Raw genomic sequence first — 1,021,001 nt, forward strand, 5'->3', positions numbered from 1 at the left:
CTGGGCCAGAGTTGTGGTTCAGTGTCTCCCCTCAAAAGTGAGATAGTAATTCTCAGACAGTTTATATTCTGCTGTACTGCTAGTGTGTCGTATATCAGGCAGCCACTTTCTGCCACGTTCATAGTGTTGTGTTATACCACTGGGCCAGAGTTGTGGTTCAGTGTCTCCCCCCAAAAGTGAGATAGTAATTCTCACACAGTTTATATTCTGCTGTACTGCTAGTGTGTCGTATATCAGGCAGCCACTTTCTGCCACGTTCATAGTGTTGTATTATACCACTGGGCCAGAGTTGTGGTTCAGTGTCTCCCCCCAAAAGTGAGATAGTAATTCTCACACAGTTTATATTCTGCTGTACTGCTAGTGTGTCGTATATCAGGCAGCCACTTTCTGCCACGTTCATAGTGTTGTGTTATACCACTGGGACAGAGTAGTGGTTCAGTGTCTCCCCCCAAAAAATTAGGTAGTCTGGTGGAAGAGGCCATGGGAGGGGGTTGCCAGCTAGTACTGATGGTGGTGGTGGTGATGCATCTGGTGGTAGTGGCAAAAGCACAGTAGCACCTAAGGCTGGAGGTGTTGAGCCTGCATCATCATCTGGCTACACAAGGCCTCGAAGGCTCCCTTACCTGGGAGTAGGAAAACAGCTTTTAAAGCCGGAGCAGCAGGAAAAAGTTTTGTCTTTCCTTGCTGACTCAGCCTCTAGCTCTTTCGCCTCCTCTTCCCAAAGTTCAAAATCTAAGAGCAGCCAGTCGTCAGTGGATGCTTCCGGTCCGGAAAAAGACATTTCCTTGTGTCCTTCTCCCAAACCAAAAGTGAAGGATGTGTCAGGCGACACTACAGGTTACTCCATGGAGCTCTTTACCCATACCGTGCCAGGGTCAGAAAGGGAAATTGTACACTGCCCATTACAAGAAGAATCGGACATGGAGTGCACTGATGCACAGCCACAGCTAGATTATGATGCTGTTCCATTGACTCAGATCACTACATTGACCTCGCAGTTTCCTGAGCCAGAATCTGACCCTGATGAGACTATGGTGCCCTGTCCCGAACGCTATAGCACTGGCTTACACGGTGACACTGAGGAAGGTGCACATGACATTGTGGAGGAGGAGGTGATAGATGCCCCATTCTTGACCCAGATTTGCAGCCATTGGGGGAAGAGGGTGCCGCTGGTACTAGCTCACAAGCGGAGAAGGGTTATCCGCAGCAACACCAATCTACATCGCAACAGCTGTCATCAGCCAGGCCCGTATCAGGCCCAAAACGTGTGACAAAAACAGTTTTAGGACAGCGTGGCCAACCGCTGAAAGTTGCACAGCGTGCAATGCCTGAAAAGGAATTCCATAGTAGGAAGAGTGCAGTGTGGCATTTTTTTGACCAAGATCCCAATGATCAATCTAAAGTGATCTGTAAGAAATGCTCAAAGACCTTTAGCAGAGGGAAGAAACTTCTAAATTTAAATACAATGTGCATGCGTAGACATTTAACCAGCATGCACTTGCAAGCCTGGAATAATTACCAAACGTCCTGTACCGTTGGTGCACCTGGTCAGAATGAAGGTAGTCAGCAACGCTACATTGCTTCCCTCACTGTAAGCCCACCGGTTCGGACAACACCAGCAGCAAATGTGGAGGGATCGTCGCAAGGCCAAAGCAGGCAGGGAATCAGAAGGTTATTGGTAGGAAGCACTGTATGTAGGCCAACATCACCAACTGTCTCTCAATCCGCCATGTCCACCACCACCACCACTGCTAGTTCCACCATCTGCAGGTCTCCTTTCCAGCTCACCCTAGAAGAGACTCTCGTGAGGAAAAGAAAGTACTCATCCTCTCATCTGCGTACACAGGGTTTGAACGCCCACATTGCCAGATTAATCTCGTTAGAGATGATGCCCTACCGGTTGGTCGAAAGCAAAGCTTTCAAAGACCTGATGGCCTACGCAGTACCATGCTATGACATACCCAGTCACCACTTCTTTGCGAGAAAAGCCATCCCAGCCCTCCACCAGCATGTCAAAGACCGCAATGTCCATGCACTGAGGCAGTCTGTCAGTGGAAAGGTGCACCTCACCACAGATGCATGGACCAGTAGGCATGGCCAGGGACGTTACGTGTCCATCACGGCGCACTGGGTTAATCTGGTGGATGCAGGGTCCACAGGGGACAGCCATAGTGGGACAGTTCTGCCTAGCCCACGGTCTTGGAAACAGGTGGCAGTAGGCGTTCGACACCCCTCCTCCTCCTCCTCCAGAAGCGACAGCTCGTCCACAGAGCGCAGTCGCCTGGCAACTCCATCCGCAGCTGCCAGTGTTGCACACGAGGTGTCTCATTATGGAACAGCTAGTGGTAAGTGTCAGCAGGCTGTGTTGGAAATGAAGTGTTTGTGCGACTACAGACACACCGCGGAAGTACTGGCCGAGTTCTTGCAGCAAGAAAGTGAGTCATGGCTGGGCAGTGTACATCTTGAGGCAGGCAAGGTAGTCAGTGATAACGGAAGGAATTTTATGGCTGCCATAGCCCTTTCACAACTTAAACACATACCTTGCTTGGCTCACACTTTGAACCTGGTGGTGCAGTGCTTCCTGAAAAATTATCCGGAGTTACCAGCCCTGCTCCTGAAGGTGCGAAAACTTTGTTCGCACATCCGCCGGTCGTTTGTACACTCCAGCCGTATGCTGAACCATCAGCGATCGCTAAATCTTCCACAGCAATGCCTAATTATAGATGTTGCAACAAGGTGGAACTCCACACTGCACATGGTTCAGAGGCTGTGTGAACAGAGGCGTGCTGTCATTTATTTGTGGGAGGATACGCATACACGGGCAGGCAGTTGGATGGCAGACATGGAGTTGTCTGGTGTGCAGTGGTCGAAGCTACAAGACCTCTGTCAAGTCCTTCAGTGTTTTGAGGAATGCACACGGCTGGTAAGTGCAGACGACGCCATCATAAGCATGAGCATCCCACTTAGGCATCTGCTGATGCAAAGTTTGACGCACATTAAGGAGCAGGCGTCTGCAGATGAGGAGGAGGGAAGCCTTGATGACAGTCAGCCACTGTCTGTTCAGGGAACTGTCCAGGACGAGGTGGCGGATGAAGAGGATGAGGAGGAGGATGAAGGGGCTGAATATGTATGGGAGGAGGGAGCTTCTCAGGGGGCAATAGAAACTGGTGCCGTTGCAAGGTCTGGTACAGGTTTCTTGCGGGACACTTGTGATGTAGTTTTGCAAGAAAGTGCTCCTCAACCCAGCCGAAGCAGTGAATTGACACCTGGAACATTGGCCCACATGGCTGAGTATGCCTTGCGTATCCTAAAAAGGGATGACCGATGACGATTACTGGTTGGCCTGCCTACTGGATCCACGCTACAAAGGGAAATTGCAAAATATCATGGCACATGAGAACCTAGAGCAAATATTGGCTACCAAACAAGCAACTCTTGTAGACCGTTTGGTTCTGGCATTCCCAGCACACAGCGGCGGTGATGGTTCTCACACGAGCCGTAGGGGGCAACATGGCAGAGGTGCTTGCGGTGCAGAAATCCAAAGTGGCGTTGGACAGAGGGGTTTTATGACAAGGTTGTGGAGTGATTTTTCAATGACCGCTGACACGACAGGGACAGCTGCATCGATTCAAAGTGACAGGAGACAGCATTTGTCCAGTATGGTTACAAACTACTTTTCCTCCCTTATCGATGTTCTCTCTCACAGGTCATTCCCCTTTGATTACTGGGCATCTAAACTAGACACCTGGCCTGAATTGGCAGAATATGCATTACAGGAGCTCGCTTGCCCTGCTGCCAGGGTGCTATCAGAAAGACTCTTCAGTGCTGCTGGTTCAATACTGACCGAAAAAAGGACACGTCTGGCTACCCAAAATGTTGATGATCTAACCTTCATTAAAATGAACCAATCATGGATTTCAAATTCTTTTACCCCACCTTCCCCTGCTGACACGTAGCTTTCCTTTAAAAAGGTCTTGCTTTTGGACTCCTCTTACTGACTGCTCCAATTCCTCCATTTGCTGCTGCTGAATGTCCACCATAGGCCATTTTTAACACCTCCCTAAATGGGCTAACTCCACCCACGGGCCCTTGGTCACCACTTGGCGCAAGCACCTGTGCGAGTGCCGTTTGCCTGGACAGGTGGGTGTGCCCACTTTTGGCTGACGGCACTGGCACAGGGTCCCTCATAGTACAATTAAGTGTCTCTGGCGGTGGGGGTGCACACCCAACGTCAGACACACCGTCGTAATATGAGGGGCCCTGGGCCAGTACAACCGCCCACGAGAGAGTGTTCCCCCCCAGCTCAAACAGTGCTCCACCGCTGTTTAGTCGGTGCTGTTAAATCCTTCAATGGCCCTGCCAATACAAATTGAGAGATGATAGTAAATATATACAGGGACCATGCCCTCCATTTTGACCTGCGAATACTGTGCGCGAACTACCACTATCTGGTACTCAGCAGAGGAACCCACCCCTGTACGTTGCTTTGCCACCTGTTTATTTACGAACATTTTTTTTGCAGACATTTAGCCCGCTTTACTATTTAGGCCAACGTACTGTGTCAGCCACTTATTCCAGTTGTCCTCCACCGAACAAAGCAGTGCCACCAGTTTACTCCTGTTTCCAGTTTAGAACTGCATTGAGCCTACTTTTTATTTTAGGCCTAGTACGTCTGTCTGCGCCACTCCTAGCAATTGTCCTCCGCTGACCAAACCAGTGCTGCCTGTGTACCCCTGTTACCCATTTTAAACTGCATTGAGCCAACTTTTTTATTTTAGGCCTAGTAAGTCTGTCTGCGCCACTCCTAGCAATCGTCCTCCGCCTAACAAAACAATGCTGCCTGTGTACCCCTGTTACCCATTTTTAACTGCATTGTGCCTACTTTTTTATTTTAGGCCTACTAAGTCTGTCTGGGCCACTCCAGTCCTGACAATCGTCCTCCGCTTAGCAACGCTCTGCCGCCAGTGTACCCCTGTAACCAATTTTAAACTACATTGAGCCAACTTTTTTAATTTAGGCCTATTACCTGTGTCTGTCTGCGCCACTCAATACAGGTGTCCTTCACTGCACAAAGCAGAGCCTCAATTTGCAGCCGATATCACATATTAAAGTGCATTTGGCCTACTAGATGGTTGGGCCTACTAACGGTGTCTGCCGCTCCTTGGTATTCTACTGTGTTTTTCTCCTGAGCTTCAATCTTCAGGCTTTCGGCCTATAGGAATTTTAAAACTGCATTTGGCCTACTGGTTTGGTTGGGCCTACTAACGGTGTCTCCCGCTCCTTGCTGTTCTCCTCCACTGAACAAAGCAGTGCTACCTGTTTACTCCTGTTACCAATTTTGAACTGCATTTAGCCTACTTTATTCTTTGGGCCTATATCTGTGTTTTCTCCTCATCTTGCCCATTGCCCAGCCACTGCTAGATGAGTCTGCCGGTACATTGACCCAGACCACTACATTCCCCTTGCACTCTACATAGCCAGTATCTGGCCCTGCAGAAAGTCTGGTTCCCCTTCCCGCATACTATACCACCTTACACGGGGACAAAGAGGAAGGTGCAGATGAAAGTGCAGGTTCCTTCAACAGGTGGGGGGGGCATACTCGTTGGCGACGTCACTGGCACAGGGCCCCTCATAGTACGCAAGGTGTCTCTGCCGGTGGGAGGCGCCCCCGCCATCAATCACAATGCCGTACTTTGAGGGGCCCTGTGCCAGTGGCAATGCGAACGAGTGTGCCCCCCCTGCTTGCTCAGGATCACAGCACTTGCAAAGTTGAAATACTTACCTCTCCCTGCTCCACCGCCGTGACGTAGTCTGCGTTTCCTGGGCCCACGAAAAAATTGAGCCAGCCCTACTCCCCCACAACTGTTGCCAAATGACCCCCAAATTTTCAATGGATAACTATTATTATAAGGTAAATTAAGATTGACAAGCTTAAGTAACAAGAATTGATGTTTTTGGCATTAAAATGGGCTCTGTTGGTGTTTTCCGGTCCTCCACTCACTGCCGACTTTGATTCTCCATTGACTTGCATTGGGTTTCGTGTTTTGGTCGGATCCCCGACTTTTCGAAATAATCAGCCGATTTCACCCAACCCGACTTTTGACAAAGTCGGGTTTCGCGAAACCCGACTCGATCCTGAAAAAGTAAAAGTCGCTCAACCCTAACCGGCAAATCTTCTATCTATATCGCTATGCAATATAAAGATATATATATATGTCACTGACATATATATATATATATATATATATATATATATATATATATATACCTATTCCATGTGTATATATGTATTCTATCTGTTCTATTCTAACCTGTCAGTGTGATTTTACTGTAGCCGCATATGAATTGCCGGCTTTTCAAAGGACAGCGGTGCGTAAATGTCGGACAGCACTCGAATGGTGCAAGTACTGTGCTATTTTTTTCTCGCACCCATTGTCTTGCGTTGGACTCGTTACTCGTTATGAATACCCGAGTATTAGGACCTACTCATTACGAGTATAGCGAGTCCGAATATTTCACTACTCGCTCATCCCTAGTCTTCACACAACCACTCAAAGTGAGCAACCCTATTGTTTTATTTTTGGGATTAATATTTTCTTATTTTCTATTTATGCTCAGCATTTATTTAATAAGAGAAGCATACTGTGTTCCACCTAACGGATATCTGTGATCTGTAATAACAACAGTTGTATTCATGGAACATAACTCTATTGTCTTCTCCCGACTTTGCTCACTGGATGATTTCACAAACTTCCCTCTCCCGCTCTCTGACCACAACCTTCTTTCATTCTCTATCAAGAACTGCCATCCCACTCAGGTCATCCCCACTTTCCACACTTATAGAAACATACAGGCCATTAACACCCAGAAACTTATGAAGAACTTGCAGTCTTCATTGGCCGCAATCTCCTCCATCTCTTGTCCTGATTCTGCTCTGAAGCATTACAATGAAACCCTGCAAAGTGCCCTGGAAGAAGCTGCACCTCCTATACATAGAACAACTCGGCACAGACGGCGACAACCGTGGCACACGCTGCAAACACGTTTCCTGCAGCGGTGCTCCAGGTGCGCCGAACGTCTGTGGAGAAAATCTAATCTGCCCGAAGATTTCATCCATTATAAGTTCATGTTAAAAACATACAACTCTGCCCTTCACCTCTCCAAACAAACCTATTTCAACACCCTCATCACCTCGCTGTCCAATAACCCTAAACGTCTCTTTGACACTTTCCGGTCCCTACTCAACCCAAGAGAGCAGGCCCCAACCACAGATCTCCACGCTGACGATCTGGCCAATTACTTCAAAGAAAAAATTGACCACATTCGACAGGAAATCATTTCCCAATCTCTTCATACCAAGCACTGTCCTCCCTCCCCCACTGCATCTAGTTCACTCTCTGACTTTGAACCAGTTACAGAAGAAGAAGTAAGCAGGCTCCTTGCATCTTCTCGCCCGACCACTTGCACCAGCGACCCCATTCCGTCGCATCTCCTCCAGTCCCTTTCCCCGGCCGTCACCTCTCACCTAACAAAAATATTCAACCTTTCCCTCACTTCCGGTATTTTTCCCTCCTCATTTAAGCATGCCATCATACATCCACTACTTAAAAAGCCCTCCCTCGATCAAAATTGTGCCGCTAATTATAGACCTGTCTCTAATCTTCCCTTCATCTCTAAACTCCTGGAACGCCTGGTCCACTCCCGTCTTACCCGCTATCTCTCAGATAATTCTCTTCTCGACCCTCTTCAATCTGGTTTCCGCTCTTTACACTCTACTGAAACTGCCCTCACTAAAGTCTCTAATGACCTACTAACAGCTAAATCTAATGGTCACTATTCCATGCTAATTCTCTTGGATCTCTCCGCAGCATTCGACACTGTGGATCATCAGCTCCTCCTCACTATGCTCCGCTCCATCGGCCTCAAGGACACCGTTCTCTCTTGGTTCTCCTCCTATCTCTCTGGCCGATCCTTCACTGTTTGTTTTGCTGGTTCCTCCTCCTCTCACCTTCCCCTTACTGTTGGGGTTCCTCAAGGATCAGTCCTAGGCCCCCTCCTCTTCTCTTTGTATACTGCCCCTATTGGACAAACAATCAGTAGATTTGGTTTCCAGTACCATCTCTATGCTGACGACACCCAATTATATACCTCTTCTCCTGTTATCACGCCGACCTTTTTAGAAAACACCAGTGATTGTCTTACCGCTGTCTCTAACATCATGTCCTCCCTCTATCTGAGACTGAACCTGTCAAAAACTGAACTCCTCGTGTTCTCTCCCTCTACAAACCTACCTTTGCCCGACATTGCCATCTCTGTGTGCGGTTCCACCATTACTCCAAAGCAACATGCCCGCTGCCTTGGAGTCATCCTTGATTCCGAGCTTTCATTCACCCCCCACATCCGATCACTGGCTCGCTCTTCTTATCTGCATCTCAAAAACATTTCCAGAATTCGCCCTTTTCTTACTTTCGACTCTGCAAAAACTCTTACTGTCTCACTTATTCATTCTCGTCTGGACTATTGTAACTCTCTACTAATTGGCCTACCTTTTACCAGACTCTCCCCGCTCCAATCTGTCCTGAATGCTGCTGCCAGGATCATATTCCTCGCCAACCGTTACACCGATGCCTCTACCTTGTGCCAGTCATTACACTGGCTACCCATCCAATCCAGAATCCAGTACAAAACTACTACCCTCATCCACAAAGCACTCCATGGCTCAGCACCACCCTACATCTCCTCTCTGGTCTCAGTCTACCAACCTACCCGTGCCCTCCGCTCTGCTAATGACCTCAGGTTAGCATCCTCAATAATCAGAACCTCCCACTCCCGTCTCCAAGACTTTACACGTGCGGCGCCGATTCTTTGGAATGCACTACCTAGGTTAATACAATTAATCCCCAATCCCCACAGTTTTAAGCGTGCACTAAAAACTCATTTGTTCAGATTGGCCTACCGCCTCAACGCATTAACCTAATTATCCCTGTGTGGCCTATTAATAAAAAACAACAACATAATCACGTTCCTCCATCATGTTCTCATACACTTTATGCAGTTAATAGCCTCTGTGTCTGTACTGTTACATACTTAGGCAGTTAACTGGTTCATGCAGCTTTACATGAACACCCGAGCCTTACACTATGGCTGGTCCAAATAACTAAAGCAATTGTTACCATCCACCTCTTGTGTCTCCCCTTTTCCTCATAGATTGTAAGCTTGCGAGCAGCAGGGCCCTCATTCCTCCTGGTATCTGTTTTGAACTGTGATTTCTGTTATGCTGTAATGTCTGTTGTCTGTATAAGTCCCCTCTATAAGTTGTAAAGCGCTGCGGAATATGTTGGCGCTATATAAATAAAATTATTATTATTATTATTATTATTATTGTTAATCTGTTTCTTAGGGCTTGTTCACACGAGCGCATGCATCGAATGAATGCTATCTGCTGTTTCCCGGATAGCACTTAGACCAATATTATTCAATGGAGCAGTGCTGATGATTGATTTTTTCACTGGCAAAATCTGTCTGTGAAAAAAATTGCAGCATGCTGCCATTTCATTTCAAAATTGGAAGCCCAAAATTGGAATAATATCCATAATAGTCTATGGGCACGTAGAAAACATCGGAAAGCACGTGGATGTCATAAGAGTGAAGTCCGATTTCTGTTGACTCATAGAATGGAAAGAATGGATAAATTTTGTTCCCCATCTTCTCCTCATCCGATGTAATTGGATGGCAGTGTGCTCACAGTCTGTAACAATCCCATAGCCATAGTGCAATAATATGGCGATTATAAGCATATACCCACTGCAAAGGATAGACCCTCCTGGAACACGCCTCCGCCCCAACGCGCGTTTCGGTGAAAACAACCTTCGTCAGGGGGCATTAAACTCATACTGGAGTGTGTCTTAAAAAGGGTTGAACCCGGAAGTGCTTGGCATGTGTGTCTCAGAACTAAAGCAGCGCTGCCCTAGCAACCCGCGCGCGCCGAGATACTGCAGCTAGGAAGAGGCGTCTCGGGGGCCCCACAAGATCACCAACCACTCAGCCGAGACCCGGACCCGCGCTTGCGCAGAGGAACAGGGCAACTCCGAATAAAAAGACATAAGTATAGAGGCAGTAATGTGGTGATCCAATGCTGCTAGCCTAGTATGGCTCAGTGCGGCATAAAGATCAACAACCCCATCACATATAACAATGGACCCTGCCAGTCGCCGATCACAAAAGTAGGAATTCATTGAAGAGAACCGCCACCCAAAAAATCTTAATAACTACCAGGATACAACTTAGAATACCAAAAATTGTACATAACAGATGCAGCTCCTGAAACGTATATAAAGCTGTATATAACAATCCTAATACCATCACTCATTAACAATCCATACATTAATGGATCAAAGATAATACAATAATGGGGTAAAGAAAAAACTCCCTTATACATAAACAATGTACAACCCCATACCTCCCAACTTTTGAAGATGGGAAAGAGGGACAAAGTTAGCAGCGCGCTCCGCGCGCCGCGGTAAGCTTTAGGCCACACCTCTGACCACACCCATTCATAATTAGTCACACCCATATCCACGTCCCAACCACACCCATTTAGCACTGCTGATCACACTGTTTCATATACAATAATTATAAACAAAAAAATATGGCCACACAGTGCCCCATACTGTATAATGGCCACACATGATGCTCCATACTGTATGATGACCACACATGACGCTCCATACTGTATAATGAACACACATGATGCTCCATACTGTATAATGACCACACATGATGCTCCACACTGTATATTGGATGAACATGATGCTCCATACTGTATAATGAACACACATGATGCTCCATACTGTATAATGACCACACATGATGCTCCATACTGTATAATGAACACACATGATGCTCCATACTGTATAATGACCGCACATGATGCTGCATACTGTATAATGGCCACACATGATGCTCCATACTGTATAATGTCCGCACATGATGCTCCATACTATATAATGGCCACACAGTGCTCCATACTGTATAATGGCCACACAGTGCTCCATACTGTATAATGACCACACATGATGCTCCATACTGTATTGGCTCATCCTTAAAGGGGTTGTCGGATCTTATGCTACATGTCTACAGTCACTATGTGTGAATCCTCATATCGTGCGCACTGTGCACTGTGAAGATTCTGTGGTGCCGGCAACAGGTGGTCTTGTGACCACAAGCATGCAATATATATATTCCCAGCTCCATTTCGACTAGACTGTTTTGGGCCTTGTTCAATACATTTGCATTCGCCATGCCAGTCTAGTCGGCATGTGACTGCATGTATGCAAATCACAAACTTGCAGCCAGACACCCGCCAAATAACCACAGCTCTGCGAGCAATGTGAGATGCACAAGTCTGCAGTCACATAGAATGACACAGAGTGAATGCACCAATGACACACACACACACACATGCACAGCCCCACTGTATAATGACAGACACATGCACTGCCCCACTGCATAATTACACACACACGCACAGCCCCACTGTATAATGACAGGCACACACGCACAGCCCCACTGTATAATGACAGGCACACACGCACAGCCCCACTGTATAATGACAGGCACAAACGCACAGCCCCACTGTATAATGACAGGCACAAATGCACAGCCCCACTGTATAATGACAGGCACACACGCACAGCCCCACTGTATAGTGACACACACATGCACAGCCCCACTGTATAATGACAGACAAACACGCACAGACCCTGTTACCGCTCCTGTCACTGAGTGCCGCCGCCGCTCCTCCTCTAGGTTCCAGCGCACCAGCTTCTCTTCTGGTGCAATGTCCCATCCTGCCGCTGCGAGTCCCCGCCGCTCCTTTTCCAGGTCACAGTGCGCTCGTCCTCAGATCGTCTCTTCACTTCCGGTATCTTGCTCTGTTAGGGGCATCCGGTGTTTGCGCAGGCACTCTGGAATCATAAAAGGACGCATGCGTTCCTCTGCTATTCCTTCTTCCCCGGAGCTCTCTAGTGACAGCCAATCCGGGTAAGACTTCTCCTATAAGAGGCTGACCTTCCTGCTTTGCGATGCCTGATTGTCATATAGTCTCCGCTTGTGCATCTGGCCAGTTCGCTCTACCTGTGCTCTGTCTTTTGTGTACTGTGTAGTCTGAGCCTATTGTCCTTGTCCTGCCTGCTTCGCCCCTGTGTTTGTTGCTTTTTTTCAGTTACCCCGCCGTACTTATTTTGTTCATCTTTATTTCTTTTTCCCTGCGGCCTTCACCTGTCTCGGCTCCACAGCCTCTTCGGTCTGACGTCCGTCTTCCTAGTCCTGAGGTTCGGTCCTGCCTTCCCAATTTTCCTTTACTGTAGCACGAACGTGTAGGGAAGAGAGTGGACCCTCTGGACCGCGGAAAAGACCTACCCCTGGGCGAGCTGACCTTATGGACCCGACCCCTATACAGGGACCATCAGGGGCAAGCCCAGAGGAGCCAAAACCGCAGTAGCCGTACCAAGAGGGGTGGCTCTAGAGAGAGAGGAAACAAGAACAGAGGGGAAAATGCCAAAGGAGGGTGGAGAACAAAAAAGGAAAACCGGGAAGGCAGGACCGAACCTCAGGACCAGGAAGACGGACGTCAGACCGGAGAGGCTGGGGAGCCGAGACAGGTGAAGGCTGCAGGGAAAAAGAAATAAAGAAGAACTAAATAAGTACGGCGGGGTAACGCACGCACAGCCCCACTGAATAATGACACACACGCACAGCCCCGCTGTATAATGACATTCACACACGCACAGCCCCACTGTATAATACACACCCAGCCTCACTGTATAATGACAGGCACACGCTCAGCCCCACTGTATAATGACACATACACACAGCCGTACTGTATGACACACACACGCACAGCGCCACTGTATAATGACACACACGCTCAGCCCCACTGTATAATGACACATACGCACAGCCCTACTGTATGACACACACACGCACAGCGCCACTGTAAAATGACACACACGTACAGCCCCACTGTATAATGACATACAGGCACGAAGCTCACACACAGCTCACATACATGCAGCACACACACACAGCATCACAAACGCAGCTCACAAACACATGCAGCTTTGACACAAATGCATCACACACACAGCATCACACACACACGCAGCTCTGACACAAATGCATCACACACGCAGCCATCACAGACACACGCAGCCATCACACACACACGCAGCCATCACAGACACACACGCAGCCTTCACACACACATGCAGCCATCACACACACATGCAGCCATCACACACACACACGCAGCCATCACACAGACACGCAGCCATCACAGACACACACGCAGCCATCACAGACACACACGCAGCCATCACAGAGACAGATGCAGCCATCACACACACACGCAGCCATCACACAGACACGCAGCCATCACACAGACACACAGCCATCACACAGACACGCAGCCATCACAGACACACATGCAGCCATCACAGACACACATGCAGCCATCACATACACATGCAGCCATCACACACACACGCAGCCATCACACACACACGCTGCCATCACAGACACACGCAGCCATCACAGACACACGCAGCCATCAAACACACACGCAGCCATCACAGACACACGCAGCCATCACAGACACACGCAGCCATCACACACACACACAGCGATCACACACACATGCAGCCATCACACACACATGCAGCCATCAGACACACGCAGCCATCACAGACACACACAGCCATCACACACACACACGCAGCCATCACACACACACGCAGCCATCACATACACACCAGATACCTCATACACACACACACATGCAGCATCACACAGCTCACACACACACACATCACACAATCTCCTCTGTGGTGCAGGGGCGGCTGATGTCCATGTGCAGCTCTTCAGTTTCTCCTGCTCACAGCTCTGCACTGTCCCTGCACCTCCCCTGTTGTGAATTTGGATTCTGGGCTCCCCCGGTGGCTACTGGTCGAATTGAACTGGTGTCTTCATCTTCTCTGTTCACCTGTTCCCATCAAGATGTGGGAGTCGCTATATAACCTTGCTGCTCTGTTAGTTGCTTGCCGGTCAACAATGTTATCAGAAGCCTCTCTGTGCTTGTTCCTGCTCCTAGACAACTACTAGATAAGTTGGACTCTTGTCCATGTTTGTTTTTGCATTTTTGTTCCAGTTCACAGCTGTAGTTTCGTTGCTGTGTCTGGAAGGCTCTTGTGAACAGGAATTGCCACTCTGGTGTTATGAGTTAGTGCCAGAGTTTTAAAGTAATTTCTGGATGGTGTTTTGATGGGGTTTTTAGCTGACCATGAAAGTGTCCTTTCTGTCTTCTGCTATGTAGTAAGTGGACCTCAAATTTGCTAAACCTATTTTCATACTACGTTTGTTATTTCATCTTGATTCACCGCCAATACATGTGGGGGGCCTCTGTCTCCTTTCGGGGTATTTCTCTAGAGGTGAGCTAGGACTAATATTTTCCTCTGCTAGCTTTATTTAGTCCTCCGGCTGGTGCTGGGCATCTAGAATCAACGTAGGCATGCTACCCGGCCACTGCTAGTTGTGCGTTAGGTTTAGTTCATGGTCAGCTCGGTTTCCATCTTCCAAGAGCTAGTTCCTATATATGCTGATGCTATGATCTCTTGCCATTGAGATCATGACAGTTTGACCGGCCCACTAAAGGGTTAAAATCCTTGGCTGAGAAAGGAGAGAAATAAGTAGTCTGCTGAAATTTTTTTTTTTTTTTTTTTTTTCTCTCCTTTGAATGGCTCTGTGTTCACCTGTTTGCAATGGATCTTCAGAGTGTAACTGCAGGTTTGAATAATCTCGCCACGAAGGTACAAAATTTGCAAGATTTTGTTTGTCATGCACCTGTATCTGAGCCGAGAATTCCTTTGCCGGAATTTTTCTCGGGGAATAGATCTGGGTTTCAGAATTTTCGAAATAATTGCAAATTATTTTTGTCCCTGAAATCTCGCTCTGCCGGAGATCCTGCACAGCAGGTCAGGATTGTGATTTCCTTGCTCCGGGGCGACCCTCAAGACTGGGCTTTTTCATTGACACCAGGGGATCCTGCGTTGCTCAATGTGGATGCGTTTTTTCTGGCCTTGGGGTTGCTTTATGACGAACCTCATTTGGAGCTTCAGGCAGAAAAAACTTTGATGTCCCTATCTCAGGGGCAAGATGAAGCGGAAATTTACTGCCAAAGATTCCGTAAATGGTCTGTGCTTACTCAGTGGAATGAGTGCGCCCTGGCGGCGACTTTCAGAGAGGGTCTCTCTGATGCCATTAAGGATGTTATGGTGGGGTTCCCTGTGCCTGCGGGTCTGAATGAGTCCATGACAATGGCTATTCAGATCGATAAGCGTTTGCGGGAGCGCAAACCAGTGCACCATCTGGCGGTGTCCACTGAGAAATCGCCAGAGAGTATGCAGTGTGATAGAATTCTGTCCCGAAGCGAGCGGCAGAATTTTAGACGGAAAAATGGGTTGTGTTTCTATTGTGGTGATTCTACTCATGTTATATCAGCATGCTCTAAGCGCACTAAAAAGCTTGGTAAATCTGTTTCCATTTGCACCTTACCGTCTAAGTTTATTCTATCTGTGACCCTGATTTGCTCTTTGTCATCTATTACCACGGACGCCTATGTCGACTCTGGCGCCGCTTTGAGTCTTATGGATTGGTCCTTTGCCAAACGCTGTGGGTATGATTTAGAGCCTTTGGAGACTCCTATTCCTCTGAAGGGGATTGACTCCACCCCATTGGCTAATAATAAACCACAATACTGGACACAAGTAACTATGCATATTAATCCGGATCACCAGGAGATTATTCGCTTTCTGGTGCTGTATAATCTACATGATGATTTGGTGCTAGGATTGCCTTGGCTGCAATCTCACAACCCAGTCCTCGACTGGAAAGCTATGTCTGTGTTGAGCTGGGGATGTAAGGGGGCTCATGGGGATGTACCTGTGGTTTCCATTTCATCATCTATTCCCTCTGAAATTCCTGAGTTCCTGTCTGACTATCGTGACGTCTTTGAAGAGTCCAAGCTTGATTCGTTACCTCCGCACCGAGAGTGCGATTGTGCCATAGATTTAATCCCGGGTAGTAAATACCCAAAGGGTCGTTTATTTAATCTGTCTGTGCCTGAACATGCTGCTATGCGTGAATATATAAAGGAGTCCTTGGAAAAGGGACATATTCGTCCATCGTCATCTCCCTTAGGAGCCGGTTTTTTCTTCGTGTCAAAAAAAGACGGCTCTTTGAGACCATGTATTGATTATCGGCTTTTGAATAAAATCACTGTTAAATATCAATACCCATTGCCGTTGCTGACTGATTTGTTTGCTCGCATAAAGGGGGCCAAGTGGTTCTCTAAGATTGACCTTCGTGGGGCGTATAATTTGGTGCGAATCAGGCAGGGGGATGAGTGGAAAACCGCATTTAATACGCCCGAGGGCCACTTTGAGTATTTAGTGATGCCTTTTGGTCTTTCAAATGCTCCGTCAGTTTTCCAGTCCTTTATGCATGATATTTTTCGCGATTATTTGGATAAATTTATGATTGTGTATCTGGATGATATTCTGATTTTTTCGGATGACTGGGACTCTCATGTCCAGCAAGTCAGGAGGGTTTTTCAGGTTTTGCGGTCTAATTCTTTGTGTGTGAAGGGTTCTAAGTGTGTTTTTGGGGTACAGAGGATTTCCTTTTTGGGATATATTTTTTCCCCCTCTTCCATTGAAATGGATCCTGTCAAGGTTCAAGCTATTTGTGATTGGACGCAGCCCTCTTCTCTTAAGAGTCTTCAGAAATTTTTGGGCTTTGCTAACCTTTATCGTCGATTTATTGCTGGTTTTTCGGATATTGCTAAGCCATTGACCGATTTGACTAAGAAGGGTGCTGATGTTGCTGATTGGTCCCCTGATGCTGTGGAGGCCTTTCGGGAGCTTAAGCGCCGTTTTTCCTCTGCCCCTGTGTTGCGTCAGCCTGATGTTGCTCTACCTTTTCAGGTTGAGGTCGACGCTTCTGAGATCGGAGCTGGGGCAGTGTTGTCGCAGAAAAGTTCTGACTGCTCCGTGATGAGGCCTTGTGCCTTCTTTTCCCGTAAATTTTCGCCCGCTGAGCGGAATTATGATGTTGGGAATCGGGAGCTTTTGGCCATGAAGTGGGCTTTTGAGGAGTGGCGCCATTGGCTTGAGGGGGCCAGACATCAGGTGGTGGTATTGACTGACCACAAAAATTTGGTTTATCTTGAGACTGCCAGGCGCCTGAATCCTAGACAGGCGCGCTGGTCATTATTTTTCTCTCGGTTTAATTTTGTGGTGTCATACCTACCGGGTTCTAAGAATGTTAAGGCGGATGCCCTTTCTAGGAGTTTTGAGCCTGACTCGCCTGGTAACTCTGAGCCCACAGGTATCCTTAAGGATGGAGTGGTATTGTCAGCCGTTTCTCCAGACCTGCGGCGGGCCTTGCAGGAGTTTCAGGCGGATAGACCTGATCGTTGCCCACCTGATAAACTGTTTGTTCCTGATGATTGGACCAGTAGAGTCATCTCTGAGGTTCATTCTTCTGCGTTGGCAGGTCATCCTGGCATTTTTGGTACCAGGGATTTGGTGGCAAGGTCCTTCTGGTGGCCTTCCCTGTCACGAGATGTGCGAGGCTTTGTGCAGTCTTGTGACGTTTGTGCTCGGGCCAAGCCTTGTTGTTCTCGGGCTAGTGGATTGTTGTTGCCCTTGCCTATTCCTAAGAGGCCTTGGACGCACATCTCGATGGATTTTATTTCAGATCTGCCTGTTTCTCAGAAGATGTCTGTCATCTGGGTGGTGTGTGACCGTTTCTCTAAGATGGTCCATTTGGTTCCTCTGCCCAAGTTGCCTTCTTCTTCCGAGTTGGTTCCTCTGTTTTTTCAAAATGTTGTTCGTTTGCATGGTATTCCTGAGAATATCGTTTCTGACAGAGGGACCCAATTCGTGTCTAGATTTTGGCGGGCATTCTGTGCTAGGATGGGCATAGATTTATCTTTTTCGTCCGCTTTCCATCCTCAGACGAATGGCCAGACTGAGCGGATTAATCAGACCCTGGAGACATATCTGAGGTGTTTTGTGTCTGCTGACCAGGATGATTGGGTTGCTTTTTTGCCATTGGCGGAGTTCGCTCTCAATAATCGGGCCAGCTCTGCCACTTTGGTGTCCCCGTTTTTCTGTAATTCGGGGTTTCATCCTCGATTTTCCTCTGGTCATGTGGAATCTTCGGATTGTCCTGGAGTGGATGCTGTGGTGGAGAGATTGCATCAGATCTGGGGGCAGGTGGTGGACAATTTGAGGTTGTCCCAGGAGAAGACTCAGCTTTTTGCTAACCGCCGTCGTCGTGTTGGTCCTCGTCTTCATGTTGGGGACTTGGTGTGGTTGTCTTCTCGTTTTGTCCCTATGAGGGTCTCTTCTCCTAAGTTTAAGCCTCGGTTCATCGGCCCGTATAAGATATTGGAGATTCTTAACCCTGTTTCCTTCCGTTTGGACCTCCCTGCATCCTTTTCTATTCATAACGTTTTTCATCGGTCATTATTGCGCAGGTATGAGGTACCGGTTGTGCCTTCCGTTGAGCCGCCTGCTCCGGTGTTGGTTGAGGGTGAGTTGGAGTACGTTGTGGAGAAAATCTTAGACTCTCGTGTTTCCAGACGGAGACTCCAGTATCTGGTCAAGTGGAAGGGATACGGCCAGGAGGATAATTCTTGGGTGAATGCATCTGATGTTCATGCCTCTGATCTGGTTCGTGCCTTTCATAGGGCCCATCCTGATCGCCCTGGTGGTTCGGGTGAGGGTTCGGTGCCCCCTCCTTGAGGGGGGGGTACTGTTGTGAATTTGGATTCTGGGCTCCCCCGGTGGCTACTGGTGGAATTGAACTGGTGTCTTCATCTTCTCTGTTCACCTGTTCCCATCAAGATGTGGGAGTCGCTATATAACCTTGCTGCTCTGTTAGTTGCTTGCCGGTCAACAATGTTATCAGAAGCCTCTCTGTGCTTGTTCCTGCTCCTAGACAACTACTAGATAAGTTGGACTCTTGTCCATGTTTGTTTTTGCATTTTTGTTCCAGTTCACAGCTGTAGTTTCGTTGCTGTGTCTGGAAGGCTCTTGTGAACAGGAATTGCCACTCTGGTGTTATGAGTTAGTGCCAGAGTTTTAAAGTAATTTCTGGATGGTGTTTTGATGGGGTTTTTAGCTGACCATGAAAGTGTCCTTTCTGTCTTCTGCTATGTAGTAAGTGGACCTCAAATTTGCTAAACCTATTTTCATACTACGTTTGTTATTTCATCTTGATTCACCGCCAATACATGTGGGGGGCCTCTGTCTCCTTTCGGGGTATTTCTCTAGAGGTGAGCTAGGACTAATATTTTCCTCTGCTAGCTTTATTTAGTCCTCCGGCTGGTGCTGGGCATCTAGAATCAACGTAGGCATGCTACCCGGCCACTGCTAGTTGTGCGTTAGGTTTAGTTCATGGTCAGCTCGGTTTCCATCTTCCAAGAGCTAGTTCCTATATATGCTGATGCTATGATCTCTTGCCATTGAGATCATGACAGTTTGACCGGCCCACTAAAGGGTTAAAATCCTTGGCTGAGAAAGGAGAGAAATAAGTAGTCTGCTGAAATTTTTTTTTTTTTTTCTCTCCTTTGAATGGCTCTGTGTTCACCTGTTTGCAATGGATCTTCAGAGTGTAACTGCAGGTTTGAATAATCTCGCCACGAAGGTACAAAATTTGCAAGATTTTGTTTGTCATGCACCTGTATCTGAGCCGAGAATTCCTTTGCCGGAATTTTTCTCGGGGAATAGATCTGGGTTTCAGAATTTTCGAAATAATTGCAAATTATTTTTGTCCCTGAAATCTCGCTCTGCCGGAGATCCTGCACAGCAGGTCAGGATTGTGATTTCCTTGCTCCGGGGCGACCCTCAAGACTGGGCTTTTTCATTGACACCAGGGGATCCTGCGTTGCTCAATGTGGATGCGTTTTTTCTGGCCTTGGGGTTGCTTTATGACGAACCTCATTTGGAGCTTCAGGCAGAAAAAACTTTGATGTCCCTATCTCAGGGGCAAGATGAAGCGGAAATTTACTGCCAAAGATTCCGTAAATGGTCTGTGCTTACTCAGTGGAATGAGTGCGCCCTGGCGGCGACTTTCAGAGAGGGTCTCTCTGATGCCATTAAGGATGTTATGGTGGGGTTCCCTGTGCCTGCGGGTCTGAATGAGTCCATGACAATGGCTATTCAGATCGATAAGCGTTTGCGGGAGCGCAAACCAGTGCACCATCTGGCGGTGTCCACTGAGAAATCGCCAGAGAGTATGCAGTGTGATAGAATTCTGTCCCGAAGCGAGCGGCAGAATTTTAGACGGAAAAATGGGTTGTGTTTCTATTGTGGTGATTCTACTCATGTTATATCAGCATGCTCTAAGCGCACTAAAAAGCTTGGTAAATCTGTTTCCATTTGCACCTTACCGTCTAAGTTTATTCTATCTGTGACCCTGATTTGCTCTTTGTCATCTATTACCACGGACGCCTATGTCGACTCTGGCGCCGCTTTGAGTCTTATGGATTGGTCCTTTGCCAAACGCTGTGGGTATGATTTAGAGCCTTTGGAGACTCCTATTCCTCTGAAGGGGATTGACTCCACCCCATTGGCTAATAATAAACCACAATACTGGACACAAGTAACTATGCATATTAATCCGGATCACCAGGAGATTATTCGCTTTCTGGTGCTGTATAATCTACATGATGATTTGGTGCTAGGATTGCCTTGGCTGCAATCTCACAACCCAGTCCTCGACTGGAAAGCTATGTCTGTGTTGAGCTGGGGATGTAAGGGGGCTCATGGGGATGTACCTGTGGTTTCCATTTCATCATCTATTCCCTCTGAAATTCCTGAGTTCCTGTCTGACTATCGTGACGTCTTTGAAGAGTCCAAGCTTGATTCGTTACCTCCGCACCGAGAGTGCGATTGTGCCATAGATTTAATCCCGGGTAGTAAATACCCAAAGGGTCGTTTATTTAATCTGTCTGTGCCTGAACATGCTGCTATGCGTGAATATATAAAGGAGTCCTTGGAAAAGGGACATATTCGTCCATCGTCATCTCCCTTAGGAGCCGGTTTTTTCTTCGTGTCAAAAAAAGACGGCTCTTTGAGACCATGTATTGATTATCGGCTTTTGAATAAAATCACTGTTAAATATCAATACCCATTGCCGTTGCTGACTGATTTGTTTGCTCGCATAAAGGGGGCCAAGTGGTTCTCTAAGATTGACCTTCGTGGGGCGTATAATTTGGTGCGAATCAGGCAGGGGGATGAGTGGAAAACCGCATTTAATACGCCCGAGGGCCACTTTGAGTATTTAGTGATGCCTTTTGGTCTTTCAAATGCTCCGTCAGTTTTCCAGTCCTTTATGCATGATATTTTTCGCGATTATTTGGATAAATTTATGATTGTGTATCTGGATGATATTCTGATTTTTTCGGATGACTGGGACTCTCATGTCCAGCAAGTCAGGAGGGTTTTTCAGGTTTTGCGGTCTAATTCTTTGTGTGTGAAGGGTTCTAAGTGTGTTTTTGGGGTACAGAGGATTTCCTTTTTGGGATATATTTTTTCCCCCTCTTCCATTGAAATGGATCCTGTCAAGGTTCAAGCTATTTGTGATTGGACGCAGCCCTCTTCTCTTAAGAGTCTTCAGAAATTTTTGGGCTTTGCTAACTTTTATCGTCGATTTATTGCTGGTTTTTCGGATATTGCTAAGCCATTGACCGATTTGACTAAGAAGGGTGCTGATGTTGCTGATTGGTCCCCTGATGCTGTGGAGGCCTTTCGGGAGCTTAAGCGCCGTTTTTCCTCTGCCCCTGTGTTGCGTCAGCCTGATGTTGCTCTACCTTTTCAGGTTGAGGTCGACGCTTCTGAGATCGGAGCTGGGGCAGTGTTGTCGCAGAAAAGTTCTGACTGCTCCGTGATGAGGCCTTGTGCCTTCTTTTCCCGTAAATTTTCGCCCGCTGAGCGGAATTATGATGTTGGGAATCGGGAGCTTTTGGCCATGAAGTGGGCTTTTGAGGAGTGGCGCCATTGGCTTGAGGGGGCCAGACATCAGGTGGTGGTATTGACTGACCACAAAAATTTGGTTTATCTTGAGACTGCCAGGCGCCTGAATCCTAGACAGGCGCGCTGGTCATTATTTTTCTCTCGGTTTAATTTTGTGGTGTCATACCTACCGGGTTCTAAGAATGTTAAGGCGGATGCCCTTTCTAGGAGTTTTGAGCCTGACTCGCCTGGTAACTCTGAGCCCACAGGTATCCTTAAGGATGGAGTGGTATTGTCAGCCGTTTCTCCAGACCTGCGGCGGGCCTTGCAGGAGTTTCAGGCGGATAGACCTGATCGTTGCCCACCTGATAAACTGTTTGTTCCTGATGATTGGACCAGTAGAGTCATCTCTGAGGTTCATTCTTCTGCGTTGGCAGGTCATCCTGGCATTTTTGGTACCAGGGATTTGGTGGCAAGGTCCTTCTGGTGGCCTTCCCTGTCACGAGATGTGCGAGGCTTTGTGCAGTCTTGTGACGTTTGTGCTCGGGCCAAGCCTTGTTGTTCTCGGGCTAGTGGATTGTTGTTGCCCTTGCCTATTCCTAAGAGGCCTTGGACGCACATCTCGATGGATTTTATTTCAGATCTGCCTGTTTCTCAGAAGATGTCTGTCATCTGGGTGGTGTGTGACCGTTTCTCTAAGATGGTCCATTTGGTTCCTCTGCCCAAGTTGCCTTCTTCTTCCGAGTTGGTTCCTCTGTTTTTTCAAAATGTTGTTCGTTTGCATGGTATTCCTGAGAATATCGTTTCTGACAGAGGGACCCAATTCGTGTCTAGATTTTGGCGGGCATTCTGTGCTAGGATGGGCATAGATTTATCTTTTTCGTCCGCTTTCCATCCTCAGACGAATGGCCAGACTGAGCGGATTAATCAGACCCTGGAGACATATCTGAGGTGTTTTGTGTCTGCTGACCAGGATGATTGGGTTGCTTTTTTGCCATTGGCGGAGTTCGCTCTCAATAATCGGGCCAGCTCTGCCACTTTGGTGTCCCCGTTTTTCTGTAATTCGGGGTTTCATCCTCGATTTTCCTCTGGTCATGTGGAATCTTCGGATTGTCCTGGAGTGGATGCTGTGGTGGAGAGATTGCATCAGATCTGGGGGCAGGTGGTGGACAATTTGAGGTTGTCCCAGGAGAAGACTCAGCTTTTTGCTAACCGCCGTCGTCGTGTTGGTCCTCGTCTTCATGTTGGGGACTTGGTGTGGTTGTCTTCTCGTTTTGTCCCTATGAGGGTCTCTTCTCCTAAGTTTAAGCCTCGGTTCATCGGCCCGTATAAGATATTGGAGATTCTTAACCCTGTTTCCTTCCGTTTGGACCTCCCTGCATCCTTTTCTATTCATAACGTTTTTCATCGGTCATTATTGCGCAGGTATGAGGTACCGGTTGTGCCTTCCGTTGAGCCGCCTGCTCCGGTGTTGGTTGAGGGTGAGTTGGAGTACGTTGTGGAGAAAATCTTAGACTCTCGTGTTTCCAGACGGAGACTCCAGTATCTGGTCAAGTGGAAGGGATACGGCCAGGAGGATAATTCTTGGGTGAATGCATCTGATGTTCATGCCTCTGATCTGGTTCGTGCCTTTCATAGGGCCCATCCTGATCGCCCTGGTGGTTCGGGTGAGGGTTCGGTGCCCCCTCCTTGAGGGGGGGGTACTGTTGTGAATTTGGATTCTGGGCTCCCCCGGTGGCTACTGGTGGAATTGAACTGGTGTCTTCATCTTCTCTGTTCACCTGTTCCCATCAAGATGTGGGAGTCGCTATATAACCTTGCTGCTCTGTTAGTTGCTTGCCGGTCAACAATGTTATCAGAAGCCTCTCTGTGCTTGTTCCTGCTCCTAGACAACTACTAGATAAGTTGGACTCTTGTCCATGTTTGTTTTTGCATTTTTGTTCCAGTTCACAGCTGTAGTTTCGTTGCTGTGTCTGGAAGGCTCTTGTGAACAGGAATTGCCACTCTGGTGTTATGAGTTAGTGCCAGAGTTTTAAAGTAATTTCTGGATGGTGTTTTGATGGGGTTTTTAGCTGACCATGAAAGTGTCCTTTCTGTCTTCTGCTATGTAGTAAGTGGACCTCAAATTTGCTAAACCTATTTTCATACTACGTTTGTTATTTCATCTTGATTCACCGCCAATACATGTGGGGGGCCTCTGTCTCCTTTCGGGGTATTTCTCTAGAGGTGAGCTAGGACTAATATTTTCCTCTGCTAGCTTTATTTAGTCCTCCGGCTGGTGCTGGGCATCTAGAATCAACGTAGGCATGCTACCCGGCCACTGCTAGTTGTGCGTTAGGTTTAGTTCATGGTCAGCTCGGTTTCCATCTTCCAAGAGCTAGTTCCTATATATGCTGATGCTATGATCTCTTGCCATTGAGATCATGACACTCCCCCATCTCTCCTTCTCTGCCGGGATAGCAGATAAGAGCAGGAGAAGCCGGAGCTCCGTGCACAAGGAGGTATGCTGAGTCGCTGACCTTTCATCTTGATTGCTGCTGGCTCTCTCCCTCAGAGTGGCAGCGCCTCACAGGGGGCGGGGGGGCGGGGTCAGTTGGGAGGTGAGACCCAGCTTTTATATATAAAAAAAAAACAACAGCCACAAACCTTATTCAGGTGCCGCCCCCTGCTGCATTGTCCCCGCCCTAGGCACGTAGTGCGGTGCAACTAATGTCCCGTCCGGGATCCCGGGGCTGACTGTCAAAATCAGGACAGTCCCGCAGGATCCGGGACGGTTGGGAGGTATGCAATGCAGCCAAATATAGTCAGACTAATAAGACATTAATATCCAATAACAAAAAATCAAATACAGTTTTAATACAAGACTGGTCATACACATAATGTCCATCAGGTTCAGTATTATCAGTCCGTTGTTCATATGGGAGTCAAGATCTTCTATCACGGCACAGTCAGGATCCGACATCAGGCAGGTAGCTTCCATCACAACCCAGATCACAGAATAAAACCACAACCGAAACTAGGAGAAAAGTATATAAAGTTAAAAACACTAAAAACAACAATACAACAAAATACAACACTATCAGGACGACGCTCTGATGCGCTACAAGACCACAGTGACTACAAGAATGGGGCATAACTGATATTCTCATTTAGTCCTACTGGGTGGACTGTATTTAGGATCCTTTTTGGTTATTTAAACCAGCTTATCTAAATCTTTGAAAATTGTTGCTGTGTCCAGAATTATATCTTTATTGAGTGACCCCCCCCCTGCTTACATGCCTCCTGCTAGAACTTTTTTCTTACAGCACTGTTTTAGACTACATTCTTACATCATCTCTGTACACCGGATGTCAATTTTAATAATAAAGTATTGCTGTTTTATACCATATTTCTTGACCTAATATCATCTTTTGTTTGGGTATATGTTCTATATAGGATGATGGGTCTAATGATAGTCTCATCCATGGGTATTAATTCTTAAATATTAGTGATATACCATGTGGAATAATGCTATAAGTAGCTATTTATCTCAACACTGCAATGTGTATCCGATTTTTTTCTCTCTATTTATACAGGCCTATGGATACGGAGTGATATTCTTCCTAACGTCATGAATCATGATGTGAAAGTATTATTACTTTACTTTGCTCTTGTCATATATCTTTTCTCAGTTTCATCAATTCAAGATTTTGCATTATAATTCATACTAGTATATCATTTTATATATGTATATAATATCTACGAAACATATGTTGTGTGTGATGTGTGCATCTCTGGCTAGTATTTTGCATTTCCCTTGAGTTTCATTATTCTTTGTATCCTCATATCGAAAATGTAGTTGTACAGATTTATTCCAAACTGTTTCCAGCCTCTCCTTTCCTTGAACAGCCTGTCTGAGCTTCGCCTCCAGCAGCAGCTTCAGTTTCCCAATACGTTATGTGCTAAATCCTTATGACTACAGCGCTAGAAATAGAATGTGGCACTAGCATTTCTCACCAACCCTAATCCATGCTTACATTGAAATATTAGTCCTCGTAGAGTAACACTAGCTGAGATTTTTTGGCCTTCTTTGTAATCTTCTCCTGGAAACTTTAATTGTTAATAATTGTGGTACTTCAATTATTCTCTGTAATTACCTTCATTCATTACTGATATACCTCCATACCTTCCTATAGAGCTCATCAAGGACTAACCTTTTGTTGTTGAGTTATTACATCTTAAAGGGTTTCTGTGATTTTACCAAGGTTGGTCTGGAATAGGCAATAATGTTCTAAGATAAAAAAAATAAACATTATGCACACCTTAACTCCTCTGCTGCTTAAGCTTCACCAATTTGATGATCCTTACTGGTCCTGCTGGGATAACGCCTCATCCAGCATTCACTTTTCTCAAAGGTCACTTAGCATACACGCAAATATGACAGCTAAGGCCAATGATTGACTACAGCAGTCAAATAAATGATGCAAAGAGAAATCCTCACTGCGGGACCAATTGAGATTGCAGGAAAGGAGAACTGGAGTTATGCCATTTAAGGCAGACTGGTGGGTAAGGATACACAAAGGGGATATGCACACTGAGACTTTTTGCTGAGATTTTTTGTGAAAACTGAACAGTAAGGGTCTGTGCACATGTGTCGTTTTCAGGAGGATTGTGCTAGAAATCTGCCTAAAAAAAGGGCCTGTCGGTCTTATGAAAGGCTTTTTAACCGCTTCATTGTTTGGAAACCCTTAAGTAGTTTAAAGAAGTGACTGTCACAGGTTTCCACAACATAGCGGGACCAGAAGACCACAGCATCTGATTTCTCCTACTACTGCACTGATTAGAAGCACTTCACCTTCATTTTAAACTGTGTAAATTTCTTTTATCAGTGCAGGGGTTAATCAGCTCAGTTGAGTGCTCCTTGACGCTTTCCTGTGTTAAGGCTCTTATCTGTTCACTGTTAGCCATTCTCATCTCCTATATAAAGCGGGCACTAGCTAGCACTCATTGTCAGAGCCAGCTTATGCTACATGGCTGGAGGTTGTTGGCGGTTATTATTGGAGAAGGCATTTGGTGGATTTTTCTGTGACTGTTGCTAGGTTTTGAGTGTGTGATAGTTCCCTTTCTCCTCCTACTTTGGTTTAACCCCATCTTCCATTCCCTGGTGTTTAGCTCTGTTGTTTATGTGTGTATATTTGTATGATTGGTATTTTCTTTGATCCCTGTTTGTATTTTCTTGTTAGTCTGGTTGGTGTATTACGGTACACTACTACTCCCTTTTTCCCTGGGTGGGGGAAGTGTACAGACTGAGGAGCAGATTCAGGAGCTAAGGCAAGGTATATAGCCCTGGCATCTTCACCATCAGAAGTAATCCAGGGAACAGGGCGAGCTAGGGCTCCCCTAGCGTTAGGGACACAAAAAGAGCCCCTGGTCAAAAGACACCATAAAACAGAGTCGTGACAGTAACATATTCAATTTTCTAGCAAAAGCATAAAGTAAAATATGCTGGTGGAGGAGCCGCCCTAAAAATGATGGCAAATCCATTAACAAAGCCAATTTAGCCATACACTTCATGAAGTGGCTTCACCTGGGAAAACTCGGCAGGTGCGCCGTCATTGAATACCATTAAAAGCCCTAGGGTATGTGCACACAGAGTCTTTTTGCAGAGTTTTCAGAGCAGAAACTGAGTGGAAACTCAGTTTTTGAAGAGGATTTGGACAGTTTCTAGTTTCTGCTCCTAAAACACTTAAAAACAACTTAGTGTTAACATACACTTAGGCTATGTGCACACAGTGTTTTCAAGTGTTTTAATGCAGAAACTAGCTATATGCACATTGAGTCATTTTGCTGATTTTTTTTTAAGGGAAATTGTACAGAAACTAAATGTTTTTTAAGAGTTTTGCATTTTTGAGAAGGATGTTAAAGTTTCTTTTCACTTTATTTTTAGTTTCTGCTACAAAACCTCCTAAAAAATTCAATGTGCACGTCGTCATTGAGTGCAAACTGAGTGGAAAATCTCCAAATGCTCCTCCAATGCTCAAAACTCCGCAAAAGCAGTTTCTGCTAAGCATCTGTTTTGAAAACTTTGCAAAAAGACTCTCCCAGATCCTTTTCAAAAACTGAATCAAAAAGCTTGGAAACCTCTATCCAATCATTTCTGTAAAAAATATACTTAGCTTTTTATATAAGGAGCTTATTCAGGTTTTTTTTTTAATGCCCAGTGGGGAAAGAGTAAGTGCAGATCACATCTTCAAAATAGATCAAAAAGGAAACTTCTTCAAATCAAGCACTGTCAAATCAAAAGTCTGCAGAAAATGATTCAGAAAAAAAAACAACCAATACTGTTCAAAACCATTTCAGAAAACTCTTAAGAAAAACTCCTCCAAAAACAAGTGGGAGGTATATGCACATGGCATCTTTAACATGCCGGTGGACCCACTGAGGATTACCTGCACTAAGCTGCTTCAGGAAAAAGCTGGTGGTCTTTTTCCCTAAGGGGCTTTGCTGGCTGTGTTGCTCTTTTCTATAATTTAAGAAATTTTAAAAGTAAAATTTAAACTAAAGCTAGCCAGCAGCCCCATAGCAGTAGCCACCAGAAGAATTAATATGTTACTTCCTTTAAACGATGTCCGGTTCCCGAATCCTGAAGTGGTTAACAGATGTAACAAAATACTGAACATGGGCGCAGAAATGTCATTTTTACATTTTTATTCATTATGTTGACTTTTTAAGGTGGTTTTGCGCATTTTTTTCAGACGGGTTCCAGGCAGAATACATCGTGTGCACATACCTTTCAAGCGGTTTTGAAAAGTTTTTCAAGAGTTTTGGAACAACATTTTCCTATATTGTTTTTTGGAATCTTTTGATTGGACATTCCATCAGGTTCCACTTCAAACAAATAACAGTCATTTTCCTTTTCCCCACCAAGTTATTTTCAAAACATGAAGTTGAAAAAATGATCGAAACATCAAAGTGCTTTTACAATAGAAATAAATAGGAATGATAAAAAAAGTCTTTCATGCAGTTTTTAAGTGATTTTTCAGTAATTTTGGAGCGAACTAAAAAGCTGTTTACAAAACCTCTACATATTCCTATAGTCTTTTACAATCTAGCATGCAGCTTATATTTAGTGGCTTCCTTTAAATAACGTTTAACTATTTAAAGTCTTATGTTAGGTGCATAAAATGACCTCCATTCATCATTGCCTTTGCACCTGTTTTTTTGCCTAGTTTTGTACTTTTGTTTGTTTGCCGCAAATTCATTATTCTATTTAATTTTTTTAATGTCTATGTTATATGTACTCGCCTGTGGGTTTTCCAGCTTTATGTGTGGAGTCAAGAAATTCCAGATTTTTTGGCCTCATTCATTAATTTCGAATTTTTAAAAATGTGCAAAATTTTGTGCAGTTTCACACCAGTCACCTCACCCGCTAGTATATTTTTGAGTATGCTACATTGACTTTTACTGTCACAGCTCTCAAAATCAGTTCTAGACAGTTTTGCGCCAAATTCTTGGCCAAACTGCCAGACGCCAAAAATGCGTGTCATATTGATGAATTTGTTGTCAAAGACGGCAACTAAGGCTACTTTCACACTAGCGTCGTGCACTGCACGTCGCTATGCGTCGTTTTGTAGAAAAAACCGCATCGTTGCGTCGTGTTGCGTCGGTCCGTCGCCACCAAAAAACGTTGCATGTAACGTTTTTTGGTGCGTCGTGTCCAGCATTTCCAACAGCGCATGCGCGGCCGGAACTCCGCCCCCGCCTCCCCGCACCTCACAATGGGGCAGCGGATGCATTGAAAAACTGCATCCGCTGCCCTCGTTGTGCGGTGCTTGCACAGTATGCGTTGGTACGTCGCAACATCGCATTGCGACGTGCGTCGTACGACGCTAGTGTGAAAGTAGCCTAATACCACAAAAAAGGTAAGTGACTTTAAAAAACCTGTAAATGATGAACAGGGTCCGTTGTCTTTTTTAGTTGGATTCTGCCTGGAACCTATCTTAAGAATAGCTAAGATATCACAGCGATCATCGACAAGCGGAGGGGTATAAACCCCCCAGGGCAATGTTCAGGCATTTTAACCCTGTCACCATGCTACATATACAACACTTGGTGGGAATACAGCTCCCACAACGCTGAATATGTACAGCGTATGTGGGGAAGGGGTTAATAAGAAAGAAAGCAATAAAACATTCTTTTCTTATCTGATCAATGGAGTTATTCTCTGATATTGGTATTCAGTTCTGTTTCTATATTTATCATTTGCTTTCTAAAATATTACAAGAGACTTTACTGTTACTCTGTTGATTAGTACTGGATTTAATTAATCCCCTGGGTCAGTGATTGGTTTTACAATATACTTATTGTGCCACACAGTTCAAACTGTAAAAACGATTTCCTCATTACAATAATTCATTAGCAAAAGCACTTCCTGTTTATACAGCATGTGATTTTATGCATGGAGGCATATTGCCGACTTAGAAGATGGTTAACCCCTTCATGACCCAGCCTATTTTGGCCTTAATGACCTTGCCGTTTTTTGCAATTCTGACCAGTGTCCCTTTATGAGGTAATAACTCAGGAACGCTTCAACGGATCTTAGCAATTCTGAGATTGTTTTTTCGTGACATATTGGGCTTCATGTTAGTGGTAAATTTAGGTCGATAATTTTTGAGTTTATTTGTGAAAAAAACGGAAATGTGGCAAAAAATTTGAAAATTTCGCAATTTTCACATTTTGAATTTTTATTCTGTTAAACCAGAGAGTTATGTGACACAAAATAGTTAATAAATAACGTTTCCCACATGTCTACTTTACATCAGCACAATTTTGGAAACAATTTTTTTTTTTGCTAGGAAGTTATAAGGGTTAAAATTTGACCAGTGATTTCTCATTTTTACAACAAAATTTACAAAACCATTTTTTTTAGGGACCACCTCACATTTGAAGTCATTTTGAGGGTTCTATATGGCTGAAAATACCCAAAAGTGACACCATTCTAAAAACTGCACCCCTCAAGGTGCTCAAAACCACATTCAAGAAGTTTATTAACCCTTCAGGTGTTTCACAGCAGCAGAAGCAACATGGAAGTAAAAAATGAACATTTAACTTTTTAGTCACAAAAATGATATTTTAGCAACAATTTTTTTATTTTCCCAAGGGTAAAAGGAGAAACTGGACCAGGGACGTTGTTGTCCAATTTGTCCTGAGTACGCTGATACCTCATATGTGGGGGTAAACCACTGTTTGGGTGCACGGCAGGGCTCGGAAGGGAAGGAGCGCCATTTGACTTTTTTAATGAAAAATTGGCTCCAATCTTTAGCGGACACCATGTCGCGTTTGGAGAGCCCCCGTGTGCCTAAACATTGGAGCTCCCCCACAAGTGACCACATTTTGGAAACTAGACCCCCCAAGGAACTTATCTAGAAGCATAGTGAGCACTTTAAACCCCCAGGTGCTTCACAAATTGATCCGTAAAAATGAAAAAGTACTTTTTTTTCACAAAAAAATTATTTTAGCCTCAATTTTTTCATTTTCACATGGGCAACAGGATAAAATGGATCCTAAATTTTGTTGGGCAATTTCTCCTGAGTACAACAATACCTCACATGTGGGGGTAAACCACTGTTTGGGCACATGGTAAGGCTCGGAAGGGAAGGAGCGCCATTTGACTTTTTGAATGGAAAATTATCTCCATCGTTAGCGGACACCATGTCGCGTTTGGAAAGCTCCTGTGTGCCTAAACATTGGAGCTCCTCCACAAGTGACCCCATTTTGGAAACTAGACCCCCCAAGGAACTCATCCAGAGGCATAGTGAGCACTTTAAACCCCCAGGTGCTTCACAAATTGATCCGCAAAAATGAAAAAGTACTTTTTTTTCACACAAAATTTCTTTTAGCCTCAATTCTTTCATTTTCACATGGGCAACAGGATAAAATGGATCCTAAAATTTGTTGGGCAATTTCTCCTGAGTATGCCGATACCTCATATGTGGGGGTAAACCACTGTTTGGGTGCACGGCAAGGCTCGGAAGGGGAGGCGTGCCATTTGAGTTTTTGAATGGAAAATTAGCTCCAATCGTTAGCGGACACCATGTCGCGTTTGGAGAGCCCCTGTGTGCCTAAACATTGGAGCTCCCCTACAAGTGACCCCATTTTGGAAACTAGACCCCCCAAGAAACTTATCTAGATGCATAGTGAGCACTTATAACCCCCAGGTGCTTCACAGAAGTTTATAACGCAAAGCCGTGAAAATAAAAAAAATATTTTTCTTTCCTCAAAAATGATTTTTAGCCCAGAATTTTTTATTTTCCCAAGGGTAATAGGAGAAATTGGACCCCAAATGTTTTTGTCCAGTTTGTTCTGAGTACGATGATACCCCATATGTGGGGGTAAACCACTGTTTGGGCGCACGGCAGGGCTCGGAAGGGAAGGCACGCCATTTGGCTTTTTGAATGGAAAATTAGCTCCAATCATTAGCGGACACCATGTCGCGTTTGGAGAGCCCCTGTGTGCCTAAACATTGGAGCTCCCGCACAAGTGACCCCATTTTGGAAACTAGACCTCCCAAGGAACTAATCTAGATGTGTGGTGAGCACTTTGAACCCCCAAGTGCTTCACAGAAGTTTATAACGCAGAGCCGTGAAAATAAAAAATGTGTTTCCTTTCCTCAAAAATATTTTTTTAGCCCAGAATTTTTTTATTTTTGCAAGAGTAACAGGAGAAATTGGACCCCAAAAGTTGTTGTCCAGTTTCTCCTGAGTACGCTGATACCCCATATGTGGGGGTAAACCACTGTTTTGGCACACGTCGGGGTTCGGAAGGGAAGTAGTGACGTTTTGAAATGCAGACTTTGATGGAATGCTCTGCGGGCGTCAGGTTGCGTTTGCAGAGCCCCTGATATGCCTAAACAGTAGAAACCCCCCACAAGTGACCCCATTTTGGAAACTAGACCCCCCAAGGAACTTATCTAGATGTGTGGTGAGCACGTTCAACCCCCAAGTGCTTCACAGAAGTTTACAACGCAGAGCCGTGAAAATAAAAAATCATTTTTCTTTCCTCAAAAAAGATGTTTTAGCAAGCAATTTTTTATTTTCACAAGGGTAACAGGAGAATTTGGACCCCAATATTTGTTGCCCAGTTTGTTGTGAGTACGCTGATACCCCATATGTGGGGGTAAACCACTGTTTTGGCACACGTCGGGGTTCGGAAGGGAAGTAGTGACGTTTTGAAATGCAGACTTTGATGGAATGCTCTGCGGGCGTCAGGTTGCGTTTGCAGAGCCCCTGATATGCCTAAACAGTAGAAACCCCCCACAAGTGACCCCATTTTGGAAACTAGACCCCCCAAGGAACTTATCTAGATGTGTGGTGAGCACGTTCAACCCCCAAGTGCTTTACAGAAGTTTACAACGCAGAGCCGTGAAAATAAAAAATCATTTTTCTTTCCTCAAAAAAGATGTTTTAGCAAGCAATTTTTTATTTTCACAAGGGTAACAGGAGAATTTGGACCCCAATATTTGTTGCCCAGTTTGTTGTGAGTACGCTGATACCCCATATGTGGGGGTAAACCACTGTTTGGGCACACGTCAGGGCTCGGAAGGGAAGTAGTGACATTTGAAATGCAGACTTTGATGGAATGGTCTGCGGGCGTCACATTGCATTTGCAGAGCCCCTGATGTACCTAAACAGTAGAAACACCCCACAAGTGACCCCATTTTGGAAACTAGACCCCCGAAGGAACTTATCTAGATGTGTGGTGAGCACTTTCAACCCCCAAGTGCTTCACAGAAGTTTATAACGCAGAGCCGTGAAAATAAAAAATAATTGTTCTTTCCTCAAAAATTATGTTTTAGCAAGTAATTTTTTATTTTTGCAAGGGTAACAGGAGAAATTAGACCCCAACAGTTGTTGCCCAGTTTGTCCTGAGTACGCTGGTACCCCAAATGTGGGGGTAAACCACTGTTTGGGCGCACGTCGGGGCTTGGAAGGGCGGGAGCACCATTTGACTTTTTGAACGCAAGATTGGCTGGAATCAATGGTGGCGCCATGTTGCGTTTGGAGACCCCTGATGTGCCTAAACAGTGGAAACCCCTCAATTCTAACTTCAACACTAACCCCAACACACCCCTAATCCTAATCCCAACTGTAGCCATAACCCTAATCACAACCTTAACCCCAACACACCCCTAACCACAACCCTAACCGCAACACACCCGTAACCCTAATTCCAACCCTAATCCTAACCCTAATCCCAACCGTAACCCTAATCCCAACCCTAACCAGAACTGTAACCCCAACACACCCCTAACCCTATCCGTAACCCTAACCACAAGCCTAATCTTAACCCTATTTCAAACCCTAGCCCTAATTCCAACCCTAACTCTAATTCCAACCCTAACCCTAAGGCTATGTGCCCACGTTGCGGATTCGTGTGAGATTTTTCCGCATGATTTTTGAAAAATCTGCAGGTAAAAGGCACTGCGTTTTACCTGCGGATTTACAGCAGATTTCCAGTGTTTTTTTGTGCAGATTTCACCTGCGGATTCCTATTGAGGAACAGGTGTAAAACGCTGCGGAATCCGCACAAAGAATTGACATGCTGCGGAAAATACAACGCAGCGTTTCTGCACGGAATTTTCCGCACCATGGGCACAGCGGATTTGGTTTTCCTTAGGTGTACATGGTACTGTAAACCTGATGGAAAACTGCTTCGAATTCGCAGCGGCCAATCCGCTGCGGATCCGCTGCCGATCCGCGGCCGATCCGCTGCGGATCCGCTGCGGATCCGCGGCCGATCCGCGGCGGATCCGCGGCCGATCCGCTGCGGATCCGCTGCCGATCCGCTGCGGATCCGCTGCCGATCCGCTGCCGATCCGCTGCCGATCCGCTGCGGATCCGCGGCCGATCCGCTGCGGATCCGCTGCGGATCCGCGGCCGATCCGCGGCGGATCCGCGGCCGATCCGCTGCGGATCCGCTGCGGATTTGCTGCGGATCCGCTGCGGATCCGCTGCCGATCCGCTGCGGATCCGCGGCCGATCCGCTCTGTGTGCACATGCCATAACCCTACCCCTAACCCTAACCCTACCCGTAACCCTAACCCTACCCCTAACCCTACCCCTAGTTCTAACCCTAACCCTAGTGGAAAAAGAAAAAAAAATATTTTCTTTATTTTATTATTGTCCCTACCTATGGGGGTGATAAAGGGGGGGGTTTATTTATTATTTTTTTATTTTGATCGCTGTGATAGAACCTACCACAGCGATCAAAATGTACCTCTAATGAATCTGCCGGCCGGCGGGCGCACTGAGCATGCGCCCGCCATTTTGGAAGATGGCGGCGCCCATGATGGAGGCGGACGGGGACCGGGAGCCTCGGTAAGTATAAGGGGGGGGAGATCGGGGCACGGGGGGGGGCGTCGGAGCACGGGGGGGTGACATAGGAGCAGGGGGGGAGCGGGCAGGAGGACGGGGGAGCGGACAGCAGGACGGGGGAGCGGGCAGGCGGACGGAGGGGACCGGACCCTATAACGGAGCACTGGGGGGGCGATCGGTGGGGTGGGGGGGGGTCACATTAGTGTTTCCAGCCATGGCCGATGATATTGCAGCATCGGCCATGGCTGGATTGTAATATTTCACCATTTTTTTAGGTGAAATATTACAAATCGCTCTGATTGGCAGTTTCACTTTCAACAGCCAATCAGAGCGATCGTAGCCACGGGGGGGTGAAGCCACCCCCCCTGGGCTGAAGTACCACTCCCCCTCTCCCTGCAGATCGGGTAAAATAGGAGTTAACCCCTTCACCCGATCTGCAGGGACGCGATCATTCCATGACGCCACATAGGCGTCATGGGTCGGATTGGCACGGGTTTTCATGACGCCTATGTGGCGTCATGGGTCGGGAAGGGGTTAATGGCTGATATGCTCAAAAATTCAAATGACCCTGAAGATTGCTCTGAAGTTGCTAATATTTGATTCTATCCTATTATTTTCTACATTTGCTTGTAGAGTATTGTCTATTGTTTCAATAAAATCCCTGTATACAATACTTACATATTATTATTTATTTCATTTATGCTGCTTCTGTCACATCTTCACCAGCGCCTGCTCTTGTGACATCTGCTTCTCTCCCTCTGTGGGTTGCGCTGGTGATAGAGGAGATGTCAGAACCACAAGCTATGCACAGCAGGTTAGAGTGGCTGGGATCCGCAATGCTGTCCAGTCTGACAAAGTTATGTGTGTGTGTGTTCTGCTCCTGTTTGGTTTTAGTGTTTTCCTGTTTTGGCCTTGGCTTATGTTTCTGACTATTCTTACAGATCTAGATTTTGTCATTGATGTGAAGTCTCGGATCTGACTCTGCTTGATGACCAATCATCTGAAAGGCAGCTCTCCTATGGTAGCATTCCAGTGTATCCTGTTGTAACATCAGATCCTTGCACAAGGGTTAAAGGGTATCGGGATTTTTCTGGAATCGACCAAATGGAGTGGCTTTTGCCAAGTTTGTCTGAAGTATCTTTTTGAACCCGTGTCCCTTAGACAGGCATTACAACTTGTTATTCTTAGTTTCTGTAATTAAGCCACTGATTAGGTACCATGTAATATATGTATGTATATATATATATATATATATATATATATATATATATATATATATATATATATATATAGGTGCTTCTCACAAAATTAGAACATCATTAAAAAGTTAATTTATTTCAGTTCTTCAATACAAAAAGTGAAACTCAAATATTATAAACAGAGTGATCTATTTCAAGGGTCTATTTCTGTTAATGTTGATGATTATGGCTTACAGCCAATGAAAACCCAAAAATCATTACCTCAGTAAGTTAGAATATTTTATAACACTTATAATAATTTTATTTATATTTATTTATTTTATTTATATAGCGCCAACACTTGAAAAATTATTTTAAAATCTGAATTGTTGGCCTACTGATATGTTCAATAAATGAACTCAATACTTGGTCAGGGCTCCTTTTGCATGAATTACTGCATCAATGCGGCATGGCATGGAGGCGATCAGCCTGTGGCACTGCTGAGGTGTTATGGAAACCCAGGTTGCTTTGAAAGCAGTCTTCAGCTCATCTGCATTTTTGGGTCTGGTGTCTCTCATCTTCCTCTTTACAATACCCTTTAGATTCTTTATGGAGTTAAGGTCTGGCGAATTTGCTGGCCAATCAGGCACAGTGATACTGTTGTTTTTAAACCAGGTATTGGTACCTTTGGCAGTGTGAACAGGTGCCAAATCCTGTTGGAGAATGATATTTTCATCTCACAAAAGCTTGTCGGCAGAGGGAAGCATGAAGTGCTCTAAAATGAGTTTTGGGGTTTTATTGGCTGTAAGCCATAATCATGAACATCAACAGAAATAAACACTTGAAATAGATCACCCTGTTTCACTTTTTGTATAGAATAACTTAAATAAATTAACTTTTTGATGATATTCTAATTTTGTGAGAAGCACTTGAATAAGGCACTTTACCTCTTTTTATATTTAAATTTTTTTATATGTCCCTCTAATTGGTCATTGATGCATCTCTCCGTGTGGTCACTCTTTGGTATATCCATCATGGGAGCAAGAGTGACAGATCTGTCACTTCTGACAGCAGTCATCCTCAACAGACCTCTGATTTTTCATGGGGTCCCATACTGATGTTTGTTGCTTTACCAGGTACAAATAGCATTGCTTGCTTCATAAAAAATAATGTAGTCTTTTATCGAGCCTCCTACACAGATGTCAACAGAGCCTACTGTAAGGGGAGCACTTTTCCTATATGTCACGCCGGAGACTCACATGGTAAGTTGGCACCATCCGACTCACTGTGTTCACCACTCTGCTCCTCCCAGTATCAGGCCATCTAGCTTAACTGTCTCTTGCAGCATTCCCAGCACTGCTGCAACTTCCTGTTGATGGAGAGTCTCCACCTGGCTATAGGGTGGTGTGGCCAGACTCTGTAGAACGTTAACCCACTGTGTCATGCAAAGTTTTGCTTCCCTGTCTTATCCCCTGCTGGCAGTTCCTCACACACCTTGTCTGAACTTAAGTTCTTTTCTGCAGTTTATTCCTAGTACCTTGTCTAGGTATGTTATTGTTTTGCCTCTCCTGCTATCAACCCAGCTTGTTTACTCATGTTTTTTGACCTCTCCACTCTTGACACCGGCTTCATATTTTGATCCTGCCCACCTCTACCTCGGACTGTCTGACCATGTCTCTTTCTGTACCCTCTGTGCTTCGTGTTGCACCTCTGATCCTTCGGTCAGCTGCTGCAGGTCCAGGGACTGCCCTGGCATGGCACCTTGTGACTACGGCCCAAGCCTATCCTCACCATCAGAGTCTCTTGAAGATTAGGAAGCTACACTTAATTACATCCCTCCAGAATAAGCTCAGCCAGTGGCGTAGTGGGTCACACTATAATGACCAGACTAAGTTCACTTTTTAAAAGGTGTTTCTGGCTTGAACAATTACCTTTTTTGAGTACTGCCACTGAAATGGTGTCCAATAGTAGGATCCAACAATCTGTAGCTTGCCAAGGCAGCATAGCAGAAATCTTTAAATTCCTCTGCAGTGCCACTACTGGTGAAATTTAGTGTTACATTTTAGCCGTTGAAATTAATGAGTCCTTTAAAATAAAGTATTTGGTGTGAATAACTCTCAAATAGTGACTTTGTGATTTGTGAAAGATTCATCAAATGATTTACACCTTTTTTCAAGTTTTCTTTTGTGGTTTAGTTAGTTTTCTATTTTTTACATCAGTGTGGTGTGAGAGAGTCACTGGTGAAGTGATGGAGGGGATATACGTGTCACTGCGCATGATAGCGTCAGTGAAGTAAAGCCAGAATTGTTTCCTCCAGCACACTATGTGTTGGGTTGGTTAATTGAAAGTTATATTATGGGCTGGTTTTCGTGGACATTCATAAAGCAGGAGGGAGAATGTCCACATATCTCCACATGCAGTCTTGATAGGACCTATGTGATGTCAGGATTATGTGATCAGTCACATGATGGAGAGTCACATGGTATGGCTTTAAATAGCTGAACTCCAGGGTTAGTCTGGGCTGTTGAGGGACTGAAGAGGAAGACTCCAGGAGAGTGTTTGTGTACATAGTGCTTGTGGAAGGAAATTGTTAACCCTGAGTGGGCTGACACCAAAAAGTGCAAGGACTCCACAAAGTGCTACTGTTTAGTTCTGTTTTGCCCAGAGGGCTGTAATTTCTTTACCTCATCTTAGTTTATGCAGTCCAAATAAACCAAGTGCATCCTTAAAGGCTTAGTCCTCCATTGACTACCGCCGTGTGCAGTCGAATGAGCTGCTCTACCACAGTGGCTATTCCAAAAGTTTCAAACAGACTCATGAATTGCGACTTTTAAAAAGCTACAAAATTTGGCACAATTCTACTTGAGTCTCCACTCAGTGATTTTATACACCCTAGTTATTTTGGCTTTTTTTATTGACATATTGTGAAACGTGCCAAAAACTCACAAAACCATTTAGAGAAAAAAATTATAATTTTTTAGCTTTGTGAAATTTCATGAATTGTTTGCCTCATTTTGATGAATTTGACTCCAAAAAATGTCAGTGAAATCCACAAGACGAAAAAGAAAAGTGACTTTTAAAAAAACACAAATCATGCATTGGGTCCATAGTGTTGCACTTTAATTCTTTACGATGCAAACTAAAACTAAAATGGATAACTATTACTAAGGGCGCTTGTTTGCCAAAAATGCATCAGGTTTTTACATTTTTGGAATCCATGTTTTTATAGTTGTTTCTCTACATTTTTGACAGATTTATTGCACTGTTTTATTGATATGCTGATATTTTTCCTTTTCAAAATTCAACAACTAGGCTGAACTTTACAAGTGGGACCGGCACCCTCCATAAGGATTTCAACCCCCAGCATTGGACTGCATGGCATAGTGAGTTCAATATCCCCCTCTATAAGCTAAAACGATGTAAAATGAATGAAGCTATTTCTTTTCCAAGCTCAGTTCTACATAGCACATTAAATCGATTTATAGTGGTTCTTACTATTTAAGGACATGGCCTTCAAAACCGACTCTGCTATTAACAGGCATGTAGCCAACTCCATGTTTTGTTCATTTGACATAAGTCAACAATACATTTGTAAAGAAGAAGCTCCAAACACAAAAGCTATGATAAGCAAGCAACCACTGAGAAAAAGGGAAAATCATCTTTTTTTGCTGCATAATGGAGGCAATTATTTAAAAGAACGGCTTAGGTTTCCACTGAGATCATACACAGTAAACGGCAAAACACAATATCCAATTAGAAAGACGAATGAAAAGCACAAAATAAAATACAAGCAATACATTCAATTTTCTAATAATCTGAAGATAACATTACAATTATATAATAATGGAATACACTGGAATCCTATCTACATTGTCCCAATTTTTCATTCAAATTACTGTATTTCCATTATTTTTAGATGAAGCAAGAGAGATGACATACATTTTTTTCTCCTTTTGATGGGTTCACAAGCAGAAAGTTAAATGGCAACTGTACTTTCAACAAACTTTGCATAAATCAATGGAACAGGTGAATAAAATAACTTTGTAGTGTATATTATCGGAGAATGATGCTTCTTTTTCCTCTTATAAGCTACATCTTATGTTCTTCACTGCCTGAACTTATCATCCACTCTAAAAGAAGTAGCTCAAATCAGTCTTGCTCATACAAGATGTATTTCTAGATCACTTTGGTGTCAAGTTAGATCTCCTATCTATGGGGATGGGGGGAGAGGTAACATAGTAACATAGTTATCAAGGTTGAAGGAAGACTTTAAGTCCATCTAGTTCAACCCATAGCCTAACCTAACATGCCCTGTGAAGCAGTGTGAAGAAACAGGCAGAGGGAGACACAAAAAGATCATACTGAGCTTTCTGACAAGTCTTTTACTTCACATCAGAGCTGCATTCAATGTGCACAGCTTAGTATTGCCATTTATTGTCCTATGTGATGCTGCTACTTCAGAATAACTCCAGTGCTGTACTAGCAGCTAGTCTCCTCTTGCTAGCTCAGAGTCAATTACAAATTACAGGTAGAACCTGCCGAAATTGGTGAAAATGTCTTATAATGGACGGTAGAAATGAGCAGATCAGTCTGCAGAAGAACAAGTTAGAGTTTAATTTTCTGAAATTCGCAGTTTCATGTGAATTTGAACACTTCGAGATTCGATCCATCGTTCACAGAAAAAGTAAAAAAAATTGCTCAGTGCCATAACTCACACTACTGAAACATCAGAGAATGGACTAATGTTTAAATGGCAGTGCAGGCATCATTATGATGCCCTGCAACAATGTCAAGTAGTGGATTATCATATCTTGTAAAGTGGTATTAAAGTGCTGCAGCCAATCAGTGAGCACAGGGAGCCTGAGGGGCTCCTGCCATTTACTTAGGAAGAGCCATTGAGATCATTGGTGGACCAAGAGAAGGTGAGTAAAGGACAGTTGATTTTTCTTAAGTAAACTGTGCCTAGAAACAATGGTTTTCCGAAAACAGAATTCATCTTTATGCAAATTAGACAGACAGCTAAAACTAATTGGTGCTAATTAGCAGAGAAAAGTCATAGATTATTATAGTCTCCAAAAACTGATGGATTACAGCGTTCCGGAATCCGTGTAATGTGGATCAGCCTTTGCAATATACGTGAGACCTCAGCAACAGAGGTATAAGGCTCCGATTTCAACGTCAAGACCTGCAGAGGCAGAAAACCAACTAAAGTCTGTACATATGTTATACATTTTGCATGATGTGTGGAACAATTTCCCAGGCAATTTCTTTATTGATCACTGTAATAGTGTACCTTAGACAATAAATGCAGTTTTGATAGTTTTCAGATTACTTTTTATTTTTCACTGTTATTGTTTTTTAATTGGATTTGTTTTTCTTGTATTGTTTTATATTTGGAAATCTGTATGGTATTAATTCCGAAAATATTTTAAGTTTTTTATAACATGCAATGTACTGTATTGAATGTGTTATGTTTAAAACCCCAATTCCAAAAATGTGAGACACGGAGGAAAATGTAAAGATAATGTAATGATTTTAAAAACTGTTGTAGATATATATTATTCACAACAGAACATAGAACACATATCAGAAGTCAAAAGCTAGAAATTTTACTATTTCATTAGAAAAAAATATATATTAATTTAGAAATTGACCTCAGAAATTTTTTGATGGACCTGTAGAAGCGCATGAACATCTCTAAACGGTCGTAGTCCCATCAGGTTTTTTTCACCTGCCTACTCGCCTGCAACCTACACACCACACTTTGCACTTTATCAAGCTGTGGATGCCATTTTGATATGGATTAAAATAAATTTAATAGCAAGGACCAGGTGATTGCTCCATTTCTTTGCCTCTCGTTTGTGTATCAGATTGAATAATCAAGTAATGCTACTTGATCTCATCTCCATTCTTACCCTTTATGTAAAAACTGAATGAAGGACACTTCTTAATTATAAAAAGAGGTTATATTCCTCTGTTGTGTTATGACCACGTTAAAAGGAGAGCAGGTGGGATGATCCCTGGTCCATGTAGTTTAGGCTAGAGGACCAGTGTACCCGCCGATCCCCCTGTGTCTCCACATTATGGTGGCAGCGATGGGATACTACTCAGCCCGGCGCAGGCCAGGGAAGCATACACAGACCCAGACGACCATTGATGGGGCATACACAGCAGGTTTCAGACACCATTATGTCCAACCCCACCAAGTCAGCCTTGGGAAGAAGACCAACATGGATATATGACCTCAACAAGAAATGGAAACTACAGGAGCTGTGCCAGCTTCGACGGGTTGAATGAGATTTAATCCAGGAATTCACAGATTAGTAAATTGAGGTCACCGCTACTCTCTGAGACTGCACTCGCAGCAACTCATTCCTCAATGGTTCTCAGCGTGGACGGTCATATCTTGACACCATCCAGGTTGAAATTATTAATCCCCAGACACGGATTACAGCATGGGACAGAATGTTGGACAGATGAGGGATATTGCTTTTATTCTTGTTTTACTAGAGGAAATGCTGCCTGATTTCACTGTAATTAGCGGCAGCAGGCATAGGCTGATGGGAGCAGTAGTCCCATCAGCTGACGCCATTGACCAGAGGTAAACTTTTTACCTTTGATCACAGCTGCTGGCTCATGCTGTCATTTGATTTTACTGCTGATCAGAGGCAGTACTGTCCCCGCTGTCATGCACACGACAGTATGACATGATGTTTGGGCCCCCATTCAAGTGAATGGGGACAGGGTTCAGGTCCGGGTATTGTTATGGTACCCGAGCCTAAATTTTTATTAACTGTTCAGCCATACGTGAACATCCAGGAGTCCACCCATCTCTACTTAGCTTAGCTTAAAAATGTATCTCTCACATATTTTGATCCCAATTAATATTATATATGATATCTCACACTTGTTTAGTGTTCAGAGATTCCTGACCAATTATTTAAAAAAAAATGTAATATAATGTCCCAGGTATAGTTTTTTGCTTGTCCCCAAATGAAGACACAGGTACAATGTTTGTCATCTTTTTATTGTGGCTTCTATCCAAAAGGAGGAAGAATTACAATAGAAATGCTTCTTTTTAATGGATTGAATTCCAATTTTGACAAAAGCTTTATCAAAGGATTTTTGACCAATCACATTGACTGTTGCTCAACAGTGTGATCAAAGTCACATGACAGGCCTAATAACTAATGGAGAAATTTGTCAAATATCCACGAGCAGCCTTTTTTTAAATCTGTATACCTTTTAGTGTCTTGACAAGGCATTTTAAAAAATATAAAAATTGGAAGTGAATGCATATACAGTATGTGGTTTGTGAATGAGGTTAGGTTAGGACACATTCTCACATTCAGTATTTGGTCAGTACTTTATGTCAGTTTTTGTAAGCCAAAAATAAGTAGTGAAATAATCAGAGGAAAAGTGTAAAAGAAACACATGCATTCCCGCTGTTGCCATGCAAATATTGATGAGAAATACTGACCAAAATATTGTAAACATGATCTTAAAGTGTAGCCATCATTTATATAAAAGAAAAAAAAAAAACCTCATGACATGTCATGATGAACATGTCATAGACAAAAATTTGGATCTGAGGGAATCCAGGAGCCAAGACTTCCAAGAAAACTAAGAGACAGATGATCTCACCAGAGTGCCTATTTATTTCTATTTATCTGTACTTGAGGACTGTAATGTGTGGTTTAACAACTCATAGAAAGTGGATAAATAGCTAAGTGGTTCTACCTTGTTTTAGCGATCAGATCGGATCTTAGTTTTAGCATTTGGACCCTCACTATTGAAACTTATAACATATGAGAAGTAGTGTGCAGTGTATGATTTCATAGAAAGTACAATTGTAGAATTCGTACAAGGCTAGGTCCTCTCTCCAAGCAGCCTCGAGCACTATTGAACAGAAAGCAAATGGCACAGAACTCAACTGAGTAATTTTGCCCATTACTTTTAGGAATCAAAATGAGCTCCACCTCAGCATCCAGTTCCCGAGTTAACAAAAGTTATGACTTGCCTTAAGTCTTTAGCAGACAGGTTATTTTAAAACCAGGAGATTTGTTAAATATTTTGACCTATCAAATTCACTGATTCAGAGATGTGAATGTGGGGTCAGATAACAGACCATTCTCATGGGGCAGAGTTAGAACCCACTTTTGAATTGTAATAAGCAAGAAATGTTATTAGGATCTCATTCACGTCTGATTTTCACATACTAGTGTTTTCTGTGGTTTACACAGATAGTACTCATACCTGTGATAGTCTATTGGGCCATTGACATGTCTATCATTTTTCGAGGACTGCTTAGTCCGTGGAAAATTGTGAAGACATGTCCAATTTTTATCTAAGGGTTAGATCAAAATAGGCAATCTAAGTATATGAGTAGGTGAAAAAATAAGACTTGGATGACATCAAAATGTGGTCTGATTTTCATGGACTGTCAGAAAGGAGAAGGTGGAGAAACTTTTTTTCTCTACTTATGAGAAAAGCTGATGACGCTTGGATCACATTCTGATTAAAGTGTCATTAAAAAAAATTGGCCTGTTTTTCTCATAGTTGGAAAAATCAGATGTCTGAATGAGGACTAAAGCAGGTTTCACACATCTGAGAATGGAACTCAACATGCGGACTGGTAGCCATCATATATACCTATGAGGCTGTTGAGTTTGGGTCAGGAGACACATGATCACTTAATAAACTGAGTTTTGTTCTCGGACCGGGAAACACAGATGTGTGACACTGGCTTAAGATGAGAAGATGAGACATAATGTAATTGATTTAGAGAAAAGAAAAATCGCATACTACAAAAAGAGTTATAACATCACTCTGACATAGCAATATAGCAACCTGAGCATAGCATTTTAGCTACAGATGTTCCTTAAACCTGGACAATCCTAAATTATATGGCGGACAGGAGTTAATTAGCTCCCATAGTGGCACTTACAATTCCCAAACCCTTTAGTAATCTGTAAAAAAGTAACCTAATATTCCCTGATATGTCATAACAGTTTCGGACCCCCTCACGCTTCTACACTGTCAATTGTTTTCCTGGCTGTGTTTGTTTTTAGTCACAAGTGCTCTTCCCGCTGTGTTCGGCAATTAGTTAATGATGTTAAGATTGCTGTAACAGTTCTGTATACGGCTCTTCTTGGGTACATTCAGACTAATGACTTGTTTAATGCATCTGCTTTCTTATCCCTGATAATTTCCCGGCCGATCTTCTAATAGCAGAGATCTGCATTGCTCCGAGGCTCTCACCTCTAATTTGTCATTACCTATATATTTTCCTTTCATCCATGCACTCTATATAGTTTCCGTCTTCACGATTCTCATATAACACTCTTGTCCTTTCTGAATTAAACATTTGAAGTACTGGCTTTTTATTATCTTCCCTCCCTGATTACTAATCCTTGTTACTTTGCCTATAATCCATGTACCGTACATCTATCACAGGAGGATGTTCACAAACACAAGTGCTCATCCAATTATAATTGAAATAATGCCTATTAATCTCCTGTATGTTTTCCATATGAGAACTTCACCCTATTTCATCCTTTGTACAATTTTCATTAAAGACTGTCCTTCTTTTCCTGAAGTGCAGACGGCTTTCATCGCCCAGAATTTTATATTTGATGTTTCCTTTTTAATTGGATCTTGTAATAATTGCCTAAATGTACCTTCTTTTAAATATTTTATGCTTTGATATGCTGAAGCGTGGATTATGATGGAGGATTCAGGTAAAAGTGGAACTTCTGCATACAGTATTTCTCTACGCAAAGCCTATTTTATGCATTTTGATCTAAGGCATAAATTCTACCCTTCTTTTTGGGGGACGACCAAAGCAGAAAAATGGGTTATCGAAGATTAGATGAATTCCATTAACAATGCCACCAATATTCATGGGCTTTGTCTAATATTGCAGCTTAGTCTCAATCCCTTCAAGCAGATAAACTGCAATACCAGACACAACCTATGGACAAGTTTAGTGCTGTTGAAGGAAAGAAACAGTTTTTTATATATTAGCTGGAGCATATTTCAAACCTCAGCAAGGTGAAGACTTGGGATTCCTTAGGGCAGGTGCAAACGACAGTATGGTCTCCATTGGAGAAAATCAATCTGCTTATGCTAAACACACTCTGATCAGAGTTTAATCATAGTTTGACAGAGTGGGATCCAATTTTCTTGGCTGTGAATAATTAAACAAAATAAAGTTTGTCTATTATCTCCATTCAGTCTGTCCGTGCAAATTGACATCAGAGTGCGGTCCAGTGTTTTCCGCTGACCCATAGACAAGAATGGGCGAGTGCCATCCGATTATTGAAGGCAAATTATGTACACAGAAATGTTTTCCCTTGGACTACTCTGTATAAGGCAAAAGACGAGCATGTGACCTGCCTCATTGTATAACTTTGATCCGAGTGCGATCCTATGTCTCGAAACTCCACGAGGTCTTAGATTTGTCTGTTCAGCATTGTCAGCCAAAATAGCTTTTTGTCTTTTTGCAAACATTGCAGTAAATTTAAAGTTTTTTGCACCTAAGGAGAATACATCATCTCTAACCGCTTGATCCACTGCCAATTTTTGTTTTTGCATTAGTATTTTTCCCTCCATTTTTCCAAGAGCATTAACTTTTTTAATTTTTCTACTGTTATAACCATATGAGGTCTTTTTTTGCAAGGCGAGCTGCAGTTTTGAATTAACACATCAATTTTACTATTCAATTCAATAAAAATTTTGAAAAAAAAAATTGTACAAGTGATATAAAATGCTAAAAAAATACAATTCTGTCTTATTATTTTTTACTGTTTATTTGATGGTAAAAATGACTTATTAATAGTGTTGAGCGATACCGTCCGATACTTGAAAGTATCGGTATCGGAAAGTATCGGCCGATACCGGCAAAGTATCGGATCTAATCCGATACCGATACCCGATACCAATACAAGTCAATGGGACTCAAGTATCGGACGGTATCCCTGATGGTTCCCAGGGTCTGAAGGAGAGGAAACTCTCCTTCAGGCCCTGGGAACCATATTAATGTGTAAAATAAAGAATTAAAATAAAAAATATTGATATACTCACCTCTCCGACGCAGCCTGGACTTTACCGCCGTAACTGGGAGCCTTCTTTGCTTAAAATGCACGCATTTAATGGTTTCCGTGACATCACGGCTTCTGATTGGTCGCCTGCCGCCCATGTGACCGCGACGCGACCAATCACAACAAGCCGTGACGTAATTTTCAGGTCCTGAATGCCTAGAATTAGGCATCAGGACCTGAAAATTACGTCACGGCTTGTGATTGGTCGCGTCGCGGTCACATGGGCGACGCGACCAATCACAAGCCGTGACGTCACGGGAGGCAGTAAACGCGCGCATTTTAAAATTACTTCACGGCTTCTGATTGGTCGCGTGCCGCCCATGTGACCGCGACGCGACCAATCACAAGCTGTGACGTAATTTTCAAATCCTGAATGCCTAGAATTAGGCATCAGGACCTGAAAATTACGTCACGGCTTGTTGTGATTGGTCGCGTCGCGGTCACATGGGCGGCACGCGACCAATCAGAAGCCGTCACGTCACGGAAACCATTAAACGCGCGCATTTTAAGCAAAGAAGGCTCCCGGTTACGGCGGTAAAGTCCAGGGGCCTCCGGACAGGTGAGTATATCAATATTTTTTATTTTAATTCTTTATTTTACACATTTATATGGATCCCAGGACCTGAAGGAGAGTTTCCTCTCCTTCAGACCCTGGGAACCATACACTGGAAACTTCCGATTCCGATTCCCGATACCACGAAAGTATCGGATCTCGGTATCGGAATTCCGATACCCGCAAGTATCGGCAGATACCCGATACTTGCGGTATCGGAATGCTTAACACTACTTATTAATAGAAATGAGCAAATAAATTCAAGTCGAATTGAATATTGAATTCTACTCAACTTTTACAAAATCTCGCATTAACCAAAATAAAAGATTTTTTCTTATTTGTTGAGCAAAATTAACTATAAAAGGTCATCAAAATGTTAGGAAACGGAAGCAGGAAAGCCCCTCCGCTACTCACTGCCTCCCATTTAGGCCTCATCCCATCTTAGGATCGCTGTCGGTGGCTCTGAAATTCTGGGTCCTCGGTCACTAGGCCTAGGATTTCAGGTTTATTAGACCTGGGAGGGTTCTGCATATGTGCCTGGAAAGGTTGCGGCCCATGATGTCACAGCATACACTGACCTTTCCTTTGCGGACGCATTCGCAGTACACTACTGGGCCTAGCAAACTTGGAAGCCGCTGCCTAGCAATTGAGACCTTTATTGTGCAATTGTATACTAAGCAGTCACCCCCTCCATGAATGAGTACGCGATGAATGGCTGTTTATTTAGTATTTTGCACCTGTGTTGCCAACATCTTGCTATATGGGCTGGCTGCATCTTATGGTGCATTTGTTCGGAGACCTGGGCAGGTAAGTGGTGCTGCCTTTTTTCTGCTGTGTTTTTTTGAATTTTTGGAGGATTTTAGTCCTCTTTTGTGGCTTTGCTATTAGTTTAGTGATAGGACTCGCACAAGTGTGGGGATTCTTGACATGGATTGTGAGCTTGCATATTTTGGCCAAAATGTTGACCAATACCTCACTATTTTTATGTATTTTTATGCACTATATTTTTCAGGGTGCAGCCAAGCCCATCCCAGCACGTTTCCTCTTGTGTACAGGGGTGTTCACACTGGGATGTGTTGGGAGTATGCTGGCCAGCCCGCCTAATCGAATAGTAGGGGCGTGACTAATAGGCTGAGGAGCAGACACTATGCATTTCCTTTATGTGAACAGCATCCTATACAGGCCTTTATTGTGTAATTGGGCTGGCTGCATCCTGTGGTGCATTTGTTCAGAGACCTGGGCAGGTAAGCAGTGCTGCCTTTTTTCTGCTGGGTTTTTTTTGGGGGGGAGTTTAGTCCTCTTTTGTGGCTTTGCTATTAGTCTAGCAACTGAGGCCCCAGAGATTTTGATGTGGCCAACACTGATCCAAAGATGCGACAAAGACTAGACAAGTGGTGAAGAACAGAAGGGTGATTGGTGAGGTCACGGTGAATATAAATTCTTTTATTATTTTCTACAGATGCTCTGCTCTGGGGTCTAGAGAGTACAATAAGGGACATTACATTTGCAGAGAATAAGTTCCCCAGAAATTAAATGTCCAAGAAAGAAACATGTAAACAGGTAAATTTCAATTTTGCCTGTGTAGTATGTTAGGTGCACAGGATGCAGTGACACACAAGAGGCAGAGCAAGGGTTAACAGGTACTTTTATTTCAAACAGAGATATTACAAGCAGGGAGGTAAAGGGTGTGAACTTGCAGATGGGGAAAGTCAAATGCAGAAGGTAAAAGCAGGTTAACTTACACTGTTCAGCAAATTTCAGGGAAGTTCTTGTCCCCCGAGAAATGTTATTGTATCTTATAGATTTTGATATGCTGAACACGAATATGTGCTCCAAAAGTCTGTATCACTTAAGGTTTTTTTTTAACCCCTTCATGACCGGAGATTTTTTCGATTTTTCTTTTTCTTTTTCGCTCCCCTTCTTTTCAGAGCCGTAACTTTTTTATTTTTCAGTCAATATGGCCATTTGAAGGCTAATTTTTTGTGGGACGAGCTGACGTTTTTAAGGATACCACTTTTGTGCAGATACGTTCTTTTGATTGCCCATTATTGCATTTTAATGCAATGTCGCGGCGACCAAGAAAACATAATTCTGGTGTTTTTGATCTTTTTTATCGCTACGCCATTTGACGGTCATGTTAATTTTTTTTTTTATTGATAGATCAGGCGATTCTGAATGCAGTGATACCAAATATGTGTAGATTTGATTTTTTTTTATTATTATTGTTTTATTTTGATTTGAGCGAAAGGGGATGATTTGAACTTTTATGTTTTCTTATTTTTTTATATTTTTAAACACTTTTTTTTTACTTTTGGCATGCTTCAATAGCCTCCATAGGAGGCCAGAAGCTGCCATAGCGCGATAGCCTCTGCTACATAGAGGTGATACTCAAATAGGTATAGAAGGATAGATATTTCCATTGTGTAGTAAAACAACCTTCAGACTTAAAACTGACGAGTAGAAAATAGCGTGTGCACTACTGGTCAAATGGTGCTAAGGTAGGCTCCCACACCTTAATCCAAATAAAGAAAAAACCTAGCACTCAACTGATGCTTATGTGCAAATTTTATTGTAGTACCCAAAAACGTTTCGGTCCCTCAAGCGGACCTTCATCAGTACGTAACTGATGAAGGTCCGCTTGAGGGACCGAAACGTTTTTGGGTACTACAATAAAATTTGCACATAAGCATCAGTTGAGTGCTAGGTTTTTTCTTTATTTTATTAAAATTGACGAGGGCAGGCTTTGCAGCATTGAGAATCTCTCCCCCATGTGCTCACCCATCTTTCCCCATGTGCTGACTTTTCCTATCTGTGCTCTATTGAGATCACAGAGGATACATTTTATGAGGTAAAAAATTGTTTAAAAACAGTCATTGAAGCATTTTACTTCACAAAAGGAATCCTCGGTAATCCCCTGCTGTAATGTCAGTATTGTCTTTTGATTCCTCACCCTGCTCAGGAGATGTGGTATGCTCCGTACATAGTCAGCCGAATGATTCTCTGAGCCTGAGTGGAATTCGCATACTAAGTGCTTGCATATGTGTAGATCAGTAATTTATGTTATTTCAGTGGAAAATTCAGAATATACCATTTCAAAAAAGTTCATATATGAGTTTTTAGAATTATAACAGAATATTATAATGTTTCGTATCATTTCTCAAAAACCTTACGTGATAGGAAAAATCTGAATTAATTTCTGAAATCAGCATGAATAAAAGCTATCAGGAACAATCAAAATTGTTCGAGGGACAAAACCTTTGTAACACAGTGTTACCAGTGGAGGAAGATGGCAGGAAGATCCCTCGGCAGCACAACAGGTGGCGTGAGATGTCTCTAATCCGGTCCCACAGAAGGGCGATGCACTGTCTCCTTGAGATGACAAATCCTCCGGGTTCTTCGGCACCTGATCTCCTGATCCAGGCACACGATGGGGTAGAGATGATGGTCAGCGGCACAGTGAAAGAAGCAGAAAGTTCATTAGACAAGGCTACAGTAGAAGCACATAGTCAGGCAGACACAGCCACAGGCACGGGCCAGTCCTCAACAGGCACCGCAAGGATGGGACTAAGTGGTGCCTCCGCGATGGTGAGTGGAGCAAAGGTATGTGCTGTATCCTGGTCAATACCCAGTGCGGAAGTCTCTCTGGGCTGAGGGTAGGATGTGTCAGCAGTCTCGCTAGGGGGGAGTACAGGCGCAGCTAGCTGGCATAGGTCCGTCGAGAAGGAGTCAACCATCTCACTGCTCACAAGCACATTCCCCGCCAAGTGTCCCATCTTCCCGCTCTTCCTGCTCAGACAGCTATTTATACAGAAGTTGCAGTTTTAGTGGTGAACAGTTTTTCACTATTTTTTATGGTCTAACAGACAACTCTCTATACTCCTGCTCCAGACCTGTACTCTGCCTTTGACACAGTTGACCACTACTTCCTACTACAGATCCTCTCCTGTCCTATCCTGGATCTCCTCATACCTTACCAACCACACATTTAGTGTTTCCTACTCCCACACTGCCTCTTCATCTCGCCTTCTCTCTGTTGGTGTTCTTCAAAGCTTTGTCCTAGGTCCCCTTCTCTTCTCCATCTATACCTTTGGCCTGAGACAACTCATTAAGTCCTATCACTTCAGTACCATCTACATTAATGTACAAAAGCTTAGGGTCACTTAGAAATGTCCTTTTTTTTAGTAAGAAAAGCACAATTTTTTCCAATGAAGCTAACATTAAATGATTGAGAAATACACTCTATACATTGTTAATGTGCCTATATACAAGGCCAATATCCACATACACAAATAGAATATAAATGTGGAACCAAAGTAAGGATAGGATTCAGTGCAGCAAACACTAGAACTCCAACCAAAAATTACGCACCACCAGGAACCAAGAATTAAAAGTATACAATTTTATTACAATTAAATACATAAAAAGTACAAGGGATGTGACAGGGGAATAGCCAATGCGTGGGGAAACACAGGGAAGCCAGGCTTTAAGGTTAAAGGCATTGACCGCATTGTTTCGAACGCTCGTGGGGGTAATTTGGGCCGCCTATTGGCACAGAGGGAGGCTTTCTGGATTTGGAAATTGCGCACCGTACACCCTCATGGCCTTAATGAGATCTTAAGTTTTGCCCCTTTTTTATAAATGTCACCTCAGTCCGTGCTTTTTAACATTCTTGTGTGTTCTTCCAATTGTTATGTCTATTACTTATGCTTACTTTTTAATTTTAATTTATTGTATTTTATATATATACTTTAGGTCTATGTTGTTCAATTGTTTCGGGCTGGTCTCCTCTTCTACTTCAAGTGGGTCCTTTTTGGGACACCGTTTTGGACATGGAATTCCAACTCAGTTTGAAGAATTGCGTTTCTTTTGGATATGCTATTTTCCATAGTCACTTATCACGTTCATAATATATAGTTCTTGTATTCTTATTGCATTTTATATGTTAATAATTTATCTCTTGTCCTTTATTGTATAACCGGCAGTGAATGTGCCCATATATGTTATATCACATTGCACTTTAATATTGCATATATATATATATATATATATATATATATATATATATATATATATATATATATATATATTATTTGCACCTTATTGTCTATCTGATTGATAGGACTATTACCTTTTCTTGTACACTGTCACATTATTTTATTGTTATGGTACCCACTTTAGATGTGTTCCCGTCTGCTTGTGCGCATGCAGGCTGACTCCAGGCTGATCGGCGCCGCCGATGGAGTCTCTCTGGGCTGGGCTCTGTCCGGGACCGGGATCCCCGCTGACGAAATTACGTGGGCGGGGCCCCGTACTCGGTCCGCCCTGCCTGGTGACGCCCTCGGTGACGCTGACTCCTTGGTTACGTCGGCGCTTCATGCGCCGCCTAGAAGCAGTGTATTAGGGTATTTTTTTATTGGCTAGCCCACCTTTTTAAGATAGCTCCCTTCACTTGGAAGCCACTCCCCCGGAAGAAGGCTTGAGCGCCGAAACGCGCGTAGGGGACGGTGGGCTACACAGGGCTCCAGGCACATACAGGTAATTAATATGAACGATTGATTCTAATTTGATATCCTTTTGGCTGTGGGCTCAGAGGTGGTTCACAGCCCTTCTGTTGTTTGGTTGTTTGTTCCGAGGTGTGCGCCTATATTTTGGGTCTTTTATATATATCATTACTTGACACACTATGGAGCAATCTTACTAATCTGTATTATACATACCTGTTGGTGCCTGGCTTCCCTGTGTTTCCCCACACATTGGCTATTCCCCTGTCACATCCCTTGTACTTTTTATGTATTTAATTGTAATAAAATTGTATACTTTTAATTCTTGGTTTCTGGTGGTGCGTAATTTTTGGTTGGAGTTACATTGTTAATGTGGTAAATTACTATTCAAGCTGCAAACGTCTGGTTTGTAAAGCATTATCTTCATATCTTCATACGTGTATAGAGGCCCATTTCCAACAACCATCACTCCAGTGTTCTTATGGTACTTTGATTTTGCTAACTGTGTTAGAAGGCTAATGGATGGTTAGAATACCCTTGAAAAACCTTGTGCAAGTATGTTAGCACAGCTGAAAACAGTTTGGCTGATTAGAGGACCTATAAACCTGACCTTCCTTTGAGCTAGTTGAGAATCTGGAGCATTACATATGTTGGTTTTATTAAACTCTCAAAATGGCCAGAAAACAAGAATTTTCATGTGAAACTCGACAGTCTATTCTTGTTCTTAGAAATGAATGCTATTCCCTTCGAGAAATTGCAAAGAAACTGAAGATTTCCTACAACGGTGTGTACTACTCCCTTCAGAGGAGAGCACAAACAGGCTCTAACCAGAGTAGAAAGAGAAATGGGAGGCCCCGCTGCACAACTGAGCGACAAGACAAGTATATTAGAGTCTGTAGTTTGAGAAATTGACACCTCACAGGTCCTCAACTGGCAGCTTCATTAAATAGTACACGCAAAATGCCAGTGTCAATGTCTACAGTGAAGAGGGGACTCCGGAATGTGGGCCTTCAGGGCAGAGTGGCAAAGCAAAAGCCATATCTGAGACTGGCTAATAAAAGGAAAAGATTAATATGGGCAAAAGAACACAGACATTAGACAGAGGAAGATTGGAAAAAAGTGTTATGGACAGACAAATCCAAGTTTGAGGTGTTTGGATCACACAGAAGAACATTTGTGAGACGCAGAACAACTGAAAAGATGCTGGAAGAGTGTCTGACACCATCTGTCAAGCTTGGTGGAGGGAATTTGTTGGTCTGCGGTTGCTTTGGTGCTGGTAAAGAGAGATTTGTACAAGGTAAAAGGGATTTTGAATAAGGAAGGCTATCACTCCATTTTGCAGTGTCATGCCATACCCTGTGGACAGTGCTTGATTCGAGCCAATTTCATCCTACAACAGGACAATGACCCAAAGCACAACTCCAAATTATGCAATAACTATTTAGGGAAGAAGCAGGCAGCTGGTTTTCTATCTGTAATGGAGTGGCCAGCACAGTCACCAGATCTCAACCCTATTGAGCTGTTGTGGGAGCAGCTTGACCGTATGGTACGCAAAATGTGCCCATCAAGCCAAACCAACTTGTGGGAGGGGCTTCTGGAAGCATGCAGTGACATTTCTCCAGATTACCTCAGAAAATTAACTGCTAGAATGCAAAAGGTCTGCAATGCTGTAATTGTTGCAAAGGGAGCATTTTTTGACAAAAGCAAAGTTCGAAGGAGAAAATTATTATTTAAAACAAAAATCTTTTTTTCAAACCTTGTTAATGTCTGGACTAAATTTTAAATTCATTTGGCAACTCATTTGATTAATAAAAGTATGAGTTTTCATAGAAAACACAAAATTGTCTGGGTGACCCCACAATTTTGAATGGTAGTGTATATGCTGATGACACTCAGATCTACCGCTCTGGCCTAAATGTCACCTCTCTACTGTCCACAATCCCAGATTGTCTATCAGCCTTATCATCCTTCTTCTCCTCTCGCTTCCTCAAGCTCAATATGGACAAATCTGAACTAATTATCTTTCCTCCATCTCGCATATCTTCCCTACCTGATGTATCTATCACAATAAATGACATCACACTTTCCCATGTCCTGGGAATCCGCTGCCTTGGAGTAATCCTTGACTCTGCCCTGTCCTTCAAATCACTCATCCAAGCTCCCGTCCGCTCCTGTCACCTCCAGCTCAAAAATATTTCCAGAATCTGTCTTTTAATCACCCCTCACTCTACCAAAATGTGCATTCTCTAATCATCTCCCGCCTCAACTACTGCAAAATCCCCCTCTGTATCCTACCTTCTAACATTCTTACACCTCTAGAGTGCATCCTTAACTCTGCTTCCTGACTAATCTTTTTCCTCGCAATACTCCTGCTTCCCCTCTTTGCAAATTCCTACACTGGCTCCCAATTTCCCAGCATATCCAGTTTAAACTACTTGCAATGACCTTCAAAGCCATCTATAACCTTTCCTCTCCGTATATTTCCAAAGGAATCTCCCAATATCTTCCCTCACGTAATCTCTGGTCCTCCCAAGACCTCCTTCTCTCCTCCATACTTATTCGCTCCTCACTCAATCGCCTCCAAGACTCTTCCCGAATATCCCCCATCCTCTGGAATTCTGTGCCCTAACAAATCCGATAATCAATCACATTTGGATCCTTCAGATGGAACCTGAAAACCCGCCTCTTCAAGAAAGCTTGCAACCTGCAATAATCATGCTGCCACCTCAACACCATTGGAGCTACTGCAACCCCTGACCTACTGTCTCCTTCCCCATAATCCTGTACAATGTAAGCCAACAAGTGTAGGGTCCTCTTCCCTCTGTACCAGTCCATCATTGTTAGTTTGTTTACTGTAAGTGATATTTGTATTTTGATGTAACCCCCGTCTAATGTACAGCACCATGGAATCAATGGTGCTACACAAATAAATAATAATAATTTTCTTTTACATTTTTTCTTATTTCAGTGAACTTTTATTTAGATTTTTAATTAGACAATTATAAGATTTAAATATTCTTTCCTTTGTTGGTCTCAAACATGGTACTCTCACACTGGCACTTCCTGTTAGACTCTAACAGACCATCATACCCCAGGGCCATTTTTTGACCTTGAGGTCCCATGGAAATTACAATCATAAGCTCCCATTAGGGGTCAAATAGGGAGCCCTTTTATAACCATTTAGATACCACTATTGTGATTGACAATGTCATCCAGGGAGTTGATTGATCTTGATCAGTGCAAAAAATGATTGTGGATGATGCAGCAAGGTATATGACAGCTGACACCCATTGCTTTCTCACCCATTTTTTGATGCTATTCAGTCCTCAGCGCTATAAAAAAGTGGGACTGAGGATTAAGGACCCTAACCTATTCACTCCTTTCCTATTATTCTGCAGACAAGGGGTGCCCAACCTGCAGCACAAGGACCACATGCAGCCCACAATACCATTCTATGCAGCCTCAACCATCTGATCACAGACATGATTCTCCTAATCCCAAATGAGCATCTCTGGAGAGAGGTGAAAATGGCTGTCCACCAATGTTCACCATCCAACCTGACGGAACTGGGGAGGATCTGCAAGGAAGAATGGCAGAGGATCCCCAAATCCAGGTGTGAAAAACTAGTTGTATCATTCACAAGAAGACTTATGGCTGTACTTGCTCAAAAGGTGCTTCTACTCAATACTGAGCTAAGGGTCTGAATACTTATTGACCATGTGATATTTCAGGTTTTTTTCTTAATAAAATTTGCACAAATTTCTACATTTCTGCTTTTTTTCAGTCAAGATGGGGTGCAGAGTGTACATTAATGAGAAAAAAATGAACTTTTTTGAATTTACCAAGTGGCTGCAATGAGACAAAGAGTGAAAAATGTAAAGGGGTCTGAATACTTTCAGTACCCACTGTATATTTGTATTTTGTACGTAACCGCTATCACATGTTGAGCACCATGGAATCAATGTTATGCTAAAAATAGTAATAATAATGATCATCAATAAAAGTCATATCAGCGGAGCGATCATTCAGGGATTAATATGGAGTTATATTAAAAATAGTAAAAAAAAATCAATTGATTTACCGTAAGAACTTGATTCACACAATGTCATTTTATGATTATACTTTCCATTCAAAGCAAATATGTAAAGAAAAGTGAGCAAAACTTCCTCCACAGTGATGCAAAAGACTCATTGCAAGTTATCGTGTATATTTGACTGCAGGTTAAACTCTTCTGGGAAGGCTTTCCACAAGATTTTGAAACTTGTCTTTGAAATCTGCCACCAATTCATTCAGAAAAAAAATTGTGATGTGTCTTTCTTCTGCTGCACTGAGTTTCCTTTGCATCAATGGCCCTCAATGTTGCAAAACTCCATCTGGTTTTGAATCTTTTCCTGATAGAAATGTTGCCTATGCAATATAATTGCCTTGTGTCTTGTTGCTGTGATCAGTTTTGCCATGGTTTAAATTGTCTTCTACAACCTCTCCTTGACCCAACCCAAAGGCTGCAATGTTACTCTTCAGTAATGACATTTAAAGTTCAAATATTCAATGTTCATATATAGTGTACACAATTGCTGAATGCTTTGCTGTGTATATAATACAATCATAGCAGCTTACATCTGTTCATATTTGCTTCATTCTATAAGTAGGTGCTTTTTTTTATAGTATACAATTGGAGAGGTTTACCAGCTTGGTTTTTGGCTGAACATACCTTCCACCAGTCTAATGGCTCATGCAGATGACAGTATAAATCGGACAAGTTATTAATGTTATTCTATGTCACTGTGCATAGGTCTGTAAAAAAAAATCCCACCGCACTTGGATGACATCTTAGTGCGGTGCGTTTTTTACATACTGACATAATAGAGAAGATGGAGAAAATTCTTCTTTCTACTCACCTCTGAGAAAATTGATCACACTATGATAAAAATCTGATCAAACAAGTGTGACTAGCACAATTTTCTCAGATGGAAAGAAAATGGTTGTGTAGCCCTAGCCTAAAGTCTTGCTCACACTTGCGAATAAATCGGACACATTTTTATTATCGGCTTGCATTCAGACCAATTTTAATCTATTACATTGTGCTCATCTGCGGGTTTTTTCAGCTCTGATCAGATCAAGCATGACAGTGCAGCAAAAGCTGCTTCTGATCGGCAGTAAAATCATTACCGTCTGTCAGAGAGCTTACGGTTCCCATACTGTCAAACCACAGCATAAGCCTGCACTTGTGACTAGAGGTAAAAAGTTTACCTATGGTGTCAGTTGATGGGCCTACTAATCTCATCAGTCTATGCCTGCTGCTGCTAATAACAGCGTGAGCAGGTGGCGGCTGATGGGAGTGTTCATCAGATGGCACCTGAGCTCTAAATAAATAATATAAAAACAACCACCTGGGTTCCCCGGAATTTTATGATAACCAGCCAGGCAAAACTGACAGCTGTGGGCTGCAGCCCTCAGCTGTCAGTGTTAGCAAGGCTGGTTATCAAGATTAGAGGGGTCCCCATGTCATTTTTTTTAATTATTTAAATAATTTAAAAAAATGGCATGGGGTCCCGCCATTTTTGACAATCAGTCAAGCTAAAGCAGACAGCTGGGGGCTGGTATTCTCATGCTGATAAGGGGCCATGGATATTTCCCTCCCACCCAAAAATAACAGCCCACGGCTGCCCCAGAAAAGGCGCTTCTCCCAGCACTTCCTACTTGCCCTATGGTGGTTGCGACTGGGGTTCATATTTGTGAGGTTGTTGTCACCTTTACATTGTCCGTTGACATCAAGCCCACTGGTTAGTAATGGAGACGTCTATAAGACACCTATCCATTACTAATCCTAGAGTTATATGGTAAATAAACACACAGCCAGAATGAAGTCATTTAAAATAAAAAAAAACACATTTTTACTTTTGCATTTAAAAATAACAAACATAGTTGCTCAACTAAAGCCTATTCCACTGAAGCCATTGTTTTCTGTAAAAAAATAAATAAAAACAACCATATTCCTCACCTGTCCATCATTCTGTTCCATGCCGTAATCCATGTCTGGGATAATCAGTTTTCAACTTGGATGGTGCCAAGATGTGATCGTACAGGCTGAAAACCACTGATGAATGACCTGCTGCAAACTCAGCCTCAGTGACTTGCAGTAATGACATCGAGGTTACCGCCTGTCACTGAGTCTGCGTTCCCAGCCATGCCCCTGAACTGCGGTGACCTCGGTGAGATCACCGCTAACACAGTGAGAAATAGTCTCTCTGAGTGTGGAAAACATGGACATGTGAATAGACCCATAGATTATAATGGGTATGTGTAATCTATCCATGAAAACAACAGATGCAACATGGACATCTGAATGAGACCTTAGGCTGATGGAGAAATGCTCAGTCAAACAAACTGCATTCTTTCATTTGCAGTCAAACACCTTGCACCTGTTCGTGCTTTATTCTGTTCGTAGGTGCTAGACAGGTTTTTTATGGCATATCTAATTATATCTTTACATTACATATATAAGGGTTATCATCATGACATATTATAACTAGTGTTGAGCGATACCTTCCGATATTCGAAAGTATCGGTATCGGATTGGATCGGCCGATACCGGCAAAAATATCGGATCTCGACGATACCGATACCCAATACCAATACAAGTCAATGGGACACAAATATCGGAAGGTATCCTGGATGGTTCCCAGGGTCTGAAAGAGAGGAAACTCATATTCATGTAAAAAATAAAGAATAAAAATAAAAAATATGGAAATACTAACCCCTCCGGCGGACCCTGGACCTTAGCGATGTAACCGGCAGCCTCCGTTCCTAAGAATGCAGCGTGAAGGACCTTCGATGACGTCGCGGCTTGTGATTGGTCGCGTGACCGCTCATGTGACCGCTCACGCGACCAATCACAAGCCGCGACGTCATCGTAGGTCCTACACTCACTGCATTCTTAGGAACGGAGGCTGCCGGTTACATCGCTAAGGTCCAGGGTCCACCGGAGGGGTGAGTATATCCATATTTTTTATTTTTATTCTTTATTTTTTACATGAATATGGATCCCAGGGCCTGAAGGAGAGTCTCCTCTCCTCCAGACCCTGGGAACCATACACTGGGAACTTCCGATTTCCGATATCACAAAAATATCGGAACTCGGTATCGGAATTCCGATACAGCAAATATCGGCCGATACCCGATACTTGCGGTATCGGAATGCTCAACACTAATTATAACATATTAACACACCCATCTCTCTGAGATGATATTTGAGACATATTTTATGTCAAATTTACTTACAAAAGTGTATTTCAAGTGTATCTCTAGTTCTCCCAATCATTATTTCCCCGTGACAACTTCTAAATATTTGATTATTGCATTATAAATATTGTATTATTATGTCATTTGTTTATTTATTTACTTGTTTTTACATCTGTATAATTATCTAGCCTAAAAAAAAATCAAATTACCAATATTGTTCATTCCCAAAATTAGTAGCGTTGCATGGATTAATGACTTGTTTTCCATCCTTTTCATAACATTTTTATTATATTTCCTCCAATAAACTGCTACGTGTGTAGACTGCAGCGAAGCTAAGAAAAAGTGAATCCCAATTACAGCGTGATTACCCGAGATGTCAGGCAGCTGAGCACCGTATCCCACAGCATTGGCAGTAATCGAGAAAGTTGGACTTTGCTATTATTGATGATCTGACTCCGTTGGGTGATGCTGATGCCACAGACGGACTGGCGCCTTGTCACATGCCTTCCTATTTCACTAACAGCTTGAAAGTGTTGTCATTTTTTATATTTACGGCATTATTTCCTCACCTGTCAGTAACGTATCCTCCTGACAAACTCCTATAACTATGCTGGGAGAGTATAGGAAAGAGGGATGAGGAGAAATAATGGATACTTTTTTGCAATGCAATCACTTGGCATTGTGCGGGAAACTAGTTTTCTCTCCTGAGGCCTTTACATTAACATTGCCGCAAGGAAGCCTACTTCACACGTGCAGTTGTAAAGCTGTACTTGTTGTAAATCAAGAAATGAGGGACTGTACTGCTTCATAATCTCAGCTATTTTTAACCTCTGGATTTCATGTACTTGTAACTTTTCTTCTAATTTCTTCATGAATTAATCCCTTCCTGATATAGCATAAATATAGCCTTAAATCTGATCCACGAACTGTATATGGAACTGGCATCATACATGGCAGAAAGATATTGTTTATCCATGTAAATGCCACTGTCAATCTCTACTGTCATCCTCTGACATTGACATTTAGATGGACTGATTAACACTACATGTGTGCGCAGGCTCCTATTCTTCCCTTCTCGTGACTCATGCATCGGATGCCGAAGGATGTCAAGTGCGCATACTGCCCGGTCTCATAGTATGTGCATTCGACATCGTTCGTTAAATCTTGGACTTTGTAATTCCAATATATTTTGATTTATTTTTATTATTTTTGGATTTTTTTAAATATTTTTACAATTATTTTTAAAAAAGTTTTTACTTTTTTTTTACTTTCTTCTTTATCCCACGATGGGAGTATCATTTTTTGCAGGCTGATCACTTATATAGTATGGGGATGCAGCAGCTCTGTACTGACAGATAAAGTTGCTGATCTTGCTCTGAGCATGAGCATTAACTTTACTAGCTCTGGTGACACGGATGCCTGTGTGAGCGCACGATCACCTGGACGTATCCATCCGTCCCAGGTCAATAAGGCCCAGGTCACAGGAAAGTATGGGTACGTTCAAGGTGGGAAAGGAACATGATATACCAAAAAGAGACAAAAAACACAATAAAAAATGCCATGAAAAAAGCGCAAGTAACCTAATTTACTTAATAGGTACAGAAATGATGGAAAAAATCTGCAACATCAACAACTCATCAAAAACTCATTGTGGGAATGTATTAGCTTTTCTTATGACTGTATGGTGACCACACATTTTGATAATTTGGCCTAGAATCATATGCTAGTCTTTTATAAAAGGAGCAAAGATTATGTTAATACTTTGGGCATTTGATAGTTTTGTCCACAGAAGATTTAGATTCAGACAAAATGTTATGGGATAGCCATATATGATTTTTTTAGCCTTGCTGTAAAATGACTCACTGCTCCGATAGGCACTGTAGTAAATTGATTTTGATGGTCACCTGTGCAGCAGAAACCAATGGAGAATTCAATTTTAAAATGGTTATCCTATAGTATTTATCACATATTTACAGTATAGGTGATAAATGTATAATCAGTGATGATTAGATATGAGTGGAACTTTTGAAATTCGAATATGCTGATTTCAACAAATTTTCTCCAAAATTTGATTCTCAGTGAATAAAATTGCATGAATCTCAATACTAGAAAATACATGTGGAAGAGAGGAGAGAGAGAGAGTGAATCGAGCTGTCGATAAGAACTTACACTTTATAGGCAAAGATATAGAAATAGAACCCTGCTGACCATAAGAGCTTACACTCTACAGGAGAGAGGGAGGACCCCATTGAACATAAGAGCTTACTCTCTATAGGAGAGAGAGGACTCTGACCATAAGAGTATAAACCATACAAGAGAGAGAAAGGAGACAAAGGACCATTAGAGCTTACATTCTACAAGGGAGAGAAAAGGAGGACCCTGCTGGCCATGAAAACTCACACTCTACAGGAGACAGAGAGAGGACCTCGCTGTCCATAAGAGCTTACACTCTACAGGAGAGAAAAAGGACCCCGCTGACCTTAAGAGCTTATACTCTACGGGAAACAGAGAGAGGACCCCGCTGACCATAAGAGTTTAAACTGTACAGAAGACAGAGAGAGGACCCTGCTAACCATAAGAGCTTACACCTTTGAGAAGAGAGAGGACCCCACTGACCATAAGAGCTCACACTCTACAGAATACAGAGAGAGGACCCTGCTGACCATAAGAGCTTACACTGTACAGGTGAGAGAGGACCCCGCTGACAATAAGAGCTTACACTCTACAGGAAACAGAGAGAGGACCCTGCTGACCATAAGAGCTTATACTCTACAGGAGAGAGAGGACCCCGCTGACCATAAGAGCTTACATTCTACAGGTGAGAGAGGACCCTGCTGACCATAAGAACTTACACTGTACAGGTGAGAGAGGACCCCGCTGACAATAAGAGCTTACACTCTACAGGAAACAGAGAGAGGACCCTGCTGACCATAAGAGCTTATACTCTACAGGAGAGAGAGAGGACCCTGCTGACCATTACAGCTTACACTCTACAGGAGAGGAAGAGAGAAAGAGGACCCCGCTGACCATAAGAGATTACACTTTACAAGAGAGAGATTTAACCAGTGACTCTGGAGATGGAAATTGACTCCGCTGTACAAACTGCATTCTGTTGGGAACAAAGAAAAATAATCTCCCAAAGCTTTTCAGATAAGAAAAAATCCCCAAACTTTATTTCAAAATTATTCAAAAATAATAAAAATGAAAATCCTGGTACATCCAAGAAATGTTTGATTTTTTCTACTCATTTCAGACTAAATCTAAGTCCTTAATCATGGATTGGTGGTTTTGTTGGGAACCACTGATCTGTGAAGGCACAGGTACTGACCACCACAGTACAAGGTATGATAATCCGCTAGATGTCATAGCTGCAGGGCATTATGGGAAGAACAGTGTGGCAACAGAAAATTACATTAGTCCGCTCTCTGATGCTAAGCAGTGTGGGAAATAGTGCAGGGCAATTTTTTTTCTTACTTTTTTTGTGAATCACAAATCAAATCTGAAAATATTCACATTTGTGTGAAACTGGGAATTTTAGGATGTGGAATGTTGTGACTCAAACTTGATTCTCCATAGATCGATTCTCTCATTTCTGGTGGTGATACAACCACTGATATCCCAACCGATCATGGGAAATGCAGTTCTGTTCACCTGTGTGTGAATGGAGTGGTAGTTCACATGTATGATTATAACTCCACTATTAGAACCGTGTTTTGACATGGGAACTAACACTTCAATCACACAAGATATGGGGGCACAAATGTTAAGCAGATCCTATGATTTTACTTTTAGCACTGATCCTGCAGATAGATGATAATTGTTTGTTTGAAAAACCCCTTTAATTATTTTAAAAAGGAGGAGGAATTTAGAAATCATATTTGCATCCATATTTGAGGCTCCACCTGCCAACTGTGCTACTGGCACCATGATCCCTATGTCTGAATGGTGATGACGGTGATGCAGCCACGAGTCTTAGCTAGACGGTCTCAAAAAGTCATGATGACATATCCTATAGTAGAAAGATTCAAGTACAGATGTAGTATCAGGAACAGTGCACATGCTCTACCGCTGCTTAATTTGCTCTTATTGGAGATTTAAGACCCAGTGATCAGCCAATTATTGCTTGTCCTGTGGATTGTCAAATATCTAGATGTAGTCTTAAAACAAAATGTAGGAAATATGTACTTTATTTTTTATTCAGCATTAGAACTGGTAATTTTTCGCTCATTGTTTATTCTGGGGCCTGATGTTACCCATAGCCTTTAAAAAATGCAGGAAAAATTCCAGAAACAAAGGTTGAAAAACACAGTATCTCTTAAAAATGAAGTATGAAAGCACACAATGTACAATGCGTGTTGGTCTCCCCCAGTTCCACAATGGAATAACAGTGTTACCCATTGTGACTTTCATTGTTAAAGCACAATCATTTCTTTATCTTGGCTTCTAATAGAAGTTCTAGACCCTCAGGATAAAGTAAAGTTGGAAAAAGAATTGTTTTCAGTTCTATGTCCTGTAGTTCAGAAATTACTTGGAACATTTTTTTGTGAAATTAGTTGAAGAGGCGCAGGAGTGAGATATTAATTGGAAATCCACTTCCATGAATATAATTATATTAAAAATGCATAGAATCTCTCATCTATATTAGAGGGCCGTACTGCAATGCACAGCTGCATTCTTTCGAAAATTCCGATTCTCTTGCCAAGAACACAACATGGAATTTTAAGGAAACTCTTCAGCCGTGTCGTTTTTTGGTAAATGCACAATGGCCCTGTTTTAACACTCCGGATGGAAGCAGTCCTTACTGTTTTAAAAGCGTTTCTGTCTTTAACAACTTTACTACTGCAGTCTTTTTTTATAATGATCCTCGTAAATTTCACACCTCTTCCTACCGGTGATGACAAACTTGAAACTGCATCATATATTATGCAAGTCTGTCACAATAGCAAATATTACCGCTCCTTCCTCCATTCCTTCCCTTGCAATTAAAACCAAAGTCTGTGTCACAAGCCATTTTGTGAGCACCTCTACTATGTAACTTCATCATTTCTCTTGTTTATGTTGACATCAAACTAAATTGCAAAAACTTCACCATAGGAAAAAAGAATGAGGTTCATATAAATTAAAATATGACAATTTTCAGAATTAATTTAAAAACCAATTTCCCCACATTCATGTTCCTATGAAATGTAATAAAATCTATAATTGTAGGCCTATTTTACCATTTTTTTTCTGCCTGCTTTCCATCTTCTAGTTTGGGCATGCCCCACCTCACCATCTACCACAAAAGGTGCAGAAAAGAGGACAGCTCTCTGCTGGTCCATCCATAGAATTTCTATTGGGTTGAGGTCTGGACTTTGACTCAACCATTGTTACAATTTGATCCTTTTCTTTTTAGTTATTTTAATATAGATTTGCTTGAAGGCTTGGGTTCATTGTACTGTTGCATGAACCAGTTTCGGTTAAGCTTTTGCTTTAGCATAGAATCTTGTGACTTGTACAGGAGCCCATGGTCAACCAAATGACTGCAAGGTGCCCAAGTCTAGTGGCTTCAAAACCAAACCCAAATGTTCACCCTTTTACAACCAGGCTGTATTATGGGTACTCTGCACCTGGCTGTATTAGGTCACTGTGCACCAGGCTGTATTAGTGGTACTCTGCACCAGGCTGCATTGGGTCACTGTGCACCAGGCTTTATTACTGGTACTCTGAACCAGGCTACTGTAACTGGGTACTCTGCATCTGACTCTATTAGGTCACTATGCACCAGGGTCTGTTATGGTACTCTGCACTAGGTACCAGGCTCATAACAGAATGACGGCAATACCCGTGATCCCATATTGATACAGGCAGGGTCACGTGGTGCACCAGCAAATAACAGCCATGCCAATACTTGGCATTGCTGTGATGGCTCCAGAAGTGCCTCCAGCCTAAAAGCTTGATGATTGGCTGTGTTGCAGTCTTTCAACAATCTTTATTCTGCATCAGAATCCGAACTTGAACATTTCATATTCTGACTCAGGCCTTTAGCGTTTGAGCTGTAATTCTTGGATTTTTGCAATTACTCCTAAAATTGCATTGTCTGACCTTGGGGTAAATTGGCTAGAATGTCCACTCCTGGGAAGACTGTCAACTAACTAAAAGCTTGTTGTTTGGCTGTGTCGTAGCCATTCAAAAATCTTTATTCTGCATCAGAACCCTAACAGTATGACACACTTTCAGAAAAAAGTTTGTGCCCAGAGTTTCGCACCAGACACTAGATGTACGGACCGAACTCCGAACATTACAGTTCGGGTTCACTCATCTCTGTGCAAGACAGTTGATATGAGATGTTGGTGCTGATATACTGTTATTTTTTTGCCCAAAAAGGCACAGGGCTTTATGGTCAAACATCTTAACTTTAGTTTTGTCTGTGCAAAATACTTTGCTGCAGAAGTGTTATGGTTTGTTCATTCGCAACTTTGCAAGATTATTATTATTATTATAAACATTAGCCATACTGATATATTCCTTTTAGAAACAAGACGCTTTCTTCTGGCATCCCTTTCAAACAACCCATACATGTTTGGTCTTTTTCTATTTGCACTATTGCAAACTTGAACATTTAATATGCTGACTGAGGCCTTTAGCGATTGAGCTGTAGCTCTTGGATTTTTGCAATTCCTCCTAAAATTACATTGTCTGACCTTGGGGTAAATTGGCTAGAATTTCCACTCCTGGGAAGATTGTCAGCTATCTGGAATGTTCTCTTTTTGTGAACAACATTTTTCACTGCAGAACGATAGATTTCAAATTGTTTGGAAATAGCGTGATAACTTTATCCCAGATTGATGAGCAGCATCAATTGCTTAGAATTGTGTTAATGCTTTTAAATAGTCTTGATCAGCAAACTGTCAAAACTTCTGCTGTTGTAGAGGTGATCTTTTTGGCTGATGAACAATCAATCATGGGTATTTGATTAGTAAATGCTACTTACTCTCTTGATTCCAATGAATCCAGTTAAGGCGTACATAACTTTTCACATTCTGCGTCTGCATGATGGCCTATATTTTGTTAAATTTCTAAAAACGCAATGTAACTTTTCATGTAATGTTGTGCATCTGAGGATGCAAATAGCTGATTTTAACACCTTACAGGAACTAGATGACTATATATATATATATATATATATATATATATATATATATATATATATACAGTATATATGGAGAAAGAGATACTGTATACGTATGTGTGTGTAAATAAATATATATATATATATATATATATATATATATATATATATATATATATATATCTATCTATCGACAAGGTGTGACCCTCCAAGAATCCAGTGCATCACGTGACATGTTAAATGATCTCCTTTGATAGATCATGTGATAGGTTATGTGGGTAACAGACAGATTATCTGGTGCACATCTGTAGATGGAAAACAACAGAGATGGTGGTGAATAAATCTTTCCCTTTTCTACAGCACTATACAAAACATAGCATTATATAAAATAGAGTGGGGGTTGGAGATTAATTTTCCCAAGGGGCCACGTGAGAGACCATGACTCTTGTGAAGGTTGATTCAATAGGCTCAAATTGATTATTATAAGTATTAATATTAACACATTAATTTTAATTATTTGTTAGTTTATTTGCATGACTTAAAATTAACCAGAATTAAGTATGCTGACATCCCCCTATGTACAGTATGAACCCCCACATGGTCCTCTACATACAATATGAGCCCCCACACAGCCTCCCCATATACAGTATGAGGCCTCACATCCCACATAGCCTCCTACATAATGTAGGAGCCCACACAGCCCCTTCATAGTAGTATGAGCCTTCATATAGCCCCCAATATACAGTATGAGCCCCATATAGCTACTTAGATACAGTATGAGTGCTCACATAGCCCCCATCAATACAATTTGAGCTTCCACATAACTCCATATATCATAGAATCATAGAATCATAGAATGGTAGAGTTGGAAGGACCTCCTGGGTCATCTGGTCCAACCCCCTGCTTAAACTAGGATTCACTAAATCATCCCAGATGTCTGTCCAGCCTCTGTTTGAAGACTTCCATGGAAGGAGAACTCACCTCCTCTCAGAAAACATGAAGAAAAAGTACATGCATATAACAGGGATCACCCAAACGGATAAGAGTGTCAAAAAAGCTTTATTATAGAACAACAATAATAAAGCTTTTTTGACACTCTTATCGGTTTGGGTGATCCCTGTTATATGCATGTACTTTTTCTTCATGTTTTCTGGTTCGTGTTTCCTGACATGCATTATGTGATCCCCAGGATATATATTAGAACCATATTATTTAGTATTGTTAGTGGATGGTGCCCGCCTATTTGTATATTTTGAAACTCACCACCTCTTGTGGCAGCCTGTTCCACTCATTGATCACCCTAACAGTCAAAAGTTTTTTCTAACATCTAATCCGTGTCTCCTCCCATTCAGATTCATCCCATTGCTTCTAGTGCAAATGAGAATAAAGATGATCCTTCTAATATGTGAGCCCTTGAGATATTTGTAGACAGCTATTAAGTCTCCTCTCAGTTTTCTTTTTTGCAAGCTAAATGTTCCCAAATACTGTGAGGCTGTGTGCACATGTTGCGGATTTTTCGGCTATGAAAACAAGATAAAAATGCATAAAAAATGCATACATATGTATCCCATCATTTAGAATGCATTCCGCAATTTTTGTGCACATGTTTTTTCGCGGAAAAAAACGCATCGTGGTAAAAAACGCAGCATGTTCATTAATTTTGCGGATTTTTTGCGGATTTCCCACTATATTACTGCATTGGGAAATTTCCGGAAAAAAACGCAAAAAATCCGCAAAAAAAAGCGCAAAAAAACGCATGTGGATTTCTTGCAGAAAATGTCCGGTTTTGTTTAGGAAATTTCTGCAAGAAATCCTGACGTGTGCACATAGCCTAACCGTTCCTCAAAGTACATGGTTTGTAGACTGGTCACTATTCTGGTCACTTGTCTCTGGACTTGCTCGAGTTTGTTGATGTCTTTATTAAAATTTTGTGCCCAAAACTGGACACAGTATTCCAGAGGAGGTCTGACCAAAGAGGACTATAGGGCAATAATGATTTCACGTGATCTACACCATATTCTTCTGTTAATACATCCCAGAATTGCATTTGCTGTTGACTCATGTTCAGTTTATGATCTATTAATATACCCTTAGTGTTTTTCACATGTGCTGTTGCTTAGCCCTATTCCTCCCACTCTGGGATGTTTTTTTTTTTCATTTTTATTGCCCAGATGTTGTACTTTGCATTTTTCCCTGTTAAAAACCATTCTGTTAGTTGCTGCCCACTGCTCCAGTTTATTTATATCTTTTTGAATCCTCTCTCTTCTCTAGTATTAGCTATCCCTACTACCTTTATGTCATCAGCAAATTTAATCAGTGTACCCTCAATTCCTTCATGTAAATCATTGATAAAGATGTTGAACAATAAAGATGTTGAACAATACAGGGCCCAGGACAGAACCCTGTGGTACCACATTTGAGACATTCTTCCAAATGGATGTGCAGCCATTTACGACCACTCTTTGGGTCTGATCACTAAGCCTGTTATTAATGTACCTAACAATTGCCTTGTCCATTCCATACTTAGTCATTTTTTCAATAAGGATGGTGTGAGATACTTTGTCAAATGCTTTGCTGAAGTCAAGATATACTATATCTACAGCATGTTCCTGATCCACCCAGTCAGTGATTCTGTCATAGAAGGAAATTAAGTTAGTCTGACATGACTTATTAGTTACAAACCCCTGCTGACCCTGGTTAATCACTTCATTCTTATCCAGGTACTTGCATACATGTTGTTTAATAATTTGTTCAAAGATGTTTCCTGTTATATAAGTCATACTCACGGCCTATAGTTCCCTGCGTCCACCTTATTTCCCTTTTTGAAGATAGGAACAACATTTGCTCTTCTCCAGTCTTCTGGGACTTCTCCTGTTCTCTAAGAATTTTCAAAGATTATGGAGAGTGGATCAAAAATTTCTTCTGCTATCTCCTTCAGTACTCAGTGTTTCCTCACTATCTTTCTGTTTATAGATATCCTGGATTCTTCTATTCCTTTAATAGGACAGTGAAGATCAGTTGATGTTACATTTCCTTTCTGAGAGAAAACAGATGCAAAATAGGAATTAAAAGTTTGGCCTTTTCAACATCCTTTCTTACCATTTCAACATTTTCATCCTTTAAAAATCCTATAGCATCTTTGACTTTTCTTTTACTTTTGACATATCCCCAAAATCCTTTCTTATTGCTTTTGATGTGTCCTGCAAGCCTTAATTCATTGTCAGCTTTAACAGGTTCTACAGACAGTATTATATTCTTCTTTCGATATGCCTCCCTCTTTCCATTTGATAAACATTTTTTCTTCCTTTTTAGCATGTGTTTAAGTTCTGTGTTCATCCATACTGGTTTCCTTAAATGCTTCGTATTCTTCCATCTGTTTGGAATTGTTAATGATTGTCCTTTGAGAATCTCGTTTTTCAAGATTTCCCATCCTTCCTGGACATTTTTGTCCTTAAGGATATCCAGTAGTGTTGAGCGATACCGTCCGATACTTGAAAGTATCGGTATCGGAAAGTATCGGCGGATACCGGCAAAGTATCGGATCTAATCCGATACCGATACCCATACAAGTCAATGGGACTCAAGTATCGGACGGTATCCCTGATGGTTCCCAGGGTCTGAAGGAGAGGAAACTCTCCTTCAGGCCCTGGGATCCATATTAATGTGTAAAATAAAGAATTAAAATAAAAAATAATGATATACTCACCTCTCCGACGCAGCCTGGACTTTACCGCCGTAACCGGGAGCCTTCTTTGCTTAAAATGCGCGCATTTAATGGTTTCCGTGACGTCACGGCTTCTGATTGGTCGCGTCCCGCCCATGTGACCGCGACGCGACCAATCACAACAAGCCGTGATGTAATTTTCAGGTCCTGAATGCCTAGAATTAGGCATCAGGACCTGAAAATTACGTCACGGCTTGTGATTGGTCGCGTCGCGGTCACATGGGCGACGCGACCAATCACAAGCCGTGACGTCACGGGAGGCAGTAAACGCGCGCATTTTAAAATTACTTCACGGCTTCTGATTGGTTGCGTGCCGCCCATGTGACCGCGACGCGACCAATCACAAGCCGTGACGTAATTTTCAAATCCTGAATGCCTAGAATTAGGCATCAGGACCTGAAAATTACGTCACGGCTTGTTGTGATTGGTCGCGTCGCGGTCACATGGGCGGCACGCGACCAATCAGAAGCCGTGACGTCACGGAAACCATTAAACGCGCGCATTTTAAGCAAAGAAGGCTCCCGGTTACGGCGGTAAAGTCCAGGGGCCTACGGACAGGTGAGTATATCAATATTTTTTATTTTAATTCTTTATTTTACACATTTATATGGATCCCAGGGCCTGAAGGAGAGTTTCCTCTCCTTCAGACCCTGGGAACCATACACTGGAAACTTCCGATTCCAATTCCCGATACCACGAAAGTATCGGATCTCGGTATCGGAATTCCGATACCCGCAAGTATCGGCCGATACCCGATACTTGCGGTATCAGAATGCTCAACACTAATATCCAGCCATTGGATCCCCCCAATTCTCTTTCTGAGTCCCTTAAAATCTGCCTTTCTCAAATCTAACCTTGAAGTCTGAGTATTCAGAGTCTTCCTCCTCTAGTTATCCAAAATTCTAAAATAGAACCTAATTCCCATAGGGAAAAACTGATGTACCAGTCCATTGTGTAAAATTTATAACTTCTTTATTTAGAAACATTAAAATACAAACAAAACAAAAAAACATAACCAGGTGTATGGAAGGTTACAAAACTGAAACATTAATCACCAGGGGCCCCACCCCCCACCAGTTATCCCACCATATATTTAAAAAGTGAGCAGCTAAATATTATAACCTAGGGCTGTCTAGGTAACGGTGCATGTGCACCTTCCCCTATCATCAATGATGCAGGGTAAACAATATTGATCTATCTGATTTTATATAGGGCTTTAAAGAGCTTAATTATTTTAAATCTATTTATACAATAGCAAGGTATATATAGTAATGTGTAGCCACAGGTAGTTACCGTGGAAATATCCTCTTTATTATCATTATCAATACCGTGACCACAGTACTACATTCCTTTAAAGCCTAAGCGGCAGAGTGTAAATTAGCAGCCCATATGAGGGCATCCAGGATTATCCGACCACCACAGCCCCATTACAAGAGAAGCTGCTCAGTACTTACAATACGCTCACTATTACGGGGGAGACCAGGGGGGGTGAGTGCCCGCCCCAACGTGCGTTTCGGTCTGTCCTTCGTCAGGGGGAGTGCTGTTGTGAATTCCATTCTCAGGCTCCCTCCTGTGGTCGTGAATGGTACTTTGGTGAGTTCTGTCCTTGGACACCCTCTGGTGGCTTTGAGTGGAACTGCTGATCTTTGAGCTTGGCTTTCTCAGCTGTCCTCGTTTATTGCTGCTGCTGGCTTCCCTATTTAACTCTGCCCAGGTCGTTAGTCCATGCCAGCTGTCAATGTTTCAGTACTGGTTCAGATCTCTCTTGGATTTCTCTGATGACCTGTCTACTCCAGCAGAAGCTAAGTCCTTGCTAGTCATTTGCTGTTCATTGGTTTTGAATATATTTTTCAGTATATGCTATGTTTCAGTCCAGCCTGCTATTATGATATTTCCTTGCTAGCTGGAAGCTCTGGGGGTGCAGAGCTGCACCTCCACACCGTGAGTCGGTGTGGAGGTCTTTTTGCACACTCTGCGTGGTTTTTTGTAGTTTTTTATACTGACCGCATAGTTCCCTTTCCTATCCTCTGTCTTTCTAGAGAAGATTCGGCCTCCTTTGCTAAAATCTGTTTCATTCCTGTGTTTGTCACTTCCCTCTTAACTCACAGTTAATATTTGTGGGGGGCTACCTTTACTTTGGGGAATTTCTCTGAGGCAAGGTAGGCTTCTATTTCTATCTTTAGGGGTAGTTAGCCCTTAGGCGGTGAAGAGGCGTCTAGGGAGAGTTAGGTACGCTCCACGGCTATTTCTAGTGTGTGTGATAGGATTAGGGATTGCGGTCAGTAGAGTTACCACCTCCTCAGAGCTTGTCCCAGGTTTTATGTTCTAACCATCAGGTCACTTCGGGTGCTCCTAACCACAAGGTCATAACAGTACAGCTGGTCCATAAAGTGTTAATGCATCTCAAAAGAGGGAAAAGAGAAGTTCTGAGTAGTGTTGAGCATTCCGATACCGCAAGTATCGGGTATCGGCCGATATTTGCTGTATCGGAATTCCGATACCGAGATCCGATGCTTTTGTGGTATCGGGTATCGGTATCGAAACAACATTAAGGTGTAAAAGAAAGAATTAAAATAAAAAATATTGCTATACTCACCTCTCCGACGCAGCCTGGACCTCACCGAGGGAACCGGCAGCGTTGTTTGCTTAAAATGCGTGCTTTTCCTTCCTTCCATGACGTCACGGCTTCTGATTGGTCGCGTGCCGCCCATGTGGCCGCGACGCGACCAATCACAGCAAGCCGTGACGTAATTTTCAGGTCCTTCTAGGCATTCAGTATTTTAAAATTACGTCCCGGCTTTGTGATTGGTCGCGTCGCGGTCACATGGGCGACGCGACCAATCACAAGCCGTGACGTCACGGGAGGCAGGAGACGCGCGCATTTTAAAATGCGCACGTGTCCAGCCTCCCGTGACGTCACGGCTTGTGATTGGTCGCGTCGCCAATGTGACCGCGACGCGACCAATCACAAGCCAGAACGTAATTTTAAAATCCTGAAGGACCTGAAATTACGTCACGGCTTGCTGTGATTGGTTGCGTCGCGGCCACATGGGCGACGCGACCAATCACAAGCCGTGACGTCACGGGAGGCTGGACACGCACGCATTTTAAAATGCGCGCGTCTCCTGCCTCCCGTGACGTCACGGCTTGTGATTGGTCGCGTCGCCCATGTGACCGCGACGCGACCAATCACAAAGCCGGAACGTAATTTTAAAATACTGAATGCCTAGAAGGACCTGAAAATTACGTCACGGCTTGCTGTGATTGGTCGCGTCGCGGCCACATGGGCGGCACGCGACCAATCAGAAGCCGTGACGTCACGGAAGGAAGGAAAAGCGCGCATTTTAAGCAAACAACGCTGCCGGTTCCCTCGGTGAGGTGAGTATAGCAATATTTTTTATTTTAATTCTTTATTTTACACATTAATATGGTTCCCAGGGCCTGAAGGAGAGTTTCCTCTCCTTCAGACCCTGGGAACCATCAGGGATACCGTCCGATACTTGAGTCCCATTGACTTGTATTGGTATCGGGTATCGGTATCGGATTAGATCCGATACTTTGCCGGTATCGGCCGATACTTTCCGATACCGATACTTTCAAGTATCGGACGGTATCGCTCAACACTAGTTCTGAGTCAATTTTTTTTTTCTTTGCAGCTTGTTTTGTCTTTCTTTTCCCCTTAACCTCTGGGTGGTTCAGGACTCAGGTGTAGATATGGATATTCAAGGTTTGTCCTCTTGTGTAGATCAACTCGCTGTTAGGGTACAGAGTATTCAAGATTATGTAGTTCAGAATCCGATGTTAGAGCCTAGAATTCCAATTCCTGATTTGTTTTCTGGGGATAGATCTAAATTTTTGAATTTCAAAAATAATTGCAGACTGTTTCTTGCTCTGAAACACCGCTCCTCTGGTGATCCCATTCAGCAAGTAAAGATTATTATTTCTTTGTTGCGTGGTGACCCGCAAGACTGGGCATTCTCTCTTGAGCCAGGAAATCCTGCATTGCTTAATGTGGATGCATTTTTTCTAGCACTTGGATTGCTTTATGACAAACCTAATTCTGTGGATCAGGCAGAAAAGATCTTGCTGACTCTATGTCAGGGTCAGGATGAAGCAGAAGTGTATTGCCAGAAGTTTAGAAAGTGGTCAGTGCTTACCCAATGGAATGAGTGTGCCCTGGCAGCAATTTTCAGAAAGGGTCTTTCTGAAGCCCTTAAGGATGTTATGGTGGGGTTCCCCACGCCTGCTGGTCTGAATCAGTCAATGTCTGTGGCCATTCAGATTGATCGGCGTTTGCGCGAGCGCAAAGTTGTGCATCATTTGGCGGTGTCCTCTGAACGGAGGCCTGAGCCTATGCAATGTGATATGACTTTGACCAGAGCTGAACGGCAAGAACATAGACGTCAGAATGGGCTGTGTTTTTACTGTGGTGACTCCTCTCATGCTATCTCTGATTGTCCTAAGCGCACTAAGAGGTTCGCTAGGTCTGTCACCATTTGTACTTTGCAGCCTAAATTTCTTTTATCTGTTACTCTGATTTGCTCATTGTCGTCCTACTCTGTTATGGCATTTGTGGATTCGGGCGCTGCCCTGAACTTGATGGACTTGGAGTTTGCCAGGCGTTGGGGTTTTTCCTTGGAGCCTTTGCAGAGTCCTATTCCCTTAAGGGGGATTGATGCTACGCCATTGGCCAAGAATAAACCTCAGTACTGGACTCAGCTGACCATGTACATGGCTCCCGCACATCAGGAAAATATTTGCTTTTTGGTGTTGCATAATTTGCATGATGTTGTCGTGTTAGGTTTGCCATGGTTACAGATTCATAATCCAGTACTGGATTGGAAATCAATGTCTGTGTCTAGTTGGGCTTGTCAAGGGATACATGGTGATGTTCCTTTGATGTCAATTTCTTCATCCACTCCTTCTGAAGTCCCTGAGTTTTTGTCGGACTACCAGGATGTATTTGATGAGCCCAAGTCCAGTGCCCTACCTCCTCATAGGGACTGTGATTGCGCTATTAATTTGATTCCTGGTAGTAAGTTCCCTAAGGGCCGATTGTTCAATTTATCTGTGCCAGAACATGCCGCTATGCGGAGTTATGTAAAGGAATCCTTGAGGAAAGGGCATATTCGCCCGTCTTCGTCGCCGTTGGGACCAGGGTTCTTTTTTGTGGCCAAGAAGGATGGCTCTCTGAGACCCTGTATAGATTACCACCTTCTCAAAAAAATCACGGTCAAATTTCACTACCCTTTGCCTCTGTTGTCTGATTTGTTAGCTCGGATTAAGGGGGCTAGTTGGTTTACCAAGATTGACCTTCGAGGGGCGTATAATATTGTGCGTATTAAACAGGGCGATGAATGGAAAACAGCATTTAATACGCCCGAGGGCCATTTTGAGTACCTGGTGATGCCATTCGGGGTTTCTAATGCTCCATCTGTGTCTCAGTCCTTTATGCACGACATCTTCCGGAAGTATCTAGATAAGTTCATGATCGTATATTTGGATGATATTTTGGTCTTTTCGGATGATTGGGAGTCTCATGTAAGGCAGGTCAGGATGGTGTTCCAGGTACTTCGCGCTAATGCGTTGTTTGTGAAGGGCTCTAAATGCCTCTTTGGAGTTCAGAAGGTTTCCTTTTTGGGCTTCATTTTTTCCCCTTCTATTATCGAGATGGATCCTGTTAAAGTTCAGGCCATTTATGATTGGACTCAACCTACATCTGTGAAGAGTCTTCTCTTCAGAAGTTCTTGGGCTTTGCTAATTTTTACCGTCGCTTCATCACTAATTTTTCTAGTGTGGTTAAGCCTTTGACTGATTTGACGAAGAAAGGCGCTGATGTGGTGAATTGGTCCCCTGCGGCCATTGAGGCTTTTCAGGAGCTAAAACGTCGTTTTACTTCAGCCCCTGTGTTGCGTCAGCCAGATGTTTTGCTCCCTTTTCAGGTCGAGGTTGATGCTTCGGAGATTGGGGCAGGGGCTGTTTTGTCTCAGAGAAGTTCTGATGGCTCCTTGATGAAGCCGTGTGCTTTCTTTTCTAGAAAGTTTTCGCCTGCTGAGCGTAATTATGATGTGGGCAATTGGGAGTTGTTGGCTATGAAGTGGGCATTCAAGGAGTGGCGACATTGGCTTGAGGGAGCCAAACATCACGTGGTGGTCCTGACTGATCACAAGAATCTGACTTACCTCGAGTCCGCCAAGCGGTTGAACCCTAGACAGGCTCGATGGTCACTGTTTTTCTCCCGTTTCGATTTTGTGGTCTCATACCTTCCAGGATCTAAGAATGTGAAGGCTGATGCCCTTTCTAGGAGTTTTTTGCCTGATTCTCCGGGAGTCCCAGGGCCGGCTGGTATTCTTAAACAGGGAGTGATTCTGTCTGCCATCTCCCCTGATTTGCGGCGGGTGCTGCAGGAGTTTCAGGCTGATAAACCTGACCGCTGTCCAGTGGAGAAACTGTTTGTCCCTGATAGATGGACTAGTAGGGTTATTTCTGAGGTTCATTGTTCAGTGTTGGCTGGTCATCCTGGGATTTTTGGTACCAGAGATTTGGTTGCTAGGTCCTTTTGGTGGCCTTCCTTGTCACGGGATGTGCGTTCTTTTGTGCAGTCCTGTGGGACTTGTGCTCGGGCCAAATCTTGCTGTTCTCGTGCCAGTGGGTTGCTTTTGCCTTTGCCTGTCCCGAAGAGGCCCTGGACGCATATTTCCATGGATTTTATTTCTGATCTTCCTGTCTCTCAAAGGATGGCTGTCATCTGGGTGGTTTGTGATCGGTTTTCTAAGATGGTCCATTTGGTACCCTTGCCTAAATTGCCTTCCTCCTCTAATTTGGTTCCATTATTTTTTCAGCATGTGGTTCGTTTGCATGGCATTCTGGAGAACATTGTGTCGGACAGAGGTTCCCAGTTTGTTTCTAGGTTTTGGCGGTCCTTTTGTGCTAATATGGGCATTGATTTGTCTTTTTCTTCAGCATTCCATCCTCAGACAATTCTGGTTTTCATCCTCGTTTTTCTTCAGGGCAGGTTGAGCCTTCTGACTGTCCTGGTGTGGATTCTGTGGTGGACAGGTTGCAGCAAATTTGGACTCATGTGGTGGACAATTAGACGTTGTCTCAGGAGAAGGCGCAACGTTTTGCTAACCGCCGTCGCTGTGTTGGTCCCCGACTTCGTGTTGGGGAGTTGGTTTGGTTGTCTTCTCGTTATGTTCCTATGAAGGTTTCTTCTCCTAAGTTCAAACCCCGTTTCATTGGTCCTTATAAGATTTCTGAAATTATCAATCCTGTGTCGTTTCGTTTGGCCCTTCCAGCTTCTTTTGCCATCCATAATGTGTTCCATAGGTCGTTGTTGCGGAGATATGTGGCGCCTATGGTTCCTTCCATTGATCTTCCTGCTCCGGTATTGGTTGAGGGGGAGTTGGAGTATGTGGTGGAGAAGATTTTAGATTCTCGTATTTCGAGACGGAAGCTTCAGTACCTGGTTAAATGGAAGGGCTATGGTCAGGAGGATAATTCCTGGGTTGTGGCCTCCGATGTCCATGCTGCCGATTTGGTTCGTGCCTTTCATTTGGCTCATCCTGATCGGCCTGGGGGCTCTGGTGAGGGTTCGGTGACCCCTCCTCAAGGGGGGGTACTGTTGTGAATTCCTTTCTCGGGCTCCCTCCTGTGGTCGTGAATGGTACTTTGGTGAGTTCTGTCCTTGGACACCCTCTGGTGGCTTTGAGTGGAACTGCTGATCTTTGAGCTTGGCTTTCTCAGCTGTCCTCGTTTATTGCTGCTGCTGGCTTCCCTATTTAACTCTGCCCAGGTCGTTAGTCCATGCCAGCTGTCAATGTTTCAGTACTGGTTCAGATCTCTCTTGGATTTCTCTGATGACCTGTCTACTCCAGCAGAAGCTAAGTCCTTGCTAGTCATTTGCTGTTCATTGGTTTTGAATATATTTTTCAGTATATGCTATGTTTCAGTCCAGCCTGCTATTATGATATTTCCTTGCTAGCTGGAAGCTCTGGGGGTGCAGAGCTGCACCTCCACACCGTGAGTCGGTGTGGAGGTCTTTTTGCACACTTTGCGTGTTTTTTTGTAGTTTTTTATACTGACCGCATAGTTCCCTTTCCTATCCTCTGTCTTTCTAGAGAAGATTCGGCCTCCTTTGCTAAAATCTGTTTCATTCCTGTGTTTGTCACTTCCCTCTTAACTCACAGTTAATATTTGTGGGGGGCTACCTTTACTTTGGGGAATTTCTCTGAGGCAAGGTAGGCTTCTATTTCTATCTTTAGGGGTAGTTAGCCCTTAGGCGGTGAAGAGGCGTCTAGGGAGAGTTAGGTACGCTCCACAGCTATTTCTAGTGTGTGTGATAGGATTAGGGATTGCGGTCAGTAGAGTTACCACCTCCTCAGAGCTTGTCCCAGGTTTTCTGTTCTAACCATCAGGTCACTTCGGGTGCTCCTAACCACCAGGTCATAACAGAGTGCTCCCTGACAAAGGACGGACCGAAACGCGCGTTGGGACGGGCACTCACCCCCCCCTGGTCTCCCCCGTAATAGTGAGCGTATTGTAAGTACTGAGCAGCTTCTCTTGTAATGGGGCTGTGGTGGTCGGATAATCCTGGATGCCCTCATATGGGCTGCTAATTTACACTCTGCCGCTTAGGCTTTAAAGGAATGTAGTACTGTGGTCACGGTATTGATAATGATAATCAAGAGGATATTTCCACGGTAACTACCTGTGGCTACACATTACTATATATACCTTGCTATTGTATAAATAGATTTAAAATAATTAAGCTCTTTAAAGCCCTATATAAAATCAGATAGATCAATATTGTTTACCCTGCATCATTGATGATAGGGGAAGGTGCACAAGCACCGTTACCTAGACAGCCCTAGGTTATAATATTTAGCTGCTCACTTTTTATATATATGGTGGGATAACTGGTGGGGGGTGGGGCCCCTGGTGATTAATGTTTCAGTTTTGTAACCTTCCATACACCTGGTTATGTTTTTTTTTGTTTTGTTTGTATTTTAATGTTTCTAAATAAAGAAGTTATAAATTTTACACAATGGACTGGTACATCAATTTTTCCCTATGGGAATTAGGTTCTAAGTATAAGGATGTGTCCGCATTATAATGTCTCCACATGGGGTGTCCTGACTACAAGTATTATATATTTATAGATAAAATATTTCATTAATTTCCCCAAATATGTGGTATGGTTGTTTGTTGACAATTTATGAAAATTCTAAAATAGCATGGTTGCTACCTCCTAGAGTTCCAGCCACTCTTACCTCCTCAACCATTTCCTCCCTGTTTATAAGGATTAGATCCAAGGTAGCAGATCCCCTTGTTTTCTCTCCTACCTTTTGTTAGATAAAATTGTCAGCAAGAGAGGATAAGAATTTGCTTGACCTGTTAGTTTTGCCTGAGAGAGATTCCCAACAAATGTCTGGATAGTTGAAATCTCCAATGACCACTATGTCATATTTTTTGGAGAACTTGGCCATTTGATGCATAAAGAGTTCATCCATATCTTCAGCTTGCACAGGCGGCCTGTAGTAAATGCCTATAATGGTGCCCTTTCCGTTGTTCTCTCCTTATATTTTTACACAAACGGTTTCCAAAGAACTCTCAGTCTCTGAAGCTTCAATCTCTGTTCAGATACTGTATACGCTTTTCTAACATACAATGCAACATCTCCTCCTCATTTATCAAGTCTATTTCTTGCAAATAAGTTGTATCCATCTAGCCTTGTATTCCAATCATGTGTATTGTCCCATTCCAATGACATCATATTTCTTCTCCTGTGTTAGTAGTTCCAATTCTCCTAGTTTCTTGCCCATGCTTTGTGCATTTGTATAGAAACATTTTAGTTTGTGATTGGTTTCCCTTCCTCCAATATTTTTATTAGTTATATATTTTTTTGTCTTTGTTCTTCCTTTCCACTTCTAATAGCAAAGTTCTCAATATAGTATTTGTCAGGTGTATGGCTTTTTCTAGCCTTTTGCTTCCTTCCCACATTGCTCTAGTTTAAAGCTCTCCTGATGAGTGCAGCAAGGCGCCTTCCAAATACTTGTTTTCCAGTCTTTGTAAGGTGCACCCCATCCCTATCAAGCAGTCCATCGTATAGGTAATTCACTCGATGATCCACAAATCCAAATCCTACGTGACGGCACCAGCGACGTAGCCAGTTGTTCACCTGCAGAATCTTATTCCACCTCCTTTTTCCATGGCCATTCACTGGGAGGATGAAAGAGAAGAACACCTGCTCTCCCAGTTCCTTCACTTTCTTACCTAAGTTTTCAAAGTCACTGCATATGGTTTCCAGGTCCTTTCTTGTGGTGTCATTTGTCCCCACATGTATTAGCAGGAATGGGTGGTCATCTGTAGGTCTGAAGTGGCCCCAAAATAGGTCCCGTACAGAAAAGATTTTTCCACAAACACATCTTTGAAAACTCCATCTATGCTCACTTCACCCAATGCAAGTACTGAATTGACAGTTTCTGGAAATGGGCAATGAACCAGGGACTGGGAGCATTTGCAGGACACCCAGTCAGCCTGCACCATATATAGTACCTGCCTATGAGCTCTTCTTATTCAGAGCTATGAATTTTGTGCTTATCAACATTGGGTTAAACTATTCTGGCTGTCTGAAGCTCCCGCTAACGGAAGCTTACTGCATACAGATGTATACATCTACCACTGAGTTCAAAGGGGTAATAGGTCCATGACTCTAATTTCCCGTGGGCTTAGACAATTCTCAGTCCGCTCTGCTCCTGCATCTGGTTATTAAAAACATGGCTAATATGCTGAACAAGTCACATTTTATGTTTAATTTTTGTGTCGTATTCTCATGAATGAGTTCTACATTTCGTTTTTATTTATTCTAACCTGTCTGAAGTGTGTAATCGATCTATATAATATCTATATAAAAACCTATCGTCATTGTGATTATATAGAATGATATATTCGCCACCAGCTTGCAGTATTAACCAGTAGTCTACCATTGGTGATACTGCACCAACTCAAGTTCACCTTCTGCATTGTCTGCTTCCCACCTGTTCAGGTGCTGACCATTATATCAACCTGTTAGCACTTGCATAGTCATTTTTCTTAAATATGATTTTTTCCTTTTAGCTTCCTGAAAGAGGAGCAACTTGAAACTCCTGGATTCTGAACAAGACTTCCCACATAGCATGAATTATTTAAAATACTGGTCTCTATAAATCTCAGAGGGTCCTTTGGGCCACGTCGGCACTAGGGTCTAAATGCAATCAATAATGTTTCCGTCTCTATCACTACATCTCTGAGCAGCCAGTGTAAAATCATATAAGACTGCTGATGCAGTTTCTGTGCAATTTTCTAGTAGGCAGTATCCTAGTACTACCGAGTTTTTTTAACCTGACTCATGATCATGTAGCATTGCACACTCCTATTTGCTGCTTGTATGTGCAGGAACTATGCTCTGACACCTGAGACCACTTTCTACCTTTTAGACCAGACCCAGGCAAAGTTTGGCACGTGGGCCACATCTGGCCCTCTGGCTGTTTCAATCCAACCCTGTGACCAAGACAGTTGAGGAGCTTTAAAAAAGAGGCCCATGAGCTGCATCGTGCCACTCATCCGCTGTCTCCATCTGCGCTGACTTAATTGGTGGAGGAGGGCCTCCTTCCACTTTCTCCACCAATCAACGTGTAAAGCAGCTGATGAAACAACATTATTTCATCGTGTCAGCTGTGTAATGTGGAGAGTCAGCGCACCGGAGACACTGAGATAGGAGCAGAGTGCCAGGGAACGGGACTGAGGTGAGTATGTGATGTTCTTTTATTTTCATGTGTATGGGATGTTTGGGTGGGCATGGGGAGACTATGGGGGTGTCATGCGCACATGAGTAGGCTATGGGGGTGTCATGTTGCACATGTGAGGCTATGGGATTGTCATGCTGCACACGGGGAGGCTATGGGGGCCTCTTCCAAGACATGGTGAGGCTATGAGAGGGGTTACCCAGGACATAGGGAGCCTACAGGGTCTCATGCTCCACATGGGGAGGCTATTGGGGTGTCATGCTGCACATCGGGAGGCTATGGGGGTGTCATGCTGAACATGGCGCGCTATTGGAGTGTTATGCCGCACATGGGGAGGCTATGTGGGCCTCATCCTGGACATGGGGAGGCTATAGGGGTGTCATGCTGCACATGGTGAGGCTGTGTGGATCTCATGCTGTATATGGGGAGCCTGTGTGGGGCTCATTCTGTATATTAAGAGGCTGTGTGGGACTCATTCTGTATATTAAGAGGCTGTGTGGGTCTCTTGCTGTATATGAGGAGGCCGTGTGGGGTTTATGCTGTTTATGGGCAGGCTGTGTAGGTGTCATGCTGTATATAGGGAGGCCGTGTGGGGTTTATGCTGTTTATGGGGAGGCTGTGTAGGGCTCATGCTGTATATAGGGAGGCTGTGTGGAAGCTCTTACAGTATATAAGGGGCTGTGGGGACTCACACGATATACAGAAGGGGCTGCACTTGGGTTCAAACGATATATAGGTGGATGTCAGCATACTTACTTCTGCTCAATATTAAGTGATACAATTAATATTAATATATATTTAACACAAAGTAACTAATAGACCATTTAGCAACACAGAGCACTGACACATTTTTCATGCTTTTTTTAAATTAAAAGAAGGTCCATACATTTTCCCTCTTAGCCATTTGTGATCAGGCAGGCCATTCTGCACACGACAGTCACTCAAACTGATGGTGTCACTGTTAGAGGTAACATCATTCTCTTATGACTGTGGGACAAATGATATGCCACATATTTCATAACTACCTTTGTTCCCTTCCAACTAATCTGAATGCCAGAGGCAAAGATGGCTAATTGTAACCTGCATCTTGTAGTGCTGCTGCTTGGACAGCTGGTGCTAGTTATGGTGGAGCTTCTTCTGCAAATAGCAAATAACACATCAGATTTTTCATCCTTTACACTAACTTGCCCATTGCCATTTCCAATTTTTCTTCTCCCATACATTTTGATCAGCAATTATTAACTTTTGACACTCTTTTCAACCTCAATTCTTCAACCCATGCCAAAATGAATGTAACATGAAATGATTAGTGGGTAGGTACATGTTCAAAAAAGCAAATTGTGACAGAGGAATAGAAAACAGGATATGCAAAGGTAAATGTCCAATTCTTTTTTTTATTGTTTCTATTTGTTTAACAAAATTCCATTGCCTTCCTAAAAATGATGTAAGAATAAATGCTAAGGAGGTACACATCCAGAAAGCCAGCATCAAAAGCAAGGCATTGTTTTGGGGATCAATTTAACCCCTTTCTGACATTGGGCATAATATTATGCCGATGTCAGACTCCCTCCATTTGATGTGGGCTGCGGCGGTGAGCCCACATCTTTCCGGGGACATGTAAGCTGTGTGTTGGCATGACAACCTGAGGTCTCCTGGAGACCTCTATGGTAGTCAGTGCCGGCTTGCTGTGAGTGCCACCCAGTGGTTGGTGCTCATAGCAAGTGAGTAAATCGGCTATTTAGAGAGAATCTGAAGCATGCCAAATGTAAAAAAAAAAATATTTAAAAATATAAAAAAATAAAAGTTCAAATCACCCCCCTTTTGCCCCATTCAAAATAAAACAAAAAGTAAAAATAAAATCAAACATACACATATTTGGTAGCATCGCATTCAGAATCGCCCCATCTATCAATAAAAAAAGGATTACCCTGATTACTAAACAGCTTAGCAAAAAGAAAAGTCAAAACGACAGAATTACGCTTTTTTGGTTGCTGCGACATTGCATTAAAATGCAATAATGGGCGATTAAAAGATCGCATAAGCCCTCACCCAACCCGAGATCACGAAAAATGGAGACGCTACAGGTGTTGGAAAATGGCGCAAATTTTTTGTGGCAGGTCAGTTTTAGCATTTAGTGAATTTAGTGAACCTAGCAAAAAAGCCAAACAAACAAGTGTGGGATTGAACTTTTTTGCAAGTACACAGCATGGTAAAACAAATGGTGTCGTTCATAAGTACAACTCGTAGTGCAAAAAGAAGCCCTCAAGTGGCCATATTGATGGAAAAATAAAAAGTTTTGGCTCTGGGAAAAAAGGGAGTGAAAAACGAAAATGCAAAACCGAAAAAAGCTTTGGGGGTTAAGGAGTTAAAGATATAAAAGGTGACTATTAAAAGAGATGTGCAAATAAAATATTTTTTGCAACACTCACACTTTGCGAGGTAGGCCAGCACAGTTATATGTCTGAGTTTTGGGGGGAATTTTCTTTTGTATGTTTAAAAAAAAATATTCACCTTTCACAAAAAGAATTGAACAACAAATGAAAAGAATACGTACAGTCATTTGTGCTGGCACTTCTTCTATCTCTCTCCTGCTATTAATTGAATCACTATATTATTCACATACCACAACACTCATTTTCTTCAGTGCTACAACTAAGGGTATGTTTCAACTATCCGGATTGCCGGCGCTTTGGACGGAGCGGAAAACTTGCGCCGCCCCCTTCTATACACGCGGTGATTCCGGATGTGTTCATTGCACACTTCCGGAATCTCCGCACCCCACACATAGGGCCCTGCGATTTACCTAAAGGGCTCATTTCCACTTGCGAGGAAAATGGACGAGTGCAATCCGATAAAAGATCGGATTGCACTCGGACCAATGTTATTCAATAGGTGTCTTTTCATTTGCGATTTTTTTCTCAGCCGAAATCGGACTGAGAAAAAAATCGCAGCATGCTGTGTATTGCTGCGATTCTCAGATGAGACTCGCCAATGCAAGTCAATGGGTGCGAGAAAAAAATCGCACAGCACTCGCACCATGCGAGTTCTGTCCGATTTTTACGCACCGGTGTCCTTTGAAAAGCCGGTAATTCAGTGCGGTGTACAGTAAAATCACACTGACAGGTTAGAATAGTGTAGCTATATACACATAGAATGTGTATATATACATATATATAAGTCAGTGAGACACCTATATATGTATATTTATATGTAATGCAGCGCTAGATAGCATAAATGCCGCTACTTAAATTGCCGGCTTTTGCTCTCTCCTTCACAAACCCGACAGGATATGAGACATGGTTTACATACAGTAAACCATCTCATATCCCTTCTTTTATTACATATTCCTCTTCACTAATGTAAGAAGTGTCTGTGTGTCAAATTTGGGGGCTCTAGCTATTAAATTAAAGGGTTAAATCGCGGAAAAAATTGTCGTGGGCTCCAGCGCAATTTTCTCTGCCAGAGTTGTAAAGCCAGTGACTGAGGGCAGATATTAATAGCCTAGAGAGGGTCCATGGTTATTGGCCCCCCCTGGCTACAAACATCTGCCCCCAGCCACCCCAGAAAAGGCACATCTGGAAGATGCGCCTATTCTGGCACTTGGCCACTCTCTTCCCACTCCCATGTAGCGGTGGGACATGGGGTAATGAAGGGTTAATGTCACCTTGCTATTGTAAGGTGACATTAAGCCAGATTAATAATGGAGAGGCGTCAATTATGACACCTTGTTATGTTAGGGCTAGCGGAACGCACCTAATGAATGTATATATTTTATTAGGATAGATGCGTTCACAGCCCGGGGTCCACCGTGCAGGAGAACCTGCTGCTAGCGAATAGCGGAACTAAATGACGGTGTTAGCTAACTCTGTTACTTCACAGAGCAGCCGCGAACTCAAAGCACTGTGCCCTGTTAGACTCCACAGAGGCACAGGCTAACTGTCTAAATAAGAATAGCCAGTGGTCTTGCATGCACATGAAACTCCTCGCCGGAGGTGCCAGCATTCTAGGGGCTTATTTCGGCCAGGTCCCTGAACACACAAGCATACAAACTCCTCGCCGGAGGTGCCAGCATTCTAGGGGCTTATTTCAGCCGGGTCCCTGAACTCACTCATACAAGACCACACTGGCGCAAAGTACATAAATGAAAGCAATACTAGCACATGGCCGTGTGGCCATACGAGCCTTAAATAGTTGCAGCAAGTACAGGACCTTCCAAGAAGGACCAATGAGAGGCTGCCACAGAGCGGGAGTACCTACAGGACCTTAGCTGCAGTGACTGATCATGTGACCCTCGATCTCCACTGAGAGATCTTACTCTGGGCATGCTCAGAACGAGAAAAGCAGGACTTAGTCCCAGAAGCGTCCACTCTCTGCTGCCCAGCACTGACTTCAATGGCAGAAGCAGGAAAAGCAGCAGCAACTCTCTGTACAGAGTCAGACTGAGCGAGATGCTGGGACCGACGTGTCCGCTGAGCAGACTCCACTGCGGCAGGAGAAGAATGGGAGACTGCAGCGGAGATGGCCCGAGATTCCCCCTGTGCAGAGACGGGAACTCGACCCCTAACACACCTATCCATTATTAATCCAATAGTACGAAATGGTTAATAAAACACACACACATTATTACAAAGTACTTTAATTAAATAAAGACACGGGGCGTTGTAATATTTTATTATTCTCTTAATCCAGCTGAAGACCCTCGTTCTGTAAAAAAGTAAAAATAAAAAATCAACAATATCCCATACCTTCCGATGATCAGTCACGTCCCACGATGTAAATCCATCTGAAGGGGTTAAATCATTTTACAGCCAGGAGCTGTGCTAATGCAGTGCTCGTGGCTGTAAAACCCCGGGGAATGAATGGAGTGCAGGGGAATGTCCTGTATTTACCTTGAGTCGCGGTGATGCGCCCCCTGCTGGATGTCCTCATATGAACTCGAGTGTGGGAACTTTTCCCAGGTTCGAGTTCATATGAGGACATCCAGCAGGGGGCGCATCACCGCGATTCAAGGTAACTACAGGACATTCTCCTGCACTCCATTCATTCCCTGGGGTTTTACAACCACGAGCACAGCTGCATTAGCACAACTCCTGGCTGTAAAATGATTTAACCCCTTCAGATGGATTTACATCGTGGGACGTGACTGATCATTGGAAGGTATGGGATATTGTTGATTTTTTATTTTTACTTTTTTACAGAATGAGGGTCTTCAGCTGGATTAAGAGAATAATAAAATATTACAACACCCTATGTCTTTATTTCATTAAAGTACTTTGTAATTATGTGTGTGTGTTTTATTAACCATTTCGTACTATTGGATTAATAATGGATAGGTGTCATAATTGACGCCTGTCCATTATTAATCTGGCTTAATGTCACCTTACAATAGCAAGGTGACATTAACCCTTCATTACCCCATATCCCACCGCTACACGGGAGTGGGAAGAGAGTGGCCAAGTGCCAGAATAGGCGCATCTTCCAGATGTGTCTTTTCTGGGGTGGCTGGGGGCAGATGTTTGTAGCCAGGGGGGGCCAATAACCATGGACACTCTCTAGGCTATTAATACCTGCCCTCAGTCACTGGCTTTACCACTCTGGCGGAGAAAATTGCGCGGGAGCCCACGCCAATTTTTTCCGCGATTTTACCCTTTAATTTAAAAGCTAGAGCCCCCAAATTTGACACACAGACACTTCTTACATTAGTGAAGAGGAATATGTAATAAAATAAGGGATATGAAATGGTTTACTGTATGTAAACCATGTCTCATATCCTGTCGGGTTTGTGAAGGAGATAGCAAAAGCCGGCAATTGAATTAGCGGCTTTTATGCTATCTAGCGCTGCATTAAATATAAATATACATATATAGGTGTCTCACTAACATATATATATATATGTATATATACACATTCTATGTGTATATATCTATTCTATTCTAACCTGTCAGTGTGATTTTACTGTACACAGCACTGATTTGCTGGCTTTTCAAAGGACACCTGTGCGTAAAAATCGGACAGCAATACGGATGTCATACGGGTGTCATACGGATGTTGCGATAAAAAAATCGCATGACACTGGCATGACAATCGTATGATTTTACTCCGTTTTTTCAGTCCGTAAATCGGACCGTTTTGTCTCTCGCAAGTGGAAATGAGCCCTAAAGGGTAAACAGACATGCTGTGGTCTAAAAAGACGTGCCACATGTCCGGTAACGCAGGGCTGCCGGATGCGTGTTTGCACGCATAGTGGAGACGGAATTTCATCAAATCCCCTCCACTATGCTGTAACATCTGGACGCTGCGGATTGAATGCTGCAGCTCTATGCAGCGTTCAATCCGCAGCTATTCCGGAAGTAATCCGGCCTGTGGACACATACCCTAATACTGTCTCGAGTATGTGTCTGCTATTTTAGGGCTGTCTAATCCTATCTTTATTTCTGAGCTGTCTATATCCTAAATCACAAAAAATGGATCCAAAGACACAGTGAAATAGACAAAAAAATATTCTTAACCTTCATCAGAGTCCCCAAAAACCAAATAAACCAATAATTAACTGACCAAAGTACTATACTAAAAATAAAGCAATAAAAAAACTATATGAATAAATAATTGTATTAGTTACAATTAATTATAAACACACAAAAACTTGAAGAGAAAACATCTAAAAACACCTGAAAAAAGAAAGGCAGTCTGGTCAAAAGTATATCACTGCATGGCAAAAAAGAATGATGCATAATTTAGAACAATAAAAAAAAGAACAAAAAAAATAAAGGCTTTAAAGTGCTTGTACAAAAGAAATCAAATACAGTAAAAATCAGGGAACTGTGAACATACCGGTACTTATTTTTATAGTTAATATAAGAAAACAAAAATTCATACAAAGACCCTTAAATGAAACTCTGACAAGACTAACAAAATAAAATCTAAAGCAATTTATACACAGAAGAGATCTCTAGATCTCTAAGAGTTTCAAAGTAAAGTACAACAGTGCATTAGCACCAATACCCACAGGCAGTCAACATCATTGAAGCACTGTATAAAGAATAACAATGTCCAGTACCCCGACAATCGTTTCACGTATTAGCTTCATCAGGGAGTCAGGTTTAGGGTTCGCTCACACTTCCATATGAATCGGACGAGTGCAATCTGATAAAAAATTCAAATTGTACCCAGACCAATGTTGCTGCATATGGACCTTTTGGTTCTGTGATAGGACTGAAACGTCTCCACATGGGATAGTAAAGTCCACGCTTTTTGCCTTGTAATGGAGCATTGCCTCTTCTTCTCTTTAGATAGATGATAGATAGATAGATAGATAGATAGATAAGAGATAGATAGATAGATAGATAGATAGATAGATAGATAGATAGATAAATAATGTCACAACAACCCTACATATTTAAAATTGCTAATCTAAAAACTAAACAGATAATTTTAAAAAATGATGTGCGGTTCTCCCTATTTTATGAAACAGCAAAGGTAAAGCAGACAGCTGTAAGCTGATATTATCAGGTTGGGAAAGTCCCTGGTTATTGTTTCCTTCCCAGCCTAAAAAAAACAGCCACCAGAATCCCCAGAATTGGAGCATCAAGTGAGAAGCTTCAAGTCAGTCGCTTTGCCTTCACCTGGGGCTTAGTGTTGATGTTAACTGTGAATTGTCCAGCTGACACCAAAACCTGATGTTAGTAATTAGTAATGGGCAGTTGTCTATCAGACACCCAAATTACTAACCCAGTACTAAAAAGTAAACAACAGACACAATATAGTTTATTTTAAAAAGCACTCCCCAACTTATTCCCTGATGTACCAATTTATTTAAAAAAAAAAAAAAACTAATGCAGGTCAGATGTAGTCCTGGGAATCTGACGTAGTCTATAAGTGGAAGCCTGAAAAACACAAAAAGAGAGAAATAAAAACAAGACAGTGTTTATTGTTTGACACCAATTTAGTATAAAGAATGTTCCCACGCATCACTTCCCACAATATTCCCCAAAGTCCAAAGCCTATGGAGCCTCCTTCTGGGGGTATGATTGGACTGGAAAGCACAAGACCAGTTATCTTCTAGTGATAAACTCCTGCTGATAAAACACTGATTGTATGTAACAGCAAAACAAAGCCCAGTAAGTGACTCATCACTGGAATCAGGAGTTCTGCTCCTACATTATATTATATAGCATATAATACATATAGCATATATATACATTATAGCTTTATAGCATTTTTAAGTTTTAACCCCAACCTACAAAATTTTGGCGAAAAATAGCATTTCAGTCCCACAGTACATAACCTTGAAAACTAGTATGCAGTCATTAGAGCTAAATGCAAAACCTGTAAGAGCGACTACTAGAAATTCTCAACAAATCAGTCTTAATTAGTGCGTGCATAATTACAAATTAGTATAAAAACAATACAAAGCGGTACTCTCATCCTTAGTGAATACAGGTACATCCATAAAATTGACAAAATTACTCAGAGCTGTGTGTCCCATACTTCTAGTAAATATGAATATTTGTAAATAGTCACAAATTTGTGCACATATATAAGGTAGTAAGATAAAGTCAGTTATAGCTGCTATCTACCTTTGCTTTCGGCATGTAAAGCGTTAATAATGTCAAGGCAAACAAGGTATGAGTGGTATCAAGGTATAAGTGCAAGGATCCATTAGGTCCAATTTCCACATGGATTCACTTCGATGAAAAATATATATGCAGCTAAGACACTAAAATGTCCATATACACAGCTTAAGATGATAAATATATGTAAATAAAGTGCACAGTAAGTTAGGTCTATAAAGCGTTATTCAAGGCAAGCAAGGTGTTAATGGTAACAAAGTAAAAGTGCATAGACCTATTTCATATGTACTCATAAATCTGCCTAGATAAAAGCTATAGATGCAGCTCTAGCATTAAAATATTCATGTACACAACATCAGTGATAAATATATAGCCTTAGTCACACAGATATGTGAATGAAGTGCCTAGTGCTAGATAGTCATAAATAGATATGCCTGGGATTGCATAAACCTGTAGACATTATAGAGTAAGTGTATAGATAATGGATGATACCAACTAATGAGAGTTCTATTGGGGCTTCATAATCATTTCCAGAACTTCTTGATCTTCTTTGAACTTAAAGTAGTTCTTAATGACATTGGTTGTCAATTTTGTGGGACCTGATGCAGAATAAATTTGGAACCAAATGAACAACTCTGTGGTGGTATTGCATGAGGAATAAGAATCTGCCTGTATTTCTCACAGTTAAGGACACCATTAATCCTGATCAAACCCCCCCAACTCCATTTGCTGAACTTCCACCATGCTTCACTGTTGCTTGCAGACACTCATTATTATACCACTCTCCAGCTCTTTGACAAACTGCTTTTTGTTACAGCCAAATAATTCAATTTCTAACTTATTCATCAGTCCAGAGCACCTGCTGGCCACTTTGTCTACCCTAATTCATATGTTTTTGTAAGTAATTATGTTGCTTGTCCTTGTTTTCATGTTAAAAGTCTAGCAGCATGGGTGCTGTGGGGCAACAGGCCATTCGCCCTGCTGGTGCATGGCCGCTGCGGCGGTGGTCACCGCATGGTCACCGCACAGCTCCCCTCCGTTAGGGCGTTAGGACCCACTACGAGGTTTGCCGTGAAGTGGCAGTGGGCTTCATACAGTCTGATCAGAATTTTAAACTGAAAACCTCATGTTCAGTATATAAATTTTGCCGAGCGGCTTTAGATCAACGTGTGATTGTGAGATGTGCGGTTCATGCTCTTTTTTTTTTTTTTTTCTTGTTTTCATGTTAAAGATATGTATTTTTTATCCATAAATCTTTCATTAATACTATGGTTGAGCGAAACGGATCGGACAAATTAAAAAATTGCCGACTTTCGGCAAAGCCGGGTTTCATTAAACCCAACCCGATCCTAATGTGGGATCGGCCATGAGGTCGGCGATCTGCGCGCAAAAGTCGCGTTTCGTATGATGCTTTCAGCGCCATTTTTCAGCCAATGAAGGAGGACGCAGAGTGTGGGCAGCGTGATGACATAGGTCTCGGTCCCCACCATCTTAGAGAAGGGCATGACAGTGATTGGCTTGCTTTCTGAGGCGTCACAGGGGCTATAAAGGGGCGTGCACGCCGACCGCCATCTTACTTCTGCCGATCTTAGCATAGGGAGAGGTTGCTGCAGCTTCATCAGAAGAAGGGATACAGTTAGGGAGGGAAGATTAACCCCCAAACTGCTTGTGCTGTAGCGATTTCCACTGTCCAACACCACCTTTTTTTTGCAGGGACAGTGGAGGCTATATCTTTGTGCATCAGCTCTGTAGCTTATTAGCCTGCCTTATAAGGCTCCCTGATAGCTGCATTGCTGTTTGCACCGCTGCTGTGCAAACCAACTGCTTTTTTAAAAGCAAAAATCCTGTTGCTCCTTTCTGCACAGTTATCTTGTTTATTTGTCCACACTTTTGTGTGCAGCAGTCCTTTTTATTGCTGCCATACTTGTCCTGAGATCATTGTAGGGAGATTGAAATTGTACTACAGTCCTTGTATTTTTTCATATATCTTCCAGCCACTTTCTGCCACGTACATTATGTTGTTTTATACACTGGGCCTGAGTTTTGGTTCAGTCTCCAAAAAAAAAAAAGTGAGATTCAAATTCTCACAAAGTGGATATACTTCAGTCCTGTTAGTTTGTCGCATATCAGCCAGCCACTTTCTGCCACATACATTGTGTTTTTATACACTGGGCCTCAGTTTTGGTTCAGTGTCCCCCCAAAAAAAGTGAGATTCAAATTCTCACAAAGTGGATATACTTCAGTCCTGTTAGTTTGTCGTATGTCAGCCAGCCACTTTCTGCCATGTACATTGTGTTGTGTTATACACTGGGCCTGAGTTTTGGTTCAGTCTCCCGCCCAAAAAAGTGAGATTCAAATTCTCACAAAGTGGATATACTTCAGTCCTGTTAGTTTGTCGTATATCAGCCAGCCACTTTCTGCCACTTACATTGTGTTGTTTTATGCACAGGGCCTGAGTTTTGGTTCAGTCTCCCCCAAAAAAAGGGAGATTTAAATTCTCAACAAGTTTATATACACCTTCTACCTTGTTTTACAGTACCATATAACAGTTGTTATTTTGGTTAGATTTTCCAAAAAATTAGGGAGTCTGGTGGAAGAGCCCGTGGGCGGAGATTGCCTGCTGGTACTTATGGTGGTGGTCGTGGTGCATCTGGTGGGAGTGGCAAAAGCACAATAGCACCTAAGGCTGGAGTTGTTGAGCCAGCGTCATCATCTGGCTACACAAGGCTCCTTTATCTGGGAGTAGGAAAGCAGCTTTTAAAGCCGGAGCAGCAGGAACAAGTTTTGGCTTTCCTTGCTGACTCAGCCTCTAGCTCTTTCTCCTCCTCTTCAGAAAGTTCCAAATATAAAAGCAGCGAATCATCAGTGGATGCTCACGGTCAGGAACAAGACGTTTCCTTGTGTCCTTCCCCCAAACCAAAAGTAAAGGATGCGTCAGGCGCCACTACAGGTTACTCCATGGAGCTCTTTACACATACCGTGCCTGGGTTAGAAAGAGAAATTGTTAACAGCCCATTACAAGATGAATCGGACATGGAGTGCACTGATGCACAGCCACAGCTAGATTGTTATGCTGTTCCATTGACTCAGATCACTACATTGCCCTCGCAGTGTACTGAGCCAGAATCTGACCGTGATGAGACTATGGTGCCCTGTCCCGAACGCTATAGCACCTTACATGATGACACAGAGGAAGGTGCATATGACATTGAAGAGGAGGTGATAGAAGACCCAGTTGTTGACCCAGATTGCCAGCCATTGGAGGAAGAGGGTGCTGCTGCCAGTAGCTCAGAAGTGGAGGAGGATGATCCGCAGCAGCAATCTACATCGCAACAGCTGTCATCTGGCAGGCCCATATCAGGCCAAAATTGTGTGTCAAAAACAAAAACAGTTTTAGGAGAGCGTGGCCCTCTGGTGAAAGTAGCACAGCGTGTCATCCCTGAAAAAGTATTCCATAGTAGGAAGAGTGTAGTGTGGCAATTTTTTAACCAAGATCCGAATGATCAGTGCAAAGTTATCTGTAAGAAATGCCCAAAGACCTTTAGCAGAGGGAACAATCTTCAAAATGTAAATACAACGTGCATGCTTAGACATTTAACCAGCATGCACTTGCAACCCTGGACTAACTACCAAACATCACATACCGTTGGTGCATCTGCTCAGAATGAAGGTAGTCAGCAACGCTACATTGCTTCCCTTACTGTAAGCCCACCGGTTAGGACACCACCAACAGCAAATGTGGAGGTATCGTCGCAAGGCCAAAGCAGTCAGGGAATCACAAGTTTATTGGTAGGAAACACTGTATGTAGGTAGGCCAACATCAAGAATACCATCACCATCCTTCTCTCAATCCGCCATGTCCACCACCAACACCGCTAGTTCCACCATATGCAGCTCTCCAGTCCAGCTCACCCTACAAGAGACTCTCGTTAGGAAAATAAAGTACTCATCCTCTCATCCGCATACACAGGGTTTGAACGCCCACATTGCTTTACTAATCTCGTTAGAGATGATGCCCTACCGGTTGGTTGAAAGCAAAGCTTTCAAAGTCCTGATGGCCTACGCAGTACCACGCTATGACCTACCCAGTCGGCACTTCTTTGCAAGAAAAGCCATCCCAGCGCTCCACCAGCATGTCAAAGACCGCATTGTCCATGCACTGTGGCAATCAGTCAGTGGAAAGGTGCACCTCACAACAGATGCATGGACCAGTAGGCATGGCCAGGGACATTACGTGTCCATCAAGGCACACTGGGGTTAATGTGGTGGATGCAGGGTCCACAGGGGACAGCCATAGTGGGACAGTTCTGCCTAGCCCACGGTCTAGGAAACAGTTGGCTGTAGGCGATCGCCACCCCTCCTCCTCCTCCAGAAGCGAAAGATCGTCAACAGAGCGCAGTCGCACGACCACTCCATCTGCAACTGCCAGTGTTGCACATGAGGTGTCCTATTATGGAACAGCTAGTGGTAAGCGTCAGCAGGCTGTGTTACAAATGAAGTGTTTGGGCGACAACAGACACACCGCGGAAGTACTGTCCGAGTACTTGCAGCAACAAACTCAGTCATGGCTGGGCAGTGTACATCTTGAGGCAGGCAAGGTAGTCAGTGATAACGGAAGGAATTTTATGGCTGCCATAGCCCTTTCAGAACTGAAACACATACCTTGCCTGGCTCACACCTTGAACCTGGTGGTGCAGTGCTTCCTCAAAAATTATCCAGAGTTACCAGCTGTGCTCCTGAAGGTGTGAAGACTTTGCTCGCACATTCGCCGGTCACCCGAACACTCCAGCCGTATGCTGAACCATCAGCGATCGCTGAATCTTCCCCAGCACCGCCTAATAATCGATGTTGCAACAAGGTGGAACTCCACACTGCACATGGTTCAGAGGCTGTGCGAACAGAAGCGTGCTGTATTTAATTTGTGGGAGGATACACATACATGGGCAGGCAGTTCGATGGCAGACATTGAGTTATCTGGTGTGCAGTGGTTGAAGCTACAAGACCTCTGTCAAGTCCTTCAGTGTTATGAGGAATGCACATGGCTGGTAAGTGAAGACGACGCTGTCATAAGCATGAGCATCCCACTAATGCGTCTGCTGATGCAAAGTTTGACGCACATTAAGGAGCAGGCGTCTGCAGCCGAGGAGGAGGGAAGCCTTGATGACAGTCAGCCATTGTCTGCTCAGGGAACTCTCCTGGACGAGGTGGCGGATGAAGAGGAGGAGGAGGAGGATGATGGGGATGAATATTTATGGGAGGAGGATGCTTCTCAGGGGCAATAGAAACTGGTGGCATTGCAAGGTCAGGTACAGGGTTTTTGCGGGACACAAGTGATGTTGATTTGCAAGAAAGTTCTCCTCAACCCAGCACAAGCTGTCAATTGACACCTGGAACATTGGCCCACCTGGCTGAGTATTCCTTGCGTATCCTCAAAAGGGACCCACACATTATAAAAATGATGACCGATGACGATTACTGGTTGGCCTGCCTCCTGGATCCACGATATAAAGGAAAATTACAAAATATCATGCCACATGAGAACCTTGAGCAAATATTGGCTACCAAACAAGCAACTCTTGTAGACCGTTTGGTTCAGGCATTCCCAGCACACAGCGACGGTGATGGTTCTCACACGAGCCGTAGGGGGCAACATGGCAGAGGTGTTAGAGGTGCACAAATTCAAAGTGACGTTGGACAGAGGGGTTGTATGACCAGGTTGTGGAGTGATTTCGCAATGACCGCTGACACGACAGGTACTGCTGCATCGATTCAAAGTGACAGGAGACTGCATTTCTCCAGTATGGTTATGAACTACTTTTCCTCTCTTATCGATGTTCTCCCTCACAGGTCATTCCCCTTTGATTACTGGGCATCTAAAATAGACACCTGGCCTGAATTGGCAGAATATGCATTACAGGAGCTCGCTTGCCCTGCTGCTAGTGTGCTATCAGAAAGAGTCTTCAGTGCTGCTGGTTCAATACTGACCGAAAAAAGGACACGTCTGGCTACCCAAAATGTTGATGATCTAACCTTCATTAAAATGAACCAATCATGGATTTCAAATTATTTTGCCCCACCTTCCCCTGCTGACACGTAGGTTGCCTGAAAAATGTCTTACTTTTGGCCTCCTCTTACTGACTTCTCCAATTCCTCCATTTGCAGCTGCTGAATGTCCACCATAGGCCATTTTTATACCTCCCTAAATGGGCTGACTCCCCCCACAGTGCCGTGGTCACCACCTGGCGCAAGCACCCGTGCAAGTACCATTTGCCTGGACAGGTGGGTGGGCCTACTCTTGGGCGACGGCACTGGCACAGGGTCCTTCATAGTACAATGAAGTGTCTCTGACGGTGGTGGTGCACAACCAACGTCAGACACACCGTCGTAATATGAGGGGCCCTGTGCCAGTACCGCCGACCACGAGAGAGTGTTCCCCCCAGCTCGAACAGTGCTCTACCACTTGCAATACTTACCTCTCCCTGCTCCACCACTGTGTAGTATGTGCTGTTAAATCCTTCAATGGCACTGCCAATACAAATTTGTTGAAATGATAGATGATAGTTAAAATATACAGGGGCCCTGGCCTCCATTTAGACCAGTTAATACTTTGCGCCTACTACCACTGTCTGCTACTCAGCAGAGGAGCCCACCCCTGTACCTAGCTATGTCACCTGTAGTGTTGAGCATTCCGATACCGCAAGTATCGGGCATCGGCCGATACTTGCGGGTATCGGAATTCCGATACCGAGATCCGATACTTTTGTGGTATCGGGTATCGGTATCGAAACAACATTAATGTAATAATGTGTAAAAGAGAGAATTAAAATAAAAAATATTGCTATACTCACCTCTCCGACGCAGCCTGCACCTTACCGAGGGAACCGGGAGTGTTCTTTGCTTAAAATTCGCGCGTTTACTTCCTTACGTGAAGTCCCGGCTTGTGATTGGTCGCGTGCCGCCCATGTGGCCGCGACGCGACCAATCACAGCAAGCCGTGACGTAATTTCAGGTCCTTCAGGATTTTAAAATTACGTTCTGGCTTGTGATTGGTCGCGTCGCGGTCACATGGGCGACGCGACCAATCACAAGCCGTGACGTCACGAGAGGCTGGACACGCGCGCATTTTAAAGGCTTTATTTTTATTCTTTATTTTTATTCTTATCCTTTCATGTCTTGATGTTGTCAACTGTTATATGTATTCTTTTTGTTGTTAGGTCACTATGCACTGTCTTCACTGATCACTTTTTTGTCTTCTTTCTATATTTTTGGGTATCTTGGCTGATGACCCTGTGCCTGGTATTAGGTATGATTATGTTGTTGTTTTTTACCTTGGGCTAATACTACGGCCCAGTGGTATATGGTAGTCACTATGACTACTGTTTACGGGCGCACCGGATGTGACATTGGCATGCCATTCATTATATGCGCTGTGCTTTTGCCGTCCGGGTATGTATCTTTTTTGGTTGCCCGGGTTACGATGCTTGACGCGGCGGATATGGCGTTAGCGGTGGACTCGTATGGATGCTTGCTGTTTCCATGGTTACAGGAGGCGTCGCGCCGGATGTGAGGTCAGATGTGACTACTTCCTGGCTGCCCGGGTTACGATACATGATGCGGCGGATGTGGCATCAGCGGTGGACTCGCATGTATGTATGTTTGCTGTTTCCACGGTTACAGGAGGCGTCGCGCCGGATGTGAGGTCGATTGTGACTGCTTCCTGTTGTTTTTCCGGCGTTTCTCCGGTGCCTTTGTCCCGTAAAACACGTGCCATTGAGGATTCCCGCAACTACAGGTGTCTTGCCTTAAAACTTGTGAGTGAACTATTATACTAATGCAACTTTGGCCATTATGCGCATGCGAGCACAGCAGTTTCATGTCATCTAATTTCAAGCTGGCATCTTTCCATTGGTCCATTTATATATAAATACTTTTACTGGCCAGTGCCTAACCACCCCCAGACGAAGCATTTCAGTGCGAAACGCGTGGGTGTTGGTGGGCATCCAGCAGCGCTCTCTTTTGGTAACTATACCTTTACTCTTTATCTATATATTTCTATTGTGACAGTATGTATTGTTTGTTCATTTGCACATGACCATTAACACTTTGAATTATTACCACTTTAGCAGTGTATGTATTATGACTATTGTATTTACACGAGTGTTTGCTGGTTGTCCTCCATGTTTCTGTGTCTTAGGAGGCCACTTGGATATTGATTGATTTTTATCATTGTAATTCAATAAAGTTGTTTGTTTTATATTTTTGCCTCAAGTGAAGTTTGTCTTTGGTGTTGATTCAGGATTTGGATGCGGGCATGGATGTTCAGGGGTTGTTTTCTCGTGTGGATCAGCTTGCTGCAAGAGTACAGAGTATTCAAGATTATGTTGTTCAGACTCCGGCCTTAGAGCCTAGAATTCCTACTCCAGATTTGTTTTACGGGGATAGATCTAAGTTTTTGAACTTTAAAAATAACTGCAAATAGTTTTTTGCTCTGAAACCCCGTTCCTCTGGTGACCCCATTCAGCAAGTAAAAATAGTTATTTCTCTGCTGCGTGGTGAACCTCAGGACTGGGCATTCTCCCTTGAGTCAGGGGATCCGGCATTGCTTAATGTAGATGCATTTTTTCAATCGCTTGGATTATTGTATGACGAACCTAACTCTGTAGAGCATGCTGAGAAAACACTGTTGGCCCTGTGTCAGGGTCAGGAAGCGGCAGAATTATACTGCCAGAAATTTAGAAAATGGTCTGTGCTCACTAAATGGAATGAGGACGCTCTGGCAGCAATTTTCAGAAAGGGTCTTTCTGAAGCCCTTAAAGATGTTATGGTGGGGTTTCCCACGCCTGTTGGTTTGAGCAAATCTATGTCTCTGGCCATTCAGATTGATCGGCGCCTGCGCGAACGCAAAGTGGTGCACCATATGGCAGCGTCCTCGGAGCAGAGTCCTGAGCCCATGCAATGTGATAGGATTTTGACTAGAGTGGAAAAGAGGGGATACAGACATCAGAATGGGCTGTGTTTTTACTGTGGGGATTCTGCTCATGCTATTTCTGATTGCCCTTAGCGTATTAAGAGGGTCGCTAGATCTGTTACCATTAGTACTGTGCAGCCTAAGTTTCTCCTGTCTGTGACCCTGATTTGCTCATTGTCATCTTTTTCTGTCATGGCATTTGTGGATTCAGGCGCTGCTCTGAACTTAATGGACTTAGAATTTGCTAGGTGCTGTGGTTTTTCTTTGCAGCCTTTGCAGAGTCCCATACCCTTAAGGGGTATTGATGCTACACCGTTGGCCAAGAATAAACCTCAGTATTGGACTCAGCTGACTATGTGCATGGCTCCAGCACATCAGGAAGATTGCCGTTTTCTGGTGTTGCATAATTTACATGATGTTGTTGTACTGGGTTTTCCATGGTTACAAGTACACAATCCAGTGCTGGATTGGAAATCAATGTCTGTGACTAGTTGGGGTTGTCAAGGGGTACATAGTGATGTTCCTTTAATGTCAATTTCCTCTTCCCCCTCTTCTGATGTTCCTGAATTTTTGTCAGATTTCCAGGATGTATTTGATGAGCCCAAGTCCAGTTCCCTTCCTCCACATAGGGACTGTGATTGTGCTATTGGCTTGATTCCTGGCTGTAAGTTCCCTAAGGGCCGACTTTTCAACCTGTCTGTGCCTGAACATACCGCCATGCGGAGCTAAGTAAAGGAGTCTTTAGAGAAGGGGCATATTCGGCCGTCTTCGTCACCATTGAGAGCGGGATTCTTTTTTGTTGCCAAGAAGGATGCTTCCTTGAGACCCTGTATTGATTATCGCCTTCTTAATAAGATCACGGTCAAATTCCAATACCCTTTACCTTTGCTCTCTGATTTGTTTGCTCGGATTAAGGGGGCTAGTTGGTTTACCAAGATTGACCTTCGAGGGGCATATAATCTTGTTCGTATTAAACAGGGTGACGAATGGAAAACTGCATTTAATACGCCCGAAGGCTATTTTCAATACCTGGTGATGCCTTTCGGGCTTTCTAATGCTCATTCTGTATTTCAGTCCTTTATGCATGATATTTTCCGCAATTTTCTTGACAAATTCTTGATTGTGTATTTGGATGATATTTTGATTTTTTCCAATGATTGGGAGCCTCATGTGAAGCAGGTCAGGATGGTATTCCAGATCCTTCGTGATAATGCTCTATTTATGAAGGGGTCTAAGTGCCTATTTGGAGTTCAGAAGGTCTCTTTTTTGGGGTTTATTTTTTCTCCTTCGTCTATAGAAATAGATCCTGTTAAGGTCCAAGCCATTCATGACTGGATTCAACCCACATCTGTGAAGAGCCTTCAGAAATTTTTGGGCTTTTCTAATTTTTATCGCCGTTTCATTGCCAACTTCTCTAGTGTGGTTAAACCCCTGACCGATTTGATGAAGAAAGGCGCTGATGTGACTAATTGGTCCTCTGAGGCTGTTGAGGCCTTTCAGGAGCTTAAACGCTTTACTTCTGCCCCTGTCTTGCGTCAGCCGGATGTTTCTCTTCCTTTTCAGGTTGAGGTTGATGCTTCTCAGATTGGGGCAGGGGCCGTTTTGTCACAGAGGAATTCTGATGGTTCCTTGATGAAGCCATGTGCCTTCTTTTCACGAAAGTTTTCACCTGCGGAACGCAATTATGATTTCGGCAATTGGGAGTTGTTGGCTATGAAGTGGGCATTTGAGGAGTGGCGACATTGGCTTGAGGGAGCCAAGCACCGCTTTGTAGTCTTGACCGATCATAAGAATCTGATTTACCTCGAGTCGGCCAAGCGGCTGAACCCTAGACAGGCTCGGTGGTCCCTGTTTTTCTCCCGCTTTGATTTTGTGGTCTCATATCTTCCAGGATCTAAGAATGTTAAAGCGGATGCCCTCTCTAGGAGTTTTTTGCCTGATTCTCCTGGAGTCCTTGAGCCGGTTGGCATTCTTAGGGAAGGGGTGATTCTGTCTGCCATCTCCCCTGATTTGCGGCGGGCGCTTCAGGAATTTCAGGCTGATAAACCTGACCGCTGTCCTGTGGGGAAGCTGTTTGTTCCTGATAGATGGACAAGTAAGGTAATTTCTGAGGTCCATTGTTCTGTGTTGGCCGGTCATCCTGGGATTTTTGGTACCAGAGATTTGGTTGCTAGGTCCTTTTGGTGGCCTTCCTTGTCGCGGGATGTGCGTTCTTTTGTGCAGTCCTGTGGGACTTGTGCCCGGGCAAAGCCTTGCTGTTCCCGCGCTAGTGGGTTGCTTTTGCCTTTGCCTGTCCCAGAGAGGCCTTGGACGCATATTTCCATGGATTTTATTTCGGATCTACCTGTGTCCCAGAGGATGTCTGTTATCTGGGTGGTTTGTGACCGGTTCTCTAAAATGGTCCATTTGGTACCTTTGCCTAAATTGCCTTCCTCCTCTGATTTGGTTCCATTATTTTTTCAGCATGTGGTTCGTTTACATGGCATTCCAGAGAATATTGTGTCTGACAGAGGTTCCCAGTTTGTTTCCAGGTTTTGGCGGGCCTTTTGTGCTAAGATGGGCATTAATTTGTCTTTTTCTTCGGCGTTCCATCCTCAGACAAATGGCCAAACTGAGCGAACTAACCAAACCTTGGAAACCTATTTGAGATGCTTTGTGTCTGCTGATCAGGATGATTGGGTGGCTTTCTTGCCGTTGGCCGAGTTTGCCCTTAATAATCGGGCCAGTTCGGCTACTTTGGTTTCGCCTTTCTTTTGTAATTTTGGTTTCCATCCTCGTTTTTCTTCAGGGCAGGTTGAGCCTTCTGATTGTCCTGGTGTGGATTCTGTGATGGACAGGTTGCAGCAGATTTGGACTCATGTGGTAGACAATTTGACGTTGTCTCAGGAAAAGGCTCAGCGTTTTGCTAACCGCCGTCGGTGTGTTGGTCCTCGGCTTCCTGGTTATCCTCTCGTCATGTTCCTATGAAGGTTTCTTCCCCTAAGTTCAAGCCTCGGTTTATTGGTCCTTATAAGATTTCTGAGATTATCAATCCAGTGTCTTTTCGTTTGGCCCTTCCAGCCTCTTTTGCCATCCACAATGTTTTCCATAGATCTTTGTTGCGGAGATATGTGGTACCCGTTGTTCCATCTGTTGATCCTCCTGCCCCGGTGTTGGTTGAGGGGGAGTTGGAATATGTGGTTGAGAAAATTTTGGATTCTCGTTTTTCGAGGCGGAGGCTTCAGTATCTTGTCAAGTGGAAGGGTTATGGCCAGGAGGATAATTCTTGGGTGGTTGCCTCCGATGTCCATGCCGCCGATTTGGTTCGTGCTTTTCATTTGGCTCGTCCTCATCGGCCTGGGGGCTCTGGTGAGGGTTCGGTGACCCCTCCTCAAGGGGGGGTACTGTTGTGAATTCCGCTCTTGGGCTCCCTCCGGTGGTTATAAGTAGCATTTTTGTGAGTTCTGCTCTTGAGCTCCCTCCTGTGGTTTTCAGTGGTATGGCTGCTTCTTGGATTTAGCATCGGCAGCTGTTTTCACTGATCGTCTTTCTGGCTCTGCTATATTAGTCTGGCCTTTTCCCTAATTCAATGCCAGTTGTCAATTGTTGAGCTTGTAGTCATGGCTCTCTGAGAATTTCCCTGTCACTCTGACCATTTCAGCAAAGCTAAGTCCTTGCTTGTCTTTTTGCAGTTCACTTGTTGTGGACTTTGTTGTTTAGCACTTTCTATGTTTTGCTCATTTGTCCAGCTTATCAGTATGTATCTAGTCAGCTAAGCTGGAAGCTCTGGGCAGCAGAGTTTGCCCTCCACTCCTTTAGTCAGGTGTGGAGATTTTTGCATTTCTCTGCGGTGGACTTTTTCTAGTTTTTATTACTGACCGCACAGTGTTCTGTCCTGTACTAATTCTTTCTAGCTAGTAGTGGCCTCCTTTGCTAAATCTTGTTTCATACTACGTATGTCATTTCCTTCTCGTCTCACAGTCATTATTTGTGGGGGGCTGTCCTATCCTTTGGGGATTTTCTCTGAGGCAAGATAGCTTTCCTGCTTCTCCTTTAGGGGTAGTTAGATCTCCGGCTGTGACGAGGTGTCCAGGGAGTGACAGGAACATCCCATGGCTACTGCTAGTGTCTGTGTTAAGATCAGGAACTGCGGTCGGTATAGTTACCACCTGCCCAGAGCTAGTCGCATGTCGCTCCTTAATCACCAGACCATAACAGTCTGCCACTCATTACAGTTTTCCTCCACTGAACAAAGCAATGCCGCCTGTTTAGTCCTGTTACCACATTTGAACTGCATTTAGCCTACTTTATTATTTGGGCCTACTAACTGTGTCTGCCACTCATTACAGTTTTCCTCCACTGAACAAAGCAATGCCGCCTGTTTAGTCCTGTTACCACATTTGAACTGCATTTACCCTACTTTATTATTTGGGCCTACTAACTGTGTCTGCCACTCATTACAGTTTTCCTCCACTGAACAAAGCAATGCCGCCTGTTTAGTCCTGTTACCACATTTGAACTGCATTTAGCCTACCTTATTATTTGGGCCTATATCTGTGTTTCCTCCTCACCCTGCCCATTGCCCAGCCACTGCTAGATGAGTCTGCTGGTACATTGACCCAGACCACTACATTCCCCTTGCACTCTACGCAGCCAGAATCTGACCCTGCTGAAAGTCAGGTTCCCCTTCCCGCATACTATACCACCTTACACAGGGACAAAGAGGAAGGTGCAGATGAAAGTGCAGTTTCCTTCATCAGGTGGGGGGGCATACTCGTTGGTGACGTCACTGGCACAGGGCCCCTCATAGTACGCAAAAGTGTCTCTGCCAGTGGGAGGCGCCACTCACTATCAAACACACCGCTGTACTATGAGGGGCCCTGCATGAGTGCCAACGAGTGGGCCCCCCTGCTTGCTTGGATCACAGCACTTGCAAAGTTGAAATACTTACCTCTCCCTGCTCCACCGCCGTGACGTATTCCGCGCTTCCTGGGCCCACGAAAATCTTGAGCCAGCCCTACCCCCCCACAACTTTAGCCAAATGACCCCCAGTTTTCAATGCCTAACTATTATTATAAAGTAAATTAAGATTGACAAGCTTAAGTGATAATAATTAATGTTTTTGGCATTAAAATGGGCACTGTAGGTGTTTTCCTGTCCTCCACTCACTGCCGACTTTGATTCCTCATTGACTTGCATTGGGTTTTGTGTTTCAGTCAGGCCCCGACTTTTTGCAATAATCGGCCGATTTTACCCGACCCGACTTTTGACAAAGCAGGGTTTCACAAAACCCGACTCGATCTGAAAAAATTAAAAGTCACTCAACTATAACGATTACCCCTTACGGGTATACTTTTCTTCTATAAATACTAACTCTTTTAAATAAATGCAACAAAATCAACATTTTCTGGAAGAGGTGCATACAACATTCAAGTACTTCAACATCACATTAATAACAGTTTCATTCAGTGAATCGCGAGATCTCTCTCACCAAAAACAGCAGCATGGGAGACACATCCCAAACTTCCAACGTAGGTCTTGGGCGTGATGCAAGGCTTAAGTGGTCCCCCTCTCTGTACCGCTTCTTTGGCTATGCCAAATGGGTTTTTGTTCTCGGTCACTTTAACAACTTTTTTGTGCAAACAACAGACAATATCTTCAGTGATTATTTGTAAAACCCGTAGGAAGCACGTTAAGAAGTGCTAACTATGTACAATTGAAAGTTTGTGGATCATTCACTGTCCATGGCCTCCATGTCCCTTTAAACAAATTAACTTTTAAACAGAAACCTTGCCAGGTTAATTGAACTTTAAATGCTTACAGTCATACTCTTGTTTCTTTATGAATCCTGATGCTTCCAAGGATATACCTGGATATTGCAGTCTCCTTGCCGGGAGTTCAGTCTTATTCCAGGTAAGGCGAAAAGCTGATCGTAATACTCCTCCTTGCTAATAACCTCCAGATATTCTCCCTCGGCCTGGGCCTCCCTGGGGAACCCTATCAAGTCGGTGCCAGAGTGCTACCACCAGAATGTCACCCACTCTCCACTCACTTCCTGGAGCTCTCTTGTCGGCTGTAGTGTGGTTGAGGAGGTGTGTACAATACCCAAGGACTGCTCCCAATCAATGTGTCTGTATACCTGGCTGGGTGGTGGGGGTGTCGGAGCATAAAAGGGTCCTATGAGGGTGTCCTCGGCTACTGAGGCAGGGTCGGTCTCCTTACCTGCCGCCACTGGGATACTGGAAGCTTGCTGCACCACTGCTCCCATACTCTCTCTGCTGCACGGAACCAGGACTGCCGGAGCTGACAGTACAGCTCCTCCACCTCGGCTCCAAGAACCTCCGGTTCATTGCTGATGGCTGGTCTTATCTCTTCTCCCATTGGCTGGGGCATCTTCCTGCTTCCTCCCCATCCTCCGGGTAATCTCCACACACCATCTTGCCAGCTGGGTTCTGGGCCACACCTTCCTGCTGATCCCACGTACTCTTCCATGGGCGGTCCTTTCTTCTTTGCTTCCCACCATCCCAGACTAGGAGGCCGACTTCTCTTGTTGATGGGTAGATCTCTCGGACATAATAGTATCGGTGAGGGGTGGCCATAACTTTAGCACCATTTCTCCAAGCTCCACCCACGACAACACACCCTACTCTTCCTGTGCACAACATGGTGCTGTAATGCTGGTGGTAATGGTCGCAATTAGAAGATCAATGATCTCTCAATTAAGCACAGTCTCTTAGGCGCACAGGACCCGATTTTTCGTGTTGGTCCATCCTGTTTGTGATGCCAAGTTTGGAGCACCCCACTAAGACCCTGGGGTACTCGAGCCAGGTCCGGTGGTCATTAAAGGGGTGGTCACAGCGGCAGTGACCCAGTCCATGGCCCTGGGCATCCAAGTAAAAGGGAAGGTCTTTAAAGGGATTATTTGGAATAAAGAATATTCATGACGCCACCTGTGGCATTCAGTCAGGGATGATCTACGATGCTTAAAGGGGTCCACTGGGGAAGATGGTACTTCAGCAGAGATGGTATGGCTTCCCACAGATGAAGCTTGGTCCCCAGGTCTCCCGATGTAATAGGCAGAGATGGTGTGATGCCAGAAAGAATCAGAGGACACAAGGTTGCAGTCTCTTTACCTTTTACTGGTAGTTTTTGGCCACAGTCCAGAGTATGGATCACAGGTGATGGTGAGGTCTGGCCAGCTTAGAAGCGATTCGGAAATCCCTCTAGCCAGGTGGGGTTGGAAGCCTTCCTCACTGTGCTGTGTTGTAGTCCCTTGCTGCCTATGGCTTCCTACAAGGTCCTCACTTTCTCTCTGTCCCTTTTTGGTAGGACATTACCCGCATGGCAGGCAACTTGAGCCTTTTTAGAGGTGTTTCTAATTATGACTCCGGGCTTTATGTGCTGCTGTGCCTTCGGGTGTTAATGGTGGACAGGCGACTTGAAATCTCCTGTCAACCGGTTTATGCTGTGGGGCATAGAGTTGCCCCACAACATCGGACTTCTGGCCTCCGGTATTCTGCTCTTTAGCGTGGAGTGAGCTCGGTCGCAGCTCCCCTCCAGCTCTTTCCTGTCCTTCACTTCTTCTCCCCTATCATTCTCCTACAGACTGCTCTGTTTCTCTTTCCTCCTTCCAGGAGCTGCAGAACCACTTGTCTACACTGTCCCAGCTATCCATTCCTTAGACTCTCTCTCTGTCTGTCTCCTCTCTCCTCTGTCCTTCTGACAGACTATCTAACTCCTCCCCAGGCCAGAATATATAGGGAAGGTCCCCTGAATCCGTGTCTCGAGCTCCCCCTTCTGGTCTGGAGTCAGAACAGTGTTGCATGTACCTGTTACCTCTTAAAGGGATCCTTCCTCACTTCCAAGCAAGGCATCACCCGTCCGGACAGGAAAGCAATGCCACTGTAACAATCGGTTACCTGGGCTGTTACACCTGCTCTTTTTATAGAATATACTTTGATGAAAATGATTTTATCAATTTTGTAATAAACATTGTTGTTATCTAGCCACGTGCTGGATCCCCTACTACTCTTGTAACAATATATACTGTAACTACTAGGGTGATTACAAATATATGTAAACTGGTAAGGTGGATCTTCGAAGCCCTTTTCCGGATAAGCAGATTTTATGCAGCATGGACAGGTTACGATGGTGCAGCAGAGAGATTCAGATGGAATTGTGAGTTTTAATGAAGCACATTTCAGATTACTGTAAGAGGCATAGCAAAGTTGTAATGTAGAAAGAAGCAAAGGAGAATCAACAGCTAGGAACAGGGGATTAGTGCTGAACGGCACAATAATTGACTCAATGATCTAGCGGAGCTGAATTCCTTACAGAGTCCAAGGCTCCTACTCTAAGATATCCTAGCACTTCTACTATTATGTATAGACAAAAGAGTACTGCTATTTAATAGTTATTATTGTGCTGACATTATTTTGGCACTGTAATCGATGGGGCAGATTTACTACATTTTAGACAGTGTAAGCTTAGACTTGGAAGGTCACAAAATGTGACATATTTATCACAAAGGCTCATTCTGTTTTATACATTTAGTGCTTCTTTTTATTGTCTAGTCTGCACAACCTATTAGTTGACTTACTTCATACAAATAAATAGTTCCAAAATTTTGATTCAATTTTGAAGCATTTTGTTGCATTTCAGACTATGCTCCTCTTCCTACAAATAATGCCTTTACTTTTAGTTAATGCCCCTCATCCAGACAATTGGGAAAATGTGTAATGAACAAAGGTGAACAGTTTTTAACTCAAATTCAGCCATTAGTAAATCTCCAGACATTTGAATTTGGGACAAAACCTAAGAGAAAAACAAAATGAGCAAATACCCAGTAGTAAGTAGAAACATGCATACTAATAGTACATGCAAAAAATATAGGGGACTTTGTTAACACTATTTTGATTAAAAAAAAAGACATAGACTGCTTTCACACATCAGGTTTTGCCGTCATGCCGATTCCGGCATGACACTGGAGCGACTGATCTGGCGTAAATTGTGGCTATTTGACCAAGAAGGGGAGTGATGGGGTGCTACGCCAGATGACCTGGCCTCCACAGTCACCAGTCCTGAACCCAATCGAGATGGTTTGAGGTGAGCTGGACCGCAGAGTGAAGGCAAAAGGGCCAACAAGTGATAAGCATCTCTGGAAACTCCTTCAAGATTGTTGGAAGACCATTTCCAGTGACTACCTCTTGAAGCTTATCAACAGAATGCCAAGAGTGTGTAAAGCAATCATCAAAGCAAAAGGTGGCTACTTTGAAGAACCTAGAATATAAGGCATATTTTCAGTTGCTTCACACTTTTTTGTTAAGTATATAATTCCACATGTGTTAATTCATAGTTTTAATGCCTTCAGTGTGAATTTACAATTTTCATAGTCATGAAAATACAGAAAAATCTTTAAATGAGAAGGTGTGTCCAAACTTTTGCTCTGTACTGTATATATATATATATATATATATATATATATATATATATATATATGTAAATATCACCCCAAATAAAACCATTTGCTTACCTCACAGCACTGACGACACGGGGGGAGAGCTCCCAGTAGAAGACATGTCTGCCTACGGCTGGCTGTGGCTGGCTGCTGGCTGTGGCTGGAGCTGTCTGGCTGGTCTGCTGGCTGGGCTCTGACTCTGGTGGCAGGTTTCAGCTCAGGCTCTGGTGGCAGATTTAAGCTCTGGCTCTGGCAGCAGGTTTCAGCTCAGGCACTGGTGGCAGATTTCAGCTCTGGCTCTGGTGGCAGGTTTCAGCTCAGGCTCTGGTGGCAGGGTGTTCTTTATCTTGCTGGCTGGTAAATGGATGAGTGAAGGCCTCACTGGCATTGTTTATATCTGTCTCCTGGGGTCTGGTCAATTGTATCGGAGCATGCTTAGATTAAAAAGCCAGAATGCGGCACCGGATCCATCTTTTTCTGGATCCGGCGCATTCCGGTGCCCATAGACTTCCACTGTAGCAAAAAGCCGGAAGCCCCGGATCTGGCACTGTCCGGTTTTTCGCCACAGACAAAAAATATTACTGTAGACGTTTTTTCCAGACACCGGAATAACAATTTGAGCCTGATCCGGTGAAAATTGGAAGCAATGGGAGGCCATGCGGCACGATCCAGCGCTAATACAAGTCCATGAGAAAAAAAACGGATCCGGCGACAGATTTCGCCCGTTCCGGTTTTTAAAAAAATAGCCGGATTCAGCCTGACAGCAAAAACCTGATGTTTGAAAGTAGCCTTAGAAGCCATCCCACCATGACAAGCTGTACCCAATCAAGATGATTCTACCTCTAGTATTTAACCTCTCTGTGTGTCAACAGACCTCAATATATACCCGCATATGATCCCTCTAATTTTTTGGGTTTCGCTTTAATTTTTTATACCTTGTACGTACTGGGGTGTGACTCTTTTTTGGGGGGCTGGGCATTTTGTTTATATAGCTTTGCATGGGCAGGTGTCTGAACAGTCGGGTCTGGGTCTTGATTTGCCCCATCTATTTTAAGGACTGTTGACACTACTAAAGATAGGACCATCCAGCTTGGCTTCACCCTGTCAAGGTGGCATGGCTTTTACACTTTTTTAATTAAAATAATGTTATAGGGAATTTGTCACCCCTGGGATGTATATCACCTATTGATATGGGCATACAGGTAATAGAAAGGGTAAACTAGTCCTACCTGTATGCCTCATATTAATGGTCTTGTTGCTGTGAAATCATGTTTTATTTCCTCATGCGAATGATGTCTTCCAGGCTCCAGGGCGTGCAGTGCCTGGAAGAAATCCTTGCCTCCTGTCTTCATTATTGTATTACCCCCACATGCACGTCAGTTGCAGAGCCAGAATCCCATGCCTGCACTCCCTTAAAAATCCATATCTCTTCCTCCCTTCTATGGGCATTGCATTCTCTCCCCACTTCTATCCTGCATAGTCATCGTTATGTACACATGGTTCCTAGAGATGACTTTGCAGGGAGAAAATGGGAAGAGCACCTTATCACTAGGTCACAGTGACTCGCCGGGACCTGCACAGAAGATCCTTGAATGCAGTGTCCATAGAAGGAAGAGGTTGGATTTTTGAGGGAGTGCAGGTTTAAGGGGAATAACAAGATCATGTGTGATACTCCACTCCCTTTTCTCATGTTGGCATCCATGTACTGTATATATAATTTACCTGGTGCTGTTATATATGTATATGTTGGGTAGATAGGGAAAGTGCAGTTATAACGTTAGCCACTAGAGGGAGGACATTGTAGGATAGGAATAGAAGCTTAGTATAATAAATAGTTAACATAGGAAGGGCCATCTGTGAGTATGTTAGAGGATTTCCTGAATTGTAGTCAGAAGGACCAGGGAGCCCAGACAAGCCAGTAGGACCAGGGAACCCAGACAGCCCAGTAGAGCCAGAGAGCCCAGACAGGTCAGAGGGCCTTAGAGCCTGGGCAACACAGTGGGCCCCATAACATTTGAAGCTGGGAGCCCAGACGTCCATGGCTTGGGAACTGAAGAAGCAGCAACCATGGAATGCAGGGCATGACCAGGATGTGGCAGATTACTACATGAGCAGATGCCCTTATGTCTGGTGTGAAACGGACAGGGGACATCCAATGATAGTAAAGCTGGACAGAGGGAAAGTTGCAGTACCAGACAAAGCAGCATAACCAAGGAGCATTCTAGATGAAGTAGGGAAAAGCACAAGCACAGACAAGGATGTGTACTGTGATGTTCCCTGTGAAGTTTCTGTAACTGAGCTGGACATACTGTGAAAGAATTCAAGTAAAGTTGTCTGTTATAAGTTGAAACTGGACTCTGTCTCTCTTTGTGTGGAACCAGCAGGAGTGAACCCACAGCAGACCGAATAGGACCCTGATGGTGCAGAAGATGTTACAAAAGGTATTCTGCACATGGGACAGTGTACAGCATGTATGTGTTGAATGGCCAGGGTGCGCTCCAGCAGCTGTCTGTGTGGGCCATGACTACGGCCCTAGCTCCCCTCACACATGGCTTAGTGCGGCAGGATCCCACAGCCTTGCAACATGGGAATGCCAGTGATGTGATTAGAAAAGATGAAGATACTCTGGATGGTGACTGATAACATGGATGTGACTGATAACATGGATGTGATTGACACTTTAACTGTGGCAAAGATGACGACTCTGAAGATGGCGTAAATTGGCTCCAAAATGGAGAACGACAACTTTGTTCTTGCCCCTCATGGGTGTACTGACTTGATGGTGCAAAAATCTGTGTGGCAGCATCCCCTGGCCCACCCATGGTGGGCGTGTCTGAAAAGAAGAAGACTTCAGCCCCTCCCACAGATTACAGAGAAATGGGTGGAGCGGCCGGAAACGACACTACCTTGGAACGAGTGGGGCCTAGAAGAAAACCTTGTGTGCAGCTGCACATGTCGTCATGTACCAGAGGAGGTCGGCGATCCGGAAGAGACTGTTACGAAGGAAAAGACCGGATTCGGAAGGCTGAGGGGAGTCGCCGATGAATTTTGGACTGACCGATTCCCAGTACCTACTGAGCTGTCAGCTGCTGGAGTTGGAACATCGTCTGTTGTGAATTTGGATTCTGGGCTCCCCCGGTGGCTACTGGTGGAATTGAACTGTGTCTTCATCTTCTCTGTTCACCTGTTCCCATCAAGATGTGGGAGTCGCTATATAACCTTGCTGCTCTGTTAGTTGCTTGCCGGTCAACAATGTTATCAGAAGCCTCTCTGTGCTTGTTCCTGCTCCTAGACAACTACTAGATAAGTTGGACTCTTGTCCATGTTTGTTTTTGCATTTTTGTTCCAGTTCACAGCTGTAGTTTCGTTACTGTGTCTGGAAAGCTCTTGTGAACAGGAATTGCCACTCTGGTGTTATGAGTTAATGCCAGAGTTTTAAAGTAATTTCTGGATGGTGTTTTTGATAGGGTTTTCAGCTGACCATGAAAGTGTCCTTTCTGTCTTCTGCTATGTAGTAAGTGGACCTCAAATTTGCTAAACCTATTTTCATACTACGTTTGTTATTTCATCTCAACTCACCGCCAATACATGTGGGGGGCCTCTGTCTCCTTTCGGGGTATTTCTCTAGAGGTGAGCTAGGACTAATATTTTCCTCTGCTAGCTTTATTTAGTCCTCCGGCTGGTGCTGGGCATCTAGAATCAACGTAGGCATGCTACCCGGCCACTGCTAGTTGTGCGTTAGGTTTAGTTCATGGTCAGCTCAGTTCCCATCTTCCAAGAGCTAGTTCCTATATATGCTTATGCTATGTTCTCTTGCCATTGAGATCATGACAGTTTGACCGGCCCACAAAGTGTTAATTGTTTGGGCTGAAGCAGGAGAAAAAGAAGTGTTGAAGGGAAATTTTTTTTTTTTTTTTTTTTTTCCCTCAGAGTTTTGCTGCCTAGCCCTTAATTGCTGTCTAGCTGCTTCTTACCTCCTCTTAACCCTTGAATGGCTCTGTGTCCACCTGTTTGTAATGGATCTTCAGAGTGTAACTGCAGGTTTGAATAATCTCGCCACGAAGGTACAAAATTTGCAAGATTTTGTTTGTCATGCACCTGTATCTGAGCCGAGAATTCCTTTGCCGGAATTTTTCTCGGGGAATAGATCTGGGTTTCAGAATTTTCGAAATAATTGCAAATTATTTTTTTCCTTGAAATTTCGCTCTGCCGGAGACCCTGCACAGCAGGTCAGGATTGTGATTTCCTTGCTCCGGGGCGACCCTCAAGACTGGGCTTTTTCATTGACACCAGGGGATCCTGCGTTGCTCAATGTGGATGCGTTTTTTCTGGCCTTGGGGTTGCTTTATGACGAACCTCATTTGGAGCTTCAGGCAGAAAAAACTTTGATGTCCCTATCTCAGGGGCAAGATGAAGCGGAAATTTACTGCCAAAGATTCCGTAAATGGTCTGTGCTTACTCAGTGGAATGAGTGCGCCCTGGCGGCGACTTTCAGAGAGGGTCTCTCTGGTGCCATTAAGGATGTTATGGTGGGGTTCCCTGTGCCTGCGGGTCTGAATGAGTCCATGACAATGGCTATTCAGATCGATAGGCGTTTGCGGGAGCGCAAACCAGTGCACCATCTGGCGGTGGCCACTGAGAAGTCGCCAGAGAGTATGCACTGTGATAGAATTCTGTCCCGAAGCGAGCGGCAGAATTTTAGACGGAAAAATGGGTTGTGTTTCTATTGTGGTGATTCTACTCATGTTATATCAGCATGCTCTAAGCGCACTAAAAAGCTTGATAAATCTGTTTCCATTTGCACCTTACCGTCTAAGTTTATTCTATCTGTGACCCTGATTTGCTCTTTGTCATCTATTACCACGGACGCCTATGTCGACTCTGGCGCCGCTTTGAGTCTTATGGATTGGTCCTTTGCCAAACGCTGTGGGTATGATTTAGAGCCTTTGGAGACTTCTATTCCTCTGAAGGGGATTGACTCCACCCCATTGGCTAATAATAAACCACAATACTGGACACAAGTAACTATGCGTATTAATCCGGATCACCAGGAGATTATTCGCTTTCTGGTGTTGTATAAACTACATGATGATTTGGTGCTAGGATTGCCTTGGCTGCAATCTCACAACCCAGTCCTCGACTGGAGAGCTATGTCTGTGTTGAGCTGGGGATGTAAGGGGGCTCATGGGGATGTACCTGTGGTTTCCATTTCATCATCTATTCCCTCTGAAATTCCTGAGTTCCTGTCTGACTATTATGACGTCTTTGAAGAATCCAAGCTTGGTTCGTTACCTCCGCACCGAGAGTGCGTTTGTGCCATAGATTTAATTCCGGGTAGTAAATACCCAAAGGGTCGTTTATTTAATTTGTCTGTGCCTGAACATGCTGCTATGCGAGAATATATAAAGGAGTCCTTGGAAAAGGGACATATTCGTCCATCGTCATCTCCCTTAGGAGCCGGTTTTTTCTTTGTGTCAAAAAAAGACGGCTCTTTGAGACCATGTATTGATTATCGGCTTTTGAATAAGATCACTGTTAAATATCAATACCCATTGCCGTTGCTGACTGATTTGTTTGCTCGCATAAAGGGGGCCAAGTGGTTCTCTAAGATTGACCTTCGTGGGGCGTATAATTTGGTGCGAATCAGGCAGGGGGATGAGTGGAAAACCGCATTTAATACGCCCGAGGGCCACTTTGAGTATTTAGTGATGCCTTTTGGTCTTTCAAATGCTCCGTCAGTTTTCCAGTCCTTTATGCATGATATTTTTCGCGATTATTTGGATAAATTTATGATTGTGTATCTGGATGATATTCTGATTTTTTCGGATGACTGGGACTCTCATGTCCAGCAAGTCAGGAGGGTTTTTCAGGTTTTGCGGTCTAATTCTTTGTGTGTGAAGGGTTCTAAGTGTGTTTTTGGGGTACAGAGGATTTCCTTTTTGGGATATATTTTTTCCCCCTCTTCCATTGAAATGGATCCTGTCAAGGTTCAAGCCATTTGTGATTGGACGCAGCCCTCTTCTCTTAAGAGTCTTCAGAAATTTTTGGGCTTTACTAACTTTTATCGTCGATTTATTGCTGGTTTTTCGGATATTGCTAAGCCATTGACCGATTTGACTAAGAAGGGTGCTGATGTTGCTGATTGGTCCCCTGATGCTGTGGAGGCCTTTCGGGAGCTTAAGCGCCGTTTTTCCTCTGCCCCTGTGTTGCGTCAGCCTGATGTTGCTCTACCTTTTCAGGTTGAGGTCGACGCTTCTGAGATCGGAGCTGGGGCAGTGTTGTCGCAGAAAAGTTCTGACTGCTCCGTGATGAGGCCTTGTGCCTTCTTTTCCCGTAAATTTTCGCCCGCTGAGCGGAATTATGATGTTGGGAATCGGGAGCTTTTGGCCATGAAGTGGGCTTTTGAGGAGTGGCGCCATTGGCTTGAGGGGGCCAGACATCAGGTGGTGGTATTGACTGACCACAAAAATTTGATTTATCTTGAGACCGCCAGGCGCCTGAATCCTAGACAGGCGCGCTGGTCATTATTTTTCTCTCGGTTTAATTTTGTGGTGTCATACCTACCGGGTTCTAAGAATCTTAAGGCGGATGCCCTTTCTAGGAGTTTTGAGCCTGACTCGCCTGGTAACTCTGAGCCCACAGGTATCCTTAAGGATGGAGTGGTATTGTCAGCCGTTTCTCCAGACCTGCGGCGGGCCTTGCAGGAGTTTCAGGCGGATAGACCTGATCGTTGCCCACCTGATAAACTGTTTGTTCCTGATGATTGGACCAGTAGAGTCATCTCTGAGGTTCATTCTTCTGCGTTGGCAGGTCATCCTGGCATTTTTGGTACCAGGGATTTGGTGGCAAGGTCCTTCTGGTGGCCTTCCCTGTCACGAGATGTGCGAGGCTTTGTGCAGTCTTGTGACGTTTGTGCTCGGGCCAAGCCTTGTTGTTCTCGGGCTAGTGGATTATTGTTGCCCTTGCCTATTCCTAAGAGGCCTTGGACGCACATCTCGATGGATTTTATTTCAGATCTGCCTGTTTCTCAGAAGATGTCTGTCATCTGGGTGGTGTGTGACCGTTTTTCTAAGATGGTCCATTTGGTTCCTCTGCCCAAGTTGCCTTCTTCTTCCGAGTTGGTTCCTCTGTTTTTTCAAAATGTTGTTCGTTTGCATGGTATTCCTGAGAATATCGTTTCTGACAGAGGGACCCAATTCGTGTCTAGATTTTGGCGGGCATTCTGTGCTAGGATGGGCATAGATTTATCTTTTTCGTCCGCTTTCCATCCTCAGACTAATGGCCAGACCGAGCGGATTAATCAGACCCTGGAGACATATCTGAGGTGTTTTGTGTCTGCTGACCAGGATGATTGGGTTGCTTTTTTGCCATTGGCGGAGTTCGCTCTCAATAATCGGGCCAGCTCTGCCACTTTGGTGTCCCCGTTTTTCTGTAATTCGGGGTTTCATCCTCGATTTTCCTCTGGTCAGGTGGAATCTTCGGATTGTCCTGGAGTGGATGCTGTGGTGGAGAGATTGCATCAGATCTGGGGGCAGGTGGTGGACAATTTGAGGTTGTCCCAGGAGAAGACTCAGCTTTTTGCCAACCGCCACCGTCGTGTTGGTCCTCGGCTTTGTGTTGGGGATTTGGTGTGGTTGTCTTCTCGTTTTGTCCCTATGAGGGTCTCTTCTCCTAAGTTTAAGCCTCGGTTCATCGGCCCGTATAAGATATTGGAGATTCTTAACCCTGTTTCCTTCCGTTTGGACCTCCCTGCATCCTTTTCTATTCATAACGTTTTTCATCGGTCATTATTGCGCAGGTATGAGGTACCGGTTGTGCCTTCCGTTGAGCCTCCTGCTCCGGTGTTGGTTGAGGGTGAGTTGGAGTACGTTGTGGAGAAAATCTTAGACTCTCGTGTTTCCAGACGGAGACTCCAGTATCTGGTCAAGTGGAAGGGATACGGCCAGGAGGATAATTCTTGGGTGAATGCATCTGATGTTCATGCCTCTGATCTGGTTCGTGCCTTTCATAGGGCCCATCCTGATCGCCCTGGTGGTTCTGGTGAGGGTTCGGTGCCCCCTCCTTGAGGGGGGGGTACTGTTGTGAATTTGGATTCTGGGCTCCCCCGGTGGCTACTGGTGGAATTGAACTGTGTCTTCATCTTCTCTGTTCACCTGTTCCCATCAAGATGTGGGAGTCGCTATATAACCTTGCTGCTCTGTTAGTTGCTTGCCGGTCAACAATGTTATCAGAAGCCTCTCTGTGCTTGTTCCTGCTCCTAGACAACTACTAGATAAGTTGGACTCTTGTCCATGTTTGTTTTTGCATTTTTGTTCCAGTTCACAGCTGTAGTTTCGTTACTGTGTCTGGAAAGCTCTTGTGAACAGGAATTGCCACTCTGGTGTTATGAGTTAATGCCAGAGTTTTAAAGTAATTTCTGGATGGTGTTTTTGATAGGGTTTTCAGCTGACCATGAAAGTGTCCTTTCTGTCTTCTGCTATGTAGTAAGTGGACCTCAAATTTGCTAAACCTATTTTCATACTACGTTTGTTATTTCATCTCAACTCACCGCCAATACATGTGGGGGGCCTCTGTCTCCTTTCGGGGTATTTCTCTAGAGGTGAGCTAGGACTAATATTTTCCTCTGCTAGCTTTATTTAGTCCTCCGGCTGGTGCTGGGCATCTAGAATCAACGTAGGCATGCTACCCGGCCACTGCTAGTTGTGCGTTAGGTTTAGTTCATGGTCAGCTCAGTTCCCATCTTCCAAGAGCTAGTTCCTATATATGCTTATGCTATGTTCTCTTGCCATTGAGATCATGACAATCGTCATTGTGAACTGGAGAGGACTGATGAGCCGGAAGGGGAGCCTGCTTTGGAGTGCACAGCTGCTGTGGTGGAGAGATTTGGCGGTCGCGGAGCAGTCACGGCTGGGATGCTGGAGCGGCAGGAGCAGGATGATGGGCAGATGGTGGTGAGTGAACCTTAGCCCCAAGTCCTGGAATGCTGATCAGTGTTTGGCAACACCCCACCCCTCGGCCCATCACGTTATCACCTGGTGTTATATGCAGGCCCGGAACAGGTGCAATTGGCCCACTGTTCCCTGGTCACTGAACGACCAAGTTCTGCCCTCTCCTGTCACTGTCCAGGAGAACATGATACCTGCAGCTGCAGGCTCATCTACTGGAGCACAGGTGTGGAGCCAGATGTGCAGTGGAGTGGCATGGGACATGTGCCGCTGTCATGTGGATGCCATTTAAAAGATATTACTCCATTGCAACTTCTGTGCCTGTTGCACCATATCAATGAAAAAAATGGGACTGTTCCGCGTCCTTATGGGCAAAGGAGCCCCGAAGCATCAAAGTTGAGTGCAGTGTGGCAGGTATGGAGCATGGTTGAGAGTTGTTTTTCTCTCCATTGAACTGTCTATCTCTCCTACTGGATTGCAAGGGGGTACATGCCCGTGGACTGAGGTACGAACTGTGTGCACGGCTGCTATAAATGACTGTATTTTGAGATGATTAACTTGAACTTTATTCCAGGCTAGTGCACCACACACAGTTCTTAAAGGGGCCATACCTCACACAAAGGAAGGGGGAAACCCTCAAGGACTGGAGGCCAGATTAACAGGTCTAGTTTGTTTGTAATAAACTGTGTATGTGCTCAGGTCCTGTAGACGGATGGGACCAGGGCTCCATGGACTGAAGGTACTACTTGGAGGACTGAGGACTGAGTATGCCTGCGGCGTAGAAGGACTTTGTCTACCACCTTCGTATGTTTGCCTCTCTGCGTGGAGTACTTTGCTGTAACTTTTAGAGTTTTGAAGCATTACATGGTTGGGGATGACCATTATTAAAGGAGGGGGAATGTAACGGGAGTAACAAGATCACATGATGCTCCACTCCCTAACATTTGAAGCTAAGAGCCCAGACGTCCAGGGCTTGGGAACTGAAGAGGCAGCAACCATGGAATGCAGGGCAGCACCAGGATGTGGCAGCTTACTACATAGGCAGATTCCCATGTCTGTCTGGTGCAAAATGGACAGGGGAATCCTGAAGATAGTAAAGCTGGACAGGGGGAACACTGCGGTACCGGATGAAGCGGTACGACCCAGGGGCATTCTAAAAGAAGTAGGGAAAAGCACAGGAATAGACAAGGATGTGTATTGTGATGTTTCCTGTGAAGTTGCTGTAACTGAGCTGGCCATGCTGCAAAAGAAATCAAGTAAAGTTGTCAGTTATAAGTTGAAACTGGACTCTGTCTCTCTTTGTGTGGAACCAGCAGGAGTGATCCCACAGATGACCAGATGGGACTCTGATGGTGCAGAAAAACTTACAGAAGGTATGCTGCACATGGGACAGTGTATGTATGTGTCGGGTGGGCAGGGTGTTCTCCAGAAGCTATCATTGCAGGCCACGACTACGGCCCTGGCTCCCCTCACACAGGCATGCAGGCTTGGAATTCCGGCGCCACAACTGACGTGCATGGGAGGGGTGTAGTATCACAATGAAGATAGGAGGCAGGTATTTCTGCACACCCCAGAGCCTGGAAGAAATCATTAGCATGAAGACAGAATATAACATTTCTCAACACCAAGACCATTAATATGAGGCATACAGGTAGGACTAGTGTAACATTTCTATTACCCTGGAAGCCTGCCTCAGTTCTTTGGTCACGCTGGTGTGCCAGGGTTGCATGTTGATTTTGCGAGCTTTGGTATGTGTGAGAGGGGCTATCGATTTGAGAGCTACAGCTATTGTGGTGTTATATAAAGTGGCAGCAGCATATGCATTGTGTAAGGAAATTATGTCGGTAAGAGGGAGAAAGAATTCAGAGAGTGAGTTTGGATCGAGGTGTTTAACATTTCTGCAATGGTGTGTAAGTTTGTGGAGTGGGGATTGTGGTCATCTTTGTGAGAGGCTGCAGAAGACCATTGAGCGAGGCCAAATGAGGAAGTGAAAGATAGATGTTTACTGACAGCTGAGAGAGAAGTGTCAATGGGAATGTTGAAGTCGCCCATGATGATAGTGGGGAAGTCAGTTGAGATTAAATGGGGTAGCCAGGTGGTGGTTGTCAAAGAAGGTTGTGGTTGGCCCTGGGGGGGAATTACAGCCAATGGGAGGTTGGAGGGAGAGTAGATGGGCACAGAGTGCACCTCAAAGGAAGGGAGGGTAACAGAGGGTGGCAGTAGGATCTGGCTCAATGAACAGTTACAGTATCTGACAGGAGAAAACCAACTCCTCCGCCATGCTTGCTGCTGGGGCAGAGGGGTGAGGGTTGTTGAGATAGCCGGAATCAAACATGCGAAAGTGCAGCTGGAGAGACTATGTCAGAGGGGGTGAGCCGGGTTTCAGTGATTGTGAGGAAGGAAAGTATTCACTTTGGCTACGAGGCACTCACTTCTATTTGACTATTTAGTGGTGCAACACTATGAACTGCAAAAGTTAATTTCTCCATATAGAATAAAATCTAGGCAGCAATAAAGCTATTGGAAATGAAAGAATTCTAAAACATTGCACAGTATCTAATACCCAGATGACTTCACTATGTGATAAAATTCTTGTCATACAAGCGAGCACTCAAAATGACTACTAGAGCAGCGGCACAATTCCCAGTTGCAGTCTCCTATCACAGTATGTTTCCGATGCAGGCAGGGTAGGGGCGAACAGCAGAGCTGAGATCCTGTGACAACACTAATAATAACCCAGTGGATGTATTTGTAGCACATAAACCATAAGACCATCTTAATGCACATTTCAGTCCTTTTGCAAACTCCTTCCAGCAATAATGCTGTAATAAAAAAAATCAATCTCAATGACTTTTTTGGAGCATTGAAATAAATTCCTCTTTAACCCTTTTGTCGCTTGCGAGGTTCCTCGACGATGGGCTTACCGCAAGGTATTTAAGCAAATGAGTATTGGAGTCGTCTAATCACACCGGGGTAAGTGAATAAAAGTGGAATAAAGTGCGTATAAGCCAGCAGGTGGAGAGACATGTTACTAAATGACGGGGAACAGCAGCAGAGTGAGAGAAAGAGGCTGTGCTGTACTGGGAGGGATGGATGGAGGGAGGGGAGAGAGGGAAGCAGTGGGGAACTCTCTGGATGTGATAACGCTTTAGAGTCCCTGCTGCTGATACTGCTACCGGCTGCTGCTCCACACACACTCCTGTCCTGTGATGGATTAGTTAGCTTAGACACAAGGTGCTTCTATTCCGATAACTTGCCTCCTCTTCCCAGCTGCCTCTGAGCGCTTGGCATTTGGAATAAATGACTGATAGGAGATCACTTCATACAGGAATTCATCTGCATGGGAAATGAATGCTGCGGGGAAGCAGCTTCCACCCCAACTAGAGCGCCCGGTCAGCCTGTTCGTACCAACTTGGGCAAGTACTTTTTTTCCTCATTACCTAAAAATATTAATACATTTATTCATATTATTCTAACGCTGACAATTCAAGATTGACCCTATTAATAGTGTTTCTCCAAAATGTCCTGTCTTCTGGTCAGCCTTCATCACTCATCATCATCCTGCACTTTTTCCATTTAGTAAGTCAGGAGGATCAGAAGACTTGTTCTTCTTATCTATAATAGACATTCATGTGTCTCATCCCAAATCTTCCCGGCACGGCCATTACAGCTGCCAAAGTGATCAGTCTCAGGTTCTCCAACCTTTCTTTGATTGAGATTTATTTGCATATCTACTTTGTGGCGATAAGTACAGAGCTGCTAAGTGACTGCCATCCCTAGGATTAGCCGGCATCGTGAATCATCACTGGAGTCACCAGCATCATCAGTTCATCCACTTCCGTTTAGATTTTTTACATCTGTATTTAGAGGAGATGCGGTGTTATAGCTCTGGTGACCTTCTGGAAAGAGTGTGATTGTGTGTAGAGATAGACGGCTTACCCGATTAACCGGTGCTAATGTAAAAAGTATCCAACCATGCTTGTATCTGGACATGGAGACGGAGCACTAACATAAAGGGGATGCAAAGACCGTCACAACAGGCGTCCTATCCCATCATACACACACTGGCCTTAATTACCTACTGATATTAATGATAATTGAATAATACGGTATATTTGTATCTAGGAAACAAGAATTGTTTCTGTGAAAGAAAATGTTAATAAATATTTTACTAGTGAGTGAGGTGATGTAGCAGAGCCCAAAGAGTTGTCATTGTAAGTTGTATCTCTTATTTACAAGCAACACATTGTAGCAAGGAGTCACAGCTCATATATTCATCTTTCTATAAAAAATAAAAAGGCAGCACTCCAAAATATGCAAAGAAAAAGTGGACTTTTATTAGACCATGTAGTCACACCACATGGGCTAATACAAGTCCACCGATTTATTTGCATAATTTGGAGTGCTGCAACTTTTTTACATTTACCTTACAACTGCACATTTGTTTGGGAGGGAGGCTTTGCCCCATCATCTGTTTTTATTGTGCTGTTCCATTTTTTATCATCTATCTATCTATCTATCTATCTATCTATCTATCTATCTATCCAACTATCTATTATCTATCTATCTATCTATCTATCTATCTATCTATCTATCTATCTATCTATTATCTATATATCATCTATCAATTTATCTATCTATCTATATATATATCTATTATCTATCTATCTATCACCTATCTATCTATCTATCTATCTATTATCTATATATCATCTATCAATTTATCTATCTATCTATCTATCTATCTATCTATCTATCTATCTATATATCTATCTATTATCTATCTATCTATCTATCACCTATCTATCTATCTATCCAACTATCTATCTATCTATCTATCTATCTATCTATCTATCTATCTATCTATCCATTTATCTATCTATTATCTATCTATCATCTATCTATTATCTATCTATCTATCTATCTATCTATCTATCTATCTATCATCTGTCTATCTATCTATATATCTAGAAACAAAAAAAGGAACAGCCCAGTATAAATACTTATCTTCAGGTGCAAGGCCCCTAGACAGTCTGTCCAATGATTATCCAAACTTCATAGAATTCCAAGAAAGAGGCAGCACTCCATTGTTTCAGTGGAAAAATGTGCAGGATTTTAATCAACCCACATGTCTGGGCGACGTTTCGGCTACAAATGAGCCTTTCTCAAGCGGCTCATTTGTCTATCTAGCGGCTGATATCTATCTATCTATCTATCTATCTATCTATCTATCTATCTATCTATCTATCTATCTATCTATCTTATCTATCTATGTATCTATCTATGTATCTATCTATCTATCTATCTATCTATTATCTATCTATCTATCTATCTATCTATCTATCTATACCTTACCTATCATCTATCTATCTATCTATCTATCTATCTATCTATCTATCTATCTATGTATCTATCTATCTATCTATTATCTGTCTATTTATCTATCCCATATATATTTATTTATTTATCTATCTATTTATTACGGTATCTATCTATCTATCTATCTATCTATTATCTATCTATGTATCTATCTATCTATCTATCTATCTATCTATCTATCTATTATCTGTCTATTTATCTATCCCATATATATTTATTTATTTATCTATCTATTTATTACGGTATCTATCTATCTATCTATCTATCTATCTATCTATCTATCTATCTATCTATCTATCATCTGTCTATTTGTCACTATTTATATAATGTACATATAATATTTGTGTCACAACTTGTGCAGTTTTCATCTATAAACTCTATAAGCAAAAAGTATTTACCAGAAAATCACTTTTCACTTTGGCAGCTTACCAGTCAAGATAATGATCATTGCTATAACAATTTGATATAATTTAAAATATTAATGTTTTTTGTATTGCATCTGAAAACCCAGAAAATTATGAGTAAATAGAAGACACTGTTGAATAGCTATAGTTATCTGACAGTTACTAATTATCCTAAATAAGCAATGCAAAATATCTTTGGACAGGGAGATACATGCCAAGGGCAATATGGAGAGAAAACTTTCTATGAAAATTAAAATTCAAGTTCTCCTAGCACCAGTGATGGATAGGCTTTCCTTTTCTTGGGTTAATGAGAGTCAATGTTTATTTATGTTTCTCTTGCCAACACAAGGGACAGGATTCCTGGGAAAAATTAACACCATGTTCCTATTGGGTCACTGCTCCAATTCTAGTTAGATTGCAAGCTCTTATATGCAAAGAGTTAACTCACCAGCACATGCCCCACCGGCCACCTCCCAGCTTTTCCACTGATGCAAAGCACTTCAGATGAAAACTTTTTCAGTAAAGATCTAACTTTGAGAACAATAAAAAGATTGGTAAATACCAAGTACAAAAGATTGGTAAATAAGCGGCAATTGAATATCATATCGTCCTGTCTCCAGTGATATTCTTTTCATTTTATCTTCCATAAACAACAATATCCGTACCAATAAACAATGTATCTTGTCCCAAATTTAATCTCTCTCATTCCGCAACTCTGCATGAATCTGTGGACTCAATGTCACACGCTACAATAGAGCTATGTCAACGCATCAGACAAGGGATATAATGTGTTGGATGAGACGTAGAGATGTTTAGACACTGCTGCAAATAATATCTTATATGATACATGACTTTTAATGCTTCCCATGTTGTTTGACATTGATGTGTCTGACACCATCAGCTGCTGCAATTATAACGAATCCCTGTAAAATTAATTTTGCACAGAGATGGGTGAATTTTCCCTCACTTATTTCAATGGGCGATATCTCGGAACTTCTTTTAGTTCATGACTGAACCTACACACTGGTGCCATAATATGATCCTGTTATCTGTTAGTTGGAATAAGAGTGGACTATACCACCATGATACCATCCAAGTTAAAAGGGCAAGAGGATGGAAGAACTTCCAAATAATGTTAAAGTTTCAAAGGGTAAATGATGAATGAGTGACTTGTGGTGGCCTGACCACTGGGATTCCCAGTCAATTATGAAATTGTGGGTCTGGCATCATTTTGTGGGGTTTCTGGAGAAGGTTGAATGTGAATGGAGGAGTAGTTAGCTAGTTTGACCTCTCGTTCACTGTCTTCAGGAATGGTGGTTGCACAGAGGACTTTAAGCCTGTCCTTGGGATTATTGGCAGGCTCATCAGTATTTCCCACCAATTCTGTCTTCTCGATTTTAAGTTATATAGCACTCAGTTAACACTATGTAATCTATGGAAGCATTGGAAATAACATCATTGCTGGTGTCTTAAGTGGAAAGTAGAATTGTTCTACAAAATTGTAACCTCCAGGATGAGCTTCGATAGTCTAGTTCAGGATTAACTTCAAATGTCTTTGTCAATATGTCTTTGGGAAATTGTTAATAATTTTTCAACAGGAGAAAAGAGAACGTAAAGAAAAGTCAAAAAGCCATATTTACAACCATTTACAGCTCAGAGATGGAAATAGCAAGATTTGTATTTTACATATACATGAAGTTGTGACTGTTCGCTAAAAATGACTGAGCTGTTCGCATCCATTTGCATACAACAATTAAAAATTGCGTCTTGGTTGTAGTTTGGTAAATGTAATAAGATATAATAATGTAATCAATGGAAATCAATTTTTAACCTACTATTTTTTTTTCGTCAAGGAAAAACAAAATTCAAGTTGTAGAACTATTTTACTTACCATAAATCCACGTGTGAGCTACGAACATAATATTATACTGTAGATTACATATTAAAATAAGCGGTATATAAAAGTGACCATGATATCTTATAGGTTTATTCCCAAGATAGCAAGATATTCCCTACCCATAACTTAGGGGATAACTTGCTGATCACTGAGGGTAGAATTGCTGGAAACCGCAGCAATTCCAAGAATTGGGCTCTGGTGCCCCATCTTGAATGGAAGGGAGGTGGAAGAATCTGGGTAGGCAGCAAAATACACGTTGGTAAATTAGTATAGAAAGAGACTCACAAACTTGCCCGCTGAGATGCCGACACTGGTGCAGTATCTGCGCGTGGGCGATGGACAGTCAGCGGCTCTGTGCCAATGGCGGCACACTTAGTGACAGCCCCATGCTAGCATGTTGGTTGTCATTTAGGCTAATTGAAAGTTAGTGTCCATCTATGTGCAATTAATGGGATAGTCTATAATTTATAATAGACTGTAGTCTATATAGTGGGCAACATATGATAGCTAAAGTCTATAATTGGGCAATATATGATCTACCACACTGTGTACTGATAACTCGTCAATGACTGATCAGCTTAATATAAAACGTACAAACTGATTAGTGACCAACAAAGGCACAGTCTTTCTAAATCAGCATATACGTGCTTAACAAATTCTGTATCATACTGAGCCAATGACAGCGTGCTGTGAGATAACCGGTTAGATGGAATCTGGATGTTCACATAAAATCACTGTAGTCCTCTATAGACACAAAGACCCCGATTCATCAAGACTGGCCATTCTCTTGACGGTCTTGATGAGGGGGCATGTTGGACCAGATGCTCCTGATTCATGAAGAGGTGCATGCCTTAGTGAATCAGGTGAGGTACGTAGTTGGGATCAGTCCCTGCTGGAGTAAAATTTGTGGGGTAGCAAACACCGCTGCTCATCGTGGATTTGTCAAGCAGGGGTCTCCATGCCCCATCATGCCTCTGTCCTGCCCTAACTCTGCCCACTTTGTCAGAGCTGGTTTGCGAATCATGTGAAAATGCCGTAAGTCACAATTTTTAGCACAACTAATAATTTGTGATTTTTAAAAGTTTTTTTTCATCTGAAATTTGGCGAAAAAGCTTTGATAAATTGTCCCCACAGTGTCTTCATTTTACACAGATAATACAGCTAGTAAATAACATTTAATATAAGCCTATTACAGGGTCCTACGAGCATACAGTAAATCTCATGGTATAATTACTTCTAGCATTTATGCTTCCAATTATATCAGCAAATTTACAAACTAATCTTGTTATTCATCTAATCCTAACTCACAATCAGCTGATATATAATTATTGGCGGCAGCTACAATAACATCTTGCTGTTACCTAACTTTATATGATACAATTCTTTTCTGTCCCCTACTTTCATCATAATTGAGTCAATCTTAAATGGCGACTGTCTCGTACAGTTGACTGGGCAAATAATATAGTTGGGACCCCAGTATAGGATAGAATTATTTCTCTTCCCTTTCCAATAATTACATAGTACTTACTGTCAGGAAGAGATAATTTTTACAACTTTACCATATAATTTAATAGATATTAATAAAATATACTTTTTATAATATACACATTCACATTCTTTTCCCACCCTCACTCTTCCCTACAATATATCTACATGGAGTGGAGATGAACATGCTCAACCTCCACTATAATCAACATTCATGGGGCTGCCAGAGAAAGGGGAGTAGAGCACTTGGCTATTTCCAGTCGTCTCATAGACAATGAATGGAGCAAAGGTCGAGCATGCAAAACTCTGCTTCATTCAACACACAGGTCTGTAGGCCCAACTTTTGGGATCACCAAGGATCCAAGTGATGAGACCCACAATGATTATCAAATTGTACCCTATCCCTTGCTTTTATTGTTTTTACACCGAGATCTCTGACAGGGACAAAGGGCATCCTCTACATTTAGAAGAAAGAAGGTTTAATCATAATTAAAGAAAGCGGTTCTTTACTCTAAGAGGAGTGAAATTTAGAAATTCTCTGCTACCTGATTTTGTAATGGTTAATTCCCTACTAAAATTTAAGGCGGGCCTAGATGCCTTTCTTGAATAATATAATATTACAAGTCATGGGTGCTAGATTCAGTGATGGGAAGTTGATTCAGAGAACTAGTCTGATTGCCGTAAGTGGAGTCGGCAAGGAAATTTTGCCCAAAAATAGGGTAATGAGCATCTCCCTCATGGAATTTTTGCCTTCCTCTGGATCAACATGTTAGGTTATAAGTTGAACTCGATTGACTTAAGTCTACCTTCAACCTTAAAAAAATACTATGAATTACATTTTAAACCACAATTTATTAACATTTCATTTAAGGTCATATGGGATAGTGAAATGTTACTCACAGTGTCTTGACTGCACTGCAGAGCTCTGGAGCAATACATTGCAAACTTATGGTCCAGAGATAACAACACAACATATTGGTCATTTTCAGCTGCTCGTTGTCACCATCCAAAATCTAAAAGGCATGTGGATTTCATTAACTCTAGAATCAATGATCAGTGAAGAGTTTACTGCCGTGACCCCACTGACTGCAAGAATAAATGCGCAGAGCTGCTGCATCCACTATGCTCTTTTAGGTCTTTCCAGCTCCAGTTTCCTTTTTTTGGCAGACTGAATACTTAGCCTATTATAGTTAATGATTAACGTTTGCAAGAATTTCAAAACCCAATCTTTTTAATATAGTTTAATATCAACTTAAGCATAGTATACTTCTGATTAAAACTAAATAGATAATAATGATTAAATATAAAATGTATAAAATATTGTCATTTTACAATTGGAAGAATAATACTCATTAAGTCTTTTTCTTACGTTGTACGTTACATAGACACAGATCGTTCTATCCCGTTTCTGCATAGCAATATAATGCAAAAGAATGAGGTCTCATTGTACATGGTACTGCAATTACAAGCCACTCTCCAAAAATTAGATGTAGTTGTTGCTGCCGCTTTTCGTTGTGGGTAGCAAAGTCATCCCATTAACGTGCAATATGCTACGAAGTAGCAGCAGCATATAACAATCTTTGGCCATGCGACCTGTGTTGTGGTTTAGATCCAGCAAAATTCTCTTATTTTCATAGTATTTAATCCTTTGCATGAATTTTACTGCCTCAAAGTTTGTCGTATATCGCAGTAGAATACATTTCTATTCTGGACTTGTGCCACCAGACTTGGATATGTTGTACATTTTTAAAGGTACAATGACAAACTGTTGTGTTTAGTGCTGCAAGGGGCAGTGCACGACACACGAACTCTACCTTTGGTGTTCTTCTAATCTTTAGAACATTCACTAACCCCTACTGCCCTGAGCTAGTCAGGACACAATGTATATTTTTTCCCCAATATGTTCCTTCAGTATTTGAATTTTGTATCGCATGTCTAGATACTCAACAACATTAGAGTGAGGAGAGCGAAAATTGACCAAAAACAACCGCAATTCAAGCAATTTGAAACACAACGTTCAATAAAATTAAAAGAATTTTCACATTCCCTTGAAAATATTTACAGGACAAGGAAATAAATCCTAACTAGGAAAGTTGGTAAAGATGTTCAAATTGTTCATTTATGCCATTAGTTTGGTAGTATATGTTTAAAGTTATACTCTATGATCTATGCATTGCATCCCTGATTCATCAAGACCTGCAATTTTCTCACCAGTCTTGATGGAGTGGTAGGTTAGACACTAGATTCAAGAAGAGGTGCACGTCTCTTCATGAATCAGGAGAGTCTGATGAGTGGTATGCAACTGTATGCTGTACGCCAGAGATCTTACTCAAGTCACTAATTGGAGTAAAATTTCTAGCGCAGCTCGTCTAATTCATGATATGCACAGTTCCGCCCCAGCTCTGCCAATTTTAGCCAAACTGGGTGAAACTGGTGGGAAAATGCCAAAAGTCGCAACATTTTTAAGCAAATCTGAGTTGCACCAACATTTTGTGACTTTCCAGATCAATGTAATCAAAATTGCTTTAATAAATATGGGCCATAATATTTTCATTAGAAATTATTCATTTGAGTGGAATTGAACTCTCCACAAGTTTAACAACAATTTGGATTCTCCAGAATATTAATTTTCTTGCAAGGCTTGGTGTGAATTCAGCATAATATTCTGAACTCTATAGGGACGTCAAAAGGTTAAAAAAAGATTGATACCTCACCGCTCAAGTGTCTAGACTCCCTCAAAGTCCACAATCTCATCATTTTCACCGTGATGGAACAGCCCACATTGACATCGGAGGTTTCCTCAAAGCCAGGACCCCCAGCATAGAGCGAAACAGGACGAAGAAAAAAGTGCAATATGAGAAGGAGAAAAGAAGAGGTGTGGAGGACCAGACAGTGTGTATTCAATCTTTTTTTTTTCACGTCCTACATTTAATATGCTCTTGGGTTTGTAGAGATCCTATAAGATAATAGGGAACTCTCAATTTTTATAGAATAACTTTGATGCAATTCCATTTTCTACATTAAATTTGCCTAATTTGGCAAGATCAAATCTCAGCAAATAGATCTTCTCTAGTAGTCATGTATTAAACTTTGCCATATAATGTATTCATGTACAGCAAACAAAGACTTTACATATATAAAATAAATATCCCGGGCTGTGTGATCAATGTCCTTTGAATGTTCCCAGCACCTGTATTTTACATATGAATTGGGGAAAGCAACTGCTGAGAATTGCCTGGATTACTCCCATGTGTAAAGGAAGCTTTTACTAGTAATAGGGGTCTAGGGTATAATTTTCATTTTAAAGCTCCACAATTTGAATAGAAAAATTGCTGAACTGATTTAATATAACTTTCAATGATTTTCTAAAAAGTCTCACACCTACTGATGTATTAAGCTCTGATTTAGAAATGATTGTTCCCCTTTTACGTCTTTCTCTTGTTTAGTGCACTTTTTTCATCACAATTCTCAAATGACCTTTGAAAATTGTTTATTTCTAAGCAGCAAAGGCCGGTCATGGGTGATTTATGAAGCCCTTGGGATCCTATTGTATAATTTCTTCAGATGATTCACGGCCACCTCATCTTTACTCTTCGTCCCCACTTTCTAGTCTAAAATAGCTCTGTAAGCATCATTATAATTCATCATTGGTCAGTGACCCTCATTTGTCTAATGGCTGAGGAGCAGAAGTAGTCTCCTAATACTTCTGCAGAAAATAAACTAAAGATAAGTATTGATTTAATAAATGTGTGGTTTAATATGGAGCCATTATAGATACAAATGGAAACCAAAGTTCATGTTTCTGCCCACAATTTAAAGGGGTACGCTCATGTTGTGAAATTAGTATAGTTGATTCGACAGCGTGAAAATAATCAAATTTGCAATTGGCTTGCTTTTTCTATCTGCTGTCATTCTTCTGCAATGAGAGCTTTATTCTTACCTAGTGTACAGCTTGTTACCATGGAGACTAACTACTAGAACCTTGCTGAGTGTATTCAATTCAGGTTAAGGAGTGAACTCATGAGAATCTTAACTCATTGCTCTCAGTTCCTGACAGAGCTGCTGTTATCAGTCCTACAAAATCAACAGCTCTCAGCTTTTTCAATTTTGAGATCTCACTTTCATGGGCAATGAGCTTCTTCAAAAAGCCCTATTATCTGAATATCCAAATAGAAGGGCCTCTTGACAATAACTTTATCAAAGAATATACCACTGGTGAGCCCCCAAATCTAATCCATAGAAACATAAATTTGTTACATTTTTCTGCAGCTCCACCACAGGAGAAAGTAAAAAAAAATACACTTACTCAAATTAGTGGGTTATCTTTGTATTGCAGGAAAAGATCAATCTTTTAGAGGGAGAGACTTTTGCTTTAATTAATCTTCACTCAGGTGAAAAGATAAAGATCCTGAACATAGGACACCTTATTTAGCTAAAAATACCCCTCATAGAAGAATTTCTTAAAAAGAGTATTTGTCGTTTTAGGTAAGTTTTCAGAATAGTCTGTACATTATAGTATATACTTTAGCAATAACAATATTTCTATCCATTTTATGACTTGTATCCTGCATTTTCACCAACTTTCCCAACTTTAACTTTGAACGAAAAATTATATCTAGAAATGAGTTCATTTTCCAAGATTCTAATGCTGCAAATTTGTCTAAGTTATCTAGACACCAGAGCATAAAATATACATAGTTTAAAAAAACATTACTAGTCACTTTGCCACTCCCTTGTCCCATCATCCCAATTTGTCATCCAGTCCTCCATACCATCTGACCTTTTTTCCTCCATTTTGTCAAGGTGCTAGAGAAGAAACAGCGGTAGTGTCCGGGCACTGCCAAGGATATAGCAGTGGACCAGGTGTTAAAGAAAGCAATGTGTTTTCGGGTTGGATCAACTCCTTATCTGCGTATAATTTATACCTGGCATCCTTGACAGCGCACAGTCACCACTGCCATTTCTTCTCTATCACCTTGATCTTCCTCTCCTGTGAGTGTAGTAGGCAGAGCAGCAACCTTCCATTATTTGTTCCCACATGCATATCAGAGTTGTGCCGCACACAACTGGCCCAGGTGTGTGGGTCACATCCTATCACCTCCCCAGTCACCCTACAGTTTTACACAGAGAGCCTTCCCATTCTCTTTGGCCTCCTTCACTCTGAGCTGGTGCTTCTAGTGCGGAATCTAGTCAGCTCATCGGGTATTCTATTTATGCAACAGGTTGAATCAAAATAAAGGTATCTAACCAACAAAATAAATCCAAAAAATATTTTTATTAACCTAAAAATATGCCTAAAATTATTTCACCAAAAATTGGACATGGTTAAGGTTCAGTACAGAAACACGAAATCAGATTAGAAAAAAATGTACACAAGAACCAATCGGAAAAATACAACATTTTATTAACAAACGGCAAAAACAAAAAACATGGAAGATATTAAAAAAGTGGGAAACCAAAAAAATGGCAAAGGAGACCCACCATGCATTGTACAGAGGCACTACATAGAACTAAGCACACTATTATACTACACATGATTATACGGCAAACAAAGAAATGAAGACACTTAGGGTACCGTTACACTAAACGACTTACCAATGATCACGACCAGCGATACGACCTGGCCGTGATCGTTGGTAAGTCGTTGTGTGGTCGCTGGGGAGCTGTCACACAGACAGCTCTCTCCAGCGACCAACGATCAGGGGAACGACTTTGGCATCGTTGAAACTGTCTTCAATGATGCCGAAGTCCCCGGGTAACCAGGGTAAACATCGGGTTACTAAGTGCAGGGCCACACTTAGTAACCCAATATTTACCCTGGTTACCATTGTAAAAGTAAAACAAAACAAAAAACCACTACATACTCACATTCTGATGTCCGTCATGTCCCCCGCCGTCAGCTTCCCGCACTGACTGTGTCAGCGCCGGCCGCTATGCTCTAGTTTATGGCCAGTGCTGACAGTCAGTGCAGGGAAGCTGACTGCGGGGGACGTGACGGACATCGGAATGTGAGTATGTACTGTTTTTTTTTTTTTTACTTTTACAATGGAACCGGGGTAAATATCGGGTTACTAAGCGCGGCCCTGCGCTTAATAACCCGATGTTTACCCTGGTTACAAGTGAACACATCGCTGGATCGGTGTCACACACGCCGATCCAGCGATGACAGCGGGTGATCAGCGACCAAATAAAGGTCCTGATCATTCCCTATGACCAACGATCTCCCAGCAGGGGCCTGATCATTGGTCACTGTCACACATAACGAGATCGTTAAGCGGGATCGTTGCTACGTCACCAAAAGCGTGACGTTGCAATGATATCGTTAACTAAATCGTTATGTGTGAAGGTACCTTTAGTGCAAGGTTATTCTATTCACAGGCATAAAATAATCAACAGCAAACATGCATGATAGTAGTACAAATATTATCTCTGGTGGGTGCCAATGCCTGCCCCTACGTACGTTTCGGCTAAATGCCTTCTTCAGAAGATAAAATAATCTTATACTAAGTATCTTGATTTCTTTGTTTGACGTATAATCATGTGTAGTAAAATAGTGTGTTTAGTTCTATGTAGTGCCTCTGTGTAGCGCCCCCACTGCCGCAGGGCCAAGGGATACCCGGTACTGGGCCTCTGAGTCTCTGCTCTAGGGGTTGTCACGGTGGCTAGGCCCAGTCCATGACCCTGCTGAGGAGTGCCCAATGAAAGGTGTGGATGGTGATGATGTTACGGTGCGGTGCAGGTTGAAGTAAATAACGAGGACACCAGGTTGCAGTCTCTTTACCTCTTTACTGAAGGCTTCAGGAGGTGTCCAACCCAGGGCATTGTTAACCGGGCTGTCTGAGACCGGCCGGTCCGATGGCACATCCGGAGTCCCCTTAGCAGGTGGGAATCAGTGTCTACCTCCTAGCGCCTGTGTGTTGTAGTCCTTCCCTGCTGAGCACCCCGGGATAGTCCTCACAACTGCTGTGTCTGTCTCTGATGTTCGTTCTCTCTGTCCCCCAGATGATATGGTTAGGACGCACCCGTATTACGGGGTAGGCCTGGAGTTTTTCCGGGACCCTAGAGTCGCCCTTCTCCCACAGCTGCCTCCGTTGTCTGCTTAGGTGTTTAAGTGAGACAGCTAACCTATAATTGGCTGTCCTGCCGTGGTTTGCAGTAATGCTTAGAGTCTCTTACTTGCTCGGCGTTCCGGCCACCGATTGTTTGCGCCTCAGAAGGATGTTGCCTCGATCTTACAGCACGACTCCTTCTGGTTCTCTCGCCTCTTTGCTGTATTCCCGTTTTCTCACTCTTTGTCCTTTCTTAGGAATCTGTCAGGATCCCATCCCTGACAGGTCCTCTCTCTAGCTCTTCCCAGTTACTTCTCTCTGTCTTCCTGTCCAACCCCCAGTTTTACCAGAGTGTGAGGAGTGGCCTACTAGATAGAACCACTCCCCCTGGTGGCCGGAGTGTGAAGTGTAGTGTGTGTGTTACCTGGTCAGGTGAACTCCTTTAGTGCAATCAGACGTAACATCACCCCCCTTAGTGGCAGAGCGACGTTACTGCAACGACCAGGACTCTGGGGCGCTGCATCTGTACAATACATCTCCTTTGAATTATTTTTTTGTTTCCCACTTTTTTAATACCTTGCATATTTTTTGTTTTTGCCGTTTGTTAATAAAATTTTGTATTTTTTTATGATTGGTTCTTGTGTACATTTTTTCTAATCTGATTTTATGCAACAGGTTGTAGACACTGCTGTAGCCCAATCACATGTGATTGTGATCGTGGGTGACACTAACGCTAGTTAATAGAGACTATATTAGTCTGCATTGATGGTCTTAAATTAAATTTTGCGATAGATTGAAAATTAAAGATGAAAACATGATTGTAATTAATTAGAATGTGAGCTATAACTGCTGTTCTCAGAAGAGAAGTAGTCAATATTAATTTTTGCATTTCCTCCAATATTGAATGATAGGAAAGCAACTTGTATTCTCACTCAGAGATTTATCTCTTCCTGCCAGCTTGCATTAGGTCCTTCTGTACCATATTTAATTAAGTTTTATGCAATTAATGACAAAGCACGGCCTTAATGATTACTTATGGAATTATGCAAATAAAGAAATTATCTGCAGTGTTCTCAAACATATAAAACTGAGGACAGATGCAAATTATCACAAAGATATAATGTATGCCAAATTAGTACTTTTTTCTTGCTGCTTCTCTGTTATATAAACTTTACTCTTTAGTAGTGCGCAGAGCATCAACATTTAGATTTCAGTTTTATTATTGTTGTACCTACTGTATATATTGATTCCTTAAATGGTCACTGTGGTTGGAACATATTTTGAATTAATCAGTAGCACAAGCTAATATAAAAAAAATGTATTATGCATAGCAGAAATGTGATCATTTTTCCACTTATGAGCCACTTTTTTCTTCTTCCCCTACCTCCTCCTCCCCACTGCCACTCCGCCTTCTGAACTCATAATTTAGTTTTAAAAAAAGCTCAAATCAATTTTGGACAAAATAAACCTGACTGACAGTTTACTGAGAGGTCAGATTACAGAAGCCTATTAAAATCTGTGAAGAAGGTAGAGTGTTGAGGAAAAGTGAGATGCAGAATGGAGAGGGTGTAGGAGCAGTGAAAGGGTAAAGGTTGAGTGAGCCAGAAGAATAATAAATTAGAGGCAGAGACACAGACAGAAGGTACAGATAGTATTTTATCTCACTCTAGTGCTAGATTCACATATACCCTGCTCAGTACTGCAGTGTAATGTCAGCCATGCTGCTGCTGCTACTCCACATGTGCTACAGTGGGATTGGTAAATAATTATTTGATCCCTTGCTAATTTTGTAAGTTTGCCCACTGACAAAGACATGAATAGTCTATCATTTTAAGGGTAGGTTAATTTTAACATTGAGGGATAGAATATCAAAAATAAAATCCAGAAAATCACATTGTATAAATTAATTAAATTTATTTGCATTTTCCAGTGAGAAATAAGTATTTGATTCCTATGGCAAACAAAACTTAATACTTGGTTGCAAAACCCTTGTTGGCAAGCACAGCAGTCAGATGTTTTTTGTAGTTGATGATGAGGTTTGCGCACATGTCAGGAGAAATTTTGGTCCACTCCTCTTTGCAGATCAAGATAATCTCTAAATCATTAAGATTTTGAGGCTGTCGCTCAGCAACTCGGAGCTTCAACTCCCTCCATAAGTTTTCTATGGGATTAAGGTCTGGAGACTGGCTAGGCCACTGCATGACTGTTGTGAATTCCGTTCTTGGGCTCCATCCTGTGGTTACGAATGGTATTTTTGAGAGTTCTGCTCTTGGGCTCCCTCTGGTGGTTTCGAGTGGAACTTAGCAGCTGCTTTCGCTAATCGGTTCCCTGGCCTTGTTATTTAACTGGGCTTTAGGCTGTAGTTGATGCCAGCTGTCAATGTTTTTTTCCTGTGGATTCAGTCCTTTCCTGGAAGTTCTCTGTTGGCAAGTCCATTTCAGCTTAAGATAAGTTCTGCTAGTTTTTGGGTGTTTTCCTGCTTATGACCTTCTGTTCAGTTTAAGTTATGTCTCTTTTGTCCAGCTTGTCATTATAAAATATTCCGGATAGTTGGAAGCTCTGGGGTCGCAGATTTGCTCCTCCACACCGTGAGTCAGTGTGGAGGTTATTTTTTGTAAACTCTGCGTGGACATTTAGTTTTTTTATACTGACCGCACAGTAGCCTTTTCTATCTCTGTCTATTTAGATAGTATTGGCCTCCTTTGCTAAAATCTAGTTTCATTTCTGAGTTTGTCATTTCCCTCTCCACTCACCGTCAATATTTGTGGGGGGCTATCTTTCCTTTGGGGGTTTCTCTGAGGAGAGATAGTTTTCCATTTCCATCTTCAGGGGTAGCTAGTTCTTAGACTGTGAAGAGGCGTCTAGGCAGAGATAGGAACGCTCCACGGCTATTTCTAGTGTTGGTGTTAGGAGTAGGGATTGCGGTCAGTAAAGCTACCACCTCCTCAGAGCTAGTACATGATTGGTTTTACCCACCAGGTCATCTCAGTACTGCTCCGTACCCACCAGGTCATGACAGTACAGCTGGCCTACAATGTGTTAAATGCATCTCAAAAGAGGGAAGAGAAAGTTCTGAGTCATTGTTTTTTTTTCTTGTTGCCTGTTTCGTCTTTTTTTTCCCCTTGATTTTTGGATGGTGCAGGAGCTTGGTGCTGATATGGAGGTTCAGGGTCTGTCTGCGCGTGTTGATCATCTCGCTGCAAGGGTACAGAGTATCCAAGACTATGTTGTTCAAACTCCTGTTTCTGAGCCTAGAATTCCTATCCCTGATTTGTTTTCTGGGGATAGATCTAAGTTTTTGAACTTTAATAATAATTGCAGATTGTTTTTTGCTCTGAGACCCCATTCCTCTGGTGACCCCATTCAGCAGGTGAAGATTGGTATTTCTCTGCTGCGTGGCGACCCGCAGGACTGGGCATTCTCCCTTGAGCCAGGGAATCCTGCATTGCTCAATGTAGATTCATTTTTTCAAGCACTTGGACTGCTTTATGACAAACCCAATTCTGTGGATCAGGCAGAAAAAAATTTGCTGGCTCTGTGTCAGGATCAGGAAGCAGTAGAAATATATTGTCAGAAATTTAGAAAGTGGTCTGTGCTTACAAAGTGGAATGAGGATGCCCTGGTGGCTATTTTCAGAAAGGGTCTTTCTGAAGCCCTTAAAGATGTTATGGTGGGGTTTCCCATGCCTGCTGGTTTGAACGAATCAATGTCTCTGGCCATTCAGATTGATCGGCGCCTACGGGAACGTAAGGTGGTGCACCATATGGCGGTGTCCTCTGGGCAGAGTTCTGAGCCTATGCAATGTGATAGGATTTTGACGAGAGCAGAACGGCAGGAGTTCAGACGTCAAAATGGGCTGTGTTTTTACTGTGGTGACGCTACTCATGCTATCTCTGACTGCCCGAAGCGAACTAAGAGGGTTGCTAGGTCGGTTACCATCAGTACTGTACAGCCTAAATTTCTCTTGTCTATTACCCTGATTTGCTCATTGTCGTCCTTTTCTGTAATGGCATTTGTGGATTCTGGCACTGCCCTGAACTTAATGGACCTAGAATTTGCCAAGCGCTGTGGTTTTTCTTTGGAGCCTTTGCAGAGCCCTATTCCCTTGAGGGGGATTGATGCTACGCCATTGGCCAAGAATAAACCTCAGTACTGGACACAGTTAGCCATGAACATGGCTCCAGCACATCAGGAAAATATTCGCTTTTTGGTGTTGCATAATTTGCATGATGTGGTTGTGCTGGGGTTTCCATGGTTACAGGTACATAATCCAGTGCTGGATTGGAAATCTATGTCTGTGACTAGTTGGGGTTGTCAGGGGATACATAGTGACATTCCTCTGATGTCAATTTCCTCGTCCCCTTCTTCTGAAGTTCCTGAGTTTTTGTCGGATTTCCAGGATATATTTTAGGAGCCTAAATCAAGTCCTCTGACTCCTCATAGGGACTGTGATTGCGCTATTAATTTGATTCCTGGCTGTAAGTTCCCTAAGGGTCGACTTTTCAATCTGTCTGTGCCAGAGCATGCTGCTATGCGGAGTTATGTGAAGGAGTCCTTGGAGAAGGGGCATATTCGCCCATCTTTGTCACCGTTGGGAGCGGGGTTCTTTTTTGTTGCCAAGAAGGATGGCTCCTTGAGGCCCTGTATAGATTATCACCTTCTCAATAAGATCACTGTCAAATTCCAGTACCCTTTGCCTTTGCTCTCTGATTTGTTTGCTCGGATTAAAGGGGCTAGCTGGTTTACCAAGATTGACCTTCGAGGGGCGTATAATCTTGTCCGCATCAAACAGGGTGATGAATGGAAAACAGCATTTAATACGCCCAAAGGCCATTTTGAATATCTTGTGATTAGTGTTGAGCGATACCGTCCGATACTTGAAAGTATCGGTATCGGAAAGTATCGACCAATACCGGCAAAGTATCGGATCTAATCCGATACCGATACCCGATACCAATACAAGTCAACGGGACACCAAGTATCGGACGGTATCCTGTATGGTTCCCAGGGTCTGAAGGAGAGTAAACTTTCCTTCAGGCCCTGGGATCCATATCAATGTGTAAAAGAAAGAATTAAAATAAAAAATAGGGATATACTCACCCTCTGACGCGCCCTGGACTTTACCGCCGTAACCGGGAGCCGTTGTACCTAAGAATGCGCGCTTGAAGGGCCTTAGATGATGTCACGGCGCTCTGAATACGTCCGCAGCTTCTGATTGGTCGCGTAGCGAACGCGTGACCGCTACGCGACCAATCACAAAGCCGTGACGTCACCTAAGGTCTTTCAAGCGCTTGAAAGACCTTAGGTGACGTCATGGCTTTGTGATTGGTCACGTAGCGGTCACGCGACCGCTACGGACCAATCAGAGCGCCGTGATGTCATCTAAGGCCCATCAATCGCGCATTCTTAGGTACAACGGCTCCCGGTTACGGCGGTAAAGTCCAGGGGCCGCCGGAGAGGTGAGTATATCCCTATTTTTTTATTTTAATTCTTTCTTTTACACATTGATATTTATCCCGATACCGATTCCCGATACAACAAAAGTATCGGATCTCGGTATCGGAATTCCGATACCGCAAGTATCGGCCGATACCCGATACTTGCGGTATCGGAATGCTCAACACTACTTGTGATGCCTTTCGGGCTCTCTAATGCTCCATCTGTGTTTCAGTCCTTTATGCATGATATTTTCCGGGAGTATCTGGATAAATTCATGATTGTATATTTGGATGATATTTTGTTTTTTTCCGATGATTGGGAGTCTCATGTGAAGCAGGTCAGGATGGTATTTCAGATTCTTCGTGCTAATACACTGTTTGTGAAGGGGTCTAAGTGCCTTTTTGGAGTTCAGAAGGTTTCTTTTCTGGGGTTCATTTTTTCTCCCTCGGCTATTGAAATGGACCCTGTTAAGGTCCAGGCTATTTATGATTGGACTCAACCCACATCTGTGAAGAGCCTTCAGAAATTTTTGGGCTTTGCTAAATTTTATCTCCGCTTCATTGCTAATTTTTCTACTGTGATTAAACCTCTGACCGATTTGACCAAGAAAGGTGCTGATGTGGTGAATTGGTCCTCTGTGGCTGTGGAGGCCTTTCAGGAGCTTAAGCGTCGTTTTACGTCTGCCCCTGTGTTGCGTCAGCCAGATGTTTCTCTCCCTTTTCAGGTTGAGGTTGACGCTTCTGAGATTGGGGCAGGAGCTGTTCTGTCTCAGAGAGGTTCTGATGGCTCTGTGTTGAAACCGTGTGCTTTCTTTTTCAGAAAGTTTTTGCCTGATGAGCGTAATTATGATGTCGGCAATCGGGAGTTGTTGGCTATGAAGTGGGCATTTGAGGAGTGGCGACATTGGCTTGAGGGAGCCAAGCATCGTGTTGTGGTCTTGACCGATCATAAGAATCTGATTTAACTTGAGTCTGCCAAGCGGTTGAATCCTAGACAGGCTCGGTGTTCTTTGTTTTTCTCCCGTTTTGATTTTGTGGTCTCGTATCTTCCGGGATCTAAGAATGTGAAGGCTGATGCCCTGTCTAGGAGTTTTTTGCCTGATTTTCCAGGAGTCCGTGAGCCGGCTGGTATTCTCAAGGAGGGGGTGTGTTGTGAATTCCGTTTTCGGGCTCCCTCCTGTGGTCATGAGTGGTACTTTGTGAGTTCTGTTCTTGGGCTCCCTCTGGTGGCTTTGAGTGATACGGCTGGTCTGTAGCTGGGCTCCAGCTGCCTCGTTTTCTGCTATGCTGGCTGCCTATTTAACTCCACCTGGACCTTTACTTGTTGCCTGCTGCCGTTGTATTCAGTACTGTTCAGATCTCTCTGGGACTTCCCTTGTGACCTGTCTCCTCCTGGAGAAGCTAAGTTCATGCTAGTTCATTTTTGCTCATTGCTTTTTGAAAATGTTTCTCAGTATATGATGATTTCAGTCCAGCTTGCTTATATGCTATTTTCTTGCTAGCTGGAAGCTCTGGGGGTGCAGAGTTGCGCCTCTCACATCGTGAGTCGGTGTGGGGGTTTTTTGTATTCTCTGCACGGATAATTTTTGTAGTATTTTATACTGACCGCACAGATTCCTTGCTATCTTCTGACTAGTTATTAGCGGGCCTCATTTGATAAAACCTGTTTTCATTTCTATGTTTGTGTTTTCCCCTTATCTCACTGTTATTATTTGTGGGGGGCTGTCTATACTTTGGGGTAAATTTCTCTGAGGCAAGTGAGGCTTTGTTTCTCTCTAGGGATAGCTAGTTCTGAGGCTGTGAAGAGGCGTCTAGGCCGAGTCAGGAACGCTCCACGGCTGCCTATAGTGTGTGTTGATAGGATCAGGGTTGCGGTCAGTAAAGTTCCAACATTCCCAGAGCTTGTCCTTTATTTGTGGTTTACCTATCAGGTCATTTCATGTGTTCCTAACCACCAGGACCATAACAGGGGAGATTCTTAATGCTATCTCCCCTGATTTGCGGCGGGTGCTTCAGGAGTTTCAGGCTGATAGACCCGACCGCTGTCCTGTGGGGATATTGTTTGTTCCTGACAGATGGACTAGTAAGGTGATTTCTGAGATTCATTGTTCGGTGTTGGCCAGTCATCCTGGGATCTTTGGTACCAGAGATTTGGTTGCCAGGTCCTTTTGGTGGCCTTCTTTGTCACGGGATGTGCGTTCCTTCGTGCAGTCCTGTGGGATCTGTGCCCGGGCTAAGCCCTGCTGTTCTCGTGCTAGTTGGTTGCTTTTGCCTTTGCCTATCCCTGAGAGGCCCTGGACGCATATTTCCATGGATTTCATTTCTGATCTTCCTGTTTCTCAGAAGATGTCTGTCATCTGGGTAGTTTGTGACCGGTTTTCTAAAATGGTCCACTTGGTACCTTTGCCTAAGTTGCCTTCCTCCTCTGATTTGGTTCCTTTGTTTTTCCAGCATGTGGTTCGTTTGCATGGTATTCCGGAGAATATTGTGTCTGACAGAGGTACCCAGTTTATTTCTAGGTTTTGGCGGTCCTTTTGTGTTAGAATGGGCATTAATTTGTCTTTTTCTTCGGCATTTCACCCTCAGACAAATGGACAGACGGAGCGAACCAATCAGACCTTGGAAACCTATTTGAGATGCTTTGTGTCTGCTGATCAGGATGATTGGGTTACCTTCTTGCCGTTGGCCGAGTTTGGCCTTAATAAGTTAGTTCGGCTACTTTGGTTTTGCCTTTTTTTGTAACTTCAGTTTTCATCCTCGTTTTTCTTCGGGGCAGGTTGAGCCTTCGGACTGTCCTGGGGTAGATTCTGTGGTGGACAGGTTGCAGCGGATTTGGACTCATGTGGTGGACAATTTAACATTGTCTCAGGAAAAGGCTCAACGTTTTGCTAACCGCCGTCGGTGCGTTGGTCCCCGGCTTCGGGTTGGGGATTTGGTCTGGTTGTCTTCTCATCATGTTCCTATGAAGGTCTCTTCCCCTAAGTTCAAGCCTCGTTTCATTGGTCCTTATAGAATTTCGGAAATTATCAGTCCGGTGTCTTTTCGTTTGGCCCTTCCAGCTTCTTTTTCCATTCATAATGTGTTCCATAGATCTTTGTTGCGGAGATATGTGGTGCCCATGGTTCCCTCCGTTGACCCTCCTGCTCCGGTGTTGGTTGAGGGGGAGCTGGAATATGTGGTGGAGAAGATTTTGGATTCTCATCTTTCAAGGCGGAAACTTCAGTATCTGGTCAAGTGGAAGGGTTATGGCCAGGAGGATAACTCTTGGGTTTTTGCCTCCGATGTCCATGCTGCCGATTTGGTACGTGCTTTTCATTTGGCTCGTCCCGATCGGCCTGTGGGCTCTGGTGAGGGTTCGGTGACCCCTCCTCAAGGGGGGGGTACTGTTGTGAATTCCGTTCTTGGGCTCCATCCTGTATTTACGAATGGTATTTTTGGGAGTTCTGCTCTTGGGCTCCCTCTGGTGGTTTCGAGTGGAACTTAGCAGCTGCTTTCAATAATCAGTTCCCTGGCCTTGTTATTTAACTGGGCTTTAGGCTGTAGTTGATGCCAGCTGTCAATGTTTTTTCCTGTGGATTCAGTCCTTTCCTGGAAGTTCTCTGTTGGCCAGTCCATTTCAGCTTAAGATAAGTTCTGCTAGTTTTTGGGTGTTTTCCTGCTTATGACCTTCTGTTCAGTTTAAGTTATGTCTCTTTTGTCCAGCTTGTCATTATGAAATATTCCGGCTAGTTGGAAGCTCTGGGGTCGCAGATTTGCTCCTCCACACCGTGAGTCGGTGTGGAGGTTATTTTTTGTAAACTCTGCGTGGACATTTAGTTTTTTTATACTGACCGCACAGTAGCCTTTTCTATCTCTGTCTATTTAGATAGTATTGGCCTCCTTTGCTAAAATCTAGTTTCATTTCTGAGTTTGTCATTTCCCTCTCCACTCACCGTCAATATTTGTGGGGGGCTATCTTTCCTTTGGGGGTTTCTCTGAGGAGATATAGTATTCTGTTTCCATCTTCAGGGGTAGCTAGTTCTTAGACTGTGAAGAGGCGTCTAGGCAGAGATAGGAACGCTCCACGGCTATTTCTAGTGTTGGTGTTAGGAGTAGGGATTTGCGGTCAGTAAAGCTACCACCTCCTCAGAGCTAGTACATGATTGGTTTTACCCACCAGGTCATCTCAGTACTGCTCCGTACCCACCAGGTCATAACACATGACCATAATGTGCTTCTTTTTGAGCCACTCCTTTGTTGCCTTGGCTGTATGTTTTGGGTCATTGTCTTGCTGGAAGACCCAGCCACGACCCATTTTTAATGTCTTGTGAAGGAAAGGAGGTTGTAGCTCAGGATTTTACGGTACATGGCTCCATCCATTCTCCCATTGATGCAGTGAACTAGTCCTGTACTATTAGCAGAGAAAAACCCTCCAAACATAATGTTTCCACATCCATGGTTGACAGTGGGGACTGTGTTCTTTGATTCATAGGCAGCATTTCTCTTCCTTCAAAAACAGCGAGTTGAGTTAATGCCAATGACCTCAATTTTTGTCTCATCTGACCACAGCACCTTCTCCCAATCACTCACAGGATCATCCAGGTGTTCATTGGCAAACGTTAGATGAGCCTGCATGTGTGCCTTCCTGAGCAGGGGGACCTTGCGGGCACTGCAGGATTTCAAACCTTTAAGGCGTAGTGTGTTACCAATGGTTTTCTTGGTGACTGTGGTCCCAGCTGCTTTGAGATCATTAGCAAGTTCCCCACATATAGTTTTAGGCTGATCTCTCGCCTTCCTCATGATCAAGGATACCCCATGAGGTGAGATTTTGCATGGTGACCCAGATCGATGTCTATTGACAGTCATTTTGTATTTTTTCCATTTTTCTTACTATTGCACCAACAGTTGTCTCCTTCTCATCCAGTGTCTTACTTATGGTTTTGTAGCCCATTTCAGCTTTGCACAGGTCTAAGAACTTGTCCCTGACATCATTAGAAAGCTGTTTGGTCTTGCCCATGTTGTAGAGGTTAGAGTCTGACTAATTAATTGAGTCTGTGGACAGGAGTCTTTTATAAAAGTGACTATCTAAGACAGCTGTCTTTAAAGCAGGTAATGAGTTGATTAGGAGCGTCTAACTGGTCTGTAGGAGCCAGAACTCTTAATGGTTATTAGGGGATCAAATACTTATTTCTCACTGCAAAATGCAAATAAATTTATATAATTTATAGAATGTGATTTTCTGGATTTTAGTTTTGATATTCTCTCTCTCTCAATGTTAAAATTAACCTACCCTTAATATTATAGACTGCTCATGTCTTTGTCCATGGGCAAACTTGACAGTCGAGGAGCTGGAAAAAAAGTCCTAAGGCCCGCACCGTGCCTGACCACCCGCTGTTTCCATCTGCACTGCCTCTGGCCACTTCCTCCACCAATCAGCATGTAAAACAGCTGATGCGATGACATCATTTCATCATGTCAGCTGTGTACTGCAGAGTCAGTGCACCGGAGACACTGAGACAGGAGCAGAGCGCCAGGAAATGGGACTGAGGTAAATATGTGGTGTTCTTTTTTTTCATGTATATGTGATGTTTGGGTGGGCATGGGGAGGATATGAGGGTGTCATTCTGCACATGGGGAGGCTATGGGTGTGTTGTGCTGCACATGAGGAGACTATCTGGGTGTCATACTGCACATGGACAGGCTATGGAGGTGTCATGCTGCACATGAGGAGGCTATGGACAAAAACTTTGCATTTTTACAAAGGTGTTTTACACCAAATTTCTGGCGTAAAAACTTTGATGAATCGTGGCAGTTGTATTTTAGACTTCTGTAGCCATAACTTCCCCACCCTTATATACCAACGTATTTCAGAACATGCCACTTTTTGTTTCGAGGTTTAGCCAATCACAGGACATTACCCTTGATTTCACTTTTAGGAAGCATGGGGGACCAGAACTGTATCATTTTATTCGTATTAATTTGTGATGAATAAATGAGTATTTGGAAATATGTAACGGATTATAATTAGCATAGAGTTATGAAAAGCCTTAATCCATTTACTATTCTGGCTGTGCACAATAAAACTTGTGATACTGACCATTCAAAATTGTTTGTGTTGATGAAAGGAGGCACATTTCATGTGTTATTAGTCAAAACACTGTCAGTCCTTGACTCTCTGATTATTGGTAGGTTACTGTCTTCCACAGATGTTATGTTTTCTATTCCTTTTATTCTGTGAAGCTTGTAAGAATGCATGAAGCCCTGGCCTCATCTCTACACAGGAACAATGCTACCGAACTGACAGTAGACATATCAAGCTGTGATCTCTGTAGCTTAAACACTGTGAAAATAGCTATCATTGATCTCTGTGAATGACATGTCTGTACTCACTGCTGGGTCCCGAACATTTGACAGTTTATTAATGCACGGAGCAGCGTATATTCCTCTATCAAGTATTTGGAAAAATGCCAATGTGTACTGACCTGTCATTCACTACAGATGTCATTAGTCCCCAGTGTCTTGGATTGACCTAAGATAACTATCAACACAAATTTAGATCCAACGTATAAAGGTGTGAATATGCGGCCGAACTGAAAGGATGAACACTATTTACAGTATATTTAAAGGAGTTGCTTAGTTTTTAAAGCTACACACCATAGAGAAATTGTTAGTTTATAGATGGTAGTCTTTTCGGGAACCTGTAACCATGAAAATACAGCCAATCTACAGGCAGCATGATATAGAGCAGGGGGAGCGGAGTAGATCAATATATAGTTTTGTGAAAAAGATTCAGTGTAACCTGAGTTTTCCTCATTAAATCCTCTTTTTAGTGGATTTTTGGTCCAGTGGGTGGTACTATCAGTGACTGTCAGCTATCTCTCTATACATGTATAAAGAAAGCTGTCAGTCACTGATAGCACCACCCACTGGACCCAAAATCCCAGAAACAGAGGATTAAATGAAGAAAACACAGGTTGTGCTGAATCTTTCTCACAAAACTATATATCAATCTGCTCAGATACCCCTGCTCTATAACATAGTGGCTGCAGGTTAGGCCGGGGTCACACTTGCAAGTGCAATGTGAGAAACTCGTGCGAGTCTCTCGCATCAGTACCCGACACTGCCTCCGGCACTCGGGACCAGAGCGTTCAGCTGCATAGAAGTACATGCAGCGTGTGGCTCCAGTCCCGAGTGTCGGCGGCAGTGCCGGGTATTGATGTTAGAGACTTGCACGAGTCTCTCACATTGCACTCGCAAGTGTGACCCCGGCCTAACCTGCATATTAATAGTGACTAGTTTCCTTAAAGGATGAATTGAAATTTTTATTCATTTTTTTCTTCTGTTATAACTGTATGATTTTCCCTTTCACATAGCCATATAGCCTTCTCTTTTCCATTAGGTCTATGACATCCATGACGAGCTGAATCCGTCTAAGCTCTGTGTAGAAACAGGAGGTCAATTTTCTCTGCATGAGTCATCATTAAAACCACAATTCTGCATCACGTAAAGTCCTTACTATATTGCAATCATCATATTATACAGCACTGTGTACTTACAATTGCTCATTTTGCCTTTCTACCCAGTAAATTCTGCTCTTTTCTCTGCAGAAATGGGAACTCTGGTCTCTGCATTTATCATTCCCCCTTTTCCTCCTGAACCAGCTGCTCCCTCCTCCCTCCTGCCAGGGACTTTTGCAGCGACTCATGACTCATACATGGAAAATGAACCTCTACATTGCTTCTACATAGAGCTTACAACCATTCACCTATTCAATTTTTAATCACGTGATGTCATAAATGTGATGTTATATTGATAACTGATATTAAGAAGATAAACATTTTGATGGGACTGCTTCTTAAATATATGTCCAGATTTAGAGACCTGGGTTATTGGTTTCAATCCAACCAAGGGTAATATCTGCATGGAGTTTGTAAGTTCTCCCCATTTACCCTATGTATATGGCTTTCTCCATGTTTTTTGGTCATCTCCATATTGGCCCTAGTGTGCGTTTGGGGTCAATTAAATTTTGACTCTCACTAGAGGCAAGGAGTACTTAAGTGCTTTGAAATATCTTGGGTACATAAAATCAAAATTGGAACAATAACTTAAAAGTCCCTTTACATGGGCTGATAATTGTCCAAATAAGCGTTTGTAAGAAATCTCGTAATCAACAAAATGAGCAAAACTCTGGTCAGTTGGTTGATCTTTTATACGGCTTAAAAATAATTGTTGCATACTGCAAAACTCTTCGTCTTACAAGGGACAGGCCACCGATAATATGCAAATTGTGCTTATTAATCATTGCTTGTCCCCATACAGTGTTCATCGGCCCGTGTATAAGACCTCTAAATGAGCATCGATTGACTAGTCATATTTTTGATGGGTTCTCAAATCTGTTCAAGTAAGTTTGAATAAAGTCTAAAGAATTTCTCTGAATCTACCGAATACAATTCTCTGCCTTTCTCTTTACTGACAGCTTCTCCTTAAAGATTTTTAAAAAATCTTCACCATTTCATTATGTCACTTTGTTTTTCTTTTGTCTAGAAAAGATTGAATGACATTTTTTTGAAATGACTGAGCACTAATACCGAGCATGTCGTCCTCACATCATAGCAACACATTAACATCAGAGTAAAAGGCAAGAATGTTTCTAAACTTGTTAAACAGAATCCTGCGTGATTGAAATCCCCCTTTGGCGGATGTAGACTGAGCAGAAGTATCATTAATTAAAAGTGACAGCAGACAAAACGTGTCAATAAAAAAAAGTCGCGAAAGCTTTCTCTTCATTAAAGTCTTCTCCCTAGACCATCATCATTGGTATTTATTACCCAATGAGACAGATGTTAATGCAACCTTCGGGATCAGGGTATTAAAGAATTTAGGGAAAACAAATGTTTAAACAGTGTCAAGCGTTAGTGTCGGATATTACATGTCACTAAGAATCAATCAAGGTGGCATTCTAAAGAAAAATCTAAGAATCCTTTAAATAATACTTTTAAACTTTCTAGAATGTGTGACCCCATTACACATAAAATGATCTGCTACTCCACATGCTATGCTCTTGGTAAAGCAGCATTAAAGGGATTATGAGGCCTCAGGGTATGTGACTGCAGTCGTGTGCGTGACCAAAAGTATGTGGTCTTGTGCCAACTAGACTTGCGTGCACTCACCCAATACAAGTGGATTAAGCGAGACCGGACACGTCTTGTAGCAATGTCGCCAGAAGTATGCAAATTGTATTACGTCGGCACCGGGAAATCTTTACCGAGAGCAATGCGCGTGCTAGGAGGATTCACAAATCTTGCAGTAACATAGAGTGACTGTGAACTTGTATGCCTAGGTCATACAACCACTTTTATGGAGTTGTGCAGTTTGGAAATCAAATTTTCATTTATGCTGTTAGGAAATCTTAATGCACTTTTTGTTCAGGACCCTCATTTTACAATCAGGGTATCTTTAGTTTTCGAAGACCCTGTAATCCTGTAGAACTAAAAAAATTAATTGCTATATTCATTCCTCCCATGGTGGCACTGCATAGAAAATTGAACATTGATTGCAGGGGTGCAAGTGGGAAAATATTGTGATCACCATTTTAAAAAGCATTTCTCACAGCGAAAGGAATCTTGCATATGACTATTTTATGGTTTCTAGTTGTACAGTGGTGTGATACAGTGCCTATTGACATCCACAGTGCCCTACTATCACATTGTAAATCTCCCATTTCATACACAAGCAAGATAAAAACAAATTTGAATTTATTTAAATTAATAAAATTATAAAATTCACCCTTAGACCATTTTCATCTTTTACTAATATTGTTGATTTACATAATTTACATGAAAGACCCCCCAACTAAGTACCCAACTTGGGTATAGTACAGTGGCAAACCACGCACAAAATTGGTGTCACAATTTCATCACTCATTGTGTCTTTGACGAGTTATGTGACAGTTCAGCCATCCAATCTGGGGCAAGGGCATGCTGAGCTGTCAGTGTTGTGAGTGACAGTCCAGCTGTACAATCAGAGCCTCGGCATGCTGAGTTTTCTCCAGGTGTACCCCATGCTGGGGTTATTACCTATTGCCTATTTAGCTGGCTGTCTATATCTGATTATTGGCATTTATCGCTTAAGTCAATTGTGTCTGCTCTGTGCTCTGAGTTCTTATATTCTGATCTCTGCTGCTTGTCCTTGTATTTGCCTTTGACCATCCATATGCCTAGACCCTTTGTCTTGATCCCCTACCTTCCTGGAATTCTGACTTTTTTACTGTGACCTTACTATGATTGCGCCTTTCCCCTTAGACTATGACAAGTTCTCTTGGCATCTGACCTCAGACCTCTTGACGTTCCTGCCTTACGGCTTGTCCGTGAGTACTGGCTAGCATCACACTTGGCAGGTATCTTCCGGATTGATGCACTGAGCTCGACTATTACACATCACAGAGTTTGCGCTTGATGGTTACAGAACAGCAATAGGAACAGTCTCATGGCATAATTCACATTGTATAAATATAGACTGAAAATAATCTACAACCATTTTCAATATCCAGAATTAACTTTACTTACAGAGTGTCTACTCCAACAGGCCTATTAGTCACAGAAGTCTAGAGCAGGTCCACTGTGGAGGTGGCTGTCCAAAATTGCCCCTAATATCTCAGATTTGCTACTCTTCTTTTCAGGCCGCATCTAATTATGGATCATATTCACTACTACTAACTAAAAATAGGTGGGCCGTAGCTAAGTGACACAATCACGCTACATCCACTCAATGATCTGATCATTATTTGGCTATCTTACCACAAGGCATGCAAATTAGCGATGAGTGGATGTGACAAAATTTGAATTTGACAAATTGTGTGGATTTTCCAGGGAAGTTTGATTTTCAATAAAGTTATTCTCCTGAAATTGAATGACTCTTATTATTATCTTGGATCTATACAGACCCCAGAATATAATAAACGTATGATATAAAAAAAACAAAAGCTTATGCTCACTTTACAATGCACCTGTCCGGCCCCTTAAGCTGCCTCTTTTTTCCATTGTCGCTTTGCCCCAATTTTAGCCTGCTCACTCTACAATAGGCCTCAGAGGTCTGTGATGTCATAACGTGTTATACTCAGTGATCTCTGAGGCCTGGTCATGTTTGGAAATTCCAGCATAGTGTGAAAATGGGGAAAGAAGAGGTGATTCTGAGGACCAGATGATGGACATCTCTGCGAGTAGCAGAGAGGCCATACAGGTGAGAGGTGGAGTAAGTAAAAGCCACCATTTTGCTAAATGTGGGCAAAAATTATTCATAAAACTCTGTAAATAAATATTTTTTTAAAATTTTCAAGTAGAATTCAATTCCACTAAAATAAATTTCATTCATCTCTAATGCTAATCAAAATCACCCTGAATTTCACAAAAAAAATTGGATTTGTCAGAATCTGATAGTTTTGTGATTTGTTTGCTCAAATCAAATAAATTGGGAGATTGCTCAACCTCATTTTGCTTTCTTTTTTGGGTCCTGAAGGGGTTTAAAAATTGTACTCATCTTGCCTCTAAACTTTCCTGGTGCTGAAGCCCCACCTGGTCCTCCATTAGCTTGCTTCCTTTCTCTGGCTCTGTTCTTCTCTTATTTTTTCGTTCCCTTGGCACTTACAAGGTCTCAAGTGATGTCATGATTTCATGACATGATGCCCGTTATGACTCCACGTTAAGCCTTTTAAGTGCTGGAGGCACTGAAGAATGAAGAGTGAGGTAGACTGAAGATGAAAGAGAAGATTGGAGCCCAAGAGAGGAAGAATAGGCAGAGAGCTGTGACTCCAGGACAGATGAGGGGTGAGGTGAGTATAATATGTTTTTTTAACCACTCTGTTTATTCAGTTCTGGGAACAAAAAAATGCCCTAAATTATAAACATGGAGGACCGCGATACTAACAAACACCTATGCAGAGCAGAAAAAAGTCCTCCAAACGTAGTTTGCATATAAAGAAATAATTTTTATTGAAACATACAATTAAAATTTTTTTTAAAAAGTGTTTTGCGATGTAAACAGACCATACAGAAAAAAAGCAAGCAAAACACTGGAGCCAGAAATAGATGGATAGTACCCAAAAATGATTTTTCATCCATAATTATATGCGATTTGTAAACACATACACAGTAAACTCTAAATATAAAGTGTGCATACAGTATATAAAGTAATGAACAGTAGTCTTCTGAAAAAAATAATAAATAAAGTGCAGAATGCAGAGAATTAGAGTGCAGCAATAGGGTACAAACGAGTAAATAAATTAGTAACCCTGGACATGCTAGGGTTTTGTCTCTAGTAACCCAGGCTGAGGCACACAGAAGTTGTGTGATAAGTAAAGGTACCTTCACGCTAAGCGACTTTACAACGATAACGATAGCGATCCGTGACGTTGCAGAGTCCTGGATAGCGATATCATTGTGTTTGACACGCAGCAGCGATCTGGATCCCGCTGTGATATCGCTGGTCGGAGCTAGAAGGCCAGCACCTTATTTTGTCGCTGGATCACCCGCTGACATCGCTGGATCGGTGTGTGTGACACCGATCCAGCGATGTGTTCACTTGTAACCAGGGTAAATATCGGGTTACTAAGCGCAGGGCCGCGCTTAGTAACCCGATATTTACCCTGGTTACCATTGGAAAAGTAAAAAAAAAAACAGTACATACTCACCTTCTGATGTCTGTCACGTCCCCCGGCGTCCGCGCTGCTGCTCAGAGCTTCCTGCACTGACTGTGTCAGTGCCGGCCGGAAAGCAAAGCACAGCGGTGACGTCACTGCTCTGCTGTTAGGGCTGGTGCTTACACAGTGCAGGGAAGAGGATGCTGGGGGATGCGAATGTAAGTATGTAGTGTTTGTTTTACACTGGTAACCAGGATAAACATCAGGTTACTAAGCGTGGCCCTGCGCTTAGCAACCCGATGTTTACCCTGGTTACCCGGGGACTTCGGCATCATTGGTCGCTGGAGAGCTGTCTGTGTGACAGCTCTCCAGCGACCACACAATGACGAAACAGCGACGCTGCAGCGATCGACATCATTGTCGATATCGCTGCAGCGTCGCTTAAGGTACCTTCACACTAAACGACTTTGCAGCGATAACGATAGCGATCCGTGACGTTGCAGCGTCCTGGATAGCGATATCGTTGTGTTTGACATGCAGCAGCGATCTGGATCCTGCTGTGACATCGTTGGTCAGAGCTAGAAGGCCAGCACCTTATTTCGTCGCTGGATCTCCCGCAGACATCGCTGAATCGGTGTGTGTGAGACCGATCCAGCGATGTCTTCACTGGTAACCAGGGTAAACATCGGGTTACTAAGCGCAGGGCCGTGCTTAGTAACCCGATGTTTACCCTGGTTACCATTCTAAATGTAAAAAAAAAAAACACATACTCACATTCCGGTGCCCGGTGTCCGGTTCCCTGCACTCCTCCTGCATCCTGTGTAAGTGCCGGCCGTAAAGCAGAGCGGTGACATCACCGCTCTGCTCTGTGGGAGATGCCGGAGATGTTCGGCGCTGACACAGGATGCAGGAGGAGTGCAGGGAAGCGGACGCCGGGCACCGGAATGTGAGTATGTGTTTTTTTTTTACATTTACAATTGTAACCAGGGTAAACATCGGGTTACTAAGCGCGGCCCTATGCTTAGTAACCCGATGTTTACCCTGGTTACCCGGGGACTTCGGCATCGTTGGTCACTGGAGAGCCGTCTGTGTGACAGCTCTCCAGCGACCACACAGCGACGAAACAGCGACGCTGCAGTGATCGGCATCATTGTCGATATCACTGCAGCGTCGCTTAGTGTGAAGGTACCTTAAATGCAGTGAAAGAACACCTCATAGGGGAAACCAGAGACAAAGAGAAATTGCATACCATGGCTCAAGGTAAAGAGTTAATAGATCAATGATAAGCATACAAATGAGGAACCAGGAAGATAAATAAATACCCAGTGCCGGAGGTCCCAGTGTAACCCCTTGACCAGCGTTTCGATGTCTTTCTTCCTCAGAAGGGGTGCATCATCAGCAATTTAATTTGCATCAAATAAATTTGGAGTAAATGGAATTTCCCAGCCAGGTTGAAGGAAATCGGTAAAATGGAAGTTTGGCAGATTTGCTTATTTTTACCATTTTTAATATCAGCCTACAGAATTCACAGTACAGCTCTGGACTATAATTCAGGATCCATAAAGTAAAGGTAATAGGAAAATATAAAGATAATAGGAACATTTTCATTCAATTACAAGTATATGTAAAGTGTAAAAAGCTGTATTTATACCTATGTGTAAGTGAGCAATGCATAGTACCTGCGTCTGAACAACATGTTTTCTCAGCGATTTAAATATTTGCTTCAAATAGGAAACAAAACTTTAATCCTAACAATGAATAGAAGGACAACTGTCCGACTGTGTAATCCACAAAGTTAATGTATTTTCGGTTGCAGCATCTCAAGCTTTCAAATACATAAAGCTTGGATTTACAATTGTGATCGTATCTGATCTTAGGCTCTTATATTACATAGGCGTCATAAAAACGTCATAGATGCCCTTCAGTAGCCACTAACAAAGAATAGCTGGAATGTAAGAATAGCCAGCCAGCATCGTGATGAAAAACACACACATATATACAAAACATATATATATATATATATATATATATATATATATATATATATATATATATATATACTATTTTTTTCATGCTGTCAAAATTTATTATGCAATAAATAGAATATGAGTAAAACATGAATATAAACTGAAACAAAAGGAAACTTTCCGTTCGAAAGATTATTTTTTTTTCTCATAGTTCTTAGCACCAGAGCAGGTACTCTCACAAAAAATCTAATTATCAGACATTGCAAGACATAAGCTTCTTATCACAGAAGGGTTCAGGTTCATAGTACTATTTTACAATTGCGCAAAAATTAAAATATGACATATAATGCCTGATAGTTGTTTTGTCCCATTTTACCCTGGGGCTTTCACCATCCACCTTAGTGCTATCATGCTGCTACAAAGACCCCCCCACCACCACCAAAAAAGAATAGAAAAAAAAATGATTAAAAACTTGTATATACAAATCTATTTCAGTAAAATCTCCACCCTGCTGTTACTGAAAAATACAAGCTCTTAAACAGCTCAATTAATTAAAAAAGTGTAGAGCTCAGATCAGATTTATTTTAAAGCAATAAAACATGAAAAAAGTATATATACATTTGATGTTGACATAATTTACATTGACAAACTGAAACAAATGATTGTGTTATTTTTACAGCTCTTTGAAAGCTAGAAAATGAGAAAAATTAAATGAAGAAAGAATGGTATAACAAATTGTTCCGCCTTATTTACTGGAGCTAAAAAAGATTCAATCATAAATTTTCTATCCTTGAATCTATCTTACAACCTTCCAAAAGAGGAAATATGTAACTTTTAAGAACTAAGGAAATATATTAGGGGGAAATTCTCTCTCCCCATAACTCTTCCAAGAGTTATCATATCTCTTCTGAAAAATACTATTTGGAACCCGAAAAATCTGTACTGAGGTCTAAGGGGAAAGGTTTCTCCTTGTGGAGAGTGACATACCAGCTCTGGCTTGTCAAGGTAAGGAGTCTTATTCGCCGTGCAATGCTCCTCTGGGAAATTTAATATGCAAATTGCCTCTTCAGAGAAAGAGAGGACTCTATAGCACCACCTATTGGAAGTAGTGATAATACAAGTTACAATCAACCCTTTAACGAGTCGTGCAATATGACTTAGGATAAAAGCCAAATCAGTATCTCAATTTGCAGACATGATGTTTCGGGCTGTTGGCCCTCGTCAGTGCGAAGCATGAGAACTGATTTGGCTAGGTGAGAGGCTAAGTCATATTGCAAGACTTGTTAAAGGGTTGATTGTGATTTGTAGAATCGCTGCTTCTAATAGTTACATAGTTACATAGTTATTAAGGTTGAAGGAAGACTTTAAGTCCATCTAGTTCAACCCATAGCCTAACCTAACATGCCCTAACATGTTGATCCAGAGGAAGGCAAAAAAAAACCATGTGGCAAAGAGTAAGCTCCACATTGGGGGAAAAAAATTCCTTCCCGACTCCACATACGGCAATCAGACTAGTTCCCCGGATCAACGCCCTATCAAGGAATCTAGTGTATATACCCTGTAACATTATACTTTTCCAGAAAGGTATCCAGTCCCCTCTTAAATTTAAGTAATGAATCACTCATTACAACATCATACGGCAGAGAGTTCCACAGTCTCACTGCTCTTACAGTAAAGAATCCGCGTCTGTTATTATGCTTAAACCTTCTTTCCTCCAGACGTAGAGGATGCCCCCTTGTCCCTGTCTCAGGTCTATGATTAAAAAGATCATCAGAAAGGTCTTTGTACTGTCCCCTCATATATTTATACATTAAAATAAGATCACCCCTTAGCCTTCCTTTTTCCAAACTTAACAGCCCCAAGTGTAATAACCTATCTTGGTATTGCAGACCCCCCAGTCCTCTAATAACCTTGGTTGCTCTTCTCTGCACCCGCTCCAGTTCAGCTATGTCTTTCTTATACACTGGAGCCCAGAACTGTATTCTAAGTGGTCGCACTAGTGACTTGTATAGAGGTAAAATTGTGTTCTCCTCATGAGCATCTATGCTTCTTTTAATGCATCCCATTATTTTATTTGCCTTTGTAGCATATGTGTTTTTCATCTGAGTCATGGAAAGAAGCATTTGAAATAACATGCAAATCAAATGTAAATGCTAATACTCATGAAAATTATTTTAAAATCTTATCTCATTGGTTCTATACACCTGTCAGATTAAAGCAGATTTTTGAGGACGGATCGGACTTATGCTGGAGGAACTGTACTGAAAAAGCTAACATATTGCATATTTCCTGGTCATGTCCTAAAATAATCAACCTGTGAAAAGAAGTAGTTAATTTATTGAGCAATATTAACAGCTCTGTAGTTGAATTGTCTCCTCAACTAGTTTTGTTCTCGCTTGATTCAAATCGACTTCCCCCCAAAATTAAATATCTCGCGATTCATCTATTTGCTGTAACAAAAATACTTATAGAATCTAAGTGGAAATCAATAGATGTTCCCTTCATTTCAGAAATAATGAATGGAATGTCTACCCATAATTCTTTTCAACATTCTTAAGCTCTAAGAAACAATTCTTAAAAAAAAATACTATTCCATATGGTCATCTTGGAACCTATTTCTTTCCTCAAGTCGGAATGCCCCCTTTTAGGTTAAAAGCTTTATTATTTGCCAAGAAGTACAAGTACAATTGCATATTCAATTAAGCAAATTGAAAATTGTTTTATTATAAATATTATTTCAATAAGAATGATCTTTTCCCCTGTCCGTGCTCTCCACGTTTATCTATTCCAACCTTCTTCTACGCCCTTTTCTTTCCTTCCCCTTCCCCTTTTCCTTTCCTAACTTTTCCTTCCACATTCTTTTCCTCATGCATTAACTTTTTATTCTCTGTTGATTCTTCTTTGAATATATCTTCTTACTTACTAGTTTAATAGAACACAATTTACATCACTATGTTATGTTTTATTACTCATCTTATTGTCTATAACTATAATCCCCTTCCCATAAATTGTTAAAAAATTCCCCCAAATAAAAAGAATATTGTTGAAAATGAGCAAATTGTGGAATAAAAAAGCAAATGTGCAATAGAAATTATTTTTTTTCTCCATAAAAAAATGAAAATGAAAAATGGCAATAACAGAAAAAGCTTTGATGCAGTATGTCAATAATTAAGCAACTATCCCTTTTTTAAAAGCCGCCATCATATCTCACATTGTTAAGTCTTGGTGTAGAAAACTGAATAATAACATATTTGGCTGCAATGGATAGAATTCTGATGGAATGAGACCATGCACTTCTTGAGTGCTGGCCCATGTGCTGGGACTACAGAAGCATCTTGGTTGTTTGCTGTGCAATTTCCTTTTATCATTTTTGTCAAAACATAGTCACACAGTCACTCAATCACGGTAAACTGTTACACAATTTTCGTTTTTGGAGCTTATGTCGTGAAGGCACTTCATTTTTATAATTTTCTATTAGGGAATATGGATGTAATTGAATGAGGTGTTCCGACTGGGGACTATATTTTAGCCAAAGGAGAGATTTCATCAAAAAAGATCAAATCTCTCTCTGGAGGACCCAACCGATCCATATCCAATGCAAGTGAAATGAATGGCTGCCTACAGCTACAATGCCATCAATCACCAACATCTTTTCTCTTTAAATGAAGGAGATATTTTTAATTTTGATCGACCATCCACCCTCTGGATCATTGCCTTTGTATTGTCATGAAATTACAGTCCTGTTGTTTTGTTCTTCAAGATTTCTTCTAGTTTGTCTTGGATGTGGCCTCCCAGGTGCCGATTTTTTCATTCTGTATCAAATCAAAACCCTTTATTATTCTCTATTAGGAAAATCCCATGCATACACAGTCTTGCCTCCATATTATCAGTCCTTTAAAAGTACAGCATTCAGCATAAAAAGAAAAAAGTACTTCAGCTTAAACAAATAGCAAACACTTCTAAAGTAGACTTCCAATTATGGGCAGTGCATGGATAAAAGGCTTTATGGCTATAACAAGAAAGGAAAATCCATAGTCATGTAGAAAAAAATCAGGCAACATGTCCTTGAGCAAATTCATTTTAAAAACAACTTAATATTATATCAAGTTAATCCCTTAGTGACCGAGCCAATTTTGACCTTAATGACCAAGCCAATTTTTACAATTCTAAACACTGTCACTTTATGAGGTTATAGCTTTGGAACGCTTCTAACTATTCCACTGTTTCTGAGATCGTTTTTTTGTGTCAGTGGTAAAATTTATTAGATGTGACTAGAGTTAATTTATGATAAAAATGGAAATTTGGAAAAAATTTTGAAAATTTTGTAATTTTCAAACTTTTAATTTTTGTGCCCTTAAATAAGAGAGTCGAGTCACACAACATAGCTAATATATAACATTTCCCACATGACAACTTTACATCAGCACAATTTTGGAAACATAATTTGTTTTTTATTAGGACATTATAAGGGTTAAAAGTTCACCAGCGATTTCCCATTTTTCCAACAAAATTTACAAAACCATTTTTTAAGTGAGTTTGGGGGTTAATATGACAGAAAATACCCAAAAGTGACACCATTCTAAAAACTTCACAGCTCAAAACCACACTCAAGAAGTTTATTAAGGCTATGTGCACACCTTGCGGATTTTCTGCGGATCCGCAGCGTTTTTTGCGGTTCAGAAATGCTGCAGATCCGCAATTGATTTACAGCACAATGTAAATCAATGAGAAAAAAAAAAAGCTGTGCACATGTTGCGGAAAATCCGCTGCGGAAATGCTGCGATTTAAAAGAAGTAGCATGTCACTTCTTTTTTGAGAATCTGCAGCGTTTTTGTACCCATTCCATTATAGAAATCCGCAGGGGTAAAAAACGCAGCAAATCCGCAAAAAAAAACCGCAGCAAAAACGCACAAAAAACGTGACAAATCCGCACATGCGTTTTCTGCCAGGAGAGGCAGAATCCGCACCAGAAATTCCTAAGGCTAATCCGCAACGTGTGCACATAGCCTAACCCTTTAGATGCTTCACGAAAACTAAAGCAACGTGGAAGGAAAAGATGAACATTTTACTTTTTTCCCCAAAAAAGTTACTTTGGACCCAAACTTTTTTATTTTCATAAACGTATCAGGAGAAAATAGAACACAAAATTTGTTGTGCAATTTCTTCTGAGTACTCCGAAAACCCGTATGTGGGGGAAAGCCACTGTTTGGGCGCATGGCAGAGCTCAGAAGGGAGAGAGCACCGTTTGATATTTTTAATGCAAAATTGGCTGGAATCAATGGCACAATCAACCCCGAGGTGTACCTTAACAGTGGAAACCCCAATTCTAACTGCAACCCAAGCACAGACCTAACCACAACCCTAACCCCAACACACCCCTATCCCTAATCCCAACCCTAAATGCAACCATAACCCCAACACCACCCTAACCCCAATACCACTATAACCCCAACACAACCCTAACCCGAACACTTCAACCATAACCCCAACACAACCGTAACCCCAGCACAACCCTAACCCCAACGCAACCCTAACCCTAGCCCCAAACCTAACAATAACCACCACCCTAACTCTAATCCCAACCTTAACCCTAGCTGTAACCTCAAACATAACCTTAACTGTAGCCCCAACCCTAACCCTAACTGCAAAGAATGGAAAAAATAATAAAAAAAATATTATTTTTACCTAATCAAGGGGGGTGACAAAGGGGGTTTTATTTACTTTTTTTTAATCTATCACAGTGATCAAAATGAACCAATAGGAAAAATCTCCTATTGCTGTCAGGCACCGGCTGGCAGATCTTGGAGGGCACACTGTGCATGCGCCCGCCATTTTCTTCCAGGAAGCTGATGAAGAGAGCCAGGGGATGGAGCTGTAGGGTCAAGCAATGGCAGAGGTACTGGGGGGGGCTCAGGGGACCCAATTTCTCTCTCCTTTGGTATGCTAGATCAGATCAGAGCAAAGAGAAATTAATTGAAAATCTGACTTTTCTTTTTTTGCAATAGCTGTTATTCAGTGAGGATGGTAAAAACCCACCCGTATCATGTTCTCCGGGGTTTCAACTACCCTAGACCTTGGAGATTTTGCCACACTGGAGGCCTATACACTTATTTCTCAGCGCCGTTAAAAAGCGGCGCTGAGGAATAAGTACCCTTAACTGCCTCCATTAAAGATATATTGGCGGTAATTAAGGGGTTAAAAAGGTGCATACTTAAAAAAAAAATTCCACTGTTTCTGAGACCGTTTTTTCGTGTCAGTGGTAAAATTTATTAGATGTGACTAGAGTTAATTTATGATAAAAATGGAAATTTGGAAAAAATTTTGAAAATTTTGTAATTTTCAAACTTTTAATTTTTGTGCCCTTAAATAAGAGAGTCGAGTCACACAACATAGCTAATATATAACATTTCCCACATGACAACTTTACATCAGCACAATTTTGGAAACATAATTTGTTTTTTATTAGGACATTATAAGGGTTAAAAGTTCACCAGCGATTTCCCATTTTTCCAACAAAATTTACAAAACCATTTTTTAAGTGAGTTTGGGGGTTAATATGACAGAAAATACCCAAAAGTGACACCATTCTAAAAACTTCACAGCTCAAAACCACACTCAAGAAGTTTATTAAGGCTATGTGCACACCTTGCGGATTTTCTGCGGATCCGCAGCGTTTTTTGCGGTTCAGAAATGCTGCAGATCCGCAATTGATTTACAGCACAATGTAAATCAATGAGAAAAAAAAAAAGCTGTGCACATGTTGCGGAAAATCCGCTGCGGAAATGCTGCGGTTTAAAATAAGTAGCATGTCACTACTTTTTTGAGAATCTGCAGCGTTTTTGTACCCATTCCACTATAGAAATCCGCAGGGGTAAAAAACGCAGCAAATCCGCAAAAAAAAACCGCAGCAAAAATGCACAAAAATTCGACAAATCCGCAAATGCGTTTTCTGTCAGGAGAGGCAGAATCCGCACCAGAAATTCCTAAGGCTAATCCGCAAAGTGTGCACATAGCCTAACCCTTTAGATGCTTCACGAAAACTAAAGCAACGTGGAAGGAAAAGATGAACATTTTACTTTTTTCCCCAAAAAAGTTACTTTGGACCCAAACTTTTTTATTTTCATAAAAGTATCAGGAGAAAATAGAACACAAAATTTGTTGTGCAATTTCTTCTGAGTACTCCGAAAACCCGTATGTGGGGGAAAGCCACTGTTTGGGCGCATGGCAGAGCTCAGAAGGGAGGGAGCACCGTTTGACTTTTTTAATGCAAAATTGGCTGGAATTAATGGCACAATCAACCCCGAAGTGTACCTAAACAGTGGAAACCCCCCAATTCTAACTTCAACCAAAGCACAGACCTAACCACAACCCTAACCCCAACACACCCTATCCCTAATCCCAACCCTAAATGTAACCATAACCCCAACACCACCCTAACCCCAATACCACTATAACCCCAACACAACCCTAACCTGAACACTTCAACCATAACCCAAACACAACCGTAACCCCAGCACAACCTTAACCCCAACACAACTCTAACCGTAGCCCCAAACCTAACAATAACCACCACCCTAACTCTAATCCCAACCTTAACCCTAGCTCTAACCTCAACCATAACCCTAACCGTAGCCCCAACCCTAACCCTAACTGCAAAGAATGGAAAAAATAATAAAAAATATATTATTTTTACCTAATCAAGGGGGGTGACAAAGGGGGTTTTATTTACTATTTTTTTATTCTATCACAGTGATCAAAATGAACCAATAGGAAAAATCTCCTATTGCTGTCAGGCACACTGTGCATGCGCCCGCCATTTTCTTCCAGGAAGATGATGAAGAGAGCCAGGGGATGGAGCTGTAGGGTCAAGCAATGGCAGAGGTACTGGGGGGGGGCTCGGGGGACCCAATTTCTCTCTCCTTTGGTATGCTCGATCAGATCAGAGGATTGAGAAATTAATTGAAAATCTGACCTTTTCTTTTTTTGCAATAGCTGTTATTCAGTGAGGACGGTAAAAACCCACCCATATCATGTTCTCCGGGGTTTCAGATACCCTAGACCTTGGAGATTTTCCCACACTGGGGGCCCTATACACTTATTTCTCAGCGCCGTTAAAAAGCGGCGCTGAGGAATAAGTACCCTTGACTGCCACCATTAAAAGATATATTGGCGGTCATTAAGGAGTTAAAAAGGTGCATACTTAAAAAAAAAATTCTACTTTACTATGGACTTCACTACATTCAGTATTATTTATAAACCTTTAAAGAGTAAAATAAGAAACTTTGTAATATAAATCAGAGAAATCTGAATCCATATTGTACCACCATATAGTCCGTCATTACTTAGCAGCAGGTTCCATCTCTGCACGGTGGACCCCAGACTGCGAACGCACCTTACTCTATCTTTCTAATTATTTGGTGCGTTCTGCTAGCCCAAACAGTATGTAATAGGGAGGAAGGAGCTCAGCTATTAGCTTACCCTTTCTCGGCCCCTCTCATCTACATAGAATCTTATCAGTAGCAGCTGTCATCTCCTGTCTCAGAATTGTAAAAATCTGTCTTCACTGAATGTAGATTTTATATCTATCTAAATTGAGAATTTTATGAATGAAAGATCAGTCTAAGAGAAGAAAGAAGCAGATTTTTCTGATAAGATATATTATAAAGTTGCTTATTTTCACATGTACTATTGACTTATTGAACATAAAATAAACAATGGGTACTCTTTAATAATTACTTTTTTTCTATTACTGATCACATCTTGGCTTCATCAACTGGTGGCACTGTGCGTGAGAATAAGCTGGCTCCAGCATTTCTTCTAAATGGTCTGTCTCCTTATATATTCCTTAAAGTTCAGCTTGAGGGCAATCTGGTCTCCTGAGATAAATTAACTGTGGCAGTCTCTTTAAAAGTAAACATGTGAGTTTCCTAAAATAATCCTGTGCCAAACTTCTATTGCAGAATATTAACGAAATTTGTCATACAGGCACGTCAACAGTCCACAAAATCAATTAGAATGCTTCTGTCTTGCCAGATTTTCCTTGATTTGTGACTTTATATTCTTAAATATGACGTATATTTACTTGTATGTGATGTTAGCTGCAGAGATTAATACGGAAAAAATTCCAGTAGGTAAAGCAAAAAAAATACACAAAGTACTCTGGGCCAATAGTAAGAAAATGCTGCCCGCCATCCATAATAAACCTCTTTATTTTCTTGTCATTAAAAATAGGTTGAGGAAGATGAGCTGTGTACAGCGGCTGTTTCGAGTGATACAATGCCTCTATGGGTCCCACTTTTACACTTTTGATTAAGAACCAGATATGAATAAATTGATTTGTGATTAATCAAGTTAATCACAAATTTTAGAATTCAAATTTGCCAGAATCTAATTTTTTTGCAATTTGATGCCCACAAATTCCAGAAAATTGGCAGCCAGCCAGTGTTCTGCAGGATTATGAGAGCTGGGAAGGGAATTACAATTTTTTTTTTAAACCCACCTCTACTTAGCCCTCTTCTGCTGTCTTCTTCCCTCTTCTACCTACTATCTCCTATCTTTTTCTCTCTTTGAGGCTGTACTTCATCACTAGTATACTGTAGGTCCCCTTAACTGTCATCCAGGTGATGCATGTTGATCTATCTTCTTCTCTTTCTGGGACTGCCATTCTTCACTAGACCCCACACTGTCCCCCAGGTGACACTTCACTAGGCCCCATGAATTTAATGTGCATTATTGACATCAAGGAAGTGGTTTGCACATTTCTACTTCACAGCATAAGGCTTAATAAAGAGTGACAGCACCTGAGACCAAGAAAGAGAAGATAGGGGATACAGTTAAGACAAAAGACAGAAAAGTTGATAGAAGTACTGGCAGAAGCAGAAGAGATATAGGAATGTATGAGGAGTGATGATTTTTTTTGCCCTACTCGGCCAATTCAATTTTTGCCAAGTTTATTGAATTTGAGCAAATATGCTGAATATGAATTTCTAACAGAGAAAGTTGCCACTATGCATATTTTTCCTCTTTCTTATTAAAATCCACAAGGCTATTCACTGTGGCTCATGAATGATGGTCCAAAGAGGGGTACTCATTGGTATCACATGTAAGGTTCTTTGTGTGCATCTAGGAGTGCGAATCAAAGCACACATTAGGGTGATACCCGATGGAGGGAGAGTAGGAGAGAGCTGGTTACGCTTACCTGGTGGAGTTGTGACAGGCACAACTTCTTTGTAGGCATGAAGAAAAACAGCTGCTGCCCCATGGCTGGTGGATAAATCCTCCAGGAGATATTGGATCCAGTTGGATGAACACATAGGTGGGATGCTCTGCAGGAGTAAATTAATTCTTCAGAAAAGATGATGAAGAAGAGGCTTTTTATTCACAACGCGTTTCAATGCCGAAACAGCGTTGAAATGCATTGTTTATCCAATTGGATCCATCTATATTTCTTTATGTTACAGGACCACTGTGTCTATCCTACATGTAATTGCCATGTTTACGGTAAATTATACTGTCTGCACTCAGGTAGGCTTTGTAATCGATTCTAATCGCATTTTTATTCTCTTTTTATTTGTTGCTCTGCTTCATTGCTTGATATTTTAAAACCCATTTACTTTTATTACATTAAACACTCTGCCAATTTTTTCCTGTTCACCGGATGTCACACAATTGTTTTATATCACAACACAATTGTTAGAATGTATAATTGGTTAATTAGTTTAAACATGAACAAAAATAAATTCTAATTAAATTTTATAACAAGCGTAAAAGTCATGCAATATTTTATCCACAAACGAGATGGTTCTACTCGGAGGCAGTCATGATGAAATGGAGCGCATAATGTGCGGGAACTTATTGAGACTAACTATGACAATTTAAGGTAACAAGACTTTCTTGTTTGATATTAGATGGCAATTATATATTTCATCATGAATTTCACTTTATCTATTTTTACAGTTTCAAAGTTAAGTCAAAATATGTTTAATTAGAGAATATGGAAAATGCTAATATATTTGCAAAATTTCTTTGCTACTTTTTAAAGAAGTTTTCATGTACAGAATTAAAGTTTCATTCTTGTACTAAATATGAAAAATGCAAAAAAAACAACGAGTAGTATTCATACAATTATAATAATCAAAGGTATAGTTAGGAAATAAAACTGAGGTCCACGAATAGTACTTAGAAAGAACCTAACAGTTATTCATGTTGCCCAATCCATGGGCTGCATGTATCAGAAAAAAACATACTTTAAAACTCACCTTTCAAACTAATCTTCAGCCTTGGCTCAGGCCTGGTGCTGCCCGCTACCCTGGATTGAAAGGTCTTTCCCTACATGTATGTATAGGCATAGACATGTCAATCAAGCAGGCGAGGTGAAGCTGCTGGGGACCAACTTGCCCGACTAGTCTCCAGCATGGCTTGGTCCCCGGTGGCTATTAAAATATGTTCTTCTCTGAATCACCACAACGTTTCATAGTGAAACATACCTGACTGAGTTCATGCAGCTAGGGCTTGGTACATGCTGCCCGTGGATTGGGCACTAAGTATCAGCTGTGAGGTTCACTTTAAACTAGACATATGGCATTTGGCTTGAAAAGTGGTTTTTGGACGCTGCTGAGGGAGGAAAGAGAAAGAGGAGGGAGATGGAGGCAGGCATTGGGCATGTAACAGCAACACAGGAGGCTGGGCACAGATGCAAGAGCTGGATGATGGACGGCTGGGAGGCAGCTGAAACAGGGGGAGACACCATACCTCTGGGACTCAATACAGGTGTGGGGCACAATTTATAAAAGTTAATATTTTATTGTTACTAGGGATCAGAAACATAAGAGCCTCGTTCACAGAATGTAGCCTTCGTGCTGCTGAAGGTGGCTTTTTTACTTAAAAACACCCTGGGGGGTGACAAGTTCCCTTTAAGTTTAGTGCACCACAGTAGAATATGGAGGTAGTAGATCTATTGTTAGTGTTTCTCTGCAGCATGTACATTATAGACATGTAGCTTTGCAGCCTTCACATTGTGTACTCTCTGTTGCGCACGTTTGCACAACAGTGCTACAGACAAAGTACATGCATACTCTGATGTATATACACACACTGTTCAGCTAAGGCACTTGCACATACTCAGACCTACTACATGAACAGTTATGCTATACACACTGCTGAACTACACAGACATCTCTGCTACATGTGCACACACAGCTCTACATAAACACATATAGCATAGCTACATCAGCACATATAGCTCAGTTACATCATCACACATAGCTGAGCTACATGAGCATACACACAGCTGAGCTACATGAGCATACACACAGCTGAGCTACGTCGGCATACACACAGCTGAGCTACATCAGCATCACACATAAAACTCAGATTCCTTGGTCTCATTACTAGTGTTGAGCGATACCGTCCGATACTTGAAAGTATCGGTATCGGAAAGTATCGGCCGATACCGGCAAAGTATCGGATCCAATCCGATACCGATACCCGATACCAATACAAGTCAATGGGACTCAGGTATCGGACGGTATTCCTGATGGTTCCCAGGGTCTGAAGGAGAGGAAACTCTCCTTCAGGCCCTGGGAACCATATTAATGTGTAAAAGAAAGAATTAAAATAAAAAATATTGCTATACTCACCTGTCCGACGCAGCCGGGACCTCAGCGAGGGAACCGGCAGCGTTGTTTGTTTAAAATTCGCGCTTTTACTTGGTTACGTGAGGTCCCGGCTTGTGATTGGTCAGGGCGGCCATGTTGCCGGGACGCGGACCAATCACAGCAAGCCGTGACGAAATTACGTCACGGCTTGCTGTGATTGGTCCGCGTCCCGGCAACATGGCCACCATTAACCAATCACAAGCCGTGACGTCACGGGAGGCTGGACACGCGCGCTTTTCAAAATACGCGCATGTCCAGCCTCCCGTGACGTCCCGGCTTGTGATTGGTTAATGGCGGCCATGTTGCCGGGACGTCACTGGAGGCTGGACTCGCGCGCTTTTCAAAATACGCGCATGTCCAGCCTCCCGTGACGTCCCGGCTTGTGATTGGTTAATGGCGGCCATGTTGCCGGGACGTCACTGGAGGCTGGACACGCGCGCTTTTCAAAATACGCGCATGTCCAGCCTCCCGTGACGTCCCGGCTTGTGATTGGTTAATGGCGGCCATGTTGCCGGGACGTCACTGGAGGCTGGACACGCGCGCTTTTCAAAATACGCGCATGTCCAGCCTCCCGTGACGTCACGGCTTGTGATTGGTTAATGGCGGCCATGTTGCCGGGACGCGGACCAATCACAGCAAGCCGTGACGTAATTTCGTCACGGCTTGCTGTGATTGGTCCGCGTCCCGGCAACATGGCCGCCCTGACCAATCACAAGCCGGGACTTCACGTAACCAAGTAAAAGCGCGAAATTTAAACAAACAACGCTGCCGGTTCCCTCGCTGAGGTCCCGGCTGCGTCGGACAGGTGAGTATAGCGATATTTTTTATTTTAATTCTCTTTTTTACACATTATTACATTAATGTTGTTGCGATACCCGATACCCGATACCACAAAAGTATCGGATCTCGGTATCGGAAATTCCGATACAGCAAGTATCGGCCGATACCCGATACTTGCAGTATCGGAATGCTCAACACTACTCATTACTCATTAGACCATGAAATGTTTTCCCACATGCTTTTTGCATATATTATATAGATTTTGGCAAAACATATACCGGGGCTGGGATGATTTCCTTTATAAAAAAAATAAAGGCTTCCATCTTGCCTCCCCTACACCACAGGCCAAACATATGAATAATACAAGGATTGCTGTCCCATGCAGTACACAACTGCACTTGCCAGAAATTCCTGCATCTCCATCACCATTGCTGTGTGCCTTTTGGCAGCTTCCCAGACCAATTTTTTTCTTGCCTTTTCATCAATTTTTGAGTCATGCCCAGTTCCAGCCAAGACACTTCTTGATGACCGCTTCACAGTGTTCCATGTTATAGCTCATGCATTGAAGAAGTTATTCACAATTGTTTAGTATTTTTGACTAGCTTCATTCTAAATGAGAAGCTTGTGGCCATACACATTAGATAAAAGTAATTTGAATTTGCCTATTACTGTGGATTGCTGGATTGCAAGTCACCTTTCCACCTCAACACCCGAATACACAGTGGCACAGAGAGCCCAGGTCATCATAGAGATCCTGTAAAAAGGCACCTGTCATGCAGGTTAGTGTCCTACATGCAAGGAGGACAGTGAGAAAACGTGAGGACCTTGTGAGAGGCCAAAGGCAACAAGGGACTATACCACAGTGCTAGAGGGAAGGTTTTCAACCCCACCTTGTAAAAGGGGTTCCAGATTTGCTTCCAAGCCAGCTGAACCAAACCTGTACCTGTTATCCGGTACCCTGGACTGTGGCTGCCTGGATTAATCAGTAAACCAGGTAAAGAGACTGCAACCCTGTGTCCTCCGTTTCTTTCCACCCTGCCTACCACCTGTCCCAACTATACCGGGTGCCCTGGGGACCCAGCTTCATCTGTGGGAAGCCATACCATCCCTGCTGCCACAAGATCACCCCAGAGGACCCCTTTAAGCAGCATAGGTCATCCCTGACCGAATACCACAGGTGGCGTCAAGAGCACAAACTTTAATTTCCCATTTCAAACAACCTTTTACATGGGTGCCCAGAGCCACGGACCGGGTCGCCGCCGCCGTGACACATCCCTTTAAGTACCGGACCCGGTACTGAGTACCCCACGGCCTGGGTGGGCGTTCCATAAGCTCTTATGGTCAGCGGGGTCCTCTCTGTCTCTCTCCTGTAGAGTGTAAGCTCTTATGGTAAGTGGGGTGCTATAGCTCACTTCTGTAGAGTGTAAGCTCTTATGGTCAGTGTGGTCCTCTCTCTCTCGCCTGTAGAGTGTAAGCTCATATGATCAGCAGGGTCTTCACTCTCTTTCTTGTAGAGTGTAAGCTCATATGGTCAGCAGGGTCTTCTTTCTCTTTCTTGTAGAGTGTAAGCGCTTATTTTCAGTGGGGTTCTCTCTCTTTCCTGTAGAGTGTAAGCTCTCATAGTCAGGGGGTTCTCTCTCTCTTTCTTGTAGAGTGTAAGCTCTCATAGTCAGGGGGGTTCTCTCTCTTTCCTGTAGAGTATAAGCTCTCATAGTCAGGGGGTTCTCTCTCTTTCTTGTAGAGTGTAAGCTCTCATAGTCAGGGGGGTTCTCTCTCTTTCCTGTAGAGTGTAAGCTCTTATGGCTAGTGGGGTTCTCTCTCTTTCCTGTAGGGTGTAAGCTCTTATGGCTAGTGGGGTCCTCTCTCTCCTGTAGAGTGTAAGCTCTTATGGTCAGTGGGGTCCTCTCTCTCCAGTAGAGTGCAAGCTCATATGGTCAGTGGGGTTCTCTCTCATTCCTGTAGAATGTAGGCTCTTATGGTCAGTAGGGTTCTCTCTCCTCTCCCACGGGAGTATTTTCAGAGCCATTGCAAGATTTCCAGTATTAAAATTTGCGCAAATTTTATAGCCGCAATTCTAATTGTTGGGGAAAATGAGTTGAGGTCACAAATTAAAATTTTAAAAAATCTGCTTATCTCTATAGCACAGAATTTTTGGTGTTGAATCTGCAATAAAATGCAACAAAGTACAATTCAATTCAATTCACAAACACCCTTAGGAATCCGGCCATCCTGCCCACTTTCATATTCTTAATTGAGAATTTTCGCAGCACATTTTACCCATAGAAATCTGAAAGGAACTTGTAAAAACGTTACTTTATCAATATTTTTTTATTATTTATAATGTTTTTGTGACCTTGGACTAATTTGGATTGTTGAACATGTGTTTTCTAAACCAGACAAGCTCTTTCGATTGCTTATTCCTTCTATATTACATCTGGGACATAGTTACACCATGTTAGTGATGGATACATGCATCATATAATATTGAAAATAATTGTCACTTTGCCAGAGAAACTAACTGAGCTATTGATGTCATTAGGGAACCAGCGCATTGTATTTTTAGCTTGGCAATGCAGGATAACCTGCTGTGATGTGTGACTCTCTGCACAGCATTAATATACAGTACCTGGATAAAACCTAATCCTTTCTAAATCACTTTTAAAGAACAGAACCTGCATAATCTTTCCACAAAGAAGTCTTGTAAATGTTAATGATGATCTTTATCTTTTTATCCAAATACTAAAGGAGAATCCAGGATATAAGGAAATAAATCACATTTGGTGTAAGAAGCTTTCATTCTGTTGACATGTTAAACATAGGAAATTCAGAACTGAAAACGTGACTGCAGGGGAATGTAAACATTTTATTTCCAATGATCCTTATGAGCTGATATTAGTGGTAAAAGCAGGTTGTGTTATCTCTCATTTTCTCCCTGGTGTCTATTTTTCTGCATTTCTCGGTGACAAACTCGCTACTACATGCTGATTTCATAAACCGAGCATAACACTATTACTTTCCAACTAAACACATTTATTACAGTAAACATAACCAGTTATGACCTTTGGGATGTTCAAAGTTGATGGGGGAGATAGAGAAAACTTTAATATGTTATAATACTATAAACCATGTCAGTGAAGAATGATGGAGTTAAACATTTTTTGCCAAGTTTATATGTCCTAGTTGCCCCATCTAATTAGCACTTTTTAAGAATTGTTTCACTGTTGCTCTAAAGAATCATAAAGAAAAAAGAAAGAACCTCAAAATATATATAAAAAAATACATTGTATTTGATCTGCATAGTAGCTATAGAACAAGGGAGTTGTCATAGTTACAGACTACAAACACAAGCTGTGTAGTCAGATCCTGGACTCATGTTTTACTATTTTGCATCTGTCCAGGTTTTTTAATGTCTGTACTTTGTCCAGTAGAAGGACCGATGGAATGAAGTAAGACATTACTGGTGGATCAGACTAGATATGGTTTGTTTGTATCTTTTAAAGGGAACCTGTCACCCCCAAAATAGAAGGTGAGCTAAGCCCACCGGCATCAGGGGCTTATCTACAGCATTCTGGAATGCTGTAGATAAGCCCCCGATGTATCCTGAAAGATGAGAAAAAGAGGTTAGAATATACTCACTCAGGGGCGTTGCCGCTGCGGTCCGGTCCGATGGGCATTGTGGTCCGGTCCGGGGCCTCCCATCTTCATACAATGACGTCCTCTTCTTGTCTTCACGCTGCTGCTCTGGTGCAGGCGTACTTAGTCTGCCCTGTTGAGGTCAGACAAGGTCAGATAGTGCGCCTGCGCACTGCAGTATTTTGCACTGCCCTCAACAGGGCAGACAAAGTACGCCTGCGCCAGAGCAGCGGTGTGAAGACAAGAAGAGGACGTCATCCTATGAAGATGGGAGGCCCCGGACCGGACCGCGATGCCCATTGGATCGGACTGCCCGCCAGGTGAGTATAATCTAACCTCTTTTTCTCATCTTTCAGGATACATTGGGGGCTTATCTACAGCATTACAGAATGCTGTATATAAGCCCCTGATGCCGGTGGGCTTAGCTCACCTTCGATTTTGGGGGTGACAGATTCCCTTTAAACATGGAAATTCACATAAGTGCAGATAAACTGTATGCAAAAGACGTAAGAGATTTCTATAAGAGGCTATTTGAAAAGTAGATTTGTTGTTTTTAGCTGGGTTAGAGCAATATAAAAAATTTTTAAATCCCCCTTAAAGTAATGCGTTACCCTCCTAAGCCATCCATATTTGCATGTAGGACACAAAAAATTGAGTAAAACGATAAATTGATATCTGTAAACTGATGTTTTAGTTCAGAGAAATCCACATTTTTCTTAATATGTAAATTATCTGTTAAGATCTATGGGCTGAACACACATCGCCCCAACAAACTGCCTCCATAGCTTACCTTAAATGAAAGGGGCATTACCACTGTAAGACATGCAGATCAGAAAAGTAGACTGTCAGCCATTATATATCTCACACTGGTATAGCGACTTTTTATTTAATAATAATTTCTGGAGGCAAATTCTCAGGGAGATCTATGTCCGGCCCGTAAATCTTAACAGCTCATTTACATATTGAGAAAAGTATGGATGTCTCTTGGCTCCAAATTGTGACTACAGGAAAAGGTAGAGGAAAATCCCACTAACCATCCTTTAATGTTTTTTCTTTATTGTAAAATTAAAGCATAGGGTTTGCATGGGTGAATGGAATGCTTTCAGGACGACATAGGTTTCTCACCAACTGGTGCTTCAACAGGTCCTTGTGTATGGTGCCAGCACACATCGTTACTCCATACATCCAAATTGTGACCTTGGTGCAAAAAGTTGCAGAACCTTTACTCCAAGAGCCTGTTTTCACCTTCCTGACCAAGCAAAATTTTACAATTCAGACCAGTTTCAAATTTTGAGGTAATAACTCTACAACGCTTCAACACATCCCACTGATTAAGAGTAGTGATGACGAGCGAGTGTACTCGCTGCTCGGGTTTTCCTGAGAACGCTTGGGTGATCTCCGAGTATTTGTTAGTGTTCGGAGATTAAGTTTTCATATCCGCAGCTAAATGATTTACAGCTACTATCCAGGCTGAATACATGTGGGCGTTGCCTGGGTGCTAGGGAATCTGCACATGTGTTCAAGCTGTTTAGTAGCTGTAATTCATTCAGCTGCCGCGATGAAAACTTAGTCTCTGAACACTAACAAATACTCGGAGAACACCCAAACGTGCTCGGGAAAACCCGAGCAACGAGTATACTCGCTCATCGCTAATTAGGAGTCGTCTTTTTCATGACATATTGTACTTTCTGATAGTGCTAAAAAAAATTTAATATAACTTGCGTTTATTTGTGAGAAAATCGTAAATTCGGCAAAAATTTGGAAATTTTTCAAAGTTTTAATTTTTATGGTTTTAACTCCTTAACGACCAGAGGTATTTTTGATTTTGCATTTTAACTTTTTTCTCTCTTTCTTCCCAGAGCCATATCTTTTTTTTTTTTGGTCAAAATGGCCATGTGAGGGCTTGTTTTTTGAGGGATGAATTGTACTTTTGAATGACTCCATTAGTTTTATCATGTAGTGTACTTGAAAATGGGAAAAAATTCCAAGTGCTGTGAAATTGCAAACAAAGTGCAATCCCACAGTTGTTTTCTGGTTGTTTTTTTTTACTATGTTCACTAAATACTAAAACTGACCTGCCGTTATAAATCCTCCAGGTCATTACGAGTTCATAGACACCAAAAATGTCTAGGTTCTCTTTTAAAGGGAAACTGTTACGTCGTTTTGCCGCTCTAAGATGCAGTGACTGCCTTTCGGGGCTTATCTACAGCATTCTGTAGTGCTGTAGATAAACCCCCAGTCTGACCTGAAAGAGAAGAAAAACAAGTTTTATTATACTCACCCGGGGCGGTCCGGTCCAATGGGTGTCGCAGGTCCCGGATCCTGTGCCTCCCATTTTCATGCGATGTCGTCATCCTGCTTGCTTTGTGCCGCACTCATGCGCAGGCATACTGATCTGCCTTGTTGAGGGCAGAGCAAAGTACTGCAGTGTGCAGGAGCTGGGCCTCTCTGACCTCTCCCGGCGCCTGCGCACTGCAGTACTTTGCTCTGCCCTCAACAGGGTAGATCAGTATGCCTGCGCATGAGTGCGGCACGAAGCAAGCAGGATGACGACATCATATGAAGATGGGAGGCGCCGGACCTGAGACCTGCAACACCCATCAGACCGGACCGCCCCGGGTGAGTATAATAAAACTTGTTTTTCTTCTCTTTCAGGTCGGACTGGGGCTTATCTACAGCACTACAGAATGCTATAGATAAGCCCTGAAAGGGGGTCACCGCATCTTATAGTGGCAAAACAAGGTCACAGGTTCCCTTTAAGTGATAAAAAAAATTCCAACGTTTAAAAAAAATAATTGCGCCATTTTCTGATGCCCATAGTATCTTCATTTTTTGCGATCTCAGGTTGGGTGAGGGCTTATTTTTGGTCTGGCAAGCTGATGTTTTTAATGATATTATTTTGGTGCAGATACGATCTGTTGATTGCCCGTTATTGCATTTTAGTGCATTGTTGCGAGGAACAATAAAACGTAATTCTGCCGTTTTTACTTTTTTTCAAGCTGTAGATTATCATTTATCCAGTGCATAGGAGGTAACTTGTGTTTTGGGATTAACCCTTTAATAAAGTAGTTAGGGGTATGACAAAGTAAAGCAAAATTTTGCTGAACTTGATGGCGGGAATAATGTATATGGTCTGGTGAGGTTTGTGTGCCAGAGTTCTTTTTAACACCTGTCCAGACCTCACTACATATTATGTCGCTTATGTGAGAACCGAGGCCAGTCTCTGTCCTCAGTAGTGATGGAAGCATAGTCAGCAATTCTTCACTGCAGGGAAAATCAAAAAGACTTGTGGGACCACATAAGTAGTTGTGTGGAAAAGCCAAATTACTTATAAAATAAATATTAGTTCCCTACTTTTAAGCTCAGTTTTTTTTTCTAAACTTTTGCTATTACCAAAATTCAGACGTAACATCTTATTACATAATTGCTTTCTGATTTCCATTTTGAGAACCTGCATTTCTCTTATTCTTGATGAACATTTTCCTGCATTAGATCATGCGTGTCACTTTGTGAACTTTTAAGCTATTCATCCAATTGTTAAACCAGAATAAGGATCAACAAAACCAACTATATCATAATCACATTGTATTTCATAGAGTTATGGCTTAAAATACTGCAACCATTAATTTACCCGATCATTCTGCATGAAATAACAGCCTGCATTGTAATGATGTATTCACTCAAGCATTGCCTACCTCGTCTTCTGAAGTGTATTCACCACAAATATACCTTGCTCTTGCAGCAATTATATGACAATACGCATTGTTAAGGCACAATAACTAATAAATCGCGGTTCAAAGCCCACATCACATGGATTCAGAAGTGACGATTACTGATACAATGGATATGGCTGGAACAATGTAAAGTAATGTAAATGTATATGTCCACGGATATGTAACACTATAACACTTAATCACCACTTTACTAATAAGTAAAAGTAACAACACATTTCGGGGTAAAAATAAACAATTTAAGTGCATAGTAGTGTTGCTTTTGTTATAGGGACATACCTGTGAAGAGTCTAACAGAACTTTGCTATCTTATTTAACCCCTTAGTGACAGAGCCAATTTGGTACTTAATGACTGGGCCAATTTTTACAATTCTGAACACTGTCACTTATAACTCTGGAACGCTTCAACGGATCCCGCTGATTCTGAGATTGTTTTTTCGTGACATATTGTACTTCAAGTTAGTGGTAACATTTCTTCGATATTTCTTGCGATTATTTATGAAAAAAATGGAATTATGGCGAAAAATTTAAAAATTTTACAATTTTCAAACTTTGTATTTTTATGCCCTTAAATCAGAGAGATATGTCACACAAAATAGTTAATAAATAATATTTACCACATATCTACTTTACATCAGCACAATTTTGTAAACAAAATTTTTTTTGTTAGGGAGTTATAAGGGTTAAAAGTTGACCAGCAATTTCTCATTTTTACAACACCATTTTTTTTTAGGGACCACATCACATTTGAAGTCATTTTGAGGGGTCTATATGATAGAAAATAACCAAGTGTGACACCATTCTAAAAACTGCACCCCTCAAGGTGCTCAAAACCACATTCAAGAAGTTTATTAACCCTTTACGTGCTTCACAGGAACTGAAAAAATGTGGAAGGAAAAAATTAACATTTAACTTTTTTTGCAAACATTTTAATTCAGAACCATATTTTTTTATTTTCACAAGTGTAAAAACAGAAATTTAACCATACATTTTGTTGTGCAATTTCTCCTGAATATGCCGATACCCCATATGTGGGGATAAACCACTGTTTGGGTGCACCGCAGAGCTTGGAAGAGAAGGAACGCTGTTTGACTTTTTCAATGCAGAATTGGCTGGAATTGAGATCGGATGCCATGTCATGTTTAGAGAGCCCCTTATGTGCCTAAACAGTTGAAACACTCCACAAGTGACACCATTTTGGAAACTAGACCCCTTAAGGAACTTAACTAGATGTGTGGTGAGCACTTTAAACCCCCAAGTGCTTCACAGAAGTTTATAAAGTAGAGCCATGAAAATAAAAAATCGCATTTGTTTACACAAAAATGATCTTTTCGCCCACAAATTCTTATTTTCACAAGGGTAACAGGAGAAATTAGACCATAAAAGTTGTTGTGCAATTTCTCCTGAGTACGTCGATACCCCATATGTGGGGGTAAACCACTGTTTGGGCGCACCGCAGAACTTGGAAGAGAAGGAGTGCCGTTTTACTTTTTCAATGTAGAATTGGCTGGAATTGAGATCGGACACCATGTCGCGTTTGGAGAGCCCCTGATGTGCCTAAACAGTGGAAACCCCCAACAAGTGACACCATTTTGGAAACTAGACCCCATAAGGATCTTAACTAGATGTGTGGTGAGCACTTTAAACCCCCAGGTGCTTCACAGAAGTTTATAACGTAGAGCCGTGAAAATAAAAAATCACATTTTTTCTACAAAAATGATTTTTTGCCCCCAAATTTTTATTTTCACAAGGGTAACAGGAGAAATTAGACCACAAAAGTTGTTGTGCAATTTCTCCTGAGTATGTCGATACCCCATATGTGGGGGTAAACCACTGTTTGGGCGCACTGCCAAGCTTGGAAGAGAAGGAGTGCCGTTTTACTTTTTCAATGTAGAATTGGCTGGAATTGAGATCGGACGCCTTGTCGCGTTTGGAGAGCCCCTGATGTGCCTAAACAGTGGAAACTCCCCACAAATGACACCATATTGGAAACTAGACCCCTTAAGGAACTTTAGATGTGTGGTGAGCACTTTAAACCCCCAGGTGCTTCGCGGAAGTTTATAACGTAGAGCCGTGAAAATAAAAAATCGCATTTTTTCTACAAAAATGATCTTTTTGCCAAAAAATTTTAAATTTGACAAGGGTAACAGGAGAAATTAGACCACAAAAGTTGTTGTGCAATTTCTCCTGAGTACTTCGATACCCCACATGTGGGGGTAAACCACTGTTTGGGCACACCGCAGTGCTTGGAAGAGAAGGAGTGCCGTTTTACTTTTTCAATGTAGAATTGGCTGGAATTGAGATCGGACACCATGTCGCGTTTGGAGAGCCCCTGATGTGCCTAAACAGTAGAAACTCCCCACAAGTGACCTCATTTTGGAAACTAGACCCCTTAAGGAACTTATCTAGATGTGTGGTGAGCACTTTAAACCTCCAAGTGCTTCACAGAAATTTATAACGTAGAGCCGTGAAAATAAAAAATCCTTTTTTTTCCCTCAAAAATGATATTTTAGCCTGCAATTTTTTATTTTCTCAAGGGTAACAGGAGACATTGGACCCCAAAATCTGTTGACCAGTTTGTTCTGAGTACGCTGATACCCCATATGTGGGGGGGGCACTGTTTGGGTACCCATCAGGGCTCGGAAGGGAAGGAGCGCCACTTGGAATGCAGACTTTGATGGGATGGTCTGCGGGTGCCATGTTGCATTTGCAGAGCTCCTGATGTACCTAAACAATAGAAACCCCCCACAAGCGACCCCATTTTGGAAACTATACCCCCCAAAGAGCTTATCTAGATATGTGGTGAGCACTATGAACCCCCAACTGCTTCACAAAAGTTTATAATGTAGAGTCATGAAAATTAAAAAAATCATATTTTTTCCACAAAAATTATCTTTTCACCACCAAATTTTTACTTTCACAAGGGTAACAGGAGAAATTGAACCCCAAAAGTTGTCCAATTTATCCTGAGTACGCTGATACCCCATATGTGGGGGGACCACTGTTTGGGCGCATGGCTGAGCTCGGAAGGGAAGGAACGCCGTTTTGGAATGCAGACTTTGACAGAATGGTCTGCGGGTGTTATGTTGCATTTGCAGAGCCCCTGATGTACCTAAACAGTAGAAACCCCCCACAAGTGACCCCATTTTGGAAACTAGACCCCCCAAGGAACTTATCTAGATGTGTGGTGAGAACTTTGAATGCCCAAGTGCTTCACAGAAGTTTATAATGCAGAGTCGTGAAAATAAAAAATATTTTTTTTCCACAAAAAAGATTTTTAGCCCCCAAGTTTTTATTTTCACAAGGGTAACAGGAGAAATTGGACCCCAAAAGTTGTTGTCCAATTTATCCCGAGTATGCTGATGCCCCATATGTGGGGGTAAACTACTGTTTGGGCTCACGGCAGAGCTCAAAAGGGAGGGAGCATCATTTGACTTTTTGAGCGCAAAATTGGCTGTGGCGTTTAGAGACCCCCTGATGTACCTAAACAGTGGAAAACCCCCAATTCTAACTCCAACTCTAACCCCAACACACCCCTAACCCTAATCCCAACCCGATCCATAATCCTAATCACAACCCTAACCCCCAAAACACCCCTAACCCTAATCCCAAAGCTAACCATAACCCTAATCAAAACCCTAAACCGAACACACCCCTAATCCTAATCTCAACCCTAACCTCAAAACCTAACCCTAATCCCAATACACCCCTATCCCTAATCCCAACCCTAGCCTTAACCCTAATCCCAAACCTAACCCTAATCCCAAATGTAACCCTAATGCCAACCCTAATCCAAACCCTAATCCCAACTCTAACCCTAACTTTAGCCCCAACCCTAGCCCTAACCCTAACTTTAGCCCAAACCCTAACTTTAGCCCTAAACCTAGCCCCAACCCTAACCCTAACTTTAGCCCCAACCCTAACCCTAGCCCTAACCCTAGCTCTAACCCTAATCCTAGCTCTAACCCTAACCCTAGCCCTAACCCTAACCTAAGCCCTATCCCTAGCCCTAACCCTACGGCTATGTGCACACGTTGCGAATTTTGCTGCGGATCCGCAGCATTTCCGCAGCTGCAGGTCCGCAGCAGTTTTCCATGAGTTTACAGTACAATGTAAACCTTTGGGAAACATAAAACGCTGTGCCCATGCTGCGGAAAAAACCACGCGGAAACGCAGCGGTTTACATTCAGCAGCATGTCAATTCTTTCTGCGGATTCCGCAGCGGTTTTATGCCTGCTCCATAATAGAAAACCGCAGGTGTAAAACCGCAGGGGAATCCGCACAAAAACCGCGGTACATCCACGATGAATCCGCAGGAAAAATGCAGCGTTTTGGCCCTGCGGATTTATCAAATCCGCTGCGGAAAAATCCGCAGAGAACCATTCTACGTGTGCACATATCCTAACCCTACCCCTAACCCTACCCCTAACCCTAACCCTACCCCTAACCCCAACCGGAAAATAGAAATTCATACATTTTTTTAATTTTATTATTTTTTTCTTACTAAGGGGGTGATAAAGGGGGGGGGGTTATTTACTATTTTTTTTATTTTGATCACTGTGATAGGATCTCACAGTGACCAAAATAAAACAAGTGGAAGAATCTTTCTCTGCCAGCCGGCAGATCATGGCGGGCGCACTGCGCATGCGCCCGCCATTTTCTTACCGGAGCAAGAAGCCGGCGGCCAGCAGAAGAAGCAAGAGGACCCAGGGACACCGGTAAGTATAACAGGGTCCCTGAATCCCCCTATTTCTCTGTCCTCTGATGTGCGATCATATCAGAGGACAGAGAATGACATCGCTTTTTTTTTTTTTTTTTTGCGGTCGCCGGTAAACAGTTAATTACCGGCGATCGCAAAACAGGGGTCAGTAAAAACCAACCCCGATCATGTTCTTTGGGGTCTCGGCTACCCCCGGCAGCCGAGACCCCAAAGATCTTCCGGGTGCCGGGCGGTGGGCGCACTGCGCATGCGCCCGCCATTTTTTCCCCGGAAAAAGATGGCGGCGCCCATGGGGAGCCACGAGGAGCACCGGGGGAGATAGGTGAGTATTGGGGGGCTATCGGGGGCGATCGGGGACCCCATTTCTCTGTCCTCCGATGTGCGATCACATCGGAGGACAGGGAAATTAAATGGCAAATCGCGTTTTTTGTTGTTGCGACCACCGGTAAACGGTTAATTACCGGCGATCGCAACTCGGGGGTCAGTAAAACCCCCCCCCGAATCATGTTCTCTGGGGTCTCGGCTACCCTCGGCAACCGAGACCCCAGAGAAAATCCGACTCTGGGGGGGCGCTATTCACTTTTTCCACAGCGCCGTTAATTAACGGCGCTGTGGTTTAAGTACCCTTAGCGGCCGCCGTTAAAAGGCGTATCGGCGGTCGTTAAGGGGTTAAATCAATTTATTTCCAGTTAGAGCACCACTCCAGCATTTTTTTATTACACCTCTATAGTAGCGCTTTAAATGTAATTCCCCTGCCCCCCAGTCTGATACTTACCTGCTGCCTTCATCATTTTCGATACAATTAGCTATAGTGTGAAATGATCACCACTATTATTGTACCCTCAGGGTTAACAATGTAAACTAGCTTGGAGGATATCCCTATAATAAAACTTAACTTTTAATAAAACACATAAAATCTAAACAACTCAACTGACAAAAACCAAAAAAGTGCTCATGTGAACCAGTGCTCAAAAGATAAAAGTTGGCTGGATCTCACCAATGATAGCAGAGCGATATGCCTCTCCGATAATAGCAGACGTATGGTCACCATAGAATACCTCCCAGTATCCTTAACTGGAGGTCCGTGGTCCACGTGTAGGGATAGGGGCTGGGTGTGGGGTGATGTCTTTCTTCCCTGTTTCTTCCCTGTTATACCCGTTCGAACTCCTGTCCTAACAAGGACAGGCCCCAAGTGATCCCTAACTATGGACTCCACCAGAACATGGACAGTAGCAGATTCTCCCAGAAGGGATAAGTGTTAAGGGTTAAGGATACTGGGAGTAAAAAGCACATCTATAGATTAGCTAGATAGGCAGTGGTTTAGTGTGTTGTACAATAAAGCTAATTACAAAAGTGGTTAAGGTGTAATGGTAGATATTTACAAAGGTCATTTAGGTGCTGGACCACTTTTTTAATCCTTATCGGTATATTGGTGCTGCACTTTGACACTTTTTAAAGCATAACTCAAACTCCATTTGAGTTATTGGTACATTATTTTTCTTAGTTCATAGTGCAACCTTAATTCTCAATATAATTTTTAGTTAGGTTTAACACCGGATTTTATGTTATAAAAATCATAAGTTATTAAATAGTTTTCTTAAACCTGTTTAAACTGGTGTACTTATTTTGAAAATCCACACCAGAATGGCTGTATTATCTTTTTGGACTGGTTAAACTCAACTCAACCATTGGCCACATTTTTTGATTGCTCCTCAGTATTCTTCCTCCCTGCCGCTGTTGAATCTCACAGTGCCCAGTACAAGCTGTAGTCTTTCAGTCAGGTTGGCTGAGTGGAGATTTAAAACTTTTGGACTTGTGAACTCCCTAATGGCTAGCTGGCTTCATAAAATGCTCATTTTAATATCCAAATTATGCAGTCAAAGCCTCTTCAGGGCTATGAGATCTATTTAACCTTATATACAGCTTGGACTGTGAAATCTGCTGATACGCTTTTAAGGTTTTGTCTCCCTATCATATAGAAGGTTCCCATGAAACCTGTATGGCAGATTAAACACAAACCTTAGACCATCATGTGACATGCAATCACTTATCATGATCCACCTTCATACCCAAATTACAGTAATTTAGTGCTCGTTTATGCCTTAATTTTTGTCCAAAAATGGCAATATTAGGACAATCATTGAAATCTGTAATAATTCATGAGCCAGTGCCTGGCTACTGCTGGACAGGCATGTGAAGCAGACTTTAGTGCCGCATCTGCCTTACTTTTCTCACTGTCCCAAACTAGTTGCACGGATTGATTTCCTAATATTTGTTGAGAATAAAATCTGAAGGTTGTGACATATTCAGTGAAACGAGATAGTTACACCCCAGAATTTACAATCCTAGCGACTCCTGCTTTTCAAATGTCACAACTTACATGGGACAGGACATTAATTACACGCTGTTACGTGACTTTTAAGTTTTACTTTATAGACCCTATAAAAATGTAAGCGCTGACACTTAAATGTCAATAAATTGAGAGGTTTCTCCAGGACAGGGAAGATGAATACAGAAAAGGCAAGCCAGGGCAATTACAGTACCCACTGTGCCATTTTAATTTCCTTTTAAATCCTTGGCGTTTTTAATGGCACCACTTAAAATGTACCCACAGATTAATATACATGGAAGAAATGAACAGGGAATATGAAAATGATCATGTTACTTTGTTTCTTTACTACAAGACACTAATCCTGGGCTTTATTCCAAAATTATCGGAAACCTAAGGGTCATTTTTCATGACTAAAGGTTTGGTTTGGTATGCATGTGAATCTTAGAGTTTCTTTGTGCACTAGAAGGCCCAGTCCATAAGCATTATTAGACTTTATGCATATTACCATATTTCAGCTCCAGTCAGTTCTGTAAAATGGTGTACAAGGTGGTCCAGTAAGTCCTGATTTTATTTTATCAGGCCTTAATATTTTTTGCAGTAAGCTGCGTACTAGATCTTAACTGTCTTGGCACTAGAGATGGGCAGATCTGGTGAGATTCAAATTTGCCAAAATGTGTGGATTTTTTTGAGAAAGCATTTTTTTTTTCTCCGTGAATTGAATGTTCAGTATTATGCTTTAAGGTCAAAGGAGATCCCAGACCATAATAAACTTAGGGGGATTGAAGAAAAAACAAAAACTAATGCTAACCTCATTGCTCAACTTTCCAGCCACCCCCTGTTCCCGAGGCGTCGTTTTACTGCCATTGTGCACTTAAGCTTCAGACATTCTTCATGCTATGCCGAGTCTTCTGGCTGCGACCAGGCCTGGGACATCCTTGTGCAACCTTACAAAAAATCCTCATTCTGGAGAATACAGATATTTTTAAAGATTCAAATAGAATTATTTCAGTTCCATTTGATTAAATACACGCATCTCTATTCGGCACTCATTGTGGGACAACGAGCTGTTTTACTTGTCACACAAAGAAACCACTATCTTCATAAACACAACATTGAGAATTACAGAAAAAAAATACTGCTGTCTGCTTATTACAATCTGTTGATAGTATAAACCTGCCGCTGTACATTGAAACAAGCCCACGCCTTCATCTTTAAAAAGCCGCACAAAAATGTTGTATATTTTTAGAACGGTTATATACTACAAAAGTCCGATTTAATAGTGAGATTGTAGGTGTTTACTTGATCAGAATACAGCTCTGGCAAAAATTAAGAGACCACCACATTAAAACCTTGTCATGGGCAGCCCAATCTCCAGACCTGAACCCCATTGCAAACCTCTGGAATGTAATCAATAGGATGATGGATAGTCAAAAGCCATCAAACAAAGAAGAACTGCTTAAATTTTTGCACCAGAAGCAGTGTGAAAGACTGGTGGAAAGCATGCCAAGACGCATGAAAGCTGTGATTAAAAATCATGGTTATTCCACAAAATATTGATTTCTGAACACTTCCTGAGTTAAAACATTAGTATTGTTGGTTCTAAATGATTATGAATAGTGTTGAGCGATACCTTCCGATATTCAAAAGTATCGGTATCGGATTCGATCGGCCGGTATCCAAAAAATATCGGATATCGCCGATACCGATACCCGATACCAATACAAGTCAATGGGATACAAATATCGGAAGCGATCCTGGATGGTTCCCAGGGTCTGAAGGAGAGGAAACTCTCCTTCAGGCCCTGGGATCCATATTCATGTAAAAAATAAAGAATAAAAATAAAAAATATGGATATACTCACCCGTCCGACGAACCCTGGCTCTCAGCGGTGCAACCGGCAGCCTCCATTCCTAAGAATGCAGTGAGTGTAGGACCTGCGATGACGTCGCGGTCACGCGACCGGTCACGTGACCAATCACAAGACCGCGACGTCATCGCAGATCCTACACTCACTGCATTCTTAGGAACGGAGGCTGCCGGTTGCATCGCTGAGAGCCAGGGTCCGTCGGAGGGGTGAGTATATCCATATTTTTTATTTTTATTCTTTATTTTTTACATGAATATGGATCCCAGGGCCTGAAGGAGAGTCTCCTCTCCTCCAGACCCTGGGAACCATACGCACCGCACACGCCGAAGATGACTGGGAACTTATAGGAACTTCCGATTCCGATTTCCGATATCACAAAAATATCGGAACTCGGTATCGGAATTCCGATACAGCGAATATCGGCCGCTACCCGATATTTGCAGTATCGGAATGCTCAACACTAATTATGAACTTTTTTTGTTTGCATTATTTGAGGTCTGAAAGCACTGGGGGTTTTTTTTTTTTATTTTGGCCACTTCTTTTCAGAAAAAAAATACAAAATTCATTGCTTGGAAATTTGGAGACATGTTGTCAGAAGTTTATAGAATAAATGAACAATTTACATTTTACTCAAAAATATACCTATAAAGAGAGGAATCAGGCAAACTGAACATTTTTGCAGTGGTATCTTAATTTTTTCCCAGAGCTCTATACCACGCTGAACATTTAGAGGTTTATATTTTAATTACTTTGCCAAATGACTGTTTTTCGCTCATCTGAGAAAATCAGTCAGATCATGCTAATCACATTCTGATCAAACTCAAATCAGAGGTTGATCAGAGTGTGATCTGATTTTCTGTGAGGTATAGAAAAAAAAATCTCTGTCTTCTCCATTCTTTCAATCCATGAAAATCGAACCGATCTCAGATGTCATTTGAGTGCGATAAAAAAAATTTCCACTGACCCATAGACATGACTGAGTGAGGAGTGCAATCCGAAAAGAGGATGTAACCTGTGGATGCTGTAATTTTTTTCTCTCATATCAATCAGTCCATGTAAAGCAGACAGCACATGGATGGCATCCGAGTGCTGTCTGATTTTTTTCATGGACCCATAGACTTTCATTACTGAGTTTGATCCAACGCTTGAATCAATATCAAGTATGTCTCCATGATTTTGCATGAACTAATTGGTCCACAAAAAATCATGGACAAGATATTCCCATAGACTGTCATAGGTTCAACTTCTATCCATGAAAATCGCAAAAGCACTCATATGTAAAAATCTGATGTCTGCATGAGCCTTAAGGGCGCATGAACCACAGCCAATAACTTTTTATCCTTAAACACCAACAGATAATTTATTGTCAATTTGCCAAAAAATGACGGACAACCATGAAAGTTAATAAGCTTTATTCACAACATGATTCCTTAAAGCATGATTTAAACCACGCAAGAGCAAACACAAGACACAATGTCACTCAAAAGTATGATGTCATAAATATTATAAGTCAGAAAATACCCAAGACCCAAGTTATACAAATACCATTTAATAAGTCAAATAACATTTTCACAAAAATTGAAGATATTTATCAACATTATATAATGGTTTCCCCACCAAACTTGACTTGTGAAAATTCATTTAGTTTTTACAATTGTTCTGCACTTTTGTATGCTGGTGGCAATTTTTTTGTAACAAGTATGAATTATATAAATGTTAAGTTTTACGACAATGCATACAATGGTATTCAGTAAACATACAACGAGATGTTCACAGGTCAACAAATCCTATGAATCTGGCTTCCATTTTCCTATAGCAGAAATATAAATGTGCTTAATTTATTAGTAAACATAGAAAGATCAAAGATAAAGTCTTAGAAGCAAGACCAAGCTGTTTTTCACATTCATAGCTGTGTTATCAAATATATTCACTGAGCCAGAACTTAGACTGTGTGTATAGTTCGCATTGTGTGGTTTACAGCTCTTACCTTAATTATAATCGTAAAGATAAGACATAGAGAGCTCCTATCTCAGCAAGAAGCTTTTTCTTATAAAAGGTATACAAAGGAAATATATTAGGAGAGTATTCAGTATGCTATGCTGCTCATACATGGTGAGTAGGTAATGTTTTTCTCAAGGCTCCTATAATATACAATCAATTTAATATCAGTGGTGAAAATTCTAAACGATGATTTGTTGCACATACACTGTATTTCCATCTCATCTTCTTCCAAACTAGAGTTGTCCCATAAATAACATTCATCACCTATCCACAGTATGGATGATAAATGTATGATCATTGGTAGACCAGCTGCTAAGAACACAGTTGATCCAGACAAATGGGTCCAAGGTGCCTGGTGTAGAAAGGTAGCGAGCTTGTGCGATCTTCTCTCCCATAGGCAACGACTAGATCATATAAGACTTTCAGACAGATGACATTTTAGTGATTGGTGGAAATGCCCAGAAATCGGACACCCAGTGATCATACATTTATCATCTAACTTATGATTATGTACTAAATGCTAAGTAGGCTCCGTGTGACGGCCAAAAATTGTCATGTAACAGAACCTTCAGTTATACTTGCACGCATTTCCACTGGGAAAACTGAACCAGGTGTACCAAACAGACCTGCACAGTTATATTTTTTGTCTTAGCTTTTTGATAATTTAAAGTGGAAAATAATATTTTATGGACATAATCTGGGTTGAATTCCTCCAGTAATACCGTGCAAAATATTGAGCCTGCTTTTTTTTCCAAAGAAAAGTTTATCCACTTGCATGATATTAGGTGTCGGGATCTTCCCGCTGCGTGTGATAGATTGAGAGTCTTATCTGCCTCTGCGGTTTCCCTTTCGGACTCGGACGCTGCGGGTGCTGCTCAGCATAGACATCGGTCCCAGCGTCTTGCTCAGGCACAGAGTGTTAATTTGTTTACTGCTGGATCTCCAGCCAAGTCTATAGCAACCAGCAGTAGGCAGCTGAAACCTGAAACTCTGGAGTCTTAGTCCAGAAATCGCCTTACTGATCATATCCGTGAGGTGGCATCATCTCGTTTGTGGACAGATCTCAGCTGCTCTGGTGATGTGGCAGCTCTGGATTGTTCCACGGGCAAGGTCCTGTCTGGACATGAGTCTAGTGTATAAGAAGCTCTCAAAAAAAGTATCATTTATGTGTGGCTGTTGCCAGTGGATACTCTACCACTGTGTCTGCATGTGCTGTGTGTCTGTCTAGCCTTTACACGTAGGCAGGCAAGCTAGTGTCAGTGGGGGCAATTAGCCATTGGCTTAGCATCTGGTTCCTACATGTGTGTGGTTAGCACAGTAGAGTTCCAGTGCAAGCACAACCCTAGTCAGGGTATTATACAGAGCATCTGTTCCGTTTCTGTGTGCGAGTGACACAGCTCAGTTGCAGAGCATCTGTTTCATTTCTGTGTTCAGTTCATGTGCTGTTCACACTGAGTGGCGTTCAACCCAGTTTGTACGGGTAATCGCACGCCGTGTATTCTGTCATTATTCACTAACAGCAGTTTTCCATCTCTGCACAGTGGACCCCGGAATGCGATTTCACTTTATTATTTATTTTATTTAGCGCAATCCTCCAACCCTTACACATGAATTACATATTCAGTAAGTCTCCATCTCTTGATAATTTTTTATGAAATTATCTTTTTGGGTGGCTGCATTATATTCTACAGGTATAATCCAGCGAAGGGAAAAAAATGTTTAAAAAAATTGTTGGGTTTCTATGATTTTCAATTTTCTTTAATTTTCAGCTTCATTTGTTTTTCAAAAATAAGTTTTTCGTTTGACTCTCCTGGGAGGACCCTGCAATGATTGGGCTTCTATTCATAGTACAAAGAGAAAAAAATGTTGTAACTTAGCAAACAAAAATTCTTGGTGTTCTGTTAATGAAATATTTAAACAAAATTCTTACTTTTTTATGATTTCTTGGGACTGGGGAAGTACCTTGGAAGAACTCTGTGCAAAATTGGGCCACTGTTGAGGACTAGTAATATAATGGTCTGGTCCTGGTCCTTTAAAAGGGTGGTCCTGGACTTTTATTTTTTTACTATGGGCCTAAAAACTTACAGGCGGGTAGTTGCTAAAACTACCTGCCTGTTGTACCCTGTGCCAGCTCAGAGCAGTCACCGACTTCTCCTGTCGATGCTTCAGCTGTTCCATGTCAACAGAGCAGTTCTTCTTCGGGGCTGTTTTGTCAATGGGTCGGGATTCCTGCAGTTAGGCAGCGGCGAACTGACTATCCATCAACATGACATCAGCAGTCATGAGACAGCAACAGAGTACAATGGAAGATAAGTTGCTGCTCTGTAGATGTGACAACAGCAGAAACTCCTAAATCGCTGGCAGGAGCGGTCTGTGACCACTTTGACGCCATGCACCGGGAAGCAGTTAGCAATTACCTGCCTGTTAGCTCTAAGGCCCGTAGTTAGAAAAAAGTATATAGTCCTGGATAACCACTTTAATTACACTCTCTGTTTTCTCTATGAAATAAATATCAGGTAGCTTAGAATACAGTGGGATCCTGCTCAATGCTATCATATACATCTTCAAGAGATGGTGATATTAAACAAAGCAATTATATTGAGAAGTCATCACTCTTTCAAGTATTTCAGGTTCCACAGAAATTAATTTACATTAGTAACGGCTAATTCCACTAGTGATGAAGTATCTATTGCCAATTTTATAACTACAAAATCAGAATTCTCCCCAATTCTCTTCTTTCAACAGTGTCATTTGTTGTCATTAAGTACCATGGATGAATGGATGACAAAGAGGTCACTCAAGAATAGTGTTGAGCGATACCATCCGATACTTGAAAGTATCGGTATCGGAAAGTATCGGCCGATACCGGCAAAGTATCGGATCCAATCCGATACCGATACCCGATACCAATACAAGTCAATGGGACTCAAGTATCAGACGGTATCCCTGATGGTTCCCAGGGTCTGAAGGAGAGGAAACTCTCCTTCAGGCCCTGGGATCCATATTAATGTGTAAAAGAAAGAATTAAAATAAAAAATATTGCTATACTCACCTCTCCGACGCAGCCTGGACCTCACCGAGGGAACCGGCAGCGTTGTTTGCTTAAAATTCGCGGGTTTACTTCCTTACGTGAAGTCCCGGCTTGTGATTGGTCGCGTGCCGCCCATGTGGCCGCGACCCGACCAATCACAGCAAGCCGTGACATAATTTCAGGTCCTTCAGGATTTTAAAATTACGTTCCGGCTTTGTGATTGGTCGCGTCGCGGTCACATGGGTGACGCGACCAATCACAAGCCGTGACGTCACGGGAGGCTGGACACGCGCGCATTTTAAAATGCGCGCATGTCCTGCCTCCCGTGACGTCACAGCTTGTGATTGGTCGCGTCGCCCATGTGACCGCGACGCGACCAATCACAAGCCAGAACGTAATTTTAAAATCCTGAAGGACCTAAAATTACGTCACGGCTTGCTGTGATTGGTCGCGTCGCGGCCACATGGGCGACGCGACCAATCACAAGCCGGGACGTCACGGGAGGCAGGACATGTGCGCATTTTAAAATGCGCGCGTGTCCAGCCTCCCGTGACGTCACGGCTTGTGATTGGTCGCATCGCCCATGTGACCGCGCCGCGACCAATCACAAAGCCGGAACGTAATTTTAAAATCCAGAAGGACCTGAAATTACGTCACGGCTTGCTGTGATTGGTTGCGTCGCGGCCACATGGGCGGCACGCGACCAATCACAAGCCGGGACTTCACGTAAGGAAGTAAACCCGCAAATTTTAAGCAAACAACGCTGCCGGTTCCCTCGGTGAGGTCCAGGCTGCGTCGGAGAGGTGAGTATAGCAATATTTTTTATTTTAATTCTTTATTTTACACATTAATGTTGTTTCGATACCGATACCCGATACCACAAAAATATCGGATCTCGGTATCGGAATTCCGATACAGCAAATATCGGCCGATACCCGATACTTGCGGTATCGGAATGCTCAACACTACTCAAGAACTAAAACCATGATTCTTTGTTTCCGGTATCTAGACAACATGTTAGCCTTGGAAAATACCATCTAATGTTTATAGGACATGCACATTGTCGTGGACACAAGATCGAATTTCCTACGTCAAGTCCCTGTATGCATTTTTTTTAAAATACATGGTTAATTAGGTTTTGTGTAGACAACTTGCCTAAACTATGTAGTCTATTCAGAGTTGGCCTCCATTCTGGAAATATTACTCATTCGTCATTCCCATTAATTTACAGGCAACAACAGAACAATGTGCCTGATCACAAAAGACTAAAAAGGATAACTTTTGGGCAGATTATGATTTTAAAACACCTTGAAAGTCTGTCTAAATTTTATTTTATTACATTGGCTATTAGGGGTTACCACTGATTACACTCCATTAACCCACGGCCAGATATGTTGAGGTCAAGCTTGAAAGAGTTCCTTACAGTCCAAGGAAATCTGAGAGTGTTTCACATCTTTCATCTTTCAGTTAGATGCTTTACAATGTTGAGATTCAGGGCAAATCCAGTTTTTAACCCCTTCACCCCCAAGGGTGTTTTGCACGTTAATGACCAGGCCAATTTTTACAATTCTGACCACTGTCCCTTTATGAGGTTATAACTCTGGAACGCTTCAACGGATCTTGGCGATTCTGACAGAGTTTTCTCGTGACATATTGTACTTCATGATAGTGGTAAAATTTCTTCGATATAACTTGCGTTTATTTGTGAAAAAAATGGATATTTGGCGAAAATTTTGAAAATTTCGCAATTTTCCAACTTTGAATTTTTATGCCCTTAAATCACAGACATATGTCACGCAAAATACTTAATAAGTAACATGTCCCACATGTCTACTTTACATCAGCACAATTTTGGAACCAAATTTTTTTTTGTTAGGGAGTTATAAGGGTTAAAAGTTGACCACAAATTTCTCATTTTTACAACACCATTTTTTTTTAGGGACCACATCTCATTTGAAGTCATTTTGAGGGGTCTATATGACAGAAAATACCCAAGTGTGACACCATTCTAAAAACTGCACCCCTCAAGGTGCTCAAAACCACATTCAAGAAATTTATTAACCCTTCAGGTGTTTCACAGGAATTTTTGGAATGTTTAAATAAAATTGAACATTTAACTTTTTTTCACACAAAATTTATTTCAGCTCCAATTTGTTTTATTTTACCAAGGGTAACAGGAGAAAATGGACCCCAAAAGTTGTTGTACAATTTGTCCTGAGTACGCTGATACCACATATGTGGGGGTAAACCACTGTTTGGACGCATGGCAGAGCTCGGAAGGAAAGGAGCGCCATTTGACTTTTCAATGCAAAATTGACTGGAATTGACATGGGACGCCATGTTGCGTTTGGAGAGCCCCTGATGTGCCTAAACATTGAAACCCCCCACAAGTTACACCATTTTGGAAAGTAGACCCCCTAAGGAACTTATCTAGATGTGTGGTGAGCACTTTGACCCAACAAGTGCTTCACAGAAGTTTATAATGCAGAGCCGTAAAAATAAAAAATCATATTTTTTCACAAAAATTAACTTTTCGCCCCATTTTTTTATTTTCCCAAGGGTAAGAGAAGAAATTAGACCACAAAAGTTGTTGTGCAATTTGTCCTGAGTACGTCGATACCCCATATGTGGGTGTAAACCATTGTTTGGGCGCAGGGCAGAGCTCGGAAGGGAAGGAGCGCCATTTGACTTTTCAATGCAAAATTGACTGGAATTGAGATGGGACGCCATGTTGCGTTTGGAGAGCCCCTGATGTGCCTAAACATTGAAACCCCCCACAAGTGACAACATTTTGGAAAGTAGACCCCCTAAGGAACTTATCTAGATGCGTGGTGAGCACTTTGACCCAACAAGTGCTTCACAGAAGTTTATAATGCAGAGCCATAAAAAATAAAAAATCATATTTTTTCACAAAAATGATCTTTTCGCCCCCATTTTTTTATTTTCCCAAGGGTAAGAGAAGAAATTAGACCACAAAAGTTGTTGTGCAATTTGTCCTGAGTACGACGATACCCCATATGTGGGTGTAAACCATTGTTTGGGCGCAGGGCAGAGCTCGGAAGGGAAGGAGCGCCATTTGACTTTTCAATGCAAAATTGACTGGAATTGAGATGGGACGCCATGTTGCGTTTGGAGAGCCCCTGATGTGCCTAAACATTGAAACCCCCCACAAGTGACACCATTTTGGAAAGTAGACCACTTAAGGAACTTATCTAGATGTGTGTTGAGCACTTTGACCTAACAAGTGCTTCACAGAAGTTTATAATGCAGAGCCGTAAAAATAAAAAATCATATTTTTTCACAAAAATGATCTTTTTGCCCCCATTTTTTTATTTTCCCATGGGTAAGAAAAGACATTAGACCACAAAAGTTGTTGTGCAATTTGTCCTGAGTACGCCGATACCCCATATGTTGGGGTAAACCCCTGTTTGGGTACACGGGAGAGCTCTGAAGGGAAGGAGCACTGTTTTACTTTTTCAACGCAGAATTGTCTGGAATTGAGATCGGATGCCATGTCCTGTTTGGAGAGCCCCTGATGTGCCTAAACAGTGGAAACCCCCCAATTATATCTGAAACCCTAATCCAAACACACCCCTTACCCTAATCCCAACGGTAACCCTAACCACACCCCTAACCCTGACACACCCCTAACCCTAATCCCAATCCTATTCCCAACCGTAAATGTAATCCAAACCCTAACCCTAACTTTAGCCCCAGCCCTAACTGTAGCCTTAACCCTAGCCCCAACCCTAGCTCTAGCCCTAACCCTAGCCCTAACCCTAGCCCTAACCCTAGCAATAACCCTAGCCCTAACCCTAGCCCTAACCCTAACCCTAGCCCTAACCCTAGCAATTACCCTAGCCCTAACCCTAACCCTAGCAATAACCCTAACCCTAACCCTAGCAATAACCCTAGCCCTAACCCTAGCCCTAACCCTAACCCTAGCAATAACCCTAACCCTAACCCTAACCCTAGCAATAACCCTAGCCCTAACCCTAGCCCTAACCCTAACCCTAGCCCTAACCCTAACCCTAGCCCTAACCCTAGCCCTAATGGGAAAATGGAAATAAATACATTTTTTATTTTTTTAAATTTTTCCCTAACTAAAGGGGTGATGAAGGGGGGTTTGATTTACTTTTATAGCGGGTTATTTAGCGGATTTTTATGATAGGCAGCCGTCACACACTGAAAGGCGCTTTTTATTGCAAAAAATATTTTTTGCGTTACCATATTTTGAGAGCTATAATTTTTCCATATTTGAGTCCACAAAGTCATGTGAGGTATTGTTTTTTGCGGGACGAGTTGATGTTTTTATTGGTAACATTTTCGGGCACATGACCTTTTTTGATCGCTTTTTGTTCCGATTTTTGTGAGGCAGAATGATCAAAAACCAGCTATTCATGAATTTCTTTTGGGGGAGGCGTTTGGTAAAATTGATAAAGCAGTTTTATTCTTCGGGTCAGTACGATTACAGCGATACCTCATTTATATCTTTTTTTATGTTTTGGCGCTTTTATATGATAAAAGCTATTTTATAGAATAAATAGTTATTTTGGTATCGCTTTATTCTCAGGACTATAACTTTTTAATTTTTTTGCTGATGATGCTGTGTGGTGGCTCTTTTTTTGCGGGACAAGATGACGTTTTCAGCAGTACCATGGTTATTTATATTCGTCTTTTTGATCGCGTGTTATTCCACTTTTTGTTCGGCGGTATGGTAATAAAGCGTTGTTTTTTGCCTGTTTTTTTTTTTTTTTTCTCACGGTGTTTACTGAAGGGGTTAACTAGTAGGGCAGTTTTATAGGTTGGGTCGTTACGGACGCGGCGATACTAAATATGTGTACTTTTATTGTTTTTTTTTTATTTAGATAAAGAAATGTATTTATGGGAATAATATTTTTTTTTCTTTATTTAGGAATTTATTTTTTATTTATTTTTTTACACATGTGGAAATTTTTTTTTTTTTACTTTGTCCCAGGGGGGGACATTACAGATCAGTGATCTGACAGTGTGCACAGCACTCTGTCAGATCTGCGATCTGCTGTGCAGGGCTGCAGGCTTACCAAGCGCCTGCTCTGAGCAGGCACTCGGTAAGCCACATCCCTCCCTGCAGGACCCGGATGCCGCGGCCATCTTGGATCCGGGACCTGCGGCGAGGAGGGAGGTAGGAGACCCTCGGAGCAACGCGATCACATCGCGTTGCTCCGGGGGTCTCAGGGAAGCCCGCAGGGAGCCCCCTCCCTGCGCGATGCTTCCCTATACCGCCGGCACACCGCGATCATGTTTGATCGCGGTGTGCCGGGGGTTAATGTGCTGGGGGCGGTCTGTGACCGCTCGTGACACATAGTGCCGGATGTCAGCTGCGATATGCAGCTGACACCCGGCCGCGATCGGCCGCGCTCCCCCCGTGAGCGAGGCCGATCGCGTATGATGTACTATCCCGTCGGTGGTCATACGGGCCCACCCCACCTCGACGGGATAGTACGTCAGATGTCAGAAAGGGGTTAAGGAAAAAAAAATAAAACCTGGTGAGTTTGAATTTCAAAAGATTCAATCATCTCTAACATACAATTTAGGCTATCATGTAATAACCATTACTTGGAATAGTATACAGTAATTATTGACTGAAGGATATTTTGATAGTCACTTCGTAAATGAAATTTTGCATGCAACTATTTTAACCCAACAATAGTTAATAATTAAGATAGGAAAAAATTAAGAAAGAAATCAATAATTAAGATACAAATTTTGCCTCAAAGTGATGTGTCAGAACAATAGATTTCAAACTTTTACCCACTGTGGTTATTTCATCCTCCGTAGTTCTGTGTTCTCAGCGAGTGACCAGCCGAATATAGTCCACCATCATGCTGATCTACTAATATGTTGTAATTATGGAGAAAAGTAGAATTTTTCATCAAACTTACTGCCTGGAATTAGGGTTGCAATATAATTTATTTGATCAATGTTAACTTGACTTTTTTTTTTAAATAAATGACTAATACAAACAAAAGAATAATAGTAATATTTAAAACACACTCTGACTTCAATATTTAAAGTACAATAATCACAAAAAATTTTAACTATTGTGAGAGCTAAAATAATCCCATAGTCAAAGCTCGTCCATACAGGTGCATGATAATAAGCCCGAGATATTGCCTTACCCAAAATCACTGAATCAATAAAAGGACCGTGCACTAAAGGTTTAAAGGATGTTCTCCTCCGGCACCCTGATGCACGTTTTGCCCTCTGCTTCTTCCAGGGGCATGACTAAAGGGGTCCTCTTGGCGCAAGTCAGGAAGTGTCTTTTCGTTACAGAGTACTTTGATGGCCACATGCGCCGTGGAGCGCTCGCAGGACTTCCGCCCAGCGATCTTTGCTTCTTCACTGCCGGCACGGTCATTGGCTTCAGCCCCATATAAAGGAACCCTCCCTACCCCTTTAGTCACGACCCCGGAAGAAGCAGAGGGCGAAACGCGCATCGGGGCACCGGAGGAGAACATCCTTTACACCTGTTGTGCACAGTCCTTTTATTGATTCAGTGATTTTGGGTAAGGCAATATCTCGGGCTTATTATCATGCACCTGTATGGATGAGCTTTGACTATGTGATTATTTTTGGTCTCACACTAGTACGGATTAGTTCTATGGTTATTGGGATGCTAACCATTTTGCCCTCTCAATACTCCAGTACCCTTATGACTAGTGTTGAGCATTCCGATACCGCAAGTATCGGGTATCGGCCGATACTTAGCGGTATCGGAATTCCGATACCGAGATCCGATACTTTTGTGGTATCGGGTATCGGTATCGAAACAACATTAATGTGTAAAATTAAGAATTAAAATAAAAAATATTGCTATACTCACCTCTCCGACGCAGCCTGGACCTCACCGAGGGAACCGGCAGCGTTCTTTGCTTAAAATGCGCGCTTTTCCTTCCTTCCGTGACGTCACGGCTTGTGATTGGTCGCGTGCCGCCCATGTGGCCGTGACGCGACCAATCACAGCAAGCCGTGACGTAATTTTCAGGTCCTCAATGCCTAATTCTAGGCATTCAGGAATTTAAAATTACGTTCCGGCTTGTGATTGGTCGCGTCGCGGTCACATGGGCGACGCGACCAATCACAAGCCGTGACGTCACGGGAGGCAGGAGACGCGCGCATTTTTAAAATTACGTCACGGCTTGTGATTGGTTGCGTGCCGCCCATGTGACCGCGACGCGACCAATCACAGCAAGCCGTGACGTAATTTCAGGTCCTCAATGCAGAAATAGGCATCAGGACCTGAAATTACGTCACGGCTTGCTGTGATTGGTCGCGTCGCGGTCACATGGGCGGCACGCAACCAATCACAAGCCGTGACGTAATTTTAAAAATGTGCGCGTTTCCTGCCTCCCGTGACGTCACGGCTTGTGATTGGTCGCGTCGCCCATGTGACCGCGACGCGACCAATCACAAGCCGGAACGTAATTTTAAATTCCTGAATGCCTAGAATTAGGCATTGAGGACCTGAAAATTACGTCACGGCTTGCTGTGATTGGTCGCGTCGCGGCCACATGAGCGGCACGCGACCAATCACAAGCCGTGACGTCACGGAAGGAAGGAAAAGCGCGCATTTTAAGCAAAGAACGCTGCCGGTTCCCTCGGTGAGATCCAGGCTGCGTCGGAGAGGTGAGTATAGCAATATTTTTTATTTTAATTCTTTCTTTTACACATTAATATGGTTCCCAGGGCCTGAAGGAGAGTTTCCTCTCCTTCAGACCCTGGGAACCATCAGGAATACCGTCCGATACTTGAGTCCCATTGACTTGTATTGGTATCGGGTATCGGTATCGGATTAGATCCGATACTTTGCCGGTATTGGCCGATACTTTCCGATACCGATACTTTCAAGTATCGGACGGTATCGCTCAACACTACTTATGACCATAAACAAATAAAGAGCATTTACTGAAGGAGGGACAAATTTACTGTACACAATAAAGGCTTTTCGTAGTAGCCATAGGGAATCTGTCTCCAAGGTTTTGCTGCCGTATCTGATAGAAAAATGATGTAAGGGCAGAGCGACTCGGCTGACTGGTGAGTAATCAAAAAATCATCAAAAGCTGGAAGTAGCAAACACTATTTCGTATCTTGGTTACCTAATATTAGGACAGATACAGAAAACTTCAAGAATAACTAATATGTATCCCTTACTTATCCCAATCCATATGTCCTGCACCCACATGTCTCCTCCTCTACATTCTGGGGTCATCAGGAGACATTGGTTGAGTGAAGAATCATTATTCCATATGTAGTGATGATGTACAATGGTGCATGGATGGCGGGATACATGATGTCTGCTGAATGACCGTCCGGTCTACAGCTACAGTGTACTACAACAAGCGGTACAGAGACCACACACAGAGTATAATCCTTGCATAAATACTTTTATTAATAGAATAGCATGAAATATACAACTCAAGGAAACTAAATGGTAAAAGAACTACTGGATACCACATAACACAGGGAGTACTGTGACCAGCACTATCAATGCCATAGTGAATAGTAAATGCTCATGCCCTCAGTGCAAATCATATGTGACCAATAAATATAAGGTCAGTGCAAAAAAAGAATCAATTTAAAGCAGCAGAATTTACAGAAAGTGCAAAGTGCAACAATGTCCTAATGGACCTATTGAAAACGCATTGACTAAATACATACAACCTATAGGTATAGGTCTGTGCAAAAAGGGCTAAACCTCAAATAGCAGCATTAACAAAAGTGCATAGTGCAACAATGTCCTAGTGGACCTATTGAAAATGCATTAGAAAACCTAAGTAGGAGGTGAGCATAACTTACAACTGGATGAAACAGGCACACCGCTGGTAACAGGAACTCCCCGCCGCCCCAACGCACGTTTCGTGTCAACTTCTTCAGGAGGCGTGAAGAAGTTGACACGAAATGTGCGTTGGGGCGGCGGGGAGTTCCTGTTACCAGCGGTGTGCCTGTTTCATCCAGTTGTAAGTTATGCTCACCTCCTACTTAGGTTTTCTAATGCATTTTCAATAGGTCCACTAGGACATTGTTGCACTATGCACTTTTGTTAATGCTGCTATTTGAGGTTTAGCCCTTTTTGCACAGACCTATACCTATAGGTAGTATGTATTTAGTCTATGCGTTTTCAATAGGTCCATTAGGACATTGTTGCACTTTGCACTTTCTGTAAATTCTTCTGCTTTAAATTGATTATTTTTTTGCACTGACCTTATATTTATTGGTCACATATGATTTGCACTGAGGGCATGAGCATTTACTATTCACTATGGCATTGATAGTGCTGGTCACAGTACTCCCTGTGTTATGTGGTATCCAGTAGTTCTTTTACCATTTAGTTTCCTTGAGTTGTATATTTCATGCTATTCTATTAATAAAAGTATTTATGCAAGGATTATACTCTGTGTGTGGTCTCTGTACCGCTTGTTGTAGTATCATGTTCAGCTGAGTTTGTGTCCTATCTTACCCCCTGGGACATTTGTTTTGTTGTTATCAGTACAGCTACAGTGTCTCTTGTGTGTGGCCAGGTATAGAGAAGTGCTCCGCCACTTCACTGATTGAACATGCTGGAGGGGCGACATTTTTCCTAAGTGTCTTTGGCACCAGAACACTTTTACTTGCCCCCAAATAATCCCTCACATTAGAATCTCCCATGTACAGTACGGCTACTTTTAACTTTTTAGAAAAATTTTACACCAGTACAGTGAGGGCTGAACACAGCAGCATATTGGCTTTTCCACAGGAACTAGATAGTCATGTCAGTACCCAGGATGCCCGGCTGACTGATGAGGAATCAAAAACTGGAAGAAGCGAACACTACGTAGTATCTTGGTAAGCTAATAACGGCAACACCGTGGAAATAACTCTTTTAATTGTGGCTTTCCCTTTTTTATTCTAATGTTTTGAAAATTTGTTTAATAATAACAGATTTTTTTGATGGATTTATACCAATAGAAGGGGCTCCAATGCATCGTGGAGCTTCCCTGACAGCGGAGAGCTGGCTGTCCTGTCAGGAATCGATCTTGTCCATTCCCGGGTTCTCGCTTTCTTCTTTCTCTCCTTCGTCCTGTTTTGTATCCACCAGTCCATTTGATTATTTGTGAACTTCATAATAACACGAAGTGACTATTAACTAATGAGATAGGCACATATATATATCTATATCTATATATATATACATACATCTCTCTTTTTTAATATATTATGATTTTTTAATCAGAGATTAGTGTTATTATCTCCTTTATAAATAATACAAATAATTAAAGGGGTTGTCCACTACTTTCAATTATCCCCCCAATGTATCCCCCCGGGGCCCCTGATGAATTGTGTAAATACCTTGCGTTGCCTTTTTCCCCTGTGAGCGGCGCTATGCTGGTGGCTGAGTCCGGGTCACGTGACCCCCAGGCTGCAGCCACCGCTAATTTCCGCCGACGTCACATCAATTTCCAGACTCTGGAAATTGACGTGACGTCAGTAACAGGCGTGTCCCAGCCGCACAGTCAGCAGACACTCAAGAGTGACTGGGCTGTGGGCGGGACTGTGCTGTGCTGGGGGCGGGCGGGGCTTTGCTGGGGGCGGGCGGGGCTGTGCACTGTAGGTGTCTGGTGCTGGGATCTGCTTGCTGAGATGTGCTGCGGCGGCGGCTGATCCCGTGGCTGCGGCCGGTGCCGTGGCGGCGGCTGCGGCCGGTGCTGAAGGTGGCTGTGCGGTGGTGGTGGCGGCGGCGTTGTCTCTGTGTGCAGGCATGTCCGATGGGACTACAAGTCCCATCGGGCTCTGCCTGCTACAGTGACAGTGAGTGACACATTAGCCAATGATGGGACAGTAGTAGTCCCATCATCCGGCTAATGTGTTGAATGTAAAAAAAAAAAGAAAAAAAACACACATATACAGTACATACATACATAGAACACATACAGGACATGCGCCATGCGACGACATGCGCCATGCGACGACATGCGCCATGCGACGACATGCTGCATGCGATGACATGCGACGACATGCTGCATGCGACGACATGCTGCATGCGACGACATGCGCCATGCGACGACATGCGCCATGCGACGACATGCGACGACATGCAACGACATGCTGCATGGGACGACATGCGCCATGCGACGACATGCGACGGCATGCGACAACATGCGGCATGCGACGACATGCGCATACAGTACATACATACAGACATACAGTACATACATACATACATTACATACAATACATACATGTAGACATACAGTACATAAAACATAGAGTACATACTCACCATCACTTGTCACTTTGATCCTCGAAGCCATTGTCATCTGTAAAAAATATTAAAATAATAAACAAACACTATACTCCCTGATCCGCAGAAATCCAATTAAAACGAGTGTCCCACGACGATCTCCCGTGGAGAGCAGGAGCATCAGCTGACGCAACCACTCACCAGGGGCACCAGGAACACAATGAGGGGAGGAAGGTATCCTTCCACAATGTATTCCCCACAATGTATTCCTACGCCCCTGTGAGAAAATAGTCCATAGTCTCACTTTATGGCATGCTGTATGAGAAAGTTCCCATGCAGCTTTTTGCCATAAAGTGAGACCAGTGAACTTTAGTAACCTCAGTGATACACTGCAGGAGCCATTGCCTCCTGTCAGTGTGTCACTGAGGGTCCTATAGAGCGGTGACATCAACCCTAACCCTAGCCGTAAACGTGACAGAAATACGTGGCACTTTAAAACGTGACACTGAAATACGTGGCACTTACTTATGTGGCAATTAAATCCGTGGCACTGAAATATGTGGCACTTAAATACGTGGCACTGAAATATGTGGCACTTACATAGGTGGCACTTAAATCCGTGGCACTGAAATACGTGGCACGTGGCACTGAAATACGTGGCACTTAAATCCGTGGCACTGAAATACGTGTCACGTGTGTCATGGTTCCCAATGGCAGGGACATAGGCAAAAAACAGGACTAGCTCTAGGAAGATGGAATCTAAGCTGACCGCGATGCTGAACCTCACGCACAACTACCAGTGGCCGGGGAACGTACCTGCGTTTTATCCCTAGACGTCTCGCACCAGCCGGAGATCTAGCTACCCCTAATAGAGGAAACACAGACCTGGCTTGCCTCCAGAGAAAACCCCAAAGTGATAGTAGCCCCCAACATATAATGACGGTTAGTTAAGAGGAAAACACATACGCAGGATGAATACAGATTCAGCAAAGAGAGGCCCACTAACTAGATAGCAGAAAATACAAAAGTGGACTTCGCGGTCAACTCAAAACCCTACAAAATACCATCCTGAAATGACTTTAAACTCCGGTATCAACTCATGACACCGGAGTGGTCATTTCAGTTCACTAGAGCTTCCAGCAGCAAGATTCATATAAATGCACGCTGGACAAAAGGTACAACTGATCCAAATGGACCCTGGACAAAACTTTCACAAAAGGTACAGATGATCCACTTATCTGAATCAGCAGACTTGGAGCAGGTAGCAAGTAACAGAGGAGCTCTGGTAACATTGATAGCCGGCAAGTAAATGACTGAGAAGCCAGACTATATAGGAGACTCCCATTTCCTGATGGGAACAGGTGCACAGGAGATAAAAGACAGAAGTCAACCAGTACCACCAGTAGCCACCAGAGGGAGCCCACAAACAGAATTCACAACACACGTGGTACTTAAATACGTGGCACTTACATATGTGGCACTTACATACATGGCACTTACATACGTGGCACTTACATACGTGGCACTTACATACGTGGCACGTGGCACTTACATACGTGGCACTTATATACGTGGCACGTGGCACTTACATACGTGGCACTTATATACGTGGCACTTATATACGTGGCATAGAAATATGTGTCACTGAAATATCGTGGCACTATGACTGTCAGAAAATGTTTATTAAACGGTTAGGGTGAGGTTAGGGGTAGGGTTAGGGTTTGGATCCCTTTATCACCCTGATGGTGGTGGGTGGTGTTTCAGTGTTTTTTTCTGTTTTTTTCTATAAAAACGCATGCGTTTTTAACGCAAACGCATGTGCTTAAAAACGCATGCGATTACATAGACAGCAACGCCGCTAAAAATTACTACAGGTTGCATTTCTGCAAATGAACGCGCGCGTACAAAAACGCATGCGTTGCCGAAAATGCGTCAAAAAGCATGCGAAAAAACGCATGCGTATTTAATGTTAAGTATAGGAAAAAAAGCATGTGTTTTTTAGCGCTAAAACGCAGCGTCCAAAAACGCAAGTGTGAAACCAGCCTCAGTGCCGGAATTGACGCATCTTACAGATGCGCCATTTCTGGGGTGGCTGCGGACTGGTATTTGTAGCAGGGTGGGGACCAATATCCATGGCCCCTCTCTAGGCTATGAATATCAGCCCGCAGCTGTCTGCATAGCCTTTCTGGCTATAAAATATAGGGGGACCCCACGTCATTTTTTTTTGGGGGGTCCCCCTATTTTAATAGCCATTAAAGGCTACGCAGACAGCTGCGGGCTGATATTCATAGCAGGCTACAAATATTGGCCCCCGGCCGTCGGCTTTCCCCCTCTTGCGCAGAAAATTGCGCGGGAACCCATGCTGTTTTTTTCAGTTTTTTATTAAATTAAACGCTCATTAAGGCCTGTTTCACACTTGCGTCGGCACGGGTCCATCGCTATGCGTTGAGCCGACGTACCGACGCACGTTGTGAAATTTGTGCACGTCGTGGGCAGTGGATGCAGTTTTTCAACGCATCCGCTGCCCATTCTGAAGTCCGGGGTGGAGGGGGCGGAGTTTTGGCCGCGCATGCGCGGTAGAAAATGGCAGACGCGACGGACGTGCCAACGGTCCGCCAAAACACGACGCATCCGTTGCACGATGGACGCGACGTGTGGCCATCCGTCGCGATCCTTCACTAATACACGTCTATGGGTAAAAAACGCATCCTGCGAGCACATTTGCAGGATCCGTTTTTTTCCCAAAAAGACGGATTGCGGAAAACGCAAGTGTGAAAGTAGCCTTATAGAAACATCGGCCTTTCTATTATATATCTATGGATATATCTATCTATAGATATATTTATCTATAGATATATCTATAGATACATAGATGTATCTATCCATATATTTGGGTGCTTTCACACATCAGGTTTTTGCCGTGAGGCACAATCTGGCGAGTTTTGAAAAAACTGATCCATTTTTTTCCGTCGGATCCGTTTTTTTCTCATAGAGTTTCATCCGTTTTTTGCCGGATCTGCCAAAAAAGCTGTTTCCGCCGGATGGAAAACACATACAGAGGAACGTTTTTTCTGTCTGGCGAAAAAACGCACAGCGACGGATCCGGCAAAAAAACGTATGAAACTGAGCTGTGAAATGATGAATCCTGCCTTGGAATCCATTTTTTCATGCATGTTTCCATTCAAATCATGCACATTTTCCGTTTATTTACTTATTTCCAAAAACGGCATTAAAACAGCGCATAAACCGCACCAAAAAAAGCATCAAAACTGCACCAAAAACTGCATCAAAACTGCACCAAAAACTGCATCAAAACCTGGTGCAGTTTTGCAGTTTTGGTGCGGTTTTGATGCAGTTTTTGGTGCAGTTTTGATGCAGTTCTTGGTGTGGTTTTGGTGCGGCTTTTTCCGCAGCATGTGCACAACAAGTCTGTGGCTCCCATAGACTTACATTGGTTGTACACTACACTGCGGATTTGATGCAATTCAGTGCAGCAAAAACGCTGCAGATCTGCAATCAGATCCGCAACGGGTGCACACAGCCTTAGCATTTAGTGAACCTAGCCAAAAAGCCAAGCAAAAAACAAGTGTGGGATTGCACTTTTTTGCCATTTCATTGCACTTTGAATTTTTTTCACATTTTCTGTTACACGACATAGTAAAACCAATGGTGTCGTTCAAAAGTAGAACTTGTCACGCAAAAGATCACATGGCCATATTGACGGAAAAATTATGGCTCTGGAAAGAAGGGGAGCGATAAACGAAAACAAAGAAGCTCCAGGGGGTGAAGGGGTTTAGAAACATGGATATGGACATACCTATGGAAATAGACATAGATATATATCTGTATCTATCTATCTATCTATCTATCTATCTATCTATCTATCTATCTATCTATCTATCTATCTATCTATGTGTCTGTCTGTCTGTCTATCTATTCATCTATCTATCTATCTATCTATCTATCTATCTATCTATCTATCCCTCTGTCTGTGTGTAATGGAGTGTGGGTTGGACAAATGTAAAAGAGGAGGTTGGACAGAAATGACATCACAAATCTTTCTGAAGCTAGAGGAGGGAGAGGAGGGAGGGGTTTGAGTGTGTTTTGGAGTGGGTGTGGTAGGTTCGTGCTTAGTGGCAGTGCAATGCATCATGGAACTTGTAGTATTAGAGCACAGTAACTCAGGAGAAAGGAAGTTGTCGATTAACCCCATGAGAGCTGAATCCAGCACTAAAGATGTGCTGCTACAGCATGATAAAAGGTAATATTGCTAAAATAAACACAGTAGATGTTTTCAGTGGCCCGTAATAGCAAGACTTATGAATAAAAAAAATAAAGGTTATAGTAGTGGACAACTTCTTTAATGTGATCAGTTTGAAGCCAAAAGCTGGTTGTGAACGTGATTTATATGAGTTTGTGGTCCATATTGTTGCATGTGTTGTGTTCTCTCCTGGTGAACCTGTGCTGGTCCTGTATGATGTTAATGATTTTCCAACCTTTTTGCGTTATTAATAACTAGTGTTTTTTAAATGGGATAAGTATCAATTAACCAACGTACTACATGATTACGATGAAATATCTTCCTCGAATATTTAATTTCTGTTCGCTGATGGTTCCTATATAAATACTGTAAGATCTAGGAATTAACAGCACAATAATTGCTTACATTTACAGTGCCTTGCGAAAGTATTCGGCTCCCTGGAACTTTTCAACTTTTCCCACATATCATGCTGCAAACATAAAGATACCAAATGTAAATTTTGGGTGAAGAATCAACAGCAAGTGGAACAACATTTTTGTGGATATTCAAAAACTGAGAAGTGGGGCATGCAATATTATTCAGCCCCTTTAACTTAATAATTTGTTGCTCCACCTTTTGCCGAGATTACAGCTGCAAGTTGCTTGGGGTATGTCTCTATCAGTTTTGTACATCGAGAGACTGAAATTCTTGCCCATTCTTCCTTGGCAAACAGCTCGAGCTCAGTGAGGTTTGATGGAGATCGTTAGTGAACAGCAGTTTTCAGCTCTTTCCACAGATTCTCGATTGGATTGAGGTCTGGACTTTGACTTGGCCATTCTAACACCTGGATATGTTTATTTGTGAACCATTCCATTGTAGATTTTGCTTTATGTTTGGGATCATTGTCTTGTTGGAAGACAAATCTCCGTCCCAGTCTCAGGTCTTTTGCAGACTCAAACAGGTTTTCTTCAAGAATGGTCCTGTATTTGGCTCCATCCATCTTCCCATCAATTTTAACCATCTTCCCTGTCCCTGCTGAAGAAAAGCAGGCCCATGCCATGATGCTGCCACTACCATGCTTGACAGTGGGGATGGTGTGTTCAGGGTGATGAGCTGTGTTGCCTTTACGCCAAACATATCGTTTGGCATTGCTGCCAAAAAGTTCAATTTTGGTTTCATCTGACCAAAGCACCTTCTTCCACATGTTTGGTGTGTCCCCAGATGGCTTGTTGCAAACTGTAAACAACATTTTTTATGGATATCTTTGAGAAATGGCTTTCTTCTTGCCACTCTTCCATAAAGGCCAGATTTGTGCAGTGTACGACTAATTGTTGTCCTATGGACAGACTGTCCCACCTCAGCTGTAGATCTCTGCAGTTTATCCAGAGTGATCATGGGACTCTTAGCTGCATCTCTGATCAGTCTTCTCCTTGTTTGAGATGAAAGTTTAGAGGGATGGTCGGGTCTTGGTAGATTTGCATTGGTATGATACTCCTTCTATTTCAATATGATCGCTTGCACAGTGCTCCTTGGGATGTTTTAAGTTTTGGAAATCATTTTGTATCCAAATCTGGCTTTAAATTTCTCCACAACAGTATCATGGACCTGCCTGTTGTGTTCCTTGGTCTTCATGATGCTGTCCGTGCTTGAAACAGAACCCTGAGACTATCACAGAGCAGGTGCATTTATACGGAGACTTGATTACACCCAGGTGGATTCTATTTATCATCATTAGGCATTTATTACAACATTGGATCATTCAGAGATCCACAATGAACTTCTGGAGTGAGTTTGCTGCACTGAAAGTAAAGGGGCCGAATAATATTACACGCCCCACTTTTCAGTTTTTGAATTTCCACAAAAATGTAAAATACTCAATAAATTTCGTTCAACTTCACAATTGTGTTCCACTTGTTGTTGATTCTTCACCAAACATTTACATTTGGTATCTTTATGTTTGAAGCATGATATGTGGGAAAAGGTTGAAAAGTTCCAGGGAGCCGAATACTTTCGCAAGGCACTGTATTTCATATTTTTAATCAAATAATAAATGCATTTTTACACATTCATATGTTTTTAATAAATTAATAACAAAAATGTTTATTTATTTATGATTTTCTTCATCTGGAACTATAGCTAATCTCTTTGATGGGTCTGAGAAAGCCTTGTCTATACAAATCTTTTTGAACGAAGTTCGTGTCTGCAATTTTTCATTTTTCTGTTCTTCAGTTCTTTCTTTGTATAAATATACCTGTAAATAGGTAATAACAGTGTTACAAGTATATAGTAACAATTTTCCCTTCTTTTAACCAAATCACAAGTTCTATATTGAACTGTCATTTGTTGTATCATGTGCCGGCTCCCTGAACTTTGACATTGTTGGGCAGGTGATGCCTTTCGCGCCAGATTTGAATGTTGAAACTATTTAACCCCTTCGCGACATGCACCGTACTAGTACTGCGCTGCCGGCACTGCATTAGTGCCAGCCGCAGTACTAGTACGGCGGCTCGATCACCGCGGCGCTCAGCGCGAGACCGCGGTGATCGGGTGCGGTTGTCAGCTGTATATGACAGCTGACACCCCGCAGCAATGCCCATGATCGGCACTATCGCCGATCGTGGGCATTTAACCCCTCTGATGCCGCTGTCAATAGTGACAGCGGCATAGAGGGGGATCGCGCAGGGACGGGGGCTCCCTGCGCTCTCCCACCGGAGCAGCGCGACGAGATCGCGCTGCTCCGGTGACCTGGAAGGAGTCCCCGGATCCAAGATGACCGCGGGACTCCTTCCGGGTCATTTACTGACCTGGCTTGCCGACGCCTGCTGAGAGTTCCTAATAGCAGGCGCCGGCAAACCTCTGTAACGTGCCTCTCAGATCGTTGATCTGACAGAGTGCTATGCACACTGTCAGATCAACGATCTGATGTAAAACAGTGATGTCCCACCCTGGGACAATGGTAAAAAGTAAAAAAAAAAAAAAATACAATGTATAAAAATAAAATTAAAAAATCCCCAAATAAAGAAAAAAAAAACATTTCCCAATAAATCCATTTATTTATGTAAATAAAAAAAAAACAATAAAAGTACACATATTTGGTATCGCCGCGTCCGTAACGACCCGCTCTATAAAACTATCCCACTAGTTAACCCCTTCAGTGAACACCGCAAAAAATAAAAATAAAAAACAAGGCAAAAAACGCCGCTTTATTATCATACAGGTGAACAAAAAGTGGAATAACACGCGATCAAAAAGACGTTATAAATAACCATGGTACCGCTGAAAACGTCATCTTGTCCCGCAAAAAAAAAAGTTGGCATACAGCATCATCAGCAGAAAAATAAAAAAGTTATAGCTCTCAGAATAAAGCGATGCAAAAACAATTATTTTTTTAAATAAAATAGTTTTTATTGTGTAAAAGCGCCAAAACATAAAAAAATTACATAAATGAGGTATCGCTGTAATCGTAATGACCTGAAGAATAAAGCTGCTTTATTAATTTTACCACAGGTGGAACGGTATAAACGCCCCCCCCCAAAAGAATTTCAGGAATTGCTGGTTTTTGTTCATTCCGCCTCCCAAAAATCGGAATAAAAAGCGATCAAAAAATGTCATGTGCCCGAAAGTGGTACCAATAAAAATGTCAACTCATCCCGCAAAAAACAAGATCTCTCATGACTCTGTGGGCCAAAATATGGATAAATTATAGCTCTCAAAATGTGGTGATGCAAAAACTATTTTTTGTAATAAAAAGCGTCTTTTGGTGTGTGATGGCTGCCAATCATAAAAATCCGCCAAAAAAATGCTATAAAAGTAAATCAAACCCCCCTTCATCACCCCCTTAGTTAGGGAAAAATAACAAAAAAATTTAAAAAATGTATGTATTTCCATTTTCCCATTAGCGTTAGGGTTAGGGCTATGGTTAGGGTTAGGGTTAGGGTTGGGGTTGGGGTTGGGGCTAGGGTTAGGGCTGGGGTTAAGGTTGTGGTTACGATTTCAGTTAGAATTGGGGGTTTCCACTGTTTAGGCACATCAGGGGCTCTCCAAACGTGACATGGCGTCCGATCTCAATTCCAGCCAATTCTGCTTTGAAAAACTAAAGCAGTGCTCATTCCCTTCCAAGTTCTCCTGTGCGCCCAAACAGTGGTCCCCCCCAACATATGGGGTATCAGCGTTCTCAGGACAAGTTGGAGAACTTTTGGGGTCCAATTTGTCCTGTTACCCTTGGGAAAATAAAAACGTGGGGGCTAAAATATCATTTTCGTGGAAAAAAAAGATTTTTTATTTTCACGGCTCTGCGTTATAAACTGTAGTGAAACACTTGTTGGTTCAAAGTTCTCACAACACATCTAGATAAGTTCCACGGGGGGTCTAGTTTCCAATATGGGGTCACTTGTGGGGGGTTTCTACTGTTTAGGTACATCAGGGGCTCTGCAAATGCAACATGACGCCTGCAGACCAATCCATCTAAGTCTGCATTTCAAACGGCGCTCCTTCCCTTCCGAGCTCTGCCGTGCGCCCAAACGGTGGTTCCCCCCATATATGGGGTATCAGCGTACTCAGGACAAATTGGACAACAACGATTGTGGTCCAATTTCTCCTGATGCCCTTGGGAAAATAAAAACATGGGGGCTAAAATATAATTTTTGTGGAAAAAAAAATATTTTTTATTTTCACGGCTCTGCGTTATAAACTGTAGTGAAACACTTGTTGGTTCAAAGTTCTCACAACACATCTAGATAAGTTCCTCGGGGGGTCTAGTTTCCAATATGGGGTCACTTGTGGGGGGTTTCAATGTTTAGGTACATCAGGGGCTCTGCAAATGCAACATGACGCCTGCAGACCAATCCATCTAAGTCTGTATTTCAAACGGCGCTCCTTCCCTTCCAAGCTCTGCCGTGCGCCCAAACAGTGGTTCCCCCCCATGTATGGGATATCAGCGTACTCAGGACAAATTGGACAATAAAATTTGTACTCCAATTTCTCCTGTTACCCTTGGGAAAAAAGAAATTGTGGGCTGAAACATCATTTTGTGGAAAGAAAAAATGATTTTTTTAATTTTCTCAGCGCTACATTCTAAACTTTAGTGAAACAATTGGGGGTTAAAAGTGCTCACCACACATCTAGATAAGTTCCTTAGGGGGTCTTCTTTCCAAAATGGGGTCCATTGTGGGGGGTTTCCACTGTTTAGGCATGTCAGGGGCTCTCCAAAGGCGACACGGGTTCCGATCTCAATTCCAGCCAATTTTGCATTGAAAAGTCAAACGACGCTCCTTCCCTTCTGAGCTCTGCCATGTGCTCAAACAGTGGTTTATCCCCATATATGAAGCATCAGCGTACTCAGGACAAATTGCACAACAACTTTTGCGGTCCAATTTATCCTGTTACCCTTAGGAAAAGAAAAAATTTGGGGCAAAAAAATCATTTTTTGTGAAAATTAATATGAATTTTTTTTTACGGCTCTACATTATAAACTTCTGTGAAGCACTTGGAGGTTCAAAGTGCTCACCACTCATCTAGATTAGTTCCTTAGAGGGTCTACTTTCCAAAATAGTGTCACTTGTGGGGGTTTCCACTGTTTAGGCACGTCAGGGGCTCTCCAATCGAGCCATGGGTTCCGATCTCAATTCCAGCAAATCTTGCATTGAAAAGTCAAATGGCGCTCCTTCCCTTCCGAGCTCTGCCATGTGCCCAATCAATGGTTTACCCCAACATGTGGGGTATCAGCGTACTCAGGACAAATAGTACAACGACTTTTGTGGTCCAATTTCTCCTGTTACCCTTGGTAAAATAAAACAAATTGGATCTGAAGTAAAAATTTTGTGAAAAAAAGTTAAATGTTCAATTTTTTTTAAACATTCCAAAAATTCCTGTGAAGCACCTGAGGGGTTAATAAACTTTTGAATGTGGTTTTTAGTACCTTGAGGGGTGCAGTTTTTAGAATGGTGTCACTTTTGGGCATTTTCTGTCATATAGACCCCTCAAAGTCACTTCAAGTGTGAGGTGGTCCGTAAAAAAAATGGTTTTGCAAATTTTGTTGCAAAAATGAGAATCGCTGGTCAACTTTTAACCCTTATAACTCCCTAACAAAAAAAAAAATATGTTTCCAAAATTGTGCTGATGTAAAGCAGACATGTGGGAAATGTTGTTTATTAACTATATTATGTGATATAACTCTCTAATTTAAGGGCATAAAAACGAAAAATTTGAAAATTGCTAAATTTTCATAATTTTCGACAAATTTCTGTTTTTTTCACAAATAAATGCAAGTAATATCGAAGAAGTTTTACCACTATCATAAAGCACAATATGTCACGAGAAAACAATCTCAGAATCACCAGGATCCGTTGAAGCGTTTCAGAGTTATGACCTCATAAAGTGACAGTGGTCAGAATTGTAAAAATTGGCCGTGTCACTTAGGTGAAAACAGGCTTTGGGGTGAAGGGGTTAAACAGCATGTGGAGTTATTGTACACTTATTAGTGATGAGCGAATATACTCGTTACTCGAGATTTCTCGAGCATGCTCGGGGGTCCTCTGAGTATTTTTTAGTGCTCGGAGATTTAGTTTTTTTTGCCGCAGCTGAATGATTTACAACTGTTAGCCAGCTTGATTACATGTGGGGATTCCCTAGCAACCAGGCAACCCCCACATGTACTTATGCTGGCTAACAGATGTAAATCATCCAGCTGCGGCAAGAAAAACTAAATCTCCGAGCACTAAAAAATACTCTGATGACCTCCGGGCGTGCTCAAGAAATCTCGCGTGAAGAGTATATTCGCTCATCACTAACACTTATGCATCTCCTGAGGAAGAAGTCCGAGTGACTTCCAAATGCGTTGAGAAAATAAATATACCATTTTATGTATTTTATCTATTATACATCTGGACCATTATTTGTGCAGCAGCGCAGACAGTATCCACAAATTATCCTACTGCAATACTAAGCTAATATTAAAACAGATACAGAAAACTTCCAGAATAAATAACATGTATCCCTCAGTTATCCCAATCTATATGTCCTGCACCCACATGTCTCCCCCTCTACAGTCTGGGCTCATCAGGAGACATTGGTGAGGAATCATCATTTCATATGTAGCGATGATGTACAATGGTGCATGGATGGTGGGATACATGATGTCTGCTGAATGACCGTCCGGTCTTCAGCTACAGTGTGTCTTGTGTATGGCCAGCTATAGGGAAGTGCTCCGCCACTTCCCTGATTGAACACACTGGATGGGGCCATTTTGACACCAAAACACCTTGTCCTGCCCCAAATAATCTCTCACATTATAATCTCCCATGAACAATTTGGCTACTTTTAACAATAAGCTGAGTCCGAGGTAGTAATGGAGCCTGTTGTCATTTTTTGCTGAGTCTGTCTTTCCATAGCATCAGGCTCTCCTCAAAGTTCATCATTTTATCACAGCTTACTGAAAGGGGAAAAGCACATTTGATAATATGTATACATGAAATCTGATATATTTTACTTTATTTCTTTAAGTTATATCATCATCGCAATTATTATCCATTGTTGTAATTTAAGAGAAGATGACATTGATAAGGAAAAAGCATTGGAATGTATAAACTCCCTGCCTAACAAGTTCTCTATTACATTTGATATATAAACAGACCTTAAGAAAAGGTATTTCTAAAGTCCGTTTCTCTTATGCATATTCACCTTTTGATTAGGCCTCTTTCACACTTCAGTTGTTTGGCGTCAGTCTAAATCCGCCATTTTCCTCAAAAAACGGATCCGTTTTTTTTTTCGACGGATCCGTTTTTTTCCCCATAGACTTGCATTAGCGACGGATTGTGACGGATGGTCGTCCGTTCCATCCGTCATGCGACGGATCCGTCAAAATTTAGCGGACGTCATCTAGACATTGACGGTCATTGCAACGTTTTTTGTCTCTGTTGAAATGACGGATCGCGACGGATCCGTCGCGTCCGTCATTCCATAGAATGGCCACCTATGGGCGACGGATCCGTCGCAACCGTTATTTCGACGGATCCGTCGCCCCAATCCGTTTTTTCAATTTTTTTCAATTGCGCATGCTCCAAAAAGTATATACAACCCCCGAGTAACGGATCCGTCAAAAAAACGTATCCGTTACATCCGTTTTTTCAACAATTGTGACGGATCCGTCGATCCGTCACTTTGTCGGAAGTGACTGACGCCAAACGACTGAAGTGTGAAAGAAGCCTTAGTTGATGCGGCATTTTTTCCCCAGACTAGTCGCCCACTCAGCGTGTTATTACTAGAGATGAGTAAACTTGTTCGGAAAACGTTCGCCCATCTAAAATTCGGCACAAATGTAGTACATTCGGATTCGGGTTCGGACACCTGAGCATTTTTACTAAAAATCAGCAAAATTTGGTCAAAGTTCGTTACATGACCACTTTTCCATTAATGCTTTTGTTATTACTTTGGCTGGGATAGTGGTGCTGTATGATGAGTGGGGGGACAGGGGGACATGTTTGATGAGAGTCAGGGGAGGTTAGAGGAGCAGCAGACTGTTTTTATTTCTTTACATTATGTGTGGATATTTTGGCAGCCAATCAGGGCACAGAAACCATCTACAACATCCAGACACAACGGCTTGTGTCACTGGCTGCCAAAGTCACATGTTCTTCTCCATACAAAGAGCAGACATGTTGTTCTGGTGTCATTTTGTCAGTTTAACAGTGAAGAGAGGCCGCTCCTGCTACAGGAAAGTCAGTTAGTTAGGTAGGCAGTTGATTGTCAGTCAGCTACTTCAGATACATAGGATCCTGTGTGGCTGTGAAGTCGACCCTCCAGCACATCAATCGTTTTTGCTCATTGTTTGTGACACCAGGGCACATTTCAGCATATAACTCTTTTGTGCTGCTAATATTTGTGCTGCTATTTATCCAACTCGCTGATAATGTAATAAAATATGGCATCAGGATTGGGGGTGAATATGGGGGAGCAGAATGTCCTTATCGGGGGGTGTTGGATACTCACTTTTTTTCCTGATGTTTTGCAGCAGACCAAGGGGGAGAATCTAATAAAAAATACAAAAACATGTTCATGAGAGCACGGTCTACTTTGAGTCCCATGAAAAATGTGACAATTGTGTGGATTTGAGTATATAATCCCCCACTTCATCTCTGGAGTTTTATTCTTACGGAATAATGTTACAGCCCCTGGGTTTATGCCTTCACTGCAGACATTGGGCTGACACCTGGTACCGTACATCACACCGGGCCGTATTTCTACTATTCTGTAAGATAAAGCCGCCCCTTAGCTACAGGATGTTATGGAAAGATGTGAAGATCATCACTGACTCTTAGAATAACTAAAGGGCCTGTTACACGGGGTAATTACAGACATTCCTGCAATTTATTTACATTGATAGAGGCTTCTCCTTCCTCGTCCTTTTATTTCATAGTAACATAGTAACATAGTTAGTAAGGCCGAAAAAAGACATTTGTCCATCCAGTTCAGCCTATATTCCTATATTCCATCATAATAAATCCCCAGATCTACGTCCTTCTACAGAACCTAATAATTGTATGATACAATCAAATCCAGCAGCTAAATAGGAAAGGGTTCTTTACAGTTAGAGCACTCAGACGGCGGAATGCCCGACCACAAGAGGTAGCAATGGCAGACACTATAACAGATTTTACATAAGGGCTGGGTGATTTCCTCATTACACATTACAATGTGGATTATAGTTAAATTAGTGACAAAATGTACAGTGGGTACCGAAAGTATTCAGACCCCTTTACATTTTTCACTGTTTGTTTCATTGCATCCATTTGGTACATTCAAAAAATTTCATTTTTTTTCTCATTAGTTTTCACTCTGCACCTCATCTTGACTGAAAAAAACTGAAATGTAGACATTTTTGCAAATTTATTTAAAAAGAAAAACTGAAATACCACATGGTCATAAGTAATCAGACCCTTTGCTCAGACACTCTTTTAAGTCACATGCTGTCCATTTCCTTGTGATTTTCCTTGAGATGGTTCTACTCCTTCATTGGAGTTCAGCTGTGTTTAATTAAACTGATAGAACTTGATTTGGAAAGGCGCACACCTGTCTATATAAGACCTCACAGCTCACAGTGCATGTCAGACCAAATGAGAAACATGAGGTCAAAAGAACGGGCAAAGGAGCTCAGAGACAGAATTGTGGCAAGGTACACATCTGGCCAAGGTTACAAAAGTATTTGGGCAGTACTCAAGGTTCCAAAGAGCACAGTGGCCTCCATAATCCTTAAATGGAAGAAGTTTGGGACCACCAGAAGTCTTCCTAGACCTGGCCATCCAGCCAAACTGAGCAATTGTGGGAGAAGAGCCTTGGTGAGAGAGGTAAAGAAGAACCCCAAGATCACTGTGGCTGAGCTCCACAGATGCAGTAGGAAGATGGGAGAAAGTTCCACAAAGTCAACTATCACTGCATCCCTCCTCTAGTTGAGCATTTATGGGCAGAGTGGACTGACGGAAGCCTCTCCTCAGTGCATGACATATGAAAGCCCCATAGAGTTTGCTAAAAAAAAAAAACACACGAGGGACTCCCAGACTATGAGAAATAAGATTCTGTGGTCTGATGAGACAAAGATATAACTTTTTGGTGATCATTGTAAGCGGTATGTGTGGATAAAACCAGACACTGCTCATCACCTGCCCAATACAATCCCAAAAGTGAAACATGGTGGTGGCAGCATCATGCTATGGGGGTGTTTTTCAGCTGCAGGGACAGGATGACTGGTTGCAATTGAAGGAAACATGAATGCGGCCAAGTACAGAGATATCCTGGATGAAAACCTCTTCCAGAGTGCTCTGGACCTCAGACTTGGCTGAAGATTCACCTTCCAACAAGACAATAAACCTAAGCACACAGCTAAAATAACAAAGGAGTGGCTTCAGAACAACTCTGTGACCATTCTTGATTGGCCCAGCCAGAGCCCTGACCTAAACCCAATTGAGCATCTCTGGACAGACCTGGAAATGGCTGTCCACCAATGTTCACCATCCAATCTGATGGAACTGGAGAGGATCTGCAAGGAAGAATGGCAGAGGATCCCCAAATCCAGGTGTGAAAAACTTGTTGCATCATTCCCAAGAAGACTCATGGCTAGTGTTGAGCATTCCGATGCTGCAAGTATCGGGTATCGGCCGATACTTGCTGTATCGGAATTCCGATACCGGGATTCCGATACTCTTGTGGTATCGGGTATCGGGTATCGCAACAACATTAATGTTAAAATGTGTAAAAGAGAGAATTAAAATAAAAAATATCGCTATACTCACCTGTCCGACGCAGCCGGGACTTCAGCGAGGGAACCGGCAGCGTTGTTTGTTTAAAATTCGCGCTATTACTTGGTTACGTGAATTCCCGGCTTGTGATTGGTCAGGTCGGCCACGTTGCCGGGACGCGGACCAATCACAGCAAGCCGTGACGAAATTACGTCACGGCTTGCTGTGATTGGTCCGCGTCCCGGCAATATGGCCGCCCTGACCAATCACAAGCCGTGACGTCACGGGAGGCTGGACACGCGCCCATTTTAAAATGAGCGCGTCCAGCCTCCCGGCTTGTGATTGGTTGACCGCGGCGCAACCAATCACAAGCCGTGACGTCACGGGAGGCTGGACACGCGCCCATTTTAAAATGAGCGCGTCCAGCCTCCCGGCTTGTGATTGGTTGACCGCGGCGCAACCAATCACAAGCCGTGACGTCACGGGAGGCTGGACACGCGCCCATTTTAAAATGAGCGCGTCCAGCCTCCCGGCTTGTGATTGGTTGACCGCGGCGCAACCAATCACAAGCCGTGACGTCACGGGAGGCTGGACACGCGCCCATTTTAAAATGAGCGCGTGTCCAGCCTCCCGTGGCGTCACGGCTTGTGATTGGTCAGGGCGGCCATATTGCCGGGACGCGGACCAATCACAGCAAGCCGTGACGTAATTTGAGCAAAGGGTCTGAATATTTATGACCATGTGATATTTCAGTTTTCCTTTTTAATAAATTTGCAAACATTTCTACATTTCTGTTTTTTTCAGTGAAGATGGGGTGCAGAGTACATTAATGAGAAAAAAATGAACTTTTGTGAATTTACCAAATGGCTACAATGAAACAAAGAGAGAAAAATGTAAAAGGGTCTGAATACTTTCAGTACCCACTGTACAATTGGTGGAGAAAGGTTGAACTTGATTGACCTAGTTGTTTTTTCAACCTATGTAACTATGTAAAAATTTCAGCTGCAAAGAAATAAAACCAAGTAAATGATAGAGTCCAGATAATCACCAAAAAGAAAACGTTCTCTCACCCTGCAAAATTGTGTACTAAATTCTTGCCTATCACAGGAGATTTGCCTCAACATGAGATATCATAGAAGAAAGTCATATATCAGTAATAGAGAACAATGCTAAACAGCATGAACTATGCTCCCACACCTCAGTGACTGAAGGACAGAAAAATCAGGCTGACATCGGATATTTCAGTAACTGTAGCACAGAATTGAGAGGCTGACATCTGACACCTCCCTGATGGACAGAAGAGAGAGAGGCTAGCATCTGATACCTCAGTGACTGAAGGACAGAATAGAGAGGCTGACATATGACACCTCATTGAAGGACAGAATAGAGAGGCTGACATCTGACACCTCATTGAAGGACAGAATAGAGATGCTGACATCTGACACTTTAGTGATTGAAGGACACAACAGAGGGGCTGACATCTGATACTTCAGTGACTGAAGGACATAATAGAAGGGCTGACATCTGATATATCAGTGACTTTAGGACACAACAGAGAGGTTGAATGTTCCATGTATTAAGACATACACTCACCGGCCACTTTATTAGGTACACCTGTCCAACTTCTTGTTAACACTTAATTTCTAATCAGCCAATCACATGGCGGCAACTCAGTGCATTTAGGCATGTAGACATGGTCAAGACAATCTCCTGCAGTTCAAACCGAGCATCAGTATGGGGAAGAAAGGTGATTTGAGTGCCTTTGAACGTGGCATGGTTGTTGGTGCCAGAAGGGCTGGTCTTAGTATTTCAGAAACTGCTGATCTACTGGGATTTTCACGCACAACCATCTCTAGGGTTTACAGAGAATGGTCCGAAAAAGAAAAAAAATCCAGTGAGCGGCAGTTCTGTGGGCGGAAATGCCTTGTTGATGCCAGAGGTCAGAGGAGAATGGGCAGACTGGTTCGAGCTGATAGAAAGGCAACAGTGACTCAAATCACCACCCGTTACAACCAAGGTAGGCCTAAGAGCATCTCTGAACGCACAGTGCGTCGAACTTTGAGGCAGATGGGCTACAGCAGCAGAAGACCACACCGGGTACCACTCCTTTCAGCTAAGAACAGGAAACTGAGGCTACAATTTGTACAAGCTCATCGAAATTGGACAGTAGAAGATTGGAAAAACGTTGCTTGGTCTGATGAGTCTCGATTTCTGCTGCGACATTCGGATGGTAGGGTCAGAATTTGGCGTAAACAACATGAAAGCATGGATCCATCCTGCCTTGTATGGAGCATCTTTGGGATGTGCAGCCGACAAATCTGCGGCAACTGTGTGATGCCATCATGTCAATATGGACCAAAATCTCTGAGGAATGCTTCCAGCACCTTGTTGAATCTATGCCACGAAGAATTGAGGCAGTTCTGAAGGCAAAAGGGGGTCCAACCCGTTACTAGCATGGTGTACCTAATAAAGTGGCCGGTGAGTGTATATGTGCCCCATCTCCCCTCTAGATGCCGACCACCACTCAGAGTGTCATGGATAACATTTTGACGTCCATGTTTACTCGCTATGTGATTTGTAATAAATGATAATGAATAACAAAGATCAGCAGAAGGAGAATACTGAGCTGGAAATATATCATGTCCTTATATTACTTACATGTTTTTCATCCGTCTGATCCAGCCTCTCGGTTTTCTAGTTCAGAAAGAAAAAATAAGATATTATATGATCAGTCCCCAATAATTATAACTAGTCCGTTATATCCGAACGCCCGATGTACACATGTGAGGTCTCTGCTCCTTGTCTGATGTTCCCTCACTGTCTCAGCTTTAGGTTACATTCATACATACATTTTCTCTCCATTATTTTATAAGAAGTCTGTCACCCCCGAAATGCAAATTAAGCTACTTAGACATTTATATAGAGGACCCAGCCCCTGTAGAAATCATACTAGCATTATACATTCTACTGATGTAGTTGCAGAAAATGTCACTGTTACTCCATATGACCATGAGGATGCTTTCGTGCCCCCCCTGGCTCGCTCTCCGATCTGCATATCCAGCGCGGTCTCTGACCTTGATTGACGGCGCGTTCTCACAGCGAGAGTTCCCTAAACTCAAATCCCTGCTCGTGTGTGCGCACTGACACTGGAGGAGCCCAGCGGCGCTCACTGGGCAGAGCGGGCACACACTCAGTGTGTATGCGGGCACACTCTGATCTCCAGCGCCTCTCTGAAGCTGCTCGCTCGCTACACTCTATAGTCCCCTATATACAAGTTTCAGCACCTGAATTTGCATTTTGGGGGTGACAGACTCCCTTTAAGGAGGACATGGCGCCCACTTCCCATATCATTCTCTATGATCAGTGATAAAGATTCCTGTGTTATAGAAGCCATCAATGATTTCCTCCCTTCTATCAGGACAGGTGTGACATCCTGGGACAGTGATGGGCGGGCAGGGCTGTCTCACTGACTCCAGGACACGGGTCTGTCATGGACTTGGGGTCTTTCCACTTACACAATCTCCTCCTCACTCGCTGTCTGCTCTGTCTCCTCATTTTCTTGTTGTTCTTCAATTTCTTGTCTATTAGAAATAATAACATCATATAACAATTATATCAATGTTTCCCCTGACAGTAAATTCATCCATGATCAGGTCTTCTGTGATGATTTACACTGAGATTACTATGGACGTAATGTTAATCATTAGAAATAATGCATATGGCGGAGTTGTGTGTCCTAGGCCACTTTCACACATTCAACATTCATGATCTCTGTGTGGACTGCGATGTACAGACCGACCGAGGGTCTCCTGACCTAAACTCAAAAGCCTTATATGATGCCAAGTTTGGGTGAGGAAACCCGTGTCTGGTCTGGGCCTTGTGGTCTGTAAGCCGACTGAGAAACCCAGACGTCTGAATTCAGATTTATTGGGGAAATTATTGGTGTAATATGGCAGCATATCGAGCATACTTCTGTAGGCCTCTATGTAACAGAGAAGGAGTATAGCGGGAAAGTCTGGCCCCATATACTTCGATAGATCATAACCATTTCTCATATATTACATCATATGGAGTTGTGTACATGAGGCCTCAGTCAGAGAATGTTCTGTGGTTGAGGTGACTCTTAGGACAATAGAGTCTCGTCCCATGGATCATATCTCATCTTTATACAATGCTGTCACGTTAGACCACCACTACATCTCTGCTCTGATTACACACCCCATATCTATGTCCCCACATACTCCTTATGGAAATCCCATACAACAAAAAAATCCATATAATCCTCACATTATAGCTCCACTTACATGGGATCTCTTCAAGTTATATAGATATTTCTCCTGGTATTAATTTCATCCATGGTCAGATCTTTATTGTGATCATTAGTGGGCAGATCTGATGTAAAACTGCCACTAATAACCTCATTGTGATTAATATGGACACAGACGGCCTGCAATAGCGGAATCCTATCTATATCCTCAGAAATATTGTGTTCCTCTAAGGACTGGATTATCCATTGGGCTCAGTCTGTTCCTGTAGGCGGTGTGGTAGAAGAGGCCGCTCCTCAGAGGACAGGACGTAGATTGTAAATCACATTATGTTACATTCTCACTGGTTTACAGTCATGTTCTTAGTCTTTCCCTGAGTGTTGTGAACTGTGTTTCTGGGCTCCCTCTGGTGGTCCCTAATGGTATTGTGTTAGGCATGTCTTGTTGCAGGCCTGAGCTCCAGCTGTGTCGTTAAGCAGCGGGTGTTTCCTATTTGAGTCTCCTCTGGACTCAGTCTCTTGCCTGGCATCGTTGTATCCAGACCTATTTGGTCTCCTCCGGATTCCTTTCAGTCTGCCTCATGCAAGAAAAGCTAAGTCTGTTTTGTACAATTTTGATCGTTTGCATTATTCAGTGTTTTTGTCCAGCTTGCTTTACATTTGATTTTTGACTCGCTGGAAGCTCTAGGGGGCTGATATTCTCCCTCCACACCGTCAGTCGATGTGGGGGTTCTTGAATGTTCAGCGTGGATGTTTTGTAGGGTTTTCTGCTAACCGCATAGTCCACTATCTATTTTCTGCTATCTAGACTATTGGGCCTCACTTTGCTGAATCTAGTTCATCTCTACGTTTGTGTTTTCCTCTTGCCTCACCGTTATTATTTGTTGGGGGCTTTCTATATCTTTGGGGTTCAATTTCTCTGGAGGCAAGCGAGGTCTTATTTTTTCCCTCTAGGGGTAGTCAGTTCTCCGGCTGGTTCGAGACGTCTAGAACCAACGTAGGCACGTTCACCGGCTACTTTTAGTTGTTTGTGTCAGGATCAGGTATGCGGTTAGCCCAGTTTCCACCTCCCTAGAGCAGTATTTATATTTTTGCTATCTTGCCGGAATATCAGAGATCCTCTGCCATTGGGATCATAACACCTGAGATAGTCAGGATTGTGTCCAGGACTAGATCTATAATCTTCTCATGATTGTAACAAGACAAAACTCAGAATGATTTCTGGAATCTTCTGTGATTGTGGAATGTTCTGTGGAATGTTCTGTGATTGTGGAATAGGCTTCTCCTTTCCATTCTCTATACTTACAATATAGTGTCTGGTGTCCACTCCAAGATATTTTTGCTATAAAAGAAGAAAAAACTCCAGTTACAATGATTGATTGAAAAACGTGTAGAATATTTCAGCTATAACATTATAACAAGTGTCACCGGGAATATTCTTGCTGCTCCCTATTATAACAGATTATATTGTAAGACTAAAGGGATATCAGGGATCCTTGATAAACGCTGGCTCCGCTGTGATCACTAGTAAAATAACCAATCCCCCAATATTTAGGACCCCTTGTAATTCCCCTCCAAAACAGGTCAATTTCAGTATGTGGCATTGGAGTAGTGTTGGTTGCCAGTGCCCTGGGCAAAGCAGCATTTTGTGACCCATAACCCATGACTTGCTAACACTCCTTAGACCGGTATTGATCTTCTTGTTACCCAAACACGGGAATTGTATTTTCAGCCAAAAAAATATATAAAATTATAGTTTTTCCTTGGATTGTTCGGTGGAAAATTCTGTGGAATGTTCTGTGGATTGTTCTGTGGAATATTCTATGTAATGTTCTGTGGATTGTTCGGTGGAAAATTCTATGGAATGTTCTGTGGATTGTTTTGTGGAATGTTCTGTGGAAGGTTCTGTGGAAGGTTCTGTGAATTGTTCTGTGGAATGTTCTGTGGAAGGTTCTGTGGAATGTTATGTGGATTGTTCTGTGGAATGTTCTGTGGATTGTTCTGTGGCTGCGGAATAGGCATCTGCTTTCCATTGTCTATGCTTACTACAAGGTGTCCAGTGTTGTACAATCCGAGATGTTCGCACTATAAAAGAAGAAAAACACCAGTTACAATGATTGATTCAGAAATGTCTAGAATATTTCATCTATCTGTCACCGGGAATATTCTCACAAGCACATGTATTGTGTTTTGAGTTTAAAAAAAAAACAACAAAAACATGTCATTATACTTTGCTTTTTGACCTACTGTTTTTTTTTTGTGTTTTCAATTCAGATATTAAATATATATATATTTTATAATTTATTAGCATTTTTAAGCTTTTTTTTTATTCTACTTTTTATGTAACTAATTTATCACGTTGACCCTAAACTGAGCCATAACCCTGTAGTAGAAGAAGCTGCTCCTCAGAGGACTGGACAGATATTATATATCACATACATTACATTCTCACTGGTTTACAGTCATGTTTTTAGGTTTCTCAGATGGTAAAAATGTGTTCAGGGCTAGAACTAAATGCTTCTCTGTATAGTAACAACACAAAGCTTCTGAATGTTTGTGGAATATTCTGTGGATTGTTCTATGGAATGATCTGTGGAATCTTCTGTGGAATCTTCTGTAAAATGATCTGTGGAATATTGTAGATTGTGAGCCTTCGCGGGCAGGGTCTTCTCTCCTACTGTACCAGTTATGACTTGTATTGTTCAAGATTATTGTACTTGTTTTTATTATGTATACCCCTCCTCACTTGTAAAGCGCCATGGAATAAATGGCGCTATAACAATAAATAATAATAATAATAATAATAATAATAATAATAATAATGATCTGTGGAATGTTCTGTAGAATTATCTGTGGAATGTTCTGTAGAATGATCTGTGGAATATTCTGTGGAATGATCTGTGGAATGTTCTGTAGAATGATCTGTGGAATGATCTGTGGATTATTCTGTGGAATATTCTGTGAAATGTTCTGTGGAATGATCTGTGGAATATTCTGTGGAATATTCTGTGGAATGATCTGTGGAATGTTCTGTGGAATGATCTGTGGAATGTTCTGTGTAATATTCTGTGGAATGATCTGTGGAATGATCTGTGGAATGTTCTGTGGAATGATCTGTGGAATGTTCTGTGGAATATTCTGTGGAATGTTCTGTAGAATGATCTGTGGAATGTTCTGTGGAATGATCTGTGGAATGTTCTGTGGAATGATCTGTGGAATGTTCTGTGGAATGTTCTGTAGAACGTTCTGTAGAATGATCTGTGGAATGTTCTGTGGAATGATCTGTGGAATGTTCTGTGGAATGTTCTGTGGAATGTTCTGTAGAACGTTCTGTAGAATGATCTGTGAAATGATCTGTGAAATATTCTGTGGAATGATCTGTGGAATGATCTGTGGAATGTTCTGTGGAATGATCTGTGGAATGTTCTGTGTAATATTCTGTGGAATGATCTGTGGAATGATCTGTGGAATGTTCTGTGGAATGATCTGTGGAATGTTCTGTGGAATGTTCTGTGGAATGTTCTGTAGAATGATCTGTGGAATGTTCTGTGGAATGATCTGTGGAATGTTCTGTGGAATGATCTGTGGAATGTTCTGTGGAATGTTCTGTAGAACGTTCTGTAGAATGATCTGTGGAATGTTCTGTGGAATGATCTGTGGAATGTTCTGTGGAATGTTCTGTGGAATGTTCTGTAGAACGTTCTGTAGAATGATCTGTGAAATGATCTGTGAAATATTCTGTGGAATGATCAGTGGAATGATCTGTGGAATGTTCTGTGGAATGATCTGTGGAATGATCTGTGGAATGATCTGTGGAATGTTCTGTGGAATGTTCTGTGGAATGTTCTGTGGAATGATCTGTGGAATGTTCTGTGGAATGATCTGTGGAATGTTCCGTGGTTTGGAGGAGGCATCTCTTTGCTTTCTCTTTACTTACAATAAGGTGTCCAGTGCTGAAGAGTCCAACAAGTTTCTATAGGAGAAAATAAATCTGTAGTCAGAAAAGTCTAGAACATATCAGGGCGGATTCATCAAATAGTTTCTGGTGTTAAACAATTTAAAAAGTCACAAAATTTACAGGCAACTCGAAGTTACATAAAAATGTTGGGGCTTTTGGGGCTTTTTCACTCCAGGACATAAAAGTGAAAACATAAAAGCAGCTCTTAGTAGTGAATGAAGATAGAATAGTGCACAAGACTCAATACTGTCTTCAGTTATTGGCTGCTCACATGTTGTCATCTCTTTTGCTGCTTATGCAGAGCGCAGCAGTCAGACTCAGGATGGATTTCCATGGACAGAGACGATGATAAAACTCCCAGTATTATGAAATGAGCTTTGTCACTTGGATGGCTGCTTATACAACGTGTCGCAGTAGGTGACAAACTTATCTGGACTGCTGCACTCTGCATAGGCAGGAACTCATTGCATTACTGGAAGAGGAGGTTGCACTTGACGCTGCTCGTTTGACATTGAGTAAATGGGAAATTTGTGCCCCAATGACTTTGATGCTCAGAGTAACGGCTCCTGTAGTCCTCTCATGCCACCCCACTGGCATGCGTCATGGCTGGCACCACAAGGTGTAATCTCTGCAGCCGGGGACATGTGAGGCCATGCCGTATATCCTCATTACCTGTATAACCACATGTACATATAATATACACTATATATTGTCCAGACAATCATATTATTACATCTCTCTACATACACAACGTCTCCATCTTGCTCTTCTTGTTCTTGTTCTTTATCACTATAAGAAATAATGTGAACATATAGAGATAGAACGCGACATATATGGAATTATAGAGAGATTTCTCCTCCCATTAAACCCCTTAGTGACCACCACTATATATTGTCACTGAGCTGAGATATAGGAGAATGTCATCCCCGGATGGGTAAAGACGCAGTGGCGGTCAGCTGTCACTATAGCTGCCAACCTGCGGCATCAGCCACTATCAGTGCTGGCACCGACTATGGCCGTGTAAGGGGTCAATAGGGACTACAGCAGGTAGATGGTTAACAGAGTGTGGCGGCTTCCGCCTTAACCCAATCAGCACCTGGAGATCATCATTATGTGGTCCTGATGGTTGCCATGGCAATTTATGACAAAGTATCGGCCTAAGGGTCTGCCGGCTATAAGGGTCTGTCAAGATGTTAGTAACATTTAGGTGGTAAAAATGAACATTTTCATCCGTCTCATATCACTTAATAAATAAACTACCTGACAGCAGTTTGTAATATCTTTAGGGGCACTTTTCTTTAAATGGTATCACTTTAGTGGGTTTTCCAATATATAGGACCTCAAATTTCACCTAAAAAATTAATCGGTCCCTAAAAAACTAAGTTTTGTAAATTTCCTGGCAAGAAATGAAAAATTGCTTCTACATTTTAAACCTTCTGAAATCCTAACAAAATAAAAAGACATTTTACACATGGTGCTGATGTAAAGCAGACTTGGGGGAAATGTTATTTGTTGACTATTCTGTGTGGTGTGACTATCTGGATTAAAGTGAAAATCATTCAAAGTTTGAAAATTGCTAATTTTTTGAATATTTTGTCAAATTTCTGATGTTTTTATGAATAAACTCTAAACATATCGACCTAAATTTACCATTAACATAAAGTATAAAGTGTCACAAAATCTCAAAATCACTGGGAAATGTTGAAACATTCCAGAGTTATTGCCACATAAAGTGACACTGGTCAGATGTGAAAGAAGTGAATTTGGCCTGGTCACTGATGGGTTAAATGCATTCATGATCAGACCATGATTGTGATTATTGTGTACCCATCTTTTTTGGCTCCTTTGTATAGAATAGTTGTGGAGTTCCTTATGAAATGGTCTAATTAGTAATTTTACTCTGCACCCACTGGATTAGATTTTTCCCATTATTGGGATTACTACTTGGGATGTCTGATGTAAAATGTGATGTAACCCCTTAAATCAGGCCTATACTATCCTCTGTATTGTAAAAAGACAAAGCTTCGGAATATTCTATGGAATGTTCTGTGGAATGTTCTGTGGAAGGTTCTGTGGAAGGTTCTGTGGAATGTTCTGTGGGATGTTCTGTGGAAGGTTCTGTGGGATGTTCTATGGAATGTTCTGTGGAAGGTCCTGTGGAATGTTCTGTGGAATGTTCTGTGGAAGGTTCTGTGGAATGTTCTGTGGAAGGTTCTGTGGAATGTTCTGTGGAAGGTTCTGTGGAAGGTTCTGTGGAATGTTCTGTGGAATGATCTGTGGAATATTCTGTGGAATATTCTGTGGAATGATCTGTGGAATGTTCTGTGGAATGATCTGTGGAATGTTCTGTGGAACATTCTGTGGAATGATCTGTGGAATGATCTGTGGAATGATCTGTGGAATGTTCTGTGGAATGATCTGTGGAATATTCTGTGGAATATTCTGTGGAATGATCTGTGGAATGATCTGTGGAATGATCTGTGGAATGTTCTGTGGAATGATCTGTGGAATATTCTGTGGAATATTCTGTGGAATGTTCTGTGGAAGGTTCTGTGGAAGGTTCTATGGTTTTGGAGGAGGTATTTCCTTTTTTTTCTCTATACTTACTATAACATGTCCATCGTTAGCCACTTTGCTATGGTGGAGAGTTTATTTGTATCTGATCTATAAAAGAAAAAAAAGTCACAAGGTCAAAAAGTCACAAGTCCACTCACAATGGCTGATCCAGAAATGTCTAGAACGTATTATCAATAACATGTATCACCAGGAATATTCCTTCTACTCTTTACATAGAAATCCCTTATGTTGTGAGACTAGCGGAACATGAGTGATACCTGGTAAATATTGGCTGGGCATGCTCTAGTAACTAGTAAGATAACCCATCGCCCATATCCATGTTCCTCCAAAGACAACAATTGAATATGCAGCATTTGTGCAGTTTTGGTGCCAACACTCTGCGCCAGGCAGTATTCTGTGCCCTCTAACTCATGAATTGTTAGCACTCCCTCAGTCTCTTCCACCAGACCAGTAGTGATCCTGATGTCTCTCAAGCACATGTATTCTGTTTTGAGCAAAAAAATTAATGTAATTGTTTGCCCTTTGAATTTCTAGCTTTTTGTTAAAATAAGAAATTTAATTTAAAAACATCTGCTTTTTTAAATAACACATACAACCTAAAAAAATGTCACACATTGTTATTTGTTTTTTAATTTTTATTTTTTATCACCATTTTTCTTAAATGTAACCACTTTATTACAATGGTCCTAAACTTAGCCCTAACCCTATTCCTAGCCCTCTTCTTACAAGATACGGCCAAAGCTGGTATTCTTACCCCTTGCCAGCCTAAAAATACCAGCCCTGAGAAAAATTCTCACGGTGATCTGCTGTGAAGACACTGACCCTGAACTGCGGTGACCTCATCATTGACTTTTTCCCACGGTCCTGAGGTCACTGCAGTTCAGGCCGGCTGGGAACGCAGCCTCAGTGACGTCACAGCATCTAATTCCCCAGTGGTTCTCAGCCTGGACGGTCGCATCTTGGCACCGTCCATGTTGAGAACTAATTATTTATCCCCCAGAGATGAATTACGGCATGGGACAGAACAACGGACAGGTATGGTATATTGTTATTTTTTTATTTTATTTTTATTACAGGAGATCGAGGGCTTCAGAGGAATTAGGCGAATTATATCGACCTCTTGGCCAAATCCTGACTGACGAGAGCACATTCTTATCTAATAAACTTGATGCATTTGTCAATGAAACTTTATCTAAATAATTTTATGCCAAAAAATAACAAAATTATTTTATTATTAATACCTTTATGGGTTAACCAGATGAACTATGTTTGCAAACTAACTAATAATATACTTCTATCACTTCTGTTCTTAACTGTATTTACAGAGATTTTTCTGGCTGACTCGCTACCTCAATATAATGTTTTATTGTACATCTCAATAAAAGTTTGAAAACATAAAGTTCTGATAATTGTACTTCAGTAATGACATAAACATCCGACTAAAAGATCTAAAAACTCTGAGCAAAAAACTGTGTGAAAGCAAAATCTGTGTCAGTCTCAAACTTTATAGCCACAGCTTAATATCATCTATAAGAAGTATCACCAGGATTATTCCTGCTGCTCCTTATATACAAGACTCATATTGTAATAACAGAGGAATATGGGAGATTCTAGATAAATACCTGACTGCTGGCACGGCATTGATGACATTAGCCCTGAATCTGTTGAAGAAACAGAGGAGACATTTATGTGACATTATATTATTTATAATACTGGTATAATATTAATAGCGATATAATAGATTGTAGATTTACTTTTCAGTCTTATTCTTAAATATATATATAAATCTATAGACAATGCATTAAGCATATATAATACTATAGAGTGGATATATAATGCCGAGCACATGTAATACCATATATAGAGTGTATCTATAATGCCTGGCACATGTAATATATAGAATGGATATATAATGCCGGGCACAAGTAGTATATAGAGTGTATCTATAATACCTGACACATGTAATATATAGAGTGGATATATAATGCCGGGCACATGTAATACTATATATAGAGTGCATCTATAATGCCGAGCACATGTAATACTATATATAGAGTGCATCTATAATGCCGAGCACATATAATACTATATAAAGTGTATCTATAATGCCGAGCACATATAATACTATATAAAGTATATCTATAATGCCTGACACATATAATACTATATAAAGTGTATCTATAATACCTGGCACATATAAAACTATATATGTATAGTGTATCTATAATGCCTGACACATGTAAAATATAGAGTGGCTATATAATGCCTGGCACATATAATACTATATGTAGAGTGGATTTATTATTATACCTGACACCTATAATACTATATATAGAGTGTGTCTATAATGCCTGGGACATGTAACACTATATAGAGAGTGAATCTCTTATTATGCCTGGTACCTATAATACTTAATATAGAGTGTATCTATAATGCCTGACACCTGTAATATATAGAGTGGCTATATAATGCCTGACGCATATAATACTATATATAGAGTGGATCTATAATGTCTGGCACATATAATACTATACATAGAGCGGATCTATTATAATGCCTGGCACCTATAATATTATATATAGTGTGGATCTATAATGCCTGGCACCTTTAATACTACATATAGAGTGTATCTATAATGCCTGGGACATATAACACTATATAGAGAGTGGATCTATTATAATGCCTCGCACCTATAATACTTTATATGGAGTGGATCTATAATGTATGGGACATATAATACTATATATAGAGTGGATCTATTATAATGCCTGGCACCTGTAATACTATTTATAGAATGGATCTATAATGCCTGGCACCTATAATACTATATATAGAGTGTCTCTATAATGCCTGGGACATATAATACTATATATAGAAAGAGTGGATCTATTATAATGCCTGGGACATATAATACTATATATAGAGTGGATCTGTAATTCCTGGCACCTATGATACTATATATAGAGTGGATCTATAATTCCTGGCACATATAATATTGTATATAGAGAAAATCTATAATTCCAGACTTGTTTCTGGAATCATGTACTTCTTCCCCTGCATGAGGTTGACCAGGGAAGAAAAGAACACATCCTCCTCTATTCGCTGATCTCTGCAGCTTCTGTGTAGAGATACAGCAGAGCTGAATTATGTATCATTACAAACACTTCCAGATCTCATGCTACGACAGTCAGTTTGGGGGAAGGGTGACAGTTGACACATATAAGATGACATCTGAAAGTTAGTCGATAGCACTATCGACACTCTATAAACAGAGGAATGAATATGATTGTTTGAGCTAAACGCATCTGCTTGTATATTAAAATGGTTTTAAGATTGCGATTTGCATGTGTCATGGATTTATTATAAGATGGACATTTAAGTGAAGATTTTTTGGATGCTGAACTTCCTTTGATCCTACAAATATTATTGGTATGCACACGTATTATTACCATAAACACATTTTACTAGTATACACACATATTATTGGTATATATACATACATATTAGTATACACACATATTTCTCCAAATATATACATGCATCCAGACAGAATCATATAACTAATAATAGCTAATTACACTACCTAATTCTGGTCCAGTTGACAAAGTATAAAAAGAAAATTACCAAAACAACCAATGAAAAGGAAATAATAATTTATCCAGCAAAAATATATCATATCTATGCATACACTCATCATTATTTTAAAGGGGTTGTCCTGTTAAATAAGTTATCCAGAGAATAGTTGATAACTTGTTGACTGATGGGGGCCGGTTTAGGTCTGAACGTCTCTTAGATGCTATATAGACTAACACAGCCCGCTATATTATCCATTACAGAAAAGTTGTCATACTCCGGCATATGTCTGTATACAGCTGAGTATATACATCTCAGGGGAGTGCAGAGAGGATGGTGGCTCCATGGTAGAACTGGCAGAAGATATTATATCCACAGCCCGGTACATGTGCCGCCATACTTTATATCCTCTCTATAATGTATCATCGATAGTATCTGTGTATAATCATCTCATTATATCTCTCCACTTACACAATCATATCCTCTGTGTCTGGTGGGTTTCCCTCCTGATCTTCCTCCTCTGTGTCCTCCTCTTCATCCTCCTCTCTGTCCTCCTCTTCTTCCTCCTCTCTGTCCTCCTCTTCTTCCTCCTCTGTGTCCTCCTCTTCTTCCTCCTCTGTGGCCTCCTCTTCTTCCTCCTCTCTGTCCTCCTCTTCTTCCTCCTCTGTGTCCTCCTTTTCTTCCTCCTCTCTGTCCTCCTTTTCTTCCTCCTCTCTGTCCTCCTCTTCTTCCTCCTGTATGCCCTCCTTTTCTTCCTCCTGTATGTCCTCCTCTTCTTCCTCCTCACTATTAAAGATATAAAGCATCACATACAGAAATCCAGAGATATTTCTCGGGGCGATGGATTCATCCACAGACAGATGATTATTGTGGTCACTAGTGGGGATTTTTGATGTGACATAATATATTCCGTCCCTCATTCTATACACTTACATTATAGTGTCCAGTCTAGGTGGTGAAGATACTTTCGGATACTTTCCCTTGTTATGAATTCTCCAGTAAGGGTCATATTTCCTATGTGGATCCTGGGGTGGTGCGGGGCGAGGCCTCGTCATATACCACAAGTATACACAGCACTTGTATGGTCAGTACGATGGGACACGTGTATAAGACACGTCTATGTATCATCTACTATTTCTCCAGAAGGCAGGAAGAGGTTGTCTTGTCGTCTTTAGCATTTTTTATGCAAACTAAAAACTTCTTTTTACAATACCAGCAAAATCTCTGAGACTTCAGAATACTTGTGCATGATGGGGGAAAGGGGAAATTTTTGCCCCCACAGACTTTGGTGCCCAGAACCACTGCACCTGGGGTCCTCTCATGCTTCACCACTGATACGTGTCATGACTTGTACCACCAAAACCTACTATTTCTGCAGCCGGGTATAAGTGAGGCCGTGGTATATAAGGGAAGTATCCGTACTCTGTGAACTTTTCTCCTTTTTTTTACATTACACCCACAAACTTAAATATTGTTTATTGGGATTTTATGCGAACACAAAGTAGCAAGGTGCCGTATATATCACTGCCTCCATAATTACATTTCTATAACGTGTAATATAGAATGTCCATACAATTATCTCATTAACTCTCTCTACATACATGACGTCTGCAGCATCCTCATCTGGTTCTTCTTCCTCACTGTAAGATATAACATGGCATATATACATTTATACAGATATTTTTCCTGACATTGAGGTTATCCATGATGAGATGTTTATTGTGATCACTAATGGGGATGTCTGATGTAAAACTGTCATTAACCCGATAAACAAGACCTGATAAGCCGGAATGACCAGCCATCATTTTTTCTTTTTTCTTAGGGTACAAAGAAATTGCTACATAATTTAGCTAATTTCCCAATTGAACTGTCCTCCATCCTGGCACCTTCCTGTAATAATGTCCTTCATCTAGGGCCCGATCCAGGTATAATGCCCTCCATCCTGGGACTTTTCCTGGCATATTGTTCCCTATCCTGGGGCCTTTAAAGTAATAATGTTCGCCCTCCTGGTATATTGTCTCAATCCTGGGTCCCTTCCTTGTATAATGTTTCCCTTTGCTGGTATAATGTTCTCCACCTTGGGTCCCTTCCTAATATAATGTGTCCATTTCCTATCATAATCTGCTCCATCCTGGGCCCCTTCCTTGTATGTTTCCCTCTTCGGGTATAGTGTTCCACATCCTTGGCCCCACCTGGTATATCATCCCCCATCCTGGACCCTCTCCAGTAATATATTCTCCTCTTCCTGCTATTACACCCCCTATCCTGGACACTTTCCAGTAATATATGCCCCCATTCTGGTATAATACCCCCTATCTTGGACTCCTTCCAGTTTTATATGTAACCCATCCTGGTATAATGTCCTCCTCTAGTAATATACAGCTCTGGTAAAAATTAAGAAACCACTGCAAAATGTTCATTTTGTCTGATTTTATAGGTATATTTTTGAGTAAAATGTAAATTGTTCATTTATTCTATAAACTTGTGACAACATGTCTCTGAATTTCCAAGGAATTCATTTTGTATTTTTTTTTTCTGAAAAAGAAAAATGGTCAAAATAAAAAAAAACAACCCAGTGCATTCAGACTTCAAATAATGCAAAGAAAACAAGTTCATAATTATTTAGAAACAACAATACTAATGTTTTAACTCGGGAAGAGTTCAGAAATCAATATTTTGTGGAATAACCATGATTCTTAATCACAGCTTACATGCGTCTTGGCATGCTTTCCACCAGTCTTTCACACTGCTTTTGGCACAAAAATTTAAGAAGTTCTTCCTTGTTTGATGGCTTGTGACTAGTGTTGAGCGATACCGTCCGATACTTGAAAGTATCGGTATCGGAAAGTATCGGCCGATACCGGCAAAGTATCGGATCCAATCCGATACCGATACCCGATACCAATACAAGTCAATGGGACTCAAGTATCGGACGGTATTCCTGATGGTTCCCAGGGTCTGAAGGAGAGGAAACTCTCCTTCAGACCCTGGGATCCATATAAATGTGTAAAATAAAGAATTAAAATAAAAAATATTGCTATACTCACCTGTCCGACACAGCCTGGACCTCAGCGAGGGAACCGGCAGCGTTGTTTGTTTAAAATTCGCGCTTTTACTTGGTTACGTGAAGTCCCGGCTTGTGATTGGTCAGGGCGGCCATGTTGCCGGGACGCGGACCAATCACAGCAAGCCGTGACGAAATTACGTCACGGCTTGCTGTGATTGGTCCGCGTCCCGGCAACATGGCCGCCATTAACCAATCACAAGCCGTGACGTCACGGGAGGCTGGACACGCGCGCTTTTTAAAATACGCGCATGTCCAGCCTCCCGTGACGTCACGGCTTGTGATTGGTTAATGGCGGCCATGTTGCCGGGACGCGGACCAATCACAGCAAGCCGTGATGTAATTTCGTCACGGCTTGCTGTGATTGGTCCGCGTCCCGGCAACATGGCGCCGTGACCAATCATAAGCCGGGACGTCACTGGAGGCTGGACACGCGCGCTTTTTAAAATACGCGCATGTCCAGCCTCCCGTGACGTCACGGCTTGTGATTGGTTAATGGCGGCCATGTTGCCGGGACGCGGACCAATCACAGCAAGCCGTGACGTAATTTCGTCACGGCTTGCTGTGATTGGTCCGCGTCCCGGCAACATGGCGCCGTGACCAATCATAAGCCGGGACGTCACTGGAGGCTGGACACGCGCGCTTTTTAAAATACGCGCATGTCCAGCCTCCCGTGACGTCACGGCTTGTGATTGGTTAATGGCGGTCATGTTGCCGGGACGCGGACCAATCACAGCAAGCCGTGATGTAATTTCGTCACGGCTTGCTGTGATTGGTCCGCGTCCCGGCAACATGGCCGCCCTGACCAATCACAAGCCGGGACTTCACGTAACCAAGTAAAAGCGCGAAATTTAAACAAACAACGCTGCCGGTTCCCTCGCTGAGGTCCAGGCTGCGTCGGAGAGGTGAGCATAGCAATATTTTTTATTTTAATTCTCTCTTTTACACATTATTACATTAATGTTGTTGCGATACCCGATACCCGATACCACAAAAGTATCAGATCTCGGTATCGGAAATTCCGATACAGCAAATATCGGCCGATACCCGATACTTGCAGTATCGGAATGCTCAACACTACTTGTGACTATCCATGATCCTCTTGATTACATTCCAGAGGTTTCCAATGGGGTTCAGGTCTGGAGATTGGGCTGGCCATGACAGGGTTTTGATGTGGTGGTCCCTTAATTTTTTCCAGAGCTGTATGTGACCCATCCTGGGCCCCTTTAGTAATTTATGCTACCCATTATGATATAATGTTTTGCTTTTTAGGTATAATGTTCTTCAACATGTACTCCTGTCTGGTATAACATCACCTATATTGGGACCCTTCCAGTAATATATATACCAATCCTGGTAAAATGTTGACCATCCTTGGCCCCTTCCAGTAATATGTGTCCCCCATCCTGGTATAATGCCCTCCATCCTGACACTCTTCCAGTAATATATGTATCTCATCCTAGTGTAATATCCACCACCCTTGGCTCCTTCCAGTAATATGTGTCCCCATCCTGGTATAATGTCCTGGGGCCCTTCCAGTAATAATGTTCACCATCCTGGTATAATCCACCATTCCTGTCCCCTTCCAGTAATATGTGATCCCCAGCACGGTATAGTGTTCTCTTCTACAACAAATATAAAAACAAATAAACACTTCTACTCACCTTTTCCAGCTCCCATCTTGTGTGGCATCTTTTTCTATGGCCGGCTCCTGACTTCGGTGTGCAGGCGACAGGCAGCGTCACTAGTGACTTTCATGCCCCCCTGGTTGGCCAGCAGTGTGTATTGCAGTGCAAGGACATGGCGGCCCTCTGCGTCTTAATACATCTCAGCAGAATGTCTGTCTTCAGATGCTCCATCCAGCTGAAATAGATGCTGGTGATGGTGGTCCCCTCGTATTTATATCCACAGAACAACTGTGCTCCTCTCAGGATTGGTTTACCATTAGGCTCAGTCTGCTCTTATAGGCAGTGTGGTAGAAGACTTTGCTGCCCCACTACAGGATGTATATTATATATAACCAGGGGTGTACATAGAATAGAAATCACTCCACACTGTATAAAGTCCCCCACTAGCCCTCCAAACAGTATAATGCCCCCCCACACAGACCTCCAAACTATATAATGGCCACAACACAGCCCTACACACAGTATAACTGCCCCTCACACAGACCTGCACACAATATAACTGCCCCCAACACAGCACTCCAAATATTATAAATGGCCCACACAGTCCTGCAAATAATATAATGGACCCCAAGAGGTCCTCCAAGTAGCATGATGGCCCACCAAGTAGCCCTCTAATTATTATGATTGCTTCCTAAGTGGCCCTCCAATCAGTATGATGGCCTCCACAATATACTCATTAATTTATAAAAGAAAAATACTCACCTCTTCTTGTTCCCCCACTGCTCAGGTCTCTGCAGCATGTGGTCTGATCTTTGGTCGGCACAACAGGTGTAACGTAGTGACTTCATCGCACCCGCTGCGCTGGGACGTCAGACGCACAGAGAGAATGATGGAGGAGGGAGTGTCAGCGAACGGCTCCTCTTCCATCATTGCTTTCAAATGTATCGGCATTGAGGAATGAGGGTGCGCAGTGGTGGCACTAGCACCAGGCCTTACAGCGGCTGCCTGGTCTGCTTCTATTACCGGTACACCACTGAATATAGCTATATATTACATTCTTACTGGTTTATAGTCATGTTTTCAGAAGAAAAAAGGAAGTAAATCCCCAGCATGAAACTCAGATAAAAGTTCAATTTATTTAGACAAATCCATTAAAATCCTTATTTCATAGTGGTACAGCAAATAGTGGAGTACATGATACGACCAATGTGTTTCGACCTGTTGAGGTTTTAATCATGGTATGGTATATGGTCAAAGCAACTAAACATACCGTATATAGAAAAAATTAAGCACCCAACAGGGTCAACAATTAGAATCAGGTAAAAGGAAAAAAAGGGGCAAAAAACAGGTGCACTAATTAAAAGTCCCAACATTGGAACACATGCAATTGACCTACAATGATTCACAGGTTTTGTTCAGTCTTTTGTTCCTGGACAAGCTTGCACACAAGGACTTCTGCTTCCAACTGGTGAGCTGAATATTTCCCCTTCCTTTTTTCGTTGCTTATACATAGTCATGTTTTCAGGTTTTCCTGAGATACTAAGGATTGTTTTAAGACCTAGAACTATATTCTCCAATGTGGTATAACCAGAGAAATGTTCTGAATGTTCTGTGGAATGTTCTGTGGTTGCGGACGGCGATTCTTTTTATTTTTTTTTACACTTACATTATGGTGTCCAGATCTGGCAGTGAGGAGACCCAGGTTGGAAATCTGCCTGGTCTGTAAAATAAAGCTCCAGTTACAATGATTGATTCACAAATTTCTATAATTGAGTTTGTGACAAAACTTTTGAGACTGACACAAATTTTGGTTCTCACAAAGTTTTCTTCTTCAGTGTTTTTAAATCTTTTAAACAAATTCAATATTCACCGCACACTCTCTTAATGCGTTTCGGATAAAGTGTTCAATTTATTACAAAGAAATAAGTTTAATACACCGCACACTCTGAGGATATATATTGTGACAAACTTATAATTTATTAAAGTGCTACAAACATGGTATTCAACAGTGCAGTAGGCGACCAGAAGTCAAACTGACAACGTTTCGACTCTTCCCGAGTCTTTATCGTGTGGTCGCTGGAAAAAACAAAATATATATTAGCAACAATAAAATTAATATACATAGAAAATACTGTGCTCCATAATATAGCACACATGAACAAGGCCCGGAAGAAGGGAAGAAAAAACATATATGAACATTACATAGCATACACTAGACATTGTAATTAGTTTCCGGATAGAAGAAAAATAACAGTCAAGGACAAAGTCCAGTGCAGGGTAAAGTATATGATACAGTGAGAGAGCTAAAGAACTAGGGTCCCAAGAAAATGTAGAGTCCCAAGGTGAAAAAATGGTGGCTGGTGTATAACCATGGAGGTAATTTACCTTGCTGGAGAACAAGCGGCGTTTCCATATATGGGAAATCTATAGGATTTCTGTGGGGAATACATGGTAATAGCAGGGCTGTTAGTGAGTAGCCACACCTTTCAAGTCAATGTATATAGTTAAAATATATGCAGTCCCGGACATAAAGCAGCATGTGCATTGGTGGATCAGGGGATTACCTGGTGAGGCTCGAGTGTAAGCGGCGCTCCCACGCCTTGCTGAGTCAGGCACCTAGTGTACAGTGTCCTGGCCCCATATATGTGCGCGGCAGGACACGTGATACAGGAAGTACGTCACCCGGCACCGGAAGTCCCGCCGCGTAAGGTGTAATGCAGACTGCGCATGTGCGGGCACTGAATGAGGGAGGAAGCATTATGGCACTTGGATGTGATGGCGCCTGCGCTGTCTGACATAGCCTCTAATCTCCAATTGTGGCCTCCACCAACTCCATCTTCTCACCTCTGTCATGGTTCTCAATGGCAAGAGACCGTAGTAAAGCATACAAAAGGACTAGCTCTTGGAAGATGGGAACTCGAGCTGACTGTGAGCTAAACCTACCGCACAACTAACAGTGGCCGGGTAGCGTGCCTACGTTTTATCCCTAGACGCCCAGCGCCAGCCGGAGAACTGACTGACCCTAGCAGAGGAAAATACAGACCTGGCTTACCTCTAGAGAAATTTTCCCCAAAAGGCAGACAGTAGCCCCCACATATAATGTCGGTGATTTTAGAGGAAATTGACATACGAAGTATGAAGATAGGTTTAGCAAATTGAGGTCCGCTTACTAGATAGTAGGAAGACAGAAAAGGGAACTACACAGTCAGCTGAAAACCCTTTCAAAACACCATCCTGAAATTACTTTAAGACTCTAATATCAACTCATGACACCAGAGTGGCAATTTCAGCTCACAAGAGCTTCCAGCCTCAGAAATATTCAAACACAGAGAACTGGAACAAAAATGCAAAACAAACTTAGGACTACAAGTCCAACTTAGCTGATAGTAGTCTAGGAGCAGGAACATGCAACAGAAAGGCTTCTGGTAACATTGTTGGCCGGCATAGAAATGACTGAGGAGCAAGGCTAAATAGACAACTCCCACATCCTGATGGAAACAGGTGAACAGAGGTGATGAAGCACACAAGTTCAGTACCACAAGTGACCACCGGGGGAGCCCAGAAACCAAATTCACAACACACCTCTTTCAATTTTTCTGGAAAAAATCCTGACACCCCTCATCAAGGAGACAAGATCCTTCCTCCTGGATACGAGCCAATTCCTGGATATCATTAAGCATATCCAACAAGTGCCTGAATCCAGCCTATTGGTTACTTTAGATGTAAACAGCTTATATACGCCCATTTCTCATGAGAAGGGCATTCTAGCAACAAAGGACCTGCTCGATAAATCCGACATGTCTCGCAACTCCATCAAATTTTGCCTTGACCTACTAAAGATAGTACTCTATGAAAACTACTTCCTGTATGAGGATACGTATTACGTTCAGGCACGTGGGACCGCGATGGGCTCAAACGTAGCCCCGGCCTACGCTAATGCCTATATGCACTTTTTTGAGGAACAATACATCTATAACAATGAATCGTTCCTCCAATGCGCTATAGAGTATCATCGCTATATAGACGAGCCTCACCAGGTAATCCCCTGATCCACCAATGCACATGCTGCTTCATGTCCGGGACTGACCATATTTTAACTATATACATTGACTTGAAAGGTGTGGCTACTCACTAACAGCCCTGCTATTACCATGTATTCCCCACAGAAATCCTATAGATTTCCCATATATGGAAACGCCGCTTGTTCTCCAGCACTGCCAGGTAACACCCTGTTCCACCACTGAGTATGCCTTTCCACCTATACCTCTGATTACATACATTTTAACCCCATACCTCTAATACAGATTTCAATTGCGGTACATCAGGACTAGGCAACCCTTATACCATTGCCATATTATATAAGGTAAACTCCCCTTAGCCTCCTGGTACTAGATATGGCACTTTATTGGCAGTCCTATTAACACCTTTTATTCCCCACAGATATCCCGTATATTTCAAAAATACTATTTGTGCTAAACATACCTTTATTCACCTTGCTAAGGTAAATTACCTCCATGGTTATACACCAGCCACCATTTTTTCACCTTGGGACTCTACATTTTCTTGGGACCCTAGTTCTTTAGCTCTCTCACTGTATCATATACTTTACCCTGCACTGGACTTTGTCCTTGACTGTTATTTTTCTTCTATCCGGAAACTAATTACAATGTCTAGTGTATGCTATGTAATGTTCATATATGTTTTTTCTTCCATTCCTCCGGGCCTTGTTCATGTGTGCTATATTATGGAGCACAGTATTTTCTATGTATATTAATTTTATTGTTGCTTATATATATTTTGTTTTTTCCAGCGACCACACGATAAAGACTCGGGAAGAGTCGAAACGTTGTCAGTTTGACTTCTGGTTGCCTACTGCACTGTTGAATACCATGTTTGTAGCACTTTAATAAATTATAAGTTTGTCACAATATATATCCTCAGAGTGTGGGGTGTATTAAACTTATCTCTAGTATACAAGGACGACTCAGTCCTCTACACCAGCACCTCGCCATCCTAGAATTCCTAGTGCACACCATTTTTCTCTACAATTTATTACAAAAACAGAAATTGGGAGCACAAGGCACAAAAAATAGGAAACCCACAAACTTAATTGTGCTCTATTGGGATTTTATCTGATATACAGCAACACAAAGTAGGCAGTATTCGTGAAGTATTAGGCTGCCGTCACACTAGCAGTATTTGGTCAGTATTTTATATCAGTATTTATAAGCCAAAACCAGGAGTGGGTGATAAATGCAGAAGTGGTGCATATGTTTCTATTATACTTTTCCTCTAATTGTTCCACTCCTGGTTTTGGCTTACAAATACTGATGTAAAATACTGACCAAATACTGCTAGTGTGACGGCAGCTTAAAGGAAATGATACATGGTTTTATAATTATTTTAATCTACATAGACATACATGTACATAAAAAGTCGTAAAAAAAAGAGTAATGAAGCCTGATTGCTGCTACACGTGGAGTATGGCATGCCGCAGTGGCTAGGAGAGGACGCGGTGTCCACCGCTAGCTATCAGGCTTCATTACTCTTTTTTTCCAGGATGCACAGTCCCCTGGATCCAGTGATCTGCTACTGCACCTACTGGCATTATCAAACCAATAGGAACACTGTAACTTGTAAGTGAAGAAGGTCTGATGTTTGACTACTACAGTGAATCATATTAAATTACCAGATTGATCACTTCAAAGTTGAGTGCCGGGTTTCTTCTTATTACCTGTCACTACAGTGACGTGTTGCGGTTCTTATGTTTGGATAATTATCTAACACGTTGTTTTGCAGTTATGTCTTATTCCACTTGTGCCATCAATATACAGTATACACTCCCCGGCAGTGAGGCATAAACGTGTCGGAAAATGTTATTTTTGAGGACACGAGGTGCAGCTTTACACTTGGATACTGCCCTTGTGAGAGTGGGATCCATTACATGAGGTACAATAGGAAGAACTAGGGCCAATCGGGCATCATGTGGTCCCTCAAGTGGCTCCATGAATTACAACAATCTGTGTTCTGGATGGGAAGAGATTGCCACAATTACTCTTGACACGGGCATTAGCATTGCCCTTCATAGCATCTACTGGATGTTATGCTTTGGACACCTATGTATGTCCTGTGTCCTGTAAACAGGTGTTCTGCATAGGGACGTGGTCATTATTGTAGGTATATTCCTACTTTTCAACGTTACTGATAAAAGTTATAGTTTAACCACAGAACCTCTTAATGCTATTTACTGACTTTATTTTGAGAGACTCACATCCGATATTACGGTTGAGTATTTATTGTTGTGTAATATTCCTCTCACCAAAATACATTTCAGAGGGGATCTCTTATAAAAAAAAAAAATTCATAGCTTCTCCTATGTATTTTACAATAACATCTGAGTGTTAGCCATCATTTTTCCCAGGGAAATTGACTTGCATTGTTAAAATAGGACGTTTGTAGCTTTTGGGGTGGGTGGGGGTCCATGATTTATCCACAAAAATGGCGGGCAGCATACAGACCGAACAAAATAAAAACGATGTGTAAAAGAGCTGATAGGACTCGTACACTGGAGCGTAATATACAGTATACGCTGTACTTGTTCTGTCCGTGGTAAAATAGGATATAACACAGACAACACACAGACCAATGGTAATGAATTGAGTTTTTTAGATTACAGATTTCTCACCCAGACCATGCGGCCGTATGAAGAAAAAACAATCACAGAATAGATTATTTTATTCTGTATTTCTAATGAGGCTCGTCCATTTAAGTCTATGCATGCACAAAAAGAAATTGCCTCCCATAAGAGTTATCCACATTGCATCCGGATGTTCTGGACACATTGCTCTTCTTTATATAGAAAACTGTATTTGGTGCACACTTTTTTAAATGATGTAGAAAAATGCACGGGAGTAAAAAATTGACATTTGGATGACAATATGGTTAAAAATTATCTGTTTTTTTTTTCTAGATGAACATCAGACGACTTTTCACATGCATGTCTGAACCAGGCCTTAGTAGGAGCATCTGCTTTGTGTAGTCTCAGTTTTCAGGCTCATGCAGGAAATCTTAGATTTCGATCTAATCTCGGACCACAATGCAGAGACTGGCATAGAACTTGAACACGAACATTCTGCAAAAACGTACCCTTTCAGATGTTCAGGACAGGTTTCACGTAAAACTTTGATGTGTAACTTACTGGGTTTTTATAAAATCACTTTTTCATAGTCCTCCATATTCATGATCTGTGTATAATCTCGCCCCTGCCTATGACTGGCAGCTTTCTGTTTATACTGTGCATAGACAGAAAGGTGCCAATCACTGTGGGGTGAGGCGGGGTTATACAGAGCTGAACATTCAGAGAACTGGTAAATCTGCAGCAGATAAATCAAGGATTTTATCATTATGACAGCAAGCAGTTCAGTAAGTGATACATCTCTGGAATTGGGCTCTCTGTCTCTACAACTGCTGCTCTCAGATTTGGTAGAAAAACATGATGACAGATTCACTTTAAATTGTGTATTGGGAGTGACAGGCTATCTTAGAATATAAAGTCAAAAGATGCAATGACAACATTTACTTTGTACAAATGATCTCAATTTGTGGTGAGATATACATACTGCGAGCGTAGAAAGGACACCTTATTCTAGTAATTAAAACATGGATCTGAGTGTAGTTCTCTGACTTCTTTATTACTATATAGTGATCATTCCTGAGAGACAATCTTGGGGGGATCCAAGAGAGAAGCTGGAGAGGAGACAAAGCACAAATAGGGTCTTATCTGGGTAGCAATATGGAAGGCTATGCACGATTGTGCTCACCTGGATGGGCTGTGTGCACACAACCACTTATAAGGCTGGTGCACACCCACGAGGAGATAAATGCAGAGAACTGGAGAAACAAATGAGTTACTCTGCTCTGACGTGGAGAAAAAATGAAGGAAGTCAATACAATTTCAAGTGGTTTTATTTGTAAAGGCATTTTGAAATATAGAACCAGTGGTTTATCCTGATGAAAAAGTTGGAGACTTCGTATAAAACCACCTGAAATTGCAAATCAAGTGTCAAAGTGTTTGAAATTGCATGAAGCCATAAATTTCAGTAAATTTGACTCAATGCACCAATCCATTCATCTCTACAAAATAAAAGCAAGTAAGTTTGAAAAAAATAATAATTTTATAATTTTTTTTTAAATTACTGTTCACAACTGGTAAAATAAGAACAGGACGTGTCACCAGTTTTCTAAGCAAATATATTTCTATATTGGCCCAGCCAATCGCCTGAACTGAATTTAATAGAAGATTTATGGAACGAACTAAAGCTCAGCGTTCATAGAAGGAGCCCACAGGACCTTCAGGATGTGAAGAGTGTTTGTGTGGAAGAATGCTGAGCAATGCCTGCGACTAGTTTCTCCATACAGGAGGCAACTTGAAGTCTCATCCCCGAACAAAAACTTGTGTATGAACTATTACATACATTTCTGTATTATGTGTTCAGCACTTTTTCCCTGTTGTTATTTCTCATTATTACACATCATTTATGGACATCTATGGTTTGATTTCTTTGCCTGTATGGATTATGTGGGTTGTTACTGACATCTGGAGAGAATTTCATGTCAATAGCATCTTTAGAAATATATTTTTTTTTCAAAATTGGTGACGTGTTCAATAGGGTTGAGCGACTTTCATTTTTTTAAGATCGAGTAGGGTTTTGGGAAACCCGATTTTGTCCAGAGTCGAGTCGAGTGCAGTCGGCCGATTATCGCTAAAAGTCGGGGATCGACCGAAACACGAAACCCAATGCAAGTCAATGGGGAAGCATAGTCGGCAGTGAGTGGAGGCCAGGAAAACACCTACAGTGCCCATTTTAATGCCAAAAACATCCATTCTTGTTTCTGAAGCTTGCCAATCTTAATTAACTGTATAATAATAGTTGGGCATAGGGAATTGGTGGAAAGTTGTGGGGGGAGTAGGGCTGGCTCAAGTTTTTTGTGGGCCCAGGAAATGCGGACTACGTCACGGCGGTGTTGCAGGGAAAGGTAAGTATTTAAAAGTTGCAAGTGCTGTGATCCTGAGCAAGCAGGGGGGGGCCCACTCGTTCGCATTGCCACTGGCACAGGGCCCCTCAAAGTACGGCGGTGTGTTTGCATGGCGGGGGCGCCTCCCACCAGCAGCGACACTTTTGCGTACTCTGAGGGGCCCTGTGCCAGTGACGTCGCCAACGAGTATGCCCCCCTAACCACACTAGTAGGCCAAATGCAGTTTAATATCTGATAGTATAGGGCGAAAGCCAGAATGTGGAAGCTCAGCTTTGTTCAGTTGAGGACAACACCAGGGAGGGGCACACAGACAGACACCTTTAGTAGGCCGGAAAAGCCTATTGCATTTTTTAAAATGGTAATTTGGAGCAGAAGGTTGAAGCTCAGCTTTATTTAGTTGAGGGCAACACCAGGGAGGGGCAGAAGCCGTTAGTAGGCCCTAACCACCATTTTTTTTTTTTAAAACCACTTAATGAGAGCCGGAAGGTTGAAGCTCAGCTTTATTTAGTTGAGGACAACACCAGGCAGGGGCACACAGACAGACACCTTTAGTAGGCCGGAAAAGCCTATTGCATTTTTTAAAATGGTAATTTGGAGCAGAAGGTTGAAGCTCAGCTTTATTTAGTTGAGGGCAACACCAGGGAGGGGCAGAAGCCGTTAGTAGGCCCTAACCACCATTTTTTTTTTAAAAACCACTTAATGAGAGCCGGAAGGTTGAAGCTCAGCTTTATTTAGTTGAGGACAACACCAGGCAGGGGCACACAGACAGACACCTTTAGTAGGCCGGAAAAGCCTATTGCATTTTTTAAAATGGTAATTTGGAGCAGAAGGTTGAAGCTCAGCTTTATTTAGTTGAGGGCAACACCAGGCAGGGGCACACAGACAGACACCTTTAGTAGGCCGGAAAAGCCTATTGCATTTTTTAAAATGGTAATTTGGAGCAGAAGGTTGAAGCTCAGCTTTATTTAGTTGAGGGCAACACCAGGGAGGGGCAGAAGCCGTTAGTAGGCCCTAACCACCCTTTTTTTTTTTTAAAACCACTTAATGAGAGCCGGAAGGTTGAAGCTCAGCTTTATTTAGTTGAGGACAACACCAGGCAGGGGCACACAGACAGACACCTTTAGTAGGCCGGAAAAGCCTATTGCATTTTTTAAAATGGTAATTTGGAGCAGAAGGTTGAAGCTCAGCTTTATTTAGTTGAGGGCAACACCAGGGAGGGGCAGAAGCCGTTAGTAGGCCCTAACCACCCTTTTTTTTTTTTAAAACCACTTAATGAGAGCCGGAAGGTTGAAGCTCAGCTTTATTTAGTTGAGGACAACACCAGGCAGGGGCACACAGACAGACACCTTTAGTAGGCCGGAAAAGCCTATTGCATTTTTTAAAATGGTAATTTGGAGCAGAAGGTTGAAGCTCAGCTTTATTTAGTTGAGGGCAACACCAGGCAGGGGCACACAGACAGACACCTTTAGTAGGCCGGAAAAGCCTATTGCATTTTTTAAAATGGTAATTTGGAGCAGAAGGTTGAAGCTCAGCTTTATTTAGTTGAGGGCAACACCAGGGAGGGGCAGAAGCCGTTAGTAGGCCCTAACCACCCTTTTTTTTTTTTAAAACCACTTAATGAGAGCCGGAAGGTTGAAGCTCAGCTTTATTTAGTTGAGGACAACACCAGGCAGGGGCACACAGACAGACACCTTTAGTAGGCCGGAAAAGCCTATTGCATTTTTTAAAATGGTAATTTGGAGCAGAAGGTTGAAGCTCAGCTTTATTTAGTTGAGGGCAACACCAGGGAGGGGCAGAAGCCGTTAGTAGGCCCTAACCACCCTTTTTTTTTTTTAAAACCACTTAATGAGAGCCGGAAGGTTGAAGCTCAGCTTTATTTAGTTGAGGACAACACCAGGCAGGGGCACACAGACAGACACCTTTAGTAGGCCGGAAAAGCCTATTGCATTTTTTAAAATGGTAATTTGGAGCAGAAGGTTGAAGCTCAGCTTTATTTAGTTGAGGGCAACAACAGGGAGGGGCAGAAGCCGTTAGTAGGCCCTAACCACCATTTTTTTTTTTAAAAACCACTTAATGAGAGCCGGAAGGTTGAAGCTCAGCTTTATTTAGTTGAGGACAACACCAGGCAGGGGCACACAGACAGACACCTTTAGTAGGCCGGAAAAGCCTATTGCATTTTTTAAAATGGTAATTTGGAGCAGAAGGTTGAAGCTCAGCTTTATTTAGTTGAGGGCAACACCAGGCAGGGGCACACAGACAGACACCTTTAGTAGGCCGGAAAAGCCTATTGCATTTTTTAAAATGGTAATTTGGAGCAGAAGGTTGAAGCTCAGCTTTATTTAGTTGAGGGCAACACCAGGGAGGGGCAGAAGCCGTTAGTAGGCCCTAACCACCCTTTTTTTTTTTTAAAACCACTTAATGAGAGCCGGAAGGTTGAAGCTCAGCTTTATTTAGTTGAGGACAACACCAGGCAGGGGCACACAGACAGACACCTTTAGTAGGCCGGAAAAGCCTATTGCATTTTTTAAAATGGTAATTTGGAGCAGAAGGTTGAAGCTCAGCTTTATTTAGTTGAGGGCAACACCAGGGAGGGGCAGAAGCCGTTAGTAGGCCCTAACCACCATTTTTTTTTTTAAAAACCACTTAATGAGAGCCGGAAGGTTGAAGCTCAGCTTTATTTAGTTGAGGACAACACCAGGCAGGGGCACACAGACAGACACCTTTAGTAGGCCGGAAAAGCCTATTGCATTTTTTAAAATGGTAATTTGGAGCAGAAGGTTGAAGCTCAGCTTTATTTAGTTGAGGGCAACACCAGGGAGGGGCAGAAGCCGTTAGTAGGCCCTAACCACCATTTTTTTTTTTAAAAACCACTTAATAAGAGCCGGAAGGTTGAAGCTCAGCTTTATTTAGTTGAGGACAACACCAGGCAGGGGCACACAGACAGACACCTTTAGTAGGCCGGAAAAGCCTATTGCATTTTTTAAAATGGTAATTTGGAGCAGAAGGTTGAAGCTCAGCTTTATTTAGTTGAGGGCAACACCAGGCAGGGGCACACAGACAGACACCTTTAGTAGGCCGGAAAAGCCTATTGCATTTTTTAAAATGGTAATTTGGAGCAGAAGGTTGAAGCTCAGCTTTATTTAGTTGAGGGCAACACCAGGGAGGGGCAGAAGCCGTTAGTAGGCCCTAACCACCCTTTTTTTTTTTTAAAACCACTTAATGAGAGCCGGAAGGTTGAAGCTCAGCTTTATTTAGTTGAGGACAACACCAGGCAGGGGCACACAGACAGACACCTTTAGTAGGCCGGAAAAGCCTATTGCATTTTTTAAAATGGTAATTTGGAGCAGAAGGTTGAAGCTCAGCTTTATTTAGTTGAGGGCAACACCAGGGAGGGGCAGAAGCCGTTAGTAGGCCCTAACCACCATTTTTTTTTTTTAAAACCACTTAATGAGAGCCGGAAGGTTGAAGCTCAGCTTTATTTAGTTGAGGACAACACCAGGCAGGGGCACACAGACAGACACCTTTAGTAGGCCGGAAAAGCCTATTGCATTTTTTAAAATGGTAATTTGGAGCAGAAGGTTGAAGCTCAGCTTTATTTAGTTGAGGGCAACACCAGGGAGGGGCAGAAGCCGTTAGTAGGCCCTAACCACCATTTTTTTTTTTTAAAAACCACTTAATGAGAGCCGGAAGGTTGAAGCTCAGCTTTATTTAGTTGAGGACAACACCAGGCAGGGGCACACAGACAGACACCTTTAGTAGGCCGGAAAAGCCTATTGCATTTTTTAAAATGGTAATTTGGAGCAGAAGGTTGAAGCTCAGCTTTATTTAGTTGAGGGCAACACCAGGGAGGGGCAGAAGCCGTTAGTAGGCCCTAACCACCATTTTTTTTTTTAAAAACCACTTAATGAGAGCCGGAAGGTTGAAGCTCAGCTTTATTTAGTTGAGGACAACACCAGGCAGGGGCACACAGACAGACACCTTTAGTAGGCCGGAAAAGCCTATTGCATTTTTTAAAATGGTAATTTGGAGCAGAAGGTTGAAGCTCAGCTTTATTTAGTTGAGGGCAACACCAGGCAGGGGCACACAGACAGACACCTTTAGTAGGCCGGAAAAGCCTATTGCATTTTTTAAAATGGTAATTTGGAGCAGAAGGTTGAAGCTCAGCTTTATTTAGTTGAGGGCAACACCAGGGAGGGGCAGAAGCCGTTAGTAGGCCCTAACCACCCTTTTTTTTTTTTAAAACCACTTAATGAGAGCCGGAAGGTTGAAGCTCAGCTTTATTTAGTTGAGGACAACACCAGGCAGGGGCACACAGACAGACACCTTTAGTAGGCCGGAAAAGCCTATTGCATTTTTTAAAATGGTAATTTGGAGCAGAAGGTTGAAGCTCAGCTTTATTTAGTTGAGGGCAACACCAGGGAGGGGCAGAAGCCGTTAGTAGGCCCTAACCACCCTTTTTTTTTTTTAAAACCACTTAATGAGAGCCGGAAGGTTGAAGCTCAGCTTTATTTAGTTGAGGACAACACCAGGCAGGGGCACACAGACAGACACCTTTAGTAGGCCGGAAAAGCCTATTGCATTTTTTAAAATGGTAATTTGGAGCAGAAGGTTGAAGCTCAGCTTTATTTAGTTGAGGGCAACAACAGGGAGGGGCAGAAGCCGTTAGTAGGCCCTAACCACCATTTTTTTTTTAAAAACCACTTAATGAGAGCCGGAAGGTTGAAGCTCAGCTTTATTTAGTTGAGGACAACACCAGGCAGGGGCACACAGACAGACACCTTTAGTAGGCCGGAAAAGCCTATTGCATTTTTTAAAATGGTAATTTGGAGCAGAAGGTTGAAGCTCAGCTTTATTTAGTTGAGGGCAACACCAGGCAGGGGCACACAGACAGACACCTTTAGTAGGCCGGAAAAGCCTATTGCATTTTTTAAAATGGTAATTTGGAGCAGAAGGTTGAAGCTCAGCTTTATTTAGTTGAGGGCAACACCAGGGAGGGGCAGAAGCCGTTAGTAGGCCCTAACCACCCTTTTTTTTTTTTAAAACCACTTAATGAGAGCCGGAAGGTTGAAGCTCAGCTTTATTTAGTTGAGGACAACACCAGGCAGGGGCACACAGACAGACACCTTTAGTAGGCCGGAAAAGCCTATTGCATTTTTTAAAATGGTAATTTGGAGCAGAAGGTTGAAGCTCAGCTTTATTTAGTTGAGGGCAACACCAGGGAGGGGCAGAAGCCGTTAGTAGGCCCTAACCACCATTTTTTTTTTTAAAAACCACTTAATGAGAGCCGGAAGGTTGAAGCTCAGCTTTATTTAGTTGAGGACAACACCAGGCAGGGGCACACAGACAGACACCTTTAGTAGGCCGGAAAAGCCTATTGCATTTTTTAAAATGGTAATTTGGAGCAGAAGGTTGAAGCTCAGCTTTATTTAGTTGAGGGCAACACCAGGGAGGGGCAGAAGCCGTTAGTAGGCCCTAACCACCATTTTTTTTTTTAAAAACCACTTAATAAGAGCCGGAAGGTTGAAGCTCAGCTTTATTTAGTTGAGGACAACACCAGGCAGGGGCACACAGACAGACACCTTTAGTAGGCCGGAAAAGCCTATTGCATTTTTTAAAATGGTAATTTGGAGCAGAAGGTTGAAGCTCAGCTTTATTTAGTTGAGGGCAACACCAGGCAGGGGCACACAGACAGACACCTTTAGTAGGCCGGAAAAGCCTATTGCATTTTTTAAAATGGTAATTTGGAGCAGAAGGTTGAAGCTCAGCTTTATTTAGTTGAGGGCAACACCAGGGAGGGGCAGAAGCCGTTAGTAGGCCCTAACCACCCTTTTTTTTTTTTAAAACCACTTAATGAGAGCCGGAAGGTTGAAGCTCAGCTTTATTTAGTTGAGGACAACACCAGGCAGGGGCACACAGACAGACACCTTTAGTAGGCCGGAAAAGCCTATTGCATTTTTTAAAATGGTAATTTGGAGCAGAAGGTTGAAGCTCAGCTTTATTTAGTTGAGGGCAACACCAGGGAGGGGCAGAAGCCGTTAGTAGGCCCTAACCACCATTTTTTTTTTTAAAAAACCACTTAATGAGAGCCGGAAGGTTGAAGCTCAGCTTTATTTAGTTGAGGACAACACCAGGCAGGGGCACACAGACAGACACCTTTAGTAGGCCGGAAAAGCCTATTGCATTTTTTAAAATGGTAATTTGGAGCAGAAGGTTGAAGCTCAGCTTTATTTAGTTGAGGGCAACACCAGGCAGGGGCACACAGACAGACACCTTTAGTAGGCCGGAAAAGCCTATTGCATTTTTTAAAATGGTAATTTGGAGCAGAAGGTTGAAGCTCAGCTTTATTTAGTTGAGGGCAACACCAGGGAGGGGCAGAAGCCGTTAGTAGGCCCTAACCACCCTTTTTTTTTTTTAAAACCACTTAATGAGAGCCGGAAGGTTGAAGCTCAGCTTTATTTAGTTGAGGACAACACCAGGCAGGGGCACACAGACAGACACCTTTAGTAGGCCGGAAAAGCCTATTGCATTTTTTAAAATGGTAATTTGGAGCAGAAGGTTGAAGCTCAGCTTTATTTAGTTGAGGGCAACACCAGGGAGGGGCAGAAGCCGTTAGTAGGCCCTAACCACCATTTTTTTTTTTTAAAAACCACTTAATGAGAGCCGGAAGGTTGAAGCTCAGCTTTATTTAGTTGAGGACAACACCAGGCAGGGGCACACAGACAGACACCTTTAGTAGGCCGGAAAAGCCTATTGCATTTTTTAAAATGGTAATTTGGAGCAGAAGGTTGAAGCTCAGCTTTATTTAGTTGAGGGCAACACCAGGCAGGGGCACACAGACAGACACCTTTAGTAGGCCGGAAAAGCCTATTGCATTTTTTAAAATGGTAATTTGGAGCAGAAGGTTGAAGCTCAGCTTTATTTAGTTGAGGGCAACACCAGGGAGGGGCAGAAGCCGTTAGTAGGCCCTAACCACCCTTTTTTTTTTTTAAAACCACTTAATGAGAGCCGGAAGGTTGAAGCTCAGCTTTATTTAGTTGAGGACAACACCAGGCAGGGGCACACAGACAGACACCTTTAGTAGGCCAGAAAAGCCTATTGCATTTTTTAAAATGGTAATTTGGAGCAGAAGGTTGAAGCTCAGCTTTATTTAGTTGAGGGCAACACCAGGGAGGGGCAGAAGCCGTTAGTAGGCCCTAACCACCATTTTTTTTTTTAAAAACCACTTAATGAGAGCCGGAAGGTTGAAGCTCAGCTTTATTTAGTTGAGGACAACACCAGGCAGGGGCACACAGACAGACACCTTTAGTAGGCCGGAAAAGCCTATTGCATTTTTTAAAATGGTAATTTGGAGCAGAAGGTTGAAGCTCAGCTTTATTTAGTTGAGGGCAACACCAGGCAGGGGCACACAGACAGACACCTTTAGTAGGCCGGAAAAGCCTATTGCATTTTTTAAAATGGTAATTTGGAGCAGAAGGTTGAAGCTCAGCTTTATTTAGTTGAGGGCAACACCAGGGAGGGGCAGAAGCCGTTAGTAGGCCCTAACCACCCTTTTTTTTTTTTAAAACCACTTAATGAGAGCCGGAAGGTTGAAGCTCAGCTTTATTTAGTTGAGGACAACACCAGGCAGGGGCACACAGACAGACACCTTTAGTAGGCCGGAAAAGCCTATTGCATTTTTTAAAATGGTAATTTGGAGCAGAAGGTTGAAGCTCAGCTTTATTTAGTTGAGGGCAACACCAGGGAGGGGCAGAAGCCGTTAGTAGGCCCTAACCACCCTTTTTTTTTTTTAAAACCACTTAATGAGAGCCGGAAGGTTGAAGCTCAGCTTTATTTAGTTGAGGACAACACCAGGCAGGGGCACACAGACAGACACCTTTAGTAGGCCGGAAAAGCCTATTGCATTTTTTAAAATGGTAATTTGGAGCAGAAGGTTGAAGCTCAGCTTTATTTAGTTGAGGGCAACAACAGGGAGGGGCAGAAGCCGTTAGTAGGCCCTAACCACCATTTTTTTTTTAAAAAACCACTTAATGAGAGCCGGAAGGTTGAAGCTCAGCTTTATTTAGTTGAGGACAACACCAGGCAGGGGCACACAGACAGACACCTTTAGTAGGCCGGAAAAGCCTATTGCATTTTTTAAAATGGTAATTTGGAGCAGAAGGTTGAAGCTCAGCTTTATTTAGTTGAGGGCAACACCAGGCAGGGGCACACAGACAGACACCTTTAGTAGGCCGGAAAAGCCTATTGCATTTTTTAAAATGGTAATTTGGAGCAGAAGGTTGAAGCTCAGCTTTATTTAGTTGAGGGCAACACCAGGGAGGGGCAGAAGCCGTTAGTAGGCCCTAACCACCCTTTTTTTTTTTTAAAACCACTTAATGAGAGCCGGAAGGTTGAAGCTCAGCTTTATTTAGTTGAGGACAACACCAGGCAGGGGCACACAGACAGACACCTTTAGTAGGCCGGAAAAGCCTATTGCATTTTTTAAAATGGTAATTTGGAGCAGAAGGTTGAAGCTCAGCTTTATTTAGTTGAGGGCAACACCAGGGAGGGGCAGAAGCCGTTAGTAGGCCCTAACCACCATTTTTTTTTTTAAAAACCACTTAATGAGAGCCGGAAGGTTGAAGCTCAGCTTTATTTAGTTGAGGACAACACCAGGCAGGGGCACACAGACAGACACCTTTAGTAGGCCGGAAAAGCCTATTGCATTTTTTAAAATGGTAATTTGGAGCAGAAGGTTGAAGCTCAGCTTTATTTAGTTGAGGGCAACACCAGGGAGGGGCAGAAGCCGTTAGTAGGCCCTAACCACCATTTTTTTTTTTAAAAACCACTTAATGAGAGCCGGAAGGTTGAAGCTCAGCTTTATTTAGTTGAGGACAACACCAGGCAGGGGCACACAGACAGACACCTTTAGTAGGCCGGAAAAGCCTATTGCATTTTTTAAAATGGTAATTTGGAGCAGAAGGTTGAAGCTCAGCTTTATTTAGTTGAGGGCAACACCAGGCAGGGGCACACAGACAGACACCTTTAGTAGGCCGGAAAAGCCTATTGCATTTTTTAAAATGGTAATTTGGAGCAGAAGGTTGAAGCTCAGCTTTATTTAGTTGAGGGCAACACCAGGGAGGGGCAGAAGCCGTTAGTAGGCCCTAACCACCCTTTTTTTTTTTTAAAACCACTTAATGAGAGCCGGAAGGTTGAAGCTCAGCTTTATTTAGTTGAGGACAACACCAGGCAGGGGCACACAGACAGACACCTTTAGTAGGCCGGAAAAGCCTATTGCATTTTTTAAAATGGTAATTTGGAGCAGAAGGTTGAAGCTCAGCTTTATTTAGTTGAGGGCAACACCAGGGAGGGGCAGAAGCCGTTAGTAGGCCCTAACCACCATTTTTTTTTTTTAAAAACCACTTAATGAGAGCCGGAAGGTTGAAGCTCAGCTTTATTTAGTTGAGGACAACACCAGGCAGGGGCACACAGACAGACACCTTTAGTAGGCCGGAAAAGCCTATTGCATTTTTTAAAATGGTAATTTGGAGCAGAAGGTTGAAGCTCAGCTTTATTTAGTTGAGGGCAACACCAGGCAGGGGCACACAGACAGACACCTTTAGTAGGCCGGAAAAGCCTATTGCATTTTTTAAAATGGTAATTTGGAGCAGAAGGTTGAAGCTCAGCTTTATTTAGTTGAGGGCAACACCAGGGAGGGGCAGAAGCCGTTAGTAGGCCCTAACCACCATTTTTTTTTTTTAAAACCACTTAATGAGAGCCGGAAGGTTGAAGCTCAGCTTTATTTAGTTGAGGGCAACACCAGGGAGGGGCAGAAGCCGTTAGTAGGCCCTAACCAAAGTTGAAGGCCAAATGCAGTTTAATTTCTGATACTATAGGCCGAAAGCCAGAAGGTGGAAGCTCCGATTTAGACAGTGGAGGACAATTTGAATTAGGGACTGCAGACAGACTTAGTAGGCTGTCCCCTGTGGACCATGCATCCACCACATTAACCCATTGCGCCGTAATGGACACGTAATCTTCCGTGGCCATGCCTACAGGTCCATGCGTCTGTTGTCAGGTGCACCTTTGTACTCACAGATTGCCAGAGTGCATGGACAATGCGGTCTTCTACATGCTGGTGGAGGGTTGGGATGGCTTTTCTCGCAAAAGAAGTGTCGACTGGTTAGCTTGTAGCGTGGTACAGCGTAGTCCATCATGGCCTTATTAATAGTAAATAAAATATATAACTAGGCTCTATGAACTTTTAAATAGGTTCCAGGGGTACACGGGCAGCATTGGTGTGGTCAGTGGAGGAGTATTGCAAGTAGGGGCTGCAGACAGGCTATCAAAGGCCTAAAATAACAAACAGTAGGCAGTCATGGCAGTTTTACATCGGTTACATGGATACACAGGCAGGCACTCCAGGCAGCATTGTGGTCAGTGGAGGAGTATTGCAAGTAGGGGCCGCAGACAGGCTATCAAAGGCCTAAAATAACAAACAATAGGCTCATTGCAGTTTTACAGCGGTTACATGGATAGACGGGCAGGCAGCTTGGTGGTGAGTGGAGGAGTATTTAAAGTAGGGACCGCAGACAGGCTTCAAAGGCCTAACATAACAAACAATAGGCTCATGGCAGTTTTACAGCAGTTACATGGATACACGGGCAGGCAGCTTGGTGGTCAGTGGAGGAGTATTTAAAGTAGGGACCGCAGACAGGCTTCAAAGGCCTAACATAAGAAAATGGGCTGGCTGTAGGCACTTTATAATTGGTTCCAGGGGTACACGGGCAGCAGTGGTCTGGTCAGTGGAGGACTAGTGGAAGGAGGGACCGCAGACAGGCTTCAAAGGCCTAAAATAACAAACAATAGGCTCATGGCAGTTTTACAGCGGTTACATGGATACACGGGCAGGCAGCTTGGTGGTCAGTGGAGGAGTATTTAAAGTAGGGACCGCAGACAGGCTTCAAAGGCCTAACATAACAAACAATAGGCTCATGGCAGTTTTACAGCGGTTACATGGATACACGGGCAGGCAGCTTGGTGGTCAGTGGAGGAGTATTTAAAGTAGGGACCGCAGACAGGCTTCAAAGGCCTAACATAAGAAAATGGGCTGGCTGTAGGCACTTTATAATTGGTTCCAGGGGTACACGGGCAGCAGTGGTCTGGCCAGTGGAGGACTAGTGGAAGGAGGGACCGCAGACAGGCTTCAAAGGCCTAACATAAAAAAATGGGCTGGCTGTAGGCACTTTATAATTGGTTCCAGGGGTACACGGGCAGCAGTGGTCTGGTCAGTGGAGGACTAGTGGAAGGAGGGACCGCAGACAGGCTTCAAAGGCCTAAAATAACAAACAATAGGCTCATGGCAGTTTTACAGCGGTTACATGGATACACGGGCAGGCAGCTTGGTGGTCAGTGGAGGAGTATTTAAAGTAGGGACCGCAGACAGGCTTCAAAGGCCTAACATAAGAAAATGGGCTGGCTGTAGGCACTTTATAATTGGTTCCAGGGGTACACGGGCAGCAGTGGTCTGGTCAGTGGAGGACTAGTGGAAGGAGGGACCGCAGACAGGCTTCAAAGGCCTAAAATAACAAACAATAGGCTCATGGCAGTTTTACAGCGGTTACATGGATACACGGGCAGGCAGCTTGGTGGTCAGTGGAGGAGTATTTAAAGTAGGGACCGCAGACAGGCTTCAAAGGCCTAACATAACAAACAATAGGCTCATGGCAGTTTTACAGCGGTTACATGGATACACGGGCAGGCAGCTTGGTGGTCAGTGGAGGAGTATTTAAAGTAGGGACCGCAGACAGGCTTCAAAGGCCTAACATAAGAAAATGGGCTGGCTGTAGGCACTTTATAATTGGTTCCAGGGGTACACGGGCAGCAGTGGTCTGGCCAGTGGAGGACTAGTGGAAGGAGGGACCGCAGACAGGCTTCAAAGGCCTAACATAAAAAAATGGGCTGGCTGTAGGCACTTTATAATTGGTTCCAGGGGTACACGGGCAGCAGTGGTCTGGTCAGTGGAGGACTAGTGGAAGGAGGGACCGCAGACAGGCTTCAAAGGCCTAAAATAACAAACAATAGGCTCATGGCAGTTTTACAGCGGTTACATGGATACACGGGCAGGCAGCTTGGTGGTCAGTGGAGGAGTATTTAAAGTAGGGACCGCAGACAGGCTTCAAAGGCCTAACATAAGAAAATGGGCTGGCTGTAGGCACTTTATAATTGGTTCCAGGGGTACACGGGCAGCAGTGGTCTGGTCAGTGGAGGACTAGTGGAAGGAGGGACCGCAGACAGGCTTCAAAGGCCTAACATAAAAAAATGGGCTGGCTGTAGGCACTTTATAATTGGTTCCAGGGGTACACGGGCAGCAGTGGTCTGGCCAGTGGAGGACTAGTGGAAGGAGGGACCGCAGACAGGCTTCAAAGGCCTAAAATAACAAACAATAGGCTCATGGCAGTTTTACAGCGGTTACATGGATACACGGGCAGGCAGCTTGGTGGTCAGTGGAGGAGTATTTAAAGTAGGGACCGCAGACAGGCTTCAAAGGCCTAACATAAGAAAATGGGCTGGCTGTAGGCACTTTATAATTGGTTCCAGGGGTACACGGGCAGCAGTGGTCTGGTCAGTGGAGGACTAGTGGAAGGAGGGACCGCAGACAGGCTTCAAAGGCCTAAAATAACAAACAATAGGCTCATGGCAGTTTTACAGCGGTTACATGGATACACGGGCAGGCAGCTTGGTGGTCAGTGGAGGAGTATTTAAAGTAGGGACCGCAGACAGGCTTCAAAGGCCTAACATAACAAACAATAGGCTCATGGCAGTTTTACAGCGGTTACATGGATACACGGGCAGGCAGCTTGGTGGTCAGTGGAGGAGTATTTAAAGTAGGGACCGCAGACAGGCTTCAAAGGCCTAACATAAGAAAATGGGCTGGCTGTAGGCACTTTATAATTGGTTCCAGGGGTACACGGGCAGCAGTGGTCTGGCCAGTGGAGGACTAGTGGAAGGAGGGACCGCAGACAGGCTTCAAAGGCCTAACATAAGAAAATGGGCTGGCTGTAGGCACTTTATAATTGGTTCCAGGGGTACACGGGCAGCAGTGGTCTGGCCAGTGGAGGACTAGTGGAAGGAGGGACCGCAGACAGGCTTCAAAGGCCTAACATAAAAAAATGGGCTGGCTGTAGGCACTTTATAATTGGTTCCAGGGGTACACGGGCAGCAGTGGTCTGGTCAGTGGAGGACTAGTGGAAGGAGGGACCGCAGACAGGCTTCAAAGGCCTAAAATAACAAACAATAGGCTCATGGCAGTTTTACAGCGGTTACATGGATACACGGGCAGGCAGCTTGGTGGTCAGTGGAGGAGTATTTAAAGTAGGGACCGCAGACAGGCTTCAAAGGCCTAACATAAGAAAATGGGCTGGCTGTAGGCACTTTATAATTGGTTCCAGGGGTACACGGGCAGCAGTGGTCTGGTCAGTGGAGGACTAGTGGAAGGAGGGACCGCAGACAGGCTTCAAAGGCCTAAAATAACAAACAATAGGCTCATGGCAGTTTTACAGCGGTTACATGGATACACGGGCAGCTTGGTGGTGAGTGGAGGAGTAGTGCAAGGAGTGTCTGTCCCAGTACTCCCAAAATATAAATAGATGTTAATGTCTCGCAAAACAACCAAAACAAAAAAAAAGGTGGCATACTTAGGTACAGGGGTGGGCTCATCTGCTGAGTTTCTGACATAGTAATTTGGCAGTAACTATTTAATGGTGCCAATATAGGACACAGACACAGACTACTTTAAGTTGCATCGTAGATGTCTACAAATTTGTATTGTCAGTGCCAGACATTGAATGATGTCAGCGAATAGACTAAAGATTGGTGGAGCTGTGCGACATAATTTTGCATGTGGTAGAGCACATTTTGAGCTGGGGTAGGGGGGAACTCTCTAGAGGCCGGCGGGACCGCCCCAGGGCCCCTCATGTTACAACGGTGTGTCTGACGTTGGGTGCGCACCACCACCGCCAGAGACACTACATTGTACTATGAGGGACCCAGTAGCAATGCCGTCAACCAAAAGCGAGCACACCCACCTCTTCAGACAAACAGCAGTCTCACGGGTGCTTGCGCCAAGTCGCGATACCACGGCCCCGTGTGGGGAGTTTGGCCATTTAGGGAGGTGTAAACATGTCGTATGCTGTACAATCAGCTGCAGCAAATTAGACATTAGAAAAGTAATTCACAGGCAAGAGCCTTTCATAGGAAAGCTAGGTGTCGGCCGGGCAAGGTGGGGCAAAAGATTTCGAAATCCAGTTGTGGTTCATTTTAATGAATGTTAGATCGTCAACATTTTGGGTAGCCAGACGAGTCCTTTTTTCGGTTAATATTGAACCTGCAGCACTGAATACTCTTTCTGATAGGACACTTGCTGCCGGGCAAGCAAGCTCCTGCAATGCATATTCTGCTAATTCTGGCCAGGTGTCTAATTTGGAGGCCCAGTAATCAAATGGGAATGACGGTTGAGGGAGAACATCGATAAGGGATGAAAAATAGTTAGTAACCATACTGGACAAATGTTGTCTCCTGTCACTTTCAATTGATGCAGCAGTACCTGTCCTGTCTGCGGTCATAGCAAAATCACTCCACAACCTGGTCAGAAAACCCCTCTGTCCAACGCCACTTCTGATGTGTGCACCCCTAACACTCCTAGTCTGCTGCCCCCTGGAGCTCGTGTGAGAACGATCACGTGCGCTGTGTGCTGGGAATGCCTGAAGCAAACGGTCAACAAGAGTTGATTGTTTGGTTGCTAATATTAGTTCCAAGTTCTCATGTGGCATAATATTTTGCAATTTGCCTTTATAGCGTGGATCAAGGAGGCAGGCCAACCAGTAATCGTCATCGTTCATCATTTTCGTAATGCGTGTGTCCCTTTTTAGGATACGTAAGGCATAATCCGCCATGTGGGCCAAAGTTCCAGTTGTAAAATCTCCGGTTGTGATTGGTTGAGGGGCAGTTGCAGGCAAATCTACGTCACTTGTGTCCCTCAAAAAACCAGAACCCGGCCGTGACACGCAACCAATTTCCTGTGCCCCCGGGAAAGGTTCGGCATTAAAAATATACTCATCCCCATCATCCTCCTCGTCCTCCACCTCCTCTTCGCCCGCTACCTCGTCCTGTACACTGCCCTGACCAGACAATGGCTGACTGTCATCAAGGCTTTCCTCTTCCTCTGGTGCAGACGCCTGCTCCTTTATGTGCGTCAAACTTTGCATCAGCAGACGCATTAGGGGGATGCTCATGCTTATTACGGCGTTGTCTGCACTAACCAGCCGTGTGCATTCCTCAAAACACTGAAGGACTTGACACATGTCTTGTATCTTAGACCACTGCACACCTGACAACTCCATGTCTGCCATCCTACTGCCTGCCCGTGTATCCTCCCACAAATAAATAACAGCACGCCTCTGTTCGCACAGTCTCTGAAGCATGTGCAGTGTTGAGTTCCACCTTGTTGCAACGTCTATGATTAGGCGATGCTGGGGAATGTTCAAAGACCGCTGATAGGTCTGCATACGGCTGGCGTGTACAGGCGAACGTCGGATATGTGAGCAAAGTGCACGCACTTTGAGGAGCAGGTCGGAGAACCCAGGATAAGTTTTCAATAAGCACTGCACCACCAGGTTTAAGGTGTGAGCCAGGCAAGGAATGTGTTTCAGTTGGGAAAGGGAGATGGCAGCCATGAAATTCCTTCCGTTATCACTCACTACCTTGCCTGCCTCAAGATCTACTGTGCCCAGCCACGACTGCGTTTCTTGTTGCAAGAACTCGGACAGAACTTCCGCGGTGTGTCTGTTGTCGCCCAAGCACTTCATAGCCAATACAGCCTGCTGACGCTTGGCAGTAGCTGGCCCATAATGGGACAACTGGTGTGCAACAGTGTCATCTGCCGATGGAGTGGTTGGCAGACTGCGTTCTGTGGAAGAGCTGTAGCTTCTGCAGGAGGACGAGGAGGAGGAGGAGGAGGGGGTGCGAACGCCTACAGCCAACTGTTTCCTAGACCGTGGGCTAGGCACAACTGTCCCTAAATTGATGTCGCCTGTGGACCCTGCATCCACCACATTCACCCAGTGTGCCGTGATGGACACATAACGTCCCTGGCCATGCCTACTGGTCCATGCATCTGTAGTCAGGTGCACCTTTGTACTCACAGATTGCCTGAGTGCATGGACGATGCGCTGTTTAACATGCTGGTGCAGGGCTGGGATGGCTTTTCTGGAAAAAAAGTGTCGACTGGGTAGCTCGTATCGTGGTTCAGCGTACTCCATCAGGGCTTTGAAAGCTTCGCTTTCAACTAACCGGTAGGGCATCATCTCTAACGAGATTAGTCTAGCTATGTGGGCGTTAAAACACTGTGTACGCGGATGCGAGGATAAGTACTTCCTTTTTCTAACCAGAGTCTCATGTAGGGTGAGCTGGACTGGAGAGCTGGAGATCGTGGAACTTTCGGGTGTGCCGGTGTACATGGCAGACTGAGAGACGGTTGGAGACGGTATTGTTTCCGCCGGTGCCCTAGATGCAATATTTCCTCCTACAAAACTGGTGATTCCCTGACCCTGACTGCTTTTGGCTGGCAAAGAAACCTGCACAGATACTGCCGGTGGTGCGGAAAATGGTGGCCTTACAGTGACGGAAGGGATGTTGCGTTGCTGACTAGCTTCATTGGCCGAGGGTGCTACAACCTTGAGGGACGTTTGGTAGTTAGTCCAGGCTTGAAAATGCATGGTGGTTAAGTGTCTATGCATGCAACTAGTATTTAGACTTTTCAGATTCTGACCTCTGCTTAAGCTAGTTGAACATTTTTGACAGATGACTTTGCGCTGATCAGTTGGATGTTGTTTAAAAAAATGCCAGACTGCACTCTTCCTAGACTCGGATCCCTTTTCAGGGATTGCAGACTGAGCTTTAACCGGATGGCAACGCTGTGCTCCAACAGGTTTTGGCTTTGACACGCGTTTTGGGCCAGATACGGGCCCGGCAGATGGAACCTGTTGCGATGTTGATGCCTGCTGCGGCCCCTCCTCCACCTCCGCTTCTGAACTACTGCCGCCTGCACCCTGTTCCCCCAATGGCTGCCAATCGGGGTCAATAACTGGGTCATCTATTACCTCCTCTTCGAGCTCGTGTGCAACTTCGTCTGTGTCACTGTGTCGGTCGGTGGTATAGCGTTCGTGGCGGGGCAACATAGTCTCATCAGGGTCTGATTGTGGATCTGTACCCTGAGAGGGCAATGTGGTGGTCTGAGTCAAAGGAGCAGCATAGTACTCTGGCTGTGGCTGTGCATCAGTGCACTCCATGTCAGAATATACTTGTAATGGGCATGGCCTGTTAAATGTTTCACTTTCTAAGCCAGGGACGGTATGTGTAAAGAGCTCCATGGAGTGACCCGTTGTGTCGCCTGCTGCATCCTTCTCTCTTGTTGTAGTTTTTGCTGAGGAGGACAAGGAAGCGACTTGTCCCTGACCGTGAACATCCACAAGCGACGCGCTGCTTTTACATTTACCAGTTTCGGAAGAGGAGGCAAAAGAGCTAGAGGCTGAGTCTGCAATGTAAGCCAAAACTTGCTGTTGCTGCTCCGCCTTTAACCCCTTCATGACCTTGCCGTTTTTTGCAATTCTGACCAGTGTCCCTTTATGAGGTAATAACTCAGGAACGCTTCAACGGATCCTAGCGATTCTGAGATTGTTTTTTCGTGACATATTGGGCTTCATGTTAGTGGTAAATTTAGGTCGATAATTTCTGAGTTTATTTGTGAAAAAAACGGAAATTTGGCAAAAATTTTGAAAATTTCGCAATTTTCACATTTTGAATTTTTATTCTGTTAAACCAGAGAGTTATGTGACACAAAATAGTTAATAAATAACATTTCCCACATGTCTACTTTACATCAGCACAATTTTGGAAACAAATTTTTTTTTTGCTAGGAAGTTATAAGGGTTAAAATTTGACCAGTGATTTCTCATTTTTACAACAAAATTTACAAAACCATTTTTTTTAGGGACCACCTCACATTTGAAGTCAGTTTGAGGGTTCTATATGGCTGAAAATACCCAAAAGTGACACCATTCTAAAAACTGCACCCCTCAAGGTGCTCAAAACCACATTCAAGAAGTTTATTAACCCTTCAGGTGTTTCACAGCAGCAGAAGCAACATGGAAGTAAAAAATGAACATTTAACTTTTTAGTCACAAAAATGATATTTTAGCGAAAAATTTTTTATTTTCCCAAGGGTAAAAGGAGAAACTGGACCACGGACGTTGTTGTCCAATTTGTCCTGAGTATGCTGATACCTCATATGTGGGGGTAAACCACTGTTTGGGCGCACGGCAGGGCTCGGAAGGGAAGGAGCGCCATTTGACTTTTTCAATGAAAAATTGGCTCCAATCTTTAGCGGACACCATGTCGCGTTTGGAGAGGCCCCGTGTGCCTAAACATTGGAGCTCCCCCACAAGTGACCCCATTTTGGAAACTAGACCCCCCAAGGAACTTATCTAGAAGCATAGTGAGCACTTTAAACCCCCAGGTGCTTCACAAATTGATCCGTAAAAATGAAAAAGTACTTTTTTTTTCACAAAAAAATTATTTTAGCCTCAATTTTTTCATTTTCACATGGGCAACAGGATAAAATGGATCCTAAATTTTGTTGGGCGATTTCTCCTGAGTACACCAATACCTCACAGGTGGGGGTAAACCACTGTTTGGGCACATGGTAAGGCTCGGAAGGGAAGGAGCGCCATTTGACTTTTTGAATGAAAAATTATCTCCATCGTTAGCGGACACCATGTCGCGTTTGGAAAGCCCCTGTGTGCCTAAACATTGGAGCTCCTCCACAAGTGACCCCATTTTGGAAACTAGACCCCCCAAGGAACTCATCTAGAGGCATAGTGAGCACTTTAAACCCCCAGGTGCTTCACAAATTGATCCGCAAAAATGAAAAAGTACTTTTTTTTCACACAAAATTTCTTTTAGCCTCAATTCTTTCATTTTCACATGGGCAACAGGATAAAATGGATCCTAAAATTTGTTGGGCAATTTCTCCTGAGTATGCCGATACCTCATATGTGGGGGTAAACCACTGTTTGGGTGCACGGCAAGGCTCGGAAGGGGAGGCGTGCCATTTGACTTTTTGAATGGAAAATTAGCTCCAATCGTTAGCGGACACCATGTCGCGTTTGGAGAGCCCCTGTGTGCCTAAACATTGGAGCTCCCCTACAAGTGACCCCATTTTGGAAACTAGACCCCCCAAGGAACTTATCTAGATGCATAGTGAGCACTTATAACCCCCAGGTGCTTCACAGAAGTTTATAACGCAGAGCCATGAAAATAAAAAAATAATTTTTCTTTCCTCAAAAATGATTTTTAGCCCAGAATTTTTTATTTTCCCAAGGGTAATAGGAGAAATTGGACCCCAAATGTTGTTGTCCAGTTTGTCCTGAGTACGATGATACCCCATATGTGGGGGTAAACCACTGTTTGGGCGCACGGCAGGGCTCGGAAGGGAAGGCACGCCATTTGGCTTTTTGAATGGAAAATTAGCTCCAATCATTAGCGGACACCATGTCGCGTTTGGAGAGCCCCTGTGTGCCTAAACATTGGAGCTCCCGCACAAGTGACTCCATTTTGGAAACTAGACCTCCCAAGGAAATAATCTAGATGTGTGGTGAGCACTTTGAACCCCCAAGTGCTTCACAGAAGTTTATAACGCAGAGCCATGAAAATAAAAAATAATTTTTCTTTTCTCAAAAATGATTTTTTAGCCCACAATTTTTTATTTTCCCAAGGGTAATAGGAGAAATTGGACCCCAAAAGTTGTTTTCCAGTTTCTCCTGAGTACGATGATACCCCATATGTGGGGGTAAACCACTGTTTTGGCACACGTCGGGGTTCGGAAGGGAAGTAGTGACGTTTTGAAATGCAGACTTTGATGGAATGCTCTGCGGGCGTCAGGTTGCGTTTGCAGAGCCCCTGATGTGCCTAAACAGTAGGAACTCCCCACAATTGACTCCATTTTGGAAACTAGACCCCCAAGGGAACTTATCTAGATGTGTAGTGAGCACTTTGAACCCCAAAGTGCTTCACAGAAGTTTATAACGCAGAGCCGTGAAAATAAAAAGTGTTTCCTTTCCTCAAAAATATTTTTTTAGCCCAGAATTTTTTTATTTTTGCAAGAGTAACAGGAGAAATTGGACCCCAAAAGTTGTTGTCCAGTTTCTCCTGAGTACGCTGATACCCCATATGTGGGGGTAAACCACTGTTTTGGCACACGTCGGGGTTCGGAAGGGAAGTAGTGACGTTTTGAAATGCAGACTTTGATGGAATGCTCTGCGGGCATCAGGTTGCGTTTGCAGAGCCCCTGATGTGCCTAAACAGTAGGAACTCCCCACAAGTGACTCCATTTTGGAAACTAGACCCCCAAGGGAACTTATCTAGATGTGTGGTGAGCATTTTGAACCCCCAAGTGCTTCACAGAAATTTACAACGCAGAGCCGTGAAAATAATAAATGTGTTTCCTTTCCTCAAAAATATTTTTTTAGCCCTGAATTTTTTATTTTTGCAAGAGTAACAGGAGAAATTGGACACCAAAAGTTGTTGTCCAGTTTCTCCTGAGTACGCTGATACCCCATATGTGGGGGTAAACCACTGTTTGGGTACATGCCGGGGCTCGGAAGGGAAGTAGTGACGTTTTGGAATGCAGACTTTGATGGAATGGTCTGCGGGCATCATGTTACGTTTGCAGAGCCCCTGATATGCCTAAACAGTAGAAACCCCCCACAAGTGACCCCATTTTGGAAACTAGACCCCCCAAGGAACTTATCTAGATGTGTGGTGAGCACGTTCAACCCCCAAGTGCTTCACAGAAGTTTATAACGCAGAGCCGTGAAAATAATAAATGTGTTTCCTTTCCTCAAAAATATTTTTTTAGCCCAGAATTTTTTATTTTTGCAAGAGTAACAGGAGAAATTGGACACCAAAAGTTGTTGTCCAGTTTCTCCTGAGTACGCTGATACCCCATATGTGGGGGTAAACCACTGTTTGGGTACATGCCGGGGCTCGGAAGGGAAGTAGTGACGTTTTGGAATGCAGACTTTGATGGAATGGTCTGCGGGCATCATGTTACGTTTGCAGAGCCCCTGATATGCCTAAACAGTAGAAACCCCCCACAAGTGACCCCATTTTGGAAACTAGACCCCCCAAGGAACTTATCTAGATGTGTGGTGAGCACGTTCAGCCCCCAAGTGCTTCACAGAAGTTTACAACGCAGAGCCGTGAAAATAAAAAATCATTTTTCTTTCCTCAAAAAAGATGTTTTAGCAAGCAATTTTTTATTTTCACAAGGGTAACAGGAGAATTTGGACCCCAATATTTGTTGCCCAGTTTGTTGTGAGTACGCTGATACCCCATATGTGGGGGTAAACCACTGTTTGGGCACACGTCAGGGCTCGGAAGGGAAGTAGTGACATTTGAAATGCAGACTTTGATGGAATGGTCTGCGGGCGTCACATTGCATTTGCAGAGCCCCTGATGTGCCTAAACAGTAGAAACACCCCACAAGTGACCCCATTTTGGAAACTAGACCCCCGAAGGAACTTATCTAGATGTGTGGTGAGCACTTTCAACCCCCAAGTGCTTCACAGAAGTTTATAACGCAGAGCCGTGAAAATAAAAAATAATTGTTCTTTCCTCAAAAATTATGTTTTAGCAAGTAATTTTTTATTTTTGCAAGGGTAACAGGAGAAATTGGACCCCAACAGTTGTTGCCCAGTTTGTCCTGAGTACGCTGGTACCCCAAATGTGGGGGTAAACCACTGTTTGGGCGCACGTCGGGGCTTGGAAGGGCGGGAGCACCATTTGACTTTTTGAACGCAAGATTGGCTGGAATCAATGGTGGCGCCATGTTGCGTTTGGAGACCCCTGATGTGCCTAAACAGTGGAAACCCCTCAATTCTAACTTCAACACTAACCCCAACACACCCCTAATCCTAATCCCAACTGTAGCCATAACCCTAATCACAACCCTAACCCCAACACACCCCTAACCACAACCCTAACCGCAACACAACCGTAACCCTAATTCCAACCCTAATCCTAACCCTAATCCCAACAGTAACCCTAATCCCAACCCTAACCACAACTGTAACCCCAACACACCCCTAACCCTATCCGTAACCCTAACCACAAGCCTATTCTTAACCCTATTTCCAACCCTAGCCCTAATTCCAACCCTAACCCTAAGGGTATGTGCCCACGTTGCGGATTCGTGTGAGATTTTTCCGCACGATTTTTGAAAAATCTGCAGGTAAAAGGCACTGCGTTTTGCCTGCGGATTTACAGCAGATTTCCAGTGTTTTTTTGTGCGGATTTCACCTGCAGATTCCTATTGAGGAACTGGTGTAAAACGCTGCGGAATCCGCACAAAGAATTGACATGCTGCGGAAAATACAATGCAGCGTTTCTGCACGGAATTTTCCGCACCATGGGCACAGCAGATTTGGTTTTCCTTAGGTGTACATGGTACTGTAAACCTGATGGAAAACTGCTTCGAATTCGCAGCGGCCAATCCGCTGCGGATCCGCGGCCAATCCGCTGCCAATCCGCTGTGGATCCGCGGCCAATCCGCTGCAGATCCGCGGCCAATCCGCTGCGGATCCGCTGCCGATCCGTTGCGGATCCGCTGCCAATCCGCTGCCAATCCGCTGCAGATCCGCGGCCAATCCGCTGCCGATCCGCTGCGGATCCGCGGCCAATCCGCTGCCGATCCGCTGCGGATCCGCGGCCAATCCGCTGCAGATCCGCGGCCAATCCGCTGCCGATCCGCTGCGGATCCGCGGCCAATCCGCTGCCGATCCGCTGCGGATCCGCGGCCAATCCGCTGCAGATCCGCGGCCAATCCGCTGCAGATCCGCTGCGGATCCGCGGCCGATCCGCTGCGGATCCGCGGCCGATCCGCTGCGGATCCGCGGCCGATCCGCTGCGGATCCGCGGCCGATCCGCTGCGGATCCGCGGCCGATCCGCTGCGGATCCGCTGCCGATCCGCGGCCGATCCGCTGCCGATCCGCTGTGGATCCGCGGCCGATCCGCGGCCGATCCGCTGCGGATCCGCTGCGGATCCGCGGCCGAGCCGCTCTGTGTGCACATGCCATAACCCTACCCCTAACCCTAACCCTACCCGTAACCCTAACCCTACCCCTAACCCTACCCCTAGTTCTAACCCTAACCCTAGTGGAAAAAGAAAAAAAAATATTTTCTTTATTTTATTATTGTCCCTACCTATGGGGGTGATAAAGGGGGGGGTTTATTTATTATTTTTTTATTTTGATCGCTGTGGTAGAACCTACCACAGCGATCAAAATGTACCTGTAACGAATCTGCCAGCCTGCAGATTCGGCGGGCGTACTGAGCATGCGCCCGCCATCTTGGAAGATGGCGGCGCCCAGGGAGAAGACGGACCGACTTCGGGAGGATCGGTAAGTATGAGGGGGTGGTGGGGGGGTGGATCGGAGCACAGGGGGGGGATCGGAGGACGGGGGGAGCGGACAGGAGCACGGGGGAGCGGACAGGAGCACGGGGGAGCGGGCAGGAGGACGGGGGAGCGGGCAGGAGGACGGAGAGGACCGGGCCACATAACGGACGACTGGGGAGGAGATCGGGGGCGGTGGGGGGGGCCAGAACATGATTTCCAGCCATGGCAGATGCTATTGCAGCATCGGCCATGGCTGGATTGCAATATTTCACCATTTTCATAGGTGAAATATTGCAAATTGCTCTGATTGGCTGTTGCACTTTCAACAGCCAATCAGAGCGATCGTAGCCACGTGGGGGCAAAGCCACCCCCCCTAGGCTGAAGTACAACTCCCCCTCTCCCTGCAGATCGGGTAAAATAGGAATTAACCCTTTCACCCGATCTGCAGGGATGCGATCATTCCATGACGCCGCATAGGCGTCATGGGTCGGGAAGGGGTTAAAAGCGGTTTTCCTACTCCCAGAAAAGAGAGCGTTCGAGGCCTTGTGTAGCCTGACGACGAAACTGGCTCCACAGCTCCAGACTTAGGTGGAATATTTTTATCCCCACGACCACCTGATGCTCCACTACCACTACCATCATTACCAGCTGACAATGAACGCCCACGACGACCTCTTGCACCAGACTTCCTCATTGTTTTAAAATCTTAACCAAAGTAACTTTATTTGTTGCTGTCAAACAACTTACACGGTGAGCTATAACTTCAGTATGATTTCAATATCCCTTAACAGGTTGGTGAGACCACAAGGAAAATCAGGCACAATGTTACACACTCTGTTTTCTGTGGCACAAAATCACAGAGATGACACACACGCAGGACTGTCACTCAAGCACTAATGTCAATATTAATCTCCCACCTAATTTATTTATTTTTTTTTCTCAGGGAGACTTTAGAAACCAAATAATATTAAAAAAAAAAAAAAAAAAAAAAAGGCTTTCTATGGCCCACAATTAGAGAGAGAGAGGTGGCACACCCAGGAGTCAAGACTGGCGCACAAGCTGAAAGGGCAATATTACTCTCCCACTGTTTTTTTAAGTTTTTTTTTTATTTCAGGGAGACTTTAGAAACCAAATAATATTAAAAAAAAAAAAAAAAAAAAAAATAGGCTTTCTATAGCCCACTGAATGAGAGAGAGAGGTGGCACACCCAGGAGTCAAGACTGGCACACAAGCTGAAAGGGCAATATTACTCTCCCACTGTTTTTTTATGTTTTTTTTTTTTTTTTCAGGGAGACTTTAGAAACCAAATAATAAGAAAAAAAATAAATAAATAAATAGGCTTTCTATAGCCCACTGAATGAGAGATAGCACACACAGCAGTGGCACACAAGCCCTGACTGAGGCCAATATTTTTCTCCCACTGATTGATGTAGTGTTTTTGTGTTGAGGTAGATTTTAGAACACAAATCAAGGAAAAAAAAAAAAATGCTTTCTATGGCCCACTGAATGAGAGAGAGGTGGCACACCCAGGAGTCAAGACTGGCACACAAGCTGAAAGGGCAATATTACTCTCCCACTGTTTTTTTATGTATTTTTTGTTTTTTAAGGGAGACTTTAGAAACCCAATAATATTTAAAAAAAAAAATAAATAGGCTTTCTATGGCCCACTGAATGAGAGGGAGAGAGGTGGCACACCCAGGAGTCAAGACTGGCACACAAGCTGAAAGGGCAATATTACTCTCCCACTGTTTTTTTATGTATTTTTTGTTTTTTAAGGGAGACTTTAGAAACCCAATAATATTTAAAAAAAAAAATAAATAGGCTTTCTATGGCCCACTGAATGAGAGGGAGAGAGGTGGCACACCCAGGAGTCAAGACTGGCACACAAGCTGAAAGGGCAATATTACTCTCCCACTGTTTTTTTATGTATTTTTTGTTTTTTAAGGGAGACTTTAGAAACCCAATAATATTTTTTTTAAAAAATAAATAGGCTTTCTATGGCCCACTGAATGAGAGGGAGAGAGGTGGCACACCCAGGAGTCAAGCCTGGCACACAAGCTGAAAGGGCAATATTACTCTCCCACTGTTTTTTTATGTATTTTTTGTTTTTTAAGGGAGACTTTAGAAACCCAATAATATTTAAAAAAAAAAATAAATAGGCTTTCTATGGCCCACTGAATGAGAGGGAGAGAGGTGGCACACCCAGGAGTCAAGACTGGCACACAAGCTGAAAGGGCAATATTACTCTCCCACTGTTTTTTTTTTTTTAGGTATTTTTTTTTTTTTCAGGGAGACTTTAGAAACCAAATAATATTATAAAAAAAAAAAAAAAATAGGCTTTCTATAGCCCACTGAATGAGAGATAGCACACACAGCAGTGGCACACAAGCCCTGACTGAGGCCAATATTTTTCTCCCACTGATTGATGTAGTGTTTTTGTGTTGAGGTAGATTTTAGAACACAAATCAAGGAAAAAAAAAAAAAAATGCTTTCTATGGCCCACTGAATGAGAGAGAGGTGGCACACCCAGGAGTCAAGACTGGCACACAAGCTGAAAGGGCAATATTACTCTCCCACTGTTTTTTTATGTATTTTTTGTTTTTTAAGGGAGACTTTAGAAACCCAATAATATTTAAAAAAAAAAAATAAATAGGCTTTCTATGGCCCACTGAATGAGAGGGAGAGAGGTGGCACACCCAGGAGTCAAGACTGGCACACAAGCTGAAAGGGCAATATTACTCTCCCACTGTTTTTTTATGTATTTTTTGTTTTTTAAGGGAGACTTTAGAAACCCAATAATATTTAAAAAAAAAAATAAATAGGCTTTCTATGGCCCACTGAATGAGAGGGAGAGAGGTGGCACACCCAGGAGTCAAGACTGGCACACAAGCTGAAAGGGCAATATTACTCTCCCACTGTTTTTTTAGGTATTTTTTTTTTTTCAGGGAGACTTTAGAAACCAAATAATATTAAAAAAAAAAAAAAAAAAAAATAGGCTTGCTATAGCCCACTGAATGAGAGATAGCACACACAGCAGTGGCACACAAGCCCTGACTGAGGCCAATATTTTTCTCCCACTGATTGATGTAGTGTTTTTGTGTTGAGGTAGAATTTAGAACACAAATCACGGAAAAAATAAATAGGCTTTCTATGGCCCACTCAGTGAGCGATGGCACACACAGGGATGGCACTGTAGCAGAAATGCCAATCTTAATCTCCCACAAAAAAAACAAAAAAAAAACAGGGACTGTCCTACAATTACTATCTCCCTGCAGTAATGTAAGCCAGGTATGGCAGGCAGCAATAGGAGTGGACTGATGCACAAATTAAATAAAAAGTGTGGACAAACAAAAAAGATAGCTGTGCAGAAAGGAAGGAACAAGAGGATATGTGCTTTGAAAAAAGCAGTTGGTTTCCACAGTGGCGTACACACAGCAATACAGCTATCACGGAGCCTTCTAGGGCAGCCCAATGAGCTACAGCGCTGAGGGGAAAAAAAAAAAAAAATAGCTTCCACAGTCCCTGCACACCGAAGGTGGTGTTGGACAGTGGAAATCGCTGCAGCACAAGCGGTTTGGTGGTTAGTGGACCCTGCCTAACGCTCTCCCTGCTTCTGACGAAGCGGCAGCAACCTCTCCCTAAGCTCAGATCAGCAGCAGTAAGATGGCGGTCGGCGGGAACGCCCCTTTATAGCCCCTGTGACGCCGCAGACAGCAAGCCAATCACTGCAATGCCCTTCTCTAAGATGGTGGGGACCAGGATCTATGTCATCACGCTGCCCACACTCTGCGTTCACCTTCATTGGCTGAGAAATGGCGCTTTTCGCGTCATTGAAACGCGACTTTGGCGCGAAAGTCGCGTACCGCATGGCCGACAAGCACAGGGGTCGGATCGGGATTCATGAGACGCCGACTTAGCCAAAAGTCGGCGACTTTTGAAAATGATCGACCCGTTTCGCTCAACCCTAGTGTTCAATATATATATATATTTCACCCACTACAAGTGATACAGTTATTCACGCTAAGGTATAGTTTCCAATATGACGCTGAATATTTTTGCAAAAGATGCAGTGTCTCATAGTTTCTTTAAAGTGGATGGAATTGATAGAAATGTAATTCCCACTGTCCTTTTTTTTACACTCTGTAAACTGACATGTGGTGCGTGTTTACAATGTGTGACTTGTTAATTTCTCTTGCAAATACCCTGAGTTTTATGTGTCATGTAATCCACACATGAATATATCAATAAGGTTTTGTCAAACCAAATACCAGGAAGTATCTGTAACATCTATGCCGATTCATGTCTCTTTTGCTCCTGCTTCAGCCTATAGCGGAACCACATCTTTGTTGCAAGTGATGTGTGACAACATTGGTATGGTTTTGTTTCTTGGATTTATGATGCGGCTAGCTCTGGGAGCTATGGGGTTAATTGTCTGCTTTTTTTTTATTTCCCCTTTCTGAGAGCATTTTGTGGAGCTGCCTGGATTTAAGCCTGTTCGTAGTTGCCTTTTTGGAGCTGCCAGGTGACTCCGAAAAGTGTACTAGTGACAGTTTCAAAGAAAAAGCAGCTTTACTTAAAACTTGAAATACCAACCACCCCCCTTAAAACAAAACGTAGTGCTAACAGGGTGGCACGAAGGCATGTAAAAAAAATACACTAGGAAAATACAATGAAAAAGCAAAAGTAAGTTAATTTAGGTAAAAAGCACAGATGTACAGTAGGAAATCTGCAACATCAAAAGCAAATACTCATTATGGGAACGTAGCCTAAGAGTTTGTGAATATGTCGATTTCTTACAAGTTTTTTTTGCAGCATGTTCTCTTCAAAGAGGGCCTAAAATATCGCTAAAAACACTTAATAGACTCTTTCTACTCATTCCTATTAAAATCACTTTGCTTTTCTTATGTTCAGTCTTTTGAGTGCTTATTGCACTCCAGGTTTTGGAAAACACCATCGTATTTTCCAGACCATAAGATGCATTTTTTTTCCAAAAATTTTTTGGTGAAAATGGGGGTGTATCTTATGGTAGGAATATACTTACAAATCCTGTGGCGGCTGTCCCGATGCAGCCTCCCTTCCCAGGCTGGTGTGGCTGTGGTGTGGTGGTGGCAGGGCTCTGTGGTGGTGGCGGGGCTCCGCCGGCATTTCGTCAAAGCCCAGAAGCCCAGAGCTGCGTGGCATTCCGGGCTTTGACGAAATGCTGGCGGAGCCCCGCCACCACCACCATCACCACCACAGAGCCCCGCCACCACCACCACACCACAGAGCACTGCCACCCCACAGAGCACAGCTGCCCCACAGAGCCCGCCACCCCACAGAGCCCCGCCACCCCTCAGAGCCCAGCCACCCTACAGAGCGACACCACACACAGCACTGCAGCAACATAGAGCACCGCCACCGCACCATCCTGGGATGGGAATTCCTCTAGGCCACCGCACCAGCCTGGACCACCAAATGACCCTTGTGACCACTCTTCCACCAGTGAGGATCCCTTCCCTGGTAAGCTGAATTTGGACTGTAAGACAGACCCCATTTGACACATTATTTCTTTTTTTCCTATTTTCCTTCTGAAAATTTGGGGTGCGTTTTATGGTCCAGTGCTTCTTATAGTCTAAAAAATACGGTAGTTGGAAAAAAAAGTGCATGTCACTTCTTTGAAGAAGCTCCTGATGAAATTGGCTTCTTTCTAGACACTGTCCATCCAATGAGAAGCTGGAAAAGATGCTTCAGGAAAAGAACTTTTAAACCTCTCAAAGATTCTTAAAACTGCTTCAAGAAATAAAAATCTCCTCCAAAAACTCCCAAAGAAGTAGTGATTCCTGAATGGGTTTCCACTAGAAAATTCATCTCTTTTGAATGCCTCAAAAATCTCAGAAAGGAGAAAGGAACATAGTATCCTCTACGTTGTTTCATTTAATCCTGTTCACATCTCTAAAAATCGCTATAACATTCCCCGCGTCTTATTGATGTGATACCATTTAAAAGCCCAGACAAGACCTAATTGCGAATGATTCTACAGTCAGACACAAATTATTCCTCCCTATCGAAAGATTTACTACATCCAAATGTCAGATGACATATTACAAATATATAATAAAGGTGCAAATTGAAAAATTTATTATGAAGCCTAGTTTAAAATGTCGCTGAACTGTGGGATAAATAGCAAATGCATTTTTTAAAGATTAAATAGCCTCTTCTACTGCATCCGTAAGTTCCACCAGTAGAAGAAATGCTAATTTTTAATCACTTCTCTTAAATCACTGCTCGGATGTTGGAACAAGTTTATAAGTTGCAAAGTGAAGTCTCCAGATCATGCAAATAAGAGCAAATATTAATAGACTTTCCGGGCTAGTATTTTGCATTACATTTCTAACTTATTTCTAGAAGCAAAAGACAATTCTTTAATAAGGTTTCACAACGTTAGTCAATTTGATAAACTAATGGTCAATTGGCTTGAACTTTCTTTCATCTCTGAAGGTAAAGTTGTCCATGAAATTTGAGTTTGCATTATCTTATTTGGCGAGCCAGGTTCTGATACTATAATCCTAGCACCTTCCTCTAATAATATCCCCTATCCTTGGCATCTTCCTGTTATATTGTCACCCACCCTGGGCCCCTTCCTAATATAATGTCCCCCTTCCTGGTATAATGCCACCCATCCCAGGGCACATTCCTGCTATAATGTCCTCATCCTATGACATTGTCCCCCATTTTGAGCTTCTTCCTAGTATAATGATCACAATCCTGGCTCAATGGCCTCATCCTGGGTCCCTTACTGGTGTAACATCCTCCATCTTGGGTTCCTTCCTTATATAATATCTTCCATCCTGATGTAATGCGCATTCTGACGCTCATTTCCAAGACATTAAAATAAAGATTCTTCATACCTACTTCCACTCCCACGACGTGTGCCATCTTCTTCTGTAGCCTGCAGACAATTCCGGCATGGGTGGCACATGACATCACTGCCATGTGCCACGTGTGAAGGGCACGCTGACATCACCTGCCAACCTCTGATTAGTCATTAGCGTATATTGCGGTGCAGGGAGCCAGCAGGTCCCTGCACCGCAATACACATCAGCTAAATGTGCATCCTCAGACGTACATCCAGTTGAAATAGGCTCTTGCTTTGGTGGGCCCTCCCACACTGTCGCGGTGGTACCCTCTTAAACTGTGAATATTACTTTCCTTATCCCTACCTCTACCTGTATTGTAATTTTTCCTTGAATTTAATTGCTGCCTGCAGATATTGCTGGTGATATTTTTCTTTCTTTGCTTTTAAGTTCATTTTTGGCCTCCTGATAAAAGTGCCTAAGTAATGAGAGTTCAAACGAGTTTCTATGCCAAAGCAAGCTTTCCATTAATACACAATACATGTAAATGGAGTGAACTATGAGTCCACAATCTGGACCTCAAGTCACTCTATGGCCACTACATGTAGTTTTCTCATTGTCCCTCTAGAAGTGAATCAACATAATTCATCTCTTTGATTTTCTTTAGCCAACAATGGAGCTTTGACATAGAAATAATATGCCAGAAATATGGATTATGTGAAAATATGTCCAACTTCAGTTACCAGCACTTTAAAAATCCTTGACCCATCTCTTCTGTACCTCAGCGTGATTATTCGGAAGAAGCAAGGCTTATAGTCTTATGCAAAGAAGAACGTTTAATCTTCAATTTACGATTTTCATAAAAATGCTTAAATCCGAAAACATAACTTTACATTTCTTTTACAGGATGTTTTCTTTGCACATTTTTCACAGTCTTTTATTTTTTATTTTAGAAATATCTTCACAGCTAAAGATTCATTTATAGGTAGTAATAAGGAGGATATTTCATAATTAAAAGAGAAACATCCAAAATTACTTGAAGGTGTTTTGCTCAACATACACCTCTGCAGTGAATCTATGCGATCTCAGATTTCCAAATACTGATTGTGTGCAAAATTCAGACACTCAGTGTTTTGGATCAGATATTCAACAGTGTTCGGTCATCATTTCCTTTTTATCATCAGTGTTTCATCGGTGATTTTTCAATATCCTAGAAAAAAAAATCCAAGTTTCCCTTTTTCTTCAAATGTAAGAAAATGGGCAGCACACCGATTGCATATATCCTTGTGTTGATCGTGATTTTTATGGACTCACAGGCTTGATTGGGTGACTTTGATCTAAGGCTCAAATCAAATAAAGACATGCCTCCATTTTTCTTACGGTCTGCAAAAAAATCTGATTATATGATAAACTCCATAATGGCTTCTTGTTCTATCCATGAAAAACATGGATAAAACATGAACATGAAAGCGAACGTGTGAATGAGGTTCTTCTACTATAATTTTGCTTAGTTTATTTGTTTTATCTGTATTTTTATTAGTAAAATCACATAGCTTGATTTCCTTATGAAGTTATAAAGCTGTTATTTTCCATAGCATCATTTCCCAATTATCCATTATCCAGAGCCACTCATGAGTTTCGACGTGAGACTGTAAAAAAAGCCCTAAATGCCATTTAGTAAATATTTCATGAAGGTCTCTGCGAAATACAATTGTCCTAATCTAAGATGCCATATTAATTGCAGGCTGTCTGCAAAGAGCGCTGCTGAAAACACAATCACATTTGACAGCTTTTTGTCATTATCCAAATTCCTGTCAAGACTGACACAGCAGATGGGCAAGGTGACACGGCTGGGAGAAAACACAAATCCCAACTTTGTTTCCGTGGTATCAATTATGAAGTTAGTTCAAGGACCACCAAGATGAAACCACCGTGAGATGGAATTTATTAAATGTTACAGCATCTGTTCTCGAAATGCCGCTTTATTCACACCAAATTATTGTAATCACAGTAATGTCTTTGACCTTGATGTATCTGGAATTATCTAGTGATAAAATTTTCCCTATGAGGAAATCTCTGCATCCGGATATTATTCCGCTGAGCTCATATAAGCAGCGGTGCATTCTCTATTTACATATATTAATGAACTGCTTGTCATTCTTTGTCACATAAAGGTTCTTCAGCATCACATTGTCCCCATTAGCAGTTGGGTATTTTAATAATTGGCAAGATAAGAAAAAAAGCTAAAAGAAATTGTGACTTCTTTTCACAGGATGATCCACAGAAACCAGCCATCATTTCCCATGTGTGTTTGCAAAGGATGATGATTATCAGGACTCATTTATCAAAACTGTATTACAGGAAAACTATTTTTTTTTGCCCAAAGAAGCCAATAAGAGATCAGCTTTCATTTTACCAAAGCATCATAATTAAAGGGGATCTGTCAGGTTTTTGCTGCCTCATCTGAGAGTAGCCTGATGTAGGCAAAGAAAAGCTGTTTTGACACAATCCGAGCTTTTAGATTTCGCAATGAAGCAGAGCTGAGAAAGCTAACTCCGCCCCCACCAGGCTCTGTATGTACAATTACACAGTGAACAGCCTATCACAGGAGGGGGCGTGTCGGACCAAGACTCACACCACTGTCTAGTCGCAGCAATGATAAGCTACTGGTGCTAAAACAATCACTGGAAGCAAACCGAACTTCAGAGCTTAATAAGAGAGGCATCGCTGAAACATGTGTTTTAGCCCCTACAACATGCAGTCTTCAGATTACATAGCAAAGACCTGCTGACAGATTCCCTTTAAGAAAAGAGGCCTTGTATATTTGTGCCCTGATCTGCCAAGACGGGCATTGTACATGGTAGTTTGGTCAAAATGGCGTAGTGTACTTAGAGGCGCCTGATTCATTATGAAGCATTTTTGGAAAGTGGTCTTTGTGCCTCACCACAAATCTTATTCCAATCTCTGAAAGATTTAATGGTACCTGCGTCCTGTGGAGGCAGATACAGTAGAGATCATTGGTAGAATAGTAAGTTGTCAACTCTTTTCTTTTTTTGCCATTTATCATTTGTGCCTCATAATATATGGGGGAAACTGTGGATGCATCATATTGTGAAAGCTCACTGTATGGGCCTCAAAATATATGTAGGGGAACTGTGAGTACATCATATTGCATAAAAACAAAAGTTGTATATCGGCTCATCAACTGTTACAAAATGCCTTGAATTGAGGTGCAGTGCACGGAGGCACCAGACCGGCTTCTGGGAGTAGATATAGCAGCAAAATGGAAAAATCCAGCCTCCACAGGAAATGAGGTAAGTATATTAAAACAATATTTTATTGGCAACATAGTAAGAAAGGGGAAAATTTAAAAAATCAAACCATGCAAAGAGAATAAAAGGGCACGGGTCTACGTGTTTCGAGCATAACCGCTATAGTCCTGATGTCAGCAGCATCTCCCCACTTCTGTCACCGCTGGCCTACTGCAGCAGTGGCCCTGCTTCCTGTGATCCCCATCTTCCCCGGTAAACTACATTTGGATTCTAAGACGCACCCACATTTTCCTCCCAATTTTTGTGGAAAAAGGTCCATTTTATAATCTGAAAACTGCCGTACATCTTAACATCTTAATTTTGCTTGTTTAAATGACCTGGGATGAACATGATGCAGATTTTCCATCTGATTTTTTTGCATTGTACTATAGTAACTGGAAAATAGATGAGATTTTAGCCAAATCTCTGCAGAATAATTTCAGACAGAATGGGAAATTGACCTGTGTTGCAGATTTTCACTTCTCAGCATGTTAATTTATGATGAGATATGTTTGTGGATTAGTTGCAGATTTTCCCCTCTGAATTCAATGGAGAGGTCAAAATCGTCAAGCACAATGTTGCGGACCTTGCTGCCGAATACTCATAGATCGAAGGGAAAATCTGCAAATCCCCCACCCCCCAAAAAAAAACTAGAGACGAGTAGATCAGGAAAAATTTGAAGTCTCCTGTTCATTTGAAATTCCTTTAGCGGAATGTGAATGTAATGTCTCTTATTATGCTCTGGGATCTGGAGATGTAAAAAATTTAAAAAAGCACTTAGTCGCCACACCTCTCCGGCCCCGCTGCTCCTCACCTTCAAACGTCCAGTCCTTACCAAACCTTCAGATCGCTGCCACTAGTCCTGAATTCCCTGTGACGTCATGACACCATAATCTTTCATGTGCTTGTGTACAACATTCCCAGGCTTCATCAAAGCTCGTCTTTTACAATTCCGGAAAATAGTGTCCAGAGGCTGTAGAAATTAATTACAAAATTACTTTTTGATTAATGCAGAATTTTGGAAAATCCAAGTAGAATTCAATTCTGTTCAAATTTATTTGCTCATCTACTGTATAAAACAAACAATTACCAAAGATTAAGGCAAGCAAAGAAAAACAGCAACTTTGGTATACTTCCCTTCACCTGTATTTTAGAGCTTTCTTGCCTGCTGGTCTCTGCACAATCTGACCTCCTACAGTTACGTTTTGTCCCACATGATGATGCATCATTACATGAGGCCAGGTTGTAAAGAGACCGGAACAGGACCAGGTTAGTGTCTGCTACAAATCGGCAAGTTGGCACCACCATCCCCATAAATCGATGCAGAATTGTCACTATGTGATGATACTATTGAATAGCAAAATGTCCTCACTTGACTGCAAACCTGAGTCTCTTCATGCTTGCAAATGGATTACTAGAAAGTTATGCATTCCTAAGAGGAATGATATAACTCTTCATTGCACATTGCGGGGAGGCTGCGCTCATTTTCTGCTCATCCTTTTTGATCAGATTTATTTCTCTATGGCTTTTCATGCACACAAATCTCTTGTCCTTACTGTAATCTTATCTAGACCAGAGACAAGCAACGTGTATATAAGAAATATCCCCCTTACAACTGCAGGGCTGCATTTGTACAGTATATATTATAGAGATTATATGGCTTTTTGCTCATGCAAGAACGTTGGTGTGAGTAATGGCCACTAATATAACACATAATTGAAGCAGACAATGCTTCTTCAAGGGACATCAAATGAGAAAAGAAAAACTAAAAGACTCTCTTGATCAACAACCATAATTTTTTTTTATTTTAGAATAAGCTATTAGATTTAGGCAATTTGAGTAAAATAAATTACCATATATACTCGAGTATAAGCTGAGAATTTCAGCCCATTTTTTTATGCTGAAATTGCCCCTCTCGGCTTATACGCGAGTCATTCCCAGTGGTCGGCAGGGGAGGGGGAATGGAGCTGTGTAATAATACTCACCTGCTCCTGGCGCAATCCCTGCACATCTCTAGTTCCCGGGTGCCGGGAGCTTCTTCCTGTAGTCAGCAGTCACATGTACCGCTCATTACAGAAATGAATATGGACAAGACTCCACTCCCAAAGGGGTGGAGCTGCATATTCATTACTGTAATGAGCGGTACCATGTGACTGCTGACTACAGGAAGAAGCTGCTGGCGCCAGGGAATAGATGTGCAGGGACTGCGCCAGGAGCAGGTGAGTATAATGCAGTGCGCTATATTCACCTGTCCCCCGTTCCACCGTCGGCGCCACTGTGTCTTCTGAGTCTGCAGTGATGCTCAGGTCAGAGGGCATGATGACACCATTAGTGCACGCCGCCCTCTGCCTGAACGTCAGTGCAGAGGACATAGAAGACACAGTGGCGCCGATGGTGGAACGTGGGACAGGTGAATATAGCAAGTGCCGGGGGCCTGAGTATGTCATTTTTTTTTTAATCGCAGCAACAGCATATGGGGCAAATGTCTGTATGGAGAATCTTATGGGGCCATGTGCAGCATTATATAGGGCAAATATCTGTATGGGGCATCTTATATGGCCATAATCAGCATTTGTGGAGCATTATACGGGCAAATGTGTCTATGGAGCATTATACGGGGCAAATGTGTCTATGGAGCATCTTATGGGGCCATAATCAGCATTTGTGCAGCATTGTATGGGGCATATTTTAATATGGAGCATCTTATGGGGCCCATCATAAACTTCACAGAGCATTATATGGGGTGTATTTTGTATGGAGCATCTTATGGGGCCCATCATGAACTGTATGGAGCATTATATGGGGCTCCTGATTCAATATGGATATTCAAAAACACTTAACCTACTGATGTCTCAATTAATTTTTCTTTTATTGGTATATATTTTTATTTTTGACATTTAACAGTAGCTGCTGCATTTTCCACCCTAGGCTTATACTCGAGTCATTAAGTTTTCCCAGTTTTTTGTGGCAAAATAAGGGGTCTCGGCTTATACTCGGGTCGGCTTACACTCGAGTATATACGGTATATATTTTTTTGGCATTGGTAACAAAATAATGTAGAAAATAGATGTACATTTTAATTGTCCATGATACAGATCACAATGATTGCTTTTTGCTGTTCACGCCTATAAAGCATACTTTACTCATTTTTTTGAGCAAGTGACATGTCCTTCTTAAGTAAATTGCTTAATGTTTTGTAAAAATCTGTGATTCTGTTACTTTTTACATTTTGCACTACATAACTCCATTTTAGAGATATTGACATTTGTTGCTTTTGGAGCGCAATATGTAAAATCTCTGATGTGCAATCTAACTGGGCGTTTCTTCGGAGTCTTCTCTAAGAATGTGGGCATTTACCCCCCTCCCCAACCAGATGCTGCCAAGAACACCAGAGTCTGAGATGGCTAGACTGCTATATCAACTGTGATAGGCAGAATCTTGGAGGAAGGGGTGAAAGGACATGCCCACTGAGAACATTCTGAAGAAATTCCCAGTTGGTCTAACAAGCAGAGATTTCACATACTATGCTCCAGAAGCATCAAATGTGAATGTCTCTACCATGGAATGATGCAACGCAAAATTCAAACCGGCGACAATATCAGAGGAGCTCATGGATTTTTCAAATATATTCAGATAATATTTTGAGCAAGCAACAGGTTCTCTTTAACTTTTTTGGACTAGTCCCTTGACAAACCAATAATATCCCCTTCATGACCTTGCCGTTTTTTGCAATTCTGACCAGTGTCCCTTTATGAGGTAATAACTCAGGAACGCTTCAACGGATCCTAGCGATTCTGAGATTGTTTTTTCGTGACATATTGGGCTTCATGTTAGTGGTAAACTTAGGTCGATAATTTCTGAGTTTATTTGTGAAAAAAACGGAAATTTGGCAAAAATTTTGAAAATTTCGCAATTTTCACATTTTGAATTTTTATTCTGTTAAACCAGAGAGTTATGTGACACAAAATAGTTAATAAATAACATTTCCCACATGTCTACTTTACATCAGCACAATTTTGGAAACAAATTTTTTTTTTGCTAGGAAGTTATAAGGGTTAAAATTTGACCAGTGATTTCTCATTTTTACAACAAAATTTACAAAACCAGTTTTTTTAGGGATCACCTCACATTTGAAGTCAGTTTGAGGGTTCTATATGGCTGAAAATACCCAAAAGTGACACCATTCTAAAAACTGCACCCCTCAAGGTGCTCAAAACCACATTCAAGAAGTTTATTAACCCTTCAGGTGTTTCACAGCAGCAGAAGCAACATGGAAGTAAAAAATGAACATTTAACTTTTTAGTCACAAAAATGATATTTTAGCAAAAATATTTTTATTTTCCCAAGGGTAAAAGGAGAAACTGGACCACGGACGTTGTTGTCCAATTTGTCCTGAGTACACTGATACCTCATATGTGGGGGTAAACCACTGTTTGGGCGCACGGCAGGGCTCGGAAGGGAAGGAGCGCCATTTGACTTTTTCAATGAAAAATTGGCTCCAATCTTTAGCGGACACCATGTCGCGTTTGGAGAGCCCCCGTGTGCCTAAACATTGGAGCTCCCCCACAAGTGACCCCATTTTGGAAACTAGACCCCCCCAAGGAACTTATCTAGAAGCATAGTGAGCACTTTAAACCCCCAGGTGCTTCACAAATTGATCCGTAAAAATGAAAAAGTACTTTTTTTTCACGAAAAAATTATTTTAGCCTCAATTTTTTCATTTTCACATGGGCAACAGGATAAAATGGATCCTAAATTTTGTTGGGCAATTTCTCCTGAGTACACCAATACCTCACATGTGGGGGTAAACCACTGTTTGGGCACATGGTAAGGCTTGGAAGGGAAGGAGCGCCATTTGACTTTTTGAATGAAAAATTATCTCCATCGTTAGCGGACACCATGTCGCGTTTGGAAAGCCCCTGTGTGCCTAAACATTGGAGCTCCTCCACAAGTGACCCCATTTTGGAAAGTAGACCCCCCAAGGAACTCATCTAGAGGCATAGTGAGCACTTTAAACCCCCAGGTGCTTCACAAATTGATCCGCAAAAATGAAAAAGTACTTTTTTTTCACACAAAATTTCTTTTAGCCTCAATTCTTTCATTTTCACATGGGCAACAGGATAAAATGGATCCTAAAATTTGTTGGGCAATTTCTCCTGAGTATGCCGATACCTCATATGTGGGGGTAAACCACTGTTTGGGTGCACGGCAAGGCTCGGAAGGGGAGGCGTGCCATTTGACTTTTTGAATGGAAAATTAGCTCCAATCGTTAGCGGACACCATGTCGCGTTTGGAGAGCCCCTGTGTGCCTAAACATTGGAGCTCCCCTACAAGTGACCCCATTTTGGAAACTAGACCCCCCAAGGAACTTATCTAGATGCATAGTAAACACTTATAACCCCCAGGTGCTTCACAGAAGTTTATAACGCAGAGCCGTGAAAATAAAAAAATAATTTTTCTTTCCTCAAAAATGATTTTTAGCCCAGAATTTTTTATTTTCCCAAGGGTAATAGGAGAAATTGGACCCCAAATGTTGTTGTCCAGTTTGTCCTGAGTACGATGATACCCCATATGTGGGGGTAAACCACTGTTTGGGCGCACGGCAGGGCTCGGAAGGGAAGGCACGCCATTTGGCTTTTTGAATGGAAAATTAGCTCCAATCATTAGCGGACACCATGTCGCGTTTGGAGAGCCCCTGTGTGCCTAAACATTGGAGCTCCCGCACAAGTGGCCCCATTTTGGAAACTAGACCTCCCAAGGAACTAATCTAGATGTGTGGTGAGCACTTTGAACCCCCAAGTGCTTCACAGAAGTTTATAACGCAGAGCCATGAAAATAAAAAATAATTTTTCTTTTCTCAAAAATGATTTTTTAGCCCACAATTTTTTATTTTCCCAAGGGTAATAGGAGAAATTGGACCCCAAAAGTTGTTTTCCAGTTTCTCCTGAGTACGATGATACCCCATATGTGGGGGTAAACCACTGTTTTGGCACACGTCGGGGTTCGGAAGGGAAGTAGTGACGTTTTGAAATGCAGACTTTGATGGAATGCTCTGCGGGCATCAGGTTGCGTTTGCAGAGCCCCTGATGTGCCTAAACAGTAGGAACTCCCCACAAGTGACTCCATTTTGGAAACTAGACCCCCAAGGGAACTTATCTAGATGTGTGGTGAGCACTTTGAACCCCCAAGTGCTTCACAGAAGTTTATAACGCAGAGCCGTGAAAATAATAAATGTGTTTCCTTTCCTCAAAAATATTTTTTTAGCCCAGAATTTTTTATTTTTGCAAGAGTAACAGGAGAAATTGGACCCCAAAAGTTGTTGTCCAGTTTCTCCTGAGTACGCTGATACCCCATTTGTGGGGGTAAACTACTGTTTGGGTACATGCCGGGGCTCGGAAGGGAAGTAGTGACGTTTTGGAATGCAGACTTTGATGGAATGGTCTGCAGGCATCATGTTACGTTTGCAGAGCCCCTGATATGCCTAAACAGTAGAAACCCCCCACAAGTGACCCCATTTTGGAAACTAGACCCCCCAAGGAACTTATCTAGATGTGTGGTGAGCACGTTCAACCCCCAAGTGCTTCACAGAAGTTTACAACGCAGAGCCGTGAAAATAAAAAATCATTTTTCTTTCCTCAAAAAAGATGTTTTAGCAAGCAATTTTTTATTTTCACAAGGGTAACAGGAGAATTTGGACCCCAATATTTGTTGCCCAGTTTGTTGTGAGTACGCTGATACCCCATATGTGGGGGTAAACTACTGTTTGGGCACACGTCAGGGCTCGGAAGGGAAGTAGTGACATTTGAAATGCAGACTTTGATGGAATGGTCTGCGGGCGTCACATTGCATTTGCAGAGCCCCTGATGTGCCTAAACAGTAGAAACACCCCACAAGTGACCCCATTTTGGAAACTAGACCCCCGAAGGAACTTATCTAGATGTGTGGTGAGCACTTTCAACCCCCAAGTGCTTCACAGAAGTTTATAACGCAGAGCCGTGAAAATAAAAAATAATTGTTCTTTCCTCAAAAATTATGTTTTAGCAAGTAATTTTTTATTTTTGCAAGGGTAACAGGAGAAATTGGACCCCAACAGTTGTTGCCCAGTTTGTCTTGAGTACGCTGGTACCCCAAATGTGGGGGTAAACCACTGTTTGGGCGCACGTCGCGGCTTGGAAGGGCGGGAGCACCATTTGACTTTTTGAACGCAAGATTGGCTGGAATCAATGGTGGCGCCATGTTGCGTTTGGAGACCCCTGATGTGCCTAAAACAGTGGAAACCCCTCAATTCTAACTTCAACACTTACCCCAACACACCCCTAATCCTAATCCCAACTGTAGCCATAACCCTAATCACAACCCTAACCCCAACACACCCCTAACCACAACCCTAACCGCAACACAACCGTAACCCTAATTCCAACCCTAATCCTAACCCTAATCCCAACCGTAACCCTAATCCCAACCCTAACCACAACTGTAACCCCAACACACCCCTAACCCTATCCGTAACCCTAACCACAAGCCTATTCTTAACCCTATTTCCAACCCTAGCCCTAATTCCAACCCTAACCCTAAGGGTATGTGCCCACGTTGCGGATTCGTGTGAGATTTTTCCGCACGATTTTTGAAAAATCTGCAGGTAAAAGGCACTGCGTTTTGCCTGCGGATTTACAGCAGATTTCCAGTGTTTTTTTGTGCGGATTTCACCTGCGGATTCCTATTGAGGAACAGGTGTAAACCGCTGCGGAATCCGCACAAAGAATTGACATGCTGCGGAAAATACAATGCAGCGTTTCTGCACGAAATTTTCCGCACCATGGGCACAGCAGATTTGGTTTTCCTTAGGTGTACATGGTACTGTAAACCTGATGGAAAACTGCTTCGAATTCGCAGCGGCCAATCCGCTGCGGATCCGCGGCCAATCCGCTGCCAATCCGCTGCAGATCCGCGGCCAATCCGCTGCGGATCCGCTGCCGATCCGCTGCGGATCCGCGGCCAATCCGCTGCAGATCCGCGGCCAATCCGCTGCGGATCCGCTGCAGATCCGCGGCCAATCCGCTGCCAATCCGCTGCAGATCCGCGGCCAATCCGCTGCGGATCCGCTGCCGATCCGCTGCGGATCCGCGGCCGATCCGCTGCGGATCCGCGGCCGATCCGCTCTGTGTGCACATGCCATAACCCTACCCCTAACCCTAACCCTACCCGTAACCCTAACCCTACCCCTAACCCTACCCCTAGTTCTAACCCTAACCCTAGTGGTAAAAGAAAAAAAAATATTTTCTTTATTTTATTATTGTCCCTACCTATGGGGGTGATAAAGGGGGGGGTTTATTTATTATTTTTTTATTTTGATCGCTGTGGTAGAACCTACCACAGCGATCAAAATGTACCTGTAACGAATCTGCCAGCCTGCAGATTCGGCGGGCGTACTGAGCATGCGCCCGCCATTTTCCAAGATGGCGGCGCCCAGCGAGGAGACGGCCGGACACCGGGAGGATCGGTAAGTATGAGGGGGTGGTGGGGGGGTGGATCGGAGCACAGGGGGGGGGATCGGAGGACGGGGGGAGCGGACAGGAGCACGGGGGAGCGGACAGGAGCACGGGGGAGCGAACAGGGGGACGGAGGGGGGTACCTGACAGAACGGACGACTGGGGAGGAGATCGGGGGCGGTGGGGGGGGCCAGTACATGATTTCCAGCCATGGCAGATGCTATTGCAGCATCGGCCATGGCTGGATTGCAATATTTCACCATTTTCATAGGTGAAATATTGCAAATTGCTCTGATTGGCTGTTGCACTTTCAACAGCCAATCAGAGCGATCGTAGCCACGTGGGGGCAAAGCCACCCCCCCTAGGCTGAAGTACAACTCCCCCTCTCCCTGCAGATCGGGTAAAATAGGAATTAACCCTTTCACCCGATCTGCAGGGATGCGATCATTCCATGACGCCGCATAGGCGTCATGGGTCGGGAAGGGGATATTATTGAGAGCACCTATCAGAAATAGACTAAAATTTCTCTGCAATTAAAGTTGCTTGTCATAAAGGACGTGAATAATTCTGATACTGTAGTGGTCATTAGAAATGGCATTTTGCATTGAATTTAGAGAAACTACTTGTGTCATATTAGTTGTGCTAGGATATTTAAATAGTTTTTGTTTGATTAGTTTATTGCAAACAGCCGGCAGTTTGTAGATTTTGCTATTAAATCTAGTTCACAATTGAGATTTGAATAATTTTGACTTTGGCTGTAGCTACTCTCCAAGGGGTGAAACAATTGACAAAAAGCTAGAGATCTATATGGAATTAAAACACACTAGTGAATTAGTTATTGGGGGGACACGATAATTTATTTAATTGGCTTTGATTGCAAGAACTTCTCTGTAGTAGAATATATTTGTTTCATACTTCACAATCATAGAGTAATATAGACTCCTAACATGAACCCTATGATAAGGATTGACGTTGATGCCTTAATGTACCCGATAAAAATACATTACTGACAATATGAAATAAAATGTCCTTATTATGGATGAGCTCTCCAGCTTTGCTCAGGCAGAGGTCTCCATAACTGGTATTTCTTAGGTCACTCATTAGAATAAATCCTTGTGAACTGTCCTAACTAAATCACTAAGAATTTAAAACTTTTCTTTGCGTTTGACAAAAACATGACAACTGAGAATGCAGCCACAACTCAAACTGACTTAAAAAGAATGACTACAGCTTTTGATCTGCAAACCGGAGGCTTGGCATTGGCGTGCCAGCCCCGACTTATAAATATAACAGCAATTAGAGAAGTGCATTGACAGATGAAAATTAACGAAGAGAAACTTTCTAACAGTTCTACTTTTCATCAGGAAATCAAATCTGAAAAGTTCTAGTAACAAAATAAAAATAAAATTAAGTTTTGACTTCCTTATGAGAAATGTAACTTTTATGGTAGAGATAATGCTGTGACATTTATATCAAAGGGATGTGGTAGATCTTGGCTCACTTGGCTGTACACAGAGGTAGACACGGGAGCACTTTAGCTTTAAGAATGTCCTTGGTTTATTAGATGCGGCATAAACCAAGGAGAAGCACAAAATAACCACGGCCCTCTGGGCAAAATAGCAAAGCAAAACAAAATGGTAGCACTAGACACAGTCCTTGTGTTAGCGGGGAGCAGCCCGCTCAGGGTTAGCAAGACCCAAGGTTCAGGTAACGGCAAACACAAACACTTCTCTGGAGTATTCCTCTCCAGACACTGAACAGCTACTTCCCCTAGAGGCCGGCTATTTTAAAGCCCCAGACCACATCCTGGGGTGGAGATAAGGTGGACATCCTCCCACCCGCTCTATGGATGTCCACATAAAACTCAGTCCATTATACAAACTAGCTGTAACTCCTCACCGCACTTAGTTTGCTGGAGGAAAATCTCTGCATTTTATAACACTGATGCCATTAAGAGAAGTGAAATATATCTCCCCTCCAACACTTTACCAGCGACTTTTTCACAGGGGGTTTAATAGTCATCTTAATTCATTGCATCTTACCATAAAAGCTTGCAATAGGTAAAGCTAAGTTAGTTATAACATTAGGCTTAAAATGGTTGTCCGACCAAAGTAGACACAAAAGTGTCACTGCGCTAGATGGATACATGCTGATGATAGTACACCGTGATTGGAGAAGGACACTAAAAAAACAGCAATTGAGAGAAAAAAAGAGCTATAGAAAAGTGATGGGTAACTATAAAATGGTAAGCATAATTCCAGTGTACCGCCTTCAGATGATATACTGCATGAGTACAGTCAATTAAAAGGAGCCCACCAAGGGTTACAAAAATAAATTGAAAATTGCAAATTGGAACAAACCCAACCAGGTTGTACAGATGAATTTCTGAAGTGGGGGGTAAAAACTAATGAACATTAGAAACAACCTATTTGGTGTACAGAAATACACAATGTTTGTGCCTGATGTATAACAGCCTCTTGGAGTATAAATAATGATCATGTACAGAGGGTACAATACACAAATGTCATATGGCCAATATTACTGCAATATTATTAAAATCCACTGCAAAGAGACACAATAGTCCGGAACAAAGACCTCACATAAGTTACACAAAGTTAAATTAAATATAATATATAATACTAGTTGGCCCGTGCAAAATTTTTGTACATTGGTTGTTGGGGATGCAGACGATTTCAGGAAAATTAAGCTAGTCAAATGTAAATGTATTTAATGAACACAGAGAGGTATGTGTGTCACTGACACTGACTGTCCATTTTGCAAACGAAAATCTCGCCATACGGATGTCACACAGATGCTTATATGCGAGAAAATCGCACTGCACACGGATGACATGCGGATCATTGTTCAGGGAACATTTCTGCGATTCTCGCCCATGTAAAACGGACTGATTTTTTTATATGTTGTGTGTGACTCCAGCCTAAAGGAGATCCCCCAACATTAAACATAATGGTATTTTACTTACTGATCAGAAGGGGTCTGATTGTCAAGATCTTACAAAAGAACAGGGGCAGCAGCATTTTTTTCCCCTCCACAGCAGCACTGCCGTCTATCTGCAGTGTAGGGAAGTGCAACACAGCCCTATGTATGTGAACGGAGCAGCTCCCTGTACAGCAGTGCCACTTTGATAGTAAAAATGATGAAGGAGAATTGACCCCATAACTGAGTGGATTTACACCATTGTATGATAATTGGGAATGCCCCTTTAAAAAAAAAAGTAATACCTGCAGATTATTTTTCCTTTTTTTCCCTACAGTTGGATTATTTTTCAATTTTTGCAAGGTTGTTTCCACCAATCTCTCCCATCAGAAAACAATGTACAGTCTGAGTTATGTCAACGCTGCAGTTTTTTACTTGGAACCAGAGGTGACTCCAGGTCACCAATAAGCTGCAACCTTAGAAGGAAGATAGACTTTTCAATGACTGTCCAATAATATGGAAAATCTGATGGTTCAGAACCTGTTCAGTTCCTTTTACTGTAGGCTGCATTCATTTATATCTTCAGTTCTAAAGCTGAAATCTTAAACAGGTAATGTTTTACTTTTATTCTACTTCCACATGTAGCAAATATTTTATATGTACCTGCCTGAAATCAGCTGGGCAAAGAGTTTGGTAAGCTGGAAAGTCCCCAAGGCAAATGTTAGGATTTGTTTCAGCGTTGTGGCAGTATGCTTTGGGGTAGTGTGGTGTCACCTGCAGGTAATTTTTCCTTACTGCAGTGTATCACATCATGGATGTGTGGTTTGTTTGGCTATTTTCTTGCTGGGGCAAGTTTACCTTTCAAATGGTGTATCATTTGTGTGTGTGGGTGCAGTATGAATGAAGATACAAAGTAATCACCGAAAAAGAGTGTTTTGAAAAAATATAGAAGAATTTCCCGGATCCGCGCATTCCTTGACCAAGACACCACAAAAACACTAGTGCATGCCCTTATCATCTCCTGCGTCGACTACTGCAACCTCCTTCTCTCTGGCCTCCCCTTTAGCCCTCTGGCACCACTCCAATCCATCTTACACTCTACTACCCGACTAACCTACTTGTCTCCCTGCTATTCCCCAGCCTCTCCCCTATGCCAAGCCCTTCACTGGCTTCCTATCATCCAGAGACTCCAGATTAAAACCCTTACCCTGACATACAAAGCCAACCACAACCTGTCTCCTCCATACATCTGTTACATGGTCTCGCGGTACTTACCTACACGCAACCTTCAATTCTCTAAAAATCTCCTTCTCTACTCCCCTCTTATCTCTTCTTCCCACAACCGCATACAAGACTTCTCCCATAATCTGGAACTCTATACCCCAACACATCAAACTCTCACCTACCATGGAAGCCTTCAAAAAGAACCTGAAGGCTCACCTCTTCCAACAAGCCTACAGCCTGCAGTGATCCTCAATCTACTGAACCGCCGCACAACCATCTCTACCCTCTCCTAGTGAATCGTCACCCATCCCCTGTAGACTGGGAGCCCTCGCGGGCAGGTTCCTCTCTCCTTCTGTACCTGTTAGTGCCTTGTTTTTGCTCATGTTTATTGTAGTTGTCTAAATTTGCTCCCTTTTCACATGTAAAGCGCCATGGATTTAATGGCGCTATAAAAATGTATAATAATAATAATATCCATAGTATCTCACTGTGTGTGCAATAGTCCAATGTTGTGCCCAATGTTAGGTGCAATGCACAGGCTGAACACTACAGGTGTAGGACATGGTGGAAGCATTCAGGGAGTCCCGGACGGTGTCTCACCTGAAGCTGTCTCCTTCATCAGATGATGTTGAGAAGATTTTGCTCCCAGATGGTTATATAGCCTGTGGTTTCAAATGCCTTCTATTGGTCAATAAGTCCCTCCATTAATGTATATAAAAAGTTTGCAGTAACACACAAAACAATACAAAAAACTAATATTTATATTTTTATTATTAAAAAAATCAATGAAAACATCAATAAAAGTATTTGAATTAAAATAATGTAAATGTGCAAAAAATTTAAAAATAGATAAATAAATAACAGATCATGATAATCCTCAATTTTTACATGTTTAATGAAAAGCAAATAATTCAATATCATAATCTAATCCATTGCGGACCAAAGTGCTCAAATTAAAAAATCACTTGGACTCCATATGAAACATTAACATTAGATGATTCTCTCCCCTATGACGGTGCTTTATCGATGAATTCATTACTATTTGGATGGGCACAGAGGAATCCCTTAATCAATTCTTTAATGAGAGTAATACCAATAAATTTTGCCAACACCTACATGTAAGTATATTAAATGTGAATTTTTGGGGATTTAAACATTTTTATTGACAAAAATACTCTTTGCACAAAATGCTATCGTAAATAGTGTTGTGCATTCCGATACCGCAAGTATCGGGTATCGGCCGATACTTGCGGTATCGGAATTCCGATACCGAGATCCGATACTTTTGTGGTATCGGGAATCGGAATCGGAAGTTCCCAGTGTATGGTTCCCAGGGTCTGAGGGAGAGGAAACTCTCCTTCAGGCCCTGGGATCCATATCCATGTAAAAAATAAAGAATTAAAATAAAAAATATTGATATACTCACCTCTCCGGAGGCCCCTGGACATCACCGCTGGTAACCGGCAGCCTGCTTTGCTTAAAATGAGTGCGTTCAGCACCTTCCATGACGTCACGGCTTCTGATTGGTCGCGTACCGCTCATGTGACCGCCACGCGACCAATCACAAGCCGTGACGTAATTCTCAGGTCCTAAATTCCTAGAATTCGGAATTTAGGACCTGAGAATGATGTCACGGCTTGTGATTGGTCGCGTGGCGGTCACATGAGCGGCACGCAACCAATCAAAAGCCGTGACGTCATGGAAGGCCCTAAACGCGCTCATTTTAAGCAAAGAAGGCTGCCGGTTACCAGCGGTGATGTCCAGGGGCCTCCAGAGAGGTGAGTATATCAATATTTTTTATTTTAATTCTTTATTTTACACAGTAATATGGATCCCAGGGCCTGAAGGAGAGTTTCCTCTCCTTCAGACCCTGGGAACCATCAGGATAACTTCCGATACTTGGTGTCCCATTGACTTGTATTGGTATCAGGTATCGGTATCGGCGATATCCGATACTTTTCGGGTATCGGCCAATACTATCCGATACCGATACTTTCAAGTATCGGACGGTATCGCTCAACACTAATCGTAAACCAGTGGACTTAAATAGTTGCATTAATATCACCAGCTGTCACCTACCTCTGTGGTTGGCGACTATACCTAAAAGTCAGTTCACAATAGTGTGGGTATTTGGTGCTGGCTCTCCTGGGGATTGCATTATTATTATTATTATTTATTATTATAGCGCCATTTATTCCATGGTGCTTTACATGTGAGGAGGGGTAGGCATAATAAAAGCAAGTACAATAATCTTAAACAATACAAGTCACAACTGGTACAGGAGGAGAGAGGACCCTGCCCACGAGGGCTCTCAATCTACAAGGGATGGGTGAGAATACAGTAGGTGAGGGTAGAGCTGGTCGTGCAGCGCTTTGGTCGATCGGTGGTTACTGCAGGTTGTAGGCTTGATGGAAAAGGTGGGTCTTCAAGTTCTTTTTGAAGGTTTCAATGGTAGGTGAGAGTCTGATATGTTGTGGTAGAAAGTTCCAGAGTAGGGGTGATGCGCTAGAGAAATCTTGTATGCGATTGTGGGAAGAGGAGATAAGAGGGGAGTAGAGAAGGAGATCTTGTGAGGATCGGAGGTTGCGTGCAGGAAAGTACCGGGAGACGAGGTCACAGATGTATGGAGGAGACAGGTTGTGGATGGCTTTGTATGTCATGGTTAGGGTTTTGTACTGGAGTCTCTGGGTAATGGGGAGCCAGTGAAGGGATGGACAGAGGGGAGAGGCTGGGAAATAGCGGGGGGACAGGTGGATTAGTCGGGCAGCTGTGTTTAGAATAGATTGGAGGGGTGGAAGAGTGTTCGAGGGGATGCCACAGAGCAGGAGGTTACAGTAGTCGAGGCGGGAGATGATGAGGGCATTGAATAGGGTTTTTTGCAGATTTTTGGTTTAGGAATGTACGGATCCGTGAAATATTTTTGAGTGGAAGGCGGCAGGAAGTGGAAAGGGCTTGTATATGTGACTTGAAGGAGAGAGAGGATTACCCCGAAACAGCGAGCTTGTGGGACTGGGGAGAGTGGGCAGCATGATATTATGTTCTTGTGGCCAATCGGTGCTGGTTTCACTCTCCTCGCCTTTGGACATATCACATACATCCGGATGTCTGTCCTTCTCATGGACCCATTGATTTGAATTGGAGATGTTCATCTGCAAAACAAATCAAAATCAGACATATCTCAGTCTTTTGGTTTTTTTTGCACAAAGCCAAGCTGGAAAAAAGAAAACAGATATGTGAACAACTTCCAAAAACTATGATGGCTACATTGAAAAACACAAGTTAAAGATATATGAAAAATATGGACATCGGAATGAGGCCTTAGGGGGAGATTTACTAAAATTGAAGCATCATACTCTGGTCTTCAACTGCATAAATGCCTCTTAATTAGAGATGGGTGAACCTAAACAGTAAAGTTCGACGTCCGTACTGAACACCTACTGGTCGGGCACAGACACCGAACATAGACTTCACCAGGAAATCTATGTTACTGTTTGGGTACGGACCCCCAAACACTGGGTGTTTGCCATGCTGTCATGTGCATGACAGTGTGGTAAACACTGCTTCTCATCGGCGGTAAAATTATTACCGCCACTTAGACAGCCGCAGTTCCCACACTGTCAAATGACAGCGAGAGGCCTCAGCTGGATCAAAGGTAAAAAGTTTATTCTTCCAGTCAGTGGCGTAGGCTGATGGACTACTGCTCCTGTCAGCCTATGCCTGCTGCCACTAATAACAATGAGAACAGGAACGGCTGGTGGGAGTATTCATCAGCTGCCGCCTATGCTATAAATAAATTTAAAAAAACAGAGTGAATTCCACTGTATGTTTGATAGCCAGCCAGGCAAAACTGACAGCTGGGGGCTGCAACAGTCAGCTGTTAGCTTTAGCAAGGTTGGATATCAAGAATAGAAGGGTCCCCACACCACATTTTAATTATTTAAATAATTTAAAAAAACGGCATGGTGCCCCCCATTTTTGACAACCAGCCTTGCTAAAGCAGACAGCTTTGGGCTGGTATTCTCAGGCTCGTAAGGGGTTCATGGCATTGACCCCCCTAGCCTAAAAATAGCAGCCCACACCTGGCCAGAAAAGGCGCATCTAATAGACCGGCTCTTCCCACTTGTCCTTTAGCTGTGCCCCTGATCTACGGTGATCACCGCTAACAGAGTGTGAAAAAATCTCATGGTGCAGCCTCAGTGACTTGTGGTAATCTTGATGATGTCATCACTGATCATTGACGCAGAGCTCAACTCATTCTCCCAGTGGTTCTCAGCCTGGACGATTGCATCTTGGCACCTTCAGGTTGAAAACTATTTATCCCCTAGACATGGATTATGGCATGGGACAGAACAATGGAAAGGTGAGGGATATAGTCCTTTTTAATTTTTGTTTTATTACAGGAGTTGTGGGATTCAATGGAAAGAGTGTTAGATGAATATAACTGTGTTTGTTATTTTTAAATAAAAATAGAAAAGTGTGTTTTGTTTTTATTTCAAATAAAGGACTTTATTCTGGCTGTGTGTTTATTTACCATATAACTATAAGATTAGTAATGGATAGGTGTCTTATAGATGCCTCTCCATTACTAAGCCGTGCGCTTGATGTCACCAGACAATACAAAGTTGACATCAACTCCACAAATATGAATTCCCCTTGCTACCATTACAGGGCAAGTGGGAAGAGCTGGGCAAAGTGCAAGAATTGGAGTATTTAATAGATGCACCTTTTCTGGGCTTCTGTGGGCTGCTCTTTTTAGGCTGGGGGGAGCAATATCCATGGCCTTTACTAGTCTGAGAATACCAGCCCCCTGCTGTCTGCTTTAGCTTGTCTGGTTATCAAAAATGGGGGAACCCAAGCCATTTTTTTTAAAATTATTTAAATATTTTAAAAATACAGTGTAGGGACCCCTCTATTCTTGTTAAACAGCATTGCTAATGCTGACAGCTGAGGGTTGCAGCCCCCAGCTGGCTGGATATCAAAAATACTGGGAAACCCACATTGTTTTTTTTTTTTAATATTTATTTAGGGAACAGGTGCTGGCTGATGAATACTCCCATCAGCCGCAGCTTGCTCTTGCTGTTATTAGCGGCAGCAAGCACAGGCTGATGTGAGCAGTAGTCCCATCAGCCTACGCCAGTGACCGGAAGTAAACTTTTTACCTCCGATCATCGTAGCAGACTCTCGCTGTCATTTGACAGTGTGGGAACCGTGGTTGTCTGACCAGCAGTAATCATTTTACCACCGATCAGGAGATGTGTTTGCCACTCTGTCTTTGCACATGACAGCTTGGCAAACACTGGATGTTCAGGCCCCCCCATTCAAGTTAAGGGGGTCAGGGTTCAAATATTTAGCCAAACCTGCCATACCCAAACATCCACGGGTCAGCCCATCTCTACTCTTAATAGATTTGGCTCATATCTGGCTATTCCTACACCAGAAATAAGAAACAGATAGATTTGCTCCACAAGTTATGCTACTAGATGGGTTGGAGAAACTCCATCTACTTTGCTTCTTTTTATGCCCCTATGTATCTGTAGGGGATTTAGGTCTCTTATTGAGAAAAACCCAGCAACTGACTGCCATTCACAAATATTTAGAAATTGTTGGCAAATTATATATGTACAGAGAAAAAGTATTGAACAGATAATGATAAGATCTTATTCCTGTTTGGTACGTATATTTTATTTGTGTCTATAAAAGATACTGCACGTGGATAGATAGCTATGCTTTTTGTAATAATTACTGGAAAAGACTGCATGCTGCTCCTTTGATTTTTTTTTCAGCTCCAGGATGATAAACTGATCAAATGCAAGGAATGTCACGACTCGCCTGCATACAGTATTAAAAGTAATAGGTAGAAAAGAGAATTGATTTGTCAGATTTGAGATTCACAGTGAATAGGGCTGATTTGCCCCCTGGAGATTTAGCAAGGAGAGACATTTTAAAGATACTCATATCTGGAGCTATCCAACTCTACATTTACTCATGTTAATCATGACCAGTTTGGTTCAGGACATGGAGGTCGAATCAGATATTTTGGGACATGGTTTCTAAATGAGTCTGACTTTTAGTACTCCTATGATGATGAAAATAGTCTATGTTAAAGATGCAAAGAAACTCATGGGTTTATGGATGTAGAGAATGGGACCATCAATGTCAGCGTGAGTCTAATTTATAGGGTTTGTAACATTTTTGGATAATACGATTATTAAGCAAAAACCATCTAGTAAATAAATATCCCTTATAAAAAGAATATATTTTATTCATTAACCCCTTCATGACCTTGGGATTTTCCATTTTTCCGTGTTTGTTTTTCGCTCCCCTCATTCCCAGAGCCATAACTTTTTTATTTTTCCATCAACATGGCCATGTAAGGGCTTATTTTTTGCGGGATGAGTTGTACTTTTGAACGACATCATTAGTTTTACCATGTCATGTATTAGAAAATGGGGAAAAAATTCCAAGTGGGGTGAAATTGCAAAAAAAGTGCAATCTCATGCAAGTTTTTTGTTTGGCTTTTTTGCTAGGTTCACTAAATGCTAAAACTGATCTGATATTATGATTCTCCAGGTCATTGCGAGTTCATAGACACCAAACATGTCTAGGTTATTTTTTATCTAACTGGTGACAAAAAATTCCAAACTTTGCTTAAAAAAAATTGCGCCATTTTCCGATACCCATAGCGTCTCCATTTTTCGTGATCTGGGGTCGGTTGATGGCTTATTTTTTCCGCGCCGAGCTGACTTTTTTGTGATACCATTTTTGTGCATATACATTCTTTTGCTCGCCATTTATTGCATTTTAATGCAATGTCGCGGAGACTAAAAAAACGTAATTCGGGCGTTTCAAATTTTTTTCTCTCTACGCTGTTTAGCGATCAGGTTAATCCTTTTTTTATTGATAGATCGGACAATTCTAAACGCGGCGATACTAAATATGTGTATATTTAATTTTCTTTTTATTGTTTTATTTTGAATGGGTTGAAAGGGGGGTGATTTAAACTTTTATATTTTTTTATTTATTTCAGATTTTTTTAAACTTTTTGTTTTACTTTTGCCATGCTTCAATAGCCTGCATGGGAGGCTAGAAGCTGGCAGAGCCTGATCAACTCTGCTACATAGCAGCGATCATCAGATCGCTCCTATGTAGATGAATTACAGGCTTGCTATGAGCGCCGACCACAGAGTGGCGCTCACAGCAAGCCGGCATCAGCAATCATAGAGGTCTCAAGGAGACCTCTGGTTACTATGCCGATGCATCGCTGACCCCCGATCATGTGTTGGGGGTTGGCGATGCGCGCATTTCCGGCTGGATGGCCAGAAGCAGTAGTTAAATGCCGCTGTCAGCGTTTGACAGTGGCATTTAACTAGCTAATAGCGGCGGGTGAATCGCGATTCCACTCGCCGCTATTGCGCGCACATGTCAGCTGTTCAAAAAGCTGACATGTCGCGGCTTTGATGTGGGCTCAGAGCCGGAGCCCATATCAAAGCAGGGGATCTGACCTCGGATGTAGTATCCCATCCGAGGTCAGAAAGGGGTTAAATATTAAAAAAGATTTGTATACTCAATATCAGATAAAAACAAGGTAGACTCATAAAAGGAGGGGACACAAAAATGTTCATTCTAATAACAATAATATGATAGCAAATTTGGGCAGCTCAGCATATACGTAAAGGAAAGATAATGTTGGAACAGAAAAACACATTAGTAACTAGCTACCATTAGTATGTTAGGTGGGTAATTATGTCAAAATCAAAATTGATATGATTAAATGGTATATCACATACCTGGCTGCACAATTAGCCATGTGTCTGTCATGTCCCATGACTTGGGAATCATACAGTATTGTATTGTCATTGTGTTTTAAAAGTTTGTCCTGTCTGAAGTCCCGCTCTGATAAAAGTAATCCTTCCCTTCTTCCCCAGTTAGTGTTTGTCATCCATATTTCTAGGTTCATCTCTGTACATCTCTGGTTCATAATTGTCTTTTTACCTACTGCAGTATTTGCAGCTACTGTTCTTTCTATTGTTCATAATACAAGAATTCAGCCTGAGAATAAACCTCGTCTGGAATCTTCATAGATGTCTCTGCAGTAGAGTCAAGCTATCTGATGAAGATCGGTGTGAGTACTGGTTCAATAAAGACATCCATAGAAATGCTGTCATCTAAGGCTATGTGCCCACGTAGCAGAATCTAAGCAAAATTTTCCTCATCAAAACAGGACTTCCTTGCCAGGAAATCCGCTCACGTTTTTATTGCGGGTTTTTTTTTGCGTTTTTCTAGCGTATTTGTCACGTTTTTCTCTTGTTTTTCATGCGTTTTTTTTATGAGTCCCAATACAATCCTATAGCGGTAAAATAGCTTCGATTCTGCAAAATTAATGAACATGCTGCATTTTTTTCCATGATGCGTTTCTGTTGCGGAAAAAAGCGCAGCATAGGCACAACAATTGCGGAATGCCGTAAAAATTAAGGGAAGCGTTTTGTAAGCATTTTTTAAGCGTTTCCGCAGCGGAAAAATGCGGCAAAAACACTTAAAAAATGCAACGTGGGCACATAGCCTTAAGAGGCCAATGCTTGCACCCTGGTTATGGGGTCAGAATAGTCCCACCACCCAAATGCATTTCTTCATCAGGACACATTGGATATTGCTGAAATAGGCCAAAAATAAACTAAATAACTAAATAAAGTAATTTGCATATAATATATACTACTGTAATCTAGAAACAGCTACTATACAGAAATATGCCTTTCAATTCTTACAGTCTAGCAATATCTACCAGCATTTGCTGCATGTATATAGTGCTAACAGGAAGGAATTCATTTAAAGAGAACCAGAGGCGTAGCTAGGGTTTTGGTTCAAGGGGGGCGAAGCTTCTGAGTGGGCCCCTAACCAGGTAACCTTGATTACAATTCGGTGACGCACCCTAATAGTGGAGGAGTGGAGGAGAACCAACATAGATATTACCACCATACGGTCAGTGGTAAATACAGTCCTACAGAACATATAAGAGATCACAGCACAGTTACAGATAATGTCTTACCCTTATGTTTTCTGATGGAGTCGTTCACTTTTCCCGTCTTATCCATCTGACCCAGACCGACATGACAACTTCTTACAGCCAGGACTCGTCTGCAGAGAATACAACAAAGACACATTTCACTTCTCACTTTCCAGCCCCATCATCATCTATTCCCAACCTGCACAAACTCCTCATCCTGCTGATACCCCAATACTGAGCCCCTGCTGCCGTATGTGTCCCTATTACTGCACCTGATATCCCAATACTGAGCCACTGCTGCCGTATGTCTCCCTATTACTGCACCTGATACCTCAATACTGAGCCGCTGCTGCGGTATGTGTCCCTATTACTGCACCTGCTGTGTCAATTCTAAAGCACCCCCTCTATAATACAGTAATGCCAGGTGCAAGTTCCCTAGAAAACACTGCCCATATTTTGCCCCCTAGAAAGTAATATTGCCCTGTGTGCTCCTTTGATAGTCACAGTAACCCGAGTTCCCCTATAACAATAAGTGCCCACTTTACATTTAATAATGTCCCGAGTCTCCCCCCTGTACAGCTCCCCCATACAAAGCATGATGCTCCCTCACTGTATAGTACCACCCACACAGTATACTGACCCCTTAGTAGACTCCAAACTGTTTGATGGCTCCAATACTGTATGATGGCCCCTTCACTGTAATCCCCACACTGTATGATGGCCCCATACATAACCTCCATATAGTATAATGTGCCAGATAGTCCTCAATATAGTACAAGACAGTACCCCTATAGGCAGACCCTGTAGTATAAGGCAGAACCCCTATAGGCAGACCCTGTGGTATAAGGCAGCACCCCCCATAGGCAGATCCTGTAGTGTATAAGGCAGCGCCCCCATAGGCAGATCCTGTAGTATTAGGCAGCACCCCCCCATAGGCAGATCCTGCAGTATATTAGGCAGCACCCCCCATAGTTAGATCCTGTAATGTATAAGGCAGCACCCCCCATTGTCAGATCCTGTAATGTATAAGGTAGCAGCCCCCCATAGTCAGATCCTGTAGTGTATAAGGCAGCAGCCTCCCATAGTCAGATCCTGTAGTGTATTAGGCAGCAGTCCCCCTTTAGTCAGATCCTGTAGTGTATTAGGCAGCAGCCCCCCCATAGTCAGATCCTGTAGTGTATTAGGCAGCCCCCATAAAAAAACACAATACTCACCTCTCTTCCTCCTTGTTCCAGCGGTGCCCCCTGCTCCCGCTCTTGTCCTGACAGCCGGCGCAGGGCGGTGATGTCATCGCGCCCACTGTTGGCTTCTGCGAGTGACGTCAGACGCTGACAGGGGTATGAGGGGGGAAGGAGCGCAGCGCTCCTTCCCTCATCAATGCGGTGAGCTGTATCGGCTACTTGCCAACACAGTTCACCATGCGATGATGGCGGGGGTCCCACTGCTGGTATCGGGCCCCCCTGCCTGCTCAGGGGCCCCATAGTGGCAGAGCAGGGAGATTGATTCTCCCTGCTTTGCCGCAGAATGTAACTGCATTCTGTAACAGTTACAGTAGCGTAGCTCCGGGTGGGCCCTCTCAGAGCGCTGTGCCAGGGGAGACCGCCCCCTCTGCCCCCTGGTAGCTACGCTACTGAAGAGAACCTTTCATCAGTTGGAGCATGTTAATATTGCCACATCATTGAATAGTGGCTGCAGAGCTGAGTAAAATGTAATTTTGAATTTTGCAATTTCTTCTCTCCATTGAGGAGATAAATGCATGTAATATTTTTTGTTTGTAGTTTGCTAACTTTAAGGTCATGTTACTCCAGAGATTTGTGACCGGGGTCATGTCCTTCTTTCTTTGCCTGAGATTGACCAATGATAATCAGGCAGCAACATACAGAACAAGAAAGAACATGCCTTCAAAGCTTAGATCAGATTTATTAGTGTGAGACATGTAATGACAGACAGTCTGATCTGTTAGAAGATGTCATTCCAAAGTAAGAGTAGACCAGAAAAGAATATATTGTAAGGGCCAAGTCCAGAACTAGAGAGTAGGGTTGAGCGAAGTGGATCATTCATTTTCATAAGTCGCCGACTTTTGGTAAAGTCGGCGTCTCATGAAACCCGACCCGATCCCTGTGTGGGGTCGGCCATGCGGTACGCGATCTTGGCGCCAAAGTCGCGTTTCGTATGATGCGTTTAGCGCCATTTTTTCAGCCAATGAAGGAGCGTGGGCAGAGTGATGACATAGGGGTTAGGGCGTGCACGCCTATCATCATTTTATCGCTTGTGCGCAGTAGCGATTTGGAATGTGTAAAACGAAATTCTCTGTGCTGGGACGGAGGAGTGAGAGAGAGAGAGAGAGAGAGAGAGAAAAAAATATAAATATAATACCCATTGACGTGCATAGGGTTTTGTGTACCGGCTGATCCTCGACTTTGCGCAGTAATCGGCCGATTTCGCCCGACTCGACTTTTCCAACAGTCGGGTTTCGCGAAACATGACTCGACCCTAAAAAAGTCAAGGTCGCTCAACCCTACTAGAGAGGCTGTATCCACTGTTTCCTGGGGGAAGCATGAGTAAGGGGGACCATCCTCTGCTGCCTGAGGGAAGCACTGGTGAGGGGCACTTTCCTGTTGACCGAGGGGGCAGAGAAAGAGGAAAAAGAAGCACCTGCAGCCGAGCCATTTGGTGTGAACTGAGGACAGTGCGCAGACAGGTGAGTGATGCGCTCTGCTCACCATTCCGACACAGAGTACCGGCACTGTGACAGGCCTTGCTGCCACAGACCAGAAGGACAGGGACTGCTGCTTGGTGAGAAGCAGTGTGCCCAGCAGCAATCAAGAGATAGGGACTGCTGCAGAGTGTGCAGAGCCAGGGGTGAGCAGCAGTCAGGAAGAGAAGTGCTCTGTCCCGGGAGCATCAGCATCACACAGGCCTGCATCTGTACAGCAGCCTCGCTGACAGCAGTGGGGACCAGAGGGCAACGTGCAGTGTGTGCCCGGTGGCTAATCAGGAGAAAGGCGCTGCACGCTAAGTGTCCGTGAGTACTGCACACGTGACACATAAGAGGGCCCGCCTACAAGACTGACACTTACACCCTGACTATGATAGCGAATATTTGCTCAGACACTTGTGACTTGACTTCACCTGGAATATAGTTGCGGAGCCTCGTTGGGCTTGTACCCTTGTCAGCCACAGCAGTTTATGGACTAGGCCCAGTGGAAGGTACCGGAGACCGACCACTGTTGCCAGAAGATGAGGCATTGATGCCCACAGGACTTTTCTGGAAAAGACACACACACCAGACGTTGCCGGCACCATTGAGTTCTCAGCAGACGTTACAGTTGGCGGAACTCCTGACACAAGTGCTTCACAAGAACTGCTGGTATCTGAACCATCGTTCTACTTACAATGTCCTTTGCCATCTAAACTGTTGAATCCCCTGTTTAACCCTTTACCTCCCAACATCCTTTTCCCATTATACTGTTGAACCTTTTACCTCCCTGCATGGAGTATTCCCTTGTTATTAAATTTGTTAACCCTTGCTCTGCCTCCTGTCCGGCACTGCATCCGCAACCTGCTTAGAATGTCACATACACATCTGAAGCTGAAGCCTCACCCCATATGTGTTAGGTGTCGAGTTCCCACCGCTGCACAGGGGGGAACTCAAACCATGTCCTCTGCGGTCTCCCATTCTTTCTCAGCGGCAGAGGAGCCTGCTCAGCAGAGACGTCGGTCCCAGCTTCTTGCTCAAGCTGATGCTGTGCGTCCGGTTACTGCTGCCGTCCCAGGTCCAGCTATTGTAACCAGCATTAATTAGCAGTGAGGAGACACTCCTGGGACTAAGTCCTGCTTTTTGTCTACTGAGCATGCCCGTGGGATGACCTCTCATTGGAGGTCGGATGTCACACTCTCAGGTCCTTAAGTGGCTCTGATTGGACTACTTGCAAGGTCCTGGAAGGCTGCAACTATAAAAGGTTTGCATGGCCACTCGGCCATGCCCTAGTATAAACTGAAATCGTGTGTGTGGATGTGTGTATGTTATCTGGTGATATCCGTGTGTGTTCTCATTATACCGCCATATACTGTCCGCCATTACCGAGCAGCAGGTAATATCTCTGCATGGTGGACCCCGGGCGCGAATGCACTTTCTAACTTCCTCTATATTATTTGGTGTGTTCCGCTATACAGTACTTCTTAGCCATACGACGAGACTCTGGATGGATGTCACGCTATTTCACTCTTGGAGCACAGATTTTCCTAAAACAGTTTGCGGACTCCATATACAGAGCCCCTAAGGGCTAGAAGAGCAGAATTCCCTCCCTCATGTGGTACAATTTTGGAAAATATACCCATTTGGGAATTTATCTTCAGGTATAGTGACAGTTTTAATCCATTGGTTTTCCAGAAACAAGCAGCAAATGAATGTTGTCTGAAAATTGCAAATCTGCCATTGTAGTGCCGTACATTTTAGTGCCCAGTACATTATGCCCAGCTGATGCTTCTGGAGACATGCACCCTTATGATTTATGAGTGGGTCTCAGAAAGGAGAGGGGCAATTGGATTTCAGAGCACAACATTTGCAGCATTCGATACACTTAATAAACCATAAAATATGTATAACTTTGCGCTAGTATATCCTTCCCAGGAACACATAGGACCCACAAGTGTGCTGAACTGCAAAAAACGTTATGCATACATCAACAACGCAATAGGTATATATGTAAATGAACACCAATAAAATACATTAAAATAAAATAAAGTATTGGAAATGTGCTTTGTACACTGAAGCAAGCTTTGAGCCAGGTGACAAACCAGGGTGCAAATTTGTGATTTATAAAAATTGAAGTATTGAGATCAGTCTAATTTGCCCACTCTGCAGGTTAAAAAACTCAACAAACAGTGAAAAACACTAGACACTAACAAAGTAGCTAATTACCCTATTCACCAATACGCAGTCCCGTTGCATCCACTTGAAAAAAGAACCATATTCGGCATGTGTACAAACGTCGTTAACGAAACAAACAAGTAGAGCTGCAATGTAGCAAACAGTCAGCCCCGGCCCAAAAAACAAGGTAATGTGGCCACCGTCCATGGAGCAAAGATCCGCTTCCGATCCACCATTCCTAGTCATTATGCGTTTCTGACCACTCGGTTTCCTTTGTCAGAGGAAACGTTTAATATCCTATATGTAGTGGCTTTTGTGTCCCTGTCCTGCACCAGATTATGGTTGAATAACAAGTGTATAATGATAAAATAAAATGTACAAAAACATATACAAACATAATTTATTAACAAAAGGAACGCAAAATTCAAATAAAAAATGTATACATTTAAAAATGTATACAATTTATGCAAACTATGTTTATGCAAATTGTGTAAATACTGCCTGAATATCAGAATATAAATATATAGATGTATACACACATCAAAAAATATTCATCGCAAAATATATGGGTGTCCACAATGTACACAAACGGCCATCTGCCCGCAAGAGGGCAAAATATATATGGTAAAAAAAATAGATGTATACATGCTCAATTTATGTAGATATGTTTTCATCATTGATAGAAAGAAATCCCACATGTATATAAGTTAATATGCAAATTGATATGTACCCCTAAGGCTGCCGTCACACTAGCAGTATTTGGTCAGTATTTTACATCAGTATTTGTAGCCAAAACCAGGAGTGGGTGATAAATGCAGAAGTGGTGCATATGTTTCTATTATACTTTTCCTCTGATTGTTCCACTCCTGATTTTGGCTTACAAATACTGATGTAAAATACTGACCAAATACCGATAGTGTGACGGCAGCCTAACTCTGTATTCAATTGTCTAGAGGAGATAAATTCAGAGACAGCCAAGATAGTCAATAAATGAATTCAGAGACTAAAGGACCACACTAAAAATACTACATAAGGCTTTGTTCTCACTAGGCATTTTTTCAACAAGTTTTTTTGTGCAGCAAAACCTGCACTTTTGACAGAAAATAAGCAGTGTAAAAAACAAAGGTTTTGGTGCGTGTTTGATTTGTTTTTACTGCTTGTTTCAGGATCCAAAAATTCATTTCTGCTTCCATCACAGAAGCATGAACACAGGTCACCAATACAAAACGTATGCTCATAATAAAATACATATACACATGTAACAGCTGGGAGAGGTGAATTGGTCTGGAATAATGTACACAAGACAGTGGCAGTGCATTGAGTTTGTAGGACACTGTTTACTTTACTCTTTGGTTTGCCATTGATTGCTGTAATCATGACCCACGAAATGCATAGAGTTTTATCATCGTGCGGGATTAGCTATCCCTCTCTGTCTTGATCTCTAACAATGTTTTTAAGAAGATTTGAATAAAGCAAAAGTTTTTTTTATTATCAAGAAGAAGTGCTGGATAATCATGGATTAATTGAGTTTTCTATGGGTATGTACATATGAATATTTTTCAAAGAGTTTAAAATTAGGTTTTCTAGTGGGAAATGCTTCAAAAAAATGCTACTTCTTTTGGGAATTTTTCCTTTTTTGAAGCTGTTTTTGCAACGTTTTGGAAGAATATTTTTCCAAAATAATTTTTGGATGCCTTTTGACTAGAGAATGCCAACTTTTCAGTGGGACTCCAAGATGAGCAGCTTGGAGGAAGTGACTACACACTCTTTTTTTCCACCAGCCATTTTTTGGAACTTAAAGTGGAAAAACTTTATGAACAGCTATGTGGTTTTACTATAGTAATGAATAGGAAAAGCCTTTTAAGGTTTTTTGAAGATATATTTCTCGTGTATTATTAAGTAAACCTGCTCCAAAAAACTTTATGAATATAATTTAAAGTATGATATTAGCAAATGCATTATGAAGTCTTCTAATTGAACTGAAAAAAGAAGTTTAAAAAGTATAATAAAAATGGCATATTTTACAACAAATGAAAACACATTTTATTTTGGAAAAATAGTCAAGTATACTTGTAATTGGCGATGAGTGGATTGATCAGCAGAGGATTGCGTTTGAGTGCAATTTCCTGAATTTCTCAATTTCACGTAACATGAAACATTTTGAATTTCGATTCATGGTGTGCCAAAAATAAAAACTTTTTCCTACACTGTTTAAGCATCAGAGAGGGCTAACGTCATATTGCATTTCTGCTCAGGTCCTTCCATAGTACCCTGCAGCTATGACAGCTTACGGATTATCATACCTTGTACAGTGGTTGTCAATATCTTTGTCATTAAAGATTAGTGGTCCCCAGCAAAGCACAGTTCACACTGCAGAGTCATTTACCATCTCCAAAGTCACCGGGTCTTTCCCTCCTGTATAGGGTAAGCTCTCATGGTCAGTAATATCCTCTGTCTCTCTTTCCCTCTCTCCTGAAATGTGTAAGCTCTAGTGTTGAGCGATACCTTCCGATATTCAAAAGTATCGGTATCAGATTGGATCGGCCGATATCCAAAAAATACCAGATATCGCCGATACCGATACCCGATACCAATACAAGTCAATGGGACACAAATATCGGAAGGTATCCTGGATGGTTCCCAGGGTCTGAAGGAGAGGAAACTCTCCTTCAGGCCCTGGGATCCATATTCATGTAAAAAAAAAAGAATAAAAATAAAAAATATGGATATACTCACCCCTCCGGTGGACCCTGGCTCTCACCGGTGCAAGCGTCTGCCTCCGTTCCTAAGAATGCAGTGAGTGAAGGACCTTCGATGACGTCGCAGTCACATGAGTGGTCACGCGACCAATCACAAGACCGCGACGTCATCGCAGGTCCTACACTCACTGCATTCTTAGGAACGGAGGCTGCCGGTTGCACCACTGAGAGCCAGGGTCCGTCGGAGGGGTGAGTATATCCATATTTTTTATTTTTATTCTTTATTTTTTACATGAATATGGATCCCAGGGCCTGAAGGAGAGTCTCCTCTCCTCCAGACCCTGGGAACCATACGCACCGCACACGCCGAAGATGACTGGAAACTTATATGAACTTCCGATTCCGATTTCCGATATCACAAAAATATCGGAACTCGGTATCGGAATTCCGATACAGCGAATATCGGCCGATACCCGATATTTGCAGTATCGGAATGCTCAACACTAGTAAGCTCTTATGATCATTGAGGTTCTCTCTCTCGATCTCTCTCTCTCCTGCAGAATGTAAGCTCTTATGGTCAGCGGGGTCCTCATTTTTCCCTTCTTCTGTAGGGTGCAGGTGTAACCACTTATGGTCAGTAGGCTTGTCTTTTTCTCTCTCTCTTCTCTCCCCCACAGGTATTTTCAGAGCTATTACAAGCTTACCACTAATACTTTAATACTCACCTTTCAATGTTTTAACTACATTCCAATAAAGAATCCATTTTATCCCTGGATGGTTGTGCCAGAATCTTTCCCTGTTTTTCATCTATACATATATAGTATTGCCATAAAAATGACCTGTAAAAGAAAATAATGGTATATGGCATAACAGAATCACCAAAAACTTTTTTGAGTCTGCTATTTTTCAAATTGTCCCTGAAGAAAATTTGGGGATCCCTGATGAGGCACATTGTACAGAACGCCTGTTGAACTTAGTGGACATCTGCTTTTTCTTTAATACATTTAGTATATTGATACATCCACTCTTTGCCGTTATTGCTGCTTTACTGTCTAATGGATTGCATATGCAAATAGCCTCTCCAGAAAAGAAGAGGAAAAACTATAGTTCCACCTATTGGAAATAGCAATCCTAAGTGTCAATACTAACCATTTAAAAAGTCTTAGCGCATGAGGGATGAAGGGAAAGGGAAACTGTCAGCTCACCTGTTAGAAGAAGCAATAGGTAAATCGCACGGAGCCGTCTCAGTCCTGGATGTCAGACATGAATGAGAAAAAGAAAAAAGGGATCCTCCAGCGATGGTATGCAAACATAAAAACTGGACACCAACCGACACCTGGATGGACAAACCGACGCATGTCAGCAAACAGCCTTAATCAAGTATATCAGCTTCAATAAAGTATTTACGTTTTTACACTGGTTTTTACTGGCTTCATCGCTGGGGGATCCCTTTTTTCTTTTAACGAGTCTTGCCACATGTCTTCAGTTAAGGCCCTTAAGATATTCCTCCAAGAAAGTGCGAAAATAGCCCCATCACATATTTCAAACTGCAGCCTGTCCTAGTCACATATCAGGACAGGTTGCAGTCTGAAGAAGCACAACTCAAGAAGTATGTCTCAACTGACAAAAGAGCAGTATCATAATCACGTACAACTAAATCAGACATCGAGTAGGGCTGCAACATGAGATGTTGATCCACAAATCAAATCAAAATCAGAAGTTTCTGATGTGTAGGTGTTTTTGGCATTAGATTTCCTGTTCTATTCCACTCTGGAGAGACTATTTGCATATTGAAATTCCCAGAGGAGCATTTCATGACTTACAATTCCCTTTACACCAAATTGGCATTTTCCACAAAGGGAAACTTTACTCCAGTCCTTACACCTCCTGTCAGAGGTCTCTCCATCTGCCAAGTCAGTTCTTATGCTTTGCGCTGATGAGGAACAAACACCCTGAAATACGTGATGCTTTATCTCTAGTTTCATCCTCCTCCATTTTTATTTGTATATCCGCTCTGCTGTGTCATACTGGCTGCATTATAGACGTACATGGAGACTGACTGTAAGGGACTGAGGCTGGAAGATAAAATCCTTTGTACACAGTCAGTAAATAAAATATATATTACTTCTCATGTCACAGCCCTGGTCCATGGCTGCCTAAGTTATAAATGTTTATGATACTGCTCTCTTGTCAGTTGAGACACACATCACAAGCAGTGTGTTTTTTCAAACTTAAACCAGTTTAACACATGACTAGGATAGGCTGCAGTTTTAAATATGTGACGGGGACAATTTTATCATTTTTTTGGAACATTTCTTTAAAGGGCCGTATCGTAAGTCATGTGGCAAGCCCCTTTAAAGATTTGATATTGACCCTTACGATTGCTACTCCCAATAGGTGGCACAAGAGTCCTTGCCCTCTTCCTCTCTGAAGAGGGTATTTGCATATTTAAATGAAAGGAACATTGTATGGCTTATACATCTCCTTACACCAACTTGGCCTGCTCCTGGAGAAACTGTATGCTTTGGACTTCCATGAATTGTATAATCTTGATTTATTCCATCTATCAACTTTGCTTTAATTATTTATTCATAAAACTGCATGGGGATAATTGTGCCATAGCCAATGAACTGTCAAGAGGAGGGTGACGCTAGGCAGGGAATGCAGTGTGAGGTCGAGGAGCAGGAAGAACATCATTAGGGTTCAATGCACTTCTAGGTACATGTATACTGAACTTCACAATGTGATTTCTAGCTGTTGCAGCAGCTCTTTGGGGTCATAAAGGCATTGAGGGGCTTACTGTTCAAAGCTATACAATAAAATATATTGTGAGAGGTCGAACAGGTTCCCTTTAAATAAGTTTAGCAATTTCTTTACTAAATCCGATGATCCATAAAATTCCAAAAAAAGAACTGGACGCTACAGCGCTTTGTAAATAACTTCCCTTGCGTAAACAAGAAATCTTCCCCTTGATCAAACCAAACCATCTATGTTTATTACAGTGTTTTTTTAATCTTTAATTTCTCTTTATATTTAGCCCTTATGAAGCTTATTATCTCTTTCCACAAAGCACAATACATGGGTGAGTATTACAAATTTAATAAGCGCATTTATCTGATAAAATGCAGGAAATTAATTTACAAATCCTTGAACGTTTGAAGCACTAAAAAAGAAATATAACAAGAGTCGGCTGAAAAATAATCCTTTCATATGATTTATGATCATGGCTGATCACTGAATACACAGCATCATGGCTCCGACAAGTCAAACTGAATTTATAATAAAAATTGCTTTAACTACAGTACATTGTATGTAATATTTTTCCCCACCCCCTTCCCAGACAATGTTCCTTAATTTGCTTTCCATATTATAATATTAGTAAGTGAGGTTTCTTTTTTTACTTTTGATTTACAGTACATTTATTGCTTGCCAAATCTGATGCAAAAAAATACATTTACTTTTTCTTTTCTTGCTGGATCCTTATCATTCGGGAGTCGGGACAGTTTATTGGTGATTTCAAGAACTTAATTTCATTCTCTTGAAATACATACATTAGTGCATACAGTAGACCACTCAATGATGGTCCAGGGTGATAATTTTCATGCCATAAAATACAGGGAAACACTCTGGTGTAATATGAATTGTCAGCACCATGGACAAGGCAAGTATTCAGTGCCCATTAATCCATGAACCATTATTCTGTTAACACATACATTGTATTTTTAAAAAATACTGATAAAATTATAATTTTCCCTTTGACCCATTGCTTTTTGTCTGTCTTTTGCTAAATTTGTCAAAATTAAAAAAAACATAATAACAAGGTCTATGTTCTGCCTCTCACAAATTTACTGGTGAGAGCAGGGTGAGGAACAAAGTGCAGCCTTTGGCAATTCAGTTGCTAACTATGCAAAGTGCAGCATTTAAACTAAGGTTGCAATTGGCTGCTGCAGTCATTGCCTATGCAGAGCTCAGCATCAAATTAATTTGAACTGCTGCTCTTTTATGCTGCACTCTGCGTAGACATTGCTGCTCTGCTGCCTGCTGGGCACTGGGGACTGCATGCTTGTGCAGCAAGGAGAAAAATCATCAATTGTTTACCACCTAGTTAAGATTGGCTAGAGGCTATTTCATTCATCATTTCGATAGCCTGGGCAACATGTTTGCACCCTTATAAATATTTACTCACCTGATTGATGAAAGTTGGATCCAGTGGCTAACTCCACAACAGAAATGCCAATTATTTCTCTCACAATGCTGGCCATTGCAATGCTAGAGTAGACTTCATTGGTCAGTACATAATGAATTATGTATGGCGTCCAGTTCTGGGTCTAACATGAACAAATTTAAGCAAGTTCAGAGAAGAGCGACCAGAATGGTGGCCGATGTGCAAACAATATTCTACGAAGAATGATTAGAGGATTTGGGAATGTTTAGCTTTCAAAAGAGAAAACTGGGGTCTTCTCTTTTGGGGTCAGTGGGTGCCCTTGTTTCATAGCCGAAACTGCATGGACCAGGGCACGTCCCATCAATGCCCGCTCTCCTTTTCCCATGGGCATAATACTACTCAGACAACACAGGGTGAGGGTAAAACAGTGTGACAATACTTTTTTGAACCACAAAACAGGCAAATAAAACATAGAACAGTCCCAGCAAGATATACAAAAAGGTTCAAAATTAGAGAGCCTCATCCTTCCGCTGACTCGCCGGGATAAGAGCAGCTGTGACTTCAGAGCTTCTAGGGTCAACTACCCCACCTATGGCACATACAAAGAGGAAGTAACGACAAGCTTAGGATGCTGACAGTTCATTAAGATACAAGGCCAGGTGACCAGAAGGAAACAACCTGGCTTGTCCGAATACGTCCATAGAGCCAGGTGACCGGTGGGTCCCATTCCTGGCCTTCCAAAATGTATCCATGCTGCTCAGATGACTGATGGGTCCATATCCTGACTACCCCAAATGTATCCATTATTTAGTGATGGTCAATGGAGCAGATCTGTATTCTTTTAGCCAGGTCCATGGTCCTCTGAGCTGTCATCCTGTAGAATGTCAAATTTGTGTCCCTCGTGATGGAACCATGATGTCTTGGATGCTGTCTTGTGAAGATACTCTGGTTCTTTGGATCTCTGGATCTCTTAGCTGTCTGGATGTCTGGATGAATATATGGTTACAAAGGCACATAACCTCTTTTTATAACTAATAACTGTCCTTCAAGCCATCATCCATAGGTCAAGACGAAGATGTGATGAATTTTACTCACATTGTTTGACTTTTTAATCAATCTGCATAGTTTTTACTCCTATGCAAGTCAACAAGCTAGCTGGCCTGGAGAATGCATAATCAACATATCAGCAAACATCATTGTTCAATTGCTCTAAAATTTCTGTTATCCAGGATAACAACACAATATGTTGCAGCCAATGTCAACTTAAAAGTCAATAATGCAGGATTATACAAACAAAAGTCTAAGTTCTCTTCACAAACCAGAAAGAAACACATAAATTCAAAAGTCAACATATGGATAACAGTCTGTTCCTTCTGGCTGACTTGATAATTGTACCCATAGAAAGAGGACAGGATTTTCCTTTGAAAGCTGGAAACCTTTTTATTCAAAATTAACTATACAGACACCTCTATAGAAACTCTTGTGAGCACCACCCCCTTTGTAAAGACCATAAAAACTTGTACTAAATAAAACAGCCAATCTCTGGAATTATGTGGCAGATTAAAAATAATGAATTGTATTTGCACCTTCCAAACCCTGTGGTGCAGCTTTCAGCAAAGAAGCAATTGAGGTCAGAACAGGGGCATCATTTTGGAAACTATAGTACCAACTACAAACATGCAGCAGTTGTTGTTTCACTTTCCTTTTGTATCTTGTGGTATAAGTTGTCATTTTTTTTTGTCAAATCCATCAAAATGGAACACGCAATTCAAAAATTTTGCAAAAAAGTCAAACTTTTTTTTTCTGTATAAGGCCTTCTTCACATGTCCATTTAAAAACCAGTATAAGAAAACAGTACTGGTGCCATCAGTGTTTTGGATCAGTATGCCATCAGTGTGCCATCAGTGTTTTGGATCAGTATGCTATCAGTGTGCGGTCAGAGTTTTTTTTGGTACGGCACAAGAAAAATACATTTTCTCTTATACTTTGCCTTGTTGAACATGTACAGCACATGGATGGCACTCGTATGCCATCAGTGTCCTTCACTTATTTTACACTGACCCATAGGCTTGTAAAAGCTGCAGTTTCTGAATCATGTGAAAACAAATGGAATCACTAAACTCCGTACACAAAAAAAAGAGCGAGAACACATAAAAGAGACCGAAAAAGGAGCAAACAGAATAATCAATTGGATGAAGAAAATAATGGAGCAAAGATAGAACACTAGACAGAATGCAGGTGCAAAGGCAGTGATGAATATTGGCCGTAGTGTACAGAGCATACTGAAAACTTTCCGGGACTTTAGCCATTAATAGTTTTGATATGTAAATAACATTTGGAAACTCATTTACAAATAATAAAAAATTATCTTGAGTTTCACTTTCAAGTTACTAAACTAAGTGAATAAATTACATGATCATTCCTAACGTTAGAATATACAATCTGTTCATTTGATCCTTACATGTCAAACATTGCAAACAATGGTTAGCATTTTCTGAAACTATCTTCTCTATATTTAAGTTATTGAAAAAAAAGAAAAGCAGAAGAGCCGCAATACTTGCACTTACTTCCTTTTAAGATTTTTCCCTTCTCACCGCTTCCTTTCATCACCGATTTACAGCTGTGACATTTTTTTTTCTACTTCAAACTAACAATTATATTGTTGAAATGTAGATCGGGTTAGAAAGAAGAAAACATGCTTTAGGGTCAGAACTGTATGAAGACGAAGGCTGTAGGAAATGATTAAGATATAAATAAACATACGATTTCTAAGGTCTGCTGCTCAGCGGATATGCTGAAGATACATGTCCTGGAATTAAACGTGCAAGAGCTTGAGTTAGGCCGAGGTCACACTACCATAGAATACGGGCAAGTGCTATGCGAGAAAACACTGCATGGTACTCGGACCAGTGTTAATCTATGGGACAGCTCACATCACTGAATTTTTTATCAGGAGTATTCAACGTCCATGTGAAATCACAGCATGCTGCGATTGTACGCGTATATCGTCCGAGACTCGCCAATGCAAGCCTATGGGTGCGAGAAAAACTCGGACACCACAAGGACCATTCGTCTAGCTTGCGACAAATACGCACACATTTTCCTCATTTCAGCCCATTGAGCCATTAAATTCAATGGGGAAAAGCAGTGAGAAATGTAAAGCCATACGGATGTCATATGGATACATAGGTGCGAGAAAATCGCATCATCGCATTGCAAACGCATTACACGCGGATGATCATATGGAGAACACTTGGGCGTCCCCAGGCAGGGAGACTCGGACCGATTTTTCAGACGCTAAGTGCCTTGCAAGTTAACTTGCGTGACCAAAGGCATATTATACACATACTGTTTTTGAGACCGAAATATTATATACCACGCAATAATGTAAAGCCCAAAATATAGCGGATGATATGGATTTTGTAACAACAATACAATTTAAGATTATTTCTTCAGCCGCTTGACACCCTCCTCTCTTCTAATCACTTGTGACTAGTGTTGAGCATTCCGATACTGCAAGTATCGGGTATCGGCCGATATTTGCTGTATCGGAATTCCGATACCGAGATCCGATACTTTTGTGGTATCGGGTATCGGGTATCACAACAACATTAATGTAATAATGTGTAAAAGAGAGAATTAAAATAAAAAATATTGCTATACTCACCTCTCCGACGCAGCCTGGACCTCAGCGAGGGAACCGGCAGCGTTGTTTGTTTAAAATTCGCGCGTTTACTTGGTTACGTGAAGTCCCGGCTTGTGATTGGTCACGGCGGCCATGTTGCCGGGACGCGGACCAATCACAGCAAGCCGTGACGAAATTACGTCACGGCTTGCTGTGATTGGTCCGCGTCCCGGCAACATGGCCGCCGTGACCAATCACAAGCCGGGACGTCACTGGAGGCTGGACACGCGCGCATTTTAAAATGTGCGCGTGTCCAGCCTCCCGTGACATCACGGCTTGTGATTGGTTGACCGCGGCGCAACCAATCACAAGCCGGGAGGAAGGAAAAGCGCGCATTTTAAAATGCGCGCGTGTCCAGCCTCCCGTGACGTCACGGCTTGTGATTGGTCACGGCGGCCATGTTGCCGGGACGCGGACCAATCACAGCAAGCCGTGACGTAATTTCGTCACGGCTTGCTGTGATTGGTCCGCGTCCCGGCAACATGGCCGCCGTGACCAATCACAAGCCGGGACTTCACGTAACCAAGTAAACGCGCGAATTTTAAACAAACAACGCTGCCGGTTCCCTCGCTGAGGTCCAGGCTGCGTCGGAGAGGTGAGTATAGCAATATTTTTTATTTTAATTCTTTATTTTACACATTAATATGGTTCCCAGGGCCTGAAGGAGAGTTTCCTCTCCTTCAGACCCTGGGAACCATCAGGAATACCGTCCGATACTTGAGTCCCATTGACTTGTATTGGTATCGGGTATCGGTATCGGATTGGATCCGATACTTTGCCGGTATCGGCCGATACTTTCCGATACCGATACTTTCAAGTATCGGACGGTATCGCTCAACACTACTTGTGACTAGAAAATTTGGTGATTAAATAATTTGAGTACCTTTTCCTTTTGATTTCTAATATTGCAGCCCCTATACAGATGCTCTCATTCTCTTTGTGAAGGATTTTACCAACTATTAAATTAGGGATAAAAATAAGGGATGAGAGAGCACAAAAATGCTTGGATGCTCGTTACTCGAACCAAGCAATTCCTAATGCTCGGATGCAGGGCCGGACTGGGACCAAAAAGTATCCCTGGCACCAAAAAAATTCACCAGCCCACATACAATGAATTACATACACTTCATATAGTCACACACATCATACGTGTACACCGCACACATGCTGGACAACACAGACTCATTACATACACATCAAATAGTCACACAGACACATCATACATGTACACAGCACACATGTTGGACAACACAGGCTCGTTACATATACATCATATAGTCACACACATCATACGTGTACATAGCAAACATGCTGGACAACACAGGCTCATTACGTACACATTACTCATTATTACACACACACACACACAAGAATTACACACACGCAAACACTACAGATACCGCACACACATTACACACACACTACTGTTAGAGCAGAATCCATTTTACCTTGCTCGCCTCCATTTTGTATAAGTGTTATTAGAGGTCAGAAAAGTAAGATACAATTCACTATTCTTCATTGTGCTGTTATCGTGAATTCCTAAGAACTAATGGAAGGAGCGCAAAATACAGACAGACACACTGGCGCTGGGCTACCCCCCTACAAATGTAGCTAAAGGAATGAATGTCCTTGGTAAGATAAAGAATGATGTACTGTGTAAGATATGTCTGCAAAAGTGTAGGGAGATTAGGGAGTAAAACACTCCGACGCTTAGCCAATACATGGGAAATCCGCCTCCAACACAAGAATGCATAAAAGTGTGTGTAAGCTCATTAAAAACTAGAGATATTTCAGATACAGCCCTGGCGTACTGTGTCTTGTCTCTCCGGTGCCGTGACTTCATCTCTACAGTGGACTCATCAGAGAGTAGGTCGAGACCTGCGATAACAATTCTGGCGCCCGAACAGGGACCTGAGTGCTTCATCTGGGACCCGGCCGACTCCAGTAATGGACCAGGGGACTTCCCGGGACTAGTGGCATCACACAGCGCTGGGGTGAGAATACTGATTATATTCTGCCTACGTCATTCCACTTGTGGACGGGTTTTCCCCTTCTTCTAGTCGACCAGGACCAGGTAAGATCACGGGTTTTGCCCGGCTCAGGTACCCTTGAACCCAGATGTTAACCCTCAATGTGTGGTTACTGATGACTCCACTGTTAGATTAAAATGATTGACCCCATGATCTTTGTATGGTGTGCTTGTGGAGTGTTTGTGGGTTGTCTGTTCATATACCTGTGTTATCAATCTTGGAAGCAAGCTTATACAATAACCTGTAAGCACAGTAAACCTATAGTTTAGGTTTAGGACTAAGGCAGGAGGACATAGCCTTCTCTAGGTGAGGAGGAAAAGTCCGTCTGATAAGTTTTCAGCCTGCATGTTTAGGGCTAACGCAGGATGACATAGCCTTCTCTCGGTGAGGAGGAAAGGTCTATCTGATAGTTTTCAGCCTGCACGTATACTAGCAATAGAATTGGGAACTAAGTACAGGGTTCCATAGTGCTAGAGAATTAGTCCAGAGAATAGTCCAGAAGGGAAGGAATCCCAGAAGCAGGATAGTGTGTTCTTGAAGGCAGGAGGCTTCCACCCCTCAGGGGAATTAGATTCAGGTAAATGGCATGACTTCTTGAAAACCCACACGGTGCAACTGACAGTGGACCTCTGACTTACCATGTTGCTAGTAGGTATCAGCCATGGTCTCCCACAGAACAGATGTCTTTGACTGCCCAGCTGCCAGACATTAACCAACGACCTGTGACTTTTGCCAGACAGTGTGGGGTGATACAGCACACTTACCAGGCAACCAGACAGGACATGCAACAGTTAGTGCGTTCAGCCCTGGGGGAAGCACCTTCCACCCGACTGACAGCTGAGACATTTAAAATGTACCCAGGGGGAAATGGTCCCCAAGACGGAGAACCTAACAATGCCAGGTCAGGGTCTGACTTTGTTGAGGCACTGGAAAAAGCCTGTAAGATTAGACAGGAGGAAGTATCGGTGCATTTAGAAGACTGTATACAGGACCCGAAGGAGCTCCCCATTGATTATTTCTACAGGTTGCAACAACGATGGTCTGATATGGGTTATGGTGAAGATGATAGAGCTGCGACACGTTTGTTAAGTCATGCATATATGCAAGGGATTGATAAGTATGTGAGAGAGAAGGTGATGGCAAGTAGACCAGATTGGAGATCCTGCCCCCCAGGCGATCTTGCTAAGATTGCACATGGAGTCAGTTTGGACTCACAGAAGCAAAAGACTAAGGTTCACTTTCAGAGGAGTGGACCCTCACAGAGAGGTGGAGGACCCACTACGGGTCCTAGATTGTGTTACGGATGTAAGAAACCAGGATATTTTAGGAAAGATTGTCGCACAAACCCATACCCAGATAAGGTTCCCACCCCCGACTGCACAGTACAGGTGAGCCTGCCAGGAGGAACTACAGCAGACTTTCAGGTTGACACAGGAGCTGACAACTCAGTTATCACGCTTTCAGACTGTCCATTACCCTTCCGTGTCACCACCGACTTAGTCATGGCCACACCTTGCAAAGCGCCGACCCAGACCTTGGGAATGACGGAAACCATTCCCCTCTCCATTTGTGGGAAGACCATTCTGACACTGTTAATGGTAGCCCCCAGGGGACAATGCAATTTGCTAGGTGCTGATGTTTTACGGAAACTACAGGCGGTTATTACTTACCATGATGACGGAACAGTGACTATGACCCCTCGACTTAAACCCAGTACCCTCTGCAGGATTATGGCCCTGGATGCAGCTGCAAGTACTGCAGAAAGTGATCCGTTCACTGCACCTGCCTTGGATCAACTCCCCACTGATCTGTGGGCAAAAGGCAAAACTGATGTGGGAAAACTCAAAGTTCCTCCCATAATAGTCAAATTGAAACCAGGGGCAGCACCACCCCTATTGCGTCAGTACCCCTTGAGTGCTGCTCAGGAGGCTGCAATAGACGCACAGTTACAAAAATTGCTGGAATCAGGGGTTGTTGTGCCTACACAGTCCGTTTGCAACACTCCCCTGTATCCAGTAAAGAAGAAGGTTAGGCCTGGGGAGTCGGTGAATTATAGAATGGTCCATGACCTCAGAGCAGTCAGTGCCGCAACAGAACTGCTTGCTCCCTTGGTTCCTAACCCACACACCTTGTTGGCACACATACCGGTTAACAGTATTTGTTTTTCAGTGATTGACTTAGCAAATGCCTTTTTCACTGTTCCATTGCACCTAGTTTGTCAGTATCACAAGGCTGGCATGTTAAAGGAGTAGCTTTCATTCAGTATGTTGATGACCTATTGCTGTGTGCTCCTTCTCATTCTCTGTGTAAAATGGCCACGATCTCTTTACTCTTTTTCCTCCATGAACAGGGGTGCAAGGTATCCAAACAAAAATTACAGTTTTGCTTAAGTACTGTTGTGTTTCTAGGACATTGCCTCTCTCCAGGGAAAAAGCATCTCACCCCTGAGCGAAAACAGGCTATCATGGACATGCAGCCCCCACGGAATGTGCAGGGCCTCCGTGTGTTTCTAGGACTAACTTCCTACTGTCCATGGATTCGGTCTGCCTCCATCTTAATGCAACCTCTATATGACCGTATGCAACCTGTCCCCTTCTGTCTTACACCAGAGGCACTTGACTGTTTTTACTCTCTGAAATTGTGCATTGTTTCTTCTCCAGCTTTGGGCATCCCCAATTATGCCCTTCCTTTTAACCTTTTTCTTCATGAGAATGCAGGACATGCTACGGGTGTGCTGACTCAGCTTCATGGAGACAAACAGAGACCTGTTGCTTATTACAGCGGCCGCTTGGATACGGTGGCAAGAGGAAGTCCTTCCTGTGTTCGAGCCTGTTGTCTGTCCAGCTGTTGCTACACAAGTCTTCAGAGATGGTTTTGGATCACCCACTGACGGTCCATACCCCGCATGATGTACATAGTATCCTTAACCAAGTACAACCTAGCCACATGTCCATGGCCAGACAGCTGCGACTTCAGTGTGCTATTCTCATGCCTACTAATGTGACTCTGAAAAGGTGCACTGTCCTAAACCCCGCTACTCTTCTCCAAGTTCCTATGGATCCAAATGGGGGAGGGGTAGGTGACATGGAAAAGGACACTCTTTTTCTTTCCAGAATGGATCCAGAGGAAAAAGATCAGATATCTAAACCACATGATTGTCTGGAATTGATGTCTCAGGAGACGGCTGGTCTCCCTACTGTCTCTAGTGTGCCAGTACCTAATGCTGATTTTGAGCTTTTTGTAGATGGATCCCGTCACCAAGATGACCAAGGACGCTTCTGTACCAGATATGCTGTGGTCTCAGAACATGAGGTAATCAAGGCAGAGTCAATGCCAGCTCATATGTCTGCACAAGAAGCAGAGCTCAAGGCGCTTACAGAAGCGTGCAAACTAGCAGAAGGTAAGACTGTAAATATCTACACTGATTCCAGGTATGCTTTTGGCATTGCACACGATTATGGGCCTATCTGGAGAGCCAGGGCTTTCCTGACAGCAAATGGCCACCCCATTAAACGTGCTGAGGCAGTCCAGCAACTTATGAATGCACTACAGCTTCCCACCCAAGCAGGCATCATAAAGGTAAAGGCACATACCAAAGGCACTGATGGACGGACAAAAGGGTAACGCACTGGTAGACCAGGCTGCCAAGAAAGCAGCAAGCACTCCTGTAGCCTCTAAAGTACATCACCTAGACACCCCACCATCTCCACTTGTGTTGAAAGACATCTTAGCCCGGTTACAAGAACAGGCAAGTAAGGAGGAGAAAGATAGGTGGCAATGGATAGGGGCTTGCTCTGATACCGTCACTGGACTATGGGGGAGGGGTGAAAAGGTCTGCCTACCACAGGTACTGTACCCAATGATGGCACAGGTTCTGCACGGGAATGTGCACCACTCGAAGACGGCCATGTGTGACACCCTACAGAAACAATGGATTGCCCCCGGGTTTTCCACCTGCGCAGAAAGGCAGGTACAGAGCTGCATGGTATGTGCCACACATAATCAGGGTAGGACAGTGAAAACCCCATCCAAACACTCCCCGGCCCTTTAACCAATTCCAGAGACTGCAGAATGATTATATTCAGTTACCCAGGGTAGGGACGTATGAGTATGTGTTGGTCTGCATTGATTTATTTTCAGGTTGGCCAGAGGCCTACCCAGTTGCCAAAGCTACGGCTAAGACAACGGCGAAGAAACTGATGGCTGAGATCATATGCAGGTATGGAGTTCCTGAAGTTATTGAAAGCGATCGGGGTTCCCATTTTACTGGAGAGATCATGTCAGAGGTAATGGCAGCACTGGGGGTAAGTCAAGCATTGCATACTCCATACCATCCGCAGAGCAGTGGAAAAGTGGAGAGACTAAATGGAACTCTTAAGCTTAAAATCCAGAAGGCAATGGCAGAGACTGGTAAACCATGGACAGAATGCCTTCCTCTAGCTTTGTTTTCAGTAAGATATACCCCAAACAGGAAGACAGGACTGTCACCGTATGAGATTCTGCTTGGCAGGAGCCCCAATCTTGGATGTTTCTTTCCACAACAGTTGCAGCTCAAGTACCAGGACTTGACTAGCTATGTGCAGGCCTTACATGGACACCTTGCCAAAGTGCATTTAACTGTCTTCAGTTCTCTTCCAGACCCAGACAAGGTTCCTGGACACCATCCCTTAGAGCCAGGAGACTGGGTAGTGATAAAGCGGCACGTCCGGAAGAGCCTGGATCCAAGATTTGACGGACCATACCAGGTGCTCCTGACCACAGCCACAGCTGTCAAGCTCGAAGGAAAACCTAGTTGGATCCACGCATCACACTGCAAGCGAGTTAAAGAACCGGACAGCCGATAAAGGAAACAATGTTTTGGCTGGTTTCGATTTCCATGATATTATGCGTAATCGCATGGGTCAGTCTGAATTCTCCAACATCCTTGAATTATAAGTTTGTGCAACATCACCGAAAACTGATAGATGACTTGTTGAAAAATTCCCAGCCCTTATCAGACTGTTGGATCTGTACGCATTCACCAACGTCAGCCACAAGTATCCCCTTCCTAGCTATCCCTGTGTCACCTGAGGAACTGTTTGCCTGGACTGATTGTTCTGACACACTCGCCAACAATGCCACAAACAATGTTAAGTTATGGAACACTACAGTGGGTATACCGATTGTAGGATGGGTGGGATACCCGTGGTGGCAAGGTAATCTCTCAGGAAGTAGTACACATCTACAATATTTGGCCTATGAGGGTGGGGCCTGGGTACCTAGGAATAAGACTGGACTAACAGATTTAGGGCGAGTTCCAACTTATGATTTGCAAATTAGTTTTGATGTGACTTCATATTATAGTACTAGACTATGTAACAGCAGCACAAGGTGGTATGTGTCAGATTATTGGACCTGCTTGCTGCCATTATATAGATCCAAATAGCACTCTAAAGATGAAGCTAAAGTTAGAAAATGTTCAAAGACTCAGAGACCGATATGACAAAGATAATGATCGCACTAAGGACAGCTGGTGGTCAGATACTTTCTCTTTCCTAAACCCAGCCAATTGGTTTAAGGGGATCGGGGGCTGGGTAGCTGGGGTTTTGCAAAGCCTGTTGCATATAGTAGCGATTGTCCTTATTGCATATATAGTGTTTAAAATAGTTTTTAAGTATATCTCTATATGTACTGGGAAATTCTGCACTCACATAGATGATGATGATATATACTAACAAAAAAAAAAAAAGGGTACAGCTTATTCAGAATAGTGAATAAAATGGGGGAATGTTAGAGCAGAATCCATTTTACCTTGCTCGCCTCCATTTTGTATAAGTGTTATTAGAGGTCAGAAAAGTAAGATACAATTCACTATTCTTCATTGTGCTGTTATCGTGAATTCCTAAGAACTAATGGAAGGAGCGCAAAATACAGACAGACACACTGGCGCTGGGCTACCCCCCTACAAATGTAGCTAAAGGAATGAATGTCCTTGGTAAGATAAAGAATGATGTACTGTGTAAGATATGTCTGCAAAAGTGTAGGGAGATTAGGGAGTAAAACACTCCGACGCTTAGCCAATACATGGGAAATCCGCCTCCAACACAAGAATGCATAAAAGTGTGTGTAAGCTCATTAAAAACTAGAGATATTTCAGATACAGCCCTGGCGTACTGTGTCTTGTCTCTCCGGTGCCGTGACTTCATCTCTACAGTGGACTCATCAGAGAGTAGGTCGAGACCTGCGATAACACTACAGATACCTCATACACAAGTATTACGCTACAAATACCGCACACACAAGTATTACACACAACATACACACATGGATTACACTCAGACTACAGATACACACACACATTACACACAAACTACAGATACCTCATACACAAGTATTACACACACCATACACACACAAGGATTACACTCAGAATATAGATAACACACACACACTACAGATACCACACACAAGTATTACACTACAGTTGCCGCACACACAAGTATTACACTACAGATAAAGCACACACATTACACACACTACAGATACCGCACACAAATTGCACACACACTACAGATACTTCATACACAAGTATTAGTATTGGGGGTCTCTCCATTCCGGCTCCTGCCCGGTGTCCTGTGTGCCCACTACATTTGCGGTAAGCATACCCCACAGTGCCTACTAGTAGTGACTGTTGGTCACTTGATCGCACTTATATGCTAAGTTGTGTCTTGCGGCTTTATACTTTATTAGTCTGCCGTGGCCTGCAGACAGATTGATTTTCTGGGCTCCGTTCACCCAGGGGAGAACTTGTCTCCATCCTTATGCACTTTATATGTATCTTATATATGCCTCATATTCATGCAGTTTATGTGTGTATTTACATTTTGTATTAATAATAAATTTGAATACCCAGTATACTCCTGTATCCTCTTTGTTCTCATTATTAGCATGGAGTGGGTAGCCTCCTCTGCAGGCTTTGGGTTATTTTACACTATTTGGTGCTAAATAGCCCTCTGTTGTTTTCTGTGTTGAAACATGTGTTCTGGTTCTGTTAAAGTATTACACTACAGTTGCCGCACACACAAGTATTACACTACAGATAAAGCACACACATTACACACACTACAGATACCGCACACAAATTGCACACACACTACAGATACTTCATACACAAGTATTACACACACCATATACACATGGATTACACTCAGACTACAGATAACACACACACACTTCATACACAGATACTTCATACGCAAGTATTACACTACAGATACCTCACACACAAGTATTACACATGGATTGCACTCAGACTACAGATAACACACATATTACACACTCACACACTACAGATACCATACGCTCATGCATTACACACTCACAGACTACACACACACACACACACTTCTGTGGTGCAGGGGAGGCTGATGTCCATGTGCAGCTCTTCAGGTTCTAGCGCTCACAGCAGCTCTGTCCCGGCACATCCCCCAGTCTCTCCTTCTCTGCCTGGAATGAAAGCAGATCATGGCAGGAGATAATGTCACGTGCTGACTGTATGCTTCCAGGGAGAGCTAGGGAAGCAGTATTGCAGGCATGTATTACCTTTCATCTTGCGTGCTGCTGGCTCTCTTCACTCTCTGACACTGGTACTTGCCAGCATGTGCGGATCGTGCAGCCCACTACAGGCACCGGCCCTTCTGGCATTTGCCAGAAGAGCCCGATGCTCAGTCCGGCCCTGCTCGGATGCTTGCTTCGAGTAACGAGAACAATGAAAAATCAGAGCATTTTTTCTGCAGACCCAACAAAAGAGGTCTCGGTGGCAGTGAAAATGTTGAAATTGATGGAAAAAGTGCTGAATGGAAGGAGAACAGCATGGAGAAGACTCCTGGAAGCATCTCTGATTCTCAGGTAGCTGCTGAGAACAATGGAGTCACACTTTTACTCCACTTTAAAGACTGACAGTAAAACATTTAAAATCGAAGAGAACTTGGAGTTTATAGGAAAAATAACGTTAAGGGTACCGTCTCACATTGGCACTTTGATCGCTACGACGGTACGATCCGTGACGTTCCAGCGATATCCATACGATATCGCTGTGTCTGACATGCAGCAGCGATCAGGGACCCTGCTGAGAATCGTACGTTGTACCAGATCGTTTGAAACTTTATTTCGTCGCTGGATCTCCCGCTGTCATCGCTGGATCGGTGTGTGTGACACCGATCCAGCGATGCGTTCGCTTGTAACCAGGGTAAACATCGGGTTACTAAGTGCAGGGCCGCGCTTAGCAACCCGATGTTTACCCTGGTTACCATCGTAAATGTAAAAAAAAAACAGTACATACTTACATTCCGGTGTCCGTCAGGTCCCTAGCCGTCTGCTTCCCTGCACTGACTGTGAGCGCCGGCCGTAAAGTGAAAGCAGAGCACAGCGGTGATGTCACCGCTCTGCTTTGGCCGGCGCTTACACAGGATGCAGGAGGAATGCAGGGAAGCGGACGCCGGGCACCAGAATGTGAGTATGTGTTTTTTTTATTTTACGTTTACGCTGGTAACGAGGGTAAACATCGGGTTACTAAGCGCGGCCCTGCGCTTAGTAACCCGATGTTTACCCTGGTTACCTGGGGACTTCAGCATCGTTGGTCGCTGGAGAGCTGTCTGTGTGACAGCTCCCCAGCAACCACACAACGACTTACCAACGATCACGGCCAGGTCGTATCGCTGGTCGTGATCGTTGGTAAATCGTTTTGTGTAACGGTACCCTTAGAAACATTTTTCCTGCATACTGACCTGTATATAAGGCAACCCGAGAAATCAATCAAATTTAGTGGTAGTCGACGCCCGTGACTGAACAGAAAATGAAGTACATCCCTTTGACATACATGGGTAGGCATACAGGAAGCAGAATATGGAAGCAAGATGCAGTATTGTTATGGTGTAGACACAACAGAGCATAGTAAAACCAAAAACACTCAGTTTCAAAAATTCACAGTAATCCGCAAGTGCGAGTAAAAAGATGTAAAAAACAGGGTATTTGGTTGATACATTTTTTGCAAAAAAATATATTCTAAGCTGCTTGTTCACTGTGCAAGTAGCCCATGTGTTCCTATTCCTATTGTTATGGTGTGTGTAGTTGTCAGATTATTCTGGGCATGGTCCTCTCCCCCCTCTGTTACTGTCTGTCACTAAGATACAGATGTGAGCTGATATGAATAGCCTGGGAAGCTCCATGTGTATTACCCCCTTCCCAGACTATAAACATCAGCCCACAGCTGTCCACTTTCCCTCTGCTGGTTAATAAAATTTCGGCGAATCCCACACCTTCTTTTTAGAAATGTATTTATAACTAAAATACATAAACAGTAAGCTACACACAAAGTACTGACTATATTTTTCACTCACATACGGTACATATAAGTCATGAATCCCCAATGGCTAGGGATAGCACAGGATAAGCAAAGTATAATAAATATCGGACGAGCTCTAGGGTGATGGAACCTGGGCTGACCGCTGCCCTACGCCTGACAAACGCAACTAGAGATAGCCAGGGAGCGTGCCTACGTTGGTTCTAGACGCCACGCACCAGCCTAAGAACTAACTAGTACTGCAGAGAAAACAAAGACCTCACTTGCCTCCAGAGGAATTAACCCCAAAGATATAGTTGCCCCCCACATGTATTGACGGTGAAATGAGAGGAAGGCACATACATAGAGATGATGTATATAGCTTTAGCAAATAGAGGCCCGCTGTAAACTAGAAAGCAGAATGACACAAAAGGGGACTGAGCGGTCAGCAAAAAACCCTAATCAAAAAAACCATCCTGAGATTACAAGAACCCATGTGCCAACTCATGGCACATGGGGAGAACCTCAGTCCACTAGAGCAACCAGCTAACAAAGAGACATTCTAAGCAAGCTGGACAAAAAACCAAACAACTGAAAATCAGCACTTGACTTATCCTGAAAGATCTGGGAGCAGGTAGGCAGGAACCAAACAGAGCACATCTGAACACATTGATAGCCGGCAAGGGAAATGACAGAGAGGCCAGGTAAAATAGGAAACACCCAGCCTCTGATGGACAGATGGAAACCAAAGGCCGCAACCCACCAAAGTCACCCAGTACCAGCAGTAACCACCAGAGGGAGCCCGCAAACAGAATCCACAACAGTACCCCCCCCTTGAGGAGGGGTCACCGAACCCTCACGAGAACCCCCAGGGCGATCAGGGTGAGCTCTATGGAAGGCGCGGACCAAATCAGTGGCACGAACATCGGAGGCGACCACCCAGGAATTGTCCTCCTGACCATAACCCTTCCACTTAACCAAATACTGGAGTTTGCGTCTGGAAACACGAGAATCCAAGATCTTTTCAACAACATACTCCAATTCTCCCTCCACCAGCACCGGAGCAGGAGGCTCGACCGAAGGAACAACAGGCACCTCATACCTCCGCAACAACGACCGATGGAACACATTATGAATAGCGAACGATGCTGGGAGATCCAAACGGAAAGATACAGGGTTAAGAATCTCCGAGATCCTATAAGGACCGATGAACCGAGGCTTGAACTTAGGAGAAGAGACCTTCATAGGGACAAAACGAGAAGACAACCACACCAAGTCCCCAACAAGAAGTCGGGGACCCACGCGGCGACGGCGATTAGCAAACTGCTGAGTCTTCTCCAGAGATAACTTCAAATTGTCCACCACCTGATTCCAAATGTGATGTAGCCTGTCCACCACCACGTCCACTCCAGGACAATCCGAAGACTCCACCTGACCAGAGGAAAAACGAGGATGAAACCCCGAATTACAAAACAAAGGAGAGACCAACGTGGCCGAACTAGCCCGATTATTAAGAGCAAATTCGGCCAGTGGTAAAAAAGCAACCCAGTCATCCTGATCAGCAGAAACAAAACACCTCAAATAAGTTTCCAAGGTCTGATTAGTTCGCTCCGTCTGGCCATTCGTCTGAGGATGGAATGCAGACGAGAAAGGCAAATCAATGCCCATCTTGGCACAAAACGTCCGCCAAAATCTAGACACAAACTGGGATCCCCTGTCAGAAATGATATTCTCCGGAATCCCATGCAAACGAACCACGTTCTGAAAAAACAAAGGAACCAACTCAGAGGAGGAGGGCAACTTAGGCAAGGGCACCAAATGAACCATCTTAGAAAAGCGGTCACACACAACCCAGATAACGGACATTTTCTGTGAAACCGGGAGATCAGAAATAAAATCCATGGAAATGTGCGTCCAAGGCCTCTTCGGGATGGGCAAGGATAACAACAACCCACTAGCCCGTGAACAGCAAGGCTTAGCTCGAGCACACACTTCACAAGACTGCACAAAGGTACGCACATCCCTAGACAAGGAAGGCCACCAAAAAGACCTGGCCACCAAGTCTCTTGTACCAAATATTCCAGGATGACCAGCCAACACAGAAGAATGGACCTCGGAGATGACTCTACTGGTCCAATCATCCGGAACAAACAGTCTTTCTGGTGGACATCGATCCGGTTTATCCACCTGAAACTCCTGCAATGCACGTCGCAAGTCTGGGGATACGGCGGACAATATTACCCCATCCCTAAGGATACCAGCAGGCCCAGTGTCTCCAGGAGAGTCAGGCACAAAACTCCTGGAAAGAGCATCTGCCTTCACATTCTTTGAACCTGGCAGATATGAAACCACGAAATTGAAACGAGAAAAAAATAACGACCAACGAGCCTGTCTAGGATTCAAACGCCTGGCAGACTCAAGGTAAATGAGATTCTTGTGATCAGTCAAGACCACCATGCGATGTTTAGCACCCTCAAGCCAATGACGCCACTCCTCAAATGCCCACTTCATGGCCAAAAGCTCCCGATTACCCACATCATAATTGCGCTCGGCGGGCGAGAATTTTCTAGAGAAGAAAGCACATGGCTTCATCACCGAGCCATTAGAACTTCTCTGTGACAAAACCGCCCCCGCTCCAATCTCGGAAGCATCAACCTCCACCTGGAAAGGAAGTGAAACATCTGGTTGACACAACACAGGAGCAGAAGAAAACCGGCGCTTAAGTTCCCGAAAGGCCTCCACGGCCGCAGGAGACCAATCAGCAACATCAGCACCCTTTTTAGTCAAATCAGTCAAAGGTTTAACAATACTGGAAAAATTAGCAATGAACCGACGATAAAAATTAGCAAACCCCAAGAACTTCTGAAGGCTCTTAACAGATGTAGGTTGTGTCCAGTCACAAATAGCCTGAACCTTAACGGGATCCATCTCAATAGTAGAAGGAGAAAAAATGTACCCCAAAAAAGAAATCTTCTGGACTCCGAAGAGACACTTTGAGCCCTTCACAAACAGAGAATTGGCCCGCAAAACCTGAAACACCTTCCTGACCTGTAGAACATGAGACTCCCAGTCATCAGAAAACACCAAAATATCATCCAAATACACAATCATAAACTTATCCAGATATTCACGGAAAATATTGTGCATAAAGGACTGAAAGACTGACGGAGCATTGGAGAGTCCAAAAGGCATTACCAAATACTCAAAATGGCCCTCAGGCGTATTAAATGCGGTTTTCCACTCATCACCCTGTTTTATCCGCACCAGATTATACGCACCACGAAGATCTATTTTAGTGAACCACCTAGCCCCCTTAATGCGAGCAAACAAATCAGTAAATAATGGCAATGGATACTGGTATTTGACTGTAATCTTATTCAGAAGGCGATAATCTATACAAGGCCTCAGGGAACCATCTTTTTTTGCCACGAAAAAAAAACCTGCTCCCAGAGGGGACGAAGATGGACGAATATGTCCCTTTTCCAAGGACTCCTTAATATAATTCCGCATAGCAGTATGCTCTGGCAGTGACAGATTAAATAAACGACCCTTAGGGAACTTACTGCCAGGAATCAATTCTATAGCACAGTCACACTCTCTATGGGGAGGGAGCGAATTGAGCTTAGGCTCCTCAAAAACATCCCTATAATCCGACAAAAACGCAGGGATCTCCGAAGGAGTAGATGAAGCTATAGAAATCGGAGGTGCATAATCATGAACCCGTGACATCCCCAGCTTAGCACAGACATTGTTTTCCAGTCCAGGACAGGATTATGAGTTTGTAACCATGGCAGACCAAGCACTAGTACATCATGTAAATTATACAGTACAAAGAAGCGAATCACCTCCTGATGAACGGGAGTCATGCGCATGGTCACTTGTGTCCAATACTGCGGTTTATTCATAGCCAATGGTGTAGAATCAATTCCTTTCAGAGGAATAGGAACTTCCAGAGGCTCTAGACTAAAACCGCAGCGTTTAGCAAATGACCAATCCATAAGACTCAGGGCAGCGCCTGAATCCACATAGGCATCGACGGAAATGGAAGACAGTGAAAAAATCAAAGTCACAGACAAAATGAACTTAGACTGCAGAGTATCAATGGCAAAAGATTTATCAACCCTTTTTGTGCGTTTAGAGCATGCTGATATAACATGAGCTGAATCACCACAATAAAAACACAAACCATTTTTCCGCCTATAATTTTGCCGTTCACTTCTGGACTGAATTCTATCACATTGCATAGTCTCAGGTGCCTGTTCAGAAGACACCGCCAACTGGTGCACGGGTTTGCGCTCCCGTAAACGCCGATCAATCTGAATGGCCATAGCCATAGACTCATTCAGACCTGTAGGCGCAGGGAACCCCACCATAATATCCTTAATGGCCTCAGAAAGACCATTTCTGAAGTTTGCAGCCAGGGCGCACTCATTCCACTGAGTAAGCACCGACCATTTCCGAAATTTCTGACAATATATTTCCGCTTCATCATGCCCCTGAGAGAGGGCCAATAAAGCCTTTTCAGCCTGAATCTCTAGGTTAGGTTCCTCATAGAGCAATCCCAATGCCAGAAAAAACGCATCCACACTGAGCAATGCAGGATCCCCTGGTGCCAATGCAAATGCCCAATTCTGAGGGTCGCCCCGTAGGAACGATATAACAATCTTGACCTGTTGAGCAGGGTCTCCAGAGGAGCGAGATTTCAAAGAGAGAAACAATTTACAATTGTTCCTGAAATTCAGGAAGGTAGATCTATCTCCAGAAAAAAACTCTGGAATAGGAATTCTAGGTTCAGACATGGGAGTGTGAACAACGAAATCCTGTATGTTTTGAACCTTTGCCGCGAGATTACTCAGGCTGGAAGCCAAACTCTGGACATCCATGATAAACAGCTAAGATCAGAGCCATTCAAGGGTTAAGAGGAGGTAAGAAGCAGCTAGACAGCAATTAAGGGCTAGGCAGCAAAACTCTGAAGGAAGAAAAAAAAAAAAAAAAAATTTCCTTGAACACTTCTTTTTCTCCTGCTTCAGCCAAACAATTAACACTTTGTGGGCCGGCTATACAGTCATGAATCCCCAATGGCTAGGGATAGCACAGGATAAGCAAAGTATAATAAATATTGGACGAGCTCTAGGGTGATGGAACCTGGGCTGACCGCTGCCCTACGCCTGACAAACGCAACTAGAGATAGCCAGGGAGCGTGCCTACGTTGGTTCTAGACGCCACGCACCAGCCTAAGAACTAACTAGTACTGCAGAGAAAACAAAGACCTCACTTGCCTCCAGAGGAATTAACCCCAAAGATATAGTTGCCCCCCACATGTATTGACGGTGAAATGAGAGGAAGGCACACACATAGAGATGATGTATATAGCTTTAGCAAATAGAGGCCCGCTGTAAACTAGAAAGCAGAATGACACAAAAGGGGACTGAGCGGTCAGCAAAAAACCCTAATCAAAAAAACCATCCTGAGATTACAAGAACCCATGTGCCAACTCATGGCACATGGGGAGAACCTCAGTCCACTAGAGCAACCAGCTAACAAAGAGACATTCTAAGCAAGCTGGACAAAAAACCAAACAACTGAAAATCAGCACTTAGCTTATCCTGAAAGATCTGGGAGCAGGTAGGCAGGAACCAAACAGAGCACATCTGAACACATTGATAGCCGGCAAGGGAAATGACAGAGAGGCCAGGTAAAATAGGAAACACCCAGCCTCTGATGGACAGATGGAAACCAAAGGCCGCAACCCACCAAAGTCACCCAGTACCAGCAGTAACCACCAGAGGGAGCCCGCAAACAGAATCCACAACACATATATGTATGCCATATATACTTGTATAAGTCGACCCGAGTATAAGCCGAAGCACCAAATTTTGCCAAGAAAAACTGGGAAAACTTATTGACTTATTTTCCCCCCTAATGGGGGAAATTAGATTCCCGTGCACTTTATTACCTGAAGCAAAATCACTGCTCTCTGATTTGTTGTAGAAAGACCCAAAACAAAGGATAGGTGGTAGGCCTGATGATGCAAAAGAAATCATGCAACACCAATTTTTTGCTTGAATTGTACAGTATGTCAAGTTGTATATGAGAGAAAATCTTTTATCACCTTTTTAGCCACAAGTTAAATCAGAGACAGACACACGGTATTTTGATGAAGAAATATGAGCATGAGCCAGGTATGCATTGTCCCCTCATCCCTATCCATGTATAGAAATCATATATGAAATAAGCACCAAAACAACCAGTCATAAAATAATCTAATTTTTATTCAAAAATATGTAAAAGTAACAAACAGCTAAACTTAATAGGGATGTGACAGACATAAGCCAAATAAAGGTGGCACCTTAAATGAGACAGATACCCTCAGATACATATAAGAAGAAAATCTAGTTGCTCCAATAAGTATGTATAAACATTATGCCAAAAAATTTACCAATCATTATAAAGTCCAAAGAAGTACTAGGGCCAAAACATAATAACCACAGAAAGGCTGTATGCCACAACTGAAAGGGGAGCAAGAAGAGACTTGTAAACTAAGATGACCTGTAAACATTACCTGAACGGTACCTAGAGCTCAAAGGTGCCACTGTCCCCAACGCGGGTTTTGGCGCTTTGCCTTCTTCCGGGGGATGGCATCCAAAGATAGCCTTGACCTTATATACATCAGGCTGCCCTATCGCAGGATAAGAACCATATCAATGCTACATGTGTGTGGCGCATGTGAACGCCGACACTCCCGGAAGCAGGGGCCAATGAGGGCATCACCGGATCGGCCAGTCCGTGCACGAAGCACCGCCCACAAGATCATGTGACCGGGACACCATGCACAGGAATAACCAAGCCGGATGAGATGCCATCATCGGAGCCCAGCCACCAGGGGCAGGCGCACATGCACACTAGCAGTAAGTTATAGATATACGATGGAATTCAAATACAAAGAAAAAGAAGAAAAGTGCATGAACACCTGAACAGTAGTGACATACAAAGGTAGGCGCGCATCCCGCCAGCAATAATTTATAAAAATACAATGTGAATCCAAATGGACACCTATGCACTAGTGACATACAAGGGTAAAATGTTGAAGTGAATAACAATATTATAAATGAATTAAAAACTAATACATATATAAAACCCCCAAAAAACCCTATCCATGTATGCATGCCTCCCCATCCCTGTCTTTGTATGCATGGCTCCCCATCCCTGTCCTTGTATGCATGGCTCTTTATCCCCGTTCTTGTATGCATGGCTCCTTATCCCCTATCCTTGTATCCATGGCTACCCATTCCGATCCTTGTATGCATGGTTCCTATAAAAAAAGCACATCCTACTTACCTTCCCTGCGTGCCCAAGCTACATCTCGTTCTGGTGCCAGCAGCTCTTCTGGCCGAGCAATCACATGGCCCCACTCATTAAGGTAATGAATATTCATCCCACGCCTATGGGAGTAGAGAGAGGTGAGTACTCATTACCTTAATGAGCAGGGCCACATGATCACTCAGCCAGAAGAGCTGCTGGCTCTGGAACGAGATGCAGCGAGGGCGCAGGGATGGTAAGTATGATGTGTGCTGGAATCCGGCGGTTGCAGCTGTAACTCTGCGTGCTATAAGAGAAATGAATATTTATTGCCAGAGCAGTGAATATTCATTTCTCTTTAGCAGCAGGCACAGGCTTTAGCTGCAGCCGCCGGCTCCTGCCTTTGTGACTCATTGCTCCTCTGATCCCCCTCCCCCACCATCTTTTTGGGACAATGACTCATGTATAAGCCAAGAGGGGCATTTCCAGCACCAAAAAAAAGTGCTGAAAAACTCGGCCTATATACGAATATATGAGGTATATACAGCTCTGGCAAAATTAAGAGTCCACCACATCAAAACCCTGTCATAGGCAGCCCAATCTCCAGATCTGAACCCCATTGAAAATCTCTGGAATGTAATCAAGAGGATGATGGATAGTCACAAGCCATCAAACAAAGAACTGCTTAAATTTTTGCACCAGAAGCAGTGTGAAAGACTGGTGGAAAGCATGCCAAGAAGCATTAAAGCTGTGATTAACAATCATGGTTATTCCACAAAATATTGATTTCTGAAATCTCCCTTAGTGAAAACATTAGTATATTTGTTTCTAAATGATTATGAACTTGTTTTCTTTGCATTATTTAAGGGCTGAAAGCACTGTTTTTTATTTTGACCATTTTTGTCAGAAAAAAATACAAAATTTATTGCTTGGAAATTCAGAGACATGTTGTCAGAAGTTAATAGAATAAAAGAACAATTTACATTTTACTCAAACATATACCTATAAAGAGAAAAATCAGACAAACTGAACATTTTGCAGTGGTCTCTTAAAGGGAACATGTCACCCCCAAAATTGAAGATGAGCTAAGCCCACCAGCATCAGGGGCTTATCTACAGCATTCTGGAATGCTATAGATAAGCCCCCAATGTATCCTCATAGATGAGAAAAGAAGGTTAGATTATACTCACCCAGGGACGTTCCCGCTGCGGTCTGGTCCGATGGGCGTTGTGGTCCAGTCCAAGGCCTCCTATCTTCTTACGATGACGTCCTCTTCTTGTCTTCATGCTGTGGCTCCGGCGCATGCGTACTTCAACAGGGCAGACAAAGTACGCATGCGCCGGAGCCACAGCATGAAGACAAGAAGAGGACGTCATCGTAAGAAGATGGGAGGCCCCAGACCGGACCGCGACGCCCATCGGATGGGACCGCCTACCAGGTGAGTATAATCTAACCTCTTTCTCTCATCTTTCAGGATACATCTGGGGCTTATCTACAGCATTCCAGAATGCTGTAGATAAGTCCCTGATGCCGGTGGGCTTAGCTCATCTTCGATTTTGGGGGTGACAGGTTCCCTTTAATTTTTGCCAGAGCTGTATATATATATATATTTCCAAGGTCGCACCTGGACAGGTCATGGATGGAAGGTATGTGTTCCTGAGGTGCCAAGCCTCGGAGAAGCGGGCTCCAGCACACTAAGTGCTGGGAAGTGTATTAATGGGCCCAGATTATGGGTCAGGGTTTTACAAGCAGCTGAAAGAGCCCAGGTCTTAAAGTGGCTGATTAAAGGCAGCAGGGGCTGTCTCACTGTTGTCTGTGTGTTTTGAAAGCTGTGGAAGCCTTGCATGTGCTGCTCAGACTCTGCTGAAGTCTGAGAAGAACAGACTCATGTTTAAATGGCTGAGCCCGTGTGTTATACGGACTGGTTATTTTCCATTTTGTTCTGTTATATCTTTTGTTTACCTGGATGAGGCTGTTTTTTTCTGTTAACACTGATGGTTTCTGAACTTTAATAAACCACCTGTTTGTTTGAATTGACAAAGTCCCATGTATCAACCCACACTACTACAGAGCCGACCCCTCACAATGTATATATATATATATATATATATATATATATATATATATATATATACAGAACTGACCAAAAGTTTGAACACACCTTCTCATTTAAAGATTTTTCTGTATTTTCATGACTATGAAAATTGTACATTCACACTGAAGGCATCAAAACTATGAATTAACACATGTGGAATTATATACTTAACAAAATGTCTTATATTCTAGGTTCTTTAAAGTATCCACCTTTTGCTTTGATGACTGCTTTGCACACTGTTGGCATTCTCTTGATGAGCCTCACGAGGTAGTCACCGGGAATCGTTTTCACTTCACAGGGGTGCCCTGTCAGGTTTAATAAGTGGGATTTCTTGCCTTATAAATGGGGTTGGGACCATCAGTTGTATTGTGCAGAAGTCTGGTGGATACACAGCTGATAGTCCTACTGAATAGACTGTTAGAATTTGTATTATGGCAAGAAAAAAGCAGCTAAGTAAAAAAAAATTAGTGGCCATCATAACTTTAACCCCTTATCGACCGCCAATACGCCTTTTAACGGCGACCGCTAAGGGTACTTAAACCACAGCACCGTTAATTAACGGCGCTGTGGAAAAAGTGAATAGCGCCCGCCAAAGTCAGATTTTCTCTGATGTCTCGATTACAGAGGGTAGCCGAGACCCCAGAGAACATGATTCGGGGGCTTTTACCGACCCCGAGTTGCGATCGCCGGTAATTAACCGTTTACCGGCGGTCGCAAAAAAACCCCGCGATTTCCCATTTAATTTCTCTGTCCTCCGATGTGATCGCACATCAGAGGACAGAGAAATGGGGTCCCCGATCGCCCCCGATAGCCCCCCGATACTCACCTGTCTCCCCCGGTGCTCCTCGTGGCTCCCGATGGGCGCCGCCATCTTCTTCCGGCAAAAAAATGGCGGGCGCATGCACAGTGCGCCCGCCGGCCGGCACCCGGGAGATCTTTGGGTTCTCGGCTGCCGGGGGTAGCCGAGGCCCCAAAGAACATGATCGGGGTCAGTTTTTACCGACCCCTGTTTTGCGATTGCCGGTAGCTAACTGTTTACCGGCGACCGCAAAAAAAAAAAAAAAAAAAAGCGATGTGTAATTCTCTGTCCTCTGATGTGATCGCACATCAGAGGACAGAGAAATAGGGGGATTCGGGGACCCTATCATACTTACCGGTGTCCCTGGGTCCTCCTGTGTCCTCTTCTGGCCGCCGGCTTCTTCCTTCTGTAAGAAAATGATGGGCGCATGCGCAGTGCGCCCGCCATGATCTGCTGGCCAGCAGCTAGAGGAGTTGGGGCTAAAGTTAGGGCTAGGGTTAGGGCTAGGGTTAGGGTTGGGGCTAAATTTAGGGTTAGGGTTGGGGCTAAATTTAGGGTTAGGGTTGGGGCTAAATTTAGGGTTAGGGCTGGGGCTAAATTTAGGGTTAGGGCTAGGGTTAGGGTTGGGGCTAAAGTTAGGGCTAGAGTTAGAGTTGGGGCTAAATTTAGGGTTAGGTTTGGGGCTAAATTTAGGGTTAGGGCTAGGGTTGGAGTTGGGGCTAAATTCAGGGTTAGGATTGGGCTAAAGTTAGGGTTAGGGTTGGGGCTAAAGTTAGGGTTAGGGTTGGGGCGAAAGTTAGGACTAGGGTTGCGGCTAAAGTTAGGGTTAGAGTTGGGATTAGGGTTTGGATTAGGGTTGGCATTAGGGTTACGTTTGTGATTAGGGTTAGGTTTGGGATTAGGGTTAAGGTTAGGGTTGGGATTAGGGTTAGGTTTGAGGTTAGGGTTGAGATTAGGATTAGGGGTGTGTTGGATTTAGGGTTCTGATTAGGGTTATGGTTGTTTTTGGGTTAGGGTTGCGATTATCCTTAGGGTTGTGATTAGGATTATGGATCGGGTTGGCATTATGGTTAGGGGTGTGTTGGGGTTAGGGTTGGAGTTAGATTTGGGGGGTTTCCACTGTTTAGGTACATCAGGGGGTCTCTAAAAGCCACAGCCAATTTTGCGCTCAATAAGTAAAATGGTGCTCCCTCCCTTCCGAACTCTGCCGGGCACCCAAACAGTGGTTTACCCCCACATATGGGGCATCAGCGTACTCAGGATAAATTGGACAACAACTTTTGGGGTCCAATTTCTCCTGTTACCCTTGTGAAAGCAAAAATTTGGGGGTGAAAAATCATTTTTGTGGAAAAAATATGATTTTTTTTATTTTCATGGCTCTACATTATAAACTTCTGTGAAGCAGTTGGGGGTTCATAGTGCTCATCACACATCTAGATAAGCTCTTTGGGGGCTCTAGTTTCCAAAATGGGGTCACTTGGGGGTTTCCATTGTTTAGGTACATCAGGAGCTCTGCAAATGCAACATGACGCCCGCAGACCATCCCATCAAAGTCTGCATTCCAAGCGGCGCTCCTTCCCTTCTGAGCCCCAATGGGTGCCAAAACAGTGCCCCCACCCACATATGGGGTATCAGCGTACTCAGGACAAACTAGTCAACAGATTTTGGGGTCCAGTGTCTCCTGTTACTTTGGAGAAAATAAAAAATTGCAGGCTAAAAAATCATTTTTGAGGAAAAAAAAAGGATTTTTTATTTTCACGGCTCTATTTTATAAATTTCTGTGAAGCACTTGGGGGTTTAAAATGCTCACCACACATCTAGATAAGTTCCTTAAGTGGTCTAGTTTCCAAAATGGGGTCAATTGTCGGGGGTTTCTACTGTTTAGGCACATAGGGGCTCTCCAAACGACACATGGTGTCCTATCTCAATTCCAGCCAATTCTACATTAAAAAAGTAAAACGGCACTCCTTCTCTTCCAAGCTCTGCGGTGCGCCCAGACAGTCGTTTACCCCCACATATGGGGTATCGACGTACTCAGGAGAAATTGCACAACAACTTTTGTGGTCTAATTTCTCCTGTTACCCTTGTCAAAATTAAAATTTGGGGGCAAAAATATCATTTTTGTAGAAAAAATGCGACTTTTTATTTTCACGGCTCTACGCTATAAACTTCAGTGAAGCACCTGGGGGTTTAAAGTGCTCAACACATATCTAGATAAGTTTCTTAAGGGGTCTAGTTTCCAAAATGGTGTCACTTGTGGGGGGTTTCTGCTGTTTAGGCACATCAGGGGCTCTCCAAACGCAACATGGCGTCAGATCTCAATTCCAGCCAATTCTACATCGAAAAAATAAAATGGCACTCCTTCTCTTCCAAGCTCTGCAGTGCACCCAAACAGTGGTTTACCCCCACATATGGGGTATCGATGTACTCAGGAGAAATTGCACAAAAATTTTGTGGTCTAATTTCTCCTGTTATCCTTGTCAAAATAAAAATTTAAGGGCAAAAAGTTCATTTTTGTAGAAAAAATGCGATTTTTATTTTCACGGCTCTACGTTATAAACATCTGAGAAGCACCTGGGGGTCTAAAGTGCTCACCACACATCTAGTTAAGTTCCTTAAGAGGTCTAGTTTCCAAAATGGGGTCACTTGTGGGGGGTATCCACTGTTTAGGCACATCAGAGGCTCTCTAAACGTGACATGGCATCCAATCTCAATTCCAGCCAATTCTGCATTGAAAAAGTCAAACGGCGCTCCTTCTCTTCTGAGCTCTGCCGTGCACCCAAACAGTGGTATACCCCCACATATGGGGTACCAGCATATTCAGGAGAAATTGCACAACAACATTTGTGGTTAAATTTCTGTTTTTACACTTGAGAAAATAAAAAAACTGGTTCTGAAGTAAAATGTTTGCAAAAAAAAGTTAAATGTTCATTTTTGCCTTCCACATTGTTTCAGTTCCTGTGAAGCACATAAAGGGTTAATAAACTTCTTGAATGTGGTTTAGAGCACCTTGAGGGGTGCAGTTTTTAGAATGGTGTCACACTTGGTTATTTTCTATCATATAGACCCCTCAAAATGACTTCAAATGTGATGTAGTCCCTAAAAAAAATGGTGTTGTAAAAATGAGAAATTGCTGGTCAACTTTTAACCCTTATAACTCCCTAACAAAAAAAAATTGTTTCCAAAATTGTGCTGGTGTAAAGTAGACATGTGGGAAATGTTATTTATTAACTATTTTTTGTGACATATCTCTCTGATTTAAGGGGATAAAAATACAAATTTGAAAATTGCAAAATTTTAAAAAATGTTGCCATATTTCTGTTTTTTTCATAAATAATCGCAAGTAATATCGAAGAAATGTTACCACTATCGTGAAGTACAATATGTCTCGAAAAAACAGTCTCAGAATCAGCAGGATCCGTTGAAGCTTTCCAGAGTTATAACCTCATAAAGTGACAGTGGTCAGAATTGTAAAAATTGGCCTGGTCATTAAGTACCAAATTGGCTCTGTCACTAAGGGGTTAAGAAATGAAGGTCAGTCAGTCAGAAAAATTGGAAAAACTTTGAAAGTGTCCCCAAGTGCAGTGGCAAAAACCATCAAGCGCTACAAAGAAACTGGCTCACATGAGGACCGCCCCAGGAAAGGAAGACCAAGAGTCACCTCTGCTTCTGAGGATAAGTTTATCCAAGTCACCAGCCTCAGAAATCGCAGGTTAACAGCAGTTCAGATTAGAGACCTGGTCAATGCCACTCAGAGTTCTAGCAGCAGACACATCTCTGCAACAACTGTTAAGAAGAGACTTTGTGCAGCAGGCCTTCATTGTAGGAAACCACTGCTAAGGACAGGCAACAAGCAGAAGAGACTTATTTGGGCTAAAGAACACAAGGAATGGACATTAGACCAGTGGAAATCTGTGCTTTGGTCTGATGAGTCCAAATTTGAGATCTTTGGTTCCAACCACCGTGTCTTTGTGCAACGCAGAAAAGGTGAACGGATGGACTCTACATGCCTGGTTCTCACCGTGAAGCATGGATGAGGAGGTTTGATGGCGTGGGGGTGCTATGCTGGTGACACTGTTGGGGATTTATTCAAAATTGAAGGCATACTGAACCTGCATGGCTACCACAGAATCTTGCAGCGGCATGCTATTCCATCCTGTTTGCATTTATTTGGACTATCATTTATTTTTTAACAGGACAGTGACCCCAAAAACACTTTCAGGCTATGTAAGGGCTATTTGACCAAGAAGGAGAGTGATGGGGTGCTACGCCAGATGACATGGCCTCCACAGTCACCTGAACCCAATCGAGATGGTTTGGGGTGAGCTGGACTGCAGAGTGAAGGCAAAAGGGCCAACAAGTGCTAAGCATCTCTGGGAACTCCTTCAAGACTGCAGGAAGACCATTCCCGGTGACTACCTCTTGAAGCTCATCAAGAGTGTGCAAAGCAGTCATCAAAGCAAAAGGTGGCTACTTTGAAGAACCTAGAATATAAGACATATTTTCAGTTGTTTCACACTTTTTTGTTAAATATATAATTTCACATGTGTTAATTCATAGACTAGTTTTGATGCCTTCAGTATGAATGTACTATTTTCATAGTCATGAAAATACAGAAAAATCTTTAACTGAGAAAGTGCGTCCAAACTTTTGGTCTGTACTGTATATATATATGTGTGTATTGAAGAATATTTCCTTTGAAAATTACCTTTAAATGACAGAGAATATCTATGCTAGGTGATAAAAATTTCATTGTACTCTCGTGAAAATTGTATGCCACTTGCATGACACTCATTCGACTTTTCTAGATCAAAATCAGACCAAATTTTTAAGCGCTAGTGAGTCTCCATTCTTAGGGATATTTTGGTTAAACAGTAGAGATAAGCGGATGAGGAAAATATAGAATTTTACATTGAAGTCCCTTGTTAAGCTCTGGGGTATCTGAAGACCCCAGATCATAATAAACTTAATGTGTAAAAAAAATCCTCACTTCATCACTAACCTATTTGGCCCCACTGCTCCTCATGGACACTCACGGTGTCAAGTCTTTGGATAGCCACTGGCAGCACTAAAATCAGGGTTTCTGGTTTGCTAAGCTCGGGAGAGTTCTGTGCATGCGCACAGGCTTCAGCTTTTGGAGGAACAAGCACAAAACTCTCCCTAGCCTAGGAAACTTAGAAGCCTCAGCCTAGCAAGCAAGGACTGGGGAGTTTTGCAGGACCATTGACAATCCAAAGATGAGACGAGGACCGGACGGGTGGCTGTGAGGAGAGGAGGGTATGGGATTGAGAATATAAGGATTTAAAAAAAAACACATTTTAATAGCCTATTTTCAGTTCAGAAATTACAAAAAAATCTGCATTCTGGAAAAAGCGGATTTTTGTAAAGTTTGAGCAGTATTGCATTCCACTTGCATATACTATTTGCTCATATCTTTTAGATAGTTGTTTTTTCTATTAACAGTCAATGAGTACTCTTTAAAGCGTTTGTTCTCAATCAATTAATTTCTCCCCTGGCTGCAGTTTTCTATAAAAGAAAAAAACAAACAATACACGTTACACTATCCTTTCACTGGTGCATCGGCGATCCCCAATGCTAATTCCGGTGCCTGTCATTGGCTTTAGTGCTGACATTATGTCAACAGTGCAGCAGCCAATCAATGAGCTAAGTGCCAATGAAGAAGAAATTCTGTCTACACTCACGTCATCAGCAACGCAACCAATGCCAGACACCAGGAACAGTAGCGGAGTCTCACCTGTGAACCCAAGGAAGGTGAGCACAGCGCTGATTTGGAAGAGATTTAATTGAAAGAGAACAACCTCTTTGAATCTTATATAAGAATATTTTTTATCTAAGGTAATAATAAACTATAAAGGGAAATTATCCGAGCATCTGTAGTCTTGAGTGCTTGCATTCTCCCTAAAGATAATTAGAGTGATGCCAATTACCCGACCATTAAGTGGTGTGTTGGATTCTTGCTGCTCTTTAAGTACTGTTTACAACCTCTTAATACTTGTCCACATCCATATTTCAAGGCTTCCTAAAATAAGTGCTTATTTTAACCATTCAAATCAGACAACTACATCTGCATGTGGTCACCAAATTACTCTGAAAGACCAGAGCATCTCAAATCAGGACAATTTATTGTCATTTTTAATTTATCACTATAGGATTGTTCTTTTTAATGAGCACTTTAATTGTGGTACTTTATTGTAATAAGAACAAGAACAAACAAATTCATCTTGGAACAAATAAAGCCAGACATGTCACTCAAAGCAAGGATCACCAAGCTACGACTTGCCTACTTTGGACAAATCATACAAAGAGAGCAATCACGGAAGACGGACATCATGGTTGGAAGAACAAAAGGAAAAAGGCGAAGAGGAAGACCAGCAACCCAATGGCATGATTCTTTCAAGATAACGGCGAAGAAGACCCTGGTAGACCTATCTAAGCTTGTCCAAGGCCTATCTTTCTACAAAACATTCACTCATCAAGTCACCATGGCTTGAAATCCTGCCAATTGCTGTTAAATAATAATTATAATAATTGTAATAAGGATTCAATGATAAGATGGTGGATATCCTCTTTTTGTCACTTGAGAAAATTGGTGGCAACAGTCAACATTCTAATTAGTTTTATAGCCTATTTGAATATTATTTTATTACCTTGACATGTCTGAGATGTTTTTGATGCACTATTGTTGGCTTTTACGTTCTGATTTTATAGTACATTTCTCCACTAAAAATTTGAGAGATGCTTAATGTCTATTTAATCTAAATATATAGTCCTCCTTTTATAAGCTTAACTATTAATGCAGTATATTTTACAGCTGCTTCCTGTCAGCCAAATTTTATTATAAATATCATTATGTGGGTCAGTTTTTCTAGTCTGTAATTACGCTTTAGTCATATGTAGCCCCATATTTAGTGGTGCATATGTTCTAAGCATTTAATACTAGGGGCTTGATTTATCATTTGTGGGTTGCTGAAAGTCCCTTTCTCTGTCTTCATTGGTATTCGCTAGAGACGAGCAGATTTGAGAAAAGTTAGAATTTGCCAAATTGTGCACATTTTCCAGGAGATTTCATTTGCAGCAAAATTGTTGTTTGTGAATTACAGATCCCAGAGCATAAAAAATGTAAGATATAAAAAAACAACAACAAAAATCCTATATTCACCTCACGGCTTACCTAAGTGTCTGCAGACTTGAGACCCAAGCCTGGACAACCCCTTTAAAGTGGACCTGTTCTTTGAACAAAAACCTGTGAAAAGGCTTAGCCTTACTGCCCATATGCTTTTCAACAAGATAATCCTGTTATCATGTACATGCCAGTCGAAAATATTCAAGAATTGTTCCTATTCTAATGCTCCATAATGTGCAAAATAAACTATTTTTGAGTGAGTGTTTCTTCTTCCTTCACAGAAAATGACGGTATTTATAAGATTATCTCAGCATAGGAGCATTTTATTTAAATACATTCAATTGTGGAAGTTATACTGTAATTCCAAGATCTATTGATGAAAATGAACTTTTGTTTGTGGGAAAACCCCTTTAATAATAGAAGTCTTAGGCTAGGTTCACATTAGCGTTCCTGTGCGCAGCGTACCATCTGCACCTGCAAACGCATGCCAAAACGCATGCAAAAGCATGCTTACACCTGCGCATCATCTTGTGCATGACGCAAACAAAAACGCTGCATGTGCATGCTTTTAAATGTGTTTTGGCATGCGTTTGTGTTTTTTATGCGCATGGTGGAGGAGGTGACATCAATTTCTGGACAGTCTAAACGCATGCGTATTGAATGCTTGAGTACGCATGTCCTTGCATACCAATGTGTTCCCATAGACAGTAATGCATTTTTTTTACGCAATTGTCCACATGTGGACGATTGCGCAATATCTGACACCTCAAAAAATGCAACATGTTGCGTTCTCCGGACTCCACCGCAAACCGCGAAATGGCGCATGTCGCATTCGTACACCATGTTAAAGATATGTACACATGACGCATGCGGATGTATGCGGATCATACGCTGCACACAGAATCGCTAATGTGAACCCGGACTTATGCATACAAGAGATCCCTGTTAAAAAGATTCCTCAAACCATACCTGAGCTTCCGCATACTCCAATTACAAGGTAATCAATCAGCAGATGAGGGATAGACATTTAATCAAAAACAATGAAACATACTATAAATGCAATATGTGGAAAAAATGACAATAGTCATAAGACCTACATTAATTATGGTAAATTTCATCTTAAGTTCATAATCTTAGTTCTTGTGTAATCGGAGCGGAGCGTGCAGCTGCATAGCAACACATGGAGCTGCACGCTCCGCTCTGGAGTGCCGGCGCCAGAGCTTGGTTTTCATATGCGAGACTCGGACGTATTTCTCGCAAGTGGAAAGGGGCCCTTAGAAGTTTGCAGCTAATGATATGCTCATGCTCTGGGGTGGGACTGTAGGCAGTGTCTTATCATCCTGCTCTAAGCCAGAGAAACCAAAGAAAAGACCTGCCCTCAGGCCCGTCCTGAGGTGCAAACATGTTCCTCATCATAGAGACAGTTTGTGTTTTGGGCATGACTTTCCTTTGTTTCTCTGGCTTAGGGCTCATACCCATATGTGAGAAAAAAAACCGGTCTAATTTCCGGACCGAAAAAACTGACAAGTGCTAAGCGAGTGTCATGCGAGAGTCATGCGAGTTCAATGCGAGTATAATGCGATTTTCACACCTAGCATACGATTTGCATCCGAGTGCTTTGCGATTGCTATCTGATTGCAATGCGATTTTAACATGAGGTTTTACTACAGCAGTTCTCTGTATGCCATCTGAGTTTCCCACGCTCAAGAGTTCATCTGACTTCAGGCTGTGAGGGAGCGCAGACTCAGTGACGTCAGCGCTTGTCTCTGAAGCAAGCACCGGCAGCTTCTCATTCATTCCCCAGTAGTTTACAGCCAGGCTGGTCACATTAGCACTGCTCCCAGTTGTAAACTGTATATCCCCCAGATATGGATTACGGCATGGGACTGAATGCTGGACAGGTATGAGTATATTGTTGGTTTGTAATTTTTGATTTATTACAAGGGATCGAGGATGTCGCATGGATTAGCAGAAACAATAAAAAGTTCAAACTGTGTTGTGTTTTATTTCATTAAAAGACTTTATTCTGGCTGTGCCTTTATTTAAGCCTTTACCAACTATAGGATTAGTAATGGATAGGTGTCTTATTGACACCTCTCCATTACTAAGCCTGCTTGATGTGACCTTACAATACAAAAGTGACATCAACCCCACAACTATTACCCCACTTGCCACTGCTACAGGGCAAGTGGGAAGAGCTAGACTAAATGCCTGAATTGGCGCATCTTACAGATGTGACTTTTCTGGGATGGCTGAGTGCTGATGTTTTTTAGCCAGAGGGGCCAATATCCATGGTCCCTTCCTAGGCTATTAATATCAGCCAGCAGCTGTCTTCATAGCCTTTGCTGGTTATTAATTATGGGGGAACCCCATGTCTTTTTCTTTTTTGAGTTCCCCATTTTAATAGCCAGTAAAAGCTAATTATACAGCTATGAGTTGATATTAATAGCCTGTGAAGCTCCATGGGTATTACCCCCTTCCCAGGCTATGAACATCTGCCCCCAGTCAATGGCTTTCCCTCTGCTGGTTTTGAAAATTGCACGGGAGCCAAAGCCATTTTTTTTCCAATAAATAATCATTTATTAATTAAATACATGTCCAGTAATTTGCACACACACTGTACTAATTGTATTTGTCACTGACATCTATATATCTACCTATTCTATATGTATTTACTGTATGCAATCCATCTCTTCTATCCTGTCGGCTCCTGCAGTGATTTTACAGAAGCTGGCAAATAAATTACCGTCTATTCTTCTATCTATCTCTCTATGTAATATAAATACATACAGTATATATATGTGTATGTGTGTGTGTCACTGACATGTATATACTGTATATACTCAAGTATAAGCCGAGATTTTCAGACCATTTTTTTTGGGTTGAAAGTCCCCCTCTCAGCTTATACTCAAGTCATACCCAGGGGTCGGCAGGTGAGGGGGAGCAGGGGCTGTCTAATTATACTCACCTACTTCTGGCACGGTCCCTTTCCAGGACAAAAATTTAGTTCAAGATGGGGTTGTTCTAGTAGTGGACGTTCTAGTAGTGGACAACAACTTTAAGCTGTTTAGTTTGCAGAACAAACATCAATTATGCCTCTTTACTCAAGGGCTGAAATGTCCCCCCACTTCTCAGCATGGATTGCTCCTTGCCTTCCATTAACATAAAGCAACTCTTTGTTCTGTCTTTATGTAGTTTGACAAACACCAGAACAGGAGCAGAAGGACAAACACCTGATCTCAATTTCTTGAGATCTGTCTTTGTCTCTGCGGTTAGAATGGATTTACCCTTGGAGAAAGGAAGTGGATAGCAAAGTAAACAGAAGGGACCTTTACATCATGAAAACTGTACAATTTAACTCTGATGTGGGCCATTTACTACTAAAGCACGGATGTCACCATATTTTTATGAAGATTGGATAGGAAATCTTAGTACATCTATTTAAACTTTCCTAATTTATAAATAATCAGATTCTTATATGTCCAAACTCTCAAAAGAAAAAAAAATCATTATTGAAAATTACGTATTATGTAAAAAATAATTGTTGGTGCCAAGTCTCTAGGGAAGTAAAGTGATCTAAAGTATAAACATATCAGATTATTTTCCTTGCAAATGGTAGTAAAAACAATGCCAACATTACTGTTCTTAGCTGCTTCGGCCTTCTAGAACATCGATCAAAAAGTCAAATGTGACCCCAAATGGTATCTATTAAAATACAGCTCATTCCATAGTAAACAAATATTTAAACAGTAATAATGTTAACACTCGTAGAGTATAAGGACAAAAAGACAAATGCTTATATTAGAAAAATGTATCTATTGTATAAAAGTGGTAAAAACTACTATACAGGAAACCCATATGTCTTACAGCTGAAAGCATGGCAGACTTCAATAACATCTATCAAGAGCAAAAAAGATAAAGAGCATAAATCAAGCATATGAATTAGCTTTACTTGAACAACATTAAAATCATCAAAGAGAAAATGTACATTTCAAGGAAAGAGATGAGAAGACAGGATGAAAAAAGACAGAACAAAGACAAGGCATTGCAAAAAAAACAGGACTAAAATATGTGCAAACATGCCTATGGGCACTAAAATCCTACTAAAAATTACATTAAATATTGGTTGAATCCAAACTAGTCCCTGAGGAATACTGGAGATGTGTAATGTGCCGGACCCCTAAAAAGCACTTTATCATGTATCCAAATCCCAAAGTACCAAGATAGGACTGTGGAAGATAATAAAAAAGAAAAGAAAAATAATTTGAAGACTAACAATAATATAAAGTAAAGCATACAGACTAGACTTAACCAAAAAGATTCAGAGGACACTAGACCAGTGACCACTTTGATAGTCCATGACCACCTGACCAATGCGTACGTCCTACAACCTGCAGCATCCACAGTGCCTCTTCTGATGCCTTCATAAAGTAACTGTCACAGTTCCACCCCTCAGGGTGCCTTCTGGGATGCAGTTACTGACAACTTGATCGTCCAATCCGGTACAGGGGCGTGCTAAAGCTGTCAGTACTTTGATGGACAGCATGGCCATCCAATCTGGTACAGGGGCATGCTGAGCTGTCAGTGTGTTCAGTAAGACAATAAACATGGAAGAGCGCAGTATAGGAAGCACCAGGTGGTTTAATTGGGATGTTGCAATGGAAAGTGGGGGAATTAGCCTCTCACCTGGAAGGGTTGTGCACCCCTGCACAACTCCGGTAGCGGACCTCTTCGTGCAATCCTGCTCTGCTGCTCTGGGACTGCTACTGTGCTGTGCTTCCTGGTCTGGTCACATGGGCCCAAGATTCAGTCACGTGATGCAACTTCACAGGATGGGACTTCACTTCAGGTCCTGTTGCCTGGCGATGAGCTCTATGGCCCCAGGCTGCTCCAGCCGCAATCCCTCAAGGGGAATGTAAACTTTTTTTGGAAAAAATGTGGTCAATTTAAAGGGCCACTGTCACCCCCTCCAGCCGTTATAAACTAAAAGAGCCACCTTGTGCAGCAGTAATGCTGCAGTCTAACAAGGTGGCTCTTTTAGTTTTTGATTCATTTATTACCTCAATAAAGCGTTTTAAAAATTGGCCACAAATACCAGATATTGTACCAGGAGGCGGTCCGAATTGTCCTCTATGAATCTCCCAACTGCCATCACTCTTCTCTTCAGGGGCGATGGTCGCCGCCCCCTTCGCGGTGTTTCTTCTTAAATCCGGCGCCTGCGCTGTGTGTGCCTGCCTGGGGCCTGCGCAGTCTTCATTGTCAGTCACAGCTCAGATGCAGGGTGCCTGACTGCGCCTGTGCGGGCAGTGCGGCCACCCTGTTGCTGAATCCCCGCCCCGCACTGTGTTATTCATTATGCACAGTGCGGGGCTGGGGTTCCTGGGAAGGCGGGGGAGCGTCTGAGCTGGGGGAGCGTCTGAGCTGGGGGAGCATCTGAGCTGGGGGAGCGTCTGAGCTGGGGGAGCGTCTGAGCTGGGTAGCGTCTGAGCTGGGGAGCGTCTAAACAGCGCAGTGCGCATGCCCAGGAATGCCAGCCCCGCACTGTGCATAATGAATTTAAGAAGAAACACCGCAAAGGGGGCGGCGACCATCGCCCCTGAAGAGAAGAGTGACGGCAGTTGGGAGCTTCATAGAGGACGATTCGGACCGCCTCCAGGTACAATATCTGGTATTTGTGGCCAATTTTTAAAACGCTTTATTGAGGTAATAAATGAATCAAAAACTAAAAGAGCCACCTTGTTAGACTGCAGCATTACTGCTGCACAAGGTGGCTCTTTTAGTTTATAACGGGTGGAGGGGGTGACAATGGCCCTTTAAGGAGCGATATGGCTATAGAGCACACTGCAATAGATTAGTGGTGAACAAACCTTTTATTGAACCACTACGCATTTCGGCAGCGGACTGCTACCTTTCTCAGGTGGAAAGTAGCAGTCCACTGCCGAAACGTGTAGTGGTTCAATAAAAGGTTTGTTCACCACTAATCTACTGCAGTGTGCTCTCTAGCGCTACATAGATAGAGGATTGGCCCGGTGGTGCAGCTATCCACATCGCTCAAAATACTGAAAACATGCGAAAGCTAAGTAACCCTTTGTTATCTGGTTGTACTCCTGATGAACCTCTTTAAAAAGAAGGAAGAGGGGAAACGCGTTGAGTTAAAAGGGATGTATCTGATTCAAAACATATTGAATAGTATTGATCAATTGGTTGGTTGACTCTGGTATTGTAAATATATTGTTTTCAGACTTACTAAAGGCACAGTGGTGGTTGATTTAAATATCCACTGATGTGCCTTTTTTTTGTGGTGAAATATCATAGCAATGTGTGGCTATCTGAGGTATGATTGAATAGCACAGTAGTCATTTTTCTGTATTACTAGGGTAGCATCTTAAGAGGTATCCCCATTATATAAAACCAACCGAGGAGATATATGGACATGTTTTTAATAAAACCTTTATAATATAGCACTGAAGCACTTTTTCCTACTCCAAATGAGAAACAAGGTGGAGTAGATCCCTACTACGATATCTCTAGGAACACAGCCTATCTAGTTAGTCAAAGAACATTAGCTTTAGCTAGATAGCTATATAGGTCTATTCAGCTATCTTTATCGACTCGACTTGCTTTTTCACTGTATGGATGAATATTTCTATTCCCCTGTCCCAGCAAGGGTTTTGCAGGGTTAGTAGGGTGAGTCGACGAGGAGCGGGGGCGCCACAGCGCAGGACATAGGGTGCCAACATCCGCAAGTAGGCAGGGTGCATTCAGTGAGTGTAGGGCTCGGCACTGTTCTGGCCTTTCCTGTGGTTTGTTTGTATTTTGGTGATGGTTTTTGCAAGTGCACATTTATGTTCTTTTTAATAATTAATTTAATAAAGGTTAAATTTTATCTTTATGCACGTTTTTGGGGGACCCCTTCTGTGAGTTGATTTTTATTTACCCCAAATTTACCTTTCTCTGTGAAACACTGCAGTGTGCTCTATAGCCATAGCGCTCCTTAAATTTACCACATTTTTTAAAAAAAAGTGTGTTGATTGACAGCTTGACTATCCAATCTGTGACTGGGAGGTGTCGGCTGTCTCCAGGTGTTCATTATCCCGGGTAATTACCATGCTTACTTAACTGAGCAGCTTCTCTCAGACCACTGCTAGACGTACATTCAGCGTGTGAGGTTTGTGCTTTCCTGTGCCTTCAGTTCTATATGCTTGATCTATTGCCTGACCTTGGACTTCGTTGTGACCATCCGCTTGTTTAACCCCTTCAGCTCTGATCCGTTATCCTCCCGGTACTCTGACCTTGGAATGTTACCTGACTAGGTTTTTGTCTCTTCCTTCTGTTTATGACGTACCCTCCTGGCTTCTGACCTTGGACTGTCTCAGGTCTATGATTAAAAAGATCATTCGAAAGGTCTTTGTACTGTCTCCTCATATATTTATACATTAAAATAAGATCACCCCTTAGTCTTCGTTTTTCCAAACTAAATAGCCCCAAGTGTAATAACCTATCTTGGTATTGCAGAACCCCCAGTCCTCTAATAACCTTGGTCGCTCTTCTCTGCACCCGCTCCAGTTCAGCTATGTCTTTCTTATACACCGGAGACCAGAACTGTGCACAGTATTCTAAGTGTGGTCGAACTAGTGACTTGTATAGAGGTAAAATTATGTTCTCCTCATGAGCATCTATGCCTCTTTTAATGCATCCCATTATTTTATTTGCCTTTGTAGCAGCTGCCTGACACTGGCCACTGAATATGAGTTTGTCATCCACCCATACACCCAGGTCTTTTTCATTGACGGTTTTGCCCAGAGTTTTAGAATTAAGCACATAGTTATACATCTTATTACTTCGACCCAAGTGCATGACCTTACATTTATCCCCATTAAAGCTCATTTGCCATTTATCAGCCCAAGCTTCTAGTTTACATAAATCATCCTGTAATATAAAATTGTCCTCCCCTGTATTGATTACCCTGCAGAGTTTAGTGTCATCTGCAAATATTGAAATTCTACTCTGAATGCCCCCTACAAGGTCATTAATAAATATGTTAAAAAGAAGTTGGCCCAATGCTGACCCCTGTGGTACCCCACTGCTAACCAATTCTTAGACATCAAACTATTGATAGGGCAAGACGATATTCACAGTGAGGTCCTCCGTAAGCCATCATCCTCTAACTCTTTATTACACTACAGCAGTTCTCACACCCATTATACAAAACGCTCTCTTCCATACAGCCAGTTTCTGAGGGTGAAGAGGGTGAATAGCAGCTTTGGATGTTTTAACAAGCAATTGCAAGAGCTATATAGGAGGTTTGAAAATCGTGGCTACCCCCGTTCCATGTTAAATGCTGCACTGAATAAGGCGGAAACTAGTGTTGATGGGAATACACCTGGGAATGTGGCTAAGGCAACAAAAAGGGAAAAGAAATTTGTGTTTTGTTTCAAGTTCGGTCCAATGGATGGGTACATTAGATCGGCATTTAGGAAGAACTGGTATATCTTAGGAAAAGATCCTGATTTGAGGGAGATGGTTGATAGGGGCCCTTTGTTTGCCTGCCATCGCAGCAAAAATATAGAGGATCTCTTAGTCCACAATAGGGTAAAGAAATATCAGGAGAGTTGGTTAAAAAAGGGAGTCCACAAAGGGAATTTCAAGTGTGCGCAGTGTAATATACTATTAAGTCCGAGACTTTATTTCTTGTAGGACCACACATGTGGTCTATGTAATTTTCTGCCCTTGTGGCTTTTTCTATATTGGCAAAACTATCCGTCCCCTTTTTGTGAAGGTCAGGGAGCATTTCAACTCCATTCATTCAGGGAAAGGAGTTCCCCACCTGATCAATCATGTGAGAGAGCATCATGAGGGTAATGCAAAAATACTCCATTTTGCTGGGCTAGAAAGGGTTAACTTACCGCAACAAGGAGGTGATCTACATAGACTCTTGCTTAGGAGAGAAGCGAGATGGATTCTGCGCACAAGAGCGACAGGAGTAATAGGCATGAATGAAAGAATCGACATGTCAGTATTTTTGTAGGTATTCTACTTTGCTATTGTATGTCTTGCAGTTTGTTTGTTTTTGCAGTTATTGTGTTCATGATGAATCGTTTTTAATATTTTAATATTTGTAGTGTTTTTTGTTCACTTTGGGAAGTGGTGTTTTTTATCTTAATGACACCTGATGGTGGGCGGTAACTGTGGTCCGTACGGATATAGCGGCCTCCCCACTCTCTCAATCGTCATTGGGACCCATGGAAGCGCGGTAGCGCGAAACGGCCTTCGTCCGACCATTTTTCACTTTCTCCCCTGCTGGAGATCTCCTTGTTTCAATAAAGGACTGAATTTCAAAGAGGTAGTAAGAGCTTTGCCAGGTCTGTCAATGTATGCTTTGCTAAAAAGGTATATAAATTGCTATTACTGTCATCATACTGACCAACAAGGAATTAATTTGTTTGTAGTCCTAAACTGTGGAACAGAAAATTACAACTCTTTCTACAAAAAACAAGCCCTCACTCTAAAATGCGACTTTTAGATAGAGAGCATGCAAAAAGTTAATCCCCAATCTAAGCCACAATCTTAAGGGGTTAAAGAGTTACTGAAGGGGAAAGACAAGTCAATGTAAATAAATGAACTAAGGAACATTTACATGTTGCTGGAGATCTTCATGGGATTTATGCACAGTGGAGAAAGTGGAAGATGGAAAATGATAAAACAGATTTTGCTAAAAAATTGTGTATGAAAAGTTGACATTTCAAAAAGAAAACTATAAATGATATATACAGGCACATTTTATATTTTCTTTGAATGAACTGAACAACTTGGAAATGCTAAGGAGAAGTCTTCTCTTACGAATAGCGAGAGCTCAATGTTTTTAGACACAGCTGAAAAATATACGTGCAGCATAATGAATCACCTTATAGGAGATGCTCACCTTTCTATATTTATTTATAAATACTATTATCTCCCTGTTCCCATGCACACCACTAATGGCTGACAGCATTGCTTCCACTTCTAAGTAGCCATAAAGGCCTATAGTTCTTTGCAGAAAATGTACAACACTTGAGAAGGAAAGGCGCAAACTGCAGAGATGACTTTGTAAATGTTATTGAGGACTGCACAATAAAACCTCTTTTTCCACAGGTATACAGGTAAATATATCACATTATAACAAAGCAAAACTATAAGAAAACCTCTCCAGTGTGCACGCTATTTAAAAAAAAATGTCTTTATTAAGCATATAAAAATATAAGTCTAAACATTATATGGAAAAAAAACTTTGGGACATCTGCACAGTAAATATACAGGAGCTTTTATGACTTGTCATCTTATTCTAAATTCATACGCATTAATACGGAGTTGGTTCCCCACTTTGCTCTTTACAATATTTTTGACTGTTTCAAGATTTTGTCCATTCACCCAGAAGAGCTGAGGTTGGATGGCAGTGAGGTCCGGGATCTGTGAAGTCACGTTCTTCCACACAAAACTCCCCCAACCATGTCTTTTTGTACCTTGCTTTGTACAGTGGGCACAGAAATGGGGAACAGGAAAGGGCCCTCCCCAATTTTTCTCACAAAGTTGAAAGCTAATGTCCAAAATATTTTAGCATTAAAGCACCACTCCAGATATTTTTTTTCAGTGCTGGAGTGGTGCTTGTGATGTAAGGTCCCTGCTCTTGATCGTATACTCACCCTCTGGCATTTTCACCTTTTTTCAGTGCCTCTCTGGTCCCACGGCACCATCTTGTGACCACAGCTTTTGACAGGCCGGAAGCTCTCACAAGCTCTCAATGCAAGGGTATGAGAGCCAGAACGAGGCTATCATAGACTTGCATTTAGAGTGGAGTGACCTCTGGCTCACCCAGCAAACACCAGAGTGCTCTGGCAGTTCACAACCTGCCGTAGACCAACAGGACCGGCGGTGATAAAAGATGAAGACGGCGGTGAGTATATGAGTAGACTTAGGGACCTTAGATTAGAAGCACCACTTCAGCACTTCTGGAGTGGTGTTTTGAGATCTTCCTTCACTGGAACTAAAAGGCCTAGGGCAAGCCCTGAAAAACCAACCTATTGTATTAACCCTCCTTTATAGCTGGATAATGCAGTTAGCCTGGTAAAATTCTACTGATGCTTGCCAAACCTAGACTACTCATTTAGAGAATTGTGATCCATCACTAGACAGAAGATGTTTCCACTGCTCCAGAGTCAAGTGGTTCCATGTTTTACATCACTCCATCCAAAGCGCAGCATTGTATTTGGTGATGTAAGACTCACATGCAGTTTCTAAGACATTTCTAGAACTTCCCGATACATAGTTTTTGTTCTGAAACCCAATAATTATAAACCCCTTTCTGACCTCGGACGGGATAGTACGTCCAAGGTCAGACCCCCCTCTTTGATGCAGAGCTCCGGCGGTGAGCCCGCATCAAAGCCAGGACATGTCAGCTGTTTTTAACAGCTGACATGTGCCCGCAATAGCAGCGGGTGAAATCACGATTCACCCGCCGCTATTAACTAGTTAAATGCCGCTGTCACTGTTACTGACCCACTGCCAAACTGGTCTTGCTGAAGGATGTTGCAGGCAGCAGATTGCTCTCCACGACATCTCCAGACTCTGTCACGTCTGTCACATGTGCTCATTGTGAACCTGCTTTCATCTGTGAAGAACACAGGGCGCTAGTGGCGAATTTGCCAATCCTAGTGTTCTGTGGCAAAGGCCAATCGTCCTGCACGGTGTTGGGCTGTGAGCACAACCCCCATCTGTGGACGTTGGGGACTCAGACCATCCTCATGGAGTTGGTTTCTAACCGTTTGTGCAGACACATGCACATTTGTGGCCTGCTGGAGGTCATTTTGCAGGGTTCTGGCAGTGCTCCTCCTGTTCCTCCTTGCACAAAGGCTGAGGTAGCGGTCTGCTGCTGGGTTGTTGCCCTTCTACAGCCCCCTCTATGTCTCCTGGTGTACTGGCCTGTCTCCTGGCAGCGCCTCCAGCCTCTGGACACTACGCTGACAGACACAGCAAACCTTCTTGCCACCACAAGCATTGATGTGCCATCCTGGATGAGCTGCACTCCCTGAGCCAATTGTGTGGGTTGTAGAGTCTGTCTCATGCTACCATGAGTATGAAAGAACAACCAACATTCAAAAGTGACCAAAACATCAGCATTGGTACTGAGATGTGGTCTGTGGTCCCCACCTGCAGAACCACTCCTTTATTGAGGGTGTCTTGATAATTGCCAATAATTTCCATCTGCTGTCTATTCCATTTGCACAACAGCATGTGAAATTGATTGTCAAACAGTGTTGCTTCCTAAGTGGACAGTTTGATTTCACAGAAGTTTGATTTACTTGGAGTTATATTCTGTTGTTTAAGTGTTCCCTTTATTTTGTGAGCATTATATATTTATACATATACATATACATATATATATATATATATGTATATATATAGAGAGAGAGAGAGAGAGAGAGTCATTTTTTTACATTTTAAAGATGGGAAAATGGGCAAATGCACAGTCACCACATAGTGACAGAATAATACCACATGCAAGTGACAAATACCATCACACCATGACCAGACCACATACTACCCCTACATAGTGACCAAATAATGATCATTAATAGTGTTGAGCGATACCGTCCGATACTTGAAAGTATCGGTATCGGAAAGTATCGGCCGATACCGGCAAAGTATCGGATCCAATCCGATACCGATACCCGATACCAATACAAGTCAATGGGACTCAAGTATCGGACGGTATTCCTGATGGTTCCCAGGGTCTGAAGGAGAGGAAACTCTCCTTCACGCCCTGGGATCCATATAAATGTGTAAAAGAAAGAATTAAAATAAAAAATATCGCTATACTCACCCTCCGACGCAGCCTGGACCTCAGCGAGGGAACCGGCAGCGTTGTTTGTTTAAAATTCGCGCTTTTACTTGGTTACGTGAAGTCCCGGTTTGTGATTGGTCAGGGCGGCCATGTTGCCGGGACGCGGACCAATCACAGCAAGCCGTGACGAAATTACGTCACGGCTTGCTGTGATTGGTCCGCGTCCCGGCAACATGGCCGCCATTAACCAATCACAAGCCGGGACGTCACGGGAGGCTGGACACGCGCCCATTTTAAAAAGCGCGCGTGTCCAGCCTCCAGTGACGTCCCGGCTTATGATTGGTCACGGCGCCATGTTGCCGGGACGCGGACCAATCACAGCAAGCCGTGACGAAATTACGTCACGGCTTGCTGTGATTGGTCCGCGTCCCGGCAACATGGCCGCCATTAACCAATCACAAGCCGTGACATCACGGGAGGCTGGACACGCGCGCTTTTTAAAATGGGCGCGTGTCCAGCCTCCCGTGACGTCCCGGCTTGTGATTGGTTGCGCCGCGGTCAACCAATCACAAGCCGGGAGGCTGGACACGCGCGCATTTTAAAATTTTAAAATGGGCGCGTGTCCAGCCTCCCGGCTTGTGATTGGTTGACCGCGGCGCAACCAATCACAAGCCGGGACGTCACGGGAGGCTGGACACGCGCCCATTTTAAAATGCGCGCGTGTCCAGCCTCCCGTGACGTCACGGCTTGTGATTGGTTGCGTCTCCCATGTGACTGCGACGCAACCAATCACAAAGCCGGGACGTAATTTTAAAATCCTTAAGGACCTGAAATTACGTCATGGCTTGCTGTGATTGGTTGCGTCTCCCATGTGACTGCGACGCAACCAATCACAACGCCGGAACGTAATTTTAAAATCCTGAACGACCTGAAATTACGTCACGGCTTGCTGTGATTGGTTGCGTGCCGGTCACATGGGCGGCACGCAACCAATCACAAGCCAGGACTCACGTAAAGGAAAGAAAAGCGCGAATTTTAAACAAAGAACGCTGCCGCTTCCCTCGGTAAGGTGCAGGCTGCGTCGGAGAGGTGAGTATAGCAATATTTTTTATTTTAATTCTCTCTTTTACACATTTTTACATTAATGTTGTTTCGATACCGATACCCGATATCACAAAAATATCGGATCTCGGTATCGGAATTCCGATACAGCAAGTATCGGCCGATACCCGATACTTGCAGTATCGGAATGCTCAACACTAATCATTAATAAAAAGCCACAATACTAATAGTGCCATAAGAATTATTATACACAGGAGCTCTGCGCATACTATACAATGTATGGTGTAAGTGTACAGGTAATGCAGTGAACACCGATTACATTATACACAGGAGCTATGCATAAATTTTATAGTGTACAGGCAATACAGTGATCACCAGTGACATTATAGACAGGATTCCATCCTGCCACCATATGTTGACACTTGCGTAGTCCCATTCTGCCCTCATATATTGCCCCATGTGTCCTTCCATCCTTCCCCCAAATGTTACCCCATGTGTCCTTCCATTCTGCCTCATGTGTTACCCCATGTATCCTTCCATTTTACCCCCATGTGTTGCCCCATGTGTCTCCCATCCTGCCATTATGTTGCCCCATGTGTCTTCCATCCTACCCCATATGTTGCCCCATGTGTCTTCTATCCTGCCATATGCTTCCCCATGTGTCTCCCATCCTGACGTCATATGTTGCTTTGCTGCCCCATGTGTCTCCCATCCAGCCATCATATGCTGCCCCATGTGTCTCCCATTCAGCCATCATATGTTGCCCCATTTGTCCCCCATCTTGTCATCATATGCTGCCCCATGTGTCTCCCATCCTGCTCCCATATTGCGTCTTTCAGTATAAAAAAAATTCTCCATACCTGGTCATAATGCAGCTGTATCCTCTCCCTCATCCAGTTGAGACGCGACACACTGGCGCATGACAGTGTCATCATACTCTGGCCACAGCTGCTGGCCTCTGATTGGCTGGCAGATGTTAATTATTGTAGTGCATGGCAATAGATTTTAACTGAATCTGCATCTGAGGTCACACATTCAGTTACTGAATCTGCTGAATCCTGCCCCTGGGGCCGAGTGAGCATATGCTCTTCCTCTTTGCTTCTGCACACCAGGCCCCATACACCAGTGCGGGCAGTAATGACCTGATGGTAACCCTGTTACCATTAGATATCTCTAAAATGGTTTGGACAAATATACAAGAGAGGTGGCGACAATGTGGATACAGTGCAACGCCCCGCTGTAGATGATGTGTGGCTCAGTAATTGGCACATGAGACATCCCTCCTCTACATGATGAGGGACACGATACTTTCAGAATGAACAGTGTGTGTACCATGTCAAATAAAGAAAAACTAGTTTCTATGATATTGATGGTTGCAATTTATTATATAATTTAATGACATTAGCATTTTTTTTAAAGAGACAACATTGTAGCAGTATTTATACATATGGCATGTTAAGACTTAACGCCTTGCTGTTACAGTCCATATAAATTATAATCATTTTTGATGATTGGTCTCTTTATAGAACATAATAACGTTACCACCAGCTGGAGTGATAACAGCCAGCATTAAAATGATGCACATTTCTTGCTACATTTATCTCTAACTCTCCAGTATTTCGTCCATTGCTATTTAAAGTACATAATGTTGAATAAAAGTACGGTAAGTGGACAACTTAGACATCCTATCAACAAACGCTATTTCAACGCATTAAAATATGAGCACATGGTTATTTCCACATGAGAAATAAATAAGCATATGGCGAACTGGGAGATTGTCCAAAAATCATCTTTAAAAGATTATTCTACAATTTTCTAAATGTATGAAGGGGTTATGAATGTAATCATCTCTTCTAAGTGCAGTGCTAAAGGTTGGTTAGAATATGCATTAGATGTGAAAAACACAGCACATATCTCCAGACTCATAATTCAAGCTTTTTATGAAAAGATAAACTGGCATTTGTTTATAAATTTTGCTTAATCAAAAATGCCCAATATTTCTGCGTAAAAAGGCATATTATCTGGTTCGTTTAGTTTGCATTGTGTCATATTTTATGTACTGTACATACTGACTGCTTTGTTCCTGGTGCTGCATGCTAAGGCGATTGCTCCAAGGGAAGAAGGTTTTATCCTTGGTGACTGCAAAAAATACAGTCTTTATAGAGGAGGTTTTTCATCAGTCCCAGATCTTGTTGTCTGGAATCCATCTCAGAGCGTGCTTGCATGGAAGCATTTCGTCATTGTGTTCTTGTGAATATGTTATATAAGGGGTATCGTTTATCCTTGAGGAGACTGACGTGCCTGACGTATCATCATTAGTGTTGAGCATTCCGATGCTGCAAGTATCGGGTATCGGCCGATACTTGCTGTATCGGAATTCCGATACCGGGATTCCGATACTCTTGTGGTATCGGGTATCGGGTATCGGAACAACATTAATGTTAAAATGTGTAAAATAGAGAATTAAAATAAAAAATATCGCTATACTCACCTGTCCGACGCAGCCGGGACCTCAGCGCAGGAACCGGCAGCGTTGTTTGTTTAAAATTCCCGCTTTTACATGGTTACGCGAAGTCCCGGCTTGTGATTGGTCAGGGCGGCCATGTTGCCGGGCCGCGGACCAATCACAGCAAGCCGTGACGAAAATACGTCACGGCTTGCTGTGATTGGTCCGCGTCCCGGCAACATGGCCGCCATTAACCAATCACAAGCCGTGACGTCACGGGAGGCTGGACACGCGCCCATTTCAAAATGAGCGCGTCCAGCCTCCCGGCTTGTGATTGGTTGATCGCGGCGCAACCAATCACAAGCCGTGACGTCACGGGAGGCTGGACACGCGCCCATTTCAAAATGAGCGCGTCCAGCCTCCCGGCTTGTGATTGGTTGATCGCGGCGCAACCAATCACAAGCCGTGACGTCACGGGAGGCTGGACACGCGCCCATTTTAAAATGAGCGCGTGTCCAGCCTCCCGTGACGTCACGGCTTGTGATTGGTCAGGGCGGCCATATTGCCGGGACGCGGACCAATCACAGCAAGCCGTGACTAGTGTTGAGCGATACCGTCCGATACTTGAAAGTATCGGTATCGGAAAGTATCGGCCGATACCGTCACAGTATCGGAATCCAATCCGATACCGATACCAATACAAGTCAATGGGACTCATGTATCGGACGGTATCCCTGATGGTTCCCAGGGTCTGAAGGAGAGGAAACTCTCCTTCAGGCCCTGGGAACCATATAAATGTGTAAAAGAAAGAATTAAAATAAAAAATATCGCTATACTCACCTGTCCGACGCAGCCGGGACTTCAGCGAGGGAACCGGCAGCGTTGTTTGTTTAAAAATCGCGCTATTACTTGGTTACGTGAATTCCCGGCTTGTGATTGGTCAGGTCGGCCATGTTGCCGGGACGCGGACCAATCACAGCAAGCCGTGACGAAATTACGTCACGGCTTGCTGTGATTGGTCCGCGTCCCGGCAATATGGCCGCCCTGACCAATCACAAGCCGGGACGTCACGGGAGGCTGGACACGCGCTCATTTTAAAATGGGCGCGTGTCCAGCCTCCCGTGACGTCACGGCTTGTGATTGGTTGCGCCGCGATCAACCAATCACAAGCCGGGAGGCTGGACGCGCTCATTTTGAAATGGGCGCGTGTCCAGCCTCCCGTGACGTCACGGCTTGTGATTGGTTGCGCCGCGATCAACCAATCACAAGCCGGGAGGCTGGACGCGCTCATTTTGAAATGGGCGCGTGTCCAGCCTCCCGGCTTGTGATTGGTTGACCGCGACGCAACCAATCACAAGCCGTGACGTCACGGGAGGCTGGACACGCGCCCTTTTTAAAATGAGCGCGTTTCCAGCCTCCCGTGACGTCACGGCTTGTGATTGGTTAATGGCGGCCATGTTGCCGGGACGCGGACCAATCACAGCAAGCCGTGACGTATTTTCGTCACGGCTTGCTGTGATTGGTCCGCGGCCCGGCAACATGGCCGCCCTGACCAATCACAAGCCGGGACTTCGCGTAACCATGTAAAAGCGGGAATTTTAAACAAACAACGCTGCCGGTTCCTGCGCTGAGGTCCCGGCTGCATCGGACAGGTGAGTATAGCGATATTTTTTATTTTAATTCTCTATTTTACACATTTTAACATTAATGTTGTTCCGATACCCGATACCCGATACCACAAGAGTATCGGAATCCCGGTATCGGAATTCCGATACAGCAAGTATCGGCCGATACCCGATACTTGCAGCATCGGAATGCTCAACACTAGCCGTGACGTAATTTCGTCACGGCTTGCTGTGATTGGTCCGCGTCCCGGCAACATGGCCGACCTGACCAATCACAAGCCGGGAATTCACGTAACCAAGTAATAGCGCGAATTTTAAACAAACAACGCTGCCGGTTCCCTCGCTGAAGTCCCGGCTGCGTCGGACAGGTGAGTATAGCGATATTTTTTATTTTAATTCTTTCTTTTACACATTTATATGGTTCCCAGGGCCTGAAGGAGAGTTTCCTCTCCTTCAGACCCTGGGAACCATCAGGAATACCGTCCGATACTTGAGTCCCATTGACTTGTATTGGTATCGGGTATCGGTATCGGATTGGATTCCGATACTGTGACGGTATCGGCCGATACTTTCCGATACCGATACTTTCCGATATCGGAAAGTATCGCTCAACACTAATCATCATACAATGTTGACCTTGTAACAAGTCTTGCCAAACTATTTAGGATGAAAGTAGGGATGAGCGGACCAGTGGAAGTTAAGGTTCTGGTACCTGACTGAATTTTAGTCCAAAGTTCGGGTATCAGAACTGTACCCAAAGTTAAACCCAAACCTCACTGAAATCAATGGGGACCCTGACTTTGGGGCTGTAAAATCTCTCCCAAATTGTAAAATGGCCTTCCAACAGAAGTCCATATTCGGAATTCAGCACTGGACACTAGGTGTTCGATAGAAAAATATTTAGAATTGAGAGTCCTCAGTGGTGGATACCTTTTATTGGCTAACTAAAAAGATGGTAACAAATTGCAAGCTTTCAAGACTTCTCAGGTCCCTTCATCAGGCATAGACTAATAGAAGTTCTGAAGAATCACATATTTATACGCAATGCAGCCCAGAAACAAATAATGCCATAGATAAGACAGGTGACGTGAAGCAGAACTATCATTATGGGAGAGCGATAAACAGTTGTGGTCATAAATATTGGAACAGTTCATAGATAAGGAGTGTGAGTGTCTGGTTCTGTGTTGTGATGCTCCCACAAGGTCTGAGGAGCAAATTCCTTATTTGATGTAAAAGGGTTTGACGGCGGCATTTATCAGGTTAATAGCGGCCAGTGGAACGCGATTCCACTTTGCGGCCATTCCGGACACATGCCAGCTGTTCAAAACAGCTGATATGTACCGGGAAAGATGTGGGCTCACAGCCAGAGCTCACTTCAAAGGGAGGGACTCCAACATTGGCGTTCTATTATGCCCGATGTCAGAAAGGGGTTAAAGGGATTGTTTGGTCTTCAACTAGCTGGTACAAAAAGGAACGACACAGTTGGGTGTGTGTGATGCAACAGAGACAAAACTGCAGAATGAAGCGGTATAATGTGTGGTTAGGGCACATGGCAAGCAAAAATCCACTACATTAAAGGGGTTGTCCAGTCTACAAGAGTGCAGTCAGTCTTTGTGACTTCAGACTTGTTAATCCTCACATCGTGCTCAGTGCATGCTGCCTGGATTCGCCAGTGTCGGCACCCAGAATGGCAGTCATGTGAGATGCCTACGCCCGGCCACATTCCAACTAGATGGTCACAGATTCATTCAATGCAAATACATTGAGCAAGGCCAGAAACAGTCTAGTCGGAATGTGGCCGGAGAAAGGGCATATTTCATACTTACTGTCACAGGATCGCCACTTCCATTGATGGCAAATGAGAATCTTCACAGGACGGGTGATGTAAGGATTCACAAGTCTACAGTCACATAGAGTGCTTGGAGTCTTGTAGTTTTAGATTGGACAACCCCTTTAGTGCAGGATATTCTTGTTCGCCATGTGACCCATCCACACGTCACACAGCATTATTCTGCAGTTTCTTCTCTTCTGCATCACATACACCCAACTGTGTCTTTCCTTGTTTGTGCCGGCTGCCTCAGCGGTCCCATGCCTCCCCAGTTATCTGGTCTCAGACAGGCGTTACCCTTATTATCTATCGTATTCCTTGTATATAAACATTGATCACATTCTATCAGTAATTTACATTGCAATTAACAGTCCAACCACTTGGGCACACATTTACATGCACATTTGTAATTGAGTCGATCCCTGTGAGATCGTCTAGGTGTGTAGATACATAAATATCTAAATATATCAGATTTGTATTATACTTGATAAACTATACTTGCATGAAACCAATAGAAACTCTAACAAAACTACAACATTTATCAGATACTATTACACGCTGAATAAAGATGAATGGGAAATTAAATCCAACAGGCTCAGGGGTGTTTTGTAAATTATGTGCGAGCAGAATATCTAAAATTGCCTCTTGATAATAAAACAGTTTTCTTTTATCTCATTTTGCTTCTTTAATTTAGATAATATCTATCATTTATGAAGAACAGTAAACTGTGAGGGGCCTCAAAATGTCAGTGCTGTCAGTAACTACCAGGAGAGAGCAGAGGTTCTCTCAGCCTTTGTGAGATCGTGAAGCATGAAATGAAATTATACAAGAGAAGCTCTAATGTTGATTTATCATTATTTTTTTTCAATTTGTGTCAATTAGTAACAAATTGACTATCTTTTGGGACGGCTAAAACATTGATATAGAAAAAAAACACAGGGTAATAAAAGACACATTGTATAATATTGCATTCATATTTGATGTCTAATACCTAAAGGAACCCTAGAAAAGAATCACAAATGTATGCAAGAGATATTCTTACCCCAACTATTTGTCAATGTACAGGATTTTCTGCTTGTTCCTGAAACATCCTGATGGAAAGCCTCGGGATATCATAGGGGTTCATTCATTCTGGCAGCCAAAGAGGAAGAGAGAAGCTTAATCAAGGGGTCTAGCTTAGCTACTTTATAATATTATCTTTTGAAAGGGCAGAGGGGGAGGCTCCTGCTGCAGCTTAATCAAGGGGTGTGACTTAGCTACTATGTAATATTGTCTTTGAAAAGGGCAGAGGGGGAGGCTCCTGCTGCAGCTTAATCAAGGGGTGTGACTTAGCTACTACATAATTTTGTCTTACTTTGAAAAGGGCAGAGGGGGAGGCTCCTGGTACAGCTTTACAGCTTAATCAAGGGGTTTGACTTAGCTAGTGTATAATTTTATCTTCAAAAAGGGAAGAGGGGGAGGCTCCTGGTACAGCTTAATCAAGGGGTGTGACTTAGCTAGTGTATAATTTTATCTTCAAAAAGGGCAGATGGGGAGACTCATGCCACAGCTTAGTCAAGGGGTCAGGCTTAGCTACTGTATATTTTTTGTTTTGCTTTACGAAGGGTAGAGTGGGGGGAGCCTCCTGCTGCAATTATTCAAGGGGTGAGGCTTAGCTACTGTATATTTTTTGTTTTGCTTTACGAAGGGTAGAGTGGGGGGAGGCTCCTGCTGCAATTAGTCAAGGGATGAGGCTTAGCTACTGTATATTTTTGCTTTTCTTTAGGTAGGGTAGAGAAAGGGGAGGATCCTGTTGCAACTTAGTCAAGGGGAGAGGCTTAGCTACTGTATATTTTTGTTTTTCTTTAGGTAGGGTAGAGAAAGGGGAGGATCCTGTTGCAACTTAGTCAAGGGGAGAGGCTTAGCTACTGTGTATTTTTGTCTTAGTTCTGGAAGGGTAGAGTGGGGGGCTCCTGCTGCAATTAGTCAAGGAATGAGACTTAGCTACTGTGTATTTTTGTCTTAGTACTGGAAGGGTAGAGTGGGGGGCTCCTGCTGTAACTTAGTTGAGGGGTGAGGCTTAGCTACTATACATTTTTGAACAATTCAATAGACACTGGCACTGACTTAGTGCACTGAGTACACGAAGAGTACAAAAAATTGTGAGCAGCTGCTGGTAGAATGGCAGGCTCTGTGTGATAGCGTGTCAAATAAATATACTACAGCACTGCTGAGTGCACTGACCCTGACTCTGAATGCTAGGGGCAAAAGATCAAAAGATTAAACCTACAGAAGAAAATTTTCCATGAAAAGAATCTCCAGAGTTTATCTAAATGCATGTAGAGGCAGAAGATTAACCCCACATAGGAACTGTTCCAGAAACAGAATCACCAATGTTTATAGTGTATGTTAAGCCAAATACATAGAAAGTACAGAGGGAAGTACAAATGACTACATGCTTACATCCCTGCTGTTGAAACAAACATGTACTGAACAGTGTCCAAATGAGAAAGTGAACAGTAATGATGATTGCTGTGCCAAGGGTTAAAAGCTGCATTTACTACTATGGGTCACCAAGGTTTTGACGCAACAAAGTCCATGTGCTGCTACATAAAAAGTCATGCATTGAATAAGTCCGTTACAAGGGTGCCCTCCCATTGCTCCTATGTGATTTGCCGGCCAGTAGCGTCCCTGCAACCGTCAGGTACGTGTCGGTGAGGCGTGTGACATCACTGGTATAGGCTCTTTTTATGGAACATTTCCTTATGTAGGGTTAATCTTTTGCTCTTAGCATTTAAAGTCAGGGTCAGTGCACTCAGCAGCGCGGTATTGGGTCCAGCAGGATACTGTATAGTTTTGTCTTCTTTCAGGAATGGCAGAGGGAGAGGCTCCTGCTGCAGCTTAATTGAGGGGGGTGGTTTGGATACTGTATATATTAGTCTTACTTCAGAAAGGGCAGAGGGGGAAGCCTGTCAAGTAAGTCTGTCTTGGCTAACACGGTACCACAATGCAATTTGTTATTGTACATCATGTCTGTCTTCAGAAACTTTAGAAAAGGCAGTGAGGGGGAAAGTTCCTCCTGCTGTGGTTAAGCTACTGGTCAATTTTGGCTTACTTCGGAAAGGACAGTGGGGGGAGGCTCCTGGTGCAGTCAGTTGCCTTTACAGTCAAACAAATGACAGTGAGAGGAGCAGAAATAAAGCAGATCTCAGGAGACATAGAAATTTTCTTAATATGTTTCCTGCTTTTTTATTGTCGCATGAAATGGAATAAGGAAAAGTAAAGCTGGAGATTACGTGAGAAAGTACTTGAATATTGTTTTCTTTTTTCTATGAACTTTACATGCTTAATGCATCTCTAAAGCTAAGATGGAGCATTAGGTGGTTCCTCCGCGCTACTGGTGGAATTCCACAGGAAAGATCCAGGGCACACGAGGGATGAAGGAATGTGTTTTTATTATTTACACGTTTCAAAGACACCAGACTTTTTACTCAGGGTACAACCACAAATTATGTCCTCCATCTCGGCTTGTTTATATAACAGCACTATACAGCTCTGGCAAAAATTAAGAGACCACTGCAAAATTTTTCTCTTTATAGGTATATTTTTGAGTAAAATGTAAATTGTTCTTTTATTCTATAAACTATTGACAACATGTCTCCAAAGTTCCAAGCAATGCATTTTTTATTTATTTTCTGAAAATGAGAAATGGTCAAAATAACAAAAAAATGCATTGCTTGCAGACCTCAAGCAATGTAAAAAAAACAAGTTCATAATAATTTAGAAACAATACTAATGTTTTCACTCAGGAAGGGTTCAGAAATCAATATTTTGTGGAATAACCATGATTTTTAATCACAGCTTTCATGCATCTTGGCATGCTTTCCACCAGTCTTTCACACTGCTTTTGGGTGACCTTATGCCACTCCTGGTACAAAAATAAATTTAAGCCGTTCGTCTTTGTTTGATGGCTTGTGACAATCCATCTTCCTATTGATTACATTTCAGAGGTTTTCAATGGGGTTCAAGTCTGTAGATTGGGCTGCCCATGACAGGAATTTGATGTGGTGGTCCTTCATCAACACCTTGATTGAACTTGCTGTGTGGAATGGTGGATTGTCCTGCTGGAAAACTAGTCCTCAGAGTTGGGGAATATTGCCTGAGCAGAAGGATCAACTGTTTTTCCAGGTTAACTTTGTATGCGGCTTGATTCATACATCCTTTGCAAGGAACAACCTGCCCAATTATAGCCTTGCTGAAGCATCCCCAGATCATCACCGATCCTCCACCAAGTTTCACAGTGAGTGCAAGACACTGTGGCTTGTACGTCTCTCCAGGTCTCCGTCTAACCATTAGACGACCAGATGTTGGGCAAAGCTGAAAATTAGACTCATCAGAGAAGATTACCTTACTCCAGTCCTCTATGGCCCAATACTTATGGTCTTTGGCAAACTTCAGCCTCGCTCTCCTTTGCTTCTCATTGATGAAAGACTTTTTTCAACCTTTACATGACTTAAATCCTGCCTCTAGGAGCCTGTTACGATCTGTTCTTGCCATGCACTTCACCCCAGTTGCCATTTGCCATTCCTTTTGTAGGTCACTCGATGTCATCCTGCAGTTGCTGACTAACATTTGTATAAGATGACAGTCATCCCGGTCAGTGGAGAGTCGTTTTCGCCCTCTGCTGGTCTGTAGCTTTGTTGTCCCCAATGTCTGCTTCTTGACCTTGTTGTAATGGACTGCTGTCTTCGAAATTTTAAGGGTGGAGGCAACATGATGCTCACTGTGTCCCTCTGCTAGTAAAGCCAGAATTGAACCCTTCTTTTCCTCACTCAAGACTTTTCTTTTCAACTCCTTTGGCATGGTTAGAAGTTATTTTTTCATTCCTATTACTTTTGGGATATTACTAGCACTTGTTTTGCCATCTAGCTTGTCCTATTGCAAGAGCATTGTGAACACCACAACAGGGTTTTTTTTTATACTTTCCTTCGTTAAATAAGATGTGGCTCAGGTGATCACCTAATCAAAAGCACATTAAGTAGAATAAGGTGTCCTCTGGTTGGAATTCAACTGACACTGGAATGAAATTGCTGTCAGTCATGTAGAGAAGCTGATTTTTATAAAACTGTGCAGTGGTCTCTTAATTTTTGCCAGAGCTGTATATTGTTGTGTATCACAGAACTTTACCAGGGGGCAAGCACTTCTTATCACTATATTGTTCACCACTAGATAAGACCCTGTTGCGATTTTTTGCTTTTTATAAAGCGTTAGCTTTCATCCAAGATTGTTACCATATTGGTTGTAGCTAAGATCATTATGCAAAAATAATATTTAACAATCTATTTTTAAAGAGTTTTTTTAATTATATTATATTAAAAACAATTTATATGATCCCTAATAAAAAATACTATTAAACCAATATCAAAAATAATAAGAAGCGTTTTTGAGAATGTATACATTTTCGACATGTCAATGTTTTAATTAATGATAAATAAGAGACTAATTAATGTAAATATTGACAGAGCTTGCCATGAATTACGACTTCCTTTCCTTGTGCTTTAGAAATATGATGTAAGAACCAGACAGGTCTACAGTAATAAATCTTGATACTTTTATTATTAGTAGTTCCAGCCTCTAGCTGATAAAATGGAGTAATCTAGACATTGTTATCAAAACATAGTGGTAAAAAAAGGTAATTTGCAAATATACTATTGTATTGAAAGAAAATCAAATCTTCCTGTTGGTGAATGTATAATTTATGCAAAGATGGTTCTGTTCTAAATCTAATCACTGCACAAAACTGAAATACTGGAAATATGAAATGTAATTTAAGACAAACTGACAGTTTACAAGAAAAATATTTAACCCCTTAACGACAGGCGATACGGGTTTTAACGGCAGCAGTTAAGGGTATTCAAACCACAGCTCCAACGGCGCTCTGGAAAAGTTGTATAGCGCCCCCTAGAGTCGGTTGCCGGGGGTAGCTGAGACCCCAGAGAACATGATTCGTTTTGCGATCGCCGGTAATTAACCGTTTACCGGCGACAGCAAAAAAAAAAAAAAGCATTGTGTGTCATTCTCTGTCCTCTCATGTGATCGCACATCAGAGGACAGAGAAATAGGGGGAAAGTTAGGGTTAGGGCTAGGGTTAGGGTTGGGGCTAAAGTTAGGGTTAGGGTTGGGGCTAAAGTTAGGGTTAGGGCTAGGTTTAGGGTTGGGGCTAAAGTTTGTGTTAGAGTTGGGATTAAGGTTAGGGTTGGGATTAGGGTTTGGATTAGGCTTAGGGTTGGTATTAGGGTTAGGGTTGGCATTAGGGTTAGGGTTGGCATTAGGGTTATTTTTGGGATTAGGGTTAGGTTTGGGATTAGGGTTAAGGTTAGGGTTGGGATTAGGGTTAGGGGTGTATTGGGATTAGGATTGGGATTAGGGTTAGGTTTGAGGTTAGGGTTGAGATTATGATAAGGGGTGTGTTGGGCTTAGGGATTTGATTAGGATTAGGGTTGGGATTAGGGTTAGGGGTGTTTTAGCATTAGGGTTGTGATTAGGGTTATGGTTATGGTTGGGATTAGGGTTAGGGTTGTTTGGGGGTTAGGATTTTGATTAGAGTTATGGATTGGGTTGGGATTAGGGTTAGGGGTGTGTTGGGGTTAGGGTTGGAGTTAGAATTGGGGGGTTTCCACTGTTTAGGTACATCAGGGGGTCTCCAAACGCGACAGCCAATTTTGCGCTCAAAAAGTCAAATGGTGCTCCCTCCCTTCTGAGCTCTGCCGTGCGCCGAAACAGTGGTTTATCTCTACATATAGGGTATCAACGTACTCAGGACTAATTGGACAACAACTTTTGGGGTCCAGTTTCTCCTGTTACCCTTGTGAAAATAAAAACAATTGGGGGCTAAAAAATCATTTTTGTGGAAAACAAAATGATTTTTTATTTTCACTGCCCTGCGTCAAACGTCTGTGAAGCACTTGGGCTTTCAAAATGCTCACCACATATCTAGATAAGTTCCTTGGGGGTCTAGTTTACAAAATGGGGTCACTTGTGGGGGGTTTCTACTGTTTAGGTACATCAGGGTCTCTGAAAATGCAACATGACACCCGCAAACCATTCCATCAAAGACTCCATTTTAAAACGTCACTACTTCCCTTCTTTGCCCTGATTTTTGCCCAAACAGTGGTCCCCCCAACATATGGGGTATCAGCGTACTCAGGACAAATTGGACAACACATTTTGGGGTCCAATTTCTCCTGTTACACTTAGGAGAATAAAAAATTGGGGGCTAAAAAAATCCTTTTTGTGTAAAAAAAAATTTTTTATTTTCACGACTATGCATTATAAACTTCTGTGGAGCACTTGGGCCTTCAAAGGGATCACCACACATCTAGATAAGTTCCTTAGTGGGTCTAGTTTCCAAAATGCGGTCACTTGTGGGGGGTTCCTACTGTTTAGTTTTATCAGGGGCTCTGTAAATGCAACATAATGCCCGCAGACCATTCTATCAATGTCTGCATTCCAAAACAGTGCTCCTTCCCTTCCGAGCGCTGCCATTCATCCAAACAGTGGTTCCCCCCACATATGGGGTATCAGCGTACTCAGCTTAAATTGCACAATAAATTTTGGAGTCCAATTTCTCCTGTTACCCTTGTGAAAGTAAAAATTTGGGAGTGAAAAATCATTATTGTGGAAAAAATATGATTTTTTTATTTTCATGGCTCTACATTATAAACTTCTGTGAAGCAGTTGGGGGTTCAAAGTGCTCACCACACATCCAGATAAGCTCTTTGGGGGTTCTAGTTTCCAAAATGGAGTCACTTGTGGGGGTTTCTACTGTTTAGGTACATCAGGAGCTCTGCAAATGCAACATGACGCCCGCAGACCATTCCATCAATGTCTGCATTTTAAAACGTCACTACTTCCCTTCCGAGCCCCGATGTGCGCCCAAACAGTGGTCCCCCCACATATGGGGTATCATCATACCCAGGACAAACTGGACAACGAATTTTGGGGTCCAATTTCTTCTGTTACCCTTGAGAAAATAAATTGCGAGCTAAAAAATCATTTTTGAGAAAAAAAAAGGATTTTTTGTTTTCACGGCTCTACGTTATAAATTTCTGTGAAGCACTTTGGGGTTCAAAGTGCTCACCACACATCTAGATAAGTTCTGTAATGGGTCTAGTTTCCAAAATGGAGTCACTTGTGGGGGGTATCTACTGTTTAGGCATATCAGGGGCTCTCTAAACGCGACATGGCATTCGATCTCAATTCCCGCCAATTCTGCATTGAAAAAGTCAAATGAAACTCCTTCTCTTCCAAGCCCTGCTGTGCGCCCAAACTTTGGTTTACCCCCACATTTGGGGTATCAGCATATTCAGGAGAAATTGCACAACAAATTTTGTCATTCATTTTCTCTTTTTACACTTGTGAAAATAAAAAAAATTGGTTCTGAAGTAAAATGTTTGCAAAAAAAAGTTAAATGTTCATTTTTTCCTTCCACATTGTTTCAGTTCAAGGGTTAATAAACTTCTTGAATGTGGTTTTGAGCACCTTGAGGGGTGTAGTTTTTAGAATTTTGTCAAGTTTGGGTATTTTCTGTCATGTACGCCCCTCAAAGTGACTTTAAATGTTAGATGGTCCCTAAAAAAAATGGTTTTGTAAATTTTGTTGTAAAAATGAGAAATCGCTGGTCAACTTTTAACCCTTATAACTTCCTAACAAGAAAAAAATTGTTTCCAAAATTGTGCTGATGTAAAGTAGACATGTGGGAAATATTATTTATTAACTATTTTGCGTGACATATCACTCTGATGATTTAAGGGCACAAAAATTCAAATTCTGAAAATTGCTAAATGTTAACAATTTTCGCCATATTTCTATTTTTTCACAAATAATCGCAAACAATATCGAAGAAATGTTACCACATGGCTTCTAGAAGGTCATACATATCAAAAAACATCACAGGAAAAGAAACAGCCTTACCAACACCAGGTCAGATTACTAATACACTAGCAGGATTCAGCAGACCCCACAATAAAGGCGGCGGCGGCAGCACATAGGCAAAATACTGATGAAAGATCATCTTATATTAATTACTTGCTTTCAGTCAAGTGGGCAGCCCTGAATCCCAAAACAGTCATGCTTCTAAGCCATTAATCACACCTACCAGTACTTGTTGATATCCTGGGCTTGTGTTGAAGTCACGCTGCTTACTGCTCAAACCTTTATTGCTCTGATTGCCATTTCCCCATCGTGTGCACTGAAAATGAGGGAACTTTCCCAGCTTCATAGACATATTATTCATATCCAGGAGGCAATTGGGATGAGCTGATTCCACTTCCTCCATTGAGCTGCAAGAAGGGATGAAAACTGTCAGTCACCTCTGTATTCTGAGCAAGCACAACGCATCAACGAAGCTAAGCAAGTGCACCCAGCTTCACTGTGTGTGCTCGGGGAGCGGACAGTCTGTGCACTGAAGATTTGGACACAGAGCTGTGTTTGGGCCCTTAATCAAACTCCGCTGGGAATGATTAAAGGCTTAGGAGCCTCAAAGTTGTTTTTATTTCATACATCCAGGGTCGGTTTAGCGTAAGGCAAGCATGTCGGGGACACTGGAAAACAACCTATGTGATATTAAGGCATCCAAAAATTTGCTTTAATAGCTAAGACACAATCTTGATACAGCTCATCAATTCTTCAGTGCCAAACTATGCAATAATTAGAAGATCAAGTTCAATTCTAGTAGTAAACAAAAAACTCGTGGATCAGTTTAAGATTAGTGATGATGAGCGAATATACTCATTACTCGAGATTTCCCGAGCACGCTTATGTGACCTCCGAGTATTTTTTAGTGCTCGGAGATTTAGTTTTCCTAAATCATTCAGCTAAGGTGAGGAAAACTAAATCTCCGAAATCTCGAGTAACGAGCGTATTCGCTCGTCACTATTTAAGATAAATATCCATAAAAGTGAAGAAAAAAATCTCGCACCATTTAAAAAAATTCAGTTAATTATTTTTTTTCTTTTAAAAACAATGGGTTGTCCGGTCCAAATTGATAAGTCTGCAGTCCCTCTGTATGACTGCAGACTTATGAATTTCCCCAGCGCGCACACTGTGCTCTACAAGGATTTGCCGGTTTCAGACCTGGGATTGGAGAATAAGTATGTGTTCTACATATTCAGGACAGTGGGCGCAACCTCATTTCCTTACACATGTATGGAGCAAGGCCGTGCCCTGTAATTGGCCATGCCCACTGGCCGGCCGTGTCACTAGATGGCCGGCAGTGTGTAGAACTCATACATACCCTCTGGTCCCGGATCTGAAACTGGCAAATCCCAACACTGCTGTGACCGGTGCCTCAGGGTTTCAATGGTTTAAGGCACTTTGCACTGTGCAATGCCGCAATCCACATAGAGCACTGGTGTCAGGGTTGTGACATCGAGTTATTTCCTTACAATCCTGACGGAAAATAGTGGATAATTTGGATTTGGATTGGATACTAGAATCCTAAATTTACATTGGCATGATAACAAAAAGTCTACTGTCCATCTATAGAAAGCAAATACATGAATGTGCCAAGTGCAATTATATTATAATTCATGCCAAACCTCTATAAAGTTTGGCTTCAATTAAAAATCACTCCTCATCTCTCAAATAAGTTCACATGAAGAAAAGAAAATACCCTGATAAGATGTTAAGTCCTTACGACATGAAGAAAAGTTTTCTTAAAAGAATGTGAGCAATAGATAGAGATTAAAACATTTATGTGAAAAAGTAAATTATACGCTGTCATACCACCCTAATATTTCATTATTAAGTGACTGCAATTAGTGTAAGAATATTAAAGTTTGGCTGTTAAAACTTCAACTTTGCCTGAGAACTCTTCACCGTAATGTGTAAAAATATTCAGTCTTTTTTTTGTGCTGCTCTGGCTTTGGTCACGCTTATGACTTATGATTTAATATATGACCTTATTAATCTATTTGTGAGGAACTTTTATTCCATCCAGAAATAGCTTCATTTTTTTTTCATTCAGCACTTTAAACTAATACATAATATATTGAAGATAGGGATCATGAAGACGGCGGTAGATGTTCTCATCTGAGACAATCGGACAGATTATATAAATGACACTCTGATCAAACTCTGCTCAAACTTTAATCAGTGTCAGCTTAGTGTGCTCCGATTCTCTCGGATGAGAAGTTATCTCCATTGTGTCAATGCGCGGAGATCTGACTGCACTTGGAAGTCATCTGAGTGCAGTCCGATGTTTCCCGTGCACTCGTTGACTTGCATGGCTGAATGTGAGCCAAGTATTGCATCAAACTCGGGCATACGATTATTTTTTTCTTGTGCATGGCCCCATAGACTAACATTCGTCCAAGTAATATCTGTTTTCAGGGTGATGCTCTCTGCCGTCACCCATGTTTATTGCCTGTATAAGCATGGGGAAGTGGAGCAGAGAACATTCCTCTTTGAGTATGAAACTTAAAAGATCGGGAGTTGATATCAGATAAGACAGAATGAACTATGCTGCCAAGGCAATCCTTCCTCCATGCTTTCCACCTCATCTCAAAGCAGAATAATGCAGGAACTCAGACCCTTATACCAACGATGTGTCACTTACTGGGCTTCTTGCTATATATCTCTATGATAGGAGTTTATCACTAGATGACTAGTAAATCTGCTGCCTACTAGTCCTCCATATTGATAGGCTCTGCATAATCCTACTCCCACCACTGATTGGCAGCTTTTTGCCTATGCTCAATGAACACAGATAGCTTCCAATCAGTGGTGTGAGCGGGGTTATACAGAGATCAGTGTTTGGAGAATTGGCAGATTTGCAGTAGAAAAAACAGGAATTTTATCAATATTACAGCATGCAGCCAAGTAAGTGACACATCACTGAAATTAGGGTCTCTGTTATTTATTTATGTTATATTATACTGCTCTCAAAATGGAGGTAAGAAAATCCTGGTAAAAGATTCACTTTGGGGCGGTCTGGTCTGATTGGCATCGCTGGTCCTGGTCTGGTGCCTCACTTCTTCTTTCGATGGTGTCCTCATTCTGTGCTTTGTGTGGAAGACAAATGCTACGTAGTGAAGAGAGAGTATACTCATTGCTGAGGCTTCCCAGAGCACGCTCGGGTGGTCTCCGAGTATTTTGTTAGTGCTCAGACATTTAGTTTTCTTCGCTGCAACTGAATGATTTACGGCTGCTAGACAGTCTGAATACATGTGAGGAATGCCTGTTTGTTAGGGAATCCCCTCATGTATTCAGCCTGTCCAGTAGTTGTAAATCATGCAGCTGAGGTGAGGAAAACGAAATCTCCGAGTACTAACAAATACTCGGAGACCACCCAAGCAATGAGTACACTCGCTCATCACTAATGCTACGTCATCCACACAGTGTTCCCCAGCATCATGCATTTTGCGCTTGTGTCTCCCTTTTTCCTCACAATAATAGTTATGGACAAGGCAGACACCAGGGCTTTCACTGTCATGTCTATTGCTCAGAAACTTGCTATGGACACATTTGTGCTTTTTACATTGGATAGCAAAATGATCAGAAACCTTGCAATTTATTTTCCTGTTTTATTTGTTAATCATGGACACATCTATTAGTGTAAATGTTTACATGTACAGAAGATTTGGCAATGTTCCATTAGTCCATATCTTTTCATTAGCTGCCTAATTTAACAAAAAAAAAAACACAATTTAGGGACAATAGCTTACTATAGTTGGAGAGAAAACTTGGAATCTTGAAGACATGGGAAGGGTACCAAAGAATTTGGAGTGTTTTATTGTTTGGGCTTGAATATATTTTGATGGAGAACCTGCTTCTAGTTCCTTTTTTAAGTGATTCATATGTTCACATGTTGTATTTCTCTGAAGTAAATGCGAATGTTACTGATAACAATTCGTTGAATGGGTACATCAATATTGGCCACTTTGCCCATAATGAGTGACAGTGACTCATTATTTATAAGAAATGTTTTTTTCAGCAGTATAAAGGCTCATTCAGACAGTTTTTCATGTACAACTGCTATCCGTGGTGTTCTCTGTTACATTCTATGAGACTGGTCACGTGTCGGTGTATTTTTGGGGACTGAGTGATATACACAAAATCATGGAGACATAACCATCTAATTTTGATTCAAGTCTCAGATCTAACTCACCTATGTATTTCTAAGTTTCCATTAAAAAACTGGACAGCACTCGTATGCCTCCATCTTCAGTCTGGTTTTCACCGACTGTTTGATAGGAGAAAGAAACATACACAAGTTTTTTTGTTTTTTTTTTCCCCGAGAATAACTGATGGTACTCTAACCAAACACTGATGGTAGGGCCCTTAGAAAAAGCCGGTATACTGGCAAAACGCGCGTCGGGACACATGTCCTATAGTTAGAAATGATGTGAGGCAGCCAGGTTCATTCATACAGAAGGCAGATTTCAGTACTTGCACGTCAGTATCACTCGCTCTGTACTGAACCGAACTGTTATAGCAGAGACCTCATACATTACCTAACGTGTGCTCGTCTCTGTATCTAATGATCCTCGTGTCACAGTACACGAGGGATAGCTTTCAGTACCTTAGCACTAGCACTATTCGCTTTGTACTGAATGGTACCTTGATTAAGCGGAGACTTCCTGCGGCATCCAGCGGATACCTGTTCTTGTTGCCAGCACTTCTTGTGTCATGACTTGCACGGGGAGAGATCGCACTTAAAACTTTGAGCGGTACACAATGATTACCGCCTGCCGCAGGGCTGTATCATCGGCAGCAGCTTTCAATCAGCGATCACCCCCAATGGCTGTGCTTTTAAAACTGATACAACTTTTGGCAACAGTCTTAGGGTATGTTTCCACTGGGCGGATTACATCAGGGTTTGCTGCATATCGGTCGCTGCGTACAGCCGCAGAATCCAATCCACAGTGGCCAGATGTTACAGCATAGTGGAGGGGATTTTATGAAATCCTGTCTCCACTATGCGTGCAGGGCGGCATCCGGCAGCCCTGTGTATCCGGACACGTGGCGCGTCTTTATAGACCGCAGCATGTCTAATTATCTTGCGGAGACGCTCCGTCTCTGCAAGATAAATAACCCGGTCTATGAATACGATGCGGTGATTCCGTATGTGTTCAATGAACACAATCACCGCACGTACAATGGGGGCGGCGTTGTGGGCAGAGCGGGGTATCTGCTGCATTCCAAGCGCAGAGCTTCCGGACCATGGAAACATACCCTTACAATAGGATAATAGTCACTCACTCCAACATATCAGCTCAGGGCGGCTTCACAATTAGATGATGCTCTATCATCGGCTCATATTGCTGAGCGCTGCACTGTTTCTAGTACGGTTATTAAACTAGATAATTATACGATTTTTTAGTTTATGCACAAATTGCTTAATACCATTGAATATATATTTGTTTTGCCTTCAATGAACCTGATGAATTTAGGGGGATCAGGTTGACTGTTATTTATGGGGACAACAGTCACAATCACCCATATTATCTATACTTCTCCCACATCATCTTACCTATAGTGGGTCACCTTACAAAATATTATTGTCACCCAATATTCATCCACACTGGATGCATGTACAATTATTTTAGACACAATTTTAATACATATGGAATAAAAGTTATAATTTAGTTACACATTTCTTTTTCTCTTTATATTGGATTCAGAAATTACGGTTAGGCCACACGTCAGGGCTGGGAAGGAAGGAATGCTACATGGCTTTTAGAGAACAGATTTAGCAAAAATAGCTTGCGGGTGACATTTGCAGAGCTCCTAAGGTGCTAGAACAGCAGAAAAAAAACAAAAGTGACTCCGGGGTAGAAATTGCACCTCTCAATGAGTTCATCTACGGCTACAGTGACTATTTAGTAACATCCATGCCAGCCTTTTTCTCTGGAAAAATGTTTACTGCCCATACATTGTGCCCCCATACAATGTAGTGCTCCCATATATTGTAGCGCCCCCCGCCCCATATATTGTACCCAGCTTGTGCTTCTGGAGACACACACCCTGTAAATTGTTAAGTGCTCTCTCCCCACTACAATACTGCCAAACATGGGGCCGCTTACTCTGATTTAGGCACAGTGGGACTTGGAAGGAGGGGGGCATATGGATTTAGGGAACTCAGATTTCACCGGAAATTTCACAGGAAATCTAGGAAAATGCCTTCTTATGATAATATTTGCCTACTGACTCTTTCCTTCGCTTCCTCTGGTTGGTGTTGAGTGTGATACACACCATGTCACCAAACAGCACAGTGAGTATCTGTAGCCCTATATACAGGCCACTCACTGATTACAAGATTGTAGACACCTGTGATGATAGTTAGTGGACACACCTTGATCTAACATGTCCCTTTTGTCACATTATTTTCAGGGGTACCATCATTTCTGTCCAGGCCTATTTCATGAGTTTTATTTATTTTTTTTATTCTGTGGAAGCATGGTTGAAAAGCAATGTCTGACTTTCATCTGTTCATTTTCATCGACCTTTTATTTATTATTACTTTTGTCAGATTCAGGTTATTTCTGTGACCATTGTGGGTTTTTCTGTCATTAAACGAGGAATACCAACAATTTTGACCACGTGTGTTTAAATATAATTTTTTAAACTATTTCATGGCCTTTAGAATTCAGCAAAATTGCAGTTGGCTGATATTTTGTTGGATTAACACAAAGTGACTTACAAAAGAATACAGATTCTGAAAAATGAAAACATTTTTGTGAGTTTGGAAGTCATTTTATCAAATTGTAATTGTTATTATATCAAATCTAGGAAAATGCCTTCTTATGATAATATTTGCCTGCTGACTCTGCCTCAGTCTACACAACAAAGCTAAGTTAAGAAGTTAGCTGCAAAAAACAGCAAAAATGGGAACCTATTGTATATAATCCAGTAGTCTTTTTTTAAAAACTAAAATATTCTGAATTTTCATCCTTCAGTAATTTTCTTGGGTTGAACCTTGCAAAGTCCCCACTGTATATATAAAGTTTCCTATACCCTTATGAAAGCCGGACCAACCTTCTGCAGTTTACTGTACCTATCACCTTAAATAAAGTCACGTTGTATATGAAACGATAACCTAAATTTAATCTAAATTATTAGCCAACTTTCAGATACGATACGATACGATGATGTATTAAAAAAAAATTCTCAAACTTGTCCTCAGGTACTGCTATATTTTATGTCAATAGTATCGGGTATTAGGACTCATTATTTTGAAGAAAAGCTTATTTTTAGCTGTTATCACACTGGTGTATATTGGTAATACCGGGACTGCCTGTGGATTGTACATTAAGAGCTGACTTTTAATTACTCTTTCACAAATAAATGACCTTTACTTTAACAAAAGCACACCATGTGGTCAGAACATAGCGCCGAAGCGGGTACATTTATAGCCAAAACAAATATTACATTATTCATTTCAATGGGATCCGAAATGGACACTTAAATGGTGCAGCCATGCAACATGAAACATTTTCCATACATTGATCAGTTATATGCAGTGGATTTTATATTCTTCACTTCCTTAAATACCAGTCATGATTTAAAATCAATAGTTTCTTTGTGAGAAAAGTTCTAATGGCAGCACAAGCTGATTAGCAAATAAAGACGTTTCTTGTCCGTCTGTGGCAGAACATCTCAGTCTACACACAGCAATAATAAACTGGCTCTATGGAACAATAGTAATAAATCAATGCCGTGCCATTACAGCAAAGGTGGACAATAATCCAATTGTATGTATTTGTATGTACAGTAAAACCCAGTGAGTAGGTGATGTTGTACTTTGTTATTTTTTTTTAGGTTAGGGTCTACCTCATTTTTAAATCAAATTTTCAATAGGCGATTAACAGTAATTATGTCATATGTATGTACTGCGTGGGCTGTGCTATTTATTATGTGGCCAGTGTTATATACTGCGGGGGCTGTGCTATATACTGCGCGGCTGCTATATACTGCATTTGCTGTGCTATATATTACGTGGCCAGTGTTATATACTACGTCGCCTGTGTTATATACTGCGTGGGCTGTGTTATATAGTACGTGGGCTGTTATATACTGCGTGGCCACTGTTATATACTGCATGGCCTGTATTAACGCAGCGGGTATTCTACAATATGTATGTATGTGTATACATAGCAGCCACATAGTATATAGCACAGGCCACGTAGTATTTGTCTGCTATATACTACATGGCTCCTATATACTACGTGGCCTGTGCTATATACTATGTGGCTGCTATATACATACATACATACATATTCTAGAATACCCGATGCATTAGAATCGGGCCACCATCTAGTTATGTCATAATGATGGTTTTACGCAGATTCTTTTGGGAAAACACATAGATTTTTACAATTTGTTTTAGCAAAAGCTACAGTTTGATTAAAAAGGAATGGCAAATCTAAAGGAAGAACTTATGCTTCTCTTGCTTAAAGGGGTTGTCCACTACTCGGACAACCCCTTCTCAATCGCTACGCCCCACCTCCCAAGTAAAATAATAACAATTATACTCACCTCCGGTGCCGATGCCAGTTCAGTGGTATCAGCACTGTCTGTCTCAAAAAAAGCAAAGGAGATAGTGTTCTAAGGTATGTATGTTCACACTTGGCATTAGTGTGTCAGATAAAGTCTATCTCTCTGCATAACCGGAGGATCCGTGTCAATCCATATTTTTGGCCTCCATTCAGAAAAAGAGCTAATTTCTGTGTTAGTGACAGATTTTGTGATTACGTACCATTATCTCTCCCAGCTCTAATTATTTCCACGTGGCATGTGTCCATTAGCACAAGACCCATGAGGACTCAACAATGTTTTATATAAATAATTTCTAAATATCCACTTATATTTTCTATCTCAGACATGTTTCTCTTGGGTAATCCTTCAACTTCTTCAGTGGTATTTTAATATAAAGAAGAGTATGCCAGAGTCTGACCTTCATAGCAGTCCAGTCATTTGTCAATTTACTGCAATACCAAGGTATTGTGAGTGATATATTGTACAAACAATCAAAAGATCATAGCTTCATTAGGGACAAAGAGGAATTTTTAGTCTCCCACCTTCTCTACCCAAAAATGGAATTAAAAGTGATCAGAAAGTTGTATGTACCCTGTTATGATCTGGTGGCCTAGGAGCAGCATGAGACGTACTCTGGAGAAGGTGGTACCTGTACTGACCGCAGACCCTGAACTTAACACCGCAACTAGAAGTAGCCGTGGAATGTACCTAACACTCCCTAGACATCTCGACACAGCCGGAGGACTAAATACCCCTAGAGATAGAAAAGGGAAAACTATCTTGCCTCAGAGAAAATCCCCAAAGGATAGACAGCCCCCCACAAATATTGACTGTGAGAGGAGAGGGAAATAACATATGCAGACTGAAATCAGGATTTAGCAAAGGAGGCCACTCTAGCTAAATAGAAAGGATAGGACAGAGTACTATGCGGTCAGTATTAAAACACTAGAAAATATCCACCACAGAAAATACAAAATCTCCACATCTAACTAAAGATATGGAGGGTATATCTGCATCTCCAGAGAAACCAGCTTGGCTGAACAAATCCTTATGCAGACCAAGCTGGACAAGACAAAACATTGAAAAGAACTGAACAATAAAGTCCACAGCATGTGGACTGCAAAAAGCAAAGCCAGAACTTATCTTTGTTGAAATGTACAGCAAGCAGGAGAGACCAGGCAGGGATGTGAATCCTCCAGGAACAATGGACAACTGGCACTGACTAAAGGGTCAAGCAAGACTAAATAGCCCAGTCAGAAATGCAATAAGTGGACACACCTGATAAATGCTGCGATCCAAAGACAGCAGCGCTACCACTTATAACCACTGGAGGGAGCCCAAGAGCAGAATTCACAACAGTACCCCCCCCTTGAGGAGGGGTCACCGAACCCTCACCAGAGCCCCCAGGCCGATCAGGACGAGCCAAATGAAAGGCACGAACCAAATCGTCAGCATGAACATCGGAGGCAACAACCCAAGAATTATCCTCCTGGCCATAACACTTCCATTTGACAAGATACTGAAGCATCCGCCTCGAAAAACGAGAATCCAAAATCTTCTCAACCACATACTCCCACTCCCCATCAATCAACACTGGGGCAGGAGGATCAATAGAGGGAACAACGGGCACCACATATTTCCGCAACAAAGATCTATGAAAAACATTATGGATGGAAAAAGAGGCTGGAAGGGCCAAATGAAAAGACACTGGATTGATAATCTCAGAAATCCTATAAGGACCAATAAACCAAGGCTTGAACAACCAGACCAAATCCCCAACCCGAAGCCGGGAACCCACACACCTACGACGGTTAGCAAAACGCTGAGCCTCCTCCTGAGACAACACCAAATTGTCCACAACATGAGCCCAAATTTGCTGCAACCTGTCAACCACAGAGTGCACCCCAGGACAATCAGAAGGCTCAACCTGCCCTGAAGAAAAACGAGGATGAAAACCAGAATTACAAAAGAAGGGTGAAACCAAGGTAGCAGAACTAGCCCGATTATTAAGGGCAAACTCGGCCAATGGCAAGAAAGCCACCCAATCATCCTGATCAGCAGACACAAAGCATCTCAAATAAGTTTCCAAAGTCTGGTTAGTTCGCTCGGTTTGGCCATTTGTCTGAGGATAAAATGCGGAAGAAAAAGACAAATCAATGCCCAGCCTAGAGCAAAAGGCCCGCCAAAACCTAGAAACAAACTGGGAACCTTTATCGGACACAATATTCTCCGGAATGCCATGCAAACGAACCACATGCTGGAAAAACAACGGAACCAAATCAGAAGAGGAAGGCAATTTAGGCAAAGGTACCAAATGAACCATCTTAGAAAACCGGTCACAAACCACCCAGATGACCAACATCCTCTGGGAAACCGGAAGATCTGAAATAATATCCATAGAAATATGCGTCCAAGGCCTCTCAGGGACCGGCAAAGGCAAAAGCAACCCACTAGCGTGGGAACAGCAAGGTTTGGCCGGCGCACAAGTCCCACAGGACTGCACAAAAGAACGCACATCCCATGACAAAGAAGGCCACCAAAAGGACCTACCAACCAAATCTCTGGTACCAAAAATCCCAGGATGGCCAGCCAACACGGAACAATGAACCTCAGAAATCACTTTACTAGTCCATCTGTCAGGAACAAACTGTTTCCCCACTGGACAGCGGTCAGGTTTATACGCCTGAAATTCCTGAAGAACCCGTCGTAAATCAGGGGAGATGGCAGAAAGAATCACCCCTTCCTTCAGAATGCCGACCGGCTCAAGGACCCCAGGGGAATCAGGCAAAAAGCTGCTAGAAAGGGCATCAGCCTTAACATTCTTAGAACCCGGAAGATACGAGACCACAAAATCAAAACGGGAGAAAAACAGGGACCAACGGGCCTGTCTAGGATTCAGATGTTTGGCAGACTCGAGGTAAATCAGATTCTTATGATCGGTCAAGACCACAATACGGTGCTTGGCCCCCTCAAGCCAATGTCGCCACTCCTCAAATGCCCACTTGATTGCCAACAACTCACGATTGCCGACATCATAATTGCGTTCCGCAGGCGAAAACTTTTGAGAAAAGGCACATGGTTTCATCAAGGAACCATCAGAATTCCTCTGAGACAAAACGGCCCCTGCCCCAATCTCAGAAGCGTCAACCTCCACCTGAAAAGGAAGAGAAACATCCAGCTGACACAACAAAGGAGCAGAAGTAAATTGGAGTTTAAGCTCCTGAAAGGCAGAAACAGCCGCAGAGGACCAATTCGTCACATCAGCGCCTTTCTTCGTCAAATCGGTCAGGGGTTTAACCACACTGGAGAAGTTGTCAATGAAACGGCGATCAAAATTAGCAAAGCCCAAAAATTTCTGAAGGCTCTTCATGGATGTGGGCTGGATCCAATCATGAATGGCCTGAACCTTAACTGGATCCATTTCTATAGATGAGGGAGAAAAAATGAAGCCCAAAAAAGAAACCTTCTGTACTCCAAAGAGGCACTTAGACCCCTTCACAAACAAGGCATTATCACGAAGGATCTGAAATACCATCCTGACTTGTTTCACATGAGACTCCCAATCATCTGAAAAAATCAAAATATCATCCAAATATACAATCATGAATTTATCAAGATAATTCTGAAATATATCATGCATGAAGGACTGAAACACAGATGGAGCATTAGAGAGTCCGAATGGCATCAAAAGGTATTCAAAATGGCCTTCGGGCATATTAAACGCAGTTTTCCATTCGTCACCCTGCTTAATACGAACAAGATTATATGCCCCTCGAAGGTCAATCTTAGTAAACCAACTAGCCCCCTTAATCCTAGCAAACAAATCAGAAAGCAAAGGCAAAGGGTATTGGAATTTGACCGTGATCTTATTTAAGAGGCGATAATCAATACAGGGTCTCAAGGAGCCATCCTTCTTGGCAACAAAAAAAACCTGCTCCCAATGGTGAAGAAGATGGCCGAATATGCCCCTTCTCCAAAGACTCCCTAACATAACTCCGCATGGCGGCATGTTCTGGCACAGACAGGTTGAAAAGTCGGCCCTTAGGGAACTTACAGCCTGGAATCAAGTCAATAGCACAATCACAGTCCCTATGCGGCGGAAGGGAACTGGACTTGGGCTCATCGAATACATCCTGGAAATCTGACAAAAACTCAGGAATTTCAGAAGAGGGGGAAGAGGAAATTGACATCAAAGGAACGTCACCATGAACCCCCTGACAACCCCAACTAGTCACAGACATAGATTTCCAATCCAACACCGGATTATGCAGCTGTAACCATGGGAAACCCAGCACAATAGCATCATGCAAATTATACAACACCAGAAAACGACAATCTTCCTGATGGGCTGGCGTCATGCACATGGTCAGCTGTGTCCAAAACTGAGGTTTATTTTTAGCCAATGGTGTAGCATCAATGCCCCTCAAAGGAATAGGACTCTGCAAAGGCTGCAAGGGGAAACCACAACGTCTGGCAAATTCTAAGTCCATTAAGTTTAAAGCGGCGCCTGAATCCACAAAAGCCATGACAAAAAATGACGATAATGAGCAGATCAGGGTCACAGATAACAGAAATTTAGGTTGTACAGTACCTATGGTAACGGAACTTGAGATTCTCTTGGTACGCTTAGGACAATCAGAAATAACATGAGCACAATCGCCGCAGTAAAAACACAACCTATTCTGACGTCTAAATCCTTGTCATTCAGCTCTAGACACAATCCTATCACACTGCATAGGCTCAGGACTCCGCTCGGAAGACAACGCCATAGTGTGCACAACTCTGCGATCGCGCAAGCGCCGATCAATCTGAATGGCCAGAGACATAGAATCACTCAGACCAGCAGGCATGGGGAACCCCACCATAACATCTTTAACGGATTCAGAAAGACCCTTTCTGAAAATTGCCGCCAAGGCATCCTCATTCCATTTAGTCAGCACAGACCATTTTCTAAATTTCTGGCAATACAATTCTGCTGCTTCTTGACCCTGACACAGGGCCAACAAGGTCTTCTCAGCATGATCCACTGAATTAGGTTCATCATACAATAACCCTAGCGCTTGAAAAAAGATGTCTACTTTAAGCAAAGCAGGATTCCCAGATTCCAGGGGAAATGCCCAATCCTGAGGATCACCACGCAGCAGAGAGATTACTATTTTAACCTGCTGGGTGAGATCACCAGAGGAACGAGGTTTCAGAGCAAAAAACAGTTTACAGTTATTTTTAAAGCTCAAAAATTTGGACCTGTCCCCAAAAAACAAATCAGGAGTTGGAATTCTAGGCTCTAAAACCGGAGTCTGAACGATATAATCGGAAATATCCTGTACTCTAGCAGCAAGTTGATCCACACAAGAAGCCAATCCCTGAACATCCATGCCAGCGCCAAACTCCTGAGCCACCCAGAGGTAAAGAGGGAAGAAAAGACACAACAGACTACAGAAAAAAAATGGCTCAGCACTTTCCTTCCCTTCTTCTGAGATGCGATTAACTCATTGTTGGCCAGTTGTACTGTTATGATCTGGTGGCCTAGGAGCAGCATGAGACGTACTCTGGAGAAGGTGGTACCTGTACTGATCGCAGACCCTGAACTTAACACCGCAACTAGAAGTAGCCGTGGAATGTACCTAACACTCCTTAGACATCTCGACACAGCCGGAGGACTAAATACCCCTAGAGATAGAAAAGGGAAAACTATCTTGCCTCAGAGAAAATCCCCAAAGGATAGACAGCCCCCCACAAATATTGACTGTGAGAGGAGAGGGAAATAACATATGCAGACTGAAATCAGGATTTAGCAAAGGAGGCCACTCTAGCTAAATAGAAAGGATAGGACAGAGTACTATGCGGTCAGTATTAAAACACTAGAAAATATGCACCACAGAAAATACAAAATCTCCACATCTAACTAAAGATATGGAGGGTATATCTGCATCTCCAGAGAAACCAGCTTGGCTGAACAAATCCTTATGCAGACCAAGCTGGACAAGACAAAACATGGAAAAGAACTGAACATTAAAGTCCACAGCATGTGGACTGCAAAAAGCAAAGCCAGAACTTATCTTTGTTGAAATGAACAGCAAGCAGGAGAGACCAGGCAGGGATGTGAATCCTCCAGGAACAATGGACAACTGGCACTGACTAAAGGGTCAAGCAAGACTAAATAGCCCAGTCAGAAATGCAATAAGTGGACACACCTGATAAATGCTGCAATCCAAAGACAGCAGCGCTACCACTTATAACCACTGGAGGGAGCCCAAGAGCAGAATTCACAACAGTACCCTAATGTTGAACAAATAAAAACTACAACACAACCAGCAAAAAAAATTACTCACACAGTGTTAGGCGCCAGGATTCTCCCACTGCACGGGGTAGATCCCAAGCCTTGTCTGCCTCTGCAGTCTCCCATTCTGCTTCGGCCACAATGGGAGCTGCTCAGAAAAGATGTCGGTCTCAGCATCTTGCACAGACTCGTGCTGTTCACTTAGTTACTGCTGTCTCTCCAGCCAAAGCTATAGTAACTAGTAGTGATGAGTGAGTACACTCCTTGCTCGGGTTTCCCGAGCACTCTCAGGTGGTCTCCGAGTATTTGTGACTGCTTGGAGATTTAATTTTTGTTGACACAGCTGCATGATTTACAGCTGCTAGCCAGCCTGAGTACATGTGGGGGTTGCCTGGTTGCTAGGGAATCCCCACATGTAATCAAGCTGTCTAGTAGCCACAAATCATGCAGCTGCAGCAAGGAAAATTAAATCTCTGAGCAGTCACAAATACTCGGAGACCACCCGAGCGTGCTCAGGAAAACCCGAGCAACGAGTATACTCTCTCATCACTAGTAACTAGCAATAGGTAGCAGCGACCAAGCATTCCTGAGGCTAAGTCCAGAAATCACCCTACTGAGCAAGTTTGTGAGGTGGCGACCTCTCATTGGTGGTTGGTTGTCAGCTGCTCAGGTGACGTTGCAGTTCTAGATTGGTCCACGAGCAAGATCCTGTCTGACTGGATTTGAATAGGAGTGTATAAAAGGTTTCCTGGAGCACGCGTTGGTGCCCTAAGATCATTTTTATTATATGTGTGTGTGGAACATAACAGTAGTGTGAACTTGTCTGCGTGTGCTCAGGGCAGGCGTATAGCCTTTAGAATTCCAGCACCTCCGGAGAGGAGTTTGTGTGCATTCACACACTATGATTGTGTCCACTACCTGTTCCCTTACCTCTGTGAGGGTTTTGTTCTCCTGTGAGGTTAACAGGGATCATGTTTAGCGCCATACCTGCTCTGTTACTGCGTGCGAAGGACACAGCTCTATGGCAGAGCATCTTTTCTGTTGCTATGTGCGAGTGACAGTCTTGTGTTCTATATACTGAGTGACGTTTAACTCTGTATTAGCCAGCTAGCGCTCGCTGTGTGCTCCGCCATTGTTCACATAAGCTGAAGTTTTCCATCTCTGCACAGTGGACCCCGGGTTGCGATCGCACTTCATCATAATGTTTATTTTGTGCGATCCGTCAGCCCTAACACACAGCTCCTCCAATGGAGAAATAAAAAAGTTATGGGTCTTAAAAATGGACTCACCAACCATTTTTTTTTAAAAAGAAGTTATAGGCTTTTTTAAGGACAGTAAAATTAAAAAGGAGACATTTTGTAATGCTGTACATGAAAAATGCTGTAATAACAACAAAACCATAGCACAATTATGTTTTCTTTACCATTTCATCCCACTGAGTTCTTTTCTTGCTTATCAGTACATTATGTCATAAAGTGAGTATTTCTAATTAAAACCTCAACATGTCCTGCAAAAAACAAGCCCTCATACCTTTATGTCAACGATAAAAAAGGATGGAATAAGAGGAGAATAAATGAAAGTGCAAATATGAAAACTGGATACCTACTTTTTTCTTGTCCCTATATTGTAAAAACCATAACTTTCTGATTTTTATAGATATATTGACCAGGAAAAGCTCCCTGGTATGCGTGTTAACTCTTCTCCAGGAGATAGATATCTGTCTTTCTAGTCCTATACTGTATGTTACCAAACTTTGCAACATGACTAATTATAGGGCAGATATATCAGCCAGCTTTCCTCTAGCATCATGAGGGAGGGGGAAAATAGTAGTGGTGACAAATCGTGAGCTTTCTGTTCAGCTACTGTTTCGCTACTTGTATGCTGTGACTGCTATTCAGATGCATGTAAAGTATCGTATGTAGCTCACACATGGTGGCTTCTGTGGCTTTCTACTAGTATAGCACATTAGGCAAGCTTTCCCTATATCTCCTTAATGACCACCAATACATGTTTTTACTGACCTGAGATATAAGAGAATAGCCACCCCATACAGGGGACAATCCAGCAGCTGTCGGCTGTACCCTATAGATGATAACTTGCTGCATCAGCCACGATCACCGTCCATATCTGTCTAACCCCTTAGATGCTGCTGTCAATAATGATTACATCATATAAATGGTTAACAGAGTGTGGGATCTCTCTATTTATTTCCATTGGCACCCAGAGATCATGATTGTGTAGTCCTGATATTTGCCATGGCAGTTCACCGCCAAATAGCGGCCTTAGTCTCCCGGCTATAGTAACATGTTCAGACGTTAGCGACAGGTGGTAAAAATACACTTTTTCATTCCTGTCTTGCCACTTTGTATTAATTCCTGGAAAGCACTTAAAGGGTTAATAAACTGCCTGACAGCAGTTTTCAGTATGTCAGGGGGTGCTATTTTTAAAATGGTATCACTTTGGGGGGTTTCCAATTTATAGGACATCCAAAGTCACTTCAAACCTAGATAGGTCCCTAAAAAATAAATTTTGTAAATTTCTATAAAAAAAAAAATTAAAAATTGCTGCTACATTTTGAAACCTCTTAAAATGCTAAAAAAAAAATAACAGTTTACAAATAGCACCAATTTAAAGCAGACTTGAGGGAAATGTTATTTATTAATGTTTTAGTGCAGTATGACGATCTGGGTTAAAGGAGTAATCATTCAAAGTTTGAAAATTGCTATTTTTTGTACATTTTTGTCAAATTTCTGATATTTTTTATAGATAATAATCTTTATTTTTTATATATTCCGCAGCGCTTTACAGTTTGCACACATTATCATCGCTGTCCCCGATGGGGCTCACAATCTAAATTCCCTATCAGTATGTCCTTGGAATGTGGGAGGAAACCGGAGTACCCGGAGGAAACCCACGCAAACAAAGGGAAAACATACAAACTCCTTGCAGATGTTGTCCTTGATGGGATTTGAACCCAGGACTTCAGCGCTGCAAAGCTATCCACTGAGCCACCGTGCTGCCTATAAACACAAAACATATCAATCTAAATTTATCATTATCATAAAGTACAATGCGTCACAAAAAAACAATCTCAAAATCACTGGGATTTGTTGAAGCGTTCCAGAGTTATTACCACATAAAGTGACATTGGTCAGATTTTAAAAATTTGGCTCCGTCACTAAGGGGATATATAAGAAAGATGTCCTCTTGGGATTCAATTCTGATGAAAATTCCTTGATGCAGCAAGATATTGTAATGCAGCTAACTATGGCTTGATACGTTTAATGTCATGTGCTGTTAGGTGTCCAACAGAATGAAGATATTTTACTTTTTCATAAATGGATATTTTGATACCACACAATTTTTATGACAAAGGTGCTGTTCGTGCAAGCCACTCCATTTACCAGATTCTAGGGGTTGCCCTGGTCTTCATTCTTTAACCACTGTACAAGGATCTGGACTTACAAAGGGGCCTCTGGGTTGGGGCCATGGAGTTGGCTGTTGACTGGTGGAGCAAGCTTGTGGCAAGATGGATTGTCACGCTGGGTAGCTGCAAAGTTGTCTATTTGGGGACAGAATCAGAAAGCAAGCTGGTGGTCAAAAAGCAAGCCAAGGTCATAAAATGGGAAGATCAAAATAGCACAAGAGCAATAGTACTGAGCTGTGGACCAGAGAAAGGGCACTTTTTACTGTCAGTGGGAGTCATGGGTTCAGGAGACTAAATAGAAGACTCCACTTTATTTGAGCTCCAATTAGGGCTCAAAGAAAGGAAAAATCTCAACAGCCAGGAATTAACCTGACTGAGCGACACCAAAAATTTCAGGAATTAAAACCCCTTCACGCTGCAGCCCATTTTTATTTTTGCATTTCTGTTTTTTTCTCCCTTCCTTTCCAAAGCCATAACGTTTTTATTTTTTTGGCAATATGGCCATGCGAGGGCTTGTTTTTTGCGGGATGAGTTGTACTTTTGAAAGACACCATTGGTTTTACCATATTATCTATTGCAGAGGTCCCCAACTCCAGTCCTCAAGGCCCACCAACAGGTCACGTTTTCAACACAAACACAAAGGAAATCCTGAAAACATGATCTGTTGGCGGGCCTTGAGGACAGGAGTTGGGGAACACTGATCTACTGGAAAACAGGAACAAATTCCAAATGCGGTGAAATTGCATAAAAAGTGCAATTCCACAACTGTTTTTTTTTTACCGTGTTCACCAAATGCTAAAACTGACCTGCCATTATGATTCTCAAGGTCATTACTAGTTCATTTTTTTAAAATTTAAGTGGTAAAAAAAAATCCAAAGTTTGATAAAAAAAAAAATATTGCTTAATTTTCTGAGACCCATAGCGTCTCCATTTTTCATGATCTGGGGTTGGGTGAGGGCTTATTTTTTGTGTCGAGCTGACGTTTTTATTGATACCATTTTGGTGCAGATACGATCTTTTGATCGCCCGTGATTAGTGTTGAGCGATACCGTCCGATACTTGAAAGTATCGGTATCAGATAGTATCGGCCGATACCCGAAAAGTATCGGATATCGCCGATACCGATACCCGATACCAATACAAGTCAATGGGACACCAAGAAACTCTCCTTCAGGCCCTGGGATCCATATTACTGTGTAAAATAAAGAATTAAAATAAAAAATATTGATATACTCACCTCTCCGGAGGCCCCTGGACATCACCGCTGGTAACCGGCAGCCTTCTTTGCTTAAAATGAGCGCGTTTAGGGCCTTCCATTACGTCACGGCTTCTGATTGGTCGCGTGCCGCTCATGTGACCGCCACGCAACCAATCACAAGCCGCGACGTCATTCTCAGGTACTAAATTCCTAGAATGAGGAGTTTAGGGCCTGAGAATGACGACACGTCATGACGACTCATTTTAAGCAAAGAAGGCTGCCGGTTACCAGCGGTGATGTCCAGGGGCCTCCGGAGAGGTGAGTATATCAATATTTTTTATTTTAATTCTTTATTTTACACAGTAATATGGATCCGATACCGATTCCCGATACCACAAAAGTATCGGATCTCGGTATCAGAATTCCGATACCACAAGTATCGGCCGATACCCGATACTTGTGGTATCGGAATGCTCAACACTACCCGTGATTGCATTTTAGTGCAATGTTGTGGAGACCAAAAAAACGTAATTCTGACATTTTGAATTTTTTTTTTTTTGCTATGCCGTTTATTGATCAGTTTAATTCTTTTTATATCTTGAAAGATCGGGCGATTCTGAATGCGGCGATACCAAATATGTGTATTTTTTAAATAGTTTTATTTTGAATGGGGCAAATGAGTGTGATTTAAACTTTTATATTTATATATTTTTTTAATATTTTTAAAACTTTTTTTTACTTTTACACTTGCTTCAATAGTGTCCATGGAAAACTATAAGCTGTGGTCATCGGATCGCTGTTCTATGTAGCAGAAATGACCAGCGGTCGGCGCTCATAGCAATCCGGAAATGACAAACACAGGGATCTGCTGCAGGCCCCGGGTTGTCATGCCAACCCTTTGGCAGCTTGCGGTTATGTGACACGGAAGTGATGGGTGGGAGCAGTGATGCGCTCCCGGCACGATCACTTTTAATGCCGCAGACAGAGATTAATAGCTGCATTTATCAGGTTAACATCCGTGGGTGGATCGCAATTCTGCCCGCGGCTATTAGGGGCACATGTCAGCTGTTTAAATCAGCTGACATGTGCCGGGAAAGATGTTGGCTCATCACCTGAGCCCACATCAATGGGAGAGATACGATATGCGCTGTACATGTACGGCGCATGTCGTGAAGGGGTTAAACAGGACTGCCACTTTAGTATACCACATCACACACAAAGGTTCAGCACTGCCCCAGTAATCAAAATGGAAACGGGGGATAGGTACTGGCATGGATTTTACATTGTTGACCTGTAACGCATTATCTGGGATGTTTAGGCTGCTTTCTGTATGTTCTCTGTAACATAAATACATAAAAAATGAATATAGTACATATTATGTATATAGATATGTAGATTATTAGATTATGTCATTTATAGAGGAAACATTTGCTGTTGGAGCTGTCCAGCCCTGCAGCAGGGAACATGATTGAATGTGTTTATCTATTCCTATGATACATGTATTACAGGAACTTTGCTTAAAATGAATTTTCTGTTTTATGTAAATCCGCCACACAGTGCTTTTTCAGTCCTATGCTGTAACCTTATTCTGGTTCATGTAACCTTTGAATTATATTTCTTGTCTAGAATTTGTAAGCAAGCAGTTATTTCCTGGCACTGCACTCTAACCACCTTCCAATCCTGTCATTTTTATTCATGAACCATGGTCGCCTTGATCCCTCTTTTGTATCTGGGCACTGAGTAATCTCTGCTTCCCTAGGTGTGTTCTGACTTAAAACTTACTAGAATCATTCCCAAGTTTCCAGAAACTAAAGTTTATATTACACATTCCTAACATAAGATATATAAAAGCAAAGCAGGGATAAAAGAAGCGATGCATTTATGATAATTTTACAGATTATAGACTTTTGCTGTGGCTGCAATATTCTAAATCTCTGAAAAGGTTAACGAGATATGCAGGTCCTACTTTTGTGACTGGCACCTATCTCCAAAAATGGGATCTTAGCTAGCTCAGGAGACATTTACAAGCTTAAGCAAACTTCACACTTCACATGTGGTGCATTTGTTCCAGCATTTTCCTGCAAATTGTAGCTGCAAACTCCACATGATATACATATAAAACTAGTCATGTAGTGGTAGCTGCTTATGAAGCCTTTAATATGTGCTAAATATGTCAGAATTCTTGCATTAGAATTTAAAGACAGAGTGGATGCTTTGAAAATCAAATATGCCAGCTTTGCTCACTTTTGTGCAAAGCTCAATACTGGAAAGCTTGTAATTGCTCAGAAAATACGTGTTTGGGAAAGGAGCGAGAAACAGAATACCACAAAGCTTACACTCCACAGGAGAGAGAGAGAGGACCCTGCTGCCCATAACAGTTTACACTCTATAGGAGAAAGAGGGAGAACCCTGCTGCCCATAACAGTTTACACTCTGTAGGAGAGAGGGAGGACCCTGCTGCCCATAACAGTTTACACTCAGTAGGAGAGAGAGGGAGGACCCTGCTGCCCATAACAGTTTACACTCTATAGGAGATAGAGGGAGGAGCCTGCTGCCCATAACAGTTTACACTCTATAGGAGAAAGAGGGAGAACCCTGCTACCCAGAACAGTTTACACTCTGTAGGAGAGAGAGGGAGGACCCTGCTGCCCATAACAGTTTACACTCTATAGGAGATAGAGGGAGGAGCCTGCTGCCCATAACAGTTTACACTCTATAGGAGAAAGAGGGAGAACCCTGCTGCCCAGAACAGTTTACACTCTATAGGAAAGAGATGGAGGACCCTGATGCCCATAACAGTTTACACTCTATACAAGAGAGAGGGAGGACCCTGATGCCATAACAGTTCACACTCTGTAGGATAGAGAGGGAGGACCCTGATGCCCATAACAGTTTGCACTCAATAGGAAAGAGAGGGAGTACCCTGATGCCCATAACGGTTTACACTCTATAGTCGAAAGAGGGAGAACCCTGCTGCCCATAACATTTTATACTCTATAGGAGAGAGAGGGAGGACCTTGCTGCCCATAACAGTTTACACTCTATAGGAGAAGGAGGACGCTGACGTCCATAACAGTTTACACTCTATAGGAGAAAGAGGGAGGACCCTGCTGCCCATAACTGTTTAGACTCTATGCAAGAGAGAGGGAGGACCCTGCTGCCCATAACAGTTTACACTCTACGGTATAAGAAAGAGAGAGAGGACCCTGATGCCCATAACAGTTTACACTCTATAGGAGAGAGAGTGAGGACCCTGATGCCCATAACAGTTTTCACTCCATAGGAGAAGGAGGACCCTGATGTCCATAACAGTTTACACTCTCTAGGAGAGGGAGGACCCTGCTGCCCATAACAGTTTACACTCTATACAAAAGAGAAGGGGGACCCTGCTGCCCATAACAGTTTACACTCTATAGGAGAGAGAGGGAAGACCTTGCTGCCCATAACAGTTTACACTCTATAGGATAGAGAGGGAGGACCCTGCTGCCCATAACAGTTTATACTCTATAATAGAGAGGAGGACCCTGCTGCCAATAACAGTTTACATGCTATACCAGAGAGAGGGAGGACCCTGCTGACCATAAGAGCTTACACTCAACAGGAGAGATCGGAAACTGCTCACACTGATCATAAGAGCTCACACTCACAGGAAGAGGAGAGAAAGAACCCTGCTCACAATAAGAGCTTACATTCTACACAGAAAAGAAAGTGAGAGGGAGAAGCCCACTTACCCTAAAAGCTTACACACTACAGGAGAGAGAGAGAATGTTGACCCCGTTGATCATAAGACATTGCATACTATCGAAGAAAAAGAAAGAGAATCCTACTGAACATAAAAGCTTATGCTCCACACAAGAGTAAGACTTACCCAGTGACTCTGTAGATGGAAAATTACTCTGCCGTACAAACTGTTCTACATTGGGAACCACTGATCTCTAATCGCCCAGGTACTGACTACCACTGTACAAGGTATGATAATCCGCTAGGTGCCATAGCTGCAGAACACTTTAGGGCAGCCCGTGTGACCCCACAAAAAGATATTAGCCCACTTTCCGATGCTTTACAAGTGTGGGAAATGGTGGAGGGTCATTTTTTTTTACTTTTATAAACCACATATCAAATCTCAAAGTGTTTAAATTTGCGTGAAACAGACAATTTCAGGAAATTCGACTCGGACTTAATACAGTGGGGAAAAAAAGTATTTAGTCAGCCACCAATTGTGCAATTTCTCCCACTTAAAAAGATGAGAGAGGCCTGTAATTGACATCGTAGGTAGACCACAACTATGAGGGTATGTTTCCACAGTAAGGATTGCATCAAGATTTGCTCAGGATTTGACGCAGATAAAATCTGCACCAAATCTGCACCTGAGGTCACTGGCAGGTCACCTGCCTTTTTATGCGTTTTTTAAATGCGTTTGTCATGCGTTTTTCTGTGCGTTTTTCATGCGGTTTTTTTTCATACGGATTTGTGTGTGTTTTTCTTAGCTAAATAAAGATATATATATATAAAAAAAAGAATTGTGATGTCATTTCTTGTCCAACCTCTTCATTTACATACTCCATTGAAGAATAATGTTTAGACAGATAGATAGATAGATAGATAGATAGATACATCTACAGATAGATAATAGATAGTTAATAGATAGATGATAAATATATATAGTTATAGATATATCGATAGATAGATATATCGATTGATAGATAGTAAATAGATAGATAATAGATAGATGATAGATAGATAGATAGATAGATAGATAGATAGATAGATAGATAGATAGATAGATAATAGATAGATAATACCAAGCCCGATGTTTAGTAAACATAATAAAATGTTAATAAACAGTTAGGCCGGGATCACACATGTGAGAAACTTGGATGAGTCTCACAGCTCAATACCCGGGACTGCCACCGGCACTCGGGACTGGAGTGTGAGGCTGCGTGTATTTCTATGCAGCTGAACGCTCCGGTCCCGAGTGGCAGTGGCAGCGCCGGGTATTGAGGCGAGAGACTCGTGTGAGTTTCTCGCAAGTGTGACCCCGGCCTTAAACGCAATATCTGTTTAATTGAAAAAAAAATTGAAAAAAAAATGGCGTGGGCTCCCTTGCAATTTTCTGCGCCAGAGAGGGAAAGCCAGCGACTGGGGGACCGACGTTTGTAGCCTGGGAAGGGGTTAATACCTATGGAGCTTCCCAGGCTATGAATATCAGCCCACAGCTGTATATTTAGCCTTTACTGGCAATAAAAATAAGGGACCCCCCAAAAAAAATGATGTGGGGTCCAACTATAATTTATAGCCAGAAAGGCTGTGCAGACAGCTGTGGGCTGATACTCAAAGCCTAGGAAGGGGCCATGGATATTGCCCCCCTGGCTACAAATACCAGCTCCCAGCCGCCCCCGAAATGGCGCATCTGTAAGATGCCCCCCGAAATGGCGCATCTGTAAGATGCTCCCCGAAATGGCGCATCTGTAAGATGCCCCCCGAAATGGCGCATCTGTAAGATGCGCCAATTCCGGCGCTTAGCCTGCTTCTCTCTTCCCACTGCCCTGTAGCGGTGGCATATGGGATAATAAGGGGTTAATGTCACCTTTGTAAGGTGACATTAAGCCGGCTTAGTAATGGAGAGGCGTCAATAAGATACCTACCATTATTAATCCTATAGTTGTGAAAGGGTTAATAAAACACACACATGCAGAAGAAAGTATTTTAATGAAATAAAACACCACACAGTTTTGATATCTTTATTTTACGCTCATTCCTGCGAAAATAATAAACTAACAGTATACTCCCTTTGTCCGATGTAGTCTATTTAATAACGAGTGTCCCACGACAAGTCCAGCTCTGCTACATCTGGATGCCTTAGGGTACCGTCACACATTGAAATTTTCATCGCTGCGACGGCACGATTCGTGACGTCGCAGCGTCGTATAATCATCGCTCCAGCGTCGTAGACTGCGGTCACACGTTGCAATCACGGCGCTGGAGCGATGCCGAAGTCCCCGGGTAACCAGGGTAAACATCGGGTAACTAAGCGCAGGGCCGCGCTTAGTAACCCGATGTTTACCCTGGTTACCAGCGTAAACGTAAAAAAACAAACAGTACATACTCACCCGTCGGTGTCCTTCAGGTCCCTTGCCGTCTGCTTCCTGCTCTGAGTGCAGCCGTACAGTGAGAGCAGATCGCAGCACCGCTGTGATCTGCTCTCACTTTCCGGCCGGCACTCAGAGCAGGAAGCAGACGGCAAGGGACCTGAAGGACACCGACGGGTGAGTATGTACGGTTTGTTTTTTTACGTTTACGCTTGTAACCAGGGTAAACATCGGGTTACTAAGCGCGGCCCTGCGCTTAGTTACCCGATGTTTACCCTGGTTACAAGCGAAGACATCGCTGGATCGCTGTCACACACAACGATCCAGCGATGTCAGCGGGTGATCAAGCGACGAAAGAAAGTTCCAAACGATGTGCTACGACGTACGATTCTCAGCAGGGTGTCTGATCGCAGTAGCGTGTCAGACACAGCGATATCGTAACGATATCGCTAGAACGTCACGAATCGTAACGTCGTAGCGATGGAAATTTCAATGTGTGACGGTACCCTTACATCCAGACACAGCAGAGCTTGTAGATGATCGCTGGAGATAACTCTCCAGTGATTACCTAAACTGCAGTGTTCTCACAATTAGCTGATAAGCTGACTGTGATAACCAGCCTAGTGTGACCGGAGATAACCCCCGGTCTCGTGCACGGCAGTTCTCACGGTAAGGTAAGTTATCGCAAGAACTGCAGTGGACGCGGACTTCTGGCGGTGGGACAGTTAAGCCCACATGTAAATTAGTAGATATGTTTAGTAAGCTGCATTTACGCAGTTACTACGCATGTGACTAATCATTAGATGTGGTTTTACCACATCCAGTGATAGTCTATGGTAAATTTACGGAGCAGCGACAGAGCGCCGCCGCATTGTAAACAGACATGCTGCATTCTGAAATCTCCTCCACTATGCTGTAACATCTGGATGCTACATGTAGAGCCGCAGCGTCTCCTGACCATGGAAACACACCCTGAGAGTCAAAATGAGAAAACAAATCCAGAAAATCACCTTGTCTGATTTGGCAAGATTTATTTTGCAAATTATGGTGGAAAATAAGTATTTGGTAATTTCTAGCGTTTTAGGCAGATTTCTTGACTTGATCGGCTAGGTGATCTAGATGGGAAGAGTGTGGTTTGCCATAAAAGGGCTGTGGGCTTGGCTTAAAGGCAACCTGTCACCCCCAAAATCGATGGTGAGGTAAGCTCACCATCATCAGGGGCTTATCTACAGCATTCTGTAATGCTGTACATAAGCCCCCCATGTTACATGAAAGAGGAGAAAAAGAGGGTAGATTATACTCACCCCGGGGTGGTCCCGCTGCGATCTGGTCAAATGGGTGTCTTAGGTCCGCTCCGGCGCCTCCTATCTTCATTCCATGACATCCTCTTCTGGTCTTCACGCTGCGGCTCCGGCGCAGGCGTACTTCGTCTGCCCTGTTGAGGGCAGAGCAAAGTACTGCAGTGCGCATGCGCCGAAAAGGTCAGAGAGGCCGGCGCCTGTGCACCGCAGTACTTTGCTCTACCCTCAACAGGGCAGACAAAGTACTCCTGCGCCGGAGCCACGGCGTGAAGACCGGAAGAGGATGTCATGGAATGAAGATGGGAGGCGCTGTACCGGGACCGCCCCTGGGTGAGTATAATCTAATGTCTTTTTCTTCTCTTTCAGGTAACATCGGCGGCTTATCTACAGCATTACAGAATGCTGTAGATAAGCCCCTGATGACGGTGAGCTTACCCCACCATCGATTTGGGGGGTGACAGGTTCCCTTTAAGATGGGACAATATGCATCAAATCTGTGTCAAAATTTGGCATTGGTCATAAGATGTATTTCTGCAGAAATATTTTGACTTGTATTTTTTATGGGCCCTATCACTTTTCTAAAATGTAGGCAGAGCAGAGCTAAAATGGACATTGCCAAAACGTCATGCAAAAAAATTGATATAACTGGCATAAATTATACTGTATCAGAACGTTACTCACAGCTGGTGTAAATTTTATTTTCTGGATTACATGCAGCCAGAAATTGTTAATTTTATATTTGGTGAACCTCATGCCAATAAGCATTTTGCTCAAGATTTTTCCTATTTTGTCTGTAGGGAATTTAGATCTCCAATGGAGCTTTATTAGAAACAACAACCACTATAAAGATATATTCAGAATAATGTAAGAAAACAGAATTTAAAATCTGAAAAAAATTTACATTGATAATTTTATAATCATTTACTTTGCACCTTTGCTATGTATAAAAATGCCTGATTTATAATGTAAGTGATATAAATCCTTAAATCAATACAACTCTATTAAACAATGATTGAATTTTCTTGATTGATGCGTCTGCGGGGTCATCTCAGTGAATTGTTTGTTCTGTGTCATGATTTTATTTGATTTTCATTATAGAAATTATCTTACAATCTACATGTTTGAATTTCTTCATAAAAAGTGACCTATCATATCGGGATTTATTAATTTAATCTTATTTACTAAGTTGCTTTGTTGGATTGTCACATCTATGACTTTACTATAATTTTCTCACTGCAGGGTTTTTCTCTTGTACCTTCAAGGTCATAGCACTAATGTATTGTATGTGCTGGCTGCAAGTTTCACAACATTTTATTAATTACTTGATCTTTGTATCTCATGTGAATAGAAAATGTATAATGGGATGGTAACACTTTGCCTATGTTTCACCACAAATGAATTCAGTCTATAATAATGTCAATTCTGACTTGTTAGATCATCAAACTTTTATGTCCCAAGGACAGGCAATTATTTTGCAAATAATAGAAAATGCTTGAAAAAACACAATTATTAATGGCAAATCTAATATTAACGTTATCTAATCTAATTATCCAATTATCTAATATTAACATTCAATTGTCATTTTTTTGGCGTACAAGTGCTATTTGTGTTTTTCAAGGAGAGCAATATCATACCTATAATAGCGAATGGAGCAGAACAAAGGATCCCCACATTATCGCAGAGACATGTCCGATGTTCCATCAAAATCAGAAATGCAAGACTATGGGCTCATGAAAACAATCGGGCAGTACTCAGATGTAGTGATGAGCGAGTGTACTCGTTGTTTGGGTTTTTCCGAGCACGCTCGGGTGGTCTCCGAGTATTTACGACTGCTCGGAGATTACGTTTTCTTCACCTCAGCAGCATGATTTACAGCTATTAGCCAGCTTGATTACATGTGAGGATTCCCTAGCAACCAGGCAACCCCCACATGTACTCAGCCTGGCTAATAGCTGTAAATCATTCAGCTGCCGCGATGAAAACTAAATCTCCGAACACTAACAAATACTCTGAGATCACCCGAGCGTGCTCGGGAAAACCCAAGCAACGAGTTCACTCGCTCATCACTACTCAGATGCCATCCATTGGCTGTTTGTTTTTCATGGACTGCTAGAGAGGAAAATTTTGGGGGGTTTCTAACCTAAGAAAAACTTGCATGGTCAAAGCAGACAATCTGACCAGTCTCTGTTGAAACTCTGATAAAAAAAACACTGATGAAATTTGGACAAATTTTTTCATATGAGAAAATCACTGATATGTGAACGAGCCCTTAAGCCTCATTCACAAATCAGTATTTGGTCAATATTTAGTTTTTTTTTGGCAAAACCAGGAGTGTAACTCACAGAGAAAAACTAGAATTAAAAGATTGACACCTGTTATGTGTTTTGGAGAAACTCCTGGTTTTGGCATACAATTACTGAGGAAGTATAGGTCAACAAGTTCTGATGTGTTAATAAAGCATTGGACTATAAAAAAGAGAAAATCAAGTTCTTGTTGGACCCATACATAGAATTACTATCAGACTGAAGCTTGTGATAAATTGGTAGATGACAGTTGACAGCGCTAATAGCAATCTGGCAGTGACGACCATAGAGCTCTGCTGTAGACCTCTGGTTGTCATGCAAACCCATCGGCGACTCGCGATCATGTGACATGGGTGCCGATGGCCAGTGCATTGGTGTACCACAAGGCCAATCCCTGATTGAAGGCTGGCTGTTTCATTAGGTATTGCACCTGTGCATTTGCTATTTTATTTGGGTCCGCTGCACCCTGCTTGTGCATTTGTATTGAGGCCCATTTAGACAGGTAAGCATCTCTGCCTATTTTTGATGTGTTTTCTTGAAATTTTCCTTTTTTGTTGTTTTTCAGAAGCGAATGTCAAATGTCGCTGTCAGATTTTATTTATCCATTATTAATATCAATATGTCACAGCTATGACAAAGATCTATTTTAAGATCGAAATGCGTCGCTAGACTCTTTCCCCTTATGTGTTCGTCCAGTTCATTCAAGGATTTTTGTTCCTATCATATTGATTTTAATAATGGATAAACAAAATCTGGAATTTTTAAGGAGCTGGAACGCCCTCTTATTCCTCACTGAAACAGATTGCCCAACTTCAAACCTATCTGAATATTTAGAAAATGTTTTACAAAAATATGTTCTGACTAGTGTTGAGCGAGCGCGCTCCGATAAGGTGTTATCTGAGCATGCTCGTGTCCTAATCGAGTATTTTCGGTATGCTCAAAAAATATGCTCAAGTGACCACAGCTATATGCAGCGCCCCCACTGCCGCAGGGCTGAGGGGTACACGGCACCGGGCCTCTGAGTCTCTGCACTGGGGGTTGTCACGGTGGCTAGGCCCGGTCCGTGACCCTGCTGAGGGGCGCCCAAATAATAGGGTGTGGATGGTGGTGGTAGTGCGGTGCAGTAAATAACGAGGACACCAGGTTGCAGTCTCTTTACCTCTTTACTGAAGGCTTCAGGGTCCTCAATCCGGAATACGGTTAACCGGGCTGCGCAAGCCTGGCCGGTCCGATGGCACATCCAGAGCTCCCTTTGCAGGTGGAAATCTGTGCCTACCTTCTAGCGCTTGTGTGTTGTAGTCCTTCCCTGCTAAGCACCACGGGATAGTCCTCACAACTGTTGTGTCTGTTTCTCGTGTTCCCTCACAACTCGATTCTGATGTTCTTCCACGTCCCCCCAGATCTTATGGTTAGGACGCACCCGTATGACGGGGAGGCTCGGAGCTCTTCCGGGACTCTAGCGTCACCCCACTCCTGTTGTTACCCCCCTGTGTCTTCCTAGGTCAATTGGGTGAGACAGCCCGCCTATAACTGACTGTCCTGCCGTAGGTTTGAAGTTTGGCCTGGAGCTCTATACTTCCTCGGCGTTCCGGCCACCGGTTATGCGCCTCAATAGGATGTTGCCTCGTCTTACAGCACGACTCCTACTGGTATTCTCCTTGTTGCATTGATCTCGTTTCTCACTCAGCACAATATACCTCGCTTCTTGTCCTTTCTTGGGGTACCACTGCTATATCGTGCAGGCGCGGTCCCATAACGTTCTTCTCTGTTTGCCAGGCCTCTGTCAGGATCCCACCCCTGACAGGGACCCCTCCGAATCTTCCCCTACAACACCCTCTGCCACAAGGTGTTGCCTGGTTCCAACCCAGTCAGCTTTCTGATCTAACTTCCTGCCTAACCCCCAGTTTAACCAGATTGTGAGGAGTGGCCTAATAAATAGAACCCTTAGCTCCCCCTGGAGGCCAGACTGTGAAATGTATTGGTGTCTGTGATACCTGGTCAGATGAACTCCTTCAGTGCCATCGGACGTACCATAGCCCCCCTTAGCGGCAGAGCAACAGTACTGCAACGACCAGGACTCTGGGGCGCTGCATATATGTCTCAACAGCTGCAACACATGCAGGGATTGCCTAACAAACAGGAAATCCCTGGATGTGTAGCGGCTGTCGAACTGCCATGAGATATGCAGCCTCGGCGACTCGAGCATTCTTTTTGAGCATGCTGAAAATACTCGATTAGGACATGAGCATCCTGGCACATTTATTCATCTCCAAATTCTAAAAAGTTATACAAGTTCCAGTAACCGTACTGACCTTGAGAAACATGTTGTCAGGTCATTTTTACTCTACGAACTTAAAAAACAGTATGTATAACAGAGACACATAAGGGCACACACCAATATAAATTATAAAAATATATATACAGTAATGTAAAATATATGATATATTATAGTGATAACCTCAAGTGCTCAATGGCAAAGAGTGGAAACCACTCAAAAGAGAGTGAAGAAACCCCCCAAAAAAACGGACTATCATACAGATACCGGACAAGATGTATTCAGTAAAAAAATTGCCTTTATTAAATTTAATAGATTGTGGCAAACAGTAATACTAACTAAAAAGAGACATGTGCACGTATCTGGACCATTCATCAAAAAAATGAACCTAAAAAACAGTGGTACAAATGTTTTTAAAAAATCACCATACTTCAGTACATTACTGTATATGGTAAAGTGAATGTTGTCATTCCAAACTACAACTTGACCCTCATCCCGACCTTCTTATGGCTACGCCAGAGGAAATATATATATATAAAAAAAGTTATGTCTCTTGGAAAAAGTAAAATAAAATAAAAAATGTACAAAAATAAAAATTGGCTATGATGGGAAGCGGTTACGGTAGCAGTATTGGCCTATCCCCATGTCCTGTAATCACTCCAGACTAGAGGAACCTTTGTTTGCTTGACACGTTTCTATGTCTTTCTTCTGTATATATTACACAGAGTCAAAAAAAAGAAAAGTGCCAATTTACACTCCAGCCAACCGCTTAGCCAAACTGTAAATGACGGGAAACACGATGTTACAGTACTTTTCTCCCACCGCGTCTTTTCCATCCCTGTAAGCACATTTACATACAGCCATTTATCTCGTCTGCCTGCCTTGTCTATAACGCCTCGTGAATCTGTGGGGGTCTTGATAGTGAGACACAATGCGACCAATGTTTCTTTTGCTTTTCTCACAGTGGGTTTGCTGTGAGCGATGCCTACAAGACGCGCAGCGTTCAGTGACTCCCACGGTTCAGTGACACACTGCCCCTATCAATAGTCCCCCGTGTTCTACATGATATTAGGTTAAGTATTGGTAACGGGACATGAGATAATGTCTTATTCCTACTGTATATATGAGCCAGACTTTATAGACCAAGGATCCAAGAAAATACCGGTATCCCAATATTTACACCCATGGCCTCGATATTCTTTGATCTCCGGAGTACATTACCAATTACTATAATGGATTTCATACATAGAGAAACTAATGTAATTTGCGTAATGCATAGCGTGAAGGTTCCTGCATATTAATGCCCAATTTTTTAAGATTACAAATTTAACATTAGCCATTCGATCGTTTCACATTTGCATGCAAAGCAGACACCTGGTTGGCTGGTGATGCACTAATAATTAATTAAGAAGCATTTTAGTCTGATTCTGATTGCATTTGGGCTACGGTAAGATCACCCGTCAAACACCCAGGAATTATTTGTGTTTGCTAGGTAAATGGAGAGGAGATCAGTACGCAGAAAGTAAGGGTTTCTACTGGAATACCCAATATATTCACTCTATGTTTTATTTAGACAGCCTCAAAATACCTAAAAGGCTAATTTTATACATTTTTGTCCATTTATGTACTTGGTAAGCATAGCCCATTGGCCTGTTGTGGATACATTTATAGAATTAATGGCAGATGTAGACGACTGTATTTTCGGTCCGAGTGTGATCTAACAAAACATCAGATCACACCCCTACTAATGTTATTGCATGGGGCTGCATTCCCAAGTTTGATCCAATAATTGGAAACTTGGCCATGCAAGACAATGAGTCCGTGAAAACCATCAGACTGCACTCAGATGACATCAGAGTGCAGTCCAATTTTCATGCACTCAGGGGTGAACCTAGCCTCTCTGCTGCCTGAGGCGAAAGGAAAAATGACATCCCACACACACACACACACACACACACACACAGTCCCTGCCTCACTGCCTGTGCACACACATCCCTCCACCGAACCCGGTAATCGCCGCTCACAGTAGCATACCAGCAGAGGTGTATCTAGGGTTTCTGGCACCAGGGGCAAGAATTCATTTTGGTACCCCCCCCTCCACCAAGGACATATGCGATTTTCACACTTAGTCATGTACCCACGAGCTCCTCTCCCTAATGCTCTCAATGTTCAGTGAAAAACTGAGAGAAGCAGAAGAGAAGCTCGCTGTCACAGGACCATGAGTATGAAAATCACATATGAGTGAAGTGTCCACGTGACGACTACTGGAACCTGCAGAGCTGAATCCTGACATCGCAGCTTCTGAATTCTCACAGCGGATGCACTGCACACTTTTAGGATTCTCCCTGGCCGGTGGACGGTCATGTCAGCACAAGCAGGTGATTTGTATACTTCAGACCATATTCCGACTAGGTGTGCCCGGGCTTGCTCAGTTCATTTTCATTGAGTGAGGCCACACATGTCTAGTCAGCATGTGACCGCATGTATGTAAATCGCCAGCACCAGAGAATCCTGACAGCGTGCAGTGCGCACTGTGAGAACTCAGAAGTCTGCAGTCACATAGAATGACTGCAGACTCATCACAAACCTGGACATCCCCTTTAATGCTCCTAACATAAATAAAAACATGAGAGTTAGTTAGTATCACAAATAACACTTACATCCAGGTACCTGATAGATGACGTCGTCTCTTGAGCCGATCTCCTTCTTTTCTTCATCTTGTCCAGACCCCATGATGAGTTTTCTCATCCACAGCCGTCTCAGCAGACTTCCATCTTCTCCGCTCTTTTGCAGAAAGTCTCCACAAGACGCCCTTAAAGATACAAGTGTCATTATAATGCTCCTGAATAAAAAATTGCCCCTCACTATATTGTCTGCACAAAATATGACCCCCACACTGTCCCTCTTATGGTACATACTCTTCACACTGACCTCTCCTTTCTCTACAGGCCCCCTCTTCACACTGTCCTCTCACAATGTGTCCCCTATAGGGCCCAGTATTTATACTCCATATTTATACTCCATCTTCCCACCCTGTGTGCGTGGCTCCCCCATCCTCCCACCCTGTGTGCGTGGCTCCCCCATCCTCCTCCCCTGCGTGCGTGGCTCCCCCATCCTCCTCCCCTGCGTGCGTGGCTCCCCCATCTATTGTGAATTCTGCTCTTGGGCTCCCTCCGGTGGTTGTTGGTGGTAGTGCAGTTGTCTTGGGGTTGTAATCCAGGGCAGGTGTTTCTGCTGATTGCAGCTCTATTAGGTATTTAGGTGTGCAGGATCCATTAGTCCTTGCCAGTTGTCCATGGTTCATGGAGGGATTGCATCTCTCTCTGGTTTCCTCATGCCCTGCTGCCAATTCAGCTAAGATAAGTGTCTGTTTTTTTGTCTCTGTGCACACATGCTGTGTGCTTTGCAATTCAGTGCAATTCATTGTGTTTTTGTCCAGCTTAGACTTTGTTTGGATTTTCAGTCATGCTGGATTCTCAGGAGATGCAGATATACTTTCTATGTCTTTAGTTAGATGTAGAATATTTGTATCATCTGCTGTGGATATTTTTAGGATTTTAATGCTGACCGCTTAGTATTCTGTCCTATCCTTTTCTATTTAGCTAGAAGTGCCTCTTTTGCTAAATCCTGTTTTTCTGCCTGCGTGTGTCTTTCCTCTTATACTCACAGTCAATATTTGTGGGGGGCCGCCTATCCTTTGGGGTTCTGCTCTGAGGCAAGATAGAATTCCATTTCCATCTATAGGGGTATTTAATCCTCCGGCTGTGTCGAGGTGTCTAGGACATGTTAAGTACATCCCACGGCTACTTCTAGTTGCGGTGTTAGTTTAGGGTTTGCGGTCAGTACAGGTACCACCCACTCCTGAGAGAGTCTCTCATGCGGCTCCAAGGTCACCGGATCATAACAGTACAACTGGCCAACAATGAGTTAAATGCATCCCAGAAGAAAGGAAGAAAGAGCCATTTTTTTTTCTGTAGCCTGCTTTGTCTTTTCTTCCCTCTTTTCCTCTGGGTGACTGAGGAGTCTTGTGCTAGCATGGATGTTCAGGGATTAGTTTCTCATGTAGACCAGCTTGCTGCTAGGGTACAGGGTATTTCTGATTATATTGTTCAGACTCTGCTTTTAGAGCCTAGGATTCCTACTCCTGATTTGTTTTTTGGGGACAGTGTTGTGATTTTGCTTTTTGCTCCCTCTAGTGGTCATTAGTGATTTGACTCTGGAGCTTCTGTCTTTTCCTATATCCTCACCTAGGCCGTTAGTTCAGGGGCGTTGCTATATAAGCTCCCTGGACCTTCAGTTCAATGCCTGGCATCGTTGAAATCAGAGCTAATCTGTTGTGCTCTTGTCCTTTGATCCGGGTTCCTGTATTTCTAGCTAAGTCTGCTTCCTTGCTTTTTGCTTTTGTTTTGTTTGGTATTTTTGTCCAGCTTGTTCCAATCTGTATCCTGACCTTTGCTGGAAGCTCTAGGGGGCTGGTGTTCTCCCCCCGGACCGTTAGACGGTTCAGGGGTTCTTGAATCTCCAGCGTGGATTTTTATAGGGTTTTTGTTGACCAGATAAGTTATCTTGCTATATTCTGCTATTAGTAAGCTGGCCTCTCTTTGCTGAACCTGGTTCATTTCTGTGTTTGTCATTTCCTCTTACCTCACCGTTATTATTTGTGGGGGGCTTGTATCTTGCTTTGGGGTCCCTTTCTCTGGAGGCAAGAGAGGTCTTTGTTTTCTTCTCCTAGGGGTAGTTAGATTCTCCGGCTGGCGCGAGTCATCTAGCTATCACCGTAGGCATGATCCCCGGCTACTTCTAGTGTTGGCGTTAGGAGTAGCTATTTGGTCAACCCAGTTACCACAGCCCTATGAGCTGGATTTTTGAATCTCGCAGACTTACACGTTCCTCTGAGACCCTGTCCACTGGGGTCATAACAGTATGCCAGGCCAGTATTAAATGTTTAATGCATTGCAGAAGTGGGATTATAAGAAAGAAAATTTTGAGGTTTTTTTTTCCCTCTCTCATTTTTTTTTTTTTCTTTTCTTTTCCCCTTTACCTCAGAGTGGCTTAAGCTTGCTGCAGACATGAATGTCCAGACCTTGATTACAAGTGTGGACCAGCTTGCCGCTTGTGTGCAGGGTATACAAGATTATGTTACCAGAAATCCTAGGTCTGAACCCAAGATTCCGATTCCTGAACTGTTTTCAGGAGACCGATTTAAGTTTAGGAATTTCAGGAATAATTGTAAATTGTTTTTGTCCCTGAAACCTTGTTCGTCTGGAGACTCTGCTCAACAAGTAAAAATTGTTATTTCATTCTTACGGGGTGACCCTCAAGATTGGGCTTTTTCGTTGGCGCCAGGAGATCCGGCATTGGCTGATATTGATGCGTTTTTTCTGGCGCTCGGTTTACTTTATGAGGAACCCAATCTTGAGATTCAGGCAGAGAAAGCCTTGCTGGCTATGTCTCAGGGCCAGGACGAGGCTGAGGTGTATTGCCAAAAATTTCGGAAATGGTCCGTGCTGACACATAGGAACGAGTGTGCACTGGCCGCTAATTTTAGAAATGGCCTTTCTGAGGCCATTAAGAATGTTATGGTGGGTTTTCCCATTCCCACAGGTCTGAATGATACCATGTCCCTGGCTATTCAAATTGACCGGCGGTTGCGGGAGCGCAAAACCGCAAATTCCCTCATGTTGTTGTCTGAACAGACACCTGATGTGATGCAATGTGATAGAAAAACCGCAAATTCCCTCATGGTGTTGTCTGAACGAATTTGATGCAATGTGATAGAATCCTGACTAGAAATGAGAGGAAAATTCATAGACGCCGGAATGGCTTGTGCTACTACTGTGGTGATTCTACACATGTTATCTCAGCATGCTCTAAACGTATATCTAAGGTTGTTAGTCCTGTCACCGTTGGTAATTTGCATCCTAAGTTTATTCTGTCTGTAACTTTGATTTGCTCACTGTCATCTTATCCTGTCATGGCGTTTGTAGATTCAGGTGCTGCCCTGAGTCTTATGGATCTCTCATTTGCTAAGCGCTGTGGTTTTATTCTTGAACCATTAGAAAATCCTATCCCTCTTAGGGGTATTGATGCTACGCCATTAGCAGAAAATAAACCGCAGTATTGGACACAGGTTACCATGTGCATGACTCCTGAACACCGCGAGGTGATACGTTTTCTCGTTCTACATAAAATGCATGATTTGGTTGTTTTGGGGCTGCCATGGTTACAGACCCATAATCCAGTCCTTGACTGGAAGGCTATGTCAGTGTCTAGTTGGGGCTGTCGTGGTATTCATGAGGATTCCCTGCCTGTGTCTATTGCTTCTTCTACGCCTTCGGAAGTTCCTGAGTATTTGTCTGATTATCAGGATGTCTTTAGCGAGTCCAGGTCCAGTGCATTGCCTCCTCATAGGGAATGTGACTGTGCAATAGATTTGATTCCAGGCAGTAAATTTCCTAAGGGAAGACTGTTTAATCTGTCGATACCTGAACATACCGCTATGCGTTCATATATCAAGGAGTCTCTGGAGAAAGGACACATCCGTCCGTCTTCTTCCCCTCTTGGTGCGGGATTCTATTTTGTGGCTAAAAAGGACGGATCTTTGAGGCCTTGTATTGACTATCGGCTTTTAAATAAGATCACTGTCAAATTTCAGTATCCTTTGCCGCTGTTGTCTGACTTGTTTGCCCGGATTAAAGGTGCCAAGTGGTTTACCAAGATAGACCTTCGTGGTGCGTACAACCTTGTGCGCATTAAGCAAGGGGATGAATGGAAAACCGCATTCAATACGCCCGAAGGTCATTTTGAGTACTTGGTGATGCCTTTTGGGCTCTCTAATGCCCCTTCAGTTTTTCAGTCCTTTATGCATGACATTTTCCGGAACTATCTGGATAAATTTTTGATCGTTTATCTGGATGATATTCTGGTTTTTTCTGATAATTGGGACTCGCATGTGGAGCAGGTCAGGATGGTCTTTAAAATTTTGCGTGAAAATTCTTTGTTTGTCAAGGGCTCAAAGTGTCTTTTTGGTGTACAGAAGGTTCCCTTTTTGGGGTTCATTTTTTCCCCTTCTGCTGTGGAGATGGACCCAGTCAAGGTCCGAGCTATTCTTGATTGGACTCAGCCCTCGTCAGTTAAGAGTCTTCAGAAGTTCTTGGGTTTCGCTAACTTCTACCGTCGTTTTATCGCTAACTTTTCTAGCATTGTGAAACCTTTGACGGATATGACCAAGAAGGGCTCCGATGTGGTTAATTGGGCTCCTGCTGCCGTGGAGGCTTTCCAGGAGTTGAAACGTCGGTTTACTTCGGCGCCTGTTTTGTGCCAGCCTGATGTCTCGCTTCCCTTTCAGGTTGAGGTGGATGCTTCAGAGATTGGAGCAGGGGCCGTTTTGTCGCAGAGAGGCCCTGGTTGCTCTGTTATGAGACCTTGCGCCTTTTTCTCTAGGAAGTTTTCGCCTGCGGAGCGAAATTATGATGTGGGCAATCGGGAGTTGTTGGCCATGAAATGGGCATTTGAGGAGTGGCGTCATTGGCTCGAGGGTGCTAAGCATCGTGTGGTGGTCTTGACTGATCACAAAAATCTGATGTATCTCGAGTCTGCTAAACGCCTGAATCCTAGACAGGCCCGCTGGTCATTGTTTTTCTCCCGTTTTGATTTTGTTGTCTCGTATTTACCAGGTTCAAAAAATGTGAAGGCCGATGCTCTTTCCAGGAGCTTTGTGCCTGATGCTCCTGGAGTTGCTGAACCTGTTGGTATTCTTAAGGATGGTATTATCTTGTCAGCTATTTCTCCAGATCTGCGACGTGTGTTGCAGAGATTTCAGGCTGATAGGCCTGATTCTTGTCCACCTGACAGACTGTTTGTGCCTGATAAGTGGACCAGCAGAGTCATTTCCGAGGTTCATTCCTCGGTGTTGGCAGGTCACCCAGGAATTTTTGGCACCAGAGATCTGGTGGCCAGATCCTTTTGGTGGCCTTCCTTGTCTAGGGATGTGCGGTCATTTGTACAGTCCTGTGGGACTTGTGCTCGAGCTAAGCCTTGCTGTTCTCGTGCCAGCGGGTTGCTCTTGCCCTTGCCTGTCCCTAAGAGACCTTGGACACATATCTCCATGGATTTCATTTCTGATCTTCCGGTGTCTCAAGGCATGTCTGTTATCTGGGTGATATGTGATCGCTTCTCCAAGATGGTCCATTTGGTTCCTTTGCCTAAGCTGCCTTCCTCTTCCGATCTGGTTCCTGTGTTTTTCCAGAACGTGGTTCGTTTGCACGGCATCCCTGAGAATATTGTGTCAGACAGAGGATCCCAGTTCGTTTCCAGATTCTGGCGATCCTTTTGTAGTAGGATGGGCATTGACTTGTCGTTTTCGTCTGCTTTCCATCCTCAGACTAATGGACAGACGGAGCGAACTAATCAGACTTTGGAGGCTTATTTGAGGTGTTTTGTCTCTGCTGATCAGGACGATTGGGTGACCTTCTTGCCGTTGGCTGAGTTTGCCCTTAATAATCGGGCTAGTTCCGCCACCTTGGTTTCACCATTTTTCTGCAACTCTGGTTTCCACCCTCGTTTTTCTTCGGGTCATGTGGAACCTTCTGACTGCCCTGGGGTGGATTCTGTGGTGGATAGGTTGCAGCGGATCTGGAATCTTGTGGTGGACAACTTGAAGTTGTCACAGGAGAGGGCTCAGCGCTTTGCCAACCGCCGCCGCGGTGTGGGTCCCCGACTACGTGTTGGGGATTTGGTGTGGCTTTCTTCCCGCTTTGTTCCTATGAAGGTTTCCTCTCCCAAATTTAAACCTCGTTTTATTGGTCCTTACAAGATATTGGAAATCCTTAATCCTGTATCCTTTCGCCTGGATCTTCCTGTGTCGTTTGCTATCCACAACGTGTTTCATAGGTCCTTGTTGTGGCGGTACGTTGTGCCTGTGGTTCCTTCTGCTGAGCCTCCTGCTCCGGTGTTGGTTGAGGGCGAGTTGGAGTACGTGGTGGAGAAGGTCTTGGATTCTCGTCTCTCCAGGCGGAGGCTTCAGTACTTGGTCAAGTGGAAGGGCTATGGTCAGGAAGATAATTCCTGGGTGGTCGCCTCTGATGTTCATGCGGCCGATTTAGTTCGTGCCTTTCACGCCGCTCGTCCTGATCGCCCTGGTGGTCGTGGTGAGGGTTCGGTGACCCCTCACTAAGGGGGGGGTACTGTTGTGATTTTGCTTTTTGCTCCCTCTAGTGGTCATTAGTGATTTGACTCTGGAGCTTCTGTCTTTTCCTATATCCTCACCTAGGCCGTTAGTTCAGGGGCGTTGCTATATAAGCTCCCTGGACCTTCAGTTCAATGCCTGGCATCGTTGAAATCAGAGCTAATCTGTTGTGCTCTTGTCCTTTGATCCGGGTTCCTGTATTTCTAGCTAAGTCTGCTTCCTTGCTTTTTGCTTTTGTTTTGTTTGGTATTTTTGTCCAGCTTGTTCCAATCTGTATCCTGACCTTTGCTGGAAGCTCTAGGGGGCTGGTGTTCTTCCCCCGGACCGTTAGACGGTTCGGGGGTTCTTGAATCTCCAGCGTGGATTTTTATAGGGTTTTTGTTGACCAGATAAGTTATCTTGCTATATTCTGCTATTAGTAAGCTGGCCTCTCTTTGCTGAACCTGGTTCATTTCTGTGTTTGTCATTTCCTCTTACCTCACCGTTATTATTTGTGGGGGGCTTGTATCTTGCTTTGGGGTCCCTTTCTCTGGAGGCAAGAGAGGTCTTTGTTTTCTTCTCCTAGGGGTAGTTAGATTCTCCGGCTGGCGCGAGTCATCTAGCTATCACCGTAGGCATGATCCCCGGCTACTTCTAGTGTTGGCGTTAGGAGTAGCTATTTGGTCAACCCAGTTACCACAGCCCTATGAGCTGGATTTTTGAATCTCGCAGACTTACACGTTCCTCTGAGACCCTGTCCACTGGGGTCATAACAGGACAGGTCCAAATTTTTGAGTTTTAAAAACAACTGTAAACTGTTTTTTGCTCTGAAGCCTTGTTCCTCTGGTGATCCCATTCAGCAGGTTAAAATTGTCATCTCCCTGCTGCGTGGCGACCCTCAGGATTGGGCATTTTCCCTGGAATCTGGGAATCCGGCCTTGCTTAATGTAGATGCCTTTTTTCAGGCTCTAGGATTATTATATGATGAACCAAATTCTGTGGATCAAGCGGAGAAGACCTTGTTGGCCCTGTCTCAGGGTCAAGAAGCGGCAGAATTGTATTGTCAGAAATTTAGAAAATGGTCTGTGCTGACTAAATGGAATGAGGATGCTTTGGCGGCAATTTTCAGAAAGGGTCTTTCTGAATCTGTTAAAGATGTTATGGTGGGGTTTCCCATGCCTGTTGGTCTGAGTGATTCTATGTCTCTGGCCATTCAGATTGATCGGCGCTTGCGGGAGCGCAGAACTGTGCGCGCTGTGGCGTTGTCCTCAGAGCAGATGCCTGAGCCTATGCAGTGTGATAGGATTCTGTCTAGAACGGAACAACAAGGATTCAGACGTCAGAATAGGTTGTGTTTTTATTGTGGCGATGCTTCTCATGTAATTTCAGTCTACCCAAAGCGTACAAAGAGAATCGCTAGCTCAGTTACCATCGGAACTGTACAACCTAAATTTCTGTTATCTGTGACTTTGATCTGCTCATTGTTGTCATTTTCTGTCATGGCGTTTGTGGATTCAGGCGCCGCTTTGAACTTAATGGACTTTGAATTTGCCAGGCATTGTGGTTTCCCCTTGCAGTCTTTGCAGAACCCTATTCCTTTGAGGGGCATTGATGCTACACCTTTGGCTAAAAATAAACGCCAGTTTTGGACACAGGTGACCATGTGCATGGTGCCAGCCCATCAGGAAGATTGTCGTTTTCTGGTGTTGCATAATTTGCATGATGCTATTGTGCTGGGTTTTCCATGGTTGCAGATACATAATCCTGTGTTGGATTGGAAGTCTATGTCTGTGACTAGTTGGGGTTGTCAGGGGGTTCATAATGACGTTCCTGTGATGTCAATCTCCTCTTCCTCCTCTTCTGAAGTTCCAGAGTTTTTGTCTGATTTTCAGGATGTATTCGATGAGCCCAAGTCCAGTTCCCTTCCACTGCATAGGGACTGTGATTGTGCTATTGACTTGATTCCAGGCTGTAAGTTTCCTAAGGGCCGACTTTTCAACCTGTCTGTGCCGGAACATACCGCCATGCGGAGTTATGTAAAGGAGAGTTTGGAGAAAGGGCATATTCGGCCATCTTCTTCACCGTTGGGAGCGGGATTTTTTTTTGTTGCTAAGAAGGATGGCTCCTTGAGACCCTGTATTGATTATTGCCTCTTGAATAAGATCACGGTCAAGTTTCAATACCCTTTATCTTTGCTTTCCGATTTGTTTGCCAGGATTAAGGGGGCTAGTTGGTTTACTAAAATTGACCTTCGGGGGGCATATAATCTTGTTCGTATTAAGCAGGGTGACGAATGGAAAACTGCGTTTAGTACGCCCGAAGGCCATTTTGAATACCTTGTGATGCCATTCAGGCTCTCTAATGCTCCATCTGTTTTTCAGTCCTTCATGCATGATATCTTTCGGAATTATCTTGATAAATTCATGATTGTATATTTGGATGACATCTTAATTTTTTCCCATGATTGGGAGTCTCATGTGAAACAGGTCAGGATGGTATTTCAGATCCTTCGTGATAATGCTTTGTTTGTGAAGGGGTCTAAGTGTCTCTTTGGAGTGCAGAAGGTTTCTTTTTTGGGCTTCATTTTTTCTCCCTCATCTATAGAGATGGATCCGGTTAAGGTTCAGGCCATTCATGATTGGATTCAGCCCACATCCGTGAAGAGCCTTCAGAAATTTTTGTGCTTTGCTAATTTTTATCGCCGTTTCATTGCTAACTTCTCCAGTGTGGTTAAAACCCTGACCGATTTGACGAAGAAAGGCGCTGATGTAACGAATTGGTCCTCTGTGGCTGTCTCTGCCTTTTAGGAGCTTAAATGCCGATTTACTTCTGCCCCGGTGTTGTGTCAACCAGATGTTTCTCTTCTGTTTCAGGTTGAGGTTGACGCTTCTGAGATTGGGGCAGGGGCCGTTTTGTCTCAGAGGAATTCTGATGGTTCCTTGATGAAACCGTGTGCCTTCTTTTCCCGTACATTTTCGCCTGCTGAACGCAATTATGATGTCGGCAATCGGGAGTTGTTGGCTATGAAGTGGGCGTTTGAGGAATGGCGACATTGGCTTGAGGGAGCCAAGCACCGTATTGTGGTCTTGACCGATCATAAAAATCTGATTAACCTCGAATCTGCCAAACGGCTGAATCCTAGACAGGCTCGATGGTCCCTGTTTTTCTCCCGTTTTGATTTCATGGTCTCGTATCTTTCGGGTTCTAAGAATGTTAAGGCTGATGCCCTCTCTAGGAGTTTTTTGCCTGATTCTCCTGAGGTACTTGAGCCGGTCAGCATTCTGAAGGAAGGGGTGGTCCTTTCTGCCATTTCCCCTCATTTGCGACGGGTTCTGCAGGAATTTCAGGCTGACAAACCTGACCGCTGTCCAGTGGGGAAACTGTTTGTTCCTGATACATGGACTAGTAGAGTGATTTCTGAGGTTCATTGTTCTGTGTTGGCTGGCCATCCTGGTATTTTTGGTACCAGAGATTTGGTTGGTAGGTCCTTTTGGTGGCCTTCTTTGTCGCGTGATGTGCGTTCTTTTGTGCAGTCCTGTGGGATTTGTGCGTGGGCCAAGCCTTGTTGTTCCTGTGCTAGTGGGTTGCTTTTGCCTTTGCCGGTCCCTGAGAGGCCCTGGACGCATATTTCTATGGATTTTATTTCAGATCTTCCGGTTTCCCAGAGGATGTCGGTTATCTGGGTGGTTTGTGACCGGTTTTCTAAGATGGTTCATTTGGTGCCTTTGCCTAAATTGCCTTCCTCTTCTGATTTGGTTCCGTTATTTTTTCAGCATGTGGTTCGTTTGCATGGTATTCCGGAGAATATTGTGTCCGACAGAGGTTCCCAGTTTGTTTCTAGGTTTTGGCGGGCCTTTTGTGCTAGGCTGGGCATTGATTTGTCTTTTTCTTCCGCATTTCATCCTCAGACAAATGGCCAGACCGAGCGAACTAATCAGACTTTGGAAACTTATTTGAGATGCTTTGTGTCTGCTGATCAGGATGATTGGGTGGCTTTCTTGCCATTGGCCGAGTTTGCCCTTAATAATCGGGCTAGTTCGGCTACCTTGGTTTTGCCTTTCTTTTGTAATTTTGGTTTTCATCCTCGTTTTTTTCTTCGGGGCAAGTTGAACCTTCTGATTGTCCTGGTGTGGATTCTGTGGTTGACAGGTTGCAGCAGATTTGGGCTCATGTGGTGGACAATTTGGTGTTGTCTCAGGAGGAGGCTCAGCGTTTTGCTAACCGTCGTCGGTGTGTTGGTTCCCGGCTTCGGGTTGGGGATTTGGTCTGGTTGTCTTCCCGTCATGTTCCTATGAAGGTTTCTTCCAATAAGTTTAAGCCTCGGTTTATTGGTCCTTATAGGATTTCTGAGATTATCAATCCGGTGTCTTTTCGTTTGGCCCTTCCGTCCTCTTTTGCCATCCATAATGTTTTCCATAGATCTTTTTTGCGGAAATATGTGGTGCCCGTTGTTCCCTCTGTTGATCCTCCTGCTCCTGTGTTGGTTGATGGGGAGTTGGAGTATGTGGTGGAGAAGATTTTGGATTCTCGCTTTTCGAGGCGGAGGCTTCAGTACCTTGTCAAATGGAAGGGTTATGGCCAGGAGGATAATTCTTGGGTTTTTGCCTCTGATGTCCATGCTGCTGATTTGGTCCGTGCCTTTCATCTGGCTCGTCCTGATCGGCCTGGGGGCTCTGGTGAGGGTTCGGTGACCCCTCTTCAAGGGGGGGTACTGTTGTGAATTCTGCTCTTGGGCTCCCTCCGGTGGTTGTTGGTGGTAGTGCAGTTGTCTTGGGGTTGTAATCCAGGGCAGGTGTTTCTGCTGATTGCAGCTCTATTAGGTATTTAGGTGTGCAGGATCCATTAGTCCTTGCCAGTTGTCCATGGTTCATGGAGGGATTGCATCTCTCTCTGGTTTCCTCATGGCCTGCTGCCAATTCAGCTAAGATAAGTGTCTGTTTTTTTGTCTCTGTGCACACATGCTGTGTGCTTTGCAATTCAGTGCAATTCATTGTGTTTTTGTCCAGCTTAGACTTTGTTTGGATTTTTCAGTCATGCTGGATTCTCAGGAGATGCAGATATACTTTCTATGTCTTTAGTTAGATGTAGAATATTTGTATCATCTGCTGTGGATATTTTTAGGATTATAATACTGACCGCTTAGTATTCTGTCCTATCCTTTTCTATTTAGCTAGAAGTGCCTCTTTTGCTAAATCCTGTTTTTCTGCCTGCGTGTGTCTTTCCTCTTATACTCACAGTCAATATTTGTGGGGGGCCGCCTATCCTTTGGGGTTCTGCTCTGAGGCAAGATAGAATTCCATTTCCATCTATAGGGGTATTTAATCCTCCGGCTGTGTCCAGGTGTCTAGGACATGTTAAGTACATCCCACGGCTACTTCTAGTTGCGGTGTTAGTTTAGGGTTTGCGGTCAGTACAGGTACCACCCACTCCTGAGAAAGTCTCTCATGCGGCTCCAAGGTCACCGGATCATAACACCCATCTTTCTCCCCTGCGTGTGTGGCTCCACCATCCTTCTCCCCTGCGTGCATGGCTCCCCCATCCTTCTCCCCTGCGTACGTGGCTCCCCCATCCTTCTCCCCTGCGTGCGTGGCTCCCCCATCCTTCTCCCCTGCGTGTATGGTTCCCCCATCCTTCTCCCCTGCGTCTATGGTTCCCCCATCCTTCTCCCCTGCATGCATGGCTCCCCCATCCTTCTCCCCTGCGTGCGTGGCTCCCCCATCCTTCTCCCCTGCATGTATGGCTCCCCCATCCTTCTCCCCTGCGAGCATGGCTCCCCCATACTTTTTCCCTGTCATACTCAACTCTCACCGGGCGGCGCAGAACTTCCTGGCATCTCTGCGGCGTCTTCCTTCCTGTCTTCAGTGGTCACATGGTAGCGCTCATTAAAGTGATGAATATGCGCATATCCATGACCTTAATGACGGTACCATGTGACCGCTGAAGACAGGACGCACTGCCGGCGCTGAGACACATTTGCAGCCACCGCTGAAGGAAGGTGAGTATTACGTCTTCAGGGAGGGGGGCGGTAAGGAGGTAAGGAGGGAAGGAGGGAGGGAGGGAGGAGGGGGGGCGGGCACTTGACCCCGGAGTTTAAAAAAAAAAACAACCTAGCAGCGCAAATCCAGTTACAGAATCTGCCTCCCCCTCTCTTCTGCCGCCTGAGCCAAAGAGCTCAAGTCGCCTTATGGTAGCAGCGTCACTGCATGCACTGACAGAATGGAGAAGGTAGAGACATTTTTCCTCCATTTTCGCCTCATCGGAGAGAATCAGATCACACTGTCATCATACTCTGATTGGAGTTTGACTAGAGTGTCATTTTCATAAATCGACCCGATTCACTCGGATGAGAGAACACAGAGTTGTCTGCACCTGCCCTAATAGAATCTAAACATGTTTTTTTATCTGAATTTACATACAAAATAATCATGAAGTGTTTTAGTTTCACACCGGGTAGTGGAGCAGATTCAGTGGTCCCGTTCTCTACAGCTCACTTTACAGCTTTACTGTACAGACTGGGATTTGAGATGAGCAGAATCGATCTGTGGAAGATCGACTTTAAGTAAAAATTACAATTCCTTGAATATTTTAAGATTTGATCCTCGAAGACTTAAAAAAATTAAAAAAAAACATACCTGTCACCATTCTGCACATTAAAGAATAAGATATCAAGGGTCACTGTTAAAGGTGAAGAATAACAAATAACGCATAAGCGCATGGATACAGAAAACTGCGACTTGACACTTAACCCAGCTCTTGTCACGTTACATGCTGGATTTGTCAATCAGAATACAATGTAGGAGAACGTGGTCAAATTCTGGGCTGCTGAATCATGTAGTCCAAACGTATTGTTAAAAAGTGGTCTTTATTCAATGCGTTTCTGAGTTTCAAAGAACTCCTTCATCAGGAAATACCACATAAGGAGGTCTTTGAAACTCAGAAGCGCATTGAATAAAGACCACGTTTTAACAATACCTTTGGACTACATGATTCAGCAGCGCAGAATTTGACCACGTTCTCCTACATAGTGTTCTCAATGGCCGGTCCCTCGTGGATCCATGGATCTGCAGCAGCGAATCTTTCCAATGCTTGTCTTAAGCTACGTCTGGTGAATGCGTTTACCTTGCATTTACTTCTTAATCTCGGATAAAACCCTATTGCGCTATTTTCCTCCAATAGTTTTCATAGGATTTGTCAATCAGCCATAGACACCTGCAACACTATGGAGGTCCTTAGCGCTGACTATCACTAATTAGTTTAACAAAGTTTTATCCATGTTCTATATGTTACACGATCATAAAAAAATCTATTTTATTATCTGAAATCTCTGCTCATTCGAGCTTGGAAGTCCATTGGGTGGTCTCAATCAGTGATTGACGGACATGTGACACCCGGCACCTCCGCCAATCATGTGCTCCCATTGTCAGTGTTGTCTGGAACTGCACGGCTGCACAGCTGCCCAGCACAGTAATAGCGCGGTCATCTTCGGAGGTTCTCCTCCACTATTAGGGTGTCACCCAGTTGTAATCAAGGTTACCTGGTTAGGGGCCCACACAGAAGCTTCGTCACCCTTGAACCAAAACGCTAGCTACGCCTCTGGTATGGAGGATTTAAAGGTGCTATCCTCTACTTAGACAACCTCTTCTCATTTCTCATGTTTGGCCCAGTTAAAATAAAAACACCTATACCCACCTCTGGTGCCAACGCTGTTCCAGCCATGGCGGCACTTGAGCTCCTGAGGCTCACATGAGGTTGTTACGTTACCTGCACCCAATCAGCACCAGCTCCACTGTCCCCATCTTTGGACTTATTGAACATTAACAGGAAGTCAGGGCTGCTGCTGATCTGTAACTTCCTCTTGATGTTCGATTTGTCCGAAGGCGGAGACAGTCATGTCGGCACTGACTGGGCGCAAGGTTCAGGTGACATCACAACTTCACATACCCGTGGCTCACATGGGTACTAAGGCCGCTGGAACGGCGCCTGCATCAGAGGTGAGTATAGGTGTTTTTATGTTAACAGGACCAAACATGAGGAATGAGAAGGGGTTGTCCTCGTAGTGGACAACCCCTTTAAAATAGTAATAAAAAAAGAATGCTCAGGAGAGTAACAATAAAATAAGAGCAAAACCGTCCACATTTGAACTTATGACAGGTCCTCGTTAACTTTACATGTTTGCCCTGTTTCCTTAGTAAATGATTTATTATTGGACTTTATGACTGATTTATTAATATTGCTCCTTACCTAGCATAACACAATAATGTTCCTTCTGTATAAGCGTTTGTAGCAAATGTACATCGCTGACAGTCCCCTTCAGAATGATCCCGAACCACCTGTCCAAAACTGTTATTAATTAAAGCAGTATATCACAGCAAGGGTGCATGTGATAGGATGTGTTGCTATTAGATTACATTAATACTCTTCTTTCTTATACTGAGGTTTAGGAGATGGCAATTTGTTATCATTTGCAATATTAACTTCAGGAAAAACGTTGAGTCACAAAACTGCAAAAAGTAAACATTCCGTTTCTACTTATTTTGGGCTTCCTGAAACTGAGGCAGTTTAGTTGAATAAGTTCTGAGTAGTATAATGGCTATAAACTATTTTATTTTTGCAGTATTTTTGTATCGCCAGTGCAGGTTTTGGGGTTTTTTTTACTCATTTTTTACAAAATAATTTTTATTTTTTTTTACAATTTTAATACTTAGAGTGTGAAAAAAAAGTAAAAAAAAAAAGACAGTGTTTTAATATGGAGCTAATTGGGGGTAAATATAAAGAGTTATCCTAAAATAAACATATTTGCATTTTCTCTACAGTGAATTGTGATGTCACCAGCCTATGTTAGAACAATTGTGACAGGACTAGCGGTACGACAATGATTGGCGTGGCAGTATATATTACTTTACATCACATCACTATCTGCCATATACAAGCACTTTACTAATTACATTGCTTTTCCATATCTTCCTATAACCTGAGCTTCTTTTATTGGTCACATGATCTGGATATTACTCTCCTGGCTCCCTATGATGTCACGCTAAACTCTCCGCCAGTTCCAGGCTCTGGAAACTAATAGATGGGTGTGGCTTAGCCATGTGGGTGGGGCTTGCTGCATGTGTACGCAGGCCTCTTTCAGCAGAGAGCTCAATGTTCCTGTGCATGCTGCAGTCACTGCTCTCCATTGTATCTGTATGTGAACAACATGGTGAATATACAATTACATACACTGCAGAATACCCTGTATAATGTATATGTACACCCTGATGAAGTCCTCTATTATATGAAAACAGTCCTATCTCTCTCCATGCAATTGATTTGTAACATCTATCTATATATCTATTTATATATTATCTATCAATCATCTATCCACTATCTATTTATTATCTACTAGATGGTGGCCCGCTTCTAACGCATCGGGTATTCTACAATATGTATGTATGTATGTATATAGCAGCCACATAGTATATAGCACAGGCCACGTAGTATATAGGAGCCATGTAGTATATAGCAGACAAATACTATGTGGCCTGTGCTATATACTATGTGGCTGCTATATACATACATACATACATATTGTAGAATACTCAATGCGTTAATACAGCCCACGCAGGTAATAACAGTGGCCACGCAGTATATAACACAGCCCAAACAGTATATAACACAGCCCACGCAGTATATAGCAGCCACGCAGTATATAACACAGGCGACGTAGTATATAACACAGGCCACGCAGTGTATAACACAGGGCACGTAGTATATAGCACAGCCCACACAGTATATAACACAGCCCACGCAGTATATAACATTGCCCACATAGTATATAGCACAGCCCACGCAGTATATAGCAGCCATGTAGTATATAACGCAGCCCACACAGTATATAATACAGCCCTCATAGCATTTAGCAGTGTGGGCACCATATCCCTGTTAAAAAAAATAATTAAAATAAAAAATAGTTATATACTCACCCGCCGGGATCCAGCGAAGCTCTGGCGATGCGCGTGTGGCTGCTGCCATCTTCCGTTCCCAGGATGCATTGTGAAATTACCCAGAAGACTTAGCGGTCTCGCGAGACCGTTAAGTCTTCTGGGTAATTTTGCAATGCATCTCTGGGAACGGAAGCTGGCGGCAGGCACGAGCGCATCATCCGACGACGGAAGGTGAGAATAGCAGGTTTTTTTGTTTTTTTATTATTTTTCACATTACATCTTTTTACTATTGATGCTGCATAGGCAGCATCAATAGTAAAAAGTTGGGGACACACAGGGTTAATAGCAGCGGTAACGGAGTGCGTTACCCGCGGCATAACGCGGTGTGTTACCGCTGGCATTAACCCTGTGTGAGCGGTGACTGGAGGGGAGTATGGAGCTGGTGCCGGGCACTGACTGCAGGGGAGTAGGGAGGGACTAATCGGACTGTGCCCATTGCTGATTGGTCGCAGCAGCCATGACAGGCAGCTGGTGAGACCAATCAGCGACGCGGGATTTCCGTGACGGAAGTTGCAGACAGAAAGACGGAAGTACCCCTTAGACAATTATATATATAGATTATCTATCTATTTATTATCTATTATCTATCTTTCATCTATCTATGTATCATCTATCTATCTATTATCTATTTATTATCTATCCTATATCTATCCATTACCTATCTATCTATTATCTATCTATTTATTGTCTATCTATTACCTATCTATCTATCTATCTATCTATCTATCTATCTATCTATCTATCTATCTATTATCTATCTATCTATCTATCTATCTATCTATCTATCTATTTCAATCTATCTATCTATCTATCTATCTATCTTTCTATCTATCTTTCTATCTATCTATCTATCTATCTATCTATCTATCTATCTATCTATCTATCTATCTATCTATCTATCTATCTATCTATCTATTCACCCATTCACTAGTCGGTGAGGGGTCGTAGTGGATTATCTTTTTCCCCGCTATAGAGCAGCCATGAAACACTCAGTTGTAGGGAACCTGTGCTCCTCTGATGCTACAGAGGTAAAGCTGCCACTGTTAGCAGCATCAGAGAGGGCCCAGTTTGGGTCAGTGGCTCATCCATGCCATTGGCTGAGCAGTTTATCATCAGGAGTCAGGAAAGAGGTGAGCTCCAAGACACCTACAGTATCATGAGAATAGCCTATTAAATAGTAAGTAATATTATAATAGTTTTATATTAGAATATAATATGTCAATTATTCTGTATTGTTCCAGGTGTAGCAGCCATCATCTTATCGGCTGCAGTGCCCTACGGCAATATGCCATGTGCCTAGTGGGACACACAATACAACTGAATGACAAATAGCATCGAATGGCCCATAACGCTGCTTCCTCTGGAGATGATCAAGTGATAATCACAGTACAAAGTGTGTACTCTGAACACAATACCGATCAATAATACATGGAATATTATACATTTCTCTCTTTTAAGCAAACCTGTCACATTGAGAATACTGTCGGCATCATCAGTATACAGCAGAAGATGATGGGCAGATTGATCTATACAGTAGGTTTGCAAGAAATGATTCAGGAGTCAGGACATATTCCTGCTTTTTGTGGGATCTGTAGTCCACTGGGGGGTCTTAGCTTTCTTTGGATACATGCTCACAAGGGAGCCTGCCAATCAATGAGCAGGAGCCCCCACCGAACTCATAAAATCATATTGTCCAGGGATTTAGATCAATAAGATACAGGTTGTGCCACAATCTATCTCACATAACTACATATCAATCTGCTCAGCTCCTCCTGCTCTAAAATGCTGCTGATCAAAGTAACACATTCCCATTGATGGACATGAGTGGATGTAGTTTGTACGCAGAACAGCAGGCTACATGCATTTTTCTCTGTAGATATCCATTAATTTGATGTACATTTTATAGTACCTATATTGCTAATACTAAAAAACGTACAAAATATTGTTGCATAGGATGGAATGATGACATTTCCTGCCCTTCTGAGATTTTAAAGGCATAAAAAACTATGTTCATAAAATGATTTATTTGAGCTCCTTTAGTTTTTTTTTTTTATCTATTTTTGAATTTTCTTGTTGTTTCACAATGTTGGATGACTGAATACAAGTTCATTTTTGTAAGCAATTTTAATAATGTATTTTAATTTGTATTATGCCCAAATTTGCCTGTTTTATTTTCAGTATAATTTTTCATATTAACCATATGAAATCTTCATAATATTTGCATTTTCACCCCAACCAAGAATTGGCTGATAGCACTCATCAGCTTTGCTGTGCAGACTAGGACAAGATCAGTAGAGTTGTCTCTTTTTCATTAAAGTAGTGAGTAATAAGATTTGATGCCAGACAGAATAATATATACACAATATCTAAATGTAGTGGTACTACTCTAAGAGAAAGTACACTGTCTTCTTCTGGAGACCTTACATTTCCTATCACATGCTTAATTTACCCTATCTATTACATCAGCCATAAATGTCACTGTAGGTACTGACAAGACAGGAGGTATGTGTGTACTTTTAATATGAAATCTTCCAGGGATTTTTTTAAATAGCTTCAACATATGAAAATAATAACAAATCCAGTTTTTATCTTCTACAGATTTAAATGTAATTAAATGCTAAATTAATTTATATTCATAGACTCCTCAAAATTGAAATTGCAACACAAAGAAGAACAAGTTGTAAGGTCATGCAAATCAATTAGCAGGTATCACTAAGATTTACCAATGATCATATCTTTAAAGGCCCCGTCTCACATAGCGAGATCGCTAGCGAGATCGCTGCTGAGTCACAAGTTTTGTGACGCAACAGCGACCTCAGTAGCGATCTCGCTATGTGTGACACGTACCAGCGATCAGGCCCCTGCTGTGAGATCGCTGGTCGTGTCGGAATGGCCTGGACCTTTTTTTGGTCGTTGAGGTCCCGCTGACATCGCTGAATCGGTGTGTGTGACACCGATCCAGCGATGTCTTCACTGGTAACCAGGGTAAACATCGGGTTACTAAGCGCAGGGCCGCGCTTAGTAACCCGATGTTTACCCTGGTTACCAAAAAAAACAAACAGTACATACTCGCCTTTCGGTGTCCAGGTCCCTCGCCGTCTGCTTCCTGCTCTGACTGAGTGCCGCCGTACACTGACAGCAGAGCGCAGCACCGCTGACGTCACCGCTGTGATCTGCTCTCAGTGTACGGCGGCTCAGTCAGAGCAGGAAGCAGACGGCAAGGGACCTGGACACCGAAAGGCGAGTATGTACTGTTTGTTTTTTTTGGTAACCAGGGTAAACATCGGGTTACTAAGCGCAGCCCTGCGCTTAGTAACCCGATGTTTACCCTGGTTACCCGGGTGCTGCAGGGGGACTTCGGCATCGTTGAAGACAGTTTCAACGATGCCGAAGTCGTTCCCCTGATCGTTGGTCGCTGGGGAGAGCGGTCTGTGTGACAGCTCCCCAGCGACCACACAGCGACTTACCAACGATCACGGCCAGCTCGTATCGCTGGTCGTGATCGTTGGTAAATCGCTATGTGAGACGGGGCCTTAAGCATCTATCTCCAGTCTGTGGCATGTGTGTTAGTCATAAAAAACGGATTGAAAGCAAATATTTGTTAAGCAACATGAAACCTCAAAATTGGATTCAGTCTTCATGGAATTGTAACAAGGTGGCACAGGGTGGTAGTCATGACCAAGTCTCTCAAAGCAACAGTCCAGAAGCACCCCAGCCCCTTGCACATCAAATGACAGTTTTAGTCCTAGCCCCAGGTCACAGTGGGTTACCTCAGTCTTGCAGCTGTTCTCCATAATGGGACGATGTCCTCTGGATGTACGACGCTTAACACTGTATAGGGCCTAACAGTGGCAACTTGTATTTTGATAATAAAGGTGTAGAAATGAACAAGAAATGATTGATTCCTATTCTGGCCCTAGACACAGCAATGGCTGCAGCAGCAAAGTCCATGACTCTCAGTAAGCTCTCTGGAGCCAAAGTCTCTGGTGGGGCACCAACACACTCTTTGTGCCCTGTTCCACTGCCTGGCAGTCCTTGGCAGCTTGAAGTCCCCAGCCGGGAATTCCTTCTGTCCCAGATGGGGATCCACATATACCCCAAACGGGGGTCCTCACTGTTGGAGATGGGAACACACTTTTGCCCCAGACAGGGGTCTCTCCTGTAAGAAACGGGGATGCACATGTGCCCCAGACAGGGGCTCCTTCTGTCCCAGACAGGGTTCCACCTATGCCCCAGATGGGGGCTCTTTTTGTCCCAGATGGGGACACACCTGTGCCCCAGACGGGGACACACACCATGCCTCAGGCAGTCCTGCCTGGGCTCTGAACAGGAAGCAGGTGCTTCCTGCTCCCTTGAGGCTGCAAGTCCAGCTCCCTTCTTTAACCCCTTCTGTCCCTGACTATAGCATGTGCATAACAAACACAGCACAACAATCATACATGGCAGACACAGCACATTTAACAGTGTGCACTTATGCACTTAAGGCATAAGTGGTACATAGCATTATTGAACAAAATGAAACATTAACATGTTAACATCTAGGTCCACCATCCGAGTACCGCATAAAGTGCACGGGACCAGCATCAAGGAGAGAGGGAGCACCGAGGGTATCCTCCACCTCCTTACAGAATGATTATGCAATGCATCCTTTTTGTTAATGTTCCAGTTAATGCAACTGAGATGGACAGAATCCTTGAACTCAAAGACCTTGCTTCATCACTATGGCAGATTGCAATGAGCGTATGCTGAGTTGTTAACACTGGTCGGCGTTGAATGTTCGAGTGGTTGGGTGAACAAAATGACAGCAAGGGGTGCTCAAAGGTAATCATCTGCCAGATTGATCATCACATACCAAGCCCAAGTTGTGAAACAGTGTCTACACAAAAAATCAGATGGCATTAGAACAACATTGCAATGAGCCAGATGTCCAGCTACAGGTGCCCATTGACCTCCATTCACCATTCTCCAAGGCTGACAGGGTGTAGAGCAATAATTTCACAAAAAATGTCCTAGAGTAAAGAGAGAGAGAGTACGGAAGGCTAGCACTCGGCAAACGTGGAAGTGAAGGTGCAAGTGAACGGAACCAATGGTCCTCTCAGTCACAGAATATATAATCACTGCACTCATACGATGGAAATACCTGATTCATGTGAATACTTTTATTGAGAAAATGTTCGGGTGAAGCGATAAGTACAAAACGTTTCGGCCAACCCGTGGCCTTGACCACTTAATCGCTGAAACAAATAAGATAAAACATAGTAATTAGTAAATAACTATATACATAGTGTAAACAAAGACAATCATACATATATACATATATACAGTTCAAAATACATGTCAGAGCCGTATGCTGAGAACAAAAATATATCTCAAGGCCATGTGGTATCATACCATCAGAGCAAGGTAAGGAGCACAAAAAACGGAAAAGGAGAAGGTTTCAAAGGAGCACAATGCATAGATGTTATTGAAGCGACGGTAAAGATCACAGCATACCCTTAGGTAGAAATTCTTTTTTCTAGAGTGTAACTGGTGCTGCTAGGGTATCAGCCAAAAAATAGGGGTAGACAAACCTGTCAGGGTAAGAGGACAAAAGTGAGTCGTACAGTTGTGATACTGGTATAATTATTACATCAGGTAAGATTAAGCGTAAGCCCTGGACATGACTGGCTTATACGTGTGTAAGGGGTATCCATCACCTTAATCTTATTCGTGCAGCGGCCGCTATAGAAAGAAGTCGGTTGCTATATCCATCAAAGGCTGTGGGGGTAAATGTAGATACACTAAGTAGCGTTGTCTAATGGCAACCTCAAAGTAGAACGTTCAAAATAGCAGTAGCTACCTGTTAGATTGAGAAGCCTATCAAGGCGAGTGCCAGGTGCTTTTAAAGGGGTGGACCCGTCCTCTGGAAAAACCTGCCCGGCTAAGAGGGGGATAGACAATATGAGAATATATGGAAATATCAAAATAGCCATACTCCTTTTATGTTATAGTATATTGGTGAGGTACATGTAGCATGAATCAGAGATGAATCATTACCTTCTTGTTTAAGGAGCCAGCCTGAGCTCATGTGCGTTAATTTTAGCACGATAGACCCGCAGGGTGAGGGAGTCAGTGTAGCTACAAAGAAAGACAGATGGCATAACAATGGAGCACAACTTGAGCTGTCATGAACTAATAACTTATCTGGTGGTGGTAGCTCACATCCGTTCCTCACGGTTCCGTACACTCAGTGGCTGGGATCCACGTTGGTGGATAAGTGGGATGTGCAGACACAGGCTGTGTCAATGCATGTGGCAGCGCTGCTTATGGATCAAAAAGGCGCTTATATGTGGTCCCAGGTGGTCAGTACCGCGCGCAGGGACGCCGGCGCGTGCGCAGTACAGGTTGCGGCCGTTCGCGCATGCGTAGTGGAAACGGAGCTAATCGGTAAGCACTAGAATGGCTGGGCTTGCGCAGTATGCATGAGACCAAATGCGCCGATAGCGGAAAAGACGTCAGAGTCTGCGCTGTGGGGGCAGAAAAAAGGTGTCAGTGTAATGTGTTGCCACGGCTACGTATACAGGGAGAGCTACTGTGTTCAGGGGCACTAATCAAAAGGATATGGAGGGCTGATACACAAAGCATGGTAAAACAACATAGTGGAGCAAACTCACAGATATATATGCCATATACTGGAAAATACAGTAACGTTGTTATATGCAGATACATGGTAGGAGTCCAAACGATTAAATAAATAAATGAAATGTAATAAATCAAAAGTAAATGAAATAAGTGGGATGAATGAAATGAAGAGAGCTAATGAACTAAATGCAAATAAGGGGGGGGGGGGAATGAAAAAAATGAAAAAATGAAAAAAATGAAAAAAAGAAAAAAACAAAAAGAAAAAAACTAAAAAAATGAATGAAAAATATGAGTTAAATATGAAAAACGCAACACAAGGAAATAATAAAATAAGAATTAAAAAATAATAAAATATAAAAATAAAAATGGGGGTACTTGTTTTAAGCCAGAAAACATTGGGGTGTGATCTTACCGTCTCGGGTGCGCAGAAGGATGAGGCTAATAGTGCAGTGGGTTAGGTCTAAAAGAATAGGGCAAAAAATAGAGTTAATCATACTAGCCAGTCTATTTCCCGGTTCAATCCCCTAGGGTGAAGGCTATCCAGAGTATAGATCCAGGTATAGTGTACCTGCGACACAAATTATGTAGTATACGCGAACGGCTGCAACCTGTACTGCGCACGCGCCGGCGTCCCTGCGCGCGGTACTGACCACCTGGGACCACATATAAGCACCTTTTTGATCCATAAGCAGTGCTGCCACATGCATTGACACAGCCTGTGTCTGCACATCCCACTTATCCACCAACGTGGATCCCAGCCACTGAGTGTACGGAACCGTGAGGAACGGATGTGAGCTACCACCACCAGATAAGTTATTAGTTCATGACAGCTCAAGTTGTGCTCCATTGTTATGCCATCTGTCTTTCTTTGTAGCTACACTGACTCCCTCACCCTGCGGGTCTATCGTGCTAAAATTAACGCACATGAGCTCAGGCTGGCTCCTTAAACAAGAAGGTAATGATTCATCTCTGATTCATGCTACATGTACCTCGCCAATATACTATAACATAAAAGGAGTATGGCTATTTTGATATTTCCATATATTCTCATATTGTCTATCCCCCTCTTAGCCGGGCAGGTTTTTCCAGAGGACGGGTCCACCCCTTTAAAAGCACCAGGCACTCGCCTTGATAGGCTTCTCAATCTAACAGGTAGCTACTGCTATTTTGAACGTTCTACTTTGAGGTTGCCATTAGACAACGCTACTTAGTGTATCTACATTTACCCCCACAGCCTTTGATGGATATAGCAACCGACTTCTTTCTATAGCGGCCGCTGCACGAATAAGATTAAGGTGATGGATACCCCTTACACACGTATAAGCCAGTCATGTCCAGGGCTTACGCTTAATCTTACCTGATGTAATAATTATACCAGTATCACAACTGTACGACTCACTTTTGTCCTCTTACCCTGACAGGTTTGTCTACCCCTATTTTTTGGCTGATACCCTAGCAGCACCAGTTACACTCTAGAAAAAAGAATTTCTACCTAAGGGTACGCTGTGATCTTTACCGTCGCTTCAATAACATCTATGCATTGTGCTCCTTTGAAACCTTCTCCTTTTCCGTTTTTTGTGCTCCTTACCTTGCTCTGATGGTATGATACCACATGGCCTTGAGATATATTTTTGTTCTCAGCATACGGCTCTGACATGTATTTTGAACTGTATATATGTATATATGTATGATTGTCTTTGTTTACACTATGTATATAGTTATTTACTATGTTTTATCTTATTTGTTTCAGCGATTAAGTGATCAAGGCCACGGGTTGGCCGAAACGTTTTGTACTTATCGCTTCACCCGAACATTTTCTCAATAAAAGTATTCACTAGAGTAAAGAGAGGCACTTCATACAGTATAATGAATAACAACAAATACCCATATAAATACTGATTTGGGAAAAAACGAAGATATTCACTAGTGATATTAAAACATTAACATTTTATTAAAGATAAACAATAAAAACATACAGGTTAAAAAAGCACATGATATGAAGCAGTAATACTGTAAGGGACGTTGGGCACTCAAAGATGGGCAATAACGAATGAATTAATATATCTAAGGTTCTAGCATGTGAACATATAATGGTAAGTCCCTCTTTTACTAATATGTCTAAATCAGTGCCCAGTTAATAATCCTAAAAGCAAACCAGGCAATAATATCAGGAAGTACTGATAACCACCATGTAACTGATAACCATCATGTACTAACATATACTTCTTTAAATATGGGTAAATGCGGTAATAACTGCAGTTTAGTCAGACACATATCTAGCCATTTTATGGATGCATAGCATAATAATTACCTGAAGTGCAACCAAATAAAACCCAAGTGTCCCCTCACCCCAACGCGCGTTTCGCCGCCAGCTTCTACCGAGGGCGTGGGTGTAGAGCAAGATGGCAATAGAAGCTGGAATATAGCAAATAGATAATGGCTGCACTCAAGTTTATTGTGCTAAAGCAAGGAAATGTGCAATACATGAAATGTGAACAGCATAATGGCTTGTGAAATTTATGAAAAAACACATGAGATTTTTAGCACAAAATTTGGCCAAATATTGTGAGCCCATTCACCAAACGTCAAGGTAATCTCAGATCGAATGGGTAACTAACCTGTCTGCCTAGTGTGAACACTTACCTATGGCTAATAAAATGGTAAAGCCTGTATTTATAGAGGAGGTTAGAACCAACTGTGTTTGGATGTAGTTAAAATCACAGCATGGTGAAGGGCGGGGCGTTCAAGTCAGAAAAAGCAATACATAGTAAATATAGAAAAACTGACTGAACAGCCATCTAGTCTGAACTGGTGCATAACCAAAAAGTCTTACATAGCAAATAGATAATGGCTGCACTCAAGTTTATTGTGCTAAAGCAAGGAAATGTGCAATACATGAAATGTGAACAGCATAATGGCTTGTGAAATTTATGAAAAAACACATGAGATTTTTAGCACAAAATTTGGCCAAATATTGTGAGCCCATTCACCAAACGTCAAGGTAATCTCAGATCGAATGGGTAACTAACCTGTCTGCCTAGTGTGAACACTTACCTATGGCTAATAAAATGGTAAAGCCTGTATTTATAGAGGAGGTTAGAACCAACTGTGTTTGGATGTAGTTAAAATCACAGCATGGTGAAGGGCGGGGCGTTCAAGTCAGAAAAAGCAATACATAGTAAATATAGAAAAAGCTGGAATATAGATCTACACTTTTCAGCAATTAATTTTACTTTTGTATTGGATGCAAAGTTAACCAGAGACTGCTCTGGAGGCTTTGTGGGCAACACCATGATTAGACCTTATTGAGGGATCACCTACTCCCAGGATTATGGCATTGGATGGCATAATGTACAGTAGCCAGACCCCTCTAGTCTTCATTCCTGGTACACTAATATCTGTTACTTTGTTTTGATTGTGGAACCAGTGACATACAGAGATCTCCTAAGAATTCCAAAAGCCATTTCTAAATTCAAAAATGCCAGGCTTCATGTTGCTTGCACTACTGTGAACAGCCTGCATCTGGTAAATGTGCCGTAAATGTGATACTATGGCCTACAGCATCTCTGGACTTGTCTCCAATCGAAAACATCTCACACATCATTGGTTCGCAGTTATAAAGGCAGCTGCCAGCAGTGGATCTTGACAGTTTGAATGCCCATGTATATTCAATGTGGCAGAATATTCAACAGACAGCCATTATTAACCTCACTGATAGCATGCCAAGTACATGTATTTCTGCACATGGCGCTCATACTCGATACTATATTAATCAATATGTTTTGAACATTTTGTTTCCATTTTTTTATCGTTTGCATATCAGTAACATGTCTATCGATCGTGCGATTTCTTTAACGTCATGGCTTTTTCTTTTTGAAGTTGTAATTTCAGGGTTGATGAGTGTAAAACAGATTCCTTTTACGTCATTTTAAAATCCAACTGTGAGAAAGATTATCTTCTGAAACTGGTCATGCTATCAAATGGTCTACAACATGAACTGATTTTACAAGTAAACTGCTCATTACTTTCAATAGGGAGTTGATTTTTCTTTTATTATAAAGCAATATTAGTGGCTACATATACAAATTCTTACTGGAGTAACACAAGCTCTCTTGATGCCCTGCCCAGAATAAGGGTTTCTTTATAACCCCCTAGACACACATATACACACTATCAACTCATTAAAGTTTGGAGTGATAACTGCAGGATGAAACATCTGTGAAAGGGTTGTCTCATCTTACTAAATTGATATAATTGCAAAGTGATTATAAAAACAAGCAATTTTGCTATTTACTTGTTATTAAAAATCCTCCATTTTCAAGATTGGAAAGATTTTTAATTGTATTGTTTATTGATGGATGCAGAAGTTACTGGCATTTCCCAGGCAAAGAGCTTGGTGGCATTTTGGTGATGAGATCCCAGTGGGGTGTCTATTGCTTAAGTATTGCAATATAAAATACAAGTGATCAAATATTTGGAGGTTAAAATTCCCTCAGGAGACTAAAAAATAAGGTGAAAAGTAATACAAAAAGTTTTTGAAAATATTAAAAAATAACAAATAAAGTTTGAATCACCTTTTTTTGCCTGTTCAGAAATAAAGAAATAATGAAAAAGAAACAAAAAAAGCATATTTAATATTCCCAAGTCTATAACATTCTGATCTAACAGAATATAAAATTATTTAACTCATATTCTAAATGCTGTAAAGGAAAAAAAAAAACAAGAATTTAGTTTAGTTTTACAGCCATAATCAAAATATCATATGTACAATACAAACTATAACAGACAAGGGAAAGGAGAGCACCAAATAGGTAAGTGTAATAAGAATTCAAGTGGAAACAAATTGTGCTGGAAGATTTGCAGGGAGAGCGACATCGTGAACTGGACTGGATCAGGTGACCCACAGGAAGGACTTCCCTGATATAAAAGATATGAGTGCCAAACCACAAAGATTTGGCACCAGGGAAGAGAGCAGAGCAGATGTGTTCCGGAGACTCAGCTGAGAATAGCATGATAGGCCTCAGTGGGAAATCAGCGCCACGTGGGTGCTGGTCATTGCGTGGCCAGGCTTGGATTCCCCGTAGAAGACCTCCAAGTACTGCCTATGCTAGTCAGAGCCAGGATCTGCATCCTGCATTGGTCAAGCTTCCCAGACCCGATGTCAGCTATCAAGACTGAGGCCTAGTCCACTCCATCTCGAGCAGTAGAGACTTCCACTGATGGTCAAAGATCCATGAGGAGACTGTGACAGGCGATGCCCGCCGGCGATTGTGGAGAAACAGAGCGAGTGAACAGAGCCGCAACTTCAAGCTATCATCTACAGTACTGAGGTCGGATGGGATTAGGAACAGGTTGGGAGGGGGCACCTGCAGTTCCCTTCATGACATAAGCACAACTGTCTGTAAATAAAGTAATTTTATTGAGACAACATACATGCATGAGCTTAAAAAAAAAAAAGTAATCATAAGACCTACATTCACAATAATGGTGATTGCATAATAGTCACAATAATGTAAACCCCCATGGTGTATACTGACTTGCTGGTGAATATGGAAGGACATGATGCCCCCACTACAGCTAAACCTGATCTGACACTATAATTCAAATTAGGTCTATCATATTTGTATCTTTCTAAATGTTACAGATGGACCTGACCTGTGGCTGTGATTTAAGTCCATCATATCTGTGTGTTTTTTAAGAGTAACAGGGGTGATCTAATAACCATGTATAAGTATATAAGGGGACAATACAAATATCTCTCCGAGAATCTGTTTATACCAAGGAAGGTGATGGTTACAAGGGGGCATTCTCTGCGTCTGGAGGAGAGAAGGTTTTTCCACCAACATAGAAGAGGATTCTTTACTGTTAGGGCAGTGAGAATCTGGAATTCCTTGCCTGAGGAGGTGGTGATGGCGAACTCAGTTGAGAGGTTCAAGAGAGGCCTGGATGTCTTCCTGGAGAATAACAATATTGGATCTTACAGTTATTAGGTTCTTTAGAAGGACGTAGATCTGGGGATTTATTCTGACGGAATATAGGCTGAACTGGATGGACAAATGTCTTTTATGTTACTATGTTATATTTAGTAAGCACTCCTGATGAACCCACCAAGGGGGAAATGCGTCGAGTTAAATAGCATACTTTCATTGATTACTGAGTAAATAGCAGATTGATGGTGAATACAGCATTATGGGGCAGCTGGTGTCATTATAATATTTGAGTTACCATTAGGAGAGGTATGTCCTGTCTATCATGTTCCTATATTACCACAATTGACAAAAGGGGGAGTTACTGTGATGAATTGTGATCCCAACTGCAGGATTGAGTGCAATACTTACATTTATAATTGGACGTATGACATTGAGTCACTGAATTCCATTACACTATCTACCTGTGGTAGCATTTCTCCTCTCCCTCTAGTCTAATATTAATCTAGATACTTAAATTAACCATACATCTACTTACTGACTTCAGGTGCGGCCGATACCAATTGTGGTATAGTCCTGCTTTATAAGGATACCAGTCCAGCATGTACATTTGTCTAACTGTGTACTTATGGTCACGCATATCTTTTTTCTTTCTTGTCTTTTTTCTCCCCTTTCAGGGCATTACAGGGTCAAGTAGGGTGAGTCAACACTCGAGCAGGGTGCCAGTGTGCAGGTGAAGGGCACCGACCTCTGCAGCAAGGCAGGGACATGGCAGATTGAGCATAGGGTACTTTCTGCTTTCCTTTCATATATGTTATGTTTGTTAAGTAGAGGATGATATGCATTATGCAGCATTGCATGACACACATGCAGGGACTCTAATGTTGCCTGTGCTGGTATTAGGTCAGTATTTCATTTGGATTGACTAACCAAATTGTTACCTATCAGTACAGTTATATCTTCATCCTATCTTTTGTACACTGCCTGTTGCTATTGGTGTGCCCTCCCTTATTCGGGTTCCATTATGGGGCCTTGTAGGGACTAATAGGGTGAGTTGACAAAGAACAGGGGCACCACGGCACAGACATAGGGTGCCAACCTCCGCAGTCATGTTGGGATAGGATAGACCTTAATCTAGGGTGCATATTCATCTTTTACACTGCCCCAGATGAGTGACACATGTTTAGGCCTAAACAAAATATCATCAGCATTTTTTCTTTGTAATATATTAAAATAGTGACATTTTAATAAAATGTTTGTAATCAGTGTTAAGTTGATGATAAATTCAGATATTTCTAACACTATATAATTGTAAATTGGTGAGATTTGTAGCAAAAACAATTGTTTATATGGAGTTGCTGCAAGAACTCGGCCAGTACTTCCGCGGTGTGTCTGTTGTCGCCCAAACACTTCATTTCCAACACAGCCTGCTGACGCTTACCACTAGCTGTTCCATAATGAGACACCTCGTGTGCAACACTGGCAGCTGCGGATGGAGTTGCCAGGCGACTGTGCTCTGTGGACGAGCTGTCGCTTCTGGAGGAGGAGGAGGAGGAGGGGTGTCAAACGCCTACTGCCAACTGGTTCCTAGACCGTGGGCTAGGCAGAACTGTCCCACTATGGCTGTCCCCTGTGGACCCTGCATCCACCACATTAACCCAGTGCGCCGTGATGGACACGTAACGTCCCTGGCCATGCCTACTGTTCCATGCATCTGTGGTGAGGTGCACCTTTCCACTGACAGACTGCCTCAGTGCATGGACAATGCGGTCTTTGACATGCTGGTGGAGGGCAGGGATGGCTTTTCTCGCAAAGAAGTGGCGACTGGGTAGGTCATAGCGTGGTACTGCGTAGGCCATCAGGTCTTTGAAAGCTTTGCTTTCGACCAACCGGTAGGGCATCATCTCTAACGAGATTAATCTGGCAATGTGGGTGTTCAAACCCTGTGTACACGGATGAGAGGATGAGTACTTTCTTTTCCTCACGAGAGTCTCTTCTAGGGTGAGCTGGACAGGAAACCTGCAGATGGTGGAGCTAGCGGTGGTGGTGGTGGTGGTGGACATGGCGAATTGAGAGACAGTTGGTGATGTTGGCCTACATACAGTGCTTCCTACCAATAACCTTCTGATTCCCTGCCTGCTTTGGCCTTGCGACGATCCCTCCACATTTGCTGCTGGTGGTGTCCGAACCAGTGAGCTTACAGTGAGGGAAACAATGTAGTGTTGCTGACTACCTTCATTCTGACCAGGTGCACCAACGGTACAGGACGTTCGGTAATTAGTCCAGGCTTGCAAGTGCATGCTGGTTAAATGTCTACGCATGCACGTTGTATTTAAATTTTGCAGAATCTTCCCTCTGCTAAAGGTCTTTGAGCATTTCTTACAGATCACTTTAGACTGATCATTGGGATCTTGGTCAAAAAAATGCCACACTGCACTCTTCCTACCATGGAATTCCTTTTCAGGCATTGCACGCTGTGCAACTTTCAGCGGTTGGCCACGCTGTCCTAAAACTGTTTTTGTCACACGTTTTGGGCCTGATACGGGCCTGGCTGATGACAGCTGTTGCGATGTAGATTGGTGTTGCTGCGGATAACCCTCCTCCGCTTGTTAGCTAGTGCCAGCGGCACCCTCTTCCCCCAATGGCTGCCAATCTGGGTCAAGAACTGGGTCATCTATCACCTCCTCCTCCACAATATCATCTGCACCTTCCTCAGTGTCACCATGTAAGCCGGTGCTTTAGCGTTCGGGACAGGGCACCATAGTCTCATCAGGGTCAGATTCTGGCTCAGGAAACTGCGAGGTCAATGTAGTTATCTGAGTCAATGGAACAGCATCATAATCTAGCTGTGGCTGTGCATCAGTGCACTCCATGTCCGATTCTTCTTGTAATGGGTAGTGTACAATTTCCCTTTCTAACCCTGGCACGGTATGGGTAAAGAGCTCCATGGAGTAACCTGTAGTGTCACCTGATGCATCCTTCACTTTTGGTTTGGGAGAAGGACGCAAGGAAACGTCTTTTTCCGGACCAGAAGCATCCACTGACGACTGGCTGCTCTTAGATTTTTTACTTTGGGAAGAGGAGGCGAAAGAGCTAGAGGCTGAGTCAGCAAGGAAAGACAAAACTTATTCCTGCTGCTCCGGCTTTAAAAGCTGTTTTGCTACTCCCAGGTAAGGGAGCCTTCGAGGCCTTGTGTAGCCAGACGATGACGCAGGCTCAACACCTCCAGCCTTAGGTGCTACTGTGCTTTTGCCACTACCACCAGATGCAGCACCACCACCACCTTCAGTACTAGCTGGCAACCCCCGCCCACGGCCTCTTCCACCAGACTTCCTCATTTTTTGGGGGAGACACTGAACCACAACTCTGTCCCAGTGGTATAACATAACACTATGAACGTGGCAGAAAGTGGCTGCCTGATATACGACACACTAGCAGTACAGCAGAATATAAACTGTGTGAGAATTACTATCTCACTTTTGGGGGGAGACACTGAACCACAACTCTGGCCCAGTGGTATAACACAACACTATGAACGTGGCAGAAAGTTGCTGCCTGATATACGACACACTAGCAGTACAGCAGAATATAAACTGTGTGAGAATTACTATCTTACTTTTGGGGGGAGACACTGAACCACGACTCTGGCCCAGTGGTATAACACAACACTATGAATGTGGCAGAAAGTGGCTGCCTGATATACGACACACTAGCAGTACAGCAGAATATAAGCTGTGTGAGAAATACTATCTCACTTTTGGGGGGAGACACTGAACCACAACTCTGGCCCAGTGGTATAACACAACACTATGAACGTGTCAGAATGTGGCTGCCTGATATACGACACACTAGCAGTACAGCAGAATATAAACTGTGTGAGAATTACTATCTCACTTTTGGGGGGAGACACTGAACCACAACTCTGGCACAGTGGTATAACACAACACTATGAATGTGTCAGAAAGTGGCTGCCTGATATATGACACACTAGCAGTACAGCAGAATATAAACTGTGTGAGAATTACTATCTCACTTTTGGGGGGAGACACTGAACCACAACTCTGGCCCAGTGGTATAACACAACACTATGAACGTGGCAGAAAGTGGCTGCCTGATATACGACACACTAGCAGTACAGCAGAATATAAACTGTGTGAGAATTACTATCTTACTTTTGGGGGGAGACACTAAACCACAACTCTGGCCCAGTGGTATAACACAACACTATGAATGTGTCAGAAAGTGGCTGCCTGATATATGACACACTAGCAGTACAGCAGAATATAAACTGTGTGAGAATTACTATCTCACTTTTGGGGGGAGACACTGAACCACGACTCTGGCCCAGTGGTATAACACAACACTATGAACGTGGCAGAAAGTGGCTGCCTGATATACGACACACTAGCAGTACAGCAGAATATAAGCTGTGTGAGAAATACTATCTCACTTTTGGGGGGAGACACTAAACCACAACTCTGGCCCAGTGGTATAACACAACACTATGAACGTGTCAGAAAGTGGCTGCCTGATATACGACACACTAGCAGTACAGCAGAATATAAACTGTGTGAGAATTACTATCTCACTTTTGGGGGGAGACACTGAACCACAACTCTGGCACAGTGGTATAACACAACACTATGAACGTGGCAGAAAGTGGCTGCCTGATATACGACACACTAGCAGTACAGCAGAATATAAACTGTGTGAGAATTATTATCTCACTTTTGGGGGGAGACACTGAACCACAACTCTGGCCCAGTGGTATAACAGTAAACTATGAACGTGGCAGAAAGTGGCTGCCTGATATACGACACACTAGCAGTACAGCAGAATATAAACTGTGTGAGAATTACTATCTCACTTTTGGGGGGAGACACTTAACCACAACTCTGGCATAGTGGTATAACACAACACTATGAACGTGGCAGAAAGTAGCTGCCTGATATACGACACACTAGCAGTACAGCAGAATATAAACTGTGTGAGAATTACTATCTCACTTTTGGGGGGAGACACTGAACCACAACTCTGGCCCAGTGGTATAATACAAAACTATGAACGTGGCAGAAAGTGGCTGTAATTATTATTAAAAAAAAATTACTGCAATAACATGCTCCCTAGTCCCTACAATGATCTCAGGACAAGTATGGCAGCAATAAAAAGGACTTCAGAACAAAAAAGTGTGGACAATAAACAAGACAGGTAACTGTGCAGAAAGGAGCAACAGGATTTTTGCTTTGAAAAAAGCAGTTGGTTTGCACAGCACCGTGCACACAGCTATGCAGCTGCTGCACTAAAATACAACCTCCACTGTCCCTGCACAAAAAGGTGGTGTGGGACAGTGAAAATCGCTCCAGCACAAGCGGTTTGGGGGTTTATAGTTCTTCCCTAACTCTGTCCCTGCTTCTGACTAACTGCAGCAAACTCTCCCTATGCTCAGATCGGCAGAAGTAAGATGGTGGTCGGCGTGCAAACCCCTTTATAGCCCCTGTGACGCTGCAGACAGCAAACCAATCACTGCCATGCCCTTGTCTAAGATGGTGGGGCCAGAGACCTATGTCATCACACTGCCCACACTCTGCATCCTCCTTCATTGGATGAAAAACGGCAGTAACAGCGTCATACGAAACGCGACTTTGGCGCTCTGATCGTGTACCGCATGGCCGATCCCACACTAGGATCGGTTCGGGTTTCATGAAACCCGACTTTGCCTAAAAGTCGGCGATTTCTGAAAATGACCGATCCGTTTCACTCAACCCTACTTTCAACACCATTTTGCCTGGAGTTCACCCATATGTCTTTATCAAAAGGATACATAAAAGGATATATGTTCTCATTTTTGAGGGATGTATCTTTTTGAGTGACTGGCGTGAATACAGTCAAATCTTCCTTCTTACTTCACATAATTGGACATGGTTAGCAGGACTTGATATGGACCATCTTATCTGGGCTCCAGGAATTTCCTAACGTGTATTTTTACCATAACCAGATCTCCAGGCTTTAGATCATGATTCCCTTCTAGACTGGGTCTGGAATGGAAGAAAATATTTGCTTGTGCAGATATGTCAGCAGATTGTGTAAACTTTGCACATAACAGAACAAATCACTGTACTTCAAAGTAAGAACCTGGTGGAAATACAATCATGTATTTCCTGTCCACCTGAAGAGTATCTCAAAGAGTGAGATGCAGGGAGAGGGACAAAGGATCTTAAAATAAAATGGATTCTTTATTCAAATGTAGTTAAAACATTAAAGGTACGAGGCCTCATCTTATAATGATTTAACTACGTTTGAATAAGAATCCATTTTATCCCTGGATGGTTGTGCCGGAATCTTTCCCCATTTTTCATCTATCTCAAAGGGTGTCTGTTAGGGGTCGAGTTCCCTCCTCTGCACAGGGGGAATCTTGGTCCATCTCCGCTGCGGTCTCCCATTTTTCTCCTGCCGCAGTGGAGCCTGCTCAGCAGAGACATCGGTCCCAGCGTCTTGCTCAGTCTGACTCTGTGCTAAGAGTTACTGCTGCCTTTCTGCTTTGCTCGTTCTGAGCATGCCCAGAGTAAGATCTCTCAGTGGAGATCGAGGGTCACATGATCTGATACTGCAGCTAAGGTCATTGGCTCCTTCAGGAAGGTCCTGTAGGTGCTCACGCTCTGGTGTAGCTTCTCATTGGTCCTTCTAGGAAGGTCCTGTACGTGCTGCAGCTATTTAAGGTTCGCATGACCGCACGGCCATGCGCTAGTATTGTTCTTTGTTAAGCGCTTTGCGCCAGTGTGGTCACGAGAATATGTGTTCAGGGACCCGGCTGAAATAAGCCCCTAGAATGCTGGCACCTCCGGCGAGGAGTTTGTGTTTGTATGTATTCAGGGATCTGGCTGAAATAAGCCCCTAGAATGCTGGCACCTCCGGCGAGGAGTTTTGTGTGCATGCGTGACCACTGACTGCTCTCTGTGTGGGCAGTTAGCCTGTGCCTCTGTGAAGCCTAACAGGGCACAGTGCTTTTCTTTCACAACTACTCGGTGAAGTAACTGAGTTAGTCCATACCGCCATATCGTGCCGCCGTTGCTAGCAGCAGGTACTCCTGCACGGTGGACCCCGGGCTGCGAACGCACCAATATCAATAAAAACATCTCTTTTTATTCGGTGCGATCCGCTAGCCGTAACAGTGTCAATCCTGCTTTTTTGCCTTCAGTTTGATTATAGCCACCTTGCTAGGTTTCATCAGTGCTTCCATCAGTTCCATAACTGCCTGCATGTTTTCAATGGGTTTTCCCATTGATGTGAGAAAAGATTTAGCCTTTCATATGGGTCCATAGTCTTGTGATATGCCAAATTTGTATCTGTTATCTGTATGAATGTTAGCAGTGTGATCAGTACTGAGTGGGGATCCAGTTCTGAAAGGCTGACTGCATTGCTGTTGTTGTTGGTGAATTCTGTGCACTTTGCGGTAACACTGTCCATGCATATTGTTTTCCTTGAAAGGTAAAAGCAAAAAGGTATTTACAATCTGGATGCAGTGGTACAGAGAAAAAAACATTAGTAAGGTCAATGACAGTGTACACTTGAATTTCTGCTTGGATTTGTGCCAAACGGGTGTGGGGGCTTGGAGCGATGGAAGTAATTGAGTCCATAGCTTTATTCCCTTCTCTCAAGTCATGGACTATCCTTTAAGTAGAAGCCTGACCTTGGGCGGTCTATTTCTTGACTGGATAAACTGGCATGTTACAGGTATATGTCATAGTGATCAGAGCTCCAACCTGAAGTAACTGAGTGATATAGACCCATATGACATTCTCCTGTGCTGGGGATAGAGGATACTGAGTGAGGCATGGTGGTTTGATGCTATCCTTCAGAACAATTCTAGCGATGGCCACTGGAAGCCTGCCAATGTCTGCTTTTGCCTTAGCCCATACACTGGTACTTTTGTCAGTTCCTCTTCATTTTACGGTATGGAATCTATGCCAGGGAAAGCAATCGTAGCTTGTACCACAAAACCTGAATTTTGGAACACTTCTATCCCTCATGAACCATCAGGTCTGAAATAAAGCCATGTGAGAGCTTTTTTTTTGCAGGACGAGTTGAACTTTTGAACAACACCATTGGTTTTACCATATCGTATACTGGAAAACGGGGAAAAAAAATCCAAGTGTGGTGAAACTGCAAAAATGTACAATTCTAAATAAAAAAGTACAAACTTTTCTATTTATTTTTATTTTTTTACCAAATTCACCAAATGCTAAAATGGACCTGGCATTATCATTCTCCAGGTCATTGCGTGTTCGTAGATACCAAACATGTATAGCTACTTTTTTATTTAAGTGGTGAAAAAAAAATCTAAATTTTGTTTAAAAAAACAATTGCGTAAATTTCTGAGACCCGTAGCGTTTCTATTTTTTGTGATCTGGGGCTGGGTGAGGGTTTATTTTTTGTGTGCCGAGCTGACATTTTTATACCATTTTGGCGTAGATATGATGTTTTGATGGCCCGATAATGCATTTTAATATAAACAAACAAACAAAACCAAAGGTGTTGCAATTTGCTACAATAAATCAGTCCCCTACATCTTCAAATCTTTAGTTGCAGACAAAGAAGGCCACTACCTAATGGTGACGGACTCTGATGAACTGGTGACCTTGGTCTCCTAACACCCACCTATATACCTTCTTTTCTCAAGTACTTGACCTAGTCTCTGAACATGCTCAAAGCACAATGTTACTCTGCGGCAACTCCTATTGCATTTGTAAAAGTAACCTTGATAAGACTACTGAGCCCCAACCCCATATCCCCTCAAAATCTTCTTTTTCTACAGATTCAGTTGCTCGTAACCAATTCCTCTCACAGCACTAGTGGGTAGACTTATGCAGAGAATTGCACCCCATCAGTCAAAGACTACACTGCAACTTCTCTCCATGTCTATGTATATTAATACATTAGAATAGATCATATGTTCATTCACCCTTCGTTCATACCAAATCAACAAACATTTCGATTCAATCCATTCCCTGGTCAGACTACCCCACAATTCAGCTCACCTTCTATACCCTACATCTATGACCCAGCTTATTCATGTGGACGCTAAATGACTCCTCAGTTTCCTACTCTGAAATTGTTCAAAGGCTGAAGAACCACCTTGATGACTATTTCTCTTTGAAACATCAGATAGCTTCTTCACCAATCTCCCTTTGGAAAGCCCGTAAAGTAGTTTTGAGAGGTTTATGTATCCAAGAAGCTTCTCACAAAAAGAAAGATTGATGTGCAAGAACAACTGATCTGGAGAAGGTGTCAATTTGGATTTCCAGATGAAGAGCTCGCCCTCCCCCTTAACACACCTCACACACTATTAAGAAACTTTACCCCACTTTATGCGTTCATTTCTTTAGAGCAAATATGTCATTAAAACCCATATCGTCCAGGTACCATTTCACTTTTTTATTCCCACATTAACTACACCTCACACATGCCTCTTGTTGGGAATCTGACATTGGCACTACACTATCCAACTCAGAGTGGTGCCAGATTTGGTCCTCTTCAATTGGAGGAATATTAGATACTTTACTGTTGCAGACATTTATAAAGTGTTAGCTAGATGGTAAATGATCCCAGCTATAGTGGCCAGGTAGTTCCTAATTATTCTCCCAACTGTTTTAGGGGTTGTAATTCCACCGGTGATATGTTCCACATAGCCCCTTTGCCACACCACGATTTTGACTAAATGATCCTGACTCCTCCAACTCATCCTAAGTCATCTAATTGGAATTAGACATGATAAACCTTCCTCTCAAAGGCTCCATTCCCCTCTTCTTTAATCTTTATACCCTCCTGTCCATCTTAGGTTTTCCCCTCCGCTGTACCCCTTTTTACCATGTTTGTAATAAGATTTTCAACATGTACCCGTTTGTTATTCTTTAAATCTTCAATAAAAATGTATTGTTTAAAAAAATAGAAGGGTCCCATGCCATTTTTTTAATTTATTTAAATCAATAATGAAAAAAGTCATGTGGTCCCCCCATTTTTAACAACCAGCCATGCTAAAGCAGACAACTTGGGGCTGGTATTCTCAGATTAAGAAGGGGCCATGGATATTGGCCCTCCCCAGTCTTAAAATAACAGCCCCCAGCCGCCCCAGAAAAGGCAAATTTATTAGATATGCCACTTCTGGTGGTCTGCCTGGCTCTTCCCACTTTCTCTGGGGTTGATGTCAGCTTTGTAATGTTAGCTGACATCAAGCCCAGGGGTTGGTAATGGAAAGGTGTCTATAAGTCACTGCCATTGCTAACCCCATATTGAAAATTGAATAAAGACACACACATGAAAAAGTCACTGAACTGAAGAAAACACACATAAAATAATCCTTTGTTTGAAATAAACACTCCCCACCCTATTTTACGCATTTATTACTGTATAATTATAAATAATAAAACACCATATTCCTCACCTGCCTAACAACAATTAATTTGTTCCATGAAGAGGCCAACTCTGGTTCAATTGTATTGCATGGTTGAGCAATTGTACAGGCCCCGGGTGATGATTGCGTTCATTTTCGTACACCTCCTCTCATTGCTATCAGCGAAACCGGACTTACGATGATGAAAGTAGGACTCTTATCAGCCGACGTCTGTGACTGTCAGTAACCCTTTTTAAGATCTAAAAATGCACCACATTTATTAAACATGGTTTGCCACTTTGGTAAATATGACACAAATAAAAGCAGTCACAATAGTGTTAAAATTTCCCTCACCTCCCAAAGTGTTTGTCATAGGATGGTTTTATATTCCTTACTTAGTGCAAACATTTTATTCTTGAATAAGGTAAAAGGCAGCAAACTAAAATATTATTATTTTTATTAATATTATTATCATTTGTTTATGTTTTTAATTTTTGCTGTTTTGTCTGTGGGGAATAACTTTGATCTATTTTCTTTTTTTTAAGTAAATTCATTTTGTTTACTGTTTTTCAACTGTCATATGTTTTTAGTGTGGTCAAACAATAGCAGAACTATATTATAGGGGTTGTCTCATTAGACTTAACCCCACTTCAAAATGCGGTAGATTGGTATTCAGTCTACATGATTTAATCATTAGAAAACAAGTGCTAATGTCTTTTTTAATTACTTTACGCTCGGTATGTCAGCAGCTAATTAGTTATGATTGATTCTGTCATATTCATTGTATTCTCCAAACACAGCACAGGAACATAGAAAGCATTGTAATATATCTTCTTGTAATCTAGTGCCACCAACGTAATAAATTATTTAAAAAATGCTGAATTACTTAATTGTTTGTTAATCTCTTGTCAGTGCCACGATCTTGTTGCATTTTTCGTCTTATTATCTATTTATTGAATTTCTAATGTATTCTTTAAGTTGTGACATTAAATATAAAGAAGACTTTTGGTAACTTACATCGCTCATACAAAATATTATCAAGCGAATCTGTGGAAGATCAAACTCTGCAATTCGCTTAAATCTTCCCTCGAAAGAATCTGTATTCAATGTCTATTGAATGTGTCTTACAATGCAGTGGTTTCACTCCAGATGAAGTTATATGTATATATACACTGTTCAAAAAAATAAAGGGAACACTTAAACAACAGAATATAACTCCAAGTGAATCAAACTTCTGTGAAATCAAACTGTCCACTTAGGAAGCAACATTGTTTGACAATCAATTTCACATGCTGTTGTGCAAATGGAATAGACAACAAATGTAAATTATTGGCAATTATCAAGACACACTTAATAAAGAAGTGGTTCTGCAGGTGGGGAACACAGACCACATCTCAGTATCAATGCTTTCTGGCTGATGTTTTGGTTACTTTTGAATGGTGGTAGTGCAGCGCCCCAGAGTCCTGGTCGTTGCAGTAATGTCGCTCTTCAACCAGGGGGAGTGATGTTACGTCTGATGGTACTAAAGGAGTTCACCTGACCAGGTATCACAGTCACATACTACACTTCACACTCCAGTCCACCAGGGGGAGCAAAGGTATTTACTAAGCCACTCCTCACACATGGGTAAAACTGGTGGGTTGGATAGGAAGTCAGTCAGAAGCTACCTGGGTTCGACCCAGAGAGGACCTGTCAGGCAGACAGGGGGAGAAGGAGGAACATCTGAGCTGCAGACAGAGGGTCCCTGTCAGGGGTGGGATCCTGACAGAGGCCAAGCAAGAGACAGAACGTTACGGAGCTGCGCCTGCTCTTCATTGCAGCAGCATCCTAAGAAAGGAAACAAAGCAGAGTATATTGTGGAGAGTGAGAAATGAAGTCACAGCACAAGGAGATAATACCGGGAGGAGTTCTGCCCCAAGATCGGCAGCCTCCTTCTGAGGTGCGTAGCCGGTGGCCGGAACACCGAGGGAGTAATAGGCTCTAAGCATTACTTCAGAGACCGGCAGGACAGTTGATTCCAAGTTGGCTGCCCGACCTTAATACCTATGAAGACACGGAGGCAATTTGTGGGAGAGGGGCATCTCTAGGGTCCCTATAAAATAGCTCCAGGCCTACCCCATCATACGGGTCATCCTATCCATATCATCTGGGGGACAGAGAGAGAGAGAGAACATCAGAAACATCCACGAAAGTTGTGAGGACTATCCCGTGGTGCTGCAGGGAGGTACTACAACACACAGGCGATAGTAGGAAGGCTACTGATTTCCACCTGGATAAGGGAACTCTGGATGTGCCTTCAGACCGGCTGGACTCAGCCTGCCCTGTGAACAGTGCTCTGGACTGTGGATGCTGTAGTCTTCAGTAAAAGGTAAAGAGACTGCAACCTTTGTGTCCTCGTTATTCATTGCGCCTTACAATGTCCACCATCACCACCTACACATCTGGGAAGCCCTGGGGACATACTTCACCTGTGGGAAGGTATACCATCTAGCTGCCATTCCATCACCCCAGTGGACCCCTAGCTGCGTCGGTCACCCTGACCGAATACCAAAGGTGGAGTCATGAACACCGTACAAAGAACTGCCCCTTTATGTGGACGCCCCTCAGAAGGGCCATGGGCTGGGTCGGGCCACCGTGACATCCCCAGCACCGAGAGAGATAGACCCAGTACCGAGTACCTCATTGTCCTACACGTGGGGGTGATCCATCTTGGCGTCACGAACAGGATCTACTTAAGCCTGAAAAATCAGGTCATGTGTGCCTAAGAACTGTGTCAGAACTGTATTGGAACTGTGATTTGCAGAAAGACTGTTGAACTGCCATTTGCCGCCAAAATTGCCACCATTACCGCGCCACGAGGAGCGCAGGAGAAGAAGAAGGGCGTGGAGTTGTGGGCGTGAACGAACTGAGAAGTGCGAAAAATAATGGCCGCCCAGTCTAAATATTTCTGTACCTTGAGGACGTGTCCGTCAGCAGCTGAGATCCACCTCCTGATCCTCAATGGCGGGCGGAGACAATAAAAACGAAACCACCCACGAAGGAGAGAGCGGGAAAAGGACCAAAAGGAAGCGAGCCACGTGGAGGACGCCATGGCCAACTGCCCCGAACCAGTATGTGGGGTTGAAGCGGAGGACTCCCCCAGCTACCCGGAAGGGCACTACAGCCAAGTCTCCACTGCTGACGCCGATTCCCTGCAGATCGGGATGGAAGAGCTAATAGACCAGCTCCTGCTGCTGCGGGTGAAGACTAAGACCCTGTACCACGCGACGCAGACAGAGGATCTTCCAACCCTGTTTCCTGCACCGCAGATGCCACAGCCGACAGAGCCGGCTGATATGGAGGACACCGCTACGGCCGGTAAGCACGCTGACCCTCTCCCAGTGACGGAAGACTTACTGGTGGGCCCAGTTGCTGCGCCTCCTCCCCGCGGGACCCATCGACGCCAGCGCCTTGAACCCTGGGACCAGGCCATGGGTATGAAGCGGTTCTTAAAGGCCCTGATTTCGCCAACCACCTTGCCGAGTGAAGTCTACGCGGAGCGGACTGTGTACCGCAGGGTAAACCTCGGGCCAGACTTCATGGGGTTTCCCGGGGCGGGACCGCATAAAGGGGAGACGGTGGAAGTCCTAAGCTGGGAAGACTATCAGGCCCAGCTTGCTCGACAGTGGGAGGAGAAAGAGGAGAAGTACCAGGTCCAACGTGAGGCCCATGACCAACGTGACTTAGCGGTAAAAGGTAAAAGGAGATTGTTAAATACATAATCATGCAGAGATACCCATATATAATTAAGAAAAAATCATGAAGGTGCCTCAATGCATGTATATCCAGACATTAGTCAGGAAAACAACTGCCAACCATATGGTACACAACAAACCGCACTAGCAGTCAAAACTTCCCATAAAAATAGCTTTATTATTACAAAAGTACACACATAAAAAGCTGTAAAGCAGGTAAATGGACAGCAGGGAAAGGCAAAACACGCACTACATGTCGGTAAAAATGCCCACAGGCTCAGAGCAGACTAACTGTGACGGCATCAGTGTAATGCAATAGGTATAATACATACAATGTGGGGCCCATAATAAATAATATGAAAAATTAATGCCCCAGACAGCGCACATAATAACATAACATTGCAAAACCAGTGTATAACATGTGTAACTACCTGATGCCGTTCACAGCCAGACGCCCAGAGCACACCCGACGTACGTTTCGGAGCTCACCGCTCCTTCCTCAGGGGGCGTGGAAGATGCACATACAATCGTTCTTATATATGAATAAAACCGGAAATGTCCGGTATTGTGCGTCATATGGCGCGCCGCCCATTGTAAATGCGGATGTACACAGCGTCCACATCGCCAGCCAGGAGGAAACACGTGGGGCCCCACGTGATCGCTCACCGCATAGCCATGGGAACGCTGGGCCGCACAACACACTGTAGTGCGCATGCGCGAGGCGGCCGCGGCCATATTGGAATTGGGAAAGGAAAAGGGCGAACCGCCCAGGTACAGCCACAAACAAGGGAATAAAATAAAAAAGAGAAAAAGAAACAGAACGACGAATACCGCAGATAGAGGAAGGAAACAGATGATATGGTAAACACCATGGTAAGAAAAAAAAATATATATATTATACAGCTGTGAAGTATAAATACATCAGGAGATTGCAGACGAAACTAATGTATAACACATCAGTCCATAGAACGGTTGATGATTTTCATGATGGACTCCATGTGGAAAGAAGAGACAAACCGATATATCCATGATGCCAGAATCCAACCTCTATCATACGAATACATCCTCCAAACAATATATTATCTAAATATAAACAAAAATATAAAATAATTAAAAACAGAAACCAACAAATAAAGTGCGTGTCAAGGAGATGCACAGGAGAATCAATCACAGATAGGGAGCAAAGGAGATATTCTCATTAAGCCCTTTAGGACTGATGGTCTGGAGAGTCCAGATCCATCTAGTCTCTATCTGGGCTAGACGTTTACTGAGATTACCCCCTCTGATGTTAATATTCAAGAGATCAATACCCCGGACTTTGAGTCCGGAGGCATTACACTGGTGGAATTCCCTAAAATGTCGTGGTATTGTCTTGAGGGTAGATGTGTCTGTGCAGGTGGCAGCCAACAAAATCCCAAGAACGTGTTCTCTAATACGTACCTTGAGCTGACGTGTCGTGAGCCCAATATAAATAAGCCCACATGGGCACGTGGCGTAATAAATTACGTACCTAGAGACACATGATATATTCTGTTTGATGTTAAATATCTTAGAACCCTCGGAATCCGCAAACGAGGTGCATTTCTCAACATTGGGACAGGCTACACACCTCCCGCACGGAACACATCCACCCCCAGGCCGCATGGAATCCAAGAATGTAGGAACCGGTTTACTGACGTAATGACTTTGTGTTAGGCAATCCCAGAGATTTTTTGCCCGCCGGAATGAAATTGCGGGACCATCTGGCAAAAATTTACCAATAATGGGATCAACTTTTAAGATGGGCCAAGCATTGCTCAGCGCCATGCGTATCTTCGCATGTTGGGGACTATATGACTATATGATGTCATGAACCTAACCTTACTGCCACTTTTAGGTTGTCTATATGTACGGTTATATAAAAGGTTATTACGCAGAGAGTGTTTAGCACGGTGATATGCGTGCTTAACACTACGGCGGCTATATCCCCTAGCGAGAAAGCGTGATTTCAGTTCCTCCGCCCTCACCTCGAAATCCGCATCCGTGGAGCAGATACGACAAAGGCGGAGAAACTGACCCACAGGAACAGCTCTGATCGTATGGCGCGGGTGGCAGGAAGAGGCGTGCAGCAGAGTGTTGGTGGCTGTCAGTTTCCTAAAGATGTCAGTCTGTAGGAGACCGAATTCATCCTTATGGATAGTGACATCAAGAAAGTCTATCCTCTCACTGTCGCACACCGGGGTAAGACATATATTTTGATCATTGTTATTCAAAGATGCTACAAACTGGGCAAGGTCGATGGCCGTGCCCTGCCAGACGAAAAAGATGTCATCAATGTAGCGTGTCCATAAAAGGACACGCTCCATTGATCCCTGTTCGTCTGACAGGAAAAGATCCCTCTCCCACAACCCCAGGAACAGGTTAGCATAGGAGGGCGCGAAGGCCGCCCCCATGGCCGTACCCTGGAGCTGTAGGTAGAAGGATCCTTTAAATACAAATGCGGCCTGGGGGTGGATGTGTTCCGTGCGGGAGGTGTGTAGCCTGTCCCAATGTTGAGAAATGCACCTCGTTTGCGGATTCCGAGGGTTCTAAGATATTTAACATCAAACAGAATATACAATGTGTCTCTAGGTACGTAATTTATTACGCCACGTGCCCATGTGGGCTTATTTATATTGGGCTCACGACACGTCAGCTCAAGGTATGTATTAGAGAACACGTTCTTGGGATTTTGGCGGCTGCCACCTGCACGGACACATCCACCCTCAAGACAATACCACGACATTTTAGGGAATTCCACCAGTGTAATGCCTCCGGACTCAAAGTCCGGGGTATTGATCTCTTGAATATTAACATCAGAGGGGGTAATCTCAGTAAACATCTAGCCCAGATAGAGACTAGATGGATCTGGACTCTCCAGACCATCAGTCCTAAAGGGCTTAATGAGAATATCTCCTTTGCTCCCTATCTGTGATTGATTCTCCTGTGCATCTCCTTGACACGCACTTTATTTGTTGGTTTCTGTTTTTAATTATTTTATATTTTTGTTTATATTTAGATAATATATTGTTTGGAGGATGTATTCGTATGATAGAGGTTGGATTCTGGCATCATGGATATATCGGTTTGTCTCTTCTTTCCACATGGAGTCCATCATGAAAATCATCAACCGTTCTATGGACTGATGTGTTATACATTTGTTTTTTCTTCAATCTCCTGATGTATTTATACTTCACAGCTGTATAATATATATATTTTTTTTTCTTACCATGGTGTTTACCATATCATCTGTTTCCTTCCTCTATCTGCGGTATACGTCGTTCTTTTTCTTTTTCTCTTTTTTATTTTATTCCCTTGTTTGTGGCTGTACCTGGGCGGTTCGCCCTTTTCCTTTCCCAATTCCAATATGGCCGCGGCCGCCTCGTGCATGCGCACTACAGTGTGTTGTGCGGCCCAGCGTTCCCATGGCTATGCGGTGAGCGATCACGTGGGGCCCCACGTGTTTCCTCCTGGCTGGCGATGTGGACGCTGTGTGCATCCGCATTTACGATGGGCGGCGCGCCATATGACGCACAATACCGGACATTTCCGGTTTTATTCATATATAAGAACGATTGTATGTGCATCTTCCACGCCCCCTGAGGAAGGAGCGGTGAGCTCCGAAACGTACGTCGGGTGTGCTCTGGGCGTCTGGCTGTGAACGGCATCAGGTAGTTACACATGTTATACACTGGTTTTGCAATGTTATGTTATTATGTGCGCTGTCTGGGGCATTGATTTTTCATATTATTTATTATGGGCCCCACATTCTATGTATTATACCTATTGCATTACACTGATGCTGTCACAGTTAGTCTGCTCTGAGCCTGTGGGCATTTTTACCGACATGTAGTGCGTGTTTTGCCTTTCCCTGCTGTCCATTTACCTGCTTTACAGCTTTTTATGTGTGTACTTTTGTAATAATAAAGCTATTTTTATGGGAAGTTTTGACTGCTAGTGCGGTTTGTTGTGTACCATATGGTTGGCAGTTGTTTTCCTGACTAATGTCTGGATATACATGCATTGAGGCACCTTCATGATTTTTTCTTAATTATATATGGGTATCTCTGCATGATTATGTATTTAACAATCTCCTTTTACCTCATTATAGCTGTGTCCTGCACAGGTTCCTTGATTGTTGATACGATGGACTACCGGGCGAGAGAACATACCTGGCTCACTCAGCTGGATCAGGTTTTTGGTTCAGGGGAATCTGATGCACAGCAGATTATCGATCACAGTTGGGACAATAAATTTGTGGATATTAAAACATTACTTTTTAAGAGATCTAGACTCTGGTGGAATAAACTCTTTCTGGAAAAATACAATGCCAGCAATATGATCCCTAGGGGATTGAGGGTGCGAGTCATCCCCACGTTCCCAGTTGAAGATGAACAATTCATTGGCAAGTGGGAAGAGGCATGCAATGCATGTTCTAAGATATTTTTGCAGTTATTAATTAACCAGAATTCTGCTAATATTGAAATACTTGATAAATCCATTGATGAAGTTCATAAGGATATACGTACGGGATGTCCATCTAATTTAATAGAACAATTTGAATTACATCTTAATAAGCAGTTGGATCAGCTGGTTAAGAAAATTCAAGATAACTAGATCATCAAATTCAATAGAGACCGGAAGGATTACCAAAATAAGAGGGTGTATTTATGGAGAAATACGAAGAATTCTAATATACAGAAGGCATCATCCTCTACGTCCATTTCCTCCTTAAGTGGCTATTCAGAGACATCTATTTCTTCTGCTACTTTATTGGGGGTGAATACTACTCAGAGATTGCATGACCATGCGTACCATCCCTACAGGAGACGTCCCTCTGAGTCGTTTGGTGCGGGTGGTAGAGATAATAAGGTGATTAACCTTAGTAAGCATACACTCACTGAGGTGGATATTTCTATTCTTAGCAGAGGTCTGTCTTTCTCTCCTACACCGGGGTACGATACTTTCACCACAGTTAAGGATTTGCATATTTTTGCGAGATCATTGTTATTTAAAAGACATTTTTATAATGACGAATTCGAACGTCTTTTCCCCACAGAAGAGGAACAGGAAGCGGTAAGAATTTTGGAGGAGCTGGCTCTTGAGCACGAAAATAAAGGAGGTAAGATCCCTCCATGTATTCGTCCACGCTCTCAGAAGTTCCCCCCCTTCACTTCCTGTCCCAGCATCGATCTGTTTGTGCAGGTGGTGACGGAGGATTTACAGAGAATTCCCAAATTTGTGGGTGGGGGTAACTTGACTAGGGAAGAGAGAGTCCGCTTAAGGGCTCTCCAAAACCTTCCTGATGTAGTGCTGAAGCCGGCCGACAAGGGGGGCAACGTCGTGGTCTGGCACGCATCTATGTATGAAGATGAGGCGTTTCGCCAACTGAATAATGCCGTAAATTATAAAAAACTTACATATAATCCCCTGTCTGCATTTGTCATGAAACGAGATTATTTTGAAACGGGCTTTTGACCACGATGTTGTCTCCAGGGATCTGGCTTCGGCGCTACAAGTGAGGGAACCTACCATCCCCACGTTATACCTACTACCAAAAATTCATAAAGGTGTCATCCCACCACCCGGCAGACCGATCGTGTCTGGGAGAGGGAATTTTCTTGAAAAAGTGAATAGGTGGATCGATTTTTATCTGCAGCCTCTAGTATGTAATCTCCCTTCCTTCCTCAAAGATACTGGGGATCTACTGCGCAGGGTCGATGGTCTGTGTTTTGAGGGTGATACTCTTTTGGCTTCCGTGGATGTTGAGTCCCTCTACACGAACATTCGGCACTCCGATGGCCTTCGGGCAGTGAGTTATTTTTTAGGTATGTCCAATCTTTCATTACCATTGAGGGACCTCATCCTGGAGTTACTAGAGTTCACCCTCACCCACAATTTTTTTGTATTTAAAGGATCCTTCTACCTACAGCTCCAGGGTACGGCCATGGGGGCGGCCTTCGCGCCCTCCTATGCTAACCTGTTCCTGGGGTTGTGGGAGAGGGATCTTTTCCTGTCAGACGAACAGGGATCAATGGAGCGTGTCCTTTTATGGACATGCTACATTGATGACACCTTTTTCGTCTGGCAGGGCACGGCCATCGACCTTGCCCAGTTTGTAGCATCTTTGAATAACAATGATCAAAATATACGTCTTACCCCGGTGTGGGACAGTGAGAGGATAGACTTTCTTGATGTCACTATCCATAAGGATGAATTCGGTCTCCTACAGACTGACATCTTTAGGAAACTGACAGCCACCAACACTCTGCTGCACGCCTCTTCCTGCCACCCGCGCCATACGATCAGTGGGTACGTTCCTGTGGGTCAGTTTCTCCGCCTTTGTCGTATCTGCTCCACGGATGCGGATTTCGAGGTGAGGGCGGAGGAACTGAAATCACGCTTTCTCGCTAGGGGATATAGCCGCCGTAGTGTTAAGCACGCATATCACCGTGCTAAACACTCTCTGCGTAATAACCTTTTATATAACCGTACATATAGACAACCTAAAAGTGGCAGTAAGGTTAGGTTTGTGACATCATATAGTCTCCAACATGCGAAGATACGCATGGCACTGAGCAATGCTTGGCCCATCTTAAAAGTTGATCCCATTATTGGTAAATTTTTGCCAGATGGTCCCGCAATTTCATTCCGGCGGGCAAAAAATCTCCGGGATTGCCTAACACAAAGTCATTACGTCAGTAAACCGGTTCCTACATTCTTGGATTCCATGCGGCCTGGGGGTGGATGTGTTCCGTGCGGGAGGTGTGTAGCCTGTCCCAATGTTGAGAAATGCACCTCGTTTGCGGATTCCGAGGGTTCTAAGATATTTAACATCAAACAGAATATATCATGTGTCTCTAGGTACGTAATTTATTACGCCACGTGCCCATGTGGGCTTATTTATATTGGGCTGACGACACGTCAGCTCAAGGTACGTATTAGAGAACACGTTCTTGGGATTTTGTTGGCTGCCACCTGCACAGACACATCTACCCTCAAGACAATACCACGACATTTTAGGGAATTCCACCAGTGTAATGCCTCCGGACTCAAAGTCCGGGGTATTGATCTCTTGAATATTAACATCAGAGGGGGTAATCTCAGTAAACGTCTAGCCCAGATAGAGACTAGACGGATCTGGACTCTCCAGACCATCAGTCCTACAGGGCTTAATGAGAATATCTCCTTTGCTCCCTATCTGTGATTGATTCTCCTGTGCATCTCCTTGACACGCACTTTATTTGTTGGTTTCTGTTTTTAATTATTTTATATTTTTGTTTATATTTAGATAATATATTGTTTGGAGAATGTATTCGTATGATAGAGGTTGGATTCTGGCATCATGGATATATCGGTTTGTCTCTTCTTTCCACATGGAGTCCGTCATGAAAATCATCAACCGTTCTATGGACTGATGTGTTATACATTTGTTTTGTCTGCAATCTCCTGATGTATTTATACTTCACAGCTGTATAATATATATATTTTTTTTTCTTACCATGGTGTTTACCATATCATCTGTTTCCTTCCTCTATCTGCGGTATTCGTCGTTCTGTTTCTTTTTCTCTTTTTTATTTTATTCCCTTGTTTGTGGCTGTACCTGGGCGGTTCGCCCTTTTCCTTTCCCAATTCCAATATGGCCGCGGCCGCCTCGCGCATGCGCACTACAGTGTGTTGTGCGGCCCAGCGTTCCCATGGCTATGCGGTGAGCGATCACTTGGGGCCCCACGTGTTTCCTCCTGGCTGGCGATGTGGACGTTGTGTGCATCCGCATTTACGATGGGCAGCGCGCCATATGACGCACAATACCGGACATTTCCGGTTTTATTCATTTATAAGAACGATTTTATGTGCATCTTCCACGCCCCCTGAGGAAGGAGCGGTGAGCTCCGAAACGTACGTCGGGTGTGCTCTGGGCGTCTGGCTGTGAACGGCATCAGGTAGTTACACATGTTATACACTGGTTTTGCCATGTTATGTTATTATGTGCGCTGTCTGGGACATTGATTTTTCATATTATTTATTATGGGCCCCACATTGTATGTATTATACCTATTGCATTACACTGATGCCGTCACAGTTAGTCTGCTCTGAGCCTGTGGGCATTTTTACCGACATGTAGTGCGTGTTTTGCCTTTCCCTGCTGTCCATTTACCTGCTTTACAGCTTTTTATGTGTGTACTTTTGTAATAATAAAGCTATTTTTATGGGAAGTTTTGACTGCTAGTGCGGTTTGTTGTGTACCTTAGCGGTAAAAGCCAAGGCCCGTAAGGACCGCACCACCCACCAGGCCCCGCGCAGGCAAGGCACGATTGTAGCCTTCAAGATCCAGGGAGGCCGGGGCTTCATTAAAGAGCAGGGGCTGTACGCTGAGGTCTTCGTGAACCAGAGGGACGTGGAATCCCATCTGCGGGAAGGCCACCCAGACCGAGACCTTTACCCGGGAGACATAGTCATCTACACCAGGCACTTTGGGGAAAAGGGCTGGTTTGCCTTGAATGTGCATAAAAGGAAGGACGCTATAGCACATCCCGCGAAGAGCCTGGTTAAATTGTCTCCTGTGGCAACAGTGCCCCCTTGTGTCCAGGCTACAGCTATTACCAAAACTACGACTGTTACCCCGACGTGTACCATTATCCGGACTACGACGTGTACTGTTGCCACTACTACCACAGTTGTGGCCAAAGAGCTGACTCCACTGATGGCCGGCGCCCCGGCCATTCTGGAACAGAAAACGGTGTGTACACAGACCCCCAAATGGGATGAGAGGCCTCCCTACGTAGTACCAGGCGGTAGCCAATACCCAAAGGGACTACCCCCGCCGGTGCTACCTCCAGAGTGGTTTAAATAAACCTCGGAGAACCAAAAAACTGTAAATAGTTGACTGTTTGTTTTTTCCTGTGTTCTGCTGCTAAAACCCGTTTAGGGTTATTCTTTTTAAAGGGATCCCTTCGTTTACCCGGGATCCCTATTGTTTCTAGTTTTGCACCGGTTCATCATTGTTTTGCCAAAGAACATTTGAATCATGAACTGCGCATGATCACAAGCTGTTGTTGTACATAGTTTGCACCTTCTTGAAGGTGCCCTCTACTGGTTTTACAAAGGAGAGCTTTTTGAAGAGACTGTTCCTGATTACAGCATGAAAGTTCTTGCTTTAAAGTTAATAACTGACTTGTTGATTGTTTGCACTACCTCAGAAGAGACTTGAGATTTCCTCTTAAAGGGAATATTTACTTGTTGCACTTAGCCAAAGTATGATAATGTTGCCTTAAATAGATAGATAGTAATAATGTTTTACATAGTAATAGTATGTAGTCAGAAAGGTAGTGATAAGAAATGTTTGAAAATGTTTAATGATTATACTTTAAATAAAATTGAGGACAAGAGAAAGTTGAAAGCTGAATTTCAATAAAGTGAACCCGCAGGGGTTAGTGAGTCCTCTAGAAAGCCATAGATAGATGGTTGATAGACTTTGCACTTAGAGAAAGAAAAATGATAAATTATTGTTATAGCACTTAGTATTTAATAGATAGAATACCTGTATAGGTAATTGGTTTCATAAATAGATAATAACTGTTTCCAATTTGCTTTTGCACATTGTAAATATGTTTTGTTTGCAACGTTCAAGTGTTCTCACCTCCCATAAAGGGAAGCATTGTTAAATTTACTTGTTAACAGCATTCCAAAAATTTTGTACGTCTTTTGCTAACATGCATTGTTGTTTTTCTTTTCCCAGTCCGGGAGTACTGGATTTAACGGGGGGGGGGGAGTGCAGCACCCCAGAGACCTGGTCATTGCAGTAATGTCGCTCTTCCACCAGGGGAGTGATGTTACGTCTGATGGTACTAAAGGAGTTCACCTGACCAGGTATCACAGTCACACACTACACTTCACACTCCAGTCCACCAGGGGGAGTGTTGTGAATTTGCTTTTTGCTCCCTCTAGTGGTTACTAGTTTTTTGACTCTGGTTTTTCTGTCATTCCTTTTATCCGCACCTGGGTCGTTAGTTAGGGGTGTTGCTATATAAGCTCCCTGGACCTTCAGTTCTATGCCTGGCAACGTAGTTATCAGAGCTAGTCTGCTGTGCTCTTGTCTACTGATCCTGGTTCCAGTTATATCAGCTAAGTCTGCCTTTTGCTTTTTGCTATTTGTTTTGTTTTTGTATTTTTGTCCAGCTTGTTCCAAATCTATATCCTGACCTTTGCTGAAAGCTCTAGGGGGCTGGTGTTCTCCCCCCGGACCGTTAGACGGTTCGGGGGTTCTTGAATTTCCAGTGTGGATTTTGATAGGGTTTTTGTTGACCATATAAGTTACCTTTCTTTATTCTGCTATCAGTAAGCGGGCCTCTCTGTGCTAAACCTGGTTCATTTCTGTGTTTGTCATTTCCTCTTACCTCACCGTCATTATTTGTGGGGGGCTTCTATCCAGCTTTGGGGTCCCCTTCTCTGGAGGCAAGAAAGGTCTTTGTTTTCCTCTACTAGGGGTAGCTAGATTCTCCGGCTGGCGCGTGTCATCTAGAATCAACGTAGGAATGATCCCCGGCTACTTCTAGTGTTGGCGTTAGGAGTAGATATATGGTCAACCCAGTTACCACTGCCCTATGAGCTGGATTTTTGTATTCTGCAGACTTCCACGTTCCTCTGAGACCCTCGCCATTGGGGTCATAACAGTTTGCCAGGCCAGTATTAAATGTTTAATGCATTGCAGAAGAGGGATTATAAGAAAGAAGATTCTGAGTTTTTTTTTTTTTTTTTCTTTCTTCTTCCCCTTTACCTCAGAGTGGCTATGCTTGCTGCAGACATGAATGTCCAGACCTTGATTACAAGTGTGGACCAGCTGGCTACTCGTGTGCAGGGCATACAAGACTATGTTATCAGAAATCCTAGGTCAGAACCTAAAATACCGATTCCTGAACTGTTTTCCGGAGACAGGTTTAAGTTTAGGAATTTCGTGAATAATTGTAAATTGTTTTTGTCCCTGAGACCCTGTTCATCTGGAGATTCTGCTCAGCAAGTTAAAATTGTTATTTCGTTCTTACGGGGCGACCCTCAGGATTGGGCTTTTTCGCTAGCGCCAGGAGATCCGGCATTGGCTGATCTTGATGTGTTTTTTCTGGCGCTCGGTTTACTTTATGAGGAACCCAATCTTGAGATTCAGGCAGAAAAGGCCTTGCTGGCTATGTCTCAGGGGCAGGACGAGGCTGAAGTGTATTGCCAAAAATTTCGGAAATGGTCCGTGCTGACACATTGGAACGAGTGTGCACTGGCCGCTAATTTTAGAAATGGCCTTTCTGAAGCCATTAAGAATGTTATGGTGGGTTTTCCCATTCCCACAGGTCTGAATGATACTATGGCACTGGCTATTCAAATTGACCGGCGGTTGCGGGAGCGCAAAACCGCAAATTCCCTCATGGTGTTGTCTGAACAGACACCTAATTCGGTGCAATGTGATAGAAAAACCGCAAATTCCCTCATGGTGTTGTCTGAACAGACACCTGATTTAATGCAATGTGATAGAATCCTGACTAGAAATGAGCGGAAAATTCATAGACGCCGGAATGGCTTGTGCTACTACTGTGGTGATTCTACACATGTTATCTCAGCATGCTCTAAACGTATAGCTAAGGTTGTTAGTCCTGTCACCGTTGGTAATTTGCAACCTAAATTTATTCTGTCTGTAACTTTGATTTGCTCACTGTCATCTTATCCTGTCATGGCGTTTGTAGATTCAGGTGCTGCCCTGAGTCTCATGGATCTCTCATTTGCTAAGCGCTGTGGTTTTACTCTTGAACCATTAGAAAATCCTATTCCTCTTAGGGGTATTGATGCTACACCTTTGGCAGCAAATAAACCGCAGTATTGGACACAGGTTACCATGTGCATGACTCCTGAACACCGCGAGGTGATACGTTTCCTGGTTTTACATAAAATGCATGATTTGGTTGTTTTAGGGCTGCCATGGTTACAGACCCATAATCCAGTCCTGGACTGGAAGGCTATGTCAGTCTCAAGTTGGGGCTGTCGTGGTATTCATGGGGATTCCCTGCCTGTGTCTATTGCTTCTTCTACGCCTTCGGAAGTTCCGGAGTATTTGTCTGATTATCAGGATGTCTTCAGTGAGTCTGAGTCCAGTGCACTGCCTCCTCATAGGGACTGTGACTGTGCTATAGATTTGATCCCAGGCAGTAAATTTCCTAAGGGAAGACTGTTTAATCTGTCGGTACCTGAACATACCGCTATGCGTTCATATATCAAGGAGTCTCTGGAGAAAGGACATATTCGTCCGTCTTCTTCCCCTCTTGGTGCGGGATTCTTTTTTGTGGCAAAAAAGGACGGATCTTTGAGACCTTGTATTGATTATCGGCTTTTAAATAAGATCACTGTCAAATTTCAGTATCCTTTACCGCTGTTGTCTGACTTGTTTGCCCGGATTAAGGGTGCCAAGTGGTTCACCAAGATAGACCTTCGTGGTGCGTACAACCTTGTGCGCATTAAGCAAGGTGATGAATGGAAAACCGCGTTCAATACGCCCGAAGGTCATTTTGAGTACTTGGTGATGCCTTTTGGGCTCTCCAATGCGCCTTCAGTTTTTCAGTCCTTTATGCATGACATTTTCCGGAAGTATCTGGATAAATTTTTGATTGTTTATCTGGATGATATTTTGGTTTTTTCTGATAATTGGGATTCGCATGTGGAGCAGGTCAGGTTGGTCTTTAAAATTTTGCGTGAAAATTCTTTGTTTGTCAAGGGCTCAAAGTGTCTCTTTGGTGTACAGAAGGTTCCCTTTTTGGGGTTCATTTTTTCCCCTTCTGCTGTGGAGATGGACCCAGTCAAGGTCCGAGCTATTCTTGATTGGACTCAGCCCTCGTCAGTTAAGAGTCTTCAGAAGTTCTTGGGCTTCGCTAACTTCTACCGTCGTTTTATCGCTAATTTTTCTAGCATTGTGAAACCTTTGACGGATATGACCAAGAAGGGCTCCGATGTAGCTAACTGGGCTCCTGCTGCCGTGGAGGCTTTCCAGGAGTTGAAACGCCGGTTTACTTCGGCGCCTGTTTTGTGCCAGCCTGACGTCTCACTTCCCTTTCAGGTTGAGGTGGATGCTTCGGAGATTGGGGCAGGGGCCGTTTTGTCGCAGAGAGGCCCTGGTTGCTCTGTTATGAAACCTTGTGCCTTTTTCTCTAGGAAGTTTTCGCCTGCCGAGCGAAATTATGATGTGGGCAATCGGGAGTTGTTGGCCATGAAATGGGCATTTGAGGAGTGGCGTCATTGGCTCGAGGGTGCTAAGCATCGTGTGGTGGTCTTGACTGATCACAAAAATCTGATGTATCTCGAGTCTGCTAAACGCCTTAATCCGAGACAGGCCCGCTGGTCATTGTTTTTCTCCCGCTTTGATTTTGTTGTCTCGTATTTACCAGGTTCAAAGAATGTGAAGGCCGATGCTCTTTCTAGGAGCTTTGTGCCTGATGCTCCTGGAGTCGCTGATCCTGTTGGTATTCTTAAAGATGGAGTTATCTTATCAGCTATTTCTCCGGATCTGCGACGTGTGTTGCAGAGATTTCAGGCTGATAGGCCTGAGTCTTGTCCACCTGACAGACTGTTTGTCCCGGATAAGTGGACCAGCAGAGTCATTTCCGAGGTTCATTCCTCGGTGTTGGCAGGTCACCCGGGAATTTTTGGCACCAGAGATCTGGTGGCCAGGTCCTTTTGGTGGCCTTCCTTGTCAAGGGATGTGCGGTCATTTGTGCAGTCCTGTGGGACTTGTGCTCGAGCTAAGCCTTGCTGTTCTCGTGCCAGCGGTTTGCTCTTGCCCTTGCCTGTCCCGAGGAGACCTTGGACACATATCTCCATGGATTTCATTTCTGATCTTCCGCTATCTCAGGGCATGTCCGTTATCTGGGTGATATGTGATCGCTTCTCCAAGATGGTCCATTTGGTTCCTTTGCCTAAGCTGCCTTCCTCTTCCGATCTGGTTCCTGTGTTTTTCCAGAACGTGGTTCGTTTGCACGGCATCCCTGAGAATATTGTGTCAGACAGAGGATCCCAGTTCGTTTCCAGGTTCTGGCGATCCTTTTGTAGTAGGATGGGCATTGATTTGTCGTTTTCGTCTGCTTTCCATCCTCAGACTAATGGACAGACGGAGCGAACCAATCAGACTTTGGAGGCTTATTTGAGGTGTTTTGTCTCTGCTGATCAGGACGATTGGGTGACATTCTTGCCGTTGGCTGAGTTTGCCCTTAATAATCGGGCTAGTTCCGCCACCTTGGTTTCGCCTTTTTTCTGCAACTCTGGTTTCCATCCTCGCTTTTCTTCGGGTCATGTGGAGCCTTCTGACTGTCCTGGGGTGGATTCTGTGGTGGATAGGTTGCAGCAGATCTGGAATCATGTGGTGGACAACTTGAAGTTGTCACAGGAGAAGGCTCAGCGCTTTGCCAACCGCCGCCGCGGTGTGGGTCCCCGACTACGCGTTGGGGATTTGGTATGGCTTTCTTCCCGCTTTGTTCCTATGAAGGTCTCCTCTCCCAAATTTAAACCTCGTTTTATTGGGCCTTACAAGATATTGGAAATCCTTATCTTGTATCTTTTCGTCTGGATCTTCCTGTGTCGTTTGCTATTCACAATGTATTTCATAGGTCCTTGTTGCGGCGGTACATTGTGCCTGTAGTTCCTTCTGCTGAGCCTCCTGCCCCGGTGTTGGTTGAGGGCGAGTTGGAGTACGTGGTGGAGAAGATCTTGGATTCTCGCCTCTCCAGGCGGAGGCTTCAGTACCTGGTCAAGTGGAAGGGCTATGGTCAGGAGGATAATTCCTGGGTGGTCGCCTCTGATGTTCATGCGGCCGATTTAGTTCGTGCCTTTCATGCCGCTCATCCTGATCGCCCTGGTGGTCGTGGTGAGGGTTCGGTGACCCCTCACTAAGGGGGGGGTACTGTTGTGAATTTGCTTTTTGCTCCCTCTAGTGGTTACTAGTTTTTTGACTCTGGTTTTTCTGTCATTCCTTTTATCCGCACCTGGGTCGTTAGTTAGGGGTGTTGCTATATAAGCTCCCTGGACCTTCAGTTCTATGCCTGGCAACGTAGTTATCAGAGCTAGTCTGCTGTGCTCTTGTCTACTGATCCTGGTTCCAGTTATATCAGCTAAGTCTGCCTTTTGCTTTTTGCTATTTGTTTTGTTTTTGTATTTTTGTCCAGCTTGTTCCAAATCTATATCCTGACCTTTGCTGAAAGCTCTAGGGGGCTGGTGTTCTCCCCCCGGACCGTTAGACGGTTCGGGGGTTCTTGAATTTCCAGTGTGGATTTTGATAGGGTTTTTGTTGACCATATAAGTTACCTTTCTTTATTCTGCTATCAGTAAGCGGGCCTCTCTGTGCTAAACCTGGTTCATTTCTGTGTTTGTCATTTCCTCTTACCTCACCGTCATTATTTGTGGGGGGCTTCTATCCAGCTTTGGGGTCCCCTTCTCTGGAGGCAAGAAAGGTCTTTGTTTTCCTCTACTAGGGGTAGCTAGATTCTCCGGCTGGCGCGTGTCATCTAGAATCAACGTAGGAATGATCCCCGGCTACTTCTAGTGTTGGCGTTAGGAGTAGATATATGGTCAACCCAGTTACCACTGCCCTATGAGCTGGATTTTTGTATTCTGCAGACTTCCACGTTCCTCTGAGACCCTCGCCATTGGGGTCATAACAGGGGAGCAAAGGTTCTATTTACTAGGCCACTCCTCACACACGGGTAAAACTGGTGGGTTGGATAGGAAGTCAGTCAGAAGCTACCTGGGTTCGACCCAGAGAGGACCTGTCAGTCAGACAGGGGGAGAAGGAGGAACATCTGAGCTGCAGACAGAGGGTCCCTGTCAGGGGTGGGATCCTGACAGAGGCCAAGCACGAGATAGAACGTGGAGCTGCGCCTGCACTTCATTGCGGCAGCATCCTAAGAAAGGACACAAAGCAGAGTATATTGTGAAGAGTGAGAAATGAAGTCACAGCACAAGGAGATAATACCGGGAGGAGTTCTGCCCCAAGATCGGCAGCCTCCTTCTGAGGCGCGTAGCCGGTGGCCAGAACACCAAGGGAGTAATAGGCTCTATGCATTGCTTCAGAGACCGGCAGGACAGTTGATTCCAAGTTGGCTGCCCGACCTTAATACCTATGAAGACATGGAGGCAATTTGTGGGAGAGGGGCGTCTCTAGGGTCCCTATAAAATAGCTCCAGGCCTACCCCGTCATACGGGTTGTCCTATCCATATCATCTGGGGGACAGAGAGAGAGAGAGAACATCAAAAACATCCACGAAAGTTGTGAGGACTATCCCGTGGTGCTGGAGGGAGGTACTACAACACACAGGTGCTAGTAGGAAGGCTACTGATTTCCAGCTGGATAAGGGAACTCTGGATGTGCCTTCGGACCGGCTGGACTCAGCCTGCCCTGTGAACAGTGCTCTGAACTGTGGACTCTGAAGTCTTCAGTAAAAGGTAAAGAGACTTCAACCTTTGTGTCCTCATTATTCATTGCGCCTTACAACGTCCACCATCAACACCTACACATCTGGGAAGCCCTGGGGACATACCTCACCTGTGGGAAGGTATACCATCTATCTGCCATTCCATCACCCCAGCGGACCCCTAGCAGCGTCGGTCACCCTGACCGAATACCACAAGTGGCATCACGAACACCATACAAACAACTACTCCTTTAAGTGGACGCCCCTCAGAAGGGCCACGGGCCGGGTCAGGCCACGGTGACATCCCCAGCACCGAGAGAGATAGACCCGGTACCGAGTACCCCATTGCCCTGCACGTGGGGGCGATCCAGTTGTGCTTTTAAACTCGTGGTAGCATGAGATGGACTCTGCAACCCATACAAGTGGCTCAGGTAGTGCAGCTCATCCAGGATGGCACATCAATCCAATCTGTGCCAAGAAGGTTTACTGTGTCTGTCAGCGTAGTGTCCAGAGGCTGGAGGCGCTACCAGGAGACAGGCCAATACACCAGGAGACGTGGAGGGGGCCGTAGGAGGGCAACAACCCATCAGCATTACCACTACCTCAGCCTTTGTACAAGGAGGAACAGGAGGAGCACTGCCATAGCCTTGCAAAATTACCTCCAGCAGGCCACAAATGTGCATGTGTCTGCACAAATGGTTAGAAACCGACTCCATGAGGATGGTCTGAGTGCCCAACGTCCACAGATGGGTGTTGTGCTCACAGCCCAACACCATGCAGGACGCTTGGCATTTTCCACAGAACACCAGGATTGGCAAATTCGCCACTGGCGCCCTGTGCTCTACACAGATGAAAGGAGGTTCACACTAAGCACATGTGACAGATGTGACAGAGTCTGGAGATGCCGTGGAGAGTGATCTGCTGCCTTCAACATCCTTCAGCATGATCAGTTTGGCAGTGGGTCAGTAATGGTGTGGGGTGGCATTTCTTTGGAGGGCCGCACAGCCCTCCATGTGCTCGCCAGAGGTAGCCTGACTGCCATTAGGTACCGAGATGAGATCCTCAGACCCCTTGTGAGATCATATGCTGGTGCGGTTGGCCATGGGTTCCTCCTAAGGCAGGACAATGCCAGACCATATGTGGCTGGAGTCAGCAGTTCTTGCCAGATGAAGGCATTGAAGCTATGGAATGGCTGAATCTGATTGAACACATCTGGGACATCATGTCTCGCACATCCACCAACATCACGTTGCACCACAGACTGTCCAGGAGTTGGCGGATGCTTTAGTCCAGGACTGGGAGGAGATCCCTCAGTAGACCATCTGCCGCCTTATCAGGAGCATGCCCAGGCATTGAAGGGAGATCATACAGGCACGTGGAGGCCACACACACTACTGAGCATCATTTCCTTGTCTTGATGCATTTCCACTGAAGTTGGATAATTCTGTAACTTCATTTTCCACTTTGATTTTGAGCATCATTCCAACTCCAGACCTCGCGTGGGATATTAGTTGTGATTTACGTTGGTCATTTTTAGGTTGTATTGTTCTCAACACATTCCACTATGAAATGAATAAAGATTTACAACTGGAATATTTCATTCAGTGATATCTAGGATGTGAGATTTTGGTGTTCCCTTTATTTTTTTGAGCAGTATATATATATATATATATATATATATATATATATATATATATACTGTATATATATATATACTAGATGGTAGCCCGATTCTAACGTATCGGGTATTCTAGGATATGTAGGTAGTATATAGCACAGGCTACGTACTATATTGCACAGTGACGTAGTATATAACACAACCAACGTAGTATATAACATAGCTACGTAGTATATAACAGAGCTACGTAGTATGTAACACAGTGTATGTAGTATATAGCAGAGCTACGTAGTATATAACACAGCCACGTAGTGTATAACATAGCCATGTAGTGTATTGCACAGGTATGTAGTATATTGGTCAGCCACGTAGCATATAGCAGAGCCACGTAGTATATAACATAGCCACGTAGTATATAACATAGCCACGTAGTATATTGTAGAGCCACATAGTATATTGCACAGGCAGGTAGTATATTGCACAGCCACGTAGTATATAACACAGTCACATAGTGTATTGCACAGCTACTGTACGTAGTATATTGCACAGCTATGTAGTATATTGGTCAGCGACGTAGTATATAGCAGAGCCATGTAGTATATAACATACCCACGTAGTATATTGTAGAGGCACATAGTATATAACAGAGCCACGTAGTATATTGCACATTCGACGTAGTATATAACAGAACCAACACATCCACATAGTATATTGCACAGCTATGTAGTATATAACACAGAGCACGTAGTATATTGCACAGCCACATAGTATATTGGACAGTCACGTTGTATATTGCACAGTCACGTTGTATATTGCCCAGCTACATAGTATATAGCACAGAGATGTAGTATATAACAGAGCCCATGCAGTATGTAACACAGCCCACGTAGTATATAGCAATGTGGGCACTACATGCATGGTTAAAAAAAGACTTAAAATAAAAAATAAACATATACTCACCTTCTGAAGGCCCCTTAAAGTCCTGGTGCCTGTGTGCGGTGCACACGGCAGCTTCCGGTCCCAGGGTTGGTATTAGCGCAGGACCTGTGATGATGTCGCTGTCACATGACTGTGACGTCATGGCAGGTCCTTCTCGCATAGCATCCTTGGAACCGGAACCTGCCTCTTGCACTGCCGAGGACAGCTGCGATGTCGAAAGGTGAGAATAACCTTTTTTTTATTATTATTATTTGTAACATTAGATCTTTTTACTATTGATGCTGCATACGCATTATGAAAGACCTTTTGTGACCACGACCAATCACAAGCCGCTACGTCATCTAAGGTCTTTCAAGCGCTCATTCTTAGGAACGGAAGCTGCCGGTTACATCGGTAAGGTCCAGGCTGCGTCGGAGAGGTGGGTATATCAATATTTTTTTTTTTTATTCTTTATTTTACACATTAATATCGATCCCAATACCGATTCCCGATATCACAAAAGTATCGGATCTCGGTATCGGAATTCCGATACCGCAAATATCGTCCGATACCCGATACTTGCGGTATCGGAATGCTCAACACTAGTCACCACTGGCTGCGGCGACTATGGTGGATGTGGTTCGGTTGGATGACAGAGCAAGGTGTGAGGTCTATGTGTGCTTTGATGTCCCCTTAGAGGCGCATTTGAAGCAGGAAATGAGAGAAAAAATATGGAAGGACGAGTACGTGGATTTATTTTTGGCTGTTACCATTGGAAAAGTTTAATCTGGACAGGTTTAAACTGGATGAGAGTAAGAAGGATGAGGAGAAACATAGGCATTATCGCCTCTTTCCTCGCACTTTTCAGAACTGGTTGCAGGCATTTACCATATTAACGAGTGTCATTGGGGAGAAAGCTCCAGAGAACTGTTCAGCATTATTTTGTTATTTAGATTCCATTGGTGAAGCATACCGAGTTTATGGTGGGACGGCATGGCTGAGGTATGATGAGCAGTTCAGGCAAAGGAAGGCTGTCCGTCCGAGTTTGCGGTGGGATCATAAGGAGATTAGTTTGTGGTTGCAGTTGATGGCAGCACCGAAGTCGGCTTCGCAGTCCTTTCCTGGGAGTACCGAGGGCGCTGCCAATTCGGCGGGGTCCTCGGCAGTTCCAGAAAGGGGGTGTGTTGGCAGTTGAATGAACGGGAGTGCCGTTTTGGCTCATTCTTTAACCCCTTTCTGCCAGCTGATGGAATAGTACATCAGCTGGCAGACTCCTCCACTTTGAGGTGGGCTCTGGCGGTGAGCCCACTTCAAAGCCGCGACATGTCAGCTGTTATCAACAGCTGACATGTGGCCACAAGGGGCGGAAGCAGAATCGCAATCCGCCCGCACCCATTAATTAGTTAAATGCTGCTGTCAAACTCTGTCACTGGCATTTAACAAGCGCCGGCTGCCGCGCAGCCAGAAGCACTCGCACTGCTGACCCCCGTTACATGATCGGTGGTCAGCGGTGCATTGCCATAACAACCTGAGGTCTCCTTGAGACCTCTCTGGTTGTTGATGATGGGTTGCTGTGAGCGCCACCCTGTGGATGGCGCTCAAAGCAATGTTGCATTTCTGCTACATAGAGGTGATCTGTGCTTCACCTTGTTAGAGAAGGGATTTCTAACCTACTCAGGTGTTGTATGTCTTAGGTACCCAAGCGATGAAGAAATAATCAGAGAGACACATGCTCGTTGTGCATTTCATAAGATTTTGGCTGAACATTCAAATTTTTTGGTGGATAAAGACAAAAACAGACATATGTTGTTAATCTAGAGGAAAACAACTGATGTCCTTGACAGTTCTGAGAAATTGCTATGTGGAATGTCCGGGAAATTGTCCTCAAGGAGAACCAGATGATAACATTGGACATCTTGCACAATATTTTGCACAATACTTATTATTTTCTGTTATTAAAAAATAAAGATTAACCATTCCTTTAACAACCTCTATGTAGCAGAGGCGATCGTGCAGTGCATGCTTCTAGCGTCCTATTAAGGCTATTGAAGCATGCAAAAAAAAATGTATTTAAAAATATAAAAAACATATAAAAGTGCAAATCACCCCCCTTTGGCCCCAATCAAAATAAAACAATAGAAAAAAAATAAAACCTACACATACAGTATTTGGTATTGCCGAGTTCAGAATCGTCCGATCTATCAATAAAAAAAGGATTAACCTGGTCACTAAACGGCATAGCGAGAAAAAATTAAAAACCCCAGAATTCCTTTTTTCTGGTCGCCGCGACATTGCATTAAAATGCAATAACGGGCGATCAAAAGAGCATATCTGCATAAAAGTGGTATAAATAAAAACATCAGCTCGGCACGCAAAAACGAAGCCTTCACCCCACCCCAGATCACAAAAAATGGAGACGCTACAGGTATCGGAAAATGGCACAATTTTTTTTTTTAGCAAATTTTGGAATTTTTTTTCACCACTTAGATAAAAAAGAACCTAAACATGTTTGGTGTCCATGAACTTGTAATGACCTGGAGAATCATAATGGCAGGTCAGTTTTATCTTTTAGTGAACCTAGCAAAAAAGCCAAACAAAAAACCTGTGTGGTATTGCACTTTTTTTGCAATTTCATCGCACTTGGAATTTTTTTCCCGTTTTCTGTTACACGACATGGTAAATGGCCAATGGTGTCGATCAAAAGTACAACTCATCCCACAAAAAATAAGCCCTCACATGGCCATATTGACGGAAAAATAAAAAACTTGTGGCTCTGAAAGAAGGGGAGTGAAAAACAATAATGAAAAAATGAAAAACGCTCTGGGGTTTAAAGGGTTAAATATAAGCACGAATGTTCGGGCTGTGGGGAGTCTCACAGCCATTCCAAATCACACGAGACTTCTGCAATATGGATGCCAATGAGAATCAATTGAATGCTTCCATTTCTAAATAGGTATCTGTATAGGGAGGTGGCGGTCTTATTAAGTGATGGTTTTAATTTTGGCTTTAGGATTCCGTCGTCCGCAGTGCCTCTTTCAGGGCAGCCTCACAACTTGTTTTCGGCTAGGATGCATGCGGCAGTGGTTAGGGACAAACTGGATAAGGAGATTGCTTTGGGTCGCATGGAGGGTCTGTTTTTAGAGCCCCGTTACTGTCTTCTTTATGTGTTTTGCTGCTTGGTGTCATGCTCAAGAAGGAGCCTAACAAGTTCCGCTTAATCCATCACTTGTCTTACCCTCAGGGCAGTTCTGTTAATGATGGTATCGATCTGAGTTTGGTGTCGCATCATATGTTTTGTTTGATAAGGCAGTGGACTGGGTGCGAAGGCTACGAAAAGGATCTTTGATGGCAAAAATGGACATTGAGTCCGCTTTTTGCTTGCTTCCGGTGCACCCTGAGACTTTTTATCTACTTGGTTGTTTTTGGGACGGCCAGTATTACGTGGATTGTTGTTTACCGATGGGTTGTTCTATCTCATGTTCCTATTTTGAAAAGTTTAGTTGTTTTATTGAATGGGTAGTGAGGGAGGAATCCGGATTGGATTCAGTTTTGCACTTTTTGGATGATTTGCTGGGCCAGCTGGATCCACTGTTTGTACTGTACTGCTTCGGACGGTCGAACAGGTGGCTTCTCACTGTGGTATTCCATTGGCCCCGGAGAAGACAAAGGGCCCCTCCACGGGTTTGAAATTTTGGGGAATTGAATAGGATTCAGTTAAGAAGTTGTCTTTTTCAGTTGTAGCGGGTAGGTTAGCAGGTTAGTGTTTTTCTTTAAACTCCTGGGTTGAAGGGATTTTACTAAGGATTTTTTGGTTTGTCAGGTGATGAAAGCGTTTCGGAGGAGTTCTCCGGTAAGGGATTGGAGGCGTCCGGTATCGTTTGAAATACTGGGGCAGCTGTTACTGTGCCATGATGTTGTGTGTCTGTCAGAATATGAATGCCAGCTGTTTGGGGCAGCCTTTGTTTTGGCATTCTTTGGTGCATTTAGGGTAAGTGAGCTGATGAGCAAGAATGTTAAATGTCATGGTGGCCTGCTATTACAGGATGTAGTGTGCGCAGAGGAGGCTGTACAGTGCTATCTGAGGTGGTCAAAGACTGATACAGCCAGTAGGGGTTGTTTGGTTAAATTGTGGGGAAAGGTCGGTTTGCTTGAATGCCCGGTGAGATGGGTTTCTTCGTTCTTAGAGGTGAGAGGTCCTGCATCGGGTTCCTTTTTGGTACATCAGGATAGCTTTGCGTTATCGGTGTATCAGTTTATTACCATTTTCAGGCGAGGACTGGCTCGTTGTGGTTTGAGTGTTTTAGAGCTTGGTTCTCATTCATTTCAGACTGGGGAGGCCACGGAGGCTGCTCGGTGGGGTTTCGGGGTTAAAGCGGTGAGAAAAATTGGTTGCTGGGAATCTGCAAGGTATCAGTCTTATGTTCTGCCCCATATGTTATACTGTAGGTCCTCCCTCCCCCCACCAATTTGTTTCAGAAGTTTGGTTGCCTTTTTAGCTTGTATAGTGTTTTTTTTTGTTACATTCTATCTTTTTGTTTTATGTTTCAGGACCCCCTCGGTTAATCTGAGTGTTAGGCCACTTGTACGTGTACTGGGGTGCTATTCGGGCCGACGCAAGACCGATGGGGCGTCAATTGGGCATACCGAAGGAGGTGGAGGTAGTATGGTGGATCGGTGTCAGGGGTTTGCTGTGGAGCCGGGTACTGCCCGAATTTCATTTTCATGCTACTTTGGATACGCCCCCAGATATACTCGTTTTGCATGTGGAGGGAATGACTTGGGCTCCAGAACATCTTGAGACTTGATCTGTGATATCTAGTTTGACTGCCTGAGACTTTTGGCATCCTACCTGGGTTTACTTTTAGTCTGGTCAAACATCATTGCGCGGTTGGCATGGAAACACGCCAGATCGGTCGAGCGGAAAAATAAAGCTCTGAGCAAAGTGAATAGGGAGGTTTCCCATTTTATTGCTTTGCATAGGGGGTTGTGGTGCACCATCGGGACCTGGAAGTTCCGTCCGGCAAATGTTAACGGTCAGATGAGGTCGATTTAAATGACATTGATGTAGATATGTGGGCTATAGCATTGATGGGGGAGTCGAAAAGGTTCTCTTGGTGTGGCGAGACTCACAGGCATAAGGAGTCATGCCTGTTCTCTGTAGTGGAAAAGGAGGGGGGTTTTGAAGGAGGTTGCTTACACCAAAGGAGGTCGGGGGAGCCCAAAGCAGGGATGGGTGACTCCTATCGGTGTTAAGCAGGTGTTTGAATTAAAATGGGTCCCTGCTGAGAGAGGCCTCAGCTGGATATTTTGGTATGAGCAATAATCAGCTGGGTCCCCCTGGGCAGATTGTGGTATGGCCGGGGGTGGCATGGTGGAGCTGTTTTGTTACAATTTTCCCAAAAATGGTTAAAGTATGGCCAACATTCAGCTGAGTCCCCCTGGGCCAGTTGTGGTGCGGCTGGGGGTGGCGTGGTGGAGCTGTTTGTTGCAATCTTCAAAATTTTGAGCCTTCAATTCCCCTCTTCCTTTGCAGAGACAAGAAATTTATATTGTTTGATGTTATTTAATGTTATTTATGTTTACATATTGTCAGGTCTTTTAATAAATTGGAGCAAATCGGTAGTTATGTCGATAGTGGATAATATAACAGTACCTGTGTTGTTTGGTTTAAAAGTAGTAAAAACATTTTTAATATTTGGGCATTGTAATTAAACAAAATCCAATTAAAGATCTTGGAGACAATACATACCCCCTCGAGGATAAGATTAAAAAAAAGTTTGATATATGGTCTCGACTCCCCCTATCTGTAGCAGGTAGAATTGGACTAATTAAAATGATAATCCTCCCAAAGTGTTTATATATGTTGGAACATGCATCAATTAAAGTCCCAAAGGGTTTCTTTAAAAAGATGCATAGCTTAATGGCAGCGTTTATCTGGGGCTCCTCTAGGCCTAAAGTAAATATTGGTTCTTTGCAAAGGCCCAAAAGAGAGGATGGATATGCGGTGCCTGACCTTTTTCTATATTATCTAGCTGGCCAACTATGATACTTAAAATATTGGATAGTCCATCATAAACTCAATAATGCAGAGGCTCATCTTATTCATTTTCTGGGGGGATACACACCATGGGCAATATTGGAAGTTTCATACAGACCAGATTTTTGAAAATCAAATTCTATTGTCATTTGAACAATTTCATATAAAATTTGGAATCCCTCATAGGGATTTTTATAGATATCTGCAGCTGAGACATGCTATAACAAACCAATTCCCGCTTCCCAGAATGTGAATATCTAGATATCCACTAATAGGAATATTGTCAACTCAGGGACCTATAGGTGTGATTTCCTCCCTGTAGACCTTTTTGTTACATTCCAAGATTGCTTCTACCCAGTTGGCTGTGGAGGTTACATGGAGCCACCTAATCCCCTCTATCACTGATGACCAGTGGAATGACGCACTGGAAGCGCAAACGATGGTGTCTCCAGTGGCAAGTAATACATTCAATTATATATATTCCACCAATCCTATTTAACCTCGAGTAGACTACATAGATTCGGTAGAAGAGTAAATGATGAATGTCATAGATGTGGGGAGGAGGGAGCAGATTTTTGGCATCTCATTTGGGATTGTAGAACTATAAGAAGATATTGGAAGGATATGATTTTTACACTAGAAAGGATTCTTGGGATACCTGTTGAATGTAATCGAGAGCTGTGTGTGTTGGGTGTTGTGGATGAAGAAATGTGGACTCATTATGGTAGAATATTTCTCAGAGAGGCTCTGTTTATGGCTAGGAAAGTGATAGCCCTGAGATGGATGGGGGGAAGGTCTGCGATTCACCCTTAACACACCTAGCCCCTGGTGCTGCGATTTCCTCAACCGCAAGACATGATCCCTAAGGTTTCTCTTTTTCAGTGCATGAACGTGATGCTCTATGTGGACTTAGGAATATTTGCTTTTTATAACCTGAACTGTTACATACTTAGAACCTTGATACAGAACTTCTTGGTTGATGGTGCAATGCTGCTGAGAATACGTTATGTTTAATGTTCTATTTTACTTATTTTATTTGTTTGCTTTGGTATTGAAAGTATGATTTTATCATTGATATTGTGGATGATGATTTGACGGATTACTCTGTTTCTACACTGCAATGTCACATGCCTGTTATATTTTGTGGAATCTTTCAATAAAAAGAGTTTAAAAAAAAACTACTGATCACATAGAAGTGGACGGAGCAGTGTCCTACATTACACCACTAATCCCATAGAAATGTGTCCCTGCTCTGACCACTTCAATGGGAGCAGGGGTTTAATGCATGACCCTGATCTGTCCATTTCTTTTGGAGCAGTGGTGTAATGAGTGACCCCGCTCTGTCCACTATATTACTACTCCCATATAAGTAGACAGCGGGGTCACACATTACACCACTACTCCCATAGGATTGGATGAAGCGGTGTCACACATTACACCACTGCTCCTTTAAAAATGTGTAACTGTGCTCTGTCCACTTCTATGGGTAAAGTGGTGAGGTAGAATATTTAAACAGAATAAATGTCCTTTAGATACATAATTTTAAAAGCCCCCTATATATAATAAACTTGAACCATTTACTGCCTTTCATGTGGCACTAAAGGGTGCTTAACCTAATGTAAATGAAAAGACCGACGTGGGATCCCCACCTTCCATTTTTTGTAACCAGGAAAGGTAAAGCAGACAGCTGGGAGCTTATATTATAAGGCTGGAAAGGTCCCTGGTTATTGAGCCCTTTCCAGCCTGAAAACACCAGCTTGCAGCTGACCAATAATTGGCACATCACATTAGATTAGCTCCACACTATAACGGCCCCAATATAATGCTCCACATTATAATGGTCCCGTATAGTGCCCCAAAGTATAATGGCTCCATATAGCGCACCACAGTGTAATGGCCCCATATAGTGTACCACAGTGTAATGGCCCCATATAGTGAGACAGTATAATGGCCTCACATAGTGCTCCACAGTATAATGACCATATATTGTGCACCACATTATAATGGTGTCATATAGTGTGCCGTACTATAACTGCTAAAACCACTATCAATCCTGAAAATTGTGATCTAGAACACCAAGTATTAGCTTTACAGCCTTGTTTTGAATGGAGGTGAGGTGTGCATGCTCAAACTTCATGCCATAAATTGTTTTTGAGACTGTTGGAGAAAACTGCACAATACTTTGCTATTTTATTATTCTCATTGAAAATGAATGGAGCAAAAGCTCAAGCATGCAAAACTCTGCTCCACTTTAGAGGAGGCTTAGCAGAGCCCCATTCCGAGGATCTAGAAAATCATTCTTGAGATTGCTGGAAGTGCAGCTACTGCAAGTTATCCACTATCGTATGTATGTTTTAAGAAATTTAAGAGATTTACATATCCTCCATTTAATGTTCAATTATTTTTATCATAGTTAGTGTCCTTTTGTATTATCAAAATTACATGGCAGTAGTAAGATCATTATTAAAAGACTGTAAAGTACTGTATCTATAAGATTTGGTCAGCTGGACTAGTTCTTCAACTGATGCTGTGATGGAAATATTCAATTTTACAATTTCCCTACGACATCATAGCAGGGAATATAAAAGCAATGCATAATTTTTGGTGATTTTAAAGAACGGCCCATATGATGTGCAGATGTTACGTGTCAAGCTGAATGTAAGACATGCTTTGCAACCACTTGTTACTCTGGGTGCTCCCTCAAATGTCCGAATTTGCTTATTGGGTATTTGACAACAAGTTTTTTAAAGTAAAAAATTGTTTTCATGTTATTACTTTGTCATCATATTTATATAGATTTGATTTGCAGGGAGATAGAACAGCAATATATATGTACAATGTATGATATTACACAATCAGAAAATGACCTATTATTTAAATCAGGTTTTTGTGTCATATGTTTTTTTTATATATTTATGGCATTTTTTGTACATATCACAAGCTGTATTAAAAAATAAAATAAAATAGGAAACAATTTTCACATTGGCCACTGGGCTTTTTTAGATTTTAACTTACTGTTTCAAGAAACAACATATGTGCAAAGCCACAATGGTCAGGCCCCATTCTATCTTTTGTATTGTGAAAATGATCTTATGAATTGATGAGGAAGCAGGGTAATATCATATATCACCTAATATGAATGCTGGATCCTGTGTTATCAGCTGTCTATAGGTGTGTTATAATCCTATCTATGGAGTCAAGCTTAAAACTCTTCCTGAAAGGACAGGGAGTTTGAGTCTAAATAAAATTCCCAGTGGTATTGTAAAATTGCAAAATTACAATTTTTTTTAATAAAGATTATGATATAAAAAAATTTGAAAACAAAATACAAACTTGATTTAAAGAATAGGTAATTTTCTGACAATACTTTCCGTTGAAAAACTTAAGTACCTTCGAAAAAAGATGAAATAGCATGAATCATGAGTGACAAACATTCCTAAAATGAAGTTTATGGACAAAGATATATAGCTATAATCTTGAAAAATGGCGATCAATGATTCATATTGCAAACAAAAGATGAATTTGATCATTCAGTGATCACTTTTGTATTAGCGAATATACTGCACTAACAACAAGTAATTTTCAACTAATTCCAATGATATTCCATTACAAACATCAATAGAAAATGAAAAGTGAATAACAATACATTTTCTCTAGGGAAGGAATGAAATGAAGGTCATCAACAGCAATAACACACTTGTTAAGTGAATGCCATATATTTTACATTATTTCCATACACATATACAGTAGCACACATATAATATGTTACATTATACACCAGACATTGACATTAATAAAAATGGACTTTATTACTCATCAGTATAACTAGAATGTTAATATGCTGCAGACAGATCATAACAGTTCTATCTTATACATTAATATATATATACCCGCGCTGTAGATTACAAAAAAAAAATCTATCTGTTGGTGAGAGTACAATATTTTGCATAGATCACTCAATATGCACTCTACCATCAGTCATCCAGTTTAAAATTAGTTGTTATGTTGCCTTTAAAAATATGTATGTTAATATTTACCGGGCGTTTTGTAGTCCAAGTCTCCTGAATTGGTATCCTCAATTCCCGCGTGTAGCACGGTCTGGATCCTCTAAATAGGCGAAATAATTGTACTTCCAACGTTCTCACGTTCTTTCCTTTTGCTCAAAAATATGAGGACCGGGTGAGAGAGATCTGTCCCGGCCGGTGATAGTCACCCCTTATCTCATTAATAGTGAGCCCGGATCTTCAGCGTGTGCCAGCGCTTCCACACACTTAATGCCGACGAGGCGCAGAGAAGCTGCAGGACCTCGTGTGACGTCACTATCACGTGATGTTACACGTGAGCGGCTGAAAACTGCACAAAGAACCGAAAAGGAGCTATCCAACGCGTTTCGAAGTCGGCGGACTTCTTCCTCAGGGATAGTGCAGTGCAAATGGAAGTAGTTTATATAGCCTGTAGCAAATAGAAGCGCATGACTTACTTATTAAACGCAAAAAGTTCAATCTCGCTATTCAGTCCATTTGGGATCAGAGTGTTCATTTCAAAAATCCATTGACTCTCCTCCCTGGACATCTTATGAATAAAGTTACCCTTCCGCCAATCCTTTTTGACAACTTTAATCCCAGTAATTACAATGTCCTTTATAGAGCCATCATGATATTCTTTAAAGTGCTGTGATAGGGGGTGACCCGAGAATTTTTTATTTATATTTCGTAGATGTTCCCCTATACGCACAGTTAAAGGGCGTATGGTCCGCCCAATATACAGTTTGTCACACGGACATTTGATGCCATAAATTACTCCACGGGTGGAGCAGGTGATAAAGTCTTTAATTTCTGCTGTATTACCTTTATAGATAATGTTGGATTGTTTTTTCGTTTTTAATTCTCTACAAGGTAAACACTTTTTGCATGGAAAAAAACCAGCCGAATTTTGCACTACAAGGGGTGATTTTGTGAGTGTGGGTTGGCGAACAATTGGAGCTATAATGCTCCCCAAATTCTTGGCCTTCCTATACACGAGCCTTGGGCGTTTGATTAATATATTGCCAATCACCTTATCATCCTTGAGTAAACCCCAATGTTTGTTAACTATTTTTTTTTAAAAATGACTATTGGAGTTATATGGCATTATTATGGGAATTCCTTCCTCTTCCATATTATTACTTTTATTTCTTTTTGGTTCAAGTAATTTCTTTCTTGATTGTTTATCCACCTGTTCCTTAACCCGTATTAGAGTCTCTTTATTGTAGCCTTTATGACAAAATTTCTCTATTAGGATATTTGACTCCTTAATGAAATCTTCTTGTTTGGAGCAATTTCTATAAGTCCTTATAAATTGGCTCTTAGGGACGTTCAAGAGCCAACTGGGTAAATGGCAGCTCTTTAGTGAGATATAGTTGTTCGAATCAGTTGGTTTATGATATAGACTGGTTTGTATCCTATTCCCCTCAATAAAAATCTTTAAATCTAAAAAATTAATTTCTTTATTATTAATATTAGCAGTAAAATTTAAAAAATAACTATTTTTATTAAGATCATTAATAAAATCAGATAATAAAACGGGACCCCCTGCCCAAATAAAGACTATGTCATCTATAAAACGCTGCCATAGGACCAGGTTCGCCGGTAGGAGTCCACCTTGGTAGATGTGGTCCTCCTCCCACTTGCCAACATACAGATTAGCATAGCTGGGTGCGAACCTGGTACCCATGGCAGTGCCCCACCTCTGGGAATAGTAGTTCTTGCAAACAAAAGATGAATTTGATCATTCAGTGATCACTTTTGTATTAGCGAATATACTGCACTAACAACAAGTAATTTTCAACTAATTCCAATGATATTCCATTACAAACATCAATAGAAAATGAAAAGTGAATAACAATACATTTTCTCTAGGGAAGGAATGAAATGAAGGTCATCAACAGCAATAACACACTTGTTAAGTGAATGCCATATATTTTACATTATTTCCATACACATATACAGTAGCACACATATAATATGTTACATTATACACCAGACATTGACATTAATAAAAATGGACTTTATTACTCATCAGTATAACTAGAATGTTAATATGCTGCAGACAGATCATAACAGTTCTATCTTATACATTGTCTTATCTATTCTATCTATCTGTATCTTGTTCACAGACTAAAACTGGTTTCGCACAACTGTATAATGAAGGTTCAGATAATGCCTGTGATGTACGACTCAGACTTACCAAGGAAGCATTGACAGTCCAAAAGCAAGACATCGTCTGCATTGGTGGACACAAGGAGAGTTCAAATGTAAGTGCTCTACAGAATAAACTGCACAAAAATCTGTAGCATATCCCCAATGCTTTCAACTAGTACTTACATATTCTTTTATATTTAAAGAAATTTTTTAATCATATTATGAAGACCTACCATGTGGGACAGCTGTACATGCTGGCCAATCCATAGGCTGCATGTATCAGACATTGGCAGGATAATCTCAGCCAGGTATACTTAACACTGAAATGATGTGGCGTTTCAGAGAAAAATATTCTTTGGAGTCCACCAGGGACTGAGCTGCATGGGAAAGTGGTCAGACAGGTTTGTCCCTGGTGGCTGCTCCCAACCCACTGCCACCAGCTGCCCTGGAGTGACAGGTCTCTCCCTATACACGAACATAGGAAGAGACCTGTCAATCCTGTGCCTCAGCAGAGAGAACATTTTACGTAAGACTAGAAATTGGGTACAAAAAATTCAAAAGTTGATCTGAAGTGGAGCCTTGATTATGGTACAAGCACAGAGAGTGTGGTTCCTTATATTTTGTCAGACCCACCAGGTATAGAGATTGAATACTGTACAGCAGGAATAGTCACAACATTTGCACAATGCCCAATCTCAAGCCATGGGACTTGATGTATGAATGTTCTGTAGGAAAATTGATCTTGTGCAAGCTTAGATGTCCACTAGGGTCTGCTCTACCATTATATTGATAGTATCAAGTCAACTAGTTGCTGGCCTTCCTCTTCGCCTTGTTCCTTCATTTTTTACGACCATGTGTCCAAAGTATGTATATAATAACTTGGTGATCCTTGCTTTGAGTGACTTGCCTGGATTGATTTTTTCAATAACTGATTTGCTTTCTCTTCTTGCCATCAATCGTATTGATAACATCCTTCTCCAGCACCACATTTCAAAGTCGTCTATTATTCTTCTGTCTTGTTTCTTTATTGTTCAGGTTTCGCATCTTGTATGCTACCACAGAAAAGACCAAGCTATGTACAAGCTGTGTCTTCATTGGTAGTGAAATGTTCCTTGACTTGAAGACGCTGTCCAGTGACTATATTATTGATTTGCCCATAGCTATTCTCATACTGACTTCCGGTGTCTCGCTGCATCTAGAGTGATCATCGATTTAAGTAGGATGAAGTCCTATAAAACTTCTAATTCAGGGCTGTCCATCTCAAATGTATCACAGCCGTACTTGGCAGTATTCAATATCTTTGTCTTCTTTATGTTGAGTAGCAGAGCCATATTCAAGCTTTCCATCTTGACATTTCATAATCAGTCCTTTATTCCATCTACACTTGTTGCTATCAATTTTTTATCATCTGCGTATTTAAAAATGTTGATGATTCAATCAGCGATTTTGATTCCTTCTGCTTAGATCAGCCTTCTGGAAAATAGCTTCTGCATATAAATTGAAGAGAAATGGTGGCAGGATGCAGCCTTGTCTGATGCCTCACTCTACTTTGAACCATGCCACTTTGCCTTATTTAGTTTGGGCCGTTGCTTCCTTGTTGATGTAAAGGTTCCTAATGAGACTAGTCAGATGGTTTGGCACACCCATATCCTTCACGGTATTCCAAAGTTTCTGGTGATCCTCAAAGTTGAAGGCTTTGTTGTAGTTGATGAAACAAAAATAGATCTCCTTGTTGTATTCTCTGGCCTTTTCCATTATCCGTGTAATGTTAGCAGTAACATCTCTTGTTCCTCTGTACTTTATAAATCTTGCTTGTTCCTCTGTCAGCTCTTTGTCAAAGTAAGGCTGTAACCATCTTTGTAGGCTCTCCAGTAGTATTTTGCTGGCATGAGGTATGAGCACAATAGTCCTACAGTTTCCACAGTCGGCAGCATCTCCCTTCTTCAAAACAGGAATAAACATGGATCTTGTCCAGTCCTTGAGGAATTTAAACGTTCTCCATATCTGTTGGCACATGTATGTATTGACATCAACTGCTGCTTCAGAACACTTTATTTTTGTCTATTGGACTATCCCAATAGATAAGTGGAATATAAAGAATTGAATATACTGACTGATGTGAACAAGGACTGATATTCTATTTCATAAGAAAAGACTCAGTAGTAGAAATCTTTTATTAATTTAAATCCCAGCATGTTAGGATAAGCGTGGATTCCAGGGTGCTGACCTAATTTGGATAAACAAAGGGACCACTACAGGAAAATTTTCAATCATGACTGAGACCACCCACTGAACTTCTAAACCTATAGTAAGCAGGCTACCTTTTCGAAATGGTGGGAAATTTATAAAAATGTGGTATATCCTTGATTTTAGGTGTCTCTACATACTTGTCACCCATCATAATCTCTCAGTTCTCTAGAACATAAAGTCAAGTACAATTATGCTTTAGTAATTCAATTATATTACGAGATTATTTTCTTCTACAATGCATTATCTCTGAATCTCTTTACATCTTTCTCCGGCTAAGCTTTCCAATTTTATTGTACTACTTTGCTTTATTTCTCCATTCAATGCTTTAAATGAAATCAAAAAGTTGTCTTTTAACATTATTTTCTCTGAAAGTAAAAATTGTCACCTAACATAGATAAATAACACAAGTTGATGATTTATATCTATTTCTCACAATGTCATTTCATATTACTGTTCTCTATTGATGGTATTATGTAGAATTAAACAGGTTATCAAAGTCAGCTCTTCATGGTCAGATGGATCTGTAAAAATATGTACTATGAAGAGAAAAGAACAAGAACAATCAGTACTTTAAAATTTCATAAAAAAATAATATGCCTAAAAACAGATAACAATGAATACACACAGAACCATGTTTTAAATTAGTTTAGATATTCATGATAGTCATCAAGAACTTTAGACCCAATTAATAATTTGCGTTTTTTAAGCCAATTTTTGTTTTTGTCTTGCAATATATTGCTATTTTTTTTAACAAAATTCTTTGTGATAGAATACGCAGGGTCAGGAGTTTTGAGCCTTTAAAAAGAGCAAAAAGTCACATGATCCGTTAAAACATAATACACAGCTCTAACATTGTGCAAACAATTTTGACATGGAAAAAAATAGCTCAAAGTGGGACATAAGTACATTTGCGCAAAAAAATGAGCCAGTTAAAAACATCAAAATTTTAAGAACCACATTCACAATGGTGCACACAGAAAAAAAGGAATGGAGAAGTAGAAAATAGACTTCAAGTTAAACACAATCTAGCCCTTTCATCCCCAGGCCATTTTCATTTTTTTCATCTTTGTTTTTTTATCCCCTTAATCCAAGAGCCATAACCATTAGTATAGCCTTATGAGGGCTTGTTTTTTGCAGGACAAGTTACACTTTTTAATTATTCCATTTATTTTACCATATAATCTACTAAAAATGGGAAACAAATTCCAAGGGCAGTGAAATTGCAAAAAAAAGTTCAATGCCAAAATTGTATTTTGAGTTTTTTTTATTTACTATGTTAATTATATGGCAAAACTGATCTGGCATTATGAATTTCCAGGTCAGTATGAGTATGCAGATACCAAACATATATAGTATTTTTTGTTAAGTGGTGAAAAAAAGTCGAAAATTTGTATAAAATAAAATTTTTGCTTTTGTCGCCATTTCTTTGCGACTTGCAGCATTTTCATTTTTTGGGATATGGGGCCATGTCAGGGTTTATTTTTTGCGCCTTGAGCTGATGTTTTTACTGATGGCGTTTTGGGGCAGATACAATGTTTTGATCTCCTCTTATTGAATTTTTTTGCAATGTTGCAATGGCCAAAAGAACGTATTTCTGGAGTTTCGAGTTTTTTCTCGTTACGCTGTTTACCGATTAGATTACGATATGATACGATACGATACGATACACTTTATTGATCCTGGGGGAAATTACGGTATTACAGCAGCAATACAAACAGCAGTACAAAAAATATTAGGACACAAATCTTGCACAAGTATACCAACATTACATAACAAATAAATGTGGGTGGTTCAGGTATATACGTCACTGTTAATTGACATTAGTACACCTGCAATCAGTCGTTGTCTACCACTCTTAGGAAATTATTATACATCCCCATAGCAGTAGGTACAAATGATTTCCTGAATTTCTCCTTCTTAGGCCAGTCTCACACGTCCAGATAATTTCGGTACTGGAAAAATCGGTACCGGAGTTATCCGTGTCAGTGTGTCCGTGTGCTCATGTGGCACATCAGTGTGGCACACGTGCAGCAGCTGTGTGCTGCCCATGTGCCGACTGAGTACCACACGGACCGTGCAGGAGACAGCGCTACAGTAAGCGCTGTCCCCTGCTTTGGGTGCTGAAGCCGGAATTTATTCCTTCTTCCCAGCAGCGTTCGCTGGAGAGAAGGAATGAAAAATCATTGTTTTTTTTTGTGGTTAAAATAAAGTTCCCTGTAACCTCCCCCCTCCCACCACCTGTGCACCAGCCCGCTGGAAATAAAATACTCACCCAGCTCCCTCGATGCTTCCTCTCAGCATCGCAGCTTGTCCTGTATGAGCGGTCACGTGGTGTCACTCATTACAGTGATGAATATGCAGCTCCACCCCTATGGGAGGTGGAGCCGCATATTCATCCCTGTAATGAGCGGCACCGCTCATACAGGACAAGCTGCGATGCTGAGAGTAAGCATTGAGGGAGCTGGGTGAGTATTTTAATGCCAGCGGGCGGGCGCACAGGGGGTGGGAAGGGGGAGGTGACAAGGATCATTATTTTAAACACAAAAATAATAAAAAAACATTGATTTTTCATTCCTTCTCTCCAGCGAACGCTGCTGGGGAGAAGAAATGAATGGCGGCTTCAGCACCACATGCTGGGGGGACAGCGCTTACTGTAGCACTGTCTCCTGCACAGCACACGGATGGCACACGGACAGCATCCATGTGCGGTACGTGTTTACACGGACCCATTGACTTTAATGGGTCCGTGTGATCCGTGCACTCCCACGAACACTGACATGTCTCCGTGCTTTTCACACAGACACACGGTCCGTGAAAACACGCTGACATGTGCAGAGACACATTGATTTTAATCAATTTTAATCAATTTTAAGTGAGTCAGTGTCTCCGGTACATGAGAAAACTGTCACCACACGTACCGGAGGCACTGACGTGTGAAACCAGCCTTACACCTTAGTAGGATTAGGCGGCTGCTGAATGTGCTCCTCTGCTTCAAGAACAGCTCGTATAGTGGGTGTGTATTATTGATCATTATAGCCCTACACTTCTTCTGAATTTATTTTATATTTATTTTATATTTTAAAAGATCGGACATTTCTGAATGCCAAATACTAAATGTGTGTATTTTTTTAGTTTTAATATTTGTATTACTTTCAATGGGGCAAAAGGAAGGTTACTTGAACTTTCATTTTTTTTTTTTTTTTATATTTCTAAAAACATTTTTCTTACTTTTACTGTATCTGTCAGCCCCCTGAAGGAATTTGAACATGTGATCTTCTGATCACTTGTACTTTACAAAGCATTGTATGAGCCATGGGCCTGCATTCATAATGACCAGCACAGGGGTCATCAGCAGATCCCCGGCTGTCATGACAACTCATCAGCACCCCACAATCATGGGCATGTTGATGGGAGTGTGGAATAATGTGCGCCCCTGTCAACGCATGTTAAATCCCAGATTTACAATGGGATTTAAAAGGTTAACATTAAATCAGTCATCAAGTGTGGGGACAGATGTGGGCTCAGCACATGAGCCTGCATCAAAGACAGAGACATGACATATGATGTAATTATGTTGTGAAGGGAATAAAAAGAGACTTTAGTGCAAAACAATAAAACAGCCTTAAACCCTTAAAGGGAACCTGTCACCCCCCCAGGGCCTGTAAAGGTAAAAGAAGCACCTTCAGCAGCACTAAGGCTCACTGCGCAGGTGCCAGATTCTCAACCCCGCAGTGTGAATAATTTATAACACAATGCGAGGCGGTATCTGAGGCCTGTGCTACATGCAGGCGCGATCTCCATACATCAGTTGATGTAAGTTCCAGAGCAGCATGCACGGCGCATGCCTGAAAAATGAGAGCACAGCACAAGTGCCTGTGACGTGAGGAGACACAGAGGAGGCGGTGCTCGGAGGCAAGACGGGAGATGATGGACAGATGCGAGGTGCTTGAGTCAGGGGAGAAAGCGTACCCCCCGGACTCAATAAAGGTATGGCGCCAAATTTATGAAAGTCATTATTTCTGCGGTAATAGGGATAGAAAACATAACAGCCACCTTCACAGAATGCAGTCTTAGTGCTGCAGAAGGTAGCTCTTTTGTCTTAACAGGCCCTGGGGGGGTGACAGGTTCCCTTTAAGAACTGGTGATATACCTTTTAAAGACGGTCATTAAAGAGCTGTAAATAAGCATTGCTCAGGATTAAATGAATAGGGACCCGACAGGATACCCAGGAGGCACGGTGGCAACTTGTGGAGGCCAGGGCGTGCTAGAGTCCTTGTAAAAAGCCTCAGGCTACCAGTCATACAGGTTTGTCCTATCCATCTGGGGGACAGAGAAAGAGACATAACATCTAGAACATCTACAACAGTTGTGAGGACCTTATGAGAGGCTCAGCAGTAAGGTACTACAACACCCAGGTGCTAGAGGAAGGCTACTGATTTCCACCTGGATAAGGGGACTCTGGATTTGCCTCCAGACCGGCCGGACTCTGCCTACCCTTTGATCTGGTGCTCTGGACTGTGGATGCTGAAGCCTTCAGTAAGAAGGTAAAGAGACTGCAACCTTGTGTCCTCGTTCTTCACTGCGCCTCTCACCATCCACCATCTACACACTGGGAAGCCCTGGGGACTAGTGTTGAGCTTTCCGATACCGCAAGTATCGGGTATCGGCCGATATTTGCTGTATCGGAATTCCGATACCGAGTTCCGATATTTTTGTGATATCGGAAATCGGAATCGGAAGTTCCCAGTGTATGGTTCCCAGGGTCTGGAGGAGAAGAGACTCTCCTTCAGGCCCTGGGATCCATATTCATGTAAAAAATAAAGAATTAAAATAAAAAATATGGATATACTCACCCCTCCGGCGGCCCCAGGACCTTAGCGATGTAACCGGCAGCCTCCGTTCCTAAGAATGTAGTGAGTTTAGGGCCTGCGATGACTTCGCGGCTTGTGATTGGTCGCATGAGCAGTCACATGAGCGGTCACGTGACCAATCACAAGCCGCGACGTCATCAAAGGTCATTCACTCCTCATTCTTAGGAACAGAGGCTGCCGGTTACATCGCTAAGGTCCAGGGGCCGCCTGAGGGGTGAGTATATCCATATTTTTTATTTTAATTATTTATTTTTTACATGAATATGGATCCCAGGGCCTGACGGAGAGTTTCCTCTCCTTCAGACCCTGGGAACCATCCAGGATAGCTTCCGATACTTGTGACTCATTGACTTGCATTGGTATCGGGTATCGGTATCGGCGATATCCGATATTTTGTGGATATCGGCCGATCCCATCCGATACCAATACCTTTGAGTATCGGAAGGTATCGCTCAACACTACTGGGGACACATATCACCTGTGGGAAGGTATACCATCTAGCTGCGACAACATCACCCCAGTGGACCCCTAAGCAGCGTCGGTCACCCTGACCGAATACCACAGGTGGCGTCACAAACATTTTCCCTTTAAAGACCTTTTCCCCCCTTTTACTACAGACGTCCCTAGGGCCACGGACCGGGTCAGCCACCGTGACATCCCCCTTGAGAACCGAAGGACCCGGTACTGAGTTCCCCACTGCCCACGGGGGCGCTACTGTTGTGGATTCTGTTTTTGGGCTCCCTCTGGTGGTTACAACTGGTACTGGGTGACTTTGGTGGGTTGCGGTTTCTGGTTTCCACCTGTCCATCAGTGGCTGGGTGTTTCCTATTTAACCTGGCTTTCCTGTCATTCCCTTGCCAGCTATCAATGTATCAGTGTGTGTCTCTGTTACCTGCTCCTAGGCCTTCAAGACAAGCTAAGTCTGTATTTCCCTGTTTCATGATTGCTTTCATGTTTTTTAGTCCAGCTTGCAGATATGTAATTCTCTGCTGCTGGTTGCTCTAGTGGGCTGAAATTACCACTCATGTACCATGAGTTGGCACATGAGTTCAAGTAATTTCAGGATGGTATTTTGAAGGGTTTTTCAGCTGACCGCGCAGTTCACCTTTTGTATCCTCTGCTATCTAGCTTAAGCGGGCCTCATTTTGCTGAATCTGTTTTCATAACTACGTTTGTGCCTTCCTCTCATTTCACCGTCATTATATGTGGGAGGCTGCTATCTCTGTGGGAATATTTCTCTGGAGGCAAGTGAGGTCTGTTATTCTTCTGATAGGGGAAGCTAGATCTCCGGCTGGCGCGAGACGTCTAGGGGCCCCCCAGGAACGTCCCCCGGCTACTGTTAGTTGAGTGTTGAGGTTCAGGATCGCGGTCAGCTCAGGTTCCATCACCCTAGAGCTCGTCCTGTTTTTGCCCGTGTTATGTTGACAAATTCCCTGCCATTGGGAATCATGACAGTATAGCCGGCCCACAAAGTGTTAATTGTTTGGGCTGAAGCAGGAGAAAAAGAAGCGTTGAAGGGAATTTTTTTTTTTTTTTCCCCTCAGAGTTTTGCTGCCTAGCCCTTAATTGCTGTCTAGCTGCTTCTTACCTCCTCTTAACCCTTGAATGGCTCTGACCTTAGCTGTTTAACATGGATGTCCAGAGTTTGGCTTCCAGCCTGAATAATCTTGCTGTAAAAGTTCAAAATATACAGGATTTTGTTGTTCACACTCCTATGTCTGAACCTAGAATTCCTATTCCAGAGTTTTTTTCTGGAGATAGATCTACCGTCCTGAATTTCAGGAACAATTGCAAATTGTTTCTTTCTTTGAAATCTCGCTCCTCTGGAGACCCTGCTCAGCAGGTCAAGATTGTAATATCTTTCCTGCGGGGCGACCCTCAGAATTGGGCATTTGCATTGGCACCAGGGGATCCTGCATTGCTCAGTGTGGATGCGTTTTTTCTGGCACTGGGATTGCTCTATGAGGAACCTAACCTGGAGATTCAGGCTGAAAAGGCTTTATTGGCCCTCTCTCAGGGGCATGATGAAGCGGAAGTATATTGTCAAAAATTTCGGAAATGGTCGGTGCTTACTCAGTGGAATGAGTGCGCCCTGGCTGCAAACTTCAGAGATGGTCTTTCTGAGGCCATTAAGGATATTATGGTGGGGTTCCCAGCGCCTACAGGTCTGAATGAGTCTATGACTATGGCCATTCAGATTGATCGGCGTTTACGGGAGCGCAAACCTGTGCACCAGTTGGCGGTGTCTTCTGAACAGGCACCTGAGACTATGCAATGTGATAGAATTCAGTCCAGAAGTGAACGGCAAAATTATAGGCGGAAAAATGGATTGTGTTTTTATTGTGGTGATTCAGCTCATGTTATATCAGCATGCTCTAAACGCACAAAAAAGGTTGATAAATCTTTTGCTGTTAGTACTCTGCAGTCTAAGTTCATTTTGTCTGTAACTCTGATTTGTTCACTGTCATCCATTTCCGTCGATGCCTATGTGGACTCGGGCGCTGCCCTGAGTCTTATGGATTGGTCTTTTGCCAAACGCTGCGGTTTTAGTCTGGAGCCTCTGGAAGTTCCTATTCCTTTGAAGGGAATTGACTCTACACCATTGGCTATGAATAAACCACAGTACTGGACACAAGTGACCATGCGCATGACTCCCGTTCATCAGGAGGTGATTCGCTTCCTTGTACTGTATAATTTACATGATGTACTAGTGCTTGGTCTGCCATGGTTACAAACTCATAATCCAGTCCTGGATTGGAAAACAATGTCTGTGTTAAGCTGGGGATGTCAGGGGGTTCATGATGATGCACCTCTGATTTCAATTGCTTAATCTACTCCTTCTGAGGTCCCTGCGTTTTTGTCTGACTATCGGGATGTTTTTGAGGAGCCTAAGCTCAATTCGCTCCCTCCTCATAGGGATTGTGACTGTGCTATAGAATTAATTCCTAGCAGTAAGTTCCCTAAGGGTCGTTTATTTAATCTGTCAGTGCCAGAGCATACTGCTATGCGGAATTATATTAAGGAGTCCTTGGAAAAGGGACATATTCGTCCATCTTCGTCCCCTCTGGGAGCAGGTTTTTTTTTCGTGGCTAAAAAAGATGGTTCCCTGAGGCCTTGTATAGATTATCGCCTTCTGAATAAGATTACAGTCAAATATCAGTATCCATTGCCATTATTGACTGATTTGTTTGCTCGCATTAAGGGGGCTAGGTGGTTCACTAAGATAGATCTTCGCGGTGCGTATAATCTTGTGCGGATAAAGCAGGGTGATGAGTGGAAAACCGCATTTAATACGCCTGAGGGCCATTTTGAGTATTTGGTAATGCCTTTTGGACTTTCTAATGCTCCTTCAGTCTTTCAGTCCTTTATGCACAATATTTTCCGTGAATATCTGGATAAGTTTATGATTGTGTATTTGGATGATATTTTGGTGTTTTCTGATGACTGGGAGTCTCATGTTCTACAGGTCAGGAAGGTGTTTCAAGTCCTGCGGGCCAATTCTCTGTTTGTGAAGGGCTCAAAATGTCTCTTCGGAGTCCAGAAGATTTCTTTTTTGGGGTACATTTTTTCTCCTTCTACTATTGAGATGGATCCCATCAAGGTTCAGGCAATTTGTGACTGGACACAACCTACATCTGTTAAGAGTCTTCAGAAGTTCTTGGGTTTTGCTAATTTTTATCGTCGGTTCATTTCTAATTTTTCCAGTGTTGTTAAACCTTTGACTGATTTGACTAAAAAGGGTGCTGATGTTGCTAATTGGTCTCCTGCGGCTGTGGAGGCCTTTCAGGAACTTAAGCGCCGGTTTTCTTCTGCTCCTGTGTTATGTCAACCAGATGTTTCACTTCCTTTTCAAGTTGAGGTTGATGCTTCCGAGATTGGAGCGGGGGCGGTTTTGTCACAGAGAAGTTCCGATGGCTCGGTGATGAAGCCATGTGCGTTCTTTTCTAGAAAATTCTCGCCCGCCGAGCGCAATTATGATGTGGGTAATCGGGAGCTTTTGGCCATGAAGTGGGCATTTGAGGAGTGGCGTCATTGGCTTGAGGGTGCTAGACATCGTGTGGTGGTCTTGACTGATCACAAAAATCTGATTTACCTTGAGTCTGCCAGGCATTTGAATCCTAGACAGGCTCGTTGGTCGTTGTTTTTTTCTCGTTTCAATTTTGTGGTTTCATACTTGCCAGGTTCAAAGAATGTGAAGGCAGATGCTCTTTCCAGGAGTTTTGTGCCTGACTCTCCTGGAGACTCTGGGCCTACTGGCATCCTTAGGGATGGGGTAATATTGTCCGCCGTCTCCCCAGACTTGCGACGGGCATTGCAGGAGTTTCAGGCGGATAAACCTGATCGGTGTCCACCAGAAAGACTGTTTGTTCTGGATGATTGGACCAGTAGAGTCATCTCCGAGGTCCATTCTTCTGTGTTGGCTGGTCATCCTAGAATATTTGGTACTAGAGACTTGGTGGCCAGGTCTTTTTGGTGGCCTTCCTTGTCAAGGGATGTGCGCACCTTCATGCAGTCTTGTGAAGTGTGTGCTCGGGCTAAGCCTTGCTGTTCTCGGGCCAGTGGGTTGTTGTTATCCTTGCCTATTCCGAAGAGGCCTTGGACGCACATTTCCATGGATTTTATTTCAGATCTCCCTGTCTCACAGAAAATGTCCGTTATCTGGGTTGTGTGTGACCGCTTTTCTAAGATGGTTCATTTGGTACCCTTGCCTAAGTTGCCTTCCTCCTCTGAGTTGGTCCCTTTGTTTTTTCAGAACGTGGTTCGTTTGCATGGGATTCCGGAGAATATCGTTTCGGACAGGGGATCCCAGTTTGTGTCTAGATTTTGGCGGACGTTTTGTGCTAAGATGGGCATTAATTTGTCTTTCTCGTCTGCATTCCATCCTCAGACGAATGGCCAGACGGAGCGAACTAATCAGACCTTGGAAACTTATTTAAGGTGTTTTGTTTCTGCTGATCAAGATGACTGGGTTGCCTTTTTGCCACTGGCCGAATTTGCCCTTAATAATCGGGCTAGTTCTGCTACTTTGGTTTCTCCTTTCTTTTGTAATTCGGGGTTTCATCCTCGTTTTTCCTCTGGTCAGGTGGAGCCTTCGGATTGTCCTGGAGTGGACGTGGTGGTGGATAGGTTACATCAGATTTGGAATCAGGTGGTGGACAATTTGAAGTTGTCTCAGGAGAAGGCTCAGCAGTTTGCTAATCGTCGTCGCCGCGTGGGTCCCCGACTTCGTGTTGGGGACTTGGTGTGGTTGTCTTCTCGTTTTGTCCCTATGAAGGTCTCTTCTCCCAAGTTTAAGCCTCGGTTCATCGGTCCTTATAAGATCTTGGAGATTCTTAACCCTGTATCTTTTCGTTTGGATCTCCCAGCATCGTTTGCTATTCATAATGTGTTCCATCGGTCGTTATTGCGGAGGTATGAGGTGCCCGTTGTTCCTTCGGTTGAGCCTCCTGCTCCGGTGCTGGTGGAGGGAGAATTGGAGTATGTTGTTGAGAAGATCTTGGATTCTCGTGTTTCCAGACGTAAACTCCAGTATTTGGTTAAGTGGAAGGGTTATGGTCAGGAGGATAATTCCTGGGTGGTCGCCTCTGATGTTCATGCGACTGATTTGGTCCGCGCCTTCCATAGAGCTCATCCTGATCGCCCTGGGGGTTCTCGTGAGGGTTCGATGACCCCTCCTCAAGGGGGGGGGTACTGTTGTGGATTCTGTTTTTGGGCTCCCTCTGGTGGTTACAACTGGTACTGGGTGACTTTGGTGGGTTGCGGTTTCTGGTTTCCACCTGTCCATCAGTGGCTGGGTGTTTCCTATTTAACCTGGCTTTCCTGTCATTCCCTTGCCGGCTATCAATGTATCAGTGTGTGTCTCTGTTACCTACTCCTAGGCCTTCAAGACAAGCTAAGTCTGTATTTCCCTGTTTCATGATTGCTTTCATGTTTTTTAGTCCAGCTTGCAGATATGTAATTCTCTGCTGCTGGTTGCTCTAGTGGGCTGAAATTACCACTCATGTACCATGAGTTGGCACATGAGTTCAAGTAATTTCAGGATGTTATTTTGAAGGGTTTTTCAGCTGACCGTGCAGTTCACCTTTTGTATCCTCTGCTATCTATCTTAAGCGGGCCTCATTTTGCTGAATCTGTTTTCATAACTACGTTTGTGCCTTCCTCTCATTTCACCGTCATTATATGTGGGAGGCTGCTATCTCTGTGGGAATATTTCTCTGGAGGCAAGTGAGGTCTGTTATTCTTCTGATAGGGGAAGCTAGATCTCCGGCTGGCGCGAGACGTCTAGGGGCCCCCCAGGAACGTCCCCCGGCTACTGTTAGTTGAGTGTTGAGGTTCAGGATCGCGGTCAGCTCAGGTTCCATCACCCTAGAGCTCGTCCTGTTTTTGCCTGTGTTATGTTGACAAATTCCCTGCCATTGGGAATCATGACACGCTACACAATGTTAAAAATGTAAAATCGCCAAAAAAGCACACAACAAATTGCAAAAATTGCAAAATTGCAAAAACTATTTCACCACTAAATTATGCAACCAAAAAGGCGTGATTCTGGAAAAAGCTCTAATGGAACCACTTACTATAGTGAGGCAGTTGGAGAGACTTTCAACTCTACTGGGTCTCTATTTCTGCGATATCTTTGTTTTTAGGACATTTTCAAGTACAAAAGCAGTCGACCAAAGTTGTTTGTATGCTAACAAAGAAAGTACACTGTCAGGTAAGTGGCCAGATGGGGTCCAAAGTGACTTCATTTGCCTCACTGTGGTGAATTATTCTGTTAGGGAATATCATTTTTGGGTTATCTAGATGGATACGCTGAGGTAAATGTTAAGTGTAGAGCACAGTATACATGCGAACAGAGCCTAAAAGTGATAAAAAAATGTATATACCCAAAAATGCTAAAAACTCACAAAAAAACAAGCATTCATCTGTAATTGGAAAAATAAGGGGGTTTCCACATTGCTGGTAGCATAAAGTCTCCAGAAAAGTGACATTGCTTACCAGAAATAAAATCCATTGAAATTTGCCCTCCAATATCCAAATGCCTCCATCCATGCTGAGCTGCAAAGTATGTATATACTGGAGTTTTTATTAGCATTTCCATGTGTAGCATTGCTGTAGTGGAAAGAGTGCCCTTAACAATTTATCAGGCGCTCATCTCCAGAAGCACAAGCTTGGCGGAATGTATAGGGCACTAACCTGGCCTATTTGTAATTTTCACCCTGCAACCTCCACTGTGTGTTTTTTCTGGAAACCACTTGTGGGTTCAAAATAGTAATTTTATGCATAGCTGAAATCACTGAGGGGTTCAGTTTCCAAAATTTGGTCACAGTTGGTGCTTTTCTGTATTTCTGAGACCCCAGGGATTCTGCAAAGGCCCCACTACCTATGCAAGCAAAATCTACATTCCAAAAGTCAATTGGTTCTCCTTACTTCTGAGCCCTCATGTAATGAGGAAAAGTTTCCGACTACATAGGTGTCATGTTCGTGTTCAGATGAAATTAAGTAGCAAATTGAATGGTTTATTTTCCTCTATTATCATTGTTAAACAGAAAAAAAACCTGGTGGCTAGGGAATCCCCACATGTAGTTATGCTGGCTAACAGATGTAAATCATTCAGCTGCGGCAAGAAAAACTAAATCTCCGATCACTAAAAAGTAGTGTTGAGCGATACCGTCCGATACTTGAAAGTATCGGTATCGGAATGTATCGGCCGATACCGGCAAAGTATCGGATCTAATCCGATACCGATACCCGATACCAATACAAGTCAATGGGACTCAAGTATCAGACGGTATCCCTGATGGTTCCCAGGGTCTGAAGGAGAGGAAACTCTCCTTCAGGCCCTGGGATCCATATTAATGTGTAAAAGAAAGAATTAAAATAAAAAATATTGCTATACTCACCTCTCCGATGCAGCCTGGACCTTACCGAGGGAACCGGCAGCGTTCTTTGCTTAAAATGCGCGCGTTTACTGCCTTCCGTGACGTCACGGCTTCTGATTGGTCGCGTGCCGCCCATGTGGCCGCGACGCGACCAATCACAGCAAGCCGTGATGTAATTTTCAGGTCCTGAATGCCTAATTCTAGGCATTCAGGATTTGAAAATTACGTTATGGCTTGTGATTGGTCGCGTCGCGGTCACATGGGCGACGCGACCAATCACAAGCCGTGACGTCACGGGAGGCAGGAAACGCGCGCTTTTTAAAATTACGTCACGGCTTGTGATTGGTTGCGTGCCGCCCATGTGACCGCGACGCGACCAATCACAGCAAGCCGTGACGTAATTTCAGGTCCTGAATGCCTAATTCTGCATTCAGGACCTGAAAATTACATCACGGCTTGCTGTGATTGGTCGCATCGCGGTCACATGGGCGGCACGCAACCAATCACAAGCCGTAACGTAATTTTCAAATCCTGAATGCCTAGAATTAGGCATTCAGGACCTGAAAATTACGTCACGGCTTGCTGTGATTGGTCGCATCGCGGCGACATGGGCGGCACGCGACCAATCACAAGCCGTGACGTCACGGAAGGCAGTAAACGCGCGCATTTTAAGCAAAGAACACTGCCAGTTCCCTCGGTAAGGTCCAGGCTGCGTCGGAGAGGTGAGTATAGCAATATTTTTAATTTTAATTCTTTCTTTTACACATTAATGTTGTTTCGATACCGATACCCGATACCACAAAAGTATCGGATCTCGGTATCGGAATTCCGATACCCGCAACTATTGGCCGATACCCGATACTTGCGGTATCGGAATGCTCAACACTACTAAAAAGTACTTGCAGGACACCCGAGCATGCTCGAGAAATAACGAGTATATTCGCTCATCACTAGTAAATATGTATTGGTATTATTTTTCCATCCGAATGTAATAAAATTCTACGAGGCACCTGTGGGTTTAAAATACACACCCTAAGATAAATTCCTTCATCAGTGTAGTTTCCAAAATGGGGTCACCTGAGGGGAAGTTTTGCTGTTCTGGCACCTCAGGGGCTCGGCAGATGGCACTCATAATTTATTCAAACAAAATCTGCATGCAAAAAGCCAAATGGGGTTCTTTTTTCCAAGCCCAAACAGCAGTATACCATCGCCTATGAGGTATTGTCATGTTCGTAGAAATTTCACAAATTGTGGAATCCATTTCCTGCTCTTATATTTTAGTAGAAAAAAAATTAATTTTCAAAGCCAATCTTAGAAAATTCTATGAAGCATAAATGAGTTAAAATTGCTCACTACACCCCTATATGAATCCCTTGAGATGTTACATTTCCAATATGCGGTCTCTTCTTGGAGATTTCTGCTTCTTTTGCCACATCAGAGGCTCTGCAAATGCTACATGTCATCTGCAATCTATTCCATTGACAAAATTGAAGCTGAATTAAACATTGTACAGAAAAAAAACATGCATTTTTGTTTGAAGTCCCGAATGTTATAAAGACTTGAATCACCCAGGCACTCAAAATACTCACTACACCCCTTATATTATTTATTGTAGGGTCTGTTTTCCAAAATGGGGTCACTTGCATGGGATTTCTGCTGGTTTGGCACCTCAGATACTGTAAAAATGTAACATGGCGTCCACAATCTATTCCAGCCAAATTTGGTCAAAGACCCCTCTTTACTTTCTGAGCTTTGCCTGCACAAACAGTTGTTTTCATCCATATGTAGGGCATAACATGATCAGGAGAAGTCGCATGACAAATCATTTGTTCATTTTTTTCTTGTGAAAATAATACATTTGGTGTTGAGACAACATTTTACTGGAAAAAAATGCAACTTTTTGTTTTCATTTCCCAATATTCTAAAGTTTTAAAAAGCACCCATGGGTACAAAAAGGTTCATCACACTTTAGATGAACTCTTTGAAGGATATAGTTTCCAAAATGGAGTCAAACAGTTGTTTTGGCACATTAGGCACTCATAAATTTTGACAAGGTGTCAGCAATCTATTCTAGACAAAATCACGCTATGAAAATAAAATATAGCTCCTTTCCTTCCAAGCCTTGACTTCTTTTATACCTTATATTGCTACAATTGGGAAAAAATTGCAAAGCAATTTGCGGGGTCCATTTGCGAAAATGACAAATTTAGGGAGATATCAGTTACTGTTAAAAATGTAATTTTTATTTTTTTCATTCCACTTTGTATTAATTACTGAGGCACATGAAGGGTTAACAAATTTTGTGAAAACAAAAGTCACAGTCAATTCAAAACCTTCAACCATTAAAATTGAATAGGTCCATAAAATGTAGAATTTGTAAACTTCCTAAAAAAATGAAAGAATGTTGTAAAATTTTAAAACCTTCTAACATCCTACAAAAAATAAAAGGACATTTGAAAAATGATGCCACCATAAATTGGATACATTGAAAATGTTGCTTAGTAACTTCTTTGTGTGGTAGGACGATCTGGTTAATATTAACAGTTTTAGGCTGTTAGTGTTTGTATAGCTTTTTATTTAGATACCGCCGTAAGTCTAGGTTCACATTAGCGTTTCTGTGTGCAGCGTATCATCTGCATTCACAAACACATGCCAAAACGCATGCCAAAGCGCATGTTTACGCAGTGTTTTTTATCCACATGATCTTACGCATGACGGCCAAAAACGCTGTGTGTGCATGCGTTTTTATGCATTTTTGCATGCGCTTGCATTGCTTATGCGCATGCATATGGTATTTCCCAACGAGTGTGGCTTACGAGAATTCTATATATAGACCCTGCACAGATGAAATCCTCTTCTTTTGATGCTGTATCCTGCTGTAAGATGGATCTATGTGTGGAGAGCTTCAAGCTGAATCTGGATTTATAATTGAAATTGGCTTTTGATTTTTCTGTGGCATGTGAGGAAGAAAGGAGAAGAGGAAGACGGAGAAGACATCATCGTTGCTATTGGCAACACCCCATTGTTGAACTCCGAGAGAGCCGTGGAGCCTACCACTCATTGTACACTGACCTTCTTGAAAACCCGCAAAAGTTTTTTGAATACACTAGAATTTCAGAACAGAGCTTGGATGAATTGCTGCATCGTGTGCGAGGATCCATCACCAGGCAGGACACACATCCACGTAGAGCAATTCCTGCTGTGGAACATCTGTTGGTGACCTTAAAGTATGTAATTTTGAAAAAGAAACACCTGTCATTAATATTCTAGTTATAAAAGCCATGTACTGATTTTTTTCCCCATTTTCCTTTCCACAGATTTGTTGCTACCGAAAAGACCTTAAGATCTTTACATTTTCAATTTCGGATTGGACTGTTCACCCTTTCTGGGTTTGTTGGAGACACCTGCCGTGCATTGTGTGAAGTTCTGCATGCAGAATTCCTCCTCCGACCCATAACTGAACTCTGGCTGAAAAATGAAGACAAATTCAAGGAAATTTGTAGTTTTCCAAACTGTGTGGGGGCTGTGGACGGCAAACACATCCGAAATCTGAAACCTGCTGGAAGTGGATCTGAGTACTTCAATTATAAAATACTTTTCCATTGTTCTCATGGCAATTGCAGATGCTGAATGTCGATTTGTCGCCGTTGACATTGGCTCATTTGGACGAGGAAATGACTCACAGACTTTCAAATACTCTGACATGGGACAACATTTGTATGCTAAAAATATTAATTATCCACCACAACCTCTTCCGAACACTGAAGGACCACCAATGCCATTTGTTGTTGTTGGGGATGAGGCATTTCAAATGTGTGCCAACCTCATAAAACCATACTCAAGTCGGGACTTGAATCACACCAAAAGGATTTTCAACTACAAACTGACAAGGGCACGATGAACTGTGGAGTGTGCCTTTGGTTTTCTGGCAGCCAAATGGTGCATTTCGGGAACACCAATCAATCTTAAAGTAGAGACAATTGATGAGGTTGTGAAAGCATGTGTTGTTCTGCCTAATTACATACTTTGAAGAGAAGGAATATAAACCAGCTCACCCGTGATGCATAAGCTGAGTTTCAGAAGCACGGACCCCCTGTGTCCAGGCGTGTAGAATCCAAGAGAAGAAAATATCCAGCTTCACCGAATCCGTGAAAAAAAGTTTTCTTTATTCACAAACTTAAACATGGAGGATACAAACTTCAGCACAAACCATATGGGTAAATATCTCAACGCGTTTCTGGAGACTAAGCTGCCTTAATCATCATGACCATGAGTAATGTTTTTTAGCAGCTTTACATTTCCTGAACTTTGTTTTGCTGCTTCCTCATCCTTTTGCTTCATGTTGCTGCATGGTAAGAGTGGAAGTCTGGGCTGCTGCACTCGGCTGCATGGGTGAAAGGGAAGGCTGGGCTGTTGCACTCGGCTGCATGGTGTAGCTGGGTAATGCTGGAACAGTCCTATTGTACAAACTCACTCACTCTTGCAGAAATCTCAAACACCTGAAGCTACAATCACTCTCAGAGTCCTTTCTCCCTCTTACAGACATAGCTTCCCTTTATGACACAGATGCTGCTGACACTTTTTATAACACCACAATAACAGCAACACTTGATTCGGCCGCCCCCTCATGCATAGCAAAATTTGTACAATCAACAGGCTGCCCTGGCTGATCAGCATGACCAAAGAACTGAGTCAGGCTTCCAGGGTCGCTGAGCGGTAATGGAAGAGATCCCACTCTGCCGAGCACTTCATTTCATACAAGCAGTCCCTCGCCAGCTTCAAGTCCACACTCACTGCCGCAAAACAAACTTACTTCTCATCTCTCATATACTCCCTGTCTCACAACCCTAAACAGCTTTTCAATACTTTCAATTCTCTACTCCATTCCCAGCACCTCCTCCCTTTCCTCTCATTTCTGCCGAAGACTTTGCCTCCTTCTTTAAGCAGAAGATCGATACGATCAGAGAAAGCTTTGGCCTGCAGCCCCCAATACCCCTCTTCACTTCTGAGTCCTGTTCCTCCAAAACCAGGTTCTCCACCATGACAGAAGATCAGCTCTCCACCCTCCTGTCAAGATCACATCTCATCACTTGCATGCTTGACCCACTCCTGTCCCACCTCATCCCTATACTCGCCAGTCTTCATCCTAACCTTAACTCACTTCTTCAACCTCTCACTTACAAATAGTGTCTTCCCCTCATCCTTCAATCATGCCTTGATCACACCCATCCTCAAAAAGCCCTCCCTCAACCCATCCTCTGTATCTACCTATCACCCAAAACCTCTTCGCCCTTATGCCTCAAAACTACCTGAACAGCATGTTCATCTTGAACTGTCCTCCCACCTCTCTTCCTGCTCCCTCTTTGACTGCTTACAATATAGCTTCTGACCACATCACTAAACTGAAACTGCCCTAGCTAAAGTTACCAATGACCTACTAACCTCCAAGGGCAGCCGACACTACTCTGTCCTCCTTCTCCTTGACATGTCTTCTGCCTTCAACACTGTTAACCATTCCCTCCTGCTACAGATTCTTTCATCTCTTGGCATCACAGACTTGGCCCTATCCTGGATCTCGTCTTATCTAACAGACCGAACATTCAGTGTCTAGGGCCCCTGCTCTTCTCCATCTACACCTATGGCCTGGGACATCTCATAGAATCCCATGGTTTCGGGCAGGGTCCTCTCTCCCTCTGTACTTGTGTGTGCCTTGTTTTGCTCATGTTTATTGTACTTGTCTATAATTGCCCCTTCCATGTGTAAAGCGCCATGGAATAAATGGAGCTATAAAAATGAATAATAATAATAAATTGTCCAGCGATGGTTGTGTTGGTGGTGGATTATGCCACTGATGCTGTCCTGGAGCTTGTTGCCCTTTAGGGAAAGAACTTTGTGCCTGCTGCTGATATCAGGACCACTGCATGGCCTCAGTGTAAGCATCCTGACAAGCTTTCATCACATAGAGCTGGAGCTCAGGACTAAGGTTTTCCATCACACCCCATTCTATAGAGGAAAAATAATGTGGCGCCAGTCTATTAAGGTCAGCTTCCAGGCGGTCAAGGTGTTTGTGGACATCCTGGAAAAGTGTGTTTGCCTGAGTGAACCCACTATCCAGTCTTTCTACAACCGCCTTCATCCCTTCCTGGAAGACCAAGCTTAAGTGAATAAACTCAGGCATGACTGACCTCTCCTAGGCCCTCTGCCACTGGTGAGCAGACCCAAGTAAAGTAGTGGCAGAGGGCTTGGAGAGAGGGAAAACCAGATGGACCAGCTTCATTGTTCCCCAGCCTGTGAAGCCTGCCTGGTTGTTCCATCACTGGTGGATGATTAGGACTGGACCTGTTCATTGGCTGGTCGATGAGGGTCCGCTCCAATAGAGGACGGTCCAGGTTTTGTGGTGCTGCTCCAGGTTCTGTGTGGAAAATAAATGAAAAACATTAGTAAAAAAATTTAAAGTTTAAATAATAGTAAGACAAAACAAGATACTCACGTTCGCTAAGCAAGCGCAGGCCTCAGAAAAAAAGCCTCTGATGGTACTTATATTTTCTGACTTTTTGAATTCCACCACTTCGAACCCAAATCTCCTGTCTCATGTCCTTATTGAAGTGATCCTTCATCGAATGCCAACAAACTTTTACTCTCTTCACTGTGAAGAGGGAAGAAAAAAAAATATTGTAAAAAGACACTAACATTTTACAGCAAAACCGACACGTAAAAGACCACATTGCAATACTTACGAAAATCCTTTCTGACTTGTGGCTTTGCATGGTCCCAGTCATCCAACAGCGATCTGGCCACTTCTTCCCAGAGTCATCGGATCAAGGCTGAGTCAGAATGTTTACGATCACAGGGGTCCCACAACTCTGCTCGCTCTTGCACAGCTTGAATAAGGATGTCGTTATTGATATCCGGTTGTCCTTCCTCATGTTTTAGAACCTATAGATGAAATACAAAAAAAAATTTCTAAGTAAAACTGAAAGCAAATTCAGATACAAGTATGATAAAGGCTACTTACACCCCATCTTTCCTCCTCAGCAACTTGAGGCCGACGACCCTGGGAAGAATCATTTGCATTAGACTGCTCCTGCTCTTCTGCAATGTCAGGTATCTGGAAAGAAAATACATGATTTAACACATGTCTAGTATTGACAGTCAATACATACCAATCAGTAATCCAATGTGATTACATAATCTGTGTCATGTCCACTTTTGGAAGCTTCAGTGGAGGACATGTTGGAAGAGCAGGCAGCAGTCAAGTGAAACACTAAAGAAAAGAACAGAGCCGAAAAATTTTACTTGTTAAGAGCCAAACACAATGTAGTACAAAAAAAAGAACAATGGAAACCAATACTTACAGTACAGGCAGTAGTCCAACTGCACAGCAGTCAGGCAGTACCAGGACGGCAGCACCAGGACAGCAGCAACAGGACGGCAGCACCAGTACCGGAGCAGCAAACAGTCTACAAAGAACAGAAAAAAATTAGTTCAGAGTACACAGGACAGCAGCAACAAGACCGGAGCAGCAAACAGTCTACATGGAACAGAAAAAAATTAGTACAGAGTACAGACTGCAAAGAGAAACAGACATTTTCAAAGCTTCCATACTTACATCCAGCAGCACCAAGATGGCAGCACCAGATAGACGGCAGCAACAGGAAGGCGGCAGCACCAGGAAGACAGCAGCAGCACCAGGACCAGAGCAGCAACAGTCTACAAGGAACAGAAAAGAATTAGTACAGAGTACACAGGACGGCAACAACAGGACCTAAGCAGCAAACAGTCTACAAGGAACAGAAAAAAATTAGTACAGAGTACAGACTACAAAGAGAAACAGACATTTTCAAAGGTTCTACACTTACATCCAGCAGCACCAGGATTTCAGCACCAGAAAGACGGCCACAACGGGAAGGCGGCAGCATCAGGAAGGTTGCAGCACCAGGACAGCGGCAGCACTAGGACGGCAGCCACAGGACCAGAGCAGCAAACAGTCTACAAGGAATAAAAAAAAATTAGTACAGAGTACAGACTGCAAAGACAAACAGACATTTTCAAAGGTTCTACACTTACATCCAGCAGCACCAGGATTTCAGCACCAGAAAGACGGCCACAACGGGAAGGCGGCAGCATCAGGACGGCGGCAGCTCCAGAACGGCGGCAGCTCCAGGCCGGCGGCAGCACTAGGACGGCAGTAACAGGACCAGAGCAGCAAACAGTCTACTAGGAATAGAAAAAAATTAGTACAGAGTACAGACTGCAAAGACAAACAGACATTTTCAATGCTTCTGTACTTACATACAGAGTCTTGTCGTGAGTCTTGTGCTTCCATCTGAGGACTAAGAACCTAGTGTTCGAAACGCGTTCAGTCATGACTGCCGTGTGATCTTTTCTCTGGTTTTTTGTCAGCCTTTGCTATTTTAAATTATGGAATAAAGATACAATATTTTTATATTTACGTCCTGGAGCTGGAAATCTTGCTTTGTCTTGTGCTTCCATCCAGAGTTTTGAGAGTAATGGACTACCTGTCTCCACACCCCCTTTTATACATCAGTGATTTTGTAGGTGTTGACATCATTTCCTGGACATGATTAGTGTGAAGTACGCATTGCATATCGAACGCATGTCCTTGCGTAACAATGTGTTCCCATAGACAGTATTGCTTTTTTTTATGCAATCATCCGCAATTGTCCGCATGCGGACGATTGCACAATATTTGACGCCTCAAAAAATGCAACATGTTGCGTTTGCCTGAAACGACGCATGCATACGCATCCACATGCGAACGCATGCAAACGCAGTCTCTGCGTACACCATGTTAAAGATATCCACACATGATGAATGCGGATATGTGGATCATATGCAGCACACAGAAATGCTAATGTGAACCTGACCTAAGTAATATTGGATATGAAATATTACAATAATTTTTTTGCAGTAGGAATAATTGTATGTGGTTTGTTTCACCGCTGGCACCTTCCACACATTTTAGGCAGGAGATCTGTTACTAAAAAATATGAAGCCCATATCACCGCTAAAAACAACACATCTATTTAATATCCTTAAAAGTTTTCTCCACTGCCTGGAAAGTGGACCCCATATGCTTGAAAATCCCTTAAGTAGAAGAACAGGAACTCGCCCTCTCTGGATCTAGTGCTGGCTGTTCGCTGCTACTCGGGACTCAGTGGTTCGTCTACAGTGGTGATGTTACATCGAGAGCAAACATCAACACTGTCACCAATCAGTGAGAATACCTACTGTGCCGAGGCAAATGGTGAGATCTTGAGTTTATTGATGGCTACAGTTGTGATGAGCGCTGCTGGCATGATATCACTGCTGCAGCCAAAAGCACTGAGCAGTAGGGAGGAGCTGGGGCTTTACCTCGGGAGCGTGAGCACCCTGTTTGACATTTTTGGTATTCTAAAGTATTTTTGGTTCTTTTATAACCTTAGTACAGAGAGCTATTGCTTACTAATAATGCCACTGCAGAGTGTCCATTGAGTCCACATTCTTACTCATGATAACTAAGTTTTCCTTATATAACAATAAGGCCCGATTCTGACTACCGTGTAAAAAAAAAATCCATTAAAAAAACTCTGATGACTTTTTTTTACTAATCCATATGTAATCCTTTTTTTTAGCCGCTATTAATTATTTAATAATATACAAGATCATTTACAGTATCCTATGTTGAATCGCTACGTATCTGTAAAAATCACATATTGTACGTACGGAATTCAATTTTTTTGTGCACCAATAGACTTGAATGGATGAGCATCATCCAATTTAAGGAAGAGACTAATGCACGGTGAGATTTCTTTCACACTCAGATTCGGTCAGTGAAAAAAAATCGCTCATCTGCACTGCCCACTTTATTATGAACTAAAATATGGTCATGTGAATGAGTCCCTCATTCAGACGTTCGTGTTGCACGTGCATGTTGTATCTGTTTTTCCACATGCCCATTAAAATCTATGGTGATATTTACATGCTTATGTTTTTTCACAGACCATGTGTTTTGCTCAGACATGTCCGTTTTTTCTGGCAGCACGGACGAAAAGTGCTGATACAATTCTATGGGTCTGCGATAAACACATTCAGTCCACAGACCGCATCAGTGTATAGTCCGTATGCCATCAATGTATAGTCCCTATACCATCAGCATATAGTCCATATGCCATCAGCATATAGTCCATACGCCATCAGCGTACAGCCGTATACAATCAGAGTACAGTCCGTATGCCATCAGAAAACAGTCCGCATGCCATCAGCGTACAGTCCGTATGCCATCAGAATACAGTCCGTATGCCATCAGCATATAGTCCGTATGCCATCAGCATATAGTCCGTATGCCATCAGAATACAGTCCGTATGCCATCAAAATACAGTCCGTATGCCATCAGAGTACAGTCCGTATGCCATCAGCGTACAGTCCGTATGCAATCAGAATACAGTAAGTATGCCATGAGAGTATAGTCCGTATACCATCAGAGTACAGTCCGTATGCCATTAGCGTACAGTCCGTATGCCATCAGCGTACAGTCCGTATGCAATCAGCATACAGTCCGTATGCCATCAGCATATAGTCCGTATGTCATCAGCGTACAGTCCATATGCCATCAGCTATACAGTCCGTATGCCATCAGAGTACAGTCCGTATGCCATCAGCGTACAGTCTGTATGCCATCAGAGTACAGTCCGTATGCCATCAGAGTATAGTCCATATGCCATCAGCATATAGTCCGTATGCCATCAGCATATTGTCCGTATGTCATCAGAATACAGTCCGTATGCCATCAGCGTACAGTCCGAATGCCATCAGCGTACAGTCCGTATTCTATCAGCGTACAGTCTGTATGCCATCAGCATACAGTCCTTATGTCATCAGCGTACAGTCCGTATGCCATCAGCATACAGTCCATATGCCATCAGCGTACAGTCCGTATGCCATCAGCGTATAGTCCGTATGCCATCAGCATACAGTCCGTATGCCATCAGAGTACAGTTTGTATGCCATCAGAATACAGTCCGTATACCATCAGCGTACAGTCCGTATGCCATCAGCATACAGTCTGTATGCCATCAGCATATAGTCCGTATGTCATCAGCGTACAGTCCATATGCCATCAGCTATACAGTCCGTATGCCATCAGAGTACAGTCCGTATGCCATCAGCGTGCAGTCTGTATGCCATCAGAGTACAGTCCGTATGCCATCAGAGTATAGTCCATATGCCATCAGCATACAGTCCGTATGCCATCAGCATATTGTCCGTATGTCATCAGAATACAGTCCGTATGCCATCAGCGTACAGTCCGAATGCCATCAGCGTACAGTCCGTATTCTATCAGCGTACAGTCTGTATGCCATCAGCATACAGTCCTTATGTCATCAGCGTACAGTCCGTATGCTATCAGCATACAGTCCATATGCCATCAGCGTACAGTCCATATGCCATCAGCGTATAGTCCGTATGCCATCAGCATACAGTCCGTATGCCATCAGAATACAGTCCGTATACCATCAGCGTACAGTCCGTATGCCATCAGCATACAGTCTGTATGCCATCAGCATATAGTCCGTATGTCATCAGCGTACAGTCCATATGCCATCAGAATACAGTCCGTATGCCATCAGCGTACAGTCCATATGCCATCAGCATATAGTCCGTATGCCATCAGAGTACAGTCCGTATGCCATCAATGTACAGTCCGTATACCATCAGCATACAGTCTGTATGCCATCAGTGCACAGTCCATATACCATCGGCGTACAGTCCGTATGCCATCGGTGTACAGTCCATATACCATCGGCGTACAGTCCGTATGCCATCAGTGTACACTCTGCGTGCCAAACAACGGTATAAAATGTTGGTCTGATTTTCATACAGAAAAATGGGACAATTTTTTTCTCACTTGTTGTCCATGTGCTGTCCGCATACGATCCCTTTTTCTTCTCAGAAGCTATTAATTTTTTACAAAACCATTTCTTATGTTACAGAACTGCAATCTATCTGTAAAAATCAGATGCTGGGCTGTTGGATTCTGTCAGTTAAAAAAAATTGGTTATCAGCACTGACCCGTCGAATAATATCCGATTTATACGGTGGTGTGAGTGAGCCCTTAGACTTATAATTCTGGATGTACTAGTTTGTGATTAATGAGCAGTCAATGATCCAATATATCAGTGTAATGTTATAATGAATCGGTGAAATACTTTCAACCTCAGGATTGCAGAACTTTCTGTCGTTTTTTTTTTCATTATTGACTATATACCGGCATATATTTTACAGTTTATTGCAACACAGAAGCCTTGCCTTGGGCAAATTTTTATGTGCAATTTTTATTACAATGGCTATACATGTATAAGCTTATATAAATATTCTATAATGTATATGCTAGAAATTCTTAATGCTTCATAGTCTTGTGGTAAAAGATAAATATATACTTCATACAATAGTGGTTTCTTGTGTTTTCTTCGCACATTACACGGTGCTTATAACTTACATTGATCGAAAAGAATAAAATAACCTTCACAAGCTGATCTTCAATTGTCACATAAAACTTTCCCCGAAGCCACAGCAGAGGCATGACGAGATAAAAACCAAAGACAATGGATTTGATTGCAGTTATGAATATATGGTTATTTGACAATTTTCATATTCATTGCTGCGTCAGACTTAGAATAAAAATTAAAATGCTCGTTAACCTTTTACAATATTAAATTGCCAAGGGTGACATTGTAACTGACTGAGATAAAATATTTCTAAAATCATTTCCTACCTGATTAACTGCTAGCACAGAACATTTAAGTCTTGGTTATAAGTCTTTGTAGTATTTTGCTCACCCCTATGTAGTATTGATAGATTGTGCACAAACCCCTATAGTAAAAGTTTCAGGATTTTGCAATTAATTCTATTAATAATGGAAAAACACCACCTGTTAATAGGTATTAGCATTGATGACAATTAGTGATGAGCGAGTATACTCGTTGCTTGGGTTTTCCCGAGCATGCTCGGGTGTTCTCTGAGTATTTTGGCGTGATCGGAGATTTAGTTTTCATCACTGCAGTTGCATGATTTGTGACTACTAGCCAGCCTGAATACATGTGGGGGCTGCCTGTTTGTTAGGGAATTCCCACATGTATTCAGCCTGTCTAGCAGCTGCAAATCATGCAGCTGCGATGGCCAAAACTATATCTCCGAGCACGCCAAAATACTCGGAGACCACCCGAGCATGGTTGGGAAACCCAAGTAACGAATATACTCGCTCATCACTAATGACAATATTTCCTTTCTTTGTAGTCAAATCAGAACTCTGTACTAAGCAGGCAACTTTCCTTTGGTGCATACTATTAAACCAGACCTCCAAGTCAAAGGCAATGGGTATTCTTTGGTCCTAATTTGGGAAATGAAATGTCATTGTTCATTAGTTTTGATCAGTAGCTTCAGACCTCACCAATCACTCAAAGGAAAGGAATGATGCACTCTCTTTATCCTAGACCATGAGTAGAGAGCTTATCGAGCCCTGTAGAAAGTCTGTTGCTTCACACACTACACCACTCTGCTAATGCTCCAGCTGTCAGCTTGGTTAACTCACCCTCCCACACATTGACAGTCCTGTGAGATGAGAGCTGCAGATGCAGAGGTGTTTGAAATGGCACAAAGCACTGCTCTACTCTTTCCTTCTCTTGTAATCATGCTAGATATCAGAAATGTCATCAGTGAGGAGGCCATTACATGTCTCACACAGCCTGTTTGGACATTCTATGGTGGTTATTGATGAGTGAATATACTCGTTACTCGAGATTTCTAAAGCACGCTCGGAGATTTCGTTTTCATCGCCGCACCTGAATGATTTACATCTGTTAGCCAGCATAAGTACATGTGGGGGTTGCCTGGTTGCCAGGGAATCCCCACAAATCAAGCTGGCTAAGAGATGTGAATCATTCAGCTGAGGTGAGAAAAACTAAATCTCCGAGCACTAAAAAATACTCGGAGGTCACCCGAGCGTGCTCGGGAAATCTCGATTAACGAGTATATTCACTCATCACTACTGGTGGTGCATTCATTTTTCCCTTGCATGACACTTCCTGATTATGTTTGGTCAACACAATGCAGTGGAAAAAATCAACTCCCCAGAGGTGAATCTCTGCTAATGCTCCCATTATTAAAAGGAAAATTAGGACCTAAACTTTACAAGCTAATATCTCTGCAATAGATTTGTAAAATTATTAAATAAAAATTATGTTTTCTTCAGCTCTGCAGCCACTATTACATGATTTGGCCAGTTTAGGAGGATCAAATTGGTTAAAGGTAATCTTTAACCCCTTCACCTGAAGCCTGTTTCAAAATTCCTGGCCAATTTGACAATTCTGACCACTGTCAATTTATGAGGTCATAACTCTGGAACGCTTCAATCTATCCCACTGATTCTGAGATGAGATTATTTTCTGGTGACATATTGTACTTCATGATAGTGGTAAAATATCTTTGATATGACTTGTGTTTATTTGCTGGAAATTTGGCAAAAATTTGGAAAATTGTGCAATTTTCAAAACTTTTAATTTTTATGCCCTTAAATCAGAGAGTCATATCACCGTGGGCAGCATGGTGGCGCAGTGATTAGCACAGCAGCCTTGCAGCGCTGGAGTCCTGGGTTCAAACCCCACCAAGGACAACATCTGCAAAGAGTTTGTATGTTCTCTCCGTGTTTGCGTGGGTTTCCTCCAGGTTCTCCGGTTTCCTCCCACATGCCAAAGACATACTGATAGGGAATTTAGATTGTGAGCCTCAATGGGACAACGATGACAATGTGTGCAAACTGTAAAGCGCTGCGGAATATGTTAGCGCTATATCAAAATAAAGATTATTATTATTATAAAATAGTTAATAAATAACATTTCCCACATATCTATTTTACATCAACATAATTTTTGAAGCAACATTTTTTTGTTAGGAAGATATAAGGGTTAAAAGTTGACCAGCGATTTCTCATTTTTACAACAAAATTTGCAAAACCATTTTTTTTAGGGACCACCTCAAATATGATGTGACTTTGAGGGGCCTATGTGACAGAAAATACCCAAATGTGACACCATTCTAAAAAGTGCATAGCTCAAGGTACTCAAAAGCACATTGAAGAAGTTAATTAACTCTTCAGGTGCTTCACAGGAATTTTTGGAATGTGGAAGGAAAAAATAAACATTTACTTTTCTTTCTCAAAATTTTTCCATTAGAAGTATTTTTTTTTACTTTTGCAAGGGTAACAGGAGAAAATGGACCTTACAATTTGTTGTGCAATTTCTCCTAAACACGCCGATTCCCCGTATTTGGGGGAAATCAACTGTTTGGGCATAAGGCAGGGCACAGAAGGGAAGGAGCATCATTTCACTTTTTGAATGTAAAATTTGCTAGAATAATTAGCGGCTGCCATGTTGAGTTTGGAGAGCCACTGATGTGCATAAATATTGGAAATCCCAACAAGTGACACCAATTTTGGAAACTAGACACCTTAGGGAACTTATCTAGATGTGTATTGTGCAGCTTGTACCCACAGGTGCTTTACAGAAGTTTATAATGTTGAGCCATGAAAATAAAAAAAATAAAAAAATTTCCCTGATAAATCTTTTTTATCTCCAAATTTTGCATTTTCACAAGGGTAACAGGAAAATTTGCACCATAAATTTTTTTGTTCAATTTCTCCTGAGTACACCCATGCACAATATGTGGAGAAAAACAACTGTTTGGGTGGATGGCAGGGCTTGGAAGGGAAGGTGCGCCATTTGACTTTTTGAATGCAAAATTTGCAGGAATAAGTCGCGGATTCCATGTTGTGTTTGGAGAGCCACTGATGTGCCAAAACAGTGGAAACCCCAACAAGTGACACCATTTTGAAAACTAGACCCCTTAGTGAACTTATCTAGATATGTACTGAGCACGTTGAACCTACAGGTGCTTCACAGAAGTTTATAATGTAGAGCCGTGAAAATAAAAATGAAAAAATCACATTTTTCTCAGATACCATATATACTCAAGTATAAGCCGACCCGAGTATAAGCTGAGACCCCTAATTTTGCCACAAAAAACTGGGAAAACATATTGACTCGAGTATAAGCCTAGGGTGGGAAATGCAGCAGCTACCGGTAAATGTCAAAAATAAAAATAGATACCAATAAAAGTAAAATTAATTGAGACATCAGTAGGTTAAGTGTTTTTGAATATCCATATTGAATCAGTAACCTCATATAATGCTCCATAAAGTTCATGATGGGCCCCATAAGATGCTCCATTTTAAAATATGCCCCATATAATGCTGCATAAAAAGTTTAATGATGGCCCCATAAGATGCTCCATAGAATATTATGCCCCATACAATGCTGCACAAAGGTTGATGGCATCATAAGATGCTTAATAGAATAATATGCCCCATATGCTGCTCCATAAAGGTTGATGGCCACATAAGATGCTCCATAGAATATTATGCCCCATATAATGCTGCACAAAGGTTGATGGCCCCATAAGATGCTCCATAGCATATTATGCCCCTTATGCTGCTCCATAAAGGTTGATGGCCACATAAGATGCTCTATAGAATAATATGCCTCATATGCTGCTGCTGCATATACTGCATATGACATACTCACCTCTCATCGCTGGGCGCCGAGTGCAGGGGGCCAGAGCAGGCGGGGACACTGGAGCGCTATGGGGCCAGGTGCCAGAGTCACCGCTGGCTCAGGACACCGGCACTTGCGATATTCACTTGTCCCCTTTTCACCGCCGGACGCCGCTGTGTCTTCCTGGTCTCTGCAGTGACTGTTCAGTCAGAGGGCGCACACTAACCAAGTCATCGTGCCCTCTGACCTGAACATCATAGCCAGAGGACGTGAAAGACACAGCACGGCGGTGGAACGGGGACAGGTGAATATTGCATGGCTCACCCTCCCTGTCATACTCACCCCCACAGGAAGAGCTGCAAGCGCCAGAGACCTTCTGAGAAGCAGGGACATGCAGAGACCGCATCAGGAGGGGGTGAATATGATGTGACAGCTGCCACTCCCCCTCCCCCGCTGACCCCCTGGGACAATGACTCGAGTATAAGCCGAGAGGGGCACTTTTAGCCTAAAAAAAATGGGCTGAAAATCTCGGCTTATACTCGGGTATATACGGTAAATCTTTTTTAGCTCCAAATTTTGCATTTTCATAAGGGTAACAGGAGAAATTGCTCCATACAATTTTTTGTGCAATTTCTCATGAGTGCATAGATAGCCAATATGTAGAGGAAAACAACTGTTAGGGTATGTGTCTACGTTCAGGATTGCATCAGGATTTGGTCAGGATTTTTCATCAGTATTTGTAAGCCAAAACCAGGAGTGGGTGATAAATGCAGAAGTGGTGCATATGTTTCTATTATACTTTTCCTCTAATTGTTCCACTCCTGGTTTTGGCTTACAAATTCTGATGAAATATCCTGACCAAATCCTAATGCAATCCTGAACGTGGACACATACCCTTAGGGTGCATGACAGGACTCGGAAGGGAAAGAGCCCCATTTGACTTTTGAATGTAAACCCCCAACAAGTTACGTCATTTTGGAAACTAGACCCCTTAGGAAACTTATATAGATGTGTATTGAACACTTTGAACTCCAAGGTGCTTCACAGAAGTTCATAACGTTAATCCGTGAAAATAAAAAAATCAAATTTTTACTGGAAAAATCTTTAGCTCCAATTTTTTTATTTTCATAGGGGTAACAGGAGAAAATGGACCCCAAAATTTGTTGTGCAACTTCTCCTGAGTTTACTGAAACCTCATATGTCATTGAAGCTTACTTTTGAGGTACAGTGCAAAACTCACAAGGGAAGAAACGCCATATTACAGTGCAGATTTTGCTGCACTTGTTTGAGGGTACCATGTTACATTGGCATAGCCCCTGAGGTGCCAGAACAGCAAAACCCCTATAAATGACCCCATTTTACAAACTAAATCTCTTAATGATTTCATCTAGGGGTGCAGTGATTATATTGACACCACAGGTGTGTCACAGACTTTTATACCATGGAGAAGTGAAGATAAAATAATTTACTTTGTTACCACCAAGATTGTGTGTTCGTCCCAAGATGTACATTTTCATACTGGGAAATGGGTAAAAATGGCACCACAATTTGTCTTACAATTTCTACTGAATTCGGCAATACCCCATATGTGACTGTACAGTACTACTTAACCATACGGAGAGACTCGGGAGGGATGGAGAGCTATTTGCCTCCTGGAATGCAGATTTTCCTAGAATAGTTTGCGGATTCCATATAAAGAGCCCCTAAGTGATAGAAAAGCAGAATCCCCACTCAAGTGATCCCATTTTTGGAAATTATAACATCTACAGATGTAGTGACGATTTTTACTCCATGGGTGTTTTCCAAAAAGAGCAGTGGATGTTGCTGAGTGAAAATTACAAACTACCGTTCCAGTGACCAGTACATTGTGCCCAGCTCATGCTTCTGGAGACACGCACCTGTAAATTAGGCAGGCTTTCATCACTACAGAAATGCCAATCATGTGGATGCTAAATGTGGTTTAGGAACACTGTGGCTCAAAAGGGAATTGGGGCATTCGGGAGTCGAGAATTTGCTGAATTTCATTTGGGAGGCAAGGAGCCATTTCGCTTTTCCAGAGCCTTTGTGCTACCGGTAACGTGGAAGCTCCCAATTTTTCCATTAACAGATGACATACCTGAGCGAGGGCTTGTTTTGTTGTGGATTGAGTTGAAGCTTTTATTGGGAACATTTTACATAAGGTTTGGGATCACATTTATCCAGCGCTCTGCACTGAGCACTTACGTCGGGCTTTCCATCTAAATCTCCAAGTAACTTGACAACCCCCGATGTACCTATTCACTATAATGAGGCAGCAAAGTTACTCTGGAATATGTCTGACATCTGTTTAGCGGTGTCCTTCTTTTCAGAACCGCACAAAACTGTTGCCGACAGCACTTTTACGCAATCCTAAAAAGACGGACACCGCCATATCACAAGTTATATGGTGTCCACAGTGTCTCCATCTGCCTCATTATAGGAAATCTTCCTTCACAGGGTTTGTCTGAGTCACGAATTTCAAAGATTTACATGGAAACCCCTGTGTAAGCGCTCAGTGCTGAGTGCAGGATAAATGTGCGCTAAGCCTTACTGCGATCTTTGAGAGGCAGAGTGAAAAAAATCAACAGCATGTGAAGAATTGTTTTTGTTTATTTTTTACGCCATTCCTCATGCGGTATAAGTGATTAGACCTCTTTATTCTTCGGGTTGGTGCAATTACAGTGATACCAGATTTATATCGGGTTTTTATGTTGGGCTGCTGTCAAACACTAAAAGACAAACTAGTTTTACATCACCATATTTTGAAAGCTATAACACAGGTCAACAAAAAAAAAATTTTTTCTGGTGTCCAAAATATTTTAATGAATTTGGGGTATTTTTGGGGTGCTGATTCTGAATATGCTATCAGTTTTGCCAGATTGGCTCAAGTTTTTGACATTTTTGGTATCTTATTTATAGCACTTGTTGGTAAATGCGACGCATCATCTCATTAATTTCTTTGGATTAGTACTTGAACTGAGCAGTTCTCAATATAGTTTTGTGTTAATTAGCGTTCTAAAAGTTTGTTCATAGCTTGATTTTTGCACTAACTTTATGTTGTTGTCTGTTTTCCAGTGAAAAGCATGAACTCATCAAGAAGAAGTTGTCTTAACGATCCAGACTCATTCTGTTACATTTGTGGTGAATACACACTGCCAAAACATAGAAGAAACATAACAGACTTCGTAAAAAAAGTGTATTTTGCCTATTTTGGGGTTATGCTTGGGGACCAAGACAAGTTTTGGGCACCACACATAGTGTGCAAAGCATGTATCGAATTATTACCAAAATGGAGCAAAGGACAAAGAAAAAGCTTCAAATTTGGTGTTCCAATGGTGTGGAGAGAGCCAAAAAATCATCATGATGACTGTTATTTATGGTAAACACAGGTACAGGCACATCTTCACAATGAGGGACAGGCCTTCTTGCAGATTCCATGTTACTCCCATTTTCGTTTCTTATGCTTATTGAATCCTTGCACTTGCACTGCACAGAAATAACAGTCATCATGATGATTTTTTGGCTCTCTCCACACCATTGGAACACCAAATTTGAAGCTTTTTCTTTGTTCTTTGCTCCATTTTCGTAATAATTCGATACATGCTTTGCACACTATGTGTGGTGCCCAAAACTTGTCTTGGTCCCCAAGCATAACCCCAAAATAGGCAAAATACACTTTTTTTACGAAGTCTGTTATGTTTCTTCTATGTTTTGGCAGTGTGTATTCACCACAAATGTAACAGAATGAGTCTGGATCGTTAAGACAACTTCTTCTTGATGAGTTCATGCTTTTCACTGGAAAACAGACAACAACATAAAGTTAGTGCAAAAATCAAGCTATGAACAAACTTTTAGAACACTAATTAACACAAAACTATATTGAGAACTGCTCAGTTCAAGTACTAATCCAAAGAAATTAATGAGATGATGCGTCGCATTTACCAACAAGTGCTATAAATAAGATACCAAAAATCTCAAAAACTTGAGCCAATCTGGCAAAACTGATGACATATTCAGAATCAGCACCCCAAAAATACCCTAAATTCGATGAAATATCTTTGGCACCAAAAATGCTGTTGACCAGTGTAATTTTTCAACATTTTGGCCCATAGAGTCAGGTGATGGCTTGTTTTTTGCGAGACAAGCTGACGTTTTTATTGGTACCAATTTTGGGCACATGACATTTTTTGAATGAACAAAACCAGCAATTCAGGAATTGCTTTTTTTTCATACTGCTCCACGCATTGTAAAATTGGTAGGGAAGCTTTATTCTTCAGGTTAGTACAATTACAGCAATACCCAATTTATATTTTTTTTATGTTTTGGCGATTTTACACAATAAAAATTATTTTATAGAAAAAATAATTATTTTTGCATCGCTTTATTCTGAGAGCTATAACTTTTTTATTTTTCTGCTGATGAAGCGGTATGATGGCTTGTTTTTTGTGGGACAAGATGATGTGTTTAGCAGTACCATTTTTATTTAAATTTTTCCATCATGTTTCATTGCACTTTTTGTTCATCGGTATGATGATAAAGCGTTGTTTTTTGCCGTGTTTTTTATTTATTTTTTTACGGTATTCACTGAAGGTGTTAACTAGTGAGACAGTTTTATAGGTTGGGTTGTTACCGATGCGGCGATATCAAATATGTATACTTTTATTATTTATTTTTTTATTTACGCAAAAAAAAATCATTTTTTGAAAAAAAAAATATTTTTTTCCTTTATTTGGGGATTTTTTACAAAATATTTTTACACTTTTTAATATTTTTTTCACCTTTTTACATTGTCTCTTACTGTGACATCACTGTATAGTGTCAGATCGCTGATCTGATACACTGCACTGCAGAGTATAATGTCAGCATCTGACAGGCAGGGAAGGCTCTCAGCAGGTGCTTACTAGCCACCTTCCCTGCAGGAGCCCAAAAGACCCCGCAGCCATTTTGCGGCCAGGAGTCTCAATGGAGATCATCAGGACAACGCGATTGCATTGCGTTATCCTGATGGAAGCGCGTAGGTAACTGTTTCCTCTATGTCACTGTCACTACTGACAGCGGCATGAGAGGGGTTAAATGACCATGATGAGTGCTAGCACCAATCGTGGCTCTTGCTGCAGGGTGTCAGCTCTCACACAGAGCTGACAACTGCACCCGATCGCCGCGGCGCTTGAGCCCACGCGATCGTGCCCCCGTACATATACTGCATATAGGGCCCACCAGGAGATTCACCTACTCTCCTGGGGGCCAGTCCAAGGCTCTATGGGTGTCTTGTATATGCCTCTATGCTAAATCTGCACATCCAATAAGCTAAAGATCTGTAATCTTATTTTCTTTTTTTCCACAATATTTATAAGTTATATGAAGAATGATTCTCTTTTAAAATGTCTGTATGTATATGCAGTATATCTTGTGAACTGTTTTTAACTATGCCCAGTAAGATTTACTACAATAAAGGTGTCACGTAAATCACTTTTATCACCCTGGTGAACGCACACAAATGCTTAGTTATTAATGTTATTGTATGAATAATAAATTGCACTGTTATAAATAATTTACTTGCCATTTCTTTTTTTGCCTATAAAAGTTATAAAAGCCAGCAATGTAAAACTAAAGCTCTGCCCTTTGAAATAGGTTGTTAATATTTTTTTTCTGGATGAAAGTAAAATTATTGTATACAAAATATTTACCTAAATGGTATTTTTTTTCCAATTTTTTAAAGCGCAGAACTGTTACACTTCACAGAGACCCTGTTGGTGGATTAGGTCTCAGCATAAAGGTAGGTGTAACATTTATTTTTTATACAAAATCTCTGTAATACTATAGATTGGTTTTGTTGATGTAAACCACAGTTTAATGAGCAGAAAAATAAATATATGTTTTTCCAACTTGTGGAGGAATGATTTCAGAATAGATTATGTAAATTTTATTGTTCTGATATTTAAATGGACTTTGTTAGCCTGCACTGACAGCATAAGCTAAGCACATAGAAAGAAATATAGCCCTTATAAACATTTCAATATTAGTCTATGGCTCTGTGTAAAACATGTATCGCATACGGATGACATCCGTGTGACATTCGTGTGCCGTCCATCTGACACGTACCAGCATAGAATGCAGAATAGAAATTACAGATTTTTAAGTGATGTGCAAAGGTGATAGATAGATAGATAGATAGATAGAGAGATAGATAGATAGATAGATAGATAGAGCGATAGATAGATAGATAGATAGATAGATAGATAGATAGAGCGATAGATAGCTTGCAGTGCTTTCAGTGCTTTCTATTAAGTCACATTAATACATAATTAAATGACAAAAACAATGTGGAGTACCCCCCTATTTTATGAAATCAGTAAAGATAAAGCAGACAGCTGCAGCCTTATTGTATCAGGCTGAAAAGGTCCATAGTATTGGGCCTTTCCAAGCCTGAAAATACCAGCCTGTAGTCACCCCAGAACTGGGGCCGTTACCAGCTGGCATTTTTAGGCTGGGAAAGACTCATTAGCCAGTTACCTTCCCAGTCTGATGATATCAAGTCACAGCTGTCTGATTTACCTTTTGTTTAAAAAATAGGGGGGATGCCACATCAGTGTTTTTCATTTAATTGCCGGTATTTTTTTACTTCTACAGTATGTATCCATTATCTTTGCACATCTTTAACACTTGCAAATCAGTAAATTCTTTAATGCATGATAGTCCAGTATGTGTCACATGAATGGCACACGTATACATGGATTGAAAAAAATATACACGCGAATGTTGAAAAAAGCACACGGTTCTTCAAAACGGATCCTGTTTTATGCTCACATATGAAGGGGACTTTGCTGAGCTTTCTTTTCAAATAGTACTGCTCCAGGTAAGCTGGGTCTGTCAATCATCAGTGAGCTAAACCAGTGGGTATAATTGTGTACTAAGCCTCATCAAGGTTGATCCTAATTAGCAGATTTCCTTAAACTTCAGTTTTTGAAGAATGAAGGCAGTGATTAAAACACTAAGGACTCATTCAGACCTTTGTGAAAATTGGTCCAACTACGGAAAGCAATGCATGGACTAGAAGCGAGTCTCCTGACCAGTGCATGACATCTTCATGTGTTTCTATGAGGCTGTCACACTTAGGTCGTTAGATTTGCTGCCATTCCGCGCATTGCATTCTAAAGTACTGTATATACTCGAGTATAAGTCGACCCGAGTATAAGCCGAGACCCCCAAATTTTGCCACAAAAAAACTGGGAAAACTTATTGACTAGAGTATAAGCCTAGGGTGGAAAATGCAGCAGCTACTGGTAAATTTCAAAAACAAAAATAGATACCAATAAATGTAAAATTGATTGAGATATCAGTAGGTTAAATGTTTTTGAATATCCATATTGAATCAGGAGCCCCATATAATACTTCATACAATTCATGATGGGCCCCATAAGATGCTTCATACAAAAATATGACCCATATAATGCTGCACAAAGGTTAATGATGGCCCCATAAGATGCTCCATAGAATAATATGACCAATTTAATGCTCCATAAAGGTTGATGGCCCCATAAGATGCTCCATAGAATAATATGCCCCATATGCTGCTCCATAAAGGTTGATGGCCACATAAGATGCTCCATAGCATAATATGCCTCATAAGCTGCTCCATGAATGTTGATGGCCCCATAAGATGCTCCATAGCATAATATGCCCCATATGCTCCTCCATAAAGGTTGATGGCCCCATAAGATGCTCCATAGAATAATATGCCCCATATGCTGCTGCTGCAATTAAATAAAAATGACGTACTCACCCCTCGTCGCTGGGCGCCGAGTGCCGGTGTCCTGAACAGGTGGGGAGGAGTCACCGCTGGATCAGGCCCCTGGCACTTGCGATATTCACCTGTCCCTGTTCCACTGCCACGCGCCGCTGTGTCTTCCGGGTCTCTGCAGTGACTGTTCAGGCAGAGGGTGTGCACTAAACATGTCATCACGCCCTCTGACCTGAATGTCACAGTCAGAGGATGCGGAAGACACAGCACGGTGGTGCAATGGGGACAGGTGAATATCACATGTCTCACCCTCCCCCGTCATACTCACCCCCTCCTGGCGCAGTCTCTGCAAGTCCCTGCTTCTCCCAAGGTCTCCGGCGCGCACCAGCAGCTTGTTCCTGTGTTCAGTGGTCACATGGTACCGCTCATTAAAGTAATGAATATGCACTCCACACCTTTGGGAGTGGAGGCGCGTCCATATTCATAATAACCTCTGTAACAATGACTGCTCCACTATCATCATAATGATAGTCAGAATGCAATGTGAGGGATTGACACACTCAGCTGCTTTACAAGGTAGACACAGTAACGGTGTCAGGACTCTGAACATTTTTTACCTTTTGTGCATTATTGCCCTTTTCCAAGATGACATCTTTGGTCTCATGTGCACTGCGTCTTCTTGCTATAAAACTCCACCCCAGCCTTCAGTCTGTGCTAGAGTATTCTGCCTTGCATCCAGCACACCAGTTCCAGTAATCCTCCTTCATCTGCTGCTCGTGTTTGCTTCCATCTGCATTTGCTGGACATGTAAGCTGTTTCTGCTCTGCAAAAACCTGAGACTATTAACCAGGCCTCCCTGGTTGAGCTAAGATATGATTTGAACTGCCTTATAAGCTTATCTATCTGTGTTTGGACTAAGACAAGGATTTATTCGTGTCAAGTATCCTCAAGAATAACTGTGCTTCATAGACTTTCTGCTTGATTGCATTTTCCTCTGAAGTTTCCTATAGACTGCTAAGCTGCGTTTAATATTTACACCAAGTGTTGTGGACTTGAGTTTCTCTCTGCACCTGTTTGAATCACCGTGTGATAATATAGACTTTACCACTTATAAAAGTGTGTCCTACAGTTGTCTTGTTCCACGCAAAGAGTCTCCTGAGTTATCCCCTATAATTATTACAAACGGTTTTGGTAGTAGATCACCTGCTGGTTTTATTGTGGACAGCATAAAACCTTAGCAGGGTTCAGGAAAATAAACAAAGCCTTTCTGGTATAACGGTAAAGCAAAACAAAGATACAGTCTAAAAGCAAACATTGTCTTCAGCTCCTCCTGGAGCCACATGAGAGTTCCTCCTCTCCCAAGACACAACCCCCACTGACTCACTAGACAAGCTATTTAAGCCAGACTATGTGATGATCACCTGACCGTGACATCATCCCAGTTCCTGTCAGTACACATGCTGGTGTAGGCTCTGCAAGTGGAGCTATGGTGAGCACCCTCCCACTCGATCTATGGGTGCCCACATAAAACCAGCTCATGCATGCAACTTTAACCCTCTCAACACTTATAGTGCTGGAGGAAAAAAATACTGGTTTCACATCACTGACTGCAATATGCTCAGTGACACATATCTCCCCTCATACACTATGCCAGTGATCCTGTCACAGCTCTCAACAGATGATCACACTGACCTCACAAAATCTGCAATGCTCTGAAAAGAACAACCCACATATCTCCATAAAATAGTCCCAGCTCCTTATCACTCCCATGCTTGCTCTTCCAATTCTCATCCCCAGTGTCTGGCTGGAGACTCGCCTTTACTGTTGTGAGTCTGGAATATTTTGTTTAATTGATCCTAATGAGCATTTTTGTGAAGTAAGCATGCATCGCTTAAGAGTCCTGTGACTCAATGCTAATTCCAAATGTATTTCATTTAACATGTATCTATTTAAATAGAAACATAAAGTTAATGTCTGAAGGTCGTATTAATGTAGTAGTCAGTCACATTTAACTGACATAGATTTAAAAGTGTTTGTCCTATCATAGCACATCGGCATAAAAAGCTATAGATTTGGATTCCACCACTGGGATCTAAAAATTAGGGAACCTATTATGCACTGTCAGGAAAAATGGAAAAAATGTTTTTTAGATTATTATTATTATTACCTAACTAAAGGAGAGATAAAGGGGGTTTGATTTACTATTTTTTATTTTTATCACTGTGATAGGGCTATCACAGTGATCAAAATGAGCCAATAGGAAAATTCTCCTATTGCTGCCGTGTGCCGGCCATCAGATCTTGGCAGGTGCACTGCGCATGCACCCACCATTTTCTTCTCAGAAATAGATGCAAAGGGCCGGGGGACAGACCCGGAGGGTCTGGGGATGCCGGAGGTAATGGGGGGGGGGGCAGGTACCCCATTTCTCTCTCCGCTAGTATGCTAGATGTTATCAGGGGAGAGAGAAATAAATGGAAAATCTGACTTTTTTTGTTGCAGTCGCCGTTATATCGCAACACTGGGGATGGTAAAAACCCACCGGAATCATGTTCTCTGAGGTTTGTCGCGACTCCGGAGTTTTTCCGATGCTGGGGGGCGCTATACCTTTATTTCTCAGCGCTGTTAAAAAGCGGCGCTAAGTAATAAGTACTCTTAACTGCCGCCAATAAAAGGCATATCAGCGATCGGTAAGGGGTTAAACAGTTTTGACCTGGAAGAATCACATTATTCCACTTTTTAGCACTTAAAGAGCTGTAATTGTTTCTAATGAACAATTTCTCTCTTTTTTTCAGGGTGGAGCACAACATAAAGTACCTGTTGTTATATCGAAAATTTTTAAAGATCAAACAGGTAAAGCGTTATGGATATGACATATCAAATTGTGATTACATTAAAGCATGACTGATACCAAATAAATATTGACATTACAAATTTTTTTTTGAAGTTCATCAATATTTTGCAGGTTAACTTTTATAAATATGTATTATTTAGTATACTAATATAAGAATAATATATTTATTTGTTTATTCAAAATTCTTGGGACTTGAACGGCTATTTACTATCTTTATTTGTTATTACAAATTAGTTAGCAATGAAAGTACTTCATACAATTGTACAAAGTAATTGATGAAAAAATCTATACTTGTTAGTACAGTGGTTATGAAAAGTATTCAGACCCCTTTAAATTTTTCACTCTTTTTTTCATTGCAGCCATTTGGTAAATTCAAAAAAGTTCATTTTTTTCTCATTAATGTACACTCTATACCCCATCTTGTCTGAAAAAAACAGAAATGTAGAATTTTTTGCAAATTTAATAAGAAAGGAAAACTGAAATATCACATGTTCATAGGTATTCAGACCCTTTGCTCAGACACTCATATTTAAGTCACATGCTGTCCATTTCCTTGTGATCCTCCGTGAGATGGTTCTACTCCTTCACTGGAGGCCAGCTGTGTTTAATTAAACTGAGAGGACTTGATTTGGAAATGCACACACCTGTCTATATAAGACCTCACAGCTCACAGCGCAAGTCAGACCAAATGAGAATCATGAGGTCAAAGGAACTGGCCAAGGAGCTCAGAGACAGAATTTTGGCAAGGCACAGATCTGGCCAAGGTTACAACAGAATTTCTGCAGTACTCAAGGTTCCTAAGAGCACAGTAGCCTCCATAATCCTTAAATGGAAGAAGTTTGGGACCACCAGAAGTCTTCCTAGACCTGGCCATCCAGCCAAACTGAGCAATTGTGGAAGAAGAGTCATTGTGAGAGAGGTAAAGAAGAACCCCAAGATCACTGTGGCTGAGCTCCAGAGATGCAGTAGAGAGATGGGAGAAAGTTCCACAAAGTCAACTATCACTGCAACACTCCACGAGTCAGGCCTTGGCAGAATGGCCCGACGGAAGCCTCTCCTCAGTGCAAGAAAATTTGAAAAGCACATGAAGGACTCCCAGACTATGAGAAATAAGATTCTCTGGTCTGATGAGATGAAGGTAGACCTTTTTGGTGATAATTGTAAGCAGTATGTGTGAAAACCAGGCACCGATCATCACCTGCCCAATATAATCCCAACAGTGAAACATGGTGGTGGCAGCATCATGCTATGGGGGTGTTTATCAGCTGCAGGGACAGGATGAAGGAAACATGAATGCGGCCAAGTACAGAGATATCCTGGATGAAAACCTCTTCCAGAGTACTCTGGACCTCAGACTTGGCCAAAGGTTCACCTTCCAACAAAACAATGACCCTAAGCACACAGCTAAAATAACAAAGGAGTGGCTTCTGAACAACTCTGTGACTGTTCTTGATTGGCCCAGCCAGAGCCCTGACCTAAACCCAATTGATCATGTCTGGAGAGACCTGAAAATGGCTGTCCACCATCGTTCACAATCCAACTTGTCAGAACTGGAGAGGATCTGCACGTAAGAATGGCAGAGGATCCTCAAATGCAGGTTTGAAAAACTTGTTGCATCATTTCCAAGAAGACTCATGGCTGTACTAGCTCAAAAGGGTGCTTCTACTCAATACTGAGCAAAGGGTCTGAACACTTATGGCCATGTGATATTTCAGTTTAGATTTTTTAATAAATTTGTAAAAATTACTAGATTTCTGTTTTTTCAGTCAAGATGGGGTGCAGAGTATACATTAATGAGAAAAAAAATGAACTTTTTTGAATTTACCAAATGGCTGCAATGAAACAAAGAGTGAAAAATTTAAAGGGGTCTGAATACTTTCCGTACCCACTGTATATGTTCATATTGCGACTTTGCCATATGTCTTAGCTCCATCGAAATATGAAGCACTGAAAAATGGGATTCGGGCAGAACCAATTACTGGATCATTGAGATTCAAGAAGAAGACAAAGTCACTTGCACTCTATCTGACACATACACATACTATGCATCAGCACACTGCGACTAGTGAATGCATGAACTCCGCTATTGCTGTAAACATTAAAACATATAAGGTACCTAATTAGCATTTTTTATCAAAGAGCACTAAAGCCATCTAATTACGTCAAGTTGTACCTAGGTATGGATAAACCCTATCACTTATGTCCTAACTCTCATGATTCAAAAACAGGCCTCTCATTTGTGTCTCTTTCTTCAGTAGTCTCTGCCCTTTTTGAGGTGGAGACAAAAAGGTGTTTGACTGCACTTTTGTGTCTGCTTCAAAAAGGTGAACACTGCTGAAAATAAAGACAGATATAATTATAGTCAGAAAGAGAGCTATAGAGACAAAGTTACTACATCTGCTTTGTTAAACTTAGCGAGGAGATGAAGAAGAAGCCTAGTTCCGGAGGCGATTCGCCACCGGCTTCTCCGTCACATCATTTATGGCTCCTGTTTCCAACTTCATTTTCCGAGTAACGTGTAAAATGTAGATGATTGTATTGAGGAAGCTGGTTTCTTATTCATGCTGCCCTTGGCTTGGGAATCATGTGACAGGTTCCTTTTAACATTATTTATATTGTATTATGCCTACAAAAATTGTCTTACACTGTCTCTAGGTAATAATTATAGTTATCTATCAATATATTTTATTTTGTACTCGAGTTATGAATAACTTTTTAAATTTCAATTTGTGTCCTTATTCAGCCGACCAGAGTGGGGTATTATTCACAGGAGATGCTGTAATGCAGGTAAGCTATTGTCTAATGATAAGTAATTTATAAATCCAAACACATATTGGTGGAATACTTATTTTGAAAGTTAAATACATTTTTTTAAACTTAAAACACCTTTCTAATAATGTGCAGAGATTTCAGATCTACCCATATTACCGGTAACATCATTTTTACAGTAGGTAGTCAGCTGAGCTTCCGGTCCCCGGGTTCGGTCTTACTCCCAGTTGTTTTTGTGCTTTTTGTGAGCTTTACATCAGATAAACATGAATTGCAACATTAGAGGATAAGAACGAGCTGTCAAAATTTCCAGTGCAGGATAAATACAAAGCTAATATATTCCAAAATTAATTGGATTGGTATGGAAGTCTTTTTATACATGACCCCATCATAGCTAGAGTTGTACTATGTATATTGTGACCCAGTTACATCACCATTGGGTTTAAAAGAGTTTATTGCTTTTATTTGCGATTACTAAAAGTTCTATATGGCTAGGCTACTGTTGTGAATTAGACTTTTTGGCTCCGTCTTGTGGCCACTAGTGGTATGACTCTGGGATTGTCTTTTTTCTGTTTGGCACTCACCTGGGTCGTTAGTCCAGGGGTGTCGCTATATTAACTTCCTGGATCCTTAGTCCAGTGCCTGGCATCGTTGTAATCAGATCCTTCTGTTGCTCCTGTCTGCTGCTCCTGGCTCTTGCAAAATTAAGCTAAGTCTTGCTTCTTTGTTTTTTGAGTTACTTGCTTTGCTACTATTTTTGTCCAGCTTGTACTAAATGTGATTTCTGACCTTGCTGGAAGCTCTAGGGGGCTGGTGTTCTCCCCCCGGCCGTTAGACGGTTCGGGGGTTCTTGAATATCCAGCATGGATATTTTAATAGGGTTTTTTGCTGACCATATAAGTCATCTTACTATATTCTGCTATTAGCTAGTGGGCCTCTCTTTGCTAAATACCTAGCTCATTCTTATGTTTGTCTTTTCCTCTTACCTCACCGTTATTATTTGTTGGGGGCTTGTATCAAACTTTTGGGGTCTTTTCTCTGGAGGCAAGAAAGGTCTTTCTTTTCCCTTCTAGGGTTAGTTAGTTCTCCGGCTGGCGCGAGACGTCTAGAACCAACGTAGGCACGTTCCCCGGCTACTTCTATTTGTGGTGCTAGGATTAGATATATGGTCAGCCCAGTTACCACTGCCCTATGAGCTGGTTTTTTGTGTTTGCAGACTTGGTATTGATTCCTGAGACCCTCTGCCATTGGGGTCATAACAGTATGCCAGGCCAACATTGAATGTTTAATGCATTGCAGAAGTGGGATATAAGAAAGGAAATTCTGAATTTTTTTTTTTTTCCTCTCTTCCTCCCCTTTTCCTCTGAATGGCTTGAGCTTGCTGCAGACATGAATGTCCAGACCTTGATTACAAGTGTGGACCAGCTTGCTGCTCATGTGCAAAGCATACAAGATTTTGTTACCAGTAGTCCTATGTCTGAACCTAAAATACCTATTCCTGAACTGTTTTCTGGAGACCGTTTTAAGTTTAGGAATTTCAGGGATAATTGTAAATTGTTTCTATCTCTGAGACCCCGTTCATCTGGAGACTTAGTTCAGCAAGTTAAAATTATTATCTCTTTTTTACGGGGCGACCCTCAGGATTGGGCTTTCTCGCTAGCGCCAGGAGATCCGGCATTGGCAAATATTGATGCGTTTTTTCTGGCGCTCGGATTGCTTTACGAGGAACCCAATCTTGAGGTTCAGGCAGAAAAAGCCTTGCTGGCTATTTCTCAGGGCCAGGATGAAGCTGAAGTGTATTGCCAAAAATTTCGGAAATGGTCCGTGCTTACTCAGTGGAATGAGTGTGCTCTGGCCGCAAACTTCAGAAATGGCCTTTCTGAAGCCATTAAGAATGTGATGGTGGGTTTCTCCATTCCTACAAGTCTGAATGATTCCATGGCGTTGGCTATTCAAATTGACCGGCGTTTGCGGGAGCGCAAAACCGCTAATCCTCTGGTGGTGTTGTCTAAACAAACACCTGATTTGATGCAATGTGATAGAATTCAGACCAGAAATGAGCGGAAAAATCATAGACGTCAGAATGGGTTGTGTTTTTACTGTGGTGATTCTACACATGTTATATCAGCATGTTCTAAACGCCTAACAAGGGTTGTTAGTCCTGTCGCCATTGGTAATTTGCAACCTAAATTTATTTTGTCTGTGACTTTAATTTGCTCATTGTCCTCTTACCCTGTTATGGCGTTTGTGGATTCAGGTGCTGCCCTGAGTCTTATGGATCTGTCATTTGCCAAGCGCTGTGGTTTTGTTCTTGAGCCGTTGGTTAATCCTATCCCTCTGAGGGGTATTGATGCTACGCCATTGGCGGAAAATAAACTGCAGTTTTGGACACAGGTAACCATGTGCATGACTCCTGAACATCGGGAGGTGATTCGTTTTCTTGTTCTGCATAAAATGCATGATTTGGTCGTTTTGGGTTTGCCATGGTTACAGACTCATAATCCAGTCTTGGATTGGAAGGCAATGTCTGTGTCAAGTTGGGGCTGTCAGGGTATTCATGGTGATTCCCCGCCGGTGTCTATTGCTTCCTCTACTCCTTCGGAAGTTCCTGAGTATTTGTCTGATTATCAGGATGTGTTCAGCGAGTCCAGATCCAGTGTTCTGCCTCCTCATAGGGACTGTGACTGTGCCATAGATTTGATTCCAGGTATCAAATTTCCTAAGGGAAGACTATATAATCTGTCTGTACCTGAGCATACCGCAATGCGTTCGTATATCAAGGAATCTCTGGAGAAGGGGCATATCCGTCCTTCCTCTTCCCCTCTTGGTGCGGGATTTTTTTTTGTGGCCAAGAAGGACGGATCTTTGAGACCTTGTATTGACTATCGGCTTTTGAATAAAACCACTGTTAAATTTCAGTATCCTTTGCCTCTGTTGTCAGACTTGTTTGCCCGAATTAAAGGTGCCAAGTGGTTCACCAAGATAGATCTTCGTGGTGCGTACAACCTTGTGCGCATTAAGCGAGGAGATGAATGGAAAACCGCGTTTAATACGCCCGAAGGTCATTTTGAGTACTTGGTGATGCCTTTTGGGCTCTCTAATGCTCCTTCAGTGTTTCAGTCCTTTATGCATGATATTTTCCGGAAGTATCTGGATAAATTTATGATCGATTATCAGGATGATATTCTGGTTTTTTCTGATGACTGGGACTCGCATGTAGAGCAGGTCAGGATGGTGTTTCAGGTTTTGCGTGAGAATGCTTTATTTGTTAAGGGCTCAAAGTGTCTCTTTGGAGTACAGAAGGTTCCCTTTTTGGGGTTTATTTTTTCCCCTTCTGCGGTGGAGATGGACCCAGTCAAGGTCCGTGCTATTCATGATTGGACTCAACCCACGTCAGTTAAGAGTCTTCAGAAGTTCTTGGGTTTTGCTAACTTCTACCGTCGTTTTATTGCTAATTTTTCTAGCATTGCTAATCCTTTGACGGATATGACCAAGAAAGGTTCTGATGTTGCTAACTGGGCTCCTGCAGCCGTGGAGGCTTTCCAGGAGTTGAAGCGCCGGTTTACTTCGGCGCCTGTTTTGTGCCAGCCTGATGTCTCACTTCCCTTTCAGGTTGAAGTGGATGCTTCTGAGATTGGGGCAGGGGCCGTTTTGTCGCAGAGAGGCCCTGGTTGCTCTGTGATGAGACCTTGTGCCTTTTTCTCAAGGAAGTTTTCGCCTGCTGAGCGGAATTATGATGTTGGCAATCGGGAGTTGTTGGCCATGAAGTGGGCATTTGAGGAGTGGCGTCATTGGCTCGAGGGTGCTAAGCATCGTGTGGTGGTCTTGACTGATCACAAAAATCTGATGTATCTCGAGTCTGCTAAACGCCTGAATCCTAGACAGGCCCGCTGGTCATTGTTTTTCTCCCGTTTTGACTTTGTGGTCTCGTATTTACCAGGTTCAAAGAATGTGAAGGCTGATGCTCTTTCAAGGAGCTTTGTGCCTGACTCTCCGGGAGTCGCAGAACCAGTTGGTATTCTTAAAGAGGGAGTTATCTTGTCAGCCATTTCTCCGGATTTGCGACGTGTGTTGCAGAGATTTCAGGCTGGTAGACCTGACTCTTGTCTACCTGACAGACTGTTTGTTCCTGATAAGTGGACCAGCAGAGTCATTTCCGAGGTTCATTCCTCGGTGTTGGCAGGGCATCCGGAAATTTTTGGCACCAGAGATCTGGTGGCTAGGTCCTTTTGGTGGCCTTCCTTGTCACGGGATGTGCGGTCGTTTGTGCAGTCCTGTGGGACTTGTGCTCGAGCTAAGCCTTGCTGTTCGCGTGCCAGCGGGTTGCTCTTGCCCTTGCCTGTCCCGAAGAGGCCTTGGACACACATTTCCATGGATTTCATTTCAGATCTCCCGGTGTCTCAGGGCATGTCTGTCATCTGGGTGGTATGTGATCGCTTTTCTAAGATGGTCCATTTGGTACCTTTGCCTAAGCTGCCTTCCTCTTCCGATCTGGTTCCTGTGTTCTTTCAGAATGTGGTTCGTTTACACGGCATTCCTGAGAATATTGTGTCTGACAGAGGATCCCAGTTTGTTTCCAGGTTCTGGCGATCCTTTTGTGCTAGGATGGGCATTGAGTTGTCGTTTTCGTCTGCCTTTCATCCTCAGACTAATGGACAAACGGAGCGAACTAATCAGACTCTGGAGGCTTATTTGAGGTGTTTTGTTTCTGCGGATCAGGATGATTGGGTGACCTTCTTGCCGTTGGCTGAGTTTGCCCTTAATAATCGGGCTAGTTCCGCTACATTGGTTTCGCCATTTTTCTGCAACTCTGGTTTCCATCCTCGTTTTTCCTCGGGACATGTGGAGCCTTCTGACTGTCCTGGGGTAGATTCTGTGGTGGATAGGTTGCAGCAGATCTGGAATCATGTGGTGGACAACTTGAAGTTGTCACAAGAGAAGGCTCAGCGTTTTGCCAACCGCCGCCACGGTGTGGGTCCCCGACTTCGTGTTGGGGATTTGGTATGGCTGTCTTCTCGATTTGTTCCTATGAAGGTCTCCTCTCCTAAATTTAAGCCTCGCTTCATCGGTCCTTACAAGATATTGGAAATCCTTAATCCTGTGTCCTTTCGCTTGGATCTTCCTGTGTCGTTTGCCATTCACAACGTGTTCCATAGGTCTTTGTTGCGGCGGTACGTTGTACCTGTGGTTCCTTCTGCTGAGCCTCCTGCTCCGGTGTTGGTTGAGGGCGAGTTGGAGTACGTGGTGGAGAAGATCTTGGATTCTCGTCTCTCCAGGCGGAGGCTTCAGTATCTGGTCAAGTGGAAGGGCTATGGTCAGGAGGATAATTCCTGGGTGGTTGCCTCTGATGTGCATGCGGTCGATTTAGTTCGTGCCTTTCACGCTGCTCATCCTGATCGCCCTGGTGGTCTTGGTGAGGGTTCGGTGACCCCTCCTTAAGGGGGGGGTACTGTTGTGAATTAGACTTTTTGGCTCCCTCTTGTGGCCACTAGTGGTATGACTCTGGGATTGTCTTTTTTCTGTTTGGCACTCACCTGGGTCGTTAGTCCAGGGGTGTCGCTATATTAACTTCCTGGATCCTTAGTCCAGTGCCTGGCATCGTTGTAATCAGATCCTTCTGTTGCTCCTGTCTGCTGGTCCTGGCTCTTGCAAAATTAAGCTAAGTCTTGCTTCTTTGTTTTTTGAGTTACTTGCTTTGCTACTATTTTTGCCCAGCTTGTACTAAATGTGATTTCTGACCTTGCTGGAAGCTCTAGGGGGCTGGTGTTCTTCCCCCGGCCGTTAGACGGTTCGGGGGTTCTTGAATATCCAGCGTGGATATTTTAATAGGGTTTTTTGCTGACCATATAAGTCATCTTACTATATTCTGCTATTAGCTAGTGGGCCTCTCTTTGCTAAATACCTAGCTCATTCTTATGTTTGTCTTTTCCTCATACCTCACCGTTATTATTTGTTGGGGGCTTGTATCCAACTTTTGGGGTCGTTTCTCTGGAGGCAAGAAAGGTCTTTCTTTTCCCTTCTAGTATTAGTTAGTTCTCCGGCTGGCGCGAGACGTCTAGAACCAACGTAGGCATGTTCCCCGGCTACTTCTATTTGTGGTGCTAGGATTAGATATATGGTCAGCCCAGTTACCACTGCCCTATGAGCTGGTTTTTTGTGTTTGCAGACTTGGTATTGATTCCTGAGACCCTCTGCCATTGGGGTCATAACAGGCTACAGTGGGTACGGAAAGTATTCAGAGCCCTTTACATTTTTCACTCTGTTTCATTCCAACCATTTGGTAAATTCAAAAACTTCTACATTTCTGTTTTTTTTTCAGTCAAGATGGGTGCAGAGCGTACATTAATGAGAAAATAAAATGAACTTTTTTGAATGTACCAAAATTGCTGCAATGAAACAAAGAGTGAATAATGTAAAGGGGTCTGAATACTTTCCATACCCACTGTACATTTACTTCTACGGTTTGCTTGGAGCCTTCTTGGCAATTTGTGTAGTATTGAATAGCGTGATGTGGAATATATGGAAACCTGAACTGAATTCCGACATGCATTGTATGATTTATTTGATACCGCATATACATAATATAGAAAGTTATGAATTTTTTTTTCATCATTTTTCATGTTTACCTTTTATATTAGTTAAAATATTTTTAGTTACATCTAAAAAGAATGGATGCAAATAGGGGCAACGACAATAACAAAAAACACATGCTGGTGTTAATAAATAATTACCATGAAGAAACAAGTGCATAACTATCTGCACATAAAGCATATTTTGGCAGAGGGACAGGCTAGATTATACACTTAGTAGATGCTGTTTAAATTCTATAAATAAATTATGAGGATGTTGATAAACAAATTATAAGGATGACTACAAAGCAAAATTACCCTTAATACAAAAGTGGTTTTTCTTTCAGGTTAATGGCATTAATGTTGAAAATGCAACTCATGAAGAAGTGGTAAGTTGTAAGTATTTTGCACTAATTTGTGTTATTTTTTTCCAATTGTATTCATTCTGAAGCACTGCCAAGTACATGGGAAAATTACAAGAGAAAGTGCTTTTTATAGTTTAATGTCTCAATCTCTTTGAAACATTTATTTTCTGGCACAAGTTGTAAAATTGAATCTATTTTATGTATATTATTGTCATAGCTTGAGATGATCGAATATTTAGATATTTGAATTTATCAGGTTCATAACATTTTTCTAGATAAATTAAATTTGCAGCAAATTTGTTATCCACCAATTGTAATACTGAAAAACCTTCAGTTTGTCTGAAATGATGTGTGACACGCTAAAGTTTCTTAGGACTGAATCCATCCACTTTGAAGATCTTTAACCCCTTAATCCAATTAACGTACTATCCCGTCGAGGTGACCTGGGACTTAATTCCCAGTGACGGGATAGTACATCATATGCGATTGGCAGCGCTCACGGGTGTCAGCTGACTATCGCAACTGACATCCGGCATCCGGTCACGGACCGCTCCTGGCACATTAACTCCCGGCACAGTGCGATCAAACATGATCACAGTGTTCCGTCAGCATAGGGAAGCATTGCCCAGGGTTTCGGCTCCCTGCGTGCTTCCATGAGACCCTCAGAGCAACGCGATGTGATTACGTAGTTCCAGGCGTCTCCTCCATCCTCCTCCCTACAGGCCCCGGATCCTATACAGCCACGGGGCTGCTTCCGGGTCCTGCAGGGAAGTGGCTTGCAAGCGCCTGCTCAGAGCAAGCGCTTGCAAGCGTCCCTGCACTGCCTGTCAGATCGCTGATCTGACACAGTGCATTGCAAAGTGTCAGATCAGCGATCCGACCCTATAGCATGATGTCCCCCCTGAGGCAATGTTATAAAGTAAAAAAAAAATATTCACATATGTAAAAAAAATAAAATAAAATATTGTTCCCATAAATACATTTCTTTATCAATAAAAAAAACAATAAAAGTACACATATTTAGTATTGCCGCATCTGTAACGACCCGACCTATAAAACTGTCCCACTAGTTAACCCCTTCAGTGATCACCGTAAAAAAATCGAGGCAAAAAACAACGTTTTATTATCATACCGCCGAACAAAAAGTGGAATAACACGCGATCAAAAATACAGATATACTGTAAATAACATAACATAAAAAATGATATAAATGAGGTATTGCTGTAATCGTACTATCCCGAAGAATAAAACTGCTTTATCAATTTTACCAAACTTGGAACAGTATAAACGCCCCCCCCCCCAAAAAAAAGAAATTCATGAAAAGCTGGTTTTTGGTAATTCTGCCTACATAAATCGAAATAAAAAGCGATCAAAAAATTTCACATGCCCGAAAATGGTCCAATTAAACCATCAACTCGTCCCACAAAAAACAAGACCTCACATGACTCTGTGGACCAAAATATGGAAAAATGTAGAGACGCAAAAACTATTTTTTGCAATAAAAGGCGTCTTTTAGTGTGTGACAGCTGCCAATCACAAAAATCCGCTAAAAAAACAGCTATGAAAGTAAATCAAACCCCCCTCCATCACCCCCTTAGTTAGGGAAAAGTAACACAATTTTTAAAAAATGTATTTGTTTCCATTTTCCCATTAGGACTTTTTTATTTTCACGGCTCTGCGTTATAAACTGTAGTGAAACACTTGGGGGTTCAAAGCTCTCACAACACATCTATATAAGTTCCTTAGGGGGTCTACTTTCAAAAATGATGTCAATTGTGGGGGGTTTCAATGTTTAGGCACATCAGGGGCTCTCCAAACGTGACATGGTGTCCCATCTCAATTCCAGTCAATTTTGCATTGAAACGTCAATCGGTGCTCCTTCCCTTCCGAGCTCTGCCATGCGCCCAAACAGTCGTTTACCCCCACATTTCAGGTATCAGCGTACTCAAGACAAATTGCACAACAACTTTTGTGGTCTAATTTCTTCTCCTACCCTAGGGAAAATAAAAAATTGGGGGCGAAAAGATCGTTTTTGTGAAAAACTATGATTTTTTATTTTTATGGCTCTACATAATAAACTTCTGTGAAGCACTTGGTGGGTCAAAGTGCTCACCACACATCTAGATAAGTTCCTTAGGGGGTCTACTTTCCAAAATGAAGTCACTTGTGGCGGATTTCAATGTTTAGGCACATCAGGGGCTCTCCAAACGCAACATGGCATCCCATCTCAATTCTAGTCAATTTTGCATTGAAAAGTCAAACGGCGCTCCTTCCCTTCCAAGCTCTGCCATGCGCCCAAACAGTCGTTTACTCGCACATATGGGGCATCGGCGTACTCAGGACAAATTGCAAAACAACTTTTGGGGTCCAATTTCTTCTCTTACCCTTAAGAAAATAAAAAATTGGGGGCGAAAAGATCATTTTTGTGAAAAAATATGATTTTTTATTTTTACGACTCTGCATTATAAACTTCTGTGAAGCGCTTGGTGGGTCAAAGTGCTCAACACATCTAGATAAGTTCCTTAGGGGGTCTACTTTCCAAAATGGTGTCACTTGTGGGGGGTTTCAATGTTTAGGCACATCATGGTCTCCCCAAACGCAACATGGCATCCCATCTCAATTCCGGTCAATTTTGCATTGAAAAGTCAAATGGCGCTCCTTCCCTTCCAAGCTCTGCCATGCGCCCAAACAGTGGTTTACCCCCACATATGTGGTATCCGCGTGCTCAGGACAAATTGGACAACAACATGTCGGGTTCATTTTCTCCTGTTACCCTTGGTAAAATAAAACAAATTGGGGCTGATTACATGTTTTGTGAAATGTTTGTAAATGTTAATTTTTTTTTAAATATTCCAAAAATTCCTGTGAAACACCTGAAGGGTGAATAAACTTCTTGAGTTTGGTTTTGAGCACCTTGAGTGGTGCAGTTTTTAGAATGGTGTCACACTTGGTTATTTTCTTTTATGTAGACCCCTCAAAATGACTTCAAATGTGATGTGGTCCCTAAAAAAAATGGTGTTGTAAAAATGAGAAATTGCTGGTCAACTTTTAACCCTTATAACTCCCTAACAAAAAAAAATGTTGGTTCCAAAATTGTGCTGATGTAAAGTAGACATATGGGAAATGTTACTTATTATGTATTTTGTGTGACATATCTCTGTGAGTTAAGGGCATAAAAATTAAAAGTTGGAAAATTGCAAAATTTTCTAAATTTTCGCCAAACTTCTGTTTTTTTCACAAATAAACACAGGTAATATCAAAGAAATTTTACCACTATCATGAAGTACAATATGTCATGAGAAAAGAATGTCAAAATCATCAGGCTCCGTTGAAGCATTCGAGAGTTATAACCTCATAAATGGACAGTGGTCAGAATTGTAAAAATTGACCCGGTCATTAACGTGCAAACCACCCTTGGGGGTTAAGGAGTTAACACAGTCTTAGTATTGTCAAAGTGACCTCCACAAATAAACTGATAGTAACCAGTTGTAATCAACAGCTCATTTAATAATACAGTGAACAGGCAGTTTTTTCATGTTTTTCATTTTTTTATTTTAAAACAGTCATTTATGACCAGAGTGATGGTTCTTTGCTGAACACTGGCTCAAAATGACCATGTCGCTGTCAGAGGTAACATCACCTACTGAGATGAGTGAAGTTAAATATATATTCCTTAATGCCCTCCACTTGCACCCCATAAATATGTTTGCCAGAAGCAAAGGAGGCTAATTGTGGTCTGCATTTGATAGTACTACTATCTCAACTACTGATGTCGGTGGTATCACTGGTAGTGCATCTGCTGCTGTTAGTCTCTTCCACATTCTCTGCCACATTATGCTTTTTTTTCTCATATAAACTGGTCAACTTGCAAAATTATATTAAATTGCTTCTTTAAAAATATTCAATGTCCAAAACAGCATAATGACATCATATACTATAGAAAAATATTTCCCCCAATTTTTTTTCTTTTACACTACCCTACCCTACCCTACCACTGTGATTAATTTTTGACAATGTTTTAAAAACAAAATATTCAATCAAAAAGAACATAACAAGAAATACTCGATACTTAGCAACACTCACAGAAAGCAAAAAGTGGCAGCAGGCACCAGTATAGCTATGGCATGAATAGTTGTCAAATTGGACAAATCAAACAGGTGTGCAAAAACAGACATGTATAGTTAAATCTTTACATTTTGTAAAATGTTTTCTATTTTTTTGTAACAAAATTCAACCCACTTCCTAAAAATGACTTGGTAAGAAATGCTAGGTGTTTACATATTAAAAAATCCAGCACCTGCAATAAGATGTTGAGTTGGTATGGCCTGTACATATATCAATTTTGACTAGTAAAACACATGTTTAAAGAAACCTGCTGGTAAAGCACACCCTTTTTGGGTTAGACAGTTGCAGTTAAATTTCTGTAAAAGTTATCGCTAAAGATAAAGAACTGAAAAATAAAACAGTACAGTCTTTAATGATAAGGAAGAACAAACTATCCAACTGACATTGCTTTCAGACTATTTTTCTTTAAAAAATATTGTGCTGGCTGGCTGCTGCTTTCTTGTACATTATAAATAAACAAAACATGTGATAATTGACTGTAATTCAAAGGCAGCAGGACAGATATCAGCTTTAGGATGTCACTGATTAATCATATTAGAACTTCTGCTGACTCTTCTCCTATCTCTCCCCCTTTTCAATTGAATCGTATAATTCATAGACTACTATACTCATCTTCACTCCTGCATTTGTACAACATGTTACTGTCTGAAGTGTTTATCCAATGTTTTATGGCTTGTTCTTCCTATCTCTGATGCTGAGCTGTAAGCTCTGATGTCCTCTCACTATCCTACATCATCCTAAAATGGCTGATGTATTCCCTGCATAGGCTATGATAGTCCCTCTTGATTAGCTGAGCTTTACTATGTGATGTATGATATGGGCGTGTCAGGTTTGACAGACAGCCATCCTGGATCTGGCTCTAGAAGGTCTTTGCATTTAGCTGAAGCATCTTCTTGATTTTTGCATCTCTGTTATGGAGCAATATTCTTCTCCCTCTAGTACCCATTAGGTACCTCCACCTTTTGCTGATAATCACACATCTGTGCTGAAGGTTTAAGTACATTCAATTGCTGCAGCATGGTGCAGGTGTCAGCTCATGCTTTCCTCAGTCTTGCTGAAAGTGCTAGCAGTTGGGTACTGTCTTCCCTGAGGACCCTTGGAGAATTGCTGGCTTGACATCACGGTGGTCTTTCAAGCTAATTATTTCCCCCGTCTGTCTACCTTCTATCTTTAGTGTGGACTGACTAGTGCACACCCCATCCCCTCCCTATGTAGGGCTAGCGTCAGGCAGGGATTAGGTTCCTGCTCAGTGATAGGTGCAGAACCTATATAGGGATGTTTAGGGGAGACAGGGTGATTTTAGATCTGCCTAGGGGTCTCCACGCCCCTCTTCCCTAGTGTTTGTTCTCTCTTTCCCTCTTCCCATTGTTGTGCACTTACTTATCCTTCTCCCAGAGTGACAATGTAATAGCAATATAGTGGAGCCCATGTGGGTGCACCTGAGATCATTTGAGTCTTCTGTAGCTGATGCAGTTTTTTGAAATATGTAAATAGTTGGGGCCCTTTTTTTTGGTCCATTCACCAGAATCGAAAATGCAAATTATTAGAAATTTGCATGGACCTTTGAGATTCATAAAATTTGCCTTCAATTTGCTTTCAATTGAATTAATTTGCCTATATCTACTGATAGCATACAGTTTATACATAGACCGTTGTTTATTCCCTTTTAAGAGACAACTAGCTGTAGAAAATGCACAAAAAATAAATATATGAAATATCACAGAAATGTAATCCTTAATATTCTTTAATATAAAATACATTTTTCTCTTAATTCCAAACAATGAATGCAGGATATATCAATCATGAATGACTGCTAACTCCCTTATCATAATGGATATAACCTTCATAATGATCTTTGGATGCTGCCTACTGCATTCATAGTAACGTGACAAATATTGTAATGCACAGCTGAGCTTTAGCAAAATCTCTTTAATGCACAGCCAGGCTTCAGCAAGACCTATGTAATATACAACCATGCTTCAGAAAAAACTCTGTAATACACAGTGAGGCTTCAGGAAGAACTAAGCACAACAGTGCATCAACAACAACTCAAATGCACAGGCATCAGCAAGAACTGTGTAATGCACAACTGGACTTCAGCAAGAACTGTGTAATGCACAACCATGATTTAGTTAGGACTCAAACTGTAACACACAACCGGGTATCACTGAAAACTATGCAATACACAGTCTGGTTTCAACAAGAGCTCTGTAATGATGTACAGCCAGGATTCAGCAACAATAATGTAATGCACAATCGTGCTTCAGTGTAAACTCTCATAGTTGGGTTTCAGTAAAAACTATGTAATGCTCACTGCCCAGCCGTGCATCAACAAAACTCTAATGCACAGCCAGGCTTCATCAAGAACTCTGTAATGCACAACTGGGCTTCTACATGAATTCTGTAATGCACAGCTGAGTTTCAGGTTGATCTATGCAATGCACAGTCAAGCTTTAGCAAGAAGTCTGCAATGCAAAGTTGGGCATCAGAAAGAATTTTGTAATTCACAGCTGTTCTTCAACATGAACTCTAATGTTAAACCAACCTTCAGAAAAAGGCTTCTTTCACACGTTCGTATCTTCCGTAGTGACAATTTTCACACGTACCAGAGGTACCTGCACACATAGACCATTCAAGTGAATGGATCTGTGTACATGTCAATGTGTTTCCAATTACCATGTATCCATGGGAAAAACAAGGGGGACATGGATATTGACCCCACAGCCTAAAAATAGCAGCCCGCAGCCACCCAGAAAAGGCACATCTATTAAATGCATCAATTCTGGTGCTTTGCCCAGCTCTTCCCCCTTGTCCTGTAGTGGTGGCAAGTGGGGTAATATTTGTGGGGTTTATGTCACATTTGTATTGTCTGTTGACATGAAACCCACAGCTTAGAAATCCCTCACCTGTCCGTCGTCTTGTCCACGCTGTAATCTATGTCTGGGGTATAAACAGTTTTCAGCCTGGACAGTGCCAAGATGCGACCTTCCAGGCTGAGAACCACTGGTGAATGAGCTGCTGCAACCGGAGCATCATTGACCAGAGGTGATATCATCAAGGTTACCGTGGGTCACTGAGGTTGTGTTCACAGCTGGACTGAACTGTGAAAACCTCAGCACCGTGGGAAAAAGTCAGTGATGAGGTCATCACTAGTCAATGATGCTGCAGCTCAATCACCAGTGGTTCTCAGCCTGGATGGTCGCATCTTAGTGTTGTTTTTTTTAATTTCTGTTTCATTACAGGAGATGAGGGATGGAAACCATATAAGGTCTACCATGTGAAACTCAAGGCAGAGATCTGGCTGAAAATATGTGCTTACTAGGCCAGCCAGCATGCGAGGTTGGAGGTGTCGCCATAGTGGAGACACTGGCGAAGGCCCAAAACAGCAGTGCCAGGAGTTGCTCCAGAGGAGCAGGGACCTGTTCTTGAAATTGCCTGGTGCACAAAGGTAGTAGAAAATGAAGCTCTCATGGAGCCACATGTGCGTGTAAACATGAAGCCTTATCGGATTCCAGAGGGCCATCGAGAAGTGATCTCCAAGGAGGTGGCGTGTATGTTGAAGCTTGTGGGTTATTGAGGAATCTAAGAGTGGTTAGTCAAGCCCGATAATCCTGGTCCTGAAGCCTGAGGCAGAAAGTTGGTTCTGCAATGACTATCGGAAGTTGAATGAGGTCTCCAATTTCGACACATATTCCATGATTGATGAACTGATCGAGAGACTTGGCCCTCAAGGTACATAACCACTTTGGATTTGATGAAGGGCTATTGGCAGATCCCCATGGCACAGGGAGCCAAGGACAAGACTCCGTTTTCTATGCCGGATGGGTGCTTCCAGTATGTCCATGCCATTTGCAGGTGGCCCCAGTGACTTTCCAGAGAGCTATGGATAGAATTATTTCACCCCATAAGCAATACGCCATTGCATACCTGGACAATATTGTTATATTCAGCCCGTACTGGGAGAGTCATCTGGAAAAGATCCAGGTGGTGTTAGATTTCACGCAACCCAAAAAAGTGTGCCTTGAGGAAAGAAGAAGCAAAATACCTGAGTTATGTAGGGGGTAGGGGCGAGATAAAACCCCAAATCAGTAAAGTGTAGGTAATCCAAACATAGCCGAGACAACTGTCAAAGAAGCAAGTTAGAGCCTTCCTGGGGATCGTGGGATACTGCAGGAGGTTTTCCTTCCCCTTTTACCTCTTTAAGGGGATGAAATCAGTAATGGTCAAATGGTCTGAAGAAGCAGAGACAACATTTAAAAAAATGAAAGGAGCTCTGTGTAAACAGTCGGATCTGGTGGCCCCAACCTTATGAAAGAGTTTATACTCCAAACAGATGCCTCAGATGTCGGTTTAGGAGCAATGCTTTTTCAGGAGATACACGTGGAGGAACACCCTGTTCTCTACCTGATTATGAAGCTTTCCTCATATGAGAGGAATCATTCAGTCGTAGAGAAGGAGTGCCTGGCCATAAAGAGGGCAGTGGACACATTACAGTACTATCTGGTAGGACATAAGTTTAGATTGATATCCGACCATGCTGCTTTCAGGTGGATGAGGGAAACAAATGGTAAAAATGCTAGGGTTACCCTCTGGTTCTTAGCCCTGCAAGATTTCAACTTCCATGTAGAACATAGAGGAGGGAAACTATATGGTAATGCCGATGCCCTCTCGAGAATTCCTTGTCTGGTAATAGAAAGTGCCAAGCCCCACGGCTTTAAGCAAAGGGGAGAGGTATGTAAGGAGGCTAATGACCGCGTAGTTGATGAGAGGTATTTGTCACAGAGATGGCTGCGCTCTGTGACTTAACCCGGAGTATCTTCTTTAGTGCACATAAGCACTGCTAAGAGGTTCATTTAGTGCACCTGGGACTGGGATGCAGGTAGCTATTAGAGATAGGTGGGTGTGGCTATCCACATACCTCACCTCTGGGTGTGGTTACAGCCTATATAATGGAGGCTGTTGTTTGGCCCATGGTCTGTGTGTTGGGAGGGGGAAGGCCTCCTGTGTGTTTGGCACTAGACTCAAGCATGATAACTGGACACTAACTCAGCCAGTGTACCCACAGTCCTGAGGGAGCAGAGCCCTGCTATGGACATTTTGTGTTGCATTTGCCTGATCTAAAGCCTGTTAATTTTTCTGTTTTCCATCTGCGATTTATGAAGCAATAAACCCCCATGAACGTTTAAAGGAACAAGCCTCCTGTTTTCCTCCTGTCGCACCCGAGTGAGTAAAACCCCTACAATATATATATATATATATATATATATATATATATATATATATATATATATATATATACAGTATATATATATATATATATATATATATATATATATATATATATATATATACAGTTGTGCTCAAAAGTTTACATACCCCGGCAGAATTTTTGCTGTCTTGGCCTTGGCCTTTTTTTCAGAGAATATGAATGATAACACCAAAACTTTTTCTCCACACATAGTTAATGGTTTGGTGAAGCCATTTAGTGTTAAACTACTGTGTTTTATCTTTTTAAATTATAATGACAGCCCAAAACATCCATATGACCCTGATCAAAAGTTCACATACCCTGGTGATTTGGGCCTGTTAACATGCACAGAAGTTGACACAAATGACCCTGACCAAAAGTTTGCATACCACATTTCTTAAAATTCTGCCGGGGTATGTAAACTTTTGAGCACAACTATGTATATATACATACACTACCTGTTAGGGCTGGTGGAGCGCACCGAGTAAATATAAGCATAGTAAAGGTGCGTTCGCAGCCCGGAGTCCACCGTGCAGGAGTGGAACCTGCTGCTAGTTAATGGCAGCACTATATGGCGGTACTACGCCAGAATAGACACGGGTTCCGTCACCAGGTCTGTATAGGAGTGAACTCTGTTGCTTCACAGAGTCGCAGAGAATAAAGGTAACGCTGTGCCCTGTTAGCATTCACAGGGTGAAGCAAATGGATACTAGTGGGATCCCTGCAATTCACCCCCACTATGCTGGTGATTGATCCCGCTCTGACCCTCAGTGGCTTTTGAGCCTGCGCCTGAGGACGCCCTGAGTCAGATGCTGGGATCAAGCGGGAGTTCCCACCCTACACTGACGGATTGTCAGGAGAAGCTGGAGATAGCCGCACAGAGTGCATACAGCACCGAACTGGCAGTCACTGCTGGTTAGACGCAGTATAGCTTGTGCTGCCTGGTGCTGGATGGCACTATCTGGCGCTAGATAGCTCCAACATTCGCGAACATTCATCAACTCTAGGGATGGGAATGATTCGGAGCTTTCACCAGAACAGGCAAACGTCCACACACACAATTACTGATTTATACTAGCGCATGGCCGCACGCTATGCAGCTGCTACAGGACCTGAGCATGTGACCCCCGACCTCCAATGAGACGTCAGCCCTTGGGTATGCTCAGTAGAGGAAAAACAGTACTTAGTCCCAGGAGTGACTGCTCGCCGCTGATCAGTGCTGGTTGCAATGGCTGGTGTTGTGAATTCTGCTCTTGGGCTCCCTCCGGTGGTTGTAAGTAGCACTTTTGTGAATTCTGCTCTTGGCTCCCTCCTGTGGTTTTGAGTGGTATAGCTGCTTCTTGGATTTAGCATCAGCAGCTGCTTCCACTGATCGTCTTTCTGGCTCGGCTATTTTAGTCTGACCTTATCCCTCAATCAATGCCAGTTGTCAATTGTTCCTGTTTGGAGCCATTGCTCTTTTGGATTTCCCTGACACTCTGTCCAGTTCAGCAAAGATAAGTCCTTGCTTGTCCTTTTGCAGTCCACTTGTTGTGGACTTATTTGTTCAGCACATTCTATGTTTTGCTCATTTGTCCAGCTTATCAGTATGGATCTATTCAGCTAAGCTGGAAGCTCTGGGCTGCAGATTTTGCCCTCCACACCTTTAGTCAGGTGTGGAGATTTGCATATCTCTGCGGTGGACTTTTTCTAGTTTTTATTACTGACCGCACAGTGTTCTTTCCTGTACTATCTATCTAGCTAGAAGTGGCCTCCTTTGCTAAATCTTGTTTCATACTACGTATGTCATTTCCTTCTCCTCTCACAGTCAATATTTGTGGGGGGCTGTCCTTTCCTTTGGGGATCTTTTCTGAGGCAAGATAGCTTTCCTATTCCTACCTTTAGGGGTAGCTAGTTCTCCGGCTGTGACGAGGTGTCCAGGGAGTAACAGGAACATCCCACGGCTACTGCTAGTGTTGTCTTAAGATCAGGAACTGCGGTCTGTATAGTTACCACCTGCTCAGAGCTAGTCGCATGTCGCTCCTAAATTACCAGTCCATAACAGGCTGGACCTGGAAGGGCAGCAGTAACCAAGCCAGATGCTGGGACTGACATCTCTGCTGAGCAGGCTTCACTGCAGCTGGGGAAGAATGGGAGACCGCATTGGACATGGTTCTAGATCCCCTCTGTGCAGGGGAGGGAACTTGACACCTAACACTACCATTCAAAAGTTTAGGGTCACTTAGAAATTTCCTTATTTTTGAAAGAAAAGCACAGTTTTTCCAATGAAGCTAACATTAAGTGATTCAGAAATACACTGTATACTGTTATGATCCTTAGTGGCTGAGGATCACAGAATGGACTAGCTAAGTTACTGAACATAGAACAAGCTCTAGGGAGGTGGTAACTGGACTGACCGCAACCTGATCCTAACCAACACACTAAAGGTAGCCGGTGAACGTGCCTAAATTCCTGGGCATCTCGACGCAGCCTGAGAAACTAGCTACCCCTATAGAGAAAGTAAGACCTCAATTGCCTCAGAGAAATGACCTCAAAGATATAGGAAGCCCCCAACAAATAATAACGGTGAGGTAAGGGGAAAATACAAAACGTAGAAATGAAAACAGATTCAGCAAATGAGGCCCACTAATACTAGATAGCAGAAGACAGACAGGGAACCGTGTGGTCAGTAAAAAACCCTATACAAAATATCCACGCTGAGAATTCAAGAACCCCCACACCAACTAACGGTGTGAGGGGAGAACTCAGCCCCCTAGAGCTACCAGCAAGCAAGGAAATCACATATTAGCAAGCTGGACAAGGACAAATAAATAACCAAGAAACATATTGAACACTGATGAGCAAAAAATAACCAAACAGAAACTTAGCTTCTCTTGGAGAGACTGATAATGAAGGAATTCAGGAGAGATCAAATAGCACTGAATACATCGACAGCAGGCAACCACTGAAAGTCCAGGTGAGCTAAATAGGAAACTAGCTAACAGATAACGAGACAGCTGAACCAGCCTCAGACCTGCAGAATGACACAAAGAGCCACCAGAGGGAGCCCAAAGACAGCACTCACACAGTACCACTTGTGACCACAAGAGGGAGCCCAAAAACAGAGTTCACAACAGTATACATTGTTAATGTGGTAAATGACTATTCTAGCTGCAAATGTCTGGTTTGTAATGCAATATCTTCATAGGTGTATAGAGGCCCATTTCCAACAACCATCACTCCAGTGTTCTTATGGTACTTTGTGTTTGCTAACTGTGTAAGAAGGCTCATGGATGGTTAGAATACCCTTGAAAACCCTTGTGCAAGTATGTTAGCAGAGCTGAAAAAAGTTTGGCTGATTAGAGAACCTATAAACCTGACCTTCCTTTGAGCTAGTTGAGAATCTGGAGCATTACATTTGTTGATTCCATTAAACTCTGAAAATGGCCAGAAAAAAAGAACGTTCATGTGAAACTCGACAGTCTATTCTTGTTTTTAGAAATGAAGGCTATTCCATGCGAGAAATTGCCAAGAAACTGAAGATTTCCTACAATGGTGTGTACTACACCCTTCAGAGGAACGCACAAACAGGCTCTAACCAGAGTAGAAAGAGAAGTGGGAGGCCCTGCTGCACAACCGAGCAACAAAAAAGTACATTAGAGTCTGTAGTTTGAGAAATCGACGCCTCACAGGTCCTCAACTGGCAGCTTCACTAAATAGTACAGGCAAAACACCAGTGTCAACATTTACAGTGAAGAGGTGACTCCGGGATGTTGGACTTCAGGGCAGAGTGGCAATGAAAAAGCCATATCTGAGTAGTGTTGACCATTCCGATACCGCAAGTATCGGGTATCGGCCGATACTTGCGGTATCGGAATTCCGATACCGAGATCCGATACTGTTGTGGTATCGGGAATCGGAATCGGAAGTTCCCAGTGTATGGTTCCCAGGGTCTGAAGGAGAGGAAACTCTCCTTCAGGCCCTGGGATCCATATCCATGTAAAAAATAAAGAATTAAAATAAAAAATAGGGATATACTCACCCTCTGACGCGCCCTGGTAGTAACCGGCAGCCTGCTTTGCTTAAAATGAGCGCGTTCAGCACCTTCCATGATGTCACGGCTTCTGATTGGTCGCGTGCCGCTCATGTGACCGCCACACGACCAATCACAAGCCGTGATGTCATTCTCAGGTCCTAAATTCCTAATTCTAGGAATTTAGGACCTGAGAATGACGTCACGGCTTGTGATTGGTCGCCTGGCGGTCACATGAGCGGCACGCGACCAATCGGAAGCCGTGACGTCATGGAAGGCCCTAAACGCGCTCATTTTAAGCAAAGAAGGCTGCCGGTTAACAGCGGTGAGGTGCAGGGGCCTCCGGAGAGGTGAGTATATCAATATTTTTTATTTTAATTCTTTATTTTACACATTAATATGGATCACAGGGCCTGAAGGAGAGTTTCCTCTCCTTCAGACCCTGGGAACCATCAGGATACCTTCCGATACTTGGTGTCCCATTGACTTGTATTGGTATCGGGTATCGGTATCGGCGATATCTGATACTTTTCGGGTATCGGCCGATGCTATCCGATACCGATACTTTCAAGTATCGGACGGTATCGCTCAACACTATATCTGAGACTGGCTACTAAAAGAAAAAGATTAATATGGGCAAAAGAACACAGACATTGGACAGAGGAAGATTGGAAAAAAAGTGTTATGGACAGACGAATCCACGTTTGAGGTGTTTGGATCACACAGAAGAACATTTGTGAGATGCAGAACAGCTGAAAAGATGCCGGAAGAGTGCCTGACACCATCTGTCAAGCATGGTGGAGATAATGTGATGGTCTGGGGTTGCTTTGGTGCTGGTAAAGTGGGAGATTTGTACAAGGTAAAAGGGATATTGAATAAGGAAAAATATCACTCCATTTTGCAACTCCATGCCATACCCTGTGGACAGGGTTTGCTTGGAGCCAATTTCATCGTACAACAGGACAATGACCCAATGCACACCTCCAAATGATGCAAGAACTATTTAGGGAAGAAGCAGGCAGCTGGTATTCTATCTGTAATGGAGTGCCCAGCGCAGTCACCAGATCACAACCCCATTGAGCTGTTGTGGGAGCAGCTTGACTGTATGGTATACAAAAAGTGCCCATCAAGCCAAACCAACTCGTGGGAGGGGCTTCTGGAAGCATGGGGTGACATTTCTCCAGATTACGTCAGCAAATTAACTGCTAGAATGCAATGCTGTAATTGCTGAAAAAGGAGCATTCTTTGACGAAAGCAAAGTTTGAAGGAGAAAATTATTATTTCAAATAAAAAATCTATTTTTCGAACCTTGTCAATGTCTGGACTAGTTTTTAAATGAATTTAGCAACTCATTTGATTAATAAAAGTATGGGTTTTCATGGAAAACACAAAATTGTCTGGGTGACCCTAAACTTTTGAACGGTAGTGTATAAATAGTTGTCAAACAATTGAAAAATAATAGTCATCACACAAAACACCAAACTCATGACTGCTGACTAAAAAATACAATGTTATGGTGTTTTAATGCAAAAATGAAGAAAATTGGTTATTAAGTATCAAATAGGCCTGATCATTAAAGAGTTTATCTTTTTTCTTTCCTGTTACCGTTTTATATGTGTCCTAAAAGATCACGTATTCCTGTTTCACATAAACCGCTAAGAGTTCTCCCACTCTGTTCTGTCGGCAATAAGTTCAAAAGTGCTAAACTCCTGCCCTTAATTAAACCCTACCCCTAGGTATCTTAGGACAAAATCGAACAAAATGGAATTATCATGTTTGTTCGATACAAGGCAATGCTTTTTTTTAAATATATAAAAAATCCTGAAGACTGATGTGGGCAATTTGTTTAATCCTGTTTCCATCCCTAGATCTGGTGTTCCTTTGAAAATCTGTATGATTTCAGGGTGTATTTTTATTTTTGTTTGTCAACTTATTGAGGGTCAGTTTAACCTTGTACTATATTAGAATCTAATTATAATCTATACAGGATAGCCTTCCATTGCATGTTCTTTAAGTAGTCAAAAAGAACTAAGAGATATAAATTAAATATGGAAATATAGCAGAAAAATCAAATGATATAATCAGATGTAGCATAGTTAAAGCTAAGTAATGTATATACTATATTTTTGGCCATTGTAATGCACAAATGCTCACCCTTAGGGTGCACTCACATCTGCGTTTATAAAGTAGCTGAGAAAGTTGGAGAGTGTCAGGCGAGTGTAATGCATTTTTTTTCTCTCCTAGCATTCGTATGCCATGCGAGTGGTGTGTGTGTGCGGTTTTTTTCCTCGCTTACAATATTCATGTAAAAGTTTGGGCCCCTCTGGTCAAAATTACTGTTATTGTGAATAGTTATGCAAGTTGAAGATTAAATGATCTCTATAAGGGCTAAAGTGAAAGATGACACATCTACTTTGTATTTTAGGCAAACATTTTTTTTAATCTTTGACATTTTAAGAATTACAAAAGGGAAAATGGACAAATGAAAAAGTTTGGGCACCCTGCATGGTTAGTACCTAGTAGCTCTCACTTTTGCAACTATCACAGCTTGTAAACACTTTTTGTAGCCAGCCAATAGTCTTTCAATTCTTGTTTGAGGAATTTTCATCCATTCTTCCTTGGAAAATTCATCCAGTTCTGTGAGATTCCTAGATTGTCTTGCATGCACTGCTATTTTGAGGTCTAACCACAGATTTTCAATGTTGTTCAGATCAGGGGACTGTGAGGACATCTATAAAACCTTCAGCTTGCGCCTTCTGAGGTAGTCTATTGTGGCTTTTGGTGTGTGTTTACGATTATTATCCATTTGTAGAAGCCATCCTCTTTACACCTTCAGCTTTTTTACAGATGGTGTTATGTTTGCATCAAGAAGTTGTTGAAATTTCATTGAATCCATTTTCCCCTCTACCCATGAAATGCTTCCCATGCCACCAGCTGCAACACAACCCCTTTGCCTAATGGTTGGCGAGATGTTCTTTTCCTGAAATTCTTTGCCTTTTTTTCTCCACACATATCTTTGATTATTGTGGCCAAAGAGTTCTATTTTACTCTCATCGGTACACAGGATTTGTTTCCAAAATGCATCAAGCTTGTTTAGATGTTCTTTTGCATACTTCCAACATTGAATTTTATGATGAGGATGCAGGAGAGGTTTTATTCTGTTGAGTCTTGTATGAAGGCCATATTTGTGCAGGTGTCCCTGAACAGTAGAACAATGTACCACAACACCAAAGTCTTCTAAATCTTTCTGAAGGTCTTTTGCAGTCAAGTGGAGGTTCTGATTTATCTCTCTAGCAATTCTATGAGCAGCTATCACTGAAATTTTGCTTGGTCTCCCAGACCTTATCTTGACCTCCACTGTTCTTATTAACTGCCATTTCATAATTACATTTTGAACTGAGGAATGGACAACTTGAAAACGCTTTCTATCTTTTTACAGCTTTCTCCTGTTTTGTGGGCCTCCACCATTTTTATTTTCAGAGTGCTAGGCAGCTGCTTAGAAACCCCATGACTACTGTTTTTTGGCACAAGGTTAGAGGTGGCTCGGTTTTTATAAAGCTGAGAAATTTGCATCACCTGTCCTTTCCAAACGATCATAATGAAAAAAGCCATAGCCCTAACAGGCTAATTAAGCACTGAAACCTTGGTCAAAGTTATCTGAGCACACAAACCTCCAAGGATGCACAAAATTTTGCATTATTAAAAATGGGGGGACCCCATGTCATTCTTTTGGTGGGTCCCCTCTTGTTAATAACCAGTAAAGGTTAAGTAGACAGCTGTGAGCTGAAATCAATAGCCTGGGTAATCCTTGTTTTTTACCCCCTTCCCTGATTATTAACCCACAGAGGCTTTCCCTCTGTGGGTTAAGAAAAATAAGGGGGGCCCACGCCTAAGCAGCTGATTACTACCGGTTACCATCTGTTTTCCTGTAGCCTCATAGATTGAAGTCACTTGGGCATTAAAAAGGCTCTGCTTGCAATACAGAGATCAATACTGGTTTAGTAGACTCCAAATGGAATTCAAAATAAAAAGCAGATATTTTCCATGCAGTGAGGCTTTTTAACCCCTTCATGACATGGCCAGTTTCCTTTCTTGCACTTTCATTTTTTCCTCCCCTTCTTGTTTGACCCATAACCTTTTTGTTTTTCTGTACACATAAATGTATGAGGGCTTGCTCTTTTGCAAGATAAGTTGTGCTTTTGAATGGTACCATTCATTTTACCGCATAGTGGAAAACAGAAAAAAAATCCAAGTGAGGAGAAATTCTGAAAAAAAAAAATGCAATTTTGACATTGTTTTTTGTGAATTGTTTTTACGGTGTACATTTTGTGGTAAAAATGACCTTACAATATAATTCTGTTCATCAGTATGATTATGTCAATATCAAACTTGTCCAGTGTTTTTTATCATTTTAGTGGTGAAAAAAAAATCAGAAGTTGGCGTTTTGGCATTCTTGATTTTTTTTTTCTTTACAGTGTTTACCAATTGGGGTAATTATTTTTTATATTTTAATAGACTGGACTTTTCTGAATGCTGAGATATCGCATGCGTATTTTGAAAAATGTTTCGTATCTTTATTTTTAATGGGGAAAATTTTGAACATTTATTTATTTATTTATTTTTCATTTTTCTTTTACTTTTTACTGTTTTTAATAGTCTACTTAGGAAACTTGAAGCAACAGTATTGCTGCATATAGCAAAAATCACGTTCTCCTTTGAAGCCCGAACACAGGCTAAGTTTTAAATGAGCTCCGTAATGAGAAGCATGAGGCTCTTCTGTCATGGCAACCCATCAGTGATCCGCGATTATGTCACAGGCACATAGAATGAAGCTCCCTCATGACGATCAATGTTAAATGTCGCTGTCAGCGTTTCACAGCGACAATTGACAGGTTAACAAATGGAGCACCACTCAGGATTGTTACAGGAACGCACAGGACCTGCCGGATATGAGGCGGACTCAGCTTGTGTGCCCATACCATACACCCACTTCCAACATGCGCTGTACATGTACAACGCATGTCGTGAAGAGGTTAATTATGCAATTCAAGGCACATTTATGTACCACAGAGGAAACGTCAAGGGAAGATTTGGCAAAGCTGGTGAATTTAATCTTCAAAGGATTCGCTCAACTCTAATGCCTAGGCATCCGTCCACCATAGGAGCTCATTGTAGAGAAATGTAGACTGCAATTGAACTCTTTATAGGAAAACACAGTCTTCGATCCAAACACAAATCCAAATGTGCACTGTTCATGCCGAATTTGAGATTGACAAATGTTTGCTCATCTCTACTAATGAAGCTTACATCCTCATAAATAAATAGGTTCTGCTGCTATTGGTCTCTATATGACTGCAGTGACATAATACTTCGACATCCTGATACTCTATTTGTCATTCAAGGTTACTTTAAATTTGTATTTTTGTTCTGCTTTTTGTTTTTTTTTCTTGCTAAAAATGTCAATTTACTAAAACAATTATTAATTTTAAATCTTAGTAATAGTTCATCTTAAATGGATGGTCTAAATGTCCATAACTTGAAGCTGTGTATGAAGGGAATAGCCTAACTTCTTATTTGAATTTCTAAGCCAACCCCCATTTTTAAATTTCCAATGTATAGGCATAGCATTTGGTTGGTTTAGCTATGGAAAAGAGCCAGAAAGAGAGCCCTCTTCATGCCCAGCTCTGGTTACAATCTGAGACATGAAATACTGTCCCGAGTCATAAACATAATGGAGGAGAACCTGTCAGAACTTGGGTCTGGAGATCATAGTGGAAGAATGGGGCATCTTCCCTGGGGAAAATGAGTAAATTGAACAATTTGTTACATTAAGCAGAACGTTTTTCTTTTGGCTTGAAAATCCCTTCACATCAGTATTCATATGTTGCAATTGCATAATTTTTTTTCCAACGAATATGATTCTACAATGATAAGGCAAAAATAAGTGTCAATACAAATCGGTACGGACACAGGCTGCTAATGCACGGACTGACCGTGGCCTCCCGACATGAGCATGTCTCATAGAAATACATGAAGCTGTCGTGCTCCAGTAGGGAGAGCTGCGGCCTGTTCATGCATTACGGACTGATCTCGGACCGATTTGCATGATCATCTTAATGAGCCCTTAGAATCACTGTTAAGGAGTTTCATTCAAATTATACAATTTCTATGGACTCATATATGTTTTTGCCTCATTATAGAACTAATAAAGCTGCATTTTGTAAATTTACAAATAATAACATTAAATTATCACAAGTGATTGGGTCCAAAACTAGTCCAAGTGGGGATATATTTTGTTTTCTGGGTCTTCGAGGACCATTATTGCATCATATTTGGGGCCAACAGAAAGATGGTTTGATCCATTGGTGGGTCAATCGAATTCTGATCCCGAATGAACCACCGATTATGCTTTCTTTAGGATTATATTTTTTCCATTGCTCCTTGGGAAGAGAATTTCTTTCCATAATATTTAAAAATACTGACCTTATGCAGTAACCCTACCCTGGAAATAGAGCTTTAAATACATATCTGTAGACTTTCCCCTGGGATCTTCAGATGTTATGCAAAATAGTGTAATTTTTCACCAAGTTCATCAAAGAAGTGCGGCTCAGCAGGATTTTTTTTTCCCTGCTTTGAGTAAATGTTTTCAACACCTCCTCAGGCTTAACAGGCTAAGAAACAAAATAGGACATCTTTTTTTGCTGACTAACAGTGTAATCGAAAACTACCTTCCTTAAGGTACCGTCACACTAAGCGACGCTGCAGCGATAGCGACAGCAATGCCGATCGCTGCAGCGTCGCTGTGTGGTCGCTGGAGAGCTGTCACACAGACCGCTCTCCAGCGACCAGCGATGCCGAGGTCCCCGGGTAACCAGGGTAAACATCGGGTTGCTAAGCGCAGGGCCGCGCTTAGTAACCCGATGTTTACCCTGGTTACCAGCGTAAAAGTTAAAAAAACAAACAGTACATGCTCACCTGCGCGTCCCCCAGCCTCTGCATCCTGACGCTGACTGAGCTCCGGCCCTAACAGCACAGCGGTGACGTCACCGCTGTTGCTTTCACTTTCAGTTTAGGGCCGGCGCTTTAGTGTCAGGAAGCAGAGGCTGGGGGACGCGCAGGTGAGTATGTACTGTTTGTTTTTTTAACTTTTACGCTGGTAACCAGGGTAAACATCGGGTTACTAAGCGCGGCCCTGCGCTTAGTAACCCGATGTTTACCCTGGTTACCAGTGTAAAATATCGCTGGTATCGTCGCTTTTGCTGTCAAACACGGCGATACACGGCGACCTAGCGACCAAATAATGTGCAGACCTTCTAGCAGCGACCAGCAATTTCACAGCGGGATCCAGATCGCTGCTGCGTGTCAAATACAGCGATATCGCCATCCAGGTCGCTGCAACGTCACGGATTGCTGGCGATATCGCCTAGTGTGACGGTACCTTTAGAATTAAGTTAATCTGACCTCTTTATGCCCCCACTAAGGAGAGAGTTAATGAAGTGGCATTGCCGGATACAATTCTGCGTGCAGTAAGAAATGCAAACAACAGATGTTAATTCCAGTAGTTAATGGCTTATAAAAGATAGCTTTTTCTTTATTGCAATGCTTATCTATGTGTTTCATTTTATCACTCTTTCTATACACTTCTCCCATAAAGTGGTAATCGCTGCATTCCGTATATAGTTTGACTCTTAACACAAGCAGACAAAACGTATCACTCAATTAGTTAATAAAATCTCCTTTTTAGTTACTATGTATTATTTACTGGCCAAGGAATAAAGCACATCTGAAAATGTAACTTCCAGTTAAAGCATTATATTAGGGTACTGACTTGAAGGGATTTAATTTTTGAAAGCCTTAACCCACATTCACACCTTCAGTGTTTTACATCAGTAGTTGTAAACCAAAACAAAGAGTGGGTGAAAAATACAGAAAAAGATGGCCGAGTTTCTATTTTACTATTCCTCTGATCGTTCCACTCCTGATTTTGGCTTACAAATACTGATGTAAAATACTGACCAAATACAAAACGTGTGAACTTAAAGTAGTTGTGCTATAAATTTAAAGTGTTTTTTCCCTTTTAAAAAATTGTTTTCTAAACAATTTGATATTAGTAAAAAAAGAGAAAAAAAATCAGGTAGTACTCACTGTACACCAAAAAGAAGTAAAAGTACACAGGTCTAACATGCCTCATAAATATTTTTTAAAAAGAGTAAAAAAGCACCTTTGGGGGTGACTATATTGGAACTGAACACAATTTTATTCCATAGTTTGTGTATAAAGAGCACCAAACTATGTTTGCTTTAAAGAGTTTCAGTCACCATGTCAAAAGTGATCAGTTTGTGTTCTCTTTTGATTTCAACTCCTCCCCTAAATATTCTGATTTTCATTTTTTTTAATCCGTCATTTGGTTCCAAAGATATGAGTCTTTTTATTTAGTGTAACATTTTATCTTCTTTACGAAAAAGGTGCTGCTTATAAGGTAATAAATGCAAAACAACCTAAAGACACACCATCATGGAATCTTGTGAACAATGCCCCCTTGATAAAGACCATAAAAAGGAGCACAACATAAAAAGACCTATACTTCTGGGACTGCATGGTAAATTAAGGGGAAAAAAATCTGAATACTTAGGGGAGCAGCAGAAATAAAATAAAAACCAAACCTGGCAACAGGTTCTCTTTAAAGACAGCTGCTGGAAGGGAAAGTGTGAATAAGCTAATTCTGCATCAAGAACCAGATGGAGTACTGACCTGTCCTTCAAATACCAGGAAGCACCTGGGAAACTGCAGACTGAGCCTTCACTTTGCATAGATGCTGCTATACTGTCTTGTCTTGTTGTCCAGAAATAGAAATGTCATCTGTCAAGAAATCAACCCCATGTAGTGATAACAATATGTTGTCGCTGATTTTGTCCCAGTCTACACAGCAAAGCTGAAAACTGAGCTACGGAAAGCTGGAAATTATTTGTGTTCTAAAACTTTGTGTAGTATATTGAGAATTTCAACAGATTTCAAAATTTCAAGATCTCTATATTTTTCTGAAATTCTTAATTTGCCACACAGAAGAAGAGCCCAAACAATTTTCTATTTTGGCTGTGTAGACTAGGTCATAGTCAGCAAAGTCATCTTTTTATTAGTACAAGGGGGTTGATATCATGACTGCTGACATTTCTATTTCCTCTATTTTTGAACGTTAAGACAAAATAGCAGAATATACACAAAGCTTATGCTTTGTATGCAATTTCCTAGTTGACTCCTAGTCTTTGAGGGCCAAGACTGTGCTCCATCTGTACGTTAATACAGATTTAGTTTATTTACATTGATGATCGAATAATGAAATAGATTTTGGAAAATCGGCACAACTAATTTCTAATATCCAAGAATTCGTACCAAATAACAAATCCAATGCAAGTCAATGGGAAAGCGGAATATTTTTCAGTTGGACCCAACAAACAAGTCAGGGGCATGGGAAAAAAGCTGAAATGGATGGGAAAGAGCTAAAATTAGATAAGAACAGAATGGAGAAGATGCCTGCATGCCTTTCTGACTCATATATGGCATCTGGGAATAATGTTGTCAAATTGTTGAGCTGGTTTTACGGATGTCAGGACTCTGAACATTTTTTACCTTTTGTGCATTACTGCCCTTTTCCAACATGGCATCTTTGGTCTCATGTGCACTTGTCTTCCTGCTATAAAACTCCACCCCAGCCTTCAGTCTGTGCTAGATTATTCTGCTTTGCATCCAGCTCCTGATTACTCCCTGGCCTTGCACCTGCAACTGCTCCTGTGAACCTCTGTTGGAGATCCTGCCACTCTGCTCTGAGTTCCTTCTGCATACACCAGTGTTCAGTAATCATCCTTCATCTGCTGCTCGTGTTACTTCCATCTGCATTTGCTGGACATGTAAGCTGTGCTGCTCTGCAATAACCTGAGACTATTAACCAGGCCTACCTGGTTGAGCTAAGATGTGATTTGAACTGCCTTATAAGCTTATCTATCTGTGTCTGGACTAAGACAAGGATCTATTCATGTCAAGTTTCCTCAAGAATAACTGTGCTTCATAGTCTTTCTGTTTGTTTGCATCTACCTCTGAAGTTTCCTATTGACTGCTAAGCTGCGTTTATTATTTGCACCAAGTGTTGTGGACTTGAGTTTCTCTCTGCACCTGTTTGAATCACCGTGTGATAATATAAACTTTACCACTTATAAAACTGTGTCCTGTTGTCTTGTTCCACGCAAAGAGTCTCCTGAATTATCCCCTATAATTATTACAGGATAATCTAGCCATAAAAAAAAGGAGACTTCTGGAACAATGACTGCAGAGAGCAGATTAGAGCAGGTGTTTTCCGTAATTAGATCACTGCAGAAAGATGTGGAAGGTCTGCAAAAGAAGTTTGGGAGCTTTGAACACAATCAACAAGTGTTTGGACAAACTTTGCAGGACTTAAGCAATCGCATGGCAGCCCAGGAAAACAAACTTGCTGGCATAGAGTCCCAGTATGGACGGGCTTTTCAGGACATAAGCACGCAAATAGCTGCACAAGTGCTTTACCCTCTGGGCAACCGCCACCAGCTAGCCCACCTAAGTTGCCCCCATTCAGATTTAATGGTGATCGCGACAAATTTTGTGGCTTTGTGAATCAATCTGCTATATTTTGATGTGCATGCTGACTGTTTTCCTACTAATAGATCCAAAGTATTGTGTGTAATAATGCTACTGACCTCACGAGCGCTCGCCTGGGCGAATCCGATGATTGAGTCTCGTGACCCACGGTTAAATGACTTGGATGATTTCTTGGCCGCTATGGCATTAATGTTTGATGACTCTAATCTCCGTGCAATCGCTGAATCTGCTTTGTTGTCTTTACGCCAGGTTAAACGTTCTGTTATTGAGTATGCCACTGAATTCAGGAGATTGGCGGTAGATACCAATTGGGACAGTTATGCACAATTGCCTATTTTTAAAAGGGGTCGGTCTAGTATTATAAAAGATGAACTAGCTCGCTCGGAGTCACCACAAGAACTAGAGACATTTATACAGCATTGTGTGCGCATAGACATTCGCCTTACTGAGCGTAGGCAGGAGAAATTTGCTGCATATAACCGTTTTTCTAACTTTTCCCTTCCTTCTAAAGAGCCTGCAGGTAAAACATCTCGGGAAGTGGAGGAGGTGCCCATGCAAATTGATTCCGTTCAGAGACGCGAGATCAATGAGCGCCAGGAGCATCGCCTTCGTGAAAGTCTATGTTTCTACTGCTGCCAGTCTGACCACTTCTTGATCAATTGTCCTAAGTGTCCTAGACAGCCTAACAAGGTGCTAGCAGCAATAGGGGAGTATGACAACTGTGATGATGAATCTGACATCTCTGAATGTAGCCTGCCTTTAAATGCTGTATTCCATTCACTTTCTATGACTTCACCCCCCAAGGAGCTGAAGGAAAAGAACTCTCAGTGTTCTCTCCCTATTAAGTTCCTGTGTTCAGGACAGTGGATTTCCAGTTCAGCTATGATTGACTCTGGTGCAGGTGGCAATTTCATGGATATCGCATTTGCCAAGGAACATGGTATTAAAATTCAGCAAAGAGCCTCTCCAATTACCATGGAAACAGTGGATGGGTCACCTTTAATCTCTTGGCCTGTGGATCAGGAGACCGTACCCCTTGAAATTTTGTTGAAGCCTAATCATCAGGAGCAACTTTCTTTCTTGCTAATTTCTTCTCCTCATTTTCCTGTGATTTTAGGCATTCCTTGGTTGCGTTCTCAGAACCCAATTATCAACTGGGAGACAAAGGAGATTATCTTTCCAACAAGGAGCAACTCAGTGTTAACAGAAGCTGTCCCTGAGTCCACGGCTACGAAACCACATGTACAGGTATTTTCTTTACCTCCAGCATATAAAGAGTTCTCTGACCTCTGTGACAAGAAGAATGCAGATCAGCTTCCTCCACACAGGCATTATGACTGTTCCATTGAGTTGCTTCCTGGGGCAGATATTCCTTTTGGTCACGTATACCATTTGGCGGCACCTGAGCTTCAAGCCTTAAAGGAGTATATTGATGAAAATCTGGGCAAAGGCTTCATACGTCCTTCTTCCTCACCAGCAGGGGCACCCATTTTTTTTGTAAAGAAGAAGGATGGGACCCTGAGACCCTGTGTTGACTATCGGGAACTCAATAAGGTAACCGTACGAAACCGTTACCCTTTGCTTCTGATTCCCGAATTACTGGAAAGAGTCCGCCATGCTAAGGTGTTCTCTAAGCTGGATCTTCGTGGGGCTTATAATTTGGTGCGTATTCGTCCAGGGGATGAGTGGAAGACAGCATTCAGATGCCGGTATGGACACATTGAATCTCTTGTGATGCCCTTCGGGCTTTGTAACGCCCCTGCAACATTTTAACACCTTGTTAATGACATCTTCAGAGATTTGTTGGACCAGTTTGTGGTGATCTATTTGGACGATATACTAATCTTTTCTGACTCTCTACAGGAACATGAAAAACATGTCAAAACTGTTTTAAGACGTCTGAAAGAGAACCAACTGTATATCAAGCCGGAGAAATGTGAGTTCCATTGTTCTGACATACAGTTGTTGGGTTATATCATCTCTCCCCAGGGGCTGAACATGGAATCTGGTAAGATTTAGGCTATCCTTGACTGGACGGCACCCAAGAACGTTAAGGAGGTCCAACGTTTTATTGGTTTTGCAAATTTCTACAGAGGCTTCATTCGAAATTTTTCTGATATTCCCCGTCCCATTACTTCCTTGACAAAGACGGAAAAGCCCTTTAAGTGGTCATCACAGGCTCAAGAAGCTTTTGATTGGCTGAAGATCTGCTTCACATCAGCACCGCTGTTGATAAACCCAGATCCAACACATCCTTTCATTGTGTAGGTGGACGCTTCTGATAATGCTTTGGGGGCTATTCTCTCCCAAAGAACTGGAGAGAAGGGTCTGCTACATCCTTGTGCTTTCTTTTCCCATAGACTAACCTCAGCAGAGATGAATTACGACGTGGGAGAAAAGGAATTGCAGGCAATTATTGCGGCTTTCAAAGAATGGAGGCATCATCTGCAAGGAGCTGCACAACAGATCATAGTGCTAACTGACCATCACAATCTAGAGTTCCTTAGATCCGCTAGATGTCTTTCTCCTCGTCAGGCTTGTTGGAACTTATTCTTAAATCAATTTAACTTTGTTATCTCGTACCATCCAGGTTCTCGTAATGGGAAGGCAGATGCTTTATCCCGAATCCATGCTGCGGATTCCATACCTGGAGCCCTGTCCAAGACCATTTTATCTGATGCCAATTTCATCGGAGTTATCCACGATCAGGACTTGTGGAAGGAGTGCAGGGAGGCCTATGAAGGTGATGTATTTCTGGCCAACCCACCTGTGGATATTAATCTTGTCTTTAAGGGTGGCATGTGGTTTAGAGATCGATGTATCTACGTCTCGGAGGTCATCCGTCTGCAGATCCTCAAGTTGGTACATGACTCCAAGTTGGCTGGTCACAGGGGGGTACAGAAGACACAAGAGTTCCTGAGCCAATTCTTCTGGTGGCCACCTTGCCTGAAGGATACCAAGGACTATGTTCTCTCTTGCGAGGTATGTATGTTACAAGACTCCTCATGTGGCACCTACGGGTCTTCTACAACCATTACCTGTTCCATCCCGCCCTTGGGGGTCTATATCAATGGACTTTATTGTGGAACTGCCTACATCGGGGGGCATGAATACAATCATGGTGGTAGTTGATCGCCTGACTAAAGCTGCTCATTTTGTTCCATGCACCGGCCTCCCCTCAGCTAAAGATACAGTGAACTTGGTTATATAGAATGTCTTTCGGTTGCATGGGGTGCCGGATGAGATCATCTCTGACCGTGGAGTACAGTTCACTTCAAGATTCTGGAAGAGGTAATGCTCTGCACTCAATATTAATGTCTGTCTCTCTTCTGCTTACCATCCCCAGACAAATGGTCAGACTGAGCGTACCAACCAGAAGCTGGAACAATATCTAAGATGCTATGTCAGCTATCTCCAGGATGATTGGTTGGAGTTGTTGCCATTAGCCGAATTTTCATATCATAATTCTCAGAGCGCCTCCACTAAATTTACACCTTTCTTTGCCAATCTGGGTTATCATCCGTGTATTTTACCTAGGTCTCCAATTAATTCTCCGGTTCCGGCAGTGGAGGAAAGGCTGACTGCGATGAGACAAAATCTGGAGGTTCTGAAGGAATCCCTGACCACAGCTCAAGAACGTTATAAGAGATCGGCTGATAGATTCCGTAAACCTGCACCCATGTTCCAGGTAGGAGATTCCGTGTGGTTAGCAACTCAGAATCTGAAGTTAAACGTTCCTTCACAGAAACTTGGACAGAAATTCATTGGCCCTTTCAATATCAACGGTATTGTGAGCTCTGTGGCCTGCCGGCTGAAGCTACCTAGGACAATGAAGGTACACCAAGTTTTTCATGTATATTTACTAAAGCCTGTATCTCCTAATACCTTCCAGGGACGTGCTGTGCCACCTCCGCAGCCTGTGTTGATTGATGGGCAAGAACAATTTGTGGTGGAGGAAATTATTGATTCCAGGATTCGCAGGAATCGGCTCCAATATCTGATGAGATGGCAGGGATATCCCCCTGAGGAAGACTCTTGGGAACCTGTGGAAAACATCAATGCCGAACAGAAGATTTCTCGTTTCCATCAGAGATTCCCTGAGAAACCAGGTCCAGGATCGTCCTGAGGCCACTTCTAAGGAGGGAGTAATGTCAGGACTCTGAACATTTTTTACCTTTTGTGCATTACTGCCCTTTTCCAACATGGCGTCTTTGGTCTCATGTGCACTTGTCTTCCTGCTATAAAACACCACCCCAGCCTTCAGTCTGTGCTAGATTATTCTGCTTTGTATCCAGCTCCTGATTACTCCCTGGCCTTGCACCTGCACCTGTTCCTGTGAACCTGTTTGGAGATCCTGCCACTCTGCTCTGAGTTCCTGCTGCATACACCGTTGTTCAGTAATCCTCCTTCATCTGCTGCTCGTGTTACTTCCATCTGCATTTGCTGGACATGTAAGCTGTGCTGCTCTGCAATAACCTGAGACTATTAACCAGGCCTCCCTGGTTGAGCTAAGATATGATTTGAACTGCCTTATAAGCTTATCTATCTGTGTCTGGACTAAGTCAAGGATCTATTCGTGTCAAGTTTCCTCAAGAATAACTGTGCTTCATAGACTTTCAGTTTGTTTGCATCTACCTCTGAAGTTTCCTATTGACTGCTAAGCTGCGTTAATTATTTGCACCAAGTGTTGTGGACTTGAGTTTCTCTCTGCACCTGTTTGAATTACCATGTGATAATATAAACTTTACCACTTATAAAACTGTGTCCTGTTGTCTTGTTCCACGCAAAGAGTTTCCTGAATTATCCCCTATAATTATTACAACGGATTTTTAAAAAGACCTACCAAACTAAACCCAAATTTTGTTTAAAGGGAAAAATGCTAAGAAACATTATTTCCTTCATAATTACATGTATATAACACAAACAAAAATAAATTATGCCTCCCCTTTAGCATATGTTCACACTGAGTGTTTTGGTTTCAGTTTTAGTTTTTAGGGCTAGCGATATGGCAATGTGGATGTTTAATGCTAGGGCTGTTGTGAAATTGGATTCTGGGCTCCCCCGGTGGCCACTTGTGGAATTTAACTTGTGTGCATCATCCCCTCTGTTCACCTGCTCCTATCAGGATGTGGGAGTCGCTATATAACCTTGCTCCTCTGTCAGTTTCATGCCGGTCAGCAATGTAATCAGTAGCCTTTCTGTGCATGTTCCTGCTACTAGACAACTCCCAGCTAAGTTGGACTTTAGTCCTTGTGTGTTTTTGCATTTTGTTCCTGTTCACAGCTGCTGTTTCGTTACTGTGTCTGGAAAGCTCTTGTGAGCGGAAATTGCCACTCTGGTGTTATGAGTTAATGCTAGAGTCTTAAAGTAATTTCTGGATGGTGTTTGGATAGGGTTTTCTGCTGACCATGAAAGTGCCCTTTCTGTCTTCATGCTATCTAGTAAGCGGACCTCGATTTTGCTAAACCTATTTTCATACTACGTTTGTCACTTCATCTTAAATCACCGCCAATATATGTGGGGGCCTCTGTCTGCCTTTTGGGAAAATTTCTCTAGAGGTGAGCCAGGACTGTCTTTTCCTCTGCTAGGATTAGGTAGTTCTCCGGCTGGCGCTGGGCATCTAGGGATAAAAAAACGTAGGCATGCTACCCGGCCACTTCTAGTTGTGCGGCAGGTTTAGTTCATGGTCAGTATAGTTTCCATCTTCCAAGAGCTAGTTCTCATATATGCTGGGCTATGTTCTCTCGCCATTGAGAATCATGACAGTTTGACCGGCCCAAAAAAGGGTTAAATTACTGGCTGGGAAAGGAGAGAAAAAAGAAGTCTGCTACTATTTTTTTTTTTTTTTTTTTTTTTTCCCTCTAGTTCTGAGTGTGCTCTTAATTGAATCACTTGCTAGTCTGCCTATACTGCAGCCTTCCTCTCTTCCTCTCCTTCTAATCCTTGAATGGCTCTGTGTTCACCTGTTTCAAATGGATCTTCAGAGTGTAGCTACAGGTTTGAATTATCTCGCCACAAAGGTACAAAATTTGCAAGATTTTGTTGTTCATGCACCTATGTCTGAGCCTAGAATTCCTTTGCCTGAATTCTTCTCGGGGAATAGATCTCACTTTCAAAATTTTAAAAATAATTGCAAATTGTTTTTGTCCCTGAAGTCTCGCTCTGCCGGAGACCCTGCACAGCAGGTCAGGATTGTAATTTCCTTGCTCCGGGGCGACCCTCAAGACTGGGCTTTTGCATTGGCACCAGGGGATCCTGCGTTGCTCAATGTGGATGCGTTTTTTCTGGCCTTGGGGTTGCTTTATGAGGAACCTCATTTAGAGCTTCAGGCGGAAAAGGCCTTGATGTCCTTGTCTCAGGGGCAAGATGAAGCTGAAATATACTGCCAAAAATTCCGCAAATGGTCTGTGCTTACTCAGTGGAATGAGTGCGCCCTGGCGGCTATTTTCAGAGAAGGTCTCTCTGATGCCATTAAGGATGTTATGGTGGGGTTCCCTGTGCCTGCAAGTCTGAATGAGTCCATGACAATGGCTATTCAGATCGATAGGCGTCTGCGGGAGCGCAAACCTGTGCACCATTTGGCGGTGTCTACTGAGAAAACGCCAGAAAATATGCAATGTGATAGAATTCTGTCCAGAAGCGAGCGGCAGAATTTTAGACGAAAAAATGGGTTGTGCTTCTATTGTGGTGATTCAACTCATGTTATATCAGCATGCTTTAAGCGTACTAAGAAGCCTGACAAGTCTGTTTCAATTAGCACTTTACAGTCTAAGTTTATTCTATCTGTGACCCTGATTTGTTCTTTGTCATCTATTACCGCGGACGCCTATGTCGACTCTGGCGCTGCTTTGAGTCTTATGGATTGGTCCTTTGCCAAACGCTGTGGGTATGATTTGGAGCCATTGGAGGCTCCGATACCTCTGAAAGGGATTGACTCCACCCCATTGGCTAGTAATAAACCACAATACTGGACACAAGTGACTATGCGTGTTAATCCGGATCACCAGGAGGTTATTCGCTTTCTGGTGCTGTATAATCTACATGATGTTTTGGTGCTGGGATTGCCATGGCTGCAATCTCATAACCCAGTCCTCGACTGGAGAGCTATGTCTGTGTTAAGCTGGGGATGTAAAGGAACTCATGGGGACGTACCTTTGGTTTCCATTTCATCATCTATTCCCTCTGAGATTCCTGAATTCTTGTCTGACTTTCGTGACGTTTTTGAAGAACCCAAGGTTGGTTCACTACCTCCGCACCGGGAGTGCGATTGTGCCATAGACTTGATCCCGGGTAGTAAATACCCTAAGGGTCGTTTATTTAATCTGTCTGTGCCTGAACACCCTGCTATGCGAGAATATATAAAGGAGTCCTTGGAAAAGGGACATATTCGTCCTTCGTCATCTCCCTTAGGAGCCGGTTTTTTCTTTGTGTCTAAGAAAGACGGCTCTTTGAGGCCGTGTATTGATTATCGACTTTTGAATAAAATCACGGTTAAATATCAATATCCGTTACCACTGCTTACTGATTTGTTTGCTCGTATAAAGGGGGCCAAGTGGTTCTCTAAGATTGATCTCCGTGGGGCGTATAATTTGGTGCGAATCAAGCAGGGGGATGAGTGGAAAACCGCATTTAATACGCCCGAGGGCCATTTTGAGTATTTGGTGATGCCTTTTGGTCTTTCAAATGCCCCTTCAGTCTTCCAGTCCTTTATGCATGACATTTTCCGCGATTATTTGGATAAATTTATGATTGTGTATCTGGATGATATTCTGATTTTTTCGGATGACTGGGACTCTCATGTCCAGCAGGTCAGGAGGGTTTTTCAGGTTTTGCGGTCTAATTCCTTGTGTGTGAAGGGTTCTAAGTGTGTTTTTGGGGTTCAGAAGATTTCCTTCTTGGGATACATTTTTTCCCCCTCTTCCATTGAGATGGATCCTGTCAAGGTTCAGGCTATTGGTGATTGGACGCAACCCTCTTCTCTTAAGAGTCTTCAGAAATTTTTGGGCTTTGCTAACTTTTATCGTCGATTTATTGCTGGTTTTTCTGATGTTGTAAAACCATTGACTGATTTGACTAAGAAGGGTGCTGATGTTGCTGATTGGTCCCCTGATGCTGTGGAGGCCTTTCGGGAGCTCAAGCGCCGCTTTTCTTCCGCCCCAGTGTTGCGTCAGCCTGATGTTGCTCTTCCTTTTCAGGTTGAGGTCGACGCTTCTGAAATCAGAGCTGGGGCGGTGTTGTCGCAGAGAAGTTCCGACTGCTCCGTGATGAGACCTTGTGCTTTTTTTCCCGTAAATTTTCGCCCGCCGAGCGGAATTATGATATTGGGAATCGGGAGCTTTTGGCCATGAAGTGGGCTTTTGAGGAGTGGCGTCACTGGCTTGAGGGGGCCAGACATCAGGTGGTGGTATTGACTGACCACAAAAATTTAATTTACCTTGAGTCTGCCAGGCGCCTGAATCCTAGACAAGCGCGCTGGTCGTTGTTTTTCTCTCGGTTTAATTTTGTGGTGTCTTACCTACCGGGTTCTAAGAATGTTAAGACGGATGCCCTTTCTAGGAGTTTTGAGCCTGACTCCCCTGGTAATTCTGAGCCCACAGGTATCCTTAAAGATGGAGTGATATTGTCTGCCGTTTCTCCAGACCTGCGGCGGGCCTTGCAGGAGTTTCAGGCGGATAGACCTGATCGTTGCCCACCTGGTAGACTGTTTGTTCCTGATGATTGGACCAGTAGAGTCATCTCTGAGGTTCATTCTTCTGCGTTGGCAGGTCATCCTGGAATCTTTGGTACCAGGGATTTGGTGGCAAGGTCCTTCTGGTGGCCTTCCCTGTCACGAGATGTGCGAGGCTTTGTGCAGTCTTGTGACGTTTGTGCTCGGGCCAAGCCTTGTTGTTCTCGGGCTAGTGGATTGTTGTTACCCTTGCCTATCCCGAAGAGGCCTTGGACGCACATCTCGATGGATTTTATTTCGGATCTGCCTGTTTATCAGAAGATGTCTGTCATCTGGGTGGTGTGTGACCGTTTCTCTAAGATGGTCCATCTGGTTCCCTTGCCTAAGTTGCCTTCTTCTTCCGAGTTGGTTCCTCTGTTTTTTCAAAATGTTGTTCGTTTGCATGGTATTCCGGAGAATATCGTTTCTGACAGAGGGACCCAATTCGTGTCTAGATTTTGGCGGGCATTCTGTGCTAGGATGGGCATAGATTTGTCTTTTTCGTCTGCTTTCCATCCTCAGACTAATGGCCAGACCGAGCGGACTAATCAGACCTTGGAGACATATTTGAGGTGTTTTGTGTCTGCGGATCAGGATGATTGGGTTGCTTTTTTGCCTTTGGCGGAGTTCGCCCTCAATAATCGGGCCAGCTCTGCCACCTTGGTGTCCCCGTTTTTCTGTAATTCGGGGTTTCATCCTCGATTTTCCTCCGGTCAAGTGGAATCTTCGGATTGTCCTGGAGTGGATGCTGTGGTGGAGAGGTTGCATCAGATTTGGGGGCAGGTGGTGGACAATTTGAAGTTGTCCCAGGAGAAGACTCAGCTTTTTGCCAACCGCCGTCGTCGTGTTGGTCCTCGGCTTTGTGTTGGGGACTTGGTGTGGTTGTCTTCTCGTTTTGTCCCTATGAGGGTTTCTTCTCCTAAGTTTAAGCCTCGGTTCATCGGCCCGTACAAGATATTGGAGATTCTTAACCCTGTGTCCTTCCGTTTGGACCTCCCTGCATCCTTTTCGATTCATAATGTTTTTCATCGGTCATTGTTGCGCAGGTATGAGGTACCAGCTGTGCCTTCCGTTGAGCCTCCTGCTCCGGTGTTGGTTGAGGGTGAGTTGGAGTACGTTGTGGAAAAGATCTTGGACTCTCGTGTTTCCAGACGGAAACTCCAGTATCTGGTCAAATGGAAGGGATACGGTCAGGAGGATAATTCTTGGGTCACTGCCTCTGATGTTCATGCCTCCGATCTTGTCCGTGCCTTTCATAGGGCTCATCCTGATCGCCCTGGTGGTTCTGGTGAGGGTTCGGTGCCCCCTCCTTGAGGGGGGGGGTACTGTTGTGAAATTGGATTCTGGGCTCCCCCGGTGGCCACTTGTGGAATTTAACTTGTGTGCATCATCCCCTCTGTTCACCTGCTCCTATCAGGATGTGGGAGTCGCTATATAACCTTGCTCCTCTGTCAGTTTCATGCCGGTCAGCAATGTAATCAGTAGCCTTTCTGTGCATGTTCCTGCTACTAGACAACTCCCAGCTAAGTTGGACTTTAGTCCTTGTGTGTTTTTGCATTTTGTTCCTGTTCACAGCTGCTGTTTCGTTACTGTGTCTGGAAAGCTCTTGTGAGCGGAAATTGCCACTCTGGTGTTATGAGTTAATGCTAGAGTCTTAAAGTAATTTCTGGATGGTGTTTGGATAGGGTTTTCTGCTGACCATGAAAGTGCCCTTTCTGTCTTCATGCTATCTAGTAAGCGGACCTCGATTTTGCTAAACCTATTTTCATACTACGTTTGTCACTTCATCTTAAATCACCGCCAATATATGTGGGGGCCTCTGTCTGCCTTTTGGGAAAATTTCTCTAGAGGTGAGCCAGGACTGTCTTTTCCTCTGCTAGGATTAGGTAGTTCTCCGGCTGGCGCTGGGCGTCTAGGGATAAAAAAACGTAGGCATGCTACCCGGCCACTTCTAGTTGTGCGGCAGGTTTAGTTCATGGTCAGTATAGTTTCCATCTTCCAAGAGCTAGTTCTCATATATGCTGGGCTATGTTCTCTCGCCATTGAGAATCATGACATAGGGCCCTGTGGGTGGGTGGTTGGATATTACTGCTCTCTAGTAAATGTCTAGGGCAGGGACAACTGAATGTTCCACTGGGACAATGAAGTGGATGTGGTTGCTAACTGTTGTGTGTGTGCAACCACTGGTTGTGTTCAGGAGGTATCAGCGCCTGCTTCATAGTCAGCAGATTGGGAAGGCCATAACACAGGGGAAGAGGCAGTGGTTTCACCCTCAGCCACAGTTTTGGTACCTAGTAGGGTTGAGCGACCTTTACTTTTATAGGATCGGGTCGGGTTTCACGAAACCCGACTTTTTCAAAAGTCGGGTCGAGTGAAATCGGCCGATCCTATAAAAAAGTCGGGGTCGGCCGAAACTCGAAACCCAATGCAGTGCATTGGGTTTCCAATGGTTCCCAGGGTCTGAAGGAGCGGAAACTCTCCTTCAAGCCCTGGGATCCATATTTAAGTGTAAAATAAAGAATTAAAATAAAAAATATCGCTATACTTACCCTCTGACGGGCCCTGGTACTAACCGGGAACCTTCCTTCCTTAGAATCAGCCTTCCAGGACCTTGCGGTGACGTTGCGGTGACGTCGCGGCTTGTGATTGGTCGCGCGGCCGCCCATGTGACCGCTCGCACGACCAATCACAAGCCGCGACATCACCGTGACGTCACCGAAGGTCCTGGAAGGGCTGATTCTTAGGAAGGAAGGCTGCCGGAAAGAAGCAGGGCGTGTCCGAGGGTGAGTATATACCTAATAGGAATATACTCACCCTCGGCTTCGTTCCGGCAGCCTTCCTTCCTAAGAATCAGCCCTTCCAGGACCTTCGGTGACGTCACGGTGACGTCGCGGCTTGTGATTGGTCGCGCGAGCGGTCACATGGGCGGCCGCGCGACCAATCACAAGCCGCGACGTCACCGCGACATCACTGCAAGGTCCTGGAAGGCTGATTCTAAGGAAGGAAGGTTCCCGGTTAGTACCAGGACCCGTCAGAGGGTAAGTATAGCGATATTTTTTATTTTAATTCTTTATTTTACACTTAAATCTGAATTCCGATACCAATTCCCGATATCTTAAACTTATCGGGAATCGGTATCGGAATTCCGATTCCAGATTCAGAAGATTGCCGACTTCATGGCCGACCCCACACAGGGGTCGGGTCGGGTTTCATGAAACCCGACTTTGCCAAAAGTCGGCGACTTCTGAAAATTGCCGACCCGTTTCGCTCAACCCTAGTACCTAGGTGTTCTGCCCACCTACTAGGGTGCTTAGCTGCCATGTGGATTGCATGCTGGTGGTGCTCAGGTTGGCAGTGTTCTTGTCTATTCTTAGCTTGGTTTGGCAGATGCTGCAAATTACAGTTGCTATTTCTGAAGACTTTCTGAAAAAACTGCCATACAGGAGAACAGCGCACCCTTACCCTGTTATCTAGCCAAGTGGGGGGCTCTGTGGAACAGTTGACCGAGTTCTACCTGTGGGCAAATCACTACCTCTTCTTGCCTGTTTTCTTGCTACTAGTAGAGCCATCGCTCTCTGCACTGCTGTGCTTGCTGGGCATGCCACCGTGCCAGGTTGGATCAGTGGCCTCATCATCTACCACTTCGTCTTTCAATTCCTCAATCTGATCCTCCTTTTGAGCTGCAATTTGAGGCTGACCTGATGGCAACTGTGCCTCATGGTTATCCTTCACCTCTTCAGATATCAATTGACCTTCCCCAACGTGCCTTATTAATGGCCGTCGGTGCTCAAATGTTTGGACTTCACTGCAATCCACCTCCTCATGACCCTCTTTAATTGTGCACCTTGAGAGTTCTGACAAATTACAAGGGAATGTAAACAGTTCCTCAGAGTGGCCAGCATTGGGGTCATATGTCTCCTGGGAGTCTTGACAGTGGGAGGAAAGAGGACCAGGTTGAGGATTCAGAGGCCCAGCTTCTTGTGGTGCTGCTTGTCAACACACTGGAGCCTTTGTCTGCCATCCAACCCACAACATCCTCGCACTTGTCTGGGTTCGTCAGTGGTGTAGTGTGCTGACCACATTTTGACAGGAAGCTAGAATGAGATGCAATCACCATTGGATCTGTCACACGGCCTTGGTGGGCACCACCACATCAACGTCTCATAACGTCACACTTTCTCATCTTGAAAGCGTTATGCTCATGAAAAAAAAAATTCCAAAAGGTCTTATGCAAAATTCCCTGTATCTAGTAATATTTGGATCTGTTTTGGAAATTGTCTTTCTGACACACTCCAAATGTGGACTAATGAAGATTATTGTACAAGATAAAGTGTCACGTATGATTATCTATACCCAGATTACGCCAGTCGCACAACTGCTAGATAAAGATACATCAATTTTTGGTACAATAGAAAGTTAAGATTTTTTTAAATCGGCTTGATAACACACTCCAAATGTGAAGTAATGAAGATTATTGCCCCTGGTAAATTGTCACTTACGATTATCTCTACCTGGATTGTGCCAGTCACACAACTGCTAAAGATATGTAATTTTTTTAGAACAATAGAAAATTATGATTTTTTTTCAATTGGCTTGTTGACACACTGCAAATGAGGAGTAATGAAGATTATTGCATCTGATAAATTGTCATATAAGATTATCTGTACCCTGATTGGGCCAGTCGTACAACTGCTAGATAAAGATATGCTATTTTTTAGAACAATTGAAAATTAAGATTTTTTTAAAATCAGCTTGTTGACACACTCCAAATGCAGAGTAATGAAGATTATTTCCCCAGCTAAATTGTCATGTACGATTATCTCTACCCAGATTGCACCAATCACACAACTGCTAGATAAAGATAAGCTATTTTTTAGAACAATGGAAAATTATGATTTTTTTTTTAAATCTGCTTGCTGACACACTCCAAATGTGGAGTAATGAAGATTATTACCCCGCTATATAATATGTGTAAGTGAGCTAAGAGCTGGCTCAGGGATAGGAAACAAAGGGTGGTTATTAATGGAACACACTCACACTCGGACGCGGTTAGCAGTGGGGTACCACAGGGGTCAGTATTGGGCCCTCTTCTTTTTAACATATTTATTAATGACCTTGTAGGGGCATACAGAGCAGAATTTTAATATTTGCAGATGACACTAAACTCTGCAGGGTAATCAATACAGTGGAGGACAATTTTATATTACAGGATGATTTATGTAAACTAGAAGCTTGGGCTGATAAATGGCAAATGAGCTTTAATGGAGATAAATGTAAGGTCATGCACTTGGGCAGAAGTAATAAGATGTATAACTATGTGCTTAATTGTAAAACACTGGGCAAAACCGTCAATGAAAAAGACCTGGGTGTATGGGTGGATGACAAACTCACATTTAGTGGCCACTGTCAGGCAGCTGCTACAAAGGGAAATAAAATAATGGGATGCATTAAAAGAGGCATAGATGCCCATGAGGAGAACATAATTTTACCTCTATACAAGTCACTAGTTCAACCACACTTAGAATACTGTGTACAGTTCTGGTCTCGGTCTCCAGTGTATAAGAAAGACATAGCTGAACTGGAGCGGGTGCAGAGAAGAGCGACCAAGGTTATTAGGGGACTGGGGGTCTGCAATAACAAGATAGGTTATTACACTTGGGGCTATTTAGTTTGGAAAAACGAAGGCTAAGGGGTGATCTTATTTTAATGTATAAATATATGAGGGGACAGTGCAAAGACCTTTCTGATGATCTTTTTACTCGTAGACCTGAGACAGGGATAATGGGGTATCCTCTATGTCTTGTGAAAGAAGGTTTAAGCATAATAACAGACGCGGAATCTTTTCTGTAAGAGCAGTGAGACTATGGAACTCTCTGTCGTATGATGTTGTAATGAGTGATTCATTAATAAAATTTAAGAGGGGACTGGATACCTTTCTTGAAAACTATAATTTTATAGGTTATATATACTAGATTCCTTGATAGGGCGTTGATCCAGGGAACTAGTCTGATTGCCGTATGTGGAGTCGGGAAATAATTTTATTCCCCAATGTGGAGCTTATTCTTTGCCACATGCGGCCATGCGAACCTTATACAGCTGCAGCAAGTACAAGACCTTCCTAGAAGGACCAATGAGAGGCTGCTACAGAGCCTGAGCACCTTCAGGACCTTCCTGGAGAACCAATGGGCTTTGCTGCAGTATCCAAGCATGTGACCCTCGATCTCCAATGAGAGATCTTACCCTGGGCATGCTCAGAAGGAGAAAAGCAGGACTTAGTCCCAAAAGTATCTGCTCGCCGATGCCCAGCACTGGCTTCAATGCCAGAAGCTGGAAAAGCAGCAGTAACCCTTTGCACAGAGTCAGACTGAGCGAGACACTGGGACCGAAGTCTCCGCTGAGCAGGCTCCACTGTGGCAGGAGAAGAATGGGAGACCGCAGTGGAGATGGCCCGAGATTCTCCCTGTGCAGAGGTGGGAACTCGACCCCTAACAGCTGCAGCATGTACTTGCAATGATCAGTATACAAAAAACGGTTGCACTCTATCATGCCAAAGCATATTGAATATGAAATACATGAAATATGAATAGCAAAATGGCTTTTTGAACGTTAGGAAAAATATTTCCACAGAATTTGACCAAATAGTGTGAGCCCATCAACCATCGTCAAGGTGGTCTCATAAAACTGATGGGTCCCTGACCTCCCTGTCCAAATGTGAACACTTACCGAAGGCCAATGTCTGTATGCCAGGGTGAATGTGGACACCTCTGTTCAGCAAAGCCTACATATGGGTTGGCCGGGACAAGTGTGTTTAGATGTAATTAAAAACCACATGGTGAAGGGAGGAGTGCTCAGTCAGTAAGCTAACATAGAAATGACAGAAAAACGACTGGCACATCCAAACTAGTGTGAATAGGTGCATATCAGGAGGAGCGAGCTCCATATACAATATACAGAAAAAGGTTGTGCTCTATCATGCCGAAGCATGTCGAATATGAAATATGAATAGCAAAATGGCTTTTTGAACATTAGGAAAAATATTTGTGAGACACTTTGCACAGAATTTGGCCAAATAGTGTGAGCCCATCAACCATCGTCAAGGTGGTCTCATTAATCTAATGGGTCCCTGACCTCCCTGTCCAAATGTAAACACTTACCGAAGGCCAATGTCTGTATGCATGGGTGAATGTGGACACCTCTCTCAGTAAAGCCTATATATGGGTTGGCCGGAACCAAGTGTGATTAGATGTAATTAAAAACCACATGGTGAAGGGAGGAGTGCTCAGTCAGTAAGCTAACATAGAAATGACAGAAAAACGACTGGCACATCCAAACTAGTGTGAATAGGTGCATACCAGGAGCAGCTACCTCCATATACAATATACAAAAAAAGGTTGCACTCTATCGTGCCAAAGCATGTCGAATATGAAATACATGAAATATGAATAGCAAAATGGCTTTTTGAACATTAGGAAATATATTTGTGAGACGCTTTGCACAGAATTTGGCCAAATAGTGTGAGCTAGGGTTGAACGAAACAGATCGGACAAATTCAAAAATCGCCGACTTTCAGCAAAGTCGGGTTTCATGAAACCCGACCCGATCCTAGTGTGGGATCAGCCATGAGGTCGCCTATCTGCGCGCAAAAGTCACGTTTCGTATGACGCTTTTAGCGCCATTTTTCAGCCAATGAAGGAGGACGCAGAGTGTGGGCAGCGTGATGACATAGGTCTCGGTCCCCACCATCTTAGAGAAGGGCATGACAGCAATTGGCTTGCTTTCTGAGGCGTCACAGGGGCTATAAAGGGGCGTGCACACCGACCGCCATCTTACTTCTGCCGATCTTAGCATAAGGAGAGGTTGCTGCAGCTTCATCAGAAGAAGGGATATAGTTAGGGAGGGAAGATTAACCTCCAAACTGCTTGTGCTGTAGCGATTTCCACTGTCCAACACCACCTTTTTTTTGCAGGGACAGTGGAGGCTATATTTTTGTGCATCAGCTCTGTAGCTTATTAGGCTGCCTTATAAGGCTCCCTGATAGCTGCATTGCTGTTTGCAATCTGCTGTGCAAACCAACTGCTTTTTTAAAAGCAAAAATCCTGTTGCTCCTTTCTGCACAGTTATCTTGTTTATTTGTCCACACTTTTGTGTGCAGCAGTCCTTTTTATTGCTGCCATACTTGTCCTGAGATCATTGTAGGAAGATCAAAATTGTACTACAGACCTTGTATTTTTTCATATATCTTCCAGCCACTTTCTGCCACTTAGATTGCGTTGTTTTATACACTGGGCCTGAGTTTTGGTTCAGTCTCCCAAAAAAAAAGTGAGATTAAAATTCTCGCAAAGTGGATATACTTCAGTCCTTTTAGTTTGTCGTACACCAGCCAGACACTTTCTGCCAGTTACATTGTGTTGTTTTATGCACAGGGCCTGAGTTTTGGTTCAGTCTCCCCAAAAAAAAGTGAGATTAAAATTCTCACAAAGTGGATATACTTCAGTCCTGTTAGTTTGTCGTATATCAGCCAGCCACTTTCTGCCACTTACATTGTGTTGTTTTATGCACAGGGTCTGAGTTTTGGTTCAGTCTCCCCAAAAAAAGGGAGATTTAAATTCTCAGCAAGTTTATATACACCTTCTACCTTGTTTTACAGTACCATATAACGGTTGTTATTTTGGTTAGATTTTCCAAAAAATGAGGAAGTCTGGTGGAAGAGCCCGTGGGCGGTGGTTGCCAGCTGGTACTGATGGTGGTGGTGGTGGTGGTGCATCTGGTGGTAGTGGCAAAAGCACAATAGCACCTAAGGCTGGAGGTGTTGAGCCAGCGTCATCGTCTGGCTACACAAGGCCTCGAAGGCTCCCTTATCTGGGAGTAGGAAAACAGCTTTTAAAGCCGAAGCAGCAGGAAAAAGTTTTGGCTTTCCTTGCTGACTCAGCCTCTAGCTCTTTCACCTCCTCTTCAGAAAGATCCAAATATAAAAGCAGCAAGTTGTCGGTGGATGCTCCCGGTCAGGAACAAGACGTTTTCTTGTGTCCTTCACCCAAACCAAAAGTGAAGGATGCGTCAGGCGACACTACAGGTTACTCCATGGAGCTCATTACACATACCGTGCCTGGGTTAGAAAGGGAAATTGTTACGTGCCCATTACAAGATGAATCGGACATGGAGTGCACTGATGCACAGCCACAGCTAGATTATTATGCTGTTCCTTTGACTCAGATCACTACATTGCCCTCGCAGTGTACTGAGCCAGAATCTGACCCTGATGAGACTATGGTGCCCCGCCCTGAACGCTATAGCACCTTACACGGTGACACAGAGGAAGGTGCACATGACATTGAAGTGGAGGTAGATAGATGACCCAGTTGTTGACCCAGATTGGCAGCCATTGGGGGAAGAGGGTGCCGCTGACAGTAGCTCAGAAGCGGAGGAGGATGATCTGCAGCAGCCATCTACATCGCAACAGCTGTCATCTGGCAGGTCTGTATCAGGCCAAAAACGTTTGTCAAAAACAAAAACAGCTTTAGGACAGCGTGGCCATCCAGTGAAAGTAGCACAGTGTGCAATGCCTGAAAAGGTATTCCGTAGTAGGAAGAGTGTAGTGTGGCAATTTTTTAACCAAGATCCGAATGATCAGTCAAAAGTTATCTGTAAGAAATGCTCAAAGACCTTTAGCACAGGGAAGAATCTTTAAAATTTAAATACAACATGCATGCTTAGACATTTAACCAGCATGCACTTGCAAGCCTGGACTAACTACCAAACGTCCCGTACTGTTGGTGCACCTGCTCAGAATGAAGGTAGTCAGCAACGCTACATTGCTTCCCTCATTGTAAGCACACCAGTTAGGACACCACCAGCAGCAAATGTGGAGGTACCGTCGCAAGGCCAAAGCAGTCAGGGAATCACAAGGTTCTTGGTGGGAAACACTGTATGTAGGCCAACATCAAGAATACCATCACCAACCCTCTCTCAATCCACCCTGTGCACCACCACCACCTCTAGTTCCACCATATGCAGCTCTCCAGTCCAGCTCACCCTACAAGAGATTCTCGTTAGGAAAAGAAAGTACTCATCCTCTCATCCGCATACACAGCGTTTGAATGCCCACATTGCTATACTAATCTCGTTATAGATTATGCCCTACCGGTTGGTTGAAAATGAAGCTTTCAAAGACCTGATGGCCTATGCAGTACCACGCTATGACCTACCCAGTCGCCACTTCTTTGCGATAAAAGCCATCCCAGCCCTCCACCAGCATGTCAAAGACCGCATTGTCCATGCACTGAGGCAATCCGTCAGTGGAAAGGTGCACCTCACAACAGATGCATGGACCAGTAGGCATGGCCAGGGACATTATGTGTCCATCACGGCACACTGGGTTAATGTGGTGGATGCAGGGTCCACAGGGGACAGCCATAGTGGGACAGTTCTGCTTAGCCCACGGTCTAGGAAACAGTTGGCTGTAGGCGTTCGCCACCCCTCCTCCTCCTCCAGAAGCGAAAGCTTGTCCACAGAGCGCAGTCGCATGACCACTCCATCCACAGCTGCCAGTGTTGCACACGAAGTGTCCTATTATCGAACAGCTAGTGGTAAGCATCACCAGGCTGTGTTACAAATGAAGTGTTTGAGCGACAACAGACACACCATGGAAGTACTGGCCGAGTACTTGCAGCAACAAACTCAGTCATGGCTGGGCAGTGTACATCTTGAGGCAGGCAAGGTAGTCAGTGATAACGGAAGGAATTTTATGGCTGCCATAGCCCTTTCAGAACTGAAACACATACCTTGCCTGGCTCACATCTTGAACCTGGTGGTGCAGTGCTTCTTCAAAAATTATCCGGAGTTACCAGCTCTGCTCCTGAAGGTGCGAAGACTTTGCTCGCACATCCGCCGGTCGCCCATACACTCCAGCCGTATGCTGAACCATCAGTGATAGCTGAATCTTCCCCAGCACTGCCTAATAATCGACGTTGCAACAAGGTGGAACTCCACACTGCACATGGTTCAGAGGCTGTGCGAACAGAGGCGTGCTGTAATTAATTTTTGGGAGGATACACATACACGTGCAGGCATTTGGATGGCAGACATGGAGTTGTCTGGTGTGCAGTGGTCGAAGCTACAAGACCTCTGTCAAGTCCTTCAGTGTTTTGAGGAATGCACACGGCTGGTAAGTGCAGATGACGCCATCATAAGCATGAGCATCCCACTAATGCGTCTGCTGATGCAAAGTTTGACGCACATTAAGGAGCAGGCGTCTGCAGCCGATGAGAAGGGCAGACTTGATGACAGTCAGCCATTGTCTGCTCAGGGAACTCTCCTGGACGAGGTGGCGGACGAAGAGGAGGAGTAGGAGGATGATGGGGATGAATATTTATGGGAGGAGGATGCTTCTCTGTGGGCAATAGAAACTGGTGGCATTGCAAGTTCAGGTACAGGGTTTTTGTGGGACACAAGTGATGTTGATTTGCAAGAAAGTGCTCCTCAACCCAGCACAAGCAGTGAATTGACACCTGGAACATTGGCCCACATGGCTGAGTATGCCTTGCGTATCCTAAAAAGGGACCCCCGCATTATCAAAATGATGACCGATGACGATTACTGGTTGGCCTGCCTCATGGATCCACGATATAAAGGAAAATTACAAAATATCATGCCACATGAGAACCTTGAGTGTTGTGAACTGTGTTTCTGGGCTCCCTCTGGTGGTCACTAACGGTATTGTGTTAGGTATGTCTTGTTGCAGGCCTGAGCTCCAGCTGTGTCGTTAAGCAGCGGGTGTTTCCTTTTTGAGTCTCCTCTGGACTCAGTCTCTTGCCTGGCATCGTTGTATCCAGACCTATTTGGTCTCCTCCGGATTCCTTTCAGTCTGCCTCATGCAAGAAAAGCTAAGTTTGTTTTGTACAATTTGGATCATTTGCATTATTCAGTGTTTTTGTCCAGCTTGCTTTACATTTGATTTTTGACTCGCTGGAAGCTCTAGTGGGCTGATATTCTCCCTCCACACCGTCAGTCGGTGTGGGGGTTCTTGAATGTTCAGCGTGGATGTTTTGTAGGGTTTTCTGCTAACCGCATAGTCCACTATCTATTTTCTGCTATCTAGACTATTGGGCCTCACTTTGCTGAATCTAGTTCATCTCTACGTTTGTGTTTTCCTCTTGCCTCACCGTTATTACTTGTTGGGGGCTTTCTATATCTTTGGGGTTCAATTTCTCTGGAGGCAAGCGAGGTCTTATTTTTTCCCTCTAGGGGTAGTCAGTTCTCCGGCTGGCTCGAGACGTCTAGAACCAACGTAGGCACGTTCACCGGCTACTTTTAGTTGTTTGTGTCAGGATCAGGTATGCGGTTAGTCCAGTTTCCACCTCCCTAGAGCAGTATTTATATTTTTGCTATCTTGCCGGAATATCAGAGATCCTCTGCCATTGGGATCATAACACTTGAGCAAATATTGGCTACCAAACAAGCAACTCTTGTAGACCCTTTGGTCCAAAAAAGGACACGTCTGGCTACCCAAAATGTTGATGATCTAACCTTCATTAAAATGAACCAATCATGTATTTCAAATTATTTTGCCCCACATTCCCCTGCTGACACATAGCTTGCCTGAAAAATGTCTTGCTTTTGGCCTCCTCTTACTGACTTCTCCAATTCCTCCATTTGCAGCTGCTGAATGTCCACCATAGGCCATTTTCATACCTCCCTAAATGGGCTGACTCCCCCCACAGGCCGTGGTCACCACCTGGCGCAAGCACCCGTGCGAGTGCCGTTTGCCAGGACAGGTGGGTGGGCCCACTCTTGGGCGACGGCACTGGCACAGGGTCCCTCATAGTACAATGAAGTGTCTCTGATGGTGGTGGTGCACAACCATCATCAGACACACCATCGTAATATGAGGGGCCTTGTGCCAGTACAACTGCCCACGAAAGAGTGTCCCCCCCAGCTCGAACAGTGCTCTACCACTTGCAATACTTACCTCTCCCTGCTCCACCACTGTGTAGTCTGTGCTGTTAAATCCTTCAATGGCACTGCCAATACAAATTTGTTGCAATGATAGATGATAGTTAAAATATACAGGGGCCCTGGCCTCCATTTAGACCAGTTAATACTTTGCGCCTACTACCACTGTCTGCTACTCAGCAGAGGAGCCCACCCCTGTACCTAGCTATGCCACCTGTTTATTTATGAACAATTTTTTGGCAGACATTTAGCCTACTTTATTTTTTGGGCCTACTAACTGTGTCTGCCACTCATTACAGTTTTCCTCCACTGAACAAAGCAATGCCGCCTGTTTAGTCCTGTTACCACATTTGAACTGCATTTAGCCTACTTTATTATTTGGGCCTACTAACTGTGTCTGCCACTCATTACAGTTTTCCTCCACTGAACAAAGCAATGCCGCCTGTTTAGTCCTGTTACCACATTTGAACTGCATTTGGCCTACTTTATTATTTGGGCCTACTAACTGTGTCTTCCACTCATTACAGTTTTCCTCCACTGAACAAAGCAATGCCGCCTGTTTAGTCCTGTTACCACATTTGAACTGCATTTAGCCTACTTTATTATTTGGGTCTATATCTATGTTTCCATCTCATCCTGCCCATTGTCCAGCCACTGCTAGATGAGTCTACTGGTACATTGACCCAGACCACTACATTCCCCTTGCACTCTACACAGCCAGAATCTGACCCTGCTGAAAGTCAGGTTTCCCTTCCAGCATAGTATACCACCTTACACGGGGACAAAGAGGAAGGTGCAGATGAAAGTGCAGGTTCCTTCATCAGGTGGGGGGGCATACTCTTTGGCGACATCACTGGCACAGGGCCCCTCAGAGTATGCAAAAGTGTCTCTGCCAGTGGGAGGCGCCACCCGCCGTCAAACACACTGCCGTACTATGAGGGGCCCTGTGCCAGTGCCAATGAGTGGGCCCCCCCTGCTTGCTCAGGCTCACAGCACTTGCAAAGTTGAAATATTTACCTCTCCCTGCTCCACCGCCGTGACGTATTCTGCGTTTCCTGGGCCCACGAAAATCTTAAACCAGCCCTACCCCCCACAACTTTAGCCAAATGGCCCCCAGTTTTCATTGCCTAACTATTATTATAAAGTAAATTAAGATTGACAAGCTTAAGTAATAAGAATTGATGATTTTGGCATTAAAATGGGCACTATAGGTGTTTTCCTGTCCTCCACTCACTGCCGACTCTGATTCCCCATTGACTACCATTGGGTTTCGTGTTTCAGTCGGCCCCCGACTTTTCACAATAATCGGCCGATTTCACCCGACCTGACTTTTGACAAAGTCGGGTTTCGCGAAACCCGACTCGATCCGAAAAAAAGTAAAAGTCGCTCAACTTTAGTGTGAGCCCATCAACCATCCCCAAAGTGGTCTCATAAATCTGATGGGTCCCTGACCTCCCTGTCCAAATGTGAACACTTACTAACTTACTAACTAAGGCTAATGTCTGTATGCTTGGGTGAATGTGGACACCTCTCTAAGTAAAGCCTACATATGGGTTGGCAGGAACCAAGTGTGATTAGATGTAATTAAAAAACACATGGTGAAGGAAGGGCTCACACTATTTGGCCAAATTTTGTGCAAAGCGTCTCACAAACATTTTTCCTAATGTTAAAAAAACCATTTTGCTATTCATTTTTCATGTATTTCATATTCGACATGCTTTGGCACGATAGAGTGCAACCTTTTTTTGTATATTGTATATGGAGGTAGCTGCTCCTGGTATGCACCTATTCACACTAGTTTGGATGTGCCAGTTGTTTTTCTGTCATTTCTATGTTAGCTTACTGACTGAGCACTCCTCCCTTCACCATGTGGTTTTTAATTACATCTAATCACACTTGGTTCCGGCCAACTCATATGTAGGCTTTACTGAGAGAGTTGTTCACATTCACCCAAGCATACAGACATTAACCTTTGGTAAGTGTTCACATTTGGACAGGGAGGTCAGGGACCCATCAGATTAATGAGACCACCTTGATGATGGTTGATAGGCTCACACTATTTGGCCAAATTCTGTGCAAAGCGTCTCACAAATATTTTTCCTAATGTTCAAAAAGCCATTTTGCTATTCATGTTTCATGTATTTCATATTCGACATGCTTTGGCACGATAGAGTACAACGTTTTTTTGTACATTGTATATGGAGGTAGCTGCTCCTGGTATGCACCTATTCACACTAGTTTGGATGTGCCAGTCATTTTTCTGTCACTTGCAATGATTAGAGCACACAGGTGCCTGCCTTTCACCTACCCTCCCTCCTTCCTATTAAATCTCTCCCTACTAAATCCCCACCAAACAAACAAAAACAAGTATTCTTGTCAGTCTTGTCAGATCACTTTCCCTATTCTCCTTTCACTCTCCCTACACTCATACTATACTCTCACTGCACTCTTTCCGACTGCAATGTGCGCAAGATGGTGCCGGCAGCATTTAAATAGTCCCTATGATGCTGGAAGGCCAGCCAATCACAGTAATGCCATGCCATAGATTTTGTCGGCATCACTGTGATTGGCAAGCCAGACCAGCATGTTCATTGGCTGCAAATAAAGCGTCAAACATGCTGGGTGGGTCACTCAAAAATACCGAGGCAAATACCTAATTACTTACCAATAGTGTTGAGCATTCCGATACCGCAAGTATCGGGTATCGGCCGATACTTGCGGGTATCGGAATTCCGATACCGAGATCCGATACTTTTGTGGTATCGGGTATCGGTATCGAAACAACATTAATGTGTAAAATAAAGAATTAAAATAAAAAATATTGCTATACTCACCTCTCCGACGCAGCCTGGACCTCACCGAGGGAACCGGCAGCGTTCTTTGCTTAAAATGCGCGCTTTTCCTTCCTTCCGTGACATCACGGCTTCTGATTGGTCGCGTGCCGCCCATGTGGCCGCGACGCGACCAATCACAGCAAGCCGTGACGTAATTTTCAGGTCCTTCTAGGCATTCAGTATTTTAAAATTACGTTCCGGCTTTGTGATTGGTCGCGTCGCGGTCACATGGGCGACGCGACCAATCACAAGCCGTGACGTCACGGGAGGCAGGAGACGCGCACATTTTTAAAATTACGTCACGGCTTGTGATTGGTTGCGTGCCGCCCATGTGACCGCGACGCGACCAATCACAAAGCCGGAACGTAATTTTAAAATACTGAATGCCTAGAAGGACCTGAAAATTACGTCACGGCTTGCTGTGATTGGTCGCGTCGCGGCCACATGGGCGGCACGCGACCAATCAGAAGCCGTGACGTCACGGAAGGAAGGAAAAGCGCACATTTTAAGCAAAGAACGCTGCCGGTTCCCTCGGTGAGGTCCAGGCTGCGTCGGAGAGGTGAGTATAGCAATATTTTTTATTTTAACTCTTTATTTTACACATTAATATGGTTCCCAGGGCCTGAAGGAGAGTTTCCTCTCCTTCAGACCCTGGGAACCATCAGGGATACCGTCCGATACTTGAGTCCCATTGACTTGTATTGGTATCGGGTATCGGTATCGGATTAGATCCGATACTTTGCCGGTATCGGCCGATACTTTCCGATACCGATACTTTCAAGTATCGGACGGTATCGCTCAACACTACTTACCAAGTAATGAATTGCCCCAATACTGTACTATTCATGCGAGTAACGAATAGTGCCAAATGTATTCGCTCATCACTATTTATTTCAACTTTATCATCCATGAGATGCCTTTAGAACACACATACTTTGAACTCTTTATACAGCTATTGCAATAAAAATGTTTGTATCTCCAAAATAGTATTCATCCAGTTAAGCTTTTTTAAGCTATAATTTAAAAAAATCATATTCGGGGACATTTATTAAGACCAGTGTACCTCATGCTGGTCTTAATAAAAAGCTTGCTGGTGTAAAATACATACCGTATATAATCGAGTATAAGTCTACCTGAGTATGAGCCGAGGCACCTAATTTTTCCACGGAAAACAGGGTGAGCTTATTGACTCGAGTATAAGCCAGATATGCATTGTTGTGTGCATGGCTCCCCTGTCCTCCCCAATGTATACATGGCTCGGCGTCCTCCCTGTCATCCCCCTTGTATACATGGCTCGGCCTTCTCCCTGCCCTCCACCTTGCATACATGGCTCGGCATCCTCCCCATCCTCCTCCTTGTATACATGGCTTGGCGTACTTCCCGTCCTCCTCTTGTATACATGGTTCTGCATCCTCCTTGTCCTCCCCATCCTCTCTTTGTATACATGGCTCGGTGTCCTCCCCATCCTCCCCCTTGTATACATGGCTCGGCACGGCTCGACTCCCCCAATCCTCCCCGTCATACTCACCCCCTCCTGATGTGGTCTCTGCACTTCCCTGCTTCTACATTGTCCTGGCGAGGCAGCTTCTTTCTGTGTTCAGCGGTCACGTGGTACCGCTCATTAAAGTAATGAATATGCGCTCCACGCCTATGGGCGTTGAGACGCGTGCATATTCATTACTTTAATGAGTGGTACTATGTGACCGCTGAACACAGGAAGAAGCTTCCTCGCCGGAACAACAGAGATGCAGGGAGGACGTGCCGCGACCATGACTGGAGGGAGTGAGTATGATCTGACAGCCACAGGCTCCTTCCGCTCCCCCACCCCCTCTCCTGCTGGCTTTCTGGGACAATGACTGGTGTATAAGCCGAGGGGGGCGTTTTCACCACAAAAAAAGTGCTGAAAAACTCAGCTTATACACGAGTATATACGGTAACTTTTGGTGTGTATTCCTAAAAAAATCAATCTAGGTAATACAGTTGTGGAAAAACTGGTGCAAAGTAAGAATGCTTTCACAAATAGAAGTTAAAAACCAAAAGAGAAATCTAAATGAAATCGATATTTTATGCTACCTAATCACCCTTTGCGCCTTTTTCCTTAAAAACATGATAAATTTTGTTCCAATCAAATTGGAGAACTCACCACAGATCTTAAGACTGAAAAGGTGGCACTCACCATCCCTTAAAAACTAATTTATTCTATGAAAAATTAAAACATGTTTGCAGGAGAAATGAAACATGTTATGGGCGACAGCCATTATGCGCCTCCCTCTTCAAGAGGTCCTTAAGATCTTCTATGGATGTCGCTTGCGGAAATCCTTCTGTCTCTTATATAGAGATCAGGACTAGGGTTGAGCGAAACGGGTCGGCAATTTTCAGAAGTCGCCGACTTTTGGCAAAGTCGGGTTTCATGAAACCCGACCCCTGTGTGCGGTCGGCCATGAAGTCGGCGATCTTCTGAATCTGGAATCGGAATTCCGATACCGATTCCCGATATGTTTAAGATATCGGGAATTGGTATCGGAATTCAGATTTAAGTGTAAAATAAAGAATTAAAATAAAAAATATCGCTATACTTACCCTCTGACGGGCCTTGGTACTAACCGGGAACCTTCCTTCCTTAGAATCAGCCTTCCAGGACCTTGCGGTGACGTCGCGGTGACGTCGCGGCTTGTGATTGGTCGCGCGGCCGCCCATGTGACCGCTCACGCGACCAATCACAAGCCGCGACGTCACCGTGACGTCACCGAAGGTCCTGGAAGTGCTGATTCTTAGGAAGGAAGGCTGCCGGAACGAAGCCGAGGGTGAGTATATTCCTATTAGGTATATACTCACCCTCAGACATGCCCTGCTTCTTTCCGGCAGCCTTCCTTCCTAAGAATCAGCCCTTTCAGGACCTTCGGTGACGTCACGGTGACGTCGCGGCTTGTGATTGGTCGCGCGAGCGGTCACATGGGCGGCCACGTGACCAATCACAAGCCGCGACGTCACCGCGACGTCACCGCAAGGTCCTGGAAGGCTGATTTTAAGGAAGGAAGGTTCCCGGTTAGTACCAGGGCCCGTCAGAGGGTAAGTATAGCGATATTTTTTATTTTCATTCTTTATTTTACACTTAAATATGGATCCCAGGGCCTGAAGGAGAGTTTCCGCTCCTTCAGACCCTGGGAACCATTGGAAACCCAATGCACTGCATTGGGTTTCGAGTTTCGGCCGACCCCGACCCCGACTTTTTTATAGGATCGGCCGATTTCACTCGACCCGACTTTTGAAAAAGTCGGGTTTCGTGAAACCCGACCCGATCCTATAAAAGTAAAGGTCGCTCAACCCTAATCAGGACTCCATAGAGACCACTTCATCCAGGACTCCTTGTTTTTCTTTACCATGAAGATAGTTCTTAATGACATTGGCTGTATGCAGGGGCATAACGATCGTGGTCACAAAGAATGCTCCTGGGTCTGTGCAGAAATGGAACCTTCTGACACCAGTGCCTATTTCAGCTGGATATTTTTCTGAGGACACACATTCAGCTGAAATCCAGCTCTGGCAAAAATTAAGACACAACTGCAAAATATTTACTTAGTCTGATTTTTCTCTTTATAGGTATATTTTTGAGTAAAAAGAAAATTGTTCCTTTACCCTATAAACTTCTGACAACATGTCTCCGAATTTCCAAGTAAAAAATGTAGTATTTTTTTCTGACAAAGAAAAATGGTCAAAGTAAAAAACCCAGTGCTTTCAGACCTCAAATAATGCAAAGAAAACAAGTTCATAATCTTTTAGAAACAACAATACTAATGTTTTAACTCAGGAAAAGTTCAGGAATCAATATTTTGTGGAATAACCATGATTTGTAATCACAGCTTACATGTGTCTTGGCATGCTTTCCACCAGTCTTTCACACTGCTCCTGGTGCAAAAATGTAAGCAGTTCTTCTTTGTTTGATGGCTTGTGACTATCCGTCATCCTCTTGATTACATTCCAGAGGTTTTCAATGGGGTTCAGGTCTGGAGATTGGGCTGCCCATAACAGGGTTTTGATGTGGTGGTCCCTTAATTTTTGCCAGAGCTGTACATAGCAGCACAGAGTTCCACGAGCTCCCTGCACTACCTTACACGCCAGCCAATCTGAAGCTGACAGCTGACTTTGACTCGCTCATCACAGATTACACATGGCAGTGACAAGTGGCGGGCATGCTGAAGTCATCTGCCGACTGCTATGCCAGCTGTAGAACAGAGTGTAAAATACCAAAGAAAAGTGTAGAGCAAAGTGTCCGGCTTACATCCATACTATTATTTTAGGCAGGCTGCCAAAAAATGGCGGCCAGTTTTGGAAGTGAGTTACAAAAAATCAGCTGTTTTTGTGAATGCAGATTTTTGTAAAATTCAAGTAGAATTTAATTGTACTCAAATGTATTAGCTCATATCTATTTAGCACCCTGTAATCATTTCACATCAAGCCAGGATTCTTGCCATTTTTTGTTAGAAGCTGGAAGGTTACATTTTAGCCACTGAAGTTCTCATTTAGATCAGAGTGCATTAAACCTTTCAATTCACTCGGCAGTGATGATCTATAATATATACATCTGTTAATATATACATCTCTTAGCCTTTAATAGAAACTTAAATTGAATCCTGCCTCCTGGTTGACATCCGTCAGTCTATAAAACTCTTAGCGTAGTCCGTTCTTCTACAGTTTAGCACAACTGCAGTGGTACTGATAATTTGAAATAAGTCAAACATCCTTGTTTCATTTATCGAAATATATCATTTCCATGGATCAGCAGAGAAGTTCACAATTTTAAGGATCATTAATCATAGTTCAGACCACATTGTAATGTTCCTAATGGGGACAGAACTATAGCTTATCTGTGCTGATAATGACAGATAGGATAAAAAGGGACAATATGGCTGTATAGTCATACTTTTATTACTGAGCCAAGTGCTTAAAGAAAGCCTAAACCTTTGGTAAGATTTTTTTTAACTAATTTTGATGTTTTCAGTGCAAGCAGATTGGAGTATGTCCAGACATTGAGAACCCCACCGATGCTCAGCAGACAGGAAAATACATTACTTCTCAGGGGATTTTGCGCCATTGGTAGGGGTCTTCGGACCTGGATTTTTCAAAAAATGTATGGACTGGTGAGAAGAAAATGACTCTTAACAGACCAAATGGATTGCGTGTGAGCCCTTCTTAAATGGGAGATTTACCATGAATGAAAAGTCACTTCTCTGAACAGTGTCTGGGAGGCTGTGGATGGTGCTGCCCAAAGAGTTGATTGTCAACAGATTAAGAAGCATTATTATTATTATTATTATTATTATTATTATTATTATTATTATTCTCACTTTACCAGTGAAAATAAACAATTCATAATAATTCTGCCCACATAGTTATTCTCCTGAGAAAAAAAAAACTGCACTTTTACTTTCGCTAATATTTCAGGCTTATTAACCTTTTGGATTTACTGGGAGCACTGGAATTGTTCAATAATTTTAATAATTCATCAAAATTTCTACTTGCCTAAGATTTGTGTACACGGTTTAAAAGTAGCGGAAAACCCTTTTAGGCAATATTCATACCCAGTCCCAAAAATTCATCCTTCAACTCGTCCTCCTTTTCCAGCTAAGACCCTATCTCGTTACTAGCATCTTTCTCTAAACTCCTTGAATGGCATGTTCATGATGAACTAATCCTATAATCTCTCATCAAATGCACATATGTACCTACTTTCATTCTGGCTTCTTCTGCCTCCAAACTTCCTAAACCAAGTCTCTGGTCTCTGATCTGCTAAAGCCAATTGCCATTAATCTGTATTTCTTTTAGATATATCTTCTGTTTTCAACATTGTCGTTGTAAGGATTTGGACTGTACATCTGTTTCTGTCTGCTGTTGCCCTCAGTTCGGTTACTTTTGCCCTTACCTAAGATGGAGTCACTGGCCTCACGGGGGCCATCTTGCTTCCTGTCAGACTTTCCCTGTTCCTGTCTGTGGTGTATATAAGGGAGCTCTGTATATTACTCATTGCTTGAGTATCTTGTTCCTGGACTTGTGATCAAGCTGGAAGAACTGCTATCTTGCTGGTTTCTTCGTTACCTTGGGATACCCTGTCTGTCTCCGGATCTACATCTCTTCATCGTAAGACTTGTTTCCCTTGATCTGCTCTGCACTTGTCTCTGCTGCTGGACTGTTCCCTGCTAGGAGGCCTGGCCTGGTCTCCAGGTCTCTGGACCTGACATACTTGGACTCCCACGGTCTGTACACGTGCTTACTGCTTATCCAGCTCTGTCTGCTACTAACCTGCTGTGTCATAGCTGTTTACCTGCATACCATCATAAATATTCTTGAACTCTTAACCTGTTGTCTCTCGGCCTCTTTTCTGACCCATGATACTGATCTCCACTGCACTTAGCACTAAGTTTATAACAGTCGTCTACTCCCTCCTGTAACAAACTCCTTCAATACTTGGTATAGCAAACTTGCCCTCTGCTGGATCTTCTCATATCTCATTAACAGAGCATCTAGATTCAACCATACAATGCCTCCTTATGTCACCTTCTCCCTGTTTGTGACCCTCAGAGTTCTTTCCATAAAGGGGTCGGCCTCTTTCTCTTGTTAATGCAGATTTTCTCACAAACTGCACAGCACTTCTGTCGATAAAATTTCTGCTGATGGAGGAGCATGTCACCAGATCAATCCTCAGCCAAGTCTTTTAAAAAAAAACAGCTTTCCCAAATGAGCGTTTCCAGAATTGGAGAAGCTGTTGGACTTGTCTGTTCACATGTTCTGGCCAAATGCTGGACAATGCGCTAGAAAGCTGCATTGACAAGAGAAAGTGGGCAACCACTTTAAAACCCTACTTCTCTTCATCTATACCTTTTGTCTGGGACACCTAATAAAATGTGATGCCTTTTTGCACAGAGTTGTACCTCTTTGGCTCAGAATTTTACATCTCGTCTATCTAGAAATAGCTTCTTCACCTTAAACTTTCGAATGCTTATCCTCTAGGAAATCAAATTCATTATATTTCCACCATCCCACTTGATCATGCGACCTAGATTTGTCAATCACAGTTAATGGCTTACCACTGTCCCAACTCCCAGGTTTAATGTCTGATTAACCTTTATTTCTGACCTGTCTTTTAAATGTACCTTCAAGACTTCAAAACCTCATGCCATCTCCAACACCAAAACATTTCACAAATCTACCATTTCCTCATCTTAAATTCAATATAGATATTATTGCATGCCATCATCATCTCATTTCTAGACTGCTCTAACATCCAGCTCTATTACCACTAATCTAATATTTTCACCCATTCAAACCACCCTCAACTTTGTTGTGCCAGTTAATTCATCATTCCCATCATTGCTCCTCTGCCAGGAAGTTATGACACTTGGAAAATGGAAAGAAAAAGTAAAAGAAAAATAATTAAAATAAACCATGGTTGGAAGAGTTCAATGTGTAATTTTTTTACTGATTATGGTTATGATTATGGGACTAATGGAAAAGGGGAAGATAGAGTCTAGTGTCTAATACACATTACAAGTAGAAAGATATGTACCCTAATTTTGAACTCCAGATCTGCAGCACTAGGGGGATCATCTAGTACTAGACGCGCCAAGTTGATGTGGCAATTTTATTTCACATTTGGACCTCCAATTGAGAAACGTACTTTATTCAACCATTATGCTCCATTTATCTTGCATAATAAAATGCTATTGAATATAAATGGAAAGGAAATGTCATAAAGAATGATAGAATTCTGTGCATGGCTTTGAAATGTATCTGGCCACTGAAGGATCTCCGTCAGTGCTAACCCTTGCTCTGAAGGTGCAGAAAGCCATTTGAACTATCTCACACAATTGGCCCTGATGTTTTAATCATGACTTTATTATAATCTGAGGTCAATGCTTTTGTTTCCTTTAGTAAGAATGTCAAATATCAAATAGAGAATAAAGGCAAAACCTTGGCAATTTCTCTTTTTCCACTTTTCAAACTAAAATATTATATTTTTAGTTGACTTTGAGGTAAATAATGAATTAAAATCACACTTTTTTTGTAAAATCATGAAAGATCAATATATTTACCTGTGCATCCAGAGGAACATTTCTCAGCTGCGAATGTCTCAGGGAATAGAGATTCTATAAATGTATGTATAATATATAAGTTAATGTCATTGGTAATGGGTTTGACCATTTTATGATCTAATTTCTACCATGCCATAAACCTTTGTAGTTTGTACCAAGTATATCTAAACTTACACCAGAGGAGCAAGTCAAGTCTAATTCACCAGTAAAACTACTGCTACAGTTCCTAGCAAGCCCCAAAGTGGACACAATGTTCACAAGAGCACCATATCCCTTTTAAATAGTTGATCTGTGGTGGTGCCGAAAGTTTGAACCCTTACAAATATGAAATTAATGCCCTATTCTAATGATAGGACATCAATTTTATACTACAGAAATACCCTTTTACTGATATTGTGCTATTGATCTCATACTTACCAACTGTATCTGAAAATCCAGGAGACTCATTTAAAAAAAATTTTGTTGGAGGATCTTAACTTGTCTAAAATATTCACTCCTTCCCATTGCTGATTAAACTCTGTTAATTATACTCAATGTCTTCACAGTGCATAACAGACAGAGGGGCTACAAATAAAGTAAAAATTATTATGCTCCTCTCAGCCCTCACGTGTCCTCACTGACCAGATTGCTGCCGGCTCTCATCCTCCCTTCAGCTCCGGTCTCCTCTTTCATCTTCAGTCATCTCCACTCTTTGGCTCCTTCAGTGCTGACTAGACCTCACACAATATCATGATGTTCTTCACAAAAAATAGAAGATTTTCCAGCTGATTTTTCATTAAAATATTTAAAATATTTTTTTATTCCATATCTTAAAAATTAGCCCTCACAATTACAAGTCCAAGCATGGTGAAGTTTGCTATGTGTTTCAGAAAAAAAAGGCCTTAAAAGGGGTTGTCAACTACCAGGACAACTCCTTCTCACACTGAATGTTTTCCCCATTAAAAAAAAATTAAAAAACACTTATACTTACCTACCATCTCAGTGCTGTTCTAGAGTGTCGACATTCGCTTTTATGGGGCTCACATGAACAGTGCACCAATCAACACCGGCATCGCTATTCCTCACACAATCACCTCCAAGATTTCTCCTGAATCTCCCCCATCCTCTGGAACTCCACGCCTCCACACGTCCGATTATCCACCACCCTCGAATCCTTCAGATGGAACCTGAAAACCCATCTCTTCAGGAAAGTCTTCAACCTGCAATAACCATTCTGCCACCTCACCACCATCCGAGCTGCCGCCTCACCACCACCCGAGCTGCTGCCTCACCACCACCAGAGCTGCCGCTGCCGCCTCACCACCACCAGAGCTGCTGCACTCCCGATCTTCTGTCTCCTCCCCATTATCCCATAGATTGTTAGTCCGCAACAACAGGGTACTCTCCCCTCTGTACCAGTCTGTCATTGTAAATTTGTTTACTGTAAATGATATCTATAACTCTGTGCGTAACCCCTTTCTCATGTACAGCAAAATTGAATTAATGGTGCTATATAAATAAATAATAATAATATTCCTTCGAATTAACAAAAAAGTGAGAGCTGTGACTATCCAGTCACTTCCCCCTGATTACTTTTACATCCAAAGTTGGTGACAGTGACACTAGGGCTGATTGAGTACAGGGCTCACGTTACATAACAACCTAACGTGAACCTCAGGAGAGCGAATGCCAACTCCGCTGGAATGGCACTGGTACAGGAGGTGAGTATAGGTGTTTTTATTTTAATGGAGGCAAACAGTCAGAGTAAGAAGGGGTTGTCCTATTAGTGGACAACCCCTTTTATCATGGCTGAAATGTGTGGAAAGCTGCATAATGCTTGAATCATTGTGAGTGCCCACAAGGGGTAGGAGTGGCATTTCCGTGCTGAGAATGATTGAAAGTCTCAACCAATGCGAGTTGGGCTACAATTGTTTGCATGATGTTCATCACCATGCAATGTCTAGACTTCCCTTAACGCCCAATCGGCACCCGATGGAAGAAAAGATTGGAGCTGAAATAAGGAATTATATTATTAGAGTACTGGGTGAGGAGACAACACTCCAAAAATACAATGCTGTCTCATTTTTTATATGGAATAATGCTGGTTTGTGGTTGACACATAGGGCTCAATTCATTAAAACTTTAACACCAGTATTTTGATGTAAAAAGCTTTGAAAAGTCGCATCATTTTGGCTCAACTTCAGGGTGAATTAAATTTTGTCAACTTTAGACATTCTTATGACATTTTTTACAAACTCCAACAAAGTGGGCTGAAATGGGTCAAGGCAGGGCAGGGTGTGGAGCAGGAACTAGAGTAGGATTTTTGACAAGGCGCCCCCAAAACCATGAATCAAGATGAATTGGGCCTTAAAAGTCTTTCAATTACAATTTCCCCTGACTAGTACTGAATCTATCCTATTTTTCTTCTTTCTATCTTTCTATGTTTCTATCTATCTACTTATATATCAAAAAACCCAATATCAGCATGTAAATTGCAATTCTCTTTGCCTGCTATTTTTGATTGACTCTTTATGATTCTGTTCTGTGGCCACATTATCAGGCTGTAATAGTTTAATAGGCTAAGTAATACAGTACTTCTGACAGCATCTGACTACATAAGACCAGCAGATTTTGTAGTCTGTAGCCAAGGAAAAGCACACGAGTAACGATGAGCAGAAATATGGATGTTTGGGTCCGTTGAGTTTGGCCGAACATTATAAAAAAGTTCAGTTCGGGTACCATATAAATGGGCGGCCGATCATCCAGCGGTTCCCATGCTCTCATCTGTGTGATGGAGTGGGAAGCATCGTTTTTGATCAGCGGTAAACTTACTGACCAGCGGTAGAAAGGTTACCACCGGTAAAGTGTCATCTGTTGACTACTACTCTCATCAGCATACTCCTGGTCTTGCTAATAGCAACAAGAGCAGACTGCACTGATGAGAGAGTATTCACAAGCTGGCACCTGTGCGTAGAGAGAAATATGTCAGTGAGATGATTAGTGCAGCGACTGTGCAGCTTACTGTACTTGTATTTACCCATTAAATAAATTTAAAAAAAAAATGGCATAGGGTCCCCCTTATTTTTATTAACGACTGTGGTAAAGCAGACAGCTGGGGACTGGTATTATACTGAGTAGTGGCAAATAACCATAAAGTTTCCCAGGCTATTATTATCAGCTCGCAGCTGTCTGCGTAGCCTTTATTGGTTATTAAAAAAATGACGTCGGGACCACGTATATTTAATAACCGGCAAAGGCTACACAGACAGCTACCTACTGATATTAATAGGCAGGGAAGTGGCTATGGATATTGGCCCCTTCCTAAACTAATAACATCAGCCCTCAGCTGCCCAAAAAATGTCGCATGATATGCCAATTCTGGCGCTAAACCTCTGCTCTTCAAGTGGGGAAATGATTTTGGGGTTGATATCAGCTTTTTATGTCTGCTGATATCAAGCCCAGGGGTTAGTAATGGAGAGGTGTCAATTAGAAACCACCATTACTAAACCCATAGTGAAAAGTAAAAAAGACTCACACAATAAAAAGTCCTTTCATTGAGCAAAACACTTCCGGCTTTCAACAAGCTTTGTTTGACCTGCCGAACCTGAACAATAACACGGAATTTTGGGAGAGCTTGTTTGGAGTCTGTACACAGACACTTGGTGTCCGGTACAGACCCTGAAAGTTACTGTTCGGGTTCGTCCATCTCTACACAACATCTGCTTAAACATTTTTTCACTAAGAGTGTTTATACAGTTTCTTTACTTTAAATTTCAAAATAGTACATTATCCCCATCCATAGCATAAGTGATAACTTAGTGATTGATTGACGTTCAAACCCAGGCATGCTCAATAGTCCCAAGAACTGGGCTTCAGAACCTGGGAACTGTGTTCTGCGCAGCACAGTCTTGATTGGAGCAGAAGTGCGCATGATTGTCCTCTGCATTTTTTTTAATGAAAGTGCTGCAGAAAGTGAACACAGCCACTATTATTTTTGTCATTCATGAGGATATTGAAGGGAGTGGAGCTTGAACCTGAGGGATAATTCACTATATTGGAAATAACCCTTTTAATGGGTTTTCCATATTCAGATTTCACCCCTCTGTTGACCAGTGCTATGTTAAAATAGTAAAATCAAATGGTATTCACCCTCACCAGTTGTGGAGCAGGCTGTCCGATGCTGATCTGGTCTCTGTTCTTTGCTGAAACAGTGATGTCATGACTACAGGACACACCATCACTGCAACCAATCACTGAGGTCAACATGTCTGATTGTGTAGATGAGACATGCATCATCGCTTAATGATCGGCAGCAGCCATGATGTACTCTATATTTGTGACATCAGAGTTACAACTAAAACATAAAGGCTGGGTTATCCTCAGAGAGCTGGAGTAGGAGGATGAGTACCATCTGATTTTATTGTTTCTTCTTGGCTCTGGCCAATAGAATGGAGCCACCTGAAAGTGAAAAATCCATTTAAGCTTTTGACCATTGTTCACAAATATCGGGCTGTATATTTATCCGACATTTTTTATTTATTTTTTAGGTATTTTTCCCCACAATAAAACTCAATTTAAATTACAATTTGTTTTTTGTAAATCATTAACAAGAACCCTTTTTTATTTTATTCCAAGATATTTAATAACTTAATATTTGTCGTCATATTGTTTTTACTGTTATTGGCCTGCAATTTAATCTTCGTATAGAACACCAAAGTGCTTCCTGTTTTAACATTTTAATTAAAAACAGTGATAATATCTTGGTTCCTCTATGTATTCTGATACACTAAGATATGATTTCCCCTGATTAGCTAATGGTACATGTTCAGATCTTGATAATTAAATGCAGTTTGAAGGTCTTATTAACATAGTAATTAGCATGGAAACATATAGTACTTAAGTGATGCGACCATTCATGAAAAATATAGTTGAAATTCACTGATTAACTGTGTGACAGAAGCCTTGTGGCAGTGAAAGCTGCTGACTTATTAACCATGCTGTAATTTATAGTAGGCTTTATTTTATGGGTGGAAATAAACTAAACTTGTCCTTATAAACTGCTTTTGTGCAGGCAAACCTTAAAGCTGTCCACACACTAGAAATAGTTCATGGCTGAGCTTTTGTTTCACAGACAGCTATCTCTCCCATGAAAGCAAAAGGATCAGATGTAGAAATTCCAATTGCCTTATCCTGCTCACCACCAGTCAGGAAAGAGGTGAAAGGCCCCATACATATCAGATGGTCTGCTGGTCATGCTGAAATTGGCAGCGTTGGCCGACTTTTATCTAACATCTATCTTGACAAACTGGGCAACTGTGTGGATACCCAGAAGAAACACAGTTTATCTTTGATTTCTTCAATAAACCTGTTAACTATTTTAGACAACCAAGGAATTTACAGTTAACTCTTTTACTACCGTAGATCACTAGAAAAGTTAACAGAAAGGGATGGGAGTGTAAACCACGCCCTGTTTTAAGTTCAACTAATCCCACCCTTGCCTGAACGTCTACTTTGCACATGTGACTATGTTGACATAGTTGGTATACCTATTAGAGATGAGCGGATCAATCCACAGAGGATCAAGTTCTAGTCGAGTGTCCTGAAATTTTGAAATTCAAACACTTTGAGATTTGATTTGCAGTTCACAAAAAAAATATCAGAGCCATTTCCAACATCGATAGGCATCAGAGAGTGGGTTAAGATCTTAGTGTGTTACATTGTGGCTTTCTCATAATGCTCTGTAGTTATGACATATAGCCGATTATTATACCTTATACCTTGTACCATGGAGGCCATCACAGATCAGCAGTTCCCAAAACAGTTTGTAAGGCAGAGTTTTTCCATCTCCAGAGTCACTGGATAAGTCCCTCTTTCTGTAGAGTAGAAGCTCTTATGATCAGCAGGGTCTTCTCTCAGTGCTATAGAGCATAAGCTCCTGCAGTCAGCAAGGTCCTCTTTCGCTTTCCTGGAGAATAAGCTGTTATGGTCAGTGGGGTCCTCTCTCTCTTGTAGAGTCTAAGCTCTTATGACTAGGATGGTCCTTTTTCTTTAAAGGAGATAAAGCTGTTATGATCAGCGAGATCCCCTCTCTCTCGCCAATATATGAGTGATATATGGAAATCTCCTAGGAAAGGAAAAAAAAAGTGGCGCTATCTAAGCATAGTAAATGAGAAGTAAATGGATTACATGAGGAATGGTAAAGCATGCTCACCTGGTTGGGTTGTGTTAATTAATGCCCTGGTTGTGCTAACTAAGGCAAAACGCTACATCTGGTTAGGGGAATAAGTGGAGCCAACCTCATGAGCAAAGGGAAATTGCTTCAGAAGACCCCCAATGATATGACTTGGAAAAAAATGATACAGGGATATGACACTCCCACCACAGGAGTTGAAATTAAAATAGGAGTAGTGAAGGAATTTTCCTCCAAGAAAGGTGATATTTAATTAACAAAAATTCCATCATGTTGTGGCAAAAACAGCCTTCATCAAGTGTGACACTCCTTCTGTAGAGTGTACGTTCTTATGATCAGTGTGGTCCCCTTCTCTCTCTTCTGTAGAGTGCAAACTCTTACCGTCAACAAGGTACTCTCTCTCCTATAAAGTGTTAACTGTTATCATTAGCTGGGTATCCTCTTTCTTTCTCTGTTCTGTAGAGTGTAAGCTCTTATGGTAAGATGGGTCCTCTCTCTCTCCTGTAGAGTGTAAGCAATCATGGTAAGCTGGGTCTTCTCTCTCTCTGTCTCTTGTAGAGTGTAAGTAATCATGATTAGTTGGGTCTTCTCTCTCTCCTGTAGAGTGTAAGCTATTATAATCAGCATGGTCCTCTCTTTATCGTGGAGTATAAGCTCTTATGGTCAGCTGGGTCCTCTCTCTGTCTCCTGTAGAGTGTAAGCAATCATGGTCAGCTGGGTCCTCTCTATCTCTGTCTCCTGTACAGTGTAAGCAATCATGGTCAGCTTGGTCCTCTCTCTCTCTGTCTTCTGTACAGTGTAAGCAATCATGGTCAGCTGGGTCCTCTCTCTCTGTCTCCTGTAGAGTATAAGTAATCATGATCAGCTGGGTCCTCTCTCTCTCTCATGTAGAGTGTAAGCTATTATAATCAGTATGGTCCTCTCTTTATTGTGGAGTATAAGCTTTTATGGTCAGCTGGGTCCTCTCTCTCTGTCTCCTGTAGAGTGTAAGTAATCATGATCAGCTGGGTCCTCTCTCACTGTCTCCTGTAGAGTATAAGTAATCAAGATCAGCTGGGTCCTCTCTCTCTCATGTAGAGTGTAAGCTATTATAATCAGTATGGTCCTCTCTTTATTGTGGAGTATAAGCTTTTATGGTCAGCTGGGTCCTCTCTCTCTGTCTCCTGTAGAGTGTAAGTAATCATGATCAGCTGGGTCCTCTCTCACTGTCTCCTGTAGAGTATAAGTAATCATGATCAGCTGGGTCCTCTCTCTCTCATGTAGAGTGTAAGCTATTATAATCAGTATGGTCCTCTCTTTATTGTGGAGTATAAGCTTTTATGGTCAGCTGGGTCCTCTCTCTCTGTCTCCTGTAGAGTGTAAGTAATCATGATCAGCTGGGCCCTCTGTCTCTTCTGTAGTGTGAGCTATTATAATCAGATTGTGGTTTTTTATCGTGGAGTATAAGCTCTTATGGTCAGCAGGGTCTTCTCTTTCTCTTTTCTAGTGTGTAACCTTTTATAGTCAGCATAGTTCTCTTTCTTTCCTCTCCCCCATGTGCATTTTCCAAGAAATTACCAGCTTTCCATTATTGAGAAAAACATTTTTTGTGAAAACTTGGCTAAGCCGGCTGATTCAAATTTCAAGATCCGCTAATCTCTAATACCTATAAAAGGTGTTATAGGTTTGGAATTAGATAAACCCTAGTTCTGGAGCTTCTCAACACCCCCGAGATGTGAAAAGACAATTTTATAATCTCTATAGTTTATTGACAGAGATTATGCTTCAGCTTCCCTCTTATATATCTTTCTCCGTCTGTATTTACTTTATTTCTTGAATTATTTAGGATTATTTTGGAATTAATAACATTGAATTGTGAACATTTATGAAATGCTTATCGACAGAGAGAGAATTTGTGCAGACTGCTAGAATTTTAGAAGAGGTATAGAAGAGGTGCTGCTGCCCAAGTCTCTTTCATTGTGCCTCAAAGACTGCATTCTATAAAATAATGTTGAAGGTTACAGGGGACCCCTTCTATATTGTCTAAATGCCCCCTTAATATTAAAATTATTTATACATTTCTTACTGGAATAAGAGTTGTGATTTCATGAAGAAGACATGTATTTTCTAAAAACAGATATATCAGAATATCCAGTATAGATCCTCTTTAAAGGGAATCTGTCACCAGGTTTTTGTTAAAAAGCTGTGTATCATTTACTGAACTGCTTGATGTATTTTTCATAAAATCACTGATTTATCACTAAAGGTTTGACAAACCTGCTATAATGTTCATGCGCTCCATATAACCCCACTCTGCCACTGATTGGCAGCTTTCTGTCTATGCACAGTGTACATAGAAATCTGCCAATCAGTGGTGTGGGCGTAGTTATACAGAGCTCAGCATTCCAACAACTAGTAGATCTGCAGCAGATAAATTAGTGACTTCATCCAAGCTGCAGCAAGGAGTCCAGTAATTGATCAGGGTCTTTGCCCCTACATCAAGCTGCTTTCAGATGGGTTCGCAAAAATTTGGTGACAGATTCCCGTTAAATATACTCTACCAGTTTCTACAGCAACTACAATACCCATTGTGCTCTTGTATATAAATCTATGTTTATACCTGCTCTATAGGTAGCTTTATTTTTCTGTACTATATGTTTTATGTCATGCATTAACATGCTGCGACTGTACATACCAAACTTCAGTTGGAGATTTTTCAGACCATCGAATGTATTATATTTCCAGTCTGTGGGGCTTCACTTTTCTTTCATGTTTGTTGAATTCACACCAGGTTCATTTACTGCGGAATGCTGGAGATGAAGTCACCATTACTGTTTACTATTTCAAGGAAGCACCTTCATTTCTAAAGCTCCCGCTAGGTAAGAAGACTTCAAAAAAAAATGTACAGAATTTTTTTTATGGGGGGTGATTGAGATGCAAAGATTTGTCACACTGTTATATACAAGCTGAATAGACTAAAATGACAAACTTTGATATGTTTTCTTGCTTCATCTTCCTTTTCCTGGATCTGATCCTGCTGTCACAGCAGGGTCATTTTTCGTACAGATACACATAAATCGGATTTTGCCATTAGATGGCATTTGATGACATTTTTATAGTATATACTCAGAATTTGAAGCATGTTTCCAATTTGTACACTACTGAACAAAGCTGGTAATGAGGTGAATAGATTTTCTGACAAACTTACCCAAACATCAGAGGGTTTCATACCTTAACTCAGAGTGATATCCACCGCTCCCATGAGAACTTCACCAAATACGGTATATAATTTTTCATAAATGTGCATATACGCTCATAGCATATTATTATAAGGGTTTTGCTGTATTTTTCACTCTGCCTCCTTATGTACAGTAATAGTTCTCTGTATTAAAATGACAGATCAATGACGTTACCAGTAGTGTGACCTCTGTGAATATAAATGTATCCCCTTACAGACACAAATTTCCACCCTTCCACTTCTTTCCCTCTATTATTTTTCCTTTTGTTTGTGCAGCTTATTTTTGCAGGATACATTTTAATTTTAAATGTCACCATTAAATTTACTATATTATGGGCTCAATTCATCAAACCCTTTATACAAGAATTCCAACATAAAAGCTTTGAAAAGTCACAAGTTTGGGCACAACGCGATGCCGCACCAACATTTTGTGACTTTTGGTGTTCTCATGCCATTTTGCTCAGCTTCAACAAAATGTGTAGTGTGACAACCCCCAATCCTCACATCTACTGCATGATGAGCAGCAGCATTTGCCTCCCCACTAATCTAACTCAAGTCGTTGGCCGGAGTAAGATTTGTGGCAAGGCGCAAATGGCGGCACACACAACTTTTCAGACACTCTTAATTAATTAAGAGTCGTGCCCCTCTTAATGAATCATGAGCGGATGACTCCATCATGCTTCCTCACCATGACCAATGTGAAAACCTCCGGCCTTGATGAATTTGGTCCAAATGTGTGGAAAAATTAGAAAAATAGTTCTTTGTTGGGTAGGGAATGGAGGAAAAATACATTTGGCTCAATTGATTTATTTTTTAGTATTGACCTAGTAACATTATTCTGCAAGTCAACCTGCAAGATTCAATATTCTTCAATACTTTCTTGTAGTATATTGTGAAAACACCAATTTCAAATGAAGATATGTCTGCAGGTCTCTACTATCCAGTCAATTCTCCGTAAATGTGCTGCAGGTGGGATTAAGGGTTGATAGAGGGGGCCTCTGCTCTGTCTAACCACTTAAATGCCAAAGCCGTTATTATTCGTGTCTTCTAAGCATTTAGCTCCAATCGCTGCAGTTACAAGCAGGTGATGGCTAGATAACACAGCCATCACTAACTGCGCTTGGCCCGGGCTTAACCCTTTACACTGGCACCCTACATGTTACCTGCATGTACATCACCTTTCTGTATGTAACACTTCTTTTCTCAGCCAGTGTTAGTTTAAAAAGTTGCTCATAGGAAGCCCTTTAATATCCAAGAGTATTAGTTTGGCTGAACTCTTTCTTTGCTGTCGTTTATCAAAACTTTTTACATTTTTAAAATGACACTTACTATTTAAGTAGTGGATTCTTTGAAACAGCATTTACGACAGTTTACAAAATACCAGCTTCCAGAAATCAAATGTAACTATTTTTGTAATTTTTTTTAGGTTCCCCAGACCCACCCAGTGATCACAGCAGTGGTACTTCATCTCCTCTTTTTGACAGTGGTTTACATTTGAATGGAAATACTTCCAATACAGTACGTAATAAATGTATCACTAAGAATATTATTTTTTGTATTGTTGTGAAAATTAATTTGAAAAATAGTAATATTAAATATATATATATATATATATATATATATATATATATATATATATATATATATATATATATATATATATATATATATATATATATATAGTCATGGCCAAAAGTGTTGGCACCATTGAAATTATTCCAGAATATGAAGTACTGTATTTAAATTGCAATTACACATGTTTTGTTATGCACATGTTTGTTTAATTTGTATGTATTGGAAAAGCACAAAAAAACAAAGAAAAATGGCAAATTGGACATAACTTCACACCAAACCCCCAAAATGGGCCAGACAAAACTGTTGGCACCCTTAACTTAATATTTGGTTGCACACCCTTTGGAATAAATAACTGCAATTAATTGCTTCCTATGAGCCTCAATGAGCTTCCTACACATCTCAACTGGAATTTTAGACCACTCTCCTTTTGCAAACTGCTCCAAGTATCTCATATTTGAGGGTTACATTCTCCCAACAGCACTGACTTAAAGGGAACCTGTCACCTGAATTTGGCAGGACCTGTTTTGGGTCATATAGGCGGGGTTTTCAGGTGTTTGATTCACCCTTTCCTTAGCCGCTGGCTGCATGCTGGCCGTAATATTGGATTGAAGTTCATTCTCTGTCCTCCGGCAATATTGCCTTGCACAGGCGTGTACTCCGGAGGAAAGAGAATGAACTTCAATCCAATATTGCAGCCAGCATGCAGCCAGCGGGTAAGGAAAGGGTGAATCAAACACCCGAAAATCCCGCCCATATGACCCAAAACAGGTCCCGCCAAATTCAGGTGACAGGTTCCCTTTAATATACATAAATTAAAAAAAAACTGAAAATCACATTATATGATTTATACACAATTAAATATCATTTTATTGATTTTTTTGCATGAAATAAATATTTGATCACCTACCAACCAGCAAGAATTCTGGCTCTCACAGACCTCTTAGTTTTTAATTAAAAAACCCTCCTACTCTGCACTCATTACCTGTATTATTTGCACCTGTTTGAACTCATAACCTGTATAAAAGACACCTGTCCACAAACTCAATTGATCACACCAAGGCCAAGATCAAAGAGCTGTCTAAGGACACCAGGGACAAACTTGTAGACCTGCACAAGGCTGGGATGGGCTGCAGTACAATAAGCAAGCAGCTTGGTGAGAAGGCAACAACTGTTCATGCAGTTATTAGAAAGTGGATGAAGCACAAGATGACTGTCAATCTACTTACGTCTGGGGCTCCATGCAAGTTCTCGCCTCGTGGGGCAAGGATCGTTCTGAGAAAAGTCACGAATCAGCCCAGAACTACACGGGAGGACCTTGTCAATGACCTGAAGTGAGCTGGGACCACATATAGATATAGATGTGTTCTTGTAGCCTTTGATTTTATTGGCCTTTTGCTTGTCTCTGGGGATTTCCTGTGAAATGGAAAAAATGTACTTCGTGCTCTAGGTACATCCAAGTCACTTCACTTCTGCTCTTCCTCCCCTCTCACAGCATGCAATATCAGCGAGCAGCTGCAGCTGCATCTCCCTCCTTTCTCTTTTGCAATCTAACAATAGATGTTGGTTGAGGTTTTAAGATTTACAATAAACCTACAGGATGCCATTTTACCTTTATATGAAATAATTCAAAGCTTTATGCGCTTCTGATCAATGCACACAAAAACATTGTAGCTATTCAAAGGTATATGCAATGGAAAAAAAGCAATTAGCAAAACTCCATACTTTAAAAAATACTTTAATGTTGTATAAAATGTTGCATACAGTAGAGAAATGCCCTTGATATTTGTATTTCATGTAATTATGTACGAATAGTTACAAGATGTAATGTGTCTTATTTATGTATGCATTTCTAAAGAATAATAGTCAGGCACTTGATTTCTCTACATTTTCGTGCACTATTTTATGTTTAAATCCATTTAATTATTACATTTGGAACATAGTCCTCACAGGCAATTTTATATTGGCTATGAAACCAGATGATGTTTGTGACCTTTCATTCTCACCACACAGCATTATTCTCTGAGTCTAGCCTACAGACTTAGGTGACTGAACTAAGCTCTAGCATATCACGATCTGTCATGTTCTCCAACCATTGCCTTAATTTTCCATTACTTATGCTTAATTTTACTATTTTCCTTTTAGCATAGCTAGACCTTTGCATTAAAACTTTCAAGCCGAATATCATCCTAGTCATTTAGTCTTTATGACCCTTATACAGTTTTTTTGTACATGTAGTATTTTCAGTCCAGTTACACCCAATAACTCCATTTTTTGCTTATTTTAGACTTATTTTAGTAACTGTGAGCCCCAAATTCTCCTCGTCTACGTCCCTTTTCTGTACTATCATAGACATCGGAACACCGACAGCTTCTTGTAGAAAGGCAGTGGCTTTGCCTACTATTGGGTCCATGAGCAACAATTATATCAACACTAAGATTACCAGTATATAGAAATATGCTATTTTAGTTTTGTTAAGGGGGTTATCCATGACTATTAGTTTTTTTTCACTATGGGCTAAAGAACTAACAGGCATGTAGTTGATAACTTTCTGCCGGCACAGAACGGTCAAAGACTGCTCCTGCCGGCTATTCAGTGGGCTGTCATCCACTTAGCTTTGTTGGTGGGGCATAACTGCCGGCATCATACTGATTGATAGCAGGCTCCCTGCTGCATTACTGCGGGGAGATGGCTGTCAATCAGCATGATGGCGGCAATCACTCTCCATTGACAGAGCAGCCCGGAAGAAGAAGAACTGGTTGGGTTGACATGGAGCAGCAGAATCGATGGCAGGAAAAGTCAGTGAGCGCTCTGATCTGGTGTCGGTTTAAACATGAAGGTGTTTGCCTCTGTTTGCAACTACTTTCCTATTAGCTGTTAGGCCTATAATAAAAAAATGCCCTGTAACTTTTAAAGAATTTGATTTGATGTTATGTTCATTGCTCCTATTCTCCTTTGTAGGCTCCTTCATCACCTTCCTCGCCTACAATTCAAGAACCCAAATATGAAAAGAGATGGATGGATGAACTTTCAATTCCTTTACTAATGGCTCGAATTTCAAGGTTCAAGGCTTCTACAGTAAAGTTAAGGTTTGTAATACAATAATCATGTTTGTCCTCTAAATGCTTCCATGAGACATGTAATTCCTTTCTGTATACTTTCAATGTTAGAAAATTCCCTTCTTCATCCACAACTATCACAGAACTAAAATTAAAGAACAGAACCTCTACATTAATTCACTCTTCTGCCAAATGAATTTAGTCTTTTGGGGCAATTTTATTATACAGTACTACAGTATAGATTTTGTTTATGTAAATTGAATAAATTAAAATCTTTAAAATTGTCCAAAAGTTTTAAACACTTATCATCTCACTAATAAAAAACCATCTAAACATGGAAACATGCCAGTGTGGACAAAGCGGACAAACAATTTATGTAGAGTTCACCTCAAATTTTAAACAACGTCAAATGCTAGAAGGGTGCTATATAATGTAGTAAAACTACCATGATAAAAAACAAAGAAGAGAGAGAAATGGTCTACAAGATGATGTGCACACCTGAGTTACCATGAAAATATACAAAATATTTATTGAGGCAAAATGGACAAACATCTAAAAATATTTAAAAGAGCTAATAGCCCCACCAAAGCCCAATGTAAATGTATAAATGCATGATTAAAGCAGAATACTCTGTACAGAATATGTATGACGCAAATTGACAGCAATGTTAATACAAGTTCACCTGTCACTTAAGATATGTGGACATATGGATAATAAACCATGCAGACCAATTTCATAATCCGACCAATCTACAAGGAAATAGAGCAAGCCAAGTCTATATGACCTCAACACATGGAGGAATGCAAGACACAATAGCAGTCATGAATCATAATGTCAGTGTCTCGTAATAAGGCCACATTAACATGTTCACTATTTGGTCGGTATTTTACTTCAGTATTTTTAAGCCAAAACCAGGAGTGGAACAATCAGAGGAAAAGTATAATAGAAACACGTCACCACTTCTGCATTTATCACCCACTCCTGGTTTTGGCTTACACATACTGAGGTAAAATACTGACCAAATACTGAAGGTGTGAATGTGGCCTAAGTAATAGAACTGGCCCATATATAGCCTAAGGAAATAGCAATATGATTGAAAGCAAGGGTCTGGAGAAAACTATCCAGAGACGGTGTTTCTCGTGCTGTCACACAGATGACATCATGGGAAACACCAGATGTTCGGGCCCCCATTCGTTTGAATGGAGTCCGTGTTCGGGTACAGCTCTGGCACCCAACCAAACTTTTTTTAATGTTAGGTCTAACCCGATGGATCCAAACATCAAAGGGTCTGGCCATCACAATTTATGAGGAACTAGAGAATTTACTAAAATAGACATGTCAAGGTGACTTTCACTGTGCACAGTATAATACTGTGCCCCATTAAATATTGCCACAGAATATAAAGCATGCCATGACGATAAATTAATACTATCCATAAAGGTTATGCTTTGTAAACTGAAAAAATAAAAGTGATGCGAAGTTGTTTTGCATAAAAATGGAATTAAAAGAATGTCCATTATTTGGACAACCCCTTCTCAATCAATATGTTTTCCAGCAGTAAAATAATAACGCGCATAATCAACTTCGATGCCTGCGCCGTTCCAGCAGTGTCAACACTGGCTCTCTGGAGATCGCATAACATTGCTATATCATGTGCTCCCTGCAGCAAATCAGAGTTGCCTTCACTCTTTCTTCCTTCAGACAAATCAAGACATTTGGAGGAAGTGAAAGTGGCCGATGCCCTCTCACATCTTCCAGGTGTCAATTACGTTTATAGGAGGGAAAAGTTAAGTCAGCAATGATTGGTCTCAAGAATTGATTGACATAACAATGTCACATAATTCCCAGGAGAGATAGAGCTGAAACAGAAGGAACAGAGCAGGTACCAGAGGTGAATGTACTGTAAGTATTATTTTTTCACTGGGTGGAAATATAGGAATTTAGAAGGGTTTCCTGAGTAGTATAGACGCCTTTTAACATATGATTATTGAAGTGCATCTTTATAAATGACAGATTTTGTTTTTCAATAGACCAAATTCTTTTGAACTTCTGGCCCAAGATGGAGTCAGCTCTGGGACTCTCCAGTTTAACTCCGCACATGACAGTGCAGACTGGCTTCGAGCAATATCGACAAACATTAGTGACTTAACTGTACAAAATGTAAGTTCATTACCCATTTTGAATTTACTTGGAAAATAAGATGTATATAAAATCGATTAAGAAACTGCATGCTAGTGGGTTCCTATTTAACAGATCACCTTACCAAGCAGATAAAGTTCACCATTAACCAAGAGGGCTAAGACACTTCCGAGAATCATTTTTTGGCTTTCTTTAAATTTTGTGTGTCTCCTTGATCAATTTTCCTTATATGGATCATATGTGAAAAAAACTCCAGCAAAAGACTTCCACTTTTCACAATTAGAGCATTTTATAGCTCTCGTTCATAGCTTTCTACATACAAGTGCACTTTTCACATAAAGTTCCAAAAGTAATGCAATGATGGCCTATTTTCTAATGGTGTTAACCCATCTCCACTGGGACCAATTTTCGACTATAAAATTGATTGTACTAAAAAATGTAAAATAATCAATGTGAGAATAAAAAGGAGAAAAAAATCTGCAATTCTGTCATTGTTGTATTGCATGTTATGGCATTATTGACCTGGCAACTTGATTCTGCAGGTCAAATTGATTACAATGATAAAAATGAGTACAGTTTCTTATGTATTTTACTGCTTTAAAAAGTATCTAAATGATTTTGTTTGTATCACACTATATTTTAAGTCTCATACTAACTTTTTTAAGCAATGGAGCTATGTGAAGACTTGTCTTCTGCAGTGTGAGCTAGTCCTCATTGGTACCATTTTGAGGTTGATATAACCATTTTTGAGTCCCCAAGAGGATAAGAACCTATGATTGCTTTACGCTGTAATGCTGGAGTATCAATGTAATCTAGCACCAATTACTGTAGGTATTGACAGGTGCTGGATGTAGATCACACTACTTAGCCTGTTCCATACTTGAGGAACCAATATGTAATGCAAATATTTGTGAGATGTCAGGGGAAAGTATATGATTGATGGAGTTCTGACCCTTCTAATCCTTGACAATCAGCAATTTTGCCCTTCATTCCAGTACTTAGTATGGACGGTGGCTCTTTATTCTCCTGATTGGAGGAGGATATTTTAAACATTTTACTTTTGGATAAAAGTTTGCTTAGTCAGTTTCCAGTAATTACCCTTGTGGTGGGAATTGTCTGCTTCACAATAACTTGAATGTAACAGATTTGTGTTTGCTCAGTATTCGGGTAAAATAAAATAAGTTATGTCCAATGTGTTCTCTCTGGCCTGTGTTGTGGCTATTAATATTTTTTGGAGTTGGTACTAACTGGAGATGAGCAGATCGATTCCCAGAGGATCATGTTTGAGTCAAATTTCATAAAATATATAGTTTCACACAAATTCATACATTTCAAGGTTCAATTTTTTTTAATCTCTAAAAGAAAAATTTGCCCTGCACTATTTTCCACACTACTAAAGCATCAGCAAGCAGGCTATCATCATTTTATTTGATTGTGCAGATCTCCCGGTAATGCTCTGTAGCTATGACATCTTTCGGATATCAAGCCTTGTACAGTGGTGGTCAGTAACTGGGCCATCACAAATCAGCATTAGAGATGAATGAATTTGATCGGGTACCTGCTTATTCGGCAAGCTATAGTGCTTACTGAATAAGCTAAAGAGGGTACGCTGGCATGTTCCATGTCAGTTGTCCACCTGGGCAGTGGAGTACTCGGTACCGGGTCCGGTCGCACTTAAATTTAGGTCGATAAATTTTGCGTTTATTTGTGAAAAAAATGGAAATTTGGCGAAGCTTTTGAAAATTTCACATTTTTCAAATTTTGAATTTTTATTCTGTTAAACCAGAGAGTTATGCGACACAAAATAGTTCATAAATAACATTACCCACATATCTACTTTACATCAGCACAATTTTGGAAACAAATTTTTTGTTTGCTAGGAAGTTATAAGGGTTAAAATTTGACCAGCGATTTCTCATTTTTACAACAAAATTTCCAAAACCATTTTTTTAAGGACCACCTCACATTTGAAGTCAGTTTGAGGGGTCTATATGGCTGAAAATACCCAAAAGTGACAAAATTCTAAAAACTGCACCCCTCAAGGTGCTCAAAACCACATTCAAGAAGTTTATTAACTCTTCAGGTGCTTCACAGCAGCAGAAGCAACATGGAAGGAAAAAATGAACATTTAACTTTTTAGTCACAAAAATGATATTTAGCAACAATTTTTTTATTTTACCAATGGTAAAAAGAGAAACTGGACCCAGAAAGTTATTGTACAATTTGTCCTGAGTACGCCGATACCCCATATGTGGGGGGAACCACTGTTTAGGTGCACGACAGGGCTCGGAAGGGAAGGAGCGCCATTTGACTTTTTGAATAAAAAATTGGCTCCAATCTTTAGCGGACACCCTGTCGCGTTTAGAGAGCCCCTGTGTGCCTAAATATTGGAGCTCCCCCACATGTGACCCTATTTTGGAAACTAGACGCCCCAAGGAAGTTATCTAGATGCATAGTGAGCACTTTGAACCCTCAGATGCTTCACAAATTGATCAGTAAAAATGAAAAAGGACTTTTCTTTCACAAAAAAATTCTTTTAACCTCAATTTTTTAATTTTCACATGGGCAACAGGACAAAATGGATCATAAAATTTGTTGGGCAATTTCTCATGAGTACATTGATACCTTACATGTGGGGGTAAACCACTATTTGGGCACACGGCAAGGCTCAGAAGGGAAGGAGCGCCATTTCACTTTTTGAATGAAAAATTAGCTCCAATCGTTAGCGGACACCACATCACATTTGGAGAGCCCCTGTGTGCCTAAACATTGGAGCTCCCCCACAAGTGACCCCATTTTGGAAACTAGACCTTCCAAGGAACTAATATAGATGTGCGGTGAGCACTTTGAACCCCCAAGTGCTTCACATAAATTTATAACGCAGAGCCGTGAAAATAAAAAATCATTTTTCTTTCCTCAAAAATTATTTTTTAGCCCGTAATTTTTTATTTTCACAAGAGTAACAAAAGAAATTGGACCCCAAAGATTGTCCAGTTTGTCCTGAGTACACTCATACCCCATATCCCATATGTGGGGGGAACCACTGTTTGGGCACACATCGGGGCTCGGAAGGGAAGTAGTGACGTTTTGGAATGCAGACTTTTATGAAATGGTCTGCGGGCATCATGTTAAGTTTGCAGAGCTCCTGATGTGCCTAAACAGTAGAAGCCCCCACACGTGACCCCATTTTGAAAGCTAGACCCCCCATGGAACTTATCTAGATGTGTGGTGAGCACTTTGAACCCCCAAGTGCTTCACATAAATTTATAACTAGTGTTGAGCATTCCGATACCGCAAGTATCGGGTATCGGCCGATATTTGCGGTATCGGAATTCCGATACCGAGTTCCGATATTTTTGCGATATCGGGAATCGGTATCGGGATGCATATTCATGTGTAAAATAAAGAATAAAAATAAAAAATAGGGATATACTCACCCTCGGACGAGCCCTGGTTGTAATCGCTGCAACCGGCAGCCTCCGTTCCTAAGAATGAGCGAGTGAAGGACCTGCGATGACGTCGCGGTCTTGTTATTGGTCGCGTAACCGCTCACGTGACCGCTCACGTGACCGCGACGTCATCGAAGGTCCTTCACTCGCTCATTCTCAGGAACGGAGGATGCCGGTTGCAGCGGTTACAACCAGGGCGCGTCCGAGGGTGAGTATATCCCTATTTTTTATTTTTATTCTTTATTTTACACATGAATATGGATCCCAGGGCCTGAAGGAGAGTTTCTTCTCCTTCAGACCCTGGGAACCATCCAGGATCACTTCCGATATTTGTGTCCCATTGACTTGTATTGGTAACGGGTATCGGTTTCAGCGATATCCGATAATTTTCGGATATCGGCCGATACAATCCGATACTGATACTTTCAAATATCGGAAGGTATCGCTCAACACTATTTATAACGCTGAGCAGTGAAAATAAAAAATCATTTTTTCCCCACAAAAATGAGTTTTTAGCCCTCATTTTTTTATTTTCCCAAGGGTAACAGTAGAAATTAGACCCCCAAAGTTGTTGTGCAATTTTTCGTGAGTATGCTTATGCCCCATATGTTTGGGTAAACAATTGTTTGGGCGCATGTCGGGGCTCAGAAGGGAGGGAGGACCATTTGACTTTTTGAACACAAGATTGGCTGGAATCAATGGTGGCGCCATGTTGCATTTGTAGACCCCTGATGTGCCTAAATAGTGGAAACCCCTCAATTCTAACTCCAACACTAACCCCAACACACCCCTAACCCTAGTCCCAACTCTTGCCATAACCCTAATCACAACCCTAGCCCCAACACACCCCTAACCACAACCCTAACCCAACACACCCCTAACCCTAATCCTAACCCTAACCATAACCCTAACCACAAGCCTAACCTTAATCCCAACACACCCCTAACCCTAATCTTAACCCTATTTCCAACCCTAATCCTAATTCCAACCCTAACTCGAATTCCAACCCTTACCCTAAGGCTATGTGCCCACATTTCGGATTCGTGTGAGGATTTTTCTGCACCGTTTTTTAAAAATTCACAGGTAAAATGCACTTCATTGTACCTGCGGAATTACCGCGGATTTCTAGGTTTTTTTGTGCGGATTTCGCCTGCGGATTCCTATTGAGGAACAGGTGTAAAACGCTGCGGAATCCGCACAAAGAATTGACATGCTGTGGAAAATACAATGCAGCATTTCAGCGCGGTATTTTCTGCACCATGGGCACAGCGGATTTGGTTTTCCATAGGTTTACATGGTACTGTAAATGTGATGGAAAACTGCTGCGAATCAGCAGTGGCTCCGCAGCCCAATCCTCACCATGTGCACATAGCCTAATTCTATCCCTAACCCTAATTCTAACCCTAATTCTATCCCTAAACCTAATTGCAACTCTAACCCTAATTGCAACCCTAACCCTATTTGCAACCCTAACCCTAATTGCAACCCTAACCCTAATTCTAACCCACCCCTAATTGCAACCCTAACCTTAATTTCAACCCTAACCCTAATTGCAACCCTAACCCTAATTGCAACCCTAACCCTAATTCTAACCCTAACCCTAATTGCAACCCCAACCCTAATTCTAACCCTAATTGCAACCCTAATTCTAACCCTAAACCTAATTGCAACCCTAACCCTAATTGCAAGCCTAACCCTAGTTCTAACCCTAACCCTAATTGCAACCCTAACCTTAGATCTAACTCTAACACTAGTGGTAAAAAAAAATTAAATATATTTTCTTTATTTTATTATGTTCCCTACCTATGGGGTGATAAGGGGGGTTTATTAACTATTTTTTTATTTTGATCACTGTGATAGTTTCTATCACAGTGATCAAAATGTACCTGGAATGAATCTGCTGGCCGGCAGATTCGGCGGGTGAACTGCACATGTGCCCGCCATTTTGGAAGCTGGCGGCGCCCATGGAGATGACAGACGGACACTGGGAGGGACACCGAAGCTCGGTAAGTATGCGGGGGTGGGATCAGACCACGGGGGTGAGATCGGACTGCAGGGGGAGCGGACAGGATGACAGTGGGGAGCGGAGGACAGCAGATGACAGGACGGAGGATGGAGGGGAGGAGATCGGTGGCGGTGCCGGGGGCAGATCGTGGCCTCCACCCATGGCCAATGATATTGCAGCATCGGCCATGGCTGGATTGTAATATTTCACCACTTTTCATTGGTGAAATATTATGATTGCTCTGATTCAAAGTGAAAGTGAAATGTCACTTTCAACTGCCAATAAGAGCTATTGCAGCGATCAAGTACCACTCCCCCAGTCCCTGCAGGTCAGGTGAAATTTGAGTTAACCCTTTCACCCGACCTGCAGGAGCACGATCATTCTGTGTCGCAACATATGCGTCACAGGTCGGATTGGCACCGACTTTCATGACGCATACGCTATGTCACAGGTCGGGAAGGGGTTAAAGGGGATGTCACAGTGGCTGCGACCCGGTATGTGGCCCTTGGTGCTCACTTTAAAAGGGGAAAGGTCTTTAAAGGGTATTTGGGAATAAAGTCTATTTGTGACGCCACCTGTGGTTCTCAGTCAGAGGGGACCGACGCTGCTTAAAGGGGTCCTTGGGGTGATGTTGTTGCAGCAAGATGGTAACGTTTCCCACAGGTGAAGCAGGGTCCCCAGGGCTCCCAAAGTTTTTGGGCAAGGATGGTGTATGCCGACAAATAAGTGGAGGAGCAGTCCACAGTCCAGGGTACCAGGAACAGGTGATGGTATGGTCCGACCGGCCTGGAGGCAATACTGAATCCCTCACCCAGATGAGGTCCATAAGCCTTCCTACTCGTGCTAGGTCCTACTCGTGCTGAGTGAGGTCCCTGCTGCCTGTAGCTTGCTGGCAAAGTCCTCTCCCTCATGCCTTGAGACAGGTACCTGTATGGTGGGCAGCTTGAGCTGTTTTATAGGGTCTGTATCACGATCCGGGCTCTTCAGGTGCTACTTCACCTCCAGGCATGGTGTGGGCAATTAACATGCAGTCCTATGCCCTCCGGTTCTGCTGTGTGTCCTAGAGTACAACACAGCCTCGGGCTCCTGGTGCCTGGCTCCCACGCTTCGGCTACGAGGGTGCCCGTCATAGTTCCCCTCTGAGCCCCTTTCCTTCTCCACTGTGCTCTTTTCCTCAGTAGCTCCACCACTTTCAACCCCTCGGGTTCACTTCATTTCCCTAGAGCTGCAGCTCAGTTCTGGCTGCACGGCTCCACTGTCTGCTCTCAGTTCCTGACTTCCTTTTCTCTCCTTTCCCTCCAACCGACTGCTCTCTTTGGTCTCCCTGGACCAGCTGCTTAACTCCTCTTCCAGATCAGAACACTTAAAGCTGGGGAAGCTCCCCTGAATCCGGGTCCCGAGCTCCCCCTTCTGGCCTGGATTCGGAATGTGTTGAATGTGGGTGCGTTACCTGGTAAAGAGAATCCTCCTTGCCTCCAAGCATGATATCACCCTCCCCGAAAGGAAGGCAACATCACTGTAACAACCGGTTACCTGGGGTGTTCCACATATATTCCACATATTCGGGTTCCCTCTGCAGCTTATTTGAAAAGCCTTATAGCTTGCCCAATAAGCAGGGACCTGATAAAATTTGCTCATCTCTAATCAGCAGTTACAAGTGGAGCACACTATGGTCAGTAGGGTCCTCTTTCTCTCACCTGTAGAGTGTAAGCTCTTATGGTCAGTGGGGTCCTTTCTTTCTCTCCTTTAAAGTGTAAGCTCTTATTGTCAGCAACTTTGAACCTAGAACAGAAGGAGTATGTCCCAAAAAGTAACCACATAAATAGGTGCAATTTAAGGCACTACTTAAGAAGACTAAAGATGATATAACTGAAAAATTAAAAAACAAATATGAGTATGAAGTACAAGTGCACGCTATAAGGATACAAAGTGCAGGTGCATAGTGAAGGTTGCTTCAACCGTATAAGACATCAAGATCAAAACATATCATAATAGGAATCCCCTATAAGTAAATTGTGATTGCAATGGAAGGTGAGTAAACAGCAATAATGATTAGATGATTAGATCTAAGAAGGTTATGGTGTGAGATTGGAAGAATTGTATAAATCAAATTACGGACCCAGATTCATGTTGTTATTATGCTGCCATCACCCCTCACTCCAACTCATGTTTCACATGAACTTCCTCAGAGAGTGATGGGGCAAGGAGACCGAAAGAGGTTTACATATACAGGCAATGATCTTCGAACCAATGAAAAGTAAATTACTCAGGTGCCAATTATAAGACGCATGAATCATTTTGCCGGCGTTGCCACATGTCCATTGTGTGCGACGTCACAAAAAGGTGTAGTTGTGCAGTTGGTATGGTCTATACTTTTGAATTGCCTTTTGTATGTTTTCTAATTATGTCCTGTACTTACATGTTTTTAAATTAGTCTTGTCACCTTGGTGTCCTTAATAAAATCATGAATTTGCTCATTAATATTGAATTATTTATGTACACTCACTGGCCACTTTATTAGGTACACCTGTCCAACTTCTTGTTAAAAAAAAGCTATGGCTTGGATAGACCAGGCCGTTTGCCAACTCTTAGGGGTCAATGTACAATAATCAGCTAGAAGAGTATATCCCAATATTAAAACGTAACCTTTACTGAAAAATATATATATAAAATTGAAACAAACTATAATAAACCAAAACAAATTAGTGCTCACGCCGAAAACTGTGCTCAAGATAAAAAACTGGCTTGGTCTCACCAATCACGGACATGGGATCTCCAAACTGTAAATATAGATGATCCCCGGGAGGGTCCACGTAATAGAGTAGTAAAGGGGACAGGAACTTTCTACCCTGTCGTGCCCCAGTATATGACTCCTGTCCTGACAAGGACAGGCCCAAGTATTGCTCTATTCTGGACACCCCCCGCCAAATAAGTGTAACGCCTCCCTACGCGTTTCTTCACCGGTAACGGAGATTCATCAGGGGAGAAATTCGGGCCATTCAGGCCTGGACTGCAGTTTACAAGTCCATAGAAAAAGTCCACTCAAGCATACAGGAAAACAGGATACATGCAGTGGCTGTGTAGCATCCTAGAGGTACATAATGTGGCACTCCACCCTGGTTAGTGAGTCAGCCCAGAGTGGTAAAGACATCCCTTTATATACACATATAGCCTCCTTATGATGTCCCTCCTCCACCTGACAGGTACAAGATAACTAATTACCGCCTCCATCCGGTTTACTTGCTTACCCCACATTTAGGTGCATCATTGTACACACGCCCACCAACCGACCATGTGTTCCACGGTCGCCGGCGTCCTCACACTGCATATCGCGCAACCGGAAGTGCCGACGCCATCTTGAATACCTCACTTCCGGTGCGCGATTGCCGCTGTGCGTCTCAGCCTGGAACGCAAGCGGCTGTAGCGATCTGATGTCACTCTCCCACTATTACATGTCGCGCAGCCTGACGCACCTGCGCCAGACATGAAGCCTAACATACAGTGCACCGCCGCCGCCGTGCCGCTATAGATAACTTGGGACGGTGAGGTGGCATGATGTACAGAAATAAGCTAAATAAGTGTGTACAAGGCCCATGGTATTTGCATAAACATTGCGCTTACATATCAGAATAGAAGCGGTTGCACGCACCTAGGATGGTAGGGTAACCTAATGTGCATACTTGGGCTACGTTAAAAGGACACAAGAATGGCATCTATAATGTTACCAATAAATATGCAAATATACCTCCATCCAGTGGGTAATGTAAGGCAAATAGTTATTGTTCATAAAAGGTACATCCCAAATTGCTAAATAACTGCCGGGTGCACTATTAAAATAAAGCCATATCCCATTTATGGGTGCTGGGGGTGTCCAGATCATATAATAGCTAATGTACACATTCTATATTATGGGGGAAATGTCCCAGCCCGTAACTAGCCATATAGAATGGCCAATGTGTATAGCTGGATGTGGGAATACATACAGGCCCGCAGGGGTTTAGCCCTCCCCCCCCCATGTAACGACCAAGTGGAGGAGACGTATGGGTTCAGGACCTCCTGTATTATAAAAACCAGGGAGCCTGTGGTGGATGGATTTAAGGGATGATAAAGCATTACGCTTATATGCCACATGCGTATATACTTAATTTATTCAATTGTATTATAGTTCATCTAGTCTCTGGAATCTGCTATAAAAGATAGTCCTGATCTAGCAGGCCAGAAAGGCGGCCCTATACACGATAGGAGCTGCATGCATGGATATGCAGATGTGCAAATGTTTTGTTTATTACAGCTGGTTTAATGGGGTGGAGATACCGGACTAACAATAAACTTGCTCTAGCTGTAAATTAAATCAGGCCGGAGACACGTAATAGAAAAAAGAAAAAGAAACAAATCCAGACAGCAGAGGAATATTGAACATACGGGAAGCAACCCTGCTTATCAGGTACCAATGTCAATGGGTAGGGAGTTATAGAAAGCAACCGAAGTTCAGTTGTTCATTGAGTCCATGGGGATGACAGGTGTCCAACATAAAGATCCATCTAGTTTCCCTTTGTAGTAGGGCTTTGTCTAGGTCGCCTCCTCTGGGCGATGGAGACACCTTGTCAATCCCCATGAAACTCATGACACCCACATCACCACCATGGTTCATAACCACATGTCTTGCAATTGGGGTATCCCTCTCATTGCGAATATCCCCCAAATGTTCTCCCACTCGTCTTCTGAGTTCTCTGACAGTTTTACCAATGTATGTCATACCGCAGGTACATACCGCTCTGTATACCACCCCTTTTGATTTACAGTTGATGAATTCCTTGATGGTATATGTTTTCCGGGTGCGGGCGTCATAGAAGTCCTTACCCACCCGTATTGACTCACAGGCCACACATCCCCCACACCTATAGCATCCTTTTGGTCTCTGTGGTAACCAGGTTGATTTGTTGGGTGTAGTGAGATGACTATGCACTAGTCGGTCTCCCAAAGTTTTGCACTTCCTATATGTTATCTGGGGGCGTGTGCCCACAACCTCCCTCAGATCCTCGTCCATACCGAGGATACCCCAGTGTTTCTCGAGAATCGTTCTCACCGAGGAGGCACCATTGTCGAAAGCACAAATCATCCTAATAAGATTGTGGTTATCACTCTCCTTCCTCCGCGGTACCAACAGGCTATTTCTAGCCTGGGCTCTGGCATGATGATAGGCCTCCCTCAGCACCCGATCAGGGTACCCCCTATCCAAAAACCTAGATCTCAAATCCATTGCCTTGGTTTTAAAGTCCGCATCATTGGAACAGTTTCTTCTCAAACGGAGATACTGACCCTTCGGAATGCCTTTTTTTAGGGAATATGGGTGATGACTGTCCCATCTCAATACCGAATTTGTAGAGGTGGGTTTTCTGAAGATTGTGGTTGTGATCCCATCACTGTTGTCATTTTTTGAAATCAAGATATCAAGAAAGGGGAGAGTTTTTTCTTCTATTTCAAATGTGAACCTGAGGCCTATGTTGTTTAGATTTAATGACGATACAAATTCCCGGAAGGCATCTCTCGTGCCCCTCCATAGTATAAATACGTCGTCTATATATCGAACCCAGAGGTCGATATAGACGGTGTAGATCTCATTGGCTTCCGAAAAGACCACGTTATCCTCCCACCAGCCCAGGAACAAGTTGGCATAACTTGGCGCACATGGACTGCCCATGGCCGTGCCCCTGAGCTGGTGGAGGATCCTCCCATCAAAGGAGAAGTAATTATTGTTCAGAACGAACTCCAAAAGTGTCATCACAAATTGGGTATGGGGGCCAAATTGTTGACCTCTTGTCTTCAAGAAATGTCGTACCCCTCGCATCCCACAATCATGTGGGATCGATGAGTACAATGCCTCAACATCTATACTTGCCAACAAGGTACCTGATTCAAGGGAGATTCCTTCAAGCCTCCGAAGGAGATCCATGGTGTCCCTGATATAGGATGGGAGCGATATCACAAATGGTCTTAGAATTTGATCAATATACGTTCCTGCATTCTGGCAGATGCTCCCTATCCCTGAGACAATTGGTCTCCCCCTCAGAGGCTCGACTCCCTTGTGGACCTTAGGCAAGGCATAGAAGGTAGCCATAACCGGGTGCCGAGGGAGGAGGAAAGAGAATTCCTCTTGACTAATAAGTTTCTCTATCAAAGCCTGCTGTAGTATGTTTTCCAACTTCCCTAAACAGGATGTTACTGGGTTATTCATCACCCGGGTATATGTGGTTGGGTCATTTAGCAAGGCCAGGCACATATCCTTATACCCCTCCAGATCCATCACAACCACATTGCCCCCTTTATCCGAGGGCTTCAGAATAATAGTCTTATCAGTTTCCAGATTGTGGAGTGCTGTAATCTGTGCCTTACTCAGATTGTGTCTAGACCACGTCCCCGTGAGCTGTTTGACGTCTTTAACAACCAAATTTAGGAACACGTCTATTGCTGAGACGTCTCCTCCTACGGGGGCCATTTTCTTACTTGGGTTCTTCAGCTGTGTAAATGGACCCATGCCCCTTTCCATTTGGGGTATAGTGTCTAGATTGGCCAATAATTGAACATCCTGCATCATGTCTATCGGAATACCTAATTCAGCCGCAGTTTTTTTGTCTTTTTGTTGGAACAATTTATGCCACCTCAACTTTCTAACAAAAAGATGTATGTCCTTCACCACATCAAATAGAGCGAAGTCAGTAGTTGGTATAAAAGATAGTCCCTTTGAGAGGACCGACATTTCAGTCAGGTTAAGATGCCGTTTAGACAGATTTATAACTTGTGGGGCTGCTCTTTGTTCTAACTGTTGTGACTCCTTAGTTGGTAAGGCCGGTCTAAAAAACCAGGCCTTGGAGTAGAGGAGTGATATCTTCCTCCCCTTTGATACCCTCTATTTTTTCCTCGTTGTCTGCCTCTAAAAGGGCCCACTCTACTCTCTGTGTCGGATATGTCAGTTTCAGTCGAGGAAAAATCCGTCTCCCTGTCCCTTTCTCTTCGGTCTCCCACCACCTGATAGATTTTGTTATCTTTAAAATCTTGAAGATCTCTCAGATATTGCTTGTGTTTCCTTTCTTTGAGATTATATTGAAATTTTTCAATAGTACTCTGCAGCTGGCTTTCTTTAGTAATGAAGTCACTTTCTGAACTAAATTTCTTAGTGATTTCTATGTGTTCTTTAAGTTTGGTATTGAGCCTTTCAAGATTAATTTTTTCCTCACTAACCAAAATTTGCATTAATTTGAGGGAACTCGAGGTAGCCTCCTTCTCCCACAAGCTCATAAGCTGTGGTGTTCTACACCGTACAGCTGGTAATAGGGAGATTCGCAACCCCCTAGGTACAATGCTATTAGCTAAATAGTTTTCCAGGCTCTGTAGTTCCCACCAAGAAACTATTTGCTCTTTGTAAATTCTAGTTAGGTCCTTAAAGACCGTGCCATACGTTGGAGTGTATTTTTTTTGGGCAAAGGTCTTTTCTGAAAAAATATCTTTAGCTTCAGTTAGCCATAAATTTGTGTCCGGCCCCGCTGCCAGAAAACCAGCCATACCAAAACCAATTAGTATGAAAAAAAGCTATGGCTTGGATAGACCAGGCCGTTTGCCAACTCTTAGGGGTCAATGTACAATAATCAGCTAGAAGAGTATATCCCAATATTAAAACGTAACCTTTACTGAAAAATATATATATAAAATTGAAACAAACTATAATAAACCAAAACAAATTAGTGCTCACGCCGAAAACTGTGCTCAAGATAAAAAACTGGCTTGGTCTCACCAATCACGGACATGGGATCTCCAAACTGTAAATATAGATGATCCCCGGGAGGGTCCACGTAATAGAGTAGTAAAGGGGACAGGAACTTTCTACCCTGTCGTGCCCCAGTATATGACTCCTGTCCTGACAAGGACAGGCCCAAGTATTGCTCTATTCTGGACACCCCCCGCCAAATAAGTGTAACGCCTCCCTACGCGTTTCTTCACCGGTAACGGAGATTCATCAGGGGAGAAATTCGGGCCATTCAGGCCTGGACTGCAGTTTACAAGTCCATAGAAAAAGTCCACTCAAGCATACAGGAAAACAGGATACATGCAGTGGCTGTGTAGCATCCTAGAGGTACATAATGTGGCACTCCACCCTGGTTAGTGAGTCAGCCCAGAGTGGTAAAGACATCCCTTTATATACACATATAGCCTCCTTATGATGTCCCTCCTCCACCTGACAGGTACAAGATAACTAATTACCGCCTCCATCCGGTTTACTTGCTTACCCCACATTTAGGTGCATCATTGTACACACGCCCACCAACCGACCATGTGTTCCACGGTCGCCGGCGTCCTCACACTGCATATCGCGCAACCGGAAGTGCCGACGCCATCTTGAATACCTCACTTCCGGTGCGCGATTGCCGCTGTGCGTCTCAGCCTGGAACGCAAGCGGCTGTAGCGATCTGATGTCACTCTCCCACTATTACATGTCGCGCAGCCTGACGCACCTGCGCCAGACATGAAGCCTAACATACAGTGCACCGCCGCCGCCGTGCCGCTATAGATAACTTGGGACGGTGAGGTGGCATGATGTACAGAAATAAGCTAAATAAGTGTGTACAAGGCCCATGGTATTTGCATAAACATTGCGCTTACATATCAGAATAGAAGCGGTTGCACGCACCTAGGATGGTAGGGTAACCTAATGTGCATACTTGGGCTACGTTAAAAGGACACAAGAATGGCATCTATAATGTTACCAATAAATATGCAAATATACCTCCATCCAGTGGGTAATGTAAGGCAAATAGTTATTGTTCATAAAAGGTACATCCCAAATTGCTAAATAACTGCCGGGTGCACTATTAAAATAAAGCCATATCCCATTTATGGGTGCTGGGGGTGTCCAGATCATATAATAGCTAATGTACACATTCTATATTATGGGGGAAATGTCCCAGCCCGTAACTAGCCATATAGAATGGCCAATGTGTATAGCTGGATGTGGGAATACATACAGGCCCGCAGGGGTTTAGCCCTCCCCCCCCCATGTAACGACCAAGTGGAGGAGACGTATGGGTTCAGGACCTCCTGTATTATAAAAACCAGGGAGCCTGTGGTGGATGGATTTAAGGGATGATAAAGCATTACGCTTATATGCCACATGCGTATATACTTAATTTATTCAATTGTATTATAGTTCATCTAGTCTCTGGAATCTGCTATAAAAGATAGTCCTGATCTAGCAGGCCAGAAAGGCGGCCCTATACACGATAGGAGCTGCATGCATGGATATGCAGATGTGCAAATGTTTTGTTTATTACAGCTGGTTTAATGGGGTGGAGATACCAGACTAACAATAAACTTGCTCTAGCTGTAAATTAAATCAGGCCGGAGACACGTAATAGAAAAAAGAAAAAGAAACAAATCCAGACAGCAGAGGAATATTGAACATACGGGAAGCAACCCTGCTTATCAGGTACCAATGTCAATGGGTAGGGAGTTATAGAAAGCAACCGAAGTTCAGTTGTTCATTGAGTCCATGGGGATGACAGGTGTCCAACATAAAGATCCATCTAGTTTCCCTTTGTAGTAGGGCTTTGTCTAGGTCGCCTCCTCTGGGCGATGGAGACACCTTGTCAATCCCCATGAAACTCATGACACCCACATCACCACCATGGTTCATAACCACATGTCTTGCAATTGGGGTATCCCTCTCATTGCGAATATCCCCCAAATGTTCTCCCACTCGTCTTCTGAGTTCTCTGACAGTTTTACCAATGTATGTCATACCGCAGGTACATACCGCTCTGTATACCACCCCTTTTGATTTACAGTTGATGAATTCCTTGATGGTATATGTTTTCCGGGTGCGGGCGTCATAGAAGTCCTTACCCACCCGTATTGACTCACAGGCCACACATCCCCCACACCTATAGCATCCTTTTGGTCTCTGTGGTAACCAGGTTGATTTGTTGGGTGTAGTGAGATGACTATGCACTAGTCGGTCTCCCAAAGTTTTGCACTTCCTATATGTTATCTGGGGGCGTGTGCCCACAACCTCCCTCAGATCCTCGTCCATACCGAGGATACCCCAGTGTTTCTCGAGAATCGTTCTCACCGAGGAGGCACCATTGTCGAAAGCACAAATCATCCTAATAAGATTGTGGTTATCACTCTCCTTCCTCCGCGGTACCAACAGGCTATTTCTAGCCTGGGCTCTGGCATGATGATAGGCCTCCCTCAGCACCCGATCAGGGTACCCCCTATCCAAAAACCTAGATCTCAAATCCATTGCCTTGGTTTTAAAGTCCGCATCATTGGAACAGTTTCTTCTCAAACGGAGATACTGACCCTTCGGAATGCCTTTTTTTAGGGAATATGGGTGATGACTGTCCCATCTCAATACCGAATTTGTAGAGGTGGGTTTTCTGAAGATTGTGGTTGTGATCCCATCACTGTTGTCATTTTTTGAAATCAAGATATCAAGAAAGGGGAGAGTTTTTTCTTCTATTTCAAATGTGAACCTGAGGCCTATGTTGTTTAGATTTAATGACGATACAAATTCCCGGAAGGCATCTCTCGTGCCCCTCCATAGTATAAATACGTCGTCTATATATCGAACCCAGAGGTCGATATAGACGGTGTAGATCTCATTGGCTTCCGAAAAGACCACGTTATCCTCCCACCAGCCCAGGAACAAGTTGGCATAACTTGGCGCACATGGACTGCCCATGGCCGTGCCCCTGAGCTGGTGGAGGATCCTCCCATCAAAGGAGAAGTAATTATTGTTCAGAACGAACTCCAAAAGTGTCATCACAAATTGGGTATGGGGGCCAAATTGTTGACCTCTTGTCTTCAAGAAATGTCGTACCCCTCGCATCCCACAATCATGTGGGATCGATGAGTACAATGCCTCAACATCTATACTTGCCAACAAGGTACCTGATTCAAGGGAGATTCCTTCAAGCCTCCGAAGGAGATCCATGGTGTCCCTGATATAGGATGGGAGCGATATCACAAATGGTCTTAGAATTTGATCAATATACGTTCCTGCATTCTGGCAGATGCTCCCTATCCCTGAGACAATTGGTCTCCCCCTCAGAGGCTCGACTCCCTTGTGGACCTTAGGCAAGGCATAGAAGGTAGCCATAACCGGGTGCCGAGGGAGGAGGAAAGAGAATTCCTCTTGACTAATAAGTTTCTCTATCAAAGCCTGCTGTAGTATGTTTTCCAACTTCCCTAAACAGGATGTTACTGGGTTATTCATCACCCGGGTATATGTGGTTGGGTCATTTAGCAAGGCCAGGCACATATCCTTATACCCCTCCAGATCCATCACAACCACATTGCCCCCTTTATCCGAGGGCTTCAGAATAATAGTCTTATCAGTTTCCAGATTGTGGAGTGCTGTAATCTGTGCCTTACTCAGATTGTGTCTAGACCACGTCCCCGTGAGCTGTTTGACGTCTTTAACAACCAAATTTAGGAACACGTCTATTGCTGAGACGTCTCCTCCTACGGGGGCCATTTTCTTACTTGGGTTCTTCAGCTGTGTAAATGGACCCATGCCCCTTTCCATTTGGGGTATAGTGTCTAGATTGGCCAATAATTGAACATCCTGCATCATGTCTATCGGAATACCTAATTCAGCCGCAGTTTTTTTGTCTTTTTGTTGGAACAATTTATGCCACCTCAACTTTCTAACAAAAAGATGTATGTCCTTCACCACATCAAATAGAGCGAAGTCAGTAGTTGGTATAAAAGATAGTCCCTTTGAGAGGACCGACATTTCAGTCAGGTTAAGATGCCGTTTAGACAGATTTATAACTTGTGGGGCTGCTCTTTGTTCTAACTGTTGTGACTCCTTAGTTGGTAAGGCCGGTCTAAAAAACCAGGCCTTGGAGTAGAGGAGTGATATCTTCCTCCCCTTTGATACCCTCTATTTTTTCCTCGTTGTCTGCCTCTAAAAGGGCCCACTCTACTCTCTGTGTCGGATATGTCAGTTTCAGTCGAGGAAAAATCCGTCTCCCTGTCCCTTTCTCTTCGGTCTCCCACCACCTGATAGATTTTGTTATCTTTAAAATCTTGAAGATCTCTCAGATATTGCTTGTGTTTCCTTTCTTTGAGATTATATTGAAATTTTTCAATAGTACTCTGCAGCTGGCTTTCTTTAGTAATGAAGTCACTTTCTGAACTAAATTTCTTAGTGATTTCTATGTGTTCTTTAAGTTTGGTATTGAGCCTTTCAAGATTAATTTTTTCCTCACTAACCAAAATTTGCATTAATTTGAGGGAACTCGAGGTAGCCTCCTTCTCCCACAAGCTCATAAGCTGTGGTGTTCTACACCGTACAGCTGGTAATAGGGAGATTCGCAACCCCCTAGGTACAATGCTATTAGCTAAATAGTTTTCCAGGCTCTGTAGTTCCCACCAAGAAACTATTTGCTCTTTGTAAATTCTAGTTAGGTCCTTAAAGACCGTGCCATACGTTGGAGTGTATTTTTTTTGGGCAAAGGTCTTTTCTGAAAAAATATCTTTAGCTTCAGTTAGCCATAAATTTGTGTCCGGCCCCGCTGCCAGAAAACCAGCCATACCAAAACCAATTAGTATGAAAAAAAGCTATGGCTTGGATAGACCAGGCCGTTTGCCAACTCTTAGGGGTCAATGTACAATAATCAGCTAGAAGAGTATATCCCAATATTAAAACGTAACCTTTACTGAAAAATATATATATAAAATTGAAACAAACTATAATAAACCAAAACAAATTAGTGCTCACGCCGAAAACTGTGCTCAAGATAAAAAACTGGCTTGGTCTCACCAATCACGGACATGGGATCTCCAAACTGTAAATATAGATGATCCCCGGGAGGGTCCACGTAATAGAGTAGTAAAGGGGACAGGAACTTTCTACCCTGTCGTGCCCCAGTATATGACTCCTGTCCTGACAAGGACAGGCCCAAGTATTGCTCTATTCTGGACACCCCCCGCCAAATAAGTGTAACGCCTCCCTACGCGTTTCTTCACCGGTAACGGAGATTCATCAGGGGAGAAATTCGGGCCATTCAGGCCTGGACTGCAGTTTACAAGTCCATAGAAAAAGTCCACTCAAGCATACAGGAAAACAGGATACATGCAGTGGCTGTGTAGCATCCTAGAGGTACATAATGTGGCACTCCACCCTGGTTAGTGAGTCAGCCCAGAGTGGTAAAGACATCCCTTTATATACACATATAGCCTCCTTATGATGTCCCTCCTCCACCTGACAGGTACAAGATAACTAATTACCGCCTCCATCCGGTTTACTTGCTTACCCCACATTTAGGTGCATCATTGTACACACGCCCACCAACCGACCATGTGTTCCACGGTCGCCGGCGTCCTCACACTGCATATCGCGCAACCGGAAGTGCCGACGCCATCTTGAATACCTCACTTCCGGTGCGCGATTGCCGCTGTGCGTCTCAGCCTGGAACGCAAGCGGCTGTAGCGATCTGATGTCACTCTCCCACGTAGCCCAAGTATGCACATTAGGTTACCCTACCATCCTAGGTGCGTGCAACCGCTTCTATTCTGATATGTAAGCGCAATGTTTATGCAAATACCATGGGCCTTGTACACACTTATTTAGCTTATTTCTGTACATCATGCCACCTCACCGTCCCAAGTTATCTATAGCGGCACGGCGGCGGCGGTGCACTGTATGTTAGGCTTCATGTCTGGCGCAGGTGCGTCAGGCTGCGCGACATGTAATAGTGGGAGAGTGACATCAGATCGCTACAGCCGCTTGCGTTCCAGGCTGAGACGCACAGCGGCAATCGCGCACCGGAAGTGAGGTATTCAAGATGGCGTCGGCACTTCCGGTTGCGCGATATGCAGTGTGAGGACGCCGGCGACCGTGGAACACATGGTCGGTTGGTGGGCGTGTGTACAATGATGCACCTAAATGTGGGGTAAGCAAGTAAACCGGATGGAGGCGGTAATTAGTTATCTTGTACCTGTCAGGTGGAGGAGGGACATCATAAGGAGGCTATATGTGTATATAAAGGGATGTCTTTACCACTCTGGGCTGACTCACTAACCAGGGTGGAGTGCCACATTATGTACCTCTAGGATGCTACACAGCCACTGCATGTATCCTGTTTTCCTGTATGCTTGAGTGGACTTTTTCTATGGACTTGTAAACTGCAGTCCAGGCCTGAATGGCCCGAATTTCTCCCCTGATGAATCTCCGTTACCGGTGAAGAAACGCGTAGGGAGGCGTTACACTTATTTGGCGGGGGGTGTCCAGAATAGAGCAATACTTGGGCCTGTCCTTGTCAGGACAGGAGTCATATACTGGGGCACGACAGGGTAGAAAGTTCCTGTCCCCTTTACTACTCTATTACGTGGACCCTCCCGGGGATCATCTATATTTACAGTTTGGAGATCCCATGTCCGTGATTGGTGAGACCAAGCCAGTTTTTTATCTTGAGCACAGTTTTCGGCGTGAGCACTAATTTGTTTTGGTTTATTATAGTTTGTTTCAATTTTATATATATATTTTTCAGTAAAGGTTACGTTTTAATATTGGGATATACTCTTCTAGCTGATTATTGTACATTGACCCCTAAGAGTTGGCAAACGGCCTGGTCTATCCAAGCCATAGCTTTTTTTCATACTAATTGGTTTTGGTATGGCTGGTTTTCTGGCAGCGGGGCCGGACACAAATTTATGGCTAACTGAAGCTAAAGATATTTTTTCAGAAAAGACCTTTGCCCAAAAAAAATACACTCCAACGTATGGCACGGTCTTTAAGGACCTAACTAGAATTTACAAAGAGCAAATAGTTTCTTGGTGGGAACTACAGAGCCTGGAAAACTATTTAGCTAATAGCATTGTACCTAGGGGGTTGCGAATCTCCCTATTACCAGCTGTACGGTGTAGAACACCACAGCTTATGAGCTTGTGGGAGAAGGAGGCTACCTCGAGTTCCCTCAAATTAATGCAAATTTTGGTTAGTGAGGAAAAAATTAATCTTGAAAGGCTCAATACCAAACTTAAAGAACACATAGAAATCACTAAGAAATTTAGTTCAGAAAGTGACTTCATTACTAAAGAAAGCCAGCTGCAGAGTACTATTGAAAAATTTCAATATAATCTCAAAGAAAGGAAACACAAGCAATATCTGAGAGATCTTCAAGATTTTAAAGATAACAAAATCTATCAGGTGGTGGGAGACCGAAGAGAAAGGGACAGGGAGACGGATTTTTCCTCGACTGAAACTGACATATCCGACACAGAGAGTAGAGTGGGCCCTTTTAGAGGCAGACAACGAGGAAAAAATAGAGGGTATCAAAGGGGAGGAAGATATCACTCCTCTACTCCAAGGCCTGGTTTTTTAGACCGGCCTTACCAACTAAGGAGTCACAACAGTTAGAACAAAGAGCAGCCCCACAAGTTATAAATCTGTCTAAACGGCATCTTAACCTGACTGAAATGTCGGTCCTCTCAAAGGGACTATCTTTTATACCAACTACTGACTTCGCTCTATTTGATGTGGTGAAGGACATACATCTTTTTGTTAGAAAGTTGAGGTGGCATAAATTGTTCCAACAAAAAGACAAAAAAACTGCGGCTGAATTAGGTATTCCGATAGACATGATGCAGGATGTTCAATTATTGGCCAATCTAGACACTATACCCCAAATGGAAAGGGGCATGGGTCCATTTACACAGCTGAAGAACCCAAGTAAGAAAATGGCCCCCGTAGGAGGAGACGTCTCAGCAATAGACGTGTTCCTAAATTTGGTTGTTAAAGACGTCAAACAGCTCACGGGGACGTGGTCTAGACACAATCTGAGTAAGGCACAGATTACAGCACTCCACAATCTGGAAACTGATAAGACTATTATTCTGAAGCCCTCGGATAAAGGGGGCAATGTGGTTGTGATGGATCTGGAGGGGTATAAGGATATGTGCCTGGCCTTGCTAAATGACCCAACCACATATACCCGGGTGATGAATAACCCAGTAACATCCTGTTTAGGGAAGTTGGAAAACATACTACAGCAGGCTTTGATAGAGAAACTTATTAGTCAAGAGGAATTCTCTTTCCTCCTCCCTCGGCACCCGGTTATGGCTACCTTCTATGCCTTGCCTAAGGTCCACAAGGGAGTCGAGCCTCTGAGGGGGAGACCAATTGTCTCAGGGATAGGGAGCATCTGCCAGAATGCAGGAACGTATATTGATCAAATTCTAAGACCATTTGTGATATCGCTCCCATCCTATATCAGGGACACCATGGATCTCCTTCGGAGGCTTGAAGGAATCTCCCTTGAATCAGGTACCTTGTTGGCAAGTATAGATGTTGAGGCATTGTACTCATCGATCCCACATGATTGTGGGATGCGAGGGGTACGACATTTCTTGAAGACAAGAGGTCAACAATTTGGCCCCCATACCCAATTTGTGATGACACTTTTGGAGTTCGTTCTGAACAATAATTACTTCTCCTTTGATGGGAGGATCCTCCACCAGCTCAGGGGCACGGCCATGGGCAGTCCATGTGCGCCAAGTTATGCCAACTTGTTCCTGGGCTGGTGGGAGGATAACGTGGTCTTTTCGGAAGCCAATGAGATCTACACCGTCTATATCGACCTCTGGGTTCGATATATAGACGACGTATTTATACTATGGAGGGGCACGAGAGATGCCTTCCGGGAATTTGTATCGTCATTAAATCTAAACAACATAGGCCTCAGGTTCACATTTGAAATAGAAGAAAAAACTCTCCCCTTTCTTGATATCTTGATTTCAAAAAATGACAACAGTGATGGGATCACAACCACAATCTTCAGAAAACCCACCTCTACAAATTCGGTATTGAGATGGGACAGTCATCACCCATATTCCCTAAAAAAAGGCATTCCGAAGGGTCAGTATCTCCGTTTGAGAAGAAACTGTTCCAATGATGCGGACTTTAAAACCAAGGCAATGGATTTGAGATCTAGGTTTTTGGATAGGGGGTACCCTGATCGGGTGCTGAGGGAGGCCTATCATCATGCCAGAGCCCAGGCTAGAAATAGCCTGTTGGTACCGCGGAGGAAGGAGAGTGATAACCACAATCTTATTAGGATGATTTGTGCTTTCGACAATGGTGCCTCCTCGGTGAGAACGATTCTCGAGAAACACTGGGGTATCCTCGGTATGGACGAGGATCTGAGGGAGGTTGTGGGCACACGCCCCCAGATAACATATAGGAAGTGCAAAACTTTGGGAGACCGACTAGTGCATAGTCATCTCACTACACCCAACAAATCAACCTGGTTACCACAGAGACCAAAAGGATGCTATAGGTGTGGGGGATGTGTGGCCTGTGAGTCAATACGGGTGGGTAAGGACTTCTATGACGCCCGCACCCGGAAAACATATACCATCAAGGAATTCATCAACTGTAAATCAAAAGGGGTGGTATACAGAGCGGTATGTACCTGCGGTATGACATACATTGGTAAAACTGTCAGAGAACTCAGAAGACGAGTGGGAGAACATTTGGGGGATATTCGCAATGAGAGGGATACCCCAATTGCAAGACATGTGGTTATGAACCATGGTGGTGATGTGGGTGTCATGAGTTTCATGGGGATTGACAAGGTGTCTCCATCGCCCAGAGGAGGCGACCTAGACAAAGCCCTACTACAAAGGGAAACTAGATGGATCTTTATGTTGGACACCTGTCATCCCCATGGACTCAATGAACAACTGAACTTCGGTTGCTTTCTATAACTCCCTACCCATTGACATTGGTACCTGATAAGCAGGGTTGCTTCCCGTATGTTCAATATTCCTCTGCTGTCTGGATTTGTTTCTTTTTCTTTTTTCTATTACGTGTCTCCGGCCTGATTTAATTTACAGCTAGAGCAAGTTTATTGTTAGTCCGGTATCTCCACCCCATTAAACCAGCTGTAATAAACAAAACATTTGCACATCTGCATATCCATGCATGCAGCTCCTATCGTGTATAGGGCCGCCTTTCTGGCCTGCTAGATCAGGACTATCTTTTATAGCAGATTCCAGAGACTAGATGAACTATAATACAATTGAATAAATTAAGTATATACGCATGTGGCATATAAGCGTAATGCTTTATCATCCCTTAAATCCATCCACCACAGGCTCCCTGGTTTTTATAATACAGGAGGTCCTGAACCCATACGTCTCCTCCACTTGGTCGTTACATGGGGGGGGGAGGGCTAAACCCCTGCGGGCCTGTATGTATTCCCACATCCAGCTATACACATTGGCCATTCTATATGGCTAGTTACGGGCTGGGACATTTCCCCCATAATATAGAATGTGTACATTAGCTATTATATGATCTGGACACCCCCAGCACCCATAAATGGGATATGGCTTTATTTTAATAGTGCACCCGGCAGTTATTTAGCAATTTGGGATGTACCTTTTATGAACAATAACTATTTGCCTTACATTACCCACTGGATGGAGGTATATTTGCATATTTATTGGTAACATTATAGATGCCATTCTTGTGTCCTTTTAACGTAGCCCAAGTATGCACATTAGGTTACCCTACCATCCTAGGTGCGTGCAACCGCTTCTATTCTGATATGTAAGCGCAATGTTTATGCAAATACCATGGGCCTTGTACACACTTATTTAGCTTATTTCTGTACATCATGCCACCTCACCGTCCCAAGTTATCTATAGCGGCACGGCGGCGGCGGTGCACTGTATGTTAGGCTTCATGTCTGGCGCAGGTGCGTCAGGCTGCGCGACATGTAATAGTGGGAGAGTGACATCAGATCGCTACAGCCGCTTGCGTTCCAGGCTGAGACGCACAGCGGCAATCGCGCACCGGAAGTGAGGTATTCAAGATGGCGTCGGCACTTCCGGTTGCGCGATATGCAGTGTGAGGACGCCGGCGACCGTGGAACACATGGTCGGTTGGTGGGCGTGTGTACAATGATGCACCTAAATGTGGGGTAAGCAAGTAAACCGGATGGAGGCGGTAATTAGTTATCTTGTACCTGTCAGGTGGAGGAGGGACATCATAAGGAGGCTATATGTGTATATAAAGGGATGTCTTTACCACTCTGGGCTGACTCACTAACCAGGGTGGAGTGCCACATTATGTACCTCTAGGATGCTACACAGCCACTGCATGTATCCTGTTTTCCTGTATGCTTGAGTGGACTTTTTCTATGGACTTGTAAACTGCAGTCCAGGCCTGAATGGCCCGAATTTCTCCCCTGATGAATCTCCGTTACCGGTGAAGAAACGCGTAGGGAGGCGTTACACTTATTTGGCGGGGGGTGTCCAGAATAGAGCAATACTTGGGCCTGTCCTTGTCAGGACAGGAGTCATATACTGGGGCACGACAGGGTAGAAAGTTCCTGTCCCCTTTACTACTCTATTACGTGGACCCTCCCGGGGATCATCTATATTTACAGTTTGGAGATCCCATGTCCGTGATTGGTGAGACCAAGCCAGTTTTTTATCTTGAGCACAGTTTTCGGCGTGAGCACTAATTTGTTTTGGTTTATTATAGTTTGTTTCAATTTTATATATATATTTTTCAGTAAAGGTTACGTTTTAATATTGGGATATACTCTTCTAGCTGATTATTCAACTTCTTGTTAACACTTAATTTCTAATCAGCCATTCACATGGCCGCAACTCAGTGCATTTAGGCATGTAGACATGGTCAAGACAATCTCCTGCAGTTCAAACCGAGCATCAGTATGGGGAAGAAAGGTGATTTGAGTGCCTTTGAACGTGGCATGGTTGTTGGTGCCAGAAGGGCTGGTCTGAGTATTTCAGAAACTGCTGATCTACTGGGATTTTCACACACAACCATCTCTAGGGTTTACAGAGAATGGTCCAAAAAATAAAAAAAATCCAGTGAGCGGCAGTTCTGTGGGCGGAAATGCCTTGTTGATGCCAGAGGTCAGAGGAGAATGGGCAGACTGGTTCGAGCTGATAGAAAGGCAACAGTGACTCAAATCGCCACCCGTTACAACCAAGGTAGGCCTAAGAGCATCTCTGAACGCACAGTGCGTCGAACTTTGAGGCAGATGGGCTACAGCAGCAGAAGACCACACCGGGTACCACTCCTTTCAGCTAAGAACAGGAAACTGAGGCTACAATTTGTACAAGCTCATCGAAATTGGACAGTAGAAGATTGGAAAAACGTTGCTTGGTCTGATGAGTCTCGATTTCTGCTGCGACATTCAGATGGTAGGGTCAGAATTTGGCGTAAACAACATGAAAGCATGGATCCATCCTGCCTTGTATGGAGCATCTTTGGGATGTGCAGCCGACAAATCTGCGGCAACTGTGTGATGCCATCATGTCAATATGGACCAAAATCTCTGAGGAATGCTTCCAGCACCTTGTTGAATCTATGCCACGAAGAATTGAGGCAGTTCTGAAGGCAAAAGGGGGTCCAACCCGTTACTAGCATGGTGTACCTAATAAAGTGGCCGGTGAGTGTATATTTTTATATTCTAAGTAGTTTCTAAGTTATATCTTATTGTCAGCAAGGCTCTCTCTCTCTCCTCTCATTTAGATTTATTTCATGAGCAATTATAAGCTTTCCAATATTGAAATTTGTTCAAATTTATTCACAATTAATCAAATTTTGGGTGCTAATTAGGCGGCATCAAATTAATATTTCAAAAGATCGGCTCATCTCTACTGCAAGTCTTTTTCACGATAGTGATCTATGGATGTAGGATGGTAGTGAGAATACAGCTTCTTATCTGCAGGCTCCTCTTTTGATTAGCTAGCCTGGTTTGACATCATCAATGTAGCAGGCCATCTAATTAAAAGAAGATCTATGGATGTCGTCAGGTTCGAGGCCATACTTCCCGCTCTCGTCCAGCGGTGACAGACAACTGTGGAGGAAAATGGAATAAAAAGTGCCAATAGATTTTAAAGCAGCTCCAATATGTTTTCTTAACAGTAGATTGTCCTTAATATGCATTTCCTTATGTAAGTTAAGGGGTTTTTTTTTAGGCTTCCAGATGATATTACAGTTGTTTGTCTCATGTTATAAGTTAGGTTACTGGAGCTAGATAATCATATGTATAGGGCATTAATCTTTCCTATAAGGTTAGACATTCCTTTGTGTGTTAATGGCATTTTTGATGATATTTTGTTCTGTTATGTCTTTATAGTCATAGGTGTCTTACATGTACTCTATTTCACGTTTAGTTTGTGAACACTTTGAGACATCACATGATCTTTATATTTGCTTTTGGTTTTGGCAGTTTCTGCCTGGCACTTGTTGGAACAGCCTACAATCCAGCTTTTTATTTGCAAATAATTTATGAACTCATCTTTTACCATGTAGTTGCTCTGCTGCTGTAAATTATTATAAAAATTGTACTGTATAACACCATAATAAAAATAGATCCCCCATGCTTATACCAAGTATGCGATATATGGCAGTGTACACTAAAGCGGGACTGTCAGCTCAATATGGTGCTTTATGTAAGGGAAACATATTACTACTAATGGTTTGTGCTCCTTGTAGCATGGGAATGTTCAACCTCCTTCCCCTGTATCTCTCCGGGTGATTGAGTGTCTCCCATTATTAATACCACAGACTCACAAACTATTTGCGCGGCATATTCTACCACCCCTCTTAGCAAAAAATGGCACATGTTTTTGACATTTCGGGTATTGAGACTGTCATCGTATAGTTGTAATGATTGGATAGTCTTATATAGTTCTGTATAATAGTCTGTTTGATCTGCTTTAACGAATTCATGACCAAGCCATTTTTCCCCCTTTTCGTGACCAGGCACATTTTTGGGTGTTATCATACATGCGCTTTTTACAGCTCTAAAAATGTTACTTGTTCGAATACTAAAATAACTTTTGCCTCTTTTTTTCATGATGCATGGGGCTTAATTTTTTATCTCATTTTCAAATTCCTTTTATTTGTTGTTGTTGGTATCAGGGAAAAATATAAAGAAAAAAACTAAATACATATCCATTTTCACATTTTGCATTTTTTGTTTTACTTCTACAACAGACTAGTAAAGCAATTTTAAATTGTGTTCCCTTTCCGAAGAAATTATTTTAATGCATTAGACATATTTTTTTGAATGGGGTGAGTTGGGTGAGGAGGGGCAGGTGAACAAGAAACAGTGATTCAGACTGACAGTGACTTTTTTAAATGTAGTTTTTTTTATTTTTTTATCTTTTTATTTATTGTTTTAAATATTTTGCACATTGTGCCCCCCATGTAATCTTATAATAGGGTTTTATAGCTGATATTCCATGTAAAAGGGGCTGGTATACAATTAGGCAGGGAGTATAATATGAACTATCCTAACAGACCACACACTATAAGGCCTCTTTCACACGTCCTGATATTTCAGGTACTGGAAAAAACCGTACCGGAGATATCCATGTCCGTGTGTCTGTATGTGTAATACTTGCGGAACATGTGTGGCAACTGTGTGCTGCCCGTGTGCCGCATCAATACCACCCGGACTACCTCCAGGGAAGAAGCGCTACAGTAAGCGCTGTTCCCCGGCGGCAGGTGCTGAAGACTGATCTCATTTTCTTCCCCCCCTATTTTCTTTACACAACCAGGCAAAACTCACTGCTGGGGGCTGCAACCCTCAGCTTTCAGCTTTAGCAAGGTTGGTTATCAAGAATAGAGGGGTCCCCACGCTGTTTTTAAGTATTTAAAGAAATAATTTTAAATAATGACGTGGGGAGCTTGCTAAAGCTCACAGCTGGGGGCTGGTATTCTCAGGCTTATAAGGGGCCATTTATATAGGCCCCCCAGCCTAAAAACAGCAAACCACAGCTGCCCAGAAAAGGCACACCTATTAGATGCGCCAATTATGGTGCTTTCCCCAGATCTTCCTACTTGCCCTGTAGCGGGGGGGCAAGTAGGGTTCATATTTTTTAGGTTGATGTCACCATTGTATTATCAGGTGACATCAAGCCCACGGCTTAGTAATTGAGAGGTGTCTATAAGACACCTATCCATTGCTAATCCTATAGTTGTATGGTAAATAAAGACACAGCCAGAATAAAGCCTTTTAATTGAAATTGAAAAATTACACAGACTCCTTTAATAATCTTAATTAGACCATACTTATGACCTTGCTTAATTCCACCAAAGGCCTCGATCTCCTGTAATAAATGTAAAATTAAAAAACAACAATATACCATACCTGTCCGTCGTTCTGTCCCACGCTGTTATCCATGTCAGGGGGCTAAATAGTTTTCAACCTGGACGGTGCCAAGATGCGACCGTCCAGGTTGAGAATCACTGGTGAATGAGCTGCTGAGAGCGCAGCATCATTCACCAGCGGTGACATCGTCGAGGCCAGGCTGAACTGCGGTGACCTGAGGACTGTGGGAAAATGCCAGTGATGATGTCACAGCTGGTGTATGATGCTTATAATTATAGAAAGTTCCTACTTACCCATAAATGCAGGCATTGCTGAGAAAGGTGTCCACATTCACCCAGGAATTCAGACATCAGCCTAAGAGAGGTGTTCACACACGTAGGTACCTATCAGTTTTTGAGACCACCTTGACGATGGTTGATGGGCAGATATATTTGGCCAAATTTTATGCTAAGTGTCTCAAAACTTTTTTCTTAAAATTCAAATGCTGTATTGCTATTCATATTTCATATATTTCACATTGACATGCTTTAACATGATAGAGTGAAACCTTTTTTGTATATGAGCCTGAGAAGGATCACATGACATTGGATGGACTTACCCATAATGACTTGCAGCTATCAACTGGTAAAGCATAAGTAATAATAATAATAATTTTATTTCTATAGCGCCAACATATTCCGCAGCACTTTACATTTTAGAGGGGACTTGTACAGACAACAGGCAGCATAACAATAAACAAATAGATCAAAACAGATACCGAAAGGAATGAGGGCTCTGCTCATAAGCTTACAATCTATGAGGAAAATGGCCTAAGTATGTAACAGTACAGACACAGAGGGCTATTAAATTCATAAAGAATGTGAGAACATGATACGAAGAACCTGGTTATGGTAAAAATATTGAATGGGCAACACAGGGATAGTTAAGTTAATGCGTTGAGGCGGTAGGCCAGTCTGAACAAATGTGTTTTTTGGGCACGATTAAAACTGTGGGGATTGGGGATTAATCGTATAAACCTGGGTAGTGCATTCCAAAGAATTGGTGCAGCGCGAGAAAAGTCTTGGAGATGGGAGTGGGAGGTTCTGATCATTGAGGATGCTAACCTCAGGTCATTAGCAGAATGGAGGGCACAGGTAGGATGGTAGACTGAGACGAGGGAGAAGATGTAGGGTGCTGCTGAGTGGGTGAGGGTAATATGTTTGTACTGGATTCTGGAGTGGATTGGTAACCAGTGTAATGACTGGCACAAGGTAAAAGCATCGTTATAACGATTGGTGAGGAATATGATCCTGGCTTCAGCAGCAGAAGACACAATCAGGTGAATGTATAAAAGTAGAAGTAGGAAATGCATCAACCATTTTCTGGTGAATTTAAATAGTGAAAAGATGTCACAGCTCAATATATAGTTAGAGAAAAATCCATAAAACAGTGAAGGAACTGTAGAGATAAAGTGTGACTGCACAATAGTGGAGAAGCCTAGGATATAAAAAAGGAAACAGTGCCATACACATAGTTCAGGGCATTTGAATGCTTTTCAGTAATTTTGATTCACATCCAAGTCAAAGTTCCTCAGAAAATTTGATTTTGTCAAAAGATCTGTTCATTTCTTTTACACATCCATTCTCAATGGATTTTCAAAGTGAGTATGCCAGCTTCATCAGGTCTAAGAGATCTATCTATTATTTAAACATGTTGTCATAACCCCTTTCCAAAAAAAAATACTTTGACCATTATTAACTTGTTAAATACAGACATATCTCTAGTCTCCCCTTCTTTAAACTTCTGGAATGCCTAATTGCTCTCATCTAATCCGCTATCACATTATTTTCTTCTTGACCCCTTGACCCTCTACAATCCGATTTTCGCTCTTTGCACTTTACAAAAACTGCACATACTAAAATCTCCTAAAGGGATGAGCGAGCACTAAAATGCTCATTACTCAAACCTGGCAATTCCTAATGTTCGGATGATCTGTTAAAGTAACGGGTATAATGGGAGTCAATGGAAAACCCAAGCTTTTTTCCTGCAGACCCTACAAGGAGGTCTGGGGGGCAGTGAAAACGTTGAAATGCATCAAAAACAGTGCTGTATGGAAGCAGAACAGCAAGGGGAAGACCCCTGGATGCATCTTTGATTCCCACATCACTGCTGAGAAGAATGGTGTCACACTTTTACTCCACTTTAAGGATTGACAATAAAACATTCAAAAGCCATGAGAAATTGGAGTTTACAGGAAAAAACATGTTAAGAAACATTCTTTCCTGTATAATGACTTTTACATAAGGCAAAATTTAACCCCTTAATCCCGTATGACATACTATACCGTCGAGGTGGGGTGGGCCTTAATTCCCGGTGACGGTATAGTACGTCATACGCGATCGGCCGCGCTCACGGGGGGAGCGCGGCCGATCGCGGCCAGGTGTCGGCTGCATATCGCAGCTGACATCCGGCACTATGTGCCAGGAGCGGTCACGGACCGCCCCCGGCACATTAACCCCCGGCACACCGCGATCAAACATGATCGCGGTGTACCGGCGGTACAGGGAAGCATCGCGCAGGGAGGGGGCTCCCTGCGTGCTTCCCTGAGACGATCGGTACAAGGTGATGTACTCACCTCGTACCGAACGTCTTCTCCCTGCAGGCCCCGGATCCAAAATGGCCGAGGGGCTGTATCCGGGTCCTGCAGGGAGCACTTCCGGGTCGGAGCAGGCTGCAGATGAAAGCTGCAGCCTGCACGGCTGTAAGTGAGATCGGAGATCTCACAGAGTGCTGTGCACACTGTGAGATCAGCGATCTGTAATGTCCCCCCCTGGGACAAAGTAAAAAAGTAAAAAAAAAAATTTCCACATGTGTAAAAAAAAAAAAAAAAAATTCCTAAATAAATAATAATAAAAAAAAAAAATATTATTCCCATAAATACATTTCTTTATCTAAAAAAAACAAACAAAAACAATAAAAGTACACATATTTAGTATCGCCGCGTCCGTAACGACCCAACCTATAAAACTGGCCCACTAGTTAACCCCTTCAGTAAACACCGTAAGAAAAAAAAAAAAAAAACGAGGCAAAAAACAACGCTTTATTACCATACCGCCGAACAAAAAGTGGAATAACACGCGATCAAAAAGACGGATATAAATAACCATGTTACCGCTGAAAACGTCATCTTGTCCCGCAAAAAACGAGCCGCCATACAGCATCATCAGCAAAAAAATAAAAAAGTTATAGTCCTCAGAATAAAGCGATGCCAAAATAATTATTTTTTCTATAAAATAGTTTTTATCGTATAAAAGCGTCAAAACATAAAAAAATGATATAAATGAGATATCGCTGTAATCGTACTGACCCGACGAATAAAACTGCTTCATCAATTTTACCAAGCGCAGAACGGTATAAACGCCTCCCCAGAAAGAAATTCATGAATAGCTGGTTTTTGGTTATTCTGCCTCACAAAAATCGGAATAAAAAGTGATAAAAAATGGTCACGTGTCCGAAAATGTTACCAATAAAAACGTCAACTCGTCCCGCAAAAAACAAGACCTCACATGACTCTGTGGACCAAAATGTGGAAAAATTATAGGTCTCAAAATGTGGAGACGCAAAAACTTTTTTGCTATAAAAAGCGTCTTTTAGTCTGGTTTCACACTTGCGTTTTTATCTGCATGCGTTTTTTAAAAAAACCACATGTGTGAAAAAATGCATGTAAACGCGGTAAAACGCATGCGTTTTTATAGAAAAACACAAGAAAACAAGAAAAAAAACAAAAAACCCTAACCCTACCCCTAACCTGAAATACGTGGCACTGAAATACGTGGCACTGAAATATACGTTTATATACGTATATACGTATATAAGTGCCACGATATTTCAGTGGCCACGTATATAAGTGCCACGTATTTAAGTGCCACGTATTTAAGTGCCACATATTTAAGTGCCACGTATTTAAGTGCCACGTATTTAAGTGCCACGTATTTAAGTGCCACGTATTTAAGTGCCACGTATTTAAGTGCCACGTATTTAAGTGCCACGTATTTAAGTGCCACGTATTTAAGTGCCACGTATTTTTCAGTGCCTGAAATACGTGGCACTGAAATACGTGGCACTGAAATACGTGGCACTGAAATACGTGGCACTGAAATATCGTGGCACTTAAATACGTGGCACTTAAATACGTGGCACTTAAATACGTGGCACTTAAATACGTGGCACTTATATACGTGGCACTTATATACGTGGCACTTACATACGTGGCACTTACATACGTGGCACTTACATACGTGGCACTTACATACGTGGCACTTATATACGTGGCACTTATATACGTGGCACTTATGACTGTCAGAAAATGTTCAGTAAACGGTTAGGGGTGAGGTTAGGGGTAGGGTTTCAGGTAGAATTGGGGAGTTTCCACTGTTTAGGCACATCAGGGGCTCTCCAAACGCGACATGGCGTCCAATCTCAATTCCAGCCAATTCTGCGTTGAAAAAGTAAAACAGTGCTCCTTCCCTTCCGAGCTCTCCCGTGCGTCCAAAAAGGGGTTTACCCCAACATATGGGGTATCAGCGTACTAGGGACAAATTGAACAACAACTTCTGGGGTCCAAGTTCTCTTGTTATCCTTGGGAAAATAAAAATTTGGGGGGCTAAAAATCATTTTTGTGGGAAAAAAAATATGTTTTATTTTCACGGCTCTGCGTTGTAAACTGTAGTGAAACACTTGGGGGTTCAAAGTTCTCACAACACATCTAGATAAGTTCCTTGGGAGGTCTAGTTTCCAATATGGGGTCACTTGTGGGGGGTTTGTACTATTTGGGTACATCAGGGGCTCTGCAAATGCAACGTGACGCCTGCAGACCAATCCATTTAAGTCTGCATTCCAAATGGCGCTCCTTCCCTTCCGAGCTCTGTCATGCGCCCAAACAGTGGTTCCCCCCCCACATAGGGGGTATCAGCGTACTCAGGACAAATTGGACAACAACTTTTAGGGTCCAATTTATCCTGATACCCTTGTGAAAATACAAAACTGGGGGCTAAAAAATCATTTTTGTGAAAAAAAAAATAATTTTTATTTTCACGGCTCTGCGTTATAAACTGTAATGAAACACTTGGGGGTTCAAAGTTCTCACAACACATCTAGATAAGTTCCTTGGGGGGTCTAGTTTCCAATATGGGGTCACTTGTGGGGGGTTTGTACTGTTTGGGTACATCAGGGGCTCTGCAAATGCAACGTGACGCCTGCAGACCAATCCATTTAAGTCTGCATTCCAAATGGCGCTCCTTCCCTTCCGAGCTCTGTCATGCGCCCAAACAGTGGTTCCCCCCCACATAGGGGGTATCAGCGTACTCAGGACAAATTGGACAACAACTTTTAGGGTCCAATTTATCCTGATACCCTTGTGAAAATACAAAACTGGGGGCTAAAAAATCATTTTTGTGAAAAAAAAATAATTTTTATTTTCACGGCTCTGCGTTATAAACTGTAGTGAAACACTTGGGGGTTCAAAGTTCTCACAACACATCTAGATAAGTTCCTTGGGGGGTCTAGTTTCCAATATGGGGTCACTTGTGGGGGGTTTGTACTGTTTGGGTACATCAGGGGCTCTGCAAATGCAACGTGACGCCTGCAGACCAATCCATTTAAGTCTGCATTCCAAATGGCGCTCCTTCCCTTCCGAGCTCTGTCATGCGCCCAAACAGTGGTTCCCCCCCCACATAGGGGGTATCAGCGTACTCAGGACAAATTGGACAACAACTTTTAGGGTCCAATTTATCCTGATACCCTTGTGAAAATACAAAACTGGGGGCTAAAAAATCATTTTTGTGAAAAAAAAAATAATTTTTATTTTCACGGCTCTGCGTTATAAACTGTAATGAAACACTTGGGGGTTCAAAGTTCTCACAACACATCTAGATAAGTTCCTTGGGGGGTCTAGTTTCCAATATGGGGTCACTTGTGGGGGGTTTGTACTGTTTGGGTACATCAGGGGCTCTGCAAATGCAACGTGACGCCTGCAGACCAATCCATTTAAGTCTGCATTCCAAATGGCGCTCCTTCCCTTCCGAGCTCTGTCATGCGCCCAAACAGTGGTTCCCCCCCACATAGGGGGTATCAGCGTACTCAGGACAAATTGGACAACAACTTTTAGGGTCCAATTTATCCTGATACCCTTGTGAAAATACAAAACTGGGGGCTAAAAAATCATTTTTGTGAAAAAAAAAATAATTTTTATTTTCACGGCTCTGCGTTATAAACTGTAGTGAAACACTTGGGGGTTCAAAGTTCTCACAACACATCTAGATAAGTTCCTTGGGGGGTCTAGTTTCCAATATGGGGTCACTTGTGGGGGGTTTGTACTGTTTGGGTACATCAGGGGCTCTCCAAACGCAACATGGCATCCCATCTTAATTCCAGTCAATTTTGCATTGAAAAGTAAAATAGCGCTTCTTCCCTTCTGAGCTCTGCTATGCGCCCAAACAATGGTTTACACCCACATATGGGGTATCGTCGTACTCAGGACAAATTGCACAACAACTTTTGTGGTCTAATTTCTTCTCTTACCCTTGGGGAAATAAAAAAATGGGGGTGAAAAGATCATTTTTGTGAAAAAATATGATTTTTTATTTTTACGGCTCTGCATTATAAACTTCTGTGAAGCACTTGTTGGGTCAAAGTGCTCACCACACATCTAGATAAGTTCCTTAGGGGGTCTACTTTCCAAAATGGTGTCACTTGTTAGGGGTTTCAATGTTTAGGCACATCAAGGGCTCTCTAAATGCAACATGGCGTCCCATCTCAATTCCAGTCAATTTTGCATTGAAAAGTCAAATGGCGCTCCTTCCCTTCCGAGCTCTGCCCTGCGCCCAAACAATGGTTTACACCCACATATGGGGTATAATCGTACTCAGGACAAATTGCACAACAATTTTTGGGGTCCAATTTCTTCTCTCACCCTTGGGAAAATAAAAAATTGGGGGTGAAAAGATCATTTTTGTGAAAAAATATGATTTTTTATTTTTACGGCTCTGCATTATAAACTTCTGTAAAGCACTTGTTGGGTCAAAGTGCTCACCACACATCTAGATAAGTTCCTTAGGGGGTCTACTTTCCAAAATGGTGTCACTTGTTAGGGGTTTCAATGTTTAGGCACATCAGGGGCTCTCCAAATGCAACATGGCGTCCCATCTCAATTCCAGTCAATTTTGCATTGAAAAGTCAAATGGCGCTCCTTTGCTTCCAAGCTCTGCCATGCGCCCAAACTGTGGTTTACCCCCACATATGGGGTATCAGCGTACTCAGGACAAATTGTACAACAACTTTTGGGGTCTATTTTCTCCTGTTACCCTTGGTAAAATAAAACAAATTGGAGCTGAAGTAAATTTTCGCCAAATATTCGTTTTTTTCACAAATAAACGCAAGTTATATCGAAGAAATTTTACCACTAACATGAAGTACAATATGTCACGAGAAAACAATGTCAGAATCGCCAAGATCCGTTGAAGCGTTCCAGAGTTATAACCTCATAAAGGGACAGTGGTCAGAATTGTAAAAATTGGCCTGGTCATTAACGTGCAAACCACCCTCGGGGCTTAAGGGGTTAAAAAGGATTATACATTTTTTTTAAATTAAAAATTTAACATTTCTGTGTAATTTACGATGTAAGCAAGTAATGCCACGCATGGAAAAGGGACTCAAAAATAACCTGTATTAGGCATAAAAGAGGACCTCATACACATTGTGTTCAAACTCTCATAAAGGCTTTTATGCACACACACTGATTACAAGCAAACAGGTCACAGGTGAGGATGTTAAGTTTAGTAGCCATTCAATCCCATTTGTGTCAACTTCTGTGCATGTTATCAGGCCAAAATCACCAGGGTATGTGAACTTTTGATCAGGGTCATTTGGATGTTTTGTGTTGTCATTATGATTTAAAAAGAGAAAACACAGTAGTTTGACAATAAATGGCTTCACCCAACCACTAACCATGAGTGGAGAAAAAGTTTTGGTGTTATCATTCATATTCTCTAAAAAGACCAAGAAAGCAAAAATTCTGCCAGGGTGTGTAAACTTTTGAGCACAATTGTACCACTGAAATGCAAAAGAAAACGATGTAATATTCTATGGATGACAAATCAAATCTAGAAAAAAAATTAACCCCTTTTTGGCATGTTATATACCACCAAAATGTAAAACAAAGTATGTAAATTAGGCAAATTAAATTCAGGAAACGCTTTTTTTGAATTTTATATACTGTACCACCAAAATTTAACACAAAGCACGTAATATTATATGAATGACTAATTGAATCCAGAAACATTTTTGAAAACTTTTTTGGAGTATTTTTTCCACCTGAATGTAAAACAAATACTGTATTCATGACAAATTCAATCCAGAAAATGTTTTCATTGCTTTTTTGGAATATTATATACCACCAAAATGTAACACAAAGCACGCATTTCTCTATGGATGACAAATTAAGTCCAGAAAAAATTAGCAAAGATTTTTTTGAGTGTTATATACCACAAAAATTTAACAAAAAGCACGTAATACTCTAATGGTGACAATATATTCCATGTTTTCACCCCCCAAAAAGAGAATGTAGTCACATGCAGCAGATATACAGTATGTTTAGCAACGGACTGCAAAGCTCTAAGCCCTGCCTAGACACTGTATTCTGCCACTCTCCCTACTCCCACAGCTGTCCCTACGCTAAATGCAGAATGCATCACATGGAAACAAAACAAGAACAAATGAGCTCTTAGAAGGACTGTTAGTATGATGGTTCAGCTTCGGCACCAGTATCAATACTACAGAACTCTGATTAAACTGTGCATACAGTGGCCTGGACAAGCACTCTCTGCCTCCAATAAGAACTGTCCTTGAGCAGTGCAATGGTATCAGTGTGCTGAGCGCGGCGGCACCTGTCATTATATAAACTATGATGAAGTAATGCGACCAACCAATCAGAGTAATGCCACTACCAAGATGGCTACGGCATTACAGTGACTGGCAGGCAATCCTCGCATGTATATTGGCTGTATAAAAGGTGCCAAACATGCGGGTGGGGATCCGTGCTTCAAATCCAAGCACCGGTTAATGCTCACCGAGTGCCAAGCATATCCAAGCACCCAGTTACTCGAGTGATGTTTGAGTATTACCGACCATGTTCACTCATTCCTAGTTTCGAACAATCTACTAACAACTAAATATAACAGACTATTACTTATGCTTTGGTCTGTTGGTCTCAAGAATATCGCTCCCTCTTGCTTCTCCTATTACCTCTCTGATCTCTCTTCCGGTATATATTTGCTGGCTCTTCTCCTTACTGCTGGGGTTTCTCAGGTTTCAGTACTAGGTCCCCTCCTCTTCTCTCTATGCACTGCCCTAATCAGAAAAAACAACAGCAGATTTGGTTTTTAGCACCATCTCTGTGCTGATGACACCCAATTATACACATTTTCTCTTGACATCACCCCTACCTTAACACAAAATACTAGTGGCTGCATGTCCACTGTGTCTAATATCATATCAAAAGCTGAATCTGTCCAAAACTAAACTTCTTGAGTTTCCTTCCCCTACTAACCAAAGTAATTCCAAAATTGCCATTTTTGTCCCAGGGTTATCATAACTTTGAAGCAGCATGCCCACTGTCTTGGGGTTATGTTTTACTCAGATCTTTTCATCACTTTCCATATTTGATCACTCATTTGCTCATGTCACCTGCACCTTAAAAAAAATCTTAAGAATCTGTCCTTTTCTTACATTGCACTGTAAAAACTCTTACTTTTGCTCTAATTCAGTCTTCCATGAGCAGCTACTAATTAGTCTCTCTCACTAAATTTTTTCCTTTCCAATCTATCCTCAATTCACCAGCTAGGTTCATATTTCTGTCCAGCTCCTACACTGATGACTCCCCCCTCCTGCAGTGGGTACGGAAAGTATTCATGCCCCTTTAAATTTTTCACTTTTTGTTTCATTGCAGTCATTTGGTAAATTCAAAAAAGTTAATTTTTTCACATTAATGTACACTCTGCACCCCATCTTGACTTAAAAAAACAGAAATGTAGAAATTTTTGCAAATTTCATAAAAAATAAAAACTGAAATATCACATGGTCATAAGTATTCAGTCCCTTTGCTCAGGCACTCATATTTAAGTCACATGCTGGCCATTTTCTTGTGATCCTCCTTAAGATGATTCTTCTCTAGTGATGAGCGAGTATACTCGTTGCTCGGGTTTTCCCGAGCACACTCGGATGATCTCCGAGTATTTGTAAGTGCTCGGAGATTTAGTTTTCATTGCCACAGCTGCATGATTTACAACTGATAGACAGCTTGAAAACATGTGGGGATTCCGTTGCAACCAGGCAACCCCCACATGTACTCAGGCTGGCTAGCAGCCGAAAATCATGCAGTTGCATCAACAAAAACTAAATCTCCGAGCAGTTAAAAATACTCGGAGACCAACAGAGTATGCTCGGGAAAACCCAAGCAATGAGTACACTCGCTCATCACTATTTTTCTCCTTAATTGGAATCCAGCTGTGTTTAGTTAAACTGATAGGACTTGATTTGGAAAGGCAGACAAAGACCTCACAGCTCACAGTGCATGTCAGACCAAATGAGAATCATGAGGTGAAAGGAACTGGCCAAGGAGCTCAGCAACAGAATTGTGGCAAGGCACAGATCTGGCCAAGGTTACAACAGGATTTCTGCAATACTCTCCTCAGTGCAAGACATTTGAAAGCCCGTATACAGTTTGTTAAAAAACACACAAAGGACTCCCAAACTATGAGAAATAAGATTCTCTGATCTGATGAGATGAAGATAGACCTTTTTGGTGATAATTCTAAGCGGTATGTGTGGAGAAAACCAGGCACTGCTCATCACCTGCCCAATACAATCCCAACAGTGAAACATGTTTGTGGCAGCATCATGCTATGGGGTGTTTTTCAGCTGCAGGGAGAGGACGACTGGTTGTCATTGAAGGAAACATGTATGTGGCCAAGTACAGAGATACACTAGATGAAAACCTCTTCCAGAGTGCTCTGGACCTCAGACTTGGCTGAAGGTTCACATTCCAACAAGACAATGACCGTAAGCACACAGCTAAACTAACAAAGGAGTGGCTTCAGAACAACTCTGTGACCATTCTTGACTGGCCCAGCCAGAGCCCTAACCTAAACCTAGTTGAGCATCTCTGGAGAGACCTGAAAATGGCTGCCAACCAACGTTCACCATCCAACCTGACGGAACTGGAGACGTTCTGCAAGGAAGAATGGCAGAGGATCCCCAAATCCAGGTGTGAAAAACTTGTTGCATCATTCCCAAGAAGACTGGCTGTACTAGCTCAAAAGAGTGCTTCTACTCAATACTGAGTAAAGGGTCTGAATACTTATGAACATGTGATATTTCAGCTTTTCTTTTTTATGAAATTTGCAAAAATTTCGACATTTCTGTTTTTTTTCAGTCAAGATGGGCTGCAGAGTGTACATTAATGAGAAAAAAATGAACTTTTTTGAATTTACCAAATGACTGCAATGAAACAAAGAGTGAAGAATTTAAAGGGGTATGATTACTTTCCGTATACACTGTATGGTAGTCATTGTACTGGTTGCCCATCTACTATAAAGTACAATATAAACTTATCTCCCTCACCACACAGTGCTCCACAGTTCTGCACTGCCCTACATCTCCTCTCTCCTCTCTTATCTGTGCTTTCTGTTAGGCTAATAATCTAAAACTAAAATTTATAATCCGAACCTCACACTTGGGTCTCCAAGACTTCTCCTGTGCTGCACCAATTCTATTAAAAATCCACTACTCCAGGCAATCCAATTAATTCTCTGTATCCATAGTTTAAAATGTACTCTAAAAATGCATTTTTTTCGACTTGCCCCCGATATCATCTTACTAATCTAACTATTTCACGTTCTCTATTCTTAACTTTTTCCTCATACTCTAGTTCCTGCTATCACCTGTTCCCAGACCCTCTATGCACTCAATGACACTTTGAATATGTATCTACTGTATGCAAATACTGTCTGAGAGTTCTATCATGTAGCTGTATTTGAATACCCCTATTTATTAATTATAACGATGGCTGGACCATATACGACCTATTATGTCTCCCCTATTGCCTCATAGATTGTAAGCTTACTCTTATTGTGTGAATTGTGTAAATAATGTATTGCTGTGTAATGTCTTATTTAGTTCATACATGTCCAATCTGATTTGCAAAGTGCTGCAAAATATGTTGGTGCTATGGAAATAAAATGATTTACTATTAATAGTAGCATTATTAGTATTATTATTAGTATTAATATTGTTGTTATTACTATATGATGTTCTATTGTGAAATTTTATGACATACAGTGCCTTGTGAAAGTATTCGGACCCCTGGAACCTCTTCCCACATATCATGCTTCAAACATAAAGATACCAAATGTAAATTTTTGGTGAAGAATCAACAACAAGTGGAACACAATTGTGAAGTTGAACGAAATTTTTGGTTATTTAAATTTTTTGTGGAAATTCAAAAACTGAAAAGTGGGGCGTGCAATATTATTTGGCCCCTTTACTTTCAGTACAGCAAACTCACTCCAGAATTTCATTTTGGATCTCTGAATGATCCAATGTTGTCCTAAATGCCTAATGATGATAAATATAATCCACCTGTGTGTAATCAAGTCTCCGTATAAATGCATCTGCTCTGTGATAGTCTCACGGTTCTGTTTGAAGCACAGAGAGCATCATGAAGACCAAGGAACACAACAGGCAGGTCCATGATACTGTTGTGGAGAAGTTTAAAGACAGATTTGGATACAAAATGATTTCCAAAACTTTAAACATCCCAAGGAGCACTGTGCAAGCGATCATATTGAAATGGAAGGATTATCATACCACTGCAAATCTACCAAGACCCAGCTGTCCCTCTAAACTTTCATCTCAAACAAGGAGAAGACTGATCAGAGATAAAGCCAAGAGGCCCATGATCACTCTGGATGAACTGTAGAGATCTACGGCTGAGGTGGGACAGTCTGTCCATAGGACAACAATCAGTCAAGAAGAAAGCCATTTCTCAAAGATATCCATAAAAAGTGTTGTTTAAAGTTTGCAGCAAGCCACCTGGGAGACACACCAAACATGTGGAAGAATGTGCTCTGGTCAAATAAAACCAAAATCAAACTTTTTGGCAACAATGCCAAACGATATGTTTGGCGTAAAGGCAACACAGCTCATCACCCTGAAGACATCATCCCCACTGTCAAACATGGTGGTGGCAGCATCATGGTTTGGGCCTGCTTTTCTTCAGCAGGGACAGGGAAGTTGGTTAAAATTGATGGGAAGATGGATGGAGCCAAATACAGGACCATTCTTGAAGAAAACCTGTTGTAGTCTGCAAAAGACCTGAGACTGGTACGGAGATTTGTCTTCCAACAAGACAAGGATCCTTAACATAAAGCAAAATCTACAATTAATGGTTCACAAATAAACGTTTCTAGGTGTTAGAATGGCCAGGTCAAAGTTCAGACCTCAATCCAATCAAGAATCTGTGGAAAGAGCTGAAAACTGCTGTTCACAAACGATCTCCATCAAACCTCACTGAGTTCGAGCTGTTTGCCAAGGAAGAATGGGCAAGAATTTCAGTCTCTCGAAAAACTGATAGAGACATACCCCAAGCGACTTGCAGCTGTAATCGGAGCAAAAGGTGGCGCAACAAAGTATTAAGTTAAAGGGGCCGAATAATATTGCACGCCCCACTTTTCAGTTTTTCAATTTCCACAAAAATTTTAAATAACCAATAAATTTCGTTCAACTTCACGATTGTGTTCCACTTGTTGTTGATTCTTCTCCAAAAATTTACATTTGGTATTTTATGTTTGAAGCATGATATGTGGGAAAAGGATGACAAGTTCCGGGGGGCCGAATACTTTCGCAAGGCACAATATCCATATTAATCCCTTTAAGAATAATGACGGACACATCACGTCATGAGCAGGTGTCAATTCCCGTCCATCATTAATGAAAATTAATGTGTGTAAACACGCAGTGACAGTTCTGTGCCGATAGATGTCACTGACAGCTAGGCTGAATTGGAAGAGGTGTGGAGACCCATGTCAGTGATCCCATTGCTCAGAGTGCTGTGATTGATCAGTCAATCTAACTGACTGAGCACAGCATGATTGTGCGTGAGTTGCTGAAATATCTGCACCTACCGCATGAACACCCAAGGAGCTCGGTGCATATAATAGCCAAGCTCCTGCAGAGACAGCCAGGGACAGTGCCAGAAAAAAAAAAAATAACCCAGTTAGCAGAAAAAAATAACAAAATATGGTGATGCAAAAACTTTATGATGCAAAAAAAGCGTTTTTAGTGTTTCATAGTAGCAAAACATAACAAACCGATAAAAAAATTGGTATTACTGTAATCGCACCGACCCAAAGAATAAAGTTGTCTAATTAATTATAACACACGAGAAACAGCGTAAAAGTTAAAAAATAAAAATTCTTGACTTGCAGTTGGTTTGTTTGTTGATTGCAGTTAGGCATAATTTGTTTGTTGATTGCTGCTGGGCATGCATAAATTGGCCAAATTATGTGCTAAGAATCTCTATTTTCTCTTATCATCTAGAGCAGTAATGCAATTCAAATTTCATATATTTCATGTTTATATGTTTTAGCACTATGGAGTGCAACTTTATTTGTTGGTTGTGTATAGAGGTAACTCTTGGAGAGCACATTTTCAAAGAATAATTTCCAGATTCAATATACAGAGCACCAAAGTGCCAGAAGAATAGAATAAAATTCCATTCAATTGACCCCAATTTTGAAATTTCATCCCTTAGGGATTTTATCTACAGGTGTAGTGATGATTTTGACCTGATCGGTGTTTTTCAGGAATGAGCAGCAATAGATGTTGCTAAGTGAAAATGCAAATATTACATTGTAGTGCCCAGTACATTGTAGTGCCCATACACTGTGCCTAGCTCTTGATTCTGGAGTCAGGCTCCCCGTAAATTTAGTGGGCTCTCTTCACTACTGTAATGCCAAATATGTGAACCCGAACTGCGGTTTTAAAAAAAGAGCCTGTCACTTCCAAACAGAGAACTGGTGTGTACAGTTGCAAACTAAGAGTACAAGACATCTAGATAAATTCTTTGAGGGGTATGGTTTCCAAAACAAGGTCATTTGTGGGGGGTATCTACATCAGCGGCTCTCCAAATGCTACATGGTGCCTAATCTTGATTCCAGTCAATTTTACGATCAAAAAGTCAAGCTGTGCTCCTCCCATTCCGAGCACTGTCATGCGCCCAAACAGAAGTTTTCTCCCACATTTGGGGTATGTACTCAGGAGAAATTGGAGAGCAAATTTGATGTCCATTTTCTCCTTTTACCCTTTTAAAAATAAAAAAATTGGAGCTAATGTAAAAATTTTTTGAAAAAGTAAAATGTTCATTTTTTCTTTTCATATTCCTTTAATTCCTGTAAAGAAACTGAAAGGTTAATAAAATTCTTGATTGTGGTTTTGAGGACTTTGAGGGGTGTCAAAAGAATGGTGTCACTTTTGGGTTTTTTTTGTCATATGGGCCCCCAAAGTTTCTTTTAATGTGATGCAGTCCCTAAAAAAATTATTTTGTTACTTTTTTGGGAAAAATTTGAAGTTGCTGATCATCTTTTAACCCTTCAAAAACTGATGTTTCAAAAAATGATGCAGATATTAAAAAGACCTATGGAAAATATTATTTATTAACTATTTTATGTGGTATAATTATCTGATTTAAGGGCATACAAATGTAAAATTAGAAAATTGTTACATTTTCCCATTTTTTAAAAAATTTCGATATTTTCATAATTAGATGAAAATCAAATAGACATAAATTTGCCCCTATCGTGAAGTACAACATGTTATGAAAAAATAATCTCAGAATCACTGAGATACGTTAAAACATTCCTTAGCAATTACCTCAAAAAATGACACTGGTGAGATTTAGGAAATGAAGCTCAAAGAGGCTCGATGATTAACAAACAAAATGGTTCAGTCCTTAAGGGGTTAAGGCTATTGTAGATTTGTTGAAGTTAACACTGTAGGACAAGATGGCACAGTATTTATTCGTTGTACCAGTAGTACCGTATATACTCGAGTATAAGCTGAGAATTTCAGCCCATTTTTAAGGCTGAAATTGCCCCTCTTGGCTTATACTCGAGTCATTCCCAGGGGTCGGCAGGGAAGGGGGAGCGGCAGATGTCTAATAATACTCACCTGCTCCTGGTGCGGTCCCTGCAGGTCCCTGGTTCTCCAGCACTAACAGCTTCTTCCTGTATTGACCGGTCACATGGTACCGCTCATTACAGTAATGAATATGAACCCATATTCATTACTGTAATGAGCGGTACCATGTGACCGCTCAATACAGGAAGAAGCTGTCAGCGCCCGGAGAACCAGGGACCTGCAGGGACCACGCCAGGAGCAGGTGAGTATAAGGGGGGCATATTCACCTGTCCCACATTCCACCATCGGTGCCGCTCCGTCTTCCATGTCCTCTGCAGTGACGCTCAGGTCAGAGGGCGCGATGACGCGATTAGTGTGCGCACCACCCTCTGCCTGAACTTCAGTGCAGGGGACGCGGAAGACACAGCGGCGCTCAGTGGTGGAACGGGAAAGTTGAGTATAGCAAGTGCCAGGGTGCCTAAGCGACAAGAAATGAGTATGTGATTTTTTTTATCACAGCAACAGCATATGGGGCAAATATCTCTATGGAGCATCTTATGGGGCCATGTGCAGCGTTATATGGGACAAATATTTATATGGAGCATCTTATGGGGCCATGTGCAGCATTATATGGGGGCAAATATCTCTATGGAGCATCTTATAGGTCATAATCAGCATTTGTGCAGCATTATACGGGGCAAATGTGTCTATGGAGCATCTTATGAGGCCATAATCAGCATTTGTGCAGCATTATATGGGGCAAATATCTCCATGGAGCATCTTATGGGGCCATAATCAGCATTTGTGCAGCATTGTATGGGGCAAATGTATCTATGGAGCATCTTATGGGGCCATAATCAGCATTTGTGCAGCATTATATGGGGCAAATGTGTCTATGGAGCATCTTATGGGGCCATTATCAGCATTTGTGCAGCATTAAATGGGGCAAATGTGTCTATGGAGCATCTTATGGGGCCATAATAAGCATTTTTGCAGCATTATATGGGGCAAATGTCTCTATGGAGCATCTTATGGGGCCATAATCAGCATTTGTGCAGCATTATATGGGGCAAATGTCTGTATGGAGCATCTTATGGGGCCCATCCTGAACTGTATAAAGCATTATATGGGGCTCCTGATTCAATATGGATAATCAAAAATACTTAACCTACTGATGTCTCAATTAATTTTACTTTTATTGGTACCTGTTTTTATTATTGACATTTACCGGTAGCTACTGCATTTTCCACCCTAGGCTTAAACTCGAGTCATTAAGTTTTCCCAGTTTTTTGTGGCAAAATTAGGGGTCTCGGCTTATACTCGGGTCTGCTTATACTCGAGTATATAGAGTAAATATTCTGTATCTAAAGTATATGATTTATAAATGCTTTTATGGTAGTTATAAAGTGGACATTCATATTATGGCAGTTTGGTGTGAAGGTGCTGTGCTCACATGGATTTTGACATCATGAAATTATTCATTTCTGTTTTATGAAATGATACTTCTTTCTCGACAACCACTAAAAGTAAGAAATAATTTTGGATTCTGCTTGAATAATTCTGTATCAGTCTCTTAAATATTCAAAAGGTTTATTTCCACAGTCTGAAATTATTTAGGCTGATACAGCATATTCCTTATTTGATCTCTCCTTTTGAGCCCGGCTAATATAGTAAATTATTGATGTCAAGTTTTGTAGCAGTGATACAATGTAGCTTATTCAGGGTAAGATTCATATCAACCATTTTGTCTGGAAAGTATATTTTTTTTATGGGCAAAATATATTCTTCCATAAAAGTTTAAATTGTGTCCAATAAAACAACTGTATGAAGCAATTTAGAGACTCCGTAAATTTAAAGGTAATACAAAATATTCCAAACTTCTTTTAAAGATTTTAAGAAATCGGAGTCTATGTATAAGAAGAAGCACCCCGTGATATTAAATAATGTGAGATTGAGAGTTTTATGTTGAGAATATTCAATTATGTAGTTAAATATCATGTTATAAAATACAGTGAACATATTGAAAATTTTGACATTTCATTTCCAAGGAGGTAAAATTGAAAGCATTTTTTATACCACAAATTTACAGGTCTATATATCTTGCAAACACTACGCATCAGCAATCTGCAATTAATTAACACATAAATTTGACTTTTACTACACATTTAAAAAAAACATTAGATACTTAGCATTTTTGATCAAGAACACTTAAGTCATCCAGCGGACATGAAGTATCCAGATTGTATGGATTACAACCCTATTGAATCATCTCTCTATGTGCCTAATTAGGCCTTAAATGAACTGGGAAAGGGATAAGATACATCTTGGATCTAAATAATACCTGTCTTGGAATGAAGGGTGAATAAGAGTATGCGGCCGAAGATATGGTAACATAGTAACATAGTAACATAGTTAGTAAGGCCGAAAAAAGACATTTGTCCATCCAGTTCAGCCTATATTCCTATATTCCATCATAATAAATCCCCAGATCTACATCCTTCTACAGAACCTAATAATTGTATGATACAATATTGTTCTGCTCCAGGAAGACATCCAGGCCTCTCTTGAACCCCTCGACTGAGTTCGCCATCACCACCTCCTCAGGCAAGCAATTCCAGATTCTCACTGCCCTAACAGTAAAGAATCCTCTTCTATGTTGGTGGAAAAACCTTCTCTCCTCCAGACGCAAAGAATGCCCCCTTGTGCCCGTCACCTTCCTTGGTATAAACAGATCCTCAGCGAGATATTTGTATTGTCCCCTTATATACTTATACATGGTTATTAGATCGCCCCTCAGTCGTCTTTTTTCTAGACTAAATAATCCTAATTTCGCTAATCTATCTGGGTATTGTAGTTCTCCCATCCCCTTTATTAACTTTGTTGCCCTCCTTTGTACTCTCTCTAGTTCCATTATATCCTTCCTGAGCACCGGTGCCCAAAACTGGACACAGTACTCCATGTGCGGTCTAACTAGGGATTTGTACAGAGGCAGTATAATGCTCTCATCATGTGTATCCATACCTCTTTTAATGCACCCCATGATCCTGTTTGCCTTGGCAGCTGCTGCCTGGCACTGGCTGCTCCAGGTAAGTTTATCAGTAACTAGGATCCCCAAGTCCTTCTCCCTGTCAGATTTACCCAGTGGTTTCCCGTTCAGTGTGTAATGGTGATATTGATTCCTTCTTCCCATGTGTATAACCTTACATTTATCATTGTTAAACCTCATCTGCCACCTTTCAGCCCAAGCTTCCAACTTATCCAGATCCATCTGTAGCAGAATACTATCTTCTCTTGTATTAACTGCTTTACATAGTTTTGTATCATCTGCAAATATCAATATTTTACTGTGTAAACCTTCTACCAGATCATTAATGAATATGTTGAAGAGAACAGGTCCCAATACCGACCCCTGCGGTACCCCACTGGTCACAGCGACCCAGTTAGAAACTATACCATTTATAACCACCCTCTGCTTTCTATCACTAAGCCAGTTACTAACCCATTTACACACATTTTCCCCCAGACCAAGCATTCTCATTTTGTGTACCAACCTCTTGTGCGGCACGGTATCAAACGCTTTGGAAAAATCGAGATATACCACGTCCAATGACTCACCGTGGTCTAGCCTATAGCTTACCTCTTCATAAAAACTGAATAGATTGGTTTGACATGAGCGATTTCTCATAAACCCATGCTGATATGGAGTTAAACAGTTATTCTCATTGAGATAATCCAGAATAACAACCTTCAGAAACCCTTCAAATATTTTACCAACAGTAGAGGTTAGACTTACTGGCCTATAATTTCCAGGTTCACTTTTAGAGCCCTTTTTGAATATTGGCACCACATTTGCTATGCGCCAGTCCTGCGGAACAAACCCCGTCGCTATAGAGTCCCTAAAAATAAGAAATAATGGTTTATCTATTACATTACTTAGTTCTCTTAGTACTCGTGGGTGTATGCCATCCGGACCCGGAGATTTATCTATTTTAATCTTATTTAGCCGGTTTCGCACCTCTTCTTGGGTTAGATTGGTGACCCTTAATATAGGGTTCTCATTGTTTCTTGGGATTTCACCTAGCATTTCATTTTCCACCGTGAATACCGTGGAGAAGAAGGTGTTTAATATGTTAGCCTTTTCCTCATCATATACAACCATTCTTTCCTCACTATTTTTTAAGGGGCCTACATTTTCAGTTTTTATTCTTTTACTATTGATATAGTTGAAGAACAGTTTGGGATTAGTTTTACTCTCCTTAGCAATGTGCTTCTCTGTTTCCTTTTTTGCAGCTTTAATTAGTTTTTTAGATAAAGTATTTTTCTCCCTATAGTTTTTTAGAGCTTCAATGGTGCCATCCTGCTTTAGTAGTGCAAATGCTTTCTTTTTACTGTTAATTGCCTGTCTTACTTCTTTGTTTAGCCACATTGGGTTTTTCCTATTTCTAGTCCTTTTATTCCCACAAGGTATAAACCGCTTACAGTGCCTATTTAGGATGTTCTTAAACATTTTCCATTTATTATCTGTATTCTTATTTCTGAGGATATTGTCCCAGTCTACCAGATTAAGGGCATCTCTAAGCTGGTCAAACTTTGCCTTCCTAAAGTTCAGTGTTTTTGTGACTCCCTGACAAGTCCCCCTAGTGAAAGACAGGTGAAACTGTACAATATTGTGGTCGCTATTTCCTAGATGCCCGACCACCTGCAGATTTGTTATTCTGTCAGGTTTATTAGATAGTATTAGGTCTAAAAGTGCTGCTCCTCTGGTTGGATTCTGCACCAATTGTGAAAGATAATTTTTCTTGGTTATTAGCAGAAACCTGTTGCCTTTATGGGTTTCACAGGTTTCTGTTTCCCAGTTAATATCCGGGTAGTTAAAGTCCCCCATAACCAGGACCTCATTATGGGTTGCAGCTTCATCTATCTGCTTTAGAAGTAGACTTTCCATGATTTCTGTTATATTTGGCGGTTTGTAACAGACCCCAATGAGAATTTTGTTACCATTTTTCCCTCCATGAATTTCGACCCATATGGACTCGACATCCTCATTACCTTCGCTAATATCCTCCCTTAAAGTGGACTTTAGACAAGACTTTACATAGAGACAAACCCTCTCCTCCTCTCCGATTTTTACGATCCTTTCTAAACAGACTGTAACCCTGTAAGTTAACTGCCCAGTCATAGCTTTCATCTAACCATGTCTCGGTTATTCCCACTATGTCAAAGTTACCTGTAGATATTTCTGCTTCTAGTTCTTCCATCTTGTTTGTCAGGCTTCTGGCATTTGCGAGCATGCAGTTTAGAGGATTTTGTTTTGTTCAAATCTCCTCGCTGTGGATTGTTTTAGAAATGTTCTTACCTCCCTTCTGAGTATGTTTTCCTGGGTCTTCTTTGTTCGAGTCTAATGTTTTTCTTCCCGTCCCCTCTTCTTCTAGTTTAACGCCCTCCTGATGAGTGTAGCGAGTCTTCTGGCGAATGTGTGTTTCCCAGGTTTGTTGAGGTGTAGTCCATCTCTGGCGAGGAGTCCATCGTACAAGTAATTCACACCGTGGTCCAGGAATCCGAATCCTTGTTGTCTGCACCATCGTCTTAGCCAGTTGTTCGCATCAAGGATCCTGTTCCATCTCCTGGTGCCATGCCCGTCTACTGGAAGGATAGAAGAAAAAACTACCTGTGCATCCAGTTCCTTTACTTTCTTCCCCAACTCTTCAAAGTCCTTGCAGATTGTCAGTAGGTCCTTCCTTGCGGTGTCATTGGTGCCAACATGTATCAGAAGAAATGGGTGGACGTCCTTGGAGCTGAAGAGCTTTGGTATCCTATCAGTCACATCCTTGATCATCGCACCTGGAAGGCAGCATACTTCTCTTGCGGTTATGTCCGGTCTGCAGATGGCTGCTTCTGTGCCTCTCAGTAGTGAGTCTCCCACCACCACCACTCTTCGTTGCTTCTTGGCTGTACTTTTTGCTGTCACTTGTTGCTGCGTACCCTTTTCTTTTTTGCTTGCTGGTAGTGCTTCATCCTTAGGTGTGCCATCTTCAACCTCTACAAAGATTTGATATTGGTGCTTCAGTTGTGTGGTTGGTGATTTCTCCATGGTCTTCTTGCTTCTTTTGGTCACATGCTTCCACTCATCTGCTTTTGGAGGTTCTCTGACACTTTTTTCACCTTCTGTGACCAGTAGAGATGCTTCTGTTCTGTCTAGGAAGTCTTCATTCTCTTTGATGAGTTTCAAAGTTGCTATTCTTTCTTCCAGACCCCGCACCTTTTCTTCTAAAAGGGCCACTAGTCTACACTTCTGACAGGTGAAATTGGATTCTTCTTCTGGTCGATCTGCGAACATGTAGCACATGCTGCAGCTCACCATGTAGGTTGTCACATCTGCCATGTTGCTCCCAGATCCTGCTGACTTGCTGTGTGCTTTCCTTCTTGTGTAATCTACTCAGCCAAGCTTTCTTACAATAATGTCCTAGAGGCAAAAATTCGCGCGCCGTAAGGCGCACGGTTTGGTGATGCTTTCCAAGCAGCTGGTCCCGGCTGTACCCAACGATCTTCTTGCTGAGGGAGACTCTTCGCTTTTCCCAGAAGGCACCTGGAATATGCAAATTATCCTCCTCAAGCTTGAATCCCTGGTTTGGTGATGCTTTCGAAGCAGCTGGTCCCGGCTGTACCCAACGATCTTCTTGCTGAGGGAGACTCTTCGCTTTTCCCAGAAGGCACCTGGAATATGCAAATTATCCTCCTCAAGCTTGAATCCCTGGTTTGGTGATGCTTTCCAAGCAGCTGGTCCCGGCTGTACCCAACGATCTTCTTGCTGAGGGAGACTCTTCGCTTTTCCCAGAAGGCACCTGGAATATGCAAATTATCCTCCTCAAGCTTGAATCCCTGGTCACATTCCCCGATCAACAATGCAGAAAATATAAAATAAGTCCAGCACACTTATACCATGTTTCCTAAAAAATAAGGCCTGTTCTGTAAAAGTGCAAACATGATTTTACTGGACTTTTGGAGTATGTCTGAAATATAAGCCCTATTCAAAAAAATGAGCCCTACATACATAAAGGGCAGGAGTTATAGGGAGTCAAAATGGGCAATCACCCAGGACCCCCACTCTCTTACTGGCACCCAGTGTTCCTATTCAGAGATTAAGACTGCTCAATGAGTTTTGGTGGCTTCACAGTCATGGGCCCAGGATGACACCAAAAGTCTTTTAACTGTTGGAGTCTACAGGAACTAAAGAGGAGACAAGCTAATATGCAAGGCCAGCATTAGGGGGTAGAGGGAGAAAAATGGGCCATTTATCAGGGCCCCAACTCTTTTAGGGGTCATCAGCGTTTCTATTCTGAGGTTAAGACTGCTTGAGGAACTTTGGTGACATTGTGGTCATATAACCTGTTGTGAATTGACTTTTTGGGCTCCCTCTTGTGGTCACTAGTGGTATGACTCTGGGATTGTCTTTCTTCTGTTTGGAACTTACCTGGGTCGTTAGTTCAGGGGTGTCGCTATATTAACTTCCTGGATCCTTAGTCCAGTGCCTGGCATCGTTGTAATCAGATCCTTCTGTTGCTCCTGTCTGCTGGTCCTGGCTCTTGCAAAATTAAGCTAAGTCTTGCTTCTTTGTTTTTTGAGTTACTTGCTTGCTTCTATTTTTGTCCAGCTTGTACTAAATGTAATTTCTGACTTTGCTGGAAGCTCTAGGGGGCTGGTGTTCTCCCCCCGGCCGTTAGTCGGTTCGGGGGTTCTTGAATATCCAGCGTGGATATTTTAAATAGGGTTTTTGCTGACCATATAAGTCATCTTGCTATATTCTGCTGTTAGCTAGTGGGCCTCTCTTTGCTAAATACCTAGCTCATGCTTATGTTTGTCTTTTCCTCTTACCTCACCGTTATTATTTGTTGGGGGCTTGTATCCAACTTTTGGGGTCTTTTCTCTGGAGGCAAGAAAGGTCTTTCTTTTCCCTTCTAGGGTTAGTTAGTTCTCCGGCTGGCGCGAGACGTCTAGAACCAACGTAGGCATGTTCCCCGGCTACTTCTATTTGTGGTGCTAGGATTAGATATATGGTCAGCCCAGTTACCACTGCCCTATGAGCTGTTTTTTTATGTTTGCAGACTTGGTATTTATTCCTGATACCCTCTGCCATTGGGGTCATAACAGTATGCCAGGCCAACATTGAATATTTAATGCATTGCAGAAGTGGGATATAAGAAAGGAAATTCTGAATTTTTTTTTTTTTTTTCCTCTCTTCCTCCCTTTTACCTCTGAGTGACTTGAGCTTGCTGCAGACATGAATATCCAGACCTTGATTACAAGTGTGGACCAGCTTGCTGCTCGTGTGCAAAGCATACAAGATTTTGTTACCAGTAGTCCTATGTCTGAACCTAAAATACCTATTCCTGAACTGTTTTCTGGAGAACCATTTAAGTTTAGGAATTTCAGGGATAATTGTAAATTGTTTCTATCTCTGAGACCCCGTTCATCTGGAGACTCAGCTCAGCAAGTTAAAATTGTTATCTCTTTTTTACGGGGCGACCCTCAGGATTGGGCCTTCTCGCTAGCGCCAGGAGATCCGGCATTGGCAAATATTGATGCGTTTTTTCTGGCGCTCGGATTGCTTTACGAGGAACCCAATCTTGAAATTCAGGCAGAAAAAGCCTTGCTGGCTATTTCTCAGGGTCAGGATGAAGCTGAAGTGTATTGCCAAAAATTTCGGAAATGGTCCGTGCTTACTCAGTGGAATGAGTGTGCTCTGGCCGCAAATTTCAGAAATGGCCTTTCTGAAGCCATTAAGAATGTCATGGTGGGTTTCTCCATTCCTACAAGTCTGAATGATTCCATGGCGCTGGCTATTCAAATTGACCGGCGTTTGCGGGAGCGCAAAACCGCTAATCCTCTGGTGGTGTTGTCTGAACAAACACCTGATTTAATGCAATGTGGTAGAATTCAGACTAGAAATGAACGGAAAAATCATAGACGACAGAATGGGTTGTGTTTTTACTGTGGTGATTCTACACATGTTATATCAGCATGCTCTAAACGCCTAACTAGGGTTGTTAGTCCTGTCGCCATTGGTAATTTGCAACCTAAATTTATTTTGTCTGTAACTTTAATTTGCTCATTGTCCTCCTACCCTGTTATGGCGTTTGTGGATTCAGGTGCTGCCCTGAGTCTTATGGATCTGTCGTTTGCCAAGCGCTGTGGTTTTGTTCTTGAGCCTTTGGTAAATCCTATCCCTCTTAGAGGTATTGATGCTACGCCATTGGCGGAAAATAAACCGCAGTTTTGGACACAGGTAACCATGTGCATGACTCCTGAACATCCGGAGGTGATTCGTTTTCTTGTTCTGCATAAAATGCATGATTTGGTCGTTTTGGGTTTGCCATGGTTGCAGACTCATAATCCAGTCTTGGATTGGAAGGCAATGTCTGTGTCAAGTTGGGGCTGTCAGGGTATTCATGGTGATTCCCCGCCGGTGTCTATTGCTTCCTCTACTCCTTCAGAAGTTCCTGAGTATTTGTCTGATTATCAGGATGTGTTCAGCGAGTCCAGGTCCAGTGTTCTGCCTCCTCATAGGGACTGTGACTGTGCCATAGATTTGATCCCAGGTAGCAAATTTCCTAAGGGAAGACTATTTAATCTGTCTGTACCTGAGCATACCGCAATGCGTTCGTATCTCAAGGAATCTCTGGAGAAGGGGCATATCCGTCCTTCCTCTTCCCCTCTTGGTGCGGGATTCTTTTTTGTGGCCAAGAAGGACGGATCTTTGAGACCTTGTATTGACTATCGGCTTTTGAATAAGATCACTGTTAAATTTCAGTACCCTTTGCCTCTGTTGTCAGACTTGTTTGCCCGAATTAAAGGTGCCAAGTGGTTCACCAAGATAGATCTTCGTGGTGCGTACAACCTTGTGCGCATTAAGCGAGGAGATGAATGGAAAACCGCGTTTAATACGCCCGAAGGTCATTTTGAGTACTTGGCGATGCCTTTTGGGCTCTCTAATGCTCCTTCAGTGTTTCGGTCCTTTATGCATGATATTTTCCGGAAGTATCTGGATAAGTTTATGATCGTTTATCTGGATGATATTCTGGTTTTTTCTGATGACTGGGACTCGCATGTAGAGCAGGTCAGGATGGTGTTTCAGGTTTTGCGTGAGAATGCTTTATTTGTTAAGGGCTCAAAGTGTCTCTTTGGAGTACAGAAGGTTCCCTTTTTGGGGTTTATTTTTTCCCCTTCTGCGGTGGAGATGGACCCAGTCAAGGTCCGTGCTATTCATGATTGGACTCAGCCCACGTCAGTTAAGAGTCTTCAGAAGTTCTTGGGTTTTGCTAACTTCTACCATCGTTTTATTGCTAATTTTTCTAGTATTGCTAAACCTTTGACGGATATGACCAAGAAAGGTTCTGATGTTGCTAACTGGGCTCCTGCAGCCGTGGAGGCTTTCCAGGAGTTGAAGCGCCGATTTACTTCGGCACCTGTTTTGTGCCAGCCTGATGTCTCACTTCCCTTTCAGGTTGAAGTGGATGCTTCTGAGATTGGGGCAGGGGCCGTTTTGTTGCAGAGAGGCCCTGGTTGCTCTGTGATGAGACCTTGTGCCTTTTTCTCGAGGAAGTTTTTGCCTGCTGAGCGGAATTATGATGTTGGCAATCGGGAGTTGTTGGCCATGAAGTGGGCATTTGAGGAGTGGCGTCATTGGCTCGAGGGTGCTAAGCATCGTGTGGTGGTCTTGACTGATCACAAAAATTTGATGTATCTCGAGTCTGCTAAACGCCTGAATCCTAGACAGGCCCGCTGGTCATTGTTTTTCTCCCGTTTTGACTTCGTGGTCTCGTATTTACCAGGTTCAAAGAATGTGAAGGCTGATGCTCTTTCAAGGAGCTTTGTGCCTGACTCTCCGGGAGTCGCAGAACCAGTTGGTATTCTTAAAGAGGGAGTTATCTTGTCAGCCATTTCTCCAGATTTGCGACGTGTGTTGCAGAGATTTCAGGCTGGTAGACCTGACTCTTGTCCACCTGACAGACTGTTTGTTCCTGATAAGTGGACCAGCAGAGTCATTTCCGAGGTTCATTCCTCGGTGTTGGCAGGGCATCCGGGAATTTTTGGCACCAGAGATCTGGTGGCTAGGTCCTTTTGGTGGCCTTCCTTGTCACGGGATGTGCGGTCGTTTGTGCAGTCCTGTGGGACTTGTGCTCTAGCTAAGCCTTGCTGTTCGCGTGCCAGCGGGTTGCTCTTGCCCTTGCCTGTCCCGAAGAGGCCTTGGACACACATTTCCATGGATTTCATTTCAGATATCCCGGTGTCTCAGGGCATGTCTGTCATCTGGGTGGTATGTGATCGCTTTTCTAAGATGGTCCATTTGGTACCTTTGCCTAAGCTGCCTTCCTCTTCCGATCTGGTTCCTGTGTTCTTTCAGAATGTGGTTCGTTTACACGGCATTCCTGAGAATATTGTGTCTGACAGAGGATCCCAGTTTGTTTCCAGGTTCTGGCGATCCTTTTGTGCTAGGATGGGCATTGAGTTGTCGTTTTCGTCTGCCTTTCATCCTCAGACTAATGGACAAACGGAGCGAACTAATCAGACTCTGGAGGCTTATTTGAGGTGTTTTGTTTCTGCGGATCAGGATGATTGGGTGACCTTCTTGCCGTTGGCTGAGTTTGCCCTTAATAATCGGGCTAGTTCCGCTACATTGTTTTCGCCATTTTTCTGCAACTCTGGTTTCCATCCTCGTTTTTCCTCGGGACATGTGGAGCCTTCTGACTGTCCTGGGGTAGATTCTGTGGTGTATAGGTTGCAGCAGATCTGGAATCATGTGGTGAACAACTTAAAGTTGTCACAAGAGAAGGCTCAGCGTTTTGCCAACCGCCGCCGCGGTGTGGGTCCCCGACTTCGTGTTGGGGATTTGGTATGGCTGTCTTCTCGATTTGTTCCTATGAAGGTCTCCTCTCCTAAATTTAAGCCTCGCTTTATCAGTCCTTACAAGATATTGGAAATCCTTAATCCTGTGTCCTTCCGCTTGGATCTTCCGGTGTCGTTTGCCATTCACAACGTGTTCCATAGGTCTTTGTTGCGGCGGTACGTTGTACCTGTGGTTCCTTCTGTTGAGCCTCCTGCTCCGGTGTTGGTTGAGGGCGAGTTGGAATATGTGGTGGAGAAGATCTTGGATTCTCGTCTCTCCAGGCGGAGGCTTCAGTATCTGGTCAAGTGGAAGGGCTATGGTCAGGAGGATAATTCCTGGGTGGCTGCCTCTGATGTGCATGCGGCCGATTTGGTTCGTGCCTTTCACGCTGCTCATCCTGATCGCCCTGGTGGTCTTGGTGAGGGTTCGGTGACCCCTCCTTAAGGGGGGGTACTGTTGTGAATTGACTTTTTGGGCTCCCTCTTGTGGTCACTAGTGGTATGACTCTGGGATTGTCTTTCTTCTGTTTGGAACTCACCTGGGTCGTTAGTTCAGGGGTGTCGCTATATTAACTTCCTGGATCCTTAGTCCAGTGCCTGGCATCGTTGTAATCAGATCCTTCTGTTGCTCCTGTCTGCTGGTCCTGGCTCTTGCAAAATTAAGCTAAGTCTTGCTTCTTTGTTTTTTGAGTTACTTGCTTCTATTTTTGTCCAGCTTGTACTAAATGTAATTTCTGACTTTGCTGGAAGCTCTAGGGGGCTGGTGTTCTCCCCCCGGCCGTTAGTCGGTTCAGGGGGTTCTTGAATATCCAGCGTGGATATTTTAAATAGGGTTTTTGCTGACCATATAAGTCATCTTGCTATATTCTGCTGTTAGCTAGTGGGCCTCTCTTTGCTAAATACCTAGCTCATGCTTATGTTTGTCTTTTCCTCTTACCTCACCGTTATTATTTGTTGGGGGCTTGTATCCAACTTTTGGGGTCTTTTATCTGGAGGCAAGAAAGGTCTTTCTTTTCCCTTCTAGGGTTAGTTAGTTCTCCGGCTGGCGCGAGACTTCTAGAACCAACGTAGGCACGTTCCCCGGCTACTTCTATTTGTGGTGCTAGGATTAGATATATGGTCAGCCCAGTTACCACTGCCCTATGAGCTGGTTTTTTATGTTTGCAGACTTGGTATTTATTCCTGAGACCCTCTGCCATTGGGGTCATAACAATAACCATGATGCTACCAAAGATCTCTTAGCTGCAGGAGTCTATAGCTAAAGTCTAGACCGGCTGTTATGTATGTACGTATGTATGTGCAGAGCATGAGTATGTATATATATATACATGCGTATGTGTGTGCAGTATGTGTCTATACATATACATGTACATTTCTACCAGAGGTGCACATCACTTGTAAGATTCCTAATTTATTAAGTAGTGTGCATATTTTAATGAATTAGGTGCATCTTACTCCAGTGGCCCCACCATTCTTTGGTGACAGGTCTGTAATGGCGATGTCCTATTTTCTAGAGATAAGCAAAGCTTTCAAGGTTTGGTTCAGTTCGGTTTGCTGAACTGTTCGTCAAATGTAACCAAACCCCATTGAATTCAATGGGAGGCAAAACCAAACGCATTGACAACAAAGGGGACCAAAAACTTTCCCAAACAGCTCAAATTAGGGGCAACACCAGGAAAAGTGGCATCAAGTGACCCAGAGTACAAATAGCATAAGTGCACAGCATGGATGCATGGGACAGGGCTTGAAACATTGATCAGTAACAGGTGGATGAGTGACTGGTGCTCTGATAGGTCTGCCAAATTCAGGCAGAGGGAGACTCAACTTGGAGACCAAACACTTCCAAAAATTAGGGGCAGAAACGAGGAAAAGTCTCATTAATTGACCCAAAATTGAACATTTTATAATGACACAGAAGCAGTCAGACATAGGCCATGGATAAGGTATCAGGATCTTGGCCAACATTTAGTACTTTGAATTGAAGGTTCAATTAGGATGAGGTGGGTAAGGGAGCGGTGTAACCATTATTTGCTGGAAGCCCTGAAACCTCATGCAACATCTCAAACTGTTTTTTTCCAGGTACACTCAGTTGGCACAAACATTAGTTTCTTAGACTGCTATTGGTAGAAAAATGTAAGGGTAGTAACCAAGGTAGTTGACAGAAAGTAAGTGCAGACCTGCCAGTCTGGGAGCCCTACAGCTACAGGCAACGCATATGAAGGAGATCCAACTTGAAGTGCAAACATTGTTTTCAAAAAATTATTGCCACACACCACTAAAGTGGCATCAATTTCTCAAGAGTACAAATAGTATAATTGACCTCTGACACCCCTTCCAGTACAGGCAACCCACAAGGTGGGGACCCAACTTGGAGTCTCCACATTTCAAAAAATCATTGTCACAAACCACTAAAGTGGCATTAATTTCCCCTGAGTAGAAACAGTATAATGGGCTTCTGACACATCTTCCACTACAGGAGGCCTAACAAAAAAATGTTCATTTTGATGAAAGTTAGACGGTCTATACTTTCAGGGGATAGCCGGATGTGCTTATCCATCAGGAAACCACTAGCAGCATCGAAGACACATGCTGAGAGAATGCTAGCTGCCAGGCATGACAAAATCTCCAAGGCATGACAGGCAAGTTCAGGCCACTCTTCCATTTTTGAAGACTAAAGTGCAAAAGGATTCACCGTCAGCGCTAAGCATCTTAGTAGCCATTTTGAAACTGTAGGATTTTAGCTGTGAAGTTGGGATATACAATATTTTCTGTGAGCTAAAACATAACTTTTATAACTAGTAACATAGTAACATTGTAACATAGTTAGTAGGGCCGAAAAAAGACATTTGTCCATCCAGTTCAGCCTATATTCCATCATAATAAATCCCCAGATCTACGTCCCTCTACAGAACCTAATAATTGTATGATACAATATTGTTCTGCTCCAGGAAGACATCCAGTCCTCTCTTGAACCCCTCGACTGAGTTCGCCATCACCACCTCCTCAGGCAAGCAATACCAGATTCTCACTGCCCTAACAGTAAAGAATCCTCTTCTATGTTGGTGGAAAAACCTTCTCTCCTCCAGACGCAAAGAATGCCCCCTTGTGCCCGTCACCTTCCTTGGTATAAACAGATCCTCAGCGAGATATTTGTATTGTCCCCTTATATACTTATACATGGTTATTAGATCGCCCCTCAGTCGTCTTTTTTCTAGACTAAATAATCCTAATTTCGCTAATCTATCTGGGTATTGTAGTTCTCCCATCCCCTTTATTAATTTTGTTGCCCTCCTTTGTACTCTCTCTAGTTCCATTATATCCTATTATATAAAATGTATCAAAAGTGCAAGGTGCAAGAAAAATAATACATATATATGGCACTCAAAATGCACAAATTAGCCTCTTGCAAACCTGGCATAAGGGGCTTAATGCTAGGTAAATCAAGCTTACTCATATAGTTTTGTAGCTATTGTTGAAGCCTGTGAAAATAGCTGCACAAAGTGCAAACAGTTGCAATGTCCCAAATGGACAAAGTCATATACCTCGAGAATAGTGCATCAGTACATGTATCCAACTTTTTGGCTCAATGACTCTGTCTATATCATATGTAAAAAAAAAATGTATATTGTGTAGAGTACCTGAAAGTATAAACCAGACAACTTTATCTTTGTGATTAGCAAGGATAATTGGTTTAGCCCTCTCCAATATCCTTAATTGGTTGTCTATAGGTTATTAAATTATATGACAGTAAAACTCTATAACAAAGATGGGGCTAGTCCACACCTTTCTTTATACAGGCTATAGATTCAAAAGAACAAGTTACTGCTTCGAAAACAATTTAGGCATATTACGGTCATACTGGGTGTGCAGGGCAAATGTCCCCCCCAGCTACTTCAAAACTGCAATACACCAATAGCTAGGCCAGATGGGGTGTACACTTATATTCATCCTCAGGGCCACATAGTAAATATGCAGTGAGAAATTTGAACATAATTAGAACAGTCTCACCTTGGTCACCATGGATGCTTAGAGAAATACATGCACATATTACTGCATCCTACTATAACGGTGGCTGTCCCCCTCAATGACTTCCAACAAATTTTGTTGCTGCACTCAACTGGGTGAGTGATATGGAAACAAAGTGCCAAGCTGTAATTGTTTTTTCACCTGTAGTGGTGCGTGCATTTTATCCTGCACGCATCTCCATTCAGTCTGGTGTTTCTAGTCTGCACGCCAGAAGACTGGATATTAGGTAATAGGAGCACATAAGTCATTTCAATGACTTGCTACATCCACCCACTAGCGTCACGTGACATCTGGCTACAGCAGCTTCTTGCCGGTGGAACTCAGACGTCACTCAGTGTGACGCGCTTTACAGGATGTTGGTACTCATGCTCCATACCATGACCAATACCGGCGCATACGTGTCCCATACCTTCAGGAGGAGTATAATGATAGGTATTTTTTGAGGCAACTCTCAAAAAACAAGAATGGTTATCTCATTAGTTTTAAGAAAAAATATATATAAGAGATACATATAATCTCTAATGTACCAGTAGCATGTCATGACTTCTCTATTACACAGGGTATTCAAGTGCACAATGGATCACTCGGAGGTTAACTCAGTGAAATGTGCATTAATAGCAAAGAAAATGTAATAAAAATGTGTGAGATACACAATTCATGGTCAGAGTCAATTAGGTTTCCCTATCAATTTTATGGCTATCTATATTAAGGGTCCTAGGATGAGGGACAGAAATAAGAACATGGGATACACGGCAGCGCCAGTTAGAATGGTGTTTTGCATTGTCAGGCGACACAACTGATCCCCATGGCAAGATATTAGAAGGTGTGGGGGATGTAACTCTCCCTATTAACTACCCAACTAGCTCACAGCCTTCAAACCGTGGAGGTTGACACCCTAATAACCTGCGCTGTGGCATCCCCATTCAATGACCGCTGTACCTAGAATCCCTTCCCCTAGTTCAACCTATCTTCGAGAAATGAGGCAAATGACAACTGTTCATTATGGCCATTCAGGTGTGTGGATTGTAACCAGAAAATCCATTTCGATACATTCCTCAGAAGTAGTTGGTCCCAATTCCCACCTCTTGGCGGAGGGCTTACTTCGTCAATCCCTATGAATTTGATTTTGGTTGTGTCGCCGTGATGGAATTGATTAAGGTCATTGGCTACTGGTGTATCTTTTTTACTAACTGCATCTAATATGTGTTCTCTTATCCTTTTGTGGAATTCTCTCCTAATTTTCCCCACATATTCAAGACCACATTTATATGTGGCCTTATATGTAATTCCTGAGGTTCAGCAGTTAATTAAGTGCCTAATGTTATGTTCTTTGGCTGTATTGTTGCTCCTGAAATGATGACCTGTCTTGATAGACTGACAGGCCAGATATTTCCTGCATTTGTTCAAGCTCTTAGCTTTGACATGTATATTAGGAATCAATCTTTTATGTGACCACAACTGTGGGGCCGAGGGCTGCCTGCTGTGCTTAGAGAGGATTAAGTATTGTGAACAGGATAAAGTGCTGGACTATGAGTGAGGTGCAGTCAGTGATATTATGATGGATTGAGGAAGAAATGGTGTGTTCGCTTAAACAAAAACAGCAGGCATCTTCACTTCAATATAAACTGACTGGCACTCACTCTGACTGTAGGGGTTAAACAAGTAGAGTTTCCGTGGCCGGGGACCTGTGTGAGAACACTTGTCATGGTGTAGGAGGAGGAAGAAGCAGCAGATGCGACTAATGTGATGGCCGGTGGTTGGTGAGGCCCGCTAGTTCGCATTTTAGCTCAATGTAATTCCAAGACTAAGGCATGTTATTATTATTATTATTCTTGTGACCACTGCTGGCCACAGCTTGTCGTAGTTCATCACTCCATGTCTGTGGACGTCTACCACTTACACCTCCTCTGCTGAGCTATTTAGTTGCATGCCTCTGGGTTCACAACAAGTGGGTTCTACAACCTCATTGTCATGCTATCTGTTTGCCCAGAGAGTCACCCTCCTTCTCTTCCTGCACTGACAGCACAGTACAGACCATGTGCCCCTCAGGTATCTGAGTCTCATAATTATCACCTCCACTCCGGTGGCTTTACATCTAGTGACGAGGGCCTTGTTTCTGCTTGGACCCTACTTTGTCCAGCCCAAGATCCAACAGGAAAAAATTTGGGGCATTGATGCAGATCCTTTCCTACTCTGGATTTTGTGAACCTTTGGAGCAGAACTCTGATACCCATGGAATTTAGTGTTTGAACAGCTCTGCGGACTGGCCTATTTGTGGTTCCCCAGTCAGATAGGCAGTTGGAAAGTTGTGATGCAGGGGGAAACAAGGGTGATTGGGGTGCTACCTTTGAGAATTGTACTCTGTATGATGTTAAGATGGAGGAAGAGGAGGAGAAGAGGTCACTTGTTGCAGTGCTTGCCATCCACTGGAGCACATGCTCTTTCTTACCCTCATCTACAAGGCATACCAAAGAAAGGTAGTCAAGTTGCCCATCCAGTAACAGATGTTGTCAGTTATCTTTGGATAGGACAAGATGGTATTTGTTCAGAAGACCTTTCAGTAACATTAACACCTAACCCATATACACCTCGAAAACCAAACCTTATCCCCCTTCCACCACAACCTCGCTTTTCCAACTCATGTTGTATGCACCCTTCCCCTCTTTTAATTTTCTCTTTCACAACCTTAGGCCCAGACCTGTCAGTCACCTGTTACTAAATGAACAATCAGTATTTATTTTCTAAGATAGTGTGCCTGAAAAACAATATTAGCACTAACAATTATAATTAGTACATGGGGCCTCATGAGTCCTGACTTATTAGCCCTAATGATTTTGAGTAGGAAATGTGCATTCCTGACTAATGGGGACTCTTGGCTGCACCCCAATATTAGCCCTAATGATTTTAATTAAAAAAAATGTGGCCTCCTGAGTCCTGACTGCAGCACAGTATTAGCCCAATTGATTTTAAGTAGGAAAAGTGGACTCCTGGGTGCACAACACTATTAAACCTAACAATTTTGATTAGCAAATGAGGACAAGAGCAAGGATACACTAAGAGCAAGAAAGAAGTGGCATTGGAGCAGTAATGGGGTTCAGCAGGTATCTACTGATTGTTTTGTTATGTTAATGCAAATCCAGACTTTTGTGCATTTCTCTAAGAAATAGGGTAATTCCTGTAACCACTTAGAGAACAGTCAGCTGTATTTATTAGGGTCTAAGACTTTGAAACTAGTGACAGGAGGCATTCATGAATTCTACTCCATTTAAAATTGTTGTTTGGAGGAAGGGGGATTTGGGCACCCCTTTCTGTTGCTTGCATTCAGGATAATGAACCCACACTGATCTAGTATTTAGCCAGTGGATATTTGATAAATACATATTACTGGAATACACTTTTAGTTTTGGGATTGATTTAAAAGAATTGAAGATCTAAAGTAAGGCTCAGCCCACACATCAAGCCACCATATGCCTATTGATGTGCATAAAAATAAAATTGTAGCTATCTTATCACCGCCTTTGTATGCATGCAATAATTAATCATTTATAAATCTCAGTTCTGGATTTTGTTTAAAAATCAAGCCCCTTAAAGCAATTCTTCCATGGATGGATCGAGAATGGTCTTAGTTAAAAAAAATATATCAAATCCATCAGATCTGAAAAATATTGATGTGAAGGTGTCAACCCTGTGATAAAATACTGTACATTGCCGTGTTCATTAAATGTCACGGTTTTAAAATAGAGAACTTACTGTTTTATTTGTGCTTCCAAAATTCAAAGTCGACACTTTAGCTTTTGTCAAGGTTACAGCAAGATCTCCTGTTTGATCTTTTACTGATCACAAAATATAGTATAGTAAAAGAAAAAAAATAGCAACACAGTATGTTTTTTTGCCTTCAGCTGAATTGTTCAGTCTTTTACAAACTTAACCGTTTGGTTAAACGAAAGTCATGGTTAATTTTGCCAAACAGTACCATGCAAAAGTATCTGGCTGGTGTAGAAAACATACAGCAAAGAATAATTTACAAAATAAAAGTGATAATAGATTCTTTTTAGCGATTAGCACAATACAAATATAAATCAAATCAATATTTGGTGTGACTTACCGATTTCTCCGTCAAAGCAGCAGAAATTTGTCTAGGTGCTCTTGCACAAAGTCAGCGATTTGTAGGATTATTTTTATATATATATATTTACGAGTAACCAAACAGGTGATAATGATCACCATCATATGTAGATCACCATCATATGTAGATCACCATCATATGTAGATCACCGTCATATGTTGAATCACATTCATTAATTGAAACAAAAAAGATGTGTCGGAGGCTTAAAATGGGTTGAGGAACAGCCAAACTGCAACAAAGGTGAGCTTGTTAGAAGCGTTGTTCCATGTCACAGGTCATACACGAATAAAAAGACACTATGTACAGTGCCTTGAAAAAGCATTCATACCCCGTAAACTTTTCCACATTTTTCAAGTCATAACCACAAAGATAAAAATATTTTATTGGGATTTTATGTGATATACCGACACAAAGCAGCAAGTATTTGTGTAGTGTAAAGGAAATTATTAGTGATGAGCAAATATACTCGTTACTCGAGATTTCCCGAGCACGATCGGTTTACCTCCGAGTATATTTTAGTGCTCGGAGATTTAGTTTTCATCACCTCAGCTAAATGATTTACAGCTTTTAGCCAGCATAAGTACATATGGGGGTTGCCTGGTTGCTAGGGAATCTCCACATGTAATCAAGCTGGCTAGTAGATGTAAATCATCCAGCTGCGGTGAAAAAAACTAAATCTCCGAGCACTGAAAAATACTCGGAGGTAACCCGAGCGTGCTCGGGAAATCTCAAGTAACGAGTATATTTGCTCATCACTAGAAATTATGCAATGTTCTCTGCAGATAAATTCTGGTTGCTACCCAAAATGAGCAGGTTACAGCACAGCAGTTTTCATAACAGTAGCACTATTCTTCCAGTTTATCCAACCCATGGAAGCATGGAGCTTTGACTGCCAGCTCGCCGATCCATTCTTCTCTGGATTGGATAGTGGTGGATGATGGCAATGTAAGCTGTAAAATACAGCAGCAGAGCTAATGCCTGGGGCCTCCTCCAAAATGGTAAGCAGGCAGCAGGAGGGAAATACTAACTAGGAGAAAGATGTAGCGGCTGGGCAAAGAAATGTAATGCCACCAGATAGGAGAATGAGACAACTGATGGGCCATCAGAGCATTTATACTCTTCCTCCTCCACCTTGTGTCAGAAAGAATTCACTATTTTTCTACTGCTGCTGCGATCCACATGTCAATAGCCTGTGAGCCACATGTTGGGGATCTCTATTCTAGAAGTAGTGTATGCCCTCTTGTCACTGTTGTAAGCCTAGGTATAAAAAGATAATTAGACATACCTTTGCACTGTCCCTTCATATAATTGTACATTGTAATAAGATTGCCACTAAACCTTTGATTTTTCAAACTGAAAAACCCCAAGACCACCCTATTCTTTAATAACTAACCTTAAATGTTTTTCTCTGCAACCTGTGGCATGCAGTTACAGGTGCTTCTAACAAAATTAAAATATCATCAAAAAATGTATTAATTTCAGTTCTTCAATACAAAAAGTGAAACTCGTATATTATACAGAGTCATTACAAACAGTGATCTATTTCAACTGATTATTTCTGTTAATATTGATGATTATGGTTTACAGCCAATGAAAACCCCAAAGTCATTATCTCAGTAAATTAAAATAATTAAGAAAAAAACACATGCAAAGGCTTCCCGAGAATTTAAAAAGGTTCCTTAGTCTGTTTCAGTAGGCTCCACAATCATGGGGAAGACTGCTGACTTGACAGATGTCCAGAAGGCAGTCATTGACACACTCCACAAGGAGGGTAAGCCACAAAAGGTCATTGCTAAAGAAGCTGGCGGTTCACTGAGTGCTGTATCCAAGCATAGTAATAGAAAGTTGAGTGGAAAGAAAAAGTGTGGTAGACAAAGGTGCACAAGCAACCGGGATAACCGCAGCTGCATTTCCTTCAATTATATTAAGTTTTCCAGTGCGGTATGCTGAAAAACAGCTCCACATCAGGATGTTCCCACCTCCTAACTGATATGTAGTGTCTTTTGGCTCCCAAACAAGGTGTATATTATGGCATCCAAAGCATTCAATTTTGGTATCATATGATCAGACTATATTCTCCCAGTATTTCAAAAGTTTGTCTAAATGTTGTTCAGCAGAATTTAAACATGCTTGAACGTGCTTTTTGTTCAGCACTGGAGTATTGCATGGTGAACGTGCATACAGAAAAGTGGAGTGCATTACTTATTGTTTTCTTTGAAACCATCTTGTATAAACAATGCCATCAGTTTGTTTGGCAGCAATCAGGTTGAAAAGGTCTTGAGACAGCTCACTTGTTTTACCCATCAAAATGTTTCTTGTGTGGTACCTTGGAAATCAGACACATTTTTATAGGCCATAAGTTTAATCAGCTGATAGTATTCTTCATTAGAGGGCAAGATTGCTTTCTAACTACTGATAGATTTGAGCTGGTGTCATGACTTTCATGGCTTTTCACACCTCTCTTTCTGCATGTGTTCAATTCTTTTTCCAAGTGTCATTTATTATTATTACACAGAACAATGTATAGACATCTATGGTTTGATTTATTAGCCAATCTGTCAATATCATCTTTAGAAGTATATTTACTTAGACAATTAGTGATGTGTTCAATCCTTATTTCATCCACTGTATAAAGATGTAAATGTATGTTCTTGTCATGAGCATCTATGCTTCTTTTTATGCATCCCGTTTTTATATTAGCCTTGGCAGTAGCTGCACTGGCACAGGTCACTAAATATTTGTTTACCATCCACCTATACTCCCACATTTTTTTCAGTGACATCTTTACTCAGTGTTTTGGAATTTAATGCATAAGTATATATTTAATTTCCTCTGCTCAAGTGCATAATTTTTCATTTATCTGAATAAAACACAAAAGCCCAACCTACAGCTTTCATAAATCCCTTTGTAATATTAAATCATCCTTCTCTCTGTTGATTACCTAGCAAGGTGTAATATCATCTGCAAAAGCTGAAACACTACTCTGTATGCCCTCTAAAAAATTATTAAAAAAAGAGGGCCCAATACTAAACCCCAGTGTTACCCCATTGTTAACTGTGTCCCAATAGAAGTATGTTACATTAATAACCACCCTCTGTTTCCTATCACTAAGACAATTGTTAGCCCAATCACATGTTCTGCTAATCTAATTACTCTCATTTCATGTACCAACCTTTTGTGTGCACTGTATCAAACACCTCCAGATAATGCCCATGGTATTATCTTGGTTCAGTCTGTAAAGGTACCTTCACACTAAGCGACTTTGCAGCGAGAACAACGACGATCCGTGACGTTGCAGCCTTCTGGATAGCGATCTCGTTGTGTTTGACATGCAGCAGCGATCTGGATCCCGCTGTGATATCGCTGGTCGGAGCTAGAAGTCCAGAACTTTATTTCATTGCTTGATAACCCGCTGTCATCGCTGTATCGGCATGTGTGATGCCGATACAGCGATGTGTTCACTTGTAACCAGGGTAAACATCGGGTTACTAAGTGCAGGGCCGCGCTTAGTAATCCGATATTTACCCTGGTTACCATTGTAAAAGTAAAAAAAAAAACAGTACATACTCACATTCTGATGTCTGTCACGTCCCCTGGCATCCACAGGGTTACGCGCTGCTGCCGAGAACTTCCTGCACTGAATGTGTCAGCGCCGGCAGTAAAGCAGAGCACAGCGGTGATGTCACCACTGTGCTCTACTTTACTGCCGGCGCTGACACATTCAGTGTAGGAAGCTCTGAGCAGCAGCGCGTAACCCTGTGGACGCCGGTGGACGTGACAGACATCAGAATGTGAGTATGTACTGTTTTTTTTTGTTACTTTTACAATGGTACAATATTTTTAGTGATCCTGAAAATGTTAATGCCCACAAAGAGCCTCTGAAAATAGAGTGGTCTTTACTTGGAATGTCTTATTTTCATGTTGCACTTCCTAAAATTATTAACAATACATATTGTGCATCATAACAATTAAGCCATGTGCATTGCATCCTAATACTACCACCTGTGAAGCATCTTATTGTTCATTTAACAAGAACACTCAAAATAAAAGAAAAATTAAATCATTAGCGCCTCTTCTACCATTTATCTCACTCAAAATCCCCCAATTGGGGCCTGACTATAAGGAATTCGATCATTTACTGTATCTCTGCGTGTGTTTGGTCTCTTCTCAGACCCTCAAAGTATATCCTCAACAGTGGAGGACAGGTTTATCTTCTTCTGACACAGGTGACAAGATGGACTGCATTGTGCAGTCTTCATCACACAGAAGGTTCAGGGAGCCTAGAAGAGTTCCCCTGCATCCATATGCATAAACTCCATGTTGTATTTGTGTTTGAAGGACATGTAAATAATTGAATGAAGGATAGAACCACCTGTCTCCAAACTATTCTTTGCTTTACCAATTGGTTAGCGAGAACCTGTGATGCTATTAGGTTGGCAGTGAAGGGGTTGCAGACAGAGCTAGCATCTAAAGTCTAACGGGGTTAAAAAGGATTGTATTTTTCGGACTATAAGATGCACCGGACCATAAGACGCACCCCAGATTTTCAGAAGGAAATGGGGGAAAAAAATTTATGCTTCAAATGGGGGTCCGTCTTACAGTTCTGAATTTGGCTTACCCTGGGGGGGATAGGCAGCACTGGTGGAGTGGAGTCACAGGGGATGTTTGGTGGTCCAGCAATGATTTGACCCAGACTGGTGCAGCAGGTTCGGCAGTGCTTGGTGGTGCGGGGGCTTCACCGACATTTTGTGAAAGCCCAGAGCCCCTGCACATCCATTACCACAATGCAGTGGTCTCTGGGAATTCCCATCCCAAGGCTGATGCTACAGGTTCGGTGGTGCTCGGTGATGTGGCAGCATTTTGTGAAAGCCCGGAGCCCCCGCACTTCCATTGACTCGATGCTGTGGCGTTACCTCCGGCGGCCATTTTTCCGGAGGCCACAGCATCGAGGCAATGGAAGTGTGGGGGCTCCAGGCTTTCACAAAATGTCGCCGGAGTCCCGGTACCACCGAGCACCGCCAAACTTTTTGCAACAGCTGCATCAGGCTGGGATGGGAGTGAGATCATCGCCCTGCAGCATCGGACCACAGGAGGAATTGTCCAATTCCTGCTGCCACCACGCTAATTGTAAGTACATTCCGAGTATAAGACGCACACCTGTTTTCCCCCCAAATTTGGGGGAAAAAAGTGTTTCTTATAGTCCGAAAAATACAGTACATTCTGCTCTATATGGATAGACCAGTGCACAATAATACATGTTGTAGCTTGAGACCATTGAAGCACAAGATTTGCGTCTTTGGATCAGACCTGATCGAATCTGGGGTCACTTTTTTTTTTTTCAGCTAAGGCCAAGGACTGAGGAATATTCATTTGCTCAAAAATATAAAGAATTAGGTTTCTATTGGTCAAAATACTGTATATCAGCTTATTTTTTTCTAGTATTTTTTTTCATGTTCTTTGGGTTCATAGATTTTCTATGCTCCCCTGAAGCAGAACAACACTGTAAGGTGACAGATCCCCTTAGCACCAACAAAGGAAAAATACTGTATTTCAAAGCCCACAAGCCAAGAAAAAGAAACTCAGCATGGTCTAATAATTCTACAAATCTGCAGCAGTCACTAACACGATGTGTGAATAAAAATTCATAAATTTTCATTTTATTACTCATATCTCGTACATCAAAAAGGTAAAATTTTACAATGTTGAAAAAATGCATAAAAATGTAATCTTAAGAATATGTCTGTGTCTTAGAAAGATACTGTGTTATCTCTCATGCTTCATACTATAGTCTAAGATGTAACATTATTAGTAGAAATCTGCTTAATACATCCTGAATTGGAAATATTACAGTTAGCCCAAATGGGTAGATTAAGCAGGAGGGCACCTGGAGAACCAAAGGAGAGGGTGAATTTAAAAAAAAAAAAAAAAAAAACAACAACAAAAATTGACATTTCTTTTTACATTTTTTTTCTTGTCCCTTCTCTGTTGAATATGACCTTGCTTGTACAGAAAATGTTTTAATTGATGCTTATGTTTTTTGTGCAATGTTCACACAAGTATGCTTTAAATACATTTTTTATTTTAGTGAATTAACCACTGTTTGTTTTGTTTTTGTTTTGCAGATGAAAATGGTTAACAAATGCTACTCACCATCTGATCAGGTCAGTGACAGAAAAAATGGAGTAAGTAGAGATGAGTGGATCGATTAGCGTGACTCGCGTCCAATGTCCAGGTTATTGATATGTGATGAGTAGACAGGAGGCCGTGAATCTCTTACCTTACCTTACAGCATTCCTGACCCGGGTTATGATTAGACAGTCCTGGCTCATCACAGACGGCGTTGTAGCAGCCCGGACTAATCAATTGCAGTCTCTGGTACTCTGTAAGGTTAGAAATGTGAGCCTTTTGTCTAGACACCACATAGCACTGACCTGGATGTTGGACTGGATGCGCTCATCTATACAAATAAGCATTGGTCTTGTAATGTATAAATCTCCATACACAGGTTTATGTGCAGTTCTTTCGAAAATCAAATTTTGAAACCTCAGCCCCAAGTAAATGAATGGATCAGGGACTAAGGTGACAGGTCCCCATGCATTTCCCCTCCTTCCATTCTGATGGGTTAAGTAGCAAGCTCTGATGACCACCTCTACTACAATTGGTAACTTTTTCACCAAAAAATTCTAGCAAAAGTAAAAAAAAAAAAATGGGTCTACTTTATGTTTTTGCAGACCATTTACACAACACCAGAGACAAATAATGATATTCATCCCTGTCATCCAATATTTTAAATATCAGACCCAGTGATGGTCTTGGGAACAAATATAGCTTAGCTATGATGGGGACTGTTTGCTTTTAGTTAAGGTGTGCAGTATTTGGCTAATCTAATGGAAACTAAAGAGACCCCGCTATAGCTAAAGTATTACATATTATGGTGTTTGCGTCCATCTTGCACCAAATACAGTTTGAAAAAAAAAGTGACGGAGGTTCTGGTACCGAACTCCTGTACTAATGGTGGTTCTGGTTATGCATTCATGTACGGATGGTGGTTCTTTTGACGTAATCATGTAGTGATGGTTTTTCTCATCACATATCATAACCAGAACCATCATCAATATGAAGCCAAAGTCATCATAAGTACATTAATAGAACATCGTAATCATCACTATTACATAAATATGGCATCAGAACCATCATTAGTAAATAACTAGGTTACTAGGACCACCATCGATACAAGAAAAAGGCAACAGAACTACTTTTAGTATATGAAAACGGCACTAGAACCACAATCAGTAGATAAATGAACCACCAGAACCATCATCAGTACATGAATTACATCACCAGAATCACTATCAGTACATTAATGTATCACCAGAACCTCCATCAGTACATGAATACATCATGAGAAACATAGTAAATAAATACAACACCAGTGCGATCATTACTAAATGTAAATGTCACCAGAACCACCATCAGTACATGACTATAGCACCATGCTTAGTGCAGCAATCAGCTGTAATGTCAAGTTAGGCCTATAACTTCTAGTATGTCCTTAAAGAATGGTAAGGAGATTCTGGGAGATGCTGTTATCATTCATTATCAGAGAGCAAACCATATAGGAACCACAGTACTGATGAGAAGTAGTCAGTATAAACAAGTAAACAGTTACATTCAGGTACTGTACCTTGTGGGTTACATCTTCTCTAATTGAAAAAACACAAAAAATTTAGCTTGGTTTGAGTTGGTACACATGCAGTATGTTTTATGGCCAATGTGGCCAAGCTCCATTGTCTTCTTTCTTTGTATTTTTGCATTCTATGCAAGCCAGGGTGTGACCTCTCTTTCCTGAGCTGGCAATTACATATAAAGGCTTCCCCAGACTGGTGTCCACTGGTTGGGACCAGGTCCTTTTGTCTCCCCTTATTCACACACTGAGGTCAACTCGGACACATGGTAAGGTTTTTAATATTAGACAGTGTAGGACTGTCCCAATTTTTGATCAAAAACAGTATTACTAAGAACTCTGTGTAATTTAAATGCACTTTTGCTTTTTACTTATTTAGTTACAGCAGGGTTTTTACTCATTTTGTTTCTTGTAGGTTTTGCATCTTCTCTAATTGAGTAGTCTCTTTCTTTTTGTTTCATTCTTGTCCATATGCCATGATAATTTTTCATATCCACAGTGCATCTCTGCAGATTTGCCTCTTCTCCAGCAAATCCCAAAATAGTACACTTAAAAAAAGTGTTACTAAAATGCCCCCTGCATAAAGTTTTCTGTCTATGCTGTGCCCTAAACAAGCCTCCTATTGTATATGGTCTCCACATTGTCAGCCTCTTATGAGCTATTACCAGCACACTGACCACCATTATCAGCTGAAAGTGCCACTATGTCCGCCCTTATAAACCATGACCTATGCTATGGCCGTCCACTCTCCATTGTTTCCCATTACGCTCTCTATATCTCCACACTGTCTTCACCATGCTAATCTCTCCATACTGTGCCCCATTTCCATGCTAACCCTTTTCCACATACATTTTGTGCCCCCTCTTCACACTTTACCCTGATATTGCCCACTACTTTGTCCTTTCCAAACTATACCCCCTCCTCACACTTTCCCCGTACAGCCAAATATACACTATAATGTCAACCACAGCCCCCAATGCAGAATGATGTCCACCACAGCCTCCATTACATAGTAAAGTAACCACCACAGCCCTTCATATACAGTATGATGTCTGTCAAAGCCCTCTATATACAGTAGAATGTCCCCACAGTCTCCCATATATATTGCCCCCCACAGCCCCTCTTGTGACATCCCCCACAGCCCTTCTTGTGATGTTCCCCACATCCAGCCCATCCTTTTATTTATCCACAACCAGCACCTCTTGTAATGTCCCCAAAGTAAGCCACTCTTATAATATCCCCACAAGCAGTCCCTTTTTGTGATGTTCCCACAATTAGCCCCTCTTGTAGTGTCCCCACAGCTGGTCACTCATAATGTCCCAACATCCAGCCCCTCTTAATGTTCCTATATCCAGCCCCTCATAGTTTCCTCACTTGCAGCCCCTCATAATGTTACCATATGAACTCCAATATTGGAATATATTGGATTGACACTGTTCACCTGTGTGATCGCACCCTGGCATTCACTATGCTGAAGGGTTGCAGCACGCAGCTCTCAGTTTTGCAATGCTAGTTATCAAAAATAGAGGAGAACACATGACATTTAAAAAAAATGTATTTATAGCGCAGGTGCAGGCTGATGAATACTCCCACCAGCGGTACCTGTTTTTGCTATTATTAGCAGCAACAGGCGTTGGCTGATGGGAGTAGTAGTCACATCAGCTGATGCCTCTGTGACGGGAGGTAAACTTTTTAACAACATTCACAGCTGCTTGCTCTCTGATCAGAGCTGCTGTTATTTCTCGTGATGCCATGCAGATGACAGCTTGGAAAACACCGATGTTCGAGGTGCCGAACCCGAACAGTTACATGGACTTCCTGGATAAGTCTGTGTTCGTGGTCCATGCCATGTTCTATCAAATTACACAGGTGATGATGTTTAACATCAATATGTTTGGTTCTCATATTGATCTTCTCACTGCATGCAAGTTTAATGCATCCTTGGTTTTCTTCATAAATCACAGTCATTTGAGTTGATGGCTTACCAAGATCTCCTAACAGCCCTAATGACTTGCATGGGCTGCAGACACATACTTTGTGTCTGTAGATGACAAGGTTACACATACCTATTTTTTCCTAAACCAAGAAATTGAACTTTCTCCAAGCTTGAACAAAATAGTCACTTGTCGATTTATGATCAATTAAGTCACCTGCAAAGTTTGCATCCACATGATTGTGAGTTTGTGGTTTGTGAGTTTTAGATCTCCTGTTGCAGATATCCTTAATTTATGTCTTGAGTCTTGATAAAATATCGAAGAACTCTATTAAAGCCATTCCAGTCTTTTTACGCTGTTTTGCACATATCTGCATAGAATTCCAATTGTTGGTGCAATATCGGGTCGAGTCATAGTTGCTATGTATAGAAGTGCCCCCCACTGCCAGTCTGTATTTCTTATTGTTAGGTAAGGCTAGTTTCACATTTGCGTTTAAATCCGCAGCGTTTAAAACGCATCCGCAAGTGGTGGAAAAAAGCATATAAACACGTACAAACGCGGCGGGTTTTAGAGGCATGCGGTATCGCATGCGGTTAAAAAAACGCCGCATTTGTACGTGTTTATCTGCGTTTTTTCATGCGTTTGCGTTTTTGGTGCGCATGATGAGAAATTTCACAAGAGAAAAATCAAGATAACCAGACACCGCCAATGGGACTACAGAGGGCGTGTATTATGGGATTTCTTTATTTCGCTCCCTGAACAGCTGGAATCTTCAGATTTTGCTCCTGTATCCTGTGTCATGATGGATCTTCGCATGGAGAGCTTTTATTTCAACCTGGATTTAAGCATCAAGCTGTTTCTTGAATGTGCTTTTGCTTGGGAGCAAGACAGAAATCGCGAAAGATGGAGAAAGAGACAACGTAGGCATTTTTGGAGACACCCCATTATCGAACTACGTGAGAGCCGTGGAGCCTATCACACGCTGTATGCCGAGCTTAATGCCAACCCGGAGAAATTCCATGAATATACAAGGATGTCGCAAGACTTGTTCCGGGATTTGCTTGCTCATGTCCAAGGAGCCATACGAAGACAGGACACCCAGCTCCGTACAGCGATTCCACCGGAGGAACGTCTGCTGGTTACATTAAGGTACGTTCCAAATTGAAACCAATAGCAGTCCAAATTTTGTGTTTTCTGACATGTATGTTTTGGGTATTTTCCTTTCTTTCTTTAGCGTAACCACACCATAAATAGAATAGATTGTAATTTTTGGGGGGTTTGTTTTTCTTACAGATTTCTGGCAACCGGAGAGAGTTTATCATCCCTCCACTTCCAATACCGGCTTGGAATATCCACCCTGTCCGGAATAGTTGCGGACACCTGTCGGGCTTTGTGGAATGTACTCCGGGATGAGTTTATACCCCTACCCACCTTGGACATGTGGCTTGAAATTGCGGAAAAATTCTGGAGTGTGTGTGATTTCCCCAACTGTTTAGGAGCGGTGGATGGAAAGCACATCCGCATTATCAAACCTGCCAGAACAGGATCGGAGTATTTCAACTATAAAAAATATTTTTCTGTTGTGCTCATGGCAATAGCCGATGCGAACTGTCGCTTCATCGCCGTGGACATTGGAGCTTTTGGCTGTGGCAACGATTCCCAGACTTTCAAGAACTTGGATATTGGCCGCCGTGTGTATGGCAAAAATTTCAATTTTCCCCCACCACAACCTCTCCCCAACACTCAAGGTCCACCGATGCCATTTGTTATGGTTGGGGATGAGGCCTTTCAGATGTGTGAAAACCTACTGAAGCCCTATTCCAGTCGGGACTTGAACCACACTAGAAGGATCTTTAACTACAGACTGACCAGGGCCCGAAGAACAGTAGAGTGTACCTTTGGCATTCTGGTCTCTAAATGGCGCGTTCTTGCATCAGCCATTAATCTAAAAGTGGAAACAGTCGACGAGGTGGTCAAAGCCTGTGTGGTTCTGCATAATTATATAATGGCTAAGGAGCAACCCAACATTGAACTGGATGAACCAGTTGCACACCCACTGCACGATTTTCAGCATCACCCGCTGCGGTCAACTGCAGCAGTTGGTCACATGCGGGACCAATTTGCTGCCTTTTTTGATTCAGATATTGGACGTGTGTCATGGCAGGACAATGTTGTGTAAATGTCCTGTTGTAATTAGATCTGTACCAGTAATTTTCTGCAATGATAATAATATTTCTCATTAATAAACTTTAGTTTTGGTTGTGTTGACCATGTCTCCTATGTTTTTCCTCTACAAACCATGGCTGTCCTAAAACTAGCAGTATTTGGTCTGTATTTAATATCTGTTTTTGCAATCCAAAACCAGGAGTGGGTGATAAAGGCAGAGGTGCTAGTTATTATGTTAATATCATAATTTACCTCTAATTGTTCCACTCCTTGTTTTGGCTTATACTGATAAAAAAAAACACTGACCACATACTGCTAGTGTGAGGGCAGCCATGTTGCTTTAAGCTTGGTGACGTCATTGCATCCTGATTCTGTTCTGCTGTATCCATTGGACACAGACAGAAGAGACAATGACTGTCACACTAAAGAGGTCTATACTCATCAAGTCAGGTGTCAGAAATAATGAATTCATGATGCACATATAACAGCCTCATAAATTCACTATTTATGACACCTGTGCAGGTGAGCATAGATATGCCGTGTGTGACCACCAATTTCCCTTCAATTTGTGTGTAATAGATTATGTACAAAGAAGAGAAAATGGTGGTTATACAAGGCAGTTCTATACTCACCAGGTCAGGTGTCCCAACTAATGAGTTTTTTTTGACACCTGATCTGTTCGGTAGAGTTCTGCACTGTATTTCCACCATTTTCTCTTCAGACTGCCACACTAGTCACAGACTAAGCAGAAAGAAGAGATTATGGAGATAATACATCTAATATTTTTGGGCCCACCTCATATCTGTATACTAAAGACACACAAAGCTGCAGTCTTTTTTTTTTTATAACTACTGGAGATATGATGTGGCCCAAAAAGTAAGTGTGTGGCGAAGTTTCTTAGTTGGCGCACGGTGTGTGTTGCCGGTGGCGATAGTCACAATAAACCAAACCTAATTGGGGCAAATCAAACTGTATTTATTTTTTAACAACCAAAAAACTTTATTTAAATGCGCCGGCTTGGGGTAGAGTGATGTAAACGTGGGGTGTGAAGCACTGAGGCCTGGCTAACCGTGGACGACGCAGAGGTGGCAGGAGAAGAGGCAATGAAACTAGTAGGGTCTGGAAGTTCGGGGATGGGGCTTGACACATGAGAGGCTTGAGACGCACTGGAAGAGTGAGACAAACCTAACATTACAGACACATTGGGAGGTGAAGGGGGAGGAATACTAAGAGTCCTCTGATTTTTTTTTGTGGTTTTTTTTGCTTTGCCTGGTTGTGGGAGGTCTTGGTGGGCTCATATGGCGTAGCGTGGTGGTGGGTGACCTGTCAGGGTCCGGCTGCACTGTGTCAGAGTTCATAGTGCTCGTAGATCGTGCAGCCATGCCAGAGTCCATAGTGCTCGTAGAGCGTGCAGCCATGCCAGAGTCCATAGTGCTCGTAGAGCGTGCAGCCATGCCAGAGTCCATAGTGCTCATAGAGCGTGCAGCCATGCCAGAGTTCATAGTGCTCGTAGAGCGTGCAGCCATGCCAGAGTCCATAGTGCTCATAGAGCGTGCAGCCATGCCAGAGTCCATAATGCTCGTAGAACATGCAGCTATGCCAGAGTCCATAGCGCTTGTAGAGTGGAAGGCCATGCCAGGGTCCTGCTGCATCATGGTGGTGGTGGTACGGAAGGCCATGCCAGGATCCTGCTGCATCGTGGTGGTGGCGGTACGGAAGGCCATGCCAGGGTCCTGCTGCATCGTGGGGGTGGCGGTACGGAAGGCCATGCCAGGGTCCTGCTGCATCGTGGTGGTGGCGGTATGAAAGGCCATGCCAGGGTCCTGCTGCATTGTGGTGTCAGTGGAGGAGGTCCAAGCAGGAGCAGCGGCTGTCATGGTGGTGGCAGTTGGATGTCCAACTGCACTCGGCATGGTGGTGGTGCTGTAGTGGTGTCCGGCTGTGGAAGGAATTGAGGTGGCCGTGCAGTGGTATGCAGCAGAGGTCGGCATTGAGGTCAATCGTGACAGTGAAGGCACAGGTGGATATGCCGACACTGTCTGCTGGAAATACCGACTCTGCTGCATAGCCTGCACATAAGCAGCATTGCAGGCCTGCATGACACTCAGCTATAGATCAGGAGTAAGGTGTTCCGACATGCCCTGCTCAATTTGGTTAAAAAAATGATGTTCTGGCCTCTGGAGGTCCAGCTTTCACTTGGTCAAGGCTTTTGCTGACCTCCTGGATACGTGAATTCAAGAGGCTATGTGAAACATCCATTCGGTCACCCAAAGCCTTGATTGCTTTGTGTAAAACCGAGCTCAAGTGCAAAAACTCGGGCATGAGTGACCTGTCCGAAGCCCTCTGCCGCTGCCGGGAGGAGCCCAAAAAAAAGGGGCAGTGGAAGAGGACTGCGAAAGGGGAAGACCTGATGGACCAGCTCCCTGGTCTCCAGTTAGTGTGGAAGGCCCACTTGCTGCAGCGCTGCTGGATGGCTGGGATGGGTCCATGGCTGTCTGATGAAGGACCGCTCCAGAACCTGGGCCAACAGTAGTGCTGTATGTGCTGTGAAAAAAGGAAAAAGAAAATTAATACCAAAAATTAACCAGACGCAAAATCCTGTGGAATATAAAAATACAGATTATGGCAATACAATACAACCTAATGCACGTGATAAATACTTACATTCTCTGGGCAAGGACCGGTCTTAAAAATGCCAGAACTCGATGGTATTTGTATCTTCTGATCCTTGCTCCTGAACCACTGGGAACACGGCTCACTTGACGTAGGTCCTCGTTGAAGCTGTCCTTCATCGAACACCAACGTGTTTTGACTTTGGCCACTGCTAAAAAAAAAAAACCTCCTGAGAGTTTCTTTCATCACACACAGTCGAGTGAGCACGGCCAAGGTCTCTGCTGCTTCACACTGCAGTGCAATACTTACCAAATGCATTTCGGACTCGTATCGTGGCATTGTCCCAGCCATCCCACATCTCTTTGGCCACCTCATTCCATAAGCGCCGGATCGTGACGTTGTTTGAGTGCAGTGGATCCCGGGTGTCCCACAACGGGACTCGCTCCTGGACCAGGGAGATGAGGAGGTCATTCTCAATTAGATCATCCTCCTGTTGTGAAACCTAAAAATTAAATAAAGTCATTAAAGTTTGCTCAATTAACATAAGGAAAAGAAAGAAAAAAGATGCTGAGAAATGGCATGAATAGGAAAGTCAACATACAAAAGGATTCCAGAAGAAAAAAGTCAAGAAATACGAATGGAAAGAAAGGAAGATTCAAGAATATTACACTGAGAATACAAACAGTCAACTATCCTTGTATATGTACCCGCTGCCGTCTTTCCACCAGACCTTGACTCCGCTGCTCCTGCCCTGTCTGTGCTGCAGTAGAAGAAGAGCTCTTAAAAAAATAAAAATTCAAATTGTCACATGTGTAGATGTGACAGTGAATACTTACCAATCTGACAAGGCAAGTACTCACCTCACTGACATGCTCGATTTCACACGGCCCAGGAAGAAAATCCTCATGAGAAGAATCCGAAGAAGAAGACATTCTGATGCATGTAGAAAGAAAGAAATGGAAGAAATTAGGACATGTAGAGAAAGAAAATAGAAAATAAAGGCATTGGCTAGGATATACTCACATTGTTCAGGGTCTTCTTTTCCTCCAAGATGTAGCCTGTGTCTCGTCTGCTTCAGTGTCTGCTGAGTAGTGACCTGCAAATGTCCACTCCCTCCCTTTATCACCTTGTATGTGGGGGGTGGCTTATCAGTGTCTAGACATGTGTTTCTCTATTGAAACGCATGCGTTCACGAACGCAACCAAACGCATGTGCTTGTGAACGCATGCGTTCATATAGACAGCAATGCATTTTTTTGTCGCAATCCTTGCGCAATCGACCGCATGCGTTTCCAGGCGGCAAATTGACGCCTCTAAAAATTACTACATGTTGCATTTCTGCACTAAGCCGCAAACGACGAAACGACGCATGCGTCGTCAAACGCGGCAAAACGCGAACAAACAAAAATGCATGCGTCCCTAATGTTAAATATAGGAATACACAACGCATGCAGATATATGCGGTACAAACGCTGTGGCCATAACCGCAAATGTGAAACCAGCCTAAGAGATCATCTTCTTCTAACTTTAAGCAGGATTGTTCTGTTGGGCTTGATATACCTTTGGCTTTTGACATTCCAATCTGATTCAGAATTGAGTTGATTTTTTTCACTTTACTTTAGAAGAAAGCTTCGATTTTATTCTCTTCGGACTTGGATCCCTAGATAATGTCACATTGCCAAGGTCTTTTTCTTCAAATTGATTATTCCCAATTTTAGTCTTTTTTTAAATTTGTTTTCTCTTGATGAACCATAATCACATGGACAACATATAAGAGAATATACATACTTTCTGTCTGTACATTTTGTGTATAAACACAGATCTGCTTGATCTCTTTTGAATCCTTCTTCTAATAAGACTTTGTTCATGTTTGTGTTCCATGCTAATTCTAATTACTTCAGATCATAGAGAGATATTTGTAGTTTGCAAACAAAATTCTCTTCACCTTCTTTGATATAACCCTTAGGGTACCGTCACACAGTGAAATTTCCATCGCTACGACGGCACGATTCGTGACGTTCTAGCGATATCGTTACGATATCGCTGTGTCTGACACGCTACTGCGATCAGACATCACGCTGAGAATCGTACGTCGTAGCAGATCGTTTGGAACTTTCTTTCGTCGCTTGATCACCCGCTGACATCGCTGGATCGTTGTGTGTGACAGCGATCCAGCGATGTGTTCGCTTGTAACCAGGGTAAACATCGGGTAACTAAGCGCAGGGCCGCGCTTAGTAACCCGATGTTTACCCTGGTTACAAGCGTAAACGTAAAAAAACCAAACAGTACATACTTACATTCCGGTTTCTGTCCCCGGCGTCTCAGCTTCTCTGCACTGTGTGAGCGCCTGCCAGCCGGAAAGCGAGCACAGCGGTGACGTCACCGCTCTGCTTTCCGGCTATGGCGCTCACACAGTGCAGAGAAGCTGAGACGCCGGGGACAGAAACCGGAATGTAAGTATGTACTGTTTGTTTTTTTTACGTTAACGCTGGTAACCAGGGTAAACATCGGGTTACTAAGCGCGGCCCTGCGCTTAGTAACCCGATGTTTACCCTGGTTACCCAGGGACTTCGGCATCGCTCCAGCGCCGTGATTGCAAAGTGTGACTGCAGTCTACGACGCTGGAGCGATATTCATACGACGCTGCGACGTCACGAATCGTGCCGTCGCAGCGATGGAAATTTCACTGTGTGACGGTACCCTTAGGTTGAGTCATGCGAAAGTCCTTTTCAATGTCACAATTTAGCAGTTTTGATGTCCAAATATCTGACAAACTTCTTTTGTACAGCAGCTATACCAATTAGTCCTGAATGTGGTCTGCTTAGCAACTGGAGAAAATGTGGCATCAAAATCTTCACCATATTTCTATTTCTAAGAATATTTTTTTTAAACTAATCTTGCTTTAAATCTGTGAACCTTACTTTCAGAGTCATACTTGACCTTAAAAACATTTACATTTGATTGTTATCTTGCTTTGTGATAGTGGGCGAGTTTCCAAGTTTAAAGTTAATGAAATGACTTAATTTCCTCATTTGCAGCATTAATCTACTTCAGTTTTTCATGGACAAGTAGTTGTTGCATCTCAACCCATGACTGCTGCTCTCACTCAAATAGTGTTTTGAAAAAGTACGGTCGACACTTAGCTGGTTTGATATCAACAATCTCCTGACTTTAGATTCACTTGATTTTTCTGATGCTTTTTCAGTGGTTAAAGATAGCTTGCCAAGCTTCACATCCGCCACCGTAGGGTCATTATCACACATGACCAAGCCTGGTTGAAGGTTCATCGGTGAGAGCTACAGATATGTCTGGTATGTTATTCCTTTCCATAACCTTGCCAGGATGTGTGGTTTGCCTCCAAGACAAATTTGCTTCAGCAGAGCTTGTTGCCACTTTCATGAGGCAGTGCTGCACAGTTTCCTTCTTTTGGCTGATGTGGATGATGTGCTCTGAGATCTATCTGAGATGGAGGATGAGGAGGAGAAGGTTGGGGTACAGGAACTGCAGTAGGAGGTGGAGGAAACCCTAATCAGAGTAGGGCCAGTAATACTCAGCGTCAGTAGCACATTTGCCATTCCAGGGTGAAACTCGGCCCTGGCCTCCACAGTGTTCACCCAGTTTGCTGTCAGATAAATGTAGTGTCCCTTGCCAAAAACACTTGTCCAAGTGTCAGTCTTTCAGTAACTGCATTGGTAAGAGCACGGTTGATGTTCCTGGACATGTTCTGGTACAAGGCGGGGATGCCACTCTGGGAGACAAAGTGGCAGCTGGGGACCGAGTGCCTCTTCTTGCCTGTTTTGGTGCTGCTGATCCCTCACCCTCAGTGCTGCTGTCCTCATTCTACATGCCAGGTTCCCAGATTGGGTCAGTGACTATGTTATCCACCACCCCGTCTTCCACCGCCGAACCCTGTTCCTCCTGACTTGTTGACTTAACAACATCCTGGCTTATCGGCAACTGTATCTTATCATCATCTGCCTCCTTAGAAAAAATTTGTCATTCCTTCTGTCATCTTCTTGTGGCCTTGGGTGCTCTAAATTTTGTGCATCACTAAACCGCATCTCCTCCTGTCCCTCTTGGAAAAATGCAGCGTGAGAGACTACAATCAAGAAATGATGTTGTAAAGAGCTCCTTGGAGTGTCCTAGTGTGGAACACTCCTGGGCCTCAACATGGTGGGGAGAAGGAGAATCAGGTTAAGGTTTAAGTAATTCAGACTGTTGGCTGGTGAAACTGGTCCTTGTAGAAGACTGGGTGTTGCTGCCAATCATGCTGGAAGCATTATATGCTATCCAACCAACTACCTGTTGCCACTGGTATGGCTTCTGAAGTGGTGTACAGTGCCACCATGCAAAGTGGGACAGGAACCTTTGTGCTGAGAATGGACGTGTTTCTTGTGCTCCAGCAACAGGCGTATTCGCAGCTGCACCAAGGTCTTTGTGTCTGTGTGCACCTTCATCAGCACTTCCCTGTCCCTTACTGTATGCCTTACACATTTTCTAATTACTTGGTCTTTGGAAACAAAGTTTATTTTCAAATAGAAATAAAAATTGGTCCCCTGCAGCAGCAAAGCAGATCTTTGGAGTTTAATACCACAATAATGTAAGACAAAGCAAGTAATACTCTATGGATGACAAATTCAAACAAGAGAAAAGGTGAATGCTTCTGGTAGTGTTATATACCACCAAAGTGTAACACAAATCATGTAATACCCTATTGATTACAATATAGTAAATTTTTTCACCCTCCCAAAAAAGAATGTGGTCACGTGCAACAGCTACAGTATATGTTTAGCAAAAGAATGCAAAGACCTAAGCCATGCCTAGACTCTGTATTCTGCCACTCTCATTGCTTCTGCAACTGTCCCTAGGCTAAATGCAGAATGTATCTGATACAAACAGCAAAGCACAAGTTTAGCCCTTAAGGACTGTTAGTATGATGGTTCAGCAACAGCACCAATATCAACAATAGAGGACACTGATTAATTAAACTGTATACACACAGGCCTGAATACCTGCTCTCTCCCTCCAATCAGAACTGTCCCTGAGCCATGCAATGGCATCAGGGAGCCTTGCATAGCAACGCCAGTCCTTTAAAGGGAAGGTGCCATAAAAAAAAAAAATTCCAGCCATTGAAAAAATGTAAAGAATTAATGTTTAAATTTTCTTAACAAATATTATCATTTGTTTATAATTTAGTAAAATATGAAAAATAATTTTAAAAGGTTTGGCATTTCCACTTTTAATCACTAGGGGGAGCAGCTGCTGAAATTTGACAAAAACCTAGTGTACAACTAGCTCACATTACTGCACTGCAGTAATTATGGGCGGAATCTGCTGACGTGTGTGATGTCTCCTCTCCTTCCCTTCTGGGTGTTTGCTAAGGGATAAGAGAGGATGATATTCAGGAACCCAGTGAGCAGCCATTTTGTTGGTGACTGCAGAGTTATACTGACAAGTAGACAGTCACCGAGGATGGCAGGCAGCAAGGATTCTGGGAGATATATGGTGGAAGGAGCAGGGTGACAGCAGCACAGAGTATTTCAGGAGAGCAATGTGCTGGTCTATGGGGTCACCATATTCAGTACGCGGAGCAGCCAGGGATTGTATGTACATATAGATCACTCATAATACCGCCATATAGAGCACACATAATACTGTCCTATAGTTCTCACATAATACCATCATATAGATCGCAAATAACGATGCCATAGTGTTCTCACATAATACTGACATATAGATCACACATAATACCGCCATATAGATCTCACATAATACCACCAGTGTTCTCACATAATACCGCCATATAGATCACACATAATACCGCCATATACTTCTCACATAATGACGCCATATAGATCTTACATAATACTGCCATATAGATCACACATAACGGGGGAGAGTAGTGCATAGGAGAGGATTAGATACACAGCTCAGCAGTCAGTATCATACAGGACAGTATTAGATACACAGCTCAGTCAGTATCATACAGGATAGGATTAGATACATGGCTCAGCCATCAGTATCACAAAGGATAGGATTAGATACACAGCTCAGCAGTCAATATCACACAGGGGAGGATTAGATACACATCTCAGCACAGTAACACACAGAAAAGGATTAGACACACAGCTCAGCAGACAGTATCACACAGGATAGGATTAGATACACGGCTCAGCAGATAGTATCACACAGGAGAGGATTAGATACACGGCTCAGCAGACAGTATCACACAGGACAGGAGAAGATACACATCTCAGCACAGTATCACACAGGGTAGGATTAGATACATGGCTCAGCAGACAGTATCACACAGGATAGGATTAGATACATGGCTCAGCAGACAGTATCACATGAGCGGATTAGATACACAGCTCAGTCAGTATCACACAGAAGAGGATTAGATACATGGCTCAGCAGACAGTATCACACAGGATAGGATTAGATACACGGCTCAGCAGACAGTATCACACGAGCGGATTAGATACACGGCTCAGCAGTCAGTATCACACAGGAGAGGATTAGATACATGGCTCAGTCAGTATCACACAGGAGAGGATTAGATACACAGCTCAGTTAGTATCACACAGGATAGGATTAGATGCATGGCTCAGCAGACAGTATCACACAGGAGAGGATTAGATACACAGCTCAGTCAGTATCACACAGGATAGGATTAGATACATGGCTCAGCACAGTAACACACATGGGAGGAGATAACTGCTCAGAGTCAGCAGCACAAAGGATAGGATTAGATTCCTCTCCCCCTCCCCACTTACTTACTTCACGGCTCCCTGCTGAGTCATTTCTCCCTCCCGTCCTTGGTCTTCTCCTTCTCCTACTCCTATAACTGCAGGGCTCCTGCGATTAAACTGTGAAACTGGAGCTTACAGCACACTGTGAGCTCCAGGAAGATGGCGCTGATCTCCTGCCTCTGCCGTGGTGTGGACGGCTCAGGGGGCGTGGCCAGTCACAGCAGGGAGAAACACAATGATAGTAATGGGGTCGGGCGCTGACCGCAGACTCCTATGCCCAGGGCTGCCGTATTTGCAGAGTGTAAGTGTCGTGCAGCTACACTTACACTCCTGCAAAGCAAAATGGCGGCGCCCAGTGGCTAAAAAAAAAAATTAATAATAAAAAAAATTTTAAAGTTAAAAAATGTAAATTTGTATTAAAAATAATTGTTTATATAAACAATAATTTTTAATAGAAAAAATAAAATGCGGCTCCTTCCCTTTAATAACCTCTGATGAGGTAAAGCAGCCAGCCAATCACAGTCCTGCCACTACCAAGATGGCTATGGTATTACAGTGACTGACATGCAATCCCCACATGCTTACTGGCTATGTATCAGGCCCCAAACATGCAGGATGAAGATTTGAGCTTAGCATCAGTCAATGTTCGTTGAGTGCCAAGCACATCCGAACACCCAGATACTCAAGGGATATCTGAGTATCATGTTATCTCATCCCTAATGATACAATTCTTGTGCTATTCATGTTTAGCACTGTATACACTGTCCTTGAATTTTAGCTGGTACAACTCATCTTTAATTTTTCCTTCTTTTAGTGTGTGACCTTCTTTTAAGATGATGCTTGCATTAACAGTAAAAGCAGCTTCAGTACTTGGTGTCATATTCTTCAGTAATGGCACTTTTGATGATTATTTGGCTCATCCATTTCCATTCTAGCTTTCCAGACTTTGCAGTCAGCCTTTAGATGCCCTGATTTCTTGCAGACAAAACACTCACGTGTTTCCTTCCAATGACTTTTATTTTTGGGTAAATATTGGGTTTTTAAAGTGGGTTCTGCTTTGGATACCCCACTGCTTTTTACACTTCTTGTTTTTCGCTTATACTCGTATACAAGCTTTTCTCTGACATGCTCTAATGTATGCTCATAATTTGGGGGTGCATCTAATGCAGTTACAAGTGTGTCATAGCTTTATGGTAGACTGCTTTGTAGTAGAGCAGCAGCATGGAAATCCCTTAGATCTTCTCCAATGCCTGCAGGCATTCCACAATATTTAGAGTATTTCCTATGTAATCATGCAAGTGCAGCGCCCCAGAGTCCTGGTCGTTGCAGTACTGTGGCTCCGCCACTAAGGGGAGCTACGGTACGTCTGATGGCACTGAAGGAGTTCATCTGATCAGGTATCACAGACACCAATACATTTCACAGTCGGGCCTTCAGGGGGAGCTAAGGGTTCTATTCACTAGGCCACTCCCCACCATTGTGGGTAAACTGGGGGTCAGGCAGGAAGTTAGATGAGAAAGCTGACTGGGTGAGAACCAGGCAACACCTTGTGGCAGAGGGTGTTGTGGGGGGAAGATTCAGTAGGGTCTCTGTCAGGGGTGGGATCCTGACAGAGGCTTGGCAACTTGAGCGAACGTAACGGGACCGTGCCTGCTCAGTATAGCGGCGGTGCCCAAGGAAGGATGAGAAGCGAGATAGATTGTGCTGAGTGAGAAACGAGATCAACGCAAGAGGAGAATACCAGTAGGAGTCGTGCTTTAAGACCGAGGCAACATCCTACTGAGGCGCACGACCGGCGGCCGGAACGCAGAGGGAGTATTACAATATTCAGCTTCAAGCAATACTCTAAACAGCGGCAGGACAGTCAGTCTAAGGCGGGCTGTCTCACTTAAATCACCTATGTAGTCTTGGGGGGCAACTTGTGGAGAGGGGCGACTCTAGGGTCCCGGAAGAGCTCCGAGCCTACCCGTCAAACGGGTGCCGTCCCAACCGTAACATCAGGGAGGGACGGAGGATTAGCAGAACATCATCTAATCGAGTTGTGAGGGAACTTAAGAAACAGACACAACAGTTGTGGGGACTTTCCGTAAGCACAGCAGGGAAGGACCACAACACATAGCGCTAGCAGGAAGGCACAGATTTCCACCTGCTACGAGAACTCCAGAGGTGCCATTGGACTGGCCGGACTTGCGCAGCCTGGTGATCCGGATTCCGGACTGAGGACCCAGAGATCTCCAGTAAAGAGGTAAAGAGACAGCAACTTGGTGTCCTCGTTATTTACTGCACCGCACCACTACACCATATTTACCTCTGTGCGCCCCACGGCAGGGTCACGGACCGGGCCTAGCCACCGTGACAACCCCTGAGCAGAGACTCACAGGCCCGGTACCGGGTACCCCTCGGCCCTGCGGCGGTGGGGGCGCTACAACTTGGCGTCCCGAACAGGATCTACTTAAGCCTGAAGAATCAGGTCATGTGTGCCTTGGGACTGTGATTTATTGTGCTTGGACTGTACTCTGTTGCAAAGATTGTGCTGCGCCATTCCCCGCCAAAACCGCCGCCATTACAGTACTATGTGGCGCGCAGGAAGGATGGGGCGTGTCATCGTGGGCGTAGCCGGGAAGAGTGGCGCGAAGATGGAACCCGCCCCTCACACATACTACTATGTCCGGAAGATATGCCCATCAACAAGGAAGGCCCGCCTCCTAGTGTGGGATGGTGGAGGCGAGGGGGGCTGCCCTCCGGACGGGGAGGAGCAAGAACTGCTGGATGCCACGAGGCAGGATCCGATTGGCAGCATGGAGCGCGGAAGTCACCCCGGAGAGGGAGAGGAGACCCGTAACAGGCCCCGCCAATGGGAGCCGAAGGAGCTCTTACCAGGCTGCGCGAATCAGGAGATCCTCGGGGCGGAAGTGGAGGAGCTGTGTCGGCAGTTCCGGAGTCTGTGCCAGCGAGCAACTATCCCCGGTGAGGAGCCGCACCAGCACCAGGCATCGATCCCGCAGCCGACAACAGAGGAGATCGGCACCGGAGATGCTTCAGAGGCAGGTAACGGCGCCGACCCTGGCGCGGCGACTGAAGAGCCCCTGCTGGTGGATGTAGACTCCCCTCCACCACAACCACCCGGGCGGGTGTGTAGCCGCATCGAATGCGAGAGGCCCTGGGAAACTCTGCAGACAGCCGATAACCCCCTACGACCCACCAAGCAGCCCACGCAGCTCCAAGGAGAATGGGTAACCTTCAAGTGGAACCATGGGGCCACTACCAATTTGATGGGGTTTCCAGAGGGTGTCCAGGAGGAGGGGGAGAGTATTGAGGTCATCCGCCAGAGAGAATACCGCCAGCAGCTGCGCCAGCAGGAAGAGGAGTGGGCCCGCAAGAAGGAGCTCCGGCGTCAGGCTGAGCGGGAGAAAGACCTGCAAGCTAAAGCCCAGATCAGGCAGGCTGCTGAGGAGAGCTGGGGCCCGCAGCGCTATGGCGTGATCAACACCTTTCGACTGCAGGGAGGTTGGGGCTTCATTAAAGAGTCCGGTCTTGCCTTGGAGGTGTTTGTAAACCGGCGGGATGTAGAGGCGCACCTCATTGAGGGACATCCAGGCCGGGATCTCTACCCAGGGGACCGAGTTCGGTATACCCGCCACTGGGGGGACAAAGGGTGGTATGCCCTGCATGTACGTAAATACAAGCCGGAAGTGACACCACCAGCCTCCGATGATTCCCCAAGATTAGCGTTTATCGCCCCAATCTCCCTGTGTGCCAAGTGTCTGCGGACCATCACCCCGAGGAGAACCGTGAGTACCCAGACCCCTATTCGGGGGGCAGATACCCTTTATGTGGTGGCGGGAGGAGAGCAGTACTCACGGAGGCCACCTCCAGACGTGGAAGGATAAACCTCGATACCACGATCATGTAAATAGTTTCTTAACTGTTTGTTCGTTTCCTGTTTTGCTGCTAAACCCGTTCAGGGTTAACTTTTTAAAGGGATCCCTTCGTTGACCCGGGATCCCTATTGTTTTGTTTGTTTTTTCTTAGTTTTGCACAAGTTTCAGAACTGCCGCAATCATGAACAGTGCATGATACAAACTTTCTGTAAATAGTTTGCACCTTATTAAGGGTGCTCCCTACTGGTTTTACTTCAAAAAGGACTCTTTGTGAAGATACCACACTGGAACCTTTGCTGAGTACTAACTGGTAGCTTGAGAAGATATGCTACCTCATAGAGACTTGGTCCCCTCTTAAAGGGGATGTTCACTTGTTGCATTTAAAGAATGGTATTCCTTTAAAACTGATAGATAGCAATAATGTTTTGATAAAGAGAAAGTGATGATAATGTTCGCATGAGAAAGTTATATGTATTCGAATAGTTAATTGTAAAGAAATGCTGATAATGTTCCCTGAAAGAGAGTGAAAGCTAGAAGAAGGATGCAGTGGGCCCGTAGGGGTAGACGTAGCGCCCAGCATATATGTTAATGAAGAAATCGTGAGAAAGTTTAATATTTGATAGAAAATGTTTGCTAATGTTGATAGGCAACGAGGGCAGAAGGTAAACCCTGAGTCCTCCTAGGAGCCATAGAGAGATGGCTCAGTGCTCTTAAATTGAAAGTGATGTTATGTTCTATACTATGTATAGTAGTTGAAAAGACAGAAGGCTCGGGCTGAAAGGAGCGGTCCTGTGAGAAAGGAGAGGCAGTAGGTCTGGTGCCGTTAGGACAGGCGGTCCTGCAGATTTAAGGAAGGAGAATGTAAAAGTTATATTGCCTTATAATGTGATTATAAGAAAGTCTTTAGCGGATTCAGAGTGTACATCCTTAAAGGCGATGTTAAGTTCTTGTTCAAGAAGTTGTACAAAGTAGAATACCCGGTTGGGTAAGAAAAGTTATTTATAGCATGTTGCTATGATATTTAACCATGTTTGTAACGTTTAAGTGTCCTCACCTCCCCTAAAGGGAAGCTCTGTTCAAATATACTTATTATTATTGCACTCAACAAAATTGTATGTCTTTTTGCTAACTTGTATTCTTGTTTTCTTCCCAGTCCCGGAGTACTGGATTTAACCAGGGGGGAGTGCAGCGCCCCAGAGTCCTGGTCGTTGCAGTACTGTGGCTCCGCCACTAAGGGGAGCTACGGTACGTCTGATGGCACTGACGGAGTTCATCTGATCAGGTATCACAGACACCAATACATTTCACAGTCGGGCCTTCAGGGGGAGCTAAGGGTTCTATTCACTAGGCCACTCCCCACCATTGTGGGTAAACTGGGGGTCAGGCAGGAAGTTAGATGAGAAAGCTGACTGGGTGAGAACCAGGCAACACCTTGTGGAAGAGGGTGTTGTGGGGGGAAGATTCAGTAGGGTCTCTGTCAGGGGTGGGATCCTGACAGAGGCTTGGCAACTTGAGCGAACGTAATGGGACCGTGCCTGCTCAGTATAGCGGCGGTGCCCAAGGAAGGATGAGAAGCGAGATAGATTGTGCTGAGTGAGAAACGAGATCAACGCAAGAGGAGAATACCAGTAGGAGTCGTGCTGTAAGACCGAGGCAACATCCTACTGAGGCGCACGACCGGCGGCCGGAACGCAGAGGGAGTATTACAATATTCAGCTTCAAGCAATACTCTAAACAGCGGCAGGACAGTCAGTCTAAGGCGGGCTGTCTCACTTAAATCACCTATGTAGTCTTGGGGGGCAACTTGTGGAGAGGGGCGACTCTAGGGTCCCGGAAGAGCTCCGAGCCTACCCGTCAAACGGGTGCCGTCCCAACCGTAACATCAGGGAGGGACGGAGGATTAGCAGAACATCATCTAATCGAGTTGTGAGGGAACTTAAGAAACAGACACAACAGTTGTGGGGACTTTCCGTAAGCACAGCAGGGAAGGACCACAACACATAGCGCTAGCAGGAAGGCACAGATTTCCACCTGCTACTAGAACTCCAGAGGTGCCATTGGACCGGCCGGACTTGCGCAGCCTGGTGATCCGGATTCCGGACTGAGGACCCAGAGATCTCCAGTAAAGAGGTAAAGAGACAGCAACTTGGTGTCCTCGTTATTTACTGCACCGCACCACTACACCATATTTACCTCTGTGCGCCCCACGGCAGGGTCACGGACCGGGCCTAGCCACCGTGACAACCCCTGAGCAGAGACTCACAGGCCCGGTACCGGGTACCCCTCGGCCCTGCGGCGGAGGGGGCGCTACACATATCTTGGCCCTTATGTAGCTTAGAATGATATAGCTTTCTCATTAAATAGAGCTTACTGTTGAGATTTATCCTTCCATGCATTTTCTGCAGCTGTTTACTCATTTCCTTTATGGTTTCACATTTACATACATGCACAATCTGATCATCTATGCTGAGGGAGGTAGTGCTTTGAGCTTCGTGATCCTTCTCTACCCAGTCTTCTGGTAGTGGTAAAGTCAGGTCTAGATCCTTCTCTTATCATCAGTATCTTTACCTTGAATTTCTAGAATTTGTAGTTCTGGTTATTCAGACTTGGCACTGTGAACTTCACAGAGTTGCGGCCTTCTTTGCTTCTTCTTAGTACACTGTGTTTCTCTCTGGGCAGTCCTCTGGGTCTTTAGCTTTGTGGGCCTATAACCTGTTGGATTAATCTCTGTACTGTCCCAGATATTCAACAGTCAACATATATTTATGCAGAAACAAAGATAGCACTACGTACAGCTGGTATTTCTTATAGATTAGGATCTTCGCATCTTTTCTGTCAGCTTGCAAAGTGAAAGTAAAACTGCGCTGTAGCTATACACATGAGTGAACAGGAACTTTGTTTTGCTTTGTTTTTTTTTAACAGTGCTTTATTGGCAATATAACACTATTGCTGGAGACAGAAACTCATGCTCTATTCCCATATTTTGGAAGTATTTCGCTGTGTTCCGGGACATAGTGCGACGGCGCATGCGCACTAATGCTTTTCGGCTTTGCCCGCAGTTGGGCAAAGCATACTGTGCGTGCGCAAGGCAAGATTGCATTGCGCACACGTGTACTACGGAGGAAACTGAATCAAATTCAAGACAATATTGCGGCCAGTGGGAAAGGAAGGGGTGCATGAAAGAACAGAAAACACCGCCCATCGAACCGTAAACAGAGCCCGCCAAATTCAGGTGACAGAGTCCCTTTAAAAAAGATGTGACTTTTTGTTGAAAAAGTCGCAAAGATGGTTAATGAAAGTAAAAGAAGCCATTTTGTGTGTTGCACCAAATTCATGAATGGTGTGCCCCATTTTGATGAATTTTGCTAAAACATCAGCAAATGCTGCAAGACAGAAAAGGAAAAGTGACTTAAAAAAATGCAAGTGATGAATCGAGGTCTTAGAAAATGCATTGCTAATTCTCCCAGCAGGTTATTCATGAATATAATATCTGCCTTAAAGGGGTTCTCGCTATGGTTGCCTTTGCCTATATGCCACATTAGGGCCTATGAACATCAGAGTGCTTAATGTTACATTCACAAATCTATTTCTACTTACAATATACAACTGGCCAAAACAGACTTTTTCCCTATACATCACCCAATTTGCATCCGTTTTTTCATCTGATTATAAAAAATGAAGGAGCTAACTGTCTCAGCTTTGGTATTATCCCGTGCCACTTAGAAATGGATCTGTTAAAATCATCATTCATCCCCTTTTGATGGCTAGCCATATTCAGTACTTCACTGACAGTCTGATCTGAAAACAATTGAAAACAGGAAATGCACTGAGTTTAGTAGAAAGGCCAATGGACCCATCAAAGAAACAGATGCGTGAATGATTCCTTTAAACTTTATGGGTCAGTCAGTTTTCTGTTTTAAAATCATTCACACACGAAGTGAACGTAGCCCTTTTGGAAACCCATTTATGAGTCAAAATAAAGATCTGCTTTGTAGGAGTAACTTATATTCTGGTGGAATCAAGCCATCTTTGCGTTACGCGGCATGTATTAATGTGATTGGACAAGATTTAATTTGATAGAACATTGCACCTCAAGTGTGTGACTGGCTGCTGCTCCCTCTCATCATTCCAGCAAGACTGGCTGAGGAAAGACTCAGGGCAATCAAGGACTGTGACTGTGGTGACAATTCCACTAATGTTTGAATTTTAGCCATGAAGAATAACACTATATGAGTGTAAGGACATTCTGTCAGTGGTCACCTGGCAGCTTTAAAATGGCTACCACAGACAGGCTTAGTGCAAACCAATTTGCTTACCAGATTGCAGGGGTTGCAATGGCCTTCACTCTTTATCACCTGAAAAGGGATCTTGACTTAATCTTAGCCCCTGGACTGGGTCTATGGAATGAGCTGCTGTTCAGTGGCACAGGCCATCAGAAGTGGTCAGGTAGCCAGGTCAGAACCAGGCGGGAGGGAAAGGTTCAAAATCAGAAAGAGTATAAATAGTCAGAAACACAAGCTGAGGTCAAAACAAGAAACAATAATAGCAACAAGAAGCTGAATAGAGATGACTGAACCAGAGGAGCACAAGGCTATATCTGGCAGCTTCTAGTAGTAAGCTGAAAGCTTAAGTAGGGTATGGTGCTCTCCAGTTGGCTGGAGCAGGGAGCTGATGACTCCAGCTGGACAGCACACACATCTATACTGTCAGATTGGGCAGCACTGCAGGTCTCACTCATCCTAATCTAAATGGCTGGAAAAAGCCTGCGATAACTAGAGCTTCTGGTTCCAAAGTGTCTTCAATCATCAGGGGTGCCCACAGAATGAATACAGCAGCACCTGGCAACAGAAGACGATGTAGCAGTTAGCAGGTCCTTGTAGAGAAATGACAATGAGAGGTCAGAGCCTAATGATTAGGGTTGAGCGACTTTGACCTTTTTAGGGTCGAGTCATGTTTCGCGAAACCCGACTTTTTGAAAAGTCGAGTCGGGCGAAATCGGCCGATTACTGCGAAAAGTCGAGGATCGGCCGGAACACGAAACCCTATGCACATCAATGGGGATAATTTATTATTTATTTTTATTTTTTATTTTTATTTTTCTCTCTCTCTCTCTCTCCCCTCCGTCCCATATTCCCCTCCGTCCCAGCACAGAAAATCTCGTGTTACACATTGCAAATCCCTACTGCGCACAAGCGATAAAATGATGATAGCCATGCACGCCCCTAACCCCTATGTCATCACTCTGCCCACACTCCTTCATTGGCTGAAAAAATGGCGCTAAATGCGTCATACGAAACGCGACTTTGGCGCCAAGATCGCGTACCGCATGGCCGACCCCACACAGGGATCGGGTCGGGTTTCATGAGACGCCGACTTTGCCAAAAGTCGGCGACTTATGAAAATGAACGATCCGTTTCGCTCAACCCTACTAATGATCATTGGGAATTAGGCCAGGGATATAATATTCAAAAGCAGAGCTATGCAAAGTATTTATAGAAAAGTCAAACAGTGAATGAATATCAGACAATTCAGAAACAAAATGGTAGAAAACATCAAGGTCAGTCCATGCAGTGCTCAGATCAGGGCCGGCTCCAGGTTTTCATGGGCCCTGGGCGAAGAGTCCCATTTAACACATACCATAATTCATAATGCATGGACACGGCAGAGAAATATAGGTATAGTACAATGCCAAAGATTTCACTTACTTCTTACATTACATGAGTGATATCTATTGTGCATTCTACATTAGCTCAGAAACCGGACTGTATAGTCCTCTATACAGAATAATAAGCCCCATATATTGCTCCATACAGAATAATGAGCCTCATATAATGCACCATACACTATAATGGGCACCACAGAGTACACCATACAGAATGAGCCGCATATATTGCTCCATACGGAATTGACCCCATATAATGCTCCATACAGTATAGTGAGCCACATATAATTCTCCATACAGTATATGATAGGCCCCATCTATTGCTCCATATACAATGGGTCTCATATAATGCTCCATACAGTATATGATTGGCCCCATACAGTATACTGAGTCCCATATATAGCTCCATACAGAATGGGCCCCATATAATGCTCCAAAAATAATTGGCCCCATAAGATGCTCCATGTATATTGGGCCTCATATAATGCTCCATATATAATTGTCCATATAAAATGCTCCATATGTAATTAGTCCCATAAGATGCTTCATATATTATTGGCCCCAAATACTGCTCCATATTGAATTGGCCGCATAAGATGCTCCATATTAAATTGGCCCCATATAATGCTCCCTATAAAATTGGCTTCATAAGATGCTCCCTATATTATTGGCCCCATAAGATACTCCATATAGAATTAGCCCCATATATTGCTCCAAATATATAAAAAAAAAATGAAATACTCACCTCTCGTTGCTTGACGCTGCTCTGCTCTGGACTCCTCAGCATCGGCATCTTCCTGCTCTCTGTGCTGCGACTGCTCAGGCAGAGGGCGAGCACTGGTGACGTCATCGCGCCCTCTGACCTGAACGTCACAGTCAGAGGATGGAAGATGCTGCAGCGCTGGAACTGGGAGAGGTAAGTATCGCAAGTGTCGGGGCCCAGAGCAGGGTCCACTCGCGGGGGCCGACACTATAGCACGCCAGTGTCCCAGACGGTGAGTTGGGACCCTGCCTGCTAAGGGCCCCGGCACTTGCCCGGGTGCGCCGGGTGCTGACGCCGGCCCTGGCTCAGATATTGCAAAAAAATAAACAATCAGTTGTTTATCAGCAGGAGATTATCACGACAGGTTAAACTGCCTCATAGTCCAACCACACCCCCAGTACTGATTAGCAGCTTTATGACACTATACAATGTACACAGTCAATGTCAATCAGGGTGTGGGCGGGTTATACAGGGCTCAGCATTCTGATCATTTTGATCTGCAGAAGAGAAAACTGATTCTATCAAAACTGTTGCACCCAGTAAACTGATATATTGCTGGAATCAGGGCCTTTGTCTGTACATCATGCAGGACAATTAGAAAAAGACAAGTTTTGGACAGGTTAGGAGAAAATCGCTTCTTTCCAAAATGAACAAGGCAGCAAAGTTAAAGTTTGCAAGATTCCATCTAAACAAATACAATACATTACCAAATTTTTTTTTACTACAATAGAAACACTTTTATCATTGTCTTCAACCACAATTCTTCTGTCCTCACAACAGACTGAAATTGTACATTCATGGAACACCCCAAAGCACAGCAGTGGCAACAGAATGCAGAATTGATGTGTGTATCAGCACCAACTTTGACTAATAAAACAAGTGAGCAAAAAATCACTAGTTTGTGAAATGCACAGATTTGTTTAGGTAAACAGTCACATGAGTAAATGTTTGTAAAATGTATATAGTTTTTTTAACTCTTTTTTTACATAATTCCCACTATTTCCAAAAGGAACTACCAAGAAATGCTAGGTACAGGACATGCCAATAAAGATGTTGCAATCAAAGAGTTGGAATGAATGAGACAAAGTCTAGATCTCATCTCAATTGAGATGCTGTGGATGAACCGCAGTCTCCGACATCATGTCCGCTCTCTATCTGAAACTCAACCTCTCCAAAACTGAACTTCTTCTGCTCCCACCATCTACTAACCTCCCTAAACCTGACGTTTCCCTCTCCATGGGTGGCACCATAATAACAACTCGGCAGCAGGTGCGCTGTCTGGGTGTTATGTTTGACTTATGTTTGATCTCTCCTTCACTTCCCATATACAATCTCTTACCTGCTCATGCCGCTTACACCTAAAAAACATCTCTAGAATCCGTCCTTTTCTCACCATAGAAACAACAAAAACCCTCACTGTTGCCCTGATCCACTCCCGCCTGGACTACTGCAATGCTCTATTAATTGACCTCCCCCTCACACGACTTTCCCCTTTCCAGTCTATCCTTAATGCAGCAGCCAGGGTCATCTATCTAGCTAATCGTTACTCGTTACTCTTCGCCAGTCATTAGACTGGCTGCCCATTCATTATAGAATCCAATTCAAAGTACTTGTTCTCACCCACAAAGCTCTTCATAGTGCAGCACCCCCTTACATCTCCTCCCTCATTTCTGTATATTGGCCTAACCGACCTCTGCGCTCTGCAAATGACTTTCGACTAACCTCTGCACTAATCCGTACCTCCCATTCCTGACTCCAAGACTTCTCCCGTGCTGCGCCAATCCTCTGGAATGCTCTACCCCAAGATATTAGGACCATCCACAATTTACACAGTTTTAGGCGCTCCGTCAAAACACATTTGTTCAGAGCGGCCTATCACGTTCCCTAATCAGTCATTTTATGTTTGTGTGTGTAGCCCATTCACTATCTCCATCTATCCCCCAATCCCTGAAGATGGCTGTGCCATCATTGTAAATGCATCATTGTAAATTCACACCTGTACTTTGTATCTCCCCCACCTCATTGTAGATTGTAAGCTCTCACGAGCAGGGTCGTCTTATTGAGCTTTAATTGTTGAATTGTTAACGTTGTTACTTATGACTGTTGTGTTTGAAACTGTTAAGCTGTAAAGCGCTGCGGAATATGTTGGCACTATATAAATAAAGATTATTATTATTATTATCATTATTAAAGGAAATCTTTCAGCAGGTTTTTGCTATAAAATCTGAGAGCAGCATTATTTTGGACAAGAAAGACTGATTTCAGTGATATATCACTTACTGGGCTACTTGGTGTAGATGTAGGAGATAACACTTTTGGGCTGTGTGTAACCCACCCACACACACACCCCTGACTTACAGCTTCCTGTGTATACTGTACATTGTCAGTAAGCTGCCAATCAGTGGTGGGGGCAGGGGTTACACAGATGAGCCTGACTGCCTGGCACATGAGCTGTAGTCCTGTTGTGATAATCTCCTGCTGATAAAGCACCAATTGTATTGACACTACAACATATAGCCTAATAAGTGATACATCCCAGTAATCAGGCTCTTGTGCCCTATATTATGCTGCTCTTAGATTATATAGCACATACCTGCTGACACATTCCCTTTAAAGAAGCTGTGCATAAATAAATGCCCACAGCCTTTAATTATGTTCACCAACATTGTAAAGAAGAGTGGGCTAAAATTCCTCCAAAACGATGTGAGATTGGTAAAGTCATAAAGCAAATGATTAGTTATTGCTGCTGTCGCAGGTTCCAAGAACTGTTGAATCGTGGGGTGCAGTTACACTTTTTACCTACTATTTCTGCATTTTGCCCTAGTTTACTAGGTGTATGGTATAACTTGCCATGAGTTGTTGGTCATCTGAGAATGTATTTACCTAAATTTAGGACCAGATGTTTGTTTTTTTATTTTGTACTTATACATACTACCTTACTGTCTACTTAGCTTTTCTTTTGACTGTATAGACAGTAAGGTGGGACAGAAAATCTGATCATTTATGAAAATCAAACTTGCTGCCAGTCGGACTGTTGACATTGTTTTGCATTGGGTTTGATCATATTGTTCACCATTTCTTATAATTTTAACTCTTTTGACTCTTTTCTATGTTTTTGTTTAGCAAAACTTTAAACAAATGATTTTATTTAACAAAGATAATTACATTCAGATTTTAGAGGCTTTGGCCTCCTGGTGGTTCAAGGACTTCATTTACTTCAGAAGTATATTGACTTTATGCTTAGAAATGTAGATGGATAAGTCTTTTGTATCTTCTTTCCATAGTGAAGTGCATCTACAAGATGGCTAAAAGTCAATAGCAATTGTATAACTTAACAACCCCTTAGAACCTTGTGAAATTCATAGGTTAATTACATTTGCTCTGGGCCATAAAATGTCACATACGGGATGCAATAAATATGCACTAAGTGGAATGTGATCTGGAGTCCTAATAACATGCGGAACAGTCGTTCTTTCTTTACATCTGAAGTTTCTTTTTAATTGTGCAGGTTCCCAGGGTACATTCAGTTTCCATCTAAACAGCATAAATATTTGGTACTTGATCTTATATTGCCTCCTCGCTCATTCTGTGTCATTGCTATGCAAATTAAATCTTTTCATTTACATTTAACAATAAATTCCAATTTTAAGGTGCAATTTGATATTATCTGGCACCCTGATATCTATTACTCGTGAGGACACATTTTGTAATGTGATTCAATTCTGCAGTTTGGCATAAAAGAAGAGATAATAATCGCCCAAAATATAATTTAGACTTAAAAAAATTGTTTAAAAAGAAAATATTCTCTTACAACTTTCGGGCCAGAAGATAAAAGTGTTGAAGTCCAGATTTTGTCTAAGAAGCTACAAAAAGTGCAGATACATCATTGAATTTAGATACTCAAAGTTAACAATAACTGAACTATATTTTCTAGACTAAACTTCTATCAGCTCCTTAGTCGCCTTCACCTTTTGATCAATGATGGTTTCACCAGTCCTAGAAGAAATAGATAATAAGTATATTCCACGATGGGTTGTCACCTGAGTCACTTTACTTACACTTGTTATGGAAAATGACATGCCTGGATAAGGAGACTTATAGGCCATGCAATTAACCTCTTGGACATTAAATATGGAGCATTGTACTGCCTACAAGCCTCCTTACCCTGGCATGTCAGGCATGTGACTTGCCGTAAGGAGAAATGTTACCCCTTAGACCTCAGTCAGATGCCTCTCATACAGCCAAATCAGATCTCATGCTATGCACTGACGAGGGGCAACACACCCAAACATGTGACTGCATATTGAGATTCTGGTTTGACTTTTATCCTAAGTCATGCGGCAAGGCTTGCTTGACTTTTAGTAAATAATATCCAAAAAAAGGTTGCACTCTATCGTGCCAAAGCATGTCGAATATGAAATACATGAAACATGAATAGCAAAATGGCTTTTTGAACATTAGGAAAAATTTGAGAGACGCTTTGCACAGAATTTGGCCAAATGGTGTGAGCCTATCAACTATCGTCAAGGTGGTCTCATTAATCTGATGGGTCCCTGACCTCCCTGTCCAAATGTGAACACTTACCGAAGGCTAATGTCTGTATGCCTGGGTGAATGTGGACACCTCTCTCAGCAAAGCCTACATATATGGGTTGGCCGGAACCAAGTGTGATTAGATGCAATTAAAAACCACACGGTGAAGGGAGGAGTGCTCAGTCAGTAAGCTAACATAGAAATGACATAAAAACGACTGGCACATCCAAACTAGTGTGAATAGGTGCATACCAGGAGCAGCTACCTCCATATACAATATACAAAAAAAGGGTGCACTCTATCATGCCAAAGCATGTCCAATATGAAATACATAAAATATGAATAGCAAAATGGCTTTTTGAACATTAGAAAAAATTTGTGAGATGCTTTGCACAGAATTTGGCCAAATAGTGTGAGCCCATCTCATTCTGTCATTGCTTGACTTTTAGGACTGCCACTTCCAATAAGTGGCAACAGAGCTAATATCCTCTTCCTCTCTGTAGAAACAATTTGCATATTTACTGACACTTGTGATGTACTGTATAATCCTTTGCTCTAGCACCAATTTCTTCGCTCTAGCACAGTCTCTGTCATTGTTACACAATACGTCACAAACTAACAGTGCTTTTCATACCCTCTCGTGGTGACCACTTCTGGTAACGAAGTACTGGAAAAGACTGACTAGCACTAAGCACAACCTGTCATCAATTCCTCCTTCACTGATGACTTATTTGTGCTAATACTCCTTGACCCTCTTGGTAAGCAATCTCCTCACCCCTCTGGTGGATGTCATCTTCACAAATAGGAATAAGCTTCATAATTTCCTTATGGCAGTAATTTCTCATGCCAGTTGGGGATCTCTTTCACCCGTGACAAGCTACATTGAATCTAGCTCAGGTTGGAGCCTTTTACCTACTCTTCTGTTGCCTCTAGCCAGCACTGGGTCACTTTACCTTATTTTCAAATGCTACTCACCCACACTTGCTATCTAGCTGTGGTACAGCTGTTTCACTGACCAGATTGTCCTCATCTCTTTATGCACCATTTGCATATATATTACTTTTGTGGGAGGAAATTGAAGTTTTTATCCTTTTGCATGCTACTAGGAGGTTTGGAAGTGCCTATTACACCTACCCAATGCTGCACTCCAACTAAGTCATGTCAGCAACATGTTACACCCTAAATGAAAAGACAGAGTGCAAAATCATTGCTTAATCTTCATGGCACCAAAAAATTATTAACCAGTACCTAGCGGTATCCTGCTTAAAGCACACAAGCAGAAGCATTGTTTTTCATTGACAGCACAGCAGACTTACTAACAGATGCTTATTGCCACTCTACAATAGACAATTCTTGACCCAGGCTGTATATAAAAAAAATATTAACTTTTTCATACCAATTCCTTGCATCATTCAAGTGAAGTTTCACATACATTTGTCCTAGATCTGTTGCACTCCATACATACTGAAATGGGATTCCTTAGTTCTTAACATGGCAAGGTGAGGACATTTGTATTGCAGAAAGACATCTACTGAGAAAGACTATCAAGGAACCTGTAGACACATTGATTGATAACACTGAAATCTACCATTACAAAATGGAAGAAACCATCCATACCACAAATGTGCAAAGGTTTTTCACCTATTCTGTAGGAGAAAACCAAAGAATAGTAAAAAAACAAGTTGTAGTCAAAAACAGGAAACAACACACTACACAGGAGCTTAACTAAAGGAAAGCCAAAGGAAAACAAGGCTATACCTGGCAGCTTCCAGCAGTAAGCTGGAATCTTTAGTAGAGTGTGGTGCTTTCCAACTGACTGGACAGTACACTCATACAAACTGTCTGACTGGACACCCTAGCCTTAGTGGCTTGACAGAGCCTGCGCTGTCCAGGGCATCTGAATCCGACATCTCTTCTATCACTAGCGATGCCCATATAGTGAACACGGTGGCACCTGGTGACAGAAGCAGACGTCGCAGGAGCAGGTTCTGGCGGGGATGAGACAATGGGTAGTGCTATCGGGTATTGCAGAGAATAGTCCCCAGCACTGAAGCACCATCCCTACACTTTTGTTCTACTAAGCACTAGGATGACACAGATGGGCCTTCCACACCATCAACATGTCATCACAGAAAGCCTACTTCTAATATTTCTTAGTGCCAAAGTATTATTTACCAATAGTCCAATTCTACTGCTGGCAAGGTAGTGATTATCTATATATTATGTCTCTGATCAGTGATTTAAAAATATTCAGAGATCTGACAGCTTGCGCTAAGTAGATGCTGAGCAACAGGAAAACACCTGGACGCTTATGAGATCGTCTTTACAGAATACTGAGCACATGGGTAGGAAGCTGACAATCACACCATCTAGAAGGTACAGTGATAAAAATGTATTTATTCATATCATAGCACAGTGTATATGGAGTGAACGGTATCAGAATAAGTGTAATGTTATGCAGAGAATGACAATTTGGAGACAGTTTTGACATGCATCACAACAAGTTAAATAGGAAAGTAATAACTGTGAAGCCTATTTAAGGATCCCATAATGCGCACGGAACATTGGTCGCTTTAATATTTGGCGTCTGAAATAATATTTAGGAGAGGAGAAGCAGCTTTAAGTAACTTTGAGACTATCGATGTGAGAAGAAGAAAGCTTTTAAGAAGTGATAAAAGCTTTGCCGCGAAACATTCTTGTGGTTTATCTTTGATAAATAATTTCACTGAATCTTCACAAATCAAATTGTGATATATCCACAGCACATTAGTCCAGGTAGAAATTGTGCACTTCAAGCACTTAGATCTCATCTAATGCATTTTTTATTAGATTTAGCCGGACGAGTGAAAAATTCTCACAGTAAAAAAAAATCCAAAAAAACTGTAATACAAAAAAGAATATTCTGTGAACTGATTACATTTTACAAACCTTCATCTTTGTCGCAGTCTTTAAATTGGATGTAATACAACCGGGAGCCAAATTTGCACCGATAAAATCAATGTATATTTCCACAATTTAAATCTAACCACTCAGGAAAGTATTCAATTTTTATTTTTGCATTTTTTTCCTCTTCTGTTTCCAAGAGCCATTATTTTTTTTCCATCTAAATTGCCGTCAAAATGTACTTTTAAATTACCCTGTTCATTTTACTATATAATATACTTTATTTTACATTTATTTTGAGTTTAATTTTTACAGCCTTAATTTTGAAATACTAGGATGCGAAACTTATACAGTTAAAAAATCTGAACTTTGTTAAAAGAAATTGGGTGTTGCTGTAAGGGATGAGTGAGGCCTAAAATGCTCGGATGCTCATAATTCGAACCGAGCAATTACTAAATCTTAGATGCTCATTTCGAGTAATGAGTATAATGGGAGTCAATGGGAAATCAAGCATTTTTCTGGCAAACCCTACAAAGAGGTCTGGGGGGCAGTGAAAATGTTGAAGTGGAGTAAAAGGTGTTGAATGGAAGGAGAAGGCCATGGGGAAGACCCCTGCCAGCATCACTGACTCCCCGGTCACTACTAATAACAATGGTGTCACACTTTTACTTCACTTTAAAAACTGACATTAAATCACTCAAAAATGAAGATAAATTGGAGTTTACAGGAAAAAATGTTAAGAAACATTCTTTCCTATATCATGACTTGAATATAAGGCAAAATTGAAATAGGATTTTAACCCCTTTCCTACATGCGCTGTACATGTACTGCTCTGCGGGAGCTGCGTTTCCGCAAAGAGCAGTTCAGGTACGGCACAAAGATCGCGTGGCCTCACGCTGAGTGCAGTGGCGTGTGTCAGCTGTATGTGACAGCTGACACTCTACAGCAACACCAATGATTAGTTCTAGCACCATTGCGGGCATTTATCCCCTCTGATGCCACTGTCACTCGTGACAGCAACATCAAGGAGCATCAAACAGGGAGTGAGCTCCCTGAGCACTTCCATCAGGACAACACAATGCGAACACATTGTTCTGATGGTCTCCATGGAGACCCCGGCCACAAGATGGCTGTGTGGTCCTTCAGGGAAGGTGGTGTCTCAGTGCCTGCTCAGAGCATGACCTGAGATGCCTCCTTCCCTGCCTGTCATTCGCTCTTCTGATGTTCTGCAGTGCAGATGCTTTGCAGAACATCAGATCAGCGATCTGATGTAATACAACGATGTCCCATCCAGGGACAATGTAAAAAAGTAAAAAAAATATATATTAGAAAGTGTAAAAATATATTTTTTTAAATCCCCAAATAAAGAAAAAACAAACAAATATTTTTCCAATAAATACTTTTATTTCTGTAAATAAAAAATAAACAATAAAAGTACACATATTTGGTTTTTGCTGCATCCATAACGACCCGCTCCATAACACTGTCCCACTTATTAACCCTTTCAGTGAACACCATAAAAAATAAAAATAAAAAACGAGGCAAAAAACAATGCTTTATCATCATACTAACGAACAAAAAGTGCGATAGAATGCAATCAAAAAGACAATTGTAAATAAAAATGGTCCACTGAAAACGTCATCTTGTCCCACAAAAAAACAAGCTACCAAACAGCTCCATCAGCGGAAAAATTAAAAAGTTATAGCTTTCAGAATAAAGCGATTCAAAAATAACAATTTTTTCTATAAAATAGTTTTTATTGTGTAAAAGCAAAAAAACATAAAAAAACTACGTAAATAAGGTATCGCTGTAATTTTACTGACCTTAAGAGTAAAGCTCCCTTACCAATTTTACTACACACAGAACGGTATTAAAAAAAAAAGCAATTTCTGCACTGCAGGTTTTTGTTCATTCTGTCTCCCCAAGATCTTAATAGAAAGTGATCAAAAAATGTCATGTGCCTGAAAATGGTACCAATAAAAATGTCAGCTCGTCCTGCAAAAAATAAGCCATAACATGACTCTGCACGAGAAACGGCGTAAAAAATAAATAAAACCAATTCTTCACCTGCTGTTGATTTTTTATTCTGACTCCCAAAGATTGCAGTAAGGTTTGCCGCACATTTCTTTTGCGCTCTGCACCGAGCCCTTGCATCGGGGTTACTGTTTAAATCTCTGAAATACGTGAATCAGGCAGAACCTCTGGTGGAATATTCACTATAATGAGGCAGATGGAGGCATTGTGGATGCTGTGTGACCTGTGATCCAGCGGTGTCTGTCTTTTTAGCATTGCATAAAAGTGCCATCAGCCACAGTTTTGTGCACTTCTGAAAAGAAGGACACCGCTGAACAGAGATAGAACTGAGTCCAGAGTAACTCTGCTGCCTCTTTATAGTGAATTGATCCCTCGGGGGTTTCATCTGAATTACGTCACTCAGAGTGGTCAGCGTAGAGCCAGTGTGCCACTGTTCCCAATAGAAGCTTCAACTCAATCGACAAAAAGCAAGCCTTCAGTCAGGTCAGTCATCTGTTAACTTCCACATTACTGGTAGCACAAAGGTTTTGGAAAAGCTTAATGGCTCCTTGCCCCCCAAAAGAAATTCAGCAAATTCTATGCTTCCAAATCCAAATGCCCCCTCTCCCTTCTGAGCTCCAGTGTGCCTAAACTACATTTAGAGCCCACATGTTTGGCATTTTTGTAGTGTTTAGAGATGAGCGAATATTTCAATGCTTGGTTCGGATTGCGATCACCAAATTTGCAACATTCGCTGATTAATTCATTGAATATTCGCCAAACATAACCGAACGTCAATCTTCTCAATGGGAGGCAAAAAACGTATGGACAACACTTTATAATGGCCTCAAATGCTGCCAAAAAACATCAAATGAGGGGCAGACACCAGGAAAGTGGCCTCAATTCACCAATAGTACTAATTGTAGCATGACACTGCAGCAATCAGCCAGGCACGAGGTATCAGGGTCTGGGACAGCAATACAGCCTTGAAATTGAACGTCACAGTAAGCCGAGGTGGGTGAGGAATCGGTGTAGGCCTCCTATGCTGGGAGCCCTGATACCACATGCAAAAGCTCAACCTGCTATTATACTAAGCCACAATCAGGTGGCACAAATATCATATAAATTTTGTAGACTACTGTTGTCAGAAAAATCTAAGGATAGTAACACGGGTAGTTGTCTCCAAGGAAGTGGAGGCCTGATGGTCTTGGAGCTCTACTGCTACAGGTAACACACATGAAGGAGACCCAACTAGGAGACTACACATTTACAAAATTTAGTGGCAGGCACCAACAAAGTGGCATAAATTGCAATAGAATAGAACTAGTATATCAGGGACTGATACCTCTTCCACTACAGCCAACCCAGCAGATGGAGACTAACAGGCAAGGTGGTGGAATTACTCTTCCTTATCCCTCTGAAAGCCTGGAAGGGGCGTAACTAGGTGGCCTACCAAATCCCTACTCAGACAAGTGGTAGCAGGCAAAAACTGCAACCCAAGGAGGGACAAAGAGGTGGCACCAGGTGCTACTCCATGGCTGACCTACAGAATTTGGCAGCAGACCCCTTACAGCAGGTAAGCTGCTATAACCAGAAGGAGGGATGAAAAATGCAGGCAGGCACTGTAGGGACTATGGAACCATGGGTGCAGGTGTGATTAGCTGAAGAACAGAAAAGCACTGGCAAATGTGGGCTGGACCGGATGTTAGACAGATGGGCACTAGAAGTTGCGATCTGTACTCTGTACAAGAGGAGAAATGAGAGGACAGTTAAAGATGGACATGTTGTTCTTGTAGTTTTGAGGCATGAGGGGAAGACACCAGTTGTTAGTGATAGGTTGATGAGATGGGTTAGTATTTGGATGAAGACTATGGTGAGGTTTGGAATGAGGTGGTACGGAATCGGGTCAACTGCTCAGGTGGTAACATGTGATCTGGAGAGTAGAGAGGAACGTTTATGTTCTGTAATGGCCGAGAAGCTTGTTTTGGAGGAAATGGGTTGAGTAGTTATGAAGAGGGGCTGTGAACACTGTAGGCTAAAGTTTTCTCTGATGTAGGCAATCTTCTGCTTGAAGAATGAGGCAAAGTCTTCAGATGAGTTGAGAGGAGAGGGAGGAGATGCTTGGAGACAAGATTGATGATTGAAAGCTTTGCACAGCTGTTTAGGTTTGTGAGACATGCAGTATATGAGACATGAGATGTATGTTTGCTTTCAAGTAATGAGTGTGGACTTGAAATTGGTGCGGGGATGTTTGTATGTTATGAATTGCTAGTTGAATGGGATCTCTTCAATCTCCACTCAGCAAGCCTGGAAGCTCACCTCAAATCTTTAGTCAGGCTGCTGTGCCAGGGTTGCCAGTTGATTTGTGCATGTTTTTCTATGTGTTCGGGAGGTGACCAACTCGAGAGGTGCAACTATTGTGGTGTTATATAAAGCAGCAGCAGCATCTGCAATGTGTAAGAAACCCATGTCTGCAAAATGAAGAAGGGACTCAGAAAGAGACTGTATAGGAAGATGTTTGAGATTTTACGAGGGTGTAAAAGTTTGTGGAGTGGGGATTGTGCACAGACAGGGGGAGAGGTGAGTTAGAGAGGTTAGGTAGGGAACTGAAGTGGGTGAAGATGAGGTCCAGTGGGTGGCCATCTTGTGAGTGGCTGTGGAGGACCATTGAGCAAGGCCGAAGGAAGTAGTGAGTGTTAAAAGCTTAGAGACAGCTGAGTGAGAAATGTCAAGGGGATGTTGAAGTCACCTATGATAATAGTGGGGATGTCAGCGGAAACAAAATGAAGTATCTAGGTAGTGAAGTGGTTAAAAAAGGTGGTGGTTGGCCCTTTGAAGTTGGAAAGAGAGTAGATGCAGACTGAGCGCACCTCAAAAGAAGGGAGAGAAATAGAGAAACTGAGGTGAAGGAGTAGATATCTGTCAGCAGAAAACCAACTCCTCCATCATACCTTTTGCTGAGGCAGGGGGTGTGAGAAAGATGGAATCCACGAAAAGAAAGTGCAGCTGGAGAGGCTGTATCCGAGGAGGTGAGCCATGTTACAGTGATGCAGAGGAAGGTAAGTTTGTTAGTGATGAAAAGATCATGGATGTATTAAAGTTTGTTACAGACATATCGAGCGGTTTAGAGGAACTGAAAAAGCGGGGCTGGGAGAATGGGTGTAAGGTTAGAAATATTGTGGAAATTCATGATAGATCATGGATGGGAGATAGAATGACTGTGGGGATGTGGTGAAGAGGGCCAGAATTTGAAGAGATATCACCAGCAATGAGAAAGAGCAGAAGGAGTGTTAGTAGGTGGTAGCAGGACAGAGAATCAGGTGGATTGTGTGTTTGGAGACAACAGATGTTATGATGAGGAACCAATCTGAGGAGGAAGTTAGTTCGATGGAGAGTAGGGATGAGCGAACGTTCTCAGTAATACGAGGATATCACTACAGTATCTGGGTATTCGGATAAGCTTGGCCCTCAGGTAGCCTTAGCCAGTGCTCTAATTCAAACACATATCCATGGCCCGCATATTTGGTGCCTTTTATACAGCCAATAGCATGTGGTGATTGCCTGTGAGTCATTGTAATTCCGTAACCATCTTGATAGTAGTATTACTGTGATTGGCTGGCCACATGACATCACCAGGAGTCATAAAAGGACAAACACCACCAGACTCAGATGCCATTGCACAGCAGCTCTGTTATAGTTCTTGTTGGAGGGAGAAACTGCTTGTCCAGGCATGTGTGTGCACAGTTTAACAAATTAGAGTCTTGTAGTATTGATGCTAGTGCTAACAGTCCTTGTAAGGGATAAATTTGTGATTTGCTGTTTGTATCAGATACATTCTGCATTTAGCCTAGGGAGGGAGAGAGAGTTGCAGGAGCAGGCAGAGTGGCTGAATACAGTCTCTAGTCAGGGATTAGGGCTTTGCAGTCCGTTGATAAATATATAGCTGAGGTAGTTAACCACATTTTTTTAGGGGGGGGGGTAAAAAAATATACTATATTGTCATGCATAGAGTATTAGGTGCTTTGTGCAGGTACATTTCTGTATAATATTACACTCCAAAAAAGTGTTTAAACATTTTTCTGTATTAATTTACTCATCCATATTCTATTATGTGCTCTGGGGTACATTTTCTTAGCACATAACTCTCTCAAAAACTGTTGAAAAATGTCAACTGTTCCGCAGAGCATCCACACTCTTGAATTTCTGTGTCAAGCTGTTAGGTGTTGCCCAGTGTGGGACTTTTAAAAGAGAGTTCTGAGACCAAAAAACCACCACCGGCATGATTAGGCACATGTCATCTAAGCACCAGACTCGGCTGACTAATCGCCCGGTCCATGATTGGTGCCATCGAGTGACACCACTACCTCTTCCCCTGTGTCAGGTGCTCCCTAATAACCTTTCCATGACACTAGTGCAGATTCCTTCTGCCCTGCACCGGTCCTTGCACATTCTGATGCACTTCCAAATACGTGTAGAAGCACAGCGTTCAGCTGCCCTTAAACCAGTCCTTGGAATGAAAGAGAAAGTTGACAGCTACCTAACTACTACCCAAATGCTAAAAGGGCACATTTCCAGTCTGCTTCCAGTGGAAATGTTGCAGTTTAAGCTTGAGAACGTGGTGAATTTCTGCCAACTCATGGCAGTATCCATCCCTCGGTACTCGATTCCCAGCTGACACTTTTTCTCCCAGTGTAGCATCTTCGCCTTGTACCAGCACGTGTCCAGGATCATCACTCATGCCCTTACTAATGCTCTTATTGGGATTGTACACTTCACAATCAACACATGAACAAGCATTTGTGGCCAAGGATGCAACATTTCCCTGATGGCACACTGGGTGAACATTGTGGAGGTTGGGGTCGAGTCCTATACTGGCACTGCACATATGCTACTGTCACCAAGGATTGCTGGCTGTAATTATATAAAGGTTTCCTCCACCTCCTAGATCAGTTCCTGGACCACCTCCTGCTCCTCCTCATCCTCCATCTCTGATATGTTTTCTCAAAGCACATCGTACATATGAGAAGGAAGCTGGAAGCTCTACAGCACTGCCTCAGCAAACTGGCAACAGGCTCTGCTGAAGCCAATTTGTCTAGAGACAAACTGCACACCACAGCAGAGTTACTTAAACGAATAACAAACCATACAGATCTGTTGATTTTGCAGCTGAACCTCCAACTAGGCATAGTTTTGCATGATAATGGCTGTAACCTGGTGGTGACTGTGAAGCTTGGCAAGCTCACATACGTGCAATGCTTGGCACATGTGCTCAATTTGGTAGATCAGCTTTTTCTGTAAACAAGCACAGATTTTCCATAGCCTCTGGTGAAGGTATGCCGCATCAGCTCTCATTTCCACAAGTCAGCTACAGCTGCTGATGCTCTGGCAGTACTGTACATGCAAGTGCCAGCTCACCAACTGGTGTGCGACATGCACACGTGCTGGAACTCCACGCTAAACATGCTGGCAAGGCTTTGTAAGCAGCTTAGGCCAGTTGCTGAGTACCAGCTCCAATACATCCATTGGTATTCTGGTCAGCCTCCACACAAAGCATCTAAAGAACGGGCATGGATATCTGACATTTGAATTATTCTACAAGACTTTGTAGACTCCACAAAGATGGTGAGCTGGACTGACATCATAGTGCAACGATCCCGCTTGTTTGCCTATTTAAACAGTCCCTGCTCACAATTAAATATGAGGCTATGCATGAGGACCTGGTGGAGATGGAGAAAAACATGAACCAGGGAGATGTTACCCAGCCTTGCCTCATCTCATCGGCTCAACAGGGATTAGGTAACAATGAGGAGCTGCAGGCAGAGGAGGAGGAACAGGAGGTGCTAGCTAGCACAACAGAGGCTACTACCCACACAACCTTTGTCTCATCTCTGCTACATGGATGTGCTGAAGTTGGGAATGAGGAGGAAGACCATGGGGAGAAGGAGGAGGAGATGGAGAGTCATCATCATGGTGGAGACAGGGAAGTGTTAGCTAAGGAAGCTTGACACACATGGCTCACTTTATGCATCGCTGCCTTTCCTGTGTCACTTGCATCACATTCATTCACGTTACATCTTGGCCAAAAAAGAGTACTGGTTATTCACACTGCTAAACTCACAGTATAAGGGGAACTTTGCATGTCTTCTTCCTGAGGTGGAGAGGTATTTTAAAATTATGCTATACCAAAAGGCCATTGAGGAAAACATGTGGAAAAAATTCCCACCAAACAATGCTAGCTGCAGGAGGCAAACTTACTTCCCCGCCCTAAGAGGAGAAACAATGGAGACACACATCAGTAACAGAAGAGGCAGGATACACTGTCTAAGGCCAGGGCCAATTTAATGAAACACTCTCATCATCCATGCCTTGATGAGCAGGTATTTTTGAGAAGGAGGTAAATGTTTTTAAAGATGGTCAAGCAAGACCTGGCAGGTGAAACCAGCATACTCCCTAATTCCTCTGTGACCTTCATTTATTGGGTCTCAAAACTGGACTCCTGGCATGGGCTGTCCCTCTATGCCTTGGAGGTGTTGTGCTTCCCTACCAATAGTATTTTGTCTGTGCGGATTTTCAGTGCTGCCAGGGGAGTCATAAAAGACAGGTGCTTTTGCTTGTCAACAGAAAGTGGTGAAAGAATTACTCTGATAAAAATGAACAAAGCCAGGATTAGAACAGACTTTTCTACACCACCAAATGACAGCAGCACATAAAGTGTTTTTAATGTTCAATATTTGAATGAGGCCTGCCGGTTGCTGCCTTCTAGGGTCTATGGTCTATGATTACCCTACTTATAATTTTTCCTGGCTTTGCACTTTGTGCAAAGCCTTTGATTGTAGAAGTACTACAACTACACTTTCTTAATTTTCCTATGAGGCATTCCAGTTGGTGCCTTCAAGGGTGTATGGACGAACCTGCTTGTAATTTTTGTCAAGGTGGCTTAGTGGTTAGCACAGCAGCCTTGCAGCGCTGAAGTCCTGGGTTCAAATCCCACCAAAGACAACATCTGCAAATAGTTTGTATGTTCTCTCATTGTTTGCGTGGGTTTCCTCCAGGCACTCCAGTTTCATCCCACATTCCAAAGACATACTGATAGGGAATTTAGATTGTGAGCCCCATTGTAGACAGCGATGATAATGTCTGTAAATCGCTGCTGAATATGTTAGCGCTATATAAAAATAAATTATTATTATGATTATTATTATTATTATTATAGGCTTTGCACTTAGTGGAATTATTGAAAAAGCAAATAATTGATCTTTAGGTTTAAAGTTCAACAAGTAAAGCTACTTTATCATTTTATGCATATTCAAGAGTTATGGATGAGTTCCCAAGAATGGATGAAGTGAACCATATGAAAATAAAAAATAAAACATATTGGATAATGAACCCCTACTGTAAAGTTTAAGAGTAATAGCAGTCATCAATATATTCAATGACCGTAGAAAAGCACAAGCTCCATGTTGCGCTCATTTATTCAAGTCATAGGAATTAAAATGTGATGTTTATTAAAATATTATTTACAAATGTCAATAAAAATTTAATTAGAGAGTATTGTAGTTATATTATGCATAAATTAATATTGCTATTCTCAGAATAAATACAGCATTGATACTCCTACTAATACTAATAAAAAGCACCATAATAATAACAACCTATTACTACCACTAAAAATAATAGAATATTTCTAGTGCTACTGGGCCCATCTTGGATAATTATGGAATATCCTAGCATTATATCATAAATATCTCATATTGCCTATGAGACTAGCCTAATTCAAAAATGGAACCCTATCTCACACAGTTGGAAATTAAGTGTTCAAATGTTCATGGTCAGATCTCTCCATTCACTTGTATGGGATTAAAAAAAGCTGAACATTCTTGCTTTGCAATTTTTTGAAGTGAATATGCAGACCTGTGCCTATGTGACACCAAACCGTCCCTGGTGGTTCAGATCAAGATGAACTAATAGTACTACTCGGGGACGGACACAGAAATTAGAGGTAGAACTCTACTAGAACGCTCTCTTATTGCATAGTACAACATAAAGCATCCAATTATTTAGCTCCAACAATCTATCAGAAATTTGGAGCTATAAAGTTTTTTAGCTCATGTCCTTTTGTGCAATATAATTGATAGGAGGAAACTGCTTTTAAGATGACGGTGTCCCCCCAACCTATTGAGCCACTGTACAACTGCATAGGCATATGGTTTTTGTTTCCTGAAGAAGTGGTCTACACTTCGAAACGCGTTGAAAAAAAAACCAAAACCTTTTTTCATTATCTCTGGCATTTGATGTTTCTTTATCACCTGTCAGCGTGGATACAGACCACAAACTTTACATCTACTATATAATTGTCTAAGGGGTACTTCCAGCTTTCTGTCTGTCCTTCTGTCTTTCTGTCATGGATATTCATTGGTCGCGGCCTCTGTCTGTCATGGAATCCAAGTCGCTGATTGGTCGTGGCAAAACGCCCACGACCATTGCCACGACCAATCAGCGACGCACACAGTCCGGAAGAAAATGGCCGCTCCTTACTCCCCGCACTCAGTGCCCGGCGCCCGCATACTCCCCTCCGGTCACCGCTCACACAGGGTTAATGCCGGCGGTAACGGACCGCGTTATGCCGCGGGTAACGCACTCCGTAACCGCTGCTATGAACCCTGTGTGTCCCCAATTTTTTACTATTGATGCAGCCTATGCGCCATCAATAGTAAAAAAAATGTAATGTTAAAAATAATAAAAAAACAAAAAACCTGCTATACTCACCCTCCGTAGTACGCCCACCCGCTCGCTCTGGCCGCCATCTTCCATTCCCGGCGATGCATTGAGAAATTACCCAGAAGACTTAGCGGTCTCGCGAGACCGCTAAGTCATCTGGGTAATTTCACAATGCATCCTGGGAATGGAAGATGGCGGCTGGCACGAGCGGCTTGGCGGAGCTTCGGTGGATCCCAAGCGTAGGTAACCGCTTCCTGGATCCAGGCGCCAACGAAAGATGAGTATATAACTATTTTTTATTTTAATTCTTTTTTTTTTAACAGGGATATCATGCCCACATTGCTATATATGTGGGCTGCGCAATATACAACGTGGGCTGTGCAATATACAACGTGGGCTGCACAATATACAATGTGGGCTGCACAATATACTACGTGGGCTGCACAATATACAACGTGGGCTGCGCAATATACTACGTGGGCTGCGCAATATACTACGTGGACTGCGCAGTATACTACGTGAGCTGTGCAATATACAACGTAGGCTGTGCAATGTACTACATGGGCTGCGCAATATACTACGTAGGCTGTACAATGTACTACGTGGGCTGCGCAATGTACTGCATGGGCTGCGCAATGTACTGCATGGGCTGCACAGTGTACTGCGTTGGCTGCGCAATGTACTGCGTTGACTGCGCAATGTACTGCGTTGGCTGCGCAATGTACTGCGTGGGCTGCACAATGTACTGTGTGGGCTGCGCAATGTACTGCGTGGGCTGCACAATATACTGCGTGGCTGTGCTGTATACTACGTGGGCTGCGCAATGTACTGCATGGGCTGTGCAATATACTACGTGGGCTGCGCAATGTACTGCGTTGACTGCGCAATGTACTGCGTTGACTGCGCAATGTACTGCGTTGGCTGCGCAATGTACTGCGTGGGCTGCACAATGTACTGTGTGGGCTGCGCAATGTACTGCGTGGGCTGCACAATGTACTGCGTGGGCTGTGCAATGTACTGCGTAGCTGTGCAATATACTACGTGGGCTGTGCTATACACTACGCATACATATTCTAGAATACCCGATGCGTTAGAATCAGGCCATCATCTAGTTTACTACATATTTCTCTGGTCCAGTCTGCCATGGATCTGCAGCAGCCATAAAACCTGGGTTCAGGTCTGAATATATTGATACCATTTTTAGTAATTACTATCGGAGAAGACCCTATTTTGTGCTATTTTTTCTCCTCAGTCGTTTATATTTCAGGTTGCAACAATGGTATATCTGCCCCCAATTAGAGTCCGATGGTTCGCAAACTTTGGACCTGGACTCCCACCTGCATGTTGGTCAGATGTATGGGTCCCTGTAGCATTCTAGATCCCATAAAGACATGTGTGTTCACCCCCTCCATCCAATAATTCCCCCTGTACTGGCTCCTTGCAGTAGTAATCTTTCCCATCCTTTATCCATCTCATAATGATGTACCCCATCCTGGGCCCCTCCCAGTAATAATGACCCCATCTTGGCCCCTTCCAATAGTAACTGTAATAATTATAGGGGATAACTCAGGAGACTCTTTGCGTGGAACAAGACAACTACAGGACACAGTTTTATAAGTGGTAAAGTCTATATTTTTGCAGAACAGAAACAGCTTACATGTCCAGCAAATGCAGATGGAAGTAAACACGAGCAGCAGATGAAGGAGGATTACTGGAAACTGGTGCATGCAGCAGGAACTCAGAGCAGAGTAGCAGGATCACCACACAGGTTCAAAGGAGCAGGTATATAGCCAGGGAGTAATCAGAGGTCAGGAGCTAGATGCAAGGCAGAATACTCTAGCACAGACTGAAGGCTGGGGTGGAGTTTTATAGCTGGAAGACACAGTGCACATGAGACCAAAGACGCCATCTTGGAAAAGGGCAGTAATGCACAAAAGGTAAAAAATGTTCAGAGTCCTGACATTACTCCCTCCTTAGAAGCGGCCTCAGGACGATCCTGGACCTGGTTTCTCAGGGAATCTCTGATGAGAACGAGAAATCGTCTGTTGGGCATTGATGTTTTCCACAGGTTCCCAAGAGTCTTCCTCAGGGGGATATCCCTGCCATCTTATCAGATATTGGAGCCGATTCCTGCGAATCCTGGAATCAATAATTTCCTCCACCACAAATTGTTCTTGCCCATCAATCACCACAGGCTGCGGAGGTGGCACAACACGTCCCTGGAAGGTATTAGGAGATTCAGGCTTTAGTAAAGATACATGAAAAACTGGGTGTACCTTCATATTCCTAGGCAGCTTCAGCCGGCAGGCCACAGAGCTCACAATACCGTTGATCTTGAAAGGGCCAATGAATTTCTGTCCAAGTTTTTGTGAAGGAACATTTAACTTCAGATTCTTAGTTGCTAACCACACTGAATCTCGTACCTGAAACATGGGTGCAGGTTTACGGAATCTATCAGCCGATCTCTTATAACGTTCTTGAGCTGTGGTCAGGGATTCCTTCAGAACCTCCAGATTTTGTCTCATCGCAGTCAGCCTTTCCTCCACTACCGGAACTGGAGACTTAATTGGAGACCTAGGTAAAATACACAGATGATAACCCAGATTGGCAAAGAAAGGTGTACATTTAGTGGAGGCGCTCTGAGAATTATTATATGAAAATTCGGCTACCGTCAGCAACTTCAACCAATCATCCTGGAGATGGCTGACATAGCATCTTAGATATTGTTCCAGCGTCTGGTTGATACGCTCAGTCTGACCATTTGTCTGGGGATGGTAAGCGGAAGAGAGACAGATATTAATATTGAGTGCAGAGCAAAACCCCTTCCAGAATCTTGAAGTGAACTGTACTCCACGGTCAGAGATGATCTCATCCGGAACCCCATGCAACCGAAAGACATTCTGTATAACCAAGTTCACTGTATCTTTAGCTGAGGGGAGGCCGGTGCATGGAACATAATGAGCAGCTTTAGTCAAGCGATCAACTATCACCATGATTGTATTCATGCCCCCCGATGTAGGCAGCTCCACAATAAAGTCCATTGATATAGACCCCCAAAGCTGGGACGGAACAGGTAATGGTTGTAGAAGACCCGTAGGTGCCACATGAGGAGTCTTGTAACGGGCACATACCTCGCAAGAGAGAACATAGTCCTTGGTATCCTTCAGGCAAGTTGGCCACCAGAAGAATCGGCTCAGGAACTCTTGTGTCTTCTGTACCCCCTGTGACCAGCCAACTTGGAGTCATGTACCAACTTGAGGATCTGCAGACAGACGACCTCAGGGACGTAGATACGTCGATCTCTGAACCACATGCCACCCTTAAAGACAAGATTAATATCCACAGGTGGGTTGGCCAGAAATACATCACCATCATAGGCCTCCCTGCACTCCTTCCACAAGTCCTGATCATGGATAACTCCGATGAAATTGGCATCAGATAGAATGGTCTTGGACGGGGCTCCAGGTACAGAATCCGCAGCATGGATTTGGGATAAAGCATCAGCCTTCCCATTACGAGAACCTGGACGGTACGAGATAACAAAGTTAAATTGATTTAAAAATAAGTTCCGAAGAGCCTGATGAGGAGAAAGACATCTAGCGGATCTAAGGAACTCTAAATTGCGATGGTCAGTTAGCACTATGATCTGTTGTGCAGCTCCTTGCAGATGATGCCTCCATTCTTTGAAAGCCGCAATAATAGCCAGCATTTCCTTGTCTCCCACGTCGTAATTCTTCTCTGCTGAGGTTAGTCTACGGGAAAAGAAAGCACAAGGATGTAGCAGACCCTTCTCTCCAGTTCTTTGGGAGAGAATAGCCCCCAAAGCATTATCAGAAGCGTCCACCTCCACAGTGAATGAAAGTGTTGGATCTCGGTGTATCAACAGCGGTGCTGATGTGAAACAGATCTTAAGCCGATCAGAAGCTTCTTGAGCCTATGATGACCACTTAAAGGGCTTTTCCTTCTTTGTCAAGGAAGTAATGGGACGGACAATATCAGAAAAATTTCGAATGAAGCACCTGTAGAAATTTGCAAAACCAATAAAACGTTGGACCTCCTTAACGTTCTTGGGTACCGGCCAGTCAAGGATAGCTTGAATCTTACCAGATTCCATGTTCAGCCCCTGGGGAGAGATGATATAACCTAAGAACTGTATCTCAGAATGATGGAACTCGCATTTCTCCAGCTTGATATACAGATGGTTCTCTATCAGATGTCTTAAAACAGCTTTGACATGTTCTTCATGTTCCTGTAGAGAGTCAGAAAAGATTAGAATATCGTCCAAATAGATCACCACAAACTGGTCCAACAAATCTCTGAAAATGTCATTAGCAAGGTGTTGAAACATTGCAGGGGCATTACAAAACCCGAAGGGCATCACGAGATATTCAAAGTGTCCATACCGGCATCAGAATGCTGTCTTCCACTCATCCCCTGGATGAATACGCACCAAATTATAAGCCCCACAAAGATCTAGTTTAGAGAACACCTTAGCATGGCGGACTCTTTCCAGTAATTCGGGAATCAGAGGCAAAGGGTAACGGTTTCGTACGGTTACCTTATTGAGTTCCCGATAGTCAACACAGGGTCTCAGGGTCCCATCCTTCTTTTTTACAAAAAATATAGGTGCCCCTGCTGGTGAGGAAGAAGAACTTGTGAAGCCTTTGGCCAGATTTTCATCAATATACTCCTTTAAGGCTTGAAGCTCAGGTGCCGCTAAAGGGTATAGGTTACCAAAAGGAATAGCTGCCCCAGGAAGCAGCTCAATGGGACAGTCATAATGCCTGTGTGGAGGAAGCTGATCTGCATTCTTCTTGTCACAGATGTCAGAGAACTCTATATGCTGGAGGTAAAGAAAATACCTGTACATGTGGTTTGGTAGCCGTGGACTCAGGGACAGCTTCTGTTAACGCTGAGCTGCTCCTTGTTGGAAAGATAATCTCCTTGGTCTCCCAGTTGATAATTAGGTTCTGAGAACGCAACCAAGGAATGCCTAAAATCACAGGAAAATGAGGAGAAGAAATTAGCAAGAAAGAAAGTTGCTCCTGATGATTAGGCTCCAACAAAATTTCAAGGGGTATGGTCTCCTGATCCACAGGCCCAGAGATTAAAGGTGACCCATCCACTGTTTCCATGGTAATTGGAGAGGCTCTTTGCTGAATTTCAATACCATATTCCTTGGCAAATGTGATATCCATGAAATTGCCACCTGCACCTGAGTCAATCATAGCTGTACTGGAAATCCACTGTCCTGAACACAGGATCTTAATAGGGAGAGAACAGTGAGAGTTCTTCTCCTTCAGCTCCTTGGGGGGTGAAGTCATAGAAAGTGAATGGAATACAGCGTTTAAAGGCAGGCTACATTCAGAGATGTCAGATTCATCATCACAGTTGTCATACTGCCCTACTGCTGCTAGCACCTTGTTAGGCCATCTAGGACACTTAGGACAATTCATCAAGAAGTGGTTAGACTGGCCGCAGTAGAAACATAGACTTTCACGATGCTCCCGGCGCTCATTGATCTCATGCCTCTGAAAGGAATCAATTTGCATGGGCACTTCCTCCTCCTCCCGAGAGGTTTTACCTGCAGGCTCTTTGGAAGGAAGGGAAAAGTTAGAAATACTGTTATATGCAGCAAATTTCTCCTGCCTACACTCAGTAAGGCGAATGTCTATGCGCACACAATGCTGTATAAATGTCTCTCGCTCTTGTGGTGACTCAGAGCGAGCTAGTTCATCTTTTATAATACTAGACAGACCCCTTTTAAAAATAGGCAATTGTGCATAATTGTCCCAATTGGTATCTACCGCTAATCTCCTGAATTCAGTGGCATACTCAATAACAGAACGTTAGCCTGGCGTAAAGACAACAAAGCAGATTCAGCGGTTGCACGGTGATTAGGGTCATCAAACATTAATGCCATAGCGGCCAAGAAATCATCCAAGTTATTTAACCGTGGGTCACGAGACTCAATCATCGGATTCGCCCAGGCGAGCGCTCGTGAGGTCAGTAGCATTATTACACACAATACTTTGGATCTATCAGTAGGAAAACGGTCAACATGCACATGAAAATATAGCATAAATTGATTCACAAAGCCACGAAATTTGTCGCGATCACCATTAAATCTGAATGGGGGCAACTTAGGAGGGCTAGCTGGTGGCGGTTGCCCAGAGGGTAAAGTCACTTGTGCAGCTATTTGCGTGCTTATGTTCTGAAAAGCCCGTACATACTGGGACTCTATGCCAGCAAGTTTGTTTTCCTGGGCTGCCATGCGGTTGAAGTCCTGCAAAGTTTGTCCAAACACTTGTTGATTGTGTTCAAAGCTTCCAAACTTCTTTTGCAGACCTTCCACATCTTTCTGCAGTGATCTAATTTTGGAAAACACCTGCTCTAATCTGCTTTCTGCAGTCATTGTTCCAGCAGTCTCCTTTTTTTTTTAGGCTAGAGTATCCTGTAATAATTATAGGGGATAACTCAGGAGACTCTTTGCGTGGAACAAGACAACTACAGGACACAGTTTTCTAAGTGGTAAAGTCTATATTATCACACGGTGATTCAAACAGGTGCAGAGAGAAACTCAAGTCCACAACACTTGGTGTAAATATTAAATGCAGCTTAGCAGTCTACAGGAAACTTCAGAGGAAAATGCAATCAAGCAGAAAGTCTATGAAGCACAGTTATTCTTGAGGATACTTGACACGAATAAATCCTTTTCTTAGTCCAAACACAGATAGATAAGCTTATAAGGCAGTTCAAATCATATCTTAGCTCAACCAGGGAGGCCTGGTTTATAGTCTCAGGTTTTTGCAGAACAGGAACAGCTTACAGGTCCAGCAAATGCAGATGGAAGTAAACACGAGCAGCAGATGAAGGCGGATTACTGGAAACTGGTGTATGCAGCGGGAACTCAGACCAGAGTAGCAGGATAACCCCACAGGATCACAGGAGCAGGTATATAGCCTGGGAGTCACCAGAGGTCAGGAGCTGGATGCAAGGCAGAATACTCTAGCACAGACTGAAGGCTGGGGTGGAGTTTTATAGCAGGAAGACACAGTGCACATGAGACCAAAGACGCCATCTTGGAAAAGAGCAGTAATGCACAAAAGGTAAAAAATGTTCAGAGTCCTGACAGTAACTTACTCATTCTTGACCCTTCCTATATTAATGTACCCCATCCTTGGCCCCTTGCAGTTAGAATGTCCCCATCCTGGCATCTTCCAGTAATAATGTCTCCCATTCTAGCCTATTTTAGTAATAATTCCCCCCATCCTGGGCCCTTCCAGTAATATTGTCCTCCATATTGGACCCCATGCCAAAACAATGTCCCCGAACCTTGGCCCCTTCCCGGAATAATGTCCTCCATCCTGGGCCCCTTCCTGATGTAATGTTCTTTATCATGTAATAATGTCCCCATCCTGTGCTCCTTTCTATAATAATGTCCTGCATGCTGCGCAAATTCCAGTAATAAGGTCCTATCCTGGCCCCTTCCAGTAATAAAGTCCCCCATTCTGGTCCCTTCCAGTAATAATGCCCCTCATCCTGTGCCCTATCCTATAACAATGTTCCGAATCCTGGGCCCCTTCCCGGTATAATCCCTCCCATCTTGGGCCCCTTAAATTCTTTCTTGAGCAGATTTTTTTAAAAAAAGCAAATGATTATTCCTAACTTTCCTCGTTCCCATGACTTACGGAATCATTCACTATAGCTGGCGAAGAAACTGTCAGCAGACTTCGATGAGCTGGAATGAGCAGTGCATGACGTCACTTTCATTCACTGCCCATCACGGGCAAGCCTTGATTGTGTGCATTGCAGCAGAAGGAGCCAGCGGGTCTCTGGGATGCAATACATTTCAGCTGAATGTGTGTCTAAGTACACATATCCAGGTGAAATTGGCACTGGTATCGGCAGGCACCCGTCCCATGCGGACCCGGTTGTGATCACACCCTCTGTTACAGCGATGGTTAGGCCCATATCTGCCTCTGCTTCTAATAATAACAAAAGCATAATATTAGAGATGAGCAAAAGTTTTAAAATTCAAACTTGCCAGCTTCTTTAAAAGTTTCCCAAAAATTGGATTTTTGATGAACCGAATTACAGCCAAAAGAAAACACTCTAATTGCCCTGAGAAGACATTTGCAACACTTTGAGGTCTCCCAGGACTGTATTCAATCATTTTCAAGCTCTTTAATGAAAACACTGCCTAAGTAATATAAAATAAATCTCAACATATATGGCTATAGTTAAGCAGATGGTAAACATTCTTCACTGCTGTCCTGTCACTCATTATCATTGCAGTTTCTTCAGTGTTTTTGTTCTGTCCCTATCTCTGTCTGTCCCTATCTCTAGGCTCTGAGCTTCTTTTGTACATGCTATGTTAGTCCCTATTCCGATTCTCTAACTAGGTTGCAAGTGTAGGGCACTTGAGACATTGTTGCGATGGCTGTCTCTATGTGCCATTACTCACACATAGTACAGTATATCATCAGATAGATTGAATTCAACTGTAGGAGTCACATATGAAGATTCCAGAAGAAGGATTATTTTCCAGTTGAATTCCCGTAGTTATGCACAAATACATTTGGCAAAAAGATCTCATTCTGAACAAGAGATGCAGACGCGTGTGCTTCTAAGATAGGTGACAAACAATGAATGAGGAAGAAGAATGAGGAAGAAGGAAGGGGTTATTCATATCAGAGCTACATCAGATGGAGAGAGGAAGGGCAACTTCTAAAAGGGGCAAACCCTATTGCAAGGCAGCATAACAACAATATTACAATGATAATATAATACTGTATGTTTGATACCTGGATCAGGGGACATGGCAGTCCTCCTGACTAGCTATGATAAGCCATGTGATATGATAGCAGTAAGACAATAAGAGGAAGCCTGCCATGCCCGAGGTCATGTGACCCTCCTCTACATTGCATAAAATGGTGGCAGCCAATGTAGGTAAAATTGATAGATGCTATCGGACTCTATAAATTTGACACAAATTTGCATTGAATTGATTTGCCCATCTCTGATTAATATTATGACTGATGCTACTAACCTAATACTACTATTATCCCTACCAATAGTAATACTAATAAGAATATTAGAAACAACAGCAATATCAATACTATTCTTTTTGAAAGGATTTATAATAAGATTAACTGAAATGTTTAATAAAAACAAAAATGTGATTCTACTTTTGGGATCCATATTTGGGTTTTCTTTAGTCTATACTTATTTTTAGGTGATTTCCTGCAAATATCCACAGCAGTCTGAAGTAGGGTTGAGCGAAACGGATCGTTCATTTTCAAAAGTCGCCGACTTTTGGCAAAGTCGGGTTTCGTGAAACCCGACCCGACTCCAGCGTGGGATCGGCCACGTGGTCGGCGATCTTGGCGCCAAAGTCGCGTTTTGTATGACGCCTTCCCCGCCATTTTTTCAGCCAATTAAGGAGTGTGGGCAGCGTGATGACATAGATTCCGGTCTGGTTTCTGCGGCGTCATAGAGCCATATTACCGTTTGGGCTGCAGTGATTTCCGCAGTCAAACACAACATATGCTTTGCACGGAGGGGAGAGAGAGAGAGAGAGAGAGAGAGAGAGAGAGAGAGAAAGAAATATAATCCACATTGACTTGCATTGGGTTTCGTGTTCCGGTCCGGAACCCGACTTTACAGTAGAATCGGCCGATTTCACGCGATCCGACTTTCGAGAAGGTCGGGTTTCACAAAACCCAACTCGATCCTAAAAAAGCAAAAGTCGCTCAACCCTAGTCTGAAGGGTATGTGCACACTATCAGAAAAAAACAGCCCTACCAACACCAATTCAGATCACAAATGCACAAGCAGGAAGCAGCAGACTCCAATTATAAAGGCGGGAGCAGCACAGGTGCAAACTACTGATGAAAGCAGCCACTCACAGACCTACCAATTCATGGAGAGGGTGGCTGCATAGTAAAAAATGCACACAAATGAGGCTTGAATAGAACGCCAGTCACACAGGTATGTGTGATGCACAATGTCTGGCTTAATTGGGGTCTGCTGCACCTTGCATGTTTATTTGTGATCTGACCTGGTGTTGGTAAGGCTGTTTTTTTTTCTGGTTTGTTTTTTGAATTTATGTCCTTTATTTTTTGTATGTGCACTCTACGTCATTTCCAGGCAGATTCCATCTGAAGACTGCCTGAAAAAGCACTTTAAAAAATCCAAAAAGAATGAACAAATGAACTGCAAAGTCAAAACCACTTGAGCATATGCTGTTTTTTTTGTCACTACTTTAAACAGCTTCAGGCTTTGAAAGCCATGAAGCGGCTTAAAGAAGTGATTGGTCCTTTCTTCGAGCCTTCACTATCTTATACAGTATATGTTATAGAAAGAGAAAAACTAGTGACAAAGTCACCGGCGCAAAGGGCATCAAAGAAGAACCCTTAGGAAAAACACCACCAGTGTTGTCCAAATGTCTTCTGCTTCAAAATCTATGCTGGTATTCACATACCGTAATCTCATGGGTTATGGCAAGTTCTCACAATTGTGATTAGACAACAAACGTCTGCAGCATTAAATCACCAGTTACTGATCTAGTGAATTTATTGAAATTTGATTCACCGGATTTGCTCTAAGTTGATTTGTGTTGAATTGCTGGCAAATGTAAGTTAAGTAATACTCGGGTGTTTTTTTTATTTCAATGCCAAAGTGGTATCACTAATGTATCTTCACCGTTTTTTGCTGTTCTCAGCGCCTCTTTGATCAGCTTTTGCTGATTGTGACCTGCCAGAACTCTCCAGTATTTGCTGGGTGGACCAAAAGTCACTTCTAAATATAGGTCTATTGGAGCTTGAATGAGGTCACAACGAGGCTCTCGTGGTTGGTGAGTATTTCACTATGGGCTGAGAACAGACATTAGTGATACCACTCCAGCAGTGAAATAAAAATAAAAGCTGCAGTGTGGCTTTAACTCTGTCAGGAACAATATTTGCACTAACTCGTAATGGAACAATGTGCCTGTCATGCGCAGGCTAGAAAAATGCCTAGAATATCTAATTTTCTCAATTTCAGTGATCTAAAAGTGATCAGAGACCTTCATAGGGATGTAATAAAAGAGACTACACATTATCAGGTGCAAAACAAACCCATTTACTCAACATAAAAGTAATAACTTTGATATACACAAGTTTCAAAACTCCCACCAAATAGCCCCCAATGATATCAAGTAACGGTTATTAAAAAAAGAAAATTTTGGCACAAAAACATTTTCTAGGCACCTACAATAATATTACACACAGAATTAATATGAATTAGATCCTGAAGGTTCCCCAGAAAAAATACATTTGCAAAGCAAAGAGCAAGAATTGCAGTACATTTTTGCATGTGTCAGGCAGATTGCATGATGACATTTGAGACATTCATAATTAGAAAGCCTTCTGTTCCCGCTTTCCATCGTGCAGGTGGTGCATCTCCTTCTTTTGGGAGGTGGTACAGGTGTTGGATTTTCAGTATCAATATCTGGGTGGAATCTTTTGAGCCTAACTTGAAAGCCAGAGGGGATACCGATGGTTTTCATACTTCTCCTGCGTAGCTCTCCAAGCATTAGTTCATGGGCCAATTTTTTCAGGTACAATCGTCTACGGAGTGGTTCAAGCTGGTTTTCAAGGTAAATGATTTGTGAATTTATACCACCCAAATTTAGCATAGTGAAAAATATGACCATTGGCCAGCGCTTGGTGTTTCTGCTGATGCTGAAAGTTGAGCACATCTGATCAGCTGTATCAACACCCCCTTTGGTTTCATTACAAAATGTAATAATCTCTGGTTTTTGTTGTGCTTCAGATTTAGGATCGATGGCATCATCATTATGAAGCGTTGAGAGAAGAAGTACATTTTTTTTTTCGCGTGGTACATAGGAAACCAAAACCTTTTCATCATGGAATGCAAACATACTGCTGTACTGTTTTCTCCCTGTCACAGTAACAAGCTGTGGCGGCAATTCTTTTTTATTTTTTCTTACAGTTCCGACATATGAAAGCTTCTGCGTTTTTAGATAATCAATAAGATCACAATTTGAAAACCAATTATCAGCAGTTATATTGCAACCTGATAGAAATAAGGGCTCAGACATTCTTTTCACAACATCACTGGGTTTGTTGCTGACACAGTAAGGACCATCTGGCTGCTTTCCAGCATAAATTTCAATGTTGTATGTGTAGGTCTTACTGGCATCAACAAGGGCATACATTTTTATTCCGTATTTGCTAGGTTTTGATGGTATGTATTGACAAAATGCGCATCTGCCACGAAAACCAGGGAGCATTTCGTCAATTGTGACATTTGCCCCAGGGCGATAGTTTATCTTACAGTTTTCCACAAATTTTTGGAATACATTGCGAATTGGAGCAAGCAGTTCATATGTTTTACGTTCGGTTCGGGTAGTTCTGTCATCAAACCGAAGGCAACAAATTGGAACCTTGAATCTTTTTAGAGACATAACAAGGCTAAATTTTTCAATTCCATCACTTCACCACACATCATCCCGCCCCGCAACCACATCACCACACATAATCCCGCCCACCCACCACATCACCACACATAATCCCGCCCCCCACCACATTACTACACATAATCCCACCCCCCCCACCACATTACCACAGATAATCATGCCCCCCACCACATTACTACACATAATCCCGCCCCCCCGCCACATTACCACACATAATCCCGCCCTCCACCACATTACCACAATTATTGTTATTAACTTCATTTTAAGTTAATTTATCACCTGCGCTATTGAATGTTGTCATTATTTACTTTAGTTTAATCACCAGCAGCGTTAATTAGATAGCAATGAGTGTGCCGAGCGTTAGCTGGCTGGAAACAGCTAGTACTGTATATATATATATATATATATATATATATATATATATATATATATATATATATATATATATACAGTGGGGGAAAAAAGTATTTAGTCAGTCAGCAATAGTGCAAGTTCCACCACTTAAAAAGATGAGAGGCGTCTGTAATTTGCATCATAGGTAGACCTCAACTATGGGAGACAAGCTGAGAAATAAAAATCCAGAAAATCACATTGTCTGTTTTTTTATCATTTTATTTGCATATTCTGGTGGAAAATAAGTATTTGGTCAGAAACAAACAATCAAGATTTCTGGCTCTCACAGACCTGTAACTTCTTCTTTAAGAGTCTCCTCTTTCCTCCACTCATTACCTGTAGTAATGGCACCTGTTTAAACTTGTTATCAGTATAAAAAGACACCTGTGCACACCCTCAAACAGTCTGACTCAAAACTCCACTATGGTGAAGACCAAAGAGCTGTCAAAGGACACCAGAAACAAAATTGTAGCCCTGCACCAGGCTGGGAAGACTGAATCTGCAATAGCCAACCAGCTTGGAGTGAAGAAATCAACAGTGGGAGCAATAATTAGAAAATGGAAGACATTCAAGACCACTGATAATCTCCCTCGATCTGGGGCTCCACGCAAAATCCCACCCCGTGGGGTCAGAATGATCACAAGAACGGTGAGCAAAAATCCCAGAACCACGTGGGGGGACCTAGTGAATGAACTGCAGAGAGCTGGGACCAATGTAACAAGGCCTACCATAAGTAACACACTACGCCACCATGGACTCAGATTCTGCAGTGCCAGACGTGTCCCACTGCTTAAGCCAGTACATGTCCGGGCCCGTCTGAAGTTTACTAGAGAGCATTTGGATGATCCAGAGGAGTTTTGGGAGAATGACCTATGGTCTGATGAAACCAAACTGGAACTGTTTGGTAGAAACACAACTTGTCGTGTTTGGAGGAAAAAGAATACTGAGTTGCATCCATCAAACACCATACCTACTGTAAAGCATGGTGGTGGAAACATCATGCTTTGGGGCTGTTTCTCTGCAAAGGGGCCAGGACGACTCATCCGGGTACATGAAAGAATGAATGGGGCCATGTATCGTGAGATTTTGAGTGCAAACCTCCTTCCATCAGCAAGGGCATTGAAGATGAAACGTGGCTGGGTCTTTCAACATGACAATGATCCAAAGCACACCGCCAGGGCAACAAAGGAGTGGCTTCGTAAGAAGCATTTCAAGGTCCTGGAGTGGCCTAGGCAGTCTCCAGATCTCAACCCTATAGAAAACCTTTGGAGGGAGTTGAAAGTCCGTGTTGCCAAGCGAAAAGCCAAAAACATCACTGATCTAGAGGAGATCTGCATGGAGGAATGGGCCAACATACCAACAACAGTGTGTGGCAACCTTGTGAAGACTTACAGAAAACGTTTGACCTCTGTCATTGCCAACAAAGGATATATTACAAAGTATTGAGATGAAATTTTGTTTCTGACCAAATACTTATTTTCCACCATAATATGCAAATAAAATGATAAAAAACAGACAATGTGATTTTCTGGATTTTTTTTTATCAGTTTGTCTCCCATAGTTGAGGTCTACCTATGATGTAAATTACAGACGCCTCTCATCTTTTTAAGTGGTGGAACTTGCACTATTGCTGACTGACTAAATACTTTTTTGCCCCACTGTATATATATATATAGCTATCATTTATTTAATAAAAAAGATACAGTTGAATATATATAGTCAATAATTTAAGCTTTGACAGACCAGTCTGTCTTCATTCCCTTGTATAAGTTTGCAAAAATGTGTAAAAACCTTCACTTCATGGTGCACCTGTATTATTAGCAGATCAGGGTTTTTTAAAAAAAAATTTGCAAAAGGATTATGGAAATGGTGTAACAGGCAAAAAAAGACCAACCAAGTCAAAATATCCTGAATCACTGCAGGCACCATATTAGGATCCCAGAATTATTTTTTCTCTAGTACCTCTTCTGTTCTTTATATGCAACTACTTTCTGTATCATATTCCATTTTGATTACTCACATGCACAATATTATGTAAATTCTATATTACCTTTTATTTGGATTCATACTAGTTAATTTCTTGGCATGACCACATTTTTGATTCTCATTACAGATCCTACACATGGGATGGGTGAGTGAAAAAGTACAAGGATCAGATGGATCGCACATTTATAAATTCAAGTTCCTGGTACTAAAGGGTTCAACTTTCTATATCTTCAAGACTCCACCAGTAAGATATTCCATTGTAGATTGTCTTTGCACTAAAGGGTCTGTCCACTTCAGGGAACATTTTTTTTACATAAATGTATGTACTTGGGGCTAAAGATCTATTTTCCAAATTTTTTACATTCAAATTTTTCAACCATCTGCCTATCGTCTCTGTGTTGTTGAGTATAATAATAACTGCAGAATAAGTTAACTGAGATTCCATTAAGTGAACTCGTTCTGACAATTTTATGAGAGAGCTTGTAGATCTTTTATCTGTTTTTTCCTGGGCACCTCTTAGCTGATTTATGACCATAGACCACATCAAAGTAAAATATGCAAGTAAGCAGTCTGTAATAGCCAAATGATGCAACATTTTTAAAGAAGCACAATTGTAAAAATGATTTTAGCCCAAAAACATACATTTATGCAATAAAAAAAGTCCTCAAACATGTTCAATGTGATATTCTGAAACACTGTAATAATCTAAGTAAATTGTAAAATGAAAATGAAACTTAAATACCCAAATATCATTTTTTGCAACTAAACACATTTCTGATAATAGTTTCTTTCTGCAATTCTGCTGTCAATCTCTGTTGACAGCATTTAAATTATGTAATTGCTGATGACATAAATAAATTAATATAGCCAGCAAAGACTGCATGTTGAAGAAAAGTTAAAGATGTGATAGGATAAACCAAAACTAGGATGTGAAAACACCTGCACAGAAGCAAAACAGCAAAGCAAAGATGAGAGTATTATCTGCAGTTGGACAAAGACAACACAGGCTGTGGTCCAGCAGAGAGATCACCGGATCAAGCCATAAGTCGAGCCATGACAGATACATATTTTTATTGATGATTTCTCCTGTTACTAAAGTTACAATATTAGCCCCAGTTACAGGCAAAATTCAGTCTCTTGCCTGTATAGCAGGGCTATCTAGGTCTCCTCAGATCTCGCAGTTACTCTTTCCTCCCTACATCCATCAATCACTTGATCGCTGGGTCTGGAGGAGGAAGCACTGTCAATGCTACACTGACAAGCAAAAGGGTAACAATTAGTGAGCGAGCATACTTGGATACAGTGTTACCTGATCATGCTCATATGCTAATAGAGTATCTTCAGCATGCTCGAATACTATGCTCGAGTCACTGTGGCTGCATGTCTCACGACTGTTGAACAGCCGTAACACAAGCAGGAATTGCCTGACTGTTAGGCAATCCACGCATGTGTTACAGCTTTCAATCAGCCATGAGACATGCAGGCACGTCGACAAGAGCATAGTATTTGAGCATACTGAAGATACTCTATTAGCACATGAGAGTGCTCAGATAACGCCTAATCCGAGCATGCTCACTCATAACTAGTAACAATGTTTTGAACTTTTGACTTTCAGGCTCCATATCATACCATCTACTACTGCTTCGAATGCAAGAGTACCATCATTTTATAGAGAAGCAACTATTCAGCATATGATTAGTTATACAAATTCATGTCATGTCACTGCATTGCTATTGTATTGCTCCTGATGGTGGAAAAATATTTTTCTTCATGTATACTACAAAATACAAGCTGTTCTCAAATTCTCTAATAGCTCAGTGTGTTATTAGGTTGATTCCCAATCAAGAGGTCACTAGTCCAAATTGAGGAACAGTCATGATGAAGATTTCCGAAGAAAAGAGAAACAGCATCACCCAGCTCATCAATAAAGGTCTCTCAGACAAGAAAATTGCCAAACTCCATCATGGCAGTTGGAAAAATACAAAATGAAATATGTCCATCCATTCAAAAGCTGAGAGGTGGATGTCCAGGCAAATTATTTTGGTCAACAAGTTGGCTCATCATAAGATCTACTAGTTCTTGGGCGACAAACACGGTAGTGGAGGTCGCTTGTTTGCTTCGCAATAGTGAGTTCACAGATGTCCATGCAAGCACCATGCGACACATATTGTACAAGTCTGAAATGGTGGCTCAAAGAAAGGTGAAGAAGCCTCAACTTCAAAATTGTCATCAGAAGTGTCTTAAGTGTGCAAAAAAGTACGATAAGCAGACCATAGACGATTGAAAACATGTGATTTAGATTTGGAGCGATGAGACAAAAGTCAATAGACTATGCTATGATGGGTACAAATGGGTCTGGAAGAAACAAGGGAGGAAGGCTAACAGTTCAAGAAATTACAGGAACTGTCAAGTTCAGTGGAAAAAGCCTGATGATATGAGGTTGTTTCTGTCATGATCCAGACCAGGTTTTGAGTCTTGTCTACCCCTTTCCTGGTCTGGTCATGTAAGGGGTTAACTTTGCTCTGCCTCATTCTGGGTCCAGGTTTGCTATTTAGCTCCGCTGCATCCTGCAGGCGGTGTGAGTTATATTTTCTGCCTACGGAGTGAGTATCTGACTCTGGTGTTACCCTGATTTGTCCTGCTGCCTTAGCTGACTTTGCTCATGTCTGTTCCTATAACAGATAGCCAAGATGGTTGTCTTTAAAATGATGCTAGTCTCACTTTCAAAGCAGTAGTGGTTGGTGAGATATGGAGCCTGAAAGTCAAAAGTTTAAAAACATAGTTATCCTTTTGCTTATCAGAGTATATAAAGGACTGGTTCAGTTGAGAAGGCAAATCATGGTAATAAACCATGATACCTTTTCTGTGGGTAGTCTGGCTCTTTCTGACACACAGTTGCATGGTCAAGTGTAAGTTGCTGATTCGGCATGAAGATACGTCAGAGCATCTGTAGAGAGTAGTTTGGACAGTCCTGATGTTTATAGTTTATGGGCAGTTCAGAAATAGTTGTATTTAAATTTCTAATCTTTTGGCTTTACGGGGAGGCAAAACATATGGGGCAGAAACTCCCAATTTAGAACATATGTACTCTATGCCAAACTGAAAGTGCATGTAAATAGAGGAATCAGGTTTATGAGCACCCAATTTGAGGGCCACTAGATATATTTGTCACCTATATTTACAGTAATTAATACATACAGTATTTAAGTATGAAACATGCCACTTAAACCCACACAGGGTCTTACTGTAGCTACATGTTCCTCATGAAATCTGTAGATTTTTTCATACTTATTTTGTTTGAACCTGTGAAAAAAAATTGCAATGTTTTTTTGGATGCAATTCTGACTTCATAACTAGGCTGTGGGTGCGTGACCTTGGGACATCTATGGATGTCTCCATGTACCAGTACTCATAGGAAGAACTTCGGCAGATAGCTTAACTCTACTACAGGAGGCACGTCTGAAAATTCCAGAAGAAGGTTTATTTTTAAGCTGAATTCTTTTAGTTTTGTGAAAGTACAGTAGGTAAATAAAGAGAATTCTGGACCAAGGATGCAGACATGAGACTTTTAACATGGCTGACATGTACTATCTGAGGAAGAAGACACAAGACACTGCATGGTATTCCATTGGGCCCATGTATCCCACAATCCAGTTTTGTTGCCACAGTGGGTGCTGATACAAGCAAATCATGCTACTTAGGAGGACCCAAAGGGCCACCGGCCTCGCAGGAATACTTTAATGGAAGACATAACACAATGGCCCTGAAGCCACGAGATATGCTCTGCCACAGTCCACGTGGCACCATCCCAGACCCGAGTCTGTTTGCACATGACAATTCACTAAATCCAGTAATACTACGAAATGCAATTGTTTCTGATGTCTAGACATTTTAATGAAAATGGGGTTTACTAGATATTACATCATTAGCATCCAACAGCACATAGCTATTTTTAAATACATTGCTTGAGGCTTTTAAAATGATCTAACATGTCTATGTGCAAAATTACAAAGCTGTCACTTCGCAAGCTTTCATCTTTCAAATGCAAATCACTGAAGCAAAATATAAAAAAAATCTATCAATATAGTATTCATATTCTAGGAATCCATGAGCTCAATGCAGCTGCAGTATTGTTCTAGATCCTAATGATGATGATTATTATTCAAGTTTGCAATCTGAAAAGAAAGATGAAAGAATTATAGTGAAATTCCTCTTTCCAAAAACAAATTAGCACACTCAATTTAAATTTGAATTAAAATCTACAAATTGTGTCGAATTACAATATAATTTGCTTCACTTCAATTGTATTCATCTTCATATGCATTACCCTTTTTTTCTATTCATGTCTAAAACTAAGTTAAGAATACTGATGGCTTCATGCTTGCTGAGAGCAGTGCACCACTGGAGTCAACTAATAGAGTGGGGTCACCAACTGCTGAGGCACATTGTGCACCAAAGTCGCCAATGCAGGGTCAAATCCAACTCTAGTATTAATATCAGCACAAAAAATGGGTGCCAAGAGCTTCATACCATTGTTTTCAATAGCCAAGCAGTGGCACATAAACCTTATATCACCAAGCCCAATGCATTTCCACTGGATTTTTGGAGCAGTGGAAATCTGTTTTGTGGAATTACACATCCCGCTTCTTTATCTTATCTGGTATCTTTGCTCTACAGGTGATTATAATTGTGTTGATACCACATTAATATACAGTATTTATTTTACTACTTATAAGAAAATAGAAAACTTGAAAAACGGATTGGTTTATGTCATTATATAATGAGAACCATATTAGTTTTTGGTCCATAGTGTTGAGTGCTGGGTGTTGAGCTGTAGTTTTCATTGGTACTATTTTGGGATCCACATGATTTTTTTTTTTTTTTTATTTATATATTTTTTTTGACGTGCAGCAAAACCTCATCTCCAGGTAATGCATTATGCACTTTGCCTTTATATACCTATGGGTCTTTTTACAATGTAGTGTATAACTGAAGCCTAATGACTGGACTGACTGTGTCTCTGCTACAGTGCCTCTATTCTATTTAGGTGGTTTTCCTATGCTATTATCTCGAAAGCTTGCAATTTGCTACCATCTTTTCAGTTAGCCTTTAAAAGGTATCAACCATTGAGGACTCTCAATTCTAAATATTTTCCTATGCTATTGAGCACTTTTCATGAAGCATTTTGTGAATACTTAGTAGTAGTGTTGAGCATTCCGATACCGCAAGTATCGGGTATCAGCCGATACTTGCGGTATCGGAATTCCGATACCGAGTTCCGATACTTTTGTGATATCGGAAATCGGAATCGGATCCATCTTCATGTAAAAAATAAAGAATTAAAATAATAAATATGGATATACTCACCTCTCCGGCGGCCCCTGGACCTTACCGCTGTTAACCGGCAGCCTCCGTTCCTAAGAATGAGGAGTTTAGGACCTTCGATGACGTCGCGGCTGACGTCGCGGCTTGTGATTGGTCGCGTGCCGCTCATGTGACTGCTCACGCGACCAATCACAGGCCGCGACATCATCGCAGGCCCTAAACTTCTCAATGTATTGGTATCGGTGATATCCGATATTTTTTGGGTATCGGCCGATACTTACCGATACTTTCAAGTATCAGAAGGTATCGCTCAACACTACTTAGTAGTAATCATCCTCCAACTGTTTGGTCACCTGACATTTGTACTATATGATAATGATTAGAATACTTAGCTATCCCTCATATTTCCTGTAGTGCCATCAGCTGTCCCTTTTCGGACACTTGGTTAATATGTTTTATATGTATTATGCTTGTAGACCCTATGTTCTCCTAGTTTTGTGACACTCTGTGACTCTTCTCCCTATATAAATAATTTTTAACTAATTTTGTCATCTACTCTCTCAATAAAATTTACAGTTTTCTTTATTTGCGATTGGTAGTTCGCTCGTTACTTCCTTTTTTTGCTTTGGTACATATTGGGATAGGATTCTGGAGATGGGAATACTCCTTTAAAAATTCACCCTACAACATAAATATTTTATATTTTATAAGATCAGACAGTTAAATATGCGGTAACACCTATTATATTATTTTTTTATATTTAGTTACTTGCTTTGGGAAAAAAAGGGTTGGTTTAAATTTAGATTATTAAAGCTTTTACATTGTTAACACTGGAGCTTTGTGGCTAAATTGGTTTGGTTGTTATAGGAGTATTCTCATGTTATTAAACTGCTTTAATTAGTTCACATGAAAATATGCAGGTTTGCAATTGACTTAGGTTTTCTATCTGTTATTATTTTCCTGCTGTAAGAGCTTTCATCTTACATCTAACATAATATATAGCTTGCTTCCATGGAGTTGGGCCACAGAGCCTGTCTCAGTGCATGCAGTAGTTAGATTCCAGGATAAGAGTTAACTCTTAACATCCCAGCCAGCTCTCTCAAGCCATTGATTTTTATTCAGCAGTTAGGTGCTCACCTTTAACCTTCCCTCTCAGCTTCTGAGCTATCAGTCACCTAAAATCACTAGCCTCCACTATCTGCAGACTCCAGAACAGTTATCTTAATCATGACTCTCACTTTTCTGAGCCGTGTACTTTTTCAAATACACTTTTATATCTGTATGCAAATATAGTGAAAACAGTGTAGACTAGAATATTAATGTGCAGTAGCAGAATGAAGCTCTTGGATCAGAACTGTCATTGAAGGAGGAATGCCGGCCCCTCTAAACATTCAAGAATTAAGGAAACTGCATTGCTCTGAGCTGCTCAAGAGACAATTTGCGCAGACCCCTTTAAATGTTTACAGTCTTCAATAATACAACTCACAGTTGAATATTTAAGAAGGAAAATATATCAGGAACTGACTTGTTAGTGCGGCTGCAGACAAACATATGAGAAATCGTCTGAGTTTCATCCAGAAGAAAGTAGACCGAGAAAAAAAACCTTAATCTGAAGAGCAACATTGAATAACTTGTGCTGTCCATGTGTTATCAGATTAAAAATTGGACAGCACATGTCCGATTCATACGCTCGTCTGCATGAACCAATATAATGATGGCCTCCTATTAAAGGATCACACAAGTATAAATGAGCATTTTTGAATCAGACATTTTTCATAAACATTATTAAAGACAGATGGCATGGCGAGGGACTGGATCTTTTACACCTGGGGCAATGGGATGGAATGAAAAACTTATATTTGTATTGGTGCCCTCTTTAACTACATTCCATTTGATGCCTCTTCTTTCTATCAACCCGGGAATTCAGCTATTAACTGCATATATATCAAATTAGCTTTGGGGAATATTTTAGAGAACTACAATTCAATTTAGAGCATAATTTAGATAATTGGAGATATGAACTTATGAAGAGTTTTTAATTAACCTCGCAAAGTATAATAAAAGCACGCTGAAATGGGAGATAGAGAAGAACAGGAAGACATTGAATTATAATTACATTTATTCATCATCTAGATTATTCTGTATTTTCAAGACATTATTTTGGCTAATTTTCTGAGCACAAAATGCATGATGCAACTAATTACATTTAACTCGTATTCATGAATTTGAAGATTAGTGACTTCTTTATTTTAATTGTTTTCCTGAATGTGGATGCAGCAGAGCTAAATTTATAATAGCTTTTAACCAGTATCATTCTAATATCATGATAATGAGATGAGTAGCTATTTAAGGTTCCTGAGACCCAAAAGTATCTAATGGTAAATTTGTTAAATGGGAAATGAACATGCAAAAATACATATTAAATAATAGCTAAAGGGTTATCACATTTTGAAAATCAAATTTACTCTGTTTCCCTGAAAATAGAACAGGGTCTTATATTATTTTTTTTTACGGCTTATTACGGAGTACGGCTTATTTTCTGGGGATGTCTTCTTTTTTTTTCCATAAACAACAATTCATATTTATTCTTTAAGTCTTGAACAAAAAAAATCAACCTTTTTTTCAGATATAATCATGTAATCACACACCCGCACTGCACAGAAACGTGTGTGTATACACAACTATACAACGCACTGTGTTTTTTTGCCACCATGCATAACGCCTTTTTGTATGACCAAACAACTCAATCTTGGTTTCATCAGTCCACAGGACCTTCTTCCAAAAAGAAATTGGCTTCTCCAAATGTGCTTTTGCATACCTCAGCCGACTCTGTTGGTGGCGTGCTTGAAGAAACGGCTTCTTTCGCATCACTCTCACATACAGCTTATCCTTGTTCAAAGTGCGTTGTATAGTTGACCGATGCACAGTGACACCATCTGCAGCAAGTTGATGCTGCAGCTCTCTGGAGGTGGTCTGAGGATTGTCCTTGACTGATCTCACCATTCTTCTTCTCTGTCTTTCTGATGTTTTTCTTGGCCTGCCACTTCTGGCCTTAACAAGAACTGTACCTGTGTTCTTCCATTTCCTTACTATGTTCCTTACAGTGGAAATTGACAGGTTAAATCTCTGAGACAGCTTTTTGTATCCTTCCCCTGAACAACTATGTTGAATAATCTTTGTTTTCAGATCATTTGACAGTTCTTTTGAGGAGCCCATGATGTCACTCTTCAGAGGAGATTCAAACAGGAGAACAACTTGGAAGTGGCCACTTTAAGTAGCTTTTCTCATGATTGCATACACCTGGCTGTGAAGTTCAAAGCTCAATGAGGATACAAAACCAAAAAAAGTGCTTTAGTAAGTCAGTAAAAAGTAGGTAGGAGTACTTAAAACAAGAAAATGATAAGGGTGCCCATACTTATGCACCTGTCAAATTTTGTTTGAATGCAGATTGCACATTTTCTGTTAGTACAATAAACCTCATTTCAAGGCAGAAACATTACTGTGTCCAAAAGTTATTAGATATATGAAACTGAAATGGCTGTTGCGAAAAAACCAATTGTTATAAAACATTAAGCTTAAGATTAATAGGGGTGCCCAAACTTTTTCATATAACTGTATATATATATATATTTATATATATATATATATATATATATATATATATATATATATATATATATATATTTATACAAAGACACAAACACTGCACATACAGTGGTTGGACAGAATAATGGAAACACTGGGAAACATCAACAAAAGTTAGTTTAATCTGGTGTAGGTCCACCTTTTGCGGTGATTACAGCCTCAATTCTCCGAGGTATGGATTCATACAAGGTGTTAATTGTTTCCAAAGGAATTTTAGCCCATTCTGCAGTTAAAACACCCTCCAGTTCTTTGAGCGACGATGGCGGCGGAAATCGACGTCAAACTTGAATCTCTAAAATCGACCATAAATGCTCAATAATGTTGAGGTTTGGGGATTGTGGGGGCCAGATGAGATGCTCAACTTCATTAGAATGTTCCTCGTGCCATGCTTTAACGATTTTAGCTGTATGAATTGGTGCATTATCATCCTGAAAGATGGCATTCCCCTCCGGGAACAGTGCTTGAAACATTGGATGCACTTGGTCGCCCAAAATGCCTAAATAATCTCGGCTGTTAATTCTTCCATGAAGGGATATCATTGGCCCGGGGTATCTCCACGAAATAGCACCCCAGATCATCACAGAACCTCCACCATGTTTTACGGTTGGGAGAAGGCAGTCTGGATGGAATGCTTCTTTCGGCTATCTCCAAACGTACACTCGGCCGGAGGTCGGAAATAGGGTAAAGGATGATTCGTCTGAGAATATCACATGTTTCCACTGCTCGAGGGACCAATTCTGGAGGTTTCTACACCACTCTAAACACTTGGAAACATTTGTCATTGAGAGCAGTGGTTTTCTAATTGCAGCTCTTCCGTGGAATCCAGATTTGTGCAGCTCCCGACAAACAGTTTTCATGGAAACTGGGTTCAGTAGGTGTTCATTGAGCTCAGCAGTGATTTTTGGAGCCGTGGTCTTGCGATCCTCTCTCAACTCGCTTTGGAGTCCGACGGTCTCTCTCAGTCAACTTTGACTTTCAGCCGGACCTGTGCTTTGCTGCGGACGTTTTTCCTTCTCTTTCAAATGCAGTCATTACTTTGGAGACAGTACCTCTTGACACGCCAAGCATTCGGGCACTTTCTGTTACACTAGCGCCTGCCATATGAGCACCAACAATTTGGCTTCTTTGAAAATCCGAGAGGTCTGCCATTGGTATCAGATTCTCATCAATGTTCTTACAATTATGCAAAACAAACAGTTAATTTACATACACATATCACGTAACACAAATCATCAACTACAAAAACATTACCATATGTCATGGTTTGCATGCTTAAAACATGTTCGAAGATTATGATGCCAAAACGTTAGGTGTTTCCATCATTTTGTCCAACCCCTGTATACATGTATACAGCGGGTGAATTAAGTATTGAACACGTCACCAATTCTCTAAGTAAATATATTTCTAAAGGTGCTATTGATATTCAAACCAGATATTGGTAACAACCCATCCAATCCACATGGGCAAATAAATTGAACCATAAATGTCCATAAATTAAGCTCTGTGTAATATTGAGAAATGACACAGGGAAAAAGTATTGAAAACATAAAAAAAGAGAGGAGCAAAATGCCAAGGAAAGTCATGATACCAGCTGAAATCTATCAGTAATCACAAAGCAATCCTGCCACTTAGAGAAAAATAATATCAGCTGGTTCAACTAATGGCCTTTAAAAAAGTTGTCATATTACAAGGTGCCACACAAGCAACAATATATCATGATGGGTAAAACCAGTGAGCTGTCTCAATACCTTCACAACCTTATTGTTTCTTAACATACTCATGGCATTGGTTACAGAAAAATTTGTAAACTGCCAAAGGTTCCAGTAAGCACTGTTGAGACCATATCCCGGTAGTGGAAAAAACATTATTTCACCATAAACCAGCAATGACCAGGTGCTTACAGCAAAATTTCTGACATAGGAGTGAAAACAATTATCAGAAGAGTTGTCCAAGAACCAATGACCACTAGTGGAGAGCTACAGAAAGACCTGAAATTAACATGCACAATTGTTTCAAAGAAAACAAAAAGAAAAAGTAATGCACTCAACCTCCATGGCCTGTATGCACACTCCATTGCTAAACAAAAAGCATGTTCAAACACATTTAAAGTTTTCTCATCAACATTTAGACAAGCTTGTGAAACACCTGGAAAATAATAAACACTATGTTTGAAGGTCAAAAGGCACTGCATATCACCTCACATGCACCATACTAACAGTGAAGTTTGGAGGTGCAAATATCATGGTGTGGGGCTGTTTTTCAGCATACAGCACTGGCAAACTTCATATTATTGAAGGAAGGATGAATGGACAAATACACCAAGACATTCTTGATAACAATCTGCTGCCATCTACAAGGATGATGAAAATGAAATATGGGTGGACAGTTCAGCAAGACAATGATCCCAAACACACAGCCAAGGAAACTCTCCATTGCTTTGAGAGAAAAAAATAAAGCTGCTAGATGCAGGACGGGAAAGAGAGGGTGATCGTGTATGCTAGCCGGTCCCTTCACGATTCCGAACGTAATGCAAACAACTATAGCTCCTTTAAGTTGGAGCTGCTGGTGTTGGTGTGGGCTATGACAGAGAGATTTGTGGAATATCTATCTGGCTCCGAAGTATTAGTGAGCACTGACAACAAACCGCTAGCGCATCTGGAGAATGTGAGACTAGGGGCTCTGGAGCAATGAAGGGTGGCCAGAATATATAAGATTGCCTATAAGAGGAGAGCAGAAAACACTCATGCCAATGCCCTGTCTAGGAGGAGAAGTACTAATCCAGAGCAGGAAAGAGATGTGGAGCTGGAAGATGAAGAAATCCCAAAGTTTCTGAGACCCGCCAGAATGGTGGTGGCAACGCAGGAGCAAATCCACACCTCGGCCCTGGAAGGCATACTGGGATGGTCCTGGGATGAGTGGGTTCGACTTCAACAGGAAGATAGTGAACTGGCATTGATTATACAGTGTGTGACTGCTCAAAGACTCCCCAGCTCAGCAGAAAGAAGTACCCTGCCTCCAGAGGTGTTACGAATCCTTCAGCAGTGGGAACAGCTTTGGATGAAGAATGGCCTACTGTACCAGAAAGCACAATTGCAGACTGAGCTGAGTGCGACCTGCCAAGTCATAATCCCAACAGCGTTGTTATCTGAGATTGTCATTACTGCACATGAACAAGGGGCCCACGGGTAAATTTAGATACATAAGTTTTGTTATTCATTAACAATTTATGGAATATTTAAACATAAAGTGATAAAAACTCACAATTTTTTAACTTTGAATTTTTATGCCCTTAAAACAGATTCCACACCAAATAGTTAATTAACAGGGTGACATGGAAATCTAACATTTTAGTAGTAAAATGTCATTTGTTTATTTTCTTCAAATTTGTCCATTACATAAGGGTAAAGTGCTATCGTGCAAACCAAAGGGACAAAAGGTACAAATCAACCTGGAACAGAGTGTACGAAAGCCTCTATATGACAGAATAGAGCCTGCTCTGAGTAAAGCCAAGGGTATAGGGGAATTCTCAAAAATAAAGAGATGCAAAAACAAGGGTAGCAATGTCCATAGATGAGTCAAGAGTCATCATACTACCTGAGAACAGGCCATGTCAAACCCTCATATGGAGAAAAGTCTTTTAAGCAGTAGGGGCTATGCTGCAAGTGAAAATGGTGGTGGAGACAAGGGCACAGATTGTACCCAATGCATGTCTCCAGACAAGCTGGCTTCTTCAGGGGCTATCTTTGCATTTGGATTTGGGAGCGCATATTTCACTGGATTTCATTTGGGTTGGTGTGAATCTTTTCAATTTTCCAGAGTCTTTGGCCTATAAGTAACGTGGGAAACCCCTATATTTACAGAGTGAGATGATGCACCTGAGTGGGGCTGGTTTTGTAAGGAATAAGTTTGGGCTTTTATTGGTAACATTTTGAGGTACATAATATTTTTTACTGCATTCAGTAGCAGGCTGAGATCACATTCTTGTGTTCTATGCTGAGGACTCAAGTTGGGGTTTCCAAGTAAATCCCACAAAAATGCGATTCAGACAAAATTCCCGACGGAACCACTCACTATAATGAGGCAGATGGAGACAGTTTGGACTCTATTTGACACCCAATTTGGCAGTATCCATCTTTATAGGCATTCACAGAACTGAGGTCTTCCACACTTGTGCCCTAGAAGATGCCTAAAATAATGGGACCTCGCTGGAATTGAGACCAGATGGAGTCCAGAGGGACTTCATATGAATCATAAGTGAGTGGTTCTGTCAGTGGTTTTGTCTGAATCACTTTTTGGGGGAATTTACAAGGAAACCTTGAAGTAAACACTCAATGTAGAGCACAGGATAAATATGACCCTAGCCTTGTTCTGATTTTTGAGAGGCAGAATGAACAAATAAACACCAGCACAAGAATTTTTTTATCTTTATTTATATGCTGCTTTTCTTGTGGTATGTGATGACACGGCTTTACTCTCTAGGTCAGTGTGATTACATGGGTATCAGATTTATATTGTTTTTTTCTGTTTTACTAATTTCACACAGTAAGGATGCTTTTTTATTTTAAAAAAAATATATTGTTGTTGTCTCCATATTCTGTGAGCTGTAACTCAAGTATGCGTGTTTTGGATTATTTTTAGTTGAACAATTTTTCAGTACCATTTTGGGGTACATAACATTTTTTGATTGCTTTTTATTCAGATTTTTCAGACAATGAATGAATAAAAACCAACAATTCAGGTAATTTTTTTATATAAAACATTTTTGGGTGTTTCACCATGCAGTAAAAGTGATTAAACTGATTACTTCTTTAGGTCAGTGAGATCACAGTGATACCAGAAGTATGTATTTGTCTTATGTTTTGCTACTATCACACACTAAACACATTAGAAAAAAATCGTTTTTTTGCTATCATATTCTGAGAGCTGTAACATTTGTTTGGGTGAACAGAACTGTGTGTCTTTTCTTTTTACAGTATTACTTGAACTTTTTTTGTACCATTTTGGGATACATAACTTATTTTATCGCTTTTTATTCAGATTTTTCAGGCGCAGTTATTGTTTTTAGATTTTTATTTTTGCTCGGTTCACTATATGCTAAAAGTGATAAAACCAATTTGTTCTTTGGGTCAGTATGGCTATAGCGATACCAGATTTATATAATTTTTCGTGTGTCTAAGTAGCAAAGCATGAAAAAACAATACTTTACAAAATTGAATTTGTTTTTGCATAGCCATATTCTGAGACCAATAACTTTTTTTATTTTTTTTTTTGCCAAAAGAGGCAAATTAGGACCTAATATTTGTGGGACGACTTGGCGTTTTCATTTTTTTTTCCATTAGTTTTTCCATATGACTTCTTGATTGTCTCTTTTTCTAATTTTTCTGTGTGCACTGCACTCTATGAGGATTCTCTGCTGCCGGAGCAGGAAGCGGGTGTTCATGCATACTTCCAGCCACATTCTGTCTAGATAGTCTGGCCTCGCTCAATTAAAGTTGCACACGACCGAATGTATACAAATCATATGCTAGCGATTACAAGCCCTCTACTCGCTGCATCCGTACCAGAGAATCTTCACAGTGTGATGTCCTAAGGCTTGAAAGCCATTTCAATAATTGTGTATTTTATTGGGTCCATGTTCTCTTGTCTGACCATCCTTGACACAGTGTCACCAACACATAATATTTTATTAATATTTCTTAGGTCGCAGATATAAATGAATATATCAATGGTGACATCACTCCAATTCATACTGTTAGGATAAGAAGTGGGTTCAGTCTTCATACATTTCAGTTTGCTGTCCACTATTATGCCCTAGTTCCTAGAAACAGATAATGGTAGAGTTGGAAGGGACCTCCAGGGTCATCGTGTCCAACCCCCTGCTCAATGCACCAAACCATCTCAGACAGATGTCTGTCCAGCCTCTGTTTGAAGACTTCATTGAAGGAGAACTCACCACCTCCCGTGGCAGCCCGTTCCGCTCACTGTCAAAAAGTTTTTTCTAATATCTTATCTAGTTAATTAATTATGTTAATATTATTCGTTGTTTAAGTATGTAATGGTGGCATTTACTTTTCCTTCCCAATTGTATAACTTTACATTTATTGGTGTTGAACCTAAGCCACTTATCGGCCCGATCGTCCAACCATAGCTCAATATTAACACAGACTCAAGAGCAAAAAACAAAACCACGACAATAGAAGAACATTATATTTTGGGTTTTAATAGGAATATGTCTACATTTTAGTGTGTGTCGAGAAAACATCAGCTTGATTCCACACAAACAGTAATATTTGGAAAAAAGTCTTACAGCCCCTTAGGGACACTTGCAGCATAACTGTCAAGTTGTAAAAATAACTGTGACACAATCCATTTTGATTCGAACAATGGTAAATAAAAACGTCAGTCGTCAGTAATTGAAATGTCCTTCTAAATCCAAGATATTTTTGGAAATGTAACTACTGTCTGATAGCTTGAGCACAGTGGGTAAGGAAACAAATATGTAGAAAATATTCATTTGAAACTTTGTGAATTCAGAACATTTTATTTTTGATAGCTGCTCTCTACTTAGATTTTTTTTTATATATTATAGGAAAATTTTCTTTGGCTATGGCTTCATGCAGGATTTAAACATGCTATGATCATTCCTTTCTTTACATGTGAGAACATTTTGTAATTTCATTTTCAAGTTAGGAAAAAATGGAGCTGTCTGGAAGCATTTAAAAATGCTGAAAAAGTACATTTCATGTGACAGCTTGTAGGTGTATTGTATGTTCTGTCTGTTATCTGTCATCTGAAGAATTATGTGGTCCTTGCTGCCTTATTTCTCGCTGTGGATCTCGACTGTGTAGTAGAGCCAGTCTGTGATAATATAGTGACAAGTAATATATTATTTATTACAGATATTTCAAAACTTGTACATATATTTTATAACTTTTATGGGACTTGGAATGACTTCATTTTCATTGGTAAAATGGGATCTTCTGTAATTTATATATGAATAACATGGCATTGTATTTCTGCTTCTGTCGCCAGTCGGCTCCAAATATTGATTGCAGGTGACATGGGCGACAGCTCTAGTCCTGTATTCTCTGGGACTTAAAGTCATGCCCAGGCTGGGAGCTCGGAAGTTAACTTCTGATAGTTTCCTCAATGCTGTTTAGCCTAAATGGGGCTGCAAGCTGTTTAACCCCTTTACCTTGAAGCCTGTTTTCAGCTTCCTGACCAAGCCCAATTTTACATTTCTGACGAGTGTCACTTTATGTGGTAATGATTCTGGAATGCTCCAATGAATTCTCGCGATTTTTTTTTTCCCGTGACACATTGCACTTTATGATAGTGGTAAGCTTAGGTCGAATTTTTTTGTGTTTACTGTTGAAAATATGGGAATTTGTTCAAAAATATTTAACATTTTACAATTTTCAAACCTTTAATTTTAGATTCTTAAACCAGTTTGTCATGCTATACAAAATAATATATAAATATAATTTATCATACATCAGTATCGTTTTTGAAACATACTTTTTTGCTAGGAACATAGAAGAGTTAAAAGTTTATCAGCAATTTCTAATTTTTCCAACAAAATTTACAAAACTGTTTTTTTTTTGTGGACAACAATCCATTTCAAGTGACTTTGAGGGGCCTATATGACAGAAAATACCCGAAATTGACACAGGATAAAAACCTCACCTATCAAAGTACTCAAAATCACATAAAAAAAATTAACATTTTAATTTTTTCCACCAAAATGTTCATTTAGCCCCAAATTTTGCATTTTTACAAGGGTAACATTAGAAAATGAACCATACAATTTGTTGTGCAAATTCTCCTCAGTACACGATACCCCATATTTTGGAAAACTACTCTTTGGGCACATGGCAGGGCTCGGAAGGAACACTATTTGACTTTGGGCATGCAAAACTGACTGGAATAGATAGCAGACACCATGTAGCGTTTGCAGAGCCATGATGTTCCTAGATAGTGGCAACCCCCCTCAAGGGATACTGTTTTGGAGACTACACCAATCAAGGAACTTATCTACAGGTATAGTGAGCACCTTGAACCCACAGATATTTCACAGAAATGTATAATGTTGAGCTGTGAAAATGAAAAAATACATTTTTTACAGCAAAAATATTGCTTCAGCCCCAATTTTTTTTTTCATTTCTGCAATGGTAACAGGAGAAAATGGATGGTACAATGTGTTCTACTATTTGTCCAGAGTATACCAACATCACATATGTGGTGGAAAACTATCATTTGGGTACACGACAGGGCTCAGAAGGGAATGAGTGCCAATTGAATTCTGGAGATCAGTTTTGACTGGAACAGAATGTGGATGCCCCGGACATACCAAAACAGCAGAAATCCCCACAAATGACCCCATTTTGGAAATTATATCCCTTGAGAAATTCATCTATGGGTACAGTGAGCATTTTTAACCCTCAAGCGATTCAAAGAATTGCATAACATTGGGCTGAGACAATGGAAAATTAAAATTTTTCAACTAAAATCATACTTTGGACCCAAGTTTTCAATTTTCAAAAGGTATAGTAGGAGAAAATTGACCACAAAATGTTATGTAATTTCTCCTAAGTATGTCAGTACCTCACATGTTGATGAAAACTACTTTCAGGGCATAGTGAAAAGCTCAAAAGGGAAGGAGCACCACATTGTAAATCACAGTTTGTTGGAATGATTTGAGGGTGTCATGACTAGGGTTGAGCGACTTTTGCTTTTTTAGGATCGAGTTGGGTTTTGTGAAACCCGACCTTCTCGAAAGTCGGATCGTGTGAAATCGGCCGATTCTACTGTAAAGTCGGGTTCCGGTCCCCAAACACGAAACCCAATACAAGTCAATGTGGATTATTTTATTTTTTTATTCTCTCTCTCTCTCTCTCTCTCTCCCCTCCGTGCAAAGCATATGTTGTATTTGACTCCGGAAATCACTGCAGCCCAAACGGTATTATGGCTCTATGACGCCGCAGACACCGGGCCGGAACCTATGTCATCACGCTGCCCACAATTAATTGGCTGAAAAAATGGCGGGGAAGGCATCATTCAAAACGCGACTTTTGCGCCAAGATCGCGTACCACATGGCCGACCCCACGCTGGGATCGGGTTGGGTTTCATGAGATGCCGACTTTGCCAAAAGTCGGCGACTTATGAAAATGACCGATCCGTTTCGCTCAACCCTAGTCATGACACATTGTCAGAGCCTCTGTGGTGTCAGAAGAGCAGACCCCCATAAGTGACCCCATCTTACAAACCACACCTCTTAAAAAATTCATCTAGGGTGCAGTGATCATATTAACATGTTTTGAAAGTAGAAAATTAACCGCATCACTCTATAAGGACTTCCAGGACTCAGATCATTATACCTACACAGATGCAATGGCCCAAAGTTCAAGGAGCTCACTTGGATAAATTAATCATCAATAGAATAGAAGGACAGCATTCAGACTTAAGTAAATTAAAAATCTTCCTTTTATTCTGCCAGATATAGTGCAATGTTTCAACTATACCAGTCTTTGCAAAGACTAGTATTGTCGAAACATTGCACTGTATTTGGCAGAATAAAAGGATGATTTTTAATTTACTTAAGTCTGAATGCTGTCCTTCTATTTTATTGATCATATTGACATGTGTGTCAAAGAATTGTATAACATTGAGCAACAAAAATGTTGTTTTAGCCCCAGATTTTACATTGTCACATGGGGAAACCCCATATGTGACTGTACAGTACTGCTTAGCCACACGGTTAGACTTGGGAGGGAATGAGTGCTATTCACATTTGGAGAACAAATTATTGTGTAATAGTTTTAGTGCCAGGAGAGCAGAATTTCCCCTCAAGTGACCCCATTTTGAAAATTACACCCCTTTGGGAATTAATCTACAGGTGGAGTGACAATTTTGATTTCATGAGTGTTTGCCAGAAACAAACAGCAGTGGATGTTAAGAGTGAAAATTGCAAATCTGCCAAATATAATACCCAAATGTTATAGTGCCCAGTACATTATAGTGCCCATACATTGTAGTATCCATACATTGTGCCCAGCTCGTCCTTCTGGAGACCCTGTTAATTAAGCTGTCTCTCATCACTGCAGAATTGTCCAATGTGGATGCTAATTGCGATTTAGGTACACTGTGGGGCTTAGAAGGAGAGGGGGGACATTTGAGTTTGGGAGTGCACAATTTTCTGGATTTCTTCGGGGAAGGAGCCATTTCACTTTAGCCTTTGTGCTACCAGTAACATGCAAGCCCCTATTGTTATGATTTTCCCAATGGCAGGGAAATCAAAATAACAACGGACTAGCTCTCGGGTGATGGGAACTAAAGTGACCGTGACCTGAACCTGACACAACACTGGAAGTAGCCGGGGAGTGTTTCCTACGATGCCCTAGACACCACGCGCCAGCCGGAGATCTAACTACCCCTATCAGAGGAATATACAGGCCTGCCTTACCTCCAGAGATGAACCCCAAAAGGAGATAGCAGCCCCCCACAGATATTGACGGTGAGTCAAGAGGAAAAGACATACGTAGGATGAACAGCAGATTTAGCACAGTGAGGTCCGCTTACTAGATAGCAGAAGTACAGGAAAGAGTCACTTCATGGTCAACTTCAAAACACTACTCAAAAACACCATCCTGAAATTACTTTAAAACTCCAGTGACAACTCATGCCACTGGAGTGGCAATTCCAGTCCACGAGAGCTTCCAGCTACAGAGAGTCACATTGCAAATAGCTGGACAAAAATAGCATAAACTAGAAACAAAATTCAACTTAGCTGAACAGGATCTTGAGGCAGGAGAATGCAACAGAATGCTACTGATACATTGTTGGCCGGCATCAGACCAGCAGCAAAGCAGCCTTAAATAGGAAACTCCCCTAATGGGTGTCAACAGGTGATCAAGGATAGAAGAAGGCAAATAAGTGGCACTACCATAAAACACCACTGGGGGAGCCCACAAACAGAATTCACAACAGTACCCCCCCCTTAAGGAGGGGGCACCGAACCCTCACCAGAACCACCAGGGCGATCTGGATGAGCACTATGAAATGCACGAACCAAATCAGGAGCATGAACATCAGATGCTGTCACCCAAGAATTATCCTCCTGACCATAGCCTTTCCACTTAACCAGATACTGAAGTTTCCGTCTGGAAACACGGGAGTCCAAGATCTTTTCCACCACATACTCCAACTCACCCTCAACCAGCACAGGAGCAGGAGGATCAGCAGACGGAACAACCGGCACCTCATACCTCCGCAACAATGACCGATGAAAAACATTATGAATAGTAAAAGATGCTGGGAGGTCCAAACGAAAGGACACAGGATTGAGAACCTCCAGAATCCTATAAGGGCCGATAAACCGAGGCTTAAACTTAGGAGACGAGACCTTCATAGGAACAAATCGAGAAGACAACCAAACCAGGTCCCCAACACAAAGACGAGGACCGACACGCCGATGACGATTAGTGAACTGTTGAGTCTTCTCCTGGGACAACTTCAGATTGTCCACAACCTGTCCCCAAATCTGATGCATTCTATCAACCACAGCATCTACTCCAGGACAATCCGAAGACTCCAAATGACCGGACGAAAAGCGAGGGTGAAACCCTGAATTACAAAAAAATGGAGAAACCAAAGTGGCAGAACTGGCCCGATTGTTAAGGGCAAACTCTGCCAATGGCAAAAAATCAAGCCAATCGTCCTGATCAGCGGACACAAAACACCTCAAGTAAGTCTCCAAGGTCTGATTAGTACGCTCAGTCTGGCCATTAGTCTGAGGATGGAATGCAGACGAAAAAGACAAGTCGATGCCCATCCTGGCACAGAACGCCCACCAAAATCTAGACACAAACTGAGTACCCCTGTCAGACACTATATTCTCAGGAATACCATGCAAACGCACAACATTCTGAAAAAATAGAGGGACCAGCTCAGAGGAGGAGGGCAATTTGGGCAAAGGTACCAAGTGAACCATCTTGGAAAAACGGTCACACACCACCCAGATGACGGACATCCTACGAGAAACAGGAAGGTCAGAAATAAAGTCCATAGAGATGTGCGTCCAAGGCCTCTTAGGAATAGGCAAGGGCAACAACAACCCGCTGGCCCGGGAACAGCAGGGCTTAGCCCGAGCACAAACATCACAAGACTGCACAAAAATACGTACATCTCGAGACAAGGAAGGCCACCAGAAGGACCTAGACACCAGATCCCTGGTGCCAAAAATTCCAGGATGACCTGCCAACGCGGAAGAGTGAACCTCCGAAATAACTCTACTGGTCCAGTCATCAGGGACAAACAATCTACCAGGCGGACAGCAATCAGGCCTATCCACCTGAAACTCCTGCAAAGAGCGCCGCAGGTCTGGGGAGACAGCTGACAATATCACCCCATCCTTCAGGATGCCAGTAGGTTCGGAATCACCAGGCGAGTCAGGCTCAAAACTCCTAGAGAGGGCATCCGCCCTCACATTCTTAGACACAGGCAGATATGAAACCACAAAGTTAAATCGAGAGAAAAACAACGACCAGCGCGCCTGTCTAGGATTCAGACGCCTGGCTGACTCAAGATAAATTAGATTTTTGTGGTCAGTCAAGACCACCACCTGGTGTCTAGCACCCTCAAGCCAATGACGCCACTCCTCAAATGCCCACTTCATGGCCAAGAGCTCCCGATTTCCAACATCATAATTTCGCTCAGCGGGCGAAAACTTTCGAGAGAAAAACGCACATGGTCTCATCACTGAGCAGTCAGGACCTTTCTGCGACAAAACTGCACCTGCTCCGATCTCGGAAGCATCTACTTCAACCTGGAACGGGAGCGAAACATCAGGCTGGCGCAACACAGGAGCAGAAGAAAAGCGGCGCTTAAGCTCCCGAAAGGCCTCCACAGCCGCAGAGGACCAATTAGCAACATCAGCACCCTTCTTGGTCAAATCAGTCAAAGGTTTAGCAATGGCAGAAAAACCCGCTATGAATCGGCGATAGAAATTAGCAAATCCCAAGAATTTCTGAAGACTCTTTAGAGAAGTAGGTTGTACCCAATCACAAATAGCCTGAACCTTAACAGGGTCCATCTCCATAGATGAAGGGGAAAAAATATATCCCAAAAAGGAAATTCTCTGAACCCCAAAAATACACTTTGAGCCCTTCACAAATAGAGAATTAGCTCGTAAAACCTGAAAAACTCTCCTGACCTGTTGAACATGAGATTCCCAGTCCTCCGAAAAAATCAAAATATCATCCAAATACACAATCATAAATTTATCCAGATATTCACGGAAAATATCGTGCATAAAGGACTGAAAAACGGAAGGGGCATTCGCGAGACCGAAAGGCATTACCAAATACTCAAAATGGCCTTCAGGCGTATTAAATGCGGTCTTCCACTCATCCCCCTGCTTAATCCGCACCAAATTATACGCACCACGTAGATCGATCTTAGTGAACCACTTCGCCCCCTTTATGCGAGCAAAAAGATCAGTCAGTAAAGGTAACGGATACTGGTATTTAACTGTAATCTTATTCAGAAGTCGATAGTCGATACAAGGTCTCAATGAACCATCCTTTTTACCCACAAAGAAAAACCCTGCCCCCAGTGGAGACAAAGAGGGGCGAATATGACCCTTTTCCAAAGATTCTCTGATATACTCCCGCATAGCAGTATGTTCAGGTACAGACAAATTAAACAAGCGACCCTTAGGAAATTTACTACCGGGAATCAACTCAATAGCGCAGTCACACTCTCTGTGAGGAGGGAGAGAATCAGTTTTAGGCTCCTGAAAGACATCATAAAAATCTGACAGAAATGCTGGGATCTCAGAGGGAGTAGATGAAGAAATGGGAACCAAAGGTGCATCCCCATGAATCCCCTGACATCCCCAGCTCAGCACAGACATTGATCTCCAGTCCAAGACTGGATTATGAATTTGTAACCATGGTAATCCAAGTACTAATACGTCATGTAGATTATATAACACAAGGAAACGAATAATCTCCTGATGGTCTGGGGACAGATGCATAGTCACTTGTGTCCAATATTGTGGTTTATTGCTAGCCAAAGGTGTAGAATCAATACCCTTTAAGGGAATAGAAACCTCCAGAGGCTCTAAATCAAACCCACAACGCTTGGCAAAGGACCAATCCATGAGACTCAGAGCGGCGCCAGAATCCACATAAGCATCCACAGTAACAGATGATAAAGTACAAATCAATGTCACGGACAAAAGAAATTTAGACTGCAAGGTACCCATAGAAAAAGATTTATCAACCTTTTTATCAACCTTCTTTATGCGTTTAGAGCATGCTGATATAACATGAGCTGGATCTCCACAATAGAAGCACAACCCATTTTTGCGCCTGTAATTCTGTCGTTCGCCTCTAGACAATACACTATCGCATTGCATATGCTCTGGTGCCTTTTCAGAGGCCACCGCCAAATGATGCACAGGTTTTTGCTCAGAAGATACCGCCATATGGTGCACAGGTTTTTGCTCAGAAGATACCGCCATATGGTGCACAGATTTGCGCTCCCGTAAACGCCGATCAATCTGGATAGCCAATTTCATGGCATCATTCAGACCTGTAGGCACAGGGAACCCCACCATGACATCCTTCACGGCATCAGAGAGACCTTCTCTGAAATTAGCTGCTAGAGCGCACTCATTCCATTTAGTAAGCACCGACCATTTACGAAATTTTTGGCAGTATATCTCAGCTTCATCTTGCCCTTGAGAAAGAGCTATCAAGGCTTTCTCAGCCAAAATCTCTAAATTAAGTTCTTCATAAAGCAACCCCAAAGCCAGAAAAAACGCATCTACATTTAATAACGCAGGATCCCCTGGCGACAATGCAAATGCCCAACTTTGTGGGTCACCCCGCAATAGAGAAATAACAATTTTAACCTGTTGCGCAGGATCACCAGCAGAGTGAGATCTCAGAGACAAAAACAATTTACAATTCTCTCTGAAATTCAAAAAACGGGATCTGTCTCCAGTAAAAAATTCAGGCATAGGGATCTTAGGTTCAGACATTGGAGCACGTATAACAAAATCTTGTAAGTTCTGGACCTTTGTAGCCAGGTTATTCAGACCTGCAACCAAACTCTGTGGATCCATGATTCAAACAGGTGTAACCAAAGCCATTCAGAGATTAAGAGGAGAGAAAAAAAAAAAAGGCTGAAGACTGCAGTTTAAGCAAGGAGTACAAATAAGCACTAAGGTGCACTTTCCAAACACAGAAGGAAAAAAAAAACCTTTTCATATCCTTTCCTGCTTTAGTGCATAGTTTTAACACATGTGGGCCGGCCAAACTGTTATGATTTTCCCAATGGCAGGGAAATCAAAATAACAACGGACTAGCTCTCGGGTGATGGGAACTAAAGTGACCGTGACCTGAACCTGACACGACACTGGAAGTAGCCGGGGAGTGTTTCCTACGATGCCCTAGACACCACGCGCCAGCCGGAGATCTAACTACCCCTATCAGAGGAATATACAGGCCTGCCTTACCTCCAGAGATGAACCCCAAAAGGAGATAGCAGCCCCCCACAGATATTGACGGTGAGTCAAGAGGAAAAGACATACGTAGGATGAACAGCAGATTTAGCACAGTGAGGTCCGCTTACTAGATAGCAGAAGTACAGGAAAGAGTCACTTCACGGTCAACTTCAAAACACTACTCAAAAACACCATCCTGAAATTACTTTAAAACTCCAGTGACAACTCATGCCACTGGAGTGGCAATTCCAGTCCACGAGAGCTTCCAGCTACAGAGAGTCACATTGCAAATAGCTGGACAAAAATAGCATAAACTAGAAACAAAATTCAACTTAGCTGAACAGGATCTTGAGGCAGGAGAATGCAACAGAATGCTACTGATACATTGTTGGCCGGCATCAGACCAGCAGCCAAGCAGCCTTAAATAGGAAACTCCCCTAATGGGTGTCAACAGGTGATCAAGGATAGAAGAAGGCAAATAAGTGGCACTACCATAAAACACCACCGGGGGAGCCCACAAACAGAATTCACAACACCCTATATTTCCACAGTCAGATGACGCACCTGAGTGGGTACTTGTTTTTTTGTGAATTGAGCTGAAGTTTTCATTGGAAAAGTTTTACATAACAGTTTGGTTCACATTAACCTGTACTCTGTGCTGAACGCTTACATCAAGGTTTCCATCTAAATTTCTGAATGATGTGTTTCAGATCAGAGCGAGCAGGAGAGAATGATGAGAGTTGTATTAAGCTTATAACAGTGACAGCAGATGGTGATTGATGGGATTATAAGTCTCAACAGTCTACACCTGCAGAAGCTAATACCAGTGAGAGCAGGCGACGACTGATGGAAGTATTCCTCACCAATTACCTGCGCTATAAATAAATAAATAAACCATCCAGAGTGGGTTTCCCTGTATTTTTCATAAACAGCCAGGCAAAACTGACAGCTGAGTGCTGCAACCCTCAGCTGTCACCTTCAGCAAGGCTGGTTATCAAGAATAGAGAGGTCTATAGCTGAAAGCTTGGTGCTGGTATTCTCAGGCTGATAAGGGGCCATGGATATTGACCCCCCCAACCTAAAAAACAGCAGTCTGCAGCTGCCCAGAAAAAGGCACACATATTAGATGTGTCAATTCTGGTACTGTGCAACTGGGGTTAATATTTGTGGGGTTGATGTCAACTTTGTATTGTCTGGTGACATCATGTCCACAGCTTAGCAATGGAGAGGTGTCTATAAGACACCTCTCCATTACTAATACTATAGTAATATGGTAAATGAAGACACAACCAGAATAAAGTCCTTTATTTGAAATAAGCCAAACACAATTATCCATTTTTATTTAGAAATAACAAACACAGTTATATACCACTAAAGCCCTCATTCTCCAGTAATAAAAACAAAAATAAAAAACAACCATATCCCTCACCTGTCAGTGTTTATTTCCTACACCATATTTCATGTCTGAGGATAAACAGTTTTGAACCTGGACAGTGCCAAGATGTGACCTTTCACACTGAGAACCACTGGTGAATAAGCTGCTGCGAGCGTAGCGTCAGTGACCCGCAGTGACATCATAGAGGTTACCTCTGGTCACTGAGGTCCGTTCTCAGCCAGGCTGAGCCACGGTGAGATCCGGTGTGATCCCCGTTCAGTAGAAATTGTAGGACAAATTTTGGTGCCATTTTTACCCACTTCTTGTGTGAAAATGTAAAATATTTGGCTAAAACAAAATTTTGGTGGTAAAAATGTAGTTATTTTGTCTTCACTGCCCAATGGTATAAAATTATGTGACACACCCATAGTGTCAATATGATCACTGCACCCCTAGATGAATTCATTGCGAGTTGTAGTTCGTAAAATGGGGTCACTTATGGGGAGTACTGCTGTTCTGGCTTTCCCAGTGGATCATGGCACCTGCAAACCATAACAGTAAAATATGGCACTCCTTGCCTTCTGAGCTTTGCACTGTACCTGAAAAATATTTCCCAATTATATGTAGTGTGGTGCCCCAGGATCCTGGTCGTCACAGTAGCATTGCTTTCCTCACGGGGAGAGTGATGTTACACTTGAAGGCAAGAAGGGATAACTGCAACCAGGTACCACGAACATGCAACACATTCATACTCCAGGCCACCAGGGGGAGCTTTTGATCTTTTGATGACTTGCTAGGTGACTCCCCATATATATATATATATATATATATATATATATATATATAACTGGTAGTCTGTAGGGAAAGTCAGTAGGTTTTCCAGAGGGTTCCTGCCAAGAAGCAGACAGGAGCCATCTGAGGGAGGTGAAGGTTTTATGGAGCTGTGTAGCCCCAGTGCAGCAGTTCCTGGAAAGAGACATTCAGAAAGCCGAATTGATTGCAGAGAGCATGCAGGAGAACAAAGCACAGGAGTGGATATCAGAGGGAGACCAGCCCCGAGCAGACTGCCTCCTTCTGAGGCTCAGGACCAGTAGCCGGAACACCGAGGATCATAAGGCACTCTATGACTTACATCAGAGACCGGCAGGACAGCTGACCTTTATGTTACCTGTCTGACCTAACACCCAGGAGGCACGGTGGCACCCCTCCGAGGCCAGGGCATGCTAGAGTCCCTATAAACAGCCTCAAGCCACCAGTCATATGGGTTATGTCATATCCTATCCGGGGGACAGAGAGAGAGACAACATCTGTGAGGACCTTATGTAAGCTTTTAGCAGTAAGAGACTACAACACTACGGCGCTAAAGGAAGGCTTTTGATTTCCACCTGGATAAGGGGACTCTGGACTTGCCTTCAAGCTGGCCAGACCATGCCTGCCCTATGATCTGGTGCTCTGGACTGTGGATGCTGAAGTGTTCAGTAAACCAAGGTAAAGAGACTGCAACCTTGTGTCCTCATTCTTTACTGCACTCCTCACCATCTTCCATCTACACCTCGGGAGCCCTGGGGATACACATCACCTGTGGTAAGTTATACCATCTAGCTGCCATAACATCACCCCAGAGGACCCCTTAAAGCAGTGTCAGTCCCCACTGACTGAATACCACAGGTGGCATCACAAACACAAACTTTATTCCCTTTAAAGACCTTTCCCCTTTTACATGGACGCTCCAGGGCCACGGACCGGGTCACCGCCGTGACATTCCCCTGTGAACTCAGGACCCGGTACCAAGTACCCCACTGCCCTGTCGGGGCGATCCATGTAGGGTATTTGGTGCACTCAGGAAAAAATAGACCTCAGTTTGTTGGAAAAAAAATTCCTGTTAGCCCTTAGAAAAAATAAAAACTTGGGGTTGAAACAGAATTTTATTGGTAAAAATGTAACTTATAATTTTTTCACCGCTCAGTGGTATGACATTCTGTGAGGCACATGTGGTGTCAATAGGATCACTGCACCCCTAGAAAAATTCATTGGGGAGTGTAGTTTGTAAAATGAGTTCACATATAGGGCATTTCTGTTGTTCTGGCACCTCAGGGGCTCTGCCCATGTGACATGGCACTCTCAAACCATTCCAGCAAAATCTAAATTCCAATATGGCGCCTTATCCCTTCTGAGCTTTACACTGTGTCTCAAAAGTAGCATTTCCCTACATATGAGGTATCCACGTACTCAAGAGAAATTGCTCAACAAATTGTATGGTGAAATTTCTCTTATTACCCTTATGAAAATGCAAAATTTGGAGCTAAAATAACATTTTTGTGAGGAAAATGTGATTTTACTATTTTCACCGTTCAAAGTTATAAACTTCTATTAAGCACTTCTGGGTTCGAAGTGCTCATCACTAGTGTTGAGCATTCCGATACCGCAAGTATCGGGTATCGGCCGATACTTGCGGGTATCGGAATTCCGATACCGAGATCCGATACTTTTGTGGTATCGGTATCGAAACAACATTAATGTGTAAAATAAAGAATTAAAATAAAAAATATTGCTATACTCACCTCTCCGACGCAGCCTGGACCTCACCGAGGGAACCGGCAGCGTTGTTTGCTTAAAATGCGCGCTTTTACTTCCTTCCGTGACGTCACGACTTGTGATTGGTCGCGTGCCGCCCATGTGGCCGCGACGCGACCAATCACAGCAAGCCGTGACGTAATTTTCAGGTACTCAATGCCTAATTCTAGGCATTCATGATTTTAAAATTACGTTCCGGCTTGTGATTGGTCGCGTCGCGGTCACATGGGCGACGTGACCAATCACAAGCCGTGACGTCACGGGAGGCAGGAGACGCACGCATTTTTAAAATTACGTCACGGCTTGTGATTGGTTGCGTGTTGCGTGTGAATGCCTATTTCTGCATTCAGGACCTGAAATTACGTCACGGCTTGCTGTGATTGGTCGCGTCGCGGTCACATGGGCGGCACGCAACCAATCACAAGCCGTGACGTAATTTTAAAAATGCGTGCGTCTCCTGCCTCCCGTGACGTCACGGCTTGTGATTGGTCGCGTCGCCCATGTGACCGCGACGCGACCAATCACAAGCCGGAACATAATTTTAAAATCATGAATACCTAGAATTAGGCATTGAGGACCTGAAAATTACGTCACGGCTTGCTGTGATTGGTCGCGTCGCGGCCACATGGGCGGCACGCGACCAATCACAAGCCGTGACGTCACGGAAGGAAGTAAAAGCGCGCATTTTTAGCAAACAACGCTGCCGGTTCACTCGGTGAGGTCCAGGCTGCTTCAGAGGGTGAGTATAGCAATATTTTTTTAATTTAATTCTTTATTTTACACATTAATATGGATCCCAGGGCCTGAAGGAGAGTTTCCTCTCCTTCAGACCCTGGGAACCATCAGGATACCGTCCGATACTTGAGTCCCATTGACTTGTATTGGTATCGGGTATCGGTATCGGATTAGATCCGATACTTTGCCGGTATCGGCCGATACTTTCCGATACCGGTACTTTCAAGTATCGGACGGTATCGCTCAACACTACTCATCACACATCTAGATAAGTTCCTTGGGGGGTATAGTTTCCCTAATGGTGTCACTTGTGGGGGGTTTCCACAGTTTAGGCACCTCAGGGGCTCTCCAAACGCAACATGGTGTCTGATCTCAATTCCAGCTAATTTTGCATTGAAAAAGTCAAATGGCGCTCCTTCCCTTCCAAGCTCTGCCATGCTCCCAAACAGTGGTACTCAGGACAAATTGCACAACAACTTTTTGGGTCCAAATTCTCCTGTTAGCCTTGGTAAAATAATAAACTGGGGGCAAAAAATCATTTTTGTGGAAAAAATATGATTTTCTATTTTCATGGCTCTACATTATAAACTTCTGTGAAGCACTTGGGGGTTCAGAGTGCTCACCACACATCTAGATAAGTTCCTTGGGGGGTCTAGTTTCCAAAATGGTGTCACTTGTGATTAGAAATGGGTGAACCCGAACAGTAAAGTCCGGTGTCTGTACCGAACAACTACTGTTTGGGCACGGACACGGACTTCACCATGAACATGACAGCATGTCAAACACCACTTCTGATCGGCGGAGAAATCATCCCCGTCAGTCAGAGTGACGTGTCCACCACGCTGTCAAAAAACAACGTGAGCATCCAGCTGTGATCGGAGGTATAAAGTTTACCTCTGGTCACTGATGTCAGCTGATGGGACTACTGATCCCATCATCCAACACCTGCTGCCGCTAATAACAGTGAGAGCAGGAGCAGGAGATGGGAGTATTCATCAGCTGCTCCTGCACTGTAAATAAATAATTCAAAGAAAAACAGCGTGGGTTCCCCTGTATTTTTCTTAACCACCCAGGCAAAACTCACAGCTGGGGGCTGCAACCCTCAGCTGTCAGCTTCAGCAAGGCTAGTTATCAAGAAAAGAGGAGTCTTCATGCAGTATTTCTTAATTATTTAAATAAATAATTTTAAAAAAAAAGCGTGGGGTCCCCCCATTTTTGACTACCAACCTTGCTAAAGTAGACAGCTGGGGGATAGTATTCTCAGGCTGGTAAGGGGCCATGGATATTGGCCCTCCCCAGCCTAAAAATAGCAGCCTGCAGCTGCACAGAAAAGGTATATCTATTAGATGCGCCAATTCTGGTGCTTTGCCCAGCTCTTCCCACTTGCCCTGTAGTGATGGCAAGTGGAGTTAATATTTGTGGGGTTGATGTCACCTTTGTATTGTCAGGTGACATCAAGCCCACAGTTTAGTAATGGAGAGGCATCTATAAGACACCTATCCATTACTAATCCTATAGTTATATGGTAAATAAACACACAGCCCGAATAAAGTCCTTTAATTGAAAGAAAGATACAGACTCCTTTAATAATCTTAATTAAACCATACTTACGACCTCGCCTAATTCCACCGAAGCCCTCGATCTCCTGTAACAAAACTAAAATAAAAAAACAACAATATACCACACCTGTCTGTCATTCTGTCCCACGCCGTAATCCATGTCTGGGGTCTAAATAGTTTTCAACCTGGACGGTCCCAAGATGTGACCGTCCAGGCTGAGAACCACTGGTGACTAGTGTTGAGCATTCCGATACCGCAAGTATCGGGTATCGGCCGATACTTGCGGGTATCGGAATTCCGATACCGAGATCCAATACTTTTGTGGTATCGGGTATCGGTATCGAAACAACATTAATGTGTAAAAGAAAGAATTAAAATAAAAAATATTGCTATACTCACCTCTCTGACGCAGCCTGGACCTCACCGAGGGAACTGGCAGCGTTGTTTGCTTAAAATGCGCGCTTTTCCTTCCTTCCGTGACGTCACGGCTTCTGATTGGTCGCGTGCCGCCCATGTGGCCGCGACGCGACCAATCACAGCAAGCCGTGACGTAATTTACAGGTCCTTCTAGGCATTCAGTATTTTAAAATTACGTTCCGGCTTTGTGATTGGTCGCGTCGCGGTCACATGGGCGACGCGACCAATCACAAGCCGTGACGTCACGGGAGGCAGGAGACGCGCGCATTTTAAAATGCGCACGTGTCCAGCCTCCCGTGACGTCACGGCTTGTGATTGGTCGCGTCGCCCATGTGGCCGCGACGCAACCAATCACAGCAAGCCAAGACGTAATTTCAGGTCCTTCAGGATTTTAAAATTACGTTCTGGCTTGTGATTGGTCACGTCGCGGTCACATGGGCGACACGACCAATCACAAGCCGTGATGTCACGGGAGGCTGGACACGCGCGCATTTTAAAATGCGCGCGTCTCCTGCCTCCCGTGACGTCACGGCTTGTGATTGGTCGCGTCGCCCATGTGACCGCGACGCGACCAATCACAAAGCCGGAACGTAATTTTAAAATACTGAATGCCTAGAAGGACCTGAAAATTACGTCACGGCTTGCTGTGATTGGTCGCGTCGCGGCCACATGGGCGGCACGCGACCAATCAGAAGCCGTGATGTCACGGAAGGAAGGAAAAGCGCGCATTTTAAGCAAACAACGCTGCCGGTTCCCTCGGTGAGGTGAGTATAGCAATATTTTTTATTTTAATTCTTTATTTTACACATTAATATGGTTCCCAGGGCCTGAAGGAGAGTTTCCTCTCCTTCAGACCCTGGGAACCATCAGGGATACCGTCCGATACTTGAGTCCCATTGACTTGTATTGGTATCGGGTATCGGTATCGGATTAGATCCGATACTTTGCCGGTATCGGCCGATACTTTCCGATACCGATACTTTCAAGTATCGGACGGTATCGCTCAACACTACTGGTGACTGAACTGCTGCAAACGCAGCCTCAGTGACCAGTGTTGACATCATTGAGATTACTTCTGGTCACTGAGGCTCTGTTCCCAGCCGGGCTGAACTGTGGTGACCTTCGTGAGATTTCTCACGGAGCTAGCGTGGATCTCACCGAGGTCACCGCAGTTCAGCCTGGCTGGGAACGCAGCCTCAGTGACGTCACCGCTAGTCTCTGACACAGTGATCCAGAGATCACTGGCCTGTCATGTGTGCACAGGCTATATCTGATCCAGCCCTTACTACCACTCCTTGCCTGAATATTGGTTCCTGGTTCCTAGTTAGGTTGTTTGCTTGTGTCCTGCGCTTGTTTATATTGTTACTCCCGTTATCAATATGACTTGTTTACCCATCCTGCCTGACCTCTCCGCTCATGACCTCGGCTATGTGTATTGAATCTACGTTGCCTTTTCTGACTTTGGATTGTCTGATCACATCTTTGTCTTCGCCCTCCTGTACCTCGTACTCATGTCTCTGACACTATGGTCAGCTGCTGAAGACCCGGGGATTACCTTGGAGAGGTACCTGATGACTTCTGGTGGCCATCTATCCTCCCCATCAGAGGCTCTATTGAATAACCTGTAGCCACTTAGCCATTCCCCACCAGTTTGAGCCTGGTGCACACCCACCAGCATTACACATATCCAGCCTAAATCTACCAACAGAGTATCAAAAAATATTGTTTTTTCTTTCAAAATTGGACATCTTGTACTACATATGTCAGGATATATTGAGCAAAGAATAAATGCAATTCTTGCTGCCACTACCAAAGAGATCTTATACTGGTGTATATGAATATACACAGCCCCACTGGAATGAACAATAAATTAGTATGCACTGTGCTCTGTAGTGCCTCTTAATGGTGGCTGCAAGAAGCCATAAAGCTATTACTGTGCTATATATTGTATATGGAGCTGTTGAATGAATCGATTTACTGTACAATTCATCAAGGATAATTCAATACTTATATGATGAAGCATGTACATAGGCGATATTTTTTTTCCTAAAATATATACTGCATGAAAGTGATATAAAAATATGTATCCCACTGTCTTTTTAAATCTGTGTACTTTTATAATAATTTAGGTTAATATTTTAATAAAATAATTAATAGTATGTATTTGGGAAGGATATGGATTTTAAATTTGCACACATGAATGAGTATTAATCACCTAGGACAGCAGCGTTTTAAGTGCTTTGGAAAAGCTCCTACGCACAACACAGCTGTCATGAATACAGCGTCTGACTGTTATTTGTTCTTGGTGTAATGAAGTTCTCAGTGGGGTAGAATGCTTTGTGCTTACATTTGTATTTTGCCTTATGCTTCTTATCATTTTTCAGCGAAAAACAGTATTGAGAATGTGTGAGCAAACGGTTTTAGATTTTTTTGGGGATATATATTTGTGTTATTTTAATAATTTCATGGGGAAATGGTCTGTTTTCTACAAATAAGAAACATTTACGCTCTGCAGAAGTTACACTTGGCTGACAACATTGCTTACAAAATAGTCTAACCTGAATACTTTACAGCGAGTTTATAGACTCATGTATATGGAAAAGTTGTAAGCTTAAAGGGTTCTCTCATCTCGTTATATGGGTAAAAATTGCAAAAGGCTTGTATATACAACCAAATTTGAAATGTACTTTTTACTGAAAATCCTCTCCATTCTCAACAATTTAAAAATGTTATAGTGTAATGCTCGTTTCTTGGGTTACTGCCCACCATCGTAGCTTATAAGAGTTGGCCAGTTTCTTAGGCATGGAGCCCCCACTTGCAAGTACTTTGCTTTAGGGCTTTCAAGCCTTTTTCTTAAGCTGGCCAGATCAATGGATCCAGCAGGTTTTAGGGACCTACTCTTATGCTGCTGTCACTGATTCAGCATGGGAAAGTACACAGTTCAGACCTGTGGCATGACCATGCTGGTAGTCCAAACTATCAATTTTCAAGAGTGCAAGCATGGAGATGGGAGGATGGGAATTGGTGTGCTCCTAAAGATAAAAAGATGCACTATCTATTTTAAAGGAGTTGCCAGCAGGGATTTTTTTTTTCAAACGGCTTGGATTGGTTTCCAAAAATAAAATAACTGTTACGGTGTGTCAGGTGTGACAGCCAGACATCCTGGATCTGGCTGTAGAAGGTCTTTGTGATTAGCTCAAGCACCCTCTTGATTGTTGTATCTCTAACAAAACAGAAAAATAGAGCAAAAATGTCCCAAACAACATCATAGAAGTTGAGAAAATTGAGAAAATCACATGCAAAAAGTATTTTTTTAGGACCCCACGGTTACCTCCACCTTCACTGCTAATTAGACACCTGTGCTGAAGGCTTATATTCATTCCGTGGCTGCAGCACGTTGCTGGTGTTAGCTTTTACATGTCTGTCTAGTTGGATGTACTAACAGTCGATTAGTTCCCTCTCAGAGGATTGATGGAAAATTGCTGGCATGACATGACATCTCGGTTGTCTTCTCAAGATAAGTGTCACCTTGTTTTTCCACCCTCTTTGTCTTTAGTTGTAGTGTGGACTGACTAGTGCTCACCCCATCCCCTCCCTAACCAGGGCCTGTCGCTAGGGTCATGCAGGGATTAGGTTCCTGCTCGCCGATAGGTGTAGAACCTATATAGGGACAGTTAGGACAGTCAGGGATATTTTATATTTGCCTAGGGGTCTCCACTCCCCACTTCCCTATTGTTTCGTCTCCCGCCTCCCATTCCCCTTTGTTGTGCACTTACTGATCTGTCACCCAGCGTGACAATAATTGATAAAAGGCAGCATGGTGGCTCAGTGGTTAGCACTGTTGTGCAGCATGACTGGGGTCCTGGGTTCAAATTCCTCCAAGGACAACATATGCAAGGGGTTTGTTTCTTTTCCATGGGATTACCCTAAAGACATGATGATCTGAAATTTAGCTTGTGAGCCCCAATGGACACAGTGATGATGATGTTTGTAAAGTGCTGTGAAATTTATGGTGCTATAGGTTAGCAAAATAAATAAAAATAAATATTCATAATCATTGTTCTCACATTGTCCTGATTATGATACTTACAGAGTTCACGCTGGTACCTTCATTATAGTCCCATCTTGACACACTCTGAATGCCTTTTTATCCAATCAGCGCATCTTTTGTTGCTGTAAAGGTTCATGGTGAGTCTTAAAATATGGAAAGCTTTACTAAATTTGGGTTCATTTAAGTGGCTGATGGTTTTAAATATTGCTTTTGAGGAAGGAAAACCTCAGTATGCATCAAAGCTGTACTTCTCTATGTCTTCAATTTCCTTCAGTGGCATATGGACATTTTTTGAATATGAGAGATAAAATGCCATGTGTGCCATTAAATGCTTTTATTACTGAGGTATTCCCTATTTTCTTTGGACAATATCTTATTAATAGGTACCATACAGTGGCACCAGATGTCGGCACATTTATAGAAGGAAATTATTGCTTCAATATCATGTGGAACAAGCTTCTATACGATCAAAACACATTCTGTCAGTCTTTAGTTACTTAATTAGATGTCTTAGAGTGCTATAATGGTGACAATACATTTTAGGCATATAATATAGAATAGAAAGTACATCAGACCCACTTTACTCATTAGAATTATAATTTGAACAAATATGAATGTATTTCACTAATATATAATGCGAAATAGAAATTAAGCGACTGGTAGCTAAAAACCCATAATTTAACAATCCATTATGCGTGAAATATTTATTAATAAAGTTATAAATGTGACTTTTTACAGTGTTTGAATACCTTATAGATACCACTGAAAAAGTAGCCATTTTGCTGTTTCCATAGCAACCTTTTGTCAGTATAGTACAAGGTATTACAAGGACGGTAAAATTTTTCTTCCCAAATGTCCACCATCAAAATACCTTGCAAAAAAACTTTACACAACATTGTTGTTATGTCTTTTTATAGGCTGTAGCAGTGTTCCCCAAGTGCGGTCCTCAAGAGCCACCAACAGGTTATGTTTTCAGGATTCCCTTAGTATTGCCCAGGTGATAATTGTATTACCTGCACAGGCAATAATTCCGTCACCTGGGCAATACTAAGGAAATCCAGAAAACATGACCTGTTGGTGGCTCTTGAGAACTGGACTTGGGGAACACTGGGCTATAGTAAGAAAATTGTAGATAAATGATAACTTGGTGCAAACCCTTTTTGTGTTGTGTCTTATTGTTCCCGCTGGGGCTGCTAGTGTGCATGTACACAGTATGATTATTGGGAACGAGTGCATATTTCCTGATAATTGGATTGTGTTAATAGGTTATCGATCACCCAACAATTGAGCAAAATGCTCATTCAACGGGTAAAATTATTTTTAAGCTTGCATAAAAATTATTGTTCCCGTCAGCACATGTCCTCCACGTGCTACTGAGAACAATGATCATCTATGCCCACAGAACGATCTATTAATGATTGTTGTGTGAAAATTGAAGGTTCAGTTTCCCTGTCTAAACAGGCTACTACACGACCGCTGAGCGTCTTCTATGTGGCCAATCGTCAGTTATTTACAACCGCAGGTTCAACGGTGTAAACAACACTTTACAGTAAAAGTTTCTGTGCAAAATTCCCAAAACTTGACCTGCCAGGTTGCACCATGCTTGGCCTTTTCCAACTTTATACTGCATGAGTACCAACACCATGTAAATTGCAGTGGTGTCTACTACTTTTATTTCATGATATGACTTAGAACATTTAATTGTTAGAAACGTATCAGATGAATCTCTTGCTGGTGTGAGCTGGATTATAATTTGCGGACAATGAAGCCATAAATCTTTTATCTTCATAAGAATGCTGGATCTCCCATTCTTATGCTACCAATTTTATTTGGTATGAAAATGATATGATTTAGAATTATGAATAATCGAGCAAGCTTGGTCGTATATTTTTAACTTTTCATATTTTGACTCTTAAGTGTGCTTATATTACCTCTGGTCTTGCATTGGATCATTGGATGTGACAACACAAAACATGACTTAATTATGGACTATACATCACTTTTTTATTCAGTGACTGAGGGCTGTGTTTGAAAAGCGAATGCTACTTCATTGATGTTGAATCTGTTTTTTTTTGTTTTTTTATATATTTTGTCTATTTTTTTAAGAATCTGCTGGATTTTTTCTACATTTTCTTGCAAATCTTATTTTCTGAATATAAATACTTCCAACTTAGTAGTACTGCAGTTCTGTGCAAATTGCTTGATAAAGAGTGGTTCCAAGCAAAAGAAGCCGAAAGGGCCATGGGCGCTATGTTCTTGGAATCTTGAGTCTTTGTGGTCACATACCCCAAGGTTCAGATTATGATGGTCTATTCGATCTGCCATCACATAATTGTTGTGAATTCTGCTCTTGGGTTCCCTCCGGTGGTTGTTGGTAGTAATGCAGTTGTCCCTGGGTTGCAATCCTGGGCAGGTGTCCCTGCTGATTGCAGCTCTGACTGGGATATTTAGGTGTGCAGGATTCATTAGCCCTTGCCAGTTGTCCATTGTTCTTGGAGGTTTTGCATCTCTGTCTGGTTCCTCCTGCACTGCTGCCAAATCAGCAAAGATAAGTGTCTGGTTTTGTTTCTACAGCACACATGCTGTGTGCTTTACAATTCAGTACTATTCAATGTTTTTTCTTGTCCAGCTTAGACTGTGTTTGGATATTTCAGTCAAGTTGGATTCTCAGGAGATGCAGATATACATTCCATGTCTTTAGTTAGATGGTGGAATTTTTGTATTATCTGCTGTGGATATTTTTAGGGTTTTAATACTGACCGCTTAGTATTCTGTCCTATCCTTTCCTATTTAGCTAGTGTGGCCTCTTTTGCTAAATCCTGATTTCTGCCTGCGTGTGTCTTTCCTCTAATACTCACAGTCAATATTTGTCGGGGGCTGCCTATCCTTTGGGGTTCTGCTCTGAGGCAAGATAGAATTCCCATTTCCATCTATAGGGGTATTTAGTCCTCCGGCTGTGTCGAGGTGTCTAGGATGTGTTAGGTACACCCCATGGCTACTTCTAGTTGCGGTGACAGTTTAGGGTTTGTGGTCAGTATAGGTTCCACCTACTCCTGAGAAAGTCTCATGCGGCTCCAAGGTCACCGGATCATAACACATAATACAGTAATAAAAACTCTTTATGAAGTTACTAATTTTTTATTTATTATCCTCTAGGCTTTCTAACGTTATGCATTTTTGTAATATACTACATTGCCTTATTTTTCTTCCTTCTATCTCAAATATTATGCTTCAGTGTTGATTCAACACCCAATCTATGCTTCTTTAAAAGCTTTTTTCAACTGCTGTTTGGCAAGATCCATACACTATAATAAAGCAATCAGAGTGCGAGAAATCTCCTGTTGTGATCCGCTTTTTGGGCTCCCCTAGTGGTGGCTGGTGGTACTGGAGACTTGTGTGTTCTTTTCTGCCTCAGCTCACCTGCTTCCATCAGTTTTGGGAGTTCCCTATTTAGCCTTGCTCTCCAGTCACTTCCTTGCCGGTCATCATTGTAACCTGAGTCTTTCAGTTGCATGTTCCTGCTACCAGTCTGCTGATCAGCTAAGTGGACTCTTGTCCTTTTTGTTTTGTATTTTTTGTCCAGTTTACAGTTTGTCATTTCCTGTTACTGGAAGCTCTTCTGGACTGAAATTGCCACTCCTGTGTCATGAGTTGACACAGGAGTCTTAAAGTAATTTCAGGATGGGTTTTTGAAAGGGTTTTTCAGCTGACCGTGAAGTCCTCTTTTGTATCCTTCCTCTATCTAGTAAGTGGACCTCGCTTTGCTAAATCTACCTTCATACTGTGTATGTCTTTTCCTCTGAACTCACCGTTAATATATGTGGGGGCTACTATCATCTTTGGGGAATTTCACTAGAGGTAAGCCAGGTCTGTTCCTTCCTCTTCCAGGTATAGTTAGTTCTCCGGCTGGCGCGTGGCATCTAGGCAGCCGTAGGAATGCTTCCTGGCTACTGTTAGTTGTGTGGTAGATTTAGGTCACGGTCAGCTTGAGTTTCCATCACCCGAGGGCTAGTCTGTTATTTTGTGTTTCTGATGTTCCCATGCCATTGGGGAATCATGACAGTATGACCGGCCGCTGTTAAAGTAATTGGCAGAAGAAAGGAGAGTAAAAGAAGTCTGTAGATTATTTTTTTTTTTTCCTCACATGTTTGCTACTTAGTTGGCTCAGTTGTATTTCTGCTCTATTTGCAGCCTTGCCTTTCTCTCCTTCTAATCCTTGAATGGCTCTGATCTCTCCGGTTTAAGGATGGACGCTCAGAGTTTGGCTGCAGGTTTAAATAATCTTGCTACGAAGGTTCAGAATTTACAAGATTATGTTATACATGCTCCTATTTCTGAACCTAAGATTCCTACACTCCTCTGGAGATCCTGTTCAGCAGGTTAAGATTGTGATTTCTTTGCTGCGAGGTGACCCTCAAAATTGGGCATTTTCATTGACACCAGGGGATCCTGCGTTGCTCAATGTGGATGCGTTTTTTCTGGCTTTAGGGTTGCTGTATGAGGAACCTAATTTGGAGATTCAAGCTGAAAAAGCTTTAATAGCCTTGTCTCAAGGGCAAGATGAAGCTGAGATATACTGCCAAAAATTTCGTAAATGGTCTGTGCTTACTCAGTGGAATGAGTGTGCCCTAGCGGCAATTTTCAGAGAAGGCCTTTCTGATGCCGTTAAGGATGTCATGGTGGGGTTTCCTACGCCCACAGGTCTGAATGAGTCCATCACAATGGCGATTCAGATTGATCGGCGTTTGCGGGAGCACAAACCCGTGCACCATTTGGCGGTATCTTCTGAAGGGACGCCAGAGAAAATGCAATGTGACAGAATTCTGTCAAGAAGCGAGCGGCAGAATTATAGGCGCAAAAATGGCTTGTGCTTCTACTGTGGTGATTCCGCGCATGTTATATCAGCATGCTCTAAACGTACTAGGAAGGTTGACAAGTTTGTTTCTATTGGCACTTTACAGTCTAAATTTCTTCTGTCTGTAACTCTGATTTGTTCATTATCAGTTATTACCGTGGATGCCTATGTGGACTCTGGCGCCGCTCTGAGTCTCATGGATTGGTCCTTCGCCAGGCGCTGTGGGTTTGATTTGGAGCCTCTGGAAGTTCCTATACCTCTGAAGGGTATTGATTCTACACCTCTGGCTTGTAATAGACCACAGTTCTGGACGCAAGTGACTATGCGTATGACTCCAGACCATCAGGAGATGATTCGCTTCCTCGTGTTGCATAATTTACATGATGTGTTAGTGCTTGGATTACCATGGTTGCAATCTCATAACCCAGTACTGGACTGGAAAACTATGTCTGTGTTAAGCTGGGGATGTCGGGGGGCTCATGGGGACATACCTTTGGTTTCTATCTCGTCATCTATTCCCTCTGAGGTTCCGGCATTTTTGTCGGATTTTGGGGATATTTTTGAAGAGCCTAAAATTGGTTCTCTCCCTCCCCACAGAGAGTGTGATTGCGCCATAGATCTGATTCCAGGCAGTAAATTTCCAAAGGGTCGTTTGTTTAACTTATCTGTACCTGAGCATGCTGCCATGCGAGAGTATGTTAAGGAGTCCCTGGAAAAGGGACATATTCGTCCTTCTTCATCACCTTTAGGAGCTGGGTTTTTCTTTGTCTCTAAAAAGGATGGCTCGCTGAGGCCTTGTATTGATTATCGACTCCTGAATAAAATTACTGTCAAATATCAGTATCCGTTGCTTACTGATTTGTTTGCTCGCATAAGGGGGGCTAAGTGGTTCTCCAAGATTGATCTCCGTGGGGCGTATAATTTGGTGCGAATTAAGCAAGGGGATGAGTGGAAAACCGCATTTAATACGCCTGAGGGCCACTTTGAGTATTTAGTAATGCCTTTCGGCCTTTCTAATGCACCTTCAGTTTTTCAGTCCTTTATGCATGATATTTTCCGTGAATATCTGGATAAATTTATGATTGTGTATTTGGACGATATTTTGATTTTTTCTGAGGACTGGGAGTCTCATGTTCAGCAGGTCAGGAGGGTTTTTCAGGTCTTGCGGGAGAATTCTCTGTGTGTAAAGGGTTCTAAGTGTGTTTTTGGGGTTCAAAAGATTTCCTTTTTGAGGTACATTTTTTCCCCTTCTTCTGTTGAGATGGACCCTGTCAAGGTTCGGGCTATTTGTGACTGGACGCAGCCTACTTCTCTAAAGGGTCTTCAGAAGTTCTTGGGCTTTGCTAATTTTTATCGTCGATTTATAACTGGTTTTTCTGGTGTTGCTAAGCCTCTTACGGATTTGACTAAGAAGGGTGCTGATGTTGCCAATTGGTCCTCTGCCGCTGTGGAGGCCTTTCGGGAACTTAAGCGCCGCTTTTCGTCTGCCCCTGTGTTGCGCCAGCCTGATGTCTCTCTCCCCTTTCTGGTTAAGGTCGATGCTTCCGAGATCGGAGCGGGGGCGGTTTTGTCACAGAAAAGTTCCGATTGCTCAGTGATGAGACCTTGTGCATTCTTTTCTCGAAAATTTTCTGCCGCCGAAAGAAATTATGATGTCGGTAATCGGGAGCTTTTGGCCATGAAGTGGGCATTTGAGGAGTGGCGTCATTGGCTTGAGGGTGCTAGACATCAGGTGGTGGTTTTGACTGATTACAAGAATCTGATTTATCTTGAGTCCGCCAGGCGCCTGAATCCTAGACAGGCGCGCTGGTCGTTGTTTTTCTCTCGGTTTAATTTTGTGGTCTCATATCTACCAGGTTCTAAGAATGTGAAGGCAGATGCCCTTTCTAGGAGTTTTGAGCCTGATTCCCCTGGTGATTCGGAACCTACAGGTATCCTTAAGGATGGGGTGATATTATCCGCTATTTCCCCAGATCTGCGACGTGCTTTGCAAGAGTTTCAGGCGGATAGACCTGATCGCTGTCCACCTGGTAGACTGTTTGTTCCTGATGATTGGACCAGTAGAGTCATCTCGGAGGTTCATTCTTCTACGCTGGCAGGTCATCCTGGAATTTTTGGTACCAGGGATTTGGTGGCTAGATCCTTCTGGTGGCCATCTCTGTCTCGAGATGTGCGTGTTTTTGTGCAGTCTTGTGATGTGTGTGCTCGGGCCAAGCCTTGTTGTTCTAGGGCTAGCGGGTTGTTGTTGCCCTTGCCTATTCCAAAGAGGCCTTGGACGCATATCTCGATGGACTTTATTTCTGATCTTCCTGTCTCTCAGAGGATGTCTGTTATCTGGGTGGTGTGTGACCATTTTTCTAAGATGGTTCATTTGGTGCCATTGCCGAAGTTGCCTTCCTCGTCTGAGTTGGTTCCTTTGTTTTTTCAAAATGTGGTTCGCTTGCATGGTATTCCTGAAAATATCGTTTCTGATAGGGGTACCCAGTTCGTTTCTAGATTTTGGCAGGCATTCTGTGCCAGGTTGGGCATTGATTTGTCTTTTTCGTCTGCCTTCCATCCTCAGACTAATGGCCAGACGGAGCGAACTAATCAGACTTTGGAGACGTATTTGAGGTGTTTTGTTTCTGCGGATCAGGATGATTGGGTTGCCTTTTTGCCGTTGGCGGAGTTTGCTCTTAATAATCGGGCTAGTTCGGCCACTTTGGTTTCCCCTTTCTTTTGCAATTCGGGGTTTCATCCCCGTTTTTCTTCTGGTCAGGCGGAGTCTTTGGATTGTCCTGGAGTAGATGCTGTGGTGGATCGGTTGTATCGGATTTGGGAACAAGTGGTGGACAATTTGAATTTGTCCCAGGAGAGGACTCAGCGGTTTGCTAACCGCCAGCGTCGGGTTGGTCCTCGCCTTCGTGTTGGGGACTTGGTGTGGTTGTCTTCCCGTTTTGTCCCAATGAGGGTTTCTTCTCCTAAATTTAAGCCTCGGTTCATCGGTCCCTATAGGATTTTGGAGATTATTAACCCTGTTTCCTTTCGTTTGGACCTCCCGGCATCTTTCGCTATCCATAATGTGTTCCATCGGTCGTTGTTGCGGAGATACGAGGTGCCGGTGGTTCCTTCTGCTGAGCCTCCTGCTCCTGTGCTGGTGGAGGGTGAATTGGAGTACGTTATAGAGAAGATCTTGGACTCCCGTATTTCCAGGCGGAGACTCCAGTATCTGGTTAAATGGAAGGGCTATGGTCAGGAAGATAATTCTTGGGTAACTGCCTCTGATGTTCATGCCTTGGATTTGGTTCGTGCCTTTCATAGGGCTCATCCAGGTCGCCCTGGCGGTTCTTGTGAGGGTTCGGTGCCCCCTCCTTAAGGGGGGGGTACTGTTGTAATCTGCTTTTTGGGCTCCCCTAGTGGTGGCTGGTGGTACTGGAGACTTGTGTGTTCTTTTCTGCCTCAGCTCACCTGCTTCCATCAGTTTTGGGAGTTCCCTATTTAGCCTTGCTCTCCAGTCACTTCCTTGCCGGTCATCATTGTAACCTGAGTCTTTCAGTTGCATGTTCCTGCTACCAGTCTGCTGATCAGCTAAGTGGACTCTTGTCCTTTTTGTTTTGTATTTTTTGTCCAGTTTACAGTTTGTCATTTCCTGTTACTGGAAGCTCTTCTGGACTGAAATTGCCACTCCTGTGTCATGAGTTGACACAGGAGTCTTAAAGTAATTTCAGGATGGGTTTTTGAAAGGGTTTTTCAGCTGACCGTGAAGTCCTCTTTTGTATCCTTCCTCTATCTAGTAAGTGGACCTCGCTTTGCTAAATCTACCTTCATACTGTGTATGTCTTTTCCTCTGAACTCACCGTTAATATATGTGGGGGCTACTATCATCTTTGTGGAATTTCACTAGAGGTAAGCCAGGTCTGTTCCTTCCTCTTCCAGGTATAGTTAGTTCTCCGGCTGGCGCATGGCATCTAGGCAGCCGTAGGAATGCTTCCTGGCTACTGTTAGTTGTGTGGTAGATTTAGGTCACGGTCAGCTTGAGTTTCCATCACCCGAGGGCTAGTCTGTTATTTTGTGTTTCTGATGTTCCCATGCCATTGGGGAATCATGACAATCTCCTGTCTGAATATCACGTGGGGAACATAGAGGCACAGACAGGAAAATTCCTATGCACAATATGTTTGAATATAGGTTATGGATCTTTTCTGAGCAACAGCTGAAAGCAGCTTCTAAAGAAGCATGTACTAAGCAAGAAAACAGCACTGTAGAATGGTTTTTAGAAGGAAGCAAATAAGATAATGAAGTTTGGCTATTTTTTTAAGTACCGTAATTGTTTATAGGCTGAATATTTTTCATTTTACACTGTGAGCCCATGCAAGAAATATTAACATTTTGGGAATTGCCCTTACATTTGAAGTTTAGAGGTAATTACCATATTTCGAGGTCATTTTGATGACAGAAAAACAGGTGGAGGGTAATAGGAGACCAGCTGGATTTTTAACCGTAGAGAATCCTTGGGTAAGATTCTGATTCTTGTGACATCCTTTCATACACATATGGGATAAAATGCAGAAATTAATAATGTTGGATCATAAATTTATATTTACTGCTTTGTTAGAAAGTAATTTCACTGTTTATTGCTATCAACAAAAGGCATCTCCATCTGTTACAAGACAGTGATTACATCCACGAGAGCTCCATAATAATGGCTATGATATATACTAAATTACTGTAAGGTTTTTGCTTCACTTTGAATTTATACTACATTCAGAAGCATCAATTTAATATATGCGATACACAAAAAAAAATTGTATTTCAATAACTTTTTGTCATAGTGGTAAAGTATATTTCTTATTATATTATAGTGAATTCTTTTCATTTGAAAAGTGCCAAATTTATAAAATAGTCAAAAATATTTAAAAATATGCATTTGAAAATATTATTTGCAGAGATGGCGATCCTCCAGGATAAAGTCTGAAAATTGTGAATATAAAATATGTTACTGCATTTCCAGTTTCTGGAATTTTTTAGGATTTTTTTTTCAGTTATGTACTAGTAATAAAACCTTAATTAAAAACATTCTGGAATTTTAGATATTGAATTTGACAAATTAAATTGTAAGTTTGTTGCAGGATAATTTTTCATGTCCTTACTTAAAGGTCAGCACGCTTGACTGGGCGCGAGCAGAAAAAATGTATAACCTCTGTGAGGTTCTATTTAAAGTTAGCAAGGTAAGTGTCCTTATTTAAATTTATATATTTAGAAAATTGCTAATCAAAATAAATTGAATTTCTAATTTAAAGGCCACATATATTTTTATTCACTTTTTCTTTTTTTGGTTTCTGAATGCAATTGTAACCAAATTTGTAAATAGTCAAATAATCTTCATGGGGGGAAGGGAAAATGCATGTACAAGCTCAGGGAGGACAGAGAAAGTACGCTATAGAAAAGAAGGAAAGCACATGGAGCAGAAATAACTGAAGGCATAGAAGTTTAGCTCTTGAATCAATTAATCAAGAATGCAGCCTACGAGATGCAGCACACAGTTCACGTTCACACTATCTTACCGGGAGGGACACTCCCAAAAGGGAAAAAATAGAAACTTGGATATCCATGACCAGAAAATAAATGTAGGAGCAAAGATTGCAAACTGAAAATTTTTTCAACTTTATGAACCGTATTTTCCGGCGTACAAGATGACTTTTTAACCCCTGAAAATCTTCTTAAAAGTCGGGGGTCGTCTTGTACGCCGGGAATCGCCTTGTACGCCGGGTGTATATGGTGGGTGGGGGGGGGAGTGATCCTGATGACGACGAGGGGGCGTCTCACAGGAAAGTGAGTATCCCCCATTACCTTATCATAGCGCTGCAGCGTGGGGTCTCTGTGCTGGGAGCGGCGGCTGCTGTGCTGTGCTGTGGCGGCTCCTCTTCTGCAGTGTGGGGCCTCTGGTGCTGTGGGGCGGTGGCGGCGGTGGCGTATCTTCATGCAGTCGGGGCTCCTCCGGCATCTCAAAGCCTAGAAGCCCCGCCGGCAACTCCATCGGTGTAATGCGCTGGCCTCCGGGAAAATGGCCGCTGCTTAGATTCAGATCTCGTGTCCCGAGATTTCGGGACGAGATCTGAATCTGAGCATGCACAGCCCCCAGCGGCCGGGCCACCGCATCGCACCTATTGAGCTGCCTCCGGGAAAATGGCCGCTGCTCAGATTCAGATCTCGTCTCCCGAGATCTCGGGACGAGATCTGAATCTGAGCAGCGGCCATTTTCCCGGAGGCCACCTGACCGCATTGTACCGATGGAGTTGCCGGCGGGGCTTCCAGGCTGAGATGCCGGAGGAGCCCCGACTGCATGAAGATACGCCGCCGCCACTGCCCCACAGCACCAGAGGCCCCACACTGCAGAAGAGGAGCCGCCACAGCACAGCAGCCGCCGCTCCCAGCACAGAGACCCCACGCTGCAGCGCTATGATAAGGTAATGGGGGATACTCACTTTCCTGTGAGACGCCCCCTCGTCCTCATCAGGATCACTCCCCCCCCCCCCCAAAAGGCACATATTCACCGGCCCTATAAGACGACATACGGTGTATAAGAAGACCCCCAACTTTTAAGAAGATTTTATTTTTTAACTGGTAAAGTTGGGGGGTCGTCTTATACGCCCAGTCGTCTTATACGCCGGAAAATACGGTATGTAAAAAAAAATGCAAATATACGTTAAAAAATAATAAATGATTACAATGTTGTTTTTACCCCACATTTTTCATCGTTACAAGAGTAATGGGGGAAAATGGACTGTACAATTTGTTGTGCAATTTCTCGTGAGTACACTGATACCCCATATTTAATGCAAAACTACTGTGTGAATGGAAGGGGCTAGAAAGGTAAGAAGTGCCATATGAATTTTGGAGCACAATTTGGGCTGGAATAGGTTGTTGCGGATGCCATGTCACATTTAAAGAGCCCCTGTCATGCTAAAACAGGAGAGACCATCAAAAGTGACCCCGTTTTGGAAACTGCACCTCGCAACAAATTCATCTAGGTGTGTAGTGAGCAGTTTTAACCCTCAGGCGATTCACAAAATTGTATAACATTGGGCTGAGTAAATGGAAAATGACCATTTTTCCCTAAAATGTTGCTTTGACCCCAAACTTTTAATTTTCTGAAAAGGCAGGAGGAGAGAATTAACATTACAATTTGTTACACAATTATACCTGAGTACGCCAATACCCTATATGTGGTCGAAAACTACTTTTGAGGCACAGTGCAAAGCTCAGAAGGGAAGGAGCGAGATATTGGAGTGCAGATTTTGCTGGCATGGTTTACAGGTGCCATGTCACATTGGCAGAGCCCCTGAGGTGCCATAAAAGTAGACCCCAACATAGATGACCCCATTTTACAAACTACTCCTCTTAATGAATTAAGGCTGTAGTGATCATAGTGTCGCCACGAGTATGTTCCTGAATTTTATACCATTGGGTGGTGATGAAAAAATAATTACATTTTTACCACAAAAATTAGGTTTTAGCACCATATTTCACATTTTCACATGGAAAAATGGGTAAAAATGGCATCAAAATTTGTCATGTGATTTCAGTTGAAAGTGACACTACCCCATATGTGGCTGTACTGTACTACTTGGTCATGCTCCGAGACGCAGGAGGGACAGAGCGCTATTTGACACTTGGAGAACAAATTTTAGTAGTTTGTGGACTCCATATATAGAGCCTCTAAGTGCCAGAAAAGCAGAATTTCCCCTCAAGTGACCCCACTTTGAAAATTACATCCCTCTGGGAATTTAGCTACAGGTGTAATGACAATTTTGATTCCATGGGTGTTTTCCAGAAACAAGCAACAATGGATGGATGAGTGAAAATTGCAAATCTACCGTTGTAGTGCCCATACATTGTAGTGCCCATACATTGTGCCTAGCTTTTGCTTCTGGAGACATGGACCAGATAAAATAAGCAGGCTCTTATTAATGCAGAAATGTCAAATGTGGACACTAGCTGTGGTTTAGGCATACTGTGTGTCTCAGAAGGGATGGGGGGATTAGGATTTTGGTAGCAACACCACCATTAATATCTTCTCATGTGTTCTGTATCTAACATTTCACTTTTAGGTTTGGCCTGCTGATGAAATCTGGATTCAAGAAAATCTATATTTAAATATTAATCAAAGTGAAGATTTTGAAGATCAACGACCATATTGTTTTAATATTTTGGTTGGACATGGTAAAAGCCATTACTTCAGTACAGAGTTGGGAAGTGATCTACCGTTATGGGAAAGATCCTTTCAAAAAGCAATCTTTATGGAAGTACAAAGAGTAGGGGTGAGTAGTGACACTTTTTTACTTTCTACAGTTTTATAGGTATTATAAAACAATTTAGAAAGCAGACGTCATAATTAACAGTTAGTTCCTGTAACATAGATATTGGATTACCTGCCTATAAATATGGAATTGGATAAAGAAAGAAATCTTGGATGTATTTTATTTAGCAATCATAGATTACACTGGTCAACAGCATTTTTGGTGCCAAAGATATTTCATCGAATTTAGAGTATTTTTGGGGTGCTGATTCTGAATATGTCATCAGTTTTGCCAGATTGGCTCAAGTTTTTGAGATTTTTGGTATCTTATTTATAGCACTTGTTGGTAAATGCGACGCATCATCTCATTAATTTATTTGGATTAGTACTTGAACTGAGCAGTTCTCAATATAGTTTTGTGTTAATTAGTGTTCTAAAAGTTTGTTCATAGCTTGATTTTTGCACTAACTTTATGTTGTTGTCTGTTTTCCAGTGAAAAGCATGAACTCATCAAGAAGAAGTTGTCTTAACGATCCAGACTCATTCTGTTACATTTGTGGTGAATACACACTGCCAAAACATAGAAGAAACATAACAGACTTCGTAAAAAAAGTGTATTTTGCCTATTTTGGGGTTATGCTTGGGGACCAAGACAAGTTTTGGGCACCACATATAGTGTGCAAAGCATGTATCGAATTATTATGAAATTGGAGCAAAGGACAAAGAAAAAGCTTCAAATTTGGTGTTCCAATGGTGTGGAGAGAGCCAAAAAATCATCATGATGACTGTTATTTATGGTAAACACAGGTACAGGCACATCTTCACAATGAGGGACAGGCCTTCTTGCAGATTCCATGTTACTCCCATTTTCGTTTCTTATGCTTATTGAATCCTTGCACTTGCACTGCACAGAAATAACAGTCATCATGATGATTTTTTGGCTCTCTCCACACCATTGGAACACCAAATTTGAAGCTTTTTCTTTGTCCTTTGCTCCATTTTCGTAATAATTCGATACATGCTTTGCACACTATGTGTGGTGCCCAAAACTTGTCTTGGTCCCCAAGCATAACCCCAAAATAGGCAAAATACACTTTTTTTACGAAGTCTGTTATGTTTCTTCTATGTTTTGGCAGTGTGTATTCACCACAAATGTAACAGAATGAGTCTGGATCGTTAAGACAACTTCTTCTTGATGAGTTCATGCTTTTCACTGGAAAACAGACAACGACATAAAGTTAGTGCAAAAATCAAGCTATGAACAAACTTTTAGAACACTAATTAACACAAAACTATATTGAGAACTGCTCAGTTCAAGTACTAATCCAAAGAAATTAATGAGATGATGCGTCGCATTTACCAACAAGTGCTATAAATAAGATACCAAAAATGTCAAAAACTTGAGCCAATCTGGCAAAACTGATAGCATATTCAGAATCAGCACCCCAAAAATACCCCAAATTCATTAAAATATTTTGGACACCAGAAAAAAATTTTTTTTTTTGTTGACCTGTGTTATAGATAGAACCAGTACGGTATATATGCCAAAGTCATTTAGATTCAGTTTTCTGACTTCCCCCAAAAATATGTTTGAAGGGCTTTAAGGGTTTGTACACATTGTGTTTTTTAAGCTAGGCTAATTCCAGAAATTATTAAGCAAGTTCTAATCGCTCAAAAAAACTAGACATTTGCATTTTGATCTTTTGGGCTTTTGAGAGCCTTTTAACCACTTCAGAGGCCAAACACTGACAAAAATTCCATTCTTCAGGTGTTTTCTGCTTTGAAGTCGCTCCATGCCTTACAAATCATGTCATTGGAAAGGCTCAAAAGATTATGGGAAGATGTCTGAGCAACATTTTGGGTGTTTTGTTAGCATTTTTGTTTCAAAAACCACTTCTTCATTATTTAATGGAATTAAAAAATGTCCAGAATACGACAGTACAAATTATATCAAAAAATTTTGGAACAACGCTAAAAAACTTCAGCTAAAAATACCAGAAAAAGCACTCCGAAAATTACAAAGAAAAATTGCTAAAAAAAGAGACGCTCCAGACAAAAAGAAACCATTGGTTTCCTGAAGTATCTTCGTCTTAAAAACTTGGTGGGTTGGCCTACCTAGAAAGGACGTCATATGCACATAACCAAGGAAGACCCTTGAGAAGTTTCAATCCATATGAAAGATATGAAAGGGCATCATATGTAAAGAGCGTTCAGTGTTATTGAACAGACACTTACGGCTTCCTTACAAGGGAGTAGGAGCAATTAATTTGGAAACTGTGTGTAGGCTCTTACAATGATTAAAGTACTAAATGGGAATCTGTCAGAAGGCATTTGTTATGCAATCTGAGAGCAGCATAAAATAAGGTCTGAGAGTGATGTGTCACTTAGTTTACTGGGTGCAGCAGTTTTGTTAGAATCAGTTTTGTGAGTGTAAACCCCGCTCACACCACAGCTGTCTGTGTGCATTGCATAGTGACAGAGAGCGGATAGTCAGTGGTGGGGGTGTGATTGGACTTGCAGGCACAGGACACCTAGTCCTGCAGTGATAATCTCCTGCTGACAAACAACTGATTGTATTGAAAAATATTGAAACAGCAAAACACAGATCAGTAATTGACACATGGCTGTAATCAGGCTCTTTCTTTACATTATGGTGCTCTCAGATTACATAGCAAAAAACAGGTGACATTATTTTTAGAGCACCATTGATTCTATGGCGCAGAATATGAGAAGGGGTTACATACAAAACACAAATAAAAATTACAGTCAAGAAAATAATGGCAAATTGGCACAAAGGTGACAGGACTCCGCCCTTGCGGATTTACAGTCTACAGGGTAAAGGGGAGACACTAGGTTGTGAGTTGCGGAAACCTTGTGGTGGTGAGGTAGGTTATTACAGGCTGCAAGCTTTCTTGAAAAAATGTGTTTTCAAGTTTCGCCTGAAAGCTGTAAGTGTGGTGAGAAATCGGAGGTGTTGGGCGCCAGAATTCCCGAGGATGAGGGATACTTGGGAGACATTTTGCAGGCAATTGGGTGAGGAATGTATGAGTGTGGAAGAGGGGAGGAGGTCTTGGGAGGACCGGAGATTACGTGTTGGAAGATATCCGGAGATTAGTTCAGAAATATATGGAGGAGACAGATTATGGGCGACCTTGTAGTTCAGTGTTAGTTGTTTGAACTGGATATATTGGGGACTTAAGAGCAAATTAAGGGATATGCAGAGGGAAGAACTGGTGGAGTAGCTTTGAGTGAGGTGGATTAGTCAGGCAGCAGGGTTAAGGATGGACTGGAGAGGTGCGAGAGTATTAGCAGGGAGGTCACAAAGATATCTTTAGAAAAATGTCCAATGACCATTAGTGTAACCATAAGGGTGCTCAGATTGCAGTCACATCCAAACCTGTAAACCTACGGGGGACCTAAGAGGTCCATTTTTTCAGTGCTCGTGGTTTCCCAAAGTACTTATTTTCAGTACTTGTATGTCTCAATGGCAAAGTCCCAACAAGGCCTAAACATTGGTGGTGGTAGTCTTTAATAGTATTGATCTTTTTGTTCCCTCCCACTCCCCAGGCTCCTGGGCATGGTTGCAATTGCAGCCCGTGAACCAACTATAGTTATGCCCCTGGTTAATGTCTATTAGCATAAATGATAATAAATTGAATGCATGATATAAAACATATGGTTAGCAAATGTTCAGCTTTATTAAAGCCAATGTGGATAGGTAAAATTATGTAATTTTACCTAATAGCAACAAACACTAAAAACTGCTGAATTAATTACAGCATGTGATTGAGAATTGTATTATTTCTAATTTACTAAAAAGGAGCATCTGGTGTAGCTGACTATACTCCAGTGGTTTTGTTGCAGAAATTATACAGGGGTATTCAGAATAAGAATACATATGTAATGTGGCAAAATTGTTCTTCTTCAAGATCCCTCTGTATGTCTCTTTATAAAATTGAAGGCACATAAAGACACAGTCTCCTGTTATGACCCCAATGGCGAGGGTCTCAGAGGAACAAGTAAGTCTGCGAAGTACAAAAATCCAGCTCATAGGGCAGTGGTAACTGGGTTGACCATATATCTACTCCTAACGCCAACACTAGAAGTAGCCGGGGAACATGCCTACGTTGGTCGCTAGATGTCTCGCGCCAGCCGGAGGACTAACTACCCCTAGAAGAGGAAAACAAAGACCTCTCTTGCCTCCAGAGAATAGACCCCAAAAGTTGGATACAAGCCCCCCACAAATAATAACGGTGAGGTAAGAGGAAATGACAAACACAGAGATGAACTAGGTTTAGCAAAGAGAGGCCCACTTACTAATAGCAGAATGTAGTAAGATAACTTATATGGTCAAAAAAACCTATCAAAAATCCACACTGGAAATTCAAGAACCCCCGAACCGTCTAACGGCCCGGGGGGAGAACTCCAGCCTCCCTAGAGCTTCCAGCAAGGTAAGGATACAGATTATGTACAAGCTGGACAAAAATGCAAACAAAAACAAATAGCAAAAAGCAAGAAAGCAGACTTAGCTTAATCTAGCAGGAACCAGGATCAGTAGACAAGAGCACAACAGATTAGCTCTGATTACAACGTTGCCAGGCATTGAACTGAAGGTCCAGGGAGCTTATATAGCAACACCCCTGACCTAACGACCCAGGTGAGCATACAAGGGATGGCAGACATTCCCAGAGTCAAATCACTAGTAACCACTAGAGGGAGCCAAAAAGGTAAATTCACAACAGTACCCCCCCCTTAGTGAGGGGTCACGAACCCTCACCAAGACCACCAGGGCGATCAGGATGAGCGGTGTGAAAGGCACGAACCAAATCGGCCGCATGCACATCAGAGGCGACCACCCAGGAATTATCCTCCTGACCATAGCCCTTCCACTTGACCAGGTACTGAAGCCTCCGCCTGGAGAGACGAGAAAATAAGATCTTCTCCACCACGTACTCCAACTCGCCCTCAACCAACACCGGAGCAGGAGGCTCAGCAGAAGGGACCACAGGCACAACGTACCGCCGCAACAAGGACCTATGAAATACATTGTGAATGGCAAACGACACCGGAAGATCCAGGCGAAAGGATACAGGATTAAGGATTTCCAATATCTTGTAAGGACCAATGAAGCGAGGCTTAAATTTGGGAGAGGAGACCTTCATAGGAACAAATCGAGAAGACAGCCATACCAAATCCCCAACGCGAAGTCGGGGACCCACACCGCGGCGGCGATTGGCAAAACGCTGAGCCTTCTCCTGTGACAACTTCAAGTTGTCCACCACATGACTCCAGATCCGCTGCAACCTATCCACCACAGAATCCACCCCAGGACAGTCAGAAGGCTCCACATGTCCCGAGGAAAAACGAGGATGGAAACCAGAGTTGCAGAAAAATGACGAAACCAAGGTGGCGGAACTAGCCCGATTATTAAGGGCAAATTCAGCCAACGGCAAGAAGGTCACCCAATCATCCTGATCAGAAGAGACAAAACACCTCAAATAAGCCTCCAGAGTCTGATTAGTTCGCTCCGTTTGTCCGTTAGTCTGGGGATGAAAAGCGGACGAAAACGACAAATCAATGCCCATCCTACCACAAAAGGATCGCCAGAACCTGGAAACAAACTGGGATCCTCTGTCCGACACAATATTCTCAGGAATGCCGTGCAAACGAACCACGTTCTGGAAGAACACAGGAACCAGATCAGAAGAGGAGGGCAGCTTAGGCAAAGGAACCAAATGGACCATCTTGGAGAAACGATCACATATCACCCAGATGACAGACATGCCCTGAGACACTGGAAGATCAGAAATGAAATCCATAGAGTTGTGTGTCCAAGGTCTCTTCGGGACAGGCAAGGGCAAGAGCAACCCGCTGGCACGAGAACAGCAAGGCTTAGCTCGAGCACAAGTTCCACAGGACTGCACAAATGACCGCACATCCCTTGACAAGGAAGGCCACCAAAAGGACCTGGCCACCAGATCTCTGGTGCCAAAAATTCCCGGGTGCCCTGCCAACACTGAGGAATGAACCTCGGAAATGACTCTGCTGGTCCATTTAGCAGGCACAAACAATCTGTCAGATGGACAAGAGTCAGGCCTACCAGCCTGAAATCTCTGCAACACACGCCGCAGATCAGGAGAAATAGCTGACAAGATAACTCCTTCCTTAAGAATACCCACAGGTTCAGCGACTCCAGGAGCATCAGGCACAAAGCTCCTAGACAGAGCATCGGCCTTCACATTCTTAGAACCTGGTAAATACGAGACCACAAAGTCAAAACGGGAGAAAAACAATGACCAGCGGGCCTGTCTAGGATTCAGGCGTTTAGCAGACTCGAGATACATCAGATTTTTGTGATCAGTCAAGACCACCACACGATGCTTAGCACCCTCGAGACAATGACGCCACTCCTCAAATGCCCACTTCATGGCCAACAACTCCCGATTGCCCACATCATAATTTCGCTCTGCCGGCGAAAACTTCCTGGAGAAAAAGGCACAAGGTCTCATAGTAGAGCAACCAGGGCCTCTCTGCGACAACACGGCCCCTGCCCCAATCTCCGAAGCATCCACCTCCACCTGAAAGGGAAGTGAGGTGTCAGGTTGGCACAAAACAGGCGCCGAAGTAAACCGGCGTTTCAACTCCTGGAAAGCCTCCACGGCAGCAGGAGCCCAGTTAGCTACATCAGAGCCTTTCTTGGTCATATCCGTCAATGGTTTAACAACGCTAGAAAAATTTGCGATAAAACGACGGTAGAAGTTAGCAAAACCCAAGAACTTCTGAAGACTCTTAACTGACGAGGGTTGAGTCCAATCATGAATAGCTCGGACCTTGACTGGGTCCATCTCCACAGCAGAAGGGGAAAAAATGAACCCCAAAAAGGGAACCCTCTGTACACCAAAGAGACACTTTGAGCCTTTAACAAACAAAGAATTTTCACGCAAAATCTTAAAAACCATCCTGACCTGCTCCACATGCGAGTCCCAATCATCAGAAAAAACCAGAATATCATCCAGATAAACAATCAAAAATTTATCCAGATACTTCCGGAAAATGTCATGCATGAAGGACTGAAAAACTGAAGGTGCATTAGAGAGCCCAAACGGCATCACCAAGTACTCAAAATGACCTTCGGGCGTATTGAATGCGGTTTTCCATTCATCGCCTTGCTTAATGCGCACAAGGTTGTACGCACCACGAAGGTCTATCTTGGTGAACCACTTGGCACCTTTAATCCGGGCAAACAAGTCTGACAACAGCGGCAAAGGATACTGAAATTTGACAGTGATCTTGTTTAAAAGCCGATAGTCAATACAAGGCCTCAAAGATCCGTCCTTTTTGGCCACAAAAAAGAATCCCGCACCAAGAGGGGAAGAAGAAGGACGGATATGCCCCTTCTCAAGAGACTCCTTGATATATGAACGCATCGCGGTATGTTCAGGTACCGACAAATTAAACAGTCTCCCCTTAGGAAACTTACTGCCAGGAATCAAATCTATTGCACAGTCACATTCCCTATGAGGAGGCAGTGCACTGGACTTAGACTCGCTGAAGACATCCTGATAATCAGACAAATACGCCGGAACTTCCGAGGGCGTAGAAGAAGCAATAGACAAGGGCAGGGAATCTCCATGAATTCCATGGCAGCCCCAACTTGACACCGACATTGCCTTCCAGTCCAAGACTGGATTATGGGTCTGTAACCATGGCAAACCCAAAACAACCAAATCATGCATCTTATGCAGAACAAGAAAACGTATCACCTCCCGATGTTCGGGAGTCATGCACATGGTAACCTGTGTCCAAAACTGCGGTTTATTTTTTGCCAAAGGTGTAGCATCAATACCCTTAGAGGGATAGGATTTTCTAATGGCTCCAGAACAAAACCGCAGCGCTTGGCAAATGACAGATCCATCAGACTCAGGGCAGCACCTGAGTCTACAAACGCCATGACAGGATACGATGACAGTGAGCAAATCAAAGTTACAGATAGAATAAATTTAGGTTGCAAATTACCAATGGCGACGGGACTAACAACCCTAGTAAGACGTTTAGAGCATGCTGAGATAACATGTGTAGAATCACCACAGTAGTAACACAAGCCATTCTGGCGTCTATGAATTTTCCGCTCATTTCTTGTCAGGATTCTATCACATTGCATTAAATCAGGTGCCTGTTCAGACAACACCATGAGGGAATTTGCGGTTTTGCGCTCCCGCAACCGCCGGTCGATTTGAATTGCCAGGGCCATGGAATCATTCAGACCTGTGGGAATGGGAAAACCCACCATCACATTCTTAATGGCTTCAGAAAGGCCATTTCTGAAATTTGCAGCCAATGCACACTCGTTCCACTGGGTCAGCACGGACCATTTCCGAAATTTTTGGCAATACACTTCAGCCTCGTCCTGGCCCTGAGACATAGCCAGCAAGGCTTTTTCTGCCTGAATCTCAAGATTGGGTTCCTCATAAAGCAAACCGAGCGCCAGAAAAAACGCATCAGTATCAGCCAATGCCGGATCTCCTGGCGCCAGCGAGAAGGCCCAATCCTGAGGGTCGCCCCGTAAAAAAGAAATAACAATTTTCACTTGCTGAGCGGAGTCTCCAGATGAACAGGGTCTCAGGGACAAAAACAATTTACAATTATTCCTGAAATTTCTAAATTTAAATCGGTCTCCGGAAAACAGTTCAAGAATCGGTATCTTAGGTTCTGACATAGGATTTCTGATAACATAATCTTCTATGCCCTGCACATGAGCAGTAAGCTGGTCCACACCTGTAATCAAGGTCTGGACATTCATGTCTGCAGCAAACACAAGCCACTCAGAGGTAAAGGGGAAAAGAAAAAAAGATGAGAAAGAGAAAAAAAAACTCAGAATTTTCTTTCTTATAATCCCGCTCCTGCAATGCATTTAACATTTAATACTGGCCTGGCAAACTGTTATGACCCCAATGGCGAGGGTCTCAGAGGAACAAGTAAGTCTGCGAAGTACAAAAATCCAGCTCATAGGGCAGTGGTAACTGGGTTGACCATATATCTACTCCTAACGCCAACACTAGAAGTAGCCGGGGAACATGCCTACGTTGGTCGCTAGATGTCTCGCGCCAGCCGGAGGACTAACTACCCCTAGAAGAGGAAAACAAAGACCTCTCTTGCCTCCAGAGAATAGACCCCAAAAGTTGGATACAAGCCCCCCACAAATAATAACGGTGAGGTAAGAGGAAATGACAAACACAGAGATGAACTAGGTTTAGCAAAGAGAGGCCCACTTACTAATAGCAGAATGTAGTAAGATAACTTATATGGTCAACAAAAACCCTATCAAAAATCCACACTGGAAATTCAAGAACCCCCGAACCATCTAACGGCCCGGGGGGAGAACTCCAGCCTCCCTAGAGCTTCCAGCAAGGTAAGGATACAGATTATGTACAAGCTGGACAAAAATGCAAACAAAAACAAATAGCAAAAAGCAAGAAAGCAGACTTAGCTTAATCTAGCAGGAACCAGGATCAGTAGACAAGAGCACAACAGATTAGCTCTGATTACAACATTGCCAGGCATTGAACTGAAGGTCCAGGGAGCTTATATAGCAACACCCCTGACCTAACGACCCAGGTGAGCATACAAGGGATGGCAGACATTCCCAGAGTCAAATCACTAGTAACCACTAGAGGGAGCCAAAAAGGTAAATTCACAACAGTCTCCCTAGACAAAGATGGATGCTGTATCAGGGGCTACGAAACTCTGTGCTAGAACTACAATATGACTGTGTGCATGGAGCCCAACATGGGACAGTACAGGTAGATTAATGTCCATGCTTTTTGGAACAAAATCTTAACTATTACTGGAAAATAAAGCGTTGGCACTACTGTTACATGTCAGAAGGCCTAAGTGTTCTATTTGCTAATACCTGCACTGAAAAAGGTGTTTTGACACTATGAGAATTGTTTAAAGGGGTTGTCCATCCTCAGGCTACAATTCTGTCACTCTATGTGACTGCAGACTTGTGAATCCCCACACCGCGTGCACACTAAATGCTGGGAGGATTCTCTGGTGCCAGTGGCAGGCGCGTGACCGCAAGTATGGGATTGGAAAACATGCAGTTATGTCCTGACTAGACGAGCACAGCCTCTCTCATTGCAAGTGTATTAAGCAAAGGCAGACAAGTGTAGTCGAAATGTGACCAGATGTAAGCAAATCATGGGGCTGGCATCAGTGAATTCTCACAGTGCGTATGATGTTAGGATTCACAAGTATGTAGTCACATAAAGTGACTGCAGATTTGTAGCCGAAGGCCGGACAGCCCCTTTAAATTATGGACTACAAGTGGAACGAAATCCCCCCAGTGCAATCTAATTTGACTAGCGACAAAATAGGTACCTTGGGCCAACTAATGATGATGGTGTCAGAACCTCTTTAAAAAGCAAGTAGACACGTTTTCATTTGAAGCTGATGTGTTGAAAACAACGAAAAAGGCAAAGCATAACAATTTGAAAAATGTTGACCATGTCCTCATTGTGGTGGCTAGATAACTAGATTAGACCATCTACAAAAAGTAAGTCCTGTGAAGTGTTCCAGTATGTAGGGTTAATAACCTACCAAGAGTGGTCCAAGGAAGGACAACCAGTAAACCGTCATGAGGGTCATGGACACTGTCACTGTTGGTTTACAGATGACCTACCGCTGCAAAAATTGCTAAAATAGTTACGGCTTACTATGACAGAATGATGGCAGTACACGTAGTGACTTTTGGGCTCCAAATTCTCAAGATGTCAATTTCATCAAGCATCTTTGATATGTTCTGGGAGAAACAAATATGATCTATTCAAATCACACATCATAACTAGGGATGAGTGGATAGCTTTGTATAAGGCCTTATCCGAATAGCTGCATCAGGAACCTGGAAACCTGGATTGCTCCCGATAACTAGCTGATCGGCCGCAGCTGCATGTGTTGCGGCTGTGTGACAGTCACAACACATGTATGGAGAGCCCAACAAACAGGCTACCCATGCATATGTTGTGACTGTCACACAGCCGTGACACATACAGCTGATTATAGGGAGCAATCCAGGTATCCAGGTTCCTGATGCAGCTATTCGGTAAACGCTATAGCTATTCGGATAAGGAGGGAGCTGAAGATACTCGCTCATCCCTAATCAAAACTAAGGATCTACTGTTCATGTCTTGGTGATAGATACCACAGGACACCTTCACACATCTTGTTTAGTCCATTCCTTCATGGGTCTGAGTTGTTTCAGTGGCCCAAGAGGGACTTGCTGTAATGTTTTGGCTGATTAATGTATCCTTTAGCTATCTGAAAACAAGATGCCCTAGCTTCATGCTCTGAAACCTCTTAATATTGTCATATCAAGCATGATTTAAGTCACAATTACCAGCTCTGCAGTTTCTCAACCTTCACATTTCAGTTTATAATTAAATCCAGGTAAATGCAATTTAGACTGAATTCATAACCATATTCAGAAAAAAAAGTGTTTTCACATTTAGATTATGAATAGTGTCATGCTGTCTGCTTTGGTCAATCCCATCTCATTATTTCTCTGTCTTATCCGATACTATTATATAACATTCAGCAGGCTAAAACACTTTAACCTATTCATCTGTAGCTGTAGAACAGAAGCATCGGTACCAGGGGAAGTTGTTTCAATTCAGTGAAGTGGACATTTCATCTAGTTTTATATTAGAAAAAAAAAAGTAAATTATTAAAAAAGATAAAGCCGCCTTTGTGTTTTACAGATTAGAATAAATTGAACGTTAGCTAGTCAAATATTTATTCTGAAAAGAGTCAAAGATGAGTTTAGACTGAGCAATTCAAAGAGGAATTCTAGAAGCGTGATACCACCTCCCAAGTGCCCACTTGTATATGAAGTGCTGGATATAGCTTTTATCTTCCTATTTAGATACTGTCTAGAAAAATGTAAACACTGTGGCCCCGACTCATTACGACTGGTATTTGTATATTGTCTTAATGCTGGACGTGCAAGAGTTGCCTGGCCTTAGTGTACAAGGTTTCAGTCACTCTGTTACTGTAGGCTTGTGAATCCTCACAGCACATATAACCACAAGCGAGACCAGACACGTTTAGTCGGAATATGGCCAGAAGTATGCAAATGAGGACCGGAGAATCCTCACAGCACACAGTGCAGACTTGTACTCCAAGGATGGACAACCCCTTTAAGAGGCATCTGCTACTTAAACAGGTTAAGAAGGAGCATCTCACTGTCACACTAGTGGGAGTCGACCCACTGCAAAATCATATTAGGAGAATCTGGAGGGGTGTAACTAAGCGACCACCTGGTTCTTCACTAGAGCCCTTGATGGTGTGGTTAGATTTGAGGAGCAGGTGTTTGCCAGGTACCACTCCAGGACAGAGCCTGGAACCGCAGCAGCTGACCCAAAGGGGACAGAGATGAAGGTATGGACTCTGAGTAGCTGGTAGGGGATAAAGAGGATCATGGACAGGACAAATATTGGTTCAGACAGAGCATATTCAGGACCGTATGACTGGCTCAGGGTTCAGGCATAAATGAATAGCAGGACAGTTTAAGGGTATAGATACAAGTTCAGACAGGATGGTAGCAGGTGCAAGTGCTGGTTCTGGTTAGGCAGGTTCAGAAAGGCAGAACTGATTAAGTTTCTGGTAACAGGTAATTCAGATACTGGAAAATGGACTTGATAACGGACTTTGCAGCTTGCAGACTATTTTAATACTAATGTTGCTCAGGCACCTTCCAACAGGTGAAGGTGTTTAAAGTACTAAGTGCCTCCCAACCATTGGCAGAGGACACATCCAGTGGGTGCACTGTCTCTTTAGTAGACAAGGAGCATGCATTTCAGCAACCTAAGTGTGCTGCCAGGAGACCTGCGCTGAGACCTGGAACAGAGGATGCAACTGGGCAGCTGCAGCGCTGAGTATGTTGGCGTTCCTGCTAGGGGAGGGGAAAGCAATATTCAGGTATGCTGATGTTACACTCATACCGGTCATGCACTTTTTTAAGCCTCATCAGAAATGTAACTCCAGTCATGGACTGAAGTACTTTACTAGCTTAAGTTATGTTAGGTAAGGTATGTCCAGAGTCCAGCTGGAAACACTGTAGGCTAAAAAATATCCTTTATTGCATCATTTAAAATCATAGTACAGGAAAAGCCATGTGTGATCTTAGCAATCCTCAGCATTTTGGCATTATGCTATACATAAGGCCGAAACATAAACATTTGCTAATACCACATGTGACTTTTCTTGTACCACAATATTAAATGATATAATAAAGAATATTTTTTTGTTACCTATTGTGTTTTCATCTAACTCTAGACACATTTATGCTGCTCTGACATATCCGTGCATAGAAATCAACTGTAGTTCCCAAATAGCTAACGTTAAGTTGATGTTCCCTTATTTTCCTGCACCATTAAGATGGCAAAGTTTTTAAAAATTTGTAGGTAGGCTTTCTCTTTCCATTGTCCCATGTGCACTCAGCACCTTGTGATGGAGTTAGCCAGGACATGCGTGTAAAGTTGTGTAAAAAATATTTTGTCACTTCAAAGTGATTTACACCACAAATCTGACAAAGGTGCTGGAATGGTGTGGGTTCTCCTGCGATGCCATCAGTTGATGATAAGAAGATAGGAATCCAGAAATCAATTGCTGCAGTTTATGGGTCAACACGTTTTGAAGCTTCAAACTTCTTCATCAGGACAAAGCCACAATAGTAAACCGATTATTACTGTGGTTTTGTCCTGATGAAGAAGTTTTAAACTTTGAAACGCGTTGACCCATAAACCGCAGAAATTGATTTCTTTATTCCTGTCTTCTTATCATCAACTGATGGCAGCGCATATGAACCAACACCATTACAGCACTTTTGATTCCTTTCTCATGGGTCTGCAGCAGCCTAGACCTATTTCAGTGAGTGCACTAGTGCGTATTCTTCTCCACACTATCAACCCAGATAAGACGTTATTGCACTTTTTGTCCCTTCCAAGTTTATTTTTCTCTACAGAAATTTGACTAAAATACTTTGATGAATTGGGCTTGTATATTTGTAAAGTTGGGCCTAACAAAGAATATGTCATGTACCATTGGACAAAATGTATCCAAATATTCACTGGTCATCTCAAAGAGTTATCCATTAATAGAGTTGAGCGAATTTGTTTGGATTTGGTTCTGAATACGATCGGCATCGAATATTGTTTTTGCAATATTCGTCAAACACAGCCGAATGTCATTAGAGTCAATGAGACTGCCCTAACCAAAATTACTAAAGACTAGGGATGGGCGAACCCGAACTGTAAAGTTTGGGACCCGTATCGAACACATAGGAAACTCGTGTTACAATTCGAGTCCAGTTCGGGTCCAGGGCCTGTAAAATAAAGCATAAAATTAATAATAAACATAAATATTATACTTACCTGTCCAGCGATGCGTCCTCCCATCCCTCTTTCTCCCGGCCACATCTGCTTCCGGGGCCGCTCATTACCTTCCAGTGGTATTCACTGCACTCGGCAGTCTTTGACTTTTTCCGGCAGTGTTCGTGTGGTGACATCACAGCATGAACACTGCTGAAGACTGCCGAGTGCAGTGAATACCGCCGGAAGGTAATGAGCGGCCCCGGAAGAAGATGCGGCCGGTAAACAGCGGGATGGGAGGATGCGTCACTGGACAGGTAAGTATAATTATAAGGTTTATTATGAATTTTATGCTTTCTTTTACAGTTACAGCCCCCCCCCCCCCCATCCCATATCTGTAAAGTCCAAGCTCGGGGTTCGGATGCAAGTTCGCATCATATCTCCGGCCCCGAACTTGAGCTTTACAGAAAAACTCGGGCAAACCTGCCAATCCCAATCTTTGGGGGGTTCGCCCATCCCTACTAACAACCTACTTACAGCCAAAGGTTCCAGACAATACTCTATACTCCTCCTTCTAGACCTGTCCTCTGCTTTTGACACAGTTGACCATTGCCTCCTTCTATAGATCCTCTCTTCCTTTGGCATCAAAGACCTCACCCTATCCTGGATCTCCTCATACCTTTCCAACAGAACATTCAGCGTCTCCCACTCCCACACTACCTTCTCATCCCATCCTCTCTCTGTTGGAGATCCCCTAAGCTCTGTTGTAGGAGCTGCCTAGGAGTAACCCTTGACTCTGCCCTGTCCGTCAAACTGCACATCCAAGCTCTTTTCACCTCCAGTCGCCTCCAGCTCAAAAATATTTCCAGAATCCGTCCTTTCCTCAACCTTCAATCTACTAAAATGCTTGTGCATGCCCTTATCATCTCCCGCCTCTACTAATGCAATATCCTTTTCTGTGGCTTCCCTGCTAACACTCTCGCACCTCTTCAGTCCATCCTTAACTCTGCTGCTCGACTAATTCATCTCTCTCCTTGCTACTCCTCCACTTCTCCCTTCTGCAAATCTTTTCACTGGCTCCCATTCCCTGAGCGTATCAAGTTCAAATTAATAATACTGACCCCCAAAGCTATCTATAACCTATCTTCTCCATATATCTCAGAACTAATCTTCTAATATCTTTCCTCACGTAACCTCTAGTCCTCCCAAGACCTCCTTCTTTCCTCCACACTTATTTGCTCCTCACCTAATTGCTTCCAAGACTTCTCCCGAATGTCCCCATCCTCTGGAATTCTGTGCCCCAACACGTCCGACTGTCAACCACATTCAGATACTTCAGACAGAGCCTGAAACCCACCTCTTCAAGAAAGCTTACAGCCTGCAATGACCCCGCTGCCTCCTCACCACTACAAGAGCTACTGCCTTACCAACACAGGAGCTGCTGCAACCCCCCAACCTACTGTCTCCTTCCCCACCATACTGTAGAATGTAAGCCCACAAGGCCAGGGTCCTCTCCACTCTGTAAGGGTATGTGCACACGTTGCGGATTTCTTGCAGAAATTTCCTGAAGAAAACCGGAAATTTTCTGCAAGAAATCCGCATTTTTTTTTTTCGTTTTTTTTCTGTTTTTTTAGCATTCTGCAAGCGTAATTAGCTTGCAGAATGCTAAAGTTTTCCAAGCGATCTGTAGCATCGCTTGGAAAACTGACTGACAAGTTGGTCACACTTGTCAAACATACTGTTTGACAAGTGTGACCAACTTTTTACTATAGATGCAGCTTATGCAGCATCTATAGTAAAAGAGAGAATGTTTAAAAATAATAAAAAAAATAAAAAAATGCTTATACTCACCCAGACATCTCATCAGCGGCGTCCGTTCGTCTTCCTATAGCTGGTGTGTGCGCGCAGGACCTTCCGTGACGTCACGGTCACGTGAGCGGTCACATGACCGCTCACGACCAATCACAGGACAGTGACGTCATCGGCAAGGTCCTTCGCCGCACATCAGCTACAGGAACCAAAGCGGCAGCATGCAGTGGAGGCGGGAAGACATCGAGGGTGAGTATATCGCTATTTTTTATTTTAATTCTTATTTTTTGACCACTTATATGGTGCCCAGTGCGTGGAGGAGAGTCTCCTCTCCTCCACCCTGGGTACCAACCGCACATAATCTGCTTACTTCCCGCATGGTGTGCACAGCCCCGTGCGGGAAGTAAGCAGATCAATGGACCCCTAGGTGTGCGGAATCCCCTGCAATTCCGCATTTTAATGAACATGTTGCTTTTTTTTCCGCGATGCGATTTTTTCGCGGAAAAAAAGGCTACATTTGCACAAAAAATGCGGAATACACTTAAAATAATGGGAGGCATATGTAAGCGTTTTTTTCGCGTTTTTATCACGTTTTTATAGCAAAAAAACGCGAAAAAAACGCGAAAAATACTTAACGTGTGCACATGGCCTAACAGTCTGTCATTGTTAGTTTGCTTACTGTAAGTGATATCTGTAATTTGTATGTAACCCCTTCTCATGTACAGCACCATGGAATCAATGATGCTATATAAATAAATAATAATAATCTTCTACCTTATGATAGATATACATATATTTCAGGCATGTAAGGAGAGCATAGTGTTGGGGGAATGGGTATACACTTCTCTTAGCCTAAACAGTGCTAAATATTTTGGCATTTGGATATTTTGAAAGACAAGAGAATATACCGGATACTTGAGGCCCCAAACATTAGATCAACGTTAGCCACATCTGCCAATATTGACGGGTTTGGCTGACGGATCAATGTGTTTGAGCCCCAGAGAGATGATTGCTGGATGAGATAAGGCTCCGACATGTCCAATTTTCGACTGCCAATAATTTTGTTCTCTAAGAGATAAGTCACCCACCACCATAAATGTATGACAGCAGCTCTCTCACAGAGAACACATGAACACTTGGCCAAGTAAGTGCTCCTGTGTATAGGACAGAAGGTTCAGATAGCTGCATCATTTGGATGTTAACTATTTAAAGAAGCCCTCCCATTAAAGTTTTTATCCTCTTAATATTTTACAATCATCATATTATATAGCAGTGTGCTCTTACAATTGCTCATTTTGCCCTTTTATCCAGTTAATATTTCTGTTTTCCATTAGATCTATGACATTACGTGATTAATATATTACGGTGCACTGTGATACTCACCTAGCTTCCCGGGTCCCTTGCCGCATCCCTCCTCCTCCTCTTCCGGGTCCTTGGCCGCGCTGGGGATACCGTTCCCCATGCGTTGTCGTGCGCACTCCCAGTTTCTTTATGATGCCGGGTTGTACTGATCCGGAAGCACTGTCCTGCCTGGGCAGCGGCCTCTGGGTATATCAGGTTGCTTCCTGCTGAAGGAAGCACCTTATTATTATTTTGCCTTTCCGTGCCCCACCAGGTCCACTTAGGTTTCAGTCGTCAGGTCCCTGTACTCTTCCAGTGCGTACGTGCTCTGTTCTGTCCATGTACGCTTCCAGTGCGTGCATGCTCTGCTCAGTCCCTGTACGCTTCCAGTGTGTGCATGCTCTGCTCAGTCCCTGTACGCTTCCAGTGCGTGCTCTGCTCTGTCCCTGTATGCTTACAGTGCGTGCATGCCACCAAAAACCACTCCTCTAAATATAGGTAAAGCGATCCTCTCCACAACTCAACAACTATAACCAATAGAGATAGTGAAGCAAACACGATCAATAATGAAAATAGAAATAGCAATTCTTTATTATATACTAGAAAAATACATACAACAATAGTATTACATATATATGTATAGAAATATCAAAAAATAGTAATAAATAGTAACAGCAGAGATGGAAATCCTAAACTCTGCCGTTGATGGACTATCAGTTGTGACAACGGAAACATACAACCTGGGAACTAACATAAATACCTATATACCCAAATGTACGAAGATTGTAGCAATTGCTGAAGGTACTACAGCAGATAATGACTCCATATACCCACTAGATGGGGCGTAAGCCTCTACATGTGAGTACAAATAGTGTACAGCCTCTATGCTATCTCTTTAACCATAAATGTATGGGAGGCGGTGTCAGCTAAGACGCAATGTCCCATCTGCTATAAAGGAAATCTGGTGTATCCATTACCTGTAGCCATGGTGTAGGTGAGTATGCGGTGCCCAGATGACCCCGACGCGCGTTTCGCTGTCCTGCAGCTTCGTCAGTATATAATAAAGAATTGCTATTTCTATTTTCATTATTGATCGTGTTTGCTTCACTATCTCTATTGGTTATAATTACAGTGCGTGCATGCTCTACTCTGTCCCTGTATGCTTCCAGTGCATGCTCTTGCTCTGTCCCTGTACGCTTCCAGTGTGTGCGTGCTCTGCTCTGTCCCTGTACACTTCCAGTGTGTGCATGTTCAGCTTGGTGCCTGTACGCTTCCAGTGCGTGCATGCTCTGCTCAGTCCCTGTACGCTTCTAGTACATGCTCTGCTCCATCCAGTGTCCGGTACCCTCTGTGTGAACTCTGCCGTGTCCTGAGTCCTGAGTTTTCTCTGTTACTGTTTTGCCAGTCTGATCCTCGGTGAGTATCCTGATTCTCCTCGTTGTCCTCGAGCCGCCCTCCTCTGGCACAAGCTATTGCGGTGTATCTCCCTCCTAGGCTAGCCCCTAAAGGTCCCTGGATAAGGGTTAGTTCCACCTGTTCAGCTCGCCTGGGAACGGTCTTCACCGCGATCCAGTGGGTCCACTCCAGGAGTCATAACAAAATAATCAGGTCATCTACCGCGCTGGTGCCTCGGCTGCCGCTCAGAAGAAGTTGGTGTACTTGCGGGAGAATCAGACACGTATAATGTCGTTCATGAAGTCTATGGAATCTCGGTTGTCCACTTTACAGGTCTCTGACCCTGGGAATGCTTCACAGCTCGCCAATCTCCAATAGGGGCCAGTTCAGCAGCATGACACCCAGACTCACATATTAAGCTATATGGCTTCAATGGATGACCATATGCTCTCCCTTCAGTCGGCCGCCGCAGCCTCTGACCAAGCTCAGTCTCGTAACCCTGAACCCTCTCCACACCCTCCACCCCCTCTTGGTGAACCACCCCTGTATAATGGTGACCCTAAGCTGTGTCAGGGTTTTTTGAATTAATGCCACCTACATTTTGAAGTATTGCCGCACCAATACCCCACAAATAGGGCAAAATTGGTGCTTGTGGTATCCCATTTGGAGGCTGAGGCTCTGGCCTGGGTAAATCCTTTGTGGGAATGTGATGATCCCATAACCTCTGAATTGTCTACCTTTTTAGAGACCATTCGCATCGGCCACTGAGGCTCTCTTTAATCGTCACCAAGGTTCCCTTACGGTTGGCAATAAGCTATTCGCTTTTGTCGTTCAGATCTCCGACATTTTTCTAATTCCCACTAAGATGATTGGGTTTACCTCCTCCCTTTGGCCGAGTTTGCCTATAACAATCACTCCGGTGAGTCTTCTACCAAGTCCCCGTTCTTCATCATCTCTGATCAACATCCCAACCTGCCTCTTCCGGTTTCCCCTGGTTCGGGTGTGCCAGCTGCTGACTCCCTGTCCTCGGAATTCTCTAAGATTTGGGAGGAAACCAAGGATGCGCTTGAGAGGTCTTGCATTAGGATGAAAAAGCATGCTGACAAAAGGCGTTTGGATGCTCCTTCTTATCAACCAGGCAAAAAGGTCTGGCTATCGTCCAAGTATATCCGTATTAAGATTCCCTCCTATAAATTGGGTCCTCGCTACATTAGTCCCTTTGAGATCTTGGCTCGAATCAATGACGTAGCCTACAAGTTGAGGTTGCATGCCTCGCTCCGTATCTCCAACTCCTTCCATGTGTCTCTCCTTAAACCTGTGGTCCTTAACCTCCATCATTCTTCTGTTGCTTCTTCTCCGCCACTTGTTAGCATATATAATGTTTTTGAAGTAGGAGATATACTAGCCGGGAGAAATGTTAGGGGGAGAACCACTCCAGGAATCATAACATAATAACTGACTAGATGAATTCTTCTAAGTGCTATTAAGAAACAGGAGGTCTCTTTTCCCGACATGAGTCATGAGTTCCTGCAGTAGTCTCTGACAAAGGGAAAGAGGGAGCGGCTGGATCAGGAGTTGAAGAGGGGAATGATAAATGCAGGGACGAAAGATTTTCTGTTTCAAAATAGAGCACAGAAAAGAGGAAAATTACCTGGGCAAAAAGGCAAAATACGCAATTGTGAGTGCACAGTGCCATATAATATGATGACTGTAATATATTAAGAGGATAAAAACTTGATAGGAAGAGGAGGGCTTCTTTAACATGTACAGGGGACTTTAGTTTACGTATGAATACAATGCATTCATGAAGGGCAACCCCCTAATCCTCCTTAGAAGTAGTCATTGAAGGGAGACTGTTTATCTACATAGCCAACAGTTGGCCAATAATCTGTGTTAAGAGCAGGGAAAGTGCTCAACTCATGAATAGACAAGACTCATAACTACATATATTTTCTGACCACTCTAATGATCCAAATAGCAGGATATTTTGTTTATTGCTTTTATTAATTGGAAAGTGACCTTTCGTCATACCATGCCATCCTTACACATATACTGGTGACAGATCTGCTTTGAAATGTTTAAAGGTTTTGATCATTATCTCTACTTTTTTTCCTTTTTCCTCCAATTATTGAGGTTGGCTGCTTAATCTTCATTTTAGCAGATGTGTTAGTGACTTGATTATGTGGCACTTACTAATAGATACATACAGTACAGACCAAAAGTTTGGACATACCTTCTCATTCAAAGATTTTTCTGTATTTTCATGACTATGAAAATTGTACATTCACACCGAAGGCATCAAAACTATGAATTAACACATGTGAAATTATGTCTTATATTCTAGATTCTTCAAAGTAGCCACCTTTTGCTTTGATGACTGCTTTGCACACTCTTGGCATTCTCTTGATGAGCTTCAAGAGGTAGTCACTGGGAATGGTTTTCACTTCACAGGTGTGCCCTGTCAGGTTTAATAAGTGGGATTCCTTGCCTTATAAATGGTGTTGATACCATCAGTTGTGTTGTGCAGAAGTCTGGTGGATACACAGCTGATAGTCCTACTGAATAGACTGTTAGAATTTGTATTATGGCAAGAAAAAAGCAGCTAAGTAAAGAAAAATGAGTGGCCATCATTACTTTCAGAAATGAAGGTCAGTCAGTCCGAAAAATTGGGAAAACTTTGAAAGTGTCCCCAAGTGCAGTGGCAAAAACCATCAAGTGCTACAAAGAAACTGGCTCACATGAGGGCCGCCCCGGGAAAGGAAGACCAAGAGTCACCTCTGCTTCTGAGGATAAGTTTATCCGAGTCACCAGCCTCAGAAATCGCAGGTTAACAGCAGCTCAGATTAGAGACCAGGTCAATGCCACACAGAGTTCTAGCAGCAGACACATCTCTACAACAACTGTTAAGAGGAGACTTTGTGCAGCAGGCCTTCATGGTAAAATAGCTGCTAGGAAACCACTGCTAAGGACAGGCAACAAGCAGAAGAGACTTGTTTGGGTTAAAGAACGCAAGAAATGGACATTAGACCAGTGAAAATCTGTGCTTTGGTCTGATGAGTTCAAATTTGAGATCTTTGGTTTCAACCACCGTGTCTTTGTGCGACGCAGGAAAGGTGAACGGATGGACTCTACACGCCTGCTTCCCATCATGAAGCATGGAGGAGGAGGTGTGATGGTGTGGGGTGCTTTGCTGGTCATACTGTTGGGGATTTATTCAAAATTGAAGGCATACTGAACCAGCATGGCTACCACAGCATCTTGCAGCGGCATGCTATTCCATCCGGTTTGCGTTTAGTTGGACCATCATTTATTTTTCAACAGGACAATGACCCCAAACACACCTCCAGGCTGTGTAAGGGCTATTTGACCAAGAAGGAGAGTGATGGGGTGCTACGCCAGATGACCTGGCCTCCACAGTCACCAGACCGGAACCCAATCGAGATGGTTTGGGGTGAGCTGGACCGCAGAATGAAGACAAAAGGGCCAACAAGTGCTAAGCATCTCTGGGAACTCCTTCAAGATTGTTGGAAGACCATTCCCGGTGGTCATCAAAGCAAAAGGTGGCTACTTTGATGAACCTAGAATATAAGACATAATTTCAGTTGTTTCACACTTTTTTATGTACATAATTCCACATGTGTTAATTCATAGTTTTGATGCCTTCAGTGTGAATGTACAATTTTCACAGTCATGAAAATACAGAAAAAATCTTTAAATGAGAAGGTATGTCCAAACTTTTGGTCTGTACTGTAAGTATTACAGGTTCTCCTCCTGCACCATTTAGTTCATCCTTTATTATAGACCGCACAGAGCTCCTGTTCTAAAAAAGTAGAATCATGTAACCAGACCTATCCAACCTATGCCATTTGGATTAACAAATGAGCGGTACTTACCAAGGAAGAAGTCAGATGGCTATGTAAGACAGACGATGATTATCTCTCAATGCTCAGACCGGCCGGCGACTCTCCGAACCTGATCTTGACAGCTGCATAGAAATACATGCTGTCACGTCGGGTTGGGAGACGAGTCAGGCTAGTCCGAGGATTGCAATGTGATCATCATCCATGTTATACCGCCATCTAACTGTGCCCCAATACTTACAGTGGGTTTGGAAAGTATTCATACTAGTGATGAGTGAATATACTCGTTACTCGAGATTTCTCGAGCATGCTCGGGTGTCCTCCGAGTATTTTTTAGTGCTCGGAGATTTCGTTTTTCTTGCTGCAGCTGAATGATTTACATCTGTTAGCCAGCATAAGTACATGTTAGCCAGCTTGATTACATGTGGGGATTCCCTTGCAACCAGGCAACACCCACATGTACTTATGCTGGCTAACAGATGTAAATCATTCAGCTGCGGCTAGAAAAACTAAATCTCCGAGCACTAAAAAATACTCGGAAGACACCCGAGCGTGCTCGAGAAATCTCGAGTAACGAGTATATTCGCTTATCACTAATTCATACCCCTTTAAAATTTTCACTGCATTTTTCATTGCAGCTATTTGGTAAATTCAAAAAAGTTAATTTTTTTACTCATTAATGTACACTCTGCACCCCATCTTGACTGAAAAAAACAAATGTAGAAATTTTTCAAATGTATTAAACAGGAAAAACTGAAATATCACAAGGTCATAAGTAGTGTTGAGCATTCCGATACAGCAAGTATCGGGTATCGGCCGATACTTGCGGTATCGGAATTCCGATACCGAGTTCCGATACTTTTGTGGTATCGGGAATCGGTATCGGAACCATATTCATGTGTAAAATAAAGAATTAAAATAAAAAATATGGATATACTCACCTCTCTGGTGGCCCCTGGATCTTACCGCTGTAACCGGGAGCCTTTGTTCCTAAGAATGAGTGCGTGAAGGGCCTTCGATGACGTCGCGGCTTCTGATTGGTCGCGTGACCGCTCATGTGACCGCTCACGCGACCAATCAGAAGCCGCGACGTCAGCCGCGACGTTATCGAAGGTCCTTCACGGGCTCATTCTTAGGAACGGAGGCTCCCGGTTACAGCGGTAAGGTCCAGGGGCCGCCGGAGAGGTGAGTATATGGATATATATGGATATACTCACCTCTCCGGTGGCCCCTGGATCTTACCGCTGTAACCGGGAGCCTCCGTTCCTAAGAATGAGCCCGTGAAGGACCTTCGATGACGTCGCGGCTGACGTCGCGGCTTCTGATTGGTCACGTGAGCGGTCACATGAGCGGTCACGCGACCAATCAGAAGCCGCGACGTCATCGAAGGCCCTTCACGCGCTCATTCTTAGGAACAAAGGCTCCCGGTTACAGCGGTAAGATCCAGGGGCCACCGGAGAGGTGAGTATATCCATATTTTTTATTTTAATTCTTTATTTTACACATGAATATGGATCCCAGGGCCTGAAGGAGAGTTTCCTCTCCTTCAGACCCTGGGAACCATTCCGATACTTTGCGTCCCATTGAAATGCATTGGTATCGGGTATCGGTATCGGCGATATCCGATATTTTTCGGGTATCGGCCGATGCTATCCGATACCGATACTTTCAAGTATCGGGCGGTATCGCTCAACACTAGTCATAAGTATTCAGACCCTTTGATCAGTATTGAGTTGAAGCCCCTTCTTGGGAATGATGCAACAAGTTTTTCATACCTGGATTTCGGGACCCTCTGCTATTCTTCCTTGCAGATCCTCTACAGTTCCATCAGATAGGATGGTGAACATTGGTGGACAGCCATTTTCAGGTCTCTCCAGAGATGCTCCATTGTGTTGAGGTCAGGGCTCTGGCTGGGCCAATCAAGAATGGTCACAGAGTTGCTCTGAAGCCACTCCTCTGTAATTTTAGCTGTGTGTTTAGGGTCATTGTCTTGTTGGAAGGTGAATCTTCAGCTAAAGGTACCTTCACACGAAGCGACGCTGCAGCGATAGCGACAACGATGCTGATCGCTGCAGCGTCGCTGTTTGATTGCTGGGGAGCTGTCACACAGACAGCTCTCCAGCGACCAACCATGCCGAGGTCCCCGGGTAACCAGGGTAAACATCGGGTTGCTAAGCGCAGGGCCGCGCTTAGTAACCCGATGTTTACCCTGGTTACCAGCGTAAAAGTAAAAAAAAACAAACAGTACATGCTCACCTGCACGTCCCCCAGCATCTGCTTCCTGACACTGACTGAGCTCCGGCCCTAACAGCAGAGCGGTGACGTCACCGCTGTGCTTTCACTTTCACTTTAGGGCCGGTGCTCAGTAAGTGTCAGGAAGCAGACGCTGGGGGACGCGCATGTAAGTATGTACTGTTTGGTTTTTTTTACTTTTACGCTGGTAACCAGGGTAAACATCGGGTTACTAAGCGTGGCCCTGCGCTTAGCAACCCGATGTTTACCCTGGTTACCAGTGTAAAATATCGCTGGTATCGTTGCTTTTGCTTTCAAACACAACGATACACGGCGATCGGACGACCAAATAAAGTTCTGGACTTTATTCAGCGACCAGCGACATCACAGCAGGATCCTGATCGCTGCTGCGTGTCAAACGAAATGATATCGCTAGCCAGGACGCTGCAACGTCACGGATCGCTAGCGATATCGTTTCGTGTGAAGGTACCTTAAGTCTGAGGTCCAGAGCACTCTGGAAGAGGTTTTCATCCAGGATATCTCTGTACTTGGCCGCATTCATGTTTCCTTCAATGACAACCAGTCATCCTTTCCCTGCAGCTGAAAAAAAAACCCATAGCAGGATGCTGCCACCACTAGGGTTGAGCGACTTTCATTTTTTTAAGATCGAGTAGGGTTTTGGGAAACCCGATTTTGTCCAGAGTCGAGTCGAGTGCAGTCGGCCGATTATCGCTAAAAGTCGGGGATCGACCGAAACACGAAACCCAATGCAAGTCAATGGGGAAGCATAGTCGGCAGTGAGTGGAGGCCAGGAAAACACCTACAGTGCCCATTTTAATGCCAAAAACATCCATTCTTGTTTCTGAAGCTTGCCAATCTTAATTAACTGTATAATAATAGTTGGGCATAAGGAATTGGGGGAAAGTTGTGGGGGGAGTAGGGCTGGCTCAAGTTTTTCGTGGGCCCAGGAAATGCGGACTACGTCACGGCGGTGTTGCAGGGAAAGGTAAGTATTTAAAAGTTGCAAGTGCTGTGATCCTGAGCAAGCAGGGGGGGCCCACTCGTTCGCATTGCCACTGGCACAGGGCCCCTCAAAGTACGGCGGTGTGTTTGCATGGCGGGGGCGCCTCCCACCAGCAGCGACACTTTTGCGTACTCTGAGGGGCCCTGTGCCAGTGACGTCGCCAACGAGTATGCCCCCCCACCTGATGAAGGAACCTGCACTTTCATCTGCACCTTCCTCTTTGTCCCTGTGTAAGGTGGTATAACATGCGGGAAGGGGAACCTTACTTTCAGCAGGGTCAGATTCTGGCTGTGTAGAGTACAAGGGGAATGTAGTGGTCTAGGTCAATGTACCAGCAGACTCATTTAGCAGTGGCTGGGCAATGGGCAGGATGAGGAGGAAACAGATATAGGGCCAAAGAATAAAGTAGGCTACATGCAGTTCAAAATTGGTAACAGGACTAAACAGGCGGCATTGCTTTGTTCAGTGGAGTAGCAAACCCAAGAGCAGCAGACACTGTTTCAAGGGCCTAACCACACTAGTAGGCCAAATGCAGTTTAATATCTGATAGTATAGGGCGAAAGCCAGAATGTGGAAGCTCAGCTTTGTTCAGTTGAGGACAACACCAGGGAGGGGCAGACACCTTTAGTAGGCCGGAAAAGCCTATTGCATTTTTTAAAATGGTAATTTGGAGCAGAAGGTTGAAGCTCAGCTTTATTTAGTTGAGGGCAACACCAGGGAGGGGCAGAAGCCGTTAGTAGGCCCTAACCACCATTTTTTTTTTTTTTAAAACCACTTAATGAGAGCCGGAAGGTTGAAGCTCAGCTTTATTTAGTTGAGGACAACACCAGGGAGGGGCAGAAGCCGTTAGTAGGCCCTAACCACCATTTTTTTTTTAAAACCACATAATGAGAGCCGGAAGGTTGAAGCTCAGCTTTATTTAGTTGAGGACAACACCAGGGAGGGGCAGAAGCCGTTAGTAGGCCCTAACCACCATTTTTTTTTTAAAACCACATAATGAGAGCCGGAAGGTTGAAGCTCAGCTTTATTTAGTTGAGGACAACACCAGGGAGGGGCAGAAGCCGTTAGTAGGCCCTAACCACCATTTTTTTTTTAAAACCACTTAATGAGAGCCGGAAGGTTGAAGCTCAGCTTTATTTAGTTGAGGACAACACCAGGGAGGGGCAGAAGCCGTTAGTAGGCCCTAACCACCATTTTTTTTTTTTTTAAAACCACATAATGAGAGCCGGAAGGTTGAAGCTCAGCTTTATTTAGTTGAGGACAACACCAGGGAGGGGCAGAAGCCGTTAGTAGGCCCTAACCACCATTTTTTTTTTTTTTAAAACCACTTAATGAGAGCCGGAAGGTTGAAGCTCAGCTTTATTTAGTTGAGGACAACACCAGGGAGGGGCAGAAGCCGTTAGTAGGCCCTAACCACCATTTTTTTTTTTTAAACCACATAATGAGAGCCGGAAGGTTGAAGCTCAGCTTTATTTAGTTGAGGACAACACCAGGGAGGGGCAGAAGCCGTTAGTAGGCCCTAACCACCAATTTTTTTTTTTTTAAAACCACTTAATGAGAGCCGGAAGGTTGAAGCTCAGCTTTATTTAGTTGAGGACAACACCAGGGAGGGGCAGAAGCCGTTAGTAGGCCCTAACCACCATTTTTTTTTAAAAACCACTTAATGAGAGCCGGAAGGTTGAAGCTCAGCTTTATTTAGTTGAGGACAACACCAGGGAGGGGCAGAAGCCGTTAGTAGGCCCTAACCACCATTTTTTTTTTTAAAACCACATAATGAGAGCCGGAAGGTTGAAGCTCAGCTTTATTTAGTTGAGGACAACACCAGGGAGGGGCAGAAGCCGTTAGTAGGCCCTAACCACCAATTTTTTTTTTTTTAAAACCACTTAATGAGAGCCGGAAGGTTGAAGCTCAGCTTTATTTAGTTGAGGACAACACCAGGGAGGGGCAGAAGCCGTTAGTAGGCCCTAACCAAAGTTGAAGGCCAAATGCAGTTTAATTTCTGATACTATAGGCCGAAAGCCAGAAGGTGGAAGTTCCGATTTAGACAGTGGAGGACAATTTGAATTAGGGACTGCAGACAGACTTAGTAGGCTGTCCCCTGTGGACCATGCATCCACCACATTAACCCATTGCGCCGTAATGGACACGTAATCTTCCGTGGCCATGCCTACAGGTCCATGCGTCTGTTGTCAGGTGCACCTTTGTACTCACAGATTGCCAGAGTGCATGGACAATGCGGTCTTCTACATGCTGGTGGAGGGTTGGGATGGCTTTTCTCGCAAAAGAAGTGTCGACTGGTTAGCTTGTAGCGTGGTACAGCGTAGTCCATCATGGCCTTATTAATAGTAAATAAAATATATAACTAGGCTCTATGAACTTTTAAATAGGTTCCAGGGGTACACGGGCAGCATTGGTGTGGTCAGTGGAGGAGTATTGCAAGTAGGGGCTGCAGACAGGCTATCAAAGGCCTAAAATAACAAACAGTAGGCAGTCATGGCAGTTTTACATCGGTTACATGGATACACAGGCAGGCACTCCAGGCAGCATTGTGCTCAGTGGAGGAGTATTGCAAGTAGGGGCCGCAGACAGGCTATCAAAGGCCTAAAATAACAAACAGTAGGCAGTCATGGCAGTTTTACATCGGTTACATGGATACACAGGCAGGCACTCCAGGCAGCATTGTGGTCAGTGGAGGAGTATTGCAAGTAGGGGCCGCAGACAGGCTATCAAAGGCCTAAAATAACAAACAGTAGGCAGTCATGGCAGTTTTACATCGGTTACATGGATACACAGGCAGCTAGGTGGTGAGTGGAGGAGTATTTAAAGTAAGGACCGCAGACAGGCTATCAAAGGCCTAACATAACAAACAATAGGCTCATGGCAGTTTTACAGCGGTTACATGGATACACGGGCAGGCAGCTTGGTGGTGAGTGGAGGAGTATTTAAAGTATGGACCGCAGACAGGCTTCGAAGGCCTAACACAATAAAATGGGCTGGCTGTAGGCACTTTAAAATTGGTTCCAGGGGTACACGGGCAGCAGTGGTCTGGTCAGTGGAGGACTAGTGGAAGTATGGACCGCAGACAGGCTTCGAAGGCCTAACACAATAAAATGGGCTGGCTGTAGGCACTTTAAAATTGGTTCCAGGGGTACACGGGCAGCAGTGGTCTGGTCAGTGGAGGCCTAGTGGAAGTATGGACCGCAGACAGGCTTCGAAGGCCTAACACAATAAAATGGGCTGGCTGTAGGCACTTTAAAATTGGTTCCAGGGGTACACGGGCAGCAGTGGTCTGGTCAGTGGAGGCCTAGTGGAAGTATGGACCGCAGACAGGCTTCGAAGGCCTAACACAATAAAATGGGCTGGCTGTAGGCACTTTAAAATTGGTTCCAGGGGTACACGGGCAGCAGTGGTCTGGTCAGTGGAGGCCTAGTGGAAGGAGGGACCGCAGACAGGCTTCGAAGGCCTAACACAATAAAATGGGCTGGCTGTAGGCACTTTAAAATTGGTTCCAGGGGTACACGGGCAGCAGTGGTCTGGTCAGTGGAGGCCTAGTGGAAGGAGGGACCGCAGACAGGCTTCGAAGGCCTAACACAATAAAATGGGCTGGCTGTAGGCACTTTAAAATTGGTTCCAGGGGTACACGGGCAGCAGTGGTCTGGTCAGTGGAGGCCTAGTGGAAGGAGGGACCGCAGACAGGCTTCGAAGGCCTAACACAATAAAATGGGCTGGCTGTAGGCACTTTAAAATTGGTTCCAGGGGTACACGGGCAGCAGTGGTCTGGTCAGTGGAGGCCTAGTGGAAGGAGGGACCGCAGACAGGCTTCGAAGGCCTAACACAATAAAATGGGCTGGCTGTAGGCACTTTAAAATTGGTTCCAGGGGTACACGGGCAGCAGTGGTCTGGTCAGTGGAGGCCTAGTGGAAGGAGGGACCGCAGACAGGCTTCGAAGGCCTAACACAATAAAATGGGCTGGCTGTAGGCACTTTAAAATTGGTTCCAGGGGTACACGGGCAGCAGTGGTCTGGTCAGTGGAGGCCTAGTGGAAGTATGGACCGCAGACAGGCTTCGAAGGCCTAACACAATAAAATGGGCTGGCTGTAGGCACTTTAAAATTGGTTCCAGGGGTACACGGGCAGCAGTGGTCTGGTCAGTGGAGGACTAGTGGAAGTATGGACCGCAGACAGGCTTCGAAGGCCTAACACAATAAAATGGGCTGGCTGTAGGCACTTTAAAATTGGTTCCAGGGGTACACGGGCAGCAGTGGTCTGGTCAGTGGAGGACTAGTGGAAGGAGGGAGCGCAGAAAGGCTTCAAAGGCCTAAAATAACAAACAATAGGCTCATGGCAGTTTTACAGCGGTTACATGGATACACGGGCAGGCAGCTTGGTGGTCAGTGGAGGAGTAGGGACCGCAGACAGGCTATCAAAGGCCTAAAATAACAAACAATAGGCTCATGGCAGTTTTACAGCGGTTACATGGATACACGGGCAGGCAGCTTGGTGCTGAGTGGAGGAGTAGTGCAAGGAGTGTCTGTCCCAGTACTCCCAAAATATAAATAGATGTTAATGTCTCGCAAAACAACCAAAACAAAAAAAAAGATGGCATACTTAGGTACAGGGGTGGGCTCATCTGCTGTGTTTCTGACATAGTAATTTGGCAGTAACTATTTAATGGTGCCAATATAGGACACAGACACAGACTACTTTAAGTTGCATCATAGATGTCTACAAATTTGTATTGTCAGTGCCAGACATTGAATGATGTCAGCGAATAGACTAAAGATTGGTGGAGCTGTGCGACATAATTTTGCACGTAGTACAGCCCAGTTTGAGCTGGGGTAGGGGGGAACTCTCTTGAGGCCGGCGGGACCGCCCCAGGGCCACTCATGTTACAACGGTGTGTCTGACGTTGGGTGCGCACCACCACCGCCAGAGACACTACATTGTACTATGAGGGACCCAGTAGCAATGCCGTCAACCAAAAGCGAGCACACCCACCTCTTCAGACAAACAGCAGTCTCACGGGTGCTTGCGCCAAGTCGCGATACCACGGCCCCGTGTGGGGAGTTTGGCCATTTAGGGAGGTGTAAACATGTCGTATGCTGTACAATCTGCAGCAGCAAATTAGACATTAGAAAAGTAATTCACAGGCAAGAGCTTTTCATAGGAAAGCTAGGTGTCGGCCGGGCAAGGTGGGGCAAAAGATTTTGAAATCCAGTTGTGGTTCATTTTAATGAATGTTAGATCGTCAACATTTTGGGTAGCCAGACGAGTCCTTTTTTCGGTTAATATTGACCCTGCAGCACTGAATACTCTTTCTGATAGGACACTTGCTGCCGGGCAAGCAAGCTCCTGCAATGCATATTCTGCCAATTCTGGCCAGGTGTCTAATTTGGAGGCCCAGTAATCAAATGGGAATGACGGTTGAGGGAGAACATCGATAAGGGATGAAAAATAGTTAGTAACCATACTGGACAAATGTTGTCTCCTGTCACTTTCAATTGATGCAGCAGTACCTGTCCTGTCTGCGGTCATAGCAAAATCACTCCACAACCTGGTCAGAAAACCCCTCTGTCCAACGCCACTTCTGATGTGTGCACCCCTAACACTCCTAGTCTGCTGCCCCCTGGAGCTCGTGTGAGAACGATCACGTGCGCTGTGTGCTGGGAATGCCTGAAGCAAACGGTCAACAAGAGTTGATTGTTTGGTTGCTAATATTAGTTCCAAGTTCTCATGTGGCATAACATTTTGCAATTTGCCTTTATAGCGTGGATCAAGGAGGCAGGCCAACCAGTAATCGTCATCGTTCATCATTTTCGTAATGCGTGTGTCCCTTTGTAGGATACGTAAGGCATAATCCGCCATGTGGGCCAAAGTTCCACTTGTCAAATCTCCGGTTGTGATTGGTTGAGGGGCAGTTGCAGGCAAATCTACGTCACTTGTGTCCCTCAAAAAACCAGAACCCGGCCGTGACACGCAACCAATTTCCTGTGCCCCCGTGAAAGTTTCCGCATTAAAAATATACTCATCCCCATCATCCTCCTCGTCCTCCACCTCCTCTTCGCCCGCTACCTCGTCCTGTACACTGCCCTGACCAGACAATGGCTGACTGTCATCAAGGCTTCCCTCTTCCTCTGGTGCAGACGCCTGCTCCTTTATGTGCGTCAAACTTTGCATCAGCAGACGCATTAGGGGGATGCTCATGCTTATTACGGCGTTGTCTGCACTAACCAGCCGTGTGCATTCCTCAAAACACTGAAGGACTTGACACATGTCTTGTATCTTCGACCACTGCACACCTGACAACTCCATGTCTGCCATCCTACTGCCTGCCCGTGTATCCTCCCACAAATAAATAACAGCACGCCTCTGTTCGCACAGTCTCTGAAGCATGTGCAGTGTTGAGTTCCACCTTGTTGCAACGTCTATGATTAGGCGATGCTGGGGAAGGTTCAAAGACCGCTGATAGGTCTGCATACGGCTGGCGTGTACAGGCGAACGTCGGATATGTGAGCAAAGTGCACGCACTTTGAGGAGCAGGTCGGAGAACCCAGGATAAGTTTTCAATAAGCACTGCACCACCAGGTTTAAGGTGTGAGCCAGGCAAGGAATGTGTTTCAGTTGGGAAAGGGAGATGGCAGCCATGAAATTCCTTCCGTTATCACTCACTACCTTGCCTGCCTCAAGATCTACTGTGCCCAGCCACGACTGCGTTTCTTGTTGCAAGAACTCGGACAGAACTTCCGCGGTGTGTCTGTTGTCGCCCAAACACTTCATAGCCAATACAGCCTGCTGACGCTTGGCAGTAGCTGGCCCATAATGGGACAACTGGTGTGCAACAGTGTCATCTGCCGATGGAGTGGTTGGCCGACTGCGTTCTGTGGAAGAGCTGTAGCTTCTGCAGGAGGACGAGGAGGAGGAGGAGGGGGTGCGAACGCCTACAGCCAACTGTTTCCTAGACCGTGGGCTAGGCACAACTGTCCCTAAATTGATGTCGCCTGTGGACCCTGCATCCACCACATTCACCCAGTGTGCCGTGATGGACACATAACGTCCCTGGCCATGCCTACTGGTCCATGCATCTGTAGTCAGGTGCACCTTTGTACTCACAGATTGCCTGAGTGCATGGACGATGCGCTGTTTAACATGCTGGTGCAGGGCTGGGATGGCTTTTCTGGAAAAAAAGTGTCGACTGGGTAGCTCGTATCGTGGTTCAGCGTACTCCATCAGGGCTTTGAAAGCTTCGCTTTCAACTAACCGGTAGGGCATCATCTCTAACGAGATTAGTCTAGCTATGTGGGCGTTAAAACCCTGTGTACGCGGATGCGAGGATAAGTACTTCCTTTTTCTAACCAGAGTCTCATGTAGGGTGAGCTGGACTGGAGAGCTGTAGATCGTGGAACTTTCGGGTGTGCCGGTGGACATGGCAGACTGAGAGACGGTTGGAGACGGTATTGTTTCCGCCGGTGCCCTACATGCAATATTTCCTCCTACAAAACTGGTGATTCCCTGACCCTGACTGCTTTTGGCTGGCAAAGAAACCTGCACAGATACTGCCGGTGGTGCGGAAAATGGTGGCCTTACAGTGACGGAAGGGATGTTGCGTTGCTGACTAGCTTCATTGGCCGAGGGTGCTACAACCTTGAGGGACGTTTGGTAGTTAGTCCAGGCTTGAGAATGCATGGTGGTTAAGTGTCTATGCATGCAACTAGTATTTAGACTTTTCAGATTCTGACCTCTGCTTAAGCTAGTTGAACATTTTTGACAGATGACTTTGCGCTGATCAGTTGGATGTTGTTTAAAAAAATGCCAGACTGCACTCTTCCTAGACTCTGATCCCTTTTCAGGGATTGCAGACTGAGCTTTAACCGGATGGCAACGCTGTGCTCCAACAGGTTTTGGCTTTGACACGCGTTTTGGTCCAGATACGGGCCCGGCAGATGGAACCTGTTGCGATGTTGATGCCTGCTGCGGCCCCTCCTCCACCTCCGCTTCTGAACTACTGCCGCCTGCACCCTGTTCCCCCAATGGCTGCCAATCGGGGTCAATAACTGGGTCATCTATTACCTCCTCTTCGAGCTCGTGTGCAACTTCGTCTGTGTCACTGTGTCGGTCGGTGGTATAGCGTTCGTGGCGGGGCAACATAGTCTCATCAGGGTCTGATTGTGGATCTGTACCCTGAGAGGGCAATGTGGTGGTCTGAGTCAAAGGAGCAGCATAGTACTCTGGCTGTGGCTGTGCATCAGTGCACTCCATGTCAGAATATACTTGTAATGGGCATGGCCTGTTAAATGTTTCACTTTCTAAGCCAGGGACGGTATGTGTAAAGAGCTCCATGGAGTGACCCGTTGTGTCGCCTGCTGCATCCTTCTCTCTTGTTGTAGTTTTTGCTGAGGAGGACAAGGAAGCGACTTGTCCCTGACCGTGAACATCCACAAGCGACGCGCTGCTTTTACATTTACCAGTTTCGGAAGAGGAGGCAAAAGAGCTAGAGGCTGAGTCTGCAATGTAAGCCAAAACTTGCTGTTGCTGCTCCGCCTTTAAAAGCGGTTTTCCTACTCCCAGAAAAGAGAGCGTTCGAGGCCTTGTGTAGCCTGACGACGAAACTGGCTCCACAGCTCCAGACTTAGGTGGAATATTTTTATCCCCACGACCACCTGATGCTCCACTACCACTACCATCATTACCAGCTGACAATGAACGCCCACGACGACCTCTTGCACCAGACTTCCTCATTGTTTTAAAATCTTAACCAAAGTAACTTTATTTGTTGCTATCAAACAACTTACACGGTGAGCTATAACTTCAGTATGATTTCAATATCCCTTAACAGGTTGGTGAGACCACAAGGAAAATCAGGCACAATGTTACACACTCTGTTTTCTGTGGCACAAAATCACAGAGATGACACACACGCAGGACTGTCACTCAAGCACTAATGTCAATATTAATCTCCCACCTAATTTATTTATTTTTTTTTCTCAGGGAGACTTTAGAAACCAAATAATATTAAAAAAAAAAAAAAAAAGGCTTTCTATGGCCCACAATTAGAGAGAGAGAGGTGGCACAACCAGGAGTCAAGACTGGCGCACAAGCTGAAAGGGCAATATTACTCTCCCACTGTTTTTTTATGTATTTTTTGTTTTTTCAGGGAGACTTTAGAAACCCAATAATATTTAAAAAAAAAAATAAATAGGCTTTCTATGGCCCACTGAATGAGAGGGAGAGAGGTGGCACACCCAGGAGTCAAGACTGGCACACAAGCTGAAAGGGCAATATTACTCTCCCACTGTTTTTTTAGGTTTTTTTTTTTTTTTCAGGGAGAATTAGAAACCAAATAATATTAAAAAAAAAAAAATAGGCTTTCTATGGCCCACTGAATGAAAGGGAGAGAGGTGGCACACCCAGGAGTCAAGACTGGCACACAAGCTGAAAGGGCAATATTACTCTCCCACTGTTTTTTTATGTATTTTTTGTTTTTTTCAGGGAGACTTTAGAAACCCAATAATATTTAAAAAAAAAAATAAATAGGCTTTCTATGGCCCACTGAATGAGAGGGAGAGAGGTGGCACACCCAGGAGTCAAGACTGGCACACAAGCTGAAAGGGCAATATTACTCTCCCACTGTTTTTTTATGTATTTTTTGTTTTTTTCAGGGAGACTTTAGAAACCCAATAATATTTAAAAAAAAAAATAAATAGGCTTTCTATGGCCCACTGAATGAGAGGGAGAGAGGTGGCACACCCAGGAGTCAAGACTGGCACACAAGCTGAAAGGGCAATATTACTCTCCCACTGTTTTTTTAGGTTTTTTTTTTTTTTCAGGGAGACTTTAGAAACCAAATAATATTAAAAAAAAAAAAAAAAAAAAAAAAAATAGGCTTGCTATAGCCCACTGAATGAGAGATAGCACACACAGCAGTGGCACACAAGCCCTTACTGAGGCCAATATTTTTCTCCCACTGATTGATGTAGTGTTTTTGTGTTGAGGTAGAATTTAGAACACAAATCACGGAAAAAATAAATAGGCTTTCTATGGCCCACTGAATGAAAGGGAGAGAGGTGGCACACCCAGGAGTCAAGACTGGCACACAAGCTGAAAGGGCAATATTACTCTCCCACTGTTTTTTTATGTATTTTTTGTTTTTTCAGGGAGACTTTAGAAACCCAATAATATTTAAAAAAAAAAATAAATAGGCTTTCTATGGCCCACTGAATGAGAGGGAGAGAGGTGGCACACCCAGGAGTCAAGACTGGCACACAAGCTGAAAGGGCAATATTACTCTCCCACTGTTTTTTTAGGTTTTTTTTTTTTTTTCAGGGAGAATTAGAAACCAAATAATATTAAAAAAAAAAAAATAGGCTTTCTATGGCCCACTGAATGAAAGGGAGAGAGGTGGCACACCCAGGAGTCAAGACTGGCACACAAGCTGAAAGGGCAATATTACTCTCCCACTGTTTTTTTATGTATTTTTTGTTTTTTTCAGGGAGACTTTAGAAACCCAATAATATTTAAAAAAAAAAATAAATAGGCTTTCTATGGCCCACTGAATGAGAGGGAGAGAGGTGGCACACCCAGGAGTCAAGACTGGCACACAAGCTGAAAGGGCAATATTACTCTCCCACTGTTTTTTTAGGTTTTTTTTTTTTTTCAGGGAGACTTTTGAAACCAAATAATATTAAAAAAAAAAAAAAAAAAAAAATATAGGCTTGCTATAGCCCACTGAATGATAGCGCACACACAGCAGTGGCACACAAGCCCTGACTGAGGCCAATATTTTTCTCCCACTGATTGATGTAGTGTTTCTGTGTTGAGGTAGATTTTAGAACACAAATCACGGAAAAAATAAATAGGCTTTCTATGGCCCACTCAGTGAGAGATGGCACACACAGGGATGGCACTGTAGCAGAAATGCCAATCTTAATCTCCCACAAAAAAAAAACAAAAAAAAAAAAAAACTGTCCTACAATTACTATCTCCCTGCAGTAATGTAAGCCAGGTATGGCAGGCAGCAATAGGAGTGGACTGATGCACAAATTAAATAAAAAGTGTGGACAAACAAAAAAGATAGCTGTGCAGAAAGGAAGGAACAAGAGGATATGTGCTTTGAAAAAAGCAGTTGGTTTCCACAGTGGCGTACACACAGCAATACAGCTATCACGGAGCCTTCTAGGGCAGCCCAATGAGCTACAGCGCTGAGGGGAAAAAAAAAAAAAAATAGCTTCCACTGTTCCTGCACACCGAAGGTGGTGTTGGACAGTGGAAATCGCTGCAGCACAAGCGGTTTGGTGGTTAGTGGACCCTGCCTAACGCTCTCCCTGCTTCTGACGAAGCGGCAGCAACCTGTCCCTAAGCTCAGATCAGCAGCAGTAAGATGGCGGTCGGCGGGAACGCCCCTTTATAGCCCCTGTGACGCCGCAGACAGCAAGCCAATCACTGCAATGCCCTTCTCTAAGATGGTGGGGACCAGGATCTATGTCATCACGCTGCCCACACTCTGCGTTCACCTTCATTGGCTGAGAAATGGCGCTTTTCGCGTCATTGAAACGCGACTTTGGCGCGAAAGTCGCGTACCGCATGGCCGACAAGCACAGGGGTCGGATCGGGTTTCATGAGACGCCGACTTAGCCAAAAGTCGGCGACTTTTGAAAATGATCGACCCGTTTCGCTCAACCCTAGCCACCACCATGTTTCACTGTTCGGATTGTATTGGGCAGGTAATGAGCAGTGCCTGGTTTTCTCCACACATACCACTTAGAATTATCACCAAAAACGTCTATATTCATCTCATCTGACCAGAGAATCTTATCTCTCATAGTCTGGGAGTCCTTCACATGTTTTTTAGCAAACTCTATGCAGGCTTTCATATGTCTTACACTGAGGAGGGGCTTCCATCGGGCAACTCTGCCATAAAGGCCCAACTGATGGAGGGCTGGAGTGATAGTTGACTTTGTAGAACTTTCTCCCATCTCCTTACTGCATCTCTGGAGCTCAGCTACAGTGATCTTGAGTTTCTTCTTTACCTCTCTCACCAAGGCTCTACTCCCATGATTGCTCAGTTTGTCCAGACGGCCAGGTCTAGGAAGACTTCTGGTGGTTCTAAACTGCTTCCATTTAAGGATTATGGAGGCCACTGTGCTCTTAGGCATCTTGAGTACTGCAGAAATTCTGTTGTAAACTTGGCCAGATCTGTGCCTTGCCACAATTCTGTCTCTGAGCTCCTTGGCCAGTTCCTTTGACCTCATGATTCTCTTTTGGTCTGTTATGCACTGTGAGCTGTGAGGTCTTATATAGACGTGCGTGTGCCTTTACAAATCAAGTCCTATCAGTTTAATTAAACACAGCTGGACTCCAATGAAGGAGTAGAACCATCTCATGGAGGATCACAAGGAAATGGACAGCATGTGACTTAAATATGAGTGTCTGAGCAAAGGGTCTGAATACTTATGACCATGTGATATTTCTGTTTTCCTTTTTATTAAATTTGAAAAAAATAATACATTTCTGTTTTTTTCAGTCAAGATGGGGTGCAGAGTGTACATTAATGAGAAATAAAATGAACTTTTTTGAATTTACCAAATGGCTGCAATGAAACAAAGAGTGAAAAATTTAAAGGGGTATGAATACTTTCCATAACCACTGTATATATATAAAAAAGCCACAATATCATATTAAACATTGAAGGATGATCCAGCCCTTTCTTGTATTAAAAACTTTATTTAAAAAATCTTTGATTAAAATTGACTATATCAGTACATTCAAGCAATATGCAATTTGTTCTTTTGCTACGAGTTACAAAAGAACAAATAGCATATTGCTTGGATGTACTGATATTGCTAATGTTCATCAAAGTTTTTGTGAATAAAGTTTTTGATACATTTTGATGCAGGAAACGGCTGGATCATCCTTCAATGTTTATTCAGTCTTCAGCGGCATGGAGAAGGGGTGGCGTTTCTGAGCAGATTGTACTTAGAAGCCTCAATTTGGGTGAGCTGGACTACATCTGCAACAATATCATATACCCAATATATATTCAAATGAAGATAAAGTGACAACAATTCTAAAGTTCGGTAATTTTATAGACTCTTTGTTATATATATCTATACACTTTCATATTCTTACCTTTGACTCAATATACCTTACCATTTTTACATCTCCTAGTTTCTTAACGTTAATGTGATTGTTGCATCCATATGTTTCTCCGCAAATCACACAGTGCCATAATACACAGACTTGAGTATGTGACATTCCTTGAAGGACCAGCCGGACCTTTGCCTGACCCGGAGCATGGCGTTAAGCTTTCATTTTATCTTTCTTATTATATCTTCCCAAGCACCTGCAGACATCAAGACAACTCTTCCGCAATGCTTTCTTAAGTAGACATAAGCGTATATCTGATAGTGCAGAAAGAAGCCTTTGAACTTGCCATCCATCTATGCTTCACTTGTTTCATTTGAAGCGCAGTAAGAATCTCAAAGGCTTCTCTGGGCTGCCAGATATATTTATATCACGTAAAGTTAACTTCATAGAGAAATGATGCTGGTTTCTGAGGGTGCTTGTAGCTCAGAAGCCTCATCTGTCTAGTATGGCTCAGTTCTATTGGAGACCACATAGAAATGCAGCAGAATATTAATACATAAATACCTACAGACCATATCTATAAAAAGGGATGGGGTTCAAGAACTTGACAAGGAGGATGGTCATCCTTGAGGCTCCTGTGCAAAAACCGTGACAAAGCCACTGTTTTACCATGTCCAATATATAATACTACTGTTTTCTTATGTGGCAGGTTTTGGGTCTTTGGCTGCTACCCCTGCACTCCACTTTACTATAGCAATTGTTACCTCTGCACTCCATTTTGCCATACCATGTCAGCCGAGGGTTGTGAAAGGGTTTAAAAAAATAATCCCAACCTCATCACTCACCTGTCCTGTCACAATGACAGTCCATCGTACAGTTCTCCACTCTGTCCGGTCTCCTCTTTACTCCGGCGTGAAATGTCCTCTTTAGGCATTTGCACTCTATGCCGTGGCCTCTGACATCACGGCGACAGAAGACTTGGTGCAGAGTGAAGATGCTCATAGAAGATATCACATACCAGGTTAAAGAAGAGGCTGATTGAAGCAGAGGATCACATGATGGGCTGCAGCAGTGCTGGGACAAGTGAGGATTTTTTTCTTTGATCCGAGTGTCATATCAAACTCGGCAATTAAAGTTTATGGGTCTGAGATAATAGAAGCGCCCATGTGCTCTCTAGGGGAATTGTAAGCCCACAGAATAATTTCTATTGGCGCACCCAAGGAACCCAAGAAGTCTGAAATTTTCTTTGATAGCAAAGGTAGTAATTTAAGTAAGTTTTCCATTCATTTAAAATGATGATGAGTCTATTAGGACCCTGGAGACCCCCCCAGCAAGGGAATAAAAAGACTACTGAACTGGTTTAGTGCTACTCTCCTTTTAAAATTGTCTGTATTGTGCCACCACCCAGATATGCTGCAGTTCTCCTGCACAGCAAATCAGGAGCAGACCACGAGCGCTTTCACATTGTGTTGGTGGTTTCCATCAGGCAAACGTCTGAACCCACCCACAAAACAGAGTTCTGAAGCATGTGCTGATGGGCCGTAGAATATAATGGGGCTAGCAGAGCGAACATGAGCTCTGCCTTGCATCATTTTTGTGTTCGCCTACTGGAGGCATATACCCACATATGGTAGATTGCACCTGGGTGCAGTAGGCATACACATGAGAAAATGATGCAGGGAAGAATGTACGTTCGCTCTGCCAGCACCATTATGGGCTATGGCCCCGTCAGCGGATCTGTCCGAATACCGTTTTGCCATAAGGTGTGGACATGTGCCTGATGGAGCCCACAAACGCAATGTAAAAGCACCCGTAGTCTGCTCCTTATTTGTGCAGCATCTTTGCCGGCACCTGCTGTGCAGGAGAACTTCAGGACCGGACCACGGAGCGCGAACTAAGTGCAATGTGAAAGCACCCAAAGACAGGCGAAGGCCCCTGTGCAAGAATAGTTTATGTGCTCTTTACAGTCCAAAAGCTTATCACAGGGCACAATTCTCCCTGCTTTAGAGGAGGTAGTGGCTGCCTGACCTATTGGACTCCTGTGCGGCTGCACCTGATGTAGCTGAAAAGCAGAGAATAGGACGCCATTAGATACAAGCACTTCGTCATCTCCATTCTAATATCAGAGTGGAACATGAAGGGAGGCCAAATCCTAGCAATATCTCATCACAGATAGAAATACCCATTATAAGTACAAAACCATAGGTAAGTGGCTGGAATGTGAGTAGGTTCTAAAGGGAATCTGTCACCAGATATTTGACAGCAGCATTAACAGGTAACAGAGATCCTGATTACTGGGTTTCTGGCTGTCACTTTAATAAATTCACTCTTTAACCTGTTGTGGATCTAGCAGTTCTCTAAATGTTGAGCTCTGTATAAGCCCACCCACATCAATGATTGGCAGCTTTCTGCCCATGTACAGTTTACACCAATCAGTGGTGGGGGCAGGATTACACAGAGCTCATGAATACACCTGACTACCTAGCGGCAGGTTTAGTAGTCTTCTCATTATAAACTCCTGCTGATAAAGCAATGATTTTATTAAAACTACAGAAAGATAATCTAATTAAAAGAAAAGGAAGCGACAAAATATACACCAGTATCTTTGAAAAAGATTCATTTTTATTGTATAAATTACAGTGTGTATGGAAAGTATTCAGACCACTTAAAATTTTTCACTCTTTCTTTGATTGCAGCCATTTGGTAAATTCAAAACAGTTCATTTTTTTCTCATTAATGTACACTCTGCACTCCATCTTGACTGAAAAAAAAAACAGAAATGTAGAAATTTTTGCAAACTTAGCAAAAAAGAAAAACTGAAATATCACATGGTCATAAGTAGTGTTGAGCGATACCTTCCGATATTCGGAAATATCGGGATCGGATTGTATCGGCCGATAGCCAAAAAATATCGCATATCGCCGATACCGATACCAGAAACCAATGCAAGTCAATGGGACACAAATATCGGAATGAAAATAAGGCCTTTCTGTCCTTGTACATCCTGTTCTGGAGGGGAAAGAGTGTGGGCGGTGCGTGGTCGATGCGTGGGCGGAGACTGCATGTCTGTGTGGGACTGTGAGCAGTCTGTGCGGGCCTGCCGGGGGTCTGTACGGGCCTCCTGGGGGTCTGTGCGGCCTGCTGGGGATCTGTGTGGCCTGCCGGGGTCTGTATGGGCCTCTCGGGGGTCTGTGCGGTCTGTCGGGGGTCTGTACGGGCCTCTCGGGGGTCTGTGTGGCCTGCCGGGGTCTGTGCGGCCTGCCAGGGGTCTGTATGGGTCTCTCGGGGGTCTGTGCGGCCTGCCGGGGGTCTGTGTGGCCTGCCGGGGTCTGTACAGGCCTCTCAGGGGTCTGTGCGACCTGCCGGGGGTCTTTGTGTTTGTGTGCAGGCATCGTCTGATGGGACTACAAGGCTATGCCTACTACAATGGCAGTGATTGACACATTAGCCAATGATGGGACAGTAGCAGTCCCATCATCTGGCTAATGTGTTGAATGTAAAAAAATACTACATACAACATACTACATACATACAACATACATACTACATGCATACAACATACATACTGCATACATACATACAACATACTACATACATACAACATACATACATACAACATCCATACAACATACTACATACATACTGCATACTTACATACAACATACTACATGCATACAACATACATACTACATACATGCAACATACATACTACATACAACATACTACATACATACTACGTACATACTACATACTACATACATACATACATACTACATACATACTACATACAATACATTCATACATTACATACAATACATACATACAGACAGACACACAGTACATATAACATAGAGTACATACTCACCATCACTTGTCATTTTGATCCCCGAAGCCAGTGTCATCTGTGAAAAAGATTAAAATAACAAACAACCAATATACTCCCTGATCTGTAGAAATCCACAAGTGTCCCACAACGATCTCCTGTGGAGAACGGCAGCATCAGCTGATGCGACCGCTCTCTAGGGGCTCCAGGAACACAATGACGGGAGGAAGGCATGCTGCCGCACTGTATTCCTCCGCTGCTGTAAAAAAATAGTCCCTAGTCTCACTTTTGGCATTGCTGTGTGAGAAATTTTCCCACGCAGCAATTGCCATAAAGTGAGACTTTGAACTCTAGTAATCTCTCAGTGATGTTCTGCAGGAGCCATTGTCTCCAGTCAGTGTGTCACTGAAGGTCCTATAGAGCAGTGACATCACCCGATGTCACTGTTCTATAAGGGAAGATCGTCGTGGTACACTCATTATTAGTTGGACTACGGGGGACAGGTAGTATACGGTTTATTATTTTACGTTTTTTGCAGGCGCTGAAGTATGGTAAGTATGGTTAAATGAAGAATATTAAAATACTTTTTTCCTAATGTGTGTTTTATTAACCCTTTACTAGTATTGGATTAATAATGGATAGGCGTCTTATTGACGCCTCTCCATTATTAACCCGGCTTAATGTCACTTTACAATAGCAAGGTGGCATTAACCCCTTATTACCCCATATCCCACCGCTACACAGGAGTGGGAAGAGAGGGGCTAAGTGCCAGAATTGGCGCATCTTACAGATGCGCTATTTCTGGGGCGGCTGGGGACTGGTATTTGTAGCCGGGGGGACCAATATCCATGGCCCCTCTCTAGGCTATGAACATCAGCCCGCAGCTGTCTGCGTAGCCTTTCGGGCTATAAAATATAGGGGGACCTGTGAAGTGAAAACCGTTCCCAGTGACTACCTCTTGAAGCTCATCAAGAGAATGCCAAGAGTGTGCAAAGCAGTCATCAAAGCAAAAGGTGGCTACTTTGAAGAACCTAAATGATAAGACATAATTTCAGTAGTTTCACACTTTTCTGTTAAGTATATAATTCCACATGTGTTAATTCATAGTTTTGATGCCTTCAGTGTGAATGTACAATTTTCATTGTCATGAAAATACAGAAAAATCTTTAAATGAGATGGTGTGTCCAAACTTTTGGTCTGTACTGTATGTATGTAGTATGTATGTTGTATGTATGTATGCAGTATGTATGTTGTATGCATGTAGTATGTATGTTGTACGTATGTAGTATGTTGTATATCTGTTGTATGTAGTATTTTTTTTTTACATTCAACACATTACCCGGATGATGGGACTACTACTGTCCCATCATTGGCTAATGTGTCAATCACTGCCATTGTAGTAGGCATAGCCTTGTAGTCCCATCGGACGATGCCTGCACACAAACACAAAGATCCCCGGCAGGCCGCACAGGTCCCCGAGAGGCCCGTACAGACCCTGACAGGCCGCACAGACCCCCGGCAGGCTGCACAGACCTCCGAGAGGCCAATACATACCCCTGGCAGGCCGCACATACCCTCGGCAGGCCGCACAGACCCCCAAGAGGCCCGTACAGACCCTCAGCAGACCGCACAGACCCCCGGCAGGCCGTCCAGACCCCCGAGAGGCCCATACAAACCCTCAGCAGGCTGCACAGACCCCTGGCAGGCCGCACAGACCCCCGAGAGGCCCACACAGACCCCCGTCAGGCCGCACAGACCCCTGAGAGGCCCGTACAGACCCCCGGCAGGCCGCACAGACCCCTAAGAGGCCCACACAGACCCCCGGCAGGCTGCACAGACCCCCAGCAGGCCCACACTGACCCCTGGCAGGCCCGCACAGACCCCCTCACGGTCACGCACAGACCCCACCCGCACACACAGACATGCAGTATCCACCCACGCACCGCCCACACTCCATTATAGTGCATCATTGCACTATAGGAACTTCCGATTACAGTATCCGATATCTTAAAAATATCGGAACTCAGTATCGGAAATCTGATACAGCGAATATCGGCCGATACCCGATATTTGCAGTATCGGAATGCTCAACACTAGTCATAAGTATTCAGACCCTTTGCTCAGACACTCATATTTAAGTCACATGCTGTCCATTTCCTTGTGATCCTCCTTGAGATGGTTCTACTCCTTCATTGGAGTCCAGCTGTGTTTAATTAAACTGATAGGACTTGATTTGAAAAGGCACACACCTGTCTATATAAGACTTCACAGCTCACAGTGCATGTCAGGCAAAATGAGAATCGTGAGGTCAAAGGAACTGGCCAAGGAGCTCAGAGACAGAATTGTGGCAAGGCACAGATCTGGCCAAGGTTACAACAGAATTTCTGCAGTACTCAAGGTGCCTAACAGCACAGTGGCCTCCATGATCTTTAAATAGTAGATGTGTGGACCACCAGAAGTCTTCCTAGACCTGGCTGTCCAGCCAAACTGAGCACTCATGGGAGAAGAGCCTTGGTGAGAGAGGTAAAGAAGAACCCCAAGATCACTGTGGTTGAACTCCAGAGATGCAGTAGGGAGATGGGAGAAAGTACCACAAAGTCAACTATCACTCCAGCCCTCCACCAGTTGGGCCTTTATGGCAGAGTGGCCCGACGGAAGCCTCTACTCACTGCAAGAGATATGAAAGCCCGCATAGAGTTTAAAAAAAACCATGAAGGACTCCCAGACTATGAGAAATAAGATTCCCTGGTCTGTTGAGATGAAGATAGACCTTTTTGGTGATAATTCTAAGCGGTATGTGTGGAGAAAACCAGACGGTGCTCATCACCTGCCCAATACAATCCCAACAGTGAAACATGGCGGTGGCTGTCCCAGCAGCTGAAACATATCCCCATAGCATAATGCTGCCACCACCATGTTTCACTGTTGGGATTGTATTGGGCAGGTGATAGATAGATAGATAGATAGATAGATAGATAGATAGATAGATAGATAGATAGAAAACACAGCATTCTGCATAAGCCAAACTTTGTCAAAACACTGTAAACATTAAATCTGTACTGTGTTACAACTGAAAAAGTTGTACTTGCAAAAATGAAGGTTCTTAGCTCATAAATTGGTCATTCATGCGTGCCCATCAACCATAGCAAGGTGACCTCCCTTTGATAGGTCCTATTCTACTGTACATACCACTCTCGGGCTATCAACCTACAGTTAAATGGACAAAGATGTCTCTCTCAGGCTACGAGCCTACAATTCAAATGGGCAAGTAGAACTGATTACGATCACCTGCAGGTCAATGGAAGGAATGAGAAATCAGGCTGGAGGCAGATTAACCTTCAATTTTCAAATATACAGAAATTCAATTTAGACTGTATTACTACTTTTAAACAGTAGAAATAGGACTCACGAGAGGGAGGTCACCTTGCCGTGGTTGATGGGCACACATGAATTGGCCAATTTATGTGCTGAGAACCTTCATTTTTGTAATTACATCTTTTTGAGTAGTAACACAGTCTAGATTTAATGTTTTCAGTGTTTTCACCTAGCCTGAGTGGGGCTGTGTTTTCTTTTTCTATATATTGCAGCCATCGCAGCAGGTTCACACTTAGGAGGTACCAGTCAGGTTTTTCTGTATAGATAGATAGATATGGGATAGATGGATAGATAGATAGATAGATAGATAGATAGATAGATAGATAGATATGGGATAGATAGATAGATAGATAGATAGATAGATAGATAGATAGATAGATAGATATGGGATAAATAGATAGATACATAGATACATAGATATGGGATAGATTGATAGATTGATAGATAGATGGATAGAGATAGATAGATAGACTGCAAAGACATACTAATAGGAAATTTGAATTGTAAGCCCCAATGGGGACAGTGATCATGATGCCTGTATAGCGCTGTGAGATATGATGGTGCTGTATATGTAAGCGAGTAATACAATAATTGTATAGATACAGTACATATTAGATAAATAGATGTTGCATATGCAGATATACTACATGTCCAGAATATATACAAGATATTTACATTTTCAGAGAACGTATTTTTTATATGTTTAAAAAGATTTTAATCACAGATATAACATTTAAGCAATGTTCAATATTCATGTTTCCTAAATTGCCTGTATATCCAGTTCTGTGATTTTCACTCATCAGCTGGAGTCTGATAGATTACATGGCATGCGGAAATTAACAGTCCATTTTAGCACTTCCAGAAATAACTGTTTAGATCACAGCATGGAGCCAATATAGCCCTTCTGCCTCTTGTTTGATGAGGCCTTTGAAGATAGTTGTCACACATTTCACAAATCTACATATTCTGATTAAATCGGTTCCTATAACATTATCATTACAGTGGAGGAGCGGCTTCCTGTATGTGACAGTTTTTCTTCGCTTCGTCTTCAAATGTAAATAGAGGTTGAATAAGATGCAACTTCCTTTGTATGCGGCACACATCTGATAGAACACTACCACTCGCAGGCTTTACCACTTTTAATTATTAAAAAAAAATTTCTTTACTTAAGGGGAACGTGTTGGCAGAAAATACGCTATGAACCTGTACACGAGCACCATATGTGTGACACGTACCAGAAAAGAATGCAGAATAGAAATTACATTAATTACAGAAATTTTAGGTGTTAAAGTGTGCAAAGAGATAGATAGATAGATAGATAGATAGATAGATAGATAATAGATAGATAGATAGATAGATAATAGATAGATAGATATATAGATAGATAATAGATAGATAGATAGATAGATAGATAGATAATAGATAGATAGATAATAGATAGATAGATATATAGATAGATAATAGATAGATAGATAGATAGATAAATAGATAGATAGATAGATAGATAGATAGATAGATAGATAGATAGATAATAGATAGATAGATAGATAGATAGATAGATAATAGATAGATAGATATATAGATAGATAATAGATAGATAGATAGATAGATAGATAGATCTAGTGCTGCCGCCTCACCACCACCAGAGATTCTGCGCCCCCGACCTTCTGTCTCTTCCCCATTATCCCGTAGAATGTAAGTCCGCAAGGACAGGGTCCTCTCCTGTCTGTACCAGTCTGTCCTTGTAAATTAGCTTACTGTAAATGATTTCTATAACTCTGTTTGTAACCACTTTCTCATGGAGAGCACCATGGAATTAATGGTGATATATAAGTAAATAATAATAATAAAAAAAGATGATAGATAGATAGATAGATAGATAGATAGATAGATAGATAGATAGATAGATAATTGATAAATTAGATATTCGTCCATCATTGCAGCTTGCACCTATTCACATATGGAGGTGCTGGTCAGGTTTTTGTTTTTTGTAGTTTACTATTGGAGGTGGTGTCTGCCTCCTTTTCTGAGTCTGCACTCCTCCCATCAGCTCAAAGGTGCATTAAAATAGTGCTGGTTCCTACCTGCCAATTTAAAATGTAGACTTATAGCCCAGAAAAGGCATGTTTGATAAGTATTAGGCTGGAGTCACACATGGCGTAAGACAATACTCCACGTATTATACGTCCGTACTACGGCCGTAATACGGAGAAATGTTCCCAAAATATTGATCCGTAGTCAGGGTGTGTCAGCGTATTTTGCGCATGGCATCCTCCGTATGTAATCCGTATGGCATCCGTACTGCGAGATTTTCGCGCAAGCTTGCAAAACCGACATCTAATGGATTTATGTGCTCAAATGTTCGGGAAAACATATATACAGTATATATATATATATATATGTCATTGAGACACATATATACCGTATATATATTCTGTATTTAGATTTCATTCAGCGCGATATCTGTGAAAAGTCGGTAATTCAATTGCCGGCTTTTCATTTCTCCTGCACAAACCCGACAGGATATGAGACATGGTTTACATACAGTAAACCATCTCATATCCCCATTTTTTTTGCATATTCCACACTACTAATGTTAGTAGTGTGTATGTGCAAAATTTCAGCACTGTAGCTGCTGAAATAAAGGGTTAAATGGCGGAAAAAATTGGCGTGGGCTCCCGCGCAATTTTCTCCGCCAGAATGGTAAAGCCAGTGACTGACGGCAGATATTAATAGCCTAGAGAGGGTCCATGGTTATTGGCCCCCCCTGGCTACAAACATCTGCCCCCAGCCACCCCAGAAAAGGCACATCTGGAAGATGCGCCTATTCTGGCACTTGGTCACTCTCTTCCCAATCCCTGTAGCAGTGGGATATGGGGTAATGAAGGGTTAATGCCACCTTGCTATTGTAAGGTGACATTAAGCCAGATTAATAATGGAGAGGCGTCAATTATGACACCTATCCATTATTAATCCAATTGTTTGAAAGGGTTAAAAAACACACACACACATGATTTAAAAGTATTTTAATGAAATAAACACAGCGGTTGTTGTAATAATTTATTGCTCTCGAAATCCATTTCCAGGCCCTCGCTTGGCAAAATAATAAACGCACAAGATACATACCTTCTGATGTCAGATCACGTCCAACGAGGTAATCCATCTGAAGGGGTTAACTAATATTACAGGCACGAGCTGCGATAAACCACTCGCTCGTGCCTGTAATCCCCGGGTGCTGAAAGGAAAGCTGGATCTGTACTTACATTGAGTCGCAGTGAGGCGCCCTCTGGTGGATGTTCTCATGAACTGCAGCCTGGGAACTTTTTCCCACGCTCCAGGTCATATGAGGACATCCACCAGGGGGCGCATCACCGCGACTGAAGGAAATGTAGGTCAATGACCTACATTTCATTCATTCGCCGGGGAATTACAGGCACGAGCGAGTGCATTAGCAGGGCTCGTGCCTGTAAAATTATTAACCCCTTCAGATGGATTACATCGTGGGAAGTGATCTGACATCAGAAGGTATGTATCTTGTGCGTTTATTATTTTGCCAAGCGAGGGCCTGCAAATGGATTGAGAGAACAATAAATTATTACAACAACCGCTGTGTTTATTTCATTAAAATACTTTTAAATCATGTGTGTGTGTGTTTTTTAACCCTTTCAAACAATTGGATTAATAATGGATAGGTGTTATAATTGACGCCTCTCCATTATTAATCTGGCTTAATGTCACCTTCCAATAGCAAGGTGGCATTAACCCTTCATTACCCCATATCCCACCGCTACAGGGAGTGGGAAGAGAGTGGCTAAGTGCCAGAATAGGCGCATCTTCCAGATGTGCCTTTTCTGGGGTGGCTGGGGGCAGATGTTTTTAGCCACGGGGGGGCCAATAACCATGGACCCTCTCCTGGCTATTAATATCTGCCCTCAGTCACTGGCTTTACCACTCTGGCGGAGAAAATTGCGCGGGAGCCCACGCCAATTTTTTCTGCCATTTAACCCTTTATTTCAGCAGCTACAGCGCTGAAATTTTGCACATACACACTACTAACATTAGTAGTGTGGAATATGCAAAAAAAAGGGGATATGAGATGGTTTACTATATGTAAACCATGTCTCATATCCTGTCGGGTTTGTGCAGGAGAAATGAAAAGCCGGCAATTGAATTACCGACTTTTCACTAACACCGCTGCGTATTTCTCGCAAGTCACACTGCTGGTCTGTGTGGAATCCGTATTTTTCTCACCCCCATAGACTTTCATTGGCGATTTTTTTTGCGCAATACGCTGACAAACGCAGCATGCTGCGATTTTGTACGGCCGTAGAAAGCCGTATAATACTGAACCGTAATATACGGCTGATAGGAGCAGCCCCATTGAGAATAATTGTGCCGTATGTAATGCGAGTTTTACGGGCGTAGTTTTTGCGCTCTTACATACGTAAAACACGCATGTGTGACCCCGGCCTTAGAGTGGGTACCTGTCAGTGAAATGTCACCTTGCCATCGTGGTTGATGGGCACACAAGATCTGGCCAATTTATGCGCTGAGATCCTTCATTTTTGTTAGTTTATTTTTGTAAGTACATTTTATTTTGCAATAATACATTTCAGATCTTGTGTATTCTGTGTTTCCATATACTTTGGTCCTAATAGCGTGCTGCTGTGCTCTTTTATTTTTGCATTGATAGAAATATAGATATATGGATCGATAGATAGATAGACAGATAGATAGATAGATAGATAGATAGATAGATAGATAGATAGATAGATAGATAGATAGATATGGGGTATATAAATTATAGATAGATACAGTGTTTGTCACTATTATTGGCACCCCCTCATTTTTTTCATAGACTGTACAATATCTTCAGAAATAATTGGAAATGTACCATAGTTGTATCCTCAGGATTTTTTAATTAGTGATCCAAAGTAAAACACCAATAAAATATTGTTTTTCATCTTACATGTTGCAAATTCAAAGAAGAAACAGAATAAACATCATGTGCAGCAATAAAGGTCCCCTAAGTAATGTTTGGTTGCATACCCTTTGACATTAATGACAGCCTCCAAACGTTTCTTGTAGCCATCTATAAGCTTCTTGCACTTCTCAGCCAGTATTTTCTCACACTCTTCCTTTGCAGTTTGTTCAAGCTCCTAAATGTCTACAGGGTTCTTTTTCCCCATGGCAGATTTCAGCTTACCCCAAAAATTTTCAATGGCATTGAGGTCAGGACTCATTGCTGGCCATTTTTAAACAGTCAGTTTTTTTCTTTTTCAACCATTCCTGTGTATGTTTGGATGTGTGCTTTGGGTCATTGTCTTCCTGGGAGACGCATGATCTTCAACTCAAACCAAGTTTTCTTACACTGGGTAGGACATTTCACTCTAAAATCTCTTGAAAATTCTCTGATTTCATGATTCCTGTTATACAATCAATTCCTCCTGTACTAGACATAGCAAAGCAACCCCACAGCATTATGGATCCTCCACCATACTTAACTGTTGATAGGGTATTATTTTCCTTATAAGCTTATATAGCACCGTCCGTAAACAAACTGTTGCTTTGCATTGCCAAAAAGCTCTATTTTTTTTCGCTTGTCCAGAGAACATTTTCCAAGAAGGATTATGGTTTGTCAAGGTACTTTTTGGCAAAGATCAGTCTTTTCTTTAGCAATGGTTTCTTCCTTGGCCTTCACCCATAAAAATCTGCTCATTTTAATGTGCGGTATATGGTACTTGTTGAAACCATGACCTCAGACTGTTCAGTTTGGCTTTCAGGCCTTTGGATGTTTGACGTAGTATGTTTTCCACCATTTGCATCAACCTTTGAAGACATCTATTATCAATTGTACTCTTTCTCCCACGTCCAGGGAGGTTCCTGACGGTTACATGCTGGGCAAACGTCTTAGTAACATTGCACACTTTTGAAATTGAGAGTCCAAGGTCTTTGGAGATGGCCTTATACCCTTTTGGGAGTCTTGTCTTTGCTAATAATAGCAGTTCTGATGTCCTCAGACAGCTACTTTGTCTTCACCATTGTGGCTTTTTAAAGCGCTGAAGTAATCATTCATTGGCTAATTCATGTCACATGGGCACCAACAATTAATCCAGATGATTCTCATTTGTTATTTCCCACAGGTGAGTCAAAATGTGCTTCCATACTAATTTAATGGAAAGGGTGCCAATACCAGTGTCACATCAAGTTTTAGGTTTTTCTATTTTTCCCTCCCATTGTTTTTTTGCTTTAAATTATTGTTTAGCATTTGCTCTTGTATTTAACATGAGTGCTCTATACACAAAATCAATTTCACTTGATTTATTTTTTTCAACAGATATTCTACATTATGTACTTACACTTCTGAGCAGGATTGTAGATACAGTGGTTACGGAAAGTATTCAGACCCCTTTAAGTGTTTCACTCTTTGCTTCATTGCAGCCATTTGGTAAATTCAAAAAAGTTAATTTTTTTCTCATTAATGTACACTCTGCACCCCATCTTGAAAGAAAAAGAACTAAAAAGTAGATTTTTTTGCAAATTTATTAAAAAAAGAAAAACTGAAATATCACATGGTCTTTGTTAGGGGTCGAGTTCCCTCCTCTGCACAGGGGGAATCTCGGTCCATCTCCACTGCGGTCTCCCATTCTTCTCCTGCCGCAGTGGAGGCTGCTCAGCGGAGATGTCGGTCCCAGCATCTCGCTCTGTCTGACTCTGTGCTAAGAGTTACTGCTGCCTTTCCTGCTTCTGCCATTGAAGTCGGTGCTGGGCAGCGGCGAGCAGGCGCTTCTGGGTCTAAGTCCTGCTTTGCTCGTTCTGAGCATGCCCAGAGTAAGATCTCTCAGTGGAGATTGAGGGTCACATGATCTGATACTGCAGCTAAGGTCATGAAGGACTCCAAGACTATGATAAATAAGATTTTTTGGTCTAGTGAGACAAATATCGACCTATTTGGTGATAATTCTAAGCGGTATGTGTGGAGAAAACCAAGCACTGCTCATCACCTGCCCAATACAATTCCAACAGTGAAACATGGTGGTGGCAGCATCATACTGTGGGGGTGTTTTTCAGCTGCAGGGACAGAACGACTGGTTGCCATTGAAGGAAACATGAATATGGCCAAATATAGAAATATCCTGGATGAAAACCTCTTTCAGAGTGCTCTGGACATTGGACTTTGCCGAAGGTTCACCTTCTAACAAGACAATGACCCTAAGCACACAGCTAAAATAGCAAAGGAGTGGCTTCAGAAAAACTCTGTGACCATTCTTGACTGGCCCAGCTAGAGCCCTGACCTAAACCCAATTTAGCATCTCTGGAGAGACCTGAAAATGGCTGTCCACCAACGTTCACAATGCAACCTGATGGAACTGGAGAAGATCTGCAAGGAAGAATGGCAGAGGATCCCCAAATCCAGGTGTGAAAAACTTGTTGCATCATTCTCAAGAAGACTCATGGCTGTACTAGCTCAAAAGGTGCTTCTACTCAATACTGAGCAAAGGGTCTGAATACTTATCACCATGTGATATTTCAGTTTTTCTTTTTTAATAAATTTGCAAACATTTCTAGATTTCTGTTTTTTTCAGTCAAGATGGGTTGCAGAGCTCGTCGTACATTAATGAGAAAAAAATGAACATTTTTGCATTTACCAAATGGCTGCAATAATAATAATCTTTATATAGCGCTAACATATTCCGCAGCGCTTTACAGTTTTGCACACATTATCATCACTGTCCCTGATGGGGCTCACAATCTAAATCCTCTATCAGTATGTCTTTGGAATGTGGGAGGAAACCGGAGAACCCGGAGGAAACCCACGCAAACACGGAGAGAACATACAAACTCTTTGCAGATGTTGTCCTTGGTGGGGTTTGAACCCAGGACTCCAGCTATCCACTGAGCCACCGTGCTGCCAAGAAACAAAGAGTGAAAAAATTAATTGTAGCCACTGTAGTTAGAAAAATAGATAGATAGATAACAGATAAATAGATATCTCTGAGATTTATAATTAGTGTATTGCGTATGAAGCTTACTGTACATGTATTAACCTAATAAATAAGTAATTGAAAATAATCATGTCAGGTCTCCCCCCATTTTTGGAGACCCGCAAATATAAAAAAAAGACAGGTTTAAGCTGATATTTTCAGGCTGGGAAGGTCCTTGGATATTGGGCCCTTTCCAGCCAATAAATACCAAACCGCAGCTGCCCCAGAAGTGGCACATCACATTCAATGCTCTAATTCTCTCTTCCCGATTGCCCTGATGTGTTGGCAATCAGGGTAATAAGGCTTGGGTTGATGTTAGCTGTGAATTGTCCAAAAACATAGCTGGCATCAAGCCTTGGTGTTAGGAATGGAGAGGTGTCTATCAGACTCCCTAATCCTAACTTGGTAATTTAAAAAAAAACACACACAAAAATACTTTCTTTAAATAAAAACTGAAAACATAAAAAAATAAATAAAAACAACGCACTGTCCCTCCTTCACCAATTTATTATAATAAAAGGTCCCACGCAGGTCCGATCTAGTCAATCGTTCCCTCGACGTTCCCCAAATCCACCTCACGCTGTGCTCAGCAAGCCCTGACGACTGTGAAGAACAATAACATTACTGACATCATCACTCATCAGACATGTCATCTGATGACAAAAAACATGTCATCTGATCTTCTACCACCTGCATGTTATAAAATATGGGAGTTTTAAGGGGACTTTGATGTTGTGACTGTAGGGACATGATGAGATGTGTGAAAATCTGCTGGAACTTTTCCCTCAAATTCACAGTAACATCTGCATGTGTAACAATCAAATATTCTTGCTGGTTCTCTCTGAGGTGACTTCCTGCCAAAAAGCAACATCATAACCTAAGATACATACCTTTTCTTTTAGGACATTTAAAGTTGTTATAAAAACTGTACCAGAAATAGGCAACACATGTATAGTACAGACCAAAAGTTTGGACACACCTTCTCATTTAAAGATTTTTCTGTATTTTCATGACTGTGAAAATTGTACATTCACACTGAAGGCATCAAAACTATGAATTAACACATGTAGAATTATATACTTAACAAAAAAGTGTGAAACAATTGAAATTATATTCTAGGTTCTTCAAAGTAGCCACCTTTTGCTTTGATGACTGCTTTGCACACTCTTGGCATTCTCTTGATGAGCTTCAAGAGGTAGTCACCGGGAAAGGTTTTCACTTCAAAGGTGTGCCCTCTCAGGTTTAATAAGTGGGATTCCTTGCCTTATAAATGGTGTTGATACCATCAGTTGTGTTGTGCAGAAGTCTGGTGGATACACAGCTGATAATCCTAATGAATAGACTGTTAGAATTTGTATTATGGCAAGAAAAAAGCAGCTAAGTAAAGAAAAATGAGTGGCCATCATTACTTTAAGAAATGAAGGTCAGTCAGTTTGAAAAATTGGGCAAACTTTGAAAGTGTCCCCAAGTGCAGTAGCAAAAACCATCAAGCGCTACAAAGAAACTGGCTCACATGAGGATCGCCCCAGGAAAGGAAGACCAAGAGTCACCTCTGCTTCTGAGGATAAGTTTATCCGAGTCACCAACCTCAGAAATCACAGGTTAACAGCAGCTCAGATTAGAGACCAGGTCAATGCTACACAGAGTTCTAGCAGTAGACACATCTCTACAATAACTGTTAAGAGGAGACTTTGTGCAGCAGGCCTTCATGGTAAAATAGCTGCTAGGAAACCACTGCTAAGGACAGGCAACAAGCAGAGGAGACTTGTTTGGGCTAAAGAACACAAGGAATGGACATTAGACCAGTGGAAATCTGTGCTTTGGTCTGATGAGTCCAAATTTAAGATCTTTAGTTCCAACCACCGTGTCTTTGTGCGATGCAGAAAAGGGGAACGAACGGACTCTACATGCCTGGTTCCCACCGTGAAGCATGGAGGAGGAGGTGTGATGGTGTGAGGGTGCTTTGCTGGTGACACCGTTGGGGATTTATTCGAAATTGAAGGCATACTGAACCAGCATGGCTACCACAGCATCTTGCAGCGGCATGCTATTCCATCCGGTTTGTGTTTAGTTGGACCATCATTTATTTTTCAACAGGACAATGACTCCAAACACCCCTCCAGGCTGTGTAAGGGCTATTTGACCAAGAAGGAGAGTGATGGGGTGCTACGCCTGATGACCTGGCCTCCACAGTCACCAGACCTGAACCCAATCGAGATGGTTTGGGGTGAGCTGGACTGCAGAGTGAAGGCAAAAGGGCCAACAAGTGCTAAGCATCTCTGGGAACTCCTTCAAGATTGTTGGAAGATGATTCCCGGTGACTACCTCTTGAAGGTCATCAAGAGAATGCCAAGAGTGTGCAAAGCGTGTGCAAAGTAAAAGGTGGCTACTTTGAAGAACCTAGAATATAAGACATAATTTCAGTTGTTTAACTCTTTTTTGTTAAGTATATAATTCCACATGTGTTAATTCATAGTTTTGATGCCTTCAGTGTGAATGTACAATTTTCATAGTCATGAAAATACAGAAAAATCTTTAAATGAGAAGGTGTGTCCAAACTTTTGGTCTGTACTGTACATATGCATTGACAGGACCCTGGCAGGAAAGTGTTTTGGAATTAAAATAAGCTGCACTATCACTGATCATTTTAAGGGAACGTGTCACCTCGGAAAATGCTGTATCTGTAGGTAAATAGTGTTACAATGCTTCCCTGCTGCCTTAATGAAAGGTCTCCCAGAAGCCGCTGGTTGTAAGTCATATGGGCGTGTAGAGAGCGGCTATAGTCACCGGTTGGCTGTAAGCACTCCACAGCCCTTTGATGGACAGCTTGCGCTGCACAGATGTGCTGCGTCACAAGCTTTCAGTCAAAGTGCCACTCAGTTTAGTATGAGCATTGAGTATAGCGGCTCTGTGCACACCCTTATGACTCATAGTACAGTGAGCATTGCTGTGAGTTTTGTCTGTAGTCGCTGCTTCAATATCCCCATGACTAAGGGCCGGTGGCTCTCGGGAAGGAATACATTGATTTTCTTCTAGTATTCACACTTTTAGTAAGGTGACTAAACAGAATTGTAGCACTATTAACCTGCAGATAATCCTTATATTTGCAGGTAAGCAGCTCTTTCTGCAGTGATATGCTCCCTTTAAAGTAATAGTATGTAAATATGTGAAAGAGGGACTTTTGGGGCCTCCTAAATCTTCAAGTCTTGTGTGCAATGTAGTTGACAAGATGATTACAGAGGCAGAGAGTGGTTACCTTTGAATTGACGGTTGCACACCCACATATGTTGTGTAGGATGGGCATGTTGCAGATTTCAGCAGAATAATTCAGCCCTGGGAGGATAAACTGTTTTACTTGGGTAAAACAGCAGCCATTATCTTCACCAGCACAACATCAAGGATTAAAGGAAAATTACATTACAGAATGCTGTAGATAAGCCCATGATGCTGGTGGCTTTAATTTATAGGCCATTTTTAGGGTGACAGATTCCCTTTAACATGTCACTCTCCGCAAGGAGAAACGATATGAGCATTAGTCTACAGCTATTGTTAACACTCCATGAAGACATGCTGTGTTCATGAATAGCTCCTCAAAGACCATAGAATCTCAGTAAGGCAGGCAGCCTACAACCACTTTGACACAACCTGCCTTAAAGTGAATTTCTGTGGAAGTTGAGTTCCCTATCCCTGGTTAAGGATTGTAACATGTGTGAAAGAACATAAATTGCCCCTCTTACATGTAGCAAGGTAAAATTTCCTCTAATCATATGCATTTCAGCTTTAAAAGTGAGGGATCAATTAATTAGTGAAGAATGTTCTCCAAGCAGTAATGAGTAGTCCGCGAGTAAGTCTTGGCCAACACCACCACTCATTACCATAGCCTGTGTTATCAAGATAAACAAATACAGAAGTTTAGCTCTAATTTTTAATAACAGAGCTTTGTATTGTTAGACCTGTCACGAGCGCAGAGTTCTTACAAACTTTTTTGCAGGTTAATTTGACAATCAGTTGAGAGTGCACTTTTCATTATTCTTGGAATGTGCTTAGGTTGCAGATCTGTGCGCACAGTGTCAGGCATTAGTCACAGTGTTGTAACACATTTATGAGCTTGTGCCATAGCGGCCCCCTTGATGTAATACATTATAATCATTTTGTTAGCATTGTAAATCTTGAACAATTAAATAATGGCTGGGAGTGCGGTTAGTCATCTATCTAAACCTTCCGCCTGTAAATCTGTTTATGAGTAGAATCTCTTGTTTCCTAGTAGAACACAGAAACAATTAATTTATTCTGTATTGACTTTTCTAATGAATATGAATGAGCTATATTGTCCAATTTAAAGCACCAAGATACAAATTTATGTATAATCATGCAACGCAGCTCAAACAGAGTAAGAAAAATCTATTAATTGGTGAGAAATGTGGTTTATGCTGTAGAGGCGGAGTGCTGGGTTATTTTTGGAAATCCTACTGAAGTGAATGAAGATGATATGTCGTGGGTGGCCACTTCTCCATTTACAGAGGCACATGACAGGTCACTGTTCCTGAAATAACGGATTCCATAGGTGCGACCTCTATTTAACAAAAATTCATGCTATACCCTATAACCTGTATTCTACGACTGTCTCTGTTTACATAGTGATGATATAAACAAACCTAAGATAGAATCAAAATGAGCATATACTCTGGAGCAAGTAAGGAAACAGTTATAGTACATATAACTAATATATAATACTTAGTAAACACTGTTTTCGATCAAAAAAGCACAAAATACATCTCATCGCAATGAGGTGTACCCCAATCGGCACAGTCCTACTCTCTAATATTAAAACCTTGCCTTGTGTAAGACAACCTCAATGTAGATGGGGGCAGAGCAGGACTGGGACCCTACTAGTTCAGACAGTTGCCCATGGGAAACTATATAGATTAAATGGATATCTAAAAAAAAAAACGAGAAGCCACACCCGTTTGTGCAAAGTACAAAAAACTACATCAAACCCAAAGAAATGAGCCAGTGAATAAGTTGATGTACATGCAAACCACAGGAGCATGTTCACATTGTGGCCATTTAGCAGACAAAACCTAAGATACAAACAAAATGTGCAAACATCCTGTAGTAAGTAAATAGTAATAATACATATCAATAACGTAGGGTACTTAGTAAATACTCTTTTTAACCAAGAAAGCATAAAAACCATCCCACCATGACAAGGTGTACCCCAATTGGGATGGTCCTATCCTCTAATTTTAAAGCCTCAACTTGCGTCAAAAAACCTCAATGTAAACGGGGTAGAGCAGATCGGGGCCATTTTTTTTTTTTATAGCAATTATATACCATAACAATACTTGATTGACCAAAGCATTTACTTTCCCTATATATTTAGATCTCCACTGTGACCAGAGGATGGCATGGTACATCTTTGCTTTCGCTCTTAATTAAAGTGTTGTATTGTTTTGTGTTTGCAGCTTTAATGGAGATCTATTTTTATGATAACAGACTGCAAACAAACCCTTTCCAAGTATTCCTATTTTCTTCCTAAATTACATTTGTTAGGTTTGCAAGAATTAGGGGCAGATAGATGGCACATTGACTGCAGTATCAGACTACACTGAGATTGTTTGTAGTCTGTATCTATGGCGACATATGGTTTTGCCTAGCAACTATTGGCACAAATCAAAAGATTTTTAAAGATATTATAACTATAAAACCCCATGTTCATATTCCTCTTATTAAAGGGATTGTCGGGTATGAGTCAATATGCAAGTTCCTTTATTCCTCTCCTTAAATACATTGGAAATATAAGAAATTGTATTGTGATAAACAGTTGCCTTTCTTTCTGAACATCACGTTTGCCATATGCAAAATTGGTCAACACAAACTATGGTATAAGGCTTTTCTAGTGGTTTAATAGATCATTGGAAATCTAAAAAATCATAAAGGATAAAGAAGAGTGAGCACTTAAAATTAATGATTTGCTTTATGAGGCTGAATCAATTTTTACAGCCAATTAACAGTGATGGTTTGTTTTGAATTGCACGCATTTCTATATTGTGCTGGTGAAACAGCAGAAGCTCAGTAATAAAACCAATTCACTGGAATTTTAACCTTATAATACCTGGCAAATTGTAGGAGCTAATGACCCGACATTTGTAGCCATTTCTTTTATACTGGTTAAACAGCTGAAACTTGAGGGACATTTCACATGCGGTTCGTGGGTCAAAAAATGTTATGCGAGAATTCTATACAGCTTCATGTGTATTGCAAAAATGTAGGTATATACTGCAGAAACAACTTTGTTAAAATGATTTCCAAAACAAATCAGCTTCAGTCAATTTTTTTAAGATATAAAATTGAGCACAGAGAAACAGAATGTATGTTTGCATCCACTATTCTCTGTCGTTTCATTTGTCATAATGTTGCCTAATTTGGGGAATTATTTTAGGGTTTTACACACTGGGTGACTGGGATCATTAATGTTTTTTGAAAGTTGATCAAATCAGTTTATCTTAGCTTGAAGCGAGAGCTTCACACGTAGAGGTCGCTGCGGCCAAAGTGCCACTGGGATGACTGCTACGCATGGCACTACACTAACTGCAACAATTCAAGATATTGTTCTAGGTGGTGCCAGATCACAGATAGGGACTCCTCGTGGTCAGACTGCAGAACAGCTATCCTGAATGAGAACAGTGGTAGGATCAAGTGGTTGGAGGTGGTTCTTCTAAAGAGAGGTGGAGAATAAAAGTCCTGACTTTCCTCATATGTTGTGGACTTGGTTTAAACTGCCTATATTTTAGGATAGATGGAGTAAATACTCCAAGAATATGGAGAAAACCCTCAATGTTGCTAGTGTCCACAGACCACTACCAGCCTAAAACCGTATTGTGGAAGAGTGTAAAGGAACGGTGACCTTAGACTGTGCTAGCTTGCCAATATCTGCAACCACAATTGTGCTAAGTTGGATCCACTTTGTAGGGACAATTAATTGTTCCTGTTGTTGCTAGTAATCTTCTACTGTAAGCTTATTGTGAGCTTCAGTAAAAGATTGTTTCCACTTTCTTTTAGCTACTGCCAAGCTTTGTGCCTCTACTTTGATGCATAACCATCAAGCTCTGTACTAAGACTCTGTTGAATAACCACCAATACTGTGTGTAACCACCAAACTTAGCTGTTACTGTATATTTCATTGATTGAAATATTCTTTTGTCAGCATATCAAGTATAATACTTACAAGTTTCCTGTGAGAAGAAAATCTCTGCCAGTGTCCCCATAAAAACACTCCTTCCTGTATGTTTCTATAAGAGTGAGCAGTATAGGTTCAAGCTCATGGACATCCTCCAAAGAAACATATCCTGATACGTCTCCATTGAATATCACAAGATAACTCAGTTATTTTTGTGAACATATCACTATGTGGTCATATCAAAATAGGATGCCCCACAAGACTTTCTTACAACTGTATATGAAAATGTAGATCCAGAAGTGTAATTGTTCCCTAAAGCAAAGTCCTTAAAGTTTCCTCCTATCTACTCTGTGACATTTATAATATTGGTGTCTTCTGGCATGCAGAGGTACTTTTCGACTTTTCTAGCACAATGGTTTGGGTGCTATTGCAAACTGTGGACCACCTATAACCTCATTGTAGGAAATAATGGTTACATTTATACTTTTATAGTTGTTATATTCTTTACCTTCTTAGCAGAACTTTTTGGACTGTTAATGATAAAATATGGTCACCAAAAGATCCCAGTTTTAAAATGATTTTTCCTTCATTACATGGTTCTAAATATAACATCATTTAATTAACTAAAGTTAGAAATCTAAGACGTAAAGTTGGTAGAAAAAGAAAAAATAAAGTGGGAAAATGCTCTATGTGAAATGTACAGTAGGTTAATGTATGTCAACATCGTCAATAGTTAAATATACATAGAGCTTTTACCAGGACGATACCAAGTGAAAAACCATTAAGAAGGTCTTATAACCTGTAAAGAATGTCAGCACTACAAAGCAGAAATTTACTATATAGCAATATATTTACAGAAAAGGAAACTTTTAGAGACTTCACATTTTACATTGCTACAGGACCTTTGTCAAATCCTCATTGGCATAACAAGGTCAGGAAATGTTCTAGTCTTAAAATAATCTTAGGTCATTTGACATTTTTTCAGATCTAAGAGTAGAAAACTGCAGACGTAGGAATAACGAATGTCATTTGGGAAAGTAAGATGTCCATTTTAATGTGGGTAATGTCTATCAAAGTCTTACACTTCGATATCAAGTTCTCAAAAAGAAAATGAATAGTCTTTTTTAAAAAGTTGGTGGAGACAGTCTTTAGAGCCCCATTTCAGGGATTTTTTTATTTTCCCATTTGTTAGCCATCTTGTGTGTAAGTGTCCGGAAGGTAGCAACGTACTCACTGGTCGCCATCTTCTCGAAGTTTCAGCTCCAACAGCATATGACCACATCTATAATCTTCCAGATCACTGTGAGGAGTGGCGGTTACTCAATCAATGTCAGTCTATAAGACTTTTGAGCCTTGCATAAACTTGTGTAGAGAAAATTCCAAAAGTGACTTCTGCTTCTTACAGTGATCATAGCAGGTCAGAAATGCTACAGAAACCAGGAAAAGACAGCAACCAATGTGTTTGTTGCTACTTTGATGACACTTACACACATGATAGGTAAGTAAGGGGCAAATAAAAAAAAAATGACGTGGACCTTTGAAGGGGTTAACCGAAACTATAATATTGATGGCCTATCCTTAGGATAGGTTATCAATTTTTGATCAGTGTGACACCCGTCACCCCTGCCTATAAGCTGATCCCAGTGTAGACATCAGCCGGGACTGCTTAGTTACGGAGCTGCACATCACAGCTCTGTCAACCATGTAGTGGCCATGGTCAGAAATTGCACATCTGCCATCTATTGATTTAAAAATAGGGCAGATATGCAATATCCATCTGTGACTATTGTTGGTAGACGGAGGAGCTCCACAACTGAGCAGTTCCGACCACCGCCAACACCAGGAACAGCAGATCGGTGAGGGTGCCAGGTGTCACACCCACACTATCAGACTTTGATTACCTATCCTAACGAAAGGTCATCAATGTTAAAGTCCTCGTTAGGCCTATGCATGGAAATTATGCATGTGAATAGAACAGATACATTCTATTAAGTACAGAACCTTTTTCTTGCAACTTGTATGCAGCTGATTTGGTCCTTTTCGCCTTCATCAGTGCATGATATGGAAACCTTGACTATGTGAAGTTGGACTTGGGAAGACCGACTACTGGGTATAGATCGAGTTTTCATGGGTTAAACAGTTCATTTTGAATACATGGTATTTTAATATAAAATTGTATATGTGTATTCATGTATTTATTGATTTGTTAATTTATTTATTCCTTTATATTACAGTCAAAGACATATGCCTGTAACAGCCAGGGGGATGCTGTTTGCTTCACTGTGGATTTTCTATCCGGATTTACCTGTTTTGACAGTAAATCAAAGGTAAAACTATGCAGGATAATTCTTATTGAATAATACTGTTCAACCGCTACTAATTCTTTTATTAGAAAATGCATATCTCCAGAGATCAATAATGTAAGTAGCTTGAGCTTAATTATTGTGAAGTTTATTGCATCATGTTTGATTTCCAATGCGCTGATGTTCTGTTCTATTAATATCATAATGCAAATCGATAAAGATGCTTACTAATCTGTAATGGATGTGAAATACATCTAAAAGGTATTTGTCCCATCTCAACATTATATTTTAGAATAGTCACCCTAACTGCTCAGTGATTAGTACTGTTGCGTTGCAACTCTGGGGTCCCGGGTCCAAATCCCACCAAGGACAAGATCTGCAAGGAGTTTGTATGTTCTCTCAGTGTTTTCTCCAATTTCCTCTGATGCTCCTAAGGCATAATGATAGGGGATGTAGATTGTGGGTCCCAATGGGGACAGGAAGATAATGTGTAAAACACTGCATAATATATGATAGCGCTATGTAATCAAACTATAATTTATTATAATAACTGAAAGGATCTGGGATTCAACTTCCTTAAATCCCCCTGATGAGCTGCTTTAATGGAGATGCACAGGGAAATGTTGTATTTCATGGACTTTACTGAAATGAATGGGAGAATAATCTCTACTGCATGCTTGTGTTTCGTCCACATGAGCGGGAGTCGCTCTTTGTGCCAGCTCTTTCATCTCTTTTTATGCCTTATAGGCTGTTTTTTCAGCATTTTCAGTACTTTAGAGGAGCGTTGGTCCATGCTAGGAACACTAAAGGGTGGTTTACCAAAAACATTACATTGGAGTGGAGGCATTTGCCTCATTCACAAAGTTTTACTGAATTGTTTCTTTCCAGGTGTGAAGTACTCACCAAATTGTCGTCATTTTCTACTAACTTTTGCTAATTTCTGTCCAAGATTCCCTATATCTAAATGACCAATCCGATAGAATAAAGTAATTATTTGACACAATCATTTACTTCAAAGAGTGCAAGTGACCGTGGATTATCTCATTGGGTCCATTTTGCAAATGACACATCAGAGTTGATCAGAGTGTGATCATAGTGTGTGATCTGATTCATTCAGATGAGCAGAAGACGGAGAGAAAAAATTCTCCATCTTCTCCATTTTGTCAATCCGTGAAAATCGGACTACAGTCAGATGTCATCCGAGTCATTGACTTGCATGGCTGAATGCAATCCGAATATTCGATCACGCTAGGACATGCTGCAATTTTTCCCTTTGACAAGTTCTGTCCAAGAAAAAAATCTAACATGTGCACGGCACCATAGAATAATATTGGTACTTTTTACAGAGCTCCTGTGTATAACGTCACTGGTGATCCCTGTATTACCTGTACACTGACACTATATACAGAGCTCCTGTGTATAATGTCACTGGTGATCCCTGTATTACCTGTACACTGACACTATATACAGAGCTCCTGTGTATAATGTCACCAGTGATCACTGTATTACCTGTACACAGCTCTCCAGCGACCACACAGTGACGCTGCAGCGATCGGCATCGTTGTCGATATCGCTGCAGCGTCGCTTAATGTGATGGTACCTTTAGTGTGAATGGCGGTAAGTGTGACTTGTGATTCAGTGAAGAGGTATTTGGAAAGCCTTTAACAAATTCCTGTGTGAATTGGTGTGAGTTGCTGAATTGGGAGTAGCTATATTCACAAGGTGTTAACTTAGGGTGGGGGCTCATAATTAAGGGGTTATAAGGGGCAGCTGTTTGGGACTCAAGTCCTTTTTGGTAGAGCATTGAACAGCAAGGTGGATTGTTGCTGAAGGGAAAAAAAAATGTTTAAATCTTCAGCTTAGCGAGTGTGAGCGAGCTGAGTGTGACCTGAGAGTAAGTGTGAACGGCAGTAAGTGTGACTTGTGATTCAGTGACTTTGGAATCAGGGAGTTTCCAAGGGAGGAATTGCTGTCTGTAATTTATTAATACTTTGTATTTATTTTTATTTAACGTTTCTGTCTGGTGCAATCCCCATTAGGAAATGTGCTCCACTATTGTTAATGCCATCCAGTGCACATCTTGCCACATGTATGCAGTCCTTGATCAGCCGGTCGAGGGTGCATACTGCTGTGCGAGATGTGAGCACATTGTGCATTTGGAAACCCATATTCTGGATCTAAATGTGCAGCTGGCAACACTGAGATCCATAGACAATATGGAGAGGAGTCTTCTGCTCACTGAGCAGACGCTCAATGGGATAGATGAGGGGGGGATGGTAGGATGGAGCTACAGGACAGTGAAGTAGGTAGCTGGGTGACATTCAGAAAACGGGGTAGAGGGAAGAGTGCCAGGGAGGCTAGTCCTGATCTGACACACCCCAATAAGTTTGCTAAGTTGGCGGATGAGGGGGGTGCCAGTACAGGGGTAGCACTGCTGCAGCCAGGCATGCCCTCAGAAATCCAGAGGAGTGACTGCTCCAGTAAGGAGGGAAATAGGAGAGCAGTACAGGCCAGACAGGTGCTGGTAGTGGGGGACTCAATTATTAGGGGAACAGATAGGGCAATCTGTCAGAAAGACAGGGATCGTCGGACGGTGTGCTGCCTACCTGGTGCTCGAGTCCAACACATCGCTGATCGGGTTGACAGATTACTGGTAGGGGCTGGTGAGGACCCAGCGGTCATGGTGCACATTGGCACAAATGACAAAGTTAGAGGTAGGTGGACGGTCCTTAAAGATGATTTCAGGGAATTAGGCTGCAAGCTGAAAGCAAGGACCTCCAACGTGGTATTTTCCGAAATACTGCATGTACCACGTGCCACGCCAGAGAGGCAACGGGAGATTAGGGAGGGTAATAAGTGGCTCAAGAATTGGTGTAGGAAGGAGGGGTTTGGGTTCCTGCAGAACTTGGCTGACTTCTCAGTGGGCTACAGGCTCTACGCTAGGGACGGGCTGCATCTCAATGGGGAAGGTGCAGCTGTGCTGGGGGAGAAAATGGCTAGAAGGTTGGAGGAGTGTTTAAACTAGGGATTGGGGGCGAGGGTATTCAATTTATAGGAGGGGAAGATAGAGCAGCTAGAGACCTGGGCACAAATAAGGAAGTTGGGGGTGGCGGTGGCATGGGGGGTGGGGTTAGAACAGTTAATAATTTAAGAAAGAATAGAGGTACAGAGAGGAACATCAAGTGCATGTATACTAATACCAGAAGCCTCGCCAACAAAATAGACGAATTAGAATTAATGTTGTTGGAGCATAATTATGACATGGTGGGGATATCTGAAACATGGCTGGATGAGAGCCATGACTGGGCTGTTAACTTGCAGGGCTATAGCCTTTTCAGAAATGACCGTACAGATAAACGAGGGGGAGGTGAGTGTCTGTATGTAAAATCGTCCTTAAAACCCATCCGGCGTGATAATATAGGTGAATTTAATGAAAATGTAGAGTCCCTGTGGGTGGAGATAAGGGGAGGGGGAAAAAATAATAAATTACTGATAGGGGTTTGTAATAAATCTCCAAAAGTAATGGAAGCAATGGAGAATATCCTCGTAAAGCAAATAGATGAAGCAGCGACTCAAAGAGAAGTCATTATTATGGGGGACTTCAACTACCCTGAAATAGATTGGGGAACAGAAACCTGCATTTCCAGCAAAGGTAATCGGTTTTTGACAACTATGAGAGACAATTACCTTTCACAACTGGTTCAGGACCCAACAAGAAGGGGGGCACTGCTAGACCTAATATTAACCAACAGGTCAGACCGCATAGCAAATATAAGGGTTGGGGGTCACTTGGGGAATAGTGATCACAAAATAATAAGTTTTCGTGTATCCTTTAATAAGATGTGTAGTAGAGGGGTGACAAGGACACTAAACTTCAGGAGGGAAAATTTCCAACGGATGAGAGATGATCTTGGTGCAATTAACTGGGATGATATCCTGAGACATAAAAATACACAAAGAAAATGGGAGATGTTTATTAGCATCCTGGATAGGACCTGTGCACAGTATATACCTTATGGGAATAAACATACTAGAAATAGGAGGAAACCAATATGGCTAAATAGAGCTGTAAGGGACGCAATAAGTGACAAAAAGAAAGCATTTAGAGAATTAAAGGAAGTAGATAGTGATGAGGCATTAAATAAAAACAGAAAATTAAATAAATTCTGTAAAAAGCAAATCAAGGCAGCAAAAATTGAGACAGCGAGACTCATTGCCAGAGAGAGTAAAAATAATCCCAAAATATTCTTTAACTACATAAATAGTAAGAAACTAAAAAATAAAAGTGTTGGCCCCCTTAAAAATAGTCTGGGTGAAATGGTGGATGAGGATGAGGAAAAAGCCAATATGCTAAATGACTTTTTTTCATCAGTATTTACACAAGAAAATCCCATGGCAGACAATATGATCAGTGATAACAAAAATTCCCCATTAAATGTCACCTGCCTAACCCAGCAGGAAGTACGGCGGCGTCTAAAAATCACTAAAATTGACAAATCTCCGGGCCCGGATGGGATACACCCCCGAGTACTGCAGGAATTAAGTACAGTCATTGATAGACCATTATTTTTAATCTTTAAAGAGTCCATAATAACAGGGTCTGTACCACAGGACTGGCGTATAGCAAATGTGGTGCCAATATTTAAAAAGGGGACAAAAACTGAACTCGGAAATTATAGGTCAGTAAGCTTAACCTCTACTGTGGGTAAAATCCTGGAGGGTTTTCTAAGGGATGTTATACTGGAGTATCTGAAGAGGAATAACCTCATGACCCAGTATCAACACGGGTTTACTAGGAACCGTTCATGTCAGACTAATTTGATCAGCTTCTATGAAGAGGTAAGTTCCGGACTGGACCAAGGGAACCCAGTAGATGTAGTGTATATGGACTTTTCAAAAGCTTTTGATATGGTGCTACACAAAAGGTTGATACATAAAATGAGAATAATGGGGATAGGGGAAAATATATGTAAGTGGGTTGAGACCTGGCTCAGGGATAGGAAACAAAGTGTGGTTATTAATGGAGCACACTCGGACTGGGTCACGGTTAGCAGTGGGGTACCACAGGGGTCAGTATTGGGCCCTCTTCTTTTTAACATATTTATTAATGACCTTGTAGGGGGCATTCAGAGTAGAATTTCAATATTTGCAGATGACACTAAACTCTGCAGGGTAATCAATACAGGGGAGGACAATTTTATATTACAGGATGATTTATGTAAGCTAGAAGCTTGGGCTGATAAATGGCAAATGAGCTTTAATGGGGATAAATGTAAGGTCATGCACTTGGGTAGAAGTAATAAGATGTATAATTATGTGCTTAATTCTAAAACTCTGGGCAAAACCGTCAATGAAAAAGACCTGGGTGTATGGGTGGATGACAAACTCATATTCAGTGGCCAGTGTCAGGCAGCTGCTACAAAGGCAAATAAAATAATGGGATGCATTAAAAGAGGCATAGATGCTCATGAGGAGAACATAATTTTACCTCTATACAAGTCACTAGTTCGACCACACTTAGAATACTGTGCACAGTTCTGGTCTCCGGTGTATAAGAAAGACATAGCTGAACTAGAGCGGGTGCAGAGAAGAGCGACCAAGGTTATTAGAGGACTGGGGGGTCTGCAATACCAAGATAGGTTATTACACTTGGGGCTGTTTAGTTTGGAAAAACGAAGACTAAGGGGTGATCTTATTTTAATGTATAAATATATGAGGGGACAGTACAAAGACCTTTCTGATGATCTTTTTAATCATAGACCTGAGACGGGGACAAGGGGGCACCCTCTACGTATGGAGGAAAGAAGGTTGAAGCATAATAACAGACGCGGATTCTTTACTGTAAGAGCAGTGAGACTATAGAACTCTCTGCCATATGATGTTGTAAAGAGTGATTCGTTAGTTAAATTTAAGAGGGGACTGGATGCCTTTCTTGAAAAGTATAATGTGACAGGGTATATATATTAGATTCCTTGATAGGGCGTTGATCCAGGGAACTAGTCTGATTGCCGTATGTGGAGTCGGGAAGGAATTTTTTTCCCCAATGTGGAGCTTACTCTTTGCCACATGGGGTTTTTTGCCTTCCTCTGGATCAACATGTTAGGGCATGTTAGGTTAGGCTATGGGTTGAACTAGATGGACTTAAAGTCTTCCTTCAACCTTAATAACTATGTAACTATGTAACTATGTATTGTAGTATTCAGTCACTATGTGGTGGTAATATGTGGTCTGGTCATGTGTCATGAATCCCCAATGGCTAGGGATAGCACAGGACAAGCAAAGTATAACAAATATCGGACGAGCTCTAGGGTGATGGAACCTGGGCTGACCGCTGCCCTACGCCTGACAAACGCAACTAGAGATAGCCAGGGAGCGTTCCTACGTTGGTTCTAGACGCCACGCACCAGCCTAAGAGCTAACTAGTACTGCAGAGAAAACAAGACCTCACTTGCCTCCAGAGGAATTAACCCCAAAGGTATAGTTGCCCCCCACATGTATTGACGGTGAAATGAGAGGAAGGCACACACATAGAGATGATGTATATAGCTTTAGCAAATAGAGGCCCGCTGAAAACTAGAAAGCAGAATGATACAAAAGGGGACTGAGTGGTCAGCAAAAAACCCTAATCAAAAAAACCATCCTGAGATTACAAGAACCCATGTGCCAACTCATGGCACATGGGGAGAACCTCAGTCCACTAGAGCAACCAGCTAGCATAGAGACATTCTAAGCAAGCTGGACCAAAAACCAAACAACTGAAAATCAGCACTTAGCTTATCCTGAAAGATCTGGGAGCAGGTAGGCAGGAACCAAACAGAGCACATCTGAACACATTGAAAGCCGGCAAGGGAAATGACAGAAAGGCCAGGTAAAATAGGAAACACCCAGCCTCTGATGGACAGGTGGAAACAAAAGGCCGCAACCCACCAAAGTCACCCAGTACCAGCAGTAACCACCAGAGGGAGCCCACCAACAGAATCCACAACAGTACCCCCCCCTTGAGGAGGGGTCACCGAACCCTCACGAGAACCCCCAGGGCGATCAGGGTGAGCTCTATGGAAGGCGCGGACCAAATCAGTCGCGTGAACATCGGAGGCGACCACCCAGGAATTATCCTACTGACCATAACCCTTCCACTTAACCAAATACTGGAGTTTGCGTCTGGAAACACGAGAATCCAAGATCTTTTCAACAACATACTCCAATTCTCCCTCCACCAGCACCGGAGCAGGAGGCTCGACCGAAGGAACAACGGGCACCTCATACCTCCGCAACAATGACCGATGGAACACATTATGAATAGCAAACGATGCTGGGAGATCCAAACGAAAAGATACAGGGTTAAGAATCTCCGAGATCCTATAAGGACCGATGAACCGAGGCTTGAACTTAGGAGAAGAGACCTTCATAGGGACAAAACGAGAAGACAACCACACCAAGTCCCCAACAAGAAGTCGGGGACCCATGCGGCGACGGCGATTAGCAAACTGCTGAGTCTTCTCCTGAGATAACTTCAAATTGTCCACCACCTGATTCCAAATCTGATGTAGCCTGTCCACCACCACGTCCACTCCAGGACAATCCGAAGATTCCCCCTGACCAGAGGAAAAACGAGGATGAAACCCCGAATTACAAAAAAAAGGAGAGACCAACGTGGCAGAACTAGCCCGATTATTAAGAGCAAATTCGGCCAGTGGCAAAAAAGCAACCCAGTCATCCTGATCAGCAGAAACAAAACACCTCAAATAAGTTTCCAAGGTCTGATTAGTTCGCTCCGTCTGGCCATTCGTCTGAGGATGGAATGCAGACGAGAAAGAAAAATCAATGCCCATCTTGGCACAAAACGTCCGCCAAAATCTAGACACAAACTGGGATCCCCTGTCAGAAACGATATTCTCCGGAATCCCATGCAAACGAACCACGTTCTGAAAAAACAAAGGAACCAACTCAGAGGAGGAGGGTAACTTAGGCAAGGGCACCAAATGAACCATCTTAGAAAAGCGGTCACACACAACCCAGATAACGGACATTTTCTGTGAAACCGGGAGATCAGAAATAAAATCCATGGAAATGTGCGTCCAAGGCCTCTTCGGGATGGGCAAAGATAACAACAACCCACTAGCCCGTGAACAGCAAGGCTTAGCTCGAGCACACACTTCACAAGACTGCACAAAGGTACGCACATCCCTAGACAAGGAAGGCCACCAAAAAGACCTGGCCACCAAATCTCTTGTACCAAATATTCCAGGATGACCAGCCAACACAGAAGAATGGACCTCGGAGATGACTCTACTGGTCCAATCATCCGGAACAAACAGTCTTTCTGGTGGACATCGATCCGGTTTATCCACCTGAAACTCCTGCAATGCGCGTCGCAAGTCTGGGGATACGGCGGACAATATTACCCCATCCCTAAGGATACCAGCAGGCCCAGTGTCTCCAGGAGAATCAGGCACAAAACTCCTGGAAAGAGCATCTGCCTTCACATTCTTTGAACCTGGCAGGTATGAAACCACGAAATTGAAACGAGAAAAAAATAATGACCAACGAGCCTGTCTAGGATTCAAACGCCTGGCAGACTCAAGGTAAATGAGATTCTTGTGATCAGTCAAGACCACCACGCGATGTTTAGCACCCTCAAGCCAATGACGCCACTCCTCAAATGCCCACTTCATGGCCAAAAGCTCCCGATTACCCACATCATAATTGCGCTCGGCGGGCGAGAATTTTCTAGAGAAGAAAGCACATGGCTTCGTCACCGAGCCATTAGAACTTCTCTGTGACAAAACCGCCCCCGCTCCAATCTCGGAAGCATCAACCTCCACCTGAAAAGGAAGTGAAACATCTGGTTGACACAACACAGGAGCAGAAGAAAACCGGCGCTTAAGTTCCCGAAAGGCCTCCACGGCCGCAGGAGACCAATCAGCAACATCAGCACCCTTTTTAGTCAAATCAGTCAAAGGTTTAACAATACTGGAAAAATTAGCAATGAACCGACGATAAAAATTAGCAAACCCCAAGAACTTCTGAAGGCTCTTAACAGATGTAGGTTGTGTCCAGTCACAAATAGCCTGAACCTTAACGGGATCCATCTCAATAGTAGAAGGAGAAAAAATGTACCCCAAAAAAGAAATCTTCTGGACTCCGAAGAGACACTTTGAGCCCTTCACAAACAGAGAATTGGCCCGCAAAACCTGAAACACCTTCCTGACCTGTAGAACATGAGACTCCCAGTCATCAGAAAACACCAAAATATCATCCAAATACACAATCATAAACTTATCCAGATATTCACGGAAAATATTGTGCATAAAGGACTGAAAGACTGACGGAGCATTGGAGAGTCCAAAAGGCATTACCAAATACTCAAAATGGCCCTCAGGCGTATTAAATGCGGTTTTCCACTCATCACCCTGTTTTATCCGCACCAGATTATACGCACCACGAAGATCTATTTTAGTGAACCACCTAGCCCCCTTAATGCGAGCAAACAAATCAGTAAATAATGGCAATGGATACTGGTATTTGACTGTAATCTTATTCAGAAGACGATAATCTATACAAGGCCTCAGGGAACCATCTTTTTTTGCCACGAAAAAAAACCCTGCTCCCAGAGGGGACGAAGATGGACGAATATGTCCCTTTTCCAAGGACTCCTTAATATAATTCCGCATAGCAGTATGCTCTGGCAGTGACAGATTAAATAAACGACCCTTAGGGAACTTACTGCCAGGAATCAATTCTATAGCACAGTCACACTCTCTATGAGGAGGGATTGAATTGAGCTTAGGCTCCTCAAAAACATCCTTATAATCTGACAAAAACGCAGGGATCTCCGAAGGAGTCGATGAAGCGATAGAAATCGGAGGTGCATCATCATGAACCCCCTGACATCCCCAGCTTAGCACAGACATTGTTTTCCAGTCCAGGACAGGATTATGAGTTTGTAACCATGGCAGACCAAGCACTAGTACATCATGTAAATTATACAGTACAAGGAAGCGAATCACCTCCTGATGAACGGGAGTCATGCGCATGGTCACTTGTGTCCAATACTGCGGTTTATTCATAGCCAATGGTGTAGAATCAATTCCCTTCAGAGGAATAGGAACTTCCAGAGGCTCTAGACTAAAACCGCAGCGTTTAGCAAATGACCAATCCATAAGACTCAGGGCAGCGCCTGAATCCACATAGGCATCGACGGAAATGGAAGACAGTGAAAAAATCAGAGTCACAGACAAAATGAACTTAGACTGCAGAGTATCAATGGCAAAAGATTTATCAACCCTTTTTGTGCGTTTAGAGCATGCTGATATAACATGAGCTGAATCACCACAATAAAAACACAAACCATTTTTCCGCCTATAATTTTGCCGTTCACTTCTGGACTGAATTCTATCACATTGCATAGTCTCAGGTGCCTGTTCAGAAGACACCGCCAACTGGTGCACGGGTTTGCGCTCCCGTAAACGCCGATCAATCTGAATGGCCATAGCCATAGACTCATTCAGACCTGTAGGCGCAGGGAACCACACCATAACATCCTTAATGGCCTCAGAAAGACCATTTCTGAAGTTTGCAGCCAGGGTGCACTCATTCCACTGAGTAAGCACCGACCATTTCCGAAATTTCTGACAATATATTTCCGCTTCATCATGCCCCTGAGAGAGGGCTAATAAAGCCTTTTCAGCCTGAATCTCTAGGTTAGGTTCCTCATAGAGCAATCCCAATGCCAGAAAAAACGCATCCACACTGAGCAACACAGGATCCCCTGGTGCCAATGCAAATGCCCAATTCTGAGGGTCGCCCCGTAGGAACGATATAACAATCTTGACCTGTTGAGCAGGGTCTCCAGAGGAGCGAGATTTCAAAGAGAGAAACAATTTACAATTGTTCCTGAAATTCAGGAAGGTAGATCTATCTCCAGAAAAAAACTCTGGAATAGGAATTCTAGGTTCAGACATGGGAGTGTGAACAACGAAATCCTGTATGTTTTGAACCTTTGCCGCGAGATTACTCAGGCTGGAAGCCAAACTCTGGACATCCATGATAAACAGCTAAGATCAGAGCCATTCAAGGGTTAAGAGGAGGTAAGAAGCAGCTAGACAGCAATTAAGGGCTAGGCAGCAAAACTCTGAAGGAAAAAAAAAAAAAATTTTCCTTGAACACTTCTATTCCTCCTGCTTCAGCCCAAACAATTAACACTTTGTGGGCCGGCTATATGTCATGAATCCCCAATGGCTAGGGATAGCACAGGACAAGCAAAGTATAACAAATATCGGACGAGCTCTAGGGTGATGGAACCTGGGCTGACCGCTGCCCTACGCCTGACAAACGCAACTAGAGATAGCCAGGGAGCGGTCCTACGTTGGTTCTAGATGCCACGCACCAGCCTAAGAGCTAACTAGTACTGCAGAGAAAACAAGACCTCACTTGCCTCCAGAGGAATTAACCCCAAAGGTATAGTTGCCCCCCACATGTATTGACGGTGAAATGAGAGGAAGGCACACACATAGAGATGATGTATATAGCTTTAGCAAATAGAGGCCCGCTGAAAACTAGAAAGCAGAATGATACAAAAGGGGACTGAGCGGTCAGCAAAAAACCCTAATCAAAAAAACCATCCTGAGATTACAAGAACCCATGTGCCAACTCATGGCACATGGGGAGAACCTCAGTCCACTAGAGCAACCAGCTAGCATAGAGACATTCTAAGCAAGCTGGACCAAAAACCAAACAACTGAAAATCAGCACTTAGCTTATCCTGAAAGATCTGGGAGCAGGTAGGCAGGAACCAAACAGAGCACATCTGAACACATTGAAAGCCGGCAAGGGAAATGACAGAAAGGCCAGGTAAAATAGGAAACACCCAGCCTCTGATGGACAGGTGGAAACAAAAGGCCGCAACCCACCAAAGTCACCCAGTACCAGCAGTAACCACCAGAGGGAGCCCACCAACAGAATCCACAACAGTCATGGTGTGCTGGTATTTGTTCCTTGTATGTGGTATTATTGGTCATCATGTGGTGGTAATATGTGGTCTGGACATGGTGCATTGGTATTTGTTTAGTGATGAGTGAATATACTCGTTACTTGAGATTTCCCAAGCACACTCGTGTGTCCTCCGAGCGTTTTTTAGTGCTCGGAGATTTAGTTTTCATCGCCGCAGCTCAATAATTGACATCTGTTGGCCAGCTTGATTACATGTGGGGGTTCCCTAGCAACCAGGCAACCCCCACATGTACTTATGCTGGCTAACAGCTGTAAATCATTCAGCTGTGGCGCTGAAAACTAAATCTCCGAGTACTTACAAATACTCGGAGGACACCCGAGCGTGCTCAGGAAATCTCGAGTAATGAGTATACTCGCTCATCACTATATTTGTTCCTTGTAAGTGGTATTATTCAGCCATTATGTGGTGGTAATATATGGTCTGGTCATGGTGTGGCGGTATTTGTTCCTTGCATGTGGTATTATTCGGTCACTATGTGGTGGTAATGTGTGGTCTTGTCATGGTGTGACGATATTTGTCCCTTGCACTGTATGTGGTATTTAAAAAATGTAAATGTATGCCACTCATTCCCTTAAAGAAAAATCCATAAAAATATATTTATTTTTAAGAGTTTAGAGTAGAGTAGGGCCCGGCCAAAAGAGTCTACCGTGTTGTGGTGTCAACTTAAAAATTCTTTTGGCAAGAACAAAAGCTGCTGGTTTTGAATGTGATCTGGTGTTTGATGGGAACTGTTAATATCTGATCGATGAGGATGTGGTGGAGAAGTTGAGTTTTTCCAAGAATGAGCAGTGGGACAGTGGAGGTGGAGGTGGAGCTGGTGTGGAGCCTGGGCAGAGTCTCAAGGGTAATTAGCCAGTGGTATATCCAACCAATATAGTATAATAGCGTTATGGATAAAATGTAACTTTTAATATTAATCTTAAAAAGCAATACTCGAGACAACAGACAAAAAAAGAAAACATATGAAAGGGAAAAAAAAACTCAATTTCTCAAAGTGCAAGGTGCATAGTTCAAACAATAATCAGAAATCGTGGCGTGCATATGCAGTCATAGACATACTACTTAGATATGTTAATCTGTCCTTGATAATTATCAATGCATTACTGACAGATTTAAATAAGTGATGTACACAACTATGCTAGATTCAATAAAGCAATCGTAATAATGCCGTCTTGCCTATTTTATGCACTCTCCACATCGTACATATAGTCACAGATACACGTTAAATCCACTTTTCTCATACGTGTATATATCATGCTGCTGGAAAAACTGTGTCCATACTACTAATTGTGACTATTGTTTTTTGCGGACCTTGAAATACTATTCGGTCTGTCAACTTGCCACAAATAAGACCCTTTACTACATATAACAAATAGCAGAGTCACAATGTCAGCAGTAACAAACCCTGGGTGGTGTCACTTATTGATGCATCACATCCTTTTATCATTGCATTATCTTGAGCGTGACTCTCCCGCTTCTCCCCTAACCTCAGAGGGGGCTGCTACATCATGTGTAACCGGCATACTAAATAAACCAGAAAGATCTCACCCGCATCAGTTACGGTCGGAAGAGCGACCCATATAGGGGGTATATTGCCCATATATATATATATATATATATATATATATATATATATATATGGGCAACTGGTGCCATCATCCTATATTTATGGTGGGAACTGGGGACATCGCACTACATACAGTATACTATATATGTGGGGCTGTGGGGACCATCATACTATATATGTGCGGCAGTGGGATACCTTCATACTATATATATCATCATACATCATATGGGGCTGTGGGGCCACCATATTCCATATAGGGGGCTGTAGGGACATACTATATATAGAGGGGATGCAGGATCATCATACTATATATAGGAAGCTGTGAGGTACATAATATCGCAATTAGAGAGCTGTAGGGGACCATCATACATAATTATAGGGGGTTTTGGAGACATACTATTTGTGGGGAGCTATAGTATATATAGAAAACTGTAAAGCCTCATACTATATATAGGATGCAGTGCGGACATCATATTGTATATAGGGGCTATGTAGCCATTTTACTATATATAGGGAGTTTTGGGGTCCTCAATGTATAATAAAGGGGAATTGGGGGCTGTAGGACCATCATTCTGGATATACAGAGCTGTGTGGGTGCTCAGAGGACATTATTTGTTATGAATGGGGACATTCTTAGTTTTGATAGGGGCACTCAGTTCCTTTTTTTTTGGGGGGGACAGTGTTACTTTAAGTGAGCACTCAAGGGTATTTGTTGCTGGAAGGGGGCACTTTGGATATTATACCCTTCAAAGGACCATACATGTCGTTGCACAGTAGGGGCATTACTACTTTCTGTGGGATACTTTCATTTTGGGGGGGTGGGAGTAATCCTAGTAATGACACAATTGATTATTGGGGTCAGTGGTCCACACTGCAGGTGCACACAGAGTGGGGAGTTTTTGTAGGTTGGGAATAGATGGAGACGGCGCTAGAAATGTGAGAAGTCAAATGTGCCTTTGTTGTAATCTGTGCAGATGAGTCCTGGCTGGAGAAGTTGTCATGTCGGTCTGGGCCAGATAGAAAAGTGAACGATCCGAATCAGAAAGAACGTCGTGTGTAAGTTACTATATATATAACTGTACTGTAATCACTTGTTCTGCGGAACTGGTATCTACCAATATACGGTTACTGTTAGGTTGTAATATTGCTCTTTTTAGGTAGCATTTTTTTTTAAATTTAGTAGCAGCTAAATGTAATTCAGTCATAGTAAAGGGTGTATGGTGGTATCATTGGTTTTTGTATAGAATGTAGTTTCATATAGAGGTAATGGTGATATTATAATATTATGTATTCGCTGTGTAGTGGTGACTAGGGTTGAGCAAAACGGGTCGGCAATTTTCAGAAGTCGCCGACTTTTGGCAAAGTCGGGTTTCATGAAACCCGACCCGACCCCTGTGTGGGGTCGGCCATGAGGTCGGCGATCTTCTGAATCTGGAATCGGAATTCCGATACCGATTCGCGATATGTTTAAGATATCGGGAATTGGTATCGGAATTCAGATTTAAGTGTAAAATAAAGAATTAAAATAAAAAATATCGCCATACTTACCCTCTGACGGGCCCTGGTACTAACCGGGAACCTTCCTTCCTTAGAATCAGCCTTCCAGGACCTTGCGGTGACGTCGCGGTGACATCGCGGCTTGTGATTGGTCACGCGGCCCCCATGTGACCGCTCGCGCGACCAATCACAAGCCGCGACGTCACCGTGACGTCACCGAAGGCCCTGGAAGGGCTGATTCTTAGGAAGGAAGGCTGTCGGAAAGAAGCAGGGCGTGTCCGAGGGTGAGTATATACCTAATAGGAATATACTCACCCTCGGCTTCGTTCCGGCAGCCTTCCTTCCTAAGAATCAGCCCTTCCAGGGCCTTCGGTGATGTCACGGTGACGTCGCGGCTTGTGATTGGTCGCGTGAACGGTCACATGGGGGCCGCGCGACCAATCACAAGCCGCGACGTCACCGCGACGTCACCGCAAGGTCTTGGAAGGCTGATTCTAAGGAAGGAAGGTTCCCGGTTAGTACCAGGGCCCGTCAGAGTGTAAGTATAGCGATATTTTTTATTTTAATTCTTTATTTTACACTTAAATATGGATCCCAGGGCCTGAAGGAGAGTTTCCGCTCCTTCAGACCCTGGGAACCATTGGAAACCCAATGCACTGCATTGGTTTCGAGTTTCGGCCGACCCCGACCCCGACTTTTTTATAGGATCGGCCGATTTCACTCGACCCGACTGTTGAAAAAGTCGGGTTTAGTGAAACCCGACCCGATCCTATAAAAGTAAAGGTCGCTCAACCCTAGTGGTGACAGCAGTAGGGACTGTGTATTGTATGTATGTATGTTTGTAAGTAAGCTCCGTTATGGCACCATATCTAAGCAGTAAGCTTGGTTCCGGTACTGTATCAATGTAGTAATCTAAATTATGGTACCGTATGTATGCCGTAATCTCAGTTCTGCTCCAGTTTCTATGTAGCAGGCTTAGTTCCATGTAGTAGACTTATTAAGCTCGGTTCTGCTCCCTTATCTCTGTAGTAAGCTCTGTTCTGTTCCCATATCTCTGTAGTAAGCTTTGTTTTGCTCCCATATCTGTGTAGTAAGCTCAGTTCTGCTCCCATATCTCTGTAGTAAGCTCCGTTCTGCTCCCATATCTCTGTAGTAAGCTCTGTTTTGCTCCCATATCTCTGGAGTAAGCTCTGTTCTGCTCCCATATTATATATGTTTCAACTAGCGGTGGATACCGCGTTGAGGCATTCCAGCTACACACCGCACATGGGCAACGTGGTCAATCCAATACGCCCGTTTCTGTTAGAGGCTTCTATATACCCTCAATAATCACAATACCTCTCCATTGAACCAATTGGCTCTTGCGGCTGTAACATATATTGCATAGTTCCACTATATGCTTCTGGTATCTACACACCCTTATGGACACATGCTCTTATTCTGAGTTTTCAGCAAGCTTTCTACATTAGACTTTTACCAATCTTGGAACACCAGGCCCATACACGATACCTCTTCCTGGTGACATACTTGACAGGTCCACTAGTAACCAGAACCTAGGACCTACTCCCTAAATAGAGATATCCTCCATCCTCAATATCCAAAGCAGTCGGTTTACTGAAGAAGGTCTATTGTCTGACCGAAACGTTTAATTTTGGACTGCCATCTGATTAAAAATCATCATCATAATTTACTAAGTTGAGTGCCAAGTTTCTTATCTATCATTTATCTACTGGTGTGGGAAACCTATCTTGTGCACCAATACAGTTGTGCCACGGTATACTTCACTAGTTCCATGTAGTAGACTTATTAAGCTCGGTTCTGCTCCCTTATCTCTGTAGTAAGCTCTGTTCTGTTCCCATATCTCTGTAGTAAGCTTTGTTTTGCTCCCATATCTGTGTAGTAAGCTCAGTTCTGCTCCCATATCTCTGTAGTAAGCTCCGTTCTGCTCCCATATCTCTGTAGTAAGCTCTGTTTTGCTCCCATATCTCTGGAGTAAGCTCTGTTCTGCTCCCATATTTCTGTAGTAAGCTCTGTTTTGCTCCCATATCTCTGTAGTAAGCTCTGTTCTGCTTCCAAATCTCTGCAGTAAGCTCAGTTCTGCTCCCACATCTCTGTAGTAAGCTCTGTTCTGCTCCCACATCTCTAGTAAGCTCTGTTCTGCTCCCACATGTCTGTAGCAAGCACCATTCTGCACCCATATCTCTGGAGTAATCTTGATTCTTCTCCCATATCTCTCTAGTAAGCTCGGTTCTGTTCCCTTATCTCTGCAGTAAGCTCCATTCTGCTCCCACATCTCTGTAGTAAATTCTGTTCTGCTCCCATATCTCTGTAGTATGCTCTGTTGTGCTCCATCATCTCTGTAGCAAGCTCCATTCTGCACCCATATCTCTGGAGTAATCTTGATTCTTCTCCCATATCTCTGCAGTAAGCTTGGTTCTGCTCCCATGTCTCTGGAGTAAGCTCGGTTCTGCTGCCATATCTCTGTAGTAAGCTCCGTTCTGCTCCCATATCTCCAGAGGAAGCTCGGTTCTGCTCCCACATCTCTGGAGTAAGCTTGATTCTGCTCCCATATCTCCAGAGTAAGCTCAGTTCTGCTCCCATATCTCCGGAGTAAGCTCGGTTCTGCTCCCAAATCTATGTAGTAGGCTCTGTTCTGTTCCCATATCTCTGTAGTAAGCTCTGTTCTGCTCCCATATCTCTGGAGTAAGCTCCATTCTGCTCCCATTTCTCCGGATTAATCTTGATTCTTCTCCCATATCTCTGCAGTAAGCTCAGTTCTGCTCCCATATCTCCAGAGTAAGCTCAGTTCTGCTCCCATATCTCCGGAGTAAGCTTGATTCCACTCCCATATCTCTGGAGTAAGCTTGGTTCTGCTTCCATATCTATGCAGCAAGCTCCATTCTGTTCCCATATCTATGAACCAGCCTGTTTTTAAAGCCTGTTATCTCTGCTACTTTTATGCAGTGGCCAGAGATTATTAGGGAAAAGGAAGGCCACCACAACTCAAGGGCCACTGCCTTGTGATTGCCCCCCAGGCTGAAAAATGCCAGCCAGCCCCTGCCCATGTCCTTGATACGTCTGTGTGTGTTGGCTCTTGAAGCAATGACTCCAGCAGCAGTCCACTTCTTGTGAATATCCACCAAATTTTTGAATGGCCTTTTCTTAACATTCCTTTCAAGACTGTGGTTATCCCAGTTGCTTGTGCACCTTTTTCTACCAAATTTTTTCCTACCACTCAACTTTCTATTAATATACTTGGATACAGCACTCTATGAACAGCCGGCTTCTTTAGCAATGACCTTTTGTGGCTTACCCTCCTTGTGTAGTGTGTCAGTGATTGCCTTCTAGACATCTGTAAAGTCAGCAGTCTTCCCCATAATTGTGGAGCCTACTGAAACAGACTAAGGGACCTTTTTAAATGCTTAGGAAGCCTTTGCCGGTGTTTTTTGTTATTTATTCTAATTTACTGAGATTAAAACATTTGGGTTTTCATTGGCTGTAAGCCATAATCATCAACATTAATAGAAATAAACTCTTGAAATAGATCACTCTGTTTGTAATGACTCAATATAACTTACGAGTTTCAGTTTTTTGTATTGAAGAACTTAAATAAATTAACTTTTTGATGATATTCTAATTTAGTGAGAAGCTTTAGCTCCATAACAGATTGGATTACAATTTGTATGGGACTGGTTCCCTTTAAAAATACACCTATTAGCTGCATGCGTTCGCCAACAGCAGCCTTACTGCACTTCTCTCTTTTGAAAATGCCTGTTTGTATAGATAAGAACAATATACTATACTATGGAACTGCTTTTTGACTTTTCCTTTGTATACAAGGCATACTGCAGCATAAAAGCTGTTACAAAGGAATGAAAGCCTGCCGAGTATAAAAGAGTTGAAAGGAAACTAACGTGCAACTAGGCCCAAGCTACCACCAATCTTCCATCTGTAAAGTAAAGGGATTTGTATCATATTCATTGCCTTTGTTTTGTTTTCTTGGTAGTTGTTTTAGCAGTACTAACAATACTACTTATATATCTTTCCTTTACCACTATAATTTATACAAACAATAAAAACATCTATCTAAGAAACATAATCTGCAGAAATGAATGTCCTAAAACAAAAAAAGAAAAACAAGTTAGGGGAGAGCACATGGAGTCATTTACATGCCAGTGGGTGCAGCAGCCAAGCCTTCCCATGCAGAGCCACCAGTGGCATTGTCCTGAGGCGGTTTCACCGGCAGCTTTGTTCTTGTCCTTATAATTGCTCTGCCAACAGTGGATTTAACTCTTAAGTAGTGTTGAGCATTCCGATACCGCAAGTATCGGGTATCGGCTGATACTTGCGGGTATCGGAATTCCGATACCGAGATCCGATACTTTTGTGGTATCGGGAATCGGTATCGGGATTATTATCAATGAGTAAAATAAAGAATTAAAATAAAAAATAGGGATATACTCACCTCTCCGGCGGCTCCTGGACTTTACCGCCGTAACCGGGAGCCGTTGTACCTAAGAATGCGCGCTTGCAGGGCCTTAGATGAGGTCACTGCGCTCTGATTGGTCCGTAGCGGTCGTGTGACCGCTACGCGACCAATCACAAAGCAGTGACGTCACCTAAGGTCTTTCAAGCACTTGAAATACCTTAGAAGATGTCACTGCTTTGTGATTGGTCGCGTAGCGGTCACGCGATCGCTACGCGACCAATCAGAAGCTGCGGACGTCTTCTAAGGTATTTCAAGCGCTTGAAAGACCTTAGGTGACGTCACTGCTTTGTGATTGGTCGCGTAGCGGTCACGCGACCGCTACGGACCAATCAGAGCGCAGTGACCTCATCTAAGGCCCTTCAAGCGCGCATTCTTAGGTACAACGGCTCCCGGTTACGGCGGTAAAGTCCAGGCTGCGTCGGAGGGTGAGTATATCCCTATTTTTTATTTTAATTCTTTCTTTTACACATTGATATGGATCCCAGGGCCTGAAGGAGAGTTTCCTCTCCTTCAGACCCTGGGAACCATCAGGGATACCGTCCGATACTTGAGTCCCATTAACTTGTATTGGTATCGGGTATCGGTATCGGATTAGATCCGATACTTTGCCGGTATCGGCCGATACTTTCCGATACCAATACTTTCAAGTATCGGACGGTATCGCTCAACACTACTCTTAAGTATAGAGAGCTGGTGGCTTCTACAGGGAAGCTGCCCACCCTTTATGCTATAGATGGATGAGCATGTCACTTCTTTTAATATATTTATTTTATAGTGCGCCTTTGTTATTCTTACCTATCAGAATCTACCTCAAAAAGAAGCTTGTTTGTGGTACCAAAGCCTAAAAATGAGCTCTGTAAAACTCAGAGTAGGAAAATTACAACCTCATGAGTATCAAGAGATCTAGAAAATCTAGTGTTCCAGCCTTGCCTTTAATACAATAATGATGTATTGATGGAAACATTAATATTAGTGATGATCGAATAGTGAAATATTCGGATTTGGAAAAATCTGCACAAATAATTTCTAATATCCGTGTATTCGTATCAAATAAGGAATTCAATGCGAGTCAATGGGAAAGCCCAATATTTTTCTGCTGGACCCAACAAACAGGTCTGGGGCATAATTGAAAAGCTGAAATGGATGGGAAAGTGCTAAAACTAAATGGGAACAGCATGGAGAAGATGCATGCATGCTTTTCTGACTCATATATGGTATCTGGGAATAATGTTGTCAGACTATTGTGCCAGTTTTATGGATTTTTAAAAGACCTACCAAACCAAATTTTTCTTATATTGAAAAATGCTAAGAAACATTATTTCCTTCATAATTGCGTGCATGGAACACAAAATAAAATAAAAATATATATATATTTAGTATATATGGCTTCCCTTTAGCATATGTTCACATGGACCATTTTGGATTCATTTTTTACTTTAACATTTGTGAGGGCTCTCACGCCTACATTTGGGAGGTCCCTCCTTCATGCCAAATAGTTGACAAGATAGTAGAATACTACACATTCCCCATCCCTTTACAATGCCAGTTCAAACATGCCCATTTGAATTTTGGGCATCGCCCGCCACCACCACCATGTCCACTGCCATGTCATTATTCAACGCTCGCTGACAATTAGCAGAGTGCCACCATGTGATGTGAAACCTGCATTTTGTAAGGTCCACAGTTCATTTTTGCCACCGGATCCCAATGGATACACTGTCATTGCGGGTGAAGCCACTGTAAGATGAATATTATACAGGAGTTGGGTGAGCTGTATGATCAATGTCAGTGAATTTGATTCTATTAGACACCAAAAGCATTAGAATTAAATTCGGAATACAGTGTATACGTGTATACAAGCAAGGGCCTGTATTGTGGTCAGTCTGTCAGGCCTGAAACCCATGTCAGGAACATGTACAAACCTCATTTTACTTGGAAGTAGCTTCCTCAAGGGAAAGAGCCAGGAGTGCCACTGACCAATCTGCACAAGCCTACGCACTTGTTCTGGAAACTATCCAACCAGGCAGAATGTATCTTTTGCATGGTTTTGAACAACAATGGAGTAATTACAGGATATGTCCCAGAGAGTGTTGAGGTCTGTGGAGTGTACTAATCAGGTGACAGGCAATGCTACAGAGCTCAGGTAAAGGTCTTAGCATGGCAATGATCATGTTCCCATATGTGTAAGGCTGCGGCCTGAATAGATCTGTGGAGTGTTTTAATCCAGTCTCTTAGACATGGTTAAAATGTACAGAAACTGGTCAATACCCCACCACCATTTTTGTAAGGACCCAAATGTAGAATATATAGACAGACATGAAGCTGGGATTGGGAGACCCTCTGTAGCGCGAAGCAAAAAATCCTGTTCCTCCTCCTCATCCTCCTGTTTTGTCTTTTCTTCCCTCTTTATTTATGGGTGGCTGAGGAGTCTTGTGCCAGCATGGATGTTCAGGAATTAGCTTCTCGTGTAGACCAGCTTGCTGCTAGGGTACAGGGTATTTCTGATTATATTGTTCAGACTCCTGCTTTAGAGCCGAAGATTCCTACTCCTGATTTGTTTTTTGGTGATAGGTCCAAATTTTGGGGTTTTAAAAACAATTCTAAACTGTTTTTTGCTCTGAGACCGCGATCCTCCGGTGATTCTATTCAGCAGGTTAAAATTGTCATCTCCCTGCTGCGTGGCGATCCACAGGATTGGGCATTTTCCCTGGAATCTGGGAATCCGGCCTTGTTTAATGTAGATTCCTTTTTTCAGGCTTTAGGATTATTATATGATGAACCGAATTCTGTGGATCAAGCGGAGAAAACCTTGTTGGCCCTGTCTCAGGGTCGAGGCGGCAGAATTGTATTGTCAGAAATTTAGAAAATGGTCTGTGTTGACTAAATGGAATGATGATGCTTTGGCAGCAATTTTCAGAAAAGGTCTTTCTGAATCCATTAAAGATGTCATGGTGGGGTTTCCCACGCCTTCCGGTCTGAGTGATTCTATGTCTCTGGCCATTCAGATTGATCGGCGCTTGTGGGAGCGTCAAACTGTGCGCGCTGTGGCATCGTCCTTAGAGCAAAGTCATTGTGGCGACGCTTCTCATGTCATTTCAGTCTGCCCTAAGCGGATAAAAAGGATCATTAGTTCATTTACTATCAGTACTGTACAACCTAAATTTCTGTTATCGGTGTCCTTGATCTGCTCATTGTCATCATTTTCTGTCATGGCATTTGTGGATTCAGGCGCCGCCTTGAACTTAATGGATTTTGAGTTTGCCAGGCGTTGTTGTTTTCCCTTGCAGCCTTTGCAGAACCTTATTCCTTTAAGGGGGATTGATGCTACACCTTAGGCTAAAAATAAGCCCCAGTTTTGGACACAGGTGACCATGCACATGGCACCAGCCCATCAGGAAGATTGTCAATTTCTGGTGTTGCATAATTTGCATGATGTTATCATGCTGGGTTTCCCGTGGTTGCAGGTACATAATCCTGTGTTGGATTGGAAATCTATGTCTGTGACTAGTTGGGGTTGTCAGGGGGTTCATAATGATGTTCCTTTGATGTCAATCTCCTCTTCTTCCTCTTCTGAAATTCCAGAGTTTTTGTCTGATTTTCAGGATGTATTCGATGAGCCCAAGTCCAGTTCCCTTCCACCGCATAGGGACTGTGATTGTGCGATTGACTTGATTCCAGGCAGTAAGTTTCCTAAGGGCCGACTTTTCAACCTGTCTGTGCCGGAACATACCGCCATGCAGAGTTATGTTAAGGAGTCTTTGGAGAAAGAGCATATTCGGCCATCTTCTTCACCGTTGGGAGCAGGTTTTTTTTTTGTTGCTAAGAAGGATGGCTCCTTGAGACCTTGTATTGATTATCGCCTCTTGAATAAGATCACGGTCAAGTTTCAATACCCTTTACCTTTGCTTTCCGATTTGTTTGCTAGGATTAAGGGGGCTAGTTGGTTTACGAACATTGACCTTCGGGGGGCATATAATCTTGTTCGTATTAAGCAGGGTGATGAATGGAAAACTGCGTTTAATACGCCCGAAGGCCATTTTGAATACCTTGTGATGCCATTGGGGCTCACTAACGCTCCATCTGTTTTTCAATCCTTCATGCATGATATCTTCCGGACTTATCTTGATAAATTCTTGATTGTATATTTGGACAATATTTTGATTTTTTCCGATGATTGGAAGTCTCATGTGGAACAGGTCAGGATGGTATTTCAGATCCTTCGTGACAATGCCTTGTATGTGAAGGGCCAAATCCAAACTGAAGAAAACGACAGCGCCACACCGGATAGTGAAAAGCAGCTCACATATTTATTCTGCCTCCTGCGGCAACGTTTCGGTCCAAAGACCTTTGTCTTGTTTGACAAAGGTCTTTGGACCGAAACGTTGCCGCAGGAGGCAGAATAAATATGTGAGCTGCTTTTCACTATCCGGTGTGGCGCTGTCCTTTTCTTCATTTTGGATTTGGATGTTCTATCTGGGATGGACTGTTGTGAACTCTGTTTTTGGGCTCCCTCTTGTGGTCACAAGTGGTACTGTGTGAGTGCTGTCTTTGGGCTCCCTCTGGTGGCTCTTTGTGTCATTCTGCAGGTCTGAGGCTGGATCAGCTGTCTCGTTATCTGTTAGCTGGTTTCCTATTTAGCTCACCTGGACTTTCAGTGTTTGCCTGCTGTCGATGTATTCAGTGCTATTTTGATCTCTCCTGAATTCCTTCGCTATCAGTCTCTCCAAGAGAAGCTAAGTTTTCTGTTTGGTTATTTTTTGCTCATCAGTGTTCAATATGTTTTTTTGGTTATTTACTTGTCCTTGTCCTGCTTGCTAATATGTGATTTCCTTGCTTGCTGGTAGCTCTAGGGGGCTGAGTTTCTCCCCTCACACCGTTAGTTGGTGTGGGGGTTCTTGAATTCTCAGCGTGGATATTTTGTATAGGGTTTTTTACTGACCGCACAGTTCCCTGCCTGTCTTCTGCTATCTAGTATTAGTGGGTCTCATTTGCTGAATCTGTTTTCATTTCTACGTTTTGTATTTTCCTCTTACCTCACCGTTATTATTTGTTGGGGGCTTCCTATATCTTTGGGGTCATTTCTCTGAGGCAAGTGAGGTCTTATTTTCGCTATAGGGGTAGCAAGTTTCTCAGGCTGCGTCGAGACGTTCAGGAATTTAGGCACGTTCACCGGCTACCTTTAGTGTGTTTGTTAGGATCAGGTTGCTGTCAGTCCAGATACCACCTCCCTAGAGCTTGTTCTATGTTCAGTAACTTTGCTAGTCCATTCTGTGATCCTCAGCCACTAAGGATCATAACAATGGACCCCCTGGTGAGGACGTGCGCCCCAATGTCCATAGAGACTATATAATTATAGGGTGCGGCTTTACTGCTTTTTTTGAAACTTGTTTGTGAAGGGGTCTAAGTGTCTCTTTGGGGTGCAGAAGGTTTCTTTTTTGGGCTTTATTTTTTCTCCCTCATCTATGGAGATGGATCCGGTTAAGGTTCAGGCCATTCATGATTGGATTCAACCCACATCCGTGAAGAGCCTTCAGAAATTTTTGGGTTTTGCAAATTTTTATCGCCGTTTCATTCCTAACTTCTCCAGCGTGGTTAAACCCTTGACTGATTTGACGAAAAAAGGCGCTGATGTGGCGAATTGGTCCTCTGCGGCTGTCTCTGCCTTTCAAGAGCTTAAACGCTGATTTACTTCTGCTCCGGTGTTGCGCCAACCAGATGTTTCTCTTCCGTTTCAGGTTGAGATTGATGCTTCTGAGATTGGGGCAGGGGCCGTTTTGTCTCAGAGGGATTCTGTTGGTTCTTTGATTAAACCGTGTGCCTTCTTCTCCCGCAAGTTTTCACCTGCTGAACGCAATTATGATGTCGGCAATCGGGAGTTGTTGGCTATGAAGTGGGCGTTTGAGGAGTGGCAACATTGGCTGGAGGGAGCTAAGCACCGTATTGTGGTCCTGACCGATCATAAGAATTTGATTTACCTCGAGTCTGCCAAACGGCTGAGTCCTAGACAGGCTCGATGGTCCTTGTTTTTTTTCCCGTTTTGATTTCGTGGTTTCGTATCTTCCGGGTTCTAAGAATATTAAGGCTGATGCCCTTTCTAGGAGTTTTTTGCCTGATTCTCCTGAGGTCCTTGAACCGGTCGGCATTCTGAAAGAAGGGATGGTCCTTTCTGCCATTTCCCCTGATTTACGGCGGGTTCTTCAGGAATTTCAGGCTGATAGACCTGACCGCTGTCCTGTGGGGAAATTGTTTGTTCCTGACAGATGGACTAGTAGAGTGATTTCTGAGGTTCACTGTTGTGTTGGCTTGTCATCCTGGTATTTTTGGTACCAGAGATTTGGTTGGTAGGTCCTTTTGGTGGCCTTCGTTGTCACGTGATGTGCGTTCTTTTGTGCAGTCCTGTGGGACTTGTGCGCGGCCAAGTCTTGTTGTTCCCGTGCTAGTGGGTTACTTTTGCCATTGCCGGTCCCTGAGAGGCCCTGGACGCATATTTCTATGGATTTTATTTCTGATCTTCCGGTTTCCCAGAGGATGTCTGTTATCTGGGTTGTTTGTGACCGGTTTTCTAAGATGGTCCATTTGGTGCCTTTGCCTAAATTGCCTTCCTCTTCAGAGTTGGTTCCGTTGTTTTTTCAGCATGTGGTTCGTTTGCATGGTATTCCGGAGAATATTGTGTCCGACAGAGGTTCTCAGTTTGTTTCCAGGTTTTGGCGGGCCTTTTGTGCTAGGCTGGGCATTGATTTGTCTTTTTCTTCTGCATTTCATCCTCAGACAAATGGCCAGACCGAGCGAACTAATCAGACTTTGGAGACTTATTTGAGATGCTTTGTGTCTGCCGATCAGGATGATTGGGTGGCCTTTTTGCCATTGGCCGAGTTTGCCCTTAATAATTGGGCTAGTTCGGCTACTTTGGTTTCGCCTTTTTTTTTGTAATTTTGGTTTTCATCCTCGTTTTTCTACTGGGCAGGTTGAGCCTTCTGACTGTCCTGGTGTGGATTCTGTGGTTGACAGGTTGCAGCAGATTTGGGCTCATGTGGTGGACAATTTGGTGTTGTCTCAGGAGGAGGCTCAACGTTTTGCTAACCGTCGTCGGTGTGTTGGTTCCCGGCTTCGGGTTGGGGATTTGGTTTGGTTGTCTTCCCCTCATGTTCCTATGAAGGTTTCTTCCCCTAAGTTTAAGTCTCGGTTTATTGGTCCTTATAGGATTTCTGAGATTATTAATCCGGTGTCTTTTCGATTGGCGCTTCCGGCCTCTTTTGCTATCCATAATGTCTTCCATAGATCTTTATTGCGGAAATATGTGGTGCCCGTTGTTCCCTCTGTTGATCCTCCGGCCCCTGTTTTGGTTGATGGGGAGTTGGAGTATGTGGTTGAGAAGATTTTGGATTCTCGTTTTTTGAGGCGGAGGCTTCAGTACCTTGTCAAATGGAAGGGTTATGGCCAGGAGGATAATTCTTGGGTTTTTGCTTCTGATGTCCATGCTGCTGATTTGGTTCATGCTTTTCATCTGGCTCGTCCTGATCGGCCTGGGGGCTCTGGTGAGGGTTCGGTGACCCCTCCTCAAGGGGGGGGTACTGTTGTGAATTCTGCTTTTGGGCTCCCTCCGGTGGTTGTAGGTGGTAATGCAGTTGCCCCTGAGTTGCAGTCCTGGTCAGGTGTATCTGCTGATTGCAGTTCTGACTGGGGTATTTAGGCGTGCAGGATTCATTAGTCCTTGCCAGTTGTCAATTGTTGTTGGGAGGTGTTGGACCTCTGCTTGGTTCCTCCTGCCTTTCTGCCAAATCAGCAAAGATAAGTGTCTGTTTTTTTTTTCCTGTGGCACACATGCTATGTGCTTCACAATTCAGTGCTATTCTTTGTGTTTTCTTGTCCAGCCTAGATTGTGTCAGTATTTTCTCAGTCTTGTTGGATTCTCTGGAGTGGCAGATATACATTCCATTATATTTCTATCTATATGGGTATTTAGTCCTCCGGCTGTGTCAAGGTGTCTAGGGTATGTTAGGCACACCCCACGGCTACTTCTAGTTGCGGTGTTAGTTCAGGATTTGCGGTCAGTACAGGTTCCACCGACTCCAGAGAAAGTTTCATGCAGCTCCAAGGTCACCAGATCACAACAGGCGCCCGTTCCATGTCCAGGGAACCTTCCTGGATATTCCAAGACCATCCAATATCAAATGAACAGCGCTCCACTCGGGTATAAATATCTTCAAATGGTATTTTATTGAGCCATGGTACAGCAACGTTTCGACCATAGATTGGTTTTTTTCAAGCATGCTTGAAAAAGACCAATCTATGGTCAAAATGTTGCTGTACCATGGCTCAATAAAATACCATTTGAAGATATTTACACCCGAGTGGAGCACTGTTCATTTGATATTGGTTGATGGCAACTATGCCTCATGATTACTCTCTACCTCTTCAGACACCAGTTGACCTTCCCCAACGTGGCTTTCTCCTGGCCATGGGTGCTAAAATTTTTGGACATCACTGCACTCCACCTCCCAATGACCCTCTTTAATTGTGCACGTTGAGAGGCCTGACAAATTACAAGGGAATGTAAACAGTTCCTCAGACTGGCCAGCGTTGGGGTCATATGTCTCCTGAGACTCTTGATGGTGGGAGGAAGAAGGAACAGATTGAGGATTCAGAAACCCAGCCTCTTGTCTATTGAGACTAGACCGTATGGAAATCCGTGTGATGCTGCTTGTCAACACACTGGAGCCTTTGTCTGCCATCCAACCCACAACATCCTCGCACTTGTCTGGGTTCATTAGTGGTGTTGTGCGCTGACCAAATTTTATCAGGAACCTAGAATGAGATACAGTCACCTTCGGATCTGTCACACAGCCTTGGCGGGTACCACCACATCCTTGTCCCTTAACATCACCCTTTCGCATCTTGAATGTGTTATGCTTATAAAACCAAAAAATGTTGGCTTTATTTTTGACAAGTACCCTTACAAAGGCATTATGTACAAATTCACTGTATCTAGCAATGTGTGGCTATTTTTTTGGAGATTGTCTAACTGACACACTTCAAATGCGGAATAATGAAGACTATTGCCACTGCTAAATTGTCACGTATGATTATCTGTACCCGTATTGCGCCAGTTGCACAACTGATAGATAAAGATACGCTATTTTTTAGAACAATAGAAAATGAAGATTTTTTTTTAATCAGCTTGCTATAACACTACAAATGCTGAGTAATGAAGATTACTGCCACTGCTAAATTGTCACATACGGTTATCTCTACTCGGATTGTGTCAGTCGCTAGATAAATATTAGGTATGTTAAGTGGAAAATAGCAGAGAGCTGCAGCATGTACTTGCAATGATCAGAAGACCCAGGTGCCTTCCTGCCTTTCACCAATGGACCAAATATCATGGATGTGTGAACTCGGCCCTACTGGTGGATTGTTCCTGAGACAAAAGGGATGGTTTGTACCAAGCTATTTTAGTGTGATGAGCCCATAATCCGCTCTTCTACAAGGAACCTGCTCATGGCCAAATTTATTAATGCTACAAATAGCAATCATTAGATTCAGCATAATTATTAATCTGTTGCAGATGATTTGATTAGAAGGATAAACATAATATAGAACTAAGTGAAAATGTCAAGTAATGTCAACAAAATGTGCAAATCTCAGAGAAAATCAGCTTATAATTCAAACTATGAGTAACAAGAAAAGATTAGAGACAAAATACTAAGCCCGGAGAAAGAGCCGCAGGCTACAGGGAAATGGGATTGCATCATTCTACTAGAAGAAGAAAGATAAACTAATGTCATACTGCAGGCTAAAGAAGTTACATCAAAATACCCATGTGTCACAACTGCAAAAAACTACAAAATATTGTCGGGAGGAATCTCATCTTAATCAAAATCAACTCATGCTGATGAATATTCCTGCAAAATACGAAGAATAAAAGCCTAAAGATAATGAATGAATAGAAAAAAAAGAAAGTTCCTGTGTGACATCAGTAATATCTCTGAGGGATTTAGAATTACTTATTATTTAGAAGATTGTCTCACAGCAATAATCCATTTATTTATGCCAGGCCCATCCAATTGTTATGCTTTGAGATCAGGAGATGTCCTGTGAAATTTACAGAGTGGAGTTCTTGGCTCAGGGTCCCTCATTATGTGTCAGAATAGACAGCCGCTCTGTAAGATTACCTCCAGATCTGGTGGACCAGTGTGACCATTCATTACATCTAAGGCTATTCATTGAATGACCAGCACGTAATGTTACATGCCTAGATGCGACATCCTCTGGATTACTAAGATACAGTGGTGTAACTGAAGTCCGATGGGCCACGCTGCAAAATTTGGATTTGGGTCCCCACCAGCATTTTAGTCAGATGTATGGCCCCTAGATCATAAAAAGACACACGTCTTCGCCCCCTGACTCCTTCTTGTAATAATATCTCCCATTCTGGGCCCCTTCCATAATAATGTCCCATTCTGGCCCTTTTAAGTAGTAAAGTCCCTCATCCTGGACAGACCCGATGCTATAACATTTTCCCTCATCCTGGATCCCTTCCTGGTATAATTACCCTCATCCTGATATAACGTTTCAATCCTTGTTTAATGTCCACATCCTGGTATAATGTCTCCACTTTGGTATAATATCCCCCATCATGGTATAATGTCACCCATCCTGATTTAATGTCCCTATTCTGGCATAATGTCCCCCATGCTGGGCCATTTCTGTTCTTCTCTAGCACAATTTAAAAAGAAACAAATGATTATTCTTACCTACTTGCGCAGCACATCACTGGCAAGCCAACGTCAGTCACTGGCCTCTGATTGACCAGCGGTGTGTATTGCAGCACAGGTAGATGGAGGGTCTGTGCACTGCAATATATTTCACCTGAAATTTTGTCTGAGGAGACAGGTGTCTCTGGTGTCAGCAGACCCCCCTCTTGAATTGGCCCTGTCGCAGTTGCACCCTCTGAAACTGCAATGGTTACACCCTTGCTAAAAGTTAAAAGTTGCATGTTAAAGGGAACCTGTCACCCCCAAAATCGATGGTGAGGTAAGCTCACTGTCATCAGGGGCTTATCTACAGCATGCTGTAATGCTGTAGATAAGCCCCCGATGTAACCTGAAAGAGGAGAAAAAGAGGTTCGACTCACCCAGGGGTATACTCACCCAGGGGTGGTCCCACTGCGGTCTGGTCTGATGGGTGTCTCAGGTCCGCTCCGGAGCCTCCTATCTTTATTCCCCAATGTCCTCTTCTAGTCTTCACATCACGGCTCCGGCGCAGGCGTACTTTGTCTGCCCTGTTGAGGGCAGTGCAAAGTACTGCAGTGCGCAGGCGCCGGGCCTCTCTGACTTTTCCGGCACCTGCGCACTGCAGTACTTTGCTCTGCCCTCAACAGGACAGACAAAGTATGCCTGCGCCGGAGCCGTGGCAGGAATACAAGAAGAGGACGTCATCGTAAGAAGAGGGGAGGCGCTGTACCGGACCTGAGACGCCTATCAGAGTGGAACCGCCCCTGGGTGAATATAATCTAACGTCTTTTTCTCTTCTTTCAGGTAGATAAGCCCCTGATGATGGTGAGCTTATCTCACCATCAATTTTGGGGGTGACAGGTTTGTCATGAATCCCCAATGGCTAGGGATAGCACAGGACAAGCAAAGTATAACAAAAATCGGACGAGCTCTAGGGTGATGGAACCTGGGCTGACCGCTGCCCTACGCCTGACAAACGCAACTAGAGATAGCCAGGGAGCGTTCCTACGTTGGTTCTAGACGCCACGCACCAGCCTAAGAGCTAACTAGTACTGCAGAGAAAACAAGACCTCACTTGCCTCCAGAGGAATTAACCCCAAAGGTATAATTGCCCCCCACATGTATTGACGGTGAAATGAGAGGAAGGCACACACATAGAGATGATGTATATAGCTTTAGCAAATAGAGGCCCGCTGAAAACTAGAAAGCAGAATGATACAAAAGGGGACTGAGCGGTCAGCAAAAAACCCTAATCAAAAAAACCATCCTGAGATTACAAGAACCCATGTGCCAACTCATGGCACATGGGGAGAACCTCAGTCCACTAGAGCAACCAGCTAGCATAGAGACATTCTAAGCAAGCTGGACCAAAAACCAAACAACTGAAAATCAGCACTTAGCTTATCCTGAAAGATCTGGGAGCAGGTAGGCAGGAACCAAACAGAGCACATCTGAACACATTGATAGCCGGCAAGGGAAATGACAGAAAGGCCAGGTAAAATAGGAAACACCCAGCCTCTGATGGACAGGTGGAAACCAAAGGCCGCAACCCACCAAAGTCACCCAGTACCAGCAGTAACCACCAGAGGGAGCCCACCAACAGAATCCACAACACAGGTTCCCTTTAAAGGGAACCTGTCTTATCCCCAAATGCTACTAACCTGCAGATATGGGGATAATATGCAGTTTAATAACAATCTAAAGTTGTGTGGCCACCGCATGGAAAACCCAGCTACCTGAAGGAAATGAACTTTTCTCCTCCCAGCAGCCTCCACAGTGTATCAGTGCAGCAACAGCTGTCAGTCAATGTGCTCAGGTGTTATTACAGCAGCTGCTCACTTTATACTGAGCAGTGACTGAAACCACGCTGGCTGCGTCTATATGTCTAAAACTCGGAGGCTGTCGGGAGGAATAATGTTCACATATTCACAACAGCAGGGCTTTCATCATGGTGGCCGCACAAGTTTAGATCATTGTTAACTACATATTTTCAGGTTTCTAGCTTTTTGGGGACAAAGCAGATTTACTTTTAGGCTAAGGTCACACAACTGTTTATCTTTCATTCTAGAGAATTGGGCTGATTGCGTTAATCACACCCAGGTCAGATTTTGATCAGAGAGTAATCAAAGTATGATCCATTTTCCTCTGATAAGGAGAATAAATACAACATTTAGCCATTTTCTCAATTTTTTCAGGTCCATGAGAATTTGACCGCATTGTCATACGAGTGCAGTCTGATTTTTTCCACAGATCCATAGACATAAGTGGCTGCGTGCGATCCGATAATCAGATGCAACTTGAGCATGATGCAATTTTTTTTTCTTGGACTGCCTCAGTCTTATGAAAAGATCGAACATGTGCACTGCTCCATAGAACAACATGGTGACGAGTGTTATCTTACAAAATGACGGATAGCACTCGTCCAATTTTTATGGTCTTATGCACGAGCCCTAGGAAGAGAGAAATGACAATAAACATCATTCGGATGCAGGTACACCAAAGAAAGATAAATATTACCCATAAATTCAGTAAAATATTCTTTACTTTAGGCCGAAACCATCTACTGATCAAAATCCACAATGTCGTAAAGATGAGCAAAATTCAAATTTGACAAATTCGCTCAAAAGTGGTTTTATTTGATGTGTCAAAGGAGCCTCGTTTTCAAAAAATCAATTTGTTGTTATTATTATTATTTTTCGAATGTTTTACTCCAGGCACAAGTTAGGCATTCACACCTGTTCTGTTGTCAATTTCTCTTGTGGGTACTCTGGGGGTTTTCTGGTCCCATTTTCCATATTGAATTGCATTAAATGCAGAATATTCACATGTAAAAAACAGACTAATAGCACGTGCAATCTGCAGTATTAATAAAGTTTTATCAAAGCCAAATAGCAAAAGATTTCAAATACAGAAACAGCTTTATTTATAATGTGACATACCAGCAACAGACAAAAACTGCAGCGTCAAAACCACAATAAAAATGCATGTAAAAAAATATACACAGAAATGAAAATGAAAAAAAAAAACGTAAGTAGTTTATCTAATACGTGCAGATATGCTACAGAACTTTGGCTTAGAATCACTTTAAGGCTGAGTTTCAATATGGAAAAAAGTAAGAAAATCTAATAACTTAAAAATGTATGTATATTTTCTCGGAATGACTGCTGATCAGATTTGGTTCATTTCTTTTTCTGTCGTAGAACATAATCTGGAGGTTTAAGTTTTCCCAATTGAAAGGCTCCTCAGATGACGGCAAAACTCGAGTAAAGCTGCTATTTCAAAATTGTGACACAAAACAAATTGAAATGAAGGTAAGTAATACAGCAATGAATTCACTTACATAATCAAAGCGGAGAATATGACAGAGCTGGTAATAGGCATCAGATGTTGTAAATGTTACAAAATTTATAATTAAAATTTAGGCACAATCAAAATGAAAGCGGTGTGAGCGCCCAGATTAGACTGACTGGAGGTAGCACATAAATGTTTAACTTTAATTTAATCATGAATTTTCCATTTGAACTTCAAGCTTAAAATGTTTAATAAAATATAGTTCTCTGACTTTTTATGTCTGGGCCACGTAATAGCAAACAGCAAAGTGCCTTATTTTATTTCAGATACCAGGCGATATATAGCCGGGCTTACCGGAGCAGCATGGAATAGATTCATTTGCATTTTTGTATAATATAGCATAAAGGACTGATTAATTTGACTTTGTTTAGAGAAGGCAATGTCATGCTTCAAGCAGGATAACACGCACTGTGCTACCATCAATTCAATAAAATTCTGCATCCACAGAATGGATGGTTGGTAATCCATATATTAGAGCGCCATATGAAGAGTACACAATAGGCTGCACCTGACACCCTAAAAATTAGAAGAGGAATTGACAGTATAGGTTTTTATGTATAAAATAACAACATGTGAACCAATGTAAGAGCATGCTGGGGTCAAAATGAACATCTTATATGGAGTACCATTATATGGAGTACCATTTGGATTTGTTTTTTAAGTACAGTTGACACATGGACATCATAACAATATTAATATTTACCAAAATTAAGCCAAGTCTCATTGCACATAGACACTTTTATTTAGCAATCCATTCTGCTATAAAAAAACTGTAAAAGCTGAAGGTGAATCAGCAACAGAAAATCTGTATTAGGAGTCAACACTAGAAATGAGTGGATCGATTCATGAAGGATTGAATTTGAGTTGAATTTCAGGAAATTCACAGTTTCCCCCAAATTCGATGACCTTGAAATTATATTAGCAATTTGAAAAAAAAAATGCTCAGACTCATATCTCATACTGCTGAAGCATCAGAAAGCAGTCTAGCATTACATTTATTGTCTCCTACTGTCTTAACTTAGTTGATTGATTGCTAACGAGGCAAATTAGTGATAGATCTAAGATCAAGCATCCTATATATTCAGACATAGCTTGGGGATGCATTTATGTGGGAGGCATTTATGTACATTTTATTCTAAGTACATTTTTTCAAAGTACCTTGCAGTTATACATGGCAGTTAGACAGGGCAGGAGACAGGTAAAACATTTCAACACCCTCATCACTTCACTATCCAATAACCTTAAATGTCTCTTTGACAATTTTCATTCCCTACTCAACCAAAGAGTGGAGACCCCAAACATGGATCTCTGCACTGACGATCTGGCCAATTAATTCAAAGAAAAAATGTACCATGTCCGACAGGAAATTTTCTCCCAATCCCCCCATACATGCGCTATCCTCCCTCCCCCACTGCATCTAGCTCACTCTCTGATTTTGAACCAGTCCCATAAGAAGAAGTGATCAGGCTCCTTGCATCTTATTGCCCTACTACTTGCACCAGTGACCCTATTCCGTTACATCTCCTCCAGTCCCTTTCCCCTGCTGTCACCACTTACCAAACAAAAATATTCAACCTCTCTCTTCTGGTATCTTTCCCTCCACATTTATGCATGCCATCATACATTACTTAAAAAAAATCCCTCGACCAGAACTGTGCTGCTAACTATAGACCTGTCTCTAAACTTCCCTTCATCTCTAAACTCCTCGAACTCCTGGTCCACTCCCGCCTTATCCGCTATCTCTCAGAACTCTCTTCTCAACCCTCTTCAATCTGGTTTCCGCTCTTTACACTCTACAGAAACTGCCCTCCCTGAAGACTCTAATGATCTACTCACAGCTAATGCTCCTGGATCTCTCTGCAGCATTTGACATTGTGGATCATTAGCTCCTCCTCACTATGCTCTGCTCCATTGGCCTGAAGGACACCATGCTCTCCTGGTTCTCCTCTTACATCTCTGACCACTCCTTCACTGTATCTTTTGCTGGCTCCTCCTCCTCTCATTTTCCCTTTACTGTTGGGGTTCCTCAAGGAGCAGTCCTAGGCCCCCTCCTCTTCTCTTTGTATACTGCCCCTTTTGGACAAACAAGCAGTAAATCATAAACTGAACTCCTTCTGTTTCCTCCCTCTATTAACCTATTTATGCCCGCCACTGCCATTTCCGTGTGTGGTTCTACCATTACTCCCCGGCAACATGCCCGCTGTCTTGAGGTCATACTAAATTCAGATCTTTCATTCACCTTCCACATCCGATCACTGGCTCGCTCTTGTTATCTGCACCTCAAAAACATTTCTAGAATTCTACCTTTTTTACGTTCAACTCTGCAAAAACTTTTACTGTTTCTCTTATTCGTTCTCATCTGGACTATTGTAACTCTCTACTAATTGGTTTCCCTCTTACCAAACTCTCTCCTCTCCAATCTGTCTTGAATGATGCTGTTAGGTCTCGAGTTCCTGCCGCTGCACAGCAGGAATCTCGAACCACCTCCTCTGCAGTCTGCCATTCTTCTCAAGTCGCAGTGGAGCCTGCTCAGCGGAGATGTCGGTCCCAGCATTTGGCTCAGGCAGATACTGTGCGCTTGGTTACTGCTGCCCTTCCAGGCTCAGCCATTGTAGCCAGTACTGGTCAGCAGCGAGCAGACGCTTCTGGGACTAAGTCTTGCTTTTCTCCTTCTGAGAATGCCCAAGGGAAGATCTCTCATTGGAGGTCGGGGTCACATGCTCAGGTCCTGTTGCAGCTCCTATTGGTCCACTAGGAAGGTCCTGAAAAAGCTACAACAATAAAAGGTTTGCATGGCCGCACGGCCATGCGCTAGTATCAATTGTGTTTGGCTGTTGCCAGTGGATACTCTACCACTCAGTCATATGTGGAGAGTCTGTTTAGCTCTGGTGCTGTACACTCAGGCAGGCACCTCGTGTCAGTGGGGGCAATTAGCCTTGGCTTAGCATCTGGTTCCTTCATGTGTGTGGTTAGCACAGAAGAGTTCCAGAGCAAGCACAACCCTAGTTAGGGTAATAATTTTCTGTTTACAGCACAACTCTGTGAAGCAACAGAGGTCGCTTACATTTCACATGGGGTGAGGTTAACCCATGTGTGAGCTCAGTGTCCATCCGCCATTACTTAGCAGCAGGTATCTCTGCACGGTGGATCCCGGGCTGCGAACACACCTCATATCTATCTCTCATTACTCTGTGCTTTCCGCTAGCCCTAACAGATGCAGCCATGATCATATTCCTCACCAACCGTTACACTGATGCCTCTACCTTGTGCCAGTCATTACACTGGTTACCCATCCACTCCAGAATTCAGTATAAACTTATTACCCTCACCCACAAAGCATTCCATGGTTCAGCATCACCCTATATCTCCTCCCTTGTCTCAGTCTACCACCATACCCGTGCCCTCCGTTCTGCTAATGACCTATAATTGACATCCTCAAGAACCTCCCACTCACATCTACAAGTCTTTTCACGTGCTACGCCAAGTTTTTGGAATGCACTAACCAGGTTAATTCGATCAATACCCACAGTTTTAAGCGTGCCCTAAAAACGCATTTCTTCAGACTGGCCTATCGCCTCAACATATTAATCTAACTTATGCCTGTTTTGCCCACTCAAAATTTTTACCATAACCAGGTTCCTCATATCATGTTCTCACATGCTTTATGCATTTACTAGCCCTCTGTGTCTGTACTCTTACATATTCAGGCTGATAACTGGCTCATGCAGCATTACATGAACACTCGATTTCTTACATTATGGTTGGTCCGAACAATGAAAGCAATTTTTTTTTTGGTGAAAAAAGTAACAATTCTAGCAGAAGTGGTCATCAGAGCTTGTTACCTGACCCATCAGAGGGATGGGGAGGTGCGCTACATTATGGTCCTTTTACCTTAGTGTATGACCTATTCCTTTGCTTGGCACCTGAATGTTCATCCAGGGAAGGTGGGTTGGCATTGGATTCATCTGCCTGGGTCACCAAAACACCTTATCCAGGCCCTAGCTCTATGAGCCTAGAATAATCATATTATCGATCTGTGCCATGGAGGTGCAGTTGACCTGTCTATTCAAGATATTAAAATTATGGTTGATTGGTCTGAATGTAGCCTCCTAACAGCCACAATCAACCAGTGTAAATGCAATCTTAAGGATGTACTGGTGAGAGCGAGGATTTTTCAGATTGCTTCAATCCATCATGCTTTCACCCATAAAATGATCTCTTTCTTTGTTGGGTGAACCTGTTTAGATAGGCCAATAATCAAGAAATGAGCATTCCTAGGAATCCTCCTAGAATATTATCAGCTAGTGTAAATGTACCTTAAAGGATTATTGCCATCTTCATAAATGGTTATTATCATATAGTACTTGTAAATACAAGACATTTTACAATGTACTGCTTAAAATTTTCAGCCATTCTTGAGATAATAGCACATTTTATTTGCAGTTCGTTGCCATGGAAACAGACCACTGCTACTGCACAGCAGAACATTTGCAGTGCTGATAAGCTCTTTTGTATTGAGTTTGTAAGTACTGTTTTGAACTTGGCTTAAATCATTGGAGTGTGCTGTTGCCTCCTAATCCCAGCCAGTTTCAATTTAGAGCTTACAAGCAAGACAGAGTGGTGGTCGTTCTCCTTGGCAATGAGCTGTAAACAAGTAGAAAAGTGTTAATATCTCAAGAACGAATGCAAATTTTAACAAACAGTAAATGACAAAAGCACTTGTTTTTTTTTTACAATCACTATCTCACAGTATTCATTTATGAAGATGGGTATTACACTTTAAGATAAAGGTTCATTAACACACGTTTTGATAAATATACCAAACAATCTAGATTGTCATTAGATATCCAACTCTCACACATAACTGTAACTTTTCGAAATGTTGTGTGAATGTAAAATGAATAAATAATCCATAAAGAAAGGAACATATCGTATTATCCTTTATGCTGCGTTATCGAGAGTCCCCAATAGCGTTCAAGGGTATCTAGATTTATTAAAGTTTATGAAATGTCTGAGACTATCACTAAAGTTATACTGATCTCAAAGACTTATAACAAAGTCAAGCAAGATTTCTGAATAACGCAAAATTTAATATTGGAAACAAAGCCAAATTAATTTGAGAAATTGCTCATGTAATAGGCTAATTAAGGAAAATGCTCACAAATTGAATTAAGAATAAGTCATGTTCCTAAAAGCAGTCTGACACCTGATTCTTTCCTTGCCTCCTTACAGGGCACTTAATCAATTACTTTATTGGTCTATATATGTTTCCACTAGGAAATCCTTACAACTTCATTTCTCCATTGTTTTTCCAAAATGCAAACCTCATTGAGTTTTGAAGCTGACAACATAATGCTACAATTTATATTTTCTATTAATTAATAAAATTCCTTTTACTGTAATTTTCATTGTTTTCAAGTTTTGTTTAGTTTGGCAATCAAGGGAATTATTGTATTTGCCCTTTGGCAATTGGTATTGTAGTCTTTAATTCTAAACCAAATTATAAGGTAAGATTTTTTTTAGAATTTTACCATAAGGAAGACAATTGTATTAAAGAGGTTGTCCCCTACTTTAATATTGATGACCTATTCTCAGGCCATGTGCACACGTCAGGATTTCTTGCAGAAATTTCCTGAAGAAAACCGGAAATTTTCTGCAAGAAATCCGCATTTTTTTTTTTTCGTTTTTTTTCCCGTTTTTTTCGCGTTTTTTTTTAGCATTTTGCAAGCGTAATTAGCTTGCAGAATGCTAAAGTTTTCCAAGCAATCTGTAGCATCGCTTGGAAAACTGACTGACAGGTTGGTCACACTTGTCAAACATAGTGTTTGACAAGTGTGACCAACTTTTTACTATAGATGCTGCTTATGCAGCATCAATAGTAAAAAGATATCATGTTAAAAATAATAAAAAAAATAAAAAAATGGTTATTCTCACCCTCTGCAGACAGCCGATCTCCTCAGCGGCGTCCGTTCCAATAGATGGTGTGTGCAGGACCTTCCATGACGTCGCGGTCACGTGAGCGGTCACATGAGCGGTCACGCGACCAATCACAAGACCGCGACGTCATCGCAGGTCCTTCACACACACCATCTATTGGAACGGAAGCGGCAGCATGCACTAGAGAGGCGGGAAGACTCCGGGGGCCATCAGAGGGTGAGTATATGACTATTTTTTATTTTAATTCTTTTTTTTTACCAATTATATGGTGCCCAGTCCGTGGAGGAGAGTCTCCTCTCCTCCACCCTGGGTACCAACCGCACATGATCTGCTTACTTCCCGCATGGTGGGCACAGCCACATGCGGAAAGTAAGCAAATCAATGCATTCCTAGTTGTGCGGAATCCCCGCAATTCCGCAAATTTAATGAACATGTTGCTTTTTTTTCCTCGATGCGATTTTTTCGTGGAAAAAAATGCAACACTTGCACAAGAAATGCGGAATACACTGTAAATAATAGGAGGCATATGTAAGCGTTTTTTTCGCGTTTTTATCACGAAAAAACGCAAAAAATACTGAACGTGTGCACACGGCCTCAGGATAGTTCATCAATGTCTGATCAGTGAGGGTGTCAGCTGTTCTCAGTGGCTATCAGAAGTGTTTAGTTACAGAGCTGCTCTGTCTACTGATAGTGGCCACAGCTGGGTACTGTACATCCACCTCCTATTCAAAACAATAGGGGGTGGATGTGCAGTACCTGTCGGAGGCCATGTCTGTAGACGGAGCTGCTCTGTAACTTATCACTTCTGGTGATAAGCACCGAGAACATCTGATCAGCAGGGATGCCTGATGTCTCACCCCAACTGATCAGAAATTGATGACCTATCTTGAGCATTTGGTGACTCCCTCCCCTCTCCCTTCTCCCTAATGCATGGGTATTACTAGTCTAGGATACCCACGTTTTATGAGGCCCTCCACTACATCTCTTCAAATGGGTATTGGAGTGCCTCCTTCTAGTTTTTGGCATCCCTTGCACTTATTGCAAACGCTTTACCAGTGTAGGATCCACTCCTTAATAATCTGATAAAAAAAATGTTTGGATCCAACTTCTAGTTGAGGGAAAAAAATTCAGTGCCATGTTGTGGGCTGTCAGATGGTCGTCCAATATGGAGTTCTCACACTGCATGCAGGATTTCACAGCCAGTACAGGAGAGTTTGTACAGTAAGTATAGAAAATTCTGGTATCCTACATATCAGGCTGAGTAGACGTGAAATCGCTGCACTATATTCCCCAGTTGGGTTGATTAAATAACAGAAACTTGATGCTATTACATTAAACTAATCACTTTTTTCAGGGTAAATTCAAGTAGATTATATTCTGTTGTAATAATATTGTTGCTATCTGCAATTCATCTAAGGTGAGGTATGGCATTAGGTATAGCAGGCATTTAGTCAGGGATTATTGCCTTATAAGTTCTAAGCCTTGCTGTTGCTTTTATCCATGGACTGATTAATCCATTAATGTTTTTTATGGTAGTCTGTACTCTGAAATTCATAAAAGCTGTCAGTGTTACTTGTGTTACTCCACAGTTTGTTGCTGCTATGTTTAAATAAAATCTTTTCAGGGCCAATTCAAATACCTTCTATATTCTACAATAATACCGCTCCTATCTGCAATTCATCGGTGAGGTGTGGCAGTAGGAATAGAGTATGGCAGCCATCTAGTTAGGGATTACTTCCTTATAAATTTGAAGTCTTGCTGCCATTTTTTCCATGCCATCATTGACCAATTCATGTTTTTTATGATAATCTGTAATCAGAAATTCATCAAAGCAGGCAAAATTAACTGATTTAATGTGTCCATTTACAGTTTCTCTGTAGCATCTGTATGTAAGAGGTAATGGTGGGAGACTTTACACTACTAGAGCAGGAATTACCAACTTCTGAGCTCTCTGGTGCTTTGTATCCATCTATTTCTGGGTGCTTCTTGAAGTATCTTTGGGGTTATTGTCCTGCTGGAAGACCCATGAAATACTACGATGCGAACCCAGCTTTCAGACCCCAGGCACTACATTGCGACCCAAAATCCTTTAGGAATCTTAACATTTCATGCACACAGTCAAGGCACCTCAGGCCAGAGGCAGTAAAACAACTCCAAAATATCTTTGAACCTCCACCATATTAGACTGTATCAGCTGTGTTCTTTTATTTGTAGGCCTCATTCCAGTAAATAGAATGATGTGCTTTCCCAAAAAACTCTATCTTGGTGTCATCTGTCTACAAGATACCTGCTGGCCCTTTAATAATAGAAAGGGCTACCTGATGGCCCTGTACAAATAGTGATGGCCAGCTGATGGCCCTGAAAAAAATGTGACTTTCAACATGTCTGATTATGTCTCACACACAATATGGCCAGATAAGGTATTAAAATGATAAAATTACATTTCTTGTTAAATTTGTTTTTACTTTGAAAGCAACGCAAACATTCAAACAGGGGCGCCGCTACCATGTGGCAAGTTGAGTTCTTTGCCTCAGCGGCACTGCCTTCAATGAAGAGAGGGGGCGGCAGATTCTGCAGGTGTCATAACTGAATTTGCGTCGTAGATGCAGGTTCAGTTACTACTGTATTCAAGGCTTCCAACCGTCCCGAATGGCCGAATCCCCTCATCCAGCCCTCCCAGGCTCATGTGACCAGTCACGTGATTGTGACATCATCACAGGTCCTCAACCTGAAGTCACTCCTCTCCTGCATCTGCTGGGGCTGCTCATAGAAGGCTGTTCTGTGTGCACAGGACCTGTGATGACATCACCTGATAGGAGGAGTCAGGGGTCACATGATCAGTGACCTCAGTGTATTCAGGACTCTGCTGTGCTGGTTGTCATGGTGCTGGAAGAGGGAAAGCTTATGCATGGGGTCAGGAGAGGTTTACAGTGTGGATGTGGTGGAGCCGTGTGTGTACGGAGCGTAGCCGTGTGTGTTCGAGGTGTGCGGAGCTGAGCCTCATGTGTGCGAGGTGTGCGGAGCTGAGCCTTATGTGTGCGAGGTGTGTGGAGCTGAGCCTCGTGTGTGCGAGGTGTGCGGAGCTGAGCCTCGTGTGTACGAGGTGTGCGGAGCTGAGCCTCGCATGTACGAGGTGTGTGGAGCTGAGCCTCGTGTGTACGAGGTGTGCGGAGCGGAGCCCTGTGTGTACAAAACGGAGCCCTGTGTGTACAAAACGGAGCCCTGTGTGTAAAAAGTGTATGAAGCTGACCCGTGTATGTGTACGGAGTGGAGCAGAGCCGTGTGTGTACGGGGTGTATGGGGGGGTGCCATTTTGCTGTTCGCCTCAGGCAGCAGAGAGGCTAGGTTCACCCCTGCATGCAAAAATGCAGCAAAAACACTGTGTGTGTGAACATAGTCCAAGGTGTGGAGGAGAATTTTCTTTTCTTTTATATTTATTTTGCCTTATATACAAGTCATTTTCCTGGAATGAATGTTTCTTAACATTTTTTCCAATCAAATCCATTTTATCTTCGGTTTAGTATGTTTAATTGTCAGTCCGTAAAAGTGCCATAATACTCTGACAACATTATTCTCAACACCAACCTGGGATTCATAGATTCTTCCATGGGTCTTCCCCATGCTGTTCCCATGCCAAATCAGTGCTGCTATATAGCGTTCAGCAATTTCTAGACCCCCTCCAGACCTCCGAGGGGGGGGGCACAGGAAAAATAATTGAGTTTCCCTTTGACTTCCATTATACTCGTTACGTGGGTCGAGCACCTGAGCATTTCGATTTGTTTGACCCAAGTAATGAGTACTCAAGCATGTTCATGCTTGCTTATCACTAATAGCTAAGTTATAAACTCTGGGGATTTTGGTGAGAAAAGTAACCAGCCGAAAACAATATACCAAGAGTTATGTCTAAAAATATATTTGACATTCGAGATTAATTTCAATAGGTAGACTGCCATTAGGGAATGGTTGCATCAAGCTCTGCACACATCTCCTGACATAATGAGATAAGCTGCACCTTTAAATACATTTTTTTCAAAGCAAAATGAAAATCTTTTACATAAATGAAAACCCATTACAGAATGACTGTAATTTCTGCAATATTAGAATTTGTATCATTGGAGGCTGATGATATGTAAATGGCTAATATCAGAATGGAGCACTGGCAAAATACAGATTACCAGTAAAATTACCATACTAGGGTCTGTTAACTGTCCTACATCCTGGTGAAAATACTTGTGGAAGCTGATTGACTGCATGGGAGCAAAGTGATTTTGGTGTCATCCATTTTGCAAAACATGCAGGGGCCAGGAGATTTGTGTAATGTTGCAGTCTCAGCGAATAGCTGAAACACAGGGAGTGATGTCAGAGATAGGGATGACCTTTTTGGCACTTTATCTTATGGTGTAGTGTACTATGCAGCAGTGGTCTTTACTTTTTATACCTTTGGGGTATGAGAGTGAATTAACCGATAGCCCTTGTGTGTTTAGACCCTTGGAGTAGAGATGATCGAATCTTTTGAAATTCAAATTAGCCAGGTGTGACTAATTTTTTTATGTAAAAATTGACAAACGGTATTGCCGCAAGATGTTATACTGTAAAACCTCAAATTTCCCTGAAAAGATTTGTGTAACACTCGTAAAACTCTTAGGTCTCCTAGGACTGTACCCAACCACATTTAAAGGGAATCTGTCAGCTGGTTTTTCTATGCAATCTGAGGACAACATGATGGAGGAATAAAATATTCAATTCAGCGAGGTGTCATGCATAAGGCTGTGTGATGTAGTTTACTTATAATCAAGGTTTTATCACCAGGAGATTATCACTAGAGATGAGTGAACCTGTTTGGAAAACATTCGCCAATCTCAAATTGGGCACAAATGTAGCATATTCGTATTTGTGTTTGGTTTCCCGAGCATTTTTCCTCAAACTTGGCAACATTGAGTCAAAGATCAGTAAATGATAGCATTTCCACTAATGGTTTTGTTTTGTCTTTGTCTAAGATAGTCGTGCTGTATGACGAGCAGGGGGGATGTGTTTTATGAGGGGAGTGGTGTGTCTAGGTCAGAGGAGCAGTAAAGTGTATTTTTTTTCCTTTTTTTGTTTTTCCATTAATAACTTAATGTGTGTACATTCCAGCAGTCAATATACAAAGCGGATATCTTTGTCTTGCTCTTGCCATTTTCTCCGTGTAACAAAAACAAAACAGAGAGCTGCTGCAAGTGAACTTGTCATTTAGTTAGACAGGATCCTGTCCAGTCTGAAATTGATCTTCCAGCAACTAAGTAGATTTTGCTAAAACTGTGTTGCAGTCAGGAGGCCTCATTTTCTAATCCAAATCGTATGGGCTAAAACTGAGTTGCAGTGAGGAATCAGGAGGCCCCATTTGCTCGTCACAATCGTTAGGCCCAATATTGGGGTTCAGCCAGGAGACCCTATTTGCTAATCCAAATTGTTTGTGCGACAACTGTCTTGCAGTCAGGAGGCCAAATTTGCTAATTCAAATCGTTTGGGCTAAAATTGTGTTGCAGTGAGGAATCATGAGGTCCCATTTGCTAATATAAATCGTTAGGTTTGAGAGTGTTGTGTTGCACTGAGGAATCAGGGGGCCCCATTTGCTAATCAAAATCATTAGGCCTAATATTGAGGTTTGGCCAGGAGACCCTATTTGCTCATCCAAATTGTTTACTCTAAAATTGTGTTGCAGTCAGAAGGCCTCATTTGCTAATCCAAATTGCTTTGCTAAAACTGTGTTGCACTGAGGAATCATGAGGTCCCATTTGCTAATCTAATTTGTTAGGCTTAAGAGTGTTGTTCAGGCACACTATCTAAGAAAATACTTACTTAAAAGAGGGGAAGGAAGGGTACATACAACATGACTGGGGAAAAAGCGAGGTTGAGGGGAAACAGGCTTGGTTTTCAAAGTGTATGTGGGTTAGGTGTTAATGTTAATGAAAGCTCAAGTGAACAAACACCGTCACATCCTACCCAAAGACAACTGACAACATCTGTTACTGGACTGGCTACTCAACTCCCTTTCTTTGGCAGCCTCACAGCGGTCCATCTAGTAGATGAGGCTCAGAAAGAGCATGTGCTCCAAGTTAATGGCAAGCACTGCATCAAGTGGCCTCTCCACCTCTTCCTCCACCTTAACATCAAACACAGTGCGATCTTCAGAGGTGGCAAGGCAATTATCCTTGTATCCCCCCATGTCACAAATTTCCAACTGCAGTGGGGAACCACATAGGCCATTCTGCAGAGCTGTTAACGCATTCTATTCTATGAGCATCAGAGGTCTGCTCCAAAGATGCACATAATCCAGAGGAGGAAAGCATCTGCACCAATGCCCCACATTTTTTCCTTATTTTATCCGAGCCTGGACAAAGTAGGGTCTGAACAGAATCCAGACACTCATTTCAAGACGTTAACTTCTGGGGGTGGAGATGATGATGATAAGACTCAAAAATGAGAGGAAAACACAGACTGTACTGTGCTGTCAGGGCAGGAAGAGGAGGAGATTGGCTTTCAGGGTGAGGAGTGGGGGAAAAGAGAGGATGATAATGAGGTTGTAGATCCCACTTGGTGTGACCCAGAGGCATGCAGCTGTGTAGCTCAGCAGAGGAGGTGGAGGAGGAGGAAGATGAGGAGGTTACGTTGTGGCTTTCCGCCCAAACACTGAGTGATGCAGCCATGACAAGCATTGCATTTTCAGCCTCAACTGTGGCTGTTGCCAGTATCAGTTGTGAGTCTGCAGTTTGCAGGGATGGCAAGAGTTGCCTAACCTGGGCCTTTTTTGAGACAGCAGAGGATTTACCAACTCATGTTATCTGTCAACTTTGCAAAAAATGACTTAGTAGAGGCAAAAATTGCAATAATTAGATTACTACATGCATGAACCGGCACATTTGAGATCAACATGAATAGTCTGGGAATCGCACTGTGATAAAATGTGGTCTAACGGGCCTTGCCAACCACTGACCGTCCCATCAACCCCATCTGCTGTTTCTTCCTCCACCATCACCGTGGCAAGTGTTCTCTGACCACAGAACCTCCACTTGTTTACCCCCTCACAGTTGTCATCTGTTACGGAACTGGAGATGCCTGCTGTTTTTGTTTCACCAAGAACACCATATCTTTCTCAATCCACCATAATATCTCTGCCAGCTTCTCACTCACAGGCCAGCAGTTTGTCATGTTCACCCTGCTCCACCATCTCTCAGCACAGCAGCCAACCCTTGGTCCCGCAGTTGTGGTCACGAAAAATAAAATTTTGGCATGTGTAGGAAGAAGCAAAGAGCTTGAACTCCACCATTTCCAATCTTTTGACCACGGAAAAGCTGCCTTAATGTCTGGTGGATACAGAGGGTTTCCAAAAGTTGATGGCCATCGCAGTACCCCAGTACCAGTTGCACAGTAACCATTACTTTTCTAAGAAAGCTATGCCTGTGCACTGCATTCCACCAGCATGTCTCAGACAACATTATCCATTCCCTGAAAAAATATATGTATGTCAGGATACATTTCACCACTGACACTTGGACAAGCAAACATGGGCACGACCGTTGCATCTCACTGACTGGGCACTTGGTGACTCTGGTGCCTGTGAGGGAAGGCAAGCAAGGAGCTGCTCCACAAGTCTTGGAATCCCCAAGGCTTGCAGGACAAACCTCTGTATCAATCACTTCCTCCACTGCTTCTGGCTCCTCCACCTCCTCTACGGCCTCCCCCTGCACCTCCAACCTCTACCTAATGAGACATGAGTTCTCAACAATGCAGAGAGAAACCCCCATCACCTCCATACTGCACAGACAAGGCTCACCAAAATCAGGCAGTGTTCACATTCAAATACCATAGAAATCTAAATCAAACAGCTCAAGAGTTGTGGACATCTATACAGGCTGAGATAGAGCAATGGCTTTCTCAACTGAACCTGGAGCTAGGGAAGGTCATGTGTGATAACTGTGCGAATCTGCAAGTGGTAATATGCCGGGGGAACCTCACGTGCCTTGCATGGCTCATGTCCTCAATCTGATGGTACAGCAATTTCTACATCACTATCCCAGCCTGGATGCTCTGCTGCAGAAATCACGGTGGCTGTGTGCTCACCTCCGCAGATTGTACTTGGCAGGTCATTGACTTGCATCGCTGCAGAGGTCTTTCAGCCTACTGGTTAATGATTTGATTTGCCCATGTTGCAGCACATGTGTCAGCAGGGACTAACCCTGGTGCAGTATGTCCTTTTGCATAACCTGAGCCAACTCAGAACGGATTATGTGGTGCAAGTCAAGCTTACAGAGTGGGCATAGATGATGGACATCTGCACCCTTCTGCACAGTTTTGAAATGACTACTAAGATGGTTAACACTGACAATGCCTTCATCAGAATTACTATTCAAGTCTACATGCTGAAGCACACTTTGAATAGTCTGCAGGAGGAGGTGGTGGTCCCAGAGGAAGAGATGGCAGCAGAGGTGGATGCAGAAGTGATCACAATATCTCTAAGTTCTGGATTGTCATCACACAGGTGGCTGCCATGGTAGGGTGGATTATAGCGATCAAGAGGGGATCATGGTACCAGAAAAACTGTTGGTGAAGGTGCAGGAGCCAAGAAACAAATGGAGGATCACAATGAGGAAAAGATAATTAGTGTGCAACAGTCAGGAGATGAAGAGGATAATGATCCCCTCTCTGTTTTCTGTAGTTGGCGAGAGGGGATGGAGGAAGCAATCTTGAGTGTTACCCCACCAACAACACACTTGGACCTCATGGAAGCGCCCGACACATGAGCATCTTTTTGCTGCACTATCTTCAACATGATGCCCATATTCTTAGGGTTAGAAATAGTGCTGACTACTGGCTTGCCACTGTGTTAGATCCACTGTACAAAAGTAAATTTTGCCAGATGCTCCCTCCCCTGAAAAGGGACATGAGCATGCTGGAGTATTGAAACACACATGTAGACAATCTTAAGGGTGGTTTACTCCAAGACAGCAGTGATGCACACAGTGTGCATCACAGTTGTAGACTTCCAACCACATGAACATCAAGGCATCTCCGCAAAACCATTACCAGCTGCAGCAGTGTAAGTGGCTTAAGCCATTTCTATGAGTCAGGTCACACATTTTTAAGACCAGTCTGAGCACCAGCAGAACAGAGTACAAGTCTGACACATTGTGAATGAATGGAGAGGCAATTTCAGGAATATCTCGCACTCAAAATCACTGCCATCATGGGGAATTTTAACCCTTTTGCATTTTGGACTTTAAAAATGGAAGAGTGGCCTGAGCTTACCTGTCACACCTTGGAGGTTTTGTTATGCCTGGCATCTAACACTCTCTCAGAAAGTGTCTTCAGCGCTGCTGGCAGTGTCATAGCGGATAAGCGCATCCGGCTGTCCCCTGAAAGTGTAGACTATCTAACTTTCATCAAACTGAACAAGTCATGGATCTCCAATGTCTTTTTCACCCTAGTAGCAGAATGAGCAGACTAGCCATTTGTGTTGTTTTTAGTGTCATGCATTGATCTCGCACTATTGCAGTCTGTGCCACCTTTGTGGTGACTTCTGTGCCTGCTGTTGCTACTGCTGCTGATGTTGCAAACATTTTTTTTTAAATGTGGCAATTCCAGTTTGGGTCTCCATCTGTTGAGTTGCCTGTTGTGGAGTATGAGAGACCCATTATACTCTTTCTATTCTGTGGAAATTGATGTCACTTCAGTGGTGTGTGACAATAATTTTTTGAAATGTGGAGAATCCAAGTTGGGTCTCCTTCATGTGTGTTGCCTGTAGCAGTAGGGCTCCTATACTGCCAGGCCTGCACTTAATTTCTGTCAACTTCCTGCATTTCTATCCTTACATTTTCTAACATTAGTGCTCTACCAAGCTGATATTTGTGCCACCTGAGTGTGGCTGGAAAAAAACAGTTTCAGTTGTTGCTTGAGGTATCAGGGCTTCCAGAAAAGAAGGCTTACACTGCTCCCTTAGCCACCTCAACATCATTGAAACTTCAATTTAAAGCTCTAAATGCTGGCCCATACCCTGATACCTCATGAATGGCACATGGGTGGATAACTGCTTCTGTGCCATTATAAAATGTTCTACTTTGGGTCAATTGATCAGTCAACTACCTGTGTTGCATTTTTCTAACAATAGTAGTCTAAGAAAATGATGTTTGGGTCCCCTAAGTGTGACAGGGGAAAAAACAGTTTCTACTGTTGCATGAGGTATCAGGGCTCCCAGCGAAGAAGGCTTACACGGCTCCCTTACCCACCTCATCTTAATTGAAACTTCAATTCAAAGATGTAAATGTTGGCCCAGACCCTGATACCTCATGTATGGCCCATGCCTGACTGCTTCTGTGCCATTATAAAATGTGCTACTGTGGATCAATTGATCAGTCAACGGCCTGTGCCTGTGTTACTACCATTACATTTTTCTAACATTAATGCTCTACACAGCTGAAATTTGGCCACCTGAATGAGGCTGGGAAAAAAAATTGCTGTTGCATGAGGTATCAGGGCTCCCAGCAAAGAAAGCTTACACTGCTCCCTTACCCACCACATCTTAATTGAAATTTCAATTCAAAGCTCTAAATGCTGGCCTAGACCCTGATACCTCACGCATGGACCATGGCTGACTGTTTGTGTGCCATTATCAAATTTCTGATGTGGATCAATTGATTCCACTTTTGATGGTGTCTGCCCTTAATTTGAGCTGTTTGAGAAACTTTTTTTCACCCCTTAAGGTGTTGTATAAATGTTTGTTTTTGCCTCCCATGGAGGGTAAATTCGACAAACTGTTTGGCGGACATATTTGGCATACATCGGAACATTCACTGTATTAAACCTTGAAAGGTTCACTCATCTTCAATTATCACTGCTTGGCCTACAGCACACATGCCTGCTAGACCGACCATGCCCTCTCCTCTGATAAGCAGCTTAGTGTCAACATACAATGTACATCTATCCTGCCAAATTTGTATTACAATTGAAAAATTGTTTCTTCATTCTTAAAGAGGTTGTCCACGACTTTATTATTGATATGTTATCAATGTCTGATTAGTCGGGGTCTGCCAAAATCAGCACTGCCACCTATCGTCTGCTCTCAGTGTCAGAAGTGGTGGCTGCTGGCTAGAACTGCTCAATTGCGAAGCTGCTCTGTCCTCTAATAATGTCTAATACTGCGTACTACACTTCCACCTCATATTCAGATCAATAAGAAGCAGATTTGCAGTACCCTGCCTCGGCCATTATCAGTACACGTAGCAACTCTACAATTGAGCATGTTCCAGTCAGCGGCTACCGCCTCCGATACCAAAATCGGCTAATCATCATGGATGCCTGGTGTTCGACCTTGACCGATCAGGCATGGATGACCAATCCTAAGGAGGCTTATTTGCCGTGCAATGCTTCTCTGGGAAATTTAATATACAAATTTACTCTTCAGAGAGGAAGAGGACTCTATAGCACCAGCTATTGGAAGCAACAATCCTTCAAGACACTATCGACCCTTTAACGAGTCTTGCAATATGATTTAGGATAAAAGCCAAATCAGAATCTCAATTTGCCGACACGGTGTTTTGGGCTGTTGGCCCTCGTCAGTACAAAGTATGGGAACTGATTTTGCTAGGTGAGAGGCTCTGGCCTGAGGTCTATAGGGTAATGTTTCTACTTGCAGAGAGTTACATACCTGCTATGGCATGCCAAGGTAAGGAAGCTTATGTTCCATGCATTGCTCCTCTGGGAAACTGAATGTGCAAATTGCCTCTTTAGAGAGGAAGATGACTTGAACTCTATAATGCCACCTGGATAGAGACACCCAAAATTGAGATTCTGATTTGGATTTTATCCTAAGTCAGATTATAAGACTCGCTAAAGAGTCTAAGTTATCTTCCTCTCTGAAGAGACAATTTGCATATTACATTTCTCAGAGGAGCATTTCACAGTGAATAAGCCTCCTTACCTTAGCAAGCCAAAGCCGGTATGTCACTTTCCACAAGGAGAAACATTACCCCTTAGACCTAAGAAGAGATAGGAACATTGGTACACCGAAAATGGATCTCTGCAGAGCCCCATTTTAAAAGAAGTGGAGATGCACATGTTCAGCATCTGCTCTTTACATTCTCTATGGAACTGCTGAAGAAAGAGGCGTACAGTGCTTTGCTATCTCCAGCAGTCCTAAATCCAATGAATGGAATGGAGGTCAAGAATGGACACCTTAGCTCCAATCAATGCAGAGCTTCATTCTCCAGGTTCCAGGGTCTCATTCTTTAAATCGTTGGTTGATTAGTGATCGGTCATTCAGAAATCAGTAAGCTACATCCTAACCAACATGTAGGAGATAATTTGCAATTTTCTGAGCTCTCACCTCAACATTCACTGACACTTCACTCTGGCGAGAACCAGATGGCTGTCTCCCTGTTCCCAACTTATTTCTAAACTATATCTGTATATAGTAATAAACCACTTGGCACTCAAATGGTTTCTTTCAGATGAAAAAAGTGAACATCCCATTTATTTGTGCATCCAGTTCAAAGATTATTTAAACGTTTTTGGTCAAATCACAAGACCTTCATCAGAAATATCTTTAACAAAACTGGAAGCATAGGACAATGGGGTATATGAGCCTAGGCAATCCAGGATGGAAAGCGCACCTGGAGCGTCTCACAGATCCTTGAAGGGAGAGGGAGGGCGTGTATCCGCCGCTGCATATGGCGCTCATAGACGTCCGGTCCGTCGCGCTGTGTGGAGTAGTCCCGGGGGCCGCTGTCTAATGCCGGTACTTCCGGGTTTATGAAGCACTGTGAGAGGGTCATGTGACCCTGTGCACAAATCAATGGGATGCACAAATCAATGGGATGTTCACTTTTTTCATCTGAAAGAAACCATTTGAGTGCCAAGTGATTTATTACTATTGGATTGATGGGCTGGAAACCTGACTTGGGCACCACACAGGATCCTTGAGTGCCGTGTGTTTTGTCTTTATCTATATCTGTATATAGCTCTGAAAATATTTTGCAGCATTTTGGAGTAAAACAAAGAAACATGAAATGAGGAAGCCTATCGCTGAATTCGTGTTGTCCATGGTTCAGTCAGGATGAATCGTCTAATAATTTGAATTCCCTTTAATTAAAATAGGAAAAGCAAGATTTCTCACTTTAATGGTGATTTGTACCAGTGAGTGATACTTTTTGACAATGAACATTTTGATGTGTAAATTGTAAACTTCCATATTTATATTCTATACTTTTTATATATATATATATATATTATATATTTTTTCTATTTTTACAGGAACTAGAATTTCAGGATCTCACTGGTGTTTTACATTGTATTCATTCCTTCATTGCTGCCAAGGTTGCATCTATGGACCCCACCTTTATAAACAGCCAAAGTATTACGAGGAAATACATTTACAACACGTGAAGAACAAGCATGGACAACCAATATTTTCTTGTGGGATTGAGATTTCATGCACAAATAATTTGGAATAAAACTTTCTGAATAAAACATAAACTATTTCCATCCTTCTGTCTATATCAACCCAGTGTATACACATTCACTTTATTTTCCATTTAAATGTATTTCATAATATCAGAAGCACATTTTCCTATTTCTTTTAGGGAAAAGGATAATGAAATAGCACTTTAAGATAAATATTCCAGGTTGTCTTAGAAGCTGTTAATATACAATGAAGCAGGGTCCTGGCTGGAGGCTTTTGTTGTATATAGCCTGATAGCATGCATATGACATTTTAGAATTTCTTTTACTTAAAATAATAAAATCTGCAGTCTGCTGTCAGCAGCTTTAATGTAATATTCTGTTAATAAATTTTATGGTCTTACCAAATGTATTTATGAGGGAATCGAACAGATGGTCTAAGTATTTATGTATTTTGATAAGATAATATTACATACTGTATATTTCATCAGTGTGTTATAAAACTCATGCATAATGCAAATTCTTATAAATATTTAATTGAAAAAAAAATTACTATTGTCTTTTGTTTTTAATTGCCTATTGTATTTGACAGTATGGTATTAACAATAAAGATAAAAGGGGGCCTTGTAATAAGGTGTAATACTTCCTCTCTACAGAGAAGGCAACTAGTGCTGCTGACCTAACATATTCTCAATTAAAGTTGCTGTCTTGCAAGGAACCTGATATCTTATACAGTGCGTAAAAAAAATATACTGTATATACTCGAGTGTAAGCCGACCCAAGTATAAGCCGAGGCATGGTCCCCTCATCCCCATCGTGGTAGCACGGCCTCCTCATCCCTATCCTGGTATGTATGGCCTCCTCATTCCAGTCCTGGTATGCATGGCCCCATCAGAAAAGCATAAATTTTTTTTTTAAATCCTACTTACTGTCCCTGCGCTCCCTCGTAGCATCTTGTTCCAGTGCCAGCAGCAGCAGCGACGGGGCAATCATGTGTACCTGTTACTTAAGGGAATGAATATTTACTGCGCTCCACACCTATGGGAGTGGAGAGAGGTGAATATTAATTTCTCTTAAGTAGCGGGCACCCGTCATAGCCCGGTCGCTGCTGTTAGTTGGCAGCAGACACTGTGCGTGCTACTACAGAGAAATGAATATTCACGGCCAGTACAGTGAATATTAATTTCTCTTTAGCAGCGGGCACAGGAGTAAGCCGCAGCAGCCAGCTCCTGCCTCCTGTGACCCGCTGCTCTGCCGCTTCAGCTCCCCCTCCATCTTCAGGGACAATGACTCGAGTACAAGCCGAGGGAGACTTTTTCAGCACAAAAAAATGTGCTGAAAAACTCGGCTTATGCTTGAATATATACGGTACATAACCAGTGAATTATTCCACATTTTTCACATTATACCAACAAATGTAAATATCTTTTATTGGAATTTTATGTGATATACCAACACAAAGTAGCAAATGTCTGTGAAGTGTAAAGGAAATGATACATGGTTTTCTAATTATTTTACAAATTTACATCTGAAAACTGTGGAATGCATTTGTATTCAGCTCCCTGTGGTCTGATTCCTGTGAATGAAATCCTAAGTGACCAATTGCCTCCAGAAGTCACATAATTAGTAAATTACATCCATCTATGTATAATTTATTCTCAGTATAACTACAGTTGTTCTGTGAAGGCCACAGAGGTTTGTTTGAGAACATTAGATTAAACATCATCATGGAAAAGCAAAGAACACACCAGACAGGTCAGGGATAAAGTTATGGAAAAGAGTAAAACTGGTTTAGGTTATAAAAAACATAGCCCAAGCTCTGAACATCTCACGAAACAATGTTCAACCTATCATCCAAAAATATACTGCCACTTAGTGAAAAATAATATCAGTTGGTTCAACTGTTAGCTTATAAAAAGGTGTCTTATTACCAAGGTGCAACACAAGAAACATCACAAGATGGATAAACCGACTGAGCTGTCTCAAGACATTAACAATCTTATTGTTGCAAAATATACTTGATTGATTATTATTATTTATTATTATTGATTACAGAAGAATTTCTAAACGACTGATTGGTCCATAATCTGGAAGTGGAAAGAACATAATTTCACCTTCCATGACCAGGTGTTCACTGCAACGTTGCAGACAGAGGAGTGAAAATAATAGAAGAGTTGTCCCAGAGCTAAGGATCACAAGTGGAGAGATACAGAAAGACCATTGATTTATTGTCTCCATGCACGCTGACCACGCAAGAGTCCATTGCTGAAGAAAAAACATGTTCAAGCGCTTTCAAAGTTTGCTCATCAACATTTAATACATTTTCCCTGTGTCATTTCTCATTATTGCACAGAAGATAATTTATGGACATCCATGGTATGATTTCATGTCAATAGCACCTTTAGAAATACATTTATTTAGAAAATTGGTGACGTATTCAATACTTATATCACCCGCTGTATATCACAGAAAATCCCAATAAACTACATTTAAATATGTGGGTGTAATGTAAAAAATGTGGAAAAGTTCACAAGGCAGGAATACGTTTTCAAGGCACTCCACATGCTGTTTAGTCAGATAGCATGTATTAGACAATGGCTGTATAAGTTCATCCATGTATGTTTGAATCTGAAACACTGGAACATTTCAGAGAAAAACATACTTTAACCTCTTTCTGACATCGGGCGTAATAGTACGCCGATGTTGGACATCCTCCATTTGATGTGGGCTCCGGCGATGAGCCCACATCTTTTCTGGCACTTGTTAGCTGTTTTGAACAGCTGACATGAGCCTGTAACAGCCGCTGGTGGAATGACGATCCACCCGCAGCTGTTAACCCATTAAATACCGCTGACAGTGGCATTTAACATGCGCTACCGGCAAGCGCGCTGGAAATCCTGCACATCGGCACCCATGTCACTAGAACACGGGTCGCACACACAGTGTCTGCAAATTGAGATTCTGGTTTGGCTTTTATCCTAAGCCACATGACAAGGCTCATTAAAGGGTTAAAAGCACAAAAAGAGGATTCAGAGATCCTCCAAAAATGAGAAAAAACAGCAAAACATGGCAGAGATGCTTACCTGCCTAGGCCTCCAAACAAATGCACTATCAGGATGCAGTGGACCCATGTGGTGGAAAAAACACAGGTGCAGCATAACCGATGAGGCAGCCACTCACAACCTACCAAACTAATGGAGGGGGTGGCTGCTTGGCACATTGCTGCACAAAAAAGACTTGTATGTGTCGCTGTTCACACAATGGAGATGCACAGCATCCAGGCAGGCCTAGTAGTGACACCCTTCTATTAGATCAGGCGGGCCTGCCCAGCGCTATCCAAATGCACCCCATGTGAACAGACACCACAGTTTACAAGAGAAAAATGGGCCCAACTGCACCCCGGAAAAAAGTGCAAAAAACACATAAAAAATTTTTATGTGAGGTATTAGTTGATATTTTGGCCAAAATAAAGAAGCTCATGACCCACGTCAAGGGTCCCCACGCTCATGAGTCCTAATTCTAAAATAGCTAAAAGCACAAAAAGAGGATTCAGAGATCCTCCAAAAATGAGAAAAAACAGCAAAACATGGCAGAGATGCTTACCTGCCTAGGCCTCCAAACAAATGCACTATCAGGATGCAGTGGACCCATGTGGTGGAAAAAACACAGGTGCAGCATAACCGATGAGGCAGCCACTCACAACCTACCAAACTAATGGAGGGGGTGGCTGCTTGGCACATTGCTGCACAAAAAAGACTTGTATGTGTCACTGTTCACACAATGGAGATGCACAGCATCCAGGCAGGCCTAGTAGTGACACCCTTCTATTAGATCAGGCGGGCCTGCCCAGCGCTATCCAAATGCACCCCATGTGAACAGACACCACAGTTTAGGGTTGACATTGACTGTTAGTATTTGTAACAACCCTGCTGGCATCACTGCATGGCCTCCCATCCCCCACCTGCATTACACTCAAATTCACTTATTTCTCTGGGCCATGTTGTGACTTCTCTCTGCTGCCAGCTCCATGCTGTGTGCCTCATGTCTGCTGCTTGCTCTGTGCATGCTCTGTCTGTGTGCATAGGGGGCGCCGCTGGCAACTCCTGTTTCTTATTGAGACTTTGTGCACCTTGCTAAGGTGTGCCTGGCCAATTGCCATGAGGCTTCCTGTATTTAAGACATCCCCACCCATTTGTGGGGGCCTGTCCAACTTACTCCCTCAGTCAGTTCTTAGCTGCTGAGGTGCCAGGCCCTGTCTCTGTGACTCTTGTGTCCGCCACCCAGTAGGGCATTGTACCCTAGTCTGTGTCCTGTGTTTGCCACCCAGTGGGGCACAGTACCCTGGCCTGTGTCCTTGTGTAGCCACCCAGTGGGGCTTCATACCCTGGCCTATGTCCTGTGTCCGCCACCCAGTAGGGCATCGTACCCTGGCTTGTTTCCGTGTCTCTGTGCCTTGTCCCTTTTCCTGATTCTATCCTAGCCTAGTCCTTTTCCTGTGTTCGTTTATATCCCTGTCTTGGTTTGCTTTCTCGGCTCTGCACTCTGTGTCTTGCTTTGCTCTGCTTTCCGCTCTGCACTCTGTGTCTTGCTTTGCTCTGCTTTTGGCTATGCTCTCTTTGACCTTGCTTTGCTCTTTGCTCTGCATTCTGTGACCTTGCTCTGCACTCTGTGGTTTTGCTCTGCACTCTGACTTTGCTCTGCTCTCAGCTCTGCACTCTGTGGCTTTGCTCTGTGGCTCCGCTCAGTGTCTCTGCTCCTTGTGGTTCTTCCCTGCTCTGCCTCCTGTGTCTCTGCTCTTGGCTCTGCCTTCCGCATCTCTGCTCTTGGCTCCGCTTCCTGCATCTCTTCTCTTAGCTCCACCTCCTGCATTTCTGTTCTTGGCTCCGCCTCCTGCATGTCTGTTCTTGGCTCCAGCCTCCAGCTCTTGGCTCTGCCTCCTGCGTTTCTGTCATTGGCTCCGCATCCTGCTCTTGGCTCCACCTCCTGCATCTCTGCATCTCCGCCTTCTACGTTTCAGCTTTGCTCCACTCCTTGTGGTCTTTCTCTACCTGTTTCTTATATACCCTCCTGTATGAACAGGTTCTTACCTGTTTTACATACCTGCCTGCATACCGGTCATTCCAGTGTACCAGACTTGTCCACCTGTCCTGCCAGAGTGCCACCCGTACCTGCCTGCCAGAGAGCAAGCCGTGCCCGCCTGCCAGTGTCTCTGTTGTACCCGTCCACCTGCCTGTGTCGCAGCCATGCCTGCCTGTCAGCCAGAGTGCAAGCCATGCCCGCTTGCCTGTTTATGTTCCGTTCCCCGGTGGAATCAGCACACAGCCAGACACCACCCTGGAGTGGTACCTGGTAGCTTCCTGCTGCACAAGTCTGACCTCACCATCAGAGGCTCCAGCGAATACCAAGGAAGCTACTTAGTTACACCCCTTCCAGGGTAGTCTGGTCTGTGGCACAGTGGGGCCACACCCCCGCACGCCCGCGCCAACCAGTCTGGGCGCGCGTGACAGTATTGCTGCTTCCAATACATGGCACTAGAGTTCTGGTCCTCGTCCTCTCTGAAGAGACAATTTGCATATTTCCCAGAGGAGCAGTGCAGGTTTAAGTCTCTTCATCTGGGCATGATTAACATGTCACTCTCTGCAAGGAGAAACGATACTTCTTGGATCCTCACATTCTCAAAACATTTAAACAATTGGAAGGTTTTGCTCAGTTTCTGCCTTGAAAACTCCAAAAATAGACTCTGTGTCCCCAACAAAGGGCAAAAAGTAAAGCAGAAAAAGCAGCTGTACTTACCAATACCAGGACAATACTAATACCAGGTCGCAATACTAATGCACTACAGGATATAGCAGGCCCCCATGATAAAAGATTGAGGCATAACAAGTGAAAAATACTTATGTTCAACCACTCACACACCTATCATCTGTGAGGTGAGGTGGGTGATCTAGATTGCCTACCATTTCAAATGCACATACATAAGGCTTAAACAGTGCCTTGCGAAAGTATTCGGCTCCCTGGAACTTTTCAACCTTTTCCCACATATCATGCTTCAAACATAAAAATACCAAATGCAAATTTTTGGTGAAGAATCAACAACAAGTGGAACACAATTGGGAAGTTGAGCCAAATGTATTGGTTATTTTAAATTTTTGTGGAAATTTAAAAACTGAAAAGTGGGGCGTGCAATATTATTCAGCCCCTTTAACTTAATACTTTGTTGCGCCACCTTTTGCTGCGATTACAGCTGCAAGTCGCTTGGGGTATGTCTCTATCAGTTTTGTACATTGAGAGACTGAAATTCTTGCCCATTCTTCCTTGGCAAACAGCTCGAGCTCAGCGAGGTTTGATGGAGATCGTTTGTGAACAACAGTTTTCAGCTCTTTCCACAGATTCTCGATTGGATGGAGGTCTGGACTTTGACTTGGGCATTCTAACACCTGGATATGTTTATTTGTGAACCATTTCATTGTAGATTTTGCTTTATGTTTGGGATCATTGTCTTGTTGGAAGACAAATCTCCATCCCAGGCTAAGGTCTTTTGCAGACTCCAACAGGTTTTCTTCAAGAATGGTCCTGTATTTGGCTCCATCCATTGTCCCATCAATTTTAACCATCTTCCCTGACCCTGCTGAAGAAAAGCAGGCCCAAACCATGATGCTGCCGCCGCCATGCTTGGCATTGGGGATGGTGTGTTCAGGGTGATGAGCTGTGTTGCCTTTACGCCAAATATATCGTTTGGCATTGTTGCCAAAAAGTTCGATTTTGGTTTCATCTGACCAGAGCACCTTCTTCCACATGTTTGGTGTGTCTCCCAGGTGGCTTGTTGCAAACTTTAAATGACAATTTTTATGGATATATTTGAGAAATGGCTTTCTTCTTGCCACACTTCCATAAAGACCAGATTTGTGCAGTGTCCTATGGGCAGACTGTCCCACCTCAGCTGTAGATCTCTGCAGTTCATACAGGGTGATCATGGGCCTGTTGGCTGCATCTCTGATCAGTCTTCTCCTTGTTTGAGATGAAAGTTTAGAGGGACGGCCGGGTCTTTGAAGATTTGCAGTGGTATGATGCTCCTTCCGTTTCAATATGATCGCTTGCACGGTGCTCCTTGGGATGTTTAAAGTTTTGGAAATCATTTTGTATCCAAATTCAGCTTTAAACTTCTCAGACTTGCCTGTTGTGTTCCTTGGTCTTCATGAAGCTCTCTTGATTACACAGGTGGATTATATTTATTATCATTAGTCATTTAGGACAACATTGGATCATTCAGAGATCCACAATGAACTTCTGGAGTGAGTTTGCTGCACTGAAAGTAAAGGGGCCGAATAATATTGCAAGCCCCACTTTTCAGTTTTTGAATTTCCACAAAAATTTAAAATAACCAATAAATTTTGTTCAACTTCACAATTGTGTTATACTTGATGTCGATTCCTCACCAAAAATTTACATTTGGTATCTTTATGTTTGAAGCATATGTGGGAAAAGGTTGAAAAGTTCCAAGGGGCCAAATACTTTCGCAAGGCACTGTATTTCCTATGGTTGTCTTCATATTTTCACTCCAATTTTGAAAAAAAAAAAGAATGTAAAAATTACAGTATATATAAACTTGGCTCTAGGTATCACAACATAAGTAACAAAATATGATCTGAATATCTAAAAGAGAAGAAGAATTAGAATGCTTAAAACCTTAAAAAATGAAAATGTGTCTGGTCATGAAAGATGGCACATGGTTCAATCTTGAAGTAGTTGAGAATAATATTGCTTTTATTTAATTTTTCCACTCTCTCATTTCTTCCAGGTCTGAATTAACAGTTTTCAAAGCAGCACGTTATACCATTGCTTCACTATGTTGACAGACATTAGTTAGACCAGGTCAGTTTGGGGCCTGCTTATATAACTAGCCTAGCTGTACAATATGTGAATATAGAAATGATTATTCTGATTAGAACGGCTGATCTGGCAGGGTGGAAATTCAATGCTTGTCTGGAGTCATCTGTTGACCTACAAAATGAGAAGAAATATTCTTTTTGTCTTGTTTATTCCCTAGAATATTCTGTTGAACTTGTACAGATCACAGTTACTTCTAACATGAGAATATTTACATTTTCATTTTATACTGTATGTATCAGCCAATCTTTTAGAACATTAGCCATTTTAGATAGTAGAAAATAAGATGTGCAATAAAAATAAAACTAGAAAATAAGTGTCTTGTCCTCTGGAGGACACAGTTATGCATTACTTGAGCAGCCAAATAATATGAATGACATCAGTTTCACTCTTAATTTCTGCTACGTTTGCAATGGAATGGAATGTAATATTTGTCTTTGCATTCCCCCAAGGATTACAGATATCTGCTTTCTAACCCTTCTACTTGGTTTAATATATACCAAAATTTGTGGCTGAAAATGAGTAGATTTGGGCAGAATTTAGTAATACTCTGTTGAGTGATGTCTATGTTTATATGTGTTTTCTAGATTCAGCTAGTAAGGTGGATTTTCTTCATCAACGGTGAGTGTGAGCAGCATTAACCATTTGGGTCAATGCAATGCAGATAGACAAGGCAGTAGTGATGAGCGAGTAGCGTCATTGCTCGGGTTTTCCCGAGCATGCTAAGGTGTCCTCCGAGTGTTTCAGCGTGCTCAGAGATTTAGTTTTTGTCGATGCACCTGCATGATTTGTGGTTGTTAGACAGCTTGAATACATGTGGGTAATGCCTGTTGGTTAGGGAATCCCCACATGTATTCAGGTTGTCTAGCAGCCACAAATCATGCAGCTGTGTCTACAAAAACTAAATCTCCGAGCACGCAAAAATACTCGGAGGACACCCGAGCATGCTCGGGAAAACCCGAGCAACGACGATACTCGCTCATCATTACAAGGCAGGACAGCAGGTGGAACAGCAAGGACCAAAAGTGCTAGCTGTGCTGAGCAGCACATGGATGTTATGATCCGGTGACCTTGGAGCCGCATGAGACTTTCTCTGGAGTAGGTGGTACCTGTACTGACCGCAAACCCTAAACTGACACCGCAACTAGAAGTAGCCGTGGGGTGTACCTAACACGTCCTAGACACCTCGACACAGCCGGAGGACTAAATACCCCTATAGATGGAAATGGGAATTCTATCTTGCCTCAGAGCAGAACCCCAAAGGATACGCAGCCCCCCACAAATATTGACTGTGAGTATAAGAGGAAAGACACACGCAGGCAGAAAACAGGATTTAGCAAAAGAGGCACTTCTAGCTAAATAGAAAAGGATAGGACAGAATTCTAAGCGGTCAATATTAAAAACCTTAAAAATATCCACAGCAGATAATACAAATATTCTACATCTAACTAAAGACATAGAATGTATATCTGCATCTCCAGAGAATCCAGCATGACTGAAAAATCCAAACAAAGTCTAAGCTGGACAAAAACACAATGAATTGCACTGAATTGTAAAGCACACTGCATGTGTGCTGCAGAGACAAAAAACTAGACACTTATCTTAGCTGAATTGACAGCAGGGCATGAAGAGCCAGACAGAGATGCAATCCCTCCAAGAACAATGGACAACTGGCAAAGACTAATGGATCCTGCACACCTAAATACCTAGTAGAGCTGCAATCAGCAGAAACACCTGCCCTGGATTACAACCCAGAGACAACTGCACTACCACCAACAACCACCGGAGGGAGCCCAAGAGCAGAATTCACAACAATGGATCAGCGGAGCTGGAATGCCGGATGAAAGCAAGATATATGGACAGATACCTTGGAATAGCAAAGTTGTACTAGTAGACATCAACCTGGAAATGGAGAAAGACATAGACAGACTGTTACTTTGATGCAGCAGAGCCAAGTATGCAGACAGTACCTTGGAACAGCAGAGGTGTAATGATAAACAGGTACCTTGATGTGAAAAAGTAACATTGATAATAAAACCGAGTAGACAATCTAATACCATTATGTAGCAAAGCTGACTGTGTGGACAACACCCAGGAACAGCAGAGTAAAGTTGGCAGTAGAAGAGCTGAGCATATGGACAGCACACAGGAGCAATAAAGAAGAGTCAGCAATCATGCACCTTCCAGTAACAAAGCTGAGTGTGTTGACATCACTCAGGAACTACAGAGCTGAATTGGTAGTCAGACTCAGGCACCTTGTTATAGCACAGTCAAGTGTGCAGATAGCACACAGGAACAGCAGAGCTGATTCAGCAGTTAGGCACCTAGTTGTGGTAGAGCCAAGTGTTCTGACGGCACTCAAGAACTAGAGATGAGTTGGCAGTCAGGCACCTTGTTATTGCAGAGATGAGTCAATGGGCATGTAATAATTATAGGGGATAACTCAGGAGACTCTTTGCGTGGAACAAGACAACTACAGGACACAGTTTTATAAGTGGTAAAGTCTATATTATCACACGGTGATTCAAACAGGTGCAGAGAGAAACTCAAGTCCACAACACTTGGTGCAAATAATAAACGCAGCTTAGCAGTCTTCAGAGAAAAATGCAATCATGCAGAAAGTCTATGAAGCACAGTTATTCTTGAGGATACTTGATACGAATAAATCCTTGTCTTAGTCCAGACACAGTTAGATATGCTTATATACGCAGTTCAAATCATATCTTAGCTCAACCAGGGAGGCCTGGTTAATAGTCTCAGGTTAATGCAAAGCAGCAGCAGCTTACATGTCCAGCAAATGCAGATGAAGTAAACATGAGCAGCAGAAGAATGAGGATTACTGGAAACTTGTGTATGCAGCAGGAACTCAGAGCAGAGTAGCAGGATCACCACACAGGTTCACAGGAGCAGGTGTATAGCCAGGGAGTAATCAGAGGTCAGGAGCTGGATGCAAGGCAGAATACTCTGGCACAGACTGAAGGCTGGGGTGGAGTTTTATAGCAGGAAGACACAGTGCACATGAGACCAAAGACGCCATCTTGGAAGAGGGCAGTAATGCACAAAAGGTAAAAAATGTCCTGACATTACTCCCTCCTTAGAAGCGGACTCAGGACGATCCTGGACCTGGTTTCTCAGGGAATCTCTGATGAAAACGAGAAATCTTCTGTTGGGCATTGATGTTTTCCACAGGTTTTCAAGAGTCATCCTCCAGATTTTGTATCATCGCAGTCAGCATTTCCTCCACTGCCGGAACCGGAGAATCAATTGGAGACCTAGGTAAAATACATGAATGATAACCCAGATTGGCAAAGAAAGGTGTAAATTTAGTTGAGGCACTCTGAGAATTATTATATGAAAATTCGGCTAACGGCAACAACTCCAACCAATCATCCTGGAGATGGCTGACATAGCATCTTAGATATTGTTCCAGCGTCTGGTTGGTATGCTCAGTCTGACCATTTGTCTGGGGATGGTAAGCAGAAGAGAGACAGACATTATTATTGAGTGCAGAGCAAAACCCCTTCCAGAATCCTGAAGTGAACTGTACTCCACGGTCAGAGATGATCTCATCCGGAACCCCGTGCAACCGAAAGACATTCTGTATAACCAAGTTCACTGTATCTTTAGCTGAGGGGAGACCGGTGCATGGAACAAAATGAGCAGCTTTAGTCAGGCGATAAACTACCACCATGATTGTATTCATGCCCCCTGATGTAGGCAGCTCCACAATAAAGTCCATTGATATAGACCCCCAAGGGCGGGACGGAACCGGTAATGGTTGTAGAAGACCCGTAGGTGCCACATGAGGAGTCTTATAACGGGCACATACCTCGCAAGAGAGAACATAGTCCTTGGTATCCTTCAGCAAGTTGGCCACCAGAAGAATCGGCTCAGGAACTCTTGTGTCTTCTGTACCCCCCTGTGACCAGCCAACTTGGAGTCATGTACCAACTTGAGGATCTGCAGACGGATGACCTCCGGGACATAGATACATTGATCTCTGAACCACATGCCACTCTTAAAACTAAGATTAATATACACAGGTGGGTTGGCCAGAAATACATCACCTTCATAGGCCTCCCTGCACTCCTTCCACAAGTCCTGATCGTGGATAACTCCGATGAAATTGGTATCAGATAGAATGGTCTTGGACGGGGCCCCAGGTACGGAATCCGCAGCATGGATTTGGGATAAAGCATCAGCCTTCCCATTACGAGAACCTGGACGGTACGAGATAACAAAGTTAAATTGATTTAAAAATAAGTTCCAATGAGCCTGACGAGGAGAAAGACATCTAGCGGATCTAAGGAACTCTAAATTGCGATGGTCAGTTAGTACTATGATCTGTTGTGCAGCTCCTTGCAGATGATGCCTCCATTCTTTGAAAGCCGCAATAATAGCCAGCAATTCCTTGTCTCCCAAGTCGTAATTCTTCTCTGCTGAGGTTAGTCTACGGGAAAAGAAAGCACAAGGATGTAGCAGACCCTTCTCTCCAGTTCTTTGGGAGAAAATAGCCCCAAAGCATTATCAGAAGCGTCCACCTCCACAATGAAAGGTTGTGTTGGATCTGGGTGTATCAACAGTGGTGCTGATGTGAAACAGATCTTAAGCCGATCAAAAGCTTCTTGAGCCTGTGATGACCACTTAAAGGGCTTTTCCTTCTTTGTCAAGGAAGTAATGGGACGGACAATATCAGAAAAATTTCAAATGAAGCGTCTGTAGAAATATGCAAAACCAATTAAACGTTGGACCTCCTTAACGTTCTTGGGTACCAGCCAGTCAAGGATAGCCTGAATCTTACCAGATTCCATGTTCAGCCCCTGGGGAGAGATGATATAACCTAAGAACTGTATCTCAGAACGATGGAACTCGCATTTCTCTGGCTTAATATACAGATGGTTCTCTTTCAGACGTCTTAAAACAGTTTTGACTAGTGTTGAGCATTCCGATACCGCAAGTATCAGGTTTCGGCCGATACTTGCAGTATCGGAATTCCGATACCGAGATCCGATACTTTTGTGGTATCGGGAATCGGAATCGGAAGTTCCCAGTGTATGGTTCCCAGGGTCTGAAGGAGAGGAAACTCTCCTTCAGGCCCTGGGATCCATATCCATGTAAAAAATAAAGAATTAAAATAAAAAATAGGGATATACTCACCCTCTGACGCGCCCTGGTAGTAACCGGCAGCCTGCTTTGCTTAAAATGAGCGCGTTCAGCACCTTCCATGACGTCACGGCTTCTGATTGATCGCGTGCCGCTCATGTGACCGCCACAGGACCAATCACAAGCCGTGACGTCATTCTCAGGTCCTAAATTCCTAATTCTAGGAATTTAGGACCTGAGAATGACGTCACGGCTTGTGATCGGTCGCCTGGCAGTCACAGGAGCGGCACGCTACCAATCAGAAGCCGTGACGTCATGGAAGGCCCTAAACGCGCTCATTTTAAGCAAAGAAGGCTGCTGGTTAACAGCGGTGAGGTGCAGGGGCCTCCGGAGAGGTGAGTATATCAATATTTTTTATTTTAATTCTTTTTTTTTACACATTAATATGGATCCCAGGGCCTGAAGGAGAGTTTCCTCTCCTTCAGACCCTGGGAACCATCAGGATACCTTCCGATACTTGGTGTCCCATTGACTTGTATTGGTATCGGGTATCGGTATCGTCGATATCTGATACTTTTCGGGTATCGGCCGATACAATCCGATACCGATACTTTCAAGTATCGGACAGTATCGCTCAACACTAGTTTTGACATGTTCTTCATGTTCCTGTACAGAGTCAGAAAAGATTAGTATATCGTCCAAATAGATCACTACAAACTGGTCCAACAAATCTTTGAAAATGTCATTAGCAAGGTGTTGAAATGTTACAGGGGCGTTACAAAGCCCAAAGGGCATCACAAGAGATTCAAAGTGTCCATACCGGCATCTGAATGCTGTCTTCCACTCATCCCCTGGACAAATACGCACCAAATTATAAGCCGCACGAAGATCCAGTTTAGAGAACACCTTAGCATGGTGGACTTTTTCCAGTAATTCGGGAATTAGAGGCAAAGGGTAACAGTTTCGTACGGTTACCTTATTGAGTTCTCGATAGTCAACACAGGGTCTCAGGGTCCCATCCTTCTTCTTTACAAAAAGATAGGTGCCCCTGCTGGTGAGGAAGAAGGAAGTATGAAGCCTTTGGCCAGATTTTCATCAATATACTCTTTTAAGGCTTGAAGCTCAGGTGCCGCCAAAGGGTATACGTTACCAAAAGGAATGGCTGCCCCGGGAAGCAGCTCAATGGGATAGTCATAATGCCTGTGTGGAGGAAGCTGATCTGCATTCTTCTTGTCACAGATGTCAGAGAACTCTTTATATGCTGGAGGTAAAGAAAATACCTGTACATGTGGTTCCATAGTCGTGGACTCAGGGACAGCTTCTGTTAACGCTGAGTTTCTCCTTGTTGGGAAGATAATCTCCTTGGTCTCCCAGTTGATAATTGGGCTCTGAGAACGCAACCAAGGAATGCCTAAAATCACAGGAAAATGAGAAGAAATTAGAAAGAAAGAAAGTTGCTCCTGATGATTAGGCTCCAACAAAATTTCAAGGGGTACGGTCTCCTGATCCACAGGCCCAGAGATTAAAGGTGACCCATCCACTGTTTCCATGGTAATTGGAGAGGCTCTTTGCTGAATTTTGATACCATGTTCCTTGGCAAATGCGATATCCATGAAATTGCCACCTGCACCAGAGTCAATCATAGCTGAACTGGAAATCCACTGTCCTGAACACCGGATCTTAATAGGGAGAGAACAGTGAGAGTTCTTTTCCTTCAGCTCCTTGGGGGGTGAAGTCATAGAAAGTGAATGGAATACAGCGTTTAAAAGCAGGCTACATTCAGAGATGTCAGATTCATCATCACAGTTGTCATAGTCCCCTATTGCTGCTAGCACCTTGTTAGGCCGTCTAAGACACTTAGGACAATTGATCAAGAAGTGGTCCGACTGGCCGCAGTAGAAACATAGACTTTCACGAAGGCGATGCTCCCAGTGCTCATTGATCTCGCGCCTCTGAACGGAATCAATTTGCATAGGCACCTCCTCCACCAAGGGAAAAGTTAGAAACACGGTTATATGCAGCAAATTTCTCCTGCCTACGCTCAGTAAGGTGAATGTCTATGCGCACACTATGCTGTATAAATGTCTCTAGCTCTTGTGGTGACTCAGAGCGGGCTAGTTCATCTTTTACAATACTAGACAGACCCCTTTTAAAATTAGGCAATTGTGCATAACTGTCCCAATTGGTAACTACTGCCAATCTCCTGAATTCAGTGGCATATTCAATAACAGAACGTTTAGCCTGGTGTAAAGACAACAAAGCAGATTCAGCGGTTGCACGGCGATTAGGGTCATCAAACATTAATGCCATAGCGGCCAAGAAATCATCCAAGTCATTTAACCGTGGGTCACGAGACTCAATCATCGGATTCGCCAAGGCGAGCGCTCGTGAGGTCAGCAGCATTATGACACACAATACTTTAGATCTATCAGTAGGAAAACGGTCAGCATGCACATCAAAATATAGCATACATTGATTCACAAAGCCACGAAATCTGTCGCGATCACCATTAAATCTGAATGGGGGCAACTTAGGTGGGCTAGCAGGTGGCGGTTGCCCAGAGGGTAAAGTCACTTGTGCAGATATTTGCGTGCTTATGTCCTGAAAAGCCTGACCATACTGGGACTCTAGGCCAGCAAATTTGTTTTCCTGGGCTGCCATGCGCTTGCTCAAGTCCTGCAAAGTATGCCCAAACACTTGTTGATTGAGTTCAAAGCTTCCAAACTTCTTTTGTAGACCTTCCACATCTTTCTGCAGTGATCTAATTATGGAAAACACCTGCTCTAATCTGCTTTCTGCAGTCATTGTTCCAGCAGTCTCCTTTTTTTTTTAGGCTAGAGTATCCTGTAATAACTATAGGGGATAACTCAGGAGACTCTTTGCGTGGAACAAGACAACTACAGGACACAGTTTTATAAGTGGTAAAGTCTATATTATCACATGGTGATTCAAACAGGTGCAGAGAGAAACTCAAGTCCACAACACTTGGTGCAAATAATAAACGCAGCTTAGCAGTCTTCAGAGAAAAATGCAATCAAGCAGAAAGTCTATGAAGCACAGTTATTCTTGAGGATACTTGACACGAATACATCCTTGTCTTAGGCCAGACACAGATAGATATGCTTATAGGCAGTTCAAATCATATCTTAGCTCAACCAGGGAGGCCTGGTTAATAGTCTCAGGTTAATGCAAAGCAGCAGCAGCTTACATGTCCAGCAAATGCAGATGAAGTAAACACGAGCAGCAGATGAATGAGGATTACTGGAAACTTGTGTATGCAGCAGGAACTCAGAGCAGAGTAGCAGGATCACCACACAGGTTCACAGGAGCAGGTGTATAGCCAGGGAGTAATCAGAGGTCAGGAGCTGAATGCAAGGCAGAATACTCTAGCACAGATTGAAGGCTTGGGTGGAGCTTTATAGCAGGAAGACACAGTGCACATGAGACCAAAGACGCCATCTTGGAAGACGGCATTAATGCACAAAAGGTAAAAAATGTTCAAAGTCCTGACAGGGCAGCACAAAGAAGGGTAGAGATGATTTAGAAGATATCTATCTTGTTGAAGCAGAGTCAAAAATGTGTAAAGCACCCAGCAGAGTGGAATGAGCAAACAATCAGGCAACCTGGAACAACAGAGCTAAATCAGCAGTCAGGCGTCAGTCATTCTGTTGTAGTAGAGCCAAGGAATGTGACAGCACCTAGGATCAGCTGATCTGAGCTGGCTGTCAATCATTTTGTAGCTGAGCCAAATGCAAAACAACATAAAAAAGGAGATCTGAGACAGTAATCAAGAACCCTGTTATAGCCTAGCTGATTGCGTGCACTGCACCCAATAACAGCAGAGCTGAGATGGCAGTAGCGATCTGGATGTGACAAAGCTAGCTATGCAGTCTGCACATGGGAACAATAAAGCTAAGTTTGTCAGGTGACAGCAAAGCCCAGCTATAGTACACTAGTCTAGTCAAGTGATAACAATCTGGATGCACATGATAGCATCATGCATACCCTAAGTAGTCCTTAAGTGATCTGCAGGAGGACCTCACTGTGTACAAGAGAAGAAGGAGCATCATGTGATCAACTGGAGATCTTGTGATCAGCATATTCTCATGGAAACCTTGTAAGGGTGGTGACGATGGTGTTCCACTTGTTAAATGTATGAAAATGTATTTTGCCTGTATTTTTACTGTACTGTATTGTCGCTGTGTCACAACCTGCTGACCCAGAATTCTGAGAGCACATGCATAGCTGCACACCACATCCAGAGGGGCGGCAGTAGTGTGATCACCATAGCTGAAGACATGACGGACTGTGTCCGATTGCATCAGGATACAGGAGTTTGGGGCTACCTGTTTCCCCCCAACATGTGAGTTTTCTTATCTGCATTATCACCTTTTTCCGGTTTGATCAGTGCTCTCTTTACGGTGTCAAGATAGACGTCCAAGTGAAAGCTGCAGGCAGATTATAATTCATTGAAGGCTTGGTTGCGTAAGTGAGTGGTTTTAAAGCAACTTACAGAGTGTAAGATCGACATTTTTACTTAGTTACCTCTACCTTCAGATATATTCCCATACAGAACCGCAGTTTTTCATAATCCTTTTTTGTTCCTTTGTATTCTACTGGCCTCCAGGAACGTAAAGGGTCAGCCGAGTCTTGATTAGGGTTGAGCGAAACGGGTCGGCCATTTTCAGAAGTCGCCGACTTTTGGCAAAGTCGGGTTTCATGAAACCCGACCCGACCCCTTTGTGGGGTCGGCCATGAGGTCGGCGATCTTCTGAATCTGGTATCGGAATTTCGATACCGAGTTCCGATATGTTTGCGATATCGGGAATCGGTATCGGAATCCATATTTAAGTGTTAAATAAAGAATCAAAATAAAAAATATTGATATACTCACCCTCGGACGCGCCCTGGTACTAACCGGCAGCCTAACTTCCTAAGAATAAGCGCGTGAATGACCTGCGGTGACGTCGCGGCTTGTGATTGGTCGCGAGAGGTCACATGGGCGGTCACGCGACCAATCACAAGCCGCGACGTCATCTAAGGTCCTTCACGCGCTCATTCTTAGGAAGGAAGGCTGCCGGAAAGAAGCAGGGCGCGTCCGAGGGTGAGTATATACCTAATAGGAATATACTCACCCTCGGCTTCTTTCCAGCAGCCTTCCTTCCTAAGAATGAGCGCGTGAAGGACCTTAGATGACATCGCGGCTTGTGATTGGTCGCGTGACCGCCCATGTGACCGCTCGCGACCAATCACAAGCCGCGACGTCACCGCAGGTCATTCACGCGCTCATTCTTAGGAAGGAAGGCTGCTGGTTAGTACCAGGGCGCGTCCGAGGGTGAGTATATCAATATTTTTTATTTTGATTCTTTATTTAACACATTAATATGGATCCCAGGGCCTGAAGGAGAGTTTCCCTTTGCACTGCATTGGGTTTCGTGTTTCGGCCGACCCCGACCCCGACTTTTTGATAAAGTCGGGTTTCGTGAAACCCGACCCGATCCTATAAAAATAAAAGTCGCTCAACCCTAGTCTTGATAGCTATGGGTCTGAAAAGAGACATGTCAGTGAGACTGGGGGCACATACCGTAAAGGAGTTAGCCACAGACGTTGGATTTACGTGGTTCCTGATAACTGGGATGAAGATAGAAAAAAAGAGGAAGGAACAGCTAAAATGTCATAGTTGGCTGTTGGCTAGGAAGCATGAAAATCCCTAACTAGTGAGAAGTTTCACCAACAGTGCTGCTGAAAATGTTTGTTGAAGACATGCCACTGTACTGTAACCCAAAGAAAGATATCTGCATCTCCTGATGTGCTTTGTTGATTAACAAAATGGACAGTTGAACTTGTTTTTATGGACTGTTATGGTCTTCCTTTTAAAGGGGAGTGTCATGTGTCTAACACCTTACATAAATCAGGAGTCTGTTTCCATTGTGAATGGGCTTCAAACTGGAAGCCTGCATTAGCATCAGGGTTATGCTGCCTCATAAAGCTTGTTGAAAGGCTGAGCCCGCATCAAAGCTGGGACATGTCAGCTGTTTTGTACAGCTGACATGTGCCCACAATAGCGGCAGGTGGAATTGCGATCCACCCACCGCTATTAATTAGTTAAATGCCACTGTCAAACTCTGACAGCGGCATTTAACTAGCGTTTCTGGCCATCGGACCGGAAATGTGCGTATCGCTGACCCGTCACGTGATCGGGGGTCAACGATGGTTGTTGATGCCGGATTGCTGTGAGCGCCATCCTGTGGTCGGCACTCATAGCAATGCAGCAATTCTACTACATTGGAGCGATCTGATCATCTCTCCTATGTAGCAGAGCCAATCAGGCTATGCAAGCTTCTAGCCTCCCATGGAGGCTATTGAAGCATGGCAAAAGTAAAAATTAAAATGTTTTAAAAAATATGAAAAAAATAAAAAAAATAAGTTTAAATCACCCCCCTTTTGCCCCATTCAAAATAAAGCAATAAAAAAAAATCAAACATACACATATTTGGTATTGCCGCATTCAGAATAGCCCAGTCTATCAATTAAATAAAAGGGTTAACCTCATCGCTTAACGACGTAGCGAGAAAAAAATTAAAAGTGCCAGAATTACGTTTTTTTTTGTTGCATTGCCGCGACATTGCATTAAAATGCAATAACGGGCGATCAAAAGAACGTATCTGCACCAAATTGGTATCATTAATAATGTCAGCTCAGCACACAAAAAATAAACCCTCACCCAACCCCAGATCACAAAAAATCGAGACACTACGGGTATTGGAAAATTGAGCAATTTTTTTTTTTTGCAACAAAGTTTGTCATTTTTTTTACCACTTACATAAAAAAGAACCTAGACATGTTTGGTGTCTATGAACTCGTAATGACCTGGAGAATCATAATGACTGGTTAGTTTTAGCATTTATTGAACCTAGCAAAAAAGCCATACAAAAAACCAGTGTGGGATTGCACTTTTTTGCAATTTCACCGCACTTGTAATTTTTTTTCCGTTTTCTAATACACGACATGCTAAAACCAATGATGTCATTCAAAAGTACAACTCGTCCTGCAAAAAATAAGCCCTCACATGGCCATATTGATGGAAAAATAAAAAAGTTATGGCTCTGGGAAGAAGGGGAGCCAAAAACGAAAACGCAAAACCGAAAAAAGCTGGGGTTATTAAGGGGTTAAGAAGACCATTTTTTTTTAGAGATGACAATTTTAAAGGATCAGGCAGTTTGAAAATTTTATTTGTCAATATTAATAATAAAGAAGTTACAAAAATTGAATATAGAATCTGTGTTAGTAAGGACTCATGCAGATATCTTTTTTTCGAAGTATGATAAAAATTGACAAAGTTTCATCAGAGTTTGGTCCAACTGTTACCAGTTTTTTTCACTAATAAGAAAATAAAAGAAAGTTTCTCCACCTTCTCCTATCAATGTGCAGGTTCAGAGGACTGTATTTTTTCATGTTCGATTAAAAAATATGACACTCGGACCAATGTTATTCCACGGGGTCATGTGTTGTGAATTTGGATTCTGGGCTCCCCCGGTGGCCGCTTGTGGAATTGGACTTGTCATCCTCTTTCCTGTTTCACCTGATTCCATCAGTAGTGGGTGTCGCTATTTAAGCTCATTTCTCTGGTGGTTTCTTGCCGGTCAACAATGTTATCTGATGCCTCTCAGTGCTTGTTCCTGCTTCTAGACAACTACTGATAAGTTGGACTTTTGTCCATGTTTTGTTTTGCCTATTTGTTCCAGTTCGCAGCTGAAGTTTTGTTACTGTGTCTGGAAAGCTCTCGTCGATCAGGGATTGCTACTCTGGCGTTATGAGTTAATGCCAGAGTTTAAGGTAATCTCTGGATGGTGTTTTGTTAGTATTTTTCTGCTGACCATGAAAGTATACTATCTGTCTTCTGCTATCTAGTAAGCGGACCTCAAATTTGCTAAGACTATTTTCCTGCTGCGTTTGTTGTTTCATCTGAACTCACCGTCATTATATGTGGGGGGCTACTGTCTTCTTTGGAATATTTCTCTAGAGGTGAGCCAGGTCTTATATTTCCCTCTGCTAGCTATTTAGGTCTTAGGCCAGAGCTGGGCATCTAGCGATAAATAGGAAATGCTACCTGGCTATTTCTAGTTGCGCGGCAGGCTTAGTTCATGGTCAGTATAGTTCCATCTTCCGAGAGCTTGTCCCTCTATAGGCTTGCTATGATCTCTGCCTGCAGAGATCATGACAGTTTGACCGGCCCATAAAGTGTTAAAGACCCAGGTTGAGAAAGGAGAGTTATAAGAAGTCTGCTGGAATTTTTTTTTTTTTCCTCCAGTCTGCCTTGCTGCAGTCTTTTTTCTCTCTCTCCTCCTAATCTCTGTATGCTCTGTGTGCACCTGACAATAATGGATCTCCAGAGTGTAACTGCGGGTTTGAATAATCTCATCACGAAAGTACAAAATTTACAAGATTTTGTGGTACATGCTCCGGTATCTGAGCCGAGAATTCCTTTGCCGGAGTTCTTCACAGGGAATAGAGCTAGCTTCCAGAATTTCCGAAATAATTGTAAGCTTTATTTGTCCCTGAAGTCTCGTTCAGCCGGAGACCCTGCTCAGCAGGTTAGGATTGTGATTTCCTTGCTCAGGGGTGACCCTCAAGATTGGGCCTTCTCATTGCCAGCAGGGGATCCTGCGTTACGCGATGTGGATGCGTTTTTTCTGGCCTTGGGCTTGCTTTATGAGGAACCTCATTTGGAACTTCAGGCAGAAAAAACTTTGATGGCACTATCTCAGGGGCAAGACGAAGCTGAAGTTTTCTGCCAAAAATTCCGTAAATGGTCTGTGCTTACTCAGTGGAATGAGTGCGCCTTGGCGGCAACTTTCAGAGAAGGTCTCTCTGATGCCGTTAAGGATGTTATGGTGGGGTTCCCTTTGCCTGCAGGTCTGAATGAGTCCATGACAATGGCTATTCAGATTGATAGGCGTCTGCGGGAGCGCAAACCGATGCACCATCTGGCGGTGTCTATGGAAAAGACGCCAGAAAGTATGCAGTGTGATAGAATTCTGTCCAGGAGCGAGCGACAGAATTTTAGACGGAAGAATGGATTGTGTTTCTATTGTGGGGATTCTACTCATGTTATATCGGCATGCTCTAGGCGTACAAAGAAGCTTGATAAGTCTGTTTCCATTGGCACCATTCAGTCTAAGTTTATTTTGTCTGTAACCCTGATTTGCTCTTTGTCATCCATTGCCACGGACGCCTATGTTGACTCTGGCGCCGCTCTGAGTCTTATGGATTGGTCCTTTGCCAATCGTTGTGGTTTTGATTTAGAGCCTTTGGAGACTCTTATTCCTCTGAAGGGGATTGACTCCACCCCATTGGCTAATAATAAACCACAATACTGGACACAAGTAACCATGCGTATCAATCCGGATCACCAGGAGATTATTCGTTTCCTGGTGCTGTATAATTTACATGACGATTTGGTACTGGGATTGCCATGGTTGCAGTCTCACAACCCAGTCTTGGACTGGAGAGCTATGTCTGTGTTGAGCTGGGGATGTAAGGGTATTCATGGGGACGTACCTTTGGTTTCTATTTCGTCGTCCATTCCCTCTGAAGTCCCTGAGTTCCTCTCTGATTATCAAGACGTCTTTGACGAACCCAAGCTTGGGTCGTTACCTCCGCACCGTGAGTGCGATTGTGCCATAGATTTGATACCGGGTTGTAAATATCCAAAGGGTCGTTTGTTTAATTTGTCTGTGCCGGAACATGCTGCTATGCGGGAATATATAAAGGAGTCTTTGGAAAAGGGACATATTCGTCCATCTTCTTCTCCCTTGGGAGCTGGGTTTTTCTTTGTCTCAAAAAAAGACGGCTCTTTGAGACCATGTATTGATTATCGGCTTCTGAATAAGATCACTGTTAAGTATCAATACCCATTGCCATTGCTTACTGATTTGTTTGCTCGTATAGAGGGTGCTAAGTGGTTCTCTAAAATTGATCTTCGTGGGGCGTATAATTTGGTGCGGATCAGGCAGGGGGATGAGTGGAAGACCGCATTTAATACGCCCGAGGGCCACTTTGAGTATTTGGTCATGCCTTTTGGTCTTTCTAATGCCCCTTCAGTTTTCCAGTCTTTTATGCATGATATTTTCCGCGATTTTCTGGATAAATTTATGATAATATATCTGGATGATATTCTGATTTTTTCTGATGACTGGGACTCTCATGTCCAGCAGGTCAGGAGAGTTTTTCAGGTTCTGCGGTCTAATTCTTTATGTGTGAAGGGGTCTAAGTGCGTTTTTGGGGTCCAGAAAATTTCCTTTTTGGGGTATATTTTTTCTCCCTCTTCCATTGAGATGGATCCCGTCAAGGTGCAAGCTATTTGTGACTGGACTCAGCCCTCCTCTCTTAAGGGTCTTCAGAGATTTTTGGGCTTTGCCAACTTTTACCGCCGATTTATTGCTGGTTTTTCGGATGTCGTTAAACCACTGACTGATTTGACCAGACAAGGCGCTGATGTTGCTAATTGGTCCCCTCATGCTGTAGAGGCCTTTCAGGAGCTTAAGCGCCGTTTTGCCTCTGCCCCTGTGTTGCGTCAGCCTGATGTGAATCTGCCTTTTCAGGTTGAGGTTGACGCTTCGGAGATCGGAGCTGGGGCAGTGTTGTCGCAGAAAGGTTCCGACTGCTCCGTCATTAGGCCTTGTGCCTTCTTTTCTCGCAAATTTTCGCCCGCAGAGCGGAATTATGATGTTGGGAATCGGGAGCTTTTGGCCATGAAGTGGGCGTTTGAGGAGTGGCGCCATTGGCTCGAGGGGGCTAGGCATCAGGTGGTGGTATTGACTGACCACAAAAATTTGATTTATCTTGAGACTGCCAGACGCCTGAATCCTAGACAGGCGCGCTGGTCTTTATTTTTTTCTCGCTTTAATTTTGTGGTGTCATACCTACCGGGTTCTAAGAATGTTAAGGCAGATGCCCTTTCTAGGAGTTTTGACCCGGACTCTCCTGGTAATTCTGAACCCACAGGTATCCTTAGGGAGGGAGTAATTTTGTCGGCCGTTTCTCCTGATCTGCGGCGGTCCTTGCAAGAGTTTCAGGCGGATAGACCGGATCGTTGTCCGCCTGATAGACTGTTTGTTCCGGATGATTGGACCAGCAGAGTCATCTCTGAGGTACATTCTTCTGCATTGGCAGGTCATCCCGGAATTTTTGGTACCAGGGATTTGGTGGCAAGATCCTTCTGGTGGCCTTCTCTGTCACGAGATGTGCGAGTCTTTGTGCAGTCATGTGACGTTTGTGCTCGGGCCAAGTCTTGTAGTTCTCGGGCTAGCGGACTGCTGTTGCCCTTGCCTATTCCTAAGAGGCCTTGGACACACATCTCGATGGATTTTATTTCAGATCTGCCTGTTTCCCAGAAGATGTCTGTCATCTGGGTGGTCTGTGACCGTTTCTCTAAAATGGTCCATTTGGTTCCTCTGCCCAAGTTGCCTTCTTCTTCTGAGTTGGTTCCTCTGTTTTTTCAGAATGTTGTCCGATTGCACGGTATTCCTGAGAATATTGTTTCTGACAGAGGTACCCAATTTGTGTCTAGATTTTGGCGGGCATTCTGTGCTAGGATGGGCATAGATTTGTCTTTTTCATCTGCTTTTCACCCTCAGACTAATGGCCAGACCGAGCGGACTAATCAGACCCTTGAGACATATCTGAGGTGTTTTGTCTCTGCTGACCAGGATGATTGGGTTGCTTTTTTGCCATTGGCAGAGTTCGCCCTCAATAATCGGGCCAGTTCTTCCACCTTGGTGTCCCCGTTTTTCTGTAATTCGGGGTTTCACCCTCGATTTTCCTCCGGTCAGGTGGAATCCTCGGATTGTCCTGGAGTGGATGCGGTGGTGGAGAGATTGCATCACATCTGGGGGCAGGTTATGGACAATTTGAAGTTGTCCCAGGAGAAGACTCAGCGTTTTGCCAACCGTCATCGTCGTGTTGGTTCTCGGCTTTGTGTTGGAGATTTAGTGTGGTTGTCTTCTCGTTTTGTCCCTATGAGGGTCTCTTCTCCTAAGTTTAAACCTCGGTTCATCGGCCCTTATAGAATATTGGAGATTCTTAATCCTGTTTCTTTCCGTTTGGACCTCCCTGCGTCCTTTTCCATTCATAACGTTTTTCATCGGTCGTTATTGCGCAGGTATGAGGTACCTGTTGTACCTTCTGTTGAGCCTCCTGCTCCGGTGTTGGTTGAGGGTGAGTTGGAGTACGTTGTGGAGAAAATTTTGGACTCTCGTGTTTCCAGACGGAAACTCCAGTATCTGGTCAACTGGAAGGGTTACGGCCAGGAGGATAATTCTTGGGTCAATGCATCTGATGTTCATGCTTCTGATCTTGTTCGTGCCTTCCATAGGGCTCATCCTGGTCGCCCTGGTGGATCTGGTGAGGGTTCGGTGCCCCCTCCTTGAGGGGGGGGTACTGTTGTGAATTTGGATTCTGGGCTCCCCCGGTGGCCGCTTGTGGAATTGGACTTGTCATCCTCTTTCCTGTTTCACCTGATTCCATCAGTAGTGGGTGTCGCTATTTAAGCTCATTTCTCTGGTGGTTTCTTGCCGGTCAACAATGTTATCTGATGCCTCTCAGTGCTTGTTCCTGCTTCTAGACAACTACTGATAAGTTGCACTTTTGTCCATGTTTTGTTTTGCCTATTTGTTCCAGTTCGCAGCTGAAGTTTTGTTACTGTGTCTGGAAAGCTCTCGTCGATCAGGGATTGCTACTCTGGCGTTATGAGTTAATGCCAGAGTTTAAGGTAATCTCTGGATGGTGTTTTGTTAGTATTTTTCTGCTGACCATGAAAGTATACTATCTGTCTTCTGCTATCTAGTAAGCGGACCTCAAATTTGCTAAGACTATTTTCCTGCTGCGTTTGTTGTTTCATCTGAACTCACCGTCATTATATGTGGGGGGCTACTGTCTTCTTTGGAATATTTCTCTAGAGGTGAGCCAGGTCTTATATTTCCCTCTGCTAGCTATTTAGGTCTTAGGCCAGAGCTGGGCATCTAGCGATAAATAGGAAATGCTACCTGGCTATTTCTAGTTGCGCGGCAGGCTTAGTTCATGGTCAGTATAGTTCCATCTTCCGAGAGCTTGTCCCTCTATAGGCTTGCTATGATCTCTGCCTGCAGAGATCATGACAGTCATGCACATGTCTGATTTATTCATTGGACAGAGACTGTGAGAGGAAAGGATCGCTGCATGGCCGCCCGAGTTGAATCCAATATTTGAATCGCATTCAGTCATGCAAGTCTATGAGTCTGTGTAAACCATTGTGCTGCTCTTGGATGACATCTGAATGCAGTCCAATTTCTGCACAATGACACAATGGAGAAGGTGAAGAATTTTTTTTCTGTATCTTCTCCTAATTCGAGATAATTGGATTACTCTGATCAGAGTGGGATTAGGCTAGGTTCACATTGCGTTAGGGCAATCCGTTTAGCGCATACGCTAGCGGATTGCGCTAACGCAATGTCCCAAAAGGGATCGCGTTTGGCGATCCCGCTAGCGCAGATGCCCGATCTGCGCTAGTGAGGAACGGACCTCGGATGCTGCAAGCAGCATTCGAGGTCCGTCTGAAAATAACGGGACATCGCTAGCGCATGCCAAAAATGGCATGCGTCAGCGATGCGTTAGCGACCCGTTAGCACATTGCGGTCAATGGGTGCGCTAACGGACCCATTACATAGCGTTAATTGCGACAATTACGCCATGTAACGGAGTCCGCTAGCGGACACCCATTAACGCAATGTGAACCTAGCCTTAGCAATCAGCCTGATTTTCTCGGCTGACAGAATAATCAGTGAAAAAAAGCAGTGAATAATCGAATGCTGTCAGATTTCTTCACCACAATCACGCGTTGAGTATTTGGTCAGTATTTTACATCAGTATTTGCAAGTTAAAACCAGGAGTGGAACAATCAGAGGAAAAGTATAGAAAAAAGTTTGCGTTTTTCACCCACGCCTGGTTTTGCCGTACAAATACTGATTTAAAATATTGACCAGATACTGAACGTGTCAACGTGGCCTTAAAAAGGGGTCTGACCATAGGATAAAACGTTTTCTGATTGGTTGGTTCTGTCTGTTAGGTATCCCAATGTTTTTTGTAGGATTTTCCAGTATTCGTATACACTTATATCACTTTCAAAGTTTTTCTTTGCACTGTAGCTCTTTCAGTGATCAACTCATTAGTAGACTGCAAAATAGCCTCCATTTCCTGTGCTATGCTGGATCTGTTCTGTGAGGATATCAGAAAGCCTGTTTTCAGTTCTATCTGAAATAATGTGAAATATAATGGAGGTTAGAAGTCATGATCGTTGCCAGATAAGTATCGTGCTGTACTGTATTTACAAATATTGTAAATATTTATAAATCTGTCTCAAGGATTTAGAAAGAGAAAACGTAATAAAGACACAATTAATTCACATTCTTTAGGCTTTTACAAAGCTAACCATGGGTCAATGTGTGAAATTTACTGATAGCAAGCTGGCAGCCTGTTATCCCACCACTCGCTACAGTAGCTGATCTTTATATCCACATTAATGACAGCTAGAGATAAGCCAAAGGTCAAGGATTCTGTTTGTACATAAGGGCACGGCTGAGAAAGACTTTGACATTTATTGAGAAAACTTTCAGATACTTGACATACTTATAATTCAACCACTCGATGAAGTCGGTGATCCCAAAATCCAAGCTTGTTAGTCAAGTTAAAGGGAGTCAATAAGGGCAAAACAAGACAAAGGCTGGGGACAACAACAGGGATGAGTCTGCTGGAAATCAGCTTCTAGAAGTTTAAAGATCCTGGCAAAACATCCCAAAAGAACTCTGCTCTAATTTATTAAACAGTATGTCAATTACAGAAAAGTTTGAATTTAAACTTGATATCACACATTGTACAGTATGTGCAATTTCCCACAATAGTTTGCTATTTTTCCTTTAGGGTTTTATTACATAATAATAATTTCATTTATATAGTGCCTATATATTCCACAGCACTTTACAATTATGTGAAAGTTATTTAAAAAAAATATGCAACAGATTCTTAAGGTGAAATTCTGTATTGCTTTTGTACCTTTTTTGTTTTGTTTTTCATGTTTTCACATTTTTGGGCCAAATTTTTCCTTTAATTCACGTGTTTTTTTTTTTTTAAATCTATTTTAGATGTGCTAACTGGGGTTGAGCGAAACGGATCGGACAAATTCAAAAATCGCCGACTTTCGGCAAAGTCGGGTTTCAGGTGGGATCGGCGATCTGCGCGCAAAAGTCGCGTTCCGTATGACGCTTTCAGCGCCATTTTTCAGCCAATGAAGGAGGACGCAGAGTGTAGGCAGCGCGGTGACATAGGTCTCGGTCCCCACCATCTTAGAGAAGGGCATGACAGTGATTGGCTTGCTTTCTGCGGCGTCACAGGGGCTATAAAGGGGCGTGCACGCCGACCGCCATCTTACTTCTGCCGATCTTAGCATAGGGAGAGGTTGCTGCAGCTTCATCAGAAGAAGGGATACAGTTAGGGAGGGAAGATTAACCCTCAAACTGCTTGTGCTGTAGCGATTTCCACTGTCCAGCACCACCTTTTTTTGCAGGGACAGTGGAGGGTATATTTTTGTGCATCAGCTCTGTAGTTTATTAGGCTGCCTTATAAGGCTTCCTGATAGCTGCATTCAGGGCCGCCATCAGGGCATGACAGCCATGACTGGCATATGGGGCCCGGTGGGCAGAGGGGGCTCGCATCGGGCCCCGTCTAATCTGCTCACCGGGCCCCCCCTGCACGCGCTGCGGTACACTATTGATGTGCGGGCCCGTGCCCGAACGTCAATAGTTAACAGCCACCGCCAGCCAGTCGGAGGCTGGCAGCTGACTTGAGCGGCCGCAGTGCGCAGTCGCACTTCGCCGGCATCTGACGTCATTGTCAGCTGCCGGCGAGTGCGTCCTTCACCTGCATGGAGGAAGTGTGCTTCTCCCCCGCCGCAGGAGCATGGCAAGGTAAGAACTTTTCTTTTTTTTTTTTTTGAGAGCAGCGATCCATGGGAGGCCCAGGGCAGAATGCTGGACACACTGGGGCAGATATGCTGGACACAGGGGCAGAAAGCTGAACAGGGGCATTATGCTGGACACAGGGGCAGTATGCTGGACACAGGGGCATTATGCTGGACACAGGGGCATTATGCTGGACACAGGGGCAGTATGCTGGACACTGGGGCAGAGATGCTGGACACGGGCAGAGATGCTGGACACAGGGGCAGAATGCTGGACACGGGCATTATGCTGGACACAGGGACATTATGCTGGACACAGGGGCAGTATGGTGGACACAGGGGCAGTATGGTGGACACAGGGGCATTATGGTGGATACAGGGGCAGTATGGTGGACACAGGGGCAGTATGGTGGACACAGGGGCAGTATGGTGGACACGGGCAGTATGCTGGATAGGGGCAGAATGCTGGACACAGGGGAATTATGCTGGACAGGGGCAGTATGCTGGACACAGGGGCATTATGCTGGACACAGGGGCAGTATGGTGGACACAGGGGCATTATGCTGGACACAGGGGCAGTATGGTGGACACGGGCAGTATGGTGGACATGGGCAGTATGCTGGACACAGGGGAATTATGCTGGACACAGGGGCATTATGCTGGACACGGGCATTATGCTGGACAGGGGCAGTATGGTGGACACAGGGGCAGTATGGTGGACACAGGGGCATTATGGTGGATACAGGGGCAGTATGGTGGACACAGGGGCAGTATGGTGGACACGGGCAGTATGCTGGATAGGGGCAGAATGCTGGACACAGGGGAATTATGCTGGACAGGGGCAGTATGCTGGACACAGGGGCATTATGCTGGACACAGGGGCAGTATGGTGGACACAGGGGCATTATGCTGGACACAGGGGCAGTATGGTGGACACGGGCAGTATGGTGGACACGGGCAGTATGCTGGACACAGGGGAATTATGCTGGACACAGGGGCATTATGCTGGACACAGGGGCAGTATGGTGGACACAGGGGCATTATGGTGGACACAGGGGCATTATGGTGGACACGGGCAGTATGGTGGACACGGGCAGTATGGTGGATAGGGGCCGTATGCTGGACACGGGCAGTATGCTGGACACAGGGGAATTATGCTGGACACAGGGGCATTATGCTGGACACAGGGGCAGTATGGTGGACACAGGGGCATTATGGTGGACACGGGCAGTATGGGGGACACGGGCAGTATGGTGGACACGAGCAGTATGGTGGACACAGGGGCAGAATGCTGGACATGGGCATTATGCTGGACACAGGGGCAGTATGCTGGACACAGGGGCAGTATGCTGGACATGGGCAGAAAGCTGGACACAGGGGCAGAAAGCTGGACATGGGCAGAATGCTACACAGGGGCAGAATGCTGGACACAGGGGCAGAATGCTGGACACAGGGGCAGAATGCTGGACACAGGGGCAGAATGCTACACAGGGGCAGGAGTGCAAGACACAGGGGCAGTATGCTGGACACAGGGGCAGGATGCTGGACACAGGGGCAGGATGCTGGACACAGGGGCAGTATGGTGGACACGGGGCAGTATGGTGGACACAGGGGCAGTATGGTGGACACGGGCAGTATGCTGGATAGGGGCCGTATGCTGGACACGGGCAGTATGCTGGACACAGGGGAATTATGCTGGACACAGGGGCATTATGCTGGACACAGGGGCAGTATGGTGGACACAGGGGCATTATGGTGGACACGGGCAGTATGGTGGACACGGGCAGTATAGTGGACACGGGCAGTATGGTGGACACAGGGGCAGAATGCTGGACACGGGCATTATGCTGGACACAGGGGCATTATGCTGGACACAGGGGCATTATGCTGCACACAGGGGCATTATGCTGGACACAGGGGCAGTATGCTGGACACAGGGGCAGTATGCTGGACATGGGCAGAAAGCTGGACACAGGGGCAGAAAGCTGGACATGGGCAGAATGCTACACAAGGGCAGAATGCTGGACACAGGGGCAGAATGCTGGACACAGGGGCAGAATGCTACACAGGGGCAGGAATGCAGGACACAGGGGAAGTATGCTGGACACAGGGGCAGGATGCTGGACACAGGGGCAGGATGCTGGACACAGGGGCAGAGATGCTGGACACAGGGGCAGTATGCTGGACACGGGCAGAATGCTGGACAAAGGGGCAGAATGCTGGACATGGGCAGAATGGAGATAGGGGATATGATGAAAGACATGGGGGCATGACTGGAGACAGATGGGGAAGGATTGGAGACAGATGGGGCAGAATGGAGACAAGTGGCAGGATTGCAGATATGGGGGCATGATTGGAGACACTGGGGGCAGAATTGGAGACAGATCGTGCAGGATCATGGGGCAGGATGGATATGATGGAGACAAATGGGTCAGGATGGGGAGATCATATGGGGCAGAATGGATACTCATGAGGGCAGGATGGGAGAACATATGGCTGACGCCAGGAATGAGACACACGTTGGCCAGGATGGGGAATATTATTACCATAGGGACTAATTTAGGGATATTATTACTGCAGTGATGTATTTATTTTATTTTTTGAGGATACTGTTTTAAATGAGGGGGCGGTCCTGTTACTGTGTAGAGTGACACTATGTTGCCTCTTTTTCTTCATGTGGTGTAATGTAGAAGTTGGGAAAAATTAAGTAATGTGTTCTGCAAGCGGAACTCGAGATAACTGTGTTATTTCCTGCAGAGACGAGTCCTGGCTGGATGAAGTGATGGCGGTCTGTGCTGTATGAAAGATGAAGGACTTCACCTAGAGACGTCACTGGTGAGTCAGTGTTACCTATACACTGACACTATACACTGTATACTATATACAGCAGTCCTGTGTATAATTTCACTAGTGATCACTGTATTACCTGTACACAGACACTGCATACGAAGTACAGATCTCCTGTGAATACTGGCACTTATGGTGATAGTATGGTGCTTTCTTTTATTACTGATCAGAATTGTAGTATTCAGTCACTATGTGGTGGTAATATGTGGTCTGGACATGGTGCGGTGGTATTTGTTCCTTGTATGTGATATTATTCGGTCACTGGTGGTAATATGTGGTCTGGACATGGTGTTGCGGTATTTGTTCCTTGTATGTGATATTATTGGTCATTTAAAAAATTGAAAAATAAATAAATAATTCTTTATTTTTATATAGCGCTAACATATTCCGCAGCGCTTTACAGTTTTGCACACATCATCATAAATAAAAATATACCTAAATTGTATTGCATATTTTAACAAATATTTAATAGGTTACAGCAGAGTAGGGCCCGGCCAAAAGTGTCTACCGTGTTATGGTGGCGGCTTAAAAAATCTTTTGGCCAAAACAAAAGCTGTCGGCTATATGTGTGATCTTGTGATGGGAACTGTTAATGTGTGATAGGTGAGAAGTGGAGTTTTTCCAAGAGAGAGCGGTGGGACTGTGGACAGTTTGAGGGGTGGAGTGTGGAGGCGGGGCTGGGGTGGAGCCTGGGCGGAGTCTCAAGGGGGCCCTGAAAATTTTGCCAGTATGGGGCCCCGAAATTTCTAGTGGCAGCCCTGGCTGCATTGCTGTTTGCATGCTGCTGTGCAAACCAACTGCTTTTTTTAAAAGCAAAAATCCTGTTGCTCCTTTCTGCACAGTTATCTTGTTTATTTGTCCACACTTTTGTGTGCAGCAGTCCTTTTTATTGCTGCCATACTTGTCCTGAGATCATTGTAGGGAGATTGAAATTGTACTACAGTCCTTGTATTCTTTCATATATCTTCCAACCACATTCTGCCATGTACATTGTGTTGTGTTATACACTGGGCCTGAGTTTTGGTTCAGTCTCCAAAAAAAAAAAGTGAGATTCAAATTCTCACAAAGTGGATATACTTCAGTCCTGTTAGTTTGTCATATATCAGCTAGCCACTTTCTGCCACGTACATTGAGTTGTGTTATACACTGGGCCTGAGTTTTGGTTCAGTCTCCCCCCCAAAAAAGTGAGATTCAAATTCTCACAAAGTGGATATACTTCAGTCCTGTTAGTTTGTCATATATCAGCCAGCCACTTTCTGCCACGTACATTGAGTTGTGTTATACACTGGGCCTGAGTTTTGGTTCAGTCTCCCCCCCAAAAAAGTGAGATTCAAATTCTCACAAAGTGGATATACTTCAGTCCTGTTAGTTTGTCGTATATCAGCCAGCCACTTTCTGCCACTTACATTGTGTTGTTTTATGCACAGGGCCTGAGTTTTGGTTCAGTCTCCCCCCCAAAAAAGGGAGATTTTAATTCTCAACAAGTTTATATACACATTCTACCTTGTTTTACAGTACCATATAATGGTTGTTATTTTGGATAGATTATCCAAAAATGAGGAAGTCTGGTGGAAGAGCCCGTGGGCGGTGGTTGCCAGCTGGTACTGATGGTGGTGGTGGTGCATCTGGTGGTAGTGGCAAAAGCACAAAAGCACTCTTGGGTGACGGCACTGGCAAAAGGTCCCTCATAGTACAATGAAGTGTCTCTGTCAGTGGTGGTGCACAACCTATGTCAGACACACCGTCATAATGTGAGGGGCCCTGTGCCAGTACCGCCGCCCACAAGAGAGTGCTCCCCCAAAGCTCGAACAGTGCTCTACCACTTGCAATACTTACCTCTCCCTGCTCCACCACTGTGTAGTCTGTGCTGTTAAATCCTTCAGTGGCACTGCCAATACAAATTTGTTGAAATGATAGATGATAGTTAAAATATACAGGGGCCCTGGCCTCCATTTAGACCAGTTAATACTTTGCGTCTACTACCACTGTCTGCTACTCAGCAGAGGAGCCCACCACTGTACCTAGCTATGCCACCTGTTTATGAACAATTTTTTGGCAGACATTTAGCCCACTGTGTCTGCCACTCATTACAGTTTTCCTCCACTGAACAAAGCAATGCCACCTGTTTAGTCCTGTTACCACATTTGAACTGCATTTAGCCCACTTTATTATTTGGGCCTACTAACTGTGTCTGCCACTCATTACAGTTTTCCTCCACTGAACAAAGCAATGCCGCCTGTTTAGTCCTGTTACCGCATTTGAACTGCATTTAGCCCACTTTATTATTTGGGCCTACTAACTGTGTCTGCCACCCAATACAGTTTTCCTCCACTGAACAAAGCAATGCCGCCTGTTTAGTCCTGTTACCACATTTGAACTGCATTTAGCCCACTTTCTTATTTGGGCCTACAAAACTGTGTTTCCTCCTCAACCTGCCCATTGCCCAGCCACTGCTAGATGAGTCTGCTGGTGACCCAGACCACTACATTCCCCTTGCACACTACACAGCCACAATCTGACCCTGCTGAAAGTCAGGTTCCCCTTCCCGCATACTATACCATCTTACACAGGGACAAAGAGGAAGGTGCAGATGAAAGTGCAGGTTCCTTCATCAGGTGGGGGGGCATACTCGTTGGTGACATCACTGGCACAGGGCCCCTCATAGTACGCAAAAGTGTCTCTGCCAGTGGGAGGCGCCACCCGCCATCAAACACACCGCCATACTATGAGGGGCCCTGTGCCAGTGACATTGCCAACAAGTATGCCCCCCACCTGATGAAGGAACCTGCACTTTCATCTGTACCTTCCTACGAACGAGTGGCCCCCCCTGCTTGCTCAGGATCACAGCACTTGCAAAGTTGAAATACTTACCTCTCCCTTCTCCATCGCTGTGATGTATTCCGCGTTTCCTGGGCCCACGAAAATCTTGAGCCAGCCCTACCCCTCAAAAACTTTAGACAAATGACCCCCAGTTTTCAATGCCTAACTATTATTATAAAGTAAATTAAGATTGACAAGCTTAAGTAATAAGAATTGATGTTTTTGGCATTAAAATGGGCACTGTAGGTGTATTCCTGTCCTTCACTCACTGCCAACTTTGATTCCCCATTGACTTGCATTGGGTTTCGTGTTTCAGTCGGCCCCCGACTTTTCGCAATAATCGGCCGATTTCACCCGACCCGACTATTGACAAAATCGGGTTTTGCGAAACCCGACTTGATCCGAAAAAAGTAAAAGTCGCTCAACTTTAGTGCTAACATTTTCTTATTTTTAATGTTCATTACAGATGATTGAATTTGAGAATCATGTTGCCTGTGGTTTGGGATGCAAAAATTGCCTGCTAGGTCCCCTTAAACCCTATTAATCTGCTCTTGACTTATCAGCAGTTATGGAAATGTCTGAACAACTTAATTTATGATCAGGACTGGGTTCAACCTGTTTCTGGACTGTTGAGGGTTCTAGTAGCTGAAATGCTAATGGTCATACTTTTATGAACTGGTAGATTGATTTTTATTATTGATGAGCAAATATACTCATTACTCTAGATTTCCCGAGCACGCTCGGGTATCCCCTGAGTATTTTTAGTGCTCGGAGATTTAGTTTTTATTGCCGCAGCTGAATGATTTACATCTGTTAGCCAGCATACGGACATGTGGGGATTCCCTAGCAACCAGGCAACCCCCACATGTACTTATGCTGGCTAACAGATGTAAATCATTCAGCTGCGGTGATGAAAACTAAATCACCGAGCACTAAAAAATACTCGGAGGACACCCGAGCGTGCTCGGGAAATCTTGAGTAACGAGTAGTGTTGAGCGATACCGTCCGATACTTGAAAGTATCGGTATCGGAAAGTATCGGCCGATACCGGCAAAGTATCGGATCTAATCCGATACCGATACCCGATACCAATACAAGTCAATGGGACTCAAGTATCGGACGGTATCCCTGATGGTTCCCAGGGTCTGAAGGAGAGGAAACTCTCCTTCAGGCCCTGGGATCCATATTAATGTGTAAAATAAAGAATTAAAATAAAAAATATTGCTATACTCACCTCTCCGACGCAGCCTGGACCTCACCGAGGGGACCGGCAGCGTTCTTTGCTTAAAATGCGCGCGTTTACTTCCTTCCGTGACGTCACGGCTTGTGATTGGTCGCGTGCCGCCCATGTGGCTGCGACGCGACCAATCACAGCAAGCCGTGACGTAATTTTCAGGTCCTCAATGCCTAATTCTAGGCATTCAGGATTTTAAAATTACGTTCCGGCTTGTGATTGGTCGCGTCGCGGTCACATGGGCGACGCGACCAATCACAAGCCGTGACGTCACGGGAGGCAGGAAACGCGCGCATTTTAAAATTACGTCACGGCTTGTGATTGGTTGCGTGCCGCCCATGTGACCGCGACGCGACCAATCACAGCAAGCCGTGACGTAATTTTCAGGTCCTGAATGCAGAATTAGGCATTCAGGACCTGAAATTACGTCACGGCTTGCTGTGATTGGTCGCGTCGCGGTCACATGGGCGGCACGCAACCAATCACAAGCCGTGACGTAATTTTAAAATGCGCGCGTTTCCTGCCTCCCGTGATGTCACGGCTTGTGATTGGTCGCGTCGCCCATGTGACCACGACGCGACCAATCACAAGCCGGAACGTAATTTTAAAATCCTGAATGCCTAGAATTAGGCATTGAGGACCTGAAAATTACGTCACGGCTTGCTGTGATTGGTCGCGTCGCGGCCACATGGGCGGCACGCGACCAATCACAAGCCGTGACGTCACGGAAGGAAGTAAACGCGCGCATTTTAAGCAAAGAACGCTGCCGGTTCCCTCGGTGAGGTCCAGGCTGCGTCGGAGAGGTGAGTATAGCAATATTTTTTATTTTAATTCTTTATTTTACACATTAATGTTGTTTCGATACCGATACCCGATACCACAAAAGTATCGGATCTCGGTATCGGAATTCCGATACCCGCAAGTATCGGCCGATACCCGATACTTGCGGTATCGGAATGCTCAACACTAGTAACGAGTATATTCGCTCATCACTAATTTTTATCCAAGAATAGACATCAGTCCTTTCTTAGAAATGGTGGAAATGTGAGAACACTAGAAGCCATAATGTTATGATGAGTCATGAGATCGCACCTTCAACTAATGAATTCAAGGAAATGTGGAATACTCTAACTTAATGTGTTCCCTTTGAAAACAAAAAATCAAAATTCAAATGATAAAAGCACAAAAATTAGATTGCTTTAAGACCAAGGGTTCTCACGATTATTATACACAGCTGTCTAGTTTATCATCTTGCGCTCACTGGCTGGAATTCAATTTTTATTTTTCTAAAAAAGATATAGTATACAAGCATTTCATTTCCATTAAAACATTTTTTCAAGGATACACGTCATCTATCAGATCAAAGTCTCACTAATGGGTATGTTCATTACAGGTTTTTTATATTTTTACATTTTGTCCAAGTCATCTTCAAAGAGTGTAAGAGACAGGAAATAATTATCAAGTTTATCATCCCTAATTATTGAAATATTACTGTGGAAGCATTCATTATTTCATTCTTTACTTTAGCCTGTCCACAATGTCTTGTTTTAACAGCTTTGTGTGGAAGGTTCATATTAATAGGAAGGGATTCTGTGACATTCACATTTGTTTCTTTTATTAGAAATATATGTAAAACAAAACAAAAAAGAATGAATAAAAGTAAGCGAACAACAATTTTTAATTACGTAAATTAAAGAGGTTGTCCACTATTTCTTCATTGATGACTTATCGTAAGGATAGGTCATCGATATCTGATCGGTTGGGGTCCAACACCCAGCACCACTGCCCACCAACTGCTCTTGGGGTCTTGGGGTTGGAATTGGTCAAGCAGAGCTGCTCTGTCTTTTGATAGTACCGCCGGTTACTACACATCCACCTCCTATTGATTTGAAGACTAAGTGTATGTGTAGTACCCTGCCACAGCTGCAATCGAGCAGTTCTGGACAGAGAACATGGAGAACAGCTGATCAGCGAGTGTGCCAGCTGTCTGACATAGACAGATCAGACATTAATGACCTATCCTAAGAATAGGTCATCAATGAAAAAGTAGTGGACAACCTCTTTAATAGAGACCTAAAAATTATAATGTTAATTATCTGGGTGTAAAAGTGAAAGAGGAAGGAAGAAATTGAAGGTTCTGCTATGGCAGCAAACTTTTGAGATTGAGGAATGTAAGGACTCGTGATCGATGATTTTGGTAGGACTGTGGAATGGAATGAGAGAAAATTACAGGAGAATAGAGTAATACCGTATGGATTAAGTAATTTAACACTCATTAGTAATACTAATTATGTCAGTTTCTTTGGTAAGCTTTAGACTGAAGAGATGGATAAGGACAGGGTTGAATGCATTTTCAAGGGAATGCGCATATGACATCTTTAAGATACCAGCAGCTCTGCCAAGGTTTTCCTAGGTAAAGGTTTTCCTAGGTGAAGCCGCTCGTGAAAAACCCAGCATTTTTTTTTTCTAAAGTGGCTTCCCTGGTGGTTTTGCCCTTGATTCTGAAGTGCCTCTGCTGTTGGCATCTCTCTGCACTGAAGAAATGGCTAAGGACAGGGTTGAATGTATTTTCAAGGGAATGCGCACATGACGTCTTGAAGACACCAGCAGCTCAGCCGAGGTTTTCTTAGGTGAAGTTTTTCCTAAGTGAAGCCGCTCTTCAAAAAGCCAGCATTTTTTTTTCTAAAGTGGGTTCCCTGGTGGTTTTGCCATTGATTTTGAAGTGCCTCTGCTGTTGACATCTTTGTTCCTTTTTTAAACTATAACTAGTGAGCGGCTTCATGGCAGAAGATGCCCGGAGAATGAATACGGGCCTAAACTTTACACTTTACCAAGCCTGTAAGAAGAAGTAACAAAAGAAGGAACATATGAACTGCGATGACATTTTTACATTGCTGTGGACAATGTTCTTTTGTTTTGCGGTGGTTTTGCACCATTATTTCAGACAGGTTCCAAGCTGAATTTGCCTTTAAAAGACATTGTGTGCACATACCCAAAGGCTGCAAATAATGTTGGATAAAAACTGGTTAGAAAGTAGAAGTGGTGAGATGTGATTTGAAGAGTAGAAGCGGAAAGATTTTAGAGTCTACCTTGTGATGAAGGACCAGTGTCAGAGGCATGACATGTAGTAGTCAGGAGGATAAGTGGTTACTAAAGGTGGGGTCTCACTCAGTCATTACAGAGTGGAGAAACATGGTGAAGGAGGTGAAAGGAGAGGTATAGAAGTAAGAAAATACCAACTCCTTTGCTGGGTATGAGGCCATGGTGCTGTTTTATTTCGTTTGTATTGCAGTTAGTGTTGAGCGATACCTTCTGATATGCAAAGGTATCGGCATCGGATTGAATCGGCCGATATCCAAAAAGTATTGGATATCGCCGATACCGATACCCGATACCAATGCATATCAATGGGACACAAAATATCGGAATGGTTCCCAGGGTCTAAAGGAGAGGAAACTCTCCTTCAGGCCCTGGGATCCATATTCATGTATAAAATAAAGAATAAAAAAAAAATATATTGATATACTCACCCCTCTGATGGCCCCGGCTCTCACCGGTCCAAGCGTCTGCCTCCGTTCCTAAGAATGCAGAGTGAAGGACCTTCGATGACGTCGCGGCTTGTGATTGGTCGCGTGACCGCTCACGCGACCAATCACAAGCCGCGACGTCATCGCAGGTCCTAAACTCACTGCATTCTTAGGAACGGAGGCTGCCGGTTACATCGCTAAGGTCCAGGGGCCGCCGGAGGGGTGAGTATATCCATATTTTTTATTTTAATTCTTTATTTTTTACATGGATATGGATCCCAGGGCCTGAAGGAGAGTTTCCTCTCCTCCAGACCCTGGGAACCATACACTGGGAACTTCCGATTCCGATTTCCGATATCACAAAAATATCGGAACTCGGTATCGGAATGCTCAACACTAATCGCAGTCACTGCTGGTTTAGACCTATGAGAAAAGGGATTTCACAGATGTAGGTCAGCTTTTTACACAGCTAAGCATGCGTGTTAAAGTGCGCCAAGGAGAGAGGTCAAATGACGCAAACTTTGTCAGAATAAAAAATGGAGAGAATTTTCTATAAATTCACTTAAGGCTATGGTCACGCACTCAGTATTTGGTCAGTATTTTACATCAGTATTTGTAAGCTAAAACCAGGTGAGAAAAAATCAGATAAAAAGTATACTAGAAATACGTGCACAAATTCTGCATTTTTGGCCCACTCCTGGTCTTGGCTTACAAATACTAATGTAAAATATTGACCAAATACTGATAGCGTGACCATAGCTTTAATATTAGATATATCACTAACATTGAGGAGAAGCTGTGAATTTATTCTTGTTTGATGTAAATTATTTTTTAAAAAGTCTTATGTTAAAAGTAGATTAAAACGTATCTTAAGGAACAGAATTTAATGTCTACCAAACTTAATTTCATTTACTAACAAGCACTTTGTTAGCACACTAAAGGGGTTTTATAATTTCATCTGCTTTCAAACTTGTGGCCAAAAGAAAAAAAAATTGGCCTTACATGTGTCCTACAAAAAGATGTAAGAAAATATGGCCACGCTTCAAAATACCTCCATTCTGTTCAAAGGTAATTACTTTAGCTAAAGGGGCATATGCCAGCGAGGCTGTAAAGAACCTTTCTCAACATGTATGAGGAAGATCACATTCCCAGCCAGACAAGTCGTCAGATCCACACAACACACAAAAGAGTTATCTGATCATTAAACAGATTCTTCATACAGTGTACACAATAGTTCGCAAAAAAAATCTCTAATCTGAGCAAAAGAGAAGGATGAAAAATAACTGATGTAATAAAATCATTCTTTAAATCTGATATTTAAAGCCGTCTAAACACATTTGATAAATGTTATACACATAGTACGTCCAGTAGGATATAGCAAGTGAAATAAGTATTGAAAACATCACCAATCTTCTGAGTGAATATATTTCTAGATGGTGCGATTAGCATGAAATTCTCCCCAGATGTCCGTAACGGTTCATCCAATCCACTCCGGCAAAGAAATCATCATAGATATCCATAAATTAAGTTATATCTTATATGCAATAGTGAGAAAGGACACAGGGAAAAAGTATTGTACATTCTTAATGAAATGTAATACTTTGTGCAAAAGCCGGTGTTGGTAATGACAGCTTCTGTATGGAGAAACTAGTCGCATACATTGCTCAGGTGTGATTTTGTCCCTTTCTTCCACACAAACACTCTTCAAATCCTAATGATTTCTTGAGCTTTTTATATGAATTCTGAGCTTTAGTTCCTTCCATACATTTTCAATTGGATTCAGGTCAGGTGATTGGCTGGCCATTCTAGTTGCTTTATTTTCTTTCTCTGAAACCAATTGAGAGTTTCCTTGGCTGTGTGTTTTAGGATCATTGTTTTGCTTAAATGTCCAGCATCATTTCATTTTCATCATCCTGGTAGATGGCAGAAGATTTTCATCAAGAATGTCTTGGTTCATTTGTCCACTCATTCTTCCTTCAATTATGTGAAGTTTTTCAGTGCCGTATGTTAAAAAACAGTCCCACACCATGATATTCCCACCTCCAAACTTCACTGTTTGTCCATTGTTTTGGAGGTGGTATCCAGTACTTTTGACCTCCAAACCTGGTGTGTATTATGGCATCTAAAGATTTTAATTTTGGTCTCATCTGTTCAGAGTATATTCTCCCCATATTTCACAGGCTTGTCTAAATGTTGCTAAGCATAAACATGCCTGAACATGCTTTTTGCTCAGCAGTAGATTCTTGCTTGTTGAGCATGCATACATACAGGCCATGGAGACTGAGTGCAATACTTATTGTTTTCTTTGAAACAACTCTACATGTTGATTTTAAATATTCCTGTAGCTCTCCCTGGGTGGTCCTTGGCTCTTGGACAACTCTACTGGTAATTAATTTCACTCCTCTGTCTGAACATTTGGGGGGAGCACCTGGTCGTGGCTGGTTTATGGTAAAATGATGTTCTTTACACTTCTGGATTATGGCTCCAACAGTGCTCACTGAAACCTTCAGTAGTTTACAAATTCTTCTGTAACCAATGCCATTAGAATGTTATGCAACAAAAAGGTAGCAAAGGTCTTAAGTCAACTCACTGGTTTTACCCATCATGAGATTTTTCTTGTGTTACACCTTCATAATGAGACCCCTTTTCATAGGCCATCAGTTGAACCAGATGATATAATTTTTCACTTAGTGGCAGGATTGCTTTTTTAATTACTGATAGATTTCAGCTGGTGTGAAAACTTTCCATGGCTTTTGTACCGCTCTTTCTTCACATGCTCAATAATTTTTCCCTATTTCATTCTTCATTATTACACAACTTAATTTATGGTGGTTTGATTTCTGTGCCTGTGTGGATTGGAAGGGTTGTTTCTGACATCTGGCAAGAATGTCATGTTAATAGCACCTTTAGAAATATATTTACTGTACCTAGAAAGTTGGTGACGTGTTCAATACTTATTTCACCCTTTGTATATCATGTTTCCAGTAATATCTAATTTCCAAATTATGTACCATAATATGTAAAGAACAACTGTTCCATCTTCAAATAGGGAATTTAGGCTTAATTAACTGGATTTATTGAGATGTAGGATTAGTGTTTTCTTTCATGAACTTTGCATTGTTTATTTATTTTCCTTTATTTATTTATTTATTTTTTTTGCTCTGTTTTTTACACCTTTAACCAAAACTTCAAAAGGAACCTGTCACCAGCAAAACTCTATTAACCTGCATATATGGGCATCATTATCATTATTACCCTGCCCGGTTTCAGTCATGAGGGCGGCACCAGCACTGGTTCAGTCACCGTTCTGAGTATACAGATCGGTGGCTGTAGCAGTATCACTGGCCCTGACAAACAACCAGCCTCAATGTAGAGCGAATGTCAATTAGGACCGGGGACACGATTAAAGCCGCTGCTCTCTATTCCAAGAACAGTGACTGAACCCACGCTACACCGCCCCATGACTGAAACCGAATGCTGACTGAGAAAATAAAGCTGCAGCATTCGGCTACGTGCATGCCAGGCAGGTAGTAATGCTGTTATCATGCAGAGTAACCCCATATTTGCAGGTTAATAGCATTTTTGCTGGTAACAGGTTCTCTTTAAAGGGAACCTGTCACCCCCAAAATGGAAGGTGAGCTAAGCCCACCAGCATCAAGGGCTTATCTACAGCATTCTGTAATGCTGTAGATAAGCCCCTAATGTATCCTAAAAGATGAGAAAAAGAGGTTAGATTATACTCACCCAGGAGTGGACCCGGTCCCGGTCTGGTCCGATGGGTGTCGCGGTCCAGTCCTGCACCTCCTATCTTCATCAGATGACGTGCTCTTCTTGTCTTCACGCTGTGGCTCCGGCGCAGGTGTACTTTGTCGGTCCTGTTGAGGGCAGAGCAAAGTACTGCAGGGCGCAGGCGCTGGGCCTCTCTGACCTTTCCCGGCGCCTGCACACTGCAGTACTTTGCTCTGCCCTCAACAGGACCGACAAAGTACACCTGCGCCGGAGCCACAGCGTGAAGACAAGAAGAGGACGTGATCGTAAGAAGATGGGAGGCCCCGGACCGGACCGCGATGCCCATCGGATCGGACCGCCTGCCCAGGTGAGTATAATCTAACCTCTTTTTCTCATCTTTTAGGATACATCGGGGGCTTATCTACAGCATTCCAGAATGCTGTAGATAAGCCCCTGATGCTGGTGGGCTTAGCTCACCATCCATTTTGGAGGTGACAGGTTCCCTTTAAACATAGTACAAAGTACAAAGGAAAAGAAAAGAAAGAGTGCAAAGAAAAAACATTTACTCACGTGTACCAATATAAAGAGAAATGTAGCTCTGTGCATCCATAAGTGATGTTGTATTCATACATCATGCATCATATTGAAGTGAATAGTTGTATCAACATTATAAAAAATTGTAATATGTTTAAAGGATATCCCCATCTCCCAGATCCCATCCTAATATGCACTAGGTGTAGTAATAATAATAATATTATTATTGAACTGAACAAAACAACCTAAATGATTACAGACACATAGTAATGATATAAGGAGAAACAAAAACTGCAGCCCCCTGGATGGGGACATCTTCATGGACTGAGCGGTATATTATAAAAGATCAGACCAAGTTTTCCTAAGTAAGCTTTAATACCAAGAATATTCTTTAAAGAATATGGACGTCTTTAGATGTTTTTTTGTTTACTTAAATACATACAGTATATTTTGGGCTTAAAATATTCTTTGCATGTGGGTTTCATTAAAAATGTTGCAACATTTAACTTTTTAATTTTAGGTATTAATTTCCATATATTTCTGGTTGCACTATAAGTATTCTGAGTATCCATGAGTAAGCTTTTTCTAACAGGGAGAGTGAATTGCATGAGGAGAAGCGGTACAGTTTTTGCTGATCCAAGGCACCGGCAGCTGCTGAAGACAGCTCTCATCATTGTCTCCTGCTTGCGCTTGGAAAGGGTTAGAGATATTGCCCCCCCAGGCTGCCAACATCAGTCCTCAGCCACCCCAGAAAAGGCTCATCCTAAAGAAAGGACTTTATTCTTTCTGTGTGTTTATTTGCAATATGACTATGGGGTTGGTAATGGGGGTGTCTTATTGACGCCTCTCCTTTACTAACCCCTGGGCTTGATGTCACCTGACAATACAAAAGTGACATCAACCCTCCTAACCCTATTATCACACATTCCACCACCACAGGGCAAGAAGGAAGGGCGAGGCTAAGCACCAGATTTGGTGTATCTTATGGATGCGCCATTTCTGGGGGGGATGAGGGCTGATGTTGGTAGGCTGGGGGGAAATATCTTTGACCCATTTTCAGGCTATTTTACAGTAATCTACAGCTGTTTGTTTAGCCTTTGCTGGTTGAGTTTATAGAGGGACTCGGCATCATTCTTTTTCTGTGGTCCCCTGTAAATCCACCAGAAAAGGTTAAGCAAACAGCTGTGAGCTGTTATTAATAGCCTAAGAACCTTACGGGGTATAGGCCCTTGTCCCAGGTAATTAACATCAGTCCCCCAGCCATGGGCTTTCCTTCTGCTGTCTATCAAAATTGCACAGGAGACCAGAACATTTTTTTAATTTAATTATTTATTTTACACTGGAAGTATACAGCAGAGGCTGAATACAACTCCCATCGTTGTCTCCAGGTTGAACTGATCTCAGCACAAGTAAAAGACAATGATGAGAGCTGCCATCTGCACCAGCCAGTGCCTGGGATCAGCTTTTCCTAGGCCCGGGATCTGTCACATGGACAAACAGATGGCCCATGGATGTAACACATGGACACACTAACACAAGGACATACGGACAGCAAACACAGACACATGGACTGATCACAGATGTCACATACGGACACAGACCACGGATCTCACCAGTACTGTTTTTCCTGTACAGGAAGCACCAGGATATGTGAAGGAGGCCTGAAATGGTGGATGAGTAAATCTATAGCCATTGAAGCAAAATTACACTGCTCAAAAAATATAGGGAACACTTAAACAGCAGAATATAACTCCAAGTAAATCAAACTTCTGTGAAATCAAATTGTTCACTTAGGAAGCAACACTGTTTGATAATCAATTTCACATGCTGTTGTGCAAATGGAATAGAAAACAGATGGAAATTATTGGCAATTATTAAGACACACTCAATAAAGGAGTGGTTCTGCACGTGGGGACCACAGACCACATCTCAGTACCAATGCATTCTGGCTGATGATTTGGTCACTTTTGAATGTTGGTTGTGCTTTCACACTCATGGTAGCATGAGACGGACTCTGCAACCCACACAAGTGGCTCATGTAGTGCTGCTCATCAAAGATGGCACATCAATGTGAGCTGTGGCAAGAAGGTATGCTGTGTCTGTCAGCTTTGTGTACAGAGGCTGGAGGCGCTACCAGGAAACAGGCCAGTACACCAAGAGATGTGGAGGGGTCTGTAGGAGGGCAACAACCCAGCAGCAGGACTGCTACCTCCACCTTTGTGCAAGGAAGAACAGGAGGAGCACTGCCAGAGCCCTGCAAAATGACCTCCAGCAGTCCATAAATGTGCATGTGTCTGCACAAATGGTTATAAACCAACTCCATGAGGATGGTCTGAGTGCCCGACGTCCACACATGGGGGTTGTGCTCACAGCCCAACACCGTGCAGGACACTTGGCATTTGCCACAGAACACCAGGATTGGCAAATTCGCCACTGGTGCCCTGTACTCTTCACAGATGAAAGCAGGTTCACACTGAGCAAATGTGACAGACGTGACAGAGTCTGGAGATGCCGTGGAGAGCAATCTGCTGCTTGCAACTGTAATAATTATAGGGGATAACTCAGGAGACTCTGCGTGGAACAAGACAACTACAGGACACAGTTTTATAAGTGGTAAAGTCTAAATTATCACACGGTGATTCAAACAGGTGCAGAGAGAAACTCAAGTTCACAACACCTGGTGTAAATATAAAACGCAGCTTAGCAGTCTATAGGAAACTTCAGAGGAAAATGCAATCACGCAGAAAGTCTATGAAGCACAATTATTCTTGAGGATACTTGACACGAATAAGTCCTTGTTTTAGTCCCAACACAGATAGATATGCTTATAAGGCAGTTCAAATCATATCTTAGCTCAACCAGGGAGGCCTGGTTAATAGGCTCAGGTTATTGCAGAGCAGCAGCAGCTTACATGTCCAGCAAATGCAGATGGAAGTAAACACGAGCAGCAGATGAAGGAGGATTACTGGAAACTGGTGTATGCAGCAGGAACTGAGAGCAGAGTAGCAGGATCTCCACACAGATTCACAGGAGCAGGTATATAGCCAGGGAGTCAACAAAGTCAGGAGCTGGATGCAAGGCAGAATACTCTAGCACAGACTGAAGGCTGGGGTGGAGTTTTATAGCAGGAAGACACAGTGCACATGAGTAGGGTTGAGCGACTTTCATTTTTTTAAGATCGAGTAGGGTTTTGGGAAACCCGATTTTGTCCAGAGTCGAGTCGAGTGCAGTCGGCCGATTATCGCTAAAAGTCGGGGATCGACCGAAACACGAAACCCAATGCAAGTCAATGGGGAAGCATAGTCGGCAGTGAGTGGAGGCCAGGAAAACACCTACAGTGCCCATTTTAATGCCAAAAACATCCATTCTTGTTTCTGAAGCTTGTCAATCTTAATTAACTTTATAATAATAGTTGGGCATAGGGAATTGGGGGTCATTTGGCAAAAGTTGTGGGGGGAGTAGGGCCGGCTCAAGTTTTTCGTGGGCCCAGGAAATGCGGACTACGTCACGGCGGTGTTGCAGGGAAAGGTAATTATTTAAAAGTTGCAAGTGCTGTGATCCTGAGCAAGCAGGGGGGGGGCCCACTCGTTCGCATTGCCACTGGCACAGGGCCCCTCAAAGTACGGCGGTGTGTTTGCATGGCGGGGGCGCCTCCCACCAGCAGCGACACTTTTGCGTACTCTGAGGGGCCCTGTGCCAGTGATGTCGCCAACGAGTATGCCCCCCCACCTGATGAAGGAACCTGCACTTTCATCTGCACCTTCCTCTTTGTCCCTGTGTAAGGTGGTATAACATGCGGGAAGGGGAACCTTACTTTCAGCAGGGACAGATTCTGGCTGTGTAGAGTACAAGGGGAATGTAGTGGTCTCGGTCAATGTACCAGCAGACTCATTTAGCAGTGGCTGGGCAATGGGCAGGATGAGGAGGAAACAGATATAGGGCCAAAGAATAAAGTAGGCTACATGCAGTTCAAAATTGGTAACAGGACTAAACAGGCGGCATTGCTTTGTTCAGTGGAGTAGCAAACCCAAGAGCAGCAGACACTGTTTCAAGGGCCTAACCACACTAGTAGGCCAAATGCAGTTTAATATCTGATAGTATAGGGCGAAAGCCAGAATGTGGAAGCTCAGCTTTGTTCAGTTGAGGACAACACCAGGGAGGGGCAGACACCTTTAGTAGGCCGGAAAAGCCTATTGCATTTTTTAAAATGGTAATTTGGAGCAGAAGGTTGAAGCTCAGCTTTATTTAGTTGAGGGCAACACCAGGGAGGGGCAGAAGCCGTTAGTAGGCCCTAACCACCTTTTTTTTTTTTAAAACCACATAATGAGAGCCGGAAGGTTGAAGCTCAGCTTTATTTAGTTGAGGACAACACCAGGGAGGGGCAGAAGCCGTTAGTAGGCCCTAACCACCTTTTTTTTTTTTAAAACCACATAATGAGAGCCGGAAGGTTGAAGCTCAGCTTTATTTAGTTGAGGACAACACCAGGGAGGGGCAGAAGCCGTTAGTAGGCCCTAACCACCTTTTTTTTTTTTAAAACCACATAATGAGAGCCGGAAGGTTGAAGCTCAGCTTTATTTAGTTGAGGACAACACCAGGGAGGGGCAGAAGCCGTTAGTAGGCCCTAACCACCTTTTTTTTTTTTAAAACCACATAATGAGAGCCGGAAGGTTGAAGCTCAGCTTTATTTAGTTGAGGACAACACCAGGGAGGGGCAGAAGCCGTTAGTAGGCCCTAACCACCTTTTTTTTTTTTAAAACCACATAATGAGAGCCGGAAGGTTGAAGCTCAGCTTTATTTAGTTGAGGACAACACCAGGGAGGGGCAGAAGCCGTTAGTAGGCCCTAACCACCTTTTTTTTTTTTAAAACCACATAATGAGAGCCGGAAGGTTGAAGCTCAGCTTTATTTAGTTGAGGACAACACCAGGGAGGGGCAGAAGCCGTTAGTAGGCCCTAACCACCTTTTTTTTTTTTAAAACCACATAATGAGAGCCGGAAGGTTGAAGCTCAGCTTTATTTAGTTGAGGACAACACCAGGGAGGGGCAGAAGCCGTTAGTAGGCCCTAACCACCTTTTTTTTTTTTAAAACCACATAATGAGAGCCGGAAGGTTGAAGCTCAGCTTTATTTAGTTGAGGACAACACCAGGGAGGGGCAGAAGCCGTTAGTAGGCCCTAACCACCTTTTTTTTTTTTAAAACCACATAATGAGAGCCGGAAGGTTGAAGCTCAGCTTTATTTAGTTGAGGACAACACCAGGGAGGGGCAGAAGCCGTTAGTAGGCCCTAACCACCTTTTTTTTTTTTAAAACCACATAATGAGAGCCGGAAGGTTGAAGCTCAGCTTTATTTAGTTGAGGACAACACCAGGGAGGGGCAGAAGCCGTTAGTAGGCCCTAACCACCTTTTTTTTTTTTAAAACCACATAATGAGAGCCGGAAGGTTGAAGCTCAGCTTTATTTAGTTGAGGACAACACCAGGGAGGGGCAGAAGCCGTTAGTAGGCCCTAACCACCTTTTTTTTTTTTAAAACCACATAATGAGAGCCGGAAGGTTGAAGCTCAGCTTTATTTAGTTGAGGACAACACCAGGGAGGGGCAGAAGCCGTTAGTAGGCCCTAACCACCTTTTTTTTTTTTAAAACCACATAATGAGAGCCGGAAGGTTGAAGCTCAGCTTTATTTAGTTGAGGACAACACCAGGGAGGGGCAGAAGCCGTTAGTAGGCCCTAACCACCTTTTTTTTTTTTAAAACCACATAATGAGAGCCGGAAGGTTGAAGCTCAGCTTTATTTAGTTGAGGACAACACCAGGGAGGGGCACACAGACAGACTCCTTTAGTAGGCCTGAAAAGCCTATTGCATTTTTCAAAATGGTAATTTGGAGCAGAAGGTTGAAGCTCAGCTTTATTTAGTTGAGGGCAACACCAGGGAGGGGCAGAAGCCGTTAGTAGGCCCTAACCAAAGTTGAAGGCCAAATGCAGTTTAATTTCTGATACTATAGGCCGAAAGCCAGAAGGTGGAAGTTCCGATTTAGACAGTGGAGCACAATTTGAATTAGGGACTGCAGACAGACTTAGTAGGCTGTCCCCTGTGGACCATGCATCCACCACATTAACCCATTGCGCCGTAATGGACACGTAATCTTCCGTGGCCATGCCTACAGGTCCATGCGTCTGTTGTCAGGTGCACCTTTGTACTCACAGATTGCCAGAGTGCATGGACAATGCGGTCTTCTACATGCTGGTGGAGGGTTGGGATGGCTTTTCTCGCAAAAGAAGTGTCGACTGGTTAGCTTGTAGCGTGGTACAGCGTAGTCCATCATGGCCTTATTAATAGTAAATAAAATATATAACTAGGCTCTATGAACTTTTAAATAGGTTCCAGGGGTACACGGGCAGCATTGGTGTGGTCAGTGGAGGAGTATTGCAAGTAGGGGCTGCAGACAGGCTATCAAAGGCCTAAAATAACAAACAGTAGGCAGTCATGGCAGTTTTACATCGGTTACATGGATACACAGGCAGGCACTCCAGGCAGCATTGTGGTCAGTGGAGGAGTATTGCAAGTAGGGGCCGCAGACAGGCTATCAAAGGCCTAAAATAACAAACAATAGGCTCATTGCAGTTTTACAGCGGTTACATGGATAGACGGGCAGGCAGCTTGGTGGTGGTGAGTGGAGGAGTATTTAAAGTAGGGACCGCAGACAGGCTTCAAAGGCCTAACATAAGAAAATGGGCTGGCTGTAGGCACTTTATAATTGGTTCCAGGGGTACACGGGCAGCAGTGGTCTGGTCAGTGGAGGAGTATTTAAAGTAGGGACCGCAGACAGGCTTCAAAGGCCTAACATAAGAAAATGGGCTGGCTGTAGGCACTTTATAATTGGTTCCAGGGGTACACGGGCAGCAGTGGTCTGGTCAGTGGAGGAGTATTTAAAGTAGGGACCGCAGACAGGCTATCAAAGGCCTAACATAACAAACAATAGGCTCATGATGGCAGTTTCACAGCGGTTACATGGATACACGGGCAGGCAGCTTGGTGGTGAGTGGAGGAGTATTTAAAGTAGGGACCGCAGACAGGCTATCAAAGGCCTAACATAAGAAAATGGGCTGGCTGTAGGCACTTTATAATTGGTTCCAGGGGTACACGGGCAGCAGTGGTCTGGTCAGTGGAGGAGTATTTAAAGTAGGGACCGCAGACAGGCTATCAAAGGCCTAACATAACAAACAATAGGCTCATGATGGCAGTTTCACAGCGGTTACATGGATACACGGGCAGGCAGCTTGGTGGTGAGTGGAGGAGTATTTAAAGTAGGGACCGCAGACAGGCTATCAAAGGCCTAAAATAACAAACAATAGGCTCATGGCAGTTTCACAGCGGTTACATGGATACACGGGCAGGCAGCTTGGTGGTGGTGAGTGGAGGAGTATTTAAAGTAGGGACCGCAGACAGGCTTCAAAGGCCTAACATAAGAAAATGGGCTGGCTGTAGGCACTTTATAATTGGTTCCAGGGGTACACGGGCAGCAGTGGTCTGGTCAGTGGAGGAGTATTTAAAGTAGGGACCGCAGACAGGCTATCAAAGGCCTAAAATAACAAACAATAGGCTCATGGCAGTTTTACAGCGGTTACATGGATACACAGGCAGCTTGGTGGTGAGTGGAGGAGTATTTAAAGTAGGGACCGCAGACAGGCTATCAAAGGCCTAAAATAACAAACAATAGGCTCATGGCAGTTTCACAGCGGTTACATGGATACACGGGCAGGCAGCTTGGTGGTGGTGAGTGGAGGAGTATTTAAAGTAGGGACCGCAGAAAGGCTTCAAAGGCCTAACATAAGAAAATGGGCTGGCTGTAGGCACTTTATAATTGGTTCCAGGGGTACACGGGCAGCAGTGGTCTGGTCAGTGGAGGAGTATTTAAAGTAGGGACCGCAGACAGGCTATCAAAGGCCTAACATAACAAACAATAGGCTCATGATGGCAGTTTCACAGCGGTTACATGGATACACGGGCAGGCAGCTTGGTGGTGAGTGGAGGAGTATTTAAAGTAGGGACCGCAGACAGGCTATCAAAGGCCTAACATAAGAAAATGGGCTGGCTGTAGGCACTTTATAATTGGTTCCAGGGGTACACGGGCAGCAGTGGTCTGGTCAGTGGAGGAGTATTTAAAGTAGGGACCGCAGACAGGCTATCAAAGGCCTAACATAACAAACAATAGGCTCATGATGGCAGTTTCACAGCGGTTACATGGATACACGGGCAGGCAGCTTGGTGGTGAGTGGAGGAGTATTTAAAGTAGGGACCGCAGACAGGCTATCAAAGGCCTAAAATAACAAACAATAGGCTCATGGCAGTTTCACAGCGGTTACATGGATACACGGGCAGGCAGCTTGGTGGTGGTGAGTGGAGGAGTATTTAAAGTAGGGACCGCAGAAAGGCTTCAAAGGCCTAACATAAGAAAATGGGCTGGCTGTAGGCACTTTATAATTGGTTCCAGGGGTACACGGGCAGCAGTGGTCTGGTCAGTGGAGGAGTATTTAAAGTAGGGACCGCAGACAGGCTTCAAAGGCCTAACATAAGAAAATGGGCTGGCTGTAGGCACTTTATAATTGGTTCCAGGGGTACACGGGCAGCAGTGGTCTGGTCAGTGGAGGAGTATTTAAAGTAGGGACCGCAGACAGGCTATCAAAGGCCTAACATAACAAACAATAGGCTCATGGCAGTTTCACAGCGGTTACATGGATACACGGGCAGGCAGCTTGGTGGTGAGTGGAGGAGTATTTAAAGTAGGGACCGCACACAGGCTATCAAAGGCCTAAAATAACAAACAATAGGCTCATGGCAGTTTCACAGCGGTTACATGGATACACGGGCAGGCAGCTTGGTGGTGAGTGGAGGAGTATTTAAAGTAGGGACCGCACACAGGCTATCAAAGGCCTAAAATAACAAACAATAGGCTCATGGCAGTTTCACAGCGGTTACATGGATACACGGGCAGGCAGCTTGGTGGTGGTGAGTGGAGGAGTATTTAAAGTAGGGACCGCAGACAGGCTTCAAAGGCCTAACATAAGAAAATGGGCTGGCTGTAGGCACTTTATAATTGGTTCCAGGGGTACACGGGCAGCAGTGGTCTGGTCAGTGGAGGAGTATTTAAAGTAGGGACCGCAGACAGGCTATCAAAGGCCTAACATAACAAACAATAGGCTCATGATGGCAGTTTCACAGCGGTTACATGGATACACGGGCAGGCAGCTTGGTGGTGAGTGGAGGAGTATTTAAAGTAGGGACCGCAGACAGGCTATCAAAGGCCTAACATAAGAAAATGGGCTGGCTGTAGGCACTTTATAATTGGTTCCAGGGGTACACGGGCAGCAGTGGTCTGGTCAGTGGAGGAGTATTTAAAGTAGGGACCGCAGACAGGCTATCAAAGGCCTAACATAACAAACAATAGGCTCATGATGGCAGTTTCACAGCGGTTACATGGATACACGGGCAGGCAGCTTGGTGGTGAGTGGAGGAGTATTTAAAGTAGGGACCGCAGACAGGCTATCAAAGGCCTAAAATAACAAACAATAGGCTCATGGCAGTTTCACAGCGGTTACATGGATACACGGGCAGGCAGCTTGGTGGTGGTGAGTGGAGGAGTATTTAAAGTAGGGACCGCAGAAAGGCTTCAAAGGCCTAACATAAGAAAATGGGCTGGCTGTAGGCACTTTATAATTGGTTCCAGGGGTACACGGGCAGCAGTGGTCTGGTCAGTGGAGGAGTATTTAAAGTAGGGACCGCAGACAGGCTTCAAAGGCCTAACATAAGAAAATGGGCTGGCTGTAGGCACTTTATAATTGGTTCCAGGGGTACACGGGCAGCAGTGGTCTGGTCAGTGGAGGAGTATTTAAAGTAGGGACCGCAGACAGGCTATCAAAGGCCTAACATAACAAACAATAGGCTCATGGCAGTTTCACAGCGGTTACATGGATACACGGGCAGGCAGCTTGGTGGTCAGTGGAGGAGTATTTAAAGTAGGGACCGCAGACAGGCTATCAAAGGCCTAAAATAACAAACAATAGGCTCATGGCAGTTTTACAGCGGTTACATGGATACACAGGCAGCTTGGTGGTGAGTGGAGGAGTAGTGCAAGGAGTGTCTGTCCCAGTACTCCCAAAATATAAATAGATGTTAATGTCTCGCAAAACAACCAAAACAAAAAAAAAAGGTGGCATACTTAGGTACAGGGGTGGGCTCATCTACTGAGTTTCTGACATTGTAATTTGGCAGTAACTATTTAATGGTGCCAATATAGGACACAGACACAGACTACTTTAAGTTGCATCATAGATGTCTACAAATTTGTATTGTCAGTGCCAGACATTGAATGATGTCAGCGAATAGACTAAAGATTGGTGGAGCTGTGCGACATAATTTTGCACGTGGTAGAGCACATTTTGAGCTGGGGTAGGGGGGAACTCTCTTGAGGCCGGCGGGACCGCCCCAGGGCCCCTCATGTTACAACGGTGTGTCTGACGTTGGGTGCGCACCACCACCGCCAGAGACACTACATTGTACTATGAGGGACCCAGTAGCAATGCCGTCAACCAAAAGCGAGCACACCCACCTCTTCAGACAAACAGCAGTCTCACGGGTGCTTGCGCCAAGTCGCGATACCACGGCCCCGTGTGGGGAGTTTTGCCATTTAGGGAGGTGTAAACATGTCGTATGCTGTACAATCAGCTGCAGCAAATTAGACATTAGAAAAGTAATTCACAGGCAAGAGCTTTTCATAGGAAAGCTAGGTGTCGGCCGGGCAAGGTGGGGCAAAAGATTTCGAAATCCAGTTGTGGTTCATTTTAATGAATGTTAGATCGTCAACATTTTGGGTAGCCAGACGAGTCCTTTTTTCGGTTAATATTGAACCTGCAGCACTGAATACTCTTTCTGATAGGACACTTGCTGCCGGGCAAGCAAGCTCCTGCAATGCATATTCTGCCAATTCTGGCCAGGTGTCTAATTTGGAGGCCCAGTAATCAAATGGGAATGACGGTTGAGGGAGAACATCGATAAGGGATGAAAAATAGTTAGTAACCATACTGGACAAATGTTGTCTCCTGTCACTTTCAATTGATGCAGCAGTACCTGTCCTGTCTGCGGTCATAGCAAAATCACTCCACAACCTGGTCAGAAAACCCCTCTGTCCAACGCCACTTCTGATGTGTGCACCCCTAACACTCCTAGTCTGCTGCCCCCTGGAGCTTGTGTGAGAACGATCACGTGCGCTGTGTGCTGGGAATGCCTGAAGCAAACGGTCAACAAGAGTTGATTGTTTGGTTGCTAATATTAGTTCCAAGTTCTCATGTGGCATAATATTTTGCAATTTGCCTTTATAGCGTGGATCAAGGAGGCAGGCCAACCAGTAATCGTCATCGTTCATCATTTTCGTAATGCGTGTGTCCCTTTTTAGGATACGTAAGGCATAATCCGCCATGTGGGCCAAAGTTCCAGTTGTCAAATCTCCGGTTGTGATTGGTTGAGGGGCAGTTGCAGGCAAATCTACGTCACTTGTGTCCCTCAAAAAACCAGAACCCGGCCGTGACACGCAACCAATTTCCTGTGCCCCCGTGAAAGTTTCCGCATTAAAAATATACTCATCCCCATCATCCTCCTCGTCCTCCACCTCCTCTTCGCCCGCTACCTCGTCCTGTACACTGCCCTGACCAGACAATGGCTGACTGTCATCAAGGCTTCCCTCTTCCTCTGGTGCAGACGCCTGCTCCTTTATGTGCGTCAAACTTTGCATCAGCAGACGCATTAGGGGGATGCTCATGCTTATTACGGCGTTGTCTGCACTAACCAGCCGTGTGCATTCCTCAAAACACTGAAGGACTTGACACATGTCTTGTATCTTCGACCACTGCACACCTGACAACTCCATGTCTGCCATCCTACTGCCTGCCCGTGTATCCTCCCACAAATAAATAACAGCACGCCTCTGTTCGCACAGTCTCTGAAGCATGTGCAGTGTTGAGTTCCACCTTGTTGCAACGTCTATGATTAGGCGATGCTGGGGAAGGTTCAAAGACCGCTGATAGGTCTGCATACGGCTGGCGTGTACAGGCGAACGTCGGATATGTGAGCAAAGTGCACGCACTTTGAGGAGCAGGTCGGAGAACCCAGGATAAGTTTTCAATAAGCACTGCACCACCAGGTTTAAGGTGTGAGCCAGGCAAGGAATGTGTTTCAGTTGGGAAAGGGAGATGGCAGCCATGAAATTCCTTCCGTTATCACTCACTACCTTGCCTGCCTCAAGATCTACTGTGCCCAGCCACGACTGCGTTTCTTGTTGCAAGAACTCGGACAGAACTTCCGCGGTGTGTCTGTTGTCGCCCAAACACTTCATAGCCAATACAGCCTGCTGACGCTTGGCAGTAGCTGGCCCATAATGGGACAACTGGTGTGCAACAGTGTCATCTGCCGATGGAGTGGTTGGCCGACTGCGTTCTGTGGAAGAGCTGTAGCTTCTGCAGGAGGACGAGGAGGAGGAGGAGGGGGTGCGAACGCCTACAGCCAACTGTTTCCTAGACCGTGGGCTAGGCACAACTGTCCCTAAATTGATGTCGCCTGTGGACCCTGCATCCACCACATTCACCCAGTGTGCCGTGATGGACACATAACGTCCCTGGCCATGCCTACTGGTCCATGCATCTGTAGTCAGGTGCACCTTTGTACTCACAGATTGCCTAAGTGCATGGACGATGCGCTGTTTAACATGCTGGTGCAGGGCTGGGATGGCTTTTCTGGAAAAAAAGTGTCGACTAGGTAGCTCGTATCGTGGTTCAGCGTACTCCATCAGGGCTTTAAAAGCTTCGCTTTCAACTAAACGGTAGGGCATCATCTCTAACGAGATTAGTCTAGCTATGTGGGCGTTAAAACCCTGTGTACGCGGATGCGAGGATAAGTACTTCCTTTTTCTAACCAGAGTCTCATGTAGGGTGAGCTGGACTGGAGAGCAGGAGATCGTGGAACTTTCGGGTGTGCCGGTGTACATGGCAGACTGAGAGACGGTTGGAGACGGTATTGTTTCCGCCGGTGCCCTAGATGCAATATTTCCTCCTACTAAACTGGTGATTCCCTGACCCTGACTGCTTTTGGCTGGCAAAGAAACCTGCACAGATACTGCCGGTGGTGCGGAAAATGGTGGCCTTACAGTGACGGAAGGGATGTTGCGTTGCTGACTAGCTTCATTGGCCGAGGGTGCTACAACCTTAAGGGACGTTTGGTAGTTAGTCCAGGCTTGAAAATGCATGGTGGTTAAGTGTCTATGCATGCAACTAGTATTTAGACTTTTCAGATTCTGACCTCTGCTTAAGCTAGTTGAACATTTTTGACAGATGACTTTGCGCTGATCAGTTGGATGTTGTTTAAAAAAATGCCAGACTGCACTCTTCCTAGACTCGGATCCCTTTTCAGGGATTGCAGACTGAGCTTTAACCGGATGGCCACGCTGTCCTCCAACAGGTTTTGGCTTTGACACGCGTTTTGGGCCAGATACGGGCCCGGCAGATGGAACCTGTTGCGATGTTGATGCCTGCTGCGGCCCCTCCTCCACCTCCGCTTCTGAACTACTGCCGCCTGCACCCTGTTCCCCCAATGGCTGCCAATCGGGGTCAATAACTGGGTCATCTATTACCTCCTCTTCGAGCTCGTGTGCAACTTCGTCTGTGTCACTGTGTCGGTCGGTGGTATAGCGTTCGTGGCGGGGCAACATAGTCTCATCAGGGTCTGATTGTGGATCTGTACCCTGAGAGGGCAATGTGGTGGTCTGAGTCAAAGGAGCAGCATAGTACTCTGGCTGTGGCTGTGCATCAGTGCACTCCATGTCAGAATCTACTTGTAATGGGCATGGCCTGTTAAATGTTTCACTTTCTAAGCCAGGGACGGTATGTGTAAAGAGCTCCATGGAGTGACCCGTTGTGTCGCCTGCTGCATCCTTCTCTCTTGTTGTAGTTTTTGCTGAGGAGGACAAGGAAGCGACTTGTCCCTGACCGTGAACATCCACAAGCGACGCGCTGCTTTTACATTTACCAGTTTCGGAAGAGGAGGCAAAAGAGCTAGAGGCTGAGTCTGCAATGTAAGCCAAAACTTGCTGTTGCTGCTCAGCCTTTAAAAGCGGTTTTCCTACTCCCAGAAAAGAGAGCGTTCGAGGCCTTGTGTAGCCTGACGACGAAACTGGCTCCACAGCTCCAGACTTAGGTGGAATATTTTTATCCCCACGACCACCTGATGCTCCACTACCACTACCATCATTACCAGCTGACAATGAACGCCCACGACGACCTCTTGCACCAGACTTCCTCATTGTTTAAAAATCGTAACCAAACTAACTTTATTTGTTGCTGTCAAACAACTTACACGGTGAGCTATAACTTCAGTATGATTTCAATATCCCTTAACAGGTTGGTGAGACCACAAGGAAAATCAGGCACAATGTTACACACTCTGTTTTCTGTGACACCAAATCACAGAGATGACACACACGCAGGACTGTCACTCAAGCACTAATGTCAATATTAATCTCCCACCTAATTTATTTTTTTTTTTTTCTCTGTGAGACTTTAGAAACCAAATAATATTTAAAAAAAAAACAAAAAAACAAGGCTTTCTATGGCCCACTGAATGAGAGATGGCACGCACAGGAGTGGCACACAAGCCCTGACTGAGGCCAATATTTTTCTCCCACTGATTGATGTAGTGTTTTTGTGTTGAGGTTGATTTTAAAACACAAATGAAGGAAAAAAATAAAAAGGCTTTCTATGGCCCACAATTAGAGAGAGAGGTGGCACACCCAGGAGTCAAGACTGGCACACAAGCTGAAATGGCAATATTACTCTCCCACTGTTTTTTTATGTATTTTTTTTTTATTTTCAGGGAGACTTTAGAAACCAAATAATATTAAAAAAACCAAAAAATAAATAGGCTTTCTATGGCCCACTGAATGAAAGGGAGAGAGGTGGCACACCCAGGAGTCAAGACTGGCACACAAGCTGAAAGGGCAATATTACTCTCCCACTGTTTTTTTATGTATTTTTTTTTTTTATTTTCAGGGAGACTTTAGAAACCAAATAATATTAAAAAAACCAAAAAATAAATAGGCTTTCTATGGCCCACAATTAGAGAGAGAGGTGGCACACCCAGGAGTCAAGACTGGCACACAAGCTGAAATGGCAATATTACTCTCCCACTGTTTTTTTATGTTTTTTTTTTTTATTTTCAGGGAGACTTTAGAAACCAAATAATATTAAAAAAAAAACAAAAAAACAAGGCTTTCTATGGCCCACTGAATGAGAGGGAGAGAGGTGGCACACCCAGGAGTCAAGACTGGCACACAAGCTGAAATGGCAATATTACTCTCCCACTGTTTTTTTATGTTTTTTTTTTTTATTTTCAGGGAGACTTTAGAAACCAAATAATATTAAAAAAAAAACAAAAAAACAAGGCTTTCTATGGCCCACTGAATGAGAGGGAGAGAGGTGGCACACCCAGGAGTCAAGACTGGCACACAAGCTGAAATGGCAATATTACTCTCCCACTGTTTTTTTATGTATTTTTTTTTTTTATTTTCAGGGAGACTTTAGAAACCAAATAATATTAAAAAAACCAAAAAATAAATAGGCTTTCTATGGCCCACAATTAGAGAGAGAGGTGGCACACCCAGGAGTCAAGACTGGCACACAAGCTGAAATGGCAATATTACTCTCCCACTGTTTTTTTATGTTTTTTTTTTTTATTTTCAGGGAGACTTTAGAAACCAAATAATATTAAAAAAAAAACAAAAAAACAAGGCTTTCTATGGCCCACTGAATGAGAGGGAGAGAGGTGGCACACCCAGGAGTCAAGACTGGCACACAAGCTGAAATGGCAATATTACTCTCCCACTGTTTTTTTATGTTTTTTTTTTTTATTTTCAGGGAGACTTTAGAAACCAAATAATATTAAAAAAAAAACAAAAAAACAAGGCTTTCTATGGCCCACTGAATGAGAGGGAGAGAGGTGGCACACCCAGGAGTCAAGACTGGCACACAAGCTGAAATGGCAATATTACTCTCCCACTGTTTTTTTATGTATTTTTTTTTTTTATTTTCAGGGAGACTTTAGAAACCAAATAATATTAAAAAAAACAAAAAATAAATAGGCTTTCTATGGCCCACTGAATGAAAGGGAGAGAGGTGGCACACCCAGGAGTCAAGACTGGCACACAAGCTGAAAGGGCAATATTACTCTCCCACTGTTTTTTTATGTATTTTTTTTTTTTATTTTCAGGGAGACTTTAGAAACCAAATAATATTAAAAAAACCAAAAAATAAATAGGCTTTCTATGGCCCACAATTAGAGAGAGAGGTGGCACACCCAGGAGTCAAGACTGGCACACAAGCTGAAATGGCAATATTACTCTCCCACTGTTTTTTTATGTTTTTTTTTTTTATTTTCAGGGAGACTTTAGAAACCAAATAATATTAAAAAAAAAACAAAAAAACAAGGCTTTCTATGGCCCACTGAATGAGAGGGAGAGAGGTGGCACACCCAGGAGTCAAGACTGGCACACAAGCTGAAATGGCAATATTACTCTCCCACTGTTTTTTTATGTTTTTTTTTTTTATTTTCAGGGAGACTTTAGAAACCAAATAATATTAAAAAAAAAACAAAAAAACAAGGCTTTCTATGGCCCACTGAATGAGAGGGAGAGAGGTGGCACACCCAGGAGTCAAGACTGGCACACAAGCTGAAATGGCAATATTACTCTCCCACTGTTTTTTTATGTATTTTTTTTTTTTATTTTCAGGGAGACTTTAGAAACCAAATAATATTAAAAAAAAAACAAAAAAACAAGGCTTTCTATGGCCCACTGAATGAGAGGGAGAGAGGTGGCACACCCAGGAGTCAAGACTGGCACACAAGCTGAAATGGCAATATTACTCTCCCACTGTTTTTTTATGTATTTTTTTTTATTATTTTCAGGGAGACTTTAGAAACCAAATAATATTAAAAAAACCAAAAAATAAATAGGCTTTCTATGGCCCACAATTAGAGAGAGAGGTGGCACACCCAGGAGTCAAGACTGGCACACAAGCTGAAAGGGCAATATTATTCTCCCACTGTTTTTTTAGGTTTTTTTTTTTTTTTTCAGGGAGAATTAGAAACCAAATAATATTAAAAAAAAAAAAAAAAAATAGGCTTGCTATAGCCCACTGAATGAGAGATAGCACACACAGCAGTGGCACACAAGCCCTGACTGAGGCCAATATTTTTCTCCCACTGATTGATGTACTGTTTTTGTGTTGAGGTAGATTTTAGAACACAAATCACGGAAAAAATAAATAGGCTTTCTATGGCCCACTCAGTGAGAGATGGCACACACAGGGATGGCACTGTAGCAGAAATGCCAATCTTAATCTCCCACAAAAAAAAAAAACAAAAAAAAAAAAAAAACTGTCCTACAATTACTATCTCCCTGCAGTAATGTAAGCCAGGTATGGCAGGCAGCAATAGGAGTGGACTGATGCACAAATTAAATAAAAAGTGTGGAAAAACAGAAAAGATAGCTGTGCAGAAAGGAAGGAACAAGAGGATATGTGCTTTGAAAAAAGCAGTTGGTTTCCACAGTGGCGTACACACAGCAATACAGCTATCACGGAGCCTTCTAGGGCAGCCCAATGAGCTACAGCGCTGAGGGGAAAAAAAAAAAAAAATAGCTTCCACAGTCCCTGCACACCGAAGGTGGTGTTGGACAGTGGAAATCGCTGCAGCACAAGCGGTTTGGTGGTTAGTGGACCCTGCCTAACGCTCTCCCTGCTTCTGATGAAGCGGCAGCAACCTGTCCCTAAGCTCAGATCAGCAGCAGTAAGATGGCGGTCGGCGGGAACGCCCCTTTATAGCCCCTGTGACGCCGCAGACAGCAAGCCAATCACTGCAATGCCCTTCTCTAAGATGGTGGGGACCAGGATCTATGTCATCACGCTGCCCACACTCTGCGTTCACCTTCATTGGCTGAGAAATGGCGCTTTTCGCGTCATTGAAACGCGACTTTGGCGCGAAAGTCGCGTACCGCATGGCCGACAAGCACAGGGGTCGGATCGGGTTTCATGAGACGCCGACTTAGCCAAAAGTCGGCGACTTTTGAAAATGATCGACCCGTTTCGCTCAACCCTACACATGAGACCAAAGACGCCATCTTGGAAAAGGGCAGTAATGCACAAAAGGTAAAAAATGTTCAGAGTCCTGACATTACTCCCTCCTTAGAAGCGGCCTCAGGACGATCCTAGACCTTGTTTCTCAGGGAATGTCTTATCAAAACGAGAAATCTTCTATTGGGCATTGATGTTTTCCACAGGTTCCCAAGAGTCTTCCTCAGGGGGATATCCCTGCCATCTTATCAGATATTGGAGCCGATTCCTGCGAATCCTGGAATCAATAATTTCCTCCACCAGAAATTGTTCTTGCCCATCAATCACCACAGGCTGCGGAGGTGGCACAACACGTCCCTGGAAGGTATTAGGAGATACAGGCTTTAGTAAAGATACATGAAAAACTGGGTGTACCTTCATAGTCCTAGGCAGCTTCAGCCAGCAGGCCACAGAGCTCACAATACCGTTGATCTTGAAAGGGCCAATGAATTTCTGTCCAAGTTTTTGTGAAGGAACGTTTAACTTCAGATTCTTAGTTGCTAACCACATGGAATCTCCTACCTTGAACATGGGTGCAGGTTTACGGAATCTATCAGCCGATCTCTTGTAACGTTCTTGAGCTGTGGTCAGGGATTCCTTCAGAACCTCCAGATTTTGTCTCATCGCAGTCAGCCTTTCCTCCACTGCCGGAACCGGAGAATTAATTGGAGACCTAGGTAAAATACACCGATGATAAACCAGATTGGCAAAGAAAGGTGTAAATTTAGTGGAGGCGCTCTGAGAATTATTATATGAAAATTCGGCTAACGGCAGCAACTCCAACCAATCATCCTGGAGATGGCTGACATAGCATCTTAGATATTGTTCTAGCATCTGGTTGGTATGCTCAGTCTGACCATTTGTCTGGGGATGGTAAGCGGAAGAGAGACAGACATTAATATTGAGTGCAGAGCAAAACCCCTTCCAGAATCTTGAAGTGAACTGTACTCCACGGTCAGAGATGATCTCATCCGGAACCCCATGCAACCGAAAGACATTCTGTATAACCAAGTTCACTGTATCTTTAGCTGAGGGGAGGCCGGTGCACGGAACAAAATGAGCAGCTTTTGTCAGGCGATCAACTACCACCATGATTGTATTCATGCCCCCCGATGTAGGCTGCTCCACAATAAAGTCCATTGATATAGACCACCAAGGGCAGGACGGAACAGGTAATGGTTGTAGAAAACCCATAGGTGCCACATGAGGAGTCTTGTAACGGGCACATACCTCGCAAGAGAGAACATAGTCCTTGGTATCCTTCAGGCAAGTTGGCCACCGGAAGAATCGGCTCAGGAACTCTTGTGTCTTCTGTACCCCCCTGTGACCAGCCAACTTGGAGTCATGTACCAACTTGAGGATCTGCAGACGGACGACCTCAGGGACATAGATACATCAATCTCTGAACCACATGCCACCCTTAAAGACAAGATTAATATCCACAGGTGGGTTGGCCAGAAATGCATCACTGTCATAGGCCTCCCTGCACTCCTTCCACAAGTACTGATCGTGGATAACTCCGATGAAATTGGCATCAGATAGAATGGTCTTGGACGGGGCTCCAGGTACGGAATCCACAGCATGGATTCGGGATAAAGCATCAGCCTTCCCATTACGAGAACCTGGACGGTACGAGATAACAAAGTTAAATTGATTTAAAAATAAGTTCGAATGAGCCTGACGAGGAGAAAGAAATCTAGCAGATCTAAGGAACTCTATATTGCGATGGTCAGTTAGCACTATGATCTGTTGTGCAGCTCCTTGCAGATGATGCCTCCATTCTTTGAAAGCCGCAATAATAGCCAGCAATTCCTTGTCTCCCACATTGTAATTCTACTCTGCTGAGGTTAGTCTACGGGAAAAGAAAGCACAAGGATGTAGCAGACCCTTCTCTTCAGTTCTTTGGGAGAGAATAGCCCCCAAAGCATTATCAGAAGTGTCCACCTCCACAATGAATGAAAGTGTTGGATCTGGGTGTATCAACAGCGGTGCTGATGTGAAACAAATCTTAAGCTGATCAAAAGCTTCTTGAGCCTGTGATGACCACTTAAAGGGCTTTTCCTTCTTTGTCAAGGAAGTAATGGGATGGACAATATCAGAAAAATTTCGAATGAAGCGTCTGTAGAAATTTGCAAAACCAATAAAACATTGGACCTCCTTAACATTCTTGGGTACCGGCCAGTCAAGGATAGCCTGAATCTTACCAGATTCCATGTTAAGCACCTGGGGAGAGATGATACAACCTAAGAACTGTATCTCAGAATGATGGAACTCGCATTTCTCTGGCTTAATGTACAAATGATTCTCTTTCGGACGTCTTAAAACAGTTTTGACATGTTCTTCATGTTCCTGTAAAGAGTCAGAAAAGATTAGTATATCGTCCAAATAGAGCACCACAAACTGGTCCAACAAATCTCTGAAAATGTCATTAGCAAGGTGTTGAAACGTTGCAGGGGCGTTACAAAGCTCGAAGGGCATCACAAGATATTCAAAATGTCCATACCGGCATCTGAATGCTGTCTTTCACTCATCCCCTGGACGAATACGCACCAAATTATAAGCCCCATGAAGATCCAGTTTAGAGAACACCTTAGCATGGCGGACTCTTTCCAGTAATTCGGGAATCAGAGGCAAAGGGTAACGTTTTCGTACGGTTACCTTATTGAGTTCCCGATAGTCAACACAGGGTCTCAGGGTCCTATCCTTCTTTTTTACAAAAAATATAGGTGCCCCTGCTGGTGAGGAAGAAGGACGTATGAAGCCTTTGGCCAGATTTTCATCAATATACTCCTTTAAGGCTTGAAGCTCAGGTGCCGCCAAAGGGTATACATTACCAAAAGGAATAGCTGCCCCAGGAAGCAGCTCAATGGGACAGTCATAATGTCTGTGTGGAGGAAGCTGATCTGCATTCTTCTTGTTACAGATGTCAGAGAACTCTTTATATGCTGGACGTTAAGAAAATACCTGTACATGTGGTTCCGTAGCCGTGGACTCAGGGACAGCTTCTGTTAACGCTGAGTTGTTCCTTGTTGGAAAGATAATCTCCTTGGTCTCCCAGTTGATAATTGGGTTCTGAGAACGCAACCAAGGAATGCCTAAAATCACAGGAAAATGAGGAGAAGAAATTAGCAAGAAAGAAAGTTGCTCCTGATGGTTAGGCTCCAACAAAATTTCAAGGGGTACGGTCTCCTGATCCACAGGCCCAGAGATTAAAGGTGACCCATCCACTGTTTCCATGGTAATTGGAGAGGCTCTTTGCTGAATTTCAATACCATGTTCCTTGGCAAATGCGATATCCATGAAATTGCCACCTGCACCAGAGTCAATCATAGCTGCGCTGGAAATCCACTATCCTGAACACAGGATCTTAATAGGGAGAGCAGTGAGAGTTCTTTTCCTTCAGCTCCTTGGGGAATTAAGTCATAGAAAGTGAATGGAATACACCGTTTAAAGGCAGGCTACATTCAGAGATGTCAGATTCATCATCACAGTTGTCATATTCCCTTACTGCTGCTAGCACCTTGTTAGGCCGTCTAGGACACTTAGGGCAATTGATCAAGAAGTGGTCAGACTGGCTGCAGTAGAAACATAGACTTTCACGAAGGCGATGCTCCCGGCGCTCATTGATCTCACGCCTCTGAACGGAATCAATTTGCATGGGCACCGCTTCCTCCTCCCGAGATGTTTTACCTGCAGGCTCTTTGGAAGGAAGGGAAAAGTTAGAAATACGGTTATATGCAGCAAACTTCTCCTGCCTACGCTCAGTAAGGCGAATGTCTATGCGCACACAATGCGGTATAAATGTCTCTAGCTCTTGTGGTGACTCAGAGCGAGCTAGTTCTTACAATACTAGACAGACCCCTTTTAAAAATAGGCAATTGTGCATAACTGTCCCAATTGGTATCTACCGCTAATCTCCTGAATTCAGTAGCATACTCAATAACAGAACGTTTAGCTTGGTGTAACGACAATAAAGCAGATTCAACGGTTGCACGGCGATTAGGGTCATCAAACATTAATGCCATAGCGGCCAAGAAATCATCCAAGTTATTTAACCCCTTAACGACCGCCGATACGCCTTTTAACGGCGGCCGCTAAGGGTACTTAATCCACAGCGCCGTTAATTAACGGCGCTGTGGAAAAAGTGAATAGCGCCCCCCAGAGTCAGATTTTCTCTGGGGTCTCGGTTGCCGAGGGTAGCCGAGACCCCAGAGAACATGATTCGGGGGGTTTTTACCGACCCCCGAGTTGCGATCGCCGGTAATTAACCGTTTACCGGCGGTCGCAACAAAAACAAAAAAAACGCGATTTGCCGTTTAATTTCTCTGTCCTCCGATGTGATCGCACATCGGAGGACAGAGAAATGTGGTCCCCGATGGCCCCCAATAGCCCCCCAATACTTACCTACCTCCCCCGGTGCTCCTCGTGTCTCCCCATGGGCATCTTTTTTCCGGGAAAAAATGGCGGGCGCACGCGCAGTGCGCCCGCCGCCCGGCACCCGGATGTTCTTTGGGGTCTCGGCTGCCGGGGGTAGCCGAGACCCCAAAGAACATGATCGGGGTCGGTTTGCACCGACCCCTGCTTTGCGATCGCCGGTAATTAACAGTTTACCGGCGACCGCAAAAAAAAAAAAAAAAAAACGATCAGTTATTTCTCTGTCCTCTGATGTGATCGCACATCAGAGGACAGAGAAATAGGGGGATTCGGGGACCCTATCATACTCACCCGGGATCCCTGGGTCCTCTTCTGTCTTCTCCTGCCAGCCGGCTTTTTCATCATGGCGGGCGCATGCGCAGTGCGCCCGCCATCTGCTGCCATCTGCCGGCCGGCAGGAGAAGACAAGTTGGGGCTAAAATTAGGGTTAGGGTTAGGGTTAGGGTTAGAGTTAGGGTTAGGGTTAGAGTTAGGGTTAGGGTTAGAGTTAGGGTTAGGGTTAGGGTTAGGGTTAGAGTTAGGGTTAGGGTTAGGGTTAGAGTTAGGGTTAGGGTTGGGGCTAAATTTAGGGTTAGGGTTAGGGCTAGGGTTAGGGTTAGGCTACTTTCACACTAGCGTTTTTTGGCTTCCGTCGCAATGCGTCGTTGGAGAAAAAACGCATCCTGCAAAAGTGCTTGCAGGATGCGTTTTTTCTCCATTGGCTTGCATTAGCGACGCATTGCGACGGATTGCCACATGTCGCATCCGTCGTGCGACGGATGCGTCGTGCTTCGGCGGACCGTCGACACAAAAAAAACTACATGTAACTTTTTTGTGCGACGTGTCCGCCATTTCCGACCGCGCATGCGTGGCCGGAACTCCGCCCCCGCCTCCCCGCACCTCACAATGGGGCAGCGGATGCGTTGAAAAAACAGCATCCGCTGCACCCGTTGTGCGGCGCTTACAACGCTAGCGTCGGTACGTCGGCCCGACACACTGCGATGGGCCGAGTACGACGCTAGTGTGAAAGTAGCCTTAGGCTTCTTTCACACTTGCGTCGGTACGGGGCGGTCGCAATGCGTCGGCCCGATGTACCGACGCACGTTGTGAAAATTGTGCACAACGTGGGCAGCGGATGCAGTTTTTCAACGCATCCGCTGCCCAGTCTATGTCCTGGGGAGGAGGGGGCAGAGTTACGGCCACGCATCCGCGGAAATGGCGGACGCGACGTACAAAAAAAAGGTTACATTGAACTTTTTTTGTGACGACGGGGGCTAAAGTTATGGTTAGGGTTGGGGCTAAAGTTAGGGTTGGGGCTAAAGTTAGGGTTAGAGTTGGGATTAGGGTTAGGGTTTGGATTAGGGTTGGGATTAGTGTTACGTTTGGGATTAGGGTTGGGATTAGGGTTAGGGTTGGGATTAGGGTTGGGATTAGTGTTACGTTTGGGATTAGGGTTGGGATTAGGGTTAGGGTTGGGATTAGGGTTAGGGGTGTGTTGGATTTAGGGTTTTGATTAGGGTTATGGTTAGGGTTGAGATTAGGGCTGTTTTGGGGTTAGGGTTGTGATTATCGTTAGGGTTGTGATTAGGATTATGGATCGGGTTGAGATTAGGGTTAGGGCTGTGTTGGGGTTAGGGTTGGAGTTAGAATTGGGGGGTTTCCACTGTTTAGGTACATCAGGGGGTCTCCAAACACGACAGCCAATTTTGCGCTAAAAAAGTCAAATGGTACTCCCTCCCTTCTGAGCTCTGCCGTGCGCCCAAACAGTGGTTTACCCCCACATATGGGGCATCAGCGTACTCGGGATAAATTGGACAACAACATTTGGGGTCCAATTTCTCCTGTTACCCTTGTGAAAATAAAAACTTGGGGGCTAAAAATCTTTTTTGTTGGAAAAATATATATTTTTTTTTATTTTCACTACTCTGCATTATAAATTTCTGTGAAGCACTTGAGCTTTCAAAGTTCTCACCACATATCTAGATAAGTTCCTTAGGGGGTCTAGTTTCCAAAATTTGGTCACTTGTGGGGGTTTCAACTGTTTAGGTACATTAGGGGTCTGCAAACGCAACATAACGCCCGCAGACAATTCTATCAAAGTCTGCATTCCAAAATGGCGCTCCTTCCCTTCCGAGCTCTGCCGTGCGCCCAAACAGTGGTTTACCCCCACATATGGGGTACCAGCATACTCAGGACAAATTGGACAAAAACTTTTGGGGTCCAATTTCTCTTGTTACCCTTGTGAAAATAAAAATTTGGGGGCTAAAAAAATCTTTTTTGTGGGAAAAAAAATATTTTTTATTTTCACTACTCTGTATTATAAACTTCTGTGAAGCACTTGGGCATTCAAAGTTCTCACCACATATCTAGATAAGTTCCTTGGGGGGTCTATTTTCCAAAATTGGGTCACTTGTTGGGGGTTTCTACTGTTTAGGTACATTAGGGGTCTGCAAAGGCAACATAACGCCCGCAGACAATTCTATCAAAGTCTGCATTCCAAAATGGCACTCCTTCCCTTCCGAGCTCTGCCGTGCGCCCAAACAGTGGTTTACCCCCACATATGGGGTACCAGCATACTCAGGACAAATTGGACAACAACTTTTGGGGTCCAATTTCTCTTGTTACCCTTGTGAAAATAAAAACTTGGGGGCTAAAAAATCTTTATTGTTAAAAAATATATATTTTTTATTTTCACGACTCTGCATTATAAACTTCTGTGATGCACTTGGGCATTCAAAGTTCTCACTACACATCTAGATAAGTTCCATGGGGGGTCTAGTTTCCAAAATGGGGTCACTTTTGGGGGGTTTCTGCTGTTTAGGCACATCAGGGGCTCTCCAAACTCGACATGGCGTCCGATCTCAATTCCAGTCAATTTTGCATTAAAAAGTCAAATGGCGCTCCTTTGCTTCCGAGCTCAGCCATGCGCCCAAACAGTGGTTTACCCCCACATATGGGGTGTCAGCGTACTCAAGACAAATTGTACAACAGCTTCTGGGGTCCATTTTCTCCTGTTACCCTTGGTAAAATAAAAATTTGGAGGCAAAAAATCATTTTTGTAGAAAAAATGTGATTTTTTTATTTTCACGGCTCTACGTTATAAACTTCTGTGAAGCACCTGGGGGTTTAAAGTGCTCACCACACATCTAGATAAGTTCCTTAAGGGGTCTAGTTTCCAAAATTGTGTCATATGTGGGGGGTCTCTACTGTTTAGGCACATCAGCGGCTCTCCAAACGTGACATGGCGTCCGATCTCAATTCCAGCCAATTCTACATTGAAAAAGTAAAACGACACTCCTTCTCTTCCAAGCTCTGCGGTGCGCCCAAACAGTGGTTTACCCCCATATATGGGGTATCGACGTACTCAGGAGAAATTGCACAACAACTTTTGTGGTCTAATTTCTCCTGTTACCCTTGTGAAAATAAAAATTTGGGGGCAAAAAGATAATTTTTGTAGAAAAAATGAGATTTTTTATTTTCACGGCTCTACGTTATAAACTTCTGTGAAGCACTTGGGGGTTCAAAGTGCTCACCACACATCTAGATAAGTTCCTTAAGGGGTCTAGTTTCCAAAATGGTATCACTTGTGGGGGGTTTCCACTGTTTAGGCACCTCAGGGACTCTCCAAACGCGACATGGCATCCGATCTCAATTCCAGCCAATTCTGCATTGAAAAAGTCAAACGGTGCTCCTTCACTTCCAAGCTCTGCGGTGCGCCCAAACAGTGGTTTACCTCCACATATGGGGTATCGACGTACTCAGGAGAAATTGCACAACAACTTTTGTGGTCTAATTTCTCAAGTTACCCTTGTGAAAATAAGAATTTGTGGGCGAAAAAATCATTTTTGTGAAAACAAATGCGATTTTTTATTTTCACGGCTCTACGTTATAAACTTCTGTGAAGCACTTGGGGGTTCAAAGTGCTCACCACACATCTAGATAAGTTCCTTGGGGGGTCTAGTTTCCAAAATGGTGTCACTTGTGGGGGGTTTCTACTGTTTAGGCACATTAGGGGCTCTCCAAACGCGACATGGCGTCCGATCTCAATTCCAGCCAATTCTGCATTGAAACAGTCAAACGGTGCTCCTTCACTTCCAAGCTCTGCGGTGCGCCCAAACAGTGGTTTACCTCCACATATGGGGTATCGGCGTACTCAGGAAAAATTGCACAACAAAATTTGTGGTTAAATTTCTGTTTTTACACTTGTGAAAATTAAAAAAAATGGTTCTGAAGTAAAATGTTTGCAAAAAAAAGTAAAATGTTCATTTTTTTCTTCCACATTGTTTTAGTTCCTGTGAAGTACGTAAAGGGTTAATAAACTTCTTGAATGTGGTTTTGAGCAGCTTGAGGGGTGCAGTTTTTAGAATGGTGTCACACTTGGTTATTTTCTATCATATAGACCCCTCAAAATCACTTCAAAGGTGATGTGGTCCCTAAAAAAAACATGGTGTTGTAAAAATGAGAAATTGCTGGTCAACTTTTAACCCTTATAACTCCCTAACAAAAAAAAAAATTGTTTCCAAAATTGTGCTGATGTAAAGTAGACATGTGAGAAATGTTATTTATTAACTATTTTTTGTGACATATCTCTCTTATTTAAGGGCATAAAAATACAAAGTTTGAAAATTGCAAAATTTTAAAAATTTTCGCCATATTTCCATTTTTTTTATAAATAATCGCAAGTAATATCGAAGAAATGTTACCACTAACTTGAAGTACAACATGTCATGAAAAAACAGTCTCAGAATCAGCGGGATCCGATAAAGCGTTCCTCATAAAGTGACACTGGTCAGAATTGTAAAAATTGGCTCGGTCATTAAGTACCAAATTGGCTCTGTCACTAAGGGGTTAACCGTGGGCCACGAGACTCAATCATCGGATTCACCCAGGTGAGCACTCGTGTGGTCAGCAGCATTATTACCAGGGGCAGAACTACCGCGGTCGCAGGGGTCACAGCTGCGACTGGGCCTGGAGTGCTTAGGGGCCTGCCCAGTCCAGCAAAGACTGGGTGGCCCCTAAGCACTGAGCTACAAAATTGTCCGCCGGCCCTTTAAATCAGTGAGTGGCTTTAAATGTGGCCGGCCAGCAGGTCCGCAATTCTACGCGGCAGCCTGCTATATGGTGCCGACTGCCGACCCTTTAACCCCCGAGTGCAGGGTAATCAGCGTTCATTACAGAACGGTGCCTCTCCTGCACAGCAGCACGGGAATGATGTCATCTGGGTGGGTGGGGTTACCGGGTGGGCAGAGATACAACCAATGCTCTCCTGTCCCAACTCCCGAAATAGGAGCTGCTGCCCGACAGAGTCCAGACTCCAGAGCGATCTCTGTGTTGGCAGCTCTGTGCCTCTCTGCAGGTTATCTGTGCCCCTCAGCTCTGTGCCACCCCCCACTGTTTGCCCCAATATGATCTCTGTGCCCCACGCTGAGTGCCCCAATATGATCTCTGTGCTCCCCGCTGTATGCACCAATATGATCTGTGCCCCCCGCTGTATGCACCAATATGATCTCTGTGCCCCCCGATGTATGCACCAAAATGATCTGTGCCCCCCGCTGTGTGCACCAATATGATCTCTGTGCTCCCCGCTGTGTGCACCAATATGATCTCTGTGCCCCCCGCTGTATGCACCAATATGATCTGTGCCCCCCCGCAGTATGCACCAATATGATCTGTGCCCCCCGCTGTATGCACCAATATGATCTCTGTGCCCCCCACTGTATGCACCAATATGATCTCTGTGCCCCCCGCAGTATGCACCAATATGATCTGTGCCCCCCGCTGTGTGCACCAATATGATCTCTGAGCCCCCCCGCTGTGTGCCCCAATATGATCTCTGTGCCCCGCTGTTTGCACCAATATGATCTGTGCCCCCTGCTGTGTGCACCAATATGATCTCTGTGCCCCCCGCTGTATGCACCAATATGATCTCTGTGCCCCCCGCAGTATGCACCAATATGATATGTGCCCCCCGCAGTATGCACCAATATGATCTGTGCCCCCCGCTGTGTGCACCAATATGATCTCTGTGCCCCCCGCAGTATGCAACAATATGATCTGTGCCCCCCCGCTGTGTGCACCAATATGATCTCTGTGCCCCCTCCGCAGTGTGCACCAATATGATCTGTGCCCCCCGCTGTATGCACCAATATGATCTCTGCGCCCCCCGCAGTATGCACCAATATGATCTGTGCCCCCGCTGTGTGCACCAATATGATCTGTGCCCCCCGCAGTATGCACCAATATGATCTGTGCCCCCGCTGTGTGCACTAATATGATCTGTGCCCCCTGCTGTGTGCACCAATATGATCTCTGTGCCCCCCACAGTATGCACCAATATGATCTGTGCCCCCGCTGTGTGCACCAATATGATCTCTGCCCTCACGCTGTGTACCCCAATATGATCTGTGCCCCCCCGCTGTATGCACCAATATGATATGTGCCCCCTGTGATCTCTGTTCCCCCTGTGATCTCTGTGCCCCCCAGCTATATGCCCCCTGTGATTTCTGTGCTCTTTGTGAGTGCGGCCCTCGTTCGTGCTTGGGTGTGCGTCTGCAGCCCTGGTCAGTGCAGGCAAACAGGAGAGCGTGTGCACACCAGGGCCTGTGCAGAAGTGTGAAAAGGCCGCACAGACACCTGAGCCTCACTCTGAACAGCGCTCTCCTCACCAATCCCCGGCCGGCATCCACTCCAAGTCTTCAGCACCTCCGACGCTGGCTGGACAGTGGACCCTCCTCATCCTCCTCCATCTCAGGTGAGTACCAGCATGAAATCTTTTTACGTATACGCAGCATTTGCAGTCTGACCTGTATACTGTGTACAGACTGCTGTATGTACAATATATAGGTGACACTGCTGTACATAATCACCTATATAATGTATATACAGAAGTCTATATTCATTATAGGTGACACTGTGACTAATGTGTATATACGTGATATAGGTGATACTGCTGTGTATATATAGTGTGACTATACACTGCAATGACAGTATCACCTATATAATGTATGTGCAGCAGTCTATATACATTGTATAGGTGAAACTGCAACTGCGGTATGTAAGTTATATAGGTTTTACCACTGTGTGTAATATACTGCGACCGCTGTGTATAGCCCATATAGGCCAGCCGAAGTGTGTGTGTTATATACACACACACATACACACTGCGGCTGGCCTATATGGGCTATACACAGCGGTCGCAGTATATTACACACAGTGGTATAATCTATATAACGTACATACCTCAGTCGCAGTTTCACTTATATAATGTGTGTGTGTGGGTCTGTATATATATATATATATATATATATATATATATTTATATATATATATATATATACACATACATACACATACACACACACCACTCTGATTGATTGTGATCAAAGTGTCGAAGGCTTTATTGGCCCAAGTGGCAACGTTTCGGATCAATAACAGAACATTTCTCTGATATGAAACTGAAATGTTGCCACATGGGCTAATAAAGAGTCCACTGTTTAAAGGGATTGTCTCCCACTAGGACAACCTCATCTTAAACTAAATGTTCAGCCCCAATAAAATAATAAAGCCTATACTCACCTCCTGTGCCGGTGCCGTTCCCACAGTGGCTGTTATGACCCCCTCGGGGCTGTGATGTGCTGTTGTGATGCCCGGCACCAATCAGCGCTGGTGTCGCTGTCTCCACCTTCGGACAAACTGAACGTGAAGAGGAAGTCCAGAATGAGAGTGTGAGTTTGGATCGGGATACCCTCCACGAGGCTGGAGGTTGTGGTCTGTATACAGATAGTGAACTTCACTCTTGTGAACACAGCCTACAACTAATTCTGTAATGGTGCATGTATACAAACGCAGATCGTGTTCGTTCGTGCGTGTCGCCATTTCTAATTCACCTATATATTTTGGCATGGGTGGGGGCCCCATTTGAAAGTTCGCACCGGGGCCCATAACTTTGTAGTTACGCCACTGATTATTGCACACAATACTTTGGATCTATCATTAGGAAAACGGTCAGCATGCACATCAAAATATAGCATACATGGATTCACAAAACCACAAAATTTGTCGCAATCACCATTGAATCTGAATGGGGGCAACATAGGTGGGCTAGCTGGTGGCGGTTTCCCAGAGGGTAAAGTCGCTTGTGCAGCTATTTGCGTGCTTATATCCTGAAAAGCCCGTCCATACTGGGACTCTATGCCAGCAAGTTTGTTTTCCTGGGCTGCCATGCGGGTGCTTAAGTCCTGCAAAGTCTGTCCAAACACTTGTTGATTGTGTTCAAAGCTTCCAAACTTCTTTTGCAGACCTTCCACATCTTTCTGCAGTGATCTAATTATGGAAAACACCTGCTCTAATCTGCTCTCTGCAGTCATTGTTCCAGGAGTCTCTTTTTTTTCTGGCTAGCGTCTCCTGTAATAATTATAGGGGATAACTCAGGAGACTCTTTGCGTGGAACAAGGCAACTACAGGACACAGTTTTATAAGTGGTAAAGTCTATATTATCACACGGTGATTCAAACAGCTGCAGAGAGAAACTCAAGTCCACAACACTTAGTGTAAATATAAAACGCAGCTTAGCAGTCTATAGGAAACAAGCTTACATGTCCAGCAAATGCAGATGGAAGTAAACACGAGCAGCAGATGAAGGAGGATTACTGGAAACTGGTGTATGCAGCAGGAACTCAGAGCAGAGTAGCAGGATCTCCACACAGGTTTACAGGCGCAGGTATATAGCCAGGGAGTCAACAAAGTCAGGAGCTGGATGCAAGGCAGAATACTCTAGCACAGACTGAAGGCTGGGGTGGAGTTTTATAGCAGGAAGACACAGTGCACATGAGACCAAAGACGCCATCTTGGAAAAGGGCAGTAATGCACAAAAGGTAAAAAATGTTCAGAGTCCTGACAGCAACATCCTTAAGCATGACCGGTTTGGCAGTGGGTCAGTAATGGTGTGGGGTGGCATTGCTTTGGAGGGCCGCACAGCCCTCCATGTGCTCGCCAGAGGTAGCCTGACTGCCATTAGGTACCGAGATGAGATCCTCAGACCCCTTGTGAGACCATAGACTGGTGCGGTTGGCCCTGGGTTCCTCCTAATGCAGGACAATGCCAGACCTCATGTGGCTGGAGTGTGTTAGCAGTTCCTGCAAGATGAAGGCATTGAAGCTATGGACTGACCCGCCAGTTCACCAGTCCTGAATCCGATTGAACACATCTGGGACATCATGTCTCGCACCATCCACCAACGTCATGTTGCACCACAGACTGTCCAGTAGTTGGCTGATGCTTTACTTCAGGTCTGGGAGGACATCCCTCAGAAGACCATCCGCTGCCTCATCAGGAGCATGCTCAGGCATTGTAGGGAGGTCTTCCAGGTATGTGGAGGCCACACACACTACTGAGCATCATTTCCTTGTCTTGAGGCATTACCACTGAGGATGAATTAGCCTGTAACTTCATTTTCCACTTTGATTTTGAGCATCATTCCAACTCCAGACCTCCGTGGGTTATTAGTTGTGATTTACGTGATCATTTTTAGGTTTTATTGTTGTCAACACATTCCACTATGTAATGAATAAAGATTTACAACTGGAATATTTCATACAGTGATATCTAGGATGTATACGGTATATATATATATATACACTCACCGGCCACTTTATTAGGTACACCATGCTAGTAACGGGTTGGACCCCTTTTGCCTTCAGAACTGCCTCAATTCTTCGTGGCATAGATTCAACAAGGTGCTGGAAGCATTCCTCAGAGATTTTGGTCCATATTGACATGATGGCATCACACAGTTGCCGCAGATTTGTCGGCTGCACATCCCAAAGATGCTCCATACAAGGCAGGATGGATCCATGCTTTCATGTTGTTTACGCCAAAGTCTGACCCTACCATCCGAATGTCGCAGCAGAAATCGAGACTCATCAGACCAAGCAACGTTTTTCCAATCTTCTACTGTCCAATTTCGATGAGCTTGTACAAATTGTAGCCTCAGTTTCCTGTTCTTAGCTGAAAGGAGTGGTACCCGGTGTGGTCTTCTGCTGCTGTAGCCCATCTGCCTCAAAGTTCGACGCACTGTGCGTTCAGAGATGCTCTTAGGCCTACCTTGGTTGTAACGGGTGGCGATTTGGGTCACTGTTGCCTTTCTATCAGCTCGAACCAGTCTGCCCATTCTCCTCTGACCTCTGGCATCAACAAGGCATTTCTGCCCACAGAACTGCCGCTCACTGGATTTTTTTTCTTTTTCGGACCATTCTCTGTAAACCCTAGAGATGGTTATGCGTGAAAATCCCAGTAGATCAGCAGTTTCTGAAATACTCAGACCAGCCCTTCTGGCACCAACAACCATGCCACGTTCAAAGGCACTCAAATCACCTTTCTTCCCCATACTGATGCTTGGTTTGAACTGCAGGAGATTGTCTTGACCATGTCTACATGCCTAAATGCACTCAGTTGCCGCCATGTGATTGGCTGATTAGAAATTAAGTGTTAACAAGAAGTTGGACAGGTGTACCTAATAAAGTGGCCAGTGAGTGTATATATATATATATATATATATATATATATATATATATATATATATATATATATATATATATATATTTGAAGATAGTAGAAGGAATATCAAGTTATGCTTACTGGGTTAGTACAGTTTTGAACATTTAGATAGATATTTATCTATTGTTATACAGAAATATAAAAGTAAATAATCCAATAAACACAGTGTTCGTGAATATGTCACTGTGTAACTGAAGTGTCCACTAGTAGACGTGTGTAGCACACAAGGATTAAGGCAGAGAGTAGTGTCAGGATGTCCTGCCATCCCGCATGGGGAGAGGGAGAAATGTAGTCATAACCTGGGCACCGGACCCATCCTTTTCTAGAAGAAATGAGGAATAAATGGAACAGTGGTTGTTAGTTAAATCCATGCACCAGATTATTAATCTGCACTACACAAGCGTAAAAGAGAGATAGTGTGATAAATAATCAGCAGGAATGAAGAGGTTCCTTTTAGCTGCTAAAGGTGCACATCAAGGTTATGTAGGGTGCTCAGAAGTCTTGAATTCCTACAATGAAATTATAGATTAATCGACAAAAAAAAGAAAAAAGACGGAGCGGCACTGTCCTGTCACAGAGGTATTTATAAGACTGCTATTGCGGTGTCTTTGTGTGCAGCTGTGGACTGTCCAGCCATAGAATCCAGACCTTGGGTGCACCTCTGACGTAAAACATTCATCGATACGATCCTTATATGAGAAAAACTGAGGGCACTCACCAGTCTTCACTAGATTCAATCCTTTATTAGTCACATATCCAGATAAAATTCATGGCCGGGAATGAAGGAGCCGAAGCTCGTGTGAGCAGGGGAGAACACCAACGACCGCCGTTTCGTGCTGTGCTTGCGCTTCTACGGGTACCCGTAGCACAGCTCGAAACGGCCGTCGTTTGTGTTCTCCCCTGCTCACACGAGTTTCGGCTCCTTCGTTCCCGGCCATGAATTTTATCTGGATATGTGACTAATAAAGGAGAAATTATAGATTAGTAGATTGGCTGAGTGTACCTGCTGTCCGGCATGTGTAGCTTGATCTTGGTGCAGCAGCACAGCCCCGGCCGGTGGTGTGTGCTGAGAACATGTTTCCTGCATCTCTCAATACAACAAGCCCTCGCCTAATGAGAGGTAGCACAAATTTCATAAGCAGATTATTAGCCCACATTGGTGTTAGTCTTAGTTTATATTAATCATGAGGAATGCATTTTTTCAAAATATGTTTTTACATCTTGACAATTCCTTATACCTGTAAAAAGTTATGGGAGATTAGGGCCTCGATTCATCAAAGCAATTTCATCAGAATTCTGGAGTAAATCATTTTGAAAAATCACAAACTTTTTGCAGATTTTAGAGTTGAGAAAATATTTTGTGAGTTTTGACATTTTCCTGCCATTGTGTCTTTCTGCAGAATGGGCAGAGATGAGGTAGGACAGGGGCATTATGCTACCGCTCATCTAATCCATGACGAGCTGTGGTATTTCCTATGCCAGAAATTTTACTCTAATCAGAGATTGGAGTAACATTTCTGGCTTGATGCATGGAGGTGCACATCGTTCATCAGACGCTCCTAATTTATGAAGAGACATGCACTTCCTTACGAATCAGGAGCATCTGGTGCCACCATGCCCCCTGAGTAATACCAGTGAGAAAATCTCCAGTATTGATGAATCTAGTTGTCTAGAATGAATACCAAGGCATGCTAAGTGGGTCAGTAATGTTTTAAAGATCTAGAAAGAACTGTGAAACTGAAATCTACAAGCCTTATGGCAGGTAACATTCTATAGCTACAGGAAAAAAAGACTTGGGTTGCACTTTCAAATATTATACACTTACCAAAAGTGAACAATAGTTTTTGAGTTGAATAGAGAAAATACTTCAGCACTCAACTTGGAAAATCATGCAGTAATTTTATTAATTAGACCCAAATGGAAAAGAGAAAAATAACTTCCAACGTTTCAGTCACGCTCGGCCGTTTTCAAGGTATTTCTGTACAAAGTTACCCAAAAATTATACAATTAGGAAACAATGCATAATAAATAATTATATAAACTAAAAGCACAAACAGATACTGTCCTAAGTATAACACATCTTGATTTATAATAGACAGGATATATCATATAAAGCTATATGGCAAAGATACAGTTCAGTTACTGAAAGATCCATTGGGTACAGAGTGTCCCAGGAGGGGTACAATTAGTCAATAATAATAATATCATTGTTGAGTAATAGATCCAAAAGAGGCTAAACAAAAACAATATATAAAAATAGGAATAAGCTGATATCAATATGGTGAAAAAAGGATCTGTAGAATAAAAAAGGGGAACAATAGTTTGGGAGACGTGAAAACAAGCGACCAACATACACAATGTATAAGATGAATTGTTGTAAATAAGAAGCCACAAAGCCCTGAATACCAGGATAAAAAGCAATGAATAGTAGATTACAGTATGCACATTGGTAGGATTACCTGTCAGTGAAGGGGTCCAAATGGAAAAAGCAAAGTAAGATAATTGAAGGACATGATGTGGAACAAAAAGAGGCAGGAAGCAGGGAAACAGAGAGACACAACTACCTTGTAAATAGGTCATTTATAAAAAAGGAAAAGAGACACAATTAGTAAGTACACCTTTGTATATTCAGCATAAGAGAAACATAGGACAAATGTTCAAAAATAAAAAATCACAGCACAACCTCGTATGCCCAATTTAGACCTCGAGGAAAAAGTGTCTTTAGGGTGTAAATCCATACGTTTTTTAATACAGTCCCCACCCCATCTATTATTATTATTATTTATTATAGCGCCATTTATTCCATGGTGCTTTACATGTGAGGAGGGGTGTTGTGAATTCTGCTTTTGGGCTCCCTCCGGTGGTTGTAGGTGGTAATGCAGTTGCCCCTGAGTTGCAGTCCTGGTCAGGTGTATCTGCTGATTGCAGATCTGACTGGGGTATTTAGGCGTGTATTTGCCTTTCTGCCAAATCAGCAAAGATAAGTGTCTGGTTCTTTTTCCCTGTGGCACACATGTTGTGTGCTTCACAGTTCAGTGCTATTCTTTGTGTTTTCTTCTCCAGCTTAGATTGTGTCTTCTGGTTGTGTCGAGGTGTCTAGGGAGTGTTAGGCACACCCCACGGCTACTTCTAGTTGCGGTGTTAGTTCAGGATTGCGGTCAGTACAGGTTCCACCGACTCCAGAGAAAGTTTCATGCGGCTCCAAGGTCATCACCAGCTCATAACAGTACAACTGGCCCATAATGAGTTAAATGCATCTCAGAAGAAGGGAAGAAAAGTGTTGAGCCTTTTTTTTCTGCAGTCTGATTTGTCTTTTTTTCCCTCTTTATTTATGGGTGGCTGAGGAGTCTTGTGCCAGCATGGAAGTTCAGGAATTAGCTTCTCGTGTAGACCAGCTTGCTGCAAGGGTACAGGGTATTTCTGATTATATTGTTCAGACTCCAGCTTTAGAACCGAAGATTCCTACTCCTGATTTGTTTTTTGGTGATAGGTCCAAATTTTGGGGGTTTAAAAATAATTGTAAATTGTTTTTTGCTCTGAGACCGCGATCCTCCGGTGATTCCATTCAGCAGGTTAAAATTGTCATCTCCCTACTGCGTGGTGATCCACAGGATTGGGCATTTTCCCTGGAATCTGGGAATCTGGCCTTGCTTAATGTAGATTCCTTTTTTCAGGCTTTAGGTTTATTATATGATGAACCTAATTCTGTGGATCAAGCGGAGACAACCTTGTTGGCCCTGTCTCAGGGTCAAGAGGCGGCAGAATTGTTTTGTCAGAAATTTAGAAAATGGTCTGTGTTGACTAAATGGAATGATGATGCTTTGGCGGCAATTTTCAGAAAGGGTCTTTCTGAATCCGTTAAAGATGTTATGGTGGGGTTTCCCACGCCTTCCGGTCTGAGTGATTCTATGTCTCTGGCCATTCAGATTGATCGGCGCTTGCGGGAGCGTAGAACTGTGCACGCTGTGGCGTCGTCCTCAGAGCCAATTCCTGAGCCAATGCAGTGTGATAGGATTTTGTCTAGAACAGAACGACAAGGATTCAGACGTCAGAATGGGTTGTGTTATTATTGTGGTGATGCTTCTCATGTAATTTCAGTCTGCCCTAAGCGGACAAAGAGGATCGCTACCATCAGTACTGTACAACCTAAATTTCTGTTATCGGTGTCCTTGATTTGCTCATTGTCATCATTCTCTGTCATGGCGTTTGTGGATTCAGGCGCCGCCTTGAACTTAATGGATTTTGAGTTTGCCAGGTATTGTGGTTTTCCCTTGCAGCCTTTGCAGAACCCTATTCCTTTAAGGGGGATTGATGCTACACCTTTGGCTAAAAATAAGCCCCAGTTTTGGACACAGGTGACCATGCACATGGCGCCAGCCCATCAGGAAGATTGTCGATTTCTGGTGTTGCATAATTTGCATGATGTTATCGTGCTGGGTTTCCCGTGGTTGCAGGTACATAATCCTGTATTGGATTGGAAATCTATGTCTGTGACTAGTTGGGGTTGTCAGGGGGTTCATAATGATGTTCCTTTGATGTCAATCTCCTCTTCTTCCTCTTCTGAAATTCCAGAGTTTTTGTCTGATTTTCAGGATGTATTCGATGAGCCCAAGTCCAGTTCCCTTCCACCGCACAGGGACTGTGATTGTGCTATTGACTTGATTCCGGGCAGTAAGTTTCCTAAGGGTCGGCTTTTCAACCTGTCTGTGCCTGAACATACCGCCATGCGGAGTTATGTTAAGGAGTCTTTGGAGAAAGGGCATATTCGACCATCTTCTTCACCGTTAGGAGCAGGTTTTTTTTGTTGCTAAGAAGGATGGCTCCTTGAGACCTTGTATTGATTATCGCCTCTTGAATAAGATCATGGTCAAGTTTCAATACCCTTTACCTTTGCTTTCCGATTTGTTTGCTAGGATTAAGGGGGCTAGTTGGTTTACTAAGATTGACCTTCGGGGGGCATATAATCTTGTTCGTATTAAACAGGGTGATGAATGGAAAACTGCGTTTAATACGCCCGAAGGCCATTTTGAATACCTTGTGATGCCATTCGGGCTCACTAACGCTCCATCTGTTTTTCAATCCTTCATGCATGATATCTTCCGGACTTATATTGATAAATTCTTGATTGTATACTTGCATGATATTTTGATTTTTTCTGATGATTGGAAGTCTCATGTGGAACAGGTCAGGATGGTATTTCAGATCCTTCGTGACAATGCTTTGTTTGTGAAGGGGTCTAAGTGTCTCTTTGGGGTGCAGAAGGTTTCTTTTTTGGGCTTTATTTTTTCTCCCTCATCTGTGGAGATGGATCCGGTTAAGGTTCAGGCCATTCATGATTGGATTCAACCTACATCCGTGAAGAGCCTTCAGTAATTTTTGGGTTTTGCAAATTTTTATCGCCGTTTCATTGCTAACTTCTCCAGCGTGGTTAAACCCTTGACTGATTTGACGAAAAAAGGCGCTGATGTGGCGAATTGGTCCTCTGTGGCTGTCTCTGCCTTTCAGGAGCTTAAACGCCGATTTACTTCTGCTCCGGTGTTGCGCCAACCAGATGTTTCTCTTCCGTTTCAGGTTGAGATTGATGCTTCTGAGATTGGGGCAGGGGCCGCTTTGTCTCAGAGGGATTCTGTTGGTTCTTTGATGAAACCGTGTGCCTTCTTCTCCCGCAAGTTTTCTCCTGCTGAACGCAATTATGATGTCAGCAATCGGGAGTTGTTGGCTATGAAGTGGGCGTTTGAGGAGTGGCGACATTGGCTTGAGGGAGCTAAGCACCATATTTTGGTCCGGACCGATCATAAGAATTTGATTTACCTCGAGTCTGCCAAACGGCTGAGTCCTAGACAGGCTCGATGGTCCTTGTTTTTTTCCCGTTTTGATTTCGTGGTTTCGTATCTTCCGGGTTCTAAGAATATTAAGGCTGATGCCCTTTCTAGGAGTTTTTTGCCTGATTCTCCTGAGGACCTTGAACCGGTCGGCATTCTGAAAGAAGTGGTGGTCCTTTCTGCCATTTCCCCTGATTTACGGCGGGTTCTTCAGGAATTTCAGGCTGATAGACCTGACCGCTGTCCTGTGGGGAAATTGTTTGTTCCTGACAGATGGACTAGTAGAGTGATTTCTGAGGTTCACTGTTCTGTGTTGGCTGGTCATCCTGGTATTTTTGGTACCAGAGATTTGGTTGGTAGGTCCTTTTGGTGGCCTTCGTTGTCATGTGATGTGTGTTCTTTTGTGCAGTCCTGTGGGACTTGTGCGCGGGCCAAGCCTTGTTGTTCCCGTGCTAGTGGGTTACTTTTGCCATTGCCGGTCACTGGGAGGCCCTGGACGCATATTTCTATGGATTTTATTTCTGATCTTCCGGTTTCCCAGAGGATATCGGTTATCTGGGTTGTTTGTGACCGGTTTTCTAAGATGGTTCATTTGGTGCCTTTGCCTAAATTCCCTTCCTCTTCAGAGTTGGTTCCGTTGTTTTTTCAGCATGTAGTTCGTTTGCATGGTATTCCGGAGAATATTGTGTCCGACAGAGGTTCCCAGTTTGTTTTTAGGTTTTGGCGGGCCTTTTGTGCTAGGCTGTGCATTGATTTGTCTTTTTGTTCTGCATTCCATCCTCAGACAAATGGCCAGACCGAGCAAACTAATCAGACTTTGGAGACTTATTTGAGATGCTTTGTGTCTGCCAATCAGGATGATTGGGTGGCCTTTTTACCATTACCATTGGCCGAGTTTGCCCTTAATAATCGGGCTAGTTCGGCTACTTTGGTTTCGCCTTTTTTTTGTAATTTTGGTTTTCATCCTCGTTTTTCTTCTGGGCAGGTTGAGCCTTCTGACTGTCCTGGTGTGGATTCTGTGGTTGACAGGTTGCAGCAGATTTGGGCTCATGTGGTGGACAATTTGGTGTTGTCTCAGGAGGAGGCTCAACGTTTTGCTAACCGTCGTCGGTGTGTTGGTTCCCGGCTTCGGGTTGGGGATTTGGTTTGGTTGTCTTCCCGTCATGTTCCTATGAAGGTCTCTTCCCCTAAGTTTAAACCTCGGTTTATTGGTCCTTATAGGATTTCTGAGATTATTAATCCGGTGTCTTTTCGATTGGCGCTTCTGGCCTCTTTTGCTAACCATAATGTCTTCCATAGATCTTTATTGCGGAAATATGTGGTGCCCGTTGTTCCCTCTGTTGATCCTCCGGCCCCCGTGTTGGTTGATGGAGACTTGGAGTATGTGGTTGAGAAGATTTTGGATTCTCATTTTTCGAGGCAGAGGCTTCAGTACCTTGTCAAATGGAAGGGTTATGGCCAGGAGGATAATTCCTGGGTTTTTGCTTCTGATGTCCATGCTGCTGATTTGGTTCATGCTTTTCATCTGGCTCGCCCTGATCGGCCTGGGGGCTCTGGTGAGGGTTCGGTGACCCCTCCTCAAGGGGGGGTACTGTTGTGAATTCTGCTTTTGGGCTACCTGGTTGTAGGTGGTAATGCAGTTGCCCCTGAGTTGAAGTCCTGGTCAGGTGTATCTGCTGATTGCAGATCTGACTGGGGTATTTAGGCGTGCAGGATTCATTAGTCCTTGCCAGTTGTCAATTGTTGTTGGGAGGTGTAGGACCTCTGCCTGGTTCCTCCTGCCTTTCTGCCAAATCAGCAAAGATAAGTGTCTGGTTCTTTTTCCCTGTGGCACACATGTTGTGTGCTTCACAATTCAGTGCTATTCTTTGTGTTTTCTTCTCCAGCTTAGATTGTGTCAGTATTTTCTCAGTCTTGCTAGATTCTCTGGAGTGGCAGATATACATTCCATGTCTTTAGTTAGATTGTGGAACTTTTTGTATTATCTGCTGTGGATATTTTTGGAAGGGTTTTAATACTGACCGCCTAGTTATCTGTCCTATCCTTTCCTATTTAGCTAGAGTGGCCTCTTTTGCTAAATCCTGTTTTCTACCTGCGTGTGTCTATTCTTCTCCTACTCACAGTCATTATTCGTGGGGGGCTGCCTATCCTTTGGGGGTCTGCTCTGAGGCAAGATAACATTCCCATTTCCATCTATAGGGGTATTTAGTCCTCCGGCTGTGTCGAGGTGTCTAGGGAGTGTTAGGCACACCCCACGGCTACTTCTAGTTGCGGTGTTAGTTCAGGATTGCGGTCAGTACAGGTTCCACCGACTCCAGAAAAAGTTTCATGCGGCTCCAAGGTCACCAGATCATAACAGAGGGGTATACATAAAAACAAGTACAATAATCTTGAACAAAATAAGTCACAACTGGTACAGGAGGAGAGAGGACCCTGCCCGCGAGGGCTCACAAGCTACAAGGGATGGGTGAGGATAAAGTAGGTGAGGATAGAGCTGGTCGTGCAGTGGTTTGGTTGGTCGGTGGTTACTGCAGGTTGTAGGCTTGTCGGAAAACGTGGGTCTTCAGGTTCTTTTTGAAGGTTTCAATGGTAGGTGAGAGTCTGATATGTTGTGGTAGAGAGTTCCAGAGTAGGGGGGATGCGCGAGAGAAATCTTGTATGCGATTGTGGGAAGAGGAGATAAGAGGAGAGTAGAGAAGGAGATCTTGAGAGGATTGGAGGTTGCGTGCTAGAAAGTACCGGGAGACGAGGTCACAGATGTATGGAGGAGACAGGTTGTGGATGGCTTTGTATGTCATGGTTAGGCTTTTGTACTGGAGTCTCTGGGTAATTGGGGAGCCAGTGAAGGGATTGACGGAGGGAAGAGGCCGGGGAATAACGGGGGGACAGGTGGATTAGTCGGGCAGCTGAGTCTAGAATAGTTTGGAGGGGTACGAGAGTGTTAGAGGAGAGGCCACAGAGCAGGAGGTTACAGTAGTCGAGGCGGGAGATGATGAGGGCATGGACTAGGGTTTTTGCAGATTCTTGGTTTAGGAATGTACAGATTCGTGAAATATTTTTGAGTTGAAAACGGCAGGAAGTGGAAAGGGCTTGGATATGTGGTTTGAAGGAGAGATCTGTGTCAAGGATTACCCCGAGACAGTGAGCTTGTGGGACTGGGGAGAGTGGGCAGCCATTTACTGTAATGGATAGGTTCGTTGGGGGGGTCGCGTGAGATGGGGAAAAACTATGAATTGTGTTTTGTCCATGTTAAGTTTTAGAAATCTAGCGGAGAAGAAGGATGAAATGGTGGATAGACATTGAGGGATTCTGGTTAGTAGGGTGGTGATATCTGGTCCAGAGATGTAGATCTGCGTGTCGTCAGCATAGAGATGATATTGGTACACGTTCGATTATCTGGTATCGAAGTTGGGAAATGGAGTGTCCTGATGTAATAAAATGGGCCGGAGTAGGCAGATCAAATCGTTCACAGCAATTGTAGACTAATGTTGGGAGATGCTGTCTAGGATGGTTTGGGTGGTCTCTCCAACATATCCGAGACAGCAAAAGCACTTGATAAAGTAAACAACATAAAAGGAGTCACATATATCAAACTCTTTAATAGGGAAGCGTTTTCCTGAGTGGGGGTAAGTAAATTCATCCCCCCTTAGTGATATTTGATCACTGAAGGCAGAAAAAGCAAGGGAATGTGCCCTTCTTTGGAGTAGCAAAAGTCCTTTCTATTGGTCGAACAAGTTGTGACCCTATATCAGCCCTGACTAAGTGATTCTTGAGATTTATAATAATGGTTTAGACTTGAATTTGGAGTTATTGGGATACGATTTATATAACAGAGCCCAGTTTTTCACAATATATTGATTAATTTTAGTAATGAAAGAGTGATATAAGTTTTTGAGTTAACATCTTGATTATTATGCATAAACCCATTCCCAAGTCACGGCAAATCTCTCCTTGGGTCCTTAACCTGCTAAGCGTAGACAACCACTACAACAACACCGTAATAAGAGGAGGAGCGATCAGGTGCCCAACAGCGTTCATACAGCCCCCACATCTCTGAGCCAGAGCAACACCACCATAGTAACAATGACCACCGCAATAAATGAAAGCAATAAGAAAAAGACATGGACCGCTGATCTCTGTTTGTTCTTCTTGTTATCAGTACTCCAGCCAATTTCTGCTTCTAAACTAAATGGAGACTGCAAAAAGGGTGCAACATATTTCGATTTCACCTTTTGGTTTGAAACCATATGGAAGGTGAGGTCGTTTTAGATTATTGAATTTTGTGTTAGTGCCACTGTTGCCATTTAGTTCAAATTAAAATACTAAAATTCACTATGAATATAATGTTTCCAAAAGTATATGTGGAGAAGCAAATTATATAATTTTCTTACAATTCAAGCATAACTTTCTTGTAACAAAACTTTATATAGTAAGTTAATCATAGAAAGTATATCACATACTGTATCCAGAAAACTGGAAGCTTAAGAATGTGGAAGAAAAAGACATAAACCAATGGTTAATTATAAAAATGTACAATATTCACCAGAGACAGAACATCAAACTAATTAGAAAGATGTTATTTTAATTAGGATCAAAACTACTAGCTTGGATGTGAAAACACGTCTACAGTGAAATTACCTAAAATGAATTCAGAAACATGTTCAATAACATATGTTGTAACAAGTCATCTACAATAGTAACATTCCACAAAAAAGTGGATTCATTGTATGACTAAAGTAAGAAAATTCTAGAGTTTCCAACAAAAACTTCTGTAGAATATATAATAAATATTAAACACTATTATAGAGCTAATTTGAACTTTATTTATAGACTTAATTTTATTTCAAAAAGTAAAAAGTTAAAGAAAATGTAGAACTAAAAATGTACAATTCAGAAAGTGACATATTTAACATTAATTAATAAGGTTTATCATGTAGTACCGTAAGAATATCATGTTACAGAAGAAATTGTTGGCTGCCCCTCCAAAATCAAGTCATTGCTGCAGTTGCACCTTTCCAAACAATTTGGGAACTTGCGCCTTCCAATATCTTAATAAAATTAGGAAATAAAGAGGCCTCCATTAATTGCTGACATGGCTGCTATATGCAGTACCGCAAAGCTTTAAATTGTCAGCTTTGGAGTTTTTCTCAGAGTGGTGGCCAGTGGCATAACTAGCCCCTTCCCGACCCATGACGCCTATGTGGCGTCATGGAATGATCGCGTCCCTGCAGATCGGGTGAAGGGGTTAACTCCTATTTTACCCGATCTGCAGGGAGAGGGGGAGTGGTACTTCAGCCCAGGGGGGGTGGCTTCACCCCCCCGTGGCTACGATCGCTCTGATTGGCTGTTGAAAGTGAAACTGCCAATCAGAGCGATTTGTAATATTTCACCTAAAAAACTGGTGAAATATTACAATCCAGCCATGGCCGATGCTGCAATACCATCGGCCATGGCTGGAAAACCTGAAGTGACCCCCCCCACCCCACCGATCGCCCCCCCAGTGCTCCGTTATGGGGTCCGGTCCCCTGCCGGCCGGCAGATTCATTACAAGTGCATTTTGATCGCTGTGGTAGGTTCTATCACAGCGATCAAAATAAAAAAATAATAAATAAACCCCCCCCTTTATCACCCCCATAGGTAGGGACAATAATAAAATAAAGAAAATATTTTTTTTTCTTTTTCCACTAGGGTTAGGGTTAGAACTAGGGTTAGAACTAGGGGTAGGGTTAGGGTTACGGGTAGGGTTAGGGGTAGGGTTATGGCATGTGCACACAGAGTGGATCGGCCGCGGATCGGCAGCGGATCGGCAGCGGATCGGCAGCGGATCGGCAGCGGATCCGCAGCGGATCGGCAGCGGATCCGCAGCGGATCGGCCGCGGATCCGCAGCGGATCGGCCGCGGATCCGCAGCGGATCGGCCGCGGATCCGCAGCGCATTGGCCGCGGATCCGCAGCGGATCGGCAGCGGATCGGCCGCGGATCGGCAGCGGATCGGCCGCGGATCCGCAGCGGATCGGCCGCGGATCCGCAGCGCATCGGCCGCGGATCCGCAGCGGATCGGCAGCGGATCCGCAGCGGATCGGCCGCGGATCCGCAGCGGATCGGCCGCGGATCCGCAGCGGATCGGCCGCGGATCCGCAGCGGATCGGCCGCGGATCCGCAGCGGATTGGCCACGGATCCGCAGCGGATTGGCCGCTGCGAATTCGAAGCAGTTTTCCATCAGGTTTACAGTACCATGTACACCTAAGGAAAACCAAATCCGCTGTGCCCATGGTGCGGAAAATTCCGTGCAGAAACGCTGCATTGTATTTTCCGCAGCATTTCAATTCTTTGTGCGGATTCCGCAGCGTTTTACACCTGTTCCTCAATAGGAATCCGCAGGTGAAATCCGCACAAAAAAACACTGGAAATCTGCTGTAAATCCGCAGGTAAAACGCAGTTGCCTTTTACCTGCAGATTTTTCAAAAATCGTGCGGAAAAATCTCACACGAATCCGCAACGTGGGCACATAGCCTTAGGGTTAGGGTTGGAATTAGAGTTAGGGTTGGAATTAGGGCTAGGGTTTGAAATAGGGTTAAGATTAGGCTTGTGGTTAGGGTTACGGATAGGGTTAGGGGTGTGTTGGGGTTACAGTTGTGGTTAGGGTTGGGATTAGGGTTACGGTTGGGATTAGGGTTAGGATTAGGGTTGGAATTAGGGTTACGGGTGTGTTGCGGTTAGGGTTGTGGTTAGGGGTGTGTTGGGGTTAGGGTTGTGATTAGGGTTATGGCTACAGTTGGGATTAGGATTAGGGGTGTGTTGGGGTTAGTGTTGAAGTTAGAATTGAGGGGTTTCCACTGTTTAGGCACATCAGGAGTCTCCAAACGCAACATGGCGCCACCATTGATTCCAGCCAATCTTGCGTTCAAAAAGTCAAATGGTGCTCCCGCCCTTCCAAGCCCCGACGTGCGCCCAAACAGTGGTTTACCCCCACATTTGGGGTACCAGCGTACTCAGGACAAACTGGGCAACAACTGTTGCGGTCCAATTTCTCCTGTTACCCTTGCAAAAATAAAAAATTACTTGCTAAAACATAATTTTTGGGGAAAGAACAATTATTTTTTATTTTCACGGCTCTGCATTATAAACTTCTGTGAAGCACTTGGGGGTTGAAAGTGCTCACCACACATCTAGATAAGTTCCTTCGGGGGTCTAGTTTCCAAAATGGGGTCACTTGTGGGGTGTTTCTACTGTTTAGGCACATCAGGGGCTCTGCAAATGCAATGTGACGCACGCAGACCATTCCATCAAAGTCTGCATTTCAAATGTCACTACTTCCCTTCCGAGCCCTGACGTGTGCCCAAACAGTGGTTTACCCCCACATATGGGGTATCAGCGTACTCACAACAAACTGGGCAACAAATATTGGGGTCCAAATTCTCCTGTTACCCTTGTGAAAATAAAAAATTGCTTGCTAAAACATCTTTTTTGAGGAAAGAAAAATGATTTTTTATTTTCACGGCTCTGCGTTGTAAACTTCTGTGAAGCACTTGGGGGTTGAACGTGCTCACCACACATCTAGATAAGTTCCTTGGGGGGTCTAGTTTCCAAAATGGGGTCACTTGTGGGGGGTTTCTACTGTTTAGGCATATCAGGGGCTCTGCAAACGTAACATGATGCCCGCAGACCATTCCATCAAAGTCTGCATTCCAAAACGTCACTACTTCCCTTCCGAGCCCCGGCATGTGCCCAAACAGTGGTTTACCCCCACATATGGGGTATCAGCGTACTCAGGAGAAACTGGACAACAACTTTTGGGGTCCAATTTCTCCTGTTACTCTTGCAAAAATAAAAAATTCTGGGCTAAAAAAATATTTTTGAGGAAAGGAAACACATTTATTATTTTCACGGCTCTGCGTTATAAACTTCTGTGAAGCACTTGGGGGTTCAAAGTGCTCACTACACATCTAGATAAGTTCCCTTGGGGGTCTAGTTTCCAAAATGGAGTCAATTGTGGGGAGTTCCTACTGTTTAGGCACATCAGGGGCTCTGCAAACGCAACCTGACGCCCGCAGAGCATTCCATCAAAGTCTGCATTTCAAAACGTCACTACTTCCCTTCCGAACCCCGACGTGTGCCAAAACAGTGGTTTACCCCCACATATGGGGTATCAGCATACTCAGGAGAAACTGGACAACAACTTTTGGGGTCCAATTTCTCCTGTTACCCTTGGGAAAATAAAAAATTGTGGGCTAAAAAATCATTTTTGAGAAAAGAAAAATTATTTTTTATTTTCATGGCTCTGCGTTATAAACTTCTGTGAAGCACTTGGGGGGTTCAAAGTGCTCACCACACATCTAGATTAGTTCCTTGGGAGGTCTAGTTTCCAAAATGGGGTCACTTGTGCGGGAGCTCCAATGTTTAGGCACACAGGGGCTCTCCAAACGCGACATGGTGTCCGCTAATGATTGGAGCTAATTTTACATTCAAAAAGCCAAATGGCGTGCCTTCCCTTCCGAGCCCTGCCGTGCGCCCAAACAGTGGTTTACCCCCACATATGGGGTATCATCGTACTCAGGACAAACTGGACAACAACATTTGGGGTCCAATTTCTCCTATTACCCTTGGGAAAATAAAAAATTCTGGGCTAAAAATCATTTTTGAGGAAAGAAAAATTATTTTTTTATTTTCACGGCTCTGCGTTATAAACTTCTGTGAAGCACCTGGGGGTTATAAGTGCTCACTATGCATCTAGATAAGTTCCTTGGGGGGTCTAGTTTCCAAAATGGGGTCACTTGTAGGGGAGCTCCAATGTTTAGGCACACAGGGGCTCTCCAAACGCGACATGGTGTCCGCTAACGATTGGAGCTAATTTTCCATTCAAAAAGTCAAATGGCACGCCTCCCCTTTCCGAGCCTTGCCGTGCACCCAAACAGTGGTTTACCCCCACATATGAGGTATCGGCATACTCAGGAGAAATTGCCCAACAAATTTTAGGATCCATTTTATCCTGTTGCCCATGTGAAAATGAAAGAATTGAGGCTAAAAGAAATTTTGTGTGAAAAAAAAGTACTTTTTCATTTTTGCGGATCAATTTGTGAAGCACCTGGGGGTTTAAAGTGCTCACTATGCCTCTAGATGAGTTCCTTGGGGGGTCTAGTTTCCAAAATGGGGTCACTTGTGGAGGAGCTCCAATGTTTAGGCACACAGGGGCTTTCCAAACGCGACATGGTGTCCGCTAACGATGGAGATAATTTTTCATTCAAAAAGTCAAATGGCGCTCCTTCCCTTCCGAGCCTTACCATGTGCCCAAACAGTGGTTTACCCCCACATGTGAGGAATTGGTGTACTCAGGAGAAATTGCCCAACAAAATTTAGGATCCATTTTATCCTGTTGCCCATGTGAAAATGAAAAACTTGAGGCTAAAATAATTTTTTTGTGAAAAAAAAGTACTTTTTCATTTTTACGGATCAATTTGTGAAGCACCTGGGGGTTTAAAGTGCTCACTATGCTTCTAGATAAGTTCCTTGGGGGGTCTAGTTTCCAAAATGTGGTCACTTGTGGGGGAGATCCAATGTTTAGGCACACGGGGGTTCCCCAAACGCGACATGGTGTCCGCTAAAGATTGGAGCCAATTTTTCATTCAAAAAGTCAAATGGCGCTCCTTCCCTTCCGAGCCCTGCCGTGCGCCCAAACAGTGGTTTACCCCCACATATGAGGTATCAGCGTACTCAGGACAAATTGGACAACAACGTCCGTGGTCCAGTTTCTCCTTTTACCCTTGGGAAAATAAAAAATTGTTGCTAAAAGTTCATTTTTGTGACTAAAAAGTTAAATGTTCATTTTTTACTTCCATGTTGCTTCTGCTGCTGTGAAACACCTGAAGGGTTAATAAACTTCTTGAATGTGGTTTTGAGCACCTTGAGGGGTGCAGTTTTTAGAATGGTGTCACTTTTGGGTATTTTCAGCCATATAGAACCCTCAAACTGACTTCAAATGTGAGGTGGTCCCTAAAAAAAATGGTTTTGTAAATTTTGTTGTAAAAATGAGGTCAAATGGTCAAATTTTAACCCTTATAACTTCCTAGCAAAAAAAAAAATTGTTTCCAAAATTGTGCTGATGTAAAGTAGACATGTGGGAAATGTTATTTATTAACTATTTTGTGTCACATAACTCTCTGGTTTAACAGAATAAAAATTCAAAATGTGAAAATTGCGAAATTTTCAAAATTTTTGCCAAATTTCCGTTTTTTTCACAAATAAACTCAGAAGTTATCGACCTAAATTTACCACTAACATGAAGCCCAATATGTCACGAAAAAACAATCTCAGAATCGCTAGGATCCGTTGAAGCGTTCCTGAGTTATTACCTCATAAAGGGACACTGGTCAGAATTGCAAAAAACGGCAAGGTCATGAAGGGGCTAGAGTCCGATGTGCCTCAGGGCAAATTTTGGACCTGAACCCCCATCTGCCTGTTGGTCACATGTATGTGCTCTTGTAGTATTTTAGCTCCTATAATTACATGTGTGTTTTTGCCCCCCATGTAATAATGTCTCCCATTCTGACTGATTCCTATAATAATCTCCCACATCATGGTCCCCATCCTGTAATAAAATCTCTCATCTTAGGCCCGTTCTTGTTATAATATCCCCTATCCTGTGCATCTTCTTGTTATAATGTCCCCCATCCTGTGCCCCTTCTTGTAACAATGTTCCCCATCCTGGTATACTGTCCCTCATCATGGGCCCCTTCATGGTAAGATATTCCCCATCTTATGACAATGTTTCCCATTCTGGGACCCTTCCTGGTATAATGGGCCCCTTCCTGATATAATGACCCCCATTTTAGGCCCCATTCTGGTATAACGTCTCCTATCCTGGGCCCTTTCCTAGTGTAATGTCCTCCATCCTGAGCCACTTCCTAGTAAAATGCCCCCCATCCTGGGCCCCTTCTTTCCCCACTATGGACCGCTTCATGGTACAATGTCCTGGTATAATGTTGTACCTCTCTTTTCCAATACATTAAATAAATGAATAAACAAATGCCACTATCCACTGGCATGTCAACGTCAGCTGCCGGTCTATGATTGGCCGGCAGCATTTATTGCAGTGCAGGGACCCAGTGAGTCAATGTATAGCAATATACTCCAGCTGAATGTGCATCCTCCGACGCAATTCAGCTGAAATAGACTGGTGTTGGTGGGCCTCCTTTCAGCACTGGGCCCAGTCATAGTCACACCCACTGCAAACGCGATCATCCCACCCCTGATTGTGGCTGTCAATTACAGTCTTCCCCAGGGGGTATCATGCAGGCATAATTGCAGCCTGAATGCATAGAGCTGATAATTAAATTTCAGTTACTATAATAAAGTATTCATTGTATGCTGCATATAATAATAGAGACTGCCATCTCGCAGTGCATAGGAATTCCTTTGTCCTCCAGAACATCATTAATTTTTCATGGCATAGATTTTACAAGGTCTTCAAATCGTTCTGCAGGAATTTTGATCCATATGGACCTGATAAATTCTTACAGTTCCCACAAATTAGATGTAGGTACTGACAATCTTTGACACCACTTTCTATCTAGTCCCAGAGATGGTCTATGGAATTAGGATACTGGGACTGTGAAGGCAAAGGAAGCAAGAAGAAATTGTTGCCATGTTCCTGGAACCAATGCCAATGCGTGACTATTAGTGATGAGCGAATATACTCGTTGCTCGGGTTTTCCCGAGCACGCTTGAGTGACCTCCGAGTGTTTGTTATTGCTCGGAGATATAGTTTTCATCTCCTCAGTTGCATGATTTACAGCTTCCAGATAAGCTGAATACATGTGGGAATTCCCTAACAAACAGGCATTCCTCACATGTATTCAGCGTATCTGGAAGCTGTAAATCATGCAACTGAGGTGATGAAAACTATATCTCCGAGCAGTAACAAATATTCGGAGGTCACCTGAGCCTGCTCGGGAAAACCCGAGCAATGAGTACACTCGCTCATCAATAGTGACTATACTACCTTCCCGCACGACACATTCTTTTTGATCATCTGCCTTTTTGCCATAGTGTAAATAGCTTCCACGAATGCATGACCTTGGTTACAATTCTAAATTCAGGTGTCCAAATCCACAGATATCAGAGGACCTAGGGTGCTCCCCAAAAACAATGTCCATATCAATGATTCATGATACATGTGCGAAATTATGAGCATCCCATCAACCTGGTGTATCAGAAGCCTGGATTAGTCTGAGCAGACAATGTTCAGTGATCTGGTTTTTTTTGTGTTCTTTAGCCAACTGAGTCTTTCCTTCTCTTAGATAGCAATGACAATCAAAATGGATGTGTCCTGCTAGAGTTCATCTGTGCTATGGAATGAACACATGTGTAGTAGCATAGGTCCAACTGGAATGTTTGGCAAACCATTATTTGTGGGCAGCTGTGTTCATTATGTGTTTTTCTGCTTTTTTAAAAATAATACATGTAGAGTACATTTTTTTTGGTGCAATTTTTATTTTCTAAAAGCACAGATAAAAGTTCCCAGTAATTAAGCATCTCCGGATTCCGAGGAACCAGACATGATAAAATGTATGTCTGCAGAATGTATTATAAATACTTCAGAGTACTCTCTGTACAGATCTTTTATCCTAACTTTTTATTATTTTCAAGGAACAGCAATTTTAAGTGTCTTTTCCGCCAAACAGTTTCATTCATTTGCTTCATAAGCCTTTAAGAGCACAGGAAGTTGTTCTTACAAATGTCCTTAACTTTGGTACAAAGTGCCATTCACCAGAATAATAAATGCACTGGAACAGAACAGTGTTTGGAAAGACCTGGTCTCTGTACGTCAAATGGACCCACTTCTGTAATAGAAGCATCACTCTCCCTACGGAAGGCAGCATTCAACATGAATAAATCAGGGATTTGAATTAATTGCCTCAATTCACCAAATGGCATATGCTGCGGATTTTAATGAACTACAACAGATACTTCTGATATTAGTTTAAAAGTCGAAAGCAGAGTTAAACTCTCATTAGTATTATTTCAGATACAACACATTTTGCGTCTTCAAAGCAGGACACTGCTTAAGGCGATGATAGAGGAAGTCAACTAGGCTTTAATATTTTATAGCAAGTGTAACTCATCAGAAAAGTATTCCCCCGTAGAAACATAGCTGCGAAATTCAAACAGCCATGATATTAGGGAGAAAAATGAAACACTGTTCTACTTTCTGCATATATTATCCAGTTTATCAATGTTATTTGCCATAAACACTATTTTCTATGGATAACATGCATGAATTCTGATTGCACAAGTAGTCTGAGATACTACAAGTAGGTTTCATAAGGAAAATATCCATAAAGGGTTAGTTCAACAAATTTTCATGTCTAATAAAGGGTGTGAAAATTATGGACAGTTATTTTCAATTCTGATGGGCAACCAATATCATTAACTAGTCCTCTCCAAAGGCCACAAAGTTGTTCTATTATAGTCAGTGACTGACCAGGAGAGATGAGCAGATCTTTCAAAATTCGATTTTTCCTACTTTTGCAAATTTGTCGCAAAAATTTGATTTCCCCACTGTATATGCATATACAGTGCATGAAATAAGTATTGAACACATCACCAAATTTCTAAGTAAATATATTTCTAATGGTGCAATTGACATGAAATTCTCTCCAGATATCAGTAAGAAACCATCCAATCCACACAAGAAAATAAGTCAAACCATGGATGTCCATAAATTAAGTTTTGCGCAATAATGAGAAGTGACACAGGAGAAAAGTATTGAACACAGGAAGAAATTGAGGTGCACAAAGCCATGGAAAGTCAAAACACCTGCATAAATCTATCAGTAATTAGAAATCAATCCTGCCATTTAGTGAATGATATAATAATCTCAGCAGGTTCAACTGATGGCCTATAAAAGGTGCCTCATTACCAAAGTCCCACACAAGTAAAATCTCATGACAGGTAAAACCAGTAAGCTGTCTCAAGATCTTCACTACCTTATTGTTCCAAAATAGGCTTCAAGGTTTGCTCAACAACATTTAGACAAGCCTGTGAAATACTGGGAGAATATAGTCTGGCTAGATGAGACCAAAATTGAACTCTTTGGAGCCATACACACCATGTTTGGAAGCCAAAAAGCACTGTATATCTCCCTAAAAACACCAGACTAACAGTGAAGTTTGGAGGAGGGAACATCATGGTGTGGGGCTGTTTTTAACCCCTTAGTGACAGAGCCAATTTGGTACTTAATGACCGAGCCAATTTTTACAATTCTGACCAGTGTCACTTTAAGAGGTTATAACTCTGGAACGCTTTATCGGATCGCACTGATTCTGAGATTGTTTTTTCGAGACATATTGTACTTCAAGATAGTGGTAACATTTCTTCGATATTACTTGCGATTATTTATGAAAAAAATGGAAATATGGCGAAAATTTTTAAAATTTTGCAATTTTCAAAATTTGTATTTTTATGCCCTTAAATCAGAGAGATATGTCACAAAAAAATAGTTAATAAATAACATTTCCCACATGTCTACTTTACATCAGCACAATTTTGGAAACAATTTTTTTTTTTTGTTAGGGAGTTATAAGGGTTAAAAGTTGACCAGCAATTTCTCATTTTTACAACACCATTTTTTTTTAGGGACCACATCTCATTTGAAGTCATTTTGAGGGGTCTATATGATAGAAAATAACCAAGTGTGACAGCATTCTAAAAACTGCACCCCTCAAGCTGCTCAAAACCACATTCAAGAAGTTTATTAACCCTTTACGTACTTCACAGGAACTGAAACAATGTGGAAGAAAAAAATGAACATTTAACTTTTTTTTGCAAACATTTTATTCAGAACCATTTTTTTTAATTTTCACAAGTGTAAAAACAGAAATTTAACCAAAAATTTTGTTGTGCAATTTTTCCTGAGTACGCCGATACCCCATATGTGGAGGTAAACCACTGTTTGGGCGCACCGCAGAGCTTGGAAGTGAAGGAGCACCGTTTGACTGTTTCAATGCAGAATTGGCTGGAATTGAGATCAGACGCCATGTCGCGTTTCGGGAGCCCCTAATGTGCCTAAACAGTGGAAACCCCCCACAAGTGATACCATTTTGGAAACTAGACCCCTTAAGGAACTTATCTAGATGTGTGGTGAGCACTTTGAACCCCCAAGTGCTTCACAGAAGTTTATAACGTAGAGCCGTGAAAATAAAAAATCGCATTTGTTTTCACAAAAATGATGTTTTCGCCCACAAATTCTTATTTTCACAAGGGTAACAGGAGAAATTAGACCACAAAAGTTGTTGTGCAATTTCTCCTGAGTACGTCAATACCCCATATGTGGGGGTAAACCACTGTTTGGGCGCACCGCAGAGCTTGGAAGTGAAGGAGCACCGTTTGACTTTTTCAATGCAGAATTGGCTGGAATTGAGATCGGATGCCATGTCGCGTTTGGAGAGCCCCTGATGTACCTAAACAGTGGAAACCCCCCACAAGTGATACCATTTTGGAAACTAGACCCCTTAAGGAACTTATCTAGATGTGTGGTGAGCACTTTGAACCCCCAAGTGCTTCACAGAAGTTTATAACGTAGAGCCGTGAAAATAAAAAATCGCATTTGTTTTCACAAAAATGATGTTTTCGCCCACAAATTCTTATTTTCACAAGGGTAACAGGAGAAATTAGACCACAAAAGTTGTTGTGCAATTTCTCCTGAGTACGTCAATACCCCATATGTGGGGGTAAACCACTGTTTGGGCGCACCGCAGAGCTTGGAAGAGAAGGAGTGTCGTTTTACTTTTTCAATGTAGAATTGGCTGGAATTGAGATCGGACGCCATGTCACGTTTGGAGAGCCGCTGATGTGCCTAAACAGTGGAGACCCCCCACAAATGACACCATTTTGGAAACTAGACCCCTTAAGGAACTTATCTAGATGTGTGGTGAGCACTTTAAACCCCCAGGTGCTTCACAGAAGTTTATAACGTAGAGCCGTGAAAATAAAAAAATCGCATTTTTTCTACAAAAATGATTTTTTGCCTCCAAATTTTTATTTTACCAAGGGTAACAGGAGAAAATGGACACCAGAAGTTGTTGTACAATTTGTCTTGAGTACGCCGACACCCCGTATGTGGGGGTAAACCACTGTTTGGGTGCATGGCTGAGCTCGGAAGCAAAGGAGCGCCATTTGACTTTTCAATGCAAAATTGACTGGAATTGAGATCGGACGCCATGTCGCGTTTGGAGAGCCCCTGATGTGCCTAAACAGTAGAAACCCCCCAAAAGTGACCCCATTTTGGAAACTAGACCCCCCATGGAACTTATCTAGATGTGTAGTGAGAACTTTGAATGCCCAAGTGCATCACAGAAGTTTATAATGCAGAGTCGTGAAAATAAAAAATATTTTTTTTTTAACAATAAAGATTTTTTAGCCCCCAAATTTTTATTTTCACAAGGGTAACAAGAGAAATTGGACCCCAAATATTGTTGTCCAACTTGTCCTGAGTATGCTGGTACCCAATATGTGGGGGTAAACCACTGTTTGGGCGCACGGCAGAGCTCGGAAGAGAAGGAGCGCCATTTTGGAATTCAGACTTTGATAGAATTGTCTGTGGGTGTTATGTTGCGTTTGCAGAGCCCCTGATGTACCTAAACAGTAGAAACCCCCCACAAGTGACCAAATTTTGGAAACTAGACCCCCTAAGGAACTTATCTAGATATGTGGTGAGAACTTTGAATGCCCAAGTGCTTCACAGAAGTTTATAATGCATAATAGTGAAAATTAAAAAATATTTTTTTTTCCCACAAAAAAGATTTTTAGCCCCCAAGTTTTTATTTTCACAAGGGTAACAGGAGAAATTGGACCCCAAAAGTTGTTGTCCAATTTATCCCGAGTACGCTGATGCCCCATATGTGGGGGTAAACCACTGTTTGGGCGCACGGCAGAGCTCAGAAGGGAGGGAGCACCATTTGACTTTTTTAGCGCAAAATTGGCTGTTGTGTTTGGAGACCCCCCTGATGTACCTAAACAGTGGAAACCCCCAAATTATAACTCCAACCCTAACTCCAACAGACCCCTAACCCTAATCTTAACCCGATCCATAATCCTAATCACAACCCTAACGATAATCACAACCCTAACCCCAAAACAGCCCTAATCTCAACCCTAACCATAACCCTAATCAAAACCCTAAATCCAACACACCCCTAACCCTAATCCCAAACGTAACCCTAATCCCAACCCTAATCCAAACCCTAATCCCAACTCTAACCCTAACTTTAGCCCCAACCCTAACCCTAACTTTAGCCCCAACGCTAACCATAACTTTAGCCCCGTCGTCACAAAAAAAGTTCAATGTAACCTTTTTTTGTACGTCGCGTCCGCCATTTCCGCGGATGCGTGGCCGTAACTCTGCCCCCTCCTCCCCAGGACATAGACTGGGCAGCGGATGCGTTGAAAAACTGCATCCGCTGCCCACGTTGTGCACAATTTTCACAACGTGCGTCGGTACGTCGGGCCGACGCATTGCGACCGCCCCGTACCGACTCAAGTGTGATAGAAGCCTAAGGCTACTTTCACACTAGCGTCGTACTCGGCCCATCGCAGTGTGCCGGGCCGACGTACCGACGCTAGCGTTGTAAGCGCCACACAACGGGTGCAGCGGATGCTGTTTTTTCAACGCATCCGCTGCCCCATTGTGAGGGGAGGCGGGGGCGGAGTTCCGGCCGCGCATGCGCGGTCGGAAATGGCGGACACGTCGCACACAAAAGTTACATGTAGCTTTTTTTGTGCCGACGGTCCGCCAAAGCACGACGCATCCGTCGCACGACGGATGCGACGTGGCAATCCGTCGCAATGCGTCGCTAATGCAAGCCAATGGAGAAAAAACGCATCCTGCAAGCACTTTTGCAGGATGCATTTTTTCTCCGACGCATTGCGACGGAGGCCAAAAAACGCTAGTGTGAAAGTAGCCTAACCCTAGCCCTAACCCTAACCCTAAATTTAGCCCCAACCCTAGCCCTAACCCTAACTCTAGCCTTAACCCTAACCCTAACTCTAACCCTAACCCTAACTCTAACCCTAACCCTAACTCTAACCCTAACCCTAACCCTAACCCTAACTCTAACCCTAACTCTAACCCTAACCCTAACCCTAACCCTAACTCTAACCCTAACTCTAACCCTAACCCTAACTCTAACCCTAACCCTAACCCTAACCCTAACTCTAACCCTAACTCTAACCCTAACCCTAACCCTAACCCTAACTCTAACCCTAACTCTAACCCTAACCCTAACTCTAACCCTAACTCTAACCCTAACCCTAACCCTAACCCTAACCCTAACTCTAACCCTAACCCTAACCCTAACCCTAACCCTAATTTTAGCCCCAACTCGTCTTCTCCTGCCGGCCATTAGGAAAAAGCCGGCTGGCAGGAGAAGACAGAAGAGGACCCAGGGATCACATCAGAGGACAGAGAAATACAGATCGATTTATTTTTTTTTTTTGCGGTCGCCGGTAACCTGTTAATTACCGGCGATCGCAAAACAGGGGTCGGTGCAAACCGACCCCGATCATGTTCTTTGGGGTCTCGGCTACCCCCGGCAGCCGAGACCCCAAAGAACATCCGGGTGCTGGGCGGCGGGCGCACTGCGCGTGCGCCCACCATTTTTTCCCGGAAAAAAGATGGCGGCGCCCATGGGGACCCACGAGGAGCACCGGGGGAGGTAGGTAAGTATCGGGGGGCTATTGGGGGCCATCGGGGACCCTATTTCTCTGTCCTCCGATGTGCGATCACATCGGAGGACAGAGAAATTAAACGGCACATCGCGTTTTTTTTTTTTTTGTTGCGACCGCCGGTAAACGGTTAATTACCGGCGATCGCAACTCGGGGGTCGGTAAAAAAACCCCGAATCATGTTCTCTGGGGTCTCGGCTACCCTCGGCAACCGAGACCCCAGAGAAAATCCGACTCTGGGGGGCGCTATTCACTTTTTCCACAGCGCCGTTAATTAACGGCGCTGTGGTTTAAGTACCCTTAGCGGCCGCCGTTAAAAGGCGTATCGGCGGTCGTTAAGGGGTTAAGCATACGGTACTGGCAAACTTCATATGATTGAAGGAAGGATAAATGGACAAATGTACCTAGACATTCTTGATAAAAATCTGCTGTCATCTACCAGGATGATGAAGATGAAAATGAGGATGGACATTTCAGCAATACAATGATCCCAAACACACAGGCAAAGCAAATCTCAATTGGTTTCAGAGAAAGAAAATGTCCCAGCCAATCACCAGACCTGAATCCAATAATAAAATGTATGGAAGGAACTAAAGCTAAAAGTTTATAGAAGGAGGAACCGTAAAGATTTGAAAAGTGTTTGTGTGGCAGAATGGGCCAAAATCACACGTGAGCAATGCATGCGACTAGTTTCTCTATACAGGAGACATCTTGAAACTGTCATTGCCAATAAAGTATTAAATACATTTCAGTAAGCGTGGTCAATACTGTTTCCCCGGGTCCTATCACATTATTACACATAACTTAATTTATTTACTTTTACGATATCATTTCTTTGCCTGTGTGGATTGGATGGATTGCTACCAATGTGTGGTGAGAATTTCATGTCAATAGCACCTTTATAGGTATATTTGCTTAGGAAATTAGTGATGTGTTCAATGCTTTTCTTACCTAATGTATATATCTATTAAAAAAAAAGGAATACTCGGATCAACAATGTTAAAAAATAAGAGGAAAAGCTCACAACTTTGGACCTGGTGGCAGGTTCTCTATAAATATAACTTTTACCTTTTTTTTTAATTTACCCCTAAAGTTTTTTTTATTTAACAGTAAATGTGTTCTTGAATTTACATTGTGTGCTTAAACTGTAAGATATTATGCTTAAAATTGCATAGCACAGATGATAAATAAGCAATATTATATTAGCAGCATGGATGCAGACGAGAGTAGGTAATCTATAGCAGAAAAATATTTTTCCCCTTCACCAATTTAAAAGTTATTGGTGCATGAAAGAGGTTTGAACTAAAACAGCCTGTGGGTACTGACGATTCCCATAGTAGTAAGCAATTGCTTCAGCTACAGTTAGGAACAAAGAAACAACATTTTGGAAAAAAAAGGTATGAAATAAACTTGTATATGTTTTAGTTATTCATTTCCTATAATATTATTTATTTTATTATCTTTACACATATATACATTATTATTAATAATTTTAAAGAATAATTAAAACATAGTTTAATGTATATATTAATTATTATTTTAACTGATATTTAAATGCTAATTTACTGATTTTTTTTTTTAAATCCAATGATATTTCTTTGCTTTTATAGAAGATAGAAGGACATAGATTAATAGAATATAGATAAATAGATAGATCGATAGATAGATAATAGATAGATAGATAGATAGATAGATAGATAGATAGATAGATAGATAGATAGATAGATAGATAGATAGATATTACATAGATATAGTTATTGGAATTACACAAATTGTAAATATTTTTTTTTTTCAGGATGAAATTATTCAGTATTACTGGAATTCATTTAATAATGACAATATTTTTTCTGCTGTGCTTCACAAAATATACGTTTTTTGGTAAGTTTTTCAATATATTAACTCTTTCCGCTGCAGACAATTTTCTTTTTTGTTGTTTCATATTTTCCTTCTTTAATAACTTTTTTTCTTCTTAAGTCAATATTGCCATATTAGGGCTTCATTTTTTTTGTGTGCTTTTTTGTGTTTTATGGATGTCATTTTGGAATAAATGTGGTGTTTTAATCACTTTTTCATTGCATTTCACCGCTGAGTTGCAGCTTTCATGAAACAGCAATTCAGACATTTTGATTTTTTTGCACATTATGGCATTTACCCAAGGCATTGGGGGGAAAGTCAGCTCACTGCATCCAGGTGCACCTTGTGGGGTGGAGGCAGTCAATAGAATTACATTTTTTTCATGAAAAACATTATTTTGGGAAAACAAAAAAATTCTTCGTAAACGGTAACAACCAAGTTAGCAAGGGAAGAGGAAAATTTGCCACCCATGCTAACTTCCTTCATTTGTAGGAAAAAGCGACCTGCAAAGGAAAAATAATTAAATGACCATAGAAAGGAAACTGCCCAAAATAAAAAAAATCCTGTATCTTTCTGTTGGAAGTACTGTATCTGTCAAGAATTTTTTTGAACAATTTCCTTTTGATTGTCACATAATTATTTTTCCTCTTTTGGTCCTTTACTAATATGGCAATGTTGAATGAAAAATAAAATGCTATTTCCCCAAAATGATGCTTTTCGTGAAAAAAATAATTCTATGGTTGCTACATTGATGACCTGATAATGTGGAAGGGTTCGGAATTGGAAGCAAAAATATGTATTTCCTATATGAATGATAACAACTTTAATCTCAGGTTTACATATTGCCTCTACACTACATCCATCAATTATCTTGATGTCAATTTATCTGGTGGTATTAAAACAGGCAAAATATTTAAAGTTCCGTATAAAAAAACCCCACAGATTGCAATTCCATCTTAGAGGTGAGTTCTTGCCAGCCATTGGGAATATTCCAGTTGGGCAGCTTATTAGAATTAAAAGAAATTGGTCTTCGAAAGATAATTACACCAAGGAGGCTTAGAAAATCATCAACAGACTCAGATCTAGAGGATACACAAATCGGATGTTAAATAGAGATAATTCCATAGTTAGTAATATAGACAGAAAGGATTTGTTATTAGACCGTCCCAAAAATTTGAATTCCTTCATTACATTTTTAATGCAGTATTTGGAGATCATTAATATTATACAAAAATACTTACCTATATTAAATGAAGCTAGCAAGCTCTCCGAGGTTCTCAAAAAATCTTACATCAGGTTTGTTGCGAAAAAAGCATCTACGTTGGGTAACATTTTTTTCACCCAACGGAGTTTTTCAAATGAGGGCGTACGACCTGCAAAGCATGTCTTTATGCTGATAACAGTGAACTTAAATTCAAATGTTACACTACCAATCAAGAATTTGTAATAAAAATGTTATCATCTGTAATACAACAGGGGTTATTTACCTCATTGAATGTGGGGAGTGCTATGTACAATATAAAGGTTGCACTACCGGACCACTTAAAAAACGTATAAGGAGGCATCTGTCCGATGTGGTCAGTGCTACTGCCGTTAATATTTCCGCAGTCTCCAAACAGTTCTCACAAATAAACCATGGTAACACCAATTCTTTCAAATTGTGTGGTATTGAGAACATTTTCAAACCTAAAAGAGAAAGAGATCGCAAAAGAAAAATACTCAACAGGGAATCTTTTAGAATTTTTAAACTTCAGACTAGGGTCACCCCAAGATATGAACTCTTGATAAGATTTAATTCTTCAATATAATTGATATTTTATTTGGTGTAAATATTTCTTTGAATCAAAAGAGGAAGAAGGAAGCTATATGCCATAAAATTACAAAATTTTATTGAAACAGAAATTGTTAAAAACAGTTAAAAACAATAATATTATGTAGCGACAACACATGCAAACTGATCCACTCAATTTTTGGTAATGCGCCAAGATTATATTTGTTTTCCTTATCTTTTACTTTGGGGTTAAATTTCGTCACAATCATTGAACTTTCATTCAGCACACCTGTGTTAGGATTGGGCAGGATATATTAGGACCTTGTTCTGTATGTTATAATACACACCATGGTTTAGGCTCTTTGATGAAACGCGTTGATCACTACTATTGCCATTTCTTAAGGTGGCCAGCTTATTTTATTTTTAATGTTGGTATAATAAAGGCTATTTTTTATCCATAATGAAGAATACATGATTTTTCGGATGATATCTTCTTTATCTCTTCATCTTATGGTAATTACCTTCCAGGTTAAATAAGCTTGTACTTTAATAAATCAGGCTTTTACAAATTTGGTGATACTAGATATGTTTATTTTTTTGTATTTTTGATTTTACTGGTTAAAGAGAGATATAATTTTTTTTAAAAAAAAATATTCGTAAAACAATCTTTTTTTACCTTTTTACATCTATCTTCTTTGTTTAGTTCCCTTAGGAGACTTGAAACCGCGATTGTTTGATCACTTGTTCTATATACCGCTGTATTGCAGTATATAGCCAAAATGATGGGTGGGCCTCACAGGAGTACCAATGTGAGAGCCATTAGGGCCTTCATCAGACCCCAGCAGTTGTGGCAACCCATCAGAACCTCACTATCATATCACAGTGGGTGGAGCAATGGGTGACCTGAATGTCATTATCAGATACTGATAGCAGCAATTAATTAACTGGGCATTCGTATTAACTTCCAAATTATGAAATTGAACTGAAAAATCGATCTGTTCATGACCATCTTCTGGCAATGATGGCAACTTCACGATATTTCAGCCAAAGGAGGCAGGTCATGAAATGCATTGACTTGTCAGTCATACACTGGAGGTAGTTGGAAGTGTGGATAATACTAAGCCAGGCACGATAAGATCAAGTTCACCTTTCAACCCCACTTTACTTGCACCTCATTAGTATAAAACTTCCACAACCGATTACAGAAGAAAGACAAAACAGATTTATTTAAAAAAAGGGTCATTTTAATCTGCTTCAAAGATGCAGTACAGCTATGCAAATCTGCTGACAGATCCTCTTTAAATTTCTGCCTACTGCCTTGGTACCATCACTTGGTGGCTTCTGTTTTTCCAATGCCAGCCATAACTAATGGAGACAGGAGACTACTCTAGAGGTATCACACCTGAGGATTCCATGTCGGAAAGTTCACTGCTCCCTGTTGGCGTTAATCGTACTTAACGTAATCTCAAACTGGCCACACACATTTAACAGCTGACGGCAAACCTCTCATTCAGCCGTCAGTTATCTCTCCCAATTCCTCTATAATTATGAATGTTTGACTCTGCCGAGCGCTCATGTGTTTACAAAATAGAGAGAGCAAGAGCCAAACAGCTCTGGCAGTAAATTAAAGGGCATCTGTCAGTGGGATCAACTTTCCTAAGCATGGAGGTCATAGAGTGTTGAATAGACTGATACCTTGATATCTGCGATCTGATGTCTTATTCCAGAAAAATCCATTTTTTTCTTAAGGTATAAATGAGCTGTTAAGATCTATGGGCCAGACACAGATCTCCCTGAGAATTTGCCTACAGAGCCATTACTATTTGTGAGATACAGGGCCGGAGTGGGACTAAAATTCAGCCCTGGCATTTGAAGTTACACAGGCCCACTTGTCGCATGGTGACTGTATATCTTTGTACACTTGTAGGTTACAAGAAGTGAGGGGAGTGTAACACGACTATATAACATATAATCACAGCTGTATCCAGCATTATAGCTTGGTCCTATTTATTGCTTTTAGTTGCAGTACCAAGAAAAGCCGCTACTTTACCTACATAACTGGATCTCGTAGACAATGAAGGGATTGAGACAACCAAAGGCTATGGAACCTCATTCTGATGCTCCATAAACGTTGTCTACAGCCACTTCTGGTTCTGCTGCGCAGCACGAGACCCGGTGACTCTGAAGAACGGTGACATCAGTAACGTTACCGCTCTTCAGATATTCCAGGTCTTGCTCTGAGCTCGGCGACTGTGAAGAGCGGTACTCTCCTCACCTCTCCTCATGCCCCCGCGCTTCTCCCGGCTCCGGTCTCAGCAGCTGCAGTTTGCCCGCCCGACACACAGCAGGTACGCGATGATATGATGTCATCACACACCCGCAGTGTCAGAGGCAGAGCAGGAAATGATGGGAGAGGGAGCGTCAGCGGACGCGCTCTCTTTTATCTTAGCATTCAACTGTATGAATGCTGGTTGAATTTGGCGGCACTGGCGGAGGGTGAGTCAGCGGCGGGGGGAGTCGTGTTGTGAATTAGACTTCTTGGCTCCCTCTGGTGGTTATTAGTGATATGACTCTGGGATTTTCTTTCCTCAGTTTGCACCCACCTGGGTCGTTAGTCCAGGGGTGTTGCTATATAAACCTCCTGGATCCTTAGTCCAGTGCCTGGCATCGTTGTAATCAGATCCTTTTTGTTTGCTCCTATCTGCTGGTCCTGGTTCGTGCAAAATTAAGCTAAGTCCTGCTTCTTTGTTTTTTGGGTTATTTGCTTGCTCTCATTTTTGTCCAGCTTGTACTAAATGTGATTCCTGACCTTGCTGGAAGCTCTAGGGGGCTGGTGTTGTCCCCCCGGGCCGTTAGACGGTTCGGGGGTTCTTGAATATCCAGCGTGGATATTTTTGATAGGGTTTTTGCTGACCATATAAGTTATCTTACTATATTCTGCTATTAGCTAGTGGGCCTCTCTTTGCTAAATACCTAGCTCATCCTTACGTTTGTCTTTTCCTCTTACCTCACCGTTATTATTTGTTGGGGGCTTGTATCCAACTTTTGGGGTCTTTTCTCTGGAGGCAAGAAAGGTCTTTCTTTTCCTTTCTAGGGTTAGTTAGTTCTCCGGCTGGCGCGAGACGTCTAGAATCAACGTAGGCACGTTCCCCGGCTGCTGTTATTTGTGGTGCTAGGATTAGATATATGGTCAGATCAGTTACCACTGCCCTATGAGCTGGTTTTTGTGTTTGCAGACTTAGAAACTATTTCTGAGACCCTCTGCCATTGGGGTCATAACAGTATGCCAGGCCAATATTGAATGTTTATTGCATTGCAGAAGTGGGATAATAAGAAAGGAAATTCTGAGTTTTTTTTTGTTTTTTTTCCCTCTCTTCCTCCCCTTTACCTTTGAGTGGCTTGTGCTTGCTACAGACATGAATGTCCAGACCTTGATTACAAGTGTAGACCAGCTTGCTGCTCGTGTGCAGGGCATACAAGATTTTGTTACCAGTAGTCCAATGTCTGAACCTAAAATACCTATTCCTGAACTGTTTTCTGGAGACCGATTTAGGTTTAGGAATTTCAGGAACAATTGTAAATTGTTTTTTTCTCTGAGACCCCGTTCACCTGGAGATCCAGCTCAGCAAGTGAAAATTGTTATCTCTTTTTTACGGGGCGACCCTCAGGGTTGGGCTTTTTCGCTAGCGCCAGGAGATCCGGCATTGGCAAATATTGATGCGTTTTTTTCTGGCGCTCGGATTGCTTTACGAGGAACCCAATCTTGAAGTTCAGGCAGAAAAAGCCTTGCTGGCAATTTCTCAGGGCCAGGATGAAGCTGAAGTGTATTGCCAAAAATTTCGGAAATGGTCCGTGCTTACTCAGTGGAATGAGTGTGCTCTGGCCGCAAATTTCAGAAATGGCCTTTCTGAAGCCATTAAGAATGTGATGGTGGGTTTCCCCATTCCTACAAGTCTGAATGATTCTATGGCGCTGGCTATTCAAATTGACCGGCGTTTGCGGGAGCGCAAAACCGCTAATCCTCTGGTGGTGTTGTCTGAACAAACATCTGATTTAATGCAATGTGATAGAATTCAGACTAGAAATGAGCGGAAAAATCATAGACGTCAGAATGGGTTATGTTTTTACTGTGGTGATTCTACACATGTTATATCAGCATGCTCTAAACGCCTAACAAGGGTTGTCAGTCCTGTCGCCATTGGTAATTTGCAACCTAAATTTATTTTGTCTGTGACTTTAATTTGCTCATTGTCTTCTTACCCTGTTATGGCGTTTGTGGATTCAGGTGCTGCCCTGAGTCTTATGGATCTGTCATTTGCCAAGCGCTGTGGTTTTGTTCTTGAACCGTTGGTAAATCCTATTCCTCTTAGAGGTATTGATGCTACGCCATTGGCGGAAAATAAACCGCAGTTTTGGACGCAGGTAACCATGTGCATGACTCCTGAACATCGGGAGGTGATTCGTTTTCTTGTTCTGCATAAAATGCATGATTTGGTCGTTTTGGGTCTGCCATGGTTACAGACCCACAATCCAGTCTTGGATTGGAAGGCAATGTCTGTGTCAAGTTGGGGCTGTCAGGGAATTCATGCTGATTCCCCGCCGGTGTCTATTGCTTCCTCTACTCCTTCGGAAGTTCCTGAGTATTTGTCTGATTATCAGGATGTATTCAGCGAGTCCAGATCCAGTGCTCTGCCTCCTCATAGGGACTGTGACTGCGCCATAGATTTGATTCCAGGTAGTAAATTTCCTAAGGGAAGATTATTTAATCTGTCTGTACCTGAGCATGCCGCAATGCGTTCGTATATCAAGGAGTCTCTGGAGAAGGGGCATATCCATCCATCCTCTTCCCCTCTTGGTGCGGGATTCTTTTTTGTGGCCAAGAAGGACGGATCTTTGAGACCTTGTATTGACTATCGGCTTCTGAATAAAATCACTGTTAAATTTCAGTATCCTTTGCCTCTGTTGTCGGACTTGTTTGCCCGGATTAAAGGTGCCAAGTGGTTCACCAAGATAGATCTTCGTGGTGCGTACAACCTTGTGCGCATTAAGCAAGGAGATGAATGGAAGACTGCATTTAATACGCCCGAAGGTCATTTTGAGTACTTGGTGATGCCTTTTGGGCTCTCTAATGCGCCCTCAGTGTTTCAGTCCTTTATGCATGATATTTTCCGGAAGTATCTGGATAAATTTATGATTGTTTATCTGGATGATATTCTGGTTTTCTCTGAAGATTGGGACTCACATGTGGAGCAGGTCAGGATGGTGTTTCAGGTTTTGCGTGAGAATGCTTTGTTTGTTAAGGGCTCAAAGTGTCTCTTTGGAGTACAGAAGGTTCCCTTTTTGGGGTTTATTTTTTCCCCTTCTGCTGTGGAGATGGACCCAGTCAAGGTCCAAGCTATTCATGATTGGACTCAACCCACGTCAGTTAAGAGTCTTCAGAAGTTCTTGGGTTTTGCTAACGTCTACCGTCGTTTTATCGCTAATTTTTCTAGCGTTGTTAAACCTTTGACGGATATGACCAAGAAAGGTTCTGATGTTGCTAACTGGGCTCCTGCAGCCGTGGAGGCGTTCCAAGAGTTGAAGCGCCGGTTTACTTCGGCGCCTGTTTTGTGCCAGCCTGATGTCTCACTTCCCTTTCAGGTCGAAGTGGATGCTTCTGAGATTGGGGCAGGGGCCGTTTTGTCACAGAGAGGCCCTGGTTGCTCGGTAATGAGACCATGTGCTTTCTTCTCCAGGAAGTTTTCGCCTGCTGAGCGGAATTATGATGTCGGCAATCGGGAGTTGCTGGCCATGAAGTGGGCATTTGAGGAGTGGCGTCATTGGCTCGAGGGTGCTAAGCATCGTGTGGTGGTCTTGACTGATCACAAAAATCTGATGTATCTCGAGTCTGCTAAACGCCTGAATCCTAGACAGGCCCGCTGGTCATTGTTTTTCTCCCGTTTTGACTTTGTGGTCTCGTATTTACCAGGTTCAAAGAATGTGAAGGCTGATGCTCTTTCAAGGAGCTTTGTGCCTGACTCTCCTGGAGTCGCAGAACCAGTTGGTATTCTTAAAGAGGGAGTTATCTTGTCAGCCATTTCTCCTGATTTGAGACGCGTGTTGCAGAGATTTCAGGCTGGTAGACCTGACTCTTGTCCACCTGACAGACTGTTTGTTCCTGATAGGTGGACCAGCAGAGTCATTTCCGAGGTTCATTCCTCGGTGTTGGCAGGTCATCCGGGAATTTTTGGCACCAGAGATCTGGTGGCTAGGTCCTTTTGGTGGCCTTCCTTGTCACGGGATGTGCGGTCATTTGTGCAGTCCTGTGGGACTTGTGATCGAGCTAAGCCTTGCTGTTCTCGTGCCAGCGGGTTGCTCTTGCCCTTGCCTGTCCCGAAGAGGCCTTGGACACACATTTCCATGGATTTCATTTCTGATCTCCCGGTGTCTCAGGGCATGTCTGTCATCTGGGTGGTATGTGATCGCTTTTCCAAAATGGTCCATTTGGTGCCTTTGCCTAAGCTGCCCTCCTCTTCCGATCTGGTTCCTGTGTTCTTTCAGAATGTGGTTCGTTTACACGGCATTCCTGAGAATATTGTGTCTGACAGAGGATCCCAGTTTGTTTCCAGGTTCTGGCGATCCTTTTGTGCTAGGATGGGCATTGAGTTGTCGTTTTCGTCTGCCTTTCATCCTCAGACTAATGGACAAACGGAGTGAACAAATCAGACTCTGGAGGCTTATTTGAGGTGTTTTGTTTCGGCAGATCAGGATGATTGGGTGACCTTCTTGCCGTTGGCTGAGTTTGCCCTTAATAACCGGGCTAGTTCCGCTACTTTGGTTTCGCCATTTTTCTGCAACTCTGGTTTCCATCCTCGTTTTTCCTCGGGACATGTGGAGCCTTCTGACTGTCCTGGGGTAGATTCTGTGGTGGATAGGTTGCAGCAGATCTGGAATCATGTGGTGGACAACTTAAAGTTGTCACAGGAGAAGGCTCAGCGTTTTGCCAACCGCCGCCGCGGTGTGGGTCCCCGACTTCGTGTTGGGGATTTGGTATGGCTGTCTTCTCGATTTGTTCCTATGAAGGTCTCCTCTCCTAAATTTAAGCCTCGCTTCATCGGTCCTTACAAGATATTGGAAATCCTTAATCCTGTGTCCTTTCGCTTGGATCTTCCGGTGTCGTTTGCCATTCACAACGTGTTCCATAGTTCCTTGTTGCGGCGGTACGTTGTACCTGTGGTTCCTTCTGTTGAGCCTCCTGCTCCGGTGTTGGTTGGGGGCGAGTTGGAGTACGTGGTGGAGAAGATCTTGGATTCTCGTCTCTCCAGACAGAGGCTTCAGTATCTGGTCAAGTGAAAGGGCTATGGTCAGGAGGATAATTCCTGGGTGGTTGCCTCTGATGTGCATGCGGCCGATTTAGTTCGTGCCTTTCACGCTGCTCATCCTGATCGCCCTGGTGGTCTTGGTGAGGGTTCGGTGACCCCTCTTTAAGGGGGGGGGTACTGTTGTGAATTAGACTTCTTGGCTCCCTCTGGTGGTTATTAGTGATATGACTCTGGGATTTTCTTTCCTCAGTTTGCACCCACCTGGGTCGTTAGTCCAGGGGTGTTGCTATATAAACCTCCTGGATCCTTAGTCCAGTGCCTGGCATCGTTGTAATCAGATCCTTTTTGTTTGCTCCTATCTGCTGGTCCTGGTTCGTGCAAAATTAAGCTAAGTCCTGCTTCTTTGTTTTTTGGGTTATTTGCTTGCTCTCATTTTTGTCCAGCTTGTACTAAATGTGATTCCTGACCTTGCTGGAAGCTCTAGGGGGCTGGTGTTGTCCCCCCGGGCCGTTAGACGGTTCGGGGGTTCTTGAATATCCAGCGTGGATATTTTTGATAGGGTTTTTGCTGACCATATAAGTTATCTTACTATATTCTGCTATTAGCTAGTGGGCCTCTCTTTGCTAAATACCTAGCTCATCCTTACGTTTGTCTTTTCCTCTTACCTCACCGTTATTATTTGTTGGGGGCTTGTATCCAACTTTTGGGGTCTTTTCTCTGGAGGCAAGAAAGGTCTTTCTTTTCCTTTCTAGGGTTAGTTAGTTCTCCGGCTGGCGCGAGACGTCTAGAATCAACGTAGGCACGTTCCCCGGCTGCTGTTATTTGTGGTGCTAGGATTAGATATATGGTCAGATCAGTTACCACTGCCCTATGAGCTGGTTTTTGTGTTTGCAGACTTAGAAACTATTTCTGAGACCCTCTGCCATTGGGGTCATAACAGTATGCCAGGCCAATATTGAATGTTTATTGCATTGCAGAAGTGGGATAATAAGAAAGGAAATTCTGAGTTTTTTTTTGTTTTTTTTCCCTCTCTTCCTCCCCTTTACCTTTGAGTGGCTTGTGCTTGCTACAGACATGAATGTCCAGACCTTGATTACAAGTGTAGACCAGCTTGCTGCTCGTGTGCAGGGCATACAAGATTTTGTTACCAGTAGTCCAATGTCTGAACCTAAAATACCTATTCCTGAACTGTTTTCTGGAGACCGATTTAGGTTTAGGAATTTCAGGAACAATTGTAAATTGTTTTTTTCTCTGAGACCCCGTTCACCTGGAGATCCAGCTCAGCAAGTGAAAATTGTTATCTCTTTTTTACGGGGCGACCCTCAGGGTTGGGCTTTTTCGCTAGCGCCAGGAGATCCGGCATTGGCAAATATTGATGCGTTTTTTTCTGGCGCTCGGATTGCTTTACGAGGAACCCAATCTTGAAGTTCAGGCAGAAAAAGCCTTGCTGGCAATTTCTCAGGGCCAGGATGAAGCTGAAGTGTATTGCCAAAAATTTCGGAAATGGTCCGTGCTTACTCAGTGGAATGAGTGTGCTCTGGCCGCAAATTTCAGAAATGGCCTTTCTGAAGCCATTAAGAATGTGATGGTGGGTTTCCCCATTCCTACAAGTCTGAATGATTCTATGGCGCTGGCTATTCAAATTGACCGGCGTTTGCGGGAGCGCAAAACCGCTAATCCTCTGGTGGTGTTGTCTGAACAAACATCTGATTTAATGCAATGTGATAGAATTCAGACTAGAAATGAGCGGAAAAATCATAGACGTCAGAATGGGTTATGTTTTTACTGTGGTGATTCTACACATGTTATATCAGCATGCTCTAAACGCCTAACAAGGGTTGTCAGTCCTGTCGCCATTGGTAATTTGCAACCTAAATTTATTTTGTCTGTGACTTTAATTTGCTCATTGTCTTCTTACCCTGTTATGGCGTTTGTGGATTCAGGTGCTGCCCTGAGTCTTATGGATCTGTCATTTGCCAAGCGCTGTGGTTTTGTTCTTGAACCGTTGGTAAATCCTATTCCTCTTAGAGGTATTGATGCTACGCCATTGGCGGAAAATAAACCGCAGTTTTGGACGCAGGTAACCATGTGCATGACTCCTGAACATCGGGAGGTGATTCGTTTTCTTGTTCTGCATAAAATGCATGATTTGGTCGTTTTGGGTCTGCCATGGTTACAGACCCACAATCCAGTCTTGGATTGGAAGGCAATGTCTGTGTCAAGTTGGGGCTGTCAGGGAATTCATGCTGATTCCCCGCCGGTGTCTATTGCTTCCTCTACTCCTTCGGAAGTTCCTGAGTATTTGTCTGATTATCAGGATGTATTCAGCGAGTCCAGATCCAGTGCTCTGCCTCCTCATAGGGACTGTGACTGCGCCATAGATTTGATTCCAGGTAGTAAATTTCCTAAGGGAAGATTATTTAATCTGTCTGTACCTGAGCATGCCGCAATGCGTTCGTATATCAAGGAGTCTCTGGAGAAGGGGCATATCCATCCATCCTCTTCCCCTCTTGGTGCGGGATTCTTTTTTGTGGCCAAGAAGGACGGATCTTTGAGACCTTGTATTGACTATCGGCTTCTGAATAAAATCACTGTTAAATTTCAGTATCCTTTGCCTCTGTTGTCGGACTTGTTTGCCCGGATTAAAGGTGCCAAGTGGTTCACCAAGATAGATCTTCGTGGTGCGTACAACCTTGTGCGCATTAAGCAAGGAGATGAATGGAAGACTGCATTTAATACGCCCGAAGGTCATTTTGAGTACTTGGTGATGCCTTTTGGGCTCTCTAATGCGCCCTCAGTGTTTCAGTCCTTTATGCATGATATTTTCCGGAAGTATCTGGATAAATTTATGATTGTTTATCTGGATGATATTCTGGTTTTCTCTGAAGATTGGGACTCACATGTGGAGCAGGTCAGGATGGTGTTTCAGGTTTTGCGTGAGAATGCTTTGTTTGTTAAGGGCTCAAAGTGTCTCTTTGGAGTACAGAAGGTTCCCTTTTTGGGGTTTATTTTTTCCCCTTCTGCTGTGGAGATGGACCCAGTCAAGGTCCAAGCTATTCATGATTGGACTCAACCCACGTCAGTTAAGAGTCTTCAGAAGTTCTTGGGTTTTGCTAACGTCTACCGTCGTTTTATCGCTAATTTTTCTAGCGTTGTTAAACCTTTGACGGATATGACCAAGAAAGGTTCTGATGTTGCTAACTGGGCTCCTGCAGCCGTGGAGGCGTTCCAAGAGTTGAAGCGCCGGTTTACTTCGGCGCCTGTTTTGTGCCAGCCTGATGTCTCACTTCCCTTTCAGGTCGAAGTGGATGCTTCTGAGATTGGGGCAGGGGCCGTTTTGTCACAGAGAGGCCCTGGTTGCTCGGTAATGAGACCATGTGCTTTCTTCTCCAGGAAGTTTTCGCCTGCTGAGCGGAATTATGATGTCGGCAATCGGGAGTTGCTGGCCATGAAGTGGGCATTTGAGGAGTGGCGTCATTGGCTCGAGGGTGCTAAGCATCGTGTGGTGGTCTTGACTGATCACAAAAATCTGATGTATCTCGAGTCTGCTAAACGCCTGAATCCTAGACAGGCCCGCTGGTCATTGTTTTTCTCCCGTTTTGACTTTGTGGTCTCGTATTTACCAGGTTCAAAGAATGTGAAGGCTGATGCTCTTTCAAGGAGCTTTGTGCCTGACTCTCCTGGAGTCGCAGAACCAGTTGGTATTCTTAAAGAGGGAGTTATCTTGTCAGCCATTTCTCCTGATTTGAGACGCGTGTTGCAGAGATTTCAGGCTGGTAGACCTGACTCTTGTCCACCTGACAGACTGTTTGTTCCTGATAGGTGGACCAGCAGAGTCATTTCCGAGGTTCATTCCTCGGTGTTGGCAGGTCATCCGGGAATTTTTGGCACCAGAGATCTGGTGGCTAGGTCCTTTTGGTGGCCTTCCTTGTCACGGGATGTGCGGTCATTTGTGCAGTCCTGTGGGACTTGTGATCGAGCTAAGCCTTGCTGTTCTCGTGCCAGCGGGTTGCTCTTGCCCTTGCCTGTCCCGAAGAGGCCTTGGACACACATTTCCATGGATTTCATTTCTGATCTCCCGGTGTCTCAGGGCATGTCTGTCATCTGGGTGGTATGTGATCGCTTTTCCAAAATGGTCCATTTGGTGCCTTTGCCTAAGCTGCCCTCCTCTTCCGATCTGGTTCCTGTGTTCTTTCAGAATGTGGTTCGTTTACACGGCATTCCTGAGAATATTGTGTCTGACAGAGGATCCCAGTTTGTTTCCAGGTTCTGGCGATCCTTTTGTGCTAGGATGGGCATTGAGTTGTCGTTTTCGTCTGCCTTTCATCCTCAGACTAATGGACAAACGGAGTGAACAAATCAGACTCTGGAGGCTTATTTGAGGTGTTTTGTTTCGGCAGATCAGGATGATTGGGTGACCTTCTTGCCGTTGGCTGAGTTTGCCCTTAATAACCGGGCTAGTTCCGCTACTTTGGTTTCGCCATTTTTCTGCAACTCTGGTTTCCATCCTCGTTTTTCCTCGGGACATGTGGAGCCTTCTGACTGTCCTGGGGTAGATTCTGTGGTGGATAGGTTGCAGCAGATCTGGAATCATGTGGTGGACAACTTAAAGTTGTCACAGGAGAAGGCTCAGCGTTTTGCCAACCGCCGCCGCGGTGTGGGTCCCCGACTTCGTGTTGGGGATTTGGTATGGCTGTCTTCTCGATTTGTTCCTATGAAGGTCTCCTCTCCTAAATTTAAGCCTCGCTTCATCGGTCCTTACAAGATATTGGAAATCCTTAATCCTGTGTCCTTTCGCTTGGATCTTCCGGTGTCGTTTGCCATTCACAACGTGTTCCATAGTTCCTTGTTGCGGCGGTACGTTGTACCTGTGGTTCCTTCTGTTGAGCCTCCTGCTCCGGTGTTGGTTGGGGGCGAGTTGGAGTACGTGGTGGAGAAGATCTTGGATTCTCGTCTCTCCAGACAGAGGCTTCAGTATCTGGTCAAGTGAAAGGGCTATGGTCAGGAGGATAATTCCTGGGTGGTTGCCTCTGATGTGCATGCGGCCGATTTAGTTCGTGCCTTTCACGCTGCTCATCCTGATCGCCCTGGTGGTCTTGGTGAGGGTTCGGTGACCCCTCTTTAAGGGGGGGGGTACTGTTGTGAATTAGACTTCTTGGCTCCCTCTGGTGGTTATTAGTGATATGACTCTGGGATTTTCTTTCCTCAGTTTGCACCCACCTGGGTCGTTAGTCCAGGGGTGTTGCTATATAAACCTCCTGGATCCTTAGTCCAGTGCCTGGCATCGTTGTAATCAGATCCTTTTTGTTTGCTCCTATCTGCTGGTCCTGGTTCGTGCAAAATTAAGCTAAGTCCTGCTTCTTTGTTTTTTTGGGTTATTTGCTTGCTCTCATTTTTGTCCAGCTTGTACTAAATGTGATTCCTGACCTTGCTGGAAGCTCTAGGGGGCTGGTGTTGTCCCCCCGGGCCGTTAGACGGTTCGGGGGTTCTTGAATATCCAGCGTGGATATTTTTGATAGGGTTTTTGCTGACCATATAAGTTATCTTACTATATTCTGCTATTAGCTAGTGGGCCTCTCTTTGCTAAATACCTAGCTCATCCTTACGTTTGTCTTTTCCTCTTACCTCACCGTTATTATTTGTTGGGGGCTTGTATCCAACTTTTGGGGTCTTTTCTCTGGAGGCAAGAATGGTCTTTCTTTTCCCTTCTAGGGTTAGTTAGTTCTCTGGCTGGCGCGAGACGTCTAGAATCAACGTAGGCACGTTCCCCGGCTGCTGTTATTTGTGGTGCTAGGATTAGATATATGGTCAGATCAGTTACCACTGCCCTATGAGCTGGTTTTTGTGTTTGCAGACTTAGAAACTATTTCTGAGACCCTCTGCCATTGGGGTCATAACAGAGTCGGTGCTGGTGGGGTCGGCGCTGGCGAGTGGCCCACAACTGCCACCAGCCCTTCTGGCATTTGCCAGAACTGCCCGATGGCCAGTCCAGCCCTGGTGAGATATGTAGGTCAGGAGAGCAGACTGTCAGTCATTAGAGGTCTCAAACTAGAAATGCCCCTTTCTTTTAAAATAAGCTTTGGAGGCAGATACTCTGAGTTTGAAGCTGGCTTATGGGAGCAGTAGTCCTATCAACTGACGCCTGTGACCATAGGTAATCTTTTTACCTCCAGTCATAGTTGTGAGCTCACGCTGTCATCTGACAGCATGGGAGCCATGGCTTTCTGACCAGCGGTAATGATCTTACGGCTAATCAGAGGCAGTGTTTGCTGCGCTGTCATGCACATGACCGTGTGGAAAGTACTGGATGTTTGGGATTCACATTCATGTGAATGGGGTTCGGGTTTGTTAACTATTTTGGTACCCAAAATAATTTTTTTTTTACCTGTTCAGTCAAACCTGTCAGACAAGAACATCTAGAGGTTCCCCCATCGCTAGTTTTAAATTAACAGCATTATAATATTACTAGCTATTGAACCCGTTCTATGCCCGAGTGGCGAGCATTTATATTGGTATATGGTCTCCATCCTGGTATGTGCTGCTCCCATCTTGCTCTCCCATCCTGTCATGTGCTGCTCCATCCTGCGCCCCCATCCTGTCATATGCTGCTCTATCCTGCGTTCCCATCCTATCATGTGCTCCCATCCTGCGCCCCCATCCTGTCATATGCTGCTCCATCCTACACCCCCATCCTGTCATGTGTGTGCCCCCATTCTGTCATGTGGTGCTCCCATCCTGTGCCCCCATTGTGTCATGTGCTGCTCCCATCCTGTCATGTGCTCCCATCCTGCGCCCCATCCTGTCATGTGCTCCCATCCTGCACCCCCATCCTGTCATGTGTGCGCCCCCATTCTGTCATGTGCTGCTCCCATCATGCGCAATCATTCTGTCATGTGCTGCTCCCATCCCGTGCCCCCATTCTGTCATGTGCTGCTCCCATCCCGTGCCCCCATTCTATCATGTGCTGCTCCCATCCTGCGCCCCCATTCTGTTGTAATGTGCTGCACCCATTCTGCCTGTTCCTGTTTCCATTCTGCCATATGTTGCTCCCATCTTTCTCTCTCCGGCTCTACTGCCCGAGTGAGGCTGTGCTGAGTGCGGGCAGCTATGCTGAGTGTGGGCGGCTGTGCGTGGTGGTGCTGAGTGTGGTCGGTTGTGCGTGGCGGTGCTGAGTGCGGGCGGCTGTGCGTGGCGGTGCTGAGTGCGGGCAGCTGTGCGTGGTGGTGCTGAGTGCGGGTGGCTGTGCTGAGTGCGGGCGGCTGTGCGTGGCGGTGCTGAGTGCGGGTGGCTGTGCGTGGTTGTGCTGAGTGCGGGCGGCTGTGCGTGGCGGTGCTGAGTGCGGGCGGCTGTGCGTGGCGGTGCTGAGTGCGGGTGGCTGTGCGTGGCGATGCTGAGTGCGGGCGGCTGTGCGTGGCGGTGCTGAGTGCGGGTGGCTGTGCTGAGTGCGGGCGGCTGTGCGTGGCGGTGCTGAGTGCGGGTGGCAGTGCGTGGCTGTGGTAAGTGCGGGCGGCTGTGCGTGGCTGTGGTGAGTGCGGGCGGCTGTGCGTGGCTGTGGGGAGTGCGGGCGGCTATGCGTGGCTGTGCTGGGCGCCGAGTTCTGGGGGCCTGAGCAGGCGGGGACACCGGTGCGCTGTGGGGG

General features: G+C 43.0%; 1 protein-coding gene across 2 annotated transcripts; it reads left to right on the top strand.

Annotated features, from left to right (window-relative positions):
* The first annotated feature begins 122,697 nt into the window (after positions 1-122,697).
* SNTG2 (syntrophin gamma 2) lies at positions 122,698-901,595 on the top strand. 2 transcript variants are annotated; one of them, XM_077291344.1, is made up of 17 exons: positions 122,762-122,963; positions 481,918-482,055; positions 519,289-519,345; positions 524,103-524,160; positions 526,905-526,948; positions 533,847-533,888; positions 599,394-599,481; positions 601,267-601,358; positions 604,374-604,501; positions 606,502-606,631; positions 677,599-677,637; positions 736,067-736,183; positions 781,123-781,194; positions 784,078-784,287; positions 847,969-848,061; positions 881,537-881,647; positions 900,909-901,595. In XM_077291344.1, the coding sequence occupies exons 1-17, from the start codon at positions 122,895-122,897 to the stop codon at positions 901,038-901,040; spliced, it is 1,620 nt and encodes a 539-aa protein (XP_077147459.1). In that variant the 5' UTR covers positions 122,762-122,894; the 3' UTR covers positions 901,041-901,595. The 2 variants fall into 2 exon arrangements, 1 of the variants encoding a protein (XP_077147459.1); XR_013221976.1 differs by lacking the exons at positions 847,969-848,061; positions 881,537-881,647; positions 900,909-901,595 and adding an exon at positions 785,787-786,284 and having other exon boundaries at positions 122,698-122,963; positions 784,078-784,472.
* Positions 901,596-1,021,001: the final 119,406 nt, after the last annotated feature.

This window comes from Ranitomeya variabilis, chromosome 2, assembly GCF_051348905.1.
Source record: "Ranitomeya variabilis isolate aRanVar5 chromosome 2, aRanVar5.hap1, whole genome shotgun sequence".
NCBI lineage: Eukaryota > Metazoa > Chordata > Amphibia > Anura > Dendrobatidae > Ranitomeya > Ranitomeya variabilis.

What these genes read in the sequence shown, in the direction of transcription:
- SNTG2 (XM_077291344.1), top strand. Translation starts at nt 122,895, where the DNA reads ATGAATGCTGCGGGGAAGCAGCTTCCACCCCAACTAGAGCGCCCGGTC. An exon ending in GTGACTTAACTGTACAAAAT is followed by an intron (nt 606,632 to 677,598) that starts GTAAGTTCATTA and finishes TTTGTTTTGCAG; the next exon opens with ATGAAAATGGTTAACAAATG. An exon ending in CAAAACAAATTGAAATGAAG is followed by an intron (nt 881,648 to 900,908) that starts GTAAGTAATACA and finishes CTATTTTTACAG; the next exon opens with GAACTAGAATTTCAGGATCT.